The following is a 1,085,457-nucleotide window of genomic DNA, read 5'->3' as shown; positions in this document are numbered from 1 at the left end:
ACATGCATTTGCATGTGATGAGCGCTATTGCATTCACTCTGCGTCGGACGCGCGTTAAATAGGGACTAATCCCCCTATTGCATTAGGGGGTGGATTAGCGCCTATTTAACCCGCGTCCAAGTACGAGTTATACAGTGTGCTCGGCTGCGTGCACTGTATTGCATCGGCCCTCCTGTAAGCAGAACAGCCTGAGAAGATCTCAACTGTCTCACTGAAACATAAGGTGATAAACTCTGCTACTATTATGAATGGCTTTAAAAGCCAGTAGCAGGTTCTCAAACTAAAGCTGCCAGAAGATTATCACTCAATGTAAACCAAACAAGTTAGGGATAACCTGGTCTCTGTGCCATGTCCTATAAAGAAGTCTAGCCACACTATTTTGGATCAGCTGAAATCTTTGGATAGTTTTTCAAGGAGTACTGAATATACACTATTTTGATAATCCAGGCAAGACAAAATTAATCCCCAAATAGAGCATGCAACTTGAATTCAAATTTTACTTAACTGTAATTCACCACCTTAAATAATTATAACAGAGACTGGTGCGATTGGCCTCTTACCTGCAGTCTTGCTTTCTGACTCCGGCTGCCATCTTGCTGGCGCGGCAGGAGCCGTGCCGGGACTCCCCATCACGGCAGGAGGCCACCGACGTGTCCTGCTCCCTCCGGGGGGAGGGGCCCTCTCCACGTTCTCTTCCACAGCAGGAGCCGCCCTGGACCTCCTCCCTCACGGCTTGGATGCCGTCACGCCCTCGTTGGGCCTGGTTGAGGCCTGCTCCGGCTCCTCCTCACGCTGCTTCTGCAGGGCAGCTCTCCAGGGTCCTGCAGACTTCCTCTTCCTGCTGCTCTTAGGGTTGGGCCCGCGTATTCCTTCTGAACTTAAAGGGCCAGCACAGATGTGGACCTCTTTGGACTCCTCCCTGGGTGTTCCTTTCCTGCCCTATAAAAGGGCTGCTCAGCCATTCCATCTTTACCATGGCTAGGAGCTAGTTCTCCTGGGAGCTTCTCCTCCCTTGGACTTCGCTGCGTCCTGTTCCTGCCTGGCTTCTGCTGTTCCAGTCCTGATGACTTCATCTTGTCCCAGGTCCTGAGTACCCGTGCCTCTGGAGATTCCTTGCTTTTACCTGATCCGAGATTCCAGTTCCAAATTCCGTGGTTTTAAAGACTGTTCCTGTTCCAACTCCGGAGGATCCAAGGGGTAACTTGTCCTGACCTGTGTCCACGTCCAGAGCTTCCCTGCTCCTCTCGTGGTCCGTGACCAGCCATCTGGCTGAATAGGGTGCACAGAGCACAGCGTGGTCCATGACCAGCCTATGGGCTGTGTAGGGCGCCTGAGGGACCTTGCTCGCCTTGTCTCGTCCCCTGTGTTCCAAGCTCCACGTCTTGTCTTCAGAGTTCCAAGCTCCACGTCTTGTCTTCAGAGTTCCAAGCTCCACGTCTGGTCTCCAGACTTCCAAGCTCCAGTCCAAGATTAGGTTTAGTCTTGCCACAAGGACACAGATCCCTCGTTCCACTCTGGGGAGCGCCCCTTAGCGCTCCCTTCCACCGCAGCACAACAGATTTGCCAAGGCCCCTCCGGGAGCGCAACAGACACAAATACTTCAGATGTAGATTTCAATGCAACAACTAAGGGAAGTTGCCTATTTAATTTTATTTTGCATTTAAAAATATTTAAAAAATACAACTGTCAGAAAGATGGACCAATGATTACAGAAGACCCTGGCATTTCATGCTGGAAATTTATCTTCATGTACAGCCCTGGAGGCTGAGCTGAAGAGAGACTGAGATATAGTGAATAGGCAGCGTATGCAGATGGTAACACTCACACAATGTCCCAATGAAGCCCATGAGCTGGAAAGTATAGGCCCTCGAGGAGCGAGTACCTGGTTCCAGGGAAAGCTCAGAGAGAATGGTTAGTGCTCAGAGGAGGTGATTAGTACAGTTAGTGTAGTTGGGTTCAAAAAAGGTTTGGATAAGTTCTTAGAGGAGAAGTCCATTAATGGCTATTAATCAATTATACTTAGGGAATAGCCACTGCTATTAATTGCATCAGTAGCATGGGTTCTTCTTAGTGTTTGGGTAATTGCCAGGTTCTTGTGGCCTGGTTTGGCCTCTGTTGGAAACAGGATGCTGGGCTTGATGGACCCTTGGTCTGACCCAGCATGGCAATTTCTTATGTTCTTATGTTCTTGCAGGTGTTATGAAGGTCCTATTCGCAGCTACATATTTGAAGAATCTGTGTCTTCTCATTTATAATTATTTGAGGAGGTGAATTACAGTTAAGTAAATTTGAACTTAAGTTGAATGCTCTGTTTAGGGATTGGACAATTTGGGTCTGTATTCACAAGACAAAATTAATGCCTGGAATACCAGTGGTGGCACCTAATGACAGTGGCATGTGGTCAGGGCTTTTAAGGGATTCGGTGAATCCCAAAACAACTCAGTGCCACACATGTACACACTCTGACAAGCTCCATGTGCTGAACTTCAGCATGTGATTGGGCACAGAGTAGGTCAGCAGTAGCATCCCCTCCCTTCCTACCAAATCCCATCGCTCGGAGAGAAGACTCCAGTCTAATAAGAAGTTGGACAGGCAGGCAGCAGTGCAGGTCCAGCAAACAGTCAATGAGTATGGTGTTCATTTATTTTTCACTCATGTCCTATGGCTGGTGGAATCCATCCTAAAAGCAGCCCAAGACTCTGAGAAACCTCTTACCCTGGTTTGGCAGATGGCCCCATCCATCAGCTGATGAAACTGCACTGGGCCTCTTGCAGTCTAGTAGAACCCATCTTGCCATCTCATCAGCCACCAAAAAAAATATTAGCAGACTGCAAACAAAAGCAAACAGCAACTCAGCATGGAGGTCACTAAAAGTGCTGCTGCTGTCTGTCCCTGTGGTGTCCTACATCCTCCCCTTCCTCAGTGGCATGTATTTCCTGGTTGGCTGGAACTCTATGTAGAAATCTTTATCTTTAAGATAAAGGTAAAGAAACGAAGGAGACAGGGTGCTGTGGGGATAGACCTTGGCAGTGCTTTTATCAACTTTGTGCTGTTGCAGCTGCTGGCACTACTCTCTTCTGTCCCATGGAAATTTGTAAGAAGGTGAGATAGGAAGGGGTATTGGGGGCGGCGCGTGAGAAGGGATGATGGGGTGACAGCCAGAGAAGGGAATCATGGGGAAAAAAGCTTGAAAGGAGATGGTGGGAGAGTGTGAGAGGATGATTGGGGGGGGGGGGTTGGCTGTCACTAGAGACAAGGATGATTGAGAGAAAGCGTAAACAAGGACAGTGGGGGCTGACTAGTTTTTTTTAGTGATTTGTTAAAACACTCTCTTCATTAGTGAAACTCAAGAGTGGGCAGATGACAGTGAGTTGGACTGGCCAAGTTGGGCTTGCAAGGAACTGTCCTGCAATGCTCTTTTCATTGTTTGCTGATAAAACGCAGACTATCAGAGGAGACGATTGTTCCTCTAATGTTCATCCTATTTGTAGTGTCCCTCAGGGCTTCATTATATTGCTTACAATAGTCAGTATTTACATTAATCCCTTAGGGAGAGTGATCTAGGCATTTAATATTAAATACTTATTCTGTGCTGTTATATCCCGCTGGCTAAGGGTTGTGATGCTGCTATACAAAACCTGACAGCCTACAGGCTATTAGGCATTGGCTTAAGGCACATTTTTTTGAAATGTAAATAAGCAAAAACTGAGATTGTCAAAATAGGTAAATTAGGCATTTAATATAAGGATTATTTTTCCTTTCCTGAAAGGCCCAACATTCCAATTGAAAATGTGGCATATATTTTAGGAATTTTGGTTAATAACAAGTCAGTATTCGCCCCACAAGTCTGATGAGTATGTTAGTCTTGTTTCGCATATCTTCAGCTACTTACTCAATTAAGGCCATTTTTGTTCAGTGATGATTTTAGTTAACATAGTCCATACTTTAGTGATTACAAGCTTTCTGCCACTTCTAAGCACCCGCCCCCCACCTCCTCTCTCTTTTCCTCTTGTCCCCTTCCTGTAAAATCAGACAACAGGAATTAGAAGGCCTAAGGCACAGCCCCACAATTTCAAGCATAGATTCTGCAGCAAGAATTAGAAAATTCTGAAGCATATTAGTAAGCATTTATATCTTTTAGATTACATTAGAAAAATAAAGTAGTTTTCCAACCTTTCTTGTATCTGTATTAGTACAGAGAGGAAATCTCAGGGATGGGGCGAGTAGAGGCTGAGAGGACCAGGGGTGGGGAGGGGACAGGAATGATCGGGGAGGACCAGGGATGGAGGTAAGAGAGAGAAGGAGCGCGGACTGAGGATGGAGGGAAGAAAGGGAGAGAAGGAGAGAAGACCAGATATGGGAATGCTTGAGGAAGGGAGGAGGATTAGAGGAGGATGACCAGGAATCTTGGTACATTATATGCAAATTTATTTCATGCATATCCTGAAAACACAACTGGCTGTGCGGTCCCCAGGACAAATATGTGAAAAAAGAGTGTAATCCTTTTCTTTGAAGTGACATTTCTTTTCAAGGGCAAAAAAAGATGCTGCATTTATCCTGCCATCAATTTTGACTAAATTCCCTGTGCCGCTGTAGCTCACACCCCCCCAAAACAGCACAGATCCACCTCTATGCTTTACAGTAGGGATGGTGTTGACTCCTCTCCAAACATAGCATTTATGGTTGTGATCATAAAGTTCAATATTGATCTCATCACTCCAAATTATTTTGTTCCAGAAGTTTTGAGGCTTCTATAGGTGCTGTTTGGTGTGTTGTAAGTGGGCTGTTTCATGGTATTGGTGCACCAATGGCTTTTTCTGGGAACTCTACCATGCAGCCCATTTTTGTTCAAGTATCTCATTATTGTGCATGTTGAAACACAGACATCACTTTGTTTCAGAGAAGCCTGTATTTCAGTCTAAGTTGCTTGTGAGTTTGTCTTTGTATCCCAAAAAATTTTACTGGCAGTTGTGTCTGAAATCTTTCTTTGGCTTGGTATTAACCAAACCTATAATTTTCCATTTTTGATCAGAGTTTGAACAGTACTGATTGGCATTTTCAAATCTTTGGATATCTTTTTATTTCATTTTCCTGATTTATAAAGTTGAACTACTTTTGTCACAGATCCTTTGACAGTTCTTTTGCTTTCCCCATGCTTCAGTAACCACCAAAGTCAGTGCAGCCCTGGATGAAATGCACAAGGGTTTCTCAAGAGCTAAGAAACTCATTGATTATTTATACACAGACACTAATTACAATCAAACAAGGCAGAGGTAAGGATATCTACCCTTCATTGCCATCTTAACATGTGTGTCAGCTTGAGTATATATTATCAGCTCATTCAAGGGTATGTAAACTTTTGAACAGAACCATTTTATTATTTCCTTTATTACTATGGTTTCTTTGATTGCGCTATTCCATGATGCATAAAATAGTTTAATTTGAAACACATTAAAAATAACAGACATGTGTTTTATCTGATCACTCATGCTTCCTTAAAATGCTACACATCTTACAAATTCTTCCAGGTGTATGTAAACTTATGAGCACAACTGTAACTAAGATGCTGAACTGTTTTGTTGCAAGAACTATTCATCCTGCCATGGCGATGAAAAGTAATCTGCCATTGTGCAAACAGGGACACTACTGGCAGAATCATCGTTTTCTGGAACAGATGGTCCACATAGATCTAGATCATCTTCATCCTGCCACTCCACATTCTCTACATTCTCTGCATGTGCAATGATCACCATCAGCTCACATTGTCAATGGGCAGCCACTCAGTAGTCTGACAATTTTGGTTGGAATTGCCTGATATTTGTACGTTGCTGTGTGTCTTCACAGCATCTCCATAAAAGCAAAATAATGATGACATATCTTGTATATCCTATCACTCAATATTGACTGGACTGACAGACAAAACAGGTTACATGGAATACAACGGAATGCTGTAGCTGAACAATGAAGAATATTGCTCACTCTCAAACTCAAAGCTACAAAAAGTGATGGAAACTTGTGTGTGGTTCTAGCTGTTGGGCATTCAGTCACCCTAAGTCCTTTACATGTTTGAACAGTAGGTAAAGGAAGTGGAATAAATCTGTCTGTAATCACACTGAAATACGAACTTCTTAACTTTGAGCAACACTTTCCGTCACATTTCACAATCTGTGTCAAGTATTGACTCGATTGCACATGGATATCCCCCCAGTTTTGATCTCTCGACAATTGCTCCACAAGCTCTGATTTGGCTGACTCAATATATTCTACATTTAAATGACCTCATGTGCAGAATAGCATGGTTGTTTGCCTCTATATGCAGGGTAGCAAAATTAGTTGCCTCTGCCAAGGTTTTTAATCATTGATCATGAAAATATGGGGCCATCTATATCCGCGAGAACAATTAGTACAACATATCGTAAGTATTTCCAGTGAAAAAGCATTTATAAGGCACATAAACAGTGGTACTAACGTGTGGCTTGTTTCAGCAACTGTTCGTCGGCCATCCGGTAATGCGTTTCTTCCACCAGTTAAGTACCACCGTATATATGCCTTATAAATGCTTTTTCACTGGAAATACTTACGATATGTTGTACTAATTGTTCTCGCAGATATAAATGAAGAAGGTTTCAGCCGAAACACGGACCGTGTCGGGCAGCTTGCTATCACCTCTGAACGCACTGGGTCTATAACGTTTCTTCAACCGAGCTAAGTAGCTTGTAATTTTACATCACAAACTTATGAAACAAATGTTTTGAAAGAAAATAGCATGTCACAATAAGAAATTTCATCATGATATAAGGAGAAAATTTTATCACGATAAGCATAATGAAAATAATGTTTTCATGACCAATGATTTAAAACCTTGGCAGAGGCAATTAATTTTGCTACCCTGCATATAGAGGCAAACGACCGTGCTATTCTGCACATCCAAGTCCGGTATGAGGTCATTTAAATGCAAAAAAAATGTTTTTTTTGGCAAACATTGACTTTGGATTGTTAGAGGTACTTGAGAGTCTTTTTCACATCACCAATATACAGTATGACAATTACCTCACCAAAAATTGTCTGAGAGATTGTTATAATCAATATATTCAACAACAGCAAATGAGAGTGTATGGAGGTGTCCATCATGGTGGAGAGTGAGTGTGTGTGTGTGTGTGTGTGTGTGGGGCCAGTGTGGGGGAGAGCACATAAGAGAGAGGAGAAAGTTTGTGCATCTCCTCCCCCTCCTTGCCTGTAACTAATCCATAACAATTTCATGGTAACTGGAATCAAAAGCTCCTAGGTATTGAAAACAAGGTATTTTTTTTATTCTTATTAATTATTTAGTGGTGTTTGATGTTTTTGCTGTTGTAAAATATTTTATTGATGTTTGGGAAATGATTAAAAATGTATATATGAGTTTTTAATTAATGGATGTTCTATTCATCAGCTGTTTTTAAATTATTTATTTGTTTTATTAGTTTGGGTTTACTATTATTGATTTATATTTCTTGATTTTATTTTTTGATGTTTGATATTACTGTTTTTCCATTGTTGTGCTGCATATAGCACCTGGCTTGTTGTGGTTTCCAGTTCAGTTTTTGTCTGCATAGTTCCTATTTATACTTTATTCTGTATTTGGCGAGGATCTTTCAGCATTCTGCATGTGCATCTGAGATGAGGTATTCTTCTAGCATATAGTTTCTGTACGGGGATCTATAACACTTGGCTTGTTCTGTTTTCTAAATAGGAGGTAATTTGTGTTTTAGGGCCTGGTGTAATGTTTGCAGTTTTTCCAATTCATAGGTAGGGTTGTCACTATTTAGGTGCTGGCAATTAATGCGGTTTTGTTATGAGAGGTTTACTATATTGTAATGGTAATTCCATTTATACATGGCTTTCTGAGGGTCAAGCCCAAACCCAACAAACATTATAATTCGCTTAAGGTGATATGGGTTCCAAGTGTCTTTTTTGGACTAGAGTAGGGGTGATTAAACTTTTTGAGCTGCAGCCCCCCTTCTATTCGTGCAAATTGTTGGGGGCCCCATAAAATTGGTGGGGGGAGCAGGAAGGTAAACAAATGCATTGGCCTCTGGGCAGGGCTGGTGCTAGCTTCTGTGTCGCCCTGTGCATAGAGTTCCCACTGCTGCCCCCATGCTGCTGTGTCCCTCCCTCCATGCTGTCCTCCCCCCACGCCACCCCCACGCCATCCCACTGCCCCCCCATGGCGGCATGGGTGACCCTCTCTTTCTTCAGCTCCCGAAAGAGGATATGAGCTCCTCTGCTGCTGCTGACCTGCTGCCGCCTCCCCGGGTGTGCTGCTCCGTGCAATTGTACAGTTTGCACACCCGGTCACGCCAGGCCTGCCTCTGGTCACTGGAGACCCTCGCTATGCCACTGCTGCTGTGAGAGCAATGTAATCTTATGACTGACTTTGTGATGTCACAATATCTTCAATCGCCCCTACCCCTCTTTACAAAAGTAATAACCCCCTCCTCTCACAGGAGCATGGTATCAATTATGGATGGCTAATATGACTCCTCTTAGAAAAGCCCCTGTAATGTCCCTACATTATCTGGCAGGTCTAACTTACAGGTTGATACAGTACAGTGCGCTCCGACGGAGCGCACTGTTAGCCTGTCGTTGGACGCGCATTTTCCCTTACCCCTTATTCAGTAAGGGGCGGAAAACATGCGTCCAACCCGCCGAACCTAATAGCGCCCTCAACATGCAAATGCATGTTGATGGCCCTATTAGGTATTCGCGCGCGATTCAGAAAGTAAAATGTGCAGCCAAGCCGCACATTTTACTTTCAGAAATTAGCGCCTACCCAAAGGTAGGCGCTAATTTCTTCCGGCACCGGGAAAGTGCACAGAAAAGCAGTAAAAACTGCTTTTCTGTGCACCCTCCGACTTAATATCATGGCGATATTAAGTCAGAGGTCCCAAAGAGTAAAAAAAGTTAAAAAAAAAAAAAATTTTTGAATTCAGCCCGCGGCTGTCGGGCCGAAAATTGGACGCTCAATTTTGCCGGCGTCCGGTTTCCGAGACCGTGGCTATCAGAGGGCTCGAGAACTGATGCCGGCAAAATTGAGTGTCGGCTATCAAACCCGCTGACAGCCGCCGCTCCTGTCAAAAAGGAGGCACTAGGGACGCGCTAGTGTCCCTAGTGCCTCCTTTTGTCCTTTTTTACCGCCGGGCCTAATTTAAATACTGAATCGCGCGCACCGGCGAGTGGCCGGTGCGCATGCCGGGAGCTGTATCGGCCTGTTAACTGGTTAACTTATGTGGTTAAGACTGAATATCATTAGTTAGCTGCATAATTCAGTCTGTCCCGATCTGTCCACTACACACCCACAATTTATGTGATTAACTTTTTACCCACACAAGTGACTTATGTGACTAAGCAGCGGCCACTGAATATAGGCATGTATCCAGCAGCTGCTACTTAACAGCATGAGTTATACTTAAGCAAATAAATAGCGCTGAACGCCTTTTGAATATAGACCTCATTATATTTAATAGAACATTTATTTATTTATTTAATTTATTTATTGAGTTTTATATACCGTAGTTCGGTTTTGTCGTCACAACGGTTTACAAGTTTCGATCAGAGACAGATAATTTATATGGGAAATGCAAAGGATCAAGAAATAGGAGATTGAGAAATAGGTATGGGAGTAGGTATATTTAGATGCGGGTATCAGAGAGCTAGGTGATGGAGTAAATCGAGGTAGCATTCACGGTGTTGGCGGGTAATCATAAGTGGTAGATAACAATAATTGGAGTGGAGAGGTTTACAGTTTACAGTAGAGACCTGAGTGGTCGGGTAGTTATGTTGTCAGCTTGGTGTGGTCATGTTTATTTCTGGGTAGGAGGTCAGTTGTGATGGGGTTGTTGTGTTGCTCTAGACTGTCTTTGTGTGCCTTGGTGAACAGCCAAGTTTTTAGATCTTTCTTGAATTCTTTTAGGCTGGGTTGCTCCTCTTTTGCTCTGCGCCGCACTGCTCTTCTTCAGGCCAATGCTGCACACACTAGCACGGTCTCTTCTTCTCCCGTGTACGGCTGCTGCATACCACTTCTTCTTCCAGGCCATGGGGGACAGGAAGAAGAGACCATGCAGGTGCTGCTGACTCCAGCTCGCCTGCCTTCTGGCAAACTCTTTAGTGACTCTTTGTAGGGTTACACTGACAAAAGTGCCTCAGGATTCTGGTCTTGGACCGGTGCTTTTTAACATATTTATAAATGAATTGAAAAGGGGTACAATGAGTGAGGTAATCAAATTTGTGGATGACACAAAATTATGCAGAGTAGTTAAATCTCAAGTGGATTGTGATGAATTGCAGGAGGACCTTGCAAGACCAGAAGATTGGGCTTCCAAATGGCAGATGAAATTTAACGTGGACAAAGTGATGCATATAGGAAAAATAACCCTTGGTGTAGTTACACATGTTAGGTTCCATATTAGGAGCTACCACCCAGGAAAGAGATCTAGGCGTCATAGTGGATAATTCATTGAAATCATCGGCCCAATGTTCTGTGGTGATCAAAAAAGCAAACAGAATGTTAGGAATCATTAAGAAGAGAATGGAAAATAAAATGGAGGATGTCATAATGCCTCTGTATTGCTCCATGGTGAGACTGCACCTTGAATACTGTCTGCAATTCTGATCACTGCATCTCAAGAAGGATAGCTGCAGTGAAGAAAGTGCAGAGAAGTGTGACCAAATGATAAGGGACATGGAAAGGATAAAAAAGTTAGAGTTGTTCAGTTTGGAGAAGAGACGACTGAGGGGGGGATATGATAGAGGTCTACAAAATCATGAAAGAACTTGAACAAGTTAATGTAAATCGCTTTTTACTCTCTCAGATAATAGAAGGACCTGGGGCACTCCATGAAGTTAGCAAGTATCTCATTTAAAACAAATCGAAGAAAATTCTTTTTCACTCAGCGCATAGTTAATCTCTGGAATTCATTGCCAGAGGATATGGTTACAGCAGTTAGTGTAACTGGGTTTAAAAAAGTTTTGGATAAGTTCCTAGAGTATAAATCCATAAACTGCTATGATGGTAATGAATAAGCAATAGTAGCTTGTGATCTATATGTTTTTGGGTACTTGTGACTTAAATTGGCCACTGTTGGAAACAGGATACTGGGCTTGATAGACCCTTGGTCTGACCAGTATGGCATATCTTATGTTCTTATGTTACATAGTCTTTATTTTTTCATTTTAAAGTGAACTGCAGACTCCTCTGTAAGCTGCAAAACCCTGGCATAAACAGCAAACTTCTTTTATACTCAGCACATATAGCATTGTTAACAAGCTTCCACCATTCTACAACTACCACCACCACCACCACCACCAGTGCAGCTAAAAGTGCCTTGGGATGGAATGATCTTCAAATCCTAGCCTCTTTGCTGCTACTGCCAGCTGATTGCATGCCAGCCAGTACTGGAATGAGATCGCCAATTAATCTCATGGGAAGACCATTAGATGGTAGCAAATGTCATCTTTCAATTTCAGATCTGTTTTCTTAATTGGTTCCACTGTTTGAGGATGGGGGTGCTATATGAAATGACTTGAGTGTATTTTGTATGCATGAAAGATCAATCTTTTATTTAATTAAAAGAAACTGACAAAGCTAAAAGTCCCTTTAGGCATCATAAGCTGTAATATTGCCTTATGCAAGCCTGTGATCTTTAAAACCCAAGAGAACTGTGTAAGACTCTTAATGGGGGTCAGTTTGGAAGGTCCCTAGTTCAAGGCTGATGCTCAAGGGGTGGAAATGTAGAGAAGGGAAGGGAACTAATGATTTTATGGATTTTTGACCTCTGCTGCTCATTGTTCCCAGTCAGCTTTTCCGTTGTGAATAAAGTCATGCTGAGGGCTTCACTGGCCAGTGTGCTCTGCCTGAGCAATGAGGCATGAAAGAACAATCGGAGAAAAGGTTTTATAAATATTGATTTAGAAATGGCTCTGGTCGCTGACTCTGCGAGTGCTCTTTTTGTCATTTTATTTTTTTACTTAACATGGGGAAAAGAAGGATGCCCATTTCCTGCACAGGTGACACGCATTTTTCAACTATATGCTTGAAAAGTGATGAGTCAGGTAGTTTGAATTGGCAGTGGAGAAACTGAAAGCTCCAACCTCAGCGAAAGCAAAGTATACTCCAGTGTTAACCTGCTCACCTGTATCCAGTTAATGTTCATGCACAATAGGAAAAAATTCAGCCCAACTGAATGCTGGGGATCTCTTCTCTTAATAGGATTTTTAAAAAATAGTATTTCTCTGTTGCAACCTACTCATGATTTTATAAATCTCTATCATATCCCCTCTCAGTTGCCTCTTCTTTTTCACTCAACGCACAATTAAACTCTGGAATTTGTTGCCAGAGGATGTGGTTAGTACAGTTAGTGTAGCTGGGTTCAAAAAAGGTATGGCTAAGTTCTTGTAGAAGTCCATTAACTGCTATTAATCAAGTTGACTTAGGGCTAGATTTTAAAAGCCCTGTATGAGTAAATCCTGCTGGATTTACACGCGCAGGGCACTCGTGCGCCGGCGCGCCTCTTTTGCACAGGCCGCCGGCATGCGCAAAGCCCCGGGACGCGCGTAAGTCCCAGGGCTTCGTAAAAGGGGCAGGAGGGGGCGTGTCTGGGGCATGTCAGGGATCAGGGATGGTCCCGGGTAGGTCCGGGGGCGTGGTGAAGGTTCGGGGGCGGGCCGGGAGGGCGGTCCCGAGTCCCCCGGCACTGCGGCCTGTGCCTGGGGATGCCGAGGCGGCGCGTGCAAGTTACGCCTGCTTCAAGCAGGCATAACTTGCACAACAAAGGTGGGGGGGGGGATTTAGGTAGGGCTGGGGGGTGGGGTAGATAGGGGAAGGGAGGGGAAGGTGGGGGGACGCAGAAGGAAAGTTCCCTCCGAGGCCGCTCTGATTTCGGAGCGGCCTCGGAGGGAACGGAGGCAGGCTGCATGGCTCGGCGCGTGCAGGCTGCCGATTTTGCGCAGCCTTGCGCGCGCCGACCCCGGATTTTATAAGATACGTGCGGCTACGCGCGTATCTTATAAAATCCGGCATACTTTTGTTCGCACCGGTTGCGCAAAGAAAAGTACGCGCGCGCGTACTTATTTAAGATCTACCTCTTAGTGAATAGTCACTGCTATTAATTGCATCAGTAACATGGGATCTTCTAGGTGTTTCGGTACTTGCTAGGTTCTTGTGGCCTGCTTTGGCCTCTGTTGGAAACAGGATGCTGGGCTTGATTGACCCTTGGTCTGACCCAGCATGGCAATTTCTTATGTTCTTATGTTCTGAAGAGACTTGCCCTATTTAACCTATTTTCATAAATGAACCATTCCATCCCTTTTAGCATTTTTCTAGTTCCTCTTCAACTCTTTTGAAATGGGTTGATCAGAATTGTAGAGAATACTGAAGGTGTGGTTTCACCATGGCTCGATACAGAGGCATTGATATTCTCTGGTTTATTTTCCATTCCTTTCCGAATAATTCCTAACATTCTATTTATTTATTTATTTATTTATTGTTTTTGTTATACCGAGTTTCATGATAGGCATCACATCAACCCGGTTTACAAATAACAAGGAGTGTAAAGCATAACGTAACGTAAAAAACAATATTTTCAATAAGAACCTTGAACTTTAAATACAGTGAATCAGAAAAAGGGAGAGGGAAAGTTACAAAAAACAAGGAAAATAAACTTGGGATGGAAGGGGAGAAATTGAACAGCACAATATTTACATTTCAGCCTATTGATACATTAGAATAGCAAGTGAAAAAATAAGACTATGAAACGGTACATAGGTAATCAAATGAATAAATATGACAGTTGTGAATGGTAATAGTATGATAAATATTCAGCAGGAATTAGTGAGAGAGGGTTTGAGGATGGTTGATTCGTGTTTACATTCCATTATTGCATACGAGTTAGTGCTAGTGAGAGGAGGTTTTATTCAAGGGTTGGAAATGCTTTTTTGAAAAGCCAAGTTTTTAGTCTTTTCCTAAATGTTAAGAGCATGGCTCTTGTCTCAAATCAGGTGGGATCGAGTTCCAGAGAGCTGGACCTGCTGATGAGAAGGCTCTGAGACTCAAGGATTTATGTTGGTAGGTTTTGGCCTTTGGAATTTGGAGTGACTCTTTGTAGTGTTCCCTGATAGGCCTGGCGGAGGTGAATTTTTTAAGTGGTATTTGTAGGTCAAGTTGCGTGTGTTGGTTGATAGTTTTGTATATGATGTTAATGGTTTTGTACATGATTCTATAGTGGATCGGAAGCCAATGGAGGTTTTTGAGAATAGGTGAAATGTGGTCAATTTTCCTGGAATTTGTAAGGACTCTGGCTGCAGAGTTCTGAACCATTTGTAAAGGTTTGGTGTAAGAAGCTGGGAGGCCTAATAGTAATGAGTTGCAATAATCTAGTTTGGAAAAGATTATTGCTTGCAAGATTGTTCTGAAGTCCTGAGTGTGAAACAGCGGTTTTATTCTTTTCAGGATATATAATTTGTAGAAGCAATCTTTGGTGGTTTGGTTAATGAATGTTTTGAGGTTGAGACGATTGTCTAGGATGGCTCCTAAGTCTCTTACGTGGGTTGTTTGAAGGAGTGTGGGTGGTTTAGGAAGTGTGTTATTGTTTTCCGGTGATATGAGCAGGAATTCTGTTTTCGAAGCATTGAGTACAAGGTTTAGACTGTTGAGGAGAAGTTTAATTTCTAATAGGCAACTGTCCCAGTATTCCATTGTTTTTGAGATTGATTCTTTTATAGGGATTACGATCTGTACGTCGTCTGCAAAAAGGAAATGTTTCAGGCTTAATTTTGTTAGTAGTTGGCAGAGTGGTAGCAGGTAGACATTGAAAAGGGTGGGTGAAAGTGATGATCCTTGCGGCACTCCTCTATTAGAAGGGTGGTATTGGGATTCTTTATTATGAATTTTGACTCTGTATCCTCTGTTTTCTAGAAATGTTTTGAACCAGTTTAGTGTGGCACCTGTTAAACCAATGTTTGCCAGCTGTTTTAGAAGAAGGGCGTGGTTGACGGTGTCAAAGGCCGCCGAGAAGTCAAGGAGGATTAGAAAATATGCTTGGCCTTTATCAATACCAGAGAGTAGGTAGTCCATGAGTGAAATTAGTAGCGTTTTGGTGCTTGCGGCTTTGCGAAAACCATATTGGTTTGGGGACAGAATACTGTGGTCCTCTAGGTAGTTGGATAGTTGGGTGTTTACCAGTTTTTCCATGATTTTAGCTATAAATGGTAGGTTGGAAATAGGGCGGAAGTTGTTGGGATCACATGCATTTAGATTTGGTTTTTTTAGCAGTGGCTTGATTGAGGCAGTTTTTAGGTCATCTGGGTAGATGCCATGTGATAAGGAGCAGTTTATAATATCTGCTAGGGTTTTTGCTATTGTGTCCGGGATAAGAAGAAGCATTTTGGTAGGGATTTGATCAAATGGGTGTGATGACGGTTTCATTCTTTTTAATACATTTTGTATCTCTGTGATTGTGATGGGTTCAAAGGCATTAAGCTGGATGTCTTTATTTTGGGGAAGATATGTGTTATCTGGAGACGTAGTGTTTGGAATCAGCTGATTAAGGAGATCCGATATTTTTTTGTTAAAATGAAGAGCCAATTCGTCTGCTTTAGTCTGGGCTTGTTCGGGTGGTATATCTGGAGTGATAGGTTTAGTGAGGCTGGAAACGAAGGCGAATAGAGCTTTTGAGTCAAAGCTGAGATGATGAACCTTTCGGGCATAGTAGTCTCTTTTGATTTTCAACGTGGTACTTTTGTAAAGATGGAGTGATCGTTTGTAATCAGAGAGTGAGGCTGGTGAAGGGGCTTTGCGCCATTTTCTTTCTTTTTGCCGAAGTAATTGTTTGAGTTTTCGTAGTTCATCATTATACCAGGGTTGACGTTTGGATGTATTAGCAGACCTTGTTTTGGTTGTCAGTGGGCAGAGAGTGTTTGCTATAGATTTTGTTATTTTGGACCAGGATTGGAGGGCAGCGTTAGGGGTAGATACTTCAATGAGTGGTAGATCCGAGGTTAGAGCTTTACTTAGATGTTCCGAGTTGCAAGGTTTTCTGTATAGGAAAGAGGGTCTTGAGTTGAGTTTGGAGTCTGATCGAGGTAAGGAAAAACTGGTGGAGATTAGAGAATGATCTGACCATGGGACTTTTTTGCAATTTGGTTGTTTTGTAAGAGAAATACCAGTGTTTGTAAAGAGTAGATCGAGCGTGTGGCCTGCTTTGTGGGTGGGTTTATTGATTTGTTGTCTGAATCCCATCGCTGACAGTGCGGTGAGGAGGGCTTCACAGTTTGTAGAGAGGGGAACTTTGTCAACATGTAAATTGAAGTCACCCAGGATTATAGCAGGGGAGTCAAGATTGAGATGCAGAGTTATGGTTTCGATGATAGGAGAGGAGTCTGACTCTAGTAAGCCTGGCGGGGCGTAGACTAGCAGGATTTGGAGTTGTTCTGATTTGAACAATCCTAGTTCTAGTTTAGTTACTGTACTGATGGGGTGGTGTGAGAACCTTAAGGATTTTTTTTTTGCTTTTTTGACTGCCTCTGCATGCTGAGCTGAGGATTTCAATGTATTGTCCGTAATGATTCCAAGATCCTTTTCCTGGGTAGTGAGTCCTAACATGAAACTCAGCATTGAGTACCTATAGTTTAGAATTTTTCTTTCTATATGCTTCACTTTGCGCTTGTCCCCTTTAAATTTCATCGGCCATTTAGATACCTAGTCCCCTAATCTCTCGAAGTCCTTCTGCATTCCTCATAGTCTGCTATTTTAACAATTTTAAATAATTTTGTGCCATCTAAAAATGTGATCAACTTACTGCCCCCTTTTACTGATCACTTATGAATGTTTAAACAGCACCGGTATCAGTACAGATCCCTCAGGCACTCCACTATATACCTTTATCCACTTGGAAAACTGATCATTTATTCATAATCTCTGTTTCTTGTCTTTTAACCAGTTATTTATATATTTATTTTTATTTTTAAAAATATGTATTCCGCACACTTCATTTCATGGCGGTTCAAAAAAGTATATATCAAACCACAAAAGCACACCACCTCCTACCCTAAGACGTTTTAATTTCCCAAGGAGTCTCTCATGTGGGATTTTTCAAATGCTTTTTGAAAATCCAGAAACATTATATAGACTGGCTCATCTTTATGCACATATTTATTAACACTTTGAAAAAACTCCAGTAAATTGGTAAGGCAAGACTTTCCTTTGCTAAATCCATGTTGGCTCCTCCTCAGTAGGTCATGTTTATCCATATGGCCAATAATTTTATTTGTAAGAATGGCTTCTTACCATTTTGCTCAGATCTGTCATCAGACTTATTGGTCACTTTATCTCCTGTTGTTTTAACTACCTACTTACATGTTGTAATGTCCTTGAGCAGGCAGGGGTGGCCAACTTCTGCCCTCAAGAGCCACAAACAGGTCTGGTTTTCAGGATCTCCATAATTAATATGCATGAAATATATTTGCATAATATGGGAAAATGCAAGCAAATCCATCTCATGCATATTCGCTATGGATATTCTGAAAACCAGGCCTATTTGGGACTCTTGAGTTCTGAATTATCTGTCCCTGTCCTTGATATATATCCCAATAGTCCTATCCAGGATTTCTTTATATTTCCCACTAGTTTAATTCTGCTAATGCTCCACCTCATATTTTGGGGATAATACCACCAAATGAACTTTAAGTACCTATGATATGTCTTAATTTGTTTAGTTCAGCACTGAACCCCTGCCTGATTTCTAAAACACATTGGGACACTACACTGGCAATGAAGATGACAGAATGTGAACCAAATTTCAACAGGAGTTGCCCTCTCCCTAAAAACAAACCAGTAAACTAGTCCTGCAGACTACACCTTATTTGCCCTTGCTATAAAATAACAAATTATCTATCTCAGTACTACTGGATAAGTAATCTTCTTCAGGGTTGTAACAGATACCCAGTTCTGTTACCATTAAGGCCTGGGTGAACCCTTAGTGAGAGTACAGGATAGTGAATGGGGTAGGTTACTATTCAAATACAGCCCCTCCCTTTGAGGGGTCCGGAATGGCTGTCCCCCTTAAGAGTGTTTTAAGCATCCTTCTTCAGAAAATCTGGAGGCAGTCGCTTATGGTTTGCTAGCAGTTAGAAGGTAGAGAAGAGACTTTCTGTGTTGATTTTTTTTCAGGCCCAGTCAGAGAAGCCAGGCAAAGCCTGCCTGGGAAGTCTGACCAGGGTTAGGGAGGGTATTTCCTTTTCCAGTCCACTCACTGGCTGGTAGGGATTTTCCTTCTGGGCTGTGTTTTCGGGATTTTACAATTTCAGTGGTAGAAACCTTGTGAGAGCCTGACACCACCTGGGCTCAAGACATGGGGAATCCTGTGTCTGAGGCTGCTCAGGTTAGGGAAAATCTGCCTTCCATACCCTCGACAAGAACGAAGGTGGTAGTGACCTGCTGTAAGGAGAAACTCCAGTGTTAATGTCTTATGAAAGGGAAAGGACTTGAGTTCGAGATACAGGAGGAAGTTTTGTCTGCCCCTTCCTTCCTGTATTTGGAGCAGGATGAACTGCCTGTTTCCAGGGGATCCTTTCCATCATGGATCCAGCAAGTTTGAGAAACCAGATAAATATCAGAAGGATAACTAACTGTGAGTAAGAATAAAGTAAAGATCTCTGAGGACACCTACCTAGTATCTTCATCCCTTGGGGAGAGAGGGGATTTGACTCTCTGTGTTAACATTTTTACCAGAGTTGGAAGGAGTTTTTCCACCCAGCTAAAGGAGGCCTTACCCATTTGGGATCTCCAATTATCCAAGCCCTGGAGGGTGGAAGTTTCCCAGGCCCTGGTTCAGAGATTCCTGCACAGATAGAGGGGAAAGGGGAAATAAACTAAGGAAAAGAGAGACCTTGTAGTGCAGAGGATTTTGTTATTGCAGCCTTTCTAAAAATTTGTTGCCCATCAGTACAAACTTTTATTTGGATACTAACACAGTGACTCCAGCATGGTGATTAAGCTTATTTGGCATACACAGACATGTATCAGAGACAACATTCTACAGGGGCAACTAATGAAAAGTGCATTGCAGTCACTTCCATCACACAGGGCCATAAAATAACTCTTTCCCCCCATACAAAAAGAATGTATACCCTGGGGAAGGAGACTGAAGGAACAGCTAGCCAGGGTTCCAGTCCTAAAGAGACAACAAATAAGATTATGGCCCCATTGGAGTTCAGCCTGATTTCTAGGATGGAGTTACAGGGGAATTATTAAAAAAAACTTCCAGCTACCAGAAACTGCTTTTATCCTTCTCTCTCAGTAACAAGCTGGAAGCTGTAATTAAAGTCTCATCTCATGATTATGGCCCTGTATCTCTCCCTCTCTCTCAAAGTCAGAGTGTTCATTTCTACTTGTTTATTTATTTTATTTATTTATTTATTTATTTATTTACTTGTTTATTTATTTACTTGTAATTATTTACTTGTAATTAAGAAGTCTTATTAGTATTCAATTCCTTGTCTTTTGCTGGCTAAGCTCTGATGTAAAAGTATCTTATTTGCCCTTTAAATTTACCAGTATCCCATAAGCAACAATGAGCAGTTTGTTATTTTATCCTTCTCCCCCCCACCCCCCAGCTATTAGACTTCCTCATTGAGATAGGGTTGACCTGCAAATGGCTTTGTCAAATCGACCACATACTTTCAGATGGGACATTAAAGAAAATAAAGACCATCATAAACAAGTGTTAATTATACTTCCTTTGTCTTTTGAAAGAACATCTGCTCCCTTATACCATTTGGCATTTCCTGAGTTCAAAAGAAGTGGCCAGGGGCTATGTCATTTGTTACTGGAATTACACCTTAGCCTGGCAGACAAAAAAAAACAATTTAATATATTTTCCTAAGCCACTGACTTACAAATAGTGTAGTGACCCCACACACACACACTTCGCTGGTGGATTGAATCCAGGGTGCTTCCCAGTTCCCAGAGCTATTCTGTCCTTCTTCCAACAATTGCACAGCTGCTGGTTTGCCGGGGTTCATCCAGCGAGGAGGAGGTATAAACCTCTGGGGCTTCTGGTGCGGAGGCGGGCAATGCAATTCAGTCCAAACTCACATATGCTGGTCAATATTCTCAGTGGCTGATCTTCTCTAAAGAGGGAAACCCTCTTGAAATAAATCAAAGAGGCAAACAGTGGTGTTCAAAGGAAAAAGTGTTTAACTTAAAAAGAATGATCTAGGATAAGATAGTGAAAGTCATGAATAGTAAAATGAAAATCATGACAACAAAAGCTGTGGTTTCTTTGTTCATGGTGTCTCATCAAGCCACTCTCCTTTTTCCAACAAATTCATCCTCCACTATCCCTTCCCCATAGAGGGTGGGATAATTTTCCTTCTTAACAATCATAAAACTGGGGATAACCAACAAAAAAACATTTTTAGTACAAAAATAGATGGTTTCAAAAATGTATTTTCAAAACTGCTGATCCTCTCCTTTACTGTTAACTGGGCACAAGGAGAGAAGATCCCAAGAACTCAATCCTTCCAGAGATGGGAGTTTGCCCTTCTATCAGGAACTGGTCCCTGCTCAACAGCAATAGCAAAACTCTTCACATCTCAAAATTCTTTCAAAAATCCTCACCTCTCAAAATTCTAGGTCAGTCCACCAAGGGAGCAGGAAGACCCTGAACAGTCCTCTAGGAAGACCCTTTGCACATGCTCAGGGGAAAATTTATACCCCTGAGACACATCCCACAAAAATGTTGAGTAAAGGCAAGGGAAGGACCTCAAAAACGCAAAACCTCCAAGATGCTGGGAAAACCAGGGCAAAAATAGTAGCCGGGACTACATCTGCTTTTATGAAGTCCAGCACCCTCGCCTTTGAAAGAACCACCTTTGCCTATATTCTAATACTGAACCACACCATCCTGTCAGGGGCAACTCAAGGCAATCTGCTGCCTGAGGCGAGGGATGAGATGGCACACTGCTCGCTCTTAGGGCAGGTGCAAGTCAAATCATCAAGAAGAGCAAGGGGGTCTCTTTGTAGTCTGGCCCTGTCAGTGATTTCAAATGCTACGAAAGGGGGAAAGCAGGGATCAGAGTTGCCACAGAGTGGCAGATAGTGTCAGTGATAATGTTTCTAGGAAGCTGGCAACCCTGCCACACTCCCAGGACACCTAAGACCTGCCTCCCACCTTTTCCCCAACATTTTTCCCCTTACCCTCAACCTCTCGATGCAGCAATACGTGATCTGAACCCACATATATAGGCTTGTATAAAGTTATGTTTCTAGTTCTCATTGTTTACCTGTCTCCTTTCTTCTTGCCTTTTGCCAGTTAATTTCTCTTCATTGTTCTATGTAGCCCCCTCCCCTGTACCTGTTTGATGTAATTTCCACCTCAGTTCTGATGTAAACCGGTATGATGTACCTACTAATACTGGTATAGAAAGTTTTAAATACATTTAAAAAATAAATAAATAAATAAATAGAGAAGTGGGAGATGGGTGAATGGTGGGGGCCTTTGTGTGGCACACTCTTTCCGGGTCAGTGCAAAGGCATTAGACACCCTAGGTCAACTTTACAGCCTTGTGCCCGTGCCCTCCTGTCCTCATCACACACAATTAAAAATCCTGCATTTATAATAATCAATGATACATGAAAAAGGACTTTGAGAGTATTGTCTTCTGATTTAAAAATATCACAACCCTGCAAAAAACACACTTGGAATGCATATGGTATTAGGCCTATAGTAATGCATGTTGTGTGAGGGCTCTGCCCTTAGAAAGCCCAGAGTAACCTGAATTGCAATTACAATATCTGTAAATCTCCCATATTAAAAGAACACTAACTGCCAGCCCTCAAACAGTAACATCCCTAACTATGAAAAAAACAACACTGCAAATATTACACCAGGCCCTCAACACTAATACACCTCCTATTAAGAAAAAGGAACAAGCCAGCCTGTTATAGCTCCCTACACAGAAACTACATACTGGCAGAATATGTTACCTCAGTTACATTTGCAGAACGCAGAAAGACCCTCACCAAATACATAATAAAGAAACCATAAAGTATAAACAGAAATGAACTGGAAACTTCAACAAACTAGACTGAATGCAGAGCAACAATGGAAAAATAGAAATGCCATTCCTCAAAACAATAAAATCAAAGAATACAAAACATCATAATAGTAAAAATATACTAATAAAAAGAATATTTCAAAACAGTGATGAATAGAAAAACAGCCAATAATTTAAAAACTCATAAAAATTATACAAATTTCCCAAACAATAACATTTCAAAATAGCAGACATGAAATAGCATCCAATAATTAAAACTAATAAGGATTAAAAAATCTCTGCTTCCCATATCTAGGAATTTTTGATTTCCAGTCACCCTAAGATTTCCATGGATTATTGCAGGGGAGAGGGTGAACTTTCTCCTCTTATATATATGTACATATGCCCAATTTTTTCCACTTCTCTTTAAGTGTTTAAAAATGTACTTACCCGAGTACTTTTCTTTACCTTAGGGCATTGCCCACCTATCCTTGATGATCTTAATTTAAATCCCTCCTCCGTAGGTTTGCCAGTCTGTTTTGGAAGATGCTGCACCCCTTCTTTGAAAGGTGGACCCATCTCTTCTCAGCGGTCCTTGGATCATCCCATAGTTCAGGAAGCCCAAAATGCTTTCATCAACACAGCCATTTATTCATCTACGGAATGTGAGCTTCCCTGCCTGGGAACAGAGAGAGAAGGGGCTGATGATAATGCCAGGGCATGGGGAAGAGGGAAGGGGATGATGTTGATGCTAGGGGAAGTGGAGGGAGAGAGGGAATGTTGATACCAGTGCTGATGTGAAGTGAATATGATACTGGGGAGGTTGAGGAAGAAGGAAGGAAGAAGGAGATGGTGCTGGGAGTGGGGGGAGAGGGGAGATGATGATGATGATGCTGCCAGTGGGGTGGGAGTAGAAGGAAGAAAAGAGAATGTAATGATGGTGAAGTTGATGGTGTGCCATAATGAAGTGAATCCTGTGCCGGGTGTACCACAACACAATAAAAGTTGGGACCCATTGGATCAGGATTTTCATCTGGACAGCAGCAAAAGCAGCGGCAACAGTTTTGATGATATAATGTTCCCCACTGTGATGGGGCAGGAACCTCGGGGAATGCCTTGACTCACTGGTATGTGGTTACACTGTCTATATGTTATGTTTGTGGCTCGCAGGATGGCCCAACGAGCAGCCTCACTCACCCCGACACTGCCAGCAGGCCCTCGCAGCTGAAACGCCACCAGCTCTTAAACACTGCTGAGTGTGGACTCAGATTCCACCGTGCCTTTTCTCCCCTGGCTTCCCCTAGGCTTGCGTGCGCCAACCTGACATTTATTAAAGGAGCTGCAGTGAGAAAGCAGCCCTGGCACCCTTTGATGACATCACAGGTTCCCTCTATTTAAGGTTCCTTCGGAGGAGCAGAAGATGCCTCAGCAACAGGTTTCCTGTCATGCCCAGAGCCTTCAGAGTGTGCTGCCTCTGTTTCTGCTTTGTTCATGCCCTCCTGCATGTTCCTGTATTCCTGTTTCCTTCTGTGTTCCAGCCTTGCCATTGCCTTGCCTTTGCCCTGTTCATTCAGTCTTGCCTTATCCTTGTCTTGCCTATGTCCTCCCTCGTCCAGTCTTGCCTCTTCCTGTCTTTACTTGGCCTGCTCTTCCAGATTTTGACTTCTGCTTTGGACCTTGACCATTCTTGCTTGCCGCCTGATCTTTGCTTTGGATCTGACTACGTCTTGTCTGCTGCCTGCCCTGATCCCTGGCCCGTCTCTGGTATCTCCTGCCTGCTGCCAGCCCCAACTCCAGTCTGCCATTGGACTCTCATCTGCTTGACCGCCCCAGGGACCCACCTAAGTCCTGCTGGCCACCAGAACCCAGGGTTTCAACCTGCAGGGTAGAGGCAGCTGGTAAAGGTGAGGCTCCAGTCTGTCCCACTGCAGGGTGCGTCCACCAGTTGCTGATGTGGGCTTAGCAGGCTCCCCTGCTAGGCTGCGCCAACCACGCCACAGCACTAAGTGCCCACAAACACCATGCTTATTGCATTATATCGTGGGTGAAGGCTGCCCTGTACCAGTACAAAATAAAAATCAGAGTTCTCCCCAAGTAGGTTGAGCGTGTTTTGCCTTACCTCAGTTCAGGTTTTTGGCTGGACACCAAGGCAACTTCCTCCTCCCAGGGGTAGGCTCTCTGGCCAAATGTGCTCTCTCCAGCAGCTATAGTACCCACTTCTGAACTGGAAGAATAGGCTCAAAGGGCTTAGATTAGCACTCATAGCGCTTCTCTGGCTGAGTGATGCTCCTATCCTATCAGTACAGTCCTTGCAGGCTCTTGAGACTGGGCGTGTGGTTCCCCCAAAGTGTCTCTAACAAACTACACCGGTCCCTTATATTGGAGGTTTAACTCTGGTTTCACATCACAATAAATCAGGAAGGGTTCACTTCCTTTCTCAGTTTTTCTCTTCTCCAGCTCCACTTTCAGGGTCTCCTCTCCTGCTTGCCTCGGTCACCAAAACACCTTTACTATGTGCCTTTTATATGGTGCGGGTTTTAACAGAGATACAGAGGATATGTGACCCATTAAAACCTCATAAGAAGATGCCTTTTGCTGTGGAATATAGGGTATATGCCACCGATTTCTGCCTCACAGGCTAGTGCTTGCTTTAGATCCAACTGTTAATGCAGCTCTCCACTTGGGAATTTTAACCCTTCCAGTTCACAGTCCAGGACATTAAGTACTTCTGCTCTCAGGCACCAGGTTATTACTGCTAAAAGTGCCAGCCTCTAGTTCTCAATCTTCACAAGTCCACACAGAAAGAAAGCTTAATGAGGGTTTTTTCTTTCTTTACTCTGGAACTTCACAAACAGTTTTCTGTTGCAAAATAAAACCATCACAGTCTCATTCTTCAAGGAGCAATCCATTTCCCATTGTAATCACAGTTTACATTCTGCGATTCAGACACAGTAGTTGCAGCTTTTCCTTTTTCAGGCTACTGGCCCTCAGTTCATACATTCTTAAACAAAATGGCACATCTACTTGCCCAGCAGTTCCTGTAAGTGAGGCATGAACTACTTGAGGATTTCTCTTAACTAACAGTTTTCTTGTATGAAGCAGGTCTGTTTTCTTCAGAGAGTTATCCCAAAATAGGTCCCACCTCCAGAACGTTCCTTCACTTGGGACAATTCTCATTCTGTGTACCTTGATTACTTGACTTGTCACCAGTTGAAACCTAATTTATCTACAGTTTAGATGCAGTGCCAGAGACACAGGCAGAGTTTTTATCTTGCATGCACTTCAAAATTCCCCCTTAATCAATTTAAGGAACTTTTTTTTTGTTCCAGAGCAGTTTCCAAATACAGCTTCTGAATCAAAAAAGGGCTTTACTTTTATGTAATTCAGCAGCACTGCTTGTTAATTTTACACATTTTTCCACTGCTTCAATGCCATGCCCTCCCTTTTGTCTTTCAGAGCAGTCAGTTCACAGTTTGGTAACTCAATTAAAAAGCTTCTCTCAAGCTAGCAGTGAAATCTTTCAGGGTTTCCTCACAAGCATAAATTAAAAAAAAAAAAAAGACAATCAACTTATCTTAATGTTTGTGTTCTCTGAAAAGCTATGAGAAGCTGGAAACTAGTCAAGAGTGCAAAGGTAAAAATGGAAGAAAAAATTGCTAATATTGTACAAAGAGTTTATTAGATAATTTAGTGACAAGAGGAAGTGCAAACATCGGATTATAAGGCTCAAAGATGAAGAGTGAAACCCTTGCGATTGGCGGTTAGTGGGCCCATCTCGCGGACCGCCGCTCTTATCTCCAACTCCAATCCCTTAAGACCTGCCTTCATCACTGGGGGAGGTCTCCCTGTGAGCGAGTTTACCAGCTGTCTGCATGGGCCTAGCGGGTTCTCCCACTAGGCTGCGTCAACCTCGCCTCAGCCCAAAGGCTCACATCTATGACAAAATCTTTCCAGTACACAACCTGTCTGGTAGGGTTTGCCTCAGGTTTTTGAGCAAGTGTTTTATTCTTCTGGAAATTCAGATTTTGGAGTTTTGCTTTTGTGAACCTCTGGTCCTGGCCCCAGAGAGAAGAGCCTTGCTTGGGAAGGACAGGGGGCATAGAAGGCCTACTTGTCTCATCTCACAACCCATGGAGGAACAGTGGTAGCTAGCCACCCCTGGTTTGTGGTATTTTTGTGAAGAGTTTTGCCTTTTGATTTGTGAGGAAGTTTGCTGCCACTCTTCCTGGCCAGTAGTGTGGGAAAGGAACAGAGCTGACCTTGACTTGCTGTAGGGAGTGATGGGAATTGTAAGGGCTAGATAAATTGGATGGATAGGCCGACTAGATGGGCTATATGGTCTTTTTCTGCTATCATGTTTCTATGTTTCAGTCTGAAAGATCCAGATTTACCATTTAGAGAGGAGAATTGGGAGTCTTCATACTGGGAAAAAGGATGAGGACTAGTATTTTAGAGACCTTGGAATTATATGTGGCCCTCAAGTGCCGTTGTGAAAGGGATCTCACCACCCAGAGTATACTCCTACCCACCTGGGAAACATCATTCCAAGCCCTGGAGAGTAATATCTCAGGAGCCAGTGCTAAGGGACACATTCACTGATGGAGGAGCAGTTTGAAGATAGGTTTTGGACATGGATGTAATGAGAATCAAGTATGATTGGTGCCGCTTATTACCTTAGAAGACCTATAGTAAAGTTTAAGTTTGGAACACCCGGCCAGAGCGTTCAGCTTGTTTGTGTTCTACCTACTCATATTTACAACAAATACACTCAGAAAAAAGGTTCTTCACCTTCCCCTTGGGCCCTGGAAGTTATCCTCTCCCCCACACCAATCGGAGAATCCACACCCCAGGACTATACAGACTTTGTGACTGCGTGCAGTCGCTTGGCCCCAGGACTGAGTGCGACCCCTGCCTTTACAGATAAAACCAGAAGAGGGGCAAGCACAGAGGGTGTCTGAGAGAAAAGAAAGAATTATAAAGATGAGCAGATAGACAGACCAAATGGGACCTATGGACTATCTGCCATCACGTTCTATATCCTGAAAACACAACCAACTGTGGGCCCCTGAGAATGGTTTTGGGAACCACAGGACAATATAACTCGCTTAAAATAATTTCCTATGATTATAAAGGTTATTCAGCATCTGCCGTAATACTTGGTCTTGTGATAGCTCTGGAAATCTTCAAAATCAGACATTAACCATAACATTTCAATTTCAGCCGTGCACAATGTCTCATTACCACTAACCACTTCTGAGCTGAATATGGAGTCAGTTGTTCCCCATGGCCCCACAAAGATCTGCTTTATTTCAGCAGTTCTTGAACCAGATAAAAAAAAAAAAAAACCACCACACCCTTCATGCCTGGAAAAGCAAGCCATATGCATCCAAAAAGAAACACCCAAGCCCCTTTTTTGCTATTCAACTGAAGCTCTCCGCACATAACTTGGCAAGGTGATGCTAGCACTAACTCCTCCCACTGAGGACCTTGCCCTTACTACACCTCTCCATAGCAAGGCAGCTGAAGTTACAATCAACAGAAACAAGGTACAGTCTTGAGAGGATCAGATTTTGCTTTCCAGAGCTACCACATGGATCAGGTTTAGTAATGACAGTATCCATGCAACCACACGTTTTGGGGTTGTGATAGGGCAGGCTATCTGACAAGGTCTATAAAAAGAAGTTGAACATAATCCTAATTACCAGTTGTTCAAGAAAATAAAAACACAAGCGGCAGAATCTATTCAGTCTGCTTGTGTTAGTGTCTAGAAAAGGACAATATAGGGATGAGGAAAATGGACAAATGTCTTTATATAATTAATATGCTGTGTTACTGCTACAGTAAATGCTTGTGAGAAAAGAGGGCCAGCACCTGCAGGGGAGTTAGAAAGCACTAGGGTTATGATGAGAGAAGAAAAAGCATTGATTGAAAGAAAGATCCAAGGCATCAGTGGCGTAGCCAGAATTGATTTTTTGGGTGGGCACAAGGTTAACATGGGTGGGCTGTAGGCATGCAGGTCTACTAGTTGTTTTTTTACTGATAAATAATGCCAAATTATGCAGCATAGCATTCACATCTACGCCTAAGTATGAGGTTTACTTAATGATACAAACATAATTCACGGTGATTTGTGGTACTTTAGCCTTCTTATTATTACGATTTTATACACGGCTCCTACCTGTCCATAAATTTTGAGAGAGCGGTTGTGTTGCTTATATTTAAATTGCTAACATCTCAAAATATAGATATATATTTTTACCTTTGTTGTCTGATCTTTGTATTTTTCTAATCAGTTGGTCCTGGTCTCTTTTTCCCATTTTTTCCCTTATAGCTCATTTCCTAATTCCTTTTCAGTGTCTTTCTTCTATTACTGTCTTCTTCCCTTCCACACACACACACACAAATACACGCTTTCTCTCACAGACTCCCTCTCACACATTCAAGCTGTCACTCTCATATGCTCTCCCCCCCCACCCCCCCACAAGCTCACATTCAAGTTCTCACTTTCTCACCCCTCCCCAGGCTTATATTCTTATGCACACACAGACGCACATCCAGGCACCCATTCTCACCCACACACATAAACCCAGTCTCCCATTCTCACCCACAAACCCATGCTCCCAGTCTCACCCACACATATTAAAGCTCCCATTCTCATCCATACATATACACATTTAAGGTACTATTCTCACCCACACATACACATATTCAAGCACCCATTCTTATCCACATATTCAAGCTTCCATTATCACCCACCCACACAAACCCAGGCTCTCATTCTCACCCATATATACACACATTCAAGCTCCCATTCTCACCCACCCACAAACCCAGGCTCCCATTCTCAACCACACATACACACATTCGAGCTCCCATTCACCCACATATTCAAGCTTCCATTCTCACCCACATACACACCCAGGCTCCAGTTTTCACCCACACACACTCCCATTCTCATCCACACATACACATTCAAGCACGTGCACAGCTTCCGCTTTCTCCCCCAGAGCAGGAAGATCAGCTGCCTCTCCTGCTGCCACCGGCCTCCTGCTATCTTCGGGCGTCCGAACTTCCTGTCGGGGGGGGGGGGGGGGGAGCGGAAGCGCAGCGCACAACGTCCGCTTCCTCCCTCCCCCCCCCCAGCAGGAAGATCGGCGGACCATACGGCCCGACGCCCGAAGAAGATAGCAGGAGGCCGGTGGCAGCAGGAGAGGCAGCTGATCTTCCTGCTCTGGGGGAGAAAGCGGAAGCTGTGCGCAGCGCTTCCGCTCCCCCAAACAGGAAGTTCGGCGGGCCGTTTGGCCCGAAGATAGCAGAACGGGTGGCAGCAGGAGAGGCCAGCTGATCTTCCTGCATTGGGGGGAGGAAGCGGAAGCTGCGCGCGGCGCTTCCGCTCCCCCCCCCCGAACAGGAAGACCGGTTGGCCATACGGCCGCAGCAGCGCTTCCCCATGTGTGTGGTGATGGCGCGCGAGGCGTGGGTTCTCTTGTTCGCTGTCGCGGGGATGGGATCCCGCGACAGCCTTGCAGTTCCGGTGCTAGTTGGGTGGGCCTGGGTCTAAGTTGGGTGGGCACCTGCCCACCCAAGCCCACCCGTGGCTACGCCACTGCAAGGCATGTTCAAATTTGGATGCTAGATATTGGATATTTCTGCTGTAAAAAATTGGATTTACTACCCACAAAAATCTATTCCCCTCAATGTGCTGGAAGTGATTTTTTTTTAACTACACATTACCAGCAACTCTAAAGGAAACTTGAAATAAATTTATATAGCCCCTGATATTAATGTAGGGAACCCCTGAGTTGGAAGCCCCTGTAGCATAATGGAGAAAACCTGTGGGTGAGGAGAACCATTGTAGTGAAAACCCAGAGTAAATCTAGAAAAGTTCAGAGACAGAGAGTAATCAAAATAATAAAGGGGATGGAACAGCTCCCCTATGAGAAAAGGCTAAAGAAGTTAGGGCTGCTCAGCTTGGAGAAGAGACGTCTGAGGGGGGATATGATAGAGGTCTATAAAATCATGAGAGGACTAGAATGAGTAAATGTGAATCGGTTATTTACACTTTCAGATAATAGAAAGACTAGGGGGCACTCCATGAAGTTAGGAAGCAGCACATTTAAAATAAATCGGAGATAATTCTTTCTCTACACACGATTGTTATGATTTTCCCTGCTACACAGCCTTATCCTACCTCCCTGATGCCTCCCTACCTGCAGAGGCCCTAAGTGAGCCTCATCACTAGTCTTGTCAAACTACTCCTCACTGCCCTTGCCATGCCCAAGTCCCAGTCCTATGCAACCCTGCCTTGCCAGAAGCTCCTTGTCTTCTCATGGTGTCATTTCTGGCTCCGTGACCTGACCCTTGTTCTGCCTTGCCTTGACTTGTGGCCTAAGTGCCTTCTGCCTTGCCTTGCCTTGAGGTCCTTGGGCCTATTCTGCCTTGTTTCCTGTCTTAAGGTCTTCTGGCCTATTCTCTCTTGTATACTTCCATGGGCTTTCAGGCCATTCTGTCTGTTCCAAGCCTTGTTGCCTTCGGGCTTTTGTGTTTTTGTTCGGTATTTCCCTTGTCTGCCTTGACTAAGTCCTGCCCCAGTCTGCCTCACTGGTCTTGTCCTGTCTGTTCCTGTATCCTGTCCAGTCCTGCTTGTATAAGAGTCTGGTCCTCTCTGTTCTTGTATCCTGTCCAGTCCTGCCTGTACCAGAGTTTTGTCCTTGCCTTGTCTCACCCTTGTCTTGTCTAGTTCCAGGTCCATCTTAGTATCCAGCCTTGCCATAGTTTAGCTGCCTTGTCCTGCCCACCAAACCTGCCTTCCTTGTCCTGCCTGCCAAGCCTACCTTCATCCCAGCCTGCCTCGTTCAAGCCTGGTTTCCAGCCTGCCTTGTCCAAGCCTTGCCTGTCCTGCCTTGCCTAGCTGTGTTCTAGCCTGTGCAGCTTCACCACGGTAAGGTACTGTCGCTGCAGAGACCTACCAGCCCTCAGAACTCAAGGGCTCAACCTGTGGGAGAGGGGGCTGGCTAGGTGGAAGACAGGCCCTTGTCTTGCTCCGAGTCCTGCCTTGCAGTCCCATGCTGCTCCCCAGTGGGTTTCCCAGACTCCGGGGCCCGTAACAACCATTAAGCTCTGGAATTCATTGGCAAAGGATGTGGTTAGTGCAGTTAGTGTAACTGAGTTTAAAAAAAAGGTTTGGATAAGTTCCTGGATGAGAAGTCCATAAACTGCTATTAATCAAGTTGACTTAGGGAATAGCCACTGCTTATTATCGGCATTAGTAGCCTGAGATTTATTTAATGTTTGGGTAACTTCTTTGATGCAGAAAAAGCTTTCGATTTGGTTAATTGGAATTTTATCTGAAGAAAAGAGGAAAAAGTATAAGCATTGTCAAGTTAAGTGTAAAACACTGATAAGGCAGGCTAAGAGAGAATTTGAAATGGAGTTGGCCATAGAGGAAAAAACTCATAATAAAAACTTTTAAAAATATATCCGAAGCAACTCCCTGTGAGGGAGTTGTTTGGACTGTTAGATGAACGAGGGTTTAAAGGGGCTCTTAGGGAAGATAAGGCCATTGCAGAAAGTCTAGATTAATTCTTTGCTTCTGTGTTTATTAATGAGGATGTTGGGGGGATACCAGTTCCAGAGATGGTTTTCAAGGGTGATGATTCAGATGAACTGAATCATCTGGGCCGGATGGTATGCACCCCAGAGTTCTGAAGGAATGAAAAAAATTAAATTTCAGATCTATTAGTTAAAATTTGTAACCCAGCATTAAAATCATCCATTGTACCTGAAGACTGGAGGGTGGCCAATGTAACCCCAATATTTAAAAAGGGCTCCAGGGGCAATCCAGGAAACTATAGAGCAGTGAGCCTGACTTCAGTCCTGGGAAACTATTCTAAAGATCAAAATCACAGAGCTTATAGAAAGACATGGTTTATTGGAACCCAGTCAGCATGGATTTACCCAAGGCAAGTCTTGCATCACAAATCTGCTTAATTATTTTGAAGGGGTTAATAAACATGTAGATAAAGGTGAGCCAACAGATGTAGTGTATTTGGATTTTCAGAAGGCATTTGAGAAAGCCCCTCATGAGAGGCTTCTAAGAAAAGTAAAAAGTCATGGGATAGGAGGCAATGTCCTTTCATGGATTACAAACTGGCTAAAAGACAGGAAACAGAGAGTAAGATTAAATGATCAATTTTCTCAGAGGAAAAGGGTAAATAGTGGAGTGCCTCAGGGATCTATACTTGGATCGCTGTTTTTCAATATATCTATAAATGATCTGGAAAGGCAGATGATGAGTGAGGTAATCAGATTTGCAGATGATACAAAATTATTCAGAGTACCGTAGTTAAATCACAAGTGGATTGTGATAAATTGCAGGAAGACCTTGCAAGACTGGAAGATTGGACATCCAAATGGCAGATGAAATTTAATGTGGATAAGTGCAAGGTGATGCATATAGGGAAAAATAATCCATGCTGTAGTTACATGATGTTAGGTTCCATATTAGGGGCTACCATCCAGGAAAAAGATGTAGGCGTCATAGTGGATAATACATTTAAATTGTCAGCTCAGTATGCTGCAGCAGTCTAAAAAGCAAACAGAATGTTAGGAATTATTAGGAAGGGAATGGTGAATAAAATGGAAAATGGAAAATGTCATAATGCCTCCCTATCGTTCCATGGTGAGAGCGCACCTTGAATACTGTGTACAATTCTTGTCGCCTCATCTCAAAAAAGATATAGTTGCGATAGAGAAGGTATAGAGAAGGGCAACCAAAATGATAAAGGGGATGGAACAATTCCCCTATGAGGAAAGGCTAAAGAGGTTAGGGCTGTTCAGCTTGGAGAAGGGATGGCTGAGGGGGATATGATAGAGATCTTTAAAATCATGAGAGGTCTAGAAGGACTAGGGGGCATTCCATGAAGTTAGCATGGGGCACATTTAAAACTAACTGGAGAAAATTCTTTTTCACTCAACACACAATTAAGCTCTGGAATTTGTTGCCAGAGGATGTGGTTAGTGCAGTTAATGTAGCTGGGTTTAAAAAAGGTTTGGATAATTCTTGGAGGAGAAGTCCATTAACGGCTATTAATCAAGTTGTCATAGAGAATAGCCATTGCTATTACTGGCATCAATAGTATTGGATATTTAATGTTTGGGTATTTGCCAGGTACTTGTAGCCTGGATTGGCCACTGTTGGAAACAGGATGCTGGGCTTGATGGACCCTTGGTCTGACCTAGTATGGCAATTTCTTATGTTCTTAAGTGCTTAAAAAAGTGGGGATTGGGGGTATTTTTTATGGGTTATTAAGACTTTATATAGTATCCTATTGCCTCAGTTCTGGTAAATGGAACTAGATCAGAGGTGTTTCCCTTAACTAGAGGTACCAGGTAAGGTTGCTCCCTGTTGCTCTTTCTTTTTATTCTCTCCTTGGAACAGTTACTTCAAAAGATAAGAGAAAATGTGAATATCACTGGGATCCCATTAGCTTGTCAAAAGGATTTGTTTTTTAAATTGGCAGTTTTTGCTGATGACATCTTAGTTCATATCAGTGTGATCCCAGATCCTCTTTTCCAGAGCGTTTCAGGGAATTCTCAGATTATGGCAATTTGGTGTTATAGTTTGTAAGGATTTTGGGTGGACCCCTGGACTCTGTGGCAGATGACCACGCCCACGGGGAAGGTCCGTGAGGGGCCACAGCTCAGGCTCAGCTTAGGACAGACACACAGTTTAGATCTTTTACTAGACAGTGATGGTGAGCCACCAGAGGTGGCGGTAGTGAGCTGGAATATAGCCCAGCTGGGCTTGTAGTCCCTCAGGCTCTGGAACAGCGATCCCACAATGGCTGTGCTGTAGTGGAGAGAAAACTGATATCGTGAGTAGCAGCAATGAATGCAGAGTTCAGGATTAGAACCTCGTTGGTAATGTACTCTCGCAGCGGTCTCTCAGTATGGAGCACAGGAGCTGAAGTAAAGGCAGGCCCTCTGTTACGGATCTTGCTAGGAAGTTAGCAATCCGTTACACTCTCCTTCTCCAAGGGGAGGAGCTAGCAATCTATTACGCTCGCCTCCTTCAGAGGGGGGGAGTTAATAATCTTTATTGGCCTAGACCAAGGTCACAGCTACATCATTGCTTTCCTTGACATCTCCACGGCTTTCGACACGATAAGCCACAATCTCCTCCTTTCACGACTAACTGACATCGGCATATCCGGTGCAGCCCTTCTTTGGTTTAAATCATACCTTGAGAACAGAAAATTCTCTGTTAAACTAGGAAAATCAGAATCTACACACCTCCCCCTCATCCACGGAGTCCCCCAAGGTTCCTCCCTCTCGTCCACCCTTTTTAACATATACCTCCTGCCCCTATGCCAGCTACTCTCTGAACTCGGCCTTAAATTCTACATCTACGCAGATGATGTACAAATCATCATACCTATACAAGAATCCATCAACTCCACGCTAAAATACTGAGAGAAATGCCTCTCTTCCATCAACTCCTTACTCACCAATCTCCACCTCGCTCTAAATTCATCAAAAACCGAACTACTCCTCATTCACAACCATCAAACGCACAAGCTCCCACTTACTGACTACCCAGCCAACACCTCCTTCGCCTCTCAGCCCCCAGTAAGAAACTTGGGTGTATTAATTGATCAACACCTAAACCTAAAAAAAACACATCAACTCTGTCTTAAAAGAAGGATTCTACAAGCTAAATATCATAAAAAAACTGAAACACTTACTCCACACCCACGATCTCAGAACGGTTATTCAAGCCACCCTCTCATCTAAACTAGACTACTGCAACTCCTTGTATTTAGGCCTCCCCTACTCCACAATCAAACCTCTACAAATGCTACAAAACGCCACCGCTAGAATCATCTTGAACGCACGTAAATCCGACCATATCACACCTCTACTAAAAGACCTCCATTGGCTCCCCATCCCATCACATATCCTTTTCAAGACCCTCACCATTATCCATAAATCTATATTCAAAAACAACTCCTCCTGGCTCAATGAACCCCTGTGACTCACACAATCATCCCGCCCAACCAGAGCAAACCTCAAAGGCACTCTGCACATCCCACCACTCAAAAGTGCCCACCTCACCTCAACTAGGGACCGCGCCCTATCAATTGCTGGACCCACTCAATGGAATGCCCTACCTACCAACCTCCGCCTAGAACCCTGCCTCTTCAAATTCAAAAAAATGCTCAAGACCTGGCTCTTCCACCAAGCTTACCCTGACTAGACTCTCGCATGCCCCCCACATGGCCGCCAATTGTTGACCTCCGTATGTACCAGTTACCTATCCGTTACCTATCTGCTGTTCATCGGTTACCAGTTACCTTACTAAATTGTTAATTATTTATTTCAGTTATCTATTTGTTACCCATCAGTTACCAGTTATATTACTAAATTGTTAATTTTCTAGTTTTATTTTCAGGCTCCCTTTATAGCCTACCTGAACTCTACATACTCTGTTACACAAGTTCCCACTAGTTGTCCCATCTCCCCTGCTCCCTGTTCTTTGTACCTTTCCAAACTAGAGTTTTAATGTAAACCAACATGATGTGCCTACAAATGTAGGTATAGAAAAACTGTTAAATAATCTGCTGTCACTCACTCTGCCAGGAGGGCGGAGTTGGCAAGCTGTACTGCTGTTCTCCTGAAAGGGGAAGGAGTAGCAATATGACATGACCTGCTCCTCCCGAGGGGAGGAGTTAGTCTGTAGATCTGTTAGCGAATTGTTGTAGATACTCCTGTAAGGAAGGAAGTAGCAAGCTGTTACCAATCTGCTAAGGAGTAGCAATCTGTTAGGGATCAACTCTCCAAGGGAGAGGAGTTGGCAATAGGTATATAGTACTTTGCTACTGAGATAACAATCTATCATGCCCCCCGCTACGAAGTAGCAATTTGTATATATATATATATATAAGCTGCTGGCAAGTCTTAGAGAAAGAGGAGTAGCTGTCTATATAATACTTCCGTGAGTGAAGTTAATGGTCTGTAGTGGTTGGCTCCCACAAGGTGACAATAGTGAAAGAAATGACCACTTGGAGGAAATGGTAAATCCCTGGGTTGATGGCAGATGACAGCACCCCCAGGAGGAGATCCTGAGAGGGACCACCGACTAGGCTAGAATATGAGATAAGCACAATAGTTCTTTATTAGACTGGAAGCTGGACCACCAGGGGTGGCAGTAGTGAATCGTTGTGTCCGGCAAGACTGAAGTCCTTTTGATACTGGAATATAATCTCTGGGTCGCTGAGCTGTAGAGAGAGACTAGAAGTAGTGAATAGACAGGGTATACTGGATTCAAGATGGTACACTCACAATAGTCGATGTCTGCAATGGTCTCTATGCCACAGAGAGTCTTCAGTACATACAGGAACAGGAGCCGTAGGCAAGCACTGGTTCCCACAGTCTATAATAAGAACTCACAAATGCTGTATAAGATTCTAGGAACATGGGCCCTCGTGGAGCGAGTACCGGTTCCTATCTGTAATCTTGCCAATGTAACTCTTGATCTCTGTACCTGCGATAACGTCTTGGACGGAAGGGAGTCTTCAGAGCAAATAGGAATGTGGGCCCTCATGGAGCGAGTACCGAATCCTATGTAATAGAACTCACTGTGTTCACATCCGCGATCGCCTCCAGGCAATGAGGAGTCTTCCGAGTGTTCTGGCAATCTGAAATCAAGAAGAGAGAGCGGAGCCCCCATGGAGTGGGTACTCCTGGTAAGTTTGAAAAGGCCGAGCAGTGGGATCAGGCTCCCCGGCTGACTCGGATCGTTGTTGCAAGTAGTGTGGACTGCCGAAGCAAGTCCCGTTGGAGTTCCTTGCTAACTCGTTAGAGGTTAGCAAACAAAGACCTTTTAAAGTACAAGTAGATGATGTCACTACGGGGGGACGCCCCCGAGGTTCGCGCCCTTGCTGGTACAAAGTCTGGAGCGCGCGCGCCCTTACAACATCGGGAACATGGCGGATCCAAAGCATCAGGCCAGCCCAGGGGAACCAGGACTATGGAGGCGGATAGAAGTCACGGCTGCACTGTCCGTCAGAGCCGAAGGGAGTCGCACTCCAGTAGAGAGGGTGGAGCGAGGGGCGAGAAGAGGCACAAACGCAACACTCTCGAGGAGCGAGTACCTGGTTCCAGGGAACAGCTCTGAGAGAGATAGATGGTAACTCACAGATGGTATTGGCAGCGGTGTCTTCCAGGCAGAAATGAAGTCCAAGTAGTGAGTCCAGGAACATGGGCCCTCGAGGAGCGAGTACCGGTTCCAGACAGCGACCTGAAAGAGAAAAGAGAGAGAGGCCCCCGAGGAGCGAGTACCCCAATAGAGTAGCCCAAGTGGAGGCAGAGTAGCTAGGTTTGGAGAGCGAAATCCCATCCGAGGAGTTCCAACCTTAACCTTGCTAACTCGTAAGCTAGCAATCGCGTAGGCTATTTGTATCCCTGGAAGCATGACATCATCACAGGGGGACGCCTCTGAGGTTCGCGCCACTGAAGGTACTTGAAGCAGGGCCGCGCGGTGCGTGTGCCCTTATGCAGCTGAACAGCATGGCGGGAGGCAGCGCCCAAGCCGGTCCGGGGATGCCAGAGAGGACGGCAGGAAGACGCCACGGCAGCCAAACGTCCGTCAAGCGCAGGAGGAGTCGCCAAAGAGGTAAGGAGGGTGGAGTGGAGATGTCGGGCAGCGACGGTCGCAACATTTGGCAGGCCTGAAATTAAATTTGAATAAATCAGAGGCTATACCTATGCAAGACGAAATCGTAAGTATATGTGGACCTGATTTCCTTATGTATGGGTCTGGTGATTTCATTAGGTATTTAGGGATTCGTTTACATAAGAATCCTACTAAATTGAAAAAGGTTAATTATCAGCTGTTATTGGGCCATACCAGGCAGAGAATACAAACTTGGTTTGAATATCCTTTATCTGTATCTGCCAAATTGCTCTTTTTTTCAGATGATACTGCTGTCCTAAATGGTTATATCTCTTTCAAACGCTGCCCATGTGTCTCACAAAACAGCAGATAGGCATAGAGACACTAATTAGCAAATGCCTTTGGCAGGGGAAAAAGCCTAGAATTGCCTTACATAAATTAATGAGGAAAAGAGACAGAGGGGGATTGGGTCTTTCCAATTTATTATATAATCTAGCCTGCAATTTACGGCATCTTGGTGGTTGGCTGATGGGTTCCACGTTTTTACAACCCCTTATAAATGGAGAGTGAGTTCATGTCGCCAGGGATTTGTGGTTTTTGCTACACACTAACAGAGCAGTTTTTTTCAAATCTGAGCACAATGTACTGCTATAATACTTCCTATTTGGTTTTGTTCTAAACTTGGCCTCAAATGGAGAATTTCTCAAGATTTACCCATACAGGGTTCCAGAGTACTGTATTTCGAGACTGGAGTGCTAAAGGCATTCGAATTTTAGCGCATTTATTGAATATGATGCTGAGATTCTTTCCTTTCAGCAATTTCAACATACTTATGAATTAGATAATAAGCATTTTTTTTTCCTGTCTTCAAATAAGACATTATATGATGACATTAGATCTACAGGATCTTGGGGGTGAGAAGCGTGACAAGTTATCTGAGGTTTTCAATTGGGAAGATTCCTTTGGGCATAAGATTTCTTATTTTTATGAGACCTTATTGAAAACAGAGCCCTCAATAGAGTGGAACCAGGAACTGGGGTTAACTTTTTCTTGTGGTAGTTATGCCAAATATTTTCCTAAAGTTAGCTCGCTTGCCACCAATGTGGGGCTTCGTGAAGTTTAATATAAGTTTTTGATGCAGGCCCATATATCGGCCACCCGTGCCTAGGCGATGCAAATTTTCCAGTCTGACATTTCCTTTAAGTGCCTTACAGCTAGAGGTGCTATGGGGCATTTGTTTTGGCTTTGTCCTCACCTACAGGCGTTCTGGGGTGCAGTTCAGAGATATGTTCAGGAGGTGACAGGGACTGAGATGCCAAAAGAAGCTAAAGTCTTTCTATTTGATGAAATGCAAAACCTCACTATTGTAATAAATGCATATATTACAATATCGGTGCTATTGTTAACAAGGAAAGTTATTTTACAACAATGGTTATTGATAGAAGCTCCTACACTTATTCAGCTGAGAATAGCTTTATGCCATTTATGTGCTGTGGGATGTCACGTTGAAAGAATTGATATGGCTATTAGGCATAAGTCTTTTTGAAAATATGGGAACTGTATTTACAGAAATTGCCTCATAAAGCCCACAGTGTCTTTTTTAATGTTCTTCCATGAAAACCTTTGACTCCCCTGGATTATTTTGATACAGGATATACATGTATATTTTTTCTGATCACCTATGGTTGCTTTGGCAGGGCAGGGATGGGGGGGTGTGGGACTGGGGAGGGGGTTTTTATGGTTGTTGGTAATGTGGCTGAATGTTGTTTGTTTATAACATGGAGCACACTGTAAGTGCTCGGAGGTGAGCAGATAATCTACTTTCAGGCATGTCCTTTGTTTGTTCTTATACATTATGTTTACATTTTAATTAATAAAGAGATTTGAAATCAAATGTTTGGGTACTTGCCAGGTTCTTGTAACCTGGATTGGCTACTGTTGGAGAGGGGATGCTGTGCTTGATGGATTCTCTGTCTGACCCAGTATGGAAACTTCTTATGCAGGGGTGGCTCAAGGCAATCTGCTGCCTGAGGTGAGGGATGAGATGGCACCCACCCCCTGCCCCCTTCTGCCCCCCTCTTCCCCCCTCTTCCCCCCTCTCCCTTTTCCACACACCCCCATACATGCATACCCACATATACACTAATTCACTTCTCTTCCTCTTCTTTACACACGTGCACTTTCATTGTCTCTTCTCACCTTGATTCTCATTAGCCACAGGAGCCTCCTTTTTCCCCAGGCCCGCGGGACATGCGCTCCACTTCCTTCTCCTCCTCCAGTATCGTCAGCCCACTCTGCCCTTGTTTTATTTTTGGCGCGCGGCCCAACATTGTTGCTCTTCCTCCTGTGTCTTCAGTTTCCCGCGGAGGAAGGCGACAATCCTGCTCGTGTTTCTTGCTGCACAGCACCAGGCTTCACGTTTTCTTCCAGGGGCACGGGAGCTGATGCTCCTCCTTCTTTGAGTGCGCGTTGCTCCAGGCTGTTAGAATCCCTGCCCGCGGAGCTAACCCCCGTGAGCAGGCCCTGCTCACCTTGCTTTCTTCACCCGACGCGGCATGAACGCCGCTGAAGTCGGGCCTTCCGGTGCGGCTGGAGCCGTGGACTTGAGTTCTCTTGTGGCCCAGAGGCCACTCCTAGTATAGTTCTTCACTGCGGCCAGAGCCATGGACTTGTCTGCACTTCTTCACGGCTGGAGCTGCCGCCGCCATTTCTGCCATTTTCGCGGCCAGAGGCCGCAGGCCCTGAGCTGGAGTGGCAGCTGGAGCCGCCCTCGGGGTCTCCTCCAGCGGCTGGAGCAACTGCTGTCATTGGGGCCTGCGTTCAGGCCCAGCCCTGCTGTCTGTGACGCTGACGTCAGTGCAGGCCGCTGTCCGCGGTCCTGCACAGCTTCTTCCTGTTCCTCCAGGTGCGTGGCCGCGCCTCTCTACAATATTTAAAGGGCCCATGGCCGGATATGCCCTGGGCCCCACCTATGGACTGATTTCCTGTTCAGCCCTATAAAAGGGCTGGATTTGCCATTGTTCTTTGCCTTGCATCGGAGTTACTTCACTCTGGAGGCTCCTGCCTGCTAGAGCTCTGTCAGATCTTCTTTGTGGAGCTCCTCATCATTTTGTCTTCTCGTCATGTCATGTCTCGATTGCCTGAGGTCCCCGTCCAGGTGTCCTGGTGTCTTGTCTTGATCTTCCGCTTCCTGATGTCCCAGGTTCCTTGGTGTCTTGTTCCTGTGTCTTCAGCGCTCCTGAGCCTTCTGGTCCTGTCGGCCTTGGTCCCTCGGATGATGTCTTTCCTGAGTTGGAGTGGCCTGCAGGTGGAATTCCTTCCTGTGCTCCTGAGCCGTCTTGTCCTGCCAGCCTTTGTGGAGCTTCGGATGACATCGGCTTCTTCGTCGAAGTTCCACCTTGACTGGATTCTTCCCTATGCTTGTCCCGCTCTCCGCGTGGTCCGTGACCAGCCTCCTCGGGCTGTGTAGGGCACGCAGTGGGACAGGGTGGTCGGTGACCAGCCCATTGGGTCCGCCCATGAAGATGGGCTGAGTAGGGTGCCCTGAGAGACAGTGCCAATGTTCACCTCCCCAGCTTCTCGTCTCATCTGGACTTCAAGTTCCTCGTCTCGTCCCTGATGCCATTGCATCAGTCTTGGTGTCATGTCTTCACTTCAGCGTCTTGTTCCTGATGTCATCTCATCGACCCTGGTCCATGATGTCATCGCATCAGTCCTGGTGTCATGTCTTCAACAGCCCTGGTGTCATGTCTTCGCTTAATCCTCGTCTGTGATGCCGTCGCATCAACCTTGGTGTCATGTCTTCGTGTCCAGGCCTCCGTCTGCTCTCATCCTCAGGCCGGCCTGCTGCTCCATGCCGACCCATGCAGCAGGTCCGAAAGGGCTTGGAAAGGTCGGAGGACCATTCCCCTACCAACATCATCTTGTTGTTGGTGCTGGGAGCTTGCAGGCCTGGCAGAGGGTAAGATCATAGTCCCGCCATGCTGGAACACGCCGTCAACCCTCGGTTCAGTCCTGGATCCATCTGGGGTCGGGCTGAGGCCCAAGGACACACTAAACACCCGCCATGTAACACAGGCCCTTTCTCTTTCGGCCTTCTGCAGCAGGGCACCCAGATTTTTTGGGTATTGGCCCGGAGACCCGGCAATTCATTCAGAATTCCGGAGTCTCCAGGCGAAATCTGGAGAGTTCCCAGATATGAGTGTGAGGCAGCCATGGCAGGGGCAGGCAGTATGAGGCAGATACCACAGTGGCGTTCTGAGAGAGGCATTTATTGCCACCTCAAAATTCTGCCACCTGAAGCAGCCGCCTCACCCTGCCTCATTATAAAACCACCCCTGCTCTTATGTTGTGTTTCAGAGAATGAAGAGAAGCAGTAGGAATTATGTATGTGAGCCATAAAGTGCTCTTCGGGAGGTTTGTGATGAACTGTCATGCTTGATTCCCCGGTTTTGACAGAATTGTTTGAATGGACTCCAGAATAGAAAGTAAAGTGGGGCCCTATCTAACTCAGGTACCTCTGAAGTTCAGTGGCAACCCAAGATAGAAAGCTGTGCATTATAATAAAACTTGTAAGAGGAGGGAAAAAGGAACATTTGTTCCAAGGAACAAGGATTTAGCCATAAGCTGAAATTCTCCAAACTGTTCTTTTGGAACAAGTGGAATGCCCAAGGAGATTGCTCTGGAGTTTATTGTATTATAGTTCACTGCTCTAAACAGAAGTTGAAAACGGTTAAACTCACTGCTTTGTGTGGAAGAGCAACCTGTTCCCTTAATTTCTTTTGTAAATAGAGTTAGACCAGTTTGGGAATCACACCATATATGAGTACATCTGAATTTGTTGAAGACCCATTCAGGGAGACAGGATTTGCACTATGACACAGAGAGGACTGTCCCTTTCACAGCAAGTTTGTTCCGCTCACAATCCACTCGCCCTTTGATACATCACCGGTTGAAAGGAACAACCAATCAAGACAGCCTCCTCCTCCTGCTCCTTTTCCGTCTTCCCCTCTTCAAACCCCCCCCCCCCCCCCACACATAGCTGGTTGCACAAAAAAGACCAGAATGGAGAAAGAAAAAGCATATTAAACCGAACAGGGATAGAGGATACAGGAAGGAAGAGTGAGAAGACACAGGAAAGAGAAGACCGGAGAGCAAAGGCCAGTTGGTAGAGATTCTTTATGCAACCTCTCTTGGTTCTATTCTGGCCTCTCCTCCCCTCCCCATCACATCCTTCTGATTAGGTTTATGGATGGAGAGGCTGCTCTTGTCAATAAGTGAAGCAGCTGGTTTATTTTGGACTTTTCCTGCCTGTGGATGTGGCTCTGTTGAAGCGTGCACATGTTTGCATGTACCCTAATTAGTGCTGTTATCACTGTCTTTAGCTGCATTTAATGAGGAGCAGACTGCTCATTAATGATCCAGGCTGTGAAGTACAGACACTCATTTATGGTTTAAAAAAAACAAACCCTCATCACAGCCCAAACCAGAAAACAAAAGTTGGCTGTAAATCAAAACTAGCAAATTTGAAGTAGGGTTCCATAATTGGGGTCCCTAACTGCCTGAGCTTACATTGTTCTGGGGCCCTGTATTTTGAAGAGTTTAAGACTAAACTATTAAGACTATGTCCCAGACCTTTCAAAGGGATTTTAATATTGCCCAGTTGTCCCCTGCTGCAAGAGGAGAGGTGCCAAAGGAACTGTTTGTATGTTATGCATAGGATTTACTTGCCTTTGCATTAAATTTATGTCCCTGCAGAACCAGCAACTACATTGTTAACTAGGCAACTTACTGAGTGAAGAGACCACATGACGTTTGGGAGCCTATGAGAGCTGGCCAGCAACCAAGAAGGAACGAAAAAGAGCTGTTTCATTTATCAGGAGTGAAACAGAAGGAGAAAAAGGCATGTTTTTGTCTGTCTGCCCATGCTTTCTGGGGCGGGCAGCACAGGAGGAAATACAACTTCATGGGAGAAACTGACTGCTATCTGGGAAGGAGAGAGGAGCAAATCCCATGAAAGTTGATGACGGAGATAATTTGTCCCAGCTGGCAAACAGACCCAGGGCTCTAGAGCTGGAGTTCGATACAGCCCAAGATCTCCCTCCATGGGTTGAAAGACAAGTGACAACTAAATAAGAGGGAACTATCTCAGAGAACAATTCAGACCCCGTTTCTGCTATAACCAGTTAACAGCATAGCTGAAAGTGTGACCATGTGAGTGGTCAGGTCCCTGTATGCTAAGGGAAAAAACACAAAGGGGAAGTGGAGATGCCTTTTTGCTTCAGGAACACAGATATTCTGTTAACCTGCAGCGCTCGTGTGAAGGGCAGGCTGGACCCAGTTTCAGGTTGCCCAGTATAACTTGGGTACCAGGCCTGATAGGTGGATTGAAGGGAAGGAATGGCAGAGGGAGTGGGGTGCGGGCAGGTTCGTTGTGAACCATTGGGGACAGTTTCAGCTGGAAATCCATATGGCATGGTGAGGAGCTAAAGGTATTGATTGGTCGGGAGGCGCTGAGGAGGAAGGGAAATGGGGAGGAGTTAAGGGGTTCTGGGCAAGTGACGCCACTTGCCTGTCTGCGCTCCTGCAAGCCGCATCCCTCCCACCCGTCCTTATTTTTCTTTATGTGGGGGCTTCTGTTGTATTGTTTGACTTTTCATAGCTGGGGGCAGGGAAGGTTGCCCAAGCTGGATTAAGGTTTCAGAGAACGCTTTGGGCTTGATGGTAGTCAGGTCAGGAAACTCTTGGGTTGGAACGATTGGGTTCAGTCATTCCAGGGTTGGCTCCTTGCTGGTTTGTGGCGGGGGCTGTGTTAGCTGGTGGCTGGGAGCTGCCAGTGGATTACAGGCCGGGTGGCCTGGGGAGTGTGTTCGTGTTGCTGGAGTGTGATCACCAGGGTTTGGTTGCTGTAGGAACCACGGTGTGGTCTGTGGACCCCTAGCCTGAGTTGGGATTGACGCTACCTGAGAGAGAAATCCCCCGCAGGACCTCAACATCAGAAGGCGAGGCAGGAGGAAGACAGGGGCCAGCTGGAGCTTTGCCAATACCAGCCCACGTTCCCCGCAGGTTGAGCCCTTGGGTGCCGGGGCCGGCTGGACTTAGGTGGGCCCCTGAGGAGTGGTATTGGCACCGGGTACGAAGGTAGAGCAAGAACGGGGTTGGAGACAGGTGGCTGGCTGGCTGGCAAGGCAAGGCAGGCTGAGTTCAGGTGCCAGCAACAGGAAAAGGAGGCGGACGCCTGCACAGAGTCAGAAGGTAGGTGGCAGGCTGGCCAAGGGTGGCTCAAAGCCATGGTCCCGAACAAGGGCTGACAAGCGAGGTGAAGTCCGGTCCAAGGTTCAGTGGTAGGCGGCAGACGAGCAGCGTGAGGTCCAGTCCAAGGTTCAGAGGCAGGCGGCAGACGAGCAGCGTGAGGTCCAGTCCAAGGTTCAGTGGCAGGCGGTAGATGAGCAGAGAGAAGACCAGTCCTAGGTTCAGAGGCAGGCGGCAGACGAGCAGTGTGAGGTCCAGTGCAAGGTTCAGAGGCAGGAGATCCATCTGAGGGTCCAGGAAGAAGGGAGCAAGGGCCCGGGACTGGAGTGGAAGTCAGGCACAAGGGCAGGAGACAGGTACTGGAGCAGGAGACAGGAAATGGAGCAGGAGTCAGGTACTGGAACAGGAATCAAGTACTGGAGCATTCCAGGAGAATCGCAGGATCCCGAGAGAAGCAACGCAGGAGACTCGTTGCCAAGCCATCTGAGTACGGTCTGAGGGAGCCTTAAATAGTCCCCCGCTGATGACGTCACCCTCCGGGGCGATCCCAGGTTTCCTGCCGAAGTCCCTTTAAATAGCTGCTGGTGCTGTGCGCGAGCGCCTAGGGGGAACCCAAGGCAGGGCCGGAAGCTGGCGGTGTCCCATGCGCCGGCAAGGCTGAGGAGGCCCCGGCGTCCGCGAGTGCGAGCGGAGTGGAACCAGAAAGGCAGGCCGTAGCAGCCGACGTCTCAGGCTGGGGAGATGGAGCTGGCATGGGGGTTCCGCGGGTGGTCAGTGCAACAGTTGCTTAGTGTTGACCCCTGACTCGGGCTGGTTAATGTTCAACAACGCTGCAGCCTTTAGATTCCATACTGGTGTCCGTGTGGAGTGATTATTGTGAAAGGGAGGATGCAGGGAGACGTCGGTGTCCTGGTCGCCCATGTTATTAGGTTTCCTGCCTTTTGCATTCTCATAGGACAGTCTGGGCCCCACTGCTTTTTGTGCACACAGTCAGTGATTGGAACAATAAAGTGCATTAATTCTTGGGTGCCCAGGTGCTAAGTTGTTAGAACTACAGCTCATTAACCATGTTGTATACCCATATCTGAGGGCATGTTTCCAAATCTTTTGAAAGTAGTGGTCACTTGACCTATTTTAAAGAAAATTGGCTGTGACTCTAACATCTTAGAAAATGTCAGGCCTGTTTCTAACATCCCATTTTTAGTTAAACTGATATTGCTAGCAATAGCCTTACATCGTAAAGATGCTAGCTATTTGGATGATAGACAATCTGGGTTTAGGCAATGCTGAAATACTGAAACAGTTTTAACTGTAGTAGTTGATGACATGAGTAGATTTTTGGATAGAAGCTCTGTTTCTTTATTGATATTACTTGATTTAAGTGCCACATTTAACACCATCATCGTATATTAATTGAACAACTGATAATACTTGGTATTAGTGGAACTGTAATGGCCTATTTACATTGGCAATCCTAATTTGCAGCCCTAGATAAATAGTGCTCCACCGAATGACAGGGTTCTGTTTCGTTACCGCTTTTATTTAATATGTGTTTGCAACCTTTGACCAATTTAATTAGACATCAGGGATTATAGATCTATATTTATGCAGATGCCATCTAGCTTCAGGTCAGCCGGGGCTCTTATAAGGCAGAAATTATAATAGCAGTAAATCGTGGTTTAGAGACAATTAGAATTGGATAATGAGAAATAACTTATCACTTAACCCTTCAAAGACTGAAGTTTTATATATGGAAAAGTCCTCTTTAACTAGCCAAAGATATTTCACCAGGGCTTAATTTGTGAGGAAACGGCCTGGATCATAGTTCAGCCACTTCTTTTCAGACTGAGAAATAGAGCCGCAGGGGTACTCTGTGCCAGCCCCTCCTGTTCAGGCAGGCTGCAGGGAAGAGGGGAAGAGAAGGTGAGCCTGGAGCAGACAGAACGGAGAACAGCCATTCTACTCCCTGATCCAGCCCCTTCCCTCCTGTTGTCCCCCCTCCCCTTCTCTTCCACAGGGAACGGGAGGAGAAGGATTGATATTGAAGCAAATACTGCAGAGCAAAACTCAGACACAAAGAGGGGTTGAAGCAGCACACGTTTGAAATTTCTGAGCAATTGTGATGGGGCTTTGCCAGCAATAGGCAGTGGGAGGAGATTTTTGCATATTAGGTATCCTCCTATAGTGTTAACCCCACATTTTTGTGGGAAGCTTCAGTGGGTTAGAAACCCCTCTGGAGAACGCTCAGTTTTCAAGAGGGAAGGAGAACCCTGTGATGAGAAAGTTTTTTGTGGAGGTCCCTGGCAGGCCCCTCTGGCCTGGAGAAGAGAGGGATGGTAACAGAGAGAGAAGCTTTGATCATTGCCTCACCCCTTGGGTTTTTTTTGAACAGAAGGAAGAGCAGGAATCTGATGTGGATTTTTGTGAAGAGTTTTGTGTTGTGGCCAGTCTGGAAGGAGGGGCTCCTCCTGGTATCCAAAAGAGCTGGGTCACTGATCTTTTTACCTAAACTGCAATGCAAAAGCAAGTGTGAAGAGATTTTGAGAGACTGATAGTCTTGGAACATGAGAACATACGAACATGCCATACTGGGTCAGACCAAGGGTCCATCAAGCCCAGAATCCTGTTTCCAACAGTGGCCAATCCAGGCCATAAGAACCTGGCAAGTACCCAAAAACTAAGTCTATTCCATGTTACCGTTGCTAGTAATAGCAGTGGCTAATTTCTAAGTCAATTTAATTAATAGCAGGTAATGGACTTCTCCTCCAAGAAATTATCCAATCCTTTTTTAAACACAGCTATACTAACTGCACTAATCACATCCTCTGGCAACAAATTCCAGAGTTTAATTGTGCGTTGAGTGAAAAAGAACTTTCTCCGATTAGTTTTAAATGTGCCACATGCTAACTTCATGGAGTGCCCCCTAGTCTTTCTACTATCCGAAAGAGTAAATAACCGATTCACATCTACTCGTTCTAGACCTCTCATGATTTTAAACACCTCTATCATATCCCCCCTCAGCCGTCTCTTCTCCAAGCTGAAAAGTCCTAACCTCTTTAGTCTTTCCTCATAGGGGAGCTCTTGGACTTACTCTGAGATTTTTCTAGTCCAGTGGAGATATTGGATTCTATTTTTGGACTTTGGAAATTTTTTTATTTTCTGTCCAGTTTTATGCTGGAGTTTCCCAGTATCCTACCATCCAACGGGAAAGGATTATTGAGCCTGGATGGTGGTGCAGCAGGAATGAGACCAACTGGAACTAAACAGACAAGGAGACTGAGTTGTATATTTTTTGCTGTGAGAGGTGTATGCATAGGAGACAGTTCACACCTGGCACTGCTCCCTCCCATTCTGCCTCCCTTCCCCTGCTTCACAGTTCCACTTGTTATTGTCTACAAATGAAGCCTTGTATTTCACTATCCTGAGATATTGACATGCTCCCTATTAATGAAGTGTGGAATTAGGGTAAGTTTAGAAATGCATATTTAGAAAGGTGGTCTATAAATTTAAAACTATTTCAAACGTGGCCAGAAGTTCATATTTTTTACTCAGATACTGTATATAACCGGCTAACTTTAAGATAGTCTGGTATACTCAGCAGTATGGCTGTGCCGCTATATTCACTGCTAGTTATCCGGCATATATCTGCTACAAACTGTGGAGGGGCAGGGTAATAAAAACAATACAATTAATTCATTAATTAAATAAATGGCCGACTAGCTAGCACAGCCGCATGGCGGCTGAATATGGACCCTGGTGTATTTTATTGGAGCACCATCATGGGAAGGCGCATTATAAATAAATTTGGATTGGATCGGAGTGATGGGGGATTAGGTAAGGAGCCCATTCAGTGCCTGGTCCGTATGCATGGCATTAGAAAGCAGAAGGAAGGCACTCGCTATAAGTCTAGCATGTTCACAGGTTTCTTTCTTGGAGAGAGAATTTCACGCCACTAGCAAGACTTCGTGCATATCGCCTGCCTCAATGAGCTGGACACTGAATGAAGCAAGCTGGCTGCAGTTTTAAAGGCCGCCGTAACGCTCTAGCCAGGCTAACTGTTATCATCAAGACTTGGCTATTATTGTTCAAGAGCTTCAAGTTTCTGCATGTTAAAGAAAGAAAATTGTTGAAACCAGAGCTTAAAAATGAGCAGAGACAAATCTAGTCTACATTGTAATTGTTTCTAATTTTATCAAGTGAAAGTAACCATCAGGGCAGATCCTCTGGGCTCAGTTCCTCAGGTTTCATTGCTAGCAGCAGATGATAATTACTTCCAGTTATCAGAATGTTTGCACAGTGTGCAGTGCCAGCTTCCTGTTTGTACATACACATCTGAAAAGCAATTGTGCAGTGCTCCTGGTCACTCCAGTATTATGCTACCTGGTTCTACCCTATTATAGTGGGAACAGCAGGGCTAGAATTGTATTAAATGAAGTCATGGCCCCCCCTGATTGCTTTTGTATGCATTGGAGCAGGGGGGGATTTTCAATTTAAAAACTACAAATGAAAAATGATTTGAACATTAAACAAATGTTGATTGAATTAGTCTGCACCCATGAGAGTGGAGGTGGAATTCTTTATGGAATATTATTGAGCGGAGGATGGAGGAGGATTCTGGGAGGAATTTTATAATCCAGCAAAAACATTTAAAGTCCAAAAGACTTCACTTTTTATTCTGATTCTGTCCTCGTGCTTTGCATTGGTAGTTAAAGATTAAGAAAGCTCCTCCAACCTAGCCATTCCCAGAGATGCCAGAGGACTCAGGTCCAGGAGGAAGACTTTAGGTCAAAGACAACCTCCTTGCCAGTGAATCATAGTACTTGTGGTGTTGATTTCAAATCAAGCAGGACTCTAAATACTACAGTGTATTGGCAAGGTTATGTTTATTCATACTTATTATCAAGAGGTGCCTAAGTCCCAGAACAAACTAAGGCATCCAGCGATAACGAGGGGCGGGGTGGCAAAGCGAGGGGCGGGCCTGCGAAAGCCGGCAGTGATCGCACCTCCGCGGTGCAATTGCTTCCGGCTTTCATACCATAAAAGGTGTAGTTATTCGGCGCAAAACTAGCAGCGATAAGGGTCCTTACCTTTCACCACCAGCGATGTCTCCGCAGTCAGCCCTGGTGCTGCACCGACTCCTCCTCTTCCGGGGCCAACTCCACCCCGACTCCGCCCCCATTTAGTGATCGCACGCGAAAAGTCTCTTTTCGCGTGCGATCACTTTTGAAAATGACCCCCTAAGAATCTGATTTACTACGGCTTTTTTCCATTTTGTATCTATGGGAAGAAAATCAGGCCTAAATGTTCAGACCTCCAGTAGAGCTCAAAAGGCTCATCTATATGCAGATGAAGTGCTTCTGTGTAAATCAAAGCCCCACATTTCTGTCCCCATGTTGCTGAAGATTTTGGGGTAGATTGTAGAAAAGTACGCTGGATTTAAATAGATACATGCGTAGCTGCGCGTATCTTTTAAAATCCGGGGTCGGCTCGCGCAATGGGGTGCACATTTGTGCACCTTGCGCGCGCTGAGCCCTGCGCGCGCTGCCCGTTCCCTCCGAGGCCGCTCCGAAATCGGAGCGGCCTCGGAGGGAACTTTCCTTCTGCCTCCCCCCACCTTCCCCTCCCCTCCCTTCCCCTACCTAACCCACCCCCCAGCCCTATCTAAACCCCCCTACCTTTATCTCAAAAGTTACGCCTGCTCGAGGCAGGCGTAACTCACGCGCGCCGGTGGCCCACTGGCGCGCCATCACCCGACCCGGGGGCTGGTCTGGAGGCCTGGCCACACCCCCAGGAATGCCCCCGGGCCGGCACCATGCCCCCCAGAATGCTCCCGGAATGCCCCGAACATCGCGCCGCCCCGGACACACCCCGACACGCCCCCCTAGCAAAGCCCTGGGACTTACGCGCTTCCCGGGGCTTGCGCGCGCCGCCGAGCTTATGCAAAATAGGCTCGGCGCGCGCAGGGGTTTTTTTTAAGGGTTACGCACGTAACTTAGGCGCGTAACCCTTTTAAAATCCGCCCCTTTATCTGAATGTAGCCATGTTGTAAAAGTAGCTTTTGATAAAACTGAAGTCCTTTTGTCCTAGGGTATGGATCATTCTAGCTTCATGAAATGTAAATTTGAAATAGCAACTAATGATTTCAGGTATGTTGGAATTAATATACCGAGCAGATGAGGGAATGTTTACAAAAGTCATATTCTTCCAGTGAATGCATGGATCCAAGCAGACCAGAAACATTGGTGATCTCAGACCGTGCCATTATTAGGTAGGATCAACACCTTTAAAATGAATAGTCTTTAAAGCTACTGTATCTTTTTAAAAGAAACATAATGTCAGAAAAAGACCGTATGTCCCATCCAGTCTGTCTTTTCCATCCAATGAATTTAGCATAATAATTCTCATCACTTCTTTAGAGATCCCTTGTATTTATCCTATGCTTTCTTGAATTCAGATACTGTTTTTATCTCCACCACGTCCACTGGGAGGCTGTTCCACACATCCACCACCCTCTCTATAAAGAAACATTTCCTAAAATTATTCCTGGGTCTTCTCCCTTTCAACCTCATCTCATGACCCCTCATTCTAGAGCCTCCTTTCGATTGAAAAAGTCTCACCCCCTGTGCATGGAAACCTTTGAGATATTTGAATGTCTCTATCATATCTCGCCTTTCCTCTAGGATATACATGTTTGGATCTTGAAGTCTAGCCTCATATACTTTAGAATGAAAATCACTGACCATTTTAATAGCCATCCTCTGGATTAACTTCATCCTGTTTATATCCTTTTAAAGGTGCCATCTCCAGAACTGTACACAGTATTCCAAGTGAGGTCTCACCAGGGACCTATACAGGGGTAATATCTCCTCCCTTTTTCTGCTGACCATTCCTCTCCCTATGCAGCCAAGCATCTTTCTGGATTTTATCGTTGCTTTATCCACCTGTTTGGCCACCTTAAGATCATCAGATAAAATTACGCCCAGATCCCACTCTTCTTTTGTGCTTAGAAGAATTTCACCTCCAAGACTGTATCCTTCCCTTTGTTTTTTGCTTCCTAAATGCATTACTCTGCATTTTCAGCATTAAATCCTAGCTGCCAGACCTTAGACCATTCCCCAAACTTCACTAAATCCTTCCTCATGTTTTTCACTCCTTCCTGACAATCCACCCTGTTACAGATTTGATATCATTGCAAAAAACCAAACCTTTTCCAACAACCCTTCTGTTATGTTCCTCACAAAAATGTTGGAAAGAACAGGTCCAAGGACCGATCCCTGAGGAACACCGCTAGTAACCCCCTCCTCAGAGAAAACTCCATTTACCCCCACCCTACCTCCCACTCAGACAGTTTCTAACCCAGTCAGTCGCTCTAGGATCCATACCAAGGGGCGGATTTTCAGACTCCGCGAATAGGCCTACTTTTGTTTGCGCTCCAGGCGCAAACAAAAGTACGCTGGATTTTAGTAGATACGCGCGGAGCCACCCTCCTCACTTAAATTAATGTATGGCTGATACCTAGTATGGAAGATAGATGACTAAAAACGAAAGGGCCTTTGTTTTTCCACAGAAATCGGAAGCCTTCCCACAGTCAATTAAAAGCCATCTGGGCCCTGGTTTCTTCCTTAAAACCTAGGCCCATGGAAAAAAGACCTGGGCAGGAATGCCAGTTGCTTATTCTGTTTGCCTTTCTGTATGGGACCCTGGATTTACCAAATAATTTTTTTTTGGCAGTGTCCTCCTCCTTTGGAATTTTAGCTCAACTGGAATCGGCCCCAATTGGGCTACAGCGCCATGAGCCTTCATTCACAATTCTCTGTAGTTTCCCCTCTATTTTATATTCCCCTTCTATCTCAGTCCCAGCCATCACAGTGACAATCCTCAGCCAGGGAGCCACAAACTGCAGCTCCCTTTGGAAGCCAGCAGACGGAGGCTAAATCAAGGCACTAGGTGTCTCTCCAGCCCTGCCAGAGACTCCACTGCATCTCCAGTCTCAGCGTTTTGAGAGCGGGGCCCGGCGTTTCGGGGGCGTGGCGCCGGCCTGGGGGCGTGGTCGAGGCCTCCGGACCAGCCCCTGGGTCGGGTGATGGCACGCCAGCAGCATGCTGGCACACGCAGATTTACGTCTGCTTTTAGCAGGCGTAAATCTGCCAACAAAGGTAAGGGGGGGGGGGTTAGATAGGGCCGGGGGGGTGGGTTAGGTAGGGGAAGGGAGGGAACAGGCAGCGCACACTGGGCTCGGCGCGCGCAGGTTGCACAAATGTGCACCCCCTTGCGCGCGCCGACCCCGGATTTTATAAGATACGCGCGGCTACTTTTGTTCGCGCCTGGTGTGCGAACAAAAGTACACGATCGCGCAATTTTTTAAAATCTACCCCTCTCTGTACCTAGCTACTCTGCCTCTCCAATTTTGGACTTTATCCTAATGGGGTACCCGCTCCTCGGGGGCCTCTCTCATTTCTTTCAGGTCGTTATCAGGAACCGGTATTCGCTCCTCGAGGGCCCATGTTCCCTGACTCGCTGCCTGAACCTATCACTTCTGCTTGGAAGAAACCGCTCCTAAATACATAGGACCATTTCCGATAATCAGAAGAGTAGGAGCTGTTTCCTATCAACTGCAGTTACCTCATTCATTGGGTATCCACAACACGTTCCACGTGTCCCTGTTGAAGCCATTGGTTCTCTCCTGGCCCTCTCATAAAGACCCTCCTGCTCCTCGTGTCTCTGCAGAACCAGAAACGTCTCTCCAGGTAAGAGAAGTCCTTGACGTCCGACAACGCAGAGGCAAGTGGGAATACCTCTTAGCCTCGGAGGGCTATGGGGCCGAGGAGAATTCGTGGGAATCAACTCAAAATATTCTTGATAAGGATCTTTTGAAGACTTTCCATAGAATGCACCCTGAGAAACCACGGTCGCGTAGGGGGAGGCCTAGAAGGGGGTACTGTTACACGTCTCGCCCGTGGCCGTCCCGCGCACGGGACTGCTCACCTGCATAGTTCCTCAGTGAGCCCCGGGACGACCTCCTCTCAGTGGTTGCTAGTCCAACCAGGCCCTGGCGGCCCGTGGCGGCAGTCGCTGGGCCTTCCACTGCACACCAGGCCTCATGCCGAGGTTTGGTGTCGTCCTCCATGCTAGTAGCCATGCCCATATGCGCGCGCGGCCTGCCCCGAGACTTGTAGGGCCGAGGGCAGGACCAGGTTCCATGGCTCGCCCTGATTGAGCTACGATATATAGAAACATAGAAACATAGAAATGACGGCAGAAGAAGACCGAATGGCCCATCCAGTCTGCCCAGCAAGCCTCACACATTTTTTCTCTCATTCTTATCTGTTACTCTTAGCTCCTTGTTCTATTCCCCTTCCACCCCCACCATTAATGTAGAGAGCAGTGATGGAGCTGCATACAAGTGAAATATCTAGCTTGATTAGTTAGGGGTAGTAGGGGCAGTAACCGCCGCGATAAGCAAGCTACACCCATGCTTATTTGTTTTACCTAGACTATGTTGTACAGCTCTTGTTGGTTTTTTTTTTCTTCTCCCCTGCTGTAGAAGCAGAGAGCCATGCTGGATATGCATTGAAAGTGAAGTATCAGGCGCATTTGGTTGGGGTAGTAACCGCCGTAACAAGCCAGCTACTCCTCGCTTTGTGATTGCGAATCCTTTTTTTTCTTCACCCCTGTCGTTGAAGCTATGCAGGATATGCGTGAAGCATCAGTTTTTTGTTTTTGTTTTTGTTTTTTTTTTTTTCCCCTGCCGTTGAAGCAGAGAGCTATGCTGGAAATGCGTGATGTATCAGTCTTTCTCCCATGCCGATGCAGCAGAGAACCATGCTGGATATGCATGGAAAGTGAAGTATCAGGCACATTTGGTTTGGGGTAGTAACTGCCGTAACAAGCCAACTACTCCCCGCGTTTTGAGTGCGAACCCTTTTTCTTCTCCTTTGCCGTTGTAGCAGAGAGCTCTGCTGGATGTGTGAAGTATCAGTTATTCTTCTCCCCTGTCATTGAAGCAGAGAGCTATGCTGTATATGCATTGAAAGTGAAGTATCAGGCATATTTGGTTTGGGGTAGTAACCGCCGTAACAAGCCAGCTACTCCCCTCTTTATGAGTGCAAATCCTTTTTTCCATTGCCTCTTGCTGTTGAAGCTTAGAGCGATGTAGGAGTCACAGTAAGCATGTGTATGTTTATTTAATAAGGGTATTGTGTCAATAGCCATCATTCTGGCGAGTTCCTGACTGCATTTCCTTGCCTTGGCAATCAAGTTAGTTCTCTGCTAGATTGTCTTTGCGTTTGTTCCTGCTTGTTTCTAGTCTCGTTCCAGGATCCTTCTGTTCCAGTTCCGTTCCTGACTTGTTCCTGTAACCTCGTTCCTGTGTCCTGTCTGTTCCTGTGTTCATCTATCTGCCTTCCCAGGTAGTACCCTTGGACTGACTTCTGGTACTGACCTCGGCTTGTTCTTGACCTGTCTGCCTGCCTGCTGCCTGTCTACGACCCTCGCTAGTTCCTGACTCGTCTGTCTGCCACCTGCCTCAAGGACCTCTGCTTGCCTCTGACTACATCTGACCTCTGGTACCTGACCCTTGCTTCGGTGACCACTCCTTGGACTGATCTATGGACATTGACCTTTCACCTGCCTGACCACGCTTCCAGATTCTGGCTCTGTTCCTCGCCTTGTCGTCACCAACTCTGTTCTGGTTCTCCCTGCTCCAGCTCGAACCTGACCGCGCTCCTTCTGTGTTTGTGGGCACACTGGACTTTCATTCTCCCAGGAGACCCTGCGAGGCCCACCTAAGTCCAAGCGGCCTGGGTCCCTACAGGATCCTCCCGGGGGGACCTTGGGCTTCCAGTGGTGAAGCTCTACCTAGCCTCTGTCTCCTTCAGTGCTCCGCTCCCTGGGGCCAGTTACCTCCTGCTTCCTTTCAGGAGCCATTCCACCCTTGCCCCAGGCCAAGGGTCCACCCCCGAGTGCAACATAATCCTACTCTGTTTCCTGTCTTTTAAACAGTTTGTAATCCACAAAAGGACATCGCCTCCTATCCCATGACTTTTTAGTTTTCTTGGAAGCCTCTCATGAGGGACTTTGTCAAATGCCTTCTGAAAATCCAAGTACACTACATCTACTGGTTCACCTTTATCCACATGTTTATTAACCCCTTCAAAGAAATGAAGCAGATTTGTGATGCAAGACTTCCCTTGGGTAAATCCATGCTGACATTGTTCCATTAAACCATGTCTTTCTATATGCACTGTGATTTTGATCTTTAGAATAGTTTCCATTATTTTTCCCAGCACTGAAGTCAGGCTCACTGGTCTATAGTTTCCTGGATCATCCCTGGAGCCCTTTTTATATATTGGGGTTACATTGGCTACCTTCCAATCTTCAGATACTATGGATGATTTTAATGATAGGTTTCAAATTTTAACTAATAGAGCTGAAATTTAATTTTTGAGTTCCTTCAGAACCCTGGTGTGCATACCATCTGATCCAGGTGATTCGCTACGCTTTAGTCTGTCAATCTGGCCTATTACATCTTCTAGGATCACTGTGATTTGTTTCAGTTCATCTGACTCATCACCCTTGAAAACCATCTCCGGAACTGGTATCTCACCAACATCCTCATTAGTAAACATAGAAGCAAAGAATTAATTTAGTCTTTCTGTAATGGCCTTATCTTCCCTAAGAGCCCCTTTAACCCTTCGGTCATCTAACAGACCAACCGACTCCCTCACAGATTTCTTGTTTCAGATATATTTTAAAAAGTTATTTATGAGTTTTTGCCTCTAGGGCCAACTTCATTTCAAATTCTCTCTTAGCCTGCCTTATCAATGTTTTACACTTAACTTGACAATGCTTATGCTTTTCCCTATTTTCTTCAGAAGTATCCATCCAATTTTGAAGGATGTTTTTTGGCGAAAATTGGCTCTTTCACCTCACCTTTTAACCATGACGGTAATTGTTTTGCCTTCTTCCCACCTTTCTTAATGCATGGAATACATCTGAACTGTGCTTCTAAGATTGTGTTTTTAAACAATGTCCCCACCTGTTGTACACTTTTAACCTTTGCAGCTGCACCTTTCCGTTTTTTTCTAACTATTTTCCTCATTTTATCAGTTTCCCCTTTGAAAATTTAGTGTTAGAGCTATAGATATACATATTGTCCCCCTTCCAGTCATCAGTTCAAAAATCACTATTGCCAAGCGGCCTCACCACTGTTACCTCTCTCACCAAATCCTGTGTTCCACTAAGAATTAAATCTAAAATTGCTGCCTCTCTCATTGGTTCCTGAACCAATTGCTCCATGAAGCACTCGTTTATTCCATCCAGGAATTTTATATCTCTAGCATGCACTGATGCTACATTTATCCAGTCAGTATTGGGTTAATTGAAATATCCTATTATTTCTGCACTACCAAAGGGCATGGATCGGCTCCCCTATGAGGAAAGGCTAAAGAGGCTAGGGCTGTTCAGCTTGGAGAAGAGACAGCTGAGAGGAGAGAGATATGACAGAGGTCTAAAAAAATCATGAAAAGACTTGAACGGGTAAATATGAATCAGTTATTTACACTTTCTGATAATACAAGGACTAGGGGGCACTCCATGAAGTTAGCAAATAGCACATTTGAAACAAATCAGTGAAAATTTCTTTTTCAATCAATGCATAGTTATGCCGTGGAATTCATTGCTAGTTGATGTGGTTAAGGCAGTTAGTGTAGCTGAGTTTAAAAAAGGTTTGGATAAATTCCCAGAGGAGACGTCCATAAACTGCTATTAATCAATAGGGAATAGCAACTGTTTGTTGCCAGCATTAACAGTTTGGGATCTATTTAATATTTGGGTACTTGCCAGGTACTTGTGACTTGGATTGGCCACAATTGGAAACAGGATACTGGGCTTGATGGACCCTTGGTCTGACCCAGTATGGCATTTCTTATTTTCTTATGTTCTAAAGGTATTCTATAAATCCAAAGGATTCTTTTATTACTTTTATCTTCACTAATGTCCACAAACCAAGAGTATATTACTATAAAAAGGAAGAAAAAGAAATAAAATGCAATCCCAGTGTAGCAGGTATAGACATTCAACAGTTCAAAGTGAAGACAAAAAGTAATGCTACAGACACCATGGGTCTCACAGTGAGACAGACATTCACATTTCCTCTCACATATATAGGAACACACTCTCAGATCTCACACCCACATTCACCCAGATAGCTAAGGAGGAGGAACCATTAGCGTAACTGGCAGAGTCCGTCTTGCCAACTCCTAAATATGCAGGAAACATGGAGGGTGGTCATCAGTGGAGCCCATCTTAGAGCATAAGATGGAGAAAATTCTGTTGCCCCATCTTTGGCCTTAACAGGTATAGCGTAGTGGGGACAGACGCACAGCCTTGACTTTCCCTGTGCCACTGCTCCTATTCTTCTACAATAATGGGGTGGAGGAGGGGAGGGGGGCCTTCAGTGGGAACAGCTTTGTGCTTTAAGACTATACTTGCAATACATTTTCATTAGCTTTCTTTTATATTTCCCCTATTTTCTATGCTCTCTCCCACATACAAGCCCAGTAGTTGTATCAGCACAGTGCACATCTGCTATAAGTGACTGCATGTAAGCTGTATCAGTATCTTTAGAGCATATAGCTTGGTGAGTGTGTGTGTGCCAGTTGTTCCCATAGGTAGCTGTGTGTTATTAGTTGTTAATATATGCAGTGAATATGTCTGTGTCGAGCTGGTATGTGTGTCTAGCTATATGTTTGCAGATGGCATGTTTCTGCGATACCTGTAGGATACTGTGTCTGTACAAGTGATATAATGCTGACTGAGTCACATGTTTGTACGATTGCCATCAGACTACACGGGAATGTCTGAACAGTGTACATTGTGCAGTGTGTACATCACCATGTGTATATCATTAGAAGTGTGTGCTTGTGCAAGGTGTGGCAAGGGTGTCCATATATAGGGTGCATCTGTACATATGGTTTTATTTTTATCCCTGCCTCAGTTTTATTACCTTCTCATATAACAGCCTGCTAGACTTCATAAATTGGATCTAATATGACTTCCAGAATTGATTAAGTCCCTTCAGTGACAGAAGGAAGAATTGTATGCACGGCTAATCAGACATAATTCCACAGTGCCTTTAATATATTCTGTTATTCTCCATTATTGCTGTCACATGGTTGACCCTGCAGTGAATTTAACTGGGCTGATTCAATCAGCCTCTCCAGCCTCCAATTTGACTGCAGTAAAGAGGTGGAAAGAGTCACATTTATATAGATTAGGGTGGGAAACGCAGTAAGAAAAAAACAGTTCTATTTTCTTCTCAAGTTAAGAGTCTGAGGTTTATAATAAGTATTTGAGCAGAGATGCTTCCAAAATTATCTGATGTTGGTGTTTTATAAACATATTGGATCAAATTAGATAGCATAGTGGCAACAGATTCAAACAAATTGTAACGCCCCTCATCTCAAATCTGAAGCACCTCCGGCATCATGATACATCCAAAAAACATAACTGTACTTCTTGCAGTTCTGGATTCCTTTATAAGTCCTCTAGCTAGGACTTCCTGTGGCTCTGGCTGATGACATCACCTCCTGCGACAGTATATAAAGAAATTCATTGCAACCAACCAACACATCAGCCGTAGGTTCTCCTGTCTTGCTTGTAGCATGTGTTGCTGCTTCTTGTCCTTGCTGTGCTTCCTGACCTGCTCTTTGTTCCATGCCTTGCTTCGCCTACCTCCAGTCCTGTTCCCTGTCTTGCCTTGTCTTGATACTGCTCCTTGCCGTGCCTTGTTCCTGTGTCTTGCCTGTCCTAGTCTTGTTTGTCCCAGTCCGTATCTTGCCTATTCTTGCCCTTGTCTCCCCTGCCTGAGCTCTCTGAATGATTCTTGGTTCCTGATCCTGGCCTGGATTTGTACGCTGCCTGCCTCAACCCCTGCCTGGATCATGATTTTTATCTGCATGTTGCCCGCCATGGCCATTGGTCTGTTCTCAGACTTCCTTCACTCATTGGGACCTCGCCTAAGTCGTGCTGGCCCCCGAATCCAAGGAGTCAGCCTACGAGGAAAGGGGTTGGTAAAGGTGAAACCCAGTCCCTGAATGTGTCTGCCTACTGATGGTGTGGGCCTAGTGGATTCACCTGCTAGGCTTCGTCAATCATATCTCAATCCCAAGGGCTTACCAACCCCGTGATACAAATTGGCTAAAGAGGTAGGCCAAAAAATCAATGAACATGTAAACAAGAAAGATTGCTGATCAGTTGTAGTTTTAATTCTGTCACTCTCATGAAGTCCTACCTTGGGAGAGCTTGAGATTCTAAGGGGCCTATTTACTAAAGGTTTTCTCCCATTGTGTGTCTATGGGAAAAATAGTTAGAAAATATGGCCCTAAATTTGTTAATGCAAATTTATTAAGTATGCCCAGAAAACTGTTCTATTTGGCCATTACACTGGATTTGGTGAGCTCTGCTCATTAAAAATGTTGATAATTGTTATTAGATAGAACCATAGGCAGGATATTGGTCCAAACTGTGTCAAGTGGAGCAAAATTAATTCATTGGGTCTAGAGGGATAGACACCATCAAGAACACACTGGAGTCTAAAATTCAGCTGTAGGTGAACAGTGGAACAATGGCGCCTATAATACGCTGCTGTCATGGGTGCTGCACAGCAACCAGCATCCTATATCTCAAGATTTTGAATTACATAAGAACATAAGACTTGCCATACTGGGTCGGACCAAGAGTCCATAAAGCCCAGTGCCCTGTTTCTAACGTGGCCAAGTAGCTTATCCCAAGAATAAACAATGGATTTCTGCAACTCTACCTTAATAATTGTTAATAGACTTTTCCTCCAAGCTATACTAACAGCTTTCATCACATCCTCTAGCAACGAATTCCAGAGCTTAATTATGTGTTGAGTAAAAAAATATTTTCTCTCATTAGTTTTAAATATATTACCCAGTAACTTCATTGTGTGTCTCCTGGTCTTTGTACTTTTTGAAAAAGTAAACAACTGATTAACATTTACTCATTCCTTTCCTTCTCATTATTTTATAGACCTCTATCATATCTCTCCTCAGCCGTCTCTTCTCCAAGCTGAAGAGTTACAACCTCTTTAGCCTTTCTTCAAAGGGGAATTGTTCCATCCCCAATATCATCTTGGTTGCCCTTCTCTGTACTTTTTCTAATTCTGCTATATCTTTTTTGAGATATGGTGACTAGAATTGCACACAATACTCAAGATGAAGTCACACCATGGAGCGATACAGAGGCATTATGATATTCTCTTTTTTATTCTCCATTCCTTTCCTAATAATCCCTAGCATTCTATTTTCTTTCTTGGCTGCTGCTTTACACTGAGCAGATTTCAACGTATTTTCAATGACACCTAGATCTTTTTCTTGAGTGGTGACTCCTAATGTGGAACCTTGCATTTTTTAGCTATAATTTGCGTTACTGTTCCCTAAATGCATCACTTTGCACTTGTCTACATTAAATTTCATTTGCCATTTGCATGCCCAGTTTTGCAATGTCCTCTTGCAATTTCTCACAATACTTTTGTGATTTGACAACTTTGAATAATTTTGTTCCATCTGCAAATTTGATTACCTCACATGTTGTTGTTACGCTCCGCGGCCACAGACAGCTGCGGCCGCCATTGCTCACCTCCCTTTTCACAACCTTGGCTCTGTTGGGCGAACTCGCGGCTTTGGCCAGCTACCACCGGCCTTCTGGCCTCCGTTCCCGGGCCTATCCGAGCAACATGGAAGCTCCCGACCGCCATCTTACCTGTGGGGTTCCTTAGGCGTGCGTGTGTGCGCTGCCCGATCAGTTTAACCACATCATGGTGGGAACCTCGGGGGCGTCCCTGCCAGATGACATCACTCTGCTCTCATATTTAATCAGGCCTGCCCAGACAGCCAGCGACTTGGCAACGAGTTCACTTGCTGTTGTTCCAGCTTCTACTCTGCTTGTTCCGGTTTGCTTCCGTGGTGTGAGACTACTGGGTACCCGCTCCTCAGGGGCTCCCCTTGTCTCCTGGCTATTCGCTCCTCGGAGGGCCTTTCACCCAGTTTCCAGCCTGCCTTCTCCTAAGGCTTTCTATAGGACTTCTGCTTACTTCCTGTCGCTGTGAGTATCACTTCTGGGTCTGTTCCTTGATTACTACGTGGGAATCCCCACCGGTGTACCCCGCTCTGCGGACCATCGCTGTGAGGACTCACTTCCACTTTCCCCCTGCGCTACGGACCTGTGCAGTGTATCATCTGAGGAACCCTCACCAGTGCACCCCACTCTGCGGATCACTACCTGTTCTTCCACTAAGGAACCTCCCTGCATTCTCCACTACTGATTCAGTGTGTTACAGTGACTGTATTTCTCGGCACCCCCACTCCTCGGGTATTGCCACTTCCTCCTTTGACTCTTGTCTCAAGCAAGACTGACGTCAGCAGTTGCTGCTGTTCCGTGGCCCACCTCCAGGGGTCACCCTCCACGTCTCCACCTCTACGTCTGCTGTTTCTCCATCCCACAGTCGAAGCTCCGCCTCCCGATGGTGAGGCCCTGCGGGGCTCCTCCCTCTGGGTGATTCCACCTCTCACCTTGGCCAAAGGGTTCACTCACTTACTTATCCTAACGGTTGTTCCTATTTCCAGGGCATTTATAAATATATTAAAAAGTATCTGTCCTAAAACAGATCCCTGGGACACTCCACTATTCACCTTTTTCCATTGGGAAACTTTACCATTTAGCCCTACTTTCTCTTTTCTATCTTTAATCAGTTGGCAATCCACAATAGGATACTGCCACCTATCCCATGACTTTCTAATTTCCCAAGAAGTCTGTCATGAGGGACTTTGTCAAATGCCTTCACACTACATCAACTGGCTCACCTCTAACCACATGTTTATATATGCCCTCAAAAAAATGAAGCAAATTTGTGAGGCAAGACTTTCTTTCGCTAAATCCATGTTGGCTTTGTCCCATTAAACTATGCTTATCTATATGTTCAGCAATTTGTTCTTTATGATAGTTTCTACCATTTTGCCTGCCACAGACATCAGATTCACTGGTCTGTAATTTCCTGGATCACCCCTTGATCCTTTTTTAAAAACTGGCGTTACATTGGCAACACTGCAGTCTTTAGGTACCAAAGATGATGTTATTGATAATTTACAAATTTCCAATAGCAGGTCCCTAATTTCATTTCTCAGTTCTTTCAACTCTCTGGTCCAGGTGATTTGCTACTCTTTGGTTTGTCAATTTGCCCTAGTACATCTTCCTGCAGAAGAGGAAGGTTTTCAGTATTTTGATGTTCTGCTGGTTTTGGCTGCTCTGACTAAGGATCCACATCTACTCAGCAGCTTTATAGGCCCAGCACCCAGGAATGCCTGTGGCATACACTGATGACATCATCACTGCTTGGATAGAAAAGGAAGCTCAGTGCTCTGAGCAACAGGTTTAGATCCTTGGTTTCTTATAAATTGCTGTTTCTGTTCCTGACTTCTCCTGAGAGCAACCCAATTCCTGACTCTTTGCTCATCTGCTGTCTGACCTAATCTCTGCTTGCCTCTTGATGCTGTACAAATTCGGCCGCCTGGACCTTTGGCCTGCCTCTCAGTCTTGAATGAAATTCATCTGTCTCACCATGCTTCTGCTTCTCAATTCTGTTCCAGTGTCTTGGCCTTGACCGTTGGCTGCTTTAGAGTCTACCCTCAAGCCTGTGACAGCCCCCCTGACACTGTAAAAACCAAAAGCTTTTAGAGAGGGAAACCAGGTTATTTGTGAGCTAAAATAGTATTTTTGGATAATACTTATATAGATCCAATAAAAGCTATCATAGCCTGCCAAGAATACAGTTTACCCCAAGAGATAAATCTGCCATATCAAACCAACATTAACTCCTAGGACTGAAACAGCAATGACCATAAAGAGCAGCACTGGAAATATTCCATCAGGCCCTAGAAGACCAATACACCTTCTATTGAAAACAGAAGCTGGACTGCTATAGACCCCTACATATAAATTATAACTAACAGAATCCCTGACCTTAGTCACACAGACAGACCCTTATAAAGAAAGAATTAGGGACCAACAAACAATAAAATAAAAAAATACAAAACATCAATCATAATAGTAAAAACATAGTAATAAAAATAATAAATATTTCAAAACAGCTGATGAATAGAACATCCAATCATTAAATCATCATAAAAATGTTTATAAATTTTCCAATATATTGCACAATAATTCTCCCCACCTTACCAAAAATGTAATAATCTAATAAACTTATAAATTTGTGTTACCATCATAATAGGCTAAACAAAAGGAGATAGATGCCAGTTGTCTTTTACAAATATTTATTGTGGTGGAGACGTGTTAAAAACTGCCCAACTCAGGCTGAGTTTCGCCACAGTGGCTGCCTCAGGGGCTATAATCAAATCACAAAATATAAGATTTAGTAAAACACAAGTAATACTAATTAAAATCATAAAAAACTTAAGTAATTCAACCAATCATAAAAATACAGACATATAACAATATTAATGATTTTACTCAGTGTTAGCCAATCTCTGACATGGCGATTTCATTCTCGTATTTCAAATCGAATGTGAATGGAATCAGAACGTTGGCTGCTCTAAAGATATCCCTTTTTATACTACCACTGAAATCATATTTGTGCCTGCACACAATGAGCATGTTTTTTAAGATCCTCTGTGCCATCATTTTTCAAAGATCAAGAGCATTCTACTATAGTTTGGCATTTGACGAAGTAATTTCTAAAGTTTGCCATAAGGAATCCATCTATTTAACTACACTACAATATAGCCCCTGAAGCAGCTCACTCATGAGTGAAACTCGGCCTGAGTTGGGCAGTTTGTAAAGATTTGTGATAAGAATCCCTGGTGTTTTTACGGATCCTCTACATCCGTTTCAGACATTGATCCTTCCCTTTCATCCTTTTCTTCAATTCTCTGTTCCTAACCTTTCTATCCATTCATAATTAAATTTCATCCCTCTTCTTCCCTCTCTAGTCTCTAACCCTCCAGTCTGCAATCTCCCTCTTTTCACCACTCACCTATCTACCAGTTTTCCATTTCCTATCCCAGCCTCCCTCTAGCCCTACTATTTTCCCCATCTCTCACTATTTTTCCAGCATCCTTTTCCCCTTTGTCTTTCCCTAGTACCCCATTTTCACCACCATCCTTACTCATCCTTTTCCTTATCCCCTTACCAGCCCCTGCTTCTTCTATGTCACTCATTCCTTCCCTGGCCTCCAGTGTTGGATTCGTGGACCCTTGGGCCGGTCAGGGCCAGAGGATGGATTGCTGAAGATGGTTGCAGCAGTGGCCCCGGCCGGGAGGCGGCAAGGACAGGCTGGTGGCTGGCCGAAGGTGGAACCCTGGGAGCCCTATGCGACCAAGGGCTTTGGCGAGGAAGCAGGAGATGGTGGCGCTGGCACTGTGGTGAGAAGATCTTCACCCCCGAGAGGAGCTCGTAGGAGTTTGGCCGCTGGGACTTAGGAGATTCACCCTGGAAGCCGGAGTTCCCCCAGGAGGAGCCCGTAGGAACCCGGCTGCTGGGACTTAGGAGGGCCCGCGGGGGCCTGGTCAGAAGAAGTCCAAAGTTGAGTGCCGAAGAGTCGTTGCTCGCCAGTCCAGAGTCGGGAACCAATGGATCACCGTAAGCCAGTCCGAGGTCAGAAGCCAGAGAATCAACGTAAGCCGGTCCGGGGTCAGAAGCCAAGAGTATCAACGTAAGCCGGTCCGGGGTCAGAAGCCAAGAGTAAACGCAAGCCAATCCGGGGTCAGGAGCCAAGTAGAAGACAAGGAAGCAGGAACGCAGCAACTGGATACAGGAAAACCTGGGAACCTCGTTGCAAGGCAAAGTCCTAGTCCAGCTGCAGGGCTTAAGTACCCTGCAGCGTCTGATGTCATCAGGAGGCGTGCCTGAAGGTTCCCGCGCTGGCCCCTTTAAATTCTGGGCTGAGACGCGCGCGCGCGTCTAGGGGGCGGGGCCTACCGCCGCGAGACGCCGGCTGCTCCGGCGCAGCAAAGAGGCAGGAGCAGAAGTAGCTGCAGGCCCGGGCGAGGTGGGGAGATGCCGGGCCTGCGGCAGCCGAGGTCCCTGGAGGCCCGGGGAGCGCGGGACCCGCGCGGACTCCCGACAAGGTGGGTGGCGATTCCGGGGGCGAACCGGAATCGCAACATCCAGCCCCCATTCTTCTATCACTTATCCCACTTTTACCACCTCCTCAGCCCTATTTCCACCTTCTATCACTCCCATCCCCTCAATCCTTTTCCACTGCCTTTCACCCTCTCTCAAGTCCTTATGGCCATTTACACCACCTCTTAAGCCTTCCCAACTCTTCAGCCCCATTCTTTTACCCCCATCTCATGACCTCACTCATACTCCCACTCCAGCTAATCTACAACCCAATTGCCAAATGCCCACTGCATCCCTAAGTCCTGGCTCAGGTCCCTGCTCACCACCATTTACAAGTCTCTTCTCTGCCCTCCAGTTCTGTCAGAGTTCCAACTTTTAACTCTGCCCCCAATACAAAAGTCCCTGCATTCTGTGAGTCCCTGTTCTTCCCCTGCTCTCTACCCAGGTATCTCCTCTGAATCCCCATATCCCATTTTTCCCTTGAGCTCTCTTATTCCTCCCATGCTTTCACTTCATCTCCACATCCTATTCTTCCCTGATATCCCCCTCAGGCCCTGCCTACCATTCTTCCTCTTCAGTACACTCCCATTCTCCAAGGACAGCAGGATGTTAGTCCTCATACATGGGTGACCTTATCAGATGGAGCTCGATGAGGAAAACTTATGTCAAAGGGGTCCCTCTCCAATCTTTTTCCACGGAATTGTGAGCCTTGTGGTTTGATTGAGCTCTAATATCTTGGCTTTTTGCCTTGTGGAAAACTTTATTATTTGCATTTTTTTTTTGCTATCTTTTTCTTCAGTCCGTCAAGTATTGGCTCATGTAGTGCTTCCCCGTAGTGACCCCAGTCAGGGTTTTCGGCATTCGGGTAAGTTTCATTTCACGATCGGTTCCCTCTGTGGTGGTGATGCCTTGGTGCCTGTCGGCCATCAATGCCCATCGCTATTGTTCCATCCTTCTTCCCTTTTGTTTCACCCCATCATAGCTGTGTTTGGTTTCCGCTGATGCCCCCAGTGCCTGAGGACCATGTCGATCACCAAACCTCAAGATGTTTGCATCCTCTGCCTGAGGGCATGGCATGATGTCCGGGGTTGCCGCTTGTGTGCCCAGATGACCCCAAAGAGATGTCAGCTTTGGCTTGATAAGATGGATCACCTCTTCAGGTAGAAGACGTTTGAACCATTGGCAAATGCGGCATTGGCATTAAAGGACCTCAAAGCCACACCAGTGGATACCACGCCTTCAACATCGGCGGGACAGTCAGTTCCATCAATGTTGCCAGTGGATTAGGGGTGCTGAAGACAGACTGTTGTCAGTCTCCTCCTCCTGACCCAGGATACTGGGTTCATCGTCCTCGACCTTGGCACTGGGGAAGGTCTGGGCTGAGCATCATGGGAAGACCAAGAAGCATTGGTACTGGTGCCTGTCAATGTATGGGGATGCACTGGCTTTTTCGCGATGCCCCTGAAGTGACCCCTTGGCAAGGAGCACTCATCCTCAATCGATGCCTGGGGTCTGCGACAGTCTCCACTGGTCCTGGTGCCAGTTGCCGATCCCCTTGCAAGTCCAAGGAAGATCTGGTCACCCTTCCTTCCTCCCAGTTGGTGTTGGCATCAGCAATGTTCAGGGAGGAGCTGAATGTGGAGTCCAGCTAGTGGAGCAGGCACTGCAGGATTTCGGTCCTGTGGCACTGATGTCATCAAAGCCAATGCCGCCCGTCCTTGTATCACTTCTGGAGAAGCTCACTGTGCTCATAGATGCATTACTGACCCAGCTGGCATTGGTTCCCGGGGTGGCACCGGTGCCCAGAGAGGCACTGAGGCCAAGCACCTGGGCTCCATCTCCTGTAGCATACAGTGAGGATGAGGGTCCCTATGACACATGGGGGGATGATCAGATGAAGTTCTCCTCCGAGGATTCAGATGGTCTTCCATCAGACCCTTCTCCTTCAGAGGAGCAAATGAAATCTTCACCTGAGACTTAACCTTCACAGGTTTTTTAAGGGTTTTGTAAGGGTGATGGTGGAGGCCATCCCATTCCAGCTTCTGATTGAAGAAGATGCCAGGCACAAAATGCTTGAGGTTCTTCAGTTTGTGGAGCCTCCTATGGAGATTGGGGTGGTCCCAGTGCATGAGATCCTTAAGGAGTTGCTGCTAAGGATTTGGGAACATCCCCTCACAGTGCCTCCTGTGAATAAGAAAGCGGATGGGGTTTACCTTATTCAGAAGGCTGCTGGATTTGATAAGTGTCAGCTGGCCCACCAGTCGGTGGTGGTTGATTCTGCCCTCAAGAGGGCCAAGTGCTCTTGGACCCACTCCTTGGCACCTCCAGGGAAGGACCACAGATGATAGATGCTCTTGGGAGGAAGGTCTTCCAAGGCTCCATGCTTATGGCCCATTGCTGCCTACTAGCTCTACATGAGCCAATACTTGTGGGACATCTGGAAGCAGGTACAGGAGGTGGCTGAGCAGCTGCCTCAACAGCAGCAAGACATCATGTCACTAGTGCATAAGGGTCTGGAGTGCGGGAAACACGAGGTCCATGCGACCTATGATGTTTTCAAGACAGCATCGAGGGTCTCTGCAGTAGGAAACCGCACCAGCAGAATGGCATGGCTGCAGGCCTCGGTTCTCTGACCAGAGGTACAGGAACAACTCACTGATGTGCTGTGCACTGGAGAAAATCTCTTCGGAAATAGGGTGAGGGATGCTGTGGTCCAACTCCAGGACCATCATGAAACCCTCCAACAACTCTCCACCAGCACTCCAGATTCATCTTCCTCATCCAGGAGGTCATCAAGGCCAGGGCCAAGGAATTTTTTCTTTTGCCAAAGGAAATATTATTCTCTGTCTCCTTGATCCTGTCAACACCATCAGAGCTCCCGCAGCCGTCCCAGGCAGCAGAGAGCTTCCAAGCCCCAGTCAGCTCCTCAGTCAACTCTGGGGATGGGCTTTTGACTAGGCCGTAGGGAATGTAAGCCAGTTGGGCAAGCTGCGGTTCTTTGCGAACCAGTGGCCCAGTGTAATCTCAGACCAATGGGTTTTGTTCATCGTCTACAAGGGGTGCCAATTAAATCTATGGTGTGCCCTGCCGAATTGCCCTCTGTGCCCATATTGGGGGCCAGTAGTGCATCAGAAAGTACTACAAGCAGAGCTCTCCTTCCTCTTAATGGCCAGAACGGCCAAGCCCATACCACCAGGGCAAAGAAGCCTGGGATTCTACATCAGGTACTTACTGATTCCAAAGAAAGCAGGAGGACTCCATCCCATCCTAGATCTGAGGGCCTTGAACAGGTTTCTAAGAAAAGAAAAGTTCAAGATGGTTTCCCTGAGCACCTTGATCCCCGTTTTGCAGAAGGGGACTAGCTATGCTCCCTCGACCTAAAGGACACATATACCCATATTGAGATATTCCCCAGTCCTAGGAAGTATTTCCAGTTTGTGGTGGGAAAAACAGTACTTACAGTGTTGCCATTTGGGCTCAGTCTGCCCCATGGGTCTTAACAAAATGCCTGGCCTTGGTGGCAGCACACCCTAGAGATGTGAATCGTGTGATCGATCGTCTTAACGATCGATTTCGGCTGGGGGGGGAGGGAATCGGATCGTCGCGGTTTTGTTTTTTTAAATATCGTGTAAATCGTAAATCGGGGGAAGGCGGGAAAACCGGCACACTAAAACATCCCTAAAACCCACCCCGACCCTTTAAAATAAATCCCCCACCCTCTCGAACCCCCCCCAAATGTCTTAAATTACCTGGGGTCCAGTGGGGGGGTCCCGTTGTCATCTTCCACTCTCGGGCCACGGGTGCGTTGATAGACTTCACCAGATCTCATCATGCAAGATCAAGGCAGGCTGTGGCATCCCAACCTCCAGGCCCTGTCACTCACAGCCTGGATTTTGAAAGGTTAATCCTGCAGCCACTTGATCTTTCAGAGGATGTGTCTCAGGTTCTGTTGGCTTCCAGAAAGACTTCCACTAGAAAGTCCTATGGACTGAAGTGGAGGAGGTTTTCTGTGTGGTGGTGGAAATGATGGAGACAAGAACAGTATCTGAATTCAAGAAAACATAGAATAAGCACAGGAAATATCAGAGGGAGTAGTAGGGATTGTAGAGCTGAGCAGTTGTGTGAATGGGCAGACTAGATAGCAAAATGGGGGCCCGATACTGAAAGTGTGTTTAGCCCTGGATAGACGGATAAGTAGAACTCTGGCTATCTAGTGGTCCGTTGAAAATCGGCAGCCACTAGAATTTTAGCTGGCCAATTTGTGGGTAGGCAGTAGGTGTATCTGGGCAGCACTGTTTATCCATTTAACCAGATAAGTAGCGATATTCATTCTTATCAGGTTAAGTTAATCAGATAAGTTAGATCAGCCATAGAACTGATCTAACTTAGTCAGATTTAACTTATCTGGCTAAGTAGCACCTTGACCACAGATATTCTGCGGCATAGCCATTCTGCTAAATATCCCTTGTAAGTTATAAGATAAGTAATATCCATCTAAACTACTTACCTGGCTAGCGCTTTAGGGCCCTAGATGGCAGAAAAAGATCATATGGACTATGTTGCCTATCTGCTGTCTGGTTCTTGAGACAGATACAAGTATGCCTACAACCAATCTTTCAATCTACCAAGAGTAAAATAACTTAAAAAAAACAAAACATGTTCCAACCTAGCCTCTCCTCTTAACCTGTAGAAGAAACAGTAACAGGGTGGGATTTCCCAAATTTTCAAGGAACTCTCTAGATGAGTAGGATTGTGGGGGTTGTCATATGGCATCTTATGCTTGTAGACTTCTAGGAAAGTGCATCAGAGTTCGTCGTATTTCCATCTGGTATCACCCCAAACATAACCCTACTGTGTGCAACTATGGAATGCAGTAGTGGGAGGGACCTGGGAGATTGTAAGAGTGCCTGCCTCGCCTATGCATTTTATACTTGCTTTTTCAATCCCAAACTCAAAGTGAGTTACATTTCAGGTACAGTAGGTAGTTCCCTTGTAACTTAAGGGCCTAATTTACTATGGATTTTCTTCTATTCTGTTTCTATGGGAAAATGCTTATAAATAAGGCCCTAAATTTGTATCGGAGACAACAGAGGATGAAGCAACTTGCCCAACTCACAAAGAATGTCAGCGGGAGAGATGGGATTTTAACTCTGCCTTCCCTAGTTCTCATCCCACAGATTTAATCATGAGGCTACTCTGCCAGGACCTGGCCTGCAAAAGAGGAAGAAAGGTTGCAGGGGATGGGGAGAAGTTAATAAAAAGGATGGAGTATGCCCTGAATGATTGTGGTGGTTTCAGGTGAGGGATAGGCCTCTCTCCTTGCCTATGCTCAATTACTCCATCTCTATCCCATTTCTCTCTCCTCTTCTCCTTTGCCCCATCATCCTCTCCCTCTCCTCATCCCTACTTCTATGTCCTGTCCCTCTCCTCCTTTGCTCCATTCCTGTCTCTTCTCCCTTTACTCCTTTACCTATCTCTCTCTCCTTTTGCTCCATCCCTCTCTCTCCTCTTACTTTCTTCTACTCCTTCCCCATCCTTTCCTCTAACTGTTCTTCACACATCTCTCCTGCTCCTTTGCTGTCTCTCCTCTTCTTCACATCTGCTACCTTCTCCATTCCTCTCGCCTCCTCCCTTCTGCTCCTCATGGCTGGAACTCAGTGTCTCTTCCCAACTTCTCACCTCCTTTGTTCCTTTTGTCATCCTTCTCTTCTCTCCCACTCCTTTCTGCACCTTGGTACTTGCTAGTACTCTCGGAGTTCAATTTCCCTCTTCTCCCTTCCTCTTCTCTTCCTCCCTCCTCTCATCCTTACTTGTTCTTCTCCTAATTTCTGTGTCTTTTCTCCTTTCTCGCCTCCTCTTCTCTTCTGTGTGTTTTCTGAATCTCCTACTGTGATTTCCACTGCACACCAGATTCCAGGATGGACAATGACAAAACCTATACAGGGAAATACCCACAGGGGCATCTCCTTTACTTAGCATAGTTTGTCTTCTGGGCCCTCCTATCTCTAAGGGCCTTCCATGTACCAGCAGAGAGAACTGTTACCCCCCTTGATTTCAGCTTTCTGGTACGCAGGAGACAGGGTGCCCCGCTCCACTCTTGAACTAGGAACAGACATGTCATGGGATCCAGTTAAGTCTCAAAAATATCTAAAAACAAGAAGACACTCATTAATGGACTGGATCTACTCAATGCAAAGTCTAGAGAAAAAAAATCACTTGCTTTCTAGTAGCACAAATAAGATCCATCATCATTGTGTAAGACCATGGGAGTCTGGATGGATGAGGATAGCAGAGCCCTTACATGTCAGCAAATAGTCCAAATGGATTTTATCTACACAGCTTTAGGCAGCAACAAAAAACAGCTCCACATAGTAGAGACCAGGAACAAAAAATGCCAGCTTCACTTCAGCTTTATAACATAAGGAATAAAAAAGATGTTTATCCTGAATAAGTTTCAGGTGCTGTAAACAGAGATTCATCGTTAGCTCAGTAGGCTGCTGGAATAGCTTCTTAATGAAGGGAGGCACCTGTTTCAGGTTAGCCATACCTTGCAGGTTGCACCCCTTCTCAGCTTTTTGTAGCCTGGAGGATTGGAAAACTTGCTCTGGAATCAGACAGGCAGAGTTTCTGAAGAAATGGGTAGCAGATCTCTCTATCCTAATACAGGGAGGGACATTACCTTTCTCATGCAGAAAGATAAGAGACAGACACGGTAGACCAGAGCTTCCCAAACCTGTTCTGGGTACCCACTTTTCAGGTTTTCCACAATGAATACGCATGAGAAAAATGTGCATATACAGATTCTCCATGATATGCAAATTTATCTCATGCATATTCATTGTGAATATCCTGAAAACCTGACTGGCTATGGGTTCCCAGGACAAGTTTGGGAAGCCCTGCAGTCGACATATCACAATTACCAGGAAGACCCCCCAGCAGTAGTCCTCTTCATCCCAATACTGGTGCTGGAGGAAGAGCAGCAGGTGGCAGTTGAAGGGCCTGGCTGCAGAGAGCTTGGGCTCTGCTCTGGCTACTTACACTTTTCAATGAGCATGAGTACATGATATCTGCTCTTTGTATACTGTGTCCAACACTGTTGGAACTGATATTTCCGTTAGCAATGTCATTCTTAGGTTTTTCTTCATAACACAATGTCAAGTTTTTTAGCTTCAGACTTTTGAAATGGGAATGTCCCAGCTGATCACAACTTCTTCGTGCTCTGCAATTCTGTCAGTGTGTTGCTGTTTGGTTTGGTTTTTTTTTTTGGGGGGGGAGGGGAGGTTACAGCAGTGTTATATGGTGTTTACAGTTTGCATTGGAAAAGCTGTTCTGCCTTTCTGTGCACAGACCTTCTGCCATCAGCACACCACACCCAGCAATGAGATGTGTAACTGTTTCCATTTCTGTGCTACACAACAGAATCTGCAGAGGATTGTCAGTTTTGCTGGTTTTGACTGCACATGGGGAACACTGACACATGTAAAGCATGAACATAGCACAATTAACCACAGAGATTTGAGGAAGGCAAATTTTAAAAACAGGGTATGTTAGACAAAGGGACATTTTGCCAAAAAAGAAAAAAATTGTATAGTAGGCCAAAAAAGAAAGGATAAACTGGCATAGAATCATAAAAAGTAGTTATAGAATCAAGACGCAGCAAGTTGATATTTTGAAGAATCTCTTGTCTGTAAAATTGCTGATTTAACAGCCCATTGAAATGCATCAGCTACAGTTAATGCTTTAGTTGGTCAAAATAAATACATGGTCACATTTCTTGCAAAAAGGTAAATAATGGTCTGACCTATCCAAACCAGAAGACTTTGATATACTCATCAATCTTTGCAAGGAAAACAGCAATAATTAAGACAGGCTGTCATCTGACCTTAATTGTTCTGTCTCTTTTATTAATCCAGTTTTTCTGCTTTGTAATTTTTCCCATGCTTTATTTCAACCTCTGACCTAGCCATAAATTGTGACATAGCCATGAAATTCACCATAAATACTCATGACAAATTTGTATCCTTAGCCACGATCAGTGCCATCAGGAGAAAGACTGCTCAAGCTCAAGTTTATGTGTGGACATGACAAAAGCACAGCAGACTATTAGGGCCAGAAAGATTTTGGCCTTAGTCAATAGCGACATATTTCATAGGCACAACATGGCAAAAAGTCCTTTCTGAATACAGCCCTTGAGTTCCTTTGTTTCATTGGTGTAAGCACGCCATGGAAGCTATTTAAGCGTGATAAAGGATGGGCATTTGCATACTTCTTGCATTTAAATACTGAAATATTAAGACTGCATTAATAGAAGATCAATATACATTTAAGTAATAATATTTCTGCAACTAGTAACCTTAAAAATGAATGGCATGTCATAGTGAATGGGGACTTTATAGGATATGTGCTGGAGATGGTAGTCGTGACCAATTCTACTGGCAGTCCCGAAGCAGAGCTCCCAGCTGCAAATGAACAAAGATCCACTAACCGTGAAACCCATCAACCTGGGAATTCCTTTCTGCTTGGCATTTTGTTGCACGGGTCCTTACCAAGGTTTTCCGCCTCTGTATCATGTTGCTGGAAAGAGGAGCACTTTCTGATGAGATACACAGAAATAAAGATCAATAAACAAGTTGTAGGTGATACCTTCTTAATGGACTAGATATATTTTTGATTAGCTTTCAAGAAGAGCTATGCTTCCTTTATCAGTTCAGCGTGCATGGGGGGGAGGGTGTCCTCCAATCTATGTGACCTGTCCCATTAGCCCCCAAATCACTCAAAAACTTTGAAGAGTGAAAAAGTCTATGATTTCCCCCCCCCCCCCCCGGGCCTTACCTCCACACGAAGTGTGGTAGAGATAGGTCCATCCATTTCAAAGTTATAGAGGAGGTACACACACACACATTTCTTATGAGAAAATTGCCAACTTTGCCCCCTCCCAAATAAATCACTAACTCTGAAAAGTGGAAAAGTCAGATGTTCTTCTGAAGATTTACCTCCACAAAAAGCATGTGCCTATTTGCTACCAACGCATGTTAACGTACATTAGCACCTTTTGGTGAATGGGCTCTTAAGTTGGTTGTTTGGGAAAGCCAGTTTAAGAAACATGCCTTATTGGAGGCACAAGGCAATAATCAGCATTTCCAAGGTTACGAAAAGATTGCATGACAGACTCAAGGTGTGGTCAACACACCTGCATGCCCTCTGAAAACTTAATATAAATCACACCACAAATCAGAGGTCCTAAAGTCAATCTCTACATTTAATTATCATTTATTAACAAGATATTTCTTAAAAATACATTCAATATGGCTGTTCTTTATGTTACCTCCTCGGACCCTTACCTGAACACTCTAAAATCACACTCATGCTTTACCCTTAAATACCTTCATTCATACCATACACATCTCATTCATTCTCCACTCATTCTATACATAAAATATATAAAGTGCTAGAAATTCCTTTGCATCCAATGCAATTACAATGCTAAATACATCATTTTTTAATCCTTATTTGACACACTTGTATCCCATATACTTTTAAACATATGATGTTAATTACTCTTATACTACTGTGAATGAGTTAAGTCCTGCTGAAAATTAATCTTGTCCAACGAGAGCCTCGTTTCGCCCTAATGCTTAGGGCTTCTTCAGGGACATAAGCATTCTTTTAAAATCTGGTATACAGATTCTTTTAAAATCTGGTATTCATGTTCATACAGAATGGGTCCATTACATAGTATTGTATCATTTCATACGTCATGGATTTTCACAGTCACTCTCATTATTGCTCACTCCATTCACATGTCAGCTTAGCTGTAGTCCTCAGGTCTCTCCAATAAGGAACCGTTTCTCAATAGTGGATATGACGCTTTAATATACATATGCCTGCTTGACTGTCTTCAGGCATCGTAACACACACTCTGACTCCATCTCAAAATCTTTCACAACCGTAACAGATTTCCCCTGTTCAAACTGTTCCAGCGTTTCTCTGAGGCACAGCCCCCACGTTTGCAAACGAGATGTGTATGGTATGAATGAAGGTATTTAAGGGTAAACGAGATGTGTATGATATGAATGAAGGTATTTAAGGGTAAAGCATGAGTGTGATTTTAGAGTGTTCAGGTAAGGGTCCGAGTAGGTAACATAAAGAACAGCCATATTGAATGTATTTATAAGAAATATCTTGTTAATAATGATAATTAAATGTAGAGATTGACTTTAGGACCTCTGATTTGTGGTATGATTTAGACTCAAGGTGTGAGCATACAATCCAACTCTTTGCTGGAATTATAACACAATACACTAACCGCAGACCACGTCTTTTACCAATCCCCCAGGCACATTAATGAAACAATGCCAGGAAACTTCTACTTGCAAGGATGTTTCAGAACTGCACTTGTTCTGTGAATAAAAAAGAACAATATTCCTGTGCTGTCATGGCCACTCTATTTTATTTTAAGAAAATTCCTTCCTGGGTTTCTAAGAGGGAAAGGTAAATTTGTTTACGCAACCCAGTTCTAGGTGGACTGAAAGCTAGCATCATACTCTCCTTCTTCTGTGCCCTCCCATCCCCACCCCCGAGTATAAATTACGAAGGAGATCACAGAGAATGAAGAAACTCGCTGGTTCCATGCCAATACGTTCCCTGCAGGGAAACCTTTGAAGGTACGCACTGTGTTTCTGCCTACGCAGGCATGCAGACTCAAAACATCCTACGTCCTGTTATCCTAGACAGGGCCATCAAAAAGAAGCTCATCATTAATAGATGAATGAGAGATGAAGAGCAGGAGAGGAGGGAGGCTAGAAGACTAAATAAAATGACAATTACAATTTTATTTGATGTACAATCTTGCATGTGCATTAACATGAAAAAATTAATATCTCCAAGGATACCTATAGGAGCATCATTAAATAAATAAATAGAAATACATATATACACACACACATATATATTGCGAAGGAGTGTGTATGTGTGTGAGAGATTGGGAGACGTGTGTTTGAAAAGGTTCTTGTGTATGTGAGGGTGCTAGCCTGTGTGAAGGGATTGTGTATGTGTGAGACAGAGCCTGTGTGAAGGGGTGCATGAGACAGAGACATAGGTAGCCTGTGTGAGGATGTATGCGTGAGAGAGAAAGGGAGCTTCTGTTGGTGTGTTATCAAGAGAGAGGGACCCTGTAAGAGGGGATGTGTGTGTGCGAGGGAGTGAGGGAGCCTATATGAGGGTGTGTGTACGTGTACTAGAGAGAGGGAGCATGTGTGTGAGAAAGGGAGGGACAGAGGGAGCCTGTGGAAGGGGCAGTACTGAGAACGGGGTCAAACTATGGGACTGGCAATAGAGTGGAAGGGGCTGAGCCTAGACGTAGAGGGGAGAGATACTGGCAGGTGGAGGAGTTGGGGCCTGAGAGGGCAAAGTGGCCAGGGGAGTAAGGAGAGCGAGTGGAAGGGACACTTTTACAGTGAATTTCTAGGGAAATTCTGCTCAAAATATTAAAAATCTGCATCTCTAAGTAATAACTTTTTTCTGTATTAATTTAAAATGAAATTACTTAAAGACTGTCATGTAAATTGTGTTATTTTGACCAATATAAAGTTTGCAGAATTTTGCAGAATTTTAAGTTTTTGAGTGCAGAATTTTAAATTTTTTTGTGCAGAATTCCCCCAGGAGTAACATACATAACTTCAACCCACATGCAATTCCCCACTGTCACTCATAACATGCACATCACCCCAACCCCAGTCACAACACTCACCCCCCCAAACCACTGACACCACCATATATACCAGTGACAGCACCACCACCCACCACTACAAATACCCCACACAGAATCCCTTACAACCACACCGACCACCAAAACCAAGTCACAATACTCACCTCAACTTATACCCACTGACACCACTGACATTATTCAACACCATTACTCATCCCCATTACACCACTGATAAAACTACCATGGCCCCACACAACCTTCCATAGTCAGTCACAAAATGCACACCAGTTGCAAAACTAAAACACCCTCTTTATAGCACTGAGACCACCACCCATACAAACCTCCCATATCCCCACAAACTCAGTTGTAACACTCACCCACCCTACACATCTACTCACCCTCTCACACCAGACAATCAACTTCCTCATTACCATGCAACCCATCATGAAAACATCCTCACAAACCTCTACCACACACAGCAGCCGCTCATACCACACACACTATGCACACACTACCACAAACTCTGTCACATGACTCACCCCAAACTCCCACTTATCTCCCATTTGCCTCTTGCACACCCACTCATCTCCTCACACCAGCAACCACCCACTTGTTCTCTGTCACCCCACTTATGCCACCACAGACTAGCCACTTGTCATCCTCACTCCACTGACACCATCACACACCACCCACAGAGGCTCCCATCCAAATCACTGCACAATACTCGTCCACAGCACCACACACCACAGAAACATATCTGCACACCCACATGTAACACTCCAAAGCCACTCACACCATGCACACCACTGCAAATCTTGCAATAGTCACCGCCCAGACACACACACACTTGCCCCCTTATAGCATCACCACACATCATCCGCCACTCACACATCCACTCCCATGCAACCTCCCATAGCCATTCACAACACACACAGACACCACCACCAACTCACATGGACTCCCATCCGCATCGCCACTCACACATCCACTCCCATGCAACCTCCCATAGCCATTCACAACACACACAGACACCACCACCAACTCACATAGACTCCCATCCGCATCACCCATCACAACACCATATGCCACAAAAACACATATACCCCCACACACACCTCTCCACCCACCCCCAAAATCCACCACAACCACCACATTCCCTTCCATGCACACAATCCCTGAAAAACACAAGACCCCAACATGAACACCTCCCATCCAGTGGCACTACACACCTCAGGATCACTCACACACCACCCACACATACACAAACATCCCACGTACATTGCACACCTCTCCCAATCACAAATTGGGAGACAGAGTAAGGAAAGGGAGAAGGAGAATGAGTGAGATAGTCTGGGAGGGGGTATGGGAGAAAAATGGCATAAATTGCAGAGAGGAGGCTGTGGGAAGGTTAATAGAAATAAAAAATAGAGCTGGAGAAGAGAAATGGGGAAAAAAGATGGAGTGGATAGGGAGACAAAATGCAGAGTGCAAGAAAAAAAGAGTGGACCCACCCAGCAATACAGCACTCATACCCATATTTCCAACCTACCTCTACACACACTTCATACACCCACTACCACTACCACTTCCTCATGCCTCTAGCATACACACAAACACTCCCAACCGCACACAAAACCCCACAGCCATACAGAGCACCCACATCACACCACAAAACTAGTCACACTTCGCACACTACCACGTGCAATAACTCCCACTAACAGGCCTCAAAAAACAAATTCTGTAGGCTTATCAGAATGATTGAATCTGTCAATGATTGAATCGGCCTCGTTGTTTAAACATTGAGCAGAAGTCTAATATGTGAAAGCCATGTCTTAGTAGTGGAAAGCAGAGAGATTTGGAAAAAAAGAACTGAATATCATTGGCATAGAGCCAATAGTGCATACCCAAAGTGGAAAGAACACACCACCCCCATGGATGAAAATCAAAGTACCAAGCTGAAAATTATCCTTTTTAGAAAAAGGCAACACATCTCCTGAAAAAGATTGTGGACATACTGAACACCTATTGCATGGGTAAAATCAGAAAATATAAATCAATATAAGTAAAAACATACTAATAAAAAGAACATCTCAAAACTACTGACAAATAGAATAACATCCAAAAATATAAAACTCATAAAAATTTTCCAAAGACTAATAAAAGTTTTCAAAACAGCAATCACTACACCACCCGATACTTAAAATTTACAAAAAAATAAAACCCCTGCTGTCCATGCCTGGGATCTTTTGATTTCCAGATGCCCTGAGACTGTCATGGATTAGCAGGTGAGAGGAAGGGGTTGTTGCTCACAGTCTTTCTCCTCTCTCTCTTATATATATGCATGCTGAATCACAAAACATCTTCTCTCACACACACAGACATGCTCTCACATACATACTCAGACACAGATATGTCTCACAAGCATAAATATACATATACAGACATGCTCTTACATACATATATACACACAATCTCACATACACACAGACAGACATGCTCTCACTCATATGCTTTCACACACACACACACACACACACACACACAGAGACAGATATGCTTTCATACATATATGCACACAGCTTTGCTCTCACACATACGGTATATGGACATGCTCTCACTCACATAATCACGCACATACTCACACACATATATGCTTTCACATACATCCATACACAGACAAGATATGCTCATTTCCTCCCCCCTGCCCATCAGACACATTCACTTCCTCCCATCAGAAGCAGAAGTCCAGTAAGCAGCCTCCTTTTCTTAATACTCTGGGGCTGATACTGCATTGTTTCCTGCTTCTGCAGTGGAGGTGGAGTGGCACGCTGTTGTTCCTCCTGTACACTAACACTGTGTGGGCCCGGTGCCGATGCTTCCTCTGCCTGCCATGGTGCTTCTGGCCGTGACTGCATGGCCTCTCCTTCTTCCCTCCCACATGGACCCACTATTTCCTTTTCTGGGCCACGTGGGTGAGAAGAAGAAGCCATACTGTTGCTGCCCCTAAACCAGTGGCACTCTAGGTGACAGCCTAGTTTACCCAGTGCTTCCACTGACCCTGAAGCAGTTAAGCTCTATTACCCGCAAAACTCACTTGTCCCATTACTACCTAGTGGGACTCCTGGGTGAGGAATCCTCTCCCTTGCCATCACTTCACTCTACAACCTGGTTCAGCTCAGTTCTCTATTGTATCTCATGCAGAAGCACTATTTATGTTTCCATCCAGCCATCCTTCAAAGGGAAGGAAGTGGGGGAGAGAAACCTTGAACCCTGCAGAGCAATGTTTGCACAAAGCTCAGTGCATTCTGCTTGAACTTCCTTGGGAGGAAGAACACTCCAGAACTCAAAAACCTTTGTAGCAACCCTAGGCAGGGTTACACTCTCTTCCCACAAGACAAAAACAATGGGAACCATAGGTGAACCATTTTTTCCTTACAAAAATGAGCAACACAGCAAAATACCCAGAAATTAACCACACACACTATAAAGTGGTCATCAAATCTGGCATTCAAGACATCACCTATGGACTGGTACCATTCTCCATGGCTTCTGCAACCAGCACAGAAATGCACCTAGAATCGAAAATAGATAACTGCTGCCACCTGTTGATGAAAAATGGTAAGTACAAACACATCACATTACACAGTGGTTCCCAAACCTGACCTGGAGGACCACAGCCAATCAGGTTTTCAGGATATCCACAATGAATATGCATGAGGGATTTTTGCATGCACTGCTTCCACTGCATGCAGATTTATCTCATACATATTCATTGAGGATATCCTGAAAACCTGGCTAGTTGGGGGTCCTCCAGGATAGGTTTGGGAACCACTGACATAACATATCCACACTGCATTTTCCTTTGGCCAAGAAAAATATCATGAACACATTACATATTGAAATCCATAAGACACTTCACACTTGTAGGTTTCAGAAGGAGAGCCCCATACTGAAAATATCTCTAAAACATTCATTACTCACAATTCACCACTCACAGGGGCAATGTGAGCAATGTCCCCATCTACAAAGATATAAAATACCACACAGCATCACTGATCATAACAACTCTGCAACTCCTCCTCTTGTCCACACAAAGGACCAGTAACCAAACTTCTACCAGCCACATGGGGGTCTGGCAGGGAACACCACTTCTACTGCTTTGCATTATCTTCCACTAAGGAAGAAACAGCATAATCTTTTCCATGGACCGGCCAAGAAAATACCACCATTTAATGCAACCTTATAGGAAAAGTCACCATCCACTTTTTGACCCCTCCTAAAACTAACACATTAGCCAATAGCAACTCCATCTCTGTATACTCTGGAAGAATCGCATTAGCAAAAATTAGTTTAAGCAGACAGAATAAGTAAAGACTGAGAATCAGATATTTTTTATCCATTTTTTGTATTTTTTCTGATTTTTGTCAACATTTTCCTAGATTTGAGGTGCCCCAGTAGGATCCTTGAGATGGCCAGCTTTCTCTGATGACCATCTGCTTCCAGTATTTCTACCACATGCTTTTTAATGTACTGGCCCACATTCCTCTTCTGGCACAGTTTATTTATGGTAGCTTGCACCATTGGGTGACACTTGGACAGTCCGTGATAAGTCAGATCATCCTGTAGTATATTTCATCTCTCACTCACTCATCTTGCTTGATTTCACCAAAACTCATTATTGTTATGCTCAGGCTTGTGAACCCTTGGGCCGATGGGAGGATAGTATACCTTAGGAGGAAGATCCTTAGGTTCTCCCATCGGGTGGTGAGGCAGGAACAGAAGACGTGACCAGCTGACCATCGGCACTGGAGACAAAGGCGACTGTGGAGGCAGACAAAGAGTCGCAACGTTGAGGGAAGGAAGTGTGTCTTCACCACTGGAAGTCCGTGGTCCCCCCCAGGAGGAGCCCGTAGGGACCAGGACCACTGGGACTTAGGTGGACCTTTGAGAGGTCAAGAAGTCGAGTGTCCAGTGCAAGGGCTGACTGGAGCTTCACTCCTGGAAGCCCGCGGTCCCCCGGGAGGAGCCCGTAGGGACCCAGGCCGCTGGGACTTAGGTGGGCCCTTGGAGACAATGGTCAAGAAGAAGTCCAAGGTCAAAGTGCCAGAGGGTCGTCACTTACCAGTCCGAGGTCACGCACCGAGGGATCACCACTTGCCAGTCTGAAGTCATACACCAGGAATCACCGCTAGCCGATCCAAAGTCAGGAACCAGGAACACCAAGACGAGACAGGAACAAGGATCCAAAGCACAAGAACTCACCGAAGCAAGTAGACCTGACCAACCATGGAAGTTGCCAAGTCAAGGAATGAGCAGAGGAAGCCTCCTTTTATACTTCCTCTGCTCTGGATCATTGGAAGCAGCTGTGGGTAATTAAAGGGCTTAGGTCCCTTTAAATTTAGTGAGAAGGCGTGGCCTCGCGCCTAAGATGGCGGTGGCCATCTTGGATTCCGGCCACGGGGGAGAAGCTGTGGCTGCCACTCAGGGGGAGCAGGAACGGCTCCCAGCTGTGTGGACACCCCGGGGGCCCGCGCCAATGCGCGGGAACAGCGGCACTGGACCAGGGCTCCTCACCCGGTGTTTGCCGCGGCGGGTTGCTGTCGTGGTCAGGTAGGGGGCACGCCCGCGGAAGCCTCAGGTAGAAGCACTATTTATACTCCCATCCAGCCCATCCTTTAAAGGGAAGGAAAGGGGAAAAGAACCCTTGTACCCTGCAGATAGGGACCTTCATTTTTGGTTTAAACTGATTTTCATTCAAACATTCCTGGAATTTTACAAAGGTGAAAATAATTTTAAACTGATTTTCACACTAATTGGCAGGTGTTGGAAGTGAGGGGACCTCAGGGGCCATGGCAATAGGCACAGTAAAAGTGAAGCCTTTGGCCTGGCACAACCCCATCTCCCCTGATGGCGGCTGCCACTACTCCTGTCCCTATCTCAAAGTCACTCACCCATGCTGGCCTTACTATGCCTCAGTCCCCCTTCCTGCTTTATGGCTGCCGGTGTTTGAATGATGTCATCAGGTGCCAACATTGCCCCCACCAGTGTCATCAGGTGCCACATTGCCCCTGCCAGTGGAGCAGGAAGAGATCCGAGGCCTTGCAAGACTGCGATTCTTTAGAAGGTGGGTAAGTGACACAGATGGGGAGTGATTGGGAGAGAAGGATGTGGGGGCAGGCCGGTGCGACCTGATGTGCGTACCATGCAGTTGCACGGGATGGCACATTTGGGGAGGCGGCAGGCCAGTGACAGCAGGAGAGGCCACGGGGCCACTGGCAGAGCTTATCCCAGTGGTGGCTGAAGATGACAGAGGCCACAGGCCGTCAGCGAAGTTTAACCCACTGGTGGCTGAAGAGATTAAATTTCAGATCTATTAGTTAAAATTTGTAACCAATCATTAAAATCATCCATTGAACCTGAAGACTGGAGGATGGCTAAAGTAACCCCAATATTTAAAAAGGGCTCCAGGGGTGATCCGGGAAAGTACAGACTGGTTAGCCTGACATCACTGCTGGTCAAAATAGTGGAAAGTGTTCTAAACATCAAAATCACAGAACATATAGAAAAAAATGGTTTAATGGAACAAAGTCAGCATGGCTTTACCCAGGGCAAGTCTTGCCTCACAAATCTGCTCCACTCTTTTGAAGGGGTTAATAAACATGTAGATAAAGGTGAACCAGTGGATGTAGTGCATTTAGATTTTCAGAAGGCGAAAGGTGCGCTGCGTTTTCGTTGCCAGTTTCGCGCCGAATAACTACACCGTAAAAGGAGGTGCGATCGTTGCCGACTATTGCAGGACCGCCCGGCGGTATTAGTAAATCCAGCCCTAAATCTCATTTAGAGTATATTATTTTGATTTACTGCACTCTATTTCGATTTTGTGCACACTGTTTTTAGTGTGCACTAAAAAATGTGTGCATTAAACCAAAATGAAACAAAAAAAACCCTATTAAGCTCTACGAGTGCAGAAAGTGTATGCAAGTGGCCCCCTTTTAATCTGCAGTTTGTGGTTCTCTTGTATTGTTTGGGAATCTGTATGGATTTGTACAAGATCCTCCTGGAACATGTGTCGTGTGCTTCTCAGTTCTTCTGTATTTTGTAAGTGTGAAGAGATTCATCACAGCAGCATTGCCTTTTCGTCCTGCTTCATTAGTGCTTCCAAAAGGCAGAGTCATGTGGGAAATCCACTTCTAGCTGAATCAATTTATCTGAAATGATTTAAATACCATCTAGGCAAGCCATGAATATTCACGATGGGTATGTCTTGCTCACTAGTGGCTCTCAGAACCTGCTTGCGTCCGATCTCTCTTTTGGGATCAAGATTTTATTTTTTTCAAAGCCTATGCCAAGAATTCCTCTGAAGGCTGTTGTGTTTTTTTTCAGTTCTCCAGCAGAGAAAGCTGAGGCGAGGCGAGAGTATTCTGCCAGACCAAGCAAACAAGACAAGCTCAGGGTCATGCCATGACATCTTGAGAAAGGGTGACTGTCAGGAAGTTTGAAAGAAGGAAACATTTTCAAGCAAATCCTCGCTCTTCTTCTAAAGTCTGGCATTATTTCCATATGTTTGAAATATGCACAAAATAAAAATATTCCACTTATGGATTAATATGAAGAAGATTTTCAATATAAAATCAGGAACACAGCTGAAGATTATGGGCATGTGATGATTCTGGACCCTGATGAAGGAAATTCATTGATGCAGTGACTAGCGACTACCCACCTGAGAGGAATGTGGTTCCTCAGAAATGAAACAGGACATTTTTGCTTGTTTTGGTTTCATTTAAGAACATAAGAACATGCCATACTGGGTCAGACCAAGGGTCCATCAAGCCCATCATCCTGTTTCCAACAGTGGCCAAACCAGGCCATAGAACCTGGCAAGTACCCAAAAACTAAGTCTATTCCATGCTACCGTTGCTAGTAATAGCAGTGACTATTTTCTAAGTCAACTTAATAGCAGTAATGGACTTCTCCAAGAACTTATCCAATCCTTTTTTAAACACAGCTATACTACTAACTGCACTAACCACATCCTCTGGCAATGAATTCCAGAGTTTAATTGTGCATTGAGTGAAAAAGAACTTTCTCCGATTAGTTTTAAATGTGCTACATGCTAACTTCATGGAGTGCCCCCTAGTCCTTCTATTATCTGAAAGAGTAAATAACTGATTCACATTAACCCGTTCTAGACCTCTCATGATTTTAAACACCTCTATCATATCCCCCCTCAGTCGTCTCTTCTCCAAGCTGAAAAGTCCTAACCTCTTTAGTCTTTCCTCATAGGGGAGCTGTTCCATTCCCTTTATCATTTTCAAATGGCTGCAGCTACCAAAGCCCCACAACGCTCTCACCCCGGATTCCTCCAAGCTCCTTCATCCACTTACTCCCGCCATGGGTCTAAGAGGCAGTCACTCTTGCCCCGCCGAGTCTCTGTTTTAAAATGAGGCTGGCGTCATTTTGTCGTGCGTTTTATGTCTCTGTCTCCTACAGATATACTTCCGCATAAAAAAATAGCATCGGCCTCAGGGCCACCGGTGTCACTGTGAAACAGAGATGCAGTGAGGCAGGAGTTACTGGGAATTATTCCTGCCCCTTATACCCGTGGATGGGTAAGTAGTTGGGGGGATACAGGGGAGTCCAAGGGGGAGGGGATGTTGTTGAGGTCTTTGGTGGCAGTGGTAGCAGCGGCAGAGGGTTAGGGAAAGAGGGTGATGGAGACCTGACATTTTTTTTTTTAATTTGTTTAATTTTAAATATGCAAAACAAAATGAAGAAAAAATATGAATAAAGGAAATAACAAAACTGAAGCAGAGGAGTAGCATAGCGATTAAATACAGAGAACCTGGGAACCAGGGTTTAAATCCCACTATCTCCTTATGAACTTGAGCAAGTCACTACCTCAGGTAGAAAATTAGATTGTAAATCCTCTGGGGACAGGGAAATAGCTACAGTATATGAATGTAACTTGTCATGAGCTACCATTAATAAGGTGTGAGCTAAAAATAAGAGAGAGAGAGAGAGAGAGAGAGAGAGAGAGAGAGAGAGAGAGAGAGAGAGAGAGAGAGAGAGAGAGAGAACCTAGGTATAAGGCCCTCATGGTAGTTAGGTATTTATACCTCTATATGAGGCCCACCTAGTAACTCAAGGTGAGGTTTAGGTAGTAGTGTAGGGGTTAGGGGCCATTTTTACATGCAGAGTGAGATGTATGAATAGAACAGCGCTCTCTTGTGAAGATTTGATGACCTTTGGAGTGAGGAAATTCACACAAAGATGAGATTTGTACAATGTTCTCTCAACCTAGCTTGATAGACTCTCTACCTGGGTTACATTATTTCCCGCATTAAAACCGTGCGATATGCTTTGCAAATTGCGAAGCGAGCCCACTTGGCCAGAAATCCTGCCCCAAACGCCTCCCATTTTCTAAATTCGCATCGCACCATGTGTTATGGGGCTTTTTGCATGCAAAAACACCTTAACGCATGCGAAAAGCCCATAACGCGGCTTGGAAAATAACCCCCTTAGTAAGAGACCTAATGACTATCTCCCCACAGTGCTTTTGACTCTTAGAAGCCAACTTTTCAAAACAATGGGAGATGCAAATTCAACATAAATTACCCCTTCCTGGATGCAGTGAAGGAGTTTTCTACATGCATTGCTGAGTGTGACCCTCCCCTTGGGTCAAAGCCATAGAGTATTATTATAGTAAGATTGCAGGAGGAGGTTTATGACCTGTGTACAACCCCAGTTGCAATACATTACAGCAGAGACCCCAATTTGGATCGAAAAGACTGAAGTTAGGGGGTGCTGCAGATGTAAATCTCTGGTCTCAGAGTAGAAGGATTGTTAGTGCCACAGCAATCTGTAACAAAGACTGCTTCATAAGTGCCTGCTTGCTTGCTTCACTGGCATATTGTGGCTCCAAAGCTATCACATAATAACTCATATTGAGCACCCAAAAGTCAAGATGCGTAATAGAAACATATATAGTTAGTTTTAGAATTTTGAAGCCAATGTAGTTAAACACAGGTTATAATCCAATCCACGCTGCGGTACTGGCCAGAGCATAGTCTCTTCCCTTGGATCAGGTTGTGATGCCTAAAAATAGGGATCAAACACCACATCTCTTCTCCAACTCAAAACTCAAAATGCTGCTTCCCCTATATCAGGCTGTGGAACCCAAAAATGGGGAGCACTCTGAAGCACTCCAGCTTCCTTGAACTCTAACAAAGAAAACAAAAGCTAACTCAGAATGCCAAGCCAAAAAAACCACACTGCTCCTTCTGCACCGCCTACTTTTATAATGTACTGCTGACCAATCCAGGCTAGCCTCTATGGAGATGCCTGCAGGGAAGGACTGCAAATTACTTTCTCTTCCTAAAAACCTAGCCTACAGCTTAAGCTAGGGACCAACTGGATAGTGGAGACCTAAAGGACTCTGCGAGGTCCATATTCAAAAGCATTTAGCCGGCTAACTCAGAAGTTAGCCGGCTAAACAAATATTTGGGCACTTAGGATAAATTCTAGCCAGCTAATAAGATAACCAGCTAGAATTTAGCCAGCTAACTTAAGGGCATTCCAGAGGCTAATTGGGAGGAATTGAATTAGCTGGCTATCGGGCTGATACAGTAAGGGGCGGTAGAAAGAGGTGCGTTAGTGCCCGGCGCACCCGCGTTTGCCGCACGCATAGTTCGGATCACCTACCGCTCAATACTGTATTTAAATGGCATGCAATGCAAGCCGCGTCCAACCGGCGTCCAATGAGCGTCCATGAAGCGCAATACATTTTACTGTACAGGCGCTATACAGCGCCCATACAGTATCCTGGGTGCGCTGGTACCTGTCATTTCAAATGTCATTTCAAATGACGTTTGAAATGACAGGTACCAGGAAGTGGATGGCTCTACTACAGTCCCAAACCAACCCAATCCACAGAAAAAAAATGCTTCTCGCACTTAGCTGCCCAGTCCCAAACCAAACCAACCCAATCCAAGCCCCAGCAGAGAGAGACGAAATTTAGCCGTCCAGCCCCAAACCAACCCAATCCACAGAAAAAAATGCTTCTCACACTTAGCCGCCCAGTCCCAAACCAAACCAACCCAATCCAAGCCCCAGCAGAGAAAGATGAAATTTCACAGTCCCAAACTTTCCCCCAGCCCCCGCTCACCTGCCCTGGCCATGGCCACGCAAGCCCCCAACAGCAGCAGTAGAAGTAGAAGGGCGGCGAGAGAGAGCGGCTTCAGCAGCCCCGTCGGCGAAGATGAATACGTGCACCCCTGTAGGTCCAATATGGACGCTGAAGGCAGCGAAGGCGCATACGCACACGCCGTGACCGGCTGGATGTCGGAGGTCACGGCGTGTGCGCATGCGCTTTTGCTGCCTTGAGCGTCCATATTGGACCTACAGGGTGCACGTATTCATCTTCGCCGGAGGGGCTGCTGAAGCCGCTCTCTCTCGCCGCCCTTCTACTTCTACTGCTGCTGCTAGGGGCTTGCGTGGCCGCGGCCAGGGCAGGTGAGCGGGGGCTGGGGGAAAGTTTGGGACTGTGAAATTTCATCTTTCTCTGCTGGGGCTTGGATTGGGTTGGTTTGGTTTGAGACTGGGCGGCTAAGTGCGAGAAGCATTTTTTTTTCTGTGGATTGGGTTGGTTTGGGACTGGGCGGCTAAGTGCGAGAAGCATTTTTTTTTCTGTGGATTGGGTTGGTTTGGGACTGGGCGGCTAAGTGCGAGAAGCATTTCTTTTTCTGTGGATTGGGTTGGTTTGGGACTGGGCGGCTTTTGGTGGTAGAATCAGATAATTACATTCTTGTGAATACAGACAGTGCAATGGAATGTATGGGATCATGCTGAGCCTTAAATACCAAGGTTAAAGTTTTAAATTGAATATGCTGAGCAACCAGTGAACCACACTAACACAAGGGTCAGGGCAGGCGGTGAATTAGTAGGTTAAAGACACGGCAAGACAGCAGGTTAAAAAGGCGATAGTCAGGGCGAACTTTACTGTATGGGAGGGAATAGCTAATCGGATTGTTTACATACATATACATGCCGCGGGCGGAAAGGGATACGTGTCGGGTTAAAGAAGCGGTAAGGATTGGTAAAAACAGATAGTGAATCGCGGGTTAAACTTACGCGGCGAAATTGTGAGTAAACAGCGGGTTAGAAACGGGGTAACTGCGGCCGCGCTTTACTGTATCGGCCTGTATGTTAATTGGCTAACTCCAATGTTCAGAGTTAGCAGGTTAACATAGCTGTTTAAGTCTGGTTGGGCCAAAGAGCTAGCCTAAATTAGCCGGTTAAAAATTAGCCAGCTAAGTTTAAGATAGCCGGTTATATTCCAGAGCATGGCTGCACTTTTGAAAATGCCTCTAAAGCTAGCCTGATAAATTTATCCAGCCAACTTTACTATCCGGACTGTGTCTGATAATGAGCCTCCTCATTCTTAAATTGCAAAAACAAAATATTCAGTCAGCTTGGAAGATATTTAGCTCTGTCCTGCAAAGTTTTACCCTTGTACATAATATTTTTACACTACCCAATTTCACAGAATAGAGGCATATGGCCATTATAGACAAACCAAAACAGTTATAAGCAGAAACATGAATTTAATATATAAAATGTCATTAAAAGAATTAGTCCAAGAAAACAAACCGGTAACCGATCCAATGTAGCGGACAGCAGAAGAATGAAAGGGTGGATCGGTTAAAAATGGACTTTATTGAAACTTGCCCGACTCTGGCCGAGTTTCGCTCTGCCGAGCTGCCTCAGGGGCTGTGGCACATAAATATAAACAATTAAAAATACACACAAACATAAATATTTGTATCAACATATAAATATGATATAGAACATATTTAAAAAAATATATTAAAAGAATATATTAAATAATACAAATACACAAACGCTTAAACAAGGGGACAATACATGTCTTGTGTGCATAAAATGACGATGTTACATAAAAAATTACGTGTTTGAAAGTACAGATGCCAATATCTGAAAAATCAATTAAAAAACTACGGAGAAGAGTGAAAACAAATCTTGCAAAAGACATGGTCTATAATAATTATCACAATGCATAATGCACTTCATCAAACAGCATATGGCTAATACATGCAAAATTTGTAGTGAAAGGAAGGTGAGAAAAACGAAAAAATATATGAATTGGAATGTATTATTGAGGAGATCAATGTATATAATTATTAATAAAATAATTGCGTTAGAAATTCATATAAATGTAGTGTATAAGGATAGTAAAACTTAGTCTTGTACCTTGTTGAACCAGAAACTTGGCTCTATATACTTTTGCTGATTTTCAAGGATGAAGGAACATGAGTAAACACACCGAATCCCGACTTGTGATTCATAAGTCACTTGTTGTGAGCAGTATTGATGCGATTCTTATGGAACAAAAATTCTTAGTTAACTTAATGAACTCCACTCGTTCAACATCATTATCGGGAGTCGGTATAAATGAAAGATGAACTCATACATTAATTAGACTCAAACTCTGAATGCCTTCATTCTAAAATTCTTTTACATGCAGAGCGCAATGCTAACATCTTATATCATTATTATCAGGCTATTATATATCTCCCTATAGAACATGCTCATCTAACTGTTCACAAATCGATAGAGAGGTTAACAATAAAATAATAAAATCACATCACATCGTGAAATAAATGAATAGTAAACCTTACTACATATAAATACAAGCAGTAATTTTTAACACAGTATGTTAAACCCTGATCTGGTAGTTTACAGGAGCTGTTTCCACAACCGCCCGTGAAACCATTCCAAACATCATATGGTGACGGAAGCGAATCAAATATAAAGTTAAAAGCTGGATGAAAGATCACTATATTGTTCTAAGAGAAATGACATACAGTGACTATTCACAAAGTACATAAAATTAAAGCCAGCAATAAAACAATACAATTATGACACTCGCCAAAAAATAAATGAATAAGTAAAATCCGCTCCAATTCAATGCAAGCAATAATTCTTATAAACAGTATGTAACAAATTGGGTAGTATACGGGGGGACATATATCTAACCGATTCAATAGTCGTGTGATAATGAAAATAATGCACCAAACTATAGTTAAAAATCGCTGCATTTCTAATATATAATGGTGCTTAAGTCAAGCGGCACACTGTGGCTGTCCACAGGTATGCATCCAATGGAAACTGTGTCACGTTGAATACAAAGTGTACACTTAGCAAAAAAATTAAATAATGAAATCACTAACTGTTTGAAACTAGTGTATGATGGTGCTGAAGTCGAGCGGCATGCAGTGACTGTCCAAGCACATGTATTCAATAAAAACTATGTCATGTTAAATACAAAGTATACACTTTAGCAAACAATTAAAAATGAAATCGCTAACTATTGAAACTAAAATGAACATAAGCCAATAATATTTTACCTTTGTTGAACTAGCACCCGGTCACATACCGCTCTGACAAACGCTGCAAGAACCAGTCTATACCTGTATTGAACCTTTATCTATCCCGCTTCTCTATTAAAATCTCGCGAGAATAGACGCATGTGTGGACAGATTGACTCACCAGACATTGTGAGTAGTGAGAAACATAACTTCAACCCCTCGTAACAGCTCTTGTGTGTCTAAAGCGAATTGATCAATTGGTACTGATCGAATCTATGAAGTGATGCAGAAGTACAGCATGTAAAAATATATTGGCAAGAGGAAAAAATATAATAAACAGATATCTGTGGTTGACTCATATTCCTTCAGTTGTACAACTGCTAGATAGCAGATATACGGTCAAATAATAATGTGAACGTGTGTAATCACAAACACTCTTAAAGACTGCATCATTAAGAAACAAACAAGAAGTGTAGATTAAATAGAATGAGGGAAGGGGGGAAGGAAGGGGATAAGGAACAGACGGGGGGAAAAAAGGGGGGGGGGGGGAAGGGGAAGATGGGAGGGAGGGGAAAAGGAAAAGGAGGAAAGGGGGAGGGGGGAAGGGGTTGAAAGGAAGGGAAGAATGGGGGCAGGGTATTGGAGAAGGGAGGGGAAAGGGAACAAAAAAGTAAAAGCACGACAGAAATTGCATGTAAACATGAATGTAAATATGAGAACACCATATTCCAAAATTTAAAAAATTAAAAAATGAAAAAATTATGTGCCATATATTGACTACAGGAGGGGATATAATTCATATAAGATGGGGGTCTACAGATATACACTGAGATCTGTTTCCCCATTGAGACCCATGGGGGAAAGGGTCTTAAAATCAAAAATGAATTGTTGTTCCAATCTTAGTAACAAATTGTCAAAGTCACCCCCCCTCCAATTCCTTAGCAGCTGTTTGATGACACAGAATCTAAAGTCTGTGAAACTGTGGCCCATCTCTATTGCATGTGTGACCAATGGTTTACCCTCGCATTTTCTATTAATAGCACTCTTGTGCTCTATAATTCTTCTACTGAACTGTCTTACAGTTTTTCCTACGTATATTTTTTCACATGGACACTTAGCTATGTAAATCACGCCTACACTTTTGCAATTAGTGCGACTACCGAGCTTAAAGATTCTACCAGTATTAGGGATTAGTATAGATCGTGTTTTGAGATTAACTGGACATCAAAATCATCAAAAAACATTGGTACATCGTACAGTCTCTCCCACAATTTAAAGGAAAGAAGTCATGGTCGCAAACAAACGCGATAAAAACATAAAGGAATATATTTCACCTTCAGCCTTACCATCCATTAAACACATTAGCAATGATCAGACAGGACATGGTCCTTGTGGGAATTGCAGCGTATGTCCAGTTAATCTCAAAACACGATCTATACTCATCCCTAATATTGGTAGAATCTTTAAGCTCGGTAGTCGCACTAATTGCAAAAGTGTAGGCGTGATTTACATAGCTAAGTGTCCATGTGAAAAAATATACGTAAGACAGTTCAGTAGAAGAATTATAGAGCACAAGAGCGCTATTAATAGAAAATGCGAGGGTAAACCATTGGTCACACATGCAATAGAGATGGGCCACAGTTTCACAGACTTTAGATTCTGTGTCATCAAACACGTTCACATTATTATTTGACCGTATATCTGCTATCTAGCAGTTGTACAACTGAAGGAATATGAGTCAACCACAGATATCTGTTTATTATATTTTTTCCTCTTGCCAATATATTTTTACATGCTGTACTTCTGCATCACTTCATAGATTCGATCAGTACCAATTGATCAATTCGCTTTAGACACACAAGAGCTGTTACGAGGGGTTGAAGTTATGTTTCTCACTACTCACAATGTCTGTGAGTCAATCTGTCCACACATGCGTCTATTCTCGCGAGATTTTAATAGAGAAGCGGGATAGATAAAGGTTCAATACAGGTATAGACTGGTTCTTGCAGCGATTGTCAGAGCGGTATGTGACCGGGTGCTAGTTCAACAAAGGTAAAATATTATTGGCTTATGTTCATTTTAGTTTCAATAGTTAGCGATTTCATTTTTAATTGTTTGCTAAAGTGTATACTTTGTATTTAACATGACATAGTTTTTATTGAATACATGTGCTTGGACAGTCACTGCATGCCGCTCGACTTCAGCACCATCATACACTAGTTTCAACAGTTAGTGATTTCATTATTTAATTTTTTTGCTAAGTGTACACTTTGTATTCAACGTGACACAGTTTCCATTGGATGCATACCTGTGGACAGCCACAGTGTGCCGCTTGACTTAAGCACCATTATATATTAGAAATGCAGCGATTTTTAACTATAGTTTGGTGCATTATTTTCATTATCACACGACTATTGAATCGGTTAGATATATGTCCCCCCGTATACTACCCAATTTGTTACATACTGTTTATAAGAATTATTGCTTGCATTGAATTGGAGCGGATTTTACTTATTCATTTATTTTTTGGCGAGTGTCATAATTGTATTGTTTTATTGCTGGCTTTAATTTTATGTACTTTGTGAATAGTCACTGTATGTCATTTCTCTTAGAACAATATAGTGATCTTTCATCCAGCTTTTAACTTTATATTTGATTCGCTTCCGTCACCATATGATGTTTGGAATGGTTTCACGGGCGGTTGTGGAAACAGCTCCTGTAAACTACCAGATCAAGGTTTAACATACTGTGTTAAAAATTACTGCTTGTATTTATATGTAGTAAGGTTTACTATTCATTTATTTCACGATGTGATGTGATTTTATTATTTTATTGTTAACTCTCTATCGATTTGTGAACAGTTAGATGAGCATGTTCTATAGGGAGATATATAATAGCCTGATAATAATGATATAAGATGTTAGCATTGCGCTCTGCATGTAAAAGAATTTTAGAATGAAGGCATTCAGAGTTTGAGTCTAATTAATGTATGAGTTCATCTTTCATTTATACCGACTCCCGATAATGATGTTGAACGAGTGGAGTTCATTAAGTTAACTAAGAATTTTTGTTCCATAAGAATCGCATCAATACTGCTCACACAAGTGACTTATGAATCACAAGTCGGGATTCGGTGTGTTTACTCATGTTCCTTCATCCTTGAAAATCAGCAAAAGTATATAGAACCAAGTTTCTGGTTCAACAAGGTACAAGACTAAGTTTTACTATCCTTATACACTACATTTTATATGAATTTCTAACGCAATTATTTTATTAATAATTATATACATTGATCTCCTCAATAATACATTCCAATTCATATATTTTTTCGTTTTTCTCACCTTCCTTTCACTACAAATTTTGCATGTATTAGCCATATGCTGTTTGATGAAGTGCATTATGCATTGTGATAATTATTATAGACCATGTCTTTTGCAAGATTTGTTTTCACTCTTCTCCGTAGTTTTTTAATTGATTTTTCAGATATTGGCATCTGTACTTTCAAACACGTAATTTTTTATGTAACATCGTCATTTTATGCACACAAGACATGTATTGTCCCCTTGTTTAAGCGTTTGTGTATTTGTATTATTTAATATATTCTTTTAATATATTTTTTTAAATATGTTCTATATCATATTTATATGTTGATACAAATATTTATGTTTGTGTGTATTTTTAATTGTTTATATTTATGTGCCACAGCCCCTGAGGCAGCTCGGCAGAGCGAAACTCGGCCAGAGTCGGGCAAGTTTCAATAAAGTCCATTTTTAACCGATCCACCCTTTCATTAAAAGAATTAAACATTTCAGGACGTTGGGGAAGAGGAACAGCTGGATTTTCAAAAACTCTAAGGTCAGTAAAAAATGATGTGGTTCTTTAACAAGTGGCCAATGAGTTGTTTCACATTTTGTTAGAATGATCATGATTGGTTTGGTAGCTAAATATGTTTTTAGCAATTTTGTAACCAACCTGAGAAATTCTCAAAGGGCCCAATTTTGCAAAATATTTACACATGTAAAACTGGGTTGTACTGTGTAAATGCACTTTAAGGGGTAGATTTTCAAAGGGTTACGTGCGTAATATATGCGCATAACCCCCAAAAACCTACCCCTGCGCGCGCCGAGCAAGTCCCGGGACGCACGTATGTCCCGGGGCTTTGAAAAAGGGGTGGTCCGGGGGCGGGGCGGCGGTCCGGGGGCGGTCCGAAGTCCTCCGGCACAGCGGCTGTCCCGGGGCATGGCGTGCCGGCAGCCAGCCGGTGTGCGCAAGATATGCCTGCAAGCGGCAGGCATAAAAAAAAAAGGTGGGGAGATTTAGGTAGGGTTGGGGGGTGGGTTAGATAGGGGAAGGGAGGGGAAGGTGGGGGGGAGCGAAAGAAAAGTTTCCTCCAAGGCCGCTCCGAAACGAGGAACGAGGAAAGCCATCGGGGCTCCCTTAGGGCTCGGCGCGCTCAAGGTGCACAAGTGTGCACCCCCTTCCATGCGCCGGCCCCGGATTTTATAATATGTGTGCGGCAGCGTGCGCATGTTATAAAATCGGGTGTACATTTGTGCGCGCCGGGTAGCGAGCACAAATGTATCCCGCGTGCGTAGGATTAAAAATCTGCCCCTAAGTGCGTAAACGGCTTTTGAAAATTGCTACAACAGTATGTTACATTCTGAATCACTTTCAGTCCTTGTCTCTTCGCTCAGTTGCTATCTAAAAATAATTTTCTTAAAGGAAATGCTTATAAAAGGACAAATCTTGCCACGAGTAGCTTCTGTGGCAGTACACAGATTATGTGATGATTTCTTGATTTGTATGCTTGAGCATACTTCAGTCTGTAATAAAGCAACATTTAAAACTACACTTGTCTAGATTTATTTTAACCTGCCCCTTGAGAGATTGGATGCTTTGGTCTATGCAAACAAGTGGAGACTCACAGGCTAGGGTAGATTGGCACAGTCGCTCACTCCCTTTGATAATGATGTTCAGCAGTGGATTGCAATGGCACTTCCCAAATACTTTGTGCTGCTGATGTGACCCTGAGCACATGGCTGAAAGTCTTATTAACCAGAGCAAGAATAAAAAGAAATAGAAAGAAGGAGGGAGGTTATGTGAAGAGTGAGGCAAAAAAGCACCAAAAGAACAGCAGCAAAAAAAAAATAACCAGAGATGAGACAAAAAAAAAGAATGAGCGGTTAAAAGAAAAAAAAAATTGGAGAAAATAGGAAGAGCCCCAGCATATGAATAGCAAGGCTGTTCCACCTCATTTCATCATGCTGCATGGTTCAACATGTTCCATTGACTTGCCAGATATGTTGTTCTAATTAACTAAAAGACCATTGTGGGAACGTGTAAAGATCAAAGGAAATAAATCCTCAGCAAAGAGCTCTGGCTTGCTTTTTTTACTTTCTCATGCTAGAACTTTTATTTTGCTTCCCTGTGTCCTAAGGACTGTAAACAGCTGAGAAGTTAGACATCCTGTCTTCCTGGTTTCTTGCAGTCCAGTAACTTCCCAATGGCAGATGTTATTCAGTACCCACCACTAGAGGGCCTCCTTTTCTTTCCGTAACCCTGGATGGGTCCTCTTCAGGAGTCCACGAGCACACAGTTAAACACTGAGACTTCTGGTTATCTTCACTTTCACACCATCCACTAGCCACAAATTCTCCAGGATTTCCCGTTGTGGGGAAGAATATTCTCCTAGGCCCTGGGCATCCTTTCACAGTCCCTATAGCAAGTATTCTACTTGCTGTGCCTAAGTCCAGCCGGCCCCGGCACCCAAGGGCTCAACCTGAAGGGAATGAGGCCTGGTGTTGGTGAAATTCCTGTTGAGCTGCTGCTCCAGCCAGCTCCGCCTGCCAATGGTGAGGACCTGCAGTGCTCCTTCCTGTGGGTAGCGCCAACCTCACCTCAGCCCAAGGGTCCATGCTCACAACAATGCACACAGTATTCAAGGTGTGGTCTCACCATGGAGTGATACAGAGGCATTATGACATCCTCTGTTTTATTTGCCATTCTCTTCCTAATAATTCCTAATATTTTGTTTCCTTTTTTGACTGCCAAAGCACACTTAGCTGACAATTTTAATGTAATATCAACTATGATGCCTAGATCTTTTTTCCTGGGTGGTAGCTCCTAATATGGTAGCTAACATCGTGTAACCTCAGCATGGGTTATTTTTCCTATAATCCAAGAGAAATGTGCAGAATAAACTAAATTACATTGATGATATTTTTTTAATATGGCTGAGTACCGATATTCAATTTTTTATGTTTTTGGATTGGTTGAACAGTTGTAATGTTCATCTCCAGTTGAACTTCAACATACATCTTGATATTTGTATTTCTTCTGAATCAGATTGCTTTACCACTTCCATTTTCAGAAAGGTTACTGATCATAACATCCTTCTTTCTTTTGACAGTCATCACTCCCACGTCTTGAAGAACAACATTCCATTTAGTTAAATTCTAAGTCTTTGGTGGCTCTGTACATCTAAAATTGAATATGGCTCCCAAGCTAAGTAGATGATGATATGGTTTAAGGAGACGAGGTACCCTCACACACTTTTGAAAAAAGCCTTTAAACGGGCTTCGTATGCCAACTAAGATTTGCTTTTTGCACCTCAATCTAGGTCTTCTGACGGCGTCATCAACTGTATACTACCTTTTTCAGTTCAAAGTAAAGTTCTTGTTTCTATCATCCGTCGTTACTGGTCCCTGCTATCTATGCATGACATGTTCAGATGCCCTCTCCGGTTTACCTTTCATAGGGATAGAAATCTGCGAGATTTGTTAGTTCATTCAGAATTATCCCCACTACCCTCCTCTCTTTTATCTTACAGTGGTCACAACTATTGCGGAGGTTGCTCAGTTTGTTCTCTATTGTTATCGCTAACATCCTTTACTCATCCCACGTCTAATAAAACATATCTGTTATGCTTCAGTTCAAATTGTTCTACATCAGGTGTAATTTACATCATTTTGTGTCCTTGCCAAAAGATTTATGTAGGTAAGACTACAAGAAAAATTAAAACTAGAATTATTGAGCACAGATCCAGCCTTAATAATTCTCGTGAGAATGCTCCCCTGGTTCCACATTCGACAGATCAATTGCACAATGTCTCGAACTTGAGGTTCTTTGTAATTGATGTGATATCTCCTCCACATTGTGGGGGAAACTTCTCAGAAATCCTAATCCGCAAGGAACAAAAATGTATCTTTATCTTAAATAGTTTGATACCCCAGGGTTTGAACAAAGAAATTGAATGGCGTTACTTCACATAATTTTGTATAGGTCCTTTTCAGGTCCTTCATTTTTGTTTGTATTCCCTTTATTAGTTCTCCTTCACGTCCACTATGTTTCACTCTTTCCGATTGGCTGTCGAATTTCGCGCCATTTTTTCATGTTAAATGGACATCTGTTGTATGTTACCTTTGCACTCCCGGTTACTTTTCATGTTGAAAACATCACAGGAACGTTTTGATGCTTTTGTTTAAGATATTTAGTTCCCATCTGTATTTTAGTCCATGTAGTATTTTTTTGTTTTTTCAGAACTGATAAAGCTACCTTTGTCCCTCCCGATGCAGCCTCACGGCGAAACACGGGTCCGTGTTGGGGGACCCGCTCGAATATAAGACTGTTCTGTTTAATATACTGTGGAGGTGCTGTACTAAGTAAAAACACATGAACACCATTGAGTTTTGCGTGGATATTTAGTTTATCCTGCATATTTCTCTTGGATTATTTGTCTATTGTGTGCAGTTTTCTCCTGTTTTTGATTTTTGGAATTTCTCCGTTATTTTTCCCTATAATGTATATAGGTTTAGTTGCTTTAGTTCATATTATATTTCTTCTGCCATATGGATACCCAATCTTCCAATCTCGCAAGATCCTCCTGCAGTTTTTCACAATTCACTTGTAATTTAACTACTCTGAATAATTTTGTGTCATCTGCAAATTTGATCACCTCACTTGTTGTACCCCTTTCCAGATCATTTATAAATATATTAAAAAGCACCAGTCCAAGTACAGATGCCTGAGGCATGCCACTGTTTTACCTCACTCCATTGAAAAACCTGACCATTTAATCCTACTTTCTGTTTCCTTTTAACCAGTTTGCAGTCCACAAAAGGACATCGCCTCCTATCCCATGACTCATTATTTTTCTTAGAAGCCTCTCATGAGGAACTTTGTCAAACGTCTTCTGAAAAATTCAAATACACCACATCTATCAGTTCAACTTTATCCACATGTTTATTCACACCTTCAAAAAAATAAAGCACATTTGTGAGATAGGACATCCCCTGGGTAAATCCTTGCTGGCTATGTCCCATTAAATCATGTCTTTCTATTTGTTCTGTGATTTTATTCTTTATAAGTTTCCACGATTTTTCTCAGCACTGAAGTCAGTCTCACCAGTCTATAGTTTCCTGGATTACCTCTGGAGCCCTTTTTAAATATCGGGGTTATATTGGCCACCTTACAGTCTTCAGGTGCAATAGATGATTTTAATGATTAGGTTATGAATTACTTGTACTAGGTCTGAATTTTCACTTTTTATGTTTAAACAATTTTATTGAGTTTTTAGAAGAAAAATAAACATTACAGGAGAGAGTGGTATCAGATCTCTCCCCTCACAAACGAACCCAACAAATCCAATCGTTCCCCCAGCAGAAAACCCCTCCCCATGGCTGTCAGCGGGCTCGAGAACCGACGCCGGCAAAATTGAGCGTCAGCTGTCAAACCCGCTGACAGCCACCGCTCCGGGTCAAAAGGAGGCGCTAGGGACGTGCTAGTGTCCCTAGCGCCTCCTTTTGCCCATTTCTACCGCACCACCTAATTTAAATACAGAATCGCGCGCATAGGCGAGTGGCCTGTGCGCGCGCCGGGAGTACGGGCGTTTGTCCGCTTTCCCGCGGACTTTACTGAATTGGCCCATTAGTCTTTTCGCAATGGCCTTATCTTCCCTAACTGCCCCTTTAACCCCTTAATCATCTAACGGTCCAACCATCTCCCTCACAGGCTTCCTGCTTCGAATATATTTTAAAAAGTTTTTATTATGAGTTTTTGCCTCTATGGTCAACTTCTTTTCAAATTCTCTCTAGCCTGTCTTATGAATGTTTTATATTTAACTTACCAATGCTTATACTTTTTCCTATTTTCTTCAGATGGATCCTTCTTCCAATTTATGTGGAAGATCTTATGGCTAAAATAGCCTCTTTCACCTCACCTTTTAACCATGCCGACAATTGTTTGGCCTTCCTTCGCCTTTCTTAATGCATGGAATATATTGGGACTGCGTTTCTCACGCTTAACCTTTGTAGCTGCACCTTTCAGTTTTTTAATAAATATTTTTCTTATTTTATCAAAGATTCCCTTTTGAAAGTTTAGTGGTAGAGCTGTGGATTTACTTATTTTCCCCCTTCAGTCATTTATTCAAATTAGATCATGTTATGATCACTATTGCCAAGCGGCCCTACCACCGTTAGCTCTCTCGCCAAATCCTGTGCTCCAATAAGAATTAGATCTAAAATAGCTTCCTCTCTCATCAGTTCCTCAACCAATTGCTCCATAAAGCTATCATTTATTGCATCCAGAAACTTTAGCCCTGTAGCATATCCTGATGTTACATTTACTCAGTCAATATTGGGGAATTTAAATCTCCATTATTACTGCACTACCAATTTGATTAGCTTCCCTAATTTCTCTTAGAATTTCATCATCCATCTTATTATTTGCCAGGTAGACAGTACTATACTCCTATAACTATACTCTTCCCCAAAACACAAGAGATTTCTACCCATAAAGATTTGATTGTACATTTACCATAGTCTCTTGCAGGATCTTTATCCTGTTGGATTCTATGTCATCCCGGACATAAAGCGCTACCATCCCACCAAGTGGTTCCTCCCTATCATTGTGATATAATTTGTACTCTAGTATAGCACTATCCCATTGATTATCCTCCTTCCACCATGTCAGAGTTGCAAATTATGTCTATCTCATCATTCACTGCTATACACTCTAACTCTCTTACCTTAATTCTTAGACTTCTTGCTTTGGTTATACAGACATTTCAAAGTGTGTTTTTTGTATTAACAATCTGCTTTTCAGTTGATAGGGATAATTTGTAATCTTTTGCCTCAGGTGATTCTTTACTTAAAGACACATGGACTACTTTTGATTTTATTGGAACCTCTCTGTTGGGATACCTTAACTTTCCTGCTTCATTTAGTATCCTTTGACGATACCTCCCTTCAAACCATTACCCCATACCATCCCAGTAATCATACATCATCCTCATATTCACTATCTCCCATCCTGCTCACACGCACTCACGGTCCAGGATTCTAACTCATCATTCATAATCAATACTGAAATGTCACCATACTACATGGTGCCTTGGGCAGTCATGGATGGAGGAACCCCTCTCTGATGTCGTGGCCAGCTGGGAGGGGTGGCCAAGACATGGCTGCACAGGCACAGAGGAGGAGCAGCAGCAGAGGAACTGACAGCGAGGGTGGCAATGCAGCACATCTCCCTTCCAGTCTGGTGCGCTGAGCATCTATCTTTCACCCCCTTCCAATAGCCCTGCTGACCCACCACTACAACAATTCATTAACACACACAGGACACAGAAGAAATGCAAAATATTTAATATTTAATATGTATTACAAAACATATTTATATTAAAAAAAAAGGATTAACTTTTCCCAGCAGCAGGGGAAAGGATACTGGTGTTCCAGAGCCTCCTGGCAGGGGGAAGAAAGGAGACAAGTCTGTCTATGCCCCCTGCGGGCCTCCTCCTCCTCTGCTCCCAGAGGCAGAGCAGCAGCATGTCAGGGTCCGGCTGGAAGAGAGCAAAAGGAACATTGGTGAGGATGCCTCACAGACTATGCCAAAAGTAGCAGAAACATAGCAGGAAGCCTTGAGTCATGGCCCTGTTTAAGTCATACCAGTTTTTTCTGGCCATCAGGGCGGGCGCATCCATCAGGCGAACTTCGGCGGTCGCCGAGGGCGCTGAGCCGTAGGGGGCGCTGAAGAGCAACCATGTGGTGCTGCAAGTGGGGCCTATCCCGCTCACGGCAAAGAGAAATAGAGACTGTGTGCTTCTCAGGGCCACGAGCAGCGCAGCTCGCGGCCCTGAGAAGCACACAATTGGTGCCAAAACAGGTGAGGGGAGGGGCGGCAGCGCAAGGGTCACCTAGGGCGCCCAATAGCCTTGCACCGGCCCTGCTGGCCATACAGACTGTTTCTGTTAGTCTCATAGCATGTCATCCAGCCTTCAAAATAAATATTCTCCCTTTTGCCATGCCTCTTTTGTCTCAATAGAATCTCCTCTCCTGAAGATACTGTTCAGCTTTTTATGTTCCAACCACACTTTCTATGTGTCAGGATGATACTAGCCTGAGTTAGAAGCACCTGAACTGCATGGCACGTAGATCCAGGGAGAGCTGGAGAAATCTTTTTCAGGTCCTTCAAACATGTAGCTCACCATAAGAATGAAATACAAATGAGAAAGAAAAAAAGAGAAAGTTGACATTTTTTTTGTTTGTTCTAACTGCCAGACAACACAGTGTTCTGCGCTGTTAAAACAGCAGACAGCACGCTGGGAATTATTTGTAAAGGAATGGAGAACAAACTTGTGAATATCAAAATGCCTCTCTGATGATCCATGCGTGAGTATTGCATTCAGTTTTGGTAACCTGATCTCAAAAAAAGGATATCGTGGAGTTAGGAAAGGCACAGAGAAGGGTAATAGAAATGATAAAGTTGTTGGAACAGCTTCCTTATGGAGACAGGCTAAACAGGTTAGGGCTTGTCAGCTCAAGGAAGAGACAACTAAGAGGGGATATGATTGAGATTTATAAAATCATGAGTGGGATGGAACAGGCAAATAGAGAATGGTTTACTTTTTCAAACAGTAAAAGGACTGGGGCCTCTCTTGGAGGCACCCCCTAACCAGTTGGTTTTTCAGTATATTCATACTGAATATGCATGAGCTGGATTTATATACATTGGAGACTCGGTATTTGCAAATTTATCTCATTCATATTCGTTGTGGCTTTCCTGAAGACCAGACTGGCTAGGTGTGCCTCCGGGACTGGACTGGGAAACATGGGACAAGGCGACATTCCATGAAACTAACAAATAGCAAATTTAAAACAAATTGTAGAAAGTTTGTTTTTTTTATTCAATGTACAACTAAGCTATGGAATTTGTTACCAGAAGATATGGTCAAGGCAAATAGCGTAGCTGGGTTTAAAAGGGGTTTTGACAAGTTCCTGAAAGAAAAGTCTACAAACAATTATTAGCCAGATAGACCTGGGAAAAGACACTGCAACAAGAAATGAAGCTACTCTTTAGGATCTCCGGGGGTATCTCCTAGAGCAGTGGTTTTCAACAGGTGTGTCAGGTCACACTGGTGTGTTGTGAGGTTCGGGGAGGTGTGTCGGGTCACACTGGTGTGTCACGAGGTCCTGGAAGGTGTGTCGGGTCACACTGGTTTGTTGCAGGGCCAGCAGATGGCTGCCTCCTTATCAGCCCGGGTGGGAGTTGGTTGACTTCTCTTACATTGGGCCTGATGGGAGGCTCCTCTCACTTCCTTCTCTTCTTTCTGGCCCAGTGGGAGGCTGTTTCCTCCTTCACCCAGTTCAGAGCAAGACATTGCCAGCTCCTGCTGTTCTGGGCCTGATGGGATGCAAACTTTATCTTCCCCTGCTGAGTCTGGGAGTGAAGCTGCTGCTGATCTCTTCACCCTGTGGAGGGTGGGGAAAGGAGGTTGGGGATCCAGGGAAGATGAAGGTGGAACGGAGAGAGAGTGTGGGGGCTGCTGAGCAGGAAGGGATGGGAAACAGGGGGTCAGGGTAGCTGGGCAGGCAGGGAGATGGGATGAAGGGGGTAGGGAGAGTCAAGCAGAGGAGAGAGGGAGCACAGGGCCGGCACGTCCATTAGGCGAAGTTCGGCGGTCGCCTAGGGTGCCAAGCCGTTGGGAGCGCTGAAGAGCAGCCACATGGTGCCGCAAGTGGGGCCTATCCCTCTCGAGGCAAAGAGAAATAGTGCACACAGTCTCTATTTTTCTTTGCCGCAAGTGGGATAGGCCCCGCTTGCGGCACAACGTGGCTGCTCTTCGGCGCACCCTATGGTTCGGTGCCCTGAGCAACACACAGTCAGCACCGAAACAGGTGGGGGGGGTGTGACCGAGGGGGCGGGGGGCAGCAATGCAAGGGTCGTCTAGAGCGCCCAATACCCTTGCACCGGCCTTGAGGGTCAGGAATGCTGGGCAAGGATATGAATGTGAGCGGATGATTGAAAGGGAGTAATCTGGAAAAGTGAAGGATGATGGAGGAATGGAAGGGGAGTGACGGGGTGCAAGAGCCATAATATGTCAGTTTTGGGAATGTGCATTTCTTCTCTCTTTGAACTTTGCTTAGTGTAGGAGGATATGTATTTCTGTTTCTAGCTCTCAGTTTTGCACTGCATGCAGAGTTGGCTTTTGAGGTTTCCATTCCAGGTTTTGTTTCCACATTTGTAATTTGTGGTCTCTTATTCTGTACTTGGTGCAAGTTGGATCTGTATGTGTGACTGAGGTGAGGTATTTGTTACTGAGATAGCACCAGGATCAGAATATCTTTTTTTATATAGCGAGTTCTATTTGAAATATCCTAGTTCTGCTCTGTATTCATTGTTTGGGGGTGGGGGGGGGGTGCAGGTTCCTATGGATGCAGAGTATATGTTTACATTTAGCCCCCGTGATGGTCATGTGTTCGGTGTGTCACGCCTGTAAGCATTATCTGCCAGGTGTGTCCCAACAGATAAAAGGTTGAGAACCACTGTTACAGTGTACTGGCACATTGCTGTCCAAGTTCTTTACGCATCCGACACACAACCAGATGATACACAGCCTATTGCAGAAGCACACCAGAGTCCCACCTACTGACAATTTCTTCCTTTCACAAGTAATTTCACAAGGGCTGGCACAATTGCTTAGTTGCAATGCTGCATGCTGCCATTTGGAAGATCAGGGTTTGGATCTTGAGCCCATCTTTCGCTCCCTGCGCCAGCTAGGGCTGGAATGCTGTTGTAGCAGCATTCACAACGCCAAGCGGGAAGGGCATCCCAGCCATTGTGCAATAGTGACACCTAATGGTCAAACTAGGGGTGCACGCATACCAGGTCCTGAAGGAAGCCATAGTCAGTGGACCCTGGCCAAAGGATTGCCACAGCAAAGGTTGAGCTGCATAGCGGGGGGAAGGGGAAAACCCTGCAAAGTTGCAAATGAAGGCTTATGGTATTACAGCTCCAGTAGAGGCTGGTTCTACTGGAGGTCAAAACTAGCAGGAGAAACTAGCAGGCTTCTTATTTATTATTATTATTATTGCTATTTATTTTTAGTATTATTAGTATTTTTATTATTTATTAGTCACCGGGTGATGAACTCTAGGTGACTTACAAAGTTTCAGTTATAGGATTTAATGGTGAAAGTTTCCTTGAAAGATGGCAAAGTCTTGCAGAATTAATATAAGATCAGAGGTGAAATTTTGCGAAAATAATACAAGGTAAGACAATTACTTTAAATGTAACCCATTCTAGAGGCACATAAAATAAAAACATGCACAGAGGGTTTCCTTCCTTCTCTGGTGAGTGGGTTCAAAAGGTTGGATCAGAGCAAGCTTTGAGATTCAAAGGTTGTAGGTTTGATGCAGCAGAGGCAACCTAAGGAAGATCTGAAGGAAGGAGGTTAAGAGTCCCGGTGGAGGGGGGGGGGGGGTGTCAGAGAGCAGCTTCCTTCCTGCTCCTAGGCACGCAGCCGCGCCTCTCTTCAAGATTTAAAGGGCCCACAGCCAGATATGCCCTGGGCTCCACTTTCTGACTGTTTCCTGTGAGAGCCCTATAAAAGGGCTGTTCCTGCATTTCCTCATGGCCTTGCATCAGAGTTGCTTCAGTCCTGGAGGCTCCTGCCTGCCAGCGCTCCGACAGGTCCTTGATGTTCTTCGTGGAGCTCCTCGTCTCGTCTTGTCTGCTTCATGCCATGCCTTCGTGCCTGAGGTCCCCGTCCAGGTGTCCTGGTGTCTCGTCATCTGATATCCCACTTCCAGATGTTCCTGGCTCCCTGATGTCCTTGTTCCAGTGCTCCTGAGCCTTCTGTTCTGCCGGCCATGGATCTCCAGGTGACGCTTCTCCATCTGTGGAGATGCCGGCAGTGGACTGGTGTCCTGTGCTCCTGAGCCGTCCTGTCTTGCCAGCCTTCGTGGAGCTCCTGATGACATCGCCTCCATCGTCGAAGTTCTGCCTCGGTTGGATTCTTCCCTGCGCTCGTCTCGCTCTCCTCGTGGTCCGTGACCAGCCTCCTTGGGCTGTGTAGGGCGCATAGTGGGACAGGGTGATCCGTGACCAGCCCATTAGGTCCGCCTGTGAAGGTGGGCTGAGTAGGGCGCTCTGAGAGACAGTGCCTATGTCCACCTTCCCAGCTTCTTATCTCTTCTGGACTTCAAGTTCCTTGTCTCGTCTGTGATGCTGTTGCATCAGCCTTGGTGTCATGTCTTCGCTTCAACCCTCGTCTGTGATGCCGTCACATCAGCCTTGGTGTCATGTCTTCGTATCAACCTTGGTGTCATGTCTTCGTGTCAAGGCCTCCATCTGCCCTCATCCTCAGGCCAGCCTGCTCCTCCATGCCAATTCAAGCGGCAAGTCCGAAAGGGCTTGGAACGGTCGGAGGACCGTTCACCTTCCAACATCATCTGTTGGCCTTGGGAGCTTGCAGGCCTGGCAGAGGGTAGACCGTAGTCCCGCCTTGCTGGAACACGCCGTCAACCCTCGGGTCTGTCCTGGATCCGTCTGGGGTCGGGTCAAGGCCCAAGGGCACACGAAAAGCCCCATCACAACACTAAGTCAACTTGATTAATATTAGTTTACGGACTTCTCCTCCAGGAACTTGTTCAAACCTTTTTTTAAACCCAGCTACACTAACTTCTTTAACCACATCCTCTGGCAATAAATTCCAGAGCTTAATTGTGCATTGAGTGAAAAAGATTTTTTTTCCTGATTTGTTTTAAATGTGCTGCTTGCTAACTTCATTCAGTGCCCCCTAGTTCTTGTACTATCTGAAATAGTAAATAACCAATTCACATTTATCCATTCTAGTCCTCTCATGATTTTATAGACCTATATCATATCCCTCCTCAGTTGTCTCTTCTCCAAGCTGAACAGCCCTAACCTCTTTAGCTTTTCCTCATATTAGAGATATTCCATCCCCTTTATCATTTTTGTCACCCTTCTCTATACTACTCCTGTTTAACTGTATCTTTTTTTAGATGTGGCAACCAGAATTGCACACAGTATTCAAGGTGTGGTCTCACCATGGAGCGATACAGAGGCAACAGAGGCATTATGACATCCTCTGTTTATTTGCCATTCCCTTCCTAATAATTCCTAACATTCTATTTGCTTTATTGACCAGTACAACCCAATGAGCTGCTGATCTCAATGTATTGTCCACTTTGATGCCTAGATCTTTTTCTTGGGTGGTAACTCTTAATATGGAACCTAACAACATATTACATTGCAGGTTTCTTTTCCCCATGTGCATTCCTTTGCAATTGTCCACATTAAATTTCATCTGTCATTTGGATGCCCAATCTTCTAGTCTCGCAAGATCTTCCTGGAGACATTTTAAGAATTTTTGACTTATTTTATTAATATAGTACTCTTAACCAGGCATCTTTCAAGATACTCGCAAGGTACATGTGAGCAGAACAACAATGGCATATAGCGCTAGAAAGTGACAAAAGGGAAGAGGAGGAAGCATGACCGAGGAAGCCAAGGGAAAGCTAATATTAAAATATGCTTCTTAAGACTGGTGTGGAAAATGGACAGCTTGTCAGAAAGTTTGTTTGAAAGCTAAGGTGCAAGGAGAGAAAAAGTAGTAAAATGTGAACTGGCTTGCCAGTATCATTACAGGTTCTAAGATTGAGAACATAGCAGGCACTGGGGGAGGTAGCAGGTCGCAAGAGAAGTGAATTGCCTGGGTGCCAAGAGGTGGATACACTTAAAAAGTGAGAACTAGATTCTTAAACTGGGAGTGAAAATGAACTTGCCATTCCTAATACCAGGGTCATTTTTCAAAGGGTTTAGGTGCCTAAACCTGGGAGTTCGATTGTTAAATTGGCTCCTTTGAAAACTAACTGGGGATGAACACCTAAATTTAGGAACCTAAACATGGGTAGCAGTGGGAATGGAGTTAGGGAAGGGGAAAAAAGTTAGCCACTTAGTACTGATTTTCAGCACTAAGCACCTAACTTAGGGGCCTGTTCATTAAAGGATTTCTTCCATCTACATGTGAATTTTTAAAGGAGTTACATGTATAAGTAACATACTATTGTAGCAATTTTCAAAAGTCATTTATGTGCATAAAGTGCCCTTATGCAGGTAAATCCTATGGACTATTCAATGACATATATTGTAGCAATTTTCAAAAGCCCAGTTACACACATAGGGCATGATTTTAAAAAGCATTTACTCAAGTAAAACTGGTTGTTTTTTTTTACTCAAGTAAATCTCTTTACTCGTGTAAATGGCTTTTGAAAATTGCTACAATAGTAGTTACATTTATATGTGTAACTCCTTTTGAAAATTACCTCCATAAAGTGCACTTACATGTGAATACCCTATGGACAATTCAATATTGTAGCAAACTTCAAAAGCCCATTTACATGGATAAAGTGCATTTACATGTATAAAACCCAATTTTAAGCATGTAACTGCTTTTTAAAATTAGGCCCTTTATGTCTATGGAAAAAATGTTTAGTAAATATGGCTCATAATTCTAAATAAATGAATTGCAGGTCTGAATTTAGGACCCTAAATCTTAGGTTCCTAAATTTTGGTTGAATTTTCAGCTGAAAATTTAGGATGCAAAACTCACTTGAAAATCTCCCTAAATGTAAGGACTGAGCATTTATTTAAATCAGTGGTTCCCAGCCCTGTCCTGGGGACCTCCCAGCCAGTTGGGGTTTTCAGGATATCCACAGTGAATATGCATGAGAGAAAATTTGCATGTTATGGAGGCAGTGCATGCAAATGTTCTCTCATGCATATTAATTGTGAATACCCTGAAAACACGACTGGCTGGGGGTGTTCCCCAGGACAGGGCTGGGAACCACTGATTTAAATGGACCACATAATGAGCAGAGTAGATTTATAGTATCTGTTACATACTGAAAAAGGAGCTGCTGACTGGAGACAATAGGTTTCACAGAAAGATATTTAAAATGGCAAAGAAGCATTGATCAAAATGTTAGGTAAAGAAAACGGAGCAATTCACTGTTTACGGACTCAGTAAACAGCTGTTGTGCAGAATCAGAAGAAAAGGAGGTCTTTAGGACCTAAGGAATCCCGCTGAGCAGGGAGGTAGAAGTGCTTCAATAAGTCTGCAATAGTGGAGTATTACCAGCAAAGCTTCCGCAGAGACAAGAGGGAGGGAGGCAGGCAGAACAGAGTGGAAGAAACCACCAGAAAGTGTGTGGGGGCCAAAGAGAAAGAGATAAATAGACAGAGACACTTGGAGAAGAGCACGAGGAGTCACCCTGAATGAGGGATCTCAAAAGCCTTCCCAAGTCATGGATTGCATCTCACATCTACCGAGTCCTCTCCAGCTATTTCTCTGGACCATCACAGTGCAAATGGGTAAGCAACTATTTTGCGCAGCTAAGTGCCGACCTGCAGGTGCTGCCTTTCCCAGCACGCCTCTTTTTAAGAAAACAAAATCAAGATAGTTCTGCTTTCCCTCCTTCCCGTGTTTTGAATTACCATTGAAAAGGAAGGAAATGCTGCTTTTTAAGTCTCTGTTTTCTCTTCGCTGCTATGCAAGCCGAGTGCAGCTCTGGTGAAATGTTGGGCTGTCCCGTCAAACCTACTTTTATGTCTCTTTTATTAACAGCACTGTTGGATATAGCAGGCGAAACAAGCTTCCTGCTGTGCTGTCCTAGAAGTTGCTCTATCCCCTCCCTCCCATGCCGTTCTTCTGGCGGCACAGGGAGACGGGCAGGAAGTCTCAATTCTAACACTACACTAATCGCCTACCAAAAGTGAACAGATGAAGTTGAACAACCTGGCTCTTGTCGTTTAGACAATTCACTCTTACATCGTTTCGCCATACATTTTGCTGGGCGCTTAATCAGCTTTCGTTTTAATGTGCAAAACTAAAATCTGTTTAGATATTTTCAAAAATTGGGGAGTAAGTACCAGTGTTAATGGCTATAGTAAAATGCAGTTTCAGTTATGATTCACTCATCGGGCAAAAGGCACTATTCAAATTAAATCTTCCCATCACTTATTAGATAAGGTATTTAAAATCGTCAGGTTTTCTGGCATTCAGATCGCTCCTGGAAGCTGGTACGAACCCTAAATCATTGTTCTCCAGTGCCAGGCAGGCAGCCTTCTGGTGTCACACCAGGAACTTGATCGCTGAACAGCTCCCCTCACTGACCCAGGAGCAAAACCCTCTCTGCTTTAGACTGGTTGCTTGCTGATATCCCATTCAGGGTATTACTTGGACCTCATACATGCTCCCAGTCATTAAAAAAAAACAAAAACCCCCAACATAAAAAGATATGTGTTGGAACTGTGTTACGTGCATATTCCGGGTCGGGTGCCCACAAAACTTCCTCTGCTGATCGTGTCATTCAGGTTTTTCTTTAAGTCTGCCCTAGAGAAAACATATTTAGATTTTTGCTTAATAGCGTATCTTTCAAATAGATCTAATTTTTTTTTTTTTTAACTGAACTGCAAGCTGTTATATTTTTCTGACTGCCTCATCCCTTCAGTAGCTGTTCATTCAGAGGGCTTCATTGCACTGATGTAGATATGTTGGCTTCAGGACAAGAACAGGTTTTATAGATGCCTTGCTGGGACACAAACGCTATAGCTAACGGCATGGTACTGCGGAATACACAATATTAGGGTGATACGTTTTTGTGCAGTGTTCCCTTGTGTAAAATACTGTGCTGTGTTAGGACCGGCAGTGGTGGGAATGATAATGTTTTGTAACTGTAATATTTCTGCTGGAGAAAAAAAAAAAACCAAGCAGAAAAGAAATGAATCAGCAAGAACAGGTAAAATATTGTTAGAGTTCATGCTGCCAATTTTGCAGTACCCGAGAAAAATGTGGAGCGCAGAGCCTAAGACAAGGATAAGCTATTTGTGTCTCACAAGTCGAGCGTTTCAGGATGAAAGGCTGAAAAATGGATGATTATTATGCTTTCCACTTCTAATTTGCAGAAATAAAGGTTAACAAACAAAAACTCAATCTAAGGTGATACTGCTTTATTAGACTAACCACACAATATAGTTCAGGTACAACCAGAAAGATCTTTTGCTCTGAACTACTCATTAGGGAGTGTTACCTCACAAAAACTAGTCAAGAAATGGATTGTTAGTCCAACAAAAAGACCTCGCCTAATTTTTTTTTTTGTTGTTTACCTTTATTTTCATGCATTCAAGTGGACTGACAGGGCAACTGCACTGCTTTCAGTTTGGAATGGGATCCTGGAAGCTGATTTCAAAAAAAGTGCAGGTGCTAGAAAGAGGGCGGAGATATTTCTTTTTTTAGGACTGTGGAGGCCCATTGGTATTTCCCAGTGAGCTGGGTACTGTTAGCAGAGCAGCAGTTTTTGTATGTTTTGATTCTGTGTCGTCAAGGGGAATGCATGCTTAATAGAAGGACTTGTGATTTTAGAATCAGTGTTTGTGTATGTTACAGCTAATAAACTGTGATAAGTGTTAAATTGATACAGCGATGGTGATATATTATATTTGGTTGGTGGGGAGCTTTTATTATAGAGGTAATACAGGGACTTAACATGCATGGACATGAATTTTAAAATGACGACGTGTACCATAAAGTCACATGGATGGAAACTTTCCGCTCCTTGGTTTAAAAACTGGCAATGTCTGATTGAGATGCAAGGGGGATGCATCTGAAAATAAAACAAGATGTCATAGCTGGCTTGACATGTTGGTTTTTCTTTAATGCAGAGGAAAGGGAATGGAGTCAAAAGGAGGTGAAAGCAAGTGGGGTTCTCCATAGGCAGCAGGATGATTCAGACACACTAGTGGGTGATGCCATCCGATGGTATTGACACATGGATCAGCTCTCATAGAACTCAGAAAAACCTATTTTTTTTCTGAGCATGCCTGGGAGTTCCTGTACAGCTGCTGCCAAATAGGACACCTCAGTCCATCTCAGAGTTTAGGAGTCAACTCCTTGGGAAGGTGGGAGGGTATGTGTGTCTGCTTATTCATGCTGTCTATGGAGAATCCCTGTGAAAGATAAGCAAGTCACTTTCTCTGTCAAGGACAAGCAGGATGAAATCAGCCACACTAGTGGGAAATCCCAACCTAAGGGTTGCTCTGATTTCAGTTTAGATTGCAGTATGTTTCCAGCAACCTGCATCCTGATTTCAGTGGGAAAGTTGACTTTCAAATGAACAGATTTTTGCAGACCTGCTTGCCCAAAACTACAATCTCTTCGAGACATATTATCAGAGGGCAGTAGTGGGATAAGAAGGTATGAATGGAAGACCATGTCAAAGTTCTACGTATATCTTTAACAGGACCATCCTTTGAGGGTGGTGGGGGGGAACTGAGGGGATTGTCCTGGGCCCTGTGCTTTGAGGGGCTCTGCAGCACTGCAGTAGCCTCCCCTCCTCCTGATGCAATCCAGGTCGAAATAAAAAAAAAAACTTAGTGCAGCTGCCCACTTCCCTTCCAAGGAAGCCTGGACGTGACCAAAGAACTGATGCTGTCACTATTCCTTGCGGCCCACTGGAATCAAAGAGGTGTCCATTTTGTTGCTGATTTTAATGTAATCTGCAAAAAACTGTATTTGTGCATGGTATAAAAGAACATAAGGCATGCAAAAAGCTCTCAAAACATTCTTGTTTTCAGAAGCCTTTGAGCTAGCAGTTTAAAATAAATCCCAAATAATACATAGACTGCTCGACATGCACCCCAGCACTCTTATTTAACAGATTGCAACATTGCCAAGATCATAAGATCAATTATTTGAGAGTTCCAGTTTTATAAGATCAGATATTTTGGTAATCCTCAATGATTTACTGGTAATCTGTTTGTGGTTAGTAATTTGTCTTTTAGTTTTTATCGTACAAGGTAAATGTGATGAATGTATGTGTTACTCTGTACTCTGTCCCAAACTTTGGAGAGTGTGGGTTATAATTATTTTAAATAAATAAATGTTTCCTTATAACCCCTCCACAATATTGCTCACAAAAATATTGAACAGAACCGATCTCTAGGACACTCCCTAATCACCTCTCTCTCTCTTCTGAGTGTATTCCATTTACCAAGAGCTTTTTTGTCTGTTCATACTTGATGGTAATACTGACACTCTTTTTTTTTCACTCAGAATCAGTCCATTGGAATTGACAGGAGGGGAGGGGCTGGATTAGGGAGCAGAGTAGCTCTCTTCTGTTCTGTTCTGTTGCTCCAGTCTCACACTTCCTCTTCTGATCTCTGCAGGCTGCTGCCTAGGAAGGGAGGGGGTTGGAAGGAGCAGGAAGCAAAGGGCTGTTCTCTGCAGGGCACTGGCCAATAGGGATGTGAATCGGGCTTCGGACGATTGAAAATATCGTCGATATTTTCAAAATCGTCAGAAATTGGGGGCTCCCCCAAAACATTAGGAAAACCCCATGATATTGATCGTGGGGGTTCCCTTATCGTTTTGGGGGAGGGCGGGAAAAACGGCACACAAAAATAACCCCTAAACCCACCCCGACCCTTTAAACTAACCCCTTAGCTTCCCCCACCCTCCCGACGCCCCCAAAAACCTTTTACAGGTACCTGGTGGTCAAGTGGGGTCCCGGGAGCGATCTCCCGCTCCGAGCCATCCTCCCGCTCCTGGGCCGCCGGCTGCCACTAATCAAAATGGCGCCGATGGCCCTTTGCCCTTACCATGTGACAGGTATCCGTGCCATTGGCTGGACCCTGTCACATGGTAGGAGCACTGGATGGCCGGCGCTATCATTGTGCTCCTACCATGTGACAGGGGCTGACCAATGGCACCCGATAGCCCCCTGTGACATAGTAAGGGCAAAGGCTATCGGCGCCATTTTGATTACTGGCAGCCGATGGCCCGAGTGCAGGAGATCGCTCCCGGACCCCAGCTGGACCACCAGGGGCTTTTGGCAAGTCTTGGGGGACCCTCCTGACCCCCACAAGACTTGCCAAAAGTCCAGCGGGGTCGCATTCCTTTCCAGATCATTTATATATATATTGAAAAGCATCGGTCCAAGTACAGATCCCTGAGGCACTCCACTGTTTACCCTTTTCCATTGAGAAAATTGACCATTTAATCCTACTCTCTGTTTCCTGTCTTTTAACCAGTTTGTAATCCAGGAAAGGCCATACCTCCTATCCCATGACTTTTTAGTTTTCGTAGAAGCCTCTCATGAGGGACTTTGTCAAACGCCTTCTGAAAATCCAAATATACTACATCTACTGGTTCACCTTTATCCACATGTTTATTAACCCCTTCAAAAAAAATGAAGCAGATTTATTAGGCAAGGCTTCCCTTGAGTAAATCCATGTTGACTGTGTTCCATTAAATCATGTCTTTCTATATGCTCTAAGATTTTGATCTTGAGAATAGTTTCCATTATTTTTTCGGCACTGACATCAGGCTCACTAGTCTATAGTTACCTGGATCACCCCTGGAGCCTTTTTTAAATATTGGGGTTACATTGGCCACCCTCCAGTCTTCAGGTACAATGGATGATTTTAATGATAGGTTACAAATTTTAACTAATAGATCAGAAATTTCATTTTTGAGTCCTTTAGTACCCTAGGATGCATACCATTCAGTCCAGGTGATTTGCTACTCTTTAGTTTGTCAATCTGGCCTACTACAGCTTCCAGGTTTCACAGTGATTTCGTTCAGTTCGTCTGACTCATCACCCCTGAAAACCAACTCCGGAACTGGTATCTCCCCAACATCCTCATTAGTAAACACGGAAGCAAAGAATTCATTTAGTCTTTCTGCACTGGCCTTAACTTCCCTAGGAGCCCCTTTAACCCCTCGGTCATCTAATGGTCCAACCGACTCACTCACAGCTTTCTTGCTTCGGATATATTTAAAAAAGTTTTTATTATGAGTTTTAGCCTCTATGGCCAACTTCATTTCAAATTCTCTCTTCGCCTGTCTTATCAATGTTTTACACGTAACTTGACAATGCTTATGTTTTATCCTATTTTCTTCAGATGGATCCTTCTTCCAATTTTTGAAGGATGTTTTTTGGATAAAATAGCCTCTTTCACCTCACCTTTTAACCATGACGGTAATCGTTTTGCCTTCTTTCCACCATTCTTAATGTGTGGAATACGTATGGACTGCACCTCTAGGATTGTATTTTTAAACAATGTCCAAGCCAGTTGAACACTTTTAACCTTTGCAGCTGCACCTTGCCGTTTTTTTTCTAACTATTTTCCTCATTTTATCAAAGTTTGCCTTTTGAAAGTTTAGTGTTAGGGCTGCAGATTTACTTATTGTCCCCCTTCCAGTTATTAGTTTAAATTTGATCATGTTGTGATCACTGTTGCCAAGTGGCCGCACCACCATTATCTCTCTCACCAAATCCTGTATTCCACTAAGAATTAAATCTAAAATAGCTCCCTCTCTTGTTGGTTCCTGAACCAATTGCTCCATGAAGCAATCATTTATTACATCCAGGAACTTGGCTGTAATAAATGTCTCTAGCAAGTACTGATGTTACATTTACCCAGTCAATATTGGGTTAATTGAAATCTCCCATTATTATTGCACTGCCAAATTGGTTTGCTTCCCTGATTTCTCTTAGCATTTCATCTGTCTGACCATTTTGTTCAGGTGGACGGTAGTATACTCCTATCACTATGGGGCGGATTTTCAGAGCCCTGCTCGCCTAAATCCGCCCAAAACCGGGCGGATTTAGGCGAGCAGGGCCCTGCGCGCCGGTGAGCCTATTTTACATAGGCCTACCGGCGCGCGCAGAGCCCCGGGACTCGCGTAAGTCCCGGGGTTCTCCGAGGAGGGCATGTTGGGGGCGTGTCGGGGGGCGGGCCCGGTCGTCGCGGCGTTTAGGGGGTGTGTCGGCAGCGTTTTGGGGGCGGGTACGGGGGCGTGGCTACGGCCCGGGGCGGTCCGGGGGCGTGGCCGCACCCTCCGTACCCGCCCCCAGGTCGCGGCCCGGCGCGCAGGAGGCCCGCTCCGCGCTGCGGGGATTTACTTCTCCCTCCGGGAGGCGTAATCTCCGGAGAAAGGTAAGGGGGGGGTGTAGACAGGGGCCGGGCGGGTGGGTTAGGTAGAGGAAGGGAGGGGAAGGTGAGGGGAAGGTGAGGGGAGGGCGTTAGAGGATTTCCTCCAAGGCCGCTCCGAAATCGGAGCGGCCTTGGAGGGAACGGGGGTAGGCTGCGCGGCTCGGCGCGCGCCGGCTATACAAAATCGATAGCCTTGCGCGCGCCGATCCACGGTTTTTAGCAGATACGCGCGGCTCCGCGCGTATCTACTAAAATCCAGCGTACTTTTGTTTGCGCCTGGAGCGCAAACAAAAGTAGGCCTATTCGCGGAGTCTGAAAATCCGCCCCTATATTCTTACCCAACACACATGGGATTTCTACCCATATAGATTCTACTGAGCATTTAGTCTCTTGTATGATCTTTATCCTGTTGGACTCTATACCCTCCCGGACATAAAGTGCCACACCCCCACCAAGTTGATCTCCCTATCATTGCGATATAATTTGTACTCTGATATAGCACTAGCCCATTGGTTTTCTTCCTTCCACCAAGTCTCTGTGATGCCAATTATGTGAATCTCATCATTTGCTGCTATACACTCTAACTCTCCCATCTTACTTCTTAGATGTCTAGCATTGGCATACAGACATTTCAAAGTGTGTTTTTTCTTTGTTTTAACAACCTGCTTTTCAGTTGTTTGGGATAATTCGGAAATCATTAGCTTTGCTGATTTTTTACATATAGGCATATGGACTATATTTGCTTTTATTGGAACCTCTCTGTTGGGATGCCCTAACTCTCCTGTTTCATTAGTATCCTTCAAGGATACATTCCTCCAAACCATGCACTGCTGAGTGACTGTCGGCTTTCCCCGTTGTTCTAGTTTAAAAGCTGCTCTATTTCCTTTTTGAAAGTTAGTGCCAGCAGCTTGGTTCCACTCTGGTTAAGGTGGAGCCCATCCTTTTGGAAAAGTCTCCCCTTTCCCCAAATGTTTTCCCAGTTCCTTACAAAGCTGAATCTCTCTTCCCTGCCCCATCGACTCATCCACGCATTGAGACTCTGGAGCTCTGCCTGTCTCTGGGGACCTGCACATGGAACAGGAAGCATTTCAGAGAATGCCACCCTGGAGGTTCTGGATTTCCGCTTTCTACCTAAAATCCTAAATTTGGCTTCCAGAACCTCTCTCCCACATTTTCCTATGTCGTTGGTGCCCACATGTACCACGACAGCCGGCTCCTCCCCAGCACTGTCTATAATGCTATCTAGATGACACGTGAAGTCTGCCACCTTCGCACCAGGCAGGCACATGTCTGTACTGCACGGGAAAAGAAAAATAACCCTTCATTCAGCAACAACTGTGGGACGGGAAAGCTGCTCGGATTAAGTGCAGAAAGGCCTGCGGCAAAGAGGAGCCAGAGGTGCCAGGGGGAAAGAAGCGTCACCAAAACAGCAGCACCGCCACCACCCCTGGAAGCGGCAGCAGCGGAGGACGGTCACGAGCTGGAGCCGATAACATGCCTCGCTCCTCGAAATCCCCCCTATCAGGTTCCTCAAACAGCAGAGCTGGGCTGCAAGTCTAGCCATGCCGGGCCTCTCCTCTGACATCATGGTGCTCAGGGAGCCCCTCAGCTGATGGCAACCACCCGCACACCCACCCCAAAAACCAGCTCTGACGGTACGGTAGAAAAAGGGGAGAGAGAGAAGCACCCTAATGGTGTTTTTCCCCTGCCATGACAGTGGCCGAGAAGACTCCAGCAGGTAAAAGTACTGCCCTTATGCCTCCTGCTGACACAAGGGAGGGAAGTGAAGAGGATCATGCTGTGACCGAATCCTGAATCCAGTAGACCCCCTCACTCCCTGAGTACCAGCATCTTTCTTTCTAGAATTAAAGAACTGCATTTACCACTAACCTCTGTTATTTAACAGTCAACCAATTTCTAATCGAGTCGTGTGTGTCCCCCCCCCCCCCCCCCCGGTGGGACGCACTCCCAGGCTGCTCATTTTGTTCATTAGCCTCCTATGCGGGAAGCTTTGCTGAAATCCAAGTAAACCACATCTAGTATATGCCTTTGATTTAATAAAAATCAATCTGATTCATTTGACACAATCTTTCCTCTGGTAAAACCATGCTGCTTTGAATCCTGCAACCCCCCTGGATTGTCCTTAAGCAGCGTCTCCTTTAATTTTCCCATCGCAGAGATAAGCCTAACTTAAGCAGCATGTAATTTCCAGCCTCCCTTCTCTACCGCTTTTCTGAAGAGGGCCCACAGTCAGCTTCTTCAATCTTGCTGGACAGTAGCTGTTGAACAGGTCCTTCAGCGGCCCTACCAGAACCTCTCTGAGCTCCCTGGGATGGGAAGTTTTAAACCGCTGCGCCGTCGCACGTGTGCGTGTTTGTTTGCCCGCACCCAGGGATGCAGCCATTTAATAACATGCGCGTATATGCGCACATTATAAAATATTCTGACCGCACGCACGAATGTGCGATTTTAAGTGGACACGCACCTGTGCATGCAAATGAGCCTTCTACTGCGAAAGGGGGTTGTTTTTTTAAAAGACGTGTGCCAAAGCCATTGCCATTTTTCCCCCGTTTGCCCAGAAAAGAGATTTCCCTATTCCCATTATCCCCTGTTAGCCTCGACCTTTAAAAACCTGCTGATCTGCCTAGAAGTTTTTGTTTTACAAATAAAGTCATCCATAGCAGAAGGAAAGTTTCATGGCAGGGGACCCCGGTGCGTAGATGTGCATTGGGTGCCCGATCGTTTCCGTTTTCGGGTTCGTGTGGCCGCAGGAAAATCTCGTATTCCCGCGGATCGTCATTTTTTTTCCATAAAAAATCGTTTTTCGGCTTAGTGTGCGCTAACTCCCATTAGCGCGCACTAACAAAAAAACGTTAGTTTTTGTTAGTGCGCGCTATCAGGAGTTAGCGCTCACTAAGCCGAAAAACGATTTTTTACAAAAATTCGGGGAAAGTGAAATCATTATATTGATTTCTCGATCCATGACGATTTAGGAAATATCGTACGAATTTCCTAGTCGTCAAAAAACAATTGCACATCCCTACGTGCCAGTGCACATAGGTATTTACATGCAAATTTCAAGTCTGAATAGAGGAACACCCATGCCCTACCAAGACCACACCCACATCCTGCCCCTTTTCTTGAACTTTCCATTTATGTGTACAGCGGCAAGTATGCGTATATCCATGTGACTTTTAAATCCATTTGGCGCGCATGAGCCTGACTTGTGCACATATCTCCTGTTGTTTGGCGCACGCTGGGCTTTTAAAATTCATCTTTTAGTATTCTGGAATGCATCATGCCCACTTGCACTTTTGCTATTCCATACAAACAACCTCATTTATAAATGGTGAAGTATGTACCCTACTCCCGTATGTACTCTTGCCAGCCAACAGCTGCCCTTCTCCCAAGTCATCTTCAGTGAAGTATTTGTTTAGCATTTCTGTTTTTTCCTCATCGCTCTCCACACACTGCTCCTCGTCACCTCTCTCTCTTACAGTTTCACCTCTGGCCTTGCTCCTTTCTCTGACATATCTACAAAATGTTTTGTAAACTCAGTTTAGCTCTTTAGCAATCCTGTCTTCCACATGTGCTTTTGCCAGCCTGATTTCTTTCCTTGTGCTTTAAAGTTTTACCAGATTTTCTTCCCTACGTTAGTCTTGTTGAATTCCTTTGTACATTTTTGAATGCGGATCTTTTTTCCTCAATTTTTTCAGCCCCTTTTCTGTCATCTTTATTCTCTCTAAACATATTACAGCCCAGTATGGCATATCTCTGTAATAGCAGCAATATCCAAGTGCACCTCCAATATTAGGGTTTGTGTAGCACCTGGGTCTCGGTTAGCTTTTAGTTGCTGAATTACAGGATTCACTTGCAGGTGCACTCATTAAATGTATCTTCAGTTTTCTTGACACTTGTGGAGCAACACTCAGCACAGCAGGCCACTCTTTCACAGAAACAGGACTCCCATGCTGACTGGGGTTCCAAAAGACTTTTGCTTTATTTATAGAAGACAGACTGCAACTCAGACGTGAGGACATTTCCAGTGCAGAGTAGAATGCAGTAGTACAGAAGACTTACAGCAGAACACAAAAAGGCATACACCAGTCCACCTGCAGACTTCCTGAGCTCTCAGTCATGTTTCTGGCACCTGTAATGTATACAGGCTGAATCAGGTGAACATACTGGACTCCCAGCTCAGCAGCTCTCACCGGCTCCCAGCACCAGAACCTTCTCTCTTTCTCACAGACTCCCTGTTAAGGTTGCCCCTCATCTCACTAGAGGTCTCATTTCCTCCACACAACATTCAACAGATGACAAGATTTAAAGACACAGTAGCACACTTTTAAATCATACCCCCCTAATTAAGTTTTTTACTGTAAAAGGAGAACTATGTGTTGTTTTTTGTTTTACTAACACATGGGTGTTACACTTGCAGATCTGGAACCTTATTGACTAGCTTATGAGCATTTGTGGTCATAGCTTTCCAACTATTTGTCCTTGGCTTGCTGATCTTCCTTGTTTCCTCTTCTAACCTTTTGCTGAAGAGTGGACTATTTACTTGAATTATTTTGTTATTTTCCCCACAGTCTTTTAAGTATTTGTCAGGAATGACGTTCCAAATCCATTAGCTTCCATTGGCCATTCCCATCCTCTAATGCCTGACATATGATCTGAATTTCTCACTCAGGAACCTTTGTACTGTCACAGAAAGATATAGACAAATGATTCTCAACCTGGTCTTCAAGGATTGCCTGGCCAATATGGATTTCAGCATATCCCTAATGAATATGCATGAGATATATGTGCATATACGGGATGCAATGCATGCAAATATATCTCATGCATATTCATAAGGGGTATCCTGAAAACCAGATAGACCAGGCTGGGTTCAGAACCATTATGTTATACTTGAACTTGGTTTGTGGGCCCTTGGGTCATGGAGAGAGCTGACTCCAGCCACAGGGAGGAGCCCTGTGGGGGCTCTCCATGACAGGCTGGGTCTCAGCAGTGATGGACACAGGAGTCAGAGATATATTTATTATACAGCAAAGAGAAACCCGAGGAGCGGGTTTGTAAACTCAGTCCTTGAATAGGAAGACCTGAGGTGGATTCTCTGGTAGAGGTCCGCAGAGCGGGGTAATCCGGGAATACTTGCTTCTTGGAAGTTCTTGTGCTTGGTAGCTCCGTTAGTCGTCTGCAGCACGGGGTAGGCCGGAGATAGATGTTGGCAGCAGGCACAAGACAGCGTGGATCCGGTAGTGGTCCGCATAGCAAGAGAGAAGCAGAGTTGAGATCAGGTCTTGTACTCATTCCGTGGTGTTGCAGTAGAAATATCGTTGTAGCAGCAGTGGAGACCCGGAGCAGGAACACTGTAGGGTCGTCCATAGCAATATCAAGAGGTACTCACTAAGCTGGTGAAGGTGAGACTCGCAGAGAAGGCTCTCCGAGGAGCGGATAGCCTGTGTGCAGCAAGGCCCCCGAGGAGCGGGTACCTGAGTCACTCAGTCTGGAATGCAGGAATAGCGAGGTGAAGCGTTTCTGAGAAAGGAATTGAGCAAGATGGAATCCTTGCTAACTCGTTGGTAGGAAAGTCCAGTAGGCTTAAGTACACGTTGGCAGTGACGTCATGCGGAGGGGACGCCCCCAAGGTTCCCGCCATGACGTGGATAAGACGCGTGCGCACGTGTCCTAAGTTACACCAGATTCAAGATGGCGACCGGGATCGCCCACGCTGTCCTGGGAACGCCAGGGAGGTCGGCGTGCAGAGGCAGAGATGGCCATCTTCGCCAGAATCGGAGCTATAGGGCAAAATGAGGTGAGCAGCAAAGGTTGCAGCCGTCTGCGACCGACGGGCACAACACATTAGATGTAGACCATCTTTATCATGGAGCCATTTATCGTTCCATGTACTTCCTCAGCATCATATATATATAAAACCTTCCTTACACTAGGTTTTGAGACATGTATTGATGACATCTATATGGCATAGCCTTTCTTCTCCCTTTTCATAAATAGGTAATAGCTCTGAAAAAGCTATGGTCCTTACCATGTGCCTAAGCTCCTCCCCCACATTCTGGAAATCTCTCGGTACTACAGAGATGCTGTTTCCAGCCAGGCTATTGGTCCCCAAGTGGATTATAAAGTCAATTTTAGAAGCCTTACTTTCTTCTCTGTTTGCACTAAAAATCTGGTTTGCATTTCTGCTAGCTGAGGTTTCTAGGTGGAATTTAACCTTTTTGTATTCCTCCTAATATATCTTCGAGTTAATGCCTTTGGTAATAGTCACCCAGCAGAAGAAATTGTCTGTTTTGATATCTGTTGACAGTGTTTTGGGGGTTTTGTTTGCATTAACTGACTTCTTCTATTTCTGTATCATTGTCATTTTAAAATGCAGAAAAGACATTTTGTAGGGGTATCATTTGGTAGGGAACATGTCTGTGAGTCACGGGTCTTACCCTACCACATCCCACTGTAACTAGGGCTTCTGATTTTAACTGTTTATAAGTGTTTATTTTCCAGCTAATTAGGGGGTCTTTGGGGGTACCAAAAATAGGTGTTTTCATGGCATTGGGGGCCTTTTTCCGATTGAATTAAATACATACATTTGTGCAGCTGAGGAGTCATTAGCATGGAAAAGGCACAAAAACAAAGCAGAGGTTCCAGGGTAGGCAAAGTAGGGGCAAGAGAGTACTAGGGGAAGTAGTGTCTTTTTTTTTTCTATATGGGTTGTTTTATTGTATTTTAGCGGTTAAAACTTAAAATCAGAAGCCCTAACTGGTTTGAGACCATTTATTCCTGGTTTTTTGCATCCTCTGTGGAGTGGTGGCAGATTTCTTGGATACTGTATAAAGGAGGAGGCTCTTTTAATTGTAGCTACATCTGCTTTAAGTTGTCAACTCCTTTTTCATTGTAGAGAGCTACATACAGATGAGGCAAGCTCTAAGCTTCCAGATGATCTGCTTTAGGAATAAGGCACCACAGTTACTACAACCAGAAATCAGGACAGAGCTTACATATATATTGCATTTTATGTTAAATGTTATTGTACTCTGAATTGAGTCCTCCTAATTGATTAGGTGGACTATGAATCTCAGTAATAAATAAATAGTAAATAAACTATTTCCTATATCCATAAGTTGCTCTCCGGCTTGAGTCCTAGGCTCTAATATCAGTGCTATATTTCATAGAGCAGGGATCTGGCAATTAACAGGTCAAAACTTGATAGTGCCACTGGACCAGGAGATCCTTCAGTTTAAGATAAAAATGAGACCGAGGTCAGGGCTGGGCAATAGTCAATTAGGTCTGATTGTGGATTTAATACAGCAGTATGCAAACTACGGCCTGTGGAAGTGAATTAGGTCATGGCCCATGGTGGCTACAGCATTCTCTTCTGACTGGAAGAAGTTGTGGGTTTGTGCTGTAGAGGTCTGCATTCGTTTTTAACGAAATTGAATCCGACAACGAAATTGTCAATTTGTCTTTTTTCGGGAATACTGAAAAATGAAAAAAATAAACCTGAAATTTCGTGATAATTGGCATTTCGTGTTACTGCACACTAACAGGACTTACTGCGCAATAACTCTGTATTACTGTGCAGTAACAACTGTTAGTGCACAGTAGGGATGTGAATCAGGCTTCGGATGATTGAAAATATCGGACGATATTTTCAAAATCGTCAGAAATCGGGGGCTCCCCCAAAACGATAGGAAAACCCCACGATATTGATCGTGGGGGTTCTCTTATAGTTTTGGGGGAGGGCGGGAAAAACGGCACACAAAAATAACCCCTAAACCCCCCCCCCCCCAAAAAACTTTTTACAGGTACCTGGTGGTCCAGTGGGTGTCCCTGGAGCGATCTCCCACTCCCGGGCCGTCGGCTGCCACTAATCAAAATGGTGCCGATGGCCCTTTGCCCTTACCATGTGACAGGGTATCTGTGCCATTGGCTGGACCCTGTCACATGGTAGGAGCACTGGATGGCCCACGCCATCTTGTGCTCCTACCATGTGACAGGGGCTGACCAATGGCACTGGTAGCCCCTGTGACATAGTAAGTGCAAAGGCTATCAGTGCCATTTTGAATACTGGCAGCCGACGGTCAGAGTGCAGGAGGTCGCTCCAGGGACCCCCACTGGACCACCAGGTACCTGTAAAAAGTTTTTTGGGGGGGTCGGGAGGGTGGGGGAAGCTAAGGTATTAGTTTTAAAGGGTCGGGGTGGGTTTTTTGTTTATCGGCTCGGGCGCAGCCAATAAACAAAACCGCGATCGGGCCCGATAAAAAAAACAACCCGCATGTGAATCAGAACCCCAATCCGAACCCATTCTGGTTCCGATTCACATCTCTAGTGCACAGTAGTTAGTGTGCAGTAATTCCCGTTAGTGAGCAGTAACAGCTGTTAGTGCGCAGTAGCAGAAAATGTTACTAAATTGACATTTTTAGTTATTCAAGGGAGCAGTTCGTTGGCAACAGGTATGAATCTGTATTCCCATTGGCTATTTCCTTGTTAGTTATTTCTGTTGCCAAGGTTTCCAGTGAGGTGGTATTTATTGGGGGATGGGGTAGCAAGAGTGAACATAAACAAACTTTTAATAATTTTACTTTTAATTTTCCAGTCGTGCTTAATTTTTTTTTGAGAGGTACATGGTAACTGGTTAAGTGTATTTTTGAATTGACCAATTATATGTTTATTTCCTCTCCCTCTTTTACTCAGTAGCTATATAATAAGGGATTCTCTGCTTGTGTGCTGCTTTGTTTTGTGAGGTTTGAGGAGAAAACAACAGCTCTTTATTCATTCCATTCATTTGATTTTTTACAGCAGAAAACTTATATTTATATGAATCAATCAGAGTTAACTGCAGCTGGTGATTGATTGATTTATTATAGCGGTCTTGAGGGGTAGCTAGCTAGCTACTAGGCAATAGGCATCAGGCAGACCTTCACGCAGAGGCCTGACTCACCTGTCACCAACCGCCTCCCCAACTGCGCATATACCATTCACTGGCTGGCATATAGAGGAGGGGTGACTGGTGAGGCAGCCCCCTTTATGCGGAGGGCTCACTGTTAAGATTGTGTCAGCACAGCAGTGCAGCATCAGTCATACCTTCATGCAGGTAGCTGCCTCACCTGTCACAAACTGCCTCTCCCCCCCCCCTATGTACACACACCATTCACTGGCTGGTGTATGGGGGAGGGGTGACTGGCGAGGCAGCCCCCTGTGTGTTGAGAGCTGACTGTTAAGAGGTTGTCAGCAGCACAGCATCAGTCATTCCTCCACCCACAGGGGGCTGCCTCGCCTGTCATCTCCTCCCTCACATACCAGCCAGTGAATGGTGTGTGTTGGGAAGGGTGACTGGCGAGGCAGCCCCGTGTGTGGAAAGCTGACTGTTAAGACTGTGTCAGTAGTACAGCATCGGTCAGACCTTCATGCAGGGGGCTGCCTCACCTGTCACAACCCCCCTTCCCCACATGCACACACTCCATTCATTGGCTTGTAAAAGGGGGAGGGAGGGGGGCGACTGGCGAGGCAGCCCCCTGAAGAGAGCTAACAATTTAATTGTTGCAATGTGAATGTACCAGTAACTAACTCCTAGTGGTTGAATGTGGGAGGGAAGTGGGAATTAAAAACATTATTTAAAATTAAATTACTACTTTATTTCATTTTACTTTATGATACCTTCATGAAAAAAAAAAAGTTTAAAATACAAACCCTGGTCACAGCTTTCTCACCATTACCTTTACTGTTTGTGTTTTAAACATGGTTTATATTTTAAAAAGTACCACAATAAAATAAAATTAAAGCAAAAACTTAAACTTACAGCCGGGTGCTGCTTGAAGAGATGAATTGAATATAAAATTATAAATGGATGTGCTCCTGCAATTATAAAGATTCAAAGAAGCCCTAAATGGTATCGGAAACACTAATGAACATGCTCAAGTTAGTACGCACTAAATTCAAGTTAGTGTGCACTAACTCTGAAATTGAAAAAAAACCAAAACAAGACCTTCTCGACACATTTTAACTGTGAAATGACCCTAAAAACGAAACGACCAAAAACAACAAAAAAAAAAAAAAATGGTGCACATCCCTATTGGGCTGTAGCAAGGGTGCAGAAGTGAGACAGGAAGGCAAGGCTGGAGCTAAGCGTGGTAGTCTGGTGAGGCTGGAACAGGAACAAGCGCAGGCTGTGCTGGAGCTCAGGGATGAAGTGAAGCTGGAATGGTGCTCTGGAGCGAGGTGCAGGCTGGACTGGAGCTCAAACACTGGAATTACGCGCAGGTAAGGGTGGAACTAGGATACTGGAGCTGAGTGTTGGTAAGGGTGGAACTGGAACACAGGAACAGAATGAAGGTAAGCATGGAAATGAATGCAGGTAGGAGTGCACTGGAACAACTGGAACAAAATGGAGCTGGTTGTGGGTAGGCATGGACTAGACCATAGAAACAGGGTGCAGGTAAGCATGGAAGTGAATGCAGGTAAGTGTGGAACTGGAACAGGGACTGGGGCAGGAAAGGCTAGGACAAGACAGGACAATCCAGGGCAAGGACTACACAGAACATGGAATACAGAATGCCCAAAGGCAGCATAGGCAAGGAAAACCCTGAGAGACAAAGCAGAGGGAGGCCTAGAAAAAGGAAGAGACCTAGGAATCTCATGGCTAAGCCAGTGGTTAGAAAACAGGGGGGCCTGGAAACAGAAGAAATCTAGGAGTCTCAGCCAGGCCTGATAGGACAGACGGCAGGGGGCCACAGGACAGGTAAGGGAACCAGGAAACAGAAGGCTCAAAGCCAAGGAACAAGGCTCAAAGAAACAAGAGTCAGAAGGCACGAGGGCACAAGGAAATACAGAGAATGGCCTGGAAAGACCGCAAGGCATAGGTGGCTAGAACAAGGAGCCCAAGGGAACTCGATGCTGAAGCACTGAGGCATGAAAGAGGCAGGATTAAGTAGGGCAGGAGTCTGGGTGTGGTGCGGGCAGAAGAGAGGGTCTTGGCCAGCTAGAGGCAAGAGTTTGTGGAGGTCCTCGTTGCGCGGAGGCTGTAGGACAGGCGGAGGTCGGGGACAAAAGACGTGTTGGTAGTTAGGAACCAGTCTTGCTGGGGTCCTTTAGGGGAGGGGAGGCCGCACAGTAGCTGGAAACGCAACAGAAGTGACATCAGGCTGGAAGTGATGCTCCAGAAGGACACCTCCCCTTGCACACTGCTCAGGCCTCGGGACTGAAGGGGATACCCCTGATCCTCAATAGTCATAGTCCCTCCTCCGTTTGCCCACCCCTGGGTTAGCAAGGGATACAGCATGAAAACAAGGCTGTCATTTTTCATGGTAAATTTGGAGCAAAATCCTGAATTATTTGTGGTGAAAATAATACAATATATGCTGACCTACACCCTGAAAATCCGTGAACAGAATGTGTAGGTACAAGAAAATGCCGTGTGGCATCAAAGCTCCAGTGCAAATCCTGAGAACTCACAGACATTTGTTCAAACTGTCTTTTATTTTGCAGTATTTTATTTATTTTTAAAAGGCCATTTGAATAGAATGGTGCCTATCAAGATGGAATCAGATATTGCTATCAGCTTTAGAAACCAGGCAGAAAGTAATAAACCTTCTTCTCCAGGTCACCATATTTCTAGCTTCTGTAACTGTGTGGCACGCTCTTGTCAGGCAATTTGTGAGAAAAGCATAGAAAAGAGGTAAACAGCAATAAACACAGGTAAGATGGAGATGTCCCAAATCACAGGAAAAAAGAAGAAAGGTATGCAAATTCCTGGATACCTTAATATCTATAAATAGCTATAACTTGTGACTTTGGGGCCTATGCAATTTTGTTGGAAAGTAGCTGTGGCAACAAAAAACTGCCTTTGGGGTGGTCAGAGAACAGACTCAGGCTCGACTCTGGCAAATCTCTCACAAACGTATTTATTTAATGACAGGAAACAAACGAAAATCAGCTCTGCTATTCCTCACATTTCACAAAAGAAAGGCAGAAGTACAACTTTCAGGTCAACAGTATTCTCTTTCTCTAGGATTCCGTCTTTCCCCCTGGCCTCCTGTTCCCTCCTGCACCTGGCTAGCTATACACCTTTGCCAGGGATCTCGGACCCAGGTCCAGGATTTCCCTGCTGTATTCGGTTTAAGGTGGACTGGGCCAGTTCTCTGAAGCCAGTCCTTTAAGGTGTTATAGGGTTTTCTCCTGTACACCTCTTTACATACCCTCCCCCTCAGCTCAAATCTGTCAGGTTGAGCGCTTGCCCTTGTTGAGTCCCCATGGGTCTCCAGTAGGTGGCCCTAGATCTCCACTCTTGAGTTAGTCAGCTAGTAGAGAGATATTATCCCTTCAGCACCTCACCCTGAGAATGGCTGAGGTGGTAGAATCCCAATCCAGAAGAGGGACTAGGAGTTAGGATAATGGGGCAGTGTAGATTCCGTTTCTGGAGGAGACAGGAGTGGTTTTGGTGTTCTCTCCAACTTTAACCCCCCCCCCCCCCCCCCCCTGTCTAGATAAAGAAAGGAGAGACACTGCACTGCCAGTTTTTGGGGTAAAGACTGGAGGAAAGAGAGAGATTTGGGGTTATTTTTGGCTGAGTCTGTATAAGATTTTGTGTTCTGAGGCCTGTGCTTTCTGGGAGGTTGAAACCCCCTTTCCAGGAGTGTAGAAGGCAGAGCCATAGCGTGCATATGGCCAATATGACCACGGTCATAGGCACCACTACCAAAAGGCGCCATAACGCCGCTGTCAAGTGGAAAAGCAGCACGGCCCGCCGGCCACGCTGATGATTCTGGCAGAGCCGTGCTGCTTTTCCACTCATAGGTGCTGGAACAGGGGGCCATCAACAACGGGAGAAGCCTCATTGGTGGCAGTAGGACAGCACTTGACTTCATGAACGCTACCGCGATCCTCTCACTCACCCTCCCTGCTCCTGAAGAATGGAAGGATCGGGCCTTGCAGCGCGGGCTGTTTCTTCCTCCTCAGCTGTCAGCACCTGATGACATAATTCAGGCACTGGCAGCTGGGAGGAAGCAGCCCACGCTGCAAGGCCCGATCCTTTGATTCTTCAGGTGCAGGGAGGGTGAGTGAGGGGATTGTAGTGGCACCGTGGGGGTGAGCAGCGTTAAAGAAATCATGCATTGGCCACCTGCTATGAGTGAGGGGATTATGGGTGAGAAGGTGTGGGAGGGATAACAAGACTTCTGGGCAGTAGGAGGGCTGGGAGGGGAAAAAAGGCTGGGGAGCAAGACTGCTGGGAAGTGGGGGGGTCTGGGTGAGGAGAGGGGCCTGTGGAGTAAGACTTTTGGGGAGTGGGATTTCTGGGATGGAGAGGGGTCTGGGGAGCAAAACTGGGGAGTGCGGGATCTGGAAGGGGAGAGGGGGCTGGGAAGTAAGACTCCTGGGGCATGGGGTGTCTGAGAGTGGAGAGGGGAGCAAAACTGCTGGGATGTTGGGGATCTGAAAGAGGAGAGGGGGTTGGGACCAAGAATACTAGGGAGTGGGGGGAAGGGGAGCAAGACTGTGGGAGAGAGAGAGAGCGAGAGAGACCACGAGTATATCTGTGTGGGAGAGAGAGAGCTTGTGTATGAGAGTGAGAGAGCATGCATGTGTTAATGCATGTGTGTGAGAGAGAGAGAGCATGTGTTTGGGAGACAGAGAAAGCATGTGTGTGGGAGACTGACCTCACTTCCTCTCTGCCTGCTAATCCATGACAATTTTTAGGCTTCTAGAAATCAAAAGTTCTAGATAAGGATATCGGGATTTTTTAAAATCCTTATTAGTTTTAATGAGTGTTATTTGAAATATTTTATTGATGTTTGGAAAATTTGTATGTGAGTTTTGCTATTCTATTCATTCGTTTCAAATTATTCTTTTTATTGGTACGGTTTTACTAACTTTATTGTTTTATAAATAATGGTAATGCTTCTGTTTTCCCATTGTTGCAGTTCATATAGAATTTGGCTTGTTGTGATTTCCTGTTCAGTTTTTGTCTGTAGATTTCTATTTCTATTTTATGGTCTCTTTATTCTGTATTTGATGGTCTATCTGTGTTTTTTGTATGTGTGAATGAAGTGAGGTAGATAGACCTGCTCTCATTCTTCCTTCTCGGGGCGGCCATCAGCTTCCGGCTCTGCAGCCGGAGTTGCAAGTTTCCTTCTAGTCCCTTCCCCCTCTGTCCACATTGCTTTCTCTGATGTCCCAGTGTAGTGGAACTCTGGCAGGGGGAGGGTCCATCTAGGATTGCTACAGAAGCTGCAGTCAGCTTCACCCCTCAGACTCAGCTTCCATTGTGGGCAGCTGGGATAGAAGCCCAAGCTCCTTTTCAACCTCCTTTGGTGGCCCCAGCCATATCTCTGAACTGGGGAGGCCCTTGGGGGGGGGGGGGGGGGGGGATGTATTGTTGCTCCGGCTTGGTCCTATGGAACAGTATACCACTTGATGGTACTGCCCGGGGCGGGCAGCAGTGAAGGTAACCCAGTAGAAGTAGTCCAGGGGTTCTCAGCAGAGGAGACCAGTCTCACCCTTGAATAGATGATAGGCAGCGCAGGGTAGCAGAGGCAGGTCCCGGATGTAGACTCCGAGCGCTGAAGCTGAAGGTGAGACAGACTGAGAGTGTTAGCACTCACTGAGTAGTAAGCTGTAATGATGAAGATCCTGGCAGACAGAAGCAGATCAGATGCAGGCACCAGAGTAGGGAGAGCAGGCCCTCGAGAAGCGAGTACCCGGTTTCCCAGATAGGTACCTGAAAGAGAGCAGAAGGGCCCCCCAGGAGCAGTACCCAGGTTAGCGATGAATTACCTCGGAGGGCAGAGAGAGAGCTTCCTGCAGCAGCTGGGAAGCGGCAGAGCAGCGTAGACTGGAGGCGTTCCAATCCTTGCTAATTCAGTTTGTAAGCAAATGAAGGGCAGGCTAAATACCAGGATGTGATGACGTCACTCGGAGGGGACGCCCCCAAGGTTCCCACCATGATGTGGATATAGACGTGGGTGGCGTGCGCACCCTAGGAGGCCCTCAGGAAAATCATGGCAAACGCCGTCGCCGTTGCCGATCTGGGGACGCCGGAGAGAGCGGCATGAAGATGCGGTAGAAGCCATCTTCCCAAGGCTTGAGGAGAGAGAAGGAAGAAAGGTGGGGCACATAGGTCGAAGCCGTCAGAGACGCAACAATATGTCTATGCATTAATTTTCCCTGTTCTGCTTATATATTCATATCAATAGTATTTTTATTATTTATTCCAATCGATTTTTCTTTTATATATTTCTTTTATATATTTTTATATTATATTTTATTCTATTCTATTTTATTTTATATATTTCTTTTATATATTCTTTATATTTCATGTTGGATTTGTACATGTCTTATGGATGTTTTTATATGTGATTTATATGTATTTTTTATGTGTTGTAGCCCCTGAAGCCGCCCCTTGTATGGGGGCGAAACTCGGCCAGAGTCAGACAGTTGTTGGGCAATTTTAGAAATTTTAATAAAGCACCTTCTTTTAAGCACTTTTTATCTATCTCTTCTTTGGTTCACCTTACGGCTACGATAGATCATCTTCCTTGTCATTTTCTGAAAAAAATGGAGCCAGCTGGCAAACATAGGAGGCATCTAGGTATGCAAGTGCAATAAATGTTCTACATATCAGATTTCCAAGCACTCTACAGACATTTTCTAGAAGCACTAGTAGAGGAGAAATAGCTATTCCAAAGAGGTCCACAACAGTACCAGGTAGAGAGATGGATTATTTCTTGATGGCAATACCAAGGAATCTCCAGTATCTGTTTCCATTCATACACAGGGACTAGAGATGCAATATGCTCTATGCTGAGGTAGTCTAGGGGCTGGCTAGCTACTACAGGTGTTGGTATATTTGTTTGCTTTTCAAAATTCACCTTATTGGAGAGCTCTTATGGGCTCTGGAGGGCCCTGCCTTATGGTTCTTGAATTCTTGCTTTGAAAAGATATAGTACATGAGAAGTTAATTCAAAAACATTGGCAGATGTAGGAGTTGTGCAGGTGCATTCCAGATGTATTAATATAATGAAAATCCAGCTTTTATCATAATCTGTTGCCCTCTAGCCGTAATTCAATAACATTTCCCTGATGCAAGCTGTTTGCTTTCCTGGGCCTCCCCATTAAAGTGCTCTTAAGCATACATTTTTACAGTACACAAAAACAAACTCTTCCAGTTTTAATTTAGCTCAATGTTTACTCTAAAAGAGATGCTTTTCTCATGAACCCTTCAAAGAGTTTCTTAATTGTATATTTTTAGTTTGAAAGGTATTACTTTATTTAGAAAAACCTGTTGACATTCTATCAATCCATTTTTGCAAGAATAATGCATTTTTGTCCTGATTTGTACCACCTTTCTCCTCCAGTATTGAGCCCCCTCTGAGCTCCATAAATGAACATCAGTCCTGGCTTCTCCTACACAGATGCTATGCATTACCTGCATTACTCCTGACGTATAACTTGTCTCTAATGAGCCTTTATACAACTTTTGCCTTTTGTTATGGAAGTGGACCCTTGGGCCGAGGTGGAGTTGGCGCAACCCACAGGAAAGAGCCCTGTAAGTCCCCAACATTGGCAGGCAGAGATGGCTGGAGCAGAGGCCCAATAGGAACTTCACCAATACCAACCCTCATTCCCCTTAGGTTGAGCCCTCGGATACCGGGGCCGGCTGGACTTAGGCACGGGCCTCTGTGAAGATGTAGATCCATAGCATAGGGTGTTACAGGCCAGCAGAAGAGAAGCGGAGTCAGTAGGAGCAGTGGTTGGGGCAGGCAGCAGGCAGTAGAGACTAGTGCAGGCTGTGGTCAGAGGCAGGTGGAGTTCATGTAGTGTTGTGGTCTGGGCAGAGGTCTGGGCAGGCAGAGTTCAAACAAGTCAATGAGCCGGCAGTGGTCGAAAGGCAGGTGGAGGTCCAGCAGCATCAAGTACAAACTGAAGTCAAAGCCAGGTGTCCAATCCGAAGGGCGAGGAGAAGAGGAACAACAGGACAGGCAAGACACTGAAGACAGGTGAGGCATGGCAGACCACGAAGACAAGAACGCAGGAGAAGAACAGACTTGCAGGGGGGACCAGGAACAGGACACAGAAACTCTAGATGACACACAGCAGAGCCAGGATCATGGAGGCAAGGATCAAGATCAGGAACCAGGAATGCAAAGGCAAACCGCTACTCCACTGGAGACAAACTATTGCTGAGGTATCTGAGGGCCCTCGAAGGAAGCCTTAAATAGGGAACTGCCCCTGACATCACCAGAGAGTGCGGTGGGGATTTTCCACCCCGGGCCCTTTAAATGGCAGCAAGTTTGGTGTGCGCATGTCTAAGGGCACCCAGGGCAGCTGGCAGCGGTGTTCCTCAGGCTGGCACGTTGGGCCTGTTCAGGCGCAGTGGCCTGCCGTGCTTCCATCCAGGGGGCCTGCCCCGATACTGGAGGATCCCGCCTGTGGCTTGGGGCTGGATGTTAGAGTGGCTGGTTGCAGGTCCATCTCGTGACCAGCCAAACGCAACAACATTGTACATAAATCCTAATAGTTTTTCCATCATAAGCAATATTTTTTAGAGTCTCCATGTTTAAGTGTTCTTAAATTGTACATTTCTGGTTCTGGCCCAATTATTAAGCAGGAGTGTTGTGTCAGAGAATGGGTTCTGTTCTTAGACCCAGTTTCTGCTCATTCAGCCAGCAAAGGCTGAAGAAGCAGTGGAGACAATGTGCACAGCTCCTGGAGGGACGGTGGAAAAGAATAAGTTATTACACAACAGCGACACCTATTGGCTAGCTTAAAGGCACACGTCAAATTATGGCAGGAACCTTGGTTCATGCCCCTTAGCTGGAGTACATAAGTACATAAGATTTTCCATACTGGGTCAGAACAAAGGTTCAGCAAGTTCAGTATCCTGTTTCCATCAATGGCCAATCTAGGTTACAAGTACCTGGCAGGATCCCAAGAAGTAGAGTCCCAAGAGTCCATGCTTCTTATCCCAGGGATAAGAAATGGATTTCTGCAACTCCACCTTAATAATGGTTTATGGACTTTTCCACCAAATAGGTGGAGAGCAGGACACACCAATGAAGAAATCCAAAATAATGTAAGGGTGTGTCAGAACAAGTAGATCATCTACTTGTATAAAGATCGTGGTAAACTAGAAGCAGACTTTATTCACTCAGTGTAGTTATCAGGCAGACATATCTTGCATATGAAACCAATATAGTAATCAATTGTAGTAATACCGTTGCCCTTCTCTGTACCTTTTCTAATTGCACTATATCTTTTTTGAGATGTGATGACAAGAACTGCACTCACGATACTCAAGATGAGGCCAGGACAATGGGAGGGGGCATGGGATTAAATATTGGGAAAATACAGTTTCCTGGTGGCTATGCACCTAATTTCCAAATTATACGCATACCTCCAAACTTCATCCTCACTCCACCTTTCCAGTTAGCCGAACAACGCACATACTTTTACCTACAGATAGATTAGGGAATAATCAAAGCTCTGATTTCAATGGGTAAAATGCTGTTTTACTCGCAGGAAGGACTTTCATTATTGGCCTTCTTTGTGACAGCTGAATATCCAGTTAAATCCTAACTGCAGTTAAATTTAGGGGAGCCAATTGGGTGGCTGGAACCGTCCATGCAAAAGTAGCCAGTTAGCACTGATTCTGCTAACATGCACAAGTAAATGGAAACCTCTCTTCAACCCACCCACAGGAATGCCTACACTTAGTTCAGAAAAACTTATGCCATACACATGTAAATGTACTCGCATATCGGAAGGCAATTTTATAAAAGGCCTTCTCCATGGGTAAAGCACTGTTTTATCCATGGAATGCCTTTGAAACTTATATTCTTAGGGGATGACTTTGTAACATCTTACAGAAATTAGTCGGCAAATACATGCATAAGTTATACCAGTTTTCAAAGCGGACGTATACACTTAAGTGCGTTTTGAAAATGATCCTGCCAAATCTACCCACACAAGATATGCTTGCTAAAAAATCTACACAAACTTTCCCTGAAAATGTGCAAACAACCTTTTTAAAATCCGAAATTTTATGAGTTTAAATCCAGACCTCGATGCTGAGGAGGCGCTAGGGACGCACAATTTCCCTTAGCGCCTCCTTTTTAACGCAGCAACTCATTAGCATACTGCCTCGCACACCCAGAAGAGGTGGATGGGCGCTCGTTAGGGCACTGGGAACTCAATCATGAGCACCCGTTTTTCACGCATTCATATTGCATTGGCCTGTAAGTGGTTAAACTTCACACAGACATGACCTACGCTCATATGTTTACCTGCATATTGGGCAGGCAATTTTGTACAAGGCCATTTCTGCACTTAAAGCACTGTTTCACCTGCAGAAGTCCCTTTGAAAATTCTTCTCCATAAGTTAATATTTAAAAGTATGATCTGCAGCTATGTATTTTTACAGGATTGCTCTCAGAGCAAGGGGGTCATCATGACTGAATTGTTTAATTATTAAAATCTCAGGGGGGAGAGACAGGGCAGAGAGGGTGGGTCCTCTGGGCTCAAACCCTGGATCTCTTTAAGTACCTAGCAAAGCCCCTGAGGAAACCAATGTTTTCCGGATACACAGATGGATTTTTTTTTCTTACATGAACTTTTCTATAATTACAGAATTATTCTCCCCTAGAGCAGATTATTTCCAGTTGTGTAGGTGTAGAGCCAAAAGTCAACAAACAAGTTATAGATTACCCTTTTATATTATTTATCTAATGTAATAAGGCTATCTTCCATCTGGAATCAAAATTATGCATTTGCTTTGTTAAGCTATTTTAATACAGAAATAAAAGAAAACAAGATGTGGGTATTACCTTTTTTTATAGGGCTTACTTAATTTCTTTAATTAAGTTAGTCCCATAAAAAATGTATTACCTGCATCTCGTTTGTTGATCTTAATTTCTACATACGGTATTTAAGTGGACTAAGAGCAAGCACAGATGCTAAATCCAGGTATGTACGGACAGCTGTGTAAATGTGATCTATAGATATTTGTCCTGAAAATTAATGTGCTGAAAAATATCAAAGAGAATTAAGTTTATCGTGGTATTTATTTTTATGTCCTCATTTTCTGTGAGTGGGTAAAGATTCTTAGAGTTTGGGTGCTCATGAATAGGGTGGGGATGAATGTATTCACCTCAGTAGAACTCTAGTGCATTGTCTGCAGAGGTTCACCAAATATGTTTGACATGGCTGCAGTGTGAGAAGGGGGTCTCTGGGACTCAGTGCCACCTCTTGGGCAACTACCAAGCATCTCCAGGGACCTTTCTTCTGAAGGAGCCGATTGTGACAGCTAAGCTACAGCTGGGGAGGGGAGGGGGAAATGTCTAGTGTTTCCTAATGATGATCTGTGTTGCTGCAGCTACCTACATCAACATAGCAGAGGTTGGGCCTGATGATTTGTTATGTTTGGGCTGATAGCCTAAAAGTCAGAGGGAACATGCCCCCAAAACTGCAGTTTACCAAAACTCTCCTCCAAATTTTCTGATGTAATTCAATCATGCCCTGTTGCTCTTGTCTGCTAACAAAACAACTCATCTTGAGCTAAAGATGAGAGGATGACAGGGCGTGTAAGATGACTCGAACCTTGCAGAATTTTCAAAACGCTACCAGTCTTGTGGCTACCCAATATTGCATGAATCCCTGTGGAAACCCTTTGCAGGAAACCTGTCACAGGGATTCACAGCCACTGACTAGGCTGTAGGAAAATGTAGGAAATGTAAAACATTGTTTAATTTTCAATAGCCTAAAAGCAGTGTAGCAGGAGGTCTGTGGTGGTGCCTGGAATCATTTTCTGTTGATTTTTGTTCTGCCAGCCTTGGGGATGATATCCGCCCCATTCAAACACTAGCACATGAAAAAGTGGCATTTTCAACAGTTTTTCTTCATTTGTCTCATTTTGCTGATCAAATTTATTGATTTGACTATAGCCCCGAAGAGCAGGAGAGCTTTGTTAAGATCCTTTTTTTAAAATTTTCTGTAGAACACTTTCATTCTGTGTCTGAAAGTTTTTGATGTTTTGTTCTGGATTTCTCTTCTATCTGAAACTAATAGGGACTGCTGCGGTGGAAGAATGAGTGATGTAGACCCTAAAACTGAAGTATAAACAGGAATTAGTTCAGTCTGTCTGCTTCTACCAGACTCTTTAAGCTTCTCAAATTAGATAATCACAGTTGCAGTACTAGCTTTCGTTTTTAATAGGGTTGTAACAAAAAGAGTAGGGTCCTCACCCGGAAGGAACTACAATACATTTATTTGATGAAGGAGAGAACCTTCTATAGAAATTGCTGAGGTTTGTGAAGCTTAATTATGGTCCTAAATCTATTAAGCTTTGTTCTCACAACTCTAGTGTCTGCAATATTGTCAGTCTGGAGAGCTTTACGACAGATTTCTTGCTTAAATGTCGCAGTGGAAGGGCATCCGTTCTCAGTGAAAAGATCTCTAGCCCAGTGGTCTCTGCTAAATTCACCAAAATGAGACATTATCTATGTGATGAAATGCAGACAAATAAGATTGACTTTAGTTTGTTGCACCAAACTGTTGTCCTTCTAGTATTAGCATCCACAATGTTCCAGTGATGGGAATGTTACAGAAGTTTGTGTGTTTTATTTTAAATATGTAGTCAGAAAATCAGGCAACAAACAGAAGTTTGTGTGTTTGTATTTCCCAACCCTCCCACCCACCCCCAGCTCATCCTTTAATTTATAGGCAGGTGTCACTTTCACACTTAAAATTGTTTTTAAAAAAAAAATCAGCCTTTTAACTTAAACTCAGAAATTCCCCACACCTTATCAAGAGTTTGATCATTCCCTTGTACCAGATATATAGTGAATACACTAATACATTTAAAGGACCCTAATTGTACTCAATCCTACACCCATAGCAACCTACAACTTAACTAGGAACTGAACAAATTTAAGATAAAGGCAGCAGTCCAGCAGCAAGAGGAGGGTCTCCCAGTCTTTTGCATTGACGGTCACATATACGATTTTTTACCCACCGGTGAGAAGTTGTACGTGTGCATGCGATGCAAAGAGCTCCTGTCTCTCAGAGAACGAGTCCGATCTCTGGAGGCTAGAGTGGCAGACCTGGAGGAGCTGAGAATGTTCCATTGATGGGAAAGTTACTTGGCAGCAGTATCACCTTAAGTATGAAGGCAGGTCCATCCCCAATGGGTGGGTCAGAGAAGAAGTGGTATACAGGTGATTCCTTGAATCATTGGGGAAGGGTAAAGGGAGTTCTGATGAGATCTTGAAGTTGAGAGTTCTGTTCTGCTTTGGTGCTTCCATCTGATCTGTAGAGAGAGATTCTCTTCTGCAAATGGCGAAGGGGCAGCTCAGGAAGGTCTTACCACCAGAAAACCATTGGAGGATTTGTCCTGGGCAAACCAGCTGTTGTGTCTGTGGACTCTTGGGCTGAGATGAGATTGGCTCTGCTTGCTTGCAGGGAGGAGCCCTACAGGTTCTCACTGTCAGCAGGCGGACCCAGGCAAAGCAGAGACTGGTCAGGAGCTTCATCTTTACTAGCCCACATTCCCCTTGGGTTGAGTCTTTGGGTGCCGGGGCTGGCAGGGCTTAGGCGAAGGTCTCTGCTGAAGACTAAGGACATGGTCCAAGGGCAGGCTATAGTTAGGGGCAGGCAGCATTCAAGCAAGTTGAGAGTCTAAGCAAGGGTCGAGGAAGGCAGCATTCAAGCGAGTCAAGAGTCCATGCAAGGGTCAAGGCTAGGTATCCGCCTAAAGGAAAGGAAGACAGAGATGGAAAGGGCAGAGACAGGCTGGGCAGATAAAGGCTAAAAGCAACATGCACTACAATAGCTAGACCTGTTGCTGAGGCAGGGGGCATCGAGAGAATCACCCTTATATAAGTCAATGATTATGATGTCATCAGTAGGCGCCGCAGGGATTTTCCTGCTGCGGTCCCTTTAAATGACCCATGGTTGCTCACGTGCAAACCTAAGCCAGCAGTATCCTGCCAGGGGAAGTGTCAGTGGCATCCTGCCACACTGAGGAAATCAGCGGCTTGCCCAGCTGCAGAGGTAAGAGCAGCGGCTCACAAGAGCAGCCCATGAGCCGTCAAATGCAACACCAGCCAGTTGTGAGTAAACTGCTAAAAAGAGAAGGATTATCTACCTTTTCATTGGTCTGAGAAGTAAGCAAAGTACTGAATGAACTTAAGCAGTATAAGAACGGTCTCTGCATATTCATTCTTGCGATATCTGGAAGGCACTGTATTCCATTTTATTTTTATTTTCTCTTGGACTTTGATTGTGATCCTTTGTACCTGTTTTTGATATACTAACATTTTTTAAGTAAAATTCATCTTCATTTTTGGACCACATTACCTGGAGCATGGACTGTTTATTTTTTGGACTGTGAGTGTGATCCTCTTAGTTGGCCCTACAGCTATGTCCTGTTCCCAAATCACAGAACCCAATCCCCCTTTCCTGCAACGAGTGAGTCATTACTTTGCAGGGCATGGAAGTGTGAACCCCTTCCCAAGGCAGGTTTATACCTGGAACGGTGTGATTTTGCTGTCATGTTAAAATTTCCAAGAAAAACATAGTAGTCAAAGTAATCTTCGTTGACTGTCCTGATTGGTTGAGGCAGTGAGGAAACTGGAATCATCCCCAGCCTTTCTCTTCCTTTGGTAAATGAATTACCAGGATTATGTTATTCACAAGACTGGATTAGTCTAATTGCAACACTATTAAGGCAATTTCCTGTGGATGTTACAGTAAATGGTCTAATCAGGTCAGAAGTTCAGTTCTGTCCTTCTAACAGCCTAGGAATGTTTCCTATCTAGCAAGGAAGCAGAGAGAGCTGGCTCGCTGACTTTTTCTGTTTGTAGAAGTAATTTTTATTATGAATCCATGGGGAATTCAGAGAAGGGATAGCTTTTTCCTTGGCCTCAGCTTTGGTTGCTATGCATGGGGAGGACAATTTTGAAAGCCAGCTGTTTTACCTTTAACAGACACCTGGTTCTGTTACCATTAAGGCCAGGGTGCATCCTTAGGGGCCGATGCAAAAAAAAAAAGCGCAGAAAGCGGGCGCTGAAAAGTCAGCGCCCGCTTTCTTAATGTGTGCATGGCGCCCGCAAGGGGGGGCACCATGCTATATTGTAATTAGGGGGTCACGTTAGCAAGGAAGCGCTAGGGTCGCTTGCGCGACCTTAGCGCCTCCTTGCTGTGGCGCCCTATGCAGACTAATGTAACACCGCCTCCCCTCAAACCCACCCTGAGTTGAATGTGCCCCTCTGACAATGACCTCCCCCTTCCAGTGCTCTCTCTCTCACGCTCTCTCTCTACCATGTCGCACAAACCTAGCAAGTGCTCCGCGGCTGCTGTCACCCCTTGTTTCACATTTTGAAAATGGGGCCCTCCCGTACCCCGTTGATGTTCCGCCCACTGACACTGCCGTAGGCAACTGCCTAGTCCCGCCTAATGGTTGCGCCAGCCTTGATTACCATTCAAATGCAGCCCCTCCCTTGAAGGTGCTGGAATGGACACCCCTCTGAATAGATTTTTAAGAAGCTCCCTCCAGAGAATCTAGGGGCAGTCCCTTATGGTTTGCTTGGTGTTATGAGGCAGTGAGGAGCGTTTCCTGTGTTGTTTTTTTTGGTTTTTTTTTAGGGGAGTTAGGCACATCATGCCTGGGGATCTTGATTAGGGTCAGGAAGGTTTTCCTTACAGTCAACCCACTGGTTGGTTAGGATTTTCCCTTTGGTTTGTTTGGTTTTGGGTTTTTTTGGGGGGGGGGGGTGTTGACAAATGTTCTTGGTAGGAGCCTTGTGAGATACTGGGTGCCACCTGGGCTCAGGGCACGGAGAACCCTGTGTCTGGGGCTGCCCAAGTTAGGGAAGACCTGTTGCAAGGAGGAATTCCAGTGTTAAATTCCATTGAAGGGAAAAGGACTTCAGTTGTGAGATTCAGGAGAAAGAGTTTTTTGGCTGCCCCATCCTTCTTGCAGTGGAGCAGTGCGAGCTGCCTGTCTCCAGGGGATCCCTCCACTCTGGGATCCAGCAAAGAGAGAGAGAAACGAAAAAATAAGAAAGAGCTCTAACCATGAGTAAGAACAAAGTAGAGGTGACTGAGGACACCCATCTGGAGTCTTCACCCCCTGTGGCGAGAGAGGATTTGACTCTGGGCAAAAGACAGTGTCACCAATTTTACCAGTGGGGAAGGCTTTTTCCTGCCCAGCTAAAGAATCCCTTGCTCACCAGGAAATTCCACTTAAAGATGCCCTGGAGAGTGGACATTTTCCTGGCTTGGTTCAGAGTCATGCACAGATAGAGGGGAAAAACTGTAAGAAAAAGAGAGACATTGTGGTGCAGAGGATCTTGTTATGGCTGCCATTCTACAAATTGATTAGCCTATCAGTAAAGATTTTGTTTGGGCACTAATTCAGCGCCTCCAACATGGTTTTTGGCCTTAAACTGCACACACCAACATGTATCAGAGACACCACTCCCCAGTGACAATGAGAGAGATGTGTATCCAAGCAATCCCTTAGCTCTCCGGGCCCTGAAAGAGACACGCTTTGTCCCCATAGACCAGAGCTTTCCAAACTTTTCATGTTGGTGACACACTTTTTAGACAAACATAATTTCAGGACACAGTAATTCAGTCTACTAGTAAACCAGAGGTTAAAGGTTAAACGAACGAAACATATTTCGACAATTTATGTATGTTTCCTTAAATATATACATAAATAAAATGTTTCACGACACAACCTATCTCATGAAAACCTTAAATTTATATTAAAAATATATATTCCAAGATTCATGTTATTGTTATAATTTATGAGAAACAATAATAAAATAAATTGTCTGTTCCCCACACACTCATCTCTCTCCTCCCCCAGCACATGTCTGGCCCCCACACACTCATATCTCTCCCCCTCAAGCACATGTCTGTCCCCCCAGCACGTTTGCCCCCCACTCACTCATCTCTCTCTCCCCAGCACATGTCTGGCCCCCACACTCATGTACCTCGTCTTTTTGATTGTTGCCAGTTCAGTGCTTCACTCCCTTCCATGATCACCAGACACTGCTGCTTGCAGTCAGTACTCCTCATGGCCAGGCCTCATCGGCAGCAGCAGCCAATGCAAGGATGGCTGGGCTTGTTCCACCCACCAAGCCCCCCCAAAAAACGCGATTGACAGCAAAAATCACCCAATAATAAGCAACCCATAAACTGAAAAAAAAAAGTGAATCTCTAGAAAAAAAAAAGCCCAAACTTGCGTCAGAGTTGACCGGGCTTGCGCGACACACCTGCACACTGCAGGCGACACACTAACGTGTCCCGACACACAGTTTGGAAAGCTCTGCCATAGACAAAGGATCCAGGCCCTGAGAAACAAAGACCATAAGAGAGCTTGCTTGGGTTACCATCCCTGAAGAGAAACCCATTTTTCTATGGCCCTATCAGAGTGCAGTCTGCCTCCCGGGATGGGATTACATATATGTAGGAACCCTTGGAGGGTACCAACCAGCTGGGGAGGTTTATGAAGAAATTGGTAAAGAGAAGTTAGATCTTACTCCCCCATGTGGGAGATGCAGATAAGAACATAAGAACATACCATACTGGGTCAGACAAGGGTCCATCAAGCCCAGCATCCTGTTTCCAACAGTGTCCAATCCAGGCCATAAGAACCTGGCAAGTACCCAAAAACTAAGTCTATTCCATGTTACCATTGCTAGTAATAGCAGTGGTTATTATCTAAGTCAACTTAATTAATAGCAGGTAATGGACTTCTTCTCCAAGAACTTATCCAATCCTTTTTTAAACACAGCTATACTAGCTACACTAACCACATCTTCTGGCAACAAATTCCAGAGTTTAATTGTGCATTGAGTGAAAAAGAACTTTCTCCAATTAGTTTTAAATGTGCCACATGCTAACTTTATGGAGTGCCCCCTAGTCTTTCTATTATCCGAAAGAGTAAAAAACGGATTCACATCTACCTGTTCTAGACCTCTCATGATTTTAAACACCTCTATCATATCCCCCCTCAGCCGTCTCTTCTCCAAGCTGAAAAGTCCTAACCTCTTTAGTCTTTCCTCATAGGGGAGCCTTTCCATTCCCCTTATCATTTTAGTAGCCCTTCTCTGTACCTTCTCCATCACAATTATATCTTTTTTGAGATGCGGCGAACAGAATTGTACACAGTATTCAAGGTGTGGTCTCACCATGGAGCGATACAGAGGCATTATGACATTTTCCGTTTTATTCACCATTCCCTTTCTAATAATTCCCAACATTCTGTTTGCTTTTTTGACTGCCGCAGCACACTGAACCGACGATTTCAATGTGTTATCCACTATTACACCTAGATTTCTTTCTTAGGTTGTAGCACCTAATATGGAACCTAACATTGTGTAACTATAGCATGGGTTATTTTTCCCTATATGCATCACCTTGCACTTGTCCACATTAAATTTCATCTGACATTTTGATGCCCAATTTTCCAGCCTCACAAGGTCTTCCTGCAATTTATCACAATCTGCTTGTGATTTAACTACTCTGAACAATTTTGTATCATCTGCAAATTTGATTACCTCACTTGTCGTATTTCTTTCCAGATCATTTATAAATATATTGAAAAGTAAGGGTCCCAATACAGATCCCTGAAGCACTCCACTGCCCACACCCTTCCACTGAGAAAATTGTTCATTTAATCCTACTCTCTGTTTCCTGTCTTTTAGCCAGTTTGTAATCCATGAAAACACATCGCCACCTATCCCATGACTTTTTATTTTTCCTAGAAGCCTCTCATGAGGAACTTTGTCAAATGCCTTCTGAAAATCCAAGTACACTACATCTACAGGTTCACTTTATCCACATGTTTATTAACTCCTTCAAAAATGTGAAGCAGGTTTGTGAGGCAAGACTTTCCTTGGGTAAAGCCATGCTGATTTTGTTCCATTAAACCATGTCTTTCTATATGTTCTGTGATTTTGATGTTTAGAAAACTTTCCACTATTTTTCCAGGCACTGAAATCAGGCTAACCGGTCTTTAGTTTCCCGGATCGCTCCTGGAGCCCTTTTTAAATATAGGGGTTACATTATCTATTCTCCAGTCTTCAGGTACAATGGATGATTTTAATGACAGGTTACACATTTTTACTAATAGGTCTTAAATTTCATTTTTTAGCTCCTTCAGAACTCTGGGGTGTATACCATCTGGTCCAGGTGATTTACTACTCTTAAGTTTGTGAATCAGGTCTACCACATCTTTTCGGTTCACCGTGATTTGGTTCAGTCCATCTGAATCATTACCCATGAAAACCTTCTCCAGTACGGGTACCTCCCCAACATCCTCTTCAGTAAACACCGAAGAAAAGAAATCATTTAATCTTTCCGTGATAGCCTTATCTTCTCTAAGTGCCCCTTTAACCCCTCGATCATCTAACGGTCCAACTGACTCCCTCACAGGCTTTCTACTTCGGATATATTTTAAAACTTTTTTACTGTGAGTTTTTGCCTCTACGTCCTAGCTGTTTATCATTTCAAAGTACCATCTATCCTTGTGGATTTTGAGTTAGCCTTTCAAGAGGATAGGAGCTTGCTGTCTCCTGCCCCTTTATTTTTCCTTTTTTTATTGAAAAAGAGTTGGGGATTTTCCCTTTTGGGGTCAGCCTCCCATTCTGACTTGTTTTGACTCTTTTAATCTATTTTTGGAGAGCCTGTCCCCCTTGTTGCAGAGGATTGAGGCTTCCCTGTATGCAAGGCTACATTTGGGATAGGGAAGATTTGCAGTGTGCTCTCTCCTTCAGAGGATAGACCTGTTAGTGACCCAATGCAGAGGAGACTCTACTTTGAATTAACTGTCTTTTTGCATTATCACCTCTGTTGGAGGCTGGGAAGCTTGATTCCACCCTTCCTGTGTCTTGCTTGATTTTTCGCCTTTTTGGGTTCAGAGGCTATTTTTGATCCACTGAGAGTTGATGGCCCTTGGTACCTGGGACTCAATAACCAAACCTCTTGCAGAGTGGCATCTAGCATCCTGAAAGAAGCTGGAAGTGTGGTGTTGTTTGACTGGAGGAGAGTAACCCTGCCAATGTCACAAGAGGCAAGGAAATTAGAGGAAACACAATAAAGGTAACAAGAACTTTGTTGCTGCTAAATTAATTAGGAAACAAGACAGGGAAAAATGCTCACCCGGTACTACATAAGGAGTTAAAGAATTTAAGAAGAGTTTTTAGTAAAAGGTTTAAAACTGGGACTCTGGACTGAGGAAGAAAAGTCATGACTTCTCAGCTAAGAGAGAACCTAGAATGGTGGACATCTTCCCCAAATTTATTAAGGAAAAGGTATAGGACCCTCCAAACTAGATCAAAGTTATCTCAGATGGAGGTATGCTAGGCTGGGGGGCCAACTACAGTGATCAGGTAGCCCAAGGTCTCTGGACCGAGGAAGAAAAGTCATGGCCCATGAACAGACTAGAGACAAGGGCTGTCAGGTTAGCTGTACTCCATTTCCTCTCCTTAGTAAAAAGGCTGTTAGCCCTGGTACTCTCAGACAATCCCACAGTGGTAGCATATATCAACAAGCAAGGAGGTACTCACAACCCTGCAGTGGCTCGTGAAGTGAGCCTACTAGTCAGTGGGCAGAGAAGAACTTGCTTCATCTTTCTGCAGCCCAAATTACAGGAAATAAGAATCTCTAGGCTGACTTCTTCAGTAGAAACTGTTTGGATCCTGGGGAGAGGGAACTAAGTCAGAAAGCATTCCTGCTAGTAGTAGACCAGTGAAGTTTCCCATTTATGGATCTCAAGGCATCCTGCAGGAACACCAAACCCACCAGGTTCTTCAGCCACAGGAAAGAACTGAATTCCAGCAGAATAGATCAATTAATCTGACCATGGCTAACCTCCTCTATGTCTTCCTACCTTGGCCACTTATAGGCAGGGCATTGAAAAAGATAGAAGATCATCCTTCCATGGTGATCTTGATAGCCCCAGACTGGCAATGGAGAATATGGTACATGTACTTGATAAGGCTGCTGACCGGGACACCACTCCAGTTGCCCGATGGTTGCAGGTTGCTGTGGTAAAGTCCAGTGCCAATGGAGGATCCAGCTCCATTCTCTCTTATAAGGATGTGCAGAAGAAAAAAATTCATTTTAGTTTTCAGAAGGTAGTTTTGTCCATGAATTTCGTTTCATGGATTGTTTGATTCGTTTTCATTTGTTAGAAAAAAACAAATCAATCAATTTTAAAAAGCCCAAAATAAGTCCAAAAACTGAAAACAAGGCCTCCTGCCCACCTGAAAAAATGCTGGGCTGAGAACTTACCTGGCCCCCTCTTACCCGTTCCGGTGAGGATTCGCTGGCTTTGGCCTCGACCCAGGCCGAAGCCTCGGCCTTGCATAGGCCGAGGGCTCAGTAGGTTGCTGCGACCTTGGCCTACTCAAGACTGAGGCTTTGGCCTGACTCGGAGTCTGGGTTTCGATGCCGGGGCCTCAGCCCAGACCCAGACCCCATGCCACAACCAGACCTGGAGGCCAGGTCCCAATGCTGGGCCTCGGCCTAGGCTGGGGCCTGGACCCAGGCCTGATGCTGCAATATGAAACCGAGGCCAGGTCCTGATGCCAGGGCCTTGGTGGACTCAAGTCTGATGCTATAACCCAACCCAGAGGCTGGGTCCCAACACCGGGGCCTTGGCTGGACCCAGGCCCGACACCGTACATCAAAATGGCATTGTCTGCTGGTGTGAATGTGACAGAGTTAATTAACTCTGGCACAACCCCAGTGGATGGCATCATTTGGCTTGCAAATGCCGAAGAAAGAAGAGGATGAAGAAGAGGCTCAGGCCTGGGCTCTGAGGTCTGGGCTGAGGCCCAAGCTTCAGGACCCAGCCCCAGTGTCAGGCCTAGGCCCTGGTGTTGGGACTCGGCCTCCAGGCCTGGGTCCAGGCTGAGGCCCCGGCATCAGGATCCAGCCTTCATGTCGGGTTGTGGCATTGGGCCTGGGCCTGGGCCTGGGTCTGGTCCTCAGCCTAGGCCCAACGTCAGGAACCAGCCTTCAATTCGGGTCTCGGCTTTGGGCCTATGTCCAGGCCAAGGGCCTGGCATCAGGACCCAGCCTTTGTCGGATACCCAATGGATAAGGTCATTTTTTTTTTTTTGTTTAATTTTTGGGAGTCTCAGCCAAGGCCCTCACATTGGCCTGTGCCTCCACTGAGACTCTGGCATCATGCTCACACCTATGCTGTGGCCCCTGCTTTGGTCCTAGGCCTATGCCCTAGGTGAGGCCCCAGCTTCAGGCCTAGACCTAGGCCCGAATCAGTTTAAAACGAAATGAAGAATAACAAGCTTTTTACAGAGATAAAGATAAGGAGAAAAACGGTTGAAGGATAAGGACACACCAACCTAGAAGTTATTACTTGTAACCTACAAATGCATTTTAATGTTAAATTAAAACCACCTAATATGTTCCTAACGAACAAGCTTAACTTACACACATAGTTTTTTATACTAAATTGTTACCATTCTATGATGGCACATGGTTAATCTGTAATCTATACCACTCATATTTTTTCATTATCGTGCCTCTTTGTAAACCGTTGTAATGGTTATCCAACTCAACGACGGTATAGAAGAGTTTTAAAATAAATAAATAAACATATTATTACAGATCCCAAAGGATCTGTAAATTCTTTCTTAACTATTAGTGGCAGATTTTTATGAATTAAGATGGCCACTCCCACAGATCTAGTAGCAGTTGAGGCATATCAGACAAACCATACCCACCATCTCTTCAGTTTCTCATGTTCCATGTCACTCACATGTGTTTCCTGTAAAAACACAATATCAGCCTTTTGTTTCCGCAAAAAAGTGAGAATTTTTGCACGTTTAATAGCTGACTCTGTATCATATGTATTCCAAGACAATATTTTCATCTCAGTGGATGTCATATCTTACCCACAAAGCTCAAAAAGACATGTAGACAAAAATGCCAATCAATTCTACTGTGCGGACCCTCCCAGCCAAGACCTGCACAGGAATAATGTGCAACTCTTGCTACTGTTCCAATGTAAAGAAAAGCTCCCAGGTATCTGTTACATATAGCTATTCCAATGTTTAGTCCCATACCCTACCCATTCCCAGTTCCACCCTCCCCACCTCCCCCTTCCCCCTCCCAACTTCTCCCCGACTCTGCATTACTATCTACAACTCCCACCCCCTACCATACTAATCCAAAACACTCCCATGCTTCTTAATCACACCTAGGGTGATTTTTACCTGGAATACATCTCTAACTACCCCCAAACTTCCTGCATATAATTCAATACAATGTGCTTAAGCTGAGAAATATGGAATGATGATAAAACAACTAATTATCAAACCTTAACTCTGATATACTCAAATTAAGAACAAATCCCCACTTTTTATTCCAGCCATCCACTTATCAGCTTCTCTGTGTTGTCCCACAAATGTGTATAGCTTCAATTTAAACTAAAATCTGTATTCATGTCCACTCTCTGAAATAAACATTTCATCCAGTTTTTTGTTCCAATTCCTCTATGAACTTCTTGGCTTCTTGAACTGAAACAAACCATCGCACACCATTGGAAGGCTGCAAATGAAGCTTTGCCGGGTATAGCAATGTTGATCTAATATCCATTGCAAAAAGCTTTAAACAAAGAGGAGCAAATTCACACCGGCAGGCCAACAACTTGGCAGAGTAATCTTGAAATGTCAATATCTTTATCCCTTCATATGTCAGCTGTTTCCCTCCTCTAATTGCCTGCATAATCTCGGCCTTTTGAGCAAAATCTAACAGGTGTGCAATAATGACTGCAGCCTCTCTGCATTTTCTTTACAGAGGCCAAGCCGGTGTGCTCTCTCGATATGTAAGCTCCCTCGCATGCTGACTAGGCCCAGTTCTTGGGGAATCCTTGCAACTCTCTATCTGCCAGCATTTCTGGGAGGCTGATGAAACAAATATTAGTCCGTTGAGATCTGTTCTCCAGACCTTCGAGCCAATCTTCTTGTCTCCAAACCACTTCCTGTCTTTATTTATTTATTTTGTTTTATTTATTTATTGGATCTTGTATACCGTCACTCGGGTTCACAACAATAAATAATAATATACAATAAACATAATAAAATCAACTTAATCGACATAAAAAGTAAAATGAATTAAAACATTACAAACATCTGGATAATAACATCTCATGAAACAAATCAGTAAACTCATCGGGCAGCTGCCCCAATCCTGTAACGCAGTTACCTCTGTTTTTGTTTCACACAGGCCATCTTGAACATCAGAAATTCACTGTTCCATCTCCGGAAAACAGCACTCAAATCCTGACACCATCTCTGAGACCTTGTCCAGTTTATCCATAATCTATCTCAATTTGGGCTCTATGCTTCTACCATTGCCATCTTGATTTCTGTAATCGCTGGCAACTGAATCAATTCATGGGTGGTAACTTGTCCATCCACCATCTTAGAATTCGGTGCCTTTGACTTCTCCTTTTCTTTATCTTTTTTTTTGCCCTCCGCACAGATATATTGAAAGAGGATTTTGCCACTAATCATCTTCAGATACTAATCTCCACTGCAGGGTGCAATAATCATCAAGAAAAGTGGCTTGATGGAAGCAGATTAAGTCAGGCAGGCCCGGATTAAGTCAGGCAGGCCTCGCTCACAACATCACATGGTCTCCTTTCATTCATTTTTTAATTCTCATTTTTCATTTTTAAAATTTATTTTGTGAATTTATATATTTTTTGAAATATGTTTTTTGAATATTTTGTGGCAATTTATTAGTATTTATTATGGTTTAAATTAGTTAGACTCAGAAATTTGTTATACCATTTTTCTTTATTGATTTACTTTCTTCAGAAAGGCCTGGGTAGCAGACTTGCACCTAAATCTCTGAAAGTTCAAGTTGCAGCTATTTCTTGTTACAAAGGGAAAGTTAGAAGGATCTTAGGAACAGTGTATCCGGTCATGGTTTGCTTCCTGCAAGGGGTCAAACAGATTTGTCCTTCCTTTAAACCTTTGATTCCTCAATGGGAACTTAACTTTGTTCTTAATGCCCTAGCAGCCTTATCCTTTGAACCTCGCATCACAGATTGGACATGCGACCAAAATAGACAGTCTTTGGAGACCTTCCTTCAGCCTGGCCCAGCTTATCTTGGGTAAGTCCTGCTTCTCAGAGCTGGGATAACAGGATGATATGAAAAGAGAAATTGGTCTTACGTGCTAATTTCCTTTCTTTGAATCCTGCTAAACCAGTCCAAGACCTGCCCAGGGAACCAGGGGTGATACACTCACATTTTTCCTTCTCTCTCCTTTCCTTCACACCTCTGACCCTGGGGTGCAGGTTAGAGTTCCTTCTCCCTCTCGCTCACTTTTTCTTAGGGGGTTCTCCTATGTTAAAGCTTCCTTGCTATGACAGAGAGATACTGGATGTTGCCTAGATTGCGCCTCCTATACAGTACAGCCAGTGATGAGGTCACAGAAATAGGTATATCCTCTGACTCCACCAGCTGGTAAAGGATAAACCCCTTTGTTTGGACTGATCTAGCAGGACTCAGAGGGAAAGGAAATTAGCAGGTAAGACCAATTTCTCCTTTTTTCTGTAAGAAATGAATACAGTAAATTTTACTAGGTTTATTTATCATCCCAAAAGTGTATTGTTCTGCTTTGCACACTTAAGGTCTTTATAGAGAAAAAAAGTACATTATTTTGAACAATTTACTCAATATTGCTCTTTTCTTTCATCGGTATTCAGTGGGATTACTTATTTAATGTATCTGTCACAAAACAACTGTGCAATGTAGAAGGCTGAGCGTTCTTATAAAGGTGAAGGTTTCCCCTCTGTGCAGTCATCAAATTGTATAAACTTGGCATTTTCTGCCAGTTCATTTCAGATGGACCTTGGCAGTTGTTTGTAATCAGACATAAAAACACTGAAAGGTACATTTCCAGCTATAAAGGGAAACAAAGATCTGTCAATCAGAAACATCATGGCTTAAGAGAAATGAGGTAGAACATCCAAAGGAGAAAATAGCCTCTTGACATGTCAGTCATGTGATGGAAGTAATTGGAAGGAACTGCACAGGCCATACTCTAAAGAAAGGCACAAATTGTCTTGGATACATTTTTTTTATGATCTCAACAAACTGATTTCATTTACCCCTGAAGGGGAGGGGGGGGGGGGCAGGTTTCATCTCCGATCCTGGCTGTTTTAATCTCCTCTTGCTTTATGAACACAAGCCAATAGGAAAAAAACAAAACAAAACAAAAAAATTGTATGTCGAATGGTTTGGTTTTCCCTGTGGTGACTGATGTGTTTCTTTGCTCTTACAGTCAGAGCCCCCAGATTCCTGTGGCAATTTAAGGGCATATTCTGCAGCAAAAGTTAGTGAATTTTGCAGCATGTCTGTGGAACATTTGAATAGTTGCATATTAAATAATGTAAATTTTATTTACTTTATAAAAATAAAGAGGGCCATATTCAGACACAGTCCGGATAGCAAAATTAGCCGGATAAACTTATCTGGCTAACTTTGGAGGTATATTCAATAGTGCAGCCGCATTATTGAATAAAGCCGTCTATCTTAAAGATAGCCGGCTAATTTTAGGACGTCTTTGGCCCAACCAGACTTAGCCAGCTAAATTATCCGGAGTTAGCCGGCTAACTCAACTCCTCCCAATTACACCCCCCGATCACCCCTAACTTAGCTATCTTATTAGCCAGCTAGAATTTAGCTGGATAAGTGCCCAAATATTAATTTAGACAGCTAACTTCTGAGTTAGCTGGCTAAATGCTTTTGAATATGAACCTCAGAATTTTCTGACCTTTCTTATCTGTCTTGGTGCTTTGTTATATTCTTTTTTTAAAAGATTTTTTTTTTTTAGATGGGGATAAAGAGATCTTAGTGATTGGTGCAGGGAAAGGAAATCAGGGTGAGATAGGAAAGGGGTTATCAGGGAAGAGAGGGAGGGAAAGGATAAAAAATGGGACAAGGAAGAGGAGAAAGGATTGGTTTAGAGATGAGGGGAGGAAGGAAAGATTGGAGATAGGGGATCTGGAACTGGAGAAGGGGAGAAGTGAGAGAGCGAAAAGATCCCCTCTCTAACACCACCTTGGCCCAAATCCCGACTCTCTCACTTAAACATACAAACACGGCACTAAACCCCTCTTTCACACACACCCCAATCCCTTCTTTCACAAATGCACACACAGATACACATCCTAACCCCATTTCCTTTCTCACATGCACACTACTTGCCCCTACCCCGTTTCTTATACACATAGTCCCATCCCACCAATTTTCAGTCTCCCCACCCTCCTCTCCTAGCAATTTTCACCCTTATCCCCCTATTCTTGCAGATTTTTACTTTTTCAATCCCTCTAATTCCCCACCAATTTTGTCTCACTCCACGACTTCTATGCTGGCAGTAAAAGGAGGAGCACAGCAGTGGGTCAACCTGTATACCTCCTTTTCTTACCTGGGAGCCAATTCATTTTGAACCATGTGGGACCTATCCTGGGCTACAGAAAAGGAGGAGGAGGAGGACAACGACGAGGAAGTTCGGGGCACTGCTACTCATCTCCTTCTGTTGCCATTAGATGAGCCAGTTGGATGCCTTCATCCACTGCCAGGCTCCTATGATTCAGTGGGAGACAGTGTGTAATTCCACGTCCAGGGTCAAATTTTGCAGTCCTGCGGTGGCCACAGAATCACTGGAAATCAGGGGTTCTGCTTAACATAGCCCTCAGTTTCCTGAGGCAGCTCAGGGATAGAATCTAAGGCAAGAGTTAGAACATTTTGTGGCAAAGTTTCTGAAATTCTGCAGCACATTTGCATATACTTGAATAATTTTGCATATTTAATACTAATTTGTTTTGCATTAGTCATTTTTCAACCTTACTTGTGAGTCATTATACTTTATTTTATTGCTTTGGGAGTTTTATGGGTGAGGGATCTCGGGTATCTGTGTTGGGAAGGAGAAAGAAAGATAATCTCAGTAATGGGAGAGGAGAAGAGATTATAGAAGGCGAAAGAATTGGTGATGGGGAGGGGGAAGTGAGTGAGGATCAAGAGGATGAGAATTAGGGATGTGGGAAGAGGAGGGAAGATCTTGGATATAGGGAGGACAAGGAGAGAAAATCAAGAATGAGGCAAGGTTCTGGGATCTTGGGGAAGATCCAGAGGAGAGAGAGATCGATGTCCTTCCAGCAGTCCTAGTCTTGCTCTTCCTGAAATACCTTGTCCTCTCTTTCTCTCTTTTCCTCTCCAATCCTTTCTTACTCCTCCTACCCCCAGTCCATGTGCTCTCTCTCTTACCACCCTATTCCAAATACTAATTTGCACAGCCCCCTCTCTTGCTTCCCCCAGGTCCATTTTCACACACCCTGCCATTCTCAATCCTTCACAAACCCCAACCCTTCTTTCACAACCCCTTGACATAATCCCTATTTCCCCAGCCCTTCTTTCATTTCCCTTTCATGTCCCCAGTCCCTCTTTTCCACAACTTCCCTTCCAATTCCTCCCAAGTTACTCTTTAGCCCATTGATTACACCTGCCCCTCTCCCCATCCTGATCAAGCCAGCAGGAGAAGGAGGTGAATGGCAACACCTTGGAATGCGTCCTCCTCCTTTGCCACCGTATCCCGATTGCATACTGCGTCCCACACAGTTCAAAACACCCTTTAGGCTCCAGGTGGCAGAGGAGGAAGACGTGATCCAAAGCACTGCAGCTCACCTCCTTCTGATGGCCTGATCAGTGTGGGAACAGCAGGCATCAGCTGGTGAAGGGAGGGAGTTACAAACATGCGTGCCAGCCAGTTGCCACCTCCTTGACCAAGTCTCCTGCAATGGTTCTGTGGGGTCTGGCCAAGTCCGCGGGAGGGGACAGATTTTGCAGCACCAGAGTCACTGGAGTCCAGGTCCTTGCTTATAGTTCTTAGAGATTTCCTGCAATTATAGTGGATTTTTCTTGTACTAATGATATTCAGCAGCCTCTCTAATCATTGTAAGTGAATAAGCAATGCTGTGCTAGTCTAGAAAACAGAATATCCTAGTATTAATTTAGGAATCCAAGACATTTTACACAGTACCATATACAAATGACATTCCTGTTTCTAGAGTGGAGGAGTAGTCTAGTGATTACAGCACTCAGACTGAAAAACAGAAAAGCCAGGGTTCAAATCCTGCTGATACTTCTTCTAACCTTGGGCAAGTCATTTCCTCTTCCATTGTTTCAAGTACAAACATAGGTCCAGATTTACAGATATGACACAGTTCTCAAGAAGTGCATCCCTGTGTTTATGCTCTACTGGGACAAGAAGCCAAAGTGGAGTTTTTCCTTTTTTGAGTGATGGTTTCAAATTTGTTTTATTAAGCCTGGAGTGTTCTGCTGCTAACTTCCCTTGACACCAGGAAAAATGAGTCAAGCAGTTTTAAAGAAAAAAAAACCTGGAACTAAAACAGTTGTTTTATTTTTTGAGCTGCTGCCTGCAGAACTACCACCAAAGGGTTAATACTTACAGAGATGAACTGTGAAGTGAGCAAGGAAAGTTGCATAGAGGACAAGGAGTCAACTTGCCATGGTTGGTAAGCCCTTACGCTGTGGCGTGGTTGATGCAGCCTGGTAGGTGAACTCAATAGGCCCATACTAACAGCTGGCAGACATAGGAGCTGTACCAGCCCCGTTCCCCATGGGTTGAGTGATGGCCTTAGCAAGCCATCCTTTTTCCCCACAAAGAAGAATCCTGCTCCAGTTCATGAGGAGGACAAGCGGATAAAACCCTGTTCCAAATTCTCCCAGATGTAGGACGCCATGACTTCGGTCTTGGGGACTGACAGCAGATAGACATAGAAACATAGAAAAGGACGGCAGAAAAGGACCAATGGTCCATCCAGTCTGTCCAGCAAGCTTATGGCAGCATCTGCTGCGCCATATACCCCCTTACTTAGTTTCCCAAGCCGTCAAAGTCAGGGCCTTGTTGATTGCTATCTGAGTTCAATTCCTTGTTACCTCTTGTCACTGAAGCAGAGAGCAATGTTGGAGTTGTATCAAAAGTAATCAGGGCCCTTGTTGGTTGCTGTCTGAGTCCAGTTCCTTGTTACTTCTTGCCATTGAAGCAGAGAGCAATGTTGGAGTTGCGGTTGCATCCAAAGTATCAGGTTTATTGGTTAAGGGTAGTAACAGCCACATCAGCAAGTTACCACATGCTTATTTGTTTTCCTCCTATGCTTATTTGTTTTCCTGGACTGTAAAATCCAATGTTCTTGTTGGTTGCTATCTGAATCTAATTCCCCTTTTCCTCTTTTCCCCTGCCGTTAAAGCAGAGAGCAATAATGGAGTTGCATCAACAGTATGAAGACTTATTTGTTAAGGGTAGTAACTGGCACATCAACAGGTTACCCCTATGCACTAGGGATGTGAATCGTTTTAGGACGATTAAAATTATCGTCCGATAATTTTAATATCGTCTTAAACCGTTATGGAACACAATACAATACAGATTCTAACGATTTATCGTTATAAATCGTTAGAATCGTGAGCCGGCACACTAAAACCCCCTAAAACCCACCCCCGACCCTTTAAATTAAATCCCCCACCCTCCCGAACCCCCCCCCAAATAACTTAAATAACCTGCGGGTCCAGCGGCGGTCCGGAACGGCAGCGGTCCGGAACGGGCTCCTGCTCTGAATCTTGTCGTCTTCAGCCGGCGCCATTTTCCAAAATGGCGCCGAAAAATGGCGGCAGCCATAGACGAAAAAGATTGGACGGCAGGAGGTCCTTCCGGACCCCCGCTGGACTTTTGGCAAGTCTCGTGGGGGTCAGGAGGCCCCCCACAAGCTGGCCAAAAGTTCCTGGAGGTCCAGCGGGGGTCAGGGAGCGATTTCCCGCCGCGAATCGTTTTCGTACGGAAAATGGCGCCGGCCATACGCGTATGGCCGGCGCCATTTTCCGTACGGAAAATGGCGCCGGCAGGAGATCGACTGCAGGAGGTCGTTCAGCGAGGGTTCCGGCGCCTCGCTGAACGACCTCCTGCAGTCGATCTCCTGCCGGCGCCATTTTCCGTACGAAAAACGATTCGCGGCGGGAAATCGCTCCCTGACCCCCGCTGGACCTCCAGGAACTTTTGGCCAGCTTGTGGGGGGCCTCCTGACCCCCACGAGACTTGCCAAAAGTCCAGCGGGGGTCCGGAAGGACCTCCTGCCGTCCAATCTTTTTCGTCTATGGCCGCCGCCATTTTTCGGCGCCATTTTGGAAAATGGCGCCGGCTGAAGACGACAAGATTCAGAGCAGGAGCCCGTTCCGGACCGCTGCCGTTCCGGACCGCCGCTGGACCCGCAGGTTATTTGTTATTTGGGGGGGGGTTCGGGAGGGTGGGGGATTTAATTTAAAGGGTCGGGGGTGGGTTTTAGGGGGTTTTAATGTGCCGGTTTTTCGATTTTTCGATTTTTCACGATTTTTAACGATTTTTCACGATATTTTACCCCCCCAAACGGCAACAATACGATTCCCTCCCCCTCCCAGCCGAAATCGATCGTTAAGACGATCGAGGACACGATTCACATCCCTACTATGCACTCTTTTCTTCATTTCCATGGGCCCTGAAAGGCATCTTGCTGGGAGAAAACCCATTGGACAATTGTATGGCCAATGCAGTGGTAGGGTCTTGGCCTGTTGTTTGCTGAATTTGTCCGTGAATGTCATATACTTGGGCGGGAGACCTGGCAAAGCTGATGTAGATGAGCTGCCTTGACTAGCAGTGGGTTGACCTGGAAGAGGCAGTGTTCATGGCATGAGGGTCCCCATCTGTATCAATGGGTTATACAGCATGAGCCAGGGTAATCTCAGGATGAAGGGGTTTATGGACCTGAGCAGCACATAGGAGATGATCTCTTGGTGTAGGAGCCTCGTCTGGAGGGGATTAACAGTAATGTGGCAAGAGCTAGACATCTGGAGGATATAGTAACAGTGGTGGGTAGTGTGGTAGTGGGTAGATTGTATTGGAAAACCAAATCCTCCAAAATGAAGTTGCCATCTGCTCCAGAATTCAGAAAGGCTTCATTGTGGACCAAAGTACTTCCAGAGAGAAGGAAAACTGGCACAAGTAGTTGGGGAGAGATAGTATGTTGACCTAAGTTGCCTCCCCAACCAACCCTAGGCTTGGTAGTTTCCCATTTTTTCTGGACAATGACTGGTGAATTGCCCCTGTCCTGTGCAGCAGAGGCAGAGATTAAGCCATCTATGCCTCTGCTTCTCCTCCTTAGTGAGGCAGGCTCTGCCTAACTGCATCGATTCTTCAGGAAGTGGGATGGCTGGTGCATCAGGTGAGAGAATCATAGGTCACTGGAATTTGGGAGCCAGTCGGAGGGGGTTGATAGAATGTCCCTCTCTCACTCCTGGAATCAGAGATTTACCTATATTGCCAGTGAAATGAGATCCTCTAGTATGGGTGGTATGTCCTGACCTGCCAGTTTATCCTTAATTCAGTCTGTCAATCCTTGTCCAAAGTTGGCCGTTCGACTGTTTTCACCTCAATACAGCTCCAAGGCTACAGTCCAAAAATGGATGGCATACTCTCCCAAGGTGCAGTTGCCTTGTCAGATATGGAACAACAGCAGCAGATAAAGCCTGGTCTGTCTAATCAAAGATTAAATGAAACTAGTGAAGGAAGGTATCTAGATTCTTCATCACGGGGTCATTCTGTTCCTAGAGGGGTGATGCCCAGGCTAGGGCTAGACCCCCAGCATGGACAGTATGAAGATACTGTTGCGGTTGGCTGGCTGCAGGCTTTCCCCATGGCTGGTCCTCCTTATTTCCTGCCAGGAACAGAGGGGATTTCCCTGACGCCGTGACACCTCCTGCTGTGGCAATGCGGCAGGCCGCCGCATTGATCAAACCGTTCCACGTGGGGAATGCCGCTCCACTGAGCAGCATCCCTAAGCGCATGCATCTTCTGAATTTAAAGGGCCCACAGTGAGAAAGTCACCAGGCCGGATGATGTTGCCTGGACCACACTATAAAAGACAGCTTGGACCAGCCATGGATGCCTCAGCAACGGGTTGACTTCTGTGAGTAAAAAGTGGCTTGTATTTCTGTTCCTGTGTTCCTGGTTCCAGTCTTGCCTTGTGTTCTTTCTCCAGTGGTTCCTGGTTTCTGGTCCCGGTCCTGTTCCTGAACTCCTGTTCCTGTTTCTTTGCTTCTCCTGCTCCTTCCTCCTGGATTGACTCTTCAGTTCAGACCTCATCTTGCCTTGACCCCATATTCTTCTTGGATTGTCTCCTGGCTGACCTTGGACCTGTTAAGATTCTGAGGGATCAGATGGTGTGTAAACCCCTGGGCCGAAGTGAGAGGTGTTCCCGCCCACGGGGAGGAGCCCTATGAGCCTCACTGTCGGGTGGCTAGATCTCAGCTATGGAAGGCACAGAATGAATAGAGTCTTTATTAATAGAGATAGAAGCACCACCCATGGAGTGGGAGGTGCCAGAGAGAGATGATCACACAGGTCCTGAGACACATGGTCAGTGGGATAGGCAGTGCCCTGAGGGAATACCTCCATAGTGCTGTTAGTAGTCCGTAAAGCAGGTACACCAGAGAGGTCTCTTGTAGCGAAGGTAGTGGCCCGCAGAGCGGGGTACACCAAAGATGTCCTCGGTAGTGATGGTAAAAGCCCGCAGAGTAGAATATGCAACTGAAGTCTTCAGAAGAGGCGACAGCGACCCACAGAGCGAAGAGCACAGTCAAGGCCCAAGGTGAAAGTGGTAATGGCCTGCAGCGTGGGGTACACCAGTGAGGGTCCTCGGTCGGTCTAGTAGCGGTCAGCAAGGCAGGAAGCCTGTGAGGTTCTTGGTAGCGTAGTAGAGCAGGCACATCTGACGGAGCTCTCTGAGGGCAGGGTACATCCAATAGGCACTTGGTAGGTAGGAAGTGATCCAGAGAGCGGAGTACTCACAAAGAGCAAGTTGGTTCCAGGAAGCCCCAGGAAACAGAGCAGACGTAGTTCCAGGCATAAGGCCCTCCGAGGAGCAGATAGCCAGGATGAGAGAGAGGCCCCCGAGGAGCGGTACCTGAGATGACCACGTCGGAACTGGAATCTGGAATGCAGGTCCTCAGGAAGCGAGGCGGAAATAGCAAGGATGAGACTCTTTGCCAAATCATCTTCGGAGAGGGCCAGCAGGTTTAAATATCCACAGATCCTGATGTCATCATGAGGAAACACCCCCGAGGTTCCCGCCATAACGTGGATAACACTAGCCTGTGTGCACGCGCGTGCCTAGAGGGACCTGATGACAAGATGGTGGTTGGCGGCATCCGTGCTGGCCCGGGAGGCCTGGAAGCGGTAGGCAAGTCGTAGGTAGCTAGCAGAGGCTGCCAATCTACCCCATGGAGTCAGGGAAGTGAAGAAAGAGGTGAGCAGAAGTGGTTGCAGCCATCTGTGACCAATGGGTGTAACAGAACCTCGTCTTGACCTTGTTTGCCCTGCCACCTGCCCTGACCTTGGTTTGTCTCCATTTTCTGCTGTGCTTCTGCCTGCCCTGACCTCGGCCCATACAGACTTGTCCTTCTTGCCCGACCCCTTCTTTGGATACTTCATCTTCCAGAGGCCTGTGCCTAATCCATCTGGCCCTGGCACCCAAGGGCTCAACCTGCAGGGAGCATGGACTGGTATTGGTGAAGCTCCAGTTAGGCCTCTGCACCAGCCAGATCTGCTCATCGACAGCGAGGACCTGCAGGGCTCCTCCCTGCAGGTTGTGTCAATCTCGCCTCAGCTCAAGGGTCCACCAACACAACAGTTTGTTGAGGCCATGGACCCAGTGGATCTCTCAGGCTTCCAAGCCATAAGTGGCCTGGCACGGAAGCTTCAGCAGCAGTGATTTTTGGAAGCTTTAACAAGCTCTATGGAACGCCATAGTCCCCATCTTGATGCTACTACAGCCATGCCCAGTCCCGCGACTCCGACTATCTACATAGCTCCAGTGGTCATGCCCATGGTGTGTCTTCCAGTACCTCCCCTGTTATGCTGGGGATCCCAAGCACTGTTGCAGATTTCTAAATCAGTGCTTCATGCATTTCACACTCCAGCTAGCGCAATTCTCCAGCGACACCATCAAGACCACCTTTATGCTCTCTCTGCTGGATGGGAAGGCACTAGCATGGGCCTCCCCCTAGTGGGAGCATGGGTCACATTACTTAAAGACTTCTCACAGTTCATCAAGGCATTTAAGCAGGTATTCGATGAGCCTGATCATTTGGCCTCCATTGGCTTTAACCTGCTGCATCTCAGGCAAGGTCCTTGACCCTTGATAGATTATGCTATAGAGTTTTGTACCTTGGCTACCAAGTTCAACTGGTGGGAGGGCAGCCTTCACAGCATTTTTTGGAAGGATTCTCCTTGCGGATCAAGGACAAACTGGCTGCACGAGAATTTCCTGAGTCACTTGATGATCTCATCGACTTGCCTGGCAGGATCGACTGCCACCTCCAGCAACCTGCCCAAGAGTTACGACCTCCTCATAGGCAGATGACCCTGGCTCCATCCTTTACATGCCCCCTAGTCGCAGCACAAACAGCACTAACATCACTGCCCCGATTCGAGGAACCCATCCAGTTGGGACAGAGTCATCTCTCACCGGAGAAGAAACTCTGCCACCATACCTTTTCTATTGTGACAGGAAGGGGCACCTTCTGGCACGCTGCCCCTTAAAGCAGGGAAACTAACTAGCCTAGGAACCAGCAGGGAGACAATCCTACCACCACAAACCCACCACCCTTGCTCTCCAACTTACACTCTCAGTAGCGATTACCACAGATAACCACGAGTTTACCACCCTCGTGCTGGTAGATTCCGGTGCAGGAGGGAATTTCATCATGAAGGCATTAGCGGACCACCTGAAGCTGCTGACTATTCCTTGAGAGAGAGACCTCTGATTATCTCCTCCATCTACGGGGAACCACTCCCTGGCTGGATTATCTTGGTAACAGCGCTGCTGCGTCTCCACACTAGACTTCTCCACATGGAAAAGATAACCTTCCACATCATCGATAAGGGGGTGCATCCCATCGTGTTGGGACTGCACCGGTTAAGAAACCCATGTAAATATGTTATTTGTTCTCAGAAGGAATGTTATGTTTTTTTCTGTCCTGAGCAACTTAAATCATTTATTAATTTCAGAAGTATGTTATCTATCTCTTTCTCTGCTAGTAATAATTAGCTCTTAAGATCCAATATGTATAAGTTGCTGAGTACATGTTAAGCCTAGTTTTTCTTTAATAGTTTTTCCTTTCATCTCCCATTTATTCTGCTTCCCCTCTAAATTTCCTTTTTGAAAAATGATTTATCAATGGAATTAGTTTTCCTATTTGTATATTTTGGTTGTTTTAAGAACATAAGAACATGCCATACTGGGTCAGACCAAGGGTCCATCAAGCCCAGCATCCTGTTTCCAACAGTGGCCAATCCAGGCCATAAGGAGCTGGCAAGTACCCAAAAGCTAAGTCTATTCTATGTTACCGTTGCTAGTAATAGCAGTGGCTATTTTCTAAGTCAACTTAATTAATAGCAGGTAATGGACTTCTCTTCCAAGAACTTATCCAATCCTTTTTTAAACACAGCTATACTAACTGCACTAACCACATCCTCTGGCAACAAATTCCAGAGTTTAATTGTGTGTTGAGTAATATGACATTTTCCATTTTATTCACCATTCCCTTTCTAATAATTCCCAACATTCTGTTTGCTTTTTTGACTGCCGCAGCACACTGAACCGACTATTTCAATGTGTTATCCACTATGACGCCTAGATTTCTTTCTTGGGTTGTAGCACCTAATATGGAACCTAACATTGTGTAACTATAGCATGGGTTATTTTTCCCTATATGCATCACCTTGCACTTATCCACATTAAATTTCATCTGCCATTTTGATGCCCAATTTTCCAGTCTCACAAGGTCTTCCTGCAATTTATCACAATCTGCTTGTGATTTAACTACTCTGAACAATTTTGTGTCATCTGCAAGTTTGATTATCTCACTCGTCGTATTTCTTTCCATTTATAAATATATTGAAAAGTAAGGGTCCCAATACAGATCCCTGAGGCACTCCACTGCCCACTCCTTTCCACTGAGAAAATTGTCCATTTAATCCTACTCTTTTTCCTGTCTTTTAGCCAGTTTGCAATCCACGAAAGGACATCACCACCTATCCCATGACTTTTTACTTTTCTTAGAAGCCTCTCATGAGGAACTTTGTCAAACGCCTTCTGAAAATCCAAGTATACTACATCTACTGGTTCACCGTTATCCACGTTTATTAACTCCTTCAAAAAAGTGAAGCAGATTTGTGAGGCAAGACTTGCCTTGGATAAAGCCATGCTTACTTTATTCCATTAAACCATGTCTTTCTATATGTTCTGTGATTTTGATGTTTAGAACACTTTCCACTATTTTTCCTGGCACTGAAGTCAGATTAACCGGTCTGTAGTTTCCCGGATCGCCCCTGGAGCCCTTTTTAAATATTGGGGTTACATTAGCTATCCTGCAGTCTTCAGGTACAATGGATGATTTTAATGATAAGTTACAAATTTTTACTAATAGGTCTGAAATTTCATTTTGTAGTTCCTTCAGAGATGGTCGAGACATGGTCAGGTGTAGTAATGGTCAGAAGTCGGAGATAGTCGAGACGTGGTCAGGCGTAGCAATGGTCAAAGTTTGGAGAAGATCGAGGCATAGCAAAGAACAGCGAAGCCGAGGAAGCAACTAACCCAGTAAGAGGAAGGGCAAATTGTTACGGCGAGTCCTGACCATCAGGATCCGCCTAATATAGATCCTCGGGGATTACATCATCAGGAGGGGCCGGCAGTCCTGGTGCTTCGCGGGCCCTTTAAGAAGAGAAGAGGAGCACGTGTGTGCGTGCCTGGAGACCCGACAGAACGAAGTTGTTGGTGGTGGCATCTCTACCATGAGGAGAGGCCTCTTGCGGCGAGGCAGAGCCGGAGGAAGGAAGATGGCACCTGGAGCGCTCCCCCTGCCCTGCCCCGGAGCCAAGCAACCTTCGCAACAAGATGGAACACGAGGTGAGAGAGGCTGGTCACGAGTCTCGTGGCCGGCCAACATAACAGATATGGTGTGAAGGACCTTGAGGGTAGGGGAGTGAGTGGGAGGCACTGGGAAGGGATGGGGAAAGGTTGAGAGATATAGGAAAGTGATGGGCCTGTGAAAAGATGAAAATAGGACAGGGAAGGAAGTGAAAGAGGAGGAATGGGAGAGGCAGAGAAGAGGATGTGTGAAACAAGCTAGGGCTAATGAGAGGCAGAAGCTAGTTGAATGCTGAGAGGTTGAGTACAGCGGATAGAAATGGGGGAATAGGAGAGGTAAAAGACAGGCTGAGGAAGGTGTGAGAACAGGGGGTGGAAATAGGGGAATATGGAAATAGACTGAGAAAGGAGTGAGAACAAAGGGGGGAATGGGAGGATTGTGGAGGATTGTGGAGGAAGTGAGAAATGGAAAGATGGAAGATAGGTGAGGTGAAAAAGAGAGACTAAAAACTGGAGAATAAGTGGGGGGAGAAGGAGTAAAATCTAGTTTTGAGTAGATAGAGAAAAGAGATAAAAGAAGAAAAGAGATGAAAGGGAAAGATCATTGTCAGAGATAGGAAGGGGAGAAGTGAAGAAGACAGGAAGAGAAAGAAGAAACAGAAAAAGGAAAGGAGACCCTGGAAGTTAGGAGAAGGTGGAAGTTGAAAGGTGGAAAAGACAAGAGGAAGGTGGAAAAGAGACTGGGACCAATGCAATTAGAAAAAATAAATGTCCAGACAACAATGGTAGAAAAAAACCCATTTTACTTTCAGTTTAGTAATTGGAAGATGTCAACTTACAAATGTATGCCTCATGTATTTTTTTTTTTTTTTTTACTTTTCTCAGAATAGGAGAAAATATATATCTATTTCTATTTCTCTGGTGTGCAGAGACTGACTTCTCAGGGTTTTCATTTCAATTGTTTTAAGTATTTATTTATAGATTATCATATTTAATTCAGAAGCAAATACTTGCAAAATGAAAAAAGAAATCTGAGAAACATAATTAAACAATAATACAATTTAGAAAGAATAAAATCTTCAAAGTTCTATCAGTCCAGTAGGCAGGAATCTAATAACAATATACAAGAAAATTCAAGCAAGAAAATAAGAAAGCCAAAAATGCCATGGCCTAAACTAAGTAGAGATTAATTACACTTAATGCTGAGAAAGGAAGTAAGCTGAGGAGGAGTAAAAAACACATATTTAATTAAAGACTTACGAGGATAACATCAGAAGAAAAACCTCCCAAGGTGCAAAACACTAGGTTTCAATAGAAATGACCTTCTTCTTTTCTCTGTTTCCTTAGAAACATGAAGCAACATTCTGACTCTGCAGTTCATGAACAGTTCATCTTTAGCCTCGAAAAAACATTTTTAATAACCAATCCATATCCGGTTCAAGTGCATAAGTAATAACTATAGTAATGATTACCACTTGATCCATCTCCAGCTTCTCCAGAAACCCAGTTAAATCTAAAACATCTATTGACGCCTGAGGGCAAAACTTGTCCTCTGGCTTCAAAACTTTTATAAGGAGGCAGGAAAAGGCCCTGGTGGGGCCACTTGGCAACAGTGATCATAACATGATCAAATTAAACTAATAACTGGAAGGGGGACAATAAGTAAATCTGCAGCTCTAACACTAAACTTTCAAAAGGGAAACTTTGATAAAATGAGGAAAATAGTTTAAAAAAAAACTGAAAGGTGCAGCTGCAATGGTTAAAAGTGTTCAACAGGCTTGGACATTGTTTAAAAATACAATCCTAGAGGCCCAGTCCATATGTATTCCACGCATTAAGAAAGGTGGAAGGAAGGCAAAATGATTATCGTCATGGTTAAAAGGTGAGGTGAAAGAGGCTATTTTAGCCAAAAAATCATCCTTCAAAAATTGGAAGAAGGATCCATCTGAAGGAAATAGGATAAAACATAAGCATTGTCAAGTTAAGTGTAAAACATTGTTAGACAGACGAAGAGAGAATTTGAAATGAAGTTGGCCATAGAGGCAAAAACTCATAATAAAAACTTTTTAAAATATATCCAAAACAAGAAACCTGTGAGGGAGTCGGTTGGACCATTAGATGACCGAGGGTTTAAAGGGGCTCTTAGGGAAGATAAGGCCATTGCAGAAAGACTAAATGAATTCTTTGCTTCCGTGTTTACTAATGAGGATGTTGGGGAGATACCAGTTCCGGAGATGGTTTTCAGGGGTGATGAGTCAGACGAACTGAACGAAATCACTGTGAACCTGGAAGATGTAGTAGGCCAGATTGACAAACTAAAGAGTAGCAAATCACCTGGACAGAATGGTATGCATCCTAGGGTACTAAAGGAACTAAAAAATGAAATTTCTGATCTATTAGTTAAAATTTGTAACATATGATTAAAATCATCCATTGTACCTGAAGTCTGGAGGATGGCCAATGTAACCCCAATATTTAAAAAAGGCTCCAGGGGTGATCCAGGTAACTATACACCAGTGAGCCTAACGTCAGTGCCAGGAAAAATAGTGGAAACTATTCTCAAGATCAAAATCATAGAGCATATAGAAAGACATGATATAATGGAACACAATCAACATGGATTTACCCAAGGGAAGTCTTGCCTAACAAATCTGCCTCATTTTTTTGAAGGGGTTAATAAACATGTGGATAAAGGTGAACCGGTAGATGTAGTGTATTTGGATTTTCAGAAGGCGTTTGACAAAGTCCCTCATGAGAGGCTTCTACGAAAACTAAAAAGTCATGGGATAGGAGGCAATGTCCTTTCGTGGATTACAAACTGGTTAAAAGACAGGAAACAGAGAGTAGGACTAAATGGTCAATTTTCTCAGTGGAAAAGGGTAAACAGTGGTGTGCCTCAGGGATCTGTACTTGGACCGGTGCTTTTCAATTTATATATAAATGATCTGGAAAGGAATACGACGAGTGACATTATCAAATTTGCGGATGATACAAAATTATTCAGAGTAGTTAAATCACAAGCAGACTGTGATACATTACAGGAGGACCTTGCAAGCCTGGAAGATTGGGCATGGGCATCCAAATGGCAGATGAAATTTAATGTGGACAAGTGCAAGGTGTTGCATATAGGGAAAAATAACCCTTGCTGTAGTTACACGATGTTAGGTTCCATATTAGGAGCTAACACCCAGGAAAAAGATCTAGGCATCATAGTGGATAATACTTTAAAATCGTGGCTCAGTGTGCTGCAGCAGTCAAAAAAGCAAACAGAATGTTAGGAATTATTAGGAAGGGATGGTTAATAAAATGGAAAATGTCATAATTGTTGCGGTCCGGTCCGCGAGGCTCACGTCCCAGCCCTTACCTTGGGGGTCCTTTCCAGCTAGCAGTGAAGCGGAGTCGGATCCTGGGCGTCTCCACGGGGGAGACGCCATTGCTGGCTAGCCTCTAGGTGCGCACGCGTGGCTGCCCCGCATCTTTCTAGACAGTTTCCCGCCCGAGGATGGCTCCGCCCCCAGTCTGACGTCAGACGCCGCGGCCTACTTAGGGTCTCCGCGGACGCCTGATCAGGGCCTTGCAACAGGGTTCCTTAGGTCCCCCGTTGCCTCAAGCCCCGGAGTTCTCTAGCGCTCTAGCCACTCCATCCTTGCCTGCCTGCCTGCCGTGCCGGTACTTGTCTTGCTCTCTTGTACCGGCTTCTTCCTTTCCAGCCTGTCTACAGCCCGAGTCTGGTTCCTGCCTGCCTACAGCCCGAGCCTGGTTCCTGCCTGCTTATAGCCCAAGCCTGGTTCCTGTCAGCCTACAGCCCGAGCCTGGTTCCAGTCTGTCTACAGCCCGAGTCTGGTTCCAGCCTTCCTTCAGCCCAAGCCTGGGTCCTGCCTGCCTACAGCCCGAGCCTGGTCCCAGCCTGCCTACAGCTCGAGCCTGGTTCCTGCCAGCTTCAGCCAAGCCTGGTTCCTGTCTGCCTACGACCCGAGCCTGGTTCCGGCCAGCTTCAGTCAAGCCTAGTACCTGCCTGCTTCCGCTCCACCAGCCACCGTACCTGTCCAAGGTCCAACTCCGAGCTTTGCCTAAGTCCCAGCGGTCGGGCTCCTAAGGGCTCCTCCCGGGGGAGTACCAACTTCCTGGGTGAAGCTGACACCGCCTGCCCACCAGAGATCTGCCTCCCGGCCTGTCTAGTTGAGACCAGTGAAGTCCTTCCCAAGTCTCCTGCAGGCCGGCCCAAGGGTCCACTAGTCTTATAGTTCACAACAATAATGCCTCTATATCGCTCCATGGTGAGACCGCACCTTGAATACTGTGTACAATTCTGGTCGCCGCATCTCAAAAAATATATAGTTGCGATGGAGAAGGTACAGAGAAGGGCAACCAAAATGATAAAGGGGATGGAACAGCTCCCCTATGAGGAAAGGCTGAAGAGGTTAGTGCTGTTCAGCTTGGAGAAGAGATGGCTGAGGAGGGATATGATACAGGTCTTTAAGATCATGAGAGGTCTTGAACGAGTAGATGTGACTCGGTTATTTACACTTTCGAATAATAGAAGGACTAGGGGGCATTCCATGATGTTAGCAAGTAGCACATTTAAGACTAATCGGAGAAAATTCTTTTTCACTCAACGCACAATAAAGCTCTCAAATTTGTTGCCAGAGGATGTGGTTAGTGCAGTTAGTGTAGCTGGGTTCAAAAAAGGTTTGGATAAGTTCTTGGAGGAGAAGTCCATTAACGGCTATTAATCAAGTTTACTTAGGGAATAGCCACTGCTATTAATTGCATCAGTAGCATGGGATCTTCTTAGTGTTTGGATAATTGCCAGGTTCTTGTGGCCTGGTTTGGCCTCTGTTGGAAACAGGATGCTGGGCTTGATGGACCCTTGGTCTGACCCAGCATGGCAATTTCTTATGTTCTTATGCTGCAATGTCTTAAAGGAAAAGCTTTCTGACTTGGTAAGACTGGCCAGAGCAGCTGGAGAACTTGCCCCCTTCATCAGGAGAACATTCCCACAGGCTACCACGCTCATCCCTGATGCAGCGAACCTTCTGACCTCCCCTCTGCGCTGGCGCTCTCAGGCACGGCAGGATGCCGCTGGGACCGCTGTATCTACCTTTCCCCTTAGGCGCACGCGTGCCTGACGTCTGCTGATTTAAAGGCCCCATGGCGGGAAAAGACCGCGGCACCCTTAGATGACATCACCAGCTGCTGCCCTATAAAAGGGCCCTTTGGATGTCCCTACTTCGCCTCAGCAACAAGTCTCCTGCATCATTGTGTGTAGTGTGTTTTGCTGTTTCCTGCATTCCTGTTTCCTGCCTTGTCTCTCCAGCCCAGCCTTGCCTCATCTCTCCAGTCTGTCCTGCTTTCATCTTATCCAGTTCCTTCTGCCTACCTGCCTGCCCTGCTGTGTCAGTCCTCCTCCTCATCTCCCAGCCTCCCCTCAGACTGACTTCTGACCCTGACCTTGCCTGGACATTGACCATCCCTGTTTGCTGCCTGCCTCTAACTCTTGCCTGGACACTAAACATTCTTGTTTGCCACCTGCCTCTGACCTTAGCCTGGCCCTGGATAAATGCCTATGCCATTTCCACAGAGACTCTCACTTAAGACCTGCCGGCCCCTGGAACCCAAGGGCTCAAACCAAGGGGAAAGGGGTCGGTATAGGTGTAGCTCCAGTCCAGATTCTTTCTTGCTGTTGGTGAGGGCCTACGGGGCTTTCTTTCCTGCTGTTGGTGAGGGCTTACAGGGCTTGGTGAGGGCTTACAGGGCTTACAGGGCTGTAAGCCCTGTAAGCCCTGTAAGCTGTAGGCTGAGCCAACTTCACCACAGCAGCAAGGGTCCACTCATGAGTTATGTGTCTAAATGGCAAATTTGGTATATTAACCACTTATCAGGCTAAATTATAGCCGAATAAGTAGATATTGGTCTATCATTTAGCTGGATAAAAAAGGGGTGCTTCGGGGCAGCTGGAGATGGGTTGAGTTATCCAGCCAACCTAGCCGAATATTGGGTATATTTATTTATTTATTTTTCTATACCGACATTCGATTTGGCATATCACATCGGTTTACATATAACAAGATGTCTAAGGCAAGCCTTATAATGACATGGTACATTGAGCAGATTGGCTAACTATGTATTTAAACATGCTTTACGAAATAACTTGCTTTGCGAGAAAACCTTAACAGAAATATATTAAAAAATAACTCTTTAAACAGTGATATCCAGCTAGGTTATCCAATTAACTCTTTAAACAGTGATAGCCAGCTAGGTTAGCCAATTAAATTTAGACTTGCTTCTGATCAGGTCTAAAGTTATCCGGCCTTGTGTGGCCGGATAACATGCTACTTAACTGGATATCTTTAAAGATACCTAGCGAAATAGCACTGTCAAAAACAAAAAATTAAATAAATACAGAGGGCCATCCCCTCCCTCCCTCCCAAAATATCTTGTAAAGGCCCTGTCAGACCGTGCCCTCCTCACCCCCCCAACTCCTTAAAATATTAACAAGAACCCCCATGCCAATGTATCATAAATTATAAAACAGGCTGCCCTCTCCCTTCCCTTCCTTTTCTTCCCATCCACCGCAAGGTACCCTATCCCCCATCCCCCCCCCTCCCGATACCTTCAAATAGATTGCTGGGAGCAAGGGAACCTTCTTCCTGCACCTCTGCGCTGCTCTAAGAGAGGGAGATAATGAACAAACATCAACCTTTTTGTGCACAAAAAACTATGCATCTTCCCCCTAAGGAGGGAAAGTTGAACACTTTTCTGTTGGAGAATACATGAAGTTGGTGAAGCGAAGGGAAAGGGTTTGTATAATGTGAGCAGTATCCATGAGGTTGGGGGAGATGCATGGCAGGATAGCAGAAGCAATGAGTTGAGGTTTGGTTTGGGGGAAGGGGGTGGATACGCATTCCTGGGAACTCTCAGGACTTCACCCTGAGGACTCTGGGAATTTGCATCAGTTGCAGGGTCTCAGGGGAAACACTAGAAAGTTTAGGGTCCCTGTGTATATAACTCAGCCACTCCCCTTCCTCAGTAAACCTTCAGAGTACAGGAGAAATTGGGTGAGTCTGGAGCAGACAATGCAAGCAGCATGTGGCGAGAAACTGGACAGGGGCTGCAACGCAAACAAAACTCAGTCTTCGGCTGTGATTCCAGGACTTGGGACTCTCACAACTAAGGATAGAGTGAGGATGCATAAGTCATGGAGCTGAGTCTTATAAGGGATGGGAGTAAAAAGAGGGCTGGAGTCACAAAGAAAGGAAGGGAAAGTATGCTGGGATCATCTCTGGAGGAGGGGACAGGTGATGGCGGTGGATGGGAGAAAGGCTATTGGCACCATTTTGAATACCGGCAGCCGACAGCCCAAGTGCAGGAGATCGCTCCAGGACCCCCGTTGGACCACCAGGGACATTTTTGTCAAGTCTTGGGGGGGGGGGGGTCAGGAGGGTGGGGGTTTATTCGTTAGTGATACGTTGTATTCGTGGGGTTTCGCCATACGTTTCGTGACCCCCACGAATACAAAGAATATGGCATATATGTTGCGGATTGCCAATACGTTGCAAACGAATGCACACCCCTATCTCATAGGTTGGGCTGGCTGTGCAGCAAATCCTCTGCTCTTGTCATTCCCTTCTCTGCCATTTCCTCACAGTGGCATGATGGAATCTGAAATGCTTACTGGGAATTTTGATATCACACAAAAAATTATTGATACTGTGCCACCACTCATATCACCACTGAAATGTGTGCAAATGTACAAAAATGTCTCTGTCTCTCTCTCCCACAGACACATATACAGTATATGTGTGTGTGCATTGCAGACTAACTCCTTTTGCACACACAAATAAACTATTAGAAATTGTTAGCCGGATAGCTTGTGGATTATCTGCCTAAATGCTGACTTTTGTGTTCAGTCTTTCTATTACTAAATTAACAGTATTATACATTCAAAAGCACTACAGTGCGAGAAAACAAATACAAAAAAATAACTAAGCTAACAAGAAGTGCAGGGGAAAATAAGCTTCCATACAAATAGGTTTCAAAGTGAAAATTAAAAATTCATGTGGTCATTTTCAGGACTCAAGAAAATCTGTCACAGATTGCCAAATCGCATGATTGCTTTTTTTTCTGACAGCTTAGTTGCTACAGCAACTTCATATCTGTAAATCATACATATAGTATTCCACCAGAAGGTGCTATTCAGTAAGCTACTTTCTTTCCAATTGCTAAGTATCATCTGCAGTGCAAGTGCAATGAGAATAGTTTATGCTGTGAAATCCTGTGTACACTGATTTGATCAGTGCCTTTGTATTCTTTGTAACCTCTAACTGCTGGTAGAAACCCAGAAGTTATAATAAAAGTTGTGTTGTTGAAAGGTATATTTGGAGTAATTCCCTCTTTTAATTGAGGTGAGGGGGTACTTAACTCACTGGAGAAAGGACAAGGATGAACTGGAGTATAGTCAGAGGGGTCACAGAGGGGAACAACTGTGGAGAAAGTTTCCTTTGTTTCACTTGGCATAATGCAACCCATGCTTGTGATGTGAGTCCATTACACCAGGGCTGCTCAAACCGGTCCTATGCCCCCCCCCCCCCCCGCCCACTAGTCAGGTTTTCAGGATATCCCTAATGAATATGCATGATAAATATTTGCATGTTATGGAGGCAGTGCATGCAAATTTTCTTTCATGCATATTCATTGTGGATATCCTGAAAAACCGACTGGCTGGTGGGCCTCCAGGACAGGGTTGGGGACCATTGCTCATAGAGAGGCTGGTGCCTAAACAGGCATCAGAAACCTCTTGCATTTTATGTGCCCTATCTGAGGCGGGGGGAGGGGGTTACATAAGATCTTGAGGAGGGCATCTATATATCCCAGTATAGAGCGTTTAAGGTTGAAATAGCTCATTTGGCCATGTGCCTAAGGTGCATTGTGGAAGAAGGTATGTTGATTCATGCATTTTAGTCCTGTATCCGCACGCAGACCTTCTGGAAGAGGATAACATCTTATCTGACTGTCAGGCCGATTCAGTTGATGGCCCTATTAGGTATGCCCGCGGGATACGGTAAGTAAAATGTGCAGCCAAGCCGAACATTTTACTTTCAGAAATTAGTGCCTACCCAAAGATAGGTGCTAGTTTCTGCCGGCACCGGGAAAGTGCACAGAAAAGCAGTAAAAACTGCTTTTCTGTGCACCCTCCGACTTAATATCATGGAGATATTAAGTCGGAGGTCTCGAAGGGTGTAAAAAGTAAAAAAAAAAAAAAAAAAGAAAAAAAAATTTAAATTGGGCCGGCAGCTGTCGGACTGAAAACCGGATGCTCAATTTTGCCGACGTCCAGTTTCCAAGCCATGGCTGTCAGCGGGCTCGAGAACTGACGCCGGCAAAATTGAGCATCGGCTGTCAAACCTGCTGACAGCCGCCGCTCCGGGTCAAAAGGAGGCGCTAGGGACGCTAGTGCGTCCCTAGCGCCTCCTTTTGCCCGTTTCTACCGCACTACCTCATTTGCATACTGTATCGCGCGCATCGGCGAGTGGCCGGTGCGCGCATCGGGAGAGCGAGCGTTCGTCCGCTCTCCCGCGTTTTTACTGAATCGGCCCGTGTGTGAATAAGTCAAAGGGTGCAGCCTCAGGTGGAAGCCTTGCTTTTTCATGGCATATCGCTATTGAAAAGTAAAGGTAAAGGAGAAGAGATTATTTATTAGAAATGCTATTTTAATAGGGAAAAGAGTTGATTTTAAAAATGTGGAGGGATATAAATCCCTCTTCTTACTGGAATTCGAGAATATGCTGAACTCCATTATGGTAATGGAAAATTTGGAAGTTTGTGACATTCTTGCCCAAAAGAGGGCCTATATGGAAATTTGGGAACCATGCACACACTCTCACCAAGAGCTTGCAATGATTATTTAATAATCCACAATAAATGAATGATTATTGATTAGCGTAGATTAAAGGTAGAGTGACTTGGTAACGTCTGGGGCAAGGAGGATAGCTGGAGATGATTAGGGAGGCTAGGGTGGGTTCGAGTGGATTGGGGGGAGGGACTTCATTGGAGGGTCTAGATGTTGGTATGTTAGTCACTGTAACTGTTGTTGGCGAAGGAGGGAGAGAAAATTTTGAAAATCAATAAAAAATGTATGTATTGTTATTTGGTAAGCGTAAGAAACCAATGAATATCAGGCTGGTTTTTGTTATATGCCTTTATTTCAATAAAAAGTTTAACATAAAGATTGCAGCATATGTAAGGACCTTTTTATTTTCAGTTTTTATTTTATTTTTCTAGGAAATTTATCAGTTTCTATTGTAATGACAAAAAGAGGAGAAAATCAGTGGGAAAAAACCCCTCATTTTATTTTAAGAACATAAGAACATGCCTATACTGGGTCAGACCAAGGGTCCATCAAGCCCAGCATCCTGTTTCCAACAGTGGCCAATCCAGGCCATAAGTACCTGGCAAGTATCCAACAACTAAGTCTATTCCATGCTATTGTTGCTAGTAATAGCAGTGGCTATTTTCTAAGTCAACTTAATTAATAGCAGGTAATGGACTTCTCTTCCAAGAACTTATCCAATCCTTTTTTAAACACAGCTACATTAACTGCACTAACCACATCCTCTGGCAACAAATTCCAGAGTTTAATTGTGCGTTGAGTGAAAAAGAACTTTCTCCAATTAGTTTTAAATGTGCCACATGCTAACTTCATGGAGTGCCCCCTAGTCTTTCTATTATCCGAAAGAGTAAATAATTGATTCACATTAACCCGTTCTAGACCTCTCATGATTTTAAACACCTCTATCATATCCCCCCTCAGCCGTCTCTTCTCCAAGCTGAAAAGTCCTAACCTCTTTAGTCTTTCCTCATAGGGGAGCTGTTCCATTCCTTTTATCATTTTGGTCACCCTTCTCTGTACCTTCTCCATCGCAACTATATCTTTTCTGAGATGCGGCGAACAGAATTGTACACAGTATTCAAGGTGCGGTCTCACCATGGAGCGATACAGAGGCATTATGACATTTTCCGTTTTATTCACCATTCCCTTTCTAATAATTCCCAACATACTGTTTGCTTTTTTGACTGCTGCAGCACACTGAACCAATGATTTCAATGTGTTATCCACTATGACGCCTAGATTGTTGCGATCCCCCCTGTTGCTGCGCTACAGGAGGTCTCTTACCTTCCTCCAGAGGCCGCTCTGAAGCCTGGGCCTCGCCTGTGTTCCATCCGGGACTTGCTCCAGGTCCTGAGAGGCCTAGCTGTGCCTGTGGCTTGCTTGCCAGCGTTTGGACTTCCTGTTTGGCGACGCCCTTCTCCTAGGGGCTGGCCCGCAGCTCTCCACCTGACTTATAGAACCAGCGGTGGGCGGTCCTGGCAAGCTCCTCCCAGGGAGTTGCCTTCTACCTCCTGTACTTAAGGACTTTCTGTTCACTTACAAAGGGCCTTCGGATCAGGTCCTACAGTCGTCTGTATCCTTGCTGATCCAGGTCTTCCGTGATCATCATATGCTTTGATGGATCCCTGTCCAGTGTCTCTGCCTAGATGTTTGTTCCTGTGCCTGCCAGCCGTAAGGACTTCGGATGTGAGTATGCCAGCATCGGAGTTCCTGTTCGCCTGGAGTTTCCCTGCACCCTCCTTCTCAGCGTGGTCCGCGACCAGCCTTCCTGGGCTGTGTAGGGCGCGTCTGGGACAGGGTGGTCCACGACTCAGTCCCACGGGTGGGCTGAGTAGGGCGCCCTGATGGACAGTGCCATGTTTCCGTCCAGCCTTGTCTACAGTATCTGCTTCAGCCCTTGCCCGGATGTCTTCCTGTCTCTGCCTTGACCTACGTCCTCGTCTGGTTCCTGAGCCTTCTGCCCTGTTGGGCCCTGGAGTGGCCAACAGGAGGGATGCGTCCCACGGGCTCTTGAGCTTCTGCCAGCCGAGGGGGCTTCGGATGTGAGTATCCCAGCATCGGAGTTCCTGCTCGCCTGGACCTTTCCTGTGTCTCGCTTCAGCCCTTGTCCTGATGTCTCCGTCTTGCTTCAGCCTGCTTCTGCCCCGTCTGATGTCTTCTGTTTAAGGACTCTGTCTGCCCTCGCCTCTGTCCGGCCTGCTGCCCATTGCCGTTCCCTGCGGCAGGTCCGAAAGGGCCGGGAACAGTCGGAGGACCGTTCATTAGTCAACTTCCCCGTGTTGGCTACCATGGGCATGCAGGTCCGGCTGAGGGTCGGACTCCCTGCTTCTGTTCCTGCCTGCCTGGCTCACCATGCCTGCTCAGCTCACCTCCCACGGTGTGGCTTGGGGCTCCTCCTTGAGTCCTGCCGTGGCCCAAGGGCTCACCACCACCCGCTTACGACGACCGCGCCCGCGCGCGCTCGTAACATAGATCTCTTTCTTGGAACCTAACATTTTGTAACTATAGCATGGGTTATTTTTCCCTATATGCATCACCTTGCACTTATCCACATTAAATTTCATCTGCCATTTGGATGCCCAATTTTCCAGTCTCAGAATGTCTTCCTGCAATTTATCACAATCTGTTTCTGATTTAACTACTATGAACAATTTTGTATCATCTGCAAATTTGATTACCTCACTTGTCGTATTTCTTTCCAGATCATTTATAAATATATTGAAACGTACGGGTCCCAATACAGATCCCTGAGGCACTCCACTGCCCACTGCCTTCCACTGAGAAAATTGTCCATTTAATCCTACTCTCTGTTTCCTGTCTTTTAGCCAGTTTGTAATCCACAAAAGGACATCGCCTTCTATCCTATGACTTTTTAGTTTCTTAGAAGCCTCTCATGAGGGACTTTGTTTAACCCCTTCAAAAAAAATGAAGCAGATTTATTAGGCAAGACTTCCCATGAGTAAATCCATGTTGACTGTGTTCCATTAAACCATGTCTTTCTATATGCTCTACGATTTTGATCTTTAGAATAGTTTCCACCATTTTTCCTGGCACTGAAGTCAGACTCACTGGTCTATAGTTTCCAGGATCGCCCCTGGAGCCCTTTTTAAATATTGGGGTTACATTGGCAACTCTCCAGTCTTCAGGTACAATAGATGATTTTAATGACAAGTAACAAATTTTAACTAATAGATCAGAAATTTCATTTTTTAGTTCCTTCAGTACCCTAGGATGCATCCAGTCCAGGTGATTTGCTACTCTTTAGTTTGTCAATCTGGCCTACTACATCTTCCAGGTTCACAGTGATTTCGTTCAGTTCGTCTGACTTATCACCCCTGAAAACCATCTCCAGAACTGGTATCTCCCCAACATCCTCATTAGTAAACACAGAAGCAAAGAATTCATTTAGTCTTTCTGCAATGGCCTTATCTTCCCTAAGAGCCCCTTTAAGCCCTCCATTATCTAACGGTCCAACCGACTCCCTCACAGGTTTCTTGCTTCGAATATATTTTTTAAAGTTTTTATTATGAGTTTTTGCCTCTACAGCTAACTTCAGTTCAAATTCTCTCTTCGCCTGTCTTATCAATGTTTTACACTTAACTTGACATTGCTTATGCTTTATCCTATTTTCTTCAGATGGATCCTTTTTCCAATTTTTGAAGGATGTTTTTTTGGCTAAAATAGCCTCTTTCACCTCACCAGTTTTGCCTTCCTTCCACCTTTCTTAATGCGTGGAATACACCTGGACTGCGTATCTAGGATTGTAGTTTTAAGCAATGTCCATGCCTTTTCAACACTTTAAACCTTTGCAGCTGCACCTTTCAGTTTTTTTCTATTTTCCTCATTTTATCAAAGTTTCCCTTTTGAAAGTTTAGTGTTAGAGCTGCAGATTTACTTATTGTCCCCCTTCCAGTTATTAGTTTAAATTTGATCATGTTATGATCACTGTTGCCAAGTGGCCCCACCACCGTTACTTCTTTCACCAAATCTTGCGTTCCACTAAGAATTAAATCTAAAATAGCTCCCTCTCTTGTTAGTTCCTGAACCAATTGTTCCATGAAGCAGTCATTTATTACATCCAGGAACTTTGTCTCTAGCAAGTCCTGATGTTACATTTATCCAGTCAATATTGGGGTAATTAAAATCTGCTGTACAATATGCTTCAATTTAATATTTGTGTGTTACTAAATATTGTTTATTATTAACTCTATTAAGGACCATCATAACACCCGTGGTATGCACGCATCTTATGCATGTGTTTTCAACCACATCGGGTCATCTTTAATCATTGGTCCTGCAACATCTATGTAGTCTTTCTTAAAAGCTTTTTTCTTTTTTAATTTTTTTATAGAATTTTTGTGATTTATGCAATAAACTTTAGTATGGTAATATGTGGAATAAGTACTTCCCTTAATGTAGCAGAGTCTCGCTGTCAGTGGGTTCAATTCAGGAACTGCTGCTGCCGTACAAAGGCGCTCGATCACCTGTTTCTTTAGCGTTGCTATTTTTTTACATGGGTCTGTTCCCCGTTGGTTATTTACTAGCGTCGCCGTGCTGCCGCATGAGTCGGGTTCCAGCGCCGCCGCACTGTTTATCAATTCAGTCCTGTTTTTACCACATTAGTTGTTCACTAGCGCTGCCGCGCTGCTGCACAAGTCGGGTTCCAGTGCCGCCGCACTATTTATAATTCCCGACTCGTGCGGCAGCGCGGCAGCGCTAGTAAATAACCAACGGGGAACAGACCCATGTAAAAAAATAGCAACGCTAAAGAAACAGGTGATCGAGCGCCTTTGTACGGCAGCAGCAGTTCCTGAATTGAACCCACTGACAGCGAGACTCTGCTACATTAAGGGAAGTACTTATTCCACATATTACCATACTAAAGTTTATTGCATAAATTACAAAAGTTCTATAAAAAAATTAAAAAAAGAAAAAAGCTTTTAAGAAAGACTACATAGATGTTGCAGGACCAATGATTAAAGATGACCCGATGTGGTTGAGAACACATGCATAAGATGCGTGCATACCACGGGTGTTATGATGGTCCTTAATAGAGTTAATAATAAACAATATTTAGTAACACACAAATATTAAATTGAAGCATATTGTACAGCAGATTTTAATTACCCCAATATTGACTGGATAAATGTAACATCAGGACTTGCAGTCCTCAAATCCACCAGCCACCCTGCTATCTACATTTCTAATAATTGAATCACCAACTATGATGGCCGGCCTAACCCTTCCCTCCTGGGCAGTAGCTCTGGGAGACTTGTCCTCAGTGCAAGAGGACAATACATCACCTGGAGAGCAGGTCCTTGCTACAGGATCACTTCCTGCTACACCAGGATGATGTTCTCATACTGGGAGACCTTTCTGATCCAAGGCAGCACTGGGGCTGCCAAACTGGATTTGGGACTTGACTACTATGTCCCTGAAGGTCTCATAATGTACCTCTCTGTCTGCCTCAGCTCTTCCAAGTCTGCTACTCTAGCCTCCAGAGATCGAACTTGTTCCCTGAGAGTCAGGAGCTGTTTGCACCGAGTGCACACATACAATCTTTCACCGGCAGGTAAAAAATCATACATGTGACATTCTATGCAAAAGACTGGAAAGCCCCCCTCTTGCTGCTGGACTGCTGCCTTCATCTTAATTTTATTGAGTTCCTAGTTAAGTTTAGCATACTAAGGGAGTTGGAATTAGAGTAATTTATATTTACAAGTAAATTTATCAATTAATCAGCTAGTGTTCTGCAAGGGGATGATTAAACTTTCAATAAGGGCTGGTACAATATTATGATTTAGATATGAGCATGATTGATTTTTAATGAGAGAGTGTCTCTTGCCTAAAAAATTAAGGGTTGAGTGGGTAGGAAAGACAGACACTAGAATTAACTATCACTGGCTTTCTTATTACTTCAGACACACACAAACTCTAAAGAATATATCCCACTATATCACCTTTCTCCAAACATTTATAAGTACAAAGATTTCCCAAAACTATACTTACCAATCCTTTTTAACCACCATTAAATTGATCTTCACTCAAATTATTGAAGGGCCTGAGATTCTGGCGCACGCTTCCAGTCCTCTTCTACTGCAAAGGGTGCGGGGCCTCTGGAAGCTGGGGCTGTGGAATTCAATCCCTGGTTGGCTTGTGGTGACTTCTGGACTCCTCTCCCGGGGGATGCTGGGAGCAGTATGCAGATGAGCCTTCCGGTCCTCTTCTACTGATTTTCTCTCATTTTTGTTCATTATAATAAACACTGATAAATTCCTGAGAAAAAGTACAAACTGAAAATGAAGATCCTTAAGCATATGATACTTGGTACCTTCCCAAACCCCTGTTGGTAATGTTTATCCTGTAATAAGCATTTTCCCATGCTTGAGAGTTCTGGGGCTTTCCCCATTGAATTCTATGTAGCCTTTATAAATCCAGCTTTCAAAAATTATGTGAATGAGTCAGTCTGGAAACAAAACTGTGTGTGACATTATAATCTGAGCATCCTCAGTGTGGTTTTCCTCTCCCCCTTTTTTTCCATAGGGGACTTTACATGTCTGAAAAAGATAATGAGTAGGGATGTGCTATCATTTTGAAACAAAACGAAAGAAAATCAAATGAAAAGTTTGTTTTTTCTTTCATTTTGTGTCTGGCTGACATTTTTTTAATTCACAGGCCTTTCTCCCACTACCCCCATGGGCCTCCTCCTGGACTGTATGCCAGCCCCTGTAGGCTGCCCAGGATTTCCTGGATTCTCCCTTCCATACCTGAAACTGGTAACCTCCCTCTGGGGCAGGAATGATTCCCAGTTGCTCCTGTCCCACCAGTTCTGTTTCTTGTAATGGCACTGGCTTTGCCTTATAACGAAATTACCCTTACGAGGTTTAGTGACCCCCGTGACTCCCCTGCCACTAAGAATGAACTGCTGCAATTATAGTTTGAACATAGGAGATTCATTAGGCAGGAACTTTCATAACCTGCAAATGGATTTTTTTTAATGCTGTGTTCTAATGACAATGCCAAACATTCTCCTGGACAGGGCTTTTTTTCAGGGGGTTCTTCTTACCAGTAGTGGCACCTTTTCCTCCACCTGCTTGATTTACCCTGTATCCCTCAAAAAAAATCCCCAACATGCATCCTGCATGTGAGTACTGGCACTTTTTCTTTTTCCAGAAAGAAAGCACTGCTCTGAGTCTATGCCTTAGATGCAGTGAGTACTTGCATTTTAAAAACCTGAATAGCTGAAATAATTCTAGCCGTAGATAAGAATGAGAGTTGTATACTTACACTTTATGTATTGATTAGATACCCATTAAATAAAGGCTGTTATTCTCGCTGATCATGAATAGGAGCGTTTTATTTTAATTCACTATAGGAGTTCTTCTGCCTGCAAGTGAACAGCACAATTAAACCTTGCCTCTTAACGATTAACCATTATGCAGTATTGCTTGTTCAATACATTTATGGCATTTTGCTTGAGGAGGCGTAGCACATTCCCAGGTATTGCTTCATGGCTCTTTAAGCTAAGACCCAAGCGCTATGTCTCAGTTCTGGCCCCTTCTTGGCTTTTTGGCTGAGACTGAGAGCCTGTACAACATGTGGGAGAAGAGGGGGTAATGCCCTGCCACCTGACTCCACTGGGGAGATGAAACTGTTTGGACCCTGACCAAACTTGGAAAAATTAAACCTCCTGTTAAAAAAATATAATCCTGGGACTTTACTTAGTACTTCCTGGAAGTGTACACTATGCCTGGAAGTTCTTTTAATACTTTCTAATGAGTTATGTCATGCTTTTTGTTTTGCTGGATTTTTATATCATGGTTATTGAGTGTATGTGTGTGGTGCTGAGGTATTTATTTTTTAGAAAATTAAAATCAAACATGGTTATTTATTTTTTAGCTATAGTTCTGAGAAACAAGTATTTTTATGCTTTGGCTGCTGCTGGTAGTTGTTGGGGCTTGATGATGCTTAAATACAAAACAGTTGAAAAAAACAATACAAATTGTGTTCAAAGAATTATTTATTGAATTCCTAGTTGTGATTTATTTCTTGATTTAATGACTAGGGCACAATTAATCAAGAAAGCAAATCACATTTGCACTGGTGCACCTCCGGTGGTACAGTCCTAGGTTTGTTTACTTGTAACAAAAAGCTGAAACTAATTGGCTGTACATTAGATTTTTTTCTTCATTGCCAGCAACAAATCACGCACAACAAGCTATACCACCTTGCTGTTAGGCATGAAGGCATCTATCTTGCGCGGTAATGGACAGTTACCTTTACTCATTGCTGTGTGATTAGATTCATGAAATAAATAGTTGGTGCTACCACATCAAAAAAAAATGTCTTGGTGGGATTTGGAAAGTCTCTGAATGATTGTGATGCCAAGATAGACTGGATGGCTACTAAGTTGGAGCCTTTGGTTTTGCAGCATGAGGGTCAATTGTTGGAACATAGTAACAAGATTCAGGCACTGGAGGAGGACATCCAAAATATGAATGCTTTTAATGTTGCTACCGTTAAGGAGATTAGAATTTCTATCATATCAATCCAGGCACTGAAACCTCCGCATGTTGAACTTTGCTAAAGTTACAAGAGAATTACTGCTAATGACATTAAGGTAATATTTTCTTGAAGTACTACATTTTGAGCCAAATTCTGTTCCTTCTATTAATGAGCTGTACTTTTTACCAATTTCCACTTGTTCTAGTATCCCACAGAATCAATTTGTTCAGTCTTCTTCAGAATCGTTTAATTTGACCAATTATTTGGAAAGTTCTGGACCTGAGATTATAAAGCGAGGCATTTTATTGGTTTCTTTTGTTACAGAAATTGATCTTAGCAATGTACAGAAATTGATCTTAGTAATGTAATGAGATTGTATTTTAGAAATTTAACCTCTCTTTTCTTTGATCAGTCTGTTAGGATTATTCCATACTTGTCAAAAATATGCTTGTCTTTAGCTTTAAGGCAGGAGACTATTGCATTAGGTGCTACATATACGGTATATTAAGATATCCTTGCAAATGTGTAATCAAGTAAAACAAAGATTGTTAACATTTTTTTTTATGCACCTGAACAATTGCAGTCATTTTGGACTGAAGAAAATTAATATCTTCCCCAGCTCCCGATCTGGACATTGTTTGCATGTTTTCATGTTATGCAATATCCTTAAAAGTTTTCCTAGTTCTCCTTGATTTCTGAATTTCCTTCCTGGTAGATTTGTTAACCCAGATATGAAAGTTTTGCTTTTGATAATTTTTTTTGTGTTTTATATTTTTTCATGTTGATTTCAATTATGTTTCTATATGTAAAGATCATTGTGTTTTTGTATACTATAGAAATTAATAATTATAAAGTTATCAAAAACAGTTTTTACAACCCAGTGGTCCACTGAAGTGTTTGTATGAAGGTAACTGAGTAAGATATATTTGTTGGAACATTATGTACTTCTATAAATATTTAGGGTCTGTTCTTTAAGTAGCAAGAGCAGCCTAAAACTGTCAGTTGCCATGGAAGGGGCTGTGTAGGTCTCTTCTATGCTTTGATGGCAATGACAAGGTCAAGCCATGATGCTACAAAACAGAACTGTGCCAAAATGTCCCAGTGTTATTATGCTGTAAACATCTTGCTCCAAAATAGGCTAAAAGCAAAGCTTATTTTTGTGTTTTCCTCTCTTTTCGCTCTAGCATCAGCAGGAACCATCACTCCATGGCTGGTCCCTGCTGGCAGCAGAGTAGAAATGAGACTGATAATTAAAATGCAGCACAGGTGTTGGTATTTATTTGCAGAATGTGAGAAGTTGCCAGGTACGGTTTTTAAAATTCTGTTTACAATCATGCATCACAACATATTTGTGTATCACTGAAACCTAAATTATAATAAATATGATGTGTTGTCATAACAACATTATACTGATTGTGGCATTATTGACCAAAGAGAATGACTCTTCTCCTAACCAGATCAGGCCGCCAATTTTCGTGATGTGGACTAGACACATTAAGCATTTATCTTATAGATAGAAATTGAAAGAAACCCATTGGTACTTCTGACCCTATTTGAATTAAATGGCCTTTTGTATCTGAGAATGTGTGTCTATTTTGTTGATCCAGTTTGTTAATTTTGTTGCAGTTAGCCAATGTCTCTCAGAACAGCACAAGGACTGCAGTAGCAATTACTGTATTGCTCCAATTAATGTTATCTAGGCAAAGGTATAATTAAACATACAGGGGTAGATTATAAAAGATGTACGCACGTCCATGTGTGGGCTTCACCGCACCCATGTTATAAAATATGATACCCACGCACACATGTGCGCCCGATTTTATATCAGCACGCACATGTGTGGGCAGGTCGCAACTCGCTTGCACAAGGGGGGGGGGAATTTTCTCAAAAAATGTGTGGCGACGTGATTGGACCTACCCCAGTACCCTCCCAGGCAGCTTCAATTAAGGATCGGACTGGGAGGGAACTTTTCTATCCCCCTACGTACCCTTCCTCCCTTTTGCCCTCTCCTCCCTGACTTCTAAACTTACCCTATCTACCCTCATTTTTCTTGTTGCTGAACTTACCCTTTTACTTGCAGAGTGAGAGGGTAAGAACAGCACAGTAGACCTCGGCGAAGATTTGACATCATTTGGAGTGAGGAAACTCTCAAAGAGTTGAGATTTCTACTATGTTCTCTCGCCCTAGTTTTGGTACTCTGTTATAGAGTCCATCAAGCTAGGGCGAGCTAATAGCACAATGCTAGGAAAAAAGGTGTAGTTATTTCCGGCATTAAAACCGTGCAATAGCATGCGTTATGCTATCGTATGCTGCAATATTAGCCCTCATTTTAATTAATCCTGCTCAAACCCCTCCCCAATCCTGCCCCTTCTAAAAATTTGCATTCGCGCTGTGCAGTAACACATTTAACACATGCGTTATGGCGTTAACACATTCATTAACGCCATAATGCATTTTGATGAATGACCCTGTAAGTTAGCCAAATAAATAGCTCCTCCTCAATAATAGCAAATGTATCATCAGTATTGCTGCTAGTTGCTATGCCTGAGTTGATATTAAAACTGGGGTACCAGTCTGTCTATAATGCTTTTTTGCTAGGATCGTGGACCCTTGGGCCGGCTGAGACGGCAGGTGTAGTGCTGTGGAACCCCACAGTGGGTGTCACAGCCAGGAGGCGGCGCTGAGGAGAGACTTCGAAGAGGGCTTCAGCACTGGAAGCCCGAGGTCCCCCCAGGAGGAGCCCGTAGGGACCCAGGTCTCTTGGTCTTAGGTGGATCCTATGCGACCAAGGATCAGAAGAGCAGCCTGCCGAGGTATCTGACGATGGGATGGTGCCCAGGAGGTCAGGAGAGACTTCACCCTTGGAAGCACTCGGTCCCCCCGGGAGGAGCCCGTGAGCACCCGAGCTGCTGGGGCATAGGAGAAACCTCCGGGCGGGTGAAGAAGAAGTACCTGTGGCAGTGGAGAGAGATGAAGCCGAAGTCCAGAACAAGCCAAGGTCGGGAGCCAGAAGTCAGATGTCGAATGCCAAAACCAGGGACGGAAGCTGAAGCCGGAGTCGAAGAATGAAAAGAGGTCAGGAGCCTGGAATCAGACATCAGGAACAAGCAGGGGCCGGGAAGCAGGAAGCACAACTAGCTACTCCGAAGAGTGAACCTCATTACAAGGCGAGGGTTAACTGTGACTGCCATGTTTAAATAACCCGGCAGCGTCTGGCGTCATCAGGAGGCTGTCTTCAGTTTTCCCGCGCTGGCCCCTTTAAATCTAGAGCCCCTGCTCATGCGCAGGCCTAGGGGGAGGGGCCAGCAGCGGATCGTCGTCAGCGTCTCCCTCACAGGGAGAATGCCGCGGTAGGCCACGTCTCGGGCCTGGATGGCCGGAGGGGAGCTCCCGCGGCCGGGGTGGAACACATGGTGAGTGGGGATCCCGGGGCACGGCCCGGAATCGCAACAGTATCCCCCCCTCCTACGCCCCCTTCCTGGAGGTCGGGGTTTACCTGGATGATCCACATGAAACTGGCAGAGAAGTCCTTTGTCCAAGATGTTGGCGGCTGGTTCCCAGGAATTCTGTTCGGGGCCGTAGCCCTCCCAGGAGAGGAGATATTCCCACCGACGGCGGTGGAATCGGACATCTAGGATATCTTTCACGGTATACATATCAACCTGTTCGGTGGTAGAGGTGGTCGGTTCCGGAGGCTTGGTCTGAAATGGGGAGAGGACAACTGGCTTGAGCAGGGACAATTGAAACACATTATGGATCCTCAGGGTAGATGGCAATCGTAGCCGGTAGGACACCACCCCAATACTTTCTGCCACAGTGAAGGGGCCGATATAGCGAGGCGCCAAGCACATGGAGGGGATGCATAGCTGAATATTGTTGGTACTTAACCATACCTTACTCCCCGGTTGGAAGATCGGTGCAGGTCGTCTGGACCTGTCAGCGTACTCTTTAGACTTGGCCGCTGTCAGGTGAAGTTTCTCCTGGGTGGCGTGCCGTAAGTTGTCCTGCAGGAGACAGCACCATCAGAGGCAACGGTAATGGAGGCCTGGGAGTCCTCCCGTAGACCAATTGAAAAGGGGATTGGTTGGTTGCAAAGTGTTTATGGCAATTGTATGAGAACTCTGCCCAGGGTAACAAGGCGATCCAATCATTTTGGAGATCTCTGACGAAGGCCCGGAGGAGGCCTTTAGAGTTCGGTTGGTACGCTCGGTTTGGCCGTTGCCCTGGGGGTGGAAGGCGGTAGTCAGATCCAATTACACTCCGAACATCTTGCAAAAGGCCTTCCAATATTTCGCCGTAAACTGAGGACCACGGTCTGAAGCGATATGCAACAGAAGTCCATGCAGTCGTAAGATATGCTGTGTAAAAAGGTTGGCCAACTCTGGTGCTGTAGGTAGTTTAGCGAGAGGCCCGAAGTGAGCCATCTTCAAGAATGACCCAGATCATGGTCTTTCCATCAGAGGGTGGTAATTCCACAATAAAGTCCGTGGACAGGTGGGTCCAGGGCTCAGTAGGTATGGGTAGCGGCTGAAGGAGGCCCCAGGGACGACCCTGCAAGAGTTTCTGCCGGGAGCAGGTAGGACATGACTGGATGTAGAGCTGAATGTCTCTCTTGACCTGCGGCCACCAGTAGAACTCAGTCAGAAGTTCTAGTGTCCGAGCAGTTCCTGGATGCCCTGCGGTCAGGGAATCGTGGGCCCATGCTAAGACCTTCCTTCGTGAACGAGCGGGCACCGCTTTCTTACCTGCGGGGACCACCTTGGATGTGGCTAACAGAACTTTGGCTGGGTCCAGGATATACTGAGGCGGGTCGATGGTATCGTCAGTCTCCGTCATGCGGGAGAGAGCATCTGCTCGGACGTTCTTAGCTGCAGGTCTGAAGTGGAGGGAAAAATTGAATTAGTTGAAAAAGAGGGACCAGCACACCTGCCGTGGATTAAGGCGCTGGGCGCACACAGGTACTCTAGGTTTTTATGGTCGGTGTAAACGACCACTGGGTGCTGGGCTCCTTCCAACCATTGGTGCCATTCCTGGAGCGCTAGCTTGATAGCCAGTAGTTCTTTGTCCCCTATGCCGTAGTTTCTCTCTGCGGGGGAGAACTTGCGTGAGAAATAGGAGCATGGCAGGGGTTTACCATTATTGGACAACTGGCTTAAAACGGCTCCGACTGCCATGTCGGAGGCGTGGACCTCAATGATTGGCGCTGAGGGTCCGGGTGCTGGAGGCAGGTGTCCTAGAGGAAGGTGTTCTTTAGATCCTGAAAGGCTCGTACGGCTGTGGCTGACTAATTTCTAGCGTTGGCCCCCTTTCTCGTAAGAGCTGTCAGCGGGGCCACTATGCTGGAATAGTGTGGGATAAATTGCCGGTAGAAGTTGGCAAAGCTGAGGAACCGCTGAACAGTTGCCATGAGCGAGTCGAGGCTAGTTTGCTGCTGTTGCAACCTTTGTGCAATTCCCAGAATGGCTTTCAAGGTCGAGAGGTCCGCTGGGTCCATGGCCTTGCAAACTGTTAGGATCGTGGACCCTTGGGCCGGCTGAGATGGCAGGTGTAGTACTGTGGAACCCCACAGTGGGAGTCGCCGCCGGGAGGCAGCGCTGAGGAGAGACTTCGAAGAGGGTTTCACCACTGGAAGCCCGAGGTCCCCCCAGGAGGAGCCCGTAGGGACCCGGGCCTCTTGGTCTTAGGTGGATCCTATGCAACCATGGATCAGAAGAGCAGCCTGCCGAGGTATCTGATGATGAGATGGCACCCAGGAGGTCAGGAGAGACTTCACCCTTAGAAGCCCGCAGTCCCCCTGGGAGGAGCCTGTGAGGACCCGAGCCGCTGGGGCTTAGGAGAAACCTCCGGGCGGGTGAAGAAGAAGTACTGCGGCAGTGGAGAGAGACAAAGCCGAAGTCCAGAACAAGCCAAGGTCGGGAGCCAGAAGTCAGATGTCGAATGCCAAAACCAGGGACGGAAGCTGAAGCCAGAGTCAAAGAATGCAGCGAGGTCAGGAGCCAGGAATCAGACATCAGGAACAAGCAGGTGCCGAGAAGCAGGACGTACAACTAGCTACTCCGAAGAGTGAACCTCGTTGCAAGGGGAGGGTTAGCTGTGACTGTCGGGTTTAAATAACCCTGCAGCGTCTGATGTCATCAGGAGGCTGTCTTCAGTTTTCCCACGCTGGCCCCTTTAAATCTAGAGCCCCTGCGCATGCGCGCGCCTAGGGGGTGGGGCCAGCAGCGGATCGTCAGCAGCGTCTCCCTCTGTGGACGGCTGGAGGGGAGCTCCCGCGGCCGGGGGCGGGCCGCGTGGTGAGTGGGGATCCTGGGGCATGGCCCGGGATCGCAACATTTTTAATATATACCTGGACTAGGCCTGAATTTCAGGATGTATGCAGATGACATCCAGTTCTCTTTCCCCATTACATCTTCATTAGACGGAGAGTTGAAAGTCAGTAATTCAGAAATAGCTATTCCATAATAGACTTGATTTGAATGTAAAAAAATAATTCTTATCTCTAGATGAGATGTAACAGAAACGTTTCCAAGATTTTGATTTGAAAATCAAGAGAGAGAAATTCAGTTGGTGGTGCGGGATTTAGATATTGCAATTTACTCATGCCTGTCTATGAAACAGCATGTCCATAATTTGGTGATGTCTGGCTATTTTTAGTTTTTAGTTTTCAGTTTCTAGTCTTTATAAGCATTCACATTTTTTCAAGCATATTCCTATTGAGTTTACTGTGGTTCTTTGGCATATTTAAATTTTCCCTTTGAAATTTGGAAATGCTGGTCGGCATCCCTTGTGAGAGTTATGATCTTTGCTCCGATCGGAGCCCTTAGTTATTTTTTTGCATAGCTGTTTTTCCTTTGTGTGAAGCCAGTTTTTAGTTCATCCTTTTTATAAGCATTCACATTTTTTCTAGAGTATTCCTATTGAGTTAACTGTGGTTTACTGGTATATTTACATTATGAAATTTGGATTTTTCTTACACTCTCTTTGCAGCCATTTGAAATTGTGTTTTAACATCTGTCAATGCGGCAACTTTAAAGCCTTGTGTTTCTTGACTTGAAGATATTTTTCTTGCATGCTTCTCGAATCATCTTCACTAGAACAGATATTTTTGTTTAGTCACCTTCACCATATTAGTTCTGCTTTTCTGCGGTCTATCACTCCGGCAACATCAGTATAACATCTGTTTGGTATGGTGCAGTTTTCGTTTCAGTTCTTTGGTTTGGTGCAATCATTGGATCATGGAGCTGTTTCTTCTCCTCTTTCTCTCTTTTTATGCTCATGTCCTTTTTTTAAAATTTGCTATCAATGCGGGTATTTGTCTTTGATCATCTCTCTTTTTTATGTTTGATAGATTTCCTTGTGAATTATACTGGTGAAGATTGCTCTGATCTCCTGCTCTGTCCCTTCCAATGCAGCCAAAGTGAAACATGGCCGTGTCAGGGGCCCAATAGCACTTACATAATTGTTGCTATATTGGTTTTATAAGCAAGAATTGTCTGCCTGACAACTATAATATTGAGAAAATAAAGACTGCTTCTAGTTTATTGTGGCGTCCGTCGGTCTCAGATGGCTTCGACCTCTGTGCCTCACCTTTCTCTCTGCTCTCCCCGCTAACCTTGGGAGGATGGCTACCGCCACGTCTGCATGCCGCTCTCTCCGACGTCCCCGGAGCAGCAATGGCAAGGCAATCCGCCATGTTTTTCCTGAGGGCCTCCTAGGGTGCGCGCGTGCACGCCACTCACATCCTTATCCACGTCATGGCAGGAACCTCGCGGGCAGTCCCCCTCGAGTGATGTCACACCATCCGGGTATTTAGCCTGCCCTTCGTTTGCTAACAATTCGAGTTAGCAAGGATTGGACTTGTCCGGTCTAAGCTACTCTGCCACTTCCCTGCTGCCGCTGGAAGCTCTCTCTGCCCTTCAGGGTAATTCTCTAACCTAAGTACCCGCTCCTCGGGGACCCTTTGCTTTCTTTCAGGTGCCTATCAGGGATCAGGTACTCGCTCCTCAAGGGCCTGCTCTCCCTGCCTCTGTGCCTGTATTCAACTACTTTTGCCTGCTGGGATCTCCATCTTTATAGCTACCAACTTAGTGAGTAATCTAACATTGTCAGTCTGTCTCATCTACAGATCAGCACTGGGAACCTGCATCCTGCACTCCCTATACTATCACTATGAGATGGGTCTCCTCCGCCGAGGGTCCCTGGTCTGCAGCCTCACTACTGCCACCTCTACTGGTATCTTTCTGCTGTATAATAAAAGACAAATCTCTGTGTTTGCATGTCTAGAGTCTAGCCTAGTACTGTGGATCCTCATGGGGCTCCTCCCTGTGGGAGTGGTCATCACCACAGTACCCAAGAATCCACTCCAACACCTCAAAACCATAACATTTATCATGGTCTCCTGTGCCTGTTGATGATCTACTTGTTATGGCACACATTTATATTATTTGGATCTCCGAGTTGGTGTGCCTTGTTCTCCACTTATTTGGTGGTGTTAACACATTAACGACATAACGCATTTTGATGAATGACCCTGAAAGTTTGGATGACAGAAAATACGTGGTTTCAGAGAAAACTGAGAATTCAATATTACTCCTAGATTATGGACGTTTTGATATTTGAATAATTTGATTGTCAAAAGTAAAGTTTTATGGTATTAATGTATCTGATGGAGCAACCTATGATGGTGATCTCAATATTTTTAGATTAAGTGGTAGCCTATTATTGATAACCGTGACTTAATGCTTGAAAGACAAAAGGTAAGAAAACTTAATGTGGAAGTACAAGATGATTTGATGGGGAAAAAAACCCTATATTTCATCTGCATACAGCTTATGTCAGCCCTAAGCTGGAAAGTAGGTAACACAGGGAGTGCTGCATGAGATCAAGTGCACCAAACTTACCATCCTTTGGGTGAAGTGATTCCTACCTGTTTTAGCTGAGGAAGAGCTCTGGGCAGCATTCCTCTCCCCTTCAGTAATGATGATGGTGACATTATCAAGAGGTACCAGGAGCTCTATTTAAACCCAGGTACTGCAGTGCACAGCCGCCGGCACGTTGAAGCCACGCACCAAAAGGGTGCACCACTCTAAGCAGATGAGAAGGAAAAGGAAATCTAAATTCTTCCTTTCTTCTCCAGCTTCTGGTGTGGTTTGTGGCCCTATGGATAGCCATTTACTGAGACTGGGTGAGTTGCCAGAAAGTGACTGTGTTGGGGGTTTCCCTAAGTGTTGGCATTAGCCGACATCCTCTCCCCTCCAGCTAACAGTTGTGGTTTCCATTGAGGAGAAGGCACCTACTAAAACTACAACCCCCAGGAGGAAGCGGGAGTGGTACAAGATTTGAAAAGAATTAATATGGGGGTTATGTCATCTATAGATGCCTTATTGACCCCTGATGCATCTCTCATTTTGTCTGATCGGGTTCACTTGCCATTGGTTTTCTCTCCCTTAAATGTTGGAATAGGGGATAACCCTGAGCCAATCAATGTGACATTATCAGCTGTTTGGAGTTTGATAGTCAGACTAGATAACAACTTGACTCAAACAGTCTCACAGCTTTGTATTTTAACTGTAGAATCCAGAACTACCTTGGAAACACAAGAAAAGTGTGTGAAAGATCCTGAAAACTCTGAAACTGTCCTTAATTCACAAGTTTCTTCATTACAGAATGCTGGATTGGCTCATATATATAACAGTTTAAGTATACACAGCAATTTGGAGTCTATAGAGAATCAATTAAGGGCTAAGAACTTGTGATTTATTAATTGTCCCTATACTAGATTATTATCATCAACTCAATTATTTAAAAACTATATTTCTGAGATTTTGGCCTTTGATACAGAGAAAATACCAGCTATCTCTAAAATATACTATGAGCCTAGGCAGAAGAATATAGGTAGTGATGTAGGTAGTTCATCCACTCCGATGACGCCTGACTCCTCCTCTTCCGGGGGCTGACTCCACCCTGAGCTAGCTTTCGCATGTGAAAAGTCCCTTTTCGCATGCGATACGCTATGAAAATGACCCCCTTAGTTTGTTTGGGAGGATTTATAAGGTCAATAGATTTGTATTGTACTCATTTTCTCTTAAGTTATTTTCCTTTTTTTTTTTTTAATATTTCCTGAAGAGTATACTCCCTTTCTGTTATTTGTATTATACTATGTTTTATAGTAGGATTTTGCTATTATTGCATATTTTTAAATTTTATTTTTTTCTTCCTCTTCATGTATTATTCTATAGAAGCCTAGTTTTCCTGTATTTGACTGTAAATAAATGAACTCAATAAAGATATAATTATTAAGAAAAAGAAAGTAGGCAACAACAAGGGGTCAGGTAGATATTGAAGAGTGCCGATGAAAGTGAGGATCCTTGTGGGATGCCAGACATTTTTTATATTTATCAATTTTCAGATATATATCAAAGCATTAACTTTGCTACAGAAATATATGGAATCCAGTATAAAGAAAAGATATCAGATAATGAATCATGTCAATAAAGAAGTTCTAAAAATAGCACAGTCATCCATTACCAAGCATTTCAATAAATAGAGAGAGGGCAGAAAATCAAGGAGACAATTGACTTAACATTCAGCTAACAGGAAATTAACCTGTACCCACATTAATTTAAGATGACACTGAAGAAGATGTCAAAGGCCTTCTGGAATCCAAAAACACTTTTAGTTATTCAGGAGAGAAAATAATACAATAATTATTATATTTGATAGCAGAGTAAAAAAAGAATAGCCTGAAGGCAGTGGCTTCCTTCACTTTTGGGATACACATGCAAGGTCAGGAAAAATCCATCCCATCTGGCCATGAAATAAAGAAGAAAGGTTCCTAAAGTTTTTTTGCATTACACCCACTCAAATCCTGAGAGGAAATAAATGAAACCAATGGAGTACTACGCTCAACGATGGTAACTTTCAAAGCGGCGCATGGGCGCACATGTGCACACGTTCATCAGCCAGCGCCCAGGCTATTTTATAACATACACGCATATATGTGAGCATGTTATAAAATAGCCTGACTGCGCGCACATGTGCGCTCGATTTTATGGGGGTGCGTGCCTGTGCGTGCAAATGCCGCTCCGCTTCTACAGTATAAGTGGGGGGATTTTAAAAGGTATGCACGCCGAAGACGTTGCCCATTTTACCAGTTCACTTCCAGTTTGCCCAGTTAAGGAATAGGACTTCCAAACCCCTCTAGTTTAATAGCCTTCCTTCCCCCCTGTTAGCCTCTACCTTTAAACCCCGTTATCTGCCTAGATTTGTTTGTTTTATACACGTCATACATAGCAGAAGTAAACTTATGTGGCAGGGGACCCGGTGCATGCCGCTACACATAAGTATTTGCATGCAAATTTTAGGTTAAAATCCCAGAGCGCCCATGCCCATCCAGACCACACCCATGTCTCACCCCTTTTTGAAATCTTTTCATTTGTGCATGCAGCAACATTTAGTCGTGTATCCAGGCGGCTTTTAAAATCCACTCAGTGCGCGCCGGCCCAACATATTCCCGCATCCCCTATTTGATGCATCTTAACAATTTCAACAGTAGAATTCTCAAGAAAATTAGTCAGATTTAAAGAAGATTGAACATTTGTATTTTGCTGGGAAATACAGAAGAACTAGTAGGAAGGAACTTTTTTTTTTATATATATTCCGCTTTTTAGCACTTCAAAGAGGCTTACATTCAGGTACTTTAGTTATTTCTCTGTCCCCAGAAGGCCCACAATCTTGCAGGGTCATTTTTCAGTGAACATTTGATGTGATTTGGAATAAGTGCATCAAGCTAAGGCAAAAATACATTGTTGAAATCTCATATTTGTGTTCCTTTCCTCATTTCAAATCACATCAAATGTTCACTGATGTGTACTGTGCTGTTTGTACCTCTGACTGTGCATGTAAAACTGGCCCCCAAACCCTAGACTATCACCAAAACCTCACCTTGAGTTACTAGTTAACCCTCCTATAGTGATATAAATTGTTGCCACTATGTGTGCCACCCCATAGGTACTCTCTCTCTCGCTCTCTCTCTCTCTCTCTTAGCAGCCCAAAATGATAAATCTAGGCCTAAGTTTATATCCAAGACAACAGAGGAGCACAGGTTCACAGCTGGCAATCTTAGAACTTTCTGAAGTCACATGGAATTTCCCCATAACCTTGGGGAAATTCAAGAAACCAAGATTTACGTGTCTCCTGTGATTTTCAAGGTATTCAATCCATCTAGAAAGTGCATATCAATCTTTCACGGTTACTAAGTCGAAGGCTTGTATATCCTTGATATTGGTCTTGATGGCTGAGACCATAGAGTTAATTGTGGAAACTTGGCCAACATAATTAGTTACCATTTGCTCACATTTTAAGGATAGATTGTGTATTTTAGTAGAGTCCACAACAAGCCGAGCACAACTAGCACTCAAATCTATATCCAAAACAGAAGGTGAGTACTAGAACAAAGAGTATACAGCCCCGGAATTCCATATCAATTTTTAATGTCACACATTTTTATTATTCATATTGGCAACTCCACTGTGTAAATCAGCAACTGTTTCAACAAGAAGGGTCCCCCGACACGGACCCGTGTTTCGCCAGGGGCTGCATCGGGAGGGACGCACAAAAGAGTTTAAATGAGTACTGTAAATAAAACATAGACATGGGACTGTATTAGAGGAAGCAACCAGTGCCAAAAATAATAAAGATTTCATAAGTCTAAAATTTAAAGAGAACACTTACCAACACGAAGTCTTTAGGAAGCATAACAGGGAGCGCGTTATCTATAATCAGACAAGGAGCTTTAAAGCTGTCAAAAGGCGCCAAAACAGTCACAGACCAATCAGCTGAGGGGAAAAACCCACCAATCAGAACCCAGAGTTCTTATCCAATCACAGGTCAGGTAAAATGAACCCATTCAATTTCTTTGTTTAACCCTGCCGGAGTAACGGTGTTCAAACGGTGAATCCACCGTTGTTCATACTGAATCAAGTGAGAGTCAAAATCCCCTCCCCTAGGGAGGGCAGGGACCACTTCTAATACAAAAAAGAATATGTCTGATACTGTATGAGATGAAGAAACCCAGTGGTCAACCAGGGGGGCCAGGGCTCTGGCATGTTTGATATTAGAGCGATGCTCAATCACCCTCGTTCTAATCTGACGTGTAGTTTTGCCTATATAAAATTTTGCACATGGACAACGTATCACATAAATGACTCCAGCGGAGCTACAGTCAGAGGAGCCATATAGTGTATAAATTTTTCCTGAATTGGGGTCAGTGAAATGAGTCATAACAGATGTGTGTTTGCAAACAGAGCAATTACCACATGGAGTGTGCCTGCCAGGGATACGTTTCAAAGATGTTTGTGAGAAATCAGACCGAATTAGAATGTCCCTTAAATTTCTACCTCTACGATAGGTAAAGCGCAGGGAACTCTGAAACAGTTCTGAAAAAGATAAAGCCGACCAATGTCTCCGAATGATCGTGGAGACATCATGGCTAAAAGGTGTAAATGGTAAAATGCAGTTTAAAGTATTACTGTCATCCTTTTGTGTTGGGAGAAACAACACATCTCTGTTAACATATAGAGCTCTTTTAAAAGCACGTTTAAGAGTTCCTCTAATACAGTCCCATGTCTATGTTTTATTTACAGTACTCATTTAAACTCTTTTGTGCGTCCCTCCCGATGCAGCCCCTGGCGAAACACGGGTCCGTGTCGGGGGACCCTTCTTGTTGAAACAGTTGCTGATTTACACAGTGGAGTTGCCAATATGAATAATAAAAATGTGTGACATTAAAAATTGATGTGGAATTCCGGGACTGTATACTCTTTGTTCTAGTACTCACCTTCTGTTTTGTATTTTAGTAGAGCACATGTTTAAGGATTTCCCAAAACTGGTTAGAAGATCCCAAAGGGAATCCAGTGTCACTACCTCTAGGTGTGTTTGAATCATACGAGACTCACCAAGGGAAACACACTGTTCATCCCGAAGCAAACCAGGAGAAAGTATTCCCTCCACAGCTCCCAATCTTTCAGAGTCCAAAGAAACTAAAGGAAGTGAAGAGAAGGTAGCCAGGTTCTCTCCACCATGATCTTTTGGGAGCAGAATCGAGTCCTGCAACTTCAGCATGGACCTCTCAGCATCTCCTTCCACTGCAGTCGCACTAGCCATGTTACTGTTGTGTGCCGCAGAGCTGGAGGAAGAACTGTATCTCCGTGTGGAGGTCAATGATTGAGGCTAAGGAATGCTGCCTCTGTAGGCAATCGCAGCTCTCCCTCGCGGCAGTGCACACCGGACTCCTCAGCTACCTGCAACGCTGTAAGTGGGGGACGCATAAGAAGTTATCAACTGCTGGCCAGAAGAGCACAGAAAGGGGCAAGCTCCTTCATGCACACGATGAGGGCGAACACCCCACCAGCGCAAGCCCCTTCAGCGTCTTAAGTCCAGTTATGTAGATTGGTGTCCATAGATGACATCAGCAGGTGGACAAGATTCCAGCAGTGAGCAATGGCTCAGCCATGAGCTGTGAGGGGGATAGATGACAAATCGTTTCATTAGAAGCCTAGATGGTGAAAGGCAGCCAGGTAGAGCAAAGATGTTTTGGCTCCTTCCCTCTGGTGTCCTAAGTCCGGTTGTGGAGACTAGCACCCACAGATGACATCAGCAGGAGTTTATCTTGAACCTCTCCTACACCAACAACTTGTTCAGTCTCCTCTAGGCCTTTATAGGTCTGAATCCCCCTGACTTCTTGGGGATCAGGAATCCATATGGCCTCTGACTGTGTGTCATTTCTGCATTTACAAGCCAAGATATCTTCGGTTACGCTTTAGTTTAAACTTGCGAACGTATACATTGCATTGTCGCGATACGGGAGACACACAGTCAGAGGAGTTCCTGAGGCAGCTTTGGACGCGAAACGTGCACGTTGAACTGTACTCTGATACCGTCGGAAGGGTGGCACCCTCCACGAACTGTGCTCTGCTATCCCCGGAAGGGAAGTATTTTTTTGAATTAATTCATTTATTCTAAAAATTGTATGCAGAATTATCCAAAGGTACATTTTATTTAAATGAAAACTAAGAAAAAATTGGCAAAAACAAAAAATGAACAAAAGGTGACTTGAAAACAAGTGCATTCGTGACCTATGATTAAAGATTATCCCAATAGCAGCTTTACAAAGAGCAGAGATGCCCAAAGAGACTGCGGGATGTTATGAAGGTCAATAAATCACTTGTATGAATATTGCATAATTGGATTCGGTACCGACTGTTTCATTCTTTGAAGTAATTTAAGAGAAGCTGACGTACAATCTACAATTCTTTGTGATTCTTGTCGGTTCGGAAATAAGCAGGAGTCATTTTTATAATTTATACATTGTATCTGCAGCCACCAATAATAGTGTTGGAGAAGGGCAAGCATCTGGGCCTGACCAGGATGTACATGGGAGTCATGGGACCATTTCAACATTTTTCACGGAGTCTGCGTGGAACGATTGTCTTTTCTGGAGGCACAGTCAGGGAGGTGGACAGGAGGATTCTACAAAATCTATGTTGTGCTGAGGAGGTTCTGAAAGGTCCTCTGGCAGGAAGGAGCGGCAAAGTGCATCTGGTCAAGCATTCTTGAGCACTGGGCAATATCTCAGCTTGAAATCGAACTGAACAAAGAAGAGAGACCAGCAGACTTGCCGAGCATTTAAATGTTGAGAGTGCTCTAGGTGCTCCAAATTTTTATGATCGGTGTAGATGGCTATCCAATATTGAGCACCCTCCAGCCAGTGGCGCCATTCCTCTAGAGCTAACTTGATTGCAAGGAATTCCCTATCATCTGTTCCATAATTGCATTCCGAGGGAGAAAATTTCTTTAAGAAGAAAGAGCATGAATATAAGGTACCCTTGCTGAATGCTGGCTTAAGACGGCCCTTACCCATTACTAAGGAGGCACCCATTTCTAGAGTGAAGGGGCAAGTAGGGTCCAGATGATGCAGACATAGCTCTCTTAGGAAAGCGTCCTTCAGGTCTTGGAAGGCCATCACAGCTTCGGGTGGCCAGATCTTGATATTAGCCCCTTTTCATGTGAGGGTGATAAGAGGAGCAGGAATTGAGGAATAGCTGACATAAAGAGAACTGCAGTAATCAATTCTGGTTAAAATAAGAGCTTGAAGCACTGTCTGAAAGTCCTGAGGTTCCAACAATGGCTTTAATTTCCACAACATTCATAGTTTATAAAAGGATGCATGCAGAACTTATTTAGGGCTTGATTTACTAAGGCTTTCCTCCCATTCTGTGTCTATGGGAAAAATGCTTAATAAATGAGACCCTTAATTGTAAGCGAAGAGATTGCTGAGGTTCATCCTTAGGTCCTGCATTTGTTGAGAAATAGGAATATCAATGCCATGAAATCTAAAGCAGGTGAGGACACTGGTGAGGGGAAGTCTACTCAAAATGATCACTTCATTCTTATCAACATTAAGCACAAGTTCACTTTGAAACAGCCAGCATATGATGAAGTTAAGATAAACAGTTACAAAATCAAATGTCTCAGGCCAAGAGGATTTAACTGGAATGAAAAACTGAATATCATCTATGTAGATTTTGTAGTTGTGTTCAGCGGTCCGCGGGCTATCCCCGCAAACTGCCACTCTTACCTTTCCTGGCCTGTGGGTCCCTTCTCAACGCGGTGATCACAGCCGGTCAGTAAAATGGCTGGATGCTGCTCTTCATCATGGCAGGATGCCGCCAACACCATGTGCCACGCCTTCCTCTAGGCGTGCATGCGCATCACTTGCTGGAATTTAAAGGGACCGCAGCGGGAAAGCTCCTGCAGCACCTAGAAATTACATTACCAGGCTGGTTCTATATAAGGGCAGCTCCCCAGAAGCAGCTTGCCTCAGCAACAGGTCCAACTACTTGCCTGTTGTTCCTTCCCAGTGGCCTAGATTTCGTTCCAGCACTGTCTTCAGTCTTCATCCAGCCTGTCCTCAGCCCTCATCCAGCTGTCTCTGGTTTGTCTTCAGCCTTCATCCTCCATCCTCATCTGTTCCTTCCATGTTGTCCACCTGTTCTTGTCCTCACCTGCCCACCTGCCTATTCCATCTTTCTGCTCCTCTACTTGGATGGATACCTGGTTTAACTTCAGCCTGGACCTCGGATACTCTTGACCACTGCCTGCTCTGACCATTGCCTTGACCTCTAATACACCTGACCACTGCCTGACTCAGACCATTACCTGGACCCCAGATACCTCTGACTGCTGCCTGCCTATGACTAAGCTTACTACGGACCTCTCCTGCCATCAGCAGAGACCCCACCTAAGACCTGCTAGTTCTGGCACCCAAAGGCTCAACCTGAGAGGAATGAAGGCTGGTATAGCTGAAGGTCCTGCTGGGTCTCTACCTCACCAGGGTCCGCCTGCCGAAGGTGAGAATCTGCAGGGCTCCTCCATGCAGGGAGAGCCAATTCTGCCTCTGCCCAAGGGTCCACAGACAAAAAGTGGATCACATCTAGACAGGTCAAGATTTTACAAAGAGGAGTTAAATAGATATTGAATAGGGTAGCAGAAAGGGCAGAATCCTGTGAATCCCAGAAAAAATAGTATGCCAGCTAGAAGCAGATGCACCAATTTGTATTTGCTGTGAGCGGTTAACTAAGTAAGATGAGAACCAGACTAACATGACAATAGAGATCTTGATATTTTGTAGGTATGTGATAAATAGCTGATGGTTTAGCATTGTCAAAGGCAGTGGAGATATCAAGAAGACCATCACATAGTTTGTTGCTCGGTTAAATCCCCTAATAACTGTATCAAAACTAGATATTAGTAACATTTCAGTACTTAGAAATTTCCTAAAACTAAAGTGATACTGATCAATGATAGCATGATCAGTCAGCTGGTACAAAACAACAGATTCAATAACTTGGCAAGTAAAGGCAAGGAGGATATATACTCCTAATTTAGCAAGTACATAATACCCTGCTGCTACTAAAAGGTTAGAAATTAAATTTTCCTTTGTTCTGGCCCCAGAATTAATAAGACCGAACATAAACTATTCAGGTTTCCAAGGTATATCAACATAATTAACAAAGATGCATGAAACACTGGATTGTACAGGGAGATCCACTCGAAAGAGGCCCCGAATATTCTGTAATAACTCTTATTGGGACAAAGCAATCTCAACGAAACAACATGCAATGTGCTCCTCAGTATATGGAGCTTCGAACAAGCCCGGATGCCCCCATGTCGGAGCGATGAAGTAGGTGCCGGACAGCCGGCGCAACGTTTAACCTCTGTTTGTGACATCCAGGTGCATACACCCGTACCCCTTCACTCAGTCATTTGACTTTTCATCAGGATGGTAGTGTACAGTATTGAGCAGCGCATCTTCATTGTGCGAACCTATTGGGTCACTAATTTGTTTAAGCCATGTCAGAGTGAATTTAGGAAGAAATATGCTGTTCGTGACGTACCCTCAAACAGGCCGATACAGAAATAAATGCGGGAGAGCAGGCGAGCACCCGCTCTCCCGGCTCGCACACAGGACAGTGTCCTGTGCGCACGATACAGTAAATAAAAATATGCTAATTAGGGCACGCGGTAAAAGGAGGCGCTAGGGACACTAGCGCGTCTCTAGTGCCTCCTTTTTGACAGGAGCGGCAGCTGTCAACAGGTTTGACAGCCGACGCTCAATTTTGCCAGCGTCAGTTCTCGGACCCGCTGACAGCTACTGGTTCAGAAACCAGTCGCCAGCAAAATTGAGCATCCAGTTTTCAACCTGCGAGCTGCGGGCCGATTTTAAATTTTTTTATTTTTAATTATTTTTTACTTTTGGGACCTCCAACTTACTATCGCCATTATAGTAAGTTGGAGGGTGTACAGAAAAGCATGTTGCATGTTGCGGGTGCTATTAGTTTTGGGGGGGTTGGACGTGTGTTTTCGACGCGCTAGCTTTACCCCTTATTCAGTAAGGCTGATACACACTGTACTGTATCGGCCTGAAAGAGTGTTATTCAGAAGATAGTACAGAAACTGGAAACGACGGGATCATTAATCCCTTCTCATGGCGGAGGCCATCAGAAAAGTTCGCAGTACACATTCGATGACATGCAACATCGTCTGGAGCAGTCACCTTCGAAACTTCTGAGACGCCTAGCGCAGGAGACTGGGAGATCATATTCAACATGTCAAAAAGCTGCAAAAAGGGCAAAATTGCTTGCGTATCGTGTCACCATCATTCAGGAGCTCAAAGCAAGTGATATGGAGAAAAGAGTCAGACACTGTCACTGGTTCCAGGCATTTGTAAGGGAGAACGAAGGAATATTGGATATCACATGGTTCTCAGATGAGGCGTGGTTCCATTTGTCGGGTTATGTTAACTCGCAAAAAACCCATATATGGGTTGCTAAAATTCCTTTGCCATTCACCAAAAACCACTCCATGCTCAAAAACTCAGTGTATGGTGCGTGATGTCTCAGCTGCGCATCATAGACCCCATTTTGTTTGACACCACTGTGAACACTGATGTGTACCTGGACATTTTTTAACAGTTCATGAATCAACTGGATGATCGTGAATTAACAGAAGGTTACTTCCAGCAAGATGGAGCAACGTGTCACACATCTGCAAAGAGCATAGCAGAAATTGACTCCTTTTTCGGCAACAAGGTAATTTCAAAAGCCACCGGATCTGACATCACCAGACTTCTTCCTTTAGCGTATGCTCAAAAGAAAAGTCTATCAGAACAAGCCTCGCACTGTGGAAGATTTGAAGGAAAACGTCCGACTTGAAATTGCTGCTATTCCCCCCGATATGCTCGCAGACACTTTCAGGAACATGGAGCGCCGCGTCGAAATGTGTCTGGCGGAAAACGGTGATCACTTCCAGCATTGCATGTAATGCAAAAGATTACACATACGTCAAGGTATGTGGTGTATTTTTTTGGTTCAGATTGCTTCATCTTAACAGAAGTTACAACAGAATATTTGGGGTCTCTTTCGAGTGAAGTTCTCAAGTATGATGGTGGTGGGTGGGAGGAGGTTTAATCTGAGGAAGGGTTTTTTTTTTATTTTGATATATTTCTAGTCTCTGCTGGAGGGAAAAGAAGTAAGCTGATTAGAGCAGAACATTAAAAAAGTTTTTTCTGTCACAAGACTGTTAAGAATTTTCTATACAACATCAAAGATTGAATTACAAATAAAAAGAAATATATTAGGTTAGTCCAATACGAAAGTATCATCCCGCAGCTATTTTTTAGACCTTTATTTCTCCTGGGACAGAAACTTTAAAATGAGCCCATGGGTGTCCATATATTTGCGTATGTGTGCATTGGAGCACATACGCAGGAATTTTAAATCATGTGCGCAATTGCATGTGAATGATTTAAAATACACCAAGCGCACGTTTGTATGCTCCTAATTTTAAGTGGTTACTCGAGCAAATGTAACTTGCTTATCTTCCTTAGGACTTTGTTAGCTTTAATGCTCGCACGTAAGTGGATTTTAAAACATGAGCACTTGAAGGACATTCCAAGTTTTACCGATTAGTCCACCAGTTTGCCCAGTCTACCTCAAGATCATCCAGACTCCTTTGGTTCTTCAGCCTCCACTTCCTCCTCCCTCCATTTTTACCCAGACCTTTCAGCCAGCCATTTTAGGCCTAAAAGGAGATTTCTGCAGACTTACACCTCATCAAGAGCAGAAGTCAATCTACACAGCTAACAGCCCACTGTGTGCTGCGGTCGCCGGATTTAAAATACAGATTTATGCATGTAAATGTTGACCCACTCCAGAAGGTCCCTAACTAACATGCCCTGACTCCACCCCTTTTTTCCACGCATTTGGTTGATCGCGCACGTGCATACACTTGTAATTGGGTCATTAAAAAAAAAAACCCAAACACGTTGCTCACTCTTGGCCCAGATACTTGCGTTTATGGCCTTTTAATGCAAGCAGCTCTTTTAAAATTCACCCCATATTTTTTCTCAGCCCAGCAGTTGCCTCCTATTCCTTTGGGTTTCCAGCTTAATCAGACCTGGCCTTTACTGGGCTGCAACACCATGAGCTATCATTTTAAAACCACTGAGGCTTATTGCCTCCATTCAGTCCATCCACAGGAGCCACAGATCATGAAACCTTTCGGAACCCTGTGTGTGTACTCTCGGAGTGCAGCCATTAATTGTCACCGTTGGTCAATGACTAAGACTCCCTCCTCCAGGAAGCTGTGAATGCCACAGCCATCCCAGCCCTGACTTATTTCTACACACTGAAATGGACCAATGTGGCAAAAAACATTTACTCACTCAGCATCTCCTGTGCATAAAATCATGTATTTTCTATTGTACATACTTTTCAAAGAATATATGGATTTTATTAATACATAAATCTTCTCCATATTGTCACAGGAAATGCATACAGCCGTTCTGTGCCCTCAGCTATCTCCTTATGTGAAGTAGAAGGCAAACAGCACTTCAAGGAGCTATGTCCAGTACATCTTATTTTGCTAGGAATGCATCAATGACTCATAGCTCTACCACGCATAAGTGATCACGAATGCATTATCCGCAAACATCGATCAACAAAATCTATTTATTCCAAGTTAATATGTTCCCTGTGGGTACAAAGCATTAAATTATAGTACTATAGAGAAAATAATTTTTAGATCATATGTTATTTTCTCCATGGTTTTTGAGGCTTGTTGAAATTGTACATGGTTGTCATCTTACTCCCACTCCCTTGGAGCTCCTCAGGGAGATGCCGTGCAGCACGCAGCCCCTTCAAGGGCTTGGCAGCCTTCCAGTTACCGAATGTTCTGGACTCCGAAAAATAATGGTGGGGCAGCAGCTTATTTTTTTATTGTCATTTGTGTAGCACCAGCAGGAGTACACGCCAGTGCTTTACAGAGACACATAACAGACAGTCCCTTCTCCTTGGAGTTTACAATGTAGTCAAGATGGACAGAAAAGACAAAAAAATCAAAATCAAGTAAGAGACTTTGGGTTAAAACAGTGAGACCATAATTGGGAATACCTAAACCAGGTATGACAACTTTCACTGCCTCTTAATTGCCTGCCTCAGTTCCTTTTCAGAAGCCAAGCTACCAACCGGGAACCTCTGCAGCACTTACGGGCCGATACAGTAAAGTCTGCGGGAGAGCGGGCAAATGCCCGCTCTTCCAGCGCGCGCACAGGCCACTCTCCTGTACACGCGATTCAGTATGCAAATTAGGCCCGGAGGTAAAAACAGGTAAAAGGAGGCGCTAGGGACACGAGTGCGTCCCTAGCACCTCCTTTTGGACCGGAGCAGCGGCTGGCAGCGGGTTTGACAGCCGATGCTCAATTTTGCCGGTGTCGGTTCTCGAGCCCGCTGACAGCCATGGGTTCAGAAACCGAATGCCGGCAAAATTGAGCATCCGGTTTTCGACCAGCGAGCTGCGGGCCGACTTCAAATTCTTTTTACTTTTGGTAACTTTCGGGACCTCTGACTTAATATCGCCATGATATTAAGTCGGAGGGTGCACAGAAAAGCAGTTTTTACTGCTTTTCTGTGCACTTTCCCGGTGCCTGAAGAAATTAGCGCCTACCTTTGGGTAGGCGCTAATTTCTGAAAGTAAAATGTGCGGCTTAGCTGCATATTTTCCTTTCTGAATTGCGCGGGAATACCTAATAGGGCCATCAACATGCATTTGCATGTTGCGGGCGCTATTAGGTTCGGGGGGGTTTGGACGTACGTTTTCGGCCCCTTACTGAATAAGGGGTAACACTAGCGCGTCGAAAACGCGTGTCCAATCGAGGGTTAACAGTGCGCTCCGTCGGAGCGCACTGTACTGTATCGGCCCGCTAATCAGTGGCTCATTCACAAAACACTCAGGAGTGAGAGGAAACAGGAGTAGCTGTGCCAGTTGCCCATCGTTGTCTCACTGACTATCAGTTAATTCTGTAATTGGAACTCAGGATTTCACTTTTCAGTTTCTAATTTTGAAAAATAGACCTAGGAAACATTATTGTTACCCTTGTTCTCTTCAGCTTCTTGTTTTTCGCAAATATAGGTATACAGTGAGAATCAGCAACTGTTCTTTGTTTTCTCTCACCCTGTGCATGTGTATATATGCTACATACTCAGGTACCAATACAGGGATAGGCCCAGTGGTGGGAACATTTCTAAAGAGTACCGCGCTAGGGAGTTGTGCTGCAGATTCTGTGACTGTAAAACTATGGACTTTCTATTGGAGTTTATTTTCTGTCAGGAATGTACTAGAAAGTGCACTATTTGCCAAGTTATGCAGAATTACCAAGTACCCCAGTAAACTTTTATTTGTGGAACAACACTTACTGATGTGGCTGTATGATTTCTACTGGGAAGAACAGAAAATATCCAAAGCCTAAAGGCCTTTTAGGTTGAAGGAGCTCTGGATAGCCCCAAAAGATATTTGATGGCCTCCTCAGCTCCCAGATGTTCCCCTGAATCAGGAAAAGAATTGGACTAGTTAACCCAGGTTCAGTATGTATATGACCAGTGCTATATATTCAGCATAATAACTTCAATCTATAAAATAACACTCATTGCTAATAGCATCCCTTCTTAGGATCCATATTCACATAACAGACTATGGCCTAGATTCACTAAGCTGTGATGTTTTACCATAGGAGGGGCCTCACTATTGATAGTGGATCCCCTTCCCTGAAAAAAACCTTGCGGCTCTCTGGCATGTTCTTTTGTCTCTTGGCTAAATACCATGAGCCAAAAGAACGTGCCCGCCATCACCTTAAAAGGCCACTGGCCCAAAAATAAAAAATTGCGGCAAAACGGGGAGGGTGAACAGGGGGTCAGGGATGAGCCCCATCTCAACATGAGCCCACCATGTGAGGCGGCCTTGACTCCTTCAAATAAAAAAGAAAGTCTAAATTCAGTCACGTAGGACCCCCCCCCCCCCCCCCCCCCGAAGACCAAAGATAAAGTCATACAGTCCTGGCCTCCCCTTCCCCCACACCCCCAAGTCAATAATAAGGTCCCAACACCCCTCCCCACCCTCAAGAGCAATAAAACAAATGAGGGTCCAGAACCCCCACCCCCCGGCACCCTCCCTCCTCCTGCACCCGCCGAACAGGAGAGCCATCTTAAATTTAAGGGTCAGGGGGTGCGGGAGGGTGCCAGAGTACTTTTTTCCTCATTGCAATGGATGCAAGTAGAAATCAAAAAGAGGGTCAAATTTGGGGTCTCCCCATAATGTTTCAGGGAATATGGGAACACCCTGAATATCAATGGGCTCTTGACCAGGAAATAGCAGATCTGCACCTTGGCCGAAACATCTACAAGCATGTGGTAATCTATCATCTGCCAAATGAAGAGCAGAGGCCCTACTCAATAAACTCTGTCTTCCGCCCAACAGAGTGACAATAAAAAAAAACAAACAAGTCCTGGGCATTATGAGTGCCAAAGGATTCCAAAGAAAGACGATGCCCCTAGTAAGGACTTGAGTTCCCTGTGAGGTGGGGTGAAGATAAATTTGAAAGGAAAAGACTGTTCCTGTTGTCACAGAAGAATCGATGTTCTTGTCTCCCTCTTTGTTGTGTGTCTTCTGGAATCCTGTCAGCTCTTTGCAGTTCCAGTAAAGAAACTATTCTTCATTCAAGGAGATGACCTGGCCTGGACCAGAGGCCAAGAAGAAAATAAGACTCTTTAGTTTTATGAACTGTGTCAGCCCTTTGGGGAAGGGACTTATCATAAAAATCATCCTCATCGTAGGGTTAACCATACCAATTCTGATTAAATTATTTGGTTAATTTTTGGATGTGCCGTGTTTTAATGTTGAATTTCTCCTCGTATATAAAGTATAAACTTCATAAAATGGGTGTTTGATTTATATATTGTTATTATTATGATTAACTGTTGTTTCCCTCCAAAGGTAGAGTCTCCTAACAGGATTCGACACTCCTCACATTAATTCTTCATTTACCTGCAGGAACTTACACTGTTGATGTAAAAAAATCCTGTGTCCCAGTTAATGATGAGTAACTTGTCACAGGACATGTAATGGGAAGGAGAGTGGAAGTTTTAAAGAGAAGTCATTTCTAGTTGGTAATAAAGTATTCAAATGTATTCAAGTTTGATTAGTATTTCCTCCCAGAGATGCACCGGTATTAACGGCTAAGATCTAACAGCTTCTTCATTCTAGGGATGGTGCTTGGAGCTTTGGTTTAATTGGTAATATGTAATGTGTTTACAGTCTCATTGATGGTGAGAGCATCTACCTCATTCCTGGGTGGTGGCAGCATACTACGTTTCCCAGCAGTGGCAGTGCTGGCTTCAATTCAGGCTAATTACTGTTCAATCTACAGGAGATAATGGCCATAGGTTGTGTATGTGTTGGATTGTATTTTTCCATATGTGTTTTGATTTTTAAAGTAAAACCCTAAAGGGCAAATTTTAAATGCCCAGCGTGCATAAATCCCGGCGTTTACGTGTGTGGCCGGGCCTTACGCGTACCGGGCGACTCTTCCAAGAGGCCCGGTCACGCGTAAGTGCCAGGCCTCTAGGAAGGCCTCTAGGAAGGAGCGGACCGGAGGGTGTGTTTTGGGCGGGGCGGGGGCACGGGACAGGACAGTGCCATTGTTCGCTGTTCCGGAGCTTCGCGCGCCGGCAACTTACTTCAGCTCGGGAGTTGGGCCACAAAGGTATAAAAAAAAATTAATTAAATTTAGGAGTTGGGGAGGAGAGGGGAAGGAGAAGGGAGGGTAGGGTAGGGAACTGGGGAAAGCAGTGATGCGTTGCCGCAGGAAAGTCGCAAAAATGTACCCCCCCCCCCTTGTGCACACTGCCCCTGATTTTATAACATGCGTACATGTTATAAAATCGTGCGTCCATGTGTGCACGCCGGGTATTTTCTAAGAACCTACCCCTAAATCTTCAGGCTATGCTAGCCATAGCCTCCATAGGAGAGAGCTCTCCCTGGTGGCATTATTTATTTTTACGCCCGCTTACTTATGTATGCTTTCTGTCTCCTTATAAAAAATTGTTCATGAGTAAGTGTCTTTTCTCAGAAAGTTTTTTCATGGTGGGGGTGAGTATGGCAAAACCCCCTGGTCTGACCAGCAGCATTCACTGTCCCTGATTAGAACATAATATCTAGGAACCATCCATACCTCTTATTTCCTCCCACCTGGAGGGTCTGGTTTGAGTGCCTGAAGGCTATTTAATCCATCCATTTTAAGACCCTTTGGGATTTGTTTGAGAAAGCATTTGAAGGGTAAGGATATTTCAGTGTCACGCTCTGGTGAGGCCTACCAGCTTCACCCAAATGGAGTTTCATTTAGAAGTGAGACCTCATAGTTCACTCCCTGCCAGAGGTTCCTTCTCCTACTAATTTACAAAGAGATAGATTTTTACACCTGATATATTTTTGAGGCAAAAAAGGCTCTCACTAGATGACCAACGATCTGTGAGCCTACTCTAAACCCTAGATGGGGTAGCACCGGTGACGGATCCTGCTGCAAGACAGAGGGCAGAAGATGTATCCAGTTTAATTTTTTGAAGTATTTTTTGCATGAACAGAGTGGGGAGGCTTTTGGATTCCCCCCCTCCCCACTGGGATTCCAGTGTTGAGAACTAGCCTGATCCCACTTGACATTTCTCCATGAGAAGTACCCCCCCCCCCCCCACACACACAAATATCTACTAATCAAGGATAACAAGATCAGGAGACCCCCAATGGGTCTCCAAATCTATGGGACCAGGACGGGCTGGGTGTCTAAGGAGAAGATGTTCTAAAGTTGGATTTTTGCTATGAAGTTGGGAGCCCCTCCACTAGGATTCCTGGATAGCCACTGGGTGAGCTTTGTGTATTAAATATCACCCCAATGCTCTACTCAGAGGCCTGAATATAAGCACACCTACCTACCCAGAACTACACTTGTACCAGCAGCATTATTTGCAAATGGACTTTAATTTAAGATTATCAATCAGTAAAACTTTAGGTTTACACCCAGATCCTGGACCTGTCTGATTTATCACAGATTCTCACTTCATGGGAAGCCCCTACAGTCTACATATATACACTGGGAGCAGCATAATATCGTCTGGGCCACAAGCGAGAGTTTACCCCAGAAAAAGGATTAAGTTTCAAGCATGGAATGGAATTTGCTAGCTGGAGCAGACCCTGAAGAAAAACAAATTAGTTTGTGTACCCTTGGGGTTAAAACCTCGCTAAAGGTTACACAAATGCTAATTGCTATTACTAGCAGGTAGTTTATGTAGCTCAGATCGTAAAGTTCAGTGTTTCCTACTACTCAAGTTAGGCCAGGCAGCTATAAACAGAAAAGGAAAGGAAAATTTTCCCCTTTCCTATACACAATCTGAGCAGTTCTTGGCAAGAAAGTGTATGTTGTCACCACTACCATCTCTTAAATATTGAGTCACGCTGAGCCAGAGTAGTAAATCAATAGACTACCAACAAAAGGAACTAAAATCACTTAGACACTGACAAGAAAAATATATATCAAACTGCCAAACTCATCAAACTGCCAAACTCAGCATGTCAGTGCCCTGGGACTCTAAGCCTGGGTACTTCTGCAGCAAAGGCCAGCAAGGCAAGTTTGGATAAAGAGGATGTACCTAAATGACTATCAGCCACTATTCATGACTTCTAATCCTTCCATAAATTAGGACTGCTGAGTGTTCTGTTCAGTAATGAATCTAATTATCTAGGCTGCCTCACTCAGGGCTCATTGGTCATTCTGTAGCTTTCATGTACCACAATTAAAGGGACACCAGCATGCTTTTCTTGGAGAAAAAGTCTCATTCTTTAAGCTCTTTTCTTGCATAGCCTTCAGTCTCCCATCTGCACCACCATGACAAAAAAAAAAACCAACAAAAAAAAAAAGATATTAATACTCCATAATATCTCAACAGCAATAAAGAGATGTGAACAAAGCTGCCATTCTGTTATTTTACAAAGTAGTGCTATAAGAGCACTACCCTGTATGATAATACTGGAGGAAAACAGCAAGGAAAAGCAGAGCAAGTACCAGCAACAAACATACAGAAACAAAACATTTCGGCTGTTTAATTCAGAAGTTTTAGATTTTATATGTATAGTATATATATAGGGTCCTTCGCTTTCAGTTTTTTAAGCTGAATAAAAGAGTAGCTCCAGAGTTGCGGCTGCAGCGATTCAAGGTCTCCTACCATGGCTGGAAGCGAGTGTGGGGAAGTCCTGCCCTCCCCCCAGTGAAACTGCTCACCCTCAAAAGGCGGTGATGTCCTTTCGTGGATTGCAAACTGGCTAAAAGACAGGAAACAGAGAGTAGGATTAAATAGACAATTTTCTCAGTGAAAGGGAGTGGACAGTGGAGTGCCTCAGGGATCTGTATTGGGACCCTTACTTTTCAATATATTTATAAATGATCTGGAAAGAAATATGACGAGTGAGATAATCAAATTTGCAGATGATACAAAATTGTTCAGAGTAGTTAAATCTCAAGCTGATTGTGATAAATTGCAGGAAGACCTTGTGAGCCTGGAAAATTGGGCATCAAAATGGCAGATGAAATTTAATGTGGATAAGTACAAGGTGATGCATATAGGGAAAAATAACCCATGCTATAGTTACACAATGTTAGGTTCCATATTAGATGCTGCCACCCAAGAAAGAGATCTAGGTGTCATAGTGGATAACGCATTGAAATCATCGGTTCAGTGTGCTGCGGCAGTCAAAAAAGCAAACAGAATGTTGGGAATTATTAGAAAGGGAATGGTGAATAAAACGGAAAGTGTCATAATGCCTCTGTATCACTCCATGGTGAGACCGCACTTTGAATACTGTGTACAATTCTGGTCGCCGCATCTCAAAAAAGATATAATTGCGATGGAGAAGGTACAGAGAAGGGCGACCAAAATGATAAGGGGAATGGAACAGCTCCCCTATGAGGAAAGACTAAAGAGGTAAGGACTTTTCAGCTTGGAGAAGAGACGGCTGAGGGGGGATATAATAGAGGTGTTTAAAATCATGAGAGGTCTAGAACGGGTAGATGTGAATCGGTTTTTTACTCTTTCGGATAATAGAAAGACTAGCGGGCACTCCATGAAGTTAGCATGTGGCACATTTAAAACTAATCGGAGAAAGTTCTTTTTTACTCAACGCACAATTAAACTCTGGAATTTGTTGCCAGAGGATGTGGTTAGTGCAGTTAGTATAGTTGTGTTTAAAAAAGGATTGGATAAGTTCTTGGAGGAGAAATCCATTACCTGCTATTAATTAAGTTGACTTAGAAAATAGCCACTGCTATTACTAGCAACAGTAACATGGAATAGACTTAGCTTTTGCGTACTTGCCAGGTTCTTATGGCCTGGATTGGCCACTGTTGGAAACAGGATGCTGGGCTTGATGGACCCTTGGTCTGACCCAGTATGGCATGTTCTTATGTTCTTAAATTCCAGGAAAAATTAGAAAAATATAAAAACGGAAAAGAAGGTACTTATATACAGTATATAGTTTGTAGGAGGTTCTTAAACTATTTTGTCATTGACCCTAGGGCCTATTTACTAAGAGGGTAACTTTCAAACAACTCTGTGCACCCCCATATATGCACATGTATGGCCATGTGGTGATCTACTACAGTATTTTATAACCTGCGTCTATGAGGTACACAGATTATAAAATACACATATGTCTATCCTAAAACGTGCAAACATATGTATGGTTTCACACAAATACCTGCGATGCATTGAAAGTGTGTATTTTTCCTACTTATTTTAAAAATGTGCATGCATATATTTGTAACCCTTAGTGGAGGGAGGGGGGGGGGGGGCATTAAGTCCCAAGGGCACACAAACATATTTGTTTTCTTTGGGGTTGCTCCAGCTAGCATACAACCCATGCTTGACTCTCTATCCCATGGTAGATTTTTCTTATGAGGAGATGCTCTCGCTTATGGCCCAGACTGTGGTGTCTTTCTTTTAGCATGTGTAGATGGTAGCTGCTGGGGTGAGATGCTGGGACAAATCAGACAGGACTAGGCTTTGGATATTAAAATAAAGTTTACTGATTTGGCAATGATTAAATAAAAGTTCATTTGTCCATAATGTTGAGCTTACATTTGACTGCTGGTACGTGTGTATTTCTCTGTAGGTAGGTATCCTTAATTTCAGGCATCTGGCTAGAGCTCCCATGGTGGTTTTTATTACACAAAACTCACCCAGCAGCTAACCGGGAAACCAATTGAAGGGATCCCCGCAATCACAAAAAAATCCCAAAACAGTCCTACCTGAATCCATATCCTTCCTGGCCACCCAGCCCGTCCTGGTCCCATGGGTAGAGATTCGATTGGGGCCTCCCGGTCTTGTAATCCATCCTTTGTTCTGTTATTAGGGACTTCTCTTGAAGGAAAAGTCAGAAAGGGATCAGGCTACCTCAGCACGGCATCCCTGTGGAGAAGGGTGAAGCAGAAAAAAACCTCCCCACGCTGCTCATGTCCAAAAATTAGTTGTAAAAGATAAAGCTGGATACAACTTCACTATCTCTCTCTGAAGGATTTGTCACTGCCTCACCTGGGGTATAGAGCAGGCTCACAGGTCTTCAGTCCTCTGGGTGAGAGAGCTTGTGTCCCAAAAGGGAATCCAGCGTAAAAATATCTCTCTATATATATAATTAATATTAGTGCTCGATGAGATATCACTTCAAACTGGAAATGCAGAGTGAGGCTGGGAGAGATAGTAAAACCAGAAAGTAAAACCAAAACATTTTCAGAAGGTGTTCGACAAAGTCCCTCATGAGAGGCTTCTAAGAAAACTAAAAAGTCATGGGATAGGAGGAGAAATAGCCTAGTGGTTAGAGCAGTGGACTGTGAACCAGGAGACCAGGGTTTGAGTCCTTGTGACCTTGGGCAAGTCACTTTACCCTCCATTACCTCAGGTACAAAAACTTAGATTGTAAGCCCTATGGGGATAGAGAATACCTACAGTACCTGAATGTAAACCAGTGTGATATCTCAATTGAGATCAAATGTCAGTATATAAAAACAATAAATAAATAAATAAATGTCCTTTCGTGGATTGCAAACTGGTTAAAAGACAGGAAACAGAGAGTAGGATTAAATGGTCTGTTTTCACAGAGGAAAAAGGTAAACAGTGGAGTGCCTCAGGGATCTGTACTTGGATGGTGCTTTTCAGGTCCCTTTCAGGATGTGAAAACACAATACAATAGGCTCACTGATGAATATATTCAGGGTGGACCAGAAAGGGGTTAATATATTTCTGAATGATCTAGAAAGAGGTACAACAAGTGAGATGATCAAATTTGCAGATAGTTAAATCTCAAGCGGATTGTGATAAATTGCAGCAGGACCTTGCAAGACTGGAAAATTGGGCTTCCAAATGGCAGATGAAATTTAATGTGGACAAGTGCAAAGTGATGCATATAGGGAAAAATGGTAGGTTCTATTTTAGGAGTTTCCACCCAGGAAAGAGATCTAGGCATCATAGTGGATAATACATTGAAATCATCTGCTCATTGTGCTGTGGCAATCAAAAAAGCAAACAGAATGTTAGGAATTATTAGGAAGGGAATGGTTAATAAAACGGACAATGTCATAATGCCTCCGTATCGTTCCATGGTGAGAGCGTACCTTGAATACTGTGTACAATTCTGGTCGCTGCATCTCAAAAAAGATATAGTTGCACTGGAGAAAGTGCAGAGAAGGGCGACCAAAATGTTAAGGAGCATGGAAAGGCTAAGAAAGTTAGAGCATTTGAGAATTATCCCCGTTAGTGAGCACGAGGTCGAGTATATTTCCCTCCCATGAGGGTAGGTGCCCATCTCAGCACCAGTGATCATCAAACTGTATGGTTTGACATCGCATACAGGATTCGGAGAAGTCACACGAAGGCTCGAGTTTTGACTTTCAAAAATACAGAATTTGTGGAAATGGGAACATGCCTCAAGGTAGAACTAGAAGACTGGGAGAAAATGGGACATGTGGAGCAACAGTGGACCAAACTAAAGGGAGCAATCACAAAAGCAACAAATCTATATGTTAGAAAAGTAAACAAAAGTAAGAGAAATAAGAAACCGATCTGGTTCTCAACGGAGGTGGATGACATAATAAAAGTAAAAAAAGCAGCAATCAAGAATTATAAAGGATCCCAAAAAGAGGACCACAGAGAAGAATACCTGGTAAAACTTAGGAAGACGAAGAAAGTAATAAAGAAAGCAAAAAGTCTGGCAGAAGAAAGGATTGCCAAAGAGGTAAAGTGAGGTGACAAAACATTCTTCAGATTCATCAGGGAAAGGAGAAAGGTCCAAAGAGGTATAGTGAAATTGAAAGATGACCAGTTCCCTCCCAAGCCGCTCTTAAATTGGAGTGGACTGGGAGGGAACTGTGGAAGGCTGCGGGCGTCGGCGCGCGCAAGTTGCTCAAATGTGCACAGCCTTGCGCGCTGACCCCTGATTTTATAATATGCGTGCACCGGCACACGCATGTTATAAAATTGCATTGCATGTGTGCGCGCCGGGTAGCGCACACACATGGACGCGTGCGCAAGTTTTTAAAATCTACCCCAACAAGAATAAATATTTCAAACCAGTTAATGAATAAAATATCAACATTTTTTCAAACACCAATAAAATATTTCAAAACGTCTGATGAATAAAAAACAAATAACTAAAAAATGTTCTATTTCCCCTTCAAAATTAAATATTTCAAAAGAGCAGAATCATCAAATTACACCCAATAATTAAAACTACTAAAGATTTAAAAATCTCCTGCTCTCCATATCTGTGATATTTTGATTTCCAATCACCCTGAGATTGTTGTGGATTGGGGAAGTAGGGCCGCACAAACTATATCTTATCTCTCTCTCGTACACACACACGCAATAACACACTCATTCTCTCACACACTCCCTTTCTCATATACATGCCTATGTTCTCACAGACACTTCCTCTCTCTCAGATATACAGGCTCCCTCTGCCTTACATACACATTATGGGATACATTTTAAAAGGGTTACGCGCATAAGTTATGCACGTAACCCTTTCAAAACCCCCCTCCGCGCGCCGAGCCTATTTTGCATAGGCTCGGCGGCGCGCGCAAGCCCCGGGATGCACATAAGGCCCGGGGCTTTCCTGGGGGGTGTGTCGGGGGCATGTCGCGGCGGCGCGTCATCCGGGGACGTTCCGGGGGCGTGGCCGAGGCCTCCGAAATCGCTCCCGGGCTGGGGAATCGCAGGCGTAACTTTCACAATAAAGGTAGGGGGGTGTAGATAGGGCTGGGGGGGTGGGTTAGGTAGGGGAAGGGAGGGGAAGGTGGGGGAAGGACGAGGGAACGGGCAGCTCGCGCCAACCCCGGATTTTATAAGATACGCGTGACTATGCGCATATCTTATAAAATCCGGCGTACTTTTGTTTGCGCCTGGTGCACAAACAAAAGTACGTGCGGGTGTAGTTTTATAAAATCTACCCCTATATGTGTGTGTATTTGTGTGTGCGTGTGTGTGTGTGTGTGTGCCTGTGAGGCACACAAATGCACAAGCACCCAGGCTCTTACACAGACACATTCACACCACACAGGCTCTCCAAGGCCCCACAAGCTCCACCACGGCCCCGGAGGCGGTAGATGTATGTGTGTGAGCTTGTTTGTCTGTGTGAGTTAGAGCTTGTGTGTGTCTGAGAGCCTGTGTGTGTGTCTGTGTGAGAACCTGTGTGTGTCTGTGTGCGAGCCTGTGTGTATATGTCTGTGTGAGAACCTATGTGTGTCTGTGTGAGAGCCTTTTCAGCCACCGGTGTGTTGAACTCTGCAGGTGGCCTACAGCTTCTCTCATTCTTCAGCTGCTGTTGGGTTAGGCTCTGCCAGTGGCCCCGTGGCCTCTCCTGCTGCTGCCAGCCCATCACTCCCGTGGGTGTGCCACCCTGTGCAAAAGCACAGTATGCACATCCAGTCGTAGTGGGCCTAAGAGGCCATCACTTGGCTGAAGATTCTATCTTTGTATTGCTTCAGGCCTGCACTTTGATTCAGTCTATGCAAGATCTGCAGGCCCTGGTTCAATTGTGCATATTGTTTTAGGGTAAGTGGCTTCTTCCTCACAGGCTGCATGGACCATTCTTATGTTCTTAGGAAGTAGTAAATATAACAACTTAAACAACTTTGGAGTGCTGAGCTTCTTAAGGTTAAGGGTATCACACACATTGTGTGTACATATGATACAATAACACTGTATGCATACCGTATCTACTGCCTATAGAAATATGCCATTCTCCATTCATAGGCCTCTCTAATAGTTACAAAGGAATTATTTTTCTTCTATTTTGAAATGATTGATGTATGTTGTAGGATTTTTTTATGATCAGAGCATGGTTTTCATATTTAGCAATGTGTTTCATAAAACATATATGCAAATATATATGTGTGTATGTTATACAGTACATGTGTGCATATAAACTGTATATGTGTATTTATTTTTCTTTTCAGTCATGGTCTCCTGTTCTGGATTAGATCAGAAAAACATTTCAACAATGAAACTCTCTTCTGTGAGTGGAGAAGAAACTGTATCACATGACCAACTTTCCAGTACAGGTAAGGCTAATTAAAAGAGAAGGTCACTGAGGGTATAGAGGGACAACAGGTGTGTTTATCTGCTCTGGTTTCAAAAGTACAACTTGACCTTTCCTACAAGCCAGTGACTGTGTGGTATAAGCTGCACACCAATGCACTGGTTTCATAATTCTTATTCTGCTTATTTTAATATTGCAATTTCCAGATATAGTATTTGTAAAAAGAAAACATACAGCCATGTGAAGAAAAAATGTATCAAGATATAATATATAGTAAAAGAAACAACAAAGGTATATATCAAGCCTACCAATAAGAAAGGGGACAAATGGCAGTAACTATACAATTCCATAAATAGGGAAAAAATAAATATTATATATAATCTTCCAGGTGACAATATAAAAAATAGGAGCCTACACACACAAATCCAATCTATCCAAGCCATCCTCAAAGTATAGCTAGATCACTGAGTCACTGATCTCTAAAAAGTACTATTCTGTAATTGTATTGGATCAAAATATATACAGTACCTATTCTCTTTAAACTCAATAAAGTATTACATGGATACTTCAGGAAATAATCTGCCCCAATCCCCAATACTCGCAAATGTAATTGCAGAAAAAACACTCTATTAGGCTGAGTACTTCTGGAAAAATCCAGGAAAACTCATTTTTTGATGGAAAAACAAAACCTTTGTTCCAAGAGAAAATTCTGAACCCCCATTCTTTATCAGGTCCCAGAGCCAGTGACTAGCAGAGTGGCATGCATCTTCTCTTGAGATATTAAAAAAAAGGAAAAAAAAAGCAGATCATTGGTAGATACTAGTAAACTTTGGATGTCAGCGGTATAGTATCCAAGGCAACCTTCAAGAGCTCTACAAAGTACTTATTAAACAATTCATAGGGAGAGTACAGACGAGATCTGGAAAGTTTAGGAGCTGTAAATTCCTTCTCCTTACAGCATTCTCTTGCTGTTCAGTCTTAGTATGGAGCACTAAATTATTCTTGATAACCGCCACATTTGAAGACTGCAACATGGCTGAAATAGTGGCAAACCTTAAATCACGATCTGCCAGTCTCGGATCGCAAATCTCTGAGTAGCACTCAGGGGCTCGGTTGTTGCAGTATTTTGTAAAATTTGAGCTAATCTGTGGAGCAGGTTTCCAATAAAAATTGAGAGTGGAGAAGTAGCCCAGGGTTCAAATCAAACTGACTCTCCTTGTGACCTTGGGCAAGTCACTTCGCCCTCCATTGTCCCAAGTATGAATTTTAATTGTAAACCTCTGAGGACAGGGAAATGCCTAACATGCCTGAATGTAATCTGCTTTGAAGTATTACAAAAGGTGGAAGGGGATTCAGCCTGCCAGGAATGGACCAGATCAAAAATGAAGAAAACCAGAAAAAACTATAAAAAGCTTTTTTAATATCCCTCATCCTTCCAGCCCTCTTACAGGAACTGGCAAGGCATGTGCCTCTCTGCTCCTATATCAGACTGGAGTCTTAACTCAGAGAACTCACCTGATATACATCCTTCCCTTCTGAAAACAAACTTCATCTGCCCTCCTCGCTCCTAAACTGGACTCCCCTCCCCTTCCCCCTGTGCCTCTGGGAGAGATGCTGTAATGAATGGTTTGACCCCAAGGGCAGGGACTAGAGACATCTTGTGGAGACCCCAAGGCGTCTCTACATAAATGTAACCCTGAACGCTAGGAATACGTTCATATTCACAGGGTAATTTACATAAGATATAGGAGTAAGATCATGTATACATTCACTGTCCACTCTCTTCAAGCCCATACAGTAGATTCTTGGTCGGGGGGAGAAGGATATCTTCCAGGGCCCACAGCGTTAAGTGCGTCAGTCACCAAGAGCAGTTAAAAGAACCAGAGGGACACTTGATTGGTCTTCCAGCATGAAGTCATTATTGAAGTGCTTGTGCAATTAAAGGAATCTGATAAATCCACTATCCAGTAATAAATACATGAATCAGCAACCATTTGGTCCCTACTTTCTGTCACTGGTGTTCCCCCTAATTCTTTTCTGAAATTTAGGACCTCTAACAGCTATTCTAACTGGAATTTATAGATTATCAGGACTCTACAATGGACACTGCCTCCAATTTCCCTCATGTTGGATTCTTTCCTTTACTTCCACTTTTTTTTTTCTCTCTTGTACCGGTTAGGTGCCTCCTTGACTCTCTAGTCCATACCAGATTCATATATGCAGTGAGTAAACATCTTCTCTCCTGCTTCCTTTACTACCTCTGGATACTGAATGCGTATCCTCACCTTCTCCAAGCTTTTTGCCAGGTAGGCACTTGGCTTTCTCGAGCTGATTGGATTGGGAAACAAGTTCCCAGACAGAAAAGGTGAAAGGATGGTTGGGAAAACATCCTTTCAGCTGAAAATTCAAAATAAAGAATCTTCTCTAACCTCAAAAGGTAAAATCATTTAGAAAGTCTCTTAAATCTCCCTAAAAATCATGTCCCACTGAACGGGCCCTAGGATTTCTCAGAATAAAAGGGAACTGAAAAGTAACATTCCTCCCCCTTACAAATTGATTAAAAATCCGCAGTTCTTCTAGAAGTCTCTGTCTCATATACACACAGGAAACAATCATTGCAGCAGTCTCACATGCAGGTGCTGTGGCACAGATGGTAGGGCTATGCAGTCATTTGAAATGAAACAGGAAATGTCAACAGCATTTCCTATTTTATTTATTTATTTATTTATTTATTTATTTATTTAACAGTTTTATATACCGAAGTTCTGGTAACAAAGTTACTAATCACTTCGGTTTACATTACAACAATTAATTGACAATATATAGAATAATGTCTTACAATGAACAAGGTGCATTGAAACGTTTATTTCATTATGCTTTCAAAACAGAATAAAAGAAAAACCACCAAAATTTAGTTGGGTTTCCCTTTGTCTCATTTTGAAAAAAAAGCTGAAAAAGCCCTTCCTCCCTCAGTCCATGGCCTTCCTGAGTCTCCCAGGAACGTCCCCAGAGTTCCTCCAAGGCTTTCTGAAGCCTCCCTGGAGCTTCCCTCTCTCCAAAATCCTGTTAGGACCCCAGGCCTGGGAACTCCCCGGGCCACTCCGGGCCACCCCACCCCCACACAAAAAATAGTTGCTGAGACCTGGGCCCCTCTAATCTGCTGCTCCCTTCCTTAAAAAAAGGGGCCGGAGACCACCCTGGCCTACACTTACTTCTTCTCTGGTGTCCTTTTAGTGAAAGGGCAAAAAGAATGCCCACTCACCTCCTGCCCTTGGACATCCTTCTAAAAATGGTGCTGGCTGGCTCTGAGAGTGGCACCATAGTGACCTCAAAATGGCTCCAGTCTCAAGCTGGCCAGCGCCATTTTGTTGTAACGCTGCACAAACATACAGCTGTACAATAAAATGGTGCCAGCCAGCCCTGAAACCAGTGCCATTTTCATATCACTGTGGCACTGGTCTAAGGGCCAGCTGGTGGCATTTTGAAGTGTCATGAGGGGCAGGAAGGGCTGTGAATGCAGCTTCCCCTTTCCCATTCAACCTGGGGTGAAAAAGTCCCGACTTGGGAATGAACTGGGGACATTCTGAGCATCCCTAGATTGCTATAATTGAAAAGGCCACTTATGCATTGAGCATAGGTCCAAAGCACTATGACTTAAGTTTGCAGCACTTATTATCACAAGGTTAATCCTCATAGGCTATGAGATTTGCTTATAAATCTTTGTTTTTTTACATTTATTAAATAATAGTTTAAGGAACCTTCAGTTTCCTTACCAGAAGGAGTGAACCAAGATCATGGGGAGGTACAGAGAGATTTAGTGAATAGAGGTTGGGGTTTGAGCTCCCCCTTGTGGGAGAAAGAGATGGTGTGGATGCTAGAAGGGCATTTACTGTGTGTAGTTCATGCTTCCAGTGCAGCTTTGAAAGAGGCTGGGCTGGACGTGGCCAGGAGTGGGTAAGTTCAGACCCCATTTTCGGTAGGGCTTTTTAGGTTACTGGGGATAGGGGGATGGTCCAGAGGGGGTGGGGTGCGGCGGCCCCTTTATGTAATGGTGGAGGTTGGGGGTGGGAAGGCCTGGCGGTATCAGTTCAAATCAAGACGGAGGGGAGGTGGGTCAGCAGCAGGCAAAGTTCATGTTATCAATGTAGAAGGTGATGTGGGATGGGGAGTGCAAGGCTGCTATGGTCTCTGTGAAATCTGATGATGGGCTGGGAGGAAATTGGGCCACAGGGCCCTGTACGTTGTTTTTTTTTTAAGTTCCTCAGTGCTACTTACCCGGATATCATTTAAAGGTATCTGGGTCTGGATAAGTAGCAAGTTATCCAGCCACACAAAGCCGGATAACTTAAAATTCTGACTGACTATATTCAAACATATATCAGTTAGGTTTTTAAGTTATCCAGCTACACGTAGTTGGATAACTTTAAGCAGGTATATTCAGCCAGACATTTATCCAGCTGAATATAGGAACAAGTTAGCCGGATAACTTCTCAAGTACATGACTTACTGAATATTGGCCTCAGCATTTTCACCATTTTCAGCTATCAGTAAAAGAAGTAGGAAACCACTCAGATTCCAGCATGTTTATTGCTGTCATAGATTTTAGAGATTATTAGTGCTGTATGCCAAGGAACCTAAGGGGTTGTGTGTTTGTGAAAGATGCAAAATGGACTTGAAGCTAAGCTTCCCCTCACAGGGAACCCTGGAGCACCCAGAAGTATAAACTGTCCTGGAGAACCGTTGCAAGTAGGGTTAAATCCTTTATTGTGTCTTTGGGTTCAGTAACCAGGTTTTATCCCAACCAGGAATTACAATAGTTTTGTAAACCATTTTTTATTTGCATATATGTAGCCCCCATTCTAGGGCCTCACTGTAAAGGGGGGTTGTGGGTACAGATCTTTTGCTGAGCAGCAGGGAAGATTACCATCTAGCCCCTTGAGGTTTGTACACTTGGACTCTGACAAATCAATCTCCACATTCTGGATAGTGTTCCAACAGTGATCTTTACTGGAATGAATCTTCAGTTGTGACAATCTGATAAACAGTACATTTACTTGGAGATAAATCTGCTTCTTCCGACTATACAGTTACAAGTCACACAACCAGGATTGCCTTGTTTTCCTAATACAGGATCTCCTAACGGGCAGGTGTCTGGCGTTTCTGTACTTCTTAGGATACTCTTTGGTAATCAGATTCCCATCACTCTGCTCTCTTTCTCTGCAGGACAGTCTCCTCTCCTTTTCCTGTACTTTGAGTACCATGTGAGTGCCAGCTCCTCTTCTCTCAGTGCTGTAGCACCATTTTGCTACCAGGTCACACTGAGTGAAAGAGTCAGAATAAAAACTCCTTTTTCCTTGAAGAAATCAAAGCAGTCTGCTGTGTGGTATCTAGGCAGTCATGCTAAACATGAGTTCCTTTCGTTTGCTGTTTGTTTCTTTTTGTTTATTTGAAGGAGTTGTCCAGTCCCAGCTGCCTTCGTCTCTGATGCCGCTGCCATAAAAAGCCTGTCCTAGCTTGCCAACAGTACTGCCCCCCCCCCCCCCCCCCCCCCCCAAGATCCTGGACAACTCCTCCCACCTACTTACCCCATCCGTGGGTCCAAGGAGCAGGAGTGATCCTCAGTTGTTCCTTCCTCACTGGATCTCTATTTCAAAATGGAGCTGGCCATTTTCATTGAATTTTCATTTAAATTTTCCATTTCATTTCAAATGAAAGGACATCCCTAGTGGTTTTCAGATACCTTCTGGCAAACCAAATAGACTTCTTTCAACTCCAGGCTAGGATGCTTTCCTTTCTGGTATAGGCCCCAAACCAGGCTCATCATTTAGATGACGAGGCTCACACTCAGTACTGGGGCTAAGCCACTGACTCACAAAAAACCACAGTGTAGGTTCTCTCTTGGGAGCAAAGATAAACCGCCAAGATCCAAGTCTCTTGAGTCAGGACTCAAGGATTTACCTGTGCAATGGTAATTATTTGTCACTATATTTTCTTCTTGTCACATCCATATTACAGAAATAAATTACTTCAAATCTATTTTTGTGTCCCTTGAATTATTCCCCGGAGTCCCTCTTCTTCATTATGGACCTTTGAAGCTGTCCCTGGGTACTGTGAATAGGTTCCTCCTAATGCTCTAAGAATACCTGGGATCTGCTGCTTGATTTTCATTTTCTTCCTCTTTCCTCTCCTCTCTATATCAGGTTGTCTTCTCTCTGTCTCTGCTGGGCAAGCAACATATTGGTAGCTCTTCTCCTTCAGTTCTCCACCTCAGTATAGTACTGGATGGATATCCACTCTGTCTTCTCAGGGCATTAAATAACTCAAAAAAACAACAGGATTACAGTGGGCTCTGGTAGAATTAGATCTGTGATGCAGAGACACACACTGTATCAAGTGCAAAAAGTACAAAAAGCCTTCTCTGTATTAAATACTGAAGAAGTTCTTAAAAAAAAGATTGAAGTGTTATCTGAAAAGAGAGAAGAAACCCAATGCATACAGAATTTCCAGATCAGTAACCAAAGGAAAAAGCTCATTGTGACAGGTGAAGTGAATAACAAAACTCAACTAAAGTCACAAAAGGAGTCCAGGAAAAGCAGTAACCTGAACGAGAAAAGCTGGAAAGCTATGAGCACAAATGCTCATAGTTTACGCAATAAAATCCCAGATCTGCAAGCCCTAATGGTGGAGGCAGACTTAGACATTGTTGCTGTCATAGAGACGTGGTTCATTGAATCACATGATTGGGATACGGCAATACCGGGCTATAACTTATTAAGGAAGGACAGAGAGGATAGGAAAGGGGGAGGAGTGGCTCTTTATGTCAGAAACAATATCCAAGCATCTGAGCTGCAAGGAAGATGGGACAATGAAGAAGCACTATGGGCCGACCTAAAAAAAGATGATGGGGCATACATTTATATTGGAGTGGTTTAAAAGCCTCCAAATCAAAAGAAGATCATGACAGAAATCTGGTTGAAGACATCCAAAAGATGGGAAAGAAGGGAGAAGTGGTGATCGTTGGAGACTTTAATATGTCAAATGTAGACTGGAGTATCCCTTCGGCAGAATCTAACAATAGTAGAGAAATAGTGGATGCCCTGCAAGAGGCTTTGTTCAAACAAATGGTAATGGAACCCACAAGAGAGGGAGCTATACTCGATTTAGTGCTCACTAATGGAGATAATGTCTCTGATGTCCAGGTGGGAGCCCACCTCAAAACCAGTGATCATCAAAAGGTATGGTTTCATATCACACAAAGGATACAGAGAAGAAGCACAAGACCCGAGTTTTGCAGTTCAAAAACACGGACTTTGATGAAATGGGGAAGTACCTGCAGGAAGAACTAGAAGGCTGGGAGAGTGGACCAAACTAAAAGGAACAATTACCAAGGCAACTACTCTATATGTTAGAAAAGTAAAGAAAAGCAAAAGAAAAATGAAACCTATCTGGTTCTCAAAGGAGGTGGCTGACAAAATAAAGGCTAAAAGAACAGCGTTCAAGAAATATAAAAGATCCCAAAGGGAGGAGCACAAAGAAGAATATCTGGTGGAACTGAGGGAGACGAAGAAAGTAATCAAGAAGGCAAAAAGTCAAGCAGAAGAAAGGATTGCCAAAGAGGTAAAGTGAGGTGACAAAACATTTTTCAGATACATCAGAGAAAGGAGAAAAGTCCAAAGTGGTATAGTGTGTTACAGAAGGGTTTTTCGTGTGCCCTTGGGCCTCGGCCCGATCCCAGACGAATCTAGGACTAAACCGAGGGTTGGTGGTGTGTCCCAGCATGGCGGAGACAAGGTCTTACCCTCTGCCGGACCTGCATGCTCCTGGAGCCAACAAGTTGATGTTGGTTGATGAACAGTCCTCCGACCATTCCCAGCCCTTTCGGACCTGCCGCTTTGGAGCAGCATGGAGCAGCAGGCCGGACTGAGGATGAGGGCAGATGGAGGCCTTGTGACACAAAGACGTGGAGACACTGGAAGTGGATGAAGATCGTGGAAGACTCTTGACGAGATGAGGAACTTGGAAGAGTCAAGACGAGATGAGAAGCTGGGGAGGTTAGACATTGGCACCGTCTCTCAGGGCGCCCTACACAGTCCACCCGCGGGACTGGTCACAGACCACCCTGTCCCACTGCACGCCCTACACAGCCTGAGGAGGCTGGTCACGGACCACGCGGAGAGTGGGAGAAGTGCAGGAAGGAATCCAGCCAAGGCGAGACTCTGATGATGGAGCCGGTGTCATCCAGAGAACCACAGGAGCTGGCAGGTCATGAAGGCTCAGGAGCGCAGGAAACGAATCCAGCTGCAGGCAACTCCAATGACGGAGACGTGCCACCCGGAGAACCATGGAGCTGGCAGGACAAGAAGGCTCAAGAATGCAGGAGAACTTGGAAGACACTGGAGAAGAACATCAGGAAACCTGGAACATCAGGAAGCGAGACATCGGGAAACGAGACATCAGGAGACCTGGACGAGGACCTCAGGAGACGAAGACATGGCACAAGAAGCAGACGAGACATGGAGCTCCAACGATGAATGAGAAGGACCTGATGGAGCGCTGGAAGGTAGGGACTTCCAGGAGCGAAGTAACTCCGATGCAAGGCAAAGGTGGAATGCAGGAGCAGCCCTTTAATAGGGCTGATACAGGAAACAGTCCTTAGGTGGGACCCAGGGCATATCCGGCCGTGGGCCCTTTAAATCTGGCAAAGAGGCGCGGCCGCGCACCTAGGAGCAGGAACAGGAAGCTGTGCAGGACCGTGGACAGCGGCCCTGCACTGACGTCAACGTGGAGAAGCAGGGCTGGGCTGAGGAGCAGGCCCTGACGTCGGCAGCGGCTCCTGCCACTGCAGGAGGACCCGAGGGCGGCTCCAGCCACCAGGCAAGCCCGGGGACTGCGGCCTCCAGCCGCGAAGATGGCAGAGACGTCCGCAGCTCCGGCCACGGTGAAGAGAGCATGATGGGTGGCCTCCGGGCCACAAGAGGCAAACAGACTTTCAGTTACTTGAAAGGTTTTAATGATCCAAAGACAACGACAAACCTTTTCAGTTGGAAAAAAAATCAGCAGTACCAGGGGTCATGATTTGAAGCTCCAAGGAGGAAGACTCAGAACCAATGTCAGGAAGTATTTCTTCACAGGGAGGGTGGTGGATGCCTGCAACGCCCTTCCAGAGGAAGTGGTGAAGACCAAAACTGTGAAGGACTTCAAAGGGGCATAGGATAAACACTGTGGATCCATAAAGTCTAGAGGATGTGAATGAAGAGAGGGTGGCTTGCAGGAAAGACAGCTAATACCTGGAGATAATACCCTTATTCAATAGACATACACACGGTTAATGCAACTACGACAGTGCTCTATGCTTCAATGGCAAGAAGAAATGTGGATAAAAGGATTTGCATTCACAAAATATGGGGAATAGTTTGCTTGTTACGGCGGTTACTACCCCAAATCAAACAAGCCTGATACTTCACTTTCAATGCATATCCAGGGTAGCTCTCTGCTTCAACGGCAGGGGTGAATGAAGAAAAGATGATTTTATATTCAGACAACAACCAACAAGGACTGAATTACACAGTCTGGGTAAACAAATAAGCATGGGTGTAGCTTGCTTGTTACGGCGGTTACTACCCCAAATCAATTAAGCCTGATACTTCACGTTCAATACATATCCAGAGTAGCTATCTGCTTCAACGGCAGGGGGGAATGAAGAAAGGTGGATTTATATTCAGATAACAACCAACAAGGACTAAATTGCACAGGCTGGGTAAACAAACAATGTGGGAGTAGCTTGCTTATTGCGGCGGTTACTACCCCTAAACAATTAAACTAGATACTTCACTTAGAAGCAGTTCCAGCACTGCTCTCTACATTAATGATGGGGGTGGAAGGGAAATAGAACCAAAAGATTACATTAATGGCGGGGGTGGATGGGAAATAGAACCAAAAGGTTACTAAATGCCAAGAGTAACAGATAAGTATGAGAGAGAGAGAAAACAAAAAGTGTGAAAGCTTGCTGGGCAGACTGGATGGGCCATTTGGTCTTCTTCTGCCGTCATTTCTATGTTTCTATATGTCAAAAGGGGAACTGAGTCTCTCTGGCTGAGTGACACATGGCTTACTGTAAAGGTACCCAAAACCTCAGAGAAACCTTCAGTCACTAAAATAAAACTCCTTACATCTAAAAAATAAAATACTACTAGGATTTGTCTCATAAGAAGCAAGGCCTTAAAGAAACAGAGGCCTCTGTTCTTTCTTCTGGAAGGGAAGCATAGAACAAAAATTTCCTCCAAAACCAAAAATCACAAGAAAAGTGAAATAATTTATTAGCCACAGAGAGTGAAACTAGAAACAAATCTCCCATCCAAGGCCTAGGCTCTTCAACAAAGCTTTAGGCCTACAGACTGTCTGCAGTGGAACAGGAGGTATCAACTAAGAACATAACAAGTTGCCATGCTGGGTCAGACCAAGGGTCCAACTCAGCACTGGGTACAAATGGGCTGGTTTTAAATGACCTGAAAGAATGAACCCATTTCTCTCTGAATTTTCCAGGGTCAATTTGTGCTTAAATTTCTTAGTAACCAGGACTTTAAAAAACATAGATAAATCTCCTGATAATTTAAATGAAAACTAAGTAAAATCATGGTGAGGCCATAACACAGGTTGAACTTCTATATCATCAATATGATTCTGAAACCTGTAAGGAACTATAAATTGTTCCAAAATGTGGCTATCTTTATGAGTATTACAGTTGTACTAAATGTATATTCCAAGCTCTCCTGGAAATCCAAAAACTGAACGGTGGTTTACTATGAATATTCATGTCCCCAATTACTGGGAGGTTCTCAGATAATAATAGAAGGGACATTATAAAATCAAGTTAAAAAGTAGGACTATATAATACCACCAAATCCAATCCTATTGAGAACCCCTGTTCTATTCTGCACTACTTAACAAGACGTTATTAGGCCATACTCATAAGAACATAAGACTTGACATACTGGGTCAGACCAAAGATCCATCAAGCCCAGTTCCTGTTTCCAACAGTAGCTCTGTTAAGGGTAGTAATCCCCTTTCCTTCTGTTAAGAGTCTTAAGAGAAGGAATGGAGATTACTACCCATAACCAAAAAGCCTTGATGCTTTGATGCAACTGCAACATTGCTCTCTGCTTCAATGGAAGGGTGAAAGGGGGAATTGGATTCAGGCAACAACCAATGACGGACCCCAACCTTTACAGTCTGGGGAACTGATAAGCATGGGGGCAACCTGCATGAAGCAGCAGTTACTACCCTTAACAGAAGGCATGGGTGTTACGGTCGTGGACCTTTTGGCCGGCTGAGACGGTAGATGGAATACTGTGGGAACCCACAGGAAGCTCACAGCTAGGAGGTGGCGCTGAAGAGACTCTGGAGAAGACTTCACCACTGGAAGCCCGAGGTCCCCCCAGGAAGAGCCCGTAGGAACCCGGGCCTCTTGGACATAGGCGGGACCCTATGCAACCAAGGATCCGGGTATCGTCCGGAGAGGTGGACGAAGAGGACAGCTGGGCCCAGGAGGCTGGAAGAGTCTTCACCCTCGGAAGCCCGCGGCTCCCCCGGGAGGAGCCCTTAAGAGCCGAGCCGCTGGGTCTTAGGAGAATCCTCTGGGCCAGCGAGTACCGGATACCTGAGGTGGTGGAAGAAGCCGAAGTCGGAGTTCAGGAGCGAAGCCAAGTCAGAAGCCAGAAGTCAGAGATCCAAACCAAAGCCAGGGGCGAAAGCTGAAGACAGAGTCGTGGGACGGAGCCGGGTTGGAAGCCAGAGGTCAGAAGACAAACCAAAACCAGGAACGGAAGCTGAAGACGTAGTCAGGGAACGGAGCCAGGTCAGAAGCCAGGTCAGAAGCCAGAAGTCAGAAGACAAACCAAAGCCAGGGGCGGAAGCTGAAGATGTAGTCAGGGAACGGAGCCAGGTCAGAAGCTAGAAGTCAGCAGAGACGAACCAGAGTCCAAACGCAGCAACTAGTGACTCAGGGGAACTGAGCGAACCTCGTTGCAAGGCAAGGTTTAGGCCAAGCTGCAGGGTTTAAATATCCTGCAGTGTCTGACATCATCCTGAGGGCGTCCCCCGAGTTTCCCACGCTGGCTCCTTTAAATCCCGAACCCTGCCCGCATGCGCGCGCCTAGGGGACGGGGCCAGACGCGATGGGACGCCGGCGTCTCCCTCGAGGAGGGAGCCCCACGGCTGAGGCCTGGGAAGGCCGAATCGGCAGCGCAGCGGTCCGGGCCGGCCTCGAGGTGAGTGAAGGACCCGGGGCACGGCCCGGGGCCGTAACAATGGGATTACTACCCTTATCTAATAAACCTTGATGCCTTTTACGCAACTGCACCATTGCTCTCCGCTTTGACCGGGGGGGAGGGGGGAGGGGAGAGAGGAATTGGATTCGGATGACACCCGACACGGGCCCTGATTTTTACAGTCTGGGGTACTGATACACAGACATAAGGGAAAAAGCACAGGACTGCTTCTATGGCCAAGTCCATAAATAATGCACGACTTGCAGCACCTGTCTGAATTTTCAAGAAGGCTCATCACCCAGTAAAAGAGAAGCATGGGGATAACCTACACAGTGAGGCAGATAGTACCATAAGAAGCTTGCTGGGCAAACTGGATGAACCATTTAGTCCTTTTCTGATGTCATTACTATGTTACTATGTCACAAGTACCTGGCAGGATCCCAGGGGGTAGTTAGATTCCATGTTGCTTACCCAGAGATAAGCAGTGGATTTCTGCAACTCCACCTTAATAATGGTTTATGGATATTTCCTCCGGGAAATTGTCCAAACCTTTTTTAAATGCAGCTTTACAAATAGCTTTCACCACATCCTCTGGCAATGAATTCCAGAGCTTAATTATGGTTGCATAAAAAATATTTCTCTTATTAGTTTTAGTAATTTCCTTGTGTGTCCCCTAGTCTTCATATTCTTTAAATCAGTATACAACTAAGGTTTACTTGTTCCACTCCACTTATTATTTTATAGACCTCTATCATATATTCTTAGAAGGGATCCTAATGGGTCCCTACACTGGAAAAGAACTAAGAGCAAGAGCTATCATCCACCATTGGGAAACTGTCATGGACTTCTAGGAAGAAAAAATATAGAAATGGAAATCTTCAGACTTGCTTTCCCCTCAATGCTCCTACAAACCCCTTACTGCAAGAGAAAGAAAGACTAAACTTTCTCTCACTACTATATCATAGAACTCCTTCTAGAAAGCTCTATAGCAGGGTTTCCCAAACTTTATCAGCATGGCCCCATTTTAGCATGTGAAATTTCATATGATCCTAGACAATGACCAAAAAAATTAGTGTGTATGTGGGTATCTCCAAGAATCTAATAATTTCCTCCACCAACCAATCTTTTCTCTCAATGTCCCCTTCTGCCCAGTCCTAGCTCTTAGCCTTGACCCAGCCAATCCCCTGATCCCTTCTCACACCTGCCCCTTCCAGATAATCCCTCTTCTCAAACTACCCCCTCTCTCAACCTGGCACCTTCAACTGATCATCTCTTTCATCTTGTTCACCTCCTCTCCAAAACTAATGCCCTCTTGCTGAACCCCCCCCCCCCCCCCCCAGATTCAAGCCACCAGGGTCAACCCCTTTCTCACTCTCCCCATCCAGGCTCACTCCCTCTCACAGCTCCACATTTACCCCCTCCCCTCATCTCCACACAGGCTTATCCCATCTCTCTCACAGCACTCAGCTCACTCCACCCTTCCCAGCACATCTCCTTCTCTGTCACCACCTTCTCTCTCACACACCTCTCTCCTCTGCCTCATCCCCCTCTCATTTAACTACCTTCTCCTTTCAAGGTTCAGCTCCCTCTCTCTTGCCACCCAGCAGGCTCATCCCCTCTCTCTCCCCCTTTTCAAACTCACTCACTTTGCAATGATCAAAGCAGAAGAAAGAGAGTTGGAATGCTTCAGGCCATCTTCTCCTTCTCTGCTGGTAGAGATGGTAATCATGGTCATGGGGTAGGGAACAGGCCTGCAACAGACCTGCATTTCCAGCTGCACTGGCAGTGATTGTGGCTGCAGGGGATGAAGCAGACCAGAAAAAGACCCACATTTCTGGCCGGCAGCAACAGCAGCAGCGGTGATTGAAGGAAAAATACTTCCTGAGTACTTGGCTCCTGTCCTGCGCTCTTCTTCTCAACCAGTAGACACACATGGCTGTTCAGGAAAGCATGGGCTTGCTGTTCACATCAGCTGGCCACATGCTACCAGTTGTGCTTGCGGTTTTTTTTTTTAATCCACTAGGATACAATTCCAACCCACAGTTTAGGAACTGCTGCTGTGCGGGTCTCTATACTCCTCACAGGGCAATCCATTCTGGGAATCTCCCAAAGGGGTTCTCTCACAAATGGCTCTGAAACTACCGGATATGAAATGTAAATAAGTAAAAATGGATCATACACTCCTTACCTCACAAAAGCATGTCCTGTTAAATAGGGGACACATTGTTTAGTGATAAATCTAAGGGGTTTCTGCATATGCTTTTACTTTCTTTAACTTTGTCTGATTAAACTAAATAAAACTTAATAAAAATAGACCCCTCTGTGTCTATATTCTGTGCCTATTCACACTAGATTTTAAGCTCAAAGGAGTAGGGACTGGCCTTTATGTATCTCTGTACAATGCTGCATACATCTGGTATGTGCTATACAAATCATAAGAATATAAGAAAAGACCTTGATGAATCAAGCCTCTATGTCATTCTCTTGTAATTATTCAAACACTTACTGGTATCAGAACAATAATGATAGGCTAGAAAATAATTAGACACAATGTTTATTGATAAACTGTAAAAATATAAGTTTTGGATTTGGGTTTTTATCTGTTCTCAGCTGTATAAACATAGGGATTATGTGCTTGCATCTTTGGTACAGTATAAGAGTACTGATTTGCATGGATAGATTTCTCTGACAAGACTGATGAGTGAATTATTATGGCTCTGACAATTATGAAAAATGACCTAGCTGGGACCTCACTTAGTTGTCAGGTCTATGGATTATTCCACTCCTCTCATTTCTAATGCTTTCCTCATTGGATTAGACAGTATTTACCAGCCCTCTCCTGGAGGTACATCTATTCAGTCGAGTTCACCATAATGAATATGGATGAGATCGATTTGCATAGACTATGTCTTCAATGTATGCAAATCTATCTCATGTATATTCAGAATAGATATCCTGAAAATCTTTCTGGTTAGGTATACCTCCAGGGGAGGGCTAGGAAACACTGGATTAAATCATCCTTTGTTCAGCAGTCTTCTGTCTTTATCACAATGGTAAGGGGATATCTGAAATCTCCTATTTGAGTTTACTGTGTGTTCCATATAGAGGAGAGGCCTAGGAGTTTCCCCTGAGAGGAGGCTTTATTGAATTGGATACTATACTGTGTTTTTTGTAATGTCTCTAGACACTGTAAAGAACCAAGCTAAGTACATGAACTCTACACCACAATAAGCTTAACTATAAAACTATGTGTGATAAAACTACCCGTGTAAGTACCTTGGTACAATTGGTCATGAACTACTTTGCTAAATAACTATGTCTAATGATATATTGTAACCGAACCTTTGACGGCACCTGTAGAATGTACTATAGTACACTTACCTACATTAAATATGTGCCTACATGTAAACCGTTGCGATGGTATTTAAACTTAGCAACGGTATAGAAAAGTTTTAAAATAAATAAATAAAATACATTATACACTAAATATTCTGCTACAAAAGTAAAAACAAAAAAAATCAAATACAATCTGAAGGCAAAATCCAGTCAAATAGCAAATAACTAAATAAATAAAAAAAGGACTGATTTCTTCAGATTTTCGGGTGTGCTATCTGAAAGCTCTTTGCTTAGGCTAGAGGAAATATGTGAAATGTGGGAAAATTGGAAAACTGGAAATGTATCTTAGTTCAAAGGCATGGGAAAAGCATGAGCATCCACACTGGGACTAGATAATGGTGATGATGTTCAGTGTCTTCCAGGTGGAGAGAAGAAAGGACTACACTAATGTGTGGAATGTAGAGAATAGCTGAAGAGTGAAGGTGCCCCTCTGAAGTCAGATTACTTTGTCTCTTACCGTAGGGCGCTCTTGCAATTTTGAGTCACTCTGCTCCTGGGTTTCATCAGTGGACAGCAACGGGGAGTCAGATTGGGTACCAACACCGGTGAGCACCTTGTCATCCCATGAACAGAGTCAACTTATGGAGCATAGACTTTTATCCCAAGACATGAAAGGTAGGAAGGTAATGAGGCTGTAGTTCAGCCTGCACTCCACCAGAACATGCATTTCATTGTCCGAAAACCTCCTACAGAGGGTTTCATGTGAAATGTCACTTGTACAATGGTGCTCTCTTTTCGATGTAATATTTTAGGAACTGAAAGTAGCATTATCTTTTATTCTTTTAGAGGAGATTGTTGTGCTTCAAACACATTATTTAATATTACCAACACAGAAATAACATCATCACAGAGTTGGCCACCCCTGTTATAAATGTTAGAATCTCAATCACATTCTGTCCTGCTTCAGCCTCTAACAGTGGAAGACAGTGTTTTCTCTCAGCAGTATTGTATATATGTGTAACCAAGAGCCATTCTTTGGTTACCAGTATGCCCAGGGAAGCAATAGGTAGAATAGTTTAGTGGATGGGGGGTGGACCCATTCAAATGTGCCTGGGAATGGCCATCCCCTTAGGAGGCTTTACAACGGCTCCCTCCTGAGGGTCTGGAGGCAGTCCTATAGAAGTTTTGGAGAGTTAGGAAGTGGTAGGCGCTTATCTTATGTTGTATTTTCAGACCCAGTCAGAAGGAACAGGCTAACCCAACCTGGGATTCCTGAACAGGGTTGGGAGGGTGTTCCTGCATGGGGTGCACTCTGTCTGGGACACCCAGGGATAGGGAAGAACTGTCCCAGAAGAGGTGGTGACCAGTTGTGAGGAGCAACTCCGGTTTATATTCAGTTAAGGAAAAAGGGACATTAAGTCTTACCATCCAGGAAGAAGATTTTTGGCTGCCCCTTCCTGCCTGCATAAGAGCAGGGTAAGAAACCTGCTTCCAGGGATTCCTCCCATAAGGGTTCTAGAGGAAAATCAGAGACTGAGAAATCCAAAGAGAAGAAGAAACTGCTAACTGTGAGTAACAGGACTGTAAAAAGAGTAGAGGACACCAAGCCTGAGTCTTCAGCCCCTGGGGAGAGAGAAAGTTTACTCTCTGAGCAAGGAAAGGATTTTTGGCCATCCGTGGAAGGGGTTTTCTTGCCCATCTTAAAGGTTGCCCTGCCCATCGGGACCTCAGTCTCACCTAATCCAGGAGGATGGTAGGATCCCTTGCCCTGTGAAAGATTCCTGCACAGATAGAGGCAAAAGTTGTAATTGAGAAAAGACTGTGGTGCTGGAACCATATTTATTGTGCCACCTGCAACTATTTTATACAGTAAATTTAAGTTTGGACATTAACCCAGTACATCCAGCATCTTTATTTGAGCACGCAGCTCACGCACAAAGAAGAGCATTTACCCCTTTCCCAGGGATAACCAAAAACATGTCAGCCACCCCTGTACTGGGACCCAAAAGGGGCCCTTTACCCCTAAGCTAAAGGATCAACATCCTGGAGAAAGGGGCATAAGAAAGAGCTAGTCAGGGTTCCTGCCCCAAAGAGCTTACAAATACTTTTATGGCCTCACCCATGCAGGACCCACACACTGGGGTGGGGTTACATATATTATATGCATATATTGTGTGGGCTATATAATAAACCGTATGTGCAACATTATACATATAAAAATTTGGAAAACTCAGATGAGAGGGTAAGAGACATTAAACTAAATAATGGTCCTCATCTGCTATAGTGGAACATCTGCACTGCACTTTAAGGGGGTAATTTTAGAACTGATTGCATTGGTGCAGAGTCCAAGGTGTACATTTTACCCATGGACTTTGCACCAGTTTCCAAAGTGAAAGTATGTGCATGCTTTCCCTGTGAAAATTATCCTGGAAAAACTATCTGCTAGTTTGTGCGGGTGGTTTTTCTGAAAACAATTACACAGATACTCTTGAAAATTCAAATGTATAATCCATTTTAGCCAGTTAAAAGGTGACAGAGGAATTCACCTTATGCCTTTTGACACTTAACTGGAATTTCATTTTTGTTCACATGGTTCTGTTAGTATTTGTGCTGTTCCTTTAATCTGTGTTAAGTCCATTGTCTTGTATTTCTTCATGCTCAGCGAATGTTATTTACCTTTCTCTCTGCTCTGTTTCATGCTCTCTCAGGGGGAATCCTACTTTTGAACATCAGCCATCCCTCTGAGAGGTGTGAGTTCCACTTCCAAAGCCCTGTGCTGCCCAGGAGTTCTGCAGACTGTCTGCTGGAGCTGCTCGTCTACTCCTGGCAAGACCCCGCCCCAGACAGAGTCACAGTCCAGGTCCAGCACCTCAAGACCAACCTCACCACACGCATCCCTCTAAGGCAGAAGCAAGGTGGTGAGAAATGGTGAGCTTTTCTTCACTCATTCACGGGCTGATGAAATAAGGTGTGACCAGCCTAGCGCACAGGTTTACTCGTGGTTCAGTGTGTGTTTTGTGCGTGCAATAGTAGTGTCCGATGCAGCAATGAGATTAGCTCGTCTACATAGAAACATAGAAACGACGGCAAAAAAGGACCAAATGGTCCATCCAGTCTGCCCAGCAAGCTTTTGGCAGTATCTACCGTGCTGTGCGGGTTACCTGCATGCTTATCAGCTTCCCAGACTATAAAAGTTAGGACCTTCATTGGTTGCTGTTTGAATCTAATTCTCCTTTACTTCTTGCCATTGAAGCAGAGAGCAATGTTGGAGTTGCATCAAAAGTATCCGGCTTATTGGTTAAGGGTAGTAACAGCCATATCAGCAAGTTACCCCCATGCTTATTTATTCCCCTCACCGTAAAAGTCTGGTCCCTCGTTGGTTCCTGTCTGAATCCAATTCCCCTTTTCCCCCTACCTTTGAAGCCGAGATCAATGTTGGAATGCATCAGCCATCAACAGTATCAAGGCTTATTGATTAAGGGGCGGATTTTAAGAGCCCTGCTCGCCTAAATCCGCCCAAATCCGGGCGGATTTAGGCGAGCAGGGCCCTGCGCGCCGGTAAGCCTATTTTACATAGGCCTACCAGCGCGCGCAGAGCCCCGGGACTCGCGTAAGTCCCGGGGTTTTCGGAGGGGGCGTGTCGGGGGCGTGTCGGGGGCAGGCCCGAACCGCGCGGCGTTTTCGGGGCGTGTCGGGAGCGTTCCGGGGGCGGGCCCGGGGGCGTGGCTACGGCCCGGGGCGGCCCGGGGGCGTGGCCGCGCCCTCCGGACCCGCCCCCAGATCGCGTCCCGGCGCGCTAGCGGCCCGCGGGGATTTACGTCTCCCTCCGGGAGGTGTAAATCCCCCAACAAAGGTAAGGGGGGGGTTTAGACAGGGCCGGGCGGGTGGGTTAGGTAGGGGAAGGGAGGGGAAGGTGAGGGGAGGGCAAAAGAAAGTTCCCTCCGAGGCCGCTCCGATTTCGGAGCGGGCTCGGAGGGAACGGGGGTAGGCTGCGTGGCTCGGCGCGTGCCAGCTATACGAAATCGATAGCCTTGCGCGCGCCGATCCCGGATTTCAGCGGATACGCGTGGCTACGCGCGTATCTACTGAAATCCAGCGTACTTTTGTTGGCGCCTGGAGCGCCAACAAAAGTACGCCTATTCGCGGTTTTTGAAAATCTACCCCTATGGGTACTAACAGCTGTATCAGCAAGTCACCCCTATGCACTCTCGTCTTCATTTCCATCTTCTAGCCTTTAGGGATTTGCAGTGCTTATCCCATACCCCTTTAAATTCTTTCACTGTTTTTGTCTTCACCACCTCCTCCAGAAGGGCGTTCCAGGCACCCTCTCCGAGAAGAAATATTTCTTGATGTTGGTTCTCAGTCATCCTCCCTGGAGGTTCATTTCATGACCCCTAGTTCTACTGATTTAACGATTTAACTGATTTAACGATTGTTCATCATTAAAACCTTTCAGGTATCCAAAGGTCTGTATCATACCTCCCCTGCATTGCCTCTCTTCCAGGGTATACATATTCAGATCCCTCAGCCTCTCCTCATAAGTCTTCCAATGCTGACCCCACACCATTTTGGTCACTCTTCTTTGGACCCCCTCCATCCTGTCTCTATCCTTTTTGAGATAGCGGCTCCAGTACTGTACGCAGTACTCGAGATGAGGCCTCACCAAGGGCCTGTACAAGGGCATTATCACCTCTTTTTTCTTACTGATTATTCCTCTCTCTATACAGCCCAGCATTCTTTAGGCTTTAGCTATCACCTTGTCACATTGCTTCACTGCCTTCAGATCATCACATACTATCACCCCAAGGCCCTTCTCCCAGTCCATACATATTAGTCTTTAGGGATGTGAATAGTTTTTTGACGATTTAAAACAATCGTCAGATATATTTTAAATCATCAAAAATTGTTAAGAGTTGCGATACAATAGAAATTCCCCCGATTTATCATGAAAAATCGTAAATCGGGGGAAGGGGGAGGGCGGGGAAAACCGGCACACCAAAAGAGACATCAAAACATTCCGAAAAAATTTAAAAACATGGCTATTTAAGCAAGCATACCACAAAGAGAATCAAGAGTAGAACCCAGGGAACTGTTAGTTGCGGTCAAGCAAACGCCCACACAAACACACTCCTTCCTTCTTAAAGTGTGTCTTCTCTCCTTTATTCTAATCTCCACCTTTATCTTAAACTTCAAAGAACTTAAGTTAAGTAACACCAAACTTTTAGCAGAGTTAGAAAAACGAGACATAACTTATAACACTCACCAAATAGTACTTATTATGATATAATGTTACAGCATTGTTGATGGCACCTGTTTAAGAGTTAGAATTCCAGACACTTTATGCAACATAGTTTTTGTGCCTTATTGTGAACCGTTGTGACGGCATCCGCTTAACGACGGTATAGAAAAGATTTTAAATAAAATAAATAAAAATAAATATTCATATGTTTGCCTTAAGCCAAATGTAGCTACATAGTAACGATGGCAGATAAAGACCAAATGGTCCATCCAGTCTGCCCAGCAATTTGCTTATATTAGTAACTGCCACTCTGTGCAGGTTACCCCCATGCATTCCATTAAGGGTAGTAACTGCTGCTCTGTGCAGGTTACCTAAGGGAGTAACTGCTGCTCTGTGCAGGTTACCCCCCATGGTTCCATTAAGCTAGTAACTGCTGCTCTGTGCAGGTTACCTAAGGGAGTAACTGCTGCTCTGTGTAGGTTACCCCCATGGTTCCATTAAGCTAGTAACTGCTGCTCTGTGCAGGTTACCCCCATGCATTCCATTAAGGGTAGTAACTGCTGCTCTGTGCAGGTTACCCCCATGATTCCATTAAGCTAGTAACTGCTGCTCTGTGCAGGTTACCCCCATGCATTCCATTAAGGGTAGTAACTGCTGCTCTGTGCAGGTTACCCCCATGATTCCATTAAGCTAGTAACTGCTGCTCTGTGCAGGTTACCCCCATGCATTCCATTAAGGCTAGTAACTGCTGTTCCATGCAGGTTGCCCCATGGTTCCATTAAGGGTAGTAATTGCCCTTCTGTGCAGGTTATTCCCATGCAGAAATGTTACACCATCCCTTTTTCAAGCCTTTAGGGATCCGCAGTGTTTGTCCCATGACTTTTGAATTCATTAACTGCCCTTGTCTTCACCACCCCTTCTGGGAGGGCATTCCAAGCATCCCCCACCCTCTCCGAGAAGAAATATTTCCTGGCGTTGATTGAGAGTCGTTCTTCAAGGAGTTTCATTTCATGACTCCTAGTTCTACTGTTTCCTTTCCAAAAGAAAAGATTTGAAGTTTGTGCCTCATTAAAACCTTTCAGGTATCTGAAGGTCTGTATCATTTATCCCCTGTACCTCCTCTCTACCAGGGTGTTCGTATTCAGATCGTTCAGCCTCTCCTCATAAGTCTTCCAATACTGATCCCACACCATTTTGTTCGCCCTTCTCTAGACCACCTCCATCTTCTTGAACTCCAAATGCGTCCCCAACTTCACTATCTCCCACTTTCTATCAAATCTCCTGTCAGCTGACTACTAGAGGGATTTTGAAGACCACTGTTGATACACAAATACATCCAGCACTTGAATACATATTAATGAGGCTTGTTTTGATTGAGTTCCAGTAATCTGTGTTACTGCTGGGAGCTGAGCTTGGACAGGGAGAGGATGAAGATTAAAGGCAGTGTTGGTTTCATGAAGTGATTGCTGAAAAGCTACATTCTGTAAGATGACTGATAATCGAAGGCAAAGAGGAAACATAAGGATTTTGTGTATTCAGAACCCCCCCCCCCCAGCCCTAAAGGAATTCAAAATCCTTATGTTCCCAAAGTTTGAAACAGGCTGCCAGTTTCAACAGAAAGCAAATATCAGAGCACAGGGAGAGAGAATAGTCAAGAAACGAGAGAGGAAAAAGGAATGGGAAATTGTTGGAAAGAGCGTAAAGAATGGAAAAGAAGAGAGGGAGAGGAGGAGAAAGCAAGTGAAAGTATAATAAAAGAGGAAACAAGTGAAAAGTACAAGCCATAGATAGAGGCTGCCCCACTGACTCAGTGGATCTGGGTTTAGTCCTTCTGTTTCCCCAGGTTGGTTGGGGATGCGTCATTGCCCAGTGATTTCATGGTTTAGTTTGTATATTTTATTTTGTAACTTGCCCAGAACAGGTGTCTGGTAATGGTCAGGTAATACATTTTATAAATAAATAAATAAGTCTTGGAGGCCCACATGTGCCAGGTTCCGCAGGAAGCTGAGGCTTGTGGCACCTGGTGAAGGGCTGTCACTAGAAGGAGGGATAGAGAAATGGGGGAAGTGGGGAGAAGAATCCCCAGGTAGTTGTGAATGAAGATTCATGGGGGCCTAATTTAGTAAGCTTTTTTACCCTGTAGACATTGAGTGGGGGAAAAAGGCTGAGTAAACCAGGCCCATAGTGCTGTAGCCCAATAGAGGCCGTTTCAATTCAGCTGGAAACCCAAAGGAGGAAAATGCTGGAAAAAAAAACACTAGGGAAAGAGAAAGAAAAGATTCATTGTTTGTTGTATTGTCTTATTGCTTCTCTTTCCTTCCCATCTTCGGAGGGCAGCAGTTAAGTACACAAGCAGCTTACTTCTTGCTGCCTTGACTGACTCCTGGGAGAACCCTAGTAATAGATCTGTACTACTTTAAAATTGAATTTCCTGGAACTGCCTCCTACTGCCATGGAGACACCTCAATCCTACTAATCTCATCAACCAAAAGCAGCTAGAGGAGAATTTTAAAAGTTTGGATTAGTATTAGAGGTGACAGACCATTCTGGAAGTCAACAAATATGTTTTGCTCTAAAGAAGATTTGATGTAGCAGAATTTGGCTGCTGTAACAAATACTTTGCAACTATTATATCCACTACACTATCAGGGACACTAATACTGTCATGCTCAGTGGTCCATGGCCCGCAGACTGCCACACTCACCTCCCCAACTGCACTGACTTCTCGGGCTCCCAATGTGCACATGGCCTTCTCGTGGTGGGCCGCCGCACTCCAGCGTGGCAAGCCACCACCAACACGCACGTGGCATGACACCGCTGATACCAGCTAGTCCCATGCCCCCTAATGTGTGTGCGCACCCAGCGTTGCCAACCTTAAGGGGTCCATAGCAAGAAAAAGGCCTAGGGCACCTCCTGATGTTGTCATGGATTCAGGCCTACAAAAGGCCAAGGCTGACACTCCACCAGCGCCTTAGCAATAGGTTCCACTACCTGGGTATAGACGCGTTGCTACAGTGTCTTGTCTTCAGCCCAGCCTTGTCTTCAGTATCTCATCTTTAGGTTCAGTGTTATATCAGTGTTCCTTGGCTTCTGTGCCTCTTCTTGCCTGACCTATCCTTCTGATCCACCTCTGCCTGGATTGACCTTGGCCTGACCTGGATTACGTTTGACTACTGCCTGCCACTGATCATTGCCTGCTTCTCGACACGCCTGACCATCACCTGCCTCTGAACCTTGCCCAGATCTTGGACTCATCTAACCTCCGTCTGCCTACGAGCCTGCTATCCAAGGACCTTCTCTTCTGCCCTCAGCAGAGACCCCACCTAAGACATGCCAGCACCGGCACCCAAAGTTTCAACCGGAGGGGAACGAAGACTGGTATAGGTGCAGCTCCAGCTGGGTCTCTGCTTCATCTGGGTCCATCTGCTGATGGTGGGAACCTGCAGGGCTCCTCCCTGCAGGTTGTGCCAATCCTGCCTCAGCCTAAGGGTCCACAAATATAGCAAATACAAGGAAAACCATATAACTTTAAATATCTGTTGGTTGTGTCTCTTATTAAGGGACCTTCATTTTCAGTTTTTATTTTATTTTTCCTGGAGATTTCAATGTGATTAAAAAAAAGGTCAGGGGAAAAATGATTTTTCCATAGATTTTTTTTCCAGTGTGCTATAACAAACCAATTTTTTCCACTGATTTTTTTTAACACATTGAAATTCCCAGGAAAAATAAACTAAAAACGAAAGTCCTTCCTCTTATTATATAAGATGGCACCAAGCTCATGTTTGGTGCCAGGATCACAAGATATTTTTTTACAGGATTAATAAACATTTTAATTCTGATGCCCTTTACAAACACTAATAAAAGCAATGATTTCACACCTGTAGTGCAAGGTCAGAACAAGTCTTAATCTCACTTGAGTGCAGCTTCCATGTCTTCTTGATTTCAAAGGAATACTGTGGTTTTGTGAACCATCTGGATATCACCTGCTGCAGAGGTTTCTTGAGGTACATGATCTGTATGTTAGACCCAGTGTATCAGTGTAGCTCCTTTCAGGTTTTTTTTTTACTCCTTAGAACACAATTCTTTGAGGATTAGGGATGTACAAACTTCTTCAAATTAGGTTAGAACATAAGAATATCAGAACATAAGATATGCCAGACAAGGTTGGACCAAGGGTCTATCAAGCCCAGTATCCTGTTTCAAACAGTGGTCAATCCATGTCACAAGTACCTGGCAATTACCCAAACATTAGATAACTCACAAGCTACTATTGCCTATTAATTACCTTAATAGTAGTTTATGGATTTTTCCTCTAGGAACTTATCCAGACTTTTTAAAAACCAGTTACACTAACTGCCGTAACCACATCCTCTGGCAATGTATGTTCTTATGTTCTTAACTATTTGTTTTAAATGAGCTACTTGCTAACTTCATGGAGTGCCCCCTGATCCTAGTATCTGAGAGAGTAATAACCGATTTACATTAACTTGTTCAAGTCCTTTCATGATTTTGTAGACTTCTGTCATATCCCCCCTCAGTCACCTCTTCTCCAAACTGAACAGCCCTAACTTCTTTAGCCTTTCCTCATAGGGCAGCCGTTCCATGCCCCTTATCATTTTGTTCACCCTTCTCTGCACTTTCTCCAGTGCAGCTATATCCTTTTTGAGATGTGGCGACCAGAACTGCACACAGTATTCAAGATGCAGTCTCACCATGGAGCGATACAGAGGCATTATGACATCCATTGTTTTAATTATTGGGTGTAATTTGATGCTTTGAAATATTTTGTTTTTTGGGAAATATTAGAACATTTTTTAATTATTGGATATTTTGAAATGTTGTATTGGTGTTTGGGAAGTTTTGGTTATTTCTATCCATTAACTGGTTTGAAATATGTATTCTTTTTATGAATATGATTTTATTATGTTTTATATTTCTTGATTTTATTATTTAATGTTTTATGAAGAATGGTAATGTTTCTGTTTTTCCATTGTTGATCTGCATGAAAAGGCTGGCTTGTTGTGGGTTCCAGTTCAGTTCTTCTCTGCACGTTTCTATTTATACGTTATGGACTCTTTATTCCGTATTTGGACAGGATCTGTCCGTATTCTGCATATGTGACCAAGGTGAGCTATATTGCTGGCATGTACTTTCTGTGTAGGATCTAAGCAGCCTGGCTTGTTCTGTTTTCCCAATAGGAGGTATATCAGTGTTCTAGGGCCTGGTGTAGTATTTGCAGAGTTGCCTTTTCATAGATAAGTTTGCTACTGTTTGAGTACTGGCAGTTAGGATTGTTTTGGTATGGGAGGTTTACCTCATTGTAATGGTAATTGTGTTTATTCATGGCTTTCTGAGGTGCCATTATAAATTCGATAGGAGTTCCAAGTGTCTTTTTCGCAGAGTTTTCTGGTTGGCACCACAGCAGTGCCATATAAAATATATGTTGTAAGTGATATTTTGCCTTAGAAGACTGTACTTCTGAATATTCTTTTTCATGTAAAATTTGTTACAAGTGCATAATTAAATTTTGTGTGGCTATAGAGGGTTGTGGGAGTGTGTGTGTTGGGGGGGGGCCCCTAGGATATGTAACACCCTTCACTTGTATCAAAAAGAACAATAGACAATTTCCACAACAACACACAGTATCCGAAAAGGAAATGTCACCTGTATTAAATCACCGATCCCAAAAAAATTCAAAATGATAATTATCGACAATTGTATGCTTATATACAGCTGACAGCTGACAGCTGTATATAAGCTTACGTCTGAGGCGTAAATGGTCTCTGTCCCTTTCTGTTGAAAGACGTGGTGAGACGAGATTCGTCCCGTTTTGAAGGTTGGATTGTTGACCGTTCCCAGATAAGTAATTTTATTTCAACACAAGTGGTTTCAAAATTAATATGAAATTATCTATATTTACAGGATTCTATGTGATAGAGAAAGTGTGTCTTTATTCCGGGTTAAAATCTTGCACTTGCACTATAGCTCCTGATGAAGCAGCCACCGCTGCGAAACTTCGGCCGTATGTTGAGCTTGAATTAAAAGATTCTGACATCAGCAGTGCTTATTGAATAGAAGACCAAAGGTTGATATGTAAGATATAATGAATATGCATTTGAGAAAACTTACAGAAAACTAAAGAAAAATAGAAAAAACTAAAGAAAAAAGAAAAAAGATTTTGACAAAGATCTAATCTTACCGCAAATGATTAGAAGACCGGGCGGTTCTCGAAATATAGAGCACACGCCGTCAGGCTTGATGATGCGGTTCATCTAAAAACACATACAATTGTCGATAATTATCATTTTGAATTTTTTTGGGATCGGTGATTTAATACAGGTGACATTTCCTTTTCGGATACACCCTTCACTTGACCATGGGTTCCGTGAAGGAGTGGATGAGTGTCAGTTTTTAAAAATATAGATTGCTGGAGGGAGCTGGGCTTTATTTGATGGACCTGGAACAGAGACCGAATGAATCGTGGGGGGAGGGGGGCAGCACAGTAATTGTTCACACAGGGCAGCAACAAAGCTAGCACTGGCCCTAGATGAGATACTGAATTTGTGACAATAGGCAAGGAAATAAACCTCCTACCTCCTCTGCTAAGATACGCTCTGTGCAAAGTTTAGATTACTTAACTCGGTATCTTAGGAGGGTGAGCCAGCCACGTGCTCCTAGGCCTATAGGAAGTCTCTCAGTCTCTCAGCTCCTGGATCTTCTGCTCCTTGTTGGGATTTTATATGTAGCTCAGCTATGAAGCAAGAACAGCTGTCTGCCTCTCTCTTTCCTCAGAGCACAGACTTCTGTCTCTCGCTCTTGAAAATTAGTAGGGATGTGAATCGTTTTAGGACGATTAAAATTATCGTCCGATAATTTTAATATCGTCTTAAACCGTTATGGAACACAATACAATAGAGATTCTAACGATTTATCGTTATAAATCGTTAGAATCGTGAGCCGGCACACTAAAACCCCCTAAAACCCACCCCCGACCCTTTAAATTAAATCCCCCACCCTCCCGAACCCCCCCCAAATGACTTAAATAACCTGCGGGTCCAGCGGCGGTCCGGAATGGCAGCGGTCCGGAACGGGCTCCTGCTCCTGAATCTTGTTGTCTTCAGCCGGCGCCATTTTCCAAAATGGCGCCGAAAAATGGCGGCGGCCATAGACGAACACGATTGGATGGCAGGAGGTCCTTCCGGACCCCCGCTGGACTTTTGGCAAGTCTCGTGGGGGTCAGGAGGCCCCCCACAAGCTGGCCAAAAGTTCCTGGAGGTCCAGCGGGGGTCAGGGAGCGATTTCCCGCCGCGAATCGTTTTCGTACGGAAAATGGCGCCGGCAGGAGATCGACTGCAGGAGGTTGTTCAGCGAGGCGCCGGAACCCTCGCTGAACGACCTCCTGCAGTCGATCTCCTGCCGGCGCCATTTTCCGTACGAAAACGATTCGCGGCGGGAAATCGCTCCCTGACCCCCGCTGGACCTCCAGGAACTTTTGGCCAGCTTGTGGGGGGCCTCCTGACCCCCACGAGACTTGCCAAAAGTCCAGCGGGGGTCCGGAAGGACCTCCTGCCGTCCAATCGTGTTCGTCTATGGCCGCCGCCATTTTTCGGCGCCATTTTGGAAAATGGCGCCGGCTGAAGACAACAAGATTCAGGAGCAGGAGCCCGTTCCGGACCGCTGCCGTTCCGGACCGCCGCTGGACCCGCAGGTTATTTAAGTCATTTGGGGGGGGTTTGGGGGGGGGGGGGATTTAATTTAAAGGGTCGGGGGTGGGTTTTAGGGGGTTTTAATGTGCCGGTTTTGCGATTTTTCACGATTTTTCACGATTTTTCACGATTTTTCACGATATTTTACCCCCCCAAACGGCAACAATACGATTCCCTCCCCCTCCCAGCCGAAATCGATCGTTAAGACGATCGAGGACACGATTCACATCCCTAAAAATTAGTTCTTCAGGAGAAGAATTGCTTACAGAGCAGCCAGATACACTCCTCTCTTCCTGGCTCCTGGCTCCAAATCTTTGCCAACCCCACCCCTCACACACAGGTAGAGCCAGCCAAATTGTACCTTTTCTTCCTTTAATGGTCTCCCAGCATTCCTTTGGCTTCTTCCTCTGCTGGCTATGTAGTGCTGCTTTCTTTACAGGCTACAGTATAGCCCTTTTTCCATCTTGTTAACACTGTGAGTGCTGAATGCTGATTCTTAATGCAGAACATTTGTCATTCACAGGAGAGCACACAGAGGCTTTGCTCTCCTGTGTGCTCTCCTGTGAATGACAAATTTTTTTTTTATATTCCTTCACCTTAGCTGCAGTGGCTTGCAGTTTCTCCAGGATTGAAAACCCCTTTTTAGCAGGTCCAAAACACATCACTCAGATCCAGATGCAGCTTGGTCCACATTGTAAGACTCCAACCCATGAAAAGCTCATGGGGGCAGGCACCTGCTTTATAGTAGCTTGCTTCACATGTGAAAGAGAGTGTGTTTTATGTGAGAGTGTGCATGTGTGAGAGAGGGAATGTAAGCGAGCATGTGTGAAAAAGATTGTGTGAAGGAGTGAGCCCATGTGAAAGTTCATGCTTATGCAAGATTGTGCCTGAGAGTGAGAAAGCATGTGTATGTCTGTATATTAGAGAGAGAGGAAGAAGAAGTTTGTGTGCCACAAACCCCTCCCTACCCCCACTACCTCCTTTGGCTAATCTATGACATTCTCACTGCCTCTGGTAATCAAAAGTTCCCAGGTATGGAGAGGGATTTTTTTATCCTTCGTTTTAATTATTGGGTCTTATTTAATTTGTTTGCTGTTTTGAAATATTATTTTGCTGTATGGAAAATGTGTAAACTAAAAATTCATATATGAGTTTTTTAATTATTGTCTATATGTTTCCATTTATACTTTATGATCTCTTCATTCTGTATTTGGTAGAGATGTGAATCATTTTCCATATCGTCTTAACGATAGAAATCGTGTGGCAGGAGAAGAAAATTGTGTTTGGCACGATTATTTCGTTGAAAAATCGTTAAAAATCGTTTTTTTCGATTAGTGCGCACTAACTCCCCGTTAGTGCGCACTAACTCGAGTTAGTGCGCACTAACTGAAAATGATACAAATAGACACTTTCCAGGTCACTGAAGGTCAGTTAGGAATGAATATGTGTTCCTATTGGCTGGCAGCCCTCTTATCTATTGATGTTACCAAGGTTACCACTGAGGTGATGGTTGGGGGGATGGGAAATGGAACTGGAAACTCACGAACACCAACAGAAAATGAAACAAAGTGTTCACACTTCCCAGGTCAGTAAAGGTCACTTAGGAATGAATATGTATTCCTATTGGCTGGCTGTGCTCTTATCTATTGATGTTACCAAGGTTACCACTGAGGTAATGGTTGGGGGGATGTGAAATGGAAACAGTTGGAAGCTTGACATGTGATGATCAGCACTCACGTGACTAGAACTTCTTTGTTTATTATTTTTGTTAGCAGACACGTGCATGTTGAATTTGCCAATCACTGTGCATTTTACAAAGGTGGTCCTGGCTGGAACTGTACACAGTTCCAATATATGTAATTGATTGTTGGTAAGTGTATTTTTTAAGTAGCCACACTGGCACCAGTATGTTTACTTTTCCTCCTACTTAACTCACTAGCTCAGCTTTGTAAGAAGGGCTTCTCTGCTTGTGTGTTCCTTTTGTTTGGTGTGAGGAGAGCAGAAACATCAGATCTTTATTCAATCTACTACAGTCATCTCTTATATTAACCTACTCAATTTTTTTTAAATGATTTGTTATATCACTGAATTAATAATTCATTATTATTAGGTGGTGGTGAATGTCTGACTAAGCTACTTGGCTAGTGTAACTGGTGAGGCTAGTGGCAGTTTAGCAGAATTATAATTTATTTGTATTAGTACTGCAGCATTAATATATTCAAGCCTAGGTAGGCAGCCAGTGCACTACTCCTGCAGTCACCTCATTGCTTCCTGTGCATTGCATTATATTATGCGCACACACTGACTCCAGCTTGGGTGGGGACAAGGCAGGTCTCCTTTACTGCACACACTGACTCCAGTTTGGTGATAAGGCAGGTCTCTAGAGATGGGGGAAGTCAGGAGTGAGGGTCAGGCAGCTCCCCCCTGTCTGTGAAGCCAGCCTCTCACTAGTAATGCAGGGAGGGAGCTGTCTCAGACTTCACCATCCTCCTCCCCCCCCCCCCCCCCCTCACCCACACACCATTCACTAGCTGGGACATGGGGGAAGTCAGGAGTGAGGGTCAGGCAGCTCCCCCCTGTCTGTGAAGCCAGCCTCTCACTAGTAATGCAGGGAGGGAGCTGTCTCAGACTTCACCATCCTCCTCCCCCCACCCTCACCCACACACCATTCACTAGCTGGGACATGGGGGAAGTCAGGAGTGAGGGTCAGGCAGCTCCCCCCTGTCTGTGAAGCCAGCCTCTCACTAGTAATGCAGGGAGGGAGCTGTCTCAGACTTCACCATCCTCCTCCCCCCTCACCCACACACCATTCACTAGCTGGGACATGGGGGAAGTCAGGAGTGAGGGTCAGGCAGCTCCCCCCTGTCTGTGAAGCCAGCCTCTCACTAGTAATGCAGGGAGGGAGCTGTCTCAGACTTCACCATCCTCCCCCCCCCCCTCACCCACACACCATTCACTAGCTGGGACATGGGGGAAGTCAGGAGTGAGGGTCAGGCAGCTCCCCCCTGTCTGTGAAGCCAGCCTCTCACTAGTAATGCAGGGAGGGAGCTGTCTCAGACTTCACCATCCTCCTCCCCCCCCCCCCCTCACCCACACACCATTCACTAGCTGGGACATGGGGGAAGTCAGGAGTGAGGGTCAGGCAGCTCCCCCCTGTCTGTGAAGCCAGCCTCTCACTAGTAATGCAGGGAGGGAGCTGTCTCAGACTTCACCATCCTCCTCCCCCCCCCCTCACCCACACACCATTCACTAGCTGGGACATGGGGGAAGTCAGGAGTGAGGGTCAGGCAGCTCCCCCCTGTCTGTGAAGCCAGCCTCTCACTAGTAATGCAGGGAGGGAGCTGTCTCAGACTTCACCATCCTCCTCCCCCCTCACCCACACACCATTCACTAGCTGGGACATGGGGGAAGTCAGGAGTGAGGGTCAGGCAGCTCCCCCCTGTCTGTGAAGCCAGCCTCTCACTAGTAATGCAGGGAGGGAGCTGTCTCAGACTTCACCATCCTCCCCCCCCCCCTCACCCACACACCATTCACTAGCTGGGACATGGGGGAAGTCAGGAGTGAGGGTCAGGCAGCTCCCCCCTGTCTGTGAAGCCAGCCTCTCACTAGTAATGCAGGGAGGGAGCTGTCTCAGACTTCACCATCCTCCTCCCCCCCCCCCTCACCCACACACCATTCACTAGCTGGGACATGGGGGAAGTCAGGAGTGAGGGTCAGGCAGCTCCCCCCTGTCTGTGAAGCCAGCCTCTCACTAGTAATGCAGGGAGGGAGCTGTCTCAGACTTCACCATCCTCCCCCCCCCTCACCCACACACCATTCACTAGCTGGGACATGGGGGAAGTCAGGAGTGAGGGTCAGGCAGCTCCCCCCTGTCTGTGAAGCCAGCCTCTCACTAGTAATGCAGGGAGGGAGCTGTCTCAGACTTCACCATCCTCCTCCCCCCCCCCCTCACCCACACACCATTCACTGGCTGGGACATGGGGGAAGTCAGGAGTGAGGGTCAGGCAGCTCCCCCCTGTCTGTGAAGCCAGCCTCTCACTAGTAATGCAGGGAGGGAGCTGTCTCAGACTTCACCATCCTCCCCCCCCCCCCCTCACCCACACACCATTCACTAGCTTGGACATGGGGGAAGTCAGGAGTGAGGGTCAGGCAGCTCCCCCCTGTCTGTGAAGCCAGCCTCTCACTAGTAATGCAGGGAGGGAGCTGTCTCAGACTGGTATCAGGGTTAGGGCACTGTGTGCAGGAAGATCACAACACCCCTGGTGCCAGGGTTAGGGCACTGTGTGCAGGAAGATCACAACACCCCTGGTGCCAGGGTTAGGGCACTGTGTGTGCAGGAAGATCACAACACTCCTGGTATTAATAGGGATAGGGCACTGTGTGCAGGAAGATCACAACACCCCTGGTGCCAGGGTTAGGGCACTGTGTGCAGGAAGATCACAACACCCCTGGTGCCAGGGTTAGGGCACTGTGTGCAGGAAAATCACAACACCCCTGGTGCCAGGGTTAGGGCACTGTGTGTGCAGGAAGATCACAACACCCCTGGTGCCAGGGTTAGGGCACTGTGTGTGCAGGAAGATCACAACACCCCTGGTGCCAGGGTTAGGGCACTGTGTGCAGGAAGATCACAACAGTCCTGGTATTAATAGGGTTAGGGCACTGTGTGCAGGAAGATCACAACACCCCTGGTGCCAGGGTTAGGGCACTGTGTGCAGGAAGATCACAACACCCCTGGTGCCAGGGTTAGGGCACTGTGTGCAGGAAAATCACAACACCCCTGGTGCCAGGGTTAGGGCACTGTGTGTGCAGGAAGATCACAACACCCCTGGTGCCAGGGTTAGGGCACTGTGTGTGCAGGAAGATCACAACACCCCTGGTGCCAGGGTTAGGGCACTGTGTGCAGGAAAATCACAACACCCCTGGTGCCAGGGTGTAGCAGTAATGAAGAGCTTTCATGGCAGGCAGGAGGAGGGAAGGCAAAGAGGGCAAAGAGGGTTTGTCCTCCCGAGCCTCTTCCTTTTATTGTACATTCATACAAAGGCAGATGATGTGTCATTACATGATTGGCTACTTTCCCATAGCAACAGAAGAGTCATTACACCATTGGCTTTGGCTCAGGGGGTGTGCACGGATCATATCATTGGCTGCTGAAATCTATACCTCCTGACTTTGTCCTGCCTCTGACTAGGGAAAACCCAGCCCTTCTTTCAGGCTAACAGGATTAATTATAGGCCAGAGAAATACATGAAGTCAGGTATCCTCTCCTAGGCAGAGGGGCTTAAGCACAAGTGATGCTTTTATTCAGGCAAATGTCAGGGAGAAGGGAAGTTAGTGTTTAAACCTGATGAAATGGCTTGCTGGCAAGCGCATATTTCCCACATCTCACCCTTTCTATTTTTGTTTAGGCAGCTCAGTAAAGCTTTAGACCCTTACTGAAATCTGTTATGTCTTGGTATGGGTTGGAAATAGGGGAAGAGGGATTATGGAGAGAAGAAAGCTGATTCGGCGTGGTGTGCCAGCCACCGATGAGCTTCTGAATCTCTATATCACCCAGAGCTGGTGCAGGTGGTGTGCCAACTCTGCAGGGCTCGTGATTCCCTATTAGGCATCTTACAAGACATCTTTGTATCCGGGCTGAGAGCAAGGTTTTGTTTAGGATATGAGGGTTGGGTATGCACTGAATACAGCATCACAGGCAAATAATTAAGATAATTACAGTAATTATAATAGAAATCACCCTTTTGAGACCAGAAATATCAGGGAGCCAGGACCATAGCCAGTCCCATGGAGAAGTTGGTATTCTGTCTGAAAGTGGTGCATCAGCAACCATGGTTTCTATCTGCTCTATGGTATGTGTGAGGTTTGCTTTATAAACTGATATGTACACACAGCAATGAGATCCAATTAATGCACAAACACCACCCTTTAAGGCTAAGATGGTTTCTAATGTTAAAGCTAAAATAGTGTCTAAGGTATAGCTGTTCTGTAATGCTACTTCTCTAATCTGAGAAACTTCTGTTATGAGTAGTTTTAATGCATGAACTGTCTGATTAAATATGGCAGTCGTCCAGTTAGCTAGGATGTGTAAGTCTCTGTAATTTATAGCTGTCCCCATTGGAGGAAACAGGCTTCTAGCTATCTGAGTTTCTGTATACTTTTCTATGGGATTATTTATCGCCTCCTTTTTGTTACAGTGCCTTGCTTTGGGTAAATTTTTGACTGCATAGTATGAGGGGAGGATGAAGCCTAAAGTGCATCTGTCTCTCCATCTTGGGGAAATGTACATATATGCTCTACGCCCACATAACATCCATATGTTTCCTAACAGATTAGTGGACATGTCATTGGTTATCATTTGGGCTATATAACTACAAAAGGTAAATCCTTCATCCCCTCTATACTTTCTGTACCTGCTTGGGTCTCCCACTGCACATCCTGTAATCTGCCAATTGCATACATATATGTGGTATAATTATGTAAGTGTTCAGTGATTAATACAAATGTTCAGTTACAATATGGATATTTCCCACCTGAATTCCCTTTCCCATCCCCTGTATCATAGTCCCAACAAAGAGCGGCAGTCTCTTGAATACAGCTACCAATGTGTAGTATGGTATTATTAACTGGAGAGTTAATGAAAACCTCTCTGTAAAGGATAATTAGTCCATACTGTAAGGTTAAATGGTACAGCATGCATCAGTAGTTCTCCGCAGGCTTGGGTTGGCATGTGTGTGCAGATCCAACAGTCTGTTCGATTCAACAGGTGTGAAAAGTTCTGTCAGAGTTCTTGTTCTGAAATCGCCATAGCTGGAGAAATAAGGCAAAGGATGAGGATGCAGAACACAATTGTTAATGAGTTGGCATTCAGGCAAGAAAAGCGGCTAATAAGTTCTCTGGAGTTTTCTCAAGGCCTTGCTGTTCTAAGAGTTGTGCAGATTGGTTGGATAGGGCCTTGATCTGTCCCCAGGTCATGTGGTGCTGCTTTTTGCAAGGAGTCCGGTCTCTGTCCTTCTGAGGGCTGTGGAGGCTCAGGGAGAAGTTTGGGATCGGGTCCTGTAGACCTGGACACCTTTCCATCTTTCCACGGCTTGATACCTGTGGAAGCAAGCAGAGAAACATATCCTCGTTCCCCATTTTAAGGGAACGGGACCGTACCAGACATTACATATTCTATACAAAACTGATGGCTGTGGGTGACTAACCCTAGTCCCATAATGATTACTCATGGCTGTGTTCTTAAATTTATTTTAAGTGATTTAAAACAATACTTTGTTCAGCCAATCCTGTTTAGGGGAAAATCCAGGGGCAATCCCCCTTTTTTCTTTTTGTTTGGTCCAGAGCTCTTAAGGGTATGATTTGCTCTCTCCACAATGGCTTGCCCTGTGGTGTTGTAGGGGATGCCAAATAAGTATTTAATATTCAATTAACAAAATTCATGCAAAGGAATGGCTGCAGTAAGCAGAGCCATTTTTAGTTTTCAGAACATAGGGTAGGCCCATTATCAAGAATTTTTTATGCAGTGATCAATTTTCATTCAGTAAAATAGCAATAAATGTAAATTAATCATTTAAAGGAAAAGTCATTTGCAGTAAGCAGAATCAAATGACAAGTATATTAGACATTACATTAAACATATGTTACACAAGACTGACATATATTCATTCATCTTGCAAATATTCATTTACACAAAACTGACACATATTCATCCATCCTGCAAATATTTCTTGCATCAAGACAGACAACAGATAACACATAATATGAGCTAAAAATCTTATAAAAAAGTTATCAAAAACAAAATTCAAAAGTCAAAAGGTGTTAGAAAAATGTTAAAATAAACTGCAAAGTGTCCATCTTCACATCTCTTCATGGCAGTGTCAATCTGGAAAATATTAAAAACTGGCATACAGCAAAAATTTATTAAGGTAAGGATTAAAGTGAAATTCTTACTTTTTTAACTTTGAAGAAATCAATTCTATCAATCAATTTAATAAAATCAATTTGGATTTGCAAGAAAAGGTTTGGGAGGGATTGCTTTAGATGTAGCAACCTCTGTCAGTAAAAATTTTAAGGTTCAGAATTCTGTATAAATTTTTGTGAAAAATAAAACTGAAGTGTCCTTAATACAGAAGGTCTGTAGGCCTGAAAAATAAAAACTATTATACAACAGAATTATTAAAACAATAATATAATATAACTTGTAGAATAACATAGCGCCTCCTAGTGGAGACCTCATCATTACATTATAGATTGCAACTATTGTTCCAGGTTGCAATCAATAATACTCTGAGCTTACTTTCAATGTGGAATATCAGAATAGAATTTCTTCATATAATTATTAGAATAGGAAATTAAACACGCTGTTTGCTCAGCTCTGTCTGCTGCATGCTAAAGTTTGAAAGTATTAAAAGATTAATAACAGATGAAGGGCTAGTGTAGGGAAAAGATTTGGATCAGCAGGATATCTGAACTGTCTCGTGCCCCCCTTTGAAAGCTGCAAGCACAGTTAAAGAAAAGTATTAGTTATAACAAATATAGAAACTAGAGAGAGAAACTGCAGGACTAAGTCCAGTTTGTTTTTTTTTTTTTTTTTTTTCTTTTCAAAGGTTCTCCCTCCCTCCCCCATGAGTGGCTAGCAAGAGTTACAGAAAAAGGGGGGGAGGAGCAGTGTTTCTCAAAAGAAAAGAACTACACCCAAGGAGTTAATCCTTCAGTCAATAGAAACTTAAAGATAGCATTGTTTAACAAATTAACATCAACCATAGACAATGGCTTGGCAAGGACAGATTCCCTGCAGACAGACACCATTCCAATCCACTTTTGTCCTGAAGGTAGAATCACAGTAGCAATTCAAACTATAAACTTAAATCTTAGAGAAATGGAGTCATTTTAAATGTGAGCCAAATAAACTTTGCAAAAGGGAAATTTTCACATGAAATTTACACAGAATATTATTCAAATCTCAGTACAGTTTTTAACATAAGCTCTGCATACACTTTGTGTGGGGGAAATACTCTCAGAGTATGCAGATGTTTTGTAACTGAATTCAAATAGGAATAGAAACCATTTTTTCCAAATCTGTACTGTTTGTAAAGGGAAACCATTTTTTCCAAATTTGTACTGTTTGTAAAGGGAAACCATTTTTTCCAAATTTGTACTGTTTGTAAAGGGAAACCATTTTTTCCTTTTCATAGTGATATTTTCTTTGCTTGTAACGCAGGAGTCTAATTAAATCATTTTTTTCATATTGATATTTTCTTTGCTTGTAACGCAGGAGTCTAATTAAATCTTTTTTTTCATAATGATATGCTGATTTCTTTGAAGACCTGTGGGCATAGCCACTGCTCATGGCACTCAACTCTATTGCTGCCACACCTAGTTCTTTGTTTCTTTCTGTAATGGGAAAGGCTTGAATCCCTTTCAATAATTCCTCTCTTGTGAGATTTCCATGTTCTAGGTGAAATCCCATGGTGGTTGGTGGGGGAAGGGCTTGCAGGCAAGATGGAGGAAGGCTAGTTTTTCTGACCTCAGTGTTTTCTATTTCCTGGGGCATTTTCTCTGAGGTGGATGCAGAGGAAGCCACAGGAGCCATGTGAGTGTGTGTCCCCAGATGTTCTATTTCATTTTCTGTCCCCCTTTGTTCATGGTTCTTTTCTGAGATGGGGAAGGCTTGAAGTCCTTCTAATAATTCTGTTTCTGTAAGGTTTTCTTTCTGCAGTTTCTGCTGAAATTCAATGCTAATCACCCCACCCAGGCCAGGTGGTGGCTCTATTGTTCTCAAGGACTGCTTTTCTGAAGAAATGGGGAAGGTGTGAACTAGTTTGGGTGTGGTTATGGAGAGCTGATACAAAGAATTTGCTGGCTCTGAGGAAGACTGAGAAGATGGGGGAAGGGTATGTCTGCCTGCTTCTAAAAGCACATGGTTTGAAACTGCTGTTTTTAAACCTTTTTTTTCTTTGCATTCGATGGCTTCTGTACATTTTTGCCAGGTTAATCTTAGATTTATGGGAGCTCTGGGAGCCGTATGAAGATAATTGCCGATTGAAATCCAATTCTGGGTATTTAGAGTTCCAGACTCCATGGAATACCAAGGGCAACGGCAAGCTATTTCACTTATTAATTTTTCTAAGTCCCCCAGGCTGACTTGCGCTATTTTTCTTCTGGTGATGAAATAATGATTATTAATGATCTGCTGCAGCTGTCTGGCATGTAGCCGCTGCTGTACAGTCAAACCATTACCCATGCTTACGAGTGTGGGGAACAAACTTGCAAAGAAATACTTTTAAAAATTACTAAGAAGTACTTTTTTTAAAATATATTTACGATTGCAAAGCTGTTGAACGGTACGTACCTTGGCTATGTCCAGCCGAAATAAGCATGGAGTTTATCATCATGGTCGGGCTCACCACATGTTGCGGTAATGAATAGGCATCAGACAGCAGCATTCATGGCAGGCAGGAGGAGGGAAGGCAAAGAGGGCAAAGAGGGTTTGTCCTCCCGAGCCTCTTCCTTTTATTGTACATTCATACAAAGGCAGATGATGTGTCATTACATGATTGGCTACTTTCCCATAGCAACAGAAGAGTCATTACACCATTGGCTTTGGCTCAGGGGGTGTGCACGGATCATATCATTGGCTGCTGAAATCTATACCTCCTGACTTTGTCCTGCCTCTGACTAGGGAAAACCCAGCCCTTCTTTCAGGCTAACAGGATTAATTATAGGCCAGAGAAATACATGAAGTCAGGTATCCTCTCCTAGGCAGAGGGGCTTAAGCACAAGTGATGCTTTTATTCAGGCAAATGTCAGGGAGAAGGGAAGTTAGTGTTTAAACCTGATGAAATGGCTTGCTGGCAAGCGCATATTTCCCACACCAGGGTTAGGGCACTGTGTGTGCAGGAAGATCACAACACTCCTGGTATTAATAGGGATAGGGCACTGTAAGAGATGACTGTAGTAGATTGAATAAAGATCTGATGTTTCTGCTCTCCTCACACCAAACAAAAGCAACACACAAGCAGAGAAGCCCTTCTTACAAAGCTGAGCTAGTGAGTTAAGTAGGAGGAAAAGTAAACATACTGGTGCCAGTGTGGCTACTTAAAAAATACACTTACCAACAATCAATTACATATATTTGAACTGTGTACAGTTCCAGCCAGGACCACCTTTCTAAAATGCACAGTGATTGGCAAATTCAACATGCACTAGCATTTCAGGTGCCTGCTAACAAAAATAATAAACAAACAAGTTCTAGTCACGTGAGTGCTGATCATTACATTACTTTTTTTGTCAAGCTTCCAACTGTTTCCATTTCACATCCCCCCAACCATTACCTCAGTGTTAGCCTTGGTAACATCAATAGATAAGAGCACAGCCAGCCAATAGGAATACATACATATTCATTCCTAAGTGACCTTTACTGACCTGGGAAGTGTGAACACTTTGTTTCATTTTCTGTTGGTGTTCGTTAGTTTCCAGTTCCATTTCCCATCCCCCCAACCATCATCTCAGTGGTAACCTTGGTAACATCAATAGATAAGAGGGCAGCCAGCCAATAGGAACACATATTCATTCCTAACTGACCTTCAGTGACCTGGAATGTGTTTATTTGTATCATTTTCAGTTAGTGCGCATTAAATCGAGTTAGTGCGCACTAACTGGGAGTTAGTGCGCACTAACTCCCGTTAGTGCGTACTAACACGATTTAATGATTTTTAATGATAAATCGTTAGAATTTCTATTGTATCGTGTTCTATAACGATTTAAGACGATATTAACATTATCGGACGATAATTTTAATAGTTGAAAAACGATTCACATCCCTAGTATTTGGTAAGGGTTTATCTGCATGTGTCAGTGAGATGAAGTATTCTGTGAATATGTAGTTTCTGTGTAGAGATCTGTAGCAGCCTGGTTTGTTCTGTTTTCTTAATAAAAAAAAAAAAGAAAGGTATACAGTGAGGCCTTAATGTGCATGTTAAGACAGTCTATCAAAATGTTGACATTATGCTAAAATTAGAGTGCCCTTGTATGTAAATGAGAGATCATCATATGCAAATGAGGCTTTACTGGACCCATGGGAAACAGTGTAGTATGTGCTCCACATCCATATTTTCTGTGAGTTTGACAAAGCCCAAAAATGTAGCATGCGCCTAGAATTGGTGTTATATTTTTACCAGGTCTGCTGCAGCCAAAATCCCTCGTGCTATCTAGCTGTTTAACTTTTGGATGGTTAGTACCAGAGATTTCCTCTCCCCCTGAATTCAACTGTGCACACCGTGCACTTGCACAGGGTGGCAGCTCTGAGGGGGCAGTGGCCTGGGGACACCAGCAGCCAAAATGGAGTGGAGGCCGCGGGGCTGCCTGGCAGAATCCACCCCGCTGGCCACCAAAGTAGAAAAAAGGCTCCCGGCCATCCCTGCCTTTGGAGACCCTAAAGGAGGCTTGCCTGCTCAGATTTAGACATCAGATTGGGCGGGGGTAACCCAAACATCTGCCCGATGTGATGCAGCAATACACGAATCCCCTGTGCAAGCCAGCAGCAGCCTTTTAATGAAGCCATCTTCTACTGTTGCGGGTCCAGTCTCACAGTAGGAGCTGAAAAATCTTGCTGCTCTTCTCGCAAGATTGGCCCTGTGGCAGCAGGAGATGACGTCAATGAAACACTGCTGCTGCTTCTGGCTCATGCAGGGGATCCATGTCTTGCTACATCAGATTGGGCAGGGGTTAAGTTTACCCTTGCTCAATCCAATTCCTAAATCTGATCAGGCAAGCCTTCCTTAGGCTCATCTATGCCGCGGGCGGCCCGGAGCCTTTCATCTACCAAGGCCACCGGCTGGTTGGATTCTGCCAGGCAGCCCCGCGGCCCCCGCTCCATTTTGCAGCCAGAAGGAGTACAGTGCAGCCATTTTGCCCAGGAGGAAGAGCCTGGGAAGGGGAAAGAGATGGGAGAGTGACTTGGTAAGAAGGCAGGAGAAGGAAGAAAGTGGGAAAAAGCATAGGAAAGTGTGAGAAGAGGGGAGGAAAGAGCAAGGGAGGGAGAGGGTGAGAAGAGCCTCTAGAGGAAGGAAAAGTGGGAGAAGCTAATGTAATGAGGAAATAGGACGAGAAGGGGGAAATAGCTGAGATTGTGACTCACTAAGGGGGTGAGAAGAGGGAGAAAATCTCTAGAGAGACAGGGATTGGGGAAGAACTGAGGTAGTGTGAACAGAGGGGAGGAATATCTAGAAGGTGGGAGGGAAGACCCTCTGCAGGGAGAGAAGGGGGAAAAGTGGGGGAAAGAGCCAAGATAGTGAGGGAAAAGGGAAGAAGAGCTGAGGTGGTGAGGGGAAGAGCAGAGGTGCCCCCATCCCACCAGCAGCCGAAATGGAGTGGAAGCCACCTTGCGATCCCGACCCGATGGAGGCCAAAGTGAAGAGGCAGGCCCAGGGCTGCTGGGGGGTAGCAAGTGGAAGAAAAGAAAGAGAGGCCCATTGTGTGAGAGAGCACGTGTGAGTGTGTGAGACAATAGGAGCATGCGAGAGAGGTAGTTTGTGTGTGGGGGGGAGTGTGGGAGCACATGTGTGAGAGGAAGTATGTAAGTATGTGCGTGTATGTGTAGAAGAGAGGGATTGTATGCATCTGAGAAAGGAAGCATGCGTGTGTGAGCATGAATATGTATGAGAGAAAGTAAGAGACCGTCCTTACTGTTTTTGCTATGTCTAATAGAGTTCCACCATCTGACACTCCCGCAGTAATCTAGCTATTGTTCCCTGCAATTTCAATTTTCCTTTTTACCTATTCATTTAATTTAATTTAACTTTTTACTATCTTCCCTTTTATGGTAAATCTATTTTTTATTGTTTATAAACATAACAATGGATATTATTAAAGTATAACATATAAGGTATACAATTAGAAAACTCTTATGGTCAATCTATCTAATCCACTACCCCTATTTGAGGCCACTTTCCCCCCCCCCCCCCCCCCCCACCCCTTGCACCAAAGGGAAATCTTGCAGTCCCATTAGTTCATCAAAATATATGTTTATATAAAAACACCATGAAATCTAAATATCTTTTGTTTGTAAGTTGTATCTTTTATATTGTCTTTATGTATGCATGCCCTTTTAAACTGTTTTGACTACTTCCCAGTAAAAAAAAGGTATATAAAAATTGTTTAAATAAATAAATATATGAGAGAGAGGAGAACGTTTGTATTCCCTCCCACACCCACTAATCCACAACAATCTCAGGATGCCTGGAAATCAAAATTTGCCAGGTATGAAGAATGGGAGTTTTTAAAATCCTTCTTAGTTTTAATTAGTTGAGTTATTTGATGTGTCTGCTGTTTTGAAATATTTTACTGGTGTTTGGGAAATTTAAAAATCAGTTTATGAGTTTTAAATTGGATTTTTATTCTTCTCCTGACTTGAAATATTTTCATTATTAATATGGATTTACTGTTATGATTGATGGTTTATATTTCTGAATTTTATTGTTTGATGTTTTATGATGAATGGTGATGTTACTTTTTTTCCATTGTTGCACTGTACTCAGAATCTGGCTTGTTGCGGTTTCCAGTTCAATTTTTGTTTGCACACTTGTTTTTATACTTTATGATCTTTTTTTTATTCTGGATTCGGTGATGGTGTGTCTCTGTTCTGCATGTGTGAACAAGGTGAGGTATTCTGCTAGCATGTAGTTTCTGTATAGGGATCTATAGCAGCCTGGGTTGTTGTTTTCCTAATAGGAGGCGTATTGGTATTTTAGGACCTGGTGCAATTAGTTGCAGCATTACTTTTTCATAGGTAAGATTGTTATTGTTTGAATGCTGGCAGTTAGTGCTGATTTGATAGAGGAGGTTTACTATATTGTAATTGTTCAGTCATGGCTTTCTGAGGGTCAAGCTCACAGCCAACATGTGTTACAATAGGCCTAATACCATATGGGTATTTTTGCAGGGTTTTTTGGTTGGTTACCTCAGCAGTGCATGTAAATATGATATTTTACCTTAGAAGACTGTACTCTGAATGTTCTTTTTAATGTAAAATCTGTTATAAATACATAATTTTTAAGTGTGTGTGTGTAGAGGTCAGGGTTGTGGGGGTGGGGGCTTTAAAGTTCTCCTAAAGCATCTAATACCCATGCACTGACTATGGGAGTGGATCTGGATAGGGAGGAATATCAGATTTTAAATTTTAGATTACTGGAGGGAGATGAATGAACTGAGGGACACCAGGGGAGGGGCAGCCTAGTAATAGTTCTCACAGGGCAGCAAAAACCGAAGCTAATGTGCGCAGCATACTTTTTTGGTTACTGTGTACACTACAACAATGCCCATGCTAGTGTGGCAAATATTTAATGTGCAATTGATAACCTTATTGCATACCGCATTACAGTAAGTGATGTTTTAGCATGCATGTTACGTTTTTACCAACTTGTATGCTACAAATTATTTCTCATAATTTTTATTGCATTGTCCTGTTTGCACTCATGCAAATGACAACCACGGTACAGACCTAGGCTGCCCACTAAGCTTAAATCCATAATGGAGACATTCAAGCCAGAAACAGAGAAGTCCTCTGCTAAGTCTAAAAGGCTTACTGTCTCCAAAGCAATTTAAACTCTTCCGTAACCTGGGAGGAGAGAAAGAGAGAGCGCAGAAAGGAGGTATCAATCCTGTTCCGGGAGCAATTTGAAACTTGCTCCGACGGAACCCTAGACGCCGGCTTCCTGACCCCGCCGCTGACATCATCAGCCGGGGACTAACAGAGGGGCCTTCATAAATGGTCCTGTAGCTGTAGAAAAGAGCCTGGGAAGAGAGAGAGAGCGCAGAAAGGAGGTATTAATCCTGTACCAGGAGCAATTTGAAACTTATTCCGACGGAGCCCAGACGCCGGCTTCCTGACCCCGCCCCTGACATCATCAGCCAGGGACTAACAGAGGGGCCTTCATAAATGGCCCTGTAGCAGCGCGTAGTCGCTGCCGGCATGTCACCAAAGCCACGCGTGCCAAAGGGGCGCACAGCTTTGTCCAAGAAATCTGAAAATAACATTATCAGACTTTAACAACACAAGGCAGTGATACAGGAAGGATACCTCCAGAAGAAAGCCTCTCAGTCTTGGAAGTGAGAGGAGATCTTAAAAGGCGGCGTGCAAGCTGTGACTGCCTGGCCCCAGGTAAGCTTTCTTATTATTGACTTGGGAAAAGATATGCCCTCGAAAAGAAAAGGGAAAGTTAGAGTTTATCCCTCAACTCCAACGATCTCGGCGGAGCAGCGTACAATCCCGCAGTACACAGCTTTCCACCCACATATGGAGGGGGCGAAAATCCCCGCTGGTGAGGCTGGAGAAGGAGCCTCTATCTCATCTGGGGAGGTCACTCTTAGCCCCCCAGTCCTGAGGAAACTTTCATTGACAACCTCACAGAATATCCCAGAATCAGTTTTGCTATCTAATTAGCCGACGAGCTCTGTTAGTCTTGCAGAGGGAATAACCGGGGAGCCTGTGAGATTAAATTCAGCGATGAATCGGGAGAATATAGTTCCTGCACTACAAGGAATTTTACCCCAATCATTCGAAGTGGAAAATCTTTATCCTAAATCTACTGTAGTGACTCCATATGGGAACTCATGGCACAGCTTGAGTCTGCAGTACAAAAATGTTCCCAGCAATTTGCTGCAAGTGTGCAAAAAGTGGATACTTTTTCTCTAGAGTGTAATACTAAGTTAGAAGAACAAAAATGTTGAATCCAAGAGCTGGAAGATGGAGCCAAAAAAGGGTTGGAAATACAATCTACAGTAATACAGGATCAATCTTTGTTGAATAAAAAGATTGAGTATATGGAAAATCGTCTGAGATGTCTTAATCTCAGATTTTTGAACTTTCCTAAAGTTGTCGGTGAACAACCCAGGGTTACATTAAAGAGGTATTTAACTGAGGTCTTGACAATACCTATAGAAAGTTTACCATCATTTTCTACCTCTTCGTAGTGTGAGAGGAAGAGATGAACAACAACAATTGGATTTACAAAATTGAACACAGTTTTTGGAATCCTCTACAATTGAAATCATAGAGAGAGCTCCCCTATTAATTTCTTTTGTGTATGAACCAAACCTCAGCTATTTCCAGCATTTAGGGGTAAACGTTCATGGTCATTTCATTCAGATATTTCCTGACCTAGCCAAAGCCATGCAGGAAAGGAGGAAGGGCTTTTTGTCTTTACGACAAGAAGCCCAATCACTAGGAGCAACATTTCAATTGAAGTTTCTGTGCAAATGCTATTGAAATTAAAAAATGAAATTTATGTTTATTTTTTCCCCGAGCAATTAAGAATGTTTATAGATTCTTGTAAAAGGACACTCCTAGCCTCCTTTCCTCAGGTAAGTCCCATAACCCAGGCGTAAAGTAAATTAATGGGTAGAAAGCATGTTATGCCAGTTCCTAGACGAGTAGGTTCCTTTGTTTGAAGCTCCTTTATTTTGTCTCCTACTCCTTGCTCCCAGGAATTTGTGGTCTAGGTAAAAATGAATGATTTCTGTTATAAAAGATTTATTATATTTTATGTTAACATAGTTTCTTTGTTCCTGTACAAAGTATTTTGCTTTGTAAATATTGAGAAAAACCTAATAAATAATAAATTACAAATTTCTGTAATTTTAACTGAACAAGGGTTCAGCTAAAATCTAACTTTTAAAAGTAAAAAAATTAGATATTCGTACAAACCCATAAGTACCTCCTCCCTAGAAAGCAGATAAAAACTGGCTTTCCTCCATACTTAAAATAACTGGCAGACTGTGCAACACCATTTCCGAGCACCTTAAAATGTCCTACCATAAGCTGCATGGCAGCATTTATGAATGCCCGGAATCTGCAGCTATAACCTCTTGCCTTGCTGTGATTGGTTTGTTTTTTTTCGCTTCGGGTTTAGTCCTTATTGTCCACCTTATCAACCTGAACCTACCACTTCAATGGTTCTTATGATGCTTTTCAGTCGTGGCCGATGGAAGGGTATTAGGTGCCCTTAAGCAGACATATAAACTGGCATCCCGCCCGCCGCTGCTCCGCCTCCACTTGGACCTGCAGCCCCAGTCCATGATCCTTTGGAGCACCCAGGTCCACCTCTACTGCTTTCTTCCAGGCCTGCGGGGCTGATGTCACTCAGAGCAGGTGGCGCCACTGCCCTCAAACTTGCTAGCGCTCTAGTCAGCCACCTAGTCTGCCTAGTGTTTCCATGGGCTCTACTTTCAATATGTTGTTACCAGATCCTCTGGCTTCCTGTGCCAGAGTTTTTCAAGATTCTGCAGCAAATTCTGTGGCAGATTTTTCAAAATACAGCTGCAATTATGTGCAAATTTGCATGACTTTGCATATATTTGCATGTAAATGCAATTTTTATTTTTTTTTTACTGTATAAAAATAAAAGGGTAGATTTTAATAGCTGCGTGCCGGCGCATGAATGTTATAAAATTGATGGGCTGCGAGCACGCACGCAAGGGGGGAGGATTTTTGCATACCTCGTGTGGCAACACATTTTGCCATTCTCCAGTTCCCTCCCAGTCCGCTCCTTAATTGGAGCGGATTGGGAGGAAACTTCCCTAACCCCTACCCTAGCCTCCCTTCTCCTTCCCCTTCCCCTCTTCTCCCCAACCTCTAAATCTAATTTTATTTATTTTTTTTACCTTTTTTTGCACAAATTACTTCAGCTCCCAGCCTTTACGCGCGTAGCCGAGCCTCTTGGAAGATTTGCCCGTAAGGCCCAGCCACGTGCGTAAAGGCCGGAATTTACCCGCACCAGGCATTTAAAATCTGCCCGAAAGTCCATTTCTGATATTTTGGGGTCTATTTAATTTATTTGGTTTTATTATAGGGGAGGGGAATCTTAGTGATGGTACTGGAAAGGGATGTGGAGGAAGGGGAGAGAAGTGATCTCAGGGGAGGGCAATGGAGAAGGAATCTAAGGCAGGAGGAATAGAGGGATAGGGCATAGAGGGGGATAAGGTGTGGGAGGGGCTATAGAGGCACAGAAGGAAGGGAGGAGAGGGGGAATCAAGGAGCTGCAGGAAGGAGAATGAGTAGAGAAGAGGGATGAAGGAGAGGATCCTGGATTGGGGAAAGAAAGGGAGGGAAGATTCACTCACAGCCTTCCTTCTCAGCACTGATCGCTTCATTCACAGCCCCTCTGATCCCCTCAATCTCTGCACCTCTTCTTCCGATCCCCTCACTCACGCTCCACAGTCCCTCTGATTCCTTCATTCACTTCCCACTGCTCATTTGATCCTCTCGCCCTACCCTTTTCTACTGACTCATTTGGAAAATGTGAGCAAGGCAGTGGAGGTGAGACTTGGCTTGCTTCAGATGATTGGTTGTTGGCGGGAAATTGTTTTCAAGCTCCGGTGACGCACATTGTGGGCGTGGGGAGGGGAGGGGAACCTGGAAGGAGTTTGGCAGGGCTTCTCCATTGCGGGCCCAGTGCTACACTTGATACCAGAGAGAAAGAGATTTAAATGTGATCTAAAAACATGGCTACTAAGAAATGCATACAACCTAACTTAAAACATCAGATTGTAGAAATCTACAATAGCAAGAAGGACAAGAGATACTAATAGATGCATGAGAAACAAATTAACGAGAGATTGTGAGAAGCTCAAATCAAGGTACAGAATAATATGTGAGATTTATTTTATTTTATTTTTGTACCTCATGTCCTTGATCTTTAATTAATATGTACTTGAACAATTCAATTGATAGCTGTTAATGCCTGTATGTATCCCACCATTATTGCTGATTTATACCTATGAATGTCATTATTTTAAACCGCTGTGATCTTTACTTGGAACAATGGTAGATAAAATGTCTAAATAAATAAATAAGATTGTGGTCCTTCTCAGTTCACCAGACTCAGCTCCCTGGTCTCCCGAAGTGATTCAGCAGAGATTACCAAATTCCACTGGAAGAGGCAGATTTTGTGGAATCACAGGAGACCAGGATCCCTGGTTGTTGCTTTCTAACGGGCCGATTCAGTAAAGTCCGCGGCGCGCGCACAGGCCACTTGCCTGGGCGCGCGATTCTGTATTTAAATTAGGTGGTGCGGTAGAAACGGGCAAAAGGAGGCACTAGGGACACTAGCGCGTCCCTAGCGCCTCTTTTTGGACAGGAGCGGTGGCTGTCAGCGGGTTTGACAGCTGATGCTCAATTTTGCCGGCGTCGGTTCTCGAGTCCGCTGACAGCCAAGGGCTCGGAAACCGGACGCTGGCAAAAATTGAGCGTCCGGTTTTCGGCCCGACAGCCGCCGACCCATTTAAACTTTTTTTTTACCCTTCGGGACCTCCAACTTAATATCGCCATGATATTAAGTCAGAGGGTACACAGAAAAGCAGTTTTTTCTGCTTTTCTGTGCACTTTCCCGGTGCCGGCAGAAACTAGTGCCTACCTTTGGGTAGGTGCTAATTTCTGAAAGTAAAATGCGCGGCTTGGCTGCACATTTTACTTTCTGAATCGCGCGCGAATACCTAATAGGGCCATCAACATGCATTTGCATGTTAAGGGCGCTATTAGGTGTGGCGGGTTGGACGCGCGTTTTCCGCCCTTACTGAATAAGGGGTAAGGGAAAATGCGCGTCCAAGGGCAGGTTAACAGTGCACTCCGATGGAGCGCACTGTTAACCTGCCCTTGGATGCGCGTTCTGTATCGGCCTGTAAATACATTGTACCCTGTGTTGGGTGAATTCCATTTTCAAAAAGGCAGGTATAATTAAACCAAATAAATAAATAAATCTGGAAATATTTTTGGAAGGAATAATAATACAATGAAGAATGCTGTGCCTGAACATCTGCATCTCAGTAATACATAGAGGGGACAATTTTCAGTGTCCTCGTGCAGTTTACAGGTCCATGAAGGAGGAGGAAGGCAGTTTTCAAAGTTTGATGCGGATATAAACACAGGTTTACCCTCATAACAATCTTTGAAAATTACCCCTATGCTACCTTAGAACCACATAGCACACCCTGGCTTATATATAGTCACAAGAAATTTTCCAACAGACATGCAAAGGGATGAAGCACCTTAATAAAAGCCTGAGTCAATATCACTAATACAGATACAGCTATGGTAGAGATCTCCAGTTCCTGTCAAGTGTCATTCATTAAGGGGTATCTCCCATTCTCTGATTATAGGAAAATCCCTGAATGGACTGGAGATTGTTTCATAGTGTACTTCAGAGAAAAAAAAAACCCAACCCTAATTGTATTCTGGCAAAATCTTGAAGAGATACATTACAGTAATTGTTTTCTTTTCAAGTGGGAACTCTAGTTCAGATAAAATAGATAAGATTCAGAGTAAGCCCTTGTTCAGCTAAGAACAGGCACAGAAAAAAAAGGGATGACAGGTGAGACTAAGGTGTAGATCTCATTAAGGGGATGCTGATGGCACAGCAGGTATTGTGCAAATAGGTACAACACATTGTATCCTGAATCCTCTGAAGAATTACAGCCCTGTTTTATTGCCCTAGTAAGTTGTTGAGTGAGGTCATCAAGTCAGTGATAGTAGCCACAAGTTTTAGAAGCAGAATAATATTAGCTGGTCCACTGAGATCAGAGCAGACAGAAAATCAATAGGAAAGGTATTGCAAGGCTCTGCTTATCTGGGCAGCAGCTACTGCTGCTGCAGTGATCCATCTTGTGCTCTATGTACAAGAGTCTTTGTTCCTGATTCCATTAAGAAAATTAAATTGGCCCACAAGAGTCATTTGTGCAGAGGCTGGGGCTATGCAGCGTGGGTGTATTATTTATGGGATTACAAATCAGTTGCAATTAGGTCTGTAAGCTGCTGAAGGCTTCTGCTGGACTAAAGCATGTCTACAGAAGTTCCCTGTCCTGGATCCCAGTCGCCAGGCCAGTGGCTCTTAATCTTTTTGGATCACAGACCCCTTTGAGAAGCCAATGAAAGCTGTGGACTCCCTCCCCAGAAAAACACATATAAAAAAAAATGTTTGCACCTGGTTTGCAGACCTCAGCCCAAGTTAAGAACCACTGCCTCAAACTAAAGAACTTAGAATTAATGAAGGCACGTGAAACAGATTTCAGCACGTGCCTTTGCTATCCTCAAGTGCTGGGGAGATGAGCTTTTGTGCTGTACCAGGGTAGAGGTAATACAGCTGTGTCTCAGTACTAGAGGTCCTAGAAAGAGATAATTCTGTAGTTTCTGGATTTTGTTCTGTGCTTTCACAGCTGTAGGTCATATATGTAATGCAGAGCTATAGAGGAGATAATAAAGACTGGACTCTCTCATCCTGAAATTTTCCAAATGTTTGATTATTCTATAAAGGAAGTAATGCAGTTAGTTATAGCTCGGTGCTGTAAATTCCAGAGTCTAGTATTGTCCTATTTTGTAAGCTTTTATTGAAGAGTTATTCATCATGTACTTGTATAAAAAAGACAGGTTAATAAGTTCCAAGTGTATTACATAGTAAGGCTGTGCATTAGTTGGTCCATTCATTTCATTTGTTTTGGCAGTGTGTGCGTATCTCACAAATAGAAGATAGGCCTGCAAAACTGATGGTATGCATGCATATAGGTGGGCGCCTACATGTGGATCTACCATTGGCTTTGTGTGCCTACCTTCCATTCACAAGATATGAAACGAATTAAATGAATGGCCCAATGAATGCAATCCCTATAGCGAGATCCCACGCAAAGGAATCATATGGCTATTGCCCCATACCAAGATAACATTAAAGTGTGTACATTGTTTAAAACAAAACAATACTTCCTTGAAAGAAGGGTAAAATATAATTGTACTCTCTTTGACTCTTCTCATTTTTCCATTATGTGTAAGGCTAACAAAATGTTGGCTTATAACATGGTGTCCAACAAATCAAAAAAGATGGTTGAACTGGTATATATTCATAAGCAAATCAATATAGCCATCAAGTTTGGTAGGCCCCTTACTCATAGAGTCAGTGATACACAGCAGACTCTGATGTGGTGTAGGGTCACATTACTTTATTTAATTAACTTTTATGCATTTTTTTGTAAATATATTTTTGGTCAAATTAATAAAATCAATCTCTATGAGTAAGGGGCCTACCAAACTTGATGGCTATATTGATTTGCTTATGAATATATACCAGTTCAACCATCTTTTTTGATTTGTTGGATACAAGCAAGGTTACTAGAATACACTTGTGTGTTTGTGGGTGTTGTATGTGATTTATAACATGGTGTGCCATTGTAGATTTAAACAAAAAATAAATATAACTTGAGGATTCATCCTGCCCCAATTCTTCCCTCAGATCTCTGTTAATTTTAAACAATTTATAGTTTCCAGATTCACTCCATCTTATATTTTTGCTTGCATTTTCTGCAAATATTATCTGTATCAAGAAAATTTGGTATAAGGAAATTCCATTGCCACAAACAATTTTCTTTCTTCTTTTCCATTGTCTATAATCATTAATTCCTTAAACTTTCATTGTAATAGACCTAAGATTTGTGCTTTATTTTCTACTCAAACATTTAATGGTAATTTTCAAAGTCATTTGTATGTATAAAACTTAGGTTTGCATGTGTAAGTGGCTATTTGAAAAGAGCCGGAGGGCCAGGTCACATATGTGCATATATCTGTGCCATCTGGTGGCAGGATTTCCCAGGGCAGGGTGGACTTGGGGTGAAGACAGGACTTCCATGCAGACCTTTGTATTTTCCAGTCATTGGGTTTGTTGTTCTTTGTATATGGCAATGACATTCAGTTTTTTATCCCATCTCAGAACAAGGGTGTATTTCCTGAAACCAAGCTTCAACATTGCATATAGACTATAGTGAGTGACTTCATCAGAATTTGTTGGCCTTAAATCTAGGTAAAACCACTATATTATGGATAGGCATAGAGCTGTCTTCCTGTGAATTGAACACTATTACATTGTTGCGTCCGTCGGTGCTAGATGGCTTCGCCACGTTTGCCTCACCTTGTTCACGGCTCCTCCCGCTTCCCTTGGGAAAATGGCTGCCGCCGCATCTACAAGCCGACCTCTCTGGCGTCCCCAGAACGGCTATGGTGCTGCCTCCCGCCATGCTCCTTCCAAGGGCCTACTAGAGTGCGCGTGTGCGCACACCACCCACGTCTTTATTCCAGCATTGGCGCGAACTTCGGAGGCGTTCCCCTCTACTGACGTCATAGCCTGTACTAAGTTGCTAGCTCATTGAGTTAGCAAAGGATTGGTCTCGGCCAGTCTAAGCTACTCTGCCACTTCCGTGCTGCCGCTGGAGACATGGTTCACTAGGACTTCTGGTGGCTAGGAGGCTGCACTACAGGCTGAGTTTGGTGAGCTATGAGGAGCTGATGGGGATAGCATGGACCAGACCTCCGAGGAAACCTCTGCTGGTGGGGAGGTGTCATAGTCAGGGTACGATGAGGCTGTGTTTCAGGTGAAATCTTAACAGGTTACAGCTTCTCTTTTCCACTTACTGCATAAGTTAGACCTCCCGTGCCTCTGTCTAACCCCAGCAATACTGTTCTAGGAGAGCCTGAATGCAATAGATTTCAGAACCTAAGCAGGGTTCCTGGTGGACCTCCAGGGAAAACCCAGTGCTGTGGGTTGCAGAAGGCTGTGGCAACCTTCTGCAGCATTCTGCCAAGGAGAGGTAACGGGCATTGTAGTGGGATCTGTGATCTGTTCACCTGCAACAGATAAAAGTAGGTAGAAAGAGGATAGGAAAGACATACAGAAATTTGAATCAGGAAATCCTATTTTAAATTCAATATCTGGCCTTAAGATATATACCTTAGAGAAGTCTGAATTGACTTCTCTATGCATTGTATTATAGTAAAATTGGTCTGTTACTTGCAGTTTGTTCTCTTTGCTAATCCTAACATCCTTCAATGATTTCCAATTATTGGCAAGAAATATGGGTAACTTGCCTGTCTTTCCTCTATCAGGAACTTATACTAACTTGAAAAAGCACTTTTCGTATTCATTTGATCCATTATAAATTTATCGAATCCATTGACTCTTCTTTTGGGAATTTTGATCGTAATTGGCAAATACAATGTCACACTGCTAAGATTAGAGCATCATTTTTCTCTAGTCAGTAATCTAACCTGATTCAATCCCTGCCTTCTCCATCTCACTGAGGTGCTAATCTTAGACCCAGGAATAAACTGTGGATTTTTTTGGTATAAAATGGTATGAAGGAAGACATTTTTCCTATAAACCGAATAATCATCTCATCTGTTTCCAGGCTCTAATCTCTGGTCTTGTGATCTATGTGTGTCTCAGCCAGAGAGGTTCTTCTTTTCTCTGTTATGCTATAGTGAAGGTAACACACTCTCGTCTCAGGGCTGGAGATTCCTGAACACTTTGCTGGCTGTTATGAATGTAATGCAGTTAATGGAATTGTGCCTTCGTACTTTGTGATCTTGGATGCTATGTTGTAACATTGCAGAGGCACAGCAGTAATGACAGGGAGGTGCATACATTTTCTAACAAAATGAAAAATGCAACAACAAAAAACTCATTCCTTTTCATTTCATTAGAAAACAAAATGAAAAAAAAAACCAGCCAAAATTTGGAGGATTTTTGTTTCCACCAGCCCTACTAACATTTAAAAATGAAACACTCTCTCTCCCTGGCCTTGCCCTATACCCCCTCGCCACCCAGTACTCTAGACGCCAAGTTCCTCATCCTTAGGGTTGTACAGCCTCAGGACTGGCTGGTGCCATTTTGAAAATGGGCCCAGTGGGGAGGAGCAACTGTGGATCACTCCAGCCCCTTTTCAACTACTGGAACCCCACGAATCGGATAATTAGAGTCCAACAAGGATGGGAGAATATTGGAAGGGCTGATGCTGATGGTGGAAGAGGGTTAATTTTTAAATGTCAACACTGGGTCTTCAGATGAGGGGAGGGCACTTCCTATCTTTGTTTTTTATTTATTTTTCTTTTCACTATGGTCTTTGTTTCTAATAAACAAAACAAAATAAACATGAAACAAATACGAAGTTTAAAAAAATGAAATAAAAAAAAGAAACAAAACATTTTTTTTATGTGTGCATGCTCCTAAGGCTAGACTAAGTGCCCTGGAGAAATGTTTAGGTGAGGGTATGAAAGATCTGGGCAGCAAACGTTCCTGAAACTGGACTCTATTTTCTTTTGAGTCAGTTTTCTGAACTGAGTCAAGGATGCTTGCACCACAACATCTGTTTTATTGTCACTCCCAGCATCCCTGTGGTTTATCTGAACCTCAAACAGTACATTATTTTGCAGCTAGGAAGAGAGAGCTATGGGCTTTGGGTCAGCACAAGGAACAAATGGGAGCCAAAGGTTAACTGTCTGACTGTTTCAAGCAGCTTTCTCATGCAGGCTTGTGACAGCTAAATGAGAAATAGGACAGGGATCACCCGGGCCAAGCAGCAAGAACTGATAGTTTCAGTCACTTGTTTCCCCAGACCCTCATGTTCATCTTTCAGAATATTTCTAGTGCTTTCTCATATTAAATACAAATCTAGTATCTAAAGTGATCAATATCTTACAGTGCAGCAATGAAAGTTGCTGGAACATTTTTAATCTTCATAACTCACTACTGTTAATTGCTATAAGCCACTTGGGGGCAAAGTACCCGTCGACCTGGTGCCTAACTTTCAGAAGAAAAATCCACACATACTTTCCCTTCGAGAACTGTCCACAGGTACAAAGGATTCACGGATTTTGCACCCTCTGCTTCTGTGCAGATTTAATCTGCATTCGTTATTTTCTGATCCCGTCCAAAATACTCCCCAAGAAATGCCCTCCCCTCAATCCAGGTAAAAGTATATATGCTGGGGAACCCCACACCTATTTTTTACAAGACTGAATGAGCGCAATCTTCAGACATCCTATGTACCCATGTAAATGGCTTGAAAAATTGCACTCTGTTGAGTCTGTCTATGAGAAGTCCGGCCTCACATTAGAAACAAATATTCTCACTACAGAAACGAGCCACCAGGTGCCACGCTTTTAATTGTCACTAGTGGTGTCATTGATGAATGCTGCTCTAGCCGGTTCTCTGTTTTTGTCATTTAGCAGAGGCACAGTGGTGCATCTCTTAACAGAGCATAAAGTTGTTGTATTGGACCTCCAATGGTGGGAAACATTGGACTCTTTACCTTTGCTGCATAAATGGGGCTCCGCACAGAGATTTGGCATTCCCGAGGATTTTTTTGAGGTAATGATGTTGCAGGTGTTTGCAGAAGAGTAAGAAAAACATTTCTACTTACAGTCAGTGCTGAGCAGCACGCTGTCCTCTTCCCCATGTCATCAGGGCAGACTTCCTAGGTATTTCCCCTGGCTCCTTAGAAATGGTAGGGATCTCAGGGTTCCTGCTAACCCAATTATAAAATATTGTATTAAGCTGTGGGACAGGCTTGGATCCACTGGAGGATTTATCATTTCACTATAATTACAGCAAAATGATCCACCATGGGGGGGGGGGGGGGCGATAGTGAGCAGTTAGACGTATTGTGGCGGTGCGTTTTCGCTCGCTGCGGTTGCGGGCGCGCTGCACACTATCTCCCCCGTAGCGCCAATGAAACGTGTGTGTGTTTATTTAATTTGTTTGTTTAGTTAATATAACATCCCATTCTTTCTCTTCAGAATTGTATTAAGGTTAAGGTTTCTTGGAAGGTGGCATATAAATTGAAAATGTAATGTCAGGATTTAGAAAACAATCTGCAAAGAATTTAGGCTAGTACATCTCTTGTATAAAAAGTGTCCTTCTTCAAATTGGCTAAAAGTAAAAGTATGCATTTTGTTCCACTGCATGGAGACTTTTAGTTATATTTATGGGAGATGTTCCTGGGGGCAGATTAGAAAATAATGTATGTAGATTGTACTTTCAAGTCTATGTGCATTGTTTTCCATAGAAAATTTACCCATCCTAAAAGCAAATACCATGGGTACAAAGTATACGTCTACTTTTTCTTTGAAACTTGGTGGAAGTCTGCAAGTAAAAAGTACTCATGCCCGTTTCCCTAAAGCAGACAGTTTGAAAATTGCCCCCTTAATAAATAGACACAATGCTGAATAAAGGTCTTCATTTAATCCAAACAAAGCATGATTGCCTTTCTTTCTTATTTATCATTTGTTTTTGCCGATCTACAGCCAAAAACATCTCACAAAATTCACATAGGAAAAACCAAGATGTTCCATCAAGATCTTAAGGAGCGTACCTTAAAATAAATATAACATTTGAAATTAATGGGTTCCATTTGTTTTATGAAATGAATGTGGACGTCCCACAAGTTAAATATATCCCATTAATTTCATTTGTTTTATCCCCCATTCCTTCCTATGGGCCATAGGGTAATATATATATACTGCTAGTCTCTTGTTAGACTTAGTTATTTTTGAGGATAAAGCAGCCGGTTGCCCCTGTACGGATAGCAATCAGCCTTTCCCTGTGAGTCGTGTGTGACATTGCAGCCTTGTCCTAGATTGGTGGGCACTGGGCAAGACTAGTTGGCAAGGAGACCTCAGAGAGAACATAACAGAGTGAAGTATTTTTCAATTTCAGCCTAATGCTGTTTTCTGTATTTAGTGACGCTGATCCTGGAGTCTGGGCATATGCAGGGATTTCTGCACATTTCTTCTGAGACTTATTCTGGGAGGACACTGTATATTAAGCTCTACTCTCAAAAAGCACAAACTGTTAATTCAGAACTATATAATTCACTGGTTCTTCAACTTTAGTAAAAAAAATCTATTTGGCTGCCTGCTGCTATAGTAGTGCTGCACTGTCGTCACCCTCTGGAAAGCAGTGCCAGCCAGGCAGGCAGCAGTGCCTCCTCTGTGGGAGGTTGCAGGTAGGGTCTGTGTATGGATAGAAGAGGGGGAGGGGGAGAGTTGCAGCGGACCAATGGATTTTTTTCTCTGAGTGTGTAGTGGGCACTGCTATACCAATCAATCCAGTGAGCTGAGTAGTTTGAATACTGCAGCGAGCAGCACACCAGGCAGGCTGCCAGTGTTTGTTTTGTGCAGCATGTGTGCTGAGCAGTCTCAGCTGTGCACAAATTGCATGACATTGCATTGTCAGTAGTATGTACATAGTCAGTTACAGAATAACTTATAAAGAATAAAATCTACTCTAGGCAGCAACAAGTTCTAATATGTCAGGAAAAGGCAGAGGCTGAGGGAAAAATATTGGCAGAGGGGCCACTAAGACAGGAAGTCCCCTAATTAAATTGAAAAGGGATTTTTTTTCAAATCCCTCCACATTCCCAGCCTGGTTCTTCCACCCTGTTTGTTTGTTGATTATACTGAGGTGGTGCATCTACAAATGCCCTCATTCTGAAGGAAGAAATATAGGCAGAACAGCAAACATATAGGAAATAAACCATTTTAATATGCTGAATGTGGTGAAAGTATCAGAAAGACAAAAAGAACTCATGCAAAACCAGAAAATTATGAAATGGGGCCAGAGTTCAGCTATAGAATATGGGAAAAGCTTTCTAAATAAAGGAACACTCATAACTTACCAGAAAACCAGGCCCGGCTTGACCGGGTGTGCACACCGTGTATTTGCATGGGGTGGCACACCTGGAAGGGCAGCTGCAACAGGAGAGGCCGCTGAGCCGCAGGTGGAGCTCAACTCGCCAAAGGCAGCGGCGGCAACAGGAAAGGCCGCAGTGTGGCAAAGAAGACCCGCCGAAGCAAGGCCGCCATGGGAACCCATCCCAGTGGCAGCAAAAAAGACCCGCTGAAGCAAGGCCACCATGGGAGCCCATCTCCATGGCAGCAAAGAAGGGATTTGGCAGTGAGCCCTGGTTTCATGCGTGTGAGAATGGGCGCTTGGGTGTTTGTATGTGAGAATAGAAGCCTTGATGTGTATATGAGGATGGGAGCCTGACTGTGAGAATGGGAGCCTGGGTGTGTGAGTGAGAGCTTGTGTGTATGTGGTAGAACATGTGAAAGTGAGAGCTTGTGTGTGTAAGGGAGTCTGTGAGAGAAAGCATGAGCTTTTCTGAGGTGCAGTATTGCTGCTAGCATGTAGTTTCTCTGTAAGAATTTGTAGCAGACTGGCTTGCTCTGTTATCCCAGTAGGTGGTGTATTAATGTTCTAGGACCTGGTGTAGTATTTGCACTGCTTCTTTTACATAAGTTGCTTGTTATTTGAGTCCTGTTATATGGCATGGCAAGGTTCTAGATGCCTTTTTTTTTTTTTTTGCAGGGGTTTGTGTGGAGGGTTTTTTTTTTGGGGGGGGGGGGGAGGGAGGGTGATTGGACCCCAGAATATGAATATAGCTTTTTTTATGTTGGGTTGTAATGTGAACTGTCGTAGTTTTGCTCAGCAGCTGTTCTCATGATTATTGCTATTTTATTGTAGTTATGATTATCTCGGCCTTTCTGGAAAGAGGATTCAAGAAAGAATACATTGATATTTATTTTATGACATAATTGATTGGATCTGATGTTTATGTTCTTTGGGGCGGATTTTAAAAGCCCTGAGCGCGTAAATCCTTCTGGATTTACACGCGCAGGGCACTCGCGCGCCGGCGCACCTATTTTGCATAGGCCGCTGGCGCGCGTAAAGCCCCGGGACGCGCGTAAGTCCCGGGACTTTCTAAAAGGGGCGTGTCGGGGGCGTGGCCAGAGTGATGTGGCGTTTTGGGGGTGGCGACGTGGGCATGGTTTCGGCCTGGGGGTGTTCCGGGGGCGTGGCCGCAGCCTCCGGACCAGCCCCCGGGACCGGAACACGGAGAGGGGCTGCCGGCCGGTGCGCGCAAAGGTAGGGGGGGTTTAGATAGGCCGGGGGGGTGGGTTAGGTAGGGGAAGGGAGGGGAAGGGAGGGGAGGGCGAAGGAAAGTTCCCTCCAAGGCCGAAATCGGAGCGGCCTCGGAGGGAACAGGCAGCACGCGCTGGGCTCGGCGTGCGCAGGTTGCACAAATGTGCACCCCCTTGCGCGCGCCGACCCCGGATTTTATAAGATATGCGCGGCTACGCCCGTATCTTATAAAATCCAGCGTACTTTTGTTCGCGCCTGGTGCGCGAACAAAAGTACGTGATCGCGCAATTTTTTAAAATCTACCCCTAAGTATACAGGTCTGAACCCTACTAGCTGTACTCTTATTAATGCCTTAGGGGTAGATTTTAAAAATTTGCGCGATCGCCTACTTTTGTTCGCGCACCAGGCGTGAACAAAAGTACGCCGGATTTTATAAGATACGTGCGTAGCCGCGCGTATCTTATAAAATCTGGGGTCGGCGCGCGCAAGGGGGTGCACATTTGTGCAACCTGCGCGCGCCGAGCCCAGCGCGCGCTGCCTGTTCCCTCCGAGGCCGCTCCGATTTCGGCCTCGGAGGGAACTTTCCTTCACCCTCCCCCCACCTTCCCCTCCCTTCCCCTACCTAACCCACCCCCCCGGCCCTATCTAAACCCCCCCCTAACTTTGCGCGTGCCGGCCGGCAGCCCCGCTCCGTGTTCCGGTCCGGGGGCTGGTCCGGAGGCCGCGGCCACGCCCCCGGAACACCCCCGGGCCAAAACCACGCCCACGTCGCCGCCCCCGTCACGCTCGTCGCTGCCCCCAAAACGCTGCGTCGCTCTGGCCACGCCCCCAACACGCCCCTTTTAGAAAGCCCCGGGACTTACGTGCGTCCCGGGGCTTTACGCGCGCCGGCAGCCTATGCAAAACAGGTGCGCCGGCGCAGGGCTTTTAAAATCCACCCCTTACTGCCCACCTTTGTTAACTTTGGGCCCACCCAAAAAGTCAGTTCTGGCTATGCCACTGGCTTGTGGGGCCATGGTGGAGCTCATCCCACCAAAGCCTGGAGAACGGAAGCCGTGTCTGTGTCAGAGCTTGTGTACATGTGATTTTATGTGTCTGTGAGAGAACCTGAGTATGTGTCTGTGTCAGCACTTGTGTGCATGTGTGTGTGTCTATGTGAGAGCTTGAGTGCATATGTATGTATTGTTTCTATGTCAGAGCTTGTGTTCATGTGCATGTGTGTATGTCTGTGTAAGAACCTGTGTGCTTTGTTATGTTTCTGGGAGAGCCGGTGTGCAAGTGCCTGTGTGTGTATGTGTGCCTGTGAGAGAGAGAATGTGTATGTGTGTGTGTGTGTGTGTGTGTGTGAAGATAAAGTTTGTGTGGCCCTACCTCGCCAATCCATGAGATTCTCAAGGTGACTGGAAATCTAAAGATCCCAGGTATGGAGAGCAGAAGATTTATTTTAATCCTTATTAGTTTTAATTAATGGGTATAATTTGATGTTTCTACTGTTTTAAAATATTTAATTGTTTTTTTGGGAAATATTAGAGCATATTTTAATTATTGAAGTTTTTTTGTTCATCAGATATTTTGAAATATTTTATTGGTGTTTGGAAAATTTTGGATAGTCTATTAGTTAAATCGTATGAAATATTTATTCTTTTTATGAGTATAATTTTACTATTATGAATGATGTTTTATATTTCTTGATTTTATTTTTTAATGTTTTATGAAGAATGGTACTGTTTCTGTTTTTCCATTGTTGCTCTGCTTATAGAGGCTGGCTTGTTGTGGATTCCAGTTCAGTTTTTCTTAGCATGTTTCTATTTATACTTTCTGGTCTCTTTATCCTGTATTTAGTCAGGGTCTGTCTGTGTTCTCCGTGTGTGACCGAAGTGAGGCATTCTGCTACCATATAATTTATCTGTAGTGATCTATAGCAGTCTGGTTTGTTCTGTTTTCCTAATAGGAAGCATATTGGTGTTCTAGGGCCTGGTGCAATGTTCCCTTTTCATGGATAAGATTGTTACCGTTTGAGTGCTAACAGGATTGTTTTGATATGGGAGGTTTACTATATTGTAATGGCAATTCGTGGCTTTATGAGGGTCAAGCCCATACCCAGCACACATTATAAAAAATGAAATTCCATAGGAGTTCCAAGTGTCTTTTTTGCAGGATTTTCTGGTTGGCACCACAGCAGTGCATGTAACTATATTATGCATGCTGGAAGTTATATTTTGCCTCAGAAGACTGTTCTTTTGAATGTTCTTTTTTCATGTAAAATCTGTTATAAATGCATAATTGAATTGTGTGTGTGTATCTGTAGAGGGTGTGTGTATGTGTGTGTATGTGTTTGCAAAGCTATAAGGTTTGCTTAGGGTACCTAATACCCTTCCCTTGACCATGGGTTCCATTTGGGGGGAGTCACTTTTTAAAAATATAGATTGCTGGAGGGAGCTGGGCTTTTTTTATGTTGAGTGCGGGACAGAGACTGAATGATGCGGGGATGGGGGGGGAAGCACAGTAATTTTTGCACAGGGCAGCAATAAAGCTAGCACAGGCCCTGCAGAAAGCCAAACCACACTCATTAGAAAAAGCATTTGCATGTTCTGAATGTGGTAAGTTTCATTTGGACAGTCCATGTCACAAAAAAAAAATCAAAATTCCACCCAGCAGCTAAATCGAGTTCCCGAAGAGAATGTAATAAAAACTTAGGTCAGGAAAATGATACTGATCACTAATCATTTTCTTGCATTGAACCTCACAATTAGCAGGTGTACCTGACTTGCATCTCCCATGCCACTCTGCCTTGCTGCTATACCCTAAACCTTACAACTTAAGATATTCCCGCCACTCTGGGAGGTTGCTTTAGTGTCTTTACACCACTCTTTGTTCTGCTTTATCCCTTTATTGTTGCCTTGGTGTTTTCCCTGCTACCTTTTCTGCTTTGCTGCCCCTTTTTAGTGCCTTAGGATGCTGATGCCAATTTGGGTGTCAGTTTGCCGGTAGTGCTGGTGTCATCTTTTGATGCCTTGGGGGGTTCTTCCCACACTATTCCTCCTCGGATGATGCCTTGGAGAACTCCTGCCAATGCTGGTACTCCTTTGCCCCTTAATTAATTTATTTATTTTGAATTTTTATATACCGATGTTCCTGTATAAAATACATATCGCACCGGTTTACAGAGAACTGAACTGTCGCCTATTCATACCACTTTTGGTGCCACTTTTCCACAGTTTAGATCCTTTAAAATTCTTTCCCCCGTCTGATGATTTCTTCCTGGAAGTTCCATGAGAATTGATGAGAAAACCCCAATTCTGTTGCCTAAAATAGGCAACAGAATGGCAAACAAAAAAACCCAAAACCCCCCCCCAAATTAAATGAATAAACAAATATGTTTTTTTCATTTTGAAACTAAATGAATTGAGAGTCCCACGAAATTAATGAACTAAATAAAATGAAATTTTTTCTGCACATCCTGACATGCACTGCAAATTTGGTGTGAATAGGACAACACATGAAAGTTATTAGGAAGACACATACACAAAGAACGATCTCACCAATCTTTTATTCTTTGCAACGTAGACTAAAATCATTACTGACCTTAAACTCAATTATAACTTCTTGCTATGTGTTCTCCGCTCAAGAATTGCATCCAGTCAATGTTTTTACTATGCCTTGGACTGTGTTAGAGACTAAGCAGTCCTGCACAATTCAAGATGCTATTAAAAATAGCAAAAATCCTGCTTACTAGAACTTTCAGCTAGTGGTAGACTAGGCATTGGTGTATTGAAGGAGAAAATGTGTTCTGCAGCGGATCTTTGGCACCTGTGCATAACTGCTGCATGAAGGCTCAAATGAGGCCCTTTGCAATGAGGCCTTATTTCATGGATGCCTTGCTATGCTGGTACAGCACCCACAGAAAACTGGCCACATTCAAAGGAAACATTCCATGTGGTTCAAGCATTAGGATGTTGTTTCCCCTTCACAGAGTCCCCTCTTGAGTAGTTTTTTAAAATAATTTTAGTCAAAGTTATGTGCCTCTGCTATTCTTAAAGAGATCCCAAAAATATCATGCAAAAAATATGACACCAACTCCTGTGAACTGTTTAAAAGAATTTTTTAATATATTCAGTTCGTGTCTCCCAATTACTGGCTTCTTTTCATCTTTTTTTTTTCCCCCTCCTCTCCCAGGATTCAGGGGACACCTCTGACAGTTCAGATTGGCCAAGTGAATGGACCCTTTCAGATCTCTCTGCTGTATTCATCCTGCGGCCTAGAGAACAAGAGTAGACTTTTGGCTCTGGACTCCCTGCGACTTAGAAATTGTTTCCATGGTAGGTAGTAGAACCTTCTTTTGTTTGGGAAGTTTAATCAATACACAAACACACACACACACGCACAACAAAACTCCACTGTGAAATCAAGTGAATTGAGTATTTATTTCTTTTTTTGATTTTCTTGATGGGGAGCACCAGATTGACAAACACCTTGTTCTCAACTGGGTCCCAAAATAGATAAAATATAGAAAGAATAAAACAGAATAATGACTTCATATTAAGCAGAAAAATAGCTAACAAAAACCATTTAGAAATAGGTTTAGTTATTACATACTTATCTAGAACAGAAGGTGATGGTTCATTGCTGAGCAGAGGGATGGTAACTTTCAAACTGCTGCGCGGGTGCACATGTACAGGTGTTTGTTGGCCATTACCCAGGGCCACGGCTATTTTATAACCTATGGGGCAGATTTTAAAAGCCCTATATTGGTAAATCCAGGAGGCTTTATGCTCCTAGGGGGGGTTATGCACGCCGGGCCTATTTTCAAAAGACCCAGCGATGCGCGTAAAGCCCCAGGCCGCGTATAAGTCCCGGGGCTTGAAAAAAATGGGCGGTCTGGGGGCGGGGCGGGGGCGGGACAGGGCGGTCCAGGGGTGTGGCCAGAGGCCTCTGCAAGGCTGCTGGGCCAGGGGATCGCTAGCCTCTGACAGGCATAACTTGTGAAATAAAGATAGGGGGGATTTTTTTTTCAGGCTGGGGGGCGGGACAAGTAGGGGAAGGGAGGGGGAGGGGAGGAAAGGAAAGGAAAGTTCCCTCCTGAGGCCACTCGGAGGGAACGGGGAAAGCCAGCTGGTCTCCCCGAGGGCTCGGCGCGCACAAGGTGCACTAGTGTGCACCCCCTTGCACGAGCCGACTCCTGATTTTATAACATGCGCGCGGCTGCGCGCGCATGTAATAAAATCGGGCGTACATTTGTGCGGGCCGGATAGCGCGCACAAATATAGGCTGCGCGTACATTTTAAAATCTGCCCCTATGTGTGAATAGGCGTGCATGTTATAAAATAGCCTAACCGTGCGCATGTGTGCTCAATTTTAAGTGGGCGCGCACTTGTGTGTGCAAATCCTGCTTTTACCGCGTAAGTGGCGGAATTTTAAAAGGCCTGCGTGCCGACACCATTGCCAGTTTTCTGAATTCATTGCCCAGTTAAGGGATAGAACTTCTAACCTTCCCAGTGTAAATAGCCTCCCTTCCCTCTTTAGCCACGACCCTTAAAACCCTGCTGATCTGTCTATTTTTTGTTGTTGTTGTTGTTTTATTACTTACACATCATCCATAGCAGAAGTAAAGTTGTACGGCAGGGGACCCCAGCGTGCGCCAGTGAGCAAAAGTATTTACACGCTCATCTCTTGGCCAAGCCCTGACACATCCATGCCCCCGCTCCACCCAGGCCATGCCCACGCCCAGCCCCTTTTTAAAAACTTTTCATTTCATTTGTGTGCACAACAGGAGATACTTGCATACCCGGGTGGCTTTTAAAATCCGCTCGGCCCTGGATGCATCCCCTAATTGATGCACCGTCGAGCTTTTAAAGTTCACCTGCTAGAGTTTTGATTGCAAAAGTATGATGTGATTAGGATTGTTAATATTTATGTAACCCCCTCTTTGGAGACCTCCCGGAATATAGAGGCTCACAACAGTCCCTGGGGCCAATCTTATTCACTGTTCACCTCACTTCTTCCAGACACAGTCTCCATAGGCTGCCAGGGAGCCAGGGTTCCACAGGCGGGGAGGAGGATAAACCTCTGGGGCCCCAGGGTCACTGGGGCGGGAATAAGGTAACATAGTGGGCCAGATTTTAGTAGGTACGCGGGGGCGTAGATTTGTGCGCAACCCGGTGTGCACAAATCTATGCCCGATTTTATAACATGCGCGCAGTCGCGCGCATGTTATAAAATCCAGGGTTGGCGCGCGCAAGAGGGTGCACACTTGTGCACCTCGTGCGCACCGAGCCTAGGGGAGCCCCGATGGCTTTCCCCGTTCCCTCCGAGGCCGCTACGATTTCGGAGCGGCCTCGGAGGGAACTTTCCTTCCGCTCCCCCACCTTCCCCTCCCTTCCCCTACCTAACCCACCCCCCAGCCCTACATAAATCACACCCCCCTACCTTTTTTTTAAAAGTTGCGCCTGCCTCTGGGCAGGCGTAGGTTGCACGCGCCGGCCAAGTACCGGAATGCAATCCCCCCAGCACGGCCGCTGTGCCTGAAGCCTCGGTCCCGCCCCTGCCCTCGGACCACCCCACCCCACCCACTCCCCGCCCCTTTTTTCAAATCCCGGGACATACGCGCATCCCTGGGCTTGTGTGCGTTGCCGGGCCTATGCAAAATAGGCTTGGCGTGTGCAGGAGCGGGTTTAAAAGGGTTACGTGCGTATATTATGCGCGTAACCCTTTTAAAATCCACCCCAGTGCCTCGCAAAGGTACTCAGAATTTTGAAGTCCTTGCTTGGGGTGTCTTTGACCCAGAAGAAAACAGGTGAGACACTTGAATTTGGTGTTCCAAATATTGTTGACTCTAACCAAAATGCTTAAAATGTTCAATCCACAAAAATAAGGCTCAATAAAATCTTCATACAAAATCAATAGACCAAGGGTTTCTGGTCTTAAGCTGGTCAAACTAAGTCAGTGTCTCACTTGGTAGTAATGCTGGAGATCCTATTCCTGGATAGTAGGGAGCAGGCCCTAATAGGACAGAAATCTCCTGTATCTTTCTCCTGATGGTAAATTTCAATGGTGGGTTTCTGCTGACACAAACTTGGAAAACATTCAGTGTCCAATCAAAATTCCTCTTCTTTTTCTGGTGGGCAGGACTTGATGACAAAAATGATCTTCCCAACACAATTGGAAAAACCCTTTCTTAAAAAAAAAATAGAAAGAAAATTTCTCTTCTAGCACTGGACACTGCAGGCCCTCCCTTCTTCTTTGTAGGGGAGGCAACAGTTCCTTAATCTGTCCTTCCTCAGGCAGGGGGGGGGGGGGGGACTTCCCTCCTGGCCAGGAAGAGGTCTCAACGCAAAACTCTGCCAAAAGGGACAACACTCCTTCAAAACTTCTTCTTCTCCCTTCAAGAGACAGTGTTCCCCAGGTCTGTGAGGGCACTGGTGAAAGCAAAGTTCCAACCCACTGGGTAGGCCGTGGAGCCTAAAAAAAAAGGTTTACTATCATTTTCTTCCCTCCTTTCCAAAGGCAAAACTACTGCCACCACCTCTACACATGCACCTCCCACATTTATAAGGAATGGCTGATCAATCCAGGCTAACCTCAAAAGAAGAAGCCCTTAGGGATGCTCTACAAATTGCTGGAAATTTCCCTAAGGGTAGCCTAAGGGCAATTTAGTTAGTAAAGGGGTCGAAGCATCCCTTACATATAATAAACTAGTTCCACCACAGTATTCATTATTCTTAAAAGTCAGTGTGTCAGAGTATGAGGAAGTCTTTTAACTGCCCAAATTCACTTTATAATAATGGTAAGGGTGCCACTTTGTGCTTGCTGTAATCCAGTGGTGCTCAAACCAGACCGTAGGGCTATTTGGCTTTGCATATAATAATTTATATAAAATATACCCTTTATGATTGCTCCAAGTTTACCAGACCATAATACAATTACCATTTGTCTTAGGTAATTGGTTTCATTAGGGGTTTTATTAAGCCTATTGCAATAAATTTATCACAATAAACTTAATGATTGTCAGGCGTTAAAAGGGAGACATATTAGCAAATATTTCAAATAGGAAAGTATTCTGTTCTCATAAAGTCAGCAAGACTATTATAAAATCAGCAAGATACTAGCACATCAAGTTAACTTCAGACTTGCACTTATACGGTAAAAGATTCTAACTACCCATATATAGGAACTTAAATACCCAACCTTATGTAACCCCAACTCCGGGTGCGGACTGCTACCCCATGAGGCCATAACCCGCCCAGGCTTGTTTGACCACTGACTCTTTCTTCCAGGGCCTGGATCCTTGGTCGGGTTTGGGGGGGAGAGTGGTGACTCCCAAGGCCCCGAGTGCTAAGAGTGGCTTCTTTGTCTCCTTTTATTATTTCCCTGGAGCAATCAATGTATGTCTGTCCCACAGCGTGCTGGGTGTGCCAAAGAAAGACTGGAGTCACTGGGTGAGTGTGCAAAGGAATATTTACAGATGAAAACAATGAAAACTGGCACAATCTTAATTCACAGCAGCACAATGATTCCTCTTGCCACAATTTCTTCCTCAATCTGTGCAGGAAGGTCAAACATCAGCCAGGGGAATTCCTACCCTCCAGGGCTTGGAAAAATAGGATCCCCAGGTGGGCAGGGTGTCCCCCTTTCAACTCTGCACAGAGAGATAAACTCCTCTCTTGCCCCAGGGTTTGCAAGCACCGGTTGGCTGACTGGCTTTGCCTTTACTCACAGTTTATTGGATTAGTCTTGGTTACTGTTGCAGTCCTTGTTCTTTTCTTTTTTTTGTTGTTGTTCTTTTTTTATCCGGATGGGAGGAACCCTGAGAGCAGGACTCTTAAGGCTCCCAGCAGGTCAGAATGGCAGTCAGAACTTCTGACCTAGATCTTTAAATTAGGTTTACAAAACTCAGAAAAACTCTGGGGTGGCTCCCAGCGGGTCACTACGCCTCCTTCCTCACCAAGGCTCAAACGGGGGGGCAGGTCTTCCCTAACCAGCCCAGGCCCAAACCCAGCCTTCCCCATTCCCTGAACCAGGCTCTGAACAGGCTCCAGAGAGGCCCCAATACTTAAAGAGTAAAAGTCCCAAAAAATGACCCAGAGGGGACTAACCCTACCAGACAGCTTGTATACTGGAAAGGAATCCCTCCCGACACTGCCGGGACCACCAAGCAGGGCTTGTCTGGCTGACACCGGCTGGACCTGTAAAATAACAAAACTCCAACTCCTCTCTACCTTCTGACTCAGTACTAAACCCAAAGGCCTGCCTCCCCAGCTGTAGCAAGGGCAGTATTACAAGTGGGCAGGTCATGGCAAACCCTGCAGAAGGAGGGGCTGCATCTGCATGGACCTCCCAAATCCTTCCTCCTCTGACCAGCTGACATTCGGGCCGATTCAGTAAAGTCCGCGGGAGAGCCGACGAACGCCCGCTCTCCCGGCGCGCGCACAGGCCACTCGCCTGTGCGCGTGATTCAGTATTTAAATTAGGCCTGGTGGTAGAAACGGGTAAAAGGAGGCACTAGGGACACTAGCGCGTCCCTGGCGCCTCCTTTTGGAACGGAGCAGCGGCTGTCAGCGGGTTTGACAGCCGACGCTCAATTTTGCCGGCATCGGTTCTCGAGCCCGCTGACAGCCACGGGCTCGGAAACCGGACGCCGACAAAATTGAGCGTCCGGTTTTCAGACCGACAGCCGCCGGCCCATTTTAATTTTTTTTTCTTTTTTTTTTACTTTTTTTACCCTTCGGGACCTCCGACTTAATATCGCCATGATATTAAGTCGGAGGGTGCACAGAAAGGCAGTTTTTACTACTTTTTTGTGCACTTTCCCGGTGCCAGCAGAAACTATCACCTACCTTTGGGTAGGCTCTAATTCTTAAAGTAAAATGTGCGGCTTGGCTGCACATTTAACTTTCTGTATCGCGCGGGAATACCTAATAGGGCCCTCAACATGCATTTGCATGTTGAGGGCCCTATTAGGTGCCGCAGGTTGGACGCGCATTTTCCTCCCCTTACTGAATAAGGGGTAAGGGAAAATGCGCATCCAAGGGCAGGTTAACAGTGCGCTCCTCGGAGCGCACTGTACTGTATCGGCCTGAATGTCACTAAATACACAGGGCTTATTAGTAACCCAAGAAGTGCCTGGGTTACACCTTTCTCCCATTTATTCAAGTCTGGAAAAGGGGCAGAGACTCTTGCACAGATTTCACAATTGGATGCATGAAGAACCAGTTTCTCACATCATGGCATGGTAGTCACCTTAATACGATCACCATTGTTCAACGTATAAAACTGTTCAGGAGAGCAAATCAGCCAATCTACCTGAGCTGGGCCCAAATCCAAGCAGGTTCTACACCTTGTAGGTACTAATATACAAGACCTGCAGACTCCATCCTGTAATTTGAAAAGTTAGACAGATTCATGATATACATTCACCAAGTTAGGGTGAATAATAATAGAATATGTGAATATGCCAGGCCTGCCACTGCTGGCTACTAATGGGTGCTGCCACTACTCTTTTAAGGAACACCATAATACATTGCACACTGTGCTGTCAACCCCATCTTTATGGGAAGGTGAAACTCTGGGTTCTCCAGACTAGAGCACAAATGACTCACTTCATTAGAATCAAATTCCTGGGAGAAACCTGGATGAGGTTTCTCAGGATCCTGAGGAGAGAAAACAAGGTAAATTGCTGTAGGTGCTACTAGATGGTACTTCTCTAGAACTTTTTACTGTAACCAATAAGGTAACACATCAGAGGAGCAACTGGCACCCCACCTACAAAGGAAATGATTGCTTTAATGGTATTAATTGCAAATGAAACCAGGGACACCAAGTTCAAACAATTTTTTGCTATTTTTATAGTAAGGGTTTTTTAAATTTTCCTTTGTGTAAACCAATGCATAATCAATTAATATGCAACATAAATAATGAACACTTCAAACAGAAGCACAATAAGGCACTTAAAATATGGCTTCTCAGTAACCAATGAAAATAAATCCTCCCCATGTTGGGTAAGGAATATTAAACAAAAGTTCTTGAAATTTCTTTCAGCAACCAGCAAAGCAGGATCTTCTTGCCTTCTTCTAGGCCTCTTGACTGACCAGGTCAAGTGGTTGATTGAAGAGTACAAATAAAATGGGAGAAAGTCCAAATGAAAATTGTTTCCCTCATTGGAGGAAAACTTTTAGTTCTTCTGAACAATCACCATTCTTCCCACAACCCCTATACAAGGTCAAAACACATGTATTTACTACATCAATATCCCCCAAGGCCTGGGGGTAAGCAAACCTTCTCTTTTAAGAACATTTTTTTTATCACATTGCATAGTGAAACACTTTTTTTCTATTACTCTGCATTACATTAATTGAAACTGGGAGGTGACTCACTGTGGCTCATAGTAAGCTGGATGAGGCTTATTAACAGCCACCCCACAGGGCAGGTGACATTCAATAGAGTACTCTGTAGGGGTACCAGATTCATGTTGGAAAACCACACCATGCTTGCAGCCCAAACACATTTCATGCATCTGTCTGGCCAACTCTCGGGGGTAATCAGGATGGTCTCTCTTGAACCCAGGATCAGTGGAATTCTTCACGATCCCTCGATCAGCCTCCTCCTCCTGCAGCCACTCCTCATGGTTGTTTTCCACAAACTCCATAATGTGCATGGTACATAAGGGTAGTGCAGTCTGAATGCTGCCAACACCCTCCTGCAAACCAGCCTCTCCACCTGGGAGGCTCTCAGCAGATCTCTGGGGTTGCTGCAGGTGCTAGGTGCAACCCATGATTGGTTGCAGACATCCGGGTGCAAAGCCTGATCGAATAGCTCACTTGGTATAGTGACTCTGGTAGCAGCCACTGGATAGTAGGCTTCGCTGGGGACTGGAGACTCTGACATTGATGAATCCTGCAGCTCCACTCCAGGGGAGCCACTGCCTGCTTGGGAGATGTTCCCTGATGAAATGCCAGAACTAGTAGACACCACGCACCCCCTCATAGCCATGGTGCCATACTCTCGGTTGCTTTGTGGTTCTTTGGCGTAGAGGTTGACTTCTGGGGCAGCGATCACAAATCTTTCCCATGCTGTCCGGGCAATAATAGCCATGTTCCACTCCAAAGCCCCTTTACTTTTCTCCCTTGAGCTATGTTGGAATCCTCCTGAAGACGTAGAGCTGGAGGACCAGTATCTGAGGACTGGCCTCTGCCATGACCTGAGTCTGGGGGTTGCAGGGTTGGAAGGCTTTGAGTAACTCCTTACTGTCTTAGTTTAGTCACAGGCCTCCTGAGGGCAGGCCTACCTCATTCGATTTTTTTCTCTTCTTCCGCCTCCTGCTCTTGAGCACAGCTACAATGTCCCCCCAGGAGGGAGTGGCATTCATAGGTGGACTGGTAAGTTCTGCTGCAATTACTGGTTTGATGGTAAGGGCAGCCACTTCTGGGGAATGCTCACCTCTTCCAGGGCTTTGATGTTACCACTCACTGTTGGAGCAGGGGATCCTTGCTGTCCTTCCATCAGGGTTCCCTGATGGGCGGAGTTATCACCACTCCTCTCTAATGTTGCTGATGGAGAGGTAAAGGGTCCCTTTAGAGTGACTTGTTTGAGCTCGGAGGGCATTATCATCACTCCCCTCTGATGTTGCTGATGGGGAGATAGAATGTCCCTTTAGAGCGACTTGTTTGAGCTTGGAGGGTGGGGGCAACCTAGAGATGTCCATCACTACATGCGAACTGAGAAACCGGGCCTCGGGCCCAGATACTGGCGGCACTGAAGCTGAAACGGCTGTGCTGGCTGGAGTATGTAGCAATCGGCGCATTCCACTGCACCCATTGATCTCACTCCTTTCAGAGTAATTTTCAGTCTCCTGTGAGGGATGAAAAAGATGGGAGTTTCGCCTGCTACCATAGTGATCCCAGCTGCTACCCTGGCAGTGAAAACAATGTTCTGCTCTGGCGACCCAGTGTTGCTCCCCATCCCTGGATGGTCACTTAACCACTCTTCTGAGCCGTGAACTGATCTGTGGCTCTGCTGCTGCCAAATCACATTGAACTGGCCATTAGATATTCACATTCAAAGTGGAACATCACACGTTTTTGTACTCACTGCTGCTTCACCTGCTGCATCGCCATCCAGCTCTGGCAAGGCTTTGCCTCATGCAGCATGGTCAATGTGATGACGTCGCTCGTGCATCCCAGCATCAACCTGGTTGATGATGGCAGATGCCAATGCATACTTCACTGCCCCCCTTTCTTTTGGTGCTTTTTGACTTGATGTGAATGATTTTGGCTGGAGCGACTTTGGCGCGAACAATGACCATCTTGGTAAAGGGCACATTTTTCTTTATAATGTTTGGCTATGATCAGCAGCTGTAACCCGGCAATTATTAAGTCCACTTCGACACAATGTGCACCCTGTACTCATTCGAGCCCCACGTTGGGCGCCATTTTATGTAACCCCCCCACAACTCCGGGTGCGGACTGCTACCCGATGAGGCCATAAAAATATTTGTTGTTCACATGGGGACAGAAACTCTCCCAGGCTAGCTTGAACACTGACTCTTCCTTCCAGGACCTGGATCCTTGGTCAAGTGGGAGGGGGGAGGTGGCTCCCAAGGCCCTGAGTGCTAAGGGTGGCTTTATTGTCTCCTTTTATTATTTCCCTGGGGCAACCAATGTATGTCTATCGCACTTACCTAATACACTCTATGTCTGGAGATCTCTTCCTTGCTGCTGCTGGGTGGCTGCTGTTACACAGTCTCATGGATATCTCCAGGTCTTTAGGCCAGCACTGCTCTATCTTCAGTGATCAGCACTTAGCCTGCAAGGGAGTGGGACAATCCTAGCTACTTGAGGGAAACTGGGATTGTTCAATCCCACAGGCTAAGGAGCATAAGGGGTGAGGGGTCAGTCTGCTCCTGTTGGTACATGTGACTCCTTCCTGAGTCCTTTGTTCTAACCTCTTAGAATGAGATTAATTTGCATTTCTTAGTTCATTAATTCAAATCAATTTGCTTCAAGACAAGCAAAATGGTTGGTCCAAATCATCCAATTTTTTTCCAGTCAGGTCACCTATCAGCCAGAAAAATATTCAGGCTGATGCAATAAAGTGCATGTAAAAAATGTGCTTCCAAACTGGGCACCAGTTTATTTTTAACATGTACACATCCACCTCTCCTGGACACCGGATGAAATACGTAAATGAGCTGCCTCACTAAAACAGATGGACTAGTGATAAATTGGGCTTCCCTAGTGCATCGGATGCCCAGGAGACGAGGCTGTCTGCAGGTAACCAAAATGGACACTCAATTTACGAGCTTAGATTTTATCTTATGGCAGTGAATTTACTGCCACAATATACAAGCACAATATATACGGCCTGGAGCATGTATATTGTGCGTACGTATTGTGCACCCAGAAATTGTTTTTTCCCTCAAGGCTTCTTTTTTTCAGGATGCTGCTTTCTGTGGTTCCTCCTACTTGTATCGCGATGATCCTAGGTAGGAGGAACCATGGAAAAGCAGTATTTTTTTGTTTTTAAGTAGACCCCTTGATGTATGGCAAGACTTTATGCCTCCTCCAGGGCAGGCGTAAAATTTGATGGGTTAAAAAATACACCTTGGCACACGGCAATTTTTGCCTTGCAGGCTAATAGCTAATAGATTCATCTATATGGTATTTACATGTGATGAGTGCTATTAGCTACACCTTTGTTTGGGATGCACGTTTTGGAGGTGCTGATCCCCTTATTGCATCAGGATTATGGATGCGCATCCAAAACACACGTCCAACCGCTCATTAACCTGTGCACTAGGCTGGGCTCGCTTTATTACATCAGCCTCATTGACTATAAGGTTTGTGGCAAACATCTCTTGATAAGCCTACAGGCTGGATTTGTGTAACAAAGCCATAATACCCCAGCCACCTCTGTTTTCCAAAAACAATCCTTCTTTCTCCTTGTTTTATTCTGTGCAGAGAATAGTCATTGTTGGCACTCTTTTCTGAGAAAGATGGTTAAGCATTCCATGTGACTTTGAGAGAGAGACTCCATCTTGTCAACATATATACAGTTAGAAGGTTTTACTAGCCCTTGCTCCTACAGGTCTTCCGACTCGCCCCTAGCCAGTCGAGTTGTCAGGATATCCCTCTGAATATGCATGAGATATGTTTGCATCCACTGTGTTCAGTGTATGCAATTATCTCATATTCATAGTCTAACCAGTATATGCACCTCATGATATCCTTTACAGAGTTTGATACTTGGTTTTGTATGCAGCCATGTTAGAGAATGGGGAAGTTCAAGTCTATATCTAATGTTGCTCAGTTATGAAGCTAAAGTAAAGTCTATGCTTAAGACCATATCAATAAGGTGTGCCTGGCTATATGGACCACGTTTTGGATGCAATCCATTTACCAATTCACGTACACTATTCATGTGACATCTGTATGATAAAATCACCTTTCTGCGATGACCAGCAATATATGGCCCAGCACTGTTTTTAAGTAACACATTTCATAGTATAGCAGTACAGGAGAGGGCTTCCTTTTCCTAAGGATCTCATATTCCTGGAAGAAATGTTTTCTGTTCTTTCTGATGCTGTTTTTTTATAAGTTTGTATAGAACCTCACAATTTGGGGGGGAAAGTTTACGGTTACTACTATAAAGCTCAGTAAAACTATAGACAAGGGAAAAAGATACAAAATGGAAGAATGAGGTTAAACATAAAGTAGATCCATTTTGTGATTGTTGCAATATGGAAGTACCATGATGCTACAAGAGCAATGAACACCATAAGAAACCATCATTGGTATATCATCAGTATTAACTCACTTCATCCATTTTAACATCTGCCAGATACATCAGATGAACAAGGTCTTCATATTTCCTCATGCCCAGATGCTTCTGATTTCGCCTGCATGCATGGGAGCTGCATCAGCCGCCTACAAGTGTGCAACTTCCACATAGACTGTCCTAGCAACGAAGATGAAGGTGCTATTTGTAGTGAGTATAAAACATGTTTCTTTCTTCTTTATAGAGCTACATTGTTTTCCAAAGTTAGTGTTCATCTCTTGCAAAATTATGCAACAGCTTAGTACTAATCTGCTTACTGTATGTATGGAAGAACAATGTAGAAAAGGGAGTAAGTGGGATAGGGTAACTTTGAACTAATATCCTGGCAGTACTTCCAACATAGCTTAATACTTAATACCTAGATTACATGACCTCCTTTTTCCAAGTAGAAGAAATCCAGAAATGATGTGGTCCATATTCAGCTGCTTAACTGTTATCTTGGCCGAGAATTTGGAGGAGCAGCCTCACTGCTGAATATACGTGACTATCTAATAGTTAGCCAAGGAAGTTTATCCAGCTACCTTTAGACCACTTGAATAGATGGTCTAACGTATCCAGTTAATTTAGCCAGATAAGGCTGAATATTAGCACTTATCCAGCTAAGTGAGCTTGCTAAGTTGCTCTGTCCCTGAATGCCCCTGTCTCACCCCTCACTTACCCAAATAACTGTTTAGCTAAATAAAGTTATCCAGATAACTTTTTAGCTGGATAAAGTTATCCAGATAAGTGGTGGCCATTGAACATGGCCAAATATTGAAATGGCACAACTTAGCCAGATAAGTCCAAACTTATCCAGCTAAGAGGTGCTGACTGTTGGCCTCCGTGGATTTTCATCCTAAAGCATGAGATGAAATAATTCCAGAAATTGATGCAACTTGAACACCATTTCTTTAAAATCTTTTGCTAGAGAAAACATCTAATGAGCTGGAGAAGAGACTCCTTTTATTACACCTCCTTATTTGGGGTGAAGAGATGTTATGGATTCAGCTGCTGAGATACTGTATCTTGAAGGATGATTCTACAAGGTTTCGTTCTGAGCTTTTTCTTGTCTGGATATATTCCAGTCCCAAGACACAAGGCAGTGGAGGAGCCCTATGAAAGATCCTCATTACACTTACAAATTTCATTGTCTCCAAATCTCCCCTCCTTTTAACTTCTCCCTCTTGTTTCCTCTTTCAGAAGACAGACTTCCAGAAGGTGCATACTGTTCTTTTGAAGCAGGGACTTGTGGCTGGACCTTGGATAGCCGAGCAGCTATACCCTGGACCTTTAAGGATTCAGCACAGATGGGATCTGAAATTCCATTCCTGGGATCCTCTTTGCAGGCTACTGCAAGTAGGTGAATCCTAAAGCCTACTGTACCTCATGCACATGAGCTCCCACTCAGACCTGGCTCCATATATTCCTCTTTTCCTGTTGTTGCTGGGTTTGGAGTCCCACATTTATCTTTTTTTAGTTTGTTTGTTTGTTTGCTTGCTTTTGGGAAGGGAACGTGGCATGGCATTGATTAAAATATAGGGGGCAGTCTAATATCAGCTTCTCCTAGTACGAGTCACTTTGAGAGATGCTGTGGCAATCCTTGAGGGAAAACTGAAACAGCTATTCCAGTGCTTATTTCTCACTGAAGGAGCCTAGAGAAGTCAGCTGGTTTGAAGCTCCCTGTCTCTCCGGGAGACTTCTAACAGTTGATGAGCTCGTAGATAGTCAGAAATAAGACAGACATAAGAGGATTTTACTACTGTGATTCCCTTGTCAACTAAAAATCTAAAATTATGCCCAGGAGCAGTGGCCTTGATGGAAGGCTTTATAATCCAAATTAGCTCAGTTTTAGAGGCATTGAGTTTTAATTTATTAGCACTCATCCAATTACTGATCTCATCCAGACATGAGGCCAGTGTATCATAATGGTTGACACCCAGATCACAGATTTATAACCTCTGTAGAAAAACAAAGATATTTACATGATAACTGTTCATCTATCCGATGCCTAGCCGCAGCCATTATCACCTCTAAAGGAAAGCCACCTGCTCTGAGAAAATATACAGAATCTTAAAGAGTTCAACTTCTTTACACTTCAGCCTTTCAAAAAAAAAAAAGTCCTCCCAAACTATGAAAGTCAGTGACTAGCATCTCATTTTGTGGAGTAGTGAAGAAGCAAAATTTTACTATGGAGGAAGTCATCGCCCGGCTGACATAAAATGATAGTGAGGACTCCTGCAGCTCTGAAAGTGCAATGCACGAGGAGGATGCCAATTATGTTCTCTGAGCCTGAAAGTGTATCCGGCACTTACAAAAAGGAGGTGCCAATTCCTCAGGAGATCCCCATCCTTGGAGCAGGACAAGTGAGAGGAGATTCACATGGTCCTGTTGGCAGAGGTGGAGGGACAGGAAGAAATAGAGGCAGACCGCCAGCAACACAAACAGAGGCAACAGCTGACATCCCAAATGCTACCACTAAGAGAAAGAGGAATGGCTGTGGCAGAAAAAGGCACAAGACAGGCAGCACAAATGTAGGATTCAGGACATTGTGTATGAATGTGCTGGCTTCGTGCAGGACATCCAGTGGGTTAAACTATTATTGGCTGTGCATATTGTGTGTTGTTTTATAAGGCTGGTATTTATTTGTGAGTGTTGAGAATTGTGTGTGTTTAAGGAAAATAGACTTTGGATTAAATGTAGGCGTTAGTGTAACCCCACCTTCCCAGCCCTGGGGAGTATTGGGGTAGCTCTGCCAGGATGGGGTATCACACAGTTTCTTATGGCGTCGGGGGCAGAATCACCTGCAGGGCACAAACTGGGCTGAAGACACTCTCCAAAAAATTCCAATGTCCACACTTTACTTGTGCTCTAAAAAATAATTTATTTTAACACACAATAGCTTAGCAGGAAACAACACCTTACCAAAATCACAGTCCATTTCTGTTGTCATGGCACAGACAAATGTAGTCAAATAGCCACAGTTCAATTCTTTTCCCTCCACCTCAAAATTCACTCACATTTCTCTTATTCCTTATTTTCCTCAGTCCTTGGGGAACCCACCATAGTTTATACACATTCTCTCACCAACAATGTTCCTCAAATTATTTTTCCCAAAAGTCTCTCCTCTAGGGCAAGTACTTTCTTTCCTCACACACCCTAAAGTCTCTTTCCCAAAATCTCAGAACGGGCACCCAGGGAACTCACCCCTGCCTGCAGGAAGATGCAGCTCTTGGCTCACTCTGGAACTTCTCACAGGCAACCCTCTGCTTGGGCGATGCAAGCTTCCAACATATCTCCTACTTCACAGACACTGCCACAATTCTTACTTCTGGAAACCTTGGGGCTCCTCCACTGCTGCAGTCACTCCAGTACCTGTAGGACTTCAGAACAGGTACTGGCTGTTTCTCTCTTCAGTCTCTCTCTCTCTTTGTAGCTCGGCTCCGTCTCTGATGATATCATCGGGGATGGCACCTTAGCTCTCTCCATACCACACATTCACTGGCTCCTCCAGACATTCACTGGCTCCTCCAGACTTTCCACAAGGGCTAGTAGAGCCCCCTCAGTCTCCTCCCTTCACTGCTGTCTAACTCTAAGCAAACTGGAACAGCTCACAATTCTTTTCCCCAACTGGGTAACACAGGAAATAGCACCATACCCCTTTCACTCCACACTGCTGGCTTGGCTCCTTCAGGCTCTGCTCCCTTATTCCCTTCCTCAGACAACCAGCACCTTTGCCATGTACATCAATAGTTTTTATACCACACTGTCTCACTTACCAATTGGCTCAGAGTCATCCTGACTCATACCACTGGCACACACCTTTTTGGACTTCTTCTGACCTTAAACTTGGAAACTTCCCCAAGTTAAAAATATAGGATAAACTTTTCTCACCTTTGAGCAAATCCCACAAGACATACCTCCTAAGAGATGGGCTACTGTGATTCTCCTTCCATGCTATCCATTCCTTTGTTGTCCCTTGACTGAACTTTTTCACTCAGCGCACTATCAAACTGTGGAATCTCTTGCCAGAGGATGTGATCAAAGTGACTAGCACTGTGGGGTTAAAAAGAGATTTGGACACGTTCCTGAAGGAAATGTCCATAATACATTATTAGCCAGGCAGACAAAAGAAAGCAATTGCTATCCCTGGGAGTGAGTAATAGGAATTAGATCTACTTTATGGGAACTGCCAGGTATTTACAACCTGGATTGGCCACTGTCGATGGATCTTGGTCTGACCCAGCATAACAAGCCTTATGTTCATAAGAATAAGAAACATATTTCCTTTATGTATAAGGGAAACATGTTTCTTATTTTTTACAACTGAGCTATTATTTACTGTGAGAGAGACAAACAGAGAAGCCTGTCACATCAGAATGTGGAATGAGGGACATCTTCACGCAACCCAAGAGTGCACAAAAATAAAGGTTAACAAATAAAAACAAAAAATATATATATAAGGTGATACCTTCATTGGACTAACTTAATACATTTCTTGAATAGCTTTTGAGAGCTAATGATCTTAGTCCAATAAAAAGGAATCGCCTTACATTTTTGGTTGTGTTTTTACTTGTTAACCTTTATTTCTGGCACTCAAGTGGATTAACACAGCAACCACTTCACAATCCAAGAGTGGAAGAAGGCAGACAACACTGAGATTAAGACTTATATTGGCCTACCATGATTGAGTGACTTGCGTCTTTGCAGTCACAAAGTGCTGGAGCAGTTATAATCTGTATGCTCACAATGAGCCTTCAGCAATTTCAGGAAATCTCAAAATTCCTATACTTTGACAATAAAGCAACTGAAAAAATATTATGTACCAGGGATAAACACACCCCAGCAAATGAGCAACTGGTAGGCTTCAGGGATCGCTGTCCATTCAGGCAGTACATGCCCAGTAAGCCATTGAAGTATGGACTCAAAATATGGTGGTGTTGCAATATCGCAACATCATGTCCATTGAATGTCTGTGTAGGAAAAGAACCTGGGGAGAAATAGCACACTTACTTAAGAGCCCATATTGTTAAGGAACTTGTCAGTCCATAGTACAAGAGTAGAAGAAATGTGGTTGGTGACAATTTTTTCACTTCCATAGACCTTGCAGAAACACTACTGGAGAAGGATATGACGTATCTGAGCATGATAAGGAAGAATAAATTGGATTTTCACAATGAAAGGCAAGGAGGGAGCCATGATCATCACATTTTTGGTTTAACATGGACCTCACCTATGTTCCCCAAAAAGTCAAAAGCCATACTATTGCTTTCTATGATGCATCATGATGCATCTGTAGCAGGGGTGCTAAAGAAATTGGAAATAATTCTATACTATAATAAAAATAAAGGCGTGGATAATTTAGACCATTTGATATGCATTGCAACTTGCAAGAGAAGAACTAGCAGATGGTCACTGATTCTCTTTTTCAATCTAATTGATGTGTGTTGGGGAGCAGGGCATTGCAAGTTTTCTAGTCTGAATTGTTTTCCAGAGCAGATCTCCTAAAGTTATATTCTGAGCCACTGGGGTTCATTACCAATAGTGCCCTTGTTTTAACTCCTTAAGCTAGGGACAGAGAGGTGGAGATTGTGAGGAGGCACCATTCAATACTATCCTTCTCTGAGAGAGACCTGGGATGGCCGTCCGCCTGGTAAGGAAATGAAAGCAGCTTCTCTTCTCAGCTTTGAAGGTTGTGAAGTTTTGATTTTGAAGTTAGAGGAAGTGCAGGAGGTTTTACCTGATTTTGATTTTTGGGCCTACCTTTTAGGATTCAGGGAAGCTCTGCCTGGTGTCCTTGGGCAAGTTCAGGGAGCTGCTCTTCCACTCCACTCTCTGGCTGGTAGGATTTGCTTTCTGGGTTATTTTGGGCTTTTGCTGAATTTTTCTTTGTAAGAAGCTGTGAGACCCCTGTGTGTTGCCTGGAGAGAGGTCACGGGGGGAGGCTAGGATAGGGAAGACTTGCCCATCTGCAACCTCCTAGAGGACAGAGGTATGGTGGTGACCTGCTGAAGAGATCTTCTGATGTTTTTTGACTTAGTCTTTGGGAAGAGATTTTATGTTAGAAGATCTGGAAGGAAGAGTGTTTCTGTCCCCTTTCTGCCCTGAAAGAGGAATATCAGAAAGCTGCATGTTTCTGAGTGGATCCTGGCCACCGAAGGATTAGAAACTAGACTTTTTGAGAACTGTGAACAAGACCAAACTAAAACTAATTCTGAGGATCCCCAATTGGAGTCTTCACCTCTTGGAGAGAGGAAATTGGGATTTTCTGTATATAGATTGTGTTACCATTTTTACTGGTATTGGAGGAGTTTTTCCTGCTCACACAAGGATACCTTGTCCACTTGGGAATCTCATTTATCCATGCCCTGGTAATAAGAGACCCTTACAGAGATAGAGGAAGATCTGCGAACAGCAAAGATCAAACTGTGGTGCTAACAACTGTTTGAACACTCAACTCCAAGCCTTCTGCATGTTATTGGAAAAGAAATACAGTGTCACTACTGTCGCTTCGGGCCTTGAAGGAGACATCCTTCTCCCCACCAGCAAAGAATCTACATCCTGGAGAAAGAGACTTGTGTAAGAGCTAGAGCGAGTGGATCCAGCCCCCTAAGAAAATTCAAACGAGCTTCCACCTGTTAAAAAATGGTTTCTCCTTTATGCTGTTTAAGATAACAAGACTTTGTTATTGTTAATATTATACTGATAAGATAATAAGACTATATTATTGTTGTAATGTAAAGATAATTGGACCCTGTTGTTGCTCCATAAAATTTTATGATGCACTATAAAATTCAAACGAGCTTCCACTTGTTAAAAACTTTTACTCCTTTATACTGTTAAAACAACAAGACCTCATTATTGTTAATATTATACTGTTAAATTAATGACTTTTATTGTTATGATGTAAAGATAATTGGACCTTGTTACTACTGTTGTCAAATTATCCCTTGAGTTATTATGTAAACCGATGTGATATTCTTTAATCGAACTTCGGTATAGAAAAACAAACAAACAAACAAGTAAATAAATAAATAAGAATTATAAATTCTTTCATGGCCTCCACGATGTTAAGTCATCACCTGGAGAGGGTGTTACAGTTAGATGCAACATATTTCTCTTGGATCTGTGGGAGCAGCTCATAGACAAGCAGATCCAAAGGAGACTGCAAGATCTTCAACGTCTCAGAGCGTCAGTAAGGTTTGCAAATTGGGCTACAAATTTGCAAAAAAGGCCTCCTTTGGAATAGCCAAGAACTCAGGAACACCGCACCTTCTGCCCCACAACATCAGATCGCAAATTATGCACGAAATGTGATGTATGCTAGAGATGTGAATCGTGTGATCGATCGTCTTAACGATAGATTTCGGCTGGGAGGGGGAGGGAATCGGATCGTCGCAGTTTGGGTTTTTTAAATATCGTGTAAATCGTGTAAATCGAAAACCGGCACACTAAAACATCCCTAAAACCCACCCCGACCCTTTAAAATAAATCCCCCACCCTCCCGAACCCCCCCAAAATGCCTTAAATTACCTGGGGTCCAGAGGAAGGGTCCCGGTGTGATCTTTTACTCTCGGACCTCCAGTGCGTTGTAGAAATGGCGCCGGCGCTACGTTTGACCTGTCATATGACAGGGCAAAGGTAGCGCCGGTGCCATTTTGTTTTTTTGTCCCCCGACGGCAGGAGCGTAGGAGATCGCTCCCGGACCCCCGCTGGACCCCCAGGGACTTTTGGCCAGCTTGGGGGGACCTCCTGACCCCCACAAGACTTGCCAAAAGTCCAGCGGGGGTCCGGAATGACCTCCTGCAGTCGAATCGTGTTGCCGTATGGCTGGCGCCATTTTGCGCAAAATGGCGCTGGCCATTTTTCCGTACGGAAAAACGATTCGCGTGCAGGAAGTCATTCCCGGACCCCCGCTGGACTTTTGGCAAGTCTTGTGGGGGTCAGGAGGCCCCCCCAAGCTGGCCAAAAGTCCCTGGGGGTCCAGCGGGGGTCCGGGAGCGATCTCCTACCGCAAATCGTTTTTCCATATGGAAAAATGATTCGCGTGCAGGAAGTCGTTCCCGGACCCCTGCTGGACTTTTGGCAAGTCTTGTGAGGGTCAGGAGGCCCCCCCAAGCTGGCCAAAAGTCCCTGGGGGTCCAGCGGGGGTCCGGGAGCGATCTCCTACACTCCTGATGTCGGGGGACAAAAAACAAAATGGTGCCGGCACTACCTTTGACCTGTCATATGACAAGGCAAAGGTAGCGCCAGCGCCATTTCTACAATGCACCGGAGGTCCGAGAGTAAAAGATCACACCGGGACCCTTCCTCTGGACCCCAGGTAATTTAAGGCATTTTGGGGGGGTTCGGGAGGGTGGGGGATTTATTTTAAAGGGTCGGGGTGGGTTTTAGGGTTGTTTTAGTGTGCCGGTTTTCCCGCCCTCCCCCTTCCCTCCCCTTCCCCCGATTTACGATATTTTGACGATAAATCGGGGGAATTGTTATTGTATCGCGGCTCTAACGATTTTTGACGATTTAAAATATATCGGACGATATTTTAAATCGTCAAAAAACGATTCACATCCCTAAATTGTGTGCCATTGATTTGGCTGTACAAGGCATGTAAACACATTCAGGCCGATGCAGTATCGTTGTGTAAAAAATGTTTGTCCAAACTGGGCGCAAGTTTTTTGAATGCACGCACATCTGGCTCTCCTGGGCACTCGATGCAATAGACAAATGTCCTGCTGCGCTGAAAGGGACGCAATATGGATAATCTGTGTGTCTCTCTAGCACTCTGCATCGGGCTCCAAGGAGAGTGGCTATGAGTCCACAACAGCCTGGCCAGAGTTTCCTCCCCACCCAACCCCTGGCAGAGCTGTTCTCGATTGGTCCTTTCCACTGACACTTGTCAGTGAAAAGAACCAATCCCCTTTCAAGACAGCCTTCTGAAAGGGGATTGGTTCTTTCACTGACATGTGACAGTGAACGGATCAATCGGCAGTAAATGAAGGACCAGAACTTGGGGATGCTGCTTTCTGTGGTTCCTCCTAGTGTATTGCAACAATACTAATAATAGGAGGAACCACAGAAAGCAGGATTTTGTTTTTGTTCAGTCTTTGAGCATGGCATGATTCTGCTTTCTGTGGTTCCTCCTATGTATTATCGCGATGATACTAATAGGAGGAATCACAGAAAGCAGGATTTCTTTTTTTCATGATCCTTGAGTGCAGCATACTTTAATGCCTGCTCCAGAGCAGGCGTTAAATTTGCCGTGTTAAAATGGGCGCTTTGCCTCGTGGCAATTTTTGGCATTGCAGGGTAATAGATAATAGCCTCATCTACATGGAATTTGCATGAGCTGAGCGCTATTAGCTATGCACTCAAATGGACATACATTTTGGATGCCATGTCCCCGTATTGCACTGGGTGTAAGTCTAGCATATCTAAAACGCATGTCCAACCGCGTGATAAGTGGCGCACTGACCTGAGCACCCGATATTGCATACGCCTGAATGATGAGGTCTGAAATAAAGAATGGGCTGAGCTGTGCTATTGTAACAGTTTAAATGTTTTTCCTATAATGTTTAATTTTATATAAGTGTTATTAGTGTTAATAGGTTCTTAGATAAATTTATGACCTGTTAGCTTAATAAATAATGTTTTCTGCTTTACATCAGTGTCATTCTTGATGGTTAAAATGTTTCCCTTAATGATATTAAATGTGGTAAAATCACAACCATGGGGGTAGAATTAACCTGCATGTTAAACTTTATTACAAAGGTCCCCTTACTATGGTTCCTATAAACTGAATAGAACTGAGAGCTGTGTGTTTATATTTCTTCTCAATCTTTCTTTTCCTAGGTCACTTCTTGTACCTGCGAGTACAGAACCAGCAGGAGGATGGTGCTGCCAGTGTATGCAGTGCTCGTCTGCCTGCAGTGGTGTCCAGCAAAGACTGCCAGGTACTAGAATTTTTCTTGCTTTTTTTTTTTTTTTAATATGAGTTACAGTAAAAGTGTCCCTGTATGGCAAGCGCCTTCTCAGTCTCTGGTTCCTGTGCAACAATTCACTTACTTCAGGGCTTTAACTGTGATCAGAATACTTTTTTTTTTCTTGTTTTCAAGCCTCAAAGGAGCTGTGAACACTACATTCACCCTTATTTAAAAAGCTATCCTAAGCTGTCACTTCCATTGGCATGCATGAGCTGATTTCTTCATGCTGCTGCCCCCATTGCTTCCTGTACAGGTCCAGTTTGCAGTCTATATCTATGGGAATTACAATGGAACCATCTCACTGACTGTGGTGGAGGAATGCACGGTCCCGGGGAACTCCTGTCTTGTGTGGGAGAGAATGGGAAGCTGGGCTGACCAGTGGTTCATTGTAACGAGACAGCTGCCGGAGCTCCAGAACCGGTAAGGCAGAGGAGGGTCCATGCAAAAAAACACAATGCTTTTCTGGGTCCACAATTAGGACTCCATTTCTGAATGGGGCAGCTCAAAGTGATGGATTGGGTTGACCCCGCAACTGTGCAGGCAGGTGCAGGGGTCACAATACTTTCAGGTGCCTGTCCCAGGCAGATGGAGAGGAAGGGAAGTTTGAAGGCATTCTTGTCCAGTTCAGGCTCTGCAATGAATAAGTAATGCTCAAAATCTGTTGGACACGGTCATTCTGATTTTCCGGGATCTTAGTAATCCTGTCGCTGATCATGATCCCACATCCCAGCCCCACGCATCAGCAAGCAGCAGGACAATAGATAGGGATTCCTACAGAAAGTGAGTAAAGAAATGCAATAAGCACATCCACTGACATTTCTGATATGTATAAAGTAAAACAAGCTCCCCATTAAAGTGAAAAATCATGTGTTAGTAGAAAGAAGCAATGCAGCTAAAAAGCTTTTTAGAAGGAACAAAATGTTATTTTGTTAATTAAGGGATTACTTTGCATAACTGCCGCTGTGCTAGTGACATATTTAACCAGGTTCAAAATAATATTTATGCTTGTAGAGAGCCAACATGGTCATTTTTATTGTGACCTGGTTTCTGCCATTGTATGTACTAAGAAATGCATGCATGACACTCCCAGCCTGCACAATGTGTTTGGTAGGCAAAGCCGAACATTTTGGAGTTAATTTTGTAACAGTTCACATAAGAAATTCAGCAACAAAGCGAACTTACACACTAGTGAAATATAAGTAAATAAGAAGAACATAAGAACTTGCCAAACAGGGTCAGAGTGAGGGTCCATAGGGACCGGCATCCTGTTTCCAACAGTGACCAATCCAGATTACAAGTATTTAGCAAGTAACCAAATAGTAAATAAATCCCATGTTACTAATGCTGGTAAGTTAAGGCAGCGCAAGCTTGTCTCGCGCCACCGGTTATAACATCGGAAAACTGCAGGAAGCGGGTAGAGGAGCTGGGGGGGGGGGGGGGGTGAAGGTAACCGATGGCGATGGCAACAATTTGAATTGCTGTCTTGCCATTGGCTGCCTCATAGGAGCATCAGGTTTTGGCGCGGCTCAGGATCACAGTCAGCGATCAGCAGCAAGGCAACTAGCAGATCCTGCTTTTGCTCTGCAGCTTTTCCTGGTTTTTTGGAGGTTTTTCTCCATCGTGGGCAGTGCGGCGTCCCTCCGGTGGCAGTATGAAGCGTGCGAAGGTACGCCTTGCACCTCCCTTTCCTGCCGCGGCGGCTGGCCGACCTCCGGTGCTAGCAGACCAACCTCGTCTGGGTGGGCCGTGGCTCCCTCGTCCATGCCCCTTCCAGTGAGTGGAAGCAGTGGCCCCCCCCCCCTCACTCTCCGGCCCTCCTGCCGGCGATTTCCCCCACCCCACTGGCCCCCCCTGCCCGCACACCCCCCTTACAAGTATCAGATTCAGGGAGAGTGGCCTGGAGTTGGCTGACGTTCCAGTTTTTGCTTCAGCCGCGCCCCCCCCCCCCCCCCCCAGGCATTCCCTCGCCTAGTGCCTCGTCTTTGGGCTCTGTGGATGGATGAGATCTTATTAAATGCCTCTGGCGGTGAATTTTTGTTTCCCAGCACCCCTACTATCTGCCCTGCCCCCACTTTGCGTGCCACCCCCGCAGTTTTTGCCCACCCTGCCTATACCTCTGAGCCTTTAACTCAAGGCATGGTTTCGTGAGGCACACCACACCCGGACCCCCTTAGTGCCGGTGCGCTGTGGTAAGGCGGCGCCCAGATGCGGTGCAGGCAAAGGTAAGGCCCCACTGCCCAGAAAGAGGACACGTGTTCAGAGTTTTGTGGCGGCGTCAGGATATGGTGAGCAGGCTTGCACTTCATCTATTCCTCCCCCCATTGGCCAACCACGGAGTAAGAAAGCCAATAGTGAGGGAAGGCGGGGAAAGCACCCAACTAAGAGGCCAGTAGCAGAGGCGTGGCGGTCTAGAGCTAGCGGTATGACAGCGGGCTCAGGCTGCTCGCCCGGTTATATTGGGGAAGTCACAGCGGCAGGGCGATATGGGGCCATAGGAGGTACACCACCTGAGTTGATAGCTGATATTTTGGGGCATTATGTGGGTACCCGCTTCGGGATAGTACCCCTATTGCCGGTAGGGGAGGGCCTTTGGAGAGGGGCAGGGTCGTGGGTTGGCCTCTGGATTACGGGTGTGAAAAAGAGGCCAGAGTTTTTTCACCGGGCTGTTGGTAGTCAGAGCGGCCATGGGGATGATAGCCTTGCAAGGGACCAGGCAGGCACACTTCTGGTTACCGGAGGGCAGGGTAAGGCGACAAGCAGAAAAGGTCTGGTGAGAAGGGGTGGTGCAGAGTGGGGGTATCTTCTTTTCCAGATGCAGCGGATGAGGTGTTTCTGGGAAGTTCGCAGCAGGAGGCATGGAGAGATAAAGCATTCCCACAGGGTCAGGAGGTCCACTTTCCACGAGGGGCGACAGCAGCGATGCATCCAGCTGAGGTTCCGGGCGGCGGAATGGCGGGTGCAAGGTCAGGTAAGACAGAGGGCGAAGAAGAGCAAGGAGCTCGGGCACTGGCAAAGCGGAAAAAGAGGGCTAGATCTAGTAGTTTGTCTTCGAGTTCGTCTTTGTCGTCATCTAGCTCTAGGGAGTCAGGGCCATTTCAGCACGCTGTGTTAGCGGAGGGTCCTAAACAGGATATGGGACATCCAGCACTGGCATCTTTAATGGAGTTGTGGGAGGAGGTTCCTAAGCGTCTTGTTAGGTGGATTCGTAAACGCAAATTCGTGAATATTTTCAAATTATTATTAGGAAGACGAGGGGGGCAAGAAGGACAAAAAGAAAGCTAAGAAGAAGAGTAAACGTGAGGGCTCAGGGCCAAAGATTTCAAAAAATATAGTTAATTGGGTGTGGGGTTTCCTAAGATTGGCTAGTGTGGTAGGGCATTTCGACCTGATCCAATATGGTTCATTGCTGTCCTATGCTGACAGCATACTGGGTGCAATCAAGGACTATGAAGGTTGGGCTTGGCTCAACTATGATGAGAAGTTTCGTGATAAAATGGTGGGGAATAGATTTATGTCCTGGGGCACTCAGGACATTCACCTTTGGTTAACCCAGATGACCAATAAGGGTGGTAACACAGCTAAAAGTGTGGGAGCTGGGGCAGGGGGGAGTGGCAACCCGGTTGGGTACGGGACTGGCAGTGGTAAGGGAGGTTCCTTTCGAGGGCAAGGGAGTGTTAGAAAGTTCGAAGTGGGGAACAAGGTATCAGTGGGAGGGTCAGACATCTGCTGGCAATTTAATAAGCTCACATGTCTTCCCAGAGTGCAAGTTCAGGCATGCGTGTGCTTCATGTGGAGGAGCGCATCCTGCCACGAAGTGTCCAAAGGGGCAGAGTACCGCCACTAATAAAGGCGGAAAGTTATAAGGTCTTGAGGCAGAAGGCGGATTCACCAGTTGTTGTCTCTGTGTTAAAGGATTGGTTACGGTTTTATCCAGATGCGGCGGCAGCTAGTTTTTTAAGTATTGGTTTCAGTGTAGGTTTTCGTATCCCGTACGAAGGTCCCGGTTTTGGGGGTCAAGCGTGGAACACTAGGTCGGCGTCGCAACTGGCAGAGATTGCCAGGGAGAAACTGCACTCGGAGATCCAGTTGGGGCGGGTTGTTGGGCCATTTGATACTCCGCCATTTGAGCAGATGCATTTGTCTCCGCTGGCGGTCATACCAAAGAAGGCACCGGGAAACATCAGGTTGATTCTGAATCTATCTTATCTAGATGGGTCATCCATAAATGACTTTATTCCGCGCCGAGAGTGTACAGTAAGATATGCTTCCTTTGATGCAGTGGTTGCTTTAGTGAAAGGCACGGGAAACGTGGCTTTACTAGCTAAGGCGGATATAGAATCAGCTTTTAGGCTGTTACCCATTCACCCAGAGAGCTTTCCATTGTTAGGTTTTGTTTTTGAGGGGTGTTATTTTGTTGATCGTTGTTTGCTCATGGGTTGCGCGATTTCATGCTCATTCTTCGAGGCTTTTAGTATCTTCATACAATGGGCCACTATGCAGTATACAGGGTGTGGAGATGTTGCACTATTTAGACGATTTTTTGTTCGTGGGACTTAGTCAGTCAAGTGTTTGTCAAGATCAGTTAGACGGTTTTCTGGAGGTAACACGTTCATTAGGAGTGCAGATCGCACAGGACAAGACTGAGGGACCAGCTACTAGGCTTACTTTCTTAGGTATCGAATTGGATTTGGTCGGAATGGTGCGTTTGCCTTTAGACAAGGTGGTCAGGTTGAAGGACTTGGTGAAGTCTGTTCGAGGGTCGACCAAGGTGACATTAAGGCAGATGCAGTCATTAATCAGTTCGCTTAATTTTGCATGCCGTGTGATTCCGATGGGTCTGACAGTCATTCGTCAGCTATCTGCGAGAACTGCAGGTGTGAAAGTGGGACATCATTTTATCCAGGTGACACGTATATTGAAGGACGAACGGGGGGTATGGGAGGGTTTTTTAGAGTCGTTCAATGGAGTTTGAATTATGCAAGACGGGGAGGTGTCCAACAGGGAATAGGAGTTGTATTCTGATGCTTCTGGGGCATTTGGTTTTGGGGTTTATTTTCAGGGGCAATGGTGTGCCCACGGCTTGGGAGGAGGAGAGTATCACCAAGAATATCACATTCTTAGAGTTGTTTCCCATAGTAGTAGCGTTAGCTATCTGGGGGAATAGACGCAAGAACAAAAGAGTGGGTTTTTGGTGTGACAACTTGGAGGTGGTTCAGGTGATTAACAGGCAGTCTGCCAGATATTTACGAGTCTCAATGTTGCTGAGGGAGTTAGTATTCCTATGTTTGCATTGGAATGTGATGATCACGGCTAGGCACGTCCCTGGTAACCAGAACTCGATTGCTGATGCTCTTTCTTGTTTCAAGTGGGATGTCTTTTGGGCATTGGCGCCACAGCTGAGTTTGACGGGAGAGCCATTCCCGGAGTATCTATGGCATCTTGGCAGTCGGAAATGTGGAGATTGATTCAGCAATCCATGGCACCGGCCACATGGAAGTCGTATCTGGTGAGCAGAGGAGTAATGTCTTGTTTTTTGCAGACTTTGGGATGGAGTGGATGGATGGTGAGTGAATGCAATATTGTCCAGTTCATATTGTGGACAAGATGGGCTGGTTATTCACTGGCGTCCGTGCATTCTCATTTAGCAGGCTTTTCCTTTTTTCAGAAATTGGGAGGTTGGGGAAATCCTGCCATCAGTTTCTTAGTGAAGCGGGTGTTAGGTGGATGGGGGAGAGTATGCGATAGGGAGGGGAATAAAAGGTGACCCATTCGGTATGCGGATTTGCTGCTGATAGCTGAGCAAGTGGCAAAGTTTTGTTGGTCTCATTATGAGGTACTGCTGTTTAGAGCAGCATTTTCACTGGCGTTTTTTGGAGCAATGTGGGTTAGTGAACTGTTGGCCAGATCCAAGGTGAATGCCTCTGGGGTTGGGCTTCTGGCTCAACATGTATGGGTTTACGAGAATACGGTTACACTGTGTATTCACAAATCTAAGGTGGATCAAAGAGGTAGAGGTCACTGGATCTTGTTAGTTCAAGCGCGTGATGCGCTGGTATGCCGGTACGTGGCACGCAAGCGTTTGTCTGGGTGAGGCCGGAAGTTCCAGGCTCTGTTTCGGTACATGCTGATGGCACGCCTTTGACCATTTTTCAATTTTCAAAGGTTTTGAAATGGGTGGTTGAAGGTTTAGGCTGGAAAGCAGAATACTTTACACTGCATTCCTTCCGTATAGGAGCGGCGACTACCGCTGCGGAGTTAGGGTTACCAGTAAGGATGAGTCAGTCTATTGGGCGATGGAAATCTAATGAATACCAGTCGTATGTTTGGAAATGAGGATCCAAGGGGTGGTGGGGGGGGGGGGGGGGGGGGGGGTAGTTTTGAAAGAGGCTAATGTGGTTCTTTTCTTTGCAGAACCAAAGGGGGTTCCATGCGATCAGGAATGTGCTTGGGTCGTGGGCCATTCCTTCGTTCACTGGGCTCAGCGTCGGGCAGAGAAGTGTTCGTACGGAGAGCATTTGAATTTGAATACCAGGAAGTGGACAATTCGATGGTTTAACAGGAGGGGCATGAAATGGGGGGGGGGGGGGAGGTTGTTATCTTTCCTGCAGGGGCTTGTTAAAATATGGGGTGTACCATGGCTTCTTATTATTCATTTGGGGGGCAATGATATTGGGGAATTTTCTTGTCGGGACTTGGTAGCGCAAATGAGGAAAGACTTGGCCTGCATTATGAACGGGATGCCAAGTACTAGGGTGGGTTGGTTGGACATAATCGTGCGAATTCAACATCATTCTGAGCCATTGTGGAAAAGGGGTGTGAAAAAATTGAACCGACAGATAGGTAAGTGGATGTTAAAACAAGGCGGTTTTTGGGTGCGACATGATTGGTCGTGGCAGGTGTTGGGAGGTTTATTCCGTGCTGATGGGGTACACCTTTCAGATGTTGGCATTGACTTATTTAACAATGCTTTGCAGGAAGAATTTGAACAACAAGTTAGGAATGTGAAGGGGCCGCAGAGGGGGAACAAAGACAACCAAGGTTGTCTTTGTTTGTGGCGGAAACCCGAGCCCTAAGTGGCGAAGTGTTGTATTGTATTGTAAATAATAGTTGCTACCTGTAATTTATAGTTGCAATGCTCGTTCCACCCTATTTCCCCCCCCCCACCCGTTCCCCCTATATCAGCAAAACTTCTGCCGCCGCTACTTTAAATAATAGTTACATTGTTCTTGTTCTAAGCTCTTCTTATCCCCGCCCCAGTTGTGCCTCTCCCTGTTCAATGTACTTGTGTTGTAAATTATATATTTACCAATATGATGTTCCCACGAATATCTGTATATAAAAACGTTAAATACATAAATAAATAAATATTGTAAAGGGCATTGGAGGTGGGGGGAGAATCTTATGTAGTTTGGGGCTGCTACTGAACAACGGGAAGGTCTATGAGCAAGGGGGGAGGCTGATGCTCAGGCCGTGCGCTTACCCTCGCTGGGGCAGCGGTGGGGTAGAGATAGGGGAGTGACGACGTAGTCTTACCACTGGGACGTGGTGGTAAGTGAAGTGGAACAAGAAGAAGGTGAGGGCAGTGTTTTTTTGTATTAATGTACATTAAGTTGGAGGGGCTCAGGTTATGCTATGTAATAAACTGCAGCCTTGGTTTTTAAAGCCATACAGGTGTTCTGTGTTTTGTACTGGGGGGAGGGGAGGTGGTAGCGAGCTGCATGTTTTGCTTCCCTATGTTATAAGTAGTGGCTATTCCCTAAGGAGTCGATTTTAAAAGGCACTTGCGTGCGTCCATGTGCGTGCGGTTCCCAGCGCGTGTACATGGACGCGCCGATTTATAACATGTGCATGTCGGTGCGTGAATGTTATAAAATATGTTTCCCGCGTGCACATTTTAATGTCTGCATGCGCACGTGCAGGCGGGTGGCCTGCTCCGCACATGGGGGACTGGGAGCAGACTGGGAGGGAACTTCCCTAATCCTAACCCTACCCTTCCTACCTTTTCCCCTCTCCTCCCCGACCCCTAAACCTACCTTAGCTATCCCCAGTTTTTTTATTTTAATACTTATTGCTCCTCCAGAGCAGAAGTAAACTCCGCATACTGGCCAGTTGCCGGTGCACGCATCCCTGGGCAGCATGTAATGGCTCTGTCCCGACCCACGTCCCGCCCCTCCCCGCCCAGATCCTGCCCCCCAGCCCATTCCTTTCTTCTGGCCTGGCACTTCTGCACACACCAGGAGTTACATGCATGGCCAGGCTCTTTCTAAAACGTATGCGGTGCACTCAGGGCCCGGTCACACGCATAATCCTCGGTTTTTATGTGCGCAGGGCTTTTAAAATCCAGGCTTAAGTCAACTTGATTAGTATCAGTTTATGGACTTCTCTTCCAGGAATTTGTCCAAACCTTTTTTAAACTCAGCTATGCTAACTTCCTTAACCACATCCTCTGGCAATGAATTCTAGAGCTTTAATTGTGCGTTGACTGAAAAACAAGTTTCTCTGATTTGTTTTAAATGTGCTATTTGCTAAATTCATGGAGTGCCCCTTAGTCCTTATATTATCTGAAAAAGTAAGTAACTGACCCTTATTTACCATTCTAGTCCTTTCAGGATTTTATAAATCTCTGTCATATCCCCCTCAGCCGTCTCTTCTCCAAGCTGAACAGCCCTAACCTCTTTAGCCTTTCCTCATACGGGAGCCGTTCATTCCCTTTATCATTTTGGGCGCCCTTCTGTGTACCTTTTCCAGTGCAACTATATCTTTTTTTGAGATGTGGCAACTAAAATTGCACACAATACTCAAGGTGTGGTTTCACCATGGAGTGATATAACGTTATTATGGCATTCTCCATTCCTTTCTTAATGATTCTGTTTGCTTTTTTGACTGCCGACGATTTCAATGTATTTATTTATTTATTTTAAAATATTTAAATCCCGCACCCTCCAAAGTTTAAGGCAGGGTACAGGAACACATACATAAAAATTGGAACATTAATGAAACAAATACAACACTAAGATGCCTAGATCTTTTAACTGGGTAGTAACTGCTAATATGGTACCTTACATCATGTAACTACAGCGTGAGTTACTTTTCCCCATGTGCATCACCTTGCACTTGTCCACATTAAACTTCATCTGCCATTTGGATGCCCAATCTTCCAGTTTTGCATTTATCACCATCCACTTGTGATTTAACAACTCGGAATAATTTTGTCTCATCTGTAAATTTGATCACTCTTCATTCTCTTTTTCACTTTGAAAATTACCCCACCAAAACTACCTGCACACAATAACACCTGCTGATTTGTTCGCAGAGATTTTTCAGAAAAGTTTTCAAACGCCATCCTAAAAATGGGAACGCCTCCCTGTCAATCTGCTTAAAAGTACACATACTATGGAACCCCTGCGAGTACTTTTAGCCAAATAGCGTGAGGGTCATTTTCAGACAGTTTATCCTGTGTAAATGGCTTTGTAAATTGTCCTCTGAAAGACTGCTAATGAGCCGGTACTCTACAGCTCAAAGGGTGGCTTTGTGACGTTACTGGCTATCAGAGATCCCCATTAGACCTCAAGTCTGTCTGCTATGATAATTTTGTCCTATTATTAGAAGCAAGTCTGTGACAAGATTAGATAGTTAATATACTGTACCAAGCACTAAGCATTCTAAAGCTTGACTCTCTCTGCCATAAATTATAGGGAACGGAAGACAGTAGATGCTATCTCCGTGTGCTTTTAATGATTTTCAGATATTCTAAGCATCTAACTCGTTTATTCATGATGCTAAATTTAAAAAAGCAGCTCAGCTTCACTGTGTTTTATTTTCAACTAGCTGAACCCTGCCACACGTTGCTGTGGCTGAGCCTGGTTAAGTTGAAAAAACAGAACAGAGCAGTAAAGGTTACAGTTTGTGTGGTTTTTTTTTTTTTTTTTGTACCCCAAATGAACAGCACCAGCAAAGAATAGTTTAAATATGCAAGCACACCTTCCTAGCCCCCCCCTCCCCCAACCCGGCGAAATAGAGCAACCCACGCTACAGCCCTCCTCTTGGGAGATGTGGAGAATGAGTGCCCCCCCCCCTGTGAAAAACGCGCGGCGGAAAATAAGAACGGTCCCCCACCATGCTCTTCCCCGGCTACCTGTGTAAACTGCCAGCCGGTGGCGAGGGTGTGTGCTAGGGTTTGTTCCGCCGGCTGCCATGTCGCAAAACTTCACCGGTGAAAGTGGTGCGTCAGGATTCCTGACCTAGTAAGGGCAAATGTCCGCTGAGGATATGACGCCGACGAGCTCTTGCCCTTACTATGTCACATGGTGTACCGACGTTGTTGTTGTCTCCGTATAGCATAGTAAGGGCAAGGTCCGCCAGCGCCATTTTTGTTGCTGGCATCCGACGGCCCTACTGAATGCGATGTGTCCCGGACCGTTCCTGTGGTGCCGGCGGAGAAGCACGGACTTGTTTCAGGTGTAGTGTGTGATCGGAGTGCAGTGCGTGGGTGGGTGGAAGAGGGTACTTTAATTTAAATTCGGAGGGTGTGTGAAATGCGTGGCTTCCCAATGTAGCAGCCAGGAATTCGTGTTTTGGTGTGTTTTGGGAGGGTGGGTGAAGTAAGTGACATTGGCAGGCGTGTGGGTGGGGGTGTGTGGTGTGATGAGTGTGGATTTCTGTGTGTTATGAGGGAGTGTGAATGAAAGACAATAGCCCTGTGTGGGGGTGGGGTGTGGTGTGTGAGTGTGTGTGAAAGGTGTAAGAGGTTGCGCTTGCACTGATGGCCACCAGATGTCGCTGTTTTGTGTAAGCAATTTTTAAACTTGTATTACCTGTCACAGGTGTGACCTATATGTAATGTAAGTGTATAAGATCCTTCCCGTATGGGAAGTGAATGTTGTGTGCAAATTTGAACCCATTCGGTTAAGCGGTTGGCGATATTAGCGATGACGTACAAACTATTTAACATTTTTATTTATATAGATTCCTGAAGTATGGCACATTGTCCAGGGCATACATGCACCCTGCGTGCTTCCATCCCTGCCAGCTCCTAGATGAATAGCTTACTGCACGGTCGTCTGACTGTATGCACTCAGAGGTATCCGGACTTAGGTAGTGCTGCTAACATTATTACTTCTTCCCTTCTAGATGGATTCGCATAAGGACAGAACTTGGGCTTGCCAATGTTCATTCAAGACTTTCACCAAATTGCTATTTGTTTGTTAATTCATCCACTTCTTTCAAACACTGTCCATGTTTCCCAGATCGGCACCATATTTTTTTAGTATAGAAAAGGAAAGAAATAGAATAACCCCACGTAAAATTGGTTTCCTTAGATAAGAAAACCACTTAGCCAGACAGATCCTGTCTAATTTGCGGTATATAAATTCTTTTAAATAAATAAATTAATTAATTAATAAATAAGGAGGACGGAAAGGATTTTCAGCTGTAATCATCTCCTTAGATTCCTTCTCTGCAACTGTGTCTGTGTCATTAGGAATCAGTAGGGATGTGCAAGCAAAGTTTTTTGGTTTGGTTCATTCTTTTTGTTTTCAGCCAGGTTTTTTGGGGGCTGAATTTCATTTTGAGGGCTATATTTGATTTTTTTCAGGATTTTCTTTTTGGCAAATAGTGTACGTAGGGGTAATTTTGAAAAGGATTTACATACTTAAAACTGAGTTTTACATGTGTAAATACACTTTTCATGTGTAAGTGGGCTTTTGAAAATTATTACAATGTGGGCCGGATTTTAAATGCCCTGCACGCGTAAATCCGGCCGGATTTATGCGCGCAGGGCCCTCGCGCGCCGGCGTGCCTATTTTGCATAGACCGCCGGCGCGTGCACAGCCCCGGGATGCACGTAAGTCCCGGGGCTTCGTAAAAGGGGCGGGGAGGGGCGTGTCCGGGGTCAGGGGGCAGTTCGGGGCGGGACCGGAGGTGTGGTGCCGGCCTGGGGGTGTGGTCGAGGCCTCTGGACCAGCCCCCGGGTTGGGTGATGGCACGCCAGCAGCCCGCTGGCGCGCGCAGTTTTACGTCTGCTTTCAGCAGGCGTAAACCTGCCAACAAAAGGTAGGGGGGGTTTAGATAGGGCCGGGGGGGGGTGGGTTAGGTAGGGGAAGGGAGGGGAAGGTGTGGGGGGGTGGAAAGAAAGTTCCCTCCGAGGCCGCTCCGATTTCGGAGCGGCCTCGGAGGGAACAGGCAGCGCACGCCGGGCTTGGCGTGCGCAGGTTGCACAAATGTGCACCCCCTTGCGAGCGCCGACCCCGGATTTTATAAGATACTCGCGGCTACGCGTGTATCTTATAAAATCCAGCGTACTTTTGTTCGCGCCTGGTGCGCGAACAAAAGTACGCGCTCGCGCAAAATTATAAAATCTACCCCCTGTGAGTGCACTTTATGGGCCATATTTTAAGATGTACGCGCAGGCGTAGATTTGTGTGCACAACCCGGCACGCACAAATCTACGCCCAATTTTATAACATGCGCTTGTTAGCCTTGTAACTTTACTGCTGCTCCTGATGTCTACAGATCTCACATTTTTAGGCTTACACAACAGGGTGAGGGGTCTGGGTCAGCTGGAGGGCAAGAAGGATGAAGAACCAGAGGGTTCGGGATGACCTTGAGATTGTCTGGGCAAACTGATGGACTAGTTGGAAAAACTGGGAATGTCCCTCGGGCGAGCATGGTTTAAAATCCGCTTATCTACAAGTGTAAAGGCCAACAAAGTCCTATGGGAGATGCTTGAAGCAGGCTTGCTTGAGCAAACTTTTAAAATCAGGAGCATACTTATGTGCGGCAGGTGTATTTTAAATCTTACGCGCTTAAATGTGCTCATGGTTTAAAATGCAGTGTACATCTGCCCGCATGCCCATACGCGTGTTTTAAAATTGTACTGAAAAATAGCATTTATGCATGTAAGTAACTTGTACTCATGTACACGCAATTTTATAAACATGAAAAGTACATGGTTACTTTTGGTTTCGCGCGCATATTTACGTGCAAAAAAAAAAGGCAGTCTAGGGGTGTTCCAGGTCAGAGCCAATAGGTACACATGCAAATTGCTATTTCATACGAGACTTGTGCGCATAATTGTATACCTGCTAATTATCTTGTGCAGTTGATAATCAGACTCATCTATTGTTTACTGTTGGTTGGGTGGGAGGTTTGGGTGAACTGGGGGGGAGTTCAGAGTGAAGAATTAGAGAGGTCTCAATGACCTGAAGCAGTACTGGGTGAACTGGTAGAGGTTTGGCAACAGGGCGATTTCAATTAGACCTTCATGTTTTAAAATATGACTTTGACAGGTTTTATACAAGCAAGTTTAAGTTTTTTTCATATGTAAAATATAAGCTTATTTGTTTTTAAAATAGGCAGGAAAAGTATGTGCTTTCAATGCATTGCAGATTCTCACACGTAAGGAAGGATATGCGCATGTTGTAGAGTAGACATACGTGTATTTTATAATTGGCATCTATCTGATACGCGCAGGTTATAAAATATTCCGCGAGGCCATATACACCTATATATGGGACTGCAAAGAGTCATTTGAAAGTTATCCTCACTGCGCGCTATTTGCCAAAACAAAAAACCCAAAAATATTTGAGTTTTTTTGGAGTTACTGTGTATTAATTTTAGGGAAAATGAACTGAAACACGCTATTTTGGTTTGGATTCCCCATTTGTTTTAAACAAATGTACATCTGTAGAGGCCACCTATCCAAATGGAAGGCTACAATAGATCATGGAAAGATGCTGCTATGAGCAAGAAGTTAAGGTAGTCTATGTAGCACTTCAGTAGTCATGGATGATTAGAAATTTTCTGTGAGCTCCTGAGTTGCTGGCACCCTATGAATTGTGGCTAATTTATTTATAAAGAGGTCCATAGTCAAACGCCATTTAGACAGTTATGGCTTGCCCGGCTATATTCAGCCTGAATCTGATTATACATAACTGGCTAAATTTCAGATAGCCGTGTATATTCAGCAGCATGGCATAACCGCTGAATAGGCACCACTAGTTAGCTGGCTATGTATAACCGGTTAATTAGCACAGGCACACACTGTGTACAATTCTGGTCGCCGCATCTCAAAAAAAATATAGTTGCGATGGATAAGTTTCAGAGAAGGGCAACCAAAATGATAAAGGGGATGGAACAACTCCCCTATGAGGAAAGGATGAAGAGTTAGGGCTGTTCAGCTTGGAGAAGAGACGGCTGAGGGGGGATATGATAGAGGTCTTTAAAATCATGAGAGGTCTTGAACGAGTAGATGTGAATCGGTTATTTACACTTTCGGATAATAGAAGGACCAGGGGGCACTCCATGAAGTTAGCAAGTAGCACATTTAAAACTAATCGGAGAAAATTCTTTTTCACTCCACGCACAATTAAGCTCTGGAATTTGTTGCCAGAGGATGTGGTTAGTGCAGTTAGTGTAGCTGGGTTCAAAAAAGGTTTGGATAAGTTCTTGGAGGAGAAGTCCATTAACTGCTGTTAATCAAGTTGACTTAGGGAATGGCCTCTGCTATTACTGGCATCAGTAGCATGGGATCTTCTTGGTGTTTGGGTATTTGCCAGGTTCTTGTGGCCTGGTTTGGCCTCTGTTGTAAACAGGATGCTGGGCTTGATGGACCCTTGGTCTGACCCAGCATGGCAATTTCTTATGTTCTTAAATATGAATCCCTTGTTTTTAAAATTTATGTGCCTCATTATCTAGATATTTTAAGTGGTTTACAAGCAACATTCATAAATAAATAAAACACAAATACATAATAGAACATACAGCTACATCTTCTCAAAGAGGCTTAGAAATCAAATCCCAACTGTGGCTATTAAGTTTGATGTCCAGCAAATATTGGTTGATATGTGCGACTGATTTATTGTGCCCTCCAATATGAGGCTAATTTATACCACAATGTATTTTTAATGCTATAAAATTGATAAGTATTATTATTTATAAAGTTGCCTAGAAATGTGTTGTAAGCAGTCTCTATCTATTCTCTTGTTAACAAGGTTTTACCTGAAGTTGCTGGCATCCTGGAGCCAAAACTCAGTAGCCGACATTGCTGTGGACAATATCACCTTTGGACTAGACTGCTTCGGTGATGGTAGGTCAGGGGATTGCAAACTATTACAATTCTTCCAAGTACACAGAGCGGATAAATCATTTGTCCCAGCCACAATCAAATTGTAGATGAAGTTTTATGTTTATTTCTTACATATTGCATGCAGTCAGGTAAACCTATAGTCTTGCACTCTTATGTGATACTATCTAACATTCAACCAATCTTTTTTTTTTTTTTTTTTTTAATACTTATAACCCCTGTTCCACCAATTAGTCTTTTGCAGGGGCTCTCTTGGGAATGCAGGGCCATGTTCTGACCCATACCCCTGGGTTCTGATCCCAACAGGGAGAAAGGTAAAATCTGTCAAGGTCCTTAGGCTGTCTGGAGTTCTTCTACTATTTTCCATTAAAATAAACACGTTGCACACAGTCAGCTGTTATTCAAAAATTAGATTATTTTACTGGTCAACTTGATTTCAGATGACAATTTACAGCAGGTACGCTTTGGAATACTGCACTTCAATAGAAAAATAAAGTTCCAGTAAATAACAGTCACTGATAAATCTGCACTTCCTGCACTCTTAAAAGGGATGCTCTCTGGACGTTTCCCCTAAATAGCTGAATGCAAACTTCTTCCAGTAGGAAACTGTAAATTCCTCCTGATTCAACTTCAGATAAGCTTCTGTTGACAAACTCTTCCAATAGCAACTCTGCAAGTAGATTTTTCAATATAGCAGTATTCCAGTTGACTCCCACCAGAAATCCACTCTTCCAAACTCTTCCTTTGGATCACCTCTTGGTCCTTTCCACTCTTAAGATCTTCCTTCGATCCCAAGAAAATATCCCATATCCCAGAGCAAGCTCCTTAGACTATTTGTTCATTCCTCCCTGCTCTGTGCTCCTCACCCTCCCCAGTGGCCATCTTGCTTCCTGTCTGGATATGTATTTATACTCAGGCATTTTGTTATCTAATTGCCAGTTCTTATACTTGGCAAAGTTCCTGTTATCAGAACAGGAAGTCTTCATCGCTTCTTGTTTTTGACTCCAGCGTTCCTGGTTTCCTGGTGTACTCCAGTCTCCTGCTTTTTCCAGGTACCTGCTCACTTTCTGGCCATCAGCACCTGAGGGCTCAACCTGAGAGGAAGGTGGCTGGTGCAGCTGTTTTTGCCAGTATGTGCCTAGATTTCTCTACAAAGTGCTCTTCCATATATTTACCATTGTCTGTCTACACTTGCCTCTCCAGACTTCCATCCACTCATTCTATGGGGCAACCCAGTAACAACTGATCATTACAGGTAGCAAGTGACACCACCCCCCAAAAAAAAAAAACCCAACCCTGCCATGGCTGCCTCACTTTGCATCCAGACCAAGGGCCCCCAAACTAGAGCCCACCAGCAGGAGTAAAAAGACCTTTACAATAGCAAGGTTGACCAATGTGCCAGCAAGCTTACCACCTCCAGCTGGCAGGAGGAAAAAGGACTTACACACTGGTGTAGTTTACTAACATTCTGGTGGGATTCCCACCCACCACTGGCAGGAGGAAAAAGATCCATGTAGTGGCTCAGTTTACTGACATGCTGCTAAGATTCCAACTCCACCCATCAGTAGGAAGAAGACCTGTGCCATGGTACACTAAGTAACATGCAAAACAGGCAGTGTAAACAGCACACACATGTATTGAATATACAACAGAGGAATAATGTGTGGCAAACACTATACTAGTCAATATAACTCTATACAATAGATTTTTAATAGGTGCATACAAACACACCTTTGGTACACAATATATTCTTAAATATACATTCATAGAAGGACCCCGACACGGCCGTGTTTCGCATCAGGGGCTGCGTCAGGGGGACCGCAACTTCTAAGAGTCTGAAAGCTCAGTTCAGTGCAAGAGATCGTGGGTCGATTGTATGCAGTTGAATGAGTCTGTTAAACTTGCGAAGCAAAAAACTCTGAAGTGTTGAGAAGAGCAATGCACGGGACTTCAGGGCTCTTCTGAACACTTCAGAGTTTACGCTTCACAAGTTTAACAGACTCATTCAACTGCATACAATCGACCCACGATCTCTTGCACTGAACTGAGCTTTCAGGCTCTTAGAAGTTGCGGTCCCCCTGATGCAGCCCCTGATGCGAAACACGGCCATGGCGGGGTCCTTCTATGAATGTATATTTAAGAATATATTTTGTACCAAATGTGTGTTTGTATGCACCTATTAAAAATCTATTGTATAGAGTTATATTGACCAGTATAGTGTTTGCCACACATTATTCCTCTGTTGTACACTAAGTAACATGCCACTACAGTTAAATAAGAAGGGAGAATTAGAATGTATAGCACTGAATGAAGAGACATAACTGGCATCTCAGAGATCTGGTGGGAGGGGATAATCAATGGGACAGTGCGATACCAGGGTACAAATGATATTACAATGATAGGGAGGATCAAACTGGTGGGCGGAAGAGGGGAATAGTACTATATACTAAGGATGGTCTAGAATCAAAGAGGATAAAAATTCTGCAAGAGATCAAATGCACTGTGGAATCTTTATGGATAGAAATTCCATGTAGGATGGGATGGTTATAGAATAGTATAGTAGTTGGGATAGAAACCACACTCCCGGCCAGAATGAACAGACCAATGACAAAATACTAATAGAAATTAGGGAAGCTAACAAATTTGGCAACCCAGTAATAATGGGAGATTTCAATTACACCAATATTGACTGGGTAAATGTCACATCAGTACATGCTAGGGAGGTAAATGAAATAAATAACAGCTTCATGGAGCATCTTGTCCAGGAATTGATGAGACAACAAGCTATTTTAGAATGAATCCTTAGTGGAATGTAGAATTTGGTGCAAGAAGGACCACTTGGCAATAATGATCTTACACAATCAAATTGACTTAATAACTGGAGGATGGACATTAAGGGGCAGATTTTAAAACCTGCGCGCAGATGCAGATTTGTTCGTGCATGTTATAAAATCCAGTGTTGGCGCGCGCAAGGGGGTGCACAATTGTGCAACTTGCACACGCCAAGCCGCACAGGCTGCCTCCGTTCCCTCCGAGGCCGCTCAGAAATCGGAGCGACCTCGGAGGGAAATTTTCAACTGCTCCCCCCACCTTCCCCTCCCTTCCCTTATCTAACCCATCCCCCAGCCCTAACTAAATCCCCCTGCCTACCTTTGTTTCAAAAGTTACGCCTGCCCGAGGCAGATGTAACTTGCACGCGCAGGCAGGTTGCCGGCGAGCAAACCTCCGGTACGGCCGCAGTGCCGGAGGACTCGGAATGCCCCTGGCCCCACCCCCAGACCACTGCCACACTCCTGGCCCTGCCCCCGGACCACCGCCACACCCCTGGCCCCACCCCGGACTGCCCATTTCTGAAAGCCCCGGGACATATGTGCATCCCGGGGCTTTCACACGCCACCGATAGCTTCGGCACACACAGGGGCAGCTTGGGGCAGCTTTTCTGGGGTTACGCGTGTATCTTACGCACGTAACCCTTTGAAAATCTACCCCTAAGGAAAACTACTGCTCTAGCATTTAACTTTCAAAAGGGAGTCTATAATAAAATGAGAAAAAGAGAAAAAAGTAAAAGATGCAACTGCAAAAGTTTACATCAGACATGGCTATTGTTTAAAAATATCATCTTGAAAACACAGACCAGATGTATTCCACATATTAAAAAAGGTGGAAGGCCAAACAACTACTGACATGGTTGAAAAGGTAAGGTGAAAAGGCTATTATAGCCATAAGAACATGAGAATCTGCCATACTAGGTCCTTCGAACCCAGTATCCTGTATCCAACAATGGCCAATGCAGGTCACACCTGCCTGGCAAGATCTGAAACAGTAAATAGATCTCATGCTGCTATCGCTCACTGATAAGTAGTGGCTATTCTTAAGTCTACTTAGTTAATAAAAGTTTATTGACTTCTCCAGGAACTTATCCAAACCTTTTTTAAACTTGGCTATGCTAGCTGCCTTAACCACATCCTCTGGCAATGAACTCCAGCGCATTGTTGTGCATTGAGTGAAAAAAAAAAACAATTCTACGATTTGTTTTGAATGTGCTATTTACTAACTTCACTGAGTATTTTTTTAAGAGCAATAATTGATTTACATGTACCTATTCTATTCCACTCATGATTTTATAGACTTTTATCATAGCCCCTCTCAGCTGTATTTTCTCCAAGCTGAACTGCCCTAACCTCTTTAGCCTATCCTCATAGGAGAGCTGTTCCATCCACTTTATCATTTTGGTTGCCCTTCTCTGTACCTTTTCCAATCAACTATGTCTTTTTTGAGATTTGGCAACCAGATATGCACACAGCACTCTAGGTGCAGCTTCACCATGGAGTGATACAGAGGCATTATGACATTCTACTTTTTATTCTGAACATAAGAACATAAGAAATTGCCATGCTGGGTCAGACCAAGGGTCCATCAAGCCCAGCATCCTGTTTCCAACAGAGACCAAACCAGGCCACAAGAACCTGGCAATTATCCAAACACTAAGAAGATCCCATGCTACTAATACAATTAATAGCAGTGTCTGTTCCCTAAGTAAACTTGATTAACAGCAGTTAATGGACTTCTCCTCCAAGAACTTATCCAAACCTTTTTTGAACCCAGCTACACTAACTGCACTAACCACATCTTCTGGCAACAAATTCCGTAGCTTTATTGTGCATTGAGTGAAAAATCATTTTCTCTGATTAGTCTTAAATGTGCTACTTGCTAACTTCATGGAATGCCCCCTAGTCCTTCTGTTATTCGAAAGTGTAAATATCCGATTCACATCTATTCATTCAAGACCTCTCATGATTTTAAAGACCTCTATCATATCCCCCCTCATCCGTCTCTTCTCCAAGCTGAACAGCCCTAACCTCTTCAGCATTTCCTCATAGGGGAGCTGTTCCATCCCCTTTATCATTTTGGTTGCCCTTCTCTGTACCTTCTCTATTGCAACTATATCTTTTTTGAGATGTGGCGACCAGAATTGTAAACAGAATTCAAGGTGCGGTCTCACCATTGAGCGATATAGAGGCATTATGACATTTTCCGTTTTATTAACCATTCCCTTCCTAATAATTACTAACATTCTGTTTGCTTTTTTGACTGCTTCAGCACACTGAGCCGACAATTTTAAAGTATTATCCACTATGATGCCTAGATCTTTTTCCTAAGTGGTAGCTGCTAATATGGAACCTAACATCATGTAACTACAGCAAGGGTTATTTTTCCCTATATGCAACAACTTGCACTTGTCAACATTAAATTTCATCTGCCATTTGGATGCCCAATCTTCCAGTCTTGCAAGGTCCTCCTGTAATGTATCCAGGGCCGGTGCCCTAGGCGAGCCTTCTCCCTTGCCCCCCCCCCCCCCCGTTGCGCTGCCACCCCCCGGTCTCAGCCCCGATTCCTACCTCATTCTTGATCACGCCCGTTGACTGTGTGGTTTTCCGGTCACAAGCAGGTTGGGCACTGCTTGCGGCCCGCGAAATCTCCACTCCTCTTTGCCACCGCTAGCGGCCCCATATGACTCGCACTCAGTGGCGCACCAAGGGTCTCCGGTGCCCGGGGGCCAATGCATTTGTGTACCTCTCCAGCATCGCCCCCTTAATTCTTCTTCTACTAATGCTTAAGGTCACAGAAAGTCAGTGGTGTCGCTAGACAGAAGAATTTGGGGGGGGGGGGGAGCCAAAATGACATTTCTTCATCACACCCACCTCTATAGCATGGATCGTGCTTTCAAATTGGTTATTAAAAAAAAGTGTTAATAAAAAAGTCCAAAGGCTCTTCTGGGTAATTTAAAAAAGCTGGCCAGTTTCACACTATAAAATTATTTGATAGCCTCATTCAACTAATTCTATATGGCTATGAGAGTGAAGTCTGGAATATATAGGAAGGAACAGAATGTCAATACAAATCCTGCATCTTCATTTCTCTAACTCTGTGCATCCACTGAAATTCCCCCAAACAATGGAGCTTGGATGTTTCCCTTACAGCTCATCATACTAAAAGATATTTTCAAATGCTGGTGTCACCTCACAGTAACAGCAGCACAAACACCTTCCACTGCCAGGCACATTGTGAACTAACACAAAACCCCGCAAAAAAGACACTCAAAATCTATACTGCAATCCCATCATAACGTAACAGTAATAACACCAAGGACTCAAACAACAATAACCCTACCTTTGAAAAAGCAAGGGTAAATATTACACTGGGTCCTAGAATACCAATACACCACCTACTGAGGAAACAAAACAAACCCGATTGCTAATGATCCCTATACAGACACTATATGCAAGCAGAATCTCTCATCATGGTCACACATACAGAGCAGAGACAGACCTCTCATCAAATACAGAATAAAGCCACATAAAGTATAAACAGAAATGTGCAGACAAAAACTGAACTGTAAAACGCATCACGCCAGACTCTATACAGTGTAACAATGGAAAAACAAAAATTTCACCATTCCTTGTGAAACAAATCAGTAATATAAAGATATATAAATCATTAATCATAATTATAAAACCATACAAATAAGATAATTTCAAAACAGCTGATGAATAGAATATCCAATAATTAAAGATTAATGCAAATTTTGAAAGCTTTACCAAACACCAATAAAATATTTCAAACAGCAGACACATCACATACTACCCAATATTTAAAATGGTAGTCAATCAAGAAAAATGAACTTAAAAAGCCACCTTTACTTACCCTCTCCAGCAGTTCTCCAGCAGTTCTCCAGCAGGCCATACCAGAAGCAGCAGTAGCTGCTGAAGCTGTCCTCACAGTCCTCTTCCTTAGGGACCACAACCAGTCTCTTCTCTCTCTCTCTCACACACAAACACACAAGTCACACCCTCAGGACCAGTTTCTGTCTCTCTCACATCACTCATCTCCCCAACCAGTCTCTCTCTCTCACACACACACACATACCAGTCACCTCTCTGGCCAGTCTCTCTCAATCACACAATGCTCTCGCTCTCTCTTACTAACACACAGGCTTTCAATCACACACATGCTCTCTCTATTTCACTTACACACAAGCTCTCAATCACACACGTTCTATCTCACTTACAAACAGGCTCAATCACACACATGCCCTCTCTCACAGCCACAAGCCAGCCAAAAACATGCTCCATCTCTCTCGCACACACACACTGACACACACAAGCACCCTCCCTGACTCACATATACACCACACACATACAGAAGCACTCTCCCTGTCTCACATACACATTACACTCACAGAAGCACCTTGCTTTCAGACTGACAGCATTTTTCACTTTTACTAAAAGTGAAAGTGATGCTCCCAACCATTAAATAAGAAAACCACATTCCTATCAGAAGGCGAAATGACACCCTTTCTTCAGGTTCTGTCCTCCCAAGGGACAGCCACCTACACCTTCTCTTGTTTTATGCTTTCAGGCAATAAAGCAAGTGTGTTTCTTCAAACTATCAGTCGTATGATTATTCATGTGGGAGATATGGAACAGAAAGACATCCTTAGTCAGCTTCCCTTTTAAATGGGAAGACTCCAGTCTTAGTCATTTAAAAATATACATTTTCTAAAGGCTTAAAAAAAAAAAAAAAGCAAAACTGTTTCAGATTGGAACTATTCTAGTCTTCATGCTTAAATTATGCTTAAAAAAAAAAACCACCTGGCATTAGTATCTTAAATTTGTGATTTTGTTGAGATGAACATTTTAAATACTTTAATTTTTTTTTTACTTTAGTATTTGTCTCTACCCACTTTAGTATTTGTCTCTACCCACTTTGTTAAATTTTATTTTACAGCAGAGGGATTCTTAAAATTTAGTAATTTCATCTTTCATCCAACTTTTCAACAAAATCAGCACAAAAGTTGAGGTATATGTATTATCACACTTCATTTTTTTAAACTGGCAGATTCCTTTCTCACATACACATCACATACACACACACACACACAGAAGCTCCATTCCTTTCTTACATATACATCACATCGCATCGCATCGCAGCGCACGCACGCACGCACACACACACACACACACACACACAAAGAAGATCGGCGCAGCCGGTCTAGCTGATCACGTGGCCGAAGAAAGGAAGATCGGTGCAGCCGGAGACCAGCCGCCGAGACTTAAGGGGCGCCGCGGCAGGCAGCCAGCCCCCGACTCTCCCTGCCTCCCCCCCAGTGCCACCCTCCCGACGTCCCCACCCAGTGGTCCAGCGGAGGGCCCGGGAGCGATCTGCCACTCCCGGGGCCTCGGCTGCCACTAAGCAAAATGGCGCCGGTGGCCTTCAGCCCCTGTCACATGGTAGGGGATAAAGGTCACCGGCGCCATTTTGCTTAGTGGCAGCGGAGGCCCCGGGAGCGGCAGATCGCTCCCGGGACCTCCCCTGGACCACTAGGGGGGTGTCGGGAGGGTGACACTGGCGGGACGGCAGGGCGAGTCGGGAGCTGGCTGCCTGCCTGCCGCGGCGCCCCCTAAATCTCAACGCTTGGTCTCCATCTAGGCGAGTCGAAGGCTGGCAGAATTTTGAAAGGGCACTTTTTGCCCTTTCAAAATTCTGCTGCCTGCCGCAGCGCCCCCTAAGTCTCGGCACCCTAGGCACAGGCCTAGCTCGCCTAGTGGTTCCGCCGGCCCTGAATGTATCACAATTCGCTTGTGATTTAACTACTCTGAATAATTTTGTATCATCCGCAAATTTGATAACCTCACTCGTATTCCTTTCCAGATCATTTATAAATATATTGAAAAGCACCAGTCCAAGTACAGATCCCTGAGGTACTCCACTGTTTACCCTTTTCCACTGAGAAAATTGACCATTTAATCCTACTCTCTGTTTCCTGTCTTTTAACCAGTTTGTAATCCAGGAAAGGACATCACCTCCTATTCCATGAATTTTTAGTTTTCTTAGAAGCCTCTCATGAGGGACTATGTCAAAAGCCTTCTGAAAATCCAAATACACTACATCTACCGGTTCCCCTTTATCCACGTTTATTAACCCCTTCAAAAAAATGAAGCAGATTTGTTAAGCAAGACGTCCCTTGGGTAAATCCATGTTGACTGTGTTCCATTAAACCATGTCTTTCTATGTGCTCCCAAAAACCGCCGCGAAACTCCATGAAGGTGTAGGCTGCCGTAATAAAAAAAGCCCTTGAAAAAGGACTCCGTTGTCCGAAACACGGCCCCGTGTCGGGCATTGGCACCGTTTACCAGCTGTATGGGCGAAGAACATTTTTTCATCTCAGATAAGTTTCAGTCAAAGAATTCACAAACTTTGATGCAATATGGCGAATTTATGAACTTTTAATGATGGTGGTGGTTGTGACACGCAGCAACAAAAAATTGAAAAATTGAAAAAACAAGTCACCTAAAATTGACCTATGATTAAAAGTAAGGCAGAGCAATAAAGAGACCCTTTATTGAACAATGAAGGCTATTATGATGGTCAATAACTTGCGTCTTAATTGATGCATGCAGAATGGGGGAATATAGTTGGTATTATCAGTGATTTAGTTCTTCTGTTTTTAACATGTAAGAATTTCTCCTTTTTCACTCATTTCTTAGGACCAGTTTTCAAAGGTGCTGGACAAGTACCTTTAGGCAAGAATTGAAAAGTTCTCTGCCCTCTCTTAGAAAGCCAGAAAAGTGAAATTTTAGAGCAAGGCTTCGACCACATCTCTCTCTTTATGAGGCTGCTCCAGGGTGTTCTGAATGTTTTTGTATTTTCTGTAATGGAGTACATCTTTAAATTGATGGTTATTGTACTGCATGAACTGTATATTTACGCACAATGCTCTACTCTATTGTTCAATCTTTGTTCTTGTAGATAAGTAAGAGACGTAATATTCTCCCTCCGGTCTCTATAACTGTCTTTGCCTTTTCCCCTGCTCGTGGCTTTAATTCAATTAAGCTGTAAGTAGGAGCACTGCTATTCTTGGTAATGATGTTGTTTTCTGTGAGCCAGGAGAGGCTTCAAATGTCACTTACTGAGTTAATTAAGACCTGGCCTCTGAGAGTATTTTAAAAAAAGAAAAAGAGCTTTATTTCACTGGAAGATAAGCATGTGCTTCTGATTAGGATTTAAATGATTCTTTTCAGTCATTCAGGGACAGATCTGGGGATAGGAGAGAAAATTCTTCTGCCCCTACAATCCCAATTGGTCTTATAGCTAATAAAATTATAATTATATTTCTCCCTCTTCTCTCGAGATTAAACAATGCCATCAATGTAATCTAAATCCCAACACAGTGCTGCAAATATCCAGCAGGGGCATTAAAGGGGAAGTACCACAAAAGTTTTTTTTTTTGTCTAGTTTGCATATTTTGAGCAGCATCTAAAGTGGATTTCTGTGTTTTATCCTGGCATTCCCTGCATTTTGCTGCTCTCTTTTCACTGTCTGCTGCTATCTTATATCATGCTCGACTCCATTTCAGGCCCAAGCACTTGCTGTCTGCCGTATAAAGATGGTAATTAACTGCCTTTGATGAAGCCACATACAAAGGCTTGCAAAATGTTTTGCTCCAGTCTCAGTACTGTGACCAATGTAATACACCATGATTTTGACTATTTTGCCGTCAACTTGTGGGGGGGGGTTCAAGTTTTAATTAAAATGGATTTCAACAGACAGGGCGATTTTTAAAGCCATTTATGGGGTTAAATAATGATTTACACGTGTTAACTGACCTGTCCGCAAATCGCCCTCCTCATAGGAGCTGAACAGTAGATTGAGGGTGCGCAAAGATTGCACCCCCTATAAATCAGGGCATTCCATTGGGCATGTGTAGGTGAGGGGAGTAAAACAGTGCACATACTTGGCATTTTCAACAGCACCCCTCCTCCTCCCCCACTAGTCCCCTACACAAATAGTAAGTGCAATGTGTGCCGGTGCTTTTAACATGCATACTTTAAACTAGCTTATTTTTAAAAGGAATGTACTCACATGGGGCCTGTGCAATTAAACTCATGCTAAAATGTTTAGTGAGATTTAGTGCATAGGCCTCTTAGTGTCTGTTCTCAAACTTCATGTTTGCCCCTTTTTTCTTTTCCTCCCTTTACAGTAGGGCTGCTATTGGAATAATGTATTACTGTCACTATATAGGTCTGCATGTACACTGTTCCTGTAGTATCTATAGTAATTCTTTTGTTTAGTAACTGTTGCATTAAGCACAGTCCTTAAATGTATGTTTACTCAAAACAGTCAATTATAATAAGTTCAAAATAGCTCTCAAATAAGCAATGCGTGCCTGATAGATGGTGATGTATTTACATTTTTGCCACCCCTAAGCATTGTTGGTGCTATCTGGCTCCTCACACACACAGAACAGGAGGGTAAAGGCAGTCAAACTAATTTTTTGAAAACAAAAATTAGATCACGTAACCCCTTTATTATATGAACTACAATGGCTTCCAATTGGCATCCTCGCCAATATCAGGCGGCAGTACCGCTCCAGAATATGAAAACCCTGAGGCAACCACTCTAATGAAGGTATTTTCACAACTTGGGCAGCCCAAGGAGATCCTGATGGATCAGGGAACCTCGTTTGTGACCAAGGTAATGAAACAACTCTTTACCTTGCTCAAGGTAAAAACTCTGCATACTTCCGTGCATCACTCATAGACCACTGACGTCATCAAGCGCTTCAATCAGACACTCAAACAAATGTTGAGGAAATTTGTGAATGAAGATGGCAAAAATTGGGATGCATTGCTACCCTATGTGCTGTTCATAGTCTGAAAGTGCTACGGAGTTCGATGGGGTTTTCTCCTTTTGAGTTGCTATATGGAAGGAGACTGAGAGGAATCTTGGACATAAATCATGAGAATTGGGAAGACGAAAGGAACCTCAGGCAGAATCTCGTTGACTATGTTCTCTGAGTGCCAGTTCACCTAAAAGGCTGAGGAGGTGGCCCGCCTATGCCTAGAGGCAGCTCAGACTATGTTCTTTTGTAAATACATATATTTGAGGCTCCAATCGTTCTATGTTCCAAAGAGTATTACAGTCAGGGAACCATGTCCTTGTCCTCCTCCTGTCTTCAGAAATTAAGTTGTTAGCTTGTTGGCAAGGACCTTTTGAAGTTTTGGAGAAAAGGGGACCCGTAGATTACAAAATAGCCCAGCCAGATGAATGAAGGAAAACTCAAATCTACCACGTAAACCTTCTGAAGAAGTGGGTTGAACAGGAGTGCAGAGTGCTAAAAGAAGGAGAGTTTGGTCCAGAGGTTGGACCTGAAATGGACCGAACCCAGATTCCTTTTGGAAATCAGCTATCCATCGCACAAAGGGGTAGATTTTGAAAGGGTTTCACGCATAGGTTATGCGCGTAACCCTTTCAAAACCCCCCTGCGCACGCCGAGCCTATTTTGCATAGGCTCGGCAGCGCGCACAAGCCCCAGGACGTGCGTAAGTCCCAGGGCTTTCCTGGGGGGGCATGTCGGGGGCGTGTCGCGGCGGCGTGTCATTCGGAGGCATTCCAGGGGCGTGGCCGCGGGCATGGTTCCAGCCCAGGGGCATTTTGGGGGTGTGGTCAAGGCCTCCAAAATTGCTCCCAGGCCAGGGAATCGCACAGCGGCGGCCGGCCAGTGCGCGCGAGTTACGCTTGCCTGGGGCAAGTGTAACTTTCATGATAAAGGTAGGGGGGTGTAGATATGGCTGGGGGGGTGGGTTAGGTAGGGGAAGGGAGGGGAAGGTGGGGGGAGGCCGAAGGAAAGTTCCCTCCGAGGCCGCTCCGATTTCGCTCCTTGGTGCCTCCAGAGCACTTCAATGCTTGGTTGACTGCCTGCTCTGCCCACATCAAAGATACGCAGCCACCTGCTTGGATGATTTCGGAGCGGCCTCGGAGGGAACGGGCAGCGCGCGCAGGGCTCGGCACGCGCAAGGTGCACAAATGTGCACCCCCTTGCGCGCGCTGACCCCGGATTTTATAAGATACGCGTGGCTATGCACGTATCTTATAAAATCCGACATACTTTTGTTTACGCCTGGTGCGCGAACAAAAGTATGCGTGGGCGTAGTTTTATAAAATCTACCCCAAACTGCGGACATAAAGCAGCTGGTGGAGCAAAACAAGGAGATCTTCTCAAACGTACCAAGTTGTACCCACCCACATCTCCTGGCATTGTGGTAATGCAACAACCCTATCATGTTCCCGAGGCCAGGTACCACGTCATTGAGACCAAAGTGAAGGAGATGCTCCAGCTAAGGATTATAAAGGAGTCCAACAGTGATTGTTCCTCAACTATAGTGTTGGTTCCAAAGCCAGGTGGGAGCATAATTTCTACATTGCTTTTAAAAATGTCAATGATGTCTCAAAGCTCAAACGTGTGCCTGATGCCATGAATGGATGAACTAATTGAGCATCTGAGATCAGCCCAGATCATCTCTACCCTGGACTTTACAAAAGGCTATTGGCACATTTGCCAGCTGTGAAGAAGAAGACTGCCTTCTTGATGCCAGGGTGACTTTTCCAGTTTACTGTCCTCCCGTTTGGACTCCTTGGTGCCTCCAGAGCACTTCAATGCTTGGTTGACTGCCTGCTCTGCCCACATCAAAGATACGCAGCCACCTGCTTGGATGATATTGTGGTGAACATCCTAGACTGGAAGACATAGCTAAGTCAACTCCAGGCTGTGCTAACCAGTCTGAGAAAAGCAGGACTGACTGCCAACCCTAAGAGGTGCTTGTTGAGAGGGCAAGAAGTCCAGTATCTTGGTTATACCCTGGGAAAGGGCATGGTCTATCTGCAGACCCAGAAGATCGAGGCAATCACCAGGGTTCCAGTCCCACAAACAAAAGCGAAAGTGAGAGCATTCCTAGACCTTACAGGATACTACAGACCGTTTATCTGCAATTACTTGTAGAAGGCGGAGTCTCTCACAAGGCTGTTGTTGAAGAAAGCACTAGAGAAGGTTCAGTGGTCTGCTGAAGCAGAGAAGACCTTCTGGGCTCTGAAAGAGATGTTATGCTCCAAACTGGTCCTAATAGGTCCAGACTTCACCAAACCCTTCATGGTGCAGATCAATGCCATAGAAGTAGGCTTGAAAGCAGTCTTAGATCAAGGGAAGGATGGTCAAAAACATCCTGTGATATACATTATCCGGAAGCTGATGCCTTAGGAGTCATTACTCTAAAGACAAAAAAGAAGCCTTGGCAATCAAGTGAGCTTACAGGCCTTGCGCTACTACTTGCTGGGATGGCAGTTCATGCTCGTAACAGATCACCAACTGCGCCTATAAATAGAAATAAGGAGTCCAATATGAGGGTGATGAGAGAGTTCCTGGCCCTAAAGTCCTTCAACTATACAATCCAACATAGGGCAGGATGGGAGAATGCCAATGTGGATTTCCAGTCCAGAGAGGTGTCCCAGGTACAGGCAGGCACTCATCCTGGCAAGGCTGAGCTGAGGGGGAGGGAATGTGAGGGAGTCTACAGAAAACTCCCTCAGACTACTTCAAGGGACCGGTACAGCTACTTGCCCGGTCCTCCTTAAGTCCCAACCCAACAAGGGATTCTGGGCTCAGGGAGGATCCCTTCAGTCTAGCGTAAGAAGACAGTGCCCAGAAGACTTAGTGAGGCTCCGGGGAGCAGGCAGCAAGCCACTCTATGAGAAAACTTGCAATGCGTGATGTCTCTGTGCTTCTTGAACTTTAAGGTGAGCTACTTAATTTGCTTGTTTTGCTTTGCACTTCATTTTTCCACTGTAAATAAATTGCACAAAAGGAAACAGTCAGAGTCTGCCTCCTTATTCTTTCTGGCTGTTTCCCAAGCTGCTATTGCCCAAGTTACCATAGGGGTCTACTCTCAAATTGTCCTGCTGTAACCAGGTCCAGGAGTTATTGTTTCACCTGTTACATAGAACATACAGATATCCTATGTTCTTCTCTAAATTCATTGCCTTTAGCCCCCTTATGTTGGCGGGGGTGTGAGGAATCTGCTTCTCATTTCCATATGTGTTGGGACTGTCTCATTGTTAGTAACTTTCGGCAGCAGGTTAAGATTATAACTAGAGAAATATTGGGTTAGCCTCTTCAACTTATTGCCTCTTGGTGTTTGCTGGGTATGTAGGATGACTTTGCTTTGCATAAAACTGCTAAACTCCTTGCTATTCATTTATTACATGCTGCCTGCATCACTATCGTTTATTATTGGAAATCAGCTCCTTCAACTCCTCACTGGGAATCGGTAGTAGCAGATATCATTATAATGGAAAAGATTTCCTTCTCTCTTCTCAACAAGTAGGAGGCCTATGATAACATATGGAAGAAGTACTGGCAGTGGAGACAACATATTGAGTGATACATCCATGTATTACGATCTTTGCCTTAAATATTTTTATTGCTTTAATTTCTCACATTATATCGTTCATGATATGGCATTTCATTATATTCTATGTTTATAATCTTGGGATTAATGATGTTACTGTTTTGTATGCGTGCTGTCATGTCTTGCTAAATCTCAAATTAAAGAGATATAAAAAAAAAAAGAAAGATGGTGTCAGAGATGAAGCAAGCATAAGAAAAGCTGCAAAGTGAAAATTAATAAAAACTGACTTGGACTATAAGTGGATGATTCTGTTTGTGCAAAAGTGCTAATTATTCCTGATATCACAAATTCAGCACAATTTTGTGACACTACATAGTTATATCTTTGTTTAATCTTTTAATGGTATTCCATTTTTACTATTTTTGCAAGTATAAGAAACACATCTAACATTATAATATTTGTTTTATGAAGTGTGCCTCTTAGGTATAAGGGGCCCAGATTCATGTCTCTGTCTCTGTTCCTCCTCTCTCTATGACAGGAAACAAAAGGACTGATTCAGGGAAACATCAAGTGCCTTGGAAAGTGGGCCTAATGCAGGATGTACTGTTGCACCCCCTGCTACAGCCTTCCATCCCAGGTAATATATATGTGCTTTTCTGCCATTGCAAGGCTCTGTTCTCCTTATGCCACCCTTTGCCTGTGTTTGTGCTTGTGTGCCAATAGGCATGCGCTGGCACACTTATGAGCGTGTGTATGAGAGAGCATGAGACTGGCATCTCCTGGATGAATCCTATTCACTGAGGGGCCACTCTGGCATGCCCACAGCCCCCTGTTCAGTAAAATGATGTGCACAGGCAAATGGGACAGGGAGGAAAGCAGCTGTAATTTCACTTTCTTTTAATTTGGTATAACCAGAAGAAAATAACTCAGACCTAAATGGCAAAAGGGAGACACTTATTGACTCTGTCTTCATCAAATTGTAATTCTCGACAAAGGTATATTTTAACTCAGATTCTCACCTTTCCTCTTATGCTGCGCTTTATGCTCTATTCATCGCATACCATCTACAAAATTCACAAAAATAAAGACTGACCCTAAAATACAAGGTGTCAGGAAAGAACAAGGCATGGGTAGTTGGCTCTGGGCTACGTATCTGTGAGGCAAGCGTCCAGGTTTGTTTTGGGTTTTTTTGCATTTCTTGTGCTCTTGTACACCACTTTGGACAGCATTGCCAGGGAAGTGGTCTAGAAATTGATTAAATAAATAAAAAAAAAAGACCTGTTGGAGGTGCTAGTAAACACTGAATACCAATAGTCAGTAAGAGAAGTCTTTAGTCTTTTTACTATAAGATAGCTTATAACAGGAGCAATGCTTATCAAACAAAGCAGAATAAACCTTCAGCTCAGCTCTACTGAGCCATTACACAGAATCATAGAAATATAAGAAGATAAGGCTTGCCATACTGGGTCAGACAAAGTATCAAGCCCAGTATCTTGTTTCCAACAGTGGCCAAGTCAGGTCACAAGTACCTGGCAGGATCCCAAAGGGTAGATAGATTCCAAGCTGCTTATCCCAAGAAGAAGCAATGGATTTCTGCAACTCTCCCTTAATAATTGTTAATGGACTTTTCCTTCAGGAATTTGTCCAAACCTTTTTTAAAAGCAGCTTACTAATAGCTTTCACCATATTCTCTGGCAACGAATTCCAGAGCTTATTTATGCATTGAGTAAAAAAGATATTTTCTCTTATAAGTAACTTCATTGTGTGTCTCCTGGTCTTTGTACTTTTCAAAAGAGTAAACAACTGATTAATGTTTGCTCGTTCCATTCCACTTATTATTTTATAGACCTATATCATATCTCCCCTCAGCTGTCTGTTTTCCAAGCTGAAGAATCCTAACCTCTTTAGCCTTTCTTCAAAGTGGAATTGTTCCTTCTCCTTTATCATCTTGGTCACCCTTCTCTGTACCTTTTCTAATTCTGCTATATTTTTCTTGAAATATGGTGACCAGAACTGAACACTATACTGAAGATGAGGTCACACCTTGAAATAATACAGAAGCATTATGATATTCTCTGTTTTATTCTCCATTCCTTTCCTAATCATCCCTAGCATTCTATTTGCTTTCTTGGCTGCTGCTGCACACTGTTCAGAAGATTTTCAATGATGACACCTAGATGCTTTTCCTGAGTGGTGACTCCTTATATGGAACCTTGCATTTTGTAGCTATAATTTGGGTTACTCTTTCCTAAGTGCACCACTTTGCACTTGTCTACATTAAATTTCATTTTCCATTTGCATGCCCAGTCTCCCAGTTTTGCAATGTCCTCTTGCAATTTCTCACAATTCTCTTGTGATATGACAACTTTGAATAATTTTGTGTCATCGGCAATTGTGATCACCTCACTTATTGTTCCCATTTCCAGGTCATTTATAAATATATTAAAAAGCACTGGTTCCAGAGCAGATACCTGGGGCACCCCATTCTTTTGCGACCGGTCTCGGGGCCTGATCGATGGAGAGCTTGAGCCCTTGGGCCACGGCACAACCCCAGGGCAAAGCTCTAAGGTACACACCATGGGTAGGCGAGCGCATCCAGGCATGGGCTGGACAGAAGCTTGAAGACTTGGAGCTTCTGCTGAACCTGCATGCATAGGAGTGAGATGCAGCAATGCAATGATGGTCTCTGGGGTAACCCTTCAGCCACTCAATAGCCTTTCTGGACTTGCTGCTTGGGAACGACTTGTGCATCAGAACAAACAGAGGTTGAGGACAAAAGGTGACTCTGGAAACAGACATGACGAAGGCACTGAAGACTTGGAACGTGTAACAATGCTTGGAATTAGGAACATGGCGTAGATCAAGGAACAAGGTGATCCGTTGGTTGGATAAGCTCCACGAGACCGGAACTAGGAGCAAGACTAGGAACTTGACTCGGAACTTTAAAACAAGGATAGACTGCGAGGACTTGACCCAGCAAAGATGGTCTTGGAAGCAGGCCTAGTGCTACAACCTACACAGACTGCCGTGGGCTGCTCACAGACCATGATGCTGGCATGCCTGCAGAAACTAGGAACTTGGAATGAAGACTTGGACTCACACTCTGGAGACAAAGACTAGGACTCTGGAACAAGGAACAGAACTCCAAAGACTTGGCCCCAGGACTTGGGCAGTGACGCAGCCTGCCCAACCTGCCATGGGCTGGTCATGGTCCACGTGCTTGCAGGATTTGGGTGCAGGGCTCCGAGGGCTTGGAGTACTTGGACACAGGAACATGGCAGAAACTCAGGAAACTTGGAGGACTAGGATGCAGGAACATAACGAAGACTCAGGTACCAGGATCAAAATGTGGAATGCAGGAATGAAGACTTGAACTCAGGAGCAAAGGTGAAGACTAGGAGTCAGGATTGAAGACACTGAAGACAGGAACCAGGAACTGACGAGAGACCAGGAACATGAAACGAAGAACAGAAGACCTTGATGGTGATAGTGATCCATTGTGAAGGTAATGAGGGCCTGGCAGAGAAGCCCTTTTATAGGGCTGCAGGCATGACATCATCAGGAAGGGCTGTGGGGCTTTTCCAGCCACAGTCCTTTTAAATTGTGAGCAGAGGCACACGAGCTTAGGAGGACATCGGGTACAGGAACAATGGTGAAGTGGAAGTCAGTGGCCTTCAGGCCGTCAGGCTGCAAATAAGGCAAAGATGGCATCTCTCCTGCCATGGAGCAGCAACACAGGACCGTGATGACAGCAGAAGCATGGAGGATGGGCCGAGCAGGAACAGCGCCAGTAGAGACGACTCAGCACCACTTGGGAGTGGCAGCATGGCTTGGCGGCATCAGTGACATCTCCAGGCCACGCCGTGAGGTGAGTGAGTTACTCACAGGCCTTTGTGAGTGGCAAGCACAACAATGCCCCCTCCTTAAAGCCCCCTTCTCAAGCCTTCTTTCTTTGGCTTCAGAGGAGATGAAGGTATACTTATACCAACAGGGGGAATCAAGGGTCAACATAGGATTTGAAGATGTTTGGTTTCAGGAACTAAAGCAAGGAACCATAGAGAACAAACTGGAAAAAGATTTGACTGTAGACTGGACAAAGACAGCTGCAAACTTGGACAAAGACACTGCCAAGGACAAAACTGAAGGTCCAGGTTTAATTTATATGATCCAGGTATACTGGTCCAATTTCTTAGGTTCTCACTTGATTATTACCAGATTGAGGGTTGAAGTAGAATTATTATCCTTAGCCACTCTGGCAATGGCAGTGTTTGATTAGTTCATTGAGAATCATTTCTTTGAAGCCTCTATGGCAGATACTGCTATTGAACATGATAGATGAGTAAATGCAGCTGCAGGATTGTAAACAGGTTGGCTCTTAAGTACCAGATGGAACTGGAGAAGAAAGATTAATCTGGAGAACTAGATTTATGGTTATAGGTCTTGGCAGTTCTTATAGATAAACATATCTGTGGTCCAGATATGATGCATTTACCAAAGCAGATGGTTTAGCTCTACATCAGAGGTAGAAACGGATGACAGCACAGTTATTCTTTGCTGTTAGGAAATGAAGCCAGCTACAAAGCAGGAATCACGATCGAGAGACAACACGATCTGCTAGCTGTAATACTGCTTAAAATCAAGAATGGATTTTGATTTATAGTTGAAGCTTGATAGGAAAGAGATGAAAGGCTGGAGGTGGCTTCTCTTTCGATTTCCTTAGAGTACATAGAAATGGACCTGAACAGGGCTAGTTATTTTCAGACTGGGAAGGTGGTACCACAACCAGTAACAGACTTAATTCATTATCAGTTCTTGCTTCTAACTGCCATTCATGGTGACCATCTTATGCTTTCTCCACAAGATGAGTTTTGAGTTTTGTAGATGATGTCCAGATCGTCCCATTTCTTTTCACCAACCACAGGATGAGACTGGGTACTTGCTTCCCAACCCAAAGTAAATCTTGAACTGCTCTTAAAAATACTCAGTGGGGTAGATGATACTTGCATGAACAAGGTACTCTCATTGGATGTGGAATATAGACTTGGAATTAATTTCTCTCATGGTTAATAATGCTCCCAAATTATTTCCTGGTGAAAATGGGATTTCCAAACGTGCATTAAAAATATGGCATCATAGTTGGAGGTAGGAGATGAAGCCTCAGCAGGCAGTTGACTGTAATGTCAATGAATAACTATACTGAGAACTCATATAAAAAGTAGGAGGGACATTCATTTTGGTTAGCCTATTGGTAAGGATGCTGAGACCTAGAAAAGTCTCCTAGAGGAAAGGCTCTAAGCAGAGGGATCCCAAGATAGTCACCCGCCAGATTTCATTTTGAGCACTAAGCAAAGGGAGAAGTCCATGGCAGTCTTTCAGGAGTTGATTGAAAATACCATTATTTAAGTCCATTGTGTTGTTGATGGCTAAGGCAATAGAAGCTGCCAAGACAGCGGAATTGGAATGCTGATTTGTACAGCACAACCAGGTTACATTAGTCATCCAGACCCGAGGAGAGCTCTACAGAGAGGGCATTGGAGAGTAGTAACTTTAAGAAAGCCGTGACAAATGCACTTTAGAATTGGAGATAGCTCCTTCCACATCAGTATCTTGAACATTGGTTGTGACCCTACTGTATTCCAATTAAGGTGGCATCTCTGTTCTAGACCCTTTTGTGTTTCTTCTGATGGAGTATTAGAGGCTAGTAATATCCAAAAGCAGCATTGGTCCCTATTTTTTAGCTGGAAATTGGGCAGAGGCAAGACTGGTGACTTGAATAACACAAGGAAGACTTGGCCCCACGACTTGGGCAGTGACGTGACCTACACAGCCCACCATGGTCTGATCACAGTCCACATGCTCACAGGACTTGGGTGTAGGGCTCCAAGGGCTTGGAGTTCTTGGAAACAGGAACATAGCAAAGACTCAAGAAGCTTGGAAAATCAAGATGCAGGAACATGATAAAGACTCAAGAACCAGGAACAAGACATGGAATGCAGGAATGAAGACTTGAACTCAGGAACAAAGGCGAAGACTAGGACTCAGGACTGAAGATGCTGAAGACAGGAAACTGGAATCGACAAGAGACGAGGAACATGGAACAAAAAACAGAAGACCTTGATGGTGCTAGCGATCCACTGCGAAGGCAACGAAGGACAGGCAGAGAAGCCCTTTTATAGCTCGGTGGAATTGGAGGCTTCTCCAGGCCACACTCGGAGATGAGTAAGCCTCTCACAGGCCTCCACGGGTGGCAAACGCAACACACTATTCACCTTTTTCCATTGGGAAATTTACCATTTTGCCCTACTTTCTGTTTTCTATCTTTTAGACAGTTAGCAATCCATATTAGGATACTGCCACCTATCCCATGACTTTCTAATTTCCTAAGAAGTTTCTCATGAGGAACTTTGACAACAGAAAAAGACCATGTGGCCCATCTAGTCAGCCCATCTGTCTAATTTATCTAGCCCTAACAATTCCTATCACTCCCTTAGAAATCCCCTGCATTTATCCCATGCATTTTTAAATTCAGATACCAATTTTGTCTCCAAAACTTCCTCTGGGAGGCCATTCCATGCATCTACTACCCTCTCTAAAGAAATATTTTCTAAGATGACTCCTGATTCTACCCCCTTTCACCCCATCTCATGATCCCTTGTTCTAGAGCCTCCTCTTAATTTTAAGAGGCCTGCCTTTTATGCATGGAAACCTTTGAGATAATTAAATATTTATCATACCTCCCCTATCTTGCCTTTCCTCTAGGATATATATGTTTAGATCTTTGAGTCTATCCCCATATGCTTTAGAAAGAAGACCATTGTTCATTTTAGTAACCACCCTCTGGACTGACTCTAACCGATTTATATCCTTTTGAAGGTGCAGTCTCCAGAATTGTACATAATATTCCAAATGAGGTCTCACCAGGGATCTATACAGGGGCAGTATCACCTCCCTTTTTCTACTGACCATTCCTCTAGAAGCCAAGCATCTTTATAGCTTTTACCATCATTTTATCCACCTGTTTGGCCACCTTAAGATACAATTACTGCCATATCCTGCTCTTCTTTTGTGCTTAGAAGAATTTCACCTCTAATACTGTACTTCTCACTTGGATTTTTGCAATCCAAATGCATTACTCTGAAATCTTTAGCATTAAATCTTAGCTGCTAGTCTCTAGACTATTCTTTGAGCTTTGCTAGATCCCTCCTCATGTTTTCCACACCTTCATGTCTGTCTACCCTGTTGAAGATTTTGGTATCATTGGCAAAAAGATAAATCTTTCCCAACAATCATTTTGTTATGTCACTTACAACCAATTCTTGTCAATATTTTTGTAATGGGCTTGATATTGGTGGGCCCTTAGTGCTTTGGCTTGGTTGATAACCTAATGGGCAAACCTACTAAGTCCACATCGACAGCTGGCAGACGCGGCTGGACAGACTGGAGCTTCACCTATACCAGCCTCCTCTCCCGCAGGTTGAGCCCTTAGGTTCTGGTGGCCGGCAAACTTAAATGGGTCCCTGGGGTGGTCAGGAAGACGAGAGTCCAAAGACAGACCAAGGTCAGTGCTGATGGCAGACAGAAGATACGGAAGGCAGGCCAAAGTTCTGGGCAGACAAGACAAAGAATAGTCATATCCAAGGCAAAAGGTCAGGTTCAGGCAGCAATCAAGGAATGGTCAAGGTCCAAGCAAAAGGTCAGAGTCTGGGAAGTCAAGACCAAGACAAGAAGAAGACAAAGGTGAGGACAAGGATGTGGCAAGGCAGGGGCATAGGTGAAGCAACAGGAACACAGAGGAAGGCAGGGAGTCAGGAACACAGGAATATGACAAGAATGCAGGAACACAGAAACAATGGCAACACGCACGAAGGCATTAGGCACATCAGAAGACCTGTTGCTGAAGCATCTGATGCTCCACTGAAGGAGCCTTGTAACGAGGAAGACCAGTTTTGCCATCAAAGGATGCTGGGGCTGCCTTCCCACCCCAGGGGCTTCAAGAGGATGATTGGGTGCGCGCACCCTTTTGGGAGGCCATCGAGGACGGCAGCATAGTGGCGTCCTGAGCCGTGTTGAGTGGTGTTAGTTGAGAATGATGGCGTCCTGGCCACGAGACAGAACTGGCAATATTGGGGTCAGTGAGGCGGCTTGTGGGACTGTTCTGCAAGCTACCAAACATGACACTGGTCCCAAAGACTTATCCCTGAGGCACACTATTAGTAATGCCCTCCTCCTCAGATTAAACTCCAGCTACCACTACCCTTTGTCACCTCCCATTCAGCCAGTTTCTAACCCAGTCAGACACTCTAGGTTCTATACTAAGGATGCTCAATTTATTTAAAATTCTCCTGTGCAAACCTGTGCCAAAGGCCTTCCTGAAATCAAAGTACACTATGTCTAGCACTTTCCTTGATCCAACACTTTGGTCACCCAATCATAGAAATTGATCAGATTCATCTGACAAGATTTATCTCTAGTAAATCCATCCAGCCTTGGATCTTAGAATCCATTGGATTAGAGAAATTGTGCTATCCTGTATTTTAGCAGTGATTCCATTAATTTGCTCACCATAGAAGTCAGACTAACTGACCTATAGTTCCCAGCCTCCTCCTTACTTCCACTTTTATAAATAGGAACCACATCTGCCCCTCTTCAGTCTTCTGGAAATGCTCCCAACTCTAAAGAAGCATTGAAAAGGTCAGCCAGTGGAGCTGCCAGGTCTTCTCTAAGTTCCCTGAATGCCCTTGGATGTATCCTATCTGGCCCCATCGCCTTATCTACTTTAAAGTTTAGTTAGCTCCTCATGAATATGCTGTTCTGAAAATTGATTCAGTTTTACCTCACTTTTAATCTTATTTGTGTTTGTTTTATGTGGGCCTGCTCCAAACTCTTCCACAGTGAATACTAAACTGAAGTATTTGTTAAGCAATTTTGCTTTTACTTCATCCGCTTCTCTACATATTTCTCCCCTTCATCTCTGAATCTCTTAATACCCTTTTTGCACTTCCTTATATGGATAACATCACCACCTGTAACTTAAACATCATTACATCTATTTGTTTGCATAACATTTTTCCAACTGGTTGGCAATATAATTTTATCTCATATATGCTAATAAGACTGGATTCTTGTAAAAGGAGATTGCACATTTATCTGTTCTTTGTAAGGGCTTCGCCCATAAAGTTCATGTTTTACTGTGAACCGATGCAATGTGCGAACGGACATCGGTATATAAGAGACATTAAATAAATAAATAAATAAATAAATAAAACCAGGAACTAGGTGGTGATCTGATTAAGGAGCTACCAGATATACAAGACTGGTGGGGAAACCAAATGGAGAAGGGCAGTATAGGGAAAGAAGGAGGGGAAGTTCAGGTGAGAGGGCCCATAGGGGTTGGGAAAGAGTCCAGGGGGACTTGCACAGGATGGGTGAAACTACATTTTGTTGATATTTAGTTTCAAATGACACCACAACCCTACAGGATTTTTTATTCATCTAGCTCTCCTGATGCCTTGCCTAGAGAAAAACCTCTGGTCCTAGTGGTTGCTGGTTCAAATCCCTAAGTGTCTGATTGAAGGGGTAGAAAATTGAATCCTCTGGACTGGGACTGTTTTCCTTTTATTGAATGAGGCTGTGTTTAGGAGTTCATTTTTTTGAAAACAGGAGATCCTTCAGAAATGGAATGGTTATTTACGCCTTGTGGCGCCAGAGGCCCTCATGGGCCTACCCAAATTCAGTGTGACAACGCCTATCGCAAGACCAATGTCTCAGTGACAGTGGGGAAGGATGTCCCACTCCAGGGAGTACAAATATGGAAAGTCCCAGCAACAAATACATACAAGTGAGTAGCCAGACTTCTAATTCCTAGTTCTGAAAAAACCCTTTTTCTAACTGATATTTTTTCCCTATACAAGCTGCTGAGGCTGGCGCAGGTCATGCTGAGTCACTAACCTGGAACCTTTTGTTGCCAAGCTGGAACCTTTTTTAGCTTGCTTCCTTTTCACCCTTGCAGCTGGAGTGGAAGGTGGAGGCCCCTGGCGGCCCCAACCTGATTTTTTTTTTTTTTTAAGAAAATTACTACTGTGCAGAAGTATTGGATATATGGAAACTTAGAGTTCTGTCACACTGTCTTTCATAGCAGAAATCACTTAAGCAACAGTGTAGAGATGCTGACTGAGTGAAAGTTTATAGGTTCCTTAGTCACTGTAGGGACTGGCTATGGAACGTAGCAGCTCTTCCTTCATCTCAGCAGTCTGTTTCTGATAGACACTGTTACAGAAAGATGCACAAGCCATGGCAGTGTAGAATATCAGTATTAACATCTTGTTTATGCTTTTATAAAAGTCACATTCGGCACAGGAATATTGCAAGACCACTAGAATGTAAATTTCTGCTCTATTAAATGTTCTTATGTAGGATTTCTGCATATGGAGCAGCTGGAGGCAAGGGAGCAAAGAACCCTAGCAAACGAGCCCACGGAGTCTTTATATCTGCCGTCTTCCAACTGCAGAAGGATGAGATCCTCTTTATCCTGGTGGGACAGCAGGGAGGGGACGCCTGCCCAGGGGTGAGTTGTACCATTTGGATAAAAAAAGCTCTGTCATATGTTGAAGAATAGGTGCATGGGAGGAAAAGAGAATGCTGAAGCGTGCTTCAGTTTTCTGGTTAAGAATAGAGGATTTAGTGGCGGCCATGACGCTCATCCTGATATGTTGACCTCTCAGGTGTCATAAATCATATTACTTTGTCTTCCTAATTATTCCTAATACAAACCTATAAGGTGATTATGTTTTTGTCGGCTCTGAACAGGACTTGATTGTGATTACTGTTGTATTGCCTCTCTTTGAATTTCATAGGGAAATACCTTGACAAAACAGATTTGCCTGGGGGAGTCATCCATTATTGAAGAGGACTACAAAGACAAGAGAGCACTCCTTGAATGGGCTGGAGGAGGAGGAGGAGGAGGTGGAGGAGCCACCTATGTTTATAAAGTATGTTATCTTGGGGGGGGGGGGGGGGGGGAGAGCAGGTTATACCATCCCTTCTGTTTTGTATTGAGGAGGCCAAAAAACCTGAGATAAAGCAGGCACAGAGATTGCAAATGAAATCCCCATGCTTACTTCACCAGCCCTACCCTAATGCTGCAAAACTCTTTTCCCCAGAATGGGGAGGCAGTTTGCAAAGTTTTTCTTTTTTTGTGGGTAGACACCCGTTAACCCATGGAAATCCCTTTGAAAATTGTCCCCCAGGTGTACTGCTAGTGCCTGAAATATATTTATACCGTTATGTATTTTCTGTCAATCTTTGTAATTTAGTATTATTTTGATGTCAATGATTGCAATTGTATTAAATGTTTCGTGTATCTTATCTGCCTGGAACCTCCGACTGGGTAGGTGGATTTTATAAATCCAAAGTTAGAAATAAATACAAAACAGTCACACTGGTCTTGTGCATGGTCCTCGGGATTTGCCCCTCTAAAGTTCTGGCCTATCACTGGTCATTTTTAAAACACTTTCCATTCTTCTTTGTGTGGATCTGCAGCAATCTTTGCAGCATTGACTGCACATCCAAGAAAGTGACCATCTCTTCTGGAAGAGTAAAGCCTCTTTGTAGCTGTCTGTCAGGAGAACTTTTCTGTGTAACAACTTTTACAAGTATCTCTGCCCAACAACAAGAACAGGGAGAACCATCTAGGGGAGACTGGATTTTGGGATATTTTGAATATTATCCCTAAAGAGAAAGCTGTGTTCATAGATAAATTTATGAAAAATTGGAAGAGATGGCTTTTGTTTTTAATCTGAATTTAATATTTAAAGTCTACGCCCTATTGAACTTAACAACCATGATCCTCATCCATTCCCATTCCCATTCCTCCAACCCCCATTCCCATTCCTCCAACCCTCCCTCATCCTCCTCCCCTCTCACCCTCCAACCCTCCACCCTCACCCTCCCCACCATCCTACCACCTGATCTAACCGCATATATTCCCTGGCACCATGTGAATAATTAAAATGTAAATATAGTTATTGTGAATATAGTTAATGTGAATATACTTAAAATATGTGAACATGTAACCACCTTTCAAGTTGAATTAGTTGCCTCAATGTTTCCTCCTACTATAAATTATTGTAAAGCCTGTTGCTATGTTATGTTACATTGTGAACCGAGGTGATGTTTTTAACGTGCCCCGGTATATAAAAAACCCTTAAATAAATAAATATAAGGAGTATGGACTGATAGCCCTGATATTGGGTGTCTATAGCGGAAGAGACGGTGTCTTGTTATACTTAAGGAAGAAGCAGACTCATTTTTATTTCTTTATTAGTTGCTTGTTCTGGAAAAGTGTAGAAATTGATATAGAAATGCTTTAAAAAAATGTGCCCAAAACAAGGAGACATAATGAAGATATGCAATCTTAAATTCTAAATTTGAAGAGGATGGGATCTTGGCCCAAAAATTATCTTATTGAAAGAAAGGGCCTAAGGATGAGGTCACTCTGAAAACTAAAGTACTGGAGCTACAGAGCACCATGGCTGGAAGTTTCTTCTTCTCTTGCTCTGACTTTTAGAAGAATCCATACATCCCGTGCTCTTGGGACAGTCCTCAAGTGATTTCTGCAAGGGTGGCTGATGTGTGCCTGCGATATTGCTAGTATAAGCTCTGTAATGAGTTGTATGATTTCTCATGCAGCAGGAGGACAGCGTTTTCAAACCCTTAATTATTGCTGCTGGAGGAGGAGGGAAAGCCTACTTGGAGCATCTGAATAGTTCCTTGGACCATATATACCTGGAGCAGTTGGAGAACAATACTGCAGTGCCTGGTGTTAACGGCATAAGTGGACTAGCAGGTAACATTCTCTGGGAAAAGTAAGAAAGGCAGGGTATAAAGGTTTTCGAATACAAGGAATAAGAATACTGTATGAAATGAATACCATAAGTTTACTCCCCAAAAGTTAGTATATTTGAAAAGAGGGAGTAAAAGAGGCAAATATGCATAAAAGGAATTTAGATCTGAAAAAGAAAATTTAAAATGTTTAAAAGGCTTAATCAGGATCTATATTTATAGAAGATGCAGTAATGTGGGTAGATTTACTGAATCCATGTTAGTAGATATTTGATCACCTGAAAAGTAGGCACATTCTTTTATTCACATTAAAAACAAGCGTTTGGTGGGATGGGATCGGGGGCAGAGAGGGTGTAGTTGGAAACTATGCGTGTACATTTTAAATTTCTAAAATCTGCAAATCTCTTCCACGGAGGCTGATCTCAGGTGGGCCACCACCTCCCCCATGGCTCTGACAATGGGGAAGATTTTCAAAGCCCTGTGCATGTAAATCCAGGTGGATTTACACGCGAAGGGGGGTTACGAGCGCCGGGCCTATTTTCAAAAGGCCCGGCGGCACGCATAAAGCCCCAGGACGCGTGTAAGTCCTGGGGCTTGAAAAAAGAGGTGGGGAGGGGCGGGGCATGCGCAGGACAGGGTGGTCCGGGGGTGGGGTGGGGCAGGGGCGGGGTCAGGCTCCCAGCACAGCGGCCATATTTGCTGCTGTGCTTGGGATCGCGCGCCGGCCCTCGACTGGCGCGTGCAACTTACTTCAGCCTAAGGGCAGAAGTAGATTGTGAAATAAAAGAAAGAAAGAAGAAAAGGTAGGGGGGGGGGAATGGGCGGGGGAGGTAGGGGTAGAGAAGGGAAAGTGGGGTGGGGGGTAGGGGGTAGGGAACGGAGAAAGGCTGTGCGGCTCGGCGCGTGCAAGGTGTACAATTGTGCACCCTCTTGCACGCGCCAACCTCTGATTTCATAACAAGCGCGCGGCTGCACACACATATTATAAAATCGGGTGTACATTTGTGTGCGCTGGGTTGTGTGCACAAATGTACACCCACACGTATGTTATAAAATCTGCCCATCTATGAGCCTTGACATGCTCATCCAGAGTCAGACCTGCTTGGCCATAGCAGAAAGAGACGCAATCTGCTATCCAAAGGTAGTTTCAGGTTTGTTGGGGTCAAAAGCTGGCTGGACTTTTTTTTGATGGCTCCAGTCCGATCTAGTTAGAGGGCCTTGGCTTTTTTACAATCTAAACTGTGCAAACTTTGTTCACATTTGTGGATATATGGCCTGAGTAAAAATGTTGGAAGGATGATTGACTGGTTAAGGTGGAAGGCTGATGCACAGAACCAATCTATTATTTAAAAATGTGGTATAAGGCAGACAAGTCTCTAGGACCTGGAGCTCACTGACTTTGCATGTCAAAGTGACCATCACCAAAAATATAGCTTTCAAGTCAGTTTCAGCTCACAGATGTCCAGTGGCTCAAAGGGAGCTTTCACAATGTGGGAGAGTACCATGCTGAGGTCCCTTGAAATAGGAAGAGGCTTGATGGGAGGCTTCAACTGAACAAGCCACTCATGAATCTGAATTCCTCTGGCTAGATCTGATTGAATCAACCATCAGCACAGGGAGTCCTTAAGAACATAAGACTTGCCATACTAGGTCAGACCGAAGGTCTATCAAGTCCAGTATCCTGTTTCCAGTAGTGGACAATCCAGGTCACAAGTACCTGACTGGAAACCAAGGGGTAGATAGAGTCCATTCTGTTTATCCTAGGGATAAGCAGTGGATATCTGCAACTTCTCTTTAATAATTGTTCATGGACTTTTCCTCCAGGAATTTGTCCTAACCTTTTTTAAAATGCAGCTACACTAATAGCTTTCACCACATCCTCTAGGAAGGAATTCCAGAGCTTGCTTATGCATTGAGTAAAAAAATATTTTCTCTTATTAGTTTTAAATATATTACTTAGTAACTTCATCGTGTGTCCCCTGGACTTTGTACTTTTTAAAAGAGTAAACAACCGATTAATGTTTTCTCGTTCCATACTAATCATTATTTTATAAACCTTTATCATATCTCCCCTCGGCCATCTCTTCTCCAAGCTGAAGAGTCCTAACCTCTTTAGCCTTTCCTTATAGGGGAATTGTTCCATCCCCTTTGTCATTTTGTTGCCCTTCTCTGTACCTTTTCTAATTCTGCTATGTGTTTTTGGAGATGTGGTGACCAGAACTGCACACAATACTCAAGGGGACTGATGCAATATAGTGCGCTTAGCCTAACGCACCTGTTGCTGAGCAATTGGATGCACTATAATAACTCCCAATGCAATAATGGGATTAGTGCATCCAAAACGCACGTCCAACCCAGCACGTAGCTAATAACGCTCATCACATGTAAATGCCATTACCCCCGATGCAAAAAATCGCCGTGTGCCAGATGCGCACGTTTTAACATGCAAAACTTAACACCAGCCACGGAGCTGGAGTTGAGTCTTCACATGCTCCAAGCTGCCACCAAAAGAAGCCAACAATACTAAATAGGAGGATCCACAGAAAAGTAGTATTGGGATTCATACTTAGTATCGTCCCGATACTAAGTAGGAGAAACCACAGGAAGCAGCAAGAAAAAAAAATCTTGACTGCTGTCATCTTAGGAAAAACAGATGTAAAATGTATCCCTAGCACATCTTTTTTTTAGCACAACAACTCATTTGCCTATTGCATCAGGCACCCAGGAGAGGGGAATGTGCATGCGTTTTACTAACGTGTGCCCAGTTGGACATGTTTTTTCACACTTGGTATTACATCGGCCCCAAGAGGAGGTCACACCATGGAGCAATACAGAAGCATTATGATATTCTATGTTTTATTCTCCTTTCCTTTCCTAATAATCCCTAGCATTCTGTTTGCTTTCTTAACTGCTGCTGCACACTGTCCTTGAGGGGGCAGTGTCTCTGAATGAGTTTGTTTTGCACCAGTGGACAGAAATGAATAGGTTACATTGTGACTGATTCTGTCTCTCCAATTTACTGCCAATGCTTTTCTTAATAGTCTTCTTAACACTTTCTTTTGGAGTTCATAGGATGCAATATGCATGGGCAGTGTATCAAGGTGCACTTAGAAATTCTTTTTAATCTGGCCATTGGTCCCCAACACATTTGGGACTATTTCTCTTTCTTTCTGCCACATTTTCTTGGTCTCTGATTGCATCTCTTGGGTCTTAAGGATCTTCTGTCTCTCCATATTCCACAGAATAGGCGCTTGGTACTGGCAGTTCTATCAGCAATGCTGTTTTTATGCTTGCCAGATTGTCATAAATGAAGTTTATTTTCGTAAATATCATTGTTGGAACCCCATCCAGAAGTGGAGAGTGATTTTTCAGGAATGGACCTAAAGCTGCAGTTCCCCTCCCTCCTTTTACAGTCAGGACATGGGAGGGGGAGTGCATACTGCAGTGTTTGTGAATGGAGTGAGCTTCCTTCCTGAGCAGGGCTGCTCACCAGGGAGTGATGACAAGGCAAACTGTGCAAAGGGGTTTGAGACAAGATTTGAGTTTCTCTTCTTCACGTATATATTTGAGCTTTTCTTAACGCCTGTTAAGCATTGTCTTTAAATTTCTTCCACTTATGACAATGTTTATTCCACCAGGACTAGAAGGTTTCCATTTCTCTCTTGGTTTTTTCTCGCATTGAATTCTGTGGAGTTGGACTGTGTAAATGCTTTTAAGTATATGTAAATAAGACAATGTAGGGCCTCATTTTCCAAGCCGCTTGCACGCGTTACCAGGATGGGGGCGGAGTCGGCCCCGGAAGAGGAGGAGTCGGGGCGTCACCGGGGCCGACTTTGCGCCGACGCCGCGGACAGCGAAAAGGTAGGTGCCTTCTCGCTGCCTATTTCGCTCCCAATAGCTACACCTCCTATAATGGCGCTATTGGGTGCGAAACCGGCAGCGATCGCACCGCAATGGTGCGATCGCTGCCGGCTAGCGCAGGCCCACATCCCGTTTTGGCCCCCCGCCCCTCATCTTCTAAAGTATCGCAGGCCTGTGATACTTTAGAAAATGAGGCCCATAGTGACTAAAGTATGGGCAGGTGTTTTTAGCTTCTTGCCCGTAGTTTGAGCTTACACCACTTATGAGCATGCTCATTACACATCCTATGCCTAATTTCAGATACAGGTAGCATTAGGAGAGTGACTCTGTACATAAGGAAAGGGATAATGAGGTTCATGTATATTGTAATATAGTTGATCATATATTATACAAATGATGACCAGCCTAAAAGTGCCATATAAAGTTTGTTTTTCCCCAAGATATACATGACCTGTGAGTTGCATTATTTTAACACAGGGTGTGATTTTATTTTTAAACTCAGGTTTCATTGACTAATTTTGAAACATTTCCACTCTTACAAATCATATTGACTGCTTATAAGCACGCATTAGTTAGCAGAGTGAGTGTTTCAAATACAGGATATATTTTTATTTTACAAAACTATGCAAATATTTTTCTAACAAAAAATGTTCTCAGTCTTGTTGTAGCATAAATTAGGCTCAGAGCGGTGGTGTTACCAAATAGCTTATCAAAGGTAGAGGTGGCTTTCAGGTAAAGGTTTATGAAGTTTATGCACATCTTTGGATGATCTTCAATTAACTGTATTTCATTATTTTATTTATTTCTAAATATTTTATAATCCACCTTTACCAAGCTTGTCTCATGGCAGATTACAATTAAGTTTATGATTAAATTCCTGTTACATTAGCGTCTTTGTTTACAATAAACATAGGAAAACATGAGGTGGCATTTTTAAGGAAGGGGATAGAAGAAAGATTAGAGGTGGACTGTAGTGGTCTTCTAAGGAGAAGCATAAAATATAGTAGTGATGCGGGTCATTTAGATGGCTTAAAGAGCCAAGGTAACAAAAGGTCCTACAGTGTAGATGCACTGGAAAGAGATAGGCATCTAATCTAGAGGAAGAGATCAAACAAGAGAAAGTCAAGTGGGGATGATGATGTCATTTTATGATCAAGTGTTAGAAGGGAGTCTGTCACTATCTATGGTATATTTATTCTCCTTTCCATAACTATGTCTTTCTTTATGCAGGTGGAGGAGGAGGCTGGAAGGACATCACGCAACTGCCCTGGACTGGGAAGTCTCTCTTGGAAGGTGCAGAAGGAGGCCAGGCCTGTGGTCAGGGCTTTGCCAGACTACAGTGGTTTACGTCTGGTGGTTTTGGTGGAGGAGGAGGGCCCTGTTCTGCTGGTGGAGGAGGTGGTGGCTACAGGGGTAGGTTCATTGGCAATGCTGATACTTCTGGTATCGAAAAACATATTGAAGTCCTAGGTTTTATATCTGGTCATTTGATAGTGATGATAGGTTATCTTTTATCAGCATCCCTATTAATTATGTCCCTATTAAAAAAAAAACAATTAAGTCAGTAGAGGAAATTAACTTTATGAAAATATACACCCAAACCAATTGATTTTAACTGGTCAGTCCCAGGATGATCCCCCCAAGCCTGAGAGGTTATCATCATTAAAGTAAAATCCCCAGCCCTCGGAATGCTTCCCATATCCCCTGCAGAAGAATAGGAGACCCATAGAGGCAGGAAGGGAAGAGTAAGTGCAGAAGAAAGAAATAGGACCGAGAGGACAGAACAAACAGGCCGATACAGTACAGTGCACTCCGACGGAGCACACTGTTAACCTGCCCTTGGACGCGCGTTTTCCCTTACCCCTTATTCAGTAAGGGGCGGAAAACGCGCGTCCAACCCGCCACACCTAATAGCGCCCTTAACATGCAAATGCATGTTGAGGGCCCTATTAGGTATGCCCGCGCGATACAGTAAGTAAAATGTGCAGCCAAGCCGCACATTTTACTTTAAGAAATTAGCGCCTACCTTTGGGTAGGCGCTAGTTTCTGCTGGCGCTATTAAGTCGGAGGTCCCGAAGAGTAAAAAAAGTTAAAAAAAAGAAATAAAATTTTTAAATGGGCCGGCGGCTGTCAGGCCGAAAACCGGACGCTCAATTTTGCCGGCGTCCGGTTTCCGAGCCCGTGGCTGTCAGCGGGATTGAGAACCGATGCCGGCAAAATTGAGCGTCAGCTGTCAAACCCGTTGACAGCCACCGCTCCGGGCTAAATGGAGGCGCTATGGATGCGCTAGTGTTCCTAGTGCCTCCTTTTGCCTGTTTCTACCGCACCACCTAATTTAAATACTGAATCACGCGCACCGGCAAGTGGCTGGTGCGCGCACCGGGAGAGAGGGTGTTCGTCCGCTCTCCCGCAGACTTTACTGAATCGGCCTGAAAGTGATCCCAGGAATAGAGGTAATTTTGAAGTAGGCTTGGGGAAGGAAGAAGGAGAATAAACTAAAGAAACATGGATAGAAAAGAGATTAAAACAGAGAAAGAAAAAAAACCCCATGAGACATTCAGGGCGAGACAATGGGAGAAAGAAAGGATGATAGGGAGAAGAGGATGAGGAGAAAGAGGGGCATATATGGATGAAGGAGATGAAGAGAGAAAGGCAACAAAAAAGGAAATAGGTTAAAAGGAGAGGGAGGTAGTTCATTTATAGGCATTTGGAGAAAGAATAAAACAAAGAAAGAGACAGACCTCAGATAAAGAAACATTTAAAAAGAAGGAACAATCAGAAATAGAGAGTAAATCAAAGCCAGAGGCACCAAAAGTTTGTAAAAATGTTTATTTCATGTTTGCTTAGGACTGCATTGTTTTGTACTCAACAATTAATCTCACCTTGTTTGATTCCTGCAGCTAAGGTGGATTTTCAGCTTGACTTGGCTTTGGTTAGACTCTAATCGAATGGCCTGGCATGTTTTTATCTTTTTCCCAGCAGGCTACATTTCTAATACTAATAATTACTATCTGCTTAGCAGTATCAATGGGCAAAGTTCTATCAAGGTAATGTCCATGATTACCAATGTCTTTCTCCCAAGGGGCTCACAAATTTTGTTCAAGTGCAAGGAAATCAAGCGATTTCTTGCAGGTCACGCGTGTGACTGTGGAGATGCGACATTAAAACTGCAATCTCCAGATCTGCAGCTCTGCACCCCGGCCATCACAGTGCACTGCTAGCCAGATTTGAAAGTCAAATCTCTTTTCCAGGTGGCAATGCATCTAAAGTTGATGACATCACAGCCAATGGACAGGATGGAGTCTCATTTGTGAGTCCAACTGGGAAGATTTTCCTGGGCCCGTTGGCAGGTAAGGTCAGCTTACGTCACACTTTCTTCCCTGCCATAGAGAGGGGTATGAAGCCGAAACCTCACTTTCAGGTCGATACAGTAAAGTGTGCTCCGTCGGAGCGCACTGTCACCCTGCTCTGGACGCGTGTTTTCCCTTACCCCTTATTCAGTAAGGGGTAAGGGAAAACACGCGGCCCACCCGCGGCACCTAATAGCGCCCTCAACATGCAAATGCATGTTGAGGGCGCTATTAGGTATGCGCGCGGGATCCAGTAAGTAAAATGTGCAGCCAAGCCGCACATTTTACTCTAGGAAATTAGCGCCTACCCAAAGGTCGGCGCTAATTTCTTCCGGCGCCAGGGAAGTGCACAGAAAAGCAGTAAAAACTGCTTTTCTGTGCACCCTCCGACTTAATATCATGGCGATATTAAGTCGGAGGTCCCCAAAAGTAAAAAAAAGTAAAAAAAAAAAAAAAAAAAATTTTGAATTCGGCCCGCGGCTGTCGGGCCGAAAACCGGACGCTCAATTTTGCCGGCGTCCGGTTTCCGAGCCCGTGGCTGTCAGCGGGCTCGAGAACCGACGCCGGCAAAATTGAGCGTCGGCTGTCAAACCCGCTGACAGCCGCCGCTCCAGGCCAAAAGGAGGCGCTAGGGACGCGCTAGTGTCCCTAGCGCCTCCTTTCCCTCGTTTGCACTGCGTCAGCTCATTTGAATACTGAATCGCTCGCACCGGCCAAGGGCCGGTGCGTGCGCCGGGAGAGCGGGCGTTCGTCCGCTCTCCCACGGACTTTACTGTATCGGGCTGAAACAGCCCGATACAGTAGATTTGTTAGAGATCTGTCAGCTGGTGGGGGATCTCTGGAAATGCCAGCAAAGCTGGAGTGTGTGTGTGTGTGTGAGAGAGAGAAAGAACAGGAGAGGATACATGTTCTCTTCCTCAACCCCAAACCCACCCATTCCTTTCTTCTTCCCCTTCTCCTTTACTTTGCTCCTCACTTTTGGAGAGAGAGGGTGAGGGGACGACAGTTTCTTCCTACTTCTCTTGGGCTACCGCCTCAGCTGGGGCTTGAATCCAGTGCCATGAGCCTTTACTTGTAACTGCCCTGGGATTTCCCCCCCCCCCCCCCCCCCCCCCATTCTGTATCCCCTCCCAACCTTAGTCCAGTCATTGCAGCGCAGGCCTTGGTCAAGAGCCATGCACCGGGGCTCCTTCCACAACTCGGCAATCAGAGGCTCTAACTCCAGCCACTAGGTGTCACTGTCGCATGATGACGGGGACTTCCTCTCCCAGGGGCTGTAAACGCTGCCTCTGCAGCATCCCCAGGGAGCAGAAAACCTGACCCGAGAATCAAATCCAAGTCCTTCACATGGCAGTGCACAATGGGGCCAACCCCACAGTGTTTCTTAGCCCTGGTCTGGGGCTCCATCTTCTACCTTCCTCTGGCTGCATCATCAGATATAAAAGAAAGCTTACCAATAATAAATGCATGAGAACTGATACCGTTTTTAGCAATCCTCCAAATCCAGTATCAGGTCACATATTTTCTGGTTCTCTTCCATCAACCTCCAGCGTACTCCCCTCCCCAAGCTTCGCATAATATACACCTGCCCTTCTCTGACAACAACTAGAGCAGGCATGTGCTGGCCCTCCTGCCACCTGCTGCAGATGCCTGATCTTCTGTTCCCATGGGATCTATATCCTGGTCTCACTCAGTGGAGCAGAAGAATGACTCTGTATGTGCAATATTCCAACAAGATGCAGGAGACTTATAAAAATGCAAATAGAATGTTAGCAATTATTTGCAAAGAAACAGAGAATAAAACTGAGGCTATCATAATGTCTTTGTATGGTATAATCACACCATGAGTACTGTGTGCAGCTCCGGTCACCCCATCTCAAAAGAGATACAGAGGGCACATGAAGCAGTAGCAGTGAGCAGAAACATCCCTGCCTAGCTCCCACTCCTTCTCTCCAAATAATTGCAGTTTGAACCCCTCTGCGACCTTCTAATGGTGTTGGGTGATGGCTGAAGAAGAGGGGGAATAGATGCTGAGACCTAAACAATCTTGCAGAAAACCCACAGTTGAAAAAGCAGCCTCTGCCTCCAAGGAGAGGGCGTCAGCCGAGGAGGCCATGTCAGAAGCAGCACTGCCATCAGAAGTGACTGAAGCGATGATGCAACCATTAGGGGATAAGATTCGTACCCGTCTGTAGGCAAAGCTTGACTCTGTGATCGACAGAGTTGACAACTCCTATCTACAGTGGGTGAGACAGATGTCAGTCTTGATAATGTGGTAGAGTGCATGGAAGACATGGATCTGTCCCTTACTTCAGTCGGGAGACAATTAGATGTGCTAGAATGGGCTCACAAGCATTTCGAAGATAAGCTGGAAGATCTTGAAAGATCGAGGTCATCACAACAATTTGGGGCGGATTTTAAAACGAGCGCGAATAGCCTACTTTTGTTTGCGCTCCAGGCGCAAACAAAAGTACGCTGGATCGGCGCGCGCAAGGCTATCGATTTCGTATAGCCGGCGCGCGCCGAGCCGCGCAGCCTACCCCCGTTCCCTCCAAGGCCGCTCCGAAATCGGAGCGGCCTCGGAGGGAACTTTCCTTTGCCTTGCCCTCCCCTCACCTTCCCCTCCCTTCCCCTACCTAACCCACCCGCCCGGCCCTGTCTAAACCCCCCCCCTTACCTTTGTCGGGGGATTTACGCCTCCCTCTGGGAGGCGTAAATCCCCGCGCGTCAGCGGGCCTCCTGCGCGCCGGGACGCGACCTGGGGGCGGGTCCGGAGGGCGCGGCCACGCCCCCGGGCCGCCCCGGCCCGTAGCCACGCCCCCGGAACGCTCCCGACACGCCCCGAAAACGCCGCGCGGTTCGGGCCCGCCCCCAACACGCCCCCCCGACACGCCCCCCCGACACGCCCCCTCCGAAAACCCCGGGACTTACGCGAGTCCCGGGGCTCTGCGCGCGCCGGTAGGCCTATGTAAAATAGGCTTCCCGGCGCGCAGGGCCCTGCTCGCGTAAATCCGCCCGGTTTTGGGTGGATTTACGCGAGCAGGGCTCTGAAAATCCGCCCCTTTACGAATAGTGGGAGTCTCAGAGAAGGTGGAAGTGGGGGACCCCATGGGCTTTTTGGTACAATGGGTTCTCACTGTGTTAGGCCTGGAGTGTAAAAATGGCGCACTTAAAATAAATTGCACACACCAGGCCTGGGATCCGGTTCCAGCTGAGGGCTCTGATTCTTAGATTGCACCATTATGGTGATAAGAATCACATAATGGAAACTAGCCAGAGAAAATCTAAGTTTTGTACCTGAGGCAATGGAGGAGCTACAGCAGGACTCAAACCCTGCTTTCCTGGTTCAGAGCCCACTGCTCTAACCACTAGGCTACTCCTCCTCCTTTCACCCATGTTGTGCAATACCATGGAGTCTCAGTATATGCAAATTTATCTCATGCATATTCATTGTGGATATCCTGAAAACCCAATTGGCTGTGGGGTCCCCAGGACAGGTTTGTGAAACCCTGATTTAGTCCATGTGGACATTTAGTCCATGTCCATGTGGACCAAACAGGCTTTGTCAATAGCAGGCAATCCACAGTCAATACTCGGAGGTTATTCAGTGTATTGGCTTTGGCCAAAAGAGAAAAGGTGGCGGGTATGGTGGCTACCCTGAATGACAAAAAGATTTTTGTTCAGATTAGATGGCCTTTCCTATTTTCTGTACTGAATAAATTTGGAATACCTCACCAATTCAGTGCCTGGGTGAGAGAGGTAGATTTTGGCTGTTTCCTTTATGAGCAATTTATTTATAATGAACGACAAGACAAAAAAACAAATGCAGCTCACCTTAAGTTCAGGTAGCACACAGACATCACACATAGCAGGTCTTTACATAGAAAATGGGTTCCTGTCTGCTTCCCAGGGCTTCTCTAATCCTTCTAGGCCCTGAGTTCTTATATACTGGTGAGGGCTTCTCCCTTCACCCAGGATTCCTTGTGGATCTGGACCTTAAGGAAGACCAGGAGAGACAGCTGTGACAATCCCAAATGTAAAATCTGCACAATTAACCGAGGTCAGAGATAGAGCAGTGTCAATTGCAGGCCCGAAATTATGGAACTCCTTACCAGTAGAATTGTGACTCCAAGCTGATATAAAGAAATTCAAGGCAGAATTAAAAACCTGGCTTTTCAAATGTGCTCACTCTGAAAGTAACTAGAATTTCAATGCTTTGTTTTATTTTATGATATGTTATTTTATGCTGATTTTAGTGTAGATTAATGTAAGCAGTTATTTTAGTATATATTATTGTAAGTATTTAATGTAATTTTAGCATTGAATTTTAGAACTTATTTATACTGTTAGTTTTATTGTTCTGATTTTAGCATTACTTTAATCAATGTTGAGCTGTATTTTGATGTGATTTTACTGTTTTTTAAGTTTATTTATCGTAATAAATAATCTTAATTTTTATATAAACTATATAAAAAATAATAAACTATAAACTATATAAGGTGGTTTGAAGGAGTTTCCTGTAGACTCCCTCACAGTCAGGTTATAAGGCTAGCCTTCAGAAATCTGAAGTGTTTCCTATTGGCATAGCTACGGTCATTGATATACCTCGATATTTTCAGGGTTTGAAAAAAACCTGCAAAGGTACCACATACTTGGGTATTTCTGTCCCCAAGGATCTAAATGATCTCTATAAGACCAATATTTCCCCTGTGGTCTTATGTTCCTATGAAACTTGTCATTCAAGGGAAAATGCCTTTCTTGAAGGAAAAAAAAGATAAGGTCTATTCCGTACCCTGTTGAAGAATGTATTTTTCCTACAGCAATGGAGAGTGATGGGGAAGTAGAGATTCAGCCCTTCTTGAACTGCGGCCACTGTAGCTCTGGAACCTGCAAGCGGGATCATGAGCTCAAGCTGGTAGTGTGTGTGTGCATGCGGGGGACAGTGCTGGCCAACGACAACGTCACCTGCAGAGGTACTGTGCTGGGGGAATTACTGTTATGCCTTGCAACAATCACAAATCTTTAAACGCAAACAGCTCATAGGAAGCAGGTAAGTCTTGTTCTTTATTTCTTCCAACTCTGCTCCATTTTTTTCTCACTGCTTAATTTCTGCTAAGATGCGGGAAGGAAAGGAAGAGATGGCATCAACGTTTTTGCAATGGCTAGTGACTAATATTTATACAGGGCGATACTGGAAAATTGTTTACCCGGCTAAACTGTCAGAAAATTGCCCAGCCCTTTCCCAGGCAGAAGTATGCATGGGGATCAACAATGCATGCACTTTTACCTGCATTCAGAGTAGACATTCCCGAGGGCAAGTTTATGGCGAGAGAAGGAAATAACATGCTTGGCTGGCATTTTCAAATCTGCACGCATTATTTCCAATTTTCAAAGAAATACCTACAGAAAAAGCAGGTGCAAATTTCTACATGACTTGTTCCTGAGACACTTTTCAGACAGAAAGTACATGCAGACTTTCTCATTGAGAACTGGTGCAAAGCCCGCAGGCAAAAGGGCATGCAAACCTTTGCATCAATGCAGGAAATGTTGGCACATGCCCCAGTTAACGTATTGGTCATTTTTGCCCTTCAGTTCCCAAGATAGAAGGGCCCCAGCACCTGCCGCTCGTCCTTCCTGTGGTCACCTCAACTGTGATACTTGGCGTGGTTCTCACCTGTGGCAGCCTGGCTGTTGGTAGGAGACATCTTTCATTTTGTAGTGTGCACCCAAACGTCCTCCCTTTGAAGCCTTCAAGATACACCTGTCTGTTTTTGCCCCTTTCCTCGTAAAATACAGATGTTGGCCTTCTGTTGCCCAGTTGGCATTTTCTCTTCCCTTCTGTCCGTAATGCTGTGTTTCCTTCCTTTAGTTTATCATCGTAAGAAGCAGCAGCTGGTGGGGGCGCAAGCCAGGCTGCAGAGCCCAGAATACAAGCTCAGCAAAATCCGAACCTCTACCATCATGACCGATTATAACCCCAATTACTGTTTTGTGGGGAAGGCAGCCACTCTAAGTGAGCTGAAGGAGCTCCCCCGGAAGAACATTTCCCTGCTACGGTAAGGCTCACCACACAAACAGTTTATTATAGCTGAGGTTATTGGGTCATAACATAAGTATCCATTGGCGCAGTACATTAAACAAATGACATTCTGGTCATTCTGACATAAAAAAAGGTTACCAAATGCTAAATGCTTGTGTGCTGATATCACTCTGTTGATATCTGCACTACCTATAGAAATTAATGCAGCAATATCTGCAAAACTGTTGTTAAATAACTCATTTGCCATTTAAATTGCATATTTTTCTTTAAGAAAATATTGGTGTTTAAACTTACTGAAAGCTTCTTGTACTTAGCCACTTTCAGTATTATGAATTTAAGGACATTTGGGGGATTTTGCACGAGTCCATATCTGAACCCTATGTGAGATTCAAGAGAATTCATAGAAAATATGAATACAGCCCGGTCCAGATGAAGGGTCTCAAGGATGAATAACTTTTTAAAAACAGAAGGCATGGCCATAGCAATATGCAGAATATATTTTATTTTCTTATAAGACATAGAAACATGACAACAGAAAAAGACTGTACGGCCCATCCAGTCTGTCTATCCTTCCAGTTCATTTAGCATTATGATTCTCTTCACTTCCTTAGAGATCCCCTATATTTATCTCATGCTATAGAAACATGTTATATAATATATAGGACAAAAAAAGAAAGGAGACCTAGGTATAAGACCTAACAAAGAAATGACACTGCTAAACACAGATTCATTTTTGGAAAACTGCTAGCTTCCAGTGATATTTGTGGGCAGAGTAGTTTTGCTTCAGATCTTGAAATGAATTCTGAAGTCTTTATAGCAATCAGTGTCTGGAGTTCCACTTTACTGACTAATTTGTGGAATTTCACACCCACGTGAGATCCAGATTTAATCCTGGGACCTTAACACCAGAACTGGCCCTATTGCTAGCTACCTGGACAGTTGAGAGCAGATTAACTGAATTTCTTTCTTTTTTGCCTCTAGGGCTTTGGGACATGGTGCATTTGGTGAGGTTTATGAGGGGGCAGTGATAGGAATTGATGGGGATCTGAGTCCTCTCCGGGTGGCAATCAAGGTGAGTATTGCTATTATAGCCCTCCTCTAAGATGGATTTCAGGATGCTAACCGCTGCCTTCTCTACTTTACATGCTTTAAAAATGAATTCCAACTTTAAAATCCCAGCTTACCACTACAATTTGCAATTCATTTTTTTGTGTCATGGCCCAGAGAGAGGGAGGAGAGACAGAAAATGGGATAACAGTTAATCAGGAGCTTAAGACCTCCACATACTTCTTACACAGACACAAAGTACAAAGCACAAAGAGGGAGAGAGCACCCTCTGCAGCCGCAACTGAGGATGTGCAAAAGAGCTCCAGTTAAATTCTGTCCAGGTGGATTTCAGCCTGGTTCAAATTTGCCAAAATCTGTGCATTTCTCGGAAACTGCTGTGAAATCCAAGCAGATTTTTTGTGTGGATCCATAGTGGATTTCCACAGATCTGCACCAGCCACTTGACTCTCGCTTTTTAGGAAAAAAAAGCTCTGTGTACCAACTCACCAAGCCTTCGGATTTTCCTTAAGTTCATCAGATTGATTTGTGAACCTTTTTTAAAGATTGCATAGCCCTAGTTGCAAGTACATACATGAAAGTTAAAGTGCGTACCTAGCTAGAATACACTCTGCTGCAATCTAGTGACTGGAGTCTACACAATATACTTATTTATTTAATTTATTTAGACATTTTATATACTGTCGTTCCAAACGAAGATCACAGCGGTTTACAGCATGACATACATAATATGAAATGATAAATACAATCACTTAATGTGTTCATATAACATACAGTTTAAAGATAGACACATACGATGACTGAAGTTCTCAGGGGCACCCACCTTGACTAGTGTTATCGGGGGTAAGAAGATATTCCGGGATGAGTACATTTTTAACTCAAGGTTAAGTTTCAGTTTCAGGTTTATTTATTTGGGAGGGGTTGGGAAGTGATGTGAAAATGAAGATCGCCAGGTTGAATGCACAGCAAAAGTCTAGGGTCCGTTGACCAAAGTCAGGATCCCCAGTGTGCTGTATGGCCACTGCTGTGTAATTCACAGTCTACCACAAAATTGGACCAACTGGTTCCTGCCATTGCTACCCTTCCTAAATTCCTCGGCTGTCTTGGGAGATTTGGAGAAGTCTTCACCTAGAAAAGAGTTCATCCTTGGTGGGAGTTTGAGAAAGGAAGAAACTGCCCATCTGAGGAAGGGGTTTTAAGGAATTCCTGGTTGGCGCAGGAGTCATCCAGAAGCTCACCAAAATGGGAAAAATGATTGTGATGCAGGAGAAGAGCTGTTTTCACAGCAGGTACTCAGGAGGCCCCAAAGGGAGGCCAGATCGTGGCCCAAGAGCTGACCGGTTTGGGTCGGCAATCGCTTGTTGCTGCTGGAAGGTGACTGAGATTTATCTCTTGTGTTGCTTTGGACTCTGTGTTACTATTTGCTGCACTAGACATTAGTGTATCACTATTTTTTTTTTTTTTTACTTTTTTTCCTGCCATTAATGCCAGTAAAGAGCTTTTGTTTTGAACAACAGCTTTGGAGTCAGTGTGTGCTTTTGACTGGGCTGAACAGCAGAAGATCCCCAATGAGGAAAAAACACTAAAGGCCTTGAGTTAAATTCCCCCTTCCCCACCTTCCCATGTGGGAACCCCCAAGGGGATCCTTGGGCCTGTCCTTGGCCACGAGCCTCCCCGTGAATTCTCTGTGCCCAGGACCAGATTGGGACAGGAACCACATATATAGTCAATACTACTATTCGCTTTGTGATCAGAACAATAGCACCTCCTGTCTGTCACTCTGTAATTTACAGTGCTTTCTGCCATCTGTTAGCACCCCCTATAGTTCACTGTCAGGTCTATCCAGTACCGAGCGGTAGGAAGAGCTGCGTTAGTGCCCGGCGCACCCACGGTTGCCGCACGCACAGTGCAGCTCACCTACCGCTCGATCCTGAACTATAATTTCATGCAAATGTAAACCGCGTCTAAGAAGGGTCCGTGAAGCGTTAGGCTCGCGCAACCCATTTTACTGGATAGAGTGCCTATACAGTATCCTGGGTGCGCGGGCCTAACGCTTCACGCCACGCTGGTATCTGTCATTTCAAATGTCATTTGAAATGACAGATACCAGGAAGTCGGGACTGCCAGTCCCCCCCCCCCTCCTCCCGAAGCAGGGCGCGAAAAGCAGCCTTGCTCCGGGAGGAGGAGAGAAGGGACTGGCAGTACGAAGCGGCGAAGCGACTTACTTTTTGCAGCCCCCTCCGGACATCGGACGACCTCTCCTGCCTCCAGCTGCTCGCGAAGATGGACGCCTGCAAAAAGTAAGTCGCTTCGCCGCTTCACACTGTCAGTGTCTCTTCTTCCCTCCTCCCGGAGCAAGGCTGCTTTTCACGCCCTGCTTCGGGAGGAGGGAAGAAGAGACACTGACAGTGTGAAGCGGCGAAGCAACTTACTTTTTGCACCCCCGCTCCGGACATCGGACGACCTCTCCTGCCTCCAGCTGCTCGCGAAGATGGACGCCTGCAAAAAGTAAGTTGCTTCGCCGCTTCACACTGTCAGTGTCTCTTCTTCCCTCCTCCCGAAGCAGGGCGCGAAAAGCAGCCTTGCTCCGGGAGGAGGGAAGAAGGGGCTGGCAGTACGAAGCGGCGAAGCGACTTACTTTTTGCAGCCCCCTCCAGACATCGGAGGGGGCTGCAACGTTTTTTTCGCTTTTTTTTTTTTTTGCTTCGGGAGGAGGGGAGAGGACTGGGGCTGTCCCGGAGACCGGCACCCATGATCGTGGCTGGGGCAGGTAAGCGGGGGCTGGGGGAAAGCTTGCCGCTTACCCTTACCCCTGCCTCTACCGCAGGGGTAAGGGTAGGCGGTAAGTTAGCAGGTTAAACGCGCGACAAAACGGCAGGGAAAGATAGAGATAGTCGGGGCGCGGGTTACGGGATGCTAGGGAATAGCTAATTCGCTCGTTTGCATGCAATATACATGCCGCGTGCGGAAGGGGTTGCCCGGGGATTTTAGGACGCGGTAGGAGTAGGTTAAAGGGGATTCGGGATCGCAGGAAGGGCTAACGCGGCCGGAAAGTGAGTAGAATGCGGGTTAGGAGCGGGGTAAACGCGGCCGCACTTTACTGGATAGACCTGTGTATAAATAAAAGAACTAATTATGATTTTGTTTTATAAACATCAGAACCATTTTTATTTCACTATACAAATATAATCAACACAATAGATCTTTACATTTCAGCCTATAATTGATGATAATCCCTCTTCAGCACAACGCCACATTATAATAGTCAGCTGGGTGTCCTGAGTCCTGTAGGTAGCCAGAATCTATTTACTGAGAAGTACACTGCATGGAGCTCCATTCCTTTTCACTAAGGGCAAAATCATCTATTTTGAGCTTCTGGCAAAATAGGAAATAGGAAGGGCCCTGTGCATCTTGAGTCTGTCACTGATAGTAGTTTGTCTTGGTTTAACAGACTCTGCCTGAAATCAGCTCTGAGCAGGATGAGATGGACTTCCTGATGGAGGCTTTGATAATCAGGTGAGCTTCATTGTAATTCTGTTCACACCTTAGGAAATCAATATATTAAACTGTTCCAAGTGGGAACTGAAATAGAAAGTTTATGCAGGGAGAACATAAGGGGGGTGGGTTAGGTATTTGGCTGAGTGATTTAATTGTTCAGCCCTGTGGTGAAAAAAGGGGTTTGATTGGGTTATCCAACTGTTGAGGTTTTTTATTATATATTGTTTTATACTATATTATGTATTTATTAAATATTATGCATTTTTAGATTGTATTGATTTATATTTGATTATGTATTTTGTATTGCTGCAAACCTCATTGGGTGATTCTTTGATGAACCAGAAAGACAGTATATAAACTTCAAAATTAGAATTAGAAAGTTGTGCAGAATAGTTACTTATTGTTATTAAGGATCCTATGCACTAAAACTCAAGCTAAAAGGTTTTAACATGTGTGTTGTTAAAAATTTAATGTGGGATGCACCAATCTTTTCACATGCTCACTAAAATGCAGCCTTTTTAGCAGTTATGCAAAAATAGCATGTGCACACCAAGGCAAAAACTATAGCATGTACCTTGCTAACCAGCCTAAAATGAAATGGCAGATAGCAGGGGGGGTGTCATCCCCCAATCTCCCTTCAAGGTCAGTTCCCCCCAACATGAAGTCTCGACTTCACCCTCCTATCCAGACCAGGACCCCCCCCCCCCCCCCAACATGAATTCACGACCTCTCAATACAGTTTCCAACTCCCCAAGATGGACACAGACTGCTGAGATGGGATCTTAATCTTGAAGGGGTTTTGAGTCCATCTCTAGACAACCCTCCACCACATAGATTGGACCAGGACCCTGACTCCTCTCCTGAATCCCTCCCCTCCAGAATGGATACCTTACCATTACGGAGGATCCTAACTTTCACAGGCAGGAAGGATGCGAGAGCCTTCTTGCTGGTACCACTGCACTTTGCCGTATGGTGCCACCTAGAGGCATCTCACAGTTGTCTCGTTATAATGGTGAGTGCATTTAGACAGCATCATTCAGCAGAATGCTGTCGTTGGCAAGAGAACTGATCTGTCCCTCCTGCTAGTGAAGGTTTGGACTTATCACACTGATAAGGAATTGATTCCAGAGGAAAGGGAGGGAGGGGTCTGATCCTTAGAGAGAGGTGCTTTAAGAGAGTATCTGAATGGGAGTGTCTTGAAAGGAAGTCCAGATCTTGAATGGGGATTCAGGGCTGTATCAATCTGCGGAGGGGGGGGGAGGGGGGGGGGCAGGGTTTCATGTTGGGTGCACTCTGGACCTGGTTGAGAGGGTCAGGGCTTTTGAAGTGTCAGGGCCTGAATTGAGGGAAAATGAGGCCTTCAGGGATGATCCGGACAGGGTAATCTTGATTTGAAAAGATGAAATCCCGATGCTAACTGGCCCAAAGTGAAATGACTACTTAGCACAGATTCAAACCTCGGCATTCACACAAAAAAAAATTAACTCCCTAGACAGGTGTTATCTTTTTGGCTTTATTGGATGCACATTAAATAGCACATGGAGTAGAGCGTGCCACACTATTTCAAGGGTGTCCACTAAGCCTAATTTGCCTGCGACCTTGCCTAATTTAAATCTGGGTATTCAATAATTTTAGTGCATACTCACTAAAGAGGGGTGGGCAATTCTGGCCCTCAAGGGCCACCAACCGGTTGGTTTTTCAAGGTATCCCTAACGAATAACATGAGATAGATTTGCTTACACACTATCTCAGTTACATGCACATATGTCTCATGTATATTCATTTTGGAAATCCTGGAAACCTAATTGGCTGGTGGCCCTGGAGGACTAAGCTACCAGGTTACTGCTTTAACATACACACAAAGCTATTGGTGCATAGCATGCTATTTTATTTTATTTTTGCATATTAGAAGGCTTTAAGTTGCACATTAAGCTTTAGTGTATAAGCCTCAAAATACTTTTACAGAGAAATTATATGCCACAAAGAAAAGCTAGCATAGCAAGATATTTTTTTAAAAATTTGTAAAGTTGGTGGTTTTGGCACAAATAAATGTTAGACATTGATTTGAGCAGAAAACTATTGAATGAGATTATTTCATATTTACTGCTCTAAACTATATGTATTTATACCACAAAAAAAAGCACCCTCTAAACCTAAGTCTTTAGTTTTTGGGGTTTGGGGGAGGTGGCAATGTGATACCCTGAGCAGCATTTATTTACTGGAAATGATAAAATATCAGTGACCACCACTCACTACAGACCTGACACTGTTGGTGAGTAGAGGTTTGCAGTGGAATAGGAAACAAAGGCTGACCGTGGCTTCATTTTTTTTTTTTTTTTGCAACTGTTAAACACAGAGCTCCACTTACAGAATTAAAAGGGTTCCCTCAGCAGAGATCTTGCCCCCCCCCCCCAGTACTTTCTCAAGCTGGTTCTAGAATACCCCAATAGCCAATCAGGTTTTGAGGATATCCACAATGAATATGCATGAGATCTGTATGTAGTGGAGGGAGTCCATGCAAATCTACCTCATGCTTATTCATTGAGGATAACCTGAAAACCAAACTGGCTGGGTTGAGAACCATTGGACTAAGGGGGTACTCCAGGAGCAGCTTGAGAAACGCTGCTTTAAAACAGCTGCCAGCAGGAGGCTTAGTCTCTGATGAATCATGGAGGAGAAGCTGAGAGGCAGCAGGAGATGCTTCTGGCATTTTCTCAGAGCCCATTTAATTCTGTAACTTCATCATCATCATCGGTGTTTGTTTATATCACACTTTTCCAGCCAGAAAGCTCAAAGCATGTTATAGTGTCATTAGTTACAAGGAGTTGAAGAGTAAGAAGGCATTATACCATACCATGCAATATCTACAGGATGGGGACAATTTTCAAAGGGTTTAGGCTCCTAACTTTTTAATTTAAGTGCCTAAATTGGCCCTTTTGAAAATTTATTAGGGCTGAGTTCCTAAATTTATAGGCTCCTAGTTTTATTAGCACCCTAAAAAGTGGGTGGCTATGGGGAGAGAGATAGGGTAGGGAGACAAAGTTAGGAGCTTAGCATTGATTTTCAGAACTAGACGCCTAACTAAGGATCCTAAATATAAGCCAACGAATAGCAGTTGTAAATTTAGGAGCTGAAGTTTGAGGATCCTAAATTTATGTGAATTTTCAGCTAAAAACTTAGACATCTAAGTTTGGCTGAAAATAGGCACCTAACATAGGGGTTTAAATTTAGGAGTGCATCTTTTTTTTTTTTTTTTTTAATATAGTGGAACACAATCAAGCATTTAGCACAATACAGAACAAAAATAAAATAGAAAAACTGAACTGTTGTTTTCACTTTTCCAGTCTATTTTCAAAAATATATTTCCTATCCTCTCTCAACCTCCTACTCACTGCAAGATTAATTTCTGCATCCAGCAGGAGGCGCTGTTGCTTGGCTTGTTTTCTTCCTGTATTTGATGCGTGAGGACCCCTGCTCAGCCAAGCCTTACTTTTCTCTTGTTGGTGATCAATTATGTATTTTGTTGGGTTTGCAGTAAGTTTAGTCACCAGAACATTGTGCAGTGCATTGGTGTGAGCCTCCAGATGCTACCTCGCTTCATCCTCTTGGAACTCATGGCTGGTGGAGACATGAAAAGTTTCCTCAGGCAGAATCGACCTCGTGTGGTGAGCAAAAGTCTCCGACCTCTTCTCTTGCTTTGCTTTTACCGAGTCTATGACTTACTTCAGTGTTTCCCAACCCTCTCATGGAGGAACACCTAACCAGTCGGGTTTTCAGGATTCACAATGAAGAAGCATGATGTAGATTTGCATACCCTGGGTCTTAAATGAATGCAAATCTATCTCATGCACATTCGTTACGGATATCCAGAAAACCTGACTGGTTAGGGGTGCCTCCAAGAGAGGGTTGGAAACATTGACTTACTTGATATCCCTTAGAAAAACAATGCTGATTCTTTTATCAAATCATTTATGAGAAATTTTCAGAGACTCAACTATACCCTGAAACCCTTCAGTACAAAAGCAATGCATTACAGACACGAACCAATATTAGAAGAATGGTTGGCTCATGCTATTCTGATTATCTCCAGTTGGCATCTACTGACAGCAGAGGGAACAGAGTGTAAAAAGAGAGGAAGAGAAAGAGGGGATCTGGGAGAGAGCAAACCAGGGAGTTAGCCATCAAAATGACAGAGAGAGCAAAAATATGTGTGTGCTTTGTACAATGTAGTATTTTACTGTTATTACTCTTTTGCTACATTTTTCCCTATTTAATTTTAATCATTTTATGCCGTACTTATATATTACTTTGACAATATATGTAAAATTATCACGCCTGTAAAGTTATCTCAAGCTGTGTGTATGCATAGTGGGGTTGGGGGCCGGGATCTGGAAGATCAAGCCAGGGACTTAAGGGACAGCAAACCGGGCACCACTAGAAAGACAGAGGAAATAGGAGCAGGTTAGCTGGGAATAAGCCAAAAGGCCCATTTGCTAAAGCTTTTCTCCTATTCTGTGTCCACAGTGGGGGGGGAAGCTTAGTACATCGGGTCCTTGAAAGAGAAAGGGCCTCATTTATTAAGCATTTTTCTCATAGACACAGAATGGGAGAAAAACCTTAGTATGTCAGGCCCAAAGTGTGGTCTTCCATGGCTTTCTCTTCCTATTGTTTCCCAGTAACAAGCCCTGGCTCCTGCACATCTTAAATTATAGACTATATTATTTTAGCTGACTTTAACTTTTCCTGCTGTATGTTGTCGGCATGGAGGGCTGCAGGAAGACCACTCTCAAAAGGGTGGGTGTGGCCCTTTACTTCCCTTTGGTCTCACACAAGATAGGTTCATACTTCTCCATTTAAAAAAAAAAAAAAGACCATAAAACAAATGAAAACTTCATATCTATTAGGCCATGCAGATGAAAATAGGCAGAGCTGCCAAGTTACTTTTTGGCCAGTCCTGGTTTTGAACTTGCATCCCACTGCATGGTGGTAGTTGTAGTCCCTCATACGAGTCATTGAAATCAGCACTGCAGATATCAGGATTGGGATGTCATAAATCCAGGACTGAGCTAAAATCTCCTTCTTGGAACTGGGTAACTTGGCAGCTCTGAACAGGTGTATTCTCAGTAAAAAGGATTCACAAACAAAAACATGTAAAATGAATCTATGTCATTTTGAGTTACTTTATCATCAACAATTGCATTATTTGTCCACTTTCTCAATTTCTTTCATTAGCTTTTTCCTTTTCGTCAGCTCTTTCTATTTCTCATCTCCCTCCCTCCCTGATGTATTTTTTTTCTGTGAGTGTTGCTGTCATTTCTCTCATAGGGTAACTGTTTTTTCCTTTCACCTTTTCCTAGAAGCAGCCCTCTGTCCTAACAATGCAGGACCTGCTGAATATGGCCCGTGATATAGCCTGCGGCTGCAAATACTTAGAGGAGAATCACTTCATCCACAGGTGAGGGAGACACTTTCTCAGTCCTGCTACCATTTCTTCCAAAGGACTTCTTCCTTTAACTTTTATTTCTATAACTGAGGCCCCTGATCTCCTGGGATGTTAAAGTAAAGGCCCCCAAAATTCGGCCCTTGCAGCAGAATTACAAAGTGCTCTGCCAAATCACGGGAGACCAGGGTTAGGTCTGGGGTTGGGGGAGATAGTAGCCGGACACAGGCACATGTGAATGGATATGCAGCTTGCACTCACTTCTTCCCGCCTCCATCCCATCCGTGTACTGAGCAATAGGAAGGTAGTGGTGCCCCAGGCTCTGTCTTCCTCCTCTGCTGCCCAGGACCTGGCTCAGGGTTTGAACAGTGAGACAACTCTACATTGTTCAAAGCCTGAGTCAGGCCCCAAGCAGTAGAGGAAGACATCGCTTTCCTCCTTTCTCTGCTAGCCGATCATCAAGGGCAAAGGGAAGTCAGCAAGCAGCCACAGTGCGAGAGGATTGGCAGAGAGGAGGAAAGAGGGTGAATATCGGCTCAAGTTGGGGGAGGATGGGGGAACAGTTGGTGGGGGGGGCGGGTGTCTGTATGAGGAAGGGTGGGAGAGGATAAGCATGAGGTGTGTACATGTGGGGTGTGTTTAAGAGAAGACTGGCACCAGGTGAGGAGGGGGAGTAAGAGAAGGAACTTGCCCTCTCCTCCCCCCCTGCCCCCATTCCTTCTCCATCCCCAATATTCCTTCTTTCTTGTTTTCCTTCCGATTCCAGATTTGGAGGTGCATGCAGTGAGGAAGCTGGATGGGAAAGGAGTGGAGGAGAATAGGCTGGAGGGAGGTAGTGGCACATGGCTGGCTATGTGTATGCGGAGGGGAAGAGGGGAGCACACTGCTAGATTTTGTTATACTAGGCAATCTGCTGCCCTAGGTCTGGACACTAGTGACGGCCCTATGGGTGGATTATCTGGAGATATTCAACCTGCTGCATTTATGCATTTATTTATTCAAAAGATTTTCAACCTGCACACTTCAAAGTTTGCGGCGGGGAATAGAATTTAAAAAATACTTAAAATCAAGAACATATGAACATTCAGCAATAACATGTGGCAAAAAAGATCTACAGCCCAGCTCAGGGGTCATTTGTCTCTGCTCCAGAGAGATATATTATTGTGCATAATTTTTTGCCCTCCACCACAGACTGAAAACTATTCTTTGTCGCGGTATTTATACAGCCGGCTAGAGCATGGCTTGGTGCAGATTTCTAGCTAGGGCCATCTCAGGGTGTAATGCTCGTTAGTCTCAGACTCCCCTGCTGAGCTTTCTTGGAGATTTGGTTTTTGACAGACTAATTAATCTCCTTTGGTAATAGTCATTACATAAGTGTGGTCTCAGGACCCATCAGATTGTACAGGTTCTTACTGTCAGCCAAAAGACCCATGAAAGGCCTATCCTTACCTCATACCTCTGAGCTTACATTCTATTTTAGCCAAAAATAGGCCAAGATGCTTATCGGATACATTTTTTTCTTTTAGATCATAGTAGACAATATCTTGGAGCGTCCCTTGACCATTGGGAATTCTATGACATGAAACAAAAAAATCCTGATAGGAACCAGCATGGAGCTCTAGAGCAGAAGAGAAACACTCTTTTTGTGAACCAGCATTAAAGTTACAGTGGAAATAACATTCAGTATTTATTGTCACTTCAGGGGGTGTCTACAGCAAAATATACCCTGGTGAAGCATCTTTCTGTTCAAAAAGCACACACTTTTACCTTAATAACAGACAGGTGAGGCCAGGAAGTATCCAGAATAGGTACTTTGTTTCCCCCTACTTTTAACATGTTTGTTCTGCTAAGCTACATGCAGACTACAGAGAAAAACAGATTATTTACATAAAAATCATGTTTAAGAGAACTGCTCTAATTAGATACTCTTTGTCTCCCCTTTACCTGTTCCTGTAAAGAAAAAAAGGGCTTTTTTTTTTTTTTTTTTTTTTTTTTAACAGAGGTGCTTAAAATATTTTTAGAATAAACCTGAGTTTGAGTGTTCCAGCCACAGAATGGCACTATTGAGCCAGGTAAATAAGCACTTTCCTGCAGGCAGATGCTCAGCTCTTTTGGGCCAATGCAATACAGTGCACTCAGCCGAGTGCACTGTATAACCCAATGTTGGACGCAGGCTGTATAGGCGCAAACTAACTAATCCCCTTATGCAATAGGGGGATTAGCGCCTCTACAATGCATGTCCAATGTGGAGTGAATCTAATAGTGCTCATCACATGCAAATGCATGTGAAAGACTATTAGGTATTCACTCCCAATGCAAAAAAAAATGTGCGTCTATGACGCACATTTATCGATCAGAAATTAACGCCTGCCTGGAGCAGGCGTTAATAGCTGAGCACTTAACTAGTACAGAAAAGCAGAAAAAACTGCTTTTCTGTACTGCCTCCTACTTAATATCGTTGTGATATTAAGTAGGAGGAAAAATGAAACTAAATAAACTTAAAAAAAATGTTTGGAAAAAAACTGCCGGCAATCAGGTGCAGGAAACAGACACTCGACTGACAATCATCCATTTCCTGAACCCCCTGGCTGTGCGGCGCTGAGGAAACTGTCACGGATGGCCGACGCCAATCGGGTTCTCGTTAGCAAGGAGGCGCTAGGGGCGCTAACACAACCCTCTAATTTAAATATTGCATGGCACCTGGGGGCGCATTAAGAAAGCAGGTGCTGACTGTTCAGCGCCCGCTTTCTGCACATAATTATTGCTTCAGCCCCTCTGTGCTTTGGATTACATAAGGAGCATATGCAATAAGACTTGCACTAAAAAGATTTGGCATGCAATTCCGGTAAAATGTTTACATGCATGCTAAAACTGGACTTAACGTGCTCTGCTATAAGTTTCCACGAGAGTATTGCTAAAACTTTCTCTCAACAGCATGGCTTTGGTGAAATCGTAGACATTAACACAGAAAAGTGTAACAATACCCAAGCTGCCAGGATACCTTTCATGCTAGCAAGTATGAACTGAAAAGGCCTGGCAGCAGGGAGGGTCTTCATTCCCTAACCTCACATAAACAGAGCCACCCCTTCCCACACCTCCTGGCATCCCAGAGCTCTCCCATGTCTGCAGCATTGACAACGGCACGTCTAAGGCACCTCCCCTGCAGCAACGACGACATAACCAGTGCCAACACATTCAAAAGTACCCACATACTTTCCCTTTGAAAATTAGGTACAAGGTCTACCAATGGTCTTTACACCCAGGCAGAAAAGTTGAAAATCGCCTTCATAAAGACAACCAAAATGGTGTGGGGTCTCCACCTAAAGAGTTATGAGACTAAAGAGCCAAAATATGTATACTTTGGAGGAGAGGAAAGACAAAGGAGATATGATACAGACATTTAAATACCTGAAAGATATTAATAATTAGAGATGTGCTTCGGGATCAAATTTCGTATCGGGCTTGGTTTTCGGCCCCCCCCCCCCGGCGGGAATTTCGTTTTCCCCGCGGTTTGGGGTTTTTTTTTCAGGGGCCCCGATTTTCGCTTTAGTGTGCGCTAACATTGAAATTGCCTAATTCTGGAAAAACAATTGCACATCCCTATTAATATTGCACAAGGATCAAACCTTTTCCCATGGAAAGAAAGCTGTAGAACTGAGGGGGGGGGGGTCATAATATATCTCCGAGGAGGTGTCAGGAAAGAGTGCTGGATGCATGGAATGCCCTCCCAAATGAGATGGTAAAGAGAAGAATGGCAACGGAATTTAAAAGAGCGTTAGATAAACACAGAGGATCCCCAGCGGCTAAAAGACAAAAATGAAGAGACGGGGTAACCCACGTTAACTTTAGATATAAAATTTCTGCATGGGTGTAATCAGCACGGAGCAGCAGTTACTACCCTAAACAACTTACTGGATGGACCACTTGGATCTTTTTCTGCTGTCATTTTCTATGTTACTATAATGAAGCCTCAGTGGTGAAGATACTGGTCATGAACTATGTGCATGGAAGCAGAATTTAATGTTTCAGCAAGCATTGCCCAAAGAGAACCATCTTCCATTCAGAATGGAACAGTTGTGTTTGGTACAGCTGCTGCACATTGCTAGGCCATTTTAAAACTCTTTTTCTTATTTTAATGAAAAAAAAAAGATTACTTCTATTTATATTGTACTTTTCTTAAAAGTAAGTGCCCAGTGTTATGAACAAGTGAAACATTCAGACATGCCCTTCTGAGCTGGGGAGTGGCTGCCAGTTTTGGTGCCTGCTGTACATCGACAGCTTTCAAGTGGAAAGGGGAGGGGAAGAGAGAGAGAGAAAAAAAGAGAGAGGAGGTGATAATCACTATTGCCCAGACATAACTAGTGAAATTAGTACATGGGAAGAGAAAGTGATGTGCCTACTGTAAACCTCTCCCCTACTGTGGGAGGGGCCACAAAAATAACTCCACCTCTCAGCTGTGTGTTTAGGGACAGACACATGTAATGTGCCCACACAACTAAAGGGTCTCCCAGGGATGGGGAGGAGAGGCTGGAGCAGAGAATAGAACAATAAATGATAACATAGAACCCACCTTATGTAGCTACAGCAAGTATTACATATAAAATCAGTACATGCACAGTTACACAGCGCATTAGGATTCTTTTACTCTATAGCAAACACAAATGGCATTATAATAAAAAATGAAAGAAGATTTTATTAACATGGAAATGTGGGGAAAATCAGGTTGCAAGATATAAAAGAAAATTAACTAGCCCTCCTCAGTATTTCAGTTCAGTTAACTTGCAAAATACTTCAAACTCCCACCTAAATTCTGGCCAGAATAATATAAGTTCTCAGTTAAATCTCTCGTGAATTCTGTTTCATTTAGGCAAGCTGCTCCACTTTGTGCTTAATAAAGCTGATGCAGATGCTTGAAATCCTGAGCTCAGTTCAGCTGCAGTGTCCACTTGCTTCAGGATATTGGAAGTCCCGGTTCTTACAAAAAAAAAATATATATATATAAATTCCTTCTCTACTCTATATAAAATCATGACAAATCTTCTGAATTTCCCTGCAACTAAGTCAATCTGATACTGAATGTATGCAGATACAATTCTAAATAGTGTTCTTCTAGCTATAAATGAAACAAAAGGTCAGAAAATTCTTGAAACTCACACTCTTTTTCCCGCACTACAAAATAACAAACCACTGCTTTCTCAGTACTTCTATATAATTAGTATTCTACAGACTTTGACTATGAGGAAAATGCTCCATTCTATCTGCAACTGCTTTTCCCTTTGTGGTAATAGCTATGTGGCTGCAGTAAGAACCTCACCTCATTGCTATATCCTTCTGTCTTTGCCTTGCTCTGCTTGTCTGGCAGTACACAAAAAGCAACCTTTCTTTTAATATCTAATTAAAAGAGTTCATTAGCAATCAATCCCCTGGCTCCTCACTGGCTCTGGTCCGGGATTATACCCCAAGTTCTGATTCCAAGAGCTGCCACAGGTCCATTCAACTCAAAATTATCCTTCTGCTGAAATATTCATTTAATCCTAGCAATTGTAGCCAGGTCCACTTGGTGTCACTGCAGTTCAAGGGAACATACCACTGGCTTCCAACCATGTCACACCCCCCCCCCCCCTTTGTAGAGGGTAATTTAACATTTGTATGGCAAGAAGGACTTCTGTAGGCTTCAAAGGAAAGCAGTTGCACGGCCCCTCTCTGTCTGACCAACAAGGTTCTGCCAAGTGATTCACAGGTTACCATTTGCCTTTTCTGTTCTCCCCTTGCATTTTTATTGACCTTTGCTAGTTACAGCAAGAACAATATCTTAAGCTTCTGGCTTACACTATGGTCCCTAAAGCAGTCAGTGTGAGAAGCTTTACAGAGCTCTGAACTCAGAAACTCCAGGAGTTCAGATTCAGTACATTTTCCAAGCTACCAGACCGTCCCTTCTCTAATAAGGGTGAAAATATTTTATCCTAGATTTCAAGCGCACAGTTATCCACTTCTCTTAACAAAATAGTTATCCCAGCATACAAGTTTCAGAGACCACCAGCAACACCATTATCAGTACGAGAGTAAAATGGTGTGCTTTTCTTGTTAGTCTACTTGATGTGAAAAAATGAAGTCAATGAACAAGCCATAGGTAATTCCTTTTTATTGGATTGGCTTTGTAGACGATTTTCAAACTTTCTGCACTGGGACATAGTCCACAGGAATTTTTACCCATAGACTTTGCCCCAATTTTCAGAGACAGCGTGTACATGCTTTCACTTTGTAACTTGCCACGGGGTGCAGCTATTCATGGACAATTGTGTCTGCTTTTTGTGCAGGAAGATTTTCCCTGGAAAATAATATGCAGAAAATTGAAAATGTAACCTAGGCATGTTGTTCTCCTCCCCGAGAATGCATCTGACAAACTATTGATATGCATAAATGGCTTTGAAATTTGTCCTCCCGATGCATTTGTGACTAGCTTCCAAGAGTTCTGCTCCCTTCATCGGGTCAGGGCAGAATGATGTGCTCAGATATACAAGTAAAATACCGGTCGCATTACAACAGTGGTGTGATGATGTATGTTTTTAAAGCTGTAAAGTGAAAGGAGAGATGAGGAAAGACACATTAAGGCAAACACCCTAGGCTCCACACTTTGATAGGGGGGTGGCCCGCATGGCTTTCACCTGCTGCAGAAAGAGGCAATGCATAGATAAAAGGTCATGGTGGCATCAGAGGAAGGACAAGCATGGCATCATGAGCTGCATGATGTGGAGGAAGGACTGGGGTAGTACCCCATCCTAAAAAGGCGAGAGTGCTTGCTGGGGTCTTGGCTAGGGGAAGTGATTGATGGGGTTTTGGAGGGGTGGAGAAGTGTCAAATAGTCTGGACAGCTCCTCCCCCTATCCTCAACCACCAGTCTTCAATCTTTCAATCTTGGGGGGGGGGAGAACCCCACTCTAGTTGAATTGGCCTGAGCTCTGCACCCTTCTAGGTTCAGCTCTGGGTGGAGGTTGTGGTGGTGAGGTGCTTGCAGAGGGTAAGACCCACAGCCGAGTTTACAACCAGAGAAGGAGTAGGTCTGGTAATGGGTGAAGAAACCAATGTCTCTATTAAGTTCCTTTGTGTTTGTATCAAAATGTATGATTATTTTAATTTCAAATATCTTATCTTCTTGGATAGTTTTGAACTTTTGTTTTAGACTCCCAATTATAAAGTCATTGATGCAATACTGTGGCCTGGAAAAGCGTTTCCCGTAAAGAGTTTCTTCTCTGTGATATGTTAGCGTGTTTGTTTGTCCCTCATTCATCGATATGGCAGTCTTCCTCACACTTTCGGAATTGGATAATATAGACCACATTTATAGAAAAGCGTGAACGTGATCCGTTCATGCTGAATTGCTAGCCCACGTGGGTCGCTATAGAGTGCTGGGGGAATGTGCTGGCAAGGTTTTTGCAGGGTTTCATGTCATTTTCTTTGTGAGTTTCTGTTTGAAACTCGCTTCTTGCCAGTTTCTACTTGTGGTTGCTGGAAAAATAGAACTGAAAGAGTAGGGAAGATTTTTTTCAGTGATTCAGTAGCAGTGGCTATAGTCTTATGATTTTTCTCACTTTTCCTGTGCATGTATATATGTGTATGTGTGTGGGTTTGCTAAAGGTTAAGACACATATGTACTGCTTGGGCACATTCAAAGGGCTTTTTATAACCAACAACTGAATAGATATTTTCACAGCTTCACAAACTCGAATGTGTTCCACTTAACAAATATTTGATATAATTTTGTTTTCTTTTAAATTATACTAAACATTGGGTTTTGGTACATGCGTTTAATCATTTGAAAATATATGAAAGGCAGCAACTGAAAATGAAAAAAAAGGACAGTTCCTAGCCTTCAGTGTAGAAATAAGGATTCACAAACAAGATGTAGATGAGACCTTTATACTGGACTACCTTAATATGTCTCTGATTAGCTTTTGAGAGCTGTGCTCCATTCATCAGGTCAGTGAGGAAACAGCGCAGTTCTACCAGGGATAAACAGTACAGAATCAGTTGCATATGCTATTACAGCTCAATAAAAGGATGAGGGGAAAGAGAGAAGATGACAGAGGTGATAGGCAGTAACATTTTACAGTTCCAAGAGGCTTTAAGTACAATAATGAGAGAGAAAGCCGAGGTCCTTATTAAGTCCTCCTGGTGTCAATTTTCAAAGAGTTTAGATGCCTAATTTAGGGAATTAGACAGCTAAATCAGCACCTTTGAAAGCTGACTAGGGCTGAATTCATAAATGTGGGAGCCTAAAATGTGAGTGGAGTTAGGAAGTGAGGGAGTTAGGGAGTTAGGAAGGAGGGAAAAAAAAAAGCACTTTCCAGTGAAATGGATGTCTGCAGAGCAGGCAAGGTTACTGACTGCTTTGCTGTTTTGGTAATTCAGAGTGGTACATCATGGCTGCATGGCAGTGCCAGCCATGTCCAAAACCTTGCAGTGATTAATTAATTAGCACAGGATCCTGACCACCATATTCCATAATTTTCTTTGCTACATATAGAATAATGTCTAAATTCTCACCACTCAACATCCTTGTCAACGCCAGCCACGGGACGAAACGCTAGCAGACAACACTCTGTCGCACATCGCTCTCTCGCTCCCACCAGCCCAGAACTGACCACAATAGTGTCTCACTACGCATTAATAGACCTGCGGTTCCTGAAGCTCCCTGAAGAAGGAGTATTGCACTCCGAAGCACTGCTGTGTTGGAGGATAGTCTTCAGGATTACACATGCTGATAGTGGATTTAAGTTACGTGCACGTAGCAGTAGTCATACATTCAGTGCCTTATCTTATGTTATAGCTCCGGATGGAGAATATCAGGACTCCTTGCGACCTATGATTAGTCAAGCCCAGAGCTATATGGGCTTCACATATAAGCCGAAAGCTTCTAGAGGCAATTTATGATGGTCGTAAGACTCCTCAACAAGAGCTCTTCTTTTTCATAGCTGAATATAATATTTCAAGGCTATTGGAATTGGCATGCATAGCTATGATTTATGCATCCACAATAATAGATCTGAGGAAATACCTTAGTGCTTTTATGGATCTTGGCACAGTTGGAAAGAATAGTTAAACTGAAGAAAAAAACACATGTATGGTTTATACACGTTCACCAAACATTTGGGTAAGAAGTGAACATAGGCAGATTAAGTTCTATATAGTGTACAACCCCCCCCCCCCCCACACACACACACCTTACACTCACATACATATATAAATCAAGGAAATGGAAGTCAGAAGTAAATCTCTGACAGACCTGTGGACAATTCTGTGTTCTCTTGCATTTAGGGACATAGCAGCCAGGAACTGCCTCCTGACCTGTAGTGGCAAGGACCGTGTGGCCAAAATCGGTGACTTTGGAATGGCTCGTGACATTTACAGGTAAGAGAGAAGGACATAGGGGAACAGAGCATGCAAGGCAGAATTGTCCTATGTTTCTAGAAGAGGACAAACAGTGCGGATAAAAATATAAACACACAAACTATCCTTGGGAGGTTAAGCTGAGCGCATTCAAAAGATTCAAGGGACCTTTAATTTTCATGGAACATCTTTGGAATACTGCTGGAAGTTCCCATCTGGAAATGACTTCTTTTACGTTTTGATTCAGTTTAGAAACTAGTGATATTGTGAGGTGTTGGTGCCTGGGCTTTTAAAGAGAGCAGAGGCAGCACACTCAAGCCCAGGGAGGAAGAGAATGTAACTCCTGACATAAGACTGGTGATAAGGTTTAGTCTTGGAGTAGATTTTCTCCTCCCAGCCCTTGGCCAGTAAAAATGAACAGATGCTGCTCAGGCAGAGGAGAGGTTATAATGTGGGGAAAATGTATTTGCTTCTGTTAGGGGTCTATCGCGCTATATTTTAGTACAACATGCCTGCAAGGGGAAAATTTAAACTTGGGCAATTTTGGTGCCAGCAAGGTTGCAGTACTTCTTTAAGAATGGACAACAATCCTTTTATCATTCTTGCTACCCAGAAATGCCTTAAAATTGTGAAATTACTTACCTGATAATTTCGTTTCCTTAGTGTAGACAGACAGACTCAGAACCAGTGGGTTTATGCTCCCCTGCCAGCAGATGGAGCCGGAGCAAGCTGACGTCACAGTATACATAATCCTGCAGTGACCCCCAACCTAACAGTATTCTCTTCAAAAATAACTGTGGACAGACTAGCAAAAAAATTGATTAAAACATGATTAAAAACAGGCAACTAGAACTGTACTCAACCAACAAGAAACATTGAACTCACGTAAGATTCTAGGTACCCCAAGCTAAGGCCTGGATGAACATTTATCAGTAATCTCTTGGGACCCAGAGCCCCACAGCTGGACTATTGACAGCCAAAGGCGGGAAGCTGAGTGCATCTGTCTACACTAAAGAAAACAAAATTATCAGGTAAGTAATTTCTCCATTTCCTAGCGAGTAGACAGATGGACTCAGGACCAGTGGGATGTACCAAAGCTACTCCCCAACAGGATGGGAGGCTGCCCGCAATCCAGTCAACACCACACGTGCAAAGGCTGATTCCTCCCGGGTCTGCACAACCAGATGATAAAACCTGGAAAAAGTGTGTAAGGAGGACCACATCACAGCTCAGCAGATATTGACGGGAGACAACAGACTAACATCCATTCATTACACTGCTTGAACCCTAGTGAATAAGCCCTAACCTGAGAAGGCAACGGCTTTTCAAATCCACATACACGGCCGTGACTACTTCCTTAATCCAACGAGTTGTGGTAGCCTGCGAAGCTGGAGCACCCGGCTTACTCCTGCCATGGAGAACAAAGATCAATCTTTTGAAAAGGTTCAGAAACCTCCAGATACTGAACAAGTCAAGACAGCCAAGGACCTCTGCATCCCTGACTTTAGCCAGGGATGGCAAGGAGATGGACTGATTCAAATGAAAGTCCGAGACTACCTTGGGTAAGAAGGATGGAACAGTACATAGCTGTAATGATCCCAGAGTCACCTGAAGGAACGGCTCCCGGCAAGACAAGGCCTGCAGCTCAGAAATTCAACACGCTGAACATAATGCCACCAGGAACAGAGTCTTTAAGGTCAACAACCGCAAGGAAAGGTTATGCACTGGTCAGAATATAGGGCCCACCAAAAAATCTAATACCAAGTTAAGACTCTACAAGGAACCGTTAACCTCAAGGGTGGCCTAAGATGATTCACTCCCTTCAAAAAATGGATCTCATCAGGGTGAGACGATAAGCCCCTAAAACAGGTAAGAGCTGCAATCTGCATCTTCAAGGAATTAAGGGCCAATCCTTTATTCAACCCACCCTGCAAAAAATCCAGAATGAGTGGGATCTTAACTGAATGAGGAAGGACATCCTGCTCCTCACACCAGGCCTCAAAAACTCTTCAAACCCACACCTAAGCCAAGGAAGTGGAGAACTTGTGAGCACAGAGTAAGGTGGCAATCACCACAGAGGAATAACTACGCTTCAAGAGGTGAGTCCTCTCAAGGGCCAAACCGCAAGAATGAACTGAGCCGGATCCTTGTGGAGAACTGGTCCCTGCTGTAACAGATCCATGTGCAGTGAAAGGTGAAGCGGGTCTCCACCAGGAGTCTTCGCAAAACTGCACACCACTGATGCCTGGGCCAGTCCGGTGCCGCAAGGAGTACTAGCCTTCAGTGGCCTTTGATCTTGCGAATTATCCTACCCAGCAAGGGCCACAAGGAAAGGTATAAAGCAATCTTTCTTCCGGCCAGACCTGTACGAGAGCGTCTATTCCCAGGGACCATAGATCTCTCCTGCGACTGTAGAATCTAGGAATCTTTGCATTGTGAGAAGTCGCCAGCAGGACTAGGAACAGAAGGCCCCAGCAATCCACAATCAGCTGAAATGACTCGGCTGACCACACCCATTCTCCTGGGTCCAGACTCTCCCTGCTGAGAAAGTTCGCTCTTACGTTGTCTTTTCCTGCAATGTGAGAGGCTGAGATCATCTGCAGATGACCTTCTGCCCATTCCATAAGCTGGTCTATTTCCTGCGACACTTGCTGGCTCTTGCTTCCTCCCTGGCAATTGATATAGGCCACCGTCGTCGCACTGTCCAACATCACGCAAACTGCTTGATCCCACAGCCTGTGGCTGAACTGCAAGCATGCCAGCTGTACCGCCTGGGCTTCCAGGTGATTGATGTTCCAGCAGGACTCTTCAGCATACCCACGCCCTTGGACCGTTAACTCCAGACAGTGAGCCCCTCCCACCATGGAGACTCACATCTGTCATAAGTACCAACCATGTCGGAGAGGCCAAGGGAACTCCCTTTCTCAGATGATGCTCCAGCAATCACCACTGGAGGCGGGAGCAGGTTTCCATCGGCAAGAGGAGCCGAACAGCATAGTCCTGAGACTGCGGGTTCCAACGAGACAGCAGAGAGCGCTGAAGAGGACGCATATGTGCCCTCGCCATGGCATCACTTCCAGGGTTGCCGCCATCAAACAGAGCACCTGTAGGTAGGACCAAACCATCGGGTGTATGGTATTTACCAACTGATACACTTGAGACATCAAGTTCTGAATCCAAACTTCTGGTAAGAAAACTCCGTCCCGCCCCATGTCGAACCAGACCCCCAGATACTCCAATGACTGGGATGGCTGAAGATTGCTCTTGGTCAGGTTCACCACCCAACCAAGCTTCTGCAATAAGGAGATCACCTTGTGTATCACCAGGCAGTTCCCTTCCTGAGACTTGGCTCGAATCAGCGAGTTATCCAAATACGGGTGCACCAGGATCCCTTCTCTTCATAAGGCCGCCTCTACCTCCACCATAACCTTGGAAAATGTTCTGGAAGCGGTGGCTAGACCAAAGGGCAGCGCCCGAAACTGATATTGGTGCCCCAACACCGCAAAGCATAGAAAATGTTGGTGTTCCAATCGTATGGGAATATGATGGTAAGTCTCTAACAGATCCAGGGATGTCAGAAATTCCCTCGACTGCACTGCAATTATCACAGAGCATAAGGTTTCCATACGAAAATGAGTCACCTTCAAATGACAGTTGACCCTCTTGAGATCCAGGATGGGACGAAAGGAGCCCCTTTCTTGGCACAACAAAATAGATGGAATATCACCCCATGCTTTCTTGAGACGTGGGCACCGGAACCAAAGCCCTCAGCCTGAGGAGCCTTTAAAGTGTGAACTCCACTGCCTGCTTCTTCTGCAGGGAGTGACAAGTGGACACCATGAACACATCCTGAGGAATAATGTGAAATTATAGTGCATATTCTTCTCATATCACCTCCGATAAAAGAGAGAGAGACGTCTCTCATTTCTTGTTCCGGAAGTTGGGTCGGCAAACCTTCAAAGGGAAGCTCAGGAAGGTCCACCACCCGAGCCCGCTCCTCTCTTGGGCTGCTGGAGATGAAAGGACTGAGACCTACTGAAAGGTCAACCCTCTGTAGGGATGCTTGGAACCCCGGAAACAACCCCTCATACCAAAGGGGCGCTGTAACTGCTTCTTATCTTCTGACAACCGAGGAACCAGAGATTCGCCCCACTAACTGGCCCAAATAAGAGTGAGCCTTTAAAGGGCATCTTGATAAGATTAACTTTGGAGGCTGTGTCAGCTTACCAATTTCACAAGCAGAATTGACGCCTGGCCGCTATCACCAAAGCTAATCCTCTGGCTGAAGCACGGATCAAATCACAGCCTGCATCTGCTAAAAAGGCGGCAGCAGGCTCCATAACTGCTCTGGAATTCCCTCCAGATTCATCATCCTCCTAAGAGAGAAGCAGACAAGATCACACCCCTAGGGCGCTACAGGAAGCAATCTACAAAGTCATTGCTACTGCCTCAAAGGCTTGTTTAAGAATAGCCTCAATCCTTCTATCATGTACATCCTTCAAGCTGCTCCTCCCTCTATGGGGATAGTCGTCCGCTTACAGACGACACCTTCTAGTTCATTCACTTTGGGAAAACGCAAACGCTCTCTCACAGCTGGATCGAGGGGTTACAAGCCTTCTAATGTCCGACCCCCTTTAAAATTTGCCTCTGGGACATCCCATTCCACATCACTCAATTTCTGAATGGCATCCATCACAGGGAAAAACAAGAGGCTTTACATAAGGAAACCAAAATGTGATTCTTCCTCGGCTCCAACATAGCATCCAAACCAGGGACACTCAGCTGTTTCAAGGTCTGGGAAATCAGGGCCGGCAGTTCATCTCTATGAAAGAACCGCAACATGGTTCGATACAGTTCAGTCCTGGTGGAATTTCCCCAGCTTCCAGGGAATCAGGATCAACCTCATCAGTGCCATCCGGATTCCTGTTGGAGTAGAGGTGAGCTCCGGCACTTAAGCATAGGACTGGAAGAGGGAGGAGACGCCGGCTGAGGGTCTGCCCACACAGGAATGGAGGACTGCGCCTGAAGAAAAGCTTGTAAACGTTGAAAAAATTCCACCCAAGAAAAAGCAGCCAGATCCAGACCAAGCCCAGAAGGAACTGAAGCTGGTCCCACAGAACTGCCCTCGCCTGCAGAGGACCAATCAAGAGAGAACCAAGGGCTGACATCTCTCCAGTCAAGGCCGTGACCACCCCATCATCAGAGTGGGAGGAGCCAGGCTTAGCAAACTTTAGGGGAGACAACTGTCCTTCAGCATCTGAACAGCGCTGGCACAGGTTAGAAGCCAGGTCAGGCTGAGAAGGCCTAATATGACAGGCAATACAAATAGGAAGACGCTTAGGCTTCTTGCTTATCGGCATCATCGTGGCGGTAAACGTGCGTCTGAACGGCTCGCACTCAAAAGGGATACACGCACAAAAAATAAATGCCTAGAAGGAAGTGCGGCAAGGCGCACGCACAACTTGTATGCCAAGCTAAGCATGTGAACAGTTTAAAATTAGTGCATGTAAAAAGCACGCCCAAAAACCGAGCGCTCAACGCATAAACATAGCCGACGCACTGTGCACATCGATGGCCTGCAGAGGGCAGCAAAGCATGCATAGGAGCACAAGAAAAATGCTGCCGTGATCTACCATGCAGTGTGCAAGAAAAAAGCCTATGAGGTCTAGCCCACCGGAGGCCGCTCAACCCACCAAGCTGCCCAGTTTCCCAATTCCAACGAGAGCAGGAATGAATGTCGGTACTGTGCGCCGAGCACGGAGACTAGAGAAAGTCCTGAAACCCTTTTTTCTCTGTTTTAAAGGAAAAACTTCTCTATTTCTTTTTTTTTTTAAACTTACCTGAGCTCAGTGCTTACTGGCTGAGCACAGAGACAGTCTCCAGCTGCGGGGGGAGAGGAAGTCTTCCAAGGTGCACTCGGCCTCCTGCACCCGCTGCCTTTCAGCTGAACTAGCAGCTAAGTCCACACTGGGAAACCCAGCTACCGGACCAACGGACATCTCTGAGGAACCACAGAAGTCACCTCAGAAATTCTCAACTGGGGGAGGGTTGTTAAGGTATCACCACAGGAAAGCGGGGCCTTCTTTTCCTTACTTTAGATTTAAAATTTCTCTTTCCAAAAAACTGGAAGCAATCTCCATAGGGAGATGCACGTCCATCATCTGCTGGAGACAGAGAATACTGGCAGGCTGGGGTCACTGTAAGGTTATATATACTGTGACGTCAGCTTGCTGGCAGGGGAGCATAAACCCACTGGTCCTAAGCTCATCTGTCTTCATGCTAGGAAAATTGTCTTTGCTTATTCAGCTGGAAGGGAATCAAATCTCTGATCTGATCTTTCCTTGTTTTTGTATTGCAGAGCAAGCTACTACCGCAAAGGGGGCAGAGCCATGCTTCCTGTCAAATGGATGCCACCAGAGGCCTTCCTGGAAGGAGTTTTCACATCAAAAACAGACACTTGGTAATGACTATGGTTTCTTTAATCCTCAGGTTAACAGGTTCAAAATTGGAAATTAGAAGAAGTTTCTGAGCCCTTTTGAACAGGAAAGAAAGGAGGCAGGGATTTGTTTCACATGCAGCAGCAAATAAAGCAAATCTCAGAAATGTTTTTTGCATATCTTGAGCCATCAGTGCAAACAGACTGGGCTCAGCTTTCAAAAGTGCTCAAGCGATCGTCAGTGTCCCACATTTATTTCAGTGATTCACACACAGGAGGATAACTTTCAAACAAATACGCGACGAGGCATACACGTGCATAATATTGGCTGCGAGCAGATACACGCAAGTATTTTATAACTCACATTATGATAAATGTGTGTTTTATTAAATGCACATATCTCTTCCCTGAAACATACTCACATATGTAGGCCTACATGAAAATACATGCAGTGCAATGAAACCACATATATCAGTGCATTGAATGCATGTACTTTTCCTATCAATAAAAAAAAACGTGTGTATATTTTACACATGAAAGTAATATAGGACTTACTTGCAAGTCCTGTGTTTCGTGTGCAGGTCAGCTAGTTTTAAAACATGCACATGTAAATAACATTAACTAGTTTACCAATTAGTCTAGAAGTTCACCAAGTCCTTCTCCAGGTCATCGACTTTCATGGTTCTTCAGCCAGACCTCCCATCCAGTCAGTACTACACAATAAACAGATTTATTATTATGCCAAATAATTAACATGTGTTTAAATAAATAAGTTGACAAATGCTCACACATCTTTTAAAACAGCAACTTACACATGTAAGTGTTGGCCCTGACCTTAAATACCCCTAGACTACCTCTTACGCACATATATGCATGCACAAATGTGAAAATACATGCATATTTTTGACTCAGAAAATACAGAACACATGAGTACAGTCTATATTATGTGCATATATACTAATTTTTACACATGTAAAGATTTGAAAATTCACCCCTTATATTTTTTTACTGTGTTGCTAAGTGTGCAGTTTTATTAATACGTGTGCCACTTTGGAATTAAAATTGCACATGTAATAAACAAAGTGTGTAATGGCCAAAGACAAGTTACTAGCTGGGTCATTTGAGCATTTGTTTAGCTCAATTTGGAAAAGCAAGTCGTGCATTTATACGTCTACATACAGACTTTAATCTGGGATATTAAGGATGTGCATTCAACGGCCATTCATTGCATTCATTTCCCATTACACGCATACTAGAAGTACGTGCGTAACACTTCTTGGGGGTGTAATACATTTTTTTTGTGTTACTGTGTTGAATTACATTTTGTGTGGTTTATTGTGAATTATTTTTTGTTGTGATAAGAGTTAATGAACCATTTAACATACTTTTGCATCTCATTACCTCATTGGCATAGATTATGCATTAATGATAACAAAATCTAGTTTATGCACATTAACAGCACTGTTAACATGTGTTAGACAATGCAGGCATTTAGGAGATAATTTTAAAAAGAATTATGCATATAAATGTATCATACTATAGACAGTTTTAAAAAGCCATTTACATGTGTAAAGTGCTCTTACATGGGTATATCCTATGGACAATTCAATGACATATATTGTAGCACTCTTCAAAAGCCCACTTACACAGGGAAACTCAATTTTATGCATGTAAATGCTTTTTAAAATCAGGCCCTTAATGTGCATTAATACTTGTGTGACCATTAACCCAGTTGAATACATTGGACCCTTTATATCATGCAAAGGTGTTATCAGAGCATATTCAAAACATCATAACATTTTCAGCAGCACATTTAACATTAACATTGTTGATAGATGCAGGACAAGTTCTATTAATTATGCAATGCAGGAGATGTTCCATTAATGCCATTCTAGAATAACGATATATTAAATATACCCATGCTATAAGAACGCTTTGAGAAACACAGCAATCCCTAATATTAAGCTACATGGAACTATGTCTAGCATCACCTCTCACATTACAAGGGGTCTAATGACATGTTGAGAAACTGATAGATAACATACAGGACAATAGTTTAGGTAGCCCAAAGTTACTTATATGGCAGTGGGTGAAACATGCCAATCTTATGATGGATACTGCTTGATGCGGCACAGTGCCTCTAACTCAGTGGAATGATAGGGCTAATGAAAGCCATCTTGCTTATAGCAGCAGTTTTCTTTCATATTTTTTTTGGCTTACTTATTTGTCTCAGGAAGAAGTGCCACAATATTGTTAGAAAGGCAAAATATCAATACCTTCCACATTCTTTCCATCATGAGGCAAAGAATCAACAGCCTTTAACCCAGTGAGTAAAGCTCAGTTGTTCTGGTTGTTCGTATGGCAGGTCCTTTGGTGTGCTCCTTTGGGAAATCTTCTCACTAGGCTACATGCCTTACCCATGTAAAACTAATCAGGAAGTGTTGGAGTTTGTCACCAGTGGAGGACGTATGGATCCACCTAAAAAATGTCCTGGTCCCGTGTAAGTATTTCCAGTATGGGCATGCACTGAAAATATTTTACTTTTATTCCTTTTTTTTTTTTTTTTTGTATTATTTGTTTATTGAACTTTTAATAATATACAAAGAATTAACTTTTGCATTGAAATACAGAGCAAAAAGGAAAAATAGTGGACTTACTCCACAAAACTTAGAAAGTAACCATTTAAAAATAAATAATCTCTTGTTACATTGGAAACAATGAGGGGGTTTTTATAAGTATTAGGAGTCAAAAAGGAAATAAAAATTAGACCATTCATTAACGTCCTGTATCATACCCCATTAATTACTAATTACTCCTTTCATGTTACACTAGGTTGTCTCCTCCCATCCAAAAAGGTCCTAAGTTGGTCAGGAAAAAAGAAAATATATGTATTTCTGGACAGTTTAACTATGCACTTGCACGGATAGCGCAGTAAGAAACTGGCTCCAAGTGCTTGGGTTTCAGATCTCATTAATAAAAAGGCCTTTCTACGCTGCTGCATAGCTTTAGCTAAGTCTGGATAAACCTGAACAGTAGCTCCACAATACAATTCAGTTATATTTCTAAAGTAACTTTTCATTATCTTTGAGACACTAGCTTCATCATAAAAAGAAACAAAAAGTACAGCTCTGTCTACAATTTAAAGAGATGAATTTTCCAGGTAATCTGTTAGATTTTGCATATCCAACCTTTGAGGATTTGGTATTTCGGAGACAGGGTTATTTCTTTTTGGGAGAAAAAACAATTTTTTAATCGCTGGTATCTCATCTTGAGGAATCTTTAATGTCTCCATTACGTATTTCTTAAAAGTCAATATAGGGATTTCTCCCATAACAATTGGAAAATTTAATAATCTTATGTTATTATGCCTCATAAAATTCTCTATAGATTCCAATCTCCTTGACATATTTGTCCTTTCAGCTAATAAATTGGCATTAATAGTTTGGAGGCTATTTAATTCAGCGTTAACTTTCTGAAATGACTGTTCATACTGCAGAAATCTTTTTTGATTCTCCTGTTCTTGTATATCAGATTTAGCAACAATCTCGTCCAATTTTTGGGCCTGGTTGTCTAGTTGGCCAGACATCCTCACCATAAAATCCCAGATTGTATCTAGGGTGACTACCGCTGGCTTGATACATTGCTGTGGGAATGTTAACCTTACCCCACTTTCAGCAGGCCGGCTACCTCCCCCAGATGTTATAGGGGTGGTGTCTCCTACTGCGTTTGTTCCACCTTGCAGTGAAGCAAATTCCTGGGTTTTTGGTTCATCCCCTGGCAAGACTGTGTCTTCTGGGCCACCTAGCCCGGCATTACTAGTATTTCCTAATATAGCCGCGGCTCCTCTGACTAAGTCCTGCGGCAAAGCTCTCAGCGGTGTCTTAGGAGTTTGAGGGCTCAACGAAATTTCCCCTGGGGAATAAAGCGCTCCTCTCGCCTGTTCTCCAATGGGGGTTGAGACACTCGTTGTGGGTAGAGAAGAGGCAAACTCAGATATTAATCGCTGACTTGTTGGAAGGTCAGAGTCAGGTGGAAATACTCGGACCTTCCCTTTCCTCTTGTGGGGCATATTTAAGAAGATAAATTTTCAAGTTGTATCTTGGAAAAAACAGTGCAATGAATTACCTCTCAGGGCGTCTTGTTTCCCCCTCGTGACTGAAGGTCCGGGTTCCGAGCAGCGAGCCTCCTCCTTCCTTCTCCGTACTAAGCCGGACAAAGCCGCGCGCGCCTAAGGGGCGCGCCGGCGGCGGTGGTGCGCCGCTAGTCCGTGGATTTTGTATCGCGTTGGGGCTCCTCCCTGCTGCGTCGTGGCGTCCTGGTTGGGGAGGTGTTCCGGCTCCAGCGAACCCCACTCCTTCAGCGGTCTCTACCGCTAGTCCGCGGATTTTGTATCACGTTGGGGCTCCTCCCTGCTGCGTCGTGGCGTCCTGGTTGGGGAAGGTGTTCCGGCTCCAGCAGCTCCAGCAAACCCCACTCCTTCAGCCTCCTTTTTTTTTTTTTTTTTTTGTTTCATTTGTGGTTTGTTTTGATTTGTTTTATTTGAAACAAACATAAAAAAGAAATGGAAAAAAAAAATGAATTTGGGTCTGAGCCCTCCCTATGTCTTTACATTTCCCCTCCTGCCCCCCCCTCCCCGGGGTGTCTCTCAGATTGGTCAGTACCATTTTGAAACACAGCACCAGTAGGGCAGGAGCGACCGGGGATTGCTCCTGCCCTATTTGGCCCAAATTATGGGATAAAATACTGAGGGAAATCCTGAATGGGTGAGGAGGAGGGGTATAGGAGCAAGCTTTGAAGGGGGTGTTTTTCAGCACATTCAATTGTGGGGTGTGTTTTGAAGCGAAACAAATGAAATTGTGTTCATTTTCCTTTCATTTAAATTATGAAATAAAATCACATTTGTGTTATTCAGTAAAGCCTGACCATGGTTAGCCTCAGTAGGTTAACTCATAATTAAACTTACCTCAAAGCTGCTAAAGAGTCACGTTAAACTACCTGACTCTAAAAACCCAGCAAGTAGAAATGATCCTCATGGGTATATATTATGCTACAATATAGTTGTGTGCAATTTTCAAAGAAAGAAACAACTATTTAATTTAAAGGGTTTGTTTTGTAATCCTGAGGCTTAATTTCAGGTGCCTTTTAAACTCTCTGCTTGGCTTATTAGAAAACCGATATGAGAACTTGCAACCTTTGAAGGACTCCTTGGGTCACTATCAGAGGTGGAAGGGGAGTGGAGGGAATAGTGGGATAAACAAATATTTTCCTAGCACTCATTAATCATGGAGAAAATAACTTTTTTGAAATAAAAAGTTTTGCGTTATATTTCATTTTACACAAATATGTAGCATTTCAACCTCGCTCTGCTAATTTCAGCACATTTGGAATTGGGACAAGATGCAGACAGAACATGCTCAAGGAGTGACATCAGTGCAATCTAAGGGGTGGATTTTAAAAGGGTTACGCGCGTAACCCTTTAAAACCCGCTCCTGCGCGCACCGAGCCTATTTTGCATAGGTCCGGCGACGTGCGCAAGCCCCGGGATACATGTATGTCCCAGGGCTTGAAAAAAAGAGGCGGGGCGGGACCGAGGTCTCCGGCACAGTGGCCGTGCCGGGGGATCGCGGGGCGGCACTCAGCCAGCACGCGCAACCTACACCTGCCCAGAGGCAGGCGCAACTTATGAAATAAAGGTAGGGGGTGATTTAGGTAGGGCTGGGGGGCGGGTTAGGTAGGGGGAGGGAGGGGAAGGCCGCTGCGATTTCGGAGCAGCCTCAGAGGGAAGGGAAACCCTTGCGCGCCGACCCCAGATTTTAATACATGCACATGGCTGCGTGCGCATGTTATAAAATCGGGCGTAGATTTGTGCGCGCCGGGTTGCACGAACAAATCTATGCCCGCGCATACCTACTAAAATCTGGCACTAAGGGCACAAAGCCAAAAATGTTGCCTACACTTCAAGCACCACTCAGCCTTATTTAAATGTGCTCTCAAAAACTCATGCAGATTGGCTCCATAGGAAAGGATATGGTCACAAGCAACAGTAAGACACATATAGAAAAAGCAGTTATCATTCTGAAAAAAAGTGGTAGTGTCTTAAAAAGGTACAATCTAAACCAGTGGTTCCCAACCCTGTCCTGGGGACCCCCTAGCCAGTCGGGTTTTCAGGATATCCACAATGAATATGCATGAGAGAAAATTTGCATGCACTGCCTGAAACCTACTAGTATGCCCAATAATAAATCCCTTGATCGAAATTACACCTGTTTTACAAAATTATAGATTAAATGTGATAAGGGGAGAACCTTTAACTCAGCAATGTTTATAACAGTGTCTCCAAAATAATCATCGTACCCCTCCTTATTTGGTGCAATGTCTTGTAGCAATCTCCAATTTTTTAAATTATTTTCTTATTTCAATTAAAAAAACTTATCTGAAAAAATATCAGCATGGTGTCCAGTCTCTGCAGCAATATCCACCGACGATGTGGAGTCTCATAGATATAGATACTTTTATATCTAACCCGACGCTGGCCGCACTTCAAGGATGATCTTCATCAGGGAATGCCACCATACTGACATTGCACCAAATACAGGAAGAGTACTGCTACTTTTCAGCTAAGTTTTTAATTGCAGTAAGAAAATTATTAACATGTTGGAGATCATTACAAGACGTTGCACCAAATAAGGAGGAGTATGAGGAGTATAGTGGAGGCACGTTATAAACATTGCTGAATTAGAACAGTATCTATTTTATGAGGTTCTCCCCTTATCAGATTTAGGGGTAGATTTTACAAGGGTGCGTGCGGGCGTACATGTGCACACGCTAGCCAGCGCGCGCACATGTACACACGATGTTATAACTTGCATGCGTAAGTTATAAAATCAGGGGTCTGCGCGCAAAAGGGGGAGCACGATTGTGCACCTTGCACGCGCTGAGTCTCGCTGCCTTCCCCCTTCCCTTCCCCCTAGCCTGACCTTCCCACCCCTTCTCCTAACCTTCCCCCCCCAGCCTTACTCTAACACCCCCACCCAAAGTTTTATCTTATCTTTTGCGCCTGCCGGCAGGCGGCAACCTACCAACTCACAATCCTTTGACACAGCGGCAATAGCTGCTGTGTCGGAGGCCTCTGACCCTGTCCCCTCCCCCTCCCCGCCCCTTTTTTGCAAGCCCCGGGACTTACACGCGTCCCGGGGCTTTACGTGCATCGCCGGGCCTTTTTAAAATAGGCCCGGTGCGTGTAGGGCTTTTAAAATCCGGCCCTTAGTTTACAATTTTATGGAGCAGGCATGATTTCGATGAAGTGATTTATTATTAGGCGCACTAAAAAGTTACAACACATTAGCAACTGCAGCGCTGGAAAGCAAGTGCATAGAAACCCATTTTTTAAAAATCCCTTTTTCCACGCCCCCCCCCCCCCAAAAAAAATGAAACAAAACATTGGGCCCAAGGCCTTTCCTCCCCCCGCCCCACCTTTGTTGAAACCCTATTGCGGGCAAATTTTTAAAAATGCAAGCCCCACAGGCCTTCTCATTCTTCCCACCACTCCAAGAGGTTTCTTACCCCAACTTTGCAGTTCACTGGGGCAGATGTCCTGCTAGGTATCTATTTCAACAGAGCTGGCTCTTCCATTAAGCATATTTGGCAATCACCTAGAGTGCAGCGATTTTAGGGGCACCAGCAGGGACTTCTATTCATGAGCACATAAAGCTCTGCTGGATAACTATTGGGAATTAAGATAGCAGGGAAGCAGCTGTAGGGAACAGGAAGAGGAAGGGATACTGGAGCAAATAGAACACAGAGCAGATCAAGCAAGAGCCACTCTGCTCCCTGATCCAACTCCTCTCCACCTCTGCACCTCTCACCTTTCTCCTCCCTTGTCATACAGAGAACAGGGTGTAAGGCTGGTGTGGACAGAGCAAAGCAAAGAAAAGCCCCTCTGCTCCCTAATTCAACTGCTCCCCTCCTGATGTTTCCCTCTTCCGTCTTGTTCTGCAGGGAAAAGAAGGGGAGGGAGGCGAGGTTAGAAAGGACAACAGCTCCGTTTTTATTTGAATGTTTCTATTTATAATTTATGGTCACTTGGTTCTGTACTTGAGCAATATTTTGTGTTTTCTGTGTGTGACCAACATGGGGTAGTCTGCTAGCATGTGGCTTCTGTGTATTCTAGCTTGTTCTGTTTTCCCAACAGGAAGAGCATTGCTGATAATAAATTTGAAATTGTAGCCTGCCTTTCCAAATAAAGCTCAAAGTGGCTTTTTAGAATTTAGGTACAATACATCCATGCCCCAAAGAGCTTACAATCTAAGGGGGGAATTTTTAAACACCGGCACGCACCAATACTGGCAGATACATGTGTGGCTGGGCCGCACCTGCGCTAACTGCATTTTCATAGCGGCCCAGCTATGCGCGTATCTGCTGGTACTCGCAGAAGTGCCGGATTCGTGAAAAGGGGCGGGCCAAGGGCCGGACAGCGCCATTTTGCTCTGGCCAGCGCGCGCAATTTACTTCTGCCTGGAGGAGCAGGTAAGTTTTGAAACAAATAGGGTAGGAAGGGTGGATTTAGGGGTGAGGGTGGAGAGGAGGAAAAGGGAGGAAGCTTAGTTAGGGAGATAGGGAACTGGGGATGGCCCGATCTCATCGGCAGGCATAACTTGTGAGATTAAAGGTACGGGGGGGGGGGGGGGTTTCGGGCTGGAGGGCGGGACAGGTAGGGGAAGGGAAGGGAAGGTGGGGGGGGGACTGGGGAAAGCCAGCTGGCCTCCCTGAGGGCTCAGTGCGCACAAGGTGCATTAGTGTGCACCACCTTCCGCGCGTCGACCCGATTTTATAACGTGCGCACGGCTGGGGCAGATACTTCTTTGGCACCCCTCAAAATATAATTTTAAAATTTCTTAAACATCAATAAAATATTTCAAAACAGCAGACATATCAAATATCACCCAATAATTAAAACTAATACGGATTTTAAAAATCTGCTGTTCTCTATATCTGTCATCCTAAGATTGTTGTAGACAGGGGGCACACATGCACACACACAATATGCTCCCTCTCTCTCATATACAGACGTAAATGCTTGCAGGCCGATACAGTACAGTACGCTCCGGTGGAGCGCACTGTTATCCCGCGATTGGATGTGCGTTTTCGACGTGCTAGCTTTACCCCTTATTCAGTAAGGGGTAAAGCTAGCGCCATTTTAACACTAACATTTTAACCGGCGCCATTTTGCGCAAAATGGCGCCGGCCGTACGGCAACACGATTCGACTGCAGGAGGTCGTTCCGGACCCCCGCTGGACTTTTGGCAAGTCTTGTGGGGGTCAGGAGGCCCCCCCAAGCTGGCCAAAAGTCCCTGGGGGTCCGGGAGCGATCTCCTACGCTCCTGACGTCGGGGGACAAAAAAACAAAATGGCGCCGGCGCTACCTTTGACCTGTCATATGACAGGTCAAAGGTAGCGCCGGCGCCATTTCTACAATGCACGGAGGTCCGAGAGTAAAAGATCACACCAGGACCCTTCCTCTGGACCCCAGGTAATTTAAGGCATTTTGGGGGGGTTCGGGAGGGTGGGGGATTTATTTTAAAGGGTCGGGGTGGGTTTTAGGGTTGTTTTAGTGTGCCGGTTTTCCCGCCCTCCCCCTTCCCCCGATTTACGATTTTTTGACGATAAATCGGGGGAATTGTTATTGTATCGCGGCTCTAACGATTTTTGACGATTTAAAATATATCAGACGATATTTTAAATCGTCAAAAAACGATTCACATCCCTACTTATTTCTGGCATTAAAATTTGCATTGCTGTGCGTTACTCTATCGCATTTGATGTTAGGAGCTGCTCATTACCATTAATTCTGCCCGAACTCCTCCCACTTGCATAGCAAATGTAACATTTGCATACTAACATGCATTGCGCTGTTTAATGCATGCGTTAGGGCCTTAACGCTAGTGTTAAGGCCCTAATGTGAAATGATAAATGACCCTGTTAGTTTTTGAAAATTCACAATTTTATTCCAAAAATTTGCTACACCTTTTTTTCCATTAGCTGGCGAAAAATAGCATTCCTTTACCCATTCTCTTGTGAGCTTCTTATTTGCGCTCTCCGACAAGTGTGCCTCCTGCATGCCAGCTATAGCAGCTTTATATTTCTGTAAAGATGGTAAAATCGTCTTCCTTTTTATCGGGGTGCCTAGACCATCTACATTCCAAGAAACTATTCTAAGTTGGTCCCCCATCTAAACACTTGCTATGTAAAAATAAATGAATATTGCCATACTCTGGTGCGAGGCTCCCAGCCACACCTTGCACCATTCTAAATGAAGCAAATTTGTTACCTCTCATCAAAATAAAGCTTCTCATCTCTTAACCCCAAATTTCATCAATGCTCTATACTTCCTAAAACACGCATATCCTTTAGACCCACCCCCCTTTCCCTGACCCGTCCCCCCTCCTGTCTCCTTCTCCCTTACTTTGTATTAGCCTTCTTAACAAGAGCATGAGATCCACTAGTTATGTGTGCCGGTACCATCCCCTCCTAAATATCAGACTATTTTCCCCCAACACACAACAGATCCTCCTAAATGTAACAATCAAAATTAAAAGACAAAATAGATAAGGAGTAAAAGCAAACTCATAGCCCCATCCTCAAGCTACCCAATCACTTGCAGCTTACTCACCCTGTTTTCCCAAATCCTTCCAGACCCCTTCCAAGCATGTTTGACGCAAAGTCCCAAGACCCATAGGGCCATCTCCGGCATGACCCATGTTGTGAAGAATCCTCTCACCTCCGATAACATTTTCTACCAATCTCAGAGGTTATTCAGGCTTTCCAACTGAGACCATCTCCAGAATGACCTTCAAACTGAAATATCAATCCAAATTGATATGGTGCAGCAAGGGACAGAGGTATACTTGGGGGTAATGTCACACATGTTGAAATCTAGCAAGGCTCTCCCCGAAGCCAATTTCCATCAAACTCTGAAGATAAATAGCTTACTTGACCATGGCACAAACTACTGAAAGTTATATCTCACTGCTCAATTTTCATGAAGAAAGAACAGAAAATACCAAATGCTTGAACATTCACAGTTCCCCATAACATGGGTGTCTTCCACAACTGGTCGCTGGAAAAATTTGCCATTTTGTATATAACCTGAAAACCAAATTTAATTTATAAAATGCAAGAAATGCACAGCTTTTTCCATTTGATCAAATACTTCACAGCTCTATCGTGCCATATCTTGAGGCGCGCCGGATACTGCAAAGCAAATCTAATTTGATTCTGCACGAGAGAGGTACATAGAGGACTGAACTCTTTTCACTTCACAGGGGCTTGAAGGGTATCATCCTGAAAGTGGCAAATAGTATAATCCTGATATTTTAACCCTCTGAATTTCCAATATTTCTGAATTATCGTTTGTTTAAGCATGAAATTAAGGATTTTTGCAAGCGTGATCCGTGGTCGTGCGCCTCCTTCCTGCTTGTGGCCTAAGCGATGAGTTCTCTCAATTCCATGCAGCTCTGCAATTCCGGCATACCCAAGGCTTCTGGGAGCCATTTTTCCAGAAATACTGGTAAACTCTGATCATCAATACTTTCTGGGAGCCCAATTATTCTTATATTGTTAAGCCTTGACCTGCTCTCTAAATCCTCTATTTTCTCTTCCTGCCCCTTTATCTTTTTCTCTAGCACCACAAGCCTCCTTTTGTGCGCCAGCATGTCATCCTCAATAATGGGGAGACCCTTCCTTCCACATATTCAATACGTGGAAGGGGCCGTTTTAATGTTGGCGATTTGTTCGGAAATCTCAAGGAAAGTTTATCATTCAAAGCGGAAATAACCGCTGACATCAGCTTGGCAATTATCTCACTGTTAGTGGTAAGGCCCATTATATTTGTGTTTGCAGCAGCCATTTTCTGCTCTCCCATGCTTGCGTTCTCTTTATTCTTTTTGGCCCCCTTAATTGGGCATATTTCCAGGCGATCTTTGCATAAATCTGTCAATTGACATATAGGGATCTTACCAAGTTGAATTTTGCTCTGTGCGGCGATATTTGACGGAGGATGAACCCCGGTGAGAGGGGATGGCACCCAGAGCACGGAGAAAGAAATCTTCCCAGGCTCACCATATCACGAGACCACTCTTGTTCGCTGTAGATTTTAGCTTTACATTTTCAGTCTGTGGTCATATATGTCACTATTTCAGTCATTTTTCCATGCAGCTGCCTCTCTAAAGGGCCCAAGTCCTCTAGTCTAGTGGAACTGCGGCCCTTTTGTATGTGATGCTGTCTATTTTTTGTCCCACCTCCCGAGTTCTCTTGTATCTATGGAACATAATCTCTTATTGGCTTTATTTCTGTTTCAGCTACATCACAACATACTGGTTCTAAGGCTGGTTTTTCAGCTGGAGAAGGGATCAGAGACTCCAGAAGAAAAGAGGAAGTCCCCCCTACCCCTCATTCCCCTCCCCCCAAGAGATATTGTGAAGAACTCAGGAGCTTCTAGATGAGCTCTACACCCCTACCGGGGGGGGGGGGGGAAGGAAACAAAGTTTTATTTTTCTTTTTGACATTCTTTTTATTAAATTTTTATTTTTATGTACTAAATGGCATCTCTTCTTGAAACTATAATTGTGTGACAACATGAATGATGTATAAGAGTTCCAGATTTAGTACGCTTGTGTATAATGTGTATACAGGTAATGTGACTCAGGATGTGAAGATGAGGAAAGATTGGAAGGAAGGGAGTAATAAATGAGAGCGTTAGGCTAGTTGTGCAGGAGGCAGGATCTGGCAAAATGCTTTTAAAAGACATGTGCAACAATCTGCTGCGGGTAAAGATGTACTCTCTCTTTAAAAGCAGCCAGTGCAGAAGGCTTTTGTTGTATAACTTGTATAAACCGCTCATGGCATGTGGCATGTGATAGAATACAACCACAAATCTTGTTTCTGCTACATTTGAAGATTTTATTTTTTATTTATTTATGTTAATTTATTTATGTTAAATAAATAAACAAACATTTGAAAATTTTGTCCTGAGAGGAAAAGAAAAGGAAAGAAAAGCTGCACAACTGCAGCAAGGCACCTTTGGGAGATGTTCCTGCCCTGGACAGGAGAAAATCTATTTGGGTTTTTGGGTTCAGGCTCTGGATTGAAAAGGCGCAAGTGTATGGGTGAATAACCCTTTGTGTGCTGGTCCATCTGTGAAGCAGAGGGTGTTATTGAGCATCGGTGGTAGCTCCTCTTCCTAATCATCCCAAATTTCTTTTTCCCCCCAGTTGGGTTTTTTTTTCCCATCCCGCATATCTGCCAAATAGATCCTTTTAGGACAGCTGCTATTTGTTAAAGCCTGAATCTCCAAGATATTCAACCTCCAGAGTCCAAAAACAACTGGGATGAATTGACTCCAGATTAATTAAGTAATACAGGCAGAGCATTATCACACAATATGAAGTGCCGTGGTAGTTTCAGTTAGGACCCATGGTTCTCTACTTGTCTACCTGCCACAATAATGCTAATACAGTTGTAGCGTTGAGTTTCAGAATGATTTCTGGTGACAGGGGAAGTGCCAAAACGAGAGAATTTGACACTCTGTACTGAAACAATAGGAAGTACACCCCCCCCCCCACCCCCCACTCCACACACACACTTTGTGCTATATGGGCAGCAATCACACTTCTGCTGCTGCATGCTCTCTCCGACAGCTCAGTTTATGCCCTTCTTAAAGATGCACCCTATGTCACTGCACTGTTTGCACACTCCCCACCTGCCTTCCTTGGCTATAGCCCTAACAGGAAGCACCTCATATGAACAGTCCAGTTGTTGATCTTTATATTTATTTTCTGAACTCTTTCTCAGTTATCGGATCATGACGCAATGTTGGCAGCACAGTCCAGAGTACCGACCCAATTTCGCCACCATTCTGGAGAGAATCAAGTACTGTACTCAGGTACGAGGTTGTGCAAGAGACTCCAGCTTCATTGGTTCTCAATTTATAGCATTATGAGAGTCAGAAGTGCTGTTTAAAAAGCAGCATGCCATAATTTGGATTTGCTGGTTACAAAGAAAGTGTTTGAAAGTGATATTGTTTTTTAAAATTGCTTTTGCTAATATTTCTTTCAGTTATAAGAGGATTTTTCTGGTTTCCTCTCAGTTAATAGCATGGTTGTGTGCAGCTTAAGTGCATTAACCAATAAATTAGTCTTGTTCAGAAATGCTGCTTGCCACTTATAATTCTACTCAACCCAGTTACTGCTTTCTTATACAGTCTTCTAAGAGCAGAAGCAATATCTTTCTAAAACCCTGCTCAATTACATTAAGTGATCATCTAAGATTGTGGGGATTCTTTACAAAAATACAAGCAATCCACATTGAAATAAAATATATGACAAAATGAGATGTATTCAGTGTAATAATTGTGAGGCTCTGGCCTTTAAACAAGCTGGAGGCATAGAGCTTGCAGCATAGGTGGTGACTCATCTTAAAAAGGAATTGGCTAAAATTAGAGTTGCCTCCCGCCATATTCAGAAAGCCTGTCTCCAGTCCCATAGAGGATCTGAAAAACCAGGGGTAGATGGATTATAGCCACACACATGCACACAAATCCAAATCCATTTTGTATGACCCATACAAAATGCCTTCAGAGCTTTGGAAACCGATGATAGAAGAAGCATCTGAAGTCATAACAGAGTTTAAGACACTCACTGTACAAAAAAGCCCATGGTACTCTCAGAGTTTCCATAACAACAGAAAACTGTTTCTGCTGGGGGAATTTATCAAATGCATTAACTTGGGCACACAGTTTGAGGGGGAACTAAAAATGGTCCCAGTTCTTTCCAGGATCCTCGAGTAAGAGGAAGTCAACTCAGATTTTTAGGGATTCTAAAGTTGATGTCATAGTTCACTCAGGGAGTAATGACCTAGCTAAAAACAAGGAATTTAGGGGAGTGGATTAGGTAGCTGGCAAGGACCATAGCATTTTCCGAAGTATTATTTGTTTATGGTAGGGTTACTAACTACCCCATTTTGAACCGGACAGTCTGGTTTTCTGTTCACTTAAACAGTGTCTGGGCAGAAGTACTGACCAGGCACTAAAAATCTGCCTTCTGTGGCAGGCAGCTCCTTTCCCCTACGGCCCGGGAAGGGACTAAGGTGGAATGAGCAGCAGGAGAGTGGAGCTGCAGCCTTGCCCCACCTCCTCTCCCCGTGCTGTGATTGGCAGCCATGGGGAGTGGCAGTGGGATCGCACCTGAGCACACTCTACTTAGCAGCTGCTCTGCAGCTCTTCCCCCCCACCTCCTTTCTTTACTGTGACTGGAAGCTGTGACAAGACGGGATGAAAACAGAGCTTGGTTTCTCTCTGTCCTCCCAGCTGCTGCTACAGCAGTGCTTCCTGCACATCTCAGGAATGTCTCAGAGGAGAAAAAGAGGCACAGAGGAGGCAACAAGGAAGGGATGGGAGAGACAAATAAGAGGATACAGGGAATGGAGAAGGGAGATAGAGAGGGAGGTGCACAGGCTGGAAGAGAGAGCCAGAGGAGACTCATGGAAGGAAGGAGGGGGAGAGAGGGGGCACAGGGAATGAAGGAGGGAGAGAGACAGAAGAGGGCACAGGGGCTGGAGGGACAGAAACACTAAGGATGGCACAGGGGACGGAGGAGGGAGAGAGTCAATAGGGCACCGGAGATGTTGGAGGAAGAGAGAGTAGGGGCACACGGGCTAAGAATGAAGAGAGACAGGAAGGCAGAGAAGATAAGGGGAGAGAGAGAGGGGGCACAGGGCCTGGGGGAGGCTGGAAAAGAGACACAGGAGGGCACAGGAGACAGGAGGGAGAGAGATGAGGGGCAGTGGGAGGGGAAAGAGAGACAGAGGCAGAAGGAACAGAGGGAAAAAAGAGAGGAGACAGGAAAAGGGCACAAATATATGCAAATGTATGCTAATATCAGAAAAGGACAGGCACCCTTCCTCCCAGTCCTCTAAAGAAAGAATGGTGTTAAGTGGACTGGCACAGGGATCGGTTTTGGAACCAGTTCTGTTCAATATGTTTGTGAGTGACATTGCGGAAGGGATAGAAGTTAAAGTTTGTCTATTTGTGGATGATACTAAGATCTGCAAGAGAGTGGACACGCCTAAATGAGTAGAGAAAATGAAAAGTGATTTAAGAAAGCTTGAGGACCGGTCAAGGATTTGGCAGCTGGGATTCAATGCTAAGGAATGCAGAGTCATGCATCTGGGCTGTGGGAATCCAAAACAGCTGTATGTGATGGGTGGTGAAAGACTAATGTGCACAGAGTGGAGAAGGACCTTGGGGCGATACTGTCTGGTGATCTGACGGTGGCGAAGCAATGTGACAAGGCAATAACTAAAGCCAGAAGAATGCTGGGCTGCACAGAGAGAGGAATAACAGGCAAGAAAAAGGAGGTGGTGATACCCTTGTATAGATCCTTGGTGAGGCCTCATCTCGAGTACTGCGTTCAGTACTGGAGCCCTTATCTCAAAAAGGATGGAGACAGGTTGGAGGCAGTCCAAAGAAGAGAGACCAAAATGGAGTGGGGTCAGCACTGGAAGACTTATAAGGAGACACTGACGGATCTGAATATGTATATTCTGAAAGAGAGGAGGTGCAGGGGAGATATGATACAGACCTTCAGATACCTGAAAGATTTTAATGATGCACAATCGTTAAACCTTTTCTGTTGGAAAGGTATCAGTGGAAATAGGAGTCATGAAATGAAACTCCAGGGAGTACAAATGAGAACCAACGTCAGGAAATATTACTTCATGGAACGCCCTTCTGGAGGAGATGGTGAGCTACTGTGCTCAGGGTGCCTAATAGGTAAATCTTAACCTGTGAATACTCTAGTGGAGAGCAGAGACGGGGAAGATATGAGAGATATTCAAAGAAGATATTAATAATGCACAAGAAGAAAAACTGTTTCAGTGGAAAGAAATTTCTAGAACAAGGAGTCATAATGCAAAGCTCCAAGGTTATTTTTCATGGAATGAGTTGTAAGTGCATGGAATGCCCTGCAGGAGCAGGTGAAGGAGGGAAAACAGTAACAGACTTCAACAAGACATGGGATAAGCGCAGAAGATTCTTAGTTGCAAAAAAGTAGAGAGAGATTAGAAGCTGAAGTGTTTAAAATGCCCTATATTCAAGCAACTCAATGAGAATAGTTCTGCCAGAATGAATGGCAAAGTGGGTAGCATGAAATATCTGAAGTTCTGGTGAAAATGCAAGCAATCACACGGCTAGGTCATATATCTGCAGGCTGCAAGGACAGCAATATCTAGATATCGTGGAAGAAATGCAGGCATTCAAATAGCCAGATCTGTCTAGCAGGCTAAACACTCCTTGCGTCTGCAGGTTGATGATGGCAGGGTATTGTCCAAAAAGGCCACAAGGACTTAGGATGCCAGATGTTCTGGCAGTGTCTATGCCAAGGTTGGTTTGATTAATGTCTGGCCTTGGGCTTAGAAATGGGAGGGGAGGGGTGCTGGCTGTGAACTAAATAGAGGAGGTTGGAATACAAAGGAAGAAGATGATAAAACACTGGAGGAGAGGAGGAGCAGGGGTGATATGATACAGACCTTCAGATACTTGTGTTTTGTTCTGTGTGTCTAGACAGTGGGCCCCAGGGTCGTGGTAAGGGTAGACTCCACCCACAGGAAGGAGCCCTGTGGTGACTCATCACGACAGGCGGAGTCTCAGTGATGATGGGCAACAGAGAAATAACTTTATTATACTGCAATGATACCCGAGGAATGGGTAATGAACTTAGTCCAAGATGTAGGACCTGTAAGCAGGTCTTTTCCGATGATAGCCCACAGCACGGGATGGTCCTAGAAATACTTCCTCTCAGTGGTGCTTGTGTAGGATATCTCTGGTAGATGCTCGTAGTGCAGAATAGGCTGGAGATAGTAGATGGATGTACACAAGGTAATAGAGAGCTGGTGGTAACCCGCAGCGCGGGGTGCCCTGAAGAATACCTTCCCTTGCTGGTGTATGTGCAGGAAATATCTGGTAGTGGTCCGCAATGCAGGGTAGGCCGGACGCCGGTGGCAAGTTGCACAAGATGGTATGGATCCAGTAGTGGTCCGCAGAGCGGGGTAACCCGAGAATCCACACAGTGAAGGTAGAGGCAGGTGGAGAGCAAGCACTGTACTCACGAGGCACTGAAGAAGTAGATTGAAGCGTAGGCACCGAGAAGACCTGGAATGGAGCAGGGCCAGGTCATCCAAGGAACGATGCAGGACTCACTGAAAGAGAGCAGAGGCAGTGAGAGAGGCCCTGTGAGAAGCGGATAGCCCTGAGTGTGAGCGAGGCCCCCGAGGAGCGGGTACCAAGAACACTCAGACAGGAACAGCAACCAGAGTCACAGAAAGGCGGAATAAGCAGGACTGGAATCTTTGCTAACTCTTCGTACTGAAGGTCAGCTGAGCTTAAGTAGTAGAAGCGGGTGACGTCATGCGGTGGGGACGCCCCCGAGGTTCCCGCCATGACGCGCTCAAGCTGGGACCAGGCGCGCGCGTGTGCCCTAGGTTACCCCGGAAGTAAGATGGCTGCCAGGAGCTCCCACGCCGTCCTGGGAACGCCATGAGGGTCGGCCAGGGGCGGATTCCAGGTAAAGATCAGCCCGGGGATTTTCCGCCCAGGCCGGCCCAGGAGATACCCCATGGTCTGCCGAGTGTGGCTCTATCGCGGCTGCGCTTGGCAGACCATGTGACCAGAGCGACCAGCCCACCGGGGGATGCCCGATCCCCCGATAGGCCAATCCGCCCCTGACAGTCGGCATGAAGAAGCGGAGATGGCTTTCTTCCCCAGACTAGAAGCAGAGGAAAGAGGTGAGCAGTAGAGGTCACAGCTGCCTGCGACCGACGAGCGCAACAACTTGAAAGGTTTTAATGATCCATGGTCATCAACAAACCTTTTCCATTGGAAACAATTTAGTAGAACTAGAGGTCACGATTTGAAACTGCAGGGAGGAAGACTTAGATCCAATGTCAGGAAATATTTCTTCTCTGAAAGGGTGATGGATGCCTAGAATGCCCTTCCGGAGGAAGTGGTGAAGACTAAAACTGTGAAGGATTTCAAAGTGGCATGGGATAAACACTGTGGATCCCTAAAAGGCTAGAGGATAGGCATAAATAAAAAAGCTTAACCGGCACAGAGTGGCGGTTACTGCCCTTGGGAAGCTTGCTGGGCAGACTAGATGGACCATTTTGGTCTTTTCCTGCCATCATTACTATGTTACTATTGTTTTGGATAAGAAGTGATATCCTATGGCTGGTCGCGCTTTATGGCTGGCAGCTGGGTCCTTGGCAGTATGGACAGGAATAACTGGGCAGACTGGTTGGGCCAGTTTGTCCTTTTCAGCTGCCATCTATTATGTTTCCACTGTCAGATGACTTCAGCTTGTAACAGAAGGTAATGACCATGTGTTTGGTAATGGATCAGTATTGTATTTATTTTCTTTTTAGTATGTCCTTTTCCTTTCATGAGCATGAGCACGGAGGTCTTTCCATTAAGAAAGGCTGATTCAATCTACAGCTTTTCACTTGCTTTCAACTTCCCAATATTTTTTGTAAGGTGAATGCTAAAACTTTCGTATAATACATAATTCTCTCTCATTTTCTAATTCACTTTCATTTTTCTCATAGTTAAAGTTTCAGTTGAGCATACTCTGACTGTATTCAAGTATAAAGGTATTCTAAGTATATTTCATCTTTTTCAGGATCCGGATGTAATAAACACAGAGTTGCCAATAGAATGTGGACCAGCACCAGAAGATGAGGGAGGAACAGTTATGCGGCCTACCTGTAGTGAGATGCCTCCCTTGCTGGTGACGCCCATGCTTATCCCACAACTGGTTTCTAAAAAGCTAGAGGCAGAACACACAGTGCATAAACTTGGAGAACACCCACAGGAGCTGCTAGTAGAGAGTCTGGGAGACTGGAATGTAAAGGGTCCGAATTTAACATGTCTTACAGATTCCAACAGTGGGCTCTGGATCCATCAAAACTCCAGCCCTGTAGAAGAGGCCAAGCTCCATACAGCATACAGGCTGAAAAACAAACCTCAAAACCTCTGGAACCCCACCTATGGTTCCTGGGTCATGGAAGGTATCAGCCCCAACTCAAATTTCAAAGCCTTCCCAGAACAAGACGATTCAGGCTTTGATGGAAATTGCAGCTCTTGCCCCAGTTCACGGGCATCTCCAGCATCTCCAAACCAAGACCATTGTCCTCACTTGGATACTGGTGGACTTGAACTAGTCAAACTTCAGACTTTCCCATGTGGTAATGTTAATTATGCCTATGATGATCTCACCTATGAAACAGATAGCTCCTTGACAGAAGACACAAAAGAAAGAGCAGCTATGTTGAGGAATACCAGGCTCCAAGCGGATGGGCAGATTCTTAGAAAACCAGAAAAGACATCTGGGGAGAGGGACTCTGGACTCTCCCTTTCAGATGACTTCAGTATCATACCTGTATAACCACAGAAAATTCTCCTCCTGTTCAAGAGATGATCCAGCTTTTCAGAAAAATGTGTTCAAGAAAGAAGATCTATCCTTACCTCTTTTTTTCACCACCTGTGTATTGTTTCTTCCAAATGGGTAGCGATTAAGCATTGGATATGATTTTCTGCATCATTCCAAAGTCTGCCTCTCTCCATTCCAAGGACAAGTTATCTGCAACAGTTTCAAGAAAGCACCATCTAGCACATAGTCTCTGTATCATTTCAAAAGACAATGTTTCATGAACATGGAAGAAAATATGAAATTTTTACCCAAAGCCCAGCTCACTTCACCATTCATCCAATCTTGATAAAAATTTCATGAAATGTTCTGCTCTTGATTTGTAAAGACACTTGGGCCTAATTTTTTAAGCTTTTTTTACCGGCAAAATGGGAAAAAAGTCTTTGTAAATCAGACCCTTGGACTTCAAATTTGGACTCTGCTATGATGGAAAATAATTGTCAGAGCTCTTCAATTTAACAGTGCCGCTAACTCTTAACAGTGAAATATATTGTTTCTTATGAATAGATAATTCTTCCACCCTAATATGGAGGCCAATATTCAAAGCGCATTTAGTGCTACCTAGCCAGATAAATATAACTTATCCAGCTAAATGGCAGCAGCCAAATATCCAGCTATGTTCAGCATCTGCCACTTAGCCCAATAAGTCACTTATCCGACTAAGCTGATAGTCGGATAGTCAGTGGGCAGATTAGGGTGACACTACTTATCTGGTTAACTTATCTGGATAAGTAGCGATGTTTGTTCTTACCCGTTAAGATAATTGGATAAGTTAGACCTGCCATCAAACTGGTCTAGGTGGATATAACTTATCCGGCTAAGTAGCAACTTTTACGTGAATATTCAGTGGCATAGTTGTGCTGTTGAATATCTCATGTAACTTAGCTGGATAAGTTATATCTGGCTAAGTTACATACCTGGATATCTTTCAATATTAGGCCCACAACATTTTGTCTGACAGTAACAGTTTAACTGGTCAAGTACTGAATGTTCACTTTAGGCTTTACCTGCGCTTCAGTTTGGTTTGCAGAGGTAGTTGTTACCAGCACATACAGCCTGCACTATATGCACACAGGGCATGAATTGTAAAAAGAACATGAGAAAACTTGCCATGAAGGGAGTGAACATACAGTGACCTTATCAATAAGGCACTTAACTAGCAATGTACATACAAACTTTTCAGCCCTCAAAAACCAACCTGGTATTCTCACTATAAAGTGTTTGAAGAGTAGGCTTTTATGGAGATAAATAGTCTGCATGTACTTTACTCCTTCATCTGACACAACTTAAAGTATAAACATTAAGGGGCAGATTTTAAAAAAAGTACGCAAGCGCATACTTTTGTTCACGCACCTGGCACAATTTTAATAAAAGATACGCATAGCCACGCGTATCTTTTAAAATCCGTGGTCAGTGTGTGCAAGGCTGCGCAAAATCGGCAGCCTGCGCGCGCCGAGCCGCACAGCCTGCCTCCGTTCCCTCCGAGGCCGCTCCGAAATCGGAGCGGCCTCGGAGGGAATTTTCCTTCCGGCGCCCCCCACCTTCCCTTTCCTTCCCCTAACTAACCTGCCCCCTGGCCCTAATTCCCCCCCCCCCACCTATATTTCAAAAGTTACCCCTGCCCAAGGCAGGCGTAACTTGTGCGAGCGGGCCAGCTGCCGGCGTGCTATGTTCCGGTCCGGGGGCTGGTCCGGAGGCCGCAGCCACACCCCCGGAACACCCCCGATGACACGCCGCCGTGACACGCCCCCGACATGCCCCCCCCCCCCAGGAAAGCCCCGGGAGTTACGCGCGTTCTGGAGCCAGAGCAAGCAGGGGGTGGAAGGGGCAGCTTTTCGGGGGGTACGTGCGTAACTTACGCACGTACCCCTTTGAAAATCTGCCCCTAAGTGTACATGTACATTTTTTAAAAATTAAGGGGTAGATTTACGCGTGTAACCCCCGAAAACCTACCCCTGCGCGCGCCGAGCCTATTTTGCATAGGCTCGGCAGCGTGCGCAAGCCCCGGGACGCGCGTATGTCCCGGGGCTTTCAAAAGTGGGTGGTCCGGGGCCGGGGTGGCAGTCCGGGGGCAGGGTGGCGGTCCGGGGCAGGGAGGTGGTCCGGGGGCAGGGTGGTGGTCCAGGGGCGTTCCCAAGTCCTCTGGCACAGGGGCCGTGCCAGAGGTTCGCGCGCCAGCAGCCGGCTGGCACATGCAAGTTACACCTCCCAGAGACAGGCGTAACTCCATCAAATAAGGTGGGGGGGGGAGGATTTAGATAGGGCCGGGGGGGTGGGATCCAAAAAAAAGTTCCCTCCAAGGCATCTCTGATTTCGGAGTGGCCTTGGAGGGAATGGGGAAAGCCATCAGGGCTCCCCTTGGGCTCGGCGCACGCAAGGTGCACAAGTGTGCACCCCCTTGCGCGCGCCGACCCTGGATTTTATAACATGCGCGCGGCAGCGCACTCATGTTATAAAATCGGGTGTACGTTTGTGCGCGCCAGGTAGCGCGCACAAATGTACCCCGCGCGCGTAAAATTTAAAATCTGCTCCTAAATGTATGCGTGTAGTTTTCAACCACACCACCTAAAGGCTCGCTGGAACGCCTCTTTTTAATTCAGTTTAAAGCTACATATATTGTGAAGATATGTGCCTACTTTTAGGTGGCTAATTTACATATGTGAATTCAGTCATTCTACTATATAACTGCTTTGAGTTTCTTTTACCCATGTAGATCTCACCTAAGCCTTTTAAAATTTACCCAATAATATATAGAGATCAAGAACCTAGCAAGCTATTAAGTTTTAGATGCTCTGTGACAGAGCCGTAGCTAGGCAATTTGGCATATATGGCCAAGAGAAAAATTGCACCCTCACCCATTACAGAACACATGACACCACAAGCTGACAGACTCTGTTAAATATTTGTACAGCAATACCCAGGGTCAGTGAAAGGGTATTAGGTGCCCTAGGTGAAACTTACAGCCTTGGACCCTTCCAGTCCTTGTCATGCCCTCTCCACAAACAATTAAAATGTATGCATTTATAACAAATGTTACATGAAAAATGATATTCAAAGTATAGTCTAAAGTAAAATCATTTACAGTATGTATATTATATTTACATGCATTGCTGTTGTACCAATCATAAAACCCTGCAAAAAAGTACAAAAAAAAAAAGACACTTGGAACCCATATGGTATTAGGCCTACTATAATATATATTGGCCCTCAGAAAGCCATGAGAAAACAGAATTACAATATTATATTGAAACAGCACTAACTGCCAATGCTCAAACAGCAAAACCCTAACTATGAAAAGACAACACTAAAATATTACACCAAGCCCTAAAACACGAATACACCTTCTATTAGGAAAACAGATCAAACCAAGTTGCTTTAGATTCCTACACAGAAATTACATGCTAGTGGAATACCTCACCTTAGTCACACATGCAGAATGTAGACAGACCCTCACCAAATACAGAATAAAGAGACTACAAAGTATAAATAGAAATGTACAGACAGAATCTGAACTGGAAACTGTAACAAGCCAGATTCTTTATGCGGTGCAACAATGCAAAAACAAAAAAATCACCATATTTCATAAAACAAAATCAAGAAATATAAATAGCAGCAAAACCATAATAATAAAAAGAATAATTCAAAAGTTAATGAATAGAATAACATCCAATAATTGAAACATCATATAAAAGTTTTCTGAACACCAATAAAATATTTCAAAACAGACACATCAAATAACATTAAGAATTAAAAAAAGAAATCCCCACTCCACTCTCTATACCTAGGAACATTTGATTTCCAGATGCCCTGAGATTGTCATGGATTGGCAGACAGAGAGGAAGAGCGACTGTTGCGTATAAACTTTCTCCACACACACACCCCTTCTCTCATTACCTTCCTCCCCCTACTCCTTGAAGCAGAAGCAGCAGTCTCCTTCAGCCTCCATGGCTGACGGGATGACTTCTTTTTTGGAATGCGGGGGCCAACCCAGTCCTGGCCTTGTGCTCTTTTCAGCAGGACAGGCCACGCTGCTCCTCCTCCTCAGGCTCTGCCGGCTTGCTACTTATTCCAGTGAGGCCACACTGCTCTTGATTGCTGCAGCAGGAGATATCTTCCTCCCTTTTGATTCATCGGCACTATGGCGCTCTAGTGGTACTTATGGCCAAGGCCATATTGGCCATAGGCATGTTATGGCTCTGCTCTGTGATATTATATACTGTATTTTGGTTAATTTACTGTATTTTGGAGGATCTGGTGTGACATATGAACAATCTGGCTTAATGTAAAAGATAGTGTAGTTCAGTACAATTGAAATAACATTTCACAGTTTTGTATGTTGAAGACCAAGACTGATGACCATGAAGACTTAAATCCTTTTATAACATAGGGATAAAATCACAAATTAAATTGGTTGACCAGTAAAGTCAGAATAAGACAAATGCCTTGTTTTTATTTGGGTCTTGGAGACCAGGTAGATCATAGCTTGCTCGAGATCACACAGAGTCAGTAGGAGAATATAGTCTTGAACTTATATCCTATGAGGTCTTCCAGATCATAGTCCAGTATTCTAACCATTAGGTTACTAGATAACCCCACGCAAAAGCACTGTATGGAAAATCCATGACTGAATGAACATTTACACTAAATTTTCCTTTCACTTCAAGAGTTCAGATATGCTCGTCTAAATCTGGCACTCTCTCTGCCTGTGCTTAAAATAATAGTGCCTCCTACTCCAAGCAAAATTTAGATCTGCAGCAAGTAGGAGACATTGTGCAGAACATATTTTTAAAAAGTTTTGCCGAGTCCATTTTTTAAAAGATAGAGTGTATTGTTTCCTACGAATCTAAAAAATGTGTGGCCAGATCTAGCATTCTCATTCCTTCTTACTCCACTTCTGTGAATCACCATGCCTCCAGCTACCATTTGGGTGCTGCTCCCATGATCTACAAAGCGGCATTAAGCTCTCTTTGGAGCAACTTCCAGTACTACTCTGAGTGGTTAGCAGATGTAACCATAACATCAGTACTTGTCTCACTCTGTGCTGATTTTGAAGTGACAGTTGAACATTGCCATGCACAATTTGACTGAGAAACAAACCAGACACAAAACATCTGCTTGGCAGTGCTAAGCACTAAAATTTGAGCTACTGGACCAAGCACCAATAACACTATAAACAAACCACCCATACAGAGCTCAAAAAAATAAAATCAATAATTACATCTTAGTCAGTGGTTAGGATATCAGTGATTTCACTGATTCAGAAACAGATAAGTAAAGAAAGTTGATAATTACAATAATACACAGTGTCAACATATATAGATTAAATACTTTCCCATAAGTGTATAATCTAAAATATAGTGTTATACACTCTGTGGGAAAAATATAACAAGTTATTTCATCTGTAATTTTGGAGCATTTCTTTAGATGCCATGTAACCAACCCATCTACCAACTTATCCCCTGGAGATGGCAAAGGATTGCAGTAGTGTTTCTGACCTGTAAAGTTGAGAGTCAAGGAACTTGGTCAACTTGCCGTGTGTCCTGTACACGGAGCAGAACTGAGGAACCTTTCTGTTCCAAGGAGCCATGAAAAGATCCACCTCCGGGCTTCCCCAGAGGCGGAAGATCCAATTTGCTACCCATTGGTCCAGAGACCATTTGTGGAGGTCTGAAGAAACAACTCAGTCTGTTCGCTAAATCGTTATCCGAACTGGCCAGATACATGGATCAACATATTTTTGTTGGACAGCCAATCTCTGAAAGACCAGAGAGCATATCAGATCGCCTGTAGCTCCAGGAAGCTGATTTGATGGAGCTGTTCCTGGGCAGTCTAATGATCTGGGTACTGAGCCCATCTGCATGAACTCCCCAGCCCTGTGTGGACGAATAAGTGGTTAGGATAATTTGAACCTGAAGAATTTGGATGAGTACCTCCAATTACAGGTTGCAAATTTCCCACCACCTGGACAAGGAGTCCCATAGGAACAGAATGATTCAGATGCAGTCCTGAAGATTCTGAAGCCACTGAGAATGTAAGATTCACTAGGTGCTTTGCAAATGCATGTATGCCCAGCGAGTAACAAACTGTGGAAGCCATTTAGCCCAACAGTCTCAACAAGTGCTGAGCTGATACCTGCTTGCTCGGTCAAATGCCATGTTGGACTTCAGTGTGATGGCCTGTTGCTGCAGCAAAAAGTCCTTGGCCTTAACTGGCAGGGCTCCTATGAAGTTCAATTGAGATAACAGATTGAGATGGGACTTGGGGTAGTTAATGATGAACCCTAGAGACTACAACACCTAGATGATCAAGTGCATGGACTTTTCGTCCCTTGCTTGCAAGGCGCTCTTGACCAGCCAATCATCCAGATAGGGAAAAACATGGACTCCCAGTCTGTGAAGGTGTGCAGCCACCACAGCCAAATATTTGGTAAAAACCTGCGAGGCAGACACCAATCCAAATGGCAGAACGCGGTACTGGAAGTGTTGTTTCCCTACCACAAATCGGAGATACTTCCAAGGACCAGGGAAGATCTCGATGTGGGTGTATGCATTCTTCAAATCAGAAGAGCATAGCCAGTCCCCTTTTTGCAGGAAAAGGATCAAGGTGCCCTGGGAAAATATCTTGAACTTTTCTCTTTTCAGAAAAAAGTTTTCAAGGCCCTTAGGTCTACAATGAGACAGAGTGCCCCTGTTTTCTTTGGAATCAGGAAGTACCTGGATTAAAATCCCTCGCCTCTTTGCCCTAGTGGAATGGGCTCGACCACTGTGATCATTAAGAGAGGATGGGAGTTCCTCTAAAAGCTACCAAGTCCCCAAATTGGCTCAGGGGGCAATTTGGCAGGGCACTCAATAGGTTTAATTTATACTCTCTGTGGACAGTGGCAAGGACCCACTGGTCCAACATTATACTGGATCACTGGTTTGCATAGAATTGCAGCTTGCCGACTGGAAAGTCCATTGTCCTGGGTACAGTGAACTTGGCTACGCTTCCTTTGATCCAGTCAAAACCTCGTCTCAGGAGTTTTGGTTGGGGCTTTGGGGCCATTTGTTTTGGACAGCTACGAAAGGCCAATTGTTGCTGATGGGGCCAAAGTAGCAGAGGATAATATCTCCTCAGGCAGAAGAAAGATGTCCTGTGGCCAGACCTCGAAGGCCTTCTGGCTGAGAAGGACAAGTCTTGAGTATCAATGGAGAACTACTGGAGTGTTGTATGGTGGTCCTGAATTTGAGCCACCTTGACCTTCACTTTATCTCCGAAGAGATTCTCTCCTGCTCATGGCATGTCAACAAGTCTTTCCTGCACTTCCTGACAGAGATCAGAGACCCACAATCAGGCAAACCTGCAGGTGTCAATCCCTGCTGCAGTGACCCTTGATACTGCCTCGAAAACATCGTAGGATGAATTGATCCCATAATTCCCACACTCCAGACCCTTGTGCACCAGTAACTATCCTGCTGCTGTTGAACCAGCTGCTCAGCATGTCCCGCACCTGTTTCAGGATGTCTCGCATATATTGGCCCATAAAGAGCTGGTAGGCCTCTATGTGGGCAATAAGCATAGCACCCTGAAACATTTTTCTCCCAAAAGCAGTCACAGCCCTCTGATCCTTCCCAGGGGGCCAGAGGAATGGGTCAGAGTGCAATTGGCCTTCATTAAGAGCAGATTCAACTACAACCGATTGGTATGCCAGCTGTTGCTTGTCAAATCCAAGAGCCTTCTGTACGAGATATAGTGCATCCACCTTTCTAATTACAGGAGGCTACAAGAAGGGTTTTTTCCTACATCCTCATCAGTAACTCCATAAGGATTTCATTTAGTGGGACTGCCATGATCTGCTGAGAAGGCTCCACATACTGGAGAATATCCAACATCTTGTGTCAGGTATCCTCCTTCATTTGCAACTGAAATGGGATGGCTTCTGCCATTAACCTGATGAAACCTGCGAAGGAGAGGTCTTCCAGGGGAGACTGTTTGGAAAGGAGGCCATCCGATGAATCATCCGAAACATCTGAGGAGCCATTCCCCATGGGTTGTAGGAGCCCTCGCCTCACTGCCGTAGTCAGGCACTCAGCCATGAAATCAGAACAGACTCGACTGGCCATGTGGGAACCAGGAATGACCACTGGATTGGTCAGTGGCAGTCTCGATGCCCTGCCAGGCATCATCACCCCGGGCAGCAACACCAGTGAAGGTGTCAGTAGCACTCTGTTGAGCACGTACAGGAATTTGAGCAATTGTTCTATGAGAGATGGTACTGGGCCCAGGGCCTGGTGCCCTGATGCAGAGGTCCCACAACACCTTCTTTACAATCAGGTGCACACATTTCTCCAGCTCCTCCTCAAAGATCACCAATGCCAGGACTGATTGGGATCCTAGAGGCTTAACCAAATCCTCTTTGGAGCCGAGAGGAGGATCAGTGGCGGACATCGGGTGATGGAAGCTGTGGCGAACCCCTGTTAACTGTGGAGGACAAGTGCTCCTCACCACAGGGTCGCTGTGGAGGCACAGCTGAAGCTAGTGCATCACCATGCCCAACACCATGCATTGATGGGGACCGATGCAGATGCTTCTTTGGCTTTTCTTTATGCTTGGATCTGTTCTTTCCCCGTGCCAAGGCCAAAGATGACGAACCTGATGTCTTCGACCTGGAAGAGGCAGGCGATAGCCTGTCTCCATTGTCCCTGGAAACTGTCAATGCCAACAGAGCCGATGGCCCCACCGATATTGATGGCTCAGTGGCCATCAGTGTGGCTCCGAGGTCCCTCAATGTTGATGCCTCCGATGCTGATACCGATGGATTGGAATTTCCTGGCCCGAAGAATTGTTCCATCATCCTTTTGGGGTCATCTGGGCACACTTGCTGCAACCCTGGATGTCATGCAATGCTCCCAGACAGAGGACACATCTGTCATGGGGGTCCATGATAGACATGATCCTTGTGCATTGAGGGCATTGCTTAAAACCAGTTGATGACATGTAGATACAAAAGAATAGGAATGAGTTATTGAAACTGATGGCAATGGCCATTGATGGCTGGCAGGCACTGAGTGCACCACTGCCCTGGGGGATCAACTATGAAAGGAAACTTACCAAAATGTTGTAAAACCTGATTGAGACAATAAGGAGAGGGGGGGGGGGAGGGACACCACGTCGAACTGCACAATCTCGATGTATCAGAATTATCTGAAAACACAAGAAAAAACCTCAGAAGAAGCAGAGAAAAAAAAAAAGAGGGAGACTAAACTTCATCATGAGACACTGGGCTCCATGGAAAAGAAGAGACTGAGGGGGGATCACACGTAAATGTGTGGTATATTGCATGCTGGAGCATGTTTAGAGAGGCTCAGTCAAAATTCTAGAAACTTTGACATAAGTTTTCTGGCTCCATCAGATGATGTCACCTATGTGTAAGAAAGTCCATCCTGCTTGTCCTCGGAGAATACATTTTCCCAGGTCTCATTTAGCATGCCATAAACTAAAAGCAGATGCCTCAGTTTTCTATTGAATTGGATTAGATAAGTATTTTTCTGTGTGTATCTATCTGTTACCTTTGATAAGAGCAACACTTCTTGTAAAATGCTCCCTTGGTGGAGGGCAAGTGTAAATAATTAGAGCAACCCTGCTTCTATGCAATTTCAAATCGGGTGACTGTATCCTATACTTCTATATTTGCAACAAGAATAAAGAGATACTAAGAATGGCTATTAAGTTGGTCTCTGTCAGTATTGCTGAAAGGAATAAATCCACCTGTTAGATGGTTTGTAAACTGAACATGAAACATTAACACTGGTAGAAGTTATGGGTTTTTGGAATTAAGTACTAATATAAAAAAACTGACAATATGTGCTGCACGATATCTTGTGGTGTTACATTAAACTGGATCCAGAAATCACTGTTCCCATGGTTTGTAATAACCAGCGATGACTTTTATGGCTAGTTTCAATTTATATCCATACACAAGACAGAGAGCAGAATAATCAAACAGTCCAAAACTTCATAAGTTGATAAATAAAGTTCCTTATTTTATTTTTTTCATTTCTTCAAAGTGGCTACTCCAAAAGCTCAAGTGAAATACAATAGTTTTCAACCAGGTCCCCCGACACGGACCGTGTTTCGCTTAGAGCTGCGTCGGGAGGGACTGAGCTCAGTGTATTATTTCAACCATTTCAGTCAAGTCCAAATTGAAATCAGAGGAGAGCCATGAAGGAATGAGAGTAGCTTCAGGGGATGACGGTTGCTTGAACTTCCTTTCCTGGCTATTTCTGTGTTAGTTTGCAATTTACACATCACTAAGGAGTCTGTGCACTAAAGTTTGACAAGCATAAAAGGTCCTAGTGTGCATGCTAAACTGGTCTGAAAAGACATTAGTGTGTACATGGAATGTAAGTGAAAGAACATCAGATGTAAATGAGGCTTTACAGGTGCATGCTAAATAGCATGGCATGCTCTCCTTCATGTGTTATTTAGGTACTAACTTATTAGCATGCAAGTTTTTGAAGGTCTCAGCTAACAGGAAGCATTGTGAGATACTGAAGGAGATGGAAGCGATTAAAGCAGGAAATGACATGGGAAATGTAGACTAGAGGACAGAGGAAAAACGGAAAAAAAAAGAGGAGGAGGAGGCCAGTAAGGAGATACCAACGTACATTTGTGCAATTCCAAAAAAATCCATATATATTTAGACAAAGAAAATGTATTTTCAAACCAAAGATTCACAGATGACAACTGTTTTTCACACTCTGTGTATACTGTGTTATAACTAATTAAAAAAAAAAAAAGGGTCCATACCACAAGTTCCAATCAAGTGCCATAACTGTGCTGAAATTTTGCACTGCATGTAGTCTCTATCCTGCATGATCTCAGATGGTACAGACTGTCTGCAACACAGGTGCAGGTAAGAGACATGGGGCAAAAGCTGCAGCAGTTGTGCCACAAGTCTCTCACAGAAAGGCATCCACTTCTCAATCCACACTGGATGCTCCTGCCAGACCTTCCACCTCTGGTCTGAGGCCCTCTGAAATGGCCACTCCTGTGTGGCATAGATAGAGTGGACACCATGGAGGAATGAGAGTAGCTTCAGGGGATGACGGTTGCTTGAACTTCCTTTCCTGGCTACGGCAATGATCATTGCCGATTGAGTGACTAAATATTAGGGCTCTAAAATATAATCAAGCCCATTGAAAAAAGCTGTGCTTCTAGCATTAAAATTACTTGTTTTTAAATGAGTTTTAACCTGAAAAACAGGCTTGTACACAATTTTAATTTGGCAACTTTTTTAATACTTATTTTTTTTAATACTTATTTTTTTTATTCACACTTTCAAATTAAACATTGCTCAACCATCACAGTACACAAGATATATGTAACCACCAACAATACATAGCAAGAACAACCTAACAAACCTTTCTGCTCACCAACTGACACAGCCTACCCTGTACCACCTCCCTCCCAATACCCCTCCCCTTCCCTCTCCTCCACTCCTCTTCCCTCCCCAAAACACTCTCACCCCCTCTCCCTCCCCATATATCCATCATCAATCAACACAACAAGGTAGACTAGACAAATGAAAGAAAGATCAGGAACCCATACTTATTCCTACCTCATAGAAGACCATTAAGAAAACAACTCGTCGGCTCCCACATATCTTTCACTTTCGTAGATCCGCCTCTCACCCTTTCAGTGAGAACCTCCATCTCTATCATTTCCCTCAGCCCCCATACCAGTCTTGAAGTAGAGGGGCTTTCTCATTCTTCCACTTATTAAGTATAACCCTTCTCTGCACCAAACAGAGCTTCTGAATAAGAGTACTGAGACAATGATCTCCCCTTACTTCATCAGGAATATATACAAAGAGAAAAGGATGGAGGTCCTCGGGCAGCTCAACATTCGTTATTGTTCTGATTGTATTCCTCACAGCCTCCCAAAATGGCACCAGTTTAGGGCATGATTATCTGATACGAGTCAAATTACCTCTCTCACCACACTCTGCCAACATTGCGCTGAATGAGTGCTACTAATAGTATGTAGACGAGCTGGGGTCAGATAAGGTCTCTGAAAGATGTGGTATTGTTGGTCCACTATATTTGCCAAAATTGAACATTTCCACACTCCGCTCATAATACTTTCTTCATCTTCTCATTGTATCCCTAATTCTCTCTCCCATCTTCCTACATTTGGCAACGCCTTACCTCCACATATCTCCAGATAGCCTTATAAATATGGCTAATCCTCCCTTTCCAGGGACCTATTCCAAATGCCGCCATTTCCACTCTAGACAGCGGTTTAAATCCTCCTTTTAAATTTTCCCCTTCTAAGGCAAAAGTCTGTAATTGTAAATACCCATATACAGGGAAACTGAAGATTAAACCTCTCCTGAAATTCCATCCATGTACAAAATACTCCCCCATAAAAAGTTGTGAAAAAGTAACTAATGAAGAATTCTTTTATATCTCTTGTATTTTATTGTACAAGTAAAAAATGGAGTATAACCCAAGAGCCTCTCATGCCCCTATCTACTGTGAAAAATGCCAGCACTTCTGAGAGGCAACTGCAATGCCATAAAATCTTTCTCCATCCCCTCCCAACCAGGGCGCAGCCATCCAACCTTCCCTACCAATACAATGTTTGAACTCCACCCAATGCTGACTAGATGAGCCAAATAACTAAAGAGGACCGTCATTAACAGTCCTGAAAATCCAGGAGCCCCATCCCTTTCTAACCTTCCTTTTCTGCAATATCTTGTAATGAATGCTACCATAGTTGAATTTATACAAATCATCCACTCTAGGCCCCAAAACAACCCTCAGATATCAGATTTTCTGTGCTGTCCACTGTACAGGACAGTCTACACTCAAAAGGCAAACTCCCTGGTTGATCTTCCAATAGAGGTAATACTTCAGATTTAGAAATGTTAACCTTATACCCAGAGAAGCCACCAAATTCTTGCAATTTATCCAAAATGACCAGAAGGGGGAGACATCTAAATTTGAAATATACAGTAGCACATAATCTGCATATAGGGTAATTTTTTTGTTCCATCCCATCCACCATAATACCATTAATATGCACCTCTCACCTAAATAGAGCTGCCAGTGGTTCAATCACTAAGCCAATAAAAGAGAGGACAAAGGATATTCCTGACACATACCTTGCTGCAAGGTAAACAACCTTGCATCCACCTTGACTCCACCCCATTAACCCTCAAACAGCCCAGGGGCATTTGTACATAGCTCTAATCCATCCTCTCATATTCGCACCCAGTCCAACCTTTTCTAGCACTGCGTTCAAGAAGCTCCACTCAACCCTGTTGAAAGCCTTTTCAGCATCTAGAGATATTAGCACAGTTTCCAGTTTTCTCTTCTCCACTTCATTTAGCACTCCCAATATAGCCATCATATTATCACTAGAGTGCCGTCCCATATTGAATACCACCTGATCTCTATGGATCAATTTAGAAATAACTCTGTCCAACCTCCTAGCTAATACTTTTGCTAAAATTTGAAGTCTGCATTTAAGAGGAAAATAGGGCAGTAGGAACCACTCTACCCTGGCTTTCCCCTTCCTTTTCACTGTGATAGCAGCATCATATATGGTATCTGGAAGGATACCCTGTCTAATATTTTTTGAAATACCCTCACTAAAACTGGGGTAACCTTTCTGCAAAAAACTTGTAAAAACCAGTGCCAAATCCATCTAACCCACAAGCTTTCCCAGCTTTCATTTCCTTAATGACTTGACAGATTTACTCATCCTTTAAATCTGTCCCTCTAGCTTATTGTGCTCCTCTACATCAAAACACAGGAGCCCAGCACTTTCTAGGAACTCATCCAATTGAACCATGTTTGACCCTCCCTGAGAGGTACAAAGGGCTTCATAAAACGCTTGGAAGCATTCAGCCATCTCAGAGGGCATACTAATTTTCTGTGAACCTTTCAAATTTACTGTATTGATTGACGTTCTTTCTTTTCCCTCAACTGTCTAGCCAATATCCCCTCTGGTCTATTCTCCTTTTCAAAAAACAAACACTCTCTTAGATGCTTTCATCAGCTTATCAATCCTGTCATGTAATAGAAGATTTAATTGGCTTCGGGCCTCACACAATGCTTTGAAGCGTGAAATTCCCCCATTTCTCCCATGCTCCACTTCCAACCGCTGGATTTCCATCTCCAATTCTTTAACTCTCTCCACCCTCTGTATTCTCTTAAAGAAAGCCACTGGGCTAAGATGGCCTCTCAGTGTAGTCTTTGCAGCCTCCCATAAATACTGTTGCTCCCTTCAGTAGTAGCACTGAAGCTCATATATTCCTCCCATTTCCGAATCATCCCCTCCTGTATAACAGGATCCTTCAGTAGAAAGTCATTGAGTATCCAATGTTGATTACCCTTTAAATTTAGAATTAATTCAATGGTGAGAGTCACTACTGACTGATAAGAGAGCCCACTTTACAATCTGCAACTCTCCAAACATTTTCTTCTCCTATCCACCACATGTCAATGCATGAATAAGATTTATGAGGGGGGCAAGTAGAAAGTATTATTTTTCTTCCTAGGATGAAGCTTATGCCATATATCCAGCAGGCCCACTTCCATCATTTTCCCTCATACAAATCTTGTCAACCCCTTTTCTCTCACATGGTGTAGAACACCCTCACAATAGTTTTCTCAATCAGCCATATAAAATGTAATTGCAGGTGGGCAATTGGGGGGAATCTCCAGAGGTGGATAGAGCTTCACAGAAATGTGTCTGTCACCATCAATGCTCAACAGCACCCCCCCACCCCAGTCTAGCAACTTTTAAGCAGAAAAGGCAAAAAGGCAACATGCTACTGACCTTTTAAGTGCTCTTTTCATGACTATGTGCTGTTCAAGAGCTTTAGCAAAGGGAAATATGCTTGGCAGTGGTTTTCTGGTGCCTTATATTGATAGAGTACAAGGAAAAGGTGAAATGTAATCTTACCTGATAATTTCCTCTTTGAATCCAGCCAGACCAGTCTAGATGAATGGGTTATGCCCACTGACCAGCAGATGGAGACAAAACAACAGACTCCCTGACATCACCCCTTCTAGGCATCCAGCCTGAATTCAGCCTACCAGTACAACCTGTAAAAACTTTCAACAATTTAAAACCCCTTTCCAACCAGAGATCTAACCAGAAGAAAAGAAAAAGCATAGAACTATACATAGACAGAGATAGTTTCACCTTAGTACTTACCAGGAAAATAGAATATGCAGTATCTGATATATCAGAGTTCTGCAATAAAATCATACATAGTTGGCAGTAAAGAAACAGGTGGGTTCTAGACTGGTTTGACTGGATTCAAGGAAAGGAAATTATCAGGTAAGATTAATTAAATTTCACTTTCCCCTTCATCCAATCAGACCAATCCAGACAAAAGGGATGCACCCAAGCTAATCCCGATATGGGAGAGATCCAAAGCTGGCTCTAGGAAAAATGGTGCCCTGGGCAAAAGCACCCCCCCACCAACTGATGGTGCCCTTCCCAAAAATCATGCCCTGGTCGTCTAGTGGCCCAGTTCCCCCCACAACTCTAGATCCTTCCTTACCTAATAGAAGACTCCCTGGTCTGACTGGATGAAGGAGAAATTGAAATTTAATCTTACCTGATAATTTCCTTTCCTTGAATCCAGTCAGACCAGTCTAGAATCATAAATAAATAAATGACAAGAGTCATGATAAGGGCTGAAAATCAACAGAACCAAATGGGGTCCTATTTCATATACTGTATCTTATTTCTTTGGTTTCTAGTTTTTACAACACTTAGAGACCATACTTCATGTCCAAATTTTCCAGCTTCTGGTGCAAGCCATGGCTTATAGCCTCTAAGTGACGAGTGCTGCTGCAATGGTTGGGCTGAGTAAGGAAGGAGGATATTTTACATTTTTAAAATAGACAACCCCCCCCCCCCAGGCAATTGCAAATGAAATCTCAAGAAGCTGAAGCTCAATAAAAGTCAGTTGCAACTAAGCTGAAAGTTCAAAGGAGCAGGAGTAAAACTACCTGGTCCAAAAACCTCAAGAAAATAACCTGTCCAAATAATGCATGAATCCTATGGCTCAGCACCAATGCTATGCCCTGCTCTGGAGCAAAACTGGGTTTATTCTCACTGAGCTTGATCACAGGTCCTTGGGTCATCTGGGACAGGCGATGATACAGAGGAATTTGTTCAAACTCCTAGCGGGCAGGCTCTACAGAGAGCTGTCATCTGTGACTCCGGGCCATACACTTGCTGCACTAACTGGGATAAGAAGGAGTAGCGGAGGGGGTCAAAACAGGGACCCCCCCCCCCTTTACCAAGTAGCTGAAAATTAAGACTTATGGCACCTTTAACCACTATCTAGACCAGTCTGGATTGAACTGGAAGATTAGCGAGACGGGAAATTGAGGGGGGGGCCAAAGAAAAGAAACAATGCAGTTTCCAAAGCCATGAGAATACCACCCGTGTGGTATTGCTTGCTAAAGAGTGAGCCCAAGAAACAAAGGTGAAGAGATAGCGTGCAGATTATTCCTTTTACTTGGTCTAACATATTTGTTATTAACTTTCATATGCTCCCTTCGTCAGACTGGTAGGAGCTGCACCTGTGAGCGTCTGCTTTTTATTCCTCTTGACTTTTACAGCTACGTTTTTGTCTTTTTTTCATCAGAATTATTTTTGAGTCAGGTTTCCCTCCCCCCTTTTCATTTTTGTTTGGAAGCTAAGCTTACACTCCCCCTTTCTTTTCTCCTTTCTGGCTTTTCCCCCACAGAAGGAATCGTTGCAGCTCCTACCTCCAATCTGGAGGTCCGGCTGTCATGATCTCTGGAACCCAAGGTACTGTAGTTGTGTCTGTTTTTCCTTCTGTCATTGGTGTCTCCCCAACAGGTATCTTGGGAGCCCAAGAAGGCCTTCTCCCTTTACTCCTCGATTCTCCAAAGCACAATAGATTCATCTTTTCTCTGTATGAATTTTGTTCATTTTGTCTTTTCTTCTCCTTGTTTTGTAAGTTGCTTAGCTTGGGCTTTTTAAAATTATTTTCTTGTTTAAATTTAGCATTAGGTTGGATCCCTTCCTTGCTCTTGTAACCCCATTCCTGGGTGCGGATTGCCACCCAATGAGGCCATAAAAATATCTGTATAAAACTCTTCGGGGCTGGTACTTTCCCAGGCTAGCTCGGCACAGAATGTTCAGGGCATGGATTCGTTTTCGGGGGGGGGGGGGGGGGGGGGGAGGTTTACTCCCAAGGCCCCGAATACTAAGGGTGGCCCCGCGTGTCCTTTGTTCTTGTCCCTGTGGAAGGGGGTAGTCGTAACTCCCAGTGTATGCTGGAGTGCCAAATAAAGTCAATGGAGCTACTGTGTTAGAGTCCAAATAAATCTTTACTGTTGCAAATGAATGAAAATGGCAGTTGTTTTTAACCTATAAACACATCTTAATGTTAAATACGAACCGCATAATACTTACTAAACAAACAGATAGGCTTAACTTATACACATAGTTTATTATACTAAATGTTACCGTACTATAATGGCACATGTTTTAACTTGTAATCTATACCACTCATATTTTACTGTATCGTGCCTTTTTGTAAACCATTGTGATGGTTACCTAACTTGACGGTATAGAAGAGTTTAGTTTAGTTTAGAATACAGATCCGCAGCACCACGGAATATGTTCTTTCTCAATCTGTGCAGGAATATCGGCTGCCAGAGCCAGGGGAGCTTCTACCCTCCAGGACTGGGGAAAATAAAGTCCCCAGGTGGGTAGGGCGGCCTTTAGATGGGCAGGGCACCTCTTCCAACTGGCAAGGGTACAATGTTACTTTCTCTGCCCAGAGAGATAAATACTCTCTCTCCCCAGGGGTTAGAAGCACTGGATGGGTGACTTCAGCGATGTTAGGCTTTGTCTTGCTCACAGTTAGTCGATTTCTCAAGTTTCTTTATTTAGGATGCAGTCCTTTATATTTTCTGTTGTTGATCCCCCGATGCGAGGGATCCCCTGAAGCAGAATTCTCTGTGCTCCAGTCAGGAAGGAAGGGAGTCAAAATTTGCTTTTGGCTCTTGAAAGCCAATTCTTCCCAGAAACTGAAGATAATACTGGAGCGTATCCTTACAGCAGGTCACTGGCGCACCCCCTTCCTCGTGGAGAGCATGGAGGGCAGATCTTCCCTGACCTGCACAACCCCAGACCCAGGGGTCCCCGTTCCCTGGGCCCAGGAAGTGTACAGGCTCCAGTGAGGCTCCCTCCACTAAAAAGGTTAAATCTAAAAAAAATTTACCCAGAGGGAAAAATCCAGACCAGCCAGTGAATGGACTGGGAAGGAAAAACCCCTCCCGACCCTGGTCAGGACCACCAAACAGGGCTTACTTGGCTCCTCTGACTGGGCCTGTAAAACAAAAGGGACCTCCTCCCAATCTCCAGCCAGAGCACTGCTATATAGCATCTCTAGGGAGAAAGCCATGCCAGACCCCGCAGAAGAAGGGGCTTTATTTGAATGGAACCTCCCCATGAACATCCTGCACTAACCAGCTGATCTCCAAGAACCCAGGGCTTACTGGTAGCATGACAGGTAGTGTCCACTACACCCTCTGCAGTCAGGATTGGCTGTGATGCCATCCATGGCACCCGGTGTTGCCAATTCCTACTAGAAGAAAGTCTCTAGATCCACTGTGAAAAGTCTTCAGATTGGATAAAAACAGAGAGGGTATCGTTCAAGGCTATAAAGTGAAGAAGACCAAAGAGACCTCAACGGGAGAAGACAAAGAACGTTTCAGGTAATTCACCAAGTGAATTATTTCTCCTTCTGAAGAGGATCTACAGCAGAGACAGCTCTTCTGTAGGTGTGCAAACATTTGACAAAATAGTGATAACCGGGGTCTCCCTCTGGAGATCCGCTTCCTGCTGGAACCGTTTTCCACTTTTCCCCAAGAAAGGAGATGGTACTGAAGGGGGGTTGGGTGGTTTTGGGGGGTTCGCTGCTGGAGACTGATCACGCACGGTAAGACCACTCCTGCCCCAAGCATCTCAAACACTGATACTCACCCGCCTGGTGCCCTCACCGGCTCTCTCTTCCCTCAGCAGTGTTTCCAAGTAGGAAACTTTACTTTCAACTATTAAAGCAGTTGGTTTAATACTAAGTACGTGTACTTTAATGTCTCAAATATATTTCAAATGTACTTAAGACAACAGAATATGAAGACACAGCCCAAGTATATTGATAAATATAGATTAAACATAAATGGATAATTATGGTTGCAATGTAAACCGGAGTGATAATTAACTCTGTTATTTGAACTTCGGTATAGAAAAGTTATAAATAAGTAAATAGTCCTTCAAGCAATAAAAAAAAAAGCCCAAAACAAAAAAAATCTCTCAATCTCTGGCACTCAGAAAAGGCTATTTATGTGCCCTAAAGATACAGAGCTATCCAACTGTGTCACAGTTTAATTGCTGCAAATAAGTAACACCACTGGTTTAAGAAGCTGGTCAGATTCATGCATAATAAAATGTTAAGAAAAAGTTATCTTGAAATGCTGAAGAAGCGGGGAAGTACATTTTATACATCTCCTTATATTAGTACATTTGTGTAAAACAAATAAGCATGTATTTATCGTTAGCTTGACTCAAGTCGTAATTGTTAATAAAATAAACTTAAATATTTGTTTGGCATTCAGATCAGAATGAGGTCATATAATTACATTCCCACAATCTACTATTGTAAAGAGATTATCACTAGAAGGCTGTTTGACTATCCAGGGACTACAGTAAACCTGACCAAGAAGGCTGGTATGTTACAGTGCAGTGCACCACCCTCTATTGTTTGCACCTAGCTTATACCCCTACGTGATTTCTGTAACTTTCCTTTTCCACAGATTTGTAACAACATGCATGTGTTTTCCCTTGATTAGTCACGGTGTTTTCCTTTATTTTGATCCAGTAGATTCCTCCTCCTTCTTTGTGCCTCCAGCTCAAACGTTGGAGGAGCTGGGATCCTAGTGCCCATGAGCCTTCATTCACAATTGCCCAGGGATTTTTTTCCCTTAATTTATATCCCCTCCTAACTTACATTTAGTCCAGTTATTGCAGTGATGGTCCTGGGCTGGGGGCCATACACTTCGGAACCCTGTAATCATGGGCCCTGAATCTGGCCACTAGGTGCCACCCTTAGGCATTGACCATAACTCCTTTGGAAAGCCTAGGTTGGGTGGTAAACTAATCAAAGAGCAAGCTAAGCTCCCCCCACTCCTTAGATTTCTTGGGAGCCCAGTTCGATACAAAAATAGGATGTCTTCCTAACCCAAAAAGGGTTGACAAAATCAGGTTGCATATCCGAGCATTTTGGACTCAAAAGTTGCCCAAAGTGTTGGATGATCTCCAGCTTTTGGGGCTTATGGCAACCACCTTGGACTTAATTCCATAGGCCAGGTCTCACATGCATCCCCTGCAGGTGTCCTTGCTATCCTGTTGGCCCCCTCAAGTCTCAGAACTATAACATTTTTCTGCCTGTGCCATACCTAGTAAGGGGCAACCTTAAGTAGGAGGCAACACCTTCAAATCTTTTGAAAGGAACTGATTTGTAGTACCCTCCTGGATTGTAATAACACAAGTGTAGTAGGTGGGTGGAGAGGGAGTTCACCATTGTGATCAGGTGACTCAGGGCCTCTGGACCAAAAGAGGAAGCCTCATGGTCCATAAACAGGCTGGGAACCAGGACTAGTTTGGATTTAGTTTGGGTGGTGGTTGACAATGCCACAGCAGTTGCATATGTGAACAAACAAGAGGGCACTTGGAATCCCAGCTTGGCCCAGGAGACAAATCTGTTATTCCAGGGAGTGGAGCAGAATTTGGCTCACCTCGTTATGGCTCACATCATGGGAAACGAAAATGTTCAGCCTGATTTTCTCAGAAAAAAAACCATTATGATCTTGGGAAATGAAAACTCAGCTGGGAGACTTTCCAGTTAATAGTGGACCAGTGGGGTGCTCTGTTGACAACCCACAGGAATTTCAAGATCATCAATTTCTTCAGCCATCAGAAGGATTGGGACTCCTGTGGAATAGATGCCTGCATGCTGGCATAGTCAAAGGACAGACTTTTTTGTTTTCCTGGTTTAACCTCTCATAAGCAGGGCCGTGAAAAGAATAGAGGACCACTTGTCCACAGTGATACTAGTAGCTCTGAATTGATCAAGAAGACCTTAGTATGTGGACCTGGTAAGCTTACTTGCAGGGCCACCTCTTTGGTTACCCAACAAACACAACCTATTCCTTCAAGGCCCAGTTCCGATGGAGGATCCATCCTCTTTCTGTTTGACAGCCTGGCTCTTGAGATAGCTCATTACACAGGAAGGTTTACTCTCCTTTAGTTATTGCAATAATGCAAAGGGCCCATAAGAACTCAACTTCCTAGGTGTATGTGTGGGTACGGTACCTCTTTGAGAGCTTCTGTGAGAAGCTGTCAGTTTTACCCTATAGGGCAGACATTTTGGTCATCCTGATCTTCCTTAAGAGAGGCCTAGATAAGGGGCTAGCACTCAGTTTCCGCAAGGTGTAATTTCAAGCTATTTCCTGCTACAGAGGTCTGGTTAAAGGTTATTCTGTAGCTGCACATCCAGATGTAGCCCACTTCCTCTGAGGGGGCAAGCATATCTGCTTTTATTTTGGTTCCTAGTTCCTCAGCAGGACCTTTAGTTTGGTCCTCCAGGGTACTGGTAGGTTCACACACTGAGCCTGTGAAACAGGCTTCTCTCTAAAGGATCTTTCTTTGAAAATGTTTTTTTCTGGTGGCCATCTGCTCTGTCAGCCATATTTCGGGATTATAGGCCTTATCTTGCAGAGACCCTTATCTGGCATTCTGCTCTGAAGTGGTTACCTTTCAGCCAGTTCCCTCCTTTTCCTAAAAGTAATGTTGCCCTTTCATTTGGATCAGTCAATCTCACTGCTAGCCTTCTCAGAGAAGGAACGTGTTCTCTTTACTGTGACATTCAATCTTTTAGATGTCCAATGCGTACTTCTCAGATATCTGAAGGTGACCGATCCCTTTTTGAAATTCAGGCTATATATATATTTTGAAAATACAGGCTATATATATATTTAAAATTGTCAGCTCAGTGTGCTGCAGCAGTCAAAAAAGCAAATAGAATGTTAGGAATTATTATGAAGGGAATGGTTAATAGAACGGAAAATGTCATAATGCCTCTATATCGCTCCATGGTGAGACCACACCTTGAATACTGTGTACAATTCTGGTTGCCACATCTCAAAAAAGATATAGTTGCGATGGAGAAGGTACAGAGAAGGGCAACCAAAATGATAAAGGGGATGGAACAGCTTCCCTATGAGGAAAGGCTGAAGAGATTAGGGCTGTTCAGCTTGGAGAAGAGACGGCTGAGGGGGGATATAATAGAGGTCTTTAAGATCATGAGAGGTCTTGAACGAGTAGATGTGACTCGGTTATTTTCACTTTCGAATAATAGAAGGACTAGGGGGCATTCCATGAAGTTAGCAAGTAGCACATTTAAGACTAATCAGAGAAAATTCTTTTTCACTCAACGCACAATAAAGCTCTGGAATTTGTTGCCCGAGGATGTGGTTAGTGCAGTTAGTGTAGCTGGGTTCAAAAAAGGTTTGGATAAGTTCTTGGAGGAGAAGTCCATTAATGGCTATTAATCAATTTTACTTAGGGAATAGCCACTGCTATTAATTGCATCAGTAGCATGGGATCTTCTTAGTGTTTGGGTAATTGCCAAGTTCTTGTGGCCTGGTTTTGGCCTCTGTTGGAAACAGGATGATGGGCTTGATGGACCCTTGGTCTGACCCAGCATGGCAATTTCTTATGTTCTTATGTACTATTTGGCAGAACCCGTAAGGGTAAAGCAGCTTCCAAGGCTACTCTGACCAGATGGCTCAAGGAGGCAATTGCATTGGATACTTACTGAAAGGCTGACAAGCATGGAGCATCTCTGGTGCCTATTCCATGAAAGGCCAGGCAAGTTGTTGGGATTTTAATTCTTATGTTTCTATCTACAAGGAAGTTAATAGTGCACAGGTTAAAAGTACAAATAAGCATAAATAAGACACATATAAAACTGCAGAAACAAAAAATGGAGGGATTTACATACCAATTGTACATACAAATAGTCAGATGTGACAGTGTTCTAAGCATAATGCAAGCATAATGTAAGCATTACACACACAAGCGCTAGAAGTGTATCTACAAAAAAAGGGGTAATTAAAGGCAGATAAATATTGCAAGGATCACTGGGGTCAGAGAAGTCTGTGTATACAACATGGAAGATTATACCTCACTAATTTGGCAGCATTTCTGGCGACAATGCTTCATACGATGTAGTGTGATATAAACGGTTTTCCTCTTTAAAAGCAGTGCGCCAAAAGTGAACTGTCAGTCAAGAGGAGGGGAAAACCACGTGGCCTCAAGCCTATCGGGAGGAAGAACATAATCAGCCAATCACAGGACTGCATACGACGTGTTCTTTAAACTGCACGTCAAGGTTAAGCTAGTAATCACAGGAGATATTGTTTGAAGGGAGCCTCATAGCCAAAAAGAAACTCTTAAGCAATCAAAAAGAAGTAAACAGGTTAACGAAATTATAAAATGAAAAAAACTAGAAAAAATTAGGAAAAAACAGGACCATTCCATGTCTCTATTTAGACACCAAGGAGCCACTTTTGTTCTCTCTGGACCAGGAAAGCTGAAAAATTTCCAACTCTATCACACAAAATTTTAAATCAAGAATCTGGTGACCACTAGCCTGCCAGCGGATAAGCAGAGGGGCTTCCCGATGTTCCTGATGTAGGCAGGAGTGGTGTTCAATTACATGAGTTCACAGCATGTGAGCAGTTTTGCCCACATACAACAGGGAACATGGGCACTGGATAATATATATTACCCAGACTGAAGTGCAAGTCGAAAGGATTTGAGTGGGTAAACTTTACCCGTGATGGGGTGTGTAAATTCAGTAACTGACAGTGTGTGTATGCACACTGAACAATGGTCACATGGGAAATGTCCTGAAACTGACGTACCTGTAACGGATAGTACCGGTTAAGTTCAGATGGGACTAGCAGGTAAATTTTAAATATTTGTATAAGTCACTCCTATGTAGTTGCCCTTGTTCTAATTCATAACTTGTATTTTTTAATCTTATAGATTTTTTCGTTGGTTCCTCCCGATGCAGCCCCTTGGCGAAACACGATCATGTCAAGGGACTATAAACCCGTAAATACTCTTTGTGACAAGCACTGGAATAAAATAATGGTATTGTGAATTAAAGAAAGACTTATTTAGAAATAGAACAAGAAAAAACTTCTTTTATTACACATTCCTCTTTATGTGAATATTTCTGATGTGACATCTGAATAAGGAATCTATGTAGTTTCAAAAGCTTGTGTACAATAATTTTAGATAATTCTTGTGCTATAATACAAATGCCAAAAGGCTATAAACAAAACAAGGGGGCATCTCTAAAGCAGTCCTCACACTAGGGCATGTAGGATGAATCAACGGGAGGAGGGTACAAAACGTTTGGTTTGACATAACTCATTAAGCATTTTAAAAAGCTAATTGTATCATTTGTAGGGTGAGGGGAAGTTAAATGGACACTGATCTAAGTTTGCCATATTTTTTTTTGTATTTGAGTGGTAAAATTGGAACATTTTGCTAGCAGGAGTAATGACTACAGCACTAAAATATTAATCAGGGAGATTTCCATGGGACCAGTTGGGGCAACAGTATGGTGCTCTCGAGAGAGAGAGGGAGAGGGGAGAGAGAGAGAGAGAGAGACCCCAATATCCTCCTCTGTTTTCTCATTTGCATCGCACCAAACATTATGGTGCTTTCGCATGCGTTAAAGGTGTTTTTTGCATGCGAAAACGCCATATAGCACTTTGATGAATGATCCCCTCAGATTGTAAGCTTTCTGGGGATAGGGAAATACCTACAGTATCTGAATGTAATCCACTTTGAAATGCTGAAAAAAAAAGTGTGAAAAGTGGAATATAAAAATCTAAATAAATAAAATAAATCCGAAGGCCAGCTACCACATAACAATGCACAATACAGTCTGCTACCCAGTTGGAAACGATACATTTAGCAACTGCTATTCCCAGTCTATTAGGATCATAAGGCGCAAATAGCTGAGAAGCACGATGATGTGGCTGTGTTCTCTTCAAGTAATAGGCAAGGAGCCCTTTTGCAGTTCAGCAGGTTGTAAGCGTGCTTTGAGGGGTTCTCTGTGGTGACAGACCTGTTAGTGACAGTGAAGAAGCAGAAAGATAATAGCAGCATAATAAAACTGAACTGAACAGGCTTGTGGAAAGAACCGAGGCTGTTGAAATAATTTAATAGTTCACCATTAAATTTCACTTCTGCTTTCTGGACTCAGCTTACAAGAATGCAGTATTAATGTATATGAGATACGATTATTAACCAGTTAGAAAATGTTATACTTACAAAGAAACTAACCCATTGGAGTGCAGGTAATGTATATAAGCCATTGCACAGCTTCAGATGAGTGAGCTCTGCTTTTACTTTACTCTGAATTGCTCCATGAGATGTTACTAATAAAATCCAATTTCTCTTTGCTGATTGTCAGCGTTCAGTGTTTACTCTTGCAGTGGAAAGCACCCACAAATTTCCGAAGGGACTTTTCTCCTTTATGCATGTGAGGTGTTAGAAAGAATGTAGGCAGAAGAATGGCAACAAGGAACATGAGAGAAACCTCAGCAATGCTGACTCTAGAGGCTCAAATGGGGGTTTCCTCAGTTGCACTAAGATGACATTAAAATCCAGGGGCAGTGGAATGCCTTTTTGCCTGGGGGAACAACCAACCTCTGCACCCAACTCCACCCACCGTCCTCACTGCCAGTTTCTTACTTTACATTTACTGTTAATATCAGTCTTTACTAATAGGAATTTCAGTATTAAGTAACTATTCTGTGCTAAGTATGGAGGGAAAGAAGATCAAGTACCAAGAGATGTAATCTGAGGCCCAAAACAATGTGGCCTAAAGATAGAGAAACAGTCCCACTTCTTTGGGCACCACTCACCAGATTAAAAAGGACTTCTAATCTCACCTCCACAGAGTGAGATAATACCCAATATACCCTGGTTTAAGAGTGAAGTTCATTCTCATCAATGTATGTGCAAGACAAACCAAATATTGGTCCTGTACCTACGGTTCTGTAAATGTTTGCTCTATAGCCACAGAAACACACACACACACAGTCTTCCAAAAATGGGTGCAGAGCAAGATTTTTTCCTGTATACTTCAACATACAAAAGAAAAATTCAGATTCTGGCATCATCTAAGAAATACAAATTCCCTCCACTAGCCGGTATATTCTGAAATACTACAAAATCCGCAAAAAAAAATTAAAAACGCTGAGCACGTGTTAAGCAAACTTGCTATAACATATGGTAGCAACACTAACTCTCAAGACTCAACAACAATAACCCTACCTATAAGAAGGCAGCACTGCAAATATTACACCAGGCCCTAGAACATCAATACATCTTCTGTTAAGAAAACACAATGATCAAGGCTGGTGCAGATACCTACACCCTAGCAGAATACCTCAGCTCAATCACACCTGCAGAACACAGACAGACCTCCACCAAACAGAGAATGGTTGACCACACAAAACATAAGAAATGTCAAGCAGGGTCACACCAAAGTCCATTGCGCCCAGCATCCTGTTTCAGACAATGGCCAATACAGGTTTAAAGTACTTGCCAGATCCCAAAAGTACACCCACAAACTACAAATGTTCAGACAAAAACTGAAATGGAAACCCAGACACTGCATACAGTGCAAAACAAGAAAACTAGAAGCAGAACTAAATCTCCTTCCATGCTAAGCCAAGCCCCCGTCCTCATCATTGTGGAGAGTATGTGGGGGGACTGCTGAACTCCAGTCATTGTTCTTGCGAAGAATGGGGGAAGAGGAGGGGTTGTTACACAACACTCAGCCCAACCCCACAAGAACAACATAGGGGCTCTGTGGCCCCCACCCACATGGTACTTTGCTCCCCCAACCCCTTGCCTATCAGACCAGAGATCTAGCAAAGCTCGAGGAATGGTCTAGAGTCTGAAAAGTAAACTGTAATGCTAAAAAAAAAAATGCAGTGTTATGCATAGGGCTGCAAAAATCAAAGAGGGCGAATGTGGGAGTGATTTTAAGGGGGCCAAACAGGTGGCTATGGTGGTGGGAAAAGCCAGAAGGATGCTTGGGTGCACAGGGAGAGGAATGGTCAACAGAAAAAAGGAGGTGATATTGCCCCTGTTTAGGTCCCTGGTGAGACCTCATTTAGAATATTGTGTATAGTTCTGGAGACTGCACCTTTAGAAGAATATAAACTGGTTGGAGTCGGTCCAGAAGGTGGCTATTTAAACAGTCAGTCATCATCTTCCTTCCAAAGCATTAGGGGATAAACAAAGATCTAAACATGTATATCCTTGAGGAAAGACAGGATAGGGGGGATATTTAAATACCTCCAAGTTTTCCATGCACCTGAAGCTGACCTTTTTCAAAGGAAAAGAGGCTCCAGAACAAGGGTGCAAGGAGATATTTCCTTAGGTTACTCCTGGGTCTATTTCTTTACAGAGAGGGTAGTAGATGCATGGAACAGCCTCCCCATGGATGTAGTGGAGACAAAGACAGTATCTTGAATTTAAGAAAGCATGGGATAAACAGAGGAGAGAGGGATTGTAAAGCTGAACAGTTAGTGTGGATGGGCAAACTATATAGGCCACATGGTCTTTTTCTGCGGTCATGTTTCTGGTATTGCCCCAACCCTCTTTTTCTCCATGCCCAGCAAGCTATACCTTCCTCTCTCTCTCTTTCTCCCTACCAGAGGACCAAGAATAGGGAGAGATCCCAGCCCCTAGCTCTGGACCTCACCCAGCCCCTAACCAGCCTTTACCTCCCACAACTCCAGAAACCGCAGCCTCGGAACCCTACAGCCAGTTTTGGACTCCCAGCCCCTACAATCAAAACCCCAACAGCCAACCTCTGTCTCCCACAGCCTCAAATCCCCCCCCCCCCCCCCCCCCCCCCCCCGTCACTTACCGTACACCCTCTTGGAAGCACTTCTGCAGCAGGCATGGCATAGCTCTGCAAATCTGAGCCGTGACAATGCCTGTATTCTCATACTGAATCTCATGAGATTCAGCATGAGAACAGACATCGGCAAGGCTCAAGCTCACAAGTGTGAGCCATTACAATGCCTGTAGTCTTGCACTGAATCTCACAGAATTCAATGTGAGACTACAAACATCGGCATGGCTATAACTTCCTCAGAGAATTTTGTATATGTAACCCTTGCCTGGGAAGCTCTAGATCCCAAGGGCACACAAACTTACTTATTCTTCAGGGCATGCATCCAGTCAACATTCCTCCCATACCTGACTCTCTGTCCCAAGGGTGTCCTTTATCTCATGTGTTTGGGTAAAGCTCCCCATGGTGATTTTAAAGTGCACAAAGCTTTCCCAGCAGGCCAAACTGGAATCCTATTAGAGGGGACCCCCAGTTTTCCAGGTTGGGGAGGGCTGAAAAAGATGGAAAGCTCTCTGAGATATAAATTCTAAGCAGGGACCTAGGGCTATCCCAAGGGGGTGACACATACATATTAAAAGATAGGTGAGGAAATTGGTATGTGTGGTGTTGGAATGTGTGCGTCTGTGTTATTCCTGGGAGAATTCTGCACAAAAATTTTTGAATGGATTCTGTGCATAATATTTTAAAATTATGCAGGGTTATTTGTTCAGAAAAAACAACTACTTACAGAAGCAAAATGTTTATGTTTTTATGAAAATCTGTCCCATCATAAGGCCTATCCCCTCTAAATGGCTCTTTCCTCATGGCTTGAATCCCTTCCCCTTGCTTGATCTCTCCTTTCCTTTGGGTCACTTCCTCAATTCACTATCGCCCCCTCATCTGCCCTCCTCCAGGATTGATCCCTCTCCCCCCTCTTCATCCCTTTTGTCCATACACCAGATTTCTCTCTCTGTCCCACCAGGCTCAAGTCCCTCATGAAGCTTGAACCCCTCCCCAGCTCTCTCCTCTCACCTTAGGAAGACTCCCTAGCTTTCTCTCTATCTGCCCTCCCTTTAGCAAGATCCCAATCTTTCTCTCTGTCTTCCCCCACCACGCTTGACTCCTGGTGTGGGGACAGAAAGAGTGCCCCTCCCCCAGTTATCTCCTTTCACCCCTAGGTTTCTCTCCATCTGCCAGCTCCTCTTTAGCAAGACCCCCAAGCTCTCACCTTCCTTCCCCTAACTTGCTATTTACGTCGCTGGTTCAGGCTCCACCAGACCCCCACTGCTCTCTCCTTTGTTAAGGGCATGCAGTGCAAGGATGATGCAGCTCATCTCTTCCAGCCTCCCTGGTCCAACCCTGACCCTCCCAACTCTTTTCTGGTCCACTTAGGCTGCTGCTCCTTTCTCACTTCCAGCTGACACCTTCCTTCCTTCCTTCCAGCCCTCGCAGACCTCCCCTGCCGTTGCTGCTTTTGCTCCTGCTTCCTGATCCTGCTCTGAGAGGCAAATGCTGAATTTTGCACGGGAGGGGAATTCTGCACAACACAGAATTCCCCCAGAAGTAATAATGTGTATGTGTGGAATGTGTAAGGGTGTGATGGTGATGTTGTGCAAGTTTCCGGGGGGGGGGGGGGGAGGCTGAGGTGTACGTGTGCATGCATGTTACTGGGTGACAAGTAAGAGTGTTTTGTTTCTTTATTTCCAAACATTTGATATTCTTCTTTTTTTCCCCACAAAGGCCTCAAAACGGGATACGATGAAAGGATAGTCTAACATCAGTACAAACAACAGATACACTAGTGTCTCTCTGTAGATGGATTTTGGGACCATATGATGCTGGAGAATGGGTGAGCACCTATGCCTGCTGGAGAGTGTGGAAGGAGGTAGGGGGTGTATGTGATTTAACTTGTTTTAGTAGAGATCGAGGCATCCTAGTGGATAATACATTGAAAATGTCAGCTCAGTGCGCTGTGATGATCAAAAAAGCAAACAGAATGTTAGGAATTATTAAGAAGGGAATGGAAAATAAAACGGAGAATGCCTCTGTATCGCTCCATTGTGAGACCGTACCTTGAATACTGTCTGCAGTTCTGGTCACCGCATCTCAAAAAGGATATAGCTGCACTGAAGAAAGTGCAGAGAAGGGCGACCAAAATGATAAAGGGCATGGAACGGCTGCCCTATGAGGAAAGGCTAAATAATTTAGAGCTGTTCAGTTTGGAGAAGAGATGGCTGAGGGGGGATATTGTAGAAGTCAACAAAATCATGAAAGGACTTGAACAAGTTAATGTAAATCGATTATTTACTCTCTCAGACAATAGAAGGACCAGGGGGCACTCCATGAAGTTAGCAAGTAGCTCATTTAAAACAAATCAAAGAAAATTATTTTTCACTCAGCGCATAGTTAAGCTCTGGAATTAATTGCCAGAGGATGTGGTTACAGCAGTTAGTGTAACTGGGTTTAAAAAAAGGTTTGGATAAATTCCTAGGGGATAAATCCATAAACTGCTATGATGGTAATTAATAAACAATAGTAGCTTGAGATCTGTCTAATGTTTGGGTACTTGCCAGGTATTTGTGACTTGCATTGGCCACTGTTGGAAACAGGATACTGGGCTTGATGGACCCTTGCTCTGACCCAGTATGGCAAGTCTTATGTTCTTATGTATGTTCTTATGTCAATATTTTTTCTATACCTTTTTAGTACAATCATTGTAATTGTTATTAGTTGTATAATAATACTACAGAAAGCAAATAAATGTCACGTGGAAATATGTATGAGGTGAATATTCAGCCTTTACTGAAAAATACAGAAAGATCCCTTTGGAAGTGGTGAGACCTCCCTCTCTCTAATAGGCAGAATTCATCTAGTAAAAATGATGGAAATACCTAAATGGTTATATGTATTACAAATTCTCCCCAATTGGCTTCGCAGGAAGGATCTTAGGGTCATAAATAGGAATATCAGAAAGTTCCTGTGGAAAGGGAAGAAAGCGAGAATCCTGTTGGAGTAAGTGATGAGACCTTTGGCAAAGGATGTTTGAATGCCCAAACATGCAGAAATATACCTTGGCAAGTACGTTACTGGATGTTTGACACCTCTACAATTTATTACAAAGTTGGTTAGGCCCCTTATCATTAAACTCTTTGATTTAGGGCACAGAGAAAGATGTTCCAGGAAACTTTAGGGACTACTTGATACTTACGTCCTGCCGCAAAGTTTGGTTTTCTTTGTGTAAATGTTCATATAGGGGAGACAGGGTCTCTCCATATATCTCTATTCAGGCAAACCCACAATTTCTACCTGGTTTAGAGAGCCCAGTTTTTAGGTCTTGATCTGCGAAAGGACTTAAATGAGTTCATCAACTTTTTTGGGAGATTCTAACATATTGCATAGTTTTCAGAAATTACAATCCAAGTTTCAATTACCACATAAGGATTTCTATGCATATTTACAAGTGAGACACTATGTATCCAATCTGCTTCATACTAATGCAGAATTTGATAAATTAGGGGATATGGGGGAAGTTTTAATAAGTAATAAAAGAGTTAAGCCTTCTTGGGCCAAGTTTAACAGTATGTTATTGAACGTTCAGACAGGGGATGACCTTGCTGAATCTTTAGTAAATGGACCCAAATGATCCCATTTTAATTTAACTTGGCAGGAGTTTCAACAATGTTTCCAAAAAATAGATCTACAGAGAATGTATTACTAAGGGAAACAATTTAAATTTTTATGTCACAGGAAAGAGTATTCCAAGCCACAATTTGCAATACACCTGTGTTTCTAGACTGAAACGTGGTCTAGAAACTGGAGATTATATTCATGGTTTTTGGCAATGCCCAAAGATCTAGGCATTTTGGAATAATTTACAGGCTTATATAGAGATGGTAATTAAAGTGTGTTTGCCTATGGACCCCAAGATCTGGCTTTTTGGTAATTATGACAATCTCACTCGCGTTTTGAAACCAAGTAGGAAGTTATTTTTGGATAAAGCATCATCGGTGGCAAAGAAAACCATTTTGTTCACTTGTTTTGAGGTATTGAGCCCCAATATCGGTCAATGGAAAATGAGGATGATTAAATTCTTAGGGGGCCGATGCAATAGTATTCGCGGAAAGCGGGCGCTGACTTTTCAGCACCCACTTTTTTAACGCACACATGGCGCCTGCAAGGGGGGCACCATGCAATACGCAAATTAGGGGGTTGCGCTAGCAAAGAGGCGCTAGGGTTGATAGCGCGACCTTGGCGCCTCCTTGCTAACGTGACCCCGTGATTACCGGCGGTCTGCCAGTTATGAACACTGGACGCCAATAAATTTGGCGACTGTTTTCATTACTGCAGCCGGCTGGTTATGGTCTTCAAAGCGACCGGCAGAGATTTTTTTTTCTTTTACTTTTTAAAAAGTACAGAAAAGCAGTTTTTTGCTGCTTTTCTGTACTTTTTTTCAGTGCACTCAGCTATTAACGCCTACTCCAGGCGTTAATAGCTGAGCGATAAAATGTGCATCTGAGACGCACATTTATTTTTTTGCATTTGGAGTGAATGAGTAATAGCCTCATTCACATGCATTTGCATGTGATGAGCATTAACTCATTCACTCCGCGTCAGACGCGCGTTAAATAGGCGCTAATCTCCCTATTGCATTAGGGGGTGGATTAGCGCCTATTTAACCCGAGTCCGACAGCGGGTTAAAACAGTGCACACAACTGAGCGCACTGTATTGCATTGGCCCCTTAGTTTTTGAATATTTGTCTGCAAGTTTCAGTTCAGAAAAGCGCTTGGAAGCTATGCTACAGATATGGCAAGAATATTTGGATGTTCTCTCTCATCTGGCAAAGAATAATACCATTCTTAATCTATGAAGGAAATCATTTTATCTACGCATGGTTTAATATCTTGTTAAGAGAATATGGAGGAGTAAAGAACTTAAGGGATTCAGAAGAGGGTGAACATAACTCCTTTGACAGGATTGGAATTTGTGATCTAATACTGGCAGTTGGAGAGTTCCTACAGGGAAGGAAAGGGAGGGAGGGAAAAAGTGACAAGGAGTTAAGGTTTTAGTGTGAAGTTATGTATTTCTGTCTTGTGTCACGGAGAATATTTTTGATCGATATTTTGCTTATGACTATAGTTTGCTATTCTGGGTACTTTGACTCCATGTTGTTAAAAACACAATAAAAATGTTATAGAAAAAAAAAAAAGAAATGTCACGTGAAAAACAGTAATATTAAAGAAATCATAATGTTAATGTGTGGGACATCATCTTTGTGGAGAGCGTGAGAGACATAGTTGGGAACAGGCAAGGCTGGTTGTGTATTGGAAGCTGTAGCCAAACGTGTATGGATATCCATTTTTGTGGCAGAGGTCTGTGTGGCTATGGGGTATGTGTGTATAGCACAGTGTGTCAGGGGTTGTGTTGATGTGCATGTTATGAATTGTATGGTAGGGAAGGTTTCAGGGGGTAATGGAGGCTATAAGCGTGAGGCAGTGCGGGCATATTCATTTTGACTTATATTCTGCTTTTCGGGCACGTCAAAGTAGATTACATTCAGGTGTTATAGGTATTTCCCTGTCCCTAGAGGGCTCACAATCTAAGTTTGTACACGTGTTCCATAGTGGTAGGATGGATCAAAAATTGGTTGAGTTCAGACAACGACGAGTAGTTGTAAATGGAACCTACTCCATGGAGAGAAGAGTGATGTTGAGTGCCTCAGGGATCGGTTCTGGGATTGGTTATGTTCAATATCTTTGTGAGTGATATTAAAGAAGGGTTAGAAGGAAGAATTTGTCTTTTTGCGAATGACACTAAGATCTGCAACAGAGTGGACATACCTGAAGGAGTAAAGAAAAAGAAAAGCGATATAAGAAAACTTGGAGTGGTTGAAGTTTTGGCCACTGAGATTCAGTGCAAAGAAGTGCAGCATCATGCATTTGGGGTGCAGCGAAGCAAGTGACAAGGCAGCAGCAGTGGTGGGGTCTGCACCAAAAGAGTTATGAGAAGAGATTGAAGGAACTAAATATGTATACACTGAAGGAGAGGGGAGACAGGAGTGATATGATACAGACTTTTAAATACCTGAAAGGTATTAATAATGCACAGGAATCAAACCTTTTTCGAGGGAAAGAAAACTGTAGAAAAAGGGGTCATAATATGAAGTTACAAAGGGTTGAGTCAGGACCAATGTCAGGAGATATTTATTCACGGAAAGGGTGGTAGATGCATGGAATGCCCTCCTGTTGTGAGCGGTGTGAGTGTGAGCCCCTCTTGCCATGACGCAGTTGATGTAACCTTTTGGGCAGAGCCCCAACATCTGTGCAGATGGCGGGAAAATGAATCTTTGCACAGGTCAGACTAAGGTAAGGTCCAGAGGTCTATAAATGCAGTTGGATCCAAAGACCAGGCTAAGGCTGAAGACCAGTCTAGAGATAAAGACCAGACTGGAACTGAAGACAAAAGCAAGGCTGAGGCCGAAGACTGCAGCTGAAGACAAAAGCAAGGCTCAGGCTGAAGACAAGGCAAAATGACCCATTTGCTGAAGCAGAGCGGGAATGTTGGGGAAGCTCTTTCATAGGACGAAGAGTTGTGACATCATCCAAGAGTGTTGTGGGCTTTTCCTACTGTGGGCCCTTTAAAAGAGCTGACTTCGGACGCGTGCACCCTTCGGAGGAGGTCCGGTGGTGGCGAACCTGGCAGAGTCCTGCTGCATCGTGTCATTTGGCGGCATTCCAGCATGGTGAGGCCTGCTGGCATTGGAGTAAGTGCAGCTGCTTGCAGGGCTGTCCCGCTTGCGGTAAACATAACAGTAACCCCTCTTCTAAGCCCCCTTCCCAAGCCTCTTACCTTCAGCTTCAGCTTCTGGGAAGACACTGAAGGTACATCTTTATCATCTGGGAACTTGGAGAATTTGTCATGATGTCTAGGGATTCTTTGTTTCGGGGCTAAACTGAAGAAACATCTGCTGACTGATCTTGTTCTACAGACAAAGTCCCTTTGCGCAGGGGAAGATGTGATTTGTAGGTTCAGATATCATCGTGTTGAATGTCAACTCCTGCTATATGCAAGTCTGAAAGTGCCTGCAAATGATGTTCCGCCCACAGAAGGGCATCCATTTCTAAAGAAACCTGCCAACTTCGAGACCCCCCTTGATGATTTATGTAGGCCACCACCGTCGCATTGTCTGACTTAACTCTCATCACTTTTCCTTCCAACTGGTCTGCGAACTACAGGAAGGCTAATCGGATCATTTGGGCTTCTAGCCGGTTGATGGACCAAGACACCTTTTCGGGAGCCCACTGTCCTTGCGCTACCAACTCCTGACAGAGAGTTTCCCAGACCTAGAGACTCGCATCCGTTGTGACCACCAACCAATTGGGAGTCTCCAAATCCATACCTTTTCCAAGATGCTCCTTCTGTCTCACTGCTGGCAATAAAGGTCAATGTCACATTCTACTCCTGCGACGTGGGATTCCATCAAGTTAGGAGGGACCATTGCAGAGGATGCATATGAGCACACGCCCACGGTACAAACTCTATCATCGCGGCCATTGATCTCAACATCTGCAGATACGACCAAACAGACTGATCGAAAAACGCAGGGTCCAGATGTTCTGGATGCAAAACTCCAGAAGAAACACCTTCCCTTGAGCCGTATTGAACCAGATGCCCAGATACTCCAGAACCTGAGAGAGAGAGAAAAACCCTGTAGAAAGGGGATGTGTGTCTGCAAGAGAGCCTGTATGAGGGGGTGTGTATGTGCAGTAGAGGGAGCCTGTGTGAGGGGGCAGTACTGAGAGAGGGGTCAAACTCTGGGAATGGAGATAGAGTGGAAGGGGTTGAAGCCTAGAGGAGGGAAGAGAGAAATACTGGCAGGTGGAGGAGTTGGGGCCTGAGAGGGCAAAGTAGCCAGGGGAGTAGGGAGAATTTCTGCTCAAAATATTTAAAATTCTGCATCTTTAAGTAATTTTTCTGTATTAATTTGAAATGAATTACTTAAAGACCGTCATATATATTGTGGTATTTTGACCAATATTAAGCAGAATTTTAATGTTTTTGCGCAGAATTTCCCCAGGAGTATACTGTGCTAGGTCATAGCATGTTGTAGTACTAGGCAGGCAGTACTTGGCGCCGATTGTTAGCTATATGACAACATTTACTGTTTTTCTTAAACTTCCGAGTACCGGAATAGCAGCAGATTAGAAACAGAAGCACAGCGTAACGCTAAACCCCCGCACCTATTCTACTTGCGTGTTCTAGACGTGCCGGTGTCTGTAGGGAAGTATTAGAGCGCGCATGCGCGGCAACGCACTCTTTACTCCAACCCCTCACCGCTAGAATGTCGCATTTTACGTCACCCGCTACCACTCACGCATTGGAATGTGGCATAGAAGTTCCCCGTCGCTGGTTCCGTCATAGCTCGTTAGTCCGCGAGTCAGCAGATAGCCGCTTTCTTTATTGGAAAAGACCTTCTGCCATAGCTGGGGAGGGGAGACGCGCACATGCGCACTCCTCCACTCACCAGCGACGGATAGACAACATCCGGCGAAGCTCATATATGTTGAAGAAGGAAGAAGAAAAGTAAACTGTTCCTCTGCAATTCTACTGCATCTCTGTAAGTAGCTCAGGAGGTTGCCAGTTTTCTTCAAGCTTACTAAATTCTGGTTCTTATGAATTAGATTACAATTGATAAATGCATTACATAATTGGCTTCTGTTCCTTCTGGGATAATGTGTGTGTGTGTATATATATATATATATATGCTTCAAGGGGTCAATAGACTGCAGGAGTTGCTTCAAAGATTTAAGAAATGTCATAGTAAGATTTTTAATTGATAGCAAGTGTTGATATGCACGTTCTACGTGTCTTTTTTGAAATATTGGTCAGACGATAACACTTTCCTTCAAGGATCATTCAGGGATCTTAACTTTCATTTAACAGATGCCTTCGTTTAATCAGAAACAAAATAGGTGGAGGAAAAACCTGAAATCATTGTGACGCTTTCCTAGGCAGAGTCGATGTAAGCCGTATACTTTCTTCCCCCCACCATTTCCGAAACCATAAAATAGTCTTGGCTGTGCTTTTCCTACATAGCATTTGGTCTGTGTATAGTAAATTAGCATTTCCTTCCTGAGATGAGTCGTGTTCCATTAAATGCATGGATAGTGGAAGGCTTTACTAGTTGTTTCCAAAAAGAATGCAACTTAGTTAAATACAATGTATTTTAATTATTTCCCACATTTTTATGAAATATTTGCTTTTATGGGCATTTTGGAAAGTATAAACGTTTGCAAACAACTTGATACAAAACTGGTACTTCCATCTGTTGACTCTACAGGTTGGCAAAGGCTGAAACACCCACAGGGTTTTGTTTTTTTTCACTTGCAGTTGGGTGTAAGTTTTGTTGTTGTTTTTTTTTTTTTCTTTTAGATGTGTGATGCAGCTTGACACTTTCCTAGTGAGACTAAGGCATGGTAGAACTGTATTATGGGTGTTTTAGTATTGTATATGTTGTATTCTGTTGTTCTACTGTATTTCATTGCTATTAAGATGTAAACAGCTTTGAGTTTGCTGTTGGGGGTAAAGGGCAGTAAATAAGAAAGAAATAGAAAAAGCCTGAGTGAGCTATTTCTTTCTGAAGTGCCTGTAATCTGCTATGGCCTCTTGATGGAGGTGGGCAAAGGATTGGGATACCCAGTAGGATTGGAAAATTCTTTTTTTTTTCTTCCTTGTCACCTGGGAGGGGTTATGCCATTACTCATTAGGAGAGTATATCTTTCTTGGTCACTCCCAGTCTCCTTACCTGCTAAGACTCTGCAGAGCCTGGCTTAAGAGCTGAAGGGGCCTAGTGCTGGCAGTGTGACTTGATGGACTCATAGGATTCAGAAATGCTCTCTTCCCCATAGTGAGCACAGATGCATCTTCATGTCTCTCTGTCTTTCCCCAACCCCTGCAGCACACCAGAGAACTCAGGGACATTGTATCAATTGCGGGACTTCAGGAAAACGCTAGAAAGCTCTGGGCCTCTTTGTTTACTGTTCTAGCCCCTGCTTTCCGAGAAGCCTGCAGGACAGGAGAATAGAGCAGAGCAATTGTTTTACAGAGAACAGGAGGTGAGACTGGAACACATACTGCAAACAGCATGTGGAAATAAACTGGAGAGGGGCTACAATAGAGGCAGCTCACTGCACACTCTACAAGGGCACAAGCATCATCTGTTTCCCTAGGTGAAATTTGTAGGACTGCCACCTGGTCATCTCTGCACTTGTTTTTCAAACATTATAGGCTGGACATACAAGCTAAGAAGGAAGCAACCTTCAGCTTGGTGGTCCTTGAGGCAGCCCTATCTTCCTCCCACCCAGCCTAAGGGTAGCTTTTTTTTAACTCACAAGTATAAGGGCCAGTCTCATAGGAAGAAAAGGAAAGCAAAATTGTTCTTACCTGATAATTTTTTCTTTCCTTGAGTACTGCTAGACCAGTCCAGGCCCCATCCGGGACCATAAGCAGAGACATAAGAGGTAATCCGACTTGCTCTCTCCTTCTTTTTTCTTCCCTTTTTGCCCTGAAGGGAGAAGAACCTAGAAGAACCCAAAACTTGTATATATGGAAGAAAAGGGGCAAGAAGGAGTTCCTTCTCCAGTTGCTTTGGCAGAAGGCTATTGGCAAGGGCCTATGACCTCTCCCTATTTTATGGCTTTTATGGTCAAGAGTGAGGTCATGAAGGGGGTTGCCCTCTGCCTCCAGCAGCTGAGAAGTGAGGAAATCCCATGTGTGAGGACTGATCTAGCAGGATTCAAGGAAAGAACATTTTCAGTTACGAATTTTACCATATTTTTACATTTGATGCATTGCCAGTTTAGGGTTTTGTTAAAGTGAAGCAACTCTTTAAAATGTTTGTTATAATATCCGGCCTTAATAATGTCCTTGATCTGTAGTTGCATATTCAGATTCTTATCTAAAATAACTTCCAAGCTCCCAATTGGTATTGTGGTATTTTCAAATAGAAAATCTGGAAGTAGTGCAGGTTTATCAAATCTCTGCAGGACCATCATTTCTGTAATGACAGTTCTTAAGACCTGTGGCTGCAGGGGTCTGAAAGGTGCCAAGGGCTGTCACTGCAATGACTTGGCTAAATGAGTTGGGAGAGAATATAAAATACAAGGAAAATCCTCAAGTAGCTGTGCATGAAGGCTCATGGTGCCAGATTCCCATCCCTGCTTCCAAATGAACTGGAAGTCTAAAGAACAGGAGGAAACTGCAGGACCCAAATAACGTCCCACCCTGAAACCCTCTTCCAGAAAGATCTCTTACCTCAAATGCAATATTTTTTGGACACTGAAACTACTTTCGGCTCCTTCTTTGGTCAAGACTGAATACTGTTTCACCATTTCTGATTATCAGTTTCAGTAGATACGTTGAGTACAAGGGGAAAACTCAAAGCATGTGACTCTGCTCTTATCGAGACTATTCAAACAAGCAAGAGCCTACTTACAAGTGCAGTAAGAAGTCTGAACTGTTCAAAATATCCTGCATCTATGCTAAAATACTGCAAGATAGCAGTTTGACCAGATATCTATCTTGTTCAAAGAAATAGCAAAGAATACACAGAAAGCTTTACGGATCCAGGGCTGACCCTAGAGGGAATGAGGCTCAGAACAAATCAGCTGGAGTGATCTGATTTCCCCCCCCCCTCTCCCCTTAGACTGAAGAGCAGTTGGTGGGGGGGTCCCTATCTGTCTGTATCCGTTGACCACTGAATTCTTCACCAGGACCTTGAGAGCTGCTGTTGTAGCAGCTCCTGATCTGGCTGCGCAAAGGAGGGGGGGATGTTGGGTGGTGCAAGAGACAGCAGGGCTCCTGTGGTGATGCGAGACCATTTTCATCCCCCTCACCAAAGGCGGCTCTGGGGAAATCTATTAAATGTAATGTCCTAAGTCTGGTAAGAAAACTGAAGTGTTATAAAGAGAAACTAATTACTGATGTACATTTGATTTAGTTCTGACAATCAACCAAAGTAGCCCCAGATATTCTTTAAAATGTAAAAGTGTACAGAAGAATATCAGAACTGAACAGGAACTTTGGAAAGTAAAAGTGATGTTACGAGAGTAAGGAAACTGCATTTTCTTGGCCCACTGAAAGGAGGTGTAGTTCTGAATTCTGTTCTGTTGTACAGGCTGTGATTTTTACCTGGCGCTGATTATTGTAATTCATTGCATCTTGGTTTGCTGGCTACCGCTCTTCAGGCATTGTAACTCTGTAAAATTCGGTAGTATGGCTGATTTATGGCCAGAGCAAGAGATCTCCCATCTCTCCTGAATTGACTGATCTGCGTTGGCTTCCACTTGGCTGGTGTGTTCAATAGAAGGTTTCCCTCCTTATTTATAAACTACTTGGGAATGATCTTCCAGTATGGGCAAATTCGATGCTATATGTATAGAACCCTAATTGAATCCTAGGGTCCTCTTAACAAGCATTACTCAAGGTTCCCTCCGCACACAATGTGAGTGTGACTGTGATTGATGAGCAGTCCTTCTCTGCCTGCGGTGCTACGGCACTCAAACTGTACTAGAGTTTATGAAGCTGCTGAAAACTCACTTATTCATCTTTAGCTTTTAATATTTTAAGTTCTGTTGCGCTGTACTGTTTGCTAGCTGCACGGGTTATTTGAGCCCTTATTTTGTTTTTAATTTTGTTAGTTCTCAATGTGTTGTAGTTATTTGTGTTTCTGTATATTTTAGAGTGAATCTTTTATCCTCTTCACCACTTAGGGCTACAATAAGCGGTATACAAGAAATTTAAGTGTATAAAATAAAGGAAATGTTTCACAATTGGTTTTAAGGCAAAGCTCAACTTGATGATGACATGCTGTTCCATCAGTAGTCCCAAAACCTGGGTGCCCGAGCCCTTTTGCAAAGCCTGTATAAACAGGGTCTTCATAGGATGACATACGAGGAGAGATTGAAGAATCTAAATATGTACTCCCTGGAGGAAAGGAGGAGCAGGGGTGATATGATTCAGACTTTCAGATACTTGAAAAACTTTAATGATCCAAAGACAACGACAAACCTTTTCCGTCAGAAAAAAATCAGCAGAACCAGAGGTCACGAGCTGAGGCTCCAGGGAGGAAGACTAAGAACCAATGTCAGGAAGTATTTCTTCACGGAAAGGGTGGTGGATGCCTGGAATGCCCTTCCGGAGGAAGTGGTGAAGTCTAAAACTGTGAACGACTTCAAAGGGGCGTGGGATAAACACTGTGGATCCATCAAGTCTAGTGGGCATAAATAGAGAGGAGGCAGCAAACACTGCACGGAGCGGCAGTAGCCACAGCGGCATTCAAACACTGCACGGAGCGGCAGTAGCCACAGAGGCATTCACGGAGCGGGATGCCAGTGGCCAGTAGTTGGTGTTCCACCTTCACGGAGCGGAAGGATGGAGGGCTGCTATCTCCCAAAAATAAATAAATAAATAAAATAAACAAAAAAATAAAAACGGGTGGGTAAGAGTATGGGGCAAGGGGGTGGCCTGCTTGTTACAGCGGTTGCTACCCCTAATTGAGCTGGATGTCACTTGGATGCAGATACGGAGCTGCTCTCTAAATTGGTGGTAGGGTGGAGGGGAATTAGGGCTGGAGGGTACTGGAAGCCAATAGTAACAGGTGGGAGAGAGAAAAAGGGAAAAAAAATGGATAAAGTGCGTAGCTTGTTGGGCAGACTTGATGGGCCGTTTGGTCTTCTTCTACCGTCATTTCTATGTTTCTATGTTTAGTCTAAAATGTTTTTTCTTGAAAAATCTACATAGATTGGGGAACTGTAAAAATGAAGGTAACAATAGCATTTTACATGGACATTGAAGGCGAAGGATAGATAAACCTAAATGCCTTTTCTTTCCCGAGATTAGTCCTTAGCCACGGGGTTTCTCTTTCCTTCAGCTGATGGAGACAGAGAACACACCTCTTTTATGATCTCACTCTGGGCTATAAGGTAGGTGTGATCCTAAGCAGTTGCCAGTAGTCTTTTGTCTCTGTTAACTGAAGACAAGTGAAGACTGGTCACACAAGTGCCTAGAACCTTTCAGGTGTTCTTTACCCAGAGAAACAGTCCCTTGGGGCTCATTTCTTTAATAGAAGCGTACATTCAGGGGCTTCTGGTTAAAGTCCTCTGAAACTGATCCCAGTATCCTTTGGGGGGGGGGGGGTGTCTGTGTGTGTCTCAGGGAAAGGGAGTCCCTAAGGGCCTTAGAGAAATTAGAAGAGGATAAATTGCTTAGCAGAAGGGTCTTCAGAGCCTTCCTCTCTCTCCTCTTTCTGTTTCTTCCTTTCTCCTCGTTCCCAGAGCTGCCCTGTGAAGAGGGCTGATAAAGTTTAAAAAATATTTCCTAGCGTGTAGCAGATGGACTCAGGACCAATGAGTATAGAGTACTTCTGATAGCAGTTGGGAGACAGATCAGATTTCAATCTGATGTCAGCCCCAGAACATATTCCCCTGCAGGAAGTGAAGCTCTTCAGTATTTTCCATCTCCATAGCAGTTAGGGACTCTATGCACGCTCGCACAGCGTTAGAGTAATTTTACCAAAGAAAACCAAAATAAGAAGAAATCTCCTGTGGTGACACCCATTGGGTCCCTCCTCCAGTTGAGATTTCCCGAGGTGATTTCTGCGATGCCTCGGTCTGGCAGCCGACCCTCGGCGGGGACCTAGCCCCCGACATCAGGTGAGGCTGAGAGGCTGTGCGAGGACAGCAACATCATCATTCTACAGAACGGCCTACAGAAGGGATTATCGCTCAACTCCATCAAGGTACAGGTGGCCGCATTGTCATGCTACGGAACCAAGAGTGAGAGCGGCAGCATAGCCTCTCACCCGGATGTCTCCCACTTTCTGAAAGGAGTCAAGCAGATTCGACCACCCCTGAAGTGGCCGGTGCCTCTTTGGAATCTCAACCTGGTCCTAGATTTCCTAGCAGGAACCTTCTTCAGACCTCTCCGCGGCCTGTCTCTCCGACTATTAACACTTAAGACAGCCTTCCTGCTGGCAGTTTGTTCGGCGCATCGTATATCCGAGCTACAAGCATTATCCTGCTGAGAGCCGTTCCTCAGACTCACCCCGGGAACCATCCAGTTACGCACAGTTCCGTCATTCCTCCCAAAGTGGTGTCTCGCTTCCATCTCAATCAAACCATCTCGCTACCATCGCCAGATAAGCATAAGAATTCAGAAAAGGCTCAAAGTCTACGCCATCTCGACGTCGGCAGGCTCCTAGTTCGATACCTGGAAAGGTCGGAATCTGTATGAAAGACGGACCATTTATTCGTCCTTCACAGCGGGAAGAAGCAAGGGGAAAGCGGCCTTGCAAGCAACCATAGCGCGTTGGATCAAAGAAATCATCAAGGTGGGCTATGTAGAAGCAGGCAAGCCACCGCCTTTACAAGTCAAGGCCCATTCTACTAGAGTCCAGGCAGTGTCCTGGGTGGAAACCAAGATGCTGTCACCCGCCGAGATCTGCAGGGCAACGACATGGTCCTCCATCCACACCTTCTCCAGGTTTTACCGCCTGGATGTTCAGGCTTGGGAGGACACAGCATTTGCAAGGGCAGTACTAAGTGGGTCACGGGCAGCCTCGCACCTGATTTGGGAGTAGCTTTTGTACATCCCATTGGTCCTGAGTCCATCTGCTACACGCTAGGAAATGGAGAAATTACTTACCTGATAATTTCGTTTTCCTTAGTGTAGACAGATGGACTCAGCATCCCACCCACGGCTGCCGTTACTCATGGAATTCTCGGGGGACATCCCCAGGAGTGAGTGATTCACGGGTAAGCCATGCTTTCCTTCATCTAGGACACCCATTCTAGCGGGTGTCGACTTTTCTCGGTTGAGGGCACTGGCGGTCTCCAGCTATAGCCAATTCAACCGGTTCAAATTAATTGTTAACTTGATTAACTTTATAACTTGGTTATTCAAATTATTCAGTCATACATATATCCACAATGCTTTTTGAGGAGAATACTGAAGAGCTGCACTACCTGCAGGGGTATATGTACTAGGGCTGACGTCAGATTGAAATCTGATCTGTCTCCAACTGCTAACAGGAGTACTCTATACCCATTGGTCCTGAGTCCATCTGTTTACACTAAGGAAAACGAAATTATCAGGTAAGTAATTTCTCCAATAAATAAGGTGCAAGGAACAGCAAGCCAGGCTCAAGCTTGGCAGCCATTGGGCCGGGAGAGTTTAAACAGTTCTGGGGAAGAGAGGGCTCAGAGAGAAGCAACTCAGATTGTGGTGTTTACATTTAGGATGTGCTTGATCAGCATGATATGAACTGCAAAGCCTGCTCTGCAAGTATTTATAAAAAAAAAACAAAACAAAAAACCCCTGCTGCTGGCAAGAACGCTGCAGGGAGGGCTCAGAATTCAACAGCGGTCTCAAGAAGCAGAACCACTGTGGGAAATAAGTCTGCAACCATGGGAGTTGGTCTGCAGCAGGCAGTTGGTGGCACCTCAGCAGTTAACAAGCAATCCTGACCAGATGCTATGTTTAGGGCCAGGAAGTGAGTGGACTGTGGGGCCAAGCAGGTCCCTAGTGTCATGGGTTCTTTCTGCCCCGACTGTGACACTGAACCAGATCTTGTCTCACAGGGAAAAAAAGGATGCTCCTCTTATCCCAGCTAGGGAAAATCAGTCAAAAACTGATTTGCTGTTCAAATAAGACCAGTCACCCTTTAGGGAAGGACATTCTTTATCTCTCGGCGGGCAGGCCCCAATAGCCCCTCTATCAGAGGCTTCAAGGCTGGGGGGGGGGGACCACAAGCTAAAAGCACTATTCTGGGGGATTTGTGCCTCAGTCTACAACTAGTGGTAGTCTAGCATGGTGGTTTCTCACCAGAATTTGTGCTAATGATGCCCCAAACATTTTCTGCCTGGCAAAAACCAGAAGGACCTATGCTGCCCATGGCCTTGTTTAGGAAGTCCTATAAGTAAGCAAGGGAAGAGCTAGAAAATCCCCTCTCCTTTCAGACCCCCTAATCAGGAGTCTGAAGCAAGCTCCTGGTCAGGAGACTATTCGGACAATGATTCTCCAGTAGGCTTCTAAGAGGAGGGAAAATCTTCCTCAGAAGGAGAGTCATAATCTATTCAGGAGAGAGGAGCTATCGGCCCTTATTTCCAGTGTCTTGACAGCTCTGAAGATGGTGGGACCTGGCAAAAGGGGACCCTATCCTCCAAGAGATATGCTCCAAAAGCATTCTCTCTGCCTAATGCCTTAAGGTGCACAGTACTCATAGAATGGGACAACCCACAGCAGGGGCTTAAGAGAGACAGAACAAGGAGTAAAATTTACTCCCTGTCCCTGGAAGAAACAATCTGCTTAGAATGCCCTGGGTAGATGCTTTGGTTTCGATATAACGTGCAGATCGACAATCCCGATGGAGGGGAGAACGCCCTTAAAGGACCCTCAGGATACAAAGATAGAAGCCATTCCAAAATGGACTTTTTCTAGAAATGCCATGGCAATCCAGGCCTCTATTTGTGGAGGTTACATGGCACAAATAGCCTTATGCTCGATCTAGCAGCTCCCAGAGAGCATGGAAACAATGCATCTAGAATCTGGCTTAGCAGATTCCATGTATGGCTTGATAAGGATGTCTTCCTGGGCATTGGCCTTTGGAATAGCAGGTAGGAGGTACCGGTGGCCCTGCAACTGGGCTGCAGATTCAGTCTACAAAGTGTACCTTTGCAGACTCTCCTTTAGAGGGGGCTTGCTTTCTGGAGAGGAACTGGAAAAACTGGTTAAAGACTTGGGGGACTCAAAACCCCAGAGGCTGCCAGAAGATAGGCCTCGCCTGGGGATGCAAGATCCAAGCTTCAATGACTTGGGGATCTGCGCAGATACAGACCAGGCAGGATATCTCCTACAGGCACGAGTCAAAATAACTCATCCCTTTTGGGGAGCCGGAAAGCTAAGACTGAATCTCCTGATTCAGTAGAATGTTGCCATCTTCCCCAATGAGTCAGCGGATTCATCTAGCAATAGTACTATTTGGAGTGGATCCAGATTACAGCAGCCCAATGGGTTCTGGACATTGTATAAAAGGGTTATGCTCCTGTTCTTATAGTAGGATAGTTGGTTTAGATATTTTTTTTTCACTTGGTCATAGTGCTTTGAGAGAAGGCTACTGGGAATGCCTAGGACCATACCTCACTTATAGCCCAGAGTGAGGTAATAAAAGAGGTGTGTCCTCTGTCTCCATCAGCCAAAGAGAAGAGAAATCCCATGACTAAGGGCTGGTCTGCAGCAATTGGGGAAAGAAAAAATTATCAGGTAAGAACAAATGTATCCTTAGGACCCATGCAGTAAGGAGATTACAGTGGTGAGAAATCCAACCTTGATGGAAATAAATACCAGGCGGGTTAACAAAAAGCCCTAGGCAGCCTTCTGAAAAATTGTGTGTGTGTCTGATAACATTTGATTACTGGGTAATTCTACAAGCCGCAGTTCCTCTTAAAATACTGTAGTTTTAGAATAACCATTAAAATGTTGAAGTGAAACTTAGTCTATTTAATGACTGGGGAAATGGTAAAATAAGTTATTCTTAAAAGTAATAGGTTTGTTTGGGGGGGGAGGGGTGTTGTGAATTTGGTTTCATCAGATTTTGGCTTTCAGGCAAACGATGACAGCAGCACTGAACTGTTCCATACAGCTGCAGCTACAAGGGCCTTGTAGATAGGCTCTCGCTCACTTTCTCTCCCCAGTGGTGAAATGAGCACTTTGCAGGTAGGAAAATGCAATTATGTAGGTATTACCGCAAAGTGCGAAAAGTTAACGCACTTTGCGGTAATACCTATGCGAAGTGCTAAGATAACGCACATTGCGATAAATAGGCTATTACCATAAAATATACCCCTTTTCCTATCACATGTGATATTTTACTGCATTTTGATAAATCTAGGCCTTAGATTGTAGGATCAAGGAAATACCTACAGTACCTGAATGTAATCCACTTTGAAGTTTTGAAAGGGGGAATATAAATCAATAATAATAGACTTATGCCTCAGGCTGGAAAGCATCATTCAGAGAATTTGCTGCTCTGTAGCAGTGTGTCACCTTATGCATGGATTATCTAACTCCATTGTCGGACTGCAAAGAACTCAAATATTTATTGGATTTAAAAGCATCAGATTTGTGTGCAGTAAATAAAACTGTATATGAAGCATTCTGCTTGGCTGCCTGGTAATAGGAAATCTGCTGCATAGCCATTGGTCATTTATGTCAATCTTCTGTGTTAGAAATTAAAGTACCCTTGGGCAGTTGACGACATTATAGTAATACCCAGAAGGAGGAAAAACAAATCATTCTGGCAGCACCTCTTAATTTTTCCACAGTTGTTCGCCAAAAATCATGCAGTGTTTTGGTCTGAATTGACTGTACTAGTTCAGGTTCAGTTTCAGATTACATTAACATTCACTTTGCTGGAGAGATTTCCTTTCCAAGGTTGGAATTCTGTGGTGATGGAGTCAGGCCTGAGCAGAATGCTGTACTGTGTCTTTTGTGTTGGTTTTTTTTTTTTTTAAAGTTGTTGCAGCCTACTACGACTAAAATTCCAGGTATAATAACTGACAGCTAACTTGTGACGGTGCTTTACTTTTTATTTGTTCTACAATGTTTAAGAAATGCTTTTTTTTCTTTTTTTTTTTTTTTTTAGATGGGAGGGTAGATGTGCACATTTATATAACTTTTATCTCCTCTCACTCAGTCTTCCTGATTAGCCTGTGTGGACTGTGCATATCTGAGAATTGTGAGCAGTCCCCAGGCAGGGCAGGCAGGAAACTGGATGGGGTGGGAGGGGGCTTTGAAAAGATGTGAAACGAAGGCCCAGGGAAGCAATGATGAGGGCGAAAGTGATGCTAGCAGCTGGCAGTTCACTAAATGGGAGAGAGGGTGGCGGCAGAGGGCATAGGTCCACAGGAGTTTGAGAAGGTGGTAGTTCAAACCATGGATATTTTATGATACATATAGTCATTTTCAACTTACAAGACATTTGCACAAATTGCACTTCAGAACAGTGGCTCTAGTTAGAATTTCTCTAGGCATATGTATCTGTGCAATGCAGAGTTTGTGTAGAATTCCCCTCCTGTGCAGCACTTTCACTTTTCGATTGGCTTGCATGGGAAAATGGAAGAGAGAGCTGGTTCCCATAGGTTTGCCATCCCTTCACCCCTCGCTGCCAATGCTTTTTTTTCCCACCCCTGGAATAGTTTTATAAGTATGTAGAAATTTTGTATAAAATGGATAAAGAGCCTTTATTCTGTATATAAATTTTAACCAATTCTCAAATGTTTGGTGAGGTAATTGCATTCGCCTCTTGTTTCATTATTGCATGAATATAATTCTAATTTTGGAAATCTGTATTGCAAAAATTAAAAGCCTGTTTGCAGTATTTAAATGTTTGAATCTATTTTGTACTGTGATGATAAAATCAGATATGGAAAGCAGGGATGGTAAAATTATATCTTTCTATTCATAGGGTGTATATTACCAGCTAGAAAGCAAGGACTATCGATAAGTGGTAAATACAGATATCGAGAGCCCCATATCTTTCCTTACAAAGGTCCAGGCTCCTCTCATAGTCTTCACCAAGATCGACTAGAGAAGTAAATCTAAAGGAGTAGTCAGTTGTCAGTCAAAGTCCATATAGTTATTTTTATCTAATAACCAGTCTTCTAATGATCTCAGCTGCTGGCCATATTATATAATTTAAAACTGGGGAAATTCAGACCCCCTTCCTCCTTGGGCAACAGTAAATTCCCTAGAGACATCCACACAACTTTCCCTTGAAAGAATTCTAAGATCTTTGAGTAAAATCAGTGGAATCGTTTGCAACACATACAACAAATTTGGGGGCTAACACCATTTTCACCAATGCAAATCTACCTTTAAAGATACAGGAAGTCGTCAAACTGTGTTTTAGCATGAAATTCCTTACTGACAGGATAAGTATTTATTTGTTTAACATTTTTATATACCAAAATTCATGTAGCAAAGTTACATATCATTTCGGTTTACATTATAACAGTTAACAGGCATATAAGAATGCGGTTACATCGAACAGGTAGGATAACTTGGATCAATGAACTGGGGAGTAATTACAATGATTACGATTAGGTAATAATATTCTATAACTGAAATCTGGCTAAGTAAATAGGGAGTCCTGTTACAAGGAGCACATTGATGGGCGATTATTGTTATGTATTAAAAGCTTGTTCGAATAGCCAAGTTTTGAGTCTCTTTTTAAAGGTGATTGGGCAAGGTTCCTTCCGGAGTTCTGGAGGTAGAGAGTTCCATTGCGCAGGGCCTGCTGTAGATAGAGATCATTTATTTAGTGAGGTTTTGATAGGTGGGGCAAGGAGAGTGTCTCTATAAGCTGCTCTCGTCGGTCTAGATGTAATATGTGGTTGTAATGGGATGTTGAGTTCTAGTGGAATGAGCTTGTGTATAGATTTGTGAATGATTGTGAGAACTTTATATGAGACTCTAAACTTGATAGGGAGCCAGTGTAGGTTCCTTATTTGGGGGTAATGTGGTTTCTTTTGTTGGACCTAGTCAGAATCCTGGCTGAAGCGTTCTGAAGCATTTGTAGTGGTTTTATGGTGTTGGCTGGGAGGCCTAGTAGAAGGGAGTTGCAATAGTCGATTTTTGAGAAAATGATTGCTTGAAGAACTGATCGGTAGTCTTGGAAGTGGAGGAAGGGTCTGAGGCGTTTCAGGACTTGTAATTTAAAGAAGCCATCCTTCGTGGTGTTAATAAATCTCTTTAGGTTTAATTGATTGTCCATGATGACTCTGAGGTTTCTGATTTGAGAGGAGAATGAAGGTTGACTGGTGGGGAGTATGTTGGACATTGCATAGTTGCTGTCCTATGAAACGAGGAGTAATTCCGTTTTGTTAGTATTAAGAATTAAGTTGATGCTCAAGAGCAGATTGATGTCTAGGAAGCAGTTGTTCTAGAATTCTAGTGTTTTTTGTAGTGATTCTGTTATTGGGATGAATATTTGGACATCGTCAGCATAGATGTAATGGGTTAATTTTAGATTGGAGAGGAGCTGGCAGAGCGGTAAAAGATAAATATTGAAGAGGGTGGGGGATAAGGAGGATCCTTGAGGGACTCCCAGAGAAGCGTGGACAGGGTGTGATTCGTTATTGTTAACACTGACCTTGTAGAATCTGTTATGTAGAAAGGATTTGAACCAGCTGAGAGCCGTGCCTTTAATGCCTATATCAGATAGCCGGTCCAGAAGTGTTGAGTGGTTTACCGTGTCGAACGCGGCCGATAGATCAAGGAGGATGAGTAGACCGGGTTGTTTTTTATCCAGATTCAACAGTATTGAGTCTGTTAGAGAGATTAAAAGCGTTTCTGTGTTTCGGGTTTTACGGAAGCCGAACTGAGAGGGGGCTAGTATTTGGTTATCTTCAAAGATATTCTGAGAGTTGCTTATTAACAATTTTTTCTAGGATTTTGGAAATGAAGGGGAGTTTGGCAATTGGACGGTAGTTGGCAGGATCATCGGGAGACAGGTTGGGTTTTTTCAGGAGTGGTTTAAGAATTGCGAGTTTTAAAGAGTCCGGTACTGATCCTTGTATTAGAGAACAGTTGATGATGTTGTCAATTGGTTTGATGATTGTTTTTGAGCTGGCGATGAGTAGGTTCGCGGGGATCATGTCAGTGGGGTGCGAGGCAGGTTTGAGCTTCTTTAGGATTGTTTCAACCTCTAAGGAGGATGTTGGCTCGAAGTTTTCCAGACTAATGGTCCGTTGAGTGTTAGTGTAGTATGATGGTGGAGGAAGAAGGGCCTTTTTGGAAATTAAAGGTCTAATCAGATCTGTGATTTTTTTCTTAAAGTACGTGGCTAGTTCTGATGCTTTACTGACCACTTGGTCGTCTGGGATAGTCGTGGGGAGAGATTTGGTGAGAGATGAGACAAGGGAGAATAAAGCTTTCGGGTCAAAGATGAAATGGTGTATTTTCTGTGAGAAGAAATCCCTCTTTGTTTGGAGGATGGATATTCGGTAGTGGTGCATGAGGGATTTGTAGGTTTCCAAGTTTGCTGGGGACGGATTTTTTCGCCATGCATGTTCAAATCTTCTAAGATCTTGTTTCAGTTATTTTAGTTGAGGGGTGTACCAGGGTGTCCTGTTCTTTAACTTAGAGTTGAGAGTTTTTGAAATTAAAGGGCACGTTTGGTCTGCTACATTCTTGGTTATTTTGTTCCAGGAGGCTTTGGCTGAATTTGCATCCGTGAGGTCTAGTTTGTCTAATGCAGATGATAGTATAGGGTTGAGAATTTCTGGGTTGCATAATTTCCTGAATTGGATTGTGGTTTTTTGTGGTGGTGTGAAAGTGGGTTGGATAAGTTTGAGAGTTGTAGTGATCAGGCTATGGTCCGACCAGGGGACTGGGGAGCAAGTCGTAGCTGAGGCAGTGGTTATACTTTCATTTATGAAGATTAGGTCCAGTGTATGACCCGCTTTATGCGTCGGATCTTTAATAATTTGTTTGAAACCCATATACTGGAGCGAAGTGAGAAAAGTTTCACAATTGGAGGATTGTGGGGATTTATCCACGTGGAGGTTAAAGTCTCCCATTATTATAGCGGGGATATCTGAGTTGATGTGTTTGGCTAGGAGTTCGATCAGAGGAGACGGGTCCGATTCTAGGCTTCCTGGGGGGGCATAGGTGAGGCCGATTTGAAGGTGTTTAGATTTGAAAAGAGCGAATTCTAGTGAGGTAGATGAGTTTGAATACTGTAAAGATAGCCCTAGCTCCTTTTTTGTGGCTAGTAATAAACTGCCACCTCTTTTTTTGAGTCTGGGGATCGAGAAGATGTTGTAAGCATGTGTGGGGAGTTGGTTGATTAGAGCCGTGTCTTCTAGTTTCAGCCATGTTTCAGTAATTGCGCAGCAAACCGGATTTGATTCTGTTAGATAGTCGTAGAGGAGATGAGATTTTTTTGTGAGTGATTGTGCATTGATTAGTGTTAATGAGAGTAGCGTGAGGCCTAGCAGTTGGTATAGTGGTGATGTCATGATAGGGATGATTCTTTTTTGAATGAAGTTGGGATTGGTGTGGTCTTTTACTGAGTTTCTCCTTTGGTTGTAGATAATCGGTATAGTGAGTGTGTGCATGAAGAGTTGAGGCTGGGTGGTTGCTAGTGAAATTCCGAAGGAAATTTGTGGAAGTCTGGATGGGTGCTGTAGTCGTCTGGATGGGTGCTGTAGTCTGTATGGTCTGGATGGGTGCTGTAGTCATCTGGATGGGGTCTGTATTTATTTACAGACCTAAGTTCTTAATATCATCTGTTGTCAATTTATAATGAAAGTGTATCCAACTCTGGTGGGTAGAAGGGTTGTTTGGGTAATTGGAAATCTAAAGGTACTTCTACGAAGAAGGAATGGTATGTGGGGTAGGCATGATGATGAAAATGCAGGTTCGGTTAGGGGGAAGTCAGAAAAAGTAAAGTTATGGGAAACAGTTTTACGGTTTTTGAATAATAGTTGGTAAACTGTTGTAAGCCTGAAGTTAGGCTTGATCTTTCCTTTTCTGTTTTGAGAAGTGGGTTGGGCAGGGGAGTGTGGGGCATATTTTAAGTTAGGGCTAAGGGATATAATGGGAGGGGGTTGGGAGGTTAATCTTTTGGGCGGATAATGAATTGGTAGAGTTGGGTAAATCTTTGTTGGTTAACCTATATTGCTTTAGCTACAAACTTCTTGTCACTGTGCTATTATTTATAATTCATAAAAATGTAAGTTAAAATGTTTGGAAAATGCATACATACCAAATCTCATAAGCTTTCTTTCTCTTTGGAAAGTAGACAGAAAACAGGATATGGTATTATTATAAAGTGCACATTTTTCTATTATCAAAAAGGTTGTGTTAGAACAGAAGAAGGCAGAAGACCCTAGGAATAAGACCAAAAAAGAAAGCGATATAGCTAAATCTCAGCCAAATAGATATTTTGACAAATCTAGCTAGCATCTTGTGCTTTAAGGTCTGAAATAAGATTAGTTTTGTATGAACATTTTAATTAAGACTATAGTGCTGAACTATTGATGTCACTTGCCGAAGGGACTAAGATCGGACAAATCAAAAAATGCTATCTGTTAACAGTATTTCTTAGTAATATATAGTAGTAACCTACTTACAGGCCGATACAGTACAGTGTGCTCCGGAGCACACTGTTAACCTGCCCTTGGACGCGTGTTTTCCCTTACGCCTTATTTAGTAAGGGGCGGAAAACGCGCATCCAACCCATGGCACCTAATAGCGCCCTTAACATACAAATGCATGTTGAGGGCCCTATTAGGTATGCCCGCGCGATACAGTAAGTAAAATGTGCAGCCAAGCCGCACATTTTACTTTAAGAAATTAGCACGTACCCAAAGGTAGGCGCTAGTTTCTGCCGGCACCAGGAAAGTGCACAGAAAAGCAGTAAAAACTACTTTTCTGTGCACCCTCTGACTTAATATCGCTATGATATTAAGTCGGAGGTCCCGAAGGGTGTAAAAAGTAAAAAAAAAAAAAAAAAAAAAAAAAAAAAAATTGGGCCGGCGGCTGTCGGGCCGAAAACCGGACGCTCAATTTTGCCGGTTTCCGAGCCCGTGGCTGTCAGCGGGCTCGAGAACAGACGCCGGTAAAATTGAGTGTCGGCTGTCAAACCCGCTGACAGCCGCCGCTCCGGGTCAAAAGGAGGCTCTAGGGACGCGCTAGTGTCCGTAGTGCCTCCTTTTGCCCGTTTCTACCACACCAACTAATTTGCATACTGAATCGCACGCACCGGCTAGTGGCCTGTGCACGCGCCGGGAGAGCGGGCGTTTGTCCGCTCTCCCACATTTTTACTGAATCGGCCTTTTAGTGACCAATTGTAGTAGCTGTATAGTTCCTAGAGAAAACTAGAATCGAAAGAGGGACCAGTGTGGTGTCAAAAGCTCATGTACTTTGTTCCAATGGCGTCACAACTGACACAGATTCTAATCGGTGTGTAAGTCATTCAGAGAAAGGGAGCCACATAACACTAGAGAGAGTCTCTGGAATAGCTGGCTTATAACCTGAAGTGTTTTCTGGTACAAACTCAACTTATACATACTTTCATCTCCTCCTCCATCCCATCCCTATCCCTCATCTGAGCTGCCATAGTGATTCTTCCATCCCTCCCCCCCCTTATTAACCATTGTCATGGGCAGGAAGAAACTATGAAAGGAGACAGATGTATCCATTGGTCAGTACCTGAATAACTGCAATTTTTTTTTATAGTGAATTTTAATTTATAAATTGATCCATTTGTGTTTTGCTTTATAGACTGAGAAGAATATATTCTGGTCTGTTTAAACTATATTAAAGTCCCGCCTCATCATGGATGACTTGTCAGCAGAAGACATCCAGCTGAGGGCCAACCAGGTTACTGATGAGGTAAGTTTCTTCATACTGAAGTGAAAGATGGGATAATTTCACTCTTATGCCTATCATGCACAAGAATAAAAGATCAGCCTGCTTCTGCTACCAGACAAGGAAAGAAGAGTGGAATATTCCAGCTAGAGGATTTAATGTTTCTTCACCCCGATCAGCAGTAAAACTTCAGCTGGCATTTACTGGATATAGTAGATGCCAGGTCTGGCATACTACAAATATTAAGTTAATGTAACAAATGACAGCAGTTAAAATGGAAGTGCTTACCTGTAACAGGTATTTGAGGACAGCAGAATGTCTGTCCTTACATGTGGGTTGACATCATCAGATGAGGCTTAGCGTGGAAGTTTGACTTCAAAAGTTCTAGAAACTTTGAGTATACCCTACAGGGCATGTGCAGTATGCTAAACATCCTTGCTTAGTGGGAGGGAGGCAGGGTTTTTGAGGACTGACAGACCACTATCCATGGAGAATACCTGATACAGGCAAACAACTCTTTCTCCAAGGAGAAGCAGGATGGCGGCCCTCACCATGGGGAATCGCTAGCTAAAAGTACCCCATATTGGAAAAAAAAGGGGGGTCATCAAACCAGAGCCAACAAGCAGACACTGTTTTTGGTGGCAATAAGCCATTTAAGAATTTTCTGAGGGTTTTTTTTTTTTATTTTAGATTTATATTCTGCTTTTCGCACTTTTTTCAGCACTTCAAAATGGATTACATTCAGATACTGTAGGCATTTCCCTATCCCCAGAGGGCTTACAATCTTAAGTTTTGAATGATAGAGGAAGCCTAGGGCTTCCTCTATCCCAACTCCAGCCTGGGGGCATGGAGTTGGGTTCTGCACTTCAGAATTCTCTGGACAGATTGGCCAAACCTACTGTAACATCAGAAATCCATATCCAACTAATAGTGCGATGTGTGGAGAGAGCTCCACATTATAGCCTTGCTGATCTTAGATGGACTACCAACACTGCCTTGGCTCTGATATGAACCTTGACATGCCTCCTTCCCATCCAGTTCATGCCTGCATGGACAAATCAGACTGAGATGCAATTCATTAGCTAATTAGAAGGTATGTGCTTGGCATCAGCAATTCCAGGTTTGTTGGTATCGGAAGAGATTACGCTTGGTGGACTTTCTAAGATCTTCAGGCCGCATCATGTAAAAGACCAAGGCTTTCTTGCAGTCCAAACCCTCTGGGCCGACTCCATCTTGTTTATATCCTTTCAAAAGGATATAAACAAGATGGCGTCTGTCCGAGGCTGGCTACTGAAATGGTCAGTGGTCTTTATTCTAAAACCTATGGGGATAGACTTTAGATCTAAACATGTATTCCCTAGAGGAAAGGAAAGAGAGGGGAGATATGATAAAGACATTCAAATATCTCAAAGATTTCCATGCATAGGAGGTAAGCCTTTTTTTCAATGGAAAGGAGGCTCTAGAACGAGGAGTCATGAGATGAGGTTGAAAGGGGGTTGACTCAGGAGTAATCTTAGGAAATATTTCTTTAGAGAGGGTGGTGGATGTGTGGAACAGCCTCCCAGTAGAAGTGGTGGGGATAAAACTGTATCTGAATTCAAGAAAGCATGGGATAATTACGGGGGATCTCCAAGGAAGTGAGGAGAATTAAATTGCTAAATTAATTGGATGGATGGGCTGACTGGATGGGCCTTACGGTCTTTTTCTGCCACAGTGTTTCTATGTAGCACTTAATCACCTTTGTGGACATGTGACACTACCTTAGGCAGGAACTTAGGATGTGTGTGCAGAACCACCCTATTGTGAAAAAAACTTGGCATAAATTAAATAAATCACTAGGGGCTAGAGCTCACTTCTGCTGAAGTAACTGCCATCGAAAATATGACCTTCCAGATCAGATAATTCAGTTTGGAGATGTCTATAGGCTCAAAATTAGTTTTCATCAGTTTGGTCAATACCAAGACTGTAGCAGGAGGCTTGTTGGGAGGCTTGAAGTGAAGAGGGTCCTGCTTGAAATGGACAACTAAAGACTGAACAGAGTTGGGTTTACTTTCTATTTACTGGTGGCAAGTGCCAGTTGCACTGAGGTTATCCCTAACTGAGTTGATCTTAAGACTGACTTGGATGTAGAACAGGGGTAGACAATTGTGGTCTCAGAGTGCCTCAGACAAACCTGGTTTTCTGGATATCCATAGTGAATATGTATACAAGAGATTTGCATGCACTGCCACCACTATATGCAGATACATCTTATGCATATTCATTATGGATATCCTGAAAACCAGACCTGTTTGTGGCATGCCAGTGCTGGAGTTTCCTATCCGTAATGTAAAAGGTAATCCAGCTGTTTTTTATGAGGAGCAGAAGAAAAAGGATCTAGGGCAAACTTACTCCACTCTAACCCATAGGACTTCCTCTTGGAATCCTTCCTGAAAGCCCAAAGAATGACATATCCTCAGGAAAATCTAGGTGTTGTAGAACTGTTTCAACATACTGGTTGTGAGGGCCAGGGATCCGATATTGGGTTGACCCAACAGCCCTCAAACTTGAGTGATGAGTGTTGAGGAATTCCCTAGACTGACTAGATTCCTGATGGACATTTCCGGCAGGAGTGAAATAAATACTGTCTTAGCCAATAAGAGTGCTATGAGAATCATAATTCTCTGGTCTCTTCTGAGTTTTACTAAGGGCCTTACCACTAGAGGAATTGGAGGATACATATACCTCAGTTCTGGGCATAGGCTAGCTTTCCTTGTGTCCCCCTTCTGGAGCAGAAGAGTGGGATATTTCTATTCAAAGAAGATGCAAACAGGTTTAGCACAGGTGTGCCCCACTTATGGAATATCTGGTTTGCTAACTCCCTTGTCCAGGGACCATTCTTGGGATTCCAGAACATTCTCCTCACCTGCCATGTATGTGGTTCTGAGGACCATTCCTGGTGAAATGGCCCAATCCCACATCTGGACAGTCCCCTAACACAGTAAATATGGTCCTGTTCCTCTGTGCTTGCTGATGTAGAATATTGCTACTTGGTTGCCCACCTGGACGAGGATAACTTTGTTGGCTAACCAATCCCCAAAAGCCTTTGTAGCATATAGTACAACAATTAGCTTTAGAAAATTTATCTGAAGCTTTTCCTGAGCAGACCAAAGGCCCTGGGTGCAGTCTCTCCACATGGGCTACCCAGCCCAGGTTTGATGCCTCCATGGTTAGGGCAATTTGTACTGGAGAAATTTGAAAGGGTCCCCCTAGTAAGATTGCAATGAACCAGCCATCAATGAACAGAGTCCTTCAGAAGCTGGGTGATGTGGATACTGTCCCAAAGATCTCAAGAGGCTTGATTCCACTGGATGGTTTGATGCCATGAAGCCCAATTTGTTTGTATGTTGATGGTGTGGACCTGGATCTTGCCCAGCTAGCAGACAAGGCCTCAGAGTGGAGCACTTAACTGTTGAGGTCTAGACCACGATGAACTTCTGCGCCTTGGAAAAACTTCTTCCCCTCATGAGCTGGAGATTAGCAGTGATGGCAGTGATTCCCGATGTTGATTCCCCTCCAGAGACCGGCATCACTGTCTTTCCACTGGGTGCCAAGAAGAATTCCATCAGGGGCTGGACATCCATCTGTAGAGACGGATGCCAGTGCATCAATGCTCAGTATCTTATGATCCAGGGTCTCCTGGATCGTCTTGTCAGCACCTCAAAAATTGTCGATACCAGTACGGTCTGGGTGGCAGGAGGAGAGGCTTACATCTTCCTGGAACACCAGAGACTTATTGATGGCTGACACCGGGATCCTCAGACTGACACATTTCTTGGGAATGCATTGAGGATAAACTCTGCTCTCAAGGAAATGCTTCAGGGAAGCTGAAGCTGCTGCCAGAATGTCCCCCGCTCCCAGCATTGTTAATCAACAAAGATCAATGTCGAGGTTTCTTGATCTTCACCTGATGCACATCAATGAAGCTCTGCGATGTCTGTAGCAAACAGGCTGAACCCTTTGGGTGGGAGGAGCCAGGTGGTGTCCTAGCTGGTACTTGATGCCAGGAGGGATCGAAGCACTGTATAACTCCTGGGTTCCTTGATGTTGATGCCTTCTCTGCTGATTATAGATGGGCCGGACTTATGATACTCTAAGTACTTATCCATGTGGTCAGGCCAGGAATGATGCCCCATAGAGGTCAGTCATGGTAAGACCCTGGGCAAAGGAATCATCTAGCATGGGGATTCATAACAAACATGATCTTTTTGTACAGGGGGGTACTTTTCAAAACCACTTGCTTTCTTACACTGAGGCACTGGTTGAAAAATTAACATAGTAAAATCAGATGACTTGATGTTGGAAAATTGCAACTGATGCTGCCTCAATGCACCAGTGACACAGCCAACGAAAAAGGAAAAAAAAAACTTAACCTAAAAATGACTAAGAGGTGAGAGAAGATGACTGGGCCCAAGTCAAACTTCTGTGCCGGGCTCTATCTGATGATGTCACTCCATGTGTGAGTCTGCTGGAAAAGCAGGATATGCAGTAAATAAACAATGATGTGAGGACTACCATCCTGTTTGGCCTCAGAAAAAGATCAATTGGTCCGTCTAGTTTGCCTTGTTGAAATCTTTCTTCTCTGGCTCTCTCCTCCTTTGGATAGATAAGCATATAAATGCCTATACATAAACCAATACCAGCTGCCTCCCATTCCTTTTATCCAGACTCTCAACCTTGTACCTAGCACTGCTCTTTATCTGTCCCAAGATGTTTAAATTCCACCACAGTGCTGGCCTCTGCAGGTAGGCTATTCAGGCCTTGTCTTCCACTTTGGTTCTTACAAGACCTATATTTAATCGAACACCTATACCCCTACTAATATTTTACTGCCAAGTTTTGTGATAACCCACTTAGCCACCAAAACTAGTGAGGCTGTTATCTGAAATATCTGGCCATTCTGTGCTTGTTGATATTATGGATATAATCATGGTCAGTTCTTGCAGTTACCATGCAAGTTACCCCAATCTTTTTGAGAACCTGATGCCAGCCATATCTCTGTTAAGATTACATCCATGGCTGCTTTGTAGGTTACCCCCTGCATTCTTGGAAGTCCAGTGCAGCCATACCACTACTCTGCCCATTGATTGTATTTTCTTCTTTTGGTCCCCTAAAGTTTCCTATGATTGAGCAAACATTCAAAACCCTGATATTTTTGTTTATTCCTCCCCTGCCCTTACCATTCTACTCTGTATCTGTCTGAAGCATGTTTAGATTTATGTCAAAGTTTTGGTTGCCAGAACTGCTAATTTGAAAATAAGAAAACCATATTGTTGGTGCATATTCGTTTGAACTGATCAACAATCAGGAAGCCCTTGGATGAAGATACTTAGGCTCTGGGCTAATGAACCTGAAAGTAGCCACAGAGCACGACTTCCGATATCTGCCTGATCATCCTTGCAGAATTCCTGGATGTAGTTAAACAATCTAACTGCACCCAGCTGCCATTCCCTAAGTACTACAACCACATGCATGTGCAGCTTAATTTCAGAAATTCATTTCCATAGGTGTGTTTAGGAGGGCAACCCAGTTGTGTGGTTTTCAGTGTAGACTTTGTAGTTTGATACCTTTCAATGGTCAATATGCTAATTTGTTTTAGATACTACTTATGTGCTTTTTTTGTTTTGATTTATGATGATGTATATTATTGACTATTCAGATAACTCATTTGTGTGTTTGCTGATCTTTACCCTGCACGTGATTACTGACTGTACTTTTATATTGTAAATCATTATGAGCATGGGTTGGAAAAGTGATCCACAACTGTAAATAAGTATAAGAATACTAACATATTAGTGACAGTATAGGTCTCTTCCAAGGGGTCCCCTAACATCTGTAGAAGTAAAATGTATCCAGAACTGTTGTATTTAACATCTTTTGAGGATTCTTATGTTGATTCAATGAAAGTTATCACAAATTGTGGAGTCCCAATTTTTTCCAGGAGCCATTTAGCTGTTAGAACTCTAGTTGCCATGTACTTCAACAAGCCCTAATTTCTTGTTCATATAAGAGAGTTAATAAGAGGCATATTTTTCACACAAAGCTTGTAGTAACTTGGTGATAGCGGCTTGGGAAACAACCAGAAGGAATAAGGAGGCAGACTCTGGCAGAAAGAAAGAAAAGTCAAACAAACAAATGCAACTCACCTTAAGTTCATATAGCACACAGACATCACACATAACAGGTCTTTGCATAGAATGGGTTCCTGCCTGCTCAGTGGGGCCTCTTTAACCCTTCTAGGCCCTGAGTTCTTATACACTGGTGAGGAGCTCCTCTCTTCACCTAGGTTTCCTTATGGGTCTGGATCATAAGGAAGACTGAGCGAGACCCTTAAGGTAGGTAGTTTGAGGGAGTTTCCCTCACATACCATTCCCCTCGGCTCACCCTTAATTCGGTCGAATGCCTGCCTGTACCAGGGACACCTCTCAGGACAGGAAATCCACATTGGTGTTTTCTTTTCCTGCCCTATGGTGTGATGTGGGTTTTTTGTTTTTTTTTGTTTGTTTTTAGTTGAAGGGCTGTAGGGCTAGGAATTCTCATCACCCATGCATTGCACTCCTTATTTCTTTTAATTCAAAGGTGGACCATTTTATGAGAGTAAACTGCTGTCCCAGTGGATAATAGCTCAAGGCCTCTAAGGCTCACTTGACTGGTAAGGCCTCCTTCGTGACTGTTGAATAATGTCTTTCCCATGGCATCAGCTTCCAGCTAATGTATGCCATAGGATGTTCTAAGGTAATCCTGCACTCTGAGATCATAGTCTTCAAGGTTCTGCCCAGTGTTTACTTTTATCTTCCCAAGTTTCCCGAGCTACGTCCAAAATTCCTTTTGGCCTCCTCCCATACAGTAATTCAAAAGGGGAAAACCCCATTGAGTTCTGGGGTACTTCCTGGATTGTGAACAACACAGAGGGCAGTAAGGAGTCCCAGTTCTTGCCATGTTCATCCACAAATTTCCTCAACATTTGCTTGAGTATTAGTTGAAGCGCTCAATGAGTCTGGATTATCCAAGGGAAAGAGTTCTGGAAAATCCAATTCTTCATTGTCTTGGTTGGATGTACCCATTGTGAGATGGTTCCAGAGGCTCTTTAAAGTTTGGACAGTCCTGTCCTATGACCACTGGGTAGGGTAGCCAAGGAAGAACTCCCACCTCAATTTTGTCTTGGCCGACTGGAGTATTCATTTGTGCCTGCCTTGTTGGATACTGCTGTTTGTCCATGTATATGCATGCCAGGGTCACTACTCTGTCGTCGTCAATCTGGACTTGCCTCAGTAACTCTTCGAGCATTTTCACACTGATTTCACTGATGCTTGGGTTGGAATGCCATGTATTGTTAAACTGTAATCATAAAATTAGAGACTCTCTGGTCAGAACAAACACACAATTTACAAAAGTGTGGGGCCACGGCATTAGAATCCATCTTCCCCATGGGAACAGTCTCTGGCAAAATGGCCACTTTCTCCACAGCTGAAACATGGCAGTCCGATTGAGTGCTGTGGTTGAAGTCAAAAGTCTGGCCGGACCTGTGCTACTGGTTGTTGGGGCTCTGGCTCTTAGCACACTGTTGTTCACAACCCAGGTCAAATGGCTTTTCTGGGAATTGTGGTGACTGAGGCATAATCTGAGCCAGATTAATAGGCCTCTGCTGCTTCCAGCACCTTTTCAACGTAAGGTTTGGGTGTCTGCAGACCCACTGCCACGTAGACTGTTCTAGACTGTCTAGGAGCTGTTCAACAGAATCGATTTGGCTACCTCCTCCCCAGTCTTCCCTTCAGAGTGAAGCCACTTCCAAGTGACATCTTTGTCTGTGTAATAGGTTCCTTGGGTTTTCTCCAGCCTGTAGGTCTCCCTGCCGAAATTGCTATTAGTAGGCTTCTGGGGTTGGTCCCGCCTTCTCTCGAAAGGTGGCCTTGACTTCCTTGTATGTGGCCCTCCCTTCTGGATTGGTGGTTTAGAAGGCACCTTGAATACTCCCAAGTGAGTAGATTCCCCAGATAGGTAACCCACCTGTCCTCTGGCCAGTCTACAGTCGAGCTGTGCGTTCAAAGCGTTTCAGGAAACAATCGGGGTCATCTTCTGGGGTAGTGTTGATGAAGTGGGAGTTTGCTTATCTTGTGCTATCTGTGTTAGCACCATATGCTGCTGAATCACCTGCTCTCACAATGCCTACTGCTGACCAGTTTGCATTTGTAGAGTGTTATGTAATTGTTGCTGACCTGGATCACCTGCTCCATTTTCCCTGCTTATTGAGTTGCCTCCAAACTATTTACTTCTAGGGAAAGGAGTGTTTGGGGGGGGAACGACAAAAAAATCCTGCTGGCCTGTCTGGCACTTACTCATTGCTTGACCCCTGACTATACTGGCAGGGCTAGCCCCCTTGGCCTGTTATATGAAGGATGAGTGAGTGGAACTGGCAGGGACCAGGAAAAAGAAAACTTTCTCAGGGGTTTTGGGAGTATTTTTCTTCTGCCACTACGGCTGTGGGCTCTTGCCTGGGCTTCCTGATTAAGCAAGAGATCCCACAACTACCACCATATGTGGTAACTTGGTGATAGTGTCTTGGGAAATGGCCAGAAGGAATAAGGAGGCAGACTCTGGCTGTTTCCTTTATGTGCAGTTTATTTAGAGAGAGAAAAGTCAAACAAATGCAGCTTACCTTAAGTACAGGTAGCACACATTCATCACATATTGCAGGTTTTTGCATAGAATGGGTTCCTGTTTGCTCTGCAGGGCCTTTCTAACCCTTCTAGGCCCTGAATTCCTATACACTGGTGAGGGGCTCCTCCTTTCACCCAGGATTCCTTGTGGGTGTGGATCTTAAGGAAAACTGGGTAGAGAGGTGTGCTCTGTCCCTTAAGGTGGTTTGAGGGCGGTTCATATAGATTCTCAGAGCTGTTAGTATTGCATGCTGCTATTACATCAGTCTGAATCTACAAACTGAAGGCCCTATTTACTAAGCAGTTTTTCTGTTCACACGAAATAGGAGAAAATCTTTATAAATAACCCACTGAAATTTGAATTTGTCTATAAAGATTCTGTGTTGAGCATTGCGCGCAACTAGTTGGTGCTGTGTTTGGCTTTGTAAACCCAATCACCCTTAGTTTCCTGTTTTGAATAAAGTTGCTTCAGAGTAGAATTCTAAATTTGTTACTTTTGTTGTGAGATGAACACTGGCTAAATAAGAGAAATGTAAAATGTTCCTTAAACCTGAAGAGTTCCTCTGAATCTGTATTCCAGCAAGAGATTACTTGGATTCTGATTATATATGTGATAAGCTAGTAACAATACTTTGTCTCTCTTGTCTTTGTGCATACTAGTCTCTGGAAAGCACTCGGAGGATGCTGAACATGGCTGTAGAGGTAAGGCTGTAGCTGCAGGAATTACTGCATTCCTACACTGCCAAGTATGATCTGTGGAATAATATATTTATCAACTGTTTAAAAGTCAGCACTTTCTTTAAATAGTATAGATAAACTCAATTCAAGTTCCAAACAGATGACTGTTAAAAGATGACTAAATATGTATGCTAAAGTATGGACCCCCCCCCCCCAGAATGAGAATTTTCCTTTCCATCAGTTCCTGTTCTGTTAACTGCTATGGGTTACAGCAGTGGTCCCCAGCCCCGTCCTGGGGACCCACTAGCCAGTCGGGTTTTCAGGATATCCACAATGAATATGCATGAGAGAAAATATGCAAGTTATGGAGGCAGTGCATGCAAAGTTTCTCTCATGCATATTCATTGTGGATATCCTGAAAACCCGACTGGCTGGTGGGCCCCCAGGACAGGGTTGGGGACCACTGCATTACAGGACTATCCCCTGAAGATGTCTGAAGGCTGATAGACTGACAGGCCCTATATAGACTATGTGGTACAAATAATTCTTTTGCTTGGGAGGTATTTTTACAGTGTCACCGTGCTGGAAAAATGCTCAGATTTGAAGCAGGAAGGACGGCCACAGGGGAAAAGGGAGCAGGATTGGATCATATAATACAGGACTACACCTGGTTGGGAAAAAAACAAATTGGTATTGTATTCTCCAAGTGAATCCCCATAGTCTGGGCCCAGTTTCCTTTCATTATTTGTGAATGTCATGGGCTGAGCTAAAAGCCATGAGTCTGCATGTACTCACAGGTGAATCTAAACTATAAAATGCTAAATTATTTGTGTAGGTTAGAGGGCCCAGTCTTGTAAGTTCCATGTGCGTACAGTCTGGCTCTTTCAGATGGAGAAGAAATGGACTCCATTAGTTAATAATATGCCAGATTCATAATTCTAGACTTGTCTATGCTAATGCTTTTTTCATTATCAAAAATTACTTATCCACAAATGTGGGGGTAAATCAAATAATAAACGTGTCCAAAAACAAACACACAAGCCCTAATTTTTTTGTTGTTTCAATGTGGTTTTTTCTCTTATACTAAAATGATTTTACTTTAAATGGCTCTCACTTACATATATATATAGACCATTCTAAAGGAGTACTCAAATATGTTTCAAAAATATTTAATAGGTATATAGTGATGCTTCATAAAACTACAAGAACACCCCACGTTTGTGCCTTGCTTAATTTTTTGTTTAATCATGAGCACCACCGTCCACCCTATAGTCCTTTAATCAATTGTTCAAAAACATATTTTTATTATATATTTAAAAAAATTTTTATTTTTTTTATTTTTTTGAGAAACGTATTTAAAAAGTAAGTGTAAAGCACTAGTGTCAGAGGATTACAGGTCGCCCATTGTTCAAAACCGGAGCAAAAGTCCAAAATAACACTTATCTTTCAGTTGAAATCCTCAGGTTCCAGTGTAGTCTGTTAGCGGCACTTGCCCCAACAAGGCCAGGTTTCGAATACTCTTCATCAGGGGAAGCCACTCAAACGCTGCACACCCCAGCTTTGTCTTGTCCGTTCTTTTAAATCATAAAAAGCTCGCAAAAAGCGCTGCTCACTCCATGCTCCTCTCAAAGAAAATGGCGGACCCGCTCTCCCCTGTTCGGCGTCCCGATTTAAAGGGACTCCATCACGTGACTTAAAACATGGCTGTAATACGATGCACCTCCCCCTGGAATCAAATTCAAAGGAGGGAAAACCAGTCAATCTGATCATTCAAACCAATGGGCGCTTCAGTTTTTAATTTGAATATCCAATATTGTTCCCTCCGATTCAATGTTATCCTTACATCATCCCACATTGTTTTCTTTCTGACTTGTTCAATTACTGTCCATTTCAAATCATCAAAACTATAACCATGTTCAACACAATGGTTTACCAATGGTGCTGTCAAAACTCTGTTGTTAATGCGGGACCTATGCTCCATTAAACGAATCTTAATAGACCGACTTGTCCGTCCTATGTACACCTTAGAGCACTTACAAATTATGGCATATACCACATTCTTTGATATACAGTTAGTTGCCGCTCTATTTTACTGTATATCCTGTATTGATATCAGTCCAACAATTCCCTTCAATGGTATTGGCACAAACTGAACAGCTCCCACACTGTTTATGTTCTCCTCTATTTTCAAGAGAATGATGGTCGTTATTCAAACTGGCCCGAACTATCTTATCTCTTATATTAGAGCCTCTACTTGTCGCAAACAATGGTAAATCCTCAAAAACCTTGTGGAGCCCCAATACATGCCAATGTCTTTTAACGGAGTTAATCAAAGCCGTAGTAGAAGTACTTTGCTGTAACACAAAGACTAATTGTTCCTGTGATCTTCGTTCCTGGTATGTGAGAAGCTGTGCCCGGTCGCTGTACTTCGATCTCTTGTAAGCTTGTCTAATGATTTTAGTAGGATAACCGCGATCCTTAAATTTTTTAGTAAGCGCCGCCTGTTTTTCAAATTCTATATTGGACGAACAGATTATTTTAATCCGAAAGAATTGGGATATTGGAAGCCCCTTTTTAAAAGCTGCCGAATGATGGCTATGATATCTCAACAGATTATTTCTATCTGTTGGCTTCCTATTCACTGTGGTAACTATTCGACCATCATTAATCTCAACCACTACGTCCAAATACACAATTCTGGAAACGCTGTGCTGGAATGTAAATTTCAAATTTCGATCAGCACCATTGATCCATACTTTGAATTCCTCCAGTTTTTCTTGTGAATCCTTCCAAATGACAAAAATGTCATCAATGTATCTATACCAAACCCCAATCATAGGCCACTATTGAGACTGGTAAATGACTCTCTCTTCAAAGTCCGCTACAAATAAATTCGCGACAGCTGGAGCCAAAGAAGAACCCATGGGGATGCTATGGTTCTGATGGTAAAATTTTTCTTCAAAGCTGAAATAGTTGTTAAATATAACCAATTCAGCAAAAGTCTTTAATAATTCAGCCTTGATCCTTTTAGGTCCTTGATGAAATAATACTGCCTTATTAACAATGTCCGCGGCAGCTCGTTGTCATGTATAAAGTGAAACGATATCCATAGTCATCAGAAATATCGGAGTTCGTCCAATCTGAACTTCCCCTAATTTATTCAGAAATTGAATGGTATCCTTCAAATATGACTGTTTCATTTGGACCAGCGGTTGCAAAAACTTATCTACAAAAATTGCTGGAGGTTCCAAGACTGAACCCTTCAATGATACAATCTGTGGAATGGGTGGATCATTCAAATTCTTGGGAATCTTCGGAAGGCCATAAATCACTGGTATTCTTGGATACCATTCAATTTCAAGTGCTTTACACTTACTTTTTAAATACGTTTCTCAAAAAAATTTAAAAAATATATAATAATGTTTGACGGTGGTGCTCATGATTAAACAAAAAATTAAGCAAGGCACAAATGTGGGGTGTTCTTATAGTTTTATGAAGCATCACTATACACCTATTAAATATTTTTGAAACATATTTGAGTACTCCTTTAGAGTGGTCTATATATATGTAAGTGAGAGCCTTTTAAAGTAAAATAATTTTAGTATAAGAGAAAAAACCACATTGAAACAACAAAAAAAATTAGGGCTTATGTGTGGGTTTTTGGACACGTTTAATGCTTTTTTCAAGCAAACTTGGCTCCCTTTTATTCAGGAGATGTCTAATTTACTGGGCAAGAGCTAATACAAACAGCCCTTCAATATAATCCACTCAAGTTGTCTAGATTAGTTGCTGGCAGTAAAATATAGCACCATAAACCATTAAGAGGAAGAAATAACTTTAAAAAGTTACCCACTGTAATTTAGAGCTTTTAGGCACCAAAGGAATTGTTTTCTCTGGGGTGGTGCGCTAGCCTTCTGCAAAGCCTGTCAGGAAACTGCACTCTGATTGCACAGCAAAGGTCTAAAGACCTACAAGCTCTGCAGCACCTAGAGGAAAGAAGAAGTGATAGAGAAAATAACTTTTTTTTTTAAATTAGTTTCTGATTAGAAAAGCAGATATCTCTAATTAAACGATATTTGGATTTAATAATCCACTTTTCCAAATGTCAGCACAAGGCAAGTTACAATTCAGGTAAGTCTCTGCCCCTGAGAGGGCTTACAATCTAAGTGCCTGATTCACTAAAGGTTTTTCCCATAGACATAAAATGGGAGAAAAGCCTTAATGAATCTGGTCCTAAGTTTGTACCTTAGACAACAAAGAGCAAAGTGACTTACTCAAGATTGCAAAGAGCGTCCATGGGAGAAGCTGAACTTTGAATACTTGGGTCCCTGGTTCTCAGCCCACTACTATACCCCTAAGCCACTTTTCCATTCAACTATAGTACATTATAGTTTAAATGTTAAAGCTAAAGATCATTACAGCATGACTGACTTCAATTATCAAGATCAAAGTACTGTCCTAAAGTGACAGAAATTAGGATTTAAATTAACACTTTAATCGGGTTTACTGTTTCTCATTTATGAGATGGGTAAAGCAGTACTTTTAATCACCTTTTAGCTGCCTATCTGTGCCTCTTAGGCTCAACATAGCCTAGATAGTATCAGGCCACTGAAAACATCCCAAATCCACCTCCTGGAATACTACTTTCAGCCAAGGACGCTCCAGCAAATAGGGTAAGAACTATTTTATCCTGCCACCAACTGGCAGCTGAAAACCCCCCAGAAATTCACATGCTGACTACTGGTTTTAGGTAGTCAGGTAGCCATTTAATCCTTAATTTTAATTCCATCTAAATACACCATTGCATATTTCGTCTACTCTCCAAAGTTCAGCATTGGAATAGCCAAGATGTTGCCAGCTAGGAATCTGTTGCATTGGAAAAACTGTATATGAAAGATGTCTCATTAATACAGAAACAGAATATGACAGCAAGGAAACACTGCAAGGCCTAACTTATCTGCACAGTCTTCCATTCTGTTGCAATTCCATAAATCCTACTTGATCTCTGACTTAACCTTTGCTTTCCTAAGAATCTTATGCTTACGCCATGTTTCTTGAATTCAGGTACTCTTTCTCTTCCACTGGAAGATTGTCCATACAGCACCACCCCCCTTTCTGTGAAGAAAGGTTTCCTTATGTTACTCATGTATCTCCCTTCATTCAACCTCCAAATCATGGCCTGTTGGAGAACTTTCCTTTGCATTGAAAAATGCTTGCCTCTTGTCGTCATTTATATCTTTTGGGCTATATAAATCTGTCGTATCTCTTCTCTTCCTTCTGTTCTTTATTTAGATCCTTAAGTGAGGATTTAAAAATGTTGTCATCAGGTTTTGCACAACCATCCCCACCTTTCTTTTCCCATGTACTCATCTCTTTCAGCCTTCCCATTATCTGCCCTGATGCTGCAAATGGTGGCTCTAGTCATCCTGCCCTATTCTGGGCTGTAGATAGCATGGCAGCTGCTGCTGCCTGTGGGGCCAAAGATGCTGCCTTCTCCAAGCCCCTTGGATATCGCCCACCAGCCATGAAAATCCACTTGCCCTAGATAAGTTTTACTTCACAGAACTTGCGTATAATGCTGGCACTGCACCATTTTGGTAGCTCACCTGTGAGCTGTTTTCTCTTATGTTTATCTTTTTAGAAATGTGACCTCCAGAATTGGACACAATATACCCTGTGTATTTTGAATAGTGCTATAGAAGTGATTAGAAGTAATAGAACCCTATATGAGGTGGTATTTCTTATTTCTTCTTCTGGTTATACCTCTCCCTATACATGAGAGCCTCCTTCTGGGTTTCTGCTGCCTTGTTTGGAAATATTGACTTTAGCTGGTGAAGTTGGTTCATTAGTTTATTTCATCCTAAACCAAGAAATTCCATTTTTCATTGGCACTTAGTGGGACAAAGGATATTTAGAGCTTTTGTCTTGTCATGAAACAGGCATCATTCCGTCCAGGTTGGGTAGAAAAAAATGTTACCTTTTAACATCTGATTCCCCTTTGGGGAAATTTGCATCTTGGTTTTCCAGAGTGTGACTTTTAATTGCATTTTCTGCCGGTCTTCATAAAAGCAATGTTCCGTAGAGATTATGGGGGCTGAATGATGTAAGACAGTGGGCAGGGCCACCACCACAGTTTGGAGCTTTGTGATGTCACTGCATAGCATTTTTTGGTGGGAACAGCAGGAGATGCGCCATATAGATATAGACATTAGAAAGTGGATACAGATTATCTGCCTCAATGAAGATCCTGTTTAATTGCTGTTAAAACAATTAGAAAATACACATTTTATGTATGTTAGCTTTTGTTTTTGTGTGTGTATGATTGTAATCTGTGCTGAACAAGTTGTGGAATCGCAGAAATAAGATGTTTAAATAAAATCACCATAAGTAATTTAATAAACTTATTACGCTTTGATTTTTAGAATGCTTGTTTTCTATTGGTCCAAAAATAGTTATCGCCATGTATTTTTGATGTTTCATAAAATTGCCGTGTAAATGGAAATTCCTCATTTCCCCTAGGTATTTCATGATCCTCTGTCCTCCTTCCCTTCCTTTTTCCAACACAGTTTATAGAAAAGATGCCCCATTGGCTCTTTTTGTTTTAATGCTTTCAGCTAACTGTTCATGACACCCCTTCTTTTTCTGGATGCTTTTTCTTTCTTGCTTCCCGGTGAAATATTTTCTAAAGGTTTCACAGAACCTGGTTTCAGTTCCCCATACTGTGCTTTTCTGTTTAGAGTCAGGATGCTGGAATCAAGACCATTACCATGTTGGACGAACAAGGCGGTGAGTTCTGTCTGTTGAAATCAATACATAAAGATAGTGTACTAGATAGACTAGAACACTTCAATGCCATAGCCTTGTCAGTTTTTCTGAGGTTCAAAAGTAATAAATACTGCTGTTTGAGTAGGTCATGGACCCATACAGCAATGGTTCTCAGCTCAGGGACCAACTAGCCAGTCAGGTTTTCAGGATATCCACAATGAATGAGCACGAAAGATTTGCATGTATTGCATATTTATTGTGGATATCCTGAAAACCTGACTGGCTGAGTGGTCTCTGATGATGAGGTTGGGAACCACAGCCATAGACAATATGAGGCTGATGTAATCAAGTGTGCCCCATAACCCCCGCTCTAATAAGGGGATCAGCAAATCCAAAACACGTGTCCAAACTTGCGCATAGCTAATAGCACTCATCACATGTAAAATCTATGTAGATGAGGCTATTAGTTGTTACCCTGGGATGAACTAAATTACCGCTCACCCAACGAGCCCTGATTAAAGTGGCAAATTTAATGACAGCCCAAGAGCTGGCGTTAAGCCTCACCGTGCATCAAAGGCTCACAAAAAATCCACATAATCCTGCTTTCTGTGGTGCCTCCTACTTAATATCGCAACGATAGTAAGTCGGAGGAACCACAGAAAGCTGTATCATGAGAATGAATGGGGGGGGGGGGCAGGGAATCATGGGCGCATGTATATCCTGGTAGTGGGATAAAACGGATGCTTGTATTTAGTGTCTCTTCTTTTTTCATGACCTGCACACAGTCACGTTTCCTGGGCATCCAATGTCAAGGACATGCTAAGGATGCACAATTTTCCCTAGCGTGTCCTTTTTAGAGAGGCAGCTCATTTACCTATTGCATCGGGTACCCAGGGGCTATGGATATGCGCACGTTAGGAAAACAGGCGCTTAACACGAGCACCCATTTTACCGCATAATTTTATTGCATCAGCCCTATGTGTATGAAAAACCTTGGAGTACTGGCACCCGTTATCCTTCCTGTGTGTCAACCATAGAACATATTAGAGCATGGATAGGCAAATCTTGTCCCAGAGGGTTTCGAACAGGTCTGTTTTACAGAATAGCTAACACGTATGCAAATTCTTATCCCTAATTTAAATTAAGTGCTATGTTGCTGCAGAATTCAAGCATGCATAGAACTGACACAAAGGGGCTTTCCTGATTGCCCTGTCAAATTAGTCCAGACATGTGGGATATGTTCTCCTCTCCCCCCCCCCCCCCCCCCCCCCAACCAGCAGATGGAGGCAGAGAGAGGAATCTTGCACGGACATCCTTCTTCTTTCCTGTATAATCTAGAACAGCAGGGGAAGCCATCTGGTCCAGCAGGAGTGAAGTTGGACTCCTGGGGCAAAAGTCTTTCTTCAGTTTGATTTCCCAGTGGTAGTTAAGGAAACTCCTGGTCAACAGTCTATTATAACTGATCTTCCTTCCCTAGGGAATCTGGTTTCATCTGGGCCTAGGATTCACTAAACAGAGGACAACTATTGGAGAAGTCTTCCACTCTCAATTAAGAAAGCTATTAGGGGTAAAAAAACAAAAACAACAAATGCAGCAGTGCTGGAATTAGCTTAGAATGTAGAGAATGGGTGCCTGTTGGCCTGAGGTGGTGATACAGTTCATCTGCTCCTTCTCTAACTCCCCCTCCCACACCCCCTCCCCAACAGCAAACGGGTATGACAGAAAGGGGGGAAAAATGTGACTGTGCAGGGTGTGGTGACAGACGAGCATTGCCTGCTCCTCTGATGATTACATGGAAGCCCGAGAGAGGGAGCAAAAGGGAAGTTGTCAGCCGCTGATGAGGGGATTGAAAACCAGGCAGCAGCTTCTGAGCCTTGTGCGAATATGGCAACCAGATTCCCTCTGCTGTTATCTTCAGGGAACATAACCGTGGCACAATCTCTCCACTCCTCTGCTGGATCCAACTTTCCCTGTGCTGAGCCAAAGGCGCCCCTTGGGGCTAGGGGGCAGGAGTCCTCAACAGAGTTTGTGCTGATTGTGCCCAAAGCTTACTGTGAGTTGAAGGGCAGTAAGCAGAAGCCTATTTTTCTTGGTAGAATCAGAGAGTCTTTAAAATGCTCTAAATTACCATACGTTTTGTAACAGACTATGAACATTTTTTGTTCATTTTGTTTTGACTGTTTTATGTATGTTACGATATGTACATCACTTAATGCTGTAAGCAATTACCACATTTTTAATAAAGTAATAGGAAGACAGCTTAAAGTGCTTTGGACAGAGTGGATCTCTCTCCCCTGCTACCCATCAAGGAACAGGATCTGTTTCAGAAAAAGCCGTGGCTGGAGTTGGGGCAAGAGGTTTCCCAAGCTGGGTTATTTTCTTCTCTAACTGCTTGCAGTGTCCCTGTGGATGAAGGGATTCCTGGGGGGAAGCAGAGGAAGGGGGAGCTGACCTCATCTGCAGAAGAGGATTCAGAGATCAGGTTATTTTAGGAAGGAGGAGCCAAGAGATCTCATTTCAAGGGTCATGTGGTCCTTGACTGATGAAGAGCAATCTTAGCAGATGTAAAGAAGCCGGCTAAGGGGGATGAGTGGGATAATCCAGACTCAAAATTAAGAAGTCCTATGGAAGCACTGTATCCATTACAGCAGGCTGAAAAGGAACCCCTATACTAAAGGTGGATCCCTCAGGGGCTACAATTATGCAGAAAACTACCACCCCGGTAGAGAAACCCCTCTGAACAGAAAAGTGGAGACCCTGCTGAAGAAGGCATTTGATTTGGCCAACTTGTCATTACAGGCAGCCATCTGTGAAGACTGTGGCAAGAGCTTTAATTTGCTGGATCCAGTAGTCCCAGTTTGAGAGTGAAAATAAGGGATCCCAGACCATTGGTGGGGAAAGTAGCTTGTCTGGAGTCAGGGTCAGAATTACTAGCAGATACCTTATATGATCTGGTTAGGACTTTGTCCAAATAGGTGGCAACAGCAGTAATAGCCAGATGTTTGTTGTGGCTAAAAACCTGTTCCTTGGGGACTGCATCCAAAGTTTGACAGAGTATGCTGCCGCTTAAATGGCACCTGTTTGAAAAACAAGTGGAAAAGCTGGTGAAAGATTTAGGGGAGTCAAAGCCCCAGAGGTTGCCAAAAGACACATGGGCACAGGCTTCCCCTGAAGTTGACTGAAGGACTCCAGTCAGTTCAAACCAGGCAGAGCATATAATGTCCTAAAGCCTGTTCCACGCGCAGGTCACCAGAGGCAGGCAGAGCTCCGGAGTCTCAATGCTTGGATGAGAAGATGGTGCAAAGAAGAGAGATTCAGTTTCGTTAGGAACTGGGGAACCTTTTGGGGAAGGGGGAAGTCTCTTCCGAAGGGATGGGCTCCACCTTAACCAGGGTGGAACCAGACTGCTGGCGCTAACCTTTAAAAAGGAGATAGAGCAGCTTTTAAACTAGAACAAAGGGGAAAGCAGGCAGTCGTTCAAGCAGCGCATGGTTCGGAGAGAGGTATCTTCAAAGGATACTAATGATGCATTAAAATTAAGGCATCCCGACAGTGAGGTTCCAATAATAAGAAAAGTAGTCCAAGTGCCTGTAACTAAAAACTCACCTGAGCTAAAAAAATTCTAACTTATTTTTATTTTATTTATTTATTTTTAATTTTTATATACCAAAGTTCTTGTAAGATATTCAAATCACTCCGGTTTACATAAAACGATGAAATGCCCAAAATAGAGGAAGGGGCTTTACATGGAAAATAGAACAGAATGCCAATTTAACATAGTAATATTATAATATAGTGTAGATACAGTATAAATACGAGAAACGTTCAATTAAAAAGCAGAATGAAAATACAAACAAAAAACAAACTTTGAAATGTTTGTATGCTAATGCCAGAAGTCTAAGAAGTAAGATGGGAGAATTAGAATGTATAGCAGCGAATGATGACAGACTTAATTGGTATCTCAGAGACATGGTAGGAGGATAACCAATGGGACAGTGCTATACCGGGGTACAAATTATATCGCAATGACAGAGAGGAGCACCCGGGAGGCGGTATGGCGCTTTATGTCTGGGATGGCATAGAGTCCAGCAGGATAAATATCCTGCATGAGACTAAATGCACAATTTAATCTTTATGGGTAGAAATCCCATATGTGTCGGGGAAGACTGTAGTGATAGGAGTATACTACCGTCTGCCTGGTCAAGATGGTGAGACTGACAGTGAAATGCTAAGAGAAATTAGGGAAGCTAACCAAATTGGTAGTGCGGCAATAATGGGAGACTTCAATTACCCCAATATTAACTGGGTAAATGCATCATCGGGACACGCTAGAGAGCAAAGGTTCCTGGATGGAATAAATGAAAGCTTTATGGAGCAATTGGTTCAGGAACCGACAAGAGAGGGAGCAATTTTAGATCTAATTCTCAGTGGAGCACATGATTTGGTGAGAGAGGTAATGGTGGTGGGGCTGCTTGGCAATAGTGACCATAATATGATCAAATTTGCATTAATGACTGGAAGGGGGACAGTAAGCAAATCCACGGCTCTCGTGCTAAACTTTCAAAAGGGAAACTTTCATAAAATGAGAAAAATTGTTAGAAAAAAACTGAAAGGAGCAGCTACAAAAGTAAAAAGTATGCAAGAGGCGTGGTCATTGTTTAAAAAAAAAAAAAATCCTAGAAGCACAGTCCAGATGTATTCTACACATTAACGGGCTGATTCAGTAAAAACGCGGGAAAGTGGACGAACACCCGCTCTCCCAGTGCACGCGATTCAGTATGTAAATTAGATGGTGCGGTAGAAACGGGCAAAAGGAGGCGCTAGGGACACTAGCGCCTCCTTTTGACCCGGAGCGGCACTGTCAGCGGGTCTGACAGCCGACGCTCAATATTGCTGGCGTCTGTTCTCGAGCCCGCTGACAGCCACGGGCTCGGAAACCGGACGCCGGCAAAATTGAGCGTCCGGTTTTCGGCCCGCCAGCCCAATTTAAATTTTTTTTTCTTTTGGTTTGGTTTTTTTTTACTTTTTACACCCTTCGGGACCTCCGACTTAATATCGCTATGATATTAAGTCGGAGGGTGCACAGAAAAGCAGTTTTTTACTGCTTTTCTGTGCACTTTCCCGGTGTCGGCAGAAACTAATTTCTTAGACTAAAATGTGCAGTTTGGCTGCACATTTTACTTACTGTATCCCGCGCGCATACCTAATAGGGCCATCAACATGCATTTGCATGTTGAGGGCGCTATTAGGTGCCGCGGGTTGGACGCGCGTTTTCCGCCCCTTACTGAATAAGGGGTAAGGGAAAACGCGCGTCCAAGGGCAGGTTAACAGTGCGCTCCGTTGGAGAGCACTGTACTGTATCGGCCTGTAAGAAAGGTGGAAAGAAGGCAAAACTATTACCGGCATGGTTAAAAGGGGAAGTGAAAAAAGCTATTTTAACCAAAAGATCTTCATTCAAAAATTGGAAGAAGGATCCAACAGAAGAAAACAGGATAATGCATAAACGTTGGCAAGTTAAATGTAAGACATTGATAAGACAGGCTAAGAGAGAATTTGAAAAGCAGTTGGCCGAAGAGGCAAAAACTCACAGTAAAAACGTTTTAAAATATATTCGAAGCAGAAAGCCTATGAGGGAGTCAGATGGACCGTTAGATGATCGAGGAGTTAAAGGGGCACTTAGAGAAGATAAGGCCATCGCGGAAAGATTAAATGACTTCTTTGCTTCGGTGTTTACTGAAGAGGATGTTGGGGAGGTACCCGAACTGGAGAAGGTTTTCATGGGTAATGATTCACATGGACTGAACCAAATCATGGTGAACCTAGAAGATGTGGTAGGCCTGATTGACAAACTGAAGAGTAGTAAATCACCTGGACCGGATGGTATACACCCCAGAATTCTGAAGGAACTAAAAAATGAAATTTCAGACCTATTAGTAAAATTTTGTAACCTATCATTAAAAGCATCCATTGTACCTGAAGACTGGAGGATAGCAAATGTAACCCCAATATTTAAAAAGGGCTCTAGGGGCGATCCGGGAAACTACAGACCGGTTAGCCTGACTTCAGTGCCAGGAAAAATAGTGGAAATTGTTCTGAACATATAGAAAGACATGGTTTAATGGAACAAAGTCAGCATGCCTTTACCCAAGGCAAGTCTTGCCTCACAAATCTGCTTCACTTTTTTTGAAGGAGGTAAATGTGGATAAAGATGAATCGATAGATGTAGTGTACTTGGATTTTCAGAAGGCGTTTGACAAAGTTCCTCATGAGAGGCTTCTAGGAAAAGTAAAAAGTCATGGGATAGGTGGCGATATCCTTTTGTGGATTACAAACTGGCTAAAAGACAGGAAACGGCGAGGATTAAATGGACAATTTTCTCAGTGGAAGGGAGTGGGCAGTGGAGTGCCTCGGGGATCTGTATTGGGACCCTTACTTTTCAATAGATTTATAAATGATCTGGAAAGAAATACGACAAGGTAATCAAATTTGCAGATGATACAAAATTGTTCAGAGTAGTTAAATTACAAGCAGATTGTGATAAATTGCAGGAAGACCTTGTGAGACTGGAAAATTGGGCATCAAAATGGCAGATGAAATTTAATGTGGATAAGTGCAAGGTGATGCATATAGGGAAAAATAACCCATGCTATAGTTACACAATGTTAGGTTCCATTTTAGGTGCTACAACCCAAGAAAGAGATCTAGGCGTCGTAGTGGATAACACATTGAAATCGTCGGTTCAGTGTGCTGCGGCAGTCAAAAAAGCAAACAGAATGTTGGGAATTATTAGAAAGGGAATGATGAATAAAACGGAAAATGTCATAATGCCTCTGTATCGCTCCATGGTGAGATCGCACCTTGAATACTGTGTACAGTTCTGGTCACCGAATCTCAAAAAATTTATAATTGCGATGGAGAAGGTACAGAGAAGGGCTACCAAAATGATAAGGGGAATGGAACAGCTCCCCTATGAGGAAAGACTAAAGAGGTTAGGACTTCTCAGCTTGGAGAAGACGGCTGAGGGGGGATATGATAGAGGTGTTTAAAATCATGAGAGGTCTAGAACGGGTAGATGTGAATCGGTTATTTACTCTTTCGGATAATAGAAAGACTAGGGGGAACTCCATAAAGTTAGTGTGTGGCACATTTAAAACTAATCGGAGAAAGTTCTTTTTCACTCAACGCACAATTAAACTCCGGAATTTGTTGCCAGAGGATGTCATTAGTGCAGTTAGTATAGCTGTGTTTAAAAAAGGATTGGATAAGTTCTTGGAGGAGAAGTCCATTACCTGCTATTAATTGAGTTGACTTAGAAAATAGCCAGTGCTATTACTAGCAATGGTAACATGGAATAGACTTGGTGTTTGGGTACTTGCCAGGTTCTTATGGCCTGGATTGGCCACTGTTGGAAACAGGATGCTGGCCTTGATGGACCCTTGGTCTGACCCAGTATGGCATGTTCTTATGTTCTTAAGGCTATCCAACAAGTCACAACCATTTCATGGAAGAAGGGGTTGGGATGGAGGGTCTTGGGGTCCTATGGGATCCATGGACGTACAATGACAGTTCGGGATTGTCACTTCTCACATCCGCTGGTAGGAGCATGGTTGCGATGGTACTATAAGGACTGGAACCCACATCACAAAAGATCAGTGAGTCTTAGAGATCATTTGGCAAAGGTACGCCCTTGAGTTGAGTCCTTCAACAACAGATAATTTTGTCTTGTCTCCTTGCAGATCCCCAGTGAAGCTGGCAATTCAGCAATGGCCAGTTGCTCCATTTGGAGGCTATGGTGCCAGTACCCATATTGGAAATAGAAGGCAGGTATTCCATTTCTTTTATTGTTCTGAAGTAAGAAGGAACATTCCACCATAATTTGAATTAAAATATAATCAGCCAGTATCTGAAGGTGTCACACTTTCTTTTTTGCATTGAAACCTTGAGATCAGTGATTTTGGCAGTAAGAAAAGGAGAATTCCTGTCATCCCTAGATATATCAGAGCATATCTCCTTATCCCTGTTCCAAAGATTCCTGCAATTCATGGTCCTAGGAAAGGATTATCAGTTCAAGGCTCTACCATTTGGGCTTGCCGCAGCACCACACCTTTACAAAGGTGATAGTGGCAGCCTTATTCCACAGGGAAGGAATTTTGGTAAACATATACCTAGATGACTGGCTGAACAGGGCCAAGACCTTTCAGGAAAGTTGTCAGTCAACTAAGAGTCCTACAGATGATGGAAGGTTTAGGCTGAGTGGTGAACAGGTCCAAGAAACAGCTACCGTCCTCTCTTATTGATATATCTAGATGAGGACAGTAAGAGTATTTGACAGCCAAGAGGATCAGCAAGTTGCAGGAACAGATGAGAAAAATGCTGACCACAAGGGTACCTCAAGCCTGGATATATTTGCAGGTACTAGGATCTATGGTGACAGCCATAAAGGTGGCATCTTGGGCAGAAGCCCAAAGACCCCCAAAGACCCCTCTAACTACCGGCCTATATCCAACCTCCCTTTTGTATCTAAAATACTTGAAAAGGTTGTCAATATTTATTTATTTATTTAACATTTTTCTATACCGACCTTCATGGTTAAATACCATATCAGGACGGTTTACATCGAACAGGGGTAAAATAACTAGATAAAGGAAGAAAAAACAAAGTTACATTACAACGAGGACTGTGAACTTGGAAGCTTAGGAAGCTAGAAGAGAAATATAAAGTTAAGTTAAAGGGAGAGAAACAAATTCCGGACTAGAGGTAGTCCAGACTAGAGATAGTCCACATGTTAGAGTCGGTATCCATGCTGTCAAGGTATTCAGAGGAGGGGAGGATCCATTAATCATGGGTAGATAACGCCTAATGTGTATCCCAGGGTTCTGGGAAGGCTTGGCGGAACAGCCACGTTTTGAGTTTTTTCTTAAAAGTTAGCAGGCAAGGTTCCAGCCTAAGTTCTGCAGGGAGGTTGTTCCAGATGGCTGGGCCTGCTGTCGAAAATGCTCGGTCCCTGGATGCGATGAGTCGTGTGGCTTTGGTTGGAGGGGCTTGTAGCGTTCCTTTGGATATTTCTCTCATTGGCCTGTTAGAAGTATGGAGTTTTAATGGAATTTCAAGGTCGAGATAAAGGAGATTATAGATGAATTTGTGTATTAATGTTAAAGATTTGTGAAGGACTCTGTAATTGACTGGTAACCAGTGTAGATTTCGGAGGATGGGTGTAATATGATCATTCCGGTTGGTGCTTGTCAGGATTCTAGCTGCAGCATTCTGTATCATCTGGAGAGGCCTGATGGATGAGTTGGGTAATCCTGTGAAGAGCGCGCTGCAGTAGTCTATTTTGGCAAAAATCAATGATTGAAGAACTGTCCTAAAGTCGTGGAAATATAAAAGGGGTTTGAGTCTTTTTAATACCTGTAGTCTGAAGAAGCAATCTTTGGTTATAGTGTTAATCATACTCTTTAGGTTAAGACGGTTATCAAGTATAACCCCAAGGTCTCTAACTTGAGTATGAGAGAGGGCGTGGTTATGTTGGGCCTGTGACTGATAGTTATCTTGGAAGGCGGAAATGAGGAGGAGTTCGGTCTTTTTAGCATTGAGGACCAAATTTAAACTGTTGAGGAGATTAGTGATAGAATGTAGGCAGTTGTTCCAGATCGAGAGTGATTTGGTGATGGATTCCGTTATGGGGATCAGGATCTGCACATCATCCGCGTAAATGTAGTGAATAAGGTTGAGGCTTGTTAATAGTTGGCATAGGGGGAGGAGGTAGATATTAAAAAGGGTGGGGGACAGGGAGGATCCTTGAGGTACTCCAAGTGATGAATTTGTTGGTGGTGATTCTTTATTATTTATTCTGACCTTGAAACTTCTATCGCTAAGGAAAGACTTGAACCAGTTGTAGACTTGTCCTGAGATGCCTATGTCTAATAGACGATTCAGGAGGATGGCGTGGTTGACGGTATCGAACGCCGCTGATATGTCTAAAAGGATTAGAAGAAAAGAATGTCCTTTGTCTAGTCCCATAATAATATGGTCAGTTAGGGAGATGAGCAAGGTTTCTGTGCTGCGTGATTTGCGGAAACCATATTGTGAAGGATATAAAATATTGTAATCTTCTAAATATTCTGATAGCTGGGTGTTAACCACTTTTTCTGTGAGTTTGGCTAAGAATGGAAGATTTGATATAGGGCGGAAATTAGCTAGTTCACTAGGGTCTAAGTTGTGTTTCTTAAGTAGGGGTTTGAGAGAGGCGTTTTTTAGGATGTTTGGGTACAGTCCTTGGGTTAAGCAGCAGTTTATGATGTTGGCCAGTGGTCCGGATATAGTGTTTGGTATGAGTAGAAGTAGCTTGGTTGGTAGGTTGTCTGTGGGATGGCTGGATGGTTTCTGCTTCTTGAGAATGGATTCGATCTCTTTAGATGAAGTTAATTCGAAGTTTTCTAATTTGGCTTCCTTAAGCATATGGGTATTGGTAAATGAAACGAGGGTGTTGGTATTGGGTGGGAGGAGGGAGATCGTGTTTGATATCTTCTGCTGAAAGAATATGGCTAGCTCATTTGCCTTGGATTGAGCTTGTTTGTCTGGGATCGGTGGTGGTAGTGACTTTGTAATTTGAGACACATATGAGAAGAGAGCCTTCGCATCATATTGGAAGTCATGGATTTTATTTGCGTAAAAAACTTTTTTAGCTTTTAAAATTGATGACCTGTAATAATGTAAGGTTCCTCTGTATGATGAAAGCGTGGAGGGGGAAGGGGCTTTACGCCATTTGTTTTCTTTGTGACGTAGTTCTTGTTTTAACTGTTTGAGTTCCTGGGTGAACCAAGGTTGATTTCCTTTTTTTGTGGGGTTAATTCTTTTCGAGATAGATGGGCAGAGCTTATTTGCTACATCTTCTGTGATCTTGTGCCAGGAGAGCACTGCTGTGTTGGGGTTGGATAGATCTATATTTTTGAGATCCTTAGTGAGCTGTTCATTGAGTGTCTCGGAAGCACATGATTTCCTAAAGTGAATGGAGGAGAGGTGTTGGGTGTCTGTTTATTTGAAGTGAGGGTGGTTGTTATCAGATAGTGGTCTGACCAGGGGATGGGGGTACAAGCCGGATCCTTGGTGATGGAGAAATTAGAGTTGATAAAGATAAGGTCCAATGTATGTCCTGCTTTATGTGTGGGTCCGTTGACGATCTGGGTGAATCCCATTGCATTGAGGGCGGTGATTAAGGCTTCACAATTGGGCGTATGGTGAGAGGCTTCAAAGTGTATGTTAAAGTCTCCCAAGATTATGGTAGGAGAGTCAGTATTGATATGTTTAACAATGGATTCAATAAGGGGGGAGGCGTCTGCTTCCAATACTCCTGGAGGGGCATAAACTAGTAAGACTTGCAGATGATTAGATTTGAATAAACCTAATTCTAGTTTGGATTCTGTCTTGATTGTATGAGCTGTTAGTCTAAGTTCTTTCTTGGAGGCTAGTAATAGGCCGCCCCCTCGTTTTTTTTGTCTGTGTATAGAGAAAAAATCGTATTTGTGGGTAGGTAATTGGTTGATTAGCGCTATATCCGAGTTTTTTAGCCAGGTTTCTGTAATGGCGCAGACGTCAGGGTTACAGTCTAAGAGATAGTCGTTGAGGATATGAGTTTTTTTTGTCAGAGATTGAGAATTAAATAGGGTCACTGAGAGAAGTGTTAGACCTAGGAGCTGAGTCAGGGGAGTGATCAAGATAGGGATGAGAGATTTGGGAGTTCTTGCTGTAGGGGATTGAGCTGGGAGCATGTTGAAGAGGTGGCGGTGATATCTGATGGGAATATGTTGGGTCATCATATTTGTGTTACTCTGGACTTATTGTGAGAGCAGAGATGAGCCTTGGTTAAGGGTCCTGGGTGGTTGTTGTTATTTCCAGGCCTCACTTTCCGATGAGTTAATTGATTCAAGAGGGATTGTTTGAGTCGCGGGGGAGTGGAGTCGGAAAGATGGTTGCTCAGGGGCAGCACGAAGGGGCCCACAGAAGGGCAACCACTTTTTCGCACCCCTTTGACGAGCAGCGTCCGTGCTCAGGTTTGTTTAAATGATCCTTTCCCTCGCTGATTGGTTGCTTGAACTGGTAAGCGGGTCTATTATGCCGCTGCCTGTGGGATTGGGGCTAAGGCCTGCCGGGAGGAAGGGATGAAACCTTGAGGCCTTACCCCGACAGGTCTGGGCGCCGATCGCGCAGGCCTCCCCTCCTTGATGCACGAACAGTAGTAAACGCGGCAGTGTCAGCGGTTTGAGCAGGAGTGGAGATATCCTTCGGTTTTCTGTGGAAATGGCGAGGGGTTTCCTTGGGGCTGTACGAAGGGGTATTCGTCGCGCTCCTTCGTCGCGCTCCTTCGGCGCGAGACGAATACCCAGCTCTCTGACTACCTCGAAAACCACAACATTCTGCACCCCGCACAATTCAGCTTCCGTAAAGGTCGCAATACGGAAAACCTCCTTCTGGCAGTCACCAACACCATACATATAGGCATGGACCAAGGAACCTCATTCTTACTCGCTATACTAGATATCTCTGCTGCTTTCGACACTGTCAACCACCAAATACTCCTATCCCGGCTATCAGAAATCGGCATCTCTGGCACTGTACTATCATGGTTTACCTCATATCTCACCCATAGAGAATACCTGGTCAACATTGACAACTCTGAGTCCCCACGCATACCCCTCCTCCAGGGTGTCCCCCAAGGATCCTCCTTATCCTCCACCCTCTTTAACATATATCTTCTTCCCCTCTGCTATCTACTTTCTAACCTCGGTCTCAATTTCTTCATGTATGCGGATGATGTACAGATCCTCATCCCCATGCAAAAAACCCTACAAGAAACTCTAAACTTCTGGGAATCCTGTCTTGCCTCCATTAACTCTCTCTTAGACAGCCTCCAACTCGCTCTTAACACAGCAAAAACTGAAATCATCCTCATTTCCAACAAACTCGAGGTTACCTCACAGGCCTCTACTAAAACTACCCCCACAACCCTCCCCATCCTGCCATCTGTAAGAGACCTAGGTGTTGTATTAGACAAACACCTTAATTTTCATCCACACATCAAATCCCTTCTAAAAACCGGCTTCTATAAACTCCACATCCTCAAAAAGCTCAAACCCCTCCTCCACCTTCAAGACTTTCGCCTTGTATTGCAGTCCACAATCCTATCAAAATTAGACTACTGCAATTCACTTCTCCTAGGCCTGCCCTACGCCACAATTAAACCACTACAAATATTGCAGAACTCCATGGCACGAATCATCACAGACACTCGTAAGAGAGAACACATCACACCCATTTTAAAAGAACTGCATTGGCTCCCCATCCCTTTCCGTATAAAATACAAAACCCTTACAATACTCCATAACATGCTTCACAAAAATGACCACGAATGGCTCAAGGAAACACCACGTTTCCGTACATCCAATCGTCCATCCAGAGCCTCCACGGCGGGCACTTTACACATCCCACCCCTCAAAATAGCAGACCACTCAACTACCAGAGAGAGAGCCTTTACCATAGCCGGCCCCTCCCTCTGGAATTCTCTTCCCACGTCTCTCCGCCTTGAACCTTCCTTACCCAACTTCAAAAAAGGCATCAAAACCTGGCTTTTCTTACAAGCATACCCTGACTCCAATCAGACCTAAACCCCCTCCACTGCCACTTCCAATTCCCTTACCCCTTCTAATCCGTTGATGCATCCTAGGGAATTGCTGATTTTGTAAATTTGTTAATTTTTTATTCTCAGTTTAACACAGTTCCTATCAATTTCTCTCTCCCCTAGCACTTCACTACCTTTCTCCTTCCCGCAACTTCTGCGCTTACTGTCACCTGACCCCCATCCTCTCCTTTTTCCTTCACTGCTCCACATCCCCCCTCCCTGTTATTTGTAACTTCCTCTTCCTCCTTTACAATGTTGATTGTGAACCGGCATGATATGTCCTATGAATGTCGGTATATTTTAAAAGCATTTAAATAAATAAAATAAATAAATAACTACAAATCATCAAAAAACTTAAGCCCCTTCTCCACGCCCATGACTTCCGCACGGTTATGCAAACCACCATACTTACCAAACTCGACTATTGCAACTCCCTCCTCTTAGGACTCCCCGCCTCTACCATTAAACCACTCCAAATCCTCCAAAATGCCATGGCAAGAATCTTAACAAACACCAGAAAAACTGACCACATCACTCCCATACTCCAAGACCTCCATTGGCTCCCCATCACCTTCCGTTCCCAATATAAAACACTTACCATCCTCCACAACACACTACACAACAACAATTCACCCTGGCTTGAAGACATGCCACAATTCCGTCAATCTAACCGCCCCACCAGAAACTCCCTTGCTGGCACTCTCCAAACTCCCTCACTTAAAATTGGACACCTCACCGCCACTAGGGATAGAGCCTTCTCCATTGCGGGCCCTACCCTCTGGAATTCCCTACCTGTCACACTCCGCTTAGAACCATCCCTGAGCCATTTCAAAAAAGGAATCAAGACCTGGCTCTTTAAACAAGCATACCCTAATTCCTCCCAATCCTAGCCGATGTTTGCCCATTATTCACCTTAATCCCAACCTAGCCTATACCCTTACCTGATCCTTATCAACCCCCCCCCCCCCCTGCAACCTTCCCCCCCCCCACACCCCCCCCCCTCTGTAACCGTCACTGTGTATCGTGCACAAGCCCCGCGCTACTGTAATCAAGTTCCACATGCTAAATGTGTCAAGTGCACATGCCATGTAACATTGTATATTAGTTCATTTGCATATATAACCCTAACCGAATGCAAATAGTTGTATCGCTGCTTGTTAAATATCCTCTCTCTTACTTGTGTACTCACCCAGTTATCCCCTCCCCTGTTCATTGTAATTTCCTTTCCTTCTCAGTTTTTTGTAAACCGACATGATGTGTCCTACAAATGCCGGTATAAAAAAAGTTTTAAATAAATAAATATGTGCCATTTACAGAATGCCCTCCTATTGAGCTGGTCACTATGGAGTCAAGACTTCAAAATGACTTGCCCCATGACACAACAGGCCAGGCGGAATCTGGAATGGTGGTTAGTCAAAGCCAGTTTAGAAGTAGGGGTAAGCTTGAAGCCCCCAGATGATAAAAAATGTGAGCAGCCCAGTGGGGAGGGAGGGCAGATAGTTCAGGGACTCTGGTCCTAGACAGATGCGATGTGGCCGATTTTAAACTGTAGAGACCAGCGCTATCAAATTAACCCTAATCTGCTTATTTCAACAGTTAGAGGGAAAGGCAGTCAGTTTATTTTCCATCAATGCATCGGCTGTAGCCTTTGTGAACAGGTGAGGTGGCACCAGGAGCCCTTAGGTAGCAAGATATGTGGAGTTGTTATTAGTTGGGCAGGAACGTATCTCCAGGACCTTTTGGCAACACACATAGCAAGAACAGGCAACATGCAGGTGCATTTTTTTTTGAGCTGACAGACTCTAGACCCAGGAGAGTGAGAGCTAGCTGAGGAGACAATAGACTAAATCATGAACAGGTGGGAGCAGCCCTTAGTGCAACCTAATGGCAGAAAACATTTATGTTGAAATAAACATTGCTTAAACATTGCTGCAAGACAACATCCTATATGTATTCCCATCTTGGCCAAATGGTAGGAAGGATGCAACAGCAGATTATCATGGAAAGGTCATTTTGGTGGCCCCTGGCTGGACAAGGTGACTGTGGTATATGGATCTGGTCAGGGAAGGGGGAACCACTCAGGTGTGCCTAGTGACCCTGGGGGATCCTGCTTCATTCTGTACAACAGCCTGGCCTTTGAGAGGATTAGACTGCACAAGTGATGATATTCAGGGCAGCTGCTGCTATCAACCTTGCTTAAAGCGAGGAAGAAGTAGACATCCCTGGCTTATGTCAAGATATAGATAACATTTGAGGCTTGGTTTTGGGAGAATGTGTCACAATTTAAAGCAAAACTAGCCTCAATTCTGCAGTTTCACCAAGGTGGTCTAGACAAGGGGTTAGCCCTATACTCTTTGAGGGTGCAAGCAGCAGCTATATCCTGCTATAGGGGACAGGTCAGCGATGGATCCCTAGTATCATATCCGGACGTGGTATGCTGCTTTAGGAGAGTGAAACACATATGCCCTCCAGTGCAGCCGTTAGTTCCACCGTGGGACCTGAACATAGTACTGAAGGCTTGATAGAAGCTCTATTTGAGCTTCTGAAGAGAGCCTCGCTGAAGGACTTGAAGATGATATTTTTGGTTCAGCAAGAAGAATTTGAGCTCCAGGCACTGTCCTGCCAAGATCTCTATCTGATGTTTTCAAGAGAAAAGGTCACTATTAGGCTGGTATCCACCCTCCTTTTTTTTTTTTTTTTTATTACCTAAAGTGATGTCAGAGTACCATCTAAACTAGGAGAAAAGAGGGGCCTCCAATTTCTGGATGTTCACAGGGCATTACTGCATTGTCTTTCTGACTTGCAAAAAGAATGTGCCCTTCAGATTTTTCATTTTGTTTGGTGCCCAGAAGGAAGAAGCAGTGTCTAAGGCTTCCATTGCCTATTGGATTAAGGAGGCAATTGCTTTGACCTGTATAGTGAAAAGTAAGCCAGTTCTGGAAGAGTTGAGCATGCACTCTACTAGGGCACAGACCATGTTCTGGGCAGAATGCAGACTGGTTTCTCCAACAGACTTCTATAAAGCAACAATGTGGGCCTCATTATACTCATTTGCTAAACCCTACAGATTAGATCTACAGGCAAAGGAGGACACAGTCTTTGGGACAGGGGTTCTTGTAGCAGCCCTAGTTTATTCCTTCCTGGGATAGTCACCTCTTAGGCACATGACATCCCACATGTCTGGATTGGTCTGACAGGATAATGAGGAAAGTGAAATTAGAACATTGTCTGCTAATTTTCTTTCCTTGAGTCCTGCACACCAGTCTAGAACCCACCCTGAAGCTAGATTGGGAAGGAATAGTTGGGAAGATAGCGTTTAACAAAAAGAAAAAGCAAGGCAGGAGAAGCATATAAGGTGTCTCCTTGAAATATCCTGTACCCAGACTGAGATTCAGCTCATGGAAGGAAGAGCGGGTAGCCTGCTAACTTTCTGTTTGGTAATTTTTTAAAGGTATTTCAAGGTAGCACAGTCACTAACTTGGGCAAGAGTCTACTGATAACTTCCCCTGCTGTACCAGACTTTATAGGGAAGATGGACATCGGGGTGAGGTTACGTTCTTTGCATCTATCTGCTAGTAAGGGAGACACATCACCTTAGTGAGCAAGGGAGAAGACTACAGATTTAAAAATGGCAAAATAGTAGGCAGACAAATGGATAAACTGGGTGGTCTGGTTATTCCTTATCTGCCAGTGTCTTCTGTTCCTCTGACTCGTGGATATTGTTTTGTGATCTTGCAAAACAGAGTTATTTGCATACTGGTGCACGATATCCCTGTATTAAGAGTATTACAGGTTGTCTTTTGGAGAATACTTGAAAATTTTCAGGAATATATAAGCTTGATCTACTCCAGTATAAAGATCAACTGAAGCAATTCCACATCATTTAAAACTTTTTTTGTGCATATTTTCATTTAGAGCAACTGAGCCGTATAGAAGAAGGAATGGACCACATAAATAAAGACATGCGGGAAGCAGAAAGGAATTTGACTGAGCTCAACAAGTGTTGCGGCCTCTGTGTGTGCCCTGGCAGTAGGTCAGTGAAATGAGATCCCAGACTTGACAAATTCCTATGCCAGGAATCATATTCATTCTTTCAGAATTTTTGTTTGTTATGATATTAGCCGTAAATCAATAGTACTGAACACATCGACAACAAAAACATCACAAAATGCATATTCTTACATAGAAAGAGAGAAATAACCTCTTTCCAGAATTGGGAGCCGATATTCAACTGACAGCTGGATAAGTCCTACTTATATGGCCAGCAAGTGGCCGCTGACTATCCATTCAAGTTCAGCGGCCGCTAGATAGCCAGATAACAGGATAAGTGATTTATCTGGCTCGCCGACTAACTTGTGGGCAGATCAGGGCGGCACTACTTAGCCAATAATTTATCCAGCTAAGTAGCAATAGTAGGACTTAGCCGCAAAAGTTGTGGCCAAGTCTAGATCTGATATTGAGCATGTCTAGATTAAGCCAGATAAGTGATATGCAGCTAAGTCCCGTTTGTATGCAGCTGAATATCCTTGTAACTTAGCTAGATAAGTATTATCTGGCTAAGTTAGTTCACCAGCTGGCCTCTTAGTATCTACCCCTTAAATTTTTGGACAGTCCCGCTAGATATGCCTGAAAATATTTTTTTGATACATAGCTCCTCCATCAAGTATTTGGCATGTCTGGCCACACTTTGTTCAGGATAGTCTGAGTTAAGTAAAAGGAACCATGCTAATTCTAATTTGGTGTCGCTTCAACATAGCTAACTGAAGGTTTAGCCATATGTAAGGTGAGGGCCTGTGTGTTTTATTAGACTAAATGTATTTATTAAATAAAATGTCTTAAAAGTTATTTTCCTGCATATTTTGGTGTAGCACACAGGATGAACTCTGAGTCCATTCCAAGAGCAAACCCATGAAAGCCCAGCAGAAGGCTGCCATGTTGCTAGGGAGAAAACTTGAGTTCCTGGCCTGTGGCACCCTTGCAATACAAAGATAAATCTGCAGAACATTGATTTTAAAACATGAAATCAGTTCACTGCAAAGGAAGAGTAAGGGTAAAACTGAGGCAGAAAATGTGGAGATCAGGGGTTAAAATAGAGATTGAAAAATGTTGACTTTTTTACCTGAAACTTTTCTTTTATCTATAGAAACCAGCTTTAGTCCTGAAGTTGACTTTTATTTTTAATTTCTTTAAAACTGACATTTTCCTTTTATTCAGCATGCAAAAGAAGACTAGCTTTATGCCTGATGTTGTCGTTTCTTTTTCAGTGTTCGTTTGTAGCTGTTCCTCCACTGGGCATGTGCAGAAGTCTATTTTCAAAGCCAAATATCTCAGAAAACTTAATGGTTCAATTTTAAAAAATGGCAGAGGATATTTGGCTTATCCTCCTACAGGATGCAAATATGGTTTTAAAATTCACAGTTGTAATACTGTGGGCTGCGGTGCAGGATACTCATATTCTGATGGGGCCAGCAGAATTTATGCATGCCGTAGACATGACATGCTCAGTCCCAGGGAAGGAGCTGCTACACTGGTGACCCTTACAGATCACAGGTGCTACTGAGGCAAGTCTCAGAACATAACAAATGTCATTCTGGGTAAGTCTGAGGTTCATAGAGTTTGGCATCCTGACAGTGGCACGTCCAGATCACAAATATACAGCAGTTTGCATAAAGTACATGTATTTCCTGTTACTCAATCCTAGGGATAACAGTAGCTTTCTTTAGTTTACTTGACTAATGTTTTATGGTATTTTCCTCCAGGAGCTTTCCAAATCAGTTTTAAAACCCTATGTGCTAATCACCTTGACCACATCCACTGGCAACAGATTCTACAGCTTGATTGTGCATGGAGTTAAATACATTCTATATTTGGTTTTAAATCTGCTGGTTGTTAGTTCATAGTCTCCTTGTTTTAGTATTATTTAAAATACTGCGGTTGGGATGTCCCAATCAACATCTGGAAGATTAAAAACCCCTAGCATCAGCCCCTCCCCTTTCACAGCACTCCCCTGCAAGGAAAGGCTGTTCAGCTTGAAGAAGAGATGGCAGAGGGGGGGATATGATAGAGGTCTAGAAAATCATGAGTGGAATAGATTGGGTGAATATAAATCTGTTTACTCTCTCAAAAAAATACAAAGACTAGGGGACATTCCATAAAGTTTGTAAGTAGCACATGCAAAACAAATCTGAGAAAAATCTCTTTCACTCCGTGTACAGTTACGTTCTGGAATTCAATACCGAAAGATGTAGTTAAGGCAGTTAGTATAGATAGGTTTAAGAAAGGTTTGGACAAATTCCTGGAGAAGTCAATAAACTATTATTAGCCAAGTAGACTTAAGAAATAGACACTATTTATCACTGCACGATAGCAGAATGGGATCTTGCCAGGTCCTTGTGATCTGGATTGGCCACTAATGGAAATAGGATGATGCTGTGCTTGATGGACCCTCAGTCTGACCCGTATGGCAAATTCTTATGTGCTTAGAGAAAGATCAGGAGCATGGGTACAGGAGGGAAATGCATAAGGTGAAAAACATCCACAGTTAGGGAAGGAAACAAGGCAAGAATTACGTGAAAATAAAATACAAATAGAGGAAAAGAATAAGGGAGGAAGAAATATATGGAAGAAAGATTCATAGGATGGAATCAATAGAAGAAGTACAAAGGAGAGGTGGGCTATTTAGGGAGGAAGAATTGCATACAAGGAAGATTTTCAGAAAGGATGAGATGAGGGGAAAATACTCGGGGGGGGGGGGGGGGGAAGAATGGTGTGAGGGACAAATACAGGCAGGAGCAGCTTAGAGCAATAATCTAGAATAGCAAATATAGAAAAAACTCAGTGAGAGAAGGAAATGGAGGCTCACTTTTAGGAGATTACTAGGAAAAGAGGCTAAGGACAGAGGAAATATGAATATGTTTTCTTAGACTTAACACTTCCTGTTTTGTTAAAATAAAACTTTTTTAAAAGAGAACTGAAATGCTGTTTTTTTTTTTTACAAGAGGAGAAATGCTTTTGATAGATGAAGAGTTGCAGTGTAATACTGATGCTTTGGTGTATGTTCTTTAACACATCTTTTGTTAAATATTAACAGTATTTTGTTATGTATGCTTCTTAACAATTTACATTTTTTAAAAAGTGTATCGCATATAGTAAAGTAGATGGTGGCAAATACAGGCCCGTTTGATCCGCCCAGTCTGCCTGATTGCTCCTGCCTACCCTGCTCTAGCTAAAAATATTTTTCAGCTTTGTTGTACAAACTGCTGCTCCTTTTTGTCCTTAGCTGAGAAGCACAGCTGAGTCCGCCTGCTGCTCAGTCTAGAAAACCTGCTGTTTCCCTCTTGATACATTTGAGACTGTACCACAGCCCTGCCATTGCCACATTTTGGCTGACTTTGCTGTCACCTCTTGGGAGCTTGACTCAACTGTACTGCTGTTCTGTGCTAGCTTCACCATCTCCCCTTTATAGTCTTTATTACTATTTGGGATCCTGTCGGGTACTTGTGACTTGGATTGTCCACTGTTGGAAACAAGATACTGTGTTTGATGGACCCTTGGTCTGACCCAGAATGGCAGTTTTTGTTATGTTCTTTTAATATTCTAAGTTAGAACATGTAAAAAATGCTTTTTGGTCTTGTGATGTCTGAAATTGATGTCCACTGTTGAACCATAGTCCATAGAAGCTGGACATTCATATACCTTTTTTTGCAAGGCAATTTGGGGTTGACATAGGCAGACTGAACAGCTGCTGTGGCTTTACCTTCTGTAGTTAGCAGCCACGTATCCATTTTAATTTGTTTCCTATTTGAAATATTGAGAGTGGATGAAATGATTTTTTTTTTATTTCTTTAGTCAGAACTAACCCTGCCTCTTTTTTTTTTTTGTGTCTTCACTTGAGCTCTGTTACTAATGAAAACTGCTTAATTCTGCTGTTTTTACTCTTTAATGCTATTCTCTCATCTTTTTTCCTTTTCCCTCCCTTTGCTTTACTAAAAACGACAATTTAATGCAGGAGGCTGATCTCAAATAACTGATCAGAGTGGATGTTAGGATAATTAAAATCTTGGCACCCAGCCCAAGTTCTTGCTCAGCTGTTGACAAGGTGATGTTTCTGTGGTTACATGTTTGCATGCCTCTGTTTTTTGCATGTAGAGCATCTTGTGAGCAGTGATCGTCATATTGTGATGTCAGCTAATGGCTATTGGTGGGAGATTTTGCTGTTAATGTCGATTTTTAGCAAAAAAAGAAAAGAAAATGTAAACGGCCTTTGTATATATAACCACTTATTAGAGAGGAGGTGAAGGCTAGTAGTTAGAATCTGGTTTATTATTCTGGAGAAGTTCTGGGATGAATTAAAAACTAATGTGCCACTTACTGTATGTAAGTCTTTGAGTGTCACTTTGGGGACATTAAAAGCTTTTGCCTGCATAAAACCTGGGGTTTCCTGTATAAAAACAGGGCTTGATTATCCCCCTGCCCCTGTAAACATGGCTACAAGCTTGCATGCTGGATGATAGTGTGCATACTTTTACTCGTGCCAAAAGTGGGCAGCTCTGGAGGCAGATTTGGGGTTGGGGACAAGAAAGTGTATGTGGGGATTTCATTTTGAAATGCCCACTGTACTTTTGACCATCTGTTACACCTGCTCCTATTGCAGCTGCAAAGTATGTGGATACTTCGTACCGGTGGTGTAAGCACCCAGCCCAAATTTTCAAATTAGCTTGCAGGCCCGCAGTTTCATTTTGCCTTCTTTATGCCTTCAAGACTCTGTTGAAAACAAAACATTTGACTTAATCAGATTTCCCAGTCAACAAATAAATTATTAGTTATTGACTTACTGGCTTGAGAAATGTAACATTTGAAGGTAACTTTCAGAGTCTGGTGCTTTCTTGTACTTCTGCTCTGTTCCAAGGCAGGTGTTGTGGGACAAAGGATGTTCTGCTGGATGACTGTTTAGAAAACCCAAATCTGTTCTAGAAACGGTAATTCTATGGCTGCATTGCCATTCTGAGCCTTGTGCTACCACTGCTCCATGAAGTTGGAAAGAGAGGTAATATGGAAGGAGAGTTAGCTGTATAGCAAAATAAAACTGTCCAACTTCCAGTGTCCAGGAGCAAAAGATCGAAAACTATTAAATTTAATATATTTTTGAGTAATGAGGCGATCCACTGGCTGTTGCATATGGAGCAGAGCACAATAAGAGTTGTGAGCAAGAGAACAGTACTTTCTAGAACTCCCACATGAAAACTTGCAGTATATGTAGGAGGTAATGTTCAATACGCTGGTTAGTAGAAAAGTTATCTGGCTAAAATTATCTGGATAACTTCAGCAGGATAAACATGCTGCTGAATATACTTTCCTAAAATTATCTGGCTACATGCTTGAATATAGTTGGTTAGGTTTTTACATCATCCAGTCCTATGTGGCTGGATAACTTTCTGCTTAATCGGATATCTTTGGCCAGTGACCTCATTTTCACCCCCTCCCCAGTATGTTCAAATTGGCCACAATGGGCCGAGCAGTCCTAACCCCTCCCAAAAAAGAAAAATTTGGTGGGGGATGGCTGATCACCCTCCCACCACCTTCCTTTCCTGTGTTTAAATTTTGTAATACCATCCTGCTATCCAACACCCCCACCCCGTCCGGAGCATAAACACCTCCAGCTTGGGAGCAAGGTAGCCTCTAACATGCTCCTGGCACTTCCATCGTTGTTCTGAATGAATTTAGCTGGATAAATGACTGAATAAGGTAAAACTTGCCATTTAAATGGATAACTTGCAAATTATCCATCTAAATAGCTTTTGAATATTGACTATGTATAGTATTCAGTTTTAGTTTATATGTTAAGCATAACTTCATATTCTTTCACTTCCTCCTCTTCCCCTTCTCCCAAATAAGTTCACAAAAACTGATTAGCAGGTGAGATTACATCTCTATGGGTCTTTTCAAATGTAGAGCCTAAGGTGCCTTTTACTAGCATCCACATTACCTTCTACCCCCCAGTAGTACAATGAGAATGCTTCACTCATGTCACTTCTCATCCTCATGGGGAACATTCTATCATATCCAACGTACGTTACTTAGGCTGAAGTGAGCATTGCAGGCAATGTATAGCTGTAAGGCAAGAGGCACGGAAAGACTATATGGGTCTACTTTCCCTAGATCGTTCTAAGGTACCTAAAAATGAAATTAAAGGGCATCTCTGACTTTTTTTGAAACATTGCCTTTTCTTATCAGAAATATGTTTTGTTGCAGGGCAAAAAACTTTGAAACAAGTGATGCCTATAAAAAGGCCTGGACAGGTGGTGGTGGTAGTAAAGGAGAGGGAGCGTCAGACGTGGTGTCCAGTCAGCCCGGCCGTGCTGCCAATGGTCAGCATCAGAGTGGAGCTGGAGCAAGTGGTCTATACATCAAACGGTAAACTCTCATCTCCATATAGAAAATAGTCCTCTGTAATAGACTAATATGGCAATAGCAATTAGTTTATTCTCAAAAAGTGTGTTTAAACCTTTGAGACCCAATAAAAAGAAAATGCAATGTAAAACTGATGCACAGACCTAGTTTATAGGGATGTGCATTTTAGTTTTTGGATGTCCATTCGTTTCATTTGTTTTGTGCACAAAACAAATGATATGCATGTCCGTCTAAAGTGCATCCAGTAGGCGCACACCATTTGTTCTTACATTTGTTCGTTCATTAGATACATGATGTGTGTCCATTTGTTTGGATGCCTGAATGCACATCCCTACTAGTTTCTTTGTTTACAAGCAGCATGAATTAGCCATAACATATGGGTGATGTCATCTAATTTGCTGACATTAGCCAGTTCTCGGAGCTCAGTAAAAACTTTACTGAGCATGAGCAGGAGTTCCCACACACACACACGCTGCTTTGTGAGCCCTTCAGTCTTTTTGTCTGAGCTACCACACAGACATGTCTGTCTTTTTTAGAATTTTTTTTCCTGCGTCTGGGGCCTAGTGCTCCCAGCTGCCTTGTTACTTTCAACATTTTTTGCTGCTGCCTTGGCAGCTCCTTGAACAAAACTTACGTTTTTAGAATTTATAGAGATGTCAAAGAACATTGAAAAGCCCAGGCCAAAAAACTTGCAGTAAGCACGTTTAAGGCCTGCATCTGTGGGCATCATATGTCCATTACAGGTGTAATCACCCTATCTGTTATTGCAGTCTGAGCCCAGACCACTACTTCTCCAACTGCCATAACTGGTCGATGTCCCCCAGGTCCAGGAGAACAGTGCCTGGAAGATGGAGGACCTAGGAAGGTGAAGGCGATTAAGAGCCCACAGACTCAGCATGAAGCTGAGCAGTGGAATTGCTTTTCTGCATTAAGAAAGGTGGTGTTGGGCTCTTGGTGCATAAGTCAAGCTGGGAAGCTTCCCCCTTTCGGTCCCTCAAACAGGAAAGCTCCCTCCTCTTCCCACCATGGCGCCAACTTCCAGATTTGCCCACAGTACGCAAGTGACTGTCTACAGCTATTTCCACCAAAGAGTGGAGGGGTGCACATAGGAATGGCATGGATCTTAAGGGTCCTCGTCCTCAGTGGAAATTCATCTGCAAATTAGCCACCTGGAGTTACTGACCAATAGCTATGCTCTTGAGGACTTCATCTTCTTCTTTCAGGAATGGGAATCTTGATCCAGACAGACAATTGCCATGTTCTACATATACAAGCAGGGAGATATGGGCTCTTATGCCCTCTGCCAGGAAGCCCTCTGAATTCGTTTGTGGGCCATACATCACAATGCCCATCTCCAGCCAGCCTACCTTCCAGGGACCCAGAATGAAGGGACCACTTCAGAAGAATGTTACAGTAGCATGACTGGTCCTTGGATCCAAAGGATCATGAACAACTTGTTCAGTAGCTGAGAAGAACCAGGGATCAATCTATTTACTTAGGAAGTCAATAAAAGGTTGAGTTCTGCTCCATACATCCGAGCAGCTAGAGATAAATTTCAGACACTTGTGTGCTAAACTGGAGTGTCACTCAACACTATGCATACCCACCAATTCCTCTAGTTACCAGCACTGCCAGAAAGATCTTCAGGACAACGCAATGATGATCCTCATATCGCCAACCTGCCAAGGCAAACGTGTGATGTCCATATCTCATCTGTCAATTTACATCCCCCTCAAAAGGAGGAGACTATCTGACTCTCATTATTCAGAATGGCAGGCTCTCAGGCTCTACCATTGAAATCTGCCATCGCTGGCCCTCATGGTGTGGATGGTGAACATGCAGTAGCTTCCTCCTTACTCCTTCCCAAGCAGATGGAGGATGTACTAATTTCTGCCAGAAAATCTTTGACCAGGCAATCTAATTTCAAATGGAAGAAGTTATCAACTTGGTGTGGGACCAGCCAGCTGGAACCCAGTGATCTGAAGGACTTGATTTCAGTATCTGTTCTTCCTCTCGTCATCAGGCCTTAGCACCATTGTGGCATATTGCCAGCAGGTGGAAGGGGTGACAATGTTTCTCCACCCTGTGGCATTGAAGTTCATGAAAGAACTGTAAACCTACAATGCTTTGGGATCTTAATATAATCCTAACTCAACTCATGAAACCTCCTTTTGAGCCTCTTGAGTCATTGGAAAACCAGATTCAAATCCCCCTGCCACTTCTTGTGACCTTGGGCAAGTCATTTCACCCTCCATTATCTCAGGTACAAACTTAGATTGTGAGTCTGTGGTGACAAGGAAATATCAATGGTACCTGAATGTAATCCACTTTGAAGTGCCTGAAAAAGCAGGATATATATCAAATCAAGTGTTTGTTGTGGCTGTCGCTTCGGCACAGGCTCTGGTTTCATATCCAACATACCTTCAGATTTTTCATAATATGGAGGTTTTATGAACTCGTACAAGTTCTTTCTGAAAATGGAATGTGTTCCATATTAATCAAGTTATTGTGCTGCCTATAAAATAGCTTTCTTTCCAAGACCTCATGTGCACAAAGGAAAATGGGCTTTTCACTCCTTAGACAGTAAGAGAACTGCATATTATGTAAAGAGGACTGATCCTCACTGTCAAGTTTCTCAATAGTTGTGTCTTTTGATCCAAATAAATTGGGAAAGGCAATTGCCAAACTTGTCTAATTGGCTAGTGAATCGTAAGGTGCACCGTTGTGCTCTGACTGGTTTACAGATTAGACTCTGTGAAGACTCATCATGTGACAGCCATGGCACCTTCAGTGGCTCATCTCAGAGCCACTTCAGTTGAAGACATTTCGAAAACTGCTACTTGATCAACTTTTCACACCTTCACATCCACTACTTACTGGAGAACATGTTCTGAGGAGACAGTAACTTTAGACAAGCAGTTCTTTGCGGCCTGTTCACCCAGTAGTACTCTCCACCTGGTGGGGCTAGGTTGTATCTCAAGTAAGTGCTCCGTAATAAAACCTTCAGCTTGGGATTCACCTGTCCCATGACTAATACACACATCCTCTGAATAGCAAACTCTACACACTCTCTGTAGACAGATGTCACTTGCCTTCTCCAACCACCAAGCATGAATTAAAGTCCAGCTTTCCTCCTAAGGGAAGTCATAGTAACATAGTAACGACGGAAGAAAAAGACCAAATGGTCCAATCAGTCTGCCCAGCAAGCTTCCCATGGCAGTAAATGCTATTCTGTGCAGGATACTCCATGTTTAAGTGTAGCAATTGCTGCTTCATGCAGGTTACCCCCAGGCCCACTACCTTCATGCTTTTTTTCACTCTTTCCCATCCCCTAGCTTTTAGTGATCCACGGTGTTTATCCCATGCCCTTTGAAATCCTTCATGGTTTTAGTCTTCACCACTTCCTCTGGAAGGTCATTCCAGGCATCCACCACCCTCTCCATGAAGAAATATTTTCTGACATTGGTTCTAAGTCTTCCTCCCTGGAGTTTCAAATCGTGACCCCTAGGTCTACTAAATTGTTTCCTATGGTAAAGGTCTGTTGTTGACATGGATCATTAAAACTTTTCAAGTATCTGAAGGTCTGTATCATATCACCCCTGCTCCTCCTCTCCTCCAGGGTATACATATTCAGGTTCTTCAACCTCTCCTCATAAGGCATTCGATGGAGACCATCCACTATTTTGGTTGCCTTTCTCTGGACCACCTCCATTCTGTGTCTGTCTCTTTTGAGATAGTCTCAAGAACTGAACACAGTACTCCAGGTGAGGCCTCACCAAGGATCCTGTACAAGGGAATTATCACTTCCCTTTTCTTACTAGATATTCCTCTCTATACAACCCAGTATTCTTCTGGCTTTAGCTATCGCCCTGTCGCATTGATTTGCTGACTTCAGGTCGTTAGACACGATCTCTCCAAGGTCTCTCTCCTGTTCTGTGCACATCAGCCCTTCACCACCACCCCCCCACCCCCCAAACACATACAGTTCTTTTAGATTACCACTCCCCAGATGCATGACTCTGCACTTCTTGGCGTTGAATCTCAGCTGCCATATCTTTGACCACTCTTCCAGCTTCCTTAAATCCCGTTTCATTCTCTCCTTCCGGCGTGTCCATTCTGTTGCAGAACTTAGTATCATCCGCAAATAGACAAACTTCACCTTCTATCACTTCCGCAATGTCTCTCACAAAGATATTGAACAGAGCTGGTCCCAACACCAATCCCTGTGGCACTCCACTTAACACCATTCTCTCTTCAGAGTAGGTTCCATTTATCATTGCACTTTGTCTTCTATCTGTCAACCAGTTTGTAATCCATGCCACCACCTTGGAGCTCACCCCCAAGCTTCTCATTTTGTTGAGTCTTCTATGTGGGACCGTATCAAAAGCCTTACTAAAATCCAAGTAAATTACATTGAATGCTCTTCCCTGATCCAGCTCTCTAGTCACCCAATCAAAGAAATCAGTCAGATTTGTCTGACAGGATCTTTCCCTGGTGAAACCATGCTGTCTCTGGTCCAGCATTCTCCTCACTGTAGATGATTCACTATCCTTTCCTTCAACAGAGTCTCCATTAATTTTCCCACCACTGAGGTGATGCTAACTGGCCTGTAGTTTCCAGCCTCTTCTGCTCGTACTCTTGTGTAGCGGGATCACCACCGCTCTTCTCCAGTCACTAGGCACCACACCCTTATCCAGGGATCTGTTGAACAGGTCACACAGTGGACCCGCTAGCACATCTCTGAGCTCCCTCAGTATCCTTGGATGAATCCCATCAGGCCCCATGGCTTTGTCCACTTTCAGATTATTTAGCTCTTCCCATACATTCTCTTCTGTAAATGGAGTTTCGTCTACTCCACCACCTTCTACAGTTATGTTAACAAGTGACTGTCCTTCTCCAGGGTCTTCCTTAGTGAACACTGAACTGAAAAATTTGTTTAGTATTTCTGCCATTTCTTCATCTCTCTCCACCCATTGATCCTTATCACCTTTCAATTTCACTATACCACTATGGACCTTTCTCCTATCTCTGATGTATCTGGAAAAATGTTTTGTCACCTCGCTTTACCTCCTTGGCAATCCTTTCTTCTGCCTGACTTTTTGCTTTCTTGATTACATTTTCGTCTCCCTTAATTTCACCAGATAATCCTCCCTGTGTTCCACTTTTTGGGATCCTTTATTTCTTAAAAGCTGCTTTTTTTGCTTTTATTATATCAGCCACCTCCTTTGTGAACCAGATTGGTTTCTTATTTCTTACTTTTGTTTACTTTTCTAACATATAGATTTGTTGCTTTTGTAATTGCTCCTTTTAGTTTGGCCCACTGTTGTTCCACCTCTCCCATTTTTGCCCAGTCTTCAAGTTCCACCTCCAGGAATTTTCCCATTTCAGCAAAGTCTTCATTTTTGAACTGCAAAACTCTGGTCTTCGTATGACTTCTCCGTAAGCTGTTTGCGATATCAAACCATACTGTTTGATCACTGGTGCTGAAATGGGCACCCACCCGGACATTAGAGACATTATCTCCATTAGTGAACACTAAGAGTATAACTCCCTCCCGCCCTCATGGGTTCCATTATTATTTGTTTGAGTGGTTGCCCTGCAAGGGGTTGTGTTATCTTTCTACTTCTGTTAGATTCCGCAGAAGGGATTCTTCAGTCCATGTCTGGCAGATTAAAATCTCCAACAATCAACACATCTCCTTTCCTTCCCACCTTTTGTAAGTCTTCTATCAGCTCTCTGTCTATTCAGTCGGAAGTCTGTAAACCACTCCAGTAAAAATGGATGCACCATCCTTTTTTTTTTTTTTTTTTTTCTTTTTAGGATGGCCCATAATGCTTCTTCTCTACCCCCAAATCCTTGCAGTTCAGTTGCTTGGATATTGTTTTTGACATAAAGAGCTGCTACTCCCCTTTTCTGTCCTTCCTTAACAAGTTATAACCCAGTATGACCGTATCCCAATCATGAGATTCCGTGAACCATGTCTCTGTAACAGCAACAGCATCCAAGTCCGCCTCCACCATTAAGGCTTGCAGGTCGGGGATTTTATTGCCCAGACTGCGAGCATTAGTGCTCATAGCACTCCAGTTTTGATCTGTTTAGTGCTTTTCGTAGGCTTGGTTTTTGCCTTATTCAGGTGACCTTTATCCCTTTCATCCTTCTTTGTAATTGTTTTTGTTTTTGCTGTTCAGGGGTGTCGCTCCACACTCCTCCAGCTACCCCATTGTTTCGTTTGTGCTGCTGTGATATTGGGAAGGCTCCAGTGAATCCAAGGTCCTCTTTTGGTCAGAGGATGTTACAAACAATTCTTTGACTGGCAGTTTGATACAGTTCCTATGGGCATGGCTTAAGTAGGTTATAAAAACCCTGGCTACTTTTAGAGTCTCAGCAAAAGAGGGCGGATGTAACTGTTATCCACCAGGGATTACAGGGTGGGAGAAGCAAGAGTTAGGCAGAGATACCCTCAGGAAGCCTGAGAGAATTGAAGGATGTCTTGAAAGGTGGATTTGAAGTGTTAATTAAGTACAAAAGGAACCTTGAAGGGGGCCAGCAGGACCAGGAGGAGACCTATGCCTGTTTGGAGTCTCGGAGCAGGGCTGAGAAACTACAACCCTCCTACAGAAGAGAGGGAGCTGTCTTGCAGCATCCAAGAATGTGTTGTGAGGTAGTAAATTGGACTTTAGCTGTGAGAAGATATTGAAGCCTGGGCCTTAAGGCAGGCTGAAGAGAAAGTGTATAGTGAACTTTGATATGTGTTTTCTTGAACTTACTAAGGACAGCATTATAAAATTCTGAATGTTTTCTTGTATGTTGATTTCTCTATTTTTGGACTGAGTTTATTTTAAGCAAAATCTTCAATCTTTTTTTGATTGGAGCACACTTTTTTTTTTTTTGCAGTGGACATTGGACTTTTTGATTGAGAGTGTGTCCTTGGCCCAGTTTGCCTGCCCTAGCCCAGGAAAGACTTTTCCTTCACCTTGGCTAAGTTATTCTATGCTGTCTAGGGCTGAGGAGGTGACCCCTTTTGGAAACAGGGATTACACAAGTTTGCTTTCCTGTAAACTGAGTAGTCCATAAACTGCTATTTATAGGGAATAGCCACTGCTTTTTTCTGGCATTGGTGGCATGGGATCTATTTAATGTTTGGGTTCTTGCCAGGTACTTGTGACTTGGATGGGTCACTGTTGGAGACAGGATGCTGGGCTTGATGGACCCTTGGTCTGACCCAGTATGGCAAGTCAGACCAAGGGTCCATCAAGCCCACTCTATACCTGCTTGCCTGCATTCCTGGAAAATCAACTACCATGCTTAAAGCATAAGCTCTGGAGGAGACTAAAGGGCTCACAAGGCAATGAACTCCATGCATGCTCAGTAAAGATTTACTGAGCATTGAGGGGTCTTCGTCAATACCATCGGATGGTGTCACCCATGCATAATGGCTCATCCATGCTGCTGCTGTCTATGGAGAGCTTTGTATACTGGTAAGCAAACTTCCTGCTAAACAGATTTGAAATGAAAAGCTTGGTTAGAAACATACCTTTGATCTGGTGATGGCACATGGACTATTAGAATGTACTGTGCTAGTGGGGAAAAAAAACTGATCTAATATGATTGACTGAGGATTTGTCAAATTTTATTATGACTTTTTTTTTTTTTTTTGCTTTTGTGACAGGATAACAAATGATGCTCGAGAGGATGAGATGGAAGAAAACCTTCAGCAGGTGGGCAGTATCATTGGAAACCTGAAAAGCATGGCTTTAGATATGGGCAATGAGATTGATACCCATAACAAGCAGATTGACAGAATTAATGAAAAGGTGAGAGCAAGAAACTTCTGTTTGTTCACATTTCCTCTCCAAGCCACAGAAATCAAGTGAGCAAGAAACTCTAACCATGGCAAACAGCTGTGATCCAGATGTGTATTGGAGGAGAGGATTATTGTTGTTGTTGACCTTTCAAATTCCTCCTGTTCATTCCAACTCATTCTGAACCAGAGCCTGGATGTGATGTCATGTGCCTTCATTTGTAACTGCCAGGGATTTTGTATTCCTATGTTATATCTACTTCCAGCCTACCTTTAGTCCAGGTATTGCAGCAACAATGGCCAGGGCCATGCTGCAGGGCTCTTTCTAGAACGCTATAACCATGGGCCCTAAATCTGACCACTGCACTGCCACAGGCATAGTTGGTCTGACAGTAGGTACCTACAGTAAATGTTCAGTGACTTAATGGCAGCTGTCATAAACTCATGCATATGTTTCTAACCTAGATGCCAAATTCATTTTTGAATCTGCACTCTTTATAGGGACATAAGGAAATCAGACACATTTAACCTTATAGCTGAGGTCTATTATCCTTTGTTACATTTAATCTTGCTGAAAGTGGGTAAGAAATAAACACTGTTAATGGATATCTAGAAGAAAAAAAGAAGTATGCTGCTTAAGCAGTTTCCACTAAATTCTATTTTTAGTATAAATTCCACTTTTGCCAAGATTCCACTTTTTATTGTGGGGAATTAATTTCCCTTGTTATATTTTCATGTTCCATATTAGCACTTCTAGTGCTGACAAGCAACAGTGCTTTGCGACTTCTTATTGACATTGGAGAAAGTATATTTTGAACACATTTTGCAGCTAAATTTCTTTTCTGGAATTGAGATCTGCATTCATTTTACAGTGACCCTGTTGTGGTGTTTTCTTCATTTTTTTTTTTTTTCTTTTTAGGCGGAGACCAACCAATCTCGAATTGAAGATGCCAACATCCGAGCCAAGAAACTCATCAAGGAGTAAAACTCTTACTGTTATTTAGCAGTTCTTACCTTCCTTCTGGTTATGTGAAAGTTCCTCAATCAAAATGTAACATGGTGGCTGAGAGAGAGAAGCTTGGAGCTGTGGGCTTCCTCTCCACCACCCTGAAAGACTGTGATTTTGCTCGTTCTGTGATTTGATGATACTGTTGGTCACAGATCTGATTTTCAAATCCCCATGTACGTTTGTCATTCACCTACACTCAGGGTTATACCCAAGTACAAAAATGATACCATTTATGTGCCTCTTAAATAATTTCCCTTTTTGGGGGGGGGGGGGGGGGGGGGGCAAGAAAGGGACATTGGACCTTTTTGCTGCATGTTAACTTCAGATTAAGAGAGCGGCCAGGCCTAAATCTTTTTTTTTTCCTACCTTTTTGGGGGTTTTTTGTTTTTTTAATTCTTACCTCAGTAATTCTGGGTCTACATTAAACTGGTCAGTGGATGCATCCCACAGACCTTGTTGATCATGTTTTTATAATTACCTGATTGTTTTTGTGGTGAAAGATGGTTGCAGATAACCGACCGGAAGAAGGTGGGGGATCTTGTGTATAAAAAATACAGAATACTGAAATTTTAGTTTAAAGCAGCAGTGACATGTACTTGGTCGCATTTAAATGGGGGACCATTGTTCTATCCTCCATTGCTGAGCAAGTTCCTTCCCTTGTGTCTCGGAATTACTAGCAAAATGTTTTAAAATACTTTGAGGCTTCCTCTTATGATCATTTGTATGTTTGCAGATTTGTTTTGTTTGTAGCCATTCCTCCATCTGCAGTAGTGACTAAGAATTCTTACTGGCAAAACAGTGAGAGGAGAAGTCTAGAAATATTGCAAATTAGCTGAGCAGGAAAATAAACTGTTTATATAAACGTGAAGGAAAAATATATAAAACCTTTCTTTTAAGTGAAGTCATTAATAATGTTTTGAATATATTTGTAGGCGGCACTCTGAGATACAGTAACTGTTACATGAGTTTAACTTGTGCTTTAAGCAAGACACATCTGTAAACCCAAAACTTTTCATCTTTTCTTCATTCTTAATCTGTACAACTGTAGGTATTCCTTCAAACTGGGGATGTCACAGTCACCAGTCTACTTGAAAAACTTAAAATTGCAAACAGCCAGTTTCTTGGATGAAGTAAAAGCTATGAATTTTGCTCTAGCACCAAATGGAAGAAATCCTTCTTAAAACTGGGTTCTTTATTGTCGCAGGGTTGGTAGACCTGCAGCATATTTTCCTGCTGCCTTCCATGTATAGTTTTAAGATGGGTTTCATGTGAACACCTGTCTTCTACTCTCCCCACCTTCCTGGCTTTGTTTTACTGCCAAGGCAAAATGTGTGCCAGAAATTTCAAAACACAGTGCAAGATGTTCTTAACCCCTTGAATGTATGTGTAAATAAAATGTGAGAGATAGTCTCAGAGGGCAGTTATGTCACACATGAACATGCTCTGCTCTTGCCCAAAACAGCCGGGACATCTGACCTGCTCTGTAATATGGCCTCGAAAGGGATCAAGTGGGTAAGGAGCTGAAGACTTGCACATTGCTGTTTTCTCATCCACTTCTGATTTATACATTTAAATATGAATTTTGCTAGCTATTTTTGTGAAACAGGTTGTTCTTGTCATTTAAGAAATAGGTTCATTCTTATGCCTTTACTTTTTCAATGTGTCATGTAAAATTGTCTTTGCAATAAACAAAACTGAAAAGTTTTTAAAGAGGGCAAGATTTCTGGTACTATTTTACACAAGCTGATTGCTTTTTCCACCTTGCATAATATGCCTCTTATCATGCTTTGGTTGTAATAAATCAGATTACTGTAAAGACTTAATGCCCCTGTATAAGATATACAAGTGAACAGCAAAATTGCTTACCTGTAATAGGTGTTAACCCAGGACAGCAGGATGTAGTCCTCATATATGGGTGACATCATCAATGGAGCCCTAACACGGAAAAACGTCTGTCAAAGTTTCTAAAAACTTTTGACTGGCCCACTGAGCATGCCCAGCATGCCATGATACTCTCAGCCACAGGGGTCTCCCTTCAGTCTTGTTTGTAGCAATAAAAAATGCGAGCGAAAAATAAAATAATAAAACGAATCGAATCCAACTCCACAGGGTGGCGGGTGGGTTCTGTGAGGACTATATCCTGCTGTCCTGGGATAACACCTATTACAAGGTAAGCAATTTTGCTTTATCCCAGAACAAGCAGGATGAATGTCCTCAAATATGGGTGATTAGCAAGCTACAGGCTGAGTCATCTTTGTTGTGGACCAACAGCGCACAACTTGTGCAACAAGCATAACAGGTGTGATGTTAGGGAAAAAATGAGGCAGCCTGAAATCACATCAGGTTGGATGTGGAAGGAGTTGGATATTAAACTGGGAACAAGTTCTTTAAGACAGATTGGCCATAGGCTGAATCTTGTCGTCCTTCCTTGTCCAAACAGTAATGTGCTGCAAAGGTGTGAAGAGAACTCCAAGTTGCAGCTTTACAGATATCAGCAATAGGCCCTGAACGATAGTGTGCTACTGATGTTGACATAGCCCTTACTGATTGTGCTTTTACTCGCCCCTGGAAAGGAATGCCTGCTTTTTCATAACAGAATTATATACGGTCTGTTAGCCAGTTGGAGAGAGTTTGTTTTCCCACTGCAACTCCTGGTTTATTTTTGTCAAAAGAAATGAAGAGTTGGGTGGATTTTCTATGGACTGCAGTGCGGTTCAGGTAAAAAGCCAGCGCAGGTTTATAATCTAAGTTGTGCAAAACTCTCTCACCCTGGTGAGAGTGTGGCCTTGGAAATAAAATAGGCAAGACTATGGATTGATTGAGGTGAAAATCTGTTACCACTTTTGGTAGGAATTTGGGATGAGTGCGAAGGACTACTCCGTCATGCTGGAAACTCGTGTAGGGTGAGTATGTGACAAGCGCTTGTAACTCACTGACCCTCCTAGCAGAAGTAATAGCTACAAGGAAAAATACTTTCCATGTAAGAAATATTTCATCACAGGAGTGCAGAGACTCAAACAGAGATCACATGAGCCTCGCTAGCACTAAATTTAGGTCCCATTCAGTAACTGGTGGTCGAATGGGAGGCTTAAGGTGGAGTAAGCCCCTCAAACAGACTCACTAGGGGTTGAGCTGTTATCGGTGGTATGCCGCTATGGCACTTAAGTGTACCCGCACAGAGGATGTCTGGAGACCAGAATCCGAAAGGTGGCACAGGTAGTCTAATAAAGGAGTGGGGCAAGAGAAAGGGTCAAAACCTTTTTGTGTGCACCACTTGGTAAATCTGGTCCACTTAGAGTGGTAAGATTTATGTGTGGAAGGCTTTCATGAAGCTACGAGAACTTTAGAGACTTGAGTTGAAAGATTAAGTGGTTGCAGAATTAAACTTTCAACATCCAAGCTGTTAGGGCAAGAGTTGGCAGGTTGGGATGATGCAACTTGCCCTGATTCTGAGTTATGAGAGTGGGTGCTGTGCCCTGGCGAATTGGTTCTCTGATCGAGAGGTCGAGGAGTATGGGAAACCATACTTGTCGAGGCCACTACGGGGCTATGAGGATCATTGACCCTCTGTCCTGTTGTAGCTTCAAGAGTTTTGGATATGAGTGGAATCGGAGGATACACATATAGAAGTCCTGTGTTCCAGGGGCGAGCAAAGGCGTCCCTGGCAACGTTTGACGACGGCCGTGGAGGGAGCAGAATCTTTCCACTTTGTGATTGTTTGGACGCAAAGAGGTTTATGGTTGGGTGACCCCAATGTTGAAAGATTTTGCTCGCTACACCGGGATCCAGAGACCATTCGTGGGGATGGAAACGCCAACTGATCGTCTGCCAGGACGTTTTGTATGCCTGCCAGATAAGTTGCTCGGAGATGCATGGAGTGCTCGAGAGCCCAGGCCCAAATCTGTACTGCTTCTTGACAGAGCAGATAAGAGCCCGTGCCCCCTTGCTTGTTTATGTACCACATAACCACTGTATTGTCTGTCTGTATCAGCACAGTCTTACTTGAGAAGCAGTCTTTGAAAGCAATAAAGGGCATAATGCATCGCTCGAAGTTCTACGAAGCTTATCTAACACTTCATTTCGAGCGTAGTCCACGTACCTTGTGTTTGAAGGTTGTTGACGTGTGCTCCCCATCCCAAGTTGGAGGCATCCATGGTCAAGATGACTTGCGGAGTTGATTGCTGGAATGGTAGACCAGCTTTCAAGGCAGTTTGGTTTGTTCACCAGTGTAGCGAAAGGCATAATTGGTGGGTGACTTGAACTGTGTACAACAGTGGTTGGAAAGCTTGGAACCATTGAGATTTCAAAGTCCATTGAGTTCACATGGCTAACTTCGCCATAGGGGTAACATGTACTGTAGAGGCCATGTGTCCTAGTAGCACTAGAAGTTGATGGGCAGAGGCGAACTGGCAGTGGGTTATAGAGTTCGCCAAGCGTGCTAGAGTGTTGGCACGGAGGTTTGGAAGAAAAGCTTTTGCCACAGTGTTGTCTAGGTCTGCTCTGATGAACGTGAGAAGCTGAGACGGCTCGATGTGGGATTTTTGATAGTTGATTAGAAATCCCAGGGCATGTAATAGTCTTATTGTGCTTTTTAAGGCAGACAGAGCTCCCTGCCTGGATGGACTCCTGATTAGCCAATCATCTAGGTAGGGAAAAACATGAATGCTGTTTTTTCTTAGATGTGCAGCAGCCACTGCTAGACATTTTGTGAATACTCGAGGTGCAGAGGCGAGTCCGAATGGCAGGACTCTATACTGGTAGTGATGTTTTCCCACAACAAATCGTATGTACTTGCGATGTTGTGTGGAAATGGGTATGTGTGCATAGGCGTCTTGAAGATCTAGAGAACAGAGCCAATCTCCCCATTGAAGCAAAGGAAGGGTGGTTCCCAGGGATACTATCCGGAACTTTTCCTTTTGAAGAAATTTTGTTGAGATTGTGGAGGTCTAAGATGGGATGAAGGCCGCCTGTTTTCTTTGGAATTAGGAAATAGCGGGAATAGAACCCTTTGCCTTGTTGAGACCGGGGGACTGGTTCGATAGCCCTGGTAGTCAGCAGGGTTGAGAGTTCTACTTGCAGTTGATGTGTGATGACAGTGCATGTCCAAAATGGGATAGGTGGAGAATGCGGGGGTGTGGAATTTGAGACAGTATCCCTGATTCAGTATGGCTAATACCCATTGATCTTTGGTGATGAGACTCCATTGGTCTTTGAAATGATGGAGTCGACCTCCGACAAGTAAGTGGGGCATGGGATTGATGGAGAGGCTTCTGTTGCTGTTCTTCAAAAACCAGCTGCTGTTCCTGTTGGCAGAGGTGGATGGGTTTTTGCCTGCTTTGGCTGGCGTGGACGCCCTCTTTGTGGTGGGAGGTAGGGGCATGCCGAAGAAGTAGGTGAATAATACCTTCTAGGCCTATAGAAGGGCCTCCTAGTGTCCCTTCTTGTGGGTTTTCGCACTGAGGACGGCTGATCCGATGGCAATCTGGAGAGCTGATGGAGTGTCTCGAGGTGATCTTTTAGTTGGGAGACAGTGTCTTGAATTTTTTCTCCGAAAAAGATTGTCTCCAGTACATGGGAGATCTGCCAGTCTCTCTTGGACTTCTAACCTGAGGTCCGAGGCCTTGAGCCAAGCCCACCTCTGTGCACTGATTACAGTGGCTGACAGACGGGCGGATGCTTCAAAGAAGTCAAAGGCCGCCCGTACTTCATGTTTGCCGGACTCAAGGCCTTTGGCAATCAGAGTGTTTAGTGACAGCTGCTGTTGTTGAGAGAGGTTATCAGCAATATCTTGAACTTGTTTCCACAAGTTTCTTTGATATTGCATCATATATAGCTGGTATGCCGCAATCCTGGACACCAGCATGGATCCTTGAAAAACCTTTCTTCCCAAGCCATCTAAGAACTTCTGTTCTTTTCCTGGTGGGGCAGAAGAGTGTGGTTTTTGCTTCCTGGCCTTTTTCTGAGCTGATTCAACGACCACTGAGTGGTGTGGCAATTGTGGTTTCTGGAAACCTGGGGTATGTTGGACCAGGTATGTTGCATCTGTTCTGTTTACAGCTGGTACAGAGCAAGGATGTTCCCATAATTGATGCTGAAGTTCCAAAAGCACGTCATGAATGGGTATCGCCATCACCTCCTTTGGTGCATCTACAAATTGTAACACTTCAATTGTTTTGTCTTGTATCCTTTTCAGAAAGCAATTCAAAGGGAATTATATCTGCCATTTCCTTTATGAAGTTTGCAAAGGATAGGTCCTGAGGAGGGACTTCTTCTCTTGTCTGGTGGAGAAGGTTCAGATTCTAAATCTTTGGTGTCAGTGTCTACATCCTCCCAAGGACTATAGTGAGGCTGAAAATGTGATCCAGAAGGATCCAAGTTGTCTTTTGGAAGAGGATGTTTTGTTTTAGAAGCAGTCTTCGATGATTGACTTGGAATCTGCTTTGGCATCGAAGGAGGCAGAAAAGGCATCGATGGATGCGGGAGTGGCATTGAAGGTAATGAAGGTGCGCGGGGTTTTTGCGCTGAGGAGGGAAAACTGGAATGTGAGCGTAAGCGTCTTGAAGGTCCAGAGAACAGAGCCGATCTCCTGTTTGTAGAAGGGGAAGCATGGTGCCTAAGGACACCATTCTGAACTTTTCTTTTCGTAGAAATTTGTTGCGATTGCGGAGGTCTAAGATGGGGCGGAAGCCTCCTATTTTCTTTGGAATGAGGAAATAGCGGGAGTAGAATCCTCTGCCCTGCTGAGGTCGGGGAACAGGTTCCACGGCCCTGGCACCCAGAAGGGTGGATAATTCTGACTCTAGAAGAGTTTTGTGATCTTTGTATACCCACAGTGAGTTGGGTGGGGAATTTTTGGGTACCCTGAGAAAGTTTAGATGGTAATCCTTGTGTTATAATAGAAATTACCCATTGATCTGTGGTGATGTTCATCCAATTGGGTATAAAATGATGAACTCGACCTCCTACTGGTAAATTTTGATTTGGATTTTTGGAGGGGCTGCTGTTCTGGAAGTTCTTCAAAATCCAGATGCCTGGCCTGTTTGCGGTGGAGGCTGGGATCTGGATGCTTTAGGCTGCCTAGGATGTCCTCTCGAGGTGGTCCAGTTGTTTTTCCATGAGGAGCAGGTGGATAATACCTGCGTGGTCAGTAGAATGGCTTTTTAGTGTCTTTTCTAGATGAGCGTCTGGAAGAAGATGGGGCTTCTGCAGTGATTATGGACAGTTGATGCAGCGTTTCATTGTGATCTTTAAGTTGCGCAACTGCATCTTGCACTTTATCTCCAAATAAGTTTGCCAGTGCAAGGTAAGTCAGCCAGTCTATCTTGGACCTCAAGCCTGAGGTCTGATGCTTTCAACCATGCCCATCTCCTGGCACTGATGCTGGTTGCTGCCATTCTGGAGGCTATTTCGAACGAATCGTAGGCCGCACGTACCTCATGTTTCCCAGCCTCAAGCCCTTTATGTATGACTGTATTGAGGGTGTCCTGATGTTGTTGTGGTAGAGTTTCTGCTACTTCCTGAACCTGTTTCCACAGGTTTCTTTGGTATTGTGTCATGTACAGCTGATATGAGGCAATTCTGGACAAGAGCATGGATCCTTGAAACATTTTGCGTCCTAGATTGTCTAAAAACTTTTGTTCTTTGCCAGGAGGTGTTGACTAATCCTCCTTGATTTCTTCTATGATGACTCTACCACAACAGACTGATGTGGGAATTGAGGTTTTTGGAAACCTGGTATATGCTATACTAAATAAGTAGCATCTGTTCTTCTGTTTACTGGAGGAACAGTGCAGGGATGTTCCCAAAGTCGATGCTGCAGGTCTACCAGTACTTTGTGCCCTGGGATAGCCACTATTTCTTTTGGAGCATCAACGAATTGGAGTACCTGTTACTAGTTGAAAAGGGATTGTTTCTGACATTTCCCTTATGAAATTTGAAAAGGAGAGGTCTTCAGGTGGTGACTTTCTCCTTTCCTCTGGTGGAGAGGGTTCTGACAAGATATCTTCAGTAGAAGAATCAGTATCCACGTCTTCCCAGGTATCTGAAAGGATGTGTGGTTGAGGACTTGAAAGAGGAATGAAGAATGGCGTTGAAGGATGTAAAGTCATTGATGGATCCTTCGATGGTTTTGGTTGATGCTTCGGTGGTAACTGTTGTGGCACCGATGGCACCAAGGGAAGACACGGGCGTCTCGGTCCTGATGGTCCCGGCGTCGGTGACTGTGGATCAGATTCAGTGCCTTCTTCATCCGACGACCCGAAAATGGGTATCGGGTCTTTCGGAGGCTGTGTTGGTTTCTTTGGCATTGGTAGCCCCAGTTGTGTCTGTAGGGCACGATCAATGTACCGAGTTTGGCAAGTATTGGTGTGAACATCAATGGCTCTGGCATCGGTGCTGGTATGGGGGCCGGCACCGGTGGATGTAGTTCCCGGAGGGCATCGATGACTGCCTGGTGGATAAATCAGTCTAGTTCCTCCCGTATAGCTGATGAGGGCAGAGCAGCTACAGGGGGTGGCAGAGTAGGCAGAACTAGCTCCTCCACAGGTCCCTGTGGGAGCACAGTACCCAGCACTGATATCGGTGGGGATCGCCTTGGACATTCTGGTGTCGAGGGCAGTCTGCTCCTCTAACCTTGTCCTCTTCGGGGGCAGCTCGATGGCCATCGAAGTCGCTCCGGAATTAGTGCCGGCACCGGGCATGGATTCCCTTCGGTGCCGGTGACAATGTTTCTCATGGTGCTCGCCCGGTCTTTCCCCAGCGCCGAGGTAGATTTGGTCGATGACTCTGATGGTGACGAAGATGGGTGGTCACCACTGCCTTCATGTACCCGGTGGGTCTTTATCATCACTTTCTTTGGATACCTCTGCCGGTGAAGATTGAGTAGAAGTCGATGGAATTAACTGTAGTTTAAACAGTTTCCATTTTTTCCAGGCGAGCTCGCCTACCTTTCGGTGTCATTTCGGCGCATTTAGGACAAGAGGAAACGTCGTGTGCAGCGCCAAGGCATAAGACATACTTGTCATGGGGGGGGTCTGTTATAGACATAGTACAAGGGAACTTTCTAAACCCCGTCGCCATGATGACAAAAGGTTGAGGCCTGACAGCCGCCGACTGCCTGCGGGCACCGAGGGATGGTGGGAACAGTATCTACCACAAAAATAAGTATTTTACTCACCGAATTAGAGAAAAATAAATTTAAATGGGAGACCCCCATGAGGGGATATTTTTCTGAAGAATTGTTAATATTTTTTCTGTGAGGAATCAGACAGAGCTCCTAACCACAAGGCGAACTGCAGCGTGGAAAAAAAAAAGAGACTGAAGGGAGACCCCTGTGGCTCGAGGGATAATGGCATGCTGGGCATGCTCAGTGGGCTCAGTGTGCCAGTCAAAAGTTTCTAGAAACTTTGACAGAAAATTTTCCGTGATAGGGCTCCGTCCAGTGACGTCACCCGCATATGAGGACTACCATCCTGCTTGTCCTGGGATAAACTCTCTTCCATGGACTTTGCCCGGATCAACCAGTCGTTCAAGTACGGGTGCACCAGGATTCCCTCTTTTTTCAGTGCAGCCGCTATGACCACCTTAATCTTGGAAAACGTTCTGGGGGCGGTGGCCAGGCCGAAGGGCAGCACCCGGAACTGATAATGGTGGCTCAGTACTACAAAGCGAAGGAAACAATGATCTTGCTGAACTGGAATATGATGATAGGCCTCGGAAAGGTCCAGGGAAGTTAAGAACTCTCCTAGTTATTCGGGCATTATCAAGAAGCGCAGAGTTTCCATGCGGAAATGAAATATTCGTAGATGTCTGTTGATACTCTTGAGGTCCAGGATAGGGCAAAAGAAACCCTCTTTCTCGGGTACGATGAAATAGATGGAATAACGTCCCGTATTTTCCTGGGGCGCAGGTACTGGAATTATAGCCCTAAACCTGAAGAGCTTTACCAACGTAGACTCCACTGCCTGCTTCTTGTACTGGGAGTGGCAAGGAGGCATCATGAACATATCCCGCGGAGTGATGTGAAATTCCAGTGCGTATCTTTCTCGTATAACATTCAGTACCCATTTGTCCCAAGTGATCTCAACCCACCGCTGGTAGAAGAGGGACAGTTGACCCCTATATCTCCTTGTTCAGAGGATGGATTGGCAAAACTTCATTGGGGGGTTTGGGACAAACCTGAACCTACCCCTCTCTTGGGCTGTCGACTCTGAAAGGACTGAGACCTCTGAAATGTCATGAGCGAGGACTGCTGTAACTGCTTTCTCTTATCTTCTGGTAGCCGGGGCACTGGAGATTCGCCCCATTTACTGGCCAGCTTTTCCAATTTGCTTCTGAAAAGGAGTGATCCCTTAAAGGGCATCTTTGTGAGGTATGTCTTAGGAGGTTGCATCTGCTGACCACTTTCGAAGCCATAGCTGTCTTCTGGCCACTACCACTGAGGCCACTCCTCCGGCCGAGGTACAGACTAGGTCAGAGCCCGCGTCGGCTAAAACGACAGCAGCAGGTTCCATAACCTCTCTGGAATTCACCCCTGAGTCATCCACCTCCCAAGAGAGGAGCAGGCACGAACGAGCTACTAGGGCACAACAAGAAGCAATCTGTAAGGGCATTACATTGCATCAAAGGCTTGTTTAAAGATGGACTCCATCCGCCTATCATGCGCATTCTTCAAGGCCGCTCCTCACTCCACTGGGATAGTTGTTCGCTTCGAGACAACGCAGACCAGCGCATCCACTTTAGGGAAATGTATACGTTATCTTGCTGCTGGAGCCAGTGGGTATAGAGCTTCTAATGCTTGTCCAGTTTTAAAACTCGCTTCAGGAGCGTCCCATTCCAGGTCAATTAACTCCTAGATGGCTTCCAGCACAGGAAAATAGCAAGAGGCTTTCCATAGAGAAACCAGAATGGGATTCTTCTTTGGTTCCATCATATAGTCCACCCCAGGAACACCCAGCATCTTCAGTGTCTGAAAAACCAGGGCCGGCAATTCATCTCTATGGAAAAAATGTAACCTAGTCCAATATGGTTCTAAACCTGGTGGGATTTCTCCATCTTCCAAAGAATCTGGATCCCCTTTTTCATCCATGCTGTCCGGGTCCCTGCCAGGGATACTCTTGGTGAGGCAAGCCTCTCGTCTTGAGGTCTGCCAAAAGGGCTGGGAGAGGGAGGCCGTACCAGCTGGGGTTCCATCCGGGCAGGTGCAAGTGAAGCAGACTGCACCAGTACAAAGGCTTGAAACAATTCCACCCAAGAAAAGGCAGATGGCTCCATACCTTGCCCAGGAAGTACTGGGGTAGGTGCTGCTGGATTTTCCTCTTCCGTGGAAAACCTGGCAGCAGGATTACGCAGATTCCGGGTACTTCCAATTAAGGTTGTGGCTGACCCATCCTCTGATTGGGAGGAGCCGGGCTTAGCAAAGTCTGGGGAGGCCAACTCTCCTTGAGCCTCCTCACCGTGCTGACAAAATTAAGAATTCAGGTCAGACTGTTTAGCCCTAATATGACAAGCAGTGCAGAGAGAAAGGTGCTTATGTTTCTTTGCTACCGGAGCCATTAGGGATGGTAACTGCTGGCTTGCGCTTAAAACTTTTGGGGCGGATTTTAAGAGCCCTGCTCGCCGGTAAGCCTATTTTACATAGGCCTACCGGCGCGCGCAGAGCCCCGGGTTTTCGGAGGGGGCGTGTCGGGGGGCGGGCCCGAACCGCGCGGCGTTTTCGGGGCGTGTCAGGAGCGTTCCGGGGGGCGTGGCTACGACCCAGGGGCGTGGCCGTGCCCTCCGGACCCGCCCCCAGATCGCGTCCTGGCGCGCTAGCGGCCCGCTGGCGCGCGGGAATTTACTTCTCCCTCCGGGAGGCGTAAATCCCCCAACAAAGGTAAGGGGGGGGGTTTAGACAGGGCCGGGCGGGTGGGGAAGGGAGGGGAGGGCAAAGGAAAGTTCCCTTCGAGGCCGCTCCGATTTCGGAGCGGCCTCGGAGGGAACGGAGGTAGGCTGCTCGGCGCGCGCCGGCTATACGAAATCGATAGCCTTGCGCGCGCCGATCCCGGATTTCAGCGGATACGCACGGCTACGCGCGTATCTACTGAAATCCAGCGTACTTTTGTTGGCGCCAACAAAAGTACACCTATTCGCGGTTTTTGAAAATCTACCCCTCTGTGCGCACAGAATTTGTGCGCCTACCCAGGCTGCCTCATGGCGCACGCATAGCCTGTGCTCCCAGCTTTCCCTAAATTCTGCATGTAGAGTTGTGCACATATATGTGCATGGCATTATGCATACAATGTGTGCGCAGAGCCAGCACGCACTGCACATACAGACACTCTATGGTGAGCAATACAAAATGAACAAAAATGTGCGCAAGATGGCACCACTGTGGCCTACCACACTGTGTGCCTACCGAGCCTCAAGTGGGGCCTAGCCTACCTGGGGGCCGCTCAACCCACTCGGAAGCCTACTTCCCCTTACCCCAAGGGGATTGGGAACGACGTCTGTACGGTGTACCGAGCAAAGAGACTGCAGGAAGTCCTACTGAATCCCCTCCCCAACATCTCTGAATCGGAATTTAAAAAAAAAAAACTTACCTGGGCTCAGCGCATACCGGCGGAGTACAGTGACGCTCTCCAGCTTTAGGAGTAGAGGGCTTTAGCCATCACTGCCGCACTCCGCTTCCTGCCAGCTGCTTCAGCAGCACAGTCCACACCAGGAACTGGCTACCGGACCAAGGTACACCTCTGAGGGATCTCAGAAATCACATCAGGAATTCTCAATCTGAGGAGGGATCTTTAGCTATCACTGCAGGAAAGCGGGGCCTAACCTTTCTCCAATTTAAAAGTAGAATTTCTTCTTCTAAAGGGTACAGCAATCCCCATAGAGAAAGCACGTCCACATCTGCTAGGAGTCTGAGAGATACTGAAGGGCTGAGGTCACTGCAGGTGTGTATCTAGGGTGACATCAGCTTTGAAACTTGGCTCCGTCTCCATCTACTAGCAGGGAAGCATATAATCCATTGGTCCTGAGGCCATCTGGCTACACACTAGGAAACAATTTTTCATGTTCAGGGAATATTGAGCTTTCTCCAGTCTTAAAAATATCAGTTTTTAAAATTTATTTATTTTTAAATAAACCACCATGGAAAGAGCCCTGTTCCTTGGAATGGCTGCGGATGGGAGACTGTAGGCAGCTGCACTTAAGAGTACCATGTCAGAATATGGAAGAATCAACACAAATGAAGTGGGAGGGCTGGCTACTTCATCACTATTATAGTGCTTTCAGAGAAAAGTCTGTCTGAATTACAGAAATAAAAGTATCCTCAGCAGAGAAGTGCTCTTAAGATTGGTCTGATCATTGCACACAGGAGAAAAAAATCCATTCATTAATGATTCAATAGCTACTACTCTGCCATACTAATTACTCCCTAATTTGCAAGAGATGTGCTTTGAAGAACAATTTTATTAATATTGTATTACAGTACAGCACTGTTTATCCATTAATGAGAAACCCATCCAGGAAATATAGCTCATGATCTATTATCAAAAAAGTGATTGGCTTCATCGTTATCTGCAAAAAAACTCATTATCTGAAATCTTATCATCAGAAAACTCCCATTATCCAAAATGGTCTTGTCCTAACCTTTCTGAACAAATGCTGCTCTACTGATAAAGTACAGAGAACATGGTTTTAAAATCTCAACTATTTTAAGACAATTTGCTGTGTTGCTGTAGAGAATCTATTGTCTGATAGTTGTACCCTTCTCAGTTAGGGACATCTCTACAGAAAAAGGCTTTCTAAGCTGTGCTAGAGATCAGGGTGTTCTACTTCACTGTGAGCCATGCTAAAATAATTATTTTATTGGGGGGGAGGAGCCAGAGGCTTCTTAAAATGAGGCTATTCTGACTTACAGGTCCTAGAGGCTTAAATTACTAAGTCCTGCTCTCTTTTTACACGTTGGTGCTGCCCTGTATATCTGGCCTAAGGTGGTCAGCTCCTGAAAGAGTGACCCTAAAAACTTTAGAATGTGCTGAAATTACTTCTCCCACAAATTTACCCCCAAAAATCTTATGTCAATAACGAATAGTTCACCTATTAGTGTGTTTCCTTAAAAGCATGTCATCTAAATTACAAAGTCTACTCCATAACCTCAGATTACGGCATAGGGAACTGTATATAACAGTTGGAACAAACTCAGTGCAAGCTGCTGTACTTACACCCTGTGTGCTGGAAGAATGAAGGTGATTCTTCAGCTAGGATGTTCTATGGATGGGAGGCAGCCATCCTTCAAGGTAACTTGGGTTATGGTGACTGAAAGCTTGGAGAGCACAGCTATCCAAGAAATTTGCTTTTCAGGAAAGCAAACCTGCTATTGGCAGTTGTTTGAGGATTAAAAATATTATAGTCCTAATAGAGAGGGAAAAACAATGATTGCACATACATCAAAAGACATGAGAACAAAGACAGGAAGTTTCTGGAAATGCAGGCTGCCGTGGGAAAAGCAAAACTGAGCACATAGACCCAGATTGGAGGTTTCACTCTGACAAGCCCACATAATTCCCCAAGTCTACCAGCTTCTCCTTGAGCCAGACAGGACACGGGATCCCAGTCACCACACAACAGTGACATCTGACTGCAAAGAGTGTACTTGTGACAAATTCCAGCTAGAACTGAGTCTATGCCTCTCAGCCAGAGGCTTGACATTGCAACAGTCGGGCTAGATGGGAAGAGAAGTGAAAATAAAAACAGGGAAAATATCTGAGTGGCCATAACTGAAGGCTCATAACATTATAGTTCTACAGAGGAGAGGCCCCAATTGAGCTGGAAGTCTAAAGGATCAGGAAGAAAAGACCAGGCCAAAGATACCCTCAAAAAAATCACCAATTAAAGGAAGAGAGCCTGATGAATGCCATAGACATTGGACTGTAGGATGATAAAGCGCAGGGATTTAAGTTTCTTACATTAAATGTTACAGCCCATCACATTCTTGTTAACCCAACTGGTATCCCAGTCCAGACTTCTTCTGGGTCCTTCTCTTGTCTTTCTTTCCATAAAGCTAGTTAAAATTAGTTTGCTGCGGTTTAATGCTCCCAAAGTTATGACTTCCGCCTTGTGCCTTTGGATAGCACCGATGTGGACATCTGTCTGTCTTTTTTCATCCAAGTATAGAGAGGTCAAGGAAGGGCTGCATGTCACACAAATTTCTTCTTTGTTGCTGTAAACCGCTCCATATACTAAACCAGGAAGAGAGCGTACAAAAAGTGATTCATTAGCATAAGTAGCACAGTACATATTTTTGTTCTATAGCAATACAGTGAACTACCAAAAACTACTTTGCTACTTTTCTTACTGGAAGGGAATAGATTCTGCTATTCAGAAGCCAAAGACAACTTCTGTTTAGAGGTACTGGATATTCTCCCCACTTTATCCTCTTGGAGTCAGCCATCTCTGTTTCATGCCTTTTCTTACTGCACTTTAATGCTGCAGTACTGATTCAAAGAAACATCTGCAGATCTAGAAACCACAGTGGAAGGTAACAGAGACCCTGCATCCCAGATTCTGAAAGTGACATTATAGATGTTCTGACTTGAGTACCAAGTCACCATAGGACCTGTCTACATCCATGACCGAGCAGAACAGCACATTTTGTGTTCAGGTATTCACACAACTTGTTCTTTGACAGGAGGGATTATGACAATATATTGCATTATTCCTTTTAGAATCAATCACATTTATGCCTCCTGGGAGATTTATTTTTGTGTTTCATTTGTAACCTTATAAAGAATGAAGAAACAATCCTCCCACAGCAGCCTTCTCTGGATCAAAGTGTGAGCTGAAGAACATAAAACATTAGAACTGTCCAACTGCCACAGACCTTGTCGTAGCCATCCAGTTCTCGGAGTTTCTTGATTTCAAAAAGGTTGCCCTCCACGGCTAGCAGGGAGATCTGGGAGTCACTGAGGATGCTTGGGGGCAGCATGCCTAGCTCCAGACAGTTCTCTTCCAGGCGCAGGACCTTCAGGCGTGGACAATGTGAGATCTGCACAGAAATCTGAGAAATCTGGAAAGTAGCAACCAACAAGAAATAAATGAAGTGTCTGGGCCCTGCTTCATGTGACAACATGAAATCATAGTTTGTAAGCAGCGCATGGGACCAGAAATCAGCAGCAGCATTACTGTTCAGATTATCAGCAAACACTTTAATAAAATTATTGTTAATATTCTGATCAAATCATCATCCTCAATCTAATTTTAGCTCTGTCAGACTTTAAGAAATCAGCTATTTTAATACAATTCTCGTGAACTTAGTCAGGCCAATAATTCATAGGTGCCAAGCAGAAGCGCTTTAATGTCCTGATTTTTAAAAAAGCTGAATAATGAATGTTACAGAGAAGCAACAAAAGAAAAAAAACAAACAAAACACAAAACATTTTTAAATTCTATTACACCGAATACTTTAAAACTGAATATTTAAAGTTCATTCCTACTGTTCTATTAACTCTCTCAGCATTAAACAAGCTCTTTCCTTTCATCTTCATTTGAGATGATGCAATACTGTGACCTAGATTCGTGTAAAAAGGAAAAACCAAGAGGAGAGATGACAAAAGCCAGAAAGCTGTTCTGCACCTGGTTCTGGTTCAAGTTGAGTTCAATAGCTTGCAGTCCTTCAATCTCATCAGGCACAGCCTGGATCTTGTTTTTGGAGAGATCCACCATGTCCAGCTGACGCAGGCCACAGAGCTGGGTTGGCACAGTCCGGAGCTGGTTTCCTGAAAGGCTCAGGGTCTTCAGAGCTGAGAGCTGGCCAAAGCTAGAAGGCAGATACGTCAGGTGGTTGTTGTTCAAGTGCAGCGTCTCCAGTTTCTTCAGCTTAGAGAGTTCATCGGGAAGCACCCCTGCCAAATATAACGTTATCTAGCTACATGCAAACAAGAAAATGAGAACAGCAAAAGGAACTTTATTTTATGTATTTTTATGTATTTGGTGGCAGGGACCAAATTGATATTCAAAAGCTATTTAGATGGATAACTGAAAAGTTATATAATATAGCCAGATAAGCCATTTAGACGGATAACTGAAAAGTTATCCGTCTAAATGGCTTATCTGGCTATATTCAGCGCTTATCTGGCTAAATACTTAACCGGTTAGAATTTAGCCGGATAAGTCAGGAGTGTTCCAGGGAGGAGCAGAGTTAGCCGGATAAGTTAACCAGATAAGTTTATCCAGCTAACTAGCCGAACCACTTAGTGGCTGAATATTGCCCTCGGTGTGTTTTATTCTATGTATATATATATATATATATATATATATATATATATATATATACATACATACATACATACATACATACATACATACACAAAGAATAAAACACACCATGTTTCTGGTTTTGTACGCCTCAGTACTATCTTACTTGGATTACTGTAATTCCCTTTTAATGGATCTTCCTGGTAAAAGTTTCAACAGATTGCAGCCGATTCAGAATGTGGCTGCCCCCCTGCCATCAGGGAACATATGACTCCAGTTCTGAGCCATTTACACTGAATTCCAATATCATTCCTTAGGCAGTTTAACTGGGCCACTGACCTTCAAAGGAGAGGAAGAATATTTTATTTAGCTAAAAGGTTAGGTTGCTAAATCCCAAAGCATTGTTTAATATCTGCTGGAAAAGGTCTTATGAAAGTCCCATCATCAATGACCCAAGCTCTTCGAAGTGCCTCTCCAATTATATGGCATGGCATGCCTTACCAAAGAATATTAGGTTACAGCATGGCTTTTTTCAGGGGATACTCGCTGGTACTGAGAGCCACCATCTTTTCCTTCCACTTGCTTGATTTGCCACATGGTCCCTCAAAAGTACTTGCATCCTAAATGTGAATATTGGCAGTTTCTTTTCCAGAAAGATGGACTTGGGTTAGAGAAAGATTACCTAAGATTTAGGAGGTTAGTTAAGGCAGAGATATTTATGAGTACTTTTCATGAAAACCACTTTGGACAAATCTTCTTATAGTGTACACTTATGATAGGAACAGAGGGTTCCTTCCATCTTTTCCCTCAAGATAGGCAGGGATGAATTTCATTTTATGTATTTGCTGGAAGGGACATGCCAAGGAAGTAAAGTTTCTAGATGAAATAAATGACTGCTCTATGGAGCAGCTGGTAAAGGAACTGACAAGAGGGGAAATTATTTTAGATCTAATCCTTAGTGGAATACATGATCTGGGGTGAGATGTAAATGTTGGGGCCACCTGGTAACAGTGATCATAACATGATCAAATTTGTCTGGATAACTGGAAGGAGGATATTAAGGAAATCTACTACAACAGCATTTAATTTTTGAAAAGGGAAATTATGAGAAAATGAGAAAATGAGAAAAGAGCAACTGCAAAGATTAAGATTTTACATCAGGCATAGATGCTGTTCAAGAATACTATCTTGGAAGCTCAGACCAGATTTATTTAAGAACCTTTTTATACTGGCATTAGTGAGCACATCATGCCAGTTCACATTCAACAAAAGGGTGGAAAGTACATAAAACAGGGCTTGGAGTAGGGATCAATAGGAAAGAAGAAGCCAGGGTGGAAATATCGAAGAAAAGGTCATTAAAACTGCCAATAATAAGAATATCTGTAACGGGTTAACCATAAGTGTAAAAGCGAGCAATAACGAACATCAAGAATCGAGAACAGAACTATAAACAAGGGTTCGGTACTATCTGCAGGGTTCGGTGCAATATACATGGCTGATTTCAAATGGAAAAGGCTCAAGCGGGTTAGTCAGGGTAGGCCTGTTTAAATAGCTGTGCTTTTAGTTTCTTTTTAAATTTGAAGGAGCAAGGTTCAAGGCGGAAGTTTGTAGGCAGGGAGTTCCATAGTGTGGGACTGGCAATGGAAAAGGCACGATCCCTTGTGGATGAAAGGTGAGCTGTTTTGAGGGAAGGCACATGGAGGGTTGCTTTATTGGTTGCTCTGGTGGGTCGAGTCAGATTTGTGATACTAACCGGCAAATTTATTCCATACATTAAAAAAAGATGGAAGGAAGGCCAAACGACTGCTAAGTGATTTAAAGGTGATGTGAGACAGGCTATTATAGCAAAAAGAATATTTTTCAAAAAATGGAAAAGGGATCCAAATGAAGAAAACAGAAAACAGCATAAGCACCAACAAGTTAGATGCAAAGCATTGATAAGGAAGGCTAATAGAATTTAAAAGAAGCTTGTTGAAGAAGCAAAAATTCATAATAAAACCTTTCTTAGGTGCACTCAAAGCAAAAAGCCTGCAAGGGAGTTAGTTGAACCGTTAGATGATCGAGAGGTAAAAGGTGCACTAACAGAGGACAAAGTCATAGCAGAGAGATTAAATGATTTCTTTGCTTCAGTTTTTATGGAGGAGGATATAAGGCAGATATCCATACCAGAAACTGCAGGCCTATTATTAATCTGTAATCTATAATCATCCTCCAATCTTCAGTACCTGAAGATTGGAGGATGGCCAATGTAATGCAAGTTTTTAAAAAGGGTTCCAGAGGCAATTGAGGAAACCGGAAAGCCTGATGTCAGTGCAGAGAAAAAAATGATTGAAACTATTATAAAGAACAAAATTGCCGAACATATAGATAGTCATAGTTTAATGGGACAAGCTAAACATGGATTTAGCCAAGGGAAGTCTTGCCTCATTAATCTGCTGCATTCTTTTTGAAGGTGTGAATAAACATGTGAATAAAGGTGAGACATTTGATCAAGTGTATTCGGACATTCAGAAAGCGGAAATTAAAAAGTCATGAGATAGGAGGCAAGGCAATGTTATATTGTGGACTGAGAACAGGCTAAAAGATAGAAAACAGAGTAGGGCTAAATGATCAATATTCTCATTGGAGAAAGATGACTGGCGAAGTGCCACAGGGATCTGTGCTGAGACTGCTGCTGTTTAATATATTTGTAAATGACCTAGAGTTGGGAATAATAAGCGAGATGGTCAAATTTGCTGATGATAAAAAAATTATTCAAAGTTGTTAAATTACAAGAGGACTTTGTGAGACTAGGCATCTAAATACAGGTGGCATTTAATGTGGCAAGTGCAAAGTGATGCACATAGAGAAGAGGGACCCAAATTATTGTTACACAATGCAAGTTTCTACATTGGCAGTCACCACTTAGGAAACAGATCTAGGCGTCATCGTGGATAATATTTTGAAATCCTCTGTCCAGTCTGCAGTAGCAGCCAAGAAAGCAACTAGAATACTAGGAATTCTTAGGAAAGGAATAGCTTTTACCACATACTCTGACAATGAATTCCAGACTTTAATTATGCATTGAATAAAAACAAGTAAAGAAACAAAAACATGATGGCAGAAAGAGCCTATATGTTCAATTAATTTAGTATCACTTTCTAAGAGATCCCTATATTTATCCCATACTTTCTTGAATTCAGATAGTTTTTGTCTCTAACACCTCAACTTGGAAGCTGTTCCTAATATTACTCCTGAATCTACCCTTTTTCACCCTCATCTCATGACCCCTCATTCTAGAGCCTCCTTTCCATTGATGTGCATAGAAACCTTTAAATATATGAATATCTTTATATCTCCTCATCTCATCTTTCCTCTAGGGCAGGGGTGGGCAAGACCGGTCCTCGAGGGCTGCAAACCAGTCGGGTTTTCAGGATACCCCTAATGAATATGCATGAAATAGATTTGCATACAACTGAGGCAGTGTGTATGCAGGTCTCTCTCATGCATATTCATTAAGGATATCCTGAAAACCCGACTGGTTTGCAGCCCTCGAGGACCAGAATTGCCCACCCCTGCTCTAGGGTATACATGTTTAATCTTTAAATCTAACCCCATATGTTTTAGAACGAAGACCACTGACCATTTTACTAGCCACCTCTGGACTGACTCCATCCTGTTTATATCTTTTTGAAGGTGTGGTCTCCAGCACTGTACAAAGTATTCTAAGTGAGGTCTCACCAGGGACCTATACAGGGGCATTATCAGCTCCCTTTTTCTGCTGACCATTTTTCTCCCAATGCAGCCAAGCATCTTTCTGGCTTTTACTGTAGCTTTATCCACCTGTTTGGCCACCTTAACATCATCAGATACAATTACCTCCAGATCCCGCTCTTCCTTTGAGCTTAGAAGAATTTTACCTCCAATACTATACCTTTCCCTTCCTTGGGTTTCTACATCCTAAATGCATTACTGCATTTTTTAGCATTAAATCTTAGCTGCCAGACCGTAGACCATTCCTTGAGCTTCACTAGATCCCACCTCATGTTTTCCACTCCTTCCTCGCTGTCCACCCTGTTACAGGTTTTGATATCATCAACAAAAAGACAAACCTTTCCTGATAAATCTTATTATGTCACTCACAAAAATGTTGAAAAGAACTAGTCCAAAGACCGATCCCTGAGGAACACAGTTAGTAACAACCCCCTCCTCAGAGAGAACTTCATTTACCACTACCCTTTGCCTCCTCCCATTTAGCCAGTTTCTAATCCAGTCACTTTAGGATCCATACCAAGGGCACACAATTTATTTATAAGTCTTCTTTGTGGAACCATGTCAAAGGCCTTGCTGAAATCCAAGTACACTACATTTAGTGCTCTCCCTTGATCCAACTCTCTGATCACCCAAAGAAATTGATCAGATTCGTCTGACAAGATTTACCTCTGTTATAACCATTCTGCCTCTAATCTTGTAATCCATTGGATTCCAAAAAAAGCAGAGTTGCTTACCTGTAACAGGTGTTCTCCTAGGACAGCAGTTGTTAGTCCTAAACCACATGGGTGATATCATCAGATGGAGCCCGGCACCGAAAACTTTGGAACATGGAACTTTGAATAGGCATACTGAGCATGCTCTAATCCATGCGGGGCCACTCTTCAGTCTCATAACATAGAATTATGATAAAAATAAAATAAAGCATAGGAGAAATCCAACTCCGCGGGGTGGTGAGCAAGTTTCGTGAGGACTACCATCCTGCTGTCCTAGCAGAACCCTTGTTTCTCCTAGTGCAAGCAGGATGGTAGTCCTCACACATGGGTGAATACCTAGCTACAAGCTGCTTCCCAACACAAAAGGGGACCAACAAGCACCAACCAGGTGCCAACGGGCACAACCACCACAGTGCTGTTGATAACAAACGGGGTGACAGCCTGAACCCAAACAATGGGCCCTAGATAGGGAGAGTTGGGTTCTACACCTCAAACAGGTTCTGGAGGACAGACTGGCCGAACTTGCATTCGCATCACACTGCTGTCTGTTTAAGGATGGCCGATGTGAGTGTGGCGAGAATTCCACGTCGCAGCCTTGCAGATCTCTGCGAGAGCTGCTCGCAAGTGGGCCACCAACATTGCCATGGCTCTGACAGAATGAGCCTTGAAATGACCCCCATGATGCAGTCCTGCCTGGACATAACAGAAGGAGGTGCAATCTGCTACCCAACTGGATAGTTATCTGTTTGGCAATGGCAACTCCCAACCTATTCCTATCAAAATAAATGAAAATTTGGGTGAACTGCCTGTGGGCTTCTGTCCGCTCCAGGAAGAAGGCTAAGGCTCTCTTGCAATCCAAACTGTGCAGTGCTCGTCCACCTTGGTGTGAATGGAGCCTGGGAAAGAATGTTGGCAGGATGATTGACTGGTTAAGATGGAAATCTGTCACCACCTTAGGCAGGAACTTAGGGTACATGCGCAAGACCACGCTGTCATGATAAAACTTGGAGCTCACTGATCCTGCACGCTGAAAAAATATAACCCTGCACCGCCACCAAAAATATGAACTTCCAGGTCAGGTACTTTTGATCAGCTAAGTGAGCACTACGTTGAGGTCCCAAGACATAGTGGGAGGCTTCAACTGAAGCAGGCCCCACATGAAACATACAACTATGGGCTGTATGGAGAGGCACGTACCATCTATACCCTGGTGGTATGCTCCAATAACACTCAGGGGAACTCCAACGGAGTTGGTTTTCAAGCCAGCCTCCAATAGGTGCAGAAGGTAGTCAAGCAGTTTTTGTGTGGATCATAAGAAAGGATCTAGGACCTTTTATTCACACCACATGGAAAATCTCCTTCACTTTAGTCCGTAGGACTTCCTAGTGGAAGGCTTTCTAGAAACTACCAGGTCCTGAGACACATCTTCAGAAAGATCAAGCAGTTGCAGGAATAGCCTCTCAACATCCAGGCTGTGAGCGACAGGGCCTAGAGGTTGGGATGCCACAGCCTGCCCTGATCCTGCATAATGAGATATGGGGAAGTCCCCAGACTGATGGGTTCCCAGAAGGCCAACTCCCACAGGAATGGGAACCAGACCAGTCTCGGCCAATGGGGGGGCTATGAGGATCATGGTTCCCCAGTCCTGTTGGAGCTTCAGGAGAGTCTTTGTGACCAGAGGGAGTGGAGGATACAGAAGACATCCCAATGGTGAGCAGAGGCGAATGAAGCTGGTTTGCCATCCGACCAGTATAGAGAGCAGAGCTGAATCACCTTCCTGTTGCAGGGGGACATGAAGAAGTCCACATCTGGGTTTCCCCAGAGGTGAAAGATCTGGTTCGCTACCCCCTGGTTGAGTGACCACGCGTGGGGTCTGAAGGTCTGACTCAGCCTGTCCACTATGCTATTCTCTGTTCCAGCCCGGTACATGGCCCAGAGCACCATCCCTTGGGACAGAACCCAAGACCAGATCTGGACTGCTTCCTGACACAGGAGGTACGACCCCATGCCTCCCTGCTTGTTGACATACCACAAGGCAACTTGGTTGTCTGTTTGGATCAGGACAATTTTATTGGATAACCAATCCCTGAAAGCCTATATGTACTTGATCGTCTGGCGCTCCAGGAAATTGATTTGACACTGTAGTTCCTGAGCTGACCACAGCCCCTGGGTGCAGAGCCCCTCTATATGGGCAGCCCACCCCAGGATGGACAAATCCATGGTAAGGACAATTTGGGTAGGGGGGATTTTGGAAAGATATTCCTGCTCCAAATTCGAAAGTATGCATCACCAGGACAAGGAGTCCCAGAGGGATTGCGTGATGCAGATGCAATCCTGAAGGTTCTGGGTGGCTTGGCGCCATTGCAACCTTAAGATCCATTCAGCTCTGAGCATGTGCAAATGTGCCAAGGGAGTGACATGGACGGTTGCGGCCATATGGCCTAGCAGCTTCAACATGTGCCAGACTGATACCTGCTGGCTCTGTTGAATCACCTCCTCTATGGACACCAAGATGACCGTCCTGGTGCGCAGCAGGAAGGCCTTCGCCTGAGCCGTGTCTAGCAGGGCTCCTATAAACTCCAATTGAGTTGATGGGCTGAGGTAAGACCTAGAGACTCCAGCACCCGGATGGTCAAGCACAAGGACCGATCTGCCCCTGCTCGAGAGGCACTCGACTAGCCAATCATCCAGATAAGGGAAAACATGCATGCCCAGTCTGCAGAGGTGTGCCCCCCACCACGGCCAGACATTTCGTAAAAACACGTGGGGCAGTTCGAACGGCAACAGTCTGCACTGGAAGTGCTTTTTTCCCCACCATAAATCTGAGATACTTCCTGTGACCTGGGAAGGTCTCTTATGTGAGTGTACGCATCCTGTAAATCGAGGGAACATAGCTAGTCCACACAGTGCCCAAGGAAACCATCTTGAACTTTTCTTTTCTCAGAAACTTGTTCAAGGGCCTCAGGTCTAGGATGGGATGGAGTTCCCCTGTTCTCTTTGGAATCAGGAAGTACCGGGAGAAGAATCCCTGCCCTCTTTGCACTGGTGGGACAGGCTTGACCGCTCTGGCCATTAAGAGGGCAGAGAGCTCCCGAAGAAGTACCTCCTGATATACTACTAGCCCCCAAAATGAAGAGAATTTGGTGGGACACACAATAAAGTTCAATTGGTACCCTTAGCCATGACAGCTCACTCTCTGGGACTGGGAGTAAGGAGCCGGAGGATAGTATCTTCCTCTGGCAGTAGAAAGACTTCCTCAGGCCATGCCTCGCTGACCTCCTGGCAGAGGAGGGTGGGTCAGAAGTGCTGGCGGAGAGTTATTGGAGGATCTCTTGGTGATCTTTGCAACTGGGCCACTGTGTCCCTCACCTTATCTCCGAAGAGATTCTCCCCTATGCATGGCATGTCAGTGAGTCTTTCCTGTACCTCCAGGCGGAGATCAGAGGCCCACAGCCATGCCATTCTGTGGGCACCAATTCCCACTGCTGCCTCAAAAACATTGTAGGTGGATTACACCTTGGTGTTTCCCACACTCCAGACCCTGACACCAGCGACAGGAAAGTGTCTTGCTGCTGTTGAGGTAACCGCTCAGCTGCCTCCTTCACCTGCTTCCAGAGGTTGCGAGAGTATTAGCTCATGTAGAGCTGGGTAGGAGGCAATGCGGGCAATGATCATAGCCCCCTGAAAACCCTTCCTCCCAAGGGCGTCCAGTGCTCTGTGCTCTCTCCCCGGGGGGAGTTATGGGTCAGAGAGCGCTTGGCCTTCTTGAGAATGATTCATTCACTAACGTTTGGTATGCCAGCTGGTGCTTGTCAAATTTGGTAGCCTGTTGGACGAGGTAAACCCCGTCCGCCTTCCTTTTAACATGCCACTTGAGATTTATTTATTTATTTATTTTAAATTTTTATATACCGGAATTCCTGTATGCAATACAAATCAGTCCGGTTTACAAGTAACGAAAGAGGTTGCCCTGGTCTGGGAAGTTAGACCTGGGTTTTTTTACATATTAGACTACAGATTAGACTACAAAGACCTCAAAGACCTCAAACCATTTAAAAAAAAGTTTGAAAACCTGTTTTTTTAGACAAGCTTTCATCAAGGAAAATGGAGAATAAAGGCTAGAGGAAACAGGCGACAGAACATCAGCACACAACACTTATCCCATTAAGTGTGGATTTTTTATTATTAACTTTATCTCACTGCTAAAATATTAGAATTATGCAGATAAGAACAATTCTTGAAACCTGTTTCATGTATAAAAGGACAAGAATTAACACACGCATCGAATAGCTTTTATTATGAACTCATGTAACCCAACCTTTATTTATTTTATTTAGTGTTTTTTTTATACCGGCATTCACAATAGGCATCACAACATGCCGGTTTACATTAAACAAGGGGTGAATAAAATGAGAAAATACAATAAAACTTTGACAAAGTGCAAAGCTGGAAATGTTACAGTTACAATAAAACAGGGATGTACACAACTGGGAGCCGAAGAAGAAAATAGACGATAGCAATTATTTACAATGATATGAAATCTACTATGTAATTGTAATTTTTTACAGTGTAATGTTAAAGTCTGATAGTGAATTGAAGGTGGGTTAGGGTTCAGTTGGGGTCTGGAAAGGCTTTCTTAAATAACCATGTTTTGATAACCTTAATGGCACTTGTTTAAAATGTACGATATACTTATACCAGCATTAATATATGTGCCTGCATGTAAACCATTGTGATGGTATATACTTAACGATGGTATAGAAAAGATTTTAAATAAAATAAATAAATAAACAAACAAACAAACAGAATGAACAGAGAGGGGGTGCTCCCAAATCCTCAGCAGCAACTCCTTAAACATCTTGTGCACTGGGACCACCATGATCTCTTTAGGAGCGTCCACAAACTAGAGAATGTCCAGCATTTTGTACTGATGTCCTCCTTCACTATTAACTGAAATGCGATGGCTTCTGCCATCGCCTCCACAAATCCTGTGAAGGTCAGGTATTCAGGGAGACCTTCCGAGTCCTCTGAGGAGGATTCCGCAGTGTCATTCCCCCCAGGGGTCATAAGGTACCTCATCCTCGCTATAATCCACAGGGAATGGGGCCCTAGGTGCTCAGCCTTCATCCAGGCACTGTTGGTACTGGCACCAGACCTGGCAAAGCTGGACAGAGGATGACAGGCCACAGGGCCAGCACTAAAACCAATGCCATCCTCCTCAGAACCGGCAACTACCGCATCGGTGCCCTGCCAGGCATCAATGGCTCCCTGGGAGCAGACACCAGCTGGGTCAGTAACACACCGATGAAAACACTGAGAAGCTCCAGTAACGGTTCCAGCATGGAAAGCCCAAGCACCAATACCGTCGGTGCTCCCGGCTCGATGCCCCGCAGCACCTGGTCAATTACCAGCTGGACTCTGCACTCCAACTCCTCCTCAAAGGTTGTCGATTCCAAACAGACTGGGAGGTAGGAGGGGTGGCCAGATCTTCCTCAGAACCTCGAGATGGATCAGTGATGGTCACCTTGACCAGTGGAGATAGTATGGGACCCCTAGCATTGATGAAGGATAGGCACCCTCACTGCGGGGGTCGCTTCAGGGGCATTGCAACAAGAGCCGGCGCCAACCCGAGCCTGCCACCATGCATTGAGGGCGACCGGTGCCGATACTTCCTTGGCTTCCCTAGGTGCTCGGCCCGGTCTTTTCCCGGTGCCAAAGTCAGACAAGGAACCCAATGTCCTTGACCTGGAAGAGACCGACCGGGGCCGGTCCCCGGCACCCCTATCTGCCAATGGCATCGATGGTGCGGACGGCCCTGCTGATATCGATGGCTTGGTGTTCATCAGTGCATCTCAGTGGTGCTTCAGCGTCGATGCCACAGTTGCCAAATTCGATGGCTCTGACTTCCTTGCCCCAAAGAGCTTCTCCATCTTCTTAAGGCAAGCGCGACTTCCTTTAGGGGTTGCACATGTGCACCCCTGAACATCGTGCGATGCCCCCCAGGCAGAGGATGCACACCTCATGTGGGTCCGTGATGGACATGGTCCTTAGGCACCGACAAAAACCCGATGAGGCCATGGCGATATGAACTGAAGGAGTGAAAAACGAAAGTGAAGGTGGTGGGCACCGAAGCACCACCGCCACGGGAAACGGATCGAAAGAAAACTTACCGAACCAACAAAAACTCTGACTGGAAGCGAGAGGGAACCAAAGAGGGACCCGCTATTGGGAAAAAAATGCGAAACACACAGAAAAAAAAAGTCGGTGAAAGTTTTCCAACATGTTACTTTTTGAAAAAATAACACTAGCTCAGAAACCGCAATGCGATAGCTCCGTGGAAAAAGAGACTGAAGAGGGCCCCTGCATGGACTAGGGCATGCTCAGTGTGCCTAGTCAAAGTTCCAGAAACTTTGACCTCCTTGCCGGGCTCCATCCGATGATGGCACCCATGTGTGTGAGGACTACCATCCTGCTTGTCCTAGGAGAATTGTACTATCCTCTGTTTTAGCAGTGATTCCATTATTTGCTCACCATAGAGGTCAGGCAGCTGCTGTAGTTCCCAGCCTCCTCCTTACTTCCAATTTTATAAATAGGAACCACATCTGCCCTTTTCTAGTCAACCTGAACTAATCCAGACTCTAAGCTCATGCACTGAAAAGGTCAGCCAGCAGAGCTGCCAGGACATCTCTAAGATCCTTTAGTTCCCTCGAATGTATCCCATCTAGCCCCCATCACCTTATCTACTTTAAGTTTAGTAAGCTCCTCATGAACACACTGTTCTGAAAATCGATTGAGGTTTACGTCACTTCCAATCTTATTTGTGTTTGTTTTATGTAGTCCTGCTCCAGGCCCTTCTGCAGTGAACACTGAACAGAAATATTGGTTAAGCAATTTTGCTTTTTCCTTATCAGCCTCAACATATTCCTCCAATTCACCTTCGAAACTCACAATGCCACTTTTTTTTTTTTTTTAGTATCAAACTTTTTATTGATTTAAGGGAGGAGGAATAGCCTAGTGGTTAGAGCAGTGGATTATGAACCAGGAGACCAGGGTTCGAGTCCCGCTGTCGCTCCTTGTGACCTTGGGCAAGTCACTTTACCCGCCATTTGCCTCAGGTACAAAACTTAGATTGTAAACCCTCTGGGGATAGAGAAATACCTACAGTACCTGAATGTAAACCGGTGTGATATCTCGATTGAGATCGAATGTCGGTATATAAAATATAAATAAATAAAAATTTCCATTATAATCCACATTTAACAACAAAGCAGACACTGGTGTACACTTTCCAGAGTCCGCTTTAAAAACAAGTTACAACAAGAAACCAGGATGTCAGAAACAACCCCCTCCCCGTACACAACCCTTCACGCACCAGGGGCGCTATTGGGTAAGCATCTGCCGCTTAGAAACACTATAATCATTTAGGATCTGGCTTCGCATCTTCGGAGAGAGGTATCCCAGGTCAGAAGAAACGTCCTTCATTTTTTCAGCAAGTCCATGGCTTCCATATATTTTTCATGAATACACATTGCGTGTATCTGATTCCTCAGATGTATCAAATTGGGGGGTCCTCCTCGAGCCAGCTGCACAGAATCGTTCGCTTAGCCAGGAGTAGCACTTTGCGGATCCAAAGTCGCACATACCCACGCCCGAGCATAACCCCCCCCTCAGCTGGTCAAAAAGCAGCACTTCTGCCTTCATGGGGAGGGAAAAGCCCATTAATTTGTGCACATATGTGACCAGTGCCCTCCAACAATGCCACTTTTGCAGTTCTATCATTAACATATCTAAAAACAAGTCTTGTCCCCATTTTACTATATTTGCTATTTTTTCTTCTATCTGATTTTTTTCATTCCTGACTACTTTTTCTACTACTATTTGTCTTAAATGTATTACCGTGTAACTTCATTACGTGCTCCCTAGTCTTTGTACTTTTTGAAAGCATAAACTGATTTTCATTTATGTGTTCCAATCCACTCATTTTAAAAGACCTCTATCATACAGTATATTGTAGGACCATGTTTCTGGATTCCCTTTTTCTCTCTCCTCTTGCATTATATGTTGTTGGTATTTTACTAATTGTACATAGTCTAGCTTTTTTTGGATAGATGTTTTAATAAGAAAGAAATAAACAGATAGTTGAAATCATGCCATACATAGGTTTGGCACTTCAGTATCAAAATCTGACCCAAAAAGAATTCTCCACAAAATTATAGGCCAGCAACTAAAGAAGAAATATGTAGAGTACTGTTAAATAACAGCAGAGGTCATGTGATCAAAGGTTTCTACTGCCTAAAAAAATACTCTCTCACTATGCCACCTAATCTCTTGTTCCTGCATTTTCAGAACAGCTTTATATAATAAATACAGCCTGCCACTCATCTCATGAAACATTCCTGTCTCTTCTGGGTAATAGTGACCTCCAGGGGCAAGACTGGCAAAATGTGGAAATTCCAAAGGAAGGTGGGCAGAAGAGGTCGGAGGGGCTGGTTAGTACAAAGAGAATTCTTGTTCATATAACTTATACATAAGGGTTAGGTAGGCATGAGCACAGAAGTGTGGGCACTAAAGGATTTCAATGCATATACTTGGTATGACTTGAGACCAGAAGCAGAGTGTGTTCAAGATCAAAGCAGATCGGAAACATTTAATGCACACTCTGGGATTTGGGAGATTGTTTAGGTAGGGCAGCAGGTTCCTTCTACTCCTTTTTAGCTTTCAGCTCTACTGAAATCGAATTCTACTAAAGCCACGCCTCCCCATGCCTTCATTTAAAGTACTTGTGTTACATAAGAACATAAGATTTGCCATACTGGGTCAGACCAAGGGTCCATCAAGCCTAGTATCCTGTGTCAAACCGTGGCCAATCCAAGTCACAAGTACCCAAACATTAAATGAATAGATCCCAAGCTACTAATCCTTATTAATAGCAGTTTATGTATTTCTGCTCTAGGAACTTATCCAAACCTTTTTTAAACCCAGCTACACTAACTGCCATAACCACATCCTCTGGCAATGAATTCCAGAGATTATGTGTTGAGTGAAAAAGAATTTTCTCTGATTTGTTTTAAATGAGCTACTTGTAACTTCACGAAGTGCCCCATAGTCCTTGTATTATCCGAAAGAGTAATCGATTCACATTTACCCCTTCAAGTCCTTTCATGATTCTGTAGACCTCTATTATATCCCCTTCTCAGCAGTCTCTTCTCCAAGTTGAATAGCTCTAACCTTTTTAGCCTTTCCTGATAGGGGAGCTGTTCCATCCCTTTTATCTTTTTGGTTGCCCTTCTCTGTACTGTCTCCAGTGCAGCTTATATATCTTTTTTTTTGACATACGGCGACCAGAACTACACACAGTATTCAAGGTGCTGTCTCACCATGGAGCGATACAGAGTCATGATGACATCCACCATTTGATTCACCATTCCCTTCCTAATAATTACTAACATTGTTTGCTCTTCTGACTGCCACAGCACACTGAGCTGACGATTTCAATGTATTATCCACTATGATGCCTAGATCTCTTTCCTGGGTGGTAACTCCTAATGTGGAACTAACATTGTGTAACCACAGCAAAGATTATTTTTCCCTATATGCATCACCTTGCACTTGTCCACATTAAATTTCATCTACAATTTGGACATCCAAACTTCCAGTCTCGCAAGGGCCGCCTGCAATTATTCACAATCCACTTGAGATTTAACTACTCTACATAATTTTGTGTCATCCACAAATTTAAGCACCTCACTTGTAACGCCCCTTTCCAGATCATTTATAAATATATTAAAAAGCACTAGACCTAGTACAGATCCCTGAGGCACTCCATTGTTTACCTTTTCCCACTGTGAAAACTGACCATTTAAACATATACTTTGTTTCCTGTCTTGCAATCCACAAAAGAACATCGCCTATCTCATGACTTTAGTTTTCTTAGAAGCAGCTCATGAGGGACTTTGTTGAATGCCTTCTGAAAATCCAAATACACCACATTTACCGGTTCACATTTGTCCACATGTTTATTCATCCCTTCATAAAAATGTAGGCGATTTGTGAGGCAAGACTCCCTTTGGATAAATCCATGCTGGTTGTGTCCCATTAACTATGTTCTGTGACTTTATTCTTTATAACATTTTCCATGATTTTTCCCAACACTGAAGTCAGGTTCATTGGTCTATAGTTTCCTGGATCTCCACTGGAGCCCTTTTTCAATATTGGGGGTTATATTGGCCACCCTCCAGTCTTCAGGTACAATGGACGATTTTAATGATAGGTGACAAATTTTTACTAATAGGTCTGAAATTTCTTTTTTTTTTTAACATGAACAATTTTATTGACACACATGAGTAACATTAAAACAACAATAAAGCATTGAACACAATTTTTGACTTCTTACAGAACCCTGGGGTGTATACTATCTGATCCAGGCAATTTACTACTCTTCAGTTTGTCAATCTGGCCTACTACATCTTCCAGGTTCACCATAATTTGGTTCAGTTCATCTAAATCACCTCCTTTGAAAACTGTTTCTGGAACAGGTATCTCCCCAACATCCTCTTCAGTACATACCAAAACAAAGAAATTTGTTTAGTCTTTCCACAATGGCCTGTTCTTCCTTAAGTACCCCTTTCACCCCTCGATCATTTAATAGTACAACAGACTCCCTTGCAGGCTTTCCGCTTTGAATATATTTTTTAAAGTTTTTATTATGCGTTTTTGCCTCTACAGCCAGCTTCTTTTCAAATTCTCTCTTAGCTTGTCTTATCAGTGTTTTACATTTAACTTGCCAATGCTTATGCTTTATTCTATTTTCCACTGATGGATCCTTCTTCCAATTTTTGAATGAAGATCTTTTGACTAAAATAGCCTTTCACCTCACTTTTTAATCATGCCGGCAAATGTTTGGCCTTTCTTCATGCGTGGGATACTTCTGGACTGTGCTTCTAGGATGGTATTTTTAAACAATGTCCAAGCCTGCTGCACATTCTTTACCTTTGTAGTTGCACCTTTCAGGTTTTGTTTTTTTTTTAAACTATTTTTCTCATTTTGTCAAAGTTTCATTTTTGAAAGTTTAGTGCTAGAGCAATGGAGTTACTTACTGTCCCTCTTCCTGTCATTAATTCAAATTTGATAATTTTATGGCCCCACCACCATTACTTCTCTAACCAGATCCTGGTCTCCACTGAGAATTAGATTTAAAATTGTTCCCTCTTCTCTCTTGTCGGTTCTTGAACCAATTACTACATAAAACTGTCATTTATTCCATCCAAGAACTTTCTCTCTCTAGAATGTCCTGATGTTACATTTACTCAGCCAATATTGGGGTAATTAAAATCTCCCATTATTACTGCACTACCAATTTGGTTAGCTTCCCTAATTTCTCATAGCATTTCACTGTCCGTCTCACCATCTTGGCCAAGTGGATAATAGTATACTCCTATCACTATACTCTTTCCCAACACAAATGATTTCTACCCTTAAAGATTCGATTGTGCATTTAGTCTTATGCAGGATCTTTATCCTATTGGACTCTCTGCCATCCTGGACATAAAGCGCCACCCTGCCTCCTAGATGCTCCTGTCATTGCGATATAATTTGTACCCTGGTATAGAACTATCCCATTAGTTATCCTCTTTTCACCATATTTCTGAGATGCCAATTAAATCTACGTCATCATTCACTGCTATATACTCTAATTCTCCTATCTTACTTCTTAGAGTTCCGGCATTAGCATACAAACATGTTTTTTGGTTGTATTAACATTCTGCTTTTCAGTTGTACTGGATAATTTGGAATCTTTTAGCTCAGGTGATTCTTATAGGCGCATGGACTACTTTTCTTATTATTGGAACCTCTCTGCTGGGATGCCATTACTCTAATGCTTCATTAATATCCTTCGAAAATACCTTCCTTCGAACCATGCGCTGCTGAGCAACTGTCTTGCTTTCCCCTTTGTTATAGTTTAAGCGCTGCTTTATCTACTTTTTAAAGATTAGCACCAACAGCCTGGTTCCCTCGCCCCCTCCCCAACTGTCACTACTACTGGTCTAGCATAACCATTGCAGGGGACACTGGGAAGCTGTGGCTAGGTGGTGTCCACTTTCTGAATAAAGGCTGAGGCACTCAACTTCCAGGCACTGTGAACTCTGTCTCCACAAGTCATACTTTTCCCACAGCAGGGTGCAGCCATCGGGCTGACCCCGCTCTAGGCTGTGTTAGCAGCACCTCACAAACAGCTGTTTATAAGGACTCATTTGTATCACACGTTTGCACAACTTTTGAAACAGATGTTAAAATTCATGAAGAAAAATTATCTTTAATTAGAAAGATAGTAATAGCCCACAAGTCTTACTCAATTTATTCTGGTTTAGAGTGAGGCTCCTGAGAAGGGCAAATTTTCCCACCAGCTGCGGCAGTGTCTCAATCTTATTGTCAGACAGATCGATTGTCCTTAGACTCGCCAGTTTCTGCAGATCCTCAGGAAACTAAGAGGAGGAGAGAAAACAGCAGTAGAATAGGCAGCTAATAATCTGCTGTGGGATACTCTGGGTTCACCTACCACACCACTAGTCCATTGGCACTGAAATGTACCCTAGTGCCATAACTGCTACAAATGCATTCACTGTGCAACTACTTATTGTCCCTCCTCCTTTCCTTGAGAACGTGCCCTTCTCCACTGCCAACTCCTGACCCAGTGCTTTCCACTTGCTGTAAAAGTATGCCTGGAATAGATTTACTGAGTTCATGTGTTATGCTCTCTCTTTGCAAGTAGCGACCAAACAGAGAGGATAGGTAGACACCAAGTGAACTTTATTGAAAAAATGCCAGACTCAAGCCGAGTTTTGCTCAATTCTGAGCTGCTTCAGGGGCTAATATAAAACATAATAAATATAAGCAAATAAACATCTATGACTGATTAAACAATATAAACAGATATAGGCATATATACACCACCACACAAACATGAATGGTTAAATCATAATAGACGATAACAAAAATGATTTAAAGAGAAAATGTAGTTGGCCCATAGCTATACTATTATTACACTGTGGTCACATGTTTGTTGATCCATAAGTATCAGCAACCTTAAGCTACCATTAAGATATTAAAGGGTTATATTATGAAAAGTTGAAAAATATAAAAATAATAAAAGGAATCAATAACAGGTACATATATGTCTAATATAAAAACCAATAGGAATGAAGTTAAAAATAAAAACAATGGCTAAAAAGGAATGACTACCTGTTGAAGTAGGGGGTATCTGTTAGCATTAGATTCAAATAGTATCAATTCTAGTGGTGTGCTCATCCACATCTATATAATGTGCACGTGATACAGTAAAAAAATTATTTAAATTAGGCCTGGTGGTAAAAAGAGGCGTTAGGGACACTAGCGCATCCCTAGCGCCTCTTTTCAGACAGGAGCGGCAGCTGTCAGCGGGTTTGACAGCCGACGCTCAATTTTGCCGGCGTCAGTTCTCGAGCCCGCTGACAGCCACGGGTTCGGAAACCGGCAAAATTGAGCGTCCGGTTTTCGAGCCGCGAGCCTATTTCAATTTTTTTTTTTCTTTTACTTTTTTAAACTTTCGGGACCTCCGACTTAATATCGCCATGATATTAAGTCAGAGGGTGCACAGAAAAGCAGTTTCCTGGTGCCCGGAGAAGTTAGCGCCTACCTTTGGGTAGGCGCTAATTTCTAAAAGTAAAATGTGCTGCTTGGCTGCACATTTTACTTACTGAATTGCACGGGAATACCTAATAGGGCCATCAACATGCATTTGCATGTTGCGGGCGCTATTAGGTTCGGGGGGGGGGGGGGGGCGGTTGGACGCGCGTTTTGGACGCGCTATTACCCCTTATTGAATAAGGGGTAAAGCTAGCGCGTCCAAAACATGCGTCCAAATGCCGGCTAACAGTACGCTCCGTCAGAGCGCACTGTACTGTATCGGCCCGAAAGGTAGGCCAAAACAATAGCTTCCTTCAGCCAACACACTATCATGCCCTTGGAGGCCTTGCATCCTTTTCTGGCACCTCCAAACAATACAAACAAATGAACCGACTGCCAAAAGCTTTTGGTGACCTTTAGATAATGCAACAGTATGTGACGCACATTCCAGAAATGGAGCTCTTTTGCTTCCAGCGACTCAGCAGACCAATTCAGAAAGGCAGGAGCTCCACCGTCTGATTCAGGTGAAATAAAGATACCACCTTAGGTAGGATGAGGGTACCGTGCGCAAAGTCACCCCTTTGTCTGAAGGCTTCAGAAATGATTCCCTACAAGACAAAGCCTGCATCTCAGAGATCCTGCTGAATGAACAAATCACCACCAAAATTACCACCTTCAGTGAGGTCCTTTAATAATGTGTTCCTCAACAGCTCACATGGAGGCCCACAAAGTAACCACAAGATCAAGTTTAAACTCCACACTGGACACAATCTGCGCACCGGCAGCCGCAGATGCCTGATCCCCTTTAAAAATCTTATAAAATCCGCATGTGAAGCCAACAACCTTTTCCCTGGAGTCTACCTCTGAGACACCCCAAGGCTGCCACCTGAACCCACTAAGAATTGTAAACTAAGCCCTTGGAAATCAAAGGCTCAGAGTATCCTTTTTGTCGCAAGCACTTGCTCTCAAAAGCCAAGCCGCTAGACAAAAGTGATCTGCCTGATCCGAGAAAATAGGATCTTGCCTTAACAGTTCCTACAAATTGTTGTTATTATGTGTGTTTTAGTGGATCCTTGGGTGCTGTGGAGATGACCACGCCCATGGGGAGGAGCCCCGTGAGGAGCCACAGCACTGGGCTAGACTCTATACACAAAACACCGGAATTGAACTCTTATTATACAGCTTGAAGATAGCCACCAGGTGGCAGTGGTGAGCTGTAGTCTCAGGGACCTCGGCAGAGGGAGCCCTTCTCTCCTAGGTGACATCAGGAGGTTCCGCAGCAAGGGTTACTGTGGATGAGACAGATGAGATATTAGAGTACTCACTCTGTGTTAGCTGTTATGGGTGCGATTCCACCAGGTAGTTGTCGTAGGTACAGGCACTGAGGCAGAAAGAGCAGGCCCTCGAGGAGCGAGTACCTGTTCCCTAAATGGCACCTGTTCTATTTTCAGAGGGCCCCCTAGGAGCGGGTACCCAAGTTAGTAGTAAAAACCCCGAAGGGCAGAAGGAGAGCTTCCTGCAGGCAGCAGGGAAGCGGCAGAGTAGCGCAGACAGGAACAGTTAGAGTCTATTCAAGCCTTTGCCAACTCAATGAGCTAGCAATCTTGAGAAGTAGATGTACCCGGATTGGCGTGACGTCAGATGAGGGAACGCCCTCGAGGTTCACGCCACTGGGCGTACTTAGACGAGGGTTGCGTGCACCCTAGTAGGTACCTGGGAGGAGCAATGGCATACGGCTGCACCATAGCCGTTCCGGGGACGCCAGAGAAGTCGGCTTGACGACACTGCGGTAGCCATCTTGCCCAGGTAAGTGGGAGGAGCCAAGATAGGGGTGCAACAAGTGGGGCAAAGCCATCGAAGACTGATGGATGCAACACAAATGAGTCAATCTCAGGGAAGTGTCTACTGCATGCTGAACCAGATCTGTGAACCATGGACAACGCAGCCCCACCAGCACCACCAGGCCCAGTTGTCTCTCAACACGCCTTACACACGCCCTATGAACAGCCAAGGAGGGAACACGTACAGCAGGATCCTTGTTGGCCATGGAAGAACCCAAGCGTCTATGACCTTGGCTCCGACCTATCATCTGGAGCTGAAGAAACTTGTTGCCTTGATGTTGCTTCTTGACGCCATCAGATCCAGACAGGGACTGCCCCAACGAGACTGGATAAAACCAAAGGCCTCCTTCAACAGCTCCCATTCACCCGGGTCCAACTGTTGCCTGCTGAGATAGTCCGCTTACATTTTCCACTCCCGAAACATGTGAAGCAGCTATCTCCTGCAAATGTCACTCCGCCATGGTAAAAAGGTCCTGGGCTTTTTGAGCACCGCACGACTCTTCATTCCCTCTTCCCTATTGATATAAACCACCATTGTTGCATTGTCCCAAAATACTCTGACTATTTGACCTTGGACTTGGGGAAGGAATTCCATTAACGCTCTGCACACTGCTCATGATTCCAAGTAGCTGAAAGACCAGGATGCTTCTACTGGTCACAGTCCTTGTGCCGTCCATTCTTGACAGACCACCCCCCCCCCCCCCCCAAATCCTTGAGGTTGGCATCCATGATCCCTATAACCCAGTCTGGAACCTCCAAGGCCCATCCCTTTCTCCAAATTGGACCAATACAGCCATCACTAGAGACTGGACCTAGAAGTACCCTGCAGTGGTAAAGGCCAATGAAACTCCTCCAACAATGGATCCCAGCACAACAGCAACACTCCCTGAAGAGGGCACATGTGGGCAAAAGCCCATGGCACCAAATTCAATGTAGATGCCACTGAATCCAGGACGTGAAGATAATCCTAAGCCCTTGTTTTTCATTAGAGAGACCTCATTTTCTATTGCTGCACCAGCTCTGTGGAATCTTATTCCTTTTGAACTCCGGTTCTTAGACAATTAAAAAAAAAAAAATTAAACATCTATTGAAAGAGTTCTTACTTCATAATGCCTTCTGTGTATTCTAGAGTTAAATAAGTGAGAGGATTCTCTTATCCTATGTGACAGATATAGTTGATAAGGATTGTAGTACTACATATTATTCAGATTACCTTAGGTAAGGTATTGGACATTATAGTTTCATAGAAACTAAAGGGATTTTTGTTTGTTAAGTTTGTGGTTGATAATATGTATGATATTTCATATTATTTATGTTTTTATTGTATATCGCCTAGGCCTGTTTGTGTTAGGTGATTAATACATTTTAATAAAATGAAAAAAAAAAAATTGGGCACTGGCATCTGCATAATCAGCACCACCTGGGATTGTAACTTCCAAATTCTCTCTGAGGCGAGATACACTCTGCCAAACTGAGTATCGAACTTTGCCCCCAAGTATTCCAGCATCTGGGTAGGGCCCAGGTGACTCCACCAAATTCACCACCCAGCTCAAGGACTACAACATATCCATCACTGTGCACACAGACTGCTGACATACCTCCTCCGAGTTCCCTCGAATAAGCCAGTCGTCCAGGTAAGTATGAGCTAGGATCCCCTCCCACCATCTCCATTCATCTTTGTGAATGAGCAAGGTGCAGTTGCCAAACCGAATGGGAGGGTCCAAAACTGGAAATGTTGCCCCAAAAACATAACACGAAGAAACCTTTGATGCTCTTTCCGAATGGGTATGTGCATATAGGCTTCCGTCAAGTCCAGTGAGGCCAGAAAAACTCCACTTGACAAACTGCCATTATCACCGTCCACCACATTTCATTATGGAAAAATGGGGAACTCGCAGTATTGTATTTCACCCTTTTCAAATCGAGGATGGGATGAAATGTTCCTTCCTTTTTTTTGGCACGACACAGTAAATAGAGTACCTCCACAACCATACTACCTGGCCACCACCGATACTATCATGCCAGCAACTGAAGGCGGCAATGTGTCCCAAATCGCCGCTTGCTTGCCTCGGGCACCACAATGAGACACCACGAAAGCTTCCATAATGGGGCAAAAAATTCTAAAAAGTGTAGCCATTCCTTATTACCTGTAGGACCCATTGGTCCAAGGGAATCCTGGTCCACTCTTCGTAAAACGGTGATAGAAGACCTTCCACCTCCATCACGAGAGAGTGTACCAGCCTGGCTTAACTGTGATGCCTTACTGCCGCAGCCCCCTGGCTGGAGCCCTGTCTGGGAAGTCTACAGGCGCCTCAAAAGGACTGCTGCCTACCAGTCCCTTGGTTCTCCCTCAAAGTCAGCTGAACCCTTATTGGGATGAAAACCACTGCACCTCCTGAAACCTGGAGGTGGAAAAGACTTCTTACCCTCCAGCAGCTTATTCCCTTTAGTCTCCCCAAAACCATCAACTGTTTCAGGTTCTCCCCAAACAATAATTTTCCTTCCTTTAAAAGGGAAGATTACAGAGCTGAGACTTGCACCACAAATCAGCTGACTAATTCCACAACCACAGCATTGCACCGACACCACCATGACTGTATTCCTGGCCGAAGTCCAGATCAAGTCATAAAGCGTGTCAGCCACATATGCAATCCCAGCCTCCACCCAAGCTGCCTGGCTATTAACCCCAGCGTCTGCTGAAGACTTCTCCTGAAGTCTTCTTCTTCTGGACCCAGCATATACAGGCCCTCTGCAGACGATTTCCAAAGATTGTCGCACACAGGCTCAATGCCAAGACTTCAAACAGCCACTCCCAGAAGAATTTCTAGTTTACAGTCATGTGCATCCTTTAATGCTACCAAACCTGCAACCAGAATGGTCGTCTTCTTAGTGACCGCAAAGACCGACGCATCCACCTTCAGCAATAGCAGCTGCTGCAGAATATCCTCTGTGAGGGGATACAACTTTGCTATAGCTCTAGCCACCTTGAGGCTCACCTCTGGGAAGTCCCATTCCTGGTTCACCAGCTTCTTGACCCTCTTAGGGAGATGAAAGGCTTTCGGTGGGCCCCTGAGTCCGACCAACACTGGATCCATCTCTTCATTATCCGATTCCTCCGGGACCACCTTAATACCTAGTTCCTTCAGAACACTGGAAATAAAGGGCCTCAACGCCTCCTTATGGAACAGATGAATCACCCGTAGGTCATCTCCCTCCATTATCGGAACCTCTTCCAGATCAGCTATGCCCTTATCCCCATCCTGATCGACATTTAGATCTACTGGGTCATCCCAATCCATCCCCGAAACAGCCCCAAGACCATCTTCCGGGTCATCCAGGTCCCAATTATCCGAGCCGCCAGGCCCTTCAGGATGGTCCAGGCCCAGCCAGCGAAGGAGGTCCCCTGAACCCCTGGCCAAGGAGTCCCTCGGCCTCTTTGCAGCAGGATGAACGGCTGACTGAAATGCCTTTTATAGCCAGTGCTTTTCCTGGTTAAAAAGGTCTTATGCATAAGCAAGACAAATTGTGAGGAAAGCTCCATGTCATTCTCTCCCCTATCTAGTCCTGGGGGAATTCTGCGCTACTGTGTAGTGCTGAATTTGCACAGAATTGCCAAATGAGACCCTGGCATGTGGAAACGGAGCGTGCAACGATGAAGGCCCCTTCGTGCCACGGGATGCACTCCACTCACAGCGAAGGGGTGTGTGTGTGTGTGTGTGTAGGGGAGGGGGAGAGAGAGCAAGGAGTTCATAGAGCGAGCAGGGGAGGTGAGATGCTTGAATGTGGGTGCCAGAGAGGGGGAGCCTTTATGAGGAGATTGTGAAGGAGTGTGTATGTGTGTGAGAGATTGGGAGCTCATGTGTATGAAAAAGGGATCGTATGTAGGTGAGGGTACTAGCCTGTGTGAAGGGATTGTGTATGTGCGAGACAGAGCCTGTGTGAAGGGGTGCATGACAGAGACACAGGTAGCCTGTTTGAGGGTGTATGCGTGAGAGAGCTTGTATGGGTGTGAATGCAAGAGAGAGGGACCCTGTATGAGGGGATGTGTGTGTGTGCGCAAGAGAGAGTGAGGGAGCCTGTATGAGCATGTGTGTATGTGTACTAGAGAGAGGGAGCACGTGTGAGAGAGGGAGGGACAGAGGAAGCCTGTGTGAGGGGCAGTACTGAGAACGGGGTCAAACTCTGGGTGTGGCGATAGAGTGGAAGGGGCTGAGCCTAGAGGTGAAGGGGAGAGATACTGGCAGGTAAAGGAGTTGGGGCCTGAGAGGGCAAAATGGCCAGGGGAGTAGGGAGAGCGAGTGGGACGCTCTTACAGTGAATTTCTAGGGAAATTCTGCTCAAAATATTTAAAATTCTGCATCTCCAAGTAATAACTTTTTTCTGTATTAATTTAAAATGTAATTACTTAAAGACTGTCATGTAAATTGTGTTATTTTGAACAACAAAGTTTTTGTGCGCAGAATTCCCCCAGGAGTATCCCTATCCAGCCCAGAGCTTGCATCTCCTCCCCCCCCCCCCCCAAACGGGATCGCTGGAGACAACGGGGGAGGAGAGTCCATCACCTTCCGAGCTGTAGCCCTTCTCCTGGCTGACAGGCTGTTTAAGCAAATAGTATTGATCCTGACAGGTCTTTGGGAACCTGTGGCTCTTCTACCAGCCTCGTTTCCCCCCAGAGGGCTCCTCCCCTCCAGAAACGAATCGCAGCATAGCGCTGCTGCCCCGAACAAGCTTCCCTGCACTGGGAAACCGCTGTCGGCGCCATCTTATCTCCACACGGCTGGGCCTGCTGCAGAAAAACAGAAGCCACGGGACTGTGGATGTGGGAGAGGAAAGGAACACAGGCCAACGCAGCATCCGGCTCCCTGAGCAGCCCAAAGCGTGAACAGAGGAGCTTCACTGCGCCCTTCCCCAGCCAGGGCCTGCCCCGATGATCAAACCAGGAACAGCCTGAACAGCTGCTGCCGAAAGAAAAATGTAACTTTTTTCCTTTAAAAAAACAGCAGCTACAGCAAAGGAAGAAATTCAAGTAAAAAAGGGAATACTTTCCTGCTGCTAGCAACAGCTCTGGGAAGGAGCCTTCAAGGATAAGAGGGAACCAGGACCTCTGGCTGTCAGACACCTGGATCTGCTGTGGATCAAAGATGCCCAAGGGAAATCAACCCCCCCCCCCCCCCCCCCAGCCTGAGGGATGGCCCACAAAGGAACATAACACCTCAGGGAGTGTCTTCTAACTTCTCTTCTTCTGTCCCTTCTTTCTTTCTTAATTGCAGGTTTGCACCTCTACCATCTGCTGGAGACAGAGAAATATTGAGGGACTGCAGGTGGCACTCTCGGATATGTAGCAGTACTTCAAAGTTTTTAATTCTCTGCCTCCATCTGCTGGTTGGGATGCAAACCCCACTTTGTCTGGACCGATCCGGGGTACGGACAGGAAAATAAACGTAATATCTTGCAAATTTTTTTCCAGCGTACATTTATTGCATGTGAACAGGCTGCACATCTAGAAATCCAAATTCTTTCCTCACAGTGCCCTGGGACATGGTGTTACCTAAACAACTGTAAACCAACTCACATCACATGGGAGCAAGAGAAGCACTGAGCCAGCAGCTTGAATGCATTCCCATTTTGGTGGGAAGGGCAACGGCTGCCTCCCCACCCTGCCAAACACACACACACACACACACACACACACACACACTGATGAACACAAATGCAGGCCTCCCATTTAACCCCCTGTTCCAGCAGCTATCACAAGAAATTAGTCTCAGCCGCACCAAGCTAGAAATAGGATAAACATGATAAAGTAACAGTTCAGGAAGCCACGAGGGACATGCATATCCCACACCCATCTCTCCTTTTCTACTTCTCTTCTAAAGAAGCACACCATGAGAACAATTGTACCTTCTCTTTAAACACAGCAGAAAAATTGCATAACTTTGGGCAGAGCCCCTCCCTCAAGTGCAGTGAGGTATTTACCTCTGATAGCCCCTTTCCGGTCAGCTGGAACACCCCTGTTTTCTGGGCTGTCTCCAAGTGAGCTTTCAAGGCGGTGTTCCCCATCCTGCTCCTTCTCTGCAGCTCTCTGGTCTGGCTGCCAAGTAGTATGTCATTCACTCCCCAGCGGACCTGCTCAGTACAGTCTTCCTGCTCCTTAATATAAACACAAATGTATCCATTATACCTGCAGCTTAGAGATCCTTCCTCTCTTATTAGAATGGTTTGTGTGGGCAGATTCTAGCTTGCATACACCTCCTAATGCATTCATTTCCCAGCTATATCATGTAGATCTTACTCAGCAATCAGATTACCTACAATTTAAGAAGCATTAGCCTCTCCTGCCCGGATGATGAATGCAGCCCTAATGGTATTGGGGTTGGGAAGGATGTAATCAGGTCAAACAGAAGGACAAGCTGTCCCAGTTCTACACCACCAGAACCCAGATCTCCTCACTTATTGTTTTAGAGTAATCAAAGGTGAGGACTGTGGCCAAGAGATGAGCCTGCATGTGGCACTGCCTTGTGCAGTCAATCATAGCCCTACACCAGCAATGATGACAGAACTAAAGAAAGAATAATTAAAACTAGTAAACCTCTCTCAACTCATATACACACATGCTTTTACTCTCTAGTAAAAAATCACCTAAATGTGCCAGCTGTTGCTACATCAGCTCAGGGCATGACATAAGCTACAAGTACCTCGGGAAAAATGTGCTCTAAGGGTAACAGCAGAAAGGTACTCAAAGAGCAATCAAGCTTGTCTGACTGACAGCTGGGAACCACCCCTCAGCTACAGCAGTGCAGGCAGACCAAGTCAGCCGCATCCTTATTGGTGAACATATATTTCTTAGGTTAAGACATTTCTTTTGCAACTTGATTGATTCTGCTGGGTAACTTTAAACAAATCCCTTTTCTTCCCTATGCTTATTTACAGAACAGTTTCTCTTCTGAAGCCCATGCACAGATGCCCTCCCAACTTTTCCATTCCCCAGTCTCCTGTGAAAATCCTTTAAGCCTCGTGTGTGATTTCGGGGAGCACCTTTTACCATGGGCTTTGCACCAGTTTTTAAAGGGGAATTTCCAGCCATCGCTGCAAGATGAAGTACCTGCAGAGATTTGCAGCTGCTTTATCTGTGGATGCTTTTATTTTTTTTCCCCACACAAAACAGGCAGATTTGAAAATGTATTTCTATTAAATGCATGAATCTCTTCCTATATAAACTAACATTTTCAACGTGTATATACCTTGCATTTATTTAAACAGCAGTTTTCATGGGGGAGGCAGTTTTGAAAAATCATTTACCCAGGTAAATTGGTCATCGGAAGATTGTCCACTCCTTACCTGGCCAAAAATACATATGGAGGATCAAGAACGCATGCACTTTCAGAGTGGTCAGCATGCTCAGGTCAGGGGTAGGAAATAATCCACGAAGACCAGTTGGAGAATTCCTATATGGTTCACCTCCTACTTTAATAAAAAGGTTACAAAAGCAAGGCACTGGGCCCTTATAGATCTGAATCGTGGGAACTCACTTGCGGCTCGGTGCTGTTCCTGGATCAATTCAGTATTTACCATGCAGGAGCTGTATAGGATCTTTCCAGTAGCGGGCCTTACGTACCAACCTTTTGTGGGTGAAGGGCAACTATTTTATCCAGTACTACATAAAGGCATAGTTGAGTTTGCAAATACTAACCATTGCCTGAGAAGTGTTATGGGTAGGGAATGCTGATCCACATACAATTAAATAGCCCAGAAGTACCTCTGAGCCAGCTAAGGAATCTAGGAGTGAGGTAGGATACATAGCTAACAATGAGTGCCCATATTTCAGTGACAACTCAATTTTAAATTGAGCAAATGTTGATTATTTACCAACTGTGGCCATATCTGTCCCCAAAGATCTTGCTATAATAGCCAAAACTAGATTACTGTAATGTGGTTTAGTGAACAAATATGGTCGCATCATTCCTTTAGTTAGAGAATCTACCCCGGTTACCTGTTTGTCACATTCAGTTTAAAAGTTTTAGTTTAGTTTTTTGAGCCTCATATAGAAGTCATAAGAACATAAGAAACTGCCATGCTGGGTCAGACCAAGGGTCCATCAAGCCCAGCATCCTGTTTCCAACAGAGGCCAAACCAGGCCACAAGAACCTGGCAATTACCCAAACACTAAGAAGATCCCATGCTACTGATCCAATTAATAGCAAAGGCCACTCCCTAAGTAAACTTGATTAATAGCAGTTAATGGATTTCTCCTCCAAGAACTTATCCAAGCCTTTTTTAAACACAGCTATACTAACTGCATTAACCACACCCTCTGGCAACAAATTCCAGAGTTTAATTGTGCACTGAGTGAAAAATAATTTTCTCCAATTAGTCTTAAATGTGCTACTTGCTAACTTCATGGAGTGCCACCTAGTCCTTCTATTATCCAAAAGTGTAAATAACCATTTCACATCTACTCGTTCAAGACCTCTCATGATCTCAAAGACCTCTATCATATTCCCTCTCAGCCATCTCTTCTCCAAGCTGAACAGCACTAACTTCTTCAGCCATTCCTCATAGGGAAGCTGTTACATCCCCTTTATCATTTTGGTCGCCCTTCTCTGTACCTTCTCCATCGCAACTATATCTTTTTTGAGATGAGGCGACCAGAACTGTACACAGTATTCAAGGTGCGGTCTCACCATGGAGCGATACTGAGGCATTATGACATTTTCCATTTTGTTAACCATTCCCTTAATAATTCCTAACATTGCTTTTTTGACTGCTGCAGCACACTGAGCCGACATTTCAAAGTATTATCCACTATGATGCCTAGATCTTTTTCCTGGGTGGTAGCTCCTAATATGGCACCTAACATCATGTAACTACAGCGCCTTGCACTTGTCCACATTAAATTTCATCTGCCATTTGGATACCCAATCTTCCAGTCACGCAATGAATCACAATCTGTTTGTGATTTAACTACTCTGAATAATTTTGTATCATCTGCAAATTTGATAACCTCACTCATCGTATTCTTTCCAGATCATTTATAAATATATTGAAAAGCACCGAAGTACAGATCCCTGAGGCACTCTACGGTTACCCTTTTCCACTGAGATAATTGATCATTTAGTCCTACTCTGTTTCCTGTCTTTTAACCAGTTTGTAATCCATGAAAGGACATCACCTCCTATCCCATGACTTTTTAGTTTGCTTAGAAGCCTCTCAAGAGGGACTTTGTCAAATGCCTTCTGAAAATCCAAATACACTACATCTACCAGTTCACCTTTATCCACATGTTTATTAATCCCTTCAAAAGAATTAAGCAGATTTGTGAGGCAAGACTTGCCTTGGGTAAATCCATGCTGTGTTCCATTAACCATGTCTTTCTATATGTTCTGTGATTTTGAGCTTTAGAATAGTTTCTACTATTTTCCCGGCACTGAAGTCAGGCTCACTGATCTATAGTTTCCCAGATTGCCCCTGGAGCCCTTTTTGAATATTGGTGTTACATTGGCCACCCTCCAGTCTTCATATCTCTTAATGCCCCACTGTCCTTTGAAGTCCTTTTGCTTCTCCCAAAAGGGTCTTTTAAGACTCCCCTACACCTTCAGAGTTATGACTAGAGTTAACCAGACACACTTTGTTTAGCTATCTATCTCCACTACTGTGGATTGTACTACCAGTAGATATTTAGGAAGAATGTAAAGGACTGGTTATTTTCTCAGACCTTTAAAAAGATTGACTGTAATTATTATTTTATTCTGGTCTTAAGGGTACACCCTTTAAGGTGTTGATTACTAAAAGTGGATTTTATGATTTTATACATTTGTTTGTATGACTTAGAATAAATGATGTTATGTAAAATATCTACAATACCTGAACATAACTCACCTTCACTTACTAATGAAAAGGCATCAATTAAATAAAATAAAATTTCCTTGTAAACTACTAGATTTAAATACTTAAGACAATGACCAAGTTATGCAATAATTGGACAGGAAGCTTTTATAGAAACCAGAGTAAGACTCAGTGGAATTTCCTCCCAAGGCTGCTGTATATTTATTCATTTTGCATGTGTTTGTTACAAACATATTCCACCAAACCTTACAAATATAATAAACTAAAAATAAATACCATATCATTAACGAGAAAACGATACATGGCTTTGATAGTAAGATATCCACAATTTGGAAGACAAGAAAAACAAATAATATGAGAAAAGATATAAGGAAAAGGTAGAATACCAGCAGCTTCTCTTACTAACCTAAAAACCATTGCCCCACACCCATGTTCCAAACTTAAAGCTCCATGCTATGTTGGACCCTCTGATGTACTAGGATGAATATCACTCTCAGAATATGATTCTATAAGAGGCAGCTTCTCCCCTCAGCCCAGGATCGTCACTGCGATTACTACTAACGTGTTTCTCCGAATATAAGACAGGTCTTATATTATTTTTAGCTCCGAAAAAAAGGTTAGGACTTATTTTCAGGGGATGTCATTTTTTTTCCCATGAACCTTTTGGGTTGGCCTTTGTTTATCAGCCCACCGAGGGAAATAGTTTTCCCACGATTCGGGACGATTTTATTTTGGCTGCCCCCCCCCTGAAACGATATCCGAAACCCGCCCCAACCTTCCAATTTAATTAATTGCAACCACCCCACCCTCCCGATCCACCCCCCCCCCCCCCCCCAAAACTTGCCGAAATTCCCTGCTGGTCCAGTGGGGGTCCCGGGAGCAATCTCCTGCTCTTGGGCCGTCAGCTGCCAGTAATCAAAATGACACCGATGGCCCTTTGCCCTTACCGTGTGACAGGGGCTATCGGTGCCATTGGCCGGCCTCTGTCACATGGTAGGAGCAATGGACGGCTGGCGTGGCATGCGTAGAGTTGGTGCGGAGGGGTCCTACGACGCTGGCCAACAAGCTTTATGCAAGGGCACTGTTGGCGCATCTCCTGATACCAGATACTTCATCGGGCTGTGGGAGCACTTTGGCAGGGTGACCCACCTGGCTCTTGCTCTTCTTAGCACTGAATGGGCCGAGGGAGGAGGCCCTCCGAGTTTCTTCCAGCCAATCCGTGTTGGGCCCCAGGAATGACTGGGCTGAGTGGCGCTCCACTGCTGGGGCATAGGACCTGGTGCCCTCCTTCCACAATCCGACAATCTTCTGGGCCCAGGGCAACATCTAACCGCAGTCTCTGCAAGAGGACTGGTTGTGCTCCTGGCCCAGGGAAAGGTAACAATAATTATGTCCGTCCGTGATGGACATAATCTTGCCACACTGATAGTACTTGAAGCCCAGCGACTTCGGGGCCATGCTTGCACTGAAAAGTGATTATGGTTTTGAAAAATAATCGAAGATGAGGAGAGTAGCTCCACGTGCAGCCTGCAGCGTTGCGCAGGAATAGGATGCGCAGTCACACAGAGCCAAAGCTCTGTGATCTTTGAACAGCTCCGCTCAGAGGACATCTCAGACAGAATGGCTAATTCAGCCTGCTTATCAATGGGAAAATATGTCTGTGACACTCCAGGACCACAGTTGACTATCTCTGGTCTAGAGCAAGGCTTCTCAACGCAGCTCAAGGGGCACACCTAGCTAGTCAGATTTTCAGGATATCCATAATGAATATGCATAAGAGCTGCACGCATTTCTTCCATTGTATGCAACTTTATGACATGCATATTCACTGTAACAGTGCATGCAAATCTACCTCATACATATTCATTCAGGATATCTTGAAAATCAGGCCTGTTTATAGCTCTTAAGGAGCAGAGTTTGCCATCCTTGGCATAGGGAGATGAACAATCAGCTGGAAAAGAGGGGTGATATTACCTCTATAGAAGTTTTTGGTGGAACCACATTTGGAGTACTTTTCACAATTCAGGAGGTACACCTTCAAAAGGATATAAACTGAACAGAGTCAGTCCAGAGGGCAGCTACTAAAATGGTCAATAGCTTTCATAATAAAACATATGGGGACAAAGATCTAAACATGTATATCCTGTAGGAAATAAGATAAAAGGGAAACAATAGAAATAGAAACATTTAAATACCTCCAAGGAATAATTGTACAGGAGGTGGCCTCTTTCAATGGAAAGAAGGCTCTGGAACAAGATGTCAAGATATCAGAATCCAAGAGAACATGAGACAAGCACAGGGGATTTTGGAGGACCAGCAAATAACTACAAAGCTGAAGAGTAGTAGTAGATGGGAAGTCTGCATGGTCATTATCTATCATGTTCTATGCCTTTTTGATCTTCTCTTCAAAAGTTCTCATGCAGACCTGATTTCAAAACTGGCTGCCAGACCATGAACACAAAAGATGGCTTAAGGGCTTTATTGATGTGCTCTCAACTATAAAACTCATTAAACACACTAGAGCTGTACAATTTATGGTAAACTATAAACAAGACGCGTGGAAATTTCATGATGCCTAGTTTCCTTCTTTGACCTCAAGCATTAGTGACAAGGTAGATTTCAAAATGCTCAATGAGGTCACAATGTGCTTTGACCTCATCGAGATTTCAACTGAACTGGCTTGTTCTCCTCTATAGGAAAACAAAAAAAAACAAAAACAAGAAATACAACTCCGAACTAAAGGAGCCTATAATCCGCAAATGTGTGGATAAAAAAAAACAAAACAAAAAACAAACGCACTAATGTTAAAATCCTCATGTACCCCGCCTGATAATTTAATGTGCATAGGCCATCAAATAAAAACGTTATTCGGGGATACACATATAGACATTTTTATTTGCCTACTTTCTTAAAGGGAAAAAAAAACTTATTGCATTGCTCTAAGTGTCGAAGGCTCACTGGGTCCTCTAATACCTATGCCACAAACTTGAATAAAAATGGGTCCCCACCTCCCGATAGCCACGATGCTCCTATAAGACCCTCTATCTCTTAAGTAGTTTTAGTCGGTTAGAAAGGTTGGAGGCTTCGGCTTGCAGGGTTATCGGCCCAGAGACTGATGGAGGGAGGGAGACCGAGATCTCATGGTGTCAGAAGGACCGTCTGACCCGTCCAAGAATGGACTCGCCACATACGTAGCTCTATCACTCCTGCAGGAGTCACCAAGCAGGACCCGGCCGATCATAGCGACGGAGCCCGCAGGCGCGCCCCGGTGGCCGTGCGCTGTGCTACTGGACCCCAGGCGGCTCGTGCCCGTTGTGCGCTCACCTGGCGGCTGCTGGGGCTGCAGTTACTACAGCTCGGGAGCGCGGGTGTGGCTGGGACAACTCGCTTGTCACGAGAGGAACATGAAATATACGCCTTCCGGTGAATAGGCTCCGATTCCTTTCCCGAAACATAGAAACAGGGACTCTCGGGAACAAGCTCTTAAGTACGTAACTCGCCACACTCAACATGGCGAACAGATTCAACTTCGTGGTGCGGCCCCGTCGCATTCGATATGACGAACTATCCTGTTTTTCACCTCTTTTTCCAACTTCTCTTCGTAGGCGCCGGACTATTTCTGCTAGGTTGTGCAAAATGGTTGCTAGAGCCCGATGAAACGTCATCAAGGCGCGACGGGAGGAACTGGTCGGGAGTTGTTTTTAGCTTGAGCGGTAAATTCGGAAGCGGAGACGGCGCAGTTCAGGGGTTTGTTCTACGAAACTTTGAACTAGCGTTGTACTGTCTCATGGCGTCGTCTAACCCTTGGGATCCTGTGCAGCCGACCGGAGCAGCCATGATTATAGCGAAGTGTTTGGAATCTGAAGTTCTGAACCAGGTAAACGCAGGAGCGAGGTGATCTGTGTTTCTTTTCCTGCAAGGAGGCTTGATGTGTGTCTATTGGGAACGATCGTACATCCGGCCCGTTCGTTTTGTATTGTAGCCGTCAATGATGCTGTCACTTTTGTCTCACTAACAGAAAGCGCTGAATTTAAGCCGCAGAGAGTATCCTTGTTTTGTGCGGGTTGCAGAGGTGGAGCGGATAGCTGATATCAAAGCGGAAATCAATCAGGTGCAGTGTTGCCTACAATCTTGTTTATTTATGGTACCTTCATCTTTTATAGGCTTCTATGCACGAACCCTATCGCGTGTAGGGACCTATAAATTAATCTCCTGTATTCAGTACAGAGGAAGTATTTGCAGTTTATAGCAATTTAGTTAATACTAAAAACCTTTAAAGCAGTAGCATTCAAAGTGAAGGGACGGTGATTGTAGTAGGCATTTGTGATAACTAAACATAAAAAAAAACCTATTGGGTATAGATGTGCTTTTGGTTCTGAGGTGTTTTGGCTTCAGAGCCTTAGAAGCTTCTTAGCCTTAGAAGCCAACTAGTAGTTGGCTTCTAAGGCTAAGATAAAATATAAGGTCTGGGTCGTGAGCTAAGTATAGTCCTTTCTTGGCGGTTTGGCTGAGATTCAGAATCTGTGTATTCTGGAGATTAATGCTGTGCCACATAATCCCACTGAGCACATAAAACTATTTTGACCTTGGCTACTCAACAATGAGTTTTTGTGAATCAAAATTTACAGGCAAACCTCTCTTTTCATAATTTCCAAAACAGGTTGTATTTTACTGTTTGTTTATGGGAGAATTAATACTCTTTATGTTGCTTGTATTCTAATATGTGTCTGGTGTTCAAAATGAAACGGGGTAAAGAAACAAATATAACATTTCATATTTTGATGTGCTGCAGTGGCTAATACTGATTTGCACAGCTGACCCTGGGGGGAGGGGGTGCCGAGCCCAGGGCAAATCAATCAGAATGGGTCTCCTTTGCAATTTAATGGAGGTCCTTGAGGTTGAAGAACAGGATGCTCTCATCAACATCTGATAGCCAGCATTCCCTTTCTCTCTGTCTGCTTATCCCCCACAACCCAGCAATATCCCCTTTACTGCCTCTCACCACCCCAAGGCTAGATGGGCAGGGGATACAGTGTACAAACTTTCTCTCCCTCCATAATTCATTTGTTTTCTCTCCCTTCTCCCTAGTTATGAGCACCATCACTCTTCCTCCTTCCCTGCCATCCTCCCCAGTCTCCAGCTAGTGCCCTCCCACCCCCCAAAGACCCCAATCTCCCTATAAGACTCCAGTAAGCACTCTTCTCTTTTTCCCCAGCCAAACCTCCCAGGCACTTATTTGACTGCTCCGAGGTTCCTGTGTCTTCTGACTCATAATGGCCGTTAACAGTGTCCCCCCTCCTTGAGTCCTTGCTGCTTTACCTCTGGCAGCTGATCTCAGGCCTGAGGACTCTGGAAGGGGGAGGCAATGAACAGCATGGGATGATGACATGCTGGCTCACGTTTCTCTCTTTTTTTGACCCAGACCTGAGCACACCAGGAATGCTGACACTCTGCACCAGCTAATGATGCCACCTCTTTTTTTTTTTGGAAGGCAGAGATGGCATTGGCTGTCTGTGGCATGGGGCTCCCCCAAATTGCAGGGCCTGTGGAAATTGCCCAGATTTCCTCTTTCCACCTCTCTCCCCCCCCCCCCCCCCCCCAAAGATGTCCCTGCAGCCTTGCTTATCTGAAAAGTGTTAGCCTGTTTCTTAAAGGGAAGCTAGCCTTTGAGATCATTACATCTATCTATTTCTTACTCACACCCTCTATAATTTTTGAACCATTCATCCAATTTTACAGCAACCACAATACTTTGCTTCAATTTCAGATTTGTGCCCAGTGACACCCTCCCCCTCAGCTCACATTTTCCATGTTTCTTTGATGCTCTTCGCACTTAGAATCCTTTTTTATTGCCTATAGGAAAACAGGCCAGTTCAGCTCCGCTGAAATCTCAGGGAAGTCAGAGCACATTGTGATATCACGCAGCATTTTTAAAGCTGGCCTGCCATTGGTTAGTGCCTGTGGCCATGAGCTGACTCTGTCTTGCCTTGTTTCCAAATGGGAAAAACGATCTCTAATATTTATTGATTTACTTATACACAGAAATTCACATAACAAATGTCATCACAAGCATGTGCCTACTTTTACATCAAAAAAGGAAATTGGGCATGAAATGTTCACTTATCTCCTTGTTTATGTACAAGTGAGACATCAAAGCACACAAAAAATAGTTTTCTATAGGATTGGAAAATTTTCTGGAAACTTGGGTGTTGAGCCAAAGTTAAAAAAAAAATCTCTGATTAGCTATTACTTTATTTTCCTTTTTTTTTTTTTCTTCATCCTCGTTTTTGTCTGGGATATTCTGTGTGCTTATTTTGCCTTTTTTTTTTCTTTTTAAATCAACTTTTGGTCCTATCCCTAGACTTTCTCCACCTTTCCCTTCTATCCCCACCAACTTCACCTCGTCCCTGGCCAGTCTGTCACAGCCACGGATGCCTACAAAACCAACTAGTCTCCAACCTGCCCACAGCAGCAGCTCCTGTCAAAATTGGCAGCAGCTTCTGCCCCAACTGAGCCTGGTCCTTCCTTTCAGAGCCATCGATGGTCGCTCGCTGCCTATCTGAGCTTGGCTCCTCCTCTTACCGCTGACTGCGGTGGCTCCTCTCCTACTCGGCTCTTCTTCCAGTTGCAGGCACCAAATGCCAAATATTAGACACCTGGGTGACCTGCTGTCTTGGATTTTTCTAGCCTTGGTTTTGTTACCTTAGGGATATCGAGTAGGGAGGAAAGAATTATCAACTTTACTGTACTTCATAAGTGAATTAAAATGTCTGGGGGGGGGGGGGTCCTCTCTGTTGCAGAAGAGTCTAGAAATTGAACTTCTACAACTGGAGAAGGAAACAGCAGACATTGCTCATCCTCTCTTCCTGAGTAAGTAAATTATATTGCAAGAAATAAATGGTAAGAAATTTGGTTTTCATTTTATTTTTTGGTTTTTAGTAGTGCCAAGCCTATCTTATGATTTTCAACTATTTCTATTTTATTTATTTATTTGATAACTTTTTTTTTTTAAACCGATATTAGTGGGGACATCATATCGGTTTACATCATAACTAAAGAGTGGAAAATACAATGAACGGGGGGTGGGGGGGGCTCACATAGGAACAAGAGAACAGCAACGAAAAGAGAGGAACAACAAGAGGGCTGCTCAAGAGAGCTGTTAAACAATAACATGATAGGGTGGCAACTGTGCCCAAGAAAAATTTGTACAAGGTTCAGAGAGTACTAGGTTCAGGACTTGTCTGCTCACATAGTTTACAAATACTGATTTTCTTTTTTTCTTTTTTTTAATTTACTTGTTGGCGCGCATAGTCAGACATGCTCAAACAAGATTCACAGAGTCGGTACCTACATATAGTCAGCAAAATATATAAAATACTTAATGAGCAAATAATTCAGACTTAGTAGTGACAACATTTAAAAACACAACCATCATAAGACTAAAAGAAAATCCCTCCCAAATAAATGACCACCATAAAACTATATGGAGAAGAACGCTGGGCTTTAGATAAAAGTAGATTGGAATAGTCAAGTTTTTACTTATGAAAATGAAGATCGTCATTAATCAAATGACACTCTCACATGGGAGAGAGGGTTCTGTAGTTTGGGGGCCAACATATGAGAGCCTTTTCAACATGACCTCCAGCTTTCTTTCAAATGGGGAAGCTGGAGAAAAGCTTCATTAGCTGATCTCAAGACTGTCTTATCGAGAATATAAAGTAAAAGACAAGGAAACTGTCCAGGCCTGTGTAGCATCGGATTCTTATTGTATCTGGGACAAGACTGAGAGCCAGCGTAGCACAGTTAAAACAGGTCTAACGTGGTCACAAAGGCAAAGGTCATGTATTTCACTAGGTGAACAAGTTTGGCAGAATTGAAGTCTCTGAATCTCACATGATCTGCAGTTCACAGTGGGTTATGTAAAAACATCCATAATAAAATGACTCAAAACATACAAAAACAGTAGATACAATCACAACATGATCAATCCATCCTTGTTCCATCTGAAATAACTTATACCACTAGACAAAAGCTGGTCAAATATTTATCCTTCTAATTCAAATGCCTGTTTGAAAAAAAATAAGTCTTAAGATGTTTCTTAAATATGACCTTTAATATCGCGCAAAAACACCGGGCGAGAATTCCAAAGATCTGGCCTTGCAGCTGAAAATGCCATCTCATGAGCTTCTGTCAAATGCAGTAAATTAGGTGAAACTACCTCAAGAAGGCCTTGATTACTGGAATAAAATGCACAAGAGGACCGGTAAATCCTTAAGACACTGCTAACATATACTAGAGCCTCATTATTAAGGACTTTATGTACAATAATAGCAATCTTAATTAAATGTTATTCGCCATGATAGGGAACCAATGCAGTGTTTGTAGGACAGAAGTTATATCACTGGTGAAGACTCTGTGCAGAATGCAGCTGATAATCTGAAGACCCTGGATGGTTCTCACTGGTAGGCCATTATGAACAGAACTGCAATAGTCCATACCAGACAACACCAAAGACTGTCTGTCTGAAAATCCACAGTTTGTAGAAATGGCTTCAAACTGTGCAGAAGACGCAGAAGATTAGATTGAGATGCACTGCCATCTTTCCCAGATATTTTTCCTGTTGCTTCTCCCATATTTCTGCTTTTCTTAGCTTGTGTCCCACCCCTGTTCTAACATATGCATGCACTTGTACAACTGTTTCTACCATTACAGCATATAGACATCACTGAATAGTAATATCCAAATCTGTGACATTGCCACTTTTATTAGATCATCATAAAAATATAATGGCAGAAAAAGACAATATGGCCCATCCAGTCTGCCCATCCTTCCAATTAATTTAGCATTATAGTTCTCATCACTTCCTTGAGAGATCCCCTGTATTTATCCCATGTTTTCTTGAATTCAGATACTATTTTTATCTCCACCATTTCCACTGGGAGGCTGTTCCACACAACCACCATTCTCTCTGTAAAGAAATATTTCCTAAGGTTGCCCCTCCTCTCATGACCCCTCCTTTCTATTGAAAAAGGCTCACTTCCTGTGTATGGAAACCTTTGAGATATTTGAATGTCTTTATCATATCTTCCCTATCTTGCCTTTCCTCTAGGGTGTACGTGTTTAGAACTTTAAGTCTATCCCCCATGTGATTTAGGATGAAGAACCCTGACCATTTTAGTAGCCGCCCTCTGGACCGACTCCATTCTGTTTATATCCTTTGGAAGGTGCGGTCTCCAGAGTTGTACACAGTATTCCAAGTGAGGTCTCACCAGGGACCTATACAGGGGCAATATCACCTCCCTCTTTCTGCTGACCATTCCTCTCCCTATACAGCCGACCATTTTTCTGGTTTTTACTGTTTTATTTACCTGTTTGGCCAACTTAAGATCATCAGATACAATTACCCCCTGATCCTGCTCTTCCTTTGTGCTCAGAAGAAATTCATCTCCAATACTAAAACCTTTCCCAACAGCCCATCCATTATGTCTCTCACAAAAATGTTGAACAGAACAGATCCAAGGACTGATCCCTGAGGAACACCGCTAGTAGCCCCCTCCTCTGAGAAAACTCCATTTACCACTACCTTTTGTTGCCACCCAGTCAGTCACTCTAGGAACCATACCAAGGGCACACAATTGATTTACTTATTTATTTTTAATTTACTGTTTATAGAACAAGACCAAAACACTCCAAAAGTAAGTAAAACTGTGTTACTACAATCATTTAAGATATTTTCATCCCCCCCCTCCCCACCTTGAGTCAAGCTGGGTTCAAGTATCATCTGTAAGGGATCTTGTAATCATTTTCCACAATTTAGTAACATTGATCCCAAGCCGCTTCTTCTAATGAGGCACCAAAGTCCCCCTCCCAGGCCAGGACAAATCTTGGTTTAGACTGCAATCCTCCAATCAGTAAGGTGTATATTTTGGATATTATCTTACTTATTCCATCTGCTCTCACACAGTAACCTTCAAACATTGTTGTATTCATTTGAAGAGCCTTTACAATACCCCTAAAATAAACAAAAGATGCTAATTCATATAAGGGAATCTTTTTACGTAAAAACAAGCAGATACTCCTACCATCCCTCACCTGTTCCAATCGCTCAGTTCCCAAGGTTATCCATTGTGTTGCTATCCCCACAGAATTCCCCGGTGGGAAGTCCCTGTAAATAAAAATGAGGTACGGTGCTAGCAATATTTATCCCTAACCAAGCCTTTTATATTTTTATAAAAGGCCACACTTTCAGCATCGTATCAGGAACAGCAATCTGAATAGTCTGAAATACGTAACAAACTCTGGGAAGGAGGTACATTTTGACTATATGAATTTGCCCAACCAAGACAAGAACATAAGAAATTGCCATGCTGGGTCAGACCGAGGGTCCATCAAGCCCAGCATCCTGTTTCCAACAAAGGCCAAACCAGGCCACAAGAACCTGGCAATTACCCAAACACTAAGAAGATCCCATGCCACTGATGCAATTAATAGCAGTGGCTATTCCCTAAGTAAACTTGATTAATAGCCATTAATGAATTTCTCCTCCAAGAAATTATCCAAACCTTTTTTGAACCCAGCTACACTAACTGCACTAACCACATCCTCTGGCAACAAATTCCAGAGCTTTATTGTGCGTTGAGTGAAAAATAATTTTCTCCAATTAGTCTTAAATGTTGTATTTGCTAACTTCATGGAATGACCCTAGTCCTTCTATTATTCAAAAGTGTAAATAACCGAGTCACATCTACTCGTTCAAGACCTCTCATGATCTTAAAGACCTCTATCATATCCCCCCTCAGCCGTCTCTTCTCCAAGCTGAACAGCCGTAACCTCTTCAGTCTTTCCTTATAGGGGAGCTGTTCCATCCCCTTTATCATTTTGATTGCCCTTCTCTGTACCTTCTCCATTGCAACTATATCTTTTTTGAGATGCGGCGACCAGAATTGTACACGGTATTCAAGGTGTGGTCTCACCATGGAGCAATACAGAGGCATTATGACATTTTCCATTTTGTTAACCATTCCCTTCCTAATAATTCCCAACATTCTGTTTGCTTTTTTGAATGCTGCAGCACACTGAGCCGACAATTTTAAAGTATTATCCACTATGATGCCTAGCTCCTTTTCCTGGGTGGTAGCTCCTAATATGGAACCTAACATTGTGTAACTACAGCAAGGGTTATTTTTCCCTTGCACTTGTCCACATTAAATTTCATCTGCCATTTGGATGCCCAATTTTCCAGTCTTGCAAGGTCCTCCTGTAATGTATCACAGTCTGCTTGTGATTTAACCACTCTGAATAATTTTGTATCATCCGCAAATTTGATAACCTCATTCATTGTATTCATTTCCAGATCATTTATATATATATATATATATTGAAAAGCACCGGTCCAAGTACAGATCCCTGAGGCACTCCACTGTTTACCCTTTTCCACTGAGAAAACTGACCATTTAATCCTACTCTCTGTTCCCTGTCTTTTAACCAGTTTGTAATCCACGAAAGGACATCGCCTCCTATCCCATGACTTTTTAGTTTTCGTAGAAGCCTCTCATGAGGGACTTTGTCAAACGCCTTCTGAAAATCCAAATACACTACATCTACCGGTTCACCTTTATCCACATGTTTATTAACCCCTTCAAAAAAATGAAGCAGATTTGTTAGGCAAGACTTCCCTTGGGTAAATCCATGTTGACTGTGTTCCATTAAATCATGTCTTTCTATATGCTCTACGGTTTTGATCTTAAGAATAGTTTCCACTATTTTTCCCGGCACTGAAGTTGGGCTCACTGGTCTATAGTTACCCGGATCGCCCCTGGAGCCTTTTTTAAATATTGGGGTTACATTGGCCACCCTCCAGTCTTCAGGTACAATGGATGATTTTAAAGATAGGTTACAAATTTTAACTAATAGATCAGAAATTGCATTTTTGAGTTCCTTCAGTACTCTAGGATGCATACCATCCGGTCCAGGTGATTTGCTACTCTTTAGTTTGTCAATCTGGCCTACTACATCTTCCAGGTTCACAGTGATTTCGTTCAGTTCGTCTGACTCATCACCCCTGAAAACCATCTCCGGAACTGGTATCTCCCCAAAATCCTCATTAGTAAACACTGAGGCAATGAATTCATTTAGTCTTTCTGCAATGGCCTTATCTTCCCTAAGAGCCCCTTTAATCCCTCAGTCATCTAATGGTCCAACTGACTCCCTCACAGGTTTTTGCTTTGGATATATTTAAAAAAGTTTTTATTATGAGTTTTTGCCTCTATGGCCAACTTCATTTCAAATTCTCTCTTCGACTGTCTTATCAATGTTTTACACTTAGCTTGACAATGCTTATGTTTTATCCTATTTTCTTCAGATGGATCCTTCTTCCAATTTTTGAAGGATGTTTTTTTTGGCTAAAATAGCCTCTTTCACCTAACCTTTTAACCATGACGTAATCATTTTGCCTTCCTTCCACTTTTCTTAATGCGTGGAATACATATGGACTGCGCCTCTAGGATTGTATTTTTAAACAATGTCCAAGCCTGTTGAACACTTTTTTTTTTTTTTTTAAATTCTTTATTTATATTTTGCACAATACCTATTTTAATGCAATTAATACATATATTCAAAGTAACACTTGAATATTCTTAGGAGCAGGATAACTTCAATCTAATTGCCAATACATATTCAAACATAACATATATTCACCTAAACTCCTGTTACAAAACAAATGGGGAGCTTAAGTTGAGCAAATAAGTTTTACCATAATCTTAACTAACATACAGAACACGGAGTTTATTTCTATTGCTTATCCAATTTACCTGGTGTTCAAGAAAAATTAAGTGCTACTACTCTCCTTCTGCGTCTTGCACTCATCCAAAAATCTTTCTAAATGTTCTGGATCGTAATAAACAAATCTTTTCCCTTCTCTATGCATAACACATTTACACGGACATCTGATAATTATATTTATACCATATGTCCTTGCCAAATTGGCTAACATTATAAACTTTTTCCGTCTCTGCTGTGTTTCCTTAGAAACATCAGGGTAAACCCATATTTTTTGTCCCAGGTAGAGAGTGGCTCTATTTAACATAAACTTTTTTAACACTTTGTCTCTATCTGTTGATAGAGCAAATTTCACTAAGAGAGTGCCTCTTCTCTCTACCTGGGAACTAAATGAGGTCTCAATTAATTCGGTTACATTAAGAGATGTTTCTTGTACTACTGGGGGGGAACTTATACCCTGATCTTTATTTATGAAATAGACACTTACAACCACCGGTAATTTATCCAAGGGTATTTGTAGAATTTCAATAAAATAGTTTTTTTAATTGTTCTTGCAAGGATATCATTTTACATTTTGGGAAGTTTACCATCCTCAAATTCAAATATCTAATAGAATTTTCCAAATTCTCCACTTTTTTTAAAACTAACCCTTCACCTTGGATGATAGTAGACTGAACTTCCTTAATAGTGGCTATCTCATCCTCAACTTTTTTCAAGGTTGCCCCATAATTTGTAACAATAGGGTTTATATTCAGCAGGACTTCTTGCATGTCTTTAATATTTACATTGAGTTTCATTATATTATTTTGAAGTACAGACATTGCTTGCCATAACATTTCTAATGTCACAGATCTTTTATCAGGCATTGGTGTAAATAATAAGGCTTGAGGATTTTCCTGTTTCTGGTTTGAGGCAGACTCCATAGGGGGAGAGGCACTCACACCAGGTGTCTCATTACTTCGGTCAGGGCCAAATGTATTCCCCCTGACCGAAGACTCTCCCTGGGCAGGGGGAAGTTCTTCTCTTCTTCCCCTTTCATACACTTCCTTAAAGTCACAGCTCTCCTCAATCGGGCTCGACTGAAGAAACGATATACGTTCCATTGACGAGCCTATTGCTGTGGCAGTGGAAGCAGTCACAGGTGGTAATGGTGTAATTGGGGCCCCAGGACTAAGAGTCACATCTCCCATCAGAAGAGAAGTTTTCTCACCTACCCCTTCTGTTGCGGGAACCTCCGGGGTCACTGTCTCCGATGCCGGGTAGAAAGTAGTCAGCGTTATTTGCTTAGGGCTCGATCTGGCATGGGTTGAGGCTTCCTGCCTAATTTTACCCTTACGCTTTGTATGCGGCATAAGGAAAATCTGTCACTCCAAATCTTTACCAAAACAGAGCTGTAACTTCCCCCGACTTCTGTATTTTTCTTTATAATCCTTACGGAGGCTTAAACAGAGTCCAAGCTAGCGAGCTGGGCAGCCTCTCAGCCTTCGCCGGCCTAAGCCGGACCAAGCCGACGCGCCCCTTACGGAGCGCGCGGCTTAGGCAGCGTGCCGCGACGGCGGGGCGCCGCCTGCCTTTTGATTTTATAGGGCAAGGACCACCCTTCCGCCACTCACGTCACTCGGCTCCGCCCACTTTCACCATCCTGCGGTCAGCCGGGTCTCTCGGGCTGATTAGGGGTTCAAACACAGATATTCCGGGGGAACCACGCCAAGTGCAGGTAAAACTTGGGCCTCTCACCTCCTCCTTGGGCTCCCCCAAGCCTGTTGAACACTTTTAACCTTTGCAGCTGCACCTTTCAGTTTTTTTCTGACTATTTTCCTCATTTTCTCAAAGTTTCCCTTTTGAAAATTTAGTGTTAGAGCTGCAGATTTACTTATTGTCCCCCTTCCAGTTATTAGTTTAGTTTAAATTTGATCATGTTATGATCACTGTTGCCAAGTGGCCCCACCACCGTTACCTCTCTCACCAAATCCTGCGTTCCACTAAAAATTATATCTAAAATAGCTCCCTCTCTTGTTGGTTCCTGAACCAATTGCTCCATGAAGCAATCATTTATTACATCCAGGAACTTTGTCTCTAGCAAGTCCTAATGTTACATTTACCCAGTTAATATTGGGGTAATTGAAATCTCCCATTATTATTGCACTGCCAAATTGGTTTGCATCCCTGATTTCTCTTAGCATTTCATCACCTGTCTGACCATTTTGTCCAGGTGGACGGTAGTATACTCCTATCACTATACTCTTACCCAGCACACATGGGATTTCTACCCATATAGAGTTTACTGAGCATTTAGTCTCTTGTATGATCTTTATCCTGTTGGACTCTATACCCTCCTGGACATAAATTGCCACACCCCCACCAAGTTGATCCTCCCTATCATTGCGATATAATTTGTACCCTGATATAGCACTGTCCCATTAGTTATCTTCCTTCCACGAAGTCTCTCTGATGCCAATTATGTCAATCTCGTCATTCACTGCTATACACTCTAACTCTCCCATCTTACTTCTTAGACTTCTGGCATTGGCATACAGACATTTCAAAAGTGTGTTTTTTGTTTGTTTTAACAACCTGCTTTTCAGTTGTTTGGGATAATTCGGAAATCATTAGCTTTGGTGATTTTTTACATATAGGCATATGGACTATGTTTGCTTTTAATGGAACAACTATAACCATTCCCATCTGTCCAAGTCTGTGAAAACCCCTGACGATAGAGGGCTATAATTTATGTCCAATGATTTAACCAAATTCACCCCAATCTCTACTCCCAAGTATTTTACACTCTCCGTAGCTCACCTGAAGGGTAATTGGGCATGGAAGCCAGCCACCAACTTCCTCTGCAATGTTAGATTTAGTACCTCTGATTTATCCTCGTTGCCTTTAAATCCTGAAACAGCCCTGTACCCTCGCATTTCCTCTGAGAGATTTCAAAGATAGAGCTGGGTCAGTAAGTGTGAATAATAATCTGTAAATAATGTCAGATTGTATGATTGCTCCCCTCCCCAACCTGCAGGTTATTTCTAACATTTCAGCAAACGTTGAACAAGGGCAACCTTACCTTGTACACACCCCAACTTCAAAAACATTCAAATACCCCCCCACCCCCCCAACCTTAATACACGCTTAGGGCTGGTTGCACTCCAAGTATTGAAGTGGGTTCCCAACCCCATCCTATCCAGTACCTGAAACAGAAAAGGCCAATGAACTCTGTCAAATGCCTTCTCCATGTCTATTGTCAACAGGACTGCTGGAACTTGTTGCTGTTTTTACCCCTGCCAAATTAGATTTGCTACTCTTCTCATGTTATCTGCTGCTAATTTTCCCGGTGATTGATCACCGTGTATGAGTAAAGGTGCAAGATTGCACAACTGCAAAGCCAATATTTTCCATAGATTTTTTTAGATCCAGATTGATTAATCAGAAGGGCCAACAGGAGCTACAAAGAGTAGGATCTTGTCCCCCTTTCACCAAAACAGTTATCCCAGTCACATTTGCCCCCAGAGCTAACAATCCTTCTTCCTTCAAATAGTTAAACATGGCTGCTAGCGGTTTGGTCAGCACCTGCTTAAGTCATATAAAATTTGTTCGTGTAACATCTAGACCTGGGGCCTTGCCCCCCCTTTAATTCTGAAATCGCCTTTAACAATTCTTCTTCCCTAATTTTTATCATTCAATTTCCTAGCACCCAGACAGATGGATTCAGGACCAGTGGGTTATGCACCTCTAACAGCAGATGGAGACGGAGCAAACTGACGTCACAGTATATATACTCCTGCAGTGACAATAGCCTGCCAGTATTTTCCATCTCCAGCAGATGGTGAATGTGCACTTCACTACTGGGGATTGTGTCAAATTTTATAGGAGAAATAATAAGAGACTTTAATTAGCTCCGCTCTCCTGCGGTGATACCAAATGTCCCTCCCCCAGTTGAGAATTCCTGAGGTGATTTCTGTGGCCTTCAGATGAGGTCCAGTAGCTGTTTTCTCAGCTGGTGTTGACTTAGCGGATTAAAACAGCTGAAAGGCAATGGGTGTAGGAAGCAGAGTGTGGCGGTGACGGTGTATTCCCTCTCCCCCCCCGCAGCCAGAAACCGTCTCTGTACTCAGCTGGATAAGACTGAGCTCAGTTAAGTTGTGTGTGTTTGGGTTTTTTTTATATAGAGGAGAGAGACAGAGTAGAAGGTTAATTTGTAGGCCTTCCCCTTCTTCCAGTCTCTGTGCGCCGTTCCAAGGTTTGTTCCTACTCCCGTGGGAGGTAAGGGACTTGAGCAGCCTGGAGAAGAGACAGCTGAGGGGGGATGTGATAGAGGTCTTTAAGATCATGAGAAGTTTTGAACGAGTAGATGTGAATCGGTTATTTACACATTCGAATAATAAAAGAACTAGGGGGCATTCCATGAAGTTAACAAGTAGCACATTTAAGACTAATCAGAGAAAATTCTTTTTCACTCAGTGCACAATAAAGCTCTGGAATTTGTTGCCAGAGGATGTGGTTAGTGCAGTTAGTGTAGCAGGGTTCAAAAAAGGTTTGGATAAGTTCTTGGAGGAGACGTCCATTAACAGCTATTAATCAAGTTTACTTAGGGAATAGCCACTGCTATTAATTGCATCAGTAACATGGGATCTTCTTAGTGTTTGGGTAATTGCCAGGTTCTTGTGGCCTGGTTTGGCCTCTGTTGGAAACAGGATGCTGGGCTTGATGGACCCTTGGTCTGACCCAGCATGGCAATTTCTTATGTTCTTAATGGTGGGCTAGGCCCCACTGTTAGGGCTTCTTTTTTCTGTGCGCTGCATGGTAGGCAGCGGCGGCGTTTTCGCGCACCTTTTTTCTGTGCGTTCGGCTGCCCTCTTCAGGAGTGTCAGCGCATGCAAGTGTGTCTGGCTGTGCATCTGAATTGTGCACCCAGTTTCTTTTGGAAGCACCGTCTGTGCGCACAATCTGGGACACATTGGTTGTGCGCTTAAGTTTGGCGCGGTGAAAGTGCGCCTAGTTTTGCGACACTAGTTCTGGGACGCTTAAATTTTGTGCACATAAAATTTTGCAGAATGCATTCAGCTGGACGCACACCTTCTGTTAAGCATATTGATGGACTAATGGCACTTTTGGCCAAGAAACCTAAGCACCTTTCCTTCTGTGCTGCTTATATTCGGGCATCTCAGCCTGGAGTGCCCTCTAATTTTATATTGTATGTATTATTATGCTTTTAAGGATTTTATGTATTTCTTATCTTGTTTTACTCTATTTTTTTAAATGCTTTTAACTGTGCATTTGTTAACAAGTCTGTACACCGATGTGATGTTTTTATGAACGTCGGTATAAAAAAACCAATGAATAAATAATTTGTGCCAGCACTACTTAGAAGCTTGGGGAGAATTATCTACCTTCTGATTTTTACTAAGCCTGGTTCTTCCCAGCCTGATGAGTGCTTGGGTAAGGACTTGTCAGGAGGGACGCCTGACCTGGCAACTCCCTTAACTGGTTCATCACCAGAGGACAGTAGCTTAGTGGGCACAGCACAGATAACTCCTGGTTTTGGCATGGATCCTTTTGCCTTTTCTTGGGTAGAATTTTTTTTCAAGGATTACAGTCCTTTATTCAGGTGCAGTCCTTAGTCTCATCCAATCCTGTCAGGTCAGAATTACAGGTGGTGGCCTCTCACTCGTCTGGTAGTTCTGTTAAGCACCAAAGTACACCTAGATTGGCAGTAGGATAAAGATCCTGCATGAGACTAAATGTACAATCGAATCTTTATGGCTAGAAATCCCTTGTGTGTTGGGGAAGAGAATAGTGATAGGAGTATACTATTGTCCACCTGGCCAAAATGGTGAGATGGACAGTGAAATGCTAAGAGAAATTAGCAAAGCTAACTAAATTGGTAGTGCAGTAATAATGGGAGATTTCAATTGTCCCAATATTGACTGGGTAAGTGAAACATCAGGGCATGCTAGAGAGATAAAGTTCCTGGATGGAATAAATGACAGTTTTATGGAGCAACTGGTTCAAGGAGCAATTTTAGATCTAATTCTCAGAGGAGCACATGATTTGGTGAGAGAGGTAACGGTGGTGGGGCCGACTGGTAATAGTGATCATAATATGATCAAAATTGAATTAATGACTGGAAGGGGGACAGTATGTAAATCCCCCGGCTCTAGCGCTAAACTTTCAAAAGGAAAACTTTGATAAAATGAGAAAAAGTCAGGAAAAAAAACTGAAAGGTGCAGCTATAAAGGTAAAAAGTGTGCAACTGGTATGGACAGATCAAATGTGGAAAGATTAAACGATTTCTTTGCTTCAGTGTTTACTGAAGAGGATGTTGGAGAGATACCTGTTCCAGAGAAGGTTTTTCAGGGGTGACTATTCTGATCAACTGAACCAAATCATGGTGAACCTGGAAGATGTGGTAGGCGTGACTGACAAACTGAAGAGTAGTAAATCACCTGGACTAGATGGTATACACCCCAGGGTTCTGAAAGAACTATTGGTAAACATTTGTGACCTATCATTAAAATCATCTGATGTACCTGAAGTTTGGAAGATGGTCAATGTAACCCTATATTTAAAGGGATCCAGGGGTGATCAGGAACTACAGGCATGGTTTGATGGGACACAGCCAACAAGGATTTACTCAAGGGAAGTCTTCCCTCACAAATCTCCTACTTTTTTTTTTTTTTAAGGGGTGAATAAACATGTGGACAAAGGTGAACCGGTAGATGTGGTCTATTTGGATTTCCAGAAGGCATTTGACAAAGTCCCACATGAGAGGCTTCTAAGAAAACTAAAAAGTCATGGGATAGGAGGCGATGTCCTTTTGTGGATTGCAAGTTAGTTAAAAGATAGGAAACAGAGAATAGGACTAAATGGTCAGTTTTCACAGTGGAGTGCCTCAGGGATTTGTACTTTTTAATATATTTATAAATGATCTGGAAAGGAGTAGGATGAGTAAGGTGATCACATTTGTGGATGACACAAAATTATGCAGAGTAGTTAAATCTCAAGCAGATTGTGAGGAATTGCAGGAGTACTTTGTGAAACTGGAAGATTGGGCTTCCAAATGACAGATGAAGTTTAATGTGGACAAGTGCAAAGTGATGCATATAGGGAAAAATAATCCATGATGTTAGGTACCATATTAGGAGTTACCACCGAGGAAAGAGATCTAGGTTCATAGTGGATAATACATTGAAATCATCGACCCAGTGTGCTGTGGTAATCAAAAAAAGCAAACAATGCTTATTATTATTAGGACGGGAATGGAAAATACAGAGGTATGATGACATTCTCCATTTTATCTCTCCATAGTGAGACCACACCTTGAATAATGTGTGCAATTCTGGTTACCGCATCCAAAAAGGATATAGCTGCACTGGAGCAAGTGCAGAGAAGCGCAACCAAAATGATATGGGGCATGGAACAGCTGCCCTATGAGGAAAGGCTAAAGAAGTTAGGGCTGTTCAGTTTGGAGAAGAGACGACTGAAGGGGGGGCGGGGGAAATATGATAGAAGTCTACAAAATCATGAAAGGACTTGAACAAGTTAATGTAAATCGGTTATTTACTCTCTCAGATAATAGAAGGACCAGGGGGGCACTCCATGAAGTTAACAAGTAGCTCATTTAAAACAAATCGAAGAAAAGTCTTTTTCACTCAGTGCATAGTTAAACTCCCTTTATCAGCAGGAAGAGTCTGGATCCAGAAGAGTGGATATTGTCAGATGAGGCATTTCAGCTGCTAGTGGATCGCTGGGGCCTTCCGTTCCTAGACCTGTTGGCAATGTTTGGCAATGCGAAGGTTCCTCAGTTCTTCAGTTAGAAGAGATCCAAAGTTCTTGGATATCGATGCTCTCGTGTAGGACTAGCCGGAGGACAAGCTGCAGTATGCCTTTCCTCCATGGCCCATGTTGGGCAGAATTGTTCGGAGGATCGAGGGTCACAGAGGGATAGTGCCTTTGGTGGCACCAGATTGGCACAGGAGACCATTGTATGCAGATCTGTGAAGGCTCCTGGTAGACTTCCCGCCCCCCTCCGGTTTCTACCGCACAGGAATCTGTTACAGCAGGGACCAGTTCTTCATGAAGATCTGACTCAGTTTTCTCTTATGGTATGGTCCTTGAGAAGGCTCACTTGCTGAAGCGTGGATATTCTACTGCAGTGATTGCCAACTTACTATTAGCAAGAACGTTCTCCACATCTTTAGCCTATGTGCGGGTTTGGCGAGTGTTTTGAGGCTTGGTGTGAAGATCGATGAATGCTTCCTAATTCACAGGTCAATACAGTAAAGTGCGGCCACGATTACCCCACTCCTAACCCGCTTTCTACTCACTTTCCGGCCGCGTTAGCCCTTCCTGCGATACACAATCCCCTTTAACCGATTCTTACCGCTTCTTTAAATCACCGGGTAACCCCTTCCGCCCGTGGCATGTATATTAGATGTAAATGATTGAATTAGCTATTCCCGCCCATACAGTAAAGTGCGCCCCGACTATCGCTATTTTACCCTGCCGTTTTGCTGCGCGTTTAACCTGCTAACTTACCGCCTACCCTTACCCCTGCGTTAGAGGCAAGGGTAATGGTAGACGGCAAACTTTCCCCCAAAAGGAAACCTAAAATCCCCTCCTCCCGAAGCGACTCGACATTTACTTTTTGTTGCTTTCTTACTTTTTGTTGCTTTCAGCCCCTTCCCTTCTCTGCCGTCCTCCGGAGGGGGCAGCCGGCGGCGAAAGCAGCTTGCAGCGGTCCCCCCCGCGCAGGTCCCGGTTCTCCTGGCTCGGCCCTCATCTGCTTAAGGAAGAATCTTCCTTAAGCAATTCTGCCCAACATGGGCCATGGAGGAAAGGCATACTGCAGCTTGTCCTCCGGCTAGTCCTACACGAGAGCATCGATATCCAAGAACTTTGGATCTCATCTGCTTAAGGAAGAATCTTCCTTAAGCAGATGAGGGCCGAGCCAGGAGAACCGGGACCTGCGCGGGGGGGACCGCTGCAAGCTGCTTTCGCCGCCGGCTGCCCCCTCCGGAGGAAGGCAGAGAAGGTTGAAAGGGCTGAAAAGCAACAAAAGGTAAGTTGGCACATGTCGAGCCGCTTCGGGAGGAGGGGATTTTAGGTTTTTAGGTTTTCATGGGTTACAGTTAGGATCCACTTCCTGGTGCCTGTCATTTGAAATGACATTTGAAATGTCAGGTACCAGCACACCCAGGATACTGTATAGGCGCTGTATTAAGTGCCTATACAGTAAAATGGGTTGCGCGGGCCTAATGCTTCACAGACGCTTCTTGGACGTGGCTTGCATTTGCAAGCTATTTACATACAGTATCGAGCGGAGGTGAGCTGGACTGTGTGTGCGGCAAACGCAGGTGCGCCCAGCACTAACGCAGCTCTTCCTACCGCTCATTACTGTATTGGCCCTTCAGTTAAGATCCTGCTTATTTTGGAATTTTTGCAGGATGGATTGAATAAAGGCTTGGCCCTTAATTCCTTGAAGGTACAGGTAACGGCTTTTGCCTGGTTTCAGGGGTCAGGTGAATGGCAAATCCTTATGGGCTCATTCAGATGTGGTCCATTTCCTGAAAGGAGTGAAACATCCTCGTCCTCCCTTGTAGTTACTGGTACCCTTGTGGAGTCTTAATCTGGTTTTGAATTTTTTGGCGGCTCTACAATTTTTTTTTTTTTTTTTGTTTAAAGTTTTTATTAAACATAACAGAGTATACAGCGAACCATATACATCAAGGGTATTGTCAAAACAGTATAAACATAATATAGTGTCACAACATCATAACACTCATCTTATTGTGTATATATAGTAAGATATCCCATAAGTGACAAGAGCATGACTTATGTGGTTCACTTTTCCAGAATCCAACTTTTACAGCCTTTTCATCCCTATCCCTCCCCCTCCCCCTCCCCCCTGCCTCTTACACATGCAGCATACTCATGATTGTAAACCTGGGATACTGAGACTAAGTAATGATGTTATGGTCTAGTCGCGGCTCCCAGTCCATCTGCAAATGTATGATATCACTAAGAGGAAGTCTAAGCATCTGAGATTAGCGGTGTATATGGGTTTTATGTAGATTTCCAAGTCTGATAGGCTTGCCATGTCTTTTCAAATTTAAGTATACATTTGTGTTTATATGCTGTTATTTTAGACAAACATATTTTTTCTACCTTTTGTTGTATGACTGCTTTTGTTGGTGCACCAGTAGATTTCCACAATTTTGCTATTTCACAGCGAGTGGCCGTCATAATATAATATAATGTACCAATCTATTGTTCTCTTCCGAGATCCCTGTAATTTTAATGCCTAGTAGCGCCTGGCCTGGTATAATATTAGTTATACCCTGGATCATTTCTCCCAGCCATTGAGTCATCCCCTGCCACACCCCTTTCATGATTGGGCAGTCCCACCACATGTGGAAAAATGTGCCTTCAGCCTCGCAATTCCGCCAGCACTTATCGGAAGTCCTTGGCATAAATGTTTGTAATTTTTGGGGGTACATATACCATCAGTATAGCAACTTGTAGGAGTTTTCAATGAGAGAGGTGGCAATGTACCCCTTACCTAAATTCTGAAAAATACCCTTCCATTCCTGGGGAGACCACACTAGTTGGAGATCTCTCTCCCATGCCCTCTGATGTGCTGCATTGACCTCTGCAAACGGTCCTAGCAAATGATATAACACAGAGAGTACGTTCTTGGACATATCCACCTTTCTGCATAGCTTTTCAAATTCAGACATGCCCAGTTGTAAATGGGTGCCAATCATAATGGCTCGAGCAAAGTGGCATAATTGTGAGTAAGGGAAAGATGTCAAATCAGGTAAATCAAATTGCCTCTGTAAGTCTGAAAATGAGCGCAGTCCCTGCGGTCCCCAGAGTTGCTCCCAGGTCCAAATCCCCTTAAGCTTCCACGTTTGAAATGCCGAATTCTCAGAACCAGGCCGGAATGCTTTATTGGCATAGAGGCTGGTACTAGCATGATATTTCCTCTGTCCCAGTAATCGAGTCCCAAATTGTTGCCACAATTCTAGGGATATGAGAATAGATGGGGAAGCTTGGACCCTGGCTCAACAATCCACATCCCCCTTGGTTGCCACGATAGGCTGCGTAGCTGAACGTGCCCAAGTATTTCCTGATTAATTTGCACCCATGTTTGGGTTGTCGCATTTTTTATGCCAGTCTACCAATTTCTTAAACTGGGCTGCCCAATAATACCTAGAGATCTCTGGAACATTGAGTCCACCTTGACCCTTGGGTTTTAAAAGAACCCACCGTGCCACCCTCAGTCTCCGTCCTGCCCAGATAAAAGCCATCCAGTCCTCTGCCATAGATGTAAGTGCGATGGTGAGATCTTAGTGGGTAATGTCTGGAAAAGGAGCTTTGGAAGTAATACCATTTTTAATACTGCCATTCGACCCATGTAGGATATATGATAGCAGCTCCATGCCTCCATATTTTTAGTTAATTTATTCCATAAGGGGATATAGTTTATGGAAAATAGATCTTGTGTAGCACTAAGTTGCACCCCTAAATATTTAATTTGCGATTTTACCCATTTAAATTGAAACAGCCTTTGTAAGTGATTAACCTCTCGGGATGGGATATTAGTATCTCGGACTTCTCCCAGTTGACTCGGAATCCTTATACTCTGCTAAAAGCCTCCATTTCTTTGGTCAGATTTGTGAGTGATAATTCAGGGTTGGTAAGCATAATTAAAATATCTGCGAATAGAGAAATTTTGGAGGAAAATCCGTCCCACGGTCAACCCCTTAATGGCAGCATTGTGTCTAACATTAATCGCAAAGGGTTCTAAGAAAAGGGCGAATAGCAACAGTGATAAGGGGCAGCCCTGCCTAGTTCCTCTGCCCACCGTGAAAGTTGGCGAATAGCCACCATTAATCTTAAGGTATGCCAAAAGGAGTATTGTATAACTGACGAAGTCATTGAAGATAAGGGGCTCCAAATCCCATTCTCTTCATAGTGTGAAAGAGGTATGGCCAGTGCACCATACCGAATGCCTCTTCGGCATCTATGGATATCGCAATGGTGGGGATACTATATTTTTTTGCATACCAAATATTGTCCAAACTTTTATGGACATTGTCTGCCGTAGTTCTCCCAGGGATGAGCCCCACTTTGTCAGGGTGTACTAGCTGGGCTATGAAATAATTTAAGCAGTTTGCAAGGATTTTCGCTAGTAGTTTAACATCAATATTCAAGAGGGAGATGGACCTATAGGAGCCGCAGATTGCAGGATCTCTGCCCGGTTTCACCAATATGGTGATCCCTGCTGTGTTAGCTTGTGTCGACAGGTTAGTGCCCGTTCTCAAAGAGTTAAAGAAATTCAGAAGCACTGGTGCCAACACTGTGGAATATTGTTTATAAAATCGAGGTGTGTAGCCATCGAGTCCCGGTAATTTACCGGGTTTTAAAGTCTTGATGGCTTCATGTATTTCCCCCAAAGTGATGTCTTTATCTAAAAATTGCCATTGGGAGTTTGTTAGCTCAAGTAGTGGAATATCTGACAAGTAATCAGCTATTTCCCCCACCACAATGGTCGGATCCAAGCTATAAAGCTGAGCATAAAATTGATGAAACCTTTGTCGAATGGAGATATTTATCAGTTAAGAGGGCACCCTCTATGCTTTTAATCTTTGGAATAGTAGCTTGCGCTTGCCTACGCTTAATCACTTTTGCCAAATATTTCCCTGCTTTCTTCCCCCCTTCGAAGAACTTTGTTGTGTTGTGTTCAAGTTGGTGCACAATCAACGCCGAATCAAGTGCAGCTTTCTTATCCCGCATCTCCTGGATATTCTGCCTTAACCGATATTGGGTATTATCCCTTGTATGTATTTTCTAGGTGGTGTAATTGAGTTAGCAAGCGATGCAGTTCCTCCTCCCTCTGTTTTTTTTAACAAACTAGGCTCTAGCAATAAAAGTCTCCCTTAGAACACTTTATAAACATTCCCAAACGTTCCCCATGTTAAGTGTCCCCGGTATCATTGAAACGCAGATATTCTTGGATTTCCTTAGTTATCTGACTCTGAAACTCTTTGTCTTCTAACAATGAGTCATTGAATCTCCAGTACTGATGACCCCTATCGTAATTTTGTAATTGCAGTTGAAACCAAATTGGTGCATGGTCTGACCAAACTATTGGTTCAATTTCTACTGCTCAACTGCATTTATTCTTGTTTTGCCTATCAGGAACATATCTAAACGAGAGTTACAGTCATGTGGATGTGAATAAAAGGAGTAAAATCTGGATGTCGGATATCGGGACTGCCACATGTCGATCCCTGATATAAGTATGATTAAATTTTTGAGGGTCTGTCTAGTTCGTGTGGAATCTGTACTGGTTCCTGTGGAATTTTCAAGGTGGGGGTTTAACGTTGTGTTAAAATCACCACCGAGGATCACACTCCCCTCTACCTTGTCAGCAATCGTAGTGTATAGGGCGGTATAGAAGGCCTCCTTTTGTGAAGTCGGGCCATAGACAGTAATAAGTGTCATTAGTTCTCTCCCTAACTTCACTCTGAGTAATATATAGCGGCCATACGGGTCCGGATAGGAACTCACCAATTCAAAGTGAAGATCTTTATGAATTAAAATTCCCATTCCCACGTATTTAGCAACTGTTGTCGCCGCTGCCCAATACTGGTGAGGGTATTTATCGGATCTCATCAATCCCTCATGTCTTTTTCTAAGATGCGTTTCCTGAAGGTAAATCACATCAGCATTTAATTGGCCCAGCTCTTGAAACAGAAACCATCTTTTATGACCCGAGTTTAATCCCTTAACATTAAGGGATACGAATTTAACTGTCATAAAACCGCTGTACCGTCCCCCTCATAATCTCAGGATGCATAACCAGATGAACCCTCAGCTGTACATCTGGACTGTATGCCAGTCAGGCCCTGATGATATTTAAATTTCTGGACCCGTCTAGCCGCTGTATGGACTGGCTCAGAATAAAGACAGATCTCCTTTTTCTCCTCGCTATGGAAATGCTTATACATGAATAGAGACTAATTACCCTTCCCCCCCCCCCCCCCCCCCCCCCAACCACCTGGGAAAGTTCCAGTCATTCCCAGTAACTACAGGAGGAAGAACCCATGCTGAGAAACGGAGCCTCCCGTGCCCCAGGAGCAGCTAAGAAGAAATTACCGTACAATATTTTGATGAACTCTGATTAATAAGACCCTGCAAAAAAGGGAAAATAGAAAAATTATGATCATTGAATGTTCTCATGAGGTCCATAGCGTGACCATCTGACGCAACCAGGTCGAAGAATCTTGGTTATTATTCAAGCAATCTCGGACAGGCTGAGTAGTTCATGTGGGTATAGTATCTCTTGTTTCATCACTGTTATTCCTCTGGAGTCTGTGACCGCCTTTAGTGATGTGTTGCCAAAATGGGGTCTCAGGTCTAAGACCTGTAGATGCAATATTGGTGTGTGTGTGTAGGTAGCTCCACTGCCAGCCCTGCCTCCTTCAATGCTTGCGCTGCCTCTTCCAGCATGCGGGTCCTGTACGATTTCCCTTCAAGCTGGAACCACAGGCCGAAGGGCAATAGCCATCTGTATTTGACCTTCGCAGCAGTCAATGCAGTAGTGACAGGTCTGAAGTCTAGTCTCTTCCATAATGTAGTAGCTGCTAAGTCCGCATAGATAGCTATCCTGCCCATTGCCAGGATCGTTGTTTCTTTGCTGCAGTTGCTATTTTTTCTTTAAGGGCAAAAGAATGAAAGCAAACAATGATACCCCGAGGCTCATTCCCTAGCTTGGGCCCGAGAGATCTGTGAGCCCGTTCAATCTGTGTGCAGGGCTGGGTGTGCTCGCTGGCTGCGTCCGCCTCTCCAAGTAGCATGTTGCAAAATTTTTGGATCACTGATACACAATTTGCATAGTCCTCCCTCTCAGGGATGCCTTTGAAGCTCAAATTACAGCGCCTGGACCTGTTCTCTAAGTCCTCAATTTTATCTGCTAAGTCAGCGTGATTAGATTGCATGTCTTTCAGACCTTTTTTTCTGGTTTTTCCACTGTTCCTCATGGTCGTCGAGTCTAGTATCAGTGTCGTCTATTCTACGGCCTAACTCCACGCATTCTTCGAATTTCCTGTAGCGTGGCAGAGATCTCCATTTTGGAATTTTTAATATCTTAGCGCAGTTCAGTGAACCAAGAGCGCAGTTCAGCTCGAGATGGGGGCTCCGATTCCGACCTCCTCGTGTCTCCTCCGCCATCTCCTGACTCCTCAGTGTCATCTTCTGCCTCAATCTTGTGCCCATCGGGGTCTAAATCTTCCCCGCTTTTATTATAGGAATATTTCTTGAAGTCGACCGTTTTTGTTGGGGTTTTTTTCGCCGCCGTGACCAGGGACTGTTCCGCTTCCAAGACCTTCGTGCCTATCTGTAAATCGCTTGGGTAATCACACGTTTTGCCCCGGTGGACAAGGAGCTCCGCTCTAGGTGACCAGCATGGGAAGTGACGTCACTTCCTTTCCCGGCAGCTCTACGTTTTGACTGATGCATAGCTTTTCCTTTCAGTTACTGACCAACGGTGTTTCTGGTGGCGATACGTTCAGCGCGTCAAATTTCCAAGCTGCAGTCCTTCTCTTGCTGGGAGCCGTTCCTTTGGTGATTCCAGGGGTGATACAGCTGTATACTGTTACTTTTGGCAAAAAAGAAGGAACATCAGATTTTCACTTGAATCAATCCATTTCCCTGCTGACTCTGGATAGGAAAGAGATGCGGAGGAATATCGCCTGTTGCGGCCTTGGATGTCAAGAGGTATCTAGAGGTTTCTAAACCTTTCCTTGTTTGACCTTCATGATGGAGGTAAACAGGGCTACAATAGCTCGCTGGATAAAGGAGGTAGTCATGGCCACACATGTTGCTGCTGAAAAGCTATTGCCTATGCAGATTAGGACTCATTCCACTAGAGCTCAGGCAGTGTCATGGGCGGAGGTTAGATTGTTGTCTCCCTTTGACATTTGCCGAGCTGCGACGTGGTCCTCCTTATACACCTTTTTCAGGTATTATCATCTGGATGTGCAGGCCTAGGAGGATGCAGCCTTTGCACGTGTGGTTTTGATTGGACCGTGGGCAGCTTCCCACCCTGTTTGGCAGTAGCTTGGGTACATCCCACTGGTCCTGAATTCATCTGTCTGGGTGTTAGGAAATGAGAAATTACTACTTAACTGATAATTTCCTTTTCCTTAAACTAGACAGATGGATTCGGCTTCCTACCCTTGGATGCCGAATGATTGTGTTATGGTCCTCCTAAGTGGCTCTGGGTTTCTGGTAAGTGTTAATCCAGTCCCTAGACTAGTGTTAATACATTCTTTGCCTGAGATCAGTGTTTCCTGTTTGAGTACTGAAATGGTTATCTGTTATTAATCAAGTTTTTGCTAGTCTGTTGTTAGTTGGCTTTTGAAGAAAATACTAGTAGGCTGATGTCACTGCAGTATATATATATTGTGACGTCAGTTTGCTCCATCTCCTGGTAGAGGTGCATAACCCACTGGTCCTGGATCCAGTGTATTATCCACAACGACTCTAAGATCCTTTTTCCAAGTGGTGTCTCTTAATTGTGTACCTATAATTTGGATTGTTTTTCCTTCATGTGCATCACTTAGCACTTATCCACTTTAAAGTTCATCTGCCATTTAGAAGCCCAGTTCTCCAGTTTTGCAAGGTCATTCTTTTGTTCCTCACAGTCTGCTCATGTTTTAAAATGTTTGAATATTTTTTTTCCCATAGATAAGTAGGCTGAGTTAGCCATGCTGTCTCTGTAATGGTGCCAGGAGGTCGTCCCAATCTTAGATAAAAGTCTTCATAAAAGACCTGACCCTGAAGATGATTTTTCTGTTAGCAATCTGTTCAGCAAGAAGGATTTCAGTTTTACAGGCTCCATCTTGTAGGAATCTCTACCTCACTTTTTCTAGGGAAAAAAATCACAATTAGGCCAGAACCTTCATTTCTGCCAAAGGTGGTGTCGAGTTCATCTAAACCAGATAGTATCCTTACCTGGATTCAAAAAGTCAGATTGTGTGGGCCAAAAAAGGTGCTACAAATTCTTGGATGTGAGGCAGGCCCTCTGATACTGCCTGAAAGCTACGAATCCCTTTCATAGATCGATTAGGCATTTTGTTTAGTTTGCAGGCTAGATCAAGGAAGCAATTGCCACAACATATATAATAAAACATAAAACAGTTCCAGCAGGGTTAAAGGCATTCTCCACCAGGGTACAGGTGACATCCTGGGCAGAATACAGGTTAGTGGCACCAGTGGATATCTGTAAGGCAGCAACATAGGCATCCTTATACTCATTCACCAAATAGTACAAGCTAAACCTGCAGATAAAAAGGGACACTGCCTTTGCTATGGGGATTATAGAAACAGCCCTGGGATATTCCTACCTGGGATAGTTACTGCTTAGGTATATCCCACATGTCTGGACTGGTCTGACGGGATGATAATGAAGGTTAAATTAGGTCTTTATCTGCTAAATTCCTTTTCCTCGAGTACTGCCAGACCAGTCTAAAAACCCACCCAAATAAGGATATCACAATCATTATTCAGCTAAAATCTAGCTGTATAAAAAAGGTGTTCTGGGGCCGTAACCAGGAGGAGCTTCTTATCCAGCTAACGAAACCAGATAAGTAGTGATATTCAAAGTTATTCAGCTAAGGTAACCAGCTAACTTTTAGACCTGCTATTGAGTAGGTCTAAAGTTAGCCAGTTATTGTATCCAACAAACTTTAAACTTCTTCTCTGGATATAGTCACCAACATGGGGACACTGCTATATAATCCCAGGTATTTATTATCCACCTATAGCAGTTGTCTGCCACAGGCGGATAATAAATATTTTAATAATAAATACAAAATTCATCAATACGCCTTCCTGGTAACTCATGTCCCTGTCCCCATTCCGTCATCCTTCTTAAATGCCATCCAGATCCAGAAGAATACTGGCAAACAGAATGGAACTATATGAGCATCCCAATCAACCATTTCATTCAAAACCCAAATATTGCACCTCCAGGCTTTGACATTCTGTGACATGCTAATGTGCACATCTCCTCCATAAATGGCAAATTAAGGACAAGTCATTGTGTAATTTGTAGCCATACAACACACATTGTGGACTATAGAGTGAGCTACTGTATTCTGATCCTTCAATGGGGGAATGGCAAAAAATATAGCAACTTTCTCCTGAAGCTCTTATGTGGCTGGTGGACCGTGACATTGATATTTAATTTCTTAATGTATTACCATATGCAAGAATAGCATAGAAATTTGTTATATTATAAATTTGGACCAGGGGAAACTATATGTATGTGTGATATAACCTCAGGTATTCTTGCTAGCATGATTTGCTTCAAAGGGACAGTAGGAAATTGTATGGAAGATATTTCTAAAAGCTGAAATGGAGTGAAATTTTTATCTTTTCACAGATTAGGTATTTTTGCCAAGTACATATCTTAAACATTTTGTACAATAGGAGGTCGATATTCAAAAGCCATTTAGACTGATGATAAAGTGTGAGCATGCATCTCTTTTTTTTTTTTTTTTTTTGAACTGTCTCTGCTTTTGGCTAATTAAGATGCCCCATTTGATTTATACTGTAGTGCTTGTTGGCGCATAAAGACAGAAAATGTTACTGCCATTCCTTTCTCTGTAGTTCCATAGTGTCATTTCCTCAGTGCCTTTTCTTTTCAATTTTTATTTCAACCAGGATGGATGTAGTACATACTCCTGATAAAGCGGAGTCACATTGAAGGTTCAGAAAACAGTAAATTATGGGTTAATTTCTCTTTAACAATTACAGAACAAATAATGGTCTGCTGTGATGGCATTTTTAGTATGCATAAGCTCCATTTAGCAGTCTGGCACCTATGCCCAAGGACATGCATTGTCACAGTTTCTCTTTCTCTCCTGATTTGGTATAGGTCAGAAATGCCAAGCCCTGCAAGCGATGAACAGCCACCTGGAGGCTGTTCTGAAGGAGAAGAGGATGCTGAGGCAGAGGCTGGCACGACCCTTGTGTCAGGAGAACCTGGCTATTGAGGCTGCCTATCACAGGTAATGGGAGAATCTGCTGCTCATGTGCTGAAAACAAAGTATAGAGCTAGTGGCTTCCTTCTCCTGGCACATGTAAGCTGGTACTTTTATATTCATGAAATAACTTATTAAAATTAGCAAATAATGTGGTCCACAATCTCTTGTTGTCAGCTGATCCAGAGAGAGTTTCTGCTGCTGGAGTCTTAATCATTTGCTCTTGAGATAAATGACCAACCATATGAAAGGAGACATAGTGAGCTACATAATGTGGTCAATGCTTTGAGGCTTCTAATCCAAAGGTATTTCCATGGATTAAATGTATTATGGTACCCATGGAAATGGGCTGTTTGGTTATTGCCCACCCTGACGTGGATACAAGTACCTACATATGACAGGGTACATGCTTTTACTGTGTATTTTTGTATGCATTACCGAGTTTGAAGGGAGGCAACTACAACTTATAGTTTTGCCCTTAAAAAGTATACATACAAAAAATGGCTGCAAATTTTGTGGGTACTTTTGAGGTCAATTATCAAAGCAAAATTACCCATATAGTTTACTTATATTATTGAGGCAAAACCCACAGGTAAAAAATTACCCCCACAGGGTTTCCCAGATCGTGGATAATTGTTTGCCCATATGTTTTTAGGTGAGGTGTCAGAACCCTGCAACTGATTCCACCCCATCCCACCTCCCCTTCAGTTGTCTGTTTTGGACTGTAGGATAATGATAGTTGTTTCTTATTGTCAGTTCATCTTATGTCAACACCTTTGTACATACAGGGCCAGATTTACAAAGGCTTTTCTCCCATTCAGTACGGTGCGCTCAGGCCGAGCAACAGTTAGCCCCCGTTTGGACGTGCGTTTTTGACGCGCTATTATTACCCCTTATACAGAAAGGGGTAATAATAGCACGTGGAAAACGTGTGCCGTGCCCAACCCCCCCCCCAAAAAAAACAAAAAACCTAATGGCGTGTTCTGCATGCATATTGATGAGCCTATTAGTTAGTCCCGCTCGATACAGAAAGTAAAATGTGCAGCCAAGCTGCACATTTTACTCTCAGAAATTATTAATTTCGGCTGGCACCAGGAAAGTGTACAGAAAAGCAGAAAAAAATGCTTTTCTGTACACCCTCTGACTTAATATCATAGCGATATTAAGTAGGAGGCCCCAAAAATAAAAAAATCTGCCCGCGGGTTGGAAAACGGACGCTCAATTTTGCCGGCATCCTTGTTCTGAACCTGTGGCTGTCAGCGGGTTTGACAACAGAGGCCGGTAAAATTAAGTATCGGCTGTCAAACCCGCTGACAGCCACCGCCTCCTTATTAGCACAGGCCCTCATTTGCATACTGAATCGCGTGCCCAGAAGAGTAGGCGCTCGCCTTGGAGCGCCGGCTCTCCCAAGCGGTTTACTGAATCGGCCTGATTGTTTGTTTGTCTGGGGGGAGGAGCTTAGAGAATCAAGCCCAAAGTCTTATGCAATTAAATATGAGATCATACCTGTAGGCTAAAAACAATACATATTTTTGGTTTTCCTTTTATGAAAATTCTCAGTTTAAAAAAAAAAAGGCTGATGAAGAAATTTAGTTAGATGAAAAAAGTCTGTGAAGCATGATCTAAGTAAGGAGGCTGAATATGTTGTGGCAGGCTTCCTACTACAAGTGATAGTCCTGGGGGAATTCTGTGCAAACTTTCCCTCCTGTGCAGCTGCGCAGAATTTGGCAGGCCTTGGTGTGCCGTCAGCAAAGCGAGCCACAAACAGAGGCCATCCTGCTCGTGGCAAAGATGAAGCAGTCTCTGGTGAGTGTGTGTTATTGTTTGGTGTGGTTGTGAACCCCTGGGGTGTAGTGAGAGTTGGCTCCACCCACAGGGAGGAGCCCTGTGGGGATTCACTATGACTGGCAATAGCCTCAAGAGACAGACAATAGGAAGTATACTTTATTAAACAGGAAAGTAGATATCCCACTAGATGGGTGTAGACTCAGTCCGGAGTGAGGTGGTGAGATGCTGATACTCCTGGTAATGGTCCGCAGAGCGGGGTACACCAGCGCAGCTCCTCTGGAGTGGAGATGCTTCTAGTTGTGATCCGGTAGTGGCCCGCAGCGCGGGGTACGCTGTGAATCGGTTGTGATGAGAGAGAAGCACTCGTAGTAGAGGAGCAGGAAGATGATGGCACTCACTATAGAAGCGATGGCAGGTAACAGAACTCTGTAGTGGCCCAAGGAACGGGGTACACCGGAGATCTTGTCACTGAAGTGGTAGATGATGGTACTCATAGACTGAAGAGACGATTCCTGTAGGCAGATGGCTCTCCGAGGAACAGATAGCCAGAGCACAATAGGCCCCCGAAGAGCGTGTACCTTAGTCCAGTATCAGTAGTCAGGAACGAAGAGAGTTCTCCATAGGAGTGGAATCAGTCCAGAAGGAAGTCCTTGCTAACTCGTTGGAAGTTGCAGGTTTAAATACCTCTTGGCAGGTGACATCACTGGGAGGCATGCCCCTGAGGTTTCCACCATGATGAAAATAAGAAGGGGCTGGTGCGCGCGCTAGGTAACTCCAATTCCAAGATGGCATCTGGGATCGCCCACGCTGTCCCAGGGATGCCGAGGAGAGCGGCGTTTGCAGGCTAAGACCGAGACTGTCTTGGAAATCACTGGAGCAGAGGTCGCAGCCGTCTGCGACCAACAGGCGCAACAGTGTGTGTGCGTGACTGCAAGCCTGGGGGATGAGAGAGAGCATGTGTGAGGGTGTATGTATGTGTAAGAAAGAGAGCCTGTGTGAGACAGGGAAACATAGGTAGTCTGTGTGCATGTATCTCAGACAAGATCCATGTCCCCTATCATTTAAGAAAAAACTCAAAACATGGCTCTTCAAACTTGCATTCCCAGAATAAGGACTTCTGCTCATTTTCCCAGAATTGATGACTTCCGCGCACACCATGTCCATTCTGACCAACACACTGCACCAGGTCTTTATAGTTGTCCCTCATTCTTGGGGTCCAATCTAATGCTCGAACTTTTATCTCCTATAGATCATGATGCACCCCGGTAGCTAGACTCCATTTCCTGACTATTGCTGCCTTCAGATGCATACCTTGCTATCTAAAATCTTGTTAATCAGATTCATTAAGTATTTACTCTAATTAGGAACTTGTTAATTTCAGACTTATTAAGTACTTATCATTTTCTGTTCGAAAATATTTATTTATATATTAACTATGTTGAGCATTGCCTTTTGTCATTGTTTGCACCGGGCAAGTTCTTAGCCTTGGTTTGGTTTGGCACCGGGCAAGTTCTTAGCCTTGGTTTCTTAAGCAGTTTCTTGTCTCCCACATTGTTCCATGTAACGCTCTTATGCAAAGTTTTTTGTTCTCTGTAAACCGGTGTGATTTGTAGTTTTGTACAGGAATATCTGTATATAAAAGTCAAAAATAAATGTATGCGTGCGAAAGGGAGCCTGTATGAGGGGGTGTGTATGTGCACTAGAGAGAGGGAGTGTATGGGAATGGAGATAGTGTGGACAGGATTGAGCCTAGAGGGGGAGGGGAGAGATAGTGGCAGGTGAAGGAGTTGGGGCCTGAGAGGGCAAAATGGCCAGGGGATTAAGGAGAGTGCGTGGAAAGGACACTCTTACAGTGAACTTCTAGGAAATTCTGCTCAAAATATTTAAAACTTTGCATCTTTAAGTAATAACTTTTTTCTATATTACATTTTAAATTAATTACTTACTTAAAGACTGTCATGCATATTGTGTTATTTTGACCAGTATAAATTATGCAGAATTTTATGTTTGTGTGTGCAGAATTGTAAATTTATTTTTGCACAGAATTCCCCCAGGAGTAAATTGAGGCACTAATTTAACCTGCTCAAATTTTACATCTATGTGAATATGCTTAGATGTCTCTTACACACTTCACTTATTAGATTTGGGCTTTGGTAGCATTTGCTTATGCCAATTTTCACAGCAAAGAAAAAATTTTTAAAACATTGTTTAGCACTACATTTTCATTCATCTGTTGCATGAACGTTCCACATTGGGGTAAATGATTTGAGACCTTGTGACGCAACTTTTTACCATGCTGAGCTTTTTTTGCCTTGGATATCCCACAATACCATTAATATGAGAACTTTTTTTTTTTTTAACATATTGCACTCTTATTTATGCAGTCATTGATAGTCCATATTTTCTATTTTTTAGACTCCATTTTACAAGAGGTTTTATTTATTTTTTTTAACAGAGTAGATGACTTTCAGTTATGGCTGCCTGCTTATCAGATGCAGGGGGCTGAAGCTCCTGAAAGTTTCCCCTCAGACTAGCTTTACTGAATGTATATTGCATATTGATCTGACAGCCAGATAGACTACAATTTTCTTGTAATTTCTGCATATCAGGTGTTAAGATCTAAGTTTGTCAGGAGGGATATAAGTACAAAAGCATCGTATGGCACCCATGATAGCATGAAGGCCGGTGAGCCTAATATGGTAGCTGTGGAAGACAGAAAACATTATGGCCTATATATTGGGGGCAATGCTGCAATAGATCTCAAAAAGGAGTTTCTGCTGCCTTAGACAAATGTTTTATTAAACTTCAGCCAGCAATGGAGGAAATAAAGGAAAGAGTAGAGAGTTCTACCAAATGGATAGAAGGTGAAGAACAGCAGATCTCAGGCCAAGAAATTAGAATGATTCAGGCAGAGCAGCAGATTACTGCACCACAGACCAGGAACGCACAACTCTTTGAGCAGCTCAGCAATCAAGAAAATAGGAATCTCAGGAATAAACTGCACATTATCTGTCTCCTAGAATCAGAAGCAGACTTATCTGGTTTAATTGAAAAATGTTTTCTGCGCAAGGTTGGCCTTGTGCCAGAGAACCGGCCTACCCGTGAGCATGTTTATTGTATTGGTGCATAGAGAGACTGAGGCCTGTGATACCAAAAATTCTCAACTGATCACATAAAGTTAAAATCGTTCATACCTACCAGAGGGCCGAAACGCTGACCTACAATGGTAGCAAATTATTACTTTTTAATGATTTATTCAGTGCATGTGGTGGCTATGTGCAAGGAAACGGGGCTAGTTTGCTCAGCAATGCACCAGAAGAGAGTAAAATTTGCTTTAACCTACCTGGTCAAGCTTAGAGTGCAGCATGATGGAATCAAGTGGATCTTCATGATTAAAACTAAAATGTAGCAAATAGTGTGGTTCGCAACCTCTTGCTGCCAGCTGATCAGAAAGAGTTTCTAGTTTTATCATTTGCCCTTAAGATAAACAGCCAACCGTATAAAAGGAGACACAGAGTGAGTGTACATAATGTGGACAGTATTACCCATGAACATGGGTAAATAGTCTGCAAAAGCAAATGTATTGTGGTGGGATGTTTTCTCAACTTGGCGTTTGTGGAGCCTGAAGTTATTACAGTTATTAGGAAATACAGCATTTCTTCCAGATATGGAACATAAACAACTTTTCCAAGCCTGGTTACAGAGGGGTATAAAATTTGTGGTCATCTGTATGCAAATAAGTTTGTTTGCAAAACTTTTTTGCTACTTCAGTCTCGATATGATTTGCCCAGTCTCCAAGGACAAGCAGGATGGTAGTCCTCACACATGGATGACATCATCAGATGGAGCCCGGCACAGAAAACTCTTGTCAAAGTTTCTAGAAATGTTTCTGATGGGTGCTCCAGCATTACCATCTCTCAAGATGGAGTCCACAGAAGTAAAGTTGCTAACTACCACCAACTTCAGATTACTTTTAGCTCCTCTGACCCATTTAATCACCTAGAATAAGGTTTCTAGGTACCAGAATTATAGAATATGTATAAAATCTAGCCCATACAAGTTACATTGCAGCTTAAAAACAAACAAAAAATAGAGAAAATGCAGTTCCCAAGAAATGTGTACTTCATACCATTTCTTGGGAACTGCAGTTGACACCTAATGCAAGATCTCCTTGCTTCTGTTGATACTGTATCTCTCTTTTCTGGTCTTCAGGGCAATTGTATATTTGTATGCTCTCTTAGCTTCTGACCAGTTATCAACATATCTTTTTCTTACTATTGGTGGTAGCAACTCTAACAGCAGTGGTATGGCTGCATCGAGCTTCCAAAAAGGTACTGAAGTAGCCTGCATGGAGTGACCATGGTTAAAACCTAATGGTCATAGGGAGGCCAGATGTTTTGACAATGGCTTTGCTAGTTTTGGTAGCTGGGTGATTAGAAAATTTGATAAGATATTGAAGGGCTGGGTGTTGGATTTAGTGTTAGTCTTGTAAAAATTTAGAGAAAGATGACAAGGCCTAAAATGGCACACCAGGCCAGTACATTAACAATTTCTGGGCATGTTTGGACTGATAATATGGAGAGCAGTGGTAGGAAAGAGGTTGAAAGGTCCAGTAGAAGGCATGGGGAGAGGGGAGCTGGTGTTGGGTTAAGTACGTGAATTTATATGCTTATCTATCCAAAGTTGGACCACAATTGGCCAGACTGGATGGGTCAATTTGGTCTTTCAGCCATCATTTACTAATTTATTAACTGGATAGCCACATAGTAGACATTTTCCTTGTGGGTGATTTATTTCTCACCATTAATTTTCTAGGATACATTGCAGTCCAGTATGTTCATATCTTGTCTCTTTCTCACAAGCTACTTTACAATCTGCTGTCCCCATTGCCTGAATTTACAGCCTTTCTTGTGTGCCTGATAAAGCTTAGCTATACAGGAATGTTACTTTTTCTCTACTATAGCAAGCAAGAGTTCCAACTGGACCTAGGAAGCCTGACAATTCTAGATGAAGGTGATACTGAGCAAAATTCAATTTGTACAACATAGGTATAAGGCAACTACTGTATGTAGTCCAACAGGTTGGCTGAGGAGAAAATGGAATTTCTTGCAATAGTGTTAGCATATTGTTAATGAGGAAAAAATCAACACAAATGAAACATTCACAGTAACAATCTACATATGCTTAAGCTCTCCCAGGAGGCATGAAAGCATTCACTGTGGTCTCTGCTAATTCTTAAATTGTTTTGTAACATGTTTGATATTTTGGAAAATAGACATTTTAAAAGCAAAGATTGCAGTAAAATAAGAAATATTCCTGGCTAATTTCTGGATAGAATCAGTACACACACCATAAAAATTGTCAGTTATTTCTGATGTAACTCTTTAGTACAAAAGTATATCCAAGTTTCCTTGTAGTTTAACCTGTTTTTTTTCATTTTTTCACATGGCTTGTGTTACTTTGATCAGGTATGTGGTGGAGTTGTTAAAACTGGCAGTGACCTTTATAGAGAAACTTGAAGCCTATCTGCAGACAGTGCGCTCCATCCCACAGGTAGATGAGAGCATGAAATGCATGGTGAGTGCCTGGCACAAGTATACAGCCTCTAATGTCTGCTATGCATCCTCCACACTCTTTGTACCTTCCAGTACTCCTCTTCCTATTCTCAGGACCTTGGCCTCTTTTTGAGTCACTTACAGTATCTCTGGGATTTTAATTATAAAAATAGGATAAAGTGCAATGCATGATTCCTCCTGTACTGGCTTAATTTTTGGAGCTATTTACATCTTTTGTCTTCTAGTGTGTACCCTGCTTATTTTTTAGTTTGTTTGCTGCCAGTTTATCACCTGGCTGTCTTTTTTTTTTTTTTTCCCCATGTTCTAAGCGCATTCTGGATATAGTGATACAGAATACTAAGTTTAATAGATAAAACAAATATACTTTCCAAATAGTCCAGTGCAATGTTTTCTTTGGTTATGATGAATATTTTCTATGTGAAGTAATTATGATGATGCTAGAGGACCCACTGATCTTGTTTTGTAGTTTTCAAAGGAGGAAGATACTGTTAATGGATCATGCCCCTATGATATATCCTTAGTTTCATGACCTGATCGTTGGCACATTGCCCAGAATGGTTCTAACATTAACTTTCTTGTATCTGGGCTGCAGCTGTAGTACCTTCTCAGTAAGGGTAGCTAGTGGTTGAATTTATCTGCCAAAAAATGTGACTGCAGAGCTAACGGCAACCTTAAACATTTATTAGATGATTCAGTTGGCGGTTACAAATTAGACTGGGCCAATCCCATGGCTCAGTCCGTAGCCATGTGTGTTGCAGTTTGGGAGACCAGTTTCAGTCCTCAGCTACTGCGTGCACTGCAGAAGAAATGAAGCTGGTGACCCTTGCTGACCAAGGAACAGTTCTGAGGAGGCATCCATGCAGCCTTTGGGACAATTGAGCATGGCCTTTGGGAAGTGGGGGGGAACAAAGGGGGGGAAAGACAAAGAATGAAAAAGAGAAATCTTAACACTTTTTGCTCAGTTTCATTCCTGAGGTGGTGTTCGGATTGAAAGTGTTTGAAACCTCATTCTGCTTAGCCACACCCACTATTCTCAATCTAAATACATCCCTGCACTGTTGTACTGACTCTTATCAAAATCCCAGGTAGGCATCATACTGATACATGTAAAGTATAAATACATCAACAAATGAGGGAGTGAACTTGAGATATTAAAAAAAAAAACCAAAACAGGCCAGGGCTACAATAAAAATGAATATTTTAACAACAGAACAAAGATAGATCTACTGGGGTTCAGTAGCAAGTGCTGCACATTGCCATGTAGAGGGCTTAGGTTGATTCCCAAGCCAGGTTTCTGGTCCGTGTGCTGGCCAGAGCTAGAGATGCTGCAGAGGCCGTGTCCGTGTCCATGGCCTTTGGAGGAGGGAGTCGTAGGCATTGCACAACAGCAACATCTAGTGGCCAGATTTAAGATCTGTGTTTATCCAGATTCAAGAGGGAACTGTGGTTTGTGGCCAAGAACTCACTGCAGTGGTTGGGCTGAGTTCAGAAGGGATATAAAAATAGGGGAAAATCCTTAGGTAATTGTGACTTGTGCAAGGGTTTGCAGAAAAGGAACAAAAGGCTAGAAAGGAAAGAAACGGGACAGAGAGAAGGTTAAGAGATTCTGGGGGCAATGGAGAAAACCCATAAAGCAGAAAAAACAAAACAAAACCCGAAGATGGGTTTATAAAGTACAATGGAGACAAATACTGAGTATTTGTGAATGAAGAGACCAGGCACTATAGCCAATTCTGATTTGTACCTAGCCAAAAAAAGAGATATCATTGTGGAGGAGAGAGAAGAAAACATGGGGGGGGGGGGGTAGTTTTATTTTATCAACAATATTTTCACTGACTCGTTCTTGAAAACAGAAATCTAGAATGTATTTTAATAAAACAAATCTAATGGCTTTCAGTAAAATAGTGGATGCATAGTCTGTTTCTCTGATAAGAGAAAAGAAATATTAAAATATACATTTAAAGGAAGGCTTCCTAAGGGCATTTTTTTAATGTTTCAGAATGGTCATATTATGCTCTACGTCACAGAGTTTATAAAACTTGAATTTTTCAGCTTCTGTTCTTATGTAATGCTTCCTGCCACTGCTGCTTTCCATTCTGAACTTCACATTCCTATGTTGCTCACCCCAGGGTACCCTTGGGAAGTTTCAATTCTGCTATTGTAAAAGGACTTGTATGCAGGTCATTTGAGTTCTGATTTTCTCTCACTTCGGCTGTTTCAGGACAATGCTCTAGCAAGGATAGAATCAATGGAGGCTGAGTTGGAGCAGGTGACCGAGCAGATCCTAAATTGGAGAGAGCGGCACAGAAGAATCCACCAAACATCTTCACAAGTCTCTGCAGAATCCAGTTCTGGCTCCAAGAACACAGCTCCTCCTTACCTGTCACTCTGAAGCTGCCACCGTTTCATTGTTTTTGTTACCCATTTATAGCAGTAAAGCCAGCTGAAGGCTTTCCAACAGCTCCTGCCTATTGAGGCAATTTTGGTCACTTGCAAAACTAAACTTCCTTACTTCTCATGGAAAAGACCTGCCCATCCAAGACCAGAATCGGTTCAAAGTGGTGGGATGAACATGGTGCTTGGATTTTGGTTCCTCTTCAGAGCAGTATGGTGGGTTAAACATGGGGGAAAATCCATAGACCCTAGGTTGTAGCTGTTACAAATCTCCAGGCTTTCTTCTTTACTCTTGAATGCCCATTTTATTGACTGTTTCTTTTACTGTAAAATATTTGATTATAAACTGTGTGAAAGCACTTGATGGCTTGCAGGAGCTGTCTTTTATTTCATGTAATAAATGTAGCTGAAAAATATGTCTTAAAGTGTGAAATGAAGTACATCAGTTTTCTAATGTACAGCTTGTGCGTATGTGAACTGGGTAAAGTAATTTACTTCCCTTGTCCTAAATGATTAATGTAGGTTCTCCACTTGCCCCATTTTATGGAAGGTGGGGGTTGGAGGGAATAAATAAATGTGCCTTCACCGATTGCTAGTCAGTTCCTGATCAAATTTATTTTAATACTGCCCAAACAGTAACTGCATATATCGTTCTTGTCTTGCATGGTTTCCATTATTTAACTCTCGCTAGACCCTTGGAAATAGTAGAAACGGAAAGGTTGTGAACTGTGACAGAGACCAGTAATACTTTTTTTTTATTTTTTTAACTATGGTTTTCTTTTGAGTGGATTGTAGGAACTTATAAAAAGTTTTAGGTTGGCTGCACTGGAAAATTCTTACTGTCTTGTTCATTGGTCACTGAATCAATGTGTTCAATGAGAAGAGCTCCATTATTTGCTCTGAGAAACTAGTGATCTTATTTGCCAGCAGCTTGTAGCCTCTGCTCACTCTCCTCACAGAATTTCCCTTTGAAGCTTTGGGGCTGGCTGGCGCTGTGGGTACTTTTGTACCTCTTGTAAAGCAGGTGCAAAGTCAGTACTATAAAGCAAGGGTAGAGATTTCAAAATGAAATCCCTGTCCATTGAATGCTGGCCCTGCCCATTTGCAGGATGGGTACTTTCATGACAGGCGGAGGGCAGTTTTCAGTCCAGGTAGCTGCTTAGTTACCTGGATAAAATCATTTGCAAATAATCCTTACCATTAATTTTCATACTTAAAAAAAATCAGTTCTAATTGGTTCACAGTGTGTCAGCCAGCTGGCTGGCATTTGGCTATAATTGACTGATTTTTACTAAGGGAGGTCAGTGCCCAGAAATACCTTTTAAACTGGAAGTTTAACTGTTGTTGATGTGCTGCCATCTGCCTACCAGAAACTGGCCCCCAGTCACTCCCCCTTATAGTTTCTACCTCCATGTCTCTAGCTTTCCCTCTTACAGTCCATTTCTTTCCTACCTCTGTACCTTCAGTCTCTCACCCTTCCTATTGTGGCGGAGACTCTGAGTGTGTGCTGGGTCACAGTCCTGTGCTAATTCTGCAGCTGTTAGCAGATGAGCAAAGTTGTTCTACTTCCAAATTCAGAAGCAGACCTGACAAGTCTCCTGCATTTGGTGAAAATCTCCCACATGGGGAATCTATCGTCCACTGTTTTGCGTGGGAGAAAGCAAAATTGCTTACCTTGTAATAGGTGTTATCCCAGGACAGCAGGATGAAGTCCTCACTCACATATGGGTGACATCATCAGATGGAGCCCTGGTACGGAAAACTTCTGTCAAGAGTTTCTAGAAACATTTGGCTGGCACTGTGGGCCTACTGAGCATGCCCAGCATGCCATGATATTCTCAGCCACAGGGGTCTCCCTTCAGTCTCGTTTGTAGAAATATGCGTGAGCTAAAAAAATTAAATAATAAAACATATCTGACCCAACTCCGCGGGGAGGTGGGTGGGTTCTGTGAGGACTACATCCTGCTGTCCTGGGATAACACCTATTACAAGGTAAGCAATTTTGCTTTATCCCAGGACAAGCAGGATGATAGTCCTCACATATGGGTGATTAGCAAGCTACAGGCTGAGTCATTCTTATATTATACCAACAGCATACAACTTGTGCAACAAGCACAACTGGTGTACTGCTGGAAAAAAAATGAGGCAGCCTGAAAATCACAGCAGGATGGATGTAGAAGGAGTTGGAGTTATACTGGAAATAAGTTCTTTAAGACAGATTGTCCAAGGGCTGAATCTTGTCGTCCTTCTTTGTCCAGACAATAATGAGCTGCAAAGGTGTGAAGGGAACGCCATGTTGCAGCTTTACATATGTCTAGGATGGGCACTGAACGATAGTGTGCTACTGATGTAGACATAGCCTTTACTGAATGTGCTTTTACTCGCCCCTGGAGAGGAATCTTTGCTTTTTCATAACAGAATTCAATACAGTCTGCTAGCCAGTTGGAGAGAGTCTGTTTTCCTACTGCAACTCCTGGTTTATTTTTATCGAAAGAAACAAAGAGTTGGGTGGATTTCCTATGGACCGCTGTGCGGTTCAGGTAAAAAGCTAGCGCACGTTTACAGTCTAAGGTGTGTAAGACTCTCTCTCCCTGGTGAGAGTGAGGATTTGGAAAGAAAGTAGGCAAGACTATTGACTGATTTATATAAAAGTCTGTTACCAGTTTTGGTAGGAATTTGGGGTAAGTGCGAAGGACTACTCTGTCATGCAGGAACCTTGTGTAGGGTGAGTATGTGACGAGAGCTTGCAACTCACTGACCCTTCTAGCCGATGTAATGGCTACTAAGAAAAGCACTTTCCATGTAAGGAATTTTTCTTCACAAGAGTGTAGAGGCTTGAATGGTGAGTGCATAAGCCTTGTTAGTACTAAATTCAGGTCCCATTCAGTGACCGGCGGTTGAATGGGAGGCTTAAGATGAAGTAAGCCCCTCATGAACCTACTTACTAGGGGTTGTGCTGTTATTGGAGCATCCCCTATTCCTTTGTGGTATGGCGCTTAGGTGTACCCTTACAGAGGATGTCTGGAGACTAGAATCCGACAGGTGGTATAGGTATTCTAGTAAAGAAGAAGTAGGGCAGGAGAAGGGTTCTATGCCCTTTTGTGTGCACCATTTTGTAAATCTAGTCCACTTAAAGTGGTAAGATTTACGTGAAGCTACTGGAACTTGAGACTTGTGTTGAAAGATTAAGTGGTTGCAGAATTAAGCTTTCAACATCCAAGCTGTTAGGGCAAGAGTTGTCAGGTTGGGATGACGCAACTTGCCCTGATTCTGAGTGATGAGAGTGGGCTCTGTGCCCAGGTGGATTGGTTGTGAGGTCGAGGAGTATGGGAAACCATACTTGTCGAGGCCAGTACGGGGCTATGAGGATCATTGTCCCTCTGTCTTGTTGTAGCTTCACGAGAGTTTTCGCTATGAGCGGAATTGGAGGATATGCATATAGAAGTCCTGTGTTCCAGGAAGAGTAAATGCGTCCCTGGGGACTGTTTGTCAACGTCCGTGGAGGGAGCAGAACCTTTCCACTTTGTGGTTCAAATTGGACGCAAAGAGGTCTATGGTTGGGCGACCCCAGCGTTGAAAGATTTTGCTCGCTTCACGTGGGTCCAGTGACCATTCGTGGGGATTGAAATGTCGACTGAGATCGTCCGCTAGGATGTTTTTGATGCCCGCCAGATAACTTGCTCTGAGCTGTATTGAGTGCTCTAGAGCCCAAGCCCAAATCTGTACTGCTTCTTGGCAGAGGAGATAAGAGCCTGTGCCTCCTTGCTTGTTTATGTACCACATTGCTACTGTGTTGTCTGTTTGAATCAGCACAGTCTTGTTTGAGAGGCAGTCTTTGAAGGCATAAAGGGCATATCGCATCGCTCGAAGTTCCAAGAAATTTCTGATACTGTTTTTCGAGCGTAGTCCACGTCCCTTGTGTTTTAAGGTTATTGACGTGAGCTCTCCATCCCAGGTTGGAGGCATCTGTAGTCAGGATGACCTGCGGAGTTGTCGGTTGGAATGGGAGACCAGCTTTCAATGCTGTCTGATTTGTCCACCAGTAAAGTGATTGGCGTAGCTGGTGGGTGATTTGAATGTTTTTTGACAATGGTTGGAAAGCTTGTAGCCATTGAGATTTCAAAGTCCACCGAGTTTTTCTCATGGCTAACTTCGCCATAGGAGTAACGTGTACTGTGGAGGCCATGTGTCCTAGTAGTACCAGAATTTGATGAGCAGATGCGAACTGGTGATGAATTGTGATGTTTGCCAGGCGAGCTAATTTGTCCGCATGGTCGCCTGGGAGGGAAGCTTTCCCTATTGTGGTGTCGAGGTCTGCTCCGATGAATGTAAGGAGTTGAGACGGTTCTATGTGGGATTTTTGATAGTTGATGAGAAATCCTAGGCGGTGCAATAGGGTTATAGTGGTTTCCAAGGCAGAGAGAACTCCCTGTTTGGATGGATGTCTGAGCCAATCGTCTAGGTATGGAAAAACATGAATACAGTGTTTCCTTAGATGTGCGGCTACCACTGCCAGACATTTTGTGAATACTCGAGGTGCAGAGGCCAGCCCGAATGGAAGGACTCGATACTGGTAGTGGTTTCTTCCCACCACGAATCGTAGCTATTTGCGGTGTTGTATGGAAATTGGTATATGAGCATAAGCATCTTGAAGGTCCAGAGAACAGAGCCAATCTCCCTTATGAAGCAATGGGATGATGGATCCCAGGGATAACATCCAAAATTTTTCTTTGTGAAGAAATTTGTTGAGATTGCGGAGGTCTAAGATAGGACGAAGGCCGCCTGTTTTCTTTGGAATGAGGAAATAGCGGGAATAGAACCTTGTCCCTTGTTGAGACCGGGGAACTGGTTCGATGGCCCTGGCAGTCAGCAAAGTCGAGAGTTCTACTTGGGAGTTGAGGTGTGATGACTATGTTTGTCCAGAATGGAATGGAAGGAGAATGCTGGGGTATTGTTTTGAATTTTAAACGATAACCCCGATTTAGTATGGCCAATACCCATTGGTCTGTTGTGATGCAACTCCATTGGTGTTGAAAATAATGAAGTCGACCATCGACTGGTAAGGAGGGTATGGGGTTTAGAGAGAGAGAGGCTTCTGTTCTCTGCTTTGGTTCAAAAACCCGCTGCTGGTGTAGTTTGGGGTGGCGGCTGGGGTTTCTGCTGCTTGGTTTGACGTGGGCGTCCTCGTTGCGAGGGGCGGTATTGACGTCCTGAAGACGTAGGTGGATAATACCTCCTAGGTCTGTAGAAAGGGCGCTTTGTATCTCTGCGGCTGGTCGCCTGAGAAAGGATGGTTGATCTGTTGGCAGTTTGGAGAGCTGACGAAGGGTCTCATGGTGGTCTTTCAATTGAAACACCATAGCTTGAATTTTTTCACCAAAAAGGTTGTCGCCATCGCAAGGTAGATCTGCTAGACATTCTTGGATATCTTGTCTGAGATCTGAGGTTTTGAGCCAGGCCTAATGTCTTGCATTGATTGCAGAGGCAGAGAGATGGGTTGAAGTCTCAAATTCGTCATACACTGCTCTTACCTCGTGTTTCCCTGATTCTAGTCCTTTGTCCACCAACATTGTCAAAGGTTCTTGAGGTTGTTGTGGAAGGTTGTCTACAATACCCTGTATTTGTTTCCACAAGTTTCTCTGGTATTGTGTCATATATAGCTGGTATGCTGCTATGCGTGCTACCAGCATGGAACCTTGGTAAATCTTTTTCCCTAATGTATCCAGGAAGCATTGGTCCTTTCCTGGTGGGACAGAGGAATGAGGCTTCAGTTTTCTGGCTTTCTTTTGAGCCGATTCCACAACTACGGATTGATGAGGTAGTTGGGGTTTTTGATATCCTAGAGCGTGCTGCACTATATAAGTGGCATCTGTTCTTTTATTTACTGCAGGAACTGAGCAGGGGTGTTCCCACATTCGCTGCTGCAATTCTAAAAGGATTTCATGGATTGGAATAGCCATAATTTCCTTAGGTGCATCTACGAACTGTAGTACTTCTAATGCTTTATGCCTGGTGTCTTCCTCTGTTAGTAATTGGAATGGTATTGTCTCTGCCATTTCTTTAATAAAACTGGAAAATGACAGATCTTCAGGCGGGGATGTTTTTCTCCCCTCTGGTGGAGAGGGTTCCGATTGCATTTCTTCTGAGTTTGTGTCCGTATCCACATCCTTCCAAGGTATGGATGCAGGATGATAGGGAGAGTCAGGATCAGCTGAAGGCAGATGGTGTTTTGCCTTAAGCATAGCTTTTGTTGGTATGTTTTTTGGAAGTTTTGGCAATGAGGCCATCAATGGGGAATCGATAGGCCTCGATGGAAATCGATATCTTGTATCCCCCGAGGGACCTGGATGTATTGGCATCGATGGATCCGAGGGAGGCATCGAGGGTTCCTTTAGAAATCTGCGTCGATGGAGTCCCGATGGACCTGGGGCAGAATCGGAGTCTCCTCCTTCCTCCTTCGATGATCTGTGGACCAGAATGGTTGGAGTCATCTGTTGTGTCGATGGAATTGGTGCTGTCGGTGCCGTAGCAAATGCCTCTATTAAGGCATCGAGCCTATTAAGCAAAGGCTGAAAAATGGATTGATCCGGTACCGATGCCGGTGTCTGTGGCATTGTTGGAGGCTGCAGGTTCCGTAAAGCCTCGACAATCACCTGTTGGACTAAAGAAGTCACATCCTCCCTTGAAATCGGGACAGTATCCATTGCCACCGGGGAAGGTACTGCTGGCGCTATAGGCACTTCTACGATAAGTCGTGGTGGCACTTCCTCCAACACGAGCCCGTGGAGAGTGCCGCGGTTCCATGTGTATAGCCGGTGGAGTTGGCCTAGTACACGGATTTTCTTCGGCATCGATCCGATGGATCTAGATCCTGATGTTGATGGCTGATCATCTGTTAGATCTACAGGTCAATGTCGCTTCTTTTCTCGATGGCTCTTCGATGCCGAAGACGATGCTATCAAGGTTATGGATGGTGCCGGTGACAGACGGTCATCGGATCTTTTTTCACCTCGGTGTTTAGTGTCCGAGGAAGGAGTTATCCTCAGTGACGACGATGGAATCTTTTTAAACAACTCTTCCATCTTATTTAACCGAGCACATCTGCCCTTCGGTGTCATCTGGGCACAAGTTGGGCAAGCCCGGACGTCATGGCCTGATGCCAGGCAGAGAACACAAACATAATGTGGGTCAGTGATAGACATAGTCCGGTTTCAATCCGGACACTTTTTGAAACCCGAGGCCATGATGAAACTTTGGCCTAATAATGGTCGATGACCGGCGGGAATCGACGTTAAGGTGACCAGAATCGATCAAAAAGTATCTGAAAAGGTACTCTCCGAGACTGTGGAAAGGAGACCCAATTATGAGAAAATTGTGACAAAATATGTGACTGGAAAGTTTTCTTCCCTGATAAATGTGAGGGAATTGTTTTGCCAGAGCTCCTGATGTGCTTTGCTACAGCAAGGCTGAAAAAAAGAGACTGAAGGGAGACCCCTATGCCCGAGAATATCATGGCATGCTGGGCATGCTCAGTAGGCCCACAGTCCCAGCCAAAAGTTTCTAGAAACTCTTGACAGAGGCTTTCCGTACCCAGGCTCCATCTGATGATGTCTCCCATATGTGAGGACTATCATCCTGCTTGTCCTGGGATAAAACTGATGAGAGATGCTTAGGGTAGCTGAAATAGTGTAGGCCAGTTGCTCCATGCTGCCTTTTCTCTAAAGTGGTGACTGAAGCATCTTTAGTATATGGAACATCCTGTTGGTAAAAGCCATACAAACATTACTGCTTTTATAAGGCCAGCCTACCTCCCCTCTTTCCTGGCAGTTAGATCACTGGCAGAAGGGTGTGCCTGCTCTTCCTCCCCTCTTGTGCTGCCCATTTACCCAAGGATGGGTGCATCATGGCAAAAGAGCAGCTGAGGGATCAGGAGATGCATGCGCCCCCTGTTATTGCCCCTGCTACCTTGCCACTACTCTGCCCATAATACACTTCCCCAAGATCATTTTTGCAAGGTCTCTTGTTTGAAAAATTCATAAAATAGGGAACAGAACTTTAGCTAGCAAAATACTAAAGAACATACCTGATACAGGCTCCACACAGAGCAAAAAGACACATTAAGTCAGAACAGGTATGACCACGTTTGTTGAAATGTGCTGAAAACTGACTGTCCAAGCTGCTTTTCAATTAAATCAGTAAAGTGAGATACAGTTCTATTTTAATAATATTGCCTATAAATTACAGGATCCATCTAAAAAAAAGATGAAGTTGCATCCTGTATGCTTCAGACTTTATATAGAGCAATAAGTGGACAAAAGCTGCCCCATATATAGATATGAGGAGAACAGGAAGGTGCAGCAAATGTGTTTAAAGTTAATCCTTAATACAGTAATCAAGTCTATTGAAGAAGGCAAAGGTCACTTGCTTGGAAAATCCAAAAAAAGGATTTATTTATTGCATTCGTACGAATAAACTTTTTGAAATGGTCATGATCTTTGCCTTCTTTAATAGTCTTGATTACTGAATCAACAATTACCTTTAAGCACGAATGCTGCACCTTCCTATTCTCGCATTTTTATATATACAGTACATATAGAAATACTAAAACCATATAATTACTGTTAACAAACTGCTTTCATTCACTTAGATGTATAATCTGAATGTCTCTCCTCGATGATGGCTTTTGTAATAACATCTGTGTTTCCCTACGCCATTCCACAAGCAAGAGCTCTATAAGGTTGCTCTTTTGGCACTGTCTAGAAATGAAAGGAGACACTGTTTCCCTTTTCTCCTGGTAGCAGATCGGCCACGGACATATAACTTCTTATGGTCATTCCGTGATCCTTTTGACATTTGAGTTTCTTGTGTCGAGGGCCTTGAAGGATGTTCCATAAGTTTCTAAGTTTAAACAAAGTTTACAAAAGGTAATGGATAAATTCTGTATAAGACTGGCAGAAGACATGGGTATTTGTCTGTATCGCTGCCTACATCCCATTTCATTTTTGCATGTTTGGACAAAATCCCTCACAAGTGCAATTGCTGATGGAAGAACAGGGATGAAGCCTACACATGTGGCTTCTCCAATGTCCTCCCCAGCATGGTTTAAAATGTTGCTGCCTATAGAAGGTGGTTCTGTAGTACACACTTTAAAATTAGTGGAAAAATCTATAAGTTGTATTTTTGAGTGATAGCCAGCAATGAATGCCGCCTCCATAATATATTAGGATATTAGAGGTAAAGAATGGAGTAGTATGATCCAGAGGAGGCGCCTCCTTTGGATTTATATTCCTGATCTCTACAGAGAAAAATACACCTACCTGTTCCAATTATTGCAGAACAGAAAAAAAATTGGCTTTTTACTGAGATTTACTGTTATTCTTTGATCTAAAACTAGCCATGAAATACTAAGAAGTCATTGTCATATTTATCAACTGCCTTACCATGATTATGCCCAAGATGACATACAACAAACAAAATGGATTCTGAAGAAAACCTTACAATAATAATACATTTCCCCAAAACAACCCCCTCCATAACATATAATTAAAAACCCAATTAAACAATTCAGCTTAAAAGCAACCCAACCTAACCCCCCCCCCTTTTAAAATCCACTGATCATAAAAACATCATCAACCTATTCCTTCTAAAACTAAGCTGGAAAAGCTTGCAAACCAACTAAGCTTTTAATTTATGTTTAAATTGACTAAGTGTATTCACAATGCAGTTCCCTAGAGAGGACATTCCACAAAGTTGGTCCTCTAACAAAAAAACATGTTTTCTAGTCTTAGTCAAGTGGGACAACTTGATGGGGAATTTCAAATAAGCTCTCCGTTCTTGAACATAAACTACGGTTTGACACGTATCATTATTTGGGAGCTTAGATAATCAGGAGCAAGGTTATGTAACATACAAAAACTAAAACCAATACCTTAAAATGTATTTGTCCTAAAACAGATAACTAATATTAAGTCCCTCAAAACTGGGGCCATGTGTGAACATTTCCTCATCTCTTGAGCTGCTGTATTCTAGACCAAATGCATCTTATAACACAATTTTTTAGGTAAACCTAACAAAACACTGTTACAATAGGGGTAATCAGTGCCTGCACAACTAATTCCAATTCTACCTTAAGATGAAAAATGGCAAATCTTCAAAAGAGCTCTTAAAATTAAAGTCTCTTACGTAGCTCGCAAAATTTTTAATAACCTTTCTACCTGTAGTGCTGTATCAATGGTCCAGGTGTTCTGGGCTGGCTTTAGTGTGGAAGGATGACTTTGACCTGTATACATAAAAAAAAAAAAAGAAAGCATAACTAAGACAAATGATATTCTATTCAGGTTATGATACACAAATGTAATACTTTTCTTGAAGTATTTTTAGTGTATTCTTTAAATAAATAGAAAACTCAATGCACCAATATATTGGTTTGCAAGAAATCTGCATATTATAATAGAGACATTTCTAAAATGAAAAAGGAATCAAGAACACTAGTGAATGAGAAATTCTAAGAAGGAAAATGAGTGGATTCAATCCAGATATACCGTAACAAAGCAGAATCCTAGTTTCCATTGGAGTACTATCCTGCAACTGAGGGTCTACAATCTCTATTTTAATACTAGAGAAATGTGCCCAGCATTGGGTAGTTGGACTAAATTGTTTGTGTGTGTCTCCCTGCAATTGGGAGACTGTGTGTGTGAGCCTGTATGAACTTGTGCATGTGCGCCTCATGGTTCTATATGGCTCACTCCCTGGGGGAAGGTCCCCCTCGTCCGGGAGTTCGGACTCGTCCTGTGAGACCTCCTGGTCTGACTGATCCGGACTGTCCAGCGGCGGGAAGTCCTGCTCGCGATAAGGGCGTGAGGGTCCAGGAACAGGATCCGCAGGAGCCGCCACCGCAGCAGCAGTCGCAGCAGCCGCTGCAGGCGCAGCCACCGCAGGAACCACAGGAACCGCAGGGTCTGGACGAGAAGCCGTTTGCATCTGTACGAAGGCATGAATCCCCTTAAAGAGATCCACCGAGGAAATTGAAGCAGCCTCTAATCGCCGGGGTACAAGCTCCCCGGGGATTCCTGATTGGTCGAGACTGCCTCCTAACTCCGGGGTAGCCCCTGGGGAACTGTCCACAAATCTTGGCTGAGACCGGTCCTGGCCTGAGGGTCCCACGGCCTCCTCACATTGGGCACATAGGGAGCCTGGCTCTTCACTGCGCGTGGCTCTAAGCTGGCATGCAGAGCAGAGGCCAAGGGCTTTAATGCCTGAGGCAGGCGGCGCTGCCGCTGAAGACGCTGCTGTGTTCTGATCCATCGACAAATATGCGCGGAATGCTTAATACAACATGCGCGCAATAATAATAATATGCGGCAGTAATAGGCGCTCAATACAATAGGTGCACAATAATAATAATATGCGGCAGCAATAGGCGCTTAATACAATAGGCACACAATAAGAATAATAGGCGGCAGCAATAGGCGCTTAATACAATAGGCGCACAATAAGAATAATATGCGGCAGCGATAGGCGCTTAATACAATAGGCGCACAACAATAATAATAATATGCAATATGTACTCAGCAATATGCAGTTAGCAATACACGCTCAATGGCATGCAATAGGCTCTCAGCAATATGCGGTTAGCAATAGGCTCTCAGCAATATGCGGTTAGCAATACACTCTCAATGGCATTGAATAGGCTCTCAGCAATATGCGATTAGCAATACACGCTCAATGGCATTTAATAGACTCTCACCAATAAGCGGTTAGCAATACACTCTCAATGGCATTGAATAGGCTCTCAGCAATATGCGATTAGCAATACACGCTCAATGGCATTTAATAGACTCTCAGCAATAAGCGGTTAGCAATATACGCTCAATGGCATTCAATAGGCTCTCAGCAATAAGTGGTTAGCAATATACGCTCAATAGCATTCAATAGGCTCTCAGCAATAAGCGGTTAGCAATATACGCTCAATGGCATCTAATAGGCTCTCAGCAATAAGCGGTTAGCAATATACGCTCAATGGCATCTAATAGGCTCTCAGCAATAAGCGGTTAGTAATATACGCTCAATAGCATTCAATAGGCTCTCAGCAATATGCGGTTAGCAATATACGCTCAATGGCATTTAATAGGTTCTCAGCAATATGCGGTTAGCAATACATGCTCAATGGCAGTCAATAGGCTCTCAGCAATAAGCGGTTAGCAATATACGCTCAATGGCATTTAATAGGCTCTCAGCAATATGCGGTTAGCAATACACGCTCAATGGCATTCAATAGGCTCTCAGCAATAAGCGGTTAGCAATATACGCTCAATAGCATTTAATAGGCTCTCAGCAATAGGCGTCAGCAATACATGCTCAGTGGCAGCCAATATGCACTCAATAACGAGCGGTTAGTCATACATGCTCAGTAGCAGATGCTCACAGAAAGAAGGCAATATACGCACAAGGAGGAATAGAGCCGCGCCGATTACAGGCGCTCAATACCTGGACAAGGCCCCAAAATGGCGTCCTCCACGGCGTGCCACGCCGCCGATCCTCTGTTCCACGGAGACCAGAAATAAGAGATGTACGCCTTACCTGATCTACGGCGCTTCCCGGCTGGAACCCGGCGGTCTCCAGCTGCGGGGGGAGGGGGCAAGTACCTACACCGCCGCGTTTGAGGATATGCATCTGCTGCCTCGTCCACGCCGGGACCGAGGCGCCTCGTAAGCCTCACCCGAACCTCGCCCGGGGGCTGTGTCCCTGCCGCGCTTCGGCCGGACCGAGGACTTAACCTCCGGGGGGATCACGGGAATCACCCCGGGCAGCTCAACTGGGGGAGTGACCTTCGGGTATCACCGCAGGAGCGCGGGGCTCGATATTGTTGCAGAAAGTAGAAAGTAGAATCTAGAATTATAAGAAAAGAGAAAAATTAAAGTAGTCTTGGAAAGCACGCTCGTCTAGCGTGCAGGCACTCCAAACTGCTTTGGAGACGGAAATTACTAAGTTGCTACGCTTCCTGTGGGGATATATATACCCCGTGCTGACGTCAGATCCGTCTCCAACTGTTAGCACGCGGATACTATCCCATTTGTTCTGAGTCCATCTGGCTACACGCCAGGAAAATAATGATGGTGTTGGTTGGTCAGTCAGTCACACTGTCGTGTGTGTCTGTGGCCCCAGAAACAGTGTAAGGTGCATTGTGCAAAGACAATATGCGCTGTTTGCAAAACTTTGTCTCACACACACACACGTTGTTATTGACCAGACAATCCAAGCAATGCCGGGTAGTGTTCGCCAATATGCTCTGTCTGCAAAGCCCTGTCTCTCATGCTTGTAAAACAGTTCTAAAATCGTTCAGCTGGATGTCCTGAGAGAACTGAGAACTCTGTAAAGGCGAGTTTAGTTGAAAGGGTAGTTCTTCAATATCATGTTTCCTCTCCACAATTTATGGTATCGATATACCTCACCTATGGAAAATGCTCAATTCAAACCAATACTTTGGTAGACTCTGGAGCTGGGGCAACTTTATACAGGAATCTCTGCTGTGCCAATGTGGTTGCTCTACCACTGGTCTAACCACAGAGAACCTCTGCCTGGCTGTGTGACCACCACATCCTTGCCTTTTACTATGCAGATTGGGTCTCACCGAGAAGATCTTCAATTTTATGTACTATTCCCAGCCGGTGGAGAAGACTCCATGACCTTTCTTGTGGAGCCACCTTAAGCCTCTTTGAGGGGCACTGAGACTCCTGGACCAGAGGCCGCTTTCTCCCTGCTCCCTCCTTGGCCAAGTAGGCCTTGTGGAGGAGCAGCACAAAATCCATGGAGAAGTTCCTAAATTCATCTGACTGTTCCTTCACTACAGTGGTCCTAGGCAGGCTCTCCCCCACCTTCCTGGTCCTCCACAGTGGTTTGGACCAACAGCAAGAGCAGGGGAGGGGAATCTCTGGGCTCCCTTACATTCATCTCTATAATGGCTGCACTCCCTTAGCCCCCCAAGAGCCTCATGGACCGGCCCTCCCGACTGCATGACTCTTCTGGAGCTAGTGGACCCCTTGAAAGATCTCTTCCCCCATGGAGGCACAATCGGAGCACAGCACAGCCGAATTAAGATGCATGCATCTCTTGCTGCAGGCTGTGCAGACTCTCCTGCACTCCTCTGCTGCGCATATGTGCGCTGACTGCTGTTCCCTGTGCCACTTGAGCCGCTACTGAAAAGCCCCACCACCATCACCAGTCCCCCCCTAAAACCCCTGAAATGTTGCCGGCAATTCCTTTCATCATGCTCACTGCTGCTCGCATGGCCTCAAGAATTTGCTTCTTCCATCGTTTTTTTTGTTTTTTTTTAAAGAACAGTACCCCTAAAAGAGAGAACAGGAAAGGAAACATCTCCCTGCTGCTGGCCATCGGACATGGATAAGAGGACCTCAGAGGCACACGTGTGCTGACTACCGGCCTCTTAAAGGTTCAGCAGTGAGCATTCAGCAAAGGTGCCTCCCGATGATGTCAGAATCTGCCTGGTTTTTAAGGCGCCCTCCTGCACTCCACAGATACATTGGCAACGGGTTGACTCCTCCTGGAGTAGTGTATTGCCTACGTTCCTGCCTTGGTTTCCTGAGTTCGTATCTTCTGTCCATAGTTCCCATCATCTGGTTGTACCTGGTTCTCCTCATCTGTGATCAGTCTTCCTCTCGTCTGTCTCCAGTGTCTCTTTATGTTGCCATGGTCCTTGTCCTCCTCCTCTTCGTTTTCCTCTGTGGATTGTTCTTCTGGCTTTGACTTTGAACTGGACCCCGATGCTGCTTGAACTCCACCTGCCTTCAACCACTACCCAGACACCGACGTTGTTAGTGCTCCACCTGCCCTGATCTCCACTTGACCCTGGCCTGTCCTCCCATGTCTTCCTCACATGCTGGCCTGCAGTGCTTCCTACCTGCCTGGATTTCCATCACCATAGAGGCCCCCACCTAAGACCAGCCGGCCCCGACACCCAAGGACTCAACCTAAGCGGAATGTGGGCTGGTATTGGTGAAGCTCCAGTTGGGCCTCTGCTTCCACCATCTCCGCCTACCGACGGTGAGAACCTGCAGGGCTCCTCCCCGCAGATAAAGCCAACTCCTCTTGGCCCAAAGATCCACATTCACAACAGATTGCCAAGACCATGGACTCGGCAGAGGCCTCCACCCTTCAGGCCATTCTGGGCCTGGCCCAGAAAATCCAGGAGCAGCAATGCTTTCTCAAAGCTTTAGTGGCCTCCATGGAGCATCTCAGTGCCAGCCTGGACTCATCTGTCTCCCTGGGTGTACCGACGCCTCCTACACTGCACCTGCTACTCACACAGCATCCTTACAGTCTATCGTTCCGTTACCAGCTCCCACCCCTGCTACGCCGGAGAACCTCAACTATGCTGGGAGTTCATCAACCAGTGCAGTATGTATTTTGTTCTCCAATCAGCGCTGTTTCCAGATGACTCTTGTGAAGATTACCTATATTCTCCCCTTCTGGACGGCAAGGCCCTAGCCAGGCCTCCCCCTTGTGGGAATGCTCTGAACCCATTCTTCAGGACTTCCAATGCTTTCTTGTGACCTTTACGACCGTATTTGACGATCCTGGTCACCAGGCAGCCTCAAGCTCGAATCTCCTCCAACTCTGTCAGGACAGTCGCTCCCTCTCAAATACGCCATTGAATTCAGGACGCTGGCTCCACAATTCAACTGGGGAGAGAACTGTCTCCACTCCATCTTCCTAGACGGATTGTCATCCCACATAAGAAATGAATTGACAGCCCGCGAACTTACCAACTTTCTGGAATCCCTCATTGAGTTGACGGGCTAGATTGACCGCTGGCTCCAGGAGCCAAACTGGGTGCTGCAACCCTCTAGGAGACACGCAGCCACCGCCAGCCAGCTTGGCGTCTCTCCTTCCCATTGGAGCCATCTCCCTCGTCTGGAATCCCTGCAAAGGTACTGATGCAACTGGGGCATGGGTATCTGATGCCACAAGAGCGCCTCTGGTGCTGCCAGGCCAGGCTCTATCTCTACTGCGATGGGGCTGACCACCAAATAGTCCACTATCTGGTGAGGCCAGTAAACTCCTGGGCCTAGGGCTCAGTTGGGGGCTGACTCTAGGCCTTACCTCTCTGGCTCTCCCGTTAACTCTCCCAGTGATAGTCTCCGTGAACAACTAGGATTTCACCACCCTGGCCTAGTGGATTCTAGGGCAGGAGGCAAATTCCTTATGAAGGCCCTTGTGGACCACCTTCAAATATCCATGCTGTCTTGTTCGGTTCCACTGGGTACTTTCCTTCATCCATAGGGATCTTCTGCCAGGAAAAATTACCCATATCACGGCTCCAGTGAAACTTCATACGGGCTCTCTCCATATCGAGCACCTGGCGTTTCACATCATCGATAAGGCTATGTATCTCATGGTTCTTGGATTATCCTGGTTCCAGCAGCATTCACCTCAATTTGACTGGGCATCCCTTCAGCTTTTCTGGTAGGGTCCTGAGTGCCAAGTTCCTGTTTAGAGAAGGTGGAGTCCCAGCAATGTCTCTCTGTCTGTTGCTCTGGCAAGACTCCCATCGCAGTGCTTAAAATTTGCCGATGTCTTTTCCAAGAAGAAAGCAAACACCTTACCCCCTCATAGGGAATTTGACTGTGACTTTGACTTGCTACCTGATGCCAAGCCACCCCATGGGAGGGTGTACCCCTTGTCTCTTCCTGAGATGAAGGCCATGTCTGAGTACATTCAAGAGAACCTGGACAAGGTGTTCATCTATTGGTCAACCTCCACAGCTGGCGCAGGCTTTTTCTTCGTGGCTAAGAAGGACGGGACTCTCTGTCCCTGCGTAGACTATTGAGGCCTGAATATGATTAACCGGAAGGACTGTTATCCATTACCTCTAATCTCAGAGCTGTTTGACCACCTGCAAGGAGCAAAATTCTTCTCAAAACAGGATCTCCAGGGGGCTTACAAATTAATTTGTATCCGGCATGGTGACAAATGGAAAACAGCTTTCCACACAAGAGATGGTCACTACAAGTACCTGGTGATACCTTTCAGCTTATGCAACGCTCCAGCCATGTTCCAAAACATTAGGGATGTGAATCGTTTTTGAACGATTAAAATTATCGTCAGATAATTTTAGAATCGTTCTAAATCGTTAGAGTGCACGATACAATACAAATGCCCCCGATTTATCGTCAGGGGCATTTGTATTGTATCGTTAAATAGGGCATGGGAATTATTTGGGGGAGGGCGGGAAAACCGGCACACCAAAACAACCCCTAAACCCACCCCGACCCTTTAAAACCAATTCCTTACCCTCCCCCACCCTCCAGAACCCCCCCAAAATGTTAAGTTACCTGGTGGTCCAGTGGGGGGGGGTCCCGGCGCGATCTCCCGCTCTCGGGCCATCGGCGCCATTTTGGCTACCACTGATAAAAATGGCGCCGATGGCCCGATAAAAGAAAACCCACCCCGACCCTTTACAAATTACCCCTTTGCTTCTCCCGACCCCCCCAAAAACCTTTTACATGTACCTGGTGGTCTAGCGGGGGGTCCGGGACCCATCCCTTCAATCATACCCTCGGTGCCGGTGCCGGTGCTGGAGGTTTCAAAATGGCACCGATCGCCTTTGCCCTCACTATGTCACAGGGAGCGATGGTCGCTCCCTGTGACAAAGTGAGGGCAAAGGCGATCGACTGCCAGTATGGCGCCGATCGCCTTTGCCCTCACTTTGTCATAGGGAGCGACCGTCGCTCCCTGTGACATAGTGAGGGCAAAGGCGATCGGCGCCATACCCCCGACCCTTTACAAATTACCCTCGGTGCCGGTGCTGGAGGTTTCAAAATGGCGCCGATCGCCTTTGCCCTCACTATGTCACAGGGAGCGACGGTCGCTCCCTGTGACAAAGTGAGGGCAAAGGCGATCGGCGCCATACTGGCAGTCGATCACCTTTGCCCTCACTATGTCACAGGGAGCGACCGTCGCTCCCTGTGACATAGTGAGGGCAAAGGCGATCGGCGCCATTTTGAAACCTCCAGCACCGGCACCGGCACCGAGGGTATGATTGAAGGGATGGCTCCCGGACCCCCCGCTAGACCACCAGGTACATGTAAAAGGTTTTTGGGGGGGTCGGGAGGGTGGGAGAAGCAAAGGGGTAATTTGTAAAGGGTCGGGGTGGGGTTTTTTTTATCTGCTCAGGCCTCACTAAAAAATTAACAATGTGAATTGGAATCGGAACCGATTCTAATTCACATCTCTAACGATCCGATTTTTTTCTCCCACCATCCGAACCTGATCGTTAAAACGATCGGGCACACGATTCACATCTCTACAAAACATTATGAATGAGATCTTCTGGGACCTTCTATATGAGTGCGTTGTAGTGTACCTCGATGACATCTTAATCTTCCCCAAGGAACTTGCATCCCATTGCTGGGACTTTTGCTGGGTTCTTCAATGTCTCTGGGACATTGGCTTTATGCCAAGCTCGAGAAATGCTTCTTTGAAAGGGAACACCTCCCTTTTCTGGGCTACATCTTCTGCAGCAGGGGTTTTACATTGGGCCCCAACAAACTTAAGAGTATCCAAGACTGGCCTCAGCCAAATGGGCTACAGGCCCTGCAGAGATTCCTATGCTTCACTAATTATTATCGATATTTTATAACCAACTACGCCAAGATAGCTGCCCCTCTCACGGCCCTTACACATAAAGGAGCTAACACCAAAATCTGGCCACCAGAGGCCATGACAGCCTTCCAAGACTTAAAGGCTGCCTTCCTGCGGGAGCCCTGCTTTCATCACCCGGATCCCACATGCCCCTTCATTGTTTGAGTGGACGCCTCTTCCGTGGGGTAGGAGCCATCTTGAGTCAGCACTCTTCTATGGGAGCCCTATTTCTTTTTCTTAAAAAACTCTCCCCAGCCGAACGCAATTATGGGATCGGCAATAGGGAGCTACTAGCGATCAAAGTGGTGCTGGAGGAGTGGCATCACTGGTTGGAGGGAGCACAGCATCGCATAATCATCTACACCGACCATAAGAACTTGGAGCATATCCACCAAGTCCAACAGCTTAATGCTCCACAGGCCCGCTTCAACTTCAAGCTCAGATACAGGCCCGCAGCCAAGAATGCTTGTGTGGATACTCTTTCCCACTCATTTCTGACTCAAGACACCTCCGAACTGCTCGACAGATCATCGACCCGGCCCAGGTCCTCCTCACATCTACCATGACCATCCTTCCAGAGAAGACAGTCGTTCCCTGCAAGCTCTGTGAAAAGGTGTTAAAATGGTCCCATGATTCCCGTGTTGCAGGTCACCCTGGATGAGTCCGATTCTTGCTTTGCTCCAACAGTTCTACTGGTGGTCCCAAATGCAAAAGGACATTCGGACATATGTGGAATCTTGTCCCACCTGTGCACAGCAAAAACCATTGGTGAGATGACCTTGGGGGCTGTAATAGCCATTGCCCCATTTGTCCACTGACTTCATCATGGATCTCCCCCTCTCTAGAATCAATACAGTCATCTGGGTCATAATAGTTGACAGTTTCTCTAAGATGGCCCATTTTATGCCATTACCTGGTCTCCCCAAGGCTCAGGAGCTAGCTCAACTCTTCATTCAGCATGTTTTTCGATCCCATGGGCATCCCAGACACATTGTCTGAAATCGAGGTACCCAGTTTACTGCCCATTACTTTCTATGGGCTTATATCAATGCCCGCCACGATGATTGGGCATATCTGCTTCCCTGGACAGAATTCTCCCACAACTCTCAACCATGTGCTGCCATGGGCTCGTCGCCTTTTCAAATTGTATATGGTAGACAGCTGTTGCCTGTCACCGGCGGCTCAGCTATCTGCAGAAGAATTCCAAAATCTGTGGAGTCATACTCAGCAAATGCTCTGAAACACAACCCAAAGAGCCAAAAGGTTCACAGACTTTCACTGGAGGCCCGTTCCACAGTTTGTTTGTTTTTTTGTATTTAAACGGTTTTTATTGGCAACCAGTAATGAACAACATAATACAGAATACACATCCGAAAACATAAGAACATGTCCACTGTATAAGGCACCCAAGACAAGCAGTGTACAATATTGATCATGAATAATATATGCCCCTGGTATACCAGATTTCACCCTCCAACATGAAATTTCACAGTTTAAACCAGGAGAGAAGGTATGGCTGAGTACATGTCATATCAGGCTTCAATTTCCTTCCATATGACTTGCCCTCCTGGTACATCAGGCCATTTATAGTGCTGTGACAGCTCGGGCCAGTAAACTATCAACTTCTGATACCTGCATCTTTGGGAATTCACAATTCCTTCCATGTCTCACTCCTGAAACCCCTGATACTCTCATGGCCCCTCAGGAAGATGCCACACCTGCAAGAGATCACCTCACAAGATGATACCATGTATCAAGTAAGAGAGATCTTAGATATGAGGAAGTGCAGCAAGAGATGGAATATCTCCTTTCCTGGGAGGGATATGGACCAGAGGAGAACACATGGGAACCAGCCCCTAACATTCCAGATAAAAACCTCTTACATGAATTTCACACCACACACCCCAGAAAACACAAACCCTGAAGAGAGGGCTTCAAAGGAGGCTCCCTCCCTCTGACGCTGCAGCAGGCCACGTGACAGCCAAGCAGCACACTGCGCAGCAATCGCAGAAGGATGCCACTGCGCCTGGCCCCGCTTCCCTAGGGGCATGCGCACGCCAACTACCGGCCTCTTAAAGGACCAGCGGCAGGAATTCAGCAATGGTGCCTTCTGATGTCAAAAGTTGTCTGGTATTTAAGACTCCCTCCTGTACTCCACAGACACCTTGGCAATGGAATAACATATTGCCTGCATTCCTGCTTTTGTTTCCTGGTTCATGCCTTTGCTGTGGTTTCCTGAGTCCGTGTCTTCTGTCTATGGTTCCCATCGTCTGGTTGTTCTTGTTTCTCCTCATCTGTAGTCAGTCTTCCTCTCGTCTGTTTCTAGCATCTCTTTGTGTTCCCATGTCCTCCCTCCTCTGTTTTTCTCCTTGGATTGATCTTCTGGCTTTGACCCTGAACTGGACCCTGATGCTGCTTGAACTCCGCCTGCCACTGTCCACTGCCTGGACACCATCTTTGCTCCTTCTCCACCTGCCTTTGACCCCTACCTGGACACCGATGTTGCTAGTGTTAGGTATTGTGGACCCTTGCCCTGAGGTGGGGTTGGCGTTACCTGCGGGGTTGAGCTCTGCAGGTCCCCACCATCAGGAGGCGAGGCTGGCCGGGAGCAGAGGCAGACAGGAACTTCGCCAGTACCAGCCCACATTTTTCGCAGGTTGAACCCTTGGGTGCCGGGGCCGGCTGGTCTTAAGAGAACCTCTGTGTGGATGGTCCCGGAAGGAGTAGGCGGTTGGGAGCAGGGATTGTCAGAGAGGTCAAACTCAGTCTAAGGCTGAGGTCCCGTCGGAGGGAGAGAGAGCAGGCCCCCAAGGGATGAGATGCTACAGCAGTTCCGGAGATAGCAAAGCAGGACCACGTGGGACAGGCCCCAAGGAGATGAAGTGCAGGAGCAGAGGCCTGTATAGTGATATGCTGAAGCAGAGCTAGCGCGGTGAATCCGCCGTAGCAGATTCTAGCAGAGTAGAGGCACTGAGACACTGCCCGTAGTGTGGCAGAGCAGTAGCAGGATCCTGTGATGTAGAAGCGCTGAGGGATGCCCAGAGGAGTAGGGGCACAGAGACACAGTCCTGGAATGTAGCATCACTGAGACAGGTCCTGAGCAAGAGCGTAGAGACAGCATCTTGTGACTTAAAAGCTCTGACCCAGGCCCCAAGGTACGGAGGCGCAGTCACTGGGTCTCATGATGTAGCAGTGCTGAGCCAGGTCCAGAGAAGTAGTAGCAGAGAGACAGGATCCCTGACGTAGAAACGCTGAGGCTGGAACCGAGGAGCGGGAGCACAGGGACATGGTCCCAGATGTAGAGGTGCTGAGCCAGGCCCCGAGGAGCGGGAGCGCCGAGGCAGGGCTCCAGATGTAGAAGTGCAGAGCAAGTTCCCTAGGAGCAGGACTGCAGTAACAGGATACCGACGAGAAGAGCAGGGATCCATAGATCAGGTACAACAGGTCCAAAGTACTGGAACAAGCACCAGCTAGGAACCAGGGAACTCGTTGCCAAGTCAGCTAGTGGTGGAAAGAGGTAGTCCTTAAATATCCCGGGCCGGTAATGTCATCAGTTGGGGACGAGCCTGAAGTTCCCATCATTGGCCCTTTAAAGGAAGGAGAAATGGCACGCGTGCGCCTAGAGAGGCCCAGGGTCGGAACACTGGTTGGTGGCATCCCAGCCGCCATGTGGAGCACAGGAAGCCAGGAGATACGCGGCGGCAGTGACTGGCTGTGGCCGCAAGAGCACCAGGAATAAAGGGTCAAGCTAGAAGGAGGTGAGTTGAGCCGCCTGCGGGTAGCCATGGAGGGTGGACGTAACAGCTAGTACTCCACCTGCCTTGTTCTCCATTTGACCCTGGCCTGTCCTTCCGCTGCTTCCTCAGTGTGCTGACCTGCAGTGCTTCCCGCTTGCCTGGATTTCCATCACCACAGAGGCCCTCACTTAAGACCAGCCAGCCCCGGCATCTAAGGGCTCAACCTAAGGGGAATGTCGGCTGGTACTGGCGAAGCTCCAGTTGGGCCTCTGCTTCCGCCAGCTCCACCTGTCAACAGTGGGGATCTGCAGGGCTCCTCCTCGCAGGTAGCGCCAATTCCCCCTTAGCCCAAGAGTCCACATTTGCAACACTTTTCTTTTTTTTTTTTTTATTCTATCTTCCAATCTTGACTGCAGGTTTGCACCTTTACCATCTGCTGGAGACAGAGAAATACTGATGGACAGCAGGTGGCACTCTCATTGATGTAGCAGTGCCTCAAAAGTTGTTTGTTCTCTGCCTCCATGTCCCGCTACCCAGGTTGTACCTTCTTGGACTGATCTCATGGTACTGACCTCGGCTAGCCTGACCATGTCTGGACTGATTCCCGGTATTGACCCCTGCTTGCCTCTGACCACGATTGGACTGCCGCCTGGAACTGACCTCTGCTTTGCCTCTGACCATGATTGGATCACTGCCTGGAACTGATCTCTGCCTATTACTGATCATGCTCGGACTGATATCTGGAACTGACCCTTGGTTTGGTTGACTACCCTTGGAAGGATACCCTGGCTTTAACCCTTGCGCTCCATAAGGACACTCTCTTCACTACCCCGGTGACCACCAGGCCAGCCGGTTCGGACACTTCCCACAGCCTTCTTCTAACTAGACCTATAGGCACTGCCTATCTTGACTGGAGATCCTCCAGTTCCTGTCCTACTCCATTGGGCTCCGGTTCTCTCCGAACTGGTCTAGTCCAGTTGATCTCCACAAGCCGTGCACCCTTGCTCGTGGTGGGCACACCTCTCTGCTACCTCTCCAGGAGACCCTCAGAGGCCCAACTAAGTCCAGGCGGTCCAGGAATCCAAGGGTTCAACCCAAAGAGCCCCCGGACTGTTATTGGTGAAGCTCCAGCTAGCCTCGTTCTCCTTATATGCTCCGCCTCCTGGTGGCAGGCACCCCCTTTGAACCCCCAGAGGGCCGTACCAATCTTGCGCCAGGCCAAGGGTCCACCTCCAGCGCAACAGCAGCCCCAAGTCTATTCTTGTCAAAGGAGACAAAGAGTTGGGTGGACTGCCTGTGGGCTGCGGTGCTCTCCAGATAAAAAGCGAGAGCATGCTTGCAGTCCAAGGTGTGCAGAGTCTGCTCACCTTGGTGAGAGTGTGGCCTCGGGGAAAAAGGTGGGCAACACGATATACTGATTCAGTTGGAAGTCAGTCACCCCCTTAGGCAGGAACTTAGGGTGAGTGCGTAACACTACCCTGTCATTGAAGAACCTCGTATAAAGTGGATAGGTTACCAGGGCCTGCAGCTCACTGACCCTGTGAGCAGAAGTAATTGCCACCAGGAAGATGACCTTCCAGATGAGGTGTTTTCAACTCGCAGGAGCATAGAGGCTCAAATGGAGACCGCATGAGCCGTGCCAGCACTACGTTGAGGTCCCAGGCCACAACAGGAGCATGCAGTGGAGGCTTCAATTGAAGTAAGCCTCTCATGAAGCGCCCCACTAAGGGCTGCACTGAGATCAGAATGTCACCCATTCTGCAGTGGTAGGTGCTGGTGGTGCTCAGATGTACTCGGATTGAGGTAGTCTGCAACCCAGACTCAGAGAGATTCTGCCAGAGATAGTCCAAAAGCTAAGTTGTGGGACAAGTGAATAGGTCCAGACCCTGCTCCGCACACCAGGCCGAGAACCTCTTCCCCTTCGCTTGGTAGGACTTCCACATGGAAGGCTTATGAGAAGCTACCACGACTTGTGAGACGTTGTCCGAAAAGTAGAGGGACTGCAGCACTAGCCTTCAACATTCATGCCGTGAGGGCCAACGACTGGAGGTTCGGGTGGTGCAGCCTGCCCTGATCCTGTGTGATGAGGTTGAGCGAGGTGCTCAGGCGGATGGGCTCCTGGACCGACAGGTCATGGAGGATCAGAAACCAAACCTGTTGCAGGCAGTGCGGGGCTATGAGGATCATTTATTTGTTTATTTATTTATTTATTTACAAGTTTTTATATACCGTCATTCGGTGGGTTCCATCATAATGGTTTACAACATTTGCATAAAACTTCTAATACATTTTCAATTCCTAAAACCATACATAGAAGTACTATAATAAAAGAAGTAAAATCTATAAAAATATTAATAGCACATAAATGAAATATAAATAAGAGTTAAAATCAGAGATAAACAATAAAAGGTCAAATAAAATTTCTGTATAAAATTAATAAAATAGTTCAGTATCTGTATTTAAATTAAAAAAAAAAACCCCAAACAATTCAATGATGAAAGGAGTCAGTAATCTTTTTGCTGATAGAAGAATTAATTGAATGGATTATTGCTTGAGAGTGAATGTCAGGGAACTTCAGAGTATGCCTTCCTGAACAACCAAATTTTGATCTCCTTTTTAAAGTTTTTTATGTTTTGTTGTAAGCCAGTTTCAGTAGGTAGTGAGTTCCATAGTTTCGCGCTTGCTAATGAAATTGCTCTCTCTTACTTGTGTTAATTGGGCTGTTTTTATTGAGGAAATAGGTAAAAGTCCTTGATTCGTAGATCGTAAATTTTGCTGTGGGGGTGTCTATTTTTATGGCTGTATTGAGCCAGTCTGTTTTATCTCCATAGATAATTTTGTGAGTTATTGTTAGAATTTTGTATTCAACTCTATATTTTATAGGAAGCCAGTGCAGTGATATTAAGACCAGCGTGATGTAGTCATGCTTTTTTGTTTCCGTAAGAATTCTTGTTGCCGTATTTTGGAGAATTTGTAGTGGACATATTGTTGTTAACGGTAATCCTAGAAGCAAGCCATTACAACAATCAAGGTTAGCAAAAATTAGTAGTTGAAGGATAGTTCTAAAATCATTTTGATCCAAGAGGGGTTTTAATCATTTTAATATTGATAATTTGTGATATCTTCTTTGATTTTGGTTTCAATATGTGCTTTACAGTTTAGTTCATTGTCAACAATGAAACCCAAATCACGGACTTATTGCATGGGCTGAATTCTTGTTTGCTTGTCCTCCAGTGTCAAAGGTGGTAATATTTAATTGGATGTTTTTCTCTCCAACATTATAATTTCTGTTTTAGACATATTTAGAATGAGTTTCACGTGAGTTAGTAATTTTTTTATGTATGATAGGTACATGACAGTTTTTTTGTATGTGGCTTCAATGGAATCAACGATTGGGATAAGGATTTGTATATCATTGGCATAGATAAAGATTCCCTGCTCCCTTAACACATGTCGCACCAGCTCTTAACCTGATACCTGATATAAGTTATGTTACAATATTTTATCTTGTCCCCTTGTTTTTATTGTGATTGCAAGCAGCCTCCTATTCTTGTTTGCCAGTTCCATGCTTTATCTTTGTTCCTATCTAATCCCTTCCCTGCACCTGTTTAATGTAATTTCTAACTTCAGTTCTGCTGTAAACTGATATGATGTAGCTACTAATATTGGTATAAAAAGTGTTAAATAAATAAAGTGCATTACACCAGAAAGCAGATCATGGAGCCTTCGTCCTGTTGTAGCTTCACGAGAGTCTTATCTATGAGTGGAATCAGAAGGTATTCGTACAGGAGACCTGCATTCCAGGATTGGGCGAAGGCATCCATGGCTGGTCCCCTGTCGTCCTTGTGCAGAGAACAGAAGCGACTCACTTTGTTGTTCTGCAAGGACGCGAAGACATCCACGTCCGACTGACCCCATCTGCGGAAGATCTTGCCCGCTATTGATGGGTTGAGGGACCACTCGTGAGGGTGGAACATCTGACTAAGATGGTCTACCACAACATTCTCCATTCCTGCCAGATATACTGCTCGCAGGAGCATGTCTCATGACAGGGACCAGGCCTAAATCTACACTGCTTCCTGACAGAGGAGATAGAAGCCTGTGTCCCCCTGGTGACAAACTGATCTGGCAAGGCCTGCCAGGACGGTTATCTGATTGCCAGGGAGGAATGCCCTGGCCACTGTGGTGTCCAGGTCTGCTCTAGTGAAGCTGAGCCGCTGGGATGTCAGCTGAGATTTTGGATAATTGATAAGGAACCCCAGTGACTGGAGAACTTCGACTGTCACATGTAGGCACCGGAGGGGCTCCCTCCCTCAAGGAACTCCTGATGAGCCAGTTGTCCAGATATGGGAACACGTGCACTCCCTTGCGGTGCAGGTGTGCCCCGCCACTGCCAAGCACTTGGTGAAGACTCGAGGTGTGGAGGCCGAAGGGCAGAACTCTGTATTGAAAATGCCTCTGGCCTACCACAAAGTGCAGGAATTTCTGATGAGGCAAAATATGGCGATGTGGGCGTAGGTGTCCTGAAGATCAAGGGAGCAGAGTCAATCTCCCTGGTGAAGAAGTGGGATTAAGGTGCCCAATGAGACCATTCTGAACTGCTCCTGCCTCAGGAACCTGTTCAAGGCTCAGAGGTCAAGGATGAGACGGAGGCCGCCTGTTCTTTTTTGAATGAAAAAGTACCTGGAGTAGAACTCCCAGCCCTATGGGGCACGAGGAACCGGTTCAATGGGTCTGGATCGCAACAGGGCCGAGAATTCTAATGCTCCACCCTAGTGAGGGAGGGGAGTCCGGTGGGATCTGGAGAAGATTTAGGCGGTAGCCCTGTTTTACGATGGTTAAGACCCAACGGTTGGTAGTGATGGCGGTCCAGGGATCTGCAAACAAGGCTAGCTGGCCCCTAACCGATGGACCGGGGCCCAAGGGAACCGGGGTTAGGCTACTGCTCTCTCTATGTCAGTCAAAAGCCTGTCACAGGGCCAGGCTAAGTTGCGGGCTGGGTCCGAGGTGCCTGTTGTTGGTGCGGATGGCCCTTCAGGGCAGTCCGAGTTGCACGAGCTCGCGAAGCCGGAGGATAGTATCTCTGCTGCCTGTAGAAAGGTTTCCTGGGGTCCCTACGCAGCACCGAGGAAGGATCCAAGGTGCTGGTGGACAATTGACACAGGGTCTTGTGGTGATCCTTCAGCTGGGCCACTGCATCGTGGAGCTTATCCCCGAACAGGTTTTCCCCTGTACAGGGGAGGTCGTTCAGCTTCTCCTGGGCCTCAGGGTGGAGATTGGAGGACTTAAGCCAAGCCCAGTGCTGGGCACTAATGCCGACCACCGATACCCTGGCCGTCGTCTCAAAGACATTGTAGGCCGCTCAAACTTCATGCTTGCTGGCCTCAAATCCCTTTTGCACAATAGACTCCAAGCCTTCTTGGAACTGCTGTGGGAGACTTACAGCGAGCTCCTGGGCCTGATTCCAGAGGTTGCGGTTGTACTGATTCATGTTTCATGCTGCTATTCGGGCAATGAGCATAGCCCCCTGGAAGACCTTGCTGCCCAGAGCTCTTTGATCTTTTCCCTGAGGGGCGGAGGAGTGTGTGCAAGACCTTTTGGCCTTCTAAGCTGACTCTACTACCATGGATTGGAGGGGGAGTTGGCTCTTCTGGAAGCCTAGGGCCTGTTGCACCAAATAAATGGCGTCCATCTTCCGGTTCACCAGAGCCACGGAGCCTTGGTGTTCCCACAACTGGTAGAGGAGCTCTAGGAGAACCTCGTGTACCGGGATAGCCATCTCCTCCTTAGGGACATCCACAAATTGGAGGACTTCCAACATTTTATGGCGGGCGTCCTCCTCTGTTAAAAGTTGGAAGGGTAAAGTCTCTGCCATCGCCCGAACAAAACTGGCGAAAGGTAAGTACTCCAGGAGTAAGTGGCGCCTCTCATCTGGAGGTGAAGGCTCTGATGGAAGATCATCAGAGGAATCCAAGGAGAATTCATAGGAAGTGTCGCTCCATGGGTCATAAGGGGCCTCCTCCTCACCCCCGTGCTACCTGGGTCGAGGAGGAAGGTCAAAACCAGGGTCCTGGGGCACCAGCATCAATGGCCGGTTAGAGGGCCCTGATATCAGTCACGGGGGCCTTGAGGGCACCAGGACCTTCAAAAGACACCAATGGGATCTGGGGTGCCGGGGCACCCGATGGGAACGGGATTGGGCACCGACGGCACCTCCTGTGGTGGCAGGCGTGGAGCTGCATCCTCCTCCTCCGAGGATCCTGGGATCAGGATAGTATCGGAGAGAGGAGCCAGTGGTAGACGGGGCGCTGAGGGACCTCCGGGCACCAGTTGCGTCGGTAAGGCACAAAGCAACACATCCAACCTTTCCAGCAAGGGCGCCAAAATCGAGGGCGCCAGTTCCAGTGCTGGTATGGGGGCCGGCGTCGATGGCTGGAGGTCCTAGAGGGCACTGAGCACGGCCTACTGGACCACATGGTTTAGCTCCTCCTGAAATGTGGGCATAGTAAGCACTGATGCGGGAGGTGAAGGCAGGCGGGGCGTAACCGGGACCTCCGTGGGGGTCTGTGGAGATTTGGTAACTGACACCGAGATCGGTGGGAAACACCGAGGGCTGCTGGTGTTTCCCTCGGTGCTCGGCCCAGTCCTTCTCCGGTGCCAAGGAAGACTACCCTGAGGCCTTGGAATGGCCCGACGCCAGTTAGGGGTGATCCCTTCCACCTTTTTTGTCACAGCGGGGAACCCAGGGTGAGCGGCCAAAGTCCGATCGATTCCCTTGACTCAACATCCCCGAGACTGGAGTAGATGGAGCAGATTGGCGGGAACCAAACAAGTGCTCCATCTTGACCAGGCGGGCTCGCTGGTCTTTGGGGGTCATCTGAGCACAACTGGGACACCGACAGACATCAAGGGAATACCCCAGGCTGAGGACACAGACGTCATGCGGATCTGTAATAGACATAGACCTCAGACATTGGGGGCACTTCCGAAAGCCAGTCGCCACTGAAAAAAGACGGCATGCGGTTGGTGGCCAGTGGCCACCGGGGGGGGGGGGGGGGGGGGGGCAGATGCTCAGGAACCAACCGCAACAATGTGAAAAAATGTACCTGCTGAACTCCGGAGGAACCGATTTGAAGAAGGGGGACCCCGGAGTGTGACGTACCATGAGAAAAAACAAAATTTCTTTCATGAAGAAAAAATAGCTGAGGAGCCCCAGCAACCGCGACGCAAGCACCACGGAAAAAAAGAGACTGAAGGGGGGACTCCATGTGGCTGCGGGGATAGTGACATGCTGGGCATGCTCAGTGTGCCAGTCAAAATTTCTAGAAACTTTGACAAAACTATTTGTGACCTCTAAGTATCTCAGCAAGGCTCGCTTGACATCCAGACAACAAATTTCTAGTGTGCGACGCTCCCGGATCAAAGTTCGAGAAGGACGGGAGCTCTACGGACTGATTAATATGAAAAGCGGACACCACCTTGGGTAAGAAAGTAGGTACAGTCTGCAAGGAAATCCCCTCGTCCGAGATTCTCAAAATGGGTTCCCTACAGGAAAGAGCTTGGAGTTCAGAAATTCTGCGTGGCGAACAGCCATCAAAAAGATCACTTTCAAAGTCAGATCCTTCAGACTCGCACGCCAGAGAGGCTTGAAGGGGGGGCATGGAGGCTCTGTAAGACCACATTAAGGTTCCAGGATTGGCACAGCTGTCGAACAGGAGAGCGCAGGTGTTTCACACCTCAAAGAAAACGGACAACATCCGGATGAGCCGAAAGCGATGACCCACACATCTTGCCTCTGAAACAACCTAGCGCCGCCACCTGATTCTTAAGCGAATTAAAGGACAGCCATTTACTCAAACCATCTTGAAAGAAGGCCAAAATATGTCTCACAGATGCTTTCCTGGGGTCCACCCGCTGGCTGGAAAACCAGGAATCAAAAATGCTCCACACCCTCTCATAGGCCAGAGAGGTGGAGGACTTTCTAGATTGCAAGACGTAGCAATGACTGCATCTGAATAACCTTTTTCCTTCAGACGCCACCTATCAAAAGCCAAGCCGCTAGACAGAATCAATCTGCCTGATCTAAACAAACAGGAGATGGGCGAGCTGAAGAGGAATGTACACTGTGAGTCCCGGACACAGAGAAGTATGCTGACTGCCACGAGGTAGTATACTCACTCTGCAAATATTTTCTAGCTCAAGCAAGTGAAGGGACCCCGGAAGAGAATGATAAGCCGATAGATATCGAGAGAGCTCACCGCGCTTTGGGTCCCAGAACTGGGAACCAACCGCAGGATATCATTGCGTGTTTCCTCCGATTCTAGGTGAAAGAAAAAGTGCTGGCTGCAGCTCGGAAGCAACAATCGTGGAACTGGGAAGATCACTCCATAGCTGTATTTACAGACTTATCACCAGGGACCTTTAAATGCCGGCAAGCGTACCAACCCATCACTACCTTGCTTAGAAGCGAAAACCTTCGGTATCGTTGGCTTTATCCGGCTGGCATCGCAATTTCCATTGGGGGCACCACCTCCAAAGCATTCACCCCTGAGGAAGCGTTGGCCATCTTGAAAGCTGTCGGCCTCCCGATCCAAGCGGCAGCACCAACCGAGGGGAGAGGCAGGCTGGAGCCCCCGAGATGGCAGCGCATGGAGAAAGGGGGACGAAGACTGCGCTGGAACGTGGAGCCGACTTCATCTACTGCATGTGTCGGTCCCAGGTGACCAGCTAACCGGTGGTCACTGTCGCTGGACACTGATAAGTAATGGCGTTCATGGAGACTGAATGTTTTTTACTCTGCTATTCTCTACAGCCAGAGGACTTTTAGTCTATGCAATTGCCACAGGATCTCTGTTGTTAAAATTTTATGCAGTTAATGTGTGCAGAGGGGGAGGATGGATTTGAGTTATTGGTATCTAAAAATTGGGGTTTGGGAGTGGCTGTTTGACCTCTATTTGGCGGTTACTGACCTTCACTGCGGAAGCAGGAAGGCCACGTACACATGGCATTTATGTAGGGAGAACTGGGGGAGGGTACAGGGGGGGAAGCTGGGAGTAGGCTGGAGGGAAGATATTTTATTTTTATTTTCAGGAGACAGCCCAGGCAAGGCATAAATTATTTATTCCAAGTGAGAGGGTATACTGCTCAAGATACAGTGGCTGGGGATTGGGCCGTACTTATTCTACCACAGCCTAGCCGTACCAACATAAGACAAGAGCCAGCATACTCTGATGCTCTAGAAAATAAGTAATGGCTCTCCACTGTTTTTCTTAAGTGTAAAGGGCCTCAATTCACCCAGGAAGCACCACCAATTATGACAAGAGGTCCAGAGAGCCGGGGCCTCAATCATTTGCCTACAAGAGATGCATCTGAAAAGAAGGCATGAACACCTTCTCGCTTGGCCCCTGTTTACATATCGTTTTTTCTCTGCTGCTAGTAAACACAGCAAATATGCAGGAGTAAGCATCCTCTTTAAACAGGACTTTGATTACATAATCCAAAAACACGTGGAGGATGACCAGGGCAGATTTTTGTTAATTAAGTTTAAATGCCAAGGGGAATTATTCACGTTATTGAATCTCTATGCGCCTAACGCTGATCAGAAGAGTTTTTTCGAGCATATTGATCATCTTCTTGATAGGGAGGGGGACGGTACTGTAATTCTTACAAGAGATTTTAATTTGACACTCAACCCCCAGCTGGACAATTCGGGAGAGAGTGCGCTGGGCATTAGCCCCCATAGGAAGCGGTTGCAGACCATGATTCGCAAATGGTACCTAATGGATATTTGGAGACAGAGAAACCCGCTCACCAGAAATTACACCTACTTTTCCACCCCACATCAATCCTATTCCCGTTTAGATTATTTTTTAGTGGATAGGATGGTGGCTGGGAGAGTGCAGAAGTTGTCTATCAACTCTATCACTTGGTCTGATCATGCATCCATAGAAATAGATTTTGATCAAGCTAAGGGTACGGGAGGCTTTCATCCCTGGAAGCTGAACGACTCCCTTTTGGCAGATGTAGACTTTTGTACCACATTACAGGAACACATAGCTAGTTATTTAGGAAGTAATGAAGGGGACCCCGCTCTCATTTGGGATTGCTTAAAGGCTGTGGAAACATAGAAACATAGAAATGACGGCAGAAGAAGACCAAACGGCCCATCCAGTCTGCCCAACAAGCTTTCGCACTTTTTTTTTCTCTCACATACTTATCTGTTTCTCTTGGCTCTTAATAACCTTTTTTATTCTATTTCCCTTCCACCCCCGCCATTAATGTAGAGAGCAGTGTTGGAACTTAATTTAGTTAGGGGTATTAACAACCACAATAAGCAAGCTACACCCATGCTTATCTGTTTATTCAGACTATGTAATTCAGTCCTTGTTGATTGTTGCCTGAATATAGATCCACTTTTCTTCATTCCCCCCTGCCGTTGAAGCAGAGAGCCATGCTGGCTATGCATTGAAAGTGAAGTATCAGTCTTGCTCCCCTGCCGTTGAAGCAGAGGGCTATGCTGGATATGCGTGAAGTGTCAAACTTCCTCCCCTGCCGTTGAAGCAGAGAGCTATGCTGGCTTTGCATTGAAAGTGAAATATCAGACTTGCTCCCCTGCCGTTGAAGCAGAGGGCTATGCTGGATATGCGTGTATTGTCAAAATTTCCTCCCCTGCCGTTGAAGCAGAGAGCTATGCTGGATATGTATGAAGTGTCAAACTTCCTCCCCTGCTGTTGAAGCAGAGAGCTATGCTGGATATGTGTGAAGTGTCAAACTTCCTCCCCTGCCGTTGAAGCAGAGAGTTATGCTGGATATGTGTGAAGTGTCAAACTTCCTCCCCTGCCGTTGAAGCAGAGAGTTATGCTGGATTTGCGTTGAAAGTGAAGTATCAGGTATTTTTTTGGTTTGGGGTAGTAACCGCCGTAACAAGCAAGCTACTCCCCTGCTTTTATGTGGTTGCAAATCCTTTTTTCCACATTTCCTCTTGCCGTTGAAGCATAGCGCAATGTTGGAGTCGCATTATTGAATAAGGATATTCATCTCCAGGTAGTAGCCATTAGTAGCCATCATTCCCTCAAGCCACCCCCATGCCTCTTCTCTTCATTCACATCCTCTAGACTTTATGGATCCACAGTATTTATCCCATGCCCCTTTGAAATCCTTCACAGTTTTGGTCTTCACCACTTCCTCCGGAAGGGCGTTCCAGGTATCCACCACCCTCTCCGTGAAGAAATACTTCCTGACATTGGTTCTGAGTCTTCCTCCCTGGAGTTTTAAATCGTGACCCCTGGTTCTGCTGATTTTTTTGCAACGGAAAAGGTTTGTCATTGTCTTTGGATCATTAAAACCTTTCAAGTATCTGAAAGTCTGTATCATATCACCCCTACTCCTCCTTTCCTCCAGGGTGAACATATTTAGATTCTTCAATCTCTCCTCATAAGTCATTTGATGAAGACCCTCCACCTTTTTGGTCGCCCTTCTCTGGCCCCCCTCCATCATGTCTCTGTCCCTTCGGAGATACGGTCTCCAGAACTGAACACAGTACTCTAGGTGAGGCCTCACCAAGGACCTGTACAAGGGGATAATCACTTCCCTTTTCTTACTCAATATTCCTCTCTCTATGCAGCCCAGCATTCTTCTGGCTTTAGCTATCGCCTTGTCACATTGTTTCGCCGACTTCAGATCATTAGACACTATCACCCCAAGGTCTCTCTCCTGCCACGTGCACATCAGCCCTTCTTCCCCCATCGAATACAGTTCTTCCAGATTTCCACACCCCATATGCATGACTCTGCACTTCTTGGCATTGAATCTCAGCTGCCATATCTTTGACCACTCTTCCAGTTTCCTTAAATCCCGTCTCATTCTCTCCACTCCTTCCGGCGTGTCCACTCTGTTGCAGATCTTAGTGTCATCCGCAAAAAGACAAACCTTACCTTCTATCCTGTCCGCAATGTCGCTTACAAAGATATTGAACAGGACCGATCCCAACACCGACTCTTGCGGCACTCCGCTCAACACCGCTCTCTCTTCAGAGTAAGTTCCATTTACCATCACACATTGTCTTCTGTCCGTCAACCAGTTTGCAATCCAGGTCACCACCTTGGCACTCACCCCTAAGCTTCTTATTTTATTCACCAGTCTCCTGTGCGGAACCGTATCAAAAGCTTTGCTGAAGTCCAAGTAGATGACATTGAGCGCTCTTCCTTGATCCAATTCCTTGGTTACCCACTCAAAAAATTCTATCAGATTTGTCTGACAGATCTTCCCCTGGTGAATCCATGCTGCCTCTGGTCCAGCAATTCTTCCAACTGTAGATAGCTCACTATTCCTTCTTTTAACAGCGACTCCATTACTTTTCCCACCACCGAGGTGAGGCTAACTGGTCTGTAATTACCAGCCTCTTCTCTGTTTCCACTCTTGTGAAGTGGGATCACCACTGCTCTTCTCCAGTCACTCAGCACCACTCCCGTTTCTAGGGATCTATTGAACAGGTCACACAGCGGACCCGCCAGCACGTCTCTGAGCTCCCTCAGTATCCTGGGATAAACCTCATCAGGCCCCATGGCTTTGTCCACTTTCTGTTTCCTCAGCTCTTCCCATACATTCTCTACTGTAAATGGACTTACAACTACTCCATTCCCCTCTAGTTTGTTAACTAGTGTCAGTCCTTCTCCAGGGTCTTTAGTGAACACAGAACTGAAGTATTTGTTTAATATTTTTGCCATTTCTTCGTCTCTCTCCACACATTGATCCTTTTCACCTTTCAATTTCACTATACCACTTTGAACTTTTCTCCTTTCACTGATGTATCTGAAAAATGTTTTGTCACCTTTCTTAATCTCTTTGGCAATCCTTTCTTCTGCTTGACTTTTTGCCATCTTGATTACTTTCTTTGTCTCCCTCAGTGCTACCAGATATTCTTCTTCGTGCTCCTCCTTTTGGGATCCTTTATATTTCTTGAACGCTGTCCTTTTAGCCTTTATTTTGTCAGCCACCTCCTTGGAGAACCAGATACCGTAGGTTTCATTTTTCTTTTGCTTTTCTTTACTTTTCTAACATATAGATTAGTTGCCTTGGTAATTATTCCTTTTAGTTTGGTCCACTGTTGTTCCACATCTCTCTCGTTCTCCCAGCCTACTGGTTCTTTCTCCAGGTACTTCCCCATTTCATCAAAGTCCGTGTTTTTGAACTGCAAAACTCGGGTTCGTGTGCTTCTTTTCCATATCCTTTTTGTGATATTAAACCATACCGTTTGATGATCACTGGTGCTGAGATGGGTGCCCACCTGCACATCAGAGACATTATCTGCATTAGTGAGCACTAAATCGAGTATAGCTCCCTTTCTTGTGGGTTCCATTACCATTTGTTTGAACAAAGCTCCTTGTAGAGCTTCTCTACTATTGTTAGATTCTGCCGAAGGGATTCTCCAGTCTACATCCGGCATATTAAAGTCTCCAACAATCACCACTTCTCCCTTCTTTCCCATCTTTTGGATGTCTTCAACCAGATCTCTGTCCAGCTCTTCCTTTTGGTTTGGAGGCCTGTAAACCACTCCAATAAAAATGGATGTCCCATCTTTTTTTAGGTTGGCCCATAGTGCTTCTTCATTGCCCCATCTTTCTTGCAGCTCAGATGCTTGGATATTGTTTCTGATATAAAGAGCCACGCCTCCCCCTTTCCTATCCACTCTGTCCTTCCTTAACAAGTTATAGCCCAGTATTGCCGAATCCCAATCGTGAGATTCCGTGAACCATGTCTCCGTGACAGGAACAATGTCCAAGTGGTAAGTGGTCATCTTATATCACAAGGTACCGATGTCAAGAACCAGAAGCAGAAGACTAAGCAAACACTGCTCGGAGAAATTACCACACTCTCAGCGATTCACAAAGATGCTATCTAAGAGCACCTATGCGAAATTGCAAAGGGTTAGGGATGAGCTACAATCGACTGAGGATTCAGAACTGGCTTCCAAAGTGGCCATGATCACACAGGAAAAGTTTGAGTGGGGAAATAGGTCAGGGAGACTTTTAGCCCGATATCTAAAGCAGAAATAGGCCCAAAATGAAATCACAGCAATCAAAAGCTCTGATGATACACTAATTATTTCCCCACCAGACATTAGAACTAGATTCCAACAATTTTATGGCAATCTTTATGAGGCAAAAGCCTCAATCGATATAGCTCAAATTGAAGCATACCTAGCGGATATACAAATGCCAGCTTTAATAGAGGAGGAACAGGATTTCCTAGATAGGGATATAACTTCAGGGGAAATACAGCAGACCATCAAGGCCTTGAAATCTAACAAGGTGCCCGGTTTAGACGGTTATACCCTGCAATTTTATAAAAAATTTGCAACAGCTGTGATATTGCTCCTGACAGCGCTTTTTAATTCTTTGGGAGAGGGCCATTCCCTACATTCGGGAGCGAATGTTGCAGGCATTACTATATTGGGAAAGCCGGGGAGAGATCTTACAAAATGCGGTTCATACTGCCCGATATCACTCATAAACGTAGACCTTAAGCTCCTGGCTAAGATCGTGGCGAAACGCCTGAACACAATTATTTCCAGGCTTATCCACACTGATCAGGCTGGATTCATCCCAGGCAGGATGGCTGCTGATAATTTCGAAAAATTATAGATCTCATTGAGAGGGTTAAGGGACAGGAGACCCCAGCAGTCCTGCTGTCGATTGATGCCAATAAGGCCTTCGACATGGTGCACTGGCAGTTCCTCTTCAGCACTTTGAAAGCCATGCGCTTTGGCCCGCAATTTGTAACGAGCCACAGGCCAGAGTGAAAGTAAATGGTACCTACACGGAGCCATTTGCGATCACATGGGGCACAAGACAGGGTGCCCTCTCTCCCCACTGCTATTTGCACTCTTCCTTGAGCCCTTAGCCATTCAGGTAAATCAAAATCAACTCATAACAGGAGTTCTTATTGGAGAGGTTGACTATAAAATGTCAATGTTTGCAGACAACGTCCTATTTACTGTAACAAACCCAGCCCACTCCCTTAAAGAAGTTCTTACTGAATTACATCATTTCTGGGCGGTGTCAGGGTTCACACTAAATGAGGTCAAATCCGAAATCCTTAATATCACCATTCCTATTAGTGAGCTACCTGGATTAAAATTCTCATTTCCTTTTCAATGGGCAAAACAGAAGATTAAGTATTTAGGCGTCCAAATTAGCAACAATCTATCCAAACTGTTTCAGCTTAATTATCACCCCTTATATGTAAAATATTTGGGGATTTGGATCGATGGCCTGCACTGTACCTTTCCTGATTCGGCAGGATTTCATCGGTAAAGATGAATGTACTACCAAGACTGGGCTGCCTTTTCCAAGCCCTGCCAATATATATACCCACCATATTCTCAAAAGATGGCAGCAGAGAATTTTCTCTTATATCTGGAGAAAACAGCCCCCTCTGATATCTCAACTGGTTCCATTTAGACACAAGTTAAGGGGAGGACTCGGGGTACCCAATTTTAGTTGGTATTACACGGAAGCACCACTGAGGGCCATATTCGACTGGAATAGGAATACGGAGCAGAAACAGTGGGTAACTATATAACAATGCCTCACTGGTAAGATGCAGCTTTGATCAACCTCGGAAGTCTTGGCTCCCAATACAGTGTATGCCACTGGTGACCCAATCCACTTTGCGGGTATGGGAGACATGGAGGGAGAGACTAGAGGGTAACAGAAGATATTTGTATAGCTCTCATGTATATGCTAATAGCAGTTTTCCTCCAGGGGGATGAAAATATTATGTTTCTCATATAATACTAGGTATACTGGGCAAGTCTTTACAAGGAATACTGTTATTATAAACAACTACCCAGGATAATATTCATTACAATGGCAAGCAGGGATATAATCAATGCCCGTTACCAGAAAAGTGAAGGACAGCATAAGGACTCATACTATGTTGTGCATATATCCTGTGGGACAAGTTATAAAAGTGTTGCAAAAAAATAAGACATGTTCTGGTTATAGACAGAAATGGGCCTAGGTGAACAGAAGTGTCACACTACCAGAGCACATCTGTGAGCGCTTGTGACTAAACTCTAGGTAAAGAAACCAATAGGTAGTGTTACAGGAAGAAATGCCCAAAAAGGTATATAGGGAAAAATAGAAGGGGCTCACTAAATTCAGTATATTGGGTACAGAAAAATACTTGTGCAGAAGCAGCAATAGACAAACCAAATCTTTTCTCAAGTGGGAAGGGATTGTCCTGAAATACTTATTCCAGTTTTGGTCCGGAGATAAACTATCTCCCTTCCCTAAATTGCAGGAGATCTATGGCTTCTCAGAGGGGGATATTTTCCCCTATATGCAGCTTAGACACTTCCTTCTGTTGGAACAGGTAGGATAAGATTTAGCACAAGGCAAGACACAACTGGAACACTGGTGTGATCAGGCTGATACACTCCAGGCGATCTCTCAAGTGTATAGCTATATAAATAAAGACCCCCCAGTAAAGCCAGCATATATGAGAGCGTGGGAGGAAGATTTAAGAAAGGAGCTATCAGAAGACACCTGGGATTCTGTTTTCTTATATACTAAGAAGAGCTCTCCATATACCGCTCTCGCTGAGAATAGCTATAAGATCCTTTTAAGGTGGTACTGTACTCTGGATCCATAAATTTCAGCCGTCTTGGGATCCCTGTTGCAGGAAGGGTTGTGGCCAGATTGGTACCTTTTTCCACATGTGGTGGTCATGCCCACGGGTAATTGAATTTTGGACGGATATTACCCACATTATCCAGACAATTAATGGGGAACGAGTGGAGTTAACCCCGGAGTCAGCTCTTCTGAATTTACCCATTGTGGTCTCATCTGAAAGGGAAAGGCCCACGCGTTTAATTATACTCGCAGCATGAAGCGAAATAGCACTGCGTTGGAGGTCCAATCATTTACCCACAATGTTGGAGGTAAGGGAAGACTGTGCAAGCTATGCCAATTTTATGAACAGGCTACAATGGTCAGGTCGGGGAGATTCCAATCTAAACAACCCTGGTATCACCTACTAGCCTGGTTGCAAAGGAGCGCTGCAGGGACACCAGATGCAGCGACTCGGGCCTAACCACCATCAACATACCGCTGGGCTTAATGTATTCACTGTATTTATTTGATGATTGTGCAACCTTATGCAGTTATTGTCTTCTCTTAGTCCTACTCGGGGGGTGGGTGGGAGGCGGGGTGGGGCGGGGGGAATAAAACTTGAAACTGTTGAGAACGAATGTAACCTTTATTACATATTTGTTGTATAAACATTAGTTCTTTATTGTTCTTCAATTCAAGTATGCTTACGTTTTCAATAAAATTACAAAGAAAAAAAGAAAAAAAGAATCTTGCCCACCAAAGGCCAGGGAAGAAACACATACAACAGGATGACCATCGGCCAAGGCAGAACTAAGGCATCTACTCCCTCTGCTCCTCTTTCTCGTCGGCGATTGAAGAAATGCAGAGCCTTGGAATTTTGGAAGGTTGCCATCAAGTCCACGCATGGGGTCCCTCACCGATAACAAACAAGGGACATCGCTTCCTCATACAGCTCCCACACCCCAGGGTCTAGCTGCTGGCAACTTAGTAAATCCACTTGTACGTTGTCTGAACCCACTATGTGCGAGGCTGCCAGGCGCTCCAGATACTGTTCTGCCCACTCTACCAGAAGCTGGGCCTCCTGTGCCAAGGAATGGCTCTTGGTACCTCCTTGGTGGTTGATATAGGTCACCGCTGTCACATTGTCCGACAAGATTCTCACCGGCCGGTGCCTCACCAAGGGGAGAAAACGCTAGCAGAGCCAGACACACCACCCTGGTCTCTAGATGATTGATGGACCAGGAAGCTTCCTCCAGGGACCAGTGGCCTTGCACTGACTGATGCTGGCATACCGCTCCCCAGCCGAAGAGACTGGCATCGGTAGTAACGATCGTCCAGATCGTAACATCAAGATCCAGTCCTCGGCTCAACTTGACCTGGCGGAGCCATCAGGAGAGACTGGACTGTACAGGCTCCAGTAGAGGGAGAGGTAGCTGATAATGCTCCAACAACGGATCCCAGCGAGACAGTAAGGCTGACTGCAGTGGCCTCATGTGAGCAAAATCCCATAGAACCAACTCCAAGGTTGGCAATGCGCTCCTCGGTAAGGAACACACTCTCCGTTTTTTTGTCAAAGCGCCCCAAGGAAGTCCAGATTCTGGGTAGGAACCAGATGAGTCAGCTAAATTGACAATCCATCCCAGCGATCGGAGACGTCCAAGTACCAAATCCACTGCCTTCTGGCAAAGGGATTCCGACTTCGCTTGAATCAACCAATCGTCCAGATAGGGATGAACCAGAACACCCTTCCTTCGGAGAGCCGCAGCCACCATGACCATCACCTTAGTGAAAGACAAGGGCACTGTAGCAGGTCCAAAGGGGAGAGCGCAGAACTGAAAGTGTTCGCCCAGATTCATGAACCTCAGATATCTTTGGTGATCCGATCTGATTCCAATGTGCAGGGAAGCCAGAAACTCTCCTTTGTGGACTGCCAGAATCAAGGTGTGCAGTGTCTCTATCTGGATCCGAGGAACCTTCAGCACCACGTTCACCCTCTTTAAGTCCTGGATTGGGTGGAATGTGCCCTCCTTCTTGGGGCCGATAAAATTAATTGAGTAGAGCCGAATCTTCGTTCGTCTGTGGGGACGGGGACAATGGCTCCCAACTGACTTAGACGTCGGACGGTGGCCCTTACTGTAAGTTCCTTCTCCCAATACGAGCAGGGGGACATCAGAAATCAATCTCTTAGTGGGCGAGCAAAACTCTAAAGACCCACTGGTCCACTCCTCATAAAAGAGAGATAGGCGGCCTCCTATCTGTGGAACCGAAGAGTGGACCAGACTTGCCTCATTGGGAGGACTTGGCGCCACTGCCTCCCTGGGAAGATCCATCTCTGCCGGGTCTATGACCTTGAAAGGAGTGAGATCAGGACTGTTGCTGAGCGGAGACTTGTCTTGGGGCCAGACCCGAGGGTCTGGGCCCCCGGAATCTTTGATTCCCATTGAAGCGGGAATGAGAAGATGGGAATCTCTTGCCTTTTGGCCTTTCCTCAAGCAACTTATGGACTTTATTCTCACCCAGAAACTTGATCATTTCCTCAAGGTCCTTACCGAAGAGTAATTTTCCCTTAAAAGGCAAAGATTCCAACTGCACCTTGGAAGAGATATCTGCCGACCAATTTCTCAACCAAAGGAGGCGCCTGGCCGAAACCACCAACATTATAGTCCGAAGAGAGATCCTGAGAAGGTCATATAATGCATCAGCACTGTATGTCATGACGGCCTCCAGCCATTTCGCCTGGACAGCCTCAGACTCTGACAAAGACTTGTTGCCTTGCAGCTGCTGAACCCAGTGAAGACCAGCTCACAGCATGAAACTGTCACACAAGGCGGCCTGAGCGCTAAGAGCAGAAACCTAAAAAATCTTCTTGAGGTGTACCTCCAGTATTCTATCCTGAAGATCCTTTAAAGCCACTGCTCCGGTGACGGGAATGGTGGTGGTCTTGGTGACCGCAGAAACTGCAGCATCCACCTTGGGAACCTTGAGCAGGTTGAGCGCCTCCTGAGGCAATGGATATAATCTGTCCACACCCTGCTAATCTTCAAATCAGAGTATCCCACTCCCAGAATAGGAGAGCACTGACCAAGCTATGAACTGGGAAGGACTTTGGGGGAACTCAGAGGCCAACCATGACCTAGTCCACTGCCCCCAGGTCAGATTCCTGCCATGGGATCTTAATGCCCAACTCCTCCAACACAGCCGGAATAAGTGGACTCAGCTCCTCCTGACGGAATAAATGCACTACCTTAGGGTTATCAACCTCGACGAAAGTACCCTGCATGAGGATCAGCTCTGGATCCAGGGGACTGACCCTTGGCCCTGACTCCTGGGAATCCACTCCCTGGGCCCTTTTGGTATCCAAGGTGGCCGAGGAAGAATCCGTGTCAGCCGTGGGCGCCTCAGCCCTCAGGAGCCGCCGGACACTAGGGGCCCCTGTGGATGCAGGGGTCCTAGACTTCTTGGTGGGCCACCCCAGGGCTTCCTTGGAAGCACCTCAATGTGCAGCCTTCCTGGCCTTATAGTCTTAAGGAGCAGGAGCATGAAATCGGAGGAAAAGGAGGAAGAGGAATCCGATTGATCCCCGGGGTCCTCATTGCTCTCAAGAGGGCTCCCAGCTTGCTGACAACCTCCCCCGGAGGCCTGGGGCTCTGGAGACAAAGGGGGAGGGAGATCACTACTCTCCTCCACGGCCCATGCTGTCGACTGAAAAGAAGACAATATGGCCACCGTTCCCGCACTTAGTGGGAACAGATACTCAGGAGTCGACAGCGCCGATGGTAGCTTCCCCAAGATGCGGCGAACACTGCCCGTGTCGACCGCGTTCCTCCCCAATGGCCCCTCCCCCCCAGGGAGGCATCAGAAGCAAAGACCGGTGCAGGAAAGATGCGACCACGTGTCCCTGCAGGATGAACAGGCTGCACCACGCAGCATCCGCAAGGGAGACCAGACTGAGCGCAGCGCACGGAAGAGAGGCTGAAGGAGCCGGAGGAGGGAGGAAACAAACCCTCAGATGTTGTCTGCCAAAAGACGGGGCCCAGGAGAAGTGAAAACGCGCTGCCCCTATGCCGATCCAATGGTTCCCCCTCTCTTTGATTTATTTTTAAGCCAACTTTAAACAAACTGAAAATAAAAGAAGAGGGCACTTTCCTTAGAAAAAGCAGCAGGCTCCTGAAGAGGCAACAGGCTCCGATGATCCCACAGGGCAAGTGATCTGGGACCCCTGGGTATCAGCCCTGTCCGGCCAGGGATTCGAGCAAAACAGGGTCCCTGACCCCCTGTTCGCAAACCTCACAAACCAGATGACCCCACCAGGGCCTAACAATCTTCTGGGAGGTGAAGACAGAAGCCCATGGGCCCTTTCTGACTTTTTTTTTCTCCTAGTCAGACTACAGGCTTTGCACCTCCACTATCTGCTGGAGACAGAGAAATGCTGAGGGACTGCAGTTGGCACCTCATCTTAAGTGTCAGTGTCAGTAAAGTTTTCTCTATCTTCATCTGCTGGAGGGGAGGCAAAACCCAGGAGCCTGGACTGATCTGGGTACGTACAGGGAACCCAGTTTTATGCATGTAAATGACCTATTGAAAATTGTCTGGGGCAGGGTTTGTACCCATAAATGTAAGTACAAAAGCGATTTCATGTGTACTTTTACATCGCCTCCAAAGAGGTGATCCAGAGGGTAGGGAGGTGAGGAATGAAATCATTTATGCACACACACTTGATTTTCAAAAGTATGTGCCTACACCTACATGTACACAGTTATACCTTCTCCTGAGTAGGTGTAAATGTGTGTATGTTGGTATTGGTTCCACCCACACCCACGAGTTTTCAAAGTGAACTTATGTGCATGAGTCCACTATGAAAATTCGGACTAAAGTTTGCATGTACTTTCTACACTTATTTATTTATAGCATTTATAGGCTGCCTACACCAAGGCCTGAAGCAACTAGGGGGAAACATACACAATAAAATGCATAAAAATATAAAAGACTAACAGTATCAAATCAGCAATTATAAAATCTAAAAATATCAAAAATATAAAACACTAGCAATATCAAATATCAGTCCTATGCAGGCCACTGAAAGTTACCCTCATAATTAGAAACATGACTTTGCAGTGTCCCACTTGGATCCCTACTAAGGAGTGTGACCTAATAGCTAGGTCAGGCACTGCCATCTTCACCATAGTACCCTCACTAGAGGCTGCTGTAATGGTTTATTTCTGCTTGCATATTAGTCAATGAGCCCTAGTGTCTGTGTGGAATTTTGAATTTGGAGTTGATGGAGAAGTTTTTTCCTTTCATTTTTTTTAAAGTTTGTATATAACAAGCCCAAAGCCTTGGCTATGGAGTACTAATCAGTAAAGAAATTTATCTCAACCCACAGTGAGTGGATGATAATTTCTCTCTCTTATTTTGTAATTTTTTTGTTGTGAGGAAGTTTTTATTGAACCCTTCCTACCCAAGAGACCAACATTGGGAAAAGGCAGAATATCAAGATGTGATTTTTTTCTAAGTCATCCAGGTGGCCCTCAATCCCCAAGGCACTTTGTTCTCCATCCAGCACTGGCTGCAGGAGAGGTTTCAGAATTGTTTGAAACATGTCCTGCAACCTGAGCCTTCTGAGTTTCAAGAATTTGGCTGTTACAGCCCTAAACAGTAAAGGCAATCCTTATGTTTATCATTTTGAGACATTTTCATGCACATTCTGCACACCAACCAAATTGAAACAGGCATTGTTTTTAAGGTGGAAGGCAAGCTGCCAGGCATAACTGCATAAAGAATTTCACTTTTAACCTGTTTCCTGAAAGGACCCCAAAGAAGGGACATATCTTGTTTGCTCTGCAGAACCACACTGAGGGGACCTTACACAACCACTGGGCATGTGCAGCAAAAGACTTTACTTCAGAGCTGCTGCACGCCTGTCCTCAGAGCTGTTGGATGATGCCACCAAGATGAGAGACTGACTTTCCTACTTGTCCATGGAGAACAACTGTTCCCTTCCGGCACCGCACAGCTCTCAGTGATTTGAGCTGCACTGTGCCAAGATTCCTGCATTGTTTTCAGAGTGCTAGGGAAGCCTTGGGGTAAGCTCAGGGATCCCTTGGGTTCCAAGAACACAGATTGAAAAACATTGTCTTACATTATATAAGTAGTCTCTTTCTTCTTCCAACCAACTACGCGCCCTTAGCAGCCTTTTAAAACATAGCAAGCAGAAAATGATCCACAGGGCAAATATTTTCTAATGAAATCTGTCTTTATGTGAACAGCCTTCGCTTTTTAATACAACATGTGCTAAAGGGCTCTAATTAGAGAATACTCATCTATGATGATGGGTTATGGTGATGCTTAGTATCCAGACATAAAAACAAATCAACCTCATATACACATTACCAGAGAAAGAAGCACCAAGTAGTCCTGCCAGGTCCTTAAATCCTTCTATTTTGTCTTTAATATCTTGTTTCTTGAAAATAATTCTGTCTGCTTGTTCACGTTCATTTTCTATAATCTCTTCCAGTTTCTTCACTCTGGCAATCACATTATTCTTTTGGCATAGTAATGAAAGCTGTAATAGAGCAATTAAGAACATATGAAATTGCCATACTGGGTCCATCAAGCCCAGCAGCCTGTTTCCAACAGTGGCCAAACCAGGCTACAAGTACCTGACAAGTACCCAAACACTAAGTAGATCCCATGCTACTGATGCCAGTAATAGCAGTGGCTATTCCCCAAGTCAGCTTGATTAATAGCAGTAAACAGTGCATCAGTAATCCACATAAATCAATGCATGAAGGTTTGGAAATGATCTTTGATGTTCTGCTCTTTGGGTTAGTGGGAGCCATGAGGTTTACACAAAACCATGTGTAAACCTCATGGTCGTGAAGTATTTAAAATATTTGTTAAAAAGCCACTTGAGTGATGCAAAGAGATCTAGTGTTCTCATAGAAATAGTGGGGTAGATTTTAAAAAGGTGCATGCACTACCCAGCGCGCGCACATGTACACCCAATTTTATAACTTGCACGCGTAGGCACACGCAAGTTATAAAATCAGGGGTCGGCGCATGCAAGGGGGTTTACAATTGTGCACCTTGTGTGCGCCGAACCACGCTGCCTTCCACCTTTCTCTCCCAGGCCGCTCCGAAATCGGAGCGGCCTGGAAGGGAACTTCCCTTCCCCCTAATCTGACCTTCCCCCCCAAAAAAATTTTTATTTTACCTTTTGCGCCTGCCTCTGGCCGACTGCTGGCACGCGATCCCAAGCACAGCGGCAAATGGTCGCTGTGCCTGGAGCCTCTGACCCCGCCCCTGCACCGCCCCGCCCCTTTAGTAAAGCCCCAGGACTTACATGCATCCCGGGGCTTTACGTGTGTCACTGGGCCTTTTGAAAATAGGCCCGGCGTGCGTAACCTTTTAAAAATCTGGCCCAGTATGTTCATGCTGTTGCTGGGCACAAAAATGCATTGGATAATAGCATGAGCATGGTACTTACAAAGAGCATGTTAAATAATGTAAGCAAGCTAAACTGAACATATGATGTTCTCTTTTCCTATTGACTCCTCCTGCTGCCTTTTAAGGGGTATACAACTAAGCCTGGTACATGAGGGTTGCTTGTTAGTGCAGAGGAAAGAAGTGGGAGAGCCAGTACATTGCAGAAGAGGAGATCAAAAAGAAGTAAAAAGTTCCAGGCTAGTAGAAAAGTGACATGACTGCTTGTTTAGAACCATCTGTCTTCTGTGTCAATAAAGATCATCATAGAGCGGTGTGAGAGAATGTGGTTAGGGACAGAAGAATGCATGCAAGAGGGAGATCTAGAGAAAATCTGGCCACCATGACTGAGAAGGATATTGGCATCTGACCATTACCCCCTCTACGACCACCTTGTAATGAAGGCATCACAACAGCTGCACTATACAGTCTGCTATGCTTCACAGCTCACCGACATTTATTTATTTATTTTAAGTTTTTCTATACCGGCATTCACGATAAATATCGCATCATGTCGGTTTACAATTAACAAGTAGATAGGGAACAAAAAGGCAATAAATAACATTGATCTAAGTAATAATAATAAAATAATAGTAATGGTAGTAAAAAACATTAAACAAGAGAAGGCTAAGGAATGCAGTTACAATAAAACAAGGGAGTAATATAACTTGGATCAGAGAAAAGAAGCAGGGGTTTAAATATAGATAACAATATGCCAGTCAATGTGCTTATAGCGTTGAAGAATTGCCCTTATGAGGTAGGGATATTAATTACTATGATTAAGGCAAAGTCTGAGCGAATAGGTAATAATGGAATAGGTTCAGTTTAGTTCAGGAAAGGCTCTGAACTCTGAGTGCAGACATGAACTCTGCACTCAAACCAAAACAACTGGTCAAGTCAAAAATGCTTTAGTAGCTCAGACTACTCTTCAGCCACAAGTTTCTGAATTCCAACAGTAGTCTTTGGCAACATTAATACTGTCAATGCCAGGAAAACCTTTGTCCTATGGGAACCTTTTGCTTGAAAAATACATTTACGTTGTGTAAACCAAGGTGGATTTATTTTTGAAGTGCACAAGTGTGTGTCAGTGTGTGTCTCTTCTGCCACATCATATGTAAACTGGAGTGAAGGCTTCCCGCTATACTTCGGTATAAAAAAATAATATAAATAAATAAATAAATAAATAAATAAATAAATTTCTCTCTCTCTCTCTCTATCTATCATTCTCTCCTTCTTTTTCAATTCTCCCCTGTCCTTCTACTGTTACTGTTATTTATCATTTCTAAAGTGCTACTAGATTTACACAGTATTATACAGATACACATTAGAGACAGTCTCTTCTCCAGGGAGCTTACAATTTATTCAATATCCTGCTGATGCATTCTATGTTTATCTGGGGAGGGAAGGACTGGGGATGGGGGGAAGTCCACTACCCAGTCACTGCTCCTGGGACAAAGTACCCTTTTTGAGGTCCCTGCTTATGTGATTAGCCAGAGGGTGTGACTGGGCCCCCCCACAAACAAACACTGATATTCAAGATAAAGTATCTGAATGCCTGAACTGCTCAGTAGCCCCACTAACCACAGAAATGATAACGATGATCTCGAGAACTGTACTAGTACCTTTGATCCTATCCATTGCTACATCAATATGAAATTTCTGTGCCTTGTGCATAGTGAGATGCGGAATAATGCTTAAAGAGTTTCTGTGATATGTCACTGCTTTGTTTATTAAGACCTATTTATGGTATGAATATGTTGATGTGTGTAAGAATTTGTGCAGAATGTGCTTTATTTTGGCAAAGAAACATATAGTCAAATATATTCATCCCCAAGAGCCTACGGATACAGTTGTACAGGGTCAGCATCTGGCCATGGCTTTCATTTTTCAGGCCCCCCCTGATTCCAGTTAGCAAAGCTTTCTCAAGAGCATGCTCAGTTTAGCATGATCATGCAATTTAGTGGACCCTTGCTAAGCAACATTTTACTAACTGGTATTAAATAGCACTCAGTTATTCAGCTCTCACTAAATAGCATTGAGTGTGAGCATACCAAATTATTTAGCATGAGCTTCAGAACTCCTCATTTACATATCATGTTCATTCATTTACATGCATGGACACATATATTTTTGTGTCCTCAGGTATAGTACGTACATTTTTGTGTCCTTTAACATGGACACGTATATTTTTGTGTTCTTTAATATGCACAGTAAAACCTTCCTGCAGAGATTGCTAATTTTAGCATGCAAAAAAGGCCTTTAACATGCCTATTGCATAGGCCCTCATGTCATGGTCAAGACTCTAGTTAGCTGTCACATTTAGGAACTGTTTCTTGCCCACACCAAATGAATGCTCAATGAGATATCATCATGGCAAAATAACTGAGTTATAAATAAATTCCCTAGGTGGGGAGGGGAAATAAGTAGTCATGTTCTGAAAGCAGGAAGAAACTTCCTCGAGAGCTACTTCTAGGGATATTTTTAAGTTACACTCCCTGCTAGAGGAAAAGACCAAGAATTTAGCCAGTTAGGTGCTGATAGTCTTAAAAAAAGATGTGATGTGCTGGCCTATCAGCCTAATTCCCAGCCCCCATTGTATGTGTTCAAAATGGGCCCTGTGGGACTGAGTATCCCACCCTCCCAAATCCCTCCAAGTGCAATTTAAAAATAAAAATAACACAGATTGCATGCAGGCTTCTCTACTAACTCCCTCCCCATTTAGCCAAAATCTTAAATCAATGCCCCTTCTTCCTTCCACCACCCCACTCAAAACCTTCCACCAACAACTGGTACCTTTGCAAACCCTCTTCTGCACCAGGATCTACTGTTAGAGCAATGCTGCAAGCCACCAGGATTATGCTACAAGTGTACCGTGATCCTATGCAGAAAGGGGTTTTCAAAGGTATCCAGTGGGTGGGTTAGGATTAGGCGGGAGGGAGGAGAGGACCTTGATTTAAGGTTTTGGCTAATTGGGGAGGAGGTGGAGGAATGGGGAGGAAGGCATGCAACTTGCGTTACTTTTATTTTTAAGGGATTTGGGGGGTGAGAGGAGGCTTGGCCTGGCAGAGCCTTTTGGATACATTCAATGAGGGGCTGGAAAATGGGCCAAAAGGCCTATGTGCCACATTTTTTTTAAGATTATTGCCAGTTTACTAGTTATATTCTTTTGAATATAGCAGTTAAGCTTAAAGTAACTGCTCCTGGAGCTGGCTAGAGTTAGCTGAAAAATTTACTCAGCTAACTCCTTATATCGGACTTAAGTGAGTAAGTTTCCCTGCAAACTCGTCCCCTCACTAGAACGCTCCTAAATATCCATTACTTATTTGGCTAATTTTTAGCCAGATAATGACTCACAGCTAAAAGTTAGCTAGCTAAGTACCAGTGATATTGAAGCTCAGCATTTAGCTGGATAGCTTGTGAGTTATTCAGCTAAATGTCTTTGAATATTGGCCTCTTAATTTTCCAGTGCAGTCAGTTACTTTCTAGAGGTGGGACTCAGCAGGAGGAGGAAGGAAGAAGGAACAGAGGTCAGTGGGGAAAATATGACTACTAATGAAAATAATAAAAATGTGAGTCCAGAGGCCCTCTTCAGCTGCTCAGGGCACTAAGTAATTGGTTTTCTTATGCATAGCACCAGCTCTTTAATTTTCACAACACTAAAATACACTTTAGAATAGCATAAAGGTACAAATAGCTATTACACTAAGAGGGATATTTTTCAAATCATTTTACTCAGGTAACTATTATGGTTGCCAATCCCCCACCTTCCCTGAAATGGCCACATGCTCCTCCCCTTTCCCTCTTACTTCGACACCTTGCACCCTCTCCCAGTGCTGCTGGCCTGACATTTCATTCTCACTGACCTTTTCATTGGGTCTGCTCTGAACCTAATCTGATTGGCGGCTGCAGCAGAATTAGCTTATGAAGTTGTATGGAACCAAGGACAGAGTCGGCAGTGGCTTTGCCTCTTTCTAGCAGGAGATAGGGCCTGGCAGAGGAGCATGTGCTGACTCCATCCTTTTCCCCACTCGGAGTGGCCCCAGATTACAAAATAAAAGATTAGTGGGGCAGCAAAGAAGAAGCAAGGGAGGCTAAAGATTAGCAGAAAACCGGCACTTAAATAGTCTGATTTTCTGCTGGCCTCTTTAAGAAAGCCAGGCAAGCTGGCCAAATATCAGTTGGGTAGCAATCCTAGAAACCATACAATTACCCTGGTAAAATCAGTGGCTGAAAATTGGCCTCCCCCTCTCTAGATAAAAGTACCTGTGCTGTTTTACAATATAGCTAGTTTTTCTCACTCTGCTAGGGCCAGGACCAGGGCAGGGAGAGAGCGGGAGGGATTGGCAATTAACTATTACTATCGTGTATATAGCACAAGACATACACAGCAGACACATATTTGAGACAGTCACTGCTCCACAAAACTTACAATCTATTCAAGACACATAAGAGAAACTTTATTTATTATAGAAACGGTTAACTCAAGAAGGCCATAATCAGAAAGAATCTAAAAAGGTCATGTGATGATTTCATTTTGAAATCCCTGCATGTACTTTTTTGTGCAAAGTCTGCAGGTCGAGAAGTTTCTCTGGCACCAGCTGGCCCCCGAACTTTCAAGTGAAACTCCACAAAGAATTTCCCTTTGAAAAGTCAGGGGCTGGCTCATGGGCACAAAGTATCTGTGGGCCTGTAAACAATGCAGGAATTTTACACATTGACATCTTCATGTACAAATAGTGGTCTTCATTCATGCCCTTTGATCTAATCTCCCAGTTCAGACTGAGAGGCTTCCGGCTGCTACAGCTTCACTAAGGCTGAGTGCGGTGATTTTTCTAATTTGTTATGCTCTCCAAATAGGTTATGTTCTCCTGTTCTTGCTTTTACCTGACTTTGGATCTTCTGAATCATCTCACTCTGAACAGGAACAAATATAAACGTCCCCAACGCCTCGTTCAACTCCCTAAAACAGAAGGCAACAGGAAACTGAATGGTCATCCATGGCGGGTGGTCCAGCAAAAGGCAAACAGCTGTAGACTTGTTTCTTCTAATGACTGAACGCAGATCAAAATACTTTTTCTAATATGTCAAACTAAATTTCTGGAACCTAGCAGTTTCTTCCTGCTGCCTTGGGCTTCCAGCTCAATCAGAGCCAGCTATGGCCACCATGAACCCTCATTTGTAACTATCCAATGTTATCGACTTCTTACAAAACGCCCTCTCTAGCTGAGCCATCATAGTAACAGTAGTTGGCCGAGGTCACAGATTATTGGGGTTCCTTTCAGAATCTGGTATGCGTGCTCCCTCAGTCTGGCCATTAGGTATTACTATATAATGACTGAGACTCCCTGTGTAGGGGCTGTGAACACTGCATCCACAGTATCCATGGCTGGTCTGAGTAGCAAAAGTCAGGCTCAGAAATCAAATCCAGGTTTCCTACATGGCATGCACAGCAATGCTACCGAGCCACTGAGCTGGCCCATATATTTAAATTAGTTGCAGCACACACTTCCTTCCCTTCCTTCATAGCTCTTAGTTAATGCATACCAGTGTTTTAGTTAGGTGCCTGACAGTTCAGTAATTCTACAAAAGAAACTGGTGGTTGGTAGGGATGGAAAGAATGGGGTATGAAGAGGGAACAAAATTCAAACTAGGAATGGGAGTTGTAAAGAAAACTCGGCCTATGGACTAGGCGCACAGTGTTGGGAGGGCAATTTTCAAACGCCATGAATCTGGGTAAATACTAATTTATAAGGGTAAAAGGGCTGTCTGAAAACTGCCCACACTTTAGCTGGCTAAAAGTATACACAAGATTCCACAACTCTCATACTTTTAGCTACACGAGGAGGTGTTTCTGGGGGCATGTTTAGGGCAGAGGAGGCTAGTAACAAGCGTAGATTGAAATTTAACACCTATCTGCATTAGTTTCCACGGGAAAAGTATACACTGAAAAAAACAGGTGCAAATGTCTGTGGTCCCTTTGTCCACAGGGTAATTTTCACAATGAAGTAGATGCATACTTTCACTTTGTAAACTTGTACAAAGACAGCTGATAAAATGTACCACCATCTGTGCTTAGCAGAAGTGAGGATTTATAGTAGAGCAAACCTATGGCTCCCCAGAAGCAGCCACTACAGACAGGGCCGGTGCTAGCTCTTTTGCTGCCCTGTGTGAACAATTACTGCCCCCCCCATCCCAGCCCCCAGTTCATCTCCCTCTAGTAATCTAAACTTTAAAATCTGACATTCCTCCCAACCAGGACTACCCCTTTTCCTCTGGAACCCATGGCCAGTCAAGGGTATTATATGTCAAAGTCGAACCTTAAAGGCCCACCCACACACACACGCACAATTAAAAATTATATAGTAACAGATTTTATATTAAGAAGAACATTCTAAGTATAGTCTTCTAAGGTAAAATATCACTTACAACAACCTGTATATTACATTTACATGCATTAATTACTGTGATGCCAACCAGAAAACCCTGCAAAAATACTCATATGGTATTAGGCCCTGCAAAAATATCCATATGGTATTGGGCCTATTGTAATGCATTTTGGATGTGGGCTTGACCCTCAGAAAGCCTTGAATACTCCCATACCAAATCAGCACTAACTGCCATCACTCAAACAATAAAATCTTATCTATGAAAAAGTTACACTGCAAATATAAACCAGCTCCTAAAATACCAATACACCACTTACTAGGAAAACAGAACAAGCCAAGCTGCTATACATCTCTACACAGAAAATACATGCTAGCAGAATACCTCACCTTGGTCACACATGCAGAACACAGACAGTCCATCACTAAATAAAAGTCCATCACAGAATAAAAAGAGACCATAAAGTAGAAATAAAAATTTGCTGGCAAAAACTGAACTGGAAACTCCAACAAGGCACACTCTCTATACAGTGCAACAACAGAAACATCACCATTCGTCATAAAAACAATAAAGTCAAGAATTATAAAACATCAATCATAATAGCAAAACCATATTAATAATGAAAATAAATATTTCAAGATATATACATTGGGATTTTTTAAATTTCCCAAACACCAGTAAAATATTTCAAATACTACCCAATAATTAAAATTAATAAGGATAAAAATAAAATATCCTGCTCTTCATATCGGGGAACTTTTGGTTTCCAGTCACCTTGAGATTGTTGTGGATTAGTGGGGAAGGGAAGGCACACAAACTTTCTCCTTTCTCTCTCTCATATATGCACATACACTTTCTTTCTCTCATACATACTCATGCTTCCTCTCTCAGATGCACACAGTTCCTTTCTCCCATGTGTACACACACACACATATACCCATGCTCCCTCTCACACATACGTTCACCCAAACAGATGCTCTTTCTCGCTCACACACACTCCCACACATTCATACTACCTTTCTCATATTTTCCTTCTGTCTCTCTCTCTCACACACACACACACTCCCTTTCTCATATATACACACACACACACATGTTCTCTCAAACACAGGGGCTTCACCTTTTCTTCCACTTGCTCCCCCGGCAGCCTTGGACTCATCTCTTCACTTTGGCCTCCATCGGATCGGAATAAGGTGGCCTCCATTCCATTTTGGCTGCTGGTGAGAAGGGGTCCGCTGGCAGCCTGCAGCCTCTTCTCTGCTTAGGCTACCAGTGGATGGGATGAGGTCTACTGGATAACCCATGCCGTCACTACCACAGACCTTTCCCTCGTTTTTTATCCCCTTCCCTCACTACCTCAGCTCTTCTTCCCCTTTCCCCTCACTATCTTGCTCTTTCTCCTACTTTTCATCCCCTTCCCTCCCTCCCTCTAGATATTCCCTTCTCATACTACCTCAGTTCTTCCCCATCCCTGTCCCTCTGGAGATTCTTCTCCCCCGTTAGTGAGTCACTATCTAAGCTTTCGCCTTCATCCCATCTCCCTTCCTCTATAGGCTCTGTCCTCCCCTCTTCTCACCCCTTCCTATGCTTTCCCCACTTTCTTCTGCTGGCTCCCTATGACCTTCCCCCACCTTATCACCCAGTCAATTCCAGCTTCTTAGTTCTCCCCAAGCTCTTCCTCCTGCCACTCCCTGGTACAGTAGGAGCCGCTAAAAGAGACTTGCCAGCTCATATTTAGTTATCAGATTGAACAGAAGTAACCTAAACCCCTGCCCGATCTGGTGCATCAACTCCAAGATCTCCCGTGCGAGATGGCAACAAGAGCAGCAGCAGCATTTGAATGAAATCATCTCCTGCTGCCATGGGGCCAGTCTCATGAGAGGAGCAGCGATCTTACAGTTCTTCTCGCAAGAATGGCCCTGCGGCAGCAGGACATGATGTCATTCAAATGCTGCTGCCGCTGCCCACTGGTGTGGAAGATCTGGGTGTAGATGCATCAGATCAGGCAGAGGTTTGGGTTACCTCTGGCCAATCCAATAACTAAATCTGATCTGCTAAGTCTCCTTTAGTAGCTCCTATGCCACGGGCAGTCTGCCGGCCTTTCCTTTACTTCGGCATACGCCAGGCGGCCCTGCAGCCTTCGTTCCATTTTGGCTGCAGGTGGCCCAGTCGCCGCCCCCTCGGAGCCACCGCCCTGTGCAAATGCACAATTTGCACAGTGATTTACACCAGCCCTGACTACAGACTGTATACTATTAGCTACCAGTACAAGAGGAGTCAGAAAAGAGAAAGGGAAGGAAAAGAAAAAAAGAATGACAGAAGAGAGGAAGAAAAGAGAATTTACTTTCTGACCAGCGGGTGGGGCTCTAGGAGCAGACACTTTTGCAAGATGGCCTGCACATCGATGCCTTGCAGTTGGAGGGCAACAATGCTGCGACAGGCCTGAATACGTATTTTAGGATGTGACTCATGGCGAACAGCCCAGAGTAGAACTTCTTTCAGTCGCGCACTCATCTGCCCTATTTGGCCCAGTGCTGTGAAAACAAAGAAAGCAAAATTAATGTTTTTAAAACTGAATATTTATGGTACAATCATAGAGGTAGCACAAAAGCTTATGAAAGGGCTATGCCTTCCTGCAATGAGACAAGATCCTCATTGGGAAACAACAGCTACTGAACAGCAAGAACTGGATTACTGCCAACCATTCAGATGCTTGCCGGAATGGTAAACTGTTTTGTGCCAGTAGACATATAACTGGCTGGTCAAGAGGGCAGGCCAGGAAAGTGCAACTCTGCAGGGTCCGATACACATACTTGGGAACTTTCCGGATTTGACCCAGAGACTCAGGGTTTAGAGATCTGCCTCCGGGTCTCTGGAAGAGCACCCAGGATCTCTGGGGTCCCAGAAATCTTTATATCTGCTCAGTTGCAGCCTCTTCCTTCAGTCTATGCTAAGGAGATGGCCCCGCGCTGGGACCAAGGCAGGAGAAAGCTCTGCTGCCAACCCTCTGCCTGAAGATTGGTTCTAGCTATCACAATGAACCAATCAGTAGTGAGAGGCGGGGAAGCACTGCTAATCCTGTATGTATCAGGGTAAACAGATGGAGAGATGCAAGAGAAACTGTACATGCAGTGTGATAGAGTGAGAGATCCAAAAGGGGGGGGGGGGCGGGGGTGAAGGAGGAGAAAAACTGTGTATGTTGGGGGGGCCAGAGAGAGAACACTTGAAAACCTGTGTGCATACATGGTGGGGGTGGGAGGGTCAGTGAGTGGAGAGAGTAAGATTAAGTGCTGGGAAAGAACAGTGAGAGAAGAGACTAAAAGAGAGTGTGTGGGTAGATTTGGAGGAGCAAGAATGTGGAGGGGGTCAGAAGAGAGGGGCAAACAAAAGAAGGGATAAAAATGTATGTGTATGGGGGGGGGGGGAAGCAATGAGAAGACAGTCAGAGAAGAGATCAAGAGTTAAGGGAGGGAAGGAAAAGGGAAAACAAGTGTATGTGTGATGGCTGGGGGAGAGAGAGCTAAGAGCAAGAGTGTAGGTAGAAGAGAAAGGGGAGACCAAGAGTTGGGATAGAGAGGAGAGAGAAATATAGAGGAGGGAAAAGGCGATAGGAGGAGAGAGGGTTGAATTAGGGGAAGATGAGAGCAAGGGGACAGGGAGAAAGGGGGAGAATGGGAAGGAGAAAGAGAAAGGATTAGAAGTACCAGGGACAGCTGGAGATGGAGAAAGAGGACCCTGGGTTGGGGGAAGGAATCCAGGGTGATAATACAGAAGAAAGGGGATGAAAAATGGAAGAGGGAGTGCAGGAGAAATGGGAGGAAGAAAGGTGAAAGCAGGATGAATAGGAAAAAAGCAGAAAGAGAGAGAGAAAGAAGGAAAAGAAAGTATTAAAGTATATGTTACTGAAGGAAAGAGCTAAGGGAGTCAGAGAACTGAAACAAAAAAAGATAAATGAAGGAGGACACCAGAGAAAGACAGAAAACAAAGGAATAGAGATAAGGACAGAGAATGAAGGAAAAAAAGTCCGAGCCAGAAAATCAAGCCAGAGATACCAAAAGTTGGAAACTATTTATTGTCTAATAGAGATCATAAATTAAGAAGAAAGAAGTTCCGTGGGGGAGGGGGTGGAAGAAGAGAAAGTCTGTACAGCCTGCCTAACCCCCACCCCCACTTATCTCAGGGTGAGCAGAATTCAGAAGTTCTCAGGTATGCAGACGCATGGTGGTTAGTGGCAATCAAAGAAACAGTGCAGGCCCTATCACAGCTCGACCCCTTCCTGCCACATGGGCTTCTTTTCCAAGGAAACCTACCGTAGACAGGGGGTGGGGCCACTACAGGGATGTGAGCTCATAGGCTCTGTGCTAATTCTTATATTTTGCATATCCAATAATACTGTTCTCTGTGGATTACAAATTATATAAATAATCATTTACACCATTTCACATTCAAATGTAATTCTTCACATCAAAATATACAATAAAACGGAAGCTTATAAAATGCTATTTGTGATTACTCCAACTGCCTGCTGAAGAAGTGCATTGGGAAGTAGAGAATTGCCAGCTGAGGTGGGGCAAGTCTTCTTGATGTGTCTCAGAGCACAAAATTCATTAATCCAGATGTAACCCTTTTTTCATGGATTTCATTGTTCACCGTAGATCCTTTCTATGGGGGGTGAAGGCACTGGTGTGGCTCTCCCTTATGAGTTTGTATCTTACTGTCACTGTCTTGGTTTCTGTGAATCTGTGCTTCAGGGACAGACAGGCTGGACATAGTTGTGGGTATTCAAAATAAAATTTACTGATTTCTTCAGAAGTATAATCAATGTCTTATCAATAAATACTATGTCAATTTACAGCTGGACTTAAACAGATTACTGACTCTCTCTGGTGTATGTATCCTTTCTTTCATGTTCCTGGGATAAGGCTTATCATTCCTGGATTGAGTGAATAAATTATTTCAATGGCCTAGGGGAATCCTATGGATGAAGTAACCTCTATAGTCCCAGAAAAATCCCGAGTCTTCAAAGTTCAGTCTTCTTCACCCCTAACCTGTGTCCCATGGGTAGAGATCCTATAAAGGGTCTTTGAACAGTCCTGCTTCTTTCTTCTGACTCCTTCTGAAGTGACCTCTCTGAAGGAAAGGTCAAGTGTGAGCCCAGTTTCCCTGTGAAGAGGGGTGAATCAAAAATCTCCTCACAACCAAAATGGGAAAAATACTGAAAAGTCCAAAAACTCAATCTAGGGTGACACTGTCACTGCAGCTCTCCCTTTTACTTGGAAAAGAGCTAGCAGGTATTCAACTTCCTGGCATCCAGATCAGGGGCTTTGCCCTTCACCAGGACTCGACCAGGGCTTTATACCAGACAAAATTCTTAAAACAGTCAAAAATCTTAATAATGTCTCTCTTCCAAAGGAAGGCAGATCCTCACAGGCAGGGAGTGCACTGAAAGGGATCTCCTCTTAACATAATGTCAAATTAGGTTGGTAGGCCCTAACTCAGACAGGGAAACCCAAAAGAGATCCTTGAAAGCTAAACCAAAATGACCACACACTCGATGGGCCTAACCCCTGCCTCTCCCCCATTCTAGACAAAGATCAGACCATCACCGACAGCCTCAGAAGAAAGTGCTGCAAAGAATGTTCTGTACCTCTATCTATAATACCAGGGCAGAGAACTAGGACCATCTATGGGAAGACCAGGGGACCCCTACACAGGCATGATTGAGAGCCTTCCCTTCCATGCTTCTGCTCCCTATTGCAGTCCATTGCACTTGGTTGTGGAAGTAGCTTCCTTAAATTACAAACTCATGCACCATATATGGGAATGCTGTAGATATCTTCACAACTGCCTATGATATATTTATATAGATTTATAGGTACTACCTTATTACAATCCTGCATGAAAATAAAGTATCGCTTAATCCAGTCATCTACATGCATATTAAAAATTTTTTTAAGTGGAAGATGGCTATTTCATCTTTGGCCAAAGTACCAATCATGGTTATTGTGCTTTAATTATAATCATCAATGCTACCATCCCACTTTTTTATATTTGCATGTAAAAATTGTCTATAATGGTTGGTACTTTGGTCAAAGATGAAATAGCCATCTTCCACTAACATTTTTTTTTTTTTTTTTTAATAATTATGCATGTAGATGATTGGATTAGGCAGTTCATTGAGTTTATTTAGTGAATGTGATTATTTTGGAGATTCATAGTAGAGCATTCTTAGTGTGGAGATTATTTAAATTGGTTTGAAAATAAAGTACAGCAATCCCTCAATTTATGGAAGAGACGTGCTTTCACAATTTTTTCTGTATATAGAAATTCCTTATTTTGAAACCCATTTTTCGGTTGACTTCCATTATAAACCTGAAGATGCATTCCTATGGGTAAAAAAGACCAGAGATATCAAAACAAAAAATTGTTTTATTTTTGTTTTACAAATATATCAGCTCAAATGTGCTTTTGCTGAGTATGAGACTTCTTTACAGAGCATGAAACTTAGATAGCAGCTACAGAACATCGATTAATATCAAGTCATTAACTCTTAGGAATTTATTTTATTTTAGTCTTATTATTTTAGTATATAAGTTTTACCTGTGATTATTATGGTCTTATTAGTTTTATTTGACTTTTACTGTAACAGCTAAATCATTTATCCTTTCTCTTTATGTAGTTTTTAGCTGTTCCTATTTTATAAATATTCTGTTTTCGAATTTTAATTGTAAACCATTGTGAAGGCATGTCTGATGTAACGGTATAGAAATGCTAATAAACTAAACTAAACTAATCTGTGACCATCTTCTATCTCACTCTCTGGATCATCCACCTCATCCCATAGATAATCTTTTTTTGCTTGTTCATGTTTTGGAGCTTTCGACAGTCTGCTTTCTTTAGCAAAAAGTGCATCCAAACATGGCTGCTTTGAATGCTTCTTCTACTCCCTGTGCATCTCCCTATTGAAGCTGAGCCTATCATTTACTCCTCTGGAAACTGTGTTCATGATTGAGATCATTACTCATGAGGCTCTGCAAGCCAACCTCAAAGGGGCCGATGCAAAACTGTTGTGCTGAAAGCAGACGCTGAGTGTACAGTGCCCGCTTTCCTAACGTGCTCCAGGCACCTCTCCAGGGGGTGCGATGCAATATTTAAATTAGGGCTCGCGCCACCTTGACAGTGTGTGCCCAAGAGAGGTCTGCTGTTGGCGGCTGTCCGCCAGTTAAGGAAACGGACGCTGAATTTATCAGCGTCCATTCTCCCAACCTGACTACCAGCACTGGAGTACAAAAATCAATATTAAAGCATCGGGCACTTAATATTAATTTATTCACTCCTTCATTTATTGCCGATTGGTCCCTTCATTGTCACATGTAAGTGAAAGGACCAATCACATTTCAGAAGGCTGTTCTGAAAGGGGATTGGTCCTTTCACTGACAAATGTCAGTGAAAAGGTCTAATGGGCAATAAGTGAAGGAGTGAATAAATTAATATTAAGTGCCCGATCCTTTAATATTGATTTATTCACTCCTTATAGTGCTGGCAGTCAGGTTTGGAAAATGGATGCTGAATTTATCGGCGTCTGTTTTCCTAACCCATGGATGTGCTAGGGGTTCAGGAACTGGACGCTTGTGAACTGAGCGTCCGCTTCCTGCACCTGACTGCCGTGCTTTTTTTAAACTTTAAAAAAAATTTTTTTTAAAGAGTTGTTCCTTCTACTTAATATCCCAACGATATTAAGTAGGAGGCAGTACAGAAAAGCAGTTTTTTCTGCTTTTCTGTACTAGTTTTAGGAGCACTCAGCAATTAATGCTGAGTTAATTTCTGATTGCTAAAATGTGCGTCCTAGATGCACATTTTTTTTGCATTGGGAGTGAATAGCTAATAGCCTCATTCACATGCATCTGCATGTGATGAGCGCTGTTTCACTCCGCGTTGGACGCGCGTTGTAGAGGCGCTAATCCCCTTATTGCATAAAGGAATTAGTTAGCGCCTATACAACCCGCGTCCGAGTGCACTGTATTGGTTCGGCCCCAAAATGTACAAAGACCTCATTTAGGTACCTGAGCTGCTGAATAAAATTATCAAAGAAGAGGGGTACAAATCAGATCAAGTTTTCAATATTAATTAGAAAAACCATGCCTGGAAATGATTGCCTGATAGATCTTTTATTGCTAAGAAAGAAAGGTCCATGCCAGTTTTTTGTATTTGTTACCCCACCCCCTGTATTTCCTCCTTTCTGCTTTTTCTTCTAGTTCAGTCAGAATCAGGGCTAGGGTTTAGTGCCATAAGTCTTCACAAATATACAGATACTGTTTTTTCCCCTGTTCTAACTGACATACTAAGGCAGATTTAAAAAAAGTACGCCCGCGCGTAGTTTTGTTCGCGCGACCGGCGCAAACAAGAGTACGCCGGATTTTAATAGATACGCGCGTAGCCGCACGTATCTTTTAAAATCCAGTGTCGGCGCATGCAAGGCTGCGCAAAATTGGCAGCCTGCCTCCGTTCCCTCCGAGGCCGCTCCGAAATCGAAGCGGCCTCGAAGAGAACTTTCCTTCCACCCCCCTGCACCTTCCCCTCCCTTCCCCTACCTAACCCACCCCCAGCCCTATCTAACCCCTCCCCACCTTTGTTTGAAAAGTTACACCTGCCCAAGGCAGGCGTAACTCAGGCGCCGGCCGCGCGATTCCCCGGCCCGGGAGCAGTTTTGGAGGCCTTGGCCACGCCCCTAAAATGCCCCCGGGCTGGAACCATGCTCGTGGCCCTGCCCCCGGATAACATGCTGCTGCGACACGCCCCCCAGGAAAGCCCCGGGACTTACGCGCGTCCTGGGGCTTGCGCGCGCCGCTGAGCCTATGTTGAATAGGCTCAGCGCGTGCAGGGGGAACGTGGGGCAGGTTTTCGGGGTGTACGTGTGTATCTTACGCATGTACCCCTTTGAAAATCTGCCCCACTGTTTTTTTCACTGTTCCTATTCTGCAATGCAGCAGCAGACCTGTAGCTAAAAGCCTTAAATTAGGGCTCCTTCTGTAAACCTGTATCACAGGCTTAAAATATGGCCACCTGGTGTAACCCTTAATGATGACCAACTTCTTCCTCCTTTTGCATCTGTGGACCCTTGAGTTAAGGCAGAACTGGTGCAGCCTGCAGGGAGGAGCCATGTAGGTTCCCACCATTGGCAGGTGGACCAGGGTGAAGCAGAGACCCAGCGGGACCTTTGCCTATACCAGCCCTCGTTCCCCTCAGATTGATTCTTTGGGTTCCGGGGCTGGCAGGTCTTAGGTGGGATCTCTGCTGGTGGCAGAAATAGTGGTCCTTGGTAGCTTGGGTCGTAGGCTGGCAGAGGTCAGGCAAGTCCAAGGTCTGGGCAATAGTCAAAAGCAGGTAGTGCCCAGACGTATCTGAGATCAGGCAGTGGTCAGATGCATGTAGCGGTCAGGCGAATCTGAGATCAGGCAATGGTCCTAGGCAGGCAGCAGTCAGGCATATTCGAGATCAAGCAATAGTCAGAGGCAGGCAGTGGTCAAGCGTTTCTGAGCTCAGTCAATGGTCAGAGGCAGGAAGTGGTCAGGCATATCCAAGATCAGGCCAAGATCACATCAGGAAGCCATCTGAGAGGAGAGGAGTAACAGATAGGCAGGGCAAGCAGGCAAGGAGAAGAACAGAGGGCAACGAAGAAGGAGATGATGACTTAAGACAAGGCTGGGACTTACAACAAGGCTGGAACTGAAGACAAAACACTGAAGCAACACGCTGTACTCTGGAGTAGGTGGATCTGTTGTTGAGGCATCGAAGCAGAGCCAACAAGGGCTTTTTATAGGCCTCAGTATCTGACATTATCCAGAAGTGCTGTGGGGCTTTTCTTGCCACAGGCCCTTTAAATCAGGCAGCATTAGGTTTGCGAGCACCTAAGGGGAAGTACCGGTGATTGCGGTCGGCGGCGTCCTGCCTCATGGAAATCAGGCAGAATTTTGTTGTATTAGAGCATGGCGTTCCGGCAGGAAGGCTTTGGGAATGTCAGGGGCCAGCGGCCCGACCAGGAGGGTGAATGCGGTGGACCGCAGAAGCAGCCAGCAGACTGCCAAACACAACTCCTCCCTTGGATCTGTGAACATTGCTTCCACAGCATCTGCAGCCTGTTATGATTATGTGAGAATGTGAACCCCTGGGCTGAGATGAGAGATGTCTCCGCCCATAGGGAGGAGCCCTGTGAGCCTCACTGTCAGCAGAGACTTTATTATGAAGAAAGGAAAAGTAATATCCACAGAGTAGTAGATGAATAGGTACAGTCCTGTGCTATGGGAATTACCCAGAGCGTAGCCACAGATGAGATGATCTGGTAGTGGCCCGCGGAGCGGGGTACACCGGGGATCCCCTCTAATGAGTGAAGGTAGCTCTGGAATGCAGATCCGGTAGTGACCCGCAAAGTGGGGTACGCCGAGAATGCTTGTACAGTAGATTTTAAGAACAGGTAGAGATGCCAGAACCCAGAAGTGGCTCCCGGGGTTGGTACATCGATACTCTGTAGAGCAGGAAGGCTGAATAGCTGCTACTGACGGAAGGAGGTAGTGGCCCGGAACGGGGTACACCACAGGGAATCCCAATACAGTTCGTATAGTAGAAGTCAGTAGCAGTATTCATTGTTCCTGGAGAGAGAGAGAGAGACCTGAGATGCAGGTCTAGTAGTAGTCAGGCAGGTAGGCCCTCCGAGGAGCAGATAGCTGAGAACGCAGGGGAGCCCCCGAGGAGCAGGTTCTCAGAGCATTCAGATGCCAAGAGCAAGTCAGGAACAGGAAGTCCTTGAGTGAGGTCGATTCAGCAAGACGGAACTCCTTGCTAACTCGGAGAAGGCAAGGGATGGTCAGATTAAATATACTAGCGGCTTGATGTCATTGGGCGGGGATGCCACCGAGGTTCCCGCCAAGATGTGTTAAAAAGGAGGCCCTTGCGTGCACGCGCCTAAGTAACTCCGGATACAAGATGGCGGTCGGCAGTGCCCACGCTTTCCTGGGGACGCTGGAGAGGTCGGCGGGGATTAGCAGAGGCCGCCATTCTTCCCAAATTTGATGGTGCAGGAAAAAAGAGGTGAGCATGAGAGGTCGCAGCCGTCTGCGACCGACAGGTGTAACACAGCCCCAGCCATCCTGTGGTGCGGAAGACCCTATCCGGGATCCTCCACAATGCAGCATAAAACACTGCCACTTGGCTACCATGCCAACCCTTGCACCAGGTTTTAAAGCTGCCAAAGATCACCTATTACGTCTCCTGGGAGGTAATGATACCGATGAATTTAAATAGAAACCCCTGCTTGTGTACCACTGACAATGAAAGTTATTGAAATCAAAATTCACCTATTATTTGGAGATCAAACAAGAAGACCTATGGTAACTAGGCCTTCTTGTGAGCATTTTTCAGAAGGGACTTGCCAAAAAGTCATTGCTCCTCATAGACAATGCCCTATGCCGTCCAATTAACCTACATCTTCAGAAACATGCGCTCTATACTCCTTTTACAAAAATCACTCTCTAGTTTAAGTCTGTCTGCACAATCCATTTGCACTTACCAGATTCTCTTGTCTCCCTGATGGCAAACCTTTTCCCTAAAGAATCACAGCTCTGACTGAATTATACTATCAAAATGTCTAGTTTTATATTTATCAAAATGTCTAGTTTTATATTTAACAAAGAGAGGGTTGCCATAGGTCAATTTAAATCTCAACAACTGATACTCTGTTTCCATAGGCTACAAAAGATGAATAATGAATATGATGCGATTTAATGAGGTGATGTAAACAGTGCATCATTGGTTTTTCAGCCAATGAAATCAGAAGCATAATCTGCATTATGCAAATAGTTTTCTATAGGAATTCTAATGGAAAAGGAAATTGCATGTTGTAAAAATGATTTAGCTTAATAGTAACGGAATTTATTTCTCTGACTTACAGCCTTATTTAGAAATCAAAAGGGTCATTTTAAAAGGTCACAAAAGATTTTTCAAATTATTTTCCCAAATGTTAATGAGTCTTTTACGCTGAGTAGTTTAAAGTACCTGTCAGCTCTCTCATAAAACTCCAGTCTGCCAGGTTTTTCTAGAATGTGTGCTGAATTGTATTCCTTAGACAACACCCATTCTTGGAAAAACCTTTGTGATGAGCTTAAAAATAAACTCTTGGACACACCTCTTGGAGCTTTTCAAGAAGGACTGCAGGATTACATACAAATTTCCAAAGAAACTGTAGCACATTTATTCTTGCTCTGATAGTGGAGCGTAGATGATGCTTTGCAAATACAATTTGGTACTACCATCCACTGCATTCCTGATTTATGGCACCATGATAAGACTGCATATATGTGCTTGCTTCCCACTTTTTAAAGGAAGATAACAGTATAGGCTCATTGACCATTTGTTAGCCTTGCACTAGCCATTACTTTGGTATCAATCATAAAAATTAGGAAAAGATAATTACCTCAAAGTTTGTGTGACATTTTAAAAGATTTGTGTTGTAATATTTTCAAAGAATAAGTAAACAGAAACAAATAAATATACAGGCTTCAATATTCAAAGTTAGCTGTTTATGTAAGTTAGCTGGAAAAGACTTATCCAGCTAACTTACATGAGACATTCAGCAGCACGGTTATGCTGCAGAAAATCCCCATATTCTGTACTACTTAGCCAGATAAGTTCTAAGCACGAATATCGCTACATTTTCAGTTAAGTTACCTGGCTAAGCAGCTCCTCCCCAATCCGTCTACTGCCCGCCTACAAATTAGCTGGCTTTCTACTTAGCCGGATAAGTGACTTAAACGGCTAAGTGGTGGCAGCTGAACAAAGCTGGATATTAAGCAACTGCCACTTAGCCGGATAAGTCTTATTTTATGAGCCAAATTTTGAAACACTACCTAGCCGGATAAATCTGACTTATCTAGCTAGATAGCGATTTAATATTGGGCTCATAATTGCTTAGGAGAACATAGGCTCACATTACTGTGCATGCTGCAAGTACTAATACCTTAGAAATTTTGGTCAATTTTTTAAAACTTCTAATTTTAGATCTAAGGTAATGCTTTTTCTAAATTTCTGGAGCCTCTGCTCTGACTTCCAAATGGAAGCTTTGCAGACACCTCCTTTGACATTTACTTCCCATAGGATGAGGAAGAATGTAGAGAGAGGATGTATACTGTGGCAGGAGCTTTTGTCCTAGACTTTCCTCTTTGAAACAGATCTGCAGCTTCATATGCCAGGGTTTCCTTGCCTGAAATTTACAGCGCTGCTTAGAATAACTTTGGATTGTAGTACGCTTTTACCTCCATGCAGAAGAGGAAGTAACCTATTTGAAGCTCAGCAAAATGGAAAGAGCACTGGGTCAAAATTTCATGATAGTGAGCCTTTGCATTCTGTATATCAAACCCCAATCCCAAAATGGATTTTGTTAAAGTGAAATTTCATTGAGTTTCTGCATAATGAGGGATTGCTGAAAAGTTATCCATTTAAATAGTTAGCCTCAATATTCAGCAACCTAACTGGCTAAATTCTAACCGGATAACTCTTTATCCGGCTAGAATTTAGATGGATATCTCAGGGGCATTCCTGGGGTGGGTGATAGGCATTCCATGGAGGAATGGATTTAGCTGGTGAAACTAACCTAAATTAACTTTAGACCTGCCTACAGGCTAACCTAACTAGCTGTTCAACAGCTGAATATGGACCCCAAAAAGTTACTAAAATGCATGCATTTAGCATAAGGTACTGTGCATATACTGTTTTTGAAATAATGTTAGTTTTAATTTTGACATCATCACTTAGGGGTGGATTTTAAAAGGGTTACGCGCGTAACCCTTTAAACCCCCTCCAGTGCGGGCATAGGCTCAGCGCCGTGCGCAAGTCCCGGGACGCGCGTATGTCCCGGGGCTTGAAAAAATGGGTGGGGTGTGGGCAGGGAGGGGCAGAGCGGGGGCGAGGCCAGAGGCCTCGCCACTGACGCTGGGCCCAGGGATTTCGTGCCGGCACTTGGCCGGCGCTCGCAACCTACGCCTGCCCAGAGGCAGGCGTAAATAATCCAACAAAGGTAGGGGAGGGGATTTAGATAGGGCTGGGGGGCGGGTTAGATAGGGGAAGGGAGGGAAAGGTGGGGGGGGGGGGGTGGAAGGAAAGTTCCCTCCGAGGCCTCTCCAATTTCGGAGCGGCCTCGGAGGGAACGGGGAAAACCATCGGGGCTCCCCTAGGGCTCGGCGAGCGCAAGGTGCACAGTAGAACCTTATGCACAAAGGGGCAGATTTTCAAAGCCCTACGCGCATAAATCCGGGAGGATTTATGCGCGTAGGGGGGTTACGTGCGCCGGGCCTATTTTTCAAAAGGCACGGCGGTGCGCATAAAGCCCCGGGATGCGTGTACGTCCTGGGGCTCGAAAAGGGGCAGAGAATGGGCGGGGCGGGGGCAGGGCCGGAGCTTCCAGGCACAGCAGCCATTTGCGGCTGTGCTCAGGATCGCAGGCCGGCCGTTGGCCAGCGAGCACAACTACGCCTGCCCAGAGGCAGGCGCAACTTATAAAATAAAGGTTGGGGGGGTTTAGGTAGGGCTGGGGAGCGGGTTAGGTAGGGGAAGGGAGGAGAAGGATGGGGGGGGTGGAAGGAAAGTTCCCTCCGAAATTGGAGCGGCCTTGGAGGGAATGGGGAAAGCCATCGGGGCTCCCCAAGGGCTCGGCGCCCGCAAGGTGCACTATTGTGCACCCCCTTGCGCGCGCCGACCCCGGATTTTATAACATGCGCACGGCGGTGCCCACATGTTATAAAATCGGGCGTACATTTGTGCGCGCCGGGTTGCGTGCACAAATGTATGCTCACACGTAGGTATTAAAATCCGGCCCAAATTGTATAAGCAGATATTGTTTTAATTACACTACAGAATGAGGACAGAATGCCCTGGCAAGACATCAATTGGAGTAAAAGAAGTGGCAGTAACACTTTGATGGTTTTGGTAAGTTCGCTTCTGGAATATGAGGTCTCTAACTTTGGTTGCCTCTGTCCTGGAAAGATATGAATTAGATTAAGGGACTTCAAAGGAAAGTAGCAAAGCTTATAAATGGAATAAAGCATATCTAGAAAAAGCTAAAAGAATTTGAATGTAAGTCGTGATATCTAGTATATAAGATACAGAGGTTTATGCAAAGAAGTGTTCAAGCTTGCTGGAACAGGTAGAAATGGAACATAGATTAATTAATTTTAAAAAATATTTATATTTATATAGACCATGGAATAAAATAACATAGAGATATTTAAAATATATTAGACCTGAGGAAACTGTGGAGAAGCATTCACATTCCCCAGCAGCAGGCCTGGTGCTACCATAAGGCAGCACAGGCGACTGCCTAGGGAAGCAGATTGCTTGGAATGACTACATCTGTCCACCCCTGGCTGCTCCTGCACCTCTGCCCTTCCTTCCTAGTGTACCTCCACACACCCCACTCCCTTCTTCCGCCTGTTCAGCAATTCTTTCTCAAAGAGACATCACTGTGCCTGTCCTCTAGGGAAATGGAATCATTTCACAACAACAACATCTGTCAGTGGGATTTAGGATATACCTGGGATTGGAAAAACTTTTTTCCAAAGGCTGCTGCTTTAATGTCAAGAGAAAGTTGCAGCCTATTTATGGAAAAAAAAAAACACTCTAGCAGTCACAAATGAATAACTATGGCACAAATACCTCGAATCCCTACTGTCATAAATGATAATGAGCGGAACACTCCTTCCTGAATCCTATACAATGGGCTCTAAATCCAGCCACCAGGTATCACCCTTGTTGATGACCATGACTCTCTGCCCTAGGGATTATGAATACTGTTTCCACAGGATCCCCAGCATCAGCTTTTCCAGGGTGCCGAAAATACGATCTAGGAATCGAACCAGGGTCCTTCAACACTGAGTGCACAGCACTTGCTACTGAGTTGCTAGGCTGGTAATCCAGTACCATTTATTTTTAAAGGTGAAAATGGGATTTCAAGAAGAAAAAGAAAGTTAAATAAGAGAGTTTGAATCAGTTCTGCTATACCTTTGATAGCTAAGACTTTGACTTTCCAGGAACAATCACGTCGCATCAGTTGGAAAAGGTGTTCCAGCACCTGGGGCAGAAAGGAATAGCTGTTAGTACATAGCTCACTGGCAAAACAGAAGTGTGTGTGCTGTCAGCCGTGCCATTCAGCATTGCCAGACCTTCAACCTTCCTCCAAAAGGAGTAATACTGGAGCCACAGGAGTAATACTGGAGCCACTCTCTAGTTTCTACAATCAGGAGAGCAGCTGGTATTCTTTTATCCAGAACTCTAAGTCAATGGTTGACCTGGTCTTTCCTCTAAAGACTAAGCACCATTTCCGGAAGAACTTAATTTTCCATCGCTTAGCATTTCATCAGCATCTGACCTCAGCTCCATCTACTACTTCCTGCTAGAACACCGAAGCAGCTTTCCATCTGCTGCTAATACCAACTATAGGTAATTATTTGTTTCTGCGAGAAAGAAGTATTATACAGAGCAGCTTCATTCTTCATTAAATAGACCATTGGAACTATTTAAGCTGGTTAAGACAATAAATGACTGCGATATGAAAGAGGAATTTAAAGGTAATTTTTCCGCTGATGATTTTGCTACCTATTTAAAGCAGAAAACTTTGCTGATAAAAAGCCAGATTTTAATCTCAGCGGATTAGCTCCTACAATTCAGATGGTATTCTTAAAACTACCTTTGAGCACAGTGGAGGCTGGTTCTTTTAGTGAAATTGGGCAATCTAGAACATAAGAACAATTGAAATTGAAAAGTCAGTGGCTCAGGTAAAGAATTCTAACTACCCACTTGACCCATGCCCTTTTTCACTGCTGTATATTCTGAAGGAGGATTTTATTGTGGTTATATGGCAACTAGTTAATCTTTCTTTGAAGGAAGACCCAATGCCCTCAATATTGAAGCAAGCATCTGTGCGCCTAGTTTATAAAAAAATAAATCTTCCCCTGGAAGTTCTTAGTAGCTATCATCCAGTCTCAAATGTTGTGAGATCCTCTCTGGGTAAACCTCTAGAGAGGATAGTCTATTCTCAGTTAACAGACTAGTTAAGGGGCAATCAACTACTACATAAATATCAGTGTGGGTTCAGGCGAAAGCACAACCCAGAGACATTACTTTGCTCTGTGCTGGACATTTTGCTACTGGAGTTTGACAAGGGAGCATCTGTTATTGCCCTGTATTTTGATGTATCATCAGCATTCAATACTGTGTGTCATGAAGTATTATTGGAGTGACTAGAAGCAATCGGAATTAGTGGTTTGTTCTAGCATGGTTTAGCTCTTTTCTTGAATATAGAAAACAGCAGGTCCTTTTACAAGGTGTTCAATCCTGTTGATTTGAAACCCCTATGGGGTTCCACAGGGTTCAGTTTTAGCTGCGGTGCTGTTCAATATTTACAGGAGGCCTGCTTGAATTGCAGTCTATAATTTTTAGACTCTGTGCTGACAATCTGCAATTGTATTTTCCTGTAAAGAGACTGTTTACAGCTTATTAATGATTGGATGCAAAGGAATCATCTGTTGCTGAATGCTTGCAAAACTGTGTCCTGGATTATTTAAATAAACACACATTGTTTCTTTGTCGCTATTGGGTATTGATATCCGCTTTTCATACTCGGTGCGAAATCTGAGTGTAATTTTTGACAGTCAACTTAATTTTAAGACCCACTTGCAGACTATTTTGGAGGGGGTTATTTTAAATTTCAACTGTTATGTCATTTGAAATATGTACTCAATAACAATGGCTCTTCTGTAGACTACTGTGATTCTCTTTTTGTTGGCCTGCCTGTTGTGTCATTGAGAGCCATGCAGGTCTTGCAAAACTCAGCTGCTCGGTGATATTTGGGGAAAGAGATGTGACTTCATTTGCTCCCTATAAGTTTTAAATTGAGGTTTAAATCATTACTACTTATTTTTAAGATTTTGAAATTAAATGGTCCCTTTTACCTGGCTGATCAGTTGCAACAGTATACTCCAAGGAGCAATTTACTCTCTGCTGATAAGAGTCTTTTGGTGATCCCTTTTATTAATTATGCTCGATTACAAGAAACACACAATAGGTCTTTTATGGTTGCTGAGCCAAACTTATGGAATGCCCTACCTGGGGCATTGCAAGCTTGTGAAGACATGAAGATATTTAGGAAGCTTCTTAAGGCATATTTTTTATACAGATGTTTCCTTCTACTTGATTTTAATATTTTTGTTTAATGTATAATGTAATTTTTATTGCTGTTTTTATTTCGTTGCATTTTTTATTTTTCATTTTGTTTGTATTATTTGCTGCTGTTGTAATCTGTCTAACATATCTTCTGTTATAGATGGAATAGAAACACTTTTAAATAAATAATACATGGAAGAGGCTACCTGAGTCTGTTTGTCTGTCCATCTGTCATTGCTGACAGTAGCCCTTCCCCTCTCCCTATGACATCACTGGTGTGGGTGGTGAAGGGCCACCAGAGGACACCATGCCTGAGAGTATTATCAGCATCTGGCCTCAGCTCACTGTACTGCTCCCTGCAAGAACACCGAAGCTGCATGCCATCTGGTGCTACTATGTGGGAGAGGCAACCCGAGTCTGCCTGTCTCACCATCTGTCATTGCCAGCAATAGCCTTGCCAGCCCAGTGATGTCACTGGTACAGGGGAGTGAACAGCTGCTGCAGGACCCCATAGATGCCACATGCTCCATTGAGCACAACAAAGGAGCTCCTTTGTGCATTCCTTTGTGTGTGCTGAGTGCAACTTTGTGTATGACTTCTTTTTGCTTTTTGCCAGAGCCAGTGTGGTAAATTTTATTAATTATTTAGCCAGAATCATTTTTTGAAATTCCAGTGATTATGGGAAAAGGCAGGTATGATGACATTTCTACTCACAACCATAACAGAATTCAGCGTAATGCATCTTGTCTGTTATAAATTCTGAAACAACCATTGAAGATCCATAGCTCTAAACAATTGTATAAGACTATTTTAGTAAATATCCAATCCTTTCATAAGAAGATTCCTACCATTTATGATCTATTGTGCTTTGAGACTCCTGATTTTCTTTGTATAACAAAATCCTGGTTTTCTGACACTTTAGGGTGAATTTTCAAACGTACGTGCAGGCGTACATGTGCGCGCGCTACTCAGCCGCACACATGTACGCCCAATTTTATAACATGCGCACACAGGCACGTGCATGTTATAAAATCGGGGTTCGGCGTGCCGACACCCACAGCCTTCCCCATTCCCTTCCCCCTATTCTAATCTTCCCACTCCTTCCCCTAACCTTTCCCTCCCCAGCCCTATTCTAAACCCCCCCCCCCCGACCTGTCTTACCTTTTGCGCCTGCCTCTGGGCAGGTGCAAGTTGTGCGCACCAGCACCCTGCCGGCGCCCCCGACCGCCCATTTTGTAAAACCCCGGGACTTAGACGCGTCCCGGGGCTTTACGCGCGTTGCTGGACCTTTATAAAATAGGCCCGGTGCGCGTAAATCCTCTGGATTTACGCAGGTAGGGCTTTTAAAATCCGGCACTATGATTTTGGTTAATCAAATTTGTCCACCTGGATGTGGACAACTATATGTCACAGTTGCACCTTTACAAGCGAGGCGGTGGTCTTCTATTACAGCTTTCTCAGTCAATGTCAACTGGGCATTGTCCCTCTTAGGGGTGTTGAATTGAAATGAGATAATTTCACTTTAGTTACGGAGAATGAAATCAGTATGACTATCTCTGCACTGAAGTCTTCTTCCTGTCCTTTAAATCTTGCTCTAAGGTATTATTAAAGTCAATAAATGATGTAATTTGTCACTTAGTTAATCTTTGTCAGAATGGAGTTTGCCACCTCTTTTAAAGTGAGCTTCTGTCCAGCTGCAATTGAAAAAGCCATCATTAGAATGCACCAGTTTTGGAAATTAGCAGCCCAACTGTTTTCTACCCTTTCTGGCAAAGATCCCTGAATTAGTGGTATTGGGAAAGTTGAATGATTTTATTCAAGACCATTCTAACCTAATCACTACCAATTTGGCTTTCAAAAGTTTTTAAATACTGAACACTCTTATTGTCTAGTAGTAACACAATTAGGTGAGGTTTCAATAACGGTCAAAGATATGTACTTGAGCAGACTGACATATCTGCAGGCTTCAGTACTCTTGATCTCAAAATTTTAATCAGAACACAAAATTTCTAGTGTTGTCTTGGTTGACCTCATATCTTGAAGGCAAAATACAACAAAATATGACTGGTTCTAGATTTCTGACTGGTATCCCATTGTTACTGGGGTTCCTCAGAGGTCAGCTTATCAATTACTCTGTTTAACATACATATGGCTCTGATAAGAATATAAGAAATTGCCATGCTGGGTCACACCAAGGGTCCATCAAGTCCAGCATCCTGTTTCCAACAGAGACCAAACCAGGCCACAAGAACCTGGCATGTACCCAAACACTAAGAAGATCCCATGCTACTGATGCAGTTAATAGCAGTGGCTATTCCCTAAGTAAACTTGATTAATAGCAGTTAATGGATTTCTCCTCCAATAACTTATCCAAACCTTTTTTGAACCCAGCTACATTAATTCACTAACCACATCCTCTGGCAACAAATTCCAGAGCTTAGTTGTGCGTTGACTGAAAAATAATTTTCTCCGATTAGTCTTAAATGTGCTACTTGCTAACTTCATGGAATGCCCCCTAGTCCTTCTATTATTCGAAAGAGTAAATAACCGATTCACCTCTATTCGTTCAAGACCTCGCATGATCTTAAAAACCTCTATCATATCCCCCCTCAGCCGTCTCTTCTCCAAGCTGAACAGCCCTAACCTCTTCAGTCTTTCCTCATAGGGAAGCTGTTACATCCCCTTTATCATTTTGGCTGCTCTTCTTTGTACCTTCTCCATCGCAACTATATCTTTTTTGAGATGTGGCGACCAGAATTGTACACTTCCTAATAATTCCTAACATTGTTTGCTTTTTTGACTGCTGCAGCACACTGAGCCGACGATTTTAAAGTATTATCCACGATGATGCCTAGATCTTTTTTCTGGGTGGTAGCTCCTAATATGGAACCTAACATCGTGTAACTACAGCAAGAGTTATTTTTCCCTTTTTACACCTTGCACTTGTCCACATTAAATTTCATCTGCCATTTGGATCCCAATCTTCCAGTCTTGCAAGGTCCTCCTGTAATGTATCACAATCCACTTGTGATTTAACTACTCTGAATAATTTTGTATCATCTGCAAATTTGATAACCTCACTTGTCGAATTCATTTCCAGATCATTTATATATATATTGAAAAGCACCGGTCCAAGTACAGATCCCTGAGGCACTCCACTGTTTACCCTTTTCCACTGAGAAAATTGATCATTTAATCCTGCATCTCGTTTCCTGTCTTTTAACCAGTTTGTAATCCATGAAAGGACATCGCCTCCTATCCCATGACTTTTTAGTTTTCTTAGAAGCCTCTCATAAGTGACTTTGTCAAAAGCCTTCTGAAAATCCAAATACACTACATCTACTGGTTTACCTTTATCCACATGTTTATTAACTCCTTCAAAAAAATGAAGCAGATTTGTTAGGCAAGACTTCCCTTGGGTAAATCCATGTTGACTGGGTTCCAATAAACCATGTCTTTCTATATGCTCTATGATTTTGATCTTGAGAATAGTTTCCACTATTTTTCCCAGCACTGAAGTCAGGCTCACTGGTCTGTAGTTTCCCGGATCACCCCTGGAGCCCTTTTTAAATATTGGGGTTACATTGGCCACCCTCCAGTCTTCAGGTACAATGGATTATTTTAATGATAGGTTAAAAATTTTACATACATTTCTGGCTGGCCTTGAGTCAGATATAGCTTATTTGCCGATGATATACAATCTTTTGTCCCTGTACTACCAACTTGGTCAAAACTGAGGTCATTGTTCTTCGCATCATCTTCTGATGATGTTCCAGCTTCCTATTCATTCAAAGCTTGTGAAATCCCTATTATTAGGAATTTATCAGTGTGAGACATCAAATCCATGATCAAGGCTGGGTTCTTCAAGTTGCTGTTACTGCACAGGCTACAGCTTTTAGTGCTTCCTAACCTAGAATATTGTAATTCGATTTACATTGGTATGTCAGTATATATTTTGAGATCTTTGCAAATTCTACAGACTTCAGCTGCTTATATTTTATTAGAGTGCCCAGGTTTATATCACACCTGTTTTGTATGATCTGCATTGGTTGCTGGTGGAATGGTGTGTAAAATATAAGTTTACCATGATGATTCACAGGCTTCTCGATAACAATGCTTTTCCATGGATTAATGCCTTGCTTTGGGTTTATAATTCTATCCACACACTTAGGTCATCCCAGGGCGCATTACTGGATGTCCCTTCAATACATATGGCTTACCTCGTAGAGAGAAGAGAAAGGGCATTTTCCATAGGAGGTCCTATTTTTTTGAAACACCCTGCTAGAACACCTCTATTTGACAACCTACACACAGACCTTTGGAAAAAAGCTGAAGACATACTTGCTTTAGCAAGTGTTCTGCCGAGCCTAAGTTTTGGTCCTGGTTTGGTGTTATGATTTCTATTTAAAAAAAAAAAAGGCTCTGACTGTTGTTATAGTTTAATGATGTTCGGTGTAGTATTGTCTTCTCATCTGTAAGTTCATCATGTTTTATTTACTTTATTGTATTTTATGATTCATTTCTGTACGCTACTTTGCACTGTGGATTGAAGTATGGGATATAATTTTTTTAAATAAATAAAAAATAAAGGATACATTTTTAAAGCCTGGTGCACGCAAATACTGGGAGATACGGGCGTGGCTGGGCCGTGAGTGCGCCAAGCGCATTTTCGAAACAGCCTGGCCATGTGTGTAACTCCCGATAAGTGCAGAAGTGCCGGGGTCTGTGAAAGGGGTGGGCTGGAACGGGGTCTGGGCAGGGGCTAATCAGGACAGTGGCCATTAGGCCCTGTCCCAGGGAAGCACGCACCAGCAGCCAGCCAGCGCACAGAACTTACTTGACCTCTGAAGAGGAAGTAAGTTTTTTTAAAAATAAATTTATAGTTTTAACAAAAAAAAAAGAGACAAAGAATCCACTTTGTACAGAAATCTATAAATAAAGTCAAGCAGAATATATATAATACAATATAATAAGAAAAATATATGTAAATTGTCCACTGTTATGAGAAGGGGGCATGGAGGAAATAAGGAAAAAAATAAAAGGGAAAACAAGACAAAATAAAAGTGTGTTCCATGACTAGCAATAACAACCTAATTGAATAGACGTTCTTAAGGAGGGTCTAATGGACTTGAAGTTAATGGCTTTCTAGAGTTAACAAAGGTCTGGAGCTGTTCAGGAATAAAAAAAATATAACTCTCATTTGCCAATTTAACAAAACATTTGCATGGAAGCCTTAACATGAAAGTAGCCCCAAGTGCCAGTACATCTTTACGAAAGGTTAAGAAGGCCTTTTTCCTAATCTGAGTGGCACTAGAAAAATCAGGGAAAACTCTGACATCTAGCCCATAAAGGCAACAACAAAATTCTTAAAGTAATGCTTCCTAATAAAAGTCAAATCCGATTGAGAAAAGAAAGTCACCACCAGAGTAGATCTTCCAGCAACTTCAAGATTAGAACACTTTAGATAAACTGTCAAATCCAGGTCCACAGCTTGAGATTGAATGTTCCCAAATGAAATGAAGTGGACTTTATTTAATGTGGAAATAGTTTCCTCAGGAATTTTCAAATTTTGAAGAAAATAACAACGGAGAGTTATCCTGGAAGGTTCACCTACAACCTTTGGAAAATTTATAAATTTCAGATGTAACTGACGAGATTTATTCTCCAGTAGTTTGATTCTATTCTGTAAACTATTCCTCTCTTGTATAAGAGAAACTTGAAAATTCTCAATATTAGAGACCTTTTGCTCAATAGAAGAAAATCTAGATGAAATTTGAGATTGGGATGTTTTGTAGGAAGAGACATGAAGATCCAAACAAGAGGAAACTAATTCCACCTTGGAAGAGCATGTAGCACAAGCCTGGCCCATGGATACAATCAAGTCCCAAAGGGATTCCAAAGTAACTACCACCGTTTTTTCAGGGACAAGCAATACTGGAGAAGTTTGAGATATTCCAGACTCATCAATGTGAGATTCACCCTTTTGCAAGGAATCAGACAATCGAGCGTTCTCCAGAGAGAGAATCCCCACCTCAGCAGGAATCACAGAGGATCCGGAATTTCCCCTCAATGCAGAGTGCGACTCAGTGTTCTCGCCCAGTGCCTCTGCAACATACGGGTCTTGACCACGCTGAGTCAGTCATCTAGAGGGCTTAGATGCCTCTTCCCCATCTAGAGCAGACTCTCCTCTGTCCATCCCAACAATGGGGATATTGCCCTTTACCAAAGATGTATTAGCCACAAAGTTGGCCGAGAGGCAGCGAGGGCTCAGTGGAGTAAGCTCTAACTTTGCCTTTCCTTTTGTGAGGCATAGCGTTGAACACTAAGAGAAACAAAGAGCAGGAAACTCCGTACAGTGTAAGAGCAGCCAGTCACACCGCCATCTTGTGCAAATACCGGGAGATACGTGCGTGGCAGGGCCGTGCATGCACCGAGCGCATTTTTGAAACAGCCCGGCCACGCGAGTATCTCCCAGTAAGTGCAGAAGTGCCGGGGTCTTTGAAAGGGGCGGGCCAGGGGCAGAGTCTGGGCAGGGGCAGGACAGGGGCCGACCAGGATAGCGGCCATTAAGCTCTGTCCCAGGGAAGCGCACATTGGCAGCTGGCCGGCTTATGGAACTTACTTGACCTCCGAAGAGGAAGTAAGTTTTAAAACAAAAAAAATTTGAATAGTTGGGGGGGGGGGGGGGGGGTTAGGAGTCAGGGAAGAGAGGGGAAAAGGGAGGAAGAGTAGGTAGGGGGCTAGGGAAGTTCTCTTCCAGTCCGCTCCTTAAATGGACTGGGAGGGAACTGGAAATGGCTCATTTGCGTAACTATGTGGTTTTTTTTTTAATTCCCCACCTTTCGCGCGTGAGTTGCAACCCATCCGCACACGCGAATGGGGGTCTGCTGTTGGTTTAAGTATGGAAATGTATATGTTTATCTACCAAAATGGTAGAGAACCAGAGAGGAACAATCTAAACTGGGCAGACTGGAGGAAGCAGCGGGTCTTTATCTGCCATCATTTACTATATTATTTCAGTCACTCACCATCTCATCTTTGATTTGGAGCACTCCAGCTGTAATACAGGCTTCCTTTCGCACAGCCATAAAGTCATCAGAAAAGCATTGAAGGAAGCCAGGAAACAGCTTGGCTGTCATAAGCTTGAGTTTACCAATCAGGCAAAGAGCTTCTACCTTCATCGCAGAGTCTCCCGTCTCCAGTCTTTCTCTGTGAAGCACAAGGAAGTTTGTAAAACTGTACTACCATTGCCTGCTTCCATACCATCAGCTTATTCCAACTTTTCTTCTGGATCTTGGTGTCCCTACTTCTTATTTTGGGTATCTGAATATTTCTGAATGAATTAAGAATGAAATGATGGGGAAGGGAAGGAAATATTAGGGAGCTACTTTTTTTCTTTTTAATATTTGTTTTGTTTTGTGTCATTTCAAAATGAAAAATTGTATTTTGTTTTTTCATTTAAAACACAACTATTTAATGTGTGCGAAGCCATTTAATACACAATAAAACACACACTAGCAGTAACTTTCAAACCAGTGCGCATACATAGTCCCACGCCCAGGGACGTAGCCATTTTATAACATATGCGCCATCTGAACACATTTTATAAAACAGGCTGGCTGCGCACCTATGTGTGCTGAATTTTAAGTGGGCATGGGCAAGTGCATGCAAATGCTGCTTCTACCATGTAAATTGAGGGATTTTAAAAGGAATGCATGCCAAGACTATTCCCAGTTTTATCAGTTCACCCAGAGAGAGGTCCTCCAAACCCCTTTAGTTTAATAGCCTTCACTCCCCCCAGTTAGTCCCGACCCTTAAAAATCCCAATCTGCTATTTTTCTTTTTTTTAACTCACACATCATTTAGAGAAGACGTAAAGTTACACAGCAGGGGGCCTTGGCGCGTACCAGATCACGCAGATATTTATGCGCACATAACAGATTCATACCCCTGAATGCCCATGCATTGCCCATACCACACCCATGCTCCTTTCTGAAAACTTCCGAGATATGCGTGCTGCGAGAGGCATGCACGCGTTTCAGCAGCTTTTAAAATCCACTCGGCAAGTGCAAGCCCAACATATTCACACATCCTCTAATTAATGCGCACGTCGGGCTTTTAAAATTCACATTTCTGTGCACACAATATTTTTAATACATATTTAATTATTTTTAGTGCATGCTAAAATGAAAAAATGAAACCAAACGAAAAAAAGAAACAAAACAAAACAAAAAAAAACAAACAATAAAAACAGAAAAGAACAACAAAATGAAAACATTTTTCCTGACACCCCTAATGAATATAAGCAAACAAAACATGGGCTTTCAACATTATTTACCAAATAGTGATTCATGCCTGAACTGCACCAACTCTCTTGTGTACCGATTTAGAAATGTAAGTTTGTATCTAAAATGGAGGATTTACCTCTAAGAAAGAAAGTTCAGTCCATTATATCAACTCATTTAATGGTATTGGAATCAGTCCTTAAGTGTGTGCCTTACTAATTGCTGGTATTGTTTGAAAGGGATGGGAAAAGAAGAATGAATCACCAAATAATAGAAAGTCATAAAAGCAAATGCGGTAAATATAATATCCCTACTTGTAATATTTGATATTAATATTTCTTGTTTATTGAATGAAACATTGTGCATTTACCCAGCAACATTAATGCAGAGAGATGTGGACAAGGCTGCCAAACTGTTTACACTTTTAATGCTATAGGTCATACATAATCATGGGTCACCATTTTCCACAGCAATTTTCATATTTCAGTTTTATATTCATTTTATTTTTCCAGCTGTTTTTCATTTTGCAATTAAAAAATGAAAAGGGATTACTTTCCTTCTCATCTACAAATCTATGCCTGACATGAGGTAACTTTTCAGTTCTGCATCAGGGTCCTGTATTCTTTAAAAATATGCCACTGAATACTGCCAATATTTTTGCATATGTAAAAAAGCAGGGGTCGATATTCAAAAGCTGTAGGATATTCAGCCTGTTTTCCGGCTAAATTATAGCCAGATAAGTAATAGCCTAGCAACAGCAGACACGCTCAGCTTGAATTGAGGGTGAGCAAATACCATAAATTAAAGTACCGTGGAGCTGGGGAGGTAGTAGAGAAAGGGTGAGTGTGACCTTTGGGGATAGGGAAATGAGTCTGGACACAAGAGCTTTACATTTAAAATATGGGAAGAAGGCGCAAGGATAGGGTAGGGGAGAATAAATGGCATTGGTCTCACAGCCTGATATATTTTTTGAAAGTTAAAAATGAATTTAATTAGGAAGCAGGCAGCGAGTTCAGCCTCACTGGGCCTTTGGAGTTTGGGTGGGAGGGAGACAGAGACAGATTTGGGCCTGCCAGCCCATAATTTGTGTTTGGGGGTTTTTTTTTTTACAGAAATGCTACTTGAATAAAGCCGGTTAAATGTTAAGTTATCCGGCCACACAAAGCACAAAACGTTAGACATAACTGGTGAAATTCCAAAGAATATATGATTATATATAGAAACATAGAAATGAGGGCAGAAGAAGACCAAACGGTCCATCCAGTCTGCCCAGCAAGCTTTGCACATTTTTTTCTTTTTTTCTCCCCCATACTTATCTGTTTCTCTTGTCCCTTGTAAATGACTTTTTGTTCTATTTCCCTTCCACTCCGCCATCCCTTCCACCCCCGATATCGATCTATTTCCCTTCCACCTCTGCCATCAATGTAGTTAGCAGCGCTGGAGCTGCATCTAAGTGCTGGAGCTGCATCTAAGTGAAGTATCAGACCTGGAGCTGCATCTAATTGAAGTATCTAGCTAATTATTTAGGGGTAGTAACCGCCTTCATAGCAAGCTACTCCCACTACTGGCCATTCAGTGCTCCTACCATGTGACAGGGGCCGGCCAATGGCACGGATACCCTGTCACATGCTAAGGGCAAAGGGCCATCGGCACCATTTTAATTAGTGGCAGCTGACAGCCCGAGAGCGGGAGATCGCTCCCGGGACCCCCGCTGGACCACCAGGTACTTTAAAAAAGTTTGGGGGGGGGGTTGGGAGGGTGGGGGATTAGAAAGAATTAAATTTAAAGAGTCGGGGTGGATTTGGGGGTTATTTTTAAGTGCCCTTTCTTCCCGCCCCCCCCCCCCAAATGATAAGAGAACCCCCACAAAATTTGGTTTTCCTATCGGGTTCGGGGGCCCCCCAGAATTCTGACGAGTTTGAAAATATCTTCTGATATTTTCAATCATCTCAGAAAAACGATTCACATCCCTAGAAATTACTACTTATCTGATAATTTCCTTTTCTTTAATGAAGACAGGTTAATCCCCAACCTGTCGGTTATGCACCTCTACCAGCAGATGGAGATAGAGCAAAGCTGACATCATGGTAAAAATACTCCTGCATTGACATCAGCTTGTCAGTATTCTCTACAAAAGCCATCTGTGGACAACTAAACAATACACGATCATAACTAATAACAGACAACCATTCAAACACTCAGTTAACAGAAAACACTGAGTTCAGACAAGGAATGTAATATCACTAATTTAAGGACTGGATCTGACACTTACCAGTAATCCCCGGAGACTGTAGCCATTCAGGACAATAAGCACTAACATCTGGAAGCAAAGGGCGGGAAGGAGGATTAACCTGTTTTCATTAAAGTAAAGGAAATTATCAGGTAAACAGTAATTTTTCCTTTCTTAACATTCATATAGGTTAATCCACAACCAGTAGGATGTACCAAAGCTACTCCCAAACAGAGCAGGAAGCTGCCCATGGTCCGATCAATACCGCACACGCGAAGGCTGCATCCTTCCAGGCCTGCACACACAGGCAGTAATGCCTGGCAAGGTGTGTAAGGAGGACCATGTCGCAGCTCGGCAAATCTCAACGGGAGTCAACAATCTAGTAAGTAACCTCAAGGAGAGGCTATGCAGTAGTCAAAAGGTAGGACACGCCAGAAAATCCAGAACCAGATTAAGAATCCACAAGGGCACCAGCAACCGCAAGAGGAGACGAAGATGCTTCACCCCTTTTAAGAACCGAGCCACATTCGGATGGGCTGACAAGAGTTCACCATTCGTGTGACCTCGAAACAGGCAAGAGCTGCTACCTATACTTTCAAGGAATTAAGGGCCAAGCCCTTAAACAAAACATCCTGCAAAAAATCCAAACTAAGCAGGATTTCAACTGAACAAGGATGAACCCCTCATTCTTCACACCAAGCCTCAAAGACTCGCCAAACGCAAACATAGGCTAAGGAAGTGGAGAACTTTCGCGCTCGAAGCAAGGTGGAAATCACAGCAACTGAGCCCTATCAAGGGCCATACCATAAGACAAAATCAAGTCTTGAGAAGAATAGGCCTGTCATAGAGGATCCCTGTAGACCGGTAATCGGAGAGGAGAGTCCGCCAGAAGCCTCCAGAGATCTGCATACTATGGCTTCCTAGGCCAATCTGGTGCCACTAGAAGCATCAACCCTATGTGTCGCTCGAACTGCGGAATCATTCTGTCCAACATGGGCCAAAGGGAAAAGGCATATAAAAGCTTGCCTTCTGCCCCCCCGCACGAGTGCATCAGATCTTTCCTGCGACTGAAGAACCGAGGAACCTTTGCATTGTGTGATGTCATCAGCAAGTCTAGAAATGGGAGGCCTCAGCAGCCCACTATGAGCTGGAACAATTGACAATTCCCATTCTCCTTAATCCAGACTCTGTCCACTGAGAAAGTCAACTCTTACATTGTCTTTTCCTGCAATGTTTGAGGCTGAAATCTCCTGAAGATGTACTTCTGCCCATTCCATGAGTTGAGCTATTTCCTGTGACACTTGCTGGCTCTTGGTTCCTCCCTGGCAATATATCGTCGCATTAACCAACATCATTCGGACTGCTCAGCCCTGCAGCAGTTGACGAATCGCAAGCATGCCAAAGGCACGGGAGTTCAGCCAATTGATGCTCCAGAAATACTCCTTTGTTCTCCAGTGGCCCTGCGCTGTCAACTCCTGTGAGCTCCCCAACTTTGGAGGCTCACATCCATCATGAGTACTAGCCAGTCCAGTGTTCGTAGGGGAATGCCCTTCGTTAGATGATCCGCTTGCAACTACCATTGCAATTGGATGCTGATCGCCACCGGAAACTTAAGCCAAATCGAGTAGTCCTGAGACTATGAACTCCAACATGCAAGCAGTGTACGCTGAAGAGGATGCATATGAGCCCTTGTCCATGGAACCATCTCTAAGATGGCTGCTATCAACCCGAATACCTGTAGATAAAACCACACTGTCGGGCGTATTGCTTCTGTCAATAGTTGCATCTGCACTATCAGTTTCTGAAATGTGGATCTCCAGGAGGAACACCCTGCCTTACTATGTGTTGAAAATGAACACTGAGATACTTCAGTGTCTGGGATGGTTGCAGGTTGCTCTTGGCCAAGTTCACCACCCAACCTAGTTCCCGAAGCCAGGAGATCACCTTGCGCGAGGCTTGAAAACTCTCTTTCATGTGCTTGGCCCGAATTAGCCAATTATCTAAGTAAGGGTAGACAAGAATGCCATCATTTCTCAACACTCACGCTACCATCACCATGAAGGTTCTGGGCGTGGTGGCCAAACCGAAGGGTAGTGCTTGAAATTGATAATGTCGTCCCAAAACAGCGAAATGCAGAAAACTGTTGAAGCTTCTGCCAGGTGGGAATATGCAGAGATGCCTCTGATAATCCAGAGACATAAGAAACTCCTCGAACTATACTGCCATTATCAGCGAGTGTAAGGTTCCCATGCGGGAACGAGTCACTTGCGAAAGCCAGTTGATTCCCTTGAGATCCAGGATGGGGGCAAAAGGAAATAATAAAATAAATGGAATAATGGCCCGTATTTTCTTGTGACATGGGCACTGGAATCAAGGCCTGCAGGCCAAGGAGTCTTGACAATGTACACCCCACTGCCTGTCTCTTCTGCGGACAGCTGCAGGGGACACCACAAAAATGTCCTGGGGAACGTTGAGAAACTCCAGAGCATAGTCTTCTCTTATCACCTCCAGAACCCACTGGTCTGATGTGATCTCAACCCACCTCCAATAAAAAAGAGAGGTGGGTCGGCACACCCTCATTGAAGGGGTTGGGGGTACTGCCACTCAAACCCTCACAACATCTGAGCGCCTGGGACGAAGGACTGAGACCTACACAAAGGTCAAGTCCTCTGAGAAGCCGCTCCTCTGTAGGATCGAAAACATTTGAAACCCCTAGCATGACCTCTTGTGTCGAACGAGTGCGATACCTGCTTTTAATCCTCTGTAACCGAGGAACCTGGGTATCACCCCATTTTTTGGCCATTTTTTTAAAACTCAGTCCCAAACAAGAGTGATCCTTTAAAAGGCAATTTTGTAAGATCAGACTTCGAAACTGTATCAGCTGACCAATTCCTCAGCCATAGTTGATGCCTGGTTGCTATCACCGAAGCCACCCCTCTGGCAGAAGTGCGGACCAGGTTGCAGCCCACATCCGCTAAAAGGGTGGCTGTTGGTTCCATCACTGCCCTGGAACTCAAACCAGACTTATCAATTTCCTGAGAAAGAAGTCAGCAAAAGCAAGCTACCAGGGAGCAGTAAAAAACTTTCTGCAAATTCATTGCCACCGCCTCAAGGCCTGCTTAAGGATAGCCTCAATTCTCTTATCCTGTGCATCCTTCATTGCTGTTCCCCCTTCCACAGGAATAGTCATCCATTCGGTGACGGCAACATCAGCCCATCCACTTTCATAAAGTACAATTGCTCTCTTGCCACCAGATCCGGGGGTACAGCACTTCCGAAGCTCGTCCCCTTTAAAATTAGCTTCCGGGTCACCCCATTCAAGATCAATCAATTTTTGAATAGCATCCATAATGCTTTATGCAAAGAAACTAAAATGGGATTCTTCTTTGGCTCAGACATGGAATCAACACCCGGCAACCCTAGCATCTTCAGTGTCTGGGAGATCAGAGCTGGCAACATTGTTCTGTATGGTTACCCTGGAGGAATTTCCCCATCCTCCAGGGAGTAAGGATCACCTTCATCATCCGTGCCATCTGGGTCCCTATCAGTGTGACCCGCAGCAGTATAGACGTACTCCGATGCTTACCCGGGCACCAGGTGTGAGGGGATCTGCAGTCTGCAATCCTGAGCTCTTAGATTTGGCTCACTCCGCCGACTATGCCTAAAGAAAGGACCTTAGCCCTTGAAAAACTTCCACCCAAGAAAGAGTAGAAGGATCCATACCAAAACTTGGAGGCATCGGTCCTGCGACCACTGAGTTGCCTTTCCCTGCTTTCGAACCAGTTAGGGGAGCCCCAAAACCAGCCAAAACATCTAACAGGTCCCCTTCTGGTCCTACTCCTGCATTATGCTGGGAAGGGCAGCCTAAGCAAAATCAGCTGGATATAACTCTCCCTGAGCCTCCAAGCAGTACTGACACAAGTTAAGACGGGACACCAGGCTGAGATACCCAAATATGGCAAGCAGCACCAAGGGTAAAAAACTTAGGCTTCTTTCAGAAGCCATGGATAAACATTCACTAGCAGCATGCTCCCAAAGGCGTCTGACAGTTGTGCGCCTAACTGCATGTCTGCACAAAAAAAAGCTTGGGCAGGGTGCCCAAAAACAAGCTTTGTCCAATAAGCACACACTACAGCCGCCCAAAATTTAGGCGCCCACTACGCAGTCCAGTTAGGTGTCCTCCTGAGTGCCCATCACAGCGCCTACCTGAGCACCCACTCAGGCATGCAAGTGCGAATCAACGTCAGACACTGTTTTGCGGCAAACTTGCATGTAGAAAAGCGCGAGAACACCGCTGCGGCCCACCACCCAGCAACTGAGCAAAGCTTGAAAGGTTGCTCAACCTGACAAACTGCCACGACTCCCCAAACTCCCTCAGAAGTGGGAATGGACATTGGATCGGCGTGCCAAGGCTTGGAAACCAGAAGGGGAAGGGAATCCCTCATTCCTTTTTTTTTTTTTAACTCTTTACCTGAGCTCAGCCCATCCCGGTTGAGTATAGAGTCAGTCTCCAGCTGTGGGAGGAGAGGGCAAAGGCTTTCATAGCCACACTTGGCTTCCTACACCTGCTAGCTTCTCATCTGTTTCTCTCTCTACAGTTAAGTCCACACTGGAAAACTAGCTACCGGACCGAGGCACTCTACTGAGGGAGGGATCTGCAGATATCACCTCAGGAAAACTCGACTGAGGGAGGGACAATAAGTTATCACCACAGGAGAGCAGGATGAATTAATTTCCTTCTTCTTTTCTCCTTTAAATTTTTTTTTTTTTTTTTACAGGCAAACCCCAGTAGGGAGATGCATGTCCATCATCTGCTGGAGACAGAGAATACTGGAGTGCTGATGTCAATGCAGGGGTATATATACCATGGCATCAGCTTTGCTCCATATCCATCTGCTGGTAGAGGTGCATAACCCACTGATCGTGGATTAACCTGTCTGAATGCTAAGAAAGCATAAATATAATAAAAATTCAGAAAGTAAAGTTAACACAGTTATGGATTCAATACACCCAACATGGCCTTGTTTCGACAAAGTGTCTACATCAGGGATGATTATATAAAATGATCGCCCTTTGTTCCTCCTAGCCAAGAGAAGAGGCCTACCACTAAACTAAAAATGAGATGTTAGATCACAAACTTAAACACATCTCTTTGAAAAAATGCCAAAGCCCCCCCATAGGAGGTACTAGAATTAGAAAAATGAATATTTTTCTTTATTTGCAAACAGAAAGATAAAACTCTTTGTGGATAGTCTGCAACACTGTACCATAGATTAAACCAATATTATCAATATTGAGGGCCATTGCAGCCCCCATTGCTGTGCCCTGAATTTGGAGGTAATATTTGCCTTGAAAAGTGAAAAAGTTAAAACCAACCGAGCTATCTCTAACAAACTCCAGTGGTACCCTGTGAGATCCCACCTGGTGTAAAAAAGTATAGTTAACTGTCTCTAAAGCCTGATACTGAATCACTGTATACAAGGAAGAAATATTGATATAAAATGCTACAGGTAGGGATAAAAGAAGAATGAAAACATTTACAATTCAAATAAAATGATCCTGTTTGACTGACATATTTTCGATCAAACTCAAGCATGGTCACCTTGCCTTTTCTGAGTCCTGATACAATACCAGTTCACATTTTCTCACAAGAGGAAATCTCAGAGTTTGACAACCCTACCTTAGATGGTCATGGACCTCTTTACCGAGCCCCAAGCTTCCAAGTGCCTGGGCAGCAGCTTGGCGCACAGCTGTATTCCAGTCCTTCCACATCAGGTTGATGAGTTTGTTTTTAAAGTCCTACAACAACAAAAAGGAAATCCATGCTGAACAGGGCTTACCCAAACATAGTCTTTTTCTACAAATCTTAATGGTGTGCCAGAGCTATCACGTCAAAGCCCAGAGGCAGGGATTTCAATTTATTACATAGTGAAGAAAGGAACATAGGGATCACAAAATCATGTTTATTGTTTTCCTTGTTCCAATAACATGAGGGAATTACCTGCAGTTTCTAGTTTGGATTGCATTCAGCACATGCTTTAAGGCATTCTTTGCTATAAATACTGTATAAAAGCTTTATATGCCTGACCAGTGATCCATCTGTGCTATTTTTCATTTGCACATATGCAGAAATTTCTGGCAATGGAAAATTCTGAGATGAATTTTCAAAAGATGCGCATGTAAAAAAATAGTATATGCATACATAAGAAGGTACATATGTGAGTGTATGCTATTTTAAAAACAGCAAAATATGCACATAAATTGAAGACCATGTGAAAATTTGCACATAGAAAAAAGGGGCGGGCCAGGGCATTTTGGGGAGGGGGGCAAACATTTTTGCACATAAGTTGTGATTTTAAAACCTGCCAAAGTGATACACATGTCTTTTACTTGCGTATATTTACTCTTGCTCAATATCTGGTGTAAGTGATCGTAAACTTCTCAAGTGAAAATTCACTGGGTGAGAGATCTGGGTAAAATGGGGGAACTTCAGGCTGAAGATCCAGGAGTGTTTTTACAAGCTGCAGTTAGACTGGGCAAATAGGCAAACTAATTGGTAAAACTGTTAATTTCATTGCCATAAACAGGTTGGCTAAATAAAAATTCCCAGACTTACGCATGTAAAGGCTGATTTAGGGGGTGTAAATGCATCTAAATAACATGAGTAAAATCTATTCGTGAATCCCTTTAAAATTCAAAGTACAGATACACGTGTATATCACTTGTGCATACTTATCTGGCTAAATTATGACTTATCCGGCTAAGTAGCACTTTTGCTGCTACTTAGATGGACAAATATGAACTTATTCAGATAAGTAGCGGCGCTTATCCAGCTATATTCTGATTTATCCAGCTATGAAGCAGCAAGCCTCCTTAGCCAGATAAATCAGCATATATTAAGATAAGTCTAAACCTGTGCAGCTCGTGATTTTTACGTACGTGAGCATTTGTGTGTGCATATGTACTCTGATTTTATAACCTGCACAAATCGTTTCTGTGCAAGTTATCAAATACAGTAGGAGCTTTGCATATGCCCATATACATGCATATATGTGTATACACGAGCAGTTTTTAAAGTTATCTTCCCTAGGGATAACAGGAAAGTTACACATGTTCAATTTAAAACACAGACAAAAGAAAGAGGAAGAAGGGGTAGGAACAATATGATTAGTGGAGCCTTCCAAGTCCCACAAGCTGAAGAGAGGCAAGAGAATTTTTGTTTCCAAAGGAGATCACAGCAACATAGTAACATAGTAACAAAGTAACATAGTAATGACGGCAGAAAAAGACCAAAATGGTCCATCTAGTCTGCCCAGCAAGCTTCCCAAGGCAGTCAATGCTGCTCCGTGCCGGTTACGCTTTTTTATTTATTGCCATTCTCTAGCCTTTTAGGGATCCACAGCGTTTATCCCATGCCCCTTTGAAATCCTTCACAGTTTTAGTCTTCACCACTTCCTCCGGAAGGGCATTCCAGGCATCCACCAACCTCTCAGTGAAGAAATATTTCCTGACATTGGTTCTAAGTCTTCCTCCCTGGAGTTTCAAATCATGATCCCTAGTTCTACTAAATTGTTCCAATGGAAAAGGTTTGTGAAGTATCTGAAGGTCTGTATCATATCACCCCTGCTCCTCCTCTCCTCCAGGGTACACATATTCAGATTCTTCAACCTCTCCTCATAAGTCATTCGATGGAGACCACCCACCATTTTGGTCGCCCTTCTCTGGACTGCCTCCATCCTGTCTCTGTCTCCTTTGAGATATGGTTTCCAGAACTGAACACAGTAGTCCAGGTGAGGCCTCACCAAGGACCTATACAAGGGGATTATCACTTCCCTTTTCTTACTAGATATTCCTCTCTCTATGCAACCTAGCATTCTTCTGGCTTTGGCTATCGCCTTGTCACACTGCTTCGTCAACTTCAGGTTGTTAGACACTATCACCCCAAGGTCTCTCTCCTGCTCCATGCACATCAGCCCTTCAACCCCCAACGCATATAGTTCTTTTGGATTACCATACCTCAGATGCATGACTATGCATTTCTTGGCATTGAATACCAGCTGCCATATCTTCGACCACTCTGCCAGCTTCCTTAAATCCCGTCTCATTCTCTGTACTCCTTCCGGTGTGTCCACTCTGTTGCAGATCTTAGTATCATCCACAAATAGACAAACTTTACCTTCTATCCCTTCCGCAATGTCGCTCTTGAAGATGTTGAACAGAACCGGTCCAACACCGATCCCTGTGGCACTCCACTTAACACCAATTTCTCTTCAGAGTAGGTTCCATTTACCATCACCCGTTGTCTTCTATCCGTCAACCAGTTTGTAATCCATGCCAACACCTTGGAGCTGACTCCCAAGCTTCTCATTTTGTTGATGAGTCTTCTGTGTGGGACCGTATCAAAAGCTTTACTAAAATCCAAGTAAATTACATTGAGCGCTCTTCTCTGATCCAGTTCTCCAGTCATCCAAAGAAATCAATTATTTATTTATTTATTTATTTATTTAGAATTTTTATATACCGACATTCTCGATACAAATATCGAATCAGGTCAGTTTCCATTGAACAAAACAGTCGCGGTTAAGGCGTTACATAAAAACAGAGTTTCAGAACATAAGAACGTAAACATTAAATAGACATCAATAACTCGTCAAACAGCGTTAACAGACGTAAAAAAATTGCTAAACTGAATAGTAAAATAAATTGAGTGATACAAGTAACAGTGAACAATGTTGATGAGCATAAACATGAGCATAACATGAGCTAATGAACTATTGCAAATACAAGGGTGTCTTTCATAACATGTGGGCTGTCCAGATAAGGCGTAAGCGGGCTCTGAGGGCTTGGGGTGGTCATGAGATTTGCAGGTTCGTCTGACAGGATCTTCCCCTGATGAATCCATGCTGCTTCTGATCGAGCAACCCACCAGATTGTAGATAGTTCACTATCCTTTCCTTCAGCAGTTTCCAGCCCCTTCTCTGCTCCCACTCTGGTGAAGCAGGATCACCACCGCTCTTCTCCAGTCACTAGGCACTACACCCTTTTCCAAAGATCTAATTGAACAGGTCACACAGTGGACTACCAGCAAATCTCTGAGTTCCCTCAGTATTCTGGGGTGAACCTCATCAGGTCCCATGGCTTTGTCCACTTTCAGTTTTCTTAACTCTTCCCATACATTATCTTCCGCAAATGGAGTTTCGTCTACTCCATCCCCTTCTACAGTCTTGATAACAAGTGACGGTCCTTCTCCAGGGTGTTGCGGGAGCACTAAGGAGTGGTCCAGTTTCCGGGATGATAGGTGTGCCCTTGGACCACGGCGCGACTGCCGAGGAACTCCGAGGAAGCGCCGAGGCAGGCAAGACGTGTCCAAGCACAGGCGGACAGGCTGACGACCAGGAGTCTTGACCTCTGCTGAACCTGAACGCACTGGAAGAGACCCAACAACGCAATGCTGGTCTCTGGGGTAGCCCTCTGGCCACTCGATAGCCCTTTCAGACCTGCCGCCTGGAAATGACAGATGCAACAGGATCTGTTTTCGGGTTGCATGCCACAAGGTCTGGAGTTGCTGGGCTGTAACTTGAGCAGCAGGAGAGGCACTGGGAGCCTCTAGCGGAAGTGGTGGTCGTAAGGGTTTTCCATACACGAGATGGAATGGAGATTTGCCCGTGGCAGCATGCACTTGGTTGTTATAGGCAAATTCAGCCCAGGGGAGAAGCTCGGCCCAGTTATCCTGTCTTTCATTAATGATGGCCCGTAGATAAGCCTTAAGAGTCCGGTTCATTCTTTCAGTCTGTCCGTTGCTTTGTGGATGGAATGCCGTAGAAAAGCTAAGCTTCACTTGAAAACACTTGCAGAGAGCTCTCTCCAGTAGCGAGCCACAAATTGCGAACCTCTGTCAGAAACTATGTCCTGCGGAAGGCCATGGAGCCTGAACACATGTTGGGTGAACAGGAGGGCCAATTCTGGTGCAGTGGGAAGCTTGGGTAGCGGAACCATGTGGACCATCTTGGAAAAACGGTCAACCGTGACCCATACGACCGTGTGTCCTTGAGAGGGAGGCAGGTCCACGATAAAGTCCGTGGCTATATGGGTCCACGGCTCGGTCGGGACCGGAAGCGGGTGTAACAAGCCAAAAGGAGAACCCGGGCTGGGCTTCTGGCGAGCGCAGGTGGGGCAAGAAGCCACATAGGAGGCGACATCACGCCGAATGGTAGGCCACCAGTAGTACCGGTTGATCAGTTCCAACGTCCTGTCACGTCCGGCGTGTCCTCCAACCAAGGAATCATGGGCCCATCGTAGTGCGGTCAACCGGTCCCGGCGAGAGAGCGCCGTGCGGTCCTGCGAGACGGTAGTCAGAGCAGAGAGCCGAATCTTGGAGGGATCCAGTATGAACTGCGGAGAGTCAACCTCCTCTTCGGCACAGGTGGCCCAAGACAGGGCGTCAGCCCGGATGTTCTTGGCCGCCGGACGATATTGCACGATGAAATCAAATCGACTGAAGAACAGGGCCCATCGTGCCTGACGGGGGTTCAGTCGTTGAGCCTGAGTCAGAAACTCCAGGTTTTATGATCCGTGTAAACGGTGGTTGTATGTAAGGAGCCCTCGAGCCACTGTCGCCATTCTTCGAGGGCGAGCTTGATTGCCAGCAGCTCCTTATCCCCTATGGAATAATTTATCTCTGCGGGTGAAAACTTCCGGGAGTAATACGAGCACGGAACGAGTTGCCCAGAGTCGGAGTGCTGGCTGAGGACAGCTCCTACAGCGATGCTGGAAGCATCGACCTCCACGATGAATGGCCGTGCCGGGTCTGGGTGGCGGAGACAGACTTCTGAGAGGAAGGCTTTCTTGAGATCAGAGAAGGCATTGATGGCCGCCTCAGGCCAATGCTTGACATCAGCCCCTTTCCGGGTCAAGGCAGTAAGGGGAGCCACACGGTGAGAATATCTGGGGATAAAATGTCTGTAAAAGTTTGCAAACCCCAGAAAGCGCTGGAGGGCTTTAAGACCTGAGGGTTGAGGCCATTTGGTAATGGCGGCTACCTTCTCCGGGTCTATACGAAAACCGGTAGCAGATATTATATATCCCAAGAAGGGTAGAGAATCCGCCTCAAACACACACTTCTCCAGCTTGGCGTATAGGTGATTCTCTCGTAGCGCCTGAAGGACCTGACAGACATGTTGACGGTGGGAGTTCAAATCTTTAGAGAAAATAAGGACGTCGTCCAAATAAACAATCACATGGGAGTGAAGCATCTCTCGGAGGACCTCATTCATGAGGTGCTGGAAGACGGCGGGGGCGTTACAAAGTCCAAAGGGCATTACAAGGTATTCGTAATGCCCATCATGTGTGTTGAACGCCGTCTTCCATTCGTCTCCCAGTCGGATGCGTACGAGGTTATAAGCCCCTCTCAAGTCCAGCTTAGTGAAGATGCGGGCACCTTGAAGACGGTCCAGTAGTTCAGGGATGAGTGGCAGCGGGTAGCGGTTCCGCTTAGTAATAGCGTTAAGACCACGGTAGTCAATGCATGGTCGTAGTGACCCATCCTTCTTGCCCACAAAAAAGAATCCCGCTCCTGCCGGGGAGCGGGACGGACGAATGAATCCCTTGACTAAGTTCTCAGAGATGTATTGTGACATCGCTTTGGTCTCTGGGAGAGACAGGGGATACACCTGGCCGCGAAGCGGCGTAGAGCCAGGAACCAGATCAATGGGACAGTCGAAGGGCCTATGTTCCGGAAGAATCTCTGCCATCTCTTTGGAAAAGACGTCCTGGTATCCTTGATAGGCCTTGGGCAAAAGGGGCGTGGAGCAGAGATGCAGAGTGCTGGGAGGATGAGGAAGCTTCAAGAACCGGTCAAAGCAGGCAGGACCCCAACTAACCAACTGGAAGTCATCCCATTTGATGACGGGTGAGTGTTGGCGAAGCCAGGGCAGCCCCAACACTAAGGGATGCACGGCTCTCTCCAGGACGAGTAGAGAGATCTCCTCAGTGTGGAATAACCCCATCTGTAGGGTTATGGGCTTCGTAGAGCAGGAGATATGTCCAGGTAACAAAGTCCCTCGTATCGAGGAAATGCGTAAGGGGGGATGCTTACGCTCGGTGGGCAAACCCAATTGGTTCACCAGGTCTGCCACAATGAAGTTCCCCTCGGCCCCTGAATCAATAAAGGCCCGAATCTGGACCTCCCCACCGGGGTACTTGAGGGTTACTGGCAGAGTGCAAAGAGGAGCGGATCCGGTAGCGCCTAGGTGTAGCTCCTCAGTATAACCTAGGCATGACCGTTTCCTGGACGCTCGGTGCAAGACGACAGGTAGTGTCCTTTACTACCGCAGTATAGGCAGAGGCCTAACGAGCGTCGACGGCTCCTTTCATCTGGTGTAAGTGGTGACCTGCCCAGCTGCATGGGCTCGGGGGTTGAGTTAACCGCAGGAGAACGCCTCTGCTGAGAAGGCCTGCAGGAGACATGTGACTGACTCCTGCTACTAGGCCGAGTCTCTCTATCACGCTGCTGTAGCCGGCAGTCAACCTTGCCTGCAATATCCATGAGGTCGTTTAACTCCTTGGGAATCTCTTGCCCCGCCAGTTCATCTTTAATCCGGCCAGCCAGACCTTCGAGAAAAATTCCCTTTAAACAGTCATCTTGCCAATCCAGCTCCATAGCCAAAGTCCTGAAGTGGATGATGTACTCAGCCACAGGGCGTGTGCCCTGTCGGAGATGCAGAAGCTCGGAGGCGGCTGTAGACCGCCGCGCAGGGTCGTCAAACGCCAGACGGAACTGGAGGAGGAACTCCTGGAGGTCCTGTAGCAGAGGGTCTGAGCGTTCCCACAAAGGTGATGCCCATTCTAGGGCCCTGCCATCCAGTAGAGAAAAAATATATGCCACCTTACTTGCCTCTGTGGGAAACTGGTGGGGTAACAAGGTGAACCGTATTTGGCATTGGTTCAGGAACCCGCGGCAGGTCTTACTGTCACCCGCATACCTGCTGGGAGCCGGCAACTGGGTATTGGGCGCGGTGCCAGGTACCGACGACCTTTGGCGAGTAGAAGCCTCTAGGCGGGAGGCCAGTTGATCCACGGTGGCAGCAAGAGTGTCTATGCAGAGTTGCTGCTGTTGCAGGCGTTGCGCCATCCCAGGGATCGCCTGCAAGCTGGGGGACTCCGCCGAGTCCATGGCCTTGCAATCTGTTGCAGTCTGGGAAGCTGCGGCTTGAGAGTGGACCCTTGAGCCGAACCACCCTGGGTAGAGTAGCTCGGGAGGCAGAGCCACAGGCACAGGTCTTCACCCGGGAACCAGGAACCCCCCAGGAGGAGCCCGTAGGGTCCTGGAGCCTTGGGACTTAGGAGAGACACGTAGGGGTCTTCACCCGGGAACTGGGAACCCCCCAGGAGGAGCCCGTAGGGTCCCAGAACCTTGGGACTTGGGAGTGCAGCTAAGCTCTTCACCCGGGAACCAGGACCCCCCAGGAGGAGCCCGTAGGGTCCTAGTCCTTTGGGACTTCTGCACAGGATAGTCTCTCTAGGAAAGCCCGGGCAAGGAGTAAGCACAGAGTCCAGTAGCAAGAGCCTGTAGGTCAGGGAGCACAGAGCAGGCGGAAGCAGGATCAGAGTCAGTAATGTCTTGACTGGAACTTGCAGGGTGCAAGCTGGAAGCCAGCAGCGAGTAGGCCAGAGCCTGGCAGGAAGTAGAAGGTCTCGGGACCCAAGGCAGTCTGGCAGGAGTTCCAGCCCAGGCCTGCAGGAGGCACTGTCCGGAGGACAGGAGCGTAGTAGCTGCGGCAGACAGCGGTCGAGTCAGGAACGAGCAGAGGTCGGTGGCTGGCGGCAGGCAGAAGCAGAGTCAGGAACGAGCAGAGGTTGGTGGCTGGCGGCAGGCAGAAGCAGAGTCAGGAACGAGCAGAGGTCGGTGGCTGGCGGCAGGCAGAAGCAGAGTCAGGAACAAGCAGAGGTCGGTGGCTGGCGGCAGGCAGAAGCAGAGTCAGGAACAAGCAGAGGTCGGTAGCTGAAGCAGAACAACGGAAGTGCAACTAAGAACTACACACTGTAGCGACCCTCGTTGCAAGGCAATGAGAGGACTGAGGAACGCCGGTTATATCGGGCTTGGGGCGTGGCGTGGTCAGCTCAGGCGGGGTCAGGCTTCCGGTGAGCGTACGTCCATAACGCGCGTCCCCGCGTGCGCGCGGGGCGGCAGCGAGACGGCCCAGCAATGGCGGACGCCCTGAATGCATAGCAGAGCCGCGGAGGTGGCGTTCCCGGCCTCGGAGGTGAGCCCTGAACACGGCTAGCAAGGGGGAAGTGGTAGAGACCGCAACATCCTCGGACTTACGAGAGGTACCCGCTCCTTGGGGGCTTCGCTCTCTCTCTCTTTGCCTTTCAAGTTACAGACAGGAATAGGTACTCGCTCCTCGAGGGCCCTCGTTCCTGACTATCTGCTGATTCTCTTCTGCCTGGAAGTCATCATTATCTACATCATTGTGAGTTACCATTGCTCTCTCAGAGCTTTCCCTGGAACCAGGTACTCGCTCCTTGAGGGCCTATCTTTTCCAGCTCCTGAGCTCTCTGAGACCAATTTGTGAGTATTGTCATCTAGTTCTGTTCATGAATTCTGCATACCCTGCTTACTCACTATCTACAGTTTCGAAACAGCTCAGCCATCCAGGGATCGCTGTTACAGTATCTGAGGGACTTCAGCCCTACCGGGTGCTTCAGCTCACTACTGCCACCTCTGGTGGTTTCAAGACCTGTTTAATAAAAGAACTAGTGTGTGTCTGTCTCCATACTCTAAGCCTAGCCAGTGGTCCCTCTCGGGATCTTCCCCCGGCGGCGTGGTCATCTGCCACCGGCCCAAGGATCCACTTACTACTATCTCAGGCAGTCTATAACAACAGATTGCTAAGTCCGCCTACGCAATACATCAGATTGACACCTCTATCTGATTGCTCCTCCCACCAGCATAGCGGATCATGACACCTTTCTAATAATTCCTAACATTCTGTTTGCTTTGTTGACTGCTGCAGCACACTGAGCCGATGATTTTAAAGTATTATCCACTATGATGCCTAGATCTTTTTCCTGGGTGATAGCTCCTAATATGGAACCTAACATCATGTAACTACAGCAAGGGTTATTTTTCTCTATAGGCAACACCTTGCACTTGTCCACATTAAATTTCATCTGCCATTTGGATGCCCAATCTTCCAGTCTTGCAAGGTCCTCCTGTAATGTATCACAATCCGCTTGTGATTTAACTACTCTTAATAATTTTGTATCATCTGCCAATTTGATAACCTCATTCGTCGTATTCCTTTCCAGATCATTTACATATATATTGAAAAGCACTGGTCCAAGTATAGATCCCTGAGGCACTCCACTGTTTACCCTTTTCCACTGAGAAAATTGACCATTTAATCCTACTCTCTGTTTCCTGTCTTTTAACCAGTTTGTAATCCACGAAAGGACATCGCCTCCTATCCCATGACTTTTTAGTTTTCTTAGAAGCCTCTCATGAGGGACTTTGTCAAATGCCTTCTGAAAATCCAAATACACCACATCTACCGGTTCACTTCTATCCACATGCTTATTTCACCCATTCAAAATAAATGTAGCAGATTTGTGAGGCAAGACTTCCCTTGAGTAAATCTATGCTGGCTGTGTCCTATTAAATCATGTCTATCTATATGCTCTGTGATTTTATTCTTTATAATAGTTTCCACGATTCTTCCGGCACCGAAGTCAAGTTCACTGGTCTATGGTATCCTGGATCAACTCTGGATCCCTTTTTATATAATCAGGGTTACATTGGTCAACTTCCATTCTTCAGGTAGAACGGATGGTTTTAATGATAGGTTACAAATTACTTATAAGTATGACATTTCATTTTTTAATTCTTTCAGAAGGCTGAGATACTAAGAAATGTATCACAATCCGCTTGTGATTTAACTACTCTTAATAATTTTGTATCATCTGCCAATTTGATAACCTCATTCGTCGTATTCCTTTCCAGATCATTTACATATATATTGAAAAGCACTGGTCCAAGTATAGATCCCTGAGGCACTCCACTGTTTACCCTTTTCCACTGAGAAAATTGACCATTTAATCCTACTCTCTGTTTCCTGTCTTTTAACCAGTTTGTAATCCACGAAAGGACATCGCCTCCTATCCCATGACTTTTTAGTTTTCTTAGAAGCCTCTCATGAGGGACTTTGTCAAATGCCTTCTGAAAATCCAAATACACTATATCTACCAGTTTACCTTTATCCAAGTGTTTATTAACCCCTTCAAAAAAATGAAGCAGCTTTGTTAGGCAAAACTTTCCTTGGGTAAAGCCATGTTGAATGTGTTCCATTAAACCATATCTTTCTATATGCTCTACGATTTTGATCTTGAGAATAGTTTCCACTATTTTTACCGGCATTGAAGTCAGGCTCACTGGTCTATAGTTACCCGGATCGTCCCTGGAGCCTTTTTTAAATATTGGGGTTACATTGGCCATGCTCCAGTCTTCAGGTACAATGGATGATTTTAAAGATAGGTTACAAATTTTAACTAATAGATCAGAAATTTCATTTTTAAGTTCCTTCAGTACCCTAGGATGCATACCATCTGGTCCAGGTGATTTGCTACTCTTTAGTTTGTCAATCTGGCCTACTACATCTTCCAGGCTCACTGTGATTTTGTTCAGTTCGTCTGACTCATCACCCCTGAAAAACATCTCCGGAACTGGTATCTCCCCAAAATCCTTATTAGTAAACACGGAAGCAAAGAATTCATTTAGACTTTCTGCAATGGCCTTATCTTCCCTAAGAGCCCCTTTAACCTCTCCGTCATCTAATGGTCCAATCAACTCCCTCACAGGTTTCTTGCTTCGGATATATTTTAAAAACTTTTTATTATGAGTTTTTGCCCCTATGGCCAACTTAATTTCAAATTCTCTCTTTGCCTGTCTTATCAATGTTTTACACTTAACTTGACAATGCTTATGTTTTATCCTATTTTCTTCAGATGGATCCTTCTTCCAATTTTTGAAGGATTTTTTTTGGCTAAAATAGTCTCCTTCACCTCACCTTTTAACCATGACGGTAATCGTTGTGCCTTCCTTCCCCCTTTCTTAATGTGTGGAATACATATGGACTACGCCTCTAGGATTGTATTTTTAAACAATGTCCATGCCTGTTGAACACTTTTAACCTTTGCAGCTGCACCTTTAAGATTTTTCTAACTATTTTCCTTATTATATCAAAGTTTCCCTTTTGAAAGTTTAGTGTTAGAGCTGCAGATTTACTTATTGTCCCCCTTCCAGTTATTAGTTTAAATTTGATCATGTTATGATCATTGTTGCCAAGTGGCCCCACCACCATTACCTCTCTCACCAAATCCTGCGTTCCACTAAGAATTAAATCTAAAATAGCTCCCTCTCTTGTTGGTTCCTGAACCAATTGCTCCATAAAGCAGTCATTTATTACATCCAGGAACTTTATATCTCTAGCAAGTCCTGATGTTACATTTACCCAGTTAATATTGGGATAATTGAAATCTCCGGGATCACTGGTGCAGGAAAGGAGGTATGATTCCATGAATACTTTTAAAGCATTTTTATTGGAAAGATTCAGAAATCCTTACTGTGGCAACTCCATACAAAATGACAGGCAAGAGTAACAGGTCCCCCGACACGGTCCGTGTTTCGCGGAAGCTGCATCGGGAGGGACCGGATGACATTCAAAGTCTAAAAATATAACAGACGTAATCAGACATGGAAACGAAAAAACAGGCTGCTACAAAAAAATTACAATAAATAAGAGCATACCTTTAAACAGTCATCAGGAGCGCAAGCGCCCTCTGCAGAAGGGGAACATTTAAAGAATAAATTGGCGCGAAAAGTTCACTCTCGCGAGATGCTGTGAATGACAGGCAGACACCTGTAGCCTAATTAAACAATGACTTTACAGCACTTAACAGCAGCTTGAAGAATTTCAAGTAAATTTACAGAAATTTAGATCTGATCTTAAAGCTGTCAAACTTAGCAAATTTCAGAGGGACGCAACGGACTACCAATCTGGGTACGTGTATAAATGGATGGTCCAAAAATCCTCCAAGAAAGTAACCTTTGCGGACAGCATTTCGTCAGGAGATTCATCGGGAGAAGAGTCCCGAGTCCTCCGAACTCGGGGCCAGTTTCGTCGTGCCCGGGGCACCGCTACCTCAGCCGACCCCGGACGCCCCGCACGTACCGCTGTTGCACAGGATATAACACCAGGCGAAGTCCCTCTTTTGCCGGCAGTCTCTTCTGCCTCACGGTATTCTTCAATTGCGGCGTCTTTTTTAGACTCGGGTCAGCAGCCGCCTCAGCCGAGACCGGACTCGCGACACCTTCGCCAGCGAGCTGCTCCCCTGGTGCAGAACAACCCTCAGAATCGGCCATCCCGCCCTACCCGAACCCAGGCGGACTTCTGGCAATGAGAGAGGAAACGGTATTTAATCTCTCTTCACGCCATCTCACGGCATCTGAACAAAGCGTTCTCCATCGGGGCTTGTCATTTGTCCCCACTCAAAAAGGGGATCTCTTTGATCTTCAAGTACACTTACACCGCTTTTTTCGAACACTCAAGCTAAAATTGTTTTTTGAAGACTCTCCACCCCCATCTGATTCTTCAGTGGTACATACTAAATCTAAATGGACTCCCCCTGGGATTGATGTCAGCCTGGGTGCTTTTGAGCGCCTTGTTTGTAAAGATGCGGTCGAGATTTGTTTACAATCTCAATATATTCGATATAATTTGTCTAAGAGCGAGGCTGCTGCCGTTAAAGCCCTATCAAATGATACCACCATTGTCATTAAGCCAGCAGATAAGGGAGGTGGCATAGTCATACTAGATAGATTGGACTATGAAAGGGAAGTGTTAAGACAATTGGGGGATACCTCTTTCTACACCCCTCTCTTATCAGACCCCACGGCATTTTTACTTGAGAGTATAAAATCTGTCGTACAATCAGCTCTGGATTCTCATATCATTACAAATAAAGAAGCCAAATTCTTGATCTCTCCTTATCCGGTAATGCCTATATTCTATACCCTACCTAAGATACATAAATCCCTAACGCACCCGCCTGGTCGCCCAATAGTGTCCGGCATTGGATCCCTGCTTGAACCATTGTCCCAATTTGTGGACGTTTTCCTTAAACCTCTGGTCCCCCGCATCAGGTCTTACGTCCGGGACTCCGCTCATTTTTTGACATTGTTAGTAGATATTGAGATTTCCTCACCCATTTTTCTCATTACATTAGACGTTGTTTCACTTTACTCAAACATTCCTCAAAATGAGGCTCTGACAGTTATTGAAAAAGTGTTGGATACACGTCCGCCACATCGGATCACCACGTCCTTTTTGGTACACCTTGCAGAAATAGCATTGACCAAAAATTTTTTCAGTTTCCAAGACATTATATACCAACAGATTAAGGGGACTGCCATGGGGGCCACCATGGCTCCGAGTTTGGCCTGCCTGTACATGGATGAATATGAAACCACTCACATTTACACTTCCAGATGGTCCCAGTTCATCCATGTTTGGCTTCGTTATATTGATGATGTCTTTATTATCTGGACGGGCTCTGATATACAATTTTTCATGTTTTTAGATTGGGTGAACTCAATCAGTTCTAATATCCAATTTAATCATTGTATTCATCCGTCCCAGATTTCCTTCTTGGACATTATGATATCTTGGAACGGGGAATGTTTTGAATCTACCCTGTTCCGCAAGACCACTGATCGGAACACACTTTTGGCCTACAATAGCTGTCATCCCCGAGCACTCCGAGATAATATTCCAATGGGGCAATTTTTAAGGCTTCGGCGCCTGTGCTCTTCACGGAGGGAGTTTCTTTCCCAATCAGAGAATATGTTCACTCGGTTTATTGAGAGGGGATATCCCACCCGGATTGTGAAAAAAGCCTTTAAACGAGCCCTGTATACACATCGCGATTGGCTGTTTGGTGTTACCACACAATCTAATGACACCTCTTATAACTGTATTCTCCCTTTTTCTATAGTTGGAAGATCTGTTGTGAATATGATTAGACGTCATTGGTCTGCGTTGTCCCTCACTGATCTAATGCATGGTCCACCGCGTTTTACTTTTAAGAGAGCCTGTAACTTAAGAGACCGTCTTGTACATACACTTTTACCACCTGAGCAACACCACTCACGCTCCGATGGTGGTCATAACCCCTGTGGCCGCTGCACGATGTGCAACCACACTCAGTCACTGACAATGTTTAAACACCCTGGGTCTGGACGTGAGTTCAGATTACACCATCAGTCTAACTGTTGTACAAAGGGTGTAATTTATGTCATCTATTGTCCCTGCTCTCTGCTATACGTGGGGAAAACCTCACGAATGATCAAGACGCGCATTATCGAGCATTGCTCGAATATTAGATTATCTAGATTGGATGAACCTTTGGTCACGCATTGGATCCATGCCGGTCACTCCGTCGCTGACCTCTCCTTCCTGGTACTAGAGGTGGTCTCGCCCCCTTCACGAGGTGGAGATTTTCCAGGTATGCTTGGTCGGAGAGAGCAGCGGTGGATTTTCACTCTCAATTCAGTTTCCCCTTACGGTCTTAACAAAGACATTGAATGGTACCAGTTTTATTAGAGCTTGGGTGGACTCTTTCTCAGGACTATAGGTGTCAGTCTGTTATTTACTGCATCCGGAAATTGTTATTTACTGCATCAGGAGATTGCGCTACTCTGCTTTCAGATGTTTGTTAAATGTGATGGGCGCCTTCCCTCCCGATTTTAAGTGCTGTAAAGTCATTGTTTAATTAGGCTACAGGTGTCTGCCTGTCATTCACAGCATCTCGCGAGAGTGAACTTTTCGCGCCAATTTATTCTTTAAATGTTCCCCTTCTGCAGAGGGCGCTTGCGCTCCTGATGACTGTTTAAAGGTATGCTCTTATTTATTGTAATTTTTTTGTAGCAGCCTGTTTTTTCGTTTCCATGTCTGATTACGTCTGTTATATTTTTAGACTTTGAATGTCATCCGGTCCCTCCCGATGCAGCTTCCGCGAAACACGGACCGTGTCGGGGGACCTGTTACTCTTGCCTGTCATTTTGTATGGAGTTGCCACAGTAAGGATTTCTGAATCTTTCCAATAAAAATGCTTTAAAAGTATTCATGGAATCATACCTCCTTTCCTGCACCAGTGATCCCGGATACTTGCTTATGTGCAAGGTTTGCTTCTGTTATTATTGGATAATTGAAATCTCCCATTATTATTGCACTGTTCTGACTTGGAAGGTGGACCCTTGGTCCGGCGAGGGAAGAAGTACTCTCGTCGGAAGGCGAGGCTAATCACAAAGGTCGCTGGAGGTAATTGATGAAGATCTGGATGCAGGCGCCTCCTGCAGGTCGTGAGAACAGAAGCTGGCGCCTCCAGCAGGTCGTGGAAACAGAAGCTGGTGCCTCCAGCAGGTCGAGAGAGGAGAAGAAACCTAAGCCGGTCCAGGGAACAAGAGCCAGCACACTCCGCAGCCAGTCCAGGGGTCAAGAGCCAGAATATTCCGTAACCAGTCCAGGAGTCAAGAGCCAAGCAGGAACGACAGCCAATCCAGGGATCATAACACGGAGGAGCAAATCAGGAACCACAAGCAGGAATACCACCAGAGCCACGAAGCCAAGGCAAGGTCTGAAGGCTTAGACCTTGCCTTAAATAGTATTCAGAAGATGAGGTCTGCAGGAAGGAACCCCCCTAACTTCCTGTAGGGGTTCCTTTAAGGCCAGGTTCCAGCTGCCCGCGCGCCCCTAGGAAGCTTCAGGGGGCGGGGCTACCGCGCAGAGAGGATGCCGCGGCCATCTTGGAAGGCAGCACTGCCGCGGGAGCGGCCTGCTGACTCCAGCCTAGCGCCCGCGGTTGGCCCTGCCGCCATGGTAAGTTACCGGCCCCGGTTGCGGTCTGCCACGGCCGGCGGTCATAACAGTAGCCCCTCCTTTAGGTTTCCCCCTAGAAGGCTTGGGTTTCCCAGGGTGACTGATGTGGAAATTCTTGAGGAGATCCTTGTCCAAGATGTTCGTAGCAGGCTCCCAAGAATTCTCCTCTGGGCCGAATCCCTCCCAAGCCAGAAGATACTCCCTTTTACGACCTCGTCTGCGAACATCCAACACCTCCCGAACTTGATAAGTAGTATCTTCTTCCACCCTCAATGGAGAAGAAACAGGAACCTTCCAAGAAGGCCAGCTGAGGAGTAAGGGCTTCAAGAGGGAAACGTGAAACGAGTTGTGAATGCGTAGAGTAGCCGGGAGGCGTAATCGATAAGTCACTGGACCTAATTGTTTGATCACCGGGAAAGACCTGATGTACCGAGGAGCTAAACGCATCGAGGGAACCCGTAAACGGATGTATCTGGTACTGAGCCAAACCTTATCTCCTGGATGAAAACATGGTGCTGGTCTCCGATGTCGATCGGCGAATCTTTTAGCGGTCAGTGCCGCTTTCTGTAACATACGTTGAGTATGTGTCCAAAGTTTTTCAAAGTGGGTGGCGGTGAGCTGGGCCGCCGGAGAGGAGACAGAGGTAGCGGTACAGGCAGAGCAGGTTGGTAACCGAAAACAATTTGAAAAGGAGAGGCCCCAGTCGAAGTACAGAAATGGAAATTGTGGGAAAATTCTGCCCACGGCAACAAAGCCGCCCAGTCATCCTGTCGGGTATTGACGTAAGAGTGCAAGAACTGTTTCAGAGCTCGATTAGTTCTCTCTGCCTGCCCATTGGCTTGGGGATGGAAGGCAATGGTGAAGTCCAGCGCAATATGAAACTTGGTACAGAGGTTTCGCCAATACCGAGCTGTGAATTGAGGCCCACGATCAGACGTGATGTGCTGGGGTATACCGTGGAGGCGAAAAATGTGTGACATAAATAGTTGTGCCAATTGGGGAGCGGAGGGAAGGACGGGCAATGGTGTAAAGTTGGCCATCTTAGAGAATCTATCAACTACCACCCATATTACCGTATGTCCTTCGGAAGCTGGAAGGTCGACAATAAAGTCGGTGGAGATGTGTGTCAATGGTCTTGTGGGCGTAGGGAGTGGTTGCAACTGACCCCAGGGTTTCCCTGTAGGGTTCTTGTGCTGCACACAAACAGGGCAAGAGTCAACATACGCTTGAATGTCCTTGTGCATCCCCGGCCACCAATAGTGTTGTTGAAGCAGATCCTGCGTACGTCTACGTCCCGGATGCCCGGCCAACTGAGAGTCATGTCCCCACTTTAAAACTTTATTGCGGAGCCTCTTGGGTACCACGGTCTTACCAACGGGAACCGTGAAGGTTGCTGAAAGAATGACACGGGCTGGGTCAATGATGTACTATAAAGGTTCTTCTGCATCTTCGGAAATAAATGATCGCGATAATGCATCGGCCTTAATATTCTTGCTTGCTGGTCGGTATCTTAATTCAAAGTCGAACTTGTAAAAAATAACGCCCAGCGGGCCTGATGCAGGTTCAGGCGGTGGGCTTGTTGTAAATATGTCAGGTTTTTATGGTCCGTAAAAACTGTAATCCGATGTTGAGCCCCCTCTAACCACTGACGCCACTCTTCAAATGCAAGTTTGATGGCTAACAGTTCTTTATCGCCAATAGAATAATTGCGTTCCGCAGGTGAAAATTTCTTCGAAAAATAGGAACAAGGGTGGAATTTCCCGCCAGCATCGTTCTGACTCAGAACTGCTCCAACCCCCTCAGTAGAAGCATCCACCTCCACCGTGAATGGACGTCTGGGATCCGGGTGGCGGAGACAGGGTTGCCTCAGGAAAGCGTCCTTGAGAGTTTGGAATGCTTCTATTGCTTCTACCGGCCAGATTTTGATGTTGACCCCCTTACGTGTAAGTGCAGATAACGGTGCAGTCAGTTTAGAAAAATTCTTGATGAAATGACGATAATAGTTAGCGAAGCCAAGAAAACGTTGGAGTGCTCTTAGCCCATTGGGTTGAGGCCATTCTTGTATACATTTCACTTTGGTCGGATCCATTTCGAAACCTTGTTTTATTTATTTTATTTTTATTTATTTATAGTTTTTTATATACCGCCGCTCATCAAAGATATCACGTCGGTGTACAATGAACATGAACTTACGCCGGAGCGTTATACATTTAACAGGATTAAATAAGCATTATACATTTAACAAAAGTAAGAATATATATATTTGAACATAAAACAAGTAGAATCTTTTAAAACAGAACTATCGTTTAGGATTAACTGAGCTGAGTTAAACAGAGCTGGAAAGTAAAGGGATTTTAGGAAATTAGGTATGAGGTTAGGGACAGGTTAGGAGGAGATGGAGTTATAATTAGGAGTGATAAGAGAGGGGAGAAAGCGCTTCAGGTGTTTTGAGACAATATATCCTAAAAAAGGTAAGAACTCTGCTTCAAAGATGCATTTCTCCAGTTTAGCATATAATCGATGTTCCCTTAAGCGTTGTAGAACTTGTGTCACATGTTGGCGATGCAACTATAGGTCCCTGGAAAAAATCAAAATATCATCGAGATAAACAATCACACAGATATATAATAAGTCTCGAAAAATCTCATTGATAAAGTGTTGAAAGACAGCAGGGGCATTAGTTAATCCAAAGGGCATAACTAGATATTCATAGTGTCCATCTCTGGTGTTGAATGCTGTTTTCCACTCGTCTCCTTCCCGAATCTGAACTAGATTATAAGCCCCCCGCAGGTCCAATTTGGAGAATATTTGAGCTCCTTGCAGACGATCAAACAGTTCAGCAATAAGAGGCAGGGGATAACGATCCTTGATGGTGATAGCGTTGAGACCACGAAAGTCAATGCAAGGGCGTAAAGTCCCATCTTTCTTTTCAACAAAGAAAAATCCAGCCCCCGCAGGAGAGGTGGATTGACGGATGAACCTCTTCTGTAGATTGTCCTGGATGTATTCAGACATCGCCCGTGTCTCCATGGCAGATAAAGGATAAACCCTACCACGCGGTGGAGTGGATCTTGGAACCAATCGAATAGCGCAGTCGAATTCTTGATGCGGGGGTAAAATATCCGTGGCCTTCTTGGAAAAAACGTCTGTGAATTGTGCGTATTGCGGGGGTAGCTTCCGTAGTACAGAAGTGCAGATGAAACTAGAATCGGAAATAGGTCTCCGTAAGCAGGTCCCATGGCATCCGGATCCCCATTGAGTAAGTCTTAGAGATGTCCAGTCGAATTGTGGATTGTGGCGTTGCAGCCAGGGAATCCCTAGAACAACTGGGTGGATGGCTTTGCTGAGGACGTAGAAGGTGATTTGTTCGGTATGGTCAGGTGCAATGTGGCAGTTTATTGGTTCTGTGTGATGCGTTATCTTCCCGGGTAATGGTTCCCCATGGATAGAAGAGATGATCAAAGGTGTGGAGCAGAGTTGAGTGGGAATCTGAAGTTGATCCACTAGTTCTTGTAATATGAAATCTCCCCCCGCACCAGAGTCTGTTAAAGCCAAAGTGTTAAATTCATGTCCACTGATGTCCAGAGTGACTTGTACAGTGAGTGGGGGAGATGGGGAGATGAGACCTAGAGTGACTCCCCCTGAGCACCCTAGGCTTTGGAGTTTCCCGGCCGAATAGGGCAGGTGGCAATACGATGACCAGATCCCCCACAATAAAGACAAAGGCCTGCCTTGCGACGTCTCAGACGTTCTTCGGGTGTTAGAGGTCCTCGGCCTAATTGCATGGGTTCGGCCACAAGTCCCTCAGGAACGGAGGGTTCTCGAGAAGTAGTAGAGGTGAGAGGCGGGACATAAGGAATAGCCGGGCGTCTCCGTGATCCTAGCGTCTCCCGGGCCCTTTCTTGTAGCCATCGGTCAATCCTGGTAGCTATTTCAATTACAGCATTTATGGAGGATGGAAGTTCACGAGTGGCTAGCTCGTCCTTAATTCTGGCAGATAGTCCCTCCAGATAAATTGATCGCAGAACAGGTTCTTCCCAATGAAGTTCCATAGCCAGAGTCCGAAACTCAATGTTGTAATCCGTAATGGATCGTCCTCCTTGTCGGAGATGCAACAGGTCCGTACTGGCAGCAGCTTGCTTCCCTGGTTCCTCAAAAGCTGTTCGAAACAATTCAAGAAATCGTGGTAGATCCTGTAGTACCAGATCCGAGCATTGCCAGAGTGGAGAGGTCCAGGCCAGAGCTTTACCTTCAAGTAATGATAGAATATAGGTGGTTTTCGTTACATCATCCGGAAACAGAGTTCGTTGAAGATGAAAATGCATGCTACACTGATCCAGGAATCCTAAACATAGACGAGGATCCCCGGCATATCGGGGTGGAGTGGGTAGAGGAAGAACAGGCAGATGGTAGCTTTGAGTAACAGGCGGAGCTGGTACTAGCGGAGGAATGGGAGCCGAGGACTAGAATGAGTTGCGACTACAGCGTCAAGCCGAGCACTGAGCCGCTCTATGGAGGCAGCCATGGATTCTAACATACTCTGTTGCTCCATGATCTTCTGGGCCAAACCAGGAACTGCTCTTAGGGCAGAGGCCTCGGCCGGGTCCATGGCCTTGGCTTACTGTTCTGACTTGGAAGGTGGACCCTTGGTCCGGCGAGGGAAGAAGTACTCTCGTCGGAAGGCGAGGCTAATCATGAAGGTCGCTGGAGGTAATTGATGAAGATCTGGATGCAGGCGCCTCCTGCAGGTCGTTTAAGCCAGATGGCTGGCACCTCCAGCAGGTCGTGAGAACAGAAGCTGGCGCCTCCAGCAAGTCGTGGAAACAGAAGCTGGCGCCTCCAGCAGGTCGTGGAAACAGAAGCTGGCGCCTCCAGCAGGTCGAGAGAGGAGAAGAAACCTAAGCCGGTCCAGGGAACAAGAGCCAACACACTCCGCAGCCAGTCCAGGGGTCAAGAGCCAGAAAGTACCACAGCCAGTCCAGGGATCAAGAGCCAGAATATTCCGTAACCAGTCCAGGAGTCAAGAGCCAAGCAGGAACGACAGCCAATCCAGGAATCACAACACGGAGGAGCAAATCAGGAACCACAAGCAGGAATACCACCAGAGCCACGAAGCCAAGACAAGGTCTGAAGGCTTAGACCTTGCCTTAAATAGTATTCAGAAGATGAAGTCTGCAGGAAGGAACCCCCCTAACTTCCTGTAGGGGTTCCTTTAAGGCCAGGTTCCAGCTGCCCACGCGCCCCTAGGAAGCTTCAGGGGGCGGGGCTACCGCACACAGAGGATGCCGCGGCCATCTTGGAAGGCAGCACTGCCGCGGGAGCAGCCTGCCGACTCCAGCCTAGCGCCTGCGGTTGGCCCTGCCGCCATGGTAAGTTACCGGCCCCGGTCGCGGTCTGCTGCGGCCGGCGGTCATAACATGCACTGCCAAATTGATTAGCATTTCATCATCTGTCTGACCATTTTGTCTGGGTGGATGGTAGTATACTCCTATCACTATACTCTTACCCAACACACATGGGATTTCTACCCAAATAGATTCTACTGAGCATTTAGTCTCTTGTATGACTTTTGGATATACCCTCCCGGACATAAAGTGCCACACCCCCACCAAGTTGATCCTCCCTATCATTGCAAAATAATTTGTACCCTGATATAGCACTGTCCCATTGGTTATCCTCCTTCCACAAAGTCTCTGTGATGCTAATTATGTCAATCTCATCATTTGCCCTTGGGGTCATTTGGGCACAAAAGTGACACCCCCTCACATCATGCGATGCCCGCAGGTACAAGATATAGACCTCGTGATGGTCTGTAATGGACATGGTCCGGGGGCACTGGAGATACCAGCGAAAACCCAATGACACCATTTCAAAAAGTAACCGACAAGCAGTTGATGGTCGGTGGTCACCAGGAACCGGCACCATCGGGGATTGACCGTGAAGAACGCGAAAACTCACCACGACGCCCACTAACTAGGGCCGGGATGATGTCGAGAGACCCGGCACAGGAACAGAAGTGAGAAAAATTTGAACATGGAAAGTTTTCCTGAAAAAAAAGAGCACAAGCTCCACATCTGTGAGACAATAGCTCCACAGAAAAGAAGAGACTGAAGAGGGATATGGAATGTTGGGCATGCTCAGTGTGCCAGTCAAAGTTTTAGAAACTTTGACAAAAGTTTTCTTTGCCAGACTCCATCTGATGATGCCACCCATTTATGAGGACTACCATCCTGCTTGTCCTAGGAGAATTACCATTTATTTGTGTGGTTGCAATAACCACATTGAATATCTATTACATTCAAAGTCAATTGTATTGTTTGCTAAAACTCACCTGACTGACATTTCCATGAAGGTGTGAGACAGCCTGGCAGGCTAAGAGCCGTTGTCTCCAACTAGAACTGTTCATTCCTTCTGCTAAGAGATTGTGAACCAGTCTCTGTAGGAAAAAAGCACAGGTTAGCATTATTGATCCAGATGAATTACGTAGTTTTCCTGTAGGCATAAAATGGGAAAAATCTCTTAGTACATTTGTCTTATAGCAAAGCAGAGTTCTAATAATTATATTGGCCCTGAAAATAAAACTGGATCCTTTTAGATTGTACTACATGCAGTACAGTATCTTTTGAGTATACTGGTCTACAGTCAAAATGCTTCCAAAATGAATGTAGTCAAACTTTACTAAATCCGGGTCACTGAGAATGAAAATGATGCTCAAAAATGTTAATTGGATTTAGTTTACAAGATATGTTACTGGGTCAGTATATTAGACCTTTGACTTGAAAATTACGGAGGATAAGTTAAGAAGGGAAAGGATCTCAAATTAAACCAGAAATAACTAATATACATCTTTGACTAAATGTATGAATAAATCTATGACTGGGTTTGGACAGTACTTGCTTTTTAGGCACAACAATGAATGATGCAATCTGGAGCTTTTATTCCAAGGTTAAGTGAAGCTAAGATAAAGGAAGGTGTTTTTGTTGGTCTTCAGATTTGTGAACTTCTTCTAGATGATGCACTTTACCGTGCATTGCATGGCAAGGAAAAGATGGCATGGAAAGCCTTCCAGTTAATAGTAACAAATTTTCTCAGAAACAACAAGGCAGGCAACTTCAAGGTAAACCTCCTCTAGGCATACAAAAGCCTTGGTTGCAACATATCACTAAAAATACATTTTTTGCATGCTGAACTAGATTTTTTTCCAACAAACTGCGGAGCAGAAAGTGATGAGCATGACGAGCGATTTTACCAGCAATGGAAAAATGGTATCAGGGCAAATGGAGTACATCAATGCTTGCAGACTACTGCTGGACAGTGACAAGAGAAGTTCCATTTAATGAATGAATACAAGCCAAGAAGAACCGAGTAGCCACTAGATAAGGACTAAACTATTTTATTTATTTATTTATTTATTTATTTATTTATTTAAAGATTTTTATATACCGCGGCACGTGTGGCACATCACCTCGGTTTACAAGTAACATTAATTTAGCAAAGCGCTTTACAATAAAACTTATTAACTCGTAACATAAACCAGCAGAACACTTCAGCAAAAATTGGGAGAGTAAATAACAACGTTAAGAGGGTAATAATGTTGTCTAAGCTAGAACATAACAATGGAGAAGAGATAAGAAGAGGAGCCAACTATTAGAAAAGGCAATAAATACATGGGAACTATGTATGTACATAATAATTTTTGGCTTTTTGTTTTATAGTAAATTTTATTTCTATAATCCTTATGTTGATTTAATTTTTATAATGTTACATAAACAGGACAGGTGCAGTATTCAAGCAGTCCTTCAAGCAGTACTCTTCTCCAAGATAGACTACTGTAATTCTATATTACTTGGTCTTCCTTCCGCTTCTATTAAACCTCTTCAGATGCTCCAAAATTCGGCCGCAAGAATTTTGACAAACACCAGGAGAAGAGATCACATCTCCCCCATTCTCAAAAACTTACACTGGCTGCCAATTCACTTTAGAGTCATTCATAAGTCCATCACCATCATCTATAAAGCAATCCATCACCAGGCTCCACTTGATCTACAAATCCCTCTCAGACGACATACCTCCACCAGACCTATCAGGGAAGCTTACAGAGGATCATTAATCGTTCCCCAAACCAAATTGACACACCATCTAACTTTTAGAGACTGGGCTTTCTCCACAGCCGGTCCCTCGATATGGAATTCTATTCCCTCGGATCTGAGACAAGAACCTTGCCTACTAACTTTTAGAAAAAGGCTTAAGACTTGGCTGTTTAAACAAGCCTTCCCAGATCCTAACTAAATTATAGCAACAATTCAATGAGACACTACAACATAATGGGGCGGATTTTAAAAAGCATTTACTCGAGCAAAACTGGTTTTTGCTCGAGTAAATACACTTTACTCAAGTAAGTGGGCTTTTCATAATTGCTACAATATATGCCATTGAATTGTCCATAGGATTTACTCAAGTAAGTGCACTTTACTCGAGTAAATAGCTTTTGAAAATTGCTACGATAGTATGTCACATTTACATGCGTAACTCCTTTGAAAATGACCCCCAATGTAAATAATTAATCTTAAATCTGCTCTGTTCATCTAACTCTCTTTCCTCCCCTAGTTAGAAAAAACCTTGTTTAATGTAACTTTACGGTTCTATGCACTTGTTCAATGTTCTGTTTTACACCCCCCTGTTACCTGTAAACCGGCATGATGTGATTGTATCACGAATGCCGGTATAGAAAAACTTTAAATAAATAAACAAATATTATGCAATCATGAAAAGATATAAGTTTACAATTTATGATTAAAACTCTACTATCTACACATCAGACATAAGACGTAAAATTTAAAAACTTAAATATCATGGAAACCAGCCAATCAGCTGGTTTAATTGTCATATGGGAATTTAGCACATCAACATCAATAATAAATGGCACATTTTATTGCTGAAGCAGACAACTTCTAAAAATCTGTATAGCAGTGTTATTTTTAGGTGGGGCCAACAGCAAGGGAAAGTCAGGACTGTGAAGGAGCAGCTGGAAAGTAATGTTCAAGAGCCTAATAAATAGGCTTCTGATGAATGCCCAGATTAAGGGTGGTATTTAGGATCTTGATCTTAAATTGTGGTTTGTATGTTCATTTCAGCCATTTATAGGATGCTTAGCATGGTTCCTGAATAAACTTACCAGAACTTTTCTAATAGTTTCCCAAGGTTCATCTGATCCATCTGTTTACTCACCGTGCCTTTACTAAGGAGGCTCAGGAGTAAACAGGCCTGTTCTTTTGTCGCTGTCTTCCTCACATCAAAAAACTGGTCAAGAATTCTGTTGACAACTGGGGAAGTGGCATTGCCTTCTGATGCCAGGCACTGGGCAGCTGCCCAGCTATCTGCATCAATACCTGCAAAAGGGAAGAATTAAAAGCACACAGCTGGAAGTAATACGACATGAGTAGGAAATGTGAGCTCAACTTTAGTGCATATTTTCTATCCTCACATGCTAGAACGAGTTAACTTCCAATGCAGAAAACTAATGGTATACTAATGCATCAGGAGTTTTAAAAAGCATGGCAATCTGAAAATGTGCATATACAAATATACTTAGCATGTATAAAACAGGATTTATGTGCTGGAAACACATTTTGAGCATGAAGCATGTTCTCTAAGCATAAAACATGGTTAAACTTCTGGTCAGAGGTGTATAAATCATGTTTTATGCACAAAGAACATGTTTCATGCACCTCCTGCATTAGGGAATATTAGATAATGCCTAGATTAACAAAACATTTGATGGCCGAGCACCAATTTGTGCACTCTTTGTAACTATATGATAACATGTTAAAGCATGACAGAGTGTACCCCTTGTATGACTTACCTTAGCTAGCTGAAAGCTCTGGTTCTTTTTCTGCCTTGAAAAAGATTAAAGGCAGTTTGAATAACAAAGAATGTTGAATAATAAAGAATGTTATCTTCTCTTGTCAATTGTTTTTTATTGCTCAACCTTTTACCACATTCAAGGGATGGAAGCCCTTGACTTAGTGAGCTGGCTTTGAGTCCTGATAAGAGGTGGTGAGCTTTCAAATTGTCAACTGCATGTTTTACTGCAAGGCTTATTAATTGCAGGAGCTTGGCCTCTACAAGCATTTCAGCTGAGTATGCAGACGGTCTCATTTTAGAAAAGGGCCTGTTCAAACTACACATTTAGTGCTCTCCCAGAGAAAAGAAACCCCATCAGATGGGTAGTGAGCTACATTGCTGCCCTGGCTCACATCACTGCAAAGAACAATCTGCAGGAGCTCGACCCATTAAGATAAGTTTGATTAAAAAATAGATTAAGTACTATATCACAACCATGACATAGCCATAAAAATTCTCTTCAAATAAAAAACCGGGTCGAGACTTGTCCACAACTGTCCATCCAATAGCTGGAGGCAGAGATCACTGGCTATATATTTATTTATTTATTTATTTATTTATTTATTTATTTATTTAGTGATTTTTATATACCGCGGCACGTAAAGATATACATCACCTCGGTTTACAGAGAACAATAAATTAGCAACAGGCTTTACATACAACAGGGTTTACAGTGAACAATAAATTAGCAACAGGCTAATATGGTTCCATGCATGACATTCATACAGGTGACATCATAAAAATAAAAAACAACTCTGCCTCCAGCTCCTAGATACACCACTCCATGAGTGATACAGGACCGCAAGGCTGGATGCTGAACAGGACATGGGCTGGTCTTCTACCTAGCTAGCCCCCTCCCCCGCAGGTTGAGCCCTTGGGTTCTGCGGTGCCAATAGTTTTTTTCTGCTGTAGAACATGGTAAGACCAAGGCAAAGCAGGCTGGGTGAAACTGGCAGACTGGAGCAATGCTGGGCAGTCTGAGGTAAGCTGAACACAGGTACAGGCTAGGCTTGGACACAGAGTGCAGGCTGGGCTTGACAAGGCACATGTTATAAAATCTGCTACCCACGATGCGTGCCGACTCACGCATGTAAGGCGGGGGGGGGGGGGGGGTGGTAAATTTTGTAAAAGTCGTGCGGCGACAGATTGGGCCTATCCCCCTACCTACCCTGCATGTCTTTTCCCCTATCCTCCCCGCCCCCTAAAACCCCTCTAACCAGGGTTTTTTTTTGTTTCCATACTTACCTGCTCTCCAGAGCAGTAGTAGGTTACATGTGCTGGCCAGCTGGCGGTATCCCGGCCGCCCCCCTGCCCCCCCATCCCATCCCATCCCTACCCAGATCCTGGTCCCGGCCTGCTCCTTTTTAAAGGAGCTGCTCTTCAGCATGTACCAGGAGATATGCATGTGGCTGAGGCCCTTTTGCGACCCGGCCACGTGCATATCTCCCAGTATAGGCGTGCCTAAGGCTTTTAAAATTAGCCCGTAAGAGGAGTTGTTTCTAGAGGCAGAAAATAATGCACATTGATGGCATTTTCAACTCTAGGCATGGTATTTTCCATAAAAAAAAGCACCCACAGAAAAAGCATGGTAAGTTTCAAGAAAGGAAGATACCAAGTGAAAGTATGTGTGTACTATTGCTTTGAAATGAGGTTTATGATTTTGGTAGCTAATAATGTGATACTGCCTCATGAAAATTTCATGTTAACAACTGAACATGTTAAAAAAATGGACTGAAAGTTGATATCGTTTATTTCTAACATAAAGGGGTAGATTTTATAAATGTACACGCGGGCGTACTTTTGTTCGTGCACCAGGCGCGAACAAAAGTACGCTGGATTTTATAAGATACGTACGTAGCCGCGTATATCTTATAAAATCCAGGGTCGGCGCGCGCAAGGGAGTGCACATTTGTGCAACCTGCACGCGCCGAGCCCAGCGCGCGCTGTCTGTTCCCTCCGAGGCCGCTCCGAAATCGGAGCGGCCTCGGAGGGAACTTTCCTTCCACCTCCCCTCACCTTCCCCTCCCTTCCCCTACCTAACCCACCCCCCCCCCCACCTTTGTTGGCAGATTTATGCCTGCGGAAAGCAGGCGTAAATCTGTGCGCGCCAGCAGGCTGCTGGCGCGCCATCACCCAACCCAGGGGCTGGTCCAGAGGCCTCGACCACGCCCCCAGGCCGGCGCCACGCCCCCGGGCCCGCCCCCGAAACGCCGCCCCTCCATGCAAGCCCCGGGACTTACACGCATCCCGGGGCTTGCGCGCGCCGCCGAGCCTATGCAAAATAGGCTCGGCGCGCACAGGGGGGGTTTGGGGTAGGTTTTCGGGGGGTACGCGTGTACCCCTTTGAAAATCTACCCCAAAATGTGATTTGCTTTAATCCAGGATATCTTTACAAAGGATAACATTCTAAAAGGCAATATAAAAAATTACTAAACTAAATATTGTAAGTTGTTTATTAAAGGACTATATTATATTTCTTTTTTTAATATATGTTTATTAAACACAACAGAGATATAATTGTTACGCACCCCACCCACGGTTGTCCTGCGCATGGGACCGCTCACCTTCGGGGTCACACAGCGGGTCCCGGTCCTGTCTCCCTCGCGGCCCTTGCAAGTCCAGCTAGGCCCTGGCGTCCCGCGGCGGCGGTCGCCGGGCCTTCAGTCGCGCGCCGAGCCTCATGCCAAGCCTCGGCATCTCAGCAGCTAGCCACGCCCCTACGCGCGCGCATGCAGACCAGGCGCCCTGATGTAGGTTCCAGGGCGGGGCCTAGTTCCGCGGCGCACCCTGATTGAACCCTTGTTAAAAGGAAGTTCCTGGCCTCACTTCCTTGCCTTGGCAATTGGGTCGGTTTGTTCCTGAGATTGCCCTTGCTCGTGTACCTGCTTGCTTGTTCCTAGTCTCGTTCCAGGATCCTTCTGTTCCAGTTCCGTTCCTGCTTGTACCTGCTTCCTTGCCTGCTTGTTCCTGCCTTCATAGTTCGTCTCCCTGGTCTTACCTCAGACTGACTTTCTGGTAAAGACCTCAGCTTGCTCCTGACCTGTCTGCCTGCCTGCTGCCTGCCAAAGACCTCAGCCTGCTCTTTGACCTTGCCTGACCTCTGGATCTTGACCCTCGTTTCGTTGACCACTCCTCGGACTGATTCTTGGACTTTGACCTTGCTCACCTGACCTTGCTTGATTCTGGCTCTGTCCCTAGCCTTGTCCTCACCAACTCTATTCTGGTTCGCTCTCTTCCAACCTGTCTCCAGCTTCGAAACCGATAGTGCTCTTCCAGTGCCTGTGGGCATGCCGGACTCTGACTTTCCCAGGAGACCCTGCAAGGCCCACCTAAGTCCCAGCGGCCCGGGTCCCTCTGGGCTCCTCCCAGGGGGACCTCGAGCTTCCAGCGGTGAAGACCTACACTGTCTCTGTCTCCTTCTGTGCTCCGCCCCCTGTGGCCATTCCTTGTACTGCCACAGGACAGGGGTCCACCCCCGAGCGCAACAACAATAATATTTCAGTGAAAATGTTCAATATGGTACTTTCAAAAACTTTTCACAGTGCTAACTTACAATTATGCCATTCATCACATGCTATTTCAGCAAATTAAGGGGGTCATTTATCAAAGTGCTATATGGTGTTTTCGCAAGCAAAAACGCCTTTAACGCATAAGGCGATGCAAATGAGAAAAAGAGGAGGATTTGTGGCCAAGTGGGCTCACAGTTTTGTGAAGCCATATCACATGGCTTTACCTACACCTTTTTTATTTGTGTAAAGCTGTACTAAGGACAGAACAGGGCTCTTTTGTAAAGATTTGATGACCTTAATCCCCTCACACTAGATAGGTATTTATATCTCTATGGGAGGCCCACCTAGTAACTCGAGGTGAGGATTAGGTATTAGTGTAGGGGTTAGGGGCCACTTTGAATGCAGAGTGCGACGTACGAACAGAACAGTGCTCTCTTGTGAAGATTTGATGACCTTTGAAGTTGAGAGAACACTGCACAAATCTCATCTTTGGGTGAGTTTCCTCACTCCAAAGGTCATCAAACACAAAACATTTGAGGAAAGAGTGTAATAAAATAACTCACACATACTTTGCGCCTGTTATTGTTTGTAAGGTTTTGGGTGGACTCTTGGACACTGTGGCAGATGACCACGCCCACGGAGGGAAGTCCCATGAGGGGCCACAGGTCAGGCTCAGCTTTAGGACACACAACACAGAATTATCTTTTATTAAACAGAGTTAGAAGCCACCAGAGGTGGCAGTAGTGAGTAGAGATGAACCCGGCTGGGCTTGTAGTCCCTCAGGACACTGGAACAGCGATCCTTCAATAGCTGTGCTGTACTGGAGGGAAACTGAGATAGTGAGTACAGTGGAACATACACAGGGTTCTAGTATAGAGCCTCGTTGGTAGATTACTCACACAGCGGTTTCTCCCGGAAGGTAACACTGAAGCTGGAATAGAGGCAGGCCCTCGAGGAGTGAGTACCTGGTTCCAGGGAACAGCTCTGAGAGAATATAGATGGTAACTCATTGATGGTGTAGGCAGCGGTTTCTTCCAAGCAGAAGTGAGCTCAGGCAGCGAATCAGGGAACATGGGCCCCCAAAGAGCGAATACCGGATCCAGATAGCGACCTGAAAGAAAAGAGAGAGGCCCCCGAGGAGCGGGTACCCCTATAGATTAAGTCCAATTAAGAAGAGGCAGAGTAGCTAGGTACGGAGAGCGAATCCCATCCGTAAGGAGTTCCGTCACCCCTTCACCTTGCTAACTCGATTAGCTAGCAAATAGAGTAGGCTTTTGTATCCGGGATGTGTGACGTCATCACAGGGGGATGCCCAAGGTTCGCGCCAAAGAAGGAATAAGAAACAGGACTGTGCGGCGCGTGCACCCTATGGTATCTGAACAACATGGCGGGATGCAGTGCCCAAGCCGGACTGGGGATGCCGGAAAGGACGGCAAGCAGACGCCGTGGCAGCCAGATGTCCATCAACCTCGGGAGGAGTCGCCAAAGAGTTAAGGAGGGCAGAGTGGAGACGTAGGGCAGCAACAGTCATAACAGTAACCTACTTCAAAGGGCAGTCTCCTCTGCGGGTATCAGGTTTAGGCTTCAAAGGATGCGCAAGATGAAATTGACGGAGCATCTCTTTATCAAGGATGTTAGCCTGAGGCTCCCAAGAGTTTTGTTCGGGGCCGAAACCTTCCCAAGAAAAAAGGTATTCAAGTGTTTTGCCTTGTCTTCGGACATCAAGAATCTCTTCGACCTTAAATTCTAGGTCATCTTCTGCTTTGATGGCAGGTACTTCCTGAGTCTTGGAAGAGAATTCACTGAGTATGAGAGGTTTCAGGAGTGAAACGTGAAAAGCGTTGTGGATGTTTAGTCCGGGTGGTAGCTTCAGACTGTAAGTGATGTTGCCAAGACTTCGGAGGATTGGAAATGGTCCAAAGTAGTGAGGAGCAAAACAAGTGGAGGGTAACTTCAGTCTGAGATGTTTGGTAGATAACCAGACTTTGTCACCGGGTTTGAAGATAGGCGATTGAGAATGGTGAGCGTCATAAAACTTCTTAGCACGGTCACTCGCTTTAACTAGCATGTCTTTCGTTTGAGTCCACAGATTATGGATTTCAGCAGCAGTAGATTGAGCTGCTGGGGACGTCACTGAGAGCTTCAGTGGAAGTGGTGGTGTTGGAGAGCGTCCATATACCACTTCAAAAGGTGTTGATCCAGTTGATGTTGCTGGATGAGAATTGATGGTGAATTCAGCCCAAGATCAATCAGATCTTGGGCTGAATTCAGCCCAAGATCTGATTGATCTTCAAGACCAATCAGAGAGTCCTATAGAGAAACCTTACAAGTACCACACTCCAAATCCATGCGGCACATAACCACCAGAGACAGGGCGTTCTCCACTGCAGGACCAACACTGTGGAACTCCATCCCACCAGATTTGAGACAGGAACCCTGCCTGCCCACATTCAGGAAAAGACTCAAAACGTGGCTATTCATGAAAGCCTTTCCTCAACTAAACTGAACCTACTCCATCATTAACTAAGCACTCAGACTTTGCCTTATTCACGGCAACTAATTTCCCTACCTTATAATTAATATTCCTACATCATAAACACAATTCACTAATGCCTTAAGCACATTGACTGGCATTTACGTTCTTTCGATTTAATCCCCTGCTTCTTTTCTATGCTCCAAGTTGTATTACTCCCTTGTTTTATTGTAACTGCATACCTTAGCCTTCTCTTGTTTAATGTTTTATTATTATTATTATTATTATTATTATTAAGATAAATATTAGTTTTTACCTTTTTTGTTACCTATCCACTTGTTAATTGTAAACCGACATGATGCGATATCTATTGTGAATGCCGGTATAGAAAAACTTAAAATAAATAAATAATAAAATAAGGTAACATTTCAGCCCAGTTATTCTGACGGCAACTCTCGTAGGCTCGAATGAACTGTTTTAAGGTTCTATTCATCCATTCTGTTTGGCCATTTGATTGTGGATAATAGGCTGAAGTGATCAACTGTTACCCAGATGGTATTCATTCCTCCAGAAAGGGGTAAATTGACTACAAAGTCAGTAGCGATGTGTGACCAGGGCTGTTCCGAAACTGGGAGTGGTTGCAGCAATCCCCACGGTTGGCCAGAAGCAGGTTTGTGTTTGGCACAGTTGGTACAAGATGCAACGTAGGATAGGGTATCTCTCTTGATAATAGGCCACCAATAGCACTTCTGGATCTTGAGCAGGGTGCAGCATTGACCAGGATGGCCAGCCAGCTTGGAATGGTGTGCCCAAAAGAGCACTTTCTTCCTGAGGTGTTTAGGCACGATGGTCTTACCAGTGGACATAGAATGTGTAATCGCCAAGATGACTCTCTTCGGGTCAATTATGTGCTGAGGTTCTTCAGGCACATCCTCCGAGAGAAAGGAGTGTGACAAGGCATCAGCTCTGGTATTTCTGTCTCCGGGGCGATATTTAAGCACAAAGTCAAAATGATTGAAGAATAAGGACCATCTGGCTTGTCTGAGGTTAAGACATTGCGCATGGCAGAGATACTCTATTTATTTATTTATAATTTTTATATACCGACATTCTTACATTAAAATGCAAATCATACCGGTTTACATAAAACAGAAAAAGCAGGAAAAAATATTTCCATAGTCAAATACAGAGAACATTTATAATAAAATTGTTAACAAAGGCATAAGGTAGGAACTTGAAAAAAAGATTACTTAACAGAAAACGTAAAAGAAAAAATATTAAATGAAGCACAAAGAATTGCACGAAGGGGTGCACAAAGGGGAGAGCCCCTTTGTCGCGCCCCTTCGGCACGCGACGCACGGCGCCTGATGGTGAGGCGCTTTTCAACCGCTGCCGGAGCTCACAGTGACGTCGGGGGAGGGGCGTGGTCACACATCGCAGTCACCCATTTCCCTCACCTCCTGATGATAGTTCCGTTTCTTTTTTATTATTTAAGATGGTGTTCACTTCTTGCGGGGGCCCAGGATGGAGGGTGGCCTCCCCGCTCGCTGGCGCCTGATGGTGAGGCGCTTTTCAACCGCCGCCGGAGCTCACAGTGACGTTGGGGGAGGGGCGTGGTCACACATCGCAGTCACCCATTTCCCTCACCTCCTGATGATAGTTCCGTTTCTTTTTTATTATTTAAGATGGTGTTCACTTCTTGCGGGGGCCCAGGATGGAGGGTGGCCTCCCCGCTCGCTGGTGCCTGATGGTGAGGTGCTTTTCAACCGCCGCCGGAGCTCACAGTGACTCTAGATTTTTATGGTCCGTGAATACGGTTATTTGATGTTGAGCACCTTCAAGCCAAGGTCGCCATTCCTTGAATGCTAGCTTAATAGCCAAGAGCTCTTTTTCTCCGATCCCATAGTTCTTCTCCGCCGGGGAGAAACGTCGTGAGAAGAAAGAGCAGGGATGTAAGGATTTAGAGTCTCCAATTTGGCTCAATACAGCCCCCACGCCAACATCCGAAGCATCAACTTCTACGATAAATGGCTTGTTGGGGTCAGGATGCCGCAAGCATGGTTCCGTGGAAAAGGCAGTCTTTAATTTCTCAAAAATGGAAATGGCCTCCGCAGACCATTTTGAAGCGTTGGTACCCTTGCGGGTCATTGTGGTCAAGGGTACTTTTAAAGAAGAGTAGTTCTTTATAAAGCTTCTATAATAGTTGGTAAACCCCAAAAATCGTCTCAGGGCCTTCAGGCTGGTAGGTTGGGACCAATTTTTGATACTCTCTAGCTTTTGAGGGTCCATCTGGAAGCCATCTTTAGACATGATATAACCAAGAAAAGGCACGGAGTCTTTATGGAATTCACACTTGGATAGTTTGGCGTAGAGCCGGTGTTCACAGAGTTGGCGTAGTACTTGCTTGACATCCTCTAGATGAGTGGGCAAATCCTGAGAAAATATCAGGATATCATCCAGGTATACCACGACACTCTTGTACAACAGGTCCCGCAAGATGTCGTTCATCATGTTCTGAAATATAGCGGGTGCTTTGCATAGGCTGAAGTGCATTACTAAGTACTCAAAATGGCCGTCTCGAGTGTTGAAGGCTGTTTTCCATTCGTCACCACTGCGAATGCGAACTAAGTTGTAGGCCCCCTTCAGGTCAAGTTTTGAGAATATTTTGGCCCCCTGAAGCCGGTCAAACAGCTCTGAGATTAAAGGCAGGGTGTAGCGGTCTTTAATTGTGATCTCGTTCAGACCTCGGTAATCGATACAAGGACGTAAGGTACCGTCCTTCTTCCCCACAAAGAAGAAGCCTGCGCCGGCTGGAGACTTTGATGGTCTAATAAACTCCTTCTGTAAATTCTCCTTGATGTATTCGGGCATCGCCTTGTTCTCAATCGCTGAGAGTGGATAGACATATCCTTTAGGAGGTTCTGTATTGGATTTCAGTCTTATGGCACAGTCATAGGACCTATGCGGAGGAAGAATGTCAGCAGCTTCTTTGGAAAACACATCACTGAAAGATGCGTATTGGGGCGGCAGTCCCGGTATCACTGGAGTTGTAGGCATGCAGATGACAGAGCAATCTCCTTAAGGCACTTTCCATGACAACCTGGGCCCCAGTGGGAGAGTTCCAAGGATGCCCAGTCAAATTGGGGTTGGTGCGACTGCAACCAGGGTAACCCCAGGATGATAGGGTGCATGGCCTTCTCTAACACAAAGAAGGGAATTGACTCGGTATGGAGAGCTCCAGTGCGAAGAGGTACCGGTACAGTTTGGCAAGTCACAACACCCGGTAAGGGCTCCCCATGGATGAAAGATAGGAGAAGTGGAACCTTAAAGTGACAAGTGGGATCCTCAAATGTTCCACTAGGTGTTGAAGAATAACGTTGCCTCCTGCCCCTGAATCCACCAGGGCAAGAGTTTGAAACTCAGATGGGCTGCAGATCAAGGAGACTGGGAGAGAGAGCGGAGGAGAGGGCATAGTAAGGCCTAAGAATAGTCCTCCTGCAGGACTTAGGCCTGTCCATTTCCCGGACGAATTGGGCATACACAGACCATGCCTCTTCCGAAGTCTTCTCTCTTTGGAAGTCAAATGACTGCGACCAAATTGCATCGGTTCATCTCCACTGGCAGCAGGAATTACTGGAACCATCCGAGGTGCAGGTTTAGCACTAGCCTCCTTCTGACCTGGTCCTCTATTAGGCCGGAGTTTTTTCACCTTATCACGGAGCCAGTGGTCGATCCTAGTAGCCAAAGCCACTAGCTCACCCAGAAAGTCAGGTGTTTCACGAGTGGCCAGCTCGTCTTTCAAGCGAGTATCCAGGCCTCTGAAGAAGAGAGTTTTCAGGCACTTGGGGTCCCAGCAGAGTTCTGTAGCAAGAGTCTTAAACTCTATTGCAAAATCAGCCAGTGGTCGGTTGCCTTGCTTCAGGATCACCAGAGCAGAACCGGCAATGGTCACTCGGGCAGGATAATCGAAAACGGATTTAAATAAGTCAAAAAATCCAACTATATCCTGCAAAATAGATCCTTGCGTTCCCACAGTGTAGAGGCCCAAGACAAGGCCCTTCCATCAAGATAAGATGGAATATAAGTAGTCTTGGCAAAAGCTGTGGGGAAGTGAGAAGGCTGTAAGGCAAAATGCATGCAGCACTGGTTTAGAAAGCCCCTGGTCTTCTGAATCTCTCCCGAGAAACGAACTGGAGCAGCCAGCGGTACAGCAGTCTTTAAAGTTACTTCAGTTAACTGATCATCATTACTGGAAGTAGCGCCGTGAGTCTTCTCTGCGTGCAGCTGATGAAACGCTGAAGTGAGTTTCTCCAATGCGTCTTGCTGTTCCGAAATGCGCAAGGCCAGGCCTGGAATGGCCTGCAGGGCATTGAGCAGTGTCAGATCCATGGAGTTAGCAATCTGTTATTGCTTGTAAGGTTTTGGGTGGACCTTTGGACACTGTGGCAGATGATCACGCCCACAGGGGGAAGTCCCGTGAGGGGCCACAGGTCAGGCTCAGCTTTAGGACACACAACACAGAATTATCTTTTATTAAACAGAGTTGAGAAGCCACCAGAGGTGGCAGTAGTGAGTAGAGATGAAGCCCGGCTGGGCTTGTAGTCCCTCAGGACACTGGAACAGCGATCCCTCAATAGCTGTGCTGTACTGGAGAGAAACTGAGATAGTGAGTACAGTGGAGCATACACAGGGTTCTAAGTATAGAGCCTCATTGGTAGATTACTCATACAGCGGTTTCTCCCGGAAGGTAACACAGAAGCTGGAATAGAGGCAGGCCCTCGAGGAGAGAGTACCTGGTTCCAGGGAACAGCTCTGAGAGAATATAGATGGTAAGTCATTGATGGTGTAGGCAGTGGTTTCTTCTAAGCAGAAGTGAGCTCAGGCAGCAGTCCGGGAACATGGGCCCTCGAGGAGCGAGTACCGGTTCCAGACAGCGACCTGAAAGAAAAGAGAGAGGCCCCCGAGGAGCGGGTATCCCTATAGAGTAAGTCCAATTAAGGAGAGGCAGAGTAGCTAGGTACGGAGAGCGAATCCCATCCGTAAGGAGTTCCGTCACTCCTTCAACTTGCTAACTCGATTAGCTAGCAAATAGTGTAGGCTTTTGTATCCAGGATGCGTGATGTCATCACAGGGGAACGCCCCTGAGGTTCGCGGCAAAGAAGGAATAAGAAGCAGGGCCGCGCGGTGCACGCACCCTATGGTAGCTGAACAACATGGCAGGATGCAGCGCCCAAGCCGGACCGGGGACCCCGGAAAGGATGGCAGGCAGACGCCGTGGCAGCCAGACGTCCATCAACCGCGAGAGGAGTCGCCAAAGAGGTAAGGAGGGCGGAGTGGAGACGTCAGGCAGCGACAGTCGTAACAGTGCCTTTGTAACTCAGCCTTGTTCTAAAGTTTCATTTGTTATTTACATGGGAGGGCAAAAATGAAATTAATTTCCGCAGGTAAAAGGCTGCTTTACCCATGGAAATGGGCAGTTTGATAACTGCCTATCCTCTACGTGAGTAAAAGTACACACACGTCAACAATGTGTGTACTTTTACCTACATTTTTTGTAGGTGTTCCATGAGCACGGTTAAGTTGGAGGAGGCAGTTATGCACATGGGGTAAATTTTCAAAGCTTTACATGAGAAAAATTAGCATCACATGCAAGTAACCCGTATTTGCATACATGCTATTTTATATACATTAAACATATATGCATATTTGTGCTTTTGTGCGCACATCTTAATGCATAAAAAAGGGACAGTGTAGGGGCATTGCAGGGTGGGACCATGATTTACTTAAGCAAGTTACTATTTTATAAAAGACTTACACAAGTACATGTGGCAACTTGTTCACGCAATTTTACACCTGCAAATTATCTCGCAGAATTGATATCAGATGGGTCTATTGTCACTTATCGGTTGGGTGGGACGTCTAGGTAAACTGGGGGGAGATGAGGCTGAAGAACCATGAGGATCTTGATGACCTGAAGGAAGACTGGGTGAACTAGTGGAGGAATTGGAAAACTGGTAGTTTCAATTGTGAGCACAAGTTTTAAAATATACCAACCCATGACAGTAAATTTCATAGCAGCTCACAAGCACACATTGGCCCGCACCTGGGATGCAGCCATTTTATAACATATGCACATATATGTGCGCATTTTATAAAATAGTCTGACCTCATGCACATGCGCATGCAATTTTAAGTGGACGCACGCCTGTGGCGCAAATGCCGCTTCTACTGCGTAAGTGGGGGAATTTTAAAAGCCATGAGCGTCAACATCCTGGTTGTTTTCCCAGTTCATTCCCAGTTCGCCTATTTAAGAAATAGGACCTCCAAACCCTCTCCAGTTTAATAGCCTCCCTTCTCCCCATTAGCCCTACATTTAAAACCCTGCTGATCTGCTTATATTTTTCGGTTTTACTACTTACACTCCATCCATAGCCGAAATAAAGTAATACGGCAAGAGACTCCAGTGCGTGCCAGTGCACATAAGTATTTACATGCAAATTTCAAGTTTAAATCCTGGAATACCACTGCCCCACCCAGACCATACCCAGCCCTCACCATCTTTTGGAAACTTTTTATTTGTGCGCATAGCGGCATGCACGCACATATCTCAGCGGTTTTTAAAATCTGCTCAGCGTGTGCTGGCCAGAAATATTCATGCATCCCCTAATTTCGGCGCTCATAGGGCTTTTAAAATTCATCTTAAAGTGCATAAATCAGGGTTTAACGTGAGCAAGTTCTATTTTTTTATGCATAAAATATATGTGCATATGATTATAAAATACAAAGGAAAAAATAAGTGCGTTCAATGCATTGAAATATGCTAAAGAACTTGGGGGGTTCCAGATGGGGCAGGAAAGTTTGGGTTGGGTTTACTGGGAGGGTGGGGATGGTAGGCTTCAAGAGGGAAGGTGTAGGTATGTGGGGGCACTGTTTCCAGCTTACATTCTCCACTTTATCCTGCTCCCCCCTCACCTCCTCTATTTGTGTGTGGGGGTAGTGGTGTAGGTGATGGGTATGTGAGGGTATCAGTGGTGTAAGGTAGAAGAGGGTGGGAGTAGTATAGGTAGGGTGTGGCGGGGGGGTGTTTATGTATTTATTTATTTTATTTATTTATTTAAATTCTTTTAATATACCGATGCTCAAGACCAGGTCCTATCGTACCGGTTTACATAAAACTAGGGGGAACCAATTAACAGAGCAAACAAAAACAAAAGTTACATTATAACAGGGAACGTGGAACTAGGCTGTTAGAGAAAAGATAATTTAAACAAATTCTAACTGGAGAGAAGGGCAAAAGGAGGAGAGGGTGCTTACAGGATAAGAATTATGTACAAATTTACATAGTGTGTATGAATTAAGCAAGTTATAAAATAATGCAGATATTCGGACAACAACAATAGTTCCTTTGCATTGTGGAAATGGACGCATCCGTGGGGTATGAGACTGTGTGGGTGACTCTGAGGCTTTTCAGGGATAAGCTTGGGCGAACAGCCAGGTTTTTAATTTTTTCCTGAACGTGATATGGCAATGTTCCTGGCGGAGATCTGGCGGGAGGGAGTTCCAGTGACGCGGACCAGCAATTGATAGTGCTCGTTTTTCAATAGAGTTGTGGAAAACGGATTTTTTGGGGGGAACCTGGAGGGAATCTTTATATGCAGATCTGGTGGGTCTTGCAGAGGAGTGTGGTTTGAGGGGTATAGTAAGTTGGAGCGAGGATTCTTGAAATAAGGTTTTGTGGATAATAGTGAGTGTCTTGAAGAGAATTCTGTAGCGAATGGGTAGCCAGTGAAGTATTTTTAGAATTGGGGTGATGTGGTCCATGCGGCGGGAGTTTGTGAGGATCCTGGCTGCGGCGTTTTGCAGCATCTGAAGAGGTTTGGTAGAAGAGGCCGGGAGACCAAGTAACAGCGCATTACAGTAGTCTATCTTTGAGAATAGTATGGCTTGAAAGACAGAACGGTAGTCATGAAAGTGAAGGAGAGGTCTTAGTTGTTTTAATACCTGTAGTTTGTAAAAGCCTTCTTTGGTGGTGTTGTTGATGAATTTTTTAAAGTTCATTCTGGAGTCTAGGAAGGCTCCAAGGTCTCTCACTTGATTTACTAGAGGTGTGTTATTATTGATGGCTAGTATGTTGTTATCATTAGGGGAAATGATTAGCAGTTCGGTCTTGGACGTATTGAGAACGAGGCAGAGACTTGTGAGAAGGAGGTTAATGGCGTGGAGGCAGCTATTCCAGTAGTTTAGCGTGTCGGAGACTGGTTCCTTGATGGGGATTAGGATCTGCACGTCGTCCGCATAGATGAAGTATCTGAGGTTGAGGTTATCTAGGAGTTGGCATAGAGGGAGAAGATATATGTTGAATAGGGTCGGCGAGAGCGAGGAACCCTGGGGAACTCCTTGTTTGGCAGCTACCGGGTGCGATTCTTTGTTGGTTATTTTTACTTTGTAGTATCTGTCGCTTAGAAAGGATTTTAACCAGAGGAGTGCAGCACCTGAGATACCTATTTCCATGAGACGGTCGATGAGGATTGTGTGGTTCACTGTGTCGAACGCTGCAGAGATGTCTAGCAGAGCTAGAAGGTATGATTGACCTTTGTCAAGACCCAACAGGATGTTGTCAGTTAATGAGAGTAGGAGAGTTTCTGTATTTTTGCGTTTCCTGAAACCAAATTGCGATGGATATAGGATGTTGTGGGATTCGAGGTAGTCTGTGAGTCTAGTATTGACCAGTTTTTCCATTAGCTTGGCTATGAAAGGTAAGTTAGCGATAGGGCGGAAATTTGTGGGATTGGATGGGTCCAGGTTGGGTTTTTTTAGTAAAGGTTTCAGAGAGGCTGTTTTCAAAGTGTCTGGGACTGTTCCGTTTGTCAGAGAACAGTTTATAATGTCGGCTAAAGGTTTGGCGATGATGTTAGGAATTGTAAGAAGGAGTTTGGTCGGGATTTGGTCTATTGGGTGCGATGAAGGCTTCATTTTCTTGATGATAGATTCTATTTCCAGGGATGATGTAGTATCAAAAGATTCTAGGGACCGTTTGTGTGTTGGAGGGGCGTGTTTTTGGTCCGGTGGTGGCTGGGAGTTGTGAATGGGGTTAGGAATGGGGTTGGAGGATGTTAGCGGGCTAAGTAGATTTTTTATTTTGTTGTCGAAGAAGACTGCCAGCTCGGTGGATTTGTTTTGTGCTTCTTCTTCCGGGATGATAAGCGGAATAGGGGAGGTGAGTGAGGCAACATATGAGAAGAGTGTTTTTGGGTCGTATATGAAGCCGTGTATTTTTTTTGCGTAGAAGTCTCTTTTGGGTCGAAGAATAGTGGCCCTATAGTGGCTCATAGTGGTTTTGTAGGAGGCCCGTGCAGTATTAGTGGGGTTCTTCCGCCATTGTAATTCTTTATGTTGAAGGTTTTGTTTAAGTGTTCTTAATTCTGATGAGAACCAGGGTTTTTTGTTAGAACGGGCAGGATTAATATTCTTGGATGTCAAGGGGCATATTTTATCAGCTGCTGCGTGGGTGATTGTTAGCCAGGAGTTCATGGCGGTGTCCGCATTTGTGAGGTCCAGGTTAGTTAGTTCCTTGGTGAGTGTGTTGCTGAGAGTTTCCATGGAGCATGTTTTTCTAAATTGGATCGTGGATTTGGAGATGTTGTTGTTGGGTTTATTCTTTATGGCTATTTCCGTTTCTATAATTGAGTGATCTGACCAAGGGATGGAGGTGCAGGTAGGAAGAGCAGTGGTCGAGATCGGATCATTCGTAAATATTAAATCTAGTGTGTGTCCTGCTTTGTGCGTGGGTTTGTTAATAATTTGTTTAAAGCCCATGGCCATGAAGGATGAGAGGAGGGCTTCGCAGTTAGCTGAGGGAGATGGGGAGTCCACATGAATGTTGAAGTCTCCTAGCAGGATCGCTGGTGAGTTGGTATTTATGTGTTTGGCTATAAGTTCTATGAGGGGTGATGGGTCGGAGTCTAGGAGCCCAGGCGGAGCATAGATGAGGCAGATTTGGAGTTGATTGGATTTGAATAGCCCGATTTCAAGTTTAATTGAAGTTTTAATTGCATGCTGGGTTAGTCTAAGTTCTTTTTTGGCAGCTAGCAGTAATGTACACACACTCTTGCTATCTCGCACTCTCCCTTTTCTCCCTTTCTCCCCATAGATGTGTGTTGATATCGCGGGTGATGTAGGTGAGGGAAGTGATGTGAAGGCAGTGAGTTCTGTAGGGTTTGCATGGGTTGTAGTGCTGATATAGGGGGTGTGTGTAGGTGATTGGAGGGAGATGGTGGCAGGTATGCTGGGGCTGGGGTGTGTCTCTGTATATGCATGTTTCCCCCTCCCTCTGCACCCTCCACTTTGTCATGCTCTACCCCATATACTCTCTATTTCTTCTCCTTCTCCTCCTCACATGTATGTATGTGCGGGGGGGGGGGGGGGAGGGTTGGTGGGAGTGGTGTAGATAGGGGGTGTGAAGGTGGTGGGGTATGTATGTGAAGCAGGTGACTGTGGAGGGGTAGGTTTGTATGGAGGTAGGGCACAGTGAGGGTGTCAGTGTATGGAGGGGAGGTGAAAGAGGAGAATGGAAGGCTTTGTGTGTGTGTGTGTATATATATATATATATATACACAATTTCCCTGTCATATTCTCCACTTGTCCCCCTCCATGATTCCTTTCCTCCCTCACCCCAACTCCTTCCCTTCCCATCTCACTCCTGTAACTCAACCCTTCTCCTATCTCCTGTTTAATTCTTCTAACTCAAGCCCACCCTCCTTCTTCCCTCCCTTCTTTCCACATCTGGCCTAGTCTTCCTGCCGTTGGTGGAGCCTGGGAAACTCCATCAGCCTTTCTATATCCATCGCACCTCTTTTCTCTTCCTCTATTGATCTGGGAAACCTCATAAGCCTTTCTGTTGCTGCCCTCCTTCACTCCCTCTGCCACTGCTACATTGATGATTGCTCTGGCCCTGGCCCTGCATTGCCTGAGGTCTCCTGCAACGACTTCAGTGTTGCGCAGGCCTGTCCTTCTGCTCCAGAGGAGCACTGCTATGCATACGCTTGCACAGATGCATTTCACTGATCACCTTGATTTGAACCTGTGGGAGCAGCATGTGGTGCCACAGAGGATTTGTATGTGTGTGTATGTGGGGAGTGTATGTATGCATTTGTGGTGGTTATGTGTGGGCATTGGGGTGTATATGTGGGTGGGTGTTGGTATGTGGTTATTGTAGTGGTGTGGGTAAGGGTGGAGGAGTGGGATGTGTGGGTAATGGTGGTGTCAATGGGTGCCTGGGCTTGAATGTTGCGACTGGGTTTGTGGTTCTGTGCATGAGTTAGATGGAAGGATCAAGGTGGAGATATGTGAAAGTGAAGAGTGTGCATTTGGGTGGTATGTGGTAATGCTAGCAGGGGTTGAGTCAATATATGAAGAATGAATGTTGTTACATAGTTTGCAGTGGTGTGAGGATTGTGGGCTGTGTGTGATACATTTATGTGGTGTGGGATGTTGTGGAGGGAGTATGACTAGGGATGAGTAGGCATGCCAGGGGGGTTGAGTGTTGCAACTTGGTTTGTAGAGGAGTGCAAGTGGATGTGTGGGGAGGATATGTATGGCTGATATGTGGTAATGGTGTGAGTGGTCTGAGGGGTTGAATAGGTGGCATAAAAGGCTAAGTATGTGTAGGGGGATGGGATGAGTATTATGAAAAGGTTTCCAGCAGTATGCATGGTGAAGGTGTCTCTGTTGAGGATGTGTGGGTAGGGATGTGTGTGAAGGTATGATTTTGTGGTGTGTAGGGGATGACTCACTAGGGTGATGAAGTAGGTTTGTGGCGGAAGAGTAGAGTGTTGCAACTGCATTTGCAATGGTGTGTGTGATTGTGGGTGGTGTTAGTGCTGTGAGGGGTTGAGTGATTAAGGGTCAGTAGGTGTGCAGAGAGGTTATGTGTTGCAACTAGGTTTGCATGGATGTGCAGGTAGAGGTTGGGGGTGTGTGTGGGTGATGTGTGGTGGTGGTGAGAGTGGTCTGAGGGGTTGAGTTGTTGGGATGTGAAGAGGTGAGTGGGTCTGCCTAGGGAAGGGGGGCATGTGTTGTGACAGAGTTTCCAGTGGTGTGTGTAGTGTAGATGACTATGATTATGGACATGTGGGAAAATTTTAGTGGTGTGTGTGTGTGTGGTGGAGGGATGAGTCACTGAGGTAGGAAAGTAGGTTTGTGGGGGAGGGGCAGAATGTTATAACAGGGTTTGTGGTGGTGGTGGGGGTAGAGGTATGGGTTGTATTGTGGGTGATGTGTGGTAGTGGTATTAGTGGTGAGAGGGGGTGAGTGTCTAGCGTTTGGTGATAGTGTCAGTGTTGTGCAGTGGAGCGAGTACTGCAAGTAGATTTTTGGTGGTACATATTTTGTAAGTGGCTGTAGGGAGGTTACTTATGGGTGGGGGTTTTGGGAGAGATGTCTCAGAATAGGTTTTTATAGAAAGTGGATAGTGTCAGTGGTGTGAGGAGGATGAATGGTGTTCGGAGGGGGTGGAGGTGTGTTTATGGATTGCATGCATTCGGGGTGTAAGGAGGACTGTGGGGCATGGAAGGGTATGGGGGTGAATGCAGGAGTATGGGCACTCTTTTCTCATGGCACTCCCCACTTTGTCATCCTTCCTACTGTCTCTTTTTCTTGACCTTTTCTTCCTCCCTCCTGCATATCTTCTCTGCGCTTGTCCTGTCTGCACTCTCCCTTCCTCCTCACTCTACTCTTAACCACATAAGCAGCTAATTGTGGCTCCAGTTTCACAGGGTTTGTTTGAGGGCTGGTTCTCTGCCTGCTGCCACCCTCCTGCCCTCTCTTCATACTGTCATTGACTCGGGGGATGTTGTAATACAGTTTGATATTTTGCTTGCCTGTCTCTAATCTGTCACTAGACCTGTCATTTTTGCTTACCCCTCACTGACTTATAGGTGTATAAAACCACAGCAGCATGCATTTACCTCCCACCCAGCAGTTTCCTTGGTCTCTCCCACTCAGCATTTGTTTCTCCTGCTGGGGCCTGCTGTTGTAGTCGATCCATGCATGCATTGGAGAGCATGCATGCTGTGCAAATTGTGCTGAAATTTCTACCCAGAGATCCTAATATTTTTATAGAAAGATTGGTTTCCTTATTTTTAACTGGCTCTGATGACCTTGGAACTGAACCCAATTGTGATTTCTGGCTTGCCTATGTGAATTACTTAAGACTAGAACTCAAGATACCTGAAATGGATATTGAATATGTTTGTATTATAATCCTTGCTTGAGGAGAGCATATATATGAGTTGTTGAAACCCTGTATTGACATGAACATGCATTCTTTATTGTTATTGCTGTGTTTAAATACATTTAAGCTTAGAACCTAAAAGAGACTGGTATTTCAATAACTCAGACTGAGAACCTGATGAACTCATATAAGGATTATCATGCTTACCGTGATGAAGAGCTTCCTGCATGATTTTCCGTGCTTCATTGCTTTTTAACCGAAGTGCATAGTGACAGATAGCAGCTGCAATTCTCACTCGAGGATTCCGGTCCTCCAGAGCTGCCGTGATGAGAGGCTGCAGCTCCTGGGGCACATCTGGGACTGACTTAGGGTTATCTGTTCTCAAGTAAATAAGAGCGATCAGTGAAAATGAAAGGGATTTGCAAACCCCCAACTGCTGATATTAACAGAAAGAATTGATGACTTGCACTGGTATATTCTTCATTATTATAAGATTTAGAGAGTGATGATCAAAGCCATTTAATGGGTAAAACAGCATTTTACCCATAGAAATAGGCTCTTTGAATTCTATCCACTCTCAATGCAGGCAAAATTGTGAGCACTGTAATTTTGCCCGAACAGTTTACAAGAATTTCTGAGGGCAGAGTTAGGTTAGATCCAAGGAAACAACACATGTAGTTTTGTATTTTATTTTTTTTGCTGGAAAAACTAGTAACAGAGAAAGCAGGCACAAAATTCTGCTGTTACTACTTTTTCCTTAGGCTGTAATCAAAGTAAAACTGCTCAATAGTTTTGCTTTGCTTATTGTTGCAAACACCACAAGTAAAAACTCCCTGTGGAATTTGTACCAACAGTCAGTTTTGATTATTGCTCCTTAGAGGGCAATTTGAAAAGTCATTTACCACTGGAGAGCAATTTGAAAAGTCATTTACCACTGGAAAGAAAATTGCCCTTTCTTTCCAGTGGTAAAAGTATGTGCAGAGATCAACAAAGTGCATACTTTTACCTGTGGAAAAAGTAGGCGAGTTTAGAGGTGGGCTTAGGTCTGGAAAGGAAACAACAAATTCAGTTTTGCATTTTCAAAACTACACATATTGGAGGTAATTATCAAGAAGTTTTATGTGTATAAATGGATTTTGCGTACCTAAATGGGCTTTTGAAAATTGCTTTTACATGTGACTTCTTTGAAATTTCACTGAATTTTCAAAAAATTTACACCCGTTAATGGGCCTTTGAAAATTAGTATGATATGTGCTACTTTTATACATGTAACTCCATTGTAAATTCACTCTATTATTTTCAAAGTAAAAAGTACCTGCAGAAAAATCAGATACAAATCTCTGTGTATACTTTCCCTGTGGCAATTTTCAAACGGAAAATATGTGCATACTTGGGAAATATAAGGATATATATGTGAGTGAGTGAGAGAACCTTCACATAGACATCAATGTCACTCTCTATTTATACCATTGTAAGAGGGGCACTTTTGAGTGGGGTTGGGGGGAGGGATAGTTTGGGGGGGGGGGTTACATACACAGTAGGAGGTCCGAACAGGAAAGTACACATCACTGAAGATTTTCTGTCACTTCAATCGATGAAAGGTAAAAGAGGAGTTGATTTGTCCAATGCACTCTCTACCTAGCTTGAAGAGTGCATTGTACAAATCAACTCCTCTTGTACCCTTCTTCAATTGCAATAACAGAAAATCTTCAGTAATGTATTTTTCCTGTTCGTACCTCCTACTGTCTATCTAAAACCACCCCCACAAAAATACTCCTCCCCCCAAACCCCACTCAGAGTTAAAATTTCCTCCTCTTACAGTGGTATAAATCTGTCTCTCTCTCTCTCTCACTCACACACACACAGGCTCCCTCTCTCTAGTGCACATACACAACCTCATACAGGCTCCCCTCTTTCTCTCTTGCACACACACACACACATGCTCCCTTTCTCTCTCATGCATACACCCTCACACAGACTATCTATGTCTTTCTCTCACACACCCCTGCACACTGGCTCCCTCTCTCGCTCACCTCCACACACACATAGGCTCCCTCTCTCTCACACACACACACTTCCCTTCACATAGACTCTCCTTCTTACAAATACACACACCCTCACACAGGCTCCCTCTGTCACAAACAAGCACCCTCACATATACACAATCCCTTTTTCATACATACCTGTTCCCAATCTCTCACACATATACACACTCCTTCACAATCTCCTCACATGGACTCCCTTTCTCTGGCACACACATCCACACACCCTCACACATGCTCTCTCTCACCCCCCAGGCTCGCAGTCTTACACACACCCACACATACACTCTCACCGAGGCCTGCTCCATCTTCGCCGTGAGTGGGATGACTTCCACTCACGGAATGCCTGGGCCTCTTTCCTCTTCACGAAAGAAGGCTGTCCCACTCACAGCACGCTGGGGCCTGCCAAATTCTGAGAAAATTCTGCGCAACTGCACAAGAGGGGAATTCTGTGCTCCACAGTAGCACAGAATTCCCACAGGGCTAAAGGATATTCCAGGGTGGGGATAAGAGGTATGCATGGAAGTTGCTATTTTATAAGAGATTTACATAAATACATTAGGCAACTACTTCATAAAATTTTACACCTGTTAATTAACTAGAGCAACAATTCTCAACCGGTATGTCGCGACACACCGGTGTGTCGCCAAGCACCAGCAGGAGTGTCGTGTCTCCCGGTGTCCCACTGCCCCATTGTACTTTCCTTCTCCCTTTTTCCAGCCCCCATGGGCCAAATGGAAGCCTCCTTTCTTCCTAACCCCACTGCCCAATGGGAAGCCTCCTTCATTCTGCCTGCCCCCGCACCTCCTCACTTCTACCTGCCAGTGGGAGTAGGAAGAAGGGGGGAAGCCTTTGCCTGGCCGGTGAGGCAGGCATCACATAGCCCGGGGGTGGGATGGGAGGAATGGCAGTGTTGAACTCCGACAAAGCAAAGCCGCCTCGGGAGCTCATCCCCGTGGCGGCGAAGAGGAAAACACGACCCTAACGAAGCAAGGCTGCTACAGGAGCTCATCCCCGTGGTGATGAAGAGGAAACCCGACCCTGACCGAGGCCACCACGGGAGCCCATCCCCGTGGCAGCGAAGAAGAAACCCAACCCCGACCAGGCCACCACGGAGCCCATCCCTGTGGCGGCAAAATAAGAAGGCCCGCTAGAGTAAAGCCGCAGCGGAACTGGAGCCCATCCCTGCAGTGAAGGAAGAAGAGGTTTTTGGTGAGAGTTTGTGTGTGGGTGTGAATGAGTGCCTGGGTGAGAGCTTGGTGTGAGTGGATGTGAATGAGTGCCTGGGTGAGAGCTTGTATCTGAGGGTATAAATGGGTGCCTGGGTGAGAGCTTGGGTCTGTGAGTGTGAATGGGTGCCTAAGTGAGAGTTTGTGGTCTGTGGGTGTGAATGGGTGCCTGGTTGAGAGCTTGTGGGTGTGAATAGGTGCCTGGGAGACAGCTTGTGTTTGTGGGTGTGAATGGGTGCCTAAGTGAGAGCTTGTGTCTATGGGTGTGAATGGATGCATGAGTGAGAGCTTGTGTCTGTGGGTGTGAATGGGTGCCTGGTTGAGAGCTTGTGGGTGTGAATGGGTGCCTGGGAGACAGCTTGTGTTTGTGGGTGTGAATGGGTGCCTAAGTGAGAGCTTGTGACTGTGGGTGTGAATGGATGGCTAGTTGATAGCTTGTGGGTGTGACTGGGTGCCTGGGAGAGTGCTTGTGTTTGTGGGTGTGAATGGATGCATGAGTGAGATCTTGTGTCTGTGAGTGTGAATGGGTGAGAGCTTGTGTGTGTGGATGTGAATGGTGCTTGGGTGAGAGCTGGTGTGAATGGGTGCTTGGGTGAGAGCTTGTGTGTGTGGGTGTGAATGGAAGCCTGGGTGAGAGCTTGTGGATGTGAATCGGTGCCAGGGTGAGAGCTGGTGTGAATGGGCATGAGAGCCTTTGTGTGTGATTGAGAGCTTGTATATAAGAGAGCATGTGTGTGATAGAGAGAGAGACTGGGCAGGGAGGTGATGTGTTTCTGTGTGCAGAAGATGACTAGTGTGCATATGTGAGAGAGAGACTGGTCAGGAAGATGACTGGTGTGAGAGAGACTGAGACTGGTCGTGGGGTCTAATTGGGTGTGTGTGTATGTGTGTGTGAGTGACTGGTTATGGGTGCTAAGGAAGAGGACTGTGAGGTCAGAGCTTCAGCAGCCCTTGCTGCTTCACATCCACACAAACACAAGCTCTCACCCAGGCACTCATTCACACCCACACACACAAACTCTCACCAAAAGGGTTGGAAGGGAAAGGAGTAGGAGAGTTGCTGGAGATGGTAAGTAAAGGTGGCTTTTTAAATTTATTTTTCTTGATTGACTGCCATTTTAATTATTGGGTATTATGCGATGTCTGCTGTTTTGAAATATTTTATTGATATTTGGACATGTTTTAATAATTTTTATGAGTTTTTAATTGTTGGATAATATTCTGTTCAGCAGCTGTTTTGTAACATTTTTAGTATAGCTTTACAATTATTTCTGTGTGGGGCTCTATAGCAGCTTGGCTTATTCTGTTTTCCCAATAAGAAATATATTAGTGTTTAGGGCCTGGTTTAATAGTTGTATTTCTTAGACAGGGTTGTTACTGTTTGAGTGTGTTTCATAATACAGGTGTAACTTTGTGTGGGTAAGTTTGTGTGCATTATTGCAAATCCTGAAAGTCTGTTAGGTGCTATATATCTCTTTCCATTTTTCCAGGTTCGCACTGCATGTAGAGTGGCTTTTTTTGTTTTCCATTCCAGTTTCTGTCTCCATTTTTATAATTTGTGGTTTTTCTGTACTTGGTGAAGGTCAGTTCTCGGTGTGAAACCGAAGTGAGGTATTTTAGTAGCATGCAAGCATTTGTATCAATCTTATTTGTTGTGTTTTCTCAATAGATATGCATTAGTGGTAAATTACTGTCTTTTCATAAGGAAGGTTATTGTGCCTGGTAGTAAAGGGAGTTTGTTTTGTTTTACTGAGATGTCATCAGAACCAGAATATCTTTTTTGTATGGCGAGTTGTACAGGGTAATGCCTTAGATCTGCTCTGCACACATTGCTGGGGGTTGAGAGGATTCCTATGGATGCAGAGTGCATGTTTACATTTAGCCTCGTGATGGTCACATGTTCAGTGTGTCATCCATCTGTCAGGTGTGTCCCAGCCAAAAAAAGGTTGAGAACCACTGAACTACAGCAATTGATTTCAGATTCATCTATTGTCTGATATTTGTGGGTGGGAGGTCTGGGTAAACTGGAGGAAATTCAGGATGAAGTACTAAGAGGGACTCGGTGAAGACTGAGTGAAATAGCAAAGATTCAGCAAAGCGGCTATGTTAAAATATACTTACTTCTGCATGTAAATCGGGGTTTTAAGCATACGTTATATTATTTTTGCACATAAAATATATGCACATGTTGCGATCGCGGGCAGGCTCTTACCCCACGCGGCCAGTCGGGCCGCTGACGCTGTTTTCTTCACGGCAGGCCTGCCACCGCCGCCGGGTCCCTTCCTGGCTGCCTCCAGCCCTGCGCGGCAGGGTCGGGCCACCGGGAGCTCCTTCGGGTGGCTGGGCCAGCTGCCACCGCTCCGGTATTCCCCGACGCGCTGCAGGCTTCCCGGGGTCTTCAGCCGGCAGGGAGGGCGTCCCTGCCGGTGCCTGCTTCAGCCCGGGTCCTTGGTCGGCAGGGAGGCCGTCCCTGCCAGTGCCTGCAGTCTCTCCACTTCAGCCTACAGCCAGCCTCTGACTCCGGCCTGCTTCCGACTCCACTTCAGCCTACAGCCTGCTTCAGTCTCCGGTTTGCTTCTGACCCCGCTTCACCCACTGCCTGCCTCTGTCTCCGGTTGCTACAGACTCCGCAGCCGCCCGCTGCCCTGCCTTCAGCCGGCCCTCGGCCCTGTGCAGCCGGTTCCCTGCCTTCCTGCTTCAGTCTTCGCGGCTGGGAGCCGCTAGCAGCCTGCCACCTTTCCACCTTCAGAGCAGCCCTGCTCCGCGGCCTGCCTGACTCCCTTGGATTGTCCACGTGGTCGGGAGGACGCCGTCAGCTTCCAGCCTGTCTCTTCAGCTTCTTAGGGCGCGGGCGCGCGCCCCTCTACTCCTCTTCAAGGGCCAGCTAGGTGTGGCCCCCTGCTGGCTCCTCCCAGGGTGTTGTCATCATCAGCCCTACTAAAGGGCCCAGCTTCCAGTCTAACGTTGCCTTCGCAAGGAGTTGGTCACTCCTGAGATCCTCGTTCCAAGAGCTGCCTTGAGTTCCAGCCTTCTGCAAGGTCCAGTGTTACTCGTTCTCTGTTGGAGCTCTTCGTCTCGTCTGATGTTTACCTGCTGTTCCAGTCCTGATGTCTGCTTGATGTACCAGCCCTGATGTTTGCCTGTTCCTGTTCCTGCCCTTGGCCTGTCTTCCGATCCCGTGTTCCAGTCCAGTTGATGCCTTGCCTTGCCTTCGGCTGCCGGTGTGCAGCAATCCCTGCTTCAGGCTGCCGGTGTGCAGCAAACCCTGCTATAGACTGCCTGGTGTGCAGCTACCTGCCTTACCCTGTTCCTGAATCTCCTGAAAGCTAGCACCTCGTTCCTGTTCTTCAAGATGTCCTGGTGCCTCGCGGCAAGCCATGTCGTGGTCCGTGACCAGCCCCATGGGTGGGCTGAGTAGGGCGCTTCGTGATGCAAGCCTTGCACCTCGTTCCTGAGTCTGTGGGAAAGCCTTACCCTGTTCCTGAATCTCCTGAAAGCTAGCACCTCGTTCCTGTTCCTCAAGATGTCCAGGTATCCTGCGGCAACCTCTGTCGTGGTCCGTGACCAGCCCCATGGGTGGGCTGAGTAGGACGCTTCGTGATGCAAGCCTTGCACCTCGTTCCTGAATCTATGAGAAAGCCTTACCCTGTTCCTGAGTCTCCTGAAAGCTAGCACCTCGTTCCTGTTCCTCAAGATGTCCTGGTGCCTCGCGGCAAGCCATGTCGTGGTCCGTGACCAGCCCCATGGGTGGGCTGAGTAGGGCGCTTCATGATGCAAGCCTTGCACCTCGTTCCTGAATCTGTGAGAAAGCCTTACCCTATTCCTGAAGTCTCTGAAAGCATGGTATCCTGCGGCAACCTCTGTCGTGGTCCGTGACCAGCCCCTCGGGCGGGCTGTGTAGGGCGCTCCACGTTGCCAGTCTCGTACCTCGCCCTAGAGTCTCCTGTATGCATCATACCTCATTCCTGACTCTACGTCTACACTTCCGGTACCTTGCTTCTGAGTCTACGTCAGTACGTCCAGTACTTTGTCTCTGAGTCCACATCTACACTTCCAGTACCTTGCTCCTGAGTCTACGTCAGCACGTCCAGTACCTTGTCTCTGAGTCCACGTCTGCACTTCCAGTACCTTGCTCCTGAGTCTACGTCAGCACGTTCAGTACCTGTGCCTGAGTCTACGTCTGCACTTCCAGTATCTCGTTTCTGAGTCTCGTCTGCATCCATGTTCCAGTCCTCGCTGCCCTGGCCTCCATCCGGCCTGCCACTTCATGCCGTACCCCTGCGGCAGGTCCGAAAGGGCTGGGAACGGTCGGAGGACTGTTCACAAGACCAACATAGCGTTGTTGGGTCTTCCGAAGCGTGCAGGCTCGGAGGAGGGCCTGTCTTCCAGTCTTCTCTCCAGCTTGCTCCCGTCTAGCCCATGCTCGGGCATGCCACGCCTCCCGCGGCACCTCTTCAGACTCTCTGGCGTCGAGCCGCGGCCCAAGGGCACACACCTCTCCCAGGAGTGGGATCGCTCTCTGAGCGCTCCGCAACATGCACATATGTTTATAAAATAGGTAGCAAAGCACACATTTATCTCACATTGGAAATCTTTGCATGTACCGAGACATTAATATCATCTATGGTGCCTGAAAACTGGAGGTTGCCAATGTAACACCAGTTTTTAAAAAGGGATCATGGGGTGATCCAGGAAACTACAGACCAGTAAGTCTAATGTCTGTTCCAGCCAAAATGGTAGAAACTATCATAAAGAACAAAATTACTGAATATATAGATAGGCATAGTTTAATGAGATAAAACCAACATGGATTAGGCCAAGGAAAGTCTTGCCTCACAAATCTGCTATATTTTTTGAGGGAGTAAATAAACATGCGAATAAAGGTATTGCAATTGCCATTCACAGGCCCGACCGCAAGCAGTTCACTCACCCCCAATGCCATCTGCCTGTCCTTCACGGTCTTGTGCTACCGATGCTCTTCACAACCTGGAGCACCACTTCTCCAGACGCCAGCCATGCTGCTTCTTTCATGAGGTGATGAGATGCCACCTCTTCCTCCTTCCCCGCAGCATGGGTGCCACCTGTTCTGCTGCTGCTTTCATGTGGTGAGGAGCCCTCCTGTTGCCATCCCCTGTGCGGCCTGGAGGCATCGCCGACTCTCTGCTCATGCACCTGATGCCTCTGCTGCCAGCATTCTCTAGGCGCTCACGCCTCTGCTCTCAATTTAAAGGGACCGCAGTGGGAAAAGCCCTACGGCCCTTCCTGATGACGTCATCCAGCCTGCTGATGACGTCATCCAGCCAGCCCTATAAAAGGGATCTTCAGTCTTCACTCCTGGCCTTCGCAATGGATTGCTAGCACCATCAAGGTCTTCATGTTCTAAGTTCCATGTTCCAAGTCTCCTGGTTTCTGAGTCCTGAGTCTTCCAAGTCCTCGTAGCCCTGCACCCAAGTCCTGCGAGCGCATGGATCTTGACCAGCTCACGGCGGTCTGTGTAGGTTGTGTCACTGCCCAAGTCCAGGGGCCAAGTCTTCCAAGTCTTCAGAGTTCTGTTTCTTGTTTCCAGTATCCTAGTCTTTGTCTTCAGAGTTCCAGTCCAAATCTTCATTCTCAAGTCCTGCGTTCGAGGTCTCCTTCCTCATCTCTCAAGTAGTTCCAAGTTCCAGGTTCCTTCAGGCATGCCTGCATCATCATCCACAACCAGCTCATGGTGGGTTGTGTAAGGCGCCTCATGGCACAAGGCCTATTTCCAAGTTTTCAAGTCTGTTCCCGCTGGTTCAAGTCCTCGGAGGCCATTCTTGTTCCGATACTTCAGTTTCCTAGTTCCAGTCTCGTGGAGCTTGTCCTGTTTAGGAATCTCCTTATTCCTAGCCTAGTTTCTTGTTCCTCACCTGGATCCATGTTCCTTGTTCCAAGTCATGGCCAAGTCTTCAGTGCCTTCATCTAAGTTCCAAGTCTTCAATGCCTTTGTCTAAGTTCCAAGTCTAAAGAGTCATCTTCAAGACCTCAGCCTCTGTTTGTCCTGATGCACAAGCTGTTCCCAAGTGGCAAGTCTGAAAGGACTTTTGGAGTGGCCGGAGGGCTACCCAGAGTCCAGCATTGCATTGCTGGGTCTCACTCCGGGTGCGTGCAGGTTCATCGAGGTTATCAAGTGTTCTAGTTCCAGCTATGTTTCCAAGTTCCAGCTATGTTCAGCCATTAGCTGATCCCCTCTTTGCCTAGCCCATGACTGGATACGCTCGCCTGCACAGCTTCTTGGATCTTCCTCAGGGTTATTTCATGGCACAGAGGCTCAAGCACTCCTGTTTGCAATAGATTGAAAAGACCTCGTGACTCTCAATAGATAGTGAGGTTGCAACAGATTGCAAAGGCCATGAGCTTGGTGAACTTGTCCCTGCAATGGGCCTATGTTGTCTGGATTTTTTGCATCTTGTTCCAATCTTGAATTTCGTCCAAGTCTTGTTTTGCTTCTGAAAACTTTTTTACGACCTGCAGGAGGTGCTTGCATTCCATTTTTTCAACTTCTACGGCTGTTCCAGGTCTTCTAGTTCTCTCTTCAGTTATTTTTTTACAACCCGCAGAAGGTGCCTGCATTCAAGACCTTCAGCTATATTCCAGTTTCTACTTTGTTCAGCCTTGGTTCCAGTCATCAGCTTTGTTTCAGCTTCCAGTCGTGCTCCAAGCCATCAGTCTTGTTCCAAGCCTTCAGCTATGTCATCATTTAAGTCCAGCTTGCTTCAACCTTTCAGTTATGATCTAGTCTTATACACCTTTCATTATGCAAGCCATCGGTCTTGCTTCTGCCCAATTTCCAGCTAAGAAATAAGGATCAATGTGCTTCTGGATATTACTAGCCTCCTAAGACTCCATTGGAAGAAACTCCTGCAATAGGAGATCCTGGAATTGTGATTACGCCCTTTTTGGGAATGTCACAGTGTATCAGCCAATTCCTTCCATAACATCAATGGAGGGAGTTTCCTCCAACTCTAAAGAAAACTTGCCACTATTATTTTGAAGTATCACTTTCTTCTGAACTCTCCTTGATTTGGGATGATTAACATGATCTAGTGATGAGACACAGATTACTATTTCAGTTCCACTACTGAGACAGTTATCAATGCCCTTATCACTGTCAGCACATTGGACTTAAATATCTACCAGGCCTTGAAAGATCTCACATTTTCTATCTTGGACCGTTGCATATCAGACAAGAAGGTTCCTACCACCAGCCAAGAAACCATACCTTCTAAAATAAAGTTTGGAAATTCCACTTCTGCCAGAAAACATCACAAAAGTAATTATTGACTATAAAACCTTGAGACTCCGATATTAAGTTGCAAGACAGGGAATCAGTCATTATAAGGAGGAACAACAAGAGTGTGATTGATCTATAGAATTAATATTTTTCATCTAGTTACAGAACTCTGTCCTTGCAAATATCATGTAATTCCATCAAGGGTTAAAATCAGCTCAGGAGTTACCTTTGGTAGAGAAGCAAGCAAGTACCTATAATTTTCCTGTGATTGATGAGAAGAAATGGATTTGTCTGGAAAAAAAGTCTGAAAAACTCGAAACTCATCTTTGTAGAGAAAGCATAAGATAGTCACCATGAATGGAGTTGGAAGCAAGAACTGATTAAAAGATGTTTAAGCTAACAGGTAGATTTTCAAAGGCCTATGCATGTAAATCCTGGGGTTTACGCACGTGGCCAAGCCTTGTGTGAACCGGGCGGATTTTCAAAGAGGAGCATCTTCAAAGGGACGGGCCAGGGGATGGGGTGGGGGCGGGCCAGGACAGTGCCATAACGCTGTCCTGAAGACTTGCGCGCCAGCACGTGCAACTTACTTCAGCCTGGGGACCTGACGTAAGTTCTAAAACAAACAAACACAAAAAAAAGATAGGTAGGGTTTAGGGGGTGGGAGGAGAGGAGAGGGGAAGAGGGAGGGAGTAGGAAAGTTCCCTCCCATTCCGCTCCTTAATTGGAGTGGACTGGGAGGAAACTGGGGAAGGCCCGAATGCGTCGCCACGCGGAATTTGCATAAATCCACCCCCTCCCTGTGCACTTCACTTGCACATATGCACGCGGATTATAAAATCTGGCGCGCTTGAGCGCGCGACCATCGGATTTTATAACGTGCACTCTAGCGCATGCATGTTATAAAATCGGCGCATCCATGTGTGCACGCCAGGAAGCACGCGCATGTTTTAAACCTACCCCTAAATGTGTTACTGGTTGTGGTATCACTCTATGATGCAACCACACCTTGAGTATTGTGTGCAGTTCTGGTCACCGCATCTTCAAAAATACATAGCAGAATTAGAAAAGGTACAGAGAAGGGTGACCCAAATGATAAAGGGGATGAAATGATTCCCCTATGAGGAAAGGCTAAAGAGGTTTGGGCTCTTCAGTCTGGAGAAGAGACTGCTGAGTGGAGAAACGATATAGGTCTATAAAATAGTGAATGGAGTGGAACTCTTTGCCTGATTATTTACATCTCCTAACTTCATCTCAACAATTTAAGAAAGCATTAAAAACTCACCTATTCCAGAAAGCATTTAACCCAACTATAACCAAGTTTTTCTCTTCCCTATTAATCAACTGACACCCATCCATCTTTAACCACTCTCCTCTCATATTACATTTTTTAGAAGGCACTATGTTTAGCATTCTTGTATCTTTGTTTGTTTATTTTATGTTTTTTGAACTATGTTTTATATTACCGTATTTGTTTTTACTGTTAAATTTTTATGTTTTTTATCTCTAGATTATGCATGTTTTATTTTGTTAACCATTTTGATTAATTTCCCGATTGTAAAAGCAGTATACAAACATTTTAAAATAAATAAATAAATGCAAATTGGTTGTTTACTCTTTCAAAATATACAAAGACTAGGGAACATTCAAAGAAGTTACTAGGTGATATGTTTAAGACAAATAGTAGAAATATTTTTTTACTTAACGCATAATTAAACTCTGGAATTAGATGCTGGAGGATGTGGTAAAATCTGTAGGTGTAGCTGGGTTTAAAAAAGTTTAGACAAGTTCCTGGAAGAAAAGTTCATATACTATTATTAAGGTGGAGTTGGAGGAAATCCTCTGCTTATCCCTGGCATAAGCAGCATGGAATCTATTGACCTTTTGGGATCCTGCCAAGTACTTATGACCTGGTTTGGCCACTGTTGGAAACCGGATACTGGGGTTGATGGACATTTGGTCTGACCCAGTATGGCATGTTCTTATGTTCTTATGACATGCACATGTACTTTTAGAGCAGAACTACGCTATATTTTATAAATCGTGAAGCTCATGTCACACAGTTTTTAATGCTTTCTTAAATTGTTGAGATGAAGGTAGGAGACGTAAATAATCAGGCAAAGAGTTCCGAAGAAACCGAAACTTGACCCTTCCGACTTATCCAACTACCGACCTATCTCCAACCTCCCCTTCGTCGCTAAAATCCTTGAAAAAACTGTCAACACCCAACTCTCAAACTACTTAGATGAGCACCAGATACTCTATCCATCACAACACGGCTTTAGAAAGCGTTTCAGTACTGAAACTCTACTTCTCTCCCTCACCGAAATCATCATCAGAGGCTTTGACAAAGGTCACACATTCATTCTAGCCCTATTAGACATCTCAGCAGCCTTCGACACTATCAACCACTCTATATTACTCGACAGGCTAGCTGACATTGGCATCTCTGGGACCCCACTTCGCTGGTTCAAATCATACATAAGTGACAGACACTTCAAAGTAAAAATTGAAAACCACGAATCAGAGCCAATCAATATCACAAGGGGCGTACCCCAAGGCTCCTCCTTATCATCCACACTCTTTAACATATACCTCCTCCCCCTTTGCCAGCTACTCTCAAATCTCAATCTCCCACACTTTGTCTTCGCAGATAACGTGCAGGTTCTTATACCCATCACCGACTCCATCTCCAACGCCCTAAAAAAATGGGATAGTGCCCTCTCATCCATCAGCTGTCTCCTCACTCAACTCAACCTAGCCCTAAATCCCAATAAAACTGAACTTATGATCATCTCACCTCAATCCATCAATTCCTCACCCACCCTTTCAGCCAACTCACCCCTCTCTCCCCCAGTCCTCTCCCAAACTGTAAGAGACCTAGGTGTCACTCTTGACCCCCAATTCAGCCTACAGAAATTTATCTCCTCTACCATCAAAGACTGTTACTACAAATTAAACACTCTCAAAAACCTTAAACCCATCCTGCACTTCAACGACTTTAGAACAGCCCTACAAGCCCTTAATATTATCTAAAATAGACTACTCAAATGCTTTACTCCTAGGTCTCCCGAAGAACAGTCTTGCCCCCCTTCAGCTGCCTCAAAATGCAGCTGCACGTGTATTAACAGGCTTCTGCAGAAAAGAACACATCACACCTATTCTCAAACAACTTCATTGGCTCCCCATCACAGCCAGAATTCAATTCAAAACCCTCACCCTTATTCACAAAGCCATCCACAATCCTGACATGCTCTGGTTCTCAGACAGTTTACACATCCGTTCCTCTTCCAGACCTACCAGAACGCCCTACACAGCAAACATTCACACTCCTTCTCCCAAACTCTTCCATCTAACAGCCACCAAACAACGTGCGATATCCCTAGCTGGACTCTCCCTATGGAACTCTATGCCCACCCACCTATGCCTTGAGACCTGCTCCAAGAAATTCAGACAAAACCTCAAGACTTGGCTGTTCACACGAGCCTACGCATGAGCCCCCCTTCTTGTCACTCCTTTTCTCCTTCACCTTTCCACTCCCGCCCCTCCCTTCGCCCTCCAGGTACACGACCAAAATCCCCCCCTTCTTAATTCTCTCCTTCTAACATATTATTGTAAATAATATACTTGTATTTAACAATTTTATTGCGTTTACCTATTTGTACAGCATAACCTTTGTTTCCCCCCCCCCCCCCCAGTTCTATTATTAGTTTCATTGTAAAGCCCTGTTGGCTACTTTTTGTTCCATGGAAACCGATGTGATGTTTTCTTAACAAATGTCGGTATACAAATAACTTTAAAGTTATTTGTATACCGTTTATAAAATATTAGGGTAAATCTTTGTGACTCCAATTACACACATAAATGCTCTACTGTGACTAGTTTTAAAAGTTATCCTCTCTGTTTCTATGGGGAAAAAAAGTTTATAGGTGAATTTTAAAAATGTTTACATGTGTAAAAATTAGCATATGCTTAGCCACAACTTGCACGCTCCATATTTTCTATGCACTAAAAATACACTTTTGTTTTCATTTTCGTGTGAACATATATGCGTGTACAAAAGGGGTGATCTAGGGGCAATCCGGGGCAGAGCCAACACTTATGCTGTTATGAACTCTGCCCGGGGGTCCCCCCGCGAGCAGGCTCACTGACTCACCATGTTATCTTCACCGACACGGCAGGACGCCGCCGTCGGCTGGCCCCCGCGGCCCGGAGGTCGCCCTGGATCCTCTTCGGCTCCGCGACCTTCTTCGGGGCTGGGACCACCCCCGACGCTGAATTCCTCTTCGCGGCGCTAAGGCCGCAACCCAGGGCTGGAGTGGCGGCTGGAGCCGCCCTCGGGGCCTCCAACAGCGGCTGGAGCCGCTGCTCACGCTGGGCTTGCGTCCCAGGCCAGCCCTGCCTTCTCTGACGTCTTCGCGTAGAGCCGTCGGTGCAGGCCGCTGTCCGTAGTCCTGCACAGTTCCTGCACCCTCCCTAGGCGCGCGGCCGCATCTTCCTTTACAATTTAAAAAGCCAGACACAGGAAGTGTCTTGGCCCCACCTTGGTGACTGTTTCCTGCTTCAGCCCTATAAAGGGCTGCTCCGTCTGTTGTTCCTGGCCTTGCATCGTCGTGGAGTCTTCGCTCTGGAGGCTCCGGCCTGCCAGAGTCCATGTAAGGTCTTCTAGTCTTGTGGAGCTCCTCATCATGATGTCTTCTTGTTCTACCATGTCATGTCTTCGTGCCTGAGGTCCTCGTCCAGGTGTCTCGTTCTCCTACGTCCTGGTGTTCCCGCCTTCCTAGATGTTCCTTCCTCCTTCTCGCCTTCAACGCTCTCGAGCCTTCTGGTCCGGTAGGCCGGGGGTCCCTCAGATGCAGTACTCCTGAGTGGACTAGCCTGCTGGTGTATGGTTGTCCTGTGCTCCTGAGCCGTCAAGTCCCGGATGTGTGTGTCCTGCTCCCGTCGTGGTCCGTGACCAGCCTCTGGGGGCTGTGTAGGGCGCATACTGGGACAGGGTGGTCCGCGACTCAGTCCCGTGGGTGGCCTGAGTAGGGCGCCCTGAGAGACAGTGCCAACGTCCATGCCTTGCGTTGCCTATGTGGATGTCAAGAGTCTTCGTGCCATGTGATGCCGTTGCATCAACCCAAGTCTTCGCCATGGATACCGTCGCATCAACCCTGAGTCTTCGTGTCAAGGTCCGTCTGCCCTCAACCTCAGGCCAGGCCTGCTGCTCCATGCTGCTTGCAGCAGGTCCGAAAGGGCCCGGAATGGTCAGAGGACCATTCACCTTCCATCATCCTTGGATGTTGGCCATGGGAGCTTGCCGGCCTGGCCGAGGGCACGATTGTTCAGCCACTCGGAGCCACCGTCAACCCTTGGCTCGGTCCGGAAGGTCTGGGTCAGGCCGAAGCCCATGGGCCTTCTGAAAATCCAAGTATACTATATCTACCGGTTCACCTTTATCCTCATGTTTATTAACTCCTTCAAAAAAGTGAAGCAGATTTGTGAGGCAAGACTTGCCCTGGGTAAAGCCATGCTGACTTTGTTCCATTAAACCATGTCTTTCTATATGTTCTGTGATTTTGATGTTTAGAACACTTTCCACTATTTTTCCTGGCACTGAAGTCAGGCTAACCGGTCTGTAGTTTCCTGAATTGCCCCTGGAGCCCTTTTTAAATATTGGGATTACATTTGCTATCCTCCAGTCTTCGGGTACAATGGATGATTTTAATGATAAGTTACAAATTTTTACTAATAGGTCTGAAATTTCATTTTTTAGTTCCTTCAGAACTCTGGGGTGTATACCATCCGGTCCAGGTGATTTACTACTCTTCAGTTTGTCAATCAGGCCTACCACATCTTCTAGGTTCACCGTGATTTGATTCAGTCCATCTGAATCATTACCCATGAAAACCTTCTCCAGTACGGGTACCTCCCCAACATCCTCTTCAGTAAACACTGAAGAAAAGAAATCATTTAATCTTTCCGCAATGGCCTTATCTTCTCTAAGTGCCCCTTTAACTCCTCGATCATCTAACGGTCCAACTGACTCCCTCACAGGCTTTCTGCTTCGGATATATTTAAAAAAGTTTTTACTGTGAGTTTTTGCCTCTATGGCCAACTTCTTTTCAAATTCTCTCTTAGCTTATCTTATTAATGTCTTACATTTAACTTGCCAACGTTTATGCATTTTCCTATTTTCCTCTGTTGGATCCTTCTTCCAATTTTTGAATGAAGATCTTTTGGCTAAAATAGCTTCTTTCACCACCCCTTTTAACCATGCCAGTAAACGTTTTGCCTGCTTTCCACCTTTCTTAATGTGTGGAATACATCTGGATTGTGCTTCTAGGATGGTATTTTTTAACAATGACCACGCCTCTTGCACACTGTTTACTTTTGTAGCTGCTACTTTCAGTTTTTTTCTAACTATTTTTCTCATTTTATCAAAGTTTCCCTTTTGAAAGTTTAGCACGAGAGCCGTGGATTTGCTTACTGTCCCCCTTCCAGTCGTTAATTCAAATTTGATCATATTATGATCACTATTGCCAAGCGGCCCCACCTCCATTACCTCTCTCACTAAATCTTGTGCTCCACTGAGAATTAGATCTAAAATTGCTCCCTCTCTCATCGGTTCCTGAACCAATTGCTCCATAAAGCTATCATTTATTCCATCCAGGAACTTTATCTCTGTAGCCTAAGCTTTTGTGGCCATTTCTTGCCTGTGTTTTCCTTGCCTTCTCCTTGTCCTTGTCCTTTCTAGGCCCTCCAGTGGTCTTTCTTAATATTCTGTTCCTAGCTTTGCCCTATCCCATGTTAGGCCTTTCAGTGGCCCTCTTGTCCATGTGAGTGCCCTGTTCTTGATCCTGCACACCGTTCTCCAAGTACCCTGCCAGTGAAGTCCTGCAGGCTCAACCCAAGGGAGGGGTGGCTAATCAGGCAGATGACCTCACGCCTGATTGGCCTGCTCCTGACCCCTACATCCCTTGGGGGAATCTTTATATTGGCCAGCATGGGATAGGTCCGTGAATAAATCTACACATGTAAAAAAGGGGTGATCCAGGGCGTAACCAGGCGAGCCAACATTTACATGTGTAAATTGCTATTTTATAAGAGATTTATGTGTGTAGATTTGGCACCTGCTCTGTAACTGGAATAAGTGATAGTAAACATCTTAAAGGTGAAAAACTGACTATGAGGGTGTCTAGGTGAAATGAAGGTTGAGACTGAAGAGCCAGGAATGTCTCGATGACCTACAGATGGACTGGGCAAACTGGTAGAGTAATTGGTAAAATTGGTAATTTCATTGCCTTACACATGATTGAAAATCTCCTGACTTAAATGCATAAAACCCAGTTTATGGGGGGGGGGGGGGGGGATACATGTAATTTCTGCATGCAAAATTTTTACTTGTATATTTTTCAAGTTGGAAGTAAAAATATGTGGGTATAGCAGTTACGTGCCACTTATCCAGATAAGTCTTAACAGCAGCAGTTGTCCAAATAAGTGGCATGCAACTATTATATCCATGTAATTTTATTTCACGTGATGGGGCAATGGGGGTTGGCGCCACTTTGGAAAATGGCGTCGATCAGGCCTGAAGCTAGGAGAAGCTCTGGTCCCCCACCTCCCCACCAATGAGTCTTCTTTGAGGTGTGAGCGTTCCGGGGCCCCCTCAGATCACCAGGGCTTTTTTCCTTGGGAAGAGGAAGGGGCAGGAGTAGGGAGGTGTTTTTGGTATGGGGAGTCTGGGGGAGGGAGGAGTTAATTTGGAATCTAATGGGAGGGTTTAGGTAGGGTAGGAGCAGGGCGGGGCATCACCATGCAAGCTTCTATTCTATTTATTTTTTACTTTTTGGGCCCATGCCATCTCCAACTTCAGCAGGGATGGGTGGGTGGCGTTTCACTAGACCACTGGGGAGGATTTAATCATTTTGTTCGGGGAGGGGGTATGTTTGAGCCTCAGGGCCCTTTAAAACAATGGTATCTCTGTGGAAAGTGAGCTGCTATCACGTGTTTTTTGAGCCCCTGCTGTATTAGTTTTTATTGCAGAGTTTTTCCATGATAAAAAAATAATGTAGTGATACTGTTGCTATATTTTCCAGGGGAAGGGCAGGGCCAGTGCTTCCATTAGGCAAACTAAGCACTTGTCTAGAACGACAAAATTTAGGGGACAGCAAAATCCTGCCAGCAAGGGGTCCAGAAGGGTGCTGTGTAAAAGCAAATACTAGCAGAGAACAATGCACCTTGCTATAGCCACTGCCCTGGTAGGAGGGAGTGCTGTGCTGGAGCTGGCACCAATAGGTAAATGGGGAGGGGGTAGGAGGGATTGACCAAAGGTTTGCCTAGAGCACCAAATACTCTTGCACTGGCCCTGTGGAGGGGTGAAATATCATGGCAGGGAGAGCAGGCCCTCGAGGAGCGAGTACCTGATCCCAGTAAGGCACCTGAAAGAAAAGGGAGGTGCCTTACTCGAGGAGCAGGTACCCAGGTTAGTAGTTACCCCGAAGGGCAGAGAAAGAGCTTCCAGCGGCTGCACGGAAGCGGCAGAGCAGCGTAGACCGGAGGAGTCCAATCCAAAATCCAGTCCTTGCTAACTCGATTAGCTAGCAAATGAGGGAAGGCTAAATACCTGGATGTTGTGACGACACTCGAGGGGGATGCCCCCGAGGTTTGCGTCATAGTCAGAATAAAGATGTGGGTAGCACACGCGTGCACCCTAGTAGGCCCTTGGGAGGAACACTGAGGGAGGCAACGCCATAGCCATTCCGGCTTATAGACGCGCCGGTAGCCATTTTCCCCAGGTAAGCAGGAGGAGCCGAGAACAAGGTAAGGCATATGGGGCGAAGCTGTCTGAGACCGACGGACGCAACAGAGGCAAATTTCAAACTGTTCTGGTACAAAGTCTATGGGTACTTGGTACCTTCAGACTTTAAGTAGGCACATAATTTCACTTTGAAATTTGCTGCAGAATAAAAGTGCCTACAGACATCAGCACCTTCTTTTTGTGCAGATACTTTTTGCATGGAAAAATGATGCATGTTGAGTTGAAAATGCATTATTGTTGTAACACATTCCAATATGCAGTCTCTCAAAATTCCTAAATTTGTCTAATTCATTTAGATTAGCTGAACCCATAAAATGTTTGCTATGAAATAAGTATTTATATTAAAACACCTTTTTGCCCTGCCCCCTCCTCCCCTTTTCCCCACTTCCTAAGTACCTCTTTTTTTCCTTCACTTTCTCTAGTCTTCATTACCTCCTCCCATCTCTTCCATACCCATCTCACACCTTCTTCCCTTTATTCCTCTGCTCTTTACCCTTCTCTTCCCTGTCTTCCTCACCCCTTACTGATCTTCCTCCTGAACCCCTGCCGCCAATCCTTTCCAGCCCCTCTCTTCTCCAATCACAGCTCTCTACTTCCTCCCCAATTTGACCGCAACACCCTTCCCATCCTCAGGTCAACCATAACACAATCCTTCTTTACCCCATTATACCTCTGAGGCTGCCTCCTATCCCTCCTGAGTTCTATGCAGATGGATTCATCCACCACACCAGCTTTCTTTGTCCTTAGCCCATATGGGCCACTACCTCTACCTACTTGTAACCATTTTCAGCCCATGGAATTACATCATTAGGACTCCTCTTAGTCCAGATGGCTGCATGATTTCACCTCCTTCTACCAACGATGACTGCTAGGATGCAGCATTTTAGCGCCTTCTATTTCACTGACAAGGCATGTACTTTACAAATAACATGCACTATGTACAAAGTACATGCATTGGCACACAAATAGCACATGCTGAAAAGATGCAGCCACTGTCAAAAATGCACAGACAGACAGATGCCAGGAGTCCCAAAAACATATTGTATATACAGAGAGATTACGGTATAATATTTTCCCACTGACCTAAAATACTATTGTCTTCATAAACTCTGGGCCGTTCTAGTCCTCCAGAAGCACATGTTGCTAAAGCAGCAATCCTGCAAACATCATGCATGCTTTCTAGGTCTCTCTTAAGCTGTTCCACAGTAGTATCCCGCCAATGTATATCTGAAGAAGCAAATAAAATGCAGAACAATAAACATAAAAAGAAATATTATCTAAGTGACTCTTCTGAAATGCAAAATTTCCAGAAGGCCTATTTCCAAGCCTGAATTTACACAAAGGCATAATAGGCCTGTGCCTAGAATGGCAAAATTCATGGATAGGCATCCCCACTAACTTGCAGGCCTCAAATCCAATCCCAGCTCCCTACCACCTGGCTGGTCCACTGATTCTTGCACCCTATCCTCTACTGACATCAGAGCTCCAGTGCTGGTGCTGCTGTTCTTATAAAGCAGTAGGTACAGGGTTTTCAGTCAGCCTATGGCCCAAAATTAATAGTCACCACAGTGACCCTGACCCCTCAGGCTTCCATATGGGAGGCAGGGGCTATGATTTTGTGAGAACAGCAGTGCCAGCAATGCAGCTATGAGCAAATGTGGTAACTGAATCAGTTGCAGGAGAAGAAGGGTATGAAACTACAGGTCCTTGAGAGCCAGAGAACTGCAGGGGGAGGGATTAGGGCCTCAGAAAACTAGAGGTCCTGGCAGGGTGGGGCTGTATGGCATGGCACCCATCCCAATAATACTTAGGGGAGACAGGAGACAAAATCCATCACTGTCTGTTTGTAAAAGTGTTTACTATCTGAGAAAAGCAAGTTTGCTTACCGTAAACGGTGTTTCCGTAGATAGCAGGATGAATTAGCCATGCTGTCTGGGAGTGCGTTGCGACCGGTCAGTAGGCGGAGTTTTCTCAGTTAGTACAGAGTTTTGAACTCTGTACGGCTGCATGGTGAGGTTCCCACACGATTGCCTCAGTCTCTTGTAGCCAAGCGAGATGTATGTTAAAAAGTGGTTTTTTTTGGTAAGTATTCATAGACTGTCTAGGGAGGTGGGAAGGGATCGCGTAGCTAATTCATCCTGCTATCTACGGAAACACCGTTTACGGTAAGCAAACTTGCTTTTTCCCGTCGATAGTAGGGCTGAATTAGCCATGCTGTCTGGGAGTCCCAAGCTCCCGGGTTGTGTCCAGATAATATGTTTTATGAGTTGAAGACACTACCCTTCAAAACAGGTAGACAGTCTTATTCATTATTTAGGGTTGACAGAATTGCAGAACCCAGAGCTGCGTCAGAAGATGTTTGCTGTTCGATACAGTAGTGAGATGTGAAGGTATGAAGAGAAGACCAAGTTGCCACTTTGCAGATGTCCAGCAGCGGAAGCTTTCTCAAATGTGCAACAGATGCTGCTGTTGTGCATATCTGGTGTGCTTTAGTTTTGTCGTTCAAAGCAAGAGATATCTGGTGTGCTTTAGTTTTGTCGTTCAAAGCAAGAGAACATGAACGCAACCGCCGCAACCGCGCCACCCGCCCCAGACCTCAGCAGCTGGCCTGCGCAGCCGGCGCTGAAGCCCGTCGGGGCAAGGCCTAGTTGGAATTCGGGGCACTCACCTCCGGGGCTCCAGCTCCGGCCACGCGGCTCATCCCGGCGCTCCTCCTCCCACAATGAGGCAGCCTATCAGCGATAGGCAACCAGGCACGTCAGCAGACGAGGTAAGCGGGGGATTTAAATCCCTGTCGCTCCTCCGACCACCACACGAACGCGACTGCCGCAACCACGCCACCCGCCCCAGACCTCAGCAGCTGGCCTGCGCAGCCGGCGCTGAAGCCCGTCGGGGCAAGGCCTAGTTGGAATTCGGGGCACTCACCTCCGGGGCTCCAGCTCCGGCCACGCGGCTCGTCCCGGCGCTCCTCCTCCCACAACGAGGCAGCCTATCAGCGATAGGCAACCAGGCACGTCAGCAGACAAGGTAAGCGGGGGATTTAAATCCCTACCACCTCCCTCGGCGTCGCGCGCCGAAGGAGCGCAACAAAGGGGCCAGCCCCTTTGTGCGCCCCTTCGTGCGCAGCAGAGTAAAAGAACTGCTCACAGATCTTTCCACAGCAATCAGCATTCAACCAGCTTAGGACTCCATTCGCCCAGCAATCAGCATTCAACCAGCTTCGGACTCCATTTGCCCAGCAATCAGCATTCAACCAGCTTCGGACTCCATTCGCCCAGCAATCAGCATTCAACCAGCTTCGGACTCCATTCGCCCAGCAATCAGCATTCAACCAGCTTCGGACTCCATTCGCCCAGCAATCAGCATTCAACCAGCTTAGGACTCCATTCGCCCAGCAATCAGCATCCAACCAGCTTAGGACTCCATTCGCCCAGCAATCAGCATCCAACCAAACCCCGAATCAATCTTTCTAACCTAGCGGATCTCCAACCAACCATGAGGCTACCACAAGACTACCAGTTCTCGGTACAACTGCCTCATCTCCACAGCGTCATCTCTTCCTTTGTCCTGCCTCTCCCACAGAGCAAGCTAATCAGACATGTTGTACGCCCCTTCGTGTGCCCCCTGAGGGCACCACCCCGGCTATTAGAAGTACAGACCCAGCACAGAAGTGCATTGAATCTATGTACATAAGCAATCCATTGCTTGACCTCCTCCTCCTGATTTCTCTTTCTACAGCAGCTGATCATAACTAGACCAACCACAATCACCATGAACACCTTCCACATTCCAATTCTCAAATACTCGAACTTCTCCTCCAAAGTTATGAGAACTAATTTTAACACCTCTTACTACAATTCACTCATTCCAATTATGACTTCTCCCATCACTCAAATCATAGGATTAATGACTTTCTCAATCCTACTTCTGAACACACAATCCCTACTAAAAAAAGGCCACACTATTAGGCGATATACTTTCTGATGAGTCCCCTGACATATGTGCAATCACAGAGACCTGGCTAAAAAGCACAGATGTCTCCATAATAAATCAACTACCAACAGACTTATACAATATTTTCTCTATTCCGAGACCTAAAAAGAAAGGAGGCGGACTTCTACTGGCTGCAAAAAAGAAATTCAATTTCACTCTTCAACCCACCTCACTTCTTCACAAGATTGAGATTGGTCTCTTTAAATCAAAAGACCTACAAATTTGTCTAATCTATGCCCCCCCCCCCCCCCCCCCCCTGGCATATTGGAAAAAAATCCTTCACCTTTTACTGAATATATTACCAAACATATTGACATCAAACATACCTGCTATCATTCTAGGAGACCTAAACCTCCACTTTGACCGCTCCCCACTTACATGCATGTGAAGCCACACTTTCTACTCTAAATGCCCTCGGATTTAAACAAATGGTCTCGGGCCCCACACACACGGCAGGACACACCCTAGATATTATTTTTACAAACTCGCTGTTGCGGTCTCCACCGCTTCCCCCCTATCTGCTGAGCTTGGTGCTCACCTCCAATGGGGGGAACGCCGCTCCCGCGGCTCCGCTAGGCCTTCAGGGCATCCGCCATTGCCAGATCATCTCGCTGCTGCCGCGCGCGCGCAAGGACACACATTATGGACGCACGGCCGCCGGAAGTCTGGCCCCGCCTGGGTTAACAACGCCACGCCCCAAGCCTGATTTAACCGGCGTTCGCCTGCCTTCTCATTGCCTTGCAATGAGGGTCGCTACTGTTAGTAGTTCTTAGTTGCGCTTCTGCTGTTCTGCATTCCGGTTGACCTCAGCTTGTTCCTGACTCCGTTTCTGCCTGCCGCCTGCCATTGACCTCAGCTTGTTCCTGACTCCGCTTCTGCCTGCCGCCTGCCATTGACCTCAGCTTGTTCCTGACTCTGCTTCTGCCTGCCCCCTGCCATTGACCTCAGCTTATGCCCGACTCCACTCCTGCTTGCCGCCAGCCTCCGACCTTTGCCTGTTCCTGAGACTGCTTCTACTGGCTGCCAGCCTGACTTGGGTTCGTCTCCGTTCCTACTCACCACCCGTTCCAGCCCTATTACACGCTACAGACTCCAGTCCTGCTTTCAGCTAGTTATAGTCTACAATACGCTACAGACTCTGTTCCTGTTATCTATCTGCTCCACTCCACGGCATACTACAGACCCCGGGCCTGCTCACAGACTGCTTCTATTCAACAAGCTAGAGACTCTACCTGGTCTTCTACCGCCCCGCTCTTGCCGGGCCTTCCAGCTCCCTGTTTACTGGACTCTGTGGTTTACTCCTTGCCCAGGCCTTCTTTCTATAGAGACTGTTACTGTGCTCCTAAGTCCCAAGGTTCTAGGACCCTACGGGCTCCTCCTGGGGGGTTCCTGGTTCCCGGGTGAAGACCTTGCCTGTGGCTCCGCCTCCCGACCTACTCTGCCTACAGGGTAGTTCGGCTCAAGGGTTCACACCTGGACTGCAGCTTCCCAGACTGCAACACTCGCTCTTATGCACTGACCACCCCCAATGCACCCCCATATCTTGGTCAGACCACTACCGAGTTGACACACGCTGCACACTCATCACTGCAAACCCCCACACGCCACTACCTAAGAAAAGAACCATCAATTTCAGAAAAAAATGCAAGACTGAAGATATCATTGATGCTCTTACTGAGGATCTCCATAAATTAGACCTCTTTGATGCCAACTCCGCCTGTTCCTCCTGGCATCTAATTACCAGCAACATTGCAAATCAACTCTGCCCTCTACTAACGAAAGAGATCTGCTCTGAGAAGAAAGATAAAAAACCCTGGTACACCACAGACCTTAGAAGAATGAAACTTGATCTCCGCAACTAGAAAAGAATGGCGTAGAAACCAGATCCAACACTACTACAAAAATACAAAGCGCTACTCCACCGTATCGTAAAACTACGATGAAGCCAAAAAAAAAACTATTACACAGCAAGAATACATCAATACCAGTTCAAACCCGCGTGCCCTCTTCCAATATGTGTCGAGTATAATTACCCACCCCTATAACAATCAACCCAGGACAACCGAGGATGAAAACAAATGCGAGAAGGATAAGCTACCTAACTTCCACGACAAGGTCGCTAATATCATGGCTCGCTTTACTACTCCCTCTCCAACCAGTATCTCTATGGTCCCACTAAACACTATGATCCAACTCAGCCACCACTCTCAAATTTCGAAACAACAACTGCATCAGGAAATTGAAGGGATCCTCAAAAAATCAAACCAGCCATGACACCCGATTTGACATCATGGCCTACACAAACACTACTCTCCATTACCTACAAGGATTGCCTCTCCCATTACCAACATTATCAACAACTCTATATCGTCTGGCATTTTTTCCAACGCAACTCACGCACGCAATTATAAGCCCTACACTCAAAAACTCTGACCTGGATCCCTCAGAACCTGCCAACTATCGTCCCGTCTCGAACCTCCCATTCTTATCAAAAATCATGGAGAAAAGTCATCAACAAGCAACTCACAAACTTCCTAGACGAAAATCTTTTACTCTTCCCATCTCAATATGGCTTCCGTAAGACCCATAGTACAGAAACCCTCTTCTAGTGTCACTCTCAGATTCTATACTAAAAAAACCCTCGATACCGGTCATTCTTACTTACTGGCTCTTCTTGATATTTCCTCTGCTTCGACACTGTCAACCACAATACCTTCCTGTCCCGCCTCTCACCAAATTGGCATTACAGGCACTGCCCTATGCTGGCTCCAATCTTTCCTGATGGACAGGACATACAGTGTTAAACAGACTGCCATGTTTCGAAACCCAGAAAACTAGCTCAAGGGTGTTCACAAGGATCCTCTCTTTATTCTACTCTTTCAACATATACCTATCTCCTCTCTGTCAACTCTGGTGAAACTGGATCTCCCACACTTCATATACGCAGATGATGTACAGATCCTCATCCCCATCAACGACTCCCTACTTAATGCTCTAAAAATCTGGGATACAGCTTTGGTGGAAATAAAAAAACTACTTACTGAAAACTTCCTAGCAATAAACACAACCAAGACAGAGCTCCTCATCATCACATCACACAATAACTTCTCCACTAACCCTACTCTACATTCACCATCGGACTCCCTCAATTTACAGCAAGTCCGCAGCCTTGGCGTTATCATCGACAACCAATTCTCATTAAAGAAATTCATCACAGCTACAATCAAAAACGGATTCTTCAAGCTACATACTCTAAAAAGAATCAAACCGCTTCTACATCCATATGACTTCCGGACAGTGTTACAAGCTACAATATTGTCAAAACTGGATTACTGCAATGCTATACTACTAGGTCTCCCTAAAAGCACCATACAACCATTACAGATGCTCCAAAACGCGGCAGCACGCTTACTCACTAATACCCACCGCCATGAACACATTACTCCAGTGCTCATGTTCCTTCACTGGCTTCCTGTAGCATCTAGGATTCTATTCAAAGTTCTCACCCTCATACATAAGTCGATTTATAACCAAGATATGCAATGGTTCTCCGATAAATTCATCTTCCTCACATCAAAGAGACCAATAAGAAAAATACACCAAGCCAAACTCGCGTCTTCTTCATTTAAACACATCAAACACGTTGCTACGAGAGACCGCTCATTCACTATTGCGGGAACCAACATCTGGAACAAAATGCCCACAGACCTGTGTCTAGAACCCTGCCATAAGAAATTCAAGCAGAACCTCAAAACCTGGCTGTTCGAACAAGCCTACACTCAATGATCTTTTCCTTTTTCAGAAATGCCAATTACTTGTTCCTGTTTCTCTGATCAAATGCCACTCGCCAATTTTATTTTTCTCTCGCTGCTAAAATTTTACTTGATTGGGCTCATACCTCCCAGTTATTAGGCTTGCCATTAACTATTGAATATGATTATCATCAATTTAATTGTTATTAGTTCTTAAGTTGTTCTTAATTTGTTCTTAATCGAGTTATTATGTACACCTTATTTCCTTGTCTTTTTGACTGTAAAGCTTGTTGCTGATTTATTGTTTATTGTGAACCGAGGTGATGTTATTAACGTGCCGCGATATATAAAAAAATCACTAACTAACTAACTAAATAAATAAATAAATAAATAAGAGAACGTTTATTGTAGCAAAAATGAATGCATTGGGACAACCAACTAGCAATGGTTCTCTTGGAGACAGGCTGGCTTGGATTATTAGGGTTAAAGGAGAGGAACAGTTGAGATGGTCTGCATTGAACATAAGAACATAAGAAAATGCCATACTGGGTCAGACCAAGGGTCCATCAAGCCCAGCATCCTGTTTCCAACAGTGGCCAATCCAGGCCATAAGAACCTGGCAAGTACCCAAAAAATAAGTCTATTCCATGTTACCATTGCTAATGCAGTGGCTATTCACTAAACGGTGGATTTTAAATGCCCTGCGCGCGTAAATCCGGCCGGATTTACGCGCGCCTATTTTGCATAGGCCGCCGGCGCGCACAGAGCCCTGGGACGCGCGTAAGTCCCGGGGCTTCCTGAAAGGGGCGTGTCGGGGCCATGTCGGGGGGCGTCGCCGAATGACGCGGCATTGGGGGGCGTGACGTGGCGTTTCGGGGGCGGGCCTGGGGGGCGTGGCGCCGGCCCAGGGACGTGGTTGAGGCCTCCAGACCAGCGGCCGGGTCGGATGATGGCGCGCCAGCAGTCCACTGGCGCGCGTCGATTTATGTCTGCTTTAGGCAGGCGTAAATCGTGAAATAAAGGTAGGGGGGTTTAGATAGGGCCGGGGGGGTGGGTTAGGCAGGGGAAGGGAGGGGAAGGGGAGGGGAGGGGAAGGGGAGGGGAGGCGAAAAGAAAGTTCCCTCCGAGGCCGCTCCGATTTCGGAGTGGCCTCGGAGGGAACAGAGGCAGGCTGCGCGGCTTGGCGCGCGCAGGCTGCCCAAAATCGGCAGCCTTGCGCACGCCGATCCCGGATTTTATAAGATACGCGCGGCTACGCGTGTATCTTATAAAATCCAGCGTACTTTTGTTTGCGCCTGGTGCATGAACAAAAGTACGCGATCGTGCTATTTTTTAAAATCTACCCCTAAGTGAACTTAATAGCAGGTAATGGACTTCTCCTCCAAGAACTTATCCAATCCTTTTTTAAACACAGCTATACTAACTGCACTAACCACAACCTCTGGCAACAAATTCCAGAGTTTAATTGTGCGTTGAGTAAAAAAGAACTTTCTCCGATTAGTTTTAAATGTGCCCCATGCTAACTTCATGGAGTGCCCCCTAGTCTTTCTACTATCCGAAAGAGTAAATAACCGATTCACATCTACCTGTTCTAGACCTCTCATGATTTTAAACATCTCTATCATATCCCCCCTCAACCATCTCTTCTCCAAGCTGAAAAGTCCTAACCTTTTTAGTCTTTCCTCATAGGGGAGTTGTTCCATTCCCCTTATCATTTTGGTAGCCCTTCTCTGTACCTTCTCCATCGCAATTATATCTTTTTTGAGATGCGGTGACCAGAATTGTACACAGTATTCAAGGTGCGGTCTCACCATGGAGCGATACAGAGGCATTATGATATTTTCCATTTTATTCACCATTCCCTTTCTAATAATTCCCAACATTCTGTTTGCTTTATTGACTGCCGCAGCACACTGAACCGACGATTTCAATGTGTTATCCACTATGACGCCTAGATCTCTTTCTTGGGTTGTAGCACCTAATATGGAACCCAACATTGTGTAATTATAGCATGGGTTATTTTTCCCTATATACATCACCTTGCACTTATCCACATTAAATTTCATCTGCCATTTGGATGCCCAATTTTCCAGTCTCACAAGGTCTTCCTGCAATTTATTGAGATTGGGTTCTTTGTTTGTAACAAGCTAACGCTCTTTTACAGTCTAAAGAATGTAGAAGTCTGCCCCGGTCATTATGATGAGGTTTAGGTTTGAAGATTGGCAGTGTAATTGACTGGTTTATGTGAAAAGCCGATAATACCTTAGGAAGAAAAGTAGGATGAGGCCAAAGAGTGACTTTATTATGGTAAAATTCTAAATAAGGGGAATAGTGAACCAAGGCTTGTAGCTCACTTACTCTCCGTGCTGATGTGACGGCCACTAAGAATACTGTTTTCCATGTTAGGTATTTTATGTGGCATAAATCTAATGGTTCGAAAGGAGGCAGCATTAGTTGTTCAAGGATGATATTGAGATTCCATGGTATAGGTGGCTTTGACACCGGTGGCCTTAGACGTTAACATGCCTCGCATGAATCTGGAGATTAAAGGATGGTTGGAAATGGGAAGTCCATTATGAGAGTGGTGGAAAGCTGCAATAGCGCTAACATGCACATGAACTGAAGCGAACGCTAAACCAGCAAGGTAGAGCGTATGGAGATACTCTAGGAGTTGCTTGACTGTTGATGAGAAAGAGTCTAGTCATCGTCGTTTGCACCATTCTGTGTAATGATGCCATTTTCCTGCATAGTTACGCCTGGTTGAAGGTTTCCTGGATGTAATGAGAATGTCTTCAAGTTGGAATGGCAGTCCTAGGTGGTTTAATAATTGCCTTTCAACCTCCAAGCTGTCAGGTGGAGGGAATGATGCATTGGATTAAGGCGGGACCCCCCTTCCTGAGTCAACAGACGTGGATGGTTCTCCAGTGGAATAGGTGGGCGAATGGATAGTCGCATGAGATACGGATACCACGGCTGCCTTGGCCATGCTGGAGCTATAAGGATCATATCCCCTGTGTCTCGGATGCATTTTTGAATCATCCTTGATATTACGGAATGGGAGGCTAAGCACAGAGCAAGCCTCCCGTCCATGGGATGAGAAAGGCATCTGGAGCATGACAAAGTTTGCTCGGGTACATGGAGCAACAGTTTTGTGTTTGATGGTTGTTCTTTGTGGCAAAGAGATCTATTATCAGGTTGCCCCAGCGTTGAAAGATTCTGGATGCTACTTCTTGATTTAAAGTCCATTCTTCTGGATGAAAATTTCTGCTGAGGCGATCCGCCGTGACGTTGTCTAAACCTAGGAGGTAAGTGACTTGTATTGAAACTTCGTTTGCTATTGCCCACGTCAGTATTCAAAGTGTTTCCCGACAGAGGATCCATGAACCTGACCCTCCTTCCTTGTTTATGTAGAACATAGCGACTTGGTTGTCTGTGTATACCATGAGATGTTTGCCCTGAACTTGAGGGGAGAAGGTTTGAAGTTATTTCCAAATGGCTCGAAGTTCCAGGAGGTTGATCTGGTGTATGCTCTCCTCAGGAGACCAGAGACCTTGAGTCTTTAGGTTGCACAGATGGGCACCCCAGCCCCTTCTGGATGCATCCGTTGTGAGTGTGAGTTGATGGGGAGGTAACTGGAAAGGTGCTCCCGAGGTCAGGTTGGTGGTGTTTCTCCACCATCGAATGTCGGTGCACATTTGAGTGGTAAGTTGTATCTGGTTGAGAGGGGTTGTAAGTATTGAGACCATTGATTTTTTAGCCCCCATTGTAGGTGGTGCATGTGTAGTCTCGTGTAGGGAACCACATGGATAGCTGCCGCCATATGACCCAGTAGCTGGAGGACTTGACATGCCGATGCATGTGATCGGTTGCATAGACGTTGAGCTAGTGAAGATAGAGTTTGAATCCTGTCTTGTGGGAGGTATGCTCTCTGTTGTGTTATATCGATGAGCGCTCCAATGAACTGTAGTGTTTTGGTTGGTTGCAGGTTGGACTTTTCGTAAATTCCAGTGGGAGCACTGAGAGGAGAGGATCACCTTGCTGGTGGCTGAAAGGAATCAGTAAGTTTTTGCTTGGGACATTGTCTTTTTTAAAAGTATTGGGGCAAAGTTAAATATTTGGGAATATTATTTAGTGTGTTTGTGCTTTTAATAGTCAGTAAGGCAGTGAATAAACACGTTAGACTGTATTTTTAAATAGTCAGTCAATACGTCAGCTAGTAAGCAGTAGGTAGTGTGTTTATTTTTAAAAGTCTGTAAGGCAGCTAGTAAGCAGAACTGAGTGTTTGTATTTAAAAAACCAAACAAAAACACAACCCCCCCCCCCCCAACAAAAGTAGCCAGAAGCTAGAAATAAGCTAGGAGCAGTGTATACCTAAGTAAAAAGGTTGAAAAATTCAGTTCAGTTCAGTTACTCAGCTTGGAAAGGTGTTGAGGTAGTGTGATTTGGTTTGAATAGGTACCAACATTTGTTAATCAAGAGAGCAGTGAGTCACTTTGGCTGACTAACTAAAGTTAGACTGTTTGTATTTCCCAACCCCCCACCTCTACCCCACCCACCCCTAGCTCATCCTTTAATTTATAGGCAGGTGCCACTTTCACAAAAAAAAACCCAACAACAACATAAACTTTATTGGGAGTTTGATCAGACCCCTGTAGGCCACTACCAGACATATAGCGAATTCACTAATGCATTTAAAGGACGTTAATTAGACACATTCCTACTCCCATAGCAACCTAAAACTTAACTAGGAACTGATCAAAATTGAGATGAAGGCAGCAGTCCAGCAGCAAGAGGGGTGCTTCCCAGTCTTTTGCATCGAGTGTCACATGTAGGATTTTTAACCCACCAGTGAGAAGTTGTACATGTGCATGCGATGCAGAGAGCTCCTGGCTCTCAGAGAACGAGTCCGATCTCTGGAGGCTAGAGTGGCAGACCTGAAGGAGCTGAGGCAGACAGAGAGGTATATAGATGAGACCTTCAGGGACATAGTAGCCAAGTCCCAGCTTCAGACTGGCAGCCCTGGTGCTGCCTTGGAGGAAGAAGGTCTCATGATTGGAGGGCATCAACTGGGTGCAGCAGGAAAGGATCCTGTAGCAAGGACCTGCTCTCCAAGTGATGCATTGTCCTTTCGCACCGAGGATATCTCCCCAAGGCCTACTGCCCAGGAGGGAAGGGTTAGGTCGGCCGTCATAGTTGGTGATTTGATTAATAGGAATGTAGATAGCTGGGTGGCTGGTGGGCGTGAGGATCGCCTGGTAACATGCCTACCTGGTGCGAAGGTGGCGGACCTCATGCGTCACCTAGATAGGATTTTAGATAGTGCTGGGGAGGAGCCGGCTGTCATGGTACATGTGGGCACCAACGACATAGGAAAATGTGGGAGGGGGGTTCTGGAAGCCAAATTTAGGCTCTTAGGTAGAAAGCTTAAATCCAGAACCTCCAGGGTAGCATTCTCTGAAATGCTCCCTGTTCCACGCGCAGGTCACCAGAGGCAGGCAGAGCTCCGGAGTCTCAATGCGTGGATGAGATGATTTATTTATTTATTTATTTAAAGTTTTTTATATACCGCCGCTCATCAAAGATATCACGTCGGTGTACAATGAACAGGAACTTACGCCGGAGCGTTATACATTTAACAGGGTGCAAGGAAAAGGGATTCAGTTTTGTTAGGAACTGGGGAACCTTTTGGGGAAGGGGGAGTCTCTTCCGAAGGGATGGGCTCCACCTTAACCAGGGTGGAACCAGAGACTGCTGGCGCTAACCTTTAAAAAGGAGATAGAGCAGCTTTTAAACTAGAACAAAGGGGAAAGCCGACAGTCGCTCAGCAGCGCATGGATCGGAGAGAGGTATTTTCAAAGGTACTAATGATGCATTAGAATTAGAGCCTTGGAGAGAATCCAAGATGGTCTCCCTGAGCCGGTCGCACTTACGGACGCTCCCAAAATTTCTTTTTACCACAGAGAGAATTTCCTTTAACAGAATGCCCCATAAGAGAAAGGGTAAAGTGAGGATTTATCCACCCGAACCTACACTTTCGAGTGGGCAGCGAGTCATCCCGCAGTATGCGACGCCGATACCTTCACACCGGGTCTTGAGCCCCGCTGGCGAGTACGACAGAGGAGAGCCGTCGTCGCCTGGGGAAGTATCATTGACCCCGCCAACACCGCGAGAGCAGCCGAGGGCAACCGCTCTAGCCCCTGCCGAACATGCTGAGTCGACTGCAGATGACGCTGCAGCCTCATCTCAACTGGGTGGAAGTTTTGGCGAGGTGGCTGAGCAGGGGAACTCACCGCATCCCCCTATGACTCCGGAAAACTCGGTAAGGAGGGAGGAAGAAACCGAGAGAACACCCCAAATAACACCGTCGGGTGAAGGAGGAAATGGAGTTGGAGGCGGTCTGAGAAGCCCCTTACAGGTAATAAGACCGGCTGTTATAACTATGGAATCCCTATGGGACTTGATAGTAGGAATGAATCGAGTAGTGAATGAATATACCCATGAGACGGATCAGAACTCCCTTAAAATATCCTCTTTGGAAAATCAACTAAAAAGAGAAAGTGAAGAACAAACCAATACTTGATGCAAGTTAAAAATGGACTTGAAACAGATCTCTGATTTAAGTGTGATATCTTTTAAAGAACAAGCAGCCTCATTGAGGAGGCTTGAGTCTGTGGAGAATTATCTGAGACAATTAAATCTGCGGATCTTGAATTTCCCGAAGATAGTGGGCGAACCGCCATTAATTACATTTAAAAGATATCTAAAAGAAATCTTAAAGATCCCGGAGGAAATGATACCTACCCGAAGATAAATTCTCTTTTTAAAGCAGAGACAGGGTCCAGTTCAGATATCCCCAGCGGGGGCTACAGGTGACTTTTGAGAACTTATCTGAATATCTTGAAAGTTCAGGACTGGAAGTAATAGAGAGATTGGTGTTGTTTGTCTCACTCTACTCTGAATATGATAAATCATTGATTATGAAGTATTACTTTAAAGCTTTAAATATTACCTATTTGGGAGAGCTTGTCCGTATATTCCCTGATTTGTCCAGAGTTACCCAGTTACGCAGGAGAGATTTCTTAAAAATGCGCCCAGAGGTTTGTACACTGGGAGCAGAGTTTCTGCTGAGATATCCTGCTAGATGCGTAATTAGATACTCAGGAAATGTGTATGTTTTTTATAATCCTGTTCATTTAAGGGAATTCATAAACACTAAGAAGCTCACTCCTATATCTAATACAGTCGCGTAAAGATTGAAGAGGGCAAATAACAGTGAGCCTTTCCATAAATTGTCATGTTTCTTTGAATTTCTCCTCAATTGTTTCCTCTCTCTCTCCCAATATTTCTTTGGAAAATGTAAAAGGAAGAATATTGCCCATTATTGGATATATTGTAGAAATATTTTGCTTATATGTTAACCTTTTGCTGTATTATTAACAAAGATATCTTTGTGTTATTGTAAAATTCAAGAAATAAAAAATAAAAAAAAAAAAGAATTAGAGCCTTGGTCCCGGTCCACCACGGACTCCTGCGCTGGTCACACATCACTCCTGTTCCCGGGTAGGCTCGCGGCCAGCTCGGCCACCCACCACCTACTGTGGCTCTGGCCTGCTTCGCGGCCTAGCCTCCTACCCACGGCCGGTTCAGACTCCGCCTTCTTCAGTGACCCGCCGGCTACCCAGCCCTCTGCCTCTTCACTGGTAGCCATTCCTGAACTCTCTGACCTCTCTGGACTATCTTGAACTGTGCTAGTCCCCAGGGCCTGGGTCCCTACAGGCCCCTCCCGGGGGGATTCCAGGCTCCGGGTGTTCCTGCCAAGCTCTGACTCCGCCTCCCGGCCTGCTCTGTGTGTACCTGCAGGTCGGCCCAAGGGTCCACCTCTTGCTTGCCCACTGCCCATTCATAACAGTATGAGACTAAATGCAAAATTGAATCTTTATGGGTAGAAATCCCTTGTGTGTCGGGGAAGACTATAGTGATAGGAGTATACTACCATCCACCTGGTCAAGATGGTGAGACGGACAGTGAAATGTTAAGAGAAATTAGGGAAGCTAACCAAATTGGTAGTGCGGTAATAATGGGAGACTTCAATTACCCCAATATTGACTGGGTAAATGTATCCTCGGGACACGCTAGAGAGATAACGTTCCTGGATGGAATAAATGATAGCTTTATGGAGCAATTGTTTCAGGAACCGACGAGAGAGGGACCAATTTTAGATCTAATGCTCTGTGGAGCACAGGATTTGGTGAGAGAGGTAACGGTGGTGGGGCCGCTTGGCAATAGTGATCATAATATGATCAAATTTGAATTAATGACTGGAAGAGGAACAGTATGCAAATCCACGGCTCTCATGCTAAACTTTCAAAAGGGAAACTTTGATAAAATGAGAAAAATTGTTAGAAAAAAACAGAAAGGAGCAGCACAATCCAGATGTATTCCACACATTAAGAAAGGTGGAAAGAAGGCAAAACGATTACCGGCATGGTTAAAAGGGGTGGTGAAAGAAGCTATTTTAGCCAAAAGATCTTCATTCAAAAATTGGAAGAAGGATCCAACAGAAGAAAATAGGAGCATTTTGGGGGCATTCTGTGGCAGGGTTGAGTTAGCTGAATAACTTATCTGGCTAACTCCTATATTTGGAATTAGTCAAATAATTTATACAGCTAAATCAAGATGTGGCTGATAGCAGGTCTAAAGTTATCCAGCCATTAGTCTTTCTGGCTATATTTAAAAGAATATAGCCGGAAAGGCCAAGCACTTCTAGTGTTGAAATGTGAACAATGCTGGAAGTATAAACTTACTACAGCCACAATGGAAGAGCCAGCCTAGGTCATAGTAGTAGCGTACTGTGATCAAGACTGAAGAAATTTTCAAGGTACCGGCAGGATGCAAGAGTTATGTTTGGGGTGGAAGGGATGCACTGGAGACCTAATTTGGGAATATTAAATGGTAAGAAATAAGTTCTATGAACCCAAACAGATAATTTTTTTTCTGCAGGCCATGGCTAGACCCAATAATGAGAAATTACTTCTTACTTCATAATTTTCTTTACTTTAGGACAGTCAGATGAATCTAGCTTCCCTCCCTTAGGTGCTGAATGATTGTTTTATGGTCCTCCTGCGGGGCTATGTGTTACAGGGATTACTGTGTTAGTCCAGTCCCTAAACTAGTGTTAATACATTCTTGTCTGAGCTCAGTGTTGCCTGTTGACTGAGTATTGAAATGTTTATCTGTTTTTAATCAAGTTTTGCTAGTCTCTCCATAGTTGCTTTTGAAGAGAATACTGACAGGCTGTTGTCACTGCAGGAGTGTATATAGTGTGATGTTAGTTTGCTCCGTTTCCATCTGCTGGTAGAGGTGCATAACCCATTTGTTCTGGATTCATCTGACTGTCCTAAAGAAAAGAAAATTATCAGGTAAGTAGTAATTTCTCATTTCTTAGCATCCAGTCAGATGAATCCAGAATAAATGGGATGTACCCAAGCTACTCCCAAATAGGACAGGAGGCTGCCTGCGGTCCAGTCACGAGGACCACGTCGCAGCTCGACAAATGTCAATGGGAGACAACATTTTCACTTCTGCCCACGACACTGCCTGAGTCCTAGTGGAATAAGGCCTGACCTGACTAGGTAATGGCTTCCCAGCATCAACATATGCAGCCGTGACTTATCTCCTTAATCCAGTCAATAATCCAGTTATTGATGCCCGCGAGGCCGGCTCTCCCTATCTAGTACTGCCATGAAGGACAAACAGGCAATCCGTCTTCCTCAAAGGCTCAGTAACCTCCAGATACCTGACAATATCTCTCCTGACATCCAAGGATTGCAACAAACCATACTGCTCTACATCTCTCTCTCTGTCCAGAGATGGCAGGGAGATGGACTGATTCAAATGAAATTCAATGACCACCTTCGATAAAAAAGAAGGAACAGCACACAGCTGTACTCTCCCTGGAGTCACCCGGAGGAATGGCTCCCAGCAAGACAAGGCCTGCAGTTTGGAAACCCTATGTGTAGAACAAATTGCCACAAGAAACACCATTTGCAAGGTCAGGTTACACACCAATCTAAACATAGGGCCTGTTAAGAAATCCAATACCAAATTAAGATTCCATAAGGGCAATGGAAACCACAAAGCAGGACGAAGATGTTTCACTCCTTTCTGGAAACAGGCCATATCAGGATGAGCCGACAAGGATCCACCGTTCACCTGACCTCTGAAACAGGCGAGAGCCACTACTTGTATTTTATAGGAATTAAGGGCCAAGCCTTTATTCAAGCTATCCTGCAGGCAAAAATTTCAAAATGAGTGGGATCTTGAGCAAACATGTTATGCCTGTTGGTCGCAGACGGCTGTGACCGCTGTTGCTCACCTCTTGCTTGACTACTCTGGCTCCATTGGGCTGACTCGCGGCCTCAGCCACCTATTGCCGGCCTGCACGCTCTGGTTCCCAGGCCTCCCGGGATGGCATGGACGCTGCCGACTGCCATCTTGACCCCAGAGATCCTTAGGTGGAACCATGTCAGGATAGTGACTGGTGTCGAGGCTTCCTGAGTTTCCGGAGCTCGGTCCAGTCTTTCCCCGGAACCAAGGACGATGATGATCCTGAGGTTAGGGGGAAGGGAGAGAGCACCGAGGATCAATATCCCTTTCCACGATCCTTAGGGGTACTGGAGAGTGGGACTGCCAGGAGAAGAGGCAGGGATGGTTCCCCACGGTCCTTAGGCATGGAGGATACCGATGCTGAAGTGGAGGGTTTTGGAGAGCCAAAAAGCTTCTCCATTTTGTCCAGGCAAGCATGATGCCCTTTGAGGGTCATTTGGTTGCACAAACGACACCTTCGGATGTCGTGCAAGGCCCCCAGGAAGAGGATACATACCTCATGCAGATCTGTGAAGGACATGGTCCGCGGGCACTGGGGGGTACCGTCGAAAACCTGACACCATTGAAAAAGAGGCTGGAGCGTGGTCGATGACCGACAGGGACCCAGAAGTGGGAGTCGGGAATCGACCGCGAATTGTGAAGGCAAAAGCCAAGAGTACCTACCAGGAACCGAATGTGAAGGGGGATCCAACGCAGAAAGAAAACCCCCCAAAAATGCGAAAAACGCTTAAAGGGTTTGGAGCTCCCCAACCATGAGGCTATTGCACCATGGAAAAGAAGAGACTGAAGGGGGACCTCGCATTGGCGCGCGGATAGCAGCAGGCTGAGCATGCTCAGTCTGCCTGTCAAAGTTTCTAGAAACTTTGACAAAAGTTTTCCGTGTTGGGCTCTATCTGATGATGTCACCCACATGTGAGGAATCCTGTTTGTCCTAGGAGAACAGGACCCTGCCACAACAGATCCCTGAGTGCCGGAAGTCAAAGGGGTGATTCTACCAGGAGCCACCACAGATTTGCATACCATGGTCTCCAGGGCCAATCTGGAGCAACCAAGAGCACCATACCTCTGTGGCGCTCGATCCTTCGTACTAATCTTCCCAACATGGGCCATGGGGGAAAGGCAAACAGCAACTTGCTTTCCGGCCACTCCTGCACTAAGGCATCAATCCCCAATGACTTCGGATCTCTCCTGCAATTGAAGAATCATAGAACTTTCACATTGTGAAAAGTTGCAGCAGGTCTAGAAAAGGGAGACCCTAGTGATCCAGAATCAGCTGAAACGCCTCATTTGATAGCGCCCATTCTCCTGGGTGCATCCTCTCCATGCTGAGAAAGTCTGCTCTTACGTTGTATTTTCCTGATATGTAGTTCCAGAGAGATTCTTCTGCATTCTAGCACCCTTGCGCTGACAGCTCCTGACAGTGAGCTCCTCAACCATGGAGGCTCACAACTGTCATCAGTACTAGCCAGTCCAGTGGTGCTAGGGAAATTCTCTTCCTTAGATGATCCGGCTGTAGCCACCACTGCAGTCGGGAGGAGACCTCCATTGGCAGGTGGAGCCAAACTGAATAGTCCAGAGACTGCGGGTTCCACTGAGACAACAGGGAGAGCTGAAAAGGACGCATATGCATCCTTGCCATGGTACACTTCCAGGGTTGCTGCCATTTAAACAAGTACCTGCAGATAGGACCATAGGGTTGAGCACAGAGTGTTCATCAACAGACGTAGCTGTGCCATCAACTTCTGAATACAAGCTTCTGGCAGGAAAACCTTGCCCTGCTTCGTGTCGAACTGAACCCTAAAGGATTCCAACAACTGAGCAGGCTGAAGACTGCTCTTGGCCAGGTTCACCATTCAGCCAAGCTCCTGCAACAGGGAGATCGACTTGAGGGTAATCAGGCGGTTCTCTTCCAGCGATTTAGCTCAAATTAGCCAGTCGTCCAAATATGGGTGTTCTAGGATCTGCAACTCCTACCATTACCTTGGAAAAGGCCTTGGGAACGGTGGCCAGACCAAAGGGCAGTGCCCAAAACTGATAATGGCGTCCCAGAACTGTGAACCGCAGAAAGATTTGATGCTCTAGTCGAATGGGAATGTGAAGATACATCTTGGACAGATCCAAAGAGGTCAGAAATTTCCCCGACTGAATGGCCATTATCACCGAGTGCAAAGGCAGCACAAAGGGAAAGGCGCTTAAGTTTCTTAGATATAGGCGCCATTAGGCCAACAGTACGCTAAGCGGCAACTGAATGTGTGTGTGCAGCTGGGTTTTTTGCAGTGGGGGGGAGGTTTTGGCGTCCAAAAATTCTAGGCGTTCAACCTAGGCGTCCAAAAACTTAGGCGTCCAATGCTTAGGCATCCCAAACCTGGACGACCCCAAGAATAGGTGCCACAAAAAACTTAAGCACAGAGCAAATACCTAACTTGTGTGCACAGGTAAGTGGGCCAGCTACTAAGGCGCAGCTTAACTTGGACGCACAAACTGAGGTCTGACTAAGCGTCCAAAAACTGGATGCTCAACCTGGACGTACAAGCCAAACAGACAATCCTGAAGAGGGCAGCCTAATACATAGACAAATCGTGCAAAAAGCCATTGAGGCTGACCATGTGGTGCGCAGCAAAAAGGCCATAGAATGGGTCCTAGCCTACAGAGGCTGCTCAACTCGCCAGGTTGCCCACACCCCTTAACCTCCCATGGAGCGGGATGAATGTCAGAACAGCATGCCAAGCACGGAGACCAGGGGAAGGAGGAAGCTCTACACTAAAAGCTCTCCTTCTCTGCCTCTGTGTGTGTGTATATATATATATATATATATATATACACACACACACATATATATATATATATATATATATATATATATTTTATTTTTTTTTTAAACCTTGCCTGAGCTCAGCCTTACCTGGCTGAGTACAGACTCGGTCTCCAGCTGGGAGGGAGAGGCCATATGCTGTCAACGCCATGCTCAGCTTCCTGCACCCACTGTCTTTAGCTGTTTAAACAGATAATTCCTCACCAGCTGAAAAACCAGTTACCAGACCAAGGCACTCATCTAAGGGACCATGGAAATCACCTCAGGAATTCTCAACTGGGGGAGAGACCATTTGGTATCACTGCAGGAGAGTAGGGCGAATTAATTTTCCTTATTTCTCCTTTTCAAATCAAAAGCAATCCCCAGTGGAGAGATGCACGTCCACCATCTGCTGGAGACAGAAAATACTGGCAGACTGATGTCACTGCAGGGTGTATATACTGTGCTGTCAGTTTGCTCTGTCTCCATCTGTTGGTAGAGGTGCATAACCCACTTGTTCTGAATTCATCTGACTGGACGCTAAGAAATGTGACAGATTCATAGAGGTGTATTCAACTAAAACATATAAGTCTTGAAGTAACCATTTATATTATTTTCTGGTCATACTAGTTTCTTATATGGGTGCTCTCCATTTTGAAGTCTAATTTGATATAATAATATTGATATGATTAAAATATATTTTTATGTTATTTTTTTCTTGATCTCTTATACCATGCTGTTTTTGTCAATAACTGTTATATTTCTGTAAATTAGAAATTTATAATCATAAAATTAAAAAAAATATCTGACTGCCCTCACCGCTTCTGATTTATCAGAGTAAATGTTTAAATGGGTAAAACTTACCCATATAAGTCATAGACGTTCTGGACAGGGCTAAGTTAACTTTGGGCATGCTGAAGGGCTGTCCCAACTTATCTGTAAAAATTTACCTGGATAACTTGGGCTTTGTCACTGAATATCCAGTTTAAATTAATCAAGTAAGTTAATTTACCAAGAGGGCCAATGGCTGAATATGGACCTCATACTATTTCCCAGTCCAATCACATCCACACAAAAAGCAGATATTTATTTATTTATTTATATTCCATTTTGGGGGTTTTTTTCACTTTTTTCAGCGCTTCAATACTGTGGTCCAGGAGTACCAGTGAGCAATTTTCAAAAGGCAAGTGTGCATTGGCTTTCCCTTGAAAATTTGTTCAAAGTTCACTGTTGCAAAGCACTGTGGACTTTGCACTTGGGCAGACTATGTTGAAAATTGCCCCCAAAACGCATACAAGGAAAAGGAATAAGAAATTGACTGAGAAACTCAAAATTGTAACAAAAAATGTCTAAATACAATGAGAAATGCATCTGACCATGGCCATGGGCCAAAAGAGACTGAAGGGACCCCACGTGCTGGCAGCAGGGTCAGAAATCCCATGCAAGAGATTTATTTGCATGCACTACTTTCTATGTATTCACATATTTCTCATGTATATTGATTAGGGATATCATGAAAACCAACTGGCTGGAAGGAGCCCGGGATCCAGTTTGAGCACCCCTGATATAGTAAATGACAGCAAAGAACAAAATGGGCCATCCAGTCTGCCCAGGAAGGTGTTCAAGGTTGTATTTGCTGACCCTCATGTGTTCTGTTTAGCTATAGGTGGACAGTTATCAGGTTTACAGATCAGTTAGATATCGCATGTAAAATGTACTCACTCAAAAGCCAGGCTTTCTTCCAGTCTTTCACCATGTTCCAAAGGATATGCAAATTCTCTGGGAGACTGAAGATCATGCTCTTTTCTTTCAGTTGTTGTTCCTTCATGATCTTGGTTACAGGCGACTTCGAGTTCATTTCTGCCAAATTATCGACTGGACTGGGTAAGGCAATCCACCGGGAGACTCCCTTTACAGGCTTCTGGCCTATTCCAAACAAATATTGTTAAAAATATCTCCTGTATCCCATCCCTCTTCTCTCCCAAATTAAAGTACACCATCCCCCTCTCCTATCTTTTTTCTTTTCATTAGTGTTTAAAGCTTCCCTGCCCATTACTCTTACCGTAAACATCTCCTTTCCATCTGCTAGGATATTATATAGTAAAGTATGTGAACAAACTAATGAAATTAAAACATGAATACCCATGAGCTAGAAACTCTTAGATATAAAATAAGTGGGTTAACAATAGGGAGGATCATTTTCAAAGGGACTTCTGCGGGTAAAATCGTGTTTTACCCACAGAAATGACTCTTTAGAAAATTGTTTGACCAATGTTTGGATTTTCAAAAGGCATTTGGCAAAGTCTCTGTTACGATTCCTCCCGCGGCTGGAGCCACAGAAGACCTCTCACCTCTCTTCAGCCAGCCGGCCCGTCTCCCGATGCCCTTTTCACCACAGCAGGGAGCTGCAGACTTCAATGCTCCTCTTCATGGCATGGAGCCGCTGGTGAAGTCATTGCCGCGCCGTGCCTGGAGGCCACAGTCCCCGGGGTCTTCTTGCGGCTGGAGCCACCCTCAGCCTGTCTTCAGCAGCCTGGATGCCACTGCTATCATCGGGGCCTACGAAGAGGCCCAGCTTTTCCTGCACTGCTCAGCGGCAGCATGGCCGCTGGTCATGGTCCTGCATTGCTTCCTATTCCTGCTCCTAAGGCGCGGGCCACGCCTCCTTCGGTGATTTAAAGGGCCCGCGGCCGGAAATGCCCCTGGCCTCACTTGGACTCCTCCCTGGGCATTTCTTGATCTTCAGCCCTATATAAGGGCCCAGCTTCCAGTCCTTCGTGGCCTTCGCAAGGAGTTAGTCTCTTCTTGGACTTCTCGTCTTCGCTCCTGCTGGTTTTCCTGGTCTTCATGGGATCCCTCGTCATTCTTCATGTTCCTGGTCTCTTCTGGATTATCCCTCATCTTGTCCTGATGTTCTGTGATGTTCCTGATGTTCCTTCCTGATGCCTCACCTCTGCTTCTGCTTCCAGACCCTTGGTTACTCATTGCCACCTCTTTTGGCATGCCATGTCGTGTCTCATCACCTCGTGGCATGGGCCTGTCTTCTCATTCGCAGCGCAAGCCTCCGGAGGGTCATCCTCGCCTGAAGCCAAGTCTCGTCTTGGTCCCGTGTCTCATGCCTGAAGCCAAGCCTCATCTTGGTCCTGTTAGGGTTTTGAGGTGTTGGAGTGGATTCTTGGGTACTGCGGTGATGGCCATTCCCACGGGGAGGAGCCCCGTGCGGAACCGCAGTACTAGGCTAGACTCTATACACGCAGACACAGAGAATTCGTATTTATTATACAGCTTGGTGGTACTGCCCAGGAGTGGCAGCAGTGAGGTAACTCAGTAGAGTTAGTCCAGGGGTCCTCAGGAGAGGAGATCAGTCCCACGTTCGTGTAGATGGTAGGCAGCGCAGGGTAGAAGAGAGAGTCCCAGATGCAGACTCCCAACGCTGAAGCTGAGACAAGTTGACAATGTTAGTTATTCACTGAAGTAGATAGCTGTATTGATGAGAATCCTGGAAGGCAGTAGTTGAACTGTAGGCACCAAGGTAGGGATAGCAGTCCCTCAAGGAGCGAGTACCCATTATCCCAGATAGGTACCTGAAAGAAAGCACAAGGGCCCCAGAGGAGCGGGTACCCAGGTTAGAGATGATCCCGAAGGGTAGAGAGAGCTTCCAGAGGCTGCTGGGAAGCAGTAGAGTAGCTTAGACCGGAACGAGTCCAACCATTGCTAACTCAGTTTGTTAGCAAACGAAGGGTAGGCTAAATACCCGGATGGCGTGATGTCACGCGGAGGAGACGTCCCCGAGGTTCCCGCCATGACGTGGATAAAGACATGGGTGGCATACGCGCACGCACCCTAGGAGGCCCTCAGAAAATCCATGGCGAACACCGTCGCCGTTCTGGGGACGCCGGAGAGAGTGGCATGAAGACGCAGCAGCAGCCATCTTCCCAAGGCTTGAGGAGAGAGAAGTAAGAGGTAAGGCACAGAAGTCGAAGCCGTCTGAGACCGACGGACGCAACAGGTCCCCTATCCTGAATCTCGTTTTGGCCCTCGGTTGTTCTTGTAGCTGCACTGTCCATGCCTAAGACTCTGACTGAAACTGTTCCATTTCAGCGTGGTCCGTGACCAGCCATGGGCGGCTTTGGGCGCACCTTGGTAAAGGTTTCTACTGAATCTTCGCCATATTCCGGCTTCAACTTCTACGTATTCGTCTGGAGTCTGCTTTGCACTCAAGTGTGGTCCGTGAACAGTCCTGTGGTTCCGCCCTGTGGTGGGCTGTGTAGGACGCGCTACATCGCAGCCTCAACCCAGTACTTGACTTTGTTCCTGAACCTTGATCCTGAGTCTTCACGTCCCAAGCTTCTCATCTGAGTCTTCATGTTCCAGAGACTTTGTCTGTCCTGCTGCCTTTGCCATTCCCAGTGGCAGGTCCGAAAGGGCTTGGAGTAGTCGGAGGACAATTCAGAGACCAACCTTGCACGGTTGGCCTCATTCCAGTTGTACAGGTCGGCAGGGGCCTGTCTTCCTGGTCTCTACCCATGCTCGGACATGTCTCACCAGCCTCGGTTCTGTCTTGGAGTCCTCTGGGGTCGTGCCGAGGACCAAGGGCACACAATCTCCTCGGAAATGGGACTGCTCTCCTAGAACTCCCTAACAGTCCCTAATGAATGACTTCTCAGGAAATTGGGAGGTCATGTGATGGGAGGAAGTGTCCAACTGTGGACTGGTAACTGGATAAAAGACAGTAAATAGAGGGAAGAACTAAATATTCAGTTTTCTGAATAGAGAAAGGTCATCAGTGGAGTACCCCAGAGTACTCCACTGATGACCCATATTCATAAATAGATCATTTATGTGCTATTTAGCATATTCATAAATGATCTATTTATTTATTTATTTACTAGCTTTTCTATACCGATATTCGAGGGTACATCATATCGGTTTACACAAAACTGAAGAGAAAATACAATATAACAAGGGTAGGGGAAAGGGAAGCAGCGAGGAATCAATATGCTCTGTGGAGAGAGGGTGAAAAAAAGGACAGGAAGTAACTAATATATGAACAGAACACTGCGGTGAAAGAGCAAAGGTAGTGAACTAGTAATGCGCACAATATACAAATTTACAATAAAGGTAATAAGCACTGCTATATACAAGGTAGCACTATGTACAAACTAGCAGAGGATGCAATAATAAGATGGCGGGGTGACAGGGGGGGAAGGGGATGAAGGCAGTCATGTGAATTATATCAAGTTGTACAAATGAAACAAAGTAACACATGGGCAAGGCAAATGGGCAGGGAGGGGAGGGAAGGCAAAGGGCGTCAAAGAGAAGGGTGGGGGGGGGGAGAAAAGAATGGGCAGGTAGGGACCAAGAGGGGTCCAAGTCCGGGTATACTTGTTTAAAGAGCCAAGTCTTTAGCCCTTTTTGAATTTTTGGGTGCAGGCTTCCAATCGGAGTTCTAGGGGCATAGTGTTCCAGAGAATGGGGCCTGCGATGGAGATGGCTCGCTCCCTAGTAGAGGTGAGGTGTGCAATTTTAAGGGTGGGGGTGTAGAGGGTTGCTTTGTGAGCTGTTCTAGTCGGATGGCTGGAGGGGCCAAAGCGTGGGGCATCATCAAGCCAGGTGAGATTGTGGTTGTAAAGGGATTTGTGAATGATCGTGAGGGTTTTATGTATAATGCGGGGAGAGAAGGGGAGCAAATGCAGTTCCTTAAGAATGGGGGTGATGTGGTCAGCTTTACGGGTATAAGTTAGGATTTTGGCCATTGCGTTCTGCAACATTTGTAGGGGTTTAATAGTAGAGTAGGTGAGTCCTAGGAGTAAAGAATTGCAGTAATCCATTTTAGTAAGAAGCGTCGCTTGTAAGACTGTACAGAAGTCTTGGACATGGAGCAGGGGTTTAAGCTTTTTGAGTATACGGAGCTTGAAGAAGCCTTCTTTTAGGGTTGTGTTAATGTGCTTTTTTAAGTTTAATTGGTTATCTATGGTGACCCCAAGATCTTGTGCACAGACTGAGAAGGAATCTGCGGGGAGGGAGGGATCGCAGGGAGTGAGCGGTGAGTGGTTGTGGTGGTTAGAGATAATGAGGAGTTCAGTTTTTGAGGTGTTTAGAGCCAAGTGAAGGTTGGTGAGGAGAGTAGGGATGTGAATCGTATTTCTGATGATTGAAAATATCGTACGATATTTTCAAAGTCGTCAGAAATCGGGGGCTCCCCGAAACCGATAGAAAAACCCCATGAAATTGTTCGTGGGGTTCTCTTATCGTTTTGGGGGAGGGCGGGAAAAACGGCACACAAAAACAATCCCTAAACCCACCCCGACCCTTTAAAACATCTCCCTTAGCTTCGCCCACCCTCCCGACCCCCCCCCAAAATGTTTTAAATTACTTGGTGGTCCCAGGAGCGATCTCCCGCTCTCGGGCCGTCGGCTGCCACTAATAAAAATGGCGTCGAAGGCCCTTTGCCCTTACCATGTGACAGGGTATCCATGCCATTGGCCGGCCCCCGTCACATGGTAGGAGCACTGGATGAGGATTTGGACATCGTCGGCATATGGGAAAAACTTGAGGCCAAGGTCGGAGAGGAGTTGGCAGAGGGCAATAGGTAAATGTTAAAGAGGGTTGAGGATAAAGAGGATCCCTGGGGGACACCTTGGTTAAGGGGTGATGTGGGCGGATTCAGAGTTTGTGATTTTTACAGTGTAGACTCTATTATTCAGATAGGAGGTAATCCAAATCTAGAGAAAGAAGTATAAATGAGGTGATCAAATTTGCAGATGACAAAATTGATTTTAATTGTTAAAACAGCAGCAGATTGTGAAGAACTGAAGAACTACAGAAAGATCATGTGAGACTAGGAGATGATTTTTAATGGCAGATCCAACTTTTTTTTTCAATTAAAAATTGTTATTGAAACAATAACCAGTACATCACATGTTGCTGTTATCATCATGTACAAAACTGCCAAGACAAAGCTGCCAAAACAGGTAACATATATGAACACATTCATCTTCATATTTTATACATCAACAACAACCTAAGATAGGATCCATTATTCTAGCAGTCATATACAAAGTGAGTATTAAATATCCAATATAATAATGCCCATTACTAAAGTTTCATTCAAGTGATAGTTTATTTATTTATTCAAAATGTATAGATTGCCTTTCAACCTTACTAAGTGGTTAACAAGATACCATTCAGAAAATACATAAAACAATGAAAACATAATCAATTAAAACAAGACTAAGGCAAACAAACTATACAATATATAATATATAAAAATATGATAATGCAACACTAAGCAAATAGTTACAAAAACCTAAAAAAATAGAAACAATCAGTAATATCAAAACCAATAAAATCAAAACCAATAAAACTAATTAAGGAAGACAAGACCTGCTGTTAACCTATGGTGTAAAAAATATAGTCATGACTTAAAGGCTAGTTGTTACGATTGGGCAATCGTCAGGTGTCGTGAACACCACCTGCAGGAGTGACTCCAGTTGGAGAGAAACAGGGGTTGCAGGAGAGCCTCTGATAATGGCTGGGGAGGAATCTGGTGCAGGCAGGAGTGTATAGAACTGGGTGCTGGCTGGAACCTGTGGAGCTGAGGAGTACTGGCTGGCAAGGAGTTTGGTGCTGGCTGGAACCTGTGGAGCTGAGTACTGGCTGGAAAGGAGTCTGGTGCAGGCTGAGGGAATCTCTGATACAGGGTGCGTGGAAGTAAGGGTGAACTAGATACACAGGAGCAGCATGGAGGTATATGTGGAAGTGAATGTAGGTAAGCGTGGTCTGAACACTGGAACTGGGTGCAGGTATGGGTGTAATCAGGATAGCATGCAGGTAAGTGTGAGACTGACTGTAGGTATGTGTGACTGGACTGAGGGAACCCAGGGAGGCAAGACTGACAATGAATAGACAGACTAACTGGACAGCACTAACACTGAACATAAAACACAAAAGCCCGAAGGCAGCAATCAAGGAGGCTTGACACAATGTCCAAAGACAACAAGGCAGGGAAGACAACACAGAGGCAGAATGCCCAAAGGCAACACAGCAAGGCAGAAGCCCTAAGGCAACACAGCAAGGCAGAATGCCCGAAGGCAATACAGCAAGGCAGAAAGGAGGCTAGAGCAGAGAGCCCAAACAAGCTCGATGCCAAAGCACTGAGGCATTGGCTAGGCAGGGTTATATAGGAAGTCCAGGTCATGGAGCAGATAGGTAAACCAGAGTGGGCCAGCCAAGAGAGCGTACTCATGAGGGACCTCTGGTGGTGAGGCGGCTGCACAGCAGCCATAGTCGTAACACTAGTTGGTAGTATATTGCCTTTACCGCTTACAGAGAACCTTTACAGTGACATATGAGCTCATAGACTGAAGGCTTGTTGGAATAAAAATGCTTTTAGAAACTTCATGACTCTCAGCAGTACGTTTTCTCCTTTGATACACTGAGGGAGTGTGTTCCATAAGGTTGGTCCTTGGACATAAAATAAACATTCTCTTGATTCATCCAGGCAAACTAATTTAAAGAAGGAATATCTAAAAGTTGTTGGGAAGCTGATCTTAAGGATCTTGCAGGTTTACACATTTTCAGAGCTGCATTAAAACTATGTGGAGCCAGGCCATTGATTCCTTTAAACACAATTATCAATGCTCTAAACTTGATGCGCCATAAAATAGGCAACCAATGGAGTTTAATTAAAACAGGAGTAATGTGATGATAAGTTGGAATCTGAGCAACTATTCTAGCTGCAGAATTCTGGACAAATTGCAGGGAACCTAACACATTTTGAGGTAAACCCAGGTACAAGGCACTACAATAGTCTATGGAAGATATTTCTAAAAAATGAAGTTATGTTCTGGTATGGTTGTGAACCCTGGATCATAGTGAGAGCTGACTCCACCCTCATGGAGGAGCCCTGTGGGGACTCACCACAAAAGGCATGGTCTCAGCAGAGAAGGACACAGATAGTAACGAAACTTTATTATTCTGGAATGTAGATGAAGTGCCCACCAAGTGGGAAGTAAGACACAGTCCAGAGTAGTAAGGTTGCCCAGTGATATCCCTGGTAGTGGCCCGCAGAGTGGGTACGCCGGGGAATTCCTCCTCCAGATGATACACCTTGCAGAGTAGATCCGGTAGTGGCCCACAGCGGGGTACGCCGAGAATCTGCACTGCCGTTGGTAGGAGAGGTGCAGGAGGTCAGAAGAGCTGGGTAGGTGAAGGTACTCACTCTGAAGTGTAGAAGATGGTTTGCTGAGGCGAGCACGGTAGTGGCCCAAGGCATGGGGTACACTGGAGGTTCTGTCAGCAAGATGGTAGCAAACGAGAAGCGTCCTCACAAGACTGAACAAGGCTGAGTCCCAAGCGTGAGTAGATGGATCCTCCAGGCGGGAAGGCCCTCCGAGGAGCGGGCAGCAAGAACGCGACAAGGCCCCCGAGGAAAGGGTACCTATAGCATCCAAGTCCCGGAGTTCAGGAACACAGTTCAGTGTAGCGAATAGCGAAGCATCTCCAAAGTAGAGTGGAATTCAGCAGGAAGGAAGTCCTTGTTAACTTGTAGGAAGCTCAGGCCGAATAGCTTAAATACACTGGCGGGTGACGTCATGCGGAGGGGATGCCCCCAAGTTCCCGCCATGACGTGTATAAGAGAGGTTCTGGCGTGCTCGCGCGTGCCATAGGTAATCCCCAATTCAAGATGGCGGACGGGATCGCCCACACCGTTCCGGGGACGCTAGCGAAGGTGGTGTTTGCAGGCGGAGGCCGCCATTCTTCTGAGAATCGCTGGTGCAGGGAAAAAATAGGTGAGCATCAGAGGTTGCAGCCATCTGAGACTGACGGGCGCAACAGAAGTACAGTCTTTAAGTCAACACTATATAAAAAGGTCGAAGTCACCTAAGGATTTGCAGTTTAAAATATGTATTACATACTACATGGCTAATGTGTGGTTTTAATTAAAACTTCTTATCCATTAATACCCCAAGATTTCTAATCTCTTTTGAAATGGCTTTATTAATGCCATGTGTGTTCAGTGATGCTGGTATGTTTTCAGATGGACATCGGGATAAGTACAGGATCTCGGTCTTTGACAAATTCAGTTTATTAGTGGTTAACCACCGATTGAGTTTCTCCAAACATTTTTCAACTTTAGCAAAGGCATCATTAAATGAGCCCCTAAAAAAGAACATAGAACTGAATGTCATCAGCAAAAATTTGGTAATTGACATCCAGTTTCACAAAAATATGACCAATAGATGCTAGATAGATGTTAAACAAAGAGGCTGACAAGGCTAAGCCCTGAAGTACTCCAGTATTCTGAGCAAATAACACAGATTTAGGGCTGGATTCATTAATGCCGCAAGACATAGTGAATCCTGCGGTAACGGGGGGCGGGGGCGAAATGGGGAGGCGGTCCTGCACTAGCCAGCAGCCGTTTTTGCAAGAAGCATGATCAACAGTATCAAACGCTGCTGTAAAGTCCAAAGACACTATCATAAAGTTCATTCCATTTTCAAACCCGCATCTAAAAATTTCAAATTGTGATAATAGCAATGTCTCGGTGTTATGTCTTGGTCTAAACTCATATTGCCGGGTATCAAGAATTGAGTTATTATCCAAGAATGATTGACGTTGTTTTAGAACTATTTTCTCTAAGATTTTTGAAATGAACTGCAAATTTGAAATAGGATGATAGTTCTTCAATCGTCTTGATCAAAGTTTGTGGTTACCACCTTTCCAAATATTTTCACTCTTTACTCCCTCCCTCCCCTACCTCTCCCCTCTCCCCTCCCCCCATCCTACCCATTACCTTCCATCTCCCAATTTCTAAAACTACAAGTTACCACCTGTCAAACCCCACTAAACCCTAGCTATAGGTCTATATATAAATTGAATCAGAAATTTTAATTTTAATTTAGATCAGCCATTGCCTAGAGGAGGTATGGGGATCTTCGCCTAAGACCATTTCACATATTGGTCCTACATCTTTTCAAATTTCCCTAATGTTTCCCTTTTGATGGTAGTAAGTTTAGACAAATAATATTCTCTCTCTAAATGGGCACATTCTTGTTCCTCAGATGGAAGCATGGCCTTTCTCCAACACTAAACTAATTTACGTCCGGCTGCTATCACAACTTGCCTTAACAAACCCATCAAATATGGATCAAGATTCAGCAAAAGAATTGTTGGATCTCCAGGTATAGCAGTACCCGTCAACTGTAGTATTAGTTTAATATGCTGTTCCAAAACAGAATCACCTCCGGGTAAGTCCACCAGATGTGAAAGAATGACCTCTTCTTCCACATTTCCGCCAGCAAGTATCATCAACCTTCAGGTAATATTTATGTAGCCTCTGTAGTATTAAATACCATTGATACAATATTTTGTAACTATTTTCAACTATCATAGTTTAATTTAATTTAATTTAAAATCTTTTCTATACCGTCGTTGAGCTAGTTGCCGTCACAACGGTTCACAATAAGGCACATAATTTCAAACTTAAATGTGTTGAATTATATTAACTTAACAGGTGCCATCAAATACTGTAACATAGTATAGGATAGAACTCTTTCCTGTATAAATAAAACAAGGGTCCCAAATCACCTCCTCTAATGGGTGTCCCAAATCTCATTCCCAAGATGCTTGGGTGTGATCTGTAATTCTGAATTTAACAAAGCACAATTTTTTTTAATGGATTGTGTCACCCGATCCGCATCTTCACAATATCCTTCGAACAATGTTTTACTCTTCAACAGATCTCTCATAACCCCCTTCTGTTTTACAACGTGTGAAAGCTGAAGATATGAGTAATAATCCTCTTCCACAAGCCGAAACATCTGTTGCAATATAGGAAAAGATATCAAAACCCACCCCTACCACTAACCCATACTAATTCTAACGTGGAACAGCCCTGTTCTCTCCATCTCAAAAAGCTCTCATGAACTTTCCTGGGGGAAAGTCCCTATTATAATGGAAGGAAGAATGAAAGCAGTAATCCCTAAACCCCATTAGCGAGCTCTTCCACTTATCCCATAATTCAAAAGTAAATAGGGTAATGGGCGGAAGACCCTCTCCCGACAGTATTCTCAAGTTGTACCCATCTTTTGATCTCCTTTGTTTTATGCCAATCAATTACCACTCCTAATTAGGCCACCACATAATACTTCTGCAGATTTGGTAGTTCTAGTCCCCCTCTCCACTTTGGTTGGTGCATAACCTCTCTTGCAACCCTAGAGGGCTTCCTTTTCCATATAAAAATAAAAATACATTTTGCCAAGATCGCAAGGCCAAGTCGGGTAAAGGTATGGGTAGTGTCTGGAAAACATAACAGAATCGGGTAAGACATTCATTTTTATCACCACAATTCATCCCAGCCATGTGAAATCCCCTCTATCCCATCTATTCTGATCTTGATATATTTCCCTCACCAAAGTAGCATAGTTCAATATGAAAAGTTGATCCATCTGTGCCCCAAATTTTTATCCCTAAATATTTCACCCCTTCCCTTCTCTCTGTAAATACAAATCTACTCTTGGTCACTGCTATCTGATCAGTTGTAGCTGAAATATTCAAAATTTCAGATTTTTCCTTATTGATTTTATAGCCAGATACTTTACTGAACCTATCTATTTTCAGCAATAGAGGATGCAGAGATACTACCAGATCTGATATGGTAAAGAACACATCATCAGCGAACAAAGACAACTTATACTCCTCTTCCCCTACTTTTATACCTTGAATCTCTGCTATTCCCCTAATCCTCTCAGCCAGAGGTTCCGAGCAGAGAGCAAAGCGGAGTGGCGACAGCAGGCAAACCTTGTCGTATGCCCCTGCAGACTGGAAATGAAGCTGAGTACCTCCCATTTCCCTTAATAAACGCTGATAATACCATATACAATTTCCTGATCCAAGTTAAAAAATTCCCTCCCAAGCCCATTTTTCAAGAACTGTGTAAAGAACCTCCCAGTGCATTCTTTCGAACACTTTCTCAATGTCTACTGTTAATAAAACCGAGGATATTTTTTTTTTTGTAATTGAAATTTTATTAATCAGCTCAATAAAAGACACAGAACAACAGGCTTGTTATTGTTTGGTGTGGTTGTGGACCCCTGGGTCGTAGTGAGAGTTGGCTCCACCTACACAGAGGAGCCCTGTGGGGACTCACTATGACAGGCTCTAGCTCAAACAGACAAACAACAGGAATATATTTTATTATGCAGGAACATAGGTATCCCACCAGGTGGGCATAGACTCAGTCCGGAATGAAGTAGTGCACAGCTACTCCTCCTGGTAATGGTCCGCAGAGCAGGGTATGCCAGGACAGCTCCTCTGGAGTGGAGATGCTTGTTAGATGTGATCCGGTAGTGGCCCACAGCACGGGATACGCCGTGAATCAGGTGGAACGGAGAGCGAAACATTCGTAGCAGAGGAACAGAGAAGATGAGAGCACTCACTTAGTAGCGATGAGGCAGGTAACCAAGAGCGCTCGGTAGGCCCAAGATACGGGGTACACCAAGGTGGTAGATGATGGTACTCACAGACTGAAGTAGTAGATTCCTGCAGGCAAGATGGCCCTCCGAGGAGCGAATAGCCAGAGCACAATAGACCCCCAAGGAGCGGGTACCTTAAGTCCAGTATCAGTAGACTGGAATGAGTACTGAAGCGAGAGAAGATCTCCGTAGGAGTGGAATCAAGCAAGACGGAAGTCCTTGCTAACTCGTTGGAAGCTTGTAAGTTGCAGGTTTAAATACCTCTTGGCGGGTGATGTCATTGAAAGGTGACGTCATTCTTATTGCCATCCCACCATGATGGCAATAAGAAGGGGCTGGTGCGCGATTGCAAGCCCGTTAGGTAACTCCGATTCCAAGATGGCGTCCGGGATCGCCCACGCTGTCCCGGGGATGCCGGGGAGAGCGGCGTTTGCAGGCTAAGGCCGAGAGAGTCTTGGAAATCACTGGAGCAGGCAGAAGAAAGATGAGTAACAGAGGTTGCAGCCGTCTGCGACCGATGGGCGCAACAAGGCTATTGAAAAAGCCCAAGTATAACAAAATTATATACAAACAATCTCTGCAATGTATAGACTAATAAAAGGTAAACATAAACCTGTGTATGAGTTTTACTTTTTCAATATATACCTCCCTTAGCCCCCTCCCCCCCTTGGTTATCTGAGGATAATCCAGCATGTGGGTATTAATAAAATGATGATACATAAGTGATTTATGATATCATCAGTTGTAGCCCACATTGCAGGGTGTGACACAAGCTAATCCCACCTCACCCAAACCCACATGTTATATACGGGAGGTAAAAGATATCTAGAGAGTGGCAAAACTAATGATATTAACTAGAAAGAGACAGCAGTGGGTCCCAAGGGTTAGGTAGCAACTAGTGCGCTAAAGGCCTAAATGCACCAACTCCTAAGTGAAAATGGCCATCGGGGGTGGACATATATTCAGATTTCCATCTTAGGTAAGGTGACCAAGTTTTCCTAAGATGCACTAATCTATCGTTACGGATTGCCGTGAGTTTACTCATATACAGTGGGCACTTGGGTTACGAACTTAATTGGTTCCAGAGGGCTGGTTATAACCCAAGTTGGTTGTAAGTCAAGACTATTTTTTCCTAGGAAACAATGGGAAAACCAATAATGTGTTCTGAACCTTCGAAAAGCACCCTTTGCCTAAACATTTCTATCATAAAAAATGTTGTATAAGGTCGTTAATTACCAGAAACACCAATACTTCCCTAGTGCACTCACCAAAAGGTTATAAAATGTGCTTAGCCTACCAGAAACAACAATTCACGTTTATTTTTCTATTTATTTATTTAAAAGTTGACATCTTTGGTTTGCAGGAAGGGAGGAAGGGGAAGCAAACAGCATCGGGGGACAAAATGGAAGGTGGTTATTGTTCAGAAGGAGAGTCCCATTCCTTAAGAACGTCTGGAAGCTGGCTCTCTGGTGTCCTTTCTTTCCTTGGGGGAGTCTGTAGCTCAATAAGACCTGCTTCTGGCTCACTTGGTCTCAACCTTTTCTCAATTAAAAACTGGTCTAAGGTTGTCTGTTTCTGTCTTTGTGTCATTGCTTTGAAGTGGGGTATGTAGTTTTCAGCAGCCTTTTTATCTGAACTGGCAGCTTCACCATGCCTAGTTACGATATGAACCCCCGTTCTTGCTTTAAAATTGTGAAACCACCCCTTACTGGCACGAAGTATTTCACCGTGTTCACTTGATAATGGCTTATCCTTTATGATATCTGCATTTATAGCCCTAGCTTTTTCACAAATTAGACATTCAGATAGGCAATCACCTGCCATCTGCCTTTCATTTATCCGTACTAGCAATAGGCTTTCTACCTCATCTATCACTGTTGATCGTTGCTTGGTAATTTGAGTGACACCTCTAGCCACACTAACTTCCTTGTACAAATCTTTTCTTTGTAAGATTGTGGAAATGGTGGATTTTGACATGCTGTATATTTATTTATTTTTATTTAACATTTTTTATATACCGAGGTTCTGGTAACAATGTTACTAATCACTTCGGTTTACATATAACATATATGAGAGTGAGATCGGTCACTCGAACGCCACTCTCAAATTTCTGCACAATTTCCTTCTTCTTTTCAATAGTTATTGATTTCTTTATCTTTGGGGCCATTTTAACACTTCTTTGGTGTTCTGCAGGGAGAAGAAATAAAAGAAAAAAGAAATCTAGAAAGGTATACAGTATAACCAAAAACAACACCAACCCCAGACACTTTTTTCCCCCTTCCTACCAATGTTTATAAGAACATCTATGGCCTCCAGAAACTGTTCTGTACCTTGCCAGCTGAATGCTATCCCCCGCTGCTGTTCACCGATGCTGCCCCCGATGCTGCCCCCGATGCTGTCCCCGAAGCTGCTGTTTGCATTTAAGAACATAAGAACATAAGAAAATGCCATACTGGGTCAGACCAAGGATCCATCAAGCCCAGCATCCTGTTTCCAACAGTGGCCAATCCAGGCCATAAGAACCTGGCAAGTACCATTTCCATGCCGGGTCTGCCCACGTGCAACACTAGCCATCCAATCTCTGTTTAAATTCCACCTTCCAAGACCAAAGAAATGCAATAGGCAGCAACAATGGGCCAATTACAACCAATCCGGAAAAAAAAAACAACTGCACGCACGTGGCACACGGGTCGTAACCCGAAATCTGGTCGTAACTCGAAACCGAAAATTGTGTTCGTAACTCAAAATTTGTTCGCAACCCGAAACCTTGAATGTTGGTCGTAACCCGATTTGATCGTAACCCGAGGCATTCGTAACCCAAGGGCCCACTCTAGTATACCCTGTCTATTCTAGACTGTACAGTTCCTATGGGTGGGAACCCCAGGTTTGCGCCACCAAAAAGCTATCTCACATTTAACAGATGAAATTACTTGTTGGGCCCAGCGTTGCACAGGGTTGATTTCTTGGTCAGGAAAAATATTGAGCAGACAAATTTTTGGGTCCTAGAAATCCGGACGTGTGAGATTGAGAAAATAAAATCGAGAACGGTTTCCCATAATTGAACAATACTCGGGCATTCCCACCACGGATGGAAGTAAGTTCCTATAGCACCACAACCCTTCCAGCAAAGGTTACTGCCTCCCCCATGGAACTTGCTGTTAGTGAGGTTTGGGTGGACCCTGGACACAGTGGCAGCTGACCATGCCCATGGGGGGCAGTCCCTTGAGGGGCCACAAGTCAGGCTCAGCTGAGGACACACAAACACAGAGATTGATCTTTATTTAACCAATGTTGTGTAGCCACCAGAGGTGGCAGTGATGAGTAGTTGAAGTAGCCCAGCTGCGCTAGGATCCCTCAGGCGCTGGAACAGCGACTCCTCTTGCAGCAGTGCTTTAGTGGAAAGAACTGAGAATAATGAGTACAGTGGAATATGAACAAGCCCCAGTAAGGAGAACGCCAGGATAGGAAGAGCAGGCCCTCGAGGAGCGAGTTCCTGATCCCTGAGAGCTGAGAGGCTTGTAGGAGATGTATTCACACAGTGGTTCCATGTAGGAGATGGCACCAGGGCTGGAATGGAGGCAGTCCCTCGAGTAGCGAGTACCTGGTTCCAGGGAAAGCTCTGAGGTGGAGATGGTAGTACTCACTGGTGTTGAAGATAGCGAATCCTTCCAGGCAGAAGAGAAAGTAGGAGCAGGCAGCGAGTCAGGGAACATGGGCCCTTGAGGAGCGAGTACCGGTTTCCTGATAGCGACCTGAAAAGCAAGTGAGGCCCCCTAGGAGCGGGTACCCCCGTTAGCGTTAAGAGTCCAATGAAGATTGGAGGCAGAGTAGCTGGGTACAGAAAGCGAATCCCATCCGTAGAATTCCCCTTGCTAACTCAAAGGCTAGCAAACAGTGTAGGCTTTAAATGTCCGGGCAGCCCCTGGGTTTCGCGCCAAGAAGGAAATAAGAGCGAGGGCCATGCGGCGCATGCGCCCTAAGGTATAGACGGAGCATGGCGGGAGGCAGCGCCCAAGCCGGTCCGGGGACCCGGGGAGGACAGCAGACAGACTCCGCAGCAGCCAGGCATCCATTAACAGCAAGAGGAGGAGCTATATTTGAAGTACATTGTGTTTACTTTATTGAGAATAAGATGTTTCTATCCATGGTGTTTTAAATTGATGATTATAGTATATCCATATTGTTCACCGCCTATATACCATTCATTATGTGATGTTTTTAATGTGTGGTTGATTAACATTAGATGTATTTAGTGGGGTTGTATTAGGATGTGTTATTCTTAATAAATGTGTGTTTTAAAAAATTTCATATGTGATAATAGTTAAGGTTCTCTTTGTGTACGGGGTAATTGTGTATATTGGGGAACCAATATTTGATTTATTTCCCTCAGTATTTGTATGCCTTGGATGAGAATTAATGGCAAATTCAGCCCATGGTAATGGTTCAGCCCAATTATTCTAACGGCAACTCACATAGGCCTGAATGAACTGTTTCAGGGTCCTATTCATCCGTTCTGTTTGGCCATTAGATTGAGGATGATAGGCAGATGTATAATCTAGAGAGATGTCAAAGAGTTTGCACAGGGCCTTCCAGAATCTTGTCGTGAACTGTGATCCTCGATCTGAGACTATGTGCTTCGGTAAGCCGTGGAGGCGGATGATATCGACTATAAAGAGCTTCGCAAGTTCCGGGGCTGAAGGTAAGCCAGGCAGTGCCACGAAGTGGGCCATCTTGCTGAAGCAGTCGACTGTGACCCAGATGGTATTCATACCTCCAGAAAGGGGTAGATCAACTACAAAATCAGTAGCGATATGCGTTCAGGGCTGTTCCGGAGCTGGAAGCGGTTGCAGCAATCCCCACGGTTGGCCAGAAGTAGGTTTGTGCTTGGCACAGTTGGCACAAGATGACACATAGGAGAATGTATTTTCCTTGATAGTTGGCCACCAATTATACTTCTGTAGCTTCAGCAGGGTACGGCGTTGACCAGGATGACCAGCCAGCTTGGAATCATGCGCCCAATAGAGCACCTTCTTTCTGAGACGTTTTGGCATGATGGTCTTACCAGCGGGCACAGAATGAGTAGCCACTAAGATGACTTTATTCGGGTTGATTATGTACTGCGGCTCTTCTGGAATATCCTCCGAGAGGAAGGAACGTGATAGGGCATCAGCTCTGGTATTCTTGTCTCCGGGGCGATATTTGAGCACGAAGTCAAAGCGGTCGAAAAATAAGGACCATCTAGCTTGTCTATGGTTAAGACATTGCGCATGGCGGAGATACTCTAGATTCTTGTGGTCCGTAAACAGGTAATTTGATGTTGAGCGTCTTCGAGCCAAGGCCGCCATTCCTCAAATGCCAACTTAATAATCAGGAGCTCTTTGTCACCGATCCCATAATTCTTCTCTGCTGGAGAGAAACGTCGTGAGAAGAAAGAACAGGGACGTAAGGACTAGGAATCTCTGTCTGGCTCAGAACAGCCCCCACACCGACGTCAGAGGCGTCGACCTCTACAATGAATGGTTTGTTGGGGTCCGGATGACGTAGGTATGGTTCCGTAGAAAAGGCAATCTTTAATTCTTCGAATGCGGAAATGGCCTCCGTAGACCATTTAGAAGCATTGACCCCCTTTCCGGGTCATAGCAGTCAAGGGCACAGTTAAAGAATTATAGTTCTTTATAAAGCTTCTATAGTAATTAGTGAACCCCAAAAATCATCTCAGGGCCTTCAGGCTGGTAGGTTGGGACCAGTTCTTGATACTTTCTAATTTTTGGGGATCCTTAGACAAAATGTAGCCAAGAAAAGGCACGGAGTCTTTATAGAATTCGCACTTGGATAGCTTGGCGTAGAGTTGGTGTTCTCGGAGTCTTATTAGAACTTGCTTGACGTCTTCTAGATGAGTAGAGAGATTCTGAGAAAATATCAGGATGTCATCTAGGTACACTATGACATTCTTGTACAACAAATTGCGCAGAATGTCATTCATCATCATGTTCTGGAACACGGCGGGTGCGTTTCACAGGCCGAAAAGCATTACTAAGTACTCAAAATGATCGTCTTGAGTGTTGAAAGCCATTTTCCACTCGTCGCCACTGCGAATCCGGACTAAGTTGTAGGCGCCCTTTAGGTCAACTTTCGAAAATATCTTGGCCCCCTAAAGCCGGTCAAACAGCTCTGAGATTAAAGGCAGGGGGTAGCGTCCTTTAATCGTAATCTCATTCAGACCTCGATAGTCGATACAAGGACGTAAGGTACCGTCCTTCTTCCCCACAAAGAAGAATCCTGCGCCGGCTGGTGACTTCGAAGGTCTAATGAAACCTTTCTGTAAATTCTCCTCGATGTACTCAGACATAGCCTTATTCTCTATTGCAGAGAGTGGATAGACACGTCCCTTAGGAGGTTCAGTGTTTGGTTTCAGCCGAATGGCACAGTCGTAAGATCTGTGTGGAGGGAGGATGTCAGGAGCTTCTTTGGAAAACACATCACTGAATGACGCGTATTGAGGCAGAAGTCAAGGCCTGCCATCACTGGATTTGTAGGCATGCAGAGAATAGGAGAAACTTCCTTGAGGCATCTGCCATGACAACCTGGGCCCCAGCGGGAGAGTTCCAAGGAGGACCAGTCAAATTGAGGCTGATGCAACTGCAACCAGGGTAACCCCAGAACAATAGGGTGCATGGCCTTCTCTAACACAAAGAAGGGGATTGTCTCTGTATGGAGGGCTCCAGTGCGAAGAAGGCTCTCCATGGATGGAAGACAAGAGTAGTGGATCTTCTAAAGTAATGAGGGAATCCTCAAATGTTCCATTAGGCGTCGAAGTATAAAGTTGCTTCCTGCCCCCGAATCCACAAGGGCAAGAGTTTGGATTGTAGATGGTCCGCAAGTCAGAGAGACTTGTAGAGAGAGCAGAGGAGAAGGTGTAGTAAGGCCTAAGAACAGTCCTTCTGCAGGACTTAGGCCCGTCCGTTTTCTGGACGAATGGGGCATGTTGGGACATTGTGACCAGCTTGTCCACAGTACATACATAAGCCCGGTCTCTTCCGAAATCTTCTCTCTTTTGAAGTGAAATGACTGCGACCAATTTGCATTGGTTCTTCTCCACTGGCAACAGGTACAGCTGGAACCATCCAAAGTGCAGGTTTAGCATGAGTCTCCTTCTGAATCAGTCATTTAGTAGGCTTGAGTTCCTTCACCTTATCACAAAGCCAGTGGTCAATTCTAGTAGTCAAGGCCACTAGTTCATCCAGCGAGTCAGGTGTCTTACGAGCGGCAAGCTCGTCCTTCAAGCGGGTATTCAGATCTCTGAAGAAGAGAGTTTTCAGGCATCTAGGTTCCCAGCATAATTCTGTAGCAAAAGTCTTGAACTCTATTGCAAAATCGGCCAGTGGTCGATTGCCTTGCTTCAGGTCCACCAAGTCAGAACCAGCAACAGTCACTCAAGCAGGATCGTCAAACACGGATTTAAATAAGTCAATAAATCCATCAATATCCTGCAGGATTGGATCCTTACATTCCCACAGCGTTGAAGCCCAAGACAAGGCCCTTCCATCAAGATAAGATAGAATATAAGTAGTCTTGGCGTAGGCTGTGGGGAAGTGTGCAGGCTGCAAGGCGAAATGCATGCAGCATTGGTTTAGGAATCCTCTGTTTCTTTGAATCTCTCCAGAGAGACAAACTGGAGCAGCCAGAGGTACCATAGTCTTTATAGTTACCTCAGGTAACTGACCTTCATTACTGGAAGTAGCACCTTGCGTCTTCTGTGCTTGTAGCTGATGAAACGCTGAAGTGAGTTTCTCCAATGCATCTTGTGCGCACATTTGGCATGAAGTCCATGGGTAATGCGCAGGGCTAGGCCAGGGACGGCCTGTAAAGCATTGAGCTGTGCCGGATCCATGGAGTTAGCAATCTGTTATAATTAGTGAGGTTTGGGTGGACCCTTGGACATTGTGGCAGCTGACCACACCCATGGGGGGCAGTCCCGTGAGGGGCACAGGTCAGGCTCAGCTGAGGACACACAAACACAGAGATTGATCTTTATTTAACCAATGTTGTGTAGCCACCAGAGGTGGCAGTGATGAGTAGTTGAAGTAGCCCGGCTGGGCTAGGATCCTTTAGGCGCTGAAACAGCGACTCCTCCGGTAGCAGTGCTTTAGTGGAAAGAACTGAGAATAATGAGTACAGTGGATTATGAACAAGCCCCAGTATGGAGAACCCCAGGATAGGAAGAGCAGGCCAACGAGGAGCGAGTACTTGATCCCTGAGAGCTGAGAGGCTTGTAGGAGATGTACTCACACAGCGGTTCCACGTAGGAGATGGCATCAGGGCTGGAACGGAGGCAGGCCCTCGAGGAGCGAGGGCCTGGATATCTTCCCTTAGCTGATCACAAAACCCCGGATCACTCAAGAGACTATCATTTAGATTTCAGAATCACTTCCCTGTGTAACCCCCGGACAACCCCAGTGTCTCCCAGATAGGAGAATGGTCCGGCCAGGTTGTTGGCCTAAATCTGCATCAGAGATAGAGAAATCAAGGATTTGTCCCTACAGAGAGAGAATTTGCAAAAAGAATGACATAACATTAATGAAAACAAAAAGAAGAGGAAAGGGGAATGCTATAACAAATGCTCAATATTTTACATTTTAAGGAAGCAATTTTCAAAAACTGTTTGCTTAGGTGCAAAGTCCACTGCTACTTTTTACCCATGGACTTCATGCCAAATGTCAAGGGAAAGTAGACGGATATCTTCCCTTTGCAAACTGCCAAAAGTACAAAGTAAGGGTGGACTTTTGCACCTGCTTTTTGTGTCTATAGAATTTTTATGGAAAATAAGGGTAAATTTGAAAATCAATCTATGCATATTACTTTATGATCTTGCCCAAAAGACACTTCAGGAACACCTCCGCTAGGCAGAGCTAAAAGAAAGGGGGTCATTTTTCAAAATTATTTACATGCTTAAAACTGGGTTTTACATGTGTAAATGCACTTTACGCATGTAAGTGGACTTTTGAAAATTGCTACAATATATGCCATTGAATTGTCCAAAGGTTTTACACATGTAGGGACCATAACTTTCAAACAGTCACACGGGTGCACATATACTTGTGTATGCTGGCTCACGCTAATGGACGCAGCCATTTTATAACATACGCGCATATATGCGCGCATGATATAAAATAGGTTGTACATGCATACCTGTGCGCACAATTTTATATGAACACACGCATATGCATGCAAATGCTGCTTCTACCATGTTAGGGAATTTTAGTACAGACTCGCCACACAATTACAAATAAAACCAGTTCATTTCCATTTCCTAAACACCCCCCCTGTAAATTGGCCTCCCTTTTACCTTGTTAGTCTCAACCCATAAAACCCTACTAACCTCTCACCCATCGGACCATATCCCTTCAAACACCCTGAGTATGATCACCAACACCATAGCCAAACCTGTTGCAGACATCATCAACTGCTCTCTCACTCAAGGTCAAGTTCCCAACCAACTCAAGTTAGCCATGCTCAAACCGCTCCTCAAAAAGCCCAACCTTCCCACCTCAGATCCAGCCAACTTCAGACCTATAGCAAACCTCCCTATGTTAGCCAAAACTATGGAAAAAGTGGTTAACAAACAACTTTCAGACTTTCTTGAAGAAAATAACATCCTCACCCCAAACCAATTTGGTTTTCGTAAGACTAGGAACACAGAATCGCTATTAGCCTCACTATCAGACACCATTATCTTTAATCTAGAAAAAGGCCAACCTTGCCTCCTCGCTCTCCTGGATCTCTCTTCAGCGTTCGATACTGTAAACCACCCGTGCCTCCTGCAACGCCTAACGGACATTGGCATTACAGGAGCAGCGTTCAACTGGTTCAAATCTTTTTTGGAGGACAGATCATACAAGGTCAGGATAAATAACAAAGAGTCTCGTGCCATCGAATCTAAAAGGGGAGTTCCGCAAGGTTCATCCCTCTCCCCGACTCTCTTCAATATATATCTTCTCCCTCTCTGCCAATTACTCACCAACCTCAAGCTTATACACTTCCTATATGCGGATGACATACAAATCCTCATCCCTATAGAGGACACACTACACAAAGCCATGTCACACTGGAGTAAATGTCTCGCAGCTATCAACAACCTTCTCACCAGCCTCAACCTAGTCTTAAACACAAACAAAACTGAAATCCTCATTATAGCACCGGAAAACTATGTCCCATCCACTCCTCCGAACGCCAACCAAAGTCCGGATACCTTTTCTCAACAAGTAAAGGACCTGGGAGTCATCTTAGACGGTGGATTCAGCTTCAACAAATTCGTCAATAACACAACAAAAGAATGTTTCTTTAAACTACAAACCTTAAAGAAACTAAAACCACTCCTTCTGTACAGAGATTTCCGCATGGTTCTACAAGCCATCATACTCCCAAAACTGGACTACTGTAACTCTCTCCTCCTTGGCCTACCAGCTTGCACCACAAAACCACTTCAGATGGTCCTGAATGCCTCGGCAAGAATTCTCTCAAATGCCAAAAAAAGAGACCATATCACCCCAATCCTGCATCATCTACACTGGCTCCCGATAAAATACAGGATCCAATTCAAGTCCTTAATGATGATACATAAGGCCTTACATAATATCGCTCCACTCAATTTAACATTTCAAATTCAGCTACACACATCAGTGAAACCAACTAGAAGCGCATATCAGTACAGACTAACCACACAACAGGCGAAATCCTCCCTGAGGAAACGTGCTCTATCCACAGCGGGCCCTTCTCTCTGGAACTCGCTCCCTCCGGACCTTCGCCTTGAACCATGCCACGCTACATTTAAAAAGAAACTTAAGACTTGGTTGTTCGAACAAGCTTTCCCATAGAACTAATGAGCAAGAAAAAAGGCATTTCATATCCTCCGTATCTTCCCCAGCTTATATCTCTCTGAAGAAATTAACACGAAACTGTACTTAAGCATATGCAACACTATATTTTATCCTGTTACCAGATTCTATCAAGTTCAATGTTATTTACTTACTTATGTACTTATTAACCTGCCTTTTAGTTATTAACTGGTTAACCATATTATATACTTTTTCTCAAATTAACTATTTTATGTTTATTTATGTTTATTTATGTTTATTTATGTTTTATTATGTTTTCTCAAATTAACTATGTTCAATGTAAACCGCTAAATGTTCAATGTAAACCGCTAAATGAAGCGATAGTTACGGTTCCTTAGCGATAGTTTTGGTTCCTTGTAAACCGGGGTGATATGTATACTATACAGGAACCCCGGTATATAAATTCTATAAATAAATATAAATAAATTAGCTTTTTTTTTGTTTTAGGACTTACACGTCATGTATAGCAGAAGTAAAGTTACCCGGTATGGGACTCTGGCATGCGCTTGTGCGCATAAATACTTACATGCAGATTTCATTGAGAAATTAGGAACGCCCATGCTCCGCCCAGGCCATGTCCACCCCCTTTTTCATAAAATATTTTTTGTGCACATACCGACAGATATGCGCATACTTGCACACCTTTTAAAATCTGTGTGGCGTGCGTCAGCCCAACTTCTGTGCTTATCTCCTGGCTTCAGCACGCCTAGGGCTTTTAAAATCCACCTGTAAGTGCACTTAACATAGGTAAAAGGATTTTGAAAATTGCTACAATAGTATGTTACATTTATAAGTGAAGCTCCTTTGAAAATTACCTTCTATGTGTATTGTTCCAGAACGTGTGCACTTTTAGATGGACTGAGGAAATTTTCAGGCAATCAGTTTATCTGGGTAAACCATAAATGACTTTGAAAAGTATCCTTCACATAGTTACTGAGGGATTTTTATTCCCCCCAATAATGATGTTCATTTTTTCACAGGGGAAATCCCAATACTTGACCTTATCACAATAGATTTAACTCTGCAGATTCTCAGAATGGGGAAAAAAATGGAAACTGTTACCTGAGACTTTCGGTGTCTCGCTCAAGCTCCACTTCTCAGAGGATGTGGGGAAGCACTCCTGGAGATGCTTGATGTACTCATTGTGACTTGTCAAGGTGATGCGATCTTTAGCAGCATCTCGCTGATACACAATTTTACCAGCCCCTAAAATCATGAAACCAAGGGACTCAGGGATCGGATAAAATAGAGCAAAAAATATATAAAAAGCCTGCAAGTCATTTTTCTTGCACAGCTTTGAAAAAGCTCATCTTTTGCCCCAGCTTTAATTTCTTGAGGTGATGAAAGGAAATGAAGAGTTATTAGCAAGAAGGCTGACACCATCACCATTACATTTCTTGATTATCAAGGGGAAATTAATTATTTACCTCTATATTCATTTACAAGTCGAGATAAAAATGTGCTAAAGTCACCCTGACATAATAAATAGTGTTAGTTCCAGGCTCCATGTCTGTAGCACAATAGGTGGGATTTAACTTTGTTGCAATTTTTAATTATGTAAGCATTTGTTAGATCTAACTTGTCTTAAACTGCTGCAGCCTGAGAGTTTGTTTGATAAACCACCCCTTGGCACTAGGTCTGAAGTAGCTGCTAGCTAATTGTCACCTAAATGGAACTGTGAAAAAAGCAGAGAAGGAGCCAAGAAAGGAAGACATGAACCCAGACAAGAAACTCCTAAAAGCCCTGGCGGTTCCAGAGGGAAAATGAGTGGGAGTTACAAAGAATTGGACAGGATTACAGGATCAGAAAGGACTAGGAAGATAGACAGTCCAAGGACAGTCCAGGTATGCTGAGAATACTGCTGACACTGTAAATATTATAAAGGTCTATGTTTTGGTTAGTCTCTCTATTATGTGGGCAAGAAAAGTCACTCATAATTAGCCTGACTAGTGGACTCTAGGCTTTTCTTGCCTGTTTTCTTTCTGAAAACCTATGTTGGTTAAAGGATTATCACCTACCACTGGGAAAAACAAATATGTCACTCTGTGGGAATATATGTTGAGATGTCAGACTGATCTGTCTGGGAACAATAAAGAAAAATATCATCCAAACCACACATTATTGGCTTGTCACAAAAAGCATGAAATAAACACATTAAATATCAACACCACAGATTATAAAAAGAGAATTCTGACCAATCAGAGGCCATTAACTAATAGGAGAAGTCACTCAATCTTGCCACTGATTTTGCAGTAAAACAAAAAATTAAAAAACATCCATATTAATTCTTTCACGTTTAATTTTGTAATTTTATTTTCTATTAGTGATGTGACCATAGCAGCAGACTTCGTTGGATAATTACCCTTGGCTAATTATTAAGGGGGCAATTTCAACCCATATAATTGCCAAGTACGCAGACACTTTTATTGTGCATACTTTGTAGCTAATTTTCAAAATGAGAGGTAGCTGGTGTAAAGTACACATTCTAAAAGTACCTGCATACTTTGCAACTATTTGGGTGGGTGGCCCAGAAAGGGTAAAATAACATGGTATGTACTTTTGAAAATGCTAAATACTCTCACTGTTTTACTTTCTGGACCTTCCCACATCCTTGGGAACACCTGTTTAACCTGGATAAAATTATGTAGGCTGTGAAAGATTCTGCATACTTTTAGCTGGATTAAAGGAGGCAATTTTCAGATAGGTCAATTTACCCAAGTAAATCACTAATTTTTATTTTCATTTCCTTTATTGCTTATATACCACAGAAACAGATCCTAAGATCTGATCAACGTGGGATACAATATCAATCAACATAAAATACCATCAAATTAAAAAGAGCAGTATATATAATAAAAACATAAAAGAATAAAGCAGAGTTGTTTACCTGTAACAAGTGTCCAAGGACAGCAGGATGACAGTCCTTACAAATGGAGTGACATCATCCAATGAAGCCCAGCCTGGACTTATGTCAAAGTTTCTAAACTTTGACTGTACCTAAACAGGATGCCTAGCATGACATTATGGCATGTGTTCATGTAGGTGCTCCTTCAGTTTTGTTCCTTAGCAATTTAAAGATAAGTTAAAACCGACTTTTAGGCTGGGACTTGTCAGATCTACTCCTCCCTGCAGCGGGAATTCCCAGTCTGGTTCCCCAGAGACCCAGGACATCGAGCCCATGCAGGTGGGTCGGGGGCGTCTCTCCCAGGAAGAAAGAAGGAGACGCTGGATGCTCAGCCTATGCCTGTACTGTGGTGGCAAATACCATTTCCTGGCTCAATGTAGTGAACGTCTGGGAAACTCTCGGACCTAGGGACAGCCGGGGAGCTAACCCTAGGTCATTCTGCTTCTGACTCCCCATGTCTTGTGCCGGTGACCTTGATCCTCCCGGAGGAGGAGTTTGACACACAAGCTCTGATCGACTCAGGAGCAGGGGGTAATTTCATTCTTCAGGAGCTGGTTCAACAACTCCGGATCAGGGTACAACCCCAAAGACCCCCCCTCCGTGTGTCCTCTATCCAGGAAAGAGTACTTCATGGAGTCATCACCACCCGCACCGAACCTCTCATTCTTCGCACGGGCGTCCTGCACCAGGAGGAGATCTCCTTCTTCATCTTAGAGAGGTCCATGCACCCGGTCATCTTGGGCCTACCCTGGCTTCGGAAGCACTCACCCATGATTGCATGGGATTCCCTTCAACTAGCATCCTGGGGGCCTGCATGCCTTAATTCCTGCCTAGCCCCGGTTACCCGGCCACCAATTCCTCTCTGGACTACTACGCTGGGCTTGCCATCTTACTATCAGGATTATCTTGATGTGTTCTCCAAAGAGAAGGCCGAGATCCTTCCAGAGCATCGCCCCTTTGACTGCACAATTAATCTTCTCCCGGGCGCCACACCACTACGAGGACGGGTCTACCCATTATCCCTCCCGGAGACTCAAGCCATGTCGGCATATATCCAGGAGAACCTGGATCGGGGGTTCATATGACCATCTACATCTCCAGCCGGGGCAGGTTTCTTCTTCGTGGCGAAGAAAGATGGGTCCCTCCGACCCTGCATAGACTACCGGGGCTTGAATAGTATTACCCGGCGGGATCGGTATCCTCTGCCCTTGATCCCAGAACTCTTGGACCGACTACAAGGGGCCAGGATATTTACCAAACGAGACCTTCGCAGGGCTTATAACCTTGTTAGAATTCGCCCAGGAGACGAGTGGAAGACCGCTTTCAACACAAGAGACGGACATTATGAATACCGGGTCATGCCCTTCGGTCTCTGCAACGCCCCAGCAGTGTTTCAAAACCTCATGAATGAGGTTCTACGAGAAATGTTACACACGTCAGTAATTGTTTACCTAGACGACGTACTAATTTACTCCAAAGATCTACAGACACATCGTCAGGACGTTCGTCGAGTATTACAGAAGTTACGTGATAATCGGCTTTACGCAAAACTCGAGAAATGTTTATTTGAACAAGAATCGTTACCCTTTTTAGGGTATATTGTATCCTCTACGGGATTTCACATGGATCCTGAAAAGGTCGCTGCCATAAAGGATTGGCCCCAACTGGTGGGGGTGAAGGCGCTGCAGAGGTTTCTTGGGTTCGCCAACTTCTACCGGCAATTTATCCCACATTACTCCCAGTTGGTGGCACCCTTGACGGCACTTACCAAGAAGGGATCAGACACAAGGAATTGGACTACGGCCGCCCTACAGGCCTTCCAGAAATTAAAAGAGGCATTTCTCCAGGATCCATGCCTGCGGCACCCCGATCCCCAACGACAATTTATTGTGGAAGTAGATGCCTCCGACGTGGCCGTCGGGGTTGTTTTGAGTCAAGTATCCCCTAGGAGGAAGCTCCTGCCCTGTTCCTACTTCTCTCGGAAGTTCTCATCAACAGAAAAGAACTACGGAATAGGGGATAAAGAATTACTAGCCATTAAATTGGCATTCGAAGAGTGGCGCCAGTGGTTGGAGGGGGCCCAACAGCCAGTGATTGTTTATACAGACCATAAAAACCTGGAATACTTATGCCGTGCCCAGCGTCTCAACCCCCGGCAGGCCAGGTGGTCTCTTTTCTTCAGCCGCTTTAATTTTTGTCTCCGCTACCGGCCGGCTGATAAGAATGTTCGAGCGGACGCTCTCTCCCGTACTGCTGAGATGGAAGATATGCCAGACCCACCACGGTACATCCTTGATCCGGCCAAGGTGCTCCTCGCGGCTACCAACACGGTCCCGACAGGGAAGACTGTGGTACCCCTGAGACTGCGAAAAAAGGTTCTCTCCTGGGCACACGACTCTCTAAAAGCCGGTCACCCAGGAGTAACCAGGACCCAGGAATTACTCTCAGAATATTACTGGTGGCCCCAATTTAAGAAAGACGTTCGCCTCTATGTTAACTCTTGCCCAACCTGTGCCCGACAGAAGACTCCCATCGGCCGCCCCTGGGGCCTTCTTCAGCCTCTGCCGATTCCCGCGGAACCATGGACTCACTTATCCACGGACTTTATCGTAGATCTGCCTGCTTCAGAGGGGAAGACGGTGATTTGGGTTGTCATAGATAGATTCTCCAAGATGGCCCACTTTGTGCCTTTCTCCAAACTACCTTGGGCGCCTGAACTGGCGAATTTGTTTACGCGACATATCTTTCGCCTTCATGGGCTTCCTCTCCACATTGCCTCGGACAGGGGTTCTCAGTTTACGGCACAATATTGGCTAGCACTGTGTGAAAAGTTCGGGGTTCAGCTTGACTTCACCACCGCTTTCCATCCCCAAGCTAACGGGCAAGTAGAACGGGTAAACCGGACCTTGAAAGCGTTCCTTCGTGCCTTTGTGGAAGACCTGCAAGATGACTGGGTGGCCTTGCTTCCGTGGGCAGAATTTTCTTATAATCACCACAAGCACTCTTCCACCGGCAAGTCCCCCTTCTACACGGTCTATGGCAGACGCCTGCGGCCTCCTTTACCGGTACCAGTAGATGTGCCGTCTCCCACCGTGCAAACCACCGCCCGACGGTTACGCCAGATCTGGTATTCCACCCGGAAGAGACTCCAGTGTACGGCGGTTATCATGAAGAAAGTGGCCGATCGCTTGCGACGGCCAGCCCCAGTGTTCCTTCCTGGTGAGAGGGTATGGCTGAGTACTAAATATCTTCGTCTACGGCTTCCTTCAATGAGGTTGGCTCCGAAGTACATTGGGCCCTTCACAGTTAAGGACAGGATTGGGGCCGTCTCCTATCGCCTTCAACTTCCACGCACACTCAGGATCCACAACGTCTTCCACGTTTCCTTGTTGAAACCCTTGGTCCTTTCTCCGTATCATAAGAAGGCACCCACACCCGCCACACCTATGGCACAGGAAGATGCCATCTATCAAGTTAAAGATGTGCTGGATGTACGGCATCATCACAGGCGTTGGGAGTACCTTCTTTCCTGGGAGGGTTATGGTCCCAAAGAAAATTCCTGGGAACCCGATTTAATATCCTGGACATAAACCTCCTCCATCAATTCCATTTGGATCACCCAAGTAAACCCAGACCTCCTGGGAGGGGGCGTAGGAAAGGGGGTACTGTTGCGGTCCCGGGCCATGCCCCGGTCCCTCCACCTACCTCGGGGGCAGCCCGGGCCGTTTCAAGCCTTCCCCGGGTCGTTTCCAGCAGGCCCCGGGCCTGCAAGCCTTCCAGCGCGTCTCTCCCTCCTCGGGAGAGACGCTGATGCTCCGGCACGGCTGGCCCCGCCCCCTGATGCGCGCGCACGGGGAGGAGCCCCATTTAAAGGGGCCAGCGCGGGAAAAACCTCTCCTGGACTGAAGATGTACCCTGCAACTAGCTCTCTTCTGTGCCTTGCAACAAGGTTCCTGGTCTTCGGCCTGCTGTTGCTGCGTTCCTGGTTCTCTCTTCGTCCCGCTTCTGCCTTGCCCTCCTCACTGGATTGATTCTTTTGGATTCCGACCCCTGGACTGGCTTTGGACCGCTCGCTGGACTACGACCCCTGGATTGGCTTTGGACCATTCGCTGGACTTTGACCCCTGGATTGGCTTTGGACCGCTCTCTGGACACCAACCCCTGGACTGGCTGCAGACCACTCTTTGGATTCAGACTCCTGGACCAACTTCTGGATTACCTACGACCTGCTGGAGGCGCCAGCCGTCCGGAACCCACGACTTGCAGGAGGCGCCTGCATCCGGACCATCTTCCACCGTCAGGGAGTCGCCTAATCCCAGCGGCCGTGTCCCTACGGGCTCCTCCTGGGGGGATTTTGGATTCCAGGGTCAATCTCCAAAAGTCCCAGCGGCTGGACTCCTAAGGGCTCCTCCCAGGGGAGTACCGGTCTCCAGGGTGAAGACTCTTCGACTACCGGGGTCCAACGTCTGCCATCCTCTCAGGGGGTACAGAGTCCTTGGTCGCATAGGACTCCACCGTGGTCCAGTATCTCCTAGTACTCCAGCTCTCCGAACCGCCTCCTGGTTGGGACACTTGCTGCAGACCCCACAGCACATCATCCTCTGTCCCAACCGGCCCAAGGGTCCACGAGCATAACAGGGATATGATAGAGGTGTTTAAAATCATGAGAGGTCTAGAACAGGTAGATGTGAATCGGATATTTACTCTTTCAGATAATAGAAAGACTAGGGGGCACTAGGGGGCACTCCATGAAGTTAGCATGTGGCACATTTAAAACTAATCGGAGAAAGTTCTTTTTCACTCAACGCACAATTAAACTCTGGATTGTGTTGCCAGAGGATGTGGTTAGTGCAGTTAGTATAGCCGTGTTTAAAAAAGGATTGGATAAGTTCTTGGAGGAGAAGTCCATTACCTGCTATTAATTAAGTTGACTTAGAAAATAGCCACTGCTATTACTAGCAACAGTAACATGGAATAGACTTAGTTTTTGGGTACTTGCCAGGTTCTTATGACCTGGATTGGCCACTGTTGGAAACAGGATGCTGGGCTTGATGGACCCTTGATCTGACCCAGCATGGCATGTTCTTATGTTCTCTTAGGGCCGGATTTTAAGAGGTACGCATGGGGCGTACATTTCTACGCGCAACCCGGCGCACACAAATGTATGCCCGATTTTATTACATGTGCGCGCAGACGCATGCATGTTATAAAATCCATGGTCGGCGCACACAAGGGGGTGCACAATTGTGCAACTTGCACACGCCGAGCCGTGCAGACTTCCTCCGTTCTCTCGGAGGGAATTTTCCTTCCACCCCCCCCCCCCACCTTTCCCTCCCTTTCCCTACCTAACCTGCCCCCCAGCTCTACCTAAACTCTCCCCTTACCTTTATCTTATAAGTTGTGCCTGCCTCTGGGCAGCCGTAGTTTGCGCACGCGCCGGCCAATGGCCGGCCCACGATCCCGGGCACAGCAGCAAATGGCCGCTGTGCCTGGAGGCTCCGCCCCCTCCCCACCCCTTTTTTCAAGCCCCAGGACATATGTGCATCCCGGGGCTTGTGCGCGTCACCGGGCTTATGCAAAATAGGCTCGACGCTCGCAGGAGCGCTTACGTGCGTAAATCCACCTGGATTTACGCACGTAAGCTTTGAAAATCTGCCCCTTAGCTTGTACATCTGCAAGCATGTTTTACTTGTGGACCTGCAAGTTGGTTTTCAAAGGGCAACTCCTTGCAGAGTTTCTCTTTGAAAATGTGGGCCCAGCAGGGATGTTCAAAAAGAAATTTCCTTGCATGCTGTCCCACTATCCCTTTTTCTTGTTCAAAATGTATGAGTACTATGAAAGAGGACGCATATTTCACTGCTGAGGGAAGAGCAAGTTTCAGCCCATGGCATCTACACAGATAACTGCTTAGTTACCTGGGCAAACTCCTTTCAAAATTGTCCAATAAGGGGGCAGTTTTCAAAGTCTCCGTACATTACTGCAAAGTTCATGGTGACTTTTTACCTGTGGTCTTTGCACTGATTTTTAAAGTGAAAGTACACATTTACTTTTAGTTTGAAAACTGGCACGGATACACATCAATCACAGGTATTTGCTTTATCTGTGGGTAAGTTTTACATGCAGTCTACACACATTATTTTCTTCCACGGCCTTAAACACCCCTTCAGGAATGCCTCCACCTGATGTGGCTAAAAGGATAAGCATTGTGAAAACCTAAATAGTCTTGTGTTAAGGGTGAACTATTTTCAAACAGCCCTTTTATTTGGGTAAACTGGTACCTACCCAGGTAAACGATTTTTACACTGGCTCTTAGGGCAAATAATTTTATAAAATTATGAGTAACTTATGCAGCAGCTACATGCAGAGGTTACACCAATTTCCAAAGCAAACTTGTGCACCTAAATATGCTTTGAAAATTATGCAAAATAATGACCACAAAATTACCCACAAAAGTTGCACCTGCTTTTTGCCAAGCATAACTTGTGCATGGAATTTATGGTTATATTTTTTTAAATCAAGAATATGCATCTAAATCCAAACTGGGCCACCTCCCCACCGTATGCCTCTTTTTTATGCACATAAAAGTATGTGTGAAATCGGATTGCAAGCATGCTTTTATACACACTAATCCTGGGCAATTTGAGAACAAGCCAATTACATGATAAATGCACATAAATGACTGAAAATTCACCCCAAAATGTTCTCACTTGCACTATATAATTTTTGACAATAAAGCCCATTGCCATAAACACTATTGCTTGAATGCTATAAAAACAATATAGTGAATAGTGTTACCAGAATAAAGTTCATGTTCAAAGATGTTTTCTGTGGTATATATGGTTTTCCCAGCTCTGGGGTTCATTACATCTTGCAGTTTGACTGGCGGAGAAGGTTTAAACTGCTTCACAGATATCTCATCTGCTGTCTTGTTCCTACTGCTTGTTTCATCTTGGACAATATTTCCCCATCTGGGTAACACTCTGCAAAGAAAAAAAAAATAGAGATTGCTCTGAAATTTCAGATTTGTGTATCTGTATATTTGTAGGTATGAGTGCGATGACAGTCGAAGGAGTTCAGTGGCACCTTCTTCTTTTTTATATTCAAACTAATATTTGCTTCTCCAGTCATTAATCTCTCAGCCTATGTCACCAAAACTAAGACTATCCTGCCATAACACTGCACTCTTAACTCTAACTATATTCCCAAAGCAATGACACGTGCACATCCAATCCATGCATCAAAGAATTTCCTACACCCAACCATGAAATGCATAGAAATCCCACAGTGCTGTTAGAGTAACATCTGAATGGATGATATGTATATTCTGTCATCAAATTACCCCATTTCACATCTAACTCTAAACTGAAACTGACCTTGGTAGTGTTATGGTTATTGGTGTTTGGGTGGATCCTTGGACACTGTGGCAGCTGACCACGCCCACGGGGGGGCAGTCCCGTGAGGGACCACAGTGTCAGGCTAAACTCCGGACAGACAAACACAGAAGTGAATCTTTATTTAAACAGTATGTAGAACCACCAGAGGTGGCAGTAGTGAGTAGTGGTTGTAGAGCCCGGCTGGGCACGTCTCTCACAGGACGCTGGAACAGCGGATCCTCTGTAGGCAGTGCTGTGGTGGAAAAGAGAATGAGAATTATGAGCACACAATAGAATAGCATTCAGAGTCCCAAGTAGAATAGAAGAGCTCCGAGACAGGGAGAACAGGCCCTCGAGGAGCGAGTACCTGATCCCTTAGAGCAGAGAGACTCAGTTGCATTGTACTCACTAGCAGCAACAGAGATTCCACTAGACGAGAGGTCTGGCACCAGAGCAGAGGGCAGGCCCTCGAGGAACGAGAACCTGATTCCGGTGAAGCAGTACTGTAGATAGAGATGTTTCTGTACTCACAGATGGTGACTGTAGTTAGTTCTTCCAAGTAGAAGGTAGAGGTTGCAGGCAGCGACACAGGGAACATGGGCCCTCGAGGAGCGAGTACCGGTTTCCTGATAGCACCTGAAAGAAGCAGAGAGGCCCCTGAGGAGCGGGTACCCCGTTAGTGACCCCGAAGGGTAGTAAGAGTTCCAGTAGAGCTGGAGTGGCAGAGTAGCTTAGGAACGGAGAGGGAATCCCATCCGTAAGAGTTCCGGTTGCTAACTCAATGAGCCAGCAATTGAAGTAGGCAGATATACCCTGGAGTCATGACGTCAGAACAGGGGGACACCCCTGAGGTTCGCGCCAACATGGAAATAAAGATGAGGGCGGCGTGCGCACACGCCCTAGAGGTACCTTGAAGGAGAGTGGCGGGAGAGAGCACCATAGCCAGTCCGGGGACACCGGAGAGATCGGCAAGCAGATGCTGTGGCGGCCATCAGTCCAAGGTGAGCGGGAGGAGCCGCAAGTAGAGAGGTATAGGCAGGGCGAAGCTGTCGAAGACTGACGGACGCAACAGGTAGAATCTACATATGCTGTCCAATTAACTAGAAAAAAAAGTCTGTCTGCTTTTGGGAGAATTGGTAATGAATAGATAGGCTAGACGTTATGTTTTATGTATATTAACATAATATTTTGACTTTTAGGAATATTAACTCTGTTTAGATTTTATTTAATTTATTATTTTAACAGCTAAAGTGAAAATTATTGCACTCTCTTTTTTAACATATTTTAGCTGTTACTATTTTTTATTATATGTATTGTATTTCTTCTTATTTTATATGATTGTAAACCGTTGTGAAGGCCTTGCCGAATTGACAGTATATAAAAATAATAAACCATAACCATAAACCATAAATGTCCAAAGAAAGGCAATGGAAATTATATGAGGTCTGCTGCAGAAGCAGTGGCATAGCTAGAATTGATTTTTTGGGTGGGCACAAGGTTAACATGGGTGGGCTGTAGGCATGCAGGTCTGAGACCTACTAGTTGTTTTCTTATTGATAAATAATGCCATATATTGCACCCTAGAATGGCTTTCTAAGTAATTTGCAACAGCCATTATGCATTATGCGGGAAACTTTAAAACATTTTACCTCAATTATTTCAAGCACTTACCAGTATTAAAAACTTCCTGCAGGAGTACTTTGGGGGGGGGGGGGAGCGTTGCTGCTATGCACAGGGCTGGTGCAAGGGTATTAGGTACCCTAGGCAAACCTTACAGCTTGGCGCCCTCCCCCACCTCCCCATACACAATTTTAAATTATGCATTTTTAACATATTTTACATGAAAAGTGACATTCTGAGGTAAAAATTAATATACATGTTGTGATAATTTCATGGTCCTCCCGTATCAACACAGTACTATCTGCCAACACTCAAAGAATAACAACCCTACCTATGAAAAAGAATACCAAAAATATTACACCAGAATCTAAAATATCAATATACCTCCTATCAGGAAAACAGAATAGGCCAAGCTACTACACATCCCTACAGAGAAACCACATAGAAACATAGAAATGATGGCAGAAGAAGACCAAACGGCCCATCCAGTCTGCCCAGCAAGCTTTTGCACTTTTTTTTCTCATACTTATCTGTTACTCTTGGCCCTTAGTAACCTTTTGGTTCTATTTCCCTTCCACCCCTGCCATTAATGTAGAGAGCAGTGTTGGAACTGCATCTAAGTGAAATAGCTTAATTAGTTAGGGGTATTAACCGCCGCAATAAGCAAGCTATACCCATGCTTATTTGTTTACCCAGACTATGTAATTCAGTCCTTGGTTGTTGTCTGTATATAGATCCCCTTTTCTTCATTCCCCCCTGCTGTTGAAGCAGAGAGCTATGCTGGATATGCATTGAAAGTGAAATATCACGCTAATTTGGTTTGGGGTAGTAACCGCCGTAACAAGCAAGCTACTCCCCGTTTTTTTGTGAATGCAAATCTTTTTTTCCACATTTCCTCATTGCTTTTGAAGCTTAGAGCAATGTTGGAGTCGCATTAACCGTGTGTATGTTTATTGAATAAGGGTATTATCTCCAGGTAGTAGCCGTCATTCATGTTAAAAGAATGCTTCATCTCAGTCTTTGCATGCAGAACACAAACCCTCACCAAATACAGAATAAAGCCACATAAAGTATAAATAAAAATGTGCAGACAAAAACTGAACTGTAAAACGCATCATGCCAGACTCTATACAGTGCAACAATGGAAAAACAAAAATTTCACCATTCCTCATGAAACAATCAATAAAATCAAGATATATAAATCATTAATCATAATTATAAAATCATACTAATAAAATAGTTTCAAAACAGCTGATGAATAGAATATCCAATAATTAAAGACTCGTGCAAATTTTGAAAGCTTTACCAAACACCAATAAAATATTTCAAACAGCAGACACATCACATACTACCCAATAATTAAAATGGTAGTCAATCAAGAAAAATGAACTTAAAAAGCCACCTTTACTTACCCTCTCCAGCAGTTCTCCTATTCCTTTCCCTTGCAGGCCACACCAGAAGCAGCAGTAGCTGCTGAAGCTGTCCTCACAGTTCTTTTCCTTAGGGACCACAGCCAATCTCTTCTCTCTCTCACACACACACACCAGTCACACCCTCAGGACCAGTTTCTGTCTCTCACACACCAATCATCTTCCCAACCAGTCTCTCTTTCTCTCACACATACACACATGCCAGTCATCTCCCTGATCAGTCTCTCTCACACATACACACATCACTTCTCTGGCCAGTCTCTCTCAATCACACAATGCTCTCGCTCACTCTTACATACAGGCTTTCAATCACACACATGCTCTCTCTATTTTACTTACACAAGCTCTCAATCACACACATGTTCTATCTTACTTACAAACAGGCTCAATCACACACATGCCCTCTCTCTCACAGCCACAAGCCAGCCAAAAACATGCTCCATCTCTTTCTCATACACACATTGACACACACAAGTACCCTCCCTGACTCACATATACACCATACACATACAGAAGCACCCTCCCTGTCTCACATACACATTACACTCTCACAGAAGCACCTTCCCGGTCTCACACACAGAAGCGGAACCAAAAAACAGCAGGGTAGGCGATCCAGTGAATCCGTGAGGATTAAACAAAAAAGTGGATGCCACAAAATAGTCCTTTTCAATTTTTAATCAAGGAGACGTAAAGAATCTTATACACATGCCCGACTCTGGCCAAGTTTCGCCACCAATGGTGGCTGCCTCAGGGGCTACAAACAAACATACATAAATATTTAATAAAACATAAATCACATTAAAAACATAAAAATTAAAACCATAAATACTCGTCAACATATAAATAAATAATTAAAAATTTAAACTAGAGCTTTATACAAATTACAATAAAAAAGAAAGAGTACCTTGTTAATCACAGAGCAGTATTCAAGTGATGGTCCGGATAAGATCAAATGTATAACTACATCTATTTAAAACAAGCAGATCATGGTCAGCTATATCTAAAAAAAAAATGATAAAAAAAATGAGCCGTTCGGAATTGTCGTGGACCGCGATAACCCTTTACTGACCTGTAGCGCACACGGTAACGCAAATGAAAGTGTTGTAGCTATGAGCCGCGCTAACACTGCGGCTGTTTCGCGGCACACGATAACTGTTTCCTGTTTTACATATGCTCCGCCCCAACTCCGCCCCCTGAATATAAAATTACGAATTTGCATTCGCAAATTGCGTTAACGGCTGTTAGCGCGATTTGCGAATTTATCTCCCGCGATAACACCTTGGAAAATGACCCCCATAGTCTGCGTAGTCTCAAAAACTGAGAATACGGAAGATTCTTTAACAGAGATCTATTATGACAACTATTGAAGTGCAAAAGTTTGTTCGTATCTGTCGGCTTCGTACTAAAAATCCCGTCTTGCAATGTTATCTGAATATCTAAAAAATAAATACTTCGTTTATCATAACTAATAGTAAATTTAAGATTAGGATCTAAAATGTTCAACCATGTATAAAAACTTAAGGGATTCACTATCTCCTTTCCAAAGCATAAAAATATCATCGATGTATCTCTTCCATAAAAACACATTCCCCATAAAATCATGATTTTCCAAAATCGTCTGTTCAAACATGGCCACGTATAAATTAGCTATGGATGGGGCCACATCATAACCAAAAGGTTACTAAGGGCCAAGAGTAACAGATAAGTATGAGAAAAAAAAGTGCAAAAGCTTGCTGGGCAGACTGGATGGGCCGTTTGGTCTTCTTCTGCCATCATTTCTATGTTTCTATGTGGTTTCTCTGTAGGGATGTGTAGTAGCTTGGCCTATTCTGTTTTCCTGATAGGAGGTATATTGATATTTTAGATTCTGGTGTAATATTTTTGGTATTCTTTTTCATAGGTAGGGTTGTTATTCTTTGAGTGTTGGCAGATAGTGGCATCCACTTTTTTGTTTAATCCTCACACACAGAAGCACCATTCCTTTCTCACATACATATTACATACACACACACACACAGAAGCACCATTCCTTTCTCACATACACACACACAGAATCACCTTTCCGATCTCAAATACATATAGACACAAAGGCCCCCAGCTGAACAGCTCATCTCTGGCGGCGGCTAGCAATGCCAGTCTTCTTTTCTTTGGCCCCACCGGCCTGGTCTCCGGCGGTGGCTGGCATCACCGATTTTCATTTCTTCGGCCCCTCCAGCCTCGTCTCCGGCTGCGGCTGGCTATGCCGATCTTCTTTTCTTTGGCCCCGCTGACCTGGTCTCTAGCGGCGGCTGGCAGCGCTGCTCTTCTTTTCTTCGATCCCGCCGGCTGCAAGTAGCATGCAATACACCGGTTGAGAATCGCTGGCCTAGGTCCTGCTCATGCCGTAGGGCTCGTCACTGCGAAACAGCTACGCAGCTCCCTCAATGTGAACAGGAGCAGAGGAGGCCACGTGATCAGCTAGACCGGCCCACCGGGGGAAGCCCGATCCCCCGATAGGCCAATCTACCCCTGGATCCCGCGACAGCCTTGCAGGTCCGGTGCTCCACTTCTGGTTCCAGTTGGGTGGGCCTGGGTCCAAATTGGGTGGGCAGCTGCCCACCCAGGCCCACCCGTGGCTACGCCACTGTGCAGAAGCCACATGACATGAGACCTGTTGATCTAAATCTGTATACCCTAGAGGAGAGGAGAAACAAGAGGGATAAAGAGACATTTAAATACCTAAAAGACAGTAATGCACCATAAGCAAATCCTTTTCAATGGAAAGGAACTTGTAGCACTAAAGGTCATAATAAAAAGCCCTAAGGAGGTAGACTCAGAAACAACATCAGGAAATATTTTTTCATAGAAAGAATGGTGGCTTCCTGGAATGCACTCCTGGAGGAAGTGGTGGAGACAAAAATGGTAAAGAAATGTTAAAAAGTATGGGATAAACAAAGTGGATCCCTTGTGGCAAGAAGATGGTAATGAAGTACTGGGGAAATCTGCATGGTGTAGCAGTTACAGCCCAAAACAGCAGTGATATGACTGCATTGTGTTTCCCAGAAGGCATGGGTTAACCTGCTCAGAGGGGTAATTACAATCCTAATCAACAGTGGTATGATGCCATTATGAGAAAGTATTGTAGGTAACCTGCATGGAACAGCACTTACAACCCTAAAAGGCAGTGGTACCACTTTGTGAGGTCACATGGGGGACATGGGGAAGGAGAATGCCAAGTTGCATATGAGAATTTGCGTGTGCATAAAATGGATGAATCATTAGTACACAAACTGGATAGGCCTTTTATTCTTTATCTTCCATCATTTACTATATTATTATGTAATAGGTATTAGAGATGCAAAAATTGGAGGTGAAGGGTGTGCAATTGACCACCAATAACTAAAAAGTCATGAGATAGGAGGTGATGTCCTTTTGTGGATTGCAAGTTGGTTAAAAGACAGGAAACAGAGAGTAGGATTAAATGGTCAGTTTTCACAGTGGAAAAAGGTAAACAGTGGAGTGCCTCAGGGATCTGTACTTGGACCGATGCTTTTTAATATATTTATAAAAGATCTGTAAAGTGTTGCACTGGAGGTGGACCCTTGGCCTGGTGCAAGATTGGTATGGCCCTCTGTTTGGGCCCAGAGAGCACCTGCCACCAGGAGGCGGAGCACAGGAGGAGACAGAGGCTAGCTGGAGCTTCACCAATAGCAACCCGGGGTTTCCGCAGGTTGAGCCCTTGGGTACCCGGGCCGCCTGGTCTTAAGTGGGCCTCGCAGGGTCTCCTCGAGAGGAAGTGCAGAGGAGTGCCCACCACAAACAAGGGTGCGCGGTCAATGTCCAAACAAGAAGGTCCAGAGGTCACAGGAGGCTAGAATAGAGTGTCCGAGTGGATAGTGAGGATCAAAGGCAGTCCAGAATGGTCAGCTGAAGCAGGGGTCAGTACCAGAGGTCAGTCCGGGTGTAGTCAGATCAGGCAAAGGTCAAGTTCCAGGCAGCGGTCAGACGTGGTCAATAGACAGACAGAGGTCGGTTCCAGGCAGCGGTCAGACATGGTCAGTGGACAGGCAGAGGTCGATTCCAGACAGAGGTCAAACGTGGTCAAGAACAAGCAAAAGTCAATACCATGAGATCAGTCCGAAGGGTACTACCAGGGAGTGGAGAGAAACAGGAACAGGAGACGCTGGAACAGGAGACACTAGAGCAGGCAAACTAACAACACCGGAGTGTAGACCCGATTGCCAAGGCAATGAGCTAAGGCCTGAGCCCTGCTATTTATACAGGGCTCAGGTGACGTCATCATCGGGCGCCTGGCATGAGTTTCCTGCGCTTGGCCCTTTAAAGCTGAGAGAGTTCCGCGTGCGCACTAGGGGGTGGTGCCGACACCATGGAGGACGCCGAGCCACAGCGCGAGGAGCGTTGCGAGGTGGAAGGCCCCAATGGGCCTGGGGATGCTTGGGGACGCCGTGGACGAGCAGCGCTGGGGTTGAGAGAGGAGCTGGTAGACGGGCGCACCAGGTGAGCAGGCCCGGTTGCGGCATCCATGCGGCTGGGAAGCGCAACACTACCCCCCCTTCTAGGCCTCCTCCTTACAGGCCTGGGCATCTCTGGATGGTTCTGGTGGAAGTCACCGAGGAGGTCCTTGTCGTAGATGTGATGGGAGGGCTCCCAGGAGTTCTCCTCCAGGCCGAAGCCCTCCCACAACAGGAGGTACTCCCAATGGCCTCTATGGTGCCGGACATCCAGGACCTCTTCTATTTGGAGGAAGTCCTCGGGTTCAGCAGCAAATTGTGTAGGTGCAGGAAGCCTTCGGGAAGGCCAGGACAATAGTAAGGGCTTGAGGAGAGACACGTGGAATGTGTTGTGAATCCCCATGGATGTCGGAAGTCGCAGCTGGTAGGTAACTGCTCCTATACGTCGGATGATCGTGAATGGTCCGATGAATCTGGGAGCCAGACATTGAGAAGGAAGATGTAATCTAATATGTTTAGTGCTCAGCCAGACTTTCTGGCGAGGTCGGAACAGAGGTGCAGCTCGACGATGAACGTCAGTGAAACATTTAGCCCGCTCGGCTGCCTGGCTTAGTCTTTCCTTGACTTGATTCCAGAGTCGATGTATTGTCTGTGCTGTAGACTGGGCTGCAGGAGAGGGTACAGAGAGAGGCACTGGTAGAGGCAGCCAAAGACTACCGAGAATGGTGAGACGTCAGTGGCAGAGGTGACATGGGTATTGTGGGATAACTCTGCCCATGGCAGGATGTCAGCCCAGTTATCCTGTTGGTCATTGACATAAGATCGTAGGAATGTCTTCAAGGAGCGATTTGTCTTCTCGGCTTGGCCACTCACTTGAGGATGATAGGCGATGTCAGATTCAAGGTAATATCAAACTTCTTATACAGGGATTTCCAATATTTGGCAGGGAATTGAGGCCCACTTTCAGAGACAATCTATCTAGGTAAACCATGCAAGCGGAATACATTGGTCAGAAAGAGTTTAGCTAGTTCGGGAGCCGAGTGGAGACTATATAGTGGAACAAAATGGGCCATTTTTGAAAAGTGGTCAATGATAACCAGTTTACTGTGTTGCCTTTCGATGGGGGTAGATCGACGATGAAGTCGGTAGAGATGCTTGACCAGGGTTCAGTGGGAGTCGGAAGAGGTTGGAGGAGACCCCATGGACAGCCAGTCGGGGTTTTTTGCTGTGCACAGATAGGGCAGGAGTCCACATAATCACGGGAGTCTATTACCATACTAGGCCACCAATACTGTCTTCTAAGCATCTCGAGGGTCCGGGCCCGACCTGGATGGCTGGCCTTCTTAGAGTCGTGAGCCCAACGGATCACGCGCTCACTAAGACGGCGCGGAACCACCGTCTTCCCAGCTGGTACCGTGTTGGTGACTGCGATTGATATGCAAGCTGGGTCGATGATGTGCCTAGGAATTTTGGGCATATCTTCTGGCTCGAGGGAGCGAGAGAGCGCATCCGCATGAAGATTCTTTGCTGCTGGGCGGTAGCAGAGTTCGAAGTTGAAGCATTCAAAGAACAGCACCCAGCAGGCCTGCCTAGGGTTCAGTTGCTGGGCTTCCTTTAAGTGTTCGAGATTCTTGTGGTCCGTAAATATCGTAAACTTGTGCTGCGCCCCTTCTAGCCAGGGGCGCCATTCTTGAAGAGCCAATTTCACTGCTAAGAGTTCATGGTCCCCAATCGTATAGTTTTGCTCCGTGGCAGAAAACTTGTGTGAGTAGAAGGAGCATGGTACTATGGTCCCGTTGGGGGAATATTGACTCAGGACTGCCCCTGTGCCTATGGCGGAAGCTTCGACTTTAACGATGAAGGGGTGATTAGGATCTGGATGATGTAGACATGGACCGGTGCAGAAGGCCTCTTTCAGGGCGTGGAAGACAGGGATTGGGTCTTGGGACTCCAAACTTGAAAGTTACTTCCTTTCCTAGTCATGGCAGTGAGTGGAGCAGCTAGCGTGGAGTAGTTAGCGATGAAGCTTCTATAATAGTTTGTAAATCCGAGGAACCTTTGTAAGGCGCGGAGGCCTACTGGTTGGGGCCAATCTCGAATACCTTGGAGTTTCTCAGGGTCCATGGTGAAGCTATGATTGGAGATGATGTAGCCCAGGAATGGAAGGCGGGGCTGTTTGAAAATACACTTCTCTAATTTTGCATAGATGTGATTGTCTCTAAGACGTTGGAGGACTGTTTGTACATGTGAACGATGGGACTTCAGGTTTTTGGAAAAGATCAGTATATCGTCCATATATACCACAACAAATGAGTATAACAGGTCCCGGAAGATTTCATTCATCAAACGCTGAAAGACCGCAGGGGCATTGCAAAGTCCGAAAGGCATTACTACATACTCATAGTGGCCATCCTCATATTGACGGCAGTCTTCCAGATGTCCTCTGGTTGGATTCATACAAGGTTATATGCCCCTTGGAGGTCTAATTTCGTAAAGGTCTGTGCCCCTTGTAGGTGATCGAATAGTTCGCTAATGAGTGGCAGTGGGTAAAGGTCCTTGCGAGTTACGGCATTTAGCCCACGGTAGTCCTTGCAAGGACGTAAACTGCCATCCTTCTTCTTCACGAAGAAGAATCCGACTCCTGCCGGGGAATTGGAGGGTCTTATGAATCCTTTATTCAAATTTTCTTTAATGTACTCTGACATTGCTTGGGTCTCCGGAAGCGAGAGAGGGTAGGTTCTGCCCTTGTGGGGCATGGTTCCCGGTAGGAGTTCAATGGGACAATTGAATTCTCGAAGTGGAGGCAGGAAGTCAGCATTTTGCTTGGAGAACACATCTTTGAAGTCAGAATACGGAGCTGGTAACCCAGAAAGGGTTGTAGAGTTCAGAACAGTCACCGCTGGGGATACCTGTCACAGACAGCGGTCTTGGCATTGAGGGCCCCACTGAGTTAGCTGCAAAGATTGCCAGTCGAAGTGGGGTGCGTGTAACTGGAGCCAAGGAAGTCCTAGGATTACAGGATTTATGGAATGTTTCAGAACTAAAAGAGAGATTTCCTCATCATGGAGGGTTCCCACGGTGAGGCAGAAGGCCACGGTACGATGAGTAATGCATCCAGGGAGGTGCTTTCCCTGGATCGAGACAATGCGGAGAGGCACTTCCAGTGGTTGAAGTGGGATCTGGAGTAGTGTGATGATATCATCCAGAATAAAACTGCCACTCACCCCAGTGTCCACGAGGCCGGTAGTGGCAAAGGAGCGTGACTCCCTAAGAAGGATATAGGAAGTAGTAATTGAGGGCCAGCAACAGTAGCTCCCAAGCTCGGGACCCCCGCCAGGCTCAGGCTTTGAAGTTTCCTGGTTGTACGGGGCAAGACTGTAGGAGGTGTCCAAAACCATCACAATATAGGCAAAGGCCTTGCTTCTTGCACCAGAGGCGCTCCTCTGGAGATAAGCACGCACGATTAATTTGTATAGGTTCATCAGGTGATGGAGGAGGCGCCAGTAAGGCCTTCAACTGAGGACTTGTTGCACGAGATGGACATGAGGCAGGAGGCCGGAGGACTTTTACCTCCTGATGCTGCTGTCATAGACGATGGTCAATCTTGCCGACCAGAGAAATCAGGTCTTCTAGAGATTTGGGGATCTCACGAGCAGCCAGCTCATCCTTAAGGGCAGGAGACAGTCCCTCTAGGTAGAGTGCCTGTAAGCAGTCCTCTTGCTGTTATGGTTTTGAGGTGTTTGAGTGGATTCTTGGGCACTGTGGCAGATGACCACGCCCATAGGGAGGAGCCCCGTGGGGAGCCACAGTACTGGGCTAGACTCAGGACAAACACAGAGTTTATCTTTTATTGTACAGATTATGTATACCACCAGAGGTGGCAGTAGTGCAATGATCCAGAGGTAGCAGTCCAGGGACCCTCGGCGGAAGGAACCCGTCTCACCAAGATGGTAAAGGGATATCTGGTGTAGGTTTACCAGCACGGCAGAGCTGTAGATGAGACAGACTGAGAATTAGATTACTCACTAGATGGTAGCTGTAAGGTTGGCGATTCCACCAGGCAGAAGTAGATGGTAGCAGGTACCAATACAGGCAGAGCAGGCCCTCGAGGAGCGAGTACCTGATCCCAGTAAGGCACCTGAAAAGAGAAGGTAGAGGGCCCCAGAGGAGCGGGTATCCAGGTTAGAGAATACCCCGAAGAGGAGAGAGAGGGCTTCCGGGCTTCCAGCGGCAGCTAGGAAGCGGCAGAGTAGCGTAGACCGGAGGCTTTCCATCCATTCACGATCAGAGTCCAGACTTTGCTAACTCGATTAGCTAGCAAGTAAGGGCAGGCTAAATACCCGGATGGCGTGACGTCACTCGAGGGGGACGCCCCCGAGGTTCGCGCCATTGCTGGAATAAAGACGTGAGGCCCTTGGGAGAAACATGGCGTAAGGCATGGCCATAGCCATTCCGGGGACGCCGGAGAGAGCGGCTTGCAGACGCGGCAGTAGCCATCTTCCCAAGGCTAGCGGGGAGAGCAGAAAAAAAGGTGAGGCACAAGGGTCGAAGCCGTCTGAGACCGACGGATGCAACAGTACCCCCCTTCAAAGGGCCCCCTCCAGACCTCCTACCTGGTCTTGGTTTCTGAGGATGCGTTCTGTGGAACTGTTGAAGCATCTCTTTATCTATGATATTAGCCAAAGGTTCCCAAGAGTTTTCTTGAGGTCCGTAATCCTCCCATGACAGGAGGTATTCCCATACTCTGCCTCTCTTTCTCACATCAAGATTAGCATCTACTTTGTATTCAATGTCTTCTTCTGCATCTATAGAAGTTGATTCCGGTGTCTTGGTTGAGAATTCGCTAAGGTCTAGCAGTTTCAGTAGTGAGACATGGAATGCATTATGAATCTTCATTGCTGGTGGAAGTTTTAAACTGTAGGTAAGAGTACCTAGTCAGAGAATGGGGAAGGGTCCAACGAAGCATGGAGCAAAATGAGCTGATGGTACCTTGAGTCTTAGGTGTTTTGTAGACAGCCAGACTTTGTCACCAGGCTTGAATTCTGGAGCCTTGCAGTGGTGAGCATCATAGCCTTTCTTTGCTCTTAGTCCTGCTTTACGTAGCATCTCTTTAGTTCTAGTCCATAGCTGTTGGATATCTTTGACAGTAGACTGAGCTGCCAGGGACGACACTGAAAGTAGAAGTGGTAAGGGTGGTGATGGTAGTCATCCGTAAACCACTTCTAATGGTGTTGATCCAGTTGATGTTGCTGGATGAGAGTTGATGGCGAATTCAGCCCAGGGCAACAGTTCAGCCTGGTCATTTTGGCGTGTACCCACGTAGGCACAAATTAACTGCTTGAGTGTCCTATTCATTCTCTCCATTTGCCCATTTGACTGAGGATGGTATGCAGAGGTGAAGCCGAGAGAAATATCAAACTTCTTGCACAAAGCTTTCCAGAACTTCGCTGTGAATTGGGCTCCTCTGTCAGAGACGATGTGCTTTGGCATGCCGTGTAGGTGAAAGATGTGCGTGATGAAAAGCTTTGCAAGCTCCATGGCTGAGGGCAAGCCAGGGAGAGCCACGAAGTGAGCCATCTTTGAGAAACGATCCACTGTTACCCAGATGATGTTGTTACCTCACGAGAGTAGTAGGTTTCCCACAAAGTCTGTAGCAATGTGTGCTCAGGGCTCGTCTAACACTGGCAAGGGTTGGAATAGGTCCCAAGGACGTCCGGGCGGCGATTTCTGTCTGGCACAATTGGAACAAGAAGCAACGTAGGAGAACGTGTCTTCCTTCATGGTGGGCCACCAGTAATACTTCTGAAGTTTAGCCAGAGTTCTGCGTTGACCAGGGTGTCCAGCCAGTTTGGAATCGTGAGCCCATGCTAATCGCTTTTTCCTTAGATTCTTGGGTACAATGGTTTTACCTGCAGGTACTGGGCGAGTAGCTGACAAGATAACTCCTGTCGGGTCAATACGTTGGGGTTCATTGGGTAAGTCCTCGGAAAGAAGAGTGAGACAGGGCATCTGCTTTGACGTTCTTATCTCCAGGACGGTATTTCAGTACAAAGCCAAACCTGTTAAAGAACAGGGACCATCTCACTTGCCTATGGTTTATGCGCTGAGCGTGACGATCTGTAAAAACTGTGATCTGATGTTGTGCACCTTCAAGCCAGGGGCGCTATTCCTCGATTGCTATCTTTATTGCCAGTAGTTCTTTATCCCTTATGCTGTAGTTCCTCTCCGCTGGCGAGAAGCGTCTGGAGAAAAACGAACAGGGGTCTAAGGTCTTAGAGTCACCGGACTGGCTTAGCACGGCCCCTTCATCCTAGAGGCATCAACCTCTAGGATGAAGGGCTGGTTTGGATCCGGATGTCGGAGGCATGGCTTGTCGAGAATGCGTCTTTCAGTTTCTGGAATGCTGTTACTGCCTCCGTTGACCAATTGGCGACGTTGGCACCTTTCTTAGTCATTGCAGTAAGCGGAACAGTTAGTGAGGAGTAGTTCTTGATGAATGTTCTGTAGTAGTTGGTAAATCCCATAAATCGTCTAAGAGCCTTTAGACCTGTGGGTTGAGTCCATTTCTGAATGCTGTCCAGCTTCTGTGGGTCCATCTGAAAACCTTGGTTGGAAACAATGTACCCTAAGAAAGGCACAGATTCCTTATGGAACTCGCATTTTGACAACTTGGCGTATAGGCGATTCTCGCGGAGTCTTTACAGCACTCTTTTGACATCCTCCAGATGAGTCTCCATGTCTTGAGAGAATATCAAGATGTCATCCAAATACACAATGACACATTTATAGAGTAGATCACGCAGAATGTCATTCATCATGTTTTGGAAGACAGCCGGGGCGTTGCATAGGCTGAAGGGTATCACTAGATATTCAAAGTGCCCGTCTCGGGTATTGAAGGCTGTCTCCCATTCATCGCCAGAGCGAATGTGAACTAGGTTATATGCTCCCTTGAGATCAAGCTTGGAGAAGATCTTGGCTCCCTGTAGTCTATCAAATAGCTCTGAGATGAGTGGTAAGGGATAGTGGTCTTTTACAGTTATCTTGTTTAGATCTCTGTAGTCAATACATGGATGCAATGTCCCGTCCTTCTTCCCCACAAAGAAGAAGCCTGCGCCAGCAGGAGACTTGGAGGGTCTTATGAAGCCTTTCTGAAGGTTCTCCTGTATGTATTCGGACATAGCTTTGTTCTCTACCACAAAGAGAGGGTAAACCCTTCCTTTGGGTGGTCCAGTGTTAGGCTTCAAATTGATGGCGCAGTCGTAGGATCTGTGTGGAGGTAGTACATCTGCAGCTTCTTTGGAAAATACATCTTGAAAAGATGCATACTGAGGCGGCAACCTAGGCATCAATGGGGTAGTTGGCATGCAGGGTATAGGAGAAACCTCCAACAGACATTTACCATGGCAATCTGGACCCCAATGTGAAAGCTCTAGAGTGGCCCAATTGAATTGAGGTGTATGTTGCTGCAGCCACGGTAGCCCCAGTACTATAGGGTGCAAGGCCTTCTCTAGTACAAAGAAGGAGATAGTCTCTGAATGGAGAGCACCGGTCTGTAAACTCACTGGTTCGGTGAGCTGGGTCACTTCGCCCGGTAAGGGCTCCCCATGAATTGAAGATAGGAGTAGTGGAGACGTCATGGTAATGGTGGGAATCTGCAAGTGCTCCACTAATCGTTTCAAAACGAAGTTGCCTCCTGCCCCTGAGTCCACTAGGGCAAGGGTCTGGTATTCTAAGGGTCCTCAGTTTAAACATACAGGTAGAGAGAGTGGAGGAGAGGGTGCAGTTAGACCTAAGAAGAGTCCTCCCGCAGGACTTAAGGTTTGCCAGTTTCCCAGACATATAGGGCATGTTTGTACAGCATGACCAGCTTGTCCACATTACATGCATAGTCCCAACCTCTTTTGTGTTCTTCTCTCTTTTGACGTCAGGTGGCTGCAGCCTAATTGCATTGGTTTTTCGCCAGCAACTACACCCGAGGGAATAGGCCTGGGTATAGACTTAACTCGAGTTTCGACCTGAAGGGGTCTTCTGGGAGTCTTGGTCTTTTGAACCTTGTCACAAAGTCGGCGATCAATCCTTGTTGCCAACTTCACCAGTTCAGCCAAGATCTCAGGCATCTCACGAGCTGCCAGTTCGTCCTTCAAACGAGAGTTCAGTCCTTCAAAGAAGAGAGTCCTCAGGCATTTAGTGTCCCAATGTAATTCAGACGCCAGTGTCTTGAACTCTATGGCGAAGTCTGATAAAAGTTTATTACCTTGCTTCAGGTGAACCAACGAAGATCATGCAGTAGTATACCGGGCAGGGTCATCAAAAACTGATCTGAACAGTTCAAGGAACCCGGCAAGATTATGTAGGATAGGGTCATCGCGCTCCCACAGCGAAGAGGCCCAAGCCAACGCTCTTCTGTCCAGATAAGACAAGATGTAGGTGATCTTGGCATAGGCTGTAGGAAAATGATTAGGTTGCAGGGAAAAGTGCATGCAACACTGGTTGATAAAACCTCTACATCTCCAAACTTCCCCTGAGAAGCGTGTTGGAGTGGATAGAGGTACAATTGTCTTGACCGTCACTTCTGACGATGTAACTTCTTTACCTGTGGTGGTTGGTGAATTCATCTATGCGTGCAGCTGGTTAAATGCAGCAGTCAAATTCTCCAGCGAGTTCTGCTGTTCGGAGATTCGCTGGGCCAAGCCTGGAATGGCCTGCAATGCGGTGAGATGAGCCGAATCCATGGAGTTAGCAATCTGTTATGGTTTCGAGGTGTTTGAGTGGATTCTTGGGTACTGTGGCAGATGACTACGCCCACGGGGAGGAGCCCCGAGGGGAGCCACAGTACTGGGCTAGACTCAGGATGCACAAACACAGAGTTTATCTTTTATTGTACAGCTGATGTATACCACCAGAGGTGACAGTAATGCGATGATCCAGAGGAGACAGTCCAGGGACCCTCGGCGGAGGGAACTCGTCTCACCAAGATGGTAAAGGGATATCCAGTGTAGGTTTCCCAGCACAGCAGAGCTGTAGATGAGACAGACTGAGAATTAGATTACTCACTAGATGGTAGCTGTAAGGTTGGGAATTCCACGAGGCAGAAGTAGATGGTAGCAGGCACCGATGCAGGGACAGCAGGCCCTCGAGGAGTGAGTACCTGATCCCAGTAAGGCACCTGAAAAGAGAAGGTAGAGGGACCTTGAGGAGCGGGTACCCAGGTTAGAGAATACTCCGAAGGGCAGAGAGAGGGCTTCCAGCGGCAGCAACAGAGTAGCGTAGATCAGAGGCTTTCCATCCATTCATGATCAGAGTCCAGTCTTTGCTAACTCGATTAGCTAGCAAGTAAGGGCAGGCTAAATACCTGGACGGTGTGACGTCAATCGAGGGGGACGCCCCCGAGGTTCGCGCCATTGCTGGAATAAAGTCGTGGGTAGCGCGCGCACCCTAGGAGGCCCTTGGGAGAAACATGGCGTGAGGCAACGCCATAGCCGTTCCGGGGATGCTGGAGACAGCGGCTTGCAGACGCGGCGGTGGCCATCTTCCCAAGGCTAGCGAGGAGAGCAGAAAAAATGGTGAGGCACAAGGGTCGAAGCAGTCTGAGACTGACGGACGCAACACTTGCCACCCAGTTCTGTGGCCAGTGTTCTAAATTCTACTGTGAATTCGGCGAGCGAATGCGAGCCTTGACGGAGGTGGAGTAGATGGTGGCCCGCAACCGCCTGTCGGCCGGGATCCTTGAAGGTCCATCAGAAAACGGAAATGAACTGGGGAAGTTGGCGGAGGATGGCATCAGAATGCTCCCAAAGTGGGGAAGCCCATGCCAGGGCTTTCCCTTCAAGGAGTGAGAGGATGAAGGTGATCTTGATGGTTTCATTCGGAAGCAGCGAGGGTTGCAGTGCGAACTGCATATTGCATCGGTTGATGAAGCCTCGGCAGAGGCACGGATCCCAATTTAAACGGGGTGGAGCTGGGAGGGCCAATGGTTCTCGCGGGGGCAGGGTTTGAGCCAGACCCCCTGAATTGGCCATAACAGAATGCTAATGCTTCCATGATTCGTTGTTGTACTCGGACCCTAGTTACTAGGTCAGGGATGGCCTGTAAGGCGAGAGACTCCGCCGAGTCCATGACCTTGGCAACCTGTTGCACTGGAGGTGGACCCTGGGCCTGTTGCAGGATTGGTACGGCCCTCTGGTCGGACCCAGAGAGCACCTGCCACCTTGAGGTGGAGCACAGGACAAGACAGAGGCTAGCTGGAAATTCACCAATAGCAACCTAGGGTTTCCGCAGGGTTGAGCCCTTGGGTACCCGGGCCGCCTGGTCTTAGGTGGGCCTCGCAGAGTCTCCTCGAGAGGAAGCGCAGAGGAGTACCCACCACAAACAAGGGTGCGCGGTCAATGTCCAAAGGTCACAGGCGGCCAGAATACAGTGTCCGAGTGGATAGCGAGGATTGAGGCCAGAGTATCATTCCAGAATGGACAGCCGAAGCAGGGGTCAGTACCAGAGGTCAGTCTGGGTGTAGTCAGATCAGGCAAAGGTCAGGTTCCAGGCAGCGGTCAGACATGGTCAGTAGACAGGCAAAGGTCAGTTCCAGGCAGTGGTCAGACGTAGTCAGTAGACAGGCAGAGGTCGGTTCCAGGCAGCGGTCAAATGTGGTCAAGAACAAGCAAAGGTCAGTACCGTGAGATCAGTCCGAAGGGTGCTACCAGGGAATGGAGAGATGCAGGAACAGGAGACACTAGAGCAGGCAAACTAACAACACCAGAATGTAGACCCGATTGCAAAGGCAATGAGCTAAGACTTGAGCCCTGCTATTTATACAGGGTCGGGGCCGACGCCGTGGAGGACGCCGAGCCACGACGCGAGGAGCGTTGCAAGGTGGAAGGCCCCAATGGGCCTGGGGATGCTCGGGGATACCGTGGACGAGCAGCGCTGGGGTTGAGCGAGGAGCTGGTAGATGGGCGCACCAAGCGAGCAAGCCCGGTCGAAGCACCCACCAGCCAGGAATCGCAACATAAAGGGGTACAACGAGTGAGGTGATCAAATATGCAGAGGACACAAAATTATGCAGAGTAGTTAAATCTCAAGTGGACTGTGATAAATTGCAGGAGGATCTTGCGAGACTGTAAGATTAGGCTTCCAAATGGCAGATGAAATTTAACGTGGACAAGTGCAAAGTGATGCATATTGGGAAAAATAGCCCTTGCTGAAGCTACACAATGTTAGGTTCTATGTTAGGAGTTACCAACCAGGAAATAGATCTAGGCGTCATAATGAATAATAGATTGAAATCATCGGCCCAGTGTGCTGTGGCGATTAAAAAAGCAAACAGAATGTTAGGAATTATTAAGAAGGGAATAGAAAATAAAACAGAGGATGTCATAATGCCTCTGTATTGTTCCATGGTGAGACCGCACCTTGAATGCTATGTGCAGTTCTGGTCATCGCATCTCAAAAAGGATATATCTACACTGGAGAAAGTGCAACCAAAATGATAAGGGGCATGGAACGGCTGCCCTATGAGGAAAGGCTAAAGAAGTTAGTGTTACGAGCGCGCGCGGTCGACTCGAGCTGGTGGTGAGCCCTTGGGCCACGGCGAAAGCTAGGGAGGAGCCCCAGCCACACCGTGGGAGGTGAGCTGGGCAGGCATGGTGAGCCAGGCGGGTACAGAAGCAGGCACAGAGTCTGACCCTCAGCCGGACCTGCACGCCCATGGTAGCCAATACTGGGAAGTTGACTGATGAACGGTCCTCCGACTGTTCCCGGCCCTTTCGGACCTGCCGCTGGGAACGGCAATGGGCAGCAGGCCGGACAGAGGCGAGGGCAGACAGAGTCCTCTACACTGAAGACGTCAGACGGGGGCTGAAGCAGACATCCAAGACAGGCTGAAGCAAGACGTTGGAGACATCAGGGCAAGGGCTGAAGCGAGACATTGTAGAAGAGGGCAGGAAAGGTCCAGGCGAGCAGGAACTCCGATGCTGGGATACTGACATCCGAAGCCCCTTCGGCTGGCAGGAACAGAAGCTCAAGAGCCCGGGGGACGAATCCCTCCTGTTGGCCACTCCAGGGCCCAACAGGACAGAAGGCTCAGGAACCAGACGAAGACACAGGGCAGAACAACCAGAACAGGAACAGGATCAGGCAGCTTCAGGAACAGACATCAAAGCAAGGTCAAGAACAGACATCAAGGCAGAGACACTGGACAGGGACCCATCAAGGCATAGGCAATCACGGAAGACCTGGATCAGCAAGGTTACAGACGACTGTAGAGCCCGATCCGGAGGCCAGTTGCAAATGACAAGAAAGTCCTTAAATACTGGAGGTAGAAGGCAACTCCCTGGGAGGAGCTTGCCAGGACCGCCCACCGCTGGCCCTATAAATGGTGTAGAGAGCTGCGGGCCGGCCCCTAGGAGAAGGGCGTCGCCAAACAGGAAGTCCAAACACAGAGGCATGCAAGCCACAGGCAGGCCACAGGAACAGCTAGGCCTCTCAGGCCCTGGAGCAAGTCCCGGATGGTGCACAGGAGAGGCCCTGGCTTCGAAGCGGCCTCCGGGAGGAAGGTAAGAGACCACCTGTAGCGCAGCAACAGGGGGGATCGCAACAGTTAGGGCTGATAGAAGTCTACAAAATCATGAAAGGTCTTGAACAAGCTAATGTAAATCAGTTATTTACTCTCTCAGATAACAGAAGCACCAGGGGGCACTCCATGAAGTTAGCAAATAGTACATTTAAAACAAATCAAAGAAAATTATTTTTCACTCAGTGCATAGTTAAGCTCTGGAATTCATTGCCAGAGGATGTGGTTACAGCAGTTAGTGTAACGGTTTAAAAAATGTTTGGATAAGTTCCTAGAGGATAAATCCATAAACTGCTATGACGGTAATTAATAAGCAATAGTAGCTTGTGATCTATCTAATGTTTAGGTACTTGCCAGGTACTTGTGACTTGGATTGGCCACTGTTGGAAACAGGATACTGGGCTTGATGAACCCTTGGTCTGACCCAGTATGGCATATCTTATGTTCTAATGTTCATTAACTAAATAACAAATCTCAGATTTGTTTATACACAGAAATAGAGAATATGATGGAAGATAGGAATCGTAAAGCCCATCTAGTCTGCCCAATTTACATCCTATTGCAATGCCATAGATCCCAACTTATCTCTGGCTCTCCCTTCTTCTTCACGATTATGGATCATGTGTACTTACCCCATGCTTTCTTGAATTCTGCTACTCTTCTACCTCTACTGGGTGACTGTTCCATATATCCATCACCCTTTCTGTGAAAAAATATTTTCTGGCTACCTGGTATCACCCTTAAGCAATGAACATGACTCTCTTCCCGCCCGGTGACTGTGAACACTGTCTCCAAAGTATTATCAGCCCCAGCTGACCAGGGAAGTAGAAGACCTGACTTGGGAATCAAATTGAGGACATTCCACATGGCAGTGCACATCACCGGCTACTTGAGTCACAGGGATAGACCAAAATATTACTCCCTTTGAGCCTCAATCACGACCTCTTGGTCAAGAAATTTCTTTCCACTGAAAATACTTGTTTCTTGGGCACTGTTTCTATCTTTGAGATATAAACATTGCAAACAAGCAGGCCACAAACTCAACCAAGCAGCTATTCCAAATAGTAAACAAGCTACCACTCCCACCACAGTAGAGCCTAGTCTCTCATTCAGCACTAACTTGTGAAGACTTTGCCTTCTATTTCAATAACAAAATCAAGGGACTCTGCCATACATTTCAGTAAAAAACACCAAGCCCTTAGCCAAGAAAGTGCAAACCTGCTCTCCCCCAGATCAGATGCATAGGCCTTTATAAACTACATAACAGAAGAAAACCTTGAAAAGATTCTAGGGGGTTGCAGCCAACAACTTGCACTCTAGACACTGCCTATCAATTTTAGTGAATAAGGAAGCAAAGGCCTTACAGGATAGGCAACCAAAATTGTCATTTCCTCCCTCAGAGGGCATGATGATGCTAACAGCACTGAAAAAGGTCATATTGTGTCCTCTACTGAAAAAAAAAACACTTTACCAGGATAAACTAGAAAACAACTGCCCAGTTTCAAATATCCCTCTTTTGGGAAAATTGGTGGAGCAAGCTATAACCAAATTAATGACTGGCTGGAAGAAAGAAACTGGTTAGACCCCTTTGGGACAGAGACAGCACTCATATCTCTACCAGATGATTTCATCAGGAATCATGACAGGGACCTTGGCTTAGTACTGGTACTACTAGACTTCTTGGCAGCATTCTGTTGCTCTGGAGGTGGACCCTTGGCCTGGTGCAGGATTGGTACGGCCCTCTGGTTGGACCCAGAGATCGCCTGCCACCAGGAGGCGGAGCACATGAGGAGACAGAGGCTAGCTGGAGCTTCGCCAATAATAGTCCAGGGTTTCTGCAGACTGAGCCCTTGGGTACCCGGACTGCCTGGACTTAGGTGGGCCTCAGAGGGTCTCCCGGAGAGGTGTACCCACCACAAGTAAGGGTGCACAGCTGATGCAGAGAGGATGGACCAGACCTGAACTGGAGACTCCGGAGACCTCAGGGAGGTAGCAGTTCATGAAGGTTCTTGGGTGGAACAGGCAGCGCCTGTAGGTCTGGTCAGATGAAGGCCACAGTCAGAGTCCAAGCAGGTTGGTCTGGTGGTAACAGAAGGCAAGAAGAGAGTGTCCGAGTGAAGTGCAAGGGTCAAAGCCAGGGTATCCATCCAGAAGTGGTCAGCCAAAGCAAGGGTCAAATCCAAGGTCAGTCCGAGCGTAGTCAAGGCAAGCGAGGGTTAGTTCCAGGCGGTGGTCAACGAGGTCAGGCAGGCAGAGGTCATTTCCAGGCAGTGGTCAGTCATAGTCAGGCAAGCAGAGGTCAGTACCAAGAATCAGTCCGAAGGGTACTACCAGGGAACATGGAGCAGGAACAAGACAGACGCTGAAGACATGGAGGACCACGGGAACACTGGGACACGGAGACACTGGAACAAGGAGACGCTGGAACACAGGATCAGACTCAGGAGCAAGGAACAGGCAAACTAGAAACACCAAGGTGTCAACCCGATTGCCAAGGCGAGGTTCGTGTGATGTAATCGGGATGCGTCCAAGCTGGGTTTCCTGTGCTTGGCCCTTTAAAAGTAATGACGTTGGCCGCGTGCACACCTAGGGGTGGGGCAGAGGAGATGGAAGACATGGTGCCCCTACGGGAGCTCCACTGAGAGGTCTGTGGCGTGGAAAAGGCCGAGGACTCCTGGGGAGAGCGTCGAGGATGTCTGGAGCTGGCGGCTGGGGCAAGGCCAGAACTGGTGGAGGGCAGCGCGAGGTGAGCAGGCCCCCCCTTCTAGGCCTCCCCCTTACCGGTCTGGGTTTTTCTGGGTGTTGACAATGGAACTCTTGGGAAAGATTCTTGTCGAGAATGTGGTGAGAAGGCTCCCAAGAATTCTATTCAGTGGCCTCTACAGCGATGGATATCCAGGATTTCTTTAACCTGAAGGGTGTCTTCGGGTTCCGCAGAGTGTTGCAACGGTGGAGGAGGCCTTCTGGAAGGCCAAGACAAGATCAAGTGTTTGAGTAGTGACACGTGGAATGTGTTATGAATCCCCATGGAAGCTGGTAGTTTCAGCTAGTAAGTGACCGCTCCTACCCATCGTAGGATAGGGAATGGACCCACGAATTTCGGAGCTAGCCGTTGGGAAGGCAACCGTAGCCAGATGTGCTTAGTGCTAAGCCAGACTCTTTGTCCAGGTAGGAACATGGGCGCAGCCCGACGATGGGCGTCTGCGACGCGCTTGACCCAGTCAGCTGCTTGGCAGAGTCGCTCCTTTACTTGATTCCAGAGCCGGCAAATGTTTTGTGCTGAGGATTAGTCTGCAGGTGATGGTACACTGAGTGGAACTGGCAGTGGTAAGCAAGGTTGATGGCCAAAGACTACGGTGAAAGGAGAAAAGTCTGTGGCAGAGGCGATATGGGTGTTATGGGATAGTTCTGCCCATAACACCCATATCAGGAGGTCAGCCCAGTTCTGCCCATAACACCATAACAGGAGGTCAGCCCAGTTATCTTGCTGGTCATTGACATATGATCGCAAGAAGGTTTTGAAAAACCGATTAATCCTCTTGGCCTGGCCATTTGCTTGTGGGTGATATGCTGACGTGAAGTTTAACGTGATATTGAACTTCTTACAGAGAGTCCTCCAATATTTAGTGGCAAATTGAGGGCCACGATCGGAGACGATTTCTTGTGGTAGTCCATGTAGACGAAATACATGGATTAAGAAGAGCCGAGCTAGTTCTGGAGCCAATGGGAGTCCAGGGAAGGAGACAAAGTGGGCCATTTTTGAAAAGTGGTCTATTATGACCCAGATTACGGTATTCCCTTTTGAGGGAGGCAGATCCACGATGAAGTCTGTGGAAAGACTAGTCCAAGGCTCGGTGGGTGCAGGAAGTGGTTGAAAAAGCCCCCACGGGTGGCCAGTCGGGGGTTTTTGCTGTGCGCAAACTGGACAGGAGTCCATATAGTCTCGGGAGTCCTTAGACATACCAGGCCACCAATAGTGCCTTCAGAGCATCTCGAAAGTTCGGGCTCGGCTGGGGTGACCGACCAGCTTGGAGTTGTGGGCCCAACAATGTACACGTTCACGGAGACGGCGGGGGACCACCGTCTTCCCGGCAGGTATCGTGGTAGTAACTGCAATTGATATGCAGGTTGGATCAATAATATGTGTGGGGGTCTCGGGTATGTCTTCTGGCTCGACGGAGTGAGAGCGCATCTGCACGAAGATTCTTCGCCGCTGGGCGATAGCGAAGCTCGAAGTTGAAGCGTGCAAAGAATAGAGCCCAGCGGGCTTGTCTTAGGTTGAGTAACTGGGCCTCTTTTAGGTGCTCCAGGTTTTTATGGTCGGTATATATCGTGAACCTGTGTTGCGCCCCTTCAAGCCAGGGACACCATTCCTGGAGGGCAAGATTTACTGCTAGGAGTTCGCTGTCCCCTATGGTATAATTTCGTTCTGTGGGAGAGAATTTGTGTGAATAAAAGGAACATGGAACCAGGGTTCTTTTGGTGGAGTATTGACTCAAGACCGCTCCTGCTCCAATGGAGGATGCATCGACTTCGACTATGAAGGGGCGGTTTGGATCCGGATGACGTAAACACGGGCCAGTGCAGAATGCCTCTTTCAAGGTATGGAACGCTGATTGGGCCTTGGGAGTCCACACTCGAGGATCACATCCCTTCCTCGTCATGGCGGTGAGTGGAGCGGCCAGCGTGGAGTAATTGGCGATGAAGTTTCAATAGTAATTTGTAAATCCAAGGAATCTTTGTAGGGTTCGGAGACCCACTGGTTGAGGCCAATCTTGAATACCCTGCAGTTTGTTGGGGTCCATGGTGAACCCATGGCTAGAGATGATATAGCCCAGGAATGGTAGACTGGGTTGCTCAAAAAGGCACTTCTCCAATTTAGCATAGAGATGGTGGTCTCTGAGGTGCTGGAGGACTGTTTGAACGTGGGAACGATGAGACTTCAGATCTTTGGAGAAGATGAGTATATCGTCCAGATATACTACAACAAATGATTACAAAAGATCCCAGAAAATCTTGTTCATTAGCCGCTGGAAGACTGCAGGGATGTTGCATAGCCCGAAGGGCATTACTACGTATTCATAGTGTCCATCTCTTGTGTCAAAGGCGGTCTTCCAAATGTCTTCTGGTTGAATCTGTACTAGGTTATATGCCCCACGTAGGTCTAGTTTAGTAAAGATTTGCGCGCCCTGCAGGCGGTCGAAGAGTTCACTGATAAGTGGCAGTGGGTACCGGTCTTTACGGGTTATTGCGTTCAAACCTCTATAGTCTATGCATGATCTTAGACTGCCATCCTTTTTCTTTACAAAGAAGAACCCGGCTCCTGCTGGGGAGGTAGAGGGTCTTATGAACACTTTGGCTAAATTTTCTTTGATGTAAGCTGACATCGCTTGAGTCTCTGGGAGTGAAAGAGGGTAGATTCTGCCCTTGGGAGGCATGGCACCAGGTAGGAGTTCTATGGGGCAGTTGAACTTCCGAAGCGGAGGCAGGATATCAGCGTTCTGTTTGGAAAACACATCTTTAAATTCCATGTATGGAGCAGGTAACCCGGGAAGGGTTGTAGAACTTAAGACTGAGATAGATGGAAACACTTGCTGTAAACACTGGATTTGGCATCGAGGACCCCACTGGATGAGTGCAGGGATTGCCAGTTAAAGTGGGGTGCATATAACTGGAGTCAAGGAAGTCCAAGGACTACAGGGTGTGTTGATCGTTTCAGGATCAGGAGAGAGCTCTCCTCGTCATGGAGAGTCCCAACGGTGAGGAGGATAGCCAGGATACGGTGCGTGATACGATCAGGGAGAGGCTCTCCCTGAATTGAGGCAATGCGAGTGGTATTTCCAATGGTTGAACTGATATCCGAAGGAGTATGACAATCTCTTCTAAAATGAAGTTTCCACTCGCCCCAGTGTCCACGAGGGCGGTGGTGGCGAACAAACGTGACTCCCTGAGGAGGGAGACCGGAAGCAACAGTTGAGGGCCAGAAACTTTAGCGCCCAAGCTCGGGACCCCTGCTGGGCTCAGGCTTTGGAGTTTCCCAGACACACTGGACAAGTCTGGATAAGATGGCTGGAGCCACCGCAATACAGGCAGAGGCCAGATTTTCTTCATTGGAGACGTTCTTCCGGAGTCAGGCGGCCACGGTTGATCTGCATTAGTTCCTCGGGAGGTTGAGGGGCCACAGGTAAGGCCTTCAACCGGGGGCTTGCTGAACAGGGTGACAGTAGGGCAGGAGGTCGAAGAGCCATTACCTCCTGATGCCGTTGCCGAAGATGGTAGTCGATCCCTCCGACTAGAGAAATCAGGTCTTCCAGAGATGCAGGGATCTCCCGGGCAGCCAGCTCATCTTTAAGGACAGGAGACAGTCCCTCGAGGTAGAGTGCCTGCAGGCAGTCCTCCTGCCATCTCAACTCTGTTGCCAGAGTTCAGAACTCCACCGTATACTTGGCTAGCAAGTGTGAACCTTGACAGAGGTGGAGTAGGTGGTGGCCAGCGACCACCTGTCAGCCTGGGTCCTCGAAGGTGCATCAGAAGGCAGAGATAAATTGAGGGAGCTGAGGTAGAATTGCATTGGAGCACTCCCAGAGCGGGGAAGCCCATGCCAGGGCCTTCCCCTCAAGACGCGAGAGGATGAACGCGATCTTTGTCACTTCATCTGGGAAGAGCAAAGGTTGCAGTGAGAACTGCATGTAGCATTGATTAATAAAACCTCGACAGTCGAGGATCCCCATTGAAATGGGGTGGAGCTGGGAGGGCCAGCGGTGCCCGTGAGGACAAGTTATGGGCAAGAGACCCTGGGTTGGCCATGGCTGATTCCTCCAATTGAGAGCGCATCTTTTCCATGGAGGAGGCCAACGCTTCCATGATCCATTGTTGTTCTCAGACACGAGTGACCAGGCCAGGGATGGCCTGCAAGGCCGGAGACTCCGCCTCGGCCTTGGCAACTTGTTGCGCTGGAGGTGAACCCTTGGCCTGATTCAGGATTGGTACAGCCCTCTGGTCGGACCCAGAGAGTGCCTGCCACCAGAAGGCGGAGCACACAAGGAGTCAGAGGCTAGCTGGAGCTTCGCCAATAACAATCCAGGGTTTCCACAGGTTGAGCCCTTGAGTACCCGGTCCGCCTGGACTTAGGTGGGCCTCAGAGGGTCTCCCAGAGAGATAGCGGATAGGTGTGCCCACCACGAGTAAGGGTACACAGCTGATGCAGAGAGGATGGACCAGACCTGAACTGGAGACCTCAGGGAGGTAGCAGTTCAGGAAGGCTCTCCGGGCGGAACAGGCAACGCCTGTGGGTCTGGTCAGATGAAGGCCGCGGTCAGAGTCCAAGCAGGTCAGTCTGGTGGTCACAGAAGGCAAGAAGAGAGTGTACGAGTGAAGCGCAAGGGTCAAAGCCAGGGTATCCGTCCAGAAGTGGTCAGCCAAAGCAAGGATCAAATCCAAGGTCAGTCCGAGTGTAGTCAAGGCAAGCAAGGGTCAGTTCCAGGCAGCGGTCAGTCGTAGTCAGGCAAGCACAGGTCAGTACCAAGAATCAGTTCGAAGGGTACTACCAGGGAACATGGAGCAGGAACAAGACAGATGCTGAAGACACGGAGGACCACGGGAACACTGGGACACGGAGATACTTGGAACAAGGAGACACTGGAACAAGGAGATGCTAGAACAAAGAGACACTGGAACACAGGATCTGACTCAGGAGCAAGGAACAGGCAAACTAGAAACACTGAGGTGTCACCCCGATTGCCAAGGCGAGGTTCTGGGGAAAGAGGCTCACCTTATATACTGGGGCCGTGTGATGTGTTGCGGTCCCGGTCGCAGGCCTTGGGACCAGGCCCTTACCTTTCTCCGCCCGGCGGCATCCACAGGAGAGTCGGGGCTGTGCGGGTTTCCCGGAGGCCCGGCAGTGAGACGCGCGGGCAACAGGCCTGGATTGGGCCTTCTGTCGGCGGCGTCTCCACAAGGGAGACGCCGCCGAGCCTTCCAAGCTGACTCCTCCCCCTCTAGGTACACGCGCACGGGGAAGCCCAATTTAAAGGGCTTTTCCCGCTGGACCGCAGCCCGCCCCTTTTATGACTTCAGACGCTGGCTAGGATATAAGCTGGTGTCTGCATCCTTCCTGTGCCTTGCAATGAGGTTCCCTTCGTGACTGCTTGCTGCTGCTGCGTTCCTGTTCCTGTTCCAGTTTCCGGTCCTTGGACTCCTGGTTCTGCTGCAGTCATCTCCCTCCTGATCCTGCTTCCGGCTTCCGGTCCTGTCTCCGCTCCTGGTAACCTTGCTCCTGCTCCAGCTTCTCCTGCCTCCTGCTACCCTTGATTGGACTTCCTGGCTCCTACTTCGGCTTGCTTCTGGTTTCTTCTTTCGCCGTCTGCCCTAACCTCGGACTGTTAAGAACATAAGAACATAAGAAAATGCCATACTGGGTCAGACCAAGGGTCCATCAAGCCCAGCATCCTGTTTCCAACAGTGGCCAATCCAGGCCATAAGAACCTGGCAAGTACCCAAAAACTAAGTCTATTCCATGTTACCATTGCTAATGGCAGTGGCTATTCTCTAAGTGAACTTAATAGCAGGTAATGGACTTCTCCTCCAAGAACTTATCCAATCCTTTTTTAAACACAGCTATACTAACTGCACTAACCACATCCTCTGGCAACAAATTCCAGAGTTTAATTGTGCGTTGAGTAAAAAAGAACTTTCTCCGATTAGTTTTAAATGTGCTCCATGCTAACTTCATGGAGTGCCCCCTAGTCTTTCTACTATCCGAAAGAGTAAATAACCGATTCACATCTACCCGTTCTAGACCTCTCATAATTTTAAACATTTCTATCATATCCCCCCTCAGCCATCTCTTCTCCAAGCTGAAAAGTCCTAACCTCTTTAGTCTTTCCTCATAGGGGAGCTGTTACATTCCCCTTATCATTTTGGTAGCCCTTCTCTGTACCTTCTCCATCGCAATTATATCTTTTTTGAGATGCAGCGACCAGAATTGTACACAGTATTCAAGGTGCGGTCTCACCATGGAGCGATACAGAGGCATTATGACATTTTCCGTTTTATTCACCATTCCCTTTCTAATAATTCCCAACATTCTGTTTGCTTTTTTGACTGCCGCAGCACACTGAACCTACGATTTCAATATGTTATCCACTATGACGCCTAGATCTCTTTCTTGGGTTGTAGCACCTAATATGGAACCCAACATTGTGTAATTATAGCATGGGTTATTTTTCCCTATATGCACCACCTTGCACTTATCCACGCTTGATCTCCTAAGTCCCAGTGGTCTCGGATCTCCCGATCTCCTCTCGGGGGGTCCGCAGACTTCCAGGGTGAAGTCTCTACTGGTTCCAGTGATCTCCTAAGTCCCAGCGGTCTGGGACCTCACGACGAGCTCCTCTCGGGGGGTCCGCAGGCTTCCAGTGTGAAGACCCCGGATCTCCGTATCACCTGACTCCACCCACCGGTCTTCTTCCTCTCAGCAGAGCACCATTCCACCTCACTCTGCAAGACCGGCCCAAGGGTCCACAGTTACCCGCAACAGGATGTCATCGGGATGCGTCCGAGCTGGGTTTCCCGCGCTTGGCCCTTTAAAAGTAACAACGTCAGCCAAGTGTGTGCCTATGGACGGGGCCGAGGAGATGGAAGACGCGGAGCCCCTACAGGAGCTCCGCTGAGAGGCCTGTGGCATGGAAAAGGTCGAGGACGCCTTGGGAGAGTGTCGGGGACGTCGGAAGCTGGCGGCTGCGGCAAGGCCAGAACTGGTGGAGGGCAGCGCGAGGTGAGCAGGCCCGACCACGGCACCAACGCAGCCGGGATGCGCAACACATTCGATAAAATTGACCATTCATTCATGACTAGAAGAAATAGGCATTGTTCTGGATTAGCTGGAGTCAATGAAGCCCCTTTTATTGTAAGGCCTTACAACAAAGGGGTTTCATCAACTCCAGCTAATCCAGAAAACTACAGCAAGTCTAATAAAAGCAAATTATCTCACTTCACACCTCCTAGACCTCTAAGATCATCCCAAGGAGCCTCCATAGTTACCCCTTCTCCAAAGGAAATAAAGTGCTTCAATGCCTGACATAGGGCCTTCTAAGGAATAGTCCCCTTTCTATCGAATTCACTACCTTAAATGCTTTGCCAAAATGAAAACTACCCCTTTTTGAGGAAACAGATGAAAATGTGGCTTTTTAGCCCAGCATTCCATGGTAAGAGCAACTGACAGGAGCCCATACAACACCCTTGCCTATAACCTGTCACATGCTCCTTAATTTACACCAACTGAAAATCCAAATCCGCCAGCAGCCACTTATTTTACTATGATCTACCCTGTAAATTGAGTCTGTATCAATGTCTATCCTTTAATTGACTATCTATATCAATGCTAGATATTAATGCCTATTCTATAAGGGCGTATCCTATAATTAACCCTATTTATATCATTGTCTTATTATTGTCAGTTATGGACATCTATATGCTACTCATCCAGCATACTAGATACTTTATCTATACCAGTGTTGTTAGTTAGAAAGCTGCCTATCTCATCTTTCTATCAGTGGCTAAGGTCTAATGTACTATTCATATGTGTCAACATCCTCAGGCTTGTGTATAATGCTATCTTATAAAATCTGTCAATTTAGAAGTTCAAATGTTATTTACTTTTATGTGTACCATTTACAATAGATTAAACTTGCGTATAATGCCGTCCTATATAATCTGTCAATTTAGCTGTACCAATGTTACTATTTATCTTCAAGTGTACCATTTATGATAGATTTACTAATAGCTTATAACAAAAGAGGGGGAACTATGTTATCCTCACCACTCACGCTTAATTCCATTGTACACTGATTTGGATAAAAGTTTACTTTTAAAAAGACAGGTAATAAATCATAATAAAAAAATAAAATACATTCAACTGTCTCTGTCATAAATTTCATGTCTTTCTCCTCTAGGGTACACATATTTAGCTCCTTAAATTTCATTTCATAGGACTTTAGATACAGACTTTGCACCATTTGGATAGCCCTTCTTTTGGACTGCCTCTATTTTATTTATATAATTTTGATGGTATGGCCTCCAGAACTGGACATAATACTCCCTATGCACCCTAGCATTCCTCTGGCTCTGGCCACTGTTTTTTCGCAGTGTTTTCCAACCTTGAGATCATTGTATATATTTGTTTCAACATTTAGGGCCTCATTTATCAGTCTTTCCCATTGACACAGAACAGGAGAAAAGCTTTAGTGAATCAGGTCCTTACTGGTTTTTCTCCATAAATATCATTTGGCTTCAGGTTCCACCATAGAGTAAAAGCTAACCAACCTCATCATAAATTATGTTCAGATAGTAGAGTTGCTTACCTGTAACAGGTGTTCTCCTAGGACAGCAGGACGCTAGTCCTCACACATGGGTGAAATCATCAGTTGGAGCCCGGCACAGAAACCTTTTGTCAAAGTTTCTAGAACTTTGACTGGCACACTGAGCATGCCCAACATGCCACTATCCGCTCATCCATGTGGGGTTCCTCTTCAGTCTCGTAACATAGAATTCACGAGTAAAAAAATAAAATAACAAAACACAGGAAAACCTAACTCCATGGAGTGGCAGATGGATTTCCTGAGGACTAACAGCCTGCTGTCCTAGGAGAACATTTGTTACAGATAAGCAACTTTGCTTTCTCCTAGGACAAACAGGATTGTAGAACTCACAAATGGGTGAATACCAAACTACAGGCTCTTCTGGCAATGAATATGATCAACCGGCACCGAACCGGGTGCCAACAGGCACAAAAACAACTGCGGTGCTGTTGGGAAGATAGGGAGGCAGCCTAATCCTAAACTATGGGCCTCAGGTAGGGACAGTTGGGTTTAAGCTTGGAAGAAGTTGCGAAGGACAGATTGGCCGAAGCTACTGTCTTGCCGACCATCCTTGTCCAAGCAGTAGTGGGCAGCGAACATGTGTACAGAACTCCACATCGCAGCCCTGCAGATTTCAGACCCGTAAGTGGGCCACCGACACCACGAAAGTGCTCACAGAGTGAGCTTTATCAAGGCCTCCAAGCTGAAGGCCCGCCTGTGCATAGCAGGAGATAGAATCCGTCAGCCAATTGGACAGAGTTTGCTTGCCCACCACAACTCCCAATCTATTCTTGTCGAAAGATATAAAGAGCTGAGTGGACTGCCTGTGGCCTGCTGTGCGTTCTAAATAGAAAGCTAAGGCCCTCTTGCAATCCAACCCTTTCATCCTGGTGCGAATGGGGCCTCGGAAAAAAAGTGGGCAGAACGATGGACAGATTGAGGTGAAAATCAGTCACCACCTTAGGCAAGAACTTGGAATGCATACCAAGACTACCCTATCATGAAATAATTTCGTGTAGGGTGGATACGTAACCAAGGCCTGAAACTCACTAACCCTACGAGCCAAAATGATTGTCACTAGGAAGAGAACCTTCATGGTGAGGAACTTCAGATTGCAGGAGCACATAGGCTTGAATGGATCTCACATGAGCTGCACAAACACCACGTTGAGGTCCCAGGACAAAACAGGAGGGCGGAGAGGGGGCTTCAGTTGAAGCAGGCCCCGCATAAACCGTTCCACTATGGGCTGCACAGAGATGGGTGTGCCAGCAACACCCTGATGGTAGGTGCTGATTGCATACAGGTGGACCCTCAACGAGGTGGTTTTCAGCCCAGCTTCGGAGAGGTGCCAGAGATAGTCCAGTAACTTCGGAGTTGGACAAGCGAAGGGATCAAAGCCAAGCCCCTCATACCGGATGGAGAACCTCCTCCATTTCAGTCGAAAAGACTTCCTGATAGAAGGCTTCCTGGAAGCTACCAGCACCTGGGACACAGCGTCAGAGAGGTCCAGGAGCTGCAAGACTAGGCACTCAACATCCAAACTGTCAAGGCTAATGCCTGGAGATTTGGATGGCGCAGACTGCCCCGATCCTGCATTATCAGATCAGGTGAGGTTCTCTTACCGACAAGTCCTGAAGGAGTGGGAACCAGACCTGTCTGTGCCAGTATGGGGCCACGAGAATCATGGTGCCCCGGTCTTGCTGGAGCTTCAAGAGAGTATTCATGACCAGTGGAAGAGGAGGATACATGTACAGGAGATCTGTGCCCCAATGCTGGGCAAAGGCATCCAAGGCTGGAAGTCCGTCCGTCCTGAACAGGGAGCAAAATTTGCTCACTTTGCAGTTGCAGGGGGAGGCAAAGAGATCCACATCTGGCATTCCCCACTGGCTGAAAATCTGGGCCCTACTGCTAGATCCAGTGACCACTTGTGTGGCTGGAATACGACTCAGACGGTCCACCACCACGTTCATTTCTCTGACCAGATACATTGCTCTCAGGAGCATGCCCTGCAATAGAGCCCAGGACCAAATCTGCACCGACTCTTGATAGAGGAACGACCCCGTGCTTCCATGCTTGTTGATGTACCACATTGCCACTTGATTGACTGTCCGGATCAGGGCTGCCTTTTGGGACAAGCAATCTCGAAATGCCCAAAGGGCATAACGAATTGCCTGAAGCTCCAGTTAGTTGATCTAATATAGAGATTCCTGGCCGGTCCACTAACTCTGCATGTAGACGTCGTCCACATTCAGCCCCCCCCCCCCCCAACCTCAGGAGAGGCATTGGTGGTATGCACCACCTAAGGCGGGGCAAGCTGAAAGGGATTCTCTGCTCCAGGTTGGAGAGATTCTCTCACCAGGACAGGGAGACCTGCAAAGGTGGTGTGATGTAAACACATGCCACGAGGTCTTGGGTCACCTGTTGCCATTGCAACTGCAATGTCCATAGGGGTAGATTTTCAGACGAGCGCGAATAGCCTACTTTTGTTTGCGCTCCAGGCGCAAACAAAAGTACGCTGGATTTTAGTAGATACGCGCGTAGTCGCGCGTATCGGCTAAAATCCTGGATCGGCGCGCGCAAGGCTATCGATTTCGTATAGCCTGCGCGCGCCGAGCCGCGCAGCCTACCCCCGTTCCCTCCTAGGCCGCTCCGAAATCGGAGCGGCCTAGAAGGGAACTTTCCTTTGCCCTCCCCTCACCTTCCCCTCCCTTCCCCTACCTAACCCACCCGCCCGGCCCTGTCTAAACCCCCATCCTACCTTTGTCGGGGGATTTACGCCTCCCTCTGGGAGGCGTAAATCCCCGCGCGCGAGCGGGACTCCTGCGCGCCGGGCCGCAACCTGGGGGCGGGTACGGAGGGCGCGGCCACGCCCCCGGACCGCCCCGGGCCGTAGCCACGCCCCCGTACCCGCCCCCAAAATGCTGCCGACACGCCCCCGCAACGCCGCGCGCTCTGGCCCCGCCCCCCGACACGCCTCCCGACACGCCCACTCCGAAAACCCCGGGACTTACTCGAGTCCCGGGGTTCTGCGCGCGCCGGTGAGCCTATGTAAAATAGGCTCATCGGCGCGCAGGGCCCTGCTCGCGTAAATCCGCCCGGTTTTGGGCGGATTTACGCGAGCAGGGCTCTGAAAATCCGCCCCATAGTGTTCTGCACATGCAGAAATGGGCCAATGGGGTGACATAGACAGATGCAGCCATGTGACCCAAAAGACGAAGCAGCAGACGAGCAGGAACCTGTTGACGGCTGCGGACCAAGCTCACCAGCGATGACAGGACAAGCACCCAATCATGAGGCAGAAACGCCTTGGCTTGAATCATGTCCAGTCTGGTATCTATGAAGTCCAGATGGGGCGACGGGCAGAGGTGGGACTTGGGGTAATTGATGACAAACCCCAGAGATTGTAACACTTGGATGGTCAGACTTAAAGAGTGAAGCGCCCCCTGTTAGGATTCACTTTTGACTAGCCAGTCGTCCAAGTAGGGGAACACATGTACCACCCGACGACTGAGGTGCACCCCCACCACTGCCAGGCACTTGGTGAAGATTTGAGGGGCTGAGGTCAGGCCAAATGGCAGCACTCGATACTGGAAGTGAGCTTCTCCCACCACAAAGTGAAGATACTTCCTGTGACCCAGGAAGATCACAATGTGAGTGTAGGCATCCTTCAGGTCGAGAGAGCAGAGCCAGTCTCCTCTTCTGAGGAGTGGGATCATGGTGCCCAGAGAGACCATTTTGAACTTTTCCTGTTGAAGGAATTTGTTCAAGGCTTTGAGATCCGGAATAGGGGGTAGGCCCCCAGTTCTTTTTGGTATCAGGAAATACCTTGAATAGAACCCTCAGCCCTGCCAGTGGAAGAGAATGGGTTCAACCACTCCTGCCATTAGAAGGGCAGAGAGCACTGCACAAGTATTTCTTGTGAAGTGAACGAAACCCACTATGGACATGGGGGAAGTCCGCAGGGACGTCCCTGAAATTTAGCCGATACCCTTGGCAGATGATTGTGAGAACTCACCGGTCCAACGTCACGAGGGACCAGCGGTGGGCAAAAAGCGAAGCAGCCTGCCCCCAACCGGAGGGCAAGTTGCCGGGGGTATGGTGAACTGACTCACACTCCCTTGCTCTCAGTCAAAACCCCGTGGCGGACCTCTTTTGGGGGGCTGGCAGAGGCCTGTGAATCTGCTGCTGGCAGGAAGGACCCCTGGAACCCACGAGCCCACGAGACCAGAGGGTTGTATTTCCTCTGACAATAGAAGGATTTCCTCGAACCTTGTCGCAAGGACTTCCTGACTGAGGATGGTGGATCGGAAGCGCTAGCCGAAAGCTGTTGCAGGGTCTCATGGTGATCCTTCAGTTGGGCTACCGCATCCCTGAACTTATCCCTGAAGAGATTCTCTCCCCTGCAGGGCAGATCAGCCAGCTTTTCCTTGACTTCTGGCCGGAGGTCCGAGGCGCGGAGCCAGTCCATCCTGCAGGCGTCAATGCCCACTGCCTCACTCTCACCGCTATCTTGAAAACATTGTAGGTGGACCTCACCTCATGTTTTCCCAACTCCAGACCCTGCTGTACTATCACCGAGAATGCATCTTGTTGCTGTTGAGGCAGATGTTCCGACAACTCCTGGACCTACTTCCACACATTCCAGTTGTACTGGGTCATATTTAATTGGAAGGAGGTGATATAGGCGAAGAGCATAGCGCACTGATACATCTTCCTACCTAGAGCATCCAGCACCCTGTGATCCCAGCTCGGAGGGGCAGAGGCGTGGGTGCAGGAGTGCTTGGCTTTTTTGAAAGTGAACTCCATCACAACCAATTAGTGAGGGAGGTGGCACCTCTCAAATCCGAAAGCATGTTGAACCAGGTAGATGGCATCTGCCTTCCTGTTAACAGGAGGAACTGACACTGGATGTTTCCAAATCAAAGGAGAAGTTCCTTGAAGATATCATGGACTGGGACAGCCACTATTTCTTTCGGGGCATCAACGAACTGGAAGACTTCCAGCATCTTATGTCAAGCATCCTCCTCTGTGAGGAGCTGAAACCGGATGGCTTCAGCCATGGCCCGGACAAAGCTTGCAAAGGAAAGATCCTCCAGGGGAGGTCTACGCCTCTCATCTGGTGAAGAAGGCTCCGAAAGGAGATCACTAGAGTCCTCAGAAGAAGATTCTAAGGTATCATCTCCCCAGGGGTCATACGAGGCTTCTTCCTCACTAAGGTCCCTTGGGGGCCTGCATGGATGGGCCCTGTCCAAGCTCCTTGGTCTGGGTACCAAGGGTGCCGGGGGAACTGAAGGCCTTGAGGGCAGCAAAGGCACCGATGGCATCGAGGTTCCCGATGGCCCAGGAATGGGATCGTGTAACTCTGGTCGCGAGACAAGCAGACCCGAAAGCGCCAGCAGCTGCAGCAAATCTTCCTCCTCAGAGGACCCAATAATGGGAATCACTCTGGAGGAGGGCATCGGTGGTCACTGGGGAACCAATAGTCCCCCGGGCACCGGTTGCATCGAAAGTATGTTGAGTAGGACATACAGACGCTCTAGCAGGGTCGCCAAAAAAGATGGCACAGGTTCTGGCACCGGGTCAGTGCCGGGGGCGGTTCAATACCCCCGCAGGGCTGCGGTCCAGCTCCTCCTGGAAGTGCGGTGAAGTTAGGACTGATGGAGGAGGAGGAGGACAAGGCGTCACTGGAACTTCCTCGGAGCCCCGAGGAGGCTCGGTGCCCAGCACCGATATCAGTGGGGAACACCTAGGACGCCCAGGTCTGATAGAGGTCGATGCCTCCTCCCCACGGGGTCACTTCGGTGGTGGCTGCATCGGTTCCGGGGCCATGCGTCGATGGCGACCAGTGATGGTGTTTGCGGCGGTGTTCAGCACGGTCTTTCCCGGCACTGAAGAAGTTGAAGAACCCAACATCTTGGAATGCGATGACATCGGAGACAGCCTATCTCCGGCTCCTCTCTCACGAGAGGGGCCTGCTGGGGGAGTGGAAAGGGACGGTGTACCCATCTGTTCCCCTCAGCCTCTAGGAATTGACACATCCGATGCCAGAGTGGATGGATCAGACTTTTTGGATCCAAAAAGCTTTTCCATCTTATCCAGCCGGGCATGACATCCCTTGGGGGTCATCTGATCACACAGATGGCACCCATGGACATTGTGCGAAGCCCCCAGGCAGAGGATACAAACCTTGTGTGGATCAGTAATAGACATGGTCCGCGGGCACTGTGGGCACCATTGAAAACCAGATGACACCATAAAAAATAGCCAGCAAGCAGTCGATGGCCGGCGGCCACCTAGGAGCAACACGCCAGGCATCAACCGCAATGAAGGGGAAAAAAATACCTAACACGCCGCTGGATGGCACTAACCAGAGAAGAGGGACCTGGTGCAGGAAAAAAGTTGAAAAACGACTGGGAACACTTCTTTAGAAAAAAGGAAGAGCAGAGCTCCAAAACCACGAGGCAACTACTTCGCGGAAAAAAAGAGACCGAAGAGGGACCCCGTGTGGACGCGCGGATAGTGGCATGCTGAGCATGCTCAGTGTGCCAGTCAAAGTTCTAGAAACTTTGACAAACGTTTTCCGTGCTGGGCTCCATCTGATGATGTCACCCATCTGTGACATCATCAGATGTCACAGATAGGTAACATCTGATGAAGAAAGACTGCTAGTGTTTGAACTACTTTCTTACTTGTAATAGACTGGAAGGGGTGTCTCAGGTTTTCTGTCCTTCACAAGATCATCTTCCACACTTGCTTTTTCCTTTCCTTGACCGACTTTGAAATCCATCTCAGTCATGGTTTTATCCGTAATAAGATCTATCACATTGCTCAAATTATAGCGTTGGCGCAGCTGATCGCGAGTCGCACAATGCCCCATCTGCTGACTCACAATCCACTGAACTGTGTTCTTGGTTAGCTTCTTCAGCACCACATCATACCATTCAGAACTCTGGTCCATTGGTGTGTGAATCTCAGATCCCTTTTGCATGTGTGTTTTGGTTGTGGATGAGGAGGATTCTGGTAACTGTGTTAAAAATGTCTTTGTATCAAGAGCTTCAGCACCAGAGAGAGAAGAGACAGATAGAGATGAACTGATGATCTGGCTATCATCCGTTCTGATTTTGAATAGGGTGTTTCCTAAGACTGGAGAATATTTTATTACTGCTCGTTTAGTGTGAGGAACAGCATGTTTCATATGGCAAAGCTGGTGTTTTGGAGGGTCAGTTTTCAGCTGCATCTTAGGAATATGCCCTTTACGCTTGAAGCCTGTGATGATCTCTGAAGTATTGTAGATATGTTTGGTATCCCATTCCTTATATGACAGACTTGGGAGTGCCCGGAGCTGCACCACTTCCAAGGAAAAGTTAAGGTCTGAAGCCATCTTTTTAAGGTATTCTGCTGGAAGGCAAGTGGAGACATGCTGTGGTGGTTTGTGAATGTTTATCAGGGACTCAGATACATTGCGAGGGTGCAAGAAGTCAGCTGACAGATCATCTACCTGGGGAAGTTGTACTACAGTACAAAAAGTACCATGTTTGGTGGACGAGCCTGGAGATTTCGTACTTTCAGTGATCGGCATATCCCTTAACAGCAAATACTGAAATGGTAAAAAACAAGATTTAAAAACTGAGCAGTAGGATTATACATCTTGTGATTACTGTCATGTTTTAAAGTGTCTCCCACCCAATGGACACTATACAGAGTGAGGAAAGCAGAATTGCTTACCGTACCAGGTGTTCTCCAAGAACAGCACAATGTTAGTCCTCACACATAGATGACATCATTAGATGGAGCCACGATGTGGAAAACGTATGTCAAAGTTTCTAGAACTTTGACTAGACATACTGAGCATGCCCAGCATGTCCTATACCACGAGTCCATGCGGGGTCCCTCTCCAGTCTTGTAATACTGTTGTGAACTAGTGATTCTCACATGGAATAACAGTATATAAAACATTTAAATACATAAATAAATAATATAGAATTATGATTAAAATAAAAATAGGAGAAACCCAACTCCGTGGAATGGTAAGCAACTCTGCTTTCTCTGAGGACAAGCAGGATGGTAGCCCTCACATATGGGTGAATCCCTAGCTACAGGTTGCTCCCCAATACAAAAGGGGACCAACAGATACCAAACTAGGTGCCAATGGGCCCAACAACACTGGTGCTGTTGGTAACAGAGGGGGAGACAGCCTGAACCCAAACAACGGGCCCTAGGCAAGAGAGTTGGGTTCTACACCTCAAACAGGTTCTGAAGGACAAGCTGGCCGAACCTACTGTTGCATCGGCCATCCCTATCCAGACAATGAGATATGAATGTGTAGAGAGAACTCCACATCGCAACCTTGCAGATCTCCTCTACAGGAACTGCTCACAAGTGGGCCACCAATGCCGCCATGGCTCTGACAGAATGAGCCTTGACATGAACCCCAAGTGCAGTCCCTTCTGGGCATAACAGAAAGAGATGCAATCTGCTAGCCAAATAGATAGTGTTTGTTGGCAAAGGCAATGCCAAAACTAGTCTTGTCAAAAGAAATAGAAAGTTGGGTGGACTTTCCAGACAGAAGGTTAAGGCTCACTTGCAGCCCAAACTGTGCAGTACTCATTCAGTTTTGTGCGAAAAGGGCCTGGGAAAGAATATTGGCATGACAATTGACTGGTTAAGATGGAACTCTGACACCACCATAGGCAGGAACTTAGGGTGCGTACACAATACCACCCTGTCATGATAAAACTTAGTATAAGGTGGATAAGGCCTGGAGTTCACTGATCCTGCATGCTGAAATGACTGTCATCATAAATATGACCTTCCAGGTCAGGTACTTCAGGTCACAGGTGCACAGCGGCTCAAAAGGAGCATTCATCAGCTGAGCTAACACCACGTTGAAGTCCCAAGACACAGCGGGAGGCCTTAGGGGAGGCTTCAATTAAGGCAGGCCCCGTATGAAATGTACAATTATAGGCTGTACAGAGACAGGCATACCATCTACACCTCGGTGATATGCATCAATTGCACTGAGATGAACTCTAAAGGAATTGGTATTTAAGCCAGCCTCCGATAGGTATAGGAGGTAGTCAAACAGTTTTTGTGTGGGGCAGGAGAACGGATCTAGGGCCTTCTGCTCAAACCACACAGAAAACCTCCTACACTTCAGTGCATAGGACTTTCTAATAGAAGGCTCTGTAGAAGCCAACAGGACCTGAGACACATCCTCTGAAAGATCAAGTAGCTGCAAGATTAACCTCTCAACATCCAAGATATGAGTGGGCCTGGAGGATGGGATGCAGCAGCCTGCCTTGATCTTGCATGATGAGATCTGGGGAAGTCCCCAGACTGATCGGTTTCTGAATGGACAAGACCTGCAAAAATGGAAACCAGATCTGTCTCCCACAATGAGGCTATGAGGATCATAGTCCCCCTGTCCTCGTGAAGCTTTAAGAAAGTCTTTGCCACTAAGAGAAGTGGCGGATACACATACAGAAGACCCTTGCTCCAATGATGAGCAAGGGCATCTGAGGCTGGTTTGCCATCTGACCTTTATAGGGGGTAAAACCGAGGCACCTTCCTTTTGCAGGGGGTCATGAACAGATCTACATCTGGGCTTCCCCAGAGGAGCCCGTCCAATTTGCTAACCTCAGGCCCAGGGACCACGCGTAGAGTCTGAAGGCTCGACTCATCCTGTCTGCTACCATGTTCTCAGTCCCGGCCAGGTATATGGCCCTGAGCACCATCCCGTGGGACAGGGCCCAGGACCAGATCTGGACCACTTTCTGAAATAGGAGGTACGATCCCATGCCTCTCTGCTTGTTGACATACAACATAGCTACATGGTTGTCAGTGTGGATCAGGAAGCTCCAGGAAGCTGATTTGACAAGAGTGCTCCTGAGCGGACCAGAGACCTTGAGAACTGAGCCCATCTACATGAACTCCCCACCTCAGGGTGGATGCAGCTATGGGTAGGAGATTTTGGGTAGGGGGACTTTGAAACGAGATCCTCTATTCCAGATTTGAAAGTATCTGCCACCAGGACAATGAGTCCCAGAGAGATAGGGTAACTCGGATGCAATCCTGGCGGCTCTGAGTGGCCTGGTGCCACTGCAACCTCAGGATCCATTGGGCTCTGCGCATGTGTAAACGTGTTAAGGGAATGACAGGAACAGTTGCAGCCATATGGCCCAACAACCTCAACATGTGCCAGGCTGACACCTGCTGGCTCTGCCACGATAGTTGTCAAGATGACGGCCCTCTGGTGAGACAGGAAGGCTTTGGCATGAGCTGAGCTCCTATGAAGTCCAATTGAAATGACGGGCTGAAATGGGACTTTGGGTAGTTGAGAATGAACCCTAGTGACTCCCAACACCCAGACAGTCAAGCGCATGGACCTGATGGCCCCTGCCTGAGACGTGGTTCCTCCCAGTGAAGGGAGAAGGCATTGCAGGCCAGATGGCCATTCCGTGCCATTAGGGATCAGAATCTGCTCACCTTGTGATTGAGAGGGGAGGTGAATAGATCCACATCCAGTGTACCCCACCGGCGGAACAGGTCGGCCACCACCGCTTGATTGAGGGACCACTCGTGTGGTTGGAAGGCCTGGCTGAGGTGGTCCGCCAGCACATTGAGGTGACCTGGCAGGTAAGTCACCTGCAGAGACATTCTTTGGGAGAGGGCCCAGTTCCACACCTGCACTGCCTCTTGGCAGAGGAGGAACGAGCCCGTGCCACCCTATTTGTTGAAGTACTACATCACGACCTGGTTGTCCGTCCTGATCAGAACTTCCTTGGCAACGTGCTTCGGTGATGGTCCAAAGGCCTTGAGTGTGTAGGCCATTCGTGTGGGCTCCCCACCCCTGAGGAGAAGCATTGGTGGTGAGGGTCACCTGGGGCAGCGTGGGCTGAAAGGGAAGTCTGTGTTCCAGATAGGGAAGGGCTTCCCACCAGGCCAGAGATACCCTGAGAGGATCCATGACAGTGACCGGAGTTTCTAGATCTTGAGATGCCTGCCACCACTGAGACTGCAAGGCCCACTGAGGGCTCCTCATGCGGAGGCGGGCCAAGAGAGTCACATGGATGGTGGCCACCATGTGGCCCAGTAGGTGGAGCAGGAAACAGGCTGGCACCCTCCTGCTGTTCCAGATGAGGGTGGCCAGCAAGGCAAGGGCAATCGCCCTGTCCATGGGCAGGAAAGCTTTAATTTGTGCCGTGTTCAACCTGGCGCCAATAAAGTTCAGCTGAGGGGACAAACAGAGGTTGACTTGGCGAAGTTGATAACGAACCCCATGGTCTGCAGGATCTGAACTGCCAAGGCCAGAGCTTGCAAGACCTCGGAGCGGAAGTCGCTCCTGACCAGCCAGTCATCCAGGTATGGGAACACATGGACTGAGCAACGCCTGAGTAGGCAGCCACCACCGCTAAGCATTTGGTGAAAACACGGGGGGCCAATGCCAGCCCAAAGGGCAGCACTTTCTACTAGAAATGTGCATTCCCCACCACGAAGTGGAGGTACTTCCTGTTGTTGGGGACAATCGCAATATGTGCGTATGCCTCCTTGAAGACAAGGGAGCAAAGCCAGTCTCCTTTTCGGAGGAGCGAAATCAGCATGCCCAGAGAGACCACCTTGAATTTTTCTCTTACGAGAAACCTGTTCAACTCCCTAAGGTCAAGAATGGGGCGCAAGCTGCCATTCCTTTTGGGAATGAGGTAATACCTCGAGTAGAGCCCCTGGCCCTGCTGCTGGCAGGGAATGTGTTCCATGGTGCCCACTGCGAGGAGAGCAGAGAGTTCCGTTTGAAGAACGGCCAGATGGGAGGATGAACCCCACGATGGACATGAGGGAGAAGCCTCTGGGAGCCGGCTGAAATGCAGATGGTACCCCGGCGGGCAATGGAGAGGACCCAGCATTCCGATGTTCTCTTCCCAGTGACAGGCAAAGCTGAGGATCCTGCCACCGAGTATGGGATTGGTTGCTAGGGGAACTGCTAGATGACTTAAGCTCCCTCATCGCCAGTCAAAATCCCATGGCCGGAGCTTGCTGGGGAGCTGGTTGAGATCTAGGGGCCCGCTGCTGGCGGGGACGACCCCTGGAACCGGTTCGAAGTGGACAAGTCCAAGCGGCCTGAGGGTAATACGTCCTCTGCCGGTAAAAAGGTTTATGAGAACATTGTCTGGAGGATTTCATGGCTGAGGACGGCCCCTCTGAGGTACTACCGGATAGCTGCTGGAGAGTATCATGATGGTCCTTCAGCTGCGCCATTGAATCCCGGATCTTATCCCCAAACAGATTATCACATGTACAGGGGAGGTCGGAGAGCCTATCCTGGACCTCCGGCCGGAGATTCGAGGCCCGGAGCCAAGCCATCCTTCTGGCGCTGATGCCCACGGTGGCTAAACAGGCTGCAGTTTCGAAAACATCATAGGTGGAATGCACCTCATGTTTTGTTTTTTTTTAATTCATATTTTATTGCATTTTTACAAAGTATTATTCACATACTTCGCCAGGTAAATAAGGCATGTATCATACAAACAAATATAAGAAAGGAATTATAACAATACAGTAAATCAGTATAATTGTACATGCTCTTGTATTCGAAGAAAAACTAAATTGTAGGACTCCTAGCCTGGAATACAAAGGAGTTCAAAATAATAATAATCCTTCAGGAACATCTGGCCTAGTGTTTTGTCAGTATTCTTAACTAACTGACTTATTGGCCTATTGCGATGGAATTAGTCATACTTCTGGCATACAAAAAGGACTTAAGTTGTTCAACAGCTGAGAACACAAATTTTTCATCTTGACGGCCTACTAAACAACAACATGGATATTTTAAAACAAATGTATATCCTAAAGCCAAAACTTGGGGTCTAAGATTCAGAAATTCTCTTCTCCTAACCTGGGTCGGTCTTGATAGATCTGGGAAGATCTTTACTACCTGGCCATGGAATTCTAGACCCATATTTAGGAAATAATTACGCATTACCTTACTAACATCCCCTTCAGAAATGAAGGAGACTAATAAAGTACCTCTATCAATAATTTCAATATCAAAACCCTCAATAAATTGTGTAAAGTTTTCCAAGGCTTCCAAGCGATTTTCTCCAGTTTTTCTAAGGGATCTAGTTAGAAAAAAAGCCTTATTAACAAGTGGTATCTGTTCATCGTCCAACTTTAAACAATCATTGAAATACTTCTTCAAAGTGCTTTGAGTATTCTCCCCCAAAGCCCTAGGAAAATTAGTAAATCTCAAGTTCAGATGTTTAGAATAATTCTCAAGGTGATCCAGTCTTTTAGACTGTAGTCCAACATCTTTAATGAGGTTCACATTTACTGTTTGAATTTGGGTAATTTTACAGCCCATCTCATTTAATTGTCCGTCCTGGTTTTGCTTCATATTAAACATTTCAGTGTCCAGCTTAATATGCTTTGTCTCGCATACATTTACTAGTTTCCCAATTGCAACCATTAAGTCCCATAAAGTATCCAGAGTAACTACTTCTGGTTTAGGGGGTGGTATAAATAACTCACCCCTTGCCAGTACAATTTGAGTTCCTCTGGGCTCAAGCGTCTGGATGTCTCGTAGCCTTTTTTCCTTCTCCACTCAAAAAACTGGGGATATAGATGAAAATAATCCCTCCGGTCTTTCAGGCCCCAATGTTTCAGCTGGGCTGGAGGAAAGATGTTCTGCCGGCACGATCTCACTCCCTCGGCGTCCCCCTCCCATCTGGGTGATGAGATCATCTCCCTGCGTCACTTCAGGAGGCTTCACCAGCATCGCTGGCTCCAGAGGAGGCCTGCAGTCAGGAGGGCTGAGAGTGATATCCCCAGGCAGCAAAATAGCTCCTTCTCTATTTGCTGCAGAGGGGCAATCGCCCCACTTCTCCACCAACATCGAGGTAGCGAAGGAATCTATCTTCATTTGTCCAGTAGGCAATTCGGGTGCGATGGGGTAGACCCGAAGCTTCCCTTTGCGTTTTGCAGGCATCTCGTCAAGGAAATAAAGTTCAATGAGGAGCGATTCAACAACGCGTCCTCTCACACCGCCATCTTGGCTAGGAGTCCCTCACACCTCATGTTTTCCTGCTTCCAGACCCTGTGAGGCAATGGTGGCAAGGTCTTCCTGCTGTTGCTGGAGAAGACCCTCTGAGAAATCCTGGATTTGCTTCTAGAGATTCCGTTTGTATTGAGTCATATAGAGTTGGTAGGCCGCAATGCGGGCAACCAACATGGCGCCTTGAAAAATGTTTCTCCCTATGGCGTCTAACTCTCTATGCTCGCATCCCAGAGGGGCGGAGGCATGGGTACGGGAACACCAGGCCTTTTTTAAGGTGGACTCCACGACCACCAACTGGTGGGGGATCTGACTTCTCTCGAATCCCAGGGCGTGTTGCACCATGAAGGTGGCATCGGCCTTTTTTTAATTGGAAAGACAGAGATGGGGTGTTCCTACATGTGGAGGAGGAGTTCCTTAAAAGTATCATTGATCGGAGTTGCCATGATTTCCTTAAGAGCGTCGATGAACTGGAGAACTTCCAGCATCTTGTGACACGTGTCCTCCTCTGTAAGGAGTTGAAAGGGGATGGCTTCAGCCATAGCCCTGACAAACCCTGCAAAGGACAGGTCATCAGGTGGTGAACAACAGCGCTTCTCTGGAGGGGAGTGTTCCAAGAGGGGGTCGTCGGAGTAGTCTGAGGACAAGTCATCACCTCAGGGGTCATTAGGACTTTCCTCCTCACTTGGGCCTGGACGCCAAGAGCGAGGGTCATAAGGGGCATCAGCCCTGGGCTCCTAGGGCTTCGGAGGCCGTAAGGGCACTGATGGCATCAATGGATTCCCCGGCATCGAGGCGATCATCGTCCGTGGTAAGCCAGAGGGATCCGGCAATGGCTCAGGGAATCGTGGGCGAGGGAACACAGTACCAGCCATATCTTCCTCCTCGAGGACCCGAGAACCAGGATCTCTCCAGTGAAGGGCATCGAGGGCCCCTCGGGCACCAGCTGCGTCGGGAGGGCACCAAGAAGGACATCTAGACACTCCAGCAGAGGTGCTAACATCGAGGGCAGAGGTTCGGGCACTGGTATGGGGGCCAGTGGCACCGGCAGCTCAACGCTTTGCAGCTCCTTGAGCACTGCCAATTGCACCCTGCGGTCCAACTCTTCCTGGAAGTCCTGGGTGGCCAGGACTGATGGAGGTGGACGAGGTGTCGCCAGCTCATCCTCGGATCCCCGAGGTGCTAGCCAGGAGGGTCGTGGGAGGGAGAAGTTCAGACGTCTCCCCACAATCCTTGGGTGTCAAAGAGGCCGACGCAGGCATGGAGTACTTCGGGGTCCCAAAAAGTTTCTCCATTTTGAGAGGTACGCCCGATACCCTTTGGACGTCATCTTGTTGCATAGACAGCACCCATGGACATTGTGTGAGGCCCATAGGCAGAGAATGCAAGCCTTGTGCAGATCCGTGATGGACATGATTCACGGGCACTGGGGACACCAACGAAAACCGGTCAACAACATGAAAAAATAACCGGCGTGCAATCAATGACCGACAGACACCGTAGGGCAGGAGGTCGGGAACTGATTGCAAGTTGGAAAAAGGCTGACCAAAAGTCTTACTGTACCGAGGAGGCACCAACTGCGAAGGGGATCCGATGAGGACCTGGAAAAAACAGCAAATAAATTGATGAAAAATTCAAAAACGTTGGAGCTCTACGGACTGTCAGGCAACTGCACCACGGAAAAGAAGAGAATGAGGGGGGACCTCATGTGGACGCGCGGATAGTGGCAGGCTGGCACGCTCAGTCTGCTGGCCTAAGTTTGTAGAAACTTTGACAAAAGTTTTCCGTGCCCGGCTCCATTGGAAGATGTCACCCACATGAGAGGACTACTATCCTGCTTGTTCTAGGAGAAGAAACCTCTCACAAGCTCTAGAGCTTTCAAAAAGCTCTTGAGTCACTAGATGGCAAAAAGCCATTGGAAACCAACTGTCTTTCATTTTCTTTTTGATAATATGAAGGAAGGAAGTTAACTCCAAAAACAAGAAAATGGATGGGATAAATGAGTTTTAAATTGCTACAATTGTATGCAAACATATAGGCACCCCTATTCAAAGTGTATGTTTTGACAAATCTCTAAGTGAATAGAAGTTGACACAACTTCTATGGTTGACACAACTTCTATGGTGCAAAGTTAACTACAACATCCTGCAATTTTTTGAAGTACCAAAAATATAACAGCACAAAACATAGGGTCCAATATTCAGCTATATCCGGCTAAGTTGAAAGACATATTCAGCAGCACGGCTATGCTGCTGAATATCCATGTACAAATTGCTACTTAATTGGAAGTTATAGCCAGTTAAGTTAGACCAGCTCTGAAAATCTTTAGCACATTGTACACCTAATTCTTGCTCTCATTTCTGTATCAGCTTATATTATGCTTCGTCTCTGTTTCTAATATTGCTGAATAAAGCGAAGAAACGGTATGTGTTTCATGATACTTTAAATTAATAAATGCCTCTATTATATCTCTTATCCTCCTCAATAAATCGGTTCTAGATAAAGAATTAATGTGGTATCTTGCTTGAAGGCATGGAAAATAATTGCACAACCAATATATTGTCTTTGAGATTTGGAGGCAATTTCAAAACAGAAGCATGAAAAATATAGGATAACTCAAGGGGTTGGGAGCACTGAAAGGAGAGGATTACCTTGCTGGTGGCTGAAAGGAATCAGTAAGTTTTGCTTGGGAAAGTTTTTTTTTAAAGTATTGGGGAGAAGTAAACTATTGCGGTATATTATTTAGTGTGTTTGTGCTTTTAATAGTCAGTAAGGCAGCTAATAAACAGAAGTTAGTATGTTTATTGTTAATAGTCAGTAAGGCAGCTAATAAGCAGAAGTTAGTGTGTTTGTATTTCCCAACCCTCCCATCCCTCTCCCACCCTCCCCTAGCTCATCCTTTCATTTATAGGCAGGTGCCACTTTCACACTAAAAAAACCCAAAACATCAGCCTTTTAACTTCACGAATTCCCCACACATTATTGAGAGTTTGATCATTCCCCTGTAGGCCACTACCAGACACATAGTGAATATACTAATACATTTAAAGGATGCTAATTAGACACATTCCTTCTCCCATAGCAACCTAAAACTTAACTAGGAACTGAACACATTTGAGATGAAGGCAGCAGTCCAGCAGCAAGAGGGGGGCCTCCCAGTCTTTTGCATCAAGTGTCACAGTGTCAAGTGCCAGTGAGAAGTTGTACGTGCGTATTCGATGCAAAGAGCTCCTGTCTCTCAGAGAATGAGTCCGATCTCTGGAGGCTAGAGTGGCAGACCTGGAGGAGCTGAGGCAGACAGAGAGGTATATAGATGAGACTTTCAGGGACATAGTAGCCAAGTCCCAACTTCAGACTGGCAGCTCTGGTGCTGCCTTGGAGGAAAAAGGTCTCATGATTGGAAAGCATCAACCTGGTGCAGCAGGAAAGGATCCTGTAGCAAGGGTCTGCTCTCCAGGTGGTGTATTGTCCTTTTGCACCAAGGATGTGTCTCCCAAGGCTACTGCCCAGGAGGGAAGGGTTAGGTCGGCCAACATAGTTGGTGATTCGATTATTAGGAATGTAGACCGCTGGGTGGCTGGTGGGCGAGAGGATTGCCTGGTAACATGCCTACCTGGTGTGAAAGTGGCAGACCTCATGCGTCACCTAGATAGGATTTTAGACAATGCTGGGGAAGAGCCGGCTGTCGTGGTACATGTGGGCACCAACGACATAGGAAAATGTGGGAGGGAGGTTCTGGAAGCCAAATTTAGGCTCTTAGGTAGAAAGCTGAAATCCAGAACCTCCAGGGTAGCATTCTCTGAAATGCTCCCTGTTCCACGCACAGGTCCCCAGAGGCAGGCAGAGCTCTGGAGTCTCAATACGTGGATAAGACGATGGTGCAAGTAAGAGGGATTCAGTTTTGTAAGGAACTGGTGAACCTTTTGGGGAAGGGGGAGAGTTTTCCGAAGGGATGGGCTCCACCTTAACCAGGGTGGAACCAGACTGCTGGCGCTAACCTTTAAAAAGGAGATAGAGCAGCTTTTAAACTAGAACAAAGGGGAAAGCCGACAGTCGCTCAGCAGTGCATGGTTCGGAGGGAGGTATCTTCAAAGGATACTAATGATGCATTAGAATTAGGGCATCCCAACAGTGAGATTCCAATAATAAGAAAAGTAGTCCAAGTGCCTGTAACTAAAAACTCACCTGAGCTAAAAAATTCCAGTTTATCCCTATCAATTAAAAAGCAGAATGAAAATACAAACAAAAAACACACTTTGAAATGTTTGTATGCTAATGCCAGAAGTCTAAGAAGTAAGATAGGACTAGGGGGCATTCCATGAAGTTAGCAAGTAGCACATTTAAGACTAATTGGAGAAAATTCTTTTTCACTCAACGCACAATAAAGTTCTGGAATTTGATGCCAGAGGATGTGGTTAGTGCAGTTAGTGTAGCAGGGTTCAAAAAAGGTTTGGATAAGTTCTTGGAGAAGAAGTCCATTAACGGCTATTAATCAAATTTACTTAGGGAATAGCCACTGCTATTATTTGCATCAGTGGCATGGGATCTTTTTAGTGTTTGGGTAATTGCCAGGTTCTTGAGGCCTGGTTTGGCCTTTGTTGGAAACAGGATGCTGGGCTTGATGGACCCTTGGTCTGACCCAGCATGGCAATTTCTTATGTTCTTATGTTCTTATAGGAGAATTAGAATGTATAGCAGTGAATGATGACTTAGACTTAACTGGCATCTCAGAGACATGGTGGAAGGAGGATAACCAATGAGACAGTGCTATACTGGGGAACAAATTATATCGCAATAACAGAGAGGAGCATCCAGGAGGCAGTGTGGCGCTTTATGTCTGGGATGGCATAGAGTCCAACAGGATAAACGTCCTGCATGAGACTAAATGCACAATCAAATCTTTATGGGTAGAAATCCCTAGTGTGTTGGGGAAGAGTATAGTGATAGGAGTATACTACCGTCCACCTGGCCAAGATGGTAAAACGGACAGTGAAACCAAGCCCAGGGCCCTGCTGACCTGCATGCCTAGTGAGACCAACCACCCTTGGTTGGTCTCTGAGTGGTCCTCCGACTACTCCAAGCCCTTTCGGACCTGCCGCTGGGAATGGCAATGGCAGCAGGCCGGACAGGAGACGAGGACAGACGAGGGCTCTGGAACATGAAGACTCAGACAGGAGACTTGGGGCGTGCAGACTCAGACGAGAAGCTTGGGATGTGAAGACTCAGACGAGAAGCTTCAGCATGAAGACTCAGGATCAAGGTTTAGGAACAAGTAGTGGTTTGAGGCTGCCACGCGGTGCGCCCTACACAGCCCACCGACACGGGCGGACCCCATGGGCTGGTCACAGGCAACGCTTGGGAGCGAAGCAGACTCCAGTCTTAGGCATGGACAGAGCAGCCACCAGAACATCCGTGGGCCGAGATGATTTCCAGGGTAAGGGACCAAGACGAGACTTGGCTTCGAGCATAGGGTAGGGAGCCAAGACGAGACTTGGCTTTAGGCATGAAACACGGGACCAAAACAAGACTTGGCTTCAAGTGAAGATGGCCCTCCGGAGACTAGTGCTACGAAACAAGAAGACAGGCCCATGCCACGAGGTGAGGAGACACGACGTAACACACCAGAGAAGGTAGCGATGAACCAAAGGACCAGGAAGCAGAAGCGGAGACGAGGCATCAGGAAAGAACATCAGGAAGACCACAAGACATCAGGAAGACAAGGGATAATCCAGAAGAGACCAGGAACTTGAAGAACAATGAGGGATCCCACAAAGAACAGGAAATACCAGCAGGTGGGAAGCTGAGAAGTCCTGAGACGAACTAACTCCTTGCGAAGGTAACTAAGGACTGGAAGCTGGGCCCTTATATAGGGCTGAAGATCAGGAAATGCCCTGGGAGGAGTCCAGGTGGGGCCGGGAGGCTGGCCCTTTAAATCAGTGAAGGAGGCACGGCCTGCGCTCTAGGAGACAGGAAGCAGGACGTTATGCAAAACCATGGCCAGCAGCCATGCTGCAGGAGCAGTGCAGGGAGAAGCCGGGCCTCTGCACAGGCCCCGATGTCAGCAGCGGCTCCTGCCACTGCTGGAGGCACAGAGGGCGGCTCCAGCTGCCAGGAAAGCCTGGGGACTGCGGCCTCCAGGCCGCGAAGTGATGATGACGTTGGCGGCGGCTCCGGCCGCATTGAAGTCCCGAAGTCTGCAGCTCCCTGCCGCGGTGAAGAGAGGAAACAGCTGACTGCAGCTCCTGCTGCGAAGAACGTCGGCGGCTCCGTGCCGTGTTGGTAAGTGCAGAGTCATAACAGTTAGAATTTATTCCCTGTAGACAATTTCATAGTTGAACTATAATTTTGACTGACCAATTCTTTATTAGATTGGCTAACATACTGTTTAATTACAAAAATGAAAGTTTGAATTTATAATAGAGTACACATTTTTTAGTATGCTGATGTATCAAGGGATTCAAAACTCCCTGAGTGGCAAACAATTGAGCCTTGTTACCAGGCATGGGCACGCTCCCGTATAATTCTTTCTTTCCACCAACTAAGCTTCCAGCCTCAAAATGTATTTTGTGAATTCTCTCTTTCTTAATTGCATAAGAGATAATTTCTCTCCTTTGCTGTTTCCCAAAAAAAGAATTGGACAAGCTTGGTGTATGTCATGGAGGGGTCAGCTGGTCACTGGAATTCTCCCATCAGGAGCGGTACAAGTTCCTATGGCACTGTAGACCAGGGTCTTCTGCCGGTCCAGCCACATCCCCATTGGATTGGTCCTGCAGGTTTTGATGGCCAGCAGCACTTCTCAGGAAAAGTGCAAGGAGGTCAGGATCAGGGCTTGCAGCAGTCAGACTAGGTCGGCGTCAAGCCCAAGGTCAGGGCAGGCAGAAAACGAGAAGAGGCAGGGTCAGAGAACAAGATCAGTCTGAGGAAGGCTAACTGAGAAAGCAAAGTAGAGGCAAGGTTGGGATGAGGCAGGAACTAAAGACAGAGGCAGGAGCTGGAGGCAGGAGCTGGAGGCAAGGGCTGGAACAGGAGGCAAAAGGCAATCAGCAAGGCAGGGCACAAACAGACAAGTGCAGAGAGCAGGAACATACAGAGGCACAGAGAGCCCTAAATGGGGCAAAGGCAAGGCAGGAAATGCACTAGAAGCTAAACCACGGGATACCTAGACACACTGGCAAAAAGGCCATTGGGAGGCCCACAAGGAAAAGAGAACAGACAGATAAGGAACAAACAAACAAACCAGAACGTAGACAAGGTACACACAGACACAGGTAAACAGGAATCAAGGCAAACAAAATACATACAAGACAGACAACAAACAAGGAGGCCTAAACATGCCACAAGGCAAAGCGAGAAAAGACTAGAAGGCCCAAAGTGCATAGAGCAAAGAAAGAAGGCCAAGAAGGCCTTAAGGCAAGGCAAAACAAGATGGCCACAAGGGCCATGCAAAAGCAAGGCAAGGAGGGCCAAGCAACAGCCAAGGAGACTTGACGACGAGGTCCCGAGTTATGGGACAGGAAAGGTTAAATAGGACTTGCCTTGCTACGTCATGCAGTCTTCAAGGCGGTAGCTAGAGTGACTGTGAGTGCGGCTCAGTGAGGGCCTCTGCTGGCAAGGGGGCTGCCTAGCAGCCAGATTTATTACAGTGTGATTTGTTAAACTCAAAATAATCTTTCCATTTTGGGGGGGGGGGGGGCGGGGGAAAGTCACTGAAACCAACGTCATTATGAAGATAAGTAAGAAATTTCCATCTTACCCCTTTGTGACAAAAGTATTTCAAATCACACCAAACTGCTGCATAATCAGAAATTTCTAGCAGACCAATGACCATTGCTGCAATTTTAGAGAAACTAGTTTCATTCACAGACATATAATCAAGTCTAGATTGGTAGTCATGCAGTCTCGAAATAGGAGTATAAACCCTTTCAAGAGGGTGTAGATTTCTTCAAAATCAACCATGTCTAGATTTTGAAATAAAAAGGAATACCCCATGCTTATTAAGAAGATGATACTGTGTCATGGACACAAAATCACCACCCATCAGCACCATGGAGGTAATTTTCAAAAGGATTTATGAGCGTAAATGGGCTTTTGAAAACTGTTACTTTTACGCATGTTAACTTCTTTGAAAATTCACTCCATAGGCTAAATGTTCAAAAGGTTTTGCATGAGTAAACAGACTTTACATGGATAAATGTGCTTTTGAAAATTGCTATGATATGCTATTCCTATGCACGTAACTCTTTTGAAAATTCATTCCCATATCTTTTGAGTAATTTAATAAAGCAAGTTTACTTACAATAAACAGCATTTTCTGTAGACAGCAGAATGAATTATCCATGACCTGTGAGGTCATGGATAATTCCATGACCTCACAGGTCATGGAATGGCCGCTCCGATTTCGGAGCGGCCTCGGAGGGAATTCGCTAACGCCCTCCCCTCACCTTCCCCTCCCTTCCTCTACCTAACCCACCCCCCCGGCCCTGTCTAAACCCCCCCCCCCTACCTTTGTTGGGGGATTTACGCCTCCCAGAGGGAGAAGTAAATCCCCGCGCGCCAGCAGGCCGCTGGCGTGCCTAGACGCAACCCAGGAGCGGTTCCGGAGGGCGCGGCCACGCCCCCGGACCGCCCCGGACCGCCCCGGGCCGAAACCACACCCCCGGGCCCGCCCCCGAAACGCCGCGTCCCGCCCCGAAAACAGCACGCCGCTCGGCCCCGCCCATGCCCCGCCCCCGACACGCCCCCCTCGGAAAACCCCGGGACTTACGCGAGTCCCGGGGCTCTGCGCGCGCCGGTAGGCCTATTGAACATAGGCGCACCGGCGCGCAGGGTCCTGCTCGCGTAAATCCGGGCGGATTTACGCGAGCAGGGCTCTTAAAATCTGCCCCACAGCTTTTAACTCTACCGAGCATGTGCGGGAATTCCCATGAGGGTAATGCCTCATGAACCTCCTCAATCAATTTTAGAAAAAAAATTAGCTAAGTAGTTGACTCTCCGGGGAGATGGGTAAGTATTTAGCATGGTTAATTCATCCTGGTATCTACGGAAATCACTGTTTATAGTAAGCAAACTTGCTTTTTCCATCAATAAGCAGGGCTGAATTAGCCATGACAAGTGGGGAGTGCCAAAATGAGGGTTGCAGCGGAGCATTTACTGAATAAGCAACCTAGATCCCACTGTGAAGAGTAGACTACTGGGTGAACAGGCTACGCAAAACTGCTTGTAAGAATTTAGTGACTCCAGAGAATCTGCTGCCTGAGGCAAGGGATGAGATGGCACTTCCCCAGCCCCACCCCACTTCACTCTGCCAGGGAACAGCACAGGTCAAATCATCAAGAGGGGAGTCTCTAAGCGGTCTGGCCCTTTTAGTAATTTGAAATGTTGCAGAAGGGGGAAAGAAGGGGTCAGAGTTCCCAGAGGGATGGCGGAGTGATAATGTTTCTAGGAAGCTGGCAAACCTGCAATACTTCCAGGAATCCTAAGACCTGTTTCCCACCTTTCCCCAGCATTTTCCCCCTGGAGAAGTGGGAGATGAGTGAATAGTGGTGGATTCTCTCCGAGCCGTTGTAAAGGCATAAGGCAGACTAGGCCCTGTACAATCTTGTGCCCACACTCCCCTGCCCTCACCACCCACAATTACAAATTCTACATTTATAATAACTAATTTTACATGAAAAAGGACATTCAAAATACAGCCTTCTGAGGCAACGATATCACAGCAAAATATATATTATTTTTGTATGCATTGCTGTGTGCCAACCAGAAAACCCTGCAAAAAAAGCAAAAAACGTACTTGGAATGCATTTGCATTAGGCTAGTGTAATGCATATTGAAACATAGAAACATAGAAATGACGGCAGAAGAAGACCAAACGGTCCATCCAGTCTGCCCAGCAAGCTTTCACTTTTTTTTTTTCCCATACTTATCTTTTTCACTTGTCCCTTGTAAGTGACGTTTTGTTCTATTTCCCTGCCACCCCGCCACCCCGCCATCCCTCTATTTCCTTTCTACCCCCACCATCGATGTAGTTAGCAGTGCTGGAGCTACATCTAAGTGAAGTATCTAGCTAATTGTTTAGGGGAAGTAATCGCCGTCATAGCAAGCTACTCCCACACATGTTAATCCAGCCTGTGCAACTCAGTCCTTGTTGGTTGTTGTCCGAATATAAATCATCTTTTCATCATTCCCCCTGCCACTGAAGCAGAGATCTTTTCATCGTTCCCCCTGCCGTTGAAGCAGAGAACTATGCTATGAACTAAGAAGTATCAGGCTAATTTGGTTTGTGGTAGTAACCGTGGTATCAAGCAAGCTACTCCCCTGCTTTTTTGTGAATGCAAATCCTTTTTTTTTCTATTTCCTCTTGCCATTGAAGCATAGAGCAATGTTCGAGTCGCATTAACCGTGTGTATGTTTATTTAATTAGGATATTAATCTCCAGGTAGTAGCCGTCATTCCCGCAAGCCGCCTCCATGCCTCTTCACTTCATTCACATCCTCTATACTTTATGGATCCACAGTGTTTATCCCATGCCTCTTTGAAATCCTTCACAATTTTGGTGTGTGGGCTTTGACCTCAGAAAGCCATGAGTAAACTGAATTACAGTTACAATATAGTAAGCCTTCCATACTAAAAAATAGCATTAATTCAAAAACTAAAAACCTTATCTATGAAAAGGCAACATTGAAATATTACAGTAGGCCCTAAACATTAATGCACTTCCTATTAGGAAAACAGAACAAGCCAGGCTACTATAGATCCCTACGCAAACTTCAAACTTGCAGGATACCTCACCTCAGTCACACATCTATTTATTTATTTATTTATTTTCTTGGAAACTTTGTAGTCCGCTAATCTGAAAATCTTAGTGGATAACAATAAATGCACATAATAAAATCGGCAAAATGCAAAACAATCAACAAAATATCTAAAAGTACAGAACACAAATTAAATGTTACAAAAAATTACAAAGGCAGATTTCAAACAATATAGAAACCCACAATAAATCTGTACTGAATTTACCAAACACACACATGCAGAACACAGATAGACCCTCTCCCAATCCAGAGATCATAAAGCATAAACAAACATGTAGACAAAAAGTGAACTGGAAAGCACAAGCCAGACTGTATGCAGTGCAACAATGGAAAAATAAAAATACCATTCCTCATAAAACATCAAATAAAAAATCAAAAAATATAAAACAATCATAATAGTAAAACCATATTAATAAAAAGAATACATATTTCAAAATAGCTGAATAGAACATTCACTAATTAAATCTCATATAAAATTATAAAAAAATGTCCCAAACACCAATAAAATATTTCAAACTAGCAAATGTATTAAATAACACCCAATAATTAAAACTAGTAAGAATAAAATAATTCCTACTTTCCCTACCTGGGAACTTTTGATTTTCGGTCACCCTAAGATTTCTGTGGATTAGTGTGGGGTGAACAGTGGAGAACAAATGAACTTTATCCTTCCTCTCTCTCACACAAGTTCTTCCATGCTCATACATGCACTCACATGCACATAAATGCTTTCTCATACATTCATATGCTCTTATCCTTGCATCCACTCTCACACTTGCTCTTTTACATACACAGACACACACACACACAGAAGCTTTCTCACTCACACACACACAGATAGAAGCTCTCACACTTGTTCTTTCATACACACAACACATACCCTCTCATACATACACATTCTCTCAGGCACATGCATAGGTGCTCTCTCTCACACACATGCAGATGCTCTCACATACACAGATGCTCTCTCATACATATACATACACTTGCTTTCACCCATACACATTGATGCTCTCACACATGCTCACACAGGCACATGCTCTCATACACATACACACACACACACATACACATTTACATGCTCTCTCATACACACACATACAGATGCTCTTTCTCTCACGCAAGCCATGCTCTATCAAATACACACCCACAAATGCTGTCCATCAGGCTCAGTCTCCCCTTTCTGTTGTGGTGGTGAGAAGGATGAGCTCCGCAGGCAGACGGGGACCTCTTCTTTCCTCCTGCTGTTGGCAGGCTGTGTTCCACCAGAGGCCACGAAGCCTTTTCTCTTCCTTCTGCCCAGGCTTGGTGTTCACAGATGGGGGACAGGGACGGTAGCAGACTGAAAAAGAAAGAAGAGGGCCACCAGCGGACCCCGTCTCACTGGCGGCGAAGAGGCCCATACATGACGTGACTGGGAGCAGGAGAAAGCCCGTTCAGCTGCTGCTCCATCTCCTGTGCTGGTCCCGCAGTATTAAAAAATCGCAGGGCTAGCACAAGAGAAGGAGCAGCAGCTGAACGGGCTCCCTCCTGCTCCTGGTTGCTTCATACATGGGCCTCTTCTTGTCTTTGCCGCCAGTGAGATGGGGTCCACAGGTGGTGGTTGAGGCCTGCTTTCTTTCTCCTACTGCTGGTGACCATGAAGCCTCTCCTCTTCCTCTTGCTGCCGGCAGTGCACAGGGTCTTCTCCTATATCAGGAACCAGGGGGAGGCAGTCACTGAGCATTTTGGGGCACTTTTTGCCACTCCAAAAGTTTGCTGCCTGAAGTGGTTGCCTCACCCTGCCTCATTATAGAACCTCCCCTGACTCCTTGAGAGTTGTCCAGATAGTAATGGGAAGTAAAGGTATACATTGATGACCAAGTTGCAGCTTTGTAAATGTCTTTGAGTGGTATTGCTCGAGTAATGGATGAGGCTATAGCGCAAATTTAATGTGCTTTGATGGAGTCTGTAAATCTGCTGATGCGTAGCAGTGTTGGATGCAGTCTGCTATCCAATGTGCATTTGGTGACTGCTATGCGGCTGAGTTCTTCTTTTCTAGTAGGCTAAGATTTTTTTGCAGTTGATATGAAGTGCTTTTTCACCTTCATGTGCATGTGGTCTCAGGAAGAAAGTAGGTAATACAATGATTTCATTAATATGGAAAGCCGATACAACGTTAGGCAGAAAACTTCAGGTTGATGCAGAAAAATTGTAGAAAATTGCATATACAGTGGATAATGAGCTAATGTCTGAAGTTCACTGAGTCTTCTGGCTAATGTTACCGCTACAAGAAATATTACTATCCATGTTAAAAACTTAAAAGAAGCCAACTCTATTGGTTCAAGGGTGGCTTCATTAAGTGAGATAGAACAACATTCAGATCCCATTGAACAGGTAGTTTCTACACCAGAGGTTTAATTTGCCATTAGCCTTTCATAAATGTTAATACCAATGTATGAGCTGATATAAGCTTACTGTCAACTTGAATATGATCAGCCACCATTTTGCTAAGATGTACTTTTACCAATGATATGGCAAGGACTGATTTAGAAAAAGAGAGAAAATAGGTTAGTAAATGTTTGGGGTCACATGATAATGGGTCCAAGGCATTCTATTGACATATGGGCCAAGGCATATGGAGAATCTTTTCCATTTAAATCCATGGGCTCTTCTAGTTGAATGCTAAACTACAGTTACTATTATGTTTTCAATTTGTTTGGACAAAGAATCTGCAATTACTTAGCATTCAACATCTAACATTGTCTATTGGACCTCTTTCAATTCAGATTTTGCAAAGTACTAGAAACTGAAATGTGTTTAACATCTTGCTCGATAACATCCGTTGAGGTACAGATTGTGGGAAGAAATACGTTTTAGCCTTTCTTGACATCTCAGCAGCATTAAATAATTTTGACCAAGATCACATGGTGCTATGATGGAGGTAAGATATAGTTTTCCTCTCTCGGGCCTCCTCACTCAATCCATCCCCATCCTACTGCATTTTCAGACGATTTTCTCATCCTCCCGCAGAAGTCAGTGTTACCAGTTGTTTTTCTCCAGCTTTGGCCTGGGTATGTCAACTCGACTGGCAAAGAAGGAGAAAGAAAAAGAGAAGAACAAGCTAGCAGATTCCAAGATGGCAGACGGGTGATCCAGAATGTTGCGAGCACAGGACTGCGGTTGCTTTGCTCAAGAGAAAGTAAGCTCTTGAACCGCGCACGACCTCAGGGCGAAGCTCCAAAGTATGCACTGTGGGGAGGGGGGGGGGCGAGCATACACAGCTACAGGCTAGACTTAGAACATAGCTCACTCAGACCTCCGCTGAACCTGTACGCACAGAGTGAGACCCAACAACACAATGCTGGTCTCTGAGGTAGCCTTCCGGCCATTTGATAGCTCTTTCAGACCTGCCGCTTGGAACAGGGAGCGCGTCAGGACAAACAAAGGCTGAGGACAAGACATGGCATGACGTAGAACGTGGACGAAGACAGTGAAGACTTGGAACTTGGACAAAGACTCTGGAGACAAGGAACATGGACAAAGACTCTGGAGACAAGGAACATGGATGAAGGCTCAGGTTCGGGTTAGAGTTCAGCTTCACAGTGTGCCCTACCCAGCCCGAGGACTGGTCACGGGCCCTGCTGTCCCACTGCGCACCCTATACAACCCACCACAGGTTGGTCACGGACCACATCAGGAACGAGACAGGCTCTGGACTGAGACTTGGATGAGGACGGGAGCCAAGACATCCCTTGGAATGAAGAACATGGCTTGGAACGAGGAACAAGGAAATCCACTGGCTGGACAAGCTCCACAAGACCAAAACTAGAAACATGACTAGGAATTTGGAACTTGACTTGGAACTCTAAAACAAGGATGGACTCCGAGGACTTGGAGACAGGTCTTGTGCTAGGAAGCACCCTACACAACCCACCATGGTATTAGGAGTTAGCAGTCTGCTAGGGAGTTAGCAATCTGTTAGGAGTTAGCAATCTGCTAGGGAGTTAGCAATCTGTTGTTATTTAGGAGAGTTGTGGGTGGATCCTTGGACCAGTGGCAGATGACCACACCCCCGGGGGGAAGATCCCGAGAGGGACCACCGGTCAGGCTCAGAGTATGGAGACAGACAAACACTAGTTCTTTTATTAGACAGTATACTGAACCACCAGAGGTGGCAGTAGTGAGCTGGAATGCCCGGCTGGGCTGTAGTCCCTCAGGTACTGGAACAGCGATCCCTGGAGGCTGAGCTGTAGAGAAACTGAAATATAGTGAGTAGGCAGGGTATGCAGAGTTCATGTACCGAACCTGATGGTAACACTCACACAATGTTTCATAGAAACCCAGGATCTAGAATGTATAGGCCTCGAGGAGCGAGTACCTGGTTCCAGGGAAAGCTCTGAGAGAGCGATAGTAACTCACTGATGTAGTTGGCAGTGATGACTTCCAGGCAGAAGAGAATACGGAGCAAGTCTGGGAACGAGGGCCCTCAAGGAACAAGTACCGGTTCCAGACTGTCACCTGAAAAACAAAGGAGAGAGCAAGGCCCCCAAGGAGCGGGTACCCCTGATAAGTCCAAGGAGGCAGAGTAGCTTAGGTAGAGTAACCCGAACCCTTGCTAACTCAATCTGTTAGCAAATTCAAGACCTTATATATCCATCGCGGGTGACATCATCTCAGGGGGACGTCCCTGAGGTTTGCGCCATCGCCGGTACTTCAGTCGGGGCCGTGCGCATGCCCCTACGCCTCCAGGAAATATGGCGGGTTGCAGCGCTAGCCGGTCCGGGGACGCTGGAGGACTTTGGCAGAAGGACGCCGCGGCAGCCAATCTTCCCGCGGGCGAAAAGGGAGGCGCCAAAGAGGTAAGGAGGGCGGAAAGAGGGCGTCGGGAACCGATGGACACAACACATGGATGGTCACAGACCACAACGCTGGCATGCCTAGAGGAAGGAAAAAAGAGGAGCTGAAGGGCATAACTTGGGAACAAGGACTGGAACATCCAGAACTTGATGGAAGACTTGGACAAGGCAAAGATTCAGAAGACTTGGACGAGGCAAGGACTCAGAAGACTTGGACGAGGAACTGACGAGAGACCAGGAACATGGAACAGGAACAAGAAGGCCAGGAACATGCAGCAAAGAACATAAAGACCATCAAGACAGGAACATGTCTACAGAAGACCTTGAAAGACGAAGGCACAATGGATGACCATAAGGATCCTTACGAAGACAACAAGGAACTGGCAGAGAAGCCCTTTTATAAGGCTGCTGGACTGATGAGGTGATGATGTCATCAAAAAGGGCTATAGGGCTTTTTCTGCCACGGGCCCTTTAAATCCACAGCAAAGGCGTGCGCACTTGCCTAGAGAGAATGCCAAGGAGAGCTGGAGTATGAAGATGTCGGCGGCTCCATGACCACGAGAATAGCCATATCAGCAGCTCTCCTGGCCGCATAGACGATGGCAGGAGCAGAAGCAGGAGTGATGGTGGCTCAGCAGCGGCACTCCAGCCGTGAAGAGGCAGGCAGTGTGGGTGGTGGCTCCCAGCCGCCAAAAGGGAGACTGCGACGGCGGTACTGGGCAGCCTCCTGGCCACAGAAACAGAATGGCAATGTTGGGGCTCAGCGGCATCTCCTGCCGCAGAGAGCAGAGCAGCGTAGCATTGGAGGTCGGCAGAGCCAAGCCGTGCTGGGAACAGAGCCAGCATAGGGGATAAGTGAGACGCTCGTGAGCTTGACCGCAGTGGCAAGCGCAACACGGAACAGAGCAGGACTCTAATAAAAGAATAGCGATTACAGAACTAAAGACGGTGGTTGTGGAATCACTGGAACCTGAGCTAAAAAAGATTTCCACAAATTGGACAAAGCTCAGCGACTTTCACAGGATTGAGAAGCGAGTCATGGAGGTCAAGCAATGAATTCTGGATACCCAAAACAGCGTGCACAACATCCAGATGGAGGTAACCTTGCTTAAAGCAGCTTTAAATAAGCAAGCCTAGAAGCTAGACGATCTGGAGATTAGTTCTCAACACAATAACCTGAGTTGCTGGGAGATCAAGAGTTGCTAGGCTTCCTGGAATCGTGGCTGCCCTGAGAACTGAAACACTCTAATCTGCATGGAGAGTTGCAAATTGAACAAGCCCACAGCTTAGGCCTCCACAGAGAAAACATGGAGCGGCTGCATGCAGTAATCGCTTGGGTGTTTAATTTCGCCCATAAATTTGAGATACTGCAAGCACTGCAAGCCGAGAAACAACTGAATTATAATAGGAGGAAAATACTGGTATTTCATGATTATTCAACGAAATTATCAGTGCAAAGATGGGAGTTTGCATCGCTTTGATCCAAGCTATTTTCATTGGGTATCCACTCAGCTTTGCTGTATCCAGCCAAGTTTAGAGTCACACATAAAGAGTAAGTCAAATGGTTTGTGTCAGCAGCAGAGGTGAAAAAATATTTGTTGACAAGATGGAGGAAGAGGTGAAGAATGGCCAGCAAGAGCCCACAGTTCCACTTAGGTCATGAGGGCGACCCTTGTGGGTTATCAATTTGTTGTAATGTTAATTATCTGGGTGCTGAAGTGGACACTGCATTGGATTGAATTAATATTACTAGTACATCATCATACTGAGTGAGTGAATACTATCTGGGAATAGCGGATAAACCAGCAGCTTTTCATCGAGATACCATTTATGTTTTGTGCTAGTTGCCTTCAGCAGAATCTGGCAATGTTCATTTATTGTACTTTTATTGTTGCAAAATCATGTATATAGAAAAGTAATTCTAAATGGAGGAGATATATTCAGACAGAATAAAGGAAAATATATTACAGCAGTATGGCTATAAGAAGCTGGAAAAAAGGGGGTTTCAGGGCCTTAGCACAAAATATGATCTTCTTAAGGGGAATATGTGGACTGATGAAAGAGGAAGGGGGATGTGAGGGAGGAGGGGTATGTTACAAGGAACACAGGTGACATGTGGGTGCTCTTGGAAATCACATATATATTTTGGGTTGATAAAGGATTATGGGAGTGTAATTTTGGGTGGGAATCTATTCTGAGAAGGCCCATGCCTAAAATGAATGATAACACTGTGAGCTTTTTATCACTGGGGTAAGATTATGCCTTCAGATGATGTGAAGACAGTACCACTAAGATCCTTGCAGCTATGAAAAAGAAAAAGGTAGACTTGGTTTTACTGCAAGAGACCCATCTAAATGATGCAGAGCATCAAAAATTAAAGAGATGATGGGTTGGAAATGTTAAGTATGCCTCTGTAAATACAAGATTGGCAGGGGTAGCTGTCTTGATTCAGAAGAATCTCCCCTTAACAATTAAACAAGAAATTAAAGACCCTAGAGGTCATTATGTGATTTTATAGCCGAGCTATATCGTAAACCTATGGTTCTATGTAATATTTATGCACCTAATAACTATAAGCATTTATTTTTTGAGGACATTCATAAGATTCTATTTCCATATATGGAGGAAGGACTTGTAAGGGATTTCAAATTGGTACACAATCCCATGCTAGATAGATCCCATTAAGCTCAAGGGGACAAGATGAGATTGGATAGAAGAATCCTTTTTTTTTGGAAGAGGGTTTGCAAGTGATAGATGCCTGGAGACTCCTCCACCCTTTTGAGAAGGACTTCACCCATCTGTCTAGGGCACATTCTTCTTATTCTAGGATTGATTACATCCTGGTCTCTAAAAGTATTTTTTCTAGAGTTACAGAATCAGTCATAGAAGGCATTACGATTTCTGAACATGCTCCAATCTGGATTTAGCTAGTTAAAGGAAATGAAGAACTATTGAGTCAGTAGTGGATATTCCCAGATTTTCTGGCAGCTGACACAATTTCATGACTATCTCAATCCAAATGGTTGGAGTATATAAGATGTAATAGTGCACATAAAGACAACCCTATACTGTTTTGGCAGGCCACTAAGTCTTGAGAGGAGATATCTCTTTTGTTGCAAAAAGGCATGGGCTGAACAAGGCAAGGCCAAGGCAAGGGCAAGGACAAAGGCAGAAAGACAAGAAGAATGAGAATACAGAAGAGCAACACGCACTGCAGGCAAAGCAGGAGACCTGTTGCTGAGGCGAGGTCTAGGTGCAGTGCTCAGACTGAAATAGCCCAGCAGAACTGATTTCATCAGGGAGCACTGGGCAGGACTTTCCACTGGGGAGGCCTTCATAGTGAGTGCAGGTGCGTGAGCGCACCTATAGGGACTGGTAGTGACGGCATCCTGGGGTTAGTGCGGCCAGTCACAGGATAGCCCAGCAACCAGCCAACATTACATCAAACAACTAGGATCCTTTCCTGGTGGTATATTAAATTCTGTTTTGAAAATACTTACTGGCATGCATACTTGAAATCACCAGTTTGCCAATAAGAACTTAAGAGCATAAGAAATTCCTATACTGGGTCAGACCAAAGGTCCATCAAGTCCAGCATCCTGTTTCCAACAGTGGCCAATCCAGGCTACAAGTACCTGGCAAGTACCTAAACACTAAGCAGATCCCATGCTACTGATACCAGTAATTGCAGTGGCTATTCTCTAAGACAACTTGATTAATAGCAGTTAATGGACTTCATCCAGTCTGCCTCCAGTTCCCTTAGACCTTCTAGCACTTCACCCTAAACTCCCGCACCCCCCCCCCACCCTAAACTCCCGCATCCCCCCCCCCCCCACCCTTCACCCAGACCTCTCACTCAAGAATTACAGACAAGTCCGATTTCACTTGCACTAGTCAATTAGCAGGTGTAAAATTGTATGAATAAGTTTGATCATTTATATGTGTAAATTTCTTATAAAACAGCAACTTCCATGCCTTTGATTCCACCCTGGAATTTACAAACCACCCCTTTTTTTGCGCCAGTAAATATGCACGCAGAACCGAAAATATGCACATAATTTTGATGTTTATAAAAGAGCATGTATGTGATTACATACTACTTATGTGTGTATATGCTATTTTTCCACACATAGCCCCTTTGAAAATGTATTCATATATGGGTATGTCCCAACACCACTCAGCTTGCATCCCCTGAATTACTTTTCCCTGTGCACATAAAAATACCTGCATAGTGTGTGAGAGAGAGTAATTTAATGTATGCATTGGTCGCACAATTTTCTAAAAGGCTATTTTTGTGGGTAAAGTACTACTTTACCCTCAGAAGTCCCTTTGAAATTTACCCTCTATATGCACAGTACTGTGCCTTCACCGCATGCTTTCACATCCATATTTATTTCTGCCTTTGATTTTGACCAGTTCATATTTGGACAGAATAGTTTTCATAGTTTATCCTTCTGCTCAGAAGATTCTCAGTATCTCATTTTGCTGAGACAATCTTTCCTCTCATTCGTAATTTTCACCGTTTTTGTAACTCCCCTTTGCATTTCCTACCAACCATCCTTTTTTCATCTATTGAAGATAATAATTATGATTAATCGACAAGTAGTGAGCTACTACTTTACCTTTGAAAAGTTCTGATGAACCTTCTTTCTTTAAGAAGCAGCTCGGGCCAGGGAGCTAATGTTTGAAATCTCTGCTTCCGGGTCTCCGTGGCTGTAGTTGCTTAGCAACATAGGAAGCTCGGTTCTGTCAGGTTTGCTTATAACTCGATAGAACCGTTGACCAGATACTTTCAAAAGTTGAATTTCAGCAATCTCTATATACGATGTTACTTCCTCTCAGCAGGAAAGCAATTTAAAAAAATACAGTGTGAGCATGTTTTTCTTTTCAAAGGAAGAATGTATAAGAGCAGCCCGTGGCAAAAGGTAAGTACAGGAATGGATGGATTAGGAAGAACTGAGAACATGCGGTGGGGAGGAGGGAGAGGAGGTGGAAGCGCTATGATCTATAGCAAGGCTTCCTAAATCTGTCCTGGGGACCCTGCAGTCTGTAGGGTTTTCAGGTTATCCACAATGATAGTGCATGAAATAAATCTGCATGCACTGGAAACTCCACATATGCAAATGTAGCTTGTGCATATTCATTTTGGATATAGTGAAAATCGACTGGCTATGGTGTTCCCAGAATGGGTTTGGCAAGCCTAAGTCTACAGGGCAGTTAGGGGAAAAGGGGGATGGAGGACTTTTGGCAATGGATTCAGGAGATGAAGGACTGGAGTCATAGGTCACAGAGCAGCAAGCAGAGGGCTAGATAACTGACACCATCTGTAGGCTAGAAACAGAATTGCCATGTCACCACAGGTGAACAAAACAAGCTGCTCCAGTCTTGTTTTTGCCCTAATGCATACATATATTTGTCATTCTGATTTTCCTATTGAATTCCCTAAGAAAATCAGAATGACAAATCCATGCATGTACTCTGGCAAAACCAGGACTGGATCAAACTGTTTAACTGATCTGATTTTAGGGTGAGGTTGCACTCTATGTGGGGAGGGAAGGTGAAGTGGAATAACAGCAGCCTATGAGTTTGTGAAGGTGAGTAGAAAACCCAATGACATAGCAGGGAATGTGAGGTGGGAGCTTGCAGCAGAATGGAGGGGTTGTGTAGCTGTACCATATGGGGACTGGGGAGAATGTGATGGAAGAGAGGTGGAGAGCACAGAGAGAGAAGTAAGAGGTGTGGAGTAGCAGCAGGCTGTGGGGAACATAGGGTTAGAGGAGAGACAATTGGGTGGGGGCAGGATGGAAGTGTGGCAAGTTAGGAGGGTGTGTGGAAAAGTGGCAATCTGAGGGGAGACAGGGTAGAGGTACAGTAGTAGCATGCTGAAAAATAGGAGGATCATGGAAACAGGCATAGATGAAAGAGCTGCAGTCTAAGAGATCAACCCCCCCCCCCCCCCCGCCACACACACACACACACACACACACAGACCTGTCAAAATCCTCATGTTCTTTCAGATATGTCCTGAAAATGTGGTGCGAGTAGGACACCAAACACATGCACACACATACACACGCACAAGCTCAGAAGCATTCTTTTCATTCGGAAAGTAGGCTAATAAAAATGTTTTACCTTTGTAAATATGCTTTGATGCTTTTAATGCAACTGCAACATTGCTCCCTGCAGGGGGAAAGAGGAGTGGGATTCAGACAACAAATGAGGGCCCCCGACTTCCATGGTCTGGATTACTGTTACGAAGACATAAGGGAAAAAACACAGGACTGCTTCTACGAGCATGTCCTAAAGGAAACGAAGAAAACGTGCATGGGGGTAACTTGCTGGTGCAACGGTTACTACCCTTAACCAATAAGCCTTGATACTTTTGATGCAGCTCCAACATTGCTCTCTGCTTCAACAGTAGGGGAAAAGGGGAATTGGATTTAGACAGCAACTGACAAGGGCCCCGACCTTTACGGTCTGGGGCACTAATAAGCATGGGGGTAACATGCACAGAGCAGTAGTTACTACCCTTAACCGAAGGCATAGGATTACTACCTTTAACCAATAAGCCTTGATTCTTTTGATGCAACTGCAACATCACTCTCCGCTTCAAAGGAGACGGGTGGGGTGGAAGGAATGAGGAATTTGGATTCAGAGACAACCAACACGAACCATAACTGTTTTACAGTCTGGGGTACTGATGCGCAGACAATAAGGAAAAAACACAGGACTGTTTCTACAGCTAAGACCATAAGCAAAGCACATCAAGCAAAACTGACTGATCCATGGGGGCAACCTACACGGCGTGGCAGATACCACCATGGGAAGCTTTCTGGGCAGACTGAATGGACCATTAGTTCTCTTCTGCCATCATTTCTATGTTTCTATGTTCTTTGACACAGCACATTGATTAGCTTTATTTAAAATATATTTTAGGGTTAAAAACATCATCTTCTAATAATTCTTTGTGTATACTCAAAACTCATTTCAGATTAGCAATAAGCCTTGTTACTTTACCACACTAATAATAGGATAAATGTTTGCATATTTTTAATAAGCAGCTATTGCCATGTAAAATACAGAAACAGAGAAATATCATATTTATGCTTTTATACTTCCTTCAATTATAGCCTTTTTGGATTTGATGGATAATATTTGTCTCACTTGTCAGTCCAGTCTCTCCCCCTCCCCTCCACCCCCCTCCCACCTGTTCCCGGGTCCAGGGAGAAATCTCAAACTATGGTCACTTTCAAACCCTCCCCCCCCCCATCTCCCTACCCACCCTTACCCTCCTACCCTCCACCTCCACCCCCACCCCCGATACCTTACAAGTTGTTTATTCTTTAGCCTGGGTCGAAGCAGCTTAGTGACTGCAGAAGAGTCAGCCCGGATCGCAGTAGGATGCTAGCACTGGGCTGAAGAATAAACAACTTGGAAGGTACTGAGAGGGTGGGATGATAAGGGTTGGGGTGGAGAGACTTGAGGGGGCCTGAAAGTGACCATATTTTGAGACTTCTCCCTGGATCTAGGAGTGGGTTGGGGGGAGGGGAGAGACCAGGTCAGCGCTGAATTTGTTTACTCTCTTAATGGAGGGAGTTGGGGAAGAGGGATGCAGGCCTGGCCATTTAATCCCTGGGAGGAGGGAGGAAAGGGTACGTGTTTGGCCTAGCAGGTCCGCAATCTATTTTTTTTTAATCTTATTTCACCAATTAACTGGCTATATTCTTTTAAATATTACCGGTTATGTCTAAAGTTAACTGCTATACACCTGCTCTCAGGCGCGTCTAGATTTATGCAAAATACTTATGTGGCTAATTCCTATTATTGGAGTTAGCCAGTTAAGTTATTCACCTAACTCTGCCCCACCCCAGAACGCCCCCAATACTCCCCTTTCTTATTTGGCTAATTCTTAGCCAGGTAAACACTTATCCAGCTAACTTTTAGCCAGATAAGTAAGGGGAATATTCAGTACTATCCATTTAAATGTATAACTCACAATTTTATCCATCTAAATGGTTTTGAATATTAACCCCATAGATATATATAGTTATAGATATATAAGAACATACAAAATTTCCATACTGGGTCAAACTGAGGATCCATCAAGCCCACTATCCTGTTTCCAACAGTGGCCAATCCAGGTCACTAATACCTGGCAAGATCCCAAACAGATACAAATACAATATCTGTATAGATATAGATACAAAACAAAGTCAAATATTTAAAGTATGATATCCAATTATGTGATTTTATAGGACAGTTCTGGGAAGACTGGTGGTGGGAAAATGATAGACGTGTTTATTTATTTATTTAGCATTTTTTTCTATACCGATATTCGTTTTCACATCATATCAGTTTACACAGAACAAATTAACAAAGTGATAGAATTACATTGAACCATAAAGCTTAAAACAAGAGCAGGGAGGGAAAAGGAGATAATAGTATAATATATCAAACAGGGGTGGAATTATTTACAGCTATTTACAGGTACATAGAGGGCAGGTGGAAAGGAGGTGCAACAGGTGAAGGGGGAGGGAGAAGGGGAATTGAGGTCAAAGAGCGAGGAGAGAAAGGAGAGAAAGGAGGGGGGATTATGCGAAAGCCTGCTCGAAGAGCCAGGTTTTTAGCTTTTTTAAAAATTTCTAGAGGCAGTGCGCTTGGCGCAGGTCAGGGGGCATGGAGTTCCAAATAGCAGGCCCAGCAACAGATAGTGCGCGTTCTTTCATGGAGGTGAGGTTGGGGAAGGGAGAGCGGAGGGTTCCTTTGTAGTTGGATCTGGTCGGTCTGTTGGGGGTGTGGAACTGTAAGGAGTCGTGGAGCCAGTGTATGTCCTGGTTATGAAGGGTTTTATGAATAATTGTGAGGGTTTTGTGGAGGATTCTGAAGGAGATTGGGAGCCAGTGGAGGTCTCTGAGGATAGGTGTAATGTGGTCTCTCTTGCGAGTGTTGGTAAAGATTCTAGCTGCAGAGTTTTGGAGCATGTGGAGTGATGGAAGCCTTGGGGAGGCCTAGTAGTAGGGCGTTGCAGTAATCAAGTTTGGTGAAAATGGTGGCTTGAAGGACCGTGCGGAAATCATTAGAGTGTAAAAGGGGTCTTAGTTTTTTGAGAGTGTTTAGTTTGAAAAAACACTCTTTCAGGGTTGAGCTGGTACATTTTTTGAGGTTTAGATGACTATCTATGGTGATTCCAAGGTCACATACATGTTGCGATATGGCTGTTGAGGTGGGGTGTGCATTTATAACGGAGATGGTGGTAGAGTTATGTTGGGGGCGAGATGATGAGGAGTTCAGTCTTGGATGTATTGAGTGCGAGGTAGAGGTTGGTAAGGAGATCATTGATTGCAGAGACAGCATTTTCCCAGGTTTTGAGAGAGCTGGATAATGAATTAGTGATGGGGATGAGTATTTGTACATCGTCCGCGTAAATTAAGTGGGTGAGACCAAGATCGGAGAGGAGTTGGCAGAGGGGGAGAAAGTAGATGTTAAAGAGTGTGGAGGAGAGTGAAGAGCCTTGGGGAACGCCTCTGGGTAAGTTGATAGATTTGGATTCTCTATTCCCTATTTTGACTTTGTAGTTTCTGTTGTCGAGGTATGATTTGAACCAGGTAAGGGGGGTATCCCGAAATGTCAATTTCTGTGAGACGGTTTAGAAGATGTTGTGGTTGATGGTATCAAATGCGGATGATATGCCCAGTAGGGCGAGAATGTAAGAATGGCCTTTATATAAACCTTTTAGGATGGTATCTGTGAGGGATATTAGTAGGGTTTCTGTACTGTGGAATTTGCGGAAACCAAATTGTGATGTGGAAAGTATGTTATGTTTCTCTAGGTAGTCAGTCAGCTGGAGGTTTACTACTTTTTCAAGAATTTTTGCAAGGAAGGGCAGGTTTGACATAGGACAGAAGTTGGCGAGGTCGGCTGAGTCAAGATTGAGTTTCTTTAGGATGGGTTTGACAATGGCTTCTTTTAGGGGGGTCGGAACCTTGTGTTGCGACCTTCAGTCTACGATGGCTTCGCCCCGCCTACCTCACTCTTCTTGCGGCTCCTCCTGCTCACCTCGGACTACTGGCTGCCGCGGCGTCTGCCGTCCTCTCCGGCGTCCCCGGACCGACTTTCGTGCTGCTTCCCGCCATGCTCCTCCAAGGTACCATAGGGCGTGCACATGCCGCCCTCATCTTTATTTCCTCGTTGGCGCAAACTTCAGGGGCGTCCTCCTGAGATGACGTCACGCTGCCCGGATATTTAAGCCTACTATGTTTGCTAGCTAATCGAGTTAGCAACCTGAACACTACGGATGGGATTCGCTCTCCGTACCGAAGCTACTCTGCCACTCCAGCGTTATCTGGAACTCTTATTGCTAACGGGGTACCCGCTCCTCAGGGCCTCTTCTGCTTCTTTCAGGTGCTATCAGGAAACCAGTACTCGCTCCTCGAGGACCCATGTTCCCTGAGTCACTGCCTGCATTTACAACCCTTTCTACTTGGAAGACTTCACTAACAGTTTCCATCTGTGAGTACAACTACCATCTATTCCACAGTACTGCTTCCCTGGAACCAGGTACTCGCTCCTCGAGAGCCTGCCCTCTGTTCCAGACCTCTCGTCTAGTGGAATCACTGTGTGAGTACAATACCACTGAGTCTCTCTGCTCTAAGGAATCAGGTACTCGCTGCCTGCTCTCCCTGTCTCGGAGCTTCTCCTATTCTGCCTGGGACTCTGTATGTTTCTCACTGTGTACTCATAAATCTCAGTCTCTTTCCACTACAGCACAGCCAAGCAGAGGATTCGCTGTTCCAGCATCATGTGGGATACTTGCCCAGCCAGGCTCAACATCTACTACTCACTACTGCCATCTCTGGTGGTTTCCAAAACTGTTTAAATAAAGATTCAAATCTGTGTTTGTGTGTCCAGGGTCTAGCCTGACACCATGGTCCCTCTCAGGACTGCCCCCCGTGGGCATGGTCAGCTGCCACAGAGTCCAAGGATCCACCAAAACATCAATAACCATAACACCTTGCCGAGGGAGAGGGAACTATTGATTATGTTGGCAAGGGGTAATGCTATTGTGTTGGGTATGGACAGTAGCAGTTTAGTAGGGATTGTGTCAGATGTGTGTAAGGCGGGTTTCATTTTCTTTAATAGTGATTCTATCTCAGAAGAGGAAGTGGATTCAAATGTCTTCAAGGTAGCGTGTGGGATTTTGGGGAGGGGTTTGGCCAGTGAGGTGGTGGGAGGAAAACGTAGCATGAGTTTAGATATTTTGTTGTCGAAGAATTGGGCAAGGTCGTCACATTTAATGGTGTCCTCAGGACTGGTATGGGTGGGAGATTTAGTGAGGTTAGAGACATATGAGAACAGGGCTTTGGTGTTGTATTGTAAGTTGTGGATTCTAAGGGCATAGAAGTCTTGTTTTGTTTTGAGGATGGTTGTTCGGTAGAAGTGCAGGGATGATTTGTATGTTGCAAGGTGAGTGGGGGAGGGGTCTTTACGCCATTTCTTTTCTAAGCTTCTCAGGTCGTGTTTGAGTTTTCTGAGTTCAGGCGAATACCATGGTTTTTTTGTGTTGTTAGCGGGGTTAAGGACTTTGGTGGTTAGGGGGCAAATGGTGTCTGCAATGTTAATGGTGAGCCCGTTCCAGGAATTGAGAGCAGATTCAGTGTCAGTGAGATTTTTTTGTCTAGGGTATTAGTGAGAGAGGAGATTGGATCGTCTCTACTGCATGGTTTTCTGAACTGGATGATATTTTCATTTGTGAGGTAGGGCATGGGTTCTTTCTTTATAGATAAGGTAGCTTTGATGAGTGAGTGGTCGGACCAAGGGACAAGAGTGCAGAGGGGTGTGTCAGTGGGTAGGTTGTGAGAATTTAAGAATATTAAATCTAAGGTGTGCTCTGCTCTGTGTGTGTGGGTGGTAATGATCTGTTTGAAACCCATGGCGTTAAGGGAAGATAGGACGGCATCGCAGGTGGGGGAGAAGGGGAAGGAGTCAATGTGGAGGTTAAAGTCGTCGAGGATTTATTTATTTATTTATTTATTATTTTTATTATACCGAGTTTCATGATAAGAATCACATCAACCCGGTTTACAATTAACATGTGTGTGGAGGCAGGGAGTAACATAGTGATAAACATTTCCCAATTCAACATTAAATATAGTGTGAAACTTAAAAAATATTAAAACAATAATTAGGACGTGAGAAAGTTACAAAAAACAGGGAATAATAACTAGGACCAGAAAGGGGGAGGGAATTAAAAAAGAGAATATTTACATTTCAGCCAACTGTTTCCAAATTAATAAATATGTATAATGTTATAAGCAAAAGATGTGTTGATGGGTTGAAGTGTGGAGAATTTAATCCAGTTCTGGGATGATAGCTGGGATATCATAGGATGATAGCTGGGATATCATAGGATGATAGCTGGGGTATCATTTTCTATGTTTTCGGTGATAAATTCGATGAGGGGGGAGGGGTTGTTTTCAAGGAGGGAAGGAGGGACGAAGATAAGGCATACTTGAAGTTGTGGAGATTTGAAAAGTCCAATTTCAAGTTTGGGTGCAGAGATGATAGGCTGAGAAGTAAGTTTAAGTTGTTTCTTAGCTGCGAGTAGGAGACCTCCTCCTCTTTTTTAAAGCCTGGGAATAGAGAAGATATTGTAAATGTGCGTGGGGAGTTGGTTTAAAAGGACTGTGTCTGTTTCTTTGAGCCAGGTTTAATTATCAAAATCTCAGAGGGGGCCTATGGGTCTGAAAGTTCATTGTGAATACACAAGAATGAAGGTTCACCTAGGGCAATGGTTCCAAAACCTGTCTTGGGGTAAAACAGCCAGTCAGGTTTTCAGGATATCCGCAATGAAGAAGATTGTAAGGCAGAAGTGTGGAGCTGTCTCAGGCCTGGGGAGCATATGCTGACTCACAGGCCCCATGATAATTTTATTTCAGGTTTCTGCAGCTATTGCCATTTCACAAAGATCTATAGTATTATGGCTCCAGAAGCATAGGAGAGAGGAGAGAAAAAGAGAGAAAAGGGAGCAAGGCTGCTGCTACCTGACAAAACATAACTGCCTATTTGACAGCAATAGATTTGTGGTTAGGTAATATTCTCTGTAACTTTTTAAAAAATCTGAAATTCTGTGGATGAAGAAGGATAGTATAGCTCACTTACAAACCCTGACTATGGAGCCATATTACTGTACCAGTTAGACTGCAGGTTAAAACCTTAGAGGTGAATTTTTAAAAGATTTGTACATAAAAAATAGTGCATGTAAAATGGCATTTACATGAGTATATGCAATTTTAAAAACTGCAACATATACATGTAAATCGTGGACTATGAGTAAATTTGTGCATGTAAAAAAGGGCGGGTCAGAGGCATTCCAGGAAGGAGCTAACATTTACACACCTAAGTTGCTATTTTACAATCTGCCAAAGTGACACGCATACGTTTTTTTTTACATCAACAAGCAGGCTTAATTAGCCATGCTTTCTAGGTGACTTCACCTGTAGTCACAGGGCGGAGCTTTCTCTCCAAGATTGCAGAGTTTTGTTCTTTGAGCATGTGCGGCTGTTCCCGTGCATTCCTGCAGTTCTCCTCAGATTCTTTTTTTCTGCGCTTCATACGGTTATCCCTCTTATTTTCTCCCTATTTTTTTCTCCTCACTTCATGAAAGGGAACCCCAAACAGCACTTTTCAGTGCTATTTTGTAAAATGCCGGAATTCAAATATTGCCAGTGTGGTCACATTATGTCTCTTACCGACGGATATAATTATTGTTATTTTTGCCTGGGGCCTGACTACAATCAGTCTTCTTGCTGTGACTGCAGGCAGATGTCCCCAGGTGCACAGAAGCAACGGGCAGCAAAGAAAGTGAAATTACGAGAAGAAGACGGGGCCTCGCCGAAAACAGGTAACTATGCTCAACTCAGTCATCCCTGGCCCAAAAAAACATCATCCGAGCCTGATGAAAAGGGCTTTGTCAATAGGCCCAGTGGAAAGAACCTCAATCCAAGAGGTCAAAAAGAGCCAGATGGGTAAAAATTCTAGTGTGATCCAGTCAAAACGAACATTGCACCAAAGTTGGTAACCACGCACATAAAATCTGCACAAAAGCTGGCTTAAATTGCATCAAAGTTCAAACATAGGGATGCGTCCAATATGACGCCAGATCATGATACATAAGAAACATGACACAATAACCAATGAGGCATTGATACAGCCAAAGCATACCATGCATCGAACGCAAAAACATCAGATCAAGAGCAATATTCAACACATCCGCATGATGTCACGATGCAACAACTGCACTCAGCACATATGATGCCAAAATCACACTGCGCATTAATGACGCACTTGACATATGCGAAGCTTAGTAACAACACAAAGAAGCAGCTGTCAACACCTACAATTGATTTTCCTAGGAGGACAACGTATAAGACCTCTAAAGAGAAGGACAAGAAGGCATCATCAGTTACACCCTGTAAAACCCCTTCAAAACCACAGATAGTGGTGATATCAGAGGACTTGCAAGATTCCAGTCCTCAGAACAGGAAGAATTCATTGAAACATAGAAACATAGAAATGACGGCAGAAGAAGACCAAATGGCCCATCTAGTCTGCCCAGCAAGCTTCACACATATTTTCTCTCATACTTATCTGTTTCTCTTAGCTCTTGGTTCTATTTCCCTTCCACCCCCACCTTTACTGTAGAGATTGTATCGCCTATTCCACTTCACTCTAGTGCCTCTTCTGCTTCCTCACAATGTGAGAAAAAAAATTATTTAAATCTCTCTTCCCTCTCACATAGATGACAGCATTCTACCTTTTTGCAAGAACCGCTGGTAAAAAAAAACCCCCAAAAGTTCCATTCCTGAACCATCTCTTTCAAAGCATCACAAATTACCAGATTCATCTAGTTTGCTAGCAGCTATAGCTCCTCTGAAGAGGTACCACAAGAGATTTCCTTCTCCTTGAGAGCCTGTACAGGACCAGGAGATAATTCCAATAAAGAAGGAACATTCTAGAGAAAAGGGCAAAGCGCCTTTGCAAGCAAATCACGTCTATCTTAAAAAACTTCTCCTCTATTGACACTCCTGAACACTCCAAGCCACAACAACCTGTGAGCCCCTCAAATGAGAACTATCTCCTCTTGAGGAATATCTTCTTTCTCCAGTGTAAGATGAGGGTAATCTCCCAGATCTGTCAGAAGAGCCTATTCCACAGTTCTCACCAGATCACAACAAACATCCAGAAGAGTCTCCACCAAGTTCTCCTGGTAACTCCACAGTATTTTCGTCAGATCCTTCTAAAGATCCACCAGGATGCTCTTCACCATCTGAAGGTGTGACATATTCAAAATTTATGGAAAAGATGGGTATAGTGCTGAATGTTGAAAAACACAAGCTATCAGACACCAGAACTGAAGTACCTGGACATATCGGCTTTGCTGTCACACTCAGTGCTGGACACTGTTATGGATAAGACGTGGGAGTCCCCTTTGTCAGGATTGCCAGTTTCCCATAAAGTAGACTTAAAGTTTTGTATGCAAAAGTCTTCTCACTATGGTATAGTACAGCTGCCACATGCCTCTGTGGTGGTAGAGTCCGTAATGAAAAAATTAGAGAAATCGAGACTCCGCTCCAACACTCCTCCAGGAAAAGACCATAAAATCCTTGATGATTTTGGCCACAAGGTTTTTCAGAGCTCAATGCTCAATGCAAGAATACAGCAACATCAATTTTACATTAACCAGTACTTGTACGAATGTGTACAAAATCTCAAATCATTCGTAAGATTAGATGCAAGTGACCAGATTACATCTCAACCTCTTACTGACATGGAGGAGGGATTAAGACACCTACTTGTACAGACAACAAGGCCTTTGAAACCTCAGCATGTACTTCTTCAGCTTCTGTTGCGGCTCGTAGAATGATCTGGCTCTGGGCCAGTGCTATCAATGAAGATGTCAATGAAAAACTAGCAGACCTACCCTGCAAAGGAGACAATCTCTTAGGTGACAAACTGAGGGAAACCATATTTCCTCTCTCGCTGTCTCTCCTTATACACTACAAAAGCTTGTGAAAGCAGTCGCGTTCCCTCCCTCTGAGTTCTTATTAGATCTCAGACACAGCTGTTCGGCCTTCATTCCCTCTCTCAGGCTTTAGTTTAAGTTAATTGCTAGTTTTCTCATAACAGTCTTAATGAATTACTAAATAAACAGACTCTTGCCTGTTCATAAATATTTCACAGTGCAAGACAATAAACAGGAGTTCACTGAGAGATTGGCCTGTGGCCTTCAAACTAGTCTGTGTCTGGGTGAAAACTCTGAATCCATACGGCCTAACCTCTATATACATCCTCAGCAAAAGTAACAACATCCCCCAATACCTCTGATAGCTTGTACAATCCAAAAGTGCATTCACGACAGAGCAAACATGATACTAATTGCTCCAGTATGGCCGAGACAACTTTGTTATGCTTATCTAGTACAACTTTCCATTCATCCCCCAATATCCCTGGAGGATAATAAAATCTGCTAACTTAAGAAGAGGAAATCTACTCCATCCAATACATTCTTCCCTCCAACTGACAGCATGGAGATTAAACGGAGGGTAATAGAACATTTCAATTTACCTGATTATATTCAGGACATTATAGTGTCTGCCAGGAAACCTTCAATATGTAAAAACTATGCCTTCAAATGGCGAAGGTACTCTGAGTCATGTCTTGCCTACAACATTGACCTGTTCAATTGTACTCCAGAATACCTGTTAGAATACCTTCACAGTCTATAAAACTCAGGTTTAGCCACATCATAAGAGTGCATCTAAGTGCCATAGCACTTATCATACAGCAAAAAATGGACTTTCATTTCTACTCACCCACTGGTATCTTGTTTTATGAAAGGCCTTATTAGGCTACAGCCTCCAATTCATAAGCCTCCAATTTATGGGGCATAAATGTTATCTTAGAAAAGTTTGTTTTCTACCATTTCAACTTTGAAAACCGCATCTTTAAAACACCTAACTTGAAAGGTTTTATTTCTAGTAGCAGTAACTTCAGCAAGAAGAGTAAGTGATCTTCCAACACTAGTGCACTATTCTCCGTACTTAAATTTCACCATGACAAAGTATTACTTCAAACCCAACCAAAATTCTTGCCGAAGATAGTCTCTGCATTTCATTTGAATCAAACAATCTATTGCCCATGTTTTTTCCAAAACCATGGTGTGATTTTGGAAAAATGAGAGAAAAATCGTTACATACTTTGGACTGCAAGCAAGCTTTAGCCTACTACAAGAGAAGAACTCAAACTATCAGGTGCATATCTCAACTATTCGTCTCTTTTAATGCAAGTTTCCCAGGTTCAGGGGTGACAAAGAGAACACTATCTAATTTGATAAGTTAGTGATTTCAATTCTGTTACACTGCACATTCTACCCAACTTAAGGGATCAATTAAAGCTCATCAAGTGCAAGCAACAGTCACTTCCATTGTGCATCTTTAAAGAGTTCCAGTTCAGGACATTTGTAAAGCAGCTACATGGTCATCAATTAATACATTCACATCCCATTATTGTCTGGATCAACAATCAGCTTCTGACAGTTCATTGGGATCAGCGATCTTAAACCACAAAACTAACATTTAATGGCTGTCCAAGAGGCACACGGGTTGCAAAAAAAAAAAAAGAAAAGAAAAAGTGCAAGATGATATGTTTAATACAATTTCACAGCAACTCTAAGCTTGGGACTCCAGAAAGCATAGCTAATTCAGCCTGCTTATCGACAGAAAAAGCAAGTTTACTTTTCTGTAGATAGCAGGATGATTTAGCCATGTGACCCCACCTTCCTCCTTGGACAGCCTTTCTACACTATCGTATAAGTGTGGCTTTATCATCAACTGAGGAGAATTGCAGGAATGCAAGGGAACAGCTGCATGCTCAAACAGCAAAACTCTGCAGTGTTGGAAAGATAGCTCCGCCCTGTGACGCTGGATGATGTCACCGAGAAGGCATGGCTAAATCATCCTGCTATCTACGAAAAACAGTTTACAGTAGGCAAACTTGCTTTTATTTGCATATATTTATTCCTGCTCAATATCTGGTGTAATTGATTATAAACATCTTAAAAGTGAAAAAATGACTGGCTGGGGGGTCTGGGATGACATGGGGTACTTCAGACTGAAGAGCCAGGAGAGTCTACACGAGCTGCAAATGGATGGGCAAACTGGTAGACTAATTGGTAAAAGTATTATTTCATTGCCGTACAAATGTTATAAAATCTCCTGACTTACTTGTGTAAAAGTCAACTTGCAGGGGGTAAATGCGTCTAAATAATGTGAATAAATCTATTTATTTATTTTATTTAGATTTATATTCCACTTATCCCACTTATCCCTTTAAAATTTGAAGTACAAATATGCAATTATATAATTTGCGCACGCTTATCCAGTTAATTCCAATTTATCCAGCTAAGTAGTGCCTTTCCTGCTACTTAGACAAATTTGACCCTATCAGGATAAATAGCACTTTTTTTAGACTATTCCGGCTATCTTACATACCTGGAAAAGTCCAAAAAGTGCTACTTAGACTAAGAAGTAGCATTTTTTCAGACTTGTCCAGCTAAGTGCCGCTACTTAGCCACATAAATCAGAAATTATCCAGATAAGTGCTGCTACTTATCCGGATAAGTCCAAACTTGTATGGTTCATGGTTTTTACATATGCGAGCATGTTTGCATGCATATGTATTTGTATTTTATAACCTGCGCATCTTATTTGTCCACAGGTTATAAAAAAGAGTAGTAAATTTGCATGCGCCCACATACACACGTATATGGGTGCATGCAAGCAGTTTTGAAAGTTATCTTCCCTACTGTTCTGCTTTATAACAATTTATCAATACTTGGTTATATTCAGTCTGTCTGTGCCTCTTGTTTTACTTCATTATGTTTAATAAAGCAGACGAGACCATTTCTTGAGAGAGGTCGGATGCATACAGTGATATCTTTAATTTTGTCTAAGTTGGACTACTGTAACAGTCTGTTGATAGATTCCCCAAATGCAGCCTTTGCTGTTTTCAATTAATTCAGAATGGGGTTGTCTTGTGACCCCCTTCCTTGGCTATCGGTCAATTTTTGGATAATTTTTAAAGTTGCATGTATGACTTTAAATGCTGTATATAGTCTGAATCCATTGTATTTGTCAACTCATCTGTCTTTCTACCAGCCAATAGTTGTGTTCTTCTTAGGATGCTTTGCTATGTGTTCCATTGTTAAGAGCCAGCTGGTTAGCCGCAACCTACACTTGTTCATTTACCATAGTTGCCCCAATTGTATGGAACATTATCCCTTTGGAGATTAGACAGTGTAGGAAATTTAGATTTTCAGAAGGGTGTAGAAACCTGGCTCTTCCAGCAGCCCTTTCCTGAACTGATTGCTTAATTTAATGCTTATGTTTTATATATATATATGATAATGTATGTTATGTTACAATTTTAATGAATTTGTATTCTATATTTAGCTTATGCTTTTTCATTGATGGCTCAAGGCATGATACATTCAGGTACAGTAGGTATTTCCTTGTCCTCAGAGGTCTTTCCTGAGGCAATAGAGGGTGAAGTGGCATGCCCAAGGTCACAATAGCGTCAGTAGGAGTTGAACCCTGGCTTCCCTGGGGCTCAGTCCATCACTCTAACCATTAGGCTTTTTACATTGTTTCTCGTTGAAAAGGTCTTGGACGTTTAAAGCAGGTGAAAATTTAAACTAAATAAAATAAAATAAAATTTACTATGAGAACAAATGGAAAAACTACTGAAAATGTCCACCGGGGACCAGTATGCTTTCTGGTTCTTCATGTTACTGTTTTATTGTACTGTATACTGTATTGAACATCTATGAAATAAAATGTTGTGGGTTTTTATAATGTTGTAACTTTCTTAGAAAGTTCTGGCATAAAGCGAGAAACAAATGTGAAATAAAATAAACAATTCATTTGAATAATTAGGTTTTCAAATGTCAGTAAGCTATAATTTTCTACTCATATGAACTTATGGTGTTTTTTTTAATGTTCCTGCTTTCATTTATTACCAACTAAATCAGTGTTCATCAATCAGATACTGAACTGGAATAACAAAAAAAAAAAGAAAATGTGCTTTATCAAATAGAAATCAATTAACTTATGCAACCCTTCCTGGAAGGGCACATAAAGTTTGAAAGGATCTGATGTCAGCTGGGTTGAACAGTACCAGTCTCTCAGTAGACTTCAATGGAAGTTGGGTCAAGCAGATGGGTGTAGAGAACCCGGGCCAAGTTTAGAGTGAGATTTTATTGTTTCCTAAGATGGACAGGGAATGAAACAGCCTGGATTTCCCCTTCTGACTACTCCTCCAACTTTGTCCCCAGAAATGCACAAAAAAGGACTCATTCCAAAGTATGTTAAAGTAACCAACTTTTATTTTCTAGGGTTACCAGCAATCAGATAGCTAGAAGAACTGGAAATACACTGATTAAATCAGGGGTTCACCAGTTTCCCCAGCCAAGCTGCAACATCATTTTTTAGATAAACAACTTTTTGCTCCAAACTTTAACATTACAAACTGTTACTTTACAAAAGTATAGGTTAACCTTTCCTTTGTTACTCCTTGACTTCTTCCCACCAAGAGCTATAATCATAGTAGCTATTGTGAGTGAGCTGTTTAGTGGACCCTTGGGCTGACCTGTGAGAGACTGGGGAGAGGTGTACTATAGTCTCTAGTGAGTGACAGGTCGGGAGGCAGATACCAGGCAGGAGCTGGACGTGAGCTTCACCCTGGAAGCCGGTACTCCCCCGGGAGGAGCCCGTAGGAGCCCAGCCGCTGGGACTTAGGTGATTCACCCTGGAAGCCGGTACTCCCCCGGGAGGAGCCCGGCCGCTGGGACTTAGGAGATCACAGTAGCTGGAGCTGGAGCAGACAGGCAGGGATCAGGAGTCAGGCAGGAACTGGAGCAGGCTAGGAATGAAGCAAGCAGGAACTGAAGCAGGGCTGGCTTCTGGAACCAGATAGGAGCTGAAGCAGGACTGGCTTCTGGAACCAGACAGAAGCTGAAGCAGGACTGGCTACTGGAACCAGACAGGAGCTGAAACAGGACTGGCTACTGGAACCAGACAGAAGCTGAAGCAGGACTGGCTACTGGAACCAAGCTGGAACTGAAGCAGAACAGGTTACTGCAAGCAAGCCAGACAGAAGCAAGACTTGGGCACGAAGTGAAACAAGTCTCAGGCAGGAACGGAGTTGCTAACACAATAGCACACGCCGAGGTACGGCGCAACAGAGAACCGCAAGGTACCCTGTTGCAAGGCAAAGTCCTGGGCTCTGCAGTGGCCTTACATAAGCCGCGGCGTCTGATGTTACGGATAGGGCGGAGCCTTCAGTGGCGGGAAACGACCCTCATAAGCGCAGCTTGCGCGCACGCGCGAGCCTAGGGAGAAGGCGTCCAGGCAGGGCTTCTCGGCAGCGTCCCCCCCGCGGGGATGCCGCGAAACAGGCCGCAGACTCTCGGAGACGGGCCGGGACCAAGGAGGTAAGGGCCTAGTCGCGGCTGCCGCGACTGGCACCACAACAGTAGCTTCAATTACTTTACAAAATACCATACTCCCTTTGCAACAACCAATTTCTCTTACCACCTTAACATTTTCCAATACACCATAGAAACACTCAGAACTCTCCTTACAAACTTGACAGAGACTCTCCGTATTCTCCAACTCAAGTCTATTTAGATCTCCTCACTTCAAAGTCCTCCACACTGACACACCTGTCCGATAAAGAGCACACTAAGCTCCAGAAAGAATGGGAGGGGGGGGGGAGTCAAATATTCTACTCTTCCTATAATACAAAAAGCAGGAGAATGTGTATTTTAGTACATAAAGCCCTTCCTTTGCAAGTGAATAAGCAGGTAAAAGACCAAGAGGGATGCTACATAATGCTTGAACGTGTAATTTATGTAATTTATACTCTATACACTGTAAATGTGTACGGGCCAAATGTGGGTCAGAAAGAGTATTCCAAGGGACTAGCATCATCATTGGAAGGCTTCTCACCTTCCCCTTTTGTGATGGGAGGGGACTGGAATGTCTGCCTCGACCCTGTCCACAATAGGTCAAGAGGGCGGAGCACAGATTCAAATCCAGCTGCCAGCCTCAAGGATTTGATGGATAGATTAGGAGTACTTGATTCTTGGAGGACTCAATATCTGACAGAAAAAGATTACACTTGCTAGTCCCCATGGTATCTATCATATAGCCGGATAGATTTCTTCCTATGCATGGCTTCTGTGCTTACGTGCATGGGACAATTAGATATCCTTACCAGCCACATCTCAGATCACAATCCAGTTCTGTTGCCGTTCCAAATATCCCAGAGACCCCCTGCATATTAAATCATGGCATCTCAATCCCTTGTTGCTTGGCAATGAGAAGTTTTGTCAGATGATTAGGGATCAATATTACCCACGGGTGCAGCTGAAAAACAGAACACTTCAAATCATAAATATTCAGCTGGAAAAGAGCTCTTAATAGATATATCTTGCAACCGTCATAAATGGCCTCAATATATTTGTGGCTTATTGATAAATCCTATGATACTTAAGGCTAGTATAATCATAGGTTGCAGATATATTTGTTTATGCACCACCCGGTGCGATAGGGCTGAGGCACAGTCACTGTACGATTTGAGTAACTAGTGTGTGCACTTGTCACTTATCTTGAATGCCACGTAGAGAGAGCTGGCTTGCACAGTCCTGAAGTTTACCTACGACACTATAGTGTTTCGGAGTCTTATACTCCTTCCTCAGGGATCTCCAGGTGAAAACGAGCCATCTACATGAATTCCATGATGTCCGGTCAGTGCTTGACTCAAAAGCGGCGAGTGCTTATGCGGTGCACTGAGTTGATGTGACCTGCCAGCGTGACGTCTTGAGTCAAGCACTGACCGGACATCATGGAATTCATGTAGATGGCTCGTTTTCACCTGGAGATCCCTGAGGAAGGAGTATAAGACTCCGAAACACTATAGTGTCGGAGGTAAACGTCAGGACTGTGCAAGCCAGCTCTCTCTACGTGGCATTCAAGATAAGTGACAAGTGCACACACTAGTTACTCAAATCGTACAGTGACTGTGCCTCAGCCCTATCGCACCGCGTGGTGCATAAACAAATATATCTGCAACCTATGATTATACTAGCCTTAAGTATCATAGGCTTTATCAATAAGCCACAAATATATTGAGGCCATTTATGACGGTTGCAAGATATATCTATTAAGAGCTCTTTTCCAGCTGAATATTTATGATTTGAAATGATTAGGGATGCCATTAAAGAGTTTACAGATGTGCATCAAACAGCTGATCAGTCGCCAATACTGATTGGGAAACACTAAAATCAATACTGAGGTAAAATTATAAGTTTTGCATCTCATGTGAAGAAGATCAGGCTGCAGTGGGAAAAATCACTTGAGGTGAAAATCAAAACCTTGGAGGCGCAACATAAAGCCACCTGTTCTCTAAGGATATTTGGCTCTTTACAGAGGGCAAGAGATGAACTCCAGCACATACAAGTCAAGGGAATCAAAAGAATGTTGCAGTTCTCTCATCAGAGAATGTATGAACATGGGAACAAAATGGGGGCACTGTTAGCCCAAGCTATGAGGAAAAGAAAGTTCCAGAATGTGATTGGTAGTATCAGAACTCCTGCTGGGGATGTCATATATCGTTTGCAGTCCATTAATGAAATATTCAAAGAATTTTATCAAACACTTTATGTCAATACTGAGGTGCAAAGAGCTTCTGGCTCTCAGGGAACGATTACTATCTCTGGAGGCTAGAGTGGCAGACTTGGAGGAGCTGAGGCAGACAGAGAGGTACATTGATGAGACCTTAAGGGACATAGTAGCCAAGCCCCAAATCCAGTCTGGCAGCCCCAGCACTGCCTTGGATCAGAAAGGTCTCCCAGTTGGAGAACATCACCCTGGTGTAGCAGGAAGTGATCCTGTAGCAAGGACCTGCTCTCCAGGTGATGTATTGTCCTCTCGCACTGAAGACAAGTCTCCCAGGGCTGCAGCAGTCAAAAAAGCAAACAGAATGTTAGGAATTATTAAGAAGGGAATGGTTAACAAAACAGAAAATGTCATAATGCCTCTGTATCGCTCCGTGGTGAGACTGTACCCTGAATACTGTGCACAATTCTGGTCACTGCATCTCAAAAAAGATATAGTTGCAATGGAGAAGGTACAGAGAAGGGCAACCAAAATGATAAAAGGGATGGAACAGCTCCCCTATGAGGAAATACTAAAGAGGTTAGGACTTTTCAGCTTGGAGAAGAGACGGCTGAGGGGGAATATGATAAAGGTCTTTAAAATAATGAGAAGTCTTGAACGAATAGATGTGAATCAGTTTTTTACACTTTCAGATAATAGAAGGACTAGGGGGCACTCCATGAAGTTAGCAAGTAGCACATTTAAGATTAATCGGAGAAAATTCTTTTTCACTCAATGCACAATTAAGCTCTGGAATTTGTTGCCAGAGGATATGGCTAGTGCAGTTAGTGTAGCTGGGTTTAAAAAAATGTTTGAATAAGTTCTTGGAGGAGAAGTTCATTAATCAAGTTGACTTAGGGAATGGCCTTGCTATTTACTGTCATCAGTAGCATGGGATCTTCTTAGTGTTTGGGTACTTGCCAGGTTCTTGTGGCCTGGTTTGGCCTCTGTTGGAAACAGGATGCAGGGCTTGATGGACCCTTGGTTTGACCCAGCATGGCAAGTTCTTATGTTCTTTAGACAGGGGAAGAGAGATAGATGACTATCTGAGGGGACTGAGCTGCCACAGCTCACTGAAAGACAAGTAGATAGATTAAAGACCCGTATTACAGAAGGAGAGGTGTATGGTGCTATTATGGGAATATCCAAGAGTAAAAGTTTGGGACAGGATGATTTTCATATAGACATTTTGAAAAAATTTCCTTTTGAGCTAGCTATAAGGTTAAAGGAGCAATATGACTACTTGAGGGGTAGTCCTAATGCTCAGCATACTATGTCTGATGCAGTTGTAGTGCCCCTTCAAAAACCAAGTAGAGACAGACTTGATCCAGGCTCTTATCGTCCAATTTCCCTCTTGAATTCAGATATGTTGTGGAAATTCTCCAGTTGCGGCTGGAACTGGTAAATTCTATCTACCCTTATTAAGGAAGACCAAACGGGATGTATTAAAAAATGTCTTTCGACAACGAAAACAAGGAGACTTTTTAACTTCATAGCCTTGGCAAAGCAAACACACACAGCAGGCCTGATAGTGACATCAGATGCTGAAAAGTATTTGACCATCTCCAGTGGGCCTTTCTCTTTAAAGTACTGGAGAAGGCAGGACTCCCGGAAGAGTTCAGGAATTAGATTAGGATACTCTATGCACATCCTCATGCCAAAGTACTCACAAATGGTTATTGTTTAGAGTCCTTTCCTATAGCTAGGGGCATGAGACGGGGATGCCCCCTTTCCCCGTTGCTCTTAACCTGGCCATTGAAATTCTGGCACATATTGTCAGAGAGGACCCAGACGTGACGGGGTTTCAGGTGAAAGGTGTGAAGCATGTTATATCCCTCTATACGGACGTTGTCCTCTTTATCCTGACGATTCCCAGACTCACCGGTCCCAGGTTGTTGGCCATTTTAGCAGAATATGGTAGGTTGTCTGGATATAAAATTAACTATGCCAAATCTGAGGTATTTCCATTAAGGCCCTTGGTAATGGAAGAGATACCAAGAATTGTTTCTGCCTTTAAGAAGGCAAGGGACAGTTTTAAATACCTGGAAATATGGGTGCCGTAAAGGTCAGCAGACATATATCGCCTTAATTATGTGCCAGTGGTCACTAAGGTCAAGAATGATCTCAGGCTGGGATGATCATTTCTTCTCTTGGGCTGGTCAGATTAATATCCTTAAAATGAATATTTTGCTTCAGCTAATGTATTTGTTCCAAAATATTCCTTGTTATTTTTTTTTTGTCCTCTCTGGGGTCATGAATAAATTCATATGGAAAGGCAAGCCTGCGCGTATAAAATTGCGCACACTTGGGCAACCCAAGGAGACTGGGGGTTGGCTCTCCTGGACTTGCAGTGCTACTTTTGGGACTGTGGTTGACAGGAGCTATGGTGTGGCTTCGTAGAGAACACAGTACTCTGGTACCTGCTCGAAGCAAAGCTCGCAGGGAGAGTGGATCTGCCCATGTTGCCACTCCAGCCAGAATTGCTTGTAGGTACTGGTGAGCTAGTTCCCACATTACCCATACCTTGAAAATCTGGAAAGCCATGAGTAAAAAATGTAAGTGGCCAGTGCAGAGTCTTTCTGCACTTACCCCCTTATGAAGTAATCTTAGACTAGCAACATCAATGTAATACCAGGATGCTGCTGATTGGAGAAAAGTGGGTCTCAATTTTCTAGGTCAATTATGGGAAGATGATAGTACTAAGTTAAAATCCTTTCAGGACCTTCGGGAAGAATTTGTGGTTGAGAGAGGATCTGAAGCTTTTTACCAGAGCTTGGTGGAGGAGCTGGGTGGATATGAGAGAAAGGGATGGCAGACCCAAGTACCAGGCCCAGTTGAACAGCTACTAATACAAGAAACTGTACCCTGCAGAGGTATTTCCCTCTTTTATAAAGCCCTGCAATGCTGTAAAATCAAAAGGACCCACCTTTGGGTATAATACAGCTATGGAACAGGGACCTTCAGCTAGAATTAACTAGTCAGCTTTGGGAAGGTATATGGAAAAAGGCACATAAAATTTCTATATGTACTCGTCGTGTAGAAATTCTCCATAGAGTTTACAGTTATCCTCTCTTTTATTCTAAGTTCTCTCTGACTTCCACAGGGCTCTGCTGGTGGAGTTGTGGTCACCCAGGATCTTATATACATGTCTGGTGGACATGCGTACATATTACTTCTTTCTGGCAACATGTCAAGGTGGAGTGCCGCACAATATTGGTAAAAGTAATTGATATGAAGTCCGAATTGTGCTTGTTGAGTTTATTGGGAGAACAGAATCTTAGTACCTCACAACAATGTTTGGTGATCCCTTGATACATGCTGGGAGGCTCACGATAGCATTAATGTGGAAGTCAGCTCCCATATTATGTTGCTGGCAGAAGCAGGTAAATGAAATTGTGCTTGTGGAGAAGTTTACTCATTTGCTTAAAAGAAATATGTTGCTTTATAAAACGATTCGGTCTCTCTACTGGAAGTACTGGAATAGCCAATCCGTTTAATCAATGAACTATGGAAAATGACTAATGGTTCGCTGACGCCTCTTACAGTATCTATTAGTGCTGTTGCTCCCTTTCGTGGAAGAGTTCTAGGTAGTTATGGGGGGGGGGGGGTTGGCTTTTTTTTCTCTTGTATGCCATGAAAATCTTAATAATTATTAAAAAAAAAAAAGTCCTCAACACCAGTAGGATCCCAGTTTTATCCTTCTTCCTCCATTCAACCTAGGTCGGGTCATCTTGTAATTTTCCTTGAGAAGATACACCTCCATGTCTCAGGTCTTTCCCCCTGTGGGGGAATGCCCCTGCAGAGGACTCTCTCCTTGGAGGTACTTTGCGCTCACCAGCTTTCTGGTGGCTGCCTCCAACACTCCTCCCACCAACTGTGAACCCAGCATTATATAGTTCCCATCACAACTCCCCCTAAAGGATCTCTTCTTGCCCTATTAAAGGAGATACATCACTTAGAATTCAGCCACCACTTCTCCATAGACTCTAAATTGTACATGCATAGTAGGGATGTGTATTTGTTTAAAACAAATATGACATCCCTATTTGTTTCATTTGTGGGGTCCCAAAACAAATGGGGACCATCCCATGAATGAAACCTATCATATTTTCTTCTCCATCTCCTAGATTTCTTCTCCATCCCTAGACAAAAAAAAAGAGGAGGGGGTATCTTCTTAGCTGCAAAAAAATCCTTAAGGTTCACACACCACCACATCAGTACAGCTACCAAACTAGAACTAGGATTGTTCAAATCAGAACATCTCCAAATCCTTCTAGTCTATGCCCCTCCAGGATTACTAGAGTCAGATGCCTCACCTATTATCGAAACCATAACTCTACATCTCAATCTTGACTCCCCTGCTATAATCCTGGGCGACTTCAACTTACATGTTGACAAAGTCCCCCTTTCAACAAACTGTGAAGCTTTCCTCACCGCAATGTCAGCGATGGGTTTCAAACAACAAATCAACAAACCCACCCACAAAGCAGGCCACACGCTCGATCTCTTCTTTACAAACTCTGGTATTTCCCTTACAAAACAACCAAATTGCAAAAAAGTCCCATGGTCTGACCATTCGCTAATCTCCACCAGCTTTTCTTTACCAAGATCAGACTCCAATCTTAACTCAAGACCCTCTTTCCTATACAGAAAACCTTGCACCTCGGAACACCTCAGCAACCTCCTAACCTCAGATCTACCACTCATCGATGTCTCTACGCCCAACTCTGCCCTTCAATCCTGGTCCAAAATAACAAAATCTATAGCAAACACTCTCTGCCCACTGACAACCAAAATAAGGTCGTCTAATGCATCCAAAAGACAACCCTGGTTTAATGATGAACTGCGAAAGCTCAAACAACTACTTCGGCAGAAAGAAAGAAAATGGCGCAAAGCCCCTTCACCGGCCTCACTATCTGACTACAAACGCTCACTCCATCTATACAAAAGTAGCACGCTGAAAACCAAAAGAGACTATTATGCCAGGAAGGTTCATCATCTCATCTTTGACTCAAAAGCTTTATTCGCCTTCGTTTCCAGCCTCACTAAACCTGTCATTCCAGATATCCCACCCGAGTTAGCCCAGACTAAGGCAGATGAACTGGCTCTTCATTTCAACAAAAAAATATCTGATCTCCTTAATCAGCTGATTACAAACACTACTGCTCCAGACAACTCATATCTCCCCCAAAACAAAGACATACAGCTAAACGCCTTCGAACCCATTACAATCACAGAGATACATTCGGTGTTAAAGAGAATGAAACCGTCATCACACCCATTTGATCAAATCCCTTCTAAAATGCTTCTTCTCATCCCTGACACTATAGCAAAAACCCTGGCAGAAATCATAAACTGCTCCCTATCACACGGTATCTACCCAGATGACCTAAAAACTGCCTCAATCAAGCCTCTGCTAAAAAAAACAAATCTAAACGCATGTGATCCCAACAACTTCCGCCCTATTTCCAACCTCCCATTCATAGCTAAAATCATGGAAAAATTGGTAAACACCCAACTATCCAACTACCTAGAGGACCACAGTATTCTGTCCCCAAACCAATATGGTTTTCGCAAAGCCGCAAGCACCGAAACACTACTACTCTCTCTCACGGACTACCTCATTTCTGGAATTGATAAAGGCCAAACATTTTTACTAATTCTCCTAGACTTCTCGGCGGCCTTCGACACCGTCAATCACGCCCTCCTTCTAAAACAACTGGCAAACATTGGATTGACAGGTGCTACACTAAACTGGTTCAAAACATTCCTAGAAAACAGAGGATATAGAGTCAAAATCCACAATAAAGAATCCCAATACCACCCTTCTAACAGAGGAGTGCCGCAAGGTTCATCACTTTCACCCACGCTCTTTAATGTCTACCTGTTACCACTATGTCAACTTCTTACAAAATTAAGCCTGAAACACTTCCTGTTCGCAGACGATGTACAGATCGTGATTCCCATAAAAGAAACAATCTTAAAAACAATGGAATTCTGGGACAGTTGCTTATTAGAAATTAAACTTCTCCTCACCAGCCTAAACCTCGTACTCAATGCTTCGAAAACGGAATTCCTGCTCATATCACCGGAAAACAATAACTCACTTCCAAAACCACCCACACTCCTTCAAACAACCCACGTAAGAGATCTAGGAGCTATCTTAGACAATCGTCTCAACCTCAAAACATTCATTAACCAAACCACCAAAGATTGCTTCTACAAATTACATATTCTGAAAAGAATTAAACCACTTTTCCACGCTCAAGACTTTAGAACAATCTTGCAAGCAATAATCTTTTCTAAACTAGATTATTGCAACTCATTACTACTAGGCCTCCCAGCTTCTTATACCAAACCCCTTCAAATGGTTCAGAACTCTGCAGCCAGAGTGCTTACAAATTCCAGGAAAATTGACCACATCTCCCCCATCCTCAAAAACCTCCATTGGTTACCTATCCACTATAGAATCATGTACAAATCCATCAACATCATATACAAGACCATTAACCAACACACACAACTCGATCTACAAATACCACTTAAAAAATACACTTCCGCCAGACCCATCAGGGAATACTACAAAGAGTCACTCCAAATTCCAAATGCCAAAACCTTCCAACATAAATCCTTGAGTCTCAGAGCCTTCTCTTCAGCAGGTCCATCTCTTTGGAACTCTATCCCACCGGATTTGAGACAGGAACCATGCTCTCTAACATTTAGAAAAAGACTAAAAACTTGGCTTTTCAAAAAAGCATTTCCAAGCCTTGAATAAAACCTCCACTCTTCAACACAAACTCGCATGCAATAACTGGATCTAAATAAGAATCCAACTACCATAAACTTACGCACATCATTACCTGCGGAGTTTTATCATATTATTATCATTCACTACTGTGTCATATTTATTCTCTTGGTTACTTATTTTACCGTTTCATATTTATGTACTGTCCCATTTATTCACATAGGCTTATTTATTCACTCCGCTATACTACTACACTAATTGGCTGAAATGTAAATATTGCATTGTTCAATCTCTCCCCTCTTCCAGCTCCAAGTTAATTTTCCCTGTTTTATTGTTTTATTGTAACTTTCTCACCCTTCAATTGATTCTCTGTATTTAAAGTTCACAGTTCTATTGGGAATATTGTTATCACGTTACCTTATGCTTTTCACACATTGTTAATTGTAAACCGGGTTGATGTGATGCCAGTCATGAAACTCGGTATAACAAAAACAATAAATAAATAAATAAATAAAATATTTGTTTTATTTGTTTAATCCCCATTGATTCTTATAGGCCATTAAAGTCAATGTGGCCTTAGGAATCAATGGGTTTATATCCATAACAACCAGCTCTTTCCTGTGAGTCATGAGTGACCTCACAGCCTCGTCACAGAGTGGGCAGGACATGTCAGCAAGGTGACCACAGAGCCAACATATCAGAGAAAAGCATTTTTCTAATTCAGCCTGTCACCGCTCTCTGAATCCAGTGATGTTGATCTTGGAGCCTGAGCATGTGCAAGGGGTAGTGTCCAGTTCTTTTTATATTTTGTTTGAGCAGGTTGTTGAATTGAGGTCTCACAGAGTTTCTAAAAATCAAACTTTTGAAAAAAGCTTTTTGGCTCAGCTCCTGTGCCTGTTAGTCTCTGTCTCACCCATTGACAAAGGAAGACAGAGCCAAGTTGCCAGCAGTGGCAATTTTCTGATCTTTTTTTTTTTTTTTTTTTACTTATTATTTGTGTTTCATAATTACAATGTCCAAGAATATTCTTGAAAAGGGAAACCAGAATTTAGACATGGCACAAAAAGAAATAATGAAGAAAACTTCAAGAAAATTAGCATGTCCAATTCAATCCAACTTCATGAAAAAGAAGGGATCCAAAACCTTATCCATGGAAATAATTATACATATAGAAACATAGAAATGACGGCAAAAAAGGTCCAAATGGTCCATTCAGTCTGCCCAGCGAACTTATGGTAGTATCTGCTGTGCCATACAAGTATCTCCTGCACCATACAAGTCACCCCTATACTTATCAGTTTCCTAGACCATCTGTTGTGATGGCTGGCTGTGGTATCATGCAGCCAGCCACACTTACCCCCCGAGCTGGTCCAGCCCTCCTCCCGGCTCCTCAGAGCCACCCCTGCCACTTCCTTCTTGTGCGGTGGGGAGCCGGTATTGCCGCCAACGAGCTGCCTGCCCCAGCTACCCCTAGGCGCGCATGGCTCACTGAAGAATTTAAAGGGGCCATGCCGGGAAAGCTTCCCGCAGCCCCGGATGTTCACATCACCTGAAGCCCTATTTAAGGCAGCCCCTGCTGCCCAAACCTTGCCTCAGCAACAGGTCGCAGTCTTCAGAGTTAGCAAGTTGCTCTGCGTGTTCCTGCTCCAGTTCCTACTTCTCCATGTTCCTGCTCCAGTTCTTGCTTCTCTGGGTTGATGCTCCAGCTCCGGCCCTTCCTCGTCCCTGCTCCTGGTCCCGTGCTCCTGTCCCGGATTCACTCTCCTGTTTCTTGGATGATTCTTCTGGTTGACCCTGGTACATTCTTTGGATTTCATCTGTCTGCTGCCTGCCTCGACTTTTAGCCTGTTTCCTGGATTCATCTGCCTGCTGCCTGCCCCTGACCTGTCTGATTCTGCTTTCGCCTGTCATCCTCCTGGATTCGTCACTCAGAGACCCACGCCTAAGGCCAGCTGGCTCCAGTACCCAGGGTCTCAACCTGCGGGGAACGCGAGGGTTGGTAGTGGTGATGGTCCAGTTGGGTCTCTGCACCACTCTGCTCTGCCTGCTGACGACGGAGACCTGCAGAGGCGATCTCCTTCTGCTGTTAGCGTCAACCCCACCTTGGCCCAAGGGTCCACATCGCAACACTGTCAACGTCAGGGCCCTTGTTGGTTGCTGTTTGGGTCCAAGTCCCCGTTACCTTTTGCCAGTGAAGCAGAGAGCAATGTTGGAGTTGCATCAAAAGTATCAGGCTTATTAGTTTTCAACATCGAACTGAGACCTTTTTGAATGGTTAAGTTTAAGTCTTTCCTGATGTGGTGAGACAAACACAGAGAAAGAGGAAACAATTTCTTGTTATGCGGCTGGCCCAGAATTTTACAATTAGGGGCACTCCTGTTGTCACGCTGATTTGACCTGCGCCGTACCTTGGATCATCTTTCTTTGCCTCAGGCTTCAGATTGCCTTAAATCACCCCTGGGTGCCAAACTGGGGCATGCCATAGTTCTCTTTTGAGTCATTCTGTGAGCAATTGAGCCCAAAAGGGAAATGAACACTAAAAGTAATCCGTGCCCTGGATGCTCTTTTGTTCTGTGAACCCCATGTTGATAATCACTGTTAGAGCAGACTTCAAAACCTTATTAACATGCATTTAATCAAAAACTGGATGAGATTAGCTAGTGAACATTTAATTAATTGCAATTTGCGCTGGATTCTCTTTCTAGTGTGAACAGAAGCAGAAATGAGTCTAGCTGCAAATGGACGTTTACTAATTCGAAATTATGTGGAAAACAACAACCAAAAAACCCCCCAAATCATAAACAAAACACCGAGTGTGACACCTCCATGCCAGTAGAGGGCAGGGGAGTATTGAAAGGCGCACTCTGCACCTCTATCACTTCCATGTCTCAGCGCCGGCAAAGGTTGAGCCGAGGGCTCATATCCGTGGCATGGCAGACGTATTGGCCGCTGGGAGGAAGTGTCTGACGGATTTTCCTGCGGAGGCCAGAGGTGAGGCTGTGGGCAGATCTGCAGTCCTTGTTCTGTAAATCTCCAGGAAAAAGAGTCCGATCTCTGGAGTGTAGAATTCAGCCTGTTTGCTTATGTTTAAGAGGAAAAAAAAAATGTCCGTGCATACCCATACAAAGCACTTACTCTAGCTCGCTGTGTGCTATAGGAGAAGTTTGACATCGTCCTCAAAATTCCTTTAACTATCTCACTTTTTTCACAATTGATTATTTCTAACATTAATGACTTGTAGTTTGTTAAAAGAATCGAAGTCTGGCTTGTCAAACACGTTGCATGTAACATGCCAGACAAGTAGTTCCAAGCGTAAGAATTCATTTTATTTTGTTTATTTTTTTCGTTTTGTTTCTTTTCATTTTTTAAAACTACTTATAACTTTTTACATACAAACATATACAGTTACATTGCTATATATTTACATTAAGCCCCCAAAATAATAGAATGAGCACAATAACACGCAATCAGCATTCTAAGCCACATTTCCTATAACAACCCGCTTTTCATTTCTTTAAAACAAGCCGTTAAGCCCGTTAAAACGGGCTACATCCCTCTGTCTCTCACCTCCCCCTCTTTCTCTCTCCCCTCACTCTTCACCACCCCCTCCCTCACCCACTCCTCCCCACCCTCCCTCTCCTATCACTCACTCCCTCCCTCTCACTCAGTCCCCACTCCCTCCGTCCTCTCCCTCAGTCCCTCCCCCTCACTCAATCCCTCCCTCCCACTCAGTCACTCCCTCCCCCCTCCCTCTCACTCACTCAGTCCCACTCACTCTCCCTCAGTCCCACTCCCTCCCTCTCTCTCCCAGTCCCCCTCCCTCCCTCAGTCCCCCCCTCTCCCTCTCACTCAGTCCCACTCCCTCCCTCTCACTCAGTCCCTCCCCCTCACTCAATCCCTCCCTCTCACTCAGTCACTCCCTCCCACTCTCTCTCTCCGTCCCTCCCTCCCACTCAGTCCGTCCCTCCCTCTCTCTCTCTTCTCCCTCCCTCGCTACCGCCCGCTACCGCCGTCGCCACTGCCGCCGCTCGCTACCGCCGTCGCCGCCCGCTGCCGGTACCGCCGCTGCTGCCACTGGACGCCGCCATTTTTTTTTCTTTCTGAAGCTGCCTCAGAGCGACGTGCTCGCCCGCACATGCGCGGTAGAGCTGGTCTCTACTGCGCATTTGCGGGCCGTCGGTCACAGGCCATTTATAAGGTAGATGACAAAACCCAAGAAATTAAAAAAGAAGAAACAAAACAAAAGTAAATGTTGGGTCTGCCAAAAGAAAATCCCATTCGATCCTTCCCCCCTATCCCGTGATTGCAGTACCATTGCTGCACATGGCTCCAGCAAGCAGAGGCTGGCAAATGGCAACTGCTAAGGGCTTACCGTTTTGTACTGCAAAACTTTGCAATAATACCGGCCTTGTTCTGCTCATGCCATTTGTAACAGTGGTATCTGCAGGGCAGGAGTAACCAGGGTTCCTGTTCATACCCAGATCAGTCTAGACTTCTGGGTTTTGCCCCTTCCAGCAGATGGAGACAGAGAAAGTTTTACTGACAGTGGCATATAACCTATTGTGCCATCTGCAGTTCCTCAGTATTTCTCCAGCAGATAGTAGAGGTGCAAAACCTGCAGTCTGGAAATGTAATTTAGCCAAAAAAAAAAGTAGTCTACAGATAAATTTCCTTCTCAGGAGGTTGCTAGGTCCTGGTGGGGCCATCCTTCCTGTTTCTGAGGTGGATGAAATTTTCAGCAAGAGGGTAAGAGGATCCAGGGCTGTTGCTTAGGAGGATTGTAGGACGGCCACAGGGGTTGGAGGTTTGGCAGTGGTGATGACCTTATTTGTTTTCATTAGAAATAAAAAAATAAAGAATTTTGTGTTTTTTCTTTTGTTGTGCTTTAGAAATGAAATGTTTTATTTCTAATTAATGCTCATCCCTAGAGCCCTGATATCTAGGAACTTCATTCAGTGTTAATTCCCCATCCACAGACTTTACAGCCGATAATAATGGGGTGTAGGTTATGCCAGCATCATGGAAAAACTGATGTACCACTGCTTTAAGCCCTGGGTGTATAGTTTGAACACAGAACTTTTTTTGTATGTTATTTTCTTAAATGGAGAAAACAAATTAGTTTTTGCTGTGGGCATAGATTTCCTGTAGAGGCCAGCCAGCAGGACATGAGTAATATGGAATTAGAGAATGTGGCTCTCTCGCTCACAAGAGAAGTCATGCATGCCATATGTGATGAAAATCCACTGTGCATCATGGTTGTTTTTTTTCTATGGATAACGGAGGCAGCTGCTCTGGGCCCCTTCCATAATAGGGGCCTATAACACAAGATCCTTAACACAATATTTAAAAAGAAGGCAGATGTTAATATGATGTTTGTCAAACTTTGTAAACAATTGACATGATCAAATCCTGCCCATGGTCAGCTGACTAGACAGATCTTGCATCTATGCATTTGACATCGAGACTTTTGTTGTCAGTTGTCAACAGTGGTGAATTGTGTGTGTATGCAGAGATATTATGGTCAATGTTACGTATCCAAAGAAATGTGCTCAGTGCTCCGTAAGTTGTTAAAGTGACCTTGCTTATATGAGAAGGAAGCAGGAAGAACAGGGATTCAGACTGCCATTAGAAAGAATTATGTAAAAAAAAATGTATTTCCTAGCGTGTAGCCAGATGGACTCAAGACCAATGGGTTATGTGCTCCTCTGCTAGCAGATGGAGGCGGAGTCAGGTTTCAAAGCTGATGTCACCTTAGATATACCCCTGCAGTGACCTCAGTTCTCCAATATCTCTCTGTCTCCTAGCAGATGTGGATGTGCTATCCCTACACCAGCATTGGTGTTTAGCGGGATTGCAGTACTCGTTAGAAGAAAAAATGTACCTTTAAATTGGAGAAAGATCGAGCCCCGCTCTTCTGCGGTGATACCTAAAGCTCCCTCCCCCAGTTGAGAATTCTTGAGGCGATTTCCGAGATCCCTCAGAGGTGTGCCTTGGTCCGGTAGCCGGCTCCCGGCGTGGAATTTGCTCCTGAAGCAGTTGAAAGGCAGCAGGTGCAGGAAGCTGAGCGTGGCTGTGACGGCTTAAACTTTCTCCCCCTGCAGCTGGAAACTGTCTCTGTACTCAGCTAGTAAGCGCTGAGCCTGGGTAAGTAAAAGAAGGACTCTGATTCAGAAACATGGAAGGGTTTCAGTAAGTCTTTCCTCTGGTCTCCTTGCTCGGCGTGCCTTACTGATGACGTTCCCGATCCTGTAGGGGCAAGGGAAGAGTTTCCGAATGGTTTCCCCCATAGACCATTGGTTCACGCGGAGCAGGTCGGCCCTACTGTGCATCTAATGTGCACATCCCAGCACACACAACCACACATATACCTGCGCATATAAGTGCACGCATACGTTCGCGCATAAGGGTGCTTATACTTATGCGATCAGGGCAGATTTGTGCTCGTTCGAGGCCAAGCTCTAGCCGGTTGAATGCACAAGTTACAGTTGACTATGGCTCCGGCAGCAAAGAAGCACAAGCAATACTCTCTTTGTGCTGCCTGCCATATTAGGGCTACACAGTCTGACCTGAATCCTTCATGTGTCAATACTGTGAGGAGGCCCAGGGAGGGTTGGATTTCCAGAACTTCTCCAAGTCTAGTCCCTCCCATTCTGAAGATGGGTCAGCCATGACATTATCTGACAGTACCCCGGATCTGAGTAATCCCCAGGGCTTCGTCCGCCTCGGGAGACGGCAGTTCAGCGGCACCTACCCCAGTTCCTCCTAGGCTATGTATGGACCCGGCCACCTTTTCTTGGGTAGAGTTCTTTCAAGGCCTTCAAGCCTTCGTTCAGGCGCAGTCAGCTACTGTCCCTGCCCGGACCGAGCCCCAGCTGGGAAGGTCTCGCCCTCCCAGCCCTATCAGCATGCCTTGGGACATGCCTCGCCTCAGCAAGGGTATTCCTGACAGGGACCCAGACACCACGGACGACAAAGGGGATGCAGACTCATCGGAAGATGAGGAAATTTCTCTAGGCATGGAGCCATACCAGACCATGTTATGGTTTTTCCATAGAGATGAACTCCCAGACTCTGAAGACTCTGGGAGTTCCTGGCTCGGATCCTATGACGGAACCAAAGAAGAATCCCATCCGGGTGTCTCTGTGGAAAGCCTCTTGCTATTTTCCGATGCTGGAAGCCATCCAGGAGTTTATTGATCTGGAATGGGACGCCCTAGAAGCCAGCTTTAAAGGAGGTCAGATATTGGAGGACCCTAGACCCAATGACCAGAGAATGCCTGCGTTCCCCAAAGTGGATGCCCTGGCTTGCGCTGTTTCAAAGCGAACAACTATTCCAGTAGAGGGAGGAGAGGCCTTAAATGTGTACATGATAGGCGGTTGGAGTCCATCCTTAAGCCTTTGACGTGACATCAATGACATTACAGATTGCTTCCTTTTGTACCCTGGTGGCTCACTCATGCCTGCTTCTCTTGAGAAAAGCAGATAGTCAGGGACACATTCTAGAGAGGCTGTGGAGCCCTCTGTGGCCTTTCTAGCAGACGCAAACTCTGACCTAGTCTGTACCTCGGCCAGAGGAGTGGCCTCAGAGGTGGTGGCCAGAAGACAACTGTGGCTGCGAAATTGGTCAGTGGACGCGACCTCGAAGGCAAACCTTACAAAGATGCCCTTCAAGGGATCCGTCCTATTCGGTAGCGAATTGGAAAAGCTGGCTAGTATGTGGGGTGAATCTCCAGTGCCTCGGCTACCGGAAGATAAGAAAAGGAGGCCACAGTGTCCCTCGCCTATGAGGGGTCGGGCTCCCAGCGCTTCCGGCCCTACAGGATCTCATAATTTCAGATGTCTCGGTCCTTGGGAAGGTCTCAGTCCTTTCGGAGTCGACAACCAAAGAGAGGGGCTGGTTCGGGTTCAGGTTCAGCCTGAACTCACCAGAGATGTTTGGCCGAGCCATCCATGGGACGAGGAGATAGGGTTCAACTATCCCTCTTCTACCAGCGGTGGGTCGAGATCAAGTTGGACAAATGGGTACTGGATATCATACAAGAAGGATACACACTGGAGTTTCACAGCATCCCATTGTACACATTCATGCTGTCTCTGTGCCACTCCCAGCACAAGAGACTGGCAGTGGAATCCATCTTGTCAAGGCTTCTCAATTTGAGGGCTATAATTCCAGTGCCTGTGCCTCAGGAAAATACGGGGTGCTATTCCATCTATTTAATCGTACCTAAGAAGAAAGGGTTCATTTTGCCCCATCCTGGATCTCAAGAGCATCAATCATCATCTACGAGTAGTTCATTTCCACATGGAAACTCTCGCTCTGTCATAATGGCCGTACAACCAGGGGAGTTCTTAACCTTCCTGGATCTCTTGGAGGCCTACCTCCACCTTCCAATCCGACAAGACCACCGGTGTTTCCTAAGCTTTGCAGTGCTAGGCCACCATTATCAGTTACAGGTACTGCCCTTTGGCCTGGCTACTGCCCCCAGAACATTTTCCAAAATTATGGTGGTCATGGTGGCGGCACTAAGGAAAGAGGGAATCCTGGTGCACCCAAACTTGGATGACTGGTTGATCCAGGTGAAGTCGTTAGAGGAGAGCCTACAGGTGACCCACAGGGTGATGTCCCTGCTTCAGGAGCTTGGTTGGGTTGTGAACATGGACAAGAGCAGTCTGAAGCCCTCCCAGTCCCTAGAGTATCTGGGGGTTCGTTTAGACACCAAGCATGACAAGGTCTCCCACCCTCGAGGATAAGGAAGATAAGGTGTAAAGTGAGCCAGTTGACAATCACCATATGCCCCAGAGTGTGGTGTCCTCGGGCTGATGGCATCAACCCTGGAGATAGTACCGTGGGCACAGGCGCACATGCGTCCACTCCAACGCTCCCTGCTGTAACGTTGGAATCCGCTGTCCCAGGACTATTCAATTCACCTTCATCTACCGATGGAGATATGTACTTGGCGTCAGTGGTGGCTGCAGGAAGCCCACCTAAGAAAGGGTATAAACGTGTCCCCTCCGGAATGGCTAGTTCTCATGACGGACATGAGCCTCACTGTCAGGAACTGACAACCCAGGAGCATTGAACCAAGGAAAAGGCACACTGGAACATAAACCGCCTGGCAGTCTGGGTAGTCAGATTAGTGTGTCTACAGTTCAGCCACAGGCATCAAGGTCAGGCAGTCTGCGTAATGTCGGACAACGCAACAACGGTAGCCTACATCAACTGCCAAGGAGGAACCAAGAGCCAGCAAGTGTGTCTGGAGATAGAGCTCCTCATGTAATGGGCGGAATTGAACCTACAGATGATCTCGGCTTCCCACATTGCAGGAGAAGATAACAGAGCAGACTGATGTTTCTAAGCAGAAAGAGTCTGGATCCAGGAGAATGGGCTTTGTCGTCCGGAGCCTTTCAGCTACTGGTGGATCGCTGGGGTCTCCCATTCATTGACCTGCTGGCCTCATCTCACAATGCGAAGGTCTCCTGATTCTTCAGTCGCAGAAGAGATCAGCGTTCCCTGGGGATTGACGCCCTTGTTCAGGACCTGCTGTATGCCTTCCCTCCCTGGCCCCTACTGGGCAAGATCATTCGCAAGATCGAGCACCAGAGGGGCTGGTCCTTCTAGTGGCTCTGGATTGGCCAGGATGCCTGTGGTATGCAGACATGTGGAGGCTTCTGGTGGAGACCCCCCAGTCTTCCTCCGCACAGGGACCTGTTCCAACAAGGATTCTTCACGAGGACCTGACTCAGTTTTGTCTTACGGTTTGGCCCTTGAGAGGGCTCGCCTGATGAAGTATGGATATTCGGCAGCAGTAATTTCCACCTTGCTCCACGTGCGGAAGTTCTCAATGTCTTTAGCATATGTGCGGATCTGGAGAATATTTGAGGCCTAGTGCGAGGAACGCAGGGTTGCCCCTCGGACACCCAAAATTCCCATGGTTCTGGAATTTTTACAGGATGGCCTGAACAAAGAGTTGTCCCTCAACTCCTTGAAGGTCCAGGTAGTGGCTTTCTCCTGTTTCAGAGACGAGGAGAACGGAGCTCGCCTGTCGGCACATCCAAACTTAGCCCATTTCCTAAACACCTCCAACCACCGTTATTTATTTATTTAATTTATTTAGAGGCTTTTCTATACCGATATTAGTGATAACATCATGTCGGTTTACATCAAACTGAAGATAGAAATTACATAAAACACCATTACAGTTGCTGGTCCCCCTATGGAATCTCAATCTAGTATTGGACTTCTTAGCAGGGCCTTCCTTTCGGCCGCTGCACAGCCTGCCCCTACGTCTATTAACGCTGAAGACTGTATTCTTGGTGGTGATATGCTCGGCTCACCGCATCTCTGAACTACAGGCATTGTCGTGTCGGGAACCATTCCTCCGGATGACTCCAGGAACGTTACAGCTTCGCACTGTTCCTTCCTTCTTGCCAAAGGTAGTCTCGGAAGTTTCACTTGAACCAGTCCATTTTATTATCGTCCCTAAATAGACACAAGGACACGGAAGACTACCGCCTCCTACTCCACTTAAACATCAGTAGGCTTTTAGTACGGTATTTGGAAATTCTGGAACCGGTTCACAAGACGGACCACTTGTTTGTTCCTCACGGTGGAAGGAAACAAGGTGAAGCAGCTTTGCAAGCTACCATAGCTCGCTGGATCAAGGAAGTGATCATGGGAGCTTATGTAGAGGCAGTGAAGCTATTACTCTTTCAGGTTAAAGCTCATTCCACTAGAGCCCAGGCAGTATCCTGAGCAGAAGCTAAGCTACTGTCTCCTGTTGACATCTGCCGAGCAGAGATGTGGTCTTCCTTGCACACCTTCTCGAGGTTCTAACGCCTGGACATCCAGGTCCGAGAGGATGCAGCCTTTGTGAGGTCGGCGTTAACTAGACCGTAGGCAGCTTCCCACCCTGTTTAGGAGTAGCTTTTGTACATCCCATTGGTCTTGAGTCCATCTGGCTACATGCTAGGAAATGGAGAAGTTACTTACCTGATAATTTTGTTTTCCATAGTGTAGACAGATGGATTCAGCATCCTGCCCATGGTTGCCCATGAACTGTGTCAAGGAATTGCCCATGAGATGAATCTCGATTCCAAGAGGTTACAGATAAGCCGTCGCCCTATTCCTAGATCAAGGCATCTATAATATTGCTTGGATTCAGTGCTTAGGTCTGGTTGAGTACAGTTACGGTCATCTGTTTTCTAATCAAGTTTTTAATCAGGTTTTTCAATAGTATGTCCACAATGGCTTTTGAAGAGAATACTGAATGGCTGAGGTCATTGCAGGGATATATCTAAGGTGATGTCAGCTTTGAAACCTGACTCCATCTCCATCTGCTAGCAGGAGAGCACACAACCTATTGGTCCTGAGTCCATCTGTCTACACTAAGGAAAACGAAATTATCAGGTAAGTAATTTCTCCATTTTATGATGTGTTCTTTTATTTTATTTGAAATTCAAATAATAATACAAATTATCTTTATCCATTTTAATAGAATTGCACATCTTGGAATCTGTGCCATGCCTCAGTGCACCTCCATCACCCCTGCAGTTCCATCGGGAGTGGATATGTCCCAACAGGCCTTGTATAATTCGCAATGCCTTTAATCACTGGCCAGCACTGCATAAATGGACATTTGCTTACCTCAGGTAGGGAGCGACTTCAGCACCAGGTACATTGCTGGTAGAGCGGCTGTAGTTAAATAGATTTTGGGTGCACAGCAGGAGTGATGGGAAAGTGGAGCAATTGTCCATTACAAGGATAACCCCTGCTTAGTAGTAAGAGGGTTCTGAAGGGTTCAGCCTTCGAGAATGCTTCCCTCTCTTCATAGCAACCTGCCAGAATGGAGGCCTGAATCATCAGGGCTAATAATCCGGCAGAGGTGAGAAGGAAATAAGAGGAGAGAAGCTGTGGTTATTAAATGCACAATAGCAGATAATCACAATCTGCCAAATGCTTCAGGATGATTACAAATACATTCAGTCCTGATTCTTATACAAGAATACAGGCAAAGGCACACTTACTCCAGACATCTTAGCCTGGAAAGGACTAGAGCAGGAATGGCCAACTCTGGTCATTAAAAGCCACAAAGAGGTCTGGTTTTCAAGATATCTATAATGATTGTGCATGAAATAGATAGGTTTGCATGCACTGCTTCCATTGTATACCATTCTCATGCATACTCATTATGGATATCCTGAAAACTAGGCATGTTTGTGGATCTTGAGGACCAGAGTTGGCCACCTCTGAACTAGCGGTCTTGTATTGACATGTTGTGTATTATAGTAGGAATAAGTCTTTCTGGCTTAGGTGAGAGGCTAGGCAAAATACTTCTATGAAAATAAGATCCTTGGGCTTTTCTGGCAGTCCAAATCTTTCTATAGCCCTTTGGCCCCTCTGAGGTATCTTTAGTGTAGAGTTGCCCACTGTGACATCACAGCTGCTAGGAATCTGACACCCACTCAGTCCAACATGATCCTAACTCAATGTTCCTGTTCATACATGGATCAGTCCAGACTCCTGGGATTATGCCTCCCTTCCAGCAGATGGAGACAGAGAAAGTTGCACTGGCATATAACGCGGAGTGCCACCTGCAGTTGCTCAGTATTTTTCTGTCTCCAGCAGATGGTAGAGGTGCAATCCCTGCAATCTGAAAAAAAAGAGGGAGAAGAGAATGAAGACTTTTGTTAGTTCCCCTCCCTGGAGGTTGTTAAGCCCTGGTGGGGCTATCCTTCCTGTAGGTGAGGGAAATGAGCAGGGGGTAGGAGGATCTTTCTCTGCCTCAGCTTTTCACTGCCGGGGGGGGGGGGGGGGGTGATTAGCTGTGGGGCCAGCTCCCTCCCCCCCCAGGAGAACAGGTGGAATCTGGCAGCTCTACAGCAGGGAAGTACCCTTTTTCTGTCCTTCCTCTGTCCGATTAAGGTTTAAAAAAAAAAAAAGAAACCGCTTACTTTCAGACTGGGAAGAGGTGCTGTGCAGCACAGGTACTAGCGGCCAGGAAGGCTGCATTTGGGCTGCTTGGAGATGAGTTCTCAGGTGGCAAGTGATACTTTAGTTCCCCGCGTGTGGCGGCGGTGCTCTTGGGACATACGGTCGGGCCTTGTTACAAGCGGAGCAGCGTTTGGCTGGTAATGGCAGTGCATGCCGCTCATGCGGCAATGCTTACGCGTGGTTGTCCCGCACCAGACTGTGTTCCCGCTGCCACTCTGGTGCAAAGGGCGGGTTGGGGCCATCAAGTGCTGCATCGGAGTGTCAAACGAAACAGCGCTTGGGTGCGGAAGCGCCTTTGAACTCAGCTGCCCCCTCCCCCGTCAAGCGCAGGAAAGGTGGCCATGTTTTTGGGTGCCGGTTGCTTGCCTGGGCTGTTTCAGGGGAGTGGAGACCTTCCTCCCATTGTCTTCAGTGGGGCGAGACTCAGTTCCCCATATGGAAGTGGATTAGGAAGGTGAGGTGGGCTCCCAGTCAAGGGTTGGGGGCCCCCACCCCATTCTCTTTTGTGTTTATTTTGCTTATGCATGAGGCATATTTGGCATGCCAGAACGCTGGAAAGATCTCAGAGGCCTGGCGTGCCGCAGCTCTGCAAGAGACCTGGGGGGGTCAAGTGGTCCGGTGCTGCGAAAGGCACCCAGGGTCCTTGGGTTGAGGATTCCTTTGGCTGGGCCAGATATCGACTCCGATGATTCGGAGAGTGGAGCTCCGCAGGAGCCTGTTTTTCCAGACCTGGTGGGGCCTGATTACAGCCCAGATGGTCAAAATCTAGATGAAAATTTGGACCAGGTGCCAGTGGCAGGAGGAAGAGTTGTGGCCCTTGATCCCTCAGGTTCTCGAGGAGCTGGGGAGCAAGGTACCTCAAGAGGAGTTGGATCAGGAGGGTGTGCACCCAGTGATGGATGGCCTCAAGGGTCCAGCGAAGGCCTTCCCTTTTCACAAGTCAGTTAAAAAGCTGGTAATCCGGGTGTGGAACAGTCTGAAGACGGGCCTTAAGGTCGGGCAGGTGATGACTAAGCTGTACCCATTGCCGGAGGACATGCTCAAGTTGTTGGCACTTCTTAAGGTGGATGTGTCGGTGTCGGCGGTCACTAAGAAGACCACCATTTCTGTAATGGGCTCAGCAGCACAGAAAGATATGCAAGATAGGAAGTTGGAGATTTACCACAAGAAGATTTTTGAAGTGTCTGCCCTTGGCATTCGTGCTGTGGTGTGCAGTAGTTTCATGCAGAGGGCCAGTTTATGCTGGGTACAGTAGTTACAGACTACTAGACTGCTAGCTCCATTCGAGACTAAGCAAGTGGACTGCCTAAAGGCAGCAGTGGCCTATGTTGTGGACACATTGTATGACCTTATCAGAACTTCCTCCAGGTGTTGACCAGAAGACTCCTCTGGTTGAGGAACTGGTCGGTGGATGTTTGGGCTAAGTCTCGTTTGGGAGCCCTATTGTTCAAGGGGACGGTTCTTTTTGGAGAAGACTTAGAGGAGCTTGTGAAGAGGCTTGGAGAGTCCAAGGCTGCTAGAGGATAAGGTAAGAGGGAACAGGAGTTGCTTTCCTGGGCGTTCCCGTTATCGGTCAAGCAGGCTATTTCATCCTAGTAGGCCCTCGGCAGGAACTCAGTGGCAAGGTGCCGGGAGGCAACAATCTTGGAATCAGTCCTTTTGAGGGGGCAGGAAGTCAGGCAGAGAAGGTCTCGGCCAGGGTTCTGGTGGAGCAATGTCCTCGCAATGAAACAATGTCAGTTCACTCTTCTCTCCCTCGTGAGTCGTCTGACTTGGTTTTACAAGGAGTGGACCAAAATCACAACAGACTGTTGCGTCCGTCGGTCTCAGACAGTTTCGACCTCTGTGCCTCACCTTTCTTCACTCTATCTCCTCAAGCCTTGGGAAGATGGCTGCTGCCGCATCTTCATGTCACTCTCTCCGGCGTCCCCGGAACGGCCACGGCGATGGTGTTCACCATGGATTTCCTGAGGGCTTCCTAGGGTGCATGCGCGCAAGCCACCCATATCTTTATCCACATCATGGCGGGAACCTCAGGGGCGTCCCCTCTGAGTGACATCACGCCATCCTGGGTTTTAGCCTTCCCTTCCTTGCTGACTAATCGAGTTAGCAAGGACTCGGATCCGGACTAGTCTCGCACCGGTCTAAGCTGCTCTGATGCTCCCCGGCCCTTCGGGGTCTACTCTAACCTGGGTATCCGCTCCTCGGGGGACCTTGTGCTTTCTTTCAGATACCTAACTGGGCTACTGGCTCCTCGAGGGCATGCTCTCCCTACTTGGTGCCTACAACTCTACTACTTCTGCCTGCCAGGATATCATCAATACAGCTATCTACTTCAGTGAGTAACTTAATTCTCAGCTTGTGTCATCTACAGCTTCAGCGCTAGGAGTCTATATCCGGGCTCCCTCTTCCACTCTGCGCTGCCACACAAATGTGGGACTGGTCTCCTCTCCCGAGTTACCTCATTGCTGCCACCCCTGGGCAGTACCACCAAGCTGTATAATAAATACGAATTCACTGTGTTTCCGTGTATTGAGTCTAGCCCAGTACTGCAGCTCCTCATGGGGCTCCTCCCCGTGGGCATGGTCATCACCGCAGTATCCAAGAATCCACTCCAACACCTCAAAACCCTAACACAGACCAGTGGGTCCTTACTGTGATAAGAGACAGCTACGCATTAGAATTGTCTCACCTGCTCCGAGACTTGTTTATGGTTTCCCCCTGTGCTCCAGGTTGCAAGAGAAAGGTGGTTCAAGGAACCATGGATCAGTTACAAGAACTGGGAACCATACTTCCTGTTCCTGTGGGGAAACAAAGGATATGAAGGTATTCCATTTACTTGATTGTCCCGAAGAAGGTAGGGTCCTTCCGTCCAATTTTAGATCTGAAAAAGGTGAATGTAGTTCTCCGGATTCCTCATTGCTGCATGGAGACTCTGCGGTCAGTGATTGTAGCAGTGTGCAAGGGAGAATTCTTGGCTTCTCTAGACTTGACTGAAGCGTATCTACACATTCCAATACACCCAGATCACCAGTGGTTTCAGCGCTTCATGGTCCTCAGGAAACATTTTCAGTTTTGTGCCCTCCCGTTTGGGCTGGCCACGGCGCCACACACTTTTACCAAAGTGATGGTTATGGTGGCAGTAACGCTCAAGAAGAAGGGCATCTTAATTCATCTGTATCTGGACAACTGACTTATTTGAGTGAAGTCAGAAACCCTGGGAGCTCAAGCGGTATTTCAAGTCTTGGAGCAGTTTTGATCTCTGGGCTGGTTAGTGAATTTGACGAAGAGTCATCTCATCCTGTCTCATGCTCTGGAGTTGTTGGAGCACGTATGGACACCGGAGTGGGGAAAGATGTCCCTTACAGACGCTTGTATTCTCAAACTACAGCAGCAAGTGTGCAAGCTATTGGATGCAGTGATTCCCAAAGTCTGGGATTTTCTTCAGTTGTTGGGCTCTATGGCCTTGACGTTGGAGCTGGTCCCTTGGGCCTTTGCTCATATGAGGCCTCTGTAGCAGTCCCTCCTCTTGCATTGGGATCTGATGTTGGAGCAGTTTCACCTTCCTTTGTTGCTCGAGGAGCCTGCCAAGTCCAGTCTTTCATGGTGGCTTGGTCAGGAACATCTCAGCCGTGGAGTGGACTTTGAGATTCCAGACTGTGTGGTAGTTACCACTGATGCCAGTCTCTCTAGTTGGGGTGCGGTATGCCAGAATCTGTCTGCCGAGGGACAGTGGTCTACAGAAGAGAAATCCTGGTCTATCAATTGTCTAGAGATGAGGGCAGTACGGTATGTGTTACTCGCTTTACTGCCTCTCTTGAGTGGCCGCTCAATGCGCATATTGTCGGACAGTGTGACCTCAGTTGCTTACATCAGCCAGCAAGGGGGAACCAGGAGTCGGGCAATAGCCCAGGAAGCTCACAACTTGTTTCTCAGGGCGGAGCAGCATTTAGCGCTGCTTTCAGCGTCTGACATTGCGGAGTGGACAATGTACAGACAGATTTCCTCAGCCGGCAGAAACTGGACCCCGGGGAATGGGAGCTGTTGGAAGAGGCGATGGCTCTGATATGTCGCCGGTGGGGTATTCCCAGTTTGGACTTGATGGCATCACGGACAAACGCCAAGGCACCCCAGTTTTTCAATCGCAGAAGAGAGCACAGAGCAGAGGGCCTAGATGCTCTAGTTCTACCATGACTCCGGAGTATTCTGCTGTACATTTTTCCTCTGTGGCCCCTAGTGGGGAAGCTGATAAGGCGAATAGAAAATTTCCCCGGAGAAGTAATTCTGGTGGTACCAGAGTGGCTGAGGCCCCCTTGGTTTGCGGATCTGGTCAACTTGGCGGTCGACGGCCTGCTGTGGTTCCATCATTTGCTGAACCTTCTACAGTAGGGCCCAATATTTTCAGATGGGTCAGATCGCTTTTGTCTCACAGCCTGGCTTTTGAGAGGCGGCGATTGAGAGAGAAAGGCTATCCAGAGGATGTCATTTTCACTTTGAGGCAGGCTAGGAAGACTTCCACTTCTTTATTTTATGTCAGAGTCTGGAAGGTTTTTGAGTCTTGGTGCACCAGCCAGGGAGTGATTTCCACTCAAGCCTTGATATTTCACGTCTTGGCTTTCTTGCAGGAGGCTTTGAAGAAAGGTTTGGCCTTTAGCTCTATTAAGGTGCAAGTTGCAGCCTTAGGCTGTCTTCGAGGCAAGGTGCGTGGAGTGTCGTTGGCTGCTCACCCGGGTGTAGTTTGCTTCCTCCGTGTGGCAAAGCATCTGCGTCCTCCATTGTGTAAATTATGTCCTTCATGGAATCTAAATTTAGTCTTCAGCAAGATATATACCAGCGAGATCTAGAACCTGTTCATAATGTATCAAGGTCCACTCAAGTGGCGAGAGTTCTTCCATCCCATTCAAGTGTTATCGTTCCCATCTTGAGCACTGCTTCTAGAATGCCTCCGTAGTCACTTACCACCTTTGCCAGCCCTCTGCCATCGCGTAGTCTCCGTTGGTGCTGTGCGTGCCCCTGCATCCGATTGCTTCTTAACTTTGATGCCTTTCTGCCGCAGGAATTTTTCTGCCGCATCAGTGGATTTCGCAGTGCAGGAGTGGCCGCTAATGTTGAAAAAGAGCCCAAATGGGTATAGCCACTTGTATCTGACATTTTCAGCCCTCAGCATTTCTGTAATATTTTTCATGGCTTTGCGCCATTGCAGGGTAGTGGCTAAAAGATCATTATAAATTTGTATTTTTGTGACTTTCCACAAAATGTTCCCCAGTGCTCTTGCCTTATTCATGATCGCTTCCTTGATAGGTTAGTTGTGCAGACAGGCAATAATGTCTCTGGGCTGATTATTAGGCATCCCCAGTGAGCGATGAGCTCGATCTATCGCAATCCCCTGATCAAACGGTTTAGCGGGGTCAGAATTCAATATGGCCTTGCAGATGTCCTGGACCAATAAAGCATAATCAGTCGATCCCTCTTCTTCCGGCACTCCTCGAATTCTAAGATTATTTCGTCTGTTCCTATTTTCCAGGTCTTCTAATTTAAAGACCAATTCCTCTGTCATTTGTTTTAAGGTTTGTATTTCTTTTGACTGCTGCGTCATCGCAGAGGCCTGGTCTTACATAAGAACATAAAAACATGCCATACTGGGTCAGACCAAGGGTCCATCAAGCCCAGCATCCTGTTTCCAACAGTGGCCAATCCAGGCCATAAGAACCTGGCAAGTACCCAAAAACTAAGTCTTCTATAGCTTGTTCTAGCTGGTGTACTCGGTCTCCTAGTTCCTTCACCTCCTTATGCAGATCTCCAATCGCTTCCTGAATTTCCACTTTAAGAGCTTTTATTATTTCGGTTTTAATGTCCTGAAACCAGGTTTGGAACTCCTGTTGTGTCGGGCAGGCCTCCGGCACATTTCCCCTGGGCCTTGCCCGTCACCGCAGCCCCCGGTGCCATTTCGCCCTCTTCCCCGGAGACCATCTGTTTCGCGGTTGCGGTATTACCACTATATGAGAATTCCGCCAAGTCAACTGTCCGCCTTCAAGTAGCCATAGTCATCCCGGGAATGTTATGCCTCCAATTATGATTCGGGAGGGTTGTATGCTAAATCATACACCACTATTATTCCTTAGCCACGTGGAGCTGAAGAGTCAAGCGGCCATCTGCTGAGGCTTGAGTGGGGCTCCTTTTGAACCTTTGAGAAAGGCAACAGTGAAGGATCTCACGTTAAAAGTGGTGTTTCTGGTGGCCATTTGTTCAGCCCGCAGGATTTCGGAGCTGCAGGCACTATAGTGTAGGGAGCCTTTCCTGAGGATTTTGGATTCCGGGATTTCTTTGAGAACGGAGCCTTCTTTTCTCCCAAAGGTTGTATCTGCGTTTCATATGAACCAGACCATGGAGTTGCCAGCTTTCCCGGATTTGGATGCATCTGCTCCACATGCTAAAGATTTATTTATTTATTTATTTATTTATTTATTTAAAACCTTTTATATACCGGCGTTAGTGGGGACATCACACCGGTTCACAAATTAACAGTAGATCGGAAATTACATTATAACAAGGCGAGGGAACTTGGAAGGGAGAAACAATAGCAAAGCGTGGAGGATAGTGAACAAGCTGATAAACATTAAAAAACGAGTATTTACAGTATTAGTAACTTTATATACAATGGTATCCTAAGAAAAGATGCTGATCAGGGGAATCGCAGACTGAATTGGGGGTTCAAGAGTTAGGTGCGTAGCTAGGGGGTATGGCAACCTGGTCTATTCTGGGTAGGCAAGTTTGAAAGATCCGCGATACTTGGATGTGGAATGGGCTTTGATGCGTTACCTCAAGGTTACTAATGACTTTAGGGTTTCTGACCATCTTTTTGTGTTGTGGAGTGGCCCGAAGAAGGGGCAGAAGGCTTCAAAGTCTAAGAAAGCACGATGGTTGAAGGGAGCAATAAGCTCGGCTTATATCTTTAAAGGATGCCCTATTCCAGTGGAATTGAGGGCTCATTCAATTCGATCTCAGGTGACTTCTTGGTCGAGTGCCAGCTGGTATTTCCGCAGGAAATTTGCTGGGCGGCTACTTAGAAGTCACTGCACACTTTCGCCAGACATTATCGGTTGGATGTTCAGACTCTAGAGGCAATGGGGTTTGGTGAGAGTGTTCTTCGAGCGGGACTCTCACAGTCCCACCCTATTTAGGGAAGATGGGTACATCCCCGGAGTCTGGACTGATCTGTGTATGAACAAGAATGGAAAATTGGTTCTTACCTGCTAATTTTTGTTCCTGGAATACCACGGATCAGTCCAGACATCTGCCCTGCGTGGGGGGAGAGTCAGCTTGTTGTTTTGTAGCAGGGCTACTACAGATTTCAAGTTTGTTCTCCTGGCTGGGAGTTACGAAGTAAAGACGTTTCTTTCAAGGTGGGGTTTATCCTCTTTTCCCTTGCTCATCTGGTTCTAAATAACTTGCATGTTTATTAGGATTGTTGTGAGAATAGTCTTAGCTTGGGTACAGGTCAATACTGAGGGATTGCAGGTGGCACTCCGGGTTATGTGCCAGTGAAACTTTCTCTGTCTGTATTTGCTGGAAGGGAGGCATAATCCCAGGTGTCTGGACCAAACCGTGGTATTCCAGGAACAGAAATTAGCAGGTAAGAACCAATTTTCATTTTCCCAACCCTCTCCTGGAGGCACACCTAGCCAGTTAGGTTTTCAGGATTACCACAATGAACATGCATGAGAAATTTGCAAACACTGGGTCTCCAATGTATGTAGATCTATCTCATGCATATTCATTATGGATATCCTGAAAACCAGCTTGCTTAAGTGTGCCTCCAGGAGAGGGTGGGGAAACACTGTCCTGACTCACTCCTGCTGGGAAAATCATCAGTGACCCATTGTGTTTCACTGGGATATCCAGGAATGTGCAGTCTTGTCTGCAGTGGGTACTTCCACAGTGCATTTGTTCTAGGTTTCTTCCCATGGATCCCACAGTTGCCACAATCTAGGTTTGCCAACTGGCTCCAGATTTTTAGGACAGGCTGATGGAAGTTCTGATTTTAGCCTGTTACATGCAGGGACTTGTAGTCTTGCTTTTGTTAGGGACATCAGAACTCTAAATCTTTGCATGCAATGGGAGTAAAACCAGGCTGGATCAAACTGTCCTGAGATTCTGGAGCCAGTTGGCAACCTTACCACAACCGCTCGACATGCCTGCCTGGTTCAGAGGGTTTTTCTCTGTTCCTGTTGGAAAGTTAGGTGTCAGGGTGCCACTGCTGGCATGGAGCTCTCATGTGCACTGTGGCATGCTTCATCTGATGGTGCTCAGTCATAATATATTCCTGATGCTTTTTTTTCAAAGAAAATTCCATTTGATGTAAACTGCTTGATATTTTGACCAGGAGGGTTATAGGCTGCAAAGAAGTGAGCGTGGCAGTGACTCCAAACGGCTATGCAGATGCTGTGTATGGGGACAGGTTTGTCATGCCAGAGGAAAGATGCATGCTGTTTGGCTCATTCCTGGACGTCGTGGAGAAGAAGGTGAAATCACCTGGTGTATTTTACGTACAGAAGCAATGCTCCAACCTGATGACGGAGTTCTCAGAACTTTTAGATGATATGGAGCCTCATATACCTTGGATGAGCGAAGCACTAGGTAAAAAAACCAAACAAAAAAAACAAATCTGAAACACTGGAACTATTTCTGATAGTCCATCATAAGAGTCTGAATGGGAGTTTAATACTTGAAAGCTAAGAGTCAGTTCTGTGTGTTAAGATATAATCTTCCAGATCAGAGAGGGTGACAGGATTCCCAAGTACAGAAATTTGGTACAGGAAAAGAATGTAAGAAGAAACAAAAAATGTCTCTAGAGCAGTACTTTATTTTTCTATTCTGCTTTTTTCAGCATTTCAAAGTGGATTACATTCAGGTACTGTAGGTGTTTCCCTATCCCCAGAGGGCTTATAATCTAAGTTTGTACCTAAGGTAGTGGAGGGTAAAGTGACTTGCCCAACATCACAAGCAATGACAGCAGGACTCAAACCCTGGTCTACTGGTTCATAGGTCCACTGCTCTAACCACTAGGCTACTCCTCCACTCATGCTGAACTGTGTCCTCAGGGCACACCTAATGAATCAGGTTTCCAGGATATCCACAACGAATCTGCATGAGAGAGATTTTCCTATAATAGAGGCAGTGCATGTAAATATATCTCATGCATATTTGTTGTGGATATCCTAAAAGCCTGTCTGGTGCCCCGAGAAACACTGCTCTAGAAGCATTCAAGAACAGGGAATACCCAAAGTCTGAACTACCTGAAGGTTCATGTTTGAGACTCGCAGCACTTTATAAACATAGGCAGTGAGAAAGAAGTGCAGGCACCACAGGGCTGGAATTGATTGTGATTATTTTATGCACTGTAAATAAAAACAGCACAAAGGGAAGTTAAATTATGCTCTGGTCATGCAGTGAGGAAGGGACAATGATGGGATGAGAACCTGGGTCTCTGTTTCACCAACTCTGGGCCCATGTGAGATATATTTACTTTTTTTCTTCCTCACCTCAGGAAAGAAGCCAGATGCTGTGAATTTCTGGTTGGGGGAGGCCTCTGCAGTGACATCCTGTACGTACATCTTCCTGCCTGTAGCCACTAACATACATGAGAGAAAGAGTCCATAGGGTCCTGCATGGCTTTAACCTGACCAAATTACTGGTGACACCTGGAATCGGAGGGTTATGTAGTTGGGTGGGTGCATGTGTGTCACTATTTCATCTTTGGATACTGTAGCGGACTCATATTTAATAGGTTTCACGTGACATGAGCTTGATTAGCCTTGTCTAATCCTTATTGCATTATGTATATAAACCACCACAGAGTTAGTTACAGGTGTGAAATCTTTACGTTGTGGTTGTAGGTTGGAAATTAAGTGCATTGGCAGAGGTGTGTGTGTGGGGGATTTTGGTACAGTTTTTATGGGGCCTTATCCTTTAGAAGCATTGTGGTAGTAAATACAAAGAGCCTGTGGCAAGCATTAAGTTGGGTATTATTTGTGCCCTTTGTTCAGGTATTTGAGTGTCGAGACAGAAATGTGTCCCTGGTAAGGTGAAAACACAGACACCCCACATGGCCTGAATAAAGATTTTTTATTTCCTTTAGTTTCTGATGCTGCTTCAGTTTCTCTAAGGGCTTGAATCATTTTGTCATGATGTAGCATTAAAGTGTATCGGTTCTGTACCTACTCTTCTGTCCTGCTGCATTTTAACCTCTGTTGAAAAGCAGTGTCAAGCAGATGTCGTTATACCTACATTAAAGCAAATGCACGAACAAAACGTTTGGTTAGAAATTAGAAATCATATGTACAGTCATAGCATTCTGGATTCATTTGCCTTCACTGCTGCTGGTTTTATGAAACTGCATGGTCATTTCTGTGTGATTGCAAAGCCTTGCAGTGTCCTGAAGCATTTCATCCCCCTTGAGAAGATCAGTCGTTGCCTCAAATGTCCTTCGAAGGAAGAGAGGAGGAGCAGCTTGGAGGCATTGCATTTCCGCAAAACTGCATGAACCCTACATGGATTTACCATCTAAGAGGGAAAGCTACCCGAAAGGCTAAAGAGAACTGTACCGTCTGTGTGCTCTGCAATATTTCCAAAGTAGGCAGCACACACCCTCAGTTACAAATTTGTCATTATTTTATAAATTCTTTAAGCTGCTTCTTTGCAATTCTCCGACCTGCCTTACACCCCCTTACTCTCAAGGGAGAGAGGAGCAGGCATGTTTGTAACATCAGAAAAAACTTCAACTGGAATGTCTTTTGAATAGTTCATGTAGTGTCTGAGAAGCCATTGACAATAGGACAGGAGTGAGCTACTCTGGTCTTTGAGGGCCACCAAACAGAATTTTAGGATAACCCTAATAAACATGTTTGAAATAGAAGATCTGCATACAGTTGAGTTAGTGTAAGTAAAACTATCTTGTATGTTCATTAGGGATATCCTGAAACCCCAACCTACTGGTGGCTCTCAAGGAACACAGTTGCCCACCTTTACAATAGAAGCTAATCAATGTGATGTGAATGTGATATAATTTGTGACTTTCACCACTCTGGCTCGCTCCAAATTATAAGAACATAAGAAATTGCCATACTGGGTCAGACCAAGGGTCCATCAAGCCCATCATCCTGTTTCCAACAGTGGCCAATCCAGGCCATAAGAACCTGGCAAGTACCCAAACACCAAGAAGATCCCATGCTACTGATGCAATTAATAGCAGTGGCTATTCCCTAAGTAAACTTGATTAATAGCAGTTAATGGACTTCTCCTCCAAGAACTTGTCCAAACCTTTTTTGAACCCAGCTACACTAACTGTACTAACCATATCCTCTGGCAACAAATTCCAGAGCTTTATTGTGCATTGAGTGAAAAAGAATTTTCTCCGATTAGGGGAATTATGGTGCAGCTATGTAAAAATTTTTCAAAATAAAATCAGTAAGTGAGTCATGAGTATTATCTTGTGTACTTTTGAAATGCTGTCCGGGACTCAGGCGGTAAACTTCTTTTAAAATGAGGTGCCTTTTCACCTCCAGCCCAAGTTACAAGTGTAAGGCAGTGCTGCTCAAACTGGTCCTCCGGCTCCTCTTAGCTGATTTGGCATTCAGAATAGCCCTAATGAATAAGCATGAGATATATCTGCATACAATATAGTGGGTCCTAAACCCAATATAGATATTCATCAGGGATAACCCAAAAACCAGATCGATTGAGAGGGCCTGTTTTGCACAGTACTGGTGTAAGGTAAAGGATAGGGAGCAAGTGAGCCATACATGCAGGATGAGGAGCTGAATGCTTTCCAGCACACATTTTGATTCATTCTGTGGGTTTGCCACAAGAAAAGACACTGCCAGGCTTTGTGAGCATTGATATGGTCAGTTTACTGAAAAAGGAAAACCTTCAATAATCTTTCTTCTCCATTTCTTTCCTCCCCCCCTCGTTTCTCTTTTGGTTTCTCTTTTTCTTTCTTTTCACTCTTCTCCTTTCCATATTCACAAACACACCCACTCTCCTCTTGGTCATGAACTCCCTAATTCTCTCTTTAGTGCACAAAGATCATTATGAGAATTTGTACTGTGTGATTTCGGGAGAGAAACAGTTTTTACTGCATCCGCCAAGTGATCGTCCCTTCATACCTTATGGTACGTGACTAGTTGAGAAATATCCAGACCTTGGGAATATTGATTTTCTGTGTGATTATTCTCCTGTCATTGGTAAAAGCTGTCAGAATGAATGTGCAGTGCATTTTCTAGCAAATACTTATGTTAGTTTATAATGATCACTAGGAATGCATGTAAAGATTGAACACATAGTAAGAAAATAGTAACAGGAACATTTTTTTATTTTAGAAACAGAGAATATGAGAGCAAATGATGATTGTAAGGCCCCTCTAGTCTAGCTATCTTCATTCCTGATGCAGTGCCACAGGCACAAATTGATCTGATTTTCTCTTCATTTATTCACAACTAGGGATCCTCTATGCTTATTCCTGGGTTTTCTTGAATTCTGTCATTGCATTTGCCTTCACTGGGAGAGGCCGTTCCATGCATCCACCACACTTTCTGATGTTACTCCTGAGTCGCACTAGCCCCTTGAAGCCTCGTATTGTGACATCTTTTTCTAAAACTTTATTTCCCTTATAAGCTTCTGGTTTGTTATTTATCGCTTCCCCATCTCCTAACTTCTCCTGAAGTGTGTACATATTTAGCTTCTTAAGTCTTACCTTATAGGATTTTTGGTGGCCCTTCTCTGAACCGCCCTCTACTGTCTATCTGTTTCTCACAGGACAAGCAGGATGGTAGTCCTCACATATGGGTGACATCACAGGATGGAGCCCAATCACGGAACACTTATGTCAAAGTTTCTAGAACTTTGACTGGCACCTATTGGGCATGCCCAGCATGGCACTAAACCTGCAGCCAGCAGGGGTCCCTCTTCAGTCTTCTTTTTTCCGTGCAGCAGTAGCCACGCGGGTTAAGGAGCTCCACAGAGATTCCTGACAGGAATTTTCCTCACGGAATTACTAAAAACTTTCATACCCCACAGGGGTCCCTCCTTTGAATTTCTGACTCCGTGGTATTCCAGTAAGTTTTTTACCCGGTTTCGATCGATTCCGTCGAGTCTGGCCCTCGCGGCCTACTGGCCGTCGACTATACCGTGGCTAAATTTTTCAAGGCCATGCGTCGGGGTTCCTTCGGTGCCCGGACTGTACTCGCACCATGTCCATTACAACCCGCATAAAGTCTGTGTAATGTGTCTCGGGTGCGAGCATGATGTCCTGACTTGCACCAAATGTGCCTTAATGACACCAAAAGGTTGCAAGGCCAGAATGGAGAAAATGGAACTTCTCTTCCGTTCTCAAACTCCGACGCCATCTATTGCATCAACGTCGTCTGAACCGGCACTGTCCACTTCGCGCCAGTATCAGCCACCGGCTGGTGACTGCCCGGCATCGATGACTTCTCGGCCTTCGACTACCTCTACTCCCCCTCAGGACCGAGGGGATCGTAGAGAGAAACATCGGCATCGACACCACAAATCTCGGACCATCGAGGAAGGAAAATCTTCAAACTCGCCATCGAAGAAACCCGGTCCAGAAAAGGCACCAACCCTTTCTGTGACTGGGTCACCGAGGCAACCCTCGGTGACCCAGTCGCAGGACTCCGCATTTAACGGTGGTCCCTCCGGCTATGCCTCTGCCTCCTTCTTCCCTTCCGGAGCCAGGGTTGCTTGCTCTAGGTCTCCGTGAAGAACTGGACTGGATGGTTCAGGAGGCCATCGATAAGGCGATGCATAGACTCCAAGTTCCTCCAACACCGAAATCGGTGCCAATTGTGGAACTGACCACCGATCTGATTCCGGCAGCGCTGGCACCGCTGCTCGCGAAGATGGAAGCGCTTATAGCCGCTTTTCCACCGATGGATCTTGGGTCGCCGATGGCTCCGGTGCCCTCCCTGCTTACTCTGTCATCGGGAGGGGAAACACTGTTCCGCATTCCTCTATCGGGAGTTCTTCCGATGCCTCAACCATCGATGCCGATGCGCCCATCAGTGCCACGATCCATCCATCGATGCCCTCGATGCCTGCACCGGTGCCCTCGATGCCTTCATCAGTGCCTCCAGCACTTCCCTCGATGCCTTCGGAACCTAGACCAGGACCTTCAGGAATACCATCGTCCCGTCCTTCTCAGGCTCCTAGAGGGGCAGGTCCTGATCCCTATGACACCTGGACCGACGATTCTTCTCAAGACACCGATGACTTGCCATCACCACCTTCTCCTACTGAAAGCAGAAAGCGTTCTCCTCCAGAGGACCTATCCTTCATAAATTTTGTGAAGGAAATGTCTGAATTGGTTCCCTTCCAATTGCAGACTGAACAAGATGACAGACATCAAATGATGGAGCTGTTACAATTCCTGGATGCTCCCAAGGAAATAACCTCCATCCCTATTCAGGTTCTTTTGGATCTCCTCAAAAAGAACTGGGAACACCATGGTTCTGTTGCTCCAGTCAACAGAAAAGCTGATACCACTTATTTGGTCCAGTCAGCCCCAGGATTCCAGAAACCTCAGCTGGATCACCAATCTGTGGTTGTAGAATCTGCCCAAAAAAGTGCAAAAAGATCAAAAGCCCACTCTTCCTTTCTCCCAGGTAAGGAACAGAAATTCCTGGATGCCATTGGCCGGCATGTCTTCCAGGGATCGATGCTTATCTCCCGTATCGCCTCTTACCAGCTGTATATGACCCAGTACAACAGGGTCTTATTCAAGCAGATACAGGACTTTGCAGAGTCCCTTACTCAACAATTCCAGGAACAACTTCTAACCCTAGTACACAAGGGTTTTGAGGCAGGGAAGCATGAAATAAGATCTTATGATATCTTTGACACCCCTTCCAGGGTATCTGCAACTGCTATTTTGGCAAGAAGATGGGCCTGGCTTAAGTCTTTGGACTTGCGCCCTGAAGTACAAGACAGATTATCTGATCTGCCCTGCATAGGAGACAATCTGTTTGGGGAACAGATTCAGCGGACGGTGGTGGAACTCAAGGACCATCATGAGACCCTTTGCCAGCTCTCTCTGATGCCCTCTGAGTATTCCTCTAAACAGCCCTTCAGGAAGGATACTAAAAGTCGTTCTTCCATCGAAAGAAGTCCTATCCACCACAATCTAGGACTCATTCCACGAGACCTTTCCAAAAGGCCCAGTCTTGTCAACCTCGTAAACAAAAGCCGCAAGCAGCTCCTCAGCCAGGCCCTGCTTCCGGTTTTTGACTCCTGCATAGAGAGCAGCAGCCAGTTTCCACTGCCTCAGATACCCAGTGGGAGGTCGATTATGCCATTTCCAACAACAGGTGGCACCACAATCACCTGAGGACCAGTGGGTCCTCACCATAATCTCTCAAGGTTATCGCCTGAACTTTCTCTCCATTCCACCAGACTCCCCACCTCTACAGGCGTGGAGAACATCCAACCACTCACTACTCCTGGAGCAGGAGGTTTCCCTTCTCCTCCAGTCCAGAGCAATAGAACCAGTACCTTACTCTTCAACAAGCCTAGGATTCTATTCCTGGTACTTTCTAATCCCCAAAAAATCGGGAGGCGTTCGTCCAATTCTGGACCTATGTGCCTCAACAAGTACCTCCAACAAGAAAAGTTCAAGATGGTAACCTTGGGTTTCCTCCTTCCTCTTCTGCAAAGAGGAGACTGGCTCTGCTCTCTCGATCTCCAAGATGCGTACACGCACATTGCGATAAATCCATCTCATCGCAGGTTCCTGAGATTTCTAGTAGGCCTCAAGCACTATCAATACTGAGTGCTCCCATTCGGCCTGGCATCTGCACCACAAGTCTTCACCAAGAGCCTCGTAGTAGTAGCAGCAGTCTTCCTCAGGACTCAAGGTGTTCACGTCTACCCCTATCTAGACGATTGGTTGATCAGGGCTCCCACTCAGCAAGCTGCTCTGTCGTCCCTATGTCTTACTTTACACACTCTGATTTTGCTAGGATTTCTCGTTAACTACGCAAAATCCTGCTTAGTCCCATCTCAAACTTTATCATTCATAGGGGCAGACTTGGACACCTTGCAGGCAAAGGCATTTCTGCCTCGACAGCGAACTCTCACTCTCATCTCCCTCGCACACCAGCTACAGTCTCACCGTCGCACGACTGCATGCCACTTCCTCATCCTACTGGGACACATGGCGTCCTCAGTACAGGTTACCCCAATGGCCCGCTTGGCCATGAGAGTCATGCAGTTGACTCTTGAGGTCACAATGGACTCAGTCCGTCTAACCTCTATCAACCACTGTCCACATCCACGACTCACTCTGTCAGTCTCTAGCCTGGTGGAAAAACCAGATCAATCTCCTCCAAGGTCTGCCCTTCCAGGCTTCAGACCCTCAAATAATTCTCATCACCGATGCTTCCAACCTCGGCTGGGGAGCCCATGTGGCCAATTTGCAAACACAAGGAACTTGGTCTCCAGAGGAAGCCAAACACCAAATCAATTTCCTGGAGCTTTGAGCAATCAGATATGCTCTCAGGGTATTTCAGGATCGCCTTTCCAATCAGGTCATCCTGATTCAGATGGACAACCAGGTGGCCATGTGGTACATCAACAAACAGGGAGGGTTGGACTCCTACCTACTGTGTCAGGAAGCTGCGCAGATATGAGCGGAGGCGCTCTCCCATGCGATGTACCTCAGGGCCACCTATTTGCCAGGAGTGGACAATGTGTTGGCGGACAACCTAAGTCGCGCTTTCCATCGGCACGAGTAGTCCCTCAACCCCACAGTAGCGGACGCAATATTCCAGCGTTGGGGTCATCCTCGCATAGACCTCTTTGCGTCACTTCAAAACCGCAAGGTAGAGAACTTTTGCTCTCTCACTCGCAGCCAACACTCACAGCCAAGAGATGCATTCTCCCTCTCATGGGCAACCGGTCTCCTATATGCATTCCCTCCACTTCCACTTCTCTCGAAGACTCTCGTGAAGTTACGTCAGGACAAAGGATGCGTGATCCTGATAGAACCTCACTGGCCTCACCAAGTGTGGTATCCAATACTTCAGGATCTCTCCATTCACTGGCACATTCCCTTGGGAACTGACTCGCTTCTGATCACTCAGAACGGCGGGTGCCTGCGCCACCCCAATCTTCAAGCTTTGTCCCTGATGGCCTGGATGTTGAAAGGTTAATTCTTCAGCCACTTAACCTTTCGGAGCCAGTTTCACGTGTCCTGATTGCTTCACGGAAGCCTTCCACGAGAAAGTCTTACCTATACAAATGGAACAGGTTTAAGTCATGGTGTTCTTCTTAATCCCTTGATCCCTTTACCTTTTCCACCACGAAGTTTCTAGACTATCTCTGGCACTTGTCAGAATCGGGTCTAAAAACTTCCTCCATCAGAATGCATGTCAGTGCGGTAGCCGCCTTCCATAAAGGTGTCGGGGATGTTACTATTTCAGTACAACCCCTTGTAACACGTTTTATGAAAGGCTTGCTTCACCTCAAGCCTCCACTACGCCCTCCAACCCCTTCTTGGGACCTCAATCTGGTTTTGGGTCGGCTCATGAAACCACCATTCGAGCCTCTCCAATCTTGTGATCTTCGCTATCTCACATGGAAAGTGATTTTCCTTTTGGCAATCACTTCGGCTCGCAGAGTTAGTGAGTTACAGGCCTTAGTTACCTATCCGCCTTACACTAAACTTCTGCAGGACCGGGCAGTACTCCGCACTTACCCTAAGTTCTTACCTAAGGTAGTATTGGAGTTTCACATTAATCAATCCATTATACTACCTACCTTCTTTCCCAGGCCCCACTCCAATCCAGGAGAATAGGCTCTGCATACTCTTGACTGCAAACGGGCTCTAGCCTTCTATCTAGACCATACAGCTGCCCAGAGGAAAAGCACTCAATTGTTTGTCTCTTTCCATTCCATCAAACTGGAGCAGCCTGTGGGTAAGCAGACTCTCTCGTCCTGGTTAGCGGACTGCATATCCTTTTGCTATCAGCAAGTAGGCATTCCACTTCAAGATCGTGTTAAAGCATACTCTGTGAGGGCCATGGCGACTTCAGTAGCACACCTACACTCGGTGCCACTTCCTGACATTTGCAGGGCTGCTATCTGGAGTTCTCTCCATACCCTTACAGCCCATTATTGCTTAGACAAGGCCGGAAGACAATATTCCATCTTCAGCCAGTCTGTCTTGCGCAACCTTTTTACAACTTGATGTACCAACACCCTTCTGCCTGCCTGTTAGTGTTCAGGATGCCCTCTACCAAATTCCACCCAAGACCTTGTGCCTATTGCATATCTTGGGTGCATTTGATGCATTTCTCGGACATCCTCAGCTCGGTACTCACCCATATGTGAGGACTACCATCCTGCTTGTCCTGTGAGAAAGCAAATGTTGCATACCTGTAACAGGTGTTCTCACAGGACAGCAAGATGTTAGTCCTCACGAAACCTGCCTGCCGCCCCCTGGTGTTGGGTTCATTATGTTTTCTTATTTTATTTTTCGGCACTTCCTGTAGCTTTAAACAAGACTGAAGAGGGACCCCTGCTGGCTGCAGGTTTAGTGCTATGCTGGGCATGCCCAGGAGGTGCCAGTCAAAGTTCTAGAAACTTTGACAAAAGTGTTCCGTGTTTGGGTTCCATCCTGTGATGTCATCCATATGTGAGGACTAACATCCTGCTGTTCTGTGAGAACACCTGTTACAGGTAAGCAACATTTGCTATCCTTACCAGAAGTGCAGTCTCCAGAACTGGACACAGTACTCCAGTTGAGGTCATGCCAGTGACCTGTACAAAGGTGGTATTTCTTCCTTTCTTTTTACTGGCTGTGCCTGTCGCTAAGCAAAATTCTTTCAGGCCGATACAGAATGGTGCGCTCGGCTGAGAGGGCCCTGTTTTGCACAGTACTGGTATAAGGTAAAGGATAGGGAGCAAGTGAGTCATACATGCAGGATGCGTTTCCCATCGGCTTCTATTACCCCTTGTACTGTAAGGGGTAATAGTGCGTGGAAAACGTGCGGCTAATCCCCCAGAAACTAATAGCGCTCATCACATGCAAATGCATGTTGATGAGCCTATTAGTTAGTTGCCCGGAATATTGAAAAAAAGTGCAGACAAGCCGCACATTTTACTCTCAGAAGCGACCCTGAAAAGTGAACAGAAAAGCAGAAAATTCTGCTTTTCTGTACACCTTCCGACTTACTATCCCAGTGATATTAAGTCGGGGGAACCAAAAATTTATTTAAAAAAAAAAAACTGCCCGCCAGTCGCCGGGTTCGAAAACGGATGCTCAATTTTGCCAGTGTCCATTTTCCGAACCCATGGCTGTCAGCGGGTTTGACAACTGACACCGGTAAAATTGAGCATCGGTTGTCGAATCCGCTGACAGCTATCCCTAACGTTAATGAGGCGCTAGGGACACGCTATTGTCCCTAGCGTTTCCTTATTAGCACCCAGCCTCATTTAAATACAGAATCGCATGCCCAGGAGAGGTACCTGGGCGTGCATCATGAGACCAGGTGCTCAACTCGGAGCTCCGGCTCTCCCACACCTTTTACTGAATCAGCCTGTTTGTGTCTGGTATTTTTTGGCTGTAAGATACTCCAGAATTTACAGGTTATGCAGGTATAATTGCTTATTCATTGCCTATGCAGTTACTAAAGTACATTATGTTCCTTAGCATGACACAGCTCAGGGCTTACTTTCACCTCAGTAGATATATGGAGAGCAGCTTCAGAATAACACATTTCAATGTGCCTGTGCAAACTGTATTAACTTGTTTTGTTGCCAAGGAATATGTTAAGGCTCTCGTTATGTGGTAGTTTGAGCAATTTCAGCTTTTACTTGTACAACCTTTTTTTTTTATACCTGAATAGGTATTCCCTTCTTACCTGTATATATGTGGTTACATCCAAGCTGGAATGATTCATTTGCTGTACTTTGGGAATCTTTAAACTCTTCCCTGGTAGCGGCACTTATGCCCACTGCAGTGTAAATGTGAGCGCATGGATAAATAGGTGGATATTGTGAACTCATAGTAGGTGCTTACTGACATGTCTATGAGTGGGTATGAGTGTTGGTATGTGAAAATGCAAGAACGTGCATTTTCTGTGAGGATACACATGTGAATGAAATGTGTGCAGGCAGCTGGAGGAGCATGTAAGAATAGAGGCAGATGGCTAGCTCTAGAACATTCAGAAATGGGTTTTGGATTTTAAACCCATATCTTAAACCTCAAGGTTTTCCATTAAAAAGCTAAGTGTGAATGGATCCAAAACTTTTCCCCTAAACCAAAGTTATGTGGACACTGTAAGGTACCTCGCTTCTTGTGCATTATCTTTAGTAGAAGTTCAATAGTGCTAGATTCTGCATTCTCTCCTCCAGAGTTCTACCAGCCAGCTACGTACCATATGTCTGAGGATGGCTCCTTCCAAGTGATCGATGAGAAGGAAGCAGAGAAGGTAACTTGCTAACTCCTCCAGCTGAGCCCATAAAGTTGGTTCAGTATTTGGTGGCAGATTTATTATTCTCTGGGTGAGCCAAGAGTCCTTGTTACTGAGCCAGGAAAAAGAAAACATGCTGTACTCACACTACCTTACTTGTTACTTACCATGCTGTTTTCTTTTTCAATGTCTTGTGACTGCCTGCAGGTGCCTTGGATCCCACTTGATCCTTTGAACCCAGACTTGAAGCAGTACCCAGATTATGCCCATGCAAAGTCACTGCAGTGTACATTGAAGGCTGGCGAGATGCTCTACCTCCCCTCTCTCTGGTTCCATCATGTTCGGCAATCTCATGGATGCATAGCCGGTAAGAGGGGAAGCAGCAGCAGCAGCTGAATCCAAACCTACTGCTGGGAATCCAGGGAGGAAGGTTCTGGGGTTAGTAGGGACTCTATATGCTCATCTGTCTGAAATAGTACAGAACCAGAGAAGAAAAATAAACAGATTGGCTGGGCCAATTGGTCATGTGCCATCATCTACAATGTCCAAAGTGGACAACATCTGTGAATACAGGAAAGAAGAATTTACAAAAAAGTTGCTATCTGAAGAAAAACAGGACAATAAAACTTGTGTTAGATTCAGAGCTTAAGTGTTGATTAAGCACATAGTTGCTAACTCTGTGAAGTGGTGTTAGGTCTGAATGTATTCCTTTAAGAGGTTCACAATTGGAGTGGTTGCAGCTGTGCCCCCATGTGCAGGCACTGGATAATTGGTTGGAAAAGCTGCCTCCATCTTTGGAGAACCCAAGATTATGCAGTAAAGCACCCGGATGGAAACCAAAAGCAGTAGAAAGCTTTTCAAGACTCAGGTATCAGGGCAATCTCCTCTTACCTTTTTTCTTATTTCTGTACAGTGAATTTTTGGTACGACATGGAGTATGACATCAAGTACACGTACTTCCAGCTGCTGGATTCTCTCTCACAAGTACTGCTACGTCCTTGAGAGCCTGGAAGCAGAGGCATGGAGGGAAGCCAAGCTCCTCCCATTTGGGGTTACAAAGCGGCAGAAGTGCACCAGTGTGGTCACTGCAGCAAAACCTGCTGCTGCCCCAAACAGAAGTATTCAGTGCCGAGTGGAAGCAGTTTGATGACGTAGCCATTGGGGAGAAGTGGACATTTGTTTATTTTATAATAACATTTGTTCTAAGATGCCTTGAGTAAAAACAATTGCCAGGGTGGAGGTTAATCAAGTTCAAATGGTGGCAGAAAATCCTCTTTATTTGCAATTAGGAGCCATAGTTTTACTGTGACTTTATACTGTATGTAATTTAAAACTGGCAGGTGTAGCCTGCTTTTCCAGCTGGATGCTGAAGGCATGTGTACAGTAGAAGCATAAAAGGCAAAATAACGTAATAGAGCACAGACTAGTGTAATTAGTCAATTTATTTCTGTTAGAAAGTATTTTGATTGTGTTGTTTTTTGTGTTCAGTAATATGCAAGCCTCCTGTTATTTGACACTTAGGCTACTAATATGCTGATGCGGCAGTATTTTAGTCAGTGTTACTTCCCTAAATCCCACTGGGAGATGTGAGAGCTAGAGCGAGTGTACGCCAAACTGGAAGCAGAGCGGACCCTTTACGGCAGGTGAACAAGAGGAAATCCCTGCCTGTAGCAGGGGTAGAGAAAGAGTTTTTCATAAAAGCAATATTAAGAAGCTACCGTGGATTTTCTTTTTAAATGATTACTGAATCCTCTTCTTTAACTAAGTTTTTAACCTAATTTTTCAAAAGGAAGAAGGCTTATAAGGTTGCTCTGCGCATCCTAATAACTTTTGTGTTCAGTATCCTATGTACACTACATTTTCAAGATGTGGCAGGCATCCCCATAAACATATGCAGTTGCACATTCTGGAAAGTAGGTTCCATTAGTTCTACTTGGAACTCCTTATATTTTTATATTTAACTAGTGAAATGTGCCTAGCATTGCTCACATACACAGGATGTTCTAGATCAGAGTATGCGTGTATATGTGGGGGCCTCTGCCAGTCTATATATGGGTGTGCGCGTGCATACGGGAGCCTGTGACTGTTTCTGTGGGCTTGCATGCAGACTTGTGCGAGCATATCTGGGTGTGCCTGTGCCTGGGAGTGTGAGAAAGAGAGCTTTGCAGACAGAGCATATTGGCATACATTACCCAGCATTGTTTGGTCAATAACAGCCTGTGTCTGTGTGCACTTGTATGCAGTTCTTTGCACACTGCATCTTCCACTGTGGTGGGTGCCACTTGGTGGGCACAAACAGACATGACAACGCGACCGACTGATACAAGCCTTTTTTTACACCTACACATCTCTTTGCAATTCAGGTGAAGTTAGATAAGCCCTCTAGGCAGGGACCAACTTTGTATCTGAGGCAATGAACAAGCTGTGGGAGAAGAAGGATTTGAACCTATGCTTCCCTGGTTCTTAGCCCACTGCTTTAACAAGTAGGCTGCTCTTCCCCTTTACTCCTTGTGCAATTGTGCAGAACTCTCCCACAGAATAATGCATGACGATGCAGCAGTAATGGCAGTGGAAGCCTGTGAAGGCCTAAAGAAAAGAAGAAATAGCATCTGTATCAGCTGGATGTCAGAAGGGCCACCCTGTTGTTGCTCCTATGTGGACTGATATTATAAGTGCATAATTTTTAATTGTGTGTGAGGAGGGGGTGATGGGGTGGGGTGCAAGGCTATAAAGTTTTCCTAGGGCACCTAATACCCTTGCACTGGCCATGGGCATTGCTGTACAAGCATTTAATCGTCTCCTGTATCATGAGATTGAAGAATCTAAATATGTACTCCCTGGAGGAAAGGAGGAGCAGGGGTGATATGATTCAGACTTTCAGATACTTGAAAAACTTTAATGATCCAAAGACAACGACAAACCTTTTCCATCAGAAAAAAATCAGCAGAACCAGAGGTCACGAACTGAGGCTCCAGGGAGGAAGACTAAGAACCAATGTCAGGAAGTATTTCTTCACGGAAAGGGTGGTGGATGCCTGGAATGCCCTTCCGGAGGAAGTGGTGAAGTCTAAAACTGTGAACGACTTCAAAGGGGTGTGGGATAAACACTGTGGATCCATCAAGTCTAGAGGGTGTGAATAAAGTGGAGGCATTCAAACACTGCACGGAGCGGCAGTAGCCACAGCGGCATTCAAACATTGCACGGAGTGGCAGTAGCCACAGAGGCATTCACGGAGCGGGATGCCAGTGGCCAGTAGTTGGTGTTCCACCTTCATGGAGCGGAAGGATGGAGGGCTGCTATCTCCCAAAAATAAATAAATAAATAAAATAAACAAAAAAATAAAAACGGGTGGGTAAGAGTATGGGGCAAGGGGGTGGCCTGCTTGTTACAGCAGTTGCTACCCCTAATTGAGCTGGATGTCACTTGGATGCAGATACGGAGCTGCTCTCTAAATTGGTGGTAGGGTGGAGGGGAATTAGGGCTGGAGGGTACTGGAAGCCAATAGTAACAGGTGGGAGAGAGAAAAAGGGAAAAAAAATGGTTAAAGTGCGTAGCTTGCTGGGCAGACTTGATGGGCCGTTTGGTCTTCTTCTGCCGTCATTTCTATGTTTCTATGTGTTGTGTAATGGGTGAAGGTGCAGTTTTTCACTTGGGCATAGGCACCAAATTGCCTGGCTCTGGCCAGAATCATGCTTGGCATTCTCCGATTGGATGATGTGCAGCTGTCCCGGGGCCATGCATGCAGCCATGATAGGACATTACAGTGTACAATCAGCTTAAAAATGGGATTGTCCATCAAAAACAAGGTAGTTGGTCATCCTAAAGGGGCCTTTATTATAGAACTTTCCCCGCCTCTTTCTTCTACTCTTGCAGCGCTTGGGCTGGGAGTCCAGGACTTTTCTCCTCCTCTCTTGCTACTGTGGGGCGGGACTCTGACGTGAAGACCACAAGCTTTTTGATTTTTCATCTCTTACAGTAGTTCGGCTTCTGCTGCTGCTGCTATTTTAGCCGGTTCCGGGGGAAGAAAGCGCGCCGGTTACAGGGAACAGTGATGAAGGTCACCCCAAGAGTTCCAGTAAAGAAGGGGTTTTCAAGACTGTGACTATTAACAATTGTCAGAACAGGGGACGGCATGAGTTTGGTCGGAATAAACACGGTAGCCGCAGCAGTGGTTTGAACAACTAAAAGGTTTTATTTGAAGTAGTTCAGTTGCAGGCCTGGCGCTGGGAGCCCCGGCATCGTAGTTTCTAGCGCAGAGTTGAAGGCGGCCATGGCTGTCTCCCTGTCCCGGCTTTTAGATAAAGCTGTAGCCGGTTTGTTACGCCGGGGGCTGATGAGGCCCTTTGGGATTCGGCGTGGCGCTTCCACGGCGGCAGCGGCCTCCGTCTGCATCTCCCCTTCCCCCCACTGCTTGTTTGACGCCCCGGTGCGGGTGAAGGTTTCCGGCCTGGCTCCGCTGCAGGAGGTCACCCTCCGGGCTTCCCTGACCGATGAGACCGGGAACCTCTTCCAGTCCAGCGCCCAGTACCGGGCGGAGAGCAGCGGGGAGCTGGACTTGAGTCGTTCCCCGGCCCTGGCCGGCAGCTATTCCGGGGTGGAGCCTATGGGCTGGCTCTGGTCCCTGGCCCCCACGCAGCCCTTCAAGCGGCTGGTGAAGAGGGACGTGCTGACCCCCTTCAGGGTAGATCTGGAGGTGCTGGAGGGCCATGGGGCCCCCGACAGGCTCCTGGCCAAAGCCACCAACGAGCGGAGCTTCCTGAGGGAGGGCACGAGGAGGATCCCGGTCCGAGAAGGCAGGATCCGGGCAACGCTCTTCCTACCTCCTGGTGAGTGAGGTCCGTCCCAAAGGACTGGAGTTCTGCTGTACTCAGTTTCAGAGCATGGGGGTGTTGCTGCTGTTTTACTGAGAGATTGCATTTAAAAGTTTAAAAATGTACTGTTTGGCTGCTTCAGCTGAAGTGCTTAGCGTTGTGGTCAGGCACCACCTGGCTCCCAAGATAGGAGATGCAATTGGCCTTGTGACAACATTGAAGGGCCGATGCAAGAAAGGGCGCCCGGCCTAGAGCACAGGTTTAGGCATGTTTTGGACACGCTACACTAGCACCCGATGCAAGAAAGAGATTAGCTGTCCAAAATGCGCACCCGAACAAATGGGCTCATCACATGTAAATTCCATGCAGATGAGGCTATTAGCTGTTACCCCAACGCACTCCTTAATGTGGCAAATATAACTCTAGCTCCGGAGCTGGCGATAAGTCAATCCGTGAGTCAATGGCTCATGAAAAATTAAAAAACTACTATTCTCTGTGGTTCTTCCTACTTCCATATTGTTACAACACAAATCTACTGCTTGGTGTTTAAAAATAACAGTATAATGTAATGGCTTAATGTAAAAAAAAAAAAAATCTTGGATGCACATTTTACATGCACACTTTACATGCAAAATATACATGCACAATAGCAAGGGGCGAAATTGGACTGAAGCAGGCTAAAACGGACGTGTGCCCGTTGCAGTTCTGGATACCCGATGCATTTGAGTGCTAGGGGTACACATTTTTTCCCTAGTGTGTCCTTTTTAATGCAGCGCCTCTTAAAATTGCATCGGGCTCCCAGGGGATGTGGCTATGCGCATATTAGGAAAACGAGCACTCAATATGAGCACCCGTTTTAACAGGTGTCTTATTGTATTGGTCGCTGGAAGTTGAGAGGACAGGTTTAGCCTTGCTGGCACTAGACTACTGGCACACAAATGGGTAAAAGGCATTGAAGAGATCTGCTTTACAGGATCTAAATCCCATCTAAGTGGGAAGTTCTGTTGGGGAGATCGCTTTTCCTAAAAGACTCTCCCTTGTCCCAGTGCTGCCTGTTGTGAGATGAGAATTCTTGAGAATAAGCCTGGTAATTTTTACCTCCAAAATAAAGCTTTAGGACAGCCCCCTCTCCAGGAAAGAAATGTACTTGCCATGTTCTCCCTGCTTTCCTATCTCCAAAAATTTCTTTTGAGGAAGGAGAGGAAAGAGTGCATAGTGCAGCCCTTACTCTCTACCAGAATTGCTCCATCCTCAGTCTCTCTCACTTTTCCTCCCCCTCCTCTTTGTCAGGCTGATACAGAAAACTTCGCAGGAGAGCCGACGAGTGCCCAGGCCACTCCTGGGTGCGCGATTCAGGAAGCCCAGGTATGCAAATTAGGGCCCGTCGCTAGCACCTCCTTTTTGACAGAAGCGGTGGCTGTCAGCGGGTTCGACAGTCGACGCTTAATTTTACCGGCGTCGGTTGTGGAACCCGCTGACAGCCACAGGTTCGGAAAACGTCCGTTTTCCAACCCGCGGGCAGATTTTTTAAAAATGTATTTAAAATTTTTTTTTAACTTTGGGGTCTCCGACTTAACATCGCTATGATATTAAGTTGGAGGGTGTACAGAAAAGCAGTTTTTTCTGCTTTTCTGTACACTTTCCCGGTGCCGGACGAAATTAACTCTTGCCTTTGGCAGGCGTTAATTTCTGAAAGTAAAATGTGCGGCTTGGCTGCACATTTAAACTTTCTGTATCGCGGGGGACTAAATAATAGGGTCATCAACATGCATTTGCGTGTTGCGGGCACTATTAGTTTCGGCGGGGGGGGGGGGGGGTTGGACGCATGTTTTCCACGCGCTATTACCCCTTATTATATAAGGGGTAAAAATAGGGCGTGGAAAACGCGCGTCCAAATGGGGGCTAATGGTGCGCTCGGCCTGAGTGCACTTTACTGCATCGGCTCGTGTGTGAGGTGGATGATTAAATTCCATGGGCTTTAGTGCTTTATAATATGTGCCCTGCACAGTTACCAGCAATTGTGTGTGTATATAAAGCTGTGTATTGCTTAGCGAGCTCACAATGAAATCCCAATGTAATGAAGGTGATAGCTATTTTCCCCCCCCAACAGAGAGGTGCATAGGCTTAATTCATCTGGTGGGCAAAATCAGGAGTTCAGAATTTATGCACAGGAAACATGCTTTCAGTGCACAAATCCATGGTGTGTAATTTTCTAATACATATTACAATTGATCTATTTCATATTGCAAAGAGTATGGATAATTTAAACTAAATTATAGTTTTCACTTCTTAGTCAGTGGGTTGTTTGAGAATCTTGCATTCTCGCGTTTTGATATATTCTTCATGATTCAATTATTATCTTTTGCCCTTCTTGTCTTTGTGGTTCTATATATTATGAAGTTTTTAGGTTAAATTATATGCGTTTTTGATTTTAATTCACATTTAAATCTCTTTCTGTCTGGTAAAATACGTAACATCTCAGGCAGAGAATTTCAGAGCTTTGGACCCGCTATGGAAAATACTCAATCTCTTATTATGTCAGATGTGTGCTCTGGATTGTGGGAATAGTCAGTAGTCCTTTATTTTGAGATCTTAGTATTCGTTGAGGATTGTAAGGTAACTCCTAACAAGCCGGTGTTATTGGAATGAATGATGTTGAATATCAACTTTAATACTTTATACGGTAGTAGATTCTGGATTGTACTGGTAACCAATGCACTGATATTAGCGAGGGTGTAATGTGATCATATTTCCTAGATCCTAATAATATTCTTGCTGCAGCATTTTGTAATAGTTGAAGTGGTTTTAAGTGACTTGCTGGGAGATCTAGTAGTAAGGAGTTACAGTATTCAAGGTTTGAGATTAGTGTTTGCAATAGAGTACGGAAATTCACAAAAGTTAATAATGGTTTCAACCAATGTAGTATAAGCAATTTGACGTAACCTTCTTAATTAATTTACTGATGTGCATTTTCATTGTGAGGTTCTCATCTAGCTGTACACCTAAATCCTGTTCTTGCTTTGAGTTATTAATTTGAAAATTACCCAGGTCTAGGGCAGGTGGATTAACAATCGATGAGTTTCTACTCAGCCAAATGATTTCAGTCTTTTTAGGGTTTAATGTCAGTTTACGTTGTGATAGTTCTTGTTGTATTGCTATCATATAGGTAGAGAATATTGAAGCTGTGTTTTCAAATGATCTTGAGAGTAGGATGTGGAACTGTATGTCGTCAGCATATAAGAAGAAAGTTATTCCTAGATTAGCCAGTAATTTACACAGTGGTAGCATGTAAATATTGAATAGTGTTTCCGAGAGGGCTGAGCCTTGAGGGACACCTGTATCACACCGGAAAGTGTCAGATATATAGTTGCTCAGTTTGACTTGGAATGTTCTGTTAGAAATGATAAGAACCATCTGAGAACCATGCCATCGATCCCATGTTTCTCATTTGATGGCATAACAGTTTATGGTCCATAATGTCAATTGGCTGTTAAGCCAATTAGCACAAGACAAAATTCATCTGCACCAAGCCCTCATAAAACTGAGTCCGTTAATGAGAGGAGTAATGTTTCAGTTGAGTGGTGTTTTCTAAATCCAAATTGATTTGGGAAGAGAATGTTTGGATCTTCCAGATGATTTACAAGTTGGGATAACACTGCTTTCTCAAAAACATTTGCTAGAAACGGCAAGTGGGATATTGGAAGATGGTTGCCCCAGTAGTCAGTTCTACTAGTCTTTTTTTTTTGTATTGGCTTTATCATCACTTGTTTTAATCCATGTGGTATGATTCCTTCTGATATTGAATGATTAATTAAGGTTGTGATTGTCGGAGTGATAACTTGGTGTACTTGTTTCAAGAAACTGGCTGGTATTGTGTCATGTGGGTGAGTAGCTGTTGGAGATCTGCTCCCCAGAGGGGAGGAGTTAGCAATCTGAAGTAGATCTGCTCCTCCAGAGGGGAGGAGTTGGCAGTCGGTTATAATTCTGCTGCTCGGAGTTAGCAAGCTGTTATCGAGCTCCTCCAGTAGGGGGAGGAGTTAGCAGTCTGTTATGGATCTCCTCCTGGAAAGGGAGGAGTTAACAATCTGTTATCAATCCCTGCTACTAAGAGTGGCAATCTGCTATAAGTCCGCCAGAGGGTTAGCAATCTGTTATGGATCACGCTGCCAAGGGGAAGAGCTAACAATTGTAATACTCCGTAGGCGGAGTTAATGATCTGTGTGTGGATTGGCTTCCCACAGAGTGCCATGGCAGTTGTATAATACCGCTCTAGTAGTGTAAGTGATGACACTGAGATGAATTGTGAATCCCTGGGCCGATGGCAGATGACAGCGCCCTCAGGAGGATATCCTGAGAGGGATCACCGGCTAGGCTGGAGTATGGAGACAAACACAGATAATTCTTTCTTAGAGAGGAAGTAGAACCACCAGAGGTGGCAGTAGTGAGCTGATGTGCCCGGCAAGGCTGAAGTCCCTTCGATACTGGAATTGCAGTCTCTGGGTTGCTGAGCTGTACGGAGACTATAGGTATGCTGTACAGAGCTGTACGGAGTAGACAGGGTATGCTGGATACAAAACCAGTAGAAGATGATACACTCACAATTGTAGACATCTGTAATGGCTTCTATGCAACAGAGTCTTCAGTATATTCAGGAACAGGAACCGTAGGCAAGTGCTGGTTCCTATATGCAGTCTGAAATGAGAACTCACAATATCTGTGTATGAGATGGCTTGTAGAATAGAAGAGAGTCTTTGGAGGGTTTTAGGAACATAGGCCCTCGTGGAGCGAGTTCCGGTTCCTATCTGCAATCTATAATAGTAATGCACCAGATAAAGGTATATAATAGCTTCTGATATAGAAGCGAGTAGAGAAGGGATTTAGGAACATGGGCTCTCATGGAGTGAGTACCAGTTCCTATCTGCAATCTACAATAATGACTCACGATCTCCGTACCTGCGATAACGTCTTAGACAGAAGGGAGTCTTCGGAGATTAGGAACATAGGCCCTCGTGGAGCGAGTACCGGTTCCTATCTGTAATAGAACTCAATGTGTTCATGTCTGCGATCGCTTCCAGGTAGTAAGGAGTCTTCTGAGCATTCAGGGACATAGGCCCTCGTGGAGCGAGTACCGGATCCCAGCTTAGCAATCTGAAATCAAGAAGAGAGAGAGCGGGGCCCCCAAGGAGCGGGTACCCCTGGATAAGGTGGTGGAGGCAGAGCAGCGGAGAAAGAATTCCCCTTGCTAACTCGATTCGATTTAAGGTGGAAGCGGATGACGTCACTACGGGGGAACGCCCCCGAGGTTTGCGCCCTTGCCGGTACAAACTCTGGAGTGCGCGCGCGCCCTTACATCATCAGGAACATGGCGGATCCACAGCATCAGGTCAGCCTGGGGATTCTAGGAAGTACGGTGAGGAGAAGCCGTGGCAGCAACTGTCCGTCAGACCCAAAGAGAGTCGCCACAAAGGTAGAGAGGATGGAGCGAGGGTGAGAACAGGCACGAACGCAACAGTAGCAGGTTTAATTTTCGCAATGATTTGACTAATTTCCAGCTTCAATACTCTGTCAAACGTGGACCATTCCATGTCATTTGAGTCTTCAGGTGCTTTTGTTGGAGAACAGTTAGTGAATTTTCTTTTCAACTTATTGATTTGAGTGCAGTGGCATATTCATTACAAGAGGCCTTTGCAAAGTTGTAGTTTCTCGAAATGGAAGATGCCGGGTCTTTAAATGTTTATTGTCTCAAAGAGCAGTTTTGAATTAAATATAACTCCATGAATCTGTTTAGCGTGTTAATCTTTTTTTGCTTTATTGGTTGGTGTACGTTATTTTGTAAGGAAAGATTTATATTTTCCTAGAGATTCAGCAGATGGGCATTTCCACTATTATTTCTCTAATTTTCTAAGGTTCTGTTTAGTGTTTCTTAATTCATCATTGTACCAGGGCTTCTTATGTTTGGAATTGTTCCTTTCTTTGTTAATAGTTTTCATCTGGATAGGGCTAAGGTTTTCAGCTATGTCATCGACGTATTTTATCCCAGGAATCAAATGCTGACGTGGATTTGGTTTGATTTAGTTCATGGATCTTATTTTATATTGCTTCAGCAAGTACTTCCATTGCTATCTTTTTTCTGAAGGTAAAAGTAAGCTGCTTATCTATGCTATTATGGATTTGGTTGGTGAAGGCTATATCCGCTTGTATTAATTGGTGATCAGACCAGAGCAATATCGTGTGTGAGGTATTGATTAGGCAATTACTTGTATTAGCAAATATTAGGTCTGGAGTGTGGCCCGCTTTGAGTGGCTTTCAAGACAAATTGTGACCATCCCAGGGCTTCCATTGCTTCTGAGAACATTTCACAAGCCAAGGTTCTTGGTCTTTTGTCTACCTGGAGGTTAAAGTCTCCTACAATTAATGTAGACTTTGGTGATGGAAACACTGTAGGGAATAGTTCAGTCAGTGGTGAACAGTCTTTTTGAAGTAAACCTGGAGGACAGTAGACCAGGCCTACGTTTAATTTTTGAGATTTTAGAATTGCTACTTCATAGGGTGGGTTAATATCTACTTTGTAGGGTACTAGCTTAAGTTCTTTTTTACAAATTATTAATAAACCTCCACCTTTTTGTTTAGGTCTAGGAAAGTGAAATACCTCATAATTAGGGTGGAATTATTTAATTTAGGAGTACATTATCTTTATCAGTCAGCCAGGTTTCAGAGACGCAAAAAATGGTGGGCTGTAAATCTTCTAGCAGGTCATTAATCAGTGGGATTTGTTTGACATAGACTGAACATTTAATAGTAGCATAGTAAACATTAAACAGGAAGAGATAGTGGAAGCATTAATACTTATCGTTGGGAGGACCAAGTTTGTGATCCTTCTTTGTTTCTTTCTTGGGGCACCCCTTAGATCTCCGTTCAGGCCCCGTCCTTATATAGGCTAAATGAAGCACGTCTGGTCCATGATTGTAGTATTCAGTTCAGGTATAAATTAATTAATACATGTCAGGGGCGCACAAAGTGGCAGGCTCCTCTGTTGTGCTCCTTTGGGCGCGTGCCAAGGAAGCAGGCCTTCGGTTTCGCCGCCAGCTTTTGTTGGACCCTGCGTCCTCCCTGCTCCTTCGCCGTCGTTTCCCTGCTGTCCTGGCCAGTGAAGGAGGCCGTCGGTGAGGAGCTTGGTTGTGGGGAGGGGGCCCTTTGGCATTACCGCCGGCTTTTGTTGGACCCTGCGTCCTCCCTGCTCCCTCTGCAGGAGTCAGTGTGCTAACTTGAATGTCTGCACAAACATTTTGGTATCCTAAGTAGATGCAATCGAAGTCTATGATGGAAACATTTCCTTTTCAATCACTTTTTCATTTCTCAAACATTTTATATTGTTTCTATAACTTTTTAAGTTTTACAATATACAAGCCTTGTTTGTTTAGTTTTCTTTTTACATGCTGTCATGTGCAAATGTCCCTGAGGCCTGTAAAACCTAGCAGACATTACAGTTTCTTTCAGAAAACACGTTGCAGTGTTTGTGTCAGTATTTAAGAAGTGACATTTGCTATTGCATAACTGGGAACCTTTAAAAATATTGCTGCTGGTGCAGCTGCAGCACTCCAACACAGGAGGTCTGCATTAGATTTCCAGGCCTGATACATGCTCACACCAGCCTGGGCTGGCAATAGGAAGAGAGAGAGAGAGACTACTTCTTAAAATATTAACACTGCAAGAAAACATTTTTGCTTTTCATATTTATTGTTGCAAATGCAATGCCATTAGCTGCTAATTGTTCTGGGTGACCGCAGTGGGCTTTATTCTATGACCCATCTTCAGTGTGTTCTGGTACTCAGTGGATCCAAACCCTCTGTGCACCATATTCCTTTTAGATGTGATAAGTGGACATCAACCTCAGTTGTGCACGTAATATAAAAATGTGTAATTTCCTTATACAGAGTTAAGGATACTGCTAAAGCTCTATAAATGTAAATATGTTTGAAAGGGTTAAAACCTTTAAGTAACAACAAACAGGGCTGGTGCTTTCATTAGGCAAACTAGGCAGTTACCTAGAGCACCAAATTTCTGGGGCAGCAAAATCCTACCAGTGCGAGGCTCATAAAGGTGCGGTGCCAAAGCATGACCACCAAAGAAGAGGAGCGCTATGCTGAAGCCATTGTCATTGGTAGGAGGAAGCACTGTGTTGGGGTTGCCACCAGTAGGTATGTTGAGAGAGGAGGATGCTTGACTAAAGGTTTGTCTAGGTTGCCAAATACTGTTGCATTGGCCCTAACAACATATGTCTTTAAATCACAATATTCTTTTGCACTGTCTCATCTAGGAGCTGATCCCTTTCCTGGCATTATTGACATTAGTGGAACTGGAGGTGGCCTCCCTGAGTACAGAGCTAGCCTCTTGGCCAACCATGGTTTTGCCATGCTGGCTCTAGCTTATTACGGCTATGACGATCTCACAAAGGAAATGAAGGAGTTTCATTTAGAGTATTTTGAGGAGGCTGTGAACTACATGCTACAACATCCTCAGGTAGGTCCTATGATAAAGTTCATTCAAGTCATTATTTAGCACTTTCTCCAAGGAAGTGCAGAACAAATAGCCACACAAATGGGTCATGTCATCTGACAGTGCCGAGATGCAACAGCTCTCGCAGAGCTCAGAAAGGCTGGTTTTGTTCTCTCTTAACTAAAGCCATTTGGTCATTTTTCCTCAGGGTTTTTTTTGTTACACTCGTTATTTTTTCATTTGAGTCTTCTAATAAAAGTTAATGTTAAGAGTTAATTTCTTTTCTTCAAGATAGAATTCAGTTTAGCATTGATTTTCAAGATGGCAGACAACAACTGGAGTTCCAAAGATGTGCCTGTAGGTCTTCTAAACTGATTCTCTCTCAGCATGACTGATGCATCCAGTGCCTTGGGCCTTCTCTTGATGCTCTTAATTGCACGGCTTGTGCACGCGTGTCTTCAAGGATCATAGGGTTGAGAGATTATACCTTAAATGAGTTTCTAAATATCTCCTCAGGCTTCCATTGAAGCAGTTAAGGTGACGCATTGTTTGGTACAGAGACTGTCACCTAAATCAGGGATGGCAAACTCCAATTCTCGAGAGCCACAAACAGGCCAGGTTTTCAAGATACTCACAATAAATATGCATGAGATTTGAATTCACTCATTGTTGATATCCTGAAAACCTGGTCTGTTTATGGCTCTTGAGGACTAGGGTTGTCCACCCTTAAAATGGCTCAATCCTCTCATGATCAGTGCCATTTTTTCTGAAAAGTCTTGTTACAGAAAAAGGCAGTGATGTGAAGTCTAACACCTGGCCTTGAAGCCTGTTTGCATGGCACTTATGGGACTCTTCATCAGCACAGAAACGATACGCTTCGATGCAGTCTCAGCATAGCCATTTACAAGCAAAACCATGGTGCCATCTTCTGCATACAGACCTGGGTGTGGAGAGACCATTTTAAGAGCAGAAAAATTAAAACAGGACCAATTCTAGTTTTGGTTCCTGAATCAGACAGTAGTTCTGCTCATCGTAGAACTGACTAATATTCCATGGTTAGGAAAATGTGCACTGAATTCATACTGATATATCACCACCTCCTCCCTTGGAGCACAAATCTCCCATTTTAGAGTCATTGATGCCAAAGATGGAAAGTCAGACTGCTGTTTCAGCTTTTTAGGCTAGAGAAAAAATATTACAGCTTAAGTCTAGAGCTAGAACATTAGTTTGGCTTAAAGTTTCAGGGCTCTATGAAGATGGACTTGAAAAATCTGCTGATGTTTCATGTACAGGAGACAATCTTTTTAGAGAAAAAGTGAAAAAAAAACAGTAGGTCTTAAGGATCATTCTGCAACACTCCTGATAGCAGCAATTGTAGAATCGTCTTGTAAGTCTAATAAGCTCCTACCTCAGTATTATTAAATACAATACTTCTGTTCTAGGAGAACATATCAATTTTATCTTCTTCGACAGCTGCAATCTCAGTAGCATCATCCAGTTTATCAGAGAGTGCAATCCAAATCTTTGCAGCTTTTTTCAAATCAAATTTAGAATTTTTAACTACAACATCAAAAAAAAAATTCCTGGTTAGCATTATACAAACTTTCAGTAGGGGGTAGACTCCAACATTTTATTCCTGCTGGTCTTTGATAACAGATCATTGGGTATTAAAGATCATACAGCAAGGGTACCATTTAAATTTCATATCCCTTTCCTGAACAGTTTCCAAGGAGGCATTCTCTAGTTGCCAATAAAATCAAACTTCTGGTGGTTAATAAGGACGATATGCTAGAATTTTTGAATCAGCTAGATCTACCCAAGTTTCTAGACAGCCAGACAGAACAGCTATCTGCTCCTATATCATTGCTTGAAATCCAGACAGCTGTTAAAGCATTACCAGGATTAAAAAAAAAAATTCTTGGTAAAGGTAACTCCATTTCTTTTACAGACCTATAAATGCTGCAGGAATAGCAGGGTCCTCATTGGGTGATATAGCTGATGCCAATATTTCTCTTATACATAAACCAGGGAGGGATGCTCTAGATCAGTGGTTCTAAACCCAGTCTTTGAGGCACACCTAGACAGTCAGGTTTTCAGGATATCCACAATGAACATGCATGAGAGAGCTTTGCATACATTGGAGTCAGTGCATGTAAATTTATCTCATGCATGTTCATTGTGGATTTCCTGAAACCCTGACTGGCTAGGTTTACTCTGAGGACTGGGATGAGAACCATCTCTCTAAATTGCAATTGCAGCTTGTATTGGCCTCTCTCGCTTTTAAACTCTGATATTAAGATACTAGCTAAGATTCTGCAGTTGTGGTTGGAAAAGGTACTGTCTAGTTTGGTCCATGGTGACCAAATTGGATTTGTCAAGAGGCAAGTATCTACTTCAAATACTAGGAGATTGTGTAATATATAGTACATGTCTAGTTTGGTCCATGGTGACCAAATTGGATTTGTCAAGAGGCAAGTATCTACTTCAAATACTAGGAGATTGTGTAATATATAGTACATGGCCAAAAGGAAGGGGATCTCTGGTTTGATTGCTTTTTATATGCAGAAAAGGCTTTGACTCGCTGTCTTGACCTTTATTTGAGGTATTAGCGTATGTTGGTCTACTGGATAGGTTTATTGCCTGGATTGTGGCTCTCTATGAAAGACCAAGGGCACATATCATTATCAATGGTTCATTCTCTTCTTTTAGTGGCATAGTGTGAGATACTAGGCAGGGTTGCCTGTATTCCCTTTTGCTTATTGATCTGGCCATTTAACCTTTAGCTGCAGCTATCAAGACACCTTGCACCTGGGTATCCAAAATATTTGGCTTGGGGGGGGGGCAAAAGAACAAGATTTTTTATATATACGGATGATGTTTTTGATTTGCTTAACAGTTCCACAGTCGTCTGACCCACTTTATTAGATCTCCTACACATGACATCCTTGCTGGCTTTAAAGTTAAATGTGATAAGTCTGAATTATTCCCCCTTGGAGATAAAGTGACAAATTCCTGATTGTTTTTCTGCTTTTCAGGTTGTGGGGGATGGTTTTAAATATCTTGAAGTTTTTATTACTAGGGAAGTTATATTTATTCTCAAAGAACTACGGCCTGCTTCTTAGTTAGATAAAGCAGTCTGCTTGGAATAATCTATTTCTTGGGTGGGTAGAATCAGTTTGCTTAAGATGAATGTACTGCCCAAGCTGTTATATTTGTTTCAGTATATTCCCTACTTTGTCCCAGCCAGTGTATTTGCTGATCTGCATAGTTTATTAGGTTTATTTTGGCAGAATTGGCCTGCCAGAATAAAACTAAGCCAGCTTTGGTTGGCTAAAAAGCAAGGAGGAACGGCTATGCCTAATCTTCAAATTTATTATTGGGCGGCTAGATTCGTATGCTTAAAGGTATGGTTCAGTAACTCTGTTTCTTGGAAAGAGAACAAGCAGAAGAGGATACTTGTTTCCAGATTCTCCCCATTGTTTTAGGATAAGTAGATCCAGCCCTATTCTTGCACATACCCTACAGATATGGCGACAAGTCACTAAGTTCATAGGTAATGAGCAAGAAGCTTTGTCTTCAATTGCTCCTATGTATGAGAACTCTGTCATATCGGAATTTACCTTTTCATCTACTTTTAAGAAAAGGAGAGACAGGGGTCTTGTTTTTATTGCCCAGCTTTGGGGGAGGGCATTGGATTTCAAACATTTCAAATGCTATCTCAGGACTATGAATTAAGTCTAGGCTCTCGTGCTTGTTATTTGTAATTACGATGGGCTCTGGGAGGCTGATTTGACTTGTCTAAGCCATTAAGGGCCTTGAACGAGGTGGAAGACTTGGATGCGTTTTGTAGGTATTGCAGCTCTTTTCTGGGGTAGTCTTACTGGTAAATATGGGAAAGATACCACATAGCCTTTGATAGATGTCTGCAATGAAGATCTAGGCATGATCCTGGACTTCAAGGCTTAGAAGAGTGTATGGACATCTGCCTGTCATGTATCTATTTGTAGTAGGTGGAATGAGCTTATGGTCAAGCTGCTGCACAGAACATCTCATACCCCTATCTTTTTCTCTAAACTTTTTTCTGATGTGAACACTGATTATTGGAGATGGTGCAGTAAAATAGGCACTTCTGCAACAAGAAATAACCTGGAGACCATGTGATGCACTGAAAGGAGTAGCAACACAGTATCCTTGTTCTTACTTGGCCATAATTCAATTATATTTTTTTTTCTTTGCTATTTTTGGCCTGCTGACTATTATAATAATGGCTGAAGAACTTCTGAAGCAGTCCATAACTATAATGTGGGTGGACAAAGCAGCAAAAAAAACCCCAAACAAAACCCTGAGTGCCTAGGAAATATAATTCTGAAAAGGGCACACCTGGACAGAGCAAAGAGTCCTTGGAAAGAGAAGAGGAGTACATCTAACTCATTGACAGATTTAATAAAAAGGTACTTAGATCAATTTTCAGTGAAAATAACTCAAAGTATTGACTCCAAACTTGAAATCATTGTCTCGAAGGCTGCTCAGGTAGTCTCTTCCATTAAAGAGCAGGAAGAGAAAATAAATAATTTAGACCTGAGAGTTAACGACTTGAAGAATTCATTGACCAGCTATGGCAGCAAGATAGAAATTTTGGAAACGAAATCTAAAGTATTTGATGAAAAATTAGATGATTTGGAAGATCACAGCCAAAGAAATTATGCATCGTAGTCCTATCTGGTGGTGGGCCAAGTTCCCATTGGATTCATATCAAAATGGCTGCCTGAGTTGCTGGGCCTTGAGATGGGGAGTAAGAGATTAAAAATTGACCACATCCATTAGGCCTTGACCCTGCAGCCCAATAAGAATGGAAGGCCTTGAACATTCATCCTTCAATTACATCATTTTTGTGATAAGCCACATGTCAACAAGGAGAGAAAAAAAATCTTCATATTTCAAGATTTTTCCCAGCTGGTACAGCAACGGCACCAAAACTAAGCAGAAGTGAAGCGGCAACTTCAACAGACGAGCCTTTCTTATGCTATGGTGTATTTATTTATTTATTTATACATTTTTATATACCGAGGTTCAGTTAACAGGATTAATTATCACTTTGGTTTACATTACAACCAGCAAAAATAACAGAGACACAGTCTTGTTTTACAATTAACAGGGTGGAGATAACCTGGATAAAAAACACTGAACAGGGTAGAAATAATCTGGAAAAACATAATCTGGATAAACAAAAAATGGGTGAAGCAAGTATAGAGAATTGGGTCTGTATAACTTGTGCATAATCTGGATAAACAAAAAATAATCTGGATAAACAAAAAATGGGTGAAGATAAAAACATAATCTGGATAAACAAAAATGGGTGAAGCAAGTATAGAGAATTGGGTCTGTATAACTTGTGCAAAAAATAGCAGAGACACAGTCTTGTTTAACAAGACTGTACTCAGTTTACTCAGTTTATATTAAGAGTGTAGGACGATGGGAAGGTCTAATTCACCTGATGATGAGTGTAAATTCATTAAAGAATATGCAACAAAAATATTCAGGTGAAATAATGAACTTGTCCTTGTCCAGGATCCCTATTTAAATCATTCTGAGAAGTAGCCTGTGATCACCTCTGCAAGTTAATTAATCAATCATTACAGTCTGGAATTTTTCCTGATGTCTTAAAACAAACATCTGTTCTTCCTATACTAAAAAAACAAGTCTCAAAATTTCATGGACTTCAGTAACTTTCGGCCAGTAGCCTCTATCACCTCTCTAGCCAAACTCATTGAATCAATCGTTTTACATCAGTTAAACGAATTTCTCTTAGAACATGACATTTATACCCCTGTCAACATGGCTTTCAAAAAGGACATTCAACTGAGACACAACTTCTGTCTTCATTTGACACTTATCTACGTGGTTTTGATTCAAACACAGATTTCATACTGGTATTCTTAGATATCTCGGCTGCCTTTGACACTTTAGATCACCAAATTCTCTTGTCCAGTCTTCTTTCCATAGGAATAAATTCAATAGTACTAAACCAATCAGGATAACATTGGTCCACATTCCTCAGCTCCTTACACAGCCCGTTCAGTTCCTCAAGGATCTTCGCTCTCTCCAATCCTCTTCAACATTTACCGAATCCCATTGTGTCAATACTTTCTGCTGTGAATGTTCAATTTAAAGTGTACGCTGACGACATACAGTTTTTTGTACCTTACAAATCGTCTTGGTCTGAGACCCCTTCTACCGTAGTTCAATATATAAATACAATTGACAGATGGTTATCTCACAGCCATCTAAAACTAAACCCCAACAAAACTGAAATAATATTTCTAAGTTCGATCGCTAACCTTTCAAATGGTCCCCCTGCACATACGGTATTCTCTTAAATGGCACTTCCATACCAATTCTCACTAAAGCTCAAAATCTGGGAGTCTTACTAAACTCAGATTTGTCTATGTCACAGCACATTTCTTTAACAGTCAAAACCTCTTTCTTTAAACTGCATCTACTCAAACGCCTACGTCCGCTTTTATTTTTTCGTGATTTCCATTCTGTCCTCCAATCCTTAATCTTCTCAGGATTGGACTACTGTAACGGGCTTTACTTGGGACTTCCTGACTCTGCAATCCAATCTTTACAGCTTATAAAAAATTCTGCTGCCCTTATCTTACTAGGTTCACCTGTCAAAAGTCATATCACCTCAACACTATGCTCTCTACATTGGTTACCCATCAAATTTAGAATCCTCTATAAAATATTGTCTATTGTGCACTCACTATTACATAATCCATTCTCAATTTGGCTCTGTTCCATTCTCCGGATCTACAAACCATCTAGACATTTAAAATCTACTAGATATCCCTTCAATACGTCTAGCTCGCTTAGATATCACCAGGAAAAAAGCTTTTTCAGTAGCAGGTCCACTACTATGGAACTCCTTACCGACTCCTCTTCGTCAAATCTCAAATTCCAAAGAATTCAAGAAATCACTAAAAACATACCTATTCTCAAAAGCTTTTGCCATCTCCCACACAAACCTCACTTAACTCCATTATACACGGTCGTTTCCACCATTTTATTTTACTTTATTACTCTCATTTCTTTTCTCCCTTCCTTTGATTTTAATTAGTTTTTAACATTATCTTATAATGTTTGTCTATTTTATTTTATATAATTTTATGTATGTAATTTTCTTACTCGTTTTTCATTTGTTTTGTCTTTTAATTTATTGTAAACTGTTTTGTCCAATTTTTTATTGCTAAACGATATATAAATAATTTTAAATAAATAAATAAACTTATGATCAGTAAGCACTATAAATACAGGGCTGGGCAGAGTAACAGCTGATGGCTTACTGGTGCATCTGGGCCTCTTGTGGTCTTTGCTTTTATTTTTATTTCTTTTAGATTTACTTTTTGTTTTCATCTGTGCCTTTTGCTGGTCATTTCATTCTGGGCAGCAAACCTTGCTGATAGACTTGTCTTTCACTGATCTGATTGAACAATATTTTTGAACTGGCTATGGTTAAGTGGCCAGCTTGTATCTGCTCTTTTCACATCGTAGGCAAGAACTTTGACATTTACTGATTGGCAGAATACCTGTCTCTTTCCTAGGACATGCAATTTATTCCTCTTACAAATGGGTGAAAAGACTGTTGTATTAAAGCTGTTATACCAGTTTTTGATGATTCTTATGAAGTGCACACAAGACGTTTTAGTACAATTTCTTTTTTTTTCCTTTTTTAAATTTTTTTTTGTTTTGTCAGCTCTGAGCCTGGAGGAGAAACCCACTCACAACAGCAGTTTTGAGGGATAGGATCTCCTGGCAAATGCGCTCTCCTGGACAGAGAAAAAATCCTCTCTTTGGCGGAGGGTACACTCTGTGGCATTCTTATTTGGGGTGGGTATTGGGAATTTGAAAGTAAATGGTTGCTTCATTGGGTGGGGAACTCCTTTAGGAAGCGACAATGATGTACAAGATCCTGCAGGTATTTATAACTATTGCTTTTTTGTGACAGAAACAGTACCTTTTACAAGCTCGTTCTTCCACTCTGCATATGATGAGAATCAGTCCCTAGGATTCATCAGCAATTTGCCAAAATTTAACATAACTCTGTCATGTGATAGATTTTATAGGATCCCATCTCGGTACAACACATGGGAAAGCTTTTTTGCCCTCTACACAGAACAAATTTGGATGAACAAAATCCTAACAAACTGCAAACGAAGAAGAGTTATGGCCTATTTTATGCAGATGTTGGGTCACATGGCAGCAACAGTTCATATCATTTTCTTTTGCACACCTTGCCATAAGACCAGCTCAAAGACATGTAAAATTCCAGTGGAATCAGCATCTCCAACCACCGTCTCACAGTATGTAAATATCCATCTCTCTCATCCATTCTTTCACATGGTGGTTAAACCCTTCCAACGTATTTAGAGGTCAGTTCTTTCACCTACCTCAAGTTTCAGGAAACAATAACTGCAGATGCTTCCAGACAAAGTTTGGTAGTTCATTTTAACCATCTAGGTTCTCAAGGAACCTGGTTTACAAAAGAAAAAGTACTTAAAACCAACCGTGCAAAATTGAAAGCCATACTTAATGCTATCAAGGTATTCAGTCCCTGGCAGAAGAAGAAGAAGGTGGTTTTAATCCAGACAGACAACTGGATAGCCATGTTCTGTATCAATAAATAGGGAGGAACAGGATATTTAAATCTTTGGCCTAGATTCATCAAACTATTGCATATGAAGAGGGGTGTGTTTTATGGTAATAGCCTATTTATTGCAAAGTATGCTATCTTAGCATTTTACATAGGTATTACTGCAGAGTGTGATAACTTTATTACACTTTGTGGTGACCCACTTGGGGGTGGGGGGGAAGGGAGAGAGAGAGAGAGAGAGAGAGAGAGAGAGAGAGAGAGAAAGAGAGAACGAACCTAGCTATAAGGCCCTTCTGGTAGTTAGGTATTTATACCTCTATATGAGGCCCACCTAGTAACTCGAGGTGAGGTGTAGGTAGTAGTGTAGGCGTTAGGGGCTACTTTGGCATTCAGAGTGAGAAGTACGAACAGCACAGTTACTCTTGTGAAGATTTGTTGACCTTCGGAATGAGGAAACTCAAACAAAGATGAGATTTGTACAATGTTCTCTCAACCTAGCTTGATGGACTTTCAACCTGGGTAACATCAAGCTAGGTTGAGAGAACATTGTTTTCAGCACAGTTAATCAGGATTCTTCAATTACACAGAGAACACTTTCAATTTGGATAGAGGATTGTATGTTCTACTATTATAATCCTCCAAGGGAAAGTAAAAGCCCATCAAGTCGGGGGCTAAAATAGCTTCCTTAGCACATCTTTGCTCTGCTTTTATAGACAATATATGCAAAGCTGCCAGTGGGTCCTCCATTCATATCTTTACTGCTTATTACTGCCTAGAAAATGCTTCTTGTCAAGACAGGCAGTTTTAAACAGCTTATTTGATTCCTTCTGCTCTTCTCTCTGGTATTACATGGGTTGCATGTTCCCCTCTTAAGTAAAAGCATTAAATTATTTTCCTGTAAACATCAGCTTGGGAGTCCCCCCATCCCTTGCGAGACTGATTCTTGTCCTGCTTGTCTTTGGAGAAAGCAAAATTGTTCACTTATAACGTGTTCTCCACAGACGGCAGGACAAATCAACTACACAATCCCTTCTTCCTCCCCTTTTGAATTGAAGGTCAGTTTGTTTCAGAGTCTGAGGAAACTTGTGTGACAGAGGCAGTGCAGTAAGGTTCATGCATGTTCACAAACACCTTCTTGGTCTTTCTGAGCGAGCTAGCTATCTTGCTGCGGTTGGATGACATAACCCCCACTTGAGTGGCTGATTTGTCCTGCTGTCTACGGAGAATACCTGTTAGGGGTGAGCAACATTTGCTGTCTCTGCATAACTCAGGTGTCTCTGCATAACTCAGGTGTCTAATGAGTTATGCAGTTTTGCTGTCTCTGCATAACTCAGGTGTCTAATGGTGGCACGAGCACATGGCTACAGAATGTCCAATTCAAATAAATAAAAGTCAAAACGAAATGTGCACAAAAGAAAAATATCATGATATAATTCCATACTATAATACCTTTTCCTTTTCTTTCTGCTAAACAGTCCAGAACAATTGGGTTTAGTCTCTCATCTAGCTGAGAGAGGCAGAGATTATTCTTTTTTTTATGTGACTTCAGTAGGCTAGAACATATTATGCCAGTATTCTGTCTTCATTTTGGGAAGGCTTTAGCATTGATTTGTACTTAAAAAAAAAAAATATTGCTCTATGAAAAGCTTCTTAGCCTATTGCACCTGACTTTGGGGCCGATGTAATAATATTCATTCTGAAATTGGTGCAGATTTTCTGTACATACTTTTTTTTTTTTTTAGAACGCTTGTCAAAAGCATCCACCCCCATTGGATGTCATAAGTGGACAGCATGCAAATTAGATATGCACAAAAAAAGTGCATAAGACCAAACACCCGCACCAATATCTGCATAAAAGCCCCAATGCAGAAAGCCTCAGGAAAAACCCGCACCAAAATAGGCGCAACTGAAAAAATGTGCAGACTTGCGAGGGGTATTTTTTTTTTTTCAATTTATTTTCAATATGCATTTACAATAAGATATCCATAATTACATCTTAATGATAATATCAAGGAAATAGGCATCTACAATTTTCTTACAAATAAACATCTCACAAAAAAGTATCCAGGAAAAAATATATACGATTATTATCTGTGCCAAATAAGGAAAAAGGCAGGGGGGGGAGCCTTATAAACAGCAATATACATTGAAATATGTAAAAAGAAAAAGGTGAGGAGAGTAAGAAAACACCCCAATATTCATTATATTGCCTAAACGTTCAGAGCATATTAGGTGTGCGTGTCTAGAAAGACCCGTAATTGTGAAGGCTCAAAAAAAAGATATTTAACATTCCCCAACTTAATATTACACTTACATGGTTATTGTAATAGAAAACAAGCCCCTTTAGAAGTAACCTCTTCACGTGTTGATAGAAAATATTTTCCTCCGGAGTTGTTTGCCTTGTCACATCTGGAAAATCCACAGTTTCTGTCCGTAGAACATAGATTCTCGGTTACAAAAGAAGAATCAAAGAATAGTATTCCGATCAGCGAGAAATGCTAATGAAACCAGTAAAGTTCCTCGCCTAGAAACTGCCATCTCATGCGACTGTTCCAATATTTGAGTTAAATTTAATGAGGCCTCTTCTGAAGGGTCATTCAGTGCTAATCCCTCAGATTTAGGGAGGAAATATATTTTAGTAATCACCGGCATAGTAGATTCAGGCATTTTCAAAACCTGAGATAGATAACTTTTAAACAGATCAATAATAAGCAGGGATTTTATAATGGGAAAATTTACTACTCGGAGATTACAGCTCCTTAAGATATCTTCAATATTTTCCAGCCTCTTAGTTGTAATTAAGTCAGATTGAACCAAAGTCGATTGAACTTGCTCCACATCGGTAAATCATGATTCCAAAACTTCTAGCTTGGACCCAAGCTGAGAGAGAGAATTCACATTGGCCATAAACTTAGTATTTGCATCCAAAAAAACGTTTGTGAGGTTGGAAATAGAGGACTCTAGGGACTTAATAGCCTGCCAGAATACTTCAAACGTTATTACTGGGGGTTTAACAAAACCCATATTGGGGAGTGTTGCCATCCAATCTGCACCACCTCCGCTTCTTATTCCGCCCTCAAGCTGTGCTATCGGTGACGAAGATCTACTTACAGGAATAAGAATGGCCCCCTCTGCAACATTTCCATCGGGGCTCACTCCTCCTGCAGCACCCAAGATGGACCCTGGCTCCTCGGTGCCTACGCACTCCATAGGCCCCGCCATCGCATCAGCTCGGTGCCCCTCCTTCATGAGCAGGTGGTCAGCAGACTCATTTCCAGGAGGGGAAGGCGTTTTAGGCACCCCAGGGGTCAGCGATATTTCCTCGATCTGCGGGGATGGCGTTTGCTTGGCGTCGTTCCCGCTAGCGATCACTTCCAGAGCTCTTGTCCAATAGGATGTATTTTAAGGAAAAAAGAGAGAGTATTAGCACCGTATTGGCCAAGAAGACCATGGTGAGTGGATCTACTTTTAGCCTTAACAATAGATCAGCCACAGGGACACAGCTTGCACATGGACGTGGCGATTTTATGACATGCGCTCATTGACGCGCGCATGTTATAAAATCTACCCTGCATGCACAGTTTTAAATTACGCGCACAAGTGTGGAGGGAATTTAGTAGATATGCGCGGTGACGGAATAGGCCTTTTCCCCAGTTCCCTCCCAGTCCGCTCCAATAAAGAAGCAGACTGGGAGGGAATTCCTAAACCCCCTACCTAACCTGCCTCCCTTTTTCCCTACTAACCCCGACCCCTAAAACCTTGCTAACTACCCTACATTTTTTTGTTTTACAACTTGTTTTCGGAGACAGCAGCAGGATGCGCGGGCTGGTTGGCTCCCGGCACATGCTTCAGCAGGACAGTGCCTAATGGCGCTGTCCAGGTCCGCCCCTTTTTCATAAACCTGTTGTTCTGCACGTGGCTGGGTGTGTTTGAAAATCCGCACGGCATGTGCACGTCCTGGCCACCTGCGTATCTCCCTGTATTGGCGCACGTAGGTCTTTGAAAATTAGGCCTTAAAGTTTTTAGGAGTCCGAGGATTTCTATTTCAAGGTCCAGTATTATTGGAAGAGTCATTTTCACAATATCTTACACTTTACAGCATGACTTTGGATAGGTCAAGATTAATTAAGCCTTTAGGCCTCCGTGATAATTTTATTAAAAGCAAGAAAGAATATAATCTTGTCGGCTTATATTTGAGTGTGTCATACTTTTGAGGTACACTATAAAGAAATGTGAAATTCATCTTGATGCACGAATGGATTAATAATTTTACAAAAGGGATAAGAGGTCTACTATTCAATTCTTTAAAGGTTAAGACAGCAATTTCCTGTTACAGAGGAAGAATAAAAGGTATCTCTGTGGCATCTCATCCTGATGTTGCATGGTTTTTGAGAGGAATAAAATGGATAAGTCCAACAGGACTGTGGTTCCTCAATGGAATCTAAATTTAGTTTTAACAGCACTATTTGCAGAACTTTTTGAACCAATATAATAGTCTTCAGTTAAAGATCTTGCATTAAAGACAGCTTTTTTCTAGTCTCAATTTCTTCAGCAAAATATATTTTTTGGATTTCAGGCCTTATCCTGCAAGGATTCATTCTTAAAATTTACAGAAACGAAGACGGAACCAAGGTGGCGGCGAGAGCGGACGCTCAGTAAAACGCTCCTGAAAAGTTGTTTCCTCAAAAAAGATGCCTGCAAAAAGAAAAGGCAAAATGCGGGTCTTTCCTACCGACCCGCCGCAGCCTGACCTGCAGAAGCGCATCACTGAATATACGGCCGCATTGATGGTGAGAACGGGGAACGAGATCCCCGCTGCGGTTGCCGAGGAGGGAGCTTCGGCGCTGCCTGGGGAGGTCAGCTTGAGTCCCCCGGATTACCGACCCCCACTGGCGCCTGGGCAGCAGGCGGCTCTCCGACAACAGGCGCCTCGTGATGACATCACTCCCTCATCGGGGGGAGAACGCCGAGAGGGAGCCGAGACGCCTAGCCCGAGGTTCTCATCGAGTTTGCTGGGAACAGCAACAAAACCGGGTCAAGAAGATTGGGAGATATCAGTATCTCCAGTATACCCGAGCGATGAGGCAAGGAGTTTGTCGGAGATTGCAACCGGGAGGACTCCCATACTACCGAGGGAACAGGGAAGGGGCGAGTTGATTATCCCTCCCAAACCACCCACGGTAACATTGGATGTGTTGTGGGAATTAATGGCCGGTATTGGACAATTTGTTAAGGAAGCTGACGCGAGATACAATAAAATGGATATTGAAATGCAAAACCTGAAGCTTGAAACGGAGGATCAAATAAGAAATATTGGAAATAGGATGAAAGTGGTGGAGGAAAAAACTTTACAAGTCCAAATGGTTGATGTTAAAATGATAAAAGATCTGGCATACCAGTCCAAGAGATTGGAAGCACTGGAAAATTACAACAGACATTTGAACTTAAGATTCTTGAATTTCCCGTGTGCTTTAGGAGAAGAGGTTCAAAGCACTTTGAAAAGATTTTTCCTAGAAATATTGAAATTTGAAGAATCTAAATTGCCCATCATAAATAAGGCCTATTTCCTTACTAAAATCGATAGGAAAAATGAGGGAGAACAGTTGGCTATTTTTGAAAATTTAACTGAATACATTGAAAGTTCTGCTTTAGAGATATTAGGCAGAGGTACGCTACTTGTATCATTTGTCATAGAGAAAGATGTTAGCAATGTAATGAAAGCATACTTTCAAAATTTCTCAGCAATGTTTTTTGGCCAACTGGTCAAGATTTTTCCTGACTTTGCTAGACCCACCCAATTAAGGCGACAGGAATTCCTAAAACTGAGACCTCAGGTAGTAGCCTTAGGCTACACTTTTTTACTTAGATATCCTTGCAGATGTCTAATTAAGGGTAAGGGTGAAAGTTTTGCATTTACGGTTATTGAACAGCTGAAATCTTTTTTGAATGCAAGATTGGTGGCCATAACCCCACAATAAAGTTGGTAATCGATAACTATGAGGTAGCCATCAATCGTTAAAGCCAGTTGCTTTAAATTGTTTCTTTAAAATCTCCCCTGTGATTTAACAGGTTCCATCTCTCAATGTTTCCTAGGAGAGCATATAATATCGTTTGTTTGTAATCGCCTGATGTTATCTTTATGTTTTGTATGCATCCTTTCTTTTCCTGAGAGTATAATTTATGTATACTTTTTGAAAATCATAATAAAGTGCAAATTAAAAAAAAAAAAAATTTACAGAAACATCAGTAACAATTAGCCTGGGGCAATTGTTTCCTTCCAAAAAATGATTCTCAGCCTTTCATCTCAATCAATCCATTATTTTTCCAGCATTCACGAAAGAGGAATGTAAAGAGAAAAACAAGGCATGAAAGTATTTAGATTTTGGACACATTCTTTTAAGTTATTTAAAAGTCAAAAATTATTTTTAAAAGTCCCAAAAAATTCTTTTGATTATTTGGAGGAGCATATAAAAGTGAAGTGACGTCTAAAGCAACCTTAGCATGGTGGTTGAAGGAGACAATACCTTCAGCATAATTGTTGAAGTGTAAATAGGCTCCTAATATAGTCAGAGCCTATTCAACAACGGCTCAATTTTCTTCTTGGGCAGAGGTAGGTGCTATAAATCCAACATATATGTAAAGCAGCAGCATAGTCAACTTAACTTTGTTATACTAAACATTACAGAGTGGTTGTTCTCACAAAAAAGAAGCTGCTCATGAGGCAAGCGTTTTAAGAGTGGGATTAATATCCCCCCACACAGAATAATTGGGCTTTAGTACTTCCCAATCATTTAGACTAGTGTAGCAGAAAGAAAAGGAAGAAGAAACTTCCTTTATTTCTGCTACACCAGTCCAGAGCTCCACCTGGGAAGATAATTAAAAAATTAAAATGAGTTTAAAAAAGGAACTTTTCCGTTGGCTACTATGTTAGTAAAATTACAAAGTTATATGTTTTTTTTTATTTTTTGATGATTTTGATGCTTTAAAGTAGTGTGCATGTTGAAGGCTTTGTCAGATAAATATGGCATAATATGCTCTGTACTCCAAGTGATGTCACATTTTAAAAAAAAACCCAAAACAAAACTCTGCCTTCATCAGTTGGATGAGGCACTAAACCTACTCGTTGTGGACTGGTGTAGCAGGAATAAAGGAAAGGAAATGCAGATAAGTATAAATTTCTCCTTATAATTCCTACATTGTGGTAGAATATTTATTTAATCAAACATTACATAGACGTTTGCTCACCCCCAGAAGTCATCCTAGTAGTTATATTTTTTGGAGGCAGTGTTCATAGTCCCAGCTATTTATTGTGAAATGGTGAAGCCTAGTGTTCAGACTTGGGGCACGTGTGTACCAGGTTCCTGAGTAGGTTACAGTCTTTAGCCCTGACTAATAGATTGTCACTACTAATGGTTACGCTAGGTGGAAAGAAGGGATGGTTAAGACTAGGAGGCACAGGAGTACCTGGATAGTGGCAAATGAAGTCTTATGACACTGCAGCCCCTATAGTGGCTGGTTCTGGTTGAACTCAGCAAGAGGAGACTGTTAGGCGGAAGGAAAAAAGTTCCTTATCATGAGACATTTTAAACAAGGGTGCAAATGCCAAAGAAAAATTGTGCTCAAACATGAAATAATTGTAACATGGCCATGCTTTTACTGCATTGATCAGAAAGATTTGCAACAACACCAGCCATGTATTTTCTGGGTGCATCTATTTAACAATCTAACACATTTAAGGATGGTAGAGAGACCCACTTTATGCTCTTGATGCCTTCAGTGTAATCAACTTGCCAAGTGTGTTTGGGTCTTCTCATGGGTCTCTATAAGGGGTGAAAATAAAATCCAAAGATTCTCAAGCTCCGTATTATAAGCTCTTCTTATCCTTTTAGATCGCTACACAAATACCAGGTACTAGTTCAAGAATATCCGATCCATCCTTTCTCTTTGTAACAATAATACAGTTGTGCAGTGACTTGCTCGAGTCATTCAACCAGTAAATAGATGGAGGAGTTGCAGATCTTCCACTGATGCAGGGAAGGTGCCCCTTAAACCTGTATCAAACTTTTCAGGCGTATATATAATTCATACTGGTTTTCATTCTGATTTGAACTTTGAAATAAATACCGAACAATTTAAATGACACCAAGAGACTCCAAGATCAAAACCAGAACTAAAGAGATATCCACACTGCAGACATCCCTTTCCTGTTTTCATTAGCCTGGCCGTTTTCCTTCTGCTACTTTTGAGCTTCCATTTCACTCAAAAGTGGCCACAGTTGAGCTATGGCCACATGAGCTTTAATTTGCAGCTTCCTGGAATTATTTTCCCTATATTGTATCCCTTCCCACTCTACCTAGACATTGCAGTGAGTCTTCAGCTGCAGGTCACTTTCTGGAACCCTGCAATTATGGGATCTTAATTTGGCCACTAGGTGTCACTATTGCAAAGTGATGATCTCCTGCCCCCCTCCCCCCCCCCCCCCCCAAACCAGGGCTGTGAGGACTGATTCCACAGCATCCCTGTCTGATCCAGAGCAAAAGAGCTGAACTGATAACAGCGCCAGCACTGCCACTGAGATACTGGGTTAGCCCCGGGGCATCCTGCTTCAGAAAATCTTTCAGAGCTTGAGAGATGCTGATGGTTGCTTTTGCACAATGGCAAATGCAGCTGAACCCTGATGATATATTTTTAAATATGGCGTAAATGCTTTAGAGGAAGTGGTGAGACTATGAGATGTCCTTTTTGGGTTAAAGTTACAGAGTAAAAATGTCCTGTCAGTGCATGTATTTTTTTTTTTTATTCTGATTTCTTCTTCAGGTGAAGGGTCCTGGAATTGGACTCCTTGGACACTCCAAAGGAGGTGATCTTGTACTTTCCATGGCTGCCTTCTTAAAAGGAATAACAGCTTCTGTCACTATCAATGGCTCTATTGCTAACGTGGCTGCATTTCTTCACTATAAAGATGTGACTCTTCCACCATTAGGCTTTGAAAGTAAACGAGCCAAGATAAACAAGTCTGGTATTGTAGACATTGTGGACGTCTTGAACAACCCCTTGGAGGGACCTAATCGCAAAAGCTTGATCCCGGTGGGGAAGGCAGAGGGACAATTCCTCTTCATTGTTGGAGAGGATGACAGAAACTGGAAGAGTGAGTTTTTTGCCAGGACTGCCTCTGACCTTTTACTAGAACATGGGAAGGTTAAACCAGAGATAATTTGTTACCCAGGGGCAGGGCATTACATCGAGCCTCCTTTCTTCCCACTGTGCTCTGCCTCCATACACTTTCTAGTAGGCCTTCCCACACTCTGGGGAGGGGAACCCAAAGCTCATTCCCTGGCACAGGATAACTCTTGGCAGAAGATCCAGGACTTCTTCAGAAAACACTTGATGTGACCAGCAAACTGTAATGTGGCAGATTTGAGAAAGTGACTTCAGACTGGACATCTGCCAAAGGAGGTTGTAGAGAAATCCCTGTAGAAGAGAACATCTTGGACTCCTCTTGTATAACTATAGCAGCACTTCCAATACCTTGTGACGCCTTATAACTGAATTTTCCATCAAATCTGGCCACAGCTCCTACTTTTTGTATTTGCTCTTCGGTAATTGCCTTACTTTTAAGCAAAGCCCTTTGTTTCATGTGATGGTGCAGCAGCTGCTGCAAAATTTGCCCTGTCCTACATAATTGCAGGAAATCAGGACCTTGCTGATGCTAATTATTGCACTTAATAATTGTCTCCCTGGGAACCTGGGAATTTAGACTCTTCACTCCCCCCCCCCCCCCCACACACCCAGCCACTACTGGGCTGCTAGACCAGTATTTCACAAATAGAGCCTACAATATGCTAAAGTTCACTGTGGATTTTAGGGAAAAATTTGTCAATGTGGTCACTAGCAAGAGCTGGTGCCTGCACTCATTAAGCCCACAAAAAAATTGTGAGAACTCCTGCACTTTCCCCTTGCCCCACGTACAGTGTCTCTGTCTTTGCTCTTCCCCCTCTGGACCACCACTCTTTTTCACTCATTGGTACACACTGCTGCCTTCCTCCCCCCAACCCCTTGCAGCTGTCTCTTCCATCTCCATCATGGCTGTCACACTGCAGTCTCTTCAACCAACTGTCCCCTGCCATCATGGAGCCTTTGTGTACTGGGTAATGCTAATGTTAACTGTTCTATCAACAGCGAGAACATAAGTTCCCTTTAGCATCACAGAGGCGGCATGCTGTGGAGGGTGTGCAGGAGGCAGAATTTGTGAGGAGAGAGCGGGTAGGTCTGTACAGCAGGTAGGGAAGGGTCTGAGAAGATACCAGGAAGAATGGACTACAAGAGACTAGATGGAATTTATTTATTTATTAACTTTTATTTACCGACATTCGTGAAACACATCATGCCGGTTTACAAAGAACTCAGGCGGGAAATACAATAAAACAATATAACAAAATAACATTAATAGCAGAAACAAGAATCAGAATACAAAATGAACCAAAATGGAGCAATAACAAAAGGGGGGAGGAGGAATGATTGGAGAGGGGAATGGTGGAGTGACAGAGGAGTAGGGGAAGGTAGAAAAAGGAGGAATTGGATAAGGATGGAAGAGAAGGGAAGTGGTGGTGCAAGATTGCAACAGAGGGACAAATAGAATAGTGAGAGTGAGGGAAACGAGCAATAAAAGATTAGAGGAAATGGAGAAATGAGGCAATTAAGAGGAAAAGCTGCACCTTTAGATGGGAGAAAGTCTGTAGTGAGATAATGAGGTAACTGGAGAGGAAAGGGAATACTAAAATTCAAAAGGAGAAACATACGCAACACAAACAAATTAGAAAAATATTTTATTTTAAATGAGCAGTGTTAAAACAACATAGATTTTACTTAAAATTCTGCTGTTTTCATATGCAACTGCAATAACTTAAACCCACTCTTCCACCACCTGTCTACTCCAGGTAGGTTTTCTCTCATGTAGACTCATCATCAATTACCCATATCTTACATAAAACCAAAATCTCTAGCTCACCATTCAACCCCTGTCCCAGCCTTAGGTGACCTTGCCAGCTCATTCCTATCCCAACTTGTAAACAATCTCTAGAATCCTGCATCTTTCTTGACTCGCTTAAACAGACCGCCATTTGCCCTATTCCAAAGAAAAAAAAATGAGAATATAGCTAATCTCTCCAGTTTACGTCCTATTGCATCTCTTACATCACTAGCAAAACTATTTGAATCTGTAGTCCTACATCAACTCACAAGTTACCTATCTGAAAATGCCATATTACACCCAAACCAACACGGATTTCGCAAAGGCCATAGTACAGAAACATTACTTTTGTCTTCGTTTGACTCTCTAATAAGAGGCTTTGATGCCAGTACTGACTATATACTTGTACTTCTTGATATCTCAGCCACCTTTGATACCTTAGACCATCAAATTCTCCTTCACCAGCTCGAAACCATTGGTGTAGTAGACACTGTTTTGAAATGGTTCCGTTCCTACCTTTCAAACCACCCTCATCAGATCAATATCGGTATTTACTCATCCGACTGGTATTTCTCCTCAGGTGTCCCACAAGGTTCATCACTATCTGCCATCTTGTTTAACATTTACTTATTATCACTGTCACCTTCTCAACAGTCTTAACATCCAATTCAAGATCTATGCTGACGACATTCAGTTTTTTGTCCCATACTCATCATCATGGTCTACTATTCTTGTTATAATCTGTCTTTATATCAAATCTATTAACTCCTAGCTATCCCATAACTATCTGAAACTAAATACATCAAAAACAGAAATCCTCCATCTCTCCTCTATTCCCTACTCTGCTTGTAGCCCCCCCTATGCACCTGACTATAGATGACATGTCGATCCCCATTGTATATAAAGCACGAAATCTTGGAGTAATCATTGACTCAAGCCTCCTCATATCTCCACCACTGTCAAAAATTCCTTCTTTAAACTCCAGATGTTGAAAAATCTCTGCCCTCTTCTTTTTGCTGACGACTTTCAAACTGTCTTACAGTCTCTCATTTTCTCTGGTCTAGATTAGTGCAACACTCTTTATCTTGGTCTCCATGAGAACCCTCTTCGACCGCTGCAACTTATTCAACACACTGCTGCACATTTGTTGACTGGTATCTCTTGGAAGGAACATATTACCCCAATTCTCTGCTCACTACACTGGCTTCCAGTCCATTACAGAATTCAATTCAAAGTCCTATCTGTCTTGTACAATTTAATACATAGCAACTCAACAACTTGGCTTTGTTCTTTTCTTCGCATTTACCAACTAAGCAGACAATTACGGTCCCTACACAAAAACCTCCTGGAAGTTCCATCGGTACGCTTAGCATGGCTAGACATCACCAGAAGACGCGCTTTTCCAGAAGCGGGCCCCTCCCTCTGGAACTCTATCCCAGAACACCAAGACAATTAACTTCACACAAGGAATTTAAGCAATCTAAAAACTCATTTATTTTCAATGGCGTCCCGGTAGGCTGTTCCAGGGCATGTCTTTTTTACATAACTCCCATACCTATCCAACTCCAATTCCTACCCCTGCCCTTTTTGACAAATTTGTATTCCTTGTTTTATGGAATTTTTTAAAGTGTATTTATTATGTATATTATTTCCTGTAAACTGTTTTGACAAAGTTTTGTTGTAAAAGCAGTGTATAAACCTTTTTGAATAAATAAATGTGCAGATGTATCTACCTATGCTGCAGAATGTTCTAACCCTTTGTGCGGAAAACTAGGTGCCTGGCTTGTTCAGTGCAGGAGCCTCTTACTTATATTGTGCTCTCAAATGAAGAAATGTTACTAAGGGAGTTAGGATTGCAATAAAAATGTACTAAACTACGTAGTGAATCCTGCACTCACTCCAGTTCACCCTTATCCAGAAGGATGCTGGAAAAAGAGACATGGCCTATGCTAGAACACAAAGGATGGTGGACTTGTGGATGTTCTTCTTGTGCCTCATCAACTCTGGCCCTTGCTTTTCTTCTTGCTACTGGTTTACTCAACTATAAAATTGGCAATATTAATGCTCCTTCTTTCCTTTGGAATTTCTCATGCAGTAATTGGTGCATAGGACTCTCTTACAGATTTTCGACTCCAGAGTTGACTACCTGGTAATGTGTGGATACAAGGTGGAACAGAAAATTAATTATTTTTTAAGGAGTTTGATGTGGCCATAATTTGCATATCAGCAATAAGAGAGGAAGAGAGAGTGATAGCATTTGTGCACAGATGTGTATTATGCATATAAAAATGTAAATGGCTCTTCAGGTCCCTGCACTTCTCTCTCCATTCCTCTCCCCCACAAACATCATCATAATCTTCCAATTCCCCCACCCCCTATCATAATCTCTTCCCTTTCGCTACACCCCCTAACATCACATTCCCTCAATCTTACTCCCGGACATCATCATCTTCCCTATCCCTCCATCTTTCCTCTTTGAAGCATTCTCATCTCTCTCCCATCAACCCTGGCATCATCAATTTCCCTGTCCGCCATCTCCTGGCCTCATCATCTTCCCTTCTCTCCCCCCCCCCCCCCCCCCAAACCCGGTGGTACTTTCAGCCGCCCTTTCCCGACCTCACCCCCAATCCTTGAACAGCAGAAGTCAGGGAACAGGCTTACTCAGTGTTCCTTCTTCTTCCCTTGCCGGCTTCCCCCTGCAATCCTAACTGCATGGGGCCAGCAATTCTCACAAGCCTACAGAGCCCCCTGTATTTTCCTTTGTAGAGAGCCTGCAGCGGGGAAGCAGGAGTAGCTGCCACTATGCGCTGCTCTCTATCGTCCCTGCTGGTGGGAGACCATCCTGCAGGCCCAGAGGGAAAGGCAAAATAAAGACTGCAGTCACTGCATAGTTGCACTTCAGCCACAGCACAGTGGTGTCCTGCAGCACACCAGCTGGGAAAGGTTGCTCCAGCTCCCTGCTCCAGACTAACCCCTTCACCCCTCTCCTCATATCTTCTCAGACTAAGTGTTACTTACCATGCTCTTTTTCAATATCTTATGTCTGCCTACATGTGGCTTGGATCCCTCTTGATCCTTTGAACCCAGACTTGACGCAGTATCCAGATTATGCCCATGCCAAGCCACTGCAGTGTACATTGAAGGCTGGCGAGATGCTCTACCTCCCCTCTCTCTGGTTCCATCATGTCTGGCAGTCTCATGGATGCATAGCCGGTAAGAGGGGAAGCAGCAGCAGCGATTGTATCCAGACCTGTTGCTAGAAATCCAGAGAGGAGGGATCTGGGTTTTGTAGGGACTCTATATGCTCATCTGCCCAAAGTGGTACAGCACCAGAGAAGAAAACTAAACAGATTGGTTGGCCAATTGGTCATGTGCCATCATCTACAATTTTAAAGTTGACAACAAATGAGGATACAGGAAAGGATACCTGACCATAGAAATTGCTTTCTGAAAAAAAGCACAATATAACAGAGCTTATATCTCAGTTAAGCACATGGTTGCTAGCTCTGTGCGATTGTGTTAGGTCTGTATTGTTAATTTCTGTTGGTGCTTCATAACTGGAGTGTTTGCAGGTGTCCCCTATGTGCAGGTATATGTAAGGCTTGAGGGCAAAGCCTACCCTGCCACTATTAAAATGGAATAGGGCAGGCATTCACCCTCCAGCTGACTAGAAGAGGAGTGGGAATGGGGAGAGTAACCAGGGTGACCAGTTCAAATTGGAATAGGTTGCTCTGATTTCAAGTAGAGGGTGGGGTAAGACAGAAAGTTGCTAAGGGGTTATGGGGACTGTTGGGAGCAATTACCTGCATTCCCCTGATGGCAGCCGCAAGGTCGGTTTGTTCTTTTTCCGTCTGTTCCAGGAATTGGGATAAATAACATGGTGCGAACCCGCGGGAGTAGTATGCAAAGGCCAGAAAGTACCGAGTTGTCTTGGGCCTGAGTCAATGGAGGCCATGAGCAAGCCTCGCCTGCAGTTAGTGCTGGCTGAGGCATGTATGGTGGCGAGGGGAGCTGCATGTCAGGAGGGCGGGTCCGAGTCAGCCGTGGTGCAGGGGGATGTGGAAGCTCAGCAGGCGCATGTCACGGGAGAACTGGCAGAGCAGATTGTGAGTGATGGGGAGGGAGGTGTGGTTATTGGCACGGGCGCTTTGCACAGAGTTTGCAGTGAAGAGGAGTGGGGGCTGCAACACTGGAGTCGGGATCCTCATTGGCGAATGTTGGTCAGCGCAGTGACAGCTGTGCAGTGGGCAGTCCTGAAGTGGTTGAGGCAGCCTCTGGCCCTGAAGGGAGTGAGGCGGTGTCGGCATTGGGCATGTCAGGCAGTGTGGGAGGCCCTGTTGTCATAAAGAGCGTTGTGGGGAAGATCCAGGAAGGGTGAGACAGCTGTAGTGAAGGGGGCAAAGGTAAAGTACCAGGTAAGGGAGCTCGACTGGGGAGTGATGCTCAGGCTCTACTGAGGTCAGGAGTCAAGGCTTCGGTGGGAAATAAAGGAGTGGCCACACAGGGTGGTACTGCCTTGTTCGCATGAATTAGCAAAGGTGGTGGGTTTGCAGCATCCAGCAGGGAGGAAGGGGCACCTGCAAACATTGTGCACTGGTGTGTGGGGTTTTCTGGTTGATGGCGGTATGGGTTATAACTTTCAGGGGTGGATCGGGGATTGCCTGGTTGGCAGTGTCATTCGAGCAAGGATTTGGCAAGGTGGGCAGGGATGCCTGGATGTGGGGGAAGAAGAGGTTTTGAATTCATGGGGTGGGGGGGAGGGCATAGGTTTATGGCCTGGGGGCCAGGTGAAGGAAAGGATGGGGGAGCGGGAAATTGGTGTCAGGAAGTGGAGGGGGAGGAGAAAAGGGGTGCCATTCCCATTAGGTTCGGGTAGAAGGATCCAGGTTGGGTCTGGGTCGGGATCTAAAGGACCTTGGTGAGGCAGGGTGGAAGGTTGGCTATGGGGAGGCAGGAGGAGGGTGTTGCTTCTGTCATTCCAGGTGCAAAAGAAAGGGAGGAGCTACTGGCACATCGCGGCAGGAGATGTGGAGAGGTCCGGGAAGTGGAGCAGGTTGGAACATCGCATTAGGAGGTAGCAAGAGTTGGAATCCTCGCTTGGTGGCAGAAAATGGAGCGGTGAGAGTGAGGGTCAGCGGCGGTTTTGCAATCCCTATGCGGGTCAGGTACAGAATGCCAGATCAGTATGTTGTTTTGCAGAGATGGTGCAAGAGAAGTTAGCAACAGAAATGAGTCTTGGATGTATTGTGGGACCATTTTCAGCACCAGCTTTTGAGGCAATGCATTTGTCCCGCTTGCAGTGGTCCCCAAGAAGGAGGCAGGGAAGTTGAGACTAATTTTGAACTTGTCTCCTGGTTCTTCAGTAAATGATTTCATACCTAGAGATAGGTGCTTGGTAAAGTATGCATACGACTAAGTATGCAATACAACTAAAGAGTGCTTCTTCAAATTACAAGTTCTTAAAAAGCTAAAACCCCTTCTGCACTCACACGATTTCCGCCTGGTTCTACAAGCAATCATCCTTACCAAAGTTGATTACTGTAACTCTTTGCTGCTCGGTCTACCTGCTACCACAATTAAGCCTCTACAGATGTTACAGAACTCAGCGGCCAGGATCTTGACGAACTCAAAAAAGAGAGACCACATCACGCCCATCCTCTACAACCTCCACTGGCTCCCGATCAAATATAGAGTTCTCTACAAAGTTCTGACCATCATGCATAAAATCTTACACAGCCTAGCCCCAATTGATCTTACCTTCCAGCTGCGCACCAACAACTCCACGAGACCGATTAGAAAAGCATCCCTCAAGCCAAAACCTCGCTAAGGAATAGGGCCCTTTCCACTGCAGGTCCTACTCAATGGAACACCCTCCCACCAGACCCCTGCCCGCATTCCTTCAAGAAAAAACTGAAAACATGGCTATTCAGCCTAGCGTTTCCAGAACCCGCTTGCTAGCAATACACTCTCGCTATTGTTCCTACATATCCTGTCTAATTCCCTTGGCAAGTATGGTTTGTTTTGAATGTTTTTAATTCGCTCTCAAACTCGCCCTTAAATCCACCAAACAGTCTTGATCCTTTGTTTTTCTTGTCCTCCCTCCGCCTCCCCCCTCTGCATTCTAGCCCAAACTTATGCGATGTGTTCAACTGCTTGTTAACTTTAACTTTATTTGTTTTATGCAAGGCAACTAGTATAAGATGTTAACTTTAATACCATGTTACTTAAAGTTTTTTAGATGTTTCTTGTTCTATGTAATGCTCTCAGGCAAGTTTTATTGTTTCACTGTAAACCGGTTTGATTTGTATCCAATGCAAGAAGATCGGTATATAAAAATAAAAAATAAATAAATAAATATTTGATGAAGCAGTGTCCTTGGTGTAGAAAGCCGGGCAGGGCACGCTCATGGCAAAAGCAAATATTGATTCTGCTTTTCTACTCTTGCCTGTACTCTGCAAAGCTTTTCTTTACTGAGTTTTGTTTTCCAGGATCTATTCTTTGTGGATTGTTGTTTGCCAATGAGGTGTGTAATGTCATGTGCTTTTTTCGAAAAAGGGAAGGTCCAAAGAAACAAACCGGAAACCGATCCAATATTGCAAGTAGCCACCAATCAAGGAAGATCGGTAAACACCAAGGATATTTTATTAGTACCAAACATCATAAAAAGCCCGACTCAGGCCGAGTTTCACTCTATGCTGAGCTGCTTCAGGGGCTGTTATAAAACCAGATATAATGAATATGAAACAATATATGAATAAAAACAATACACACATGTATAAACAAATATATATATATATATATATATATATATATATACACACACACATCTTGTAAACAATCAATTAAATCATATTAAATAATATAAATCATTAACAGAAGGAAAACACCCATAAATATTGAACAAAAAGATAGGTGATAAAAGGAATATGAAACAGAATTTACCTATGATTGTAATATGCAAGGTGGTCACCTTGTTGTGAACATGTACTTTAGAAACCAGCTTGATGTTTATTCTTGAGCTATTAGTATGAAAAATAAGTGTCAGCAAACTTAACCTCCCATTGGTTGATACAAATAGCAAATAAATATGTATACCCTAATGAATTATTCTCTCATAACAAAAAATGGTACCTGTATATAATGTAAAAAACCAATTCAAACAGGAAAAAATGAAAAAATATGAAACAAAGTAAAGATTATAAAATAAAAAGGCACTACTAAAAACGATGTGAAGAACACTTTCTCCCTGTCAAAGCACAATATCTGATGACGGTGGTTCACTATTTGTGGTGTTTCATACAAATTGTCTATACATACGTACGTATGATGTGCTAAAAAACATTATAAAAACATAATAAAATAATGGAATAATAACATACCCAGACCAGAGTTCTAAAATCAAAAGGACAAAATACAGATATGTTGGACACAATGATAATTGGTTTAAAAATTAATGCAAACAAATTCCTTCAAAAATTAAAACCAGACTACATATCTGTTACATCAGTTTTTGCTCCCTCTCTATCTGCTGCCACAGGTACATAATTCACTGATGGGGACTGACCTGTCAGAATGCAAAGGAAGTTGTTTTTATCCTGCCTTTCAAAGGGGAAAAAGACTTATGAGATTCCTCTGTGTGTCCTTAATAATTTTTGTGTTTGGCTGGCCTATTCACATCAGATTTTCAGGATATGTCAGGGAGGCCAAGACAATTGTGACAGGCTTACATTTTGGGATCCACAAACACCTGCAGTTATGCGTTCTACAATGTAGGTTCCATTAGTTCTCCATGGAACTCCTTATATTTAATCAGGGCTTGATTTGTAGACAAAGGAAGTGGAACTACGGCAAGGGGGAGAGGGAAGGGGTCTAGGGCTAGGGTCGGGCGTGATATGTATAAGGGGATGGGGCCAAGCCTAGGTATGAGCGCTCTCTCTCCTATTCCATCGATTCTCTAGCCCCAGACGCAGATGTCCTTCACCCATCAGTGCTCGATTTAGCAATTTTTAAACATATTAGCAGGGGGTGACAACCAAAGCCTCTCCCCGGTATTTAACCGCTGCTGCCGCCTCTAGTTTTCATCTAAAAACAGCAAACGTTTCCAATCCTTTCAGCCTGTGCACTTCTTCCCAGAGCCCATGTACGGCGCAGAACTACAACTCCCAGGTGCTCTTTCTCGCGGAAGCGTGGATCAGCTGGGGCAGGTTGGCTCACTGGAGTGAGTGGACTCTGTCCTAAGACATCTGTGAGGGACCTTCACCGCCAGGCTGTTTGTACGCGGGGTAACAACCTGTGGGTGGGGGTTTTAATCCCTTCCAGGAGTCGGCGTGGCGCTTCCATGGCGGCAGCGGCCTCCGTCTGCATCTCCCCTTCCCCCCAGTGCTTGTTTGACGCCCCGGTTCGGGTGAAGGTTTCCGGCCTGGCTCCGCTGCAGGAGGTCACCCTCCGGGCTTCCCTGACCGATGAGACCGGGAACCTCTTCCAGTCCAGCGCCCAGTACCGGGCGGAGAGCAGCGGGGAGCTGGACTTGAGTCGTTCCCCGGCCCTGGCCGGCAGCTATTCCGGGGTGGAGCCTATGGGCTGGCTCTGGGCCCTGGCCCCCACGCAGCCCTTCAAGCGGCTGGTGAAGAGGGACGTGCTGACCCCCTTCAGGGTAGATCTGGAGGTGTTGGAGGGCCATGGGACCCCCGACAGGCTCCTGGCCAAAGCCACCAACGAGCGGAGCTTCCTGAGGGAGGGCACGAGGAGGATCCCGGTCCGAGAAGGCAGGATCCGGGCAACGCTCTTCCTACCTCCTGGTGAGGTGTAGATTTTAATGTTTTAAGTTTCATGCAGCCTTCCTATGAAAATGACATTGATAATTATATTTGTATTGGAGCAGCAGCGTGTGGGAACTAAAACAAACTGGTCCTCTAGTGAAGAGCAGGATCCCTTTTTGTTTGCAAAGTAGGAAGATGGGCAAACAGGATACCCTATCATAACACTGGCACGGCTTCCATGGTTTGGCTTTCACTTGGGTGTTATTTTATCAGTGCTTTGGATTGTACCTGTCTTTTTATAACATAACAAGACATCTTAATTTATATTCTTTAATTTATTTAAAAAATATATGGCCCTGAGCAAAGACGGATGCCACTATTCTTGGGACAAACCCTGGCATCCAAGGAGTATAGCTGAAGGCCTGAGAGACTTCTTGGGATTTTTCTATGAAAAAAGACTGCCTGACACACTTTATTTTTTCTCCTTTCAAAACTACTAGAAAAAAAATGGACATACACAGAAAAATGAAATCCTACATTCCCTGTACGTACCAGGATCAGTCCAGACTGCTGGGTTATGCCTCCCCTCCAGCAGATGGAGTCAGAGAAAAGCTGAAAAGCACCCCCTAGATATACCAGTGTGCCACCTGCGATCCCTCAGTATTTTCTCTGACTCCAGCAGATTGAGAGGCGTAACCTGCAGTCCTGATCCTCTACTTGGGTTATTAGTTTTCCAGGTTCAGTTTCACATACCTTACCTGACTAGATCAACTAGTTGTTTTTCCTTTGTCAGTTTTGAAAAAAAAAAAAAAGTTTGGTGTTTCTCTTAGGCTTTTATGCGCAGCGAGAAGGCATGAGGTGGCAGGCTTGGAAGGGCTTTGCCCTCTTATAACTTTCCCGGTGTTAGTGTCCCTTTGGGCTTGGGGGAGAGATTACCGGTGGGCCGGTCACCCTCCCCCCACAGTACTAAATTTCCAGAGGTTTTTCCTCTGAAGGGGGCTGTTTAGCAGCGCGAGCTTGTTTAAAAAAAAAAAAAATACAGAGAATTGTGTTTCGAGCAGAAGCCACTTAAGGCCTGTTGGGGACAGGCAGTGCGCTTTTCATTACAGCCCCGGCCTGCCGCGGTTCAGCCCAGGGAATCCGGAGGGGTTGGATGGCTCACCCGGCGCGCTGCGGTGTGTGCAGTTAAGCACTTACTTTTTTTTTTGGCGCGCTTTTGCTCTCTGACCGCGTGGCTCCTCGGATCGGCTCCCGATGCCGCATTCTTCAGCCTGTAAGGCCTGCGGGGGGGCGGGGGCGCGACCCTCCCGAGAGGGTCTCTGCTCCCGCTGCCTTCCCGGGGGCGAGGGACCCTCTTGGGGGCCGAGCGCTGCCCGCAGCGTTTCCTCTGCACGGCGAAGAGGAGTGCTCAGGGCGAGTTCTGCAGCCCCGCCTCCCTTAGAGAAAGGGGGCGGTGGCCATTTTGGAAACGGAGCCAATAGAGGGAACAGCGTCAGAGGCAGAGGATTCTCCTCCATCCTCCCCGGCTGCCTTAAGCCCGCAAAGTTCCCTCGATTTGGACCCCCCTCCCCCCCCACTCCCAAACCCGCAGGGAATGCTCTCAAAAGGCCAGTTCCATTTTCTTCACAATTTGTGCTCTTAATGCACAAAGCTTTCTTGGAAGCAGAAGCGGGCTATGAGGGGGCTGCTCCTTCTCCTCCTAAGGTCCTTAGAACCTCTTCAGACCAGGGGAAGGTGGGACCTCGCGGCTCACGGCCTCAGGGGGGCGCGGGCATTCCGGAATTCCTGGATCCTGCTCCGGCATCGCCAGACGCGGACGCAGGGGATGTCTCGGAAGGTCAGACCACTGTTGAAGGGGATGATCCCCAGATTCGCCGTTTGTTTGGCATGGAGGAGCTGCGTTTCTTGATCCCACAGGTGTTAAAGGAACTGGAGATATCGGTTCCAAACCAGGAAGCGGATTCTTCCACAGGGGATGTGGCTTTGGCGGGGCTTCGAGACCCCCCGCCGACCTTTCCTTTTCATCCTAAGCTGCGACAGATTGTCTCTAAGGAGTGGGACCTTCCGGAAGCTTCCTTGCGCGTTAGCAGGGCTATGGATAAGTTGTACCCTCTGCCGTCCAAGTCTTTGGAACTTCTCAGGACTCCCGCGGTGGATTTGGCGGTTACGGCCGTAATTAAGTATACCACCATTCCCGTAGCGTTGAAGGATCTCCAGGACAGAAAGTTGGAGATCGTATTGAAGCGCATTTTTGAGGTGGCGGCGTTGGGAGTCCGGGCCGCGGCCTGTAGTAGCATGGTACAACGGGCCACTCTTCGCTGGATTCAGCAACTGTTGACATCTCAAGATCTTCCGCCGGGCGAGGCGGAACAGGCCAACTGCGTTGAGGCTGCAGTCGCTTATACAGCGGATGCCCTATATGATCTTTTGCGGACTTCGGCTCGCGTTATGTCTTCGGCAGTATCCGCCAGGCGGTTGCTTTGGCTCCGTCGCTGGGCGGCGGATGCTTCTTCTAAGTCGCGCCTGGGTTCTTTTCCATTCAAGGGAAAAGTGTTATTTGGAGAAGAGCTGGATCAGCTTATTAAGGACTTGGGAGACAACAAGGTTTATAAGTTGCCTGAAGACAGACCCCGGCAGTCTAGACCCTTCGGGAATACCAGAGGTCGATTCTGGGGGCAACGCCGGTCCCGTATGGGAAGGAGTGGCTTCCTTCCGCAGAGGCAGCAAGCATCGAGGGCGTCTTGGAATTCTTCCTTTCGTGGTAGACGGCCCCAGCGTTCAGGATCTTCTCCGACCTTTGCCTCCAACAAAACTACACAATGATGGTGCGCAGACCTATTCCGTGCATCGGGGGTCGATTGGCCCTATTTCGGGAGGAGTGGGTCAAGATAACTTCGGACCAGTGGGTCCTCGATGTGGTCAGTCACGGTTACGAGTTGGATTTTGCTCGTCCCCTCCGGGATCTTTTTCTGGTGTCACCGTGCGGTCCTCTGGAAAAACAGCGGGTGATTGCTCAAACATTGAACAGGTTGAGGACGCTGGGGGCGGTAATCCCCATTCCGCCAGCCGAACGTTGCACGGGCCGGTATTCCATCTACTTCGTGGTGCCCAAGAAGGAAGGCACGTTCAGACCAATTTTGGATTTGAAGCGGGTCAACAAGGCCTTACGCGTTCCTCGTTTTTGGATGGAGACGCTACGATCTGTTATTGCGGCCGTCCACAAGGGAGAATTTTTGGCTTCTTTGGACTTAACCGAGGCATATCTCCATATTGGAATCCAGGAACGTCACCAGAGATTCCTATGGTTCATGGTGTTAGGGAACCATTTCCAGTTCTGTGCCCTTCTGTTTGGGTTGGCGACGGCCCCAAGAGTCTTCACCAAGGTTCTGGTGGTTGTCGCAGCGTCGCTACGCAGACAAGGGATACTGGTGCATCCTTTTCTCGACGATTGGCTCAGCCGGGCGAAGTCGGAATCAGCGTGCAAGCGAGCAGTTCGGTTGGTGGTGCAGCAACTGCAGGCGCTGGGTTGGGTAGTCAACTTCAAGAAAAGTCAGTTGAATCCGTCTCAGCAATTGGAGTTCTTGGGAGCCCGATTCGACACGTCGGTAGGCAAGGTGTTCCTGCCTCGCCAGCGGATGCTCAATCTCATGGCACAGGTGCAAAGCCTGTTGGATCTCCCGTTCCCCACGGCCTGGAATGATTTGCAGGTCATTGGACATATGGCTTCTACTCTGGCCATGGTACCGTGGGCTTTTGCGCATATGCGGCCTTTGCAAAGAGCCCTTCTCTCTCGTTGGGATCACAGGTCCGAGGATTACGACATGGTGTTACCATTACTGGAGCCGGCCCAGTCCAGTCTCCACTGGTGGTTGAGCCCGGTTCATCTTCTTCAAGGCGTGGACTTAGAACCTCCGCCTTGGATAGTCCTGACGACGGATGCCAGTCTCTTCGGCTGGGGGGCGGTATGTCACACCCGGGCGGTGCAAGGGACGTGGTCTCCACATCAATCCAAATTGTCCATCAATCGGCTGGAGACCAGGGCGGTTCGTCTGGCCTTGCGTCAACTTCTGCCGATGGTACGCGGTCGGGCAATGAGAGTCTTCTCAGACAATTAGACCGCGGTAGCATATATAAACCGTCAAGGAGGAACAAGGAGTCGGTTGGTGGCCGAAGCGTCCGTGTTGATGGCCTGGGCGGAACGTCATTTGGATCGCATCGCGGCCACCCATATTGCAGGGGTGGACAATGTGCAAGCAGATTACCTCAGTCGACAGTGCCTAGATCCGGGGGAGTGGGAGCTGTCGACAGAGGCGATGTCTCTTATAGCTCGGTGCTGGGGGGTGCCATGCGTGGACTTGATGGCAACTCCGCTGAACGCCAAGGCAGCGCGATTCTTCAGTCGAAGGCAGGAGCACGGCTCCGAGGGAGTAGATGCACTGGTTCTTCCGTGGCCTCCTCACATGCTTCTTTATGTGTTCCCTCCGTGGTCCTTGGTGGGAAAGGTGTTACGGCGCAGAGAGTCCCATCGGGGTCTGGTGATTCTCGTGGCTCCGGAGTGGCCGAGACATCCGTGGTTCACAGATCTCATAAATCTGGCAGTGGACGGGCCACTGCGGCTAGGTCACCTTCAGAATCTCTTTCGCCAGGGTCCAGTATTTTTCGATCGGGCGGATCGCTTTTGTCTGGCAGCTTGGCTTATGAGCGGAGGCAGTTGAGGAAGAAAGGGTATTCCGAGGCGGTTATTACTACTTTGCTTCGAGCGCGCAGATCCTCAACTACTCTTACGTATGCTAGAGTGTGGAAGGTTTTTGACGCGTGGTGCGTTGACTTGAAGGTGGCGCTGCGACGGGCGTCCATCAGGCATATCCTTACCTATTTACAGGCTGGCTTGAAAAAGGGTCTGGCCTACAGTTCTCTTCGGGTTCACGTGGCGGCTCTGGGGTGCCTGAGAGGCCAGGTGAATGGTGTCTCTCTGGCGTGTCATCCAGATGTTGCTCGGTTCTTGCGCGGTGTTCGGAACTTACGTCCCCCGGTAAAGTTACCCTGTCCTTCCTGGAGCTTAAATTTGGTCCTTCGTGGTCTTTGTGCTGCCCCCTTCGAGCCCGTTAGGCGGGCATCCTTGAAGGATTTGACTCTCAAAACAATTTTTCTAGTGGCCATTTCTTCAGCGCGTCGTGTTTCAGAGCTGCAGGCTCTTTCGTGCAGGGAACTATTTTTGCGTATTTCGGAGTCGGGTGTGTCCTTGTGCATGGTTCCATCATTCTTGCCTAAGGTGTCCTCGTCTTTTCATGTTAATCAGACGGTGGAATTGCCATCTTTTTCGGATGAGGAGCTACAGTCTTCCCAAGGTCAGGACTTGAGACGTTTGGATGTTCGTCGTATTCTCCTGAGGTATTTGGAGGTGACTAATGAGTTTCGGAGATCAGATCACTTGTTTGTGTTGTGGAATGGTCCAAAGAAGGGCCTTCAGGCCTCCAAGACGACTATTGCGCGATGGTTAAAAACCGCTATCACGTCTACGTACATCGGTTGTTGTAAGTCAGTGCCCGATGGACTGAAGGCTCATTCTCTGCGTTCTCAGGCTGCTTCATGGGCGGAGAGCCAATTGGTGTCTTGCCAGGAGATTTGCAGGGCGGCCACTTGGAAATCCTTGCATACATTTGCTAGGCATTATCGATTGGATGTTCGTGGTCCATCGGCTGAGTCCTTTGGGAGCAGCGTGATTCGAGCGGGACTCTCCGGGTCCCACCCAGTTTGAGGCGGCTCGGGTACATCCCAGCAGTCTGGACTGATCCTGGTACGTACAGAGAAAGGAAAATTAGTTTCTTACCTGATAATTTTCGTTCCTGTAGTACCAAGGATCAGTCCAGATGCCCGCCCACGTTTATATCTTCGGAGAGCCCGCTCGAGTTTCTTTTCAATAGTCTACTGTTGCTGCAGATGAAATGGTAAGTTGTTTCTGAGTTCTTTCTAGTTCAGTTTATAAGTTGACAAGTTTGTTCCAGTTCTTGCTGGCCATTGCTACTTGATCTAGTCAGTCGTGGGACTAAAGAGGGTTGGTTTCTTTCTGCTTTGATATCAAATATACTGAGGGATCGCAGGTGGCACACTGGTATATCTAGGGGGTGCTTTTCAGCTTTTCTCTGAGGGGAGGCATAACCCAGCAGTCTGGACTGATCCTTGGTACTACAGGAACGAAAATTATCAGGTAAGAAACTAATTTTCCTGTTTTAGCTTGACAACAAGCAACCTGTTTGCGGGGGGGGGGGGGGGGGGGGGGGGGGGGGGGGGGGGGGGGTGGGGGGGGTGTCTGTGCTTTAATACACTCTCCACAGACAGGTTGTAAAGTTCTGTTCTGCGGTAATAGATTGTGGTATGAGAAAGGTTCATCACCAAAACCAATAGAGTCAAATATCTGAATGCAGACAGTATCAAATACAAAGTTCAAGCATTCATGAAAGAACTAATATTGGTTATTAAGAAGACAGTAAGATGCAGTATCATGGACCAACTTAACATTCGTGCGTGCGAAACTGATTGCTTGCTCTCATACGTATATATTGGGTCATATGTAATCTTAGGTCCTCGAGACCCATGTTATACGTTTTTAAATTTCTTATGCATATAAAAGATTTACTTTCCTTAGCGTGCCCTTTTGGTCAATTCTCATTCTTAGATTGCCCTTTTTGTTCAACACTCATTTTTGGGTCGCCCTTTTGTTATTTTGGGTTATTCCTGGAGATTCCTATGACTCGTTGAACCAAAGGGCAAACTCATAGGGTCATTTATCAAAATGTGCTAAGGCCTTTTTGCATGCAAAAAGCGCCATTAACGCATGCGATAACACCATAACGTATGGTGTGATGCAAATCAGAAAACAAGGAGGAGTTAGGGGCGGGAGTGGGCTGGGTTTGCTGTTTTGCGAAGCTGTATCGCACCTTTTTCAGTAGCGTTAAGCCGTGCGATAGCTTGTTTGCCCATGCTGGTTTCAGTTGTTTTGAAGTTCCCGGAGAGCCAGCCTAGCTATCAGGGCCACTGGGGGGAGAGAGAGAGAGGGTATAGGGCAGAGTCAGTCAAAACTTCTCTGTCTCCATCTGCTGGTGGGGAGCCAAAACCCAGGAGTTTGGACTGATCTGTGGTACATCAGGAACGAAAATTAGCAGGTAAGAACCAGTTTTCCTATAGAGTAGGAGTAGAAATGTGCACTAAACTGAAAAAGCATACTTTTTTTTTTCCTCCTGTTGTATTTGCATGCTAATAAGTGTTTTAACTTTTTATTTTTTTGAATCTCCCACTCCAGCATGCTGAATACCCTCCCTAATGTCTGGCCTAGCGGATCAGGCAGTCCAGGGCTGACCCTGGGGTCCTCTCTCCCTTGTGCTAACTTTAGAATGCCTGTTGGACGGCAGGTCCAGGTGCGCCTTCCTTCCAGGCGCTTCTTGCTTCCCTGAGGAAAATAAGGAGAGCAAAAAGGGCCTGGGATGGGCATGCCAAACCCCCTCAGGGAGAGCAGGGAGGAAAGAATTGCCAGGCCAGCCGCAGGAAGTTTAATGCCTGCCTTTGAGCAGGCATTAAATTTCCCTTGGTAGTAGGAGACGCGCTAGGCAACTAGCGTGCCTCCTTGCATTGCAGGATAATACCTAATTGGGCTATTACTCTGCAATTTACATGCACGCACTAAACTTGCCGTGGGTTTTTTTAGAATGGTTTTTTTTTTTCAGCACTAAAGCTTTTTTACATACTAGGGCAAAATTAGCGCCAAAAACCCCCCAACACTAAAATACAAGTAAAAACCTGTGGTGGGCTGAGTGCAGCTTATTACATCGGCCCCCATTGTAAGTATATGATGTATGGGATTTAAAAGTGAAAGGAAGCTGGGGAGATCCCATCCATATTGGGTAAAAATCCCTGCAGTGAATAGTTCAGAAGCTTTGGCTATGCAGAAGTCCCAGACTGAGCAGGATTACCCACAGGAAATGGTGCGTGCAAAAGCATTCTGGGGTGGGAATTTGAAGGATTCTTCATGTTTTTAATCCATTTGTGAGGTGATGCTAACGTTATATTTATTTTCCATTTTCCTTCCCTTAGGACCTGGTCCTTTTCCTGGCGTTATTGACTTGTATGGGACTTCTGGGGGTCTGTTTGAATACAGAGCAAGCCTTCTGGCTAACAAAGGATTTGTGATGCTGGCTCTGGCTTATTTTGGCTTTGATGATCTCCCAGTAGGCCTTGAAGAATTGCAGCTGGACTATTTCCGGGAAGCTGTGGAGTTTTTGCAGACACAGCAGTTGGTATGACTGAAATTTATTTTCTGTTGCCATCCAAGTCTGTTGGGCAGCTTGTGAGCTTTAGACAAAGGTGTTGTGTTTCTGACTAAAGAGAATAGGATTCACTAGGTTAGCTTTACATTCTGTTTTATTGAGTAACAAAGGAGATGGAGTGGAGTGAAAGTATGTTCATTGGCTTCTTGGGGGCCATTGATCTTATGAGGGGAATGTTTAGTGTGTAAGTGATTTATTTATTTATGTATTTTTGTCAGTGATCTAGTTCAGGGGAGCACTAATCCGGTGGTTTGCAACATATGGGTCAGAAAAGAATTTCCAGAGTGTCATAAGATTGACAACCCATTAGGAAAACCAAGAGGAAGTTCCAGGGCACTGTCCTGAAGTATTTTAAACATAACATAGTTCTGTTTAAGTTTCTGAGTCTAGTAGATGGTCATACACCTGAAACTATTCAACCTGTTGCATTTTTCTCATGCTGAAAAAAAAAGGTCAATATTCAAAATTGGCCGTTTAATTAACGCGCTTAGCCATATAAGTTATAACCAGCTAAGTTTAAACCTGCTCTATGGCATATCTAGCTTAACCAGTTAGCTTGTACAGCTAAGACTGAATATTGCTAGTTATCCACATAAGTTATATAGCTAATTTGCTCCACCCCAATCCACCTACTACACGTCTGCAACTTATGCAGCTAACTTCTTACCTGTATCAGTGACTATGCAGCTAAGCAGCAGCTGCTGAACATAGGCACATATTCAGTGGCCACTACTTAACTGCGTAAGCTACACTTAGGTGAAAAAATAATGCTGAATGCGCTTTGAATATTGACCTTAAGATATTTAGGTGATATTTGACTCTTTCCAGAGGATATTTATTGCTTTGCATAGATTTGTTTGCATTATAAAGGCAGCTGTATGGCTCTTTCCTTCAAGTATCTGAGAAGCTTTAATCTCACAGAATCAGAAATTTTTGGGAAAACAAATGGTGAAGTAAATGAACTTGGAGCATATTGATGTTGCTGTGAAAGGCCCTGATCGTATTTGTTAGTAACCTGTAAGAATTCTCAGAAGTGTCTGGCTTTCTTCAGAGTTTGGCTTGTGGATTCTGCTCGAATCAGTTTCCATGCGGACAGTAGCAATATGTGTTAATTGAAAAATTGGCATAATGCTTTCTGATACAGTTGATGGGACACAATGCCATTCAACACAGCCAAACATTATTGTTCCCTGTGAGAGTAATGACTGAATCCATTTTAATGTCCTAAGTAACAGACTACTGCATGTTGCTTTAGGATGTTAATTGGTCACTACGGTACACTGATACAACATCTGTCATTCTATTAATGTTGACTGTAATCTGTTCTACTGGTGAAGTACCAGTGCTATGGCCATCATACAGGCTGATGCAGTATTTGCACAGGAAAAACAGGCACTCATGATTGAGCACCCACTTTCCTAACGAGCGCCCATCTACCTCTCCCGGGCACGCGATGTAGTAGGCCAGTGAGCACTGCGTTAAAAGGGAGACACTACAGAAAATTGTGCGTCCCTGGTGCCTTCTCGGCATCAGGTGCCCAGAAGAAGTGGCTGTGCATGGGTTAGGAAAATGGACGCTCAATATTACAGCAAGACATTTAAAAAAAAACAACTTTTTTTTTCACGTTGTTTTCTGTAAACTTTTTTGGGGCTCCTCAAGACTTAACGCCAGCTCCAGGGCTGTCATTAATTTTTGAAGATAAAAATGTGCGCATTGGGTGTGATGAGCACTATTAGCTATGCGCGGTTTGGACACGCTAATCCCCTTTATTGCATAAGGGGTTAAGGACACATGTCCAACTGCGGGTTAACCTGTGCGCTAGCCTGATTGCTCGGTATTGCATCAGCCTGATAGTGTGGTGGGGATTGCTGGCTGGAAATGTATATGTAACCATGAAAAGGACTGACTGGAACCTGAAGGAATTCCTTGGGAGATGGCTTTGGTTTGTGTAGTAAATTGGAAGGGACCTAGAAGGTAACTTACTGTAACCCCTGTTTTAGATATGATGGATTTTTATTGAGTTAGAGCTAAATCTACTAGATTTAAATCAGTCTTCTTCTTCATTTCCTTTCAGGTGAGACTTTCTGGGATTGGCAGTCTGGGCATCTCCAAAGGAGCAGATTTGGCCCTCTCTATGGCCACATTTCTTCCAGACATCAAGGCAGCTGTCAGTATCTCAGGCTGTGGTGCTAACTCCTTTGCTGCTCTGTGCTGTGGTGGTTTCACTCTCCCTGGCCTTAACTTCAGTAGTGAAAGAATGAAATTCATGGAACCAGGAGTGGCTGATGTGTCTGAACTCATGGACGATCCTCTGGACCCAGCACACAGGGACTGTTGGATCCCAGTGGAGAAATCACCAGCTGCTTTTCTCTTCCTCTCGGGACTGGATGACCAAAACTGGAAAAGTGGCCCCTGCTGTCAGGAAGTTGTTGAACGCCTCCAGAAACATGGACGAGCTGTAGAGTTTTACTGTTATCCTGGAGCTGGACATCTCTTGGAGCCTCCCTACCTGCCCCTATGCCATGCTTCCTTTCACAAGATGCTGGGCATGCCTATTGGGTGGGGTGGGCAGTGGAAGGAGCATGCAAAGGCCCAGGAAGATGCCTGGCATAGGATCCAAATCTTCCTCCACAAACACCTAAGCAGCTCAAATGCTCTTTATAGTCACTTGTAGCTCCCAGGCACATTTAGTCTCTTCTTTCTGAGGTGCTGCACTTATTTTCTCAAAATAATGAGATGTTTGTTTTGAAGGATTGTAGGCTGCTCAGAAACATAGATAATGGCACACAAGGCCCCATTTATATCTGTTGCTATACCACTGACCACAGTTGCTCTCTGGCTTCCCTTTCCCTTCTCTCCAACTAAGGATCCTCTGGGCTTATCCCATGCCCTCTTAAATTCTGTTACTGTGTTTGCCTTCATAGTTTCTACTGGTAGGTGGTTCTAGGCATCTACAATCCTTTCCGTGAATAAATATTTTCTAATGTTACTCCCGAGTCCAGCCTCCCGTTTGAGCTCTCATATCTTGATGTCTTGGTGTAGAACTTCCTTTCCACTGAAAAAGGTTTCCTTTTATGTGTCTTATTTTATACCTTTTGAGATATTTGAATGTCGTTACCATATTGCCCCCTCTCTCCTCTCCTTTTGTAAACAGAGAATCTCACTTCATTCAGGACCTAATTGAAGAATACACTGGTCTACACATTTTTAGACATTGTCTACTTCAGTTATTAAATGTACCATTTATTATTGATGTTGATGCTCTGAATTCACATATGACAATTTAAATCAGCTGACTGGCTACTGTTTCCATCAAATTTAAGTTTGTTTTTTTTTACATTTTATGTCTCTGTCTATTGTTTGTCATCCCATCCCTGGGTGCGGATTGCTACCTTACGAGGCCATAAAATTATTTTCATAACTCTTTGGGGCTGGTTCCTTCCCAGGCTAGCTTGAACAATGACTCTTATTTCCAAGGCCTGCATCCTTGGATGAGTGGAGGGGGAGATTACTCCCAAGGCCCTGAATGCTAGGGCTGATACCTCGTGTTCCTGTTCTTGTCCCGGGGGGGGTCATGTTTGCATGAATCAGTGTAGGCTGGATGTGCCCAATAAAACAACTGGAGCCACTATGTTGGTGTCCAAATTAAAGTCTTTTCTGTTGAAAATTTTAGGAGACTGGCACACAAGTTAATCCATAGCATGACATTATATGTTCTTTTATAATCTGATGTGGGAGTCCCTAGCGCCTCCTTTTTGACAGGAGCGGCGGCTGTCAGCAGGTTTGACAGCAGACGCTCAATTTTGCCGGCGTCTGTGCTTGAGCCTGCTGACAGCCACGGGCTGGAAACTGGACGCCAGCAAAATTGAGCATCCGGTTTTCGGCCCGACAGCCGCGGGCCAAATTCAAATTTTTTTACTCTTCGGGACCTCCGACTTAATATCGCCATGATATTAAGTCGGAGGGTTCACAGAAAAGTAGTTTTTACTGCTTTTCTGTGCACTTTCCCGGTGCTGGAAGAAATTAGCGCCTACCTTTGGGTAGGCGCTAATTTCTGAAAGTAAAATGTGCGGCTTGGCTGCACATTTTACTTTCTGAATCGCGCACGCATACCTAATAGGGTCATCAACATGCGTTTGCATGTTGAGGGCGCTATTAGGTTCGGCGGGTTGGACGCGCGTTTTCCGCCCCTTACTGAATAAGGGGTAAGGGAAAACGCGCGTCCAACGACAGGCTAACAGTATATATCGGCCTGATAAATATATTGTAAGGTGAGTTCTGCGAGGCAGGGTGGGCCTTGTCTAGGTTTGGTTAGTATCTGGGTAGGCCTGTTTGAAAAGCCATGTCTTGATGCTTTTGTTAAAGTTGCGTAAGGATGGTTCTAGACAGAGATCAGTGGGAAGGGAGTTCCAGAGGGAGGGGCCAGCAATGGAGAAGGCTCTTTCTCTAGTGAGGTTAAGGTGTGCAGTTTTGAGGGATGGGGTGTGAAGGGAGCCTGCAAGGGAGGTTCTGGTGGGGCGGTTAGAGGATCGGAAATGTGGCAGTTCTTCGAACCAGGGAGGGTTGTCTTTGTAAAGCGTGTTGTGTAGGATGGTGAGAGTTTTGTATTGAACGCGGAAAGGGATGGGAAGCAAGTGCAGATCCTTTAGAAAGGGGGTGAAGTGGTCCCTTTTGCGGGTGTTGGTTATGATTCTCACCATTGAGTTCTGCAGTATTTGCAAGGGTTTAATAGTTGATGATGGGAGGCCTAAAAGAAGGGAATTGCAGTAGTCCAGTTTAGATAGAATGGTCGTTTGCAGAACTAGCTGCTGCCCATCCTTCAGACCCATAAATCAATCTCATAACTTAAATCAACAAGAGCCAAACTAGGTGCATTCAATACAAAATGCAATATATCTCCTATGTCTGCTGTAAAGTCTTTTAAGTTTATTGTTTACAAACTCAATAGCTTACTGTTTTTTGTTTTTTTTTATACCATAAGCAGGGGTGCACTTCCCATACTTATCCTAGCCTTTTCCTAGGCTATATTCCCAGGGAATTCATCTCCCTGTATCCCAGTTCTAGACTTTCCCAGAGAATTCGTCTCCCTGATTTTGGTCCGCCTAGACTGTCCCAGTCTATTTACCTGAGGCTTATATCCAGGGATTTCACCTCCCTATATTTCACCAGGCCTGGTATTTTTCCCAGGAGCCTAGCGCCCTGTATTTAAGCTGCAGGCTTTCCCTGGAGCCTTGAGCCCTGTTTTTAAGCTGCCGGCTTTTCCTGGAGCCTTGCGCCCTGTGTTTAAGCTGCCCGCTATGTCAGGTATCTTGTAATGCTGAACGCTTTGTTATTCATAGGAACACACAAGTCTCTTTATAATAGTGCAAAAACAATTGAGTAAGCACATTTCCCTTAAAGGTCTCAATGTTAGTGCAATACAAATGGGACTGCACAAAATCAAAGAGAAAAAGATAAAAAATACCTTCAGGGATCCTGTGTCCTGTATTCCGTTCGAATTGAGAGAAGGGCTTCTCGGGCTGTACTGTCCTGCTTCAGGTCAGCCCAGCCCTCCCTTCTTTGATTCCCGGAACAATGCATCATCTGTAATGAAAAAAGTTTACCAAAGGACAACAGAGACAGTGTATTTCTCATAATCAAAAGCCTTTATTTCTTATGCGCATAAGGAAGTCAGCTCCTAAGCCTGAGAGACTGTCTTGATTAGATATTCAATTGGTTAGCCTTAAATACAGTTTTGCCCTAGTGATTAAAACAACACTCCTTTGATTTAAGGTCACAAGGTGAAAAGAAACATTTGCTTACATCTGACATTCCAAAGAGTCCTGGGAAACTAACTAACCTTGATTTTATAACTCTTCATTGTGTTGCCTAAAAATACAAAGAGATACATGTGTTTTTTCTGTTATCTAAGTGTGATTCAGTTTCAAGACCAAGCAGTGTCTCCTGGAATCCTTTTGGTAAACTTCCACTAAACAGATGGCACTAATACATTTTATTATCACAAAAGCAGGAGAACATTTTAAATTCTCTGCTTTGTCTTCATATGCTTGAAAAAGTAGGCCCTTGAATACCTCTCTCTACTTCTCTCCCCTTACCTGCTCTCAAGGGAACTCCAGTCCACCGAAATAGCTCTTCTTTCCTGTCCTCCGCTGACTGCTGCCAGATTGTCCCGCACGAACCTCCATGCTTTCAGCTGTTATGCACCAAATGTTTGGAATAAATTAACTCTAACCCTGTGCCTGAAGCTATGCTACCTTAAGTTCAGGAAAACAGCTAAGACAAGGGTTTTCAGCCCAGACTCTGTCAAGTGGATACTGGTCAACTCTAGGGGCCAGTGCGAAAATGGTTTACTTGTAGTCCTGAACAGAGATGATTCTTCAGCAGGTAGTTCCACTCTGGTGGCTGGAGAATCTAATAATTGTGAGTTCTGCAAGGCTTGGACTACCCAAAGAAAATCAACAATCTCTCTAGGATAGCTTGGCGTGACAAAAACACTCTTCCTCAGCACCTGTGTTTTTATACTGCCTGAGTTTGCACTACAAGTGGGTCAATAAGTTTAGCTTAAGCAAAGAAAATTTGCAGTCTGATCTTGTAGAAACAAAAGCAGTCTTTTAACATTGGCAACTTCTAATAGGTTGCTTGTTGGCCACCTCCCTTTTGGTGGCTGGTAATCCTGTAATCCTATCTGGCACTTATTAATCTTACCTGGGCAACACATCTGCACAATGTAATAGCCAGATCCCAGCCACCACGTCCCATAGCCAACAACAGTACACCTTAATTGTTAGACTAAAGCTGTCTGATCTTTCTTATACTGACAGTGTTTCTCTACCTTCAAACTGCATCCTCCATCTCCTTAGGCTCTTCTCCCATCTCTTCTTGTGGACTAGCATCTGACAGCTCCTTCACTTTAGGCTCCATGGGCAGGAATTCAATTTCCTCTTTCTCTTTCTCTAGTTCCCTCCCCTTTTTTTATCTGTCACTCCAGTCTGCTCCTGGATAACTGAAGACCTGCCTTCTCTCACCTGTCTAGTTCCACCCTCCACTCCCCATTGGACTTTCCACTCTGGATCAGTGGTTCTAGAGGGTGGGACCCACTCCATTGGTTCCTCCGTCCTCTGGCGTACACCCTTTTTCTCTATTTCACTGTTTATTTCTCTAAAGTGTTGTACCTGAGGCTTGCATACTGGGGTTGATTGTCTACTTTTTTTTTTAACCTTACATCCTTCCTTCTCCACTGGAAACTAGAGGCTGTTTCACCATAGACCACTCTTCAGACTCATCTTCCTGAACCCCTGACGAGGGACTGCGTTATACACAACAGAAACACAACTGGGTCTTGAAACTATGCACGAATGGGTTTTCTTATGCTGAATCCCAATACTACATTAATTGCAAATTCTGATTTGACTGTAAGCTGCTTTAATGTCTGTTCATTTAAATTTATTGTAATCCACCTTGAGATTAATTTTGGGAAAAGGCAGACTATCAAATGTTCATAAATAAATAATAATAATAAATAAATAATCCTCTTTAAGTCTTATTGCATTGGTCTTTTGGTGCAGGCTGTGCTCCAGTTTATTAGCCGTTTACTGGTCTGCATCTACTGTGTCCAAATCCTTCTGGACGTACATTTTCCTGAAATGGACAACTTGTAGAGAGACATTGTCACCTCCCCTTTTTTCCCCCAAATAATTATGCTTCTTCCTATTCATCCTAGCATTCGTCTGGCTCTGGCCACCATCTTGTTGCATTGTTTTTGCAACCTTAGGGTGATCAGATCTGATGACTTTAAGGCAGTGGTATTGACTCCCGGCCCTCAAGTACCACCAGCAGGGCAGGTTTTCAGGCTATGCATGAGGTTGAATTGCATGCATACTGCCTTAATAGTATGCACATTTCTCATCCATATTCATTAGGGATAGCCTGAAAATGTGATATGTTGGCAGCCTTCGAGGGCTGAGAGTGAATACCACTGCACTGCCCTAAGGCTTTCTCCTGATTGTTGTACATTTGTTTCTTAGCCCCCATCATGTACTACATCCCAAATTCTTAATCTGGACTTCTTTTGCCTTTAGTTTTAGCTGCCAAGCACTTGATCACATCTCACACTTTCTTATGGGTTTATTTACTAAAGGTTTTCTCCCATTTTGGGACTATGGGAAATATATTTAGTAAATAGGACCCTTGGCTTGCTTCTTATTTTGTCTACTCCTTCAGGCATAGATATGTCATCTGCAAAAAGACAAACCTTTCCTACTAGCCACTATCCTTTGTCTGCCACTACCCTTTGTCTCAGAGCCCCCTGCTAGTCTGCTCAGTTTATTTATGAGCCTCTTGTGCAGGAAAGTGGCATAGGTTTTATTGAAACAAAAGTATACCACGCCAGTGCTCATTTTGATCTAATTCTTTGCTCATCCATTGAAAGAAATTGATCGGATATTTTTTACATGATCTCCTTTTGGGAAAGCCATGCCACCTTGAATATCCTAGTCTGCTGGATTCAAAATAATTCCATTAACTTACCCACCACTGAGGTCAGGCCAACCGGCCTATGGTTACTAACCTCCCCAGTATTTTTACTTTTATGAAGAAGGATCACACCTGCCTTTTTTTTTCCCCAGTCCTCAGGAACCAGTTCTGCATCCACAGAATTTCCAGTGGAGCTGCCAGAATTTCTATGAACTCCCTTAATATTCTAGTATATTCACATATGGCTCCATTGCTATGTGTACTTCCCGTTTTACTAGTCCCATGCAAATGCTCTCATCTGTAAATGGTATGATATCTACCTTTCTACCATAATGTATATTATTGTATATAATACTTTTTTGTTATTTTATATAATGCTTTTTGGAGTGTATAAGTTATATAAGGTTATCCACAGTGGATAAGTTTTACACACTGTCCCTTATTGAGTATATAATCTGCAATGCTATTTATTATGTTTCCTCGGTTGTTTTTCATCAGGTACTGTTCCTTTTCTCCTCTTCCTGTTTTTCCCTCTCTTCTCTCGCCCCTTCTCTCTTCCTATCTGCTCCCTCTTGCCCCCACCCTGGTTTTTTGTTATTTCCTCCTTTCAGTTATATTGTAAACCGGCGTGATGTACCCACGAATGTCGATTATATAAAAGCTAATAAATAAATAAATAAAATAAATAACTATTGGAGGTCCTTCTCCAGTCCCCTCGTTGGTGAACATTGAACAAAGTATTTAGTGTTTCTGCTTTTTCCTTGAAATTCTTCTGTTTCACCTGTGTCTTACAATCCCATCTTTGCACCTTATCCTTTCACTGATACATGGGACAGTCTTTTCACCTTACTTTACTGCCTTAGCTATATTTTTTTCTGCTTGTGCCTTTGCCGTCCTCCTATCTGAGATTCTCTTGTATCTTTGAATGCTAATCTTTTTAACCTTACCTCTGAAAGTGGAAAATTCCTGGGCATCAGGTTGCCCTGGCGCCTGTACCTTGTCTGCGAGAAACCACTATGCTGCTATAGGCTGGAAAAAACCAGCAGGTGCCTGTGGCAAACCTGGGCAAAAAAAAGACGCTGTGCTGCAATAGGCCTGGGCTGGGGTAAACTGCCCCGCTCCCACGGAACAGGTACATCTCTTAGTAGCTGCTAATTGTTAGAGCTTGTATGGATTGAAGTGAGGCACATCTAGCCCAGCTTTTCTCTTCCTCTTTGCCAAAGCTACTCTCCTCCAGAAGATGGAATATTTGTCAATAGAGATTATTATACCGTAAGAAATACTTGGCTCCGTAGAATGCCATAACAGTGAACATATAAGATAAAATGATGATACAATACTCTATAGGTTTCGCAGTTTCTGTCCTCAGAATCTACAATCCAAGTGAGAAAAGGTGATAAGATCTCAAATGTATTTGAAAAATGGTACATTTTGCAAGATGCATATTTCCACACAGGTTCTATGGCCATGGCATCTTTAAATAGAAATTATGATTTGTTAAAGATATCAAAATATTTTCCTAAAATTTTCTATCTATATGTCTAGCTCTTGATAAAAACAAAACAAAACATGGCTTGGACTTATGACTAGCTCTTGATAAATAAATGTGGCACCCCTACTAGGTTTGGCCACCAGATGTCACTATCCCTGTAGTATAGCCCTCTATTAAGGAGCATCCTCAGTCCCTCAAACCTGGAGGTTCTAGATTTGGATATCTCAGTACTGTTTAGCTCAGCCATTTTATTACACAGTGGGGATACAGTTAGAGAGAAGGCAGAGAGTAAGATGTATTTTTTTCCAAACTCTGGTGAGGTCTCCCAGTCTCACCCAAAAGGAGTTTATTTTAGAAGTGACCGATCCCAATGCACTCCCTGCCTGAGAGTCCTTCTTATAATTTACAGAGAAATAGATTTTAAGCCTAACACACAAACTCCTGGTTTTTGCCTGCCTTCTGACTAGCTACTTAATACAGACACACAAACACACTAAATAAGATACCCCCAATAGTCTACTTCTCCTCAAAAGTTCTAAAAATTTCCCCAAGCAGTAATTATCAATTCTTTTCAGCCACCAGCAAGGTGATCCGCCTCCTTTCCTGTTACAGAGATTTCTGTGGCTGTTCCTGTTTCAAGAGAGTTTTGCTGACCCTCAATGGGAGGGTGAAGACTCCTCTTCTTCTACAAAGACTGTTAGCTTGTCCTCCATGGGAGGATGAAGTAATTACCCCCGCTGGAGTGGGTGAATTGTCTTGTCATCTGAGGCTATACTTCAATCAAGAAGAATAACACGTTTTACATTTAGGGAAGGGACATCGATATTTAAAATTTATTCTCAGAGGGGGAAGTTCATGCCAAATTGATTTGCATTTGCCTCAAAAAGCTTTGATATACCACTTTTACATGTTTTTTCTCTTTAACAAAGTTAAATAGAATACTTCATTAAATAGGGGTTTGATTTATTTATGTCAATTCTGTGATTGACTATTATTTTCCCTTTTAGGTGGAGTCTCCTAATAAGATTCGACACCTCTCACATTAATGCATTGTATATTTACAGGAGCATGACTTTGCAAATTAAATAATAATCCTGTGTCCAAGTTGTTAATTAGGACCTGTCACTCTGTTCGTGATGGGAAGGCGTTTAAAGTGGAGAAGTTTTAAGAGGAAGAGATTTCTATTTGAGAATACAGTATTCTACTGCGTTTAAATTTAATTAGCATCCCCTCCTCCGGATACTATAATATTACTGGGCAAAGACTGAAAGAGAATCATCTAATGGCTTTTACCACAGGGATGGTGTTTGGAGATGTTTCTGTATTGATGTATCCTGTTTCCATTCCAAAGGATGGTGAGAGCATTCTGCCTCATTCTTGGGTGGTGGCAGCAGCACCCCTTTTCTTCCAGAAGTGGCAGTGCTGGCTTCCAGTTCAACTAACCACTTTCCATTCTACAAGCGTAAATGACCATATCATGTGCATGTTCTGTGAAGTATTTTATATGCATGTTGGTTTCATGTCAGAGATGGGTTCTCCAAGCTATACTGGTCAGGAGCTCCCCCTAGGAGTGAGATGTGTAACATCTGCTTATAATTGTATTTTTGTCAGTTATTTTTATGCAGTGTTCCTGAGTAAGAGTCCGTCCTCAGACTATTTTTGGGGGGAAGACACCAGATGCCACTATCCCTGTGGTATAACCCTCTATTAAGGAGCCATCCATACCCTCAGTCCCTCTCACCTGGAGGTTGTGGATTGGATGCCTCAGTACTATTTAGCCCAGTGGGGATTCAGTTAATGAGAAGCCAAATAGTAAAAGCCAAACAGTAAAAAATATTTTTTCCATTTCTTGTGAGGCCTCCCAGTCTCACCCAGAGGAGTTTATTTTAGAAGTAACACCTCTCAGTACACTTCCTGCCTGAGGGTCCTTCTTATAATTCACAGAGAGCGAGAGATTTTAAGTCTCATACCCCTTTGGGACAAAGGGGCTCTCACCAGGGAACCAAAGACCTGTGCGCCTACTCTAAACCCTAGGTAGGCAAGCACCAGTGATGGATCCTGCTGCAAAAGACTGTGAGGGCAGAAAAGATATCCAGTTTGACTTTTAAAGTATGTTTGAACTTAAACAGTGGGGAAGTTTTTGGATCCCCCCCCCCCTCTCCACTGGGATTTCAGTGCAGGGGAATAGCCTGATCCCACTGACATTTCCCTAAGAGAAGTCCTCAAGAAAGATCAGAGAATCAATGATGCAAGAAAAGTTAAACTAAAGGAAGGAAAGACAAGATCACGAGATCCCATCCAGATTTCCACCTGAGGGACCAGGACAGACTGGACGTCCAAGGAGAAGATGTCTAAAGGTACAATTTTTGCATTAAATCTGAGGATATTTCCACTAGGATTCCCATGTAGCACTGGAATCACCATGGGCTCTACCCAGAGGTCTGAATTAAGGACACCTTACCTACATAGGAAAAAAACCATAATGTACCATCAATCAGATGTAAAACTCACACTTCTGGAAAATGGACTTTAATTTATTATTACCAGTCAGTAAACTTTTATTTAACACCCAGACTTGGTCCTGTCTGAGTTATTACAGTCTCTCACCTCATGGGGTGCACCAAATGACTACACACTGGTGACCTTTTCTCAGTGTCTGAGCCATAAGCGAGAGCTTCCTCCTGTAAAACGAATCCCCCATTAGCCGTAGCAGCCCCAGAAGAAATAAATTAGTTGTGTGCCCTAAGGGAGGCTCCTTCCTCAAAAAAAGGGGTTACATAAACATGGTATGGGACAATTTTGAAGAATTGCTATGGGCTGTATGGTCTTAATCTGCTGCTATGTAATGTTCTATATTATCTTTATCTGTAACTAAATGATTCATTCCTTGTAACCTCTGCATGCTTCCTGGATGGAGATGGTGTCTGAGAAATGTCCATGTTAGAATTTCTGCATGTGGGAAGAATGTTCATGTCAGCAATGTATTTATTTATAGTGGAGTGAGATGAAAAGCAACATGCTGGAGTTACTAACCTGGGAAATTTCCATTCAGGTAGAGAACTGAAGGAAGTCCTTGGAATACCTAGGGACGAGATTAGACACCCGGAGGGGCAGGGTGTTCTTGACCATAGACAGGATGAGAAGGCTGCAACAACGAGTTGTTGGCTTCCTGAGTGCACAGTGTCCCTCGGCCTGGGAATGTCTTCAGATCCTGGGGTCCATGGTCTCGATGCGGGAACAGGTCCCGTGGACTTTCGCACATATTAGACCTCTGCAGAGGGCCCTTCTGTCGCGATAGAGTCCGGTATCGGAACAAGATCAGGTGCGGCTGCCCCTGACTCCTCAGATCACATCCAGCCTGAAGTGGTGGTTGATCGACTCCAATCTTCCGAAAGGGATGTCTCTCAACACTCAGACTGGGTAGTAGTAACTACCGACGACAGCCTTTGCGGATGGGGTGCGGTGTGCTCGGACAGAACGGCACACGGCATATGGTCGGAGGCGGAATATGCCTGGTCCATCAACCATTTAGAATCAAGAGCAGAACTCAGAAAGTTGGAGGTCTTCTGGACTCTAGTCAGGGTTCGGATGGTTCATGTGTTTTCGGGCAACGCCACACTGTGATGTACCTCAACTGTCAGAGAGGAACCAAGAGCCCAGCGGTTGCCCTGGAAGTTCATCTCCTCTTTGCCTGGACCGAACGCAATCTGGAGGGTCTAGCCATCTCTCACATGGCGGGCGCGGACAACATTCAGGCAGACTTCCTGAGCAGGCAACAACTGGATCCAGGAGAGTGGAAGCTGTCCCGGGAGGCCTGGAATTTCATTTGGGCCAGGTGGGGAATGCCCCAGCTGGACCTCAGGGCGACCCGAAGCATTGCTAAAACGGCAAGATATTTCAGTCGACGGAAGGAAGTCGGGTCGGTCCACCTGGACGCCCTGGTATCCTTATGGCCAGCAGGAATTCTCCTGTATGTCTTCCCTCCCTGGCCACTATTTGGGCGGGTCCTGAGACGTGTGGAACAGCATCGGGGGCCGTTAGTTCTAGTGGCACCAGGGTGGCCTTGGCGCCTTGGCAGCGCAGACCTGGTACAGATGGCCACGGATGGACCACTGCATCTGGCACTTCTTCCGGACTTGCTACGACAGGGCCCATATTTTCGGATAGGGAGGATCACCTCTCTCTCGCGACCTGGCCTTTGAGAGGCGACGTTGACTACAAAAGGATTATTTGGAGCTGGTGTTGTCTACCCTGCTATGGGCTTGGCAGCCGTCCATCTCTATGGCCTATGTCTGGATTTGGAAGGTTTTTGGGTCCTGGTGTACACAGCAGGGGATTGGTCCTACTACGGTGCCCATGCCCCATATACTAGCCTTCTAAAACAGGGCCTTTCCAAGGGCTTAGCGTACAATTCCCTTCGAGTCAGGTGGTCGCTCTCGGATGTTTCAGGGAATGAATAGGCAGCAGATCCCTAGCCTGTCCCTAGCCTGACATGCTTCTGGAAAAGGGTGAAGCATTTAAGGCTGCCTGTAAGGAAACTGTGTCCAGAGTGGTACCTGAATCTGGTCCTGCACGCCCTAGGCGCGCTGCCCTTTGAGCCTGTGGGTCCAGCCTTTCTCAAGGACCTGACCCTGATAACGACTTTGCTGGTGGCCATTTGTTCGGCTAGGCGAGTTTCGGAATTACAGGCTCTCTCCTGACGGGATCCCTTTTTACGTATCTCGGCGGATGGCGTGTCCTTGCACACGGTACCGTTCTTCCTACCCAAGGTAGTTTCAGGTTTTCATATCAATCAAGTGGTGGAACTTCTGGGCTTCCGAATTGGGCCCCAGCCTCTACTTTGGGAAGAGAACTCCACCTCTTAGTTTATGCCCTTCATTGCTTTAGGTATAAACTTGGGGGGTTGGGGGTCATTTACTAGAATGTGTTAGGGCTTTAAAATACAGAATGTTTGCAGTTATGCAATAAATTCAAACTTGCTGCACAGTATTTTTCCATGGTAAAAGAACCTTTTATTGACTGATCCTAGTAGGGGAACGATTATCAGAAGCTCCTTCTGCACATCAGCACCCCTCCTCCCCCAACCTGAGCCAGTCCTGTTTGAGGGGGTGGGGAATCTTCCTTGGAAGAAAGCCATGTCATGAGTTTCATCAGGCATTAGTTGCCATTGCCATTATGGACTCCCAAGTACTGGTGTACTTAAGTTACAGAAATGCAGGGAGTCTTTTATCTGGGTGGCAGAACACCAATAAGTGGAATTCCTTGTCCCCTAGAGTAGGCCTATAAACAAATTAGTGCTCAAATGCCTTCTGGAGCCCTCAAGGACAGCAAGAAGGGTTAGCTGGGACTCAGATACCTGAGAGACAAGGAGGAGTAAAGCCTAATTAGACAGGGAAGGAAACTAGTTCCTCCTTTTAAGCAGATATTAGTATAGGACCGAGGTGAAGCCCTATGCTCACAGATCAGGATCTGAAATACTAACTAGTCTTCCCGAGCTTCAGTACAGAGCAGTCCTCACAGCTGCCCCTCCTGCAAATTGCACCCTTGGCATTTGCCATATAGGTTGAAGGAGGATATGATCAGAACTAGCAGAAGCTTGGATGCAGGCTGGGCACAACTGTGTGTGCAAACTGTGCAACTGCACAGAGTGGCATACCCGGTGGTGTGACGTCGGGAGCAGGGAGAAGCCCGTGCTGGCACCAGTGGACCCGATCCCACCAGTGGTGGAAGAAAGAGGCAGTGTTGCTGCCGGTGGACCTGATCCCACCAGCGTTGGAAGCAGGAGGCCCCAGCAGAGGAAGCCTGTCATTCAGCTCCTCCTCCGGTGCTGGCCTTACAGTATTGAACACTTGCGTGCTAGAACTTCCTGTTGTCTCGTGAGATGAGAATACAGGAAGTGCTAGCATCACGAATGTTGAATTACTGTGGTGCTAGCATGGGAAGAGGAGCTGCAAAATGGCTTTTCTCCATAAAGGAACAGGCTGGCAGCAGCAGTGGAGGAGGAATGACCCATGAACCCTGACTGCCTGGTCTGTATGATTGCCTGTGATGGGTGTGTGTGTGTGTGTGTGTGTATGGGAGGCTGCCTGGAATGTGTGTGTGTGTGAATGGGAAGCTGACTGGGATGGGTGTGTGTGTGTATGGGAAGCTGCCTGGGGTGTGTGTATGTGTGTGTGTGTGAATGGGAGCCTGCCTGGAATGGGTGTGTGTGTGTGTGTGTGAATGGGAGCCTGCCTGGAATGGGTGTGTGTGTGTGAATGGGAGCCTGCTTGGGGTGGGTGGGTATGTGTGTATGTGCACATCATGCATGGGAGCTTTCCTGGGATGAGCAGGAGGTGTGTTTGTGAGAATGGGAGCCTGTCTGGGATTTGGGTGGATGTGAATGGGAGCCTGCCTGGGGTGTGTGTGTGTAAACGGGAGCTTATCTGGGTGTGTGGTGTGAGAGAGAGAGAAAAAATGGGGGGTGCAGTAGATTCCAACCTACCAGCAGCTGAAATGAAGATGAGGGCCTGGGGCTGCTGGAAGATCACCAACCAAAGAAGAGCTGGAGACGCTTGCTGGTTTGTCTGAGAGTGAGTGTATATGTGTATGTGTATATATAAGAAAGAGAGGAGAAAGTTTGTGCATCCCACTCTCACTACTCCACGACAATCCCAGGGTGACTGGAAATCAAAAGTTCCCAAGTATGGAGAGCATGAGTTTTTAAAATCCTTTTAAGTTTTATTTTTCAGGTGTGTCTGTTGTTTCGAAATATTTTATTGGTGTTTGGGACATTTAAAAGAAACTTGCATATGAGTTTCTAATTATTTGATCTTTTATTCATCAGTTTTTTTTAATTATTATTATTAGTATGTTTTTAGTATTGTGATTATGTATTTATTTTATTTCTTGATTTTATTGTTTAATGTTTGAGGAATGGTGATGGTTCTGTTTTTTCATTATTGCACTGCATAGAGTCTGGCTTCTTGTGGTTTCCAGTTCAGTTTTTGTCTGCGCGTTTGTATTTCTACTTTATGGTTGCTCTATTCTGTATTTAGTGAGGGTCTGTTTATGTTCTGCATGTGTGACTGAGGTGAGGCATTTTCCTAATAGGAAGTGTATTTGGGCTTTCAGAGGGTCAAGCCCACACCCAACACACATCACAATAGGCCTAAGTCCATATGGGTTCCAAATGTCTTTTTTGCAGGGATTTCTGGTTGGCATTACAACAGTGCATGTAAATATAATATAAGCGATATTCTTACCTCAGAATACTGTACTTTGATATTTTTCATGTAAAATATAAATGCATAACTCTTAACTGTGTGTGTGGAATGGGGCAGGGGTGTGTGTGTGTGTTGTTCAAGGCTATACGGTTTGCCTGGGGCACTTAATACATTTGCTTTAATTATTTTGTATTTCTAAAGATGTTTTACATTGTAGCCCTTTTAGCACATTTGTTATAAATGGAATAAAAATACTTTTAAATAAAAATAAATAAATAAATAAATAAATAGAATTGGTATGGAGGGTGTCAGTTTTTAAGGTTTGTATCACTGAAGGAAGCTGGACTTTTTTTTTGTGGGGCCCGGGACAGAGAATGAATGAACTTGGGGGGGGGGGGGGGGGGGGGGGGGGGGGGGGGGCGGGGGCAGCACAGTAATTGTTCGCACAGGGCAGCAAAACACCTAGCACCAGCCCTGTTTGGATGGCAATCCTAGCAGAGAACCAAGGCAGCTGGGTCCAGGCAGAGCACAAGAGCCAACCATCTAGAATTTCCCTGATGATCTAGAATTCCAAAGTATTGCCTGCTAGTGCAAAGTAGGCAGCCTAGGAGGTAGTAGTCAATAGTGTACCCTTAGTGGCTGGAAGCAAACTGAAAGAACCCTTAGCTCTCACTTACTCTGGGAAGTTAGTCAGATTCAGGCTATGAGGAAGTTCCCTGTAGTACTCATAGGGCCAACATAATCATCTTATGTAGGAAGTGCCTGGAGCTGACAATCTGCAGACCCGGATGGGTAAGGTCTGGCAATACTAAGGCTCAGGTAATGCACTGTCATAAGGGTTTTGGGTTAACCTCTTTAAGACTTAGAAAAGCAAGTTCTTAGGCCAAAAAAGGACAATGGGAACCAGGGGTTTCAAATGTCCTGAAAAGACTATAATTGGCATCCAGCCTTCGGAGAATGGAGCAGCTAGAAACCTATATAGTCCCTAGACATAGCCCAGGAGGTACATAAAAGGGTGCTTTTTTTCTATGTAGCCAAATATTTCTTCCCCCAGAAGATCCATGGCTTCTGAGTTAAGAAAAGCAGAATACATAAGGAGGATAGTCAAGGAAAGGTGTTATGGGCACTGGTGGTGCAAAGGCGGACCACATAGCAAAGCGTAGAATCTGGAGCCTCTGTGAATTCAAGCTGCAAAAAGTATAATATTTCCTGTTGAGGAGTCTAGGCTCTTGATGCTGGCCTTCCACCAAAGGAGATTGGGAGGAAGGCATGACGCTCAAAGATTGCAAGGGCTGGCTCAGCCTGGCTTGCCAAAAAAGACATAGAAATGAATGCTTCCTCACTTCCCCTCAGATTACTTTCTTCTGAGGGCAGGCCTTGTCAACTTGGAGGTGGACTCACTTAGGAGGGGATTAATGATCACCCTCTTTTTCAGATGTTGTAGGGTAGCATCTAGGAGACGTTGGTAGAAATTCCCCTCCATGGTGTCTTAGAAAATTTTAAAGGAAAAGGTATCAGGGTGACCATTGTGAGCCCTTTGTTTCAATAGTGGTTTCTCATAAATCAAGAGATTTCATTACTGGGCTTTAGGAAACAGAAGGTCAAAGTCAGAAGTGGGAGCTCAGAGCACTAGAGGTGCACAAGGCTCTGAGGCGATAGTGAGAAGTCACAAGGTGTACAAGAAAGCCACAGACTTGGGTGACAATCACAGGAGCCCACTGAGGGCAAGGGGGCCTTCAATAAAGCAATTGCACACCAGATTAAGTAAGCAATTGCGGGAACAGGTATATTGAAGGCAAAGTCGATGCCCAGAGGGCCTAAAGAAGGGCTTCCCAAACCTGTGCCAGTTGGGTTTTCAGGATATCCACAATGAATATGCATGAGATACATTTGCATATATTGAGTCTCCTCAATATATGCAAATGTATCTCATGCAAATGTATCTCATGCATATTTATTGTGGATATCCTGAAAACCCGACAGGCTGTGGGGTCCCCAGGACAGGTTTGGGAAGTCCTGGCCTAAAGCATTCTCTGGGCATAGTATAAACCAGTGGACCCAGCAGAAATCTGCAGGGTGGATATGGTGGCATTTCTGCATGCTTTTACTAAACATTTGATGCTGAACCTTCAGGAGAAGGGCACAAAATTACCTCGGGAGTCTTGGAAGCAGGTCTAAATTACTCCCACCCGGGATAGATACAGCTATGGTATATCCCACTTGTATAGACTGGTCTGGCAGGATGATCAAGAAGTTCTTACCTGCTAAATGGCTTTCCTGTAGTCTTGACATACTAGTCTATAGCCCCAGTCCAGGAAAAGAATGAAGGTTTTAAAAAAAACTGTGTGCAGGTATGTGGTCCAGGTAAGTATAAAGTATAAAGGTTGATGTACACATAGAAATGACTGAAAGGATGTTTGTGTCTAATACCTTCCTTTGAGTTCTAGGGGATCATTATTTTCGGAAAAAGAATGGTGAGTAAGTTGTTGGCCATACAGAAAGCAGCAATCCTAATCGGGAGCATGCAGTAGGAATTCTTGCTCCTGGGCCAGTAATCAGGGAGTAAACATTGGTGATAGTATCAGGTTTTGTTTATGATGGGGATTTGGAAACCAAAACTAAAAATTGTCTTTGGATGTTTTTAGCTGTGGCATAGGGTACTGAGGAACTGAGGCAGCACCGAAGCTTATATGGAGAAGGGACTCAATGATGAGCTTTTGGTCGCTGCCTCTATCTGCTGGCCCAGGGGCAGATTGTGGGAAAATAGTGGCCCGGGGGATTTTTCTCCATACTGGCCCTTGGGTACCCAATTTCACATACAATATAATTTACATATATATGCACACACCCCTTAAAACATAAAAAAAGCTACCCGGCATGCCTATGTTATAACATCCATCGGCCACGCCCACATATATCATTTATAAAATATTTCAGTAAGTACTTTCATTCAACAAGAAACCTATTAGTTTGAGAACATTTACTATTTTCAGTAGAAGAGCAGGTGGCAGTATAACAATACACTGTTCCACAGTCACCAGCAGCTTGAGTTGACGGGCTTAATCCCAGAGTTAGAACAAGTGACATTCTGAGGTAAAATTAATATACACGTTGTTGTGATAATTTCATCCACTGTTGTGATGCCAACAAGAAAACTTTGCATCTTGGAATTCATATGGCATCATACCTATTGTGATATATTTTGGCATGGTCCTCCTGTATCAACACAGTACTATCTGCCAACACTCAACGAATAACAACCCTACCTATGAAAAAGAATACCACAAATATTACACCAGAATCTAAAATATCAATACACCTCCTATCAGGAAAACAGACAGGCCAAGCGACTACAGATCCCTACAGAGAAACCACATGTTAAAAGAATGCTTCATCTCAGTCTTTGCATGCAGAACACAAACTCTCACCAAATAATACAGAATAAAGCCACATAAAGTATAAACAGAAATGTGCAGACAAAAACTGAACTGTAAAACGCATCACGCCAGACTCTATACAGTGCAACAATGGAAAAACAAAAATGTCACCATTCCTCATGAAACAATCAATAAAATCAACAAGCCTTCGACTATCACCACCCTCCTTAATCCCCCCTGTGAATTCATTTCAAATCTACATACCACCTCCTCCCTTTGATTTTCCGCCATATTGTAGTTCTCTTACATGTTAATCTTACTCTTCCACCTCCCCACTTTCATAAAATTAGCTTTTAACTAGTTTACATTTCTGGCCCCCCTATCATGTCCTTTCTATACTCCTGAACCTAGTTTCCATTCTGTTTGATTTATTTACCTCTTTTGATGCTATCTCTATATGCTTCCAACCGCTCCATGGAATTGTTATGCCTCATTATATTATGCTCAATGTTCTTTGTAAACCGATGAGTTGTATATAGTTTATAATTTGATTGATTTAAATACTTTTTATTTATACTATACCTATATGATACCAATTTGCTCCTTGTAACTGTTATGCTTCATACTATAAGCGCTAGGTTCTTCATAAACCAATACGATGCTTGTAATTGTATTGCTCCATTCTATAAGCGCTGTATTCTTTGTAAACCGATACGATGTGCAAATGGCAATCGGTATATAAAAGTCTTTAAATAAATAAATAAATCATAATTATTAAATCATAATAATAAAATAATTTCAAAACAGCTGATGAATAGAATATCCAATAATTAAAGACTCATGCAAATTTTGAAACCTTTACCAAACACCAATAAAGTATTTCAAACAGCAGACACATCACATACGGTACTACCCAATAATTAAAATGGTAGTAAATCAAGAAAAACGAACTTAAAAAGCCACCTTTACTTACCCTCTCCAGCAGTTCTACTCCTTTCCCTTGCAGGCCACACCAGAAGCAGCAGTAGCTGTCCTCATGGTCCTCTTCCTTAGGGACCACAACCAGTCTCTTCTCTCTCTCACATACACACACCAGTCACACCCTCAAGACCAGTTTCTGTCTCTCACACACCAATCATCTCCCCAACCAGTCTCTCTCTCTCTCTCACACACACACATACGCATACACATACCTGTCATCTCCCTGATCAGTCTTTCTCACACAAAGATGTCACCTCTCTGGCCAGTCTCTCTCAATCACACAATGCTCTCGCTCTCTCTTACTTACACATAGGATTTCAATCACACACATGCTCTCTCTATTTCACTTACACACAAGCTCTCAATCACACATATGTTCTGTCTCACAAACAGGCTCAATCACACACATGCCCTCTCTCTCACAGCCACAAGCCAGCCAAAAACATGCTCCATCTCTCTCTCGCACACACATTGACACACACAAGCACCTTCCCTGTCACACACAGAAGCACCCTTCCAATCTCAAATACATATACACACAAAGGCCCCCAGCTGAACAGCTCATCTCTGGCAACGGTTAGCAGTGCTGGTCTTCTTTTCTTCGGCCGCGCCGGCCTCCATCTTCATTTCTTCCCCCCTGCCGGCCTGGTCTCCGGTGGTGGCTGACTGCACGGCGCCCATCTTCATTTCTTCGGCCCCCGCCGGCCTGGTCTCTGGCGGTGGTTGGCTGCACGGCGCCCATCTTCTTTTCTTTGCCCGCCGGCCTCCATCTTCATTTCTTCGGCCCCCGCCGGCTGGCTGCGCCAATTTTCTTTTCTTCAGCTCCGCCGGCCTGGTCTGCAGTGGCTGGCTGCGCCCATCTTCTTTTCTTTGGCCCCGCCGGCCTCGGTCTTCATTTCTTCGGCTCTGATCTTCATTGCTTTGGCCCCGCCGGCCTCAATCTTCTTTTCTTTGGCCCCCGCAGGCTGCAAGAGACCATTAACAACCACGCGGCACCACCGCGGAGTCGAGACCACGTGACCAGCTAGACCGGCCCACCAGGGCAAGCCCGATCCCCCAATAGGCCAGTCTGCCCCTGTGCTGGCCGGAGGATAATCCCACTTGTACAGACTGGTCTGGCAGGATTACAGGAAAACCAAATAGCAGGTAAGAACCTAATTGAACCCTTTTGCTCTGCTCCTTAAGAAGAGTTCTCTGTCCAGGGTCACTGTGCACTGTACAGATATGGGTTGATTCAAAATTTCCAGAGGACCCTCTTCCCATAGAAAAGGGCAAATCAGATGCTCTGGTCTACATTACACATCTGTGAGGACAACATTTTAATTCAACCCATAATAATTGCTTTTGCTAGGGCAATGCTAACCAGGTATTGCCCCTAAGATTTTAGGAAGTACAAAGACTTCTGCCCCTTGAACTGAGTTGATTTCTGAAAACCTGTTAACTGGCTATTATTTATATTGTACGTTTTGGAAATTCAAAGCAGATTATATGTAGGTACTTCCCTATCCCCAAAGGGCATATAATTTAAGTTTGTACCTGAGGCAACATCTATTCATAGCTACCCAGGGTCTCTCACCCATTTTATACCCTTCACAGTCTTACTCAATCCTCAACCAGTGACCACCAATTATTGCTTTTTCCAGGATCTGATATATGTACCCTGAGTCTGGCCAGTTGATTTCGCTGTTGAATGCCGACTAGGACTCCTTCCCACCCCATAAGCTATGATCACTGCCTCCACAACAGCTCTAACTTTAGTCCTCCAAGGTGTTGAAACTGGGCTTTCTCCTAATGGTGACTCCTGTTGGCTTTCGCTGTTGCTTCATTACATGGACTGGCAACTATCAAGTGCAACCTGTCTGTTAATATTTGTACTCACACCTCTCCAGCAATGCATCTAAATATTTAAAGAGTATTTCATAATAAGCAGACACCTCATGAACAATTACTGACAAGTCACTAATGGCAGAAGGTGTCCACTCCAGAGAGCAATGCTACAAGACTGAAATATTAAAGCAGCAAGACCTCTTATTTACAGCAAAGCATACGTTTGCCATTTATATTATGAATATGGTCAACATGCCTTTGGCCTCCATTGCTATCGTCCTCATTGATCATGCCCTGGAAACCAGTTGGGTCCTTTAGAAGTGTCTCCTCATTGATCAGGGTTTGACCACAGAAGTGGAGCTTGAAGATGGAGACTAGGACTCTGCTGGCTACTTTGTTAGTTCCTGGACGATTTAACTGAAGCCACCTTTGTTTTTCCTAGAATGGAATTGTAATTAGAAAAATAAGGACCTGGGAGTATATATCCCTGACTAAGGTTGTCGTAGTCATGGCAAAGATGAATCCTACTGGGAGTAGGAGGCACTGGGCCTTTACATGCCATCTTTACTGGTTCATGCAGAGATGCCCACAGAAAAAATTTTAGGGTGGGGGTAGTATGGGTGCAGAACAAAGAAACAAGGATGCATAAAAACAAATAATAGAAATAGTTACAAAACCAATTAGTCATTAAAATTCGGAGGGGAAAGGCAAGTGATCTGCCTTGTCTCTTCCTCCTGCCCCTCCCTCCCGTGGACACCTAATTTCCTCTTTAATTTTATTTTCTTCTGGGCAGCTGCTGTTGGAGCATAGCATATAGCTGCTAGCTGAAGGAGCCAGCAAGTGGCTATGCATTTTAATTCCTTGTGCCAGTTCACCATTAACTGGCTCTTTCAGCACTGCACCCTGATTTACTCTGCCAATGAAACCCATCTCCTACCCTCTAGCACTGAGCCACTTCATTAGATAATCTCATTGATAACCAACATCTCTGGATGGAGTTCATGGTTTTTGTATTTGGCCAGTGGAATACCAGTTGAGACTGGCAAATTTTACTAAGGTGATTGTTTATTTTATTGTATAAGTGCCCTTATTGGTCCATTGACTTTTGAATGATGATTTCTATGCTATGTTTATGTATTGTCTCCATGATACTGTATTGATCATTTTCAGATTAGTATTGCTATCAAAATATTATAATTTAATGGTGTTTGAATTTGTTGTACTGACTCTTAGTATAAAGACTCTTGCATGTTAATCCATTTATGGGCTCTTTCCTTATAAGTAGTGAACATGTTGTATGCCATATCGTCTTTTTGGAATAGGTGGCTTATAAATAAAATAAATAAATAAATAAATACATTTAAAACTGGTTGTATCCAAATTTGAGGATTAGGACCCTGTAAATGAAAAGCCATACATGTCTAATGCAGAATGGCAAGTGTTCCTTGTACACCTGCTGTGCTGGAAACATCCAGGAAACCAGAAAGACACGTCAACACTTTGTAATTATCCTGAGGACAAGATTCCTATCTCCTTACTAAACACTGTAATGCTCTTGCCTGAGCTGCAATGAGGCTATTAGAATGATCCATTAATTTTCATCATACTTTAGATTGCTATTTAGTTTCCCTGGTAAATTAACTTAATGATAAATGGGAAGTGACAAAACTATTACTGTTCCTTCTCATTCCTTCCACTTTTCTGAATATGCCTGTATTAGTGTAGAATTATCTCCTGTCATCTGATTGTAACATATTGTTGAACACTGCAGGGAACATTAAACAGGATGCGCTTTGCTTATTGATGTCCACCCGTTGTAAAAACAGCTGCACATCTGCACTTCAATTTCAAAATAACGTATGGATCTGAGACCAATGGCACACAATGTATATTTCTCACAGCCTTAGACTCTTGCTCCTTGACATCATGAGGGGCTAACATTGTCTGCTTCTGGGGTCATGGTTGGGCTTCTCTCCGCTGTCATGCATAGCCATAGCTGAGAATGCACAGTTAGCTTTGGTTTTGAATTTGGCTATGAAAATGAGTTGTGTTTGCAAGCAACTGGGCCATTGAATGGGGCAAGGAGGTCAGAGATGATTGTAGAGAGTGCAGCTCCAAGCTAAGGATTCTTCTCACATTGGCCCGCAAACCCAACATGCAGTGAACGTAATTTGTCAGACTCCAGGAAGAAAGCTGAGGTGCAAGGAGGAAAATGATGCCTGCTGCCATGTTACCTTAGTGGCCATTGTACTGACCTTAAAATCTTCTGTGATAAACACGTTCAGATGACTATTTCAAATATACGGTTGAATCAAAGAAAGAACAGGACAGAATACAGCGCCCCAATCAGTTGTACTACTGGCCTGTGTGCACTTTAATATTTGGTGATGCCTGTCTTTGAAATGTTCTCACATCACATTTTATATATACAGTATCTATATATTTTTTTTAACAACTGCAATCTTCCTCTTTATTTTGGATGGAGTATTTAGTCTATGTGCTGGAACTCGGATTGTTTTTTTGATTGGAGTGAGTGAAAACATGAAAAAAAGGACTCTGACCTCTTCAGTACTCGTGACTGAAAAGAGAAGTGGAGAATCAGTCCAAGCACAGTGTCAACCTTAAACTTTTCATCGTACGTCCACTTTAGTCTTCTGTCCTTGGTAGTTTTATTTGAGGTCCAAGGTTACTGTGGGATATCAAATGTGAATAGATAAATATCCAGGGTCGGATGGTCGCCAGTGTTCCCTCTCTAACCTTTTGTAGGCCAGGGCACACGTTCTCATGTACAATGTAGTATTCCCATTGATGCGCAGTATTCTTTGAAACACCATTCTATTTTCCTTTTCTTGTGCGCACTGGTTTCCTGTGTGCACTTGTTTCATGACTTGGGTGCATGCACACAGCTTCCAGGCTCCATTGATGGTCCCATAAGTTTAGGCCAATCTCGTTTTGTTTGTGTAACTCCCGTCCCAGAACATCCTAAGGGTCATGTTGAACAAAGAGAGAATACCCAAATATTTTGTGATAGGATCAATCTGATATTGGTATATAACCTGTAATGATGGGACTGGTGGCAGAGCTTAGCAGTTAAAGACCTGATATATGAAGCAAAGAGACCCAGGTTTGAGTTCTGGTTCACTCACTGTAAACGGTTGACTAAGTCCCCTGACTTTAGAGTGTAAATAAGTAAGTGTGATTGTGGGGACCTTGGAATTATGTGACTTTTCTTTTACATTGCTATGTACATTCAAAATTCTCTATAAATTACTAGTGTCTTACAAGCCACACTAAAACAGGCTGTGGCTTAGAGGATGTGACTTGAGGAACATCTGATATCCAGTTGCTGTGAGGCACTAAGGGCTGTCATACAACTAACATGGCCAATATTTGAAAAAAAAAATTGTTTATTATCCACAGTATTTGGCAAGTTCCTGCAAGATCACATATTAATTCAGTTTTATTAGGGAAAATAATCTGGCTTCCTTGTGCATTTAATTTCCTTCTTGGGAATTTTTGAAATCCTGCCATAACAATATCCACTGAAGGACAAGCCACATTATTTATTAACCCACATAACATAAGAAATTGCCATACTGGGTCAGAGCAAGGGTCATCAAGCCCAGTATCCTGTTTCCAACAGGGGCCAATCCAGGCTACAAGTACCTAGCAAGTACCAAAACTAAGTAGATCCCATGCTATTGATGCCAGTAATAGCAGTGGCTATTCTCTAAGACAACTTGATTAATAGCAGTTAATGGACTTCTCCTCTAAGAACTTATCCAAACCTTTTTTAAACCCAGCTACACTAACTGCACTAATCACATCCTCTGGCAACAAATTCCAGAGCTTAATTGTGCATTGAGTGAAAAAGAATTTTCTACGATAATGTGCTTCTTGCTAACTTCATGGAGTGCGCCCCTAGTCCTTCTATTATCCGAAAGAGTAAATAACCAATTCACATTTACCTATTCTAGACTTCTCATGATTTTAAGACCTTTATCATATCTCCCCTCAGCCATCTGTTCTCTGCCTGCCTCTGGGGACCTGCACATGGAACAGGGAGCATTTCAGAAAATGCCACCCTGGAGGTTCTGGATTTCAGCATTTTACTTAAAATCCTAAATTTGGCTTCCAGAGTCTCCCTCCCACATTTTCCTATGTCGTTGGTGCCCATATGTACCACAATAGCTGGCTCCTCCCCAGCACTGTCTATAATCCTATCTAGGTGACACGTGAAGTCCGCCACCTTTGTACCTGGCAGGCAAGTTACCAGGCAGTCCTCATGTCCACCAGCCACCCAGCTATTAATGCAAAGGGTGTGGGGCCTCTGGAAGCTGGGGCTGTGTAGTTCAAAACCTGGATCACTTGCTGTGACCTCTGGAGTCCTCTTCTGGGGGATGCTGGGAGCAGCATGCAGATGAACGTTCCGGTCCTTTTTTACTGCAAAGGGCACAGGGCTTCTGAAATCTGGGGCTGTGGAGTTCGAAACTAGGATTGCTCGCCATGACCTCTGGAGTCCTTTCCTGGGGGATGCTGGGAGCAGTATGCAGATGAGCCTTCCAGTCCATCTGCTGCGAAGTACAACCCTCAGTTGTACTTCACAGCAGCTTGGATTTATTTTTGCTTAAGACATTGGCTGTGGTTTTTCTATGTTTCTTTGACCCAGTAGTTCCTCCTTTCTCTTCCAGTTCACTTGGAACCAGTGTTAGGATGCTGTTGTCATCAGCCTTCATTCACAATGATACATGGATTTTTCCTTTATTGTCTACTGCTCTTACTGCTGGAAGCCATCCACTAGGGCAATGTTCAGATGTGCCTGTAGCTCTAGTGTACTGCATACTTTTTTTTCCAATTGATAGCCAGCACCACAGCAGTCTCCATGTTATCTTTCGCCTACAAAAGCTGACCTGCAGGATATCCTCTCATTAGCAGGGGCAGTCATAGAGTAGCACTTACCTGCTGCTGCTGCTTCTGATTTCCCCTCTGCTGGATCTCCTCTACAATTGAAACTGCAATGGCGCTGTAGTCTCATGAGTCTTGCGAGCTCCATGTAGTTCTGATTGCAAATGGAAACAGGCAGAGGAGGAAGAAGTAGCACCAGGTAAGTGCTGTTGCCAACACCTATGTTATGTCAGAGATGGACCCTTGGGCTGAGGTGGGGTTGATGCAACTCGTAGGCGAGGACCTATGGGTCCCCACCGACAGCAGGTGGAGTGGGCTGAAGCTAGAAGCCACTGGAGCTTCACCTATACCAGCCCTCGTTCCCCTCGGGTTGAGCCTTTGGGTGCTGGGGCCAGCAGGACATAGGTGGGCCTCGAGGTTAGCTAGAGAAGAAATGTGATTCAGCCCAAAGACAGCAGTCGGTAGATGGCGCAGTCCTATCCTGGACTAGATTCGGTACTGGAACTCAGGCGCCAAAGGAACAAGGAGAAACTGAAGGAGCTTAAGCAAAGGAAGGCCAAAGCCTTGAAAGTCTCGTTCAGAGGATAGGCAAGGAGAGGCATCACTGTCAGGCTACAGTTAGAGCCGGCAATGAGTAGAAGTTGTAGCAAGCAACGTAGAACTCTGGACACTGGATAATCTGTAGCGTAGTCGTTCAAGGCAGTGGTCAGGGCACTGAGAAGGCAGGCGTAGTCAATCAAGGCAGTGGTCAGGGCACGGAGAGAAGCTGAAGAGTAGTCAGGCATAATGGAGGTCCGGGGCGGGAGAGAAGCTGGAGAGTAGTCAGGCATAGCAGAGGTATGAAGCTGGAGAGTAGTCAGGTGTAGCGGAGGTCCGGGGGCTGGAGAGAAGCTGAAGAGTAGTCAGGCGTAGTGAAGATCAAATCCAATGAGTCAGTCCAACACATAGATGAAACAGGAACTAGGAGAACAGGAACCAGGAACCACAGGAAAACAGGAACACACGATGAGATGAATCTAGGATCAGCAACGAGTATGAGGAGTATGAAGAGACCTGTTGCAAAGGCAACGCTATGGAGAGAGGCCTGGGCTTTTATACGTTGAAGAGTCTGACGTCAGCATCCGGGTCTGCGGCCAGGTTCCCGCTGCAGTCCCTTTAAAAGAATCAATGATGCGCGCGCGCTAGGAAGGGGCGCAGCACTGATGGCAGCATCTCTCCGCGGGCCATGCGGAGAGGCCCGACAAACAGGGACATCTTGACTGGCAACACTGGGTGGCGTGGCAGGGCCAGAGGCACCGGAGGGAACCCAAGATCGGAACTGGCAGCCCACCGCCGCCAGCGAAGAGGAGCCAGGAGCTGGAATCCATCTGAGAAGGTGAGAGGGCTGTGTTGTGAGGCTGCCACAGGCGGCACGTGTAATAACCTATTGGTTCTAGGGCATGGGAGAAAAGGAAAGCTGAATACGCTAGGAAGTTGGGGGTGCTGGGGAAGAGGGGAGGGAAGGTGATGCCAAGGAGAACAGAGAGGGTAGAAAAGGGAAGATGATGGTAATAATGTTTGGGGGGGGGGGGGTAGAGAGAAGGGAGGAGAAGGTGATGATGAAAGAGGGTGGAAGGGAGAAAGAAGGAAAGGTGATGATGCCTGGGGTTAGAGGGGGAGGGAAAGGGAAAGTTGTAATGTCAAGGGATGGGAAGAAGAAAGGCACGAGAATGTGATGATGGTGATGATGATGATGATGATGATGCTAAGGGTGATGAGGGAGATAAAATGGAGGGAAGGTGATGATAACCTGGGGAAAGGGAAGGGAAGGTGAAGATGATGATGCTGGAGGGGGGAGAGGAAAGGGAGGTGAAGGTGATGTTGCTAGGGGAGAGGAAAGAAAAGGTGATGATTGCAGAGGAGTGGAGGGAAAGGGAAGAGGAGAAGAAATGGTGATGATGTTAGAAGGTGGGAGATTGGGGGACAGGGACAATGGAAGGGAAAATAAAGTGATAATGTGTGGGGTGGGGATGGAAAAGGTGAAAGGAAGGTGATGATGCCCGGAGGGTGGGGGGATAGGGAAGGTGATGGTGTGTCATGATGAAGTGAGCCCTATGCCAGATGCACCATGACAAAAAAAAAGGATGGGAACCACTGCACTCTTACTGTATCATGGTTTCTAAATCCTGCCATCAGGCATCACCCTTATTGATGACCATGACGCACTCCCACTGTTACGAGAGTCTCTGTTTAGTGGACCCTTAGGCCAACCTGCAGGAGACTGGGAATAGATGGTCAATGTTTCTGTATATGGCAGGCCGGGAGGCAGATGTTCAGGCTGGACGTAGAGGTGCTCTTCACCCTGGAAGCTGGTACTCCCCCGGGAGGAGCCCATAGAAGCCCAACCGCTGGGACTTAGGTTGCTTCACCCTTGGAAGCCGAAGCCCCCCCGGGAGGAGCCCATGATCTGACACCCTTCAAGTCATGCACCCCCACTGAATAAATTTGTATCACTTGTCAATACATTATTTATATTTGCCGTCCAACTCCTCCCACCCTATGACGAATCCCTGAAACTCGTGCAATATACTCACAGAATAATTTTTGTATTATTTGCTGTTATTTCCTCATGATCTAATACTTTTGAGTCATGTATCCTCTCTGAAGAACTTTGTACTATTTGCCACTTTCCTTCCACATTATCTGACACCCTTCAAGCCATGCATCTCTCGCTTAACCTTCGAATTTTATGTAAATAACATGAGTACTCAGATCTTTATCTTTATTTTTCTCTATGCCATTGTTCCTGTAATTTTGCTATGCCGTACCTTACTTATTAATAGTTTCTGTTCCTTTTTTAATATAGTTATAGTTACTGTTCCATGTAAAGGCTATGCCTAAATGTTCCAAGTTACTTGTAAACCGATACGATGTGCAAACGGATGTCGGTATATAAAAAAAAAAAATTCTAAATAAATAAATAAATAAATAAAAACTGTAGCAGGTAAACAGGAACCAGGCAGGTACTGTAGCAGGCAGGCCTGGAACCAAGCAGGTACTGTAGCAGGCAAGCAGGAACCACGCAGATACTGTAGCAGGCAGGCTGGAACCAAACAGGTACTGTAGCAGGCAAGCAGGAACCACGCAGGTACTGTAGCAGGCAAGCAGGAACCAAGCAGGTACTGTAGCAGGCAAGCAGGAACCACGCAGGTACTGTAGCCGGCAAGCAGGAACGGAGCGATGAGCAAGACAGGTCGCTCCGGGGCACAGCGCAACAGGGATCCGGTAGGTAAGCCCGTTGCAAGGCAAAGACTGCAAGGCCGCGGCGTCTGATGTCAGGGATTGGGCGGAGTCACCAGTGGCGGGAAATGGCCTAGAAAGGCGCCCAAGTAGCGCGCGTGCCTAGAGACAGGGCGTCCACAGAAGGCTTCCCGGTGGCACGGCCCTCGCAGGGACGCCGCCGATCAGGCCAGGAACTAGGCCAATGAAAGCGGGAACAGGTCCAGGAACACGGAGGTAAGGGTCTGGTCGCGGCCTGAACCACATCACCTACTCCCTCCAGGAGATGTGAATGCTGCCTCTGCAGCCTCCCAGCTCCAGTTGACCAGGGGTGTGGAAGACCTGATCCTGGAATCAAATCAGAGCCCACCTGCATGGAAGTGCCCAGTACTAGCCACTGGGTTAGCCTGGATAGATTGCTGTAAATATTTGGCACAATGAACTACTATAATAAGATCTAGAAAGGCATATATGCATCAATAATGGCTAAGTGTCCATATATGCTTGCATGGATCAACAGATCTTCCCCTGCTATGGGACCAATTCTTATAATATTCCTTTAACACATTTTTAACATAAAAGTTCATTTTTCTAAAAGTGTTTTAATGGAAAAATTTTAAATTTAACTTTCACTTTGTGGTCATCTAGGATAAGAACGTAAGACTTGCCATGCTGGATCAGACCAAGGTCCATTGAGTCCAGCATCCTGTCTCTAACAGTAGCCAGTCCAGGTCACAAGTACCTGGCAGATCCCATAAAGTAGATCTATTTCCTGTTACTCATCTGATTGGAGTTAGTGAGATGCTCTAAAATATACTCAGTAGATAGTGAATGTGTTTGCGTGTTTGTTTAATGGGTAAAGCATTCGCTGGAACATATTCAATAATGATATTTTTCTATTTGCACACAATGGGAACATAAGAACATAAGAAATTGCCATACTGGATCAGATCAAGGGTCCATCAAGCCCAGCATCCTGTTTCCAACAGTGGCCAATCCAGGCTACAAGTATCTGGCAAGTACCCAAACACTAAGTAGATCCCAAGTTACTGTAATAGTGGCTATTCTCTAAGACAACTTGATTAATAGCAGTTAATGGACTTCTCTTCCAAGAACTTATACAAACCTTTTTTAAACCTAGCTCTGGCAACAAATTCCAGAGCTTAATTGTGTATTGAGTGAAAAAAAATTTTCTCCGATTATTTTTAAATGAGCTACTTGCTAACTTCATGGAGTGCCCCCTAGTCCTTCTGTTATCTGAAAGAGTAAATAACCGATTCATATTTACCCATTCTAGACCTCTCATGATTTTAAAGACCTCTATCATATCCCCCCACCCCAGCCGTCTCTTCTCCAAGCTGAATAGCCCTAACCTCTTTAGCCTTTCCTCATAGGGTTATTTAGACAAGCATTTCCCAAACCTCACGGACTCCTCCAATAGACCCAACGGATTGACTGCTACAACCACTAAGTTACATTCCAGTACTATGTAAATAGTTATCCTTGTTGTTTTTTGTTCTCATTCCTAAAAACCTTTCAAGCCTCTTATCTTCTCCCAGTTCCTCCTCCCCTGTTTTATTGTAACTTTTTTTGCTTCTTGTCACCTGTTAAATGTTCTAGGTTATCACCCCCTTGTTTCCTGTAAACCGGCATGATGTGATCCTATCATGAATGCCGGTATAAAAAAGCTTTAAATAAATAAAAATAAATAAATAAAAATAGGGTAGCTGTTCTATCCCCTTTTATCATTTTGTTTGCCCTTCTCTGTATCTTCTCCATTGCAACTATATCTTTTCTGAGATGCGTCGACAAGAATTATACACAGTACTCAAGGCGCAGTCTCACCATGGAGCGATACAGAGACATTATGACATTTTCCATTTTATTCATCATTCCCTTCCCAACAATTCCTAACATTCTGTTTGCCTTTTTGACTGCCACAGAACGCTAAGCTGACGATTTCAGTGTGTTACCACTATGTCGCCTAGATCTCTTTCCTGGGTGGTAGCACCTATTATGGAACCTAACATCATGTAACTACAGCAAGGGTTATTTTTCCCTATATGCATCACTTTGCACTTATCTGATGCGTTAGAGTTTTCTCAGGTATTAAAGAGGCACACTAATGACCCTGAAGAGTTGTATGTGACCCTCAAATCTTAGGCTACATATAACTTTTCTAGAGCTCATGGTCCCTTAGGTTAGAGTTGATATCTTTGGAACAGAAATACGAGAAGAGTTCACACTTTGGTCACCTCCCTCTACTTGCAAAATACTTTTTCTACTGCCGCCATACTCTTCACCTTTATTTTGGAAGCAGTGCTTTCTGCCCTCTTCCAGAACAAGAACACACAACTTCTGCAATTGGGGTTCTTTTTACATTTTTTTTTATTGCATATTAGCGCTGGATGGACACTGCAATAACCTGCTCAATATTTTGTATATAAATAAAATGCTGGAAACAGGAAAATCCCTTACTGCATTAGTTCTTGTCTACAATGGATGTGATTCTTGCATGTGTATCCGTGGACAGTAGGTGCTTGGCCAAAACCTAGTTCTACATCGTCGTCCTAGAAGATTTTCTAGTGTAGAAGTTTAAACTGGTTACCAGGGCTTATAGAGCATGTGTGAGACACATTCTTGTTTCTGCTTCTTACACGTAGTTCCTAGTGAGTGCCTGGATGAGAACTGCAGGTTTACTCCAAAACCAAGTTGTGCAAAATGTTCCTTTTCTTACAGACCAGGTTTTTGTGAAAAAATGTGGCAGCCAGAAGAAAGAAACTGAAGGCAGTTTGTCAATTTGATAAGCTGAGCTCCTGGTACTAAAGTCTACTCATTCTGCAACAACTGCATGTGCTGTAGGACCCCTGAGGTGCTGCATAGGCAACGATCAAAGCTCTGAGGTGGTCATTGTTAAGGGTGACATCTGGTGGCCATGTTTAGAACACATGATGCAGGGACTCCAGGTGCAGGGCTCGTAGCTTCAGGACCATCTCTGCAATGTCCATACTAGGAACAGTGTCTGTGGTGGAGGAGGAGATTTATTAAACAAGGGGGGGGGGGGGGGAGAATCTTCATGTACTTGGGAAGGAAGGCTCATGGTGCCAGGATCCCAGCACTGGTTCTGATTAAGCTGGGAGAAGGAGAAAGGAGGAACTACCAGACCAAAAAATAAAGATAAAAAATAAATCAGCAGCATGATGTTACATTGCAAATAGCTAAAACTGTGTGGTTGTCGCCTGCCTTTCAGAACGTTTCACAAGAGCAATTATCTACTTTAGCGCAGTGAGCCAGTGCTGAATGCACTTGGAATTGCCTCGTGCCTCATAATTCTAATTCCTAATTAGCATCTGCCTTGTTATGCGCTGTTGATTACTCATGTTACTATGCCAGTTTGCATATATTTTTACTTTATCATCTCTGAAATGATTTCAGCTTTCATACTGACGTGCCTCCATATGTAACGTGAAAGGCCAGGGATACAGGTGTCATGGTGCAGAGATACAGGCTGGGCTTTTGGGTGTATCTTGGGAAGATACAGTTTGGGTTGTGAACTGTCTAGAAGATAACAGAAAAAATAGACTGTAAATAATGAATAGATAACAAATTTGCATTTGATGAGTCAAAATGATGTTGAAAGCAGGTTTGAAACAAATACCCAAAAAAGTATATGCTATACATAGGTCTGATTTCAAAACTAAACACTTAAATGGCTAACTTGGAGTTAGATGGATAACTTATGAATTAGATGGATAACTTGCCATTTAGATGGATAACTTTGAGTTATCCATCTTAATGACTTTGAATATTGACTTCAGAATATCTCCAAACAGTTGGACTTCACTCTCCAATAATATAATCAGAATAGAATTTTAATAGAATACACAACTTATTGTATAAGTTTATACAGTATGCACATATAATGGTTTAATTTTAAAACACTATTTGCTGAAATAAAATATTAATAAGAATCAAGCATTGTTTTTGTTCAAGCAAAATTCCCTGCTATTACAGGCATTTATTCAAAAGTAATTCCCTATGAGGCTTAGCACCACAGGGACAGGCTGAATCAGGCTTTGCTTTGCCCCCATTCCATCTATCAAATTGCCATACCAATTTCTCTAAGAAAGTCAGAATTAGAGATCCATATCTGCAACAGAGCAAAACTGGGAACCAACTGGGAACCCTTAGCCAAGAGGAACCTGTCAAAGACTAGGGGACAGTCTAATACATAGTGTATATCTTTAATTCTAAGTAAAAGGTATAACAATAAACAAAATTAAATACTGTATGAAAAAAATCAAGGAAACGTATAGAAGACCAAAGAAATAAGCAATAGACCAAAGAAACAGACAAACTAGTCTTTTGAAGTGTCTAGCTAGTACAGTGCTTCAAGGGTCTGTCTTTATTTTAAGATTCCAGTTGTTTATGGCATAATGGTATGGAATTCATTGCGCTAGGATACAGAATGCCAAGCTCATAAATTCCACTTAATTCTAATGACCTGGAGCCAGGTTAGAAAGGGGAGGGAACTGTTCTTTAATGACAATAGTCAGAGAAGGGGAGTGACCGAGAGTCAATTTATACTACACCTGTTCCTATGCATAGCTCAGATGGAAAGTAATAACAGACTTTGAAGTCACTGATGGATGTAGATTGATTGCTGAAGTATCAACTGACGGCTTTGCCATAACTCTGCATTAAATTGGTCTACGATGCCTGGAGGAATGTCTGCTGACAATTATCAGGTACCAAATGAGCAGATGAAGCTGTTAAGATTTCAGGGATCTTTGTTAATGTGCTGGAAAAAGTGAAAATACTCCATGTCCTTCCATATCAGCTGGAACTTGAGATGTTGGAAGGTTTGCTCTTTGAACCTTTCGTTTTTCACTGATGTAGAGCAATAGATCGAGGAGCAAAGGAATGGATTTCAGATGGAAAGGCAGAAGTATTACCGCTGATACAAGGCAGAGTCTTCAAGTCATGCCATGTGCAGAAAGGGGGTCAAGGAAACTGTTATAGAGCATTCATAGGCTCCCTTGCTGGCCTTATGCTTCCCATGGCAGTACTTTCTAGCCAGAAAAGGGAATTCAGATAATATTGGTATCGCTGTCATTGTGCTTAGGGAATATTCTCTTTCCGTGGTGGTACTGTGGGTCTGTGGGAGGGTTTATATCTATGTCTGTCTTGATCAAAGTTATAGTGTTAATTGCTTCTGACTAGATTTTTGTTTTTTTTATGCATTTCTTAGTCTATGTAGTCTCTCGATGCTTTTTATTCTGTTTAAATTCCTATGGCTTTGTGATATTTGTCTTACTGTCAAAATATTTCTGCTACTACACTTTTCAACCTAAGGCCTGGATTTATCAAAATGCACTAAATATTGCATGCGATAGGAAAAGGGGTGTGTTTTATAGTAATAGGCAGTTTATTGCAATTATATGGGGGGAAGAGAGAGAGAGAGAGAGATCCTAGCCATAATACCTTAACACTAGATAGGTATTTGTATCCCTATGGGAAGCCCACCTATTAACTCGAGGTGAGGTTTAGGTATTAGTGTAGGGGTTAGGGGCCACTTGGACATTCAAAGTGAGATGTACAAACAGAACAGTGGTCTCTTGTGAAGATTTGATGACCTTCGGAGTGAGGAAACTCACCCAAAGATAAGAGAACATTGCACAAATCTAATCTTTGGCACTGCCATGGTGCGAAAGCTGTGGGCTTTTGCAGGCCCCACCCCCCTTCGCCCCCTGTTTTCGCAGGATTCATCATTCTGCGAAAGAATGATGAATCCAGGCCTAAGTTACTTACCCGGCCAGTTTTGGATACTGACCCCAAGATATTTATTGCTATCCCTGGGAGTGAGTAAGAGAAATTAGATTTTCTTTATGGGATCTGCCAAGTACTTGAGACCTGAATTGGCCACTGTTGGAGACAGGATGCTAGGATTGATGGACCTTAGTCTGGCCCAGCATGACAAGTCTTATTTTTTAACTCCCACAGTAGTGGACTTCATTGTTGTTATACTAGGGATGTGAATCGTTTTTATAACGAATTGAAATATCGTACGATATTCCTTAATTCATTATATATCGGTTTAAAAACTAGAAATGAACACTTTTCCCCTGAATTTTTGTGAAAATCGTTTTTCGGGTTAGCGCGCGCTAACAAAAAAAGTCTATTTTTGTTATTTTTTTTACTTTTTGCTATTTTTTGTTAGTGCCGCTAACTCCTGTTAGCGCGCGCTAAGCCGAAAACCGATTTTTCATGAAAAAAAAGAGACAATCCATGGGAAAACGAGATTTTCCTGCAGCCAGACGAACCCGAAAGTGGGAACCATAGGGCACCCGATTCACATCCCTAGTTATAACTGCTTGTAACTGAAGTTAGCAGTCCAGAACTAAAGGATCTCACAAGGAGACGTGGTGATTATCCAATAAAGTCTTCTGCAATGGGAAAAGGAATTTTAGAAAATGAATTACTCCTACCTCCCTTCATCCCAAATTTAACTAACAGGTAATAAAAGAATTGCAGAGCAATTTGTATGAGTGCTTTTTTCCCTTCTATTTCATGAGAAAACTTTTTTTTTTTCAGTTTTGCACTAGATCCATGAGTTTTCTGGGAACGTTATTTCAGTTTTTTGCTTTCATATTGATGTACCTACTTGAAAATTTGACTGCTATAGATTAAATGGTTCTAGATATCATGTGTACACAGGCAGACAAAGTGAATACATAAGCGTTTTTGTTTTTTTTATTAGAAAAGTATGAAAAACCATTAGCATGAAATGGCTTTAAATTTTTATGTGCTCTGTCACAGCAGTGGCAAGATTCAGCACTGTCACCTGATGCCTGCTGACTCTGGCTGTCAAGGTGGAGAGATTTCTAGCCAGAGGCGATTTTAATGGTTTACATAAAGTATTAGTAACATCATAGTTTTGACTGTGGTTCGGACCTTCAGTGCTATGCTGTGTATGTTTGCGTTGCAAATTATCAACAGGAAATGCAGTAATGCACTGAAATCCCTTGCTTAGCACTTTTATTCAGAAAATAAACCGTCTATCCTGCTTATCCACTTCTTAACTGAGATCATTTAAATCTGGCTCTTACTAATCTTTATTTATTTTGTTGTAGATTTAACTCATGCCTTTTCAAGGCAAGTTACATTCAGGTACAGCAGGTATTTCCTTTAGAGCTAATGTTATCTTATTCTTTCTCACAGGGTACCCTTGAACAGAACTAGTCCTAGGTTAAGAGACAATCAGCATGCCTTAAGAGCAGCCACGTAGATTCAGCCAAACATATGTGATACAATATTATGGTATTGTAATGAGAACTGCTGACTGACTTTTGTTTACTTGGAGTTTGTGTGATGGTGGTGCGCAAACTGGTCTGGCTATCCCTAATGAATATGCAAGACATATATTTACATATATCAATCTGATTCTTAAATCTAGCTCATGAATATTCACTAGGGAAATATTGAACATCAGACTGACTAGAGGTCCCTGAGAACTGGTTTGAGCACCTCTGTCCTTAAACTTAAGAGACAATGCTATTCAATTCTGTTTCATTGGCTGCCCCTTTAAAAAAACACAAGTTATGGTTAAAGTCAACCATAGGCATACAATGAGAAAAGTCGTTTGGGAATAAGGCCCAATATAAGAAACAGTGCTAGTTTGTTGATATTACAGGCTATTAATTTCTTTGTTCAGTGACTTATGAAAATCATTCCATGGTTTGAGTCTTTTGTATCATCACCATAATAACATTTCACCATTATTTAGCACTCCCAGTCTGTTACCTTTCTATTTGTCATCCTCCAAGAATAAACATAGAAACATAGAAATGACGGCAGAAAAAGGCCAATCGGCCCATCCAGTCTGCCCAGCAAGCTCCTACACTTATTTTCCCAAACTTATCTGAAAAAGGTTATTTACTGCATTTATTTTTGCCTGAGGGAGAGGTAATTTGTCTGTTGTAATCATTGAGTGGGAATAGAACCCTGAGCTTTGCCTGGTTCAGGGCCTATTGCTCTGACCACTAGGCTACTACTCCACTAGCCACAAAAAGAAAAAAAAGACTAAATCAAGAAAACAATAGATTATAAAGTCACGATACTAGTGAGATTGTAGATGGATTAAAAAGAACCCATCTCATTCACCTGGTCTTTCACATGCCAAGTCTCTCGTTTTTTTTCTGTCCTGATTTACTTTTTTCTTCTTGTCTGACAGTCTATGATAAGTAGAGCTATTTTTTTTAAATATGATGCCAAACAATGTAAATATATCAAAGAAATCTACTCAAGATTTCTTTTTTTAGCAAGATAGGGCACAATATTATGAGAGCCAGTATATAAAGATTATCAAATTCAGAAGACATAACCAATTGCTCGGGATTCAGGGGACCTAGCTGTGCCACCAGCACATAAAACCACACCAAAGAATCAGATAAAAGTCAGTGATGCCAGTGTACTGTAAAGTACACTAACACTTTCACAAGTGTTAATAGGTGTTTACTATTAGTGTACACAATCTAGTTTATGCAATTTAATAGTTTTTTTTAATGTGCAGTAATTAGCTCACGAGAGTTTTGATGCAAAAACCTATGCCAATGAGGTAATGAGAGGCAAAACTTCTCATTATCTATTCACTTATAGAAAAATGATGTATTCCAAAATATGCAAACACGAATACGGAGCCATTAATGCAAAAAACATAACTACACTTCTGAGAGGTGGAGGTAAATGTTTACGATAATGACGTTAATAAACTAATGCTAGTAAATCATTTACATATCTTTTAACTCAAACTGATTAATATGCATTAATGGCCGATGTTAATGCATTTTAGTATGTTGGCCTCCTTGCTTTTCAAAAGATATGCAGACCTGTCCTGCATATATGGATCTGCTACTGCAGTCACACGTCAAAACATGGATCTTCACTCGGCGAGAGCAAATCCAGCACCCAGAAATAGGGCAGTGATCACAAAATGAAAATAATCCTAAGGAAGGGGACATGAGATATGAAAAGTCATAAAGCAAGGAAATGGAGATAATCTTAGCATGACTTGAATTGACAGAGTACATGAAGCATGCACAGTAATCTCTTACTAAAAGTAGTTTGATCTATAATGATATATAATTATTGCTGTAATAATTATATGATATCTGGAAAGCTTAGGAAAATAAATACTTATCAAGGCACACCTGTCTGAATGAGTAATTAATACAGTAAGATGGAAAGCTCCAAAATTTCTTAGCGGCAGCTGAATAGTATTGACTAAAACTTTCTCATTTCCATAGTTGGGAAATAGACATCGGAAGACATCCTAAGAAGGAAATTGGTGTCTTTAGGGCCAGCCCAGTGGCTCAGTTGCAAATGTTGCCATGCGGAAGATGCGGGTTCTAGTTCTGGGTCTAGCCTCTGCTTTCTGGGCCAGCAGGGGCTGGAGATGCTGTGGAGGCAGGTGTTCCACTGGATGGCCCGCGCCATTTTTAAAGATGGTGCCGGCGTCCAGTGCTCCTACCATGTGACAGGGGCCGGCCAATGGCACGGATACCCTGTCACATGGTAAGGGCAAAGGGCCATCGGCGCCATTTTTATTAGTGGCAGCTGACGGCCTGAGAGCGGGAGATCGCTCCCAGGGCTCCCACTGGACCACCAGGTGATTTTAAAACGTTTTGGGGGGGTTTGGGAGGGTGGTGGAGGCTAAGGGAGCGGTTTTAAAGGGTCGGGTGGGTTTTTTGTTTATCGGATCGGGCGTAGCTGATAAAAAAAAAACGATCGGGCTAGACGAAAAAAAATGCACGATTTGAATCGGAACCGGAACCGAACCGATTCCGGTTCCGATTCACATCTCTAATATCCACAATGAATAGGCATGAGATATATTTGCATACAGTGGAGGCAGTGCATGCAAATATATCTTATACATATTCATTATGGATATCTTGAAAACCAGACCTGCCTAATAATAAGTAATAATTCAATTCAAATAAGACATTTTTTAAAGCATATGGGGTACACTGTATTCTAGTTTGTGTAACTGACACGGGTTCAATAAAAGGAAGTAGAGAGGTGCATGGAGCAATCAAAGTCAAGGGTGGAAGCTGGCTTGGGTCTGGGACATTTCAAGACTAGGAATGACATAAGGAAGTTGAGCCTATGCAAGACACAGTAAGATTAGATAATATAGTTAATTAGTGAATTCCCATCTCCACCCACAGGCAATCTCTAGAAAAATGCCCAGACTTCCTACTTCTAAAGTTCATACATCATTTTTAAAATATGTTTATAAAACAACCTGACTCTACCTAATTCAGCAACTCCACCATCGATTTTGGGAATGGAAGGTTTATTTTCTTCTATAAATATGTATGTATTTATTGGTCATGTTCTATCCTGTTTGTACCTCTTCTTGGGCAGGTTGGTTCTTGGAAAGATGAGTGATAAACATGACAAATAAAAGTCAAATTGTATTTGTTTCCTTTTGCTGTTTTCTTTTTTCGCGGCACCATCTTCTTTCTCCATGAATACTTTTTCCTTTCTTTTCCACACATGAAAGTTACCCTCTTTTGAAACAGGGACTCCATGATGGCACTTTGTTTTTGTGCATTTGATTATTAAAATGTATTTCGCATTTTTCTGTGTTGCACCTGGGAAGCAAAGTCCATGGAGCATATCTAAAAAAAAGAACTCCATCATTCATACAGATGTTCAAGGAAGCAATGCAAGTGCCCTCCTTTCTCAACACCATCACTAGTGTACTTGGATGTATGGTACGCCTTTTCCTTAAGATTTATTTTTGTATGATATCACTGATGATGTTGAAGGATGTCACCTTGTAATGTGATTATAATATCTGAGGCTATGGAAAATTATTTTTGAAAATGTATGAAATGTTTGAAAATGGGGCCTAAAGATCACAAAAAACATCTTGATAGATAAGTACATAAGAAGTTGCCATACTGGGTCAGACTGAGAGTCCATCAAGAGCATCCTGTTTCCAGCAGTGGCCAATTCAGGATGCAAGGACTGGCAAATACTCAAATATTAAATAGATCCATTGCTACTAAAGCCAGTAATAAGTAGTGGCTATTCCCTAAGTCAATGTGATTAATAGCAATGTATGGACTGATGATTGGTACATGTGGTACACCCTTTCAAGCTGTAAAGCTTCTTGATCAAAAAGGTAAAAGAAATAATGCCTGGTGTACCTAAAAGACTGGCTTTAATTCTTAAGAATAATTGTATAGATATAGATATATTTTGCTCATCCATTTCATCCTGCTTTGCTTGGGTTTCCAGTTCATTTGAAACTGGACTTTATTGGATTATAACCCAATGAGCCATTATGTGTGACTATCTGGGGTTTTTATATTCCCCTCCCTAGTGTCTAGTCATTACCACAAGTCATTATTGGCCAGGGGTCACAAACCATGGCTGCCTCTGGAGCCTGGCTCTTATGCAACCTAAAATCAGCCACTAGGTGTCACCTTCAGAGCAGAATCCTGGCCTGGGACATGAAGCCAGGTTATCTACATGCAGTGTACAGCACTTATCACTGAGACACCAGGCTAGGCCAATCTGCTGGTAATAAATTTGATATTTCTAGCTGCGATTGCACAATCTTTCTCTAAACAGAACCTAAAATGTTTGCCAGTCTTCTAACTATACAAGCAAATAGAAAGATAAAGTACGGTAGATGTGTGCTCACCGTAGAATGATATATATATGCAAAGTATCTGTGAGCTAGCTCTAATACTTCCTTTGTTTTGTGAAGGCTTTCACCCCTTCCACAGTTTAATTTCTTTCCCATGAAGTCCCCAGTGGATTCCATTTATGAAAGATTTTCCCCATGTCAAAACCTTTGATAAATCAGATCCAACACTTTATTCCTCTACACCATTGGTATACAACCTATTGTTAAGCCCCACTGTGCTAATGCCTTGACCAAATCTTCTGGCAACACATTCCACAGCTTGATTTTGCACTAAGTGAAAAAAAATGCTTTATCTCATTTATTTTAAATTTATTGCTGTTAATTTCATGGAGTGTCCCCTGGTTTTACTATTATTTTCAAGGTAAATAACCATCCTCTTTTTACCTGTTCTGCCTCACTCAGGATTTTTAAAACTTTTATCTTATCCCCTCTTAGTTGTTTCTTTTCTAAGCTGAAGAGCCCTAATCTTTTCAGCTGGAACAATGCAGTTCCATCCCCTTTATTAAGTTTTTTGCCCTTCCCTGTACCTCTTCTAGAGCTTCTATGTCTTTTTTGGAGTGGGAGTGTCCAAAACTGCATGTAGTAATCAAGCTGCAGTTGCACCATCAATCAATATAGAGACATTATGATATTGTCTGTTTTATTCTCCATTCCTCTTCAAATACAGTAATTCCTAACATTCTATTTGCTTTTTTGACCACAGTCACTCACCAAGCTGAGGATTTCAAAATATGTCCACAAGGACTCCAAGATCCTTTTCCTAATATGGAAAACAGCATTGTGCACCTATAGTTTGGATTATGTTTTCATATATGCATCACTTTGCACTTGTCCATATTAAATTTCATCTACATTTAAATGCCCATTCTCGCAAGGTCCTCCTGCAATTTCTCACAATCTGCTGCTGTTTTAACAACTTTGAATAATTTTGTGTCGTCTGCAAATTTGATCACCTCACTCATTACTCTCTTTTCCAAATTAATTATGAATATATTAAATAACATAGGTCCCAGTACAGATCCCTGGTGCACTCCACTATTGACCTTCTCCATTTGGAAAACTGACCAATTAGTCCTACTCTTTGTTTCCTGTCTCTTAACCATTTACCAATCCACATCTGTGGTTAATCCCAAATATTTACAACTCATTCAAAATACAGTAGCCTGTTTACTAACTGGACCATATTACACTGGTCTTGGATGGACTGCATTGTTGTTGATCCAGTATAGGCTGAAATTTAGGTTTCTGACAATAATGTATAAATGTTTGCATGGATTGGGGCCTTAGCACTTGCAGAACACTGTAAACTGGCATAAGCCCCAAACTTTGAGATCATCTTCCCAATTGTTACTGTCTAAGCCTGCAACGAATTTGGCTAGGCTTCAGTGACATGCAAGATGGCATTTAACTGTTATGCCCCAAGAATTTGGAATGAGCTCCCAGTTGAAATTTGTGATGAAACTAATTACCTGAAGTTTAGAAAAATGGCGAAGTCTTGGTTGTTTACTTGTGCTTTTGCTTCTGGTTAGTTATGGACTGAGTTAGCAGCTGGAGCTGTTTCGGGGTGGGTTCTATCTGTTTTTAAGTTTATGCTAAAATGGAGTGAGTAAAGGATGATGTGGGGGAACATGGGGGAGAATGGGTTGTTGATTGTATTTTATGGTATTCAAAATTTATTGTGACACTTTTTGATGTATATAGAATAACAGGATGTCAAGAAGAATACACAAATATGACACTGCCTCCTATCTCATGACTTTTTAATTTCCTGAGAAGTCTCTCATGAGGGACTTTTTCAAATGCTTTCTGAAAATCCAAATACACTATATCCAATGTCTTACCTTTATCCACATGTTTATTTACACTTTCAACAAAAATCGAATACATTTGTAATTCAGTGTTTCTTTGGCTGCTTGTATATTTGGCTGCTTCTATCATTTCAGCTGATGACTGTTGTCTCTCACATTTCAGGCCTGGGCAGTTTCTATTTAAATGTTCTACCTTTCTGCAGGGATAATATAGCCTTGGATTGTGACCTTCTATGAGCTAAAGCCCCTTCTGGAAAGGCATATTTGCCTTTCCTGGTCTCATTCCCTGCTGTGTGAGGATTTTTTTCTCTTCTGGGTTCTGTTGGCCCTCCAGAATATTCCCTTGCAGCAAGGGCATTTTGAAAATCCTTTGTCTGTTTCTCTGTCTCTCCCATGGAGAGCTGCCTTGTGATGCCTCTCTTTGTGTTATTTAGTCCCTCACTCCTGCATACAAATTAATTTATGCACCGTCCTTTCATGTAGTCCAACGTTAATTCACATTCTGGTCTAGTCTCTACTGTATTCACCAGAGCATCAAAGGAATCAGGCAGACTGCATCGTAATATTGTAGATACATTTATTTTTTATTTATTTTTAATTTTTATATACCGAAGTTCTAGTAGGGACTGATTATTTTTCAGATCTCCCATGCATCTGAGTCTGTCTGTGATTTCAAACATAGCATTATTAATATGTTTCAATATGTATTGAGGCTCTTTTGGCCTTAGATTGTATAATTTATGAAGTAGAAACAATTACAATACACCTTTTATGCGGTCTTTTCAGGCTTTTCCCACATCTTTCTAGTGGAAGTGTACTGATGGATGTGTATTAATTGATCTTCTTCAACGAGATGATCATAATTTTTGACTGCATATCTTTCTGAGACCAATGCTTAGTATTTTCAGCAGGTCTATTCTGGCATATTATATCCCATAATTTATCCTTTTTCAACAGCATTTCCTTCTTAAAATTCCATATCTGATAATTGCTTGCATTCAGCTTAGTTACAGTTGCTCTGAGACCTATAGTGAAAGCCATGCTCTGAGTCAGTTACTTTCTATTACTATTATATTCACAGTTTGTTTGCTCAGCTCATACTGGCTAGGTGCCTGCTTAACTGCAGCTTGCTTCTTTCAGTGTTTCTGAAGATTAGCGCTGCTTGAATTCAGAATCTCTTCTCTCAGTCTGCAGTTTTCTCTGGGGCCAAAACCTGTGGGATTTCATTCTGATACCAATCTGGCTCAATCTTGTTCAGGGTCAGAATCGGTGTGTGCAACACATGCTTCCAGGGGAAACACTTACAATTAAGTAGAAATGACGCAGCACTCTTCTGTGGCAGCATGCAAGAATACTTGGAGAACTGGGATAGAAGTGCAATAAACATTATATATGCAGTTACTTGGTCCTGTACATCGGGATTGGTCTGGTGTGACCACCACAATAGACAGGGAGAAAGGATGTAGACTCAAATTCACTAGTACAGGTTACATCATATCTAGATAACCCTTACAGTCCCTTCCTATACAGGGTCAAGTAACACAGGTTAACCCCTTGCTATCTGGTCTGGAGGATGAACGTTTGCTATCGGTCCCTAGCAGTACATACACTGGTCTTTGTAAGTTTTGCTGTTGTGCAAGGCTGATTATACCCTGCTGATACTGTAATGCTAGCCTCTCCCACTCATCCAGGAACCCTACCCATGTCTTATACTGTAATGATTGTCAACTCTGAAGGCAAAAAATCCATCACATGCATGTGGTCTCTTATCCTCACCCTATCCCCATTCTTTTGTCTTGCCCACCCCCTCTCTAGCCTCCAGTATTCACTCTCTCTTCCTCACTCCCCTAGGATTCATCCTTTTTGAATCTCTTCCTTCCCCATGCATTTACTCCCTGCTCTCCCTTCTCCATCACTTACCCCTTCACTTGCCTGGTGGCTCTCTTTATCTCCTCTGAGACATGGCCATTTTACAGAGTCGTAAGGCAGAGTTGGAATGCCTGGCAAAATGTTAGAACTCGAAGAACAAAAAGCATAAACAAAATGGGGGAGGAAGGCTTGCAGGGAGGGTGGCTGGAAGAGCAGCATCCTATGGTGTGGTGGTGGTGGTGGAGGGCCAGCAGTGGGACAGGGAAGGGGAAAACCAGAAGCGTGAGAAAGTAGTGGTTATGCACTGGTATGTTACAAAGGCCAGCAAATGTAGAATCTGTGGGAAAGCAGAAAGAGCTGCTCTGTGACTGCTGCCCTGCCCCATTCTGTCCTTAAAAAACAGGGAACCCTGCAAAGGATAGAAGGGAGAAGGAGTTGCACAGTGCTTTCGTTTCCTCCTGCCTCCCATGGGAGCTGCTGGGGTCCTGCTACCCACCAGTTTTGTGTTCTTTAACACGGCCGAACAGCAGCAAGAGACACTGTTCAAAGCTGTCATTCTAGTGCCAGTTTTGAACTTGCAACAGCATCCGGTCTGGCCAGATAGAAACTGTTCAGGTTAGTTGAATACCAGCCAGTTGGCACCCTGTATGCTGTACTGTTTGAGCTTACAACTGGCTGATTTCACAATGTTAACCCTCCCACTCAGCCAGGGGCTCCACGTCAACATAGGTTGCACTATTTGAGCTTACTCCCTGCTGATGTCATCATGCTAGCCCCTCTCAGGCAAACAGGAATCCTGCCCACACTGTTTGAGCTTCCTGAAAGATCTGTGAAAATGTTGAAACTCAAGAAGACTATTAAACACGCTTACTTTATATATGCTGAAAGCGTATGCGTCTCCATCTTGCTAACCTTAAAATTACATTATTAGCTTTATTTGGTTCTGTTCTCTTTAAGACATTATCTGGTATAAAACAGCCACACTGAGGGCTCTGGATATCCTAGGTCCTTGTGTGTATACGTATTTTTTTAAATTATTTTGAAGAATTGTTATGAAACAAGTAGAGCAATGTGGTTGAAGGAAAGGAAACGTTAAGTTGCTTTACCAAAACATGAACAGAAAACAGTGATAACAGGAATTTACTTTGTAGCTGTTAATGGTCAGCTTTATCAAAAATACCTCTACAGATTAAAAAATTTTTTTTGACATGCTTAGACCCCCTATTTAACCACAATAGGCACATTTTTAATGTAGTGTTTAGCAATTACAGAACTTGACAATAAGTACGGAGTGTAAGCACCATAGTTACACAATGCAGACAGAAAAATCCAACATTACACAAGAGGTGATATTAGCAACACTGCTTTCTATTAGCTGAAGAAAGCCTGAAAGGCAGGGTTTGCTTAAATAAGTAACAGGTCTTGGGTGATCTAAGCAGTATGTACTATAAATGAATTTTACTCAATATTTCATATGTGCTCATTTGTCCTATAGGAGGAAGCTGCTTTCTACCTACTCTCTGTAAGAGTCATACAAGGCAAAAATATCCCCTGGGCTGACCTGAGTAAGTTCAGAATAAAATCCCTTTCTTCCTTCAGACTTAACATAAATGATTGCTTTTCTGCCTAGGTACGACCACAACTAAGAAATGTTTTATTTACTATGTAAAACTAAGCACATACTTTTTTTCTTCTCTTCCAAGTTGCCTGGTTTGTTTTTAAATTATATTTTGTGTCCCTTTTACCTGCTGAAGTTTTTCATCTGAACTTTTTTACAACTGTTTCAAAATCCAGTAAGTCCGTAAGGGGACTAGTCTAGGCATTTGGGGGTCATTTCTCTGAAGCAGTGTGGGAGTGTACTCCCTGTGTACAAGGTGTGTGCTGGGGGATTAGATGCATCTGTGCAGAGATTTCTAGTTGAAGACTGTGGACACAAGCACAACTGACAAAAACGATTTTTGAGGCATGTATGCCTTTGAGGCAGATATGCCTTGCCCGCATCCTCACATCTCATTTGAAGATATATCCACCGATTGCTAGAAACAGCTCACTACTAAGGTGAGAGGAATACTGGCTAACAGAGATAAAATTGAGGAGTCACTTCAAACTTGCCAGAATGGTGTAAGTTTTCATCAAAGAAGTTATATCAACACCAGAAAAAGCTAATCCAGTCAATGTAATTGGTAGGATTGCCCTTTTATATGATGGAAATGGGAGGCAGCCCGTATCACTCAGATTATTAATAACAAGTGGATTTCCTACAAATCAGTTACATGCCTGCTGCACTGTAGCTTCCTAAAGAGAGACTCCCCTGAGAAGGCAATTGAGAAACCTGTGTAATAACTGTTGAACACAGGTAACTGTGACCACCTCAGCAGCCCTGTGTCTCATTGCCAACCATTGCACACAAGATAGGCATACTCACTTTCATGGAATAGTAAAACTGCAGCTTTTATCTGAGTAACATTAACAACCCAATAAATGTATGCAGGTCATATCTCTTCAGAGTCCCTTTATTGATGCTGCAGATCTGCTTGCCTTAGGACCAGCTGAGCCATCTGTAATCTCTCTCTTGTCACCTATTATAGGACCAGATAGACCGTTGCTGTCTCCTCCGTTCTCCAGGACCTGCCGCCATGTTGGCTACTTTGCACTCTTCCAATATGGCTGAACTCAACTTGTGCCAAGTGGTCTCCCAGAGTCCCCTGTGCTGTGCCAGTCAAAGTTGGGCAGTAACAATGGTGCCTTGTGCTTGTGACTGTCCATCAAGGGGAGCAGGTCTCCCTCCCCCTGGGTAACCTCTTCCATGAATGGGAGGAGATCCTGCTAGTCACTAACATCTGCCCAAATATACCACCCCTGACTTATGTACCCTGTCATTGGCCTGAGGCAGTCCCCTGACTTGCTCCAAGGTCCCCCTAAATAAAAATTATGATATTGCAAAACTCAAAAACACCCCAGCATTGCTCTTAGTACATCCTGCAACACATCATTAAACAAGTCCTGATCAATGTTAAAAAGATACATTCCATCTAGTCTGTAAAGCTCTGTATTGTCCCATTGCCCATTCATAGCATATTTGTTGCAAATAGACATGTGGCCCAACAGCCTTTTTGCTTGTTCACTTCCTTTAGCCCTCTGTGGTCTACACAAAGCTGGGTCTGAAGAGGGATCAAGTGATGGGCATGTGCTCCCCCATCCCCACCAGGTCCTCTACACATAAATGAGAAATACCTTTGATTTCCAATGTCCAATCCTTTGTATCGCAAATGGGGGCAAACTGGATGCTGATGCACTGGTGGCAGCCCATATTTTGGGAGATTATGTGCCAAAAAGGGCCTGATCAAGAGAGGGAACCCCAAAGTGCCTCAAGTATATTAGTGAATGGGATTGCTGAATAAGCTCTTTCAGCTTCATCAGTTTGGATAGCATTTTCCCTGAGTCTAGTTCAATACCCAGGAAAATTATCATCCTGGCTGGACCCACTGTCTTCGTGGGCACTAGCTGAATGCATAGGTTCCATGTCATTTGCCTGGAAACTTTGCAAGAAGGATGTGCAGGGCTGTGATGTCCTAGGGCTGATAAGAAAGAAGTCATTCAGATAGTTCAGTATCTTCCTGCTTCCTGTAACCTTGGCCATAAACAACAGTACAAGAGTTGGAAATGTCGAAGTATGCATTATAGATGGAACAGACCATTGCCAAGTAGAATTGCCCCAGGAACTGGAAATCCAGCAGCAGAAAACTGCCCAGATGCACCAAGAGTAGGCTGAGGGTGGATTCTGTATCGGATTTTATGCCCACATTTCCTTACCAGAATGATTGCATTATGATAAGAGGCATATTGTATTGAGCATTCTTCTGGTGGGATTGGAAGTTGTTGCCTGTGAACTTCCCTCTGGATAAGATAGGTTATGAATTCATCTATACCTGCTGGGCTCTTGTTTTGGGACTATAGCCAGCAATGATGATAATATATCTTGGAAAGGCCATTTATGGAATGGGCCTGCTACTCATCTTGTATCAAGTTTGGTGTCCAATTTCTTCCACATCATCCCTGCAAGCTGAGTCCAGAAGGAGCATTTCTCACCTCACTATCCCACATGGTACCCTGGTGAGAGATCTTGAAACCGTGCATGAAATCCTCCCAGAGCATCTTCATGGTCAGTGTCCTATAGTACCTGAACAACCATGAGATCAAGTCTCAAACTGCAATGCAAATGGGACCTTTAAAATGTTATCGTGTTACTTTGATTGCATGGGAGCCTTTATAGTACTCTACTCAGGTCACCTAAGTCGCAGGGTGTCCTAGTAACATTGAGGACAGGCATATTTAAATTTACAGTATTATAAATTACAGATGAACTACTTAAAATGCTAACAGATGTCCTGTGCTGCTGCTGTAGGTCATGCTGGTCTGAAAAAAAGGGCCGTATTTGTCATTTGCTTAAATTTTATGCTGACAACTCCCAGGACACGCGTCTATTTTTCTCCATCTTGTCTCTGAATCATTCATTTTACTTCAGCTACTACACCCGTCCCTCAAAATCCTTGTAGGCCTCCAAGGTGGCATTGGCATAACTGAGAATAGCTCCATAGTGCACTGGGTCCTCCTGAACTACCAAATCCTAAAGAACACCCTGGTCTAATTGATTATGTTTCTGTGATAACATTTTTTTCTTGTTTGCTATCTCATATTTTTCCTTTCTACTGTCAGCTCCTCCCCTATCTCCCTTCCAGCAGCTTCCTCTTTCTTGTTTTCTTCTTGAGGGACCTTGGGATCCATTTCTATAGCTGGATGAGATTTGTAAGGCCAGGGACCTCTTGCTACTTCCTCTTTGACTTGGGTATCTTGTTTCATTTCACTTATGTCATGTGATCGATTGGAGTCAGATGAGTCCAACGAGTCACTTGAGCTACTATCTGCTTTCGACCCGTGAGCCCTCTTCTGCCCCTTAGGCTTTCTCTTCAGCTGTTTTCCCAATTCTTAAAACGGGTCCAAGACTCTGGCACACTCTCCAGAAAATTCACACTCACCCCCACATGCCACTCTTGTGGTGTCTGCTGCTGGAGCATCAACAGATCTCCTTCCTGCATCTCCCTCACTGTCTAGTATACATCTCTTATATCTTGCTACCCTGTTGCTGTGGTACCCGCCCATCTATTACTGAGTCACCCATTGGCCCTGGGGCCTGAGGCCTTGCAAGGTGAAATTCACTTGGAGGTGGGTGGGATGGCATGTGTCCTGCCCTGGGGAACCATGAGGCTCACCATCATAATAGCTGCAGCCTCATGCTACAAGCCATGTGGCCCAGCTGGGGCAGCTAGTGCGGACACCCACCTGAAGAGCCTCAGGCCACTGGAATTTCCTCACCATAGGTGGCATTGCCCGTCTCCACAAGTCCCACTGACCGAACCAACCTGGTGCACCATTCAACACTTCTTCCTCTTCTGTGCAAAATTGGTCCCTGAGCTATTTGAGCTGCACCTTTTAGGGATGGGCAGCCAAGCCCCCCCAGGTCATGCCCCTGGGCCAACTAGCAGTCCATTACAGCCTTCTCTTGGGAACGCAAGTCCCTCCCAGCCTTGGGGAACTGAGCCCACCTAGATCACCTATTTCAGTAGGGGTCATGCAATTGGTGGGGGAGGGCGGGGGCCACACCTGCAAGGCCATGGCCAATATTCCTACCACTATGGGGAGCTGTGCAGTCCTGCTCCCTCCTATACTCCTAGACTGACTGGGGCCCTATCCAGGATACCTCCACTCTCTCTCTCTCACTGTGGTCCAGTGACACTCTTTCTCCTTCACCTGCTCCCTTTCACTTCCACTAGGTCCTTCTGTCGGCCGATGCTGGGATGTGTTGCCTTGGATATTCTCCCCTCTGCTCCCTCACCCAGCCCAGGTCATGGCCAAGCCACCATCTTTGCACCTTTGAGCACTGGCTGGCATGGTGCCCCTCTATCTCCCCCAAATCCTATGGCCTCCCTCACTTGCCTCACTCCCTGAGTCTACTGCCGTCCTCCACTTAACTGCACTGCCGTGCATGGGGGGCAGGGGGGAAAGAAGGGGGAAGGGAGCCTCTCTTCCCATCCAACCTATATCATTGGTTCTGGCTTGGATTACACAAAGAGTCAAGGGGGAGATCCCAGCAAAAGAGGTCAGGACCCGGGAGCATAGTGCCATTGCCATGGACCCTGACCCTGTAACTTTGTAACTTCTGATAGGTCTTCTTTTGATGTTAAACCTCTGCTGGATTAATAAACAGGCTGTATATCCATTTTTAATCACAATTTGATTATTACTTTATCTTTGTCCCAGCTGGGCAGACTGTTTGGGATCTTGCCAGGTACTTGTGACCTGGATTGGAAACAGGATACTGGACGTGATGGACCCTCGGTCTGACCCAGTGCAGCAATTTTTATATTCTTATGTTCTACTTTATCTGCCGTCATTTACCATGTTATTATATCAGTGCACATGCTTTTATTTTAATATGCTGCGCTTTTAGCTTTTAATCAGCAGTTGCTAGCAAGTGAATCCTCTGTGAGCTTTAAGGATTGCTGCAAACCTCTTTAGTATACTATGGCTATTGTTATGTTTATTATTTTATCATTTTTTTAAATAGTATTATTATGTTGCTTCTATTTTTTATCTATCTGTAGCACCTTATGGCAAAAAAGAGTGCAGGGACACTTAACAATAAATGATACATTAACAATGGAAGTAATAGTACAATAAATGTAATCTGTATATATAAAAGGCTTGTGTCAGTCCGTCATCTGTCATAGTGTGGCACCTTGGCCACTAGATGGCATATAGATATTGGAAATGGCATAAAGTGAATGTAGCCTATATATTAAAATATGGAATTTTCCAGCTTTAGTGGGTCAAGTGGAGTGTGTGGCAGATTGTGCCACGGTATGAGTGGCAGTGTGACTCAGTCCAGTAGGGAAAGGTATCAGAGTGGTATAAAAGAGGTAGATCCACGAGGAGTAAAATGAGAAGCTGTTTTGGAGTTCTGCAGAACTCAAGGGAGAGCAGTACTGCTCCAGCTGTGGCTAGGCAACAGCATCTGCCTGCTGAATCAGACAACCCGAGCAACGCCGGGTACTTTTCACTAGTTTTATTTAATTTATTTATTTAAAACTTTTCTATACCGTCGTTTAGTAGTGCACCATCACAACGGTTTACAGTTAGGCACAAATATGTTGTTTCTCAATTATCCATAGGGTGCCATTATTATACGGTTACATAGTTCAATAATATACTCTAAATGGGGAATGGGTGTGGTTACCATTTACGATTAACTGTCTTTCTAATTTAGTACTTAATAGTTGTATATAAAGTACTTAATAGTTGTATATAAAGCTTATGCCTTTAATAACTTTTTGTTTTTGTTCAGTGAGCAATGCTGATTGCTATGTATGCCTGTGGCTTCCATCATCTATAGACAAGAAGTTTCAGACCAAGACTATTTCTAACAGCAGGACTGCTGTTTGGGATGAGACCTTCCACTTTAGGATCTGTGACAAAACTAAGGTAGGTCACTGGACAGGCCAAGCAAGCCATGTCAGTCTGTCCATACCATGCAAACTACATGACCCCCGAAAATTAAAAATCAAATATTAATGCTTCGCTGGCTTTTGTCTAACTTTTTGCATTTCAGCTGCATATCTTCCCTTGCATATCTGACTTTCAGAAGTAAGATAGGAAAGATTAGTTGTAGAGAAAGATTAATTGTGCCATGGAAATTAAGTGAATTAATCAGCTTGTACCTGTCCAGCCATTGGTATTTAACAGGACTGGAAACAATAGTACACTCCTCATTTACCTATCTGACTTTAAACTTGAAACCAGTTTCAAACCAATTTAAAATGCATTCCATTATAATGGAGTATAATTCAAATTTTTTTTTCAATTTAAAACTGGTTTCCAAACTCATTAACTACAAAAGTTAAATGAGCACAGTGGTGGAGATGACAATGTTTTGTTTTTTTTGCCCCATGAAAAAGCACAACACAAACTCCCAGTGATGAATATATTATTGTCATACCTTTCAGCCTATTCAGCTAGGAATGGATGATAGTTTTGTGACTTTCTGATACGGAAGAGGGGACTACCATTCAGGTCTATCCTGTAAAGTGCGTCCGCGGTTTCCCTGTCCCTAACCGGCTCTCTACTCACTTTCCGGCCGCGTTAGCCCTTCCTGCGATCCCGAATCCCCTTTAACCTATTCCTACCGCGTCCTAAATTCCCCGGGCAACCCCTTCCGCACGCAGCATGCATATTGCATGCAAACGAGCGAATTAGCTATTCCCTAGCATCCCGTAACCTGCGCCCCGACTATTACTAGTTTTCCCTGCCGTTTGTCGCGCGTTTAACCTGCAAACTTACCGCCTACCCTGACCCCTGCGGTAGAGGCAGGGGTAAGGGTAGGTGGCAAGCTTTCCCCCAGCCCCCGCTCACCTGCCCCGGCCGCGATCATGGGTGCCGGTCTTCAGGGCAGCCCCACTCCTCTCACCTCCTCCCGAAGCGCAAAAAAAAAAAAAAAGCGAAAAAAACTTAAAAGCAAAAAGTAAGTCGCTTCGCCGCTTCACTCTTCCCTCCTCCCGGAGCAGGGCGCGAAAAGCAGCCTGCTCCGGGAGGAGAGATGACAGCGGCGAAGCAACTTACTTTTGCATCCGATCGGACCCGACAGCGGCGAAGCCAAAAAAAAGCGAAAAAAGCGAAAAAACCAAAAGGTGACCCGACCCGACTTACTTTTGCAGCCGTCCGGCCATCTGTAGAAGATATCGTTGCTCCCCTACCTCCCGGGAAGATGGCTGCCAGCACGGGGGAAAGCGGCCCCTGTGCATTCAATTGGCTGCTCAAGACGTGATCTTCCCGGGGAGGTAAGGGAGCAACGATATCTTCTACAGATGGCCGGACGGCTGCAAAAGTAAGTCGGGTCTGGGTCCGGGTCCGGGTCCGGGTCGGGTCGGGTCGGGTCAGGTCAGGGTTACCTTTTGCTTTTTTCGCTTTTTTCGCTTTTTTTTTTGGCTTCGCCGCTGTCGGGTCCGATCGGATGCAAAAGTAAGTTGCTTCGCCGCTGTCATCTCTCTCCCCTCCTCCCGGAGCAAGGCTGCTTTTCGCGCCCTGCTTCGGGAGGAGGAGAGAGAGATGACAGCGGCGAAGCAACTTACTTTTGCATCCGATCGGACCCGACTTCCTGGTATCTGTCATTTCAAATGACATTTGAAATGACAGATACCAGCGTGGCGTGAAGCCTTAGGCCCGCGCACCCAGGATACTGTATAGGCGCTCTATCCAGTAAAATGGGTTGCGCGGGCCTAAGGCTTCACGGACGCGGTTTACATTTAAATAAAATTAGTGTTCAGGATCGAGCGGTAGGTGAGCTGCACTGTGCGTGCGGCAACCGCGGGTGCTGCAGGCACTAACGCAGCTCTTCCTACCGCTCGGTACTGGATAGACCTGATTGAAAGGTGTGGATGTGAACGATGTGGGTGATTACAAGGGTGTTGGCCTTGCTGTGAGACTGAATGAAAGATTTGTGTTGGGTTTTAATCGTCCCAGGGCTCTCTATGATCTACTGACTACTGTGGTTTGTTACACAACTAAACTGACTACATCCTTCTTAGTTCTATCTCCATGTGATTATTCCAAAAAAGTCAGGGATGTTCCTAAATTAAAAGCTCTGTAAAATGCTGACGTGGTTCCTAAAACATAAACATGCCTTATTTTCTAGAACGTTCTGCAACTGTCACTCCATGATGAAGATGTGATTTCCAAGGATGACCATCTCTACACAGTTTTCTTTGATGTTGATAAAGTCAAACCTGGTGAAACTGTTTTCAAGAACTTTCCTCTCAATCCACAGGTAAAATGCAGATTTCTGGGAAACTTAAACAATTTCCTGATAATTTTATATATTGATCCATAAGGCATGAAAGTAGCATAATGTGGACATTCTTATCGTGACATAAAGCTTATATGAAAGAGCCATTTCAACTTAGCTCAAAAGAATTAAAAAAAAAATATTCTCTTCATCCTGAGGCCGTCTTCCAGGTATGCAACGCTCAGCTCCTCTCTAACATCCCCACTCAGCCTATCAGAGAGTTTCAGCAGGAGTAATCAGTTCTCTGATTGGCTCATTGGTTGTTGGGTGCTAAACCCTGAAATTACAGCATTCAGCAGGAGTATTTGCATTTGTCCTTCAAGGGCCATAACCTAACCTGGTTTTCCACTTAACCAACATTTCCAAATTAACCTAATTCTTATTAGGTACAGGTGCATATACATCTTTTGAATATTCATTGTATATATTTTGAAAAAAAGAGATCAGTTTGCGGCCATGGACATGGAATAAATATCCCTGGTATAGAAGAAACAATTTTTTTTATTAAAGAATTATATTTTAGTGCGCTACACCCACAAAGGGTGGTTTGGGCTTGTTAAATTGCCAGTGTGCAGTTCACCTGTTTCTAGCCTCATCGCTTTTGCATTAATCATCTTTTCATAAGTAGTTTTCTGCTCACTGCTTGCCAGGCAGGTGTCCAGAATGGTAGTTATATCCTTAAGCTCCTTATGGCAGATAGTAGGGATATCAGAGGATGATAGGGAAGGTTAATCTTTGGCATTATTCCTGAGTTAGAAGATTATGGTTATACATTTCATGCATCATTTTCTTTTTCCCTCCAGGGAAATGAGGAGCTGGAGGTCGAATTCAAGATGACAAGAATGTAAGTAAGAAATAATGCAATCCAGTTTCAAAAGAAGGAGACAGGACTGAGAGACAGAGAGATGACTCTTGAAGTGCCTCCTAAGCTAGGATAAAAACTTCAGGGTTTGCTGGAATAGATGTCCTAAATTTGTATGCAGATCAGTCCTGAAGGAGAAGTTCTACAAAGTGCCGCACATCCTAACTCATTAGGGAGCTCAGTGCAATAAGATGCGTTCAGCAGAGTGCACAGTTTTACCCTCAGTTGTATGCACATTTTGTGTGCACAAATGTCACTCATGAAGCAGCAAGGAGTTTTGCACACAAAAAATGTGCGTGTAAAACTGAACGTTCTGTTTAGCGCCCTCGCATGGAAGTCCCATGCAAATAAAGGCATTAACTATTGCCCCCAATTTAGAGAAGTGCGCTGGCTTAACTCAGATTTTTTTTAATGCTGGAAATTTCCAGTGCTTTTCTGCCGTGTCTTTCGTCCCACATATGTTGTATCCAATCTCTCCAGAAAACATTCTTAGTTGACAAAGAAACCTTGCACACTTAGACCCCTATTTACTAAAGATTTTTTCCCATTCTGTTTTTATGGGGGGAAGGCTTAATTTTCACAAAATGCTGAGTCCCTAAATTAGGTGCCTAACATTAGGAAGTTTTCAATCAAACATAGTAGACTATGTAGTGTTTTCAGTTGAAAATGCACCTAATGCCTAGTGCAGAAAATCAATTTATCCTCCACCCTAATTCTACCCCTGTAGCCATCTAAATTTAGGCATTCAACACAAGACATTTTCCAAATGCGCCAATTTACAGGCCTAACTCCCAAAGTTAGGTACCTAACCTCTTTGAAAATTGGCCCCTTACTGAACCAGGCCCACAGTCTACATTGGGAATGTCCACCTCCGCTGTTGTAAGTCATAAGATATGTGTGGTGTGCTGTCATAAAACAATGAGAAGGACTGGAAGTTTGGATTTCACGCTTTGAGGAAGCACGTGCCAGGGAGAAAGCTGGATGGTCTGGCTGTGAGGCCTTGTATTGTAGCAACAGAAGGATTATCCAGACATGTTCTTGAACATGTGCTTTCAAGACTGTCTAGATCCTTTCTTCAGATGTCATAATTTATGATTGTTTTATTGCTTTAAAAAATAATTGCTAATTGTAATGGTTTCTAACGGGGGGGGGGGGGGGGGAGGAAGAGGGGTTTCTTTCTTAAACTGTTCTGAAAATGGCTTGCTTTTTTTAAATCTAGTTTGGATCCTCCTGAAAATATCATAACTAACGGCGTGCTTGTGGTAAGTGTTGCACTTCAGTTTTCCTGTTTCTAAGCCTGTTCCCTTCTGACATGTGCTCACAAGAAGGGAAATGTGCTCGGGGTTCAGCTATATTGCTAATACCGAGTGGAATAATCCTGAGACATCATTGCTTTTCCAAGACTGGAGGAGCCCTGCACAGATTTGCCAATGGAGCCAGTCCTGAAACTTCTGTTTAATTAATGGGCTTTTCATTAACAAATAGAATTCTTGTTCCAGTTACAAATTTTCCATTTGAACTAGGGTTAGAATTAGTATTTTAAAAGTCAAAAGATGCAGACCACAACACGCAGTATCAGCAGCGTATCACTCACTGAGTCAATTCTAAACGATGTCATTTTTAGATTGTAGGTGCCCTGCCTGTGCAGTTTTATTTCTGTAAATTATTAGCAATGAGAACTGTGAAACTTAGGATAAAGAAACTTGTTCATGTAAAAATATAAATATACTAAATGGCGGGATGCATATGCACTGTATTGTAAACTCAAAGGATATGTGCAAGATTGAAGTAATAAAAAATAAATAGGGTTCTTCATGGGAAAAAGAAAATTAAAACTGAAAATGAATGTCCCTAAATATATGCGTGTATGTCGAGCTCACGTATAAGTTGATATGCAATTTTGAGACCGAAATCCATTGAAATGCATTGACCCATGTATAAACCAAGGTTTAAAATGAGCAATATATCAGGAAGACAAGAATTCAAGAAAAGCCATGTCCGTATGGAAAAACTTCACTCGGCGAGCTAACTTTAAAACAGATCAGCGGCACAACCAGAGTTAGCCGCATAAGTTAAGCAGCTAACTGCTATTATCAGAGTTAGCTGCTTAATTTATATGGCTAACTCCACTCTGTTTTGGTGGTTGGCACGTATGTATGTGTATACCAAGGGAACGTTATAGTATATACGGAAAGTATGCATAGAATGTATATGCGGATAGTGGAAGTGGATAATATGCGTTTATAAGTTGACCCGACTTTTTTTGGGCCTATTTTCAGGCAAAAATTTCTCAACTATGCACGAGTATATATGATAACTAACTGTTAATTGGAAATCAATTTCTGGCCAAAAGTTGAATTCTTCAAGATGCGTCCAGTCCTCCTGCCCTAACATTATCATCAGGATCAGCCTTAGCTTTGGTGGTGCCCTGTGTGGGCGAGGGAAATGATGCCCTGTGTAAATGGGGGAGGGGAGTCCTTCTTTGTGGAGATCCAAATTGTGGAGGGAGAGGAAGAGGCCCTAGCATGCCATGATGACACCCATACAACAATAGCACCTTATAAGGCTGCTCTGGAGTGCAACAGCAGCACCCCATGGCTGGACTAAGGTCATCCATGAGTGTCGCTAACCATGCTAAAGAAGCTGCACACTGAATTTTGATAAAACTTGATGTCTATAGATGTCTTTTAACAGGAGTGAGCAAAGAGAGGGAAACAATCCAGCTCTTGTTTAATCTTGGACTCCTGATGTCTCTGGGTCTTTCGACCCTCCCACCCTTCCCTCACCCACCCACCCTTGGGTCTAGATTTCTTTAATAGCTATCATAATAATCATATAATTAATCTAAATTAGATTCATCAATTATAATTGAGATTTTCCATTTAGAACACCGCCCTCAGGTTCTGAATTGTTTGTAGACCTCTTCTTATTCCCCATGTCTCCAATATATTTTCTATTCCTGTTGCTAATCCTCCCTAATCTTATTCCCTGCTGCAAACCACAACTACCATCAAGTTCATCCTCCCCTATCCCTACATTATTTTTCTTACCTGCCATTCTGTCATCTGTACTGGCCACTGCTCTTGAAATTGAAAATTTTCTTCCCTCATCCTGCCTTTTCCATTATCCCTGACACCATCCTATCGCTGTCGCTATTGGTACACCTCTGCCTATCATCTCTGTATTCTCCTGCTCCTCGTTTTACTTTCAGCTGGGGATATCAATCCCAATCATGGCCCTTCAAGGCAATTTTCACTCCATCATCCCATATCAAGCCGTAACCTGTCCAACCTTATCACTGTTCCCCTTCTCCCTCCTTCTTCTCTTCCTTTCTCATGCTCCCTGTGGAATGCAAACTATCTCCAAGAAGCTTGCCTTTATTCATGACCTTTTACCTCTCATTCTCTTCATCTCCTTGCCTTAACAGAGACCTGGCTTTTCCCTGAGGACACTGCTTCAGTTGCTGCTCTCTGTCATGGAGGTTATCTTTTCTCCCACACACCTCGCCTGGAGGCCATGGTGGTGGTGTTGGACTGCTGCTCTCCCTCTCCTGCAGATTTCAACCCCTTCTCCCACCTCAATCTCACTCTTTTTCTTCCTTTGAAGCCATTCCATCCACCTATTCACTCCACTACCTCTCTGTACAGCTGTCATCTATCGACCCCCTAATAAATCTCCCTCCTCCTTACTCACTGACTTTGATTCCTTCATGTTGATGAGGCCCTCTCACTCTTATGCTTCAAAACTCCTTTCTTTAACCTCTTCATTTGATCTCCTACTCTTCTCTACCACCTCTACTCACCAGCAAGGCCTCTACCTTAACCTAGTCTTTGCTTCCAACTTCTGTCTCTCAGACTTCGCCACCTCAGTTCTTCTGATCTCAGTCCATCACCTGATAACTTTCATATTAAACCACCCTCCCCCACAGACTCATCCAGTCAGCATTTATACCTTTAGGAATCTCCAAGCTATTAATCAAGTTGACTTAAGGAATGGCTTCTGCATCAGTAGCATGGGATCGTCTTGGTGTTTGGGTACTTGCCAGGTTCTTGTGGCCTGGTTTAGCCTCTGTTGGAAATAGGATGCTGGGCTTGATGGACCCTTGGTCTGACCCAGCATGGCAATTTCTTATATTCTTATGTTCCAAGCTGTTGACCCTTGCATCTTTTCCACTGCTGTTTCATCTCTCTCCTTTCCTCCACAACTTTGTCTGAATCTGTTAATGAAGCAGTTTCTTCTTACATCACTATACTCTCTTCAGCCTTAGACACTTTTGCCCCTCCTCTTTCCCGTCCTGTAAGGCGCACTAAACCCCAGCCTTGGCTCACCCCTACAATCTGCTACCTACGTTCCTGCGCCCGCTCTGTGGAATGTCTCTGGCTAAAATCTCGTGCCCATGCAGACTTCATACACTTCAAATTCATGCTGACCACTTTCCAGAATGCTATTGCACTTGCCAAACAAGACTACTATGTCCATCTGACAAACTCTCTTACATCCAGCCCTTGCTGTCTCTTTGCCACTCTCAATTCCCTCCTCAAACTTCCCTCACCTCCCTCCTCTCTCTGCCTAGACTATGGCTGACTACTCCAATGACAAGATTGACACAATTAGTCTTGAGTTCTCAACTATTTCATCTTTACCTGCCTCTCCTCCACTTCTTTCCTCTACTTTTCCCCTAGTCTCTGCCACTCTCTCCTCCTTTCCTGAAGTCACAGTGGAGGAAACTGCTTGTCTTCTCTCTTCCTTCAAATTCACTGCTTGTTCCTCTGACCCTTTCCCTACCTGATTTCTCATCATCTCCATTGCAGTCATCCCTTCTATCTGTCACATCCTCAATCTATCACTCTCTACTGCCACTGTTCTTGCTGCTTTCAAACATGCTATAATCATACCACATCTTAAAAAACCTTCACTGGCTGTCTTGACTTTCTTACATCTCAAGCCATTCTTGATCCATTCCAGTCTGGTTTTTACCCTCTATATTCAACTGAAATAGCCCTTGCTAAAGTTTCCAATGACCTGTTTATGGCTAAAACCAAAGGCCTTTATCCTATCCTTATCCTCCTTGACCAGTCTGCTGCTTTTGACACTGTTGATCACCTCCTACTCTTTGATACTCTGTCCTTGCTTGGATTTCGGGACTCTGTCCTGTCTTGGTTCTCTTTTTACCTCTCCCATCACACTTTTAGTGTTTCCTCTAGTGGTTCCTCCTCTATTGCCATTCCACTATCAATTGCTGTACCTTAGGTCTCCGTCCTGGGCCCTCTTCTCTTCTCACTATATACTAATTCTCTTGGTGCTCTGATTTCTCTCTTGGCTTTCAATAACATTTTTAAGCTGATGACTCCCAGATCTACCTATTTACACCAGACATTTCACAGAAATCCAGTCCTGGATCTCAGCCTGCCTGTCTGACATTACTGCCTGGATATCCCGCTGCCACTTTAAACTCAACATGGCCAAGACGGAGCTCCTTACCTTTCCTCCCAAGCCCTCCTACCCTCTTCCTCCTTTCTCTGTTTCTGTGGATAACACAGTCGTTGAAAGCATGGGAATCTGGAAAGCATAGTGTCATAAAGTATGTTAATCTTATTGCCAACCGCTTTTGCAAGGCTCCCAAATTTTGATTTCTTGGGACTGCTCTTAAATCCCTTTCTGAAGTGTCGGAGCCCGGTGTCCTGGCATCAACCAGCTTTTTATGGCATTTTTTAAATGTTTTGACTCAGGGTTCCGCAAATACTTTAATCACCTAAAGTGGACATCTTCTGGGTCTTAGGGCTTGCAAGACTTCTTGAGTTCAATATTTAAAATGCATTCAGTGCTGTTTAGCCAGATAAGTGGGCCTTATGTGGCTAAGTAGTGGCCGCTGAATATGCGCCCACGTTCAGCGGCCACTACTTAGCCACACAAGTTGTGGGCGGGCAGTGGGCAGATCGGGGCGAAGTGAGTTAGCCATAGCACTTATGCAGCTACCTGCCAATATTCAAACTTAGCCACGTAGGTTGACGGCTAAGCTAGATGTGCCATAGAGCAGGTCTAAATTTAGCTGGTTAGACTTATACGGCTAAGTACTCAGCTATAAGTGTATATTCAGCAGCTTCGCCCTGCCGCTGAATATACATCGTAACTTACCTGGATAAGTTCTAACCAGCTAAGTTACTTAACCGGCCAGTTTTGAATACTGACCCCCAGAGGTTTTAAGACGTCCATCCAGTCAGTAATGACCAGTAATGCATCTCTTGATCTCATTCTGCTGGACTCTTTGCGATATGAAGTATTGGTTCACTTCTGCTGTTTTTTCCCAAGGGCATCCTACTTCTGTCTTTGTAGCTTCTCTCTCCACTTCTTTATGAATTATTCTTCCTCACAGCTATGAATGTTATGAAAGGGTGGATGGACAGAAGGATCCATCAGGGTGAATTAGAATGTAGCGTAAAATGCAAAGCAGCAATGGCAAAGCTTCAAAGTGGTGAATTTTAAAAGAGTTGCATGTATAAAAATGAGTGCATGCGTGCACAAATATCACCTATTCGCACAAGTAATGGTGCACGAGTAAATTTGCTCATATAAAAAGGGGTGGGCTGGAGGCGGGCCAGGGGCATTCCAGGGCGGGGCCATCATTTACGCACATATGGTGCGAACATGGCACGGGTAGGGCTGCTACTCGTGCATATTTACACCTGCTAATTATCTGGTGTAAGAATAAAATCCTTTGTAACCAAATACTGACTGGGTAGGGGTTCTGGGTAAACTGGGGGCAGTTCAGGCTGAAAAACCAGGGGGGATTTGATGACCTTGAGATAGACTGGGGATACTGGTGGACTAATTGGTAAAACTGGTATAATTTCTGTCACTTGTTCAGGTTATAAAATGTGTTAATTTACATGTGTAAGAGACAAGAAGCTGCTAAGGAAAATGTGTGAGTTACATTTCCTAGGGCAAATGATTAAAATTAGGAGCACAAATATGCACGGATATTTTCCACTTAGCCATATAAATCTACATAGCCAAATAAATAAGAAAGCTGGATAAATCTTCATCTGCTAGTTATCCATCTAGCTTACTTATCTGCCTATATTGCAATTTCCTTGTACTTATCCGGCTATCTTACTTAGCCGGATACATCTTAAACAGCCAGATAAGTCGTCACTATACTTCTTAGCTGGATATTTGTCGTAACTTAGCCAGATAAGTCGAAACCTCTGCAGCTATGTTTAAAATACATTCCATGGATTTTTTTGATACACGAACAATGCTGTTGGGTAGATATACGCGTATTTTATATTATGTGCACGCATTTGTGCATGTGATATAAAAGATGTCCGTATAACTGTGTATATGGGTGCATCCATGCATGCTTTAATGTTATCCTCTATATGTTTAATTTCTTTAAATGAGTAATGTCTGCAATGGCTGATCTCTTATTAACCCTTTTGTACACTCTTTGTTCCAGTCCCGTGAAGTTTCTTGCTTAGAAATCCGAGTAGACAAACAGAAGAATGCAAGGTTTGTTAAAGGTAAGTCCATTGGCACCTGTCACTGACTGACCCTTTAATCCTGTCCTGGATGTTCATAATCGTCCTCTCTCTTTAAGTAGACACGTGAGCTATATTCTTCAAAATATCAGCTTACCTGTTTCTTAGCTTTACTGCAGTCTGCTTTAGCCTATGTCTAAGTCTTTCTTTTTTGCACTAAGATATATCTAATATACGTCTTTTTAAACAGATTTTTTGTAATACTTGCATGTATTTTTTTTTTTTTATCATAGGCTTGACAACTCTTGTTTTTAAAACTCTCCTCTTCATGTTTCAGCTTTTGGGCTATATTCATACTTTACATTTATGAGTGTGAGACCTAAATGGGCTTCCGCCTATAATCAGAACAGCATCATCCAGATTTACAGAGGGTCATCGTAACAGGAAAGACTGGATAGAGTTTTCAAAAGCCTTAAAATAGTAAATCCTTCTCAGGAATGAAATGCCAGTTGGACCATAAGAACGTGATTTTGTTTTAGTTGCCAACTGAAATCACTAAAACCTTTTGCCAGTGCTGCCTCTACTGAATAACTTGTGGGACCACTCAAGCACAGAGAAAGATCGGATCAGATTCTCATTCAGGATCCTTTACTGCTCATTAGTAAACTGTCAGCTAACCTCAAGTTGCCTGTGTAACTTTGGGCCAACTTGTTTTTTTTCCCACTGTAGCATTCTTGGAATTATAGCACCACTTTTCCTGTAAGAGAATAGGGCCCCAAGCTGCCTGCTGAGATGTGCAAATGGCTATAGTCTGCCTTTGTTAAATAAAGCATTAGTGCCTCCTATTTTGAAGCAAAATAAAAATTTGCTGCAAGTAGCAGGACAAACCTTACTAATGTAAGAAAGTAGAGAGTAGCCTTATTCCAGAAACAAGACAATAGCCCTTGGAAGTTGGTGTCCCTTTTCCTCTCCTTCTCAACATGCTCCTGTCCCCAAATTGGATGGTAGACTGGAACCACCAAAAACAGCAGCGAGAAAATGAACAGTGAAGGGAAAAAGAGGCTGAGGCCTCACGGCCAAGTTCTTCACTCCCAGATCATTGTAACTTCAGCAGCAGCTTTTGGAAAGTGGGACCGCTTTGGAGAAAATGGCCCGAGTGGTACATGCTCCTTAGATCAGTGGGGTTGTCCTCAAACTCAGGGCAGACTTTAAGGTTGCTGTTAGTAGGAGGTACTGCAGCTTAAATATCCTTGGCTCCCGCCATGAGCTGTACTTCTGTCATACACACTCAGGATGTTAATTTTCCCCCCATGCTTTGTTGCTTTGTTTCATGTTTCTAGAGAAAGAAGACATTATGCTGGTGGTGAAAGGGTCCTACGAAAAAGCCCAAAGGACATCATTCAGCTCGGGTTCCAGGTCCAGCAATGTAGACATCTTCAAATTCCATTCCCTCAAGGGCTGTGAGCCAGAACTGACGGCCAGTGTGCAGTCAGGATCAGGAAGCTCTTTACTAGGCATCTCCTTTGTAAGTTAATTTCGGTTAATAATCCTATATTGCACCTCATTTAATTTCATTTGACAACTTCTTGCATTTCTGCTGTACAACGTTTATTTGCCTATAATTAAAATATGTGTCTTTCTGTCTTACTCAGGGTGGAGATACCAGGAAAGAAGATTTTGTGACTGTGCCTCTGAAGTCACTTCCCTTGGAGCAGAAAATAAAAATAGCACTTCCTACAGCAGAAGTAAGTGCTTCTCTGTTTTGTAGTGAATCTGCTTGGTATGCTAGTTATTAGGGGTGTGCATTCGTTTTCGACGTATTGTGAATCTGCAACGTATATTTATTTTATTTATTTAAATTCTTTTAATATACCGATATGCCATATTTGTTGTATTCGTGGGGGTTCCGAAACGTATGGCGAACCCTCCTGACTCCCCCAAGACTTGCCAAAAGTCCCTGGTGGTTCAGCAGGAGTCCTGGAGCGATCTGCACTTGGGTCGTCGGCTGCCAGTATTCAAAATGGCGCCGATAGCCTTTGCCCTTACTATGTCACAGGGGCTATGGGCGCCATTTTGAATACCGGCAGCCGACAGTCCGAGTGCAGGAGATCGCTCCAGGAACCCCGCTGGACCACCAGGTACTTTTGGCAAGTCTTGGGAGGGGGGTCAGGAGGGTGGGGGGTTGTAGATAAATAACTTTAAAGAGTTGGGATGGGGTTTTTTGGGGGGAACAAATGTATTTTTGACATATGAACGGATCAGGGGCCCCTGAGAATGGATGCAACGGATTTGGGCCCCTATGAATCCAAATCCTGAATGGGACGAATCCGTCCATGCTGCACATCCCTACTAGTTATTCCATGAGACACCAATGCCGGTGGGTTGTTGAGAGGCTATGCACACTGGAGAAATGCTGGGGCAAAATATAACCAAGTGCTGTCATCCTACCTGAGTGTAAGTGGTTTCGATGCTGAGGGTCTGTGATTACAAAATACACTGACCTGATGAAGGGAGCACAACTCTTGAAAGCTTGTCACAAATGCATTATGCTAGCTTAATAAGCAGGTATTGCCTACAGCTTGTTTGTGGACCTCTATCCAAATGGACTAACATAGCATACACACTACTTTTTTCAAAGTGCATGTATTAAATTCTTCTCTTATTTTCTTTTGAAATGTAAATGGTGCAGGAGAGAAACTGTGGATCAGATTTGGTGGCTCTAAACAGGTCCACTGACAGAAAGATTTGGGCCCAGTAAACATCAGTTTTGTGGCCCCTTATGGCAGGGGGGGAGGAGAGAGGGAGATATATAGATGCAGGAAAGGTAGGGGGGAGGTAGGAATTGGTTAGGGGATGAGGGGTAAGATGGGACCCAGGAAGATGAGAATGTGAGGAAAGGCACAGAGGGAGGAGAGGTGAACAGGGGCACAAGTATAGGAGGTTGAGCTGGGACCCTGTGAGGAGCAGCAGCTGTTTTTTCTTCTACCAAGTTGGCAACCATAGCTGCCATCACCCTTTTCCATCTCTTTTTCAGGAACCCTGCCCCAGTTTAACCCCTCAGCCTTCTGTCTCACCCTCTCAGTCCTCCATCTCTCCCTTTGGCACACGGGGTACCAGAGCATGGAGCCGTGCAGCATTCATTGCTTGTAGGCTGCTAGTTACAGGTTTGCTTGGGAGTTCTGGTGGTCAGAGGTGCTCATGCTGGTAACGATACAGAGCTTCCCCCTTGGTCGTTTCCTCCCAGGTCTTCCCCTGTCTGATCTGTGGTCCTTCTCCCATCACAATCCCTGGACTAGCATACTCGACTAGCAATGTCAGCCTCAAGCCTCCTCTGCTGTGAGGCAAGGCTCATTTTCATGGTGTGAACCATGCAGCGCTGGCAGGATCCATACAGCTTATATCATGAAACTGGATACTCATGATAGAAGAGGCTGCCTCAAAGGTACAAAATGGCAGCAGCGCTCTCAGACAGCTCAAATTTGAATGGTTGACTTCAGACAGACTGGGGTTGGAACGGGAGAGAGAAGTTAAAGTTATAGTGCATATAACCTCCTGCCCTTCAATCCCCCAGAAAAATATGCCAAGATCAAAAAGATCAATTCCTAATAGTTCAGGTGATAGAGCCACACCATGTCAGTGATTAGACCTAGCATTGTAAAAAGTGTGTAAAAAATGTACATACGTCAAACGTCACATAACCCAATACTTAAATTGAAGATCATTTCTTTTCCTTTTGTGGTGTTTCTTTTCCTCATCCACTTCTCAGTCTCTCCTTTGCTATTGTCTATTGTCTTCTGATTCTTTTCCTTTCTTCTCTGTTTCTTCCTCCTTTCTCCATCTCATCCTCCCCTCCATCGTCATGCTGGCATCTAATCTCTCTCCTGTGCTACCTCTTTTCCTCTGCTTTATCCCACTCTTCCCTCCATCACAATGTCTTCATGTTTCTCTTTCCTCTCCATCTTTTCACACATCTTTCACATCTCATTCCTCAGTCTCCCTCTCCTGTATCTCACTCTTCTATCTTCCCCTTTTCCACCTCTCTCTCTCACTGCTCCTCTCAGTCCTTCATCTCCTCATCTTTCTCCCTCGCTTAGTCTTCTGTCCTCTTCCTCTGCTCTCTGTCTCATCCCAGTCTACTATCCCTAATCCTCATCTTCCCCAATCTTACTTCCTCATCCTGTTCTCCCTATTCCACTCCTTCCTGCTGTTTCTCCCTCCTCCAGCCCCCCCCCCCCCCTTTCCTCTCTCAGTCTTCCCTCTTTCTCCCCCCCAATTCCAGGCTGGATTTAAGAATTTGGCACACATAGTCTGGACTGGAGAGTAAAGGGGAGAGGATAATCGGAAGGTGGAAAGGAAGAGAGGACTGGGCCCCTCTGGGTCTCGTAATCACTTACTTGCCCTACAGCCCTCTTGGTAATTCTGGCTTCAAATCACTTTAAACTAGTACTGTAGGTAAAGCTTGTTTTTAAATTTAGCATGTCCTAAAAGTGTTGTTTCCAAAAGAAAGAAATTAATTCATTTTACATTTGCAATTGCAATTTTCTGTCTTACACAAATCTAAATTATAAATGGGCATCCTTATCTCCCTCCCCTCAACAAATGTAATTTGCAACGATAAACATAGAACATAGGAAGGAAGAGACACTTTCAAATCAAAACAGAAAATAATATGGAGCGGCGTGGAAAGGTGATACAGCTGACAAGAAAATGCTATAGAAATCCCAAAGGGTGGCAAATAACCCTGAAAAAGAAGGGCCGGGCACGCCAAATTATAATGTACAATAACAGAAAAAAGTGACTTCATCCATAATCCAGTTTTTTTTAGTCCTAAATTATAACTGGTCACTCTTTTTTCTGTGTAGTCTGCAGCAAGAAATAACTGTCTCGTTATCATGTGTGGCAGCAGAGGGAAGAAGATGTGAACACTTAGTTGAGAACAGATGATACTGGATTGTCCTGTGACTCCTGAGGTTTTAGGGAGAGGGCCCTCACTCAGTCCTGTGTGAGCAGTTCCCTTCCTTTTGGATCCCTGGTGTCTGTAGCTTTATTCTCATGGATAGAATGAATTGGGATAGGACCGGCAGGCACTACAGGCACTTGCACAGCCAAGCAGGCGAGCTGGAGATTTTACTGGAGTCTCAGATGCATGAGGACTAGGATCTCTGGTGTCTGTCATGATGGATCTGAGCCTCAAACTAAAGACAAGAGTCCAGGTGGTGGAAATGCTGGAGGTCCACAGGGTGTGACCAGAAAAAACATTAATAGAAGTTTTGTTCTGCTTGTTATATGCTCCTGCGATTTTTCACGCTGGTTTATAAACCCACTCGTATCATTTCAGTTGAAAAGGTGGATTACTAACCTTAACCAATAAGCCTTGATGCTTTTGATGCAACTGCAACATTGCTCTCTGCTTTGAAGGAAGAGGGTGGGGGCTGAAAGGAAAGAGAAATTTGGATTCAGGGACGACCAACACGAGCCATGACCTTTTTACAGTCTGGGGAACTGATGCTCAGACATTAAGAAAAAAACAAAACACAGGACTGCTTCTATGGCCAAGTCCATAAGCAAAGCACGTCAAGCAAAACTGACTGATCCATGGGGGCAACCTGCACAGCGCGGCAGATACCACTATGGGAAGCTTGCTGGGCAGATTGGGTGGACTATTGTTCCTTTTCTGCCATCATTTCTGTGTTTCTATGGTATCTAAATATTAAATTCAATTAAATCCTGTCCATTTTGATTCAGGTCCATGGCAAGTCCTTAGCTCCAAATTATTCTTGGTTACATATTCCAGCTTCCATATACTCTTTTTCACATACATGTAGTAAGTACACATAGGGCTTTATTCAGAAAAAACAAAACCTTTTTTCACATTCTGCACCTACAGTAAAAGCATTTATTGCATAACATCCATGGGTCCTTGGCTGATAGAATAATAACTCTTAGGAAAAGAAAGAAAACTTTTAGATTATGCATGATCCTGATTCACCTTTTAGTCATTTCAAAGTGTATTATATTCAAGTACCATAGATATTTCCCTCTTCTCATAATCTAAGTTTGTACCTGAGGCAATGGAGTGACTCACGCAAGGCCACAAGGAGTGGCAGTGGGGATTTGAACCCCCAGCTTCCCTGGTTCAGGGCCCATTGCTCTAACCACTAGGCTATTCCTCCACTTATAGTCATTAGTGGGTTTTCTGACTCCTGTGATATGATTATGCTATGGGGATGTTAATACAAAATAGAATATGCCATTTAATGCTGTGGCAACAAGTATGTGTGCTCAAAAGAATTCATATACTTTAATTACCATACTTACCAAGGTGGGCAAACATTTGAGCCTATGGGCTGGGAGCCTGGTGGGTGAGGGGGCATTGTGGGAAAGAATGACCTGTTCTCACCCCTAGAGGCCAGCGGGTCCGGTGACAACATCACTTCTGCTCCAAGGATGTCACTTCCAGCCAGAAATGATATGCTGTCACTGCCATGGGCCAGGACCTGACTTGTCTCTGCACACTAGATAGAAACCTCTCATGGGCCATAGTTTGCCTACCTCTGCCATACAGGTTAGGATATCTGAATTCCTCAATGATCTGGAAAGCTTAGATTCAGAACCTCATATAATGTCTCTCAGTCTACCTCCACCCCAATAATGGGAAATAAATAAGATATGAGTGGTTTTCCGAAATATAAGATTTGATGTACTGTAACGCTATATAATAACATCAGAATGCCATTAATACCTCTTACACTACATAACACTATAGGTCTGATGTACTGAATGCTTTTCCCATTTTGTATCTTTGGGAGAAGTATATCTGGCCCTATATCTAGTTGTACACCTGGAAAGATAACTTGTGTTCTTGCCTTTCACTTGGGAATAACATCTTAAAACTAGAAGGTTTTGAAGCAAAAGATAAGCCCATATGCACATGTGTGTGATCCATCACACATTACGTATTCACTTTTTTACACCTAAAAATGATGATAGAAAGTAGTTACTGAAGTCGCATCTTCTACCTTGCACCTAACTTACAACTGCAGGATTTGCAAATAACTAAATGAAATTTTTGGTTGCTAATACATCTATTTAAGAAACAAATACACATCCCTGCCACAGATATTCTGAAAGGTTATATGCTTATTACAACTTTCTTCTTGGAATATAGAAATGATAGTAGTTCTCTGGTATGTTTTTAATGCCAAGGTTGGTTTTAGAAATGCTAAAAATGCAAAATAGTAATGAGATACAGTGTTTGCAACTTACATGTGCATTATAGTGTATATATTTTTAAAAAGAGTTAGGAACTCTTGTCAAGATAATAGCAGCTTATTGAAAAAATCATAAAGTAATTTGATTATTCAAAATTTAACAACTAGGTAAATAGAAATTCCTGCTGTTTCTGCTGCTCGCTTCCTCTCCCCAGAAATCAGGTACTTTTTCATATTTTTCACCAAGAAAAGCTCCCACACTAGTTACTTAATTTAGACTAAAAGTCAAGCTGTTCTGCTTTTTTTTTTTTATATATATTGCTGTGGTACAGTAAAACATCCAATATTTGCCTGGATTTATAAAGCACTTTTTCCCATTCTGTACCAAATGGGAAACCCTCAATTAACTAGGTTCATAGCCTTCACCTCAATAATTTGGGCAGGAACGAATTGCAATGTCCTTGAGATGCACAGTCCAGTGATCCTGACCAGGATTTGTTTGTGCATCTCAAGGACATTGCAATTTTGCTTCTAGCTCTTTTTTTTTTTTTTTTTTTAATACATCACTCTAGGTTTTGGGGATCAAATCATAAGGGAGTCAAAGGTTTCTGCTTAGGTTGCATGCATGTGGACATCCTGAATGTCAGCTCCGTTGCATTTTTTTGTAAATTTTTTGGTTCAGTGTCAAGCCTTGGTCGTAATTCATGAAGCTCACTGGGATACTACAGACATGAATTGGACCAGCGGTTCTGCACCCAGTCCTCAGTCAGTTCTGGTTTTCAGGATATCCACAATGAATAGATAGGAGGTAGATTTGCATGCAGTACCTCCATTGTATATAAATGTGACAGGGCTTTGTCAGTCACTAACATTTGCTCCTAAGTGATTTTGCCAGCAATGGACAGTGGGAGGGTGTGTTTGATATTTGGGATTCCTCCCCTTGCTATAACCCCACCTTTTGGGGAGGGAAGTCTTCAGTGAGATATAAAATCCACTGGAGCATACTCAGTGATTCAGAGCAAAGGAGTCAGTCGGAAGGTGACTAGAGAGGAGAAGGAATAGGAGCTTGGCTGTTGATCTCTTCCTCATCCCTGGGAGTCTTAATCAACAGTTGAGATTTTTTTGGAGTTGAGGGAAGACAGAATTTTGGAAGAAGATGGATTCAGTCTGGAGGGAAGGGTGTGCCCTGGGTTCCTGAAAGGCTGCCTCTAAGATCTTTTTGCCTGAGCAAACTACAGCAAGAGAGAGAAGTTATTGGTACTCTTGACCAGACAGCTGAAGAGACCTAAAGGATTTAAGAATGGTTTACAGATTTGAGAGTTTTTGCCCACTTGGATATTGTTAATAATTTTCTGAGCTTGGGGATCTTTTTCCAACCTTTGACCAGTGCATGCTGGAACTAGATTCCAGTTACCCTACCCTTAAAGGGGAGGGGGGTTCCTTAACATGGATGGTGGTGCAGGAGAGAGGAGACCAGTAAGGAGATCTGGAATGGACAAGGAAACAATGCTGCTCATTTCTTTAATATTTTTGATGCTATTCTTAATTTTATCTATTCCGATCTGGATACTCATTTTTAAGTTAAAGTAAGCTGGTATTTTGAACACCATCCAGAACTCTGTTATGGATACCCTGAAAACCCAACTGGCTAGTGTGTCCCAAGGACTGGGTTGAGAACAACTGAGTTGAACAGTCAGGCCCACTAATCTGAAGTCTCCTCTAATTTTCACATGATGGGGGGTGAGAAAGGGCTGCCCAGAGTGTTGTGAGATTTTTCTGCAGTCCTTGTATTTTACACTGGATAACAAGATGCAGACAGCATTGGGAAAATAGTTTAAAATAAAATAAAAAGCCCCCGTGGACTGCATGTGAAAATGGCATGGAATCAGGCTAACTGGGAAGAGGGTATATTAAAGCAGCAGTACTAAACAAAAAAGAGGCCTAGCTAATTCATAAGCCAGTTAGAGCAAATACTGTCATTCCTAGGTCAAAAAAGGTCTGGAAGTCTCCTCCTACTTAACCACTCCCTCCATGACAGAAAATTGTCATGTTACTGTGCTATGCCACCTCAGCACCCAAAGTGAGAGGCTGAAAAAGGAGCCCAGAGAAAGGGTTATGAAATAAAAGGAGTGGGAGTAAGTATAAAATGTTGAGTTAAAATATGTTAGGGCAGAAAAGAAAGCAGCAGACCTAGGAATAATCTCCAAAAATCCAGCAAGCTGCTATTTTGACCAGTCTAACTACCTGTAGTCCTGCCACTTTAAGGAAGGACCTCAGCCACTTCCAGAAAGCCATGTAAATGTGTCACTGTCCAAAGAAAAGCTTGTCCAACATAAATACATAGGTGGATGTGGAGGCCAAAGCTACAGTAAATCCCTAGTCCATGATTTCAGTGTCAGTGTTACCCTGACCCTGAGGTGGGCTTGTTCTTACTGGGGCTCATTCATGCTATTTGGGTGGCTGTATTTATCAGAAGTGGCTGAATTAGCCAATCCGATTGCTCAGTGGGAGCATATCTGGTGAGTATTACTGAGATATGCAGCTGAAAACAATGACTCAAGGCTGGTTTGGTTCATTTTGTCAAAATACGTGTTGTTTTTGCTTTTGCTAGGTGTCGCTTCTCAGGCATCACCTCTTAAAAATTCCTTTGCATTTCTTCACCCTGCCAGGCCCCAGTCTGCTGCCCACTTGCTGAGTGCCCCAGTACAGCCTGGAGAAGTCTTTTCCCTGCACTGGAATCTGTGCAACCGTTCTTTTTAGCCTACTTTTCAAAGGGAAACAAGGCTTGGAAGATGAATGCGGCTATGTGTGATTCTGACAGGGTGGATTTGTTTGGGACCCACGCACGTGCGCAGGCTGTAGGCTTCATTAGGTCTGGGTGGAACATCTTGCTATCGTTTTTGGAGCACTTTCACTCCCGCAGTCATATCCTGTTCTAGCAAGTTTTCATTCTTTTAGAAATCTATGATTCTGCCTTCTGGTGGGAAAAAAATTCCTCATTCTCTCTCTCTCCTTTTGGAAAAAAAAAAAAAAGTTGTTCTGATGTATTGGAAGGGAGACGAACTGCCTACTTTTCGCAGGTGGAAAACACAGTTGAAACAGTTGGGGCGAACTGGAGCTTTTGAAACATTTTGAAGTAACTAATCCAAGACGTTTGCGGTCTCTGCATGCATACTCACAGATCTGGAGAAAGGATCCGTAGGATGTCTGGGACACCTGATAGCAGAAGTGTCACTTGGCTATCAGTTAGCTCCAAACTGGTTTTGTTGTGGGTTGGGTTTTTTTTTTATCATTTGTTTACATTTTCTTTCTTTATTATCTGAGGGTGAATGGCTGAATGTGTAGTGTGCCTGTGGGGTATTATTGTGGAAGAAGGGTCATCCATTCCATTCTTACATATTGCAGATTTAGGGAATATTCACTACTGTCCAAAGTACCCATTGTTTGATTTCTGTTAATGATCTAATAAATAAAAGATTAAAAAAAAAAAAAAAAAAAGAAAGAAATCTTCTCCTCTACCCCTAGCCCAGAAGACTGAAAGCACTTTTACCAATGGAGAAGGAAAAAGCGACAGGCAGCTGCTGTCCAGGAGTGAGCAAAATAAGAAGAACATTCTCACCCAGAAGGAAGGTGAGTCCATGCTTTGTGTTCTGTTTGCCCTTTTTTTCCAGTGTTCATGGGAAAGCGCCATGGCAGAGACAGCACTGCTCATCACAAATTGCTCTGCCTCTAGCCTATGCCAACCAGAGTAATCCCGCGAAAAGGAGCCGACATCTCCTCCCCTTACTCCAACCCTTTCCGACACCTGCCATCAACCCCAATAACCTTTCCACAGCCTTCCGGTTTCATTTGGCCCATTCCTTACCATCCCCTAATTGAATGAAAAGAAATCTTCTCCCGAGTCCACATTCAGTCCAGATATCCTTTTTTTTTGACATCTGTTCCTTGATTCCATTTTTTCCCCCCCGAGCGCTGGCATTTAAAAAACCGTGTAGCTGGAACATGATGGGGTGCGTGCCTGGACTCCATTCCTTTCTCCAGTAATTGCGTAGCTCGTCAGACCTCCATCCAATGTGTTCAACCTTATTCTGGTTGTCTGTGCAGCTGCTCCTGCTCCCAGGGAGGCACTGTAATCCCGTATCCTTGCGCACCCAGCAGGCTCATGAAAGCATCCGGCTTCCTGATCGCTGGCATCTAGAAAGTAATTCCCTTGCAAAGCACGAGCAAACCTTGGGGAAAGCACTGCTGTTGCGTGCCTCGTTTCTCCCCTGTGATCACTGGAAAATCTGTTGAACAGGAAGAGGACAAGGCATGGGCTCACCTGCTTGGGAGTGAAGATGCACATAAATGTATGGAAAGCTTTCTTTCTGTCCCTTTGCCTCTCTGACAATCTTTTCTTTTCCCTCTTTGGGTAGGTGGGAAAATACTCCTTTCCGATTTTGATTACTTTTTTTATTTTCTCCATGTCTTTCTTTAATTCTCCTAAATACTCTTCTTTTTTTTTTTTTTTTGCAATGGTAGAACTTGTTTTTTTTTTCTGGGATGGATCTTTGCCTAAAGAGTTGCATGCACTAAGAAACGACGCAGTACAGGAGCTCTGTATAACAGTGTTTGAATCAAATTTAAAAGCCAGGCCTATCCAGAGAAGTTGCAGGGCTTGAGATTGCTTACCTGCTTCATGTTTGATGTTTCTTGTAGGATGCATTTAGTGCGGATGTGGATACATCTAACGTGTCTGTCAGCTTAGTGCAAATCATCAGGGAGCACATTGATCTAGTCCTTTGGTTTTTTTTTAAACTCCTATCACTAAGAATCTGGGGTTTATATAGTCCTGCATTTTGGACTGATAAAATCAGGACTACATATGCAGAAGAGTAGACGTGTTCCTAATGACTTGGTGTCTGTTGTTGGCAGACAATTACTTTATTTGCTTGACACAAAATTACACACAAGGATCTTTTTGATCTGGGTAAGTTCAACTTTCTCTTTATTTAGAAGGAGAAAACATTTCTTTTTTAGAAAATTGAATATTGCCATTACAAAAATGGTTTATTCTATTGCTATAAGGCAGTGGTTCCCAAACCTGTCCTGGAGAACCCCCAGCCAATCAGGTTTTCAGGATATCCACAATGAATATGTATGAGATAAATTTGCATGCACCGCCTCCATAGAATGCAGATTTTTATCTCATGCTTATTCATTGTGGATATCCTGAAAACCTGACTGGATGGGGGTCCCCCAGGACAGATTTGGGAACCTCTGATATAAGGAACAATCAGTAGCGAACCTTGTCAGGGTGGCTCCAGATTGATCATCAGGGGCAGGTTGGTCCAGACTTGGTTGTACCTCCATTGCATCTATGCGCGAGTAATTCTAATTTTTTTAAACAAGAAACAAAACTACAAGTCCTTCAATGCAATGCAACAGAACCAGGATAAACTCAGCCTGTCCCTGTTGACATGGAGGCAACCTGATAACTCTAACTTTATGCAACCTGATAACCCTAACTTTATGCGATTTAACCTACATTTCAGTGTATTCTGGTACTAATATCTCCTTTTTTTCTGATTAGGAACATTTATGTGAATTAATCCTAATTTTTTATAACTCTTCAGAAAGATTCTCAGCCTAATCCTATCTGGTATGGGCAGGTTTCATTTAAGTAAAACATTAAGAAATAGAGTGGATTGCATTAGGAAAGGAAATAAAAATTAGGCCTGACTCAGGGAGGACAAATTGCCAGAGCAATAAACCGGGATAAAAGGGCTGTTTGAAAATGTACCTGGGTAGAGGTGGGCAAAGTGGGGAGGGGGGATATGATAGAGGTCTTTAAAATCATGAGAGGTCTAGAATGGGTAAATGTGAATCGGATATTTATTCATTCAGATAACAGGACTAGGGGGCACTCCATGAAGTTAGCAAGTAGCACATTTAAAACTAATCAGAGAAAGTTATTTTTCACTCAACGCACAATTAAACTCTGGAATTTGTTGCCGGAGGATGTGGTTAGTGCAGTTAGTGTAGCTGGGTTTAAAAAAGGTTTGGATAAGATCATGGAGGAGAAGTCCATTAACTGCTATTAATCAAGCTGATTTAGGGAATAGCCACTGGCCCACTATTACTGGCATCAGTAGCATGGGAACTACTTAGTGTTTGGGTACTTACCAGGTACTTGTAGCCTGGATTGGCCACTGTTGGAAACAGGATGCTGGGCTTGATGGACCCTTGGTCTGACCCAGTAAGGCATGTTCTTATGCTCTTAAAGTGTCTGTGATGGTTTCCACAGTGCATGCACTTTTAGCTGCATTAGGAGGAGGCCTTCCCTGGGGGTGTATTTAATTCAGGGGAGGAAAGTAAAGCATGGAGATTTCATTTTTGAAATGTATGCGCTCTATTTTGCACTGCACTGCGGGCAGTTTGAAAATTGGCCCCCTTAATGGCAAAGGTCATGAGGCAAAACCTTGCTGAGTCCTTTAATGTTTTGTTGAAATCGAGGATCATGACCTTAATCCTTGATGGTAGATGCCACCTAGAGCAACCAAAAGCTATGGTCTGAAAAAAAGATATTTGACTTTGAGGAGAGTTATGGAAGATCTCCAAGTTCACATTCGACTGGTGGGACTTCTTAGTAGATGTTGTGATTGGTCCTTTGAGTAGAGGGTTTTATATTGTATCTAAAGCTTGCTTCTGCCAATGCACGTTCCCTGGCACATTACTTGCCCTGGGCATCCTGGAATCTGATTATGTAAAAGAAAGAAAGCCTATTTAGGTCCTTTCATATACAGTAAGAAGTGATGTACAGTATAATGATAAAACAGGAAATAAAGCATATTGTCTACTAAAACCAACTCTTTTCTTTAAACCATTGTCTTAAAATTGATTTCATCCTTAAATATTTTGTTTTCAGGGCAAACAGTTGGAACTGGAACTCAAGACAAATGATTGGTAAAGTATCCTTCTATGTACAGTCTTGCTGCTCTGTGGTTTAGCCTAGCTGGCTCTATAATAGGGGTCTTTAACCTGGCCATCGGGGATCCTCAGACAGTTTGGCTTTCCTACTGTCCGCAATGAATATGCATGAGAGAGATGTTTACATATAATGGAGGCAATGCATGCAAATATAGCTCATATATATTTTTCTAGATATCCTGAAAACCTGACTTACTGGGGAATTCTCCAAGAACTGGTTTGAGGACCACTACTTTATAGACCATTCTGATTAATGAGTTATCAGATGGCTAGCAGGAAGTCATCAGGGCCAAACGTAGACTGCTGAGACTGTTTTGGTTTTAAATGTTTGCTTGCAAACATTATAGCTCTGCTTTCCATTAAAAAAACAGGGCTGTGTGCCCATCTTTGCAAAAGGAAGAACATTTAAAATCAGCCTGGAGTCATCTAGTAACCACATTAAAAAGCATTACACTACCTATAGATAAAGTCAGATCCATCTCCAGGTTTGATAGTTCCTGAAAAATAGGAAATAAACAATTTCTAAAGATGGATAGTACATTAAATTGTTTTTGAATACAACAATATTTTAAAATACAGTAGGCCTGCTATTCAGCTGCTATACGGCTGCCTAAATTAGCTGGATAAGCTTATCCAGTTAACTTGGCTGAGATATTCAGCAGTGCTGCCGCTACCTTAAAATTAGTCTACACTTTAAGCCAGTCCTACACTTTTCTGGCTAGGCTGGATAACGCTGACTGACGACATTTATCCGGCTATGTTATCTAGACAAGTATCCTCGCTCTAGAATGCCCCTGCCTCTCACTTAGCCGGCTAACTTTTTAGCCAGATAAAAAGTCAGTCAACTAAATAGCAGCCACTAACCACAGGCAGATATTCAAATTGTGCCACTTAGCTGGCTAAGTTTGAACTCAGCCAACTAAATGGAGCTGAACATCAGGCTCAGTATGACTGGAGTTCCCAACCCTTGGAAGGAAGTCATGGTCATCAATAAGGGTATATCCGGTGGCTGGATTTAGGGTCCACGATACAGGTTTTCTGGTGCTTGGCTCCCAACTATAAAACTGATCGCTAATGACTAGACTTGGAACAATGGCAGAAAGAGTCTATTAAAGTAGGGGCAATCATGAATCTTCATTCGTTAGACTCATAGAATCAGGATATCTGCCTTGCTTCTGATTGAGCTGTAAGAAAAAGGAGAAAGGAGAATCTACCCAGACCTCACCCCACCACCCCCAAAAAAGCACAGCATGATTTACACTGGCTAAATTATTTGCAATATAAATTGAAGAGGCTCATAAAGAGATCTTCATACAAAATAATGGGAACAGATCTGAGAGTGATCTGGTTTTGCTTTGTATCTCTGCTGGATTTGCTGATATTGATGTCTTTAGCCATTATCTGAATTTACATTAGATATGACAATACCAGATGTATTTAACATTAAAAACTTCTAGTAATAAAAAGTGTTTTTTTCCAGTTCAGTGGCAATGCAATTGTATTTTAGTTTTGTTATGTATTGTGTATTTCCTATTGGTAACTGAAGAGAGCCGGTTGCAGTTTGCCCTTAGTTGCTCCTGCTTATTTGCTCCCCGTGTTCGCTGCTGTCAGACTGCTGTCTGCTGGTCCATTTCTCATGTAGGCTGCGAACCAATCTGTTATATGAGTGAGGACTTCAGCTGCGTTAACTGCAAGCCTTGAAATTCTGTGCTGGAATTCGTGTGCGGGCTCTTCATATGTGTTCTCTCTCTGTTCACATTTCCTTTCTTCAGCCCCAAAAAGCTTGACGTGCACTTGGGGTTTGATCTGTGTGAGGAAGAGAAGCTCTTTCTGCAGAAACGGAAAAAAGTGGTCGCAGACTCTCTAAGAAAGGTGTTTCAGCTTGACCAACCTCTGCAGGAACATGAGGTTTGAAGGCTAAATTTATTTAACAATTTGTGCATTCTGCATTTCTCAAAATGATTGTTAAGCATGCAGAACAACAGATTAAAATAACACATAGCACAATAAAATTAGAGATAACCTTTTCTTTGAGAGTGCAGGTAAAAGATCCCCTCAGACAGGGCTGGTGCAAAGGTGTTAGGCACCCTCGGTGAATCTTCAGTCTTATGCCCTCCCCTCACATTCCAGCCTCTCAGCAGCAGCTCTGGCACAGCATCCACCTCTCTCATACTCTACCAAGCTCTGCATCCCCCTCCCTGTCCACGGTGCCCAGAATCCCTTCTCTTGCTCCCCCTGTACATTTTATATATTTAATTAGACTTAGCTCACGCCTTTTCATTGGCAGCTCCAGGAGAGTTACATTCAGGTCACCAGAGGCCTTACGTCTACCCAACATCCATTCCCTTCTCTCTTGTGGTGTCATGCCTTAAAATTACATAGGCAACACCAGGAAGTTTTTGCAGCCCTCGCCCCGCCCCCCCCCCTCCAAAAAAAAAAAATGTTGGCACCCTTGGTGACTGCCTACTTCACCTAATGGAAGAACTTGCCCTGCCTGTGGCCTTTGCAGCCTTTGTAGTAACATGGGCAGTTTGAAAATTGTCCCCTAAATATATAGCCCAATTGGTAACGCATTTCTGAATGGCAACATAGGATGCTTTCTTTAGAGCATAGAGTTTGGAGCGTGAAATGCTGTACAAGAATCATTTGTTAAAAAGGAATTTCTTATGATGGTTAGCTGGTGACCACAGGAGGCAGTGTCCGCTGGGATTGCCCGACATGTTTTCCAAGAGGCTTGTACGATGTGTGATTTCTCTGTCAGCAGGAAGGGAAAATTCCTGACTTCATCCATGTGTGTATTTTAACAGGTGCCTGTGGTAGCCATCATGACAACGGGGGGAGGAGTACGAGCAATGACCTCACTCTACGGCAGCCTTTTAGGACTTCAGAAATTAAAGCTTTTAGACTGCATTTCATATATTACTGGTGCATCTGGCTCAACATGGTAAGAGGGTGAGAAGAGATGGGAGCAGGATGGAAGGGGAGTTCTAGATGGGGATTGCTTGTAGAAATAGAGATTACATCATATATTTTATACCTAAGCAAAGTCGTGTGCTAATTTACTTTCTGAAGAGTTCCTTACTGATGATAGGTGCATTAATTGTGTGCTACTGGCAGCAGAGCAGTATGCGATGACCACTCATCCTCCTCCCCAAAAAATGTCATTACTTTTATCTGCAATAAAGCATACCTATGAAATATCTAATAATGAAATGACTGGGGAATTCACATTTAAAATTAAAAGAAGAAATAGATTATATGCATTCAGTTAATAATTTACCAGTTTCTGTAAATCCAAGCGTCCTAAAAGACACCCCAGGAAAGCTTTACAAGGTGGTGTCCTCTGTCCTGGAAATGTACAACTTCAGCTGTGTAGCTTTAGCTCGCCAGCTTTATAGGCAAAATGTATTTGATGGCTGTTAACATCCCAGTCTTTCTTATCTTTTCAGGGCCATGTCAAAGTTATATGAAGATGCTGATTGGTCCAACAAAGATCTGCAGGAGCCAATAAATGATGCCAGGAAGCATGTGACCAAGAGCAAGACAAGCATTTTCTCCTGGGAGCGTTTGAAATATTATCGCAAGGAGCTGAATGAGAGGGCCAAGGAGGGCCATAAGACATCGTTCACAGACTTATGGGGGCTAATGATTGAATTCATGTTCCATGACGGAGTAAGTCGTCCAAATTCTTTCCAATACTAATACATTACTGTCAGATGGGATCGATATGCTCTTTGTACCAATGCTAATTTTTTGGATCTAAAAATAAGCTTAAAAGATGTTCTCTGTTTCCAGGGCCTTCACCCATTTGTCCAGTCAGTCCCGTGACTTGACAAGTTGTATGAAAAATACACATTTATTGCTAGCGCATACATATTTCTGGAAAGTGAACCTTGTTTTAAAATTAGGGAAAGAAAATAAGCTAAACAACCTTCAATATATATATATTTATAATTATTTATAAATCACCCGTAAAAGAATTTCTTAAAACTAGATGTAGAACATCATAACTGTTTCAGTTATCCAAATGCGAAAGTCTTTGTTTTAGACAAAATAAACTTTTTAATCACTGGTGCAGTGTGGTGTGGGAAACCCAGGATAATTGTTCCCTTTACTGTACTCTTGCCCCTTACCTGACTTACACAGACGATACCTCTTCCCATCTGAACAGTTTTCTGTATCCAGCAGTCGCCATTTCCTTTCAATGAAAGAGTGCTATCGTACTTTTTATTACGTCATGATTTGTGCCATGCTTCTTTACGAAGTCCATGTATTTCTCGGTTTAGAAAAAAAGAAAATGTTTGGTGTATTGTTGTCTCAGTAATTGAAAGGCTAGAGGCCCATGTTGCGTGTTCTCCCCCTCGTTCCTTTCCTTCCTAGTTCCTGTCGAAGTTCTTCAGCAGAGCCGAGTAATTTTGCCCATCTCTTGTTCTCTCTGCTTTGTCCCCATGCTAACGCCCATGCATGGCGACTAACCGATGAAGGAATGCTAGCAAGGGGTCTGCTACACCGTGGCGTACATCTGCCTTCCCTAGTTACAAGAACAAATTATACAACTGTTCCTCCTGCAGCCTCGGTATAGCAGTGATATTTTGTTTTGCTTTAAATTAGTTTGCATTTCCTCTGTGATTAATGTGCCCTTTTCTTTCTCCACAATCAGTTAAATGAGAATAAACTCTCCGATCAACAACAGGCGGTGAATCAGGGCCAGAATCCTTTACCCCTGTGTCTAGCTATGAATGTGAAAGACACTGAAAACAGCACTCTAGACTTCAAAGGTACTTATTCCAGAGCTTCGATTTTATTTTTGAACAAGGAAGGCCTTCATTACACATAGAAACTTCTAGAAAGAGGGATTTTGAAAATGTTTCTGTTTATAAAACTACCTTTACTGGAAGTCATGTAATAACTATAAAGACACGAAGAGAAAAAGACACCTACAAAGTACTTCCTAATTAAATCCCAGCAGAAGGCTGTGCAGCATAACATATTAATGGAGACCCTCATAAGCAAACACACATAGCTTGTTTGTGTCCCAGGGCATATCACGGCAAGAGTGCATTGAGCCAGCTCAACACTGCACTTTCTCATGCAAAGCTTTCCATGCACAGGAGGTGAGCCTCTTTCAACAGAAAGGAGGATCCAGAACGAGGGGTCATGAGATGAGGGTGAAAAGGGGGTAGGAGTAAGCTAAGGAAATATTTCCACCAGAGGAGGTAGTGGAGACCAAAACAGTATCTGAATTCAAGAAAGCATGGGATAAATATAAGATATCTCAGGGGAAGTGATAGGTATTGTAAAACTGAATAATTTGGATGGATGGGCAGGCTACATAGGCCATATGGTCTTTTTCTGCTGCTACATTTCTCTGTTTCTATGTAGTCTCCAATAGTCTGTGTTGCTGAGCGTATATGTGCGTAAGTTGTGCGTGCAAAGTTGCAGCAGTATTTTATCAAAGGTGCAAATCTCTACCCCGAACGTATGTGCATATGTTTGTGCAAGCACACGTATCTGTAATGAGGGAAATGCATGCTTTCCCTACCTATTTCATAAAAGTACATGCATATATTTTACATGTGCAGTATATGTAATACATTCATGTACTATCCATCACTTATATGCACAAGCAGATGTTTGAGAAAGTACTCCTCTTATGAAAATACTTGTGCATGCACTTGGAATCAGCAGTTCATCCAGATCTTCAGTTCGCCTCGATCCTCCAGCACTTCACCCTGAACCCCCACCAGGTCACTTAGACCTCCCACCCAAAAACCACAGAGAAAAGACAAGTGCGAATGAAATTGCATGATTCGATTAGCAGGTGTACAAGCACGCCTGTACGTTTGGTAATTTATAGGCATTTACCGCTCACCAAATTCCAACTGGTGTGCACATTTCTGAATGCTGCCCCTGAACACCCCACACCTCCCCTTTGTCCCTTTACCATTTACACGCAACATTGCTAGTACGTGCATACTTTTGACGTTTGCATGCTACTTTCACATGTCCTTGCTACTTACGTGTAACTTCTAATTTTATGCATGTAAGTCTTTTGAAAATGCACCCCTAAAAGTGTAGATGAGACCGGCAAGTTGATTTCATCTACACATAGAAACATGATGGCAGAAAACGACCTAACGACCTTACGGCTCATCCACACTAACGCCTCAGCTCTACAATCCCTACCACTCCTTCAGAGATCTCCTGTGCTTGTCCCATGGAATTCTTTTGAACTCAGATACCATCCCGATCTCTTCCATCTCCACTGGGAGGCTGTTCATTCTTTTTACACACCTTGCCCTCTCTTTGTCTGCCTCTTAGTCTTATGCACAAGCCCATATGTTGCCCTGTCAAAGTTCGTAATCTACCCAGACTCCTGAACTGACCAATTTAAATATCCAGCTGCCTAGTAGCAAAGACTAAAGCTGGAACCCAAGAAGTGATGATATGCAGCTGCCAGTACTTTCCCTTCTCAGATTGTCTTACCCATAAATACAGGTGATGCTAACCATGGCATCTCATGGCAGAAGCCACATCAGACATGTCTTCTCTTTGGCTGATCACAGGGGCCCTTTCATTTCCCTTAGGAACTCTTAAGAATGAAAGTCTGAGCCAGGCATTAAACCCAGGTCTCCCACTGGGTGCAAAGAGCTCTAAGGAATGGGCCATTGGACTACCAAACTTATTTTATTTATGATCATTCTCAGTAGTCTACTTTCTGAAGGAAAAGAAGGCTTAAGACGTGTGTGTGTGTGTGTGTGTGTGTGTGTGTGTGTGAGTGTCCATCCCTAATGGCTTTTTTGTTTAGTGTCCTATCCACACCAAATTTTCAGGACATGTCCAGGGGAGGGGGAGGGGGTGGGGTGTCTTTAAAGAACTACACATATGTGTGGACCGAGTCCATGTGAGTGTCCTGGAAAGTACTTCTGGGTGGAACTTCTTATGATCATTTCTAATAATTTGATAAGCCTTGTGTTCCCATCCTCAAGGTTGGACATGTGCCCTGAAGCTTTTGTTTCATCTGTTTGCAGAATGGTGCGAGTTCTCTCCCTACGAGGTGGGACTTCTGAAGTATGGAGCCGCCATTCGCGCAGAGCATTTTGGCAGCGAGTTCTTCATGGGACGGTTGATGAAGAAAGTCCCAGAATCCAAGCTTTGTTACCTGCAAGGTGATCTACCATTTACCTACTTAAAATCCACCTGAAAGTGCATCTAGCAGTATTGTAGAAACTCAGGACTTGTACTTAACAGCTCTATGATAACCTGCACTGTTTCCTGGTTTGTTCTGTACAGTCAGTTTTCTAGGGAAACTTGACTCTCTTTCTCCAGAAGATTATTTATAAAATCATGAATATTCAAATTATTATATTAAAAAAAAATATTCTGAGTGCTGATCATTGGAGAGCAATAATTACGCAAATGCTAAAAGTAAAGTCCAAAAGTGAGAACTCTGTTATCCTAGAATGCCAGCACAGCAGAGCCAAGGTTGGACTGGAAACTCTTTAGAAAAGAAGCTGCCAAGTGAACTCATCCTCCTCTCCCTGACACTTAATTCACCCAAACCATTATTGAAATGTCATGAGACGATATTTTATTATTTATTCTTCATTACATTGTCTATTTAATTTACTTTTTATTGTTTGATTCCTTTTTTTAGTACTTTGACCAAAAATAGTGATCCTCCTAGTCCTCTTTCCACCTGTGTGATCCAAGGTCTTCCCTCTTACCCTCAAGAGAACTTTCTCTCTTAGCTCAATCTCCAATCTTTCCTACCCCCAGTTTGATCCCCAGTCTTCCCTCCCTCACATCCCTCACAGCTCAGGCTGCCCCTCCATCTCTCCCACCACCTCCAATTTGATCCCCCAACAGACCTACACTTTGTCCTACACTTAGTCCTCCTTCCCTCTTCTCCTGTGCAATCCCAGGTTTTCTCTTCCCCCACCCCTTGATTCTTATTATCCCCTCTCTTCCTAGCATGATCCAGGGCCCCGCCCCCTTCACTACCACTTTCTCCCTGAATTCCCCTTCCCCCAATCCATGGTCTTGAGGATGTCCTTCACTCTCACACCTCAGTCCCCAATCATACTAGCAAACCTAGGGGTGGGTTACAGACTGTACGCAAATGACATTCAGTTTTTTTCTTCCGGTGATATCGTCTATTCCCGAAGCATTTGATCAAGTGTGACAATGTCTGAGCACAAGTAACAACTGGATGTTTGAAAATAAACTTTCTCTTAATGTTGAAAAAACTAACATCATGATATTAAGTACATTTCCATCAGACGACTATCCAAATTCCTTTCATTTTAACAACCTGAATATTAAGATGTCTCATGTAGAGAGAAATTTGGAGGTGAAATTAGAATCTGGCTTATCAATGAAAGAGAATATTTAAAAAAGTGGCAAATAGTGCCTTTATCAAGCTAAAAGCACTACGGGGTTTGAAACCTTTTCTAAACTTAAATGATTTTTGCAATATAATCCAGTTATTAGTAATTTCTAAGATGGACTATTGCAATGCTCTATACATTGGCCCCCCCCCGGCATATATGCTACGCTCTTTACAAGTGCAAAAACTGTGGCCAGATTATTGACAGGTACCTGATTGTATCACATAACCCCAGTCTTATGTTCCCTCCATTAGTTGCCCATAAAATGGATGATACAAAATACAAATCAAAATTGTTACAATGGCTCTTTATGCACTAAAAGATGACACCCAGTGTGCGTTAGTTCAGTTCTAAAATTGAAAAAACTTTCAAGTAACTCAGGTCATCAGGACAGATCCTATTAGAAACACCATTAGCAAGACAAGTCAGACTTGAAGAGACAAGAGAAAGGTCTTTTTATGTAATTAGTCCAAATTTATGGAATAGCCTCACCAATGAGATCTGGAACATCCAGTGCTATCTGAATTTCAGAAAGCATGTTAAAGCTTTCTTTTTTAAGCAATCTTTTAATGCAGATATGTAATTTTTTATTTTAGATTTTTAGTTCATTTTTCAGTTTTTTAAATAGTTCATTTGGTTTTATTATTATTTGCTGTTTAGTACGTTTATTGTTTAAAATATTTATTTTTTTACTTACTTTATATTCTTTTTTGTTTATGATTATTTGTATCAGTTGATTATGTATGTATTTCTATTACCCACTTAGCACTATGGATAGAGCGTGATATAGATTGTGCAAATAAATAAATACATCTCTCCCTCCACTGCATGCAATCCCCATTGTGCCATCCTTCTCTCCACCAGCCCCTTGCTGCTTTATTTTCAACAGACCTCTACTTTTTCTCTCTCAGTGGACCTCTTCTTTCCTAAGTTTAAGCAGTACTCTCCTCCTACCTCTTCCCTTTTCTCTCTCTCCCTGGTATGATCCCTAGTCCTCTTTCCAGTGCTATCCCCAGACTACCCTCCCCCATGTGATCCTCGTTCTTTTCCCTCATTCCTGGTTCTTTGGCCTTCCCTCCCCTATTGACCTCCAGTCCTTGCTTCCTCCTCACTCTGTTGCTCAATTCCCAGTCAGTCCTCTGACCCCCTCAGCAGACCTCCACACTTCCTGTTTTCCATTCCCAAAGTAGATCTCACTACCCCTTGATCCCCAGTCCTCCCTCCTTCCCCATGTGATCTGTGATCCCACCTCCCTAATAGATCTGCATTTCCTCCTCCACCCTTTCACCAAAACAGAAGAAGCTCCAAGGATCTTCGAGTCAGTAGAATAGGGCAGCAGAGATTACGACAGGAGATGCCAGTGGCAGTGAGAGAGTGCTAGGCCTATGAGCCAGTTCATGCTCATAGGCCCCACAGTGACTCCTTCCCTCTGCACAGGTTTCCTAACAGGAAGTATATGAAGGAAGAGGGGCCCTGCAGGGCCTGTGAGGAAGTGCAGAAGAACTGCTGCTTCTTCCACCTATTGTCTTGTGTAGTGGGTTGGGGGAGGAAGGTTTGTGGGGGAGGGAGGCTGAGAGGAAGAGTGGAGGTCTGAGGGTGTAGGAAGGGGGAATTTGGAGGTAGGAAGGAGTGACCCACAGATCCACTTTCCCACTGGAATTTTTTTTTAAGGAATGACTGTGTTTTGTTTTAATTAGAATGGTATTATGCTTTATTGTAATTATCTTTCTCCCCTTTGTTTACTCAACTGCACAATTGTTTATTTCCTTTTATGTTTTACTGCATGGTTGCAAACTCATTCCCATCTGAGAAGTAATTGTAGAAAAGGGATCATTTGTATGAAGTCCATTATTTCTGTTTTTATTTGCAGGGTTGTGGAGCAACATCTTTTCTGTAAATCTTCTGGATGCCTGGTTTTCAGCTGTGAGCTCTGAGCATTTCTGGCACCGCTGGACCCGAGACAGGGTCTACGATATTGGTATGGCCTAATGTTTATCTTCATAGATATAGGGAACGTCAGGGTCTCATAATTTCAGAACACACAACTCAAAAGCTAAACTTTCCCAGGTTGGAATCCTAAAAGGCAGCTCTATTATTTTACATGGACCACAGCTACCCCTGGATTGCTCACAAATAACCATAGCAACCTGCATCTTTTTAGTGCTCTCGACAGTACATAAATGCCCGCTCCCTCCCCCCTCCCCCCCCCCCAAAAAAATCCCATCATTTACCATTTTTATCTAGGAGCATGGTGCATAGGTCAAACCTGCCTTGAAAATCCACTGAGGCACAACTGTGCCTTGGAAATTGCATCGATAGTGGCCCTTGGTAAGTTTTAGGTGAACATCATACTGATAAGAATGTATTTATTTTATTTATTTAAAAATTTCTAGCCTGCAGATCTACAAAGCTCAGTGAGTAACAACTGAACATACACAGTGGAAGCAGTATAATAAAACCAAACCAATAACAATGAAACAGACAAAACTAATAAATTAGTATGTCAACACAGTATAAGCTTGACAACCTAAGGTGAAGACAATAGATGGTCCCAACCAGCAGAGGACACCTGACCTGAGTCCAAGGTTTCACATTCTGACTTTAGATTAAAGGCACAAGTGAACAGAAAGGCCTTCAACATTTTTTTCTAAAACGCAAGTAATCGTGTTTTTGTCTTAGATTTTCTGGAAGCTTGTTCCAGAAAGAAGGACCCATAAACTGGAACATACAATCCCAGGATGTTTGTAGGTGAATGGCTTTGTGAGGTGTTGTTACCAATAAGTGTTTAGTAGAAGAATAAGGTGCGAGTGGGACAGTAAGAACCTAACTCAGGGAGACAGTATGGTATCAAACTGTAGATATATTTGAATTTTCAGAGTAAGAATTTTAAATTGAACCCTCCAATGAATGGGGAGCCAGTAGAGCTGATATAAAGAAGGGGTAAGGTGGTCATGAAGGGAGTAACATGTGATGAGATGGGCTATGGAATTTTGTATAAGCTCCAAGGCCTTTAAAGAGCTCTTGGGTAAACCTATGTCAAGAGAATTACAGCAATCAAGAGAAGTGAGAATGAGAGCCTGTGTAACCACTTGAAAGTCCAGAGGATTTAGGAAAGGTTTTATTGACCAGAGAAGCCACAATTTGAAGAAAAAAAAAAAAAGAAGCATGGACTAAAGACCAGATTTGTGGATGAAAGGAGAGTGAAGAATCAATTTTCATTCTCAAGCCACGAGCACTAGAAGAAATAGGAATAGATGTACCATCAAACAACCAACTTGCTGGTACATTTGGAAGGCCAGTGCGAGAGAGCAGCACAATCTCACTTTTCTTGAGGTTAAGAACCAGATTATTGTCCAGTAACCAGGATTCTATTTTAGTTAAAGAAGAAGCCAACTTGGAGAACATTGCATCAGTCGTAGTGGAAATGGGTAGTAGAAACTGAACATTATCAGCATAGACTTTAAAAGTGAGGCCTAGCTGAGCTAAAATAGTGCAGAGAGGCAAAAGATAAATGTTGAATAAAATGGGAGAAAGAGCTGATCCCTGAGGGACACCAGTGGACAAAGGGCCTGGGTAGGAAGATGAATCCCCAATAGTCACCCTATAGAAACGATGTCAGAAAAGAAGAGAACCAAGAGAGTTACCCGAATAGAAATACCCAGAGATTCCAAACGTTTCAATAGGATGGCATGATTAAGCAGATCAAAAACTGCGGTCAGATCTAAGAGGACGAGGGCATACACCCAGCATCAAAGCCCTCTATAATCGTTTCCAGGGAAGACAAGAAAAGCAGCTCCATGTTATGTTTAGGATGAAACCCAAACTGAGAATCGTGCTAGAGGTGGTTATCATCCAAGAATTCTTGAAGCATAACACCAACTTTTCAATTATCTTTGCCAGAAGAGCAATGGAAGAAATAGGACAAAAGTTAGAGGGATATGTGGGACAGGAAGTGGGAATCCAGCAGTGTCATGGATGTGAAAATTCTGAGACCAGCAATCTCAACATCTAATAAAACCATTCACCATTCCCTTTCTAATAATTCCCAACATTCTGTTTGCTCTTCTGACTGCCGCAGCACACCGAGCCGACGATTTCAATGTGTTATCCACTATGACGCCTAGATCTCTTTCTTGGGAGATAGCTCCTAATATGGAAACTATCATTGTGTAATTATAGCATGGGTTATTTTTCCCTATATGCATCACCTTGCACTTGTCCACATTAAATTTCATCTGCCATTTGGATGCCCAAGGTCCTCCTGCAATGTATCACAATCTACTAGGTGGCCTAGGAATAACTAGCTATCTGCTTTGAAACAGGAGCTAAGAGTCATAAAAAGAGAGACGCATAGAATGAAAGTGCTTTAGAAAAAACCATAGGGTAAACTCAGACTGGATATGAAATTTTGCAAGTGACACTCACACTTTCTTAAGAATTGTTTTTTTCCCCCTTTCTTCTTGTTAATGCTGCAGATGAAGTGTCATTGATGAAGAAAAAGAAATCCTCCAATCTGAACACGCGTGTGCTGAACCCATCTGGGCTTTTCTCAGATACTCTGAGGGACATTTTAACCAGCCGACCCATAGACGGAGAGCATCATAACTTCCTGAAAGGCCTCCAGTTGCACAAGAACTACAACCATCACAGTCATTTCTGTGACTGGAAAGGTGAACCTCAGCTATTAAGCTGCCAGACCGCAGTGACATCTCCTCGTGTTTGTGATCCAGAGATGTGACTGGGTGACATAGATACTACTCAGTCATTTTTCTCTTTGCCCGTTGTAAAATGCATGTGCATCTCAGGCATGCAAAAAGCATTTTGCAGGCTTCAGATATGCGTGTTGCGCTTGTGTGCAAGATATGCATTTCCGTAGAGGAAGAGACTGCGTATTGAAACAGCCCTTGTGACCAGTGGGTTTGTCAGATGGGTAATTCTTCTGAATACATGTTGTTTCTAGGGTGTAGCTGACACCCGTAAACAACCACAACTATACCACAGTTCACAAACATTAATGGCTCAGTGGGTGATTCATGGTCCCTCTACCCATTTTAAGTTTGGGTGCATTTGATTAATATATAGGTTCATCACAGACTGATGGAGGAATGGAACTCTGCATTAGGAAAGAATTCTTTCTGTTGCACGAAAGGCTGGGGGTTTTTTAGATTTTTTTTTTTTTTAACTTGGTTCCCTTCCTCTATATTTGAGCCTCCCACCCACTTGGAACCTGCCACACCTCTGCTCACTGCCCTCTATAATAAGGGGAAGGGACATGAAGATGAGGTGCAGTTAGTATTCACAGCTTTCAAGGATCTTCACTAATTAGGAATGGTCCCAAAAACCAGCACGGAAGCCGATCCAATATAGCAGAAATGAGAACAAAACAGAAGTGAATCGGTGTCGGGGCAAAAGATTTTTTTAGGGATTGTTTCACGAAATGCCCGACTCGGGCTGAGTTTCGCCCACCATCAGCATGGGCTGCTTCAGGGGCTATATTGTTCCAAACTGTTTGTAGAGCCGATAGTAACTCAAGTTGTAATTATGGCCAATAATTCTCTCTCAGGAAAGTAAGGCACAACTTCAGTTCTGTTTTTAGATGTGCAACAGCAATGCACCAGCTGGCATTACTGCAGACTGGAAGTTTACAGGATTGAAGTTGTGCCTTACTTTCCTGAGAGAGAATTATTGGCCATAATTACAACTTGAGTTACTATTGGCTCTACAGACAGTTTGGAACAATATAGCCCCTGAAGCAGCCCATGCTGATGGGCGAGTCTCGACCCGAGGTGGGCATTCCGTGAAACGATCAATAAAATCTTTTTTCCCTGACTCCGATTCACTTCTGTTTTGTTCGCATCTTCACTAATTAGGCCCCACTGTCTTCCCCTTACAAGCATGTCATGGTAGTGACAGTCCTTGGTGAGAGCCACAGACTGCAGCTCTCGGTCAAAATGGTTATGTAGGCCCCAATAATCCCTCCTGTAGGTGTTGCTGTTGCACAATGGCTGCTATTCCTTCTCCCTCCACAGCATACCCATTTTCTGCTAGCCTAAAGGGAACCGATCCAGCCTCATGTGCCTGGCAGTGGGCTTCTGGGCCAGTCAGGAAAGGATAGTTAAGGGACTGATTTAATTGTGAAGTCCAGGCTTCAATTAAAATAGAGACTGAATTTCTTTCTGGCCTCTGGAAGATGGTCTTTGCAAGTAAATCAGTGTGGTTATTTGAAAGGCTGAGAGAAAACAAACCTGTCCTGGTGGAAGTAGAAAAATGACAGCAAAATCACATCTATCTTTCAGACACAGAGCTGGATTTAAATCCTAACCAACTGACACCATCAGCAGAGGATCTATGCCTGGTGGACAGTGCATATTACATCAATGCTAGCTACCCGCCGCTGTTGAGGAAGGCCAGGAACGTGGATGTCATCCTCTCCTTTGACTATGGGTTGACGGGACATTTCAAGGTAAGAGATGTTCATATTAGTTTCTTCAACCGTGCTATTTTACTGCTAGCCCGAGGATGTGTGTATAAAGCTGGAGGACAATTTTCAAAGAGATTTATTTGGCTATAAAGCGATTCACCTGCATCTGTTGGCTGTCTGGAAATTGCCCTCCCTCAAAGTGGCATGATTTTAGCTGCACCAAGAAAAGGCATTTCCAGGGCTGGGGAGGAAAAACGTACACACAAAGATTGCATTTTTTAATTTTCAATGATTCTCTTTGTATCGCTTCTCCCCCTAATCCAAGTGCCCCTCATGTTCTATTTGGTTGACACTTTAAATAAGGCAATTGATAAATCAACTCTATAGAGTAACTTAAAGCTAGTTATTTGTTCCTTTCTTGGGTTTCTATCTGGAAAACTCTTTTCTGTTACTACTTACCCAATTCTTATTAGAAAACCATTATGTGTCACTTGCAGCATTTTCTCATATTTCACTATGGTCTCTTCACTGCCAAGTGCTGTATTGATTTCTATGTTTGAGTGCACAGGATGAAGCTCCCATGGGCAGGGCTGGTACAAGGGTGTTAGGTGCCCTAAAGGAATCACCCCTGCCCTATACACATTAAAATGATTTTAAACAAGAAACCCCATTCTTCCCACAACCACACTACATGCATACCATCCAAACCTCATCCAAACCACTGATGACAATGATCAAGACCCAGCAGATGTACCAGTCTCAAAGAAGTAAGTATAACATAGAGCAAAAGTCGCGACATCATTCCAATTTAGACACCTTATCCCATAAATGAAAGTAGCCCCCTAGATGTAATAAAGGCTTCCTGCCTTGCAGTTCCCTGCTTTTCAACAGTTCTAACGATGCATAATTCAGCAATGCCAACTTTCAAGCTTTGAAAGAAAGAAATTCATTATCATGCCAATGAGAAAGAATCACCTTCTTAGCTGGTGTGAGCGAAAAGGCTAAAAAATGCTTCTCTCCACTAGGCAAGGTAATGCCTTTGTCAAACAAGATATAGAATTTTGCCATTCCATAGGACCGATTCTCTCCAGCAATTGCTCTAGCAAGACTCGCACTTGTCCCCATAAAGCATTTAGTTTGTGATAGTCAGTAAACATGTGGCACCAATTCACACTTAGGTAATTACACTTTAAACATCTGTCAAACTCCCATAATTGCATCTGAACACCTTTGGTTCTGGTAGTACAGGTACGATGCAAAATTTTAAACTGAATTTCCTGTAAGTTAGCAGGTATCAAATAATTTAAAGCAGTGAAAGCATTTGTAATATCTACAGCCTCCAGATCTATTTCAAGATCCCTAGTCCATTGACTAGTGAGTTTCGCTTACTGAGGTGTTTTGATTTGTTTCTTCAAAGATAACACCCAAATGCCAGTCTTATTAAACTTAGGAGTAGTTTTAAAGAATGTTTCTTCTTCATCAGAAAACATTATCACTGCAGATCTGCAGACCTTAAATCTAATTTGTAAATAGGCAAAGAAATTAGATGCAGGAATGTCCTACTGATCCTTCAATTGCTGAAAGGAATCTATAGATGCCAATTCTGGATCTGCCAGTTATCCAAGACAATATATCTCCTTCTGCTCCCAAGACTAGAACATTGAGATGCTAAGGTCCATTAGAAAATCTGTATTTTGTACAAAGGATAGGAATGGGAAGACATTGACACTCTATGAAGCATCTCTCTCCACCACTGCTAAGCTCTCCTAAAGGCAACCATCCAAAAAGCATCAGAGTGTAGTAAGCAGATAGGTGTAACAAGTTTATATTTCTATTTGGCCAAGACCACTCTTCCAATAACCCCTCCCCATCAAATCTGTTGTGTAGAGAGATCCAGTCCTGGACATAAAACATAAGGCAGGCTACATTGTATACGTGCAGGTCCGGGATAGCCAAACCCCCAACTTTTCTGCCACTCATCAAGATTTCTAAATTAAGCTGGGCACGTTTATTGTACCAGATAAAGACAGAGATCATAAACTTGAAAATCCTTATCTCCAACCCTTGTACCCATAGCGTAAGCATTAGAAGAGGATATAAAATTTTAGGTAAGATAATCATTTTAACAACCGCACATCATCCCATAAGGGATAAGGGGAACAAAACCCATCTTTTTTCAGAATGACAACAATAATACGCACATACATATCATGAACTGAGTGCATGAGCCATATCTCCAAATACATTAGAGCTTTTAAGTTCCAGTTTAAGGGAAATGATCCACTCCACCTTCCCTGTAATGTGGGATTTAAGGGCAATGCTTCAGTTTTATTATAATTAATCTTAAATCCAGAAAAAGCACCAAATTCTGTAATGACAGCACTATGTATGTTGTGTAGCACTAAAGAAATGTTAAGTAGTAGTAGTAGTAGTAATGGTGTCTATAATTCTTGGAAGACTTATGGGATTCCGTATAAACAGAGGCATTTCATCTGATAAGCTAAAATGAATTTGCTTTCTTCTAAACAATATGCCCTGAAAACTATCCATATTGTGCAGCTTTATTACCAGTGGTTCGAGAACAAACCATAAAGTAAGGGTGATAGGGGACACTCCTATCTTGTTCCCTGTTCTAATGAAAAGGATTTAGAAAGTACACCATTAACTAGAACTTGAGCCTCAGATTGGGAGTATAGAACCTGCACCCATCAAAAGAATTGATCTCCAAAATTAAATTGTTTCGGGACACACCACATAAATGACCACTCAACACGGTCAAAAGCCTTTTCCGTGTCCAGACTGGTCAATAAACCATCACTAGTTTATAGTGAGTATAGTGAATGGATAACAATGCCTTCAGTAGATTATTAGAAGAATGTCTACCCTTAATGAAGCTAGTCTGATCAGGGGAGACAAAGGATTGAATAATTTGGTTCAGCTTATGTGCTAAAACAGCGGCCAACATTTTTAGATCCTGATTAGGTAAGGATATAGGCCTATATGATTCGGGGAATAGAGGGTCCTTACCTGGCTTTGATTCAAGACTACTGTAGCCAAATTATGTCTAGGTTCTAGGTGTCCCATTGCCTGAGCAACGATAAACATCTCCTTCTAAGGAGTCAAGATACTATCACCCAAGATTTTCTAGAACTCCACTGCAAAGCCACCAGGTCCTGGTGATTTCTCCAGTTTAAGCATTTTTATAACATTTCACACACACACACACACACATATATTTTCTCACTCACTCACACATGCTGTCACACACACATGCTTTCTCACTCACATATTTTCTTATTTTCTTTTTCAAATACTGGCTCATTCTTCTCCTCCTCTGGACACAAATTGCTGCAGCCTCTTCATTCAACCCCAGCAACAGAGGGGATTCCATTGCTTTATTTTGACTGCCTCTCTGTTTTTGTCTTCCCACCACATTGCTGAAGCCTATTGGCGAGGACTGCTGCTACAGGCCAAAGCAATGACTTTCCCATCTTCCAGCACATGTAGGCCCAGTGACATGACTTCCTTTTTGGGGCCTGTATGGGTGGGAAGAAGGGGAGGTCATCATGGCAGTGCCGCCAAAAGTGTGGCACTCTAGGTGGCTGCCTAGTGCTTCCACTTGCCCTATATATGGGTTGTTCTCTTTCCTGTCCTCCTCTTTGCTGTAAAAGGTCATTCTTTCCTGGATTCTAAGTGCTTTTTCAGGAGTACCATGAGTTGAGTCCTTGACTCAACTCATGGTACTCCTGAAGAAGTAGAAGCCTGGTACTCATCGTACTCCTGAAGAAGCAGAAGCCTTAGTCTGAAATAAACCCATTATTGCGGGAATCTGATGGTGGCTTACCTCCACAGTTTTCTTTAGTACATTACTTTCTTGTTCAATTTTATGTATACATTTTAACAAAATTCTTTTGGATCCATATAAATAGAATAAACAAAGACCATCTGTTTCCTTCCTTATATTGTGAACAAGACCACAATAATTAATGGCTGATATTTAATTCTAGATCAGATAGAACCCATCAAACCTGATATATCTTGTGACAAAACCCACTTTAAGATACCTTAAAACTGCCTTTATGGTCGGCTGAAATATTGAAATGCTTTAAAGACTGCATTGCTTTCTTGAGGTCTAAAAAATTTACTGTAGCTTGAGCCTCTGCTCCAAAAGCCAGCATTTTATCCACTTCCATCATTTCTCTCTTCTTAAGGTTCCAAAGTTAGAAATGAGGTTGCTATTGCTTTAAAAAATTGAAAGAAAATGTAGTTCATATGTATTGGATACTCCAAAATGACAAAATAGATTTAACAGAAAAAATGAAAAATAAAACAAAATTAAAAGATATTTAGTGCATGCCCCTATAAAATACAGCAAAATCTTAGCTAATAAAAGCTTTCTGCAAAAGCCAAGATTTAATAAGTTGATGGAAACGTAAGAAATGTGTTTCTACCATCAAATTACATAATTGGGATGTCAAACTTGTAAAAGACACTTGAGGACATGCAAGTTTAAGCTCCTTCAGTGACGGAATCCTCACTTGATCCTTGACAGAGGAATGCAAACATCTCACTAGTACACATTGTACCTAAGTCATGTAATACCCTGAACCGATATGATTTGTTAATTATACAAGAATGTCGGTATATAAGAATTCTAAATAAATAAATAGCAAGTGACAAACCGGTGTGTCAACGTGGATATTTCTCTTCAGGTGATTGTGAATATAGAATCAAAAAAGGAAAACTATCTCCCCTGATTTTTGCAAATTTTTTTTTTATATAATGACCATTAGGTTATATCTACTTAATGTGATGACCTTCATATATGGCATCATCGTAAATGTGCTGTATGAAAACACAATGGGTCTGATTTTAAAAAGCATTTACATGCGTAAAACTGGGTTTTACGCATGTAAATGCACTTTACGCGAGTAAGTGGGCTTTTGAAAATTGCTGCAATATATGCCATTGAATCGTCCATAGGATTTATTCGCATAAGTGCACTTTACGTGAGTAAATGGCTTTTGAAAATTGCTACAATAGTAGTTACATTTATGCACGTAACTCCTTTGAAAATTACCCCCAGTATGTTAACTCTGCTGTGATGTATAATCATAGGTCATTATTTTTTTGTGAAAGTATTGTCCGTGCAACCAATGTGCTCAAATGAAACAATTTTTTTGTGAATTCTTCACAATTAGGGGTAGATTTTCTAAAAGTGCGCCTGCGGGTACTTTTGTTCGCGCACCAGGCGCGAACAAAAGTACGTTGGATTTTATAAGATACGCGCGTCCGGCGTACTTTTGTTCGCGCCTGGTGCGCGAACAAAAGTTTGCGCGAGCACACTTTTAGAAAATCTACCCCACTATGTTTTCATACAGCACATTTATGATGATGCCATATATAAAGGTCATCACATAAGTAGATATAACCTAATGGTCATTATATAAAAATTTTTTTTTGCAAAAATCAGGGGAGATACTTTTCCTTTTTTGATACCCTGAATAACACACATACAATTTTAAATTGACTTCTGTAAACAATTGGTAGCCAATGCATGTCATGAAACATGGGAGTGACATTCTCTCTCTCCTATTCTTGCCATAGAGACATAAAGCTAATGTTAATATTTTTGTTAAGTAGAACAAACTGAACTTTAACGTTCCCATTTGGGCATGGAACTTTGCCAAGGCCTGTAGTTAGTTTTGGTCAAGCCCCAGGGACACAACTAATAATCCCAGGAATCTGACAAAGATGTCTGATATCTGTCTCCCCCTGAAGAGTTTTATTGGACTAATTAACCCTATTTTTTACTTGTATATCATTCATTAATTTTCTGCCTGACATTTCTCAAGGTATTCCATTATAAAATAGTAGTGTGACAAAAAGCTGTTGCTTGCTTACGCTCTAATATTTTTATGTTTTTTGCTGTCCCAGTCAGTGGAGCAGACTTGTCACTACTGCAAAGAGCAGAACATCCCCTTTCCAAAAATTGTGCTGAGTGAGGAAGAGCGAAAGAATCCAAAAGAGTGCTACTTGTTTATGGATGAAGAGGACCCGGCAGCTCCAATTATTCTTCACTTCCCATTGGTGAATGACACTTTCAAGAAATACAAGGCACCTGGTAAGTCCACTTGGAAAGGGTGCTGGATGTATGGATCAGCCTCCTAGGGGAGGTAGTGAAGGCAAAAACAGCCACTGACTTCAAGAAAGCCCGGGATAAGCACAGATAAATTCTAATTGCAAAGAAGTGAGGTGAAAACCAAAGATCAACTGGGGGCTATGGCACTGCACCAGGAATGAAACTGGGTAGACTGGAAGGGCCTTACAATCATTGGGGTAGATTTTCAGAGCCCTGCTCGCCTAAATCCGCCCAAAACCGGGCGGATTTAGGCGAGCAGGGCCCTGCGCGCCGGGAAGCCTATTTTACATAGGCCTCCCGGCGCGCGCAGAGCCCCGGGACTCGCGTACGTCCCGGGGTTCTCGGAGGGGGGCGTGTCGGGGGGCGGGGCCGGAGCGCGCGGCGTTGCGGGGGCGTGTCGGCAGCGTTTTGGGGGCGGGTACGGGGCGTGGCTACGGCCCGGGGGCGTGGCCGCGCCCTCCGTACCCGCCCCCAGGTCGCGGCCCGGCGCGCAGCAGGCCCGCTGGCGCGCGGGGATTTACGTCTCCCTCCGGGAGGCGTAAATCCCCCGACAAAGGTAAGGGGGGGGTGTAGACAGGGCCGGGTGGGTGGGTTAGGTAGGGGAAGGGAGGGTAAGGTGAGGGGAGGGCAAAGGAAAGTTCCCTCCGAGGCCGCTCCGATTTCGGAGCGGCCTTGGAGGGAACGGGGGGAGGCAGCGCGGCTCGGCGCGCGCAGGCTATACAAAATCGATAGCCTTGCGCGCGCCGATCCAGGATTTTAGTGGATACGCGCAGCTCCGCGCGTATCTACTAAAATCCAGCGTACTTTTGTTTGCGCCTGGAGCGCAAACAAAAGTAGGCTGTTCGCGCTCGTCTGAAAATCTACCCCATTATTTGCTTTCATATTCTATGTTCCAATTTGTGAAAGCTAGAAAAAAATATTCTCTATATTAGTTGGATCATCATTACTCTTTTTACATTGGCAAAACTCTTGATTGCATTAGGCCTCATCAACCTCCATCTCACACGTAGCATTTACAAAATCGGTGTGGAAGTGGCGTTTCAATATCCCATCCAGAGTCATGCAGGAAGAAGTTTGTACACTGTTCTTGTTATTTCTGCATGTGTTTATTTATTTAGATTTAGTCATGACTTTTCACTGGCATCAGATCAAGCTGGATGCATTCCTAGCAGAAAAACTAAAACATTGCACCTGACAACTATTTATGAAACTATCATTACTGGAGTCATCTAATTGCTATATCCAGATGTTTCTCATACTTATTCATCAATAGCCTCCCTCAGTCCTCTACACCCCATCCTCATCTGTGCAATCCTTTCCTCTCTCCTGGCCAGAAGGGGAGTGGCACTTCACGATGCATCTGCTTTCTCTGTTGGCCGGCTTCGCTCCGCAGTTTGAACGCATGGGGTTCCATGGTCTTGCGGACCTTACTGGCACTGTATATTTAAATCACAGCATGAAGCTGACTGGCAGACAAGAAAGATGGGAGCATGAAGCATTGCTCTATTCCTCCTGGCTGGAGGGACAGTGGAGTGTGTGTGTGTGTGTGTGTGTGTGTGTGGGGGGGGGGGGGGGGGTCTCTGAGAATTGCAGAAGGAAGGGAGAGGTTTGAGAGACAGGATATCTGTTTTTCGAACCACTCCCATCTCTCAATCCTAAAATCCTTAAATCTACAGATTTTGGTAGAGCAGCTCAAGTTTAAACGCAGTGAGTTTGAGTAATGGATAAATGAAGCACATCAAACTTCTTATCCACATTTTGTGGCAGAAATTTACATGGTAGTGACGTTTGTTTTGCTTTCCTGGCTGAGTCCAGGTTTTGTCTGGGTGGATGGTAGGGACCCTCCACAGTTCTAAATTGTCCTCATTGATTCTATGTCTAGAATCAATGAGGGCAATTTTTAAGGTCATTTACCCAGGTAAATCTCTATTTACCTTTCAGCTTGGGTGAAAGTTGTCCTCTGCTGCCCAGTTTAGAAGTCCATGTGGGTACTTTTAGCTGGAGTACCCGAGGATGCATATGGGTAGGGAGAGTAAAACAATTCACGCATGTTCAGTGTGTCAGGATTCAAATCCCACTGCCGTCCTTGTGACCTTGGACAAGTCACTCCACCCTCTACTGTCTCAGGTACAAAATTAGAGCCTCATTTACTAAAGGTTTTCTCCCATTCTCTCTATGGGAAAAATGCCTGATAAGTAGGGCCTTAGATTGTAAGCGCTCTGGGGACAGGGAAATACCTCTTTTGTACTTGAATGTAGCTTGCCTTGGGCTACCAATGAAAAAGTGTAAGCTAAATGCAATGTAAATAAATAAATAATTGCCCCCAAAGGACATTAGCATGACTAACAGAAACCTGGAGGTCCATGTTAAGATATAGCCGAGATAGCAAAGTTAGTCGGATAAACTTATCTGACTAACTTTGGAAGTATATTCAATAGTGTAGCTGCCCTACTGAATATAGCCGGCTATTTTAAAATTAGCCGGTTAACGGTAGCTCCCTAACTTTAGGCCAGCTCTTTGGCCCGACCAGTCTTAGCTAGCTATGTCATCAGGCTAACTTTGAATATCAGAGTTAGCCGGTTAACTTGACTGCCTAACTCAACTCCTCCCAGTTATGCCCCAGAATCCCCTAACTTATCCAGCTAAATTCTGGCCCCCTAACTTATCAGCCAGCTAGAATGTAGCCAGATATATATCCAAATATTTATTTAACCGGCTAACTTCTAAGTTAGCCGGCTAATTGCTTTTTAATATGGACCTCCGTGAAATTACTGACTACTTAAAGCTTAATCTGAATTTTTTCTTTTTTTGGGGTTTAGGGGTAAAGCGAGATACTGCTGAATTAGAAGATGGTGTGGTGCATCTCAGTGGTTCATGGTCACCCTATGGTTTACTGAATTTGACCTACAGTGAGCGCAACTTTAACCAGCTACTGAACCTGACAGACTATAATGTTCAGAACAACAAGGATCTGATTCTGCAGGCCTTCCATACAGCCCTGGAACGAAAAAAATTTGGAGCAGCAGTTTCAGTCAATAATGCCAGGCCCTGAAGCCAGGGGTGACATTCCTCAGTTAACATAAAGGAGGACTCTGGTACTCTACAAATGTCCATTGGAGCAAGGATGACTGACTGATGGAATGTTTTCTCCTGCCTAGACCGGGCCTTCTTCTTTCTCCTATATTTCAGCAATATTTTATCATACTACTCTTATGATGGAATGGCTTCTGATTCAGATTGGCACACTTACCAGCATCCTCTCAACATGTGTTCACGCTGGAAAATTGTATTACAATTAATATAGTATTATCAATTTGCTTTATGATTTATAACTCTAGAAGAGACTGTATAAGTTATCTGCTAACAAACTTCGCAAGTATTTTACAAACCCCAAAGACTGGGATCAGAACATATTCTACAGTCGATATGTACCTTTCTCTTGGGGGCATGGGGACACGAAGGTGTATTAACTGGAAAGCCTGAGACATCAGCCTAATCCCTAAACATTTCTTTTATCTCTCTATTTACATCTGGTGGCTTAGATCTTGTTGCCTCTTGCAGATACCAACTATGACCAGCAAAAATGTCTTCTTAGGTTTGCGTTGCAGATCTGCCCTTGCCCTGTGTCAGGATGATACGTTTTGAGAATTGACTGCAGACAGTGTTAGGCCCAAGCTCTGACATGTACTCTGTAATCTGACTAAAATTCCCTTCTTGTAAATGGCAAGTTTTCCAGCCTGATACTGCCAAGCTCAGAGATACTTCCCTCCTCCCCTTTTTAAATACTCTTTCTTCTTGGATGCCTAGCTGCTGATGGTATCAGGACATTGTTCCTTCCCCGTCACCCATTAATCTAGCTCCAGCTGGTTGGATCTTACTCTAATTATATTTTTAAAGAAAAAGAACAAATGAATTGTCTTGTTGAACTCAGGCAATAATTTTACTTGAGCAGAAATATGTACTGTATTTATATATAACTCATGTGACTTTAAAAAACAAGCAGTGCAAATGGATATTGCTTCTCAGGATGTGCTGCATATTGTAATAAAAAATGCAATTACATTTTATTTAATTTGAAAAAGTCAAAGATTGACTCCAGCCTCTACAGTCTGCATGTGTTAAGAATATTACATCACCATTACATGTACATGAAAAGGGATAAAAATGCAGATAAAACAAAAGAGCAGGGCACTGCAGACCTACTCTTTAACCATTTATGTAGACTGTGAATATCCCAAGGGTTCAGCATCAGCACTGGATGAAACAGCTCTACCATTTCAGGAAGAAATCCTTTTAGGCCATTGCATTCACTTCTAAACTAATATAGCGAGCAGACTTGCATTCAGATGTTGAGTTTAGCCATGTGATGTATCTTACCTTCACCAATTAGTCTTGTTCATTTCACTGCAACAATGGGGCGTTGCTCCATTGTTACTCATGGGGGAGGAAATATTTTGGTTTAGGAACAAACCAAAACACAAATGGTTTATCAAGGAAGTTCAACTCCAGCATATTGTATTTATAATAATAATTATTATAATAATAATAGTAATTTTAAAAAATGGTAAGGAGAAGTATGCATTTCTTTTAATTAAACACACACTTAACATCAGTCATTGCTGGACTTTTGTGATTATTCAAGCTAAGAATTCAAAAGGAGATTCTGATACTTTTAAAATACTCTATACCTATTGAATCTGTTATACAAGCAAGATACCTGTGTGCCCAGGGATTTTGGCACACATAGGCACTTTTGGTAGGGTTGGGAGGCCATGAAATCATAAGAGTTGGGTGGGTCACCCAGGATGACATTGCCTAGGTCTTCTCCTTCTTTACACATCTCCCCCGCTCTTCTTCACTCCTCATTCACTTCATTACCTGGCCCGTTGGTAGCAATGGAAAGCTAGTGCAGGGCCTGTAAGCAGGTACGCACTCACAGGCCCTGCAGCAGCTCTGCCCTCTCCTCTGTAAGGGTTTTCTACTACTAAGGAAACCCATGCAAGGGGTGGTGGTCCCACAGTGCCT

At 44.6% G+C, this 1,085,457-nt stretch overlaps 7 protein-coding genes and 1 long non-coding RNA gene across 20 annotated transcripts; 5 read left to right on the top strand and 3 right to left on the bottom strand.

Annotated features, from left to right (window-relative positions):
• The first annotated feature begins 235,826 nt into the window (after positions 1 to 235,826).
• On the top strand, positions 235,827 to 406,794 carry LTK (leukocyte receptor tyrosine kinase). Its single transcript, XM_029598654.1, has 26 exons — positions 235,827 to 236,032; positions 280,954 to 281,096; positions 292,609 to 292,755; positions 293,785 to 293,940; positions 302,428 to 302,528; positions 302,812 to 302,978; positions 317,549 to 317,643; positions 333,421 to 333,519; positions 342,543 to 342,720; positions 343,296 to 343,446; positions 343,736 to 343,870; positions 345,570 to 345,726; positions 350,814 to 350,996; positions 352,835 to 352,933; positions 357,754 to 357,906; positions 358,526 to 358,627; positions 358,803 to 358,989; positions 359,955 to 360,045; positions 363,490 to 363,554; positions 367,072 to 367,201; positions 368,894 to 368,991; positions 378,292 to 378,384; positions 384,722 to 384,823; positions 387,165 to 387,299; positions 398,648 to 398,738; positions 404,524 to 406,794. Exons 3-26 carry the CDS (start codon positions 292,671 to 292,673, stop codon positions 405,286 to 405,288), a joined length of 3,618 nt encoding a protein of 1,205 aa, XP_029454514.1. The 5' UTR covers positions 235,827 to 236,032; positions 280,954 to 281,096; positions 292,609 to 292,670; the 3' UTR covers positions 405,289 to 406,794.
• LOC115090054 lies at positions 373,598 to 441,856 on the bottom strand. Of its 6 annotated transcripts, none has more exons than XR_003856297.1 (7): positions 441,751 to 441,856; positions 405,369 to 405,483; positions 395,469 to 395,653; positions 392,665 to 392,791; positions 388,925 to 389,285; positions 385,430 to 385,512; positions 373,598 to 373,950 (listed from the first exon to the last, which is right to left on the bottom strand). It is a non-coding gene; the product is annotated as an uncharacterized LOC115090054 (long non-coding RNA). The 6 variants fall into 6 exon arrangements; XR_003856296.1 differs by lacking the exon at positions 395,469 to 395,653 and adding an exon at positions 428,258 to 428,345 and having other exon boundaries at positions 441,751 to 441,854; XR_003856295.1 differs by lacking the exons at positions 395,469 to 395,653; positions 441,751 to 441,856 and adding exons at positions 428,258 to 428,345; positions 441,617 to 441,698.
• On the top strand, positions 441,855 to 510,557 carry SNAP23 (synaptosome associated protein 23). Its single transcript, XM_029598653.1, has 8 exons — positions 441,855 to 441,993; positions 459,723 to 459,833; positions 469,166 to 469,207; positions 475,921 to 475,969; positions 493,539 to 493,656; positions 499,875 to 500,036; positions 507,703 to 507,847; positions 508,754 to 510,557. Exons 2-8 carry the CDS (start codon positions 459,777 to 459,779, stop codon positions 508,817 to 508,819), a joined length of 639 nt encoding a protein of 212 aa, XP_029454513.1. The 5' UTR covers positions 441,855 to 441,993; positions 459,723 to 459,776; the 3' UTR covers positions 508,820 to 510,557.
• An 11,384-nt stretch (positions 510,558 to 521,941) lies between these two features.
• LRRC57 (leucine rich repeat containing 57) lies at positions 521,942 to 559,341 on the bottom strand. 2 transcript variants are annotated; one of them, XM_029598651.1, is made up of 6 exons: positions 559,212 to 559,341; positions 552,021 to 552,194; positions 542,891 to 543,023; positions 525,455 to 525,723; positions 524,703 to 524,888; positions 521,942 to 524,061 (listed from the first exon to the last, which is right to left on the bottom strand). In XM_029598651.1, the coding sequence occupies exons 2-6, from the start codon at positions 552,102 to 552,104 to the stop codon at positions 524,020 to 524,022; spliced, it is 714 nt and encodes a 237-aa protein (XP_029454511.1). In that variant the 5' UTR covers positions 552,105 to 552,194; positions 559,212 to 559,341; the 3' UTR covers positions 521,942 to 524,019. The 2 variants fall into 2 exon arrangements, with proteins under 2 accessions (XP_029454511.1, XP_029454512.1); XM_029598652.1 differs by lacking the exon at positions 559,212 to 559,341 and adding an exon at positions 558,896 to 559,032.
• HAUS2 (HAUS augmin like complex subunit 2) lies at positions 559,287 to 598,063 on the top strand. Of its 2 annotated transcripts, XM_029598650.1 has the most exons (7): positions 559,287 to 559,374; positions 559,493 to 559,764; positions 559,906 to 559,998; positions 562,688 to 562,757; positions 587,611 to 587,743; positions 594,973 to 595,081; positions 597,302 to 598,063. In XM_029598650.1, the coding sequence occupies exons 2-7, from the start codon at positions 559,675 to 559,677 to the stop codon at positions 597,470 to 597,472; spliced, it is 666 nt and encodes a 221-aa protein (XP_029454510.1). In that variant the 5' UTR covers positions 559,287 to 559,374; positions 559,493 to 559,674; the 3' UTR covers positions 597,473 to 598,063. The 2 variants fall into 2 exon arrangements, with proteins under 2 accessions (XP_029454510.1, XP_029454509.1); XM_029598649.1 differs by lacking the exon at positions 559,287 to 559,374 and having other exon boundaries at positions 559,415 to 559,764.
• A 7,612-nt stretch (positions 598,064 to 605,675) lies between these two features.
• Positions 605,676 to 870,843, bottom strand: HEATR4 (HEAT repeat containing 4). 3 transcript variants are annotated; one of them, XM_029598645.1, is made up of 17 exons: positions 870,764 to 870,843; positions 843,138 to 844,045; positions 804,448 to 804,632; positions 795,810 to 795,953; positions 772,097 to 772,300; positions 750,536 to 750,679; positions 730,328 to 730,495; positions 710,233 to 710,393; positions 707,336 to 707,440; positions 684,753 to 684,871; positions 675,586 to 675,766; positions 666,398 to 666,467; positions 652,698 to 652,887; positions 648,854 to 648,929; positions 642,878 to 643,049; positions 607,689 to 607,753; positions 605,676 to 606,372 (listed from the first exon to the last, which is right to left on the bottom strand). In XM_029598645.1, exons 2-17 carry the CDS (start codon positions 844,025 to 844,027, stop codon positions 606,205 to 606,207), a joined length of 3,042 nt encoding a protein of 1,013 aa, XP_029454505.1. In that variant the 5' UTR covers positions 844,028 to 844,045; positions 870,764 to 870,843; the 3' UTR covers positions 605,676 to 606,204. The 3 variants fall into 3 exon arrangements, with proteins under 3 accessions (XP_029454505.1, XP_029454506.1, XP_029454507.1); XM_029598646.1 differs by lacking the exon at positions 750,536 to 750,679; XM_029598647.1 differs by lacking the exons at positions 605,676 to 606,372; positions 607,689 to 607,753 and having other exon boundaries at positions 642,916 to 643,049; positions 652,706 to 652,887.
• A 63,174-nt stretch (positions 870,844 to 934,017) lies between these two features.
• LOC115090047 (acyl-coenzyme A thioesterase 1-like) lies at positions 934,018 to 962,458 on the top strand. 3 transcript variants are annotated; one of them, XM_029598642.1, is made up of 3 exons: positions 934,018 to 934,292; positions 943,265 to 943,467; positions 960,914 to 962,458. In XM_029598642.1, exons 2-3 carry the CDS (start codon positions 943,360 to 943,362, stop codon positions 961,487 to 961,489), a joined length of 684 nt encoding a protein of 227 aa, XP_029454502.1. In that variant the 5' UTR covers positions 934,018 to 934,292; positions 943,265 to 943,359; the 3' UTR covers positions 961,490 to 962,458. The 3 variants fall into 3 exon arrangements, with proteins under 3 accessions (XP_029454502.1, XP_029454500.1, XP_029454501.1); XM_029598640.1 differs by having other exon boundaries at positions 934,019 to 934,962; XM_029598641.1 differs by lacking the exon at positions 934,018 to 934,292 and adding an exon at positions 936,234 to 936,312.
• Positions 962,459 to 971,031: 8,573 nt separating this feature from the next.
• Positions 971,032 to 983,569, top strand: LOC115090048 (acyl-coenzyme A thioesterase 1-like). Of its 2 annotated transcripts, none has more exons than XM_029598644.1 (3): positions 971,032 to 971,231; positions 979,913 to 980,115; positions 982,220 to 983,569. In XM_029598644.1, the coding sequence occupies exons 1-3, from the start codon at positions 971,204 to 971,206 to the stop codon at positions 982,817 to 982,819; spliced, it is 831 nt and encodes a 276-aa protein (XP_029454504.1). In that variant the 5' UTR covers positions 971,032 to 971,203; the 3' UTR covers positions 982,820 to 983,569. The 2 variants fall into 2 exon arrangements, with proteins under 2 accessions (XP_029454504.1, XP_029454503.1); XM_029598643.1 differs by having other exon boundaries at positions 971,034 to 971,863.
• Positions 983,570 to 1,085,457: the final 101,888 nt, after the last annotated feature.

Source organism: Rhinatrema bivittatum, chromosome 4 (genome assembly GCF_901001135.1).
Source record: "Rhinatrema bivittatum chromosome 4, aRhiBiv1.1, whole genome shotgun sequence".
Lineage (NCBI taxonomy): Eukaryota > Metazoa > Chordata > Amphibia > Gymnophiona > Rhinatrematidae > Rhinatrema > Rhinatrema bivittatum.
Note: the sequence above shows the minus strand (reverse complement) of the source record. Positions and strands in the feature narration are given on the sequence as shown.

Bases quoted from the DNA above. Each gene is read 5' to 3' on its own strand.
- LTK (XM_029598654.1), top strand. From the start codon at position 292,671: ATGCATGGGAGCTGCATCAGCCGCCTACAAGTGTGCAACTTCCACATA. The intron at 342,721-343,295 runs GTGAGTAGCCAG...GTTCTTATGTAG, and splicing joins CCAGCAACAAATACATACAA to GATTTCTGCATATGGAGCAG. The intron at 367,202-368,893 runs GTGAGCAAAAGT...ACCTTTTCCTAG, and splicing joins GGCAGAATCGACCTCGTGTG to AAGCAGCCCTCTGTCCTAAC.
- SNAP23 (XM_029598653.1), top strand. From the start codon at position 459,777: ATGGATGACTTGTCAGCAGAAGACATCCAGCTGAGGGCCAACCAGGTT. The intron at 475,970-493,538 runs GTGAGTTCTGTC...ATTTTCATTTAG, and splicing joins CATGTTGGACGAACAAGGCG to AGCAACTGAGCCGTATAGAA. The intron at 493,657-499,874 runs GTCAGTGAAATG...GTTTTGTTGCAG, and splicing joins TGTGTGTGCCCTGGCAGTAG to GGCAAAAAACTTTGAAACAA.
- LRRC57 (XM_029598651.1), bottom strand. From the start codon at position 552,104: ATGGGGAACACCGCCTTGAAAGCTCACTTGGAGACAGCCCAGAAAACA. The intron at 543,024-552,020 runs GTAAATACCTCA...TCCTCCTCTTAG, and splicing joins CCGGAAAGGGGCTATCAGAG to TTTCCTGAGGATCTGCAGAA. The intron at 525,724-542,890 runs GTAAGACTTGTG...TATATTTGGCAG, and splicing joins TCTAAACCAGAATAAATTGA to GGGTGCTTCCCGATGAACTC.
- HAUS2 (XM_029598649.1), top strand. From the start codon at position 559,444: ATGACGAACTATCCTGTTTTTCACCTCTTTTTCCAACTTCTCTTCGTA. The intron at 559,765-559,905 runs GTAAACGCAGGA...TCTCACTAACAG, and splicing joins AATCTGAAGTTCTGAACCAG to AAAGCGCTGAATTTAAGCCG. The intron at 559,999-562,687 runs GTGCAGTGTTGC...TCTCTGTTGCAG, and splicing joins TCAAAGCGGAAATCAATCAG to AAGAGTCTAGAAATTGAACT.
- HEATR4 (XM_029598645.1), bottom strand. From the start codon at position 844,027: ATGCCGATCACTGAAAGTACGAAATCTCCAGGCTCGTCCACCAAACAT. The intron at 804,633-843,137 runs GTAAGAAAGTAG...TTTTCTTTGCAG, and splicing joins CCCCTTCCAGTCTATTACAA to AGTGTTACCCAGATGGGGAA. The intron at 666,468-675,585 runs GTGAGTGACTGA...TTTCTGCCCCAG, and splicing joins TCCAAATCAAAGATGAGATG to GTGCTGGAACACCTTTTCCA.
- LOC115090047 (XM_029598640.1), top strand. From the start codon at position 934,407: ATGGCTGTCTCCCTGTCCCGGCTTTTAGATAAAGCTGTAGCCGGTTTG. The intron at 934,963-943,264 runs GTGAGTGAGGTC...TGTCTCATCTAG, and splicing joins AACGCTCTTCCTACCTCCTG to GAGCTGATCCCTTTCCTGGC. The intron at 943,468-960,913 runs GTAGGTCCTATG...TTTCTTCTTCAG, and splicing joins ACATGCTACAACATCCTCAG to GTGAAGGGTCCTGGAATTGG.
- LOC115090048 (XM_029598643.1), top strand. From the start codon at position 971,404: ATGGCGGCAGCGGCCTCCGTCTGCATCTCCCCTTCCCCCCAGTGCTTG. The intron at 971,864-979,912 runs GTGAGGTGTAGA...TCCTTCCCTTAG, and splicing joins AACGCTCTTCCTACCTCCTG to GACCTGGTCCTTTTCCTGGC. The intron at 980,116-982,219 runs GTATGACTGAAA...ATTTCCTTTCAG, and splicing joins TTTTGCAGACACAGCAGTTG to GTGAGACTTTCTGGGATTGG.